Below are 1,124,591 nucleotides of genomic sequence, written 5' to 3' on the forward strand. Positions count from 1 at the left end.
GAACTACAGAGATGAAAGCCAGCAAAAGCCTTGTCTGTGTTAAGAGAACATTGTGGAGCTGATGTAGGATGTGACTGCAAGACTTGCAGTCATAACTCTTTCGTTAAATATCTGCCCGTTGCAAATTCTCTTTAAAACTTGGTGATGCAAAATTTGTCCCACTCCAATAATTGATAATAAATAAAGTATTAGTATAATGGTATTATTATTCATTATTATTATTATCTCAAAGTTCCTGTCTTGCTTCATCATTGGGTCATCAGTCACTTCTGGGCAGTTCCAGGTGTACTGGCCAGCAAGTGGGTGGGTTCACAGTTCCACATATTCCTGCACCTACTGCTGGGAGAGGGATAATTGGGCACAGATCCCTGTTTAATCTTCTTCCCCCTTACCTTCCTGTGCAGGATTGCCAGCTGCGGTTGAATATATTCCTGGGGGTTTCATCACATGAGATAATCTTTAATTAAAGATTAATTTTTAATTCCTGGAGACCACAGGACAAGCCTGGAGAGTTGGCAATCCTATTTCTGTGTGTGCAAGGGCAGAGTTACAATCTAGTTCAATGCATTCAGCCTCTCTTTGTACCAACGATTACCAGAGATGTAACCGTTATTAGGTTCCCAGGCTTTCAGCTGGTCATTATTTGCAATTCACGTCTTGTGGCTGGTCACCTATCATATCGCATTACTCCTGCTCCTTGCCTGGTCATCTCAGTCACCTAGCATTGTCTGTGCTTCCTGATTGCATGGTTGAAACTTACTAATTTTAAGAATTAGGCCTAGTCAATAACTAACTTACCAGTATGATTTTTTTGGACACGTCGTCAATCTAGCTACAATGCCTAAAACTTTGGGGACTGGCATTTTTTACAGAAGTGCCCAGCAATCTTGCAGATGCTCATGGACAGTGAGGAGCATGACTCACATCACAGAGACAGGAACTCAGTGGTTTTCTCCATGAAAATATTCAGTAGTTAGGGATTGCATTCTTTTTTGGCTATCTCCATTGGGTTGTGCCAAAAAACAGGCTTAGAATAGAAGTGTCTGCTCAGCCATATTTAGGGTTTCACAGACTAGCCTAGAGTTCAGGTAGCGGTCAGTTAAATTTGGCTCAGAAAAGATGCCGGGATACAGCCATGACCTCCTAGAGCAGGCCTGGGCAAAAAACTACCAGGTGCCAGGTCCAGCCTGTCAAGCTACTGGATCTGGCCCCCAGGCAGACTCCCTGCTTGTCCCATGTGCACCCCCCAACACTGCTCAGAAAAGCAGCTGCCATGGTCATTTCTCGTGCAATGAGGAGTAACAGTTAATTCAAGGGAAGGGTTTTGGATCGGACTACCACGTCTACACACGGCAAGTTAAATTGGGCAACCAGCATTTTAAAACAGCCACCGGCTGCGAATATGCTAATCAAGCGTGGGACATTTAAATCCCACGCATCATTAGTAACTTCGGTTTGCTTCATTTGCCTCCCTAGTCCGAAATAGGGGGCAAGTGTAGACATACCCTCAGACTTTAAGTTGTCCCCAGGACAGTCCATCTGGTTCCTTCAGGGCTAACCCACCAGCCTCCTGCTCAAAGCCCAATGTCTTCTTATTATGGTAGCCCCTAGGAGCCAAGTCAGGGACCGAACTACTCATTCCCATTCCAGTATGACACACAAGCTTTTTTCCTCCATAAAGGGCAAGACTCGGCATATCCTCCAGGAGGTGATCAGGGGACGTCACTGGCAGGCAGCCCTAGCTAAACCTCTGTGTAATAAAGGGTGTATCTTCGTCTTGCTGGTCTCCAGCGTCATGGGGTGATGAGGCTGGGACCACACTCCTACCTTGCCAGGCTGTGGCTACATGAAAGTACTACCTGAGGGGTGTCTTCGCTCTACACCACATAACAGACCCAAACTGGAATAACCATCAGAGTCCTCGGTCCTAACAGGAACCCACATTTCTCCCCCTTCCTATGCTCTGAAGATGAAGGACGGTCCAGTGGTAGGGAATTCAGATGGACTCAGAAGACTTCATTTTCAATTCCTTTCTCTGCCACTGACTCCTAAGACAATTCACTTTGGGTACATCTACACAGCAGCGTTATTTCAGAATAATGCCCGTTATTCCAAAATAACTATGTGAGCATCTACACAACTAGCCTGTTATTTTGAAATTATTTCAAAGTAATTACTCCTCCATGCTTCCTGGGGCTCTAAATCGACGTAGCAAATCCACATTAGGGGATCCTGACTCAAACTAATTTCCACGCTTCCCTGTAGCGTAGACGTGCTGTTTCCAAGTATTTCTTTTAGAATAGCTTATTCTGAAACAAATGTGCAGTGTAGTCGTAGCCTTCGAGGCCCAGTTTAAGTACCTTTGAGGATCTGGGTCTTTATCTACCTGGGCCTCAGTTCTCCATCTGTACAATGGGTATAATAGCAGTGCCTCACTGAGATAGATGCATTGAAAACTGCGAGGTGCTCAGCACAGTAATGGGGCCAGAGAAGTGCATTATATAGATTTTAACGAGAGGGAAGGGGAAGACAGGCCCAAATGAAGCCCAGCAGAGATGCCCCATGCCTACTGCTGGACCAGCGGCTGCCTGCCTATACAGGTTCCGCGGCAGGCACTCAGTAGTGGAGCTATTATAATTTTGGCTGCAGCAATAACCGATCTGAGCCCTCCTCTGTCTTTTCATTTTTTTAAAAACTTCAGGCTTTAACGAGCATTTAATGAGAAGACGTTTCTATGGCTAATTCTGGCCAGAGTGGGATTGGAATTGTGATCCCTGCCGAGCAGAGAAAAGCCTTTGATGCACACCGTGCTACCGGGGTCTGAAGTGCCTTTAACGTTCCTTTTGGAAGGGCCTCTGCTCACAGGGCTATTTAAAGATGAATCAGGCAGGCAGAACAGGGCTGGTGTCTATGATGTCCAGGGGTCTGGTTTGAAGATTTCAGTACTTTCCTCTGTGAAGGAGGAGGCGGGGATGTCATGTGGCAAACAGTTAGTTAGACGGTGCAGAAAAAGCCACTTTCTTCCAATGCTCAACATGGAACCTTATTAGAAATAGGAAAACAGCTGTGTTGGATATTGCTGTGCTTCAGGGTCGAGTTGCCCTTGCCAGGCCTCCCACTGGGTCTGCTATAGATTGACAGGTGCAGCGCCCAAATCCCATCTCCCAGCTTCTCCCGCCCCCATATAAACAAGAACATTTAACAAAGTCAATTGGCAGATCTTCCCTAGTCATCACCTTCCCCGTTCATCCAGTCCCAGTTGTCTTTTGCCATTGAGAAGTTGTTTTGTCCCATCCCCTCACTTGCATTAGCCCTGCTCTGGCTTGAATTGGTTAGGTTTCCATGCGTCTTTGCTGCTCCAAGTCCAGGTCTCACTATTGGGGCAACCTCTGTGTCCATTCTTACAGACCCATATGCGGGGGGAGGGGGGAGAGGGAGGGGTGAGCAAAGGGTGCAAACACCCCCTACCCCAGTCCTTCATGGTCTGCCATAGGGCTGATTCCAGCTGGTCTGGAAAAGGCAGAGGTAGCGTGCTGCCAGCCTCCCTCCCCCGTGCTCTGGCCAGCCGGGGGAAGCCTAGGTCTGATTTCCCTCTTTCTCCCCCAGGAGACAGGCCGGAGGCAGGGCAGCCACCAGCCCCTCCTACAGCTTGCACCCCCTCCCCCGCAAAATTCCTGCTTATGGGCCTAGTCTTAGAACTAGAGATGTAACTCTGTGCAGCTGCTAGACAGGCATCCCACACAGCCAGCCAGCATCTGCATGTGCGGGAGCAAAGCTCCAGCAGGGGCTGCACAGAGCTGCCCTGGTTAAACTCATCCGTGCCCCAGTGTGGTGACAAACGAGGCACTCAGCAGGTTGACAGTGAGTCTTGGGTTTCTTGGGAGCCCTTGCTCTAGAGTCACCTCTCAGGACTTCCCACTGCTCTTAGCAGGTGTGGTTCCAAAGCTCTTCATATTTCCCCTTCCCTGGGAATGCCCGATGTTCGTGGCCCCCCATAGCTCCCAACCCCTATCTCTCCTGCTCCATGACAGCTTCTCGCAGCCCCTTTATCTCACAGCCTGACAGTAATCTCCTCCACTCCTCCAAAGCTAATAATTATGACGGGACAATAGCAAGGTTAGCAACATAATGGCCCTTCCCTTACGCTTCAGTTTCTATTGTGCACCCCACCGCGCAGCCAGCAGCATTTCCATAAATAGCCCATTGTGTTCCCTCCGATTGCCATTTCATTAGTATCACCACCGGTCGTCAGTGGTAGTCATAAAAAGGGAATGCGGCGTCTGCACATCAGGTTCTTAGCAGTGTTCTGTTGCCTGCTCTTTTTGCTGCTCTGCGAAGGAGGAGGTTCCCCAGGTCCTGCTCCAAAGGAAAAGAGCTTGTTGTGTGAGGTAGCTTCAAATACAGATTTTTTTTTAAGTAAATTTGATGGTTGGGCCCCAAATCTGCCCCTTACTGTTTATCTTTCTCCTTGCGTTCCAGCTACATCAAAGAACTATTGGGTGGAATTCACAAAGGGATTTGAGTGCTGGCTCACGGGAGGATATCCCCTATCTAACCAGCCATGCTGCTCGCTGGCTGGAGAGTTTGGATGTCCAACTTTGATGAAGAAATACAGTGTTGAACACGACATTTGAAAGAAGACTGAAATCAGTGGGGACTGAGAACCTAATTACTTAAAAATCTGGGCCTGAACTTCTTACATGCCTAGCCTGGGTCAACAGACTCGTGTTCATGGAGCCTGTGTATGCGGCTGAGAACAACAGTGAAGGTGTTCCCACACCCAGGCTTTGAAACCCTGTCAGGAGGAAGGCCTCACAGCCTGGGCACCTGCCCCAGTGGGAATGACCTCCCTGAAAGCCAAGGACAGCCTCAGGAGGTCATCCAGTCCAGCTCCCTGCCCAGAGCAGGACCAACCCAACTAAATCATCCCAGCCAAGGCTTTGTCAAGCCAAGATTTAGAAACCTCTAGGGAAGGAGATTCCACCCCCTCCCTAGGGAACCCATCCCAGAAAATGGAGCTTAGGCTTCTAAGTCACTGGGACGCTGGGCTACCCAGCACTGTGAGCCACTGTGTGTCCAGCAAGAGTGAACTCCGCTGGAGGTTCACTCATGTCAGGTTCCTCCCATCTGTCTTCCTCCCCAGGTGACTCCTCAAGGTTCTCGCAGACCAGACATTGCCAAGCAGGTAACAAGCAGTGAACTCCAGCCCATGAGGTCCTCCGAGACATTTGTCTGCAGTGCACAGCCCTTTACTACTGTTCATTCACCAAAGATTTTATGTTTATTTCTATTTAAAAGAGTCAGTACATTACAGGCTGTGCACTTAAGTGGGGCTAATACACCCTTCCCTTCAAACACAGCACTGAGCTGTCATAGACTAAAAGTAAAATACACTTATTAATAAAAAGGACCAGGGGAAATGGCATCATGTAGCAGGGACGGATAAATGTAGAAAAGGTTACAAGCAAATAAAAGTGAAAACACATAGCAAAAGAGTACTCAAATCACTACTTAGGTTGGCAAAACTTTTGTCACTCAAGGGTATGAAAAACACTCCACCGAGCCACAGAAGTTTTGCCAGCATAAGTGCTTATGTGCACAGCACTATGTTGGTGGGAGATACTCTCCCACCAACAGAGCTAGCTGGTTTTATGTTGGCAAACAGCTCTCTCCCTTCAGCATAACACAACTGCACAAGCACTCTTAGCTGCGGCACAGCAAAACTTAATTCAGCCAGACACAGTCTTTGTTCAAGACAACTTCACTCACCCACTTTCCAGCTTTGTCTGCTAAGGCGAGGGATATAGATGGAGTCTCCCTCTATTCCTTGCATCCTCAATGGGATGCCTTTGTCTCACAAGGCAGGAAAGCTTGTTGGGGTTTCAGACTCCTGTCTTGGTGTGGCCGAGGAACCATGTTAATTTTCTGGCTTTGGAGTTCAGGATCAGGAGAAGAACTCCTGCTGGTTTAGCTCCATGGCTTTGTTTGCTCCCAGTATGTACGCTTAGGCAAACCCTCAGACCTTTACCTATGTGAGGATAGCTGTTGTGAAACACACTTTGGCGACATCACACAGCAGGAATTCAGAACATCACATAGAACATTTACAAAATGAGAGTAATGACGAGGGTATTCTTACACTTTCATGGAAGCTCCCCGAGGCCCATTTTACACCACTCTCATTGTAGTGGTGTGTGCATGGGAGATCGAGGGTCACTGCCACTTTTGGGAATATGCGCCTCTGTGAGGAGAGGCTCCACTCACGCTAATCTTGCGCACCCTCCTGGCCATTCTGGGCATTAGCTCCTCACATCAGTATCCCTCCCCACAATTCCGGCCCTTCTCTTCGCTCCAGGTATTGCAGCTTCCTTTTCAGGACTCAGCCACCCAGCCAGCTCACCCAGTGTTTTCTCTTTCCGGGGTACATCCCTTCAGGTCTCTGTCACTCTCACAGTGATGCAAGCACTGACCCTTGGCGCCACTTCCCCAGTGGCAGGGAGGGGAACCCAAACCTGCCTTCTACTCCGGATTCCAGCCCAGTGACCTTACAACACACAGCACAGGTTTTCTGACTCCTCAACCTTGCTGGCTTACGCCCTGGACTGCTTCCTACCCCAGCACTCCCCCTCGCTGAAAACTGCCAGCCACTCTGCAGGAGTGGGGGTACGACCTCAGGCGCCATATATTTTGTCTATAGGAATTCTAACTTCTCTGCAATAGGTTCATCATGGACCCTTTCCTACCACCTCCCTTTGTGCCCTCTTTTTGTTCTGCTGTACGGGCAAGACAGGGGGGTCGTTCCCTTCAGTTCGGTTCCTTTAACAGGAATTTCTTCCAGGTGGCTGCAGTGAAGTTAACCGTGAAACAGGCCTAAACGTCAACCGGAGATGAGTTTCAGCTAATAACAGGGATGGCTGCTTAGCATATCAGAAGAGTTGTTTTTTAAAAAGAAATATGTCTGTCTTGGGAAAGGAGCAAATTTATTATCAGAGAGTTCAGAAAGATCCAACCATCAAAACAGGGAGATGGCCTCATTTCCTGAAAATAAAAAACACAGGTGGGCTAATAAAAGCTAATAAAACCCCTTCCCTAATCTCATCCTCCCTCAGGGTTTAGATAAAGAGGACATGAACCACAGCATCTGCAATACACATTAATTTCCATTGGCCATCTCCTGTAATGCAGAGGGGTCTCTCGGTAGCAGGGACATTTCTTTCATTTCATCGCTCCATGGAACTTTTGAAAGGTTTCCCAGGATGCTGAGTTTTGTCAAAAAGACAAAAAAAAAAAAGATAAAAAGAAAATCAAGCCCAAGTTTAATTTAATGAGAGTAAAAAAAGTTAGGGATGAAAATTACAGGACAAGCCTCGAACTAGCTCATTAGGCCTTTGAAATCTCAGTGAGGAACAGGAAGTTTTGCCTACCTGCAAGGTGGCTAGAAGAAAAGTCATCATGCTTTGAGGTGCTGGGCCTCTCCGGGAATTTGCAGTTACAACTTTGGCTATAGGGCTGGTCAGAAATTACAGTAAATAAGGAAACTCCATGACGGTAAGAACAGAATTTGCTTTGCCCTTGGAATTCACCCGGATGGATTTCAGTCTCTTGTGGAAGAGCAGAAAAAGGCCTGGGAGCAGCTGCACACTTCTGATTGTCCAGTATATTAAAGCCCCTTTGGGCCACTCCCATGCTGCTAAAAGAAGACCATCAGCCAGAGGAGCCTAGGGAACAACTTGGCACAGATGGAATCCCAAACAGGTCTTCAGCATCCAACCCACCACAGAGGATTAGGGACAAAGGTGTGTCTAAAACCATTAGCAGTTTTGTATTAATTAGAGTAGCCCCAGCAAAGCTCTTATTTATGCTACAGACAAGGAAGTCCCCATCTGGATCCAGATTAAGGAAACGAAAAGGGTACCTTAAAAGTACATGCTCCATCCAATTCAGCATTTTCCAGCTCCAAAGGGTGCAGATGCAGAACAGTACCCCTTGGATTTAATTTTAAGTTTGAATCCACTAGGACAATGGCAAAACTCATGGTGAATCTGCCCAAAGGCACTAAACTGTGTCATGAATATGGGTCTGTGTAGTCTCCTCCAGTCCAGAAGACCTGCCTTCTGATGAGCAATCTTCATTCTCAGGCTTCGTCTAGACTACACAGTTCTTGCAGAAAAAGATACGCAAATTGCAGTTTGCAATTGCATAGCTTTTTCTGTTTCTTTTTCAGAACATGTCTCTTTCAGAACATCCCTTCTTCCTCGTAAAACAAGATTTACGGGGATGCTGAAAAAATGCATCTGCTCCTCCGAAAAAAATTGTGGCAGAGTTTTCCAGTATCCTGGAAAAACTCTGCAGTCTAGACATACCCCCAGTATGAAAGGAAAACAACTCAGCCTTGGAGGCTACGTCTAGACTGCACGCCTAGATACTGTCGGCAAAGCCTCTGTCGAAAAAGAGCATCTAGACTATGATCAGTATTGTCGAAAAAGCAATCCGCTTTTTCAAAAGAGAGTCTAGACAGTCCCTTTTGAAAAAGCACAGTTTCCATGCAATAGCGCCTTTTTTCGAAAGAATACTTTCGATAAAAAGGCATTATTCCTCGTAAAATGAGGTTTACCACTGCTGACAAAACTGCCACGTTCTGTCGACTTACTGGCAACAGAATGTGGCAGTAGTGTAGATGCAGGTATAGTTTTGTCGACAAAAGCCAACTTCTGTCAAAAAACCCCTGTAGGCTAGACACACCCTGAAAGCCCATGAGTATCCAAAGCCAGCAAAACCTCTGCTTTGCTTTTGGTGGGGAAGTCAAAAGATCAAGGGTCCTAGCTTAGTTATGCCCTTGCTGTATGAATCGGGGCAAGTCATTTCAATGCTGCACAGAGCTGTCTATACAATGGGGATAAGTTATTTCCCAGAGTGTTTGTGTGGTTTTAGGCAGTAATGCCTCTAAAGCCCTTTGAGAAAGTGCTGTCCAACAGAGCGCAGCCTGTTCTTATTTCAATACAAGGGTCTACAGAGGTAAAACTCAAGGACTGTTTCATGGCTTGAGATTTAGCTGTTAGCACTGGAGGCTGCTGTTGTGGGAGACAAAATTGAGCAAAGAAAGGCTACCGTTCACAGCAGCAGGTAGTGATCATTCAGGATAGAGAATGTACATGGCTACTCTGTGGACATCCCTCTGTTTTTAAGATGAAAGCTTGATCCTGGAAGCTGCTGCTAGTTCAGTGGAGCACTTAAGCACCCGCCTAACTCTAAGCATATGACTACTCCCAAATGATTTAAATTTAAGCATGTATATAAGTGCTTTGCTGGATCGGGGCCAGGACATTCGTCACCTTGCAGGATCAGTGTTGCTGAAAGGGATCAGCTAGAGCTGGTCAGAATAGTTTTTTTGAATAAAAACCCAATTTTTTGGTTAAATCAAAATATTAAGAAAAAGTGTCTATTTTGGCAAGATTTTATTAGAAATTAATGAAGGGTTTTTTTTATATTAACATGTCCCATTTTTTCATTTTGGGAATGGAATATCTTGATAAGAACGTAAGAACGGCCATACTGGGTCAGACCAAGGGTCCATCCAACCCAGTATCCCATCTTCCAGGTTCCCCCTAGGGAATGACAAGAACAGGCAGTCATAGAGTGTTCTACCCACTGTCACACACCCAGCTCCTAGCAACAGAAGCTATGGACACACAGAGCACGGGGTTCCATGCGGGGTTCCCAGTGGAGTTAATTTCTGGGTTTGATTTTTCATTTCAAAATGACGTGCCAAAATGAAATCCATGGTTGACTATACAAACCCCACATTAGTTAAGATTTTTTTAAAGGTGGACATTGGAACAACATGTTTTGCTCTGATGTGGAGTGAGTGGTTGGATCGACCCCCAGATTCTTTTTTCCTTAGGAATTTTGCTTCACAGAAAATTTGAAAGAGTTTTGTTCTCATGCTGTTCCAAACTGAATTTTTCTTCAAACTCACAGAATTTCCCATGAAACAGAAAGCCTAGTTCCCTCCCAGATCTAGAAGTGCCTCAGTAGCTTGGGTTAATGGGAATGGAGGTGGGGAGATGAACTGAAAATACAGTAGGAAACCACACACTCACTATTTGCAAATGGAAAACATCCCTTTTAGCCACTTAATGCATCCCGTGGTCACCCCGTTGCAGTGTGACACTGTGGACACCATTTCCTCCCATCTCAAGTCACAATACAGCATCATCCCCTGTCACCTTTGGGAAGGGTCTCCTGCTAAAACATTGCACTAGCTCCAGAATAATGTGGGGGGCATTTCAATGGTGCCACTCCAGGGGTGCCAGAACTGTTCCCAATCAAAACAGGACTGGCCATGTGAAACTCCGTGGGGGTGGCATACCCTTGGAGGAACATTACAAGCGGGGGTGGAGAGGAGAAGGGGATTTAAGGTCAGAGAAATATAGCAGACAGAGTCTGTGGATAGTTACCCAGAGGGCAAATTTGAATTACATTGTGAGACGGAGAGGAAGCGAGTGAAGGTGACGGAGGATGGAGGAGGAGTGATGTGGCACCATTTCCCGGAGCGAGAGAGCAGAGCAATCGCTTACAAAGATAAAAACAAGGCTGGAGAGTCTGTGGCAGGTCAGATTGGGGTGTACTAAATGTGGCGCTGATTTTGTTTTCTCCCCGCAACACATTTCCTCCCTCCCCTTCTGCCCTCGTGCACTTTCCTGAATAAAACACAGCACTTTAAATTGCACAATACGTCATGTCACTGTGGCCAAGACAGTGACACAGGGTGTAAGAGATGAGACTGACACTGTCTGACGGGCTGCTCCAACTCCTGCATGCACAAGGAGCCAGCTGGATTCTGCTTCCAAGGATCCACAGTCATCAAGAAAGAAAACTAAAGGAGCACAGATTGCGCCAGGCAAGCGTGTGCCTCATGCAGGACATCACCATGACCTGTTAGTTCTGAGGACCTGACGGAATGCAGTGTGGGGATGATGCAGATCTTAGCCTCTCTAGGTGGTCCCTCCAAGGACCATGTTGGGACACTTTGATGGGTTAGAGGTAGGGAAACTTGCACTCAGAGCCGGTTGGGAAAAGTGTGTGTATGGGGGTGGGGATCCATGGAAAACTTCAACAAATAAATTTGTATTTTATTTCTGTAGAAATCCCCTGCCTCCCCAACTGCAAAGTGTCGACCAAGAAACAGAACAATTTTTGGCCACAAACTGCCCAGAACCCAAAAGCTTTGACGTAAAACGGCTGAGAATTGAAATATTTTCAGTGCTCTACCAAAATGTTTCAGTTTTCAGGTTTTCCAACTCCCTCCCCCCCCAAAAAAATGAAAGATTTTTTGGAGGAAAGCGGTAAGTTTCTATGAAAATGGGTTTAAACCCACAATTTTCCATCAGCAAAGAGTTTGGCTGGAACATGGTTGTCTACCTTCGAGATAATGAGAGGAATTGCACCCCATGACTGTCAGTCCAGCATGATTTCAGTGTTGTTCTTCCTCTGAGGGACCTGGGAACCTGTGCCCCTCTGAACAATGCGACATTATATCAGAGCAAAGTCCATTTACCTTCATCCCACTTCTGAGAGCCACTATAGTTTCACAGAAGATCATGTAGGGATGAGACCCCCAGGTCTGGGCTGCTGCTCCAGGCCCCGAAACTGCAGCAGTGGAAGAAGTACACATTAAGGCGGTTCCCAGGCAGCCATCATGGAGGACTGAGGAAAACTTTCAATAGGCTTCTTAAGTTAAACCTAGGACCAGGACCCCACCGAAAAATTCTGACGTAGCCATGTCCCTAATCCCCACTGAATCTTACTAGCCAGTGTTTCGACAGGTCACATCCATTGCAGTCCTGGGACAGTGTCACCTTGTGAGCCTGGGCTGAACGGTAGACAGAGCACAACAGGAAGTGAGCATCTGTGGAGACCTCTGGAATAACAAGAACCTGCAGCCTTAGCAGTGCCCTTTCACTGCCTGAGTACTAACCATCCTTAGCCGTTCTAAAAGGCCTTTTACCCAAAGGTGTCGGAGCCTTCCCTAAGAGCTGTCCCTGGGCAGTGGTGAATGCCCTCGCTGCAATACCTACCACATACCCCACATTCCTCACCATGGCATTTTATCTCCCTGTCCAAAAGATAGAAACCGAAAGGAGACATTGAATATCCACTGGCCCTCAGATTTTCAGAAGAAGCCGGCATCTAAAATGAGGTCTTTCTGGGGGCTCTGGCTCGTTAGTGAGGCTTTAAATGGGGGGGTGACCTTTAAGGAATCTATCCCCATGTATCTTACCAAGGGTGTCACAATGAGTCATGGACACACCCATGAAAAGAACCCAGGCTCTAAGCTCACACCGCCCGTCTTGGAGAGAAACTTTATAAACGCAGATTCTGTTAAGTATTAAATAAACAAAAAGGCCGAACAGAGAAAGATAAAAGTGCTGGTTTCTGAGGCTGGGTCTAGACTACACCTCTGTCAACAGAGAGATGTAGATTAAGCTCATCGAAATTGCTAATGAAGCAGGGATTTAAATATCCCGTGCTTCATTAGCATAAACATGGCCGCCGTTTTTTTTTTTTAATGGAGCTTTTTCAGAAAAAAACGGGAGCCTAGACGTGGATCTGTCAAAAATATACCCTTTTTCGACAGATCCTGTAAACCTCATTTTTTGAGGAATACAGGATCTGTCGAAAAAGGGTTTATTTTCGACAGATCCGTGTCTAGACTGCCGGGTTGTTGGGTTTTTTCTTTTTGAAAAAGCGCCGTTTCAAAAAAAAAGCAGTGGCCATGTTTATGCTAATGAAGCACGGGGTATTTAAATCCTGGCTTCATTAGCAATTTCGACACGCTTGATTTGCATCCCTCTGTCGACAGAGGGATGCAGTCTAGATGTAGCCTGAGGCAGATCTTGGGGAAAAGAGAGATAAATCCCGAGAGCAAAATCTACACGGGGAGAAGACAATTGCAGAAATCAAGACGAAAAGATGAATTCAGACCAGAGAGATGGGAGAGCAATAAGATACAGGGCATTTTTTGAAGACAAAGATACAATTGGGAGAAATGAGATAAATATCTAAACGAGATAAATCATAAGGAGAGAACAGCCAAAAAATATTGGGAATAAAACCTTCCCTGTAAGTGAGACATCCGGAGGAAGACAAATCTGTTGTGACAGGCAAATCTAGATACCATGACAAAGATAAAAGCCAGTGCAGAGAAGATGAATGCGCTGAATAACACTGACCGCTCCAGCTTTCCCGTGGGGGCACATTTGCATTCATTTCCCTAAATGTTCCTGTTCTCTTTGCTTTAAGACAGTCTCCTGCTTTTTATCTCTGTGGTGCCTGAGATGCCCTGCCAACAGGTAAATACCTCATCCTACTCCCAATAGATCAAGAACCCCCACTTCCAAACAGGCAACAACCCCTTCCCCCCTCCCCATTGCACCCCCAACAGGTCGTGACTCCATCTGCCCAGGGCTGACAAGAGGAATGGGGGAAAGGTAGAGGCTATAAGGGTATATCTAGACTGCATGCCTCTGTCGCCAGAGGCATGTAAATTAGCAGGGCTCGTCAATCTATTGAATCTACTCGCCCATGGCGAGTAGATTTCAGCCCAGGCGCCCTGTTTACCGGCGGCACGCACATGCGCAATGCGGCTCTTGCGCATGCGCAGTGCGGGGCTGGTGAGCAGCTTTTGCCGCAGTTCGTCAAGCCCTGTAAATTAGACTACCTGAAATAATCAATGAAACCGGGATTTAAATATCCCCGTCTTAATTAAAATAAAAATGGCCGCCGCACTGTGCCGACTCAGCTGATTGTCGGCACAGCGCGCGAGTCAAGACGTGGATCGGTCGACAAGAGAAGCTTTTGTCGACCGCTCCCTGTAATCCTCATTTCACGAGGCAAAAGGGAGCGGTTGACAAAAGCTTCCCTTGTTGACCGATCTGTGTCTTGACTCGCGCACTGTGCCAGCGATCAGCTGAGCCGGCACAGCGCGGCGGCCATTTTTATTTTAATGGAACCGGGGATATTTAAATCCTGGCTTCATTGACTATGTCAGGTAGTCTAATTTACATGCCTCTGGCGACAGGCGTGTAGTCTAGACATACCCCAACTGTACTGAGGCCCAGAGCTCAGCACAGCACCTGGCACATCTCTGTAAACAAAGCAAAATTGGAAGGGATGGGACACAGGCAAACATGATGTACCAGGACCCCAAATTTCTCTTGACAGGGATGCAGCCCTAGTCAGGGTCCCCTCTCCTGCCTCACCTTCACACCGCACCTGATAGTGCACACGCCAGTGCTTCACAGCTGCCATCCTGCCATAAACAGAGGCCTAGGTATGGGAACCTGGCCTGCCTGGAATAATGTGGGGCAATAGGGATGCCTAGGTCACACTGAGACATCTGTACTGCCTGTTCACCAGGGAGGGCTGGCAGTTGAGAGGGCCAGCTAGGTGCTGATGGGCATAAGAATTCCACCAGGATCTGACCCTCCCGGCTCTCCTCTCTCCCTATTAAAATCTCCAGGATTACTCTCAACTGTCACCGGGAGACTGATGTTGGGGAGACTCCAGACCTGTCCTGGAGGGGTGGCAACCCTAATTCCAAGCCAGCCTGCTAGCTGCTTTGTGGCACATCCCTGCATTCCCTCCTCTGGATCCAGCAATGACTCTCTCCTCTCTTTGCTTGGCCAGGAGCTGCCACTCAGAGACAAAGCCACCGAGAAACAATGAACACCCCCAAAACGGGGGTTGAGCCCCCTCCATGCCTGATGATGTCAGAGGGTCCTGAGAGCACCCAGGACAGGCTCCTGGCAGGACTGGGAGAGCGACTGTCTGCGCAGAAGCCTGGTTTTGTTTTCTTGTGGCTAGAAGGTGTTGTGTCCTTCTGGCCTCAGCTGGAGGGAAACCCCTGGGAAGCGCCACCCACGGCAACCACAATGGCCACCCTTTGGAGAGAAGGTTGGGGCCAGAAAGGAGACACGGTCAACTGCAAAAGGGCAAAGGGCAAATGCAGATGTGGGGAGGCCAGGTCTGAGGCCCAGCAGATGAACACAGGGTTGGCACCAAGCAGACGATCCCAGGCAGCACACTGCTCCAGAAGATGCCAAGGGCGTCACACAGGCCAGCAAACAGCAACAACTTTCCCTTCCTACTGCTCCGGACCAAGCAATGAAAGACTCCGATATTTCCCCCTCCCTTTTTTCTCCCATAGATATCTCATAGTACTACTTAGTGGATGCTGCACCCTCCTATTCCCCCATATGCCCTCGTCCTGCCCCTCTGGATGGCTTTCCCTGCATCCCATTCCCCCTCAGGCACCAGCCACCTATGCTTTCTCCCTTGTAAGTACAGCTGGTCTAAAACATGCCCATGATTTTTGCAGATTTTTAAAATATTTTTTTAAATCTCTCATGAAAATATTACAATTCTTTTCAGAAAGCAACAGATACCACACATTTTTTTTCAATTTCCACATTTTTTCATTACAAAAGCAAAGCCTTTCTACCAGAATGATTATTTTCTACAACAAAAATACCATTTGAGCCAACAAGCAATTTTTTGGCAATAAAATATTCCAATGAAAACTTTCCAAGCAGCTGTATTGATCTTTCTCCTCTTTTCCTCCCCCTTCTCGCTTTTCTTTCCTTGCCTCCCTTGATTCCTTCTTTCCCTTCAACCCAAGCCTCTCCCCCTTTTCTTATTCTCTCTCTTCTCTTCATTTCATTCCTTTGATCTCTTTTCTTCCCCTCCTTCTGGGACTCATTCCTCATTACTTTTCATTGGTGTCATCATTCACACCCATGCAAAGCACACCTAAAATGTTACCGGCAGCATCATTATGTATCTACTTTGAACGGGTGTGACTACCAACATTGTGCAGAGAGGATGTCACACATACAGACTCCGATATATGCCTTATTGACTCTGGCAGGTACTCCACCAGGCACCTCTACTACCCTACTTGACCGACATGATTTGGCAATATGGAAAATGTGGGAGTTGGCTTCAGGAAAGATAGGGATGGTCCATCTGGTTCCATCATTCGCTTACGATGCAAGAAATGAGTGAGTAATCATCCCCCCAGCATCCCCATCAACTAGAGATAAATCCCGATGCCTCAGGAGTTCTGTGACATGTGTGATTTATAAAACCACATTAGCACTTTGTGTGGTTTAAGCTGTCAACTCTGCTCTGGGAACAATCTCTCTCTGCTTCCCTGCCTTTGTGTGTCTCAAACTTTTGCTCAGCTGCTTCCTTCAGCCCAATCTCCACACCTGCTGCCCCTAACCACGGGACAGGGTAGAAGCCCCGTTGCTAAACTGGGCAAAGCACCAGTAAATGAATAATGGGGAGAATGATCCTGCACTGACTAGGAGCTAACACGTCTTTCCAGTCCTTGGATGCCTGGAAGCTAGCTATCCTCTCCACCCTTTTATTTGAGCTCCATTCTAGCTTCTTAGCCAAACGACAGAGTAGATTCATCATAGCAATAATCCTGCACTTGAATCTCAGAGTGCTCTAAAGACACAGTCCTAATCTCCACCAGAAACTTAGGTCCACCTGACTATGCTGCTCAGGGCTGTAAAGAATTTCACCTGCTTTGCAACATAGATGGCCCTAATCCCTGTATAGGGGCAGCTTGGTGGACAGAGCTGCCAACTCTGGGTGAGGTGAGATAATTTCATCAACAGAAACACCTTTCTGTCAGTGTAGGCAGCATCTACACTTTTTCGACATACTACAAATATGTAGCATAGTAGCCACTGCAGTGTAAACACACCCTTATCTACACACTTCTTGTGCTGAGCCAGCAACTCCTCATCTGTAGCAAAGATACTGTGTAGGGCAGGGAACACAATTCCTAAAAGGAAAAGAAAGATCAATTAATACAGCTTGGCGAAATTTTTCTCCCAAAACCATTATAGGGAAAAAAATGCAGATTCTGCAACAACAAAACATTTTGCCATTTTTGCCAAATTGTTCACTTTTCATTTCAAAAGAATTGTTTTCGTTTATTTTTTTCAAAAGTCCAAATGTTAACAAATGTTTGAAAGTGAAACACAATGTTGTATTTAACACAAAACGGTTTGAATTTTCAACAAGTCCAAACAGAAATGATTTTTTTTTAAATTCCAGTGATGAAAAAAATCAATTATTTGCCCAGTTCTAGTCTTGATCAAACTCTTGCCTTACCAGAGATTTTTAACAGAAGAAGCATGATTTTTGAACTAATCGGGTGCATTAAGCCCACAAAACAGCCCGTTCACACTCTGTCTTTGCTTTATATAAATGCCCTGTGTCTACCTTTACCCAGTGCTTATTTCTGTCCTATCTCCTCTATTCTGCTTTCTGATTCATGCATTTTGAAGTCCTGCTTGGGAACTGATATTATGACACATCCAGGCTTCAAAATAAACCTCTCTCTTGATACTGAGTTATTTTATTGGGCGCATTAAGCTTGAAAACAGCCTCATTCATCTTACGAAATGTATTTTCCCATTTGCTGTATAAATACATATATGTTTCCTTGCGTTATTCACTACAGCGTGGTGGAGAGATGAGTGGTGACAACCACCTCACATATTTATTTCTGAGTCTGTAATAGAAACGGTTCCTAGGACCTTTGGGGCAGGTGGTGCCTTGGTCTGGAGGAAATTTTGCTAACAAAAGGAAGGCTGGCACTCCCGGCTTTGCCTCGTTTTGAAGGCAAAGGTGGGATCGAAGGTTAAGCTCGAACTCAAATGTTGCTGGGTTCTTATTACATGGAGCAGAAATTGCTTTTAAAAAATGTAAGGTGGCGTAGAGGTGAGAAGAGGGAAGAGAAGCCAACTAAGTAATAAGTTAAAAAATAGGGCATGAAGAAAAAAATAAATACAGAGGAATATAGGAAAAAAAGGAGGCAAGGGAAGGGGGAAATGAAAATAAATGAAGAGAAAAATAAACGTAGTACTGTATACATTCCCGGACAAGAACCTGTGTAGAAATGGGAACATCTGCATCATGTTCATTCAGCTACAGCAAACACTGTGTGGGTGGTGGGTATGGGGTGGGGGGAAGGGAGGAGGCTCTGTTTCAGGAGTCTTCAAACAGGCCTGACAGCATTTCTGGAGCACTCTGCATCGCTCATTCCCATAGTCACCAGGTCACCTCTTGCTGAGCTTGTAAGAGCAGCAAGGTCACAGGGGTGAGCTGTCTGAGCTGTCCTTGCACCGCTTTGCACAAGCACGTTGTTCTGGTTGTTCTGTTCTGTTCCAGTTCTTAGAACCTGTGTCCCTTTCACTTGCAACTACCATCTCTGCTGTCTTTGTTCTAGGAAATGCTTTGTTTAGATTTTTTAAAACTATGTATCTACTAGAAGACTTACCCCACAGTATCTGTGTCCGAGGCTGGCCTGGTACAGCAGAGGCCGCACTGCCCACCTGCCAGATTCTCCCGGGGGCTTGCCCACGGTGGGTGTGGCCATGCAGCCTGCCTGCTGGCTTCTCCCCAGGGCAGACTGGCAGGGGCTGTGCAGCCCTCCTCCTGGCTTCTCCCAGGGCTGGCTCAGGGCAGCCCATCTGCCAGCTTCTCACGAGAGCCAGCCTGGGATGGCAGGGGCCACACAGCCTGCACAATGGCACTCCCCGGGGTCAGCCCAGGATGACAGGGGCCACACGACTCAGCGGATGGCCGCTCCCTGGGAGAAGCCTGAGGTGTTGGGGGCCATGGTGACCAGAGGGCAGCCCAGGGCAGTGGGGGCCACACAGCAGTCAGTGGTTGCCCCCCGGGGAAGGGAGAGCATTTTCTAGACAACCAGAGATGGTAGAAAACATGATTCGCAGAAGCCTCTTTGCGGGTCTGATGTCCAGTCAAGTCCTTCCCTCATTAAAATACAATGTGCAATTAAAGCATAAAAAAATCACTCCTGTTAATTTTTTGGAAATTGTCCAAGATGACTCAATGCTTATTTTTGCCGCTTTGAATTACCGCTGCAGATTTGCAATGGATAGCTCTTAATTGGGCATCATTGTTCACTCTAATAATACATGATTCCAAATCAAGCCCAGAGTGTGCGTGTGTGTCTCTCTCTCTTCATTAACTTCCATCCAGCACCTCTCCAGAGCCTCGTGCAGAATCGCACACCAGCTGGGAAATCTGAGGGAAATTACAGGCTGGAGACATAGGGGCTGTGTCAATATTTTGGGGGCCTGGAAAGGGAGCTCACTGATGGGCAATGCTCTCCATTGGCCGAGGGAGGGGTGCTGGCCACTGCAATGTGGGGTATCCTGCTCCGTTTTAAAACTCCAAGGACCAGATCCAACCCGCTTTGCAATTGGAACTGCACCCACTGCCACCGATTGAGGATCTGGCCCCCGAGCATTAGACCGAAATTGGGCATGTGTTTTCTCGTAAAGGGCAGGCCGACAGGCCTTCACCTCCAAATTGCTTTGCTCTAGCAGGGCCAGCCCTCTGCAGCTGAAGGGCTCAGTCATGCCTCCAAGTCACAACCATACACTAGGGGTTGCGTAGCACCCCACCACCCTGGCTGGAATGGCAAGAACAGACTCATGGGCAGCCAATAACGTAGGCACGGGAAGGCACAGCTTTCCAAAAGGAAGGCTGGGGCTGCGGCATGGCAGCCCTGCTCTCTAGCCACCAGGGAGGGCTGGAGCTAGGTGCAATACAGCATCCCGGCCCTCCAGGTGGCCGGAAACGATCAGGCTGGGGTGGGTGGGGCTTAGCTACAGGGGTGGGCCTCCAGCAAAAGGGGCGGGGTTGGGGCTTGACTTCTCCAACTGGGACTTCACCTGCCACCCGTGAGCAGCCTAGTGTTGTGCCCTGTTGGTCAGTGTCACCCTGTGTGTTGCCTTCTATGCCAACTCGCCAGAGAACATCTTACAGAGCCCAGTTCTTTCCTTAAATCTGTAGAACAGCGGGGGCACCCTGCAGCACATAGACTGCTGGAGGCCCAGTGGGGTTTTTTGTGTGGCCCACAAGACACTTTGTTTACTATTGCTCAGCCACAGGGTTGCCAGATTCCGCTGGTTTCTATCTGTGCCGGTTTTTTCCTACCGGTGGTACTAAAGTGACACTCGCATAAAGCCAGGGCATGTGAAGAGAGGTGCATGCTGACTGCACATAACCTTGACTGTGAGAGCCGCATGCTCCCTGTGCAGCCAATCTAAGCGCCGCTACTGTTCAATCGGCCCAGCCCACAAATTCTAGGCACAATCAGCAACACTACCCTATCCTGGGAGACCCTATTGGTTAGGACAGTCTTACAGCCCACTGAGATGAAGGGGGCCACTCTTGTGGCCCACTCACTAGCCTACGTTGTCCGTGCTGCTGTGAAAACTCCACCTGTCACCACTGGAGAACCCTGGTTTGATACCAGGCATTTGGCCAAGATGGCAATGGTCCTGGGATTCAGTTTTTATTTGGGATCTGGACAGTTGTGGGCTTCAGACACTTGGACTGAGTTTCTTCTGAAAGTACGCACCTCCTTGGTCAGCTTACATGGTGTATAGGGATTGGGCAGGATCCCTTTCCATAGCTGGTGAGTTCTCTAGTAGGGCTTGCATGTTAAATCTACTGTGCCTGTGTGGTTCCTTCAGAGTACATTTGCAAAAGACTAAGGTGTGTATGCTGCATGTCCCTTCTCTGCCTGACACAAAGGTGACAGGTTTGTCACTGCTCTTGGCTCACGGCCCAGGCTCTCCTGCTGTAGAGACATGCTTTCACTGCAGTGTAATGACCAAGATGGCAGATGGTGTATGATTGCACTTGTTTTACGGGGGAGCTGCTCTTAATTCACTGCAGTATAAGTGAGTGAGAGAAGAACCAGCCTTAGTTCCAGTGGCCATAAAGACTTCAGTCTGGCAACCAAGACTCACCAAGTTACAACTCTTGCCTATCTGTGGCCTTCACTGAATACAAGAGGGCAGTGGGTGCACCTACAACATTGCTTCATGTCTTTTTCTCCCTGTCCCATCGACTGAGGCCAGGTTGTCAGGCAAGCATCCACCCCTGGCCAAGGCAGCACTGAAGTCCACCTTCTCACTGTAGCATCCTCTAAGATGTAATCCACCGATCGCTTCCTCATTTCATCCTGCCACCCATTCCTGCCACTTTTTCTGAACCAGGTCCCTTTCATTCACCTTTGCCATGTGTCTGAACCAGTGAAGTCACACTTCCTGGATTTTGTCAGACACATCACAGACTTTGACTCCCATAGTACTGTCATTCTGAAATCTGTCTCTTCTCAACTACATAGTATTATCTAGATAATGGACTAGTTAATACTTAGTCCTGCCTTGACTGCAGGTGACTGGACTAGAAGACCGCAGGAGGCCCCTTCCTGTCCTTCAAGTCTACAGTTCTGTGTTTCTTCGTGTGACTTTTCCTAAGTCGTGAAGACATCTCTCTCCAACATGAACCTGCCAGCTCTGTAGCCCATGTGTCCGTATCAGACAGCATGATGGGGCACACTACTGTCTGTGCTTTGAGTCTCCACTTATCATACACAGCCCTTGCGATGTTATGCCACTTTCTTCCAGCAATTCCAGATCTAAACTGTATCTCTCAACACTGCTATGCCACTATGGGTACGTCTAGACTACAGGCTTTTGTCGACAGAGGGTTGTAACTCAGCAGCAGTGTAGATGCAGGTATAGTTTTGTCAACAAAAGTCCACTTTGGGCCTATGCCCTAGAGGGTTTACATCAATTCATCTCCATTGAAGCCATTGGGACTGCACCCAGCTGGTGCAAGTCAATATATGGCCACAGAAGTCAATGGGCCAGATCTCCAGAAGATGCAAATTCATGTCATTCCATTGAACTTAATTGGGCTTTGCTGATTTACACCTCCTGAGGATCTGGAGCCTTATATCAAATGAATTCTGGCACAAGGTGGAGAAAAAAATCTTTTCTGCTTGTGTCTATTTGGGGGTTTATTTAATTGCATTAACAATCTTCTCCTACCGGAGCTGCTGCACTGTGATAGGACACTGGATTATTAATCACCTTCCCTAATATCTTAGTAACAGGATTGAAAAATCAAATTATAGCTTCTTAGAAACTTTATCTCACACTATATTAAGCTTGTACTGTCTGAGAGCCTCATTCACACCGAAAACACATTCAGGTCACATATTGTACAGTATCTGCGGTTTGACAGGGCCTCTCCTATTTCTGTCCGTGTTTATCAAACACATGGGACCGAGGTGGAGAAGGCATTGGGGAGCAGAGATTAGTGTGCATGATCCCATTTTCGTTTTACTTCTGCTTCTGGAACACTTGAAAGATGTGCAGCCAAATCTCAGCCTCTTTTAGGTGCCCACAACTTCCCGAGGCTTCCAAACTAGTGGTGGGGGGCAATTTGGTCGTATGAGGGTATGACAAGACAGAGCACATTACTTATGCTAAAAACGGGAATGGAGCATACCGGGGCCAGAACTGGAGGAGTACACATCTGGATCTACCCTACATCTTACAGAGGATCCTGGGTTGGGATTTCCTTTATTCTTAATGAGTATGTCTACTCAGCAACATTATTTCAAAATAACATAGTCTGCATCTACACAGCAGGCAGCTATTTTGAAATAATGTTGAAATACTTTTTACTCCGACTCCTGTAAAACCCATTGTACGAGGAGTAAGGGAAGTCAGAAGAAGAGTGCTCTATTTCAAAATAAGTGCTGTGTAGATGCTCCCAATTTCAAAATAAGCTATTTTGAAATAAGCTACGCAACTGATGTAGCTCAATTTGCATAGCTTATTTCAAGTTCAGCTCTGCTGTGTAGATGCACCCCATCTGAATAACAACAGGTATCGTCTCAGCCTGGGTGTGTGCCCAGGTTGGCTGTTTCAAGAGCTACTCAAAATAGGTTATCCTCTGTCCCTGTCCCCTAGCTTCCTGAGCCTCAGAGATACTTAAAGCCAGGTTTGAGCAAATAGATCTCAACTCTCATGGTTGCAGGGATAAGTCAGCAGAATGGTGCTGCATCCTTTTGCGGGGCACCGGAAAACAGCCACAGGGTGAGTCAGCAAAGCGGCTGTGCATCGCCATCCAGACTCATGAAATATTATAACCTGTTCCGGTCCCCTTTTCTCCAGACAGGCCAGCCTTCTTGTCTCTAGAAATATTAATGGCTATCCAGAGATGTCGATTTAACATTGCCGGGTGAGTTCGGTAGCAACCCAAAGGTAGCAAGGGGCCTGGATGTAATCCAGGTTTCAGCAGACAAGAATCTGTAAAGCTCCTTCTTCTTATTTTATTTCATTTTTTACTTTTTTAAGATTTCAGAGGCCGCGGAAAAAGGAAAGGAAGCCCAGGGACCTGGTGATAACGGGTGATGGACGTGATGCCATAGCCTAACTGAGAATACCAACGATTTTAAAGCATCGAGAAATCAAACTGACAAGCGGGAACACAGGCACAGAATAAGAAATGCTGGCTTCAGAGTGGCTGCAGGCCGGGAGAGCTTTTTCCTTTCCCTTCTCGATGGATTAGGTGGGTGCTGGGGATAGATAATTTTGAATTCCCTCTGAAATGTGTTCTGCCTTGTCAGATCCCCAAGGAGGCCTGAGGCCAATGAGAAAAGCACCCTGCCTGCTGGTCGCAGACATGATGCTCCCAGATTGAGGGAGAGAGATGTAAAAGCAACACCCGGCCATGGAGGTGAGAATCTTTCAACTTCATGGGGCCCAAATTCAGCGTTCCATGCAGGAGGGGGAGAGGGTTTAGAATTGCTCTCCCATCTAGTTCTGCCATGGAAGTAGGAGAGGGGACTGCTCTGTGAGTTACAAGGATGTGCAGGGACCTGCTGCACTTATGTTCCAGGAGCACCCTGAGATCTCTCTTTCTCCCAGTGCCATGGGTAAGGAGGGCTCAGGCCTTAGGGTGTAATGTCTTCAGATCAAAGAGCTGGAAGTGTTCCCTGTTTGTTCCAGGAGGGCCCTGGGCCCATGGCGGGCGGGGGGCAGATCAGAAGAGTGTGTTGGAAAAGGCGCCAGAGGAGAAGTCATCGGAGTGGATTAACCGAGCACCTGTGAGCCTGACAGGCAAGTGACAGGAAACCCATAGGAGCTACATCCAAGGAGATCCTCAGAAGGAGAGTGGAGTTGGGAGCATGAGGGTCAGAAGACTCTCGCACATCAGATTTTCATCAAGCCATAGTGTCAGTGCCATACATGGGACGCTCTTGCGCACAAGCACTTTGCAAGCTGGAGCCTCTGGGCAGAAACATCGCCCACTAGGAGTTAGTACACTTAGGTTTGATTCTCAACTGCAATGTTCACTTGCTGTGTAACCTTAGCTTTCGTGCCTCAGTTTCCCCGTATTCTACAATGGGTCTAATAACCCTAGGAATGCCGTGGAGGCTCAAGCGCCAGAGCCGCTCAGACAAAGGACACTTGTGAGAACAAAGGATTCAAGCTGCTGTTGTTACCATCCTCCTCCTCAACCCACTAACAGCAGAAAGATCAAAGAGAGCAGCGCGTCGGCATCAGCACAAAGCTCTGTTGTCCCTATTGATCTGCAAAGTGTTTTCCTCGTGGAGCCAAGTGCCGTGCCCTCGATGCGCAAGACGGCAGCGCCAAACCTCTGGCAATCCAATGAAAGAGGAGGAGAGAAAAGGAACAGGCTGGCTACCAGACTGAGAGGTGGCACAAGGGAGGGGACAGCGTGGGAGAGGGTACTTCTGTGCTGGGAAAGCCCGGTGGATAGATGCTGCGCAAGGCACTGTTGGAATGATATGATGAATATAATAGTTTGTACCTTCTATCCAGTAGCTTCTGTTTGCTTTACAAACACTAATGAATTCATCCTCCCCAGGCCCTGATAGGGAGGTAAGTATGATAATTCTCTCTTTATCGAGGGGGAAATTCTGGCACAAAAGGCTTAAGACCAACATTTTTTAAGTGGCATCTGATTTTGCACATCTTCATTTTAGTGCTCTTGACTTGAGATACCCCGGCCTGTTTTTTCAGATCTGCTGAACCCCACCGTTCCCCTGGACCATAGCTGGACTCGTGATCACTTACCACTTTTGAAGATCAAGACTCAGGGGTCTGAAGTTGGACACCTGAAAATTAACCAACCTGAATCCACTTTTCAAAGTTTAAGCTCCAGTGACTTTCCCCAAAGTCTGTGAAGAAGGATGAAGCAGAGCCAGGAATCACATACCCATGTCTCCAGATAACCTGCCCCATTTCTTAGTCAAAAGACTGTCCTTTCTTAAAGAGCGCAACTAGACAATGAGCCATGAACATGGACTTGAAAATGGAGCTGAGTGAATAATTCACTAGGGGTAATTTGGCCCAGGAATTTAGCCTCTATTTATGTGCTTCATGTCGATTTTTGACCATTTTTTCTCCATGGTAAGTTTCAAAATAAAAAGCCTTTGTGAAACAAAAAAACCCAATTATTGTATATTTTTTCTTAAATAATATTTTGACAAAATTGATACAATTGCATAACAATTTTGGTTTAGACAAAATGGTGTTTTCTGATGGAAAACTGTTATTAACATTTGTTTGTTTGTTTGTTTGTTTGTTTGTTTGTTTGTTTGTTTGACCAGCACTAATTTGATCCCTTGCGTAGGGATTTGTTTGGGGGAGAGAGAATGAGCTACTGCCTCAGAGCATTGTTCCGTGATTGCCTTCAACTGCTGATTGTTATTGAGTTACTAGATGGCCCAGTCATGAACCAGGACCCCAGTGTGCCAGACCCTGTTCAGCACAGGACAGAAAGACCGCCCCTGCCCCCAGGGAACTTATAATCTGTGCATAGGGTGATTGACAAGAGGGGCGTACAGCACTCTGACCTGGGGAGCACAAGGTGACCGTGATAAAGTTCTAACTGATGGCAATTGTTGAGTTCTCAGGAGGAGAGTTGTAAGAGATTTGCATGACAATGTGTTGACTTTGTGGGTTTTAGGGGGTGCTCTTCAGCTGGTCCCTTTTTAACCACCCCATCATTTTGTAGGTTCCATTTTGCAGCTGCCGTTAATGTGACGTGGCTCTTAGACATCTTGGGGATACTGGCAAATATAACAATGGATGCTCCCCACTATGCTTTTCCAGCTCCATTCTACATATTGTCGGTGGGTACCGAAATGGAGCCCAGCCCTTGAGAATCCGCCTTTCAATGCCAGCAGAGAGATTTCATTGGGGAAAGAAAACCTGCCTTCCTACAGTCATTCTCATTCCTGTGTGTGCTGCGCTGGCGCTGATCAGATCTCCTCTCTCCAGCAATCCTTTTTTTAATCCTTTCATACCTCCCACTTGCACTGTATCACTCTCTGCTCCGTCCGCTGAGCCGCTTTCTGTTATCAAGAGCCACTGAAGTTGCTCGTTTGAAAGGCCAGGAGATGCCCGGCATGCAGATCAGAGCGGAGGTTCCTTTGACAATCTCTGGGCCAAAGGAGACCGACGAAGCAGGCTGTCTTGGCCTGGCCGTGGGCCTTTTCAAACAGACAGAGGAATCTAGAGGCTTTGATGGGAGTTCACTCCTCTGCCTCTCACGCTCGAGTTCAACTATCGTTCGCTGTTTAGCAGCTAGACCAAGTGCTCCTTGAGGCAGGGGCAGGAGACACTTTGCAGGTTAGTCTGTGCTCAGCCGATGCAGACAGTGTTAATGGGTGACCTGTACATTTCTAAGCACCATCCCAGCCCTCAGATGCCCATTGAAGCCAATAGCAAGCTCTCGTGCAGCGCTTTCATGTGTGCCTCTCTCAGCGCTCGGTGAGGGAAGGCTCGCTGTCCTGAGCATCCCCTCTGCACCTCGGCTCTCTGCTGTCTTTACCTCCCAGGGACAGAGGGGGGTCGGAGGCACAGAGGAGCAAGGAGCAAGTGTAGAGAGGGGAGACGGCTGGAAATTTTCAGACAACGCTGCTTCCCAGCAGAAAATGCTGATTCCACCTGTTCATGCAGGAACGTATTGATTCCATTGAAACGTGCAGTGGAAACCAGCCAACCAGCCTGCCCGTCTTATTTCCTGCCAGCCTGTAAGCCCAGACACCCCTTCTGCCTACATTCCCCTTCCTCTACAGCTCCCCACCAGGCATCCAGGAATCAGCTGGCTGGCCCCAAAAGCTTCCTAAGTGGAAAGCTTTACACCTCAGTTCAAAGGACTGAGCAGCAGATGTATGGCCAGAGATCCCATGAGGTCAATGGGGGCAGCAGATGCCCAGGAGGAAGAGACCAAGAATTAGGATGACAGGCAGGGTTCCCTGGCTCCTCGATGGCAGAATCATCCTGCCAGCTGTGCTCCCCAATGAAGGAATCTAACACACAGCATCTTCTCTGTCCCGCTTTCCCCAAGAGCCTGGTGACAGATCACCTTGCGAAGACCCTCCTTCGTGGAATGAGGAGTACAGCTAGTTCGGATTAGGAAGCCTAATCCGAACTAGCTACTCCATGCCGCGTGTAGCCGCGCGGCACGGGGTTCGAACTAGCCGGGATTTAAAAATGGTGGTGCCCGGTTTATGCAAATGAAGCCTGGGAAATTCAAATCCCGGGCTTCATTTGCAAGTGCGGTATGCCTACATTACCCCGCTAGTTCGAATTAGGAGGGTAGTGTAGACATACCCCAGATGGTTTATTAGGTGATGAGCTTTCATGGGCCAGACCCACTTCCTGAGATCAAACTGTGGAAGAAAATCGTCACGACCATATATACCAAAGTGATACAATAAAAAAAATGAACGCATGTGAAATTGACAAATCAAATTTTAGAGCAGAGTGGGGGTGAGGAGGGAAGGAAAGTTTCTGTGAGGTAATGACATGGGGTGATAATAGGGGAAGTTTCTGTGAGGTAATGACATTGGGGTGATAATTGGGGAAGCTATCTTTGTAATGGGTGAGATAATTAGAGTCTTTGTTTAAACCCATACATAGTAAACACAGTGCCATTAAACATAGTATAGGTTTAAACAAGTCTTTTGTTCCTTATAGACTTGTATGATTTCTATAGGTAAAGTTATGAATAGGGGCTCTGTAGCTGTATTTAAATGTTCTCTATCTGGGAAAGAGCAATGGACCTCGACCACCTCTTGTGAGGAGTGGTTATCCAATGACTGGCTGTACTAATTAGGGATGCTGCATAGACAAAGGCTCTCAGGGTTGCCAATAAACACCTGAGGAATGTGTCTGGGAACCTGCAGGCCAGCAAGTACATCCTGGCTAATTGCATGAAAGACAGAAACGGGTCACATGATCATGTGATCAGCTGCAGTTTGAGAGGTACCAGAAGAACAATAGATTTTCCCTCCCCATGAGAATATAAAAGTATCATAAAGGTGCATCCATCTTGTCTTCAATCCTGCTCCTGATTCCACAAGCCCCTGGCCATGGAAAGAGAGCGGGAAGGATTTGCTGACCCATCCTGCCATAGGATGTACACCAGTTGGCAGTTTGCAACATCTTTGCTAAGAGCCTGCATCAAGCACTTGGTGACTGATGTATGTAATGTATTCTCTTTAACAACCTCACTCTCCGTCTTTTCTTTCTTTATTAATAAACCTTTAGATTTTAGTTTCTAAAGGATTGGTATAGTGTGCTGTTTGGGGTAAGATCCCAGGTATAAACTGACCTGGGACCGTGGCTGGTCCTTTGGGACTAGGCGACCCTGTTCGGAGTGGGTAAGATTGGTTTTATAACCTCCCACCTGTAGGAGGTATGGCTGGTACAGGGAACGCAGGGGCATATGAGAGGTTTTGCTTGTGAGGCTTCTTGCTGGCCAGAGTGGCAGCTAAAGTGCTCTGTGTGAGTGGTTTGGTGCCTTATGGGGAAGGACCCCAGTTTTGGGCTGTAAGTAGCACTGGTTTTAAGCAATTTGCCCTGATCAGATACTCTCAGCGGTACCCAGACCAACCTGCTATATTACACTCAGATTACTTCTTCCTCGCTTCCCACCCTGACAAACAACAGGGCCTGTGGTGCCATTAAAGCCCCCTTCAAACACAGAGGCCACGCCAAGCTCTCCTGGCTGGAGCACAGTCCTATGAAAACCAGGATCTAAGGCCCTTCTGGGCAGCGCTCTCAGCCCCCTGAGGGATTCAAAATCCCAAAGCGCTGGCCATGGATGAGGAAGCACAGTACTCACAAAGGGAAGGCTGATACGCTACATCTCTGCCAGTTTGGCCTCAGGAGAAAGCTGACTGATGCCAGAAAGGGGATAAGGCAAAGCTGACATGAAATGAGATCTTCAGGGTAAAGACCAGGCTCAGTAACTTGGCTGGCCCAGCATGCACTGCTTGTACAGGGGGAATAAAGGATGTGTGGCCAAATGGCTGGCCTGGGTGTCTAAGATCCTGGGCTCTGCCATATGCTTCTGGGGGATCTTGGCAGAGGGATTGCCTCAGTTTCCCTATCTATGTCCTGGTAAAACAAGTCCTTTACAGAGGCAGGGCGGATTAATCTGGCACTGCTCCTTGGATGAATGTTGCTGGAAAAAGGCAAAACATTATTGCAAGGAGCAGCCACCCCTGAAATTACATGTCTGAACTGTAAGGTGTGCCCAGACATGGTGCCTCAGGGGATCCCTCTTACCCTGGAAGAGGCAGGATTTACAGCAAGGAGCCTCCCCCATACACCCAGGATCTGAGGGGAGGGGTTCTGCTCTAATGGGTATAGTGTGCTGTTTTGGGTAAGATCTGAGGTATAAACGGACCTGGGACCGTGGCTGGTCCTTTGGGACTAGGCGAACCTGTTCGGAGTGGGTGAGACTGGTTTTATAACCTCCCACCTGTAGGAGGGAGAAACTAAAATCTAAAAGTTTATTAATAAAGAGAGAAAAGATGGAGACTGCACCCCAATCCTGATCCAGAAGAGAGACTCAGGAGACAGGAGGTGAGACATTCCCACACTTTGGGAACAAGCCCAAACTAGCTGGGCTGACCCCAGTGACCTACTCAGTTTCTATAACAACAAGATCTATATCTACAACCCAATACACAACATATTCCTCCCCCCTTAATAAAAACGTCCCTTTAAGAAAACAAAAACTAACTAAGAAATGACGGTAGACCACCTCAAGTTCCCAGCTAACCCTGTGTCATGTGCGGAGCAATACCCCCTTCCTCGCATCGATGACATCTTTGTGGACCTCTCTGGGGGACAAAAGTTCAGCAAGATCAATCGGAGTCAAGCATATTTACAGATGCAAGTTGATGAGGAATCCCAAGAGCTGTTGACTATTGTGACGTATAAAGGGCTTTATTGTTACTGTTGCTTACCCTTTGGAATAACTTCTGCCCCAGCTTTGTTCCAGAAGGCTATGGACCAGATCTTGTGTGGCTTGCCAGGAGTCCAGTGCTATCTTGACGACATCCTGATCACAGGCGGGAACGAGGAGGATCACCTTAAGAACTTGGAGGCTACCCTACAAAGACTGGAAGAGTATGGCATAAGTGTTCATTCTTTTAGCCCTTTGTTGAATATTTGGGACACATCATTGGTGCTACTGGCCTTCATAAGTCACCTTCAAAAGTTAAGGCTATTGTGGAGGCTTAACCCCCTCAAAATGTTAGTCAACTTCGCTCATTTCTAGGACTATTGAACTATTATGGAAGGTTTATTTCACAGCTAGCCACACTATTAAAACCACTTCACGAGCTCCTTGGCCAGAACAAGGTCTGGAAGTGGACTGACGCCTGTGATGTTGCATTTAACAAGGCTAAATGTGCATTGCTAAACACAGAGGTCCTGACGCATTTTGATCCATCCTTACCTTTACAGTTGGCCTGTGATGCCTCCCCATGTGGAGTGGGAGCAGTCTTGTCACACGTTATGCCTTCAGGAGAAGAGAAACCAATTGCTTTTGCTTCGCGCACCTTAAGCAAGGCTGAAAACTAACTATGCGCAAATTGAATGTGAAGCATTGGGAATCGTTTTCGGGATTCGGAAATTTCACCAGTACCTGTTTGGATGGAAGTTTACACTTCTCACTGACCATCGACCTCTGATGGCAATTTTTGTTCCACACACAGGTATTCCACCAATGGCTGCTAGTCATATACAACGATGGGCATTGTGGCTTTCAGGACACACATGAGATCAGATATCGGAAAGCCACTCTGCATGGCAATGCAGATGATCTCTCTAGGCTGCCTTTGCCAGTCAAACATCAAGATAGTGGCCAGAAGGAAATCTTTTACTTTGAACAGGTAGAGAACATGCCCATCACTGCTGCACAAGTTAAAAGAGCAACTCGTGTTGACCCAGTTCTGTCCCAAGTAATGGAACTAGTGATGCATGGAATATCTCTATGGAATTCTCAGGTCTCACCTGTCCTGTCCCCTACATGTCCAACCCATTCGGGGTGCTTGTTGTGGGGAATGCGTGTCATTATTCCAAAAATACTGAGACAACAGATGTTAGAGCAGCTGTATTCAAGTCACTGTGGAATGGTGTGCATGAAAGAAATTGCACAAAGCTATTTTTGGTGGCCTGGCTTGGAGAGTGACATTGAAGAGAAGGCAAGAGCTTGAATTTCTTGCCAAAGTGTGAGGAATGCACCTCAATTGGCACCTCTACACCCATGGGACTGGCCTAAAAAACCATGGCAACATATTCATGTTGATTTTGCTGGCCCATTTGAAGGTAGCATGTTATTGGTGGTGGTAGATGCTCATTCCAAATGGCCAGAAGTCTGTATAATGCCTTCCACTACTGCTGAGAGTACTATCCAAAAACTATGGGGAATCTTTTGTTGTTTTGGTCTTCCTGAACAACTTGTGAGTGACAACGGTCCACAGTTTGTCTCTCAGGAGTTTGAAAATTTTATGAAAGCAAACAGGATCCATCACATCAGTTCAGCACCCTATCACCCAGCCACGAATGGATTGGCTGAAAGTTTGTCTAGACAATGAAACAAGCTTTGAAATCGGTTAGAGGACATTCACTCATACAAAAGAGTCTGGACACCTTCTTACGATCCTACAGAAATACTCCTCATGCTACAACCAAAGTGTCCCCGGCTTTTCTAATGATGGGATGTCAGCTGCACACGTGCTTTGATTTGCTGAAACCTTCAGAACCACGACAAATTGTGGAACATCAGCAGCAAGGTCAAGTCATCAGGCACATCCAGAGCAAAAGATCAAACCTTTAGTCCTGGACAGCCAGTTTTGCCTCAGAGCTATGCTCCTGGAGCTAAATGGGTCCCTGCCACTATTGTTGCTCAAACAGGACCTGTTTCCTATACTGTCCGGACTGTGAAGGATCTCATCTGGCGGCAGCATGTAGATCAGCTATTGACAGGTTATTCCTGCCCCCAAGGCACATCTCCAGTTGAGTTGCCCATCCTTCCCACTGCTGGTGAGCTATCATGTCAAGAATCACCTGCTCCTGACTCTCCTCCTCCGTCACCACCAACGGCGAACAATAACCCCCTCCCTGAGCAGGCTGATCCGACAGCCTCACCTGTTCACACTTCAAGGTCCCACCCCAGTGTCAGGCCCGCACCTATAACACCTTTGGGTGCAAGAATGCCAGATGTCCTCCGTAATCCACCTAGAGAAAGGAGGCCTCCTCAACGGCTGGACCTTTAGTTGAGATTAACTCACAGATGGAGCAAATAATCCCCAGGGTTAGCCAGGAACTTGAGGCAGCCTACCATCATTTCTTAGTTAGTTTTTTTGTTTTCTTACATTGACTTCTACTTCTTTTGTTGCTGGAGGCACCACAGGTATCCCATCTGCATTGCCACTTGTTATATCGTGAGGAGTTTTGCAGTATAGGAAGAAATCAATGGAAATGCAGAGCGCTTGAGTAGCTGCAAGTGTCCATTTTATTGCATAGCACAGAACTAACTAGAACAAGCCCAAACTAGCTGACCCCAGTGACCTACTCAGTTACTATAACAAGATCTATATCTCCAACCCAATACACAACACCACCGACTGATCCTATCACATCCATGGGTCCTGATCCACAGTGGGAATCAACATTAAACTCCTTGGAAAGCCGTGGAATCACACTGCTGCGAATGAGTTCAGACGCCAGCTCTCTTATTGTTGAACCTTCTGATTTCCGGCCTTGTCTTGTCTTTTTTCCTACCAGTTGTAGGTATGTAGACAAATAGAGCAGGTGAGAGGGTGTGGGGAAGGATGCTGCTTTCTACAGCTGCTTCCTTCACTGTCTTGCTGCATAGATTTGGGAAGCCAATGAGCAGCCTTCCATCTAATTTATACACAGCCATAACGTATTAGGGTGTAGTACGGAGACACACAGTTCAATACAGGTCAGATCTAGATGTTGATTTTCAATAAGGCCTGGGGCACAGGGGAAGTTACACAGAGTACTGGAAGAAAGCTAATATTATGCCAATATTTTAAAAGGGTAAACAGGACGAGCTTGGTAATTATCAACCTGACAGTCTGACATCGATCCTGGGCAAAATAATGGAATGGCTGATACAGGACTCTTTTAATAAAGAATTAAAAGAGACTGATATAATTAATGCCAATTAACATGGGTTTATGGAAAATAGATCTTGTCAAATTAATTGATGTATATTTGATGATAAGATTACAAGACTGGTTGATAAAAGTAATCGTGATGTAATAGACCTCTGTGAAGCAGTTAGCTTGAGACCGCACAACACTTAGATTAAAAAGCCCTAGAACAATTTAAAAAATCAACATGGCACACATTCAATGAATGAAAAACTGGCTGGCAGGCCTCGGAATGTCAGTGTAAACAGGAAATCATTGCCTAGTATGATCCTGCAAGGGTCTGGGGTTTGGGCCTATGTTATTGCACATTTTTATCAATGATGTGGAATTCAAAATAAAACCAGCCTGCAGATGATAAAGCTTGGAGGTGCGGTAAATAATGAAGAGGGCAAGTTTCTGATACATAGCTGGATCCCATGTAAGCTAGATGCAAGCAAACAATAGACATTTTAATACAGGGCTGGGCAAAATACCACCGGGGGCTGGATCCGGCCTGCCAAGCCACCAGATTTGGCCCACTGACCACCCTGCTGGGGTCCTCAGGCACACAGCTGCCACTGCTTAAAGCACAGTCTGTGGGGCTCTCTGCTCTGCAGACAGAGGGAGGCTTTGAGAGATCTTCCTGCCCCCAGCCCAATCCTCAGCTCCTATTTGCTGGAACAACCAGCCAATAGGAGCTGAGAGATTGGCTTGGGAGATGGGGGCAGCACAAGCCTCTTCCCCCTCCTGGAGCTGAGAACCATACAGACTGCAATTTAAAGTGAACTGGGGCTGCAGCAGGCAGGGAGCCCAGTCTGCCTTGGGGGTGCTGCAGGGCTGCTGGCCAGGAGACACTTAGGTGAGTGTCTCCCAGCCAAAGTCTGCCTCTGGCACCCCTGCCCCTCCTGCACCCCAACTCCCTCCCCCATTTCACCATCCAAACTTTCTGCACCCCCATGCCCCAGGTCACAACTTCCTTTCAGACCCTGTGCCCCCTTCTACACTCCTTCCCCAGGCCAGAGTCCTCTCCTGCACCCAAACACCCTCCAAGCCCCTGCATCCCATTCCCCTGCTCCAGGTCACCACCCAAACCCTCTGCAGGCTGCATCGCTCTTCCCCCTTCTCCCAGGTCAAAGCTCCCTCCCAGACTTTGCACCTCCTCCTAAAGTCCCTCCCCCAGACCAGAATCCTCTCTTGCACCTATACCCATTCCCTGATCCTACACCTCAATCCCCATACCCAGGTCACAACCCCCTCCTTCACCCAAACTCTCTCTCAGACCTCACACCATCTCCTGCACCCCAATCCCTTACCCCATGTGCCCTTCTACACTCAATCTCCATCCTAGACCCTGCATCCCCTCCACAGAAAAGTGCAGCCCTTGACCACTTTCCAAAATCTTGGAGTGGCCCCCCACCAAAAATTATTGCCCACCCCTGTTTTAATATGACCAGAGGAAAGTTATACACTTTAGGACAATAAATGCAGGCCAGACATACCATGGTGACTCTGTAAGGGTATGTCTACACTGCCACCCTAGTTCGAACTAGGGTGGCTAATGTAGGCATTCGAAGTTGCAAATGAAGCCCGGGATTTAAATATCCCAGGCTTCATTTGTATCTTCCCGGGTGCCGCCATTTTAAAATCCCCCTTAGTGCGTACTCCATGCCCCCGGCTCCACAAGGAGTAATGGTAGTTCGAATTAGAGAGCCTAATTCGAACTACCTACTCCGTGCCGCATGTAGCCACGGGCACGGAGTCCGCACTAATGAGGATTTTAAAATGGCGATGCCCAGGAAGATGCAAATGAAGCCCAGGATATTTAAATCCCGGGCTTCATTTGCAACTTCGAATGCCTACATTAGCCACCCTAGTTCAAACTAGGTGGCTAGTGTAGACATACCCTAAAGTACTTAGGGGTTGTGATAAATAAGCAGCACAACATAAGCTTCCATTGTTACTCTTGGATGCATAAACAGAGAAAAATCCACTAGGACTCGAGGAAGGAGGTTAAATTACCTCTCTATGTAGAGTTGGTGTATCCACTACTGGAATCCTGCATCCAGAACTGGTGTCCTCTCATCAGGAAAGATGATGATACATTGGAGCAAGCTCAGGGAAGGGCCACGAAAATGATTAGAGGATTGAAAAATCGTCCTGTAGAGTAATAACTCAACATGAATGCCTAAAGAAAGAGAAGGTTAAAGGGTCACTTGATCACAGTTTTCAAGTACCATGGGGACCAGAAATTTCGTAACAGAAGGCTCTTTAGTCTAGCAGACAAAGGGGCTGTAAGCTGAAAAATTCAGGCTACAAATAAGGTGAAAATGTTGAACAGTGAGCGTAATTAACCACTGGAACAGTTTACCAAGGATTATGGTGAATTCTCTCTCACTGGAATCAATATTGGATATTTTTCTAAAAGCTTTCCTCTAGGGGCATGGCTACACTAGGAAATTCTTTCAAAATAACTAAATTCAAAATAATAACTCATAACAAAATCGAAATAGCACATCCCCACGATGAAGGAGCCTCAAAATCAGTCTGAGGAAAGCTCTGTTATTTTGAACCCACTACCTTGATTTGGAGCACTGGGGAATAATTGCTTCCAATTACTCTGGGGAGTAGTTATTTTGAAATAGCGGCAGTGGAGCACCTATACTACTATTTCGAAATAACTACTTTGAAATTAGTGTTACTCCCCGAGGAATGCAGGAGTACAGATTATGAAATAACCAGCCTGCTATTTTGAAATAATGGGCTTGGTTGAGTGGATGCTCCGCTTACTATTTCGATATAACTCCCTAGTGTAGACCAGGGATAGGGGATAACTTCAGTCCGATGTGTTATACAGAAGGTCAAATTAGATCAGTGGTCCCCAACATGGTGCCCACGGGTGCCATGGTGCCCACAGGGGCATTTGTGTGCGCCCGCCAAGTGCTCGGGGCTGGTCTGGCCCCAGGCACGTGGCTCACAGTGAGTGCCGGCCCCGGGAACACCGCGGATTGGCCACCCGTGCTCTGGGCACGCAGCGCACGGGGGGAGCGCCGGCCCCAGGTGCACGGCTCTGGGGTAGGAGGTGCCAGCCCCGGGCGCGTGGCGTTTCGGGGGGAGAGTGCCGGCCCCGGGTGCGCGGCACTTGGGGGGGGCACCGGCCCCGGGCGCGCGGCTATGGAGGGGGCCCCGCCCTCTGGCGCCTGGTGGGTGAATGGCCACGCTCCCTGGTACCCAGCAGCCTTAAATGGTTGGGGACCACTGAATTAGATCATCAGAGTGATCACTTCTGGCTTTATAATCGATGATTGAGATCAAAACTCTTCCAAATCTTGGATTTTGGCTAGGGTGAACAGAGAGAAGATCAAAGTTCAGATCCAAAACCTCATTAACCTGAAGTCCAGGGATTTGGAAACGCTCATCTGTGATGCTATTTATCTATCTTAAAAAAAAAAAAGAGAGAAAGAGAGAGATTTAGGTACAGCTGATTGAAATTTGTTTCTCCTATGAAAAATGTTAATTGTTATCAAAACCTGAAAATCTGAAAATGCTTGGTCCAAAATTGTCCCACAGTGAAAGAATCGTGTGAACAGTGCTGAAAACGGAAGAACGTTCAACCTAAAACTGAGAAAACCTTTGTGTTTGGACGTTTTTCAGTTTTTCAATGAAGTCAAAGATTTTTAGAGAAAACAGAAACTTTCCACAAAAAAAAGTTTTATCTAATATCTAATTATCCAACAAAAACTGGTGTGGATGGAAACATTCAATGAGCCTGAGACGCAGGCTCCTATGTGATGATAATATTTATTAACTACTCCAAAACTCCATTCAAACTGAGTTAAATTTGACCAGCACTGTCTGGCGTCTCCAGAATGTGGACTTGGCTCAACTTAAACCTCTGAAACAAGAAAACAAGTTAAGAAACATGCCACCCCTATGAAGCAAACTTATCTCTGCACCCTAGAGCAGATAATAAGCAACTAGGACAAGTTTGGTAAGAGGGATGCTGTCATAATGAGACATAAACAAGGACTAAGACTATATTATTCTGTTTTAGCTACAACCCTCAAAGGGTTCAGAAAAGGGCAACTAAAATGATTAGGGTTTGGAGCAGGTTTGGAGCAGGTCCCATGAGGAGAGGTTAAAGCAACTGGGACTTTTCAGTTTAGAAAAGAGGAGACTGAGGGGGGATATGATAGAGGTCTATAAAATCATGAATGGTGTGGAGAGGGTGAATAAAGAAAAGTTATTTATTAGTTCCCATAATTGAAGAACTAGAGGACACCAAATGAAGTTAATGAGTAGCAGGTTTAAAACTAATAAAAGAAAGTTCTTCACACAGCGTGTAGTCAACCTGTGGAACTCCTTGCCAGAGGAGGCTGTGAAGGCTAGGACTATAACAGAGTTGATAGAGAAGCTAGATAATTTCATGGAGGTTAGGTCCATAAAAGGCTATTAGCCAGGGGATAGAAATGGTGTCTCTGGCCTCTGTTTGTCAGAGGCTGGAGAAGGATGGCAGGAGACAAATCACTTGATCATTGTCTTCGGTTCACCCACTCTGGTGCTGGCCACTGTTGGATGACAGGCTACTGGGCTAGATGGAAACACTGAACTTCTGTGTGAAAAATCTTCACCCAGTTCTATGTGTGACACTTAATTGGTTATGATCCTTGGATGAAAGGAGTGCTATTCACTCCCACAATTCAGGGCAACTGCACCTGTATTCCCCAGCAAAAGTAGCTCCTTGGCCATTACCTTTGTTGGGTAGAGACCTGTGTCTCTCTTCCTTCTGATGTAGGTATTTCTAAACCCCATCGTTTCTCACCTAGACTATGACTTCCCAAGGAAAGTTAGGCTGCCTAAGCCATCCTGCTTTACTTTTCTCCTCAGTGAGATGGCAAACTGTGCAATCCCCTCAGCTCTTTCTAAACAAGCACGTTTATTCTTAGGGTAAAAGCATGGCTGAGAAACAACTTAAAACAATACAAGAACCTGCACACATGCTAACAAGCTTACCAGATATCACTTCCCTGCTCCCACAAAGCCTCTGGCTGTGACCAGCCCTTCAATTCCTTCCCAGGGGCTTCCCTGTGGTCACAAGATTCATCACAGCTTCAGCTTAAAACAAGCACACACACTCATGAGTAAGTCAGTTACTCTTTTATGTTGTTTGTCTTTGAATTGTCCTCATGTAACAGGAGATCATCAGGTGATCAGGGTGATCAAGTTTCAAAGGCATTTGTAATCCCTTCCTCCCCCATACATGCTATGACTTCCACTTCATACCTATTGACCCAAAGGTCTGTTGCATTGTTCAGCATCATCTTTGAAAACTCACAGTACATCCCAGAGACTGCATTCTGTCTTCCTCTTCAAGAAGTTCCATATAAGTTCACAATTATACATCAACATTTGCATTAATACACTGACCACCTAAACTATTTAATCCACTAAACTTTGTCCATGAAATTGGCATAACTGTCACGTACACAAAGTAGTACAAAGTATTAGTGGCAGGAGAGGTAAAGGTTAGCAATGCTGGAAACCAGAGTGCGATGTGGGTATTGAGAGAGCTGCAGAAAGATTTATTTGGGAGATTGGGTATCTGCGTCAACAAGTTCCATTATGGATGTCCCTTCACTCTCCCAACAGCCCTTCTGAATCTGGGTCAGGTTAGCCCATCAGAGGATTCAGTCAAGAGCAGAAGGGCACCTGATTGCCTCTCCTTAAAACGCATTTGATGCCCACTGGTCCGAGGAAGCTCAGAACTACCTCTCAGGTTGACAGCTTGATGGATGGGTAATTTGCACCCTGATATCACACCCTGTCCTGGCTGTTAGATGCCATGCCAATCATAAATTTCAGCCTGCACAGAGAGAAGATGAACAGCCACTTGTCTCCTGGAGGGGGGAGAAAGAAAGAAAGAAAGAAAGAAAGAAAGAAAGAAAGAAAGAAAGAAAGAAAGAAAGAAAGAAAGAAAGAAAGAAAGAAAGAAAGAAAGAAAGAAAGAAAGAAAGAAAGAAAGAAAACCGCTTTCACAGAGAGAAATGATTCCCACATCCTTTGCTAAAAGCCTCCTCCCATCCTTGGCTTGGGTAGACAGACCTCCACACACCCAGTCCCCCTCCTCCTTGGCTGGCACTGCAAAAGCATCCTCTCCTGTCTCAATCCACTTAAACCCCCATTCACACCCAATAATAGCAGCAGCTGGGGAGCAGATCAGATGTTTAATCTGCATAAGTGGACCCAGCGTACTTTGCTCTCACTCTCTGGTTGCCAAATAAACATGATACCCTAGAACTTGCTTCCCGTGTAGCTTTCCCGGCTCTTGCAATCTAATGGCTGGTCTTCGGTGCAGAGAATTTAATTCTTCTCCCATTCCTTTTAGATCAGTCAGGTCAGTGGGATACTGTTGCAACAATTGACTTTATTGCAGGTTAGCCAACAGTTGGCAAGTTCTGAATGTTAAGGAGATCTATTTTGTCATACAAAGATCAGTGCGCTACACTGAATTATATATGAAAATTTAAAGATTTTTTTAAAAGAATCTGGTAAATGTTTAAAAAATCATGGTACAAATACTTTTAAAAGAGCCCATATATTGCAATTTGCCCTCACTTTAATTATTGATCTAAGCGGCTTCCTTTCATCTAATTCTGCCTGTGCTAGAAGGAATTTTTAAAAAAGGGTTAGGCCCCAAATCTATTTACATTTAAAAATCCTTTAGAGACAGATTCTGGTCTCAGTTGTGCCAGTAAAAATTTAAAGTTGCTGGCATGTTACTCTGTAGCTAGCCAATGGTATCTCATTGCAGAAGCTGCATCTCTTCATCTGTCTGTTGTACTTATCCAGCTCCGATCATCCACAGTATCTGGGTACCTCTTAATCCTTCATGGGTTTGTCCTCTCACTACCCCATGTGGTAGGGCAGTGTTACGATCCCCATTTATAGATGAGAAACTGAGGCACAAAAAGGCATAAATACTTGCTGAGGATCTGAGGAACTGTCCCGGATTGAAGTGTCATTCTTATGTTCTGATGGTCACACAAATTCTGTTGCAGAGCCCAAGTTTTTCCAGTCCCAGGCTAGCACCCTACCTACTAGACCATCCATGATTTCATGAGGATTCAAAAATGAATCAAAATGGGGATTAAATAACTCCATTAATCCATGAAGAATTTTGAAAGAGTAATGAGCTCTCTTGCATCTAGGGCAGACTGGGCAAAATATGGCCCACCAACCAAGCTACCGGATCCAGCCCTGGATCCAGAGGCGAGCCCCAGACAGGCTCCCTGCTTGCCTCTCCCCACCCGCACGCTACTCAGAAAAACAGCTGCAGGGCTGCTTCTCTTTTAAAACTGTGAGCCCGAAAGGGAGGGGAAAAGGCTTCAGGTGCTGCTCCTGGCACTAGCACAATCCTATTGGCCAGTTTCTAGCCAGAAACGGGCCACTGGGAGCTGCCTGTTTGAATAACAGGCAGCCATGAAGCACTACACACAAACTCCTCTGGCTCACGCTCATGGCCCTGTCTGCCTGCCTGAGAAAAGTGCTGGGCTGCTGGTCAAGAGTCACTCAGGTAAGCCTTCTGGCCAGAGCCTGCCTCTGCAACCCCAGCCCCTCCATTCCTCAACCCTCTGTCCCCCAATCCTGCCCCCTACTCCACATACCCAAACCATCTGCCCCTTCCTGCATACATATATGCAAGAGCTCTCAGTGGTCTGAAACCCGCAGCCCCTTATTTGTCCACTCAGCCACTTCTCTGAATTAAAAGCGACGAGGAGTCCTGTGGCACCTTATAGACTAACTGAAGTGTAGGAGCATAAGCTTTCGTGGGCAAAGACCCACTTTGTCAGATGCCCACGAAAGCTTATGCTCCTACACTTCAGTTAGTCTATAAGGTGCCACAGGACTCCTCGTCGCTTTTGCAGATTCAGACTAACACGGCTACCCCTCTGATACTCTGAATTAAAGTTACTTTAAAACATCTAATGAGTTTTGACACCTCCTTCACCCAAACCCCCTCCCAAACCCCACTCTCACTCCAGCACCGCAATCCTTTACCCCAAGTCCCCTTCTGCACTCAGCCTTCATCCCAGGCCCTGCATTTCCTCCATTAATATCATGGAAGAATGCAGCCCTCGACTACTTTCCAAAACCTTGGAGTGGCCCCCATCAAAAATTATTGCCCACCCTTGGTCTAGGGCACAGACCAACTTCTAACTTCTAACTAGTTTGGCTAGGAAGTATATTTTGTTAGGGGGCAGGTGTTTCATAGTTGCTGACTGCAGGGGGTCTTGTTCCTTCTTTCTGAAGCATCTGGCCAGTCTCAGAGACATTCTGCTGGCGTAGCTGGGTCACCACTATGATCCAGGCAGCTGATGCTTCGTCTCCCAGTGTCACAACTTCTGCACAATCCAGCCTTCAGTGCTTGCTGTGTTAATACTGTGAAATTAAAGACATGCAAATCTGATTCATGGTTCTATCAAGAAACACAGAATCCCTGTTGGTCCGAAATCGCTCATGTTTTTTGCTCTTCAGGTCATGCTGCAAAAGCCCATCTGTTTGATAGGACTTCTGGGGAGAATTGAGGGCATGGGGTGGAGTTTGCTGCTGGTTTATCGGCCGGTGTGTTAATGTTTTTATTGCGTTGGGCTGCTGGGTGATATTTTAATTGACTGTAACGATAGACAGAGCAGCGAAAGTTCACAGGCTGACGCAACAACCAGCACAAACGCTCACCGAAAGAACTGAGTTGGGGCCCCTCCGGAGTTACAACTGAAAGTCTCCACAGCTTGAGCTAGACAGCCAGCTAAGATCTGTAACAGACCATATCCTCCATGACTCAGACACAGACCAGGTCGCATAACACATAATAGCCAGGGGTTAGCCAGGCATGTTTTATATTCTTTTAAGAAAGCAAGCAAGAAGTTTTCAGAGGCAATCCTCACTCAGTTGTGTTGCGCATCCCATGCTTGTTATTACTCACGTTGAACACAAAGAACACTCTGTTACTCCGTACATACATTCATGGGACACATGAGTACTAATGCACAATGTCGCCCTGGGCTTTGGCCTGTGACCTCACTGGGGCTGAGTCTGCCCTTTTCCTCTTGGAGCTGAAGGGAACAAAGAGGGCAACTGGTCACTATAATGGTTTTACAAGGCACTTAGACAGAGTTCTCCATCTGGAGCCCCTGAAAGGCAATTTATACACGTGAGTTGGCATCACTGTCCTATTTGAAACGTGACTCATTGTAGGGAGGAGGCATGGGAGATGCGGAGGGAATGCTGCAAGACATGGGAGGAGAGCCCTGCCCCGCATCCCAGATGCAGAGGGGTGGGACAAAAAGGGACATATAAAAGTCTGGCTGAGCAGCTCAGCTGTTGAGGGAGACAGGCACTTCTTGCCTCTGCTGGAGTGGAGCACCAAGGAGAACCATTACTGCCTCAGTCACCAGCTTGAGCTTCTAGGGAGCCCTGCTATTCTCAGCACTGAGGAGCGGCTATTGCTGCCCTCTGGCAGACTGACTACAACCCCTGGACACAGGTACATCCGAGGGGAGAGAAGGAAGCAGCCCAGGGGAACCGGGCAATAGTCTGGTTGAAAGCGGACCAGCAGGTGGAGGGCGGATCCCTGCTGATTAGGGCCCTGGGCTGGGGTGTGGTGGAATTGGGCAGGACAACGTCCCCCCCCGGCACACCCAGGTGGAAGTATTCCCCCTCCTTCGGACAGGAGGCCTGTGCTCTGCCATCACCCCTGCCCTGCGCACCCCCAGGCTTAACTGCTTGTTGCCTTGGCCTGCTTACAGGCCGGGTGAACAGACTACTGCAGCTCTGCCTGCTTGCAGGCCAGAGCCTTGGCTGTTGACACCCCTCCCGGACAGACTGCTATCGGTCTCCCTGGTTACAGGCCAGAGCCCTTACTATGGACAGCCTGCCCTGCTTGAAGGACAGGCCCCTTGGGAACTGCTAATTCCCGCTTTTCCTGCTTGGAGAGGGGTTTAGCAGACCCAGGGAGACATGGTCCACCCTGAGCCACAGATGCAGAAGGATGTCCTGCCAGTCTCCACTCATCTAGACCTCTTGTATAACATGCAACACTGGTCTCAGAATTCCCTTCAGTTTCTCCCGTAGTAAGCCCAGCAATTTCTGCTTAACTAAAGTATCTTCCACAGAGGCACCCTGTCTTGATTGGAAGACATTAAGGATACATCTACACAGCAGTTATTTCAGAACTAGCCAATTAGCCCATCATAAGACGGGATTATCAGGTCTCTCCTCCACGTCGGTCTTCTCTCCTGAGCCTCCGGTCTCTCTCTCTCCTCCTCCGCTTGTCTCTCTCTCTCAGCTCTCCTCTGCCTCCTGCCTCTCTCTCTGTCTCTCTCTTTCTCTTCTCCTCCCCGTCCTGCCTCTCACTCGGGGGACCATGGAGCCCAAACGGCTGTTTGGACTCCGCACTCCCCTTGCTGCATGGGGAGCGTGGAGCCCAAATGGTCGTTTGCGCCACTTGCTCCCACGCGGCAGCCTGTCTGAGCAGCGCAGAAGTCAGCCGAGCACCACGGCAGGAGGTGAAGAGGGGCGGGGCGGTGATGTTCATGGCCATGGGGTGGGGACTGGAGCCGTGGTCACGCCACACGTCATCACACCGCCCCCCCCCGCCTCCCGCTGTGGCGCTCGGCTGACTTCTGCTCTGCTCAGCCGGGCTGCCGCGGGGGAGCAAGCGGCCGTTTGAGCCCCGCGCTCCCCATGCAGCACAGGCCGCCCAGAGGGAACAGCCAGCATTTCAGGCAACAGCGTCCCCCAGAGGGAACAGCCAGCATTTCAGGCAACAGCGCCCCCCAGAGGGAACAGCCAGCATTTCGGTGTTACAGACTCACAGACACTGGGCTACTATATATATGATAACATCCATTATGCTCTGTCTACACATGAAGCCCATTATTTCAAAATAAATTTGAAATAGCAGACTTCTTACTCCGACTTCCTGTAAACCTCGTTGTACGAGGATTGAGGAAGTCAGCAGAATAGCAATCTATTTCAAAATAAGTGCTGTGTAGACAGCGCCAAATTTTGAAATAAGCTATTTCGAAATAAGCTACACAATTTTCATAGCTCAAATTGCGTAGCTTATTTCAAGGTAAGTGCTACTGTGTAGACATACCCTAAGGCTATGTCTAGACTGCAAGCCTCTTTCGAAAGAGAGCGTCTAGACTGCACGGAGAAATTTCGAAAAAGCGGCTTGCTTTTTCGAAAGAAAGCATCCAGTGAGTCTGGATGCTCTCTTTCTAAAAAGCCTGTTTGCTTTCAAGAACGCCTTCTTTCGAAAGAGCACTTTCGAAAGAAGGCGTTCTTCCTCGTGGAATTAGGTTTACCACCGTCGAAAGAAAAGCCGCATTCTTTCGATTTAATTTCGAAAGAACGCAGCTGTAGTCTAGACGCAGGTGAAGTTTTTTCGAAAAAAGGCTACTTTTTTTCGAAAAAAACCCCTGAGTCTGGACACAGCCACAGAGACTCAGCATGAGATGCCTCCCAGTCTTCCTTTTTCTAGCGTTTAGTTCATATTACCCTACCAGAATGAGGGAATGAGGGAAAGTACCCCATTTCCTCCTCTCTCTGTAGACCATCCATGTTCTCTGTAAGCTGTGAGCTTGGGTGACCATCCAGGAAAAATTCAAATGCTGCCCAGCAAATTAGCAAAGCTGGCCCACAGCTGGAGGATGTGTCCCATGTCACTGGGCGAGGCATACCTCTGCCTCGCAGGATGCAGCATAATGTGTTTCACTCTGGTTTCCCAGGGCAGAAAGGTATTTATGGCACACCGAGGGAGATTTATACAGTTTTTCTTAAATTCTGTCAGATCATAATAGACCTGGCTGACTCATTCATGTTCCGACTATACTGGTCTGGTGTTTGGATATAAATCGGGGCACGGGGCTTTACATTTGTATCCCTGTTTTTTCCCATCTGGAAACACAAATTCACAAACACAAAGGTGAAGGAAATTTCACACAAACATTGGTGCCAAAGAAACAGGGATTACAATCCTCTGAGGCCTGTGTGTGACTAAGAGCAGGTCTACACTTGAAATGCTGTAGCATTTCAGTGAAACTTCTCCTCCGCGGACAGAAGTGCTTATCGTGGCATCAGGGAGCCAACAGCAAGGATGGTCTCCATACTCCCTGAGGGGGTTGGTCCCAAGTACTACGTGGGACATTATTTCCAACCCCCCCCCCCCAACCCTCAGAGTCACCCAGAGCACACTGTGTAGCACTCCAGCAATGATTTAAAGGACCAGAGCTCCACATGCCCTCAATGGACTTATCCTTCATTGTCTACAAGCATAATGGGAGACAGAACCAGGTCCACTGTCTATAGATGCCCATGTTGTTTGGCTCCAGATTAGTGTGGCCCAATTTCAGTGCTGTTTGATTCACTCCATGATCATATTGGAGCTGGTCTGCTAAAGAGAGGAAGAGGAGGAGGAATTCTTCCTGCCCCGTCCAACGGAGCCCGTGGAGTTCTTTCCCCTCATCTACCGCCAGGGATACCAAAAGCGATTCTATAATCCAACAGCACTAGGTCTAAGTCCCATAGTTGTGGGGCACAGGGCTATGCCTGGGGAGTTCTGAAGGGCTGTTTTTATAAGGGAGGGGAGTTGTGGGAATTTCTCTTCTCAAGCCACAGCCCACCCTCTCAAGATTCAATCATCCAAGTCTGAGTGAAGCAGCTTCAAATTTTCTAAATGTGATCACATTTGAAAAAAAAATTATTTTTGGATAAATGGTCATGTGGATTTTCTCCCTGTTTCTCAAACAACTATAGGACTAGTTGGGATTTTTTTTCTTTAATTTATTTTGTCGATGTTTTGAATTTCTAAACACTGAAAAAAGGTGGAAAATGTTTGAAAAAGATTTTTGTGGTTTTTTTCTTTGTATTTTGTTTGTTTAACCAGCTTGGGTATGGAACAATAATTGTGAGTGCTGAACTTGGCAATGCTGATGGCTGGGGGAGTGGGCGAGGGGGTTGAAAAAAATCAATTCTCATCAAAAACATGGACAGCCACCTTTGTGTTACTTGTATCAGTGCACTGTGGGGGGAAAAGGTGCCCATCCTTTCCCATCCTGTCTCAATTCCTGGTGCCAGGAGCAAAGGATTCTGGGTATTTTAATGTGATGTCTTGAACTTTGAAATATTCTCCTGCACTGAAACCTGATGGATACTATGGGTAGGCGTACAGAAGCTGGAATAAGCCGTCCGTTATTTCAAATTTATTTCAAAATAACGGAATTGCTCTGTAGATACTCACATTGTTATTTCGGAATAACTGCCATTATTCCGAAATAACGCTGCTGTGTAGACGCACCCTAGGACTGGCTGACACAGATAAGAGACTCCATCTACTCTAGTAGAGAATAGTTTTAGACGGTGGTGGCAATCGTATTTCAGTCCTCACTGTCCAAACATGGTATCCCCATTATAGCCAGTCCTACCTGTATCTCATATGTCAAATTCATCCCCTGGTGCATGTAAAGTGCACTAGAAAGGAAGCTGGCTCTATGCATTAACCAGACTGCATGTGGCTATATGGACCGTGTGTCAAACTTTGCAAATGCGGGTCCATAAGCTTGCAGTGGTACTATCACAATATCACTCAGTGGTGTGGCAGGCACATCTTTCCTAATAGAGAGAGGCTACAAGGTGGCATTACAGTTCATTCTTACCCCGGTAAGTGACCTATATATTTTTGGCCTTCATCAGCAAGGGAAGCTGATAAACTTCCTCTCTTTGTCTCATGGTATCACAAAGCCTTGAAGAGTACAAATGCCCTAAAAACATTTTTTTCAAACAAAATGGATGTTGCACTTTCCCCCACCTCCCCCCCACCCTCCGTCCATGGGGGTCTGAATAGAATAACTAACAGGTTCCTTTGGGATGTATCATGTTAATTCCACTCATGGAAAAAAAGATCTTTTAAAATGCCACTCATGCCCAAAGCCCTGAGGAGTTTTCAGGCTTCCCCATTTGTGGAATACACCACAATATCCCACTGGAACCCATTAGATGGCCTATAGATAGACGGCTGGATGCACATATACAATATGCATATATGCCATTCAAAAGTTTAAAAGCATTGCGAAGCAATTACATACATTTTCCATTCCAACAACAAGACTAATGGGGGCTATTTGCAGCCCAGCGCAGTAGATTAGCATGGCACAAAAAATAGCTAAATTCTCTAGCATCAGGCTTCAGGGAGAATGATTGTGGTTTTTAGTTTCTGTTGATCGTGTAGGGATGTATCATGCACACACACAAGCTTGTGTCTCTAAACACACTTTGGCACGCAGCACCCAACTTCAGAGACACAACAGTCTCTCCAGTGAATACAGACCCACACACATTTAGGTCTCACAAACATATTGATACACACCATGCGGTCAGACGCACTTTCATATTATATACATACCGGATCCACATACATTCTGTATTAACATATGCCACACAGACACACACAAATTTCCTCTGGCGTGCATACAAATAAACTCATACATGCCACAGTCATTCACACATGTCCCAACACAGACACCCTACACACCTGATAAGCACAATGCTCTCCCATAAAAACACTCACACACATCTACATCCCATGTACATATGGACAAACACACACACGCACACAGAGGACAAATACACACACATACATTCATAGCCATGTGAGATAGCATGATGAAAGCATGCTATCTCAGAAAGGATGCTATCTCACATGCACTGTACATGTTCCCATACTAACATGCTTAATATAAGTACAGGAAACAACACTCACCTTCACTATGCCCTCATATAAGCCTACAACACACACACACACTCACACACACACACACACACAGAGTTTCTCATGGACCCCATATACCAATATGCAGAATCACACAGATTACAAAACATGCCACAATTTTTACATATTGTCAGCCATGTGGACAGTACACATGCATGCATCTTGTCCACTCCCATCTCTCTCTTCCTCATGCATGGGGTTCATCAGAAATGAAATTCTTCAGTCAACAGGTGGACTCTTTGTGACATGACACAGAACAAAACCCAAGACAGCCACGCCACTCCGCATTAAGGAAGTGCCATCCTACATCATCCTGCTCACCTCATTCCTGCTCTAGGCTGCTTCATTGCCTCCTGTAAGACCAGCCTTGGCTCAGACGTGGACCTTGTAATTCAATAGATTTGCAGATATGTCTTGGATCAATTGTAATTCTATTTAAAGGACAGTCAATAGAGCCATCTCTGGGGCTTTCTGAGGCAGAATTTCATATTCCATTTAATATGCACTGAATGGAGCAGCGAGGGCAGAATGCATTTCACTGCTGAGGAGACATAAAGGATGGGACACAGGAAGCCTCTGAAAGCATCCTGCTTTTCTGCCAGATGCCCTCTGAGACCTTCACTGGCTGGGTGCAGGGCAGCAACGTATGGGGGAGATTGTTCTGCGTTTTTGCTTGATTTGTTAGAAAGGCTGAAATGACTATTTCACTGATGATCATAGCAGAAATAGCCTGCATCTGCCATGCAAACCAGCCACATGCTAGGGAAGTTCCTGGAACCTGAGGCTCACATTCACAGAGCTGGCCAACTACACATAGCAAGACTGCCACACATGACTGGAGAGATACTCCAGATTTACACCTGTGGTAGAGACAGGCAGCCTCAGAATATGGAATAAATTCAAATCTGGGTGCTTAAAGTCAGGCTCGAGTAAGTGGCCTGATTTGCCAAGATTCTGAATATCTGCTCCTTCCAGCACACAGTCAACCTGTGGAACTCCTTGCCAGAGGATGTTATGAAGACCAGGACTTTAACAGGTTAAAAAAAACTAGATAAATTCATGGAGGATAGGTTCATCAATGGCTATTAGCCAGGATGGGTAGGAATGGTGTCCTTCACCTCTGTTTGTCAAAGTGACAGGGTATAGATCATTTGCTGATTACCTGTTATGTTCACTCCCTCTGGGGCACCTAGCACTGGCTACTGTTGGAAGACAAGATTCTGGGCTAGATGGACCTTTGGTCTGACTCAGTATGGCCATTCTTATGGGTTTCAACAGGCACTGAGGGTGTTCATCAGCCCTAGGAGAGCAGGCTCTGAAGACACAGGGAACAGAGGGATAGAAGCAAGATGTCCTGGGGCATCCAAGAACCTTAGGGCTGAGTTAAAAAGAACCCAGCCTCCTGAATTCACAGTCATCCTCTACCCAAAGCTTCTGGCAGGGCCCATTGTCAAGTAGCCACTCTACTAGAAAGGAGGCAGCACTCCCGTGTCTGGAGTCAGGCGGGTTATTGCAGGTTTCCACCTGCAATAGCCAAAAAGAGCACGGGAAGCAGAGCAAGGTCTGACTCAGACCTTCAATGTCTCCATCGGTGGCTTTTGGCTCTTCTTCTTGACATGAGGAGCCAGGGATGATGCTAGTTACCCTAACCCTCCCCCCCCCCCGAAAACACTGAGCATTGGGGGGCATTAGGATCTCATTAGGGTTCCCGAGTGACACAGCGCCTGGATTTGGTCCCTCGGTGCTGTTTCAGGTGGAGGTGAGTGAGTTCCTTCCCAGCTTCTGACTGCTCACCCTGGTTCTCGGTTTGTAGCGAAGCTGGAGTGACGGATTGCAAGAAGCCCGCCTTGAGGTGGAACAGCAGACGGACTGCGCAAGATTTGTTACTGTAACACACCTGACATTGCTCTGAAAAACAGGCCGAACCCTGTGCAGTGAATGTTGTACACTTAGCACCCTCACGCAACAGGGCAAACATGCACTAGCAAGTTAAAATGGGTGAAGGAGATGTTATCTGAAGTGATGACCATGGAGATAAGGACATAAGAACAGCCATACTCAGTTAGACCAATGGTCCATCTAGCCAGATAGCCTGTTTCCTGATGGTGGCTAAAACCAGGTGCTTCAGAGGGAAGGAACAGAACACGTGATCCATCCTGACTCCCATTCCCAGCTTAGAGCAAAGTCAGAAAATGTTGTCCTTCCTCCTCCGTATGGCTACGGCTAGACTGAATCCCTCTGTCGACAGAGGGATGCAAATCAAGCACTTCGAAAGTCCAAATGAAGCTGGGACGTAAATATCCCATGCTTCATTAGCATAAACATGGCTGCCGCTTTTTTCTAAAAAAAAAAAAAGACAGTCTAGACGCGATCTTTTGAAAATACAACCCTTTTTCGAAAGATCCCTTATCCCTCATAAAATGAGGTTTACAGGATCTTTCAAAAAAGGGTTGTATTTTCGAAAGATCATGTCTAGACTGACTTTTTTTTTTTTAAAACTCTGTTTCAAAAAAAGCAGCAGCCATGTTTATGTTAATGAAGCATGGGATATTTAAATCCCTGCTTCATTAGCAATTTTGGTGTGCCTAATCTACATCTCTCTGTCGACAGAGAGGTATAGTCTAGACACGCCCTATGATAGAACCAACATGGATTAGGGTTAGGGTAAGGATTCCAAACCTTGGTTCTTCCTAGTCAGAGGCAACTCCTGGTACCAGCTGGGGCAGGCCTGGGTGTAGCATAAGTCAGTTTGGAAAAGTTCCATTTTTGTTGGTAAATGTCAATTTTATCAAATGCAACCACTGAAAACATATTTCCGTGAATAATCATCTCAATTTACAGCTAGGCAAAGTAAGAAACTGAGAACTGATGAGAGTCAGGGGCATTTCCTTTGTGCATATTTGGGCATGCCATGTTGACTCCCCGCTAACTTCTCACTACTTTGAAAATTTAAATAAACCAAAATCTTTTTTAAAATGCCTAAAAAGAACCATTGTTATCATTGCTAACATTATTTTTAAAAAGTCAAGTTCTGTCAAGCCTACACCAAGTGGACCCCTTCTATAATGGTAGCAATGGGTCACAACAGTGTTCTAATCCCAGCCCTGCTGCCACTCTTAACTCCTGTCCTTGGGGGTGTGGTAGCTCCCAGAAATCCCAGCTCTGTTGCACAAGGTGTTTTTCATACACACAACAGAGAGAAAGTCTCTGCCATGAAGAGTGAACCTGCAAGTCACTTCATCTCCTTAGGTTTTCTTTCCTCTTCAAAATGGGGAGGGAACTACTTCCAGAGGCCTACAATCTACAGATGAAAAGAGCTAGTTATTAATAAAGAAAAGGGTTTTCAATGCGGTTGTTCATCTAAAATGCTCCCTTAAGTGCAGGAAGAGACACTAGAGCACTAAAGATACAATTTTTATGCAACTTAATAAAAGGTAAAAGGATATCAAAATCCTCATCCCTGCACTCTGTAAAGGGGAATTTGATTTTGCTCCTCAGTGCTTGTATTGATCATTAGATTGCATTTCGTGAGCAAAATGGAGGTTTTAGCCGAACAGAATCCTGCTGTTTGTGCCAACTTGAATAAAGCCTCGCACAGGGAACCTGTAACCTCTCCCCACCGGGCAGAGGGTAGGCACTTGATTTCCTCCTTGTTAACTTGCGCGCGCTGCTGGGAATGATTCTCGTGCCGCCAGTTACGTTGTGTCCTGAACCCCTTTGTGCCGGTGCGGTGCTGCTAATGGCATAAGATGCAGGAAAATGGACTCCCAGGCAGCTCTCCTCCTCCCCCCAGGAGGATGTGGGACCATGGCCTTCTAATCCTCTCTCTGCCAACCAGCTGGGTATGCATAGGAAGCATATTTCCATGCCGCCCAACATTTCAGGTGGCTAAATTAGGCTGAAGAGGAGCCCTGGGAGTGAAGGCGGGGAGTTCTGGTGCTGCCCAGGAGGCCTGGGTGCTATCCCAGAGGGTGGGAGACTCAGGAAGGGGGGGCCGTTGCTGGGAGAGCCCCACCTCTCTCTCACCCCACAGCAGCTACTCTGCTGCCCCTTCCTGGAATTGTGACCTGGTCCCTAGCTCACAGGACTGCAACCTCACTCATCACAGGTGCTGGAACTAGGGGCACTGGGTTGCTGACTTGCCCCCTAGCTTGAAGCGGTTTCCATTGTAAACGGGGCTTATGGTTTGGTTCAGTGGCTCTCAGCACCCCACTGTAGAAATGGTTCCAGCGCCCCTACTGCAATCCCATGCACCCGGGATGAGGATGCAATGCCTCAGGGCCCAGAGTGGACAGCCAAGCCCAGCCACCACTGCCCTCAGGTCTGGGTTGTTGTGGCTCAAAGCAGGCTAGTCCCAGAAAGCCCAGGACTGATGGTAGGTCAGTCGTGGCACCCAATGGTGAACCTCTATGAACTTGGGCCTTCAAGACTCATCGCTCTGGCTCCTGGGTATACAAAGGCAGCCTCTGCACCAAGGGCTCTGCCTCCTCGTTCTGTGTCCCCAGCCTTTCCGCAAGTGGTGTCTTCTGTGTCATGTGTCTAGATGGGTGTTTTAGGTGCCACAGGGCTCAAGCAAACTAGCACAGGCCAAGGCCCAGCTTGTGCTGGGGCTGACAGACCCAGCTCAGGATCATGCAAACTAGGATATCTGTTTCTGGATGCATTCCCTCCTCATCTCACCGGGAGCCTCCTTCCTAGCCCAGGGCCCACATTGATCCTGGTTCGGGACCTGAGTCAAGGCCCAACAGGCAGCCTTACATGCAGAAGGATCGAACCTCACTCTATCCCTGGGGGGAGAGGAGCTCTCAGGGGGCCCCAAGCAGCTTGCACAGGAACACAGCCAGTGTCAGGGGAACACAAGTACCAAGCAGCATGCTGTCACTGCAATCTGTCCCAGATGAGTCGGGGGGAGGGGGGATCCAATCAGCTTGTGGGGGGGGGGGGAGGGCTGTCACCTCTGCCTGTTCTAACACATGCACAAGTTCCTGGAAGCCTCACTCTTTCTGCAAGCACTTCTGCTGGAAATCCAAAGCCAGAGACTGTGCAGTGGCAGGTCCCCAAGGGACAGGGACATCAGGACCAGATCTCTAGCTAGGATAGGGTATCAATGCACAGTACAGACTGAGGGTCATTTCAATTCAGCTCAATTCAATGGCATGGGAAGCTGAGCGAATGTCCCTCGGGGGTCTGTCGAGGCAAGTACACTGCACCACGGCTGGGCACATGGCATCTGGGGCCTCCCTAGGGCACAGGACAAATCCATCATGCATTGCAGGCGTGGGCTCAGTGTTAACTTCCCTTGCCCAAAGCTTATGGCAATTGGCGAAGGTGCCCAATCTTGAAATGAATTGCTCCGCTCAGTTCAGGGGTAATTAACGTATATCAAAGAAGAATTTAACCAGTGTGGTGATTTCAATAGCATGCAGTGATCTTGACCAGCTTTTTTGAAACTGCCTAAAAAGCACAACGGCAGCACATTTCCTTTCCTATTATGCCTCTGAAATTAAGTTAGATGGCCCTAATAATAGCATCGCTTTTAAAAAACGGCGTGTTTCAAGAACAAACTCTCCAATGTCGCCGGCCCGACATATTTGTCTTGTGGTTAATTTCCACTCGCCGTTGTATTACTAGACATTAACATGGTAGCTTTGTTTAATCTCTGGCTCCGTTGCCCATGGCTGACTCCGAACCGATCACTCGCCCCGCTGATGAAAGTCGTAATTCATCCTTGTTAGCACAATTAGAAGGAAATTGGATAACTGTGCCACTTCTCACGGAAGGTCTGGGAGAGGGTGAATCCTTCTCCCTCCTCTTCCCTATTCTCAGAGGTTAACTAGGTTTGGCTGAAAGAGAAATAGACATTTCCCTTGTAAGGAGGTAGGGACGAATTAATTTAGACTTTGAGAAGTTCTGAAGTGGGTGCTGAAGGTTTTGTTCTCCTCCTCTGTTTGATTTGATTCCTTTAATTGATTTCTATCACCTACCTGCACAGCCTCGGTGTGCGATAGAAATCAATTACTGCATGCTGTTCTATTGCACACGCTGCCAGAGCACAGACTCAGCTTCTAAGCCCCTTCTTTCCACTCCCAGACTCTCTTCTTCCTAAAAGCGACAAGGAGTCCTGTAGCACCTTAGGGTATGTCTACACAGGGTATCTCTTGCAATGAGGAGTAACGGTAGTTCGAATTAGGAGTTTTAATTCGAACTACCTAGCCCATGCCACGTGTAGCGGGCAGGTAGTTCGAACTACCAGGCATTTAAAAATGGCGGCGCCCGGGAACATGCAAATGAAGCCCGGGATATTTAAATCCCGGGCTTTATCTGCAAGTTCGAATGACTTCGTTAGGCACCCTAGTCTGAACTAGGTTGGCTAGTGTAGATATACTCTTATAGACTAACAGATGTATTGGAGCATAAGCTTTTGTGGCCAAAGACCCACTTTGTCTGATGCATGCATGCAGCTGACGAAGTGGATCTTTGCCCACAAAAGCTTATGTTCCAATACATCTGTTAGTCTATAAGGTGCTACAGGACTCCTTGTCATTTTTGCAGATCCAGACTAACACGGCTACCCCTCTGATACTCTTCTTTCTAACTTATCACTGGATACTCGAGTGGTGATTTCAAAGTTCAACTTCTCTGAAGATTTCAAAATGTCCTGCCTACACCTGATCGCATTTGCTCAATGAAGAGAAGGCTGGCTCCCCTCCCCTTACTGATTGGATGTTTTAGACAATGTCTTTGCTTAATTAAAAATGTGTATTACATACCAAACTGGCTATGTTGAAAGATCACACTGGTTGCAAAGCCAAGTGTTCAAAAGCAAAGAGATGCCAGTGCTGTAAGCTGAGCACTTGTGTGGCCATCTAGGACAGCTGATTAGCAGAGCGGCCACAGCCAACAGCACATGGTGGTGCACCTGCCTTGGTGCACATAACAAAATTTATTCTGCCCATGGATGGAAAAAGTTAGAGGAACACTGGTTCTACGGTTTCCTGAGCTCAGGTTCTGGAAGGGACTGTGTTCTGGAGTCTAATGCAGACAGCCACTTATTTCCCTGTCCAACCTGCCTCTGCGCCCATTCCCAACCCTCAGGCCTATCTCTGCTCTCCACCAGCATCCCGCCTGCTTCTGTCCCTCTCTCTGCCCCATCCTATGCACCCATTCAGTTTGTCTCAAGTCCCCTACCCCTGTATCCACTCTCACCGCCCCCAACCTAGCACTGCAAAGCCTGTCTCTGCTCCATCTCCACCCCCATTTCTGACCTCTCTGCATTCCAGCCAGGCTGCTTCCTCCTTCTCTTGGGCTTCGTCTAGACTAAAAGCCTCTTTCGAAAGAGAGCATCTAGACTACAAGCAGATTTTTCAAAAAAGCGAGCAGCTTTTTTGAAAGACAATCTAGAAGCTCTCTTTTGAAAAAGCACAGTTTGCATTTTCGAAAGAGTACTTTCGAAAAAAGGCGTTATTCCTCGTAAAATGACGTTTACCGCAATCGAAAAAACTGCCACGTTCTTTCGATTTACTTTTGAAAGAACACAGCTACAGTCTAGATGCAGGTGACGTTTTTTCGAAAAAAAGGCTACTTTTTTCAAAAATACCCTGTAGTCTAGACACACCCCAGAATAGGTGTGCTGAGACCACAGGAAAGAGAGGCTCCTACTCTGTGTCTGCAGCTTGGAAGACATTTCCTGGGAAAGCGGTACTCAGCTCTGCAGGCTTGGGCCATTAAGACGCGGTTATGTCGAGAGAAAACTCTTCTCTCGAAATAACTGGTAAACTTCATTGTATGAGGAATAAGGGTTAATTTGGGAGAAGGGTTTTCTTTTGAAATAACTGCATCTGAACAGCATCTGATATCTCAAAATAGCGCTATTTCGAAATAGCACCATAACGCGAATATGCAAATGAAGCACGGGATATTTAAATCCCGGCTTCATTTGCAATGTCAAATGTCTTCATTTGCATCCCTCTCTCAAAAGAGGGTGCAAATGTAGACATACCCCTTAGTTATGACAATTTTGCGGCCCACTGAGATACCACTTGCAGACCTCTCACTAACCTAGGTTGCCCATTGCAGGATTAAATGCACAGACTTATAAATGGCTCTTTTCAGCCATTTAAACTCAATTGAATTAAGGCTGTTCACACTCTCGGGGAGTGGGCTTGCATTGATTGATCTAAATTGGTTTCTAAAGTTAATTCAGCTAACAAGCAGAGTGCAGACAAGCCATAACATTACCTTGTCAATTAACACTTAGACAACCTCTTAGAAATGAAACTTTTCAATTATGAAATAAAAAGTTTGATAGTGGAAAAAAACCAACAACATGTGATCAAGCCAATCAATCAAACTCAACAGCAGAAAAACAAAAATATCTCCAAACTCCAGAAAATGCAAAGTCAAAAGGACAATCCAAGTCCAAAAAAAATCAATACAATTTTTTCATTGGGTTTTAAATGATCAAGAAAGTTGAAATGCTTTTAGGAAAATATTCATTTGTGGAAAAAAAGCTGTTCTTCATTTAAGAAATTTCAGTGACATCTAGTAAGATCACGGTTGCAAATTGAACATTCATACAGTATACAGCCTGTGGACTGCTTTTATGAAGTACAAGCCCCATTAATTCCTGTTGAAGTCAATGAGAATATCATGAGTTCAGAACCTTTCTGGATCAGATCCTTTATAACAGGGATCTGTAGAGTCCTAACTGCAAGTAACTCTAGACAAAGTTACAGGAGCCTTTTTATTCCGAGCCCTGGTATTCATACTCTTCCAGCTTACTCCTCACAGACTGAATTTTTTCATGATGTGTCTCCATACAACGGTCATTTATTTTTAAATTATAGGGTTGAAAATAAGTAACATATTCCTGTATTCTTAAGTTTTAGTTGGCTGATTAATTGGATGGTTGGATTTTTGTATGTTTGTTTTTGGTCTTCTTCCTGAACTCAAGTCTGATAGTTTTGCAAAGTTCAAAGTTATCATGCAGTTGAATACCATCTTTTGAGGAAGGTATAGGTCTGTGGCAAGACTTTGATGAAGATTCAGTGTACAACATTAGTGTGCCCTTAGTATCGGTTCAACTACAAATAGTGAATGGACATCGCCAATAAGTAACAGAAGTCTCTCATTTTAAATCAAAGTCCAGATACCCCTGACTCTGCTCTTTGGTTCTGGCATTTAGCCCTCTGACTCTAGTTCTGACCTCCAATGCTGACTAACTAACAGGTGAGACCACCTGCAACCCAGCCTCCTAATACCAGATCACATTTGGGAAGGACCAACATCCCCCTTTGGACATAGTCAAAATCTTGAAAGAACTTCAGCTCTTGAGAGATTTCCTTTGATAATGGCTGAATACTACAAGTGCTACCCCTGGCATTTCAGCCCCATCCAATCAAACTGTAACCATAAAGTAACAAGGTCAAAGTCACTGTTTACATGAATCTAAATCTGGAGTAACTCCACCGACCTCAAAGGGAACAGGTTCACTAATGAAGCTGTTCTAGCTTTAACCCCATCAAAACTAAGGATTTGTCTACTGAGCGAAATTGACAGGATCAGCACTTGCAGAATAGCTCTGGGCTTTCAATGTGCCTGATCTGATTTTGGAATAATTTCCCCACGTCAAGAAGCTCTAAGATCAGAAACGGGCCCAGCAAGCACACCCACTGAGCACTTGATCCACTGAGGATCAAACAAGAGTGTACTGACTGTGGATTCAAGGTTTGGATCTTTAAACAAGGACCTGCAAAGAGAAGCCAACTTGTTTGCTCGAAAACATTTAGTACAGTTAGAAGCATGATGTTCCCAACCCCCTCCACCTTGCACCTCGTAACAGAGACTTGGAGAGGTCACCTCATTTTTCTGAAGCCACCAAAGGCTAACAAAAAGCTTGAAAGCATCGACAGAAGAGAAAGCTTCATGGGTATTGCTGCTAGAGTCTGATTTGAAATGTATAGCAGAACCCCAAGCACACAGAAAAAAATGCAGGGGGGACAGGACTGATTTAGTTGAAAGGAAGCTTCCCTATTCACTCAACCCAGCATTCTGAAAGGGCAGCAGATAAGAGGCAGTTAGCATGAGCAATGAGCCGGGAACATGGTTAAAGAAAAGGAACATGGTGAAAAGAAAAGGAACATGGTTAAAGTTGAAAAGCGAAAACTGGCGCTACATGCTGGGGGAGGGGGGGGGGGAACAGTGCGGGGAGGGGGTGGATATCCAGCTCCCTGGAAACCACTGTTTCAGCCTTTACTTCAGAGACTGAGAAGAAAAATAAATTAAAATGATTGAGAGGCTGATCAGAAAGAAAGAGATTGTATCTGGGTACATCTACACTGGACGGTTATTTCAAAATAAGCTCTTCTGGGATAGTTATTCTTAAATAGCTTATTTCAAAATAGCACGTCTACACTACAGGGAAGTCTCAAAATTAGTCGGAGACAGGCTTCCCTAATGTGGACGGGCTATCTCGATTTAGAGCCCCAGGAGGCACTGCGGAGGAATAACTTAGAATGCCCCTGGGGAGGGGCTATTTCGAAATAGCAGCAGTGGAGCATCCACACACGCCTGATTTCAAAATAGCTTTTTCACAATAGGTGTTATTCCTCGTAGAAAGAGGTTTGCAGATTTGGAATAAGCCGTCTGTGCAGGGGTGTGACCGTCCCCACGGGTCCAAACCGCTTCTTTCTTCCTTTTTATGTATTGCCAAACCTCGGCCCGTTGGGGGGGCTGCCGTGGCTTCCCAGCAAGCTATTACCCCGAGCGGAGTGTGAGGGGGGCTTGGGCCCTCCCTCTCTCCAGGCCCCAGCCCAGGGCCCTCAGGTGGGGGTGTCCTCTTCATCCGCCACCCACCTGGCTGATGGGGCTAACCGCCAAAACTCGTCAGCCCACAAGCAAGACTCCAGCTGCCCACTCTGGGCCACTTCCTCACCCCCGCTCTCCCTGATTTTACCTCGACTACTCTTCGTTCAACCTAGTCCCCTCTCAACTGTCTTCACCTCCTTCCTCTCCCCTCTTGCGTTGTCCATCCTCCCTTTTTAAGGTCCACCCAGCTCCTTCCTGCCCCCCCCCCATGCACCTGCACTGGCGTTTTCCGCACTTCCGCTTCCCCCACCCCCGCAGGCATTCCCCAACCTGCTGCCTGATGCGCGTGCGCCAGCGTCCTCCCTCTGGCATGTTCTGGCCGTCACTGTCCCTTCTCCTGCAGCGGTGGGGGGTCGGTCAGCCACCGTCCTCCTCCAGGGTCCGATCTGCAGCTGTGCGGGGTTTCATCAACCCGTCACACCATCCGTTATTTCAAAATAATTTTGAAATAACGGAATGGCTGTGTAGACGCACTCATTGTTATTTCAAAATAATGCTAGTTATCTCGAAATAACAGTGCACTGTAGACGCACCGTTTGTGTGCAAGCCACTAGCGCAACACACACACGGGGTGCTAGGTTCATGAGGTTCTCATCCATGATCTTCCTGCTAGCTCTGTTCTCTCCCTGAAAATAAAATTTCCCTTCTTGCCATGATGCATATTCAAAACCCAACACCGGTTCGGAGGCCAATGTGCTGCGACTTATCCCGCTCATTGTAACCGTAGCACTGTTTATTTGCACTCCTCCATCTCCTTGTTGTAGCCAGCTGTTGTCTCTAGTCTTGTGTTTGGACTGTCAACTCCATCTTTCTGTAATGTATTTGTACAACAGGGATTGGAATCTCTTGGCTCGTAGGGACAGATTTACAAAGGCATGTATTTAGACACCTAAAGATGCAGATAGGCATGTTTGTATACTCAACAAGACACCTACTTACGTGAGTCAGGTGCCTAACTCTCCTGATTTTTATTATATTTCCCAGCATACAAATAGAGGAATTAGATAAAGATATTTTGCTGGAAGGTTGCAAGGTAACACTGCTTTTAGTGTTTAGAATTCAGATAGTAACACTAAGAACCTGAAAACCAAGAGGGGCAAAGCAGGCTGTTCCTTAAAAACAGAGACATAATTCATCCCTCCTACCTCTAGGCAGGCTGGCTGTAGTTTGCCTCTGATTGCACATTTCACTACAGACAGAATCCCTTGCCTGCAAGCAGGACAAGGAAATGCTCTGAGAATGTAAAGCATTAGCGCCTGTGATTAACGCAGGACAGGATTAACGCATTAATTTTTTTAACACGTTAATCGCAGGCATTAATGCTGCGCTGACCCTTTGACGTGCCACTCTAGCATGTCAAAGGGGCAGCACAAGCAGACCTGGAGTTCCCAGCTGATCCATAGCTCCACTGTTGCAAAGCCCCTTTGAAGCGCCGGAGCAGCATCTCCGGCTGCCTCTTCGGAATGCCTCTTCGGAATGCCGCCAGGGCTTCAAAGGGGAGGTGCACGGGATTAATCACACAATTAATCATGCGATTAAATTTTTTAATCATGTGATTAATCGCAATTACATTTTTTAATCGCTTGACAGCCCTAATTTAAAGTGATACATCACAGTTTGAAAACAGTTTTCTTGGACCACAACTTTCAATTCACTTCTTACTACAGGCAGTGGGGGCAAGTTCCAAGAAAAATGAAACTTCAAGAAAAAATAGAAATAAATACAAATTCTTTTCCCTCCATTTTCTCATCAGCTCTTCTTTTCACCAACATCCATGCAAATGAATTTTTGCTCACGCAGACTATAGGGAAAGGTTAATCACTAAAACACATGCTTGACTTTAGGCACTTACCTAAATGCTAAAGGCACATACTCAAAAGTCTGGTCATGGATATTGACTAGGGAAAGAAAGGGCCACGTTCTTGGGATAAATTGTTCGCTAGAAATAGTTTCCTCTTCTCTTTTGATGCTGGGTTACAGCTTATCAATCTTTGGATCTATGATTTTTCTGGGTTTTTTTTTATTTCTACCCCAAGCAGATCTTGTCTCGTGTAAAAACTGTGGGGACTGCGTATGCTAAGTGAGCGGCTGTCTAGGGAACAGGTTTCACATCTACAGGGGGGAGGAACCACAGGAAAATTCCAAGTACCTGGTTGTTAAGAACAAGAACAGAACGGATTTGAGGAAACTCAGGCCTGAATGGGCCGCTGGTATCACCCTACAAGCCTATTAGATGCCACAGTGAAACTTTGTGCCAGTGGGCAGGCTACTTGTGTCGGAGCTCTGATCCAATGCTGCACAATACAAAGAGCTCCAGGGTTATGGTGTTGGTCTGGGTCCAGGTGATCCCCAAAACTTCCCAAGTGGTCACTGCTGAACTGCACCGGAGAAGCAGGAAACCATGCAGTGCTGCTGTCCTACGGGGCAAAATAACATCTTCATTCCTAGAGTGGATGGTCTGGTTTCTTCACCCAACAACACACTGGCTTTAAAAACTTGGAGGCTGTCCCCTGGCTGTTCCCGGAGAGACCACTGACAAATTGCTGGCCTTGCTCTTTCTACAGGTTAATTGAGCCAGGTACATGAATAGCTTCTGGGGCAGCAGAATTCCTCAGGCCTTCGGACGTGACTTCTGTAGAGGACAAAACAGCTCCCCCAGCTTCATCGGTCACAGATGGGCCTCTCCACCTGGTGCAGCAGATGTTTCTGCTCCTTAATTGTTCTCTGGGTTACCAGTTTTAATCTTCAGCAGCATTTCCCACACAATTAAAGCGGATCAAATAGCCAGAACTTGGGCCGTGGTTGGCAGGCAGGCTGCTGAACCTGGATTCTCCTTGTTTGTGGATATCCTTGTTTCCGCTAGGGTTTTGTTCCACAAGTTGAAATCCTTGTGGATAAGCACTGTCAGGCAACTCAATTCCCTAGAGCAGGGGTGGGGAATCTTTTTTGCATTGAGGGCCACTGACCCACAGAAAAATCAGTCGGGGGCCACACCCAAGGAAGGAGCAAAAAAACCCCACAACAAACCCTTGCTGACGTGGCCCCCACTTGAGGAGACAGATGCTCCCCACATTCTCCTCACACAGCAGAACCTTGGGGGGCGCAGGCAGGCTAGTAGATTTTGTGTGCTCCAGTCCCCCCAATCCTGGAGCAGGGGCACAAGCCTCAGAGGCTGGATCCAGGCAAGCTGGGGGCCACATCTGGCCCCCGGGCCCGAGATTCCCTACCCCTGCCTTAGATGCTTCAGGAAACAGGGTAAAGCTGGGAACAAAACTATTCCTCCTCCATCTCCTAGGCCCCTAAATGAGTTTCATATTATCCCAGACTTGTTCCCCTCCTTTCTAACCTAGCTTTTTGTCCCTGCTGTATTTTTATTATAAATACACTGCATAGTTTACTCTTAGGTAGGTAGGTAGAGGGAGCGAGGGAGAAAGCAAGCAAGAAAGTTAGTTTTAGAAGCTTCCTCCATGAAAAGTTTTCCACAAAAACAACTCAGAAGCTCACAAAAACAAGCTCATTTTTCAATAATTAGGGAGGATTAAATTGCACATTTAATAGTGATGAAACTACCGACTACGAGCAAAGTGGAGATTAAGTCACATTCCCATCCAACAGTGCCAGTTCATTAGCCAACGTTAAATTGCCTACCTTGAATCCGAGGCTGAAAACAGTCTGCTGTTCCTTTAAGTGGCTCCCGGTGAGGGTTCAGTGATTGTCTCAGTGGAAAGTGAGAGTTCCCCTTAGTGCAGAGTGATACATCATGGATAATAATAGCTCTTTCCAAAATAATCCTCAGGCAGAAACAAAATCCAGCAGAGAAGGTGGTGCAGAGTCAAAATGGGGCACCTGGCTTTGTCGTTTAGTTAGCACTATAAATACTCCAAGTGTTGCTTGTGTCACCGCTGTTGACATAATGTATTATTATTATTATTACTCAGCCATTAGGGCTCTAATGCCTGTATTTTTGTCTCTTTATTACCTGCCACCTCTTCATTCCAGAGCTGTCTTCCTTCTCAGAACTTCTGATTTTCCACCTTGCTTGGTTCAGCTGCTGCGAACGCCCCCAAGCACCATTCTCTCTGCCAGGCACCTTGGGACTCTACGCAAGCCTGGAGGGGGACTACTGAGATGATGCTGTCACTGGAGCAGAGGAAAACCTGAATTTACCATCCCCACCTTTCAAGCTTTGTTTCAAAGATACAGCTCGGACCAGATGTATGGAGGGGATCACTGCGAATCTGGGTTCAGACCAAAAGGAACCTAGGATCAGATCCACAGAGAGCCAGCATATGGCCCATCCAGGTGAAAAGCCATCTGCTCTGAGCTTCACTTTGAGCTTTCTGATATTAGTACCAACTGGAAATTGAAAGGAGAGTTTCACAGGGCTTTGAACACACCTGTCTGGAATACAGATGCTCCCATGAGCCCTTGTCAAGCAAGACTGCTCTAGCGATCACCTCCTTCCTTCCAAACAAGAATGAGTCACAGCATGTTCCACTGAGTGACCTGAGCAGCTGGAGTCCAGAAAACACTCAATCCGGAACTGAGGGAATAGCAGTGAGGGAAATGAACCAAGAGACAATCAATGACCCACCATCAAGAATTCTATGCCTCGAAGTTAGTGTCTGGTGACAAATAAATACCTTATGCAGACCAATAGATGGATGGATACGTGAACAGAAGGACAGGTAGATCTCAAAGTGGACCTACATTTTAAATAAAGTCCTTTGAAAGGTATAAAACACATTGCATGTTCACCAGGGAAGTGCTCTATTGGCCCAGTAACACTGCCTCCCTTTGGCTCCATGGCCTTGAAAAAGGTGTGCTTGCTTTACCACAGGGCAAAGTGAGCATAGTCACAAATCAGATATCTGAAAAGGCAATACACAGAAACCTGTTGCAGAACACTTTAATGTGCCTGGACACTCATTAATGGATCTCCAGGTCACCCTGTTGTTTCAGGCCAATTCCACAAGCCAAATATACAGGGAAGGATTGGAACTTAATTTCATTTACAAGTTTAATTCTTATGCAAATGGAATGAACAGGGACATCTGCTGACTCCCACAATACCTTCCACATCCTAATGACTTAACCAACCAACCAAACAATGGAGGTACTAATTGTTCTTATCAGCCTCTTGTAACTACTTGAACCATCTACTCACCTTCTCTCTCTCTTTTTTTCTTCTCCTCCTTTTCTCTCCCCTTTCCCCCGCCCCCTTATTTATTCTTGGATCTGGACTCCAGTCATCTGAAGAAGTGGGTTTTGTCCATGAAAGCTCATGATACCATCTACATGTTTTGTTAGTCTTTAAGGTGCTAGTAAACTATTGTTATTTTTTAAGTTTTTCCTGTTACAGACTAACTCGGCTACCCCTCTGAAGCGTATGAAAATGAAACCAACTCCGAATGGTGATCGTTCCCTTTCTCACGTTGCACTGGTTTAAATAAAAAGACAGGGTGGAACATCAATCCTGAACCTCCAGACTAGAGCTGGAGAAAAAAAAACTAGAATCAAAGTTTTCACCATTTATAAATATTAAAATTCAAAATATTGGGGGAGAAATCATACTTTTTAAAAACCTTTTTGTCTTTTTTTTTCAAAAAGAAATAAAGAGGGAGAATAAAACAGGGTGAAAAAAATCTCTGGACCTTGGAAATGAAAATATTCAAAGGCAGACCAATTTGAATCTTTTCAAATCTTTTTCAACCTTTTCATTTAAAAAAATAGTTTCTGCTTTCTTTATCTTAAAAAAAATCATGACAAATCTCATACCAAGCAAAACTGAAATTTTCACTGGATTTTTTTCTTAACCAGCTCTTTTGAGCTGAAGAAATTTCTTCTCTTTTGAGAAGAAATGAGCCTCCCTTAGAACCTTGGCTCTTAAATAACTCATGTCTGAATTAAGCAAGAATCAGAAACCCAAATATTACTAGAACTGATGGAAGAGTCAGAATCCAGATTGGGAACTCCTTTTTTAGGTCTAGCTCCATCTTTGGGGTTCATCCTCCACCACTGATGTTACTGTCATAGGAAAATTCCCAGGCAAATTAAAATTCTTCCTTATGGGCACATTAACTTAAGAATGATTCATGTTGGTGGGAACTGCAGGGGTGGGAAAGGAAATTAGAGAACGCCAACATGACTAGCGCTGGTTGAATAAAACAAGAAGAGCTTTGTGAATGAACATAGCATATTCACTATGCTGTTAATTTTAAAGTCATATTATTAGCTGTCCAGGAATAGTTGGACCACTGCCTGTTCATTCATGAAAATATTCAAGACTCCCAAAGCTTGCATACAAATACACATATTTTGGAAGACTATTTATTTATAAGTCAGAGTTCAGTCTTTCCTCTCCTTTGTTCATCCATCTACTCTTTATTCTCCCATTTAAAAAATTAGCCATCCAGTTAGGCACAAAAAAAATTACCGTGTCACTTAGGAGGAAGTCAGGAAGAAGAAACAATGCCATGTGACTAACCAATGCTGGAGCAGAAACAATACAATGAGTTAGCTGATCCATCACATGATGCAAATACAAAACCACAATGAGATAAAATGAGCAATTTGGAAATTCCCCATAAGCTGAAATTTGGTGGCGTCAAACGAATGCTTTCAATAGACAAAAAGCTCATGAAACCGGAAAGAAAGAAAGAAAGAAAGAAAGAAAGAAAGAAAGAAAGAAAGAAAGAAAGAAAGAAAGAAAGAAAGAAAGAAAGAAAGAAAGAAAGAAAGAAAGAAAGAAAGAAAGAAAGAAAGGCTGATTCATTCTACATTCAATACATAATTTGGCCCAAATTCTCTACTGGAATAAACAAAAGTCAATGAAGTGTACATCTGGAGAAAAACTGTCCTATTGTTATAATTATGTATTGTATTGCAATTGTGTTTAGGAGCACCAGTCACAGGCCAGGACCCAGCTGTGGTAGGCACTGTACAGAGAACAAAAAGATAATTTGAGCATCTCTAACCACGATTATTTCGAGCCATTCCTGGACTAGCATCAATGCAAAAAACTCCTCTGAAAATCTTTATGATCAGGAAGCTTGTGCCATTTTCCTGGGAGCAACAATTCTTAGGACCTTCCTCATATTTGAAAATATACTTATGAACAATTAAAAGGAGAGTCAATTCTCCAAGCTGCTCTTCACTTTCCACCTTGCGGGGGATGGACTAGGGAACAGAGAAGGTTTGGTGAGGGCACAAAAGTGGCATTCTCTGCCTCTTGGAGTGTGTCACAACATAAAATAGAAATACCAGTAATAAGAGCCATTATGTCCTTAAGGCTAAAATAACATTTTCATTAGAGTTTATCTCAGGCATCAAGACATTTTGTGATAGAAAATGATGAACTTGCACTAGCTGCAGAGCAAAGGCTATTTAATCAAAGCCTTTAAGCAGATCAGACTTAATCATGAGACATTTAAAAATAATATATCTATAAACAGCACATAAAAGGGAGTTTTGGGGGCTGTCTTAATGGAATCAGAAATCTTGAAGAGGAGTCTTGTGGGCGTTTTCACTGCAAGGCAAATATGTCTTTTTTTCCCCTTGCAATGTAATTTATTCAGTGCAGCTGATATTAGAAAAGACTTAACAACCTAAGAACAGCCATATTGGGTCAGACCAATGGTCCATAGAGCCCAGTTTCTCATCTGCTGACAGTGGCTCATGTCAGATGCTTCAGGCGGAATGAACAGAATAGGGCAACTATCAAGTGATCCATTCCCTCATCATCCAGTTCCATCAACTGGCAGGCAGACACTTAGGGATTGCTGGAGCATGGGGTTGTACATCCAGGTCAATAAAGGAGCCCCGAGAGTCCATGCAGCTCTTGCTATGCTTTGTGAAAACTACCCTCACTCCAATCTGGTGGGTGGCATTTGCCCTCTCTCAGGTCTACTGTCAGTTTTGCCCAGCAAGGTTACTGTGGAGGGCTGGGTGGGAAACGGTTTTCCCACGCTGTGAAAATGTTTGTGAGGTTGAAAAATGACCCTGTTTTGAATGAGACCAAAAAGTGGAATCCCCAAAATTCTCACAAGCCAAGAAACTCAAAGTTATCCAAAAGAATCTGTTCAATTCACTGGAATGAAAGATTTCATTCGGATTTTGACCTTTTTTTTGGTTGGTTGGTTGGTTGGTTTTGTTTTTTAACCTTTTTGGTTTTGAATGTTGGAATGTGGCTTTGAATTGGGAAAACAAAACTTCCAGTTGAAAAATGTCCATCAAAGCAGGGCCGTTTCAAAAGGTTGGTTTCCAGAAATGTTCCAGGATGGAGATTCACTGAAACGGATGCTGCTTCACCAGCAATTTCCATCTCGATGAAGCAGCCTTTTGAAGATGGGGTGGGGTGGGGTGGGGTGGGGGGAAACTATCATTCCTTGAAAAAGTTTTGACTGGCTTTAGTCCTCTGGACAGGCCTGCCATGTAGGAATAAATGTTATCCCAATGGGTGTAGGGTTTTCATGCGTCTCCAGCAAGCCCCTTTGAATTCCATTGAAACCAAAGATCATTTTCCGAGTTTCTTCCTCAGGCTAACTCTCTCCGAAGGCACTAGGTCAACAGGCCAAATTCTGAGCTCTTGCTCCACCAAAACTAAACTAAGGACCTCAATGGTCAATCCAATGTAATTTGCCTTATTTTTTCTTGTTTGTGCCACAGCTGCAAGAAAAGGCTCCGGTGGCAATCAGGACCCTGTTGTGCTGAGCAGTGTATAGACATAGAATCAGACAATGACAGTCTCCTATCATCTAGATACGATGCTCAAGTGAGAGGCTTAAGAAGTGTCTTCGGGTATGTCTACACTGCCACCCTAGTTTGAACTAGGGTGGCTAATGTAGTCATTCGAACTTGAAAATGAAGCCCAGGATTAAAATATCCCGGGCTTTATTTGCATGTTCCCGGGCGCCGCCATTTTTAAATGCTCGGTAGTTCAAACTCCCCGCCCGCAGCTACACGCGGCACGGACTAGGTAGTTCGAATTAAAGCTCCTAATTTGAACTACTGTTACTCCTCCTGCAATGACGTAGAGTGCATTGTTACTCCTCCTGTAATGAGGAGTAATGGTAGTTCAAATTAGGAGCTTTAATTCGAACTACCTAGTCCGTGCCGCGTGTAGCCGCAGGCAGGGAGTTTGAACTACCGGGCATTTAAAAATGGCAGCACCCGGGAACATGCAAATAAAGCCCGGGATATTTAAATCCAGGGCTTCATTTTCAAGTTCGAATGACTACATTAGCCACCCTAGTTCAAATTAGGGTGGCTAGTGTAGACATACCCTTACAGATGTGGAAATAGCATAGAGAGATTGAGTGATTAACACAAGGTCACCCAGTGAGTCTAAAGCAGAGCTGGTAGTAGACTTGTTGTCTTCACTAGGCCATAACCAGAAGGCTTTCCATGCTCTTGCTGTTTAACATAGCATTGGATTGTCTCAAGGGGTCTCCAAGCATTTTATAAAGGTGAATTAATTACAATCATTTACCTTTGCATAGCAGCTTTTATCCCTAAGGTGTCCGACAGTAAGTCTTTAGCTTTTGTTTAAAATGAGAGCTCTCTTTTAAGATTGCAAGGGGGGCTGAGCGGAGAATAGACGAGATGAGAGCCATGCCAATTTCACAACAAATAACACAAGTTAAATCCAGCCAGCTCTGGGGTGAAGTGTGATGCTGCTGTTGCATAGCACAGGTAGAGTGCATTGTAGCCCAGAGCACTGGAGCAAACCTCCCATACTCCCCCCTCTAGCACCCTCCAGTCCAGCTGGGCCACATGCTGCATGCACTGGCCTTCCCAGCTCCTCTCCCTCCCCCACCCCGCAGCCCAGCTGGACCGCCCATTGGACTTCCCGCCCCACCCCCTTGCATTGCACTGGGCTCCCACCCCAAATCACCCCGGGCTCCCTGGACCCCATCCCTCATAGTGCACCGGGACTCTCTGATCCTAGATCCATGATCCTGCCAAACCACAGATGTTGAACCAGAGTATTCCGATTTATAGCAGTGCAACCTGTAGCACACTTCACATGACAGGACCCTGGGTGGCCCCCTTCTTCCCATAGGCGTGAATGGGAAGCCTGTTGGTTAGGCACTACCTTGAGAGTTCTGAGTTCAAGTCCCTCGTCTTCCACAGACTTTCTGTGCCTCAGTGCTGCCTCTGTAAAATGGAGACATCGCTACTTATGGGAATGCATGAAAGCCAGTAAAGTGCTCACATGCTCTTGCAAAGGTGCCTAAAATAGATGGATGCACAAACCTTCCCTGGGATTTAGCCCCTGTTCACAAATGGGGAAACCTTAGAGGTAAAGTGACAGCCCCACAGACCCATAGTGAAGCCATCACATGAGACTAAATGACCCTCATCGCCACACTTGATGAAACGGTGCCCCAGCTGGGAACAGGAGCCAGACGCCCTGCTCCCCGGGCCCTGCTGGGACCTACATGAAGTCAAGCACATATCTGCAGCCAGCCAGCCCCAGCCTTTTTCCTTAGCCCAGTTTTCAGAGTGCCAGATTTTGAAGAGCCACCTCCCGGCAAAGAATTCTGCTGACGGCAAAAGGGAAGGAAGGATCAAACCAGCCAGACCCAGGGCTCTTTTCTCTGGGCAGCCCGGCTTTGTGATCTAGCGCTGAGCCCTCCTGGCAAACAGAAATGCAGCACTATCAGTGGCAGAGCGGAGCAGGAGCGCTCTGAAATGCAAATCCTTTTGAGAGGATCCTGCTTCCAAAACAAGGATGCTGCTGACTCGTGCCTAGGAAGGGCCGAGAGAGGCTGCTCCTGTGCCCTGCTCTCCTCTCTAGTATTTCCTTATCTCTACGGGCAGCCAGAATCGAGCCAGGGATGTGCCTTGGGAAGCTTCAAAGCACCACAAGCTCCATGTGGCTCCGCAGGACTCCCTGTTTCTGATTTGTCTAGTGGAAGAACGAAGCAGCCCTGTATATAGGGAAGGGGCCTGACTCTGAATCCCAGCTGTGCTGACAGCTCAGGGAGCCTAGGACTAGCAGCATACTGACATCACAGCAATCTCTGCCACCTTAATCCCATGATACCTTGTGTTACTACAGGGCCTTTATGCAGCAAAGTCCTGCAGGAGTCCACCGGATGCACACTGGGGAGACAGTGAGGTCTAGTAGACTGAGCACTAAAGAGGGACTCGGGCCAGGAGACCTGGATTTTATTCCCAGCTTTGCTATGGGCCCAGCCAGGTGACCTTGGGCAAGTTGTTTCACCACTCTGTGCCTCGGTTTACCCTTTTGTACAATAGGGACAATGACTCTGGGCAATCTACTGATACAGGCTGCTATGTATTATTAAGGCTTCGTTATGTGGCCACTTCCACCAGTGCAGAGTAAAGGTACATGCAGGACTGCCAAATGTCGCAATTGTATCACAAGCCTTAGGTATTTGATGACTTTCTTAAAGGCCCAGCTCCGGGAGTCAGGGGATTATGTGAGAATTTCGGCTTTCATGGAAAAACAAGTTTCTAGCCCCAGTAGAGAAAAGTTTGAAAATATGACACCCCCTGCAACAAAAAAGTTGGAACTAGGAAAACATTTTCCACATCAGCAGGTTATGCCATAGCTGCGTACTGCAGTGGGCTTTGGGTACCTTCCTCTGAACTACATGCAGGCCTAGAGACTCCAACCAAAACCAGGGAGCCACTGTCCCTGGTACGATGTGCACACATGGCAGGAACAGTTCCTGCTGCAAAGCACAGGGAGCGGGGATACGGAAAAACAATTTGCCTAATGTCACACACTGCAGATTAGTAACGGAGTTACCTGATTCTAGTTCCCCTACCCTATTCTTTGGCTCACACCGCTTCTTGATTCATGGTAGCAATTATCAGAGACAGGCTATTGGGCTAGATGGACCTCGGGGCTGATTCTGTTTGACAATCCCGATCTTCCTGGGTTTCAAACTCTCCAGCTTTGGTGCAGATTAGAAATGCAAATCCTGCTCATCAATAGGTGTACGGATGGTTGAGAAAGTTTCATGCAGACCTGAGGCCAGGCAATGGTTTTGCATCAAAACTGCACAGAAATCAAGGATCTGAGTAGTTCAGGCCAAAACCAACAACCTGAACCAATGACCTGAAACTGACAAGTATCACTTGTCAGTTTCAGATAAGGTTTGCTTTAAGGCCAAATCCACCGAATGTCCAGACAAGCTCTTGTGAAGTGATTTCACAGGGACCTACTGAGAGGGGAAGACATGGAATGGCAGTAAGGCCAGGTTTTCAAAAGGCCTCGGTGAGAACAGCGGAGAAGCCTTCCCGCATTGAAACAGTAACAGATGCTGTGTACTAAAATCGAGCCACTTCACATCCAGCTAGCTTCCCAGATGGAGCTGATCTCGCTCAGAAATCTGCTGTCTTCACAGCTCATAACACCAAGGTTTGTTGTCATGCGGTACGCAGCACAGCAGGGCCTTGCTTTTTATGGAGTAGGGCAAATGGGAATAGCTGCTGGAAAACAGACCCTAGGCCATTTGACGGTAGGATGGGCCCAGAGGGAGCTGGATTCTAAAGAGCAGCTGCTTCCCCAAAGTCGGGGTGTCAAGAGGTAACTGATTAACTGGTTACCTGGCAAGCATCACCCTTAAGCTGGGCTGGAGGAACCCTCCACACGCATCGGTTCAGCCTGTCCAGGCCCGCCACAAGGCATCTTAGTTTAGAGGCTGCTCCACCGTTAATCAGTTGACTTTTTAAAGACTCGCAGGACTGTATCCACCCGTGGAAGGACGGATCCCCGTGGAACTGCTGAACTAGAAGGGAAGAGCACGTTATGATCAATAAGAATCTCAGCCTGCCTCGAAATCACTTCTTATTAATTTGCTACAGCACAACCCGATCCAGTAAACCTTTCCCCAGGGATTATCCTCGTACTTGTCATGTAAGCTCATTGAGGACAGCGAGGTCGCTCGTTTGAGCTAGGGGTTTGCAGGGTCATCGGAGCTCCGCTGTAAAGCAGATAGTGCGGATGGCCCTGCTAGACACTGGCTGCCTTCCAAGGCCTGAGCTATCTGAACCAAAGCCAGATAGCTCGGCAGAGTCAATGCAGTGCTGCTGATCCTGCGGCGTGGGCAACAGGCTGGTGCACATTCAACCCTCCAGCAGACTGAGATACAGGGTGGCTTTTCCAGCTGCGAGTTCACACCAGCCCTTTACATCTTTTTCCCTGCCCTGATTTTTTGTGATGTTTTCGGCTCCTCCTGTTAATTTCCTGGCTCCTTGGCCTTTCATCCTGGCTGGGGTTCATTACCATCAAGCTTGAATCTGGCCCGGAGGTACCAGGAAGGAGATAGCTGCAGGCTTTGTGCTATTTCCATTTAAAAGATGATCATGGCCTGGCCTGTTCCACAGATTTGCATAATTAAAGGAAAAGGATATTTGCCTGTGTTCAACAAGAAACTCTGGGGAGAGGAAGAGAAGGTGCGAGAGGGGTGAGATGGGTCACCCCCATGCCTCAGAATCTGCAAAGAAAACTCCAGCCTTCTCCAATTCTCTTCAACTTTGTTGTCCACTTAATGGAACCCAGCTGCCCAGATCTCCTTTCTTAGAGGACACGGAGGGTACATTGTATTCCACTGAAATATGCCTCTGGAGTCCATCTGGGAGCAGCGTGGCCAGAGCTTGCATCCCTGAGCTGCTGGTGTTACACCTAACTAGATCCCTCCTTAACTCAAACCTCATCCTCTACTTCTGTTCAACTTACTAGGGGGGTTGAGGGTAATTTCAGAGTTGAGTGCAAGCAAATCAGGAAGCAGTTTTAAAAATGGTGCTTTGCTCTGGTATGTTAGCAGTGTCGCAAACTCTTGTGGTTTTATCGTACGTCTGAGGATATTTCTTCTTAAAGCTCCAGGTTCTGGAGTCAAGTGATCAAGTGAGAATCTCAGTTGCTGGTGGGAAAAAAGTAAGTTTCTAATCCTCACGCTTGCAAAGGAAAGCTTGAAACTGTGATCTACATGCAACTGAGAAGCTCAGCAACCAAGTAGAAAATGAAAAGAACTGAAGATGTATTCTGTTAAAAAAAAACCTCATGATTTTATGGGGCTTGATTTATGACTTTTAAATGCTTAGAGTTAGAAATGCCACCGTACCGTGTAAGTTATGTCAAAATAGGCTCCTTTCTACATCATTCAGTAGAATAAACAGATTTAAGACAGTAGTTCTCAAAGTGTGACAGTGGCTCCAGGCCCCGCCCCCTGGCCGTGAATGTCACTGCCCCACCCCACTTCATCTCCTGCCATGGCGCTCGTCTGACTTCTGCACCATTCAGCCGAGCCACCGCAAGGGAGCAAGCGGCCGTTTGGGCCTTGCACCCCCCATGCAGCACGGGCCGCCCAGAGGGAACAGCCAGCATTTCAACAACAGCGCCGCGCATAGGGAACAGCCAGCATTTCAGGCAAAGCTAATATATGGACGCACAGACACTGGGCTACTATATATATGATGGCGGCAAACGTTGATTTCACTGCACACAGACCCAAACTGACAAAAACACTCCCTTGATAATAGTAGACATTTACAGAGAGGCCGATGACGACAAATGCTGCTTGAGAACCTATTAGGACATTTCCTTGATGTATTTTGACAGGCAATGCTGACAGTTTGTGTTTTAACAGTAATAGAACTTGATTTCTTTTCCCAATCAGCCTCCACTGTCATTAAATAATTACTGTCTGACACCCCTCCCGCATGGTCTGACACTCCCCTCCCAATAATGTGGCACAACTGTGAACATTTAAATCGATAAAAACTGCAAAAAAGGCTTAAAAACAAACCTGTTATCTGTCAAAACTGTAAAATAAATTAAATTCTGTCAAGCCGCTGTCTATTTGGTCAGTACAATGGAGTGCCTAGCTTCTTTAAGGACCAAACAGCCCTGGGCCTAACCAACCTGTTACACCAGAGCAGGGATCAGCTGGTTCTCTGTAAACACGGGCAGAAGCAGAACAGTGAGGCTGAGAGAGTTGTAGGAACAGCAGGAAAAGGAAAGTGCTGTGCTGATTGCTAGACAGGAGGCCATGAAGGGCATACTGAGTGCAAAGTAAGAGCTGAAACTAATGACAGCAGTGTAATTCTCTAATATTCTTAATTGCATTTTGGTTGTTTTGGAGAAATAAATGAAGCCCTTCCTGAAGGGGCAGAGCTTGCTGGCAGAGGCCCTGCAAAGTGACACCATGTCCAGAATGGGTGCCTTGGAAGTAGGGTTGCCAGATGGTTTCTGAAAAAATACCAAGAAAAAAGGACCCCGAGAGTTGTTAAGCAAAAAACAAAAACAAAAACCCAGCGTGGCCCCTCTAAGAAACGCTTTGCTTTTGAGGCTTTTTGGCCCTAACAGGCTGCCAGTGGCCACCTGACTTCTTACCTCCCTGCGCCGGGCCAGACAGCACCCACGATTTTCGCCTCCTGGCCAATAAAAAATAAAAAATATCCTGTACACCTCAGGACCTTTTGAAAAGGTGACCTGTTGTCGAAAAAACCATGCCTAAACTTCAGTTTCAGTTTCAAAATGGCACGTCTTCGAAACAGTGCCATGATGCGATTATGCAAATGAAGAGCAGGATATTTAAATCCCCACTTCATTTGCACTTTCATGTGCTTCATTTACATCCCTCTGCCGACAGAGGGGTGTAGTTTAGACATAGCCCATGATGTGTGTGAGAGAGAAAATGTGACATTCAAAGATAGCAACTCCTCTTCCCTTAATAGTCTTTTAAAATCAACGACGGGCCCCTGGAACTTGCCGTTTTACAGGTTTAAGGGTGACTCTGCAGGAAATTCGCAAGCTTTGCTAGAGCCGCCTGACCTGGGTGACCATACATGTGCTGCAATGCCTGTGTACACTGCACATAATGCCGGCATGCACTACTCTGGGCGCTATCTGCATGTACGGTCTCCTGACCGCAATAACCACTTGCATGGACCTGCAAAACCGGCCCTCAAGCTCACTGTGCAGGCTGCCCCCAGGAACTAGCAGCTGGAACCGCAGCTCCTGAAATAAGGGCTTGCAAGCACCCTGCAAATGGGGCTTCATGCTGCCACCTCCAAGGTATGAATTAACTGCTTCATTCAGTGACTGAATGCATGCTGTGGATTGCAACCAATGGCTGCATGGAGGCATTCCAGTATAAAGAAGTTATTTAAAACAATAATGGCTCTGCCCCATGGGATCAATTGGGGTTTTTTTTTTTTTTATTCCTTTCTTAACTCTGCGGAGGAACAAAGGAAACAATTAATTATTTACAGTGGCATAAAATGTGTCAGTGGGATTTTTACTTTAAAAAAAAAAAACGTTTTCATCCTGCCAATAATTTGTAGTAATTGTAGTAACCTGATAGTAATTTCTTGCAATTAAGCACAATGCTAATTCGTTCATTTCCTGAGTAATGTCTTTCCATTATATATAGGGACTGGCTTGGCTTATGAAGATCTTCATTTCTTGGTTAGATAATGAAAATTTGCTAAGTAGTTTTTTATAGTGTTGACTCATGTTAAGCCACTCTTAATAATCAAGTATAAATAAGAAGTAATTGCTTTATTTTGATCTGGTAATTAGGAAGTACCAAATCATTGCCGTCTTTTTAGCAAGTGGATGGTTTGTTTAAGGGTGAATCGGCCCTGACTATACTAATTCAACCTTCCACCTACTCTGCCTCTGTGTAAACATGTTGGGCTTAGGGTTACCAGATGGGTTTCAAAAAAATACCAGACACATGTGATATCAGAACGGGATGGGGCAGGGGAAACCAGCTGGGAGGAGAGTGGGGCTAGCTGGGAAGAGGTCAGGGAGAGTGGGGCTGGCTGGGGCAGATTGAGGGGTGAGGGGAGAACCAACCAGCGCAGAGCAGGGCTGGCTGGGAGGCGGTTGTGGGGAGCAGAGCTGGCTGGGGGGGGAGGAGCGGGGGAGAACCAGCCAGCGGGGAGTGGGGCTGGCCCTGGCGCACGCAGATCCCGGGGTGCTGCCCATCCCACGCATGGTTCTGGCGGGGCGCACATGTGAGTCTGGCCCCGGGGATTCCATCCCGCCCCAGCCCTGTCCCCGCCCCCTCCTCTCTACTGCGTAGTCAAGTAGTGCCTGGCTGGTAGACACGCTATGCAGTGTGAGCATGTCAACCAGCCAGGCAGTACACAACTACGTATTGATAATAATGAAACATATTTAATTAGAAAATACCAGACATTTATATGTCCAGTATTTTCTTACTTTGTCTCCCAGACAGAAAGCTCAAATACCAGACTTTCAGGTTCAAAACCGGACACCTGGCAACTCTAGTTGGGCTGGATTCTGATCTCCTGGAAACTGGTGTGAAAGTAACACCCCAGTGGACAGTAGGGTTAAATAAGCAAAACACCACAGGGTCAAATCCTCAGCTGGTGTAAATCAACATAGTCTTATCTTACCAACCTCCAAATGTTCCAAAAACAAGAATGGAGCCCTCTCCCCCAATTATGATATCCACATCAAAATCAAGAGATGTCTTTAAAGTGATAAATAGGGAGGAGGGTGATTCGTTCTCTATTTTCTGACTACTGTGAGAGCCAGGATTCAGCTTTTTTGGTTTTTCTTTTCAATCGGGAGGACTAGAAACTTTTGGATTGTGGTTTTTGTTCTGTTTGTTTTCATATGAACGCTAAAATCCTCACTTCCACAAGTGACTCCAAAAGACAGAGATCGAAGAACACCAAATAGGCAAGAAAATATTCCATAAAATCTCCAAAGTTGGCAGTACCATAGGCATAGCCCCAATGACTTGCACAGATTCTATTCCATCCCCCTGACTTGGGTGGAGCTTGACAGATTGCCAGGAGTGGAGAATCACACCCATTCTCATCCGTGAGGTTACTGCGGTGTAAATGAAAGGCAAATTGTGCAAAGTTGAGCTACTGTGATGTTGGATCAGAATCAGTCCAACCTTGAACTGAGAGAGGTCTGACCAGTGAAACTAGTACCCAAATCTCAACTTCATTGGTCTCAAGCTCTGGATTTTGGTTTGAAGTCAGCTCTGATCTCCATTTTGCACTGCCTTGCTGTGATTAAAATGTAGCCATCCAGCTCACTGTTCTACAGTTGCAACACATCTTGTGCCAAGCAGATTACATGACCAGAAAGAGTTAAACAATTCTAGGCCAAATGACCCAGAGTCAACAAGTGTGTTTAAACTACACCCCTCTGCCGACAGAGGGATGTAGATTAGGCACATCGCTGTTGTAAATGAAGCTGGGATTTAAATACCCCGCGCTTCATTTGAATTGAAATGGCCACCGCTTTTTGCCAACGCGGCACTTTGCCGGCAAAAAGCAGCGGTCTAGACGGGGATCGGTCAACAAGGAAAGCCTTTTCCGACCGATCCCTTATGCCTTAGACACACCCAACCTGTGGGAAAAGTATGTAAATGGTAATTAAGTCAATTCAATGCTAGTTAGGCTAGATACTTGGAAATGCAAACCTGTATTGTTAGAAATTAGCGGTAATACTAGTTATATAGGTTGAACCTCTCTAGTCCAGCACCCTTGGGACCTGACCAATACTGAGCCAGAGAATTGGCATAGGAGGTTAATATTATCTAGCAGCATTATCAATACGTCCACTGATTACTGGGCTCTTAGCAGACATTTAGGAGTAAGCTTCAAGGGGTAGCCGAGTTAGTCTGTACAGGATAAACTTAAAAAGCAACAAATGGTCTGGTAGTACTTTATAGACTAACAAAACATGCAGATGGTATCATGAGCTTTTGTGGGCACAGCCCACCTCTTCAGATGTGGACTCCTGCCTATCACTATAACTGTTGATTTGGAGATCAAAAGGGAATATTAACATTTCGCTGAATCTTGGATGAGATACTGTAATTGTCAAGATGTCTCTACAAAGTTTGTGATAAACTGCTTAATGGATAAATTACTGTATGTTAATTACCTGATTAATTACCATGAGGTAACATCAAAAGACTATTGTGTCCTCCTGTGCCAAGAGGCTGCTACAAATGTATAAAAGCCCCTGTGTCCTGATCACTTTTGTCTCGTATCTGCTTGGATGCTCCTGGGGAAAGCTGCAGGCATGAAGAAACGAGATCCCAGGATATCCTCAAACATTGATTTAGAGTCTCAGATCTGCTTGAGGTTTCATTCAGGGGGAACCTAATAAGCCACAAGGATTGAGGTCCAAATCATTGGCTGGATTCATTCTGGATATGGATTGTGGACAATAAGCATGGTCTAAATTCTAAAAGCACTTTTTGCAACTAAAAGATTCTCAACTCTGTTATGTAACTGAACTTCAAGACATGAACACATCTGTGTGTGTTTAATCAATGCCCTCTTTTCTTTTTTAGTCATTCTTAGATTAGTTATTAAGAACTGGCTACAAGCATGTATCTGGGATAGGTCTGAAGTATTGATTGACCTGGAAGGTAATGTGTCTGATCCTTTGAGATTGGTAGAACTTTATTTGGCTGGGGTGTCTGGGTGGTGTCCTAAGGCTGGATACTTGAAGAGAACTGGGTGGTTTGAATTTCTGATTGAAATCCTTTTAAGTGCAGGCTTGGGGTGTGTCTAGACTACATCCCTTTTCTCGAAAAAAGGATGTAAATTAAACACTTCAAAATTGCAAATGAAGCTGGGATTTAAATTTCCCGTGCTTCATTTGCATAATGGCAGCCACAGGTTTTTTTTTCTTTGAAAAGGGGCTTTTTGATAGAAAAACGTCAGTTTAGACAGGGATCTTTCAAAAATCTTTTTGAAAGATCCCCATATAAACTACCATTTTTCTATCGAAAAGCCCCGTTTCAAAAAAACCACAGTCACGATTATGCAAATGAAGCACAGGAAATTTAAATCCCAGCTTCATTTGCAATTTCAAAGTGTCTAATTTACATCCCTTTTTCGAGAAGTCTAGACACACCCTCGGTGACTATAAATATTGGAATAACCACCAACTTTGGGGATTGGCCATCCCATTTCTTGCAGTGCATTCTGAATGACTTCAGCCAGCTCCTCTGGGACTCCACATATCACACTTGCCTCCACCACACGCCTAGGACAGTTTTGGAGAAGGCCCCGATTTCCTGAGTCTGACTCTGACTGGGACACGCAGGGCAGGGATCAGACCTGGAACTTTTAGATCTGCTGCCTGAGCTACAACTGCTGTCGCTATCAGCAAGAATTTTAGCGGGCTCGCCCGTCTGTGCACTCACACTGCTCGAGTGGGACAGAGCACCAGGCAGAGTGGAAGTGGGTTACAAGGAGGAAAAATGAGGGTGCTAACCTGAATCCCGAGTGTCATTGTGCACTGAAGGGGGTTGACAGCACAGTCAATCTGAGTCTGTCTGCACCCCTCCCGAATCAACAGGTCTAAGTTCTGGGGATACAAGCAGCAGAGATGGGGGCCAAGCCCCCCCTAATTTGTGGCACTTTCCAGATGGACAAACTTAGCCTTTTTGATACTGGTCATCAGCTGATTGATGTGACCTAGGTGCCTAATGATCTTTAAAAATCTACATTTGTTGGTCTACATGTTTTGTTAGTTTTTAAGGTGCTACTAGTCTATTGGTTTGGGTTTCTTTCTAAATCTGGTCCATCATCTCTGTTCCTCAGTTTTCCATCTGTAAAATGGGGTTAAGAGCACTGCCTCTTCTGTTGTCTATATCCATTTACAGTGTAAGGCCAGGGACTGTCTCATCATGTGTTGGTCTATTGCTTAGAATGGGCCCTTGACCATGGTTGGGGTCCCCAGGCACTGCTGCAACATGAAAAACAACCCACGTTGACTTGGCCTCGGCATGTCAAGCCAGCATCTCTTATCACAGAACGTGAAAACGGGCACAGGGAGCTGTGAATATCAGCCCATTACAGCTTGTGGGGCAGAGACTCAGTAAGGGGCTAACCCTAACCCTAACCCTAACCCTCTCCAGGTGGGCCCAGTAATGCTTAGCACAATTCAGGGTCTCAGACAGGCCAAGTCTACCTGCCGGGGCTGACAACACCGCAGTGGCTCATCAAGGAGGGCTCAGGACTCCAGTCAGAAGAAGGATCCACGGAGCTCTGCCGAAGGGACTGACACTGCTGGCATGACACCAGTGCAAATCAGGAGTGTCACCAGTGAACTCGCACAGGTACAAAGTTCTGGTGATCCAGAAGGAACTCAAGGGCCCGATGCAGGAATCCCTGGCTAGGACGCTATGGCCCATGTTGTACAGGTCAGACTCAATGATCCCAAAGGCCCAACAGGGCTAGAATATGTCACTAGACGAATGAAATCGACCTACATCCACTGACTTCGACAGAGCTGCCCCCATTCCCACCAGCTGAGCATTTGGCCCCATGGTCTCTGTGATCCCTTCAAAGCTTCACCCATTGTGGCAACTAACTAAGCTGCTCAGAGAAGCCGTAAGCTCTGAGATGATAATTGACCTGATCCAAGCAGATGCCGAGCTGTGGCAGGCTCTGATGCTCTCCAGGGACCCTGATGTCAGCTGGAACGCAGGTGCACATGGAGGTTTCTTGCGGAGTTCCCCAATCCAGAAAGCCAGACAGCTGGGGCCGGTCCTAGGTGCAGGGGGTCTGTGGCATAGCAGGCCTGACTTGTTGCTCCTGGGAGCTGCAGCTGTGCTGTGCAAATCACTGGCTGCACTGATCTGACAGCTCTTACTCCAGATAACTCCACGCTGGCCCTGGGTAAGGCAGCTCCCTTCCCAGCGCTGCACCAGGAGAGGCAGGGTCGGACGTCAGCACACCAGTTAACATGCTGTAGGGTTGACATTTCCACTGCCCTTCTCCTCCTTAAGAATCCCCCCCGAACATGGTGGCTGTTGGAGGTTACTGCATCTAGGGTGGTGCGACCAGGCAGGCAACAGGTGCAGACCACGCTGCACAGAGGGTAGAGAGGAACACATTGGCTAGTGGTACTGGTGCTACTCCAGGGGCTGGGCAATGAGGAATGAGAGGGGAGGTGGAGCTGGGGAGAGGGGAAATGGGCAGCGAGGTACCAGGAGAACTCTCCATTACTACTGGCTCATTCCACAAAAAGCCTTAGAGACATGCCTTAGGGTGTGTCTAAACTGCAGTTAGCATCCGTGGTGGGCCTGAGCCCACTAACTCGGCTCAAGAGCTTGCACTAAGGGGCTGGCTGGGTCTCCTTGGCAGCAGGGTAGCCTAGTGCTTAGGTCACAGAATTAGCTGGCAGAAAAGGGGTGTAGAATTCTGCCTCCAGCCTAGGAACTCCAGCCCACTATATTAGTACAGATCTTAAGTTTGGGGCATGGCACCAAGAATCCAGATTCACCCCTTATTTAGGGTTTCTAGTAGGTTCCCCCCTTTGTTCCAGGGGGTGGGGTTGGAGGCATACTTGCTCCTGTGGCTGGCCACGTGGGCGGGCTTCGGTTTGTGTCCTATAGACAGCAGAACCACACTCCTGTCTCCTTGCTGGTCTGCCCCCAACAGAGCCTGACACCTTCCTTTTATCCTCCCACCAGGCCTGCCATTGGCTACAGGTAAAGAGGGGTGGAGCTAGCTGGGCCAAAAGGCTTTGTTTAATCCCTGCAATGCCGAGCCCTTCTTTCTTCACTCCCTCACAGGCTGTTTAATGGCAGGGTGGCTGTTCCAGCTTAGGCTGTAGGACAGTGTTTCTTAAACTGTGTTCCACGGCACACCGGTGTGCCGCAGAGAACAACAGAATTCAAAATGGCCACCCTTAAAGGGGCAGGCAAACTTTTTTTTTTTTTTGCTCGATAACTTTCCCCCAACACTTTTCCCCCCCAACCTTTTTTTTGTTGTTGTTCTGCTCAACAAAAAATCCTTGGTGTATAAAAACATTGTTTGGTGTTCCTCAGTCTTAAAAAGGTTAAGAAACATTGCTATAGGAGGTAGGAAGATCCCAGAGCTTGGGCTGCAGAACATTTCTATCACAAACCAAGCACCGCTTAGCCCAAGCCTCATTCCTCACATGTCTAACTGCAGTGTAAATGTCCCTTTAGTGATCCAAAGAGCCACTGTCTCAGGCTGACTGGGGCCAGTGAAGGAAGCAAATCTAGAGCTGAGAGCTCCTCCCTGAGACTATCCCACTCCCAGCCCCTAGACTTGGGAGCACCTCAGCTGGCAGATGGAGAGAGGGGTGACCTGTACCGCCTGCAGCCATCAGCATGCAGGGCAGGATTTGCATCTGCTAATCAGAGCTGGATCCAGGAAAGTAACTTTGGATAAGAGAATCCCATTACAAGTCAGCCAGCTGTGAAATACTGTACCCGTGCTGCAAATGCTCAGCCACCTCTTCCCTTGCAAAAAAGGCTCCAGCGCCTTATGCCACGGGCGAAGAGGCAGACCCAGCCCACAAACCAGATTTATGCCCCTAGAGGTGCCTGCTAGCAGAAAACACTGCAGTTGCCAGCGTTGGTATCTTTGCATTCGGCCCCTTTCATGGCGTGTAGGAGAAGTGCAGCCTGAAGTGAAACCTACCGACAGGCCTTGTAACCAGGATCTCTCCCGGGGGCACACGCATGCCTGAGTGGAGTGCCGGGGCTTGCCGCCAGCTGGGATGGGACAAAGAGGGTTGCTGAGGCTTGGCTGGGAGAGCAGAATATGACTCAGCAGAAAAAGGCAGCCTTAATGGCCATTCTCTCTGCATCTCTGCAGAGCCCTGAGTGGATACGTCACACCCCATAAAGGGAAAATGGGAAGCAGGGTTTGATAGTTCCACAATGCTCACCCCACCTCCTCCTCCTAAGGGGAATCAAGGCAACGCTTCGCCCAGAGCTTGGTAAGCAGCCGCCAAATGAGCTCCAGCAGCCTCCACCTGGGCTAGGTGGGATATGGGCAAAGATGTCACTGCCCCCCGATCTGTGGGGCGCACCCATGGATGCAAACAGTGTGGTTGCTGGTACATAAAGGCAGCGCTCTCCCAGGGTAATCAAAGAACATCGGCCACCCATTATCTCCCAGGAAACACTGTCACAAATCCACAAAGCAGCACAGAAATGTCCATGCCTTCCAGGACTTACCCAGAGCAGCATCACATGGTAGCTCCGAGGGGAAACCCCAGCTAAACCCCTACAGCCACATGTCCAGCATGGATCGCAGCTGAGATGAGACCGTCACGATGGTGGGAAGAGGAGCATCAAGCCTGAACCCAGGAGCAATTTGTGGCACAAGGAAACACAAGCAAACAGCAGCCACTATTAGATTGCAATGTGTGATATGATCTAATCAGCGTCTCCTCCGCTGTGCCTTGGTTTCCCCATCTGTACAATGGGCATTATGATAGAACCCTCCTTTGTAAAGACCTAGTGAGGAAATACAAGCTTGAAATGAACATTTCTGGGCCAGAATGGCTGCGTGGATGGAGGCTAAGGCACCAAGCAGAGACCCAGCAGATCTAGCTGTGTTGCCATGTCCCCGTAGAGCCCAGGGCATATGGCTTAAGCCAAGATTTTTCAGAAGTGATTAGCGCATTTGCGTAAGTGGCTGCCGACTGCAGAAATGGCTGAGCCCCAGCTATCTGCTGAAAGCCCTTTGAAGGTATCCCAGACAGTCATTGCTAAGGAGCTCAGGCGTAGAGCCCTGCGAATCCGTAGATGTCCACGTCTCATTTTCGTGGCTACAGCTGTGGATACAAATTTTGTATCCGTGCAGGGCTATACTCAGATGCGCTCATTGGTCAGGCAGAGTAGGGCAGGTTCTTTTCTTCCCAGCACCCCTGTTGCCAGCTGACTGGGGTCTGTGCCTTCCACTTGCACCCATTTTGTTGTCATGGGTGGTCGTCTGTTGGTCCACGGAAAGGTCTGTGTTGAGTGGGGTGGGCCATGGGCCAAAAAGTTTGAGAACCACCGGTCTAGAGACTTACCTCATTGTTGGACTATTTCTGTTGCTCAGACCTCAAATGTGTGACCCCCTGGGAGGCAGTTGAGGGAGTGGAGGGGTGGGGTCTGGCCAGGGGGGAGGGAGAGCAGCAGTGCATGGAGCCACCTCCTTGCCCCACAAGCCTTATCCGGCCCACAAGGCTCCCCACTCACAGCAGGAAGCCAGCGCTGATGCTCCAATCTCACAGGTGGGGCACAGTGTAGGGTCCCCACTGCGGGGGGTGGGGCCGAGCCCCGAGCCTGCGGCCTGCCTGCCAGATGGTCATGGACCACTAGTGCTCCATAGACCACACTTTGAGAACCACTGCTCTAGAGAAAGCAAAGGCTGAGGTGTTGGGATCTTCACCCTTCTGTCTTCAGAGCCTGCTTCCATCTAGATTGGACTTCTGCCTTTGATGCCCCAGGGTTTGGTGGAGGAACTCGGGCCTACCTCCTCCACTGGGCTCCGTTCAGAGCTCGGCGATAGGTAGCTAAGCCCCGAAGCCCAAAGTGCTATACTGCTGCCTTCCTGGGCCACTTCCTGCCAGTCCCCCCTTTTCATTATCAAAGTCTCAGATTATCTGATGAGCCCAAATCCCTTCCCTCTGAGTTGGACGGCATTGCAGCCAGAGCTCAGAGTGCCGGTCAGTCACTTCCCCCGACCGCTGGCCTTTGTAGCGCCTCCTCAGCATCAGGTATCCAGCTGTGGCAGGGTGGAGTCGCCTAAATCCGGAGCAATTCTAAATCCCTTTGTTAACAGGGCAGGGTCTGTGTGTCTTGTCACAGGCACTAAGAAACTGAAGCACTCTAAAATGCTAGTCACTTTTTGAACATCATGATCACTTTGTGACTTTACCTCCATCTGTAAAATGGGCATAATGAAGCTGCGCACCTGGCTCCTACTACATTTAAACTGCAGAGCCTCAGCAGGGGTAGCGAGCGCCCCCCCATTATCAACTAATCGAGTTGATTAATTGTTTAGCTGATTAATTGCAATTTAACATCCCTAGCCTAACTTCCATTGATTTCAATAGGATATAGGTGCCTAAATACCTTTGGCTATCGGGGCCTCAGATACTGCAGTGACTGGGGACCTCACCAGTGCTTACACAGATTGACAGATGCAGCTGAAAAAACGATGAGACTGCACACATTATGCCCTAGAAACTAATCCCCAGCAGATGTCAGCTAGCAATGACTATCAGTCACCACCACCATAGCCTCCACTTGAGGTAGTGAGGAGAGTAGAGTCCAATTGCACGCCCCCCCCAGAGCCAACCAATTCCCCCTCTCCCAGTTTCGAACCTCTGAAGAGTGGCCCTCTCCCCAAACACCATTGATAATGAGGAGCTGGTCAGATCATGGGTATTTTCCCCCTCTGATTCCAAATGTTAGTCCCTGTGAGATATAGGAAATATGGAACTAGAGGGGCGTTGTTACAAAGAACTCTGCCTTCCCACTGACACGGGATTATAACTGGGACACGCTGCGTGGCCTGCAGGCTCCCATTTTAATGAGCAGTTAGTCTCTTTGCCTTGGCAAATTTCACCATAATTTTGTACTACAGTATAAAACAGCCCCATGAACAAGAGCCCGGCCTCGTGGCTCTCAATATTGACATTAATCTTCCAGTTCTTCCTCTGACTTCCATGAGGCCTGGTCAGAGCCCTTGAAGTCTATGAGTGAGAATAAGAGATGAAGTGATACCCAGGCCTCGTGGCTTTGAATGAGATCGAATTTCTCCTTTCACCTGTTCAGCCATCTTGCAGAGCAGGAGCATTCTCCTCCGTGGTTTTGTGTGACTTTATTCATCCTGTCACTCCCTAGAGCTGTAAAGAACCTGCAATCAGACCTTTAGAGGCCCTAAGCACTGAAAAGATTATGATTCCTCCCCATATGTAATTCAAAATAAAAACAATACTATACCGTAAAATCTTTTTTTTTTTTTTGATGCCTCTGCTTTGCTGGTGCCCTAAGCACACGCTTAGTCTGCCTATTGGGTAATCTAGCACTGCCTGCAATGGCACAAAAGGTGCTGTGAAAACTGGTGATCACTGACACGATTAATCATTTAATTTTTAAAGAGAAATAATCAGTGTCCTCGGTTCCAAACGATCAGTAGGGGGAGGGGACGGTTGGGGAGTTCATTGCCAGCTGGAAACAGAGCCAGGTTGGCAACTGTTTCAGGAGAGATTGTGCCTTTCCCTGACCCCTAAGCAAAGACAAGTTAGGCAAGCACCCTTGGAAGTTACGATTCCCTCCATTCTACTCCTAGGATAAGTTAACATCCCATTGGCGTGCACCAGCAGCCAGTGGAGGCTCAGCTGGGCGGGCTGGTATATGGTGGGTGGAGCAGGAATTGGACCCACACTCTTCAGTGTACAGCCACTCACCAAGGTGCCGCAGGAGAATGTAAACAAGTAGCCAAGGTGGATTTGCACTGGTGTGTAGCACCAAGGTCTGGGTGTCTCATATGCCGGTGCTTGAGGGCTCCTGATCCGTCCAAGCAGATGCACAGTCAATCTCTTTGTGCAAATTTGTGTTGTCACAATGGCCAGGAGCTCCAGGCATGAATCAAGCCCCCACAGGGGTAGGTGCACGAAGACAATCCCTGCCCCACCTCTTACCATGTATGAGCTTGATTTACGGTGAGAAAGGCAGGGGTCAGGGACACTTCAGTTCAGTGTAGTTCTGAGCATTTGGGAGTCAAATCACAGGGATGCAGGCCAGAGCCCAGGGAGATGCTCACATAGGGCCCGGCGAAGGGAGCCCAGTTGCTCTGACCCCGAGAAATTATGGCAAACCGTGGGATTACAGAGCCTCTGCAATGCTGGCTCACGCTCTGGACTGCTCTGGTTCGGAGGAGAAATCTCAAATCCCTCGCTCCTGGCATCTGTCCTTATGTCCATAGTGCACTGCACGGAGCAGGGAATGTGTCTGAAGAGAGGCAGAAAGAGGCAGATTCAGGACACCCCAATAAATCCCCCCAGGGATCAAATCCAAAGCGTCTGCTTTCAAGAGATAAACAGCAAGCGCTTCTCCTCCGAGGCATGGACGTTGGCTGAACACAGTGTTAATCTCTGCATGGACCGGGGCCCGTCACCACGACAGAAGTGTCAGGGAAAGAAAAAGAGCGAGAGACAGACAGAGAGAGGGGGCGCGCCTTGCCAGCGGCGAGGAGGGGGCTGTAAATACTCTCAGCGGCTCGAGTGAAAAACAGCTTCAGCCAGCACAGGGAAGAAATGCTTCCTAACCACTCTGAAGTGTCACTCTTAGCAAGCCACAATGTGCAGCTGGAGGTTGGGAGGAGAGATGGCAAAGGGCTGATCCTGCACAGAGGCTCCTGGGGAGGGAAATCCTTTAACCCCTTTGATCATTGGGGGGTGGGGGTCAGGGTTCTCAGCTAGATCCCTGGAGTAATGAAAGCACACGTGGGGGCAAGTTTGTTGTCTTAGTCCCAGACCTGGGCAAGGGGTGGTGCGCAAAATGGAGGAGCAGCGGGGCTGCTAGGCTTCACTGGTGACCTTGGAGCCATAGCTCTTGCTCTGCTTCACCTTGCTCCAGCAAACTACACCGCCCACTTCCTCAGCTGAGCTGACGTGCGTACTGATGGAGGTAGAGCCAGCTGTCCACCCATTCCTCACCCTCCTGCTGCAGCGGACACCCAATGGCTCCCTATTCCTATGTGGGCAGGCCTAGCGGCCAGCGCAGAAGGGGCAGCTTATTCTCCTTTCTGCCTCTGGGCTGTCTCAGTCCAAAGGCCCGTGTGACCCTTTTGTGGCTAATGCGATGCTATAAAATCACACCACTATAAAATCATGGGTGGTGTGGAGAGGGCTGATAAAGAAAAGTTATTTATTAGTTCCCATAATAGAAGAACTAGAGGACACCAAATGAAATTAATGGGTAGCAGGTTTAAAACTAATAAAAGAAAGTTCTTCTTCACACAGCGCCTAGTCAACCTGTGGCACTCCTTGCCAGAGGAGGCTGTGAAGGCTAGGACTATAATAGAGTTTAAAGAGAAGCTGGATAAATTCATGGAGGTTAGGTCCATCAAAGGCTATTAGCTAGGGGATAAAATGGTGTCCTTGGCCTCTGTTTGTCAGAGGCTAGAGAGGGATGGCAGGAGACAAATCGCTTGATCATTGTCTTTGGTCCACCGTCTCTGGGGCACCTGGTGCTGGCCACTGTCGGTAGACAGGATACTGGGCTAGATGGACCTTTGGTCTGACCCAGTACGGCCATTCTTATGTTCTTATGTTATGTTCTTATGATGCTACAGCAGCCCTCATGAAGGGTCCCTTGAGGGCTCTGCAAATGCCATGACCCATGCAACTAGCCCACATCCCCATTCGACCTTAACAGGCGCTCCAGTGCTCAGCACTTCTGGAAATCAGGCCCTGAGGACACATTGTGGCCTTGTGGCCATGGCTACATGCTCACCAAGAGGGGGCAGGGAGCATAAAATGTCCCCCTGCTCTCCCGGCACAAGCTCCAGCAGTGTGAATAGAAGAGCAGCCTCCCTCATCTGCCAATGCACCACCACAGGGGGTGGAGTGGGTGAGTAGAAGCAAGATACGGGTGGGCCTTGGCCCTGCCCTCTTCAAAGAAGAGTCACAACAGTGTTTCAAAGCTGGAAAAAATCCTGCAGAGTAAGATGCTTAATGAGCTCCATCTGGTTTGCATACCAAGGTGAAATAGAGGAAACTTGGCTAAGTGTCTTCATCTAGCAGAGAAAGACACGCCAAGGACTGATGGCTGGAGGCTAAAGCCGAACTATTTCAAATTAGAAAGTGGGCTCGGGTTTTTAACAGTGAGGGTGACTAGCCACCAGACCAAACCATCCAGGGAAATGGCAGAGTCTCCATCTCTTGAAGCTTTCAGATCCACCCTGGAGGCCTTTTCTGCAAGGAATGCTTGAGTCAAATACAAGGTAGAGGCCTCAATGCACAGTCATTGGGTAAAGTTCTGTGACCCGTGTTATGCAGGAGGTCAGACAAGATGACAGCATTGTCCCATCTGGTGCTACATCTATCTGGCTACAGCTACACTGCCACATGTTCTGTGCCTTTCAGTCATGATTCCCTTGGAGGACTGAGTGGATCATGAATTTCCTGAAGCAGGGATGAGCAATATTTTTATATGCTTGTATGGTCTTGTATGGACTCAGAGGCTATGGCTACACTGCAGGTTTTTTGCGCAAGAGGATATGCAAATCGCGCTCGCATTTGCATATCTTCTTCTGATTCTTTTTGTGAAAGAGGTTTAGCCACTATTTGGCCCCGTGTAGATGGGGCCAAATGTCCGGAAAAAACACCTCTTTGCAAGATCCTGTAAACCTCGATTTACGACGTAAACCTTATTCCTCGTAAATCGAAGGTTACAGGATTTTGCGAAAGAGGGGTTCTTTCCGACACTTGGCCACATCTACACAGGGCCAAATAGTGACAAAACTTCCGCAAAAAGAATTGGAAGAAGATATGCAAATGTGAGAGCGATTTGCATATTCTTTTCCACAAAAAAATGGCATTGTAGCCATAGCCTCTGAGTCCATACAAGACCATACAAGTGTATAAAAATATTGCTCATCCCTGCTTCAGGAAATTCTTGACCCACTCAGTCCTCCAAGGGACTGATGACTGAAAGGCACAAAACATGTGGCCGGTACCTGCCAAAATTTTTCCTCCAATAGCAAAAGAGAAATTCAATTTCAAGGCCGAATTAAAGATCCCACCAAGCTGGCTTTCATTATACCAGCATGAAATAATGAGGGCTCTTATTTTAACAACCTCAGAGCTCCTGTCTGTCAGCTTTTGCTGGCAACTAAACCCTGTTCTATTTTTTTCCCTACCCCAGAAGCCTGAAAAAAAATCCTCAAATGTCGCCTTTAATCTTATTTCCTCTTTCTAGACTCTATTGTATTAGCACCTCTTTATTTCTGCTAGCATGTTTGACAGCCAGTTCAAGGTACCGAGAATCAGCTGTCTATGCTGGGGGGGGCTGTTGTTTCCGAGTTATGACTTACGGTTAAAATTATCTGCAAAATGTCATAATTACACAGGTGCTGTTTTCATCTTCCAGGGAGAAAGCAAGGGGTGTGCTAACTTACAGCTGTGGGTTGGCTGATTTCAGTGAGGCTGGAACATCAGTGAGCTGGAGAAAGAAATTCAGAATAGCAAGTGCCCAGGGCAGTGTTGGGGAAAGGAGTAAGGAAACCACGATGCACCACAGACTAATCATCACAACACTTGCGTGGTGGAGCGATGGGGGCTGTGAGCCTGGGGTTCCATGGGAATGTGCTCTCCAGTTGGAAGCATCTCTGTTCCTCAGCCGGATAGGGGGGACTTAGTCAAGTGCCCCATACACAAGAAGAGGTATGTTCAGTACATCGATGGTCTGTCTGTTCTTGGGGTTCAGCCATTAGCAGCCAGCCACTGATGTAGCCACTCGGATGTAAACCCCACAGGAAAACAAGGCAAGCGCTGTTTACACTGGTTCAGCTCAGTCCTGATAGGTGCCGGAATTACAGCTCGCTTTGGGGTTTGCCCTCGTGCTGTGATGCTGGTTGCTGAAGTTGGAGGCTGATCTTGGCCAATCCAAAGAATACGGAGCACTTTTAAGAGGCAGTCTGGATTCTTTTCCTGCACCGCGGGGCTTGTAGAAGTGGCACTTGGGCAAAGCTGTCAAAGGACTGCTCTGGGGAGCGGGGGCTGGGTGCAGCGGCAGAGTTTGGTGTGCTCCCACTCAGATGCAGTGGGGCTTAGGGCTGCTGGGTGTGTTTGGTCTGGGATAATTTTTATTAAATGCCAGTTTTCAATCTTTCCCTGGTCTGGAAGAGAAGCCTGAGGCAAGTCCTGAGAAGCCATCTGCAGCTCTGAGAAGTTGGGCACAGATGGGGGAGCTTTTCCGTCCCAGCCCAGTTGCAGGTGATGAGGGTAGAAGTACATCCCATGTCTCTCATTCAACTCTGCTGAAGAAACCAGTTGACCATCCAGCTGGCTTGATTAGACATGGAAAGAAAACCGGGTTACTCCATACTCCATAAGGCTGATTGCCTGCACATGCACACACTCATGGTTTAGGGGAAATGAAAGCTTTAAACATCACACCAGCCTTCACACTGTTCCCAGCATGTTCCCTGTCAGTACATAAGAACATAAGAACGGCCATACTGGGTCAGATCAAAGGTCTTCCGAAGTGGCCAATGCCAGATGCCCCAGAGGGAGTGAACAGAACAGGGAATCTTCAAGCAATCCCTCTCCCATCACCCATTTCCAGCCTCTGACAGAGGCTAAGGAAACCATTCCTATCCATCCCGGCCAATAGCCTAACCTCCATGAATTTATCTAGTTGTTTCTTGAACCCTGTTAAAGTCCTGGTCTTCACAACCTCCTTTGGCAAGGAGTACCTTAGGTTGACTGTGCGCTGTGTGAAGAAAAACTTCCTTTTGTTTATTTTAAACCTGCTATCTATGAATTTCATTTGGTGACCCCTAGTTCTTATGTTATGAGAACAAGTAAATAACTTTTCCTTATTCGTTTTCTCCACACCAGTCATGATTTTATAGACCTCTATCATACCTCCACCCCCTTACTCTCCTCTTTTCTAAGATGAAAATTCCCAATGTTTTTAATCTCTCTTCATATGGGACCCATTCCAAACTCCTAATCATTTTTGTTGCCCTTTTCTGAACCTTTTCCAGTGCCAATATATCTTTTTTGACATGAGGTGAACACATTTGTACACAGTATTCAAGATGTGGGCGTACCATGGTTTTATATAGAGGCAATAAGATGTTCTCTGTCTTATTTTTTATCCCTTTTTTAATGATTCAATGATTCCTAACATTCTGTTTGCTTTTTTGACTGCCGCTGCACACTAAGGGTATGTTTACACTAGCCCCTAGTTTGAACTAGAGAGGCTAATGCAGGCATTCAAAGTTGCAAATGAAGCCCGGGATTTAAATATCCTGGGCTTTAGTTGCATCTTCCCATCCAGGTGCCATTTTTAAATCCCCTTAGTCCGAAGTAACTGCGCGCGGCTACATGCAGCAGTCAAACATTCACTGGAACTAAGTCATTAGTTCAAGTTAACTGTTACACCTCATTCCACGAGGTATAACAGTTAACTCGAACTAAGGACTTAGTTCGAGTTAACATTTGACTGCCCCGTGTAGCCGCAGGCAGTTAGTTCGGATTAAGGGGATTTAAAAATGGTGCCCGGACGGGAAGATGCAAATAAAGCTCGGGATATTTAAATCCTGGGCTTCATTTGCAACTTCAAATACCTACATTAGCCTCCCTAGTTCGAACTAGGGGGCTAGTGTAGACATACCCTAAGTTGATGTTTTCAGAGAACTATCCACAATGACTCCAAGATCTCTCTTTTGAGTAGTTATAGCTAAATGAATCCCCATCATTTTGTATAGTTGGGATTATTATTATTATTATTAGACAATCTTTCTATTAAACGGCCTCCGTTCTTGTCTGTCTGTCATGGGACATGCACATGCATATATGTATTCAAGTAAAGCCAGTGGTTCTGGAGCAGACTAGAGGATATGGCCTTTGCCTCTAGAGAGCAGTGTTGGTTGTTCAAGTCTTATGTGTGCACACACACACACCCCACACACCTTCTCTTGTCAGCTCAATAAAGGCTTGCTTGACAGTTCTAGGCACTTAAACAGCCACTGTTCCTGTCTGTCTATCATGGGATTTTCAACTTACATGTATTCAAACATGTTTGTATACATATATATGTGTGTGTGTGTGTGTGAAAGTTGAAAATCCCATGACAGACAAGACCAGCCATCATACACACCCCTCACTTTTCATACACAAGAGACAAAGAAGGCTACTTCTGTAACGTGCTGCTGCTTCACAAACCTTTTCAAAAGGAATCTGAGCTTTTGGAAGGACACAGAACTACCGAGCAAGCCTTTATTGCCAATTAAGACTTTTTGCAATCAAGGAACAGTAACATCGAAGAATCCCAGTGATTTGAACAAGAAATCGAAGCTGCCATTGATCAAATTAGCACTTTCATGCAGATAGAGGATGGTGACGCTCAACAGAATTGAAATCCAGATGAAATTGAGTTGATTGAGGTGGAAGAATAGAACTTTAACATGCCTGACGAAGGTTTCAAAAGCGGAAGATCTCAAACGAATCTTAGAGACAACTGTTCAACTACATTATATCTCACATTCAGCATGAGCTATCAGCAACAGATCAAAATCCAGCACCGCCACCTCTCCGGTTGTTGGTCACTAGGGTGCCGGAACCAGCAAGACATATCTACTCAAGCTGCTAATTGAACTGATTTGTGTTCTTTACTGACCAATAGACTGCTGGGACCTTCATCAACGTGGCAGCCCCCACTGGAGTAGCTGAACTATTGGTCAACGGCCACGCACTACACTCAATGCTCAAGTTGCCCATTCAAAAAGACCGCCATGTGCCCTCTTTTACACCCTTGTCTAGAGATTACCTTCAACATATGAGACACCAATGGGACAATATGAGATTCGTTATCATTGACAACGTTTCTGTGATACCATATGACTGGTTAGTGTACACTGATCGTCAGTTAAGAGAACTTAAACATGTTGATGAACTTTTTGGAGGCTTGAACATCTTGCTCTTCGGTGATCTCCTTCAACTTCCACTAGTATCAGGCAGTCCAATTTATATGCAACCTGTTTCAGTGAGACCTGCTATACATCTCTGGTGTCTCTTTAGCTTCTGTGAATTGACTGAAAACCTGCGACAGTGAGGGGATACGACATTTATGGACATTTTAAATAATCTTTGAGAGGAAAAACTCACATGAGAACAACTAAATATTTTACTGCATAAATGTGAAGAAAGCAAACAACATGGGGACTTTTCACCCTGAAAAGCTTTGAGAATCATGCCAACTTGTAAAATAGTAGGTGTCCACAATAATCAAGTTTTGTCCACTTTAGACAATGCGAACCTCCAAGTGTTCACAATCACAACACAAGATACCCTCATTGAGCAGAAAAGACGAGTGCCTAACCTTTATCAAGCTATCCCAACAAATGTCAGTCGAACAGCAGGCATTCCAAAGAGAGTTGTAATATATCTGGGCATTAAAGTTATGCGTCAGTACAATGTTGACCAAGCAAAAGTCTTGGTCAATGGCAAAATTGGCTCCTTCACCAATATAATATGGCCCTACTTCCACCGCAATCAAATTCACGAACCCAATATCCCTAAAGTTGAAATTGACATGTTTGGCTTGATGATGTGCTTTGCAACATCGCCTTTCAATTCAATTTCAAGTGAATTTTGGATACAGCTTGATGGAGCAGCGAATTCTTCCAATCATCCACGCTTATACAGTCACTGTCCACAAACTACAAGGGACCACAGTGGAGAGAGCAGTTGTGAACCTTGGCTCTCAAAACTTTGCGCCAGCTCAACCAATTGTTGCACTCAGTCAAGTATGTTCTTTGGAAGGCGTAGAGAGATCGATGAAATTGATCCAAACAAATTAATGGGTGACAATGTTTGTCATAAAAACGCCTTAGAAGAATTACAGCATCTTCAAAGCCTTCCTCCTTTTAACCAACAAAACAATTGATCGATCACCTCAATTACTTTAACCTTGCCTTAAACACAACAACTGTTTTTAATTAAAAATGTAAATACCTACTGCAAAAACATTTTGTAAAACACTCTAGCTCAAAATACATAAGCATATCAAAATGAATCTTGGAGTTGTCATTAGTTGAAACACATTAGATTTAAGACCAAAAAGACAAAAATAGAAAAAAATATAAGAAAACACTTTTTTAAAAGACAATCTTTCTAAATGCACACCAAGGCTATGTCTAGACTGCAAGCCTCTTTCGAAAGAGGCTCTTTCGAAAGATACTTTCGAAAGAGCCTCTTTCGAAAGAGAGCGTCTAGACTGCACGCGGAACTTTCGAAAAAGCAAGCCGCTTTTTCGAAAGAAAGCACCCAGTGAGTCTGGATGCTCTCTTTCGAGGAATCCCTATTTACATTCAAGAACGCCTTCTTTCGAAAGAGCACTTTCGAAAGAAGGTGTTCTTCCTCGTGCAATGAGGTTTACCGCCATCGAAAGAAAAGCCGCGTTCTTTCGATTTAATTTCGAAAGAACGCGGCTGCAGTCTAGACGCAGGTGAAGTTTTTTCGGAAAAAGGCTACTTTTTCCGAAAAAATCCCTGAGTCTGGACACAGCCCAAAAGACTGAAAATAAGAAAAAAAGTGCACCAAAAAGTCAAAAATAAAGTTTTAAGCTAGCAACATAGGAGAAAGATTGGATGGCTAACCGTTAGCAATTACCTTGAATCGTACTTAGCCATCCAATCTTTCTCCTGCATTGCTAGTTTAAAACTTTATTTTTGACCTTTTGGTGCACTTTTTTCTTATTTTTAGTCTTTTGTTGTGCTTTTAGAAAGATTGTCTTTTTAAAAAGTTTTTTTTATTTATTTTTTTATTTCCAATGTGTATTACTTTGCATTTATCAACATTAAATTTCATTTGCCATTTTGTTGCCCAATCACTTAGGGTATGTCTAGACTACAGGGTTTTGTCGACAAAAGTGGCCTTTTGTTGACATAACTATACCTGAGTCTACACTACCACCGAGTTCTGCTGACATAACGTCGACAGAACTCGGCAGTTTTGTCGATGGCGGTAAAACTCATTCTACAAGAAATAATGCCTTTTGTTGACAGAGTTCTGTCGACAGAAGGCGTTATTGCATCTACACTGTCCTTTGAGTCTACACTGTCATGTCGACAAAGCAGCTTGCTTTGTCAACAGAACTGGATGTAGTCTAGATGCTCTTTGTAGACAGTATCTGTCGACAAAACTTCTGTCGACAAAAGCCTGTAGTCTAGACGAACCCTTAGTTTGGTGAGATCTTTTTGAAGTTCTTCACAGTCTTCTTTGGTCTGAACTATCTTGAGCAGTTTGGTATCATCTGTAAATTTTGCCACCTCACTGTTTACCCTTTTCTCCAGATCATTTATAAATAGATTGAATAGGATTGGTCCCAGCATGGACACTTGTGGGACCCCACTAGTTACCTCTCTCCACTCTGAAAACTTACCATTTATTCCTACCCTTTGTTTCCTTTCTTTTAACCAGTTATCACTTGATGAGAGGACCTTCCCTCTTATCCCATGACAAGTTACTTTACTTAAGAGCCTTTGGTGAGGGATCTTTTGAAAGGCTTTCTGGAAATCTAAGTATACTATATCCACTGGATCCTCCTTGTCCACATGTTTGTTGACCCCTTCAAAGAACTCTAGTAAGGCATGATTTTCCTTTACAGAAACCATGTTGATTTCCCCCAACAAATTATGTTCATCTATATGTCGGACAACTTTATTCTGTACTATAGTTTCAACTAATTTGCCTTGTACTAACGTTAGACTTACCAGTCTGTAATTGCCAGGATCACATCTAGAGCCCTTTTTAAATATTGGCATCACGTTAGCTATCTTCCAGTCATTAGGTACGGAAGCTGATTTAAAGGATAGGTTACAAACCATAGTTAATAGTTCCTCAATTTCACATTTGAGTGCTTTCAGAACTCTTGGATGAATACCATCTGGTCCGGTGACTTGTTACTGTTAAGTTTATCAATTTGTTCCAAAACCTTCTCTAATTACACCTCATTCTGGAACAATTCCTCAGATTTGTCACCTGAAAAGAATGGCTCTGGTTTGGGAATCTCCCTAACTCCATCAGCCATGAAATCTGAAGCAAAGAATTCATTTGGTTTCTCTGCATCTCAATCATCTAGGGGCCCCACTGGTTGTTTATCCAGCTTCCTGCTTCTGATATATGTTTTGATTTTTTTGGCTAGCTGTTCGTTAAACTCCTTTTTGGCTTTTCTTATCAGTACCTGGCCAAAGAAGCGAATATCGATCCAACCAGCAGACCATATTCTGTGATGAATCCTGGTTACGAGCCATCCATGGCACATTGTGCATAGGCTAAATCTCTCCAGGCATGGTCTAAGTCCCCACAGCTTCCCATTAATCCCTGCTCAGGGGCTCAGGACTACAGTAGGGAGAGATCGTTCTTCCCAAGCCCTGAAGTTTCAGGGACCAGCAGGTAGGGGCTCCTCCTCTCTGGCCCCAGCACAGAGCTGCCATAGCCAGCAGAGGGGAGCCCATCCCCACCGGCCTCAATATGAACACACCTAGATAAGTCCAGACCCCAACCTACTTTCCCACCTTGAGTCACCCCCAGCTCTGAGTACCCTCCTGCACCCCAACCCCCCAGCCTCGGCCTCACCCCAAAGCTCACGCCCCCAGCTCAGAGCCTGAACCCCCTTCTGGACCCCAACTTCCAGCCCAGAGCCCCTCCTCAAACCTAAAGCCCCTTTCCTGCACCTTAAGCCCCTTATCTCTAGCCCTATCCCAGAGCCTGCACCTCCAGCCGGAGTCCTCACACTCCTGGTCCTGCTCTTTCCCCCCTCCCATGCTCAGAACCCATTGGCCCCTCTCAGCTGCCACATGAATGTTGTTATGTGCACCAATCTGAAGGTGCTGTGTCGCACATCATCTTTGTGCTGCACATCACCTGCACACTGGTGCACATAAGAAAATTCATTCTGCTCAGGGGTGGAAAAAATGAGAGAAAACGTTGGACATGACCCTGTAATGATCCGTGTGTTTCTACGTACACTTGCCGCACAGTAGCAGAGCCATCAGCCTTCTCTGCTTCACTCAAATGCAGGGTCTTAATTGACTCCAGTGAGTTAAGGCAGCGGGCTGGCAGCTCAAAGACAGAGCTTTTATACATAAGCTTGAAGAGTTAGATTTGTATTGATGAATGTCACGAAACGACAATTCTACCAGACAAACACAGACCGATGGACAAACTTTCCCAGTGTTAATAACTGAAATGGACAGACTGAAAAATGCTGCTTGAGAACTTTGATTTAAGGATATTTGCTTTGTATATTTTGACATCTGAGATTGACACCCCCTGTTTTCAGGTTCTAAAGCTTTAACTTTGTGAATCACAACATCTATTGTCATGACATAATTGCCCATAAACTTGCACAATTGTGAAAAATTCAAGCCATAGACATTGAGGGTGAGAGAGCATAAATCAAACATTGATATCCATTGAGATTTTAGAGAAAATGAATTCTATCATTCCTAGGTATAAGGTACCATGCTGTTTTGTTTGGGGCTAGCTAACATCAGCATGCTTATCAGGCGGATGTACCTGGCTCTGGTTGTCTGTGATTGTGACATTCTTGCTTGCATTTGACCATTTATTTGGTTAAAATCGACTAAACAGAATTGATTATTTTAGGTGGCTTTAATCTCTCCAGGCTAGAGATGTGTGCTACCTTGTCAAAGAAATTCATCATTCTTATTCCTACACCTTGATTGGAATGTCTTAGCACAAATTTTGGGATTTTTTTCCTGGCCCATTGTGAATTAGTGACCCAAATGTCATGATTCAAACTCCAAAACTGGTGAGAAAGAATCATGACTTTGTGAGGGTGAGTTGTGGCAAAAAGGTCAGATTTTGGGACTGAGTGTGTCAAAATTCAAGAGTCTAGCTCAGTAGGAACATGGAAATTAATTGTTTGCTAGCCAACCCAGGAAAGGCTGCATTTTTATAAGCTTATTTGATATAAACCATCCTCATATCAGTTGAGAATACAATAAAAAGCATCCTCACTCTGAGAATGACACCAGATAAGCAAAAGGAAACAATTCTGGCAAAGGGGAATAAATGGCATTTTTAGCTGTGGCCTGAAATAGGATACATCTGATGAAGTGGTTTTTACCCACAAAAGCTTATGCCCATATAAATCTATTAGTCTCTGAGGGTACGTCTACACTAAGAAGTTATTTCAAAATAACTCCCCTTATTTCGGAATAACAAGGCAAGTGTCCACACTACCACGCCTGTTATTTCAAAAAAATGAGCTTGTTATTTTGAAATGATAACTCCTGCTTGCGAAGAGGAATATGCTTAATTCAAAATTGTTATTTCATGAGTTATTATTTGGAAATAACCTGTCAGTGTAGACCTAGCCTAAGGGGCCACAGGACTCCTCATTGTTCTTGTGAATACAGAGTAACAAGGCTACCCCTGTGAAACCTGAAGTAGGATGGAGACTTGAGGAGGAGGCGAAGGACGAATGGTGAAGGTTCTTGGTGACAGTGGTTCGAGAAGACACGGTTCTCGCTACCAGTGGTCTGACTGCATGAAGAGTGAGGGAAAAGGCAGAGTTGGATGAAATTGGAGGCAAGAAGGAGTGGAAGCCCAAATCCACAAGGGCATTGGCACAGAGTGTTCCAGCAGCTAACTTTTAGGTGCCTAACCCCCAGAGAATCCACAGACTTGGAAGCAGGCACCCAAGCTCATCTATATAATGCACTGGGGAGAGAAAGGCGTCTAAGAATGGGATCCACAAAGGCCAGCAGGTAGCCAAAAGCAGATGCTGAAGAACAGGGTGTGTCCTAGCTCCTGCCTTCTCAGGGAGTCAGGCTACCTAGCTCCACTTGGCATCTCCAGTCATTCCTGGAGGCATCTCCAGTCATTTGGGAGGCACCAAAGCTGAGTCTTGCAAGAATAATGTCACATCTAATTGCATTCAAACTGGCAGAGCTCAGGTGTGTGTGTGTGGGGGGGGAGTCCTTCTAACCTTTAGCTAAGTGGTTAGGACCCTCACCCTGCATGTGACTGATGCTGGTTCAATTCTCCCCTGTGCATGATGAAGAGAAAGCATTTGACTAGGGCTTTCCTGCCTCCCAGGTAAGTACTTTAACCACAAGACCATAGGGTCATTCACCTGCTTATTGGGCCCCAGTGTATATTTAATTACTTATGTGCAGAGGAATGGCTCCAACAGGAGAACCTGAGAGAACCCCCATGCCCAGTGGGTAGGGCACTCGCTTGGCAGGTGGGAAGACCATGTTTGGCCTTCCTTCTTGACTTCAGGCAGAGGGGTTCTGTGGGGAGCTAAGTGTGACCAGACATTGCAGGCAAAATAGGCCAGGGAACACCTATCATCATGTGCTTTGAGGATCATGCTGAGGCATAGAATGGACATAGGCCTGGGCCACCAAGACCGAAGCAGCAGTGAGCATGCCCAGAGGTACAAGCAGCAGAAACATAGGTGCCGAGAGATTTTAGGCATATTCAGAGTTAGGCAGCAACTGGGGGGACAGGTAAGGATTTAAGTGGTGCCTCAATTTTTGACTGAAACACCTGAAGGAGGAGTTAGGTGCCTGAGCAATCATGTGGGCCTGGGCCAAACGACCAGGGCCATGAGAGAGGGGCCCATGTGTCGGTCACCAGTAGAGAACAAGAGGGAACTTAAAGACTTGCCCAGCCGCTTGTGCCCAACAAAGTCCCTAGAGTCAGCAAGACCGCTCGTGTGTAAAAGAACGGCAGGATCAGGGTCAAGGATGCAGCCCAGCACTTGATAAATTGCCCTTTTCCCTGGGTTAACAGTGACCGAGTGTCTCTGCAGCTCTTTCATTAACCTGCTCCACTGTGTGTCAAATTCAGCCAGGTGGGCAGGGAGCCAGGGGACAGGAGTACAGCCCTGGGAGGAGAATGTCCCCTTCCAAGAGAACCCGTAATTCAGTGACTCTCCCGTTAAACTTCGGCGTGCCTCAATCTGATGAGACTTAAAAGCAGCAGCGACTACTGTTGGTGTTTCTGTCAAAATTAGGGATGTTAGTGAGCAGTCAAGTGGAGTGTCGACTACTCGCTTCCTCCTGCTTGCTGCCTCTATCAGAGGCAGCAAGGCAGGGAGAGCACAGGAGCTGGTGCAGGGGGGAGCCGGCTTCTGGAGCTACCCTTGCTGCAGCTCTGCAGAGCAGTCCTTATCAACTAATTGTGTCATCGATACAAATTGTATCGATGCCACAATTAGCCAGATAACCGCAATTTAACATCCTTAGGATCTGTGCAGCAATATGTAAGGCGTTTGAGAGGTAAAGCGCATGACCTGTGAACACTCCATGTTTTTACAGACACCATTATGCAGCACAAATACATGGTGTGTGGGGTGGGGAGGGAAGAGGGCTAGAGCCTGGGGGTTTAAGTGCCAAAACCATAGCTTTCCTCTAAAGAAGAGCTCCCTTGACAACAGCAGAAATGGGTCTTTGCTCACAGAATAACACCTACGGGTCTTAGCTGGAAATATTTAGTTACCAATCAGAAAAACTACATTGACCGAGAGGTATCCTTGAGAAGCCGGTTCCCATGAACCAGGCTGATTGTACAGGCAAGTAGGGGTGAGGTAATATCTCTTATGGGACCAGCTGGCAGATTGTCAGTCTTAGCTGTGAGCTTGAGGGCCATGAAGTCTGTCGCAATGGTGCAGGGCATGTGAGAGACATGTAAGGGTCCCGTTTAATAGGTGCCATGGAGCTGAGGTTGGTGGCATTCTCTGTCTGAGGGACCGTGGGGGCTCCCCGAGTTCTGGAACAGAATGTGAGGGAAGTGCCTTCTGCGTGAGCTCCTGGCCCCACTGTCGGCCCCACGCCTGCTGACAGGGCAGCACCGAGAGCAGGTGCTCGTCTCAAGGGCTGCTTGCTCCTGTACAAGTGTACAGGTGGGGGTGGGGGTGGGACAGGTGCATTGCTGCACCATTCACCCCGGCAGCTCTGGCCCAGCTGGGATTCCAGAGCAGGCGGGGGATGAGGGCTGCACCACAGGAAAGCCCTTCTGTCCATGGTGCACAGCAGCCAGGCCCTCCAGACCTGCCGCCAAGATGCCCCCACTCTCCCCTCTCTTGCACCACCAAGTGGTACAGGCCTCTCTAGAGAGAGGAGATGGGGACAGCTGAGCAGCCTCCTCTCTGCTCCAGCCTGCAGGAGGGGGCCAGGACTCCAGCCTTACGTATGTCTCCCTCTCAGAGCAGCCCGAGGCATACACAGCATGCAGCTGAATGGGGCATCTGAAAATGTGGTGCCCCAAATTTTGGGTGCCCCATGCAGCCATATATTTCTTATGGGTGTAGGGATACCCCTGATTGTTGCACTAGGTGCTGTACAAACACATGATAAGAGACAGTCTCTTCCTCAAAGAGCTACACTCAAAATAAACAAAGGGTGGAAGGGGAAACCAAGGAGACGTGTTTGTGCTCGGTTACCAAGCCAGTCAGGACAGAACCCACAACTCCCAAATTCCAGTCTAATGCCCTAGTCCAGGATGTACTGATCTGAGGTGCTTCGATAGTGTTTGTTTCACTTAGTGAGTTTCACAACAATTTCCACATTAAATGAGGATTTTTTTCACATTTTTGTCAGAGCTAGGCAAAAATGTGAATATAAATGGATTTTGAAAGTTTTCCAAATAGTGTCTTGAATCATTTTTTACCAATAGATGCCCAGAGCTCTTGTACCAACATACCCCAGCAGGGGGAAATGGTGAGTCAGAGTGAAGATAAGACTCAAACAAAAAAAAGTTAGTTGGAACACTGTAGACAAAAATTCAGTCAACATTTTGTGGCAGTATACCTGTTTCATCAGGAAAGATTCTGAGTAGAGTTGGACGGGAACTTTTCGAAAAATACCAGTGCATTACAACAAAAACTGTTCATGAAAAAGGGACAGTTTGATGGAGTCTTGGAGTTGAAAAACTGGGGAGGAGGTGGTAGTAGACTTTGAAATTATTGAAACATTTAATGTGGACATTTTAAGAATAAAAGTTCCTGTTTTCTGATTCAAAATGACTTTTGACTAAAAAGGGTAAGGTAATTAGACTTTAAATGTTTTGTTTCATGTATTTCCAAAGCTTTTGTTTTTATTTCGATCTATTTTAGTCTGACAAGTCAAAATTATTGGAGGAGAGGGGTTGGTTTGGAAGAATTTTAGAGAATTCAACTTTTTGTTCTGCTTTGAGATGGGAGCAATTTTCAAGTCTTAAAAAGATTCCCAGGAAGGAAAATAAAACATTCCCCATCCACCCCGATTTTTGAGGTCTTGGGTCCTCAGGCCACTTCTAAGTTTATGTTTTTAATCCAGAAACAGTGATTTTGACAATATTCCGAAGATTTGGTTTTCATTCCAATGTGCAAATTTGTTATACAAACATAAACTAAAACAAATTGTGAAGCCTCAAAAATGGATCGGTCAAAATTGCAACTCCCCCTTTGAATACCTTGCACAAATGCTGCAGTTTTGTTGCTGGTTTGTTTCACTGAGACATGGAATTACCTCCAAAAGAATTAAAAGTGGGGTTCTGCCCCTGTTCTCACCCTAACATTGCTCTAGTTGGGAGCATGGAGGTTGCCATAACATAGAAAGCCATCAGGCTGTTTTAATTTAGACTGGGACTGGAAGGCATTTCTGCCCCCACAGAGCTCAAAATTGGGATGGTTCTTCATTTCCTTGTGTTGTGACTTCTGTGCTTCATCTCCTTCAGCCACAGCGTGGAACTGTGTGGCTCTCAGGGCACAAGTGGTTTGTGGGGTGGTTAATGTTTTGCTAGAAAGAGCTTCATGGACAGCACAGATGCACACTACCCCGTTCTTTCATATTAAGTTGGACAGAGGAGGAGTAAGGAGCTGTCTACACAGAAGGAATTCTCATGAGTAAAACGATCTCCAACCATGTTGTTATCCTGGTGTAAATTCAGATAGGCTACACGGTGCAAAATGTAGGTGGCTCCAAGTTGGGAATGCTGAAAATCTTCTATCCAAAGTATGTTCGTGGAAAATTTGGACTTTCAGCAAAGCAAAATTATCCATAGAAAGTATCAGTTGTCTTCATACATGTCAGTCTTTCATAGAAAAATCAATACTCCCTCACCAAATGATTTTTTTATTGGTTTTTGGTAGGATGTTTTCGGCTGAATATTTTTGGGTTTTTGGACACAAACAGGTTTTTTTTTTTATTTTGAGGGTTTAGGGCAAAAAGTGAAAATGTTCCACAGGGGAGGAAAATAAATCTCTCTATATATTTTAGAATGCATCTGTCTGTCTGCGAGTCCGTTTGTTCAAGAACTCCTCCTAAATGATGAGAGTTATAGGTCCACCAAATTTGGTATGCAGCTTCCTCTTCTCCTAGCTTAAAGCAAGGTCAGGTTTTCGTTGTGCCAGGACAACTAGTAGCTCTGGGAAAAGGACTGGTTTCCATAACATGGACAGAGAGGGGCTGCTGTTTGGAGGGATGCCATACTGAGAGTGACCACTGGGGGCAGCGAGCTAGCAAGGGAGAGCTATCCTGCAGAGTGTCCGCTGGGGCAGCTGTACTACCAAGAGAGTGACCCGCAAGACTAGTAAGTAGCCCCCTTCCCCCAAACCCTTTCCCCCCTCCCAGTTCTTGGCTGCAGCACCAAGAGGGGGAGAAAAGGACCCTGGCAGCTGGCGGGGGGCAGGGAGGACTGGGGGAAGAAAAAAGGCCCATGGCAGCAGGGTGGGATTGGGGGAGAACACTTGGTTTGTTTTATAATGATGTGGTATAAATGAGAAAGTTGGCAATTTTTCAGTAACTCTGTGCTGCGACGCTGTTTGTATTTTTGTGTCTGATTTTGTCAGCAAGAAGTTCTGAAGTGAGCCGAAACTTGGGGCGTGCAAGACACATCAGCCTCCTGCCAGGGGAACCGGTTTCTGGAAAGATTGAGACCCGCTGGCTTAGAATCTTCCTCCCCGCAGACTCTCGGACTGGACTCCCTCATTGTAATATATTGGGGGCTGGCAGGGTGTCCCCCCCCTTTCCTTTGAAACACATGCAGTCTGACTCTGTAGCCCTTTGGGGCACGCTGCCAATTTCTTTGCAGCTGAAGCAGTAAATGCCATTAGGGCAAGGGTGGGCAACCTTTTTTGGGTCAGGGGCTGCTGACCCACAGAAAAATCAGTCAGGGGCCACACACAAGTGAAAATAAAAAAAATTCTCATCGATGTGGCCCCCCAACTGAGGAGACAGACACTCCCCACATCCCCCTTGCACACCAGAGCTTAGGGGGCCCAGCCTAGTAGATTTTGTGTGCTCCAGCCCCACGGTGGGCAGTGGGGGGGCTGAATGACAGCGCAGGCTCCCCAATGCTACAGGGGACCCTGAGCCTTGCAGGCCAGATCTAGACAAGCCGGAGGTCACATGCAGTCCCCGGGCCTGAGGTTCCCCACCCCTGAATTAGGGTGCTGATGGGGGGGGAGGGCGGGAATTGAAGGTGGCCTCTCTGCTGTCCGGCTATTTCATGGTATGATGTGGCAGGGCGGGAGGGGGAGGTTGAATAGCTGGAGTCACCTTGACTGGGACCTTGCTAGTTCACAACTGACCAAGACAAAAATGTTGAGGTTTGAAGGGGCTTTTATGCATAGCATCTGCTCCTAGGAGCTGGCAGCCTGTAAGTTGCCAGCTAAGGAGGCCAGGTGCTGAGAGCTGTTGTAAGCACCTTGTGAGGTATTGTGGGTGGCAGGCCCTGAGGGCAGCTGCTTGCTGATTGCTGCTCCTTTTCCACCCGCCTCTCCCATGGGGCGAGCCATACGTTCCTGCCTGGATCGTCTGAACGACTGCTGGAGGCAAATGCTGAACTAGGAGGGCCTGGAGCGAGACTACAGGGGGAGACTCCTCTCACTCCCATAGAAATCACGATTCAAAACCTGGCAAACCTCTGAGGTGCCATCTCTGAACATCCATTGAGCCTCAACCCCATGCTTGCTGGGATCTGGCCCGCTCGTCTGCAGTGAGGGTTCCTTAAACAGGTTTGTTTCCCCCAGCTAACAGCTCACTTGGCTGCTCCTACTTGAAGCATGAATCTTACCTGGATTCCTTGCTCCCTTCATTTCCCAAGAGGAGCACAGGAACGTGGCGGCCGCTCTCTTTGGCGGCTGAGGAGAGTGTCTAGGGCGTGAGTTCTGGTCTGTCATTTTGCTGGTCGAAGGGATCGTTTTACCAGAGTCTGGCTGGGGATTTTTTTGACAGGGAATTTCTGCTGCCTTGGTCCTGGCTTGCCCCACAGGTTGGAGTGGAGGGCTGGCAGGGCTGTGACGTAGCCCTTCTTTGCCCCATTTGGGGATGCTAGCTTGCTAGCTGCAACAGCTCCCATGGCTGCCATTCCCCAGGCATCCAGCCCACTGCAGTGAAAGACTCCAGCAATGGGGGAAAACTCCCAAGGGCCTTTCACTGCCCTGGGGAGCTAGACACCTCAGTGTGGATGCTGCTGACTTTTCAGCATGGCGTGTAGCTGCACATGCTGGCACCGCCAGTGCAGGCATATCTTCAGCCTGGGCGCCAGAGAGACCCACTGTGTCTGTCTGCGACTAGCCGCCTCAGTAAATAATCCCCCGTGCATTCAGAACAGCTGAATTTCTGTCTACTTTGTGTGGGGAAGGCTCCTAGGACTCTGTATCTCACATCTCTGTGCGGGGGATGGACCCTTCCTGGGCTCAGCATAGCACAACATATGAGAGCCGTTTGGAGGATCAGGGTTAACAGCACGCTCTGCTCCGGGTACGTGGAGGGGCTGGAAATGAGCCAAAAGGTCGTTGGGAAATTTTCAGAAAGGGGGCAACGCAAGCAGGCCCACACGGCTTGTCATTGTGCATGCCAGCATTGGCGGTGTGCTGGGGCAGGAGGGGAGTAATTGTAGCCCTTGATAAGGAGATATCACACATAGGCAGCCCAAGGAAAACTGCTGTCAGGTAGAGCAGCCTAGTGCCTGCTCTAATTTGCCCCAGGGGCAATTTGGCCCTTGCAGCTGCCCAGTGATTCAGGAGGCAGCACCCAGAATCTCAGCTAGTGTGGCCATGGGGAGTAGGACTCCAAGATTTAAGGGCTCTGTTTAACCAAAGCTCAGAACGCTTTTTCTTGGGCGGGGGTGGGGAGGAGGACAAGGAGGAGGGAAGCTTTTAAAGTGTCAACTGCTGCTCTCTTCTGCTGTGAAGCTCCTTTTTTGTTTTTATAGAAGGAAGGGGGAGGGGGAGGCATTGGGACCATTCCTGTTCCTCCTTCCTTCTGTCTCCAGTTGCTGCTTCACTTTTCTGATTTTTCTCCCTTCCCTTGTGGCTGCTGGAAACCATGGCCAGGCTCCAACCCGAGGACAGCGAGTACCACTCACTCCTTGACGGCAGTGAGAAAGATGGGGAGGAGGTCGGGTAGTCCGTGGGCGTGGGATTTTGGTATTTATTTGTTTTATATTTTTATAGCTCATAGGGCGACTCAGGGCAGGTAAACTGGTAAAATGAGGCTGGCTGGGTCTACGCTGGACGGGTTCCCCGGGAATGGAGGTTCTCTCTGCCAACCCATGCCATGTGGAGCTGGTGAACTGAGACTCATCAGCCTAATTACAGTCGCAGGGAGGACACTGGCAGAGCAGAGCTGTCGTCCTCTGCCGGCAGGGAATGAAAACGCTGCTGCTAAGAGACTGCGCTCCCAAGGGAGCAGCAGCCTTGTTTCCCTCAAGCGTCAAGGGCGACAGAATGCCTCCTGGGCTCCCGCAGAGACACACTGCACGAGGGCACTTCTTTCAAGGAACGGGGCTGTTGACAGGAGAAGCAACGAGATCACAGGGAGCTGACGAGCTATTTACACTCCTCTGGAGGAGGGTTAACACCTATATAGGAAACTTTTGCTGATGGCTGCATCAGCGTGTCATGTCCGAGGTCCAGAGAGGGCCCGAGCATCACAGCCAGGTATGTCCGCCCTTCAGTCATGGGTGTGACTGCAGCAAACAGATATACCTGAACTAGCCAGCTCGTGTAGTCCTATGACCTTCAGGCTGCGCAGGTTTGCCCTGGGGTTGCAGGCAGGCCTCAGCGCTGCAGTTTCACTGGTCTGGTCCCCAGGTGGGCTAGATTCAAGCGGGCTTGGGTACGTCCATTCCAGCTGCACTCACGCCCCAGGGTTGCCATGGAGATGTGCCCTAAGATGTGGGGGGAGGTGGTACTCAAGCATGCCTCCAGCAACACTCAGTGAAAAGGGGTAAACTGAGGTGAGAGTCTTCAGTTGCAAGAGCAGGGAAAGTCCAAACCTGTCTCCCCACTGCTGTGTTTCTGGGGAAAAAGCAAACTGCCTCAGGACAGCTCTCTATGTCGCCCAGAACTCGGGTGCAATTCTGCTGGCTGGGAAGAGGCACCCCTGCCCCAGGGAGTTCTCATCCCACCCAGAAGCCTGTCCTCACAGTTCTCCTGGGATGCTGCAAGCTCTGGCAAAGGGGAGCACCTTGCACCCCCCATGTTTGCTTGCACAGAAGCCCAGAGCTAGTGACGATCAAGCCCTCCCAATAGAACTGAACTCCCCTGTGGTGCTTCCCACCAGCCTTACAAAGCAGGGCTGTAGCCACGTGCCCTGGCTGATCAGAGAGGAGAATGCCTTGCCCAAGGCCATACAGGAGCAGGGCTGGGTGTAACACCCCGCACACCCACATGCTAACCTAGCATTCCAGCCACTAGGCCCTCCTGCCTCCCTAGCGAGCCAGCTCCCCATGCAGACCCACTGCTGGGATTCAACTCAGTGGCCCCTTATTAACGCACCCCCCACACACAGCGAAAGCTCACTAGCAGCTTCCCTGTCAGGGGCTGGTGACAAGCACCTCAGAGTGTGGCGCCCATATGGCATCCCCAGGCTGCTGAGCCCATTTTTAGGGCAAACTTCTCATCCCGCTTCACACTGGGCTCAAAATAGAAGCCTGAATTTTGGAGGCACAGTACAGGAGTTGGCTGGGGAAACTGCATTCAATTAAAAAGGAGAGGCTGCCAGGAATATTTTATTCACTGCATATGCTGCCTGTGATCCCGAGTAATAAAAGGAGACTCTTTTTCAGAGAGGGAAAAGTTGCACACACTGTACATTTTTTATGGCCCCTTCAGAAAACCCAGACAGAAATTCCACAGCCAGAGGTGGATTTGGCCTCTTGGGCTTTGCCTGGTAGCGGGAGCCTGTGTGAAAAACGAGGTCCAGGCCTACTGGGAAGGGGCAATTTCCCCAGGGCCCAGCGATTCAAACGGGCCGAGGGCTCCCAAATGCCTCTATCACCAGTGCTACTGCGGCAGCAGCGGCTGGAGCCTCAGGCTCTTTAAATCACCGCTGGAGCCCCACGTGGTATCCTCCGGGTGGCGCTAAGGCCTAGCTGGGGAGGGGAGGGGTTGTGGCATGGTCCAGGCAGCACCAAGGGCTCTGCCGCTTCCATCCAAAGTTTTGCACTTTCTGGGAGGACAGAGCCAGCCTCCCCGCTTCCTCCCTCTATTGCCCAGGGCCTGGCACTGCTGTTGTCCCCGTGACAAGACATACTGCAGTGCTGAGAAAAGCATGAAGTGTATGGCAATGCAAACATCGCGCTTGTCCTATCCCTTTCCTCCCCCTCTGCTCTGCTTCCCATGCTGCAGCTCCTTTTGGTTCCCAGACATGCCCCACAACCTCTTGCATTGACCTCCGGGTGTCTTGGCAGCCAGCCATTGAGCTAAGCAACATCCATACATGAAAGGACAGAAACAGAGATCCCTTGTTTTAGGGGGCTGGGTTAGCAAATAGTCTGTAGTCCTGGAGGCTAAGGTCAGGACTACAGGACTTCCGCTATGACCCCATTGCACGCTTAGATGTAGTATCGAGGCAGTAACTGACTCAGGTGCACAAAACACTCCCCATATGAGCCAGTTTGAAGAACTTGCTCATCCCATAGAACAAAACCATTCCTAGCCTGGGGGCCTTGAGCTGACTCTCTCAGGCACAGGCACTTTGACGGGATTCAGCCTAAATCTGAGATCCCTGATGTTCTCTGCCCGTCTTTTTTTCTCTGACATGAAATGTCAGTGAAGTCGACGTGATTTCGCAAAGCATTTCAGCTTCAATGAGTCCCCGATGCCAAATGGTTCTGTCAAAAGTTTTCCCATCAGCTATCCCTGGGCACCTAGGGAGGGGTCCCTATTCAAATTAGATATTGGGCTGCTGTCTACCTCTGTAAATTTCCTTGGTGGAAGAAATGTGCAATGAAAGAGGTGTTGAGGGTCATTGATAACTGATGCAGTGACCCAGTGGTGCTGGGGCTATGACCTGCCAAGCTTAAAGGTGCCAGAGCTCAGCCCTGGCAAAAATTAAGTATGGGGTGGCTAGACAGCATGTGGGATAAGGGATATACCAGACATATGTGGGGATGATCCCACGATAAGTGTAAGGCCCACTGAAAATCAGCCAGTCACATTTCATCACTCATACTAATGGGCCATTGGCCAATACTAGTTACCACCAGCATTTCAAGTGTCGTATTTCCCATTCTTCAACTCCATAAGAACATAAGAACGTCCATACTTGGTCAGACCAAAGGTCCATCTAGCCCAGTTTTCTGTCTGCTGACAATGGCCAATGCCAGGTGCCCCAGAGGAAGTAAACAGAACAGGTAATCATCAAGTGATTCCCTTCCCTGTCACTCATTTTCAGCCTCTGATAAACAAAGGCTAGGGACACCATTCATACCCGTCCTGGCTAATAAGTATTGATGGACCTAACCCTGGCTAATAAGTATTGATGTTAAAGTCCTAGTCTTCACAAAATCCTCTGGCAAGGAGTTCCACAGGTTTACCATGCACTGCATTAAGAAAAACTTCCTTTTGTTTGCTTTAAACATGGTACCTATGAATTTCATTTGGTGACCCCTAGTTCTTATGTTATGGGAACAAGTAAATAACTTTTCCTTATTCACTTTCTCTATGCCTGTCATGATTTCATAGACCTCTATCATATCCCTCCTCAGTCTCCTCTTTTCTAAGTGGAAAAGTCCCAGTCTTTTTTATCCTTTTTCATATGATAGCCATTCCAAACCTCTAATCATTTTGTTGCCCTTTTCAGAAGTTTTTCCAATGCCAGGATATATTTTTTGAGATGAGGTAGACCGCATCTGTACACAGTATTCAAGATGTGGGCGTGCTGCGGATTTATACAGAGGCAGTAAGATACTCTCTATCTTATTCGCTATCCCTTTTTTAATGATTCCTAACCTCAGCATTGTGAACAAAGCCAGGCTGTTCTTCCTTGGGCCTATGAAAAAAATGTGCTAAGGAAGAGGAAAGAAGTGCTCTGGAAAAAGCCATTTGTCCCCTCAGCTTTATTCCAACTGCAAAGTCGGAGCAGCTTGTAGCTCCAGAGAACTTTTAATAGAAATCTTCGGAATGAAATGGGCTACAGCTGTTTGCCTTGATAAATATATTTTATGCTACATGCCTCAGCCGCCATCTGTTTGCTGATACGAGCATTTCTTCTCTGCAGCAGCTGAAGAGAAGTCATCAAAGGGAATAGCAGGAGAGGGGTTTAGGAGCAGGTACAGTGGAAGAGGTGAAATGGTCCATGCCAATGGAATTACGCTGGAATTATTGTGGACAAAGCCTTTAAAAGAGCAACAGTGAAAAACAGCAAGGCGATTAGGAGTGGGTGGGAATTTGCACTTCTAATTTGTTTTTTTCCCCCCATTGCATTCCCTTTTCTGTTGAACGAGGTTTTCTCTCTCAATATTAATGGGCCAAGATTTTCTAATGTATTTAGGCACCTAAAGATGCAGATCAGCATCCTACTAGCTTGTTTTGGGTTGTTTTTTTTCAAATCTGCCTAACTTTCATTTAGCAACAAACAGGAGTTAGATGTCTAGGTACTTTCAAACATCCAAGGAGGTTCCTAGCTGCATCTTTAGGTGCCTTTGTTCTTTTAGTTTCTTCCATCTTTTCTCCTGCAAAACTCCCACGGAAACCAAAGCACCTCAGAATCCAATATAACAACAGTAATAAAAAAAGGGGAATCTCATCCATAAATCTCAACAAAGGAGATGAACTAGATAGCATTATCCCTGCTTTACAGATGTGCAAGGGGGATTCATAGACTATAAATCTGGAAGGGACCACAACTATAACACAAACTAGAGAACAGCCTTGAGTTAATTCCTGTTTGCATGAGAGCACCTCCAGTCTTGATTTAAAAACTGCCAGTGATGGAGAATTCTTTGGTAAATTGTTCCACTAGTTAATTAACCTCATTGTTAACATTTTTTATCTTAATTCAAGTCTCAGTTTTCCAGCTATTGGATCTTTGTGATGCTTTTCTTATGCTAGACTGAAGAGCCCTGTATCAAATTGCGGTTCCCCACCTATGTACTTATACACTGTGACCCAAGAAACCTTCTCTTTGTTAAGTTATGGCAATTGAGCTACTGAAGTTGTGCGTTGGTACATGTTTTCCATTCCTTACGTCATTCTCATGGCTCTTCTCTGAAGTGACGTGCCAAATCAGAAAAGTTGCTTTATCCATGGCCTTGAACATGTGCTAGGCACTGGGAGGGAACCAGGCCTATATTTTATTACTGGACGATTTACCCGGCATTGCCTGGGTCCTTCGGAGCCAGGGGATGGCAGTTTGTGTGTGGGAGGATGTAGGAGTCAGGGCAGAGTCTTGGGATGTGGGGGAGCAGGGCAGGAGGCTGGAGACATGCAAGAGTGAGGGTTCGTGGGCGCAGAGGGGCTCATGGTGGGAGGGTCCCATGCTGCGGGGCTTTCTCTTTCTCCTGCCAACCCCTCTGGCTGGCACTGGCCTTCTCTCCCCCCCCCCGCCCCCCCCCAGTTCCTCCAGCTGGCATGGGCCTTCTCTTGCTCCCCTCCCCCAGCACTGCAGCCAAAGGCTGGGTGGGGGGGAAAGGGTTTGAGGCAGGAGAGTTACTTGCCCGATCTGATGTCAGGCAAGATGGTGAGCTCCAGCCCCGCTTGCTACTCTTTTAGTCAGGGCTGGGCAAAATACAGCCCATGGGCCAGATCCAGCCCGCCAAGCCATGAGATCCTGCCTGAGGATGCAGCAGGGAGCCCCAGGCAGGCTCCCAGGTTTCCTCACCCCACACACTGCTGCCCAGCAGTTTCTCTTTCGCGACTGTGAGTCCAGGGGGCGTGGGAGGGGGCGAGGCTTCATACACTGTGCTTGCCTCCAGCACAATCCCATTGGACAGTTTCTGGCCAATGGGAGCAACCTGTTTACCTGTTTGAAGAACTGGCAGCACACAAAGCACCATGTCCCCCTCCCCTCCAGCTCATATTTATTCACACAGGCATATGGCCCCTGCAATCTGTGCAGGGGCAGAGCAGACAGGGACCCTATCTCAGAAATGTGCTGGGCTGCTGGCCGGGAGTCACCCAAGTCTCCAGGCCAGACCCTGCCATGGTTTTATATAGAGGCAATCAGATGTTCTCTGTCTTATTCTCTATCCTGTTTTTAATGATTCCTAACATTCTGTTTGCTTTTTTGACTGCCACTGCACACTGAGTGGATGTTTTCAGGGAACTATCCACAAGATCTCTCTCTTGTGTAGTTATAGTTAAATTACTCCCCATCATATTGTACGTATAGTTGGGATTCTGTTTTCTAATGTGCATTACTTTACGTGTATCAGCATTAAATTTCATTTGCCATTTTGTTGCCCAATCACTTAGTTTGGTGAGATCTTTTTGAAGCTCTTCACACACTACGTTGCTCTGAACTGTCTTGAACAATTTAGTATCATCTACAATTTTTGCCTCCTCTCAGTTTATCCCTTTCTCCAGATCATATAAATAAATTGAATAGGATTGGTCCCAGGACAGACCCTTGAGGGATACCACTAGTTACCTCTCTCCATTCCGAAAACTTACCATTGATACCTATCCTTTATTTTCTGTCTTTTGACCAGTTACCAATCCACGAAAGGACCTTCCCTCTTATCCCATGACAACTTACTTTACTTAAGAGCCTTTGGTGAGGGACCTTTTGAAAGGCTTTCTGGAAATCTAAGTATATCATATCCACTGGATCCCCCTTGTCCACATGTTTGTTGATCCCCTCAAAGAACTCTAGTAAGGCACGATTTCCCTTTACAGAAACCATGTTGACTTTCCCGCAACAAATTATGTTGCTCTATGTGTCTGACAGCTTTATTCTTTACTATAGTTTCAACTAATTTGTCAGGTGCTGACTTTAGACTTACCAGTCTGTAATTGCCAGGATCGCTTCTAGAGCCCTTTTTAAATATTGGTGTCACATTAGCTATCTTCCAGTCATTAGGTGCCCCGAGTCACAACCACCTCCTTTACCCAAACTCGCTCCCGGACCCCACTCTTCCTCCTGCTCCTCAATCCCTTATCCCAAGCTCCCTTCTGCACCCAGCTTTCATCCCAGACCCTGCACTTCCTCCATTAATATCATGGAAGATATTTCCAAAATCTTAGATTGCCCTCCCACACACATCAAAAATTATTGCCCACCCCTGCTCTCAGTGGTGTGACTGCCCCCAGTGTCACTCTGCAGTATAGCTCTCTTCTGAGCTCATGGTCCCCAGTGTCACTCTGAAGTATTATAACCCTCTGAACAGTAGCCTTATCCCTTTTGGGGGGATACACTGCACTCATAGCTCGAAATAAGCTACGCAATTTGAGCTACGCAAACGGCGTAGATTATTTCGAGTCAATTTCAAAATAGCTTATTTCTTAATTAGGTGCTGTCTACACAGCACCAAATTTTGAAATAACCCGCTATTCCAAAACATCCCTTATTCCTCGTGGAATGAGTTTTACAAGGACGTCAGAATAGCGAGCCCATTATATTTTGAAATAACGGGCGCACTATTAAGATGAAGGATAGCTATTTCAGGATACCTCCCAAATATCCGATACCTCCGGTATCCCAAAATAGCGCCACAGTGTAGACGTAACCTCCATCTTCTGGAAAACAGTCCCCTTGCTCTACGTTAGGAGAAGAGGAAGCTGCATACCAAATGTGGTGGCCCTAGCACTTAATCGTTTAGGAGTCCTTGAACAAACAGACTCACAGACAGGGCTGGCCCACAACATTTTGGCACCTGAGGCAGGGAGCTCAAATGACGCCCCCATGTCCCCTCGCTTGGGCCAAAACTTTGAAAGGTCTCAATTCTGCCTGCGTCCTGTTACTTGTGCCCTCCTTCCTCCTGCACAGCACTCCACCATCTCTGTGCATCTAGAGCAGAGAGAATACATATGCACCAGCAGCAGACACAATTTTCTACATTTTGGATCCTAGTGGTGCCCCCTCCCCCGCCCCAGTCTAGCACCTGAGGCGGCCGCCTCAGTTTGCCTCATGATAGGGCCAGCCCTGCTCACACACAGGCAGACAGACTCACAGACAGATAATACACTCAAAAATACATAGAGAGATTTCAGCTGGCGTTAAGTAGGGCCAGTCAAACTGTCCTTTAAGAATAATAGTCAATGTATATCTTGCTCATGAGCCAGTACTGGTTTCAGTGGCTATGCCCAAAACCAGATCGTGCTCAGCCAACAATTACAGACCCCCTACACTGTTGAAGTTATGTGTTTGTTCACATAGGCTACGTCTAGACTGCAAGCCTCTTTCGAAAGAGGCTTTTTTGAAAGATACTTTCGAAAAAGCCTCTTTCGAAAAAGAGCATCTAGACTGCAAGCAGTACTTTCGAAAAGGCAAGCCGCTTTTTCGAAAGAGAGCACCCAGGCAGTCTGGATGCTCTCTTTCGAAAAAGCTCTGTTTGCATTCAAGAACGCCTTTTTTCGAAAGAGCACTTTCGAAAAAAGACGTTCTTCCTCGTGAAATGAGGAGTACCGCCGTCGAAAGAAAAGCCGCGTTCTTTCGATTTAATTTCAAAAGAACGTGGCTGTAGTCTAGACGCAGGTGAAGTTTTTTCGAAAAAAGGCTACTTTTTTCGAAAAACCCCCGCAGTCTAGACACAATAGTGTTATAGTAGCTCCTTACATGGCTGAGGAAACATTGTATGCAGGAACATAACAAATAGGGAACAACGCAGTTTACATGTTGATTTTATGCTGAAATAACTTACAGAGGTTGTGATCACTTTAATGCCCAAAGACTGTCTGAATATTTCCAATAAGGAATAATAAAACCTCATCATTCAGGGATTCAAAGATTTTAAGCTCAGATGAATCATTAGATCATCTACTGACATGGAAATCAGAACAAGCCCACATTTGTATGTTTATTTACAAAAATAATTGTGAATTAACGTTTCTATTACTAGTCAGCTAGCTTGGATGGACAGATGGACAGATAGACGGGGTGTACATGGGGACAGATAGATAGATAGATAGATAGATAGGTAATGGAAAATGCTTACAAGACAGTTATCAACAGAAGGGAAATTGAATCTGACCCCTGCTGGGGACAGTTCACTTGTCACCAATGCAGGAAGCAGTAGGTGGCAAGGACTAGCTGACACCTGAAAACATGATGGATATGATTCTGTATAGCTGCTAAACACCACTGGCCATCTGCTGAACTCAGTCCGTGAGTCCAGCTCCCATCCATCTCTGCTGTGTGCCGTGCTGAACGTATTGCTGGCTTCCAGCAGGTGATAACATTGTACACGGATTCCATGAGCCCCCGATACAACCATGTGTCACTATCTGGGACAGCTTGGATAAAGCCAGTGAGAGTGGGGTTTGCATTTCCTTTTCCTGTGACTCTGTGAGGTTCTGGGGTTTGTCTCAGGGAAGCAGGAGCTGGACAAGCACTGATGAGGGCTCCCTAAGGGCACCCTCACACACTCTGGCTAGTAGAATGGCCTGGCAATGGAGATGAGGAAACACTGCTCCTATGCATGGCGTTAGGGAGAGGCCTGCTTTCCCATGGGTCAGGACTGGTCCTCCCAGAAGGGCTAGTGCATGTCTGAGGCGGGATGAACCTGGGCATTGGCTCAGCACTCAGGAGACATGAGTTCATTCCCACCCGTGTTATTTATTGTGCTGGGTGACTCCGTGCCTCAGTTTCCCCACCTGTAAAATGGGGGTAATGACCCAGCTCTCTGAAGAAGGGACGAGAAGCTCTACATAACAGCTAGGCATTGCTATCATTCGTGGGCACCACCCAGCCCTGCATCTGATGAGGGAGACTGGTTGCCGTGGCTCAGATGAGCATCCAGAATCTCTTGTCCCTGTCTGGACCCATCTGCCATCTTGTATTTTGACTCAGCAGGGCAGGGGGAGGCTGGGGGCAGGGAAGATTGGCTGAGAAAGCATCAGGTGCCTCCCAGCCGCTGTCCTAGTTTTTCCTGATTTCAGCTGCGGATTTTTTCTAAAAACAGAAAATAAGAAACAGCAGCTTCCTCGAGTCCAGCTCGTCCCCCCCTTCCCCCCCCTGCCGGCCACAAGATAATGCCAAGCAATAGCCCAGCAGCTCCCATCCCCTCGCTCAGGCCTGATTGTGTATGAAAAGGAGCCAGCTGGGGTCCTCCTAGGCCTGGCAGCGCCTGGCCCCAGTTACAGTTAACCCCGAGCGCACTCATTTTCCTGGCGTAATAAGTCTTTTTCAGAGCTGTCTTTGGAGTTCACACTAGGCCTGCTGCCTGGTTCTGCTAAATGCTGCTCCCAGCAGCACTCAGCCACAGCCTGCAGTGGAGAAAATAGCCCCAAAACAGCCAGGCCTAGAGGTGGATGAAGTAGGGAAGAAACAGCCTTAAGAAATAAGAGTGATAAAGGGCTGGTAATTGCTGAGGCCACAGGGAACAGGGAGGAATGAATTGCATCTGATTTCCTAGCTGAGGGCTGGGTGGGGAAGCTGCATGGCATAAGGCCACCTGCAGCCTCCCTGAATTAGATGGGAACAGCTTTCAGCCCCCCCCCCCATGAGACACACACAAAGTCCATTCCCAGGGAGCCATCAAAAGGCTGCAGAGCTGTCCAGCTCCCCCCACTCCTCCCACCGATAGCCCCGGCTCATTAAAAACAAAACTGAAGTGTCTTTCCTTCCCCATGCCAAAAAGCAGGCAGCCCTGGGTACTGGACTCCACTGTCACAGCAATCGAATGGGCAGGTTGTGTCCCCCACCACCCCAAGAATACAGCTAAGGCAGACAGATTGGAGAGCTGGTGGCTACCCTCAGCAAAGATGCCCTTCCCAACAGCACCTGCCAATTGCAGGGGAAAGGTGGAAGCGAGCTGGGTTGCTGGGAATTTGAAACCCATTAAGAACCTTGTGACGGGGTCAGGTACCAACCCCACACTGGCCTGGGAGGGATTAACTAGGGCGGAGAGGGCCCCTCCCTAACATCCCTGCTGGGCATGCTCCAATTGCAGACCCAGTATAAAGGCCAGAGGAGCCGCTCAGTTGGGGCTGACCACCAAAGGGGAAGGAGCTCCTCACAGCATCAGCATCTTCGTCATTCACCAGCACAGGTGGGGACTACACGGGACAGGGGTAGGAAGCAGCCCTGGGGTGGGGAGCAGGAGGCATCTTGGCATGCTTCATGGCAGATTCCCCGCCAACCCAGTGATGGGAACCGCCTACCGCTGACAGGGCCCTGAGCTGGGGCCCAGTGGAAAGGGTGGGCCCGGGCCCCCCTGTGCCCTCTTCTCTTGCTCCCCAGAGGGGGGAGCCAATCTAATTAATTATAGGCTCTGCCGCTGGGCCATATTCACGCCACAGACTGGGGAGCTATAGACTTGGCTGCTAGGCTGCGCTACCCCACCGACCGGGGTGTGGTGGGCTGGGCCCTGAGCCATAATGCCCAGGCTACAGGGGCTTTCACCGGGGCTAGACAACAGGGTGAGCCTCTGTACCTGGGTCCCCAGTGTGGGGACGGGCTACCCACCCCATTACAGACCTGAAAATCAGCATAAAGATTCCTTTGGATTTTAATGGTCTTTGGATCAGGCCCCAAATGGAGACAGAGCAGCCTTTTCTTTTTCTATAGCCACTTTCATACAAAGGGTCTCCAAGCACTTTCCAGGGAAATAATGAGCAAACCCTTCACACAACTGGGCACCCAGACGGCTCAGAAGAACCAGGGGAAGCAGAGGGAGAGCACAAGAAACAAGTTATTTAACCGCTCCCAGCAACACCACCTTGAGCTGGGCTCTCCGCCTGTCTCACAAGCTGAGCAGCTTGTCCAGGCCTGGATGAGCTTGCAGGACACCCAGGGATTGCAGGAAAAGAGCCCCTGGCCATTGTGTCAGGATCAGAACAAAACTTGAGCTGGGTGTGAGGTGACGCAGTCGGTTGGATGAGCCATTTGCCAGCGTCGTAGAGATGTAACCTCCCTCCCCCCCCCCCCCCCCGCAGCCATGACAGCTGGGAAACGTTCGGTTTTCCTTTGGACCCCCCTCCAGCCCTGCTCACATGCCATCTCATCCTTTTGAAAACCCCTGGAGTCATCTCCCCTGGGTTCTCCTGTGCTCAGCGCTCTCCCAGCTGCGCCTGCCATGTGGCGGAGGCCATCGAAGCGAGTTTCTTTCCATGGTGATGCAGGGCCAGCGTCAATCTGCAGTGGACTGTAGCACACCGTGGTGTTAAATGAGCACTCTGCCACGTGAGTTATTAATAGAATGCCCTTTGCATTTGCCTCCTCTTTTACCATCGCAAGCTTTTCCTATCTTCGGTGTCAGGAGAACTCAGAGCCAGCAGTGTTCCTAGGGCCAGGACAGATTTGCTCAGCACAGTTGCTGTCTGGCTTAGCTAAGGGATGGGAAAGGGAGATGGGTGCGGAGAAGGGGGTGGAGAAGGGGACAGAGAAAGATTCAGGGAAGACCGGAAGCAAGGAACCAAGGGAAGAACAGCTCCATCCCGAGGACACACCAGGGATCTCAGAGAAGGAACAAAGATATCACCTGCAAACTGCTTCCCGCTCCTGCCACTGCTGCAGAAAGAGCTGCACCAAACTCTGAGCTTTCCTTAGCTCCTATTCCTTTTGCACCCCTCTGTCCCTGTGATGGCTTCAGTCTTCATGGGCCACGCCTACACGGAAATCAGGTCTGAGGGAACTCCCACCGTGCTGTGCTGGTTCAATCTAGGGGGAGGGACGGGACGGGAGGGCAATGGCCTGGGGAGAAGGGCAGTGGAAGGCAAAACTGAGTTCAGGTTTGGAAAGAATTGTGATGCTCTGGGCCCTGCTTCACAGCTGTGCTAAGGCCGCTTCACACAGCTCTTGGGGGAGGAGAAGGGGGGCGCAAAGGAGCCTTGGAGACAGGCAAAGGAGGCCTTGAGGACCATTCCAGTCTGGCTGGGCTCACATCCCCTGAGGTGGGGAATGTGCCACGCAGGGGAGGGCTGCAGCTGGAAAGCCGGAAAGCACGTGTTAGGGGCATCCTGAGGCTGCTGTACCTGATGCCCAGCAGGAGTAAGGGCTTGCAGTAGCTAACCTAACCCCAGGCCACTTCACGAGTGTAGCTGGGCCCCACATGTGCGCCCCTCCCCCCATAGACCAGGCTGCCCTATTAGTGGAGACAAACAGCAGCCATTCAGTGACAGCTGAAAGCCTTTGCCCCTGGCTATGATAATGTCTCCATCTGCTTGTCCCCAGCCCTGGACTGAGCCCTGCTCCTTCCTGGCCTTGCTGTGGACAACCTGATTCTGACTGTATGCATGAAAATGGAGGGCAAGGAGCTGCAAAGGGCTATGTGAGCTGAGACTCACTGTGGGTGTTATGGGCTGCCATGTAAAGCCACCCCAGAGCTAGCAGCTGATGTGCAGGGCAGGAGGTGGGAGGACATCCCCACCCAGCCCAAGCGGATCCCCTCTCCTGCTGAAAGCCCTCCCCAAGCATGGTTGGCCAACACCAGTGCACAAGCAGCGCCGGATTTACACACAAACTAAGTCAGCTACAGTTTAGGGCCTCGGATTAGGAGCGGCTTCTAAATACCCCAAAACTTAGTAATGTTTTTGTAAAGCTATGGGGCCTCTCAAACTGGACATAGCTTAGGGCCTCACATGTCTTAATCTGGCCTTGCCCGCAAGGTGTCCGTACAGATCCCTGGATGAGTGCAGGCAGGAACCTGCCAATTGAAGGTGGAAGCTGCTTCAGCCATTCTCCCCTAGGGCTACAACTCATGCTGGGCTGTATAAACACACTGGGTTGACTGCACAGTGTGGCACTTGTGTGGCACATCTGCCAGGACCAGCAGGATAGCAACTGCCTCTGAGTCCATACTGAGTCACCCAGCAGGGTGCTGTGGCTACCCTACCCCCATGCATCTGAGCACCTCCCCATCTCTTAGGCTACGTCTACACTGCGGGCTTCTTGCACAAGAATGGCTGATCTTGTGCAAAAACTTGCGGAAAGTCTACACTGCACGCGTATTCTTGCACAAGTAAATTTACAGAAAAGCGTCGGAACAGAGGGCTTCTTGCACAAGAGTTTTTCCTCTCCCCATGAGGAATAAGCCCTCTTGTGCAAGAAGGCAGTGTGGACAGGCAACAGGGGTTTCTTGTGCAAGAAACCCCTATGGCTAAAATGGCCATCAGAGCTTTCTTGTGCAAGAGTGTCCACGCTGCCATGGACGCTCTTCCGCAAAAGCACATCCCTTGCGCGAAAGCACGTGGCAGTGTGGACCTGCTCTTGCGCAAGAACTCTTGCGCAAAACAGTTCTTGCGCAAGAAGCCTGCAGTGTAGACATATCTTTAATGTATTTCTCCTCCCGAATCCCCAGCAAAATGGGACCCAGATGCACAAAAGTAACTCAGTGGGAGTTAGCTGCCTGAGGTGCTTTGTGAATCCCTCCCTAAAGTGGGAAGGCCCAGATCAGAGGAGGCAGCATTGTCCTAACCACTAGCCCACCTTTCCTCTCACAGTTAAGTGCGTGTGTGTGCGGAGGAGGGGAATTCTGCCAAGCCTGTTGAGATACATAGCTGCCTGGTGCCGGTGGGGCACTCAGAATCACACACACACACACACACACATAGCGGCATGCCTCTGTGGACCCTGAAGCACACACACAGAACAGCGTGCCTCTGTGGACCCTGCAACGCATGCACACACACACACACAGCAGCGTGCCTTTGCGGACCCTGAAACTCTCTCTCTTGCGCGTGCACTCACACACACACACAGCAGCGTGCCTCTGTGGACTCTGCAATACATACACACACAGAGCAGTGTGCCTCTGTGGACTCTGCAATACACACACACACACACAGCAGCGTGCCTCTGTGGACTCTGCAATACACACATACACACACACACACAGAGCAGTGTGCCTCTGTGGACTCTGCAATACACACACACACACAGCAGTGTGCCTCTGTGGACTCTGCAATACACACACACACACAGCAGTGTGCCTCTGTGGACTCTGCAATACACACACACACAGAGCAGTGTGCCTCTGTGGACTCTGCAATACACACACACACACGCACGCACACAGAGCAGCGTGCCTCTGTGGACTCTGCAATACACACACACACACGCACACACACAGAGCAGCGTGCCTCTGTGGACTCTGCAATACACACACACACAGAGCAGCGTGCCTCTGTGGACTCTGCAATACACACACACACACACACAGAGCAGCGTGCCTCTGGACTCTGCAACACACACACACACACACACACACAGCAGCGTGCCTCTGTGGACTCTGCAATACACACACATACACACACACACACAGAGCAGCGTGCCTCTGTGGACTCTGCAACACACACACACACACACACACACACACACACACACACAGAGCAGCGTGCCTCTGTGGACCCTGAAACACACACACACACACACACACACACACACAGAGCAGTGTGCCTCTGTGGATCTGAAACACTCCCTTAGCAATTACAGTCACGCCGGCTCTCAGCAGGCCTGGGAGCCCTGCGCCCTGGAGACCCAGCCGCTGCTTCTCAGCTCTCACTGTGACACTTAAGCTATTTCAGAGGCCAGAAATGTCCTCTCCAGCTGGCTCCTCCGTGGCAGAGAGTGCACCTCGCCTTAGAGCTTCATAGCCCTTCAGGGACATGTAGTCTGATCTCCTGCCTAGCACTGGCCAGGTGAGAGGGAGCATCTGTCATGCAAAGGGCTATGGACCAGCCTGTCATCTCTGGGTTTGCTGTGTCTCTTGCTTCCTTGCACTGCTAGATACTCAGGAGTGGCTCCAGCCGGTGCTTCTGGGGTTGCCAAGAAGGTGCTAGCGTGTCAGTGAGGGCTCGGTCCCCTGATTCCTTTCAGTGACACCAAGCATTGCATCATTGAGGCCAGAACATGAACATGCCCTGCTCTAAAGGACTGGGCCCCAGGGGGCTGTCAGGCCTGGCTTTGGGAAAGGCTCAGCTCCTGTGAGCAAAAATTTGAATGGCCGCAATTGAAACTAGCTGAAACCCTTTGGTGCTGGAGAAAGAGTAACGTGATCCAGCCCATGACAACATCCACCATAAGAAGGGGAAGATTCACACCCTATGGGCAGGGGGAAGGTGGCACAGCCTGCTGCCAATGCTCTGCTTGCTTAGCCCAACAGGGAAGCACTGGGCATGCTCATTTTAAACCCATAGCGGGTCTGACACTGCAGGGACAGTTCCTGGTGTTTGCATGGCTCCAGATCCAAGGGGAGTTCCCTTATCTGGGGCTGTGATGTAGTGCATAGAGCAGGCTGGGACAAGGGCTTGCTCACAGCCCCTTACTCCAGAATTCTTCAGCCAAAATAGCCTGATTTACAAAGGTGCCAGTTTCAGCAGGAGCAGCTGGCACCTTGAAACCTGGGCCAGGGAGTTAGGTGGCTAACTCGAGAGATCCATGCTCGAAATATCCTGGCCCCGATCAGCCTCACTGAACCGGCTGTGCCCACGCAGCCAGCCCTGCTGATCTCTCTGGCACCAATTTCATCTCTGTAGTGACCCGGTTCCTCTGCGCTGGTGGAGCTTTGCAGAGAAACATGCAACTTGCCGCTGGGTGTTCTCACCCCTCCGCCTCCCTGCCCAGCCCTCCCTGTGACTTCGCCTCCCAGAGCATGGCCTGTAATTGTCCTGGGGAAAGATAACAAGGCCACATAGGATCTGGGGCATAGCCTAATTGCACATAACAAAACATCACCTTGCCTCTCTGGAGACAAGAGGTGTTTTGTAGTAAATTAAGAGATGCCAAGATGACCCAAGGAGTGCTGGGTAATGGCACTCTCTGGCATGGGGGGAAACTCCTTTGCTGAGAATTATTCATGCCAGGAACAGGCAGAGGAGAGGGTGGGCTGGTAGGGGATGGAACTGTTTCCTCATAAGCCACAACCATTTTCAGACCCGCAAGTGCTTGCCTGTTACCACACACAAAAAGACTGAACACATTGCACAGGGGCTTCTGCAAGTCCAAACGCAGAGTAATGATTTCAATCCTCTCCATTGGAGAGCTTTGTAACACTTTGCAACATTTACCAAGCAGGTGTGAAACCACTCGGGAGGCAAGTTAGATTGTGCCATTGTGCAGGTGGGTAAACTGAGGCACAGAGAAGTACCAGGAGTTACTTGTGGTTAAACAGTCAATCTATGGCAGGGGATATAACTCCTAGTCTGCTCCGCTTCCCCATGAAAAGCAACAACAGAGTATGTGTAAGGGGCAGACCCCGCTTTGTCCGTATTCCCAAAACCCATATCCCTGTGCCTACCTTTTTTGCATTGATTTGTCCCCTTGGAACTCATTGTCAACACTAGTAATGCTGAGTCAGCACTGCTGGCTTTTGGGGAGGGGGACAGTCCCCGGTGGCAGTTGTTACATTTTGCCTCTGTGAGCATTAAAACAATCCCTGAGCTGACGGTAGCAGTCTGTGAGCCTTAGGGAGGCAGAGTAATGTATCGCGTGTATAGTCCCCTCGGAGCCAATAATCCTCCACAATCACACGTAATGAATTCCAGTAAGAATGGCAAAGGGCTCCCCTAACAGCGGGGTTTGGTTTGGGTTATAAACAAGACAGGAGAGCCACAGCAGTGCTTAACCAGAGCATTCACATATTAGCTGTTGGGGGCCCCCAAAAATCACGAGACTGGCATGAACTCATCAGCTATTTAAATAATATTTTTGTCTGACTTTTATCTGTCTCCTGGCTTCTAAGCCTTGAGGGGTAGATGTCACCTTGTGTTTAGTAACACATTCCCGTGACTCCAGGAGCTGAGACTTTAAAAATAAACACAAGCGTTACATGACGCAAAATAAAATCACACGGTTGTATCCATGCCCAGCAGTCTCATACTCTTCAGGCACTTCCGCCAAATCTGGATTAGGATCTGAACTGGGAAAACGGTTCCTTTATAAAACCCAAACCTTTGACCCAACCACCAACTTTGATCCAACTGGGTACCACTTCATTCATTCAAATTGCATGATTTTCCATCATAGTCACAGAGTCTTGCTGCTGTTCGCTGATTGGGTGGCTTTGGAAATGACTTCTCCTTTGGCCTTGATTAAACAAATCAGAGCTCTGCGCTGGAAATTCACTCACTACTCACAAGAAGTTTCATCTTTATTTCCTCAGATGCACCAACCTTCCAGAACATTCCGGAGCCATCAAGCTTGGGGGTGGGACTAAGGCAGGATGGCCAGATGTCCCGATATTAGGGATTTTGTCTTACATAGGACCCAATAATAACCCCATCCCTGTCCCAATTTTTCACACTTGCTATACGGTCACCCTATACTAGGGACTGATTCCAGGCTCTTCTTTTTCCTTCCAAATGGGACACTTCCCTCTTATAACCAACCAATGGGGATTTTAAGGGACGGTCTCCTTATGATATACTTTTGGGGAGAGAGGACTTTTCTCTTTTTTCTCCTTAGCATAGCAATTCCTTGTTAACATAATAAGATTAAGCCCTAGGATAAATATGGTTCTGACCTTTGATTGGGGTCCCTAGTCACTATCACATATGGCTAGTAGAGATTCACTATTAGTCTCAATCATGCATGGGTGCGTGTCCATATGCGTGCAGGCACACACGTATATATGTGCTGCATGTACATGCATGCACACCCAAACTTTTCCTGGTTCTAGCCTGGAACAGACATACGGAAATACTCCTAAGGCTGCTTTCACCCTGTTTCCAACTAGGTCCAAGTCAAGATGGGCCAGAATTCTTCCAAGAAATCCTGTTGGCAAGATGAACTGTCCCAACCGATAAGGTTCAAAGTAAACGCTCTCATAAACTTCTGAACAACAGCGCGGTGAGTCTCCAGGGGACTGGGCATTCTGCTAAGTATCTAAGAGCTTGGGGAAGCTCCTTCCAACCTCTGGGGACTGCCATCCCTGAGCTAGAAATCTTGCCAGAACAGACTTTCTTATGGCTTTTCTGGGGTCAGGCCAGAGACAGCTGCAAATTGAAAACATATAGAAGGGTAATAAATTAACCCAGCTTTATAGCAATTAGGTTCTGGGTTTGTTGATGCTCAGTGGCTGAGCCAGTATGGTTCTTACCAGCGTATTCAAGTCTTACTTTTATGACCAAATCCCCAAGAACCACAGAATGTGTGGAGAAAGTCAGATTCTTCCCCCTCCAAAAGCCCTGATTGGAGCTGGTCAGAAAATCAGTTTTTACGTGCTCATTCTCCTCTGTGGGCCAGGCTTTCTGGCTAGACTACATCTCCCATGGTGCAACACTTTCACCCTCTTGATAAAAGGGTGTGGTGCAACATTGGTGTGGTGCATCATGGGAAATATAGACTGGCTGAAAAGGAGAATGGGCACATTAGGTGCCTGTATGATCACTGATTGACACAGCTGGCAGAGATCTGTAGCACAGACGTTGTCTTAGTCATGTTCACACTGAATCTTTTATTCTCCTGCCTTCTGTCATCATTTCCATCTGAGTATAAATTTCAGCCTGATCAAAATCCTCCAGTCAGCATTTTAAATGTGTATCTATAACTAGGTCTAGGCCCCCAGAATTGTACTTTGGTCTTAGTATTTACCAGTGATGTTTTTCTGAATCGGACCTCTTGAGATTCACCCATAGCTGGTAACTGTTAGCTAGAGCTACGGCCTCCATACAAACTACTGCAGTAAAAGAGAGAGAGAAAAGAGGGTAATTGCCTAGTAAAGATAGCAAGGACTTTTGCTTTCTTTTTTGCTGGAGCTCTTACATTCAAGGCTAATGTGAGTGCTGCAGAATCCTTGCCAGGTTATTGACAAGACTTTTGGGGAGAAAGGACTTTTCTCTTTTTTTCTCCTTAGCATAGCAATTCCTTGTTAACATAATAAGATTAAGCCCTGTGCCGCAATCAAAAAACAGTGCTTCCTGCAAAACGAGACATTATCACTCCCTTCACCATATTTACAAGGATTTTTTTAAATGAGTAAAAAACAATCGTGTAATCTCAAGAGAAATATAATGGTGTAAAAGCTCCCCATTCTTCTCCAATCTGATTGCAGTGGCAGCCAAAGGACATGAGCCTAATTAAAGTGCCAATCAAGCAGAAATGAGATTTGTTGTTTTTATACAAATGCTCTTTTTCAAACATTCTAGACTCATTTCATCTTCCAGGAGTGTAATACTGCAAGCAGACCTGGATTTCGGGAGACTGAGCATAGACACACTGGGTTCAGTGAAAAGTGAGTGATTTTTTTTTTTAAGCCAAAAAGGTTTAATTAACAATCACAGCTTCAGCAAGATTTGGGGGAGTCATGTTGATTTTGTCTAATTGTTTCATAAGAAAATGCAAAACCATTCCCCAGAAATCTAAACATTTCATTTTTGAAATAAAACATTTTAATTTTTTTTGTTTCCAAAGTCCTCTAGTTTCAATTTAAAACATCCAGATGCATTTAAAAAGGGTGAGAAACAAAACTGTCAAAACAAAACAGTTCATTCAACCTGAAATGATCTCTTTTACTTTTGAATTTGCCGAAAATTTCATTTTCAGTCCGACTCCAAACAAGTCTTTTCAAAACTGCATACAAACCAAAAAACAAAACTAAATCATTCTTGCCCAACTCTCATGAAGGGCTACAGGGTCTTGTTTTCATTTAGCATCCTTAACAAGGATTCTCCTTTATATTCTTTCCAGGTGAGCCCTGACTCTTTTCTACCACAGGGGACAGTAAGGAATTTTGGTTTTGCTGGTTTTTTTCAATGATGTTTGAACCTCTAATGATTCAGAGATCTCATTCGTTGCAATTAAAAGAATTGCAGATCCAACCACTGTGACATTTAAAATCTGTGTCTGAATTTTTATGAGGGGCAAATCATAAAATCATAGGAAAACCTTAAACACTGAATAGTCTTGCAGCATCTTAGGGTATGTCTACACTACAAAGTTAATTTGAACTAACAGCTGTTACAATGGCTACTTAAGAACAGTTAGTAACTTCTCCATCAGCTTTTTGTAGTAGGGACATGCTAATCGACTATTTCTTTCCCCCCCCTTTTTTTCTTTCTTTTCCTTCTTTTTCCATCTTACACCCTCGCCCCCACCTATTTATTTAGAAACTGGACCTTTAATAACTCCATTCATCTGAATGAGTGTGTGGTGCCACTTGTTACATGTTTTGTTAGTCTCTAAGATTACGTCTACACTGCAGGCTTTTTGCGCAAGAACGGCTGTGAAGCATCTACACTGTGAAGCGTCTACACTGCACGCTTGTTCTTGAGCAAGTAAATTTACAGTAAATCATCAGAAAATAGGGTTTCTTGTGCAAGAGTTATTCCTCTCCCCACGAGGAAAAAGCCCTCTTGAGCAAGAACTCTTGCACAAGAGGGCAGTGTGGATGGGCAACAGAGCCATCAGAGCTTTCTTGTTCAAGAGAGCGTCCACGCTGCCACAGACACTCTTGCACAAAAGCACATCTCTTGCGCAAAAGCACACGGCAGTGTGGAGGCACTCTTGCGCAAGACCTTTTGTGCAAGAACTCTTGTGCAAAACAGTTATTGCGCAAGAAGCCTGCAGTGTAGACGTAGCCTTAGGTGCTACAAAACTATCTGTTGTTTTTAAAGTTTTTTCCAGTTACAGACTAACTCAGATACCCCTCTGAAGCATAGAATCATAGAAAACTAGAACTGGAAGGGACCCTGAGAGGTCATCAGGTCCAATCCCCTACCCTCATAGCAGGATCAAGCACCATCTAGATCATCCCTGATAGCTGTCTATCCAACCTGATAGAATCATAGAATACTAGAACTGGAAGTGAAAATATATTTATTATTAATTTTGTGTCTTGTGGTCCTCCAAAATTTTGTGTCTTGTGCCCAAAAGCCCCAATTCAGGATCAGGCATTTACTGTGTTAGGAGCAGAACACACATATCAGTAAACACAATTCCTGGGCTCTTGAGTCCATGCTACTTCATTACTGACAGTTCAGATTCTTATCCAGAACTTAGCCAGATCAACCAGCTCCAAAGCACCTTGGATTAGCACAAGTGCAGCTGTAAATTATACAAGAACAAGCTCTCTCACAGCATTGCTTGTACTTTCTGCTCCCAGATAGATCAGGGATGACACTGAGAAAAGCTGCTCTCTTAATATTTTGGCACTTATTTTTTGAGTTACAGGCAGAGGCAGGATGTGCAATATGTTGAGCGTGTGTGTGTGCACCCACACCTGAGTGCCATTGCTACAGTTAGTGGAGATTACCTGGTCAGGTCAGTGGCAGGGAAACAAAAGTCTTGCAAAGCCTATCCCTGCAATTGACGTGAGAGTCTGAGTGCAGGGTGTAATGAGAAACGCCTTCCCTGGAACACAAACAGCAATGCACTGATGCACGCCGGGGTTAACCCCGTAGGAGTGTCTGCGAACAAAGCTGCAGTGGCACTTTGCGCTTTCAGGGTTTGTTCACACAGGGATGTTGTACTACTGAATTAAAAGCAGGATTTAAATGGAAATAAACCACTCCTAGAAACACAATCAGAGCAAGAGAAGGTTGCCCCTGTTTTAACTAAAATGGTATAAAACCAGTTCAAGTTAAAATTGGGCAGCTTGTGCATGCGGCCTAAGTATAACCAGTGCAACTGTGCGCCTGACCAGATAAGATGATTTATTCCCCGCTCCCTGCACTTGCTCATAATCTTTTGCAACCATGCATGAGTTTTACAGGGTCTATATAAGCACATAGAATCACAGAATAATAGGACTGGAAGGGACCTCGAGAGGTCATCGAGTCCAGCCCCCCGCCCTCAAGGCAGGACCAAGCTCCGTCTACACCATCCCTGAGAGATGTCTATCTAACCTGTTCTTAAATATCTCCAGAGACGGAGATTCCACCACCTCCCTTGGCAATTTATTCCAATATTTGACCACCCTGACAGTTAGGAATTTTTTCCTAATGTCCAATCTAAACCTCCCTTGCTGCACTTTAAGCCCATTACTCCTTGTCCTGTCCTCAGAAACCAAGAGGAACAAATTTTCTCCTTCCTCCTTGTGACACCCTTTTAGATATTTGAAAACCGCTATCATGTCCCCCCTTAATCTTCTTTTTTCCAAACTAAACAAGCCCAGTTCATGAAGCCTGGCTTCATAGGTCATGTTCTCTAGACCTTTAATCATTCTTGTCGCTCTTCTCGGTACCCTTTCCAATTTCTCCACATCTTTCTTGAAATGTGGCGCCCAGAACTGAACACAGTACTCCAGCTGAGGCCTAACTAGTGCAGAGTAGAGCGGCAGAATGACTTCACGAGTTTTGCTTACAACACACCTGTTGATACAACCTAGAATCATATTTGCTTTTTTTGCAACAGCATCACACTGTTGACTCATATTCAACTTGTGGTCCACTATGACCCCTAGATCCCTTTCCGCCATGCTCCTTCCTAGACAGTCGCTTCCCATCTTGTATGTATGGAACTGATTGTTCCTTCCTAAGTGGAGCACTTTGCATTTCTCTTTATTAAACCTCATCCTGTTTACCTCTGACCATTTCTCTAACTTGCTAAGGTCATTTTGAATTATGTCCTATCCTCCAAAGAAGTCGCAACCCCACCCAGTTTGGTATCATCTGCAAACTTAATAAGCGTACTCTGTATCCCAATATCTACATCATTGATGAAGATATTGAACAGTACGGGTCCCAAAACAGACCCTTGAGGAACTCCACTTGTTATCCCTTTCCAGCAGGATTTAGAACCGTTAACAACAACTCTCTGACTACGGTTATCCAGCCAATTATGCACCCACCTTATCGTGGCCCTATCTAAGTTATATTTGCCTAGTTTATCAATAAGAATATCATGTGAGACCGTATCAAATGCCTTACTAAAGTCTAGGTATATGACATCCACCGCTTCTCCCTTATCCACAAGGCCCGTGGATAAGGAACATGGCATGAACCTTACCAGTTCCCTTATATACATGTGCATATATACAGGGATCTCTTCTGAGCCCGGCCTAGATCCCTATTCCAAGAATCTCTCAACTCCAGACATCCTAGCAATGGATGAGATCACAGACCTTTTCTTCCTTTTATGTCAGAAGGGCTGGCTTTGTGAGGAGAAGCACTAGATTCGGAGAAAGGTCTATGTTTATTTCTGAGCTCTGCCACAGATTGTTGTGTAGCCTTGGGCACGTCACTTAATTCCCATGCCTCAGGAGGAAGGAGACTAATGAAACTTCCTTGTGTCCACTCTTTCTCTTGTGTATTTAAATTGGAAGCTCATTGGGGGCAGGGACTCTCTTTAAATGGGTGGCTTTACAGTGCCCCACAATGGTTCAGTTGGGCTCTCTGAGAATTATTGTTTATTATTTGCATCACCATAGCAGCTAGGTGCCCTAGTCATGGACTGGATCTTTTTCACAAGAGCCAAATAGAGAAGGGGCTGGAGACAGCTAGATGGCAGTGTATCATGGGATCACAGGGGCCACTGATGTAGAGAAATGATCGTGTCTGTGAAGCGGCAGGAACTCCTGACCTACAACCATCTCACCTACAAACACCAGAAATGTGTCCGAGGCAGCATGTGAAATACCTTTTATTTTGGAGAGAAAAACTGCTGCAGGGAGTTAAATGATGGCAGTGGACTGGGGCCGCCCTCCAGTCACCGCCCCGGAGTATTGATTCTGATAGGAATGCAAAGAAAAAAGTGACACTTGCTGAATCTTGCCCCTCCCCCCATTTGTACACCATGCACATCACCAGCACCTTGCACATCATCCGAGAAGTGACCTGGCCCAGTGTTGCTTCCTCTCTAAGACAGGATGAGCTCACAGCCGCAGCGGGACGCTGAGCATTCTTGCCGTGCTTGCATGAACCGAAATGTCATCAAAGCCCTTTCTTTGTGGTTAACCCGGGAAGTCTCCTAGCATCTCTCTGGCCGTGTTTCTCCAGCCTGCCTATCTCTCCCTGCATTGTTCCTAGACCTGCTGTAGGAGAGCTTATCAGGTGCCACAAGCAGAGATTTTTGGCAGCTGTCCAGGCAGGAGAGAGAGCTGAGTTGCACCCTGTTATCTGCCTTACTGGCCTCTGTCAGGATGGCTTTCAAAGGGGAGTCTACTGGGACGGGCAGCAGGGAGTGGGAGTGTTCTAGGCGGGATGCTCTTCAGATTAGGAGCCTTTTCAAAGCGTGCGGCAAGCGGGGAGGGAGCTCTGGAAATGCATGGCAGGCTGTGGGTCCCCAGGCTACGGGGAGCTCTGCTTAGCCTCCTTTTTCACAAGGTGGTTGTTGCCGCACTTGTGTATGGTACCAGTAACGGCTTGGGCTCAACTCCAGCAGGCAAGCCTGGCAACATCCCTCTGGTGACCACTGGCCAATGGGAGGACCCCAAGAACATACTAAACTTTGTTGGTTTGGCTTGGATGAGGGTGGCCCCTTCATCACGCTTGTTATCTCCAGCCGGATTGGATGAGCTCCTGGAACAATGCGTCGGGAAAGCTGCCTCCGGCCTGCCCCAGATTTGGCAACACCCATTGAACCAAAATGGGAACTCACAAAACCAGGCATGTCATCCGCATCCTGGCATCGTCACTCGGGGACGCTCATAGCTCTGCGTGTGCAGCCACTGTGCCCGGGCCTCCTGGCACCTCCCAGCTGGTTGTACCATGGCAGTTAAGGGCCTGCCCAAATCCTGTGGGCACAGGTATGCCAGAGGCTTCTGCTGGACATGCCTGGAGTTCTGAGTACCCATATGCGCAGTTCAACCTAGCCGCCGCGCTACCCTGCCCTCATTAGCAGGCTCAGACATTCCAGCGTAGCCGCAGAACCCAGTGCGCCTATCGGCCATCCCTGTGAGCAGGTCCCAAGAGCCAATGCATCTTGTCTCCCTCCATACCAGGGTTGTTCACATGTCTCCAGCACCTCAGACCTTTTCATGGGTCCTCAGAACGCAAAGCTCCTTCCAGAACCTGGCAGCATGAAGGATGACCCAGCTGGGGCCTTCCCGAGCATGCCCGGCACTGCTCTGAAACAGCCTTAGCTGGGCACTACCTTGAAAATGGGCCAGGCAGAGCCTTCGAGTGTCCTGTCAAGCGAGAAACATCTCTGCACCCGTGCGGAAGTGGAGGCTCCATTGTGTAAGCTGCTCTCTTCTGCTCTCTCTCCATCTGCCTCCCTGCACACTGCAGGGGCTGCTCTTGGCTCCTGGGACACCCTGATAGCCAATTCACCAGGCGAGGGCAGGACTCCACCTCCTGGTGGGAAAGGACTGGACAAAGTGGGAGGTGAGCGAATCATTGCCGTGCAAGGAAAGTGAACTCCTGGCTGAAATATCACCAGCACGTCACGAGCGAGGGACTATGCTCAAGACAAAGCCCCGGCTTAGCACATCTTCACAACTCAGGGCATTGGGAGCATGTGCAAGTTTTGTCCTCTCCCTCTCACTGACTTCAGAGGCAGGGCCATGGCGAGGTCGGGATTTGGCCCTAGTGTGCCAGAAAGGATGCGCTTCCACAGAGGGCCAGATGTAGGGTTGCTCCTGTGCCCCACCAATGGGCAGCAGCCTATGCTGCCGAAACATGCTGCAGCAGGCAGTCTTGCTGGCTCCATCTCGGGGCTCCCCCTGGGGCGGTGGTGTGTGTACCCATCTACGAGGACAGACAAAGAGCCAGATTTGCAAAAGTATTTAGATAGCTGAGTGTGCAGAAAGGCATCTTCAGCACTTCTGAAAATCCCACGAGGCCCCTGTCTGCCTTTGGAAATCGCCCCCCCAGCTGTTAGCTGCTCCACCTTGCCCTGGCAGGGGTCACTACAGTTCTATGGGAGCAGCCTCTCCATGGATTTGAGGAAGTTGGAAGGCCCAGCAAAAGAAGAGCCCAGAGCCTGGTTTGTAGCTGAAAGCTCCCAGGGAGGAACGTACCTCTCTTACTTCGTGGATTTTCCCCTCCCAGATTTTCTGCATGAGAGTGGGGTGGTCACATCCTCGTGGGACAAGACACAGTAATCAGCTCAGCTGTGTGCCGCTCTCCCTTCTGCTGCGCCTCTCTTTTCCAGAGCTATTTCCTGTGTTCCCTGAGAGTGGCGTTTAGCCCAGCAGGGTGACCTGGTGGATGAGATCCCAGAGGAGGAGCCAGGGGAGATGTAGATTCTTATTCCTGCCTCTGCCCCTGGTCTGCTGGATGACTCTGCACACGTCACTTCCTTTCTTCATGACTCAGTTTCCCCATTCATACAATGAAGACAATGCCAGCCGATCTGGGCCTATCTCGTTTGTTCAGAAAGCCTGTTGCAGAGAATTAAGCCCCAGTGTAGTGTTAACCACATGACTACCCTGCCTTCTTTGAACACCCAGCACTTGGCAAACACATTTTTTAATGGTGAGAAAAACATTTTACAAACCATAGAAGGGAAAAGTGTGATTTCCGCCTTCCCCCTGCCATGTGCTTAAAAATAGACAACAACAAAATCTACGTAGGCTCAAGCTGTCCTGCTGTTTAGGCCCCATTTTCTGCCAATCTCACTCATATACATGTAGAATAGTAATAGAGATGTAGCTGTATTAGTCTTGTCTTGCTGAAACAAAAGACAAGACTATGCAGCACTTTAAAGACGAACAAGATGGTTTATTAGGTGATGAGCTTTCGTGGGCCAGACCCACTTCCTCAGATCAAATTGTGGAAGAAAATTGGCATGTTAGTCTTTAAAGTGCTGCATCGTCCTGTCTTTTGTTTCATATACATGTAGTTTTTTAAAAAACATTTTGTCAGGCTGCTTTAGTTTTTTAGCCACAGCATTTTCAAGCATTCTGTCTCCTGCCCTCTCTGGCAAACGGGCCGACAATCAGCTGAGTCAGAAAAGTGCCGGCTTTTGCTGTCTTCTGATGTTTTGCATCTATCCTAGTTGCCATGAAGGATCCTTCCCCACCTCCTCCACCCCCCCAACAAAAGGCACAATTCTCCCAGCTGGCCATCAGCTGCCAAGGAGACAGATTAGACACATAACCAAAAAGTGTGATAAGGAACTATTTGCTGAAAGGAGGGCTTTGCCATCTGGCACCTCTGCGTAACCATTCCAGTTGTGCGAGAGCACATGGAGGTGGAGGTGGACATTATAAGGTGCCCATTGCTCATCCAGGAGAAGAGCTATGGTGACATCCTGGCCTCACTGAAGTCAATGGCAAAACTCCAGCTGACTTCATCCTGGCCTGGATTTAATGCCAAATGTTGCTGTTGCAGAGTGGTGTCTAGCAGGTGTATGGCAAGAACATATGAGTCTGATAAAGAAAAAGGACAGTCTTGCATTGCATGGTGTCCCTGAAATCCTAACACCCTCTGCATCTTGTTCTGCCAACGACCCTTCATCCTGCCCCAACACCACAAATCCAATCATTAATGGGCAAAGAATTGGGACAAAAGTCGCTTTAGAATTTTAGACCTCGCTTTGGACCAGTTTGGCTGATTCACCCTAGATAATTGCACAGTCATGGGCCAAATTTTGCCCCTGACAAACCTGGGGGAGCTCTACCAACTTGTGCTGCTTCACCCCATTGTAACTGAAAGCAAAATGTGTCTCCACGGCTCTAATGGGCTCTTCCGATTACTTGTGTTTATATGTTTTTGTTCCATTTTGTAAAAGCAATAAGACTGCTGGCAGCCGATTTCCAAGTGATTATGGCTTCTCTCAGCTGGCTAAAGTCATTCTTATTTTGGCTTCTTGCCTTATGCCAGTAACCAGCACCATTTAGAACCGCCTGGCTTCCCCTGGCAAGAATTGTGCCCAAGTCATTCAGACATTTCACTCCATGTGGTTTAACACTGCTCAGGTTTTGCTTCACATTTCAAACTAGTGCAAGTTTAATTAGTCTCTGCATCCCTTTTGCACTTTGCAAAGCTATATGACACAGTGGTTAAAAAGCCTACAGAAATGCGTGTCCTGTCTTTGCTAGGGCTCCTATTTCTCACACCACCAGAGGTGGTCAACTGGTGGTCTCAAGATGTGGAATTAACAAAAAAAAAACCCACCTAGTGCTTGGCCGTTTGCTGGGATTTGATATCATCCTTCATCTGGGGATGAAAAAATGAAGGGACATTTTTTCAGTTTGTCAAAAGCTTTCATTGAGAAAAAAAACCTTTTTAATTTTACTTTGAAATTTGTCACAGTTGTTGCTATTTTCCAGGCAGTTCTAGTACATTGTCCTACTTTACAGGTGGTGAACTCCACAGAAGAGACAGAGAAGTTAAGTGACATGACATGCCCATGGTCTCATAAGAACACAAGAATGGTCATACTGAGTCAGACCAAAGGTCTAGCCCAGTATCCTGTCTGCCAACAGTGCCAGGTGCCCCAGAGGGGGTGGACCAAAGACAATAATCAAGCAATTTGTCTCCTGCCATTCTTCTCCAGCCTTTGACAGAGGCTAGGGGCACCATTCCTTACCCCCTGGCTAATAGTCTTGTATGGACCTAACCTCCATGAATTTATCTAGCTCTTTTTAAAACTCTGTTATAGTCCTAGCCTTCCCAGCCTCCTCTGGCAAGGAGTTCCACAGGTTGCCTGTGCGCTGTGTGAAGAAGTTCTTTTATTAGTTTTAAACCTGATATCCATTAATTTCATTTGGTGTTCTCTAGTTCTTATATTATGGGAACAAGTAAATAAATTTTCTTTATTCGCCCTCTCCACACCACTCATGATTTTACAAACCTCTATCATATCCCTCCTTAATTTCCTCTTTTCTAAACTGAAAAGTCCCAGTCACTTTAGCCTCTCCTCATATGGGACCTGTTCCTAACCCCTAATCATTTTAGTTGCTCTTTTCTGAACCTTTTCTAATGCCAAAATATCTTTGTTGAGATGAGGAGATAAAGATGAATACTGCATACAGATGGTACGCAGTATTCAAGATGTGGGCATACTATAGCTTTATATAGGAGCAGTACGATAGTCTTTGTCTTATTTTCTATCCCTTTTTTAATAATTCCTAGCATCCTATTTCCTTTTTTGACTGCCACTGCACACTGCGTGGAAGTTTTCAGAAAACTATCCAGGATAACTCCAAGATCTCTTTCCTGACTAGTTGTAGCTAAATTAGCCCCCATTATATTGTATGTATAGTTGGGGTTATTTTTTCCAATGTGCATTACTTTACACTTATCCACATTAAATTTCATTTGCCATTTTGTTGCCCAATCACTCAGTTTGGTGAGATCATTTTGAAGTTCTTCACAGTCTGCTTTGGTCTTGACTATCTTGAACAGTTTAGTATTGTCCGCCAACTTGCCACCTCACTGCTTAACCCTTTATCTAGATCGTTTATGAATAAGTTGAATAGGATTGTTCCTAGGACCGTTGGGGAACACTACTCCATTCTGAAAAATTTACCATTTATTCCTACCCTTTGATTCCTAGCAGACCCGTGCCAGAAACAGGAATAGAACCTCCTATTCTATTAGCTGCTGTCAAACAAACTCCAGTGGTAGTTGCATGCTTACATTAGATGATAAAGTCATGAAGTGAGTTTTGCCCACAAAAGCTCATATATATATAGCGTATATAGTATTAGTGTCTAAGGTCCCACAGGGCTACTCATTGTTTTTAAAGTTACAGACCAACACAGCTACCCCCTGAGACTAAATTGAACAGAAAATCCCATCCTTCTACAGGTAACAACATTGTGATGTTATCTCAAGTGTGCATTAGGTGCATAGCTCTGGTGCATTCATTGCAGGTTAGGTAATCACTGAGCTCATGAAGAAAACTGAGTTGCCCTTGTCAGACGATAACATATTGATGCCTGTTTTAGGCCAGGTCTATGCACACATGGGGGTTTATGCAATCTAACTAAAAGTACAATTCTAAACCAGCGATGGGCAACTTTTGCTAGTGAGGGGGCTGCTTTAGGGACCCTCCTTCATCTGAGTGGGCCACTAGATTGTTCTAATCAAGATGGTCTTCCAGACAGTTTTGCTAACTGTGCTTACATATCTAGAATCTGCAGGTGTACCAATTGAGCAGCGCTTTGATTGGCTGCAGAGGGAGCGTGCGGCTCTTTCTGTCAATGTCATGTGCAATCAGCAGGGCTTGCTGAACCACGGTGAGCCCCACTCACTAGCCACGCTGCCCAGCGATCTGAGCATGGGCGAGTAGATTGCATTTGTCGAGCCCTGGCAATCAGCATGCATCTCATTTCACGTAACTTGCTTTATTTGCATGTCACTTTAGTAACACTGGTAGGAAAGAAAATGACACGGACAGAGACCAAAGGAACCTGACAAACCTGCGCATGGGCAATGGTAAACAAAACGTCTTGCGGACCAGACAAAGAATCCCGACATGCCACGTGGGAGGCAGGTTGCTCACCACTGTTCTGTTCTAAACTGATTTTGTGAAATTGGTGCCACTTAAGTGTGTGGATAAATCAATAGTTCATAAATCAATGTAAACTGGCTTCTGTTAGCTTAGCCTGTAAACAGACAGGTGCCAGCTAAATCAATGTCAGTGCATCCGCAGAGAGATTTGCACTGGTTTAATGAAACGGGCGCAAATCTGCGCATTGTCAGACCCTGTTTCCTGGCTCTTGGGGGCTTTCTGAAGATATTAGTACAAAACTCTGGAGAACTCTGCCATTTCCCTTTGAAGTTCACCTTTTAGCACAAAGGCACAGCTGTAAGTAATTAGATTCCAAAGCCATAATTACTGTATAGAGCTCATTTTATAATTACATTCAGTGCCCCCAAGTGCCCCCTTGCAGTTTCAGATAGATGCAGAATTCTTCCTCACTTCCTGTCTTTAACTGTTATGCAACATAGTTGTGTGCTGTCTAAAAGCTGCCGCACTCCACACTAGAGGTGACCACTTATCTGAGCAGCTGGGGATGAGATCCCTGGGCAGGGTTTGTGTCTCTTTTTAGTTACTGTTGCAAATGACTTTAAGATTCTCCCCACCCCGTTTCTGGATAATAATGCTGTGGAAATATGGGCTAATATTTTCAGGGTTATCAATCAGAGAGGTCTGTGATGGGAGACCATGTAAACCCACCCACTCGCCCCTGTCCCTGGGCAGAAAGGAGGGCACTAACTATCAAAGGCTGCCTAGTGTCACAAGGGCTGGCAGCTGTGGCTTATTAGGCTGTTAGGGTTTGGAGCCAGGTGATCTAATTGGAAGAAGTCATGAAAATGAAGCAGAGCACTGCAAGGCTGGGGGTGAAGAGCTGTGTCCTTGGGAAAAGAGGAGTAGCAGTGGTCCCCAAACTTTTTGGTCCTCCCCATTCAGTGCAAACCACCAGCCAGCCATGATGACAAAAAGCCTTCACTTATCTCTAAATACCTTAAATACTAAATTATTCATATTAGGTTACTGGAGCATAGAAAGTAAAATATGCAGCTATGCCATAAGAGAGCATGGATAACCAGTAAGGAAATATTATTCATCAAAATCAGCATCATTAAACAGATGAAGCGCTTTAACTTTATCATGTTTGTTTACCAAACTTCATTTTAAATAAAGTAAAATATTAATTTAAACCCCAACCAAAAGCTTTCAACATTGTCTTTATTTATGGCAGGGGGGGCACCGATCCACAGAAAAATCAGTTGGGGGCCATGCAAAAATGAGAAGCAACCCCCCCCAAACCTCCACCCTCACTGATGTGGCCCCCAACTAACACACTTCACTCCCCTAGTGCTCCAGCCCCACAGGCAGGAGAAGGGAGAGAGGGAAAGGAAGATGAAGGTTCAGGGCTTCCCACAAGTCAGATTAACTCTTCTGGGCTGTGTCTACACTCGTGGCTTCTCATGTCAGAAATATGCAAACGAGACTAAGCGTGGAATATCGCCAAGCCTCATTTGCATACCTAATGAGCCACCATTTTTGTAGAAGAGACTCTTTGTAGAAGAGACTCTTTGCCAGAATCCTCTTGCTCAATGCCGTTATGCCAATTATTTTCAGGAATAATGGCCTTGCGCAAGAGGGGTTTTCTTGCACAAGAAGGGGCAGTGTAGACAGCTCTTTTGGACTTCATGGTTCCAGCCAATGGGAGCAGCGGGGAAAGCCTCTGGCGCCCCAACCTGGGGTGGGAGGCTGGAGCAGCAGTACAGGCCAGCTGCTGCGGGAAGGCGGGGACTGAGCCTCGAGCCGTGGCCCACCTACAAAGTGGACGGTCCACAGATCACAGTTTGAGAACCCCTGGTCTAGGGGGATGCTGAAGCAAGGCCTCTAGTTGCTTGGCTTGTAGCACGAAGGCTGATTTGACTTGCTTCTTGCCTTCACTCAAGGGCCCCGGGAAGACAAAGCCAAGGTCCGGGTGTGGGTGCTGAGCTGCTCCCATTGTCTTCATTGGGCTTCATGCCACTCAGAGGCTGTTTCCTTCTTGAGAAGCTAGGATGACTCTTCCCCCCAGCCCACACCCTCCTGATGCCTGTTTTGAAAGTGCTTTGATGCTGCTGGCTGATGTGGGTGGCTGGTTGCATGAGGGAAGGGATTTTTTGGGGGGGGGGGTGAGATCTCTATTGTACAACCCTCCCCCAATCCTTTCCCCTGGCTTCTCTATGGGGCTAAGGGCTCTGAGTATAGCGGGGGAGGGAGGCTATGGGACTAAGCATTCTGGCCTTGCTGTACCCTCTGTGCAGCTTTTCCTTGAAATTCTGAGCAGCCACCCTGAAAGCCTCTGCCCCTGGATTGGACAGATGTGTGGTGTCCTTCTCTAGCTGCCCGGCATCTCCAGAGCAGGGATGAGCATGCTGAAAGTGAAACTGATGCTGCCTTTCTACTGTGCAGTGCCTTCCAGGGTACAGGGAACCAGCCTGGGGAAAAGAGAACTTCCCCTGCCTTGTGTATGAGTCCCGTATGCCCTACAGCTGGGACTGTATGGAAAACTTGGCTCAGAGCCCCTGCCCCTAACTCTGGGGATGTTAAACCTGCCCTGCTGTGGCCATCACAAATGCAGCCGGGGTGAATCCTGTTTTATTCTGCTTTAGAGAAGCAAAGCCAAGTGCCCAGCACATGCACTGTAATGCAATCTTGGGAAAATGGCACCCCAAATCCACATATTCTGAATAAATCCTTTGGAACAGAGTTCTGCAGACAAGCCCAATATCCCCAGTCCCATGAAGAGCATAAACAGATAGAATGTTACAGAGGAGGGAACATTCTTGCTCTTGCCAGAGCGATGCAGGAGAAAGCACAGCTTGATTGGGCAGCAAAGGGGAATATCAGCTTTGAAAGCTGCTTTGCTTGCCTTGCCTTCAGGGGTAGCCCGCAACATTTTGGCACCTGAGGCGGGGAGCTCAAATGATGCCCCCATGCCTCCTTGCTTGGGCCAGCAGCAGACACAATTTTCTACACTCTGGGTCCTAGTGGCACCCCGCCCCCCCCCCACACACACAGTCTGGCACCTGAGGTGGCCGCCTCAGTTCGCCTCATGGTAGGGCCAGCACCATGGCAGGTGGGGGAGACACAGTCCTTTCGTGCTGGTTTGCCTGCCTGCACTCATGCCGTACAATACAGTGAACGCAAGGGTGAGATGCTACTGGGTGGTTGCTCAAAGCAAGTAACATCTTCCATCCTTACTGACGTGGCCACTACATGCATTGATGCTCTATTTGATTGAAGCAAAGAGAAGCTTAACTATGTGTCATAAGCCCTATAGTGCTGAGGTAGTGGAGAATCTGTCATGTGTGAGAGGCCTGTGTTTCAGGAGGCGGAGGTTCTGATCTCTAGTCTCTCTGGTCTGAGCGTCATGGTGCACTTTATGTAAGGTAGGTCATAGCTCTAGATATGCTACTGTATTCCCTTAGCAAACACTGGTGGTGATTCACGAGCGTCAACTGAACAATTATAATTTGTGCAGCATCTTCTATACAAACTGTCACACAGCTCCCTAGAGCTACATCAGGCAGTTCAGGTACGGATTAACTGCCTTGCACCCTGCTAGTAAATACAGCGAGATGAAATAGGGCAAGTGTTACCAGTGAATCAAATCTGTGTGTAGAATGAGTCTGAAGCAGAGAACATTACATTCCCTGAGCACCTCTTGTGCTGAAGGATCCCAGTGCACAGATATCACTCAGCCTGCAGCCGAGAGACAGACACAGCTCCGGGGTGGAACGCCGCAGGGGGTTAATGGTGCACAGCAATAGTGCAGGATGCGATTCTATCTGGGTGGAATTTAGGTTACCTTCTGGTGGCCTAAATTCCACTCAGCTGGAATCCTGTTTACCTCTGTGCCAGGACACAGCAATTGCCGTAGGGCACCAGAGGGGAAGTTCCTCCCTGACCACTGACAATTGCTGGCTGTCATGCTCTGGAACAGGAGGTCTGAGATTTGCACAGGTTGGAACCAGCAGGGTTAGGCCGGTACAACTCAACTCAGCTCCCAGGGAAGCCCGGGGGGAAAGATGCCAGTGTGTGAACTAGGTGGCGTGCTAAGTGCAGGTGGGGGACCCTGCTCCAGCCTTGGGATGGGCAAGATATGGCCCAGGGGCCGGATCCGGCCCACCAAGCCTTTCACTTGGGCTGGCTGGACCTCCAGGCAGGGAGCAGCGCCAGGTTGGCAGCTCCATCTGTGGGGGGTGGGAGGAGCGCTGTGAACCCCCTTTTTCCCTCTCAGGCCCCACACCTACTCCTGTATCCCAGTCCCCTTCCCCCAGCTCCCTTATGCACCCAGCCTCCACTGCAGACCCCGCACCCCATCCATAGAAAAGTGCGGCCTCTTGACCACTTACCAAAACCTTGGAGTCCCCCCCCCCCCAAAATTATTGCCCAGCCCTGTTCTAGCCACTCCGGGAAGCGCAGAGTTTGCGCAAAGTCCTTCAGCCACATTGCATGGCCCATGGAGGCTGCTGAGTCGCGCTGGCTGACAAAGCTAGTTCCCCAGGCCGGAGGGCGAGCAGGCCGCCTGGACTAAGAAGTTAGCGAGACTGCAGGGCACCCGCCCCGTCGCAGGGCTGGCTCCTTTGCCTCGGAGCAGAAAGCGCTAGCCCGGGGCTGGTCCCCAGGGGCGGGGCGCGAACCTTTCCAAAGCAAAGGAAAAACCAACCCCCCACGCCCTCCGGGCTGCTCCGCTGCGCCCGCCGCGGGCGTGGGGCGCGTTCCTCGCCCAGCGCGCACTGAGCTCCCGGCCTGCGCGCAGCTGGAGCGACGCGTGTGCAGCCACTTTGCGCCCCTTCCACCAGACCTGGTGCCCCGCGGAAAGCCCCGGCTGCTGCGGGCTGCCAGCGGCGGCAGGTGCTTGGGAAGGGGGAGAGGCACGAACCCCTCTCCCCGCCCTTTGCATTCCCCAAGTCTGTACCCCCCCTGCCTGGGCTCTGTCAGTCAAGCCCCCGGCTGCTGGGGGAGGAGCTCCCAGGGAGAGGCGGGGCGGCGGGGCTGCTGAGACCGAGGATGGAGCTGCGAGGAGCCAGACCGGCAGAGGCGGCTCGGAGCGACTCCTTCGCCCGCTGCTGAAGCGGCTCCGGGAGGATTGCAGGCGCCGGAGAAGCCCCGATTCCGGCTCGCCCCGCGCCGAGGAATGAAAGCGCTCCAGGCAGACCTGCTGCTCCTCTGCTGCTTGCTGCTCAGCCACGGTAGGACCCGGCGGTGCCTGAGTTTCAAAGTGGGGTGTGCGGGCAGGGCGCGGGGGCTGCTGGCGCCGGCCGGGGAGGTCCAGCCCGCTGGGGAGCCCCCGCGATGGGGGAAGGTCCCTCCGCTGGCAAGTGCAGCCTGGAGTTTTGCTTTCTCCGCAGGCAGCTCGCCTTAACAAATGTTTAACATGCAAATGAGTTTCTTTCTGCTCCGGCTCCGCTCGTTAGCTCCTGTCTGTGTGTAAACGCGGCTCGGGATTCCTTCCCCAGCAGACCCCAGCGAGGGGCAGGCTTGTTTTGCAAGGGAAGCTTCTTGTCCCTGGGTTGGTGGTTTTACCTTGGGAGGGGGGAGGAGAGCATCTTAATGACAGGGGGGCTGCAGTTGCAGCATGTGTTGTGATGGGAAGAAGTGTCTCAGAGGAGTGTGCATGTGGGAGCCCATGGCAGGGGCATTCGATGCTCCCTTTTGGCCTTGTGTTTTGGAGCCTGGAGAGGGCTGGGCAGTCCGGAGGAATTTCCCACACAACTTTGATACTGAGCAGCCAGTCCCCAGTGTTGGGCAGGAGAAGGTGGCATTTCGGAGCTGTGCTGCCAGGTCACACCGGTTGCCAGTCACCTGTGGAATGAAGAGGGTAGCGTTTAGCGACCTGGCAGATGGAAGTGGTGGTGCTCTCTCCGGGTGCCAGTGCCGAGTGCCAGCTGTGTCACATGGAGGTGTTCGTGCAGGGCAGGGCACAGAGGGTACAAAGAAACCACCCAGAAGACCTATCTGTTGATTCAATAAAGGCTGAAACTTTTGGGGGCAGAGCACAGCTTGACATGGGCGACAGTTCCTCCCTCGCCAAACATAGGCCATTCGTGGCCAGCTCCTGGTAGAAGTCATAGCACTCTACAGATACCCACTTGTTGCTTTCTCTTCTGAGCTGTGGGCTGCTGCGTGCCCCCCAACACCATGTCCCCCCATGGTACTAAAGGGCAGAGCCAGTTGCAGTTGCTTCTGCACAAAAGAAACCCTCTGTGTCTGCCATGCCAATTTCAGGCAGAACAAATCTGAGCTCTCCGGGAACACCGAGGCAGCGGCAGGGTCAGGTATATAAGCAGTTTGGCTGCCTGGATTTTCCTTGTAGTGTCAACTCCCTGCCCCCGAGTGCCTCCTCTCCCTGGAGGTTGCATGGCAGTTTACTAGCAGAGCGGCACAAGTTTGCCTTTCAGCTCTAGAAAGGCCTGCTTCTGCCTTCCTTCCCAGGCATTGTTTCTAATTAGGACTTTTTAATGAGCTTTGGTCTTTGAAAGCTGCGGTGTAGATCCACAACTCTTGACTCTTTGCTGTGTGGTCTAGTTGATCGGCCTCTCCTCGGCGACCTGTTGGCGGGGTGCCTGTGGTACTCTTGCATATTCATGTCGGGTTCTGTGGCAGCGCGGCTAACGTTGCACACGGGCTGGTGCCTACTGTATGAAGGATAAATGCAGCGGGGTGTAGCTGTTGCTTGCAGCGCCTGAGAAATGTGACGGTCTGCAGCCAGGCTGCTAGCCCGCTGGCATGCGTCTTGTTCCAGCCCCTCTCCAATATGGGGCTGTTGTGGAAGGGGTAGCACAGATCCAGGAGCTGAAGGCTGTTGCCGGGACACATTGGTGCCCCCTCTCCCCTTGGAATTTCCCATTTTGATTGTTCTTCTGGGCTGGTAGTGGTTATTCTCACCTGGGCGTTGTGCCAATGAATTCAATAACACATGCGCCCATGGTCTTAAGAGTGCCACTCCGGCGATGAACCATACAGGCGGCATGTTGACTGATGCAGGTGGTATGCACCCACGGGGTATTTACACCTCATGAGGGCAGGAGCATGTAGACAAACCTCACTTGTCTTACTTACATGAGTATACCCCCTGAACTCAGTGAGTCAGACCTATCCTTTCCGCCACCCCAGGGAAGTCAATAGAGTTGCATTCACTGACACGACCAGTGAATTTTGCCCAGATGGATGTGTGTGACTAGCACACTCAGGATTCCTACTCCTTCAAGTCCAGCACAGGAGATGAGCAAAGATCATCTCTGTCTGATGCAAGGATCATGCCTGGGACGTTTATCTCAGGCATGGACCTTACATGACCATCGCAGGTAACTAATCATTCTCCAGGTAAGGTCACTGAATTTCTGCCCCAGGATTTGTCCTCAATTGACCTCATGAATTTTTGTGGCAGGTTGGTTTGATGCTATCCCAGGAAATGATGCCAACCTACATAGGGCTTGTGGGGATGACCATACTTCCCTGGGTTCCTCCTGCAGGGGGGTCTGTCATGTTGCCTCATGCTGTTGTGGATTCCCATTTACGGGTTGGCTGAGGAGAGATGGATTTGACCTCCCTTTTCCCTGCCCATGCAAGGATTTCACAAGTGCATCTTTCCTGCCGGAGGTGGGTCCACTAATATACCTCTGTTTCCTGGTAGGCCCTTTTGAAGCATGTTATCAGAATGATTTTGAGACTCGCTGTACAATGCCAGGTCTCAAGCAGATCTCCACATCAATCTCATCCACAGCCATCTCTTTTTTGCACTGAGAGGTGTTATGGAATAATGATGGAGGACAGTGATGGTCTCTCCTGTAACTGATTCCGGTGTCTTTAAAGGCTCAGAGTGAAATTCTGTTAAGGTGGTATGGGGTGAATGTGGTTCTTTTATTCTGTGATTACTCAGCAAATAGCCCTAAACCCCTGACTTCAGGCTCTGAAAGTTGACAGCTGACTGAGTTTTGTCTGTGGAGCCTCTTTGGGTTCTTCTTTTTTTTGTGGTGACTGTTCAGTTGTTTGCTGCTTTTCCCTAATCTGTCAGTACCATAGTGCCTGGTTGTAGCTAGGCTAAAGTCGCAATGAAATTTACCTCCTGCTGTGTAGAGATATGTCCTTTGCTGAGAAGAGAATTGATGCTGTCATCCACAAGCATGAAGCTCACTACCTTGGCTTTTTAAAAATCATGTTCAGTTATTTTCCCCTCACCCAAAAGAACGGAAGTTGGAAGAAACAAATAGCAACATGGGAGCCACCTGCCTTCTGTCAGATGCTGAGTCATGGGAAGGTCCCGAGAAAGTGCCTTCACAGCCAAATCCCAACCTTGCTCTGCGCTCATGTAGAATTTCACAGCGAGAGCCTGTGAATCTGCTGTGTTCAGTCCACCCAGGGCGGTCCCATGGCCTGGTGCAACAGAACGGTGGAGGTCTGCAACTCAGAGCCAGGTACCATGGAGGTGACTCATTCATTGTAGAGGAGCATTTATGAATGCATGGGAACCAGCAGTGGTGGCCCTACAGTCTCGTTAAGGGCGAGGCAGTGGCTAGGCCAGGGGTGGGCAATAAGTGCCTTGCGAGCCAGATGCAGTTCACTAGAGTTAGCCCCTGGCTGGCCACTGGATGCTTTATTTACCTAAGCGTCTGTAAGTACAGCTGCTGGCAGCTCTTCTTGGCCATGGTTTGCCGTTCCCTGCCAATGGGAGCTGTGTGAAGCGGTGCATGCTGGGAAAGCATTTCCTACAGCTCTTATTGGCTGGGAAACCGAACCGTGGCCAACGGGAGCTGCGAGCGGCTGTACCTGTGCACGCTCAGGTAAATAAAGTGAATGGCAGCTTGCCAGAGGCTAACCCTGGGGAACCACGTCCAATTGCCCACCCCAGCCGAGGCCTGATGCGGGAGTGCTCCTTAGCCCACCGTCTTACCGTTGCCTTGGTTACCCACTCCCTTAGTGCCTCCTTTGATATGCCTCTTTGCCTGGAACAGACCTCGGCTTCTCTTCCATCTCCGGAGAGCCTCCTCAACCCAGGCCTCTGTCGGGAGTCTTTCCTCTGCAGACGTGATCTGCCGTAGGTGCCCCTTGTTCAGAATTGTCATGCCAGTTTCTTGCGTCTGTCTCACTGTAAGCTCTGTGGGGCATGTCCTTGGGCCAGAGTCCGATCTCAGTTCCCCTGGTGTAAATTTAGAGCCAGTAGAGCAATGCCAGTGAAGTGTCTGTCTGGGGGTTTTCAGAAAGTAGCCCTTGCCCTCCAGGATCTGAAGTACCTCTGGCTATCTGCTACTGGCATGCTTAGGAGATTGTAAATGAACTGGCTCTGCAGGATCTGTACAGAACTTTCCCCCCGCCGCTTGGCTTTGAAGAGATTGCAGGCCTTGCAGCGGGCTCTTTAAAACCAAACCATGCAGCATTGTATTATTTGTAGTGTGTCACCATTATCAGGGCTGGCAATCAGAAAACAAATGCCATGAAGTTAAGGTGAAGAGGGGAATCATGCCAAATCCAGGTATAGCAAAGGGCTGGGAATACCCAGGTGAGGCATTTGCCTCTACCTGTAATGCTATGAGGGAAGAGAATGGGGTTGGTGGGTGATGGTGAGTGGGCTAGGGATGTAATTAGTTAACCAGTTAAACTAGTCCTCCCCCATTGAATCGGTTAAAGTGGGGGCGGCTCCAGCCTGGACGGGCTGGAGAACCCCTGCCCAGAGCGCACCTTGGTGGCTGCTTTGGCAGGGCTGGAGTGCCTCCTGTCTGCAGTGGGCTCCACAGGGCTGGAGCAGCCCCCTGCCTGCAGTGGGTGAGGGCTGTACCAGCCCACACAAGCCCACTATAGCTGGTAAGCCTCGCCTGTTAGCCATTAACATCCCTAGAGTGGACCACAAAACTTGCAGAAAGATGCTGATAAAAAAGAAAGACGAACCTCTGACAGGACTTACATGTAAGGCCGGTGACTTAATCACTCCTCTCTGTACAATGTCGAGGAGCCCAAGGCAAGACTGCACTAGAGGCAACTAGAATCAACACCATATTGTAGATGGAAAAGGGCTGTCAGGTCATCCCAGGGTCTAAGGCAGCATCACTGCTTTTCTGGGCTTTGTCCAGCCACTTCCATATGATTCTGATGATCGGGGTTGCACATGCAAATGGGTAGGGGGTAGAAATCCATCAGTAGAGCCTCTCCAGAGAGATTCAGTACAGGACCAAAGAGGCCCTTTCTAAGCAGTATCTCCACTACCCACTTCATTCAGTCACAACAAGGGGTCACTGCTCTTTCATGTTGTATGTTATTAAATCACAAACATTTGTTAATATTCAGTGCGCTTTTTAAATTAATGGCACGGGTTTCCTCTTTTGTCTCTGCTTGCACAAATAGAAAACAGGCTAGTCAGTTTCACTTTTTGTTTTATTGTCTCTTACATTTGGCTTCTCCTGTGCTTGCCTGATGCTGCAAGGTTTGGGTTGCAAAGACTGCAGGGAAATGACTATGAGATCATCTCTATTGGTTGTAGGCTTTATCAAACCCACACGGTTTCCAGTTTGATCCAACAGCATCCATTTAAAGATGATCAGCAAAGTGACATTATCAACCCCAAAAGCAGAGCAGGGAGAGCTGTCTAAAGAGTTCATGAGGGATGGATCTGCCTCTTACTGTTCAGCATTAGTCAACGTTTAAAACATGCTTTCCATTCACCGGTTAGCAGTTGATTGTGCACTTGCTGGCTCTCTTTAAATGTCACGTTATAAGTGGGAGGTAGAAGATTTGTATAGTTAGATTCAGCTCTAAAATGAAATCTCATCTTCATTTGTTCATGCAGCACCCCCCACGTGAGGAGAAAACTACACCAGTAACCCCCAAATCTGCTGTAGCTATAGAATTTTGTAGTACTTTTAAAAGGGCTTTCACATAATTAATAGGGATGTTAAAATGTGTTTAATGAAGTAGCTGTGTAACCGCTGAAAATTTAAGTGGGTACGTGCAGGGTGACATCTGCTCCCCAGTAGCCGGTGCACACAGGCAGCCCGCTTTTAAGCTGGCTCCCCACGTGTACCGGCTCCTACCTGTCCCCCTTGCATGTCGGGGAGGAGGGGTGAGACAGCGGCGACTCCCTGCACGTACTGGGAGCCTGCGTGTATACATAAAGGTTAACCAATGAGCCCTGGTTCATGGTGTAACATGGTTACACTTTCACATTCCTAATAATTACCAGTCATTAACACTAATTTGACCCAATCAGATCTTCAGCAAAAAATAATAGATGCCTCCGTGTATGGAGTCATCAGGATCAGTGTTCAATGGAGTACGCTCACGCAATGGATAATTAACCTCCGTGTGCAAGAAAAACTTTGTGGGGTCGGGTTTATTGCAATAGTTTTCTACGCAGTAAAGAGGAGACTCATCCCTTGTATCACTGCATTGAAATCAGTGGAACTGAAGGCTGTAAATTCCAGCTCTTGTGTGGGTGAATTTGATTGAATAACTCTGTGTTCCTATGTGAGGATATATAAGGATCTTGCAGGAATAGTGTGTTCAGGGTCTGGAATCCATGCAGCAGAGCATATGGGATCTTAATAACTACAGGCTAAAATACACCTTTCTTTCCTTATCGGTGGCCTTTCTCCTGGCTACTGTCAGGCAGGAGGGAATCAAAGCTTTGCGCCATGGATCCCAGGTGATGATCCTTTCCTGAAGAAGGAAGTGACCGTGAATGAGTGGAAAGTTGCACGGCTCTTCTGTCTACTCCTGCTGTTTTGGGCATGTACCCTTCCATTTCTGTCATTAACTCAACAATGCTTAACCCCTGAAAAGAGATCCTAACTAAAGGGCCTGGATTATTTCCATCCCCCCCCTCCCCTCTGGTGGTATAAATGAGTATTCAGGCGGTATACTGCCAGGAGTCAGTAAATGTCAATATTGGATAAGTGTTTCCTTTATATCACTGCAATTTAGCATAAGCTGCTTGGAAACAAATGTCTCCCATAAGCATGCGATGTTTCCGTAAGTACACAGTCAACAGTACTATGAGGATTAAATAAATGTCAGCACTGCTTGTACATTTGGTAACATGTTAAGACAGCCGAACTCGCGTAGTGGCCAGCCTGGTTTTTGCAGTGGCGGGATTACTTGGTGACCTGTGGGTTCCTGCAGCTAGAGGGCAGCTGGAAGTCACCATTTTGCGGGGGATGGGAAAGGTGCAGCAAAAGGTGATGAGGACTCAAAATTGGGGTGGGAGGCTGATCACTCACGGGTCTGGCAAGCTGTACGTTATTTCAAGAAAAGCAGCTGGGCTTTGCTGTGAAAATGGCATTTTTCTTTCGCTTTACCTGAATTGCCAAGTGGGTGGAACTCAAGGATTTGCTCTTTCTCCGCGGGATGGATCTTGACACACACATTGAGTTCCCAACCAGAATGGACAAAGCTTTGACCTTGGTTATAAATATGCTGCCAAAGCGCTTCCCCTTGGGACGTTCCAGTGCCCCACTTACTTGAGAGGAGCTAAGCACTGGTGTGACCTGCACTAGCCTAAAATAAAGCGGTCTTGTAGGTAGCACTATGACCTGATCCGGTCCAACTTGTATCGCTAGCTGGTCTTAGCTAGTGATTTCACCACAGGCTGGCTGGTGGATTCCAAATATAGTCTTCCAAGTAGGATGGGCTGAAGACTTTGGCATGGTCGCAAACACAGCAGATATCACTGGTCCAAACTATTGTTTGGCTAGGAGACTGGGGGAAGAGCCCATTGTGCTGTGAATGCTGCAATGTACAAGGCTCACTAGGTGCTAGCTTGCACCAGGACCTGCCGATGAACTCAGATAAGTCATTGCAGTTCTTTACCAGGCCCAAGTGAGTCAGTCTTGGGCAGCACGTGTTTCTAGATGACAGTGTGCAAAACAGGACTGGCCTTTGGGTTCTTGGAGGGGTGGGGGGCTGCTTTTGCAACTTTCTATTGCAAGGAGTTATTTCCTGTCGTACAGGTTGAATTACATGATCTGCATGGGAGGATGGAGGGGAGGGGCAGGGGAAGGGGAGATGGTATTGCCTCTGGAGGATAGCAAAGACACACGATAAGCTGTCGTGTGAGAGTCTGATTCCTTTAGGCAGGTGGCTGGCCTGCTTTTGGGCTGAAGAGAAAGGGTGGCAGGGGATCAAAATGCATTGGAGAGAGCATTTGAGCAGATATCTCTAAGAAAAGGGACACAATTAGGGAAGGAAGTTTGTGGAGTGAAGGACCAAAGGAAGGGTCGGTGTTCCGGAGATACCAGGTTCCTTTAAGGGTAACTCTGAAAATGCAGCTGTGTAGCACCTCGGAAACCACAGTGCAAGCAAATTGAGAACAGAGCTGCGCTGAGACTGGGGGAGCAGATGGCCTGCCTGGTGTGTAGAGAGCGGGTACAGGAGAGCAAGAGCGAAGAGGCCAGAGAGCAGATGTCCTTAGATGTGGGCGAAAAGGACGGTTGAGGAGGTTCCAAGCCCCTGACGATTGCTTTCGGGCAGAAGCCAGCTGCCCCCTACCACTCTTATGAGTGGCCAGGTGGCCAACATCTTGGAGGCTTCCTGTTTGCCTTGAAAGCCTGTCAACTGCTGTCCTCTTATGCAGTGATTCGCCAGCTGCTGCTGCTAATACCAAGCTAGGTCAGCAGAGGAACAGAGGGGAGTTTAGAGCAGCCCTGGGGGTCTATGAAATCTGGCATCCCGATCCTTCAGAGGAAGTGGGAAGCATGAGGGGCCTACTCCTTGCTCTCCCCAGCCCTGGACTTATACCCCATGGTTCAAAGCCTGATAACTCTGTGTTAGCTTTAGCCACTACCTTTCCTTAGTGAATATAAATGTTCCTGAGACTTTGCCTAGGACAATAGAACTTATGGGGGATCCTTATCTTTCAGCAGTGTAAATCAGGAGCCACCAACTCCAGACATGACATGAAAGTGGTTCACAGAGATCCGAATGGAGCTGTTTGCAGCTTGGCATTGAATGTGTATTTGGAGGGCAGAGTCCAGTCTCTAGATCCAATGATCTGGATCCAAGGTCCCCAAAAGCAGCTGAGATGTGAGCTTTCCCCTGGCTCGTCTTTGCTGTTGAGCACCGCGAATGAGATGCGCCCGCCGTGGTGAACTGCACACGCAAATAGATGCTGGAGAGGAATCCGCATCCCAGAGCTGTTTTCAGTTCCTTGAATCAAAGCTGCTCTGTACCAAGCAGCCATGGGGCTAGGAGATCCCATGTGGGTCTTCTTGGAGGAGGAGGAGGTTCTAAAACTAGGCCAATAAATTGAGATGACATTTGACAGACCCCCAGAGCCCAACGTCCACTCCCAAGTGGCCTGTGCAGGAAGAATCCATCACAGCTTCTTGCTGCACCTCACTTTGCATCTCCGTCCGCAGTGATGTCACCGGATGCTGTGTCTTGTATGAGGCAGGCTGCATGTCAGGCGTGAGCTGGGCAGAAATCACACAGCAAGGTGTGGGATTGGTCTTGGCATCATTGCATTCCCAAAGTTGCAAAGCAGCTGCGCTCTCCCTAGCTGGAAAGGAGCGGCAGACGAAATCCACAGAAACCGGAGGAGAGAGCCCTGTTAGGTTAGCTAACCCACCTCTCGTACCTCTGGGGTTGTCCCCCTGAAGTGTCTGTCTAGTTTTGTGAGCTGCCACCCTCTCCAGTCTTAGCTGATTCAAGCAGTGCATCCTAATTGGGGTCCCGTTGGTCACCGGCAGGGCATTTGCTGCCGAGTCAAACAAGATTCTGTCTCAATTACAATCTCACCTCGCCCAGCTCATGCATTTGCGATGGTGAGCAAAGAGCCTGGAGACTTTGGGAGGAGGGTTTACAAATGCAAACCAGAGACAGGTAGTGTGTGTGTGTGTGTGTGTGTGTGTGTGTGTGTGTGTGTGTGTGTGTGTGTGTGTGTGTGTGTGTGTGTGTGTGTGTGTGTGTGTGTGTGTGTGTGTGTGTGTGAAAATACCCTTGTATTTCCGATAATGAGCCAAGTCACCTGGTAGAGGCTGAGAGCTGCGGCTCCTCCTCACTTTCCCATTCAGCCTGGTGGTGGCAGTAGCAGCCTTGCATGAAGGAGAGCCATTCTGCCGGCACAGGGCTCCCGGGAGCAGTTTGCCGGGTTCCCACTCTCCTGGAAGGCTGAGGGCAGAGCTGGAGTCTGGGGACGGATGAGGGGAAAGCTGTTGGTGTTTAATTCCCTGTGCGGTTCTGTGCTCTAGAGAGAGGTGGTCAGAATTAGGGATGTAAAATCCCATTTAATTAGTTAAACAGTTAAAAATTAAGTTCAACCAGTTAACTGATTAAATGGGGGCGGCGGGAGCGCCCCCCTCCCACCTGCCACAGGCAGAGGCTACACCAGCCAGGCTGCTTCCAGTGCTGTGTGGGGCTGCCGGCTCCCAGCCCGCACAGGGCCGGAAGGGGCAGCCTGGCATGGGGCCGGCAGCGCTGCTACCACTTTCAGGAGCCACTTCTGTAGGGGGCAACTTCCTGCCCCGTGCAGGAGCCTGGCGGTGCCAGAGCATCCCTCTGCTTGTGGCTGGCTGCTCCCTGGGTTAACCAGTTACCCGTCGTCATCCCGAGACAGAATACTGGGGATCTGAGCTCCCCTGTGTTTTTAAGGCAGCTGTTGCATGCTGGCCATTGATGCCAGTGATACTTGTGGCTTGATTTCCCTCCCCAAGTCAAAGCCAGCCAGGTCCATGCTGCTAGCAACGGGGTCAGGGTGGGGCAGATTCCAGTGTGACCCTACAGGTGGGGCAAGACCTGGCTGGCCCAGAGGTGTGCCATGCCACAGATGAGTTGTGTGGCCTTGCTGATTAAGGAAGTGGGGAGAGGGAGCACAGTCTATGCTGTTCCTAGACTACCAATTCCTGGTGACTAATGATGAATGAGCTGGGTCTGGTGGAGGGGCGGGAGGTGCAGAGCAGGCAGCATGTGTCGGGCGGGAGCACAGTCACCTTCAGCAGCTCACAAAACAAGCTGGCATCGCCAGCCATCGGTGCCTGCTGGGTTGTTATTTTTCTTCCTCCTTCATAAGCTAATCCCAGGGTGTGATTTAACGCTTTTCTGCCGCGCTCCTGGCTGTGTCTTTAATAAGCTGGGAGCAGCCAGTCCAGTCCTTGCTCCCCCCCCACCTCCCTTTACGTGTCGAAGAAGCAGAACAAACAGATGCTAAAATTAGGCTCCGTTGTTCGCAGCACTTTGTCCTCCTGCTCACAAAGTCTGCGGCTGCCTGGGCATCATGCTTCCGTCTGTGTGCAGGGGGACTCGGGGGAATAATAAAGCTGTGGGTGTGTCTGAAATTAACACATGAAACATTTTTGAGCGGAGATGCCCGCTTCCTAGCGGCAGATCAGGGGCCTTTGGTAACTTTCTTGCGTGGGTGGAGGGAGCGTGCTTCCTTTCTGTTTAACAGTGAAAAGCACCAGACAGCCTCGAAGAGAATTCTTCCATTTGGAAGTGGCTTACCCTGCCAGTGGTCCTCAGCAGGGCCCTACAGAGAAACCCCCTGGACAGTGCAGAAAGCAAACAGGTTACATGGCTCATTCCGTCCTCTGGCCCTTTTTCTTCAGACATTCATGTTGCTGCCCTAGAGTCGTAAGTGAGAATGCATTAGACTCACGTAGGGTTACCGGGATTTTTTGTGAAAGTATCTGAACATGACAGGAAAAAGATTGGTTGAGCCAAAAAGACAAAAAACGGGGGACCAAAGTTGTACCAAAAAAAAAAGTCATTGTGCCTTTAAAAATCCCCACGCTCCTCGTTCTCCCCACCAGACGTGGCAGGGGAAAAATGTCCTCACCGGCTTTCTGTCCAAGAAAAACAATTTACATGTCCGGTATTTTCTGTTTTTTGTTTTTAGCGGACGGGGGCAACAAATACTGGACTGTCTGGGCAAAAACCAGACTCCTGGCAATCCTATAAGACTGTGTAGCACTGAGGCTTAAGCCTTGTTGAAGAAATGACTCCGAAGAGGGGTAATCAAGATGGTGGATACGTACTAGGGTCAGGACTGGCCTTACCATGAGGCAAACTGAGACAGTCTCCTCAGATGCCAGACTGTGGCGGGGGGAGGGAGGGCGCCACTAGGACCCAGAGTGTAGAAAATTGTGTCTGCTGCTGGTGCATATGTAGGTAGCACAGTAGTCCCATGAGAGGAGTAGAACAGGAAGAAGGCAGAATTGAGACCTTTCATAATTTTGGCCCAAGCGAGGGGTATGGACGTGTCATTTGAGCTTCGTGCCTCAGGTGCCAAAATGTTGTGGGCCGGCCCTGAGGGATGTGACTGTTAACTGGTTAACCAGTAAGCTGGTGAGGGCTGGAGTAGCTTCCCTTTCACCGTGAGCAGGGGGCTGCTTCAGACTGATAGGGCTCGCCATGGGTGGGGACGCACCCAGCCGGCTGGAGCAGCCCCTGTCCGCAGTGGGTAGAGAGGAGGGGGCTGGAGAGCCCCCCCCCCCAACCTACCTCCCCATTAATCAGTTAACTGCTTAAACTTTATGTTTAACTGGTTAACCTCTTAAATGGGATTTTACACCCGTAATAGGTCCATGCTCTCTCTTGCAGGCTCAAGTAGTGTGCTGACCTGGTGTGCCTGGTCCAATGCCCAGGGGCAAATTTCAACTCAGCTGGTCCCCAGTGGTTGATCTATCCTTCCTTGCACTTCAGATACCACAAGAATACATCAATGGCTGGGGCTGGGGCAGTCGATGCCTCGAAGGATATACGCTTCTTTCCCCGTAGAGAGAGGTTGAGCCGTTATTGGCAGAACTGTGTCAGGGATGTAGATATTCTGCGTTCCTGGGAGGAAGCTTTCCCGGAGATCAGAAACATCCTTTCTGTCACTGCTCTGATAGTAAAAATGCCATGAGATGCCACAGTTCTGTGATGATTAACTCTAGGCAGGATGCGAGGTGGGGGCGGGTTGTGTTAACCTGCATGCTTTTGCCTCTTGTGCAAGCATCTATCTTCCATGCCAGAAATTGTGTCTGCGGCTGCTTCTCTCTTCTGGTCATGCTTAAAATGATAACATTGGTTTAAGATATACACTTATGATAAACTAGAAAACACGGTGTCTTTTGAAATCTTCAAAGCCCTGTTCGATCAAATCGGTCAGCTAGAAAGGAGAACAGCGAGGCGTTCAGGTCCAGGTGTTAAAGATACCCAGTTCTTCCTAAACACCCTTCCTTTTTAATTCACCATATTCCCCTATTTCAGCAGGAAGCTCCGACTGTAACAGGGTGGGAGGCACTTGCTACATTTGCACTGTCTCTTCGCTGTGTGTCTCTGCCGTTTTTGACCTCCGAAATGCCCTCTAATGGGATCAAACCAGAGGGGGGAAAAATCTCACTCAAACAAAATGGACTTGGAAAAGCAACTTGTAATATGCCATAGGAAAAATGGGAGGCTGCATGCACCTCCTAAATAGCTGGACACCTTTATTCTCACCTTAGCAAAGGAGATCACAACAGCCTTTCAGCTGGCAAATGGATATCCACAGGCAGCTGATTCATCCCTGTGGCTTGAGTTTTTTCAAGCTCATTGGAAACGTCTCAAAATGGAAATAAGGCCAAATTCCATTGTAGTGTGACCTTGCACAAGTCACTTGTGACCAGACCTGTTGGGGAAAACAAATTTCCTTCCAGTGGAAATTTCAATGTTTTGAAATGGACTAGAAATTCAGAAATGTCTTCTTGTGGAAACCCTACTGGAACTCTGTTTCATTCTGACTTTGCAACCTCCACGATTCTCAGTTGTAGATTCGTGTGCACAATACAGAATTACATTGCAATTAATTGGGTCATGTGAATTGTTGCCTTCTAGTGGATGGAATTGGAGCTGATAAACTGTGTATCATAGACTCTACACTGTTAATAGCCAAAGTTAGATTCTCCTTAGTTTGAGAGATGAGTTCTAGCCATGATGCTGTCATGAACTGTTATGTAGCCATGATGTGCAGTCTAGAGATGATAATAATGCTTATAGCAGGCCTCAGATTTGTTACAATATAATAATTCTGCAGCTGTATCAATTGGATTCTGTAAGTATTCTAGAGTTCTGTATATTATCTTGCCATTGATCCAATACCATAAGGCTTTGGTCTTTGACAGTTTATTTCCTTCTGTTTGTATATGACTTTCTTTCCTGTATGCATTGTAAGAGAGAGAAATCAGACATCTGATTCTCCCATTGCCTCTTCTCTGAAGGAACCCTTAATCCATTCATAAGCATTAGAAAATTCAAAAGATTAAAAAGGTGCCAGTGACATTCATGTGGCCCCAGTGCATTGAGTAGGTAGAGAAAGGTCCTGAGAGGCAATTGACTAGATTGATGGGCAGTAATGTGTTTAATAGTAGTTTTTGTCCTGTGTTTTTAATAAAGTGATTGATGATGAATGCAGGCCGGAGTCCCCGTGTAGAGGCCAAGAGATGCAGTTAAACACAGAGGCTTCTTAACTTAATGAGGCCAGGCAATAAAAATGAGGCATAATGAGCAAAGTATAATAGTGTCATTATCATTATGACTTTACTGTGTTGGCGGAGGGCTGAGCAGGAAGCAAGTGAGCGTGCCGGGGAGAGAATTCACCGGGAATAGTGACATTAGTGCCAGAGGGGGATTTCTTCTAGGACACAGCTGGGAAGAGTCTCTGGCGAGGAAAACCACTGAGCGACCTGGGAAAGGTGGCCTAGCTGTTAGGGCACTTATTAAGTTGAAATCCCTGCTTCACCACAAATTTCCAATATGACCTTGGGCAAGTCCCTTAGCCTCTGTGTTTCACTTCCTCATCTGTGCGTTAGCTCAGTCCTATCAGCCCTATCTCAGAGGTGCATGAGGAAGCATGCATTACAGATTGGGAATGTTCAGATTTTGCTGTGAAAAGCAACCCTATCTAAGAGTGATGGGCTCTGTCTAGACTGGCAAGTTTTTCCGCAAAATCATCTGCTTTTTGCGGAAAAACTTGCCAGCTGTCTACACCGGCCACTTGAATTTCCGCAAGAACACTGACGATCTCATGTAAGATCATCAGTGTTCTTGCGGAAATACTGTGCTGCTCCCGTTCGGGCAAAAGCTCTCTTGCGCAAATCATTTGCGCAAGAGGGCCAATGTAGACAGCACAGTGCTGTTTTCCGCAAAAAAGCCCTGATGGCTAAAATGGCGATTGGGGCTTTCTTGCGGAAAAGCGTGTCTAGATTGGCCACGGACGCTTTTCCGCAAAAAGTGCTTTTGCGGAAAAGCGTCCTGCCAATCTAGACGCGATTTTCTGAAAATGCTTTTAACGGAAAAGTTTTCCGTTAAAAGCATTTCCGGAAAATCATGCCAGTGTAAACATAGCCATAGTGTTCAAGGGAGATATGTAAGGAAAATCCATCTGCAGGACACAGAAGTGGTCTCCAAACATTGTCTCGGTTGCAGTAGATCCATGGTGGGATAGCAGACAAATGCGGTAGGTCAGAATGGCTAAGAGATCCTCCGACTCATGAACTTGTCAGGGGCTGAGGTGGATTAGCAGCTGCAGAACAGTTCTGTACCAGGATCTCTTAAATACGCTTAGTTAAACTTCAGTGGCTCCTAATCTAATAACAAAGAGAAGCAAACCGAGCTTGCTGAGTGAGGCACGCCCCTCCGGGGAAGTACTCATTGAAAACAGGTACTTCCTTAAAATGAAAACAGATACAATAGAGGGTGGGTTTAGAATTTCACACACCCAGCAGCAGATACTCTGCCTGTTACGCGCTCAGTGCACTTTGCAGAGATGTAGGCCTGGCTGTATAAGTGCTTTGTACCCCCGGTTGGGGTCAAGTTGTGGATACAGCCAAGGTGCAGCAGATGGAGGCCTTTGGAGGAGCTGGCCATTTGCTTTTCAAAGTGCTCGTTTGTAGCTGGGAGTTTTCAGACATTTGGCTGCAAATCTCCTGATCTGAGAAAGGAGGCAACTCTTCCCTCCATTGTAGTGATGGGGAAACTGAGGCACGGGTGCTTTGCAGACTGACAAAGAGAACCCAGGGTCCTGACAAGAGCTGACAGACCTAGAGCTTGGACCCCAGACCGTGAAACTGGGTGCTGGTGACTAGCCTAGGCCTGCGTGCTGTGGAACCGCCTCCAACCTGAGTTGGCGTTGTTCCCCTGTGCTGCTTCCATCATCTCTCCTTGGGGCCCCTTGGCTGTCTGTGCAGTTAGGAGTGTGCTGGGGGGGAAGAGTCAAGTTGCCTGTTCCATTTCAGCACCGTGGGGCCCCAGGGGTCTCCTCACACCACCAGTGGTTTGGAGGGAGAAGCGGGGCATCGCTTGCTGGCTGTCCACCCCAGGAGCTCTCAGGAGGGTCCCAACTCCTTCTGTGCCTTGGACCTCTGTCGGGGTCAGGAGCTTCCTGATTCTCCCCTCAGAGCCCCCTCCTCCTTCCTGATTCTCCCCTCAGAGCCCCCTCCTCCTTACTAATTCTCCCCTCAGAGGCTCTCTTCTGGCAGTGTCAGTGAGGATGAAGAGGAGAGTGCAGGAGGCTGGAAAACCTTGTGAAAAGGTTACAAATGTGACAGGAGGAAGCTGTAGGAAGAGGGGGGTTGTGGGGCAAAGAGGTCTCTTGCGGTCCAGACCCCAAACCTGTAGAGGCTGGCTAATGACCATTGCTGGTTCATGTGTCCCAGAGGATCCCAACCCCATGAGGCTATTGCTGTGGCCTCCACCCTGTCTCTCACCACTCACCCACTGGCTCCTGCCCCCAAAGCAACTTACGTGGCCTGCAGAGTCCTGTGCCCATCCTCAGTGTGTCAAGCTGTCCTTCTCCAGAGGCTGGCAATGGCAGGCTGCGGGGTCCCCTCTCTCCGCAGCATCCTGCAGCAGAGAGCATCCCTGTCAAGGCAGTGTGTACCCACAGCTCCCTGCTGTGCGGCCAGCCTCCAATAAGTTACACTGTCAATGCACTCAAACAAAAGCTGTTGGTACTGTCATCCTCGACTGGAAGCAATCGGATCCTAATCCCATTATGCAGAGCTCCCGTTTGTTCCTTCCTATGGGTGCATTTGTATACATTTGCATTTTACTGGCTGATCATATGCATAGAATTCAAATTGAAACTGGGGGGAGGTGTTGAGTAGATTTGAATATTTACAAGGTTGGCCTTTTATTTATCTATTTGGAGCCTTCTGAGGCTGGCAGGGATGCCCTGGGGAGGAATACATGGATCCCACTTGAGGTAGAGAGCTGGTAACTGGTTAATCAGTAAGTGTTAGGCTTATTGAGTAACCGGTTAACTGAACCTGTCCAAACTCTTGTAGCTGGCCAGCTGCAGAGGGCTGGCCAGTAGGACTCTGCCTGCAGTGAGCTGACCTAGAGCAGCTCCCTGCCGGCAGCGGGATGGCAAGACTCCTCCCTACAGAGGCAATGCGGGCATGGTCCTGATGGAACTCCAGCTCCAGCTGCTCTGCACCAGCCAGCCAATGGTTATCCAGTGAAGCTTATGGATTCCAAAGAGGATGGAGCCTGGCTGTTCTCAGTGGTGGCAGACGACAGAACAAGAAGGAATGGTTCAAGCTGCAATCTTGGAGGACTCGGTTGGATATTAGGAAAAACTACTTCCCTAGGTGGATGGTGAAGCATTGCAATGGAGGATTCCTCGGGAGGAATCTCCATCGTTAGAGGTTTTTAAGGTGAAGCTTGACAAAGCCCTGGCCAGGATTAGGGACGCCAGAGTTTAACTGATAACAGACACCCAGAGGCTATATCTACACTGCTGTTTTTTCCGGCAGAAAATATGCAAATGGCACTCTCATTTGCATATTTTCTGCTGATCCTTTTCTGCAGAGGTTTTGCCGATAAAAAGCCCCGTGTGGAGGGGCCATTTGTCGGAAAAAAGCCCTTGTGCACAAGATCCCATAAACCTCATTTTTCGAGGAATAAGGGACCTTGTGGAAAAGGGTTTTTTTTCCGACAAATGGCCCCGTCGACATGGGGCTTTTTATTGGCAAAACCTCTTCTGCAAAAAGGATCGGCAGAAGAAATGCAAATGAGAGCACGATTTGCATATCTTCTGCCAAAAAAACCCAGCAGTGTAGACATAGCCTTATGTGGGGACATTCCCTCTAGCACCTTTCCCTCCCTACCCCTATGTCCCCAGGTAAAAACGTTTAATCATGTGTAACCACCACCAGGTAGATTTGAACCTGGTAGCTCTGAAGCTTACTATAGGAGACTCTACCCTCTGAGCTAAAAGATAACTGGCTGCTAGCCCATGTTGTAGAGGACTCTTGATTTTAGCTGTTGCTGTGATCTCGGTACCAATGCATTGGTCAGTGAACTACACTAGGTGTGTGGGTTACACATGCAACTAACAGAATTTTGATCGGTTACATGATTTCTATTTTTGTACATTTTTACATCCCTGGCTGGGATGAGTTAGTGGGGATTGGTTCTGCTTTGGGCAGGGGGTTGAGCTAGATGACTTGCTGAAGTCTCTTCCAACCCTAATCCTCTATAATTCAGGTTTTCAGTCTATCCCAGACTGATAGAGATCGGGCTAGCAGTGAAATTCTGACCTGGATCCATGTTTGGATTCTGAATAAATCATTATTTGGGCGCAAGGAAATTTTTGACCTGCTCAATTAACTGTGCAAGTGGCTCATGTCGATTTAGCTGAAATCCATTTGTGACTGGCTTGAGCTTGAAAAAAGATTGTCCACTCATGAAATAGTCCAAACCTTTTATTACTTTGGCGAAAGCTAATGTGTCTATGTGGTACCTGTTCAGCCTCTACTACCCCTGATCCTTTCTAGATTTATTATATGCCATGTCCCAGCTGGGGCTAGGTGGCCCTTATTTCCAGTGGCTGCCTTCCAGTGACTACAGGGATGTCTTGAACTCAGGCCTTGATAGTGCATACACCTACTTCCATTTGCTTCAGTGGGAGTTCTTTGTATGCTGCCATGACAGAGTAGGGTTCTGTACTTATACCATTGTGGTACATCTCCTGTTAACATCTCTAGATAGGTGTCTTGCTGTTCCCCTTACTGTTGGCCTGAAAAGAAGTGAGCCTCCCGTCGTCGATGTTCTGAAAATTGTATGTCTCTAAACCTTTGATTGGGAAAAGGTTCCCTGCTGAGGGCTGGTTCCCAGAAATCATCTCTTCACTGAGAGGCAATAATGCATCAAATCCCAGCTGCCTACTTCAGGATCCAAGATTGTGCATGCGCCAACGCATTGCATGCACTTGAGATTTGGTGACCTTCCTGTCTTTCCATGCCAGTTTCCCCTGCCCTTCCCCTTTTTGCTACATCTGAATTTGTCACTGGTGCAGCTGAAGAAATTGAGTGAGGGCTTCCAAAGTGTCAGCAGAGGTTTGGTCAGACCTCATTGCCCCTGGAGAAGGACTTGCTATTGAGTCAGTCCTGAATTCAGTTATTAGTTTTTAGGAGCGTTGTAAGTTGATAAGGGAGTTGTTCTACATTAACTGCTAACATCATGTTGCTCAGGCTTATTATATGCACTAGTTTATATTTTTAACATAGTCAAAGGTGACTTATAACTTTCATATTAAATTTAAAAACTGATTACTTGGCTTTTTGTCTATATAAAACCAAATTAATCTTGGCCTGTTTTGATCCCGTCTGCCTTTTTTTTTTCCCTCGCCTTGTCAGAGACACATGTGGTCTGTATTGCGCTAACCATGAAAGGGGAAGGAAAATGTTTGCATGGTGATAAATAACTGTTGCAGACGCTGCTTTTATTCCAGAGAAATTTCTACTCTACAGGCTTAACAATGGCACCAGTGGGGGTTTGTTACTTTTTGTGAGATTCTCTGCCTTTGCTCACAGAGCAGGGCTTTGTTGAATAATGTCCTGCTTTATCCCACCCGGAGAAATCGCGTTTTCTACTTCTGCTCTCCCCTCCGCTGTTAGTGTCTGAAGCTTTTCATAACACTTGCCGGGCTCGTGACATCCAACATGCTCTTGCATTAACAACTGCTTACAGCACAAATTTGTGAGGCTGCAGTCTGCTCGCTGCACATTTTGCACCACTTACATGGTGGTCTTATCTTCTTTTCTGGGAAGGGTGATCTCTTAGTTAAGACATGGGAAGATCTGAGCTCTAGTCACAGCTCTGCCCTGACCTTAGACGCATGGGATTGGAAGAGACCTTAGAAGGTCATCGAGTCCAACCCCCTGTCCAAAGCAAGACCTACCTCGACTAAATCATCCCAGCCAGGGCTTTATCAAGTTAGGGATGTTAAATTGTGAGTAATTAACTAATCAAATAGTTGATGCACTTTGCATCAACTATTTGATTAGTCGATAGGATGCCTCTGCCTTCGATTAGTTGATAGGGCTCCTGTGCCTGTGGAGCCTGGGGTGAACTGGGGGCTCCTCAGCAGACCCCAGGTTCCATGCAGCGCTGCTATTTTGAAATGCTGCAGGGAGTCCAGCATCAGGCTCCTCACGGCATTTCAAAGCGGCAGCGCCGTGGGGAGCCTGGTATCAGCTGGGGACTCCCCCGGTGACCCAAGGCTCCATGCGGCGCTGCTGCTTTGAAACGCTGCAGGGTGCCTAGGGACACCCAAGCAAGCCCCAGGCTCTACACGACACTGCTGCTTTGAAGTACCCTCTCCTCTTTCCCCCACTTGCTGCCTCTTTCTGAGGCAAGGGAGGGAAGTGACTAGTCAACTAGCCTCTCGACTATCTGATAAGCAATTGCTTATCGGATAGTCGACTAGTCCGTATCCCTTTGTCAAGCCGGGACTTAAAAACCTTTAGGGATGGAGATGTTACCGCCTCCCTAGGTAACCCATTCCAGTGCTTCCCCACCCTCCTATTGAACAACCTCGCAGTCTTTGGCAAAGCAGTCAGGCCTGACTTTTCAAAAGTGGCTAATGAATTGGGGCAACTCAGAGTTTGGATGCCCAGTTCAAGGCAGCCTAAGGAAGCTGAATTTTCAGGTGGTGGTTGTGTAGCACTCTTAGTAAATCAGGCCCTTTTCTGGCAACACAAGTTGGGCACCTGAAATCACTAGTCCCTTTGAGAGAACTGACACTGTAACATCTAAGCCAGCCGTGGCCAACCCACGGCTCATGAGCCACATGCGGCTCTTGCCCCCGAAAAGTGCGGCTCACGAAGCCGTTCCTGCGCCCCCCCAAACAGCCCCGCCCCTGCTGAATTCCCCCCCCCCCCCTCAACTCCCAGCTTCCCTGTGCTTACTGGGTCGGAGCTGTGGGGTTTAAAAAATGGTGCCCAAGATGGCGGCCGTCTTAAAGGGGAAGCCTCTTTTTTTTTTTTAATTGTTTTGGTTTTGCTCGACAATTCTGGTGCAGCTCTTTGCATTTTTTCCACCACTGTTTTGGCTCTCTTTGTTAAATGGGTTGGCCATCCCTGATATAAGCCTTGCTGTTTTATCTGTACCAAGAGGAGGATGTTACTTTTCTCCCATCTCTAGGCCATCCTGTTGATGCCTACTAACAGGGAGCAGAGGTCGTTGCTCAGTATTTGTACAGCACCCAGCAGAATGAGTTCCTGGTAGAAAATTGGGACTCTAGATAAAAAACAACAATTGCAAGGGATGGGGGAAAGAAGGGACACCTGGCTGCCACCGCTGTATTGTCATTGTGCGCTGTGCAGTTACGAAGAGATTTCTGTATGCCACACAACCAGCATGTTGTCTGCACCTGACCAGCATGGCAAAGCTGTTGAGCATCACTGCTCTGTGCTCCTGAACAACAAGGAAATGTCTGGGGCTAACGCAGGTGAATGGCTTCATCTCAGCAAACCTCCTGGCTCATGCAGCTGCGGAGTGAGACTTAATTACTGTAATTATGTCCGGACTGAGGAGGTGAACATGCCAACCATCCCGGCAGGGGCTGGATGGGGACAGCTGTGGTTGGTTGTGCAGCAGCAAATCTCTGTAAATGCGTCTGTTCCAGCCTTCCTTTGGGGTTCACACTGTTCATCGTTGCAATTTGATGTACATTACAGGGGTGTTTCTTGAGGTGAGGCAAAATTGCCTTTGTAGCAGAGTGAAGGGAGGTGGATCTAGGCCAAGATATAGGGTGTTTCTCTTTGAGTATAACAGAGAAACTTGAGAGCTCCGTAGACAATAATGCAAACACTGGTCTGTAACTAGACTTCCTCTTATTTAATTCTGAAAAGTTCAGTGAACAATGGCATGGCTTTAGTTATTAGTGGTCCAATAGCAGCCATATATGCTGCTGCTTCTTGGAAGAATCCCCAAACTAAATTAGACTATCAGATGGTATTTTTGTCTCCATTATCTGTGATGTGTGGATCCAACATTTGGGCCCAATTTTGGTGAAGTTTGTTTTCAGATTTGGTTCCAAACTAGACCTCTGTGCAACTAATGTTCTCATGTTGGACAGCCTAAATACTTATGTTTCTTACTAGCTTACTTTACCAGAAGTTGTGCATGGTATTTGAGATGATAATGTTTGAATATAGCACAGACTAAGTCACATGAATTAGAACCACTTTTTTCCCTTGATCCGTGTGTGTACTGGACAAAAATTCCAAAACTTCAGTGCTAATGGCTATGCACTCAAAAATGCTCCCCAAAACATCTAGTCACCTGGCCATACATGTATACTATATTGCATATGTGCAAATATAAGAGAAGGAAACTTTGTGTGTTTGCACAACAGTGTAAGCTTTAACCACACTGACAATTAGGTAATCTGAGGCACAGAAGTGTCTTAATCAAGATGCCTCAGCAGTCAATGCCAGAACTGGGAGAACCGGGATCCAGGAGCAATGCATGCATCTCCTCTCGCCTCTTGACCAGGAGTTTTTGCAGCCTGTAATCCCTGTACCCTAGGAGGTCTGCAGACTATTTTTAAGATTTCCAAAGGAGCTTCCACCTTTAGTTGAATGTTTTTAGGAGTCTGCAAATGTAAAAAGGTTAAAAACTCCTGGTCTAGCCAGCTGCATTGCCTCTTCCCTGTGCAGTGTTTGATATTGGGAACGCAAATATTCAAGCCTCCTCAGCTCACCCTCAAAAACCAAATGAGGACAGGCCTCTTTAGACACTGATGAGCAGGCAGAGCTATTAAAAAGTCACAAGTCTTGACACTGTGCAAGTGAACATTGCGTTCAGCTGCATCAGCCCCATTTGTTTTGCATTTTAGAGCTTAATGAGACAGAAATCACATGGCAATTGTCATATGTGAAAGCGGAGATGGCTAGTTTGCATTTAACTGAAGCATGAGCCAGATACGGCACTGACATGAACTATTTGCAGAAGTTGATCCTGTGGTGTGACACTTGCTCCCTACTTGGTTGCTGTATTGGATAATTCTCGTTCATCTGCAAACCACAGGGTCAGTTGCTTGAACTCAGTATCTATCTTAGGATCTTAAATGGCCCCTATTGCCGCAGTATCCGAGCACCTTGGTCTGTAATGTATTTATCTTCAACCCCCATGGAGGATTGGGCACTGCTTCTATTCCCGTTTATAAATGGGGAAATTGAGGTATAGAAACTGAGACTTGTCCACACTCACACAGGGAGTCTCTGTCAGAGCAGGGACTTCAGCCTAGACAAGCCACTGGACTGGTTGGGCTACTATAGGCTGTCTGTCCTATGCAGAGAACTGTAAGCACCATGCTGTGACGTGTGAATACTGCCCTTAGTCTGTACTCTGGATGGAAAAGGGTTGTGTCTCACTACTCTTCCAACAGATTTGCAGTTCTCATCTGCTGTTGTCAATGTTATTTAGCAAAGGTAACTGCAAAAATAGGGCTTACTTTTAGCTGGAGTGGTACCGCATCTCGGAGCAGAAATCTTCGCACAATACTCCAGTTTAACAGATGGCGTGTTAACATGTCAGGATTTATCTTATGGAAAAAGTGAAGTGGCAGAAAGGATACCTCTGCCTTGTTTCCATTGAAGATTGCCATGTCTCAGTATACAACCATCACTTTATAGAGTAACAATAAAATCTTTCTTGTTTCCTATTGTTAATTTTAGCTTTACCAACTTCAAAATGTGTTTGAGAGAGATGATCAAAGCATGGCATCTGGGGTAATTTGTCTCACCTTTGTGTCCATTTTTGCTTTCAGCTAGCTAGCTAATACTTGTAAATTGCCGAGATATTGTGTTTTGAACAACTCCAACACAATGAATTGTAATTATGTGTAACCCACACCCAGTCAGTGTAGTGGTTGGTTCCCTTGTAGAGGCGGTGCGGCTCTACACAGGTTCTTGAGTGGCTAGCTTAGGCAGTATCAGCATGTGAGCCAAGATGGAGGTTCCATGTTTGATTCCTGCTGTTGATGATCCACTGAGAAGTGTTGTGTTATGTGCTCACCTCCCCCGGTCATAATATGGGCACGTCTCTCCCTATCTGAAGGCTACAGATGGAGAAAATTTCCCATTTTATTGTGTCATGTAAAGGATGCTGGGAAAAGACTTAGAGCAACATTTCATTAGTGGGTAGCAGTGCAGATGGGGAATAGTGGAAACAAATAAAAGAATAATAGGAACCTAGCTGGATGACCATAGAATCTTTACTTTTAATCATCTCAGGAGGATGCAAGTGGGGTCACTTTGATTGGACAGCTGGGAAAGACACGGGTAAGTTATATTTTATTGATAGCCATAGAGCTTGAGGATTTGCTACAAGAAGGAAAACACATAAAGTTAACTAAGCCCAGCATGTGAAATAAAGCAAAGGTGACTGCATGTGAGCAGTAGCACTCAGGGCTGGAGTAAATGAAATGGGCACCCTCCTGTGTCATCACTGGGAACGGAATGGAGATAACAGGTTGTGTTGCTGCCACTTAAGCGAAAAGCCAAACCATCAGCTTGCAGTTGTAGACTCATTGAGCAGGGCTACCTAAGCCCGCACAGTAAAGTTCTGCAGCCTGTCCCCAATAGTGCCAAAAACACGTTGCATCACGTGACAGAATTCCCAGACCTGGGCTGCTACTATAAAAGCTGGTACGTTGTAGCCTCGTTTCCCAAGATGATTCACATTGCTGCAGTCCTATAAAACTGGAGAGCTCAAAGCCCAATCTACTGCAGGGAAAGGGGTAAGCAGATCTTCCTTACCTACCACTGAGTTCCAGTTCTGCTCCAGGCAGGATTCTTGACCATGCTGCCATCAGAGGGTGTATCTTGGTGCTATAAGCCCATCATGGGGAAACTGTGCGACTGACCCTAATTTGGAAATCGATACTGTGTGTTCTCATTCTCTGGGGAAACCTCAGCAGTGAGATCACGATACTTGTTCCTGTAGCAATAGGTTTCTTCTCCTCCTTGTGATTGCACTTCCCCACACATTAAAAAAATAAAGATAAAGTGGAGGGACTAATGACTTAAGGGAATGGGAGAGAATTCTCCTTAGTCCTCATTGGTATTTAACAAATATTGCTGATTTGTAGCTTTCCTAAACAGATGTGCTGGTCTAGAGCCCAGCTTAGCCTAATGGTATCTCATCGTTACACATACATCATAAGAGGGAACCCATCTTTAGGTCTGAGTGAATCTTTATTTCTGTGGATCAGGTTCTTTATCCTGTGTACAAACAGAACCCTTTTAATATACAACACTCCTGTCTCTTACGGCTGTTCCGTTCACACCGTTCCTTTGTTCTAGCTGGATGGTCAACCATTCTTGCTGTGATAATCCAGCAGAAACCCCAGCATTGTTGAAGTGTGACGTGGATGGAGCTGGCCTCCTTTGATGTTCCATGTGACAGAGGGCCACATAGCAATGTTTACACACACTTATTCCTGCTACTCTCTAGCTGGAACAGTGACTCCTTTATAGACTTGCTAATCTTTCAGAAGTGGACAAAAAGGGTTTGTATGCAGTGGTGGTAACTGTGTCCCCCCAGGCTGCCTTCAGAGACACCTGGCAGTGGACAAACTAGCTTGGACAGAGGAAAGAGGAGCCCAAATTCAAACCACTGTTTTGTAGGGTGGACAGAGGGAAGGGCGAGGAGGAGGTGACTCTCTACATGTGACCCCTCCCACCAGAAGTTCTCTGCTGGGTTTCAGAGGAGTACCATCACTCCAAAACACCTTGAGAAGCAGTCCCACCGGCTGCCACTAGTAGGCTGTCTTTCATGGGAACTAGCCCTTAGAGGGGACCTGAGGCACGTTTCACAGGCAGGTTATACTTACATGCATTCTTGCCTGTGGGTAGTCATTAGCCCCGCTTTACAGATGGAAGGTGACACAGAAACAGACCCACATCAGCACACCCACAAATACACAAGCTCAGTGCAGATCTGGGAGCCTTGACTTGTAGTCCTCACTTTACCCCCTAGATCAGCGATGGGCAACCTATGCTACTGAGTGGGTCACATGAGTGGCCCTCTAGCATCTCAGTGGGCCACAAGATTATCCTAACCAAGTTGGCCTCCTGGGATAGCGTGGTTTTGCTCACTGGGCTTGTGTAAATACAGTTTGGGGGGGGGTGCCAATTGAACCGTAGCTGCCCTTTGGCTGGATGCAGAACTACACGTGGCTCTCACGATGCTGTGTGCGATCCTCACGCACCTCTCGTCACATGCCCTTGCTTTGTGAGTGTCACTTTGGAAATGCCAGTAGGGAGAAAAGCCTAGGTGGACAAAAACCAGCAGAACCTGGCGACCCTGCGTGTGGGCAAGAGTAAAGAAAATATCTTGTCAGCCCCCACAGAACCCCGATGGGCTGCAGGTTGCCCACCCCTGCCCTAGACTGCACTTCCCTCTCAAAGTTATCGGCAGAATGGCTCTGACAAGGGCATGTCCCCTTTCCTGTCCCATGCTACGTGTCAGGGAGCTTCTTGCTCCACTTTCTCTTCTTCCAAGACAGAGATGAGCATACAGTCTACAGGATCTTTTTACAGGGGCGAAGGGAGCCTGAGTGTCCAACACACGATCGATGCACCCAAGGTGAGGGCTTGCCGCAGAGTAGCACCTGGCTGGTCAAGGTGCTACTGAGGAGGCAGGAGCCTGTGACGATTTGCAGAGCATCTGTTGTGAGACAGGTCTTTTCATCTGCATCCTAGATCTTCAGTCTCACTTGCTCGCTCTCTTCATTTGGCATGATTCAATATTAAAGCCTAAATGTTTTCCCATGTCTCATGTATTGTCAGTCAAATACCCTTCTGAGATCCTGTCTGATTGTGCACTCGTGTCCCACAATGGCACCCGTTAGCCCCCAACATAGCCTCACGTGGATCCCGTACTGGGCACTTCCCCTCCCATACTGTCCGTGGTCCTACCTGGCTTTGCTACTGGCACAAAGGCGACATGGCAGGTAATAAACACTTCAGCTTCCATCCGTTACAGTCTGCTCAGTGGTCATGCACCTTGTGGGCACCAGAATCTCTTGATCTTTATATATAGGAGCAAGGCCCTGCTTGACTTGGACTGTTCTCAAAGCAAAACACTTAACGTGTGCCACATGGAATGTGTCTGGGGAGAGAGGGTAGAATTCCCAGAAGCATCCCAGTCCTGTTGGAAGAAGTGTCTTGGGACTTGCTAGCTTCTGAAAACATTATTCTGACTTTCATTAGGCTTAATTTGATGTTTGAGATCCCTCTGGGGACAGCAGAACTTAATCCTTAGGTGTATTTCTCTAGTGGCTGTGTGCAAAGTGTTCTCAACATGAAAGTACTAAAATTTACCTCCCCCAAGCACGTCCTGACCCAACATAGCCTCACTTTAACCTTCAGGGCATGCTGCAATGCAATTATATTTCCCAATCCTTCTTCCAAAGGTGATGGAGAGGCTGATTATAATGATCATTGGGTCAGTTGAATTTTTTGTTGTGATTTACTTGATATGAGGTATTAGTGGCCTGTCCTTCTGCAGAGGAAATTGGTAGCTGTGTGTCATATACTCTATACTATTAGTAACTATTGGTGATTCTCATGCAAGGAGGGTCCTGTGCAGATGTAACAGTAGGATCTGAAACCAGGAATTTACAAATAGCCCTGCTGTGCTGCATAGCAATTTGGGGGAAACGAGTAGAGGTGATGTATCTTGATTTTTAGTAAGGCTTTTGGCAATCTCACATGACCTTCTCATACGCAAACAAAGGAAACATGGTCTGGGTGAGACTACTGTAAGATGGATGCCCAGCTGATTGAAAGACTTTGCTCAAGGAGTAGTAATCAATGGTTCAGTGTCAAAGTGGCAGGGTGTAGACAGTGGGGTCCCTCACAGCTCAATCCTGAGTTTGGTACTAGTCAATATTTTCATTAATGACTTGGAGAATGGAGTGGAGAGTATGCTTGTAAAAGTTGTGGATGACACCAAGCTGCGAGCAGTTGCAAGAACTTGGGAGGACAGATTCGGAATTGACAAATTTGAGTCGGTCTGAAAGATGAAATTCAATATAGACAAGTCAGAATACTACACTTAGGAAGGAAAAATCAAATGTGCAGTTATAAAATGGGTACTAACTGGCTAGGTATGGTAATACTGCTGGAAGGGATCTGCGGGTTAAAGTGAATCACAAATTTAACGTGAGTCCACAATGTGACTCAGTTGTGAACAAAAGTCAATTCTGAGGTGTGTTAAAACAGTACGGTTGCATATAAAACATAACAGGTAATTGTTATCCTCTGCTCAGCTCTGATGGGGCCTCAGCTGGAGTTCATTTTTGGGTACCACACTTAGGCTGTGTCTAGACTACATGGCTCCGTCGACAGAGCCATGTAGATTAGGGTTATAGGCAAAGGGAAATGAAGCGGTGATTTAAATAATCGCCGCTTCATTTAAATTTACATGGCTGCCACGCTGAGCCGACAAACAGCTAATCAGCTGTTTGTCGGCTCAGCGCGCTAGTCTGGACGCTCCCCTGCCGACATCAAAGCCCTTTGTCGGCAGCCCCGTTATTCCTCGTGGGATGAGGTTTACCGGGCCTGGGGAGCATCCAGACTAGTGCGCTGAGCCGACAAACAGCTAATCAGCTGTTTGTCGGCTCAGCGCGGCAGCCATGTAAATTTAAATGAAGCCGCGATTATTTAAATCGCGGCTTCATTTCCTTTTGCTCAATAAACAAATCTACATGGCTCCGTCGATGGAACCATGTAGTGTAGATGTACCCTTAGAGACAGATGTGAACAAATTGGAAAGAGTCCGGAAGAGAGCAAAAAAAATAAGTGTCACCAAACCTGGCCTCTCAGGAAAAGTTAAAAAAATCTGGGCATGTTGGATCTGGAGAGACTGAGAGGGTGACCTGATAGTAGTCTTGAAATATGTTCAGGATTGTTAGGAGGATCTGACTAATTGCTCTTCAAGCCTGCTGAAGGCAGGAAAAGAAGTATGGGCTTAAACTGCAGCAAGGGAGATTTAGGTTAGATACTAGAAAAATTTTTTTGCTCCAAGGGTTGTTAATCTGTGGAACAGGCTTCCAAGGGAGGTTGTGGAATCTCGTCATTGGCGGCTTTTAAGAACACGTTGGGGATGGTGACTTCTGGAGACCCCTTTTAGCCTCATGTTTCTATGATCCTAAGATTACTGTGCAGTCCCTATCTGTCACAGGCCATATGGAAACATTCCTGGTTGGACATTGAATAAATTCCAGATAGAGCAGGGGTGGGCAATAAATTTTGGTGAGGGGGCTTCTCCAAGATTTAGGAAAGTGGTCAAGTGCCGTACTTTCCTGCGGAAGAGACGCAGAGCCTAGGATGGTGCAGAAGGGCGCACAGGGTAAGGGCTGGGATGCAAGAGACGGTGTGGGGTCTGAGAGGGAGTTTGGGTGAAGGCGGGGGTTGTAACCTGGGTCAGGGGATTGGGGTGTAGGGTCAGGGAGGCAGTATGGATACAGGAGAGGATTCTGGCCTGGAGGAGTGGTGTAGGAGGGGGCACAGGGTCTGGGAGGGAGTTGTGACCTGGGGAAGGGGGGTGCAGAGGGTTTAGAAGATGACCTAGGGGAGGGAGTTGGGGTGTGGGAGGGGAAGGGGTGCCAGAGACAGGCTCTGGCTGGGAGGTACTTACCTAAAGCATCTCCCAGCCTGCGGCACCCCCAAGGCAGGCTGTGCTCCCTGCCTGCCGCAGCCCTGCTTAAAACCGCAGGCTGTTCCCTCCATGCGGCTTTTAGCTCTGGGAGGGGAAAGAGATTCCCCCAGGCCAATCTCTCAGCTCCTATTGGCTGATTGTTTCTGGTCAATAGGAGCTGAGGATTGGGCTGAGGGTGGGGAGATTGCAGAGCAGAGAGCTGCATGGACTGCGCTTTAAACTGCACAGCTGAGTGCCTGAGGGTCCCGGCAAGGTGGTCTGTGGGCCAGATCTGGTCCCTGCTCTAGGGCACAGAGCCACACAGATCAGCCCTGTGCTTAAAACAGCGGCAGCTGTGTGCCTGAGGGTCCCAGCAGGGTATCCACAGGCTGGATCTGGTGGCTTGGCTGGCTGGATCTAGCCCTTGAGAGGTAACTTACCCACCCCTGAGAGAGACAGAGACTGTTTCTGGTCACCAGTTAGATTTATTCTCTCTTGGGTTCAGTATTGACCAGGTCTTCACGTCAGTCAATATTCTCTTCTCTAGTGAATAAATCATGCTGATTGCCTCAATGCAGTAGCTCTTCAGAAGCCTAGAGTTTTGACTGTGCTATCTCGGTTAGGGCGCCATCGCTATTTTAGTTACAAAGACTTGTTTTCCCATTGTTTATCTGTAGCTATTATTGAACCCCTTCCAAGGAAAGCCTGAGGAATTTCATGCCTGTATCTTAAACCCAGTCACTCCATCTAAAGAGAGAATTGGAGTCTGGTTGCTAAGTGACCAGCCCCACAGAGCTGGCACTACCTCCGTTTATGTTGTCTCGCACCGATCCCATGTGAGAACTATTCTTCGCATACAATGCCCAGAGCTACACCATCTGTGTCACCGCCTTCTCCGACAGTCTCACACTGGAACCCTATAGAGACACTCACTATGGTGCTGTGGCCATGGTGTCCCCCTCTGGCCACTCCTGTCTGAGGTACATCTGAGCCCCAGACCTGCAGCCCACAGTACAAGCCGCATGGGGGCAAGACCGCTGCTAATTTGGAATGGGAGTTGTTTTGGTCTGCGTTCTGCAATGTTCCCTGTGAAATCTGCACCAAACCAAACAGACTAAGGCCCCCCAAGGCGGGAGAACGAGATTTTTGGGGCATCCTGCTCTGTTCCCCTTTCCCTGCCCACAGCCTCCAGGACACTACTCCTGTACTCCGCTCCCTATGCATAGGTTCCATCTACCATCCAGTGCTGGTGATGAGTGACCTTTGGGCTCCTGGTATCCTGGCCCAGTTGCTCCTCCACATGTCACTCGTGGCCCCGGAAGCAGGGGCATCCCTCCCAGAATTTGAGTCCTGACCTCCCCACTTAGTAGCGTGTATCATTGGGAAGCGAACAAGCTCGCTCCTGCTTTGGCTTTTCTTCTCCCAAGTTGAGCATGTTTGGGCCTGGTTGTATCTGGCTGGGAGCTCAGTAGCTGAGGTGCTTCTCTCTGACTCAGTGGTTAACCTCTCTCTGCTGAGGGAGCTCTGTGCCCTGCTAGGCGGAGTTGAAATGGAAGGGCACTTTCTGGCACAGTTAATCCAATTTCATCTGGACCTATTGTTTTCCACCTTAACTTGTCATTAACTTTGTTCTGTGACACACCTGTGACACACTCTACTGCCATTCTGCATGGACTGGGTGGAGTGAACATTTTGTTCTCCTTTCCTATTGTGAGGCTTAGTCACTGTCGTTTATATCTGCAGTGCACTTTGAGTTGCTCAGGTGAAGGATGCTCTAGAAATGCTAAGTATTTACTCTGATGCTTTTCATAGCAGACCTTGACCTGTGGCCTTGTAGAAGCAACCATTCAGTCCTAGTGAGTAATTACACCTTCCTGTGAGAGAGATTTATGTACTGCATTGAACTGTCAGTCACTCCTGGTCATCACTTTTGAGAGTCCTACAGTGATATGACTTCTGGCATTTTGTCTGTTTCATGCTCAGAGAAGTCCCTCTCTGCTCATGCACCATCTCTGCCCACACCTGCTACTAGACATGTTGGAGGAAGAGGCAAAAAATCCCATAGTAAACAATTAGGAAATAACTTGCCAACTGGACCATGTCTGTAAGAGGCTTGTGCTCAAAAGCATGGGGGCTTACATCCAGGCTGACACTAGCGTGGAAAAACGTGGATTGTCTGAGTCCTCACAAAACCTTCAGCTCAGCTTAGAACTGAGATCAGGCAGCAAGTGGCGAGGTTTTACTCCCTGGAGACGCACACATTTTTGGAGTCTTCTCCGGCATTAAAAATTGCCACAGGTAAGGGGTAAGATTTGCAGAGTTGCTGAGCACTGGTTTAACCCTGCTCCCTCCAGCCTCACTTTGATATTTGTGCAATCAGAATTAACCCAACATGGAGCCCTTTGGAAATCCCACCCGGAAAGGGGAAAGTGAGTTGCAGAGAGCTCCACAGTGACTGTTTTTCTGTAATACTCAGTGGGCGGGAAGGAGCGTGTGATGTGCTGCTGCTAGAGGAGCAGAGCGCTGGCCATCTTTCATCTCCTGGCCATGGCTATGTGTAGTTAATCAGCCCAGGGGTTAAAGAGAGGGGTTATTTTTGCATTGTGTGTCTTTGGCCAGCATGTTGGGTCAGGTCCATTCCATCTGAAGTATCCTGCTCCCAAAAACGTTGCACAGCGCAACAGATTTTCGTGATGAATTTGTGTGACCCTCTCCCGACGGCTCCTTTCTTGTCATCTGACAAATGAGGCTTCTTTTATTTTAAGGCATTTCTTATTGATTTATTTGCTTTCACAATTACTGTGTTGCAGGAGGTGGAGAACCCAGACTGCAAGGGCATCTTGTCTGTGATTTTATGTTTGTAACTTTTGTCCTCCTCCCTCTCCACCAAGCTCTGTCTGGGTATGTCTACACTACCCTCCTAGTTCGAACTAGGAGGGTAATGTATGCATACCGCACTTGCTAATGAAGCCCGGGATTTGAATTTCCCGGGCTTCATTAGCATAAGCGGGGAGCCGCCATTTTTAAATCCCCGCTGCTTCGAACCCCGTGTAGCGCGGCTACACGGGGCTCGAACTAGGTAGTTCGGACTAGGGTGCCTATTCCGAACTACCGGTACTCCTCGTGAAACGAGGTGTACCGGTAGTTCGGAATAGGCACCCTAGTCCGAACTACCTAGTTCGAGCCCCGTGTAGCCGCGCTACACGGGGTTCGAAGCAGCGGGGATTTAAAAATGGCGGCTCCCCGCTTATGCTAATGAAGCCCGGGAAATTCATTCATTGCTTCATTAGCAAGTGCGGTATGCATACATTACCCCGCTAGTTCGAACTAGCGGGGTAGTGTAGACATACCCCCTGTTATTTAGTGACTTTGATAGTTGTGAGAGATCTTGGGATGGACCAACATTGTCCTGTCCATGCACTGAACAGTTACAGGCTGGGCAGTGGCAATGCAAAATCTCCTTTCCCCGCTCCGTCTGAGCTCATTTCTAGCCAAGGGAGGATGATTCCATCTCTGGTCAGTCTTGGGTTTCTTAGCTGAGTTGGGGGCAGCTAGGATGGTGAGTTTGTTGTCTGGTTGCAGCCTAGGGGTACAAGGCTAAATCTGTAAGTATTTGTCTTGATGCATTCCTTAGCTGTCACTCTTTGAACCAAACACTGGGTCTCCTGACTGTGTTTGGGTGGGAGGTAGGGAAGGGAGAGTATCTACATATTCATCTGCCCTCATTTCCACCAGGGTTGATAAAGCATCAGATGACTAAAAATAAATAAATAAAATCCATTATCTATAGCTGTCCACCGGAATTCCATTTCAATTACCACTGTGGATCAGTAGTACTCTAGGGTCACATCTACACTACAAGCTTCTTGCGCAAGAGCCTTTTGTGCAAGGGTTTTTGCACAAAAACTACTTGCCCAAGAGCACGTCCACACCTCAAAGCACATCACAAAAGCGATGTGTTTTTGTGCAAGAGAGCGTCCACACTGCATGGATGCTCTTGTGCAAGAAAACTCTGGATGCCACCCCTGTGCTTTTTCCTACAGGGGTTTCTTGTGCAAGGAAGCCCTCTGGAGCATCCACACTTGCCTTCTTGTGCGATAGCTGTAGTGCAAAAAAGAGTTATGCCTTATAAAAAGAGGTTTATATATAAAAAGAATCCTCCGTTCTGCCATTTTACTCTTGATTTCCTTGCACAAAAGTGCATTTGAGGTGTGGACGCTCCATGGGTTTTTGTGCAAAAACCTTGCAGTGTAGACATAGCCTCTGTGTGCTGTTTTGCACATGAATATCCAAAATGATCTTCCAGAGGGAAAAACTGATCTCATGATTAAGTTGGTGGATTGGATTATAGAATTCCAGGGCTGGAGGAAACCTCAGGAGGTCATCGAGTCCAGTCCCCCGCCCAAAGCAGAACCAACCCCACCTAAACCATCCCAGCCAGGGCTTTGTCAAGATGGGACATAAAAACCTCTAGGGATGGAGATTCCACCACCTCCCTTGGGAACCCATTCCAGTGCTTCACCACCCTCCTAGGGAAATAGTTTTTCCTCATATCCAATCCCAAGCAGGCGTTGAGAGCAGACATTTTTTCATGATTGTGAAGGGCTTGGGCACTAGCCACCTTCGACTGAGACAGACAGCAGAGGCACCAGGACTAGGAACAAGCAGAGTTTTGTGGGACTCCCTGCATTTTAAGGATGGCTGGGGTTTGGCGCAAGAGCAAGGCTCCGTTGTAAGTGCTCTGAGATCTGCTGATGAAATGTGCCGTATAAACGATTAATAAAACAAACGCTGAGAACTCCACAGTGTTCCCCATCCAAGTGATGAGCTAACTCCCCCTTCCTTACATAGCAAGCTCTGGCATGATTATAGCCCGTGTGGAATGGCTTTGCAGATTGGAGAGATCATCCCGCATGAGTAATTACTCGGCATCCAGAGCTTGGCTACAGATAACAGACTGCCCAGCGAGCTTGACACAAGCACGAAACGCACTTCCTTTGAGTTTGAACCATAAAAGAATTAGATATTAATTGTCAATTAATCTCCAGCCTGAGAGACACATGGGCTGTAGGTGTTACCGCTTGTTCCAATCCACGCCAATAAAGTAACATCCTGCAAATGAAATGTTATAATCCATTACCATGTTTCCTTGGCCAGGGCTCTGAAATGGAGCGACAGATTGATCTGGGCTGAGTGGAAGCTAGAAGGAGAGGAAATGAGGAAAAGAAGGAGAGTGCAGGATACTAGATTTGATGTCGCTGGTAGCTATATGACTTGAGAACATGGCTCCAAAGGATTTGTTTCAGCCATTAAAATTCACGACACGTAGGACAAACCTCTTTTTAAACTGGAGGCCCAGTCAATGCACACTAGCATGTGTACAGCTCCTATGAATAAGATGCTCACAAATGCAAATAGTAGCTAAACTCACTGGGGGAAATTCTCTGGCCTGTGTGCTTCGAGAGGCCAGACTAGATGATCACTAGGGTCCTTTCTGGCCTTGGAATCAGTGACCCTAAAAGAAAAGGGGGCCCCATTCAGTGGAGATTTGAAGATGTCGAATATCCTCTGAAAGTGCAACTTGCTCTGCTGGGCAGCCAGGCAGCCGATTGAGTCGGCACAGCGGGCAAGAGCCAAAAATAAAATAAGACAAATTAATGATGCTGGGAGGCGGGAGGATGGTGGAGGAATTTGGCCCCCTACAAAGGGAATATGCTATTGATGCCACCACTAAAAGTCATTATTAGCGTAATGATTGGTGGCCATGAAAGAGCATCCCATCTTCTTCATGGCACCCTCCCGGGTGCACTGAATTTAGTCCTGCCGCTAGTGATTATTTTTCTGGTCGTCCTCCTCATTTCAGTTGAAGATTTCCTTTTGCTCCCCCCCGAAACCATATGTCATTAAAATGCTTAGACATGTGGAAAAGGGCCTGACACAGATGCAAGGAGACAGGAAGACGCGGACAAGCGGAGATTTTGTCAGATGGAATGAATCTGACGTTAGGAACGCTAACCCAAAGAGAAAGATACAGCGATGGGAAGGGGACGAGTGGGTCGGTAGATGCGAACTGACAGAGGAATGGAAGCAGGCATGGCGGGTGAGGGGTGTCAGTGAGGGGGGCATGAAGACCTTTACAAAGGATAATGAAATTAAAGGGTGTGGAGTAAGAGGGTGCAACACAGAAGATGCCTTGATGCTTTGGGCCGGGCGGGGGCTTCTCTGTGGCCCTGGCGTCTCTTGAAACTTGGGATGATTCTGCTGTGAAAACAGCAAGCGGCATTTCTCAGGCAACAGCCACCTGTATCAGTAAGGAGTTTCTGAGGATACCTGGGCTCTTGCCCTCCTTACTGCTGCTCACAGTGGGTATGTCTACACTACAGTGTTATTTTGAAATATCTTATTTCGAAATAGTTAATTAAAAATAAGTTATTTCAAAATAATGCGTCTACACACAAAATGCATTACGAAATAGCACGTCCACACTGAGTGGACGCTGAATCGCATTTAAGGCCGGCCGGAACCAGGTCTGGCAGGGCATCAGGTCAGGAGTTACTTTGTGTGGCTCCTGCCTGAAGCTATTTGAGGCCTGTGCTTAAAGGGGGCCCCCCGGATAGTTGGTTCTCAGCTTTTCCTGCTTGCTTGCCTACCTCGATGAGGGACAGCAAAGCATTTTGTCTCTGCATGCTCTGGTTGTCCTCACTAGAGACACCACAGCACTCTGAAACATGGAGCCAGAGCTTTCACTCTGAGCAGCACTAAGAGCCTCCCTGGTCTGCCCCACTGGGGGCTTGTGCACTTTTGATCAGGCTCATTTACATTCCTCTTTCGACAGAGGAATGTAGTCTAGACGAACCCTAGATATGCGGGTTACACTGTCTCTTAGATTCACAGAATCCTAGGGTTGGAAGAGACCTCAGGAGGTCATCAAGTCCAGCCCCCTGCCCAAAGTAGGACCAGCCAGCCAGGGCTTTGTCAAACTGGGACATAAAAATCTCTAGTGATAGAGATTCCACCCCCTCCCTAGGTAACCCATTCCTGTACTTCACCACCCTCCTAGGGAAATAGCTTTTCCTAATATCCAACCTAGACCTCCCCCACTGTAACTTGAGACCATTGCTCCTTGTTCTGCCATCTGTCACTACTGAGAACAGCCTCTCTCCATCCTCTCTGGAACCTCCATTCAGGGAGTTGAAGGCTGCTACCAAATCCCCCCTCAGTCTTCTTTTGTGCAAACTAAATAAACCCAAATCCCTCAGGGTATGTCTACACTACCCCGCTAGTTCGAACTAGCGGGGTAATGTATGCATTCCGAACTTGCTAATGAAGCCCGGGATTTGAATTTCCTGGGCTTCATTAGCATAAAGCCGGCGCCGCCATTTTTAAAAGCCGGCTAGTGCGAACCCCGTGCCGCGCGGCTACACGCGGCACGGGCTAGATAGTTCGAACTAGCTAGCTATTCCGAACTATCTGTACACCTCGTGGAACGTGGAACGAGGTGTGCAGATAGTTCGAACTAGCTAGCTATTCCGAACTATCTAGCCCGTGCCGCGTGTAGCCGCGCGGCACGGGGTTCGCACTAGCCGGCTTTTAAAAATGGCGGCGCCGGCTTTATGCTAATGAAGCCCGGGAAATTCAAATCCCGGGCTTCATTAGCAAGTTCGGTATGCATACATTACCTCGCTAGTTCGAACTAGCGGGGTAGTGTAGACATACCCTCAGTCTCTCCTCCTCAGTCTTGAGTATGTAGATTAATGACACCAATGGGTTATCACCTGCTGTTGGCATAGGTGATGTCCACGCCAAATGTTGCAGCTTTCCTGCTGTCACATTTCAAGTGTAGAGAAGCCCTGAATAGTGCAACCTGGCCTGCCTAATGCATCCACACTGGGTCTCCCTTCATGATGGGCTGAGCGCTTCAGCCATGAAATGGACTGCTGACTGAAACTGCGTTGGAGTTGTTCCATTGTGCCAACTCCTTGCGTATACAACCATCCTCCTCCTTTAGTTCTTCAAAGCACCATACTCTACTGAAAGTAGTAATTTTTACCACCAGTCACTCCCTGGATAGCATTTTGTTTGGAAAGTGGCCTATATCGAATAAACTTTCCTCTGACTGCTACGGAGAGTGTTCTTGGGGAAAGATGAGCTCAATTTGTCTAACACTGTAATTCACTGTTAGAAATCTCCCTCTTTTGTCACAGACAGCCGCTAGATACATCAGCCTTTGATCTCAAAACTGATCTTCTGTGTGTAAAGACATTTCAGTAACACTTTAAATTATGTGTCTAAAATACACATTACAGACCCATTGCATTTAGATTTAGGAAGACTGTTGAGCAGTAGATAAATACTAGATGTGATGCTTTTAAAATAGGTTGGGTTTCTTTTAGTTGTACTCTTCCTTCTTTACAAAGCCCTCTCAAGTGCCTTGGAACCAGATTTCTTTTCTTGCTATTAAACAAAAAACAAAAATTAATTAAACATTAAACAAAAAAGTTGTGTAAACATGAATTAATGGCTCCATGTCTGTCTAGCTTGGCAGAAGTTAAAATGCAGGAGGTACTACATAACATATGGAGCCCCAAAACACTATTTATTTGGAGGTTATATCCAAGTCTGTTACTGGTTCTGCTACTGATTTTCTAGATTATGTTGGGTATGTCACTTAATTTCTGTGCCTTATTGTATCTATATATAAAATGTGGCTAATGTTTTTTTTCTGTCAGTGATGATGTGGAATTAAATCTTTGCAAAAAGGCTTGGAGATTGCTGAGTGAAATGAAAATATTGCTTAATTATATAAAATATTGTGTCTAGAGGGTAGCATTTCTACTCAATAAAATAAGTTCTAATTATGAAAGCTGTCCGCAGCCACTGCTAAACACACATTCCTCCAGGCCTTAATTTGGCCGAGTTCAGTGGATTTACCTCAGGAACAAATTGGGCCTGTTGCACTCATTTACCAAGTCAGCGCACAGATGGGAGCTTACCTTCTGGCTTTGTATAGGGTTCAGGACCATGAACGTACCATTTCAGTGCCTTGTCTTTCTGAGAGACCACACTGAGGCTACGTCTAGACTGCAAGCCTCTTTTGAAAGAGGCTTTTTCGAAACATACTTTTGAAAAAGCTTCTTTCGAAAAAGAGCATCTAGACTACAACCAGTACTTTTGAAAAAAACAACCCGCTTTTTCGAAAGAGAGCACCTAGGCAATCTGGATGCTCTCTTTCGAAAAAGCACAGTTTGCATTACCCAGTGCCTTTTTTCGAAAGAGCACTTTCGAAAAAAGGCATTCTTCCTTGAAAAACAAGGTTTTCCGCGGTCGAAAAAACAGCCGCGTTCTTTCGATTTAGTTTTGAAAGAACGCGGCAGCAGTCTAGACTCCAGGGAAGAAAAAACCCTGTAGTCTAGACACACCCTGAGAGTTAAAGGGGAGTTTCTCCACTGTCTTTCTACATATCATCTGCTTGAGAAAATGCAAAGAACATGACCCTATCGAACATTCACAGAGATAGTCTTTAGACAACAAAGAGACTTTCAGTCTTGTACTTGGTACCTATATAACCCACTGGTGGGTTCACAAGAAATCTGTTCTCACGCTTCAAATTTAAAACCAGGTTCTGGGTTAGAGCAATGTCTGCCTTTTTCCCCCCTGTAAATTGTGGCACGGTGGGCTATTATGCCAAGTTCGTCTTGCGTGGTTGCTCTATAGAGAGACGAGCCACTGGAACCAGCCCTGCTGGTTGGGAGGTAGTGTTCCCTAGGCCAGTGGCTTTCAAACTCTCCTTTTCATGACCCAGTTGAAGAAAATTGTTGCTGCCGTGACCCAACATAATTTGACTAGAGTGCGGGCCCTGGGGTGGGGCTGAGGATGAGAGCTTTGGGGTGCAGAAGGGGGCTCTGGCTTTGTTGGGGGGGGTCAGAGTTGGGACAGGAGGGGTTTATCTCGAGTGGCTCCTGGTCAGCGGTGCAGTGGAGAGGCTAGGGCAGCTTCCTGCTGCTCTTGGCACCGCAGACCGTGCTGTGCTCTAGCCAATAGGAGAGCAGAGATAATGCTCAGGGCAGGGGCAGTGCATGGAGCCCTGCGTGCTTCCCCTCCCCCCATCTAGGAGTCGGGCCTGCTGCCTGCCGCTTCTGGGGTGCAGCACAGTCTGCGGTGCCAGGACAGGCAGGGAACTGCCTTAACACCCCCACTGATCACCTGATCCCCCTGCAGCAAGGAGATGTAGTGCCTGACATTCCACAACCCAGGCCTGGGTCGCGACTGGTAGTCTGAAAACCTCTGTCTAATAGATAACACAGCTGTGGGAATCGGGACTGGGCTTCGAGGCCCAGCTTTTTCACTGACCTGCTGTTAAGCTCCCTGCTGCTGTCCGTGAATGGCATCGCACTCCTAGCTCATGCAGGCGAGACCTGTGTTCTGGGGCTGGAGTTGCTGGGTTCAGTTCCAGCTGATGGCAGTGCTGCTGAAAACTTTCTTATTTTGATCTATTATTTAAAAAAAAAAAACCCAAACCCTTCGCTTCCACTGCCATTCCCAGCATCACAACCCTGTGCTCGTGTAAGGCCATCACAAAATGAAAACTGTCCCATCATCATGGGTCATCAGTTTCACTCCTGTTTAATCTCCTCTCCATTACGCAAGGCTGCTGAAATGCCAAGACTCTTGTGGGTATCCCAAATGAAAAGCAAATTAATTTCTTAATATTCTTGCTGGATTAATCTTACAGCCATGTTAACAGTATGATTTCCAGCCTTGCAGCATCTTTTGAAAGTCCCATGATTGTGTTATCCACCAGATAGAAAAAAAATTAAATGATCAATTTTTGAGCCCAACCTACTACTCAATGAGCAAATACTCCAGGTTAGCAGTGGGGAACATCAAAGCATGTGGGTTGAATTGTATCACTGTGCAAACTTACATGTGCTTTTGACAAGCAAATGATGCTTCATTAATAGATTTGTTGTCTTGCAGAGCTATTTGCAGTGGTTCTTGTATTTTGTTTACATTGATTAGTAAAACATATGTGATGGCACTGAGGTTTAAGTACAGTGCAATAGATGTAAAATCAATTGCACAGGGTTTTGTAATTAGTTTTAACCCATAGGTCACTGTATTGCTTTTGATAGAGTGAAGATAATTGAAAATTAAGAACATAAGAACGGCCATATTGGGTCAGACCAAAGGTTCATCTAGCCTAATATCCTGTCTGCCGACAGTGGCCAATACCAGATGCACCAGAAGGAGGGATCACAAACTGGTTATGTCGAGCGATTGGGGTGGGGACAAAATGTCCTGGATTTTGGGAAAGCAAATGTTTGTGATCAGTCACTAAAGTCCCATCTATTATATGCCCCTTAAGAAGGGGACTGATAAGGAACTAGTATTTCTTTGGCATAGGTTGGCATAGGGCAAGGTTGGGGGAGCTATAATATGATTTATCCCAGTTCTGCGGATAGTTGGCAGACAGCTCACTTTTTTTTAAACACTGACTGTGGTGTGATGAGTGTGACCTAAGTCAGCGGTTCGCAAACTTTTTTGTACCAGCAAACCCATTCACAAACTTTTGGGGGACCGGCAACATTTTATTTGCATATTTGCATATCCATTATGCAAACAATGAATATGCAAATATGCAAATAAAATTATGCTGGTCTGCCAAAAGCCCCAGCCGCCAGAGCCCCCCAGTGCCAACCGTAACACCCAGAGGCCTCCACCCCTCCACTGCCCTCCCAGTGTCAGCCATTGACCCCAGAGTCCCTTGCACCCAGCCCCCCCAGTGCCAACCCCCCATCCCAAACGCCTCAGTGGCAGCCACCAACCCCTCTCCCCAGGTGCCAGCCCCCAGTCTCCAATATTAGCCCCATCCCCAGAGCCCCCCAGGGCCAGCCCACTGCCTCTTAGAGCCCCCCAACCCCAGAGTTCCCAGCACTAGCCCCACCCCTGGAGCCCTCAGTACCTGCCCCACCCCCCTCACCTAGCCTAACCCTGCCCCGCCTTCCAGCCTCCAGCTAAGTGCTGCTGCCCAGGTCACAGCTGCTCTAAGGCTGTCATGCTGGGTTCCGAGCGGCCCTCCTGCCATGCAGCAAAGCGCTCTTCCGTGTCCAGGAAGAGACCCTGCCCAGCGCTGGCTGGCTGAGAGGTGGGGCAGGACCTGCCTCTCCCAACACCCGTGGTGGGAACAGTGTACCCCAGCCCTGGCCCCCAGAGCCTCTGCAACCCGGCAGCCAGGACTGTTACATACAACTGAGTCTGTATCCTGAGTGGATGAGTGAAACTTGTTTAAAACAAGAAAGCTGTGAAGAAGAGACTCTGTAGTTTGCACACCAAGACCTTTTACTCACGTGCTAGCATAGCCATGCATGAAAATAGCCAATCGCTAAGTATTCATGCAAACTGTTGTTTGTTGTCTGTAAAGGGAAATCCTGTTTTACTAATCTGTTAGAGTTCTTTGAAGGGGTTAACAAACATGCGGACAAGGGGGATCCAGTAGATATAGTATACTTAGATTTTCAGAAAGCCTTTGACAAGGTCCCTCACCAAAGGCTCTTGTGTAAATTACATGGCCATGGGATAAGAGGGAAGGTCCTTTCTTGGATTGAAAACTGGTTAAAAGACAGGAAACAAAGGGTAGGAATAAATGGTAAATTTTCAGATTGGAGAGGGGTAACTAGTGGTGTCCCCCAAGGCTCAGTCCTGGGACCAATCCTTTTCAACTTATTCATAAATGATCTGGAGAAAGGGGTAAGCAGTGAGGTAGTAAAGTTTGCGGATGATACCAAACTGTTTAGGATAGTCAAGACAGAAGCAGACTGTGAGGGACTCCAAGAAGATCTCACCTAACTGAGTGATTGGGCAACAAAATGGCAAATGAAATTTAATGTGGATAAGTGTAAAGTAATGCACATCGGGAAAAATAACCCCGACTATACGTACAGTATGATGGGGGCTAATTTGGCTACGACAAATCAGGAAAGAGATCTTGGAGTTATCGTGGACAGTTCTCTGAAAACTTCCACACAGTGTGCAGCGGCGGTCAAAAAGGCAAATAGGATGCTAGGAATTATTAGGAAAGGGATAGAAAATAAGACCCAGATATCTTACTGCCCCTGTATAAAACTATGGTACGCCCACATCTTGAATACTGTGTACAGATGTGGTCTCCTCACCTCAAAAAAGATATTTTGGCCTTGGAAAGGGTTCAGAAAAGATCAACTAAAATGATTAGGGGTTTGGAACGGGTCCCATATGAGGAGAGGTTAAAGCAACTGGGACTTTTCAGTTTAGCAAAGAGGAGACTGAGGGGGGATATGATAGAGGTCTATAAAATCATGAGTGGTGTGGAGAGGGCCAATAAAGAAAAGTTATTTATTAGTTCCCTAAATAGAAGAACTAGAGGACACCAAATGAAATTAATGGGTAGCAGGTTTAAAACTAATAAAAGGAAGTTCTTCTTCACACAGCGTGTAGTCAACCTGTGGAACTCCTTGCCAGAGGATGCTGTGAAGGCTAGGACTATAATAGAGTTTAAAGAGAAGCTAGATAATTTCATGGAGGTTAGGTCCATAAAAGGCTATTAGCCAGGGATAAAATGGTGTCTTTGGCCTCTGTTTGTCAGGGGCTGGAGAGGGATGGCAGGAGACAAATCGCTTGATCATTGTCTTCGGTCCACCCTCTCTGGGGCACCTGGTGCTGGCCACTGTTGGCAGACAGGACACTGGGCTAGATGGACCTTTGGTCTGACCCAGTACAGCCGTTTTTATGTTCTTATGTTGTACTTGTGAGGCTATGTGGTCTAGTGGATTGTGCAGGGACTCAGGAGATCTGAGTTTTATTCCCAGCCTTACCACAAACCTGCTGTGACTTCCCACCTTTGTGTGTCACTTTCCCCTTCTATGAAATGGGGAAAACATTGTTTGTTTTTCCTTGTAACGTGTTGTGAGATTGATGGGTGAAAAGTGTTATGGAAGAGCTTAAATGTAGCACTCAACTAGTTTTAATCAGTTTCTATTCATATAACTTCAAAAATGAAGTGATTAAGGGATGAAGATGGGATGTTATAACAACTGGGATGGACAGAAGATGAATTCCTGTCTTTTCCTCCCTTGGCCATTATGGGTTGGTGAAACAAACTTTAAAAAAAATCTGAAAAAACTCTTAACTTCGTTTGCACATTTTTTAACTGAAAAATGTCCATTCAAAGCAATTTTTTGTTTAAAAGTTATCTTTATCAATACATTTTTTAAAAAAGATGGCATGGAACAAAAACATTTGGATTTTTTTGTCGTTGTGAAAAATTGTTTCTTTATGTGAAAACGGTTTTTTTTGGAATTGCCAGCAAACTCGCAAATCTAAACCCAAGTTATTGGATATTAACCTGACCGTGAATAAGTAACACATAATGGATGTAGTATGTTCACATTTTATTTTAACTTCGCCTTAATAAAAAAATGTAACCCTCCACACCTGTTGGTTGTCTATCTATGGTGACAGCCATGAATGAACTCACTGCATTTAAAGATTGTTGCAGATATATAGGGACAGTAGAGATTTGAATGCTGCTTTCTGTAGCTAGTATGCGGAGAAACTATTGGAACTGGAAATACTTTAAGAATGGAGTGAACTTTTTTTTAAAGTCAAACCATTATATTGTGTCAAGGCAGCGCCTAGCGATACAGGTTAACTAAGGTCCTTGTGAGGCACCTTACTGAAATGCAGAATCTTGCACCCTTAGCCAAAGCTTTTCAGAATTGCAAGCGGAGATTAAAATGGTAGCAATGCCCAGGGTTTAACACCTGATCCTGCAAAGCAGGACAAACTGTCTCCTGGTGAAGACAACGAGCCAGAATATGTCAGGGCAAAAGGGCAAGCATAATGAATCCAACTGTAAATTACCCAAATTAAATCCAGAGAAGTGAGTTTTCAAACATCTGTCTTGCTCCAAGTCTCCCCCCCATTAATTAATAAGCCAGTTATGTAGTCCCAAAAAGCTTGTGAATTGCAGAAATGGGGAAGCAGGGAGGGGATCAAAATAGGTTTGTCCGAGCAAAAATCACATGGCATGACAGAGAGGGAGAAAGAGAGCATACAGAAAATGAGACCAAGAAACAGTGAAGGTGTCAAAGCAAGTTTGTCACTAGCAGGCCCAACTGAAAGCGAAAGCGTAATGGAGAACTCGAGGCAGATCGAGTCTGTCAAGGAGATGTAATTTGTCTGGGAATTGCAAGTACTCACAGGACTCTGATGGGAGTAGACAGTGGGGAGATGGGTACCAGAGAAAGCCAGAGTGATGTGGCTCAGGTTGGTAGGATACCTGGGAGGAGTGAGCCCCTGGAGAGGAGCAGTAAGAGGGCCGGGGAGGAGTGGGGCAGTTTACTTAGCCTTTGAACCAATATCTGACGTTAGGGTGACCTGGTGTCATGATTTTATAGGGAAACCCCTGTTATTTGGGGCTTTTTCAGGGACCTTTTCCCATCCTGCACCCTTCCTGACTTTTTTTTCTTCACACCTTGGCTGGTCACCCTGTGAGACGTCCCTCTCCTGCATGCGAGCTCGGTGCTGCTGACTGAATGGGAGTTGTGGACTAGCAGCCTGAAGGGAAATCAGCACAGTAGGAATGAGCTGGATTCATAAAGCCTGGTGCAAGAGGATGAGTTGTTCCATTAGCAGGTGCCTTCAAACAGCAGGCGAGTGCCCAAGGGTTGGCTGCCTTCCCAGCTCCTCACCGTTTTAACTTGTCATCACTGGTGGAAACACTAGCCCAGTAACGATGCTGGTGAGCCAAGCCCACATTCCCACATAACATCCCAGCAGAGGGAGTATTGCCTAGTGCTTAAAGCATGTGCCTGGAAATCAGGAGACCAGGGTGCTGTTCACAGCTCTGGCAGGGGGTACATCTCACCTCTTGCCTACAAATTGTGGAGAGTGACAGTCCGCCTCACAGGGATAAGGCAACCCAATTGCTCTGTATTGGCCAAGTGTTCCGGGAGCTGATGAGGGAAGGAGCCACTCGCTATTAGTATGTTGAGTAAGGAGGCTGTGTGTAATCCTGTCCCCATAGGGCAGGTGTCTGGGAGACACGCTGAGTGGATTTTTGCCTTTCTCCATCAAGAGAAGGGTGGCGCTTGGGCTGAGGGTGTGGACTGCATCTCGGGACATTGGAGCTCTCCACCATGGGGGTTACCTGTGAGCAAGTCACTTAACCAGATGTGTAAAAAGGAGGAAAACTCTCCCGTCGTCCCCATCCCTACTCCTCGTGTAGTGAGCTGTGTGGGGAGGGACCGTTTCTTAGGTCACACTGCAGTGGGCAGCTGTAATTTTCAGCGTGGGTACATGTACCTCTCCAGTGGTGTGCTTGGAGCAAGGAGATGACCCCGAGTTGACTTTAAATGGATCATTGGAGGCGGTGATGGGTTTGAATGGGTGATGGCGGGGTTCTTATATGGGTGGGCATCCAAAAGCCTGGCTGTTTCTCTAAACCATCAGGTCTTGTCCCACTCCTGGGATGTGTCTAGACTACAGGGTTTTGTTGACAAAAGTGGACTTTTGTTGACAAAACTATACCTGTGTCTACACTACCGCTGAGTTCTGTCGACATAACGTTGACAGAACTCGGCAGTTTTGTCGACGGTTGTAAACCTCATTCTATGAGGAATAACGCCTTTTGTCGACAGAGTTCTGTTGACTGAAGGCATTAATGCATCTACAATGTCCTTTGCATCTACACTGTCATGTTGACAAAGTGGTTTGCTTTGTTGACAGAACTGGATGTAATCTAGACACTCTTTGTTGACAGAAGCTTTGTCAACAGTATCTGTCGACAAAAGCCTGTAGTCTAGACGTACCCTTGGGGTATGTCTAAACTACATGGCTCCATCAACAGAGCCATGTTGATTTGTTTGTTCGGCAAAGGGAAATGAAGCCGCGATTTAAATAATCGCGGCGTCATTTAAATTTAAATGGCTGCTGCGCTGAGCCGACAAACAGCTGATCAGCTGTTTGTCAGCTCAGCGCACTAGTCTGGACGCTCCCCTGCCGACATGAAAGCCCTTTATCGACCTCCCCGGTAAACCTCATCCTACGAGGCATAACGGAGAGGTCGATAAAGAGCTTTCAGGTTGGCGTGGGAGTGTCCAGACTAGTGTGCTGAGCCGACAAACAGCTGATCAGTTGTTTGTCGGCTCAGCGCAGCAGCCATTTAAATTTAAATGAAGCCGCGTTTATTTAAATCACAGCTTCATTTCCCTTTGCCGATCAGCCTAATCTACATGGCTCCATTGATCGAGCCATGTAGTTTAGACACACCCTTGGAGTCTACAGTGCTGGGCATAATGCTGTATGAGAACAGGCTTCCTCAGGACAGATCCGGAAGCTTAACATGAGAGCAGCCTTATTTAGGCACCTCTGAGATGGTCTCTTCTGGAATTAGGTAGACTTCAGCAGTGTTCAGTGCACGTTGCAGTCTAGAAGCAAGCAGTGGAGTGGCTGTTGTTTTCAGGACTGCTTTGCATCATCTCTGTTTGATCAGCTGCTAGCTTGCCTCCACACAAAACAAGGGTAGATGAAGGGAAACAAGCTAAGGGATGGCTTCGAATTTTCTCTTTCGTGCTGGCAAGCCTGAGACCAAGAACACAGCGGGGAACTGATAGAGATGAGAAATTCAAAGGGCTCTGTGTGTGTGTGTGTGTGTGTGTGTCTCTGGGGGCCCAGTCCAGCTCCCCTTGTAGCCTTTCCATTGATTTTCGTGGGAGTCATGGAATGGAATCAGAAAGCAGGGGAGTGACACATGTAGCCCATGAGAGGCCAGTTTAAATCATCTTGTGGTGTTCTCCCAAGCTGGAAGAAGGACAGAGGGATTCTGACCCGTGGAATTCTTTTAGCTAGCAAGAAACGGGAGCAGTAACTCCCTGTTCCTCCCAATCCTTTTTAATGTGACCAATGGGATGCTGCTGCATTTCGCTGCTGGTGTGTTAATGAAAGCCAAGATCTTCTCTTTTGAGTTCTGAAGATGGATTTTCCTCTTAAGATGAGCAAAATGAGCCCTCCTCACCCAGCATGGAGAGAAGAAAGGGTGACGATTTGCCAGTGCTGCAGCAGATTTTGCTGGGCGACTGTCATTCCTTCTACCTTCGAACTTGCTGCTCAGACTGTGAAGATAGTTCTTTCTTGTTGAGCTGTAACACAGATGGAGCAAGGCTGGGATGTCACACAGTAAGTGTGTTTCGAGAGAGAGACTCCCTTTTCCACAGTCCTTGCACTCCAAAATAAGCTGTTTGTGCGATTAATGCACATGGCTATTGGAGCCTGTTCTCACCACCACAGTCTCTGATGCCCTGTGGAGATGTATGCATCTCTGCTCACAGTGTGGCTGTCGAATGGTGGTTGCAGCATGAAGAGTATAGAAATGTTTAACATATCTGGCACAAAAATACCTTGAAATGCTGGCTACAAAAGTGCCGTGCGAATCTGTTCTCACTTTTGAGTGTCATTATAAATAAGAAGCAAGTAGCTTTCTCTCTCATAAATTTGGAACAACTTGTTTCTCTTAGCGTTTGGCTGAACAAGAAGTAAGACTGAGTGGACTTGTGGGCCCTAAAGCAGAGGTGGGGAATGTTTTTTGGGTTGGTGTTTGCTGACCCACAGAAAAATCAGTCAGGGCCGCACATAAGTGGAAAGAAATGAAAACCAAATACTCACTGATGTGGCCCCGCCTGAGAAGGAGAAAGAAACTCCCCACATTCCCCTCACGCACCAGAGTCTAGAGGGGCCCATGCTAGGAGATTGTGTGCTCCAGCCCCACAGGCGGAAGGTGGGAGTATGGAGCACCACTGTAGGCTCCCCAGTGCTGGTGGTGGTTGGGGGGGGAAAGGTCTGAGGTTGGGGGCTGGATGCAGGCAAGCTAGGAGGCCTCATGTGGCCCCCTGGGCCTCAGATTCTCCACACCTTCCCTAAAGGTTTATATTGTTTTGGTTTTGAGTGCAGTTATGTAACAAAAAAAATCTACATTTATAAGTTGCATTTTCACTGTAAAGAGTACCTGCATGAGATGAATTAAAATACTTTATTTTGATTCTCATTTTCACAGTGCAAATATTTGTAATCAAAAGTAATATCAAGTGAGCCCTGTATACTTTGCATTCTGTATTGCAACTGAAATGGGTATGTTTGAAAATGTAGAAACGATCCAAAGATATTTAATACTTGTCAGGACTTGTAAGCTGAGCAAGGTGGGGCCTGGCTAGCATGTGAATAGCAGATATCCAGCCCGACCATCGCCCCATGCATAGCAAGAAGCAGTGAACAGATCCGGGAGAGGTTGGGCATTGAGTGAGTGTCCTGGTCTGGTGTTAATGGACACTGCATTTCTGGAGCTATTGTCTTTGACAAGTGACACAGTCATGGTCACAATCACTGATTGGAGGTGGTAGTGTGGCGCCCTGGCCAAGCGTTCCTGATTGCATTTTAGCTCCCTACCATTCCCCAGCAGTTTCAATGGCATTCTTCACTGGCAGTGCTGGGACTGTCTCTGGTATATGTTATGTGCAGCTCCAGCACAGTGGGGGCCTAATCTGTGATACGAGTATGGCGTAGTGGGGGGCTGTCTGCTCTGTAACCCGGGGTCCCCCTGCACTGTGATGGGAGATTCTCACTGACTCTCCCAAATGTGTATTAACCCAGACACCTAGGCTCAGCCTCCCTGAGAGAGAGACAAAGGGAGGAAGGTGGAGACCAGCACCTGGCTGGGGGGCAGGGCCTGGGAGGGAGGCAGTGGCTGTCTGGGAAGCATGGAGAGAGGAGGCTAGGCTGGGGCCTAGGGGGATGGACCCCTCACCCTAGGGTCGGAGGGATCCTGGCCCTGGGCCCTGTAGCCACGTCACATGTGCTGTGCTGTATCCCGAAGGAACAATAAACCCCTCTCTATTCTACGACTAGTGGAGTCTGTTCTTGCTGCTACGGGGGTGCAGGAATGGTGGAACCCCGACTGCGTCATCACAACGGGCGTTTAGGCATTACCACAATAAAAATAGAGAGATGCAGTGTTGCTGTGAGCTGTTAAACAGCCAGCAAGATCCACCCCAGAGGTGGCTGCATTTCTCTGGTGAGTGACATCATTGGGTGTGTCAAGATGGAAGGATGGATCCAGCCATTCATACCACAGAAGTAGGTGCCCTCTTTGTACCCAAGAGGTTATTTTCCTCAAGGTCTGCAACTCAGTAATGCGAGGCATATGCCCCACATGCTCTTGTCTCCTGTATGCCTCTCTACCCTCCTGCAGTTTTCCACTTATAGATGGCACTTTATCTCCCTCGATATACTTCTCATCTATAAGGCTCCAGCTAAGATAAGGGGCCTTTTTAAAAATGCTTAGATTTTAAGATAAATATTTTATCCTGTGCAAACTACATCGCCTATCTCTGTAGTCCTGCAGCCTTCTGCTGTGTATTTCACTGGATAACACTGAGTTTCTGTGAAGATAACACTCCCTTCCCACAGCATGTGGAACGTTAAGGCACCAAGAACTTGTTCCTAGGCAAGATCTGAGCAAGTTTCTCTACAGTGGAGTGCAAGGAAGATTCCAGACATCATGAATTTCCCAGATCCAAACATGTGGTTGCAAATCCAGTGCAACGGTGCAGGCATGCAGATGATATGAGCCAAATTCTCTGCTGGTGTGAATAGTCAAAGCTCCATTAAGTTAAAGTTGCCTGTTTACACTAGCAGAGAGTATATAGAGCTCAGTTGGATGTGTCTATGTATAAATATATTCTTATTTTTATTATATTTGTTATATATGCCCACACAAAATAAGACGACTTTACTGAGTGTTGCCGAGGGTGGGGTGGCTGCATGGTCCTCCTGCTGGCTTCTCCGAGGGGGCGGGGGGAACACGGCATGATATGGTTGTTGAAGCAAAATGCAGGACAATGTAGCACTTTAAAGACTAACAAGATGGTTTATTAGATGATGAGCTTTCGTGGGCCAGACCCACTTCCTCAGATCAAATAGTGGAAGAAAGTAGTCACAACCATATATACCAAAGGATACAATTAAAAAAAAATGAACAAATATGAAAAGGACAAATCACATTGCAGAACAGGAGGGGGATGCGGGGGGGTGGGAAGGGGGAGGAAGGAAGGTAAGTGTCTGTGAATTGCTGATATTAAAGGTAGGGAGAGTGGGATGTTTGTGAGTTAATGGTATTACAGGTGATAATTGGGGAAACTGTCTTGGTAATGGGTGAGAAAGTTCAAATTCTTGTTAAGTCCTTGTTGGCAAGTGTCGAATTTTAACATGAATGACAGTTCAGAGGATTCCCTTTCAAGTGCAGATGTAAAAGGTCTTTGTAGCAGTGCCCCTCTGTGGTCATTTGTGAGTATAACTGTTCCTGTTCTCACCTTCCCTCCCTTTCCATTTGATGCAAAACAATCACATTCCAGGCACATCCCATTGTCCTGGCACAATCAGACCCTGACTTTGCTTTAAGTTATGATGGAGCTACAATAAGGTGGATGCATAACCGGCTGGATTACCGTTCTCATAGAATAGTTATTAATGGTTCACAATCCTGCTGGAAGGGCATAACAAATGGATTCTGCAGGGGTCTGTTTTGGGACTGGTTCTGTTCAATATTTTCATCAACGATTTAAATATTGGCGTGGAGAGTATTCTTATTAAGTTTGCAGATGATACCAAGCTGGGAGGGGTTGCAACTGCTTTGGAGGAGAGGGTTCAAATTCAAAATGATCTGGATAAACTAGAGAAATGGTCTGAGGTAAACAGGATGAATTTTAATAAGGACAAGTGCAAAGTGCTCCACTTTGGAAGGAACAATCAGTTTCATACGTACAGAATGGGAAGCGACTGTCTAGGAAGGAGTATGGCAGAAAGGGACTTAGGGGTTTTAGTGGACAACAAGCTAAATATGAGTCAACAGTGTGACACTCTTGCAAAAAAAAGCAAACATTAATCTGGGATGTATTAATAGGAGTGTAATGGGCAAGACACGAGAAGTCCTTCTTCCACTTTACTCTGTTCTGATTAGACCTGACTTGAGTATTGTGTCCTCTTCTGGGCACCGCATTTCAAGAAAGATGTGGAGAAATTGGAGAAGGTCCAGAGAAGAGCAACAGAAATGATGAAAGTTCTAGAAAACATGACCTGTGAGGGAAGACTGAACGAATTGGTCTTGATTTGTTTAGAAAAGGGAAGACTGATTTGTTTAGAAAAGGGAAGTTCTCCTTGGCCTGTGAGAACAAGAAGCAGTGGGCTTAAATTGCAGCAAGGGAGGTTTAGGTTGGACATTAAGAAAAACTTCCTGTCAGGGTGGTTAAACACTGGAATAAATTGCCGAGGGAGGCTGTGGAATCTCCATCACTGGAGAAATTCAAGAGCAGGTTAGACAGACACCTGACAGGGATGATCTAGATGGTGCTTGGTTCTGCCATGAGGGCAGGGGACTGGACTAGATGACCTCTCAAGGTCCCTTCCAGTTCTAGCATTCTATGATTCTATGAAGAGGATGCTGCATTCTGTATTTGGTGGTCCTAGCTCTTCCTGGTTTTGAGGAGTTCTTGAATAAATGGACTCAGAGGCAGACAGATGCATAAACTCTCTAAAATATATAGTAGAAGATTTTGCATCCTCCAACTGCAGCAAAAGAGGGTTAAAAAGGAGGGAGGGGGAAAGTTTCCTATCTGCTTTAAATTAAAATAAATCCAGAGCAGAGAAGGCCTTTTGTAAGGTCTGCTGAGTTAATGGATTCATAATGACTTTTAAAGCTTCACTCGGGTAAGAAATACTGTTCATTTCATAATTGCATATAAATATACTCTCTCATAATCTAAGGCAGCATAGCAAAAGGAAATCTACTGGCTTAATTATAAATCTTTTTATTATCTAGAGCATTGCTGGAATAAAAAAAAAGCTCCATATTTTTATTTAAGAGGAAAGAGGGGGTTTGGCATTAAATAAATTATGAAGAGTTAGACGGGAGACAGAAAAAACTTAAGGGACTTGGGGCTTGAGAACTAGGAACTTGCCTATCAGGATTCATGAGCGTATCTGTCTGTTTTGATCCCTGCATGTTTCCTGAGTTTTGTGTGTATGTTTGAACTAACACAGAAGATCAAAATGAAACCTACTCAGCGTCCTCTCCAAATGAGGAATTTTGCATGATTTTGACTGGCCTGAGTTCGATGGGCAGGTTTGTAAAGCTGAACAAAGGCTTACCTGAGGTTTGAGTTTGCAAGGAAATGAGTGTGTGAAAGAGCTTTTGTTGCAAAAGCTTTGCTCATCCACTCGGATGCCTTCAAGGCTCAGTGGTGGATTCTCCATCACAGATCATTTTTCAATCAAGATAGGATGTTTTTCTAAAAGAGCTCTAGGAATTATTTTGTGGGAAGGTCTCTGGCCTGTGTCATACAGGAGGTTAGACTCGATGGTCTATAAGAAGCAAAATGGTCCCTTCAGGCTTTGGAATCTATGAAAACTTTGCCATTAATAATGGAAAGCAAATTAGAGGCGGAGATGGGCAGGGTGAAAAATTGTGACCAAATGCACTGTACATCCCTGCTAGCATGTCAGTGAGGAACAAAGAGGTGAGAATGAAGGACACAGAGATAAAAGAGCAGATTCTTTGCTGGTGTAAATTGGAGCTTCTCTTCAGTGGAGCTGAACCTGTTTAGTCCTGTTGAAGTTCTGGTCCAAGCAGAGCAGTGAATATTAGATAAGGATGGATTATTTTTTTTAGATGTCTGTGCTAGTGGTGAGCACAAGGAGCTGGGAGCCCGGTTTCCTATCTTTTGTTCTTGCTTCTGCCACAGGCTTCCTGTGTGATTCTGAACAAATCATTTTAACCGTTCAGTACTTCCAATTCTGTATCGGTGTGTGTAAAGTGCTGTGAGATCTTAGGTACAAAGCAATGTTCCCGCTACGATTTCCTGTGTATGTGCGGAATAAATGGGAAGTGCACCAAGGCATGTATAGATGTGCACCACCAATATAAACATATGCTGCTGGCTGTGGTCAGCTGAGGGTGCTCTGCCAATCAGCTGGGCAGCACCTGAATCTCTCCTAGGTGGCTGCCCAATAGCTCAGCTTACAGGGAACTCTGGTGCAAAGAGCCATAGAAGTGTGAAGAAGTATTTAGGGATCTTCATTTTGTGTATGAACGAGGGGCCACAGGCCCTGACCCAGATGGTCTTGTTTTGAAAACTGCTCACCATGTCTTTGCTGCAGGAGGGCAAATTGGAGTGCAGAGGTAGAGTGGTTGCCCTTTAAAAAGTCATTGTGGTTGCCATTTAAAAATACTTTAGAAATTCCTAAGGTGGGTAGTGCTCACCCAGAGTTATGTCAGGTGATTCCCACGAGGTAGAACAGGATTCCTCTGTGGGAGTCGGTGGGTAAATGTTGACTTTCCTCCTGCGTGCCCCTGGCATTGTGCTTTTGTGAATTTCCTCAAGCTCTCTTCTTATTCTGGCCATTACCCACAAACACTTCACTAGCTGCTCTCTGTATATTGGGCTGCACTGGACCCTCATTTTGCATGTGGTGCTTTGCTAAAGTCAGGATGAGTTCTGGCAAGAGGGAGGGTGGATTATGGCCCATCGCCATTAGGAAAGCCCCTCAGCCGGTGATGCCATCAGCAGAACTGTGGGTCCAGAGGCTGGCTCGGCTCACAGTAGCAGTCAAACCGACAGAAGCTGGAAATGCAGTGTGCCAGCAGGCCTGCACTAATACAGCTGTGCCTGAGCAGATGCCAAGAGGAAGAGACTGAAGGATTAGAATCCCCGGCCCATGGAAGAGGCCCATCCATCATGCTCCGGCTCCCCCTTCTCTAAGTGAGTGCATCACCCAATCCTTCTTTCCAAAAACAAAGAGAAACTAATTAAGCTCTTAAAGGCTGAGCAGCCCATTTGTGCCTGATGGAGATGAACGACGCTGCCTTTCTGGGGGCTGAGAGCGTGGCGTCATTCTTCTGTACCTTTTGCAATTAATGGCTCACGCCAAGCCCCGGGAATGCCAGACATCTGCCTCCTGCTGCCTCTTTTCACAAAACTGTGGGTCGGGAGTGGATGTGACAAAGCTGGTACCCACCTGGATGATTAATGCTGTAGCCCGAGCGGCAGTCCCTAGGCATCCTTGTAAAACCTCCCCCCACAACTACATCGTGCTGGCCAGGAAGGCATGTTCCACCTGCACAAGGGAGACACAAAGGTTGCACAATTCATAAACCTTTCCTAGACTTTCCCATCAGCAGGGTTCCCTTTTATTGGCTGCTAATAGGCCGTTAAATGTTGAGCTGATGTACAGAGATTTGTTTGCTTTCCAGGGATGTGCAGCACTTCATGCAAGATCCGTGGCCACACGGGGGAAAAGTTATGGAGCTCACTTGCCCAATTCAAAAGGACACATTTAGTGATGGCAAAAAGGTGGTTCATTAGCTGCCCTGGTGGACAGTGCCCAGGAACAATGGGAAGAGACCAGTGCTGCTGGTCAGCCTGATTGACTGGGCGGACAGGCTAATGAGGGAGTCAACAGACAGAGGGGTGGGGAATCCATCCTCTGTATGTGCTGGAACAGCCCTGGCTTAGATAGAGCAGGATCGAGCTAAGGAGAGAGCAGGGATCTAAACTCAAACTAAGCCGGGCCAGCCAGAGATGCAGCCCAGCCGCAGATCTATGCTGGGAGGAGAGCTGCAGCCAGAGATCCTGAGACACATCCCAGATGCAGAACTGTGCTAGGCACAGGGCTGCAGCCATAGCTAGAGGGGCAGAGAAGCAGCCCAGGAGCTGACGGCAAAGCAGCAGAGAGTGCAGCTGGGGCAGATTGGAGCTGGGTGCGGTGAGCAGCAGGGGAGACAGGAGGGACCCTGGGTGGAGGTCCAGCACAGGGTGACTCCACCAGCCAAAAGGCCTTGCCGGCTACACTGGAGGGGCTGACACTGGAGAAAAGGGTCTTGCCACCCCGAGCAAGTGCCTGACCCTGCAGCAAAGCCAGGGCCTGGGCAGGATGCCGGGACCTACAAGGAACAAACTGTGCTCTGCCCTGACATTCCAGAGGCGCTGTGGGTGAGGTCTCCCTGCCTCAGAGCGGAGTGAGGTGTGTGCCAGTAACTTTTCCCATTTTTCTCCCAATTCGGTTTAATAAATTGTATTTCCTTTGAACTGTCTGTAATCCTCAGAGCGTCAGGAAAGCATTCAGTGTGAAGAGCCAGGAAAGTTCCCCACAAGAGCAGGACCATCCCCTTCCCCCTCTCCACTTACATCTGCTTTGTCTGCCAGTTAGCAACCATAGTGGTGATGTGAAATGGGCCTCTGGGAAACCAGGTGCAAATACCTTCTGAAACACAACGGTGTCTTTACCCTGGCTGGTCTTGCGGCAGAAAGCGCCAATAATTCCAGCATGAATGGTCTCTGCACCGGCTCTGTGCTGGCACCCAGTCATGGGTCGCTTCCGATAATTGAGCTTTCAGATCTCTGGCTCTACTGCAGGGGTGGGCAACCATGAATAGTGGTTCACTTCAGATGGCTGCAGCTGCTTGGGCCCACTGGGATTGTTCCTACATCCCTGCTTGCCCCACTGTTGGCCTCCATGCCTCTCGTGCTTTGGGGCGCCAGAGCCCTGAACTTACCTGTTCCTCCCCTTCCTTCCTAGCACTTTTGGAGTATTCATGCTCCATCTCTTCTCCTCTCCTCCCCGAGCTGGAACACTGCGAACAGCTGATTCATGGCGTTCCAGCTCTGGGAGGAAGGGGGAGCAACGGGGACTGAGTGCGAGTCAAATAATTTGCAGCTCCTCCCAAAGTGCTGGGAGAGAGGGAGGAGGTGTAGGAAGTACAGGGCTCTGGTGCCCCAGTACATGAGGTGTGTGTGGGCAGGGAGGGGATTGCAGGATTCAAGTGGAGCCCCAGTGGACCATGCAGCCTGCAAGCCAGTTTGCCCACCCTTACTCTACTGCCTGAACTCTAAGAGCTGGGAGGCAGAAATAGACTCGTACATCACTTACGTGGCCCAGTCACTAAAGGGAGGGTGAGCCTCAACCCTGGGTTAATATGTGTTGCACTGGTTGGAGAAATTTCAGGAGAAAAGTAGTCTGCCAGGTAATGTGGCTCTTGTAAAATCCTGTTGATTTTGCAGGATTATTTTGGAAGGATGCCTGGGCAGGACAAGTTCTGGCAATATCAAAACATCCTGTTGCAGCATTTTTAGAATTAACCTGTTTTGCATTTTCAGTTTGAAATGACTTTTTGTTTAGAATTTTTTTAAAATTAAAAATTAAGCACATTAAAAAAAAAACCCAAAAACCAAGCATCAGAGTGATTTGATTGGCCTACAGTTAATTCTTTTGGGAATTTTTCCTTTCTGAAGAATTTTTTAAATGGTCAGGTTTTATTCCAATTTTTGATTAAACCAGATGTCACAACCTCATACCTACCTCACAAAACTGGCTTTCTGTCCTTGCAAACTACATGTGCAGAATGGAGGTCTTCTGGGTCTTGTGGCTGCCAAAGCCACATGTCCTAGAATTGCAACATCCTCCAGTACCCACAGGAGATCTTCTCAGAAGATACATTTACTAGCTCTGAGGGCATGTGACTTTAACTGTAGACATATGGTCAACGAATCGAGTCTTTGCTCAAACAGAATCTTTGATGGGCATCTATTTGATAGGGTTTTGGGAGAAACCATGGGGATATTCTTCCTAGATTATGAAGAGCTAGAAAGGACATTTTAAAGATATCTGGCTGAGCTGAGTGGATAATTCATCTTATTAAATTTATCATTGTAATGCTGTTTAGATTTACTTGTTAATGGTTTGCTAGGATGCCTAGAGCCTCAGATAGGCATCTGTTTAGCTTCCATTTCAGTTGAAATAAGTTAAAAATAGCTGAAACAAGGGAAGAATTCAGGAAAACTAATTTTTGTTGCATATCCAGAATTTTGTCATCTTTAAGTTCCCAACCAGCTCTGTTCAATAGATTTCTTTTGGTTATGTGTTGACCCAAGTTCCCTCATGCTTATTAAGAGGGGAAACATTACAGTGGAGCTTGCTTAATATTAATTAATAGTTCACTTGTTGAGTTAGGACTGAAGAAACAGGTTTGGATACCAAGAAGTGTGTCTGCCTCACACCCGGCTTTTGTGAGCTTTGGAAAATCATCTCTTTCTCAGTAAATTCCCGCTCTTCTTTTCCACATCTCTGTAGTTCTGACTAGGATGGGCCAATTCTCTGGTGAGATTGGTGCAGTGTAAAGGGAAGTGTCATAATGTGGTTCTCTAGTTTTGGTGTCTTGCACCTTTAAATGGAAAGTGCCTCCTCGCCTATCCAATCACAAGGGGAGGGGAGAGTGACAGTGCTGTGAGCTAGTGCCAGGTTGCTGGTGTAGTTATAGATGACGCAGTACACATGCTTTCTAAGAACTCTTCTGGCATGGGGCAAGTAGCAATGGGAGGCTTTAACAGGAGTGTTGTGAGAGAGACACGAGAAGTCATTTTTCTGCTCTACTCTGTGCTGGTTAGGCCTCCGCTGGAGTATTGTGTCCAGTTCTGGACACCACATTCCAAGAAAGATGTGGAGAAATTGGAGAGGGTCCAGAGAAGAGCAACAAAAATGATGAAAGGTCTAGAGAATATGAGCTATGAGACCAGGCTGAAGGAATTGGGCTTGTTTAGTTTGGAAAAGAAAAGACTGAGAGGGGACCTGATAGTGGTTTTCAAGTACAGGCAGTCCCCGGGTTACGTACAAGATAGGGACTGTAGGTTTGTTCTTAAGTTGAATCTGTATGTAAGTCGGAACTGGCATCCAGATTCAGCCGCTGCTGAAACTGATCAGTTTCAACAGCGGCTGAATCTGGACGCCAGTTCCGACTTACATACAGATTCAACTTAAGAACCCCAGGCGTCCCCAAGTCAGCTGCTGCTGAAACTGATCAGCAGCTGATTCCAGGAAGCCCGGGGCAGAGCAACTCTGCCTCGGGCTTCCTGTAGTCAGCCGCTGGTCAGTTTCAGCAGCGGCTGACTTGGGGACGCCTGGGGCAGAGCAGCTCGGGTGCTGCTGGGTTGGTCCAGTAGCGCGGCCGCTCCTCGGCGCTACTGGACCAACCCAGCAGCACCCCAGCTGCTCTGCCCTAGGCGTCCTGATTCAGCCGCTGCTGAAACTGATCAGCAGCGGCTGAATGAGGACTCCTGGGGCAGAGCAGCTGGGGTGCTGCCGGGTTGGTCCAGTAGCACCAAGGAGCGGTGCTGCGGGACCAACCGGCAGCACCCCACCTGCTCTACAACAGGCCCCGGGATTTGCTCCATGTCTCCCTGGTCTGCTGGGGGGGGGGGCACTAGCTGCGTCCCCCCCCAGCAGACCAGGGAGACGCTGAGCAAAGCGGCGGAGGACCCGGGCCGGACCCGCGGCGCTTCCAGCTGATCTGGAAGCGCCGCAGGTCCGGCCCCGGGTCCTCCGCCGCTTTGCTCAGCGTCTCCCTGGTCTGCTGGCTCCCCCAGCAGACCAGGGAGACGGGGAGCAGCTTTTCTCGCCCCGGAGGAGGCGGGCGGCGGGACCAAGCGTCCCGCCGCTCCAGTCCTCCGGGGCGAGAAAATCCCCGTTCGTAACTGCGGATCCGACATAAGTCGGATCCGTGTAACTCGGGGACTGCCTGTATCTAAAACAGTTTCACAGGAAGAAAGGGGGAAAATTGTTCGCCTTTGCCTCTGATGATAGGACAAGAAGCAATGGGCTTAAACTGCAGCAAGGGAGGGTTAGGTTGGAAATTAGGAAAGATTTCCTAACTGTTAGGGTGATTATACACTGGAATAAATTGCCTAGAGAGGTTGTGGAATCTCCATCACTTGAGATATTCAAGAGCAAGTTAGATAGACATCTATCAGGGATGATCTAGATCAGTGTTTCTGAAAGTGTTCTGTGGAATCACTTTTAGAAACACATTTACTGACTGCCCCGTTTATTTACCAGCTCTGCGGCCCCGGAGCCTCGCAGCGCCAGTAAATAAACAAACCGGGGCGGCCAGTTAATGTGTTTCTGAGAGTGATTCCACAGAACACTTTCAGAAACACTGATCTACATAGTACCTTGGTCCTGCTGTGAGGGCAGGGACTGGACTTGATGATCTCTCGAGGTCCCTTCCAGTTCTAGTATTCTATGATTTTGTTCTCGACTGGTGCAGATTCTTAAAGGAGACAGGCACCCTATGATGGGCCCCAGGGGACATTGCAGCGCACTGCCACTCTGGAGACATGTGTTCTAGCTTGGCTGTTGGGTGACACTGGATAAGTCACTGCCCCTCTGTGCCTCAGTTTCCCCCGGCAGAAGATGCCGTGTGTGATGTTGTTTTTGTAAGTAGCGTTGCAGTTCACTGAGGAAAAGAATTCTATGAGAGCTCGACATTATTTTTCTTCAGGATTTGTACAGTGTGTAGTGCAGTGGGCTGGTGGTTCATGGTTAGAACTCCTAGGCTTGATACATTAGATTACGTTACTAGATTGGCTCCCCCTAGTGGCTGTTCACTGCTGGAGTTAGGGATAGTGTAGGAAAAGCATGTGGGGGGGGTGCAAAGTGCAGCAATCAAGTGGCTGACAAGCAGTTGAACATTAAGATGTTGCAGTGGTGGGTGGGGTAACATTTCTGGAAGAGTCACAATGAGTTTCATTCATGAGCTTGCTAAGCTTTTCCCAGTTGCCACAGTAACACATCCAGAGTTTTGTAAGATCTGGAATAAAAACCAAACTCAAAATCCACCCAATTTACTCTTTGGATAGAGGACTAATGACTAATTGGTCTGTAAAAGCTGGGGTGCGGGTGGAGGGACAGAAGAGGGATGTCTTAGATAAACAGGGAAGGGGTAAAAATACAATAACTGATGCTGAAAGTAAGTGGAAGAAACTGACAGTTAACATCCCCCCCCCCAACTTGCTGCCTCCTGGGTAATAAGGCGGAGAGGCAGTTGGTGATCTATGCTCCTTACAGTGCATTTACAAACCCATGTTTTGTGGCTTTGTAAATGTCAGCTGGAGTTCATAAAGTGATACTGATTTTTTTTAAACCCTTAATGGAGAAATTTTGCTTTTTTCAGTGGTGTTTGCTTTTTTTTTTTTAACTGAGATGTGTGAAGATAAAAGCGAGGAAGAAACAACCCAAGTTTCAAATGCAGCAGTTTTACAGCATGGAACTGCTTTTAGAGAAATGTAAGGAATGCTTAGTGAGGAGGAGAAAAACAAAAGAAGCGGAATCGTTGTTTTTTTCATATACAGAGGGAATACACAGCATATTTTTTTAACGAAGGCTTTGCTGCTGCTGTTTGTTACAATAGCAACAATAGGCCCCAAACAAACCAAAGACCCATGTACAGACTTCTATAATATATACAGTCCCTGTCCCAAGAGGTGGGAAAGAAAGTAGAGAGTGAATGATTTGCCCAAGTTCCTACAGTGGATCTTAGAATGGAGCCCAGGTGACTGGACATCCATTCCATTGCCCCATCCGCTAGAAACTGGGCCATCCTGCCTTTTCTCTTTGGGTGTGAGATGGTTGAACTCTGGTGCACATGCTCCAGTAATTCAGGGTCTCATAATATTTTGGAAGGATTCTGTTTAGGGTCTAATCCTGGAAGTGACTGAGCACTCTTAATTCTTGGTGAAATTGAGCACCCTTGACTTTCACCAGCATTGGAATTGGTCACAAATCGCTGGGAATGCTGATTCATTGAGAGCAAAAGTTTAGAAAGTGGTAGGTTTTGACAAATCTCCTGACTGGACAGAGTTTTGGACATAAAAGTTTAAAACTGGATTTTTTTTTAGTTGAAATGGCTGTTTTGTTTCTAAATTTAGTACATTTAGAGTAAAAATTTAAAAACAAAAAGGTTAAAAATAAAAACAAAGCTCTTTGCAGTTAACAGTGAACTGTTTTTTTTTTTAATTTCAGTTTGTGACCATTTTAAAGCTTTTGACTTTTATCCTTAGTAACTGATGACTGACTTCTCCCTTCACCTACACACTGGTGGTTGCAGGATAGGGAGAGCTAATTTAATTTCATAATTATTAAAAATAGCAGATGTGGAAGCTTAATTTATGCCTCAGTTGTAGGAGACTGGTACATGCACAGGCTGCAATCAATCAATAAGAAATTAATAGGAAACATGATGTGTTACTTTTCTTTCTTTCTTAATGAGTACAAAAGTTGAGATGTAATGAATAAAGTTTTAAGAGATAACAAATAGCACCTGCTTTCTAACTTCTTTCTGGCTGAAAACTCATTGTTTAAGAAGTGTGTTGAAATGCCGACACTGCCTATTTAAAATTATTAAAAGTGAAACCACACTCAGCCTAACACTGCTCCCTCAAACTCATTTGCCTCTAGTTGAACATCTCAAAGGCCAAATTCCCCACCTACTCCATACCTGTGTGCTCAAAGGCAATGTAACTGTGTAATGCTTTGTGGTATGATCACGTAGTCTAGTTTCTACTGGCCTTAAAATCCAGGAGCCTATCAGTGGCCCATACAGCCTAGTAATTATCCATGGGGCGCAGAATTCCCCTCTAGCATACAGGGGGAAGACTGCTGGTTTTTTTGTGAAGGTCCAAGTCTCGGTCCCTGCTGTGGGATTTGTATCTAAGCTATCTATGGTATCTCTCTGGCCTAACTCACAGGATGCGAGCGCCTCACAGTCCTTGACGCATTTATCATCCTACACCCCACGGAGGCACGGCAGTGCCATTATCCCCATTGTGGCAATTTCTGGGACAGAGCAGGGACTTGACCCTGGCTCTCCTATTTCCAGACTGGTGATCTAACCAAGGGGTGGGGCCCAACTTTGATACAGACTAGAAGGGTGTGTCTAGACGACAGCGTTTTGTTGACAAAAGTGGACTATACCTGTGTCTACACTGCCGCTGAGTTCTGTTGACATAACGTCGACAGAACTCAGCAGTTTTGTTGACGTCTGTAAACCTCATTCTACGAGGAATAGCGCCTGTTGTCGACAGAGTTCTGTCGATAGAAGGCATTATTGCATCTACACTGTCGTTTGCGTCTACACTGTCATGTGGACAAAGCAGTTTGCTTTGTCGACAGAGCTGGATGTAGTCTAGACGCAAGTTGTTGACAGAAGCTTTGTCGACAAAACTTCTGTCGACAAAAGCCTGTAGTCTAGACACACCCGAAGGTTTACCCGGCTTTGCTTGGATCTTTAACTCAATTTTTGTTTTTCTTCATTTAAATCATTGCTCTGGGTTGGGGGGAGGGGGAGGATGGGGATGAGGGTTCAGTGTGCAGGCTGCCATGGGGATAGAGGACAACCCCAGCCCTCTGTCACTGCAGCAGCTTGGGTCCAGGTGAGAAGCACCTCTCCGTGGCCACTGCAGCATGTCCCCATGGCTGGGGCAGATCCAGGTTTGTCTGCCCCCGGTGCTCCCCAGCCAAAGTGTGGAATGCAGTGAACTGTGCTCTTTCCCTTCATTCCCTGATGAAGGGGAACAGCCAGCAACGTTCCCTTACAAATGGGAGGGGGGTTGCACCTAAAGGTGGGAGGATTGGGACTCAGCCAGTCACAGATTAGGGGCTCCCCCAATCAGCCCCTTTCACCTGCCTGGCAATTCTGTCTCTTTTCGGTATGGTTTTATTTGTCCCCAAATGCATAATGCTCCCTCCACGAAACCCTTCCTTTGCTTTAAGTTATCCTAAAAAGTGGTGGTTCTAGCTCGTACTGTTTAGGAGGAATTCTTGAACAAATTGACTGACAGACTCGCTCACTCACAGACAAACTCTTTCAGATGTCTAGTAGATAAGTTTGTCAAGGGATTTAAGGAACCCAACCAGCTGTGGAAACACTCCATCACCTCTTTGAGGGTAGTGCAGTCTGGAGACGTCTAGGGATGTTGCCATAAGAGTTGCACAGTGCCTTGAGGTTTGCTTCCCAGCACAGATTAGAGGCAAAGGAGCACCACAAATCTGCTGACTTGCACTCCATCTCGGCTTTCTCCCTCAAAGCTAGAAGAGCCACCAATCATCTGATTCACAGCGTTCCAAAAGTGCATGGAAAGAGGGGCAGGAGCGGGGATGGAGTGCGGCTCAGCGGATTCATGGCATTCTGAAAGTGCTGCGAGGGAGGGGGACGAGTTGGAAATGCGGGGCTCCACTGCCCTAGTGCACGAGAGGCCCATGGGGAAGGGAGGCAGACAGTGGGACCATGGGGCCACAGTTGGAACCACAGTGGGGTGTGGGTTGCTGCAGCCCAGTGAGGGGAACAGAGCGCCACTCACGTGTCCTGCTCCCTATTTTGGGTTGCCCATCGCTGACCTAGAGTGTGGATTCAGTTCATATGAGCCCGTGTCAGGGAGGAATATGGACAGAGGGCATCTCCCCTTGATAAGCTTGGAGGAGAGACAGGGAAGGATGAGACCTGCAGCATTGCCAGCTCTTGTGGTCCCTGGTGTTTTCAATAAAGCCCCAGCTCCTGGAGTCATGTGAAAGTGTTGACCTTCAGCTTTTCTTTAAAAATGGCATCTATCAATCACGTTTGCAGAGAAAAGCTTGAAAATGTAGCCCCTAAAGTGAAAATAACTGTAACTTCATTTCTTGAAATCACATACTTTTTTGGCCACATTTGTAATTGTTTGGGGCTTGGCCCATGGCTTGGCATTGGCAGTACAGAAAGTGTGGGAATTAGAGACAAGAAATGTTGCCTGATAATCACACAGACACTGAGTTCTGGACTTCGAGGTTCTGCTGTTTCTCTTGTCACTTGGACTGGCTACATCAGCTCTTTGTTTTAGTTTCTCCATTTATCTTATTGCTATAGTGGGACGGGAACTTACAAAATCACTGGTTACTGAAAAGTCGCTATGAGTACAGACCTATGTTTCTCAATTGTCACCGTATCTACTCACTAGGGTGATCCAAAACTTAGTTACCATGTGACTGTAGAGCTGGTCAGGAATTGATCCATCTTTTGAAACATTTCCTTGGCGTGACATTAAAATGCATCTCTCTAGGGCACCACGCTGCTTCATGGGAATTGTAGTTCAGGTGTTTCAGAGCATTGTTCTCTCCTATGTGCCAGCTTCCTTGTCTGGACTGTATCTCTCCTGTCTCACCACTGAAAGAGCCACCTGGTTTGTCCTGAAGTCTTAGAAGTGTGGTGCATTCTGGGAAATGTAGTCTGGTTGAGGAGACTAGTCCATCAGGGAGAAAGAAAGCATGAGGCACTGGAATTACAGCTCCCAGGGGACATCTTAGGCAGATCCAGTGAAATGTTGAACTGCCTTGAAATGAATCATTTTGATGTTTTCAAAGTGAATTGTGTGTGTGTGTAATGACAGGTTCAGACATTGATTTTTTTGCTTTTTCGTCTGAAAACAAGTGTTGAACTATCAGAATTTCTTGGGAGTCGTGTTCCCTGTAAGCTGAGTGCTTAGGCAGCCACCCAGGAGATATTCAGATGCCTGCCAACTGATTAGCAGAGCACCCGCAGCTGGCACCATGTGTTCTATTGGTGGTGCACATTCACACATACCTCAGTGCACATACCAAAATTTATTCCACCCATGAATGGAAAATATTAGCAGGAACAGTGCTTGGACTCTGGGAATCCTGATTTTTCACTCACCTGTATTTGACATTTTTTGGGGAACTTTGGATCAGAGATCTTTCCCTGGCCTATCTCCAATAAAACCGGAAGCAGGGGAAGGTTCAAGAACACTCCCAACTTTCCAGGCATGGGAATTCACATACCCATGGGACATAAAGGAAGGAAATCGCCTCCTGGCCCCAAATACAGCTGGAAAGTATGAAGTTTAGGGATCCTCACATAAGCCCAGGAAATGTAAACTCCCCAATTTTTTCAGCTATAGACAACGCGTATTTTAGTCCCATCCCTGAAGCATTTAGAATGTTTTAGAAAATAGGGAGGATGGGGAGCTAATTCAGACCGTGCTTTGAAACCTCCTATTTTAATTGATTCCTGTTTGTGAGAAAGTTGGAACTAATAATCTAGGCTCAATTGTCTATGATTTTACTTAGATCCTCTCTTTACGTGGAGGAAGGGGTGGGAGGGTGAGGGAAACAGCAGCACGGGATAGAAAGGGAAATCAGCCCAACATGGAAATATGCTTTTTGGGGGATTTTTCTTTAAAAAGGGGAGGTGAAATTCCCCCCACCCCCAAACCCAAGAATCAGATCTATAACTATTAGAGAAACATTTTGACTCAGACATCTTTTTCTCCACTCGCCATCCCTGTCTGTATTCAGAAGCCTCCGAAGTGTCAGCATGTTTCCATGCAGGCAGGATGTGCATAGCATCTAAACATCATAATGTCAGTGTGGTAGAGAAAATTCCAGCTGAGGGCCCTGCAGGTCAAAGCAAGCTAATGTATGATGCCCTGCATTGCACTATCAAGCATGAGTTGTGCTGATAAGACTCAGTATCTTCTGTCTATTAAATCTTGTCTACTGTATAAGCAACACATGCATAGATTTCCCCCGCCCCCCTTCTCTCCCTTGAATTGTCTTTTTAAAGCAGGGTGGTAGTAGGGAATCATTGGCTGCCAGGGATTTTTAACTCTTCAGAGGGGTAGCCGTGTTAGATGCATCCGATGAAGTGGGTCTTTGCCCACGAAAGCTTATGCTCCAATAAATCTGTTAGTCTATAAGGTGCCACAGGACTCCTCGTCGCTTCAACTCTTCATGCGACTTTGTGGTCTTGCATATCCATTGTTCCCTGATGCAATTACATCTCAGGAGCTTTTCTGGTAGGATGCTGAGCATTTCCCTCTCCCATGGTGTCAAGAGCTGAGCTTCTCTTAAGCTCCTTTGACAATGCGACCTGAGGTGCTCAGCATTTCATAGGGCAGTGTGAGTAGCTGATTGAAATGTTTGGCACCTACTTGGTTTTCTTTGGGGGGGAGGAGAGAAAGTGAAAATTTTGATCCTAAAAGGGGGAGAAATTTCTAAGCAGATAGAGCTGAATTAAGGCAGGGTAGTCCACCCCCCCACCCCCACCCCGGCCATCCCAGTCCTGTCTACCTGTTCTGCCAATGCCCCTCAGTACTGAAATTCTCCCTCCTCCCCCTGTGCTTTTCCAGTCCTGACCTTTCTGCCGTGTGTGCTCGACTTTTCCGAGATGTTGACAAATGCCATATTAGTGTGAAGGCGCTTTTGTTTACTTTCAAATGGGCCTTGAACCCAGATGGTAAAGGCTAGTACATTAACCCCATGCATTCCTGCTAGCTCCGTCCTGCCCTGAAAGCAGCAGCTCCCATTTCTTTCAAAATCATTTTAGTCTGCCACTAATTGGGCCCAACTCTACAGGCAGCACTAGACATGCCAGGTTATGAGAGCCACTTGGGTGGTTTGCATTAAGAAGCTGTTATTCCAGATACAGGGCATTGATGAAGCCTTTGATACTCCAACGTCATCAGATGAAAAATTCTGGCAGGACTTTTATGACAGAGCCAGTTGGTAAGTTCAAAATAAATGCACCTGCTAACAACATAGGTATGTTTATTAGTATTTTTGTTACTAAAGTCTCTCCCACAACACTAAACTGCACAAACATATAGCCAGCCACCGTACCACAGAGCTCAGTCAAGATGAAGAATGGATGGGAGAAGAGGGGAAGGCATGGAGAGGTCATGTTTGAAAGGTCATGCTACAGACATAGGCATTGAACCCAGTTCTCGTGAGTTCGAGCTGTGTCCTGTCAACGGGGCTGCATGGTCTCTCCGTTTAATGTGTAATACTTCGTTGCTGACAGTCAGTAAGTGGGAGGTTAGCAGAATGGACAAAGAATTAGGATATTAGGAAAAACTATTTCACTAGGATGGTGGTGAAGCACTGGAATGGGTTCCCTAGGGAGGTGGTGGAATCTCCATCCCTAGAGGTTTTCAAGTCCCGGCTTGACAAAGCCCTGGCTGGGTTGATTTAGTTGGGATTGGTCCTGCCTTGGGCAGGGGGCTGGACTCGATGACCTCCTGAGGTCTTTTCCAGCTCTATGATTGTATGATTCTAATCCTGTTCTGTTCCTAGCTTTGTGACTCTGCATAAGTCACTTAACTGGTATCCCAGGGTATGTCTACACTACCACCCTAGTTTGAACTAGGGTGGTATTGTAGGCAACCGGAGTTGCAAATGAAGCCTGGGATTTGAATTTCGTGGGCTTCATTTGCGTATTGCTGGGCGCTGCCATTTTTAAATGTCCACTAGTGCGGACTCCGTGCCGCGCGGCTACACGCGGCATGGAGTCCGCACTAGCGGACATGAAAAAATGGCGGCGCCCGGCAATATGCAAATGAATCCCAGGAAATTCAAATCCCGGGCTTCATTTGCAACTCCGGTTGCCTACATTACCACCCTAGTTCGAACTAGGGTGGTAGTGTAGACATACCCCCAGTTTCCCCATTGAAAAATGCTGATGATTACTCCTGCCCTGAGCAGACGGAAGCTGAATTGATGCATGTATAAGGTGCTTTGAGATAGCTAGACATAATGCTTTGTTCATGGTGCTGTTTATTATACCTATTAATATAAAGATGTTATTAGCTTGGGTAAAGGCCTCTTCCCCTAGCTAAAAGTCTGTCCAGATCTCTAGAGCCGTGCAAATCTGAAGATACCACTTTATTTATATCTGTGGGTATCCGCAGTAAGGAGGTGGATGTGGACATCTGTGTCTCATTTTTGCAGATATACATGCGGCTATCCAGGGCTCTACAGATCTCCTGGGACAGCAGAGGGTTCTCCACACTGCCATTGGAAGTATGATTGAACCTAGGTCAAGCAGACCATTGCAAGTCTATGTTGGGCTCTATGCCGGGGTATCCTCACAGCTGTTTAAAAGCTACTGTAGAGCTGCCTACGTGAGCTGCAGTAGCACCTTTGATTGTAGCATAAATGCACATGGAATCATAGGACACGGCCTCAAAGGGAGGGAGGAGGAATGAGGGGAAGGAGATGACAATGCTGCCAAGGGAAACTGAGCCACCGTTGAATGTGACGTGATGGCCAGAGCCCGTGACCGAGTAAAAGGGAAAGCAGTGGGCAAAGGCAACCCGATAGATTCCTTTAATCTTTCACGTTAACTGAGTTTCTGGCTGCGGATTTGGGATGCGTCTGGCACCTGTGCAGCCAGCCCAGCAGATGGGAGGGAAAACAGGACGCGGGGAGATCATTGACTTTGCGAGTGGATAACATTCATGTGGGGAGAGGGGAGAGCTGGGAAATGAACGACATCTGCTCTTGACTTCAATCTTCACACTGATCCCTGCTCGAATCTGACAATCCTCTCTTGCTAATCTCTAAATCCCACCAATCTGCTGCAGCCAGGCACCCTAAAACTTCATATCCATATAATCTGCCTTCCCGCCAAAGCTTCCCCCCGCCCTGGCTAATGGGCCGTCTCGCTCCAGGTGGGACAGAGCCTGGCAGCTGCTGGGCGTGATACACCCCCAGTAAGAGACTGCAGCCTTGCCTGCTAGTACAGATGCCTTTTCCTCCCTCCCCCCGCAGCTGACACTGACACACATGTATGTTAATTACACCCGTCTCAAACCCTGCGAGAAGGGACCAGTGGGGAGGAACTTTCATTTATTTGCCTGAATTGTGATGTGTTCATCTGGGTTGAAGGTTAGCCACCAATAAGTTTGAGAGCCCAGTCTTCTGAAGGAGAACCCATAGCATCCAGCAAGGATGCTTGCTCCTGCAACATGGGCAGGAGAAGAGCAAAGAAGATCTTGATTTAGTAAAGATCTAGCTATGGGCATAGTAGAGCACTCAACTGGGGCTAAGGAGACTGGGGACCTTCTCCCAGCTCTGCTGCTGGATTTCTGGGTGATTGGGAGTCCAGTCACTTTATCTCCTTGCACTTCAGTTTTCTTATCTGTGACACTGGGAGTGATGCTGAGCCTTCTAGCTGGAAAACTGCATCTGACACCAGCTGTTCTCACCAGAGCAATGGTACAGTGCTGGCTGCTGGACCGCAGAGTATTGACTGCTCACAGGGTACTGCAGCCTTGTCTTGTTTCCAGTTGCTGCATTGTGTTCTAAGGGCATGTCTACACTAGGAAAATAGTTCAAAATAACAACTCCTGAAATAACTTTCAACATAGCGTATCCATCCTACAGGGAAGCCTCAACAGTAGTCCAAGGCAGGCTCCCTTAATGTGAATGCGCCTCCTTGACTTGGAGCCCCAGGAAGCACTGGGCAGTCATTTCTTTGAATGACTCTGGTGCTGCTATTTCAAAATAACTGCTCCCCAGAGTGTCTGCACTACCACTATTTCAAAATAACTATTTGGAAATAATCACAGAATCCTAGGGCTTCAGCCTAGGGTTCCAGTGGGCTGAACGCCTCCGGGGAAAAGGGTCCAGAGCTGGATGCAGTCAAGTTGTAATGCGTTAGCGGGTGAGTAGGTAGAGACCTCACAAGGTTAGCAAGTCCAATCCTCTGCCCAAAGCAGGACCAACCCCAACTAAACCATCCCAGCCAGGACTTTGTCAAGTCAGGACTTAAAAACCTCTAGGGATGGAGATTCCACCACCTCCCTAGGTAACCCATCCCAGTGCTTCACCACCCTCCTAGGGAAATAGTTTTTCCTAATATCCAACCTAGACCTCCCGCACTGCAACTTGAGACCATTGCTCCTTATTCTGTCATCTGCCACCACTGAGAACAGCCTCTCTCCAACCTCTCTGTAACCCCTCTTCGGGTAGGTGAAGGCTGCTCTCAAATCCCCCCTCACTCTTCTCTTCTGCTGACTGAACAATTCCAAGTCTCTCAGCCTCTCCTTGTAAATCATGAGCTCCAGTCTCTGAATCCTTTCCATTATCCTCCACTGGACCCTTTCCAGCAGAGGGTAACGAAAATAGGTATTAACTCCTGCTTTCCAAGAGGTATATTATTTCGGAATAATGGGCTAGGTAGTGTGGATGCTCCGCTTGTTAGTTCGAAATTCCCTTGTGTAGCCCAGGGCTAAGAAACTTGTCATGCATGCAGTACTTTGTTAGTGCTGCTTCACCATGGCAGCCATGGATGAGATTGCCTTGTTGGTGCAGTAGTGGGGCGGAGCAGGAGGCTGTACAATGGGTAATGAAAAGAAGTGGCAACCATGGGCAAGAATGGTCAAAAGATTCTCCTGTGGGTTGTTCCCTGATCTGTATTAGAAATGTGCAGGTACATTGTGTGTTCATGTATAACGTCTGTTTGGGTGACTGCTGACTGTGCACCACTCGCTTATTTCACCGTTCCGCCCTCATCCACCTTGTGACAGAGCCGGCAGGCTCATCATCCCCAAACCGCTGGTCCCCCATGGCAGGGAGCGCCCGGGAATGCCAACTTCCCCGGTGAGCGCCGCCAGCGGCTGGGCTGGGGCCGCGTGCTGGGGAGATGTGGCCTGGGACACGCTGCCGGAGGTAGAAGCCGATGGGGAAATGGCGCCTCTGCCAGACGCCGGCGCAGGCACTCTGGCATCTGGGGAAGAAGCCGGCAGGGGAATGGCGCTATGGCCAGACGCCGGCGCAGGCACATCAACGCCCTCAGGTACCTGCGGGGGGGACCCGCCTATTGCGGCAAGGGGCAGGGGCGGAGGCACCAGTGGGGACGCACCCTGGGGGCAGGGCGACCTCAACGGCACGGGTTTTAAAATGTGCCAACTCCCAGGTGGGGGGGAGGGAGAGGGTTCCAGTGGGCTGAACGCCTCCGGGGAAAAGGGTCCAGAGCTGGATGCAGTCAAGTTGTAATGCGTTAGCGGGTGAGTAGGTAGAAGCCCAGGGCAGGGTTTTGAGCCTGTGGGTCAGTGTGTTTCGGGCGGCGTCCCTGCTGACCACAGGAGGCAGAAAGAAAGAGATCTCCCCCTCCCTACGGCCCTGGGCTGGGACCCCCTGTTCCCTGCCCGGGGTTGGGAAGGTGAGGAGTGCTCCGAGAGGCGCTAGGGCCTCAGTGAAGTCCGAGTGGGACTGGGGGTTGTGAGCAATAAACACGTTGGACACAGCCCAAGTGTGGCTGTAATGGACTAAAACGAAGGAAAAGGGGCAGGAAGCCCCGGGGAAGGGGACAGGACCCTCTCACACACCTCCTTCCCTCCCAGGTTTGGGTGGTCCTGCTGTCGTGTTACCATGAGTGACAAGGTGCATCTGTTTGCACTGCGGTAGCGCCGAGTCGTCAGCCCCATTCCTCTCTAGGTGCTGCAGAAACAGCAGAGACGCCGCCCGCTCGGAAGAGCTCACATTGAGAGTCATGTGGACTCTTCGGAGCTTCCATGTCTATACAGAACCAAGCGCAGTGAGTCCCTGAGCTGAGCCTCTGATGCCCACTGGCTTTGTGGAGGTCGATTTGCACCAAGGGGCCTGGGCACAAGCCCATCTAATGCACAGAACCTGGCCCAGGCAGCTTGAAAACAACTGGTTCCTTCCCTCCCCTTCCTATAGAGAAGGCAAGAGATGCCTTGAGAGGAATGACACCAGGAACAGTTTCTGTTGGATCCTGTCCATTTGTGAAATATGCTAATACAGGTTGGACCTCCCCAAACCCGAACTCCCTCATCTGGCAACATCCGTGGTCCGGCAGGGAGCTGCAATGGCAAGAGGGCTGGCAGCTTGGAGCCTGGTGGGGCTGGAGCTGGCACAGGAGCCCTGGTAGCGTAGCAGGGGCCGCGGCAGCCCCAGTAGCAGTGCCAGGGAAGTGGTAGTTGTGTCAGCCACAATAGCAGGGCCTGGGCTGGAGACGTGGCAGCTGTGATAGTGGGGCTGGGGCAGTCTGGGCTGCTGGAGCCACAACAGCCTGGCAGGGTAGGGGGATGGCTAGGGATGGCTGCAGAGAGGGAAGGTGGTTTGGGGAGCTGGTAGCTGGGACCTCTTCTGGTCCTGCAAATTCCCTCGTTCAGGACCAGTCAGGTCCAGAGAGGTCCAGCCTATATTGCACACAGCAGCAACTTAGCTCCTTGTGGACACCTGAAGTGCTACATTGCCAGACTTACTTAACACCAACTGTCCAGGCATGTTGTGTGTTTTCTGAGGGATTTTTTCCCCAGGGCTGACTGACCTAAAATTAGCCTTAAAGTGCTAGGCACCAGAACCAGCGATAAGCGAATCTTGATAGGTTCAGTGTCTCTGGTCAGGTATTTCCTCCAGATCTGATAACTTCTGGGGCAGATAGAACAGGTCTCTTGAGTCTGATTAGCAGCATATAAGAATAAGCCCGAGTGATTTCCCTCGTGGTCACAATATTGTCCATGGAGATTTCCCTGGTGTTTGAGGTGGGCTGTTGTCCTGTATTAGACAAGAAATTCATTGAGGCCACATGGCTTGCTTAATTGTAGGGTCTTTCCATTGACATAGTTGGACTTTGTATCAGCGCCGCACGTTGCAATTTGCAGAGCATTCTGAATCGATCCTTCAGACCAACCCGCTGGACGGAGCAAGAGAACATCCTTGTCTCTCTGTGCCATTCACTGGGAGAGGGACCCGCCTTCTGTTTGAGAATGTGGCCAACAGGAACGCTTGTCGGACTTATTACCGTGGGTGGCATATTGCAGTGACAACCGCTAGGAAAAACACAGCCCTGGAGCTGACAGTCACTGACTCAGGGCACAGGTGTTCTGCAGCTCTCCTGCCTGCCTTTCTTGGCAGACAGAGGCTGAGGAACTTGTTGCTAATTATTCTAATTGCTGTTCCCCATCATAGCTCAGGCTGCCAAAGTAGACCCTCAACTGTAGATCTATATGCTAGGTTGTCACTTTCAGGGCCAACCATGCCAGCTTAGCAGGAGTGATTGATGAGCTAGGAGGTCTCTGCTTTTGATGGCGTCTGTCCTTTGACCAATGATAAGGTGATAACAAAGCTTGGCATGTCCATAAAGATGTTCATCAGAGGATCTCAAAGCACTTCCCTGGGAGGCAGAGCAATCATCCCCCCCACCCCTGTCGGCTGGGCACTTGTGTGGCCACTCGGGAGAAATTCAAATGCTGCCCAGCTGATTAGCACAGTGCTCTCTGCTCGGATTGTTGTTACTACTGGTGGTGCACATTCACATGTGCCTTGGTGCATTATTCTGCACAAGAATGGAAAAGATTAGAAGGGTCATTGGTTGCCATATAACACTGGACTCCCAGACACCATAACTCTTTTGGCATTAGAAAGGAAGGACGGTTTGGCATTGGACTTGCATGTGACTCCCCACCTCAACCCCAGGTGTGTGCTGTGACCTTGGGTGACTGTCTCCCATTCCCACTCATCAACCTTCTCCCCGTCAAAGGTGGTACTGTGATCACCCTCTGGGTATGTCATTGCCAGGGGCTGAGCCCAGGGCGTCTAGGTCTAGCCCACATCTCGCTGGCCTCTTCTACTTGAGCCCAATAGGTGGAGTGGGAAGAGGTGGCTGTCCTGTGTTGATCAGCTGCAGGATGGTACATGGTCACGATTGGCCAGCATTTACCTTGCAAGGAGATATATGCTGGAAACAGGGCCTTATCTAAAATCCTGCACTCGCATGCTTTCGGGTATGTCTACACTGCAATTAAATACTTGCACCGCTGACTCGGTCTTGAAGGGGAGGGGCTGCTTCTGTGCAATGTAGATGTGCATGCTTCGGCTGGCCCTAGGACTCTGCAAGGTGGGACGGGCCAGCAGTGGGGTTTTAATTGCAGTATAGACATACCCTTAGGTGCCGCAGATAAGGATGTTAAATTGTGGTTATCTGGCTAATCGTGTAGGCAATACAATTTGTATCCACTACACCATTAGTCAATAGGGAGGCTCTGCAGCGCCGCAGTGGAGGTAGCTTCAGGAGCCAGCTCAAGTTGGGACTGAGCAGTCCTGGCTCCTGCCGGCTCCGGGAGCCACCCGCACTACGGCTCTGCATTTTAAATGTCGTAAGAGCTGCTGGGTTCTTACTACATCTAAAATGCAGAGGTGCAGTGTCCCAGGCCAGTGCGAGCCGGGACTGCTCGGTCCTGGCTTGCACTGAGTCCAGCAGCCTCTGTTTGTGGCAGCTAGGGCTGGCTGCAGGCAGGGGCTGTTCCGGCAGCAGCCCCTATCCACCGCCAGCCCTGTGCGCTGCACGGCCAGTCTGGGCCCACGTGAACAGGCAGCAGCACCCCCTGTCTTTGGTGAGGGGGCCCAGCTCCCCGCTGGACCCCCACAGGGAGGGGCTGCTTCTTAGCAACCTCCTTTATCCCCGCTGCCTCTAATGGGAGGTGGGGAGCAGGGCAGCATCGTGGAGATGGTCTTGGGGGAACCAGTTTTTAAGCCGACTACCCCCAGCACTGGCTCCTGTCTCCCCCTCTTCTTGCTGCCTCTCGTAGTCAACTACTCACTAACATCCCTAGCTGCAAGCTGAGCTTACTGTGGCTGGGTTAAATTGCATGGATTTCAGAGGTGCTGGCTCCAAACATGACAGTTTCAGTGATCTTTCCCATTCTTTTATTTTTAATTCATTCTAGTTAGTCCCCCCCTCACGCCCCCTCCCCCATCAGCCCAGATTACAGAGCTCCTTGCTGCTCTGCCCTAGATGAATTTGTTGAAATCTCCTTTTTTTTTTTTTTTTTTGGTTTCGGTAACCTTCGCCTGGTTTCAGCCGGCACCCAGTGAGGGGGGCTCATTACTTATTAACGTAAAAAGTGCTAGATTTCAAAGCTGTCATAACACCAAAGTCATGTTCACTTTAGTTATTCTGCATAATTAATTATAAAGTGATAATTTGTACATCATGGTATTTTCGTTCCAACATGAAAGTGAGAGACTCCGAGTCGTAGCAGCCTCAGGCGGGAGAGGGATGGAGGAGGCTGGCAGCAGCCTGCACGCCAGGCAGACATGAAGTCCAGCCTCATCCAAATATACAGGGCGATGCGGCCAGCAGAGGAGGGGACCCTGAGCCTGGCGTTCAGAGGCGCTAAGTAGCCGCAGATTCCACCGGGAGAGTGGCTGCGATGCGGATCATCGGGCTCTGATGCCTGGATGCTGTTGTGCCTATGCAGCTAGAGGGCAAACTCCAGCCTGCGCTCCCTCCCGACACACTCCCTCGGGGGACCCTGGATCAGCACCACACGTGGCCAACGCAGGCAACGTCAGCAAGATGCGCTCCTGGGGAGTTGTCAGGTTTTCAGTGGTGGGAGAGGGATCTCTGCCAGGCTGGAGGAATGAAACCAAAGAGAGGGGCCGAGGTTACAAACCTGTTCCCGGGAGCTCCTTTGAGCATCCTCTGAAGCTGCTCCTGTGAACTCTGAGCGTTGCTGCTCAGGGGTCACTCTGTGGGTTAGGGATATAAAATAGCATTTAAAATGTTCACCTATATGTTTACCTGGTTAATCACACAGTGGACCCGTCCGGGCTGGAGCAGCCTCCCAGCTGGGCGTGCGCCAGTTAACCAGTTACCAGTAAGCACCAGCCAGGAACCAGTTACCCGTTTACATCCTTAGCCTGGACTCAGCTCCCACTCTCCTGTCTCAGGCTGCACTGAGCCCCGTTCCTATTCCACGACAGAGTTCTCGGGGCTGTTTGCAGGGCCTGGCTGGGAACCAGGAGGGAATGCAGCTGCATGCATTAGCCCAGTGTTTCTCAACCAGTGGTGTGCGTACCCTTAGCGGTACTCGAGAGAAGTCTGGGGGGTACGTCAACACAACTGGCATTTGGAGAAAACTGAATTTTTGTTTACGTTTTACAGTACGTTATTATTTTTGTACTTTTTACACCCAAAAATTTCATTGCCTGCCCAGTTAAGATTAAGTTGTTTAAACAACTGTGTTGCATCAGTAGAAAAAAATGTTGTATGTATGAAAACTGTAGGCACTGGGGGTACTTATATACAGGACTCGACAAATAATACAATCTACTCGCCTAGGGCGAGTAGATTGTAACCCAGAAGAGCCGGGTTTGGGCGATCTGCATATGCGCAGAACAATCTGCATATGCGCAGATTGCCAGGCAGCGCTGCTGGCGAGCAGGGCTCGCCATGGTTCAGCGAGCCCTGCTTATATGTGTGTGTGTGTGTGTGTGTGTGTGTGTGTGTGTGTGTGTATATATATATATTTTTTTTTTTTTAAAAAGGGTACTTTATAAAAAAGGTCGAGAAACACTGCATTAGACAACATGATTGGTAGTCAGATGGCGATGAGGTAGCCTCTGGGAATATAACTCCGTATTTTTTGGCTCAGAGATGCTGGCTTCTGCCAGATAAGGCAGAGGAGGAGCTCCGCTTGTTACCAGCAGTCACTTCGAGTTTGCTAGTCTTTTAGCTTCCAGAGACAGTATGGTCTAGTGGGCTGGCAGGCAGGAGTTCAATTCCTCTTCCTGTTACTGCGTGAGCTTGGGCAAGCCACACCCCCTTTCTGGGCCATAATTTCCTCCTCTATGCAATGGTATTAATGATATTGACCTGTTTCAGACCTCCTGATGACAAGCACTAATTGAAAGCTAGCCGCATGTATTTATTTATTTAATTATTTACTCCCTTGTGGTTCACGTAATTGCTAACCCCTAAGCTGGACTGATTCCATTCAGAAGACCCACCCAGAGTTACTACATCATTGCTTAAGTCAGGCCACATGGCGTGGGGTCCCCTACCAAGTGACCAAGGTGCACAGAGTCCAAGCTAAACCCGAATCTCTTCCTAGAATTCCCAGAGGTGGAGAGGATGAAACTTGTCTCTCTCGATCTCCTGTGACTCGACCCCCACCCCCATGCTCCATGCTCCGCAACAGTCCCCAGTTCGTTATCCTGATAGAGCAGCACGTGCAGTTATAGCTCACTCACTGTCTGTGGCAGTTTTTATCACGGGATCTGTTATTGCACAAGTCCCCATGGATTCTTCCTCATTCCTTAGTGGCAAGTGGAGTGAAAGGAGAGGGTGATAATTAGCATGCCGGGGGGGGGGGGGGGAGAGGGGATGGGAGAAGGATATTTTCCGTATCGTTTTTAAACAGCGATGGTAAAAAAAATAGATGAGTGGTGGGAAAGGGAACTTTGGATCTGAGCAATTTGGCAGGGAATAGAAACGAAGATTTTATCGGCTTTTATCTTAGTTTATTGTTGTCAGTCTTTCTTTGTTACAAACAAATGGATAAAGTGGCCATTTCTGTCTCTCCTCTGTATTTGGTACTTATCCAGCCCCCATGATTGTAACATAGGAGCATCTCTCCCTTGGTAAGGTATTTATCTTCAGCACTACTCTGCCACACAGGCTAGTTGCATTTGAGCCACAGAGTGGGTGGGGGGAGGGCTGGAGAGTGGGCCTGCCCCACACCTCCCACAGCGTCGGTGCCTGTGCGAGGGGGCTGGGCTTGGCCTCCCACTCTGGGCATTGTAACCTCCCCCACAGCGTCCCACTGCTCAGGCCTGGCCCAGCCACCCCTCTGTTACACCGAGGGAGCAGCCAGGCCAAACTGGAGTGAGTGGTGTTATGGCCTGGTGTGTGGGGTTGTTGGCAAAGGGTGCCAATTTTCCTATCTCAGGCAAAGACCCTGAGATACCAGGGTGAGGAACGACTTCATTAAAACCTAGATCGCCAGAGAGCCGCCATGTTTCAGAGAAGTTTCTCTAGCACATTGATCCCTGGTTACCGGTACATTAAGGGAAGCGTTTAGGTGGCTTACAGAGCTTTAGGCAAACACAAGCTTCTTCCTTCCTGGTTCAGAGGTAAGACTGGTCTCAGCCTACGCTCTACCCACCCCAGTATTTCCCGTCCCACAGGGCTAGCGCTGGCTAGCGGCATTGCAACCTGGTGGATAGAGTCACACAGCCCCACGGGCATTGCTGTCACGATGGAGGCGTGGCTGGGCCAATCCTGGAAGGCCCTCGTGGCTTCAGATCCTTGGTCTTCATTTGGCCATTGTTTCCATTTCCTTGGTTCTCCTCAGGATGCTCTCGCTTCACAGCTGGCCTCTCAGACCAACCAATGGACAGAAACCATAGCACTGGAAGGGTTTTCCTCTCCCGTTATCGGAGGCAACCCTGTCATGGAATCCTATCCCATTCATAAATACATCAAGCTCCATCTTAAAACTACTTAGAGTAGGGTAAGAAATCTTTTGGGAGGCTGATCCACAACCTCTTCTTCTGATTTCCAGCCTACATGTACTCATGGCCCATTAATACCAGTTTGTTCTTGTGCCAATATCGTCCTTGAGCTTCAATAGCTCTTCTTTGACCCTGTTGCTTACCCCCTGATATAGTTATAGAAAACCACCCAGGACCTTCTCAGCCTTTGGTAGGCAAAACCAGCCAAGCGCTTTGAGTCTTCTCCCCACACAGGAGGGGAGGTTAGATATTTCTGAAGAGTGTGTCTCTAAAGGAATGTTCCCCTCTTTTTCCCTGGTCACTCTGCTCCTTCCCCAATGTCCAACTTCCTGCTTTGAATAAATGGTGACTTAAATGCATCCTCTTTGCCATTTACGTTGATGGCTGGAGAGGCCCCTGAGGTAATTTAATGTGTGGGGAGTTTTAATACCAGAGGTGCTCAATCCATCTGAGTGGCATACAAACTAGAGAAGCCATATGGAGCTTTCACCAGCGGATACATGGGCTATTTTTCTCAGGCTGGAATTAAAAAATAATCTCCATTAGCTCTTTTTAATTAGACCATGTCACTGTGTCCTTTCCTTTCCTGTTTTCACGTAGACTCTGCCTTGAGCTGATGGATTATTTTGCGCCTCAACCTTTTGTTCTTCAGAAAGGAAGTTCAGATGGCTGCGCACCTCTGCTATTGAAGGACTTTGGCACCTAACTCCCTTGCCCAGTGGCAGTCCTATATAGAATTAGGCATGTGCCCCTCAGTTCTGGGAGGAATCTCCAGAAAAGGGTTCACAAGTAGGCACCTAATTCTGTGAGAGGTGCAGGACTTATCATGCACTACTCTCCATAACACCTATTTATTAGCCAGCATGCATCCTGGCTTTCATGGATCCCGCTCTTAGCTGCCTCTCTCTTCCCACGCAGTGAGTTGTGGATTCCACTGGGTCATGAGGAGCCTAAAAGTTGCACATTGCAACAACCAGGTGCCTTTGAGGATTTGCGTCTCTGCACTACAGATCCTCTCTTCTGCAGAGAAAAACATGGCTTCCTTTACCCCATCAGTATTTCCCCTGTAAGGGCGGGAATAGGCTCGGGAGATGGTTTTGAGAGAGAAGGTCAATTGTTGAGTTAAACGTTTCAAGTTCCAATGAATCCAGACTCTCTTAGTAAATGTCTCCCTCTGGATACATCTTGGTTCCCACCACTGTGGAAACAGGACGTCTCTCAGATTTACTTCCATGGGGCTTTGTGTGAGGTAGGGATGGAGTATTAGCCCCTTTTTGCTGAGGGGAAGACAGGGCACCGGTAGGCTAAAGTGACTTTTGCAGAGTCACAAAGCAAGTCCATGGCAAAGCTGGGAGGTGAACTGAGCTCTTTTGCATTCCAGTCTCATTCCTTAACCAGAAGGCGAGCCTTCCTCCCAGAGAGCGAGTTTGCCTGGAGTCACAGCCATAGCTCCAGCCCAGCTTCCCTAGAAGGTAGAAGAAATATTGACCATGGATTTGACCAGAAGTTGGAGCTATACGCTGGAGGGCTTTTGGATCAAAGCACTGCAAGAACTCAGGCCAGGAAGCAGCATTCTGATGTCTGCTGAATTGTTCTGCTCTTTGTCTGCTGCAGGATCTGAACATGAAAATCTGCAGCTTCTAGATCCCTGATGCCCCCAAGATAAAACACCATATTAAATGCAGCTTCAAGCCACCGTCGATACGCTACAAGATCCTAATGTACAGCCTGTGAGATGAATGGGTTGCATTGTTTTATTACAGTGAGTAGTATCCCAGGTCCGAATGGGCCGTCCATTAAGAGGATCTGACAACAGCAGAGGGAAGGCAAGCCGGCAATTAGTTAAAGGGTTGTCAACACAGGGTCGGTAAAAAGGCAAAAATATAGCATCCTTTAAATCACTCTGAATCTATGGTGAGTGAAGAGCAATTCCATGGACGTATGGCCTCAGCAGCATGGAAATACAGAGGGGTGGCTGTATGCCAATGACCATTTGCCACCCGGATTAATTCTCCCCTTATCGTTAGCTCAGTTGGACTCTCCCATCTACAAGGAGAGGCTCCCAACGGAGACCTAGCTGCTGCCTAAGAATCCCTGTTGGAGTCTCAGCAGTGGTAAAGGTCCGGCTAAGCACAGCTGGTCAAGGAGTTCAAGGCTCTGTCTAGTGCACCTTGTGGGTTTGCTTGGCGGGAGCTTAATTCCTGCGCTCTCCAGGGCAGTTGTGGGGCAGGAGGACAGAAAGCTCCAGAGACTCCCATGAACAGGAATGGTTCTTAAAATGGCCTGTGTGAACAGGTTTCAACCCTTGGTATCCCTTAATGAGTTTAGCACACACTTACTATTGGACAGATTCCGTGCGTGACTTTAAAGTGAGCTGAGTCCAGTCAGAGTGAGTTTCCTCCAGCAGGTGACGTGCTGCTCACCATCAAGGCTCACTCTGAGTTCCATTTCAGCTAGCAAATCCTAGCCATTTTGCTTCTTGCAGAAAGTAAAAAGGTTGCAATGAATGTTTTATAAGGAGGGGGAATGTATCCCTCTCAGTCAAAACTGGCAGATCCGTTTATGCACTCTTCCTATGGCAGTGGGAGGAAAGGAGAGTATGAGCAAAAAAATAAGCTTGTAAAATTTCACCCCCAAATCTGAAGGCACTTAAAATAGACTTAGAATGGAAACAGTTTTGCACTCTTGAATGCCTCACCATGAGGAGTAGAGATAGCCAATTAATATCATTATTCAGCAAAAAGATTGGAAGAAAACATTTTTCCCCATTTTCATCTACATTTCCAAAGGAAGAATGTTCGTTTTCTGGCTAACACAACCAAGGCCCCATGCCTTTGACATTAGCATTTCACATCAAGAGCTATGAACAGGACACATCCAGCCTACTTAATTAGCTCATTAAGAAGGGTAATACAGTTGACAGGTACCTGTGGTTTGCTGTTCTGTAGATCTTGGATTCTGTATTTCCACTCCAACTCATCTGATGAAGTAGGTTTTACCCACAAAAATTCATGATCCTACACCCTTGTTAGTCTCTGTGTTGTTTCACTGAAGATGTTAAGTTCTGGGCAAAATGAAAATACTTCATCCCAAAATTGAGCTATTTCCATTCTTATATGATTCTGAATGCTTCATAGGAGTTGAAGTTTGGATGCCTCATGCTCTCATTCTCCTTTATAGGCTGAGTTCTCTAATGAAATGACATCTTTCATGATGCACCAGTCTCCAGTCTTTGTCAGGGAAGGTGGTACGGGCTAGAAGTCTGTTGAGCATCATGGGAGATGTGGTCCAGCCCATCGAGAAGGACTGGGACATGAAGCAACCACAATGCAACTCCTGTGAGGCACTAAGGTGGCATATCCAAACCATTTCGCACTTCTGGCCAAAATCGTTTTGGGTGACTGTGTGTGTGTGTGTGATGGAGGGGTTTGACACACAACTGATTTTTTTGGTCAGAAAACAGACTTTTTTTTTCCAACTAATTATCAAACCCCCAATTTTCCATAAAATCCAGTTTCAATGCAAATTTTTCAATCCATCTTCCTTTCTTGACTCAATCAGCCACTCAAGCTCCAACCTTGTGTCTTTTTCCTCCCGCCCTCTCCAGAGAGAGGGAGAGGTTGTATGCTGCAAGTGGAGAGAAATCAATAGTAAAGCACAATGTCTGTGTCCTTCTGGCTAAGAATAAAAACAGTTCTGTCCATAACGACTGCCTTGCTTGGAGTGGCCTTCTGCTGTCAGAGTGTTGGCGACATCTCTGCTCCCTGACGGACAGCGGGGCGCACGGCCACTCTGACGAGGACAATGGGACCAGCATCGGCAAGAAGCATTTATGGGCAGCTCTCAGTAAAAACGGGGTGTAGGGGCACCAGGAAAGTGGAAGGTGTGTCAGCACAGCTCTGCGTGAGGCCTGGCTACATTTGTGCGTTCAGAAGTCACGGACGAGCAGCAGGCTGTGGCCGTGCCGCATTTGCTGCTGTCCTGCATCGAGCCCTAGGAGAGGCAGTAGCAGCTGTAGCCTGAGGTGCTCTCAGCGTGGCCGATGTGCATACACGCCGAGTGCTTTTTGAAAGTCTATAGGACATTGTGCAGCCGTCAGCTGAATACAGCCAGCTGTTGAGTGTGGGATTCGGCATCTCAGCTTCCAGATGCGCCCTGCGCTCTCACTTCACAAGAGGCGTTTTGCTGGACCTGGTCTAGTCAGGGCGCCGTGCCTGAGGCGAGGCTGCCACAGGAGGGGGGGAAATGGCATCACAGGAGTTTGTGCATACTGGCTTTCTCGAGGCATTGGGAGGCTGCCAAGGCAGCCAGAGTGGTGATGAGATGGTGCAACCCATACTTGTCATGCCTGGGTCACATGTGTTTGGGACTGACTGCTGGTTTGCTCTTCCTACTGTTCTTATGGAGGGTGGGTCTGCTCCTCTCCTGGCCTAGCTCCAATGGATGCGAGCAGAGAATCTGGCTCTGTGTGTTTTGATGGTGAAATAGCCTCTGGAGCTAGGGATCTCTATTGACATAAAGAAGACAGACACACACCCTGCCATGTCCCACTTTCTCAGGAGACCTCATCTTAACAGCACCTGCTTATGCTGGCCCGAACCTCCTGGGCTTTGAGCTCATGGGCCTGAACCTTGGCAGTGAAGTGCATACGCTGATGCACCTGGGCGTTACTTTGAGTGCTGCATTAGACGACTCTTAATGTGACATCTGGAAGCTGCTGCTTCCGTGTTGAGCTAGTCAGAGACTGATTTCCGTTCTTTTGTGTTTTAACTTTGGAGGGACAAAATTGAGACACACTGATAATGATGATCTACTGCCCACAAGGCAACATGAGCCTGTGGGCTCTTAGGCCCTGTAGGCTTGTTGCAAATGAAAGCTACTGCAGGGTTGCATGGGTGGCTTAGACCATTTTCACTCCTTGCTCATACTTAGTGCTGCTGGGCGTTCCACACAGGGCCATGTATAAATGTAGCCTGAGCTAAATTGCCCTGGGCATTTTCAGGTGGAGACCTCTAGAGCAGTGTTTCTTAAACTGTTCTGCAGCACACTGGTGTGCCACAAGGCAGTTGGAGGTGTGCTGTGGAGAGCAACAGAATTCAAAATGGCCACCCTTAAAGGGGTAGGGAACCTTTTTTTTTTTCTCAATAACTTTCCCCTGACCTTTTTTCCCCTTAACCTTTTTTTTTCCTTTCTCAACAAAAAGTCCTTGGTGTTCCCCATTAAAAAAAAATATTGTTTGGTGTTCCTCGGTCTTAAAAAGTTTAAGAAACACTGCTCTACAGAGACAACTTGCTTTGTCTCTGGCCCCTGGTGCACATGCCTTCCAGGGCATCTGGACATGCTGCACTGAATTGTGTCAATCCTGCTCCCCTCCCCCTCAACCTCAGCTGCCTATGGAGTTAAAATGAGATTCTCTCCCTGCGTAAAAGCCAGTTGAACCCAGTAACGGCTTGATGTGGAGAAAGCTCCGCATAGTGATCTGGTGTAATGTTTAAATTTGTTGCATGCCAAACCTAGTCTGTCACCCCCCCCCCCTCCACATACACTCCCTTTCTTCTTCTGAATGTGCGCCTCTCTTCCTGTGCTCCCTGAAATATTTGCAAAGCAGGAAGCCCAGCTTTGTATATTCTCCTGGCTTTAGGGAGTCTGTACCAGACAGGCTCCTGTGTACCTTGCCAGTGACCCATGGGCAGGTCATGACATGAGGGTCTGTTCTGTGTGTTTTATAATATCCTTTAGCGAGTGCAAAAGATCACCTAGAATTGGATGAATCATGCTCTGAGATGGAAAGAGGATCCTACATACTCCTCTTGGCCACGCTCATGGCTCCCTTCTGGCCTTGCTGTCTCTGTCCTTCCTCGCCCTGCATTTTCTTCACTGCAAGGGTGGGCTTGTCCAGTACTCAGAACCCACAACTAGGACCACATTTTCCAAGCTGGTCAGCCCCCAGCAAGCTAAAATCTGGTCCAGACAGGACGGTTTGAGGCTACCGTGGTTCATCCTGCCAAAGAAAGGAAGGAAGCAAACGTAACACAAATGGGACAGCGCCAGGTGCTGCATATGGTGGATCTGTTTCATAGCTCAGGAATCAATGCCACTGCATGGCGTTCTGCCTTTCAGTACCTGTTAACAGTTATCTGTTACCTGGTGTTTTTTGAAGACCCAGTGGCAGCTGAGTAAGTGTAGGGACGTTAATTCAAATATTTGGGGCAAATTGCAGTTCTAACATGAATCCCTTCTGCATTTTAGCTGGGCAATGGTAGTTTTGACTTCTGGTTCTAAACCACCTGGAGCCCGCTCGTCTGAATCTGGCCCCTCACGGTTGGGGTTCCCCTCAGCATTGGGGAGCCCACACTGGTACTTCAATCCCCCCACTCCTGTCACCCTGATGTGGGGCTGGAGCACACAAAATCTACTAGCCTGGCCCTGCTAGGCCCTGCTATGTGGGGAGAATGGGGGGAGTCTCTTTCTGCATCTCAGCCACATCAGTGAGGGTGTTAGGGGTTTTTGTGTGTGTGGGTTTTTTTTGTTTTTTTGTTTTTGCTTCTCACTTGTGTGCAGCCCCCAACTGATTTTCTGTGGGTCAGCAGCCACCCATTCCTCACCCCCATTCTAAACTGTTATTCTATGTTGCTTGCTGTGTTAAACACATACTCTGGAGTCAGCCATATCTCTCTGGCAAAGTGTTCTTCCGTCTGTCCCTCCTCCACGTTCCTTTTGTGTGGCGAGGATTAACTAGCTAGCAATTGCAAAGCTTTATAACTGTCCTCAGCCAGGACAGCTCTTAGAGATGTGGCATACGCCGGAGTGACTTTGTTGTACCTGAATGTCCAGCAAGGTTATTGCTCAGTGGCTGTTGTGTGCGTAAATACCTTTGCGGTGGAAGGGAAGATTAGGTTATATTTTATATATTGAATTTTTAGAAAAATATTTAAAATGACAACATTGGAAAGAACCTCTGGGGCCCTTTCTGAAGGTGATTTATAAGCTACAGGCCAGAGATAGAAAAGTAAAACCTTTCCCACTGTGTGGTAATAAGAAATAAGAAGCGAGTGTCTAGAGATGTTCAGCATGTTATTGTGCACCTTAAAATACATATGTCTTGAAGTCTGCCAGGCGTTTTGTTCTACAAAGCATATGGTTTAGCAGATAAAATGATTTCTGACCTGGAGACCTGAACTGCCAACTCTGAAGACAAACAAAAACCAGGATGGCTCCGTCTGTCAGGCCTGTTTCATTTCCACACTGCTTACTGACATTTACAGGCTTGCATCTGGAGACTGACTCAGCGCTGCCTCCCTCCCCCTATACCATGGTGAGTCCTTGCACCGAGACTGGTGTAGTTCAATGGCTGGGTAGGGCTGCCTGTTTGTAAGGAAGGTAGTGTTTCCTAGTGGATAGCAAACCACATGGGGATTAAGGAGAGCTGGGTTCTGTTCCCAGGTTTGTTTCTGGGTGACCTCCACAAGTTGCTTCTCTGTGCCTTGGTTTCCTAGTCTGTGAAATTAGGATAATGCACTTTGATAAATGTTAAATGTGAGTTCGGTGTTAAGACTGTTAGCATTTCATCTCTGCTTCCTTCTTAATAGCCATTGGTCGGATGCTCAGTCAGTGCCTGTATAAAGCACTAAATAGCATCGTCCCCTCCTTCCAGAGGCCAGTCTGTGAGTTCATATTTCTCATGCGATATTGAAAAAGCTTGGCCTTCGTGTAAGGAGCCAAACAAGTCATGTCTCCTAGGAGACAGCCTTCTAACCACGGATACTTTATTTTTTATGACAAGTGTTAGGACAATTAACACTGGCCGTCTGCTCTGATTCCATGTCATGTCATGATAGTTTGTGTCCTTAAAATTCCCCTCCCCATCCAGTTTCAAACTGCAGGCAGTCTGAGTCCTAGTCACTTCTCAGCCCAAACTGTTGCTCTGTGTTTTTTAACGGTCTGCTGCCTCCCACCCCAGAAGTAGCTGCATTCCAATGCTGGGGGCTGATCTCTCTTCATAGACTTTTGGGCATGATCTCACCCTTGGCCGAGCGCCTCAGCATCACCTTAGATTCCCTGCTGAGCCTTGCAACAAGTTATGGCTTCTGGGCTTTGGCTGGCCAAGAGCCCAATCCTCTTTCTCTCAGGGAAGGGTTCTGTTCTTGGTACTGCCCTGCTTCCAGCCAGGGCACTGAAATTCCCTTGCCGGGGGCAGAAGGCAGATATCCTACATCGGGTGTTAACTGAAGACTGATGACATCATAGCCAAGCTCTGGGATGTCCAGGGGCTTCCTGCATTGAATTCCAAGTTTGAGTGTTCCTCTATGAAGTCTATAAGGCCCTGAGCTAATGCCTACTGATGTCAGTACTCCCATTGCCTTCTATGGGCCTTGCAGGGAGCCGTTCCTTGCTTTAGGACCAAGCTATTGCGGAGACTGCTTATTGGCATCTGTGATCACCAAGACAGTTCTGGTCTGCAGGGCTTGTGTGGGCAGACAAACCCACCCTCAGGCTAGCGTGACACCTCCATGCCATGGCCCTATCCCAGCAGCTCTCCCACAGAGTGGGAAATGCTGTTGTGTGGAGAGACAGAGATGTGGTGGGAGAAGCCATTTCCATGTGGATAGAATTATGCTGCCTCTGTTGCTAGGCTGTCATCCCGCCAGGGAAACACTCCGCCTAACACTGATGGGGAGGCGCTCTAGAAGCACAAAGAGCTCCCTATGGAATTCTTTTTATTCCCCCCCCCCCCAGGAATTGTGTGTTTTTTGTTTTATCTACCGCACTCCCCACAGTCCTTCCTCCAAAATCTTTGTCCTTCAGATTCCTAGACACATCCCACCTCTGCCCAACAGCCAGGCCCCTATTTCAACACCCAGTGCCCACCCTGTACCCCTCCCTTGGGGACTCAGCTCACTCCCCCGTCATGTTCTTGGATTCTAAAGATCACTGTTGCACCCATGGGAGGGGCGTGTTTGCCCCAAAAGTCGGTACAAAGGGGGTCACGTGAGATGTTAAATGAAAGCTTATGTTCTACTGATTCTGTATCTGCTATTCATGTATTAGTAAGATATCTGTATGTGGAGTTATAAATATGTCATCTGTGCTTATGCTGGAAAATTATCTGTCTGATACGTAGCAATGAGCAAAGAGTGCTCAGCCAGTGACTATATTAATTAGGCTCCAGAGACAATGAACCCGAGGAGCGTGTCTGGAACCCGCAGACCAGCCAGAATAGTGACTGCTGACTTGGGACACAAGGATAGGTCACTGGGCCATGTGACCTGCTCCAGCTTGGAAGAGGCCAGGAGAGGGATATAAAATGCCATGTGGCAATCTCCATCTGGTCCTCAGTTCAGCTCCTGATCCCAGATGCAGCTGTGCAGGAACAACGAGCCGGAAAGAACAGTGGACCCATCCTCACAGAGGATGTAACCAGAGACTTATAAGATAGCAATTTATAACATCTCTGCTAAGAGCCTGCATCGAGAACTCGGTGATTTGATGCATGTACTGTATTCTCCTTAACAACCTTACTCTCAGGCTTTTCTTTCTCTTGGTAGTAAACCTTTAGATTTTAGATTCTAAAGGATTGGCCCAGCATGATCTTGTGGGTAAGATCCAGAGTGGAAATTGACTGGGACCTGTGGCTAGTTTCTTGGGACCGGAAGAACCCGTTCGGGGTAGGTGGGATTGGGTTCTAAAATGCCGTACCAGTGTAAGGCCTGGGGCTGATTGGGGCACAGCAAGAGCTGGGCTGTCAGAGGGGTTTGGCTTGTGAGGCTTCTGGCTGGCCAGATTGGCAGCTGAAGCATTCGGTGTGACTGGTTTGTGACCTGTTTGGAAGGTCTCCAGTCTGGGGCTGTAAGGAGCCCTGAGTTTTGAGCAATTCGCCCTGAACAGACATCCTCAGCTGTGCTCAGACATTGCCCGGTCTGTCACCCCCCCTCATTCTCCCTCTTCCATGGAAGGGGTGAGAACCACAATGCCAGGACCCCTTGTGGGATGTGTTCAGGCAGGCTGAATGCTCCATCCTCTAGCCCCTTACCTGCCATGGCCCCCTCACTCAGGCCCGGGCTTGTGATGTGTGCATCTCTTTCACACTCTGCTGCTGCTGCCAAACCCACCTGCAACTGACCCACGTACCACCGGCCACTGACTGCATATTAGGGATGTAATAGTGTAGTTGATTAACCAAAAGCTTATAGGTTAATGCTATAGACTACACGCAGTCCCCCACACCCCTCCTTGCCAGTAAATTTTTTAGCAGGCTGGTTCAGCAGCCTCTCAGTCTCGGCTTACGTTGGGTCCAGGACTTACCCCCACTGTAGCTCCTAGTACATTGCAATATAAGCCCTGGGTTAGTAGAACTTGTTAGCAGATCCAGGGTTTTTTAGAAGAATTTGGAGCCAGGCGGGCAGGCAGCCCTGCTCAGTTCTGGCTCATGCGGACCAGCTCCCTCCTGACACCCCGCGCTGCTGCCTCTGATACAGCAGCAGCAGAATGGAATGATAGGACGCTCCTTGGGGGTGAGGCCAGAGCACACTGACTGCCAGTCCCACCCCCAGGTACTATAGACTCCTAGAGTAACCGATAAGAATTCACAAGGTTAATCGACTATTCAGTTAACTGATCGTTAACATCCCTACTGCACACATTGTCCTGTGTGTCCATTGGCTACTGAATCTGCTGGGGCTGATGGGAAAAGATTTTGTTTATAATGACTTTTTAAACATTTATACGTTTTTTGTTTTATTTCACATTTCTCTGCATTTCCGAGAAAGACTGGCCTCTAAACTGGAGCTTCTGTTTATAGTTTATCCTTAGCACCAGTGAGCTCCTGGCTGCCTATCAGCCTCCAGCCTGTATTACTAAAGCTATCTCTGGCTCATTACAGCTGATGGTTGCTTTACAGCAAACCCCCCAGAATAAACTTCTTTCCCCCTCTCCTGGGATTGCAGTCTGGTAGGGCAGTTCCAGCAGTATAAGGCTTTGCATGATGAGATTTTCCTGGTCGCTTTCTGGAATAAATTCCATCTTCTTTTCCCTCCCCCCCAGATGTTCAGCACTCATTATCCTTTCAGTATCCACCAATCTCTCCTTCTGTGTGGAGGGGGTGTGATGTGTTCTCTCGCAGAGGAGATGATGGCTTAAAAGGGGGGGATTATTTTCTTTCCCCCACAGCAAATGCACACACATGCACATCAATATTTTTTTATTTAAAGCTGAGACTAACCAGCCAGCAGCATCAGAACACATCAGCTCCACTAAGAAGTTTTAAGCAAACATTATTAGATATGACCTCTTATTTATGAAAGACTTTGTGACCGAAAGTCTGTTACCCTGTTATTGTCTCAGCAAAAGTCCTATTTTTCCAACCATGATATCCCCGCCAGCAATCAGCCTGATTAGACATTAGGATGATGCAGTAAATATATGAAAGCTCAATTTAACCAGCGGCACAGAAGCAAATAATAACAAGTTGGGGCCTCTGGCCATAAAAATGCAGACGTTTACCTTGAATGTTGACTTAAACCATTTCAATTTTGTACCAAATGAGGCTTGAAATGCATCAGCCATTGTACAGTGGCCAACCGATAAAAATCGCCTTAAATATTTTATCTTTCTCCTGGCAGCATTCTGCAAAAGGTAAAACTCTCCTCTGCTATCGGGGAGCAGCGTAAAGAGTGCAACATCCTTACACAGCACTGTCAGTCCAAAGATCTCCTAGTGCGCTACGAACGTTCACTATGCCAAGCACCAAGGAACTTATTTGTTCCACAAGATTAGCTTGCGCAGACTGCCATTTTACAGGTAGGTAAACAGGGACAATACAGCCTGCCCAAGGCAATCTGACAAGGCAGCGGAAGAGCAGTAAGCCAGGGGCAGCATGTGGAACCCAGGAGTTGTGAGTCCAAGGCCCTACTTTAACAATTACACGTTTCCTCCCATTATACGCCACCTAGTGAGAGCTGGGCCCAGTGCTAGCAATGGGAGTTAGAGTGAAAGTAAAGGAGGTTGGTCTTATTTACAAGTATTCCTGCCCTTGAATGTGTAACAGTTTTCGAAAGCACTTTGTATTCAAGGGTTAGAAATCGCCTCATAATGCTTTGATTATGCCCCATGGCACCACTTTGAGGCTATGTATAAAACCCACGGTACAGCTGGTGAGCCTCAAAACACAAAGGTGGGGTCACCTGTGCAGCGTCATGCAGGAAGTCGAAGAATAGGGATTAGAATCCAAGCTTCCTATCTCGTAGTCCCAAGCGCTAATCAGAAGACACATAGTGGATGGATCACAGCTTGATTTCTCGCATACAGCCTTTGCAGTTAGTCCACATTTGATTCTCGGAACCACAAGATGTCCACTCAAGATCTTCTCATCTGAAGAAGTGGATTTTACCCAGGAAAGCTCATGGTACTATATCTATATCTATATCTATATCTATATCTATATCTATATCTATATCTATATCTATATCTAGTCTCTAAGGTGACACAGGATTACTCTTTTTAAAGTTACAGACTAACATGGCTACCCCTCTGAGACTTTTATTCAAGATGAAGCCTTTCCAATTATATTATTATTTATAATTCATGTAATTTTACTGTTAATGATAGGAGTAAACCCAAGGAAGTTGGCATTTTAGGGCATAAGTCTGCAAATCATCGTGGTGAATAAGTCCCTAATTATTTTTTGCAGCCCAAGGGCAAAATGATTCCAGCAGGCGCGTGTGCATGGCTCCCATAGAAGCTAATCATGCATGCATTCAGGAGGAGAATGCTGGCCACATGGAAGCTGTAAGTTTAAGCAGAGCTTATTCTGAGCGGCTCTTTAGAACAGCAAGAGTCCAGAGACACAACAATAATGGAGTTTTATTAAGAAATTAAATTCAGCTACAGAACTCCAAGATCCCCAGAATGTCACGTGACAGTACCTTGAACCAATGGAAGTATCATGTGCTCAGAATGCTGACTCATAGGTGGAACGGTGCCTGTAAGCAAGCTAGATGCTTTGCAACTGTGGAAGAAGCGATTCGCCCTTTTGTCGTAGTTGCACCCTACCAACCGTCCCCAAAATGCATGTGTCAGTGGCCACTTTCCTTACGTTCCACAGGGTTAGTGTGTGGAGGTGTTCTGAAGAGGCCCAGGTTGACTTTGGGCTAGCAAGTACAGAGAGGCAAGTACAGAGAAATAGCACTTCTCTGTGATGTAGCAGCGACAGACAGATGGATAATAGCCAAGAATTCTGTCAGATAGAAGCTACTGTGAATAATTCCCTGCCTTCTCCTTGGGGGAATAGACTTCTCCTGGGGAGAGTCTAGCACCACGTCGTTACATAATTTTCTTGGGTAGTTAGAAGGTTTCCATTATTGTAATGTCTGATCACCTCACAATCTTTAATGTCTTTATCTTCTCAACACTGAGGGTAGTGCTGCTATACCTGTTACATAGATGGGGAAAGAGGCATTGCGAGACTAAGCATGTGTCTTCTTCCTAGTGAAAAAGGGGTGTCCTTGTCTCATGCTAACTAACTTCTGGTAAAATCCTACTGAAGATAAGGCAGTTTGTAGTTTTTACTCATGAAAGTAAGTTGAGGAAAGGACTATGCAAGAGCTTCAGATTCACTTTGTTCTGCTAACTCTTGTGAGAACTACAGTAATTGAGATGTAGCCGTGTTAGTCTGGTGTAGCTGAAACAAAAGACAGGACTATGTAGCACTTTAAAGACTAACAAGATGGTTTATTAGGTGATGAGCTTTCGTGGGCCAGACCCACTTCCTCAGATCAAATTGTGGAAGAAAATTGGCATGACCATATATACCAAAGGGATACAATCAAAAAAAGGTGACAAATCAGATTTTAGAAGAGACGGGGGTGGGGAGTGGGTGAGGGGGAGAGGTTAGTGTCTATGAGATAATGATATTAGGGTTGATAATTGGGGAAGCTGTCTTTGTAATGGGTAAGATAATTAGCATCTCTGTTAAGGCCCATTCGTAAAGTGTCAAATTTAAGCATGAATGACAGTTCTGAGGCTTCCCTTTGTAGTCTGGTGTTAAAGTCTCTTTGAAGCAGGATGCATGTAGTGAGGTCATTGAAACAATGCCCAGCCTGGTTGAAATGGCAAGAAACTGTTTTTTTCTTTATGAAACTGTCTGATGTCTGTTTTGTGTGCATTGATTCTTTGGCGAGGTGTCTGAGAAGTGTGTCCAATATACATAGCAGACGGACACTGTTGGCACATGATGGCATAAATTATATTTCTGGATGAACAGGAATATGTGTTCTTGATCTTGTAACTGACACGGTTAGGTCCAATGACGGTGTCAGCAGAGTAAATATGTGGACAAAGCTGGCAACGGGGTTTGTTGTAAGGGAAAGTTGCAGGGTTGGCATTAGTGTGGTTTCTTATGAGAACTACCACTGTCATGTTTTCATAAGGGTTTTTGCCTCGTTAACTAAGCTGGGGTAAGAACATACTAGGTAAGAACATACTACGTTTCCTAATGATGACTAGGCCTAACTGACTCATGAAAGGTTACACAGAGAGTTTGTGGCAGAGCAGCGAATTGAACCTGGGTCCAAGATTGGCACCCAAATCACTGGACCCATCTTCCTTCATAAAAGCCACATACACAACCTTTGCTGCGGATCCTGAGGCTTGGGCTTTGACTCCCAGCTGGAAGAACGGACAGTCTGAGGTGTGAAGAACCATGGGGGGTGTGAAAGTTGAACAGACTTGTTAGAACCTTGAAAGCTGGTAGAGTTCAGGGGGTGGTGGAGTGTCACAACACCCAGGGTTTTTTGCTTATCACTGTGGATAAGTGATATTCATGAGCTGGATTTACATTGCTGAAGCAAGCACGGGGCTTGCTGGTGGTTTGCCCAACCATGAGTCTCCCTCTGTATAACTTCAAAAGACTCTGCACCCTGTAAATCCCATTGGCAAGGCGTCTTCAGATGCAGGAGGACTAGTCTGTTAAAGCTTTCTGTTTTCTCTTAGACCGCTGGGGGGTAAGAAATGGCTGGTGCTGTTTTAGCTCCAGCCAGTCAACAAGTTCCTGAGCAAAGAGATGGGATGCAGCAATGGAGAGGTGGGAAGACTAGAGCCAAGCAAAGCTGAGAAATCTTCAGCTCTCTTGGCTGTGCTGAGCTTCCTAATTCATTAGCAGCCCTGGTTATTCAATACCTCGGCTTTAATCTCTAATTAAACACAGCCACAGACACTGTATCTGTGCAGAGATGAATGTAAGTGGCCTCTTCTTAATAAATGTGTAACTATGATCCCCGCATTGTTAACGGAAAAATGTGGAGCCTGAAGTTCTTAGGGAATGGTAATTGCAAAAGCGACTTTGTTTTCCCTTTAAATGCACAGTAGATGACTGTAAGGCTTCCAGATTTCATAATTCCTTAAATCAAAAGCATATTTATAGAAGGGGAATGGGGGCCTCTATGGGACACTTTAGTCTGCTTGGGGATAATTACTCTGGCTAGAGAATAGAGCGCTGTGGAACTTTCATTGCTAAACATGAAACCAGATGCCAGACTTTCATTCCCAATTCACAGCACAGCTTGGTCTCCTCCACAGGGTTTGCTACTATGTGTGGAAGTTTTTTGAGCAAGGCGAGTACTGGTTTGGAATCAAACTGAAGCCATTTGTGGTGTTCCCTGGGACACCAGGTGATGCACTGCAGCTTTGATGGAATTTGTTTCAATTTTTGGTCTCATCCAAATCTAAGCAGACCTGGTCCTTTATCTTATTGTAACTAAAACAGTTTAAATACTCAAATGCATACCAATAAAACCAACATTTCTAATCAAGACGAGACTTTACAGCTTGACTGATAACTGTTCAATGTCCCTGTGGGACTAGCGCTGGAGAAGGGTTAATTTTACTCATTATGCACTGAGAGCTTTTCACTAGGGCTGACCTGGAGTGAAGTTCCTGCTGTGACCTAGGGAGGTGCCCTAACCACTGGGCTTTGGGGTTATTCTAGGGGCTCTCTTCTTGTTTCTGGTTTTGATGAGAAGTTTATCCTAAGAAGCCTTCCCAATGAGTTTTTTGTTGGAAACGATACGTCTCCACAAATTTCCTTCTGGTGACAAAGTTGCATTTTCAGACTGAAAAAAGTTTCACTGAAAATTTCCTGACCACTTTTGTTTGTATTTGGAGATTTTGTATCAGCCTCCAGCTACCTAAAAGGGGTTTCCAAAGAGGATGGAGAGAGGCTGTGGTGACAAATGACAAAATGAGGAGCCATGGACTCAAGGGGCAGTGGGGGAGGTCTAGGTTGGATATTAGGAATAACTATTTGCCTAGGAGGGTGATGACACACTAGAATGGGTTCCCTAGAGAGGTGGTGAAATCTCCATCCCTAGAGGTTTTAAGTCTTCGCTTGACAAAGCCCTGGCTGGGTTGATTTAGTTGGGGTTGGTCCTATTTTGGGCAGGGGGTTGGACTTGATGACCTCCTGAGGTCTCTTCCAACCCTAGGATTCTATGCCTAATACAGTAGACTTCCGATAATTTGGAACCTTTGGGACCTAGGCGGTGCCGGATTATCAGATATGCCAGACTATCAGGAGGTACTATAAACAGTGTATATATATATACACACTGTATACAGTATAACTGTATATAAAGTGTTTTTAACCCTTTTTATTGTACATACTGTATACAGTATACTGTAACATTTTAGTTTTTTAACCCTTTTTTACCCTTTTCGCTCGGTTCAGTTGATGCCGCTGCTGTTTTGTGACTCGTTTTTTTCCGAAGCTCGCTCACTAGGTTCTTGCCATTTTGATGCTGGACTATTGGGAGTGCTTTACGATTGGATGCTGGACTATTGGAGTTTTACTATATATATAGGGAGAAATAAGTGATCCATGCACGTGCATGATTTGCCCAAGTTAAAGTTGCAAACATACAGAGTAATGTTTGGAAACACTCCCAAGTGTGTACACTAATGTTGCACACCCTCGTAACTCACGTTCTCATGGAAGTGTTCATGTCCTTTTGCACATTTGTACCCTGGTTCGATACAGATGACCTAGAAAGGGAAGTCCTGGGTCCGAATGCCACTCCCAGAATCTGGTTGTCAAACTAAATCAGAATGTCTAAGTTAAGAAGTTCCGTGTCTATATGAGGTTCATCTGAAATGCCAAATCCCAGCCCCTGTGAAATTTAAGTCCAGAGGTTTGAAAGCCAGACTTGATACCTGGATTAAAAGCCCCATCCCAGGCTTGCACCTAAGTTGATGTAAAGATGGGAACACTTTTTTTAAAAAAGTGGCCCAACTCCATCACTGCAAGTCCCAAATTTTGCTCTACAGCTCTTCCTTTGAATAGAAATAATTACCCCTCCCCTCCACTAATTCGCACTGGCATTCTTCAGCCGGGAGCAGAAGCAGTGGTGCCAGATTCTCCCGGAGCCTTGTTCTGTTCTCCTCTCTTCTCTCTCCCTCAGCTTGTGGTGTTAATGGGTGGACTTTTAAGAGACCCGGTGCAGACTCTGAGGCAGGAGTCTCATGCTGGAAAATGGAAGGGATCTTCCTTCCCTCCCCATTCCCTAAGCACTCTGATTCGACTGCTAATCGATGGTCTGTGCCAATAGCTAGGGCCTTTTCTGTGAATTTCTCATGCTCTTAGATGCTAACGGGATGCACAGCCCTGCTCAGAAGGGTCACTGAGTTCTGTGCATGGGTGGCATTTAGATCCTCAGCCGGGCTCATGCAGACTGCATCTGGCACTGCTCCATTACCATTTGTCCCGCTAGCATCCCCAGGACAAATTGTGCATGTCCTGCATTGACAGAGGGACTGTCCCTGGACTGATTTGACAACTCAAGGCTCCAGCTACCTTGGATTTAGTTCATGCTTTGGAAAGAGCTGGATAAGCTAACAGAGCACGTATCCTGTGGGAGGTGAATGCTCAGGTACAGATCGTTCATGGGAAGGGAAGGAGACACATATCCCATAGCAGGGGAGATGTATGCAGCTTGGCCCAGCCAGTGATATGTTTACCTAACTCTATACAGTGGTATCAAAGCTCTTCATAAATCAGGAGCAGAAAGGAAGCTACACTCTTGTCTGTCTGCAGACAAGCCCTCTTCTGACCGTTACCTCCACTTCTGGGCATATTTTGCACAGGCATGGCTTCACCACTGAGAGGCAGATGCCTCTGGAGTGGAGCACATCACTTCCTGTTGTAATCCTTCAGGGTGACAGGTGCTGTATATGGAGCAAGAGCCAGGTGCTTCCTGCTGTAACACACCTTGGGCCACCTGGGCATTCCCTTTTGTCACGGTGCTGCCCACCACAGTTGCTTGGAACTTCACCGTGACAGCCCAGCAGCCAGTGCAAAAAGCGGTCATCAGCGCTACCCCGTGGGATTCCATTGGTGGCACTGACGAAACCGGCATGCAAATGGAGTGGCAGCCTTGTCTGGATAGAGCGGATATCCCGGGCGCTTGCTTGACTTCTGCCGGCTAAAAGGAAGGAGGGTCAAGTGGTTAGGGCGTTAACCCAGTTCAACTGCCTGCGCCATTCGAGACATCCTGTATGCCCTTGGGATGGACACTGAGTTGCTTCGTGCCTCAGTTTCCCACCCAGACAATAGGAATAACAGCATACTTCACAGGGGTAGTTGCTAGAGGGACCTAGAGTAGCTCTTCCCACCTGCTGGCTGTGCTTAAGCCCTGCTGACAGTGCCTGAGCGTTCCCCTCTCCCCACCTGTGGCATGGAGCATCTCGCAGATAAGCCGTTCCTCTTGTCGACAAGTGAACGGAAAAAAGGTTTTTATGAAGCAGACAAATGAGCAGCAGCGGCTGCTTTCAAAGGCAGCCTCCCTTCGCCATCAGTGCAGGAAAGAAGTCCCCCCTCCCCTTTTTTCTTAACCAAACGCATGTGAAGATTGTTCCTTTGTCCGCTTCCCTCTGCAATGCAAGGAAATAAGGGAATTTGAAAAGAATATTAAATTGGATTTGGGAAGCATATGCAGGAATGAGTGAGGGTAAAACTCTCTCCCATCACACCCGGGTGCCACGTCCCGTATTCTGCGCCTTGCGGCACATCCTTTGTGTTGTTTTCTTCCCTTGTCTGCCTTGCTCCCATGACTCTCCCAGAATAATTAGTTATTTGGGGGCTGGGATTTTGCTCCCCCGTCCCCAACCAAAGTATCTTTAAATAAGCGTCACATGTTCTGTCTGCCAGTGTGCTCTGCAGTGGCTCCATGCCCCTGAAGAGACACAATTGATTCTCCGCCTGATCCCATTGATACACTAGCCCATCACTTAAATATCGTTCCAGGGAAGATTTTTAGCGAGATCAGGGCACATGATGCTTTAAAGTTTGGTTTTAAAAGACTGCCTGGGCTTTGCTGAAAGGCATTAGCAGTGGGATTCTCTGGCTTGGAGCTTAATTTATTCAGAAGAGAATTGGGCCATTATCTTAAATCTCCCGCCTCCCCCAGAAGGAGAAGGAAAAACAAAACATGCCTCAGAAGTCCAGCCTTTATAAAAAAAAAATCATTTCATTACTTTTTTTAACCCTTTGGAGAAGGAAGGGGCAGCTTGGAGCTGAAAGCTGACTTTGTGTTCTTGTCCCCTGCTAGTATGTTGGCAATGTGGCTAGTATTGCTGATTCTTGCCATTCCTCTCTGCCCCTCCCATTCACCTCTACGCCTCGCGGTGACGAGGGTGGCAAAGGTGTGACAAATGGGTGGACTGTTGCCTCTCGAACTCTCCCCTCCTCCCCCATGGCAGCGGTGACAGAGCTGGGGACCTGCTAACAAAGAGGCTTCAGACGCTACTCTGTGTTAGGAGCCCATCTGAATGCAGCCCAGGGTCAGGACCTGCCCTTGTGTGTCTCCTTCCAGCTCATTAGAATGGGAAATTATTAATTTCCTATAGGTCTGCTGTCACTAGTGCACTATTTGCACTAGGCATCTGTGCACTATTTTCACTATGCATCTGGCTACTTCTGCTAAATTCCTCACATGCACAAATTGGGTCAAATTACATGATCCCTTGTGGCCATAACTACAGCATAAGAACCAGTGCTACTCCCATCGAGTTGGAATCCCCTGCTTCCTGGAGAGGGTGCGTTAGCAGCAGCCATTCCCAATGCCCCCTAATCCAAATCCGCCATACACTGGGGTTATATTTTGTCCCGGCTGCCCACCAACTGGTGGTATTCGGTGTTGTGGGTTCACACAACATTGGGTTTCCTGGACAGGGAACATGGGAGTCTGGAATATATTTTCTAAAACTGCATGCCGATTGTACCTGCCAGCTGTGGTCTGGCTCATCCCTGCAGTCAGAATTACCATCTTGCTACCCCTAGCAATGGGGAGCCTTTGTGGTGTGGTGCAGACTCTCCGGGCTGGCTGGATCTCTGAGGCTACGTCTACACTTCAGGCTTCTTGCACAAGAGCGCGTCCACACTGTAAAAGCGCATTGGAAAAGGGATGTGCTTTTGCATAAGAATGCATCCAGACTGCATGGATGCTCTCTTGCAAGAAAGCTCTGATTGGCACTCACAGAATGGCCACCAAGGCACCTGTGCTTCTCTCGATAGGCTGTTTTTGCACAAAAAATCCCTGTTTCCCGTCCCCACACACCTTTTTGCACAAGAGCTCTTGCGCAAAAAGGAGTTGTTCCTTGTAAAAAGAGGAATACCTATACTGCAAAAAACCCTCTGTTCTGTCAGACTGCGTCTAGATTGGCATGATTTTCCGGAAATGCTTTTAACAGAAAAGTTTTCTGTTAAAACATTTTTGGAAAAGCTCGTCTAGATTGGCACGGATGCTTTTCCGCAAAAAAACCCCGATCGCCATTTTCGCGATAGGGGCTTTTTTGTGGAAAACAAATCTGAGCTGTCTACACTGGTCCTTTTGCGCAAAAGCTTTGGGACTTTTGCCTGAACGGGAGCAGAATAGTATTTCCGCAAGAAGCACTGATTTCTTACAGTAGGAAGTCAGTGCTTTTGCGGAAATTCAAGTGGCCGGTGTAGACAGCTGGCAAGTTTTTCCGGAAAAGCGGCTGATTTTCCGGGAAAAACTGGCCAGTCTAGACACAGCCTCAATGTACTACAAGTTTTCTTGTGCAAAAATGTGCTTGAGGTGTGGACGCCCCACGATTTTTTGCATGAAATCGGCCATTTTTGCGCAAAAACTCTGCAGTGTAGACATCGCCTGAGTGTTGCAATATGGTGCGATTGTCAGAACAGTGCTGATTTTTCTTCCCACATCCAGCTGGGTTGACAGAAGCTCCTCTTTAAGGGACTCAGTCAAGGTTAGGCACTGTCACTGTGTCAGTAGCATTTCTGCAGCTAGAATCTGTTTTCCATGTATCTTTCCAGTCCTTTGACTGCTGGAACCTGTGACTCCCCCTCACGCCGGCCAATGGCATTATAAGTTCAATGCATGACAGGGAGTCAATAATCAGCAAGAGCTTTGATGGTATCACTCTGTCTGCTTCTGCTAAATTCCTCACATGCACATAAAATGAGCTTTTTCTGTCTGGATACCCTGCTTTGCAGGGGGCACTGCAGGCTAAGATGTTTGATGGGGCATTGTCATCTTTCCTAGTTTTCCCATAGGCTCTGTAATGTGTCGATCAATTAGGGGTGATTCTATTCCATTGAATTCATCAATGTGTTTTGCAGAGCTCCCTTGTGGTATAAGCTTAAAATCAGGATGAAGGTCACCCTTTCTTTTTCAGTCGGTTGATGCTTTACATGTGTACGGAAGCGGCTCTTGCTACAGTGCTGAATGGCTGTATCAAATCTCAAGGTTCAAGTCCCTACCACCGGAGCCTCTGAGTTCTTCCCAAACATTAATGGGTTTAACAACAAATTGGTGGGAAACTGAGGCAAAGGGAGACTATGTGGCTTCCCCAAAGTAACACTTGGATACAATGGCACAATAACTGAGCCCAGCTCTCCTGTATTTTAGTCAAGGGTCCTCCCATTTGCCTTGGATTGAATTTTCCTGCATGGGTGGGGGCAATCTTCCCTGATCCCCTATAACCAGAGACGCCAAGGCCAGGGCTGGCATCTGAACAGAGGATCAGTGTTCAGCATCGGTCCAATAAGTGTCTCTTGATGGGGATGAAATGGGTTTTTGCTGGCACACGTTGTACTGCAGCTGGAACAACTCGTGGCTCCAAAGACCACTGAAAGCTGCACAAATTATCCACTTTCCGAAAAGAACAAGCATTGCAATTGTTGTGTGAATGTGGGACCGAGAAATGCAGGAGGATGGTGCAAGATACATAAGCCATTTTGGGACCCATTTCTACAGTTTATTAGTAGGAAGGTTCCACGAACCTCTTCCCCTCATCGTTCCTTACATTTCTCTAGCTGGGGAGTGCTGGATCCCTCCCCTTCACCCCAAGCCCTGCCCCCTTCCGTCCTTTCCTTAAGCCTGGCCCCTGCTCCATCCCTGTCTGCCTCCATTCCATCCCTTCCCTCCAACCTCTTCCCTGTCTCCTCCCCCAAGTGTGCACACTATCCCCTCTCCTACCCCATCCTCCTGAAACCTCCCAGATGTCACAAATCAGCTGGTAGCTGTGCTCCAGCAGTGCTGAGAGGGCAGGGGCAGAGTTGGTCCATATGGCTGTTACGATTTCGGCGTCTACTAGACCACATGGCTGCTCACTGCCTCAGTTTCCTTCCCCTTCTGAAAAACGTAGTTAATGATATATACCAACCACATTGGCATTCTGAATGCTAATTATATTTCCAAAGCACTCTGCAATTATTAATTAAAGCAATTAGATAAATGCCCAATGCTGTTATCCACAAGACACGTCAATTTGGCAGATTCTGGTCATATTGCCTTGGTTTTTTTTCTCTCCAAACCTTTCAGTCCATTAAAAATTTTGCTGTTTATACCAATCCAAGTAATTGCATAAACAAAACAGAAGAACCCAGCTCAATATGAATAATCAATGCCAAGTCAAATGGGGCCAATGCATGCCAGCTGAGGGCTGCAGTTATGGCTCAAATGTGATCCACTAAAGATTCAGACTTGTTAAAAACAATGACAATGTTGAGTGTCAATGCAATGACTAATTGTAATGATTTTTGGCCTCACAAACACATAATAGCTTAGCAGACGCATGCCGCATGGGGAATTGAACTCAGAGTTCAGCTAATACACAAGAGCTTTGGCCTTTCCCTCTAGCTGCTTGGCTCCAAAGGAAGCTAATATACATCTGGGTAAATCAAATAGTCTGTTCCTTCCTTCCACCAAAGGGTAATATTGCACTTTGTAATATGAAGCATAATTTAATAGGTATATAGTGCCCCATAGAAATCAAATGTGGAAGCATAGGTGATTAAACCATTAGGAATTCATGTTGTTTATCAGGACAGTTTTGCACAGCTCTTGGTAAAGTTGTACTTCTTCCTACTATGAAAAGCAATAGCGAGAAGGACTAGATAAATATTTTCTATTGATATTTTTGAGGCATCATTAGGTTTTTGATTAAATGGACATTTTAATAGTAATCAGCTGCTTGCCTTCAATTTTAAAATTTTAACTAGAGATGTGAAAACAAAAAATTACAATTTTTTCCTAAAATGTCTTGGATATTTGATGAAAAGTCTTTTTTTTTTCTACTGAAAATTTCAAAGGAAATGAAATTATTTTCATTTGTCAAAATTGTCCAGAGGAAAAGCTAGTCATGATCACATGTTCACACAGCTACTTATCGCAACATCACCGCCACATTACAAACTACTGTTACGGTTGTGGTACCGGATGTGCTGCAGCAAACTGTTTAGTCAGTACATTGGTAATTCAGTTAGGGAAAGCAACAGTGTTATCTATCATGATAAAATTTGGTTTGGACCCCACGAGAGCCAAGATCTTGATGACAGGAGAAGCCTCGGCCATCATGTGATTTTTCAGAATGCCCAGGGGAAATTCCTATTTCATTGGCTGCCTTCCCCACATCCAGAATAGTAATAGACATGTAGCAGTGTTAGTCTGGTCTAGAGCTGCTGCTGCAGGAGAGCTGCGTTTTGTCCCCTCAGCCAGCTAGAGATGTTTTGGATAGGACAAAGGAAGGAGAGAGAAGCCAGTCCCATCTTTATAAGAAGGGTTGGGAAGAAGGGAGAAGTAAGAACCCAGCAGATTTGATAGACCCTGTTCTTGTCTCTCTTCCCCCTCTCTCCTCCCTGCTCCCCTCCCTTTCCATGAAAACTGGCTCATCAGCAGAGTACGGAAAAGTTCTAGCAATGAGCAGGCTGCAGTTACCAAATCCTCCGAATTTCTGAAGCCCAGCTATGAATTCTGGGACATCCATGACATGCAGTGAGAAGCACTACTGCTGTTTAAGGACCCTTACTACGAAGAGTTTAGACAATGTACACTTCCTTCCTTTTCCGATATTTGCTCTTTCCTTCTATCCCCCAGCTAGCCAGTCCGTTTTCCTTCACTGTTGTGCGGGTTTATCTCCCCCAGATAATCCCCTCCCCCCAACTGCTGAAGTCCATTATTGCAAAATGATGCAAGGGCCACATATTTTGGTCACTGCCTATAAAATACCCTGAGTTGCAATATGGGTTCATGCTTTGTTTGCTCTCTAGCCCCTTCAAAGTCCCGCAAGGGGTTCTTTCCTCTGCGCCTATGAGCTGCTTCTCCAGAGACCTCACAGGCTTCGCAGATGGCACATACCCACAGTACGACTGTCATCTGTCACACTGCTCCCTACCTCCTCAAGTCCACTTTGTTTTCTGTTTGTTTTACGTTTTCTGTGCGCGGCGGTGGGCTGGATGCAAGGTGCCAGCCTGAGAGCCCTGGACTGTGCCTGTCAGATGAAAACCATTCTCCAATTGGAACTTCTGACTCGGGCAGGCCAGTCATCCAGTCTCGCGTTAAATAAGGCGAGCATGGCTCATCCCGTCCCTTGGGCGGGTGTCCGACAGCCTCAGGTCTCTGCGGGGAACGTTTGACCTGTTATTCTGGTATGTGGGTACCAGTGTGAAGTCTGGGATGAACCGTTATTCTGGTGTGAGGATGGGTCCTTCCAGTTTCTCTTCATCCATGGAATCAACTCAGCAGAAGAAAGCCACCTCTTATACTGGAATGAGTGTGCCACACGGGGATCCTAGTGTAACACTGTTGGATGAAATTCACACCTTTGGTTGCACCAAAGAAAAATCCCACCCTTTTCTCAATCGGGATGTAAATTCCCAGTTATCCAGTTAAATGCTCTGTTTAACAGGTTAACCCTAGAGCACTCCACTGCCCGCGACGTGACATGATGATACGCCCCACCCTGAGCTACTCCATCCCTGGCCAAGTCTGTCGCACTACTGGCAGAGGGCTGCTCCGGCCAGGCTGAGCCGCCACTTAACAGGCTAATGCTTACTGGGTAACCTGTTAACCCTTTACATCCCTATTTCCCAATGAGGTAAGGCTCAGAGATCTCTTGCTATTCAGCTGAAATCTCCCATTCTTGAATTCTGTCCCATTGACCATGGTACAGCTTGTGCTCTGAGGCCAGGTGTGGCTTCTTAAAGACATTTGCAAAGCACCCCCGGGTAACAGAGCCAGAGCCAGTTCCAGTGTCACTGCCATTCCCAGCTCTGCAGCGGTGTGTTCACATGGCAGTACTTGCCACCCCTCCTGCATGGTAGGGAGGAGTGTGGTGTAGTGGTTAGAGTAGGAGTTCCTAGATTCCATTCCCAGTTCTTCCCTTTGTCATCAGCTTTCAGTGTTCAGCTTAGAACATGGCCCTTGACCGTCTCTGTTGGTAGCACTCTTACGTTGTGTGTTTAATCAAAGTTCATCGGAGTCTGTTGTGCGTCATTTCCCTTTGTGTGAATGAGGAAGCTGTTTCTTTCCAGGCATTGTGAATCTGGATGGAACTGATGTTTGTGAAGTGCTTAAGTTCTCAACAGACAGGTGCTATAGAAATGCAAATATCGCAATCAGCCGATGAGTAAAGGTGAATGCTTGTAGGTTTGCCATTGCTCACCCCCACCCCCCCACACACACACCCCGAAATTTATTTTTTATTCAGCTGTGATTTGAACACTGACCTGTTCAAGGTCTCTGATCTTCAGAAGTCTGCGCCGCCTCTGAGTCAGACTAGATTATAGCCTTGAGTGTGTCCTGGCGAATGGAATCTCTCTCTGGGAGTACAGGCTTTCATTGTCCTGGGCACATTTCGGTATGTGCCATAAGCCACGCGCTCTTATGAAAAACCATTTGCAAGATAAGTAAAGGGAAATGTAATCCCTGAGTGGCATGAAGGGTGCTTTGAAATGGATGGGGGATAATCCTTTTGTTGTCGGTTACAAATGCACTTTATTTCTGCATTATCTGAGCATGAGAATGCACTGTTCGCTCAGCCAACAAATCCAGCGCAGTAGCCTTTCTTCAAAGCATTTCTCCTGAGTGGTGGGTGGTGCTACCACCTCTGACCTCCCCATTGGTTGGCGGCTCCCAAAGGGCGCACTTTGACTAGTGAAATCTCACTGGCATTTATTCTAGTGCCGGCAGTGCACTGTGTGGTATGAGACCTGCTGGAAAGGCACAGGTGGTGGTAGTTGAAAGCAGTCAAGGAAATATAGACACCAACCTTCTCTTGACTGTTGTGGAAAGATATGTGGTAAGATCACAGAATCCTAGGGTTGGAAGAGACCTCAGGAGTCATCGAGTCCAACCCCCTGCCCAAAGCAGGACCAATCCCAACTAAATCATCCCAGCCAGGGCTTTGTCAAGTCAGGACTTAAAAACCTCTAGGGGTGGAGATTCATCACCCTCTTAGGGAAATAGTTTTTCCTAATATTTAACCTAGACCTCCCCCACTGCAACTTGAGACCATTGCTCCTTGTTCTGTCATCTGTCACCACTGTGAACAGCCTCTCTCCATCCTCTTTGGAACACTCCTTCAGGTTGCTGAAGGCTGCTATCAAATCCCCCCTCACTCTTCTCTTTTGTAGACCAAGGGTATGTCTAGACTGCGGGGGTTTTCCAGGGTACCGGAAGTATCTCAGAAAAACTCTGCAGTGTTAAGGGAATGCGTTTGTTCTTCCGCTTTTTTTTTTTGCAGACATGCAAATGCGCTCTTTCGGAAGCCTTGTCTTCCTCATTTCATTTCATGAGGAAGAGGGGATCTTCTGAAAGAAGGGGATTTTCCGAAATTTGTCCCAACGTAGACAGGCCAAATTTTGGAAAAGCCTCTTCCAGAAAAAAATCGGAAAATGCTGTAGTGTACACCTAGCCTAAGAGATGCCCTAGGCTGCTTTGAAAATCACCTGGTCTCTTGGAGCTTATAGTCAAACTAGTTGGTAGTGGACCATTTTGTTCTTCACGTTCAGCGGTTTTGAGTTTCTTTTGTTGGTGAACTGAATATAGACAGATCTCTGCAAGGAAACCGTGTTAGAGCTCCAAATACACATGTTCAACTTTAGCAGTTCATGGACCTCTCCTTGGGGCACATGGGCAGCAGCCACCTGTGGTCCACAAAGCCTTTGACCTGCTGCTTTTGTTGTGTAACCCACCATACACACACAGAGCTCAAAGCCAACGTGTTCAGCACCAAAAGCATCAGCCTCTACCACTTGAACTATGTAAATGGCAGGCTGTTATGGTTGGTAGAGCCAGAAATGATCATATGCACTAAGCCAATGTTTGGGAAAATAAGTCATTCTGTGCACCATTTAGGAGTTGGAGGTTAAGCATTGCCCAGTATGAGACGGGAAATAACGGTTACTGCCAATGGATGCAGAGCTCCCTCCTCATTGCAGATACTGATATATAGGACTTGTAGGGCGGATTCTTGTTGCTTTTGTGCAACAAACCTGATTTCAGCAGACGTACTGTGGGATGCTGTCGGTGAAACATAAATCTGACTAGCGGCTGCTCATGCCTTCAGCCAGCCCTTCCAGATGTATTTCATCTACTTCCACTCCTCTCGCCACGTAATGCCAATGTAAGGATACCGATCTCGTGTTCCCAGAGACATAAAACGAGGAAATTTACAACATCTCCCTGCTCCCATGTAGAAACGTGCACAACTGCTGCCTCGTTGGGTAGTAGAGGGAGGATGCTGGGCTTGGTTCACCAGAGTCCTGAGGCCATATGGCAAATCCTCTGTCATGCCATCTCCTCACAGACTGAGTTTTCCTGGATACTTTATCAAGGAGGACTAGAGTTCCAGGGACAAGTTGTAAATGTTTATTCTCATAGGGCACGTCTACACTGCAGGGTTATTTCAAAATAGCTGGTGTTATTTTGAAATAACAAAGTGCACATCTACACAGCAAGCCGTTATTTCGAAATAATCTCAAGATGGCAGACTTCTTACTCCGACTTCTGTAACCCTCATTTCACAATGGCTGTGTCTACACTGGCCACTTATTCCGGAAAAGCAGCCGCTTTTCCGGAATAACTTGCCAGCTATCTACACTGGCTGCTTGCTTTTCTGGAAAAGCAATGACGATCTAATGTAAAATCGTCATTGTTTTTCCGGAAAAACTATGCTGCTCCCATTCGGGCAAAAGTCCTTTTCTGGAAAAACTGTTCCGGAAAAGGGCCAGTGTAGACAGCACAGTAGTCTTTTCCGCAAAAAAGCCCTGATCGCGAAAATGACGATCGGGGCTTTTTTGCGGAAAAGCGCGTCTACATTGGCCACGGACACTTTTCCAGAAAAAGTGCTTTTCCGGAAAAGCATCCTGCCAATGTAGACGTGCTTTTTCCGGAAATACTTATAACGGAAAACTGTTCCGTTTTAAGCATTTCCGGAAAAGGGTGCCAGTGTAGACGTAGCCAAGGAGTACGGGAAGTTGAAGGAAGAGTGTTCGCTCTTCCTTTGACTTCCTGCTGTGTAGACAGCACCAAAAGCTGAATTGAGCTATTTCGACTTCAGCTACACAATTAACATAGTTGAAGTTGCGTATCTTAATTCAACTTTTGCCCTGCTGTGTAGAGGTGCCCATAGGTCCAGGGCTGCCAGCACTCCCCATGTTTGGTAATAACAGTAGCTAGCAGACTATGCTGCACCCCAGAAGCAGCCAGAAGCAGGTTCCCAGCCAATGGAAGTGCAGAGCTAGTACTCGGGGCAGGGACAGTGCATGGAGTGCTGCAGCCACTTCTGGGGCACAGCGAAGTCTGCGGTGACAGGAGAGGCAGGGAGCTGCCTTGGCACCCTCATTGGTCACCTGATCCCCCTGCAGCAATGAGACCCACTGCAGGGTCACAACCTATAATTTGAAAACCACTGAACTCAGCTATGATGCCCTAGGCTATGATGCCTGCTAAAAAACCCAAGCATTAACACACGAGTGATAGCTTCCTCTGTAGGCCGCGTCAATGGGGCTGCTTTTGGATTTGAATGTAAGCAATGCCGGCAGAATCAGAGTCCCTAGTAGTTAATATGGATGAATATGGAAAAAAACATAACACGAGAATTCCTTGTATATTGGTTTGACTTTTAAAATCGAAATTCCAAACATCCCCATTTATCCAGCTCTTCATTCATAGGCAGGGAAACTGGAGGGAAATGGAATGTCTGTTTCAGACTTCGAGTAGAAAGCTCCGTGTCTAGAAAGATGCTGCACTGTCTTGGGAAGAGCTTGTCACATGCAGTGTATAGACACAGGCGCTGCACTAAGCTGATCATAAGTCAGTTGTCTTCCCACTTTCCCCTTCTGGGCTACAAAGGAAATTCAAGTTTGCAGCCTGCAGTAGGCTCATGGTGTTCTAATCTAAAGCCAGTTTTTAAACAAGCACACAGTCCACCCACGGCATACCAGCAAGAGCTGAGCCGCACGTCAGTGGAGACTGTGCCTTGCTGCAATTAATCGGGTTGTTCAGGTGGCTTCTCTTAGGCCATGCTGGATTCAGAAGCAATCGAAGCAAAGTGTCCACCAATAAGAGCTAATAGCCACAAAGGGAAAACATGTGACGTTCCCATGCATATCAAGTATAATCATTAGCATCAAGGCTATTATGCAGAATACCGAACTGACCTTGCAGTCATTAGAAGCTTGAAATGTTATGACTTAAGTTGAAAGGGACTCACATTGCAATGTAAAACCTAATTGGAGTTACCTTTACTAATTGCTACATATCGCTGAGGTGTATAAAATAAATGCATGCTTGACTCCAGGAACCAGCAAGACTAACCCTTGCTTCCATTTTTGCAAGGAAGTGAAATATACTGAGATCATAGGTGATGGTAACTTACTTACCTCAGTGGGATTTTTTTAAATGTACCTGTTTGTGTGCGCCTGACAGTTAAGGATATTTTCTGATTCTGTAATATTCCCCAGCATCTTTCATGAATATTAGGCAATGAACAGAAATTAGCAGCATATTAAAATCCTTTGACTGACTAAAACCAGCTGGGATAGACTGGAGCAAAATACCAAAACAGTGGCCATTAACAGAAATACCTCTGAGCTAATTCACACACAAGTATAGCTTGGAAGGAAGCTCCGGTTACTGATTTGGCATAAAATTATCCACTTGCTGTGATCACCAGTGGCCATTTGTCTCTCTCAAATCTAAATGTGAGCAAAATTTCAAGATCAGGGAACATTTGGGCCAAGTCCAGGAATCCAGGAAGACACCCAGTATTCCGTGTCTGATGCCAAACGGGTCAAGGATCCAGTATGAATCAGCTGAGAACAAATTGAATGGGGCCCCGGGAATTTGTTTTGCTGGCAGTGGCGGTGACAGGAGGTAACAGAGCTGCTCTTTTATGTGTGTGGATAATTGATAACAGGTTTTACATACAGAACAATTTTGTCTTCCTCTCGCCTAGTAAGTGAACAATGTTCTAAATATAACACCATGCAAGGCCTGAGATGGAGAAAAAGAAAGAAGAGGCATGATGGGAAGGAAGATAGATGCATGACAGGGATACTACAAAGGTTAATGTAACAGGGAGGCATGGTGCACCTGGGTGTATTGCATGTTCAAGGCAAGGTAATTACAAACAAGCACAAAGCAAAGCAAGAATTAATACAATCCAAGGCAATAGCTCCCTGTTACAAGCAACAAGCGCTCAGGCTAGAGGGATGCAGGGGAGCAAGTAGAAATAATGTCTTGCTGCACTCATGGGAGGGACACAAAGGGAGCGAACGTGACCTCACTATTTTACTCCCTCCGCCCCCATCCCAGGGTTCCTGCATACTCCCTATTCCCTCCCCATGTTCCACATCCATCCCACATTATCTTGGGGCAGCTCTGTTCTCCTCCCGCTTCACTGGAGACTTCTGCTGTACAGACCCCAGGCAGGAGAACTCAGGCAGCTGCATCTGGAAGGGCTGGGTGCTAGGACGTCTGCTCCTTTCATCACTGCGGTTCCTGGGAGAGTCTGAACACGGGGCCTCGGGGAAGCCCCACTCTGGTAGCTCCTCCAGCGTGGCAGCTGCACAGACTCCAGGCAAGAAGACTCAGCAGAGGCAGGGCTGGCAGTGGACTCCTCCTGTGTCGTTCCAGGTGGCTGTACCAACCATAAATCCCATACTGGTATGGTGTTCTGGACCAGACCACTCTGTTTGCATCACTGTAAATATGGCCAGTACTGATTTATAAACGCGTTGTTTCTTCTTCTTCCAACTTTCCCTTCCCAACTGTTTTGTCTTTTACAATAACCATGGATGGGGAAAATTAAACTGCTAATAATTAAAATTAAAGCTTTGTTCTATGCTGTCTCAGGCAGTGGAAAGTCATTATCAGAGCTGGCTGGTGATATTTTGATATTCCAGATTACTTTTTTTGATATCTGGAGAGACATTAACAAAGCAGGGAAGGGCAGCAAGCCCAGTGATTTTTGTAATGGTTCTTTCTAATATGCAGTGTCTTGGGAATTGTCTTAGATGTTTCCACAGTGGCTTCTGTGCGCCTCAAACACGTGCACTGTTAAATACAGAAACTAGATGCTGAATTAATGAAGGTAGCTTCAAAGGACCCTCCTCCCTTCCTTAAGCCGGAGATCTGACGGCAATCTCCAAGTGGGTGACATGCTTTTGAAAATTATGCAGAGCAAACAATAAACTTCATTAAATAAAGTCAGCGAAAGCAGCTTGAAACTCCAGGAAGGAGGAGCCAGAGACAAGAGATGATAAAGGCAGAAATGGACATACAGGCTCACTAGCTGTGGGATTTTTAGCAGTTTCCCGAGGAGGCAGGATGAAGAAGTAGGTGGACCACGTGAAGTAGGTGGACCACGTGAGGGCAGGGGGCTGGACTCGATGACCTCTTGAGGTCCCTTCCAATCCTATGATTCTATGATTCTATGATTCTAAGTGCTGGGAGTAGAAACCAGTTTTTGTGACTTCTAATTACAAGGCAACAAGCGCACTTCCTCTCCCTGAGGGTTTGTTCCGAGCACCCTGAGTCCTGCGTGGATGTCCACAACGATCTTCCCCACCCACGCAATGAAGTTATAACAAGGCTAGAAGAGGACACTCGATCGCTTAGCTGATTTCTCTCTTCTCCCTGTACTGAGCCCCAAAATTGGCATGAGACTGAAGTATATGCTTCTGAGCGATTCTGTGTTGCTGCGCATGTGCAGAATTCATGCCCCCCTCAGACTGCTTTGCTTCCCGCAGAAGAATGACTTCTGATGGGGAAACCAAGGGAAACCACACGAGTTCTGAGGAGTCCCTCCTCAGCAGTGCAGGCAGGTCAGGAAGGGCCCCCAGAGCAGCCAGGATAGGGGGTCTGGGCAGTTGTGTGTGAAAATGAAAGGGGCACAAGTGTCATGGAGGGGCAGGGCTTTGGGGTGTTTCTGAGGAGGAAGGTGTGGGGCAGCTCTGTCCCTCAGAGCAGAATGTAACAGCCTGCCCACTTAGTGAATTGTTCCCATTGTTCTTAGTGAATTCCCCACGGAGGATAAAACAGGAGTTGTAAGAACTTTAAGACTCCTTCACGTTGCCTGAGTGGCATGGAAAAGTCTTACTGTAAAGGACAAATATGGCCTTATAAATGCTTATAGTACTTTCGTGGTTAGAACTGCTCTACATTTTTGGACTGAAAACATTTCCTATCAGAAATGTGGTCCAAGAACTGTTTGCTGCTGACTTCGGTGGAGATGCTCAGAAGTCTATATAAATTGTGAGTTTGCGTCGCCAGACCTCACGAAAGGTGAGTCAACACAGCAGGCCTTAACTCGAAATAAGCTACGCAAACTGAGTTAGGTCGATTGTGTAACTTTGGGTATGTCTACACTGCCACCCTAGTTCGAACTAGGGTGGCTAATGTAGGTATTCGAAGTTGCAAATGAAGCCCGGGATTTAAATATCCCGGGCTTCATTTGCATCTTGCCGGGCGCCGCCATTTTTAAATCCCCCTTAGTGCGGACTCCGTGCCCGCGGCTCCACGCGGCACGGAGTAGGTAGTTTGAATTAGGATCTCTAATTCGAACTACTGTTACTCCTCGTGGATATTTAAATCCCGGGGTTCATTTGCAACTTCGAATGCCTACATTAGCCACCCTAGCTCGAACTAGGGTGGCAGTGTAGACATACCCTTACTTCAAAATAGCTTCTTTTGAAATTGGGAGCGTTTACACAGCACTTATTTCAAAATAGAGCACTCTTCCTCTGATTTCCTTTACTGTACACAATGAGGGTTAGAGGAATCGGAATAAGAAGTCCTTCAGTTTGAAAGTATTTCAACATTATTCTGAAATAACTGCCTGCTGTGTAGACATGGACCAAGTTATTTCGAATTAACACTAGTGTAGACATACCTTTCCTCATCATTGCCTGTGAGGTAACACTGAGCATATGGCCGCATAGATTTGTTAACTAATATCTAGAAGAAAAGGGTCAATACTAGCTAAAATAATGTTAGGGGGAGGTTGGGGATTTCCTCCGGTGTCCCCCAATTCTGTTCTCCACCCACCATACTGGAGCTTAAATCAGTTACCAAAATAATGAAACCAGTGTGTAATTTTAAGAAATAAAATATGCAGGTTTTTTTTTTAATTTTTGGTGCAGAATTCCCCTAGGAGTACTCTTTGGAATGCATCAATGTCTTCACCCAAAAACTGTCCTTGTTTAACGTGGGATGCTACCCTCTCACCCCTCCTCCCTTTCAGCTAACCAGCACAAACCGTTGAGAGCTACTCATGCCCTGGACTTGTCAGGCTGCCTTGTGTGTTGACTGCTGTGCCTTGGTTTTGAAGATTTAGTTAGCAATGATAACTGCAGCTCATCCTCCCAAATGAACCCCCACCCCACTTTGCAATTGCTCCTCCTTTTTTTAGCACTGTCATTTTAAATGCCCAACTGGCTTATCCCTGCTGCTGGCCTATTCTCAAACGAGGACAAATTGGTTCCTCCATCTGATATTTGCTTGAGATTGCCATTTGGGTTCATTTTAAACTAATTTTATTCCTCACGTCACCGCAATTTATGCAGCAAATGCAATTATTGGAGATGAACGCCTGCCACAGCTGAAGGCTAAAAGTGCCACTTCCTTGGATGCACAGGGAACAGAGAGTAGGGGAATAGAGAGGGGGGAGATGGAGGGAAAAAAGAATTATTTGAAAAATAATCTGTCACTACAATACTTCTCTGAGCTGATGCACACACCTTCATAAGAAAGTAATTTAATTTTCCCAGTGCAGTGCAAAAGGGAGATCTAATTACCCACTTTTAAATTGCTTTCTTAATTTCTCAAAAAGTGCCTTTATGTTTATGCCTTTTGCTGAGCCCTGCTTGTGGGCTGCAATAGAAACCACCTCCAGATGCAGGTCAGCAACAGCAATAAAGCCACTTAGGAACATGCTCCCTTTTGATACCAGGTGTGTCAGCCCCTAATTTGCTGTGTGGTTCTTTTGTCTATTCTAATGGCACTCCCTAGCTGAACCCGGCTGTGAGCGTAACCGTGGGCTGAGTCCGCTCTCCACTTGATCTCAGGGAAGGCAGAGAAGTATTGATACATACAGAAGCAACCCTGAACTTGAATCAAACCCACCCGGAATGTGGGGTGAGGTTTGGAAGAGTTTGTCCTACCTCCCCGCTTTATTTTTCAACCTTTGCTGCATTTTCAGACTCCATTCAGGACTCATTGGCTCTTTTCTAGACAGACCCTGAAACGGACAAAACTCCATAAGCCTCTATAATGGAATCCGTGTTGGGGCTATCTAGACCACATTTGGGAGATGTGATTGCAGAATAGGTAGACAGACCGGATCTAGCTAGATCACTAAAAATAGCAATGAAGCTGGGGCCGTACTGACTAGCCCTCCCAAACACTAGCCCAGTTGTGGCTTTGCTACTACTTTTAGCAAACTAAGTAGATTAAAGTCAACATATACTGCGATCACACCTTCTAAGTGCTGTGTAGACAGACCCGTAGACTCTCAACGAAAGAGCCAATGGCATAACAAGGGCCCACAGGACTATAGTGCAAAAAATTAGGTTGGGGCCCTCTTCACCATTCCAAAATGTAAAATTTAGCTTAATCCCAATTCCTCGCCTACCCTGCCATATCCCATTCCCTTCATGGTACCTACAGCTCACCCCACCCCCCCAACATTTCCAACTAACCCCAACCCCTCACCCCACTGAGATCCCACCCTCCGCATTCAGGCAGAGCTCCATTCCTGGCCAAAATTAGGGCATCCCCATGCAATCCTGGCTGCCCAGTGACTTCAGCTGATCCTGTCACTCGCCCTGGACTCACATGGCATAGGCCGAGTCTGAGTGATGAGGGGTGCTGTGAATCCATGTATCAAGTTCAAGTGCTACTTGCTCAAGTTTGGCCTGACCATACCCCCTCTTCCGCCATCAGGACAGAAGTGTAGCGAGGCCAAACCTGAGTGGCAAAGCAACCTGCACATACCCGGTCACAGCGCCACTCATCATTCAAATTTGGTCCATGCTTCTGCTGGAGGGGCCAAATGGGAAAGAGTGGTGTTGCAAGCCGGGCATGGTACCCTCTGATTGGGCCCTTGAACTGCAGGAGTCCTGGCACGATGGCCTTTAGATGCCTGGAATCACAAAAGGAATTTGTCTTTGAGCAGAATTTCTGGGGTAGTCGCATTACCTTCAAACTTGTTCTCTCCCCTCTGATGGTATAACCCGCTAGATCTGTATAAGAGTTTGGGGTGAGCTAGCAGTCAAAGCTGCAGCAAGGAAGCATGGTTGAGCAGACCTTTTTTGAGCATATTCCATTGGGCCTCCTTCCGCCACTTCATATATTCTTAAACATGCTTCCCCCAAATTCAGCTAACAAGGCAGGCTTGTCTTCTGGACTTCAAATGATGTATGCACGCACCCTCTCTAATATTTATAGAATAAATGCTAACCTGCTCTTTAGCAATTATCAGGAGTTTCTGAAAATCAGATTTAAAACGTTGGCGTTGACATGACACCCTCAATTATTTAGTGGTAACTGCTTTCGAGCTGCCGGGCGCAATTTGTCAGCATGAGACATTCCAAGGAACCCGAACTAGCTCCCTATTGTCATCTGAACTTTTGTTTTTGCTTTGTGTGTCCTCTTCTGTATTTAATACCTTCTGTCTTAGCTCCGACGGCATCGCCACCCTTTGTTGTACCTGTGAGTCTGATTACAAATGGGTTTTGTGCAGACAGCAGCGAGGACTCTTGTTGTTGGTCGTCTTCTCTTTCCTGGTGGTGTTTAGTATGATTTGTGTCCCCAGAGTGCCTAGCAACCAAATAAAGCCCGTGTCCCTGCTTACGATGTATCTAGGCGAAAGGCCATGCTGTTGTACAGGCCTAATTCGTAAAACGTGAAAAGCCAAACAAATGACTGAGAGTTTAAAACCGGGAAGATAACAGATGGCCAGTCCCAGTGATAACTGAACCTGGTAACAGTCTGAACAAATAGTTCTCTCCCGTGCTTCTAGCTCTTTTTGTTACGTCGCACTGGCTCACCAAGTTTCCAAATGATGCACGGAGTAAAACTTCTGCAAGATTTGTGGTGGTTTTCCCATGTTTGAGGGGCTGTATATAGGTGTGATGATTGTGCATGCTGGTTGTGTTGATTTGTGCAAGTGGAAGTCTCCCTATCAACAATGAAATTGGTGTATGCAAATTAGCTCTAGAGTAAGGATGGTGATTAGCTCAGTGATCTGTGATGTCACAATGTTGTAGGACTCTTGGAATGGCATAAATATAGCCATAGGCTACGTCTACACTGGCATGATTTTCCGAAAATGCTTTTAACGGAAAACTTGTCCATTAAAAGCATTTTCGGAAAAGCACGTCTAGATTGGCAGGATGCTTTTCCGCAAAAGCACTTTTTGCAGAAAAGCATCTGTGGCTAATCTAGACGCGCTTTTCCGCAAAAAAGCCCCGATCACCATTTTCGCGATTGGAGCTTTTTTGCGGAAAACAGTACTGTGCTGTGTACACTGGCCCTTTTGCACAAAAGTCTTTCAGAAAAAGACTTTTGCCCGAACAGGAGCAGCATAGTATTTCCGGAAAAGCACTGACGATCTTACATGAGATTGTCAGTGCTTTTCCGGAAATTTAAGCGGCCAGTGTAGATAGCTGGCAAGTTTTTCCAGAAAAACTGATTTTCCGGAAGAACTTGCCAGTCTAGACACAGCCATAGAGTACAAGGCCAGAAGGGACCCGAGTTAGCAAGTTAGAGAAATGGTCAGAGGTAAACAGGATGAGGTTTAATAAAGAGAAATGCAAAGTGCTCCACTTAGGAAGGAACAATCAGTTCCATACATACAAGATGGGAAGCGACTGTCTAGGAAGGAGCATGATAGAAAGGGATCTAGGGGTCATAGTGGACCACAAGTTGAATATGAGTCAACAGTGTGATGCTGTTGCCAAAAAAGCAAATATGATTCTAGGTTGTATCAACAGGTGTGTTGTAAGCAAAACTCGTGAAGTCATTCTGCCGCTCTACTCTGCACTAGTTAGGCCTCAGCTGGAGTACTGTGTCCAGTTCTGGGCGCCACATTTCAAGAAAGATGTGGAGAAATTGGAAAGGGTACAGAGATGAGCGACAAGAATGATTAAAGGTCTAGAGAACATGACCTATGAAGCCAGGCTTCATGAACTGGGCTTGTTTAGTTTGGAAAAAAGAAGATTAAGGGGGGACATGATAGCGGTTTTCAAATATCTAAAAGGGTGTCACAAGGAGGAAGGAGAAAATTTGTTCCTCTTGGTTTCTGAGGACAGGACAAGGAGTAATGGGCTTAAAGTGCAGCAAGGGAGGTTTAGATTGGACATTAGGAAAAAATTCCTAACTGTCAGGGTGGTCAAATATTGGAATAAATTGCCAAGGGAGGTGGTGGAATCTCCCTCTCTGGAGATATTTAAGAACAGGTTAGATAGACATCTGTCAGGGATGGTGTAGGTGGAGCTTGGTCCTGCCTTGAGGGCGGGGGGCTGGACTCGATGACCTCTTGAGGTCCCTTCCAGTCCTATTATTCTATGATTCTATGATTCTATGAGTGTAACCTCCTGTATAACAAAAGCCCCCAACAGCACCCAGCACCTGAACACTAACTCCACAACTGTAAGACTAAAAGAGTACAGCCTGCAAATGCCTTACTGTCACTGTGTGACTTTTCTTATGTGCCTCCTACTATGTGTGTGCACCACATGGGTGTGATACGTAAAGTCAGCATGGCAGAGAAGTTAAGAACTGGATGGTAGCAGATGGCAAAGCCCTTTGACGATCCAGCCTGGTGATGCCCAGAACGAAAAGATCTCTCCACCATGCTTGTAGCTATTTCCTTTGACCCACTGCCTCTGCAGTCATACTAGGCTCCATGTGACAGTCCTGACATCAAGTTATGGAGACCAGAAGCTCAGTGAGGTAAGCATCTTGCCTGAGGCCACTCAGCAAGTCAGTGGCAGAGCTGGGACTGGAGCACATCTCCGGTCTACCAACGTGACACCCTATCTGCTCGTCTCCAGAGCGTTCATCTGTGGATGCCTAAACAAGTGGGCAGATAGTGTGGTTAGCCTCCCCCAACCCTCTCTCCTTCCCCATCTTAAATTCACTCTGTCGTGGTTTCTGCCTCTGGGCCAAAGAGCCCACACTTGCATCTGAAAGAGGTGGGGATTTCCCACCCCAAGGAAGGTCAATGGCTAGCTAGAAAAGAAATCTCTGTTCTTGTTCCGATGTGTGCGCTCCCTGTTATCTGTTGTTTAAGGAACCATTTAGCATCTCCATGGATTAGTATCAGTGCCCATGGGCCTAACCTGAAGACTGGAAGGCCACAGGGCTAGGGAGCTGTACAAACACATCACAAAAAGATGGTCCCTGGGTTCCCTGCCCTTTCGCTCCTCTTCCTCGGTTTTGTGTGTGGCTCTCCATCTTCACATGGAACATGAAAGCTGGGAGGAGAGCTCCTTCCGAGGCGGCCTCCACCTCATACCCTGATGCTGCTTTGAACCCATGGTCCGGAGCCCGGTGCAGAGAGAATACTGCAGTGTAGCGCTCGTGTGAGACACAGTTGAGGTTTGTGGTGGCGGAACTGTGTGTCGATAACAGACCCGGGGTCATGGCTCCTTCCCCACTCTGGCATGATAAATGCAGAAGTGGGAGCCAGCAAGTGGACTCCAAAGCCTTATCTACCAGGCTTTGGTATAAAACTTCCCCCAAAATCTTAAAAACCTAGATTTTGGGAATAAAACTTCCGCTGCCACCACCCAAATATTAATAACGAGATTAGGGGAAAGATCATTTGGGAAATCTCATCCCTATTATGAAAATCAGACACACAATTAACCAATGCCAGGTTAATTAAATGAATAGAGAAAACTTTTATTATTACAACAATATTCCTGTTGCAAGCATAAGGATCAGATGGAAAGGTAACAAAATATACTCATGGAGGAATTACACCATGGGCTAGAACTTAGTTAAAAAGAAAAGCCAACCATCTCTTAAGCAGTGCCAGATATCAGATCCCATATCCAACCCTTAAAACAATAAAGCCTAACGAAACTACCTAAACTTTACCCTACTTACAGAAAATAAAGAATGGTGTCTTGGAGAGAGAGAGAGAGACATGCTTGTCCCTCTCTGTAGCTGCAGAGAACTCACTCAGAGAGACAAAAAAAGAAAAGAAAAAACCCAAATTCCTTTGTCCCAGTTTGAAAGTCCCACCTACATTCCTACTGGTCACGCCACCTGGCTAGGTGTAGTTAACCCCTTAATCCCCAGGCTGCTGGCTAACCCTCATAATCATGACACCTGGCATGTTGTGATGTTCCTGCATGAAACCTTCCTGACGCAGGGCCCGTTACTAACCACTCAACAATGGTGCTTAAGTCTTCTCAAGTTCATCAGCTGCAATCCCACACACATCCCAAGACTCTAGCTACTCTGATCGCAAGAAAAGTGCAACCAGCTACAGGGTCTTTTTTCCTGAAACCTCAAAAGGAATCCCCTTTAGATGCATTATAACCAAGTCCTGTACCTTGTCGAGCAAGAACGGCACTACAATGGGGAGTGTGGTTCGTCATGAGTCAGACACCCAAACCAAGTGAGTTGGTACAAAGGATTTGATCTCTTCCATCCAGTGTCCTCACCAGGAAAGGTGAAATCCTTCTCAGAGCCATATCCTAGATTCTGTAGTTGGGAAGATCCCAACTGTATATTCAGCTCTTATCTCCCATGGCTGTCAGTGGGCTAGCTGAGCACAGACTGAGTGTAGGAGAGAACATCAAGCTACTACAGAGATATGACTTGACCAGGTGAATAGAAGTTTGCTTTTGGGAGGAACTACGTTTCATAGAATCATAGAACCATAGAGCTGGAAGAGACCTCAGAAGATCATCAAGTCCAGCCCCCTGCTCTAGGCAGGACCAATCCCAAATAAATCAACCCGGCCAGGGCTTTGGCAAGCTGAGACTTAAACACCTCTAGGGATGGAAACTCCACTGCTTCCCTAGGTAACCCATTCCAGTGCTTCACCACCCTCCTAGTGGAATAGTTTTTCCTAATATCCAACCTGGACCTCTCCCACCACAACTTGAGACCATTGCTCCTTGTTTCACTTACAGCCATGTGACAGTGCTGAACTGTGATGTGAATTTCCTACACTTGGTACTGACCCAGGGGCCATTTCTAGCACTGCTTTAAATGCACCAAATATATTCCTCTTAGAAACCAGGTGAACAGCAAGTGATGCCCTCCTACATATTCTCTCTCTCACAAGCTTTACACCTGTGACCTCAATGGGAAATGTTCCTGATATGCAGTGGCAAAAGAGGCATCTGGCATCCCCAGTTCCAGCCTGATACACACAAGCCAAGGACTAACCTGATTCTAAGTATGTGGGACCAAGCTGTCATCTGATTATGAAGCTTGGCTGCAGAGCCCGGCTGTTCAATAATGCTCTAATTAACTACTGCAAACTTCAGAGGACCCAGCTAACTGTAATTGAGAGATCAACAGAGGCTGCAGTGGAGTTAGATGTGCATACTAATTACCGAATTATCTAACACCTGCTCTTGAGAGCCGCACCGAAATATAAATATGTTTTGCACCATAAGGAATCTGAGTCAATCTTGTACAAGAGAGGTGTTTTTGGAGGGGGAAGCAAATGGTACAACCGAGATGTTAGTTCCCTTTTTAGCCCCCGTAACCTTTCAGAGTTTGATGTAAAGACTCCTCTAATGAACTCGTATCCTTTATTTTGACCCATGGCAACCAGGCTGAGCCCGCAAGAAATCAATTAAGAAGCATTCCACACATTAAATCGGATGCTCCCGTGGTAGTGAGGATGATGACGTCCTTTGGCAGACCACAGTGTATTCTTCCAGCTTTGCAAATACCATGTCAATGTCCAAAGGACACTCGATTTACTGCCTGCTCTGAAGCCTTTTGGAGAAAAATGTTTGGATTCATTTTGCAGCTGCTACAGAACTGAGTGGAGGGGCTAACTGTAGTAGAATTCAGGGCAAAAGATTAGATGGCTCCACAGCCAAATAATTTGTGGTGGGCACAGGGGGAAGGGTGAGGTTTTTGTATTCCCAATGTGTCTCCTTTACACTGGTTTGAGTTGCAATTACTCATCATCAGTGAAATCGGCCAGCAGCAGCAGCCCTTAGAAGTCACTCCCCCCTTTTTTTTGGTGAAGCAGTTTTCTTGCTGAATTTAAAAAATTGTTATTTTTCAAAACATTCCCCAAGCGGGAAGTAGAACGCATAGCGTAGTGGCGTTCTTCCCAAGCCAGACCTGTTGATGGCCATTTCTTTGTTCCCCGTCCTAGAGATTAAGCCACTTACCCTGAGAGGTACTTAAGTGCTGCCGTTTTTATACTTGCCCAAGTGGCACAGAAATTGAGAGCTGTTCTGAGGATCACAAGTGGGGTTTTTTTAGGGAGATGGTTCTGTTTAACAGCATCTAATGTGACCTTTGACTGTTGGGAAAGTCTCTCTGCTTTGTGATGTGCAGGAATTGCAGGGCTTTTCAACAGCATCTAAAGATATTCCTGCCCCTCTGTCTACTCAGGTTATTGATGGGTCTTAGTGACAAGGGTGGAATTTCGGGCAGGTAGGGGGGGAGCAGCAGCTATGTGCTCCGGGACATTGTCAGCCGACGGTCAGGGCAGTGTGTGTGTGTATGCTTCCGAGAAAAGGTTTAACGTCCGTGTCTTTACTGCTAGGACCAGGGTCCCGTCGCAGAGGGTGGCCAGAAGGCCAACAGATGCCCCGTTATATAGGAAGAGCTTATTACACCTTAGATTTTAACTGCTAGAACACAAAGTTCCTTCGCAGCGGGCAGCCTGGGAAAGGCTGGAAAGGTGCCCCAACGGATCTTGTCACCTGGGAGTGACACAGATCCAAACGCCCAAGCTCTCCCTATGTCTGTCCCTTTATGACCAGCTGAAGTTCTTTTAAATTGTGCTTGGTTCTGTTACAGCAACTGGAGGAGTCAGGTTAAAGCTTAAACAGTTACAGGTTTATTAAAAGACTTATAAAAGCATATGGTTACAATGGCTATTGCTCTATTTCTTAAATGCTAGCAAATATATATATATATATATATATATATATATATATATATATATATATATATATATATATATAGGTCTTAAAAAATGATCACAGGAAAAAGGTAAAGATAGAAAATAGAAATAATGGTACCAAGTGACAGCTTAATCTTTAAAGAGCTCTAAGTCTATGTATATATATATATATATATATATATATATATATATATATATATATTTAAACAAAGGACCACATCCAGGTACAATTTTTACCCCTTTCTGTGCCTCTCGACTCCAGCGTGTCAGGCCAGGGCCGGTCTCTCAATTCCTAGGAAAGACGAATATGAGGTGGGCGTCCCCTTGGAACCTCGGGAGATCAAACACCAAACCCGACCAGCAGATAGATGGTAGATTGACACTCAGAGAAAATGTGCTGCTGGACCCATCTTTATACCCCTGGGGCCCCGTATTCTCTTTCTTATCTAAGATGCCGAATTCTACTGGTCCGTTTTGTGGCGCCAGTTCTTACAAGCAAGTTTCAAGTTAATTTACACTTGCAAGAGAGATAACTAAATTGTGAGCACTAGACTTTTTTTTACTGGGCGAGAGATTCCTCCCCCCGCGGATGGATGTGTGTTCGTATCAATATGGGTTAAGTCAAGGACACTCCTTGGCAGCCTCTTGGTCAGCAATTGGCGTATCTCTGTTTACAGCCATTCACGGTCACACAGCCTGGGCCTTCTGCTCTGTGTGCCCTGTATGCTCCAGGCAAGCAAAAATGGATGTTACAAGGGGGTTCCTGTCTGGCTACAGACATGGCTAGCTTTTCATCCTGTTCCCTGGATGCTAAGGGAGTGAGGGGAAAGTTCTTGCATTCTCTGTGTGCCTCTCACACTTGGCTGGTATACTCTCCCCCGGTGAATGGAATGATAAGCAAGCCGCATCCCGAGCGCACCTGAAATTTCGCCCCTGCTTAGTGGACTGATCCTACCGCTACCATTGACCTCCTGGTTAGTCCAGCTCAAGATGTCCAGATGGTGGGAGCCTTTACTCAGCAAAAGTTCCATATTGTGGACTTCAGCCTTTTCCTCACCCAGTCCCACAAGCTGGGGATAATGATATATCCCAATGGACCAGCTTCCCAAGGGCTTTGGGGTAAGTCAGGTTTAATGTCCGGCTTTTGAGGCTGCACACTTCTGAATATATTATCACTGGCATTTCCATTGTGAGCCCCTTATGCTTTCTCCGCCAATATCCTTCTGGGTTACACTTTCTCCTCATTTCACCCAGTTGCAGAACCAGTCTGATGTCCCTTCAGGATCTGTCCCACCTGAGCTAGTTGCTCTTGAGACTCCCTCCTCCTAGCAGCCCATGATGCCAGCCTCTGTCACCTACTAGTTATGTTTTCTGAGAAGTCCCTGGGTGCTTTCTCCAGAGCTGCATCATGCGTTTCGGTGGAGCTCCCTGCAGCCTCTGCAAACCTACTTCCTCATCCACCTTCACCTCCCTTTACAAAACTCTCCTTTGCCGTGATGGCTGCAGCCAACTTGACAGTGGTGAGGATGTTGGTATGCTCATTCTGACCAGTATTTTCTCACTGGCATCAATTTGTCCGTCTCCATCTCTCGTCAGCTCTTTGGGGCAGGAGCCGCCTGTTTCCTCTGTGTTTGTAAAGCATAGCAGGAAGGAGAGCCAGTATATTGCATGGAAATGGCTGGGATTTCCAGATGCTACCACAATACTGAGAAACAACGTTAATAAAACCTCAGTAGGTGTTCTCCATTGATGACTTTCCCATTGAACTCTAACACACTTTCTTTGTATCTCCGCCCTTGTCTCCCCTTTCCCCATTTTTATCTAGCTTCCTGCCTGTAAGAAGCTGGCAGTATCTCTTACTCATGTTAACAAAATAGTGGGGGTTCAGGGTTCTAGCTTTGGCTCTTGCACTGAGTCTGTGTGGACCTCATTCAGCAATGTATTTAACCCTATAGCTGGATCAGTGCCTAAGAGACCTTGCAGAAAACCTTCTCCCTCTCTGTGACTCAGTTTCCCTATTTATAAACTGGGGATCACATGTTTGCTAAGCCCTTTGAAAGGCTCAGATGAAAGGCACTGCAGAAGTGCCGTGTTACTATTGCCTTAGATGTCTTCAAAGCTCCTGAATGCATCTGATTAAAAAACCCTCCGTGTCTGCTTTCCCCTTTCTGCCGGGTTTCCAAAATTTCATGCTTCGCTTTTCTTCGCAGCCCATGCTGTGCCTGGTTTTTGTCTCTTGCACATGGATGTTTGATCCTGCTCATTTTTCAGTCCTCCTCCTCCAGGGGCCTAAACTTTTTTTTGATTTGCTTCTTTAATATAAATATTCCAGTGTGCAGACATAAATGGAACAACCCGATCCACATTCTGACTCCCTGATTTGCAGAAAATCTTCAAAATGGCCCCTCCTCCCACAGAATTCTGAGTTCTCTTGGACACTACATAGGACCCAAAAGCACCTGTCAGGAATAGTCAGCATGGATTCACAAAGGGCAAGTCGTGCCTGACCAATCTGATTAGCTTCTATGATGAGGTAACTGGCTCGGTGGACATGGGAAAGTCAGTGGATGTGATATACCTTGACTTTAGCAAGGCTTTTGATACGGTCTCCCACAATATTCTTGCCAGCAAGTTAAGGGACTGTGGATTGGATAAATGGACGGTAAGATGGATAGAAAGATGGCTAGAAGGCCGGGCCCAGCAGGTAGTGATCAACGTCTCGATGTCAGGATGGCAGTCGGTTTCTAGCGGAGTGCCCGAATGTTCGGTTCTAGGACCGGTTTTGTTCAACATCTTTATTAATGACCTGGATGAGGGGATGGATTGCACCCTCAGCAAGTTTGTGGATGACACTAAGCTAGGGGGAGAGGTAGATATGCTTGAAGGCAGAAATAGGGTCCAGAGTGACTTAGACAAATTGGAGGATTGGGCCACAAGAAATCTGATGAGGTTCAACAAGGACAAGTGTAGAGTGCTGCACTTGGGACGGAAGAATCCCAAACATTGTTACAGGCTGGGGACCAACCAGCTAAGTAGTAGTTCTGCAGAAAAGGACCTGGGGGTTACAGTGGATGAGAAGCTGGATATGAGTCAACAGTGTGCCCTTGTAGCCAAGAAGGCTAATGGCATATTAGGTTGCATTAGGAGGAGCATTACCAGCAGATCCAGAGATGTCATTATTCCCCTTTATTCAGCGTCGGTGAGGCCACATCTGGAGTATTGTGTCCAGTTCTGGGCCCCCCACTACAAAAAGGATGCGGACGCATTGGAGAGGGTCCAGCGGAGGGCAACCAAAATGATCAGGGAGCTGGAGCATATGACTTATGAAGAGAGGCTGAGGGAGTTGGGTCTGTTTAGTCTGCAGAAGCGAAGAGTGAGGGGGGGGGGGAGTGTTGATAGCAGCATTCATCTTCCTGAAGGGAGGTTCCAAAGAGGATGGAGAGAGGCTGTTCTCAGTAGTGACAGATGGCAGAACAAGGAGCAATGGTCTCAAGTTGTGGTGGGAGAGGTCCAGGTTGGATATTAGGAAAAACTATTTCACTAGGAGGGTGGTGAAGCACTGGAATGGGTTACCTAGGGAAGTGGTGGAGTCTCCATCCCTAGAGGTGTTTAAGTCTCGGCTTGAGAAAGCCCTGGCTGGGTTGATTTAGTTGGGATTGGTCCTGCCTAGAGCAGGGGGCTGGGCTTGACGATCATCTGGGGTCTCTTCCAGTTCTGTGGTTCTATGGTCAGTTCAAACAACTCACTGTTTCCATTGCTGGAAGAATACACTGTGGTCTGCCAAAGGGTGTCGTCCTCCTGCTCAGAATCTGGTTCCCCCATCCCAACGTCCCACAATAAGGGCCAGAATATTCCAGATTATCCCCAGCATCAGCCTCTTGCCTTAAGAGCAGTCACAGACTGGATTAATCCAGGAGATATTGTACTATGCAGCTCACTCGCTTTCTATAAAACACATTTTGTCATGCAATTGCGGGTGTGGTTTTGAATTTTACACAGTCCAAGCTGTTCTTCCTGGCACATTTATGTATTTACAAGCCACTTAGTACTACTTACCAGGAGCCATTCATCTGTATATACTTTACAACAGGGCATTCTTATCCCTGTTTTATCAATCAGGAAGTGAAGACGTGGTAGCTTGCGTGAGATCCGATGGTCAAGTTGGGCGTAGGACTCCTGCCTTGTAGCTCTGTGGCCTGTGCATTATACTCTGGGCTATGATGCCTACTCTGTGCAGAATATTTCCAGTTTGAATCTTGAAGACCATGCATGATGTACTCACAAGGGCTTCATTTCCACCTCTGATATGTGTGTTCCAATCCTGGCGCTTTTGGTCGAAGCTGCACGTGTGGATCTGAGGACAGCTATGGGCCCACGGCATTTAAAATATTTGTTGTTTAAATCTCTCTCTCTCTTTCTCCTTACATTGGAGACAAGGCAAGGATTATAAACCCCTTGTAATGTTAAACTTTCCATATGCCAGCCTGAGCCTATTGCTTACTTTGAAAACCTTTTGGAACACCAGTTGCCAAGCAACCATCAGCTGTTTTTTCTAAGATTCTTACAGTCTGGGATATGTTAGTTCCTAGTACAATTGTTACATTCTTATAGATTACCTTCTCACAAAGCAGAGGGCTTTGCTAAGGCCAGACAGCTCTCTTTCTCTTTTGTTATTGTCTCTACCTTACTTTGGTACTGTCTCCTCAAAATCCACTGTCCAATTGCCCAGTTTTCGCTGATGGGCTTAGGCTTCTGAGAACTTCATGGATTCCCTTATTAGTCCACCCAATACATGAGCCAGTATAGTGCATAGAAATGATTATTTTTGCATATGAACATCTGTGCACTTTACATCCTCACAGCCATGACACTCTGTCTGTTTTGTCAGGCAAGCTGGTCAAAGAAAGTTTTGATTTTTCAATGAGAAATCAGATGCCAAAAATTGTGTCTGAAAGATTCCCAAGGATATTGCTCTGGTGCCTCCTGCAAGTTGGGCTATGTCTACACTGCAGAGGGTTTTGGGTTGTTTTTGAAAAACGACCTTTTTTCCAGAAAAAACTTCACTTGCGCCCACACTGCAATTGCATTCTTTCATAAAAAAAATTGAAAGAACAGAGGGTTTTTTCTGGCATTTGGTAATCCTCATTCTACGAGGAAGAAGCCTTCTTCTGAAAGAGCTCTTTTGGAAAAAGGCGTGTGTGGACGGGGAAGAGTTAGGTTTTTTTGAAAGAAGAGGAAAGAGGAAAAAGCACAGGTGCCCTGATGGCCACTCTGTCCATAATAATTACAGCTTACATGTTAGAAAGCGTCCATTCAGTGTGGACGCGATCTGTCGAAAAAGGAGATGGCTTTTTTGATGCACTTTTGCAGTGTGGATGCTCTCTCTTGGAAGAAGCTATTTTGGAAGATCTCTTCTGGAAAAGAAGCCTGCGGTCTAGACATAGCCTTGTAGCTGGTCTGTCCCATGTGCTCATTATCTTCTGTTAGCTGAGTGCCCTAGTCAATCTGTATTTGGAGAGGACAGGTGCATCATGAGAAATGTAATCCAGCCAGGGAGCCCAGGACTAAAGGAAAAGGAACCACGGTTTCCGTGAAGCATGGAAACGTAGTTCTGTAATCCAAAAATTTCAGGGTTTCGTGGTTTGGTTTTTCAATAAAATAAATAATTTTTTCTGCATAAAGAAGATTTATTTTTGGTCCCCAAAAAAAGTTGAGCCAGAAACCCAATTTTCTATCCCAAACCAGTTTTCATAAAATATTTTGACCAATCTTACTAACCTGATGTTTCAAAGTTTCAGAGGGGCAGCCGTGTTAGTCTGTAGCTGGAAAAACTTAAAAAACAACAAATAGTCTTGCAGCACCTTAGAAACTAACAACATGCGTAGATGGTATCATGAGCTTCAGTGGCCACAGCCCACTTCTTCAGATGAATAGAGTTTAAGAGGTCCAGTTTTCAAGTAAAAAGCACAGAAAGAGGGTTGGGGGTGGGGAGGAAGAGGAAAAAGAAGAAAAAGGGGAAAGAAATTGTCAATTAGAGTGTCCATGCTAAATTAAGCAGATAAGAATACTTAGTACCCACTTTAAGTACCCTTGGTTTGGTTTTTTATGTCATTAGGATGTGGAATGTAGCCATCCAGCCAATATCTTTTTTTAGACTTCTGTTGTAGGAATCAAACTTGTAAATGAAATTAAGTTCTGTAGCTTCCCTGTTGAGCTGGCTTTTGAAATTGGTTTGAAATAATACAGTGACTTTGAGATCCATTAATGAGTACCCTTGTTCTCTAATAGCAACGTGATGGACAGTGCGGTGGAAACAGAAAGGCACATGCCGTACCCTACACACGAGGGGAACACAGTCACATTGATGCTATGGACATTATATAGGAGCGTCTTCTTGCATGTGTACACTATGGTTGGACCTGGCTCTTTGAATTTCCTGTTGTCCCATGAATGGGGAATCTTTTTACTTTTTAGCCCTACTTCTCCAGCACAGTATTTACCCACGGATCAAAACTGTTTAACATGTCCCTGCAGCCCTTTCATGGAGCTACCTGGCACAGCATGAGGAATTTTGAAGGGCCGGGATTGGTCTTTTCCTTGACTCACTACATAGTTATTGGTCCACATGTGTCCACGCCATTGTTTGCCTGCAAATGTGAGTTAGAGGTGTGTGTCCCAGACACTGGCATCTGTACACAGGCCGGTTATTGAGGCTTTTTCTGTTTCTATTACAAGCTCTCCCTTTTGCCATGAATTTTACTCCCTAGCTCTTAAATAGAACTTGTCCCCAGTCAATTATAGAATCATAGAATACGATCAAATCCAGTCCCCTGCCCTCCCGGCAGGACCAAGCACCATCTAGATCATCCCTGACATGTGTCTTAATAACCTGATCTTAAATATCTCCAGTGATTGAGATTCCACAACCTCCCTAGGCAATTTATTCCAGTGTTTAACCTCCCTGACTGTTAGGAAGGTTTTCCTAATGTCTAACCAAAACGTCTCTTGCTGCAATTTAAGCCCATTGCTTCTTGTCCTATCATGAGAGGTCAAGGAAAACAGTTTTTCCTCCCTCCTCCTTGTAGCACCCTTTTAGGTAATTGAATGCTGTTGTCATGTCCCATCTCAGTCTTCTCTTTTTCAAAATAACAAAAAAACCCATTTTTTCAGTCTTCCCTCATCAGTCATGTTTTCTAGAACTTTAATTATTTTTGTTGCTCTTCTCTGGACCTTCCCCAATTTCTCCACGTCTTTCTTGAAATGTGGTGTTCAGAAGAGGACACAATACACCAACTGAGGCCTAATCAGCACCAAGTAGAGTAAGAATGACTTCTTGTGTCATGCTCACACCACTGCCATTAATGCACCCCAGAATCATGTTTGCTTTTTTGCAACAGTGTCACACTGTTGACTCATATTTAGCTTGTGGTCCACTATGACCCCTAGATTCCTTTCTGCAGTACTCCTTCGTAGACAGTCGCTTCCCATGTTGTGTGTGTGAAACTGATTGTTCCTTCCTAAGTGGAGTACTTTGCACTTGTCCTTATTAAACGTCATCCTATTTACCTCAGACCATTTCTCTAGTTTGTCCAGATCAGTTTGAATCATAACCCTATCCTCCAAAGCACTTACAACCTCTCCCAGCTTGGTATCACCTGCAAACTTTATATGAATACTCGCAGAGCTCTTTACCAAGAAGATCAGTAAGATTAATCCCATTTTACAGATGCATGCCAGAGGGTCATTGACTTGCCTAATACACCCAGTGAAAGAGTTATGGATAGATCATAACTTCCCATAGTCTCATTTTTATGCACTAACCACTAGGCCAAACAATGAGCCTTTGTAAAAGGAACCAGTACTCACGTCCCATTGATCATCCATTCAATAGTATTCTCTCAAACATGCTGGAGACCAGGCTTCTCCAAACCCTAGTCTCTCTTACCAGCTGGGGGGATGGAGAATCAAAGCAATACAAGGTTACTGGTGGGCCATAGCTCACTCATTGCTTGGGAGCACTCGAAACTCTCTCAAGCCTGGGAGTGTAACCCAATGCTGCTCCAAAGATCCACGTTGAAGCTAGTGTCATTCCAGTGACCTTGGTGCAGTCCATAGAATCACATAATCTTAGGGCTGGAAGAGACCTCAGGAGGTCATCGAGTCCAGCCCCCTGCCCAAAGCAGGACCAACCCAACTAAATAATCCCAGCCAGGGCTTTGTCAAGCAAGGACTTAAAAACCTCTAGGGATGGAGATTCCACCACCTCCCTAGGAACACATTCCAGTGCTTCCCCACCCTCCTAGTGAAATAGTTTTTCCTAATATCCAATTTAGACCTGTCCCACTGTAACTTGAGACCATTGCTCCTCGATCTGTCATCCGTCACTGCTGAGAACAGCCTTTCTTCATCCTGTTTGGAACCTCCCTTCAGAAAGATGAAGGCTGCTATCAAATCCCCCCACACTCTTCTCTTATGAAGACTGAATAAGCCCAAATCCCTCAGCCTCTCCTTGTAAGTCAAGTACTCCAGCCCCCTAATCATTTTGGTTGCTCTCCGCTGGATCCTTTCCAATGCATCCACATCCTTTCTATAGTGGGGAGCCCCGAACTGGACACAGTACTCCAGATGTGGCCTCACCAATGCCGAATAAAGGGGACTAATATCTTCTCTAGATCTGCTGGAAGAGCTCCTCCTAATGCATCCTAATATCCCATTAGCCATCTTGGCTACAATGGCACATTGTTGACTCATATCCAGCTTCTCATCCACTGTAATCCCCAGGTCCTTTCCTGCTGAACTGCTACTTAGCCAGTTGGCCCCCATCCTGTAACAATTCTTGGGATTCTTCAGTCCCAAGTGCAGGACTCTGCACTTGTCCGTGTGAACTTCATCACATTTCTTGTGGCCCAATCCTACAATTTGTCCAGGTCACCCTGGACCTTATCCCTGCCCTCCAGCGTATCTACCTCTCCTCCTAGCTTACTGTCATCTGCAAACTTGCTGAGGGTGTTACTCCAGTTTACACCAACAGAAGCAAGATCAAAATCAGGTTCCGGCTACAATTCCCTGGAAAGTTCAGGGCACAGCTGAGCTCTGTACTGGCAGCAGATTGGTGAGATATCCCACGTGGTCTGCAAGGAGCGAGTGTGCCAAGGAAAAATTAATAGCCCATTCAACTTCGCCTACTAACCTGCCGTTAACAGAATCCCTGTGTACATGGATATATCTAGTTTGTTCTGCTCGTGCCAGCCAATTCCATTTGGGTTAATGAAAGAAATATCCCTCCTATTAGGTGCATTACAGCGATAAAGCGCCTGGGGAGAGGGAAGCCGCCTGCTTGTCAGTTGCCCGCGTATTGGCTGTCAGTTGCGCCACCAAGCCTGGCTGCTTTTTTGCTATTTTTATTTTCAGCTGTGATTGACAGCTGGAAGGCTCTGACATTCTCGGCACAAACATCCAGCCTGTTATTATGCTTGCATTAACATTTTGATAAACACACTGTGCCGCATTGAAAAAGTAATGACATGTCATCACATCACTGCCTCATCAAGGAAACTTTCCTGTGTAATTGCACCGTGATTTACCCAGGTACAATGCATGTCTCCAGAACAGTGGTTTCTGTCTCGTGAAAAGTTTACACTTGCTCTTAAAAAATGCACAAGATCCTTCTCCCATGGGGCTTTCTTGGGCTGAAATAAACCTGGCAATGTAATTTAGCTTTCCATAAATATGCTTGGATTTTGCATAATCAGTATTTAATGCTCAGTGTAAATATGCTGTGTATTGTATCGGCAAAGCTATCAAGCAACGTGTCTGATGACTAGAAAAAAAAAACAGAATGTTGTTAAGTCAGGTTTCTGCATTAACCGAAGAACCCTTTTGCACTTATATTGATATCCGTGCTTTTCATAATGACATCTAATTTTATAATAAAGAGAGCTGAGCTGAAGCGCTTCAGTGCAGTCTCTAAAATATTGGCTATTTCCTCGCTTCTAAAGGACTCTTCAGATGTGGCACTGAAAGAGGTATTATCCAGCAGAATACAAATAATTCCAAGAAATTTTTTTCCCCTTCAGAACCAAGCATGGCAGGGGAAAAGCTCACTGATCATCAGTCAATAGGCCTCTCAAGACAGGTCTTGAAAGACTTGAATGAAAGGGCGAGAAAAAATATATGTTATTTTTTCTGTGTAAGGAGAGATTCAAGTTGTCAATTAAACTATTGCTTTAATATCCCCCACGCTGTTCTTTCAGGCTATTAGAGATGTCATACACAAGCCAAGTATGCTACCCTGGCTGGTCTTACCCCTTACCACCTACGCCTGGTCTACACTAGTTGATAAATTTGAATGAAGATACGCAACTTCAGCTATGTTAATTGCATAGCTGAAGTCGAAGTATCTTAACTCACATTTTGGCACTGTCCACATTGTAGGAAGTCGAAGGGAGCACACTCCCCCTGCAACTTCCCTTGCTCCTCATGGAAGCAGGACATCTAGCATCACCCTCTCAGTTCGAATTAGCACGTCTTCACTAGATCCGCTAATTCGAACCCTAGAAGATCGACTGCAGCTGCTTCGATCTTCTCTGTAGTGTTGGCATGGCCTTAGAGAGTAAGAACCTGCTGTTGCTATCTACTAACGGAATGAACACAGTAGCTTATGTGGCTTTCAGGTTCTGTCTCCACTAGTGGGCATTGCTGAGGTCGAGTGTTTAATGTTCCATCGAGGGTTTTGCTAGCATGCTCAGAGTTGAATGGAACACCAGATCCAGCAAGGGGAAGGTTTTTATCCCATTAGAACTGGCTGGACATTGCAAGAAGCAACTTGCGAACATTTTTCACCAATAAAAGTGGGGTCTGCAAAGAGATATTTAGAGTTTAGATCAGTCTTCTGGGTTGGTGGGCTGGGGAGCAAGTGATAGAAATGTGGACAAAGCATTCCAGCTTCGGGTGTGAGAGAGCGTTCGTCATTTGTAAATTCAGATCCAAATGCATATCATTCAGTAGCCTCTTCAGAAACGTCAGCCATCCCGTCTGGGAGCAGAAAGCCATACTGCATGACCAGACACGTGCCAGGAAGAGCTGAAAGGACTTTGTCACCAGCTGAAGATTGTTCCATTCAAATCAGTACTTGGATCCTACCACACACTCTGAGATGCTGCTCTGGCCACTTTTCTGAGGAGCACAAGTACTGTAAGTGCATCCTAAGGCACTTGTACTCTGGCTTTTCTCCAGCATAGCGCTCACCCACTGATCCAGGCTACTTATTGTGTACTTGTGAATGGGAAAATGTTCAGGGCGGGTTCACTCACAACAACGTTCTCAGGGCTTTCCAGCAGGGACCTGGAGCACAAAGCATGCACCCTCCCTTGCCATGACGTAGGTGTCCTCCTCCTGCAGAGGCAGTGATGGACCGTGATCAAATACAAGCCAGTGGGGCACTGGTGGACCGTGATCAGATGCAAGCAAGCCTGTGTTAATGGCCTCCCTTCCCCCCTTCCGTCTACAGCCTTTCAAAAGGGTTTTGTTTTTCCAAGAACAAACGTTTTCACCACCTACTCCCCGATTAGGCAGGTGAAAAATCTTTGCAGGTTGCTTTTTGCAACATTCAGCCAGTTCTAATGGGATAAATTCTTCCACATTTCCTAGGCTATGTTGCATGGAGAAGGATAGGAAGAAGTCTTGGTCCATGTCATGGAGGTGCTCACGTGGTATCCTTCCATGCTCTGTGGGCTGACATGGCTGGTGAATCTGCTGTCCCTCTTCGTTCCTAGCAGCAGAGAGATGCTGGCAGCCCCCCAAAGCTGGGGTTATGGGCTGTCTGCATGAGACTCCTGCTCCTACACTGCAGAATCACCCGTTCCAGTGCTTTTCAACTGTCCCCATCCCAGCACATACATTTGCTTCCCTTGTCCCAGCCACCCAGTCCCCTGTGTACAAGCCACATGCTTGCCACGCTGAGGTCATCCCGTGGGCTTATCAAGGGATCAGCACTGGCTGGATTAAGCGGCCCCGCGTGTGATCCAGTCAGGAGCAGGGGGAGAGGAAAGCTGCTGGACTTGTTCAGATGGTGACTTCAGTAATAAGAAGCATTAAAGATGGACTGGGAGGCCTGTATTTCCAAGTGTGTTTAATGGTTTGATAATGCGATGCTAGTCTATATTAATCCTCTAAGGAGATTGGTATTAGCTCAGCTTCAACACTAGACTGAACAAATATATTAACAGGATGTACCCTGGCTCGTACACAGAACATCTGTATCCAACATCTGTATGTTTATGATTATAGGCTTGTGCCCTATATACAGAAATTAGATCTGGTATTTTACCTTTAGAGCAGCTGGGATAGGTTAATCCCCCCGGACATGCTGCCGGTGACAAAGAGACGGACGCCAGGGCCAGTGCTGCATGATGCAGCACTCAAGAGGTGATGAGGGGGAGAGCATTACCCCAGGGAGGCCTAGCAGTGCCTTGTATCAGGCCCTCTCTTATAATTCCACTTTGGGCTTTAGCAGATGTAGCTCCATCACTGAAAAAGGTGCTGGGTGGGAAGTAAATGACGACAGGTAGGGTTGGGGTTTTTTCAGTTTCCCATTTAACCTTCTGCTTTGTCTTCTTCTGTGGGGGACAGCTCCCTTTACATCCCTCTGAGAAAGAGAAAACAAACCCCTCCGCATTGGGTTCAGAGCGGTGAGTGAAAACATCTCCGCGCCAGGGTGCTTTGCCGCATGGCTTCCAAGCCTCCTCCTGGACATGAGGTGATGCATCCCACCTGGGAGCAGAGAGTTTTAGTCTGCCTTTTAGCCAGGCAACAGGTCCTGTATCCGGCTCCTTGTCCCTGGGTACACACTTCACACGGCACTTGCAGGATTGGAGGCTACAGTTAGAGCCCCGCACGGATTCCAAATTTGTATCCGCATCCGCAAAAATGAGCCACAGACACCTGCATTCACACCCACAGATGCAGATACCCACAGCTATAAAGTGGATATTGGCAGATCTGCAGGGCTCTACCTACAGTATCTGCTCATACCTGCTAATCCTGGGGTTAACACCTCCTGTGCCATTTATCCCGCCTCAGCTATTACTTGGTAATAATGAACATAAGATTCCCCTTTGTCTTTCCAGCGCTTCATTTTCCTTTGGCAGTGAATTTACATTTAAATATGGGTTTCTGTGAACGCTTTATAGAGTCACAACACTGGACAGAAATAAATGGTTTAAAATGCATTTGTCATGCTCTTTCATCCTGTTTCGATTTTTTTAATCTTTCTTACAAAAGAGAGGTTTTGGGGGGCTTTTTGGAATGCATTTTTCAGTAATAAAGGAGCGAGCAGTTCTCCCTTCCTAGAGAAATTGTACTGCACTGAGATTAGCAACAGAATTTGTAAGGGAGAAATACTCTTTTGTGGGGACGTGAATACTGGAAGGGAAGTCGCTATCTGGTAGGATGGACAAGGCCCCCGTGGAGGAATCAGGCCTTTTGCCGGACCCTGGACAGTTTGCTACATTGGTCTGTGTCTGATCCTTTATATGTAAAAGTTGTTTATTGATACTCAGCTGCCTTGGTAAAGCTCTTAGAATGCATGGGTGAGATGGCCACAGGAATCTGGTATATAGCCTATCTGCGAAGGCTGTGGAAAGCAAGTATTTCAGACCAGTGGGGCAGGTGAAGGCAGATGGTTCTGCCTTGTTTCACACATCCCCCAAAGATTTAATTGGGGGATGTGTTAATCAGCCCATGCTTCTGGGTTTGGAAAGTTGTGCCGAAGTTCAAAGGGCAAGCTGCGATGTGGTGGGGCTGCTGTCTGTCTTGTAAGCCAGTGCTCTCTCCTAGCTGTGTTGTTTGATTCATTCCACATGTGTATTGGCCCAGACACCTAGTCCCAGCCTGAGCAGATAAGAAGGCAGAGAGGCAGGGTTGGCCATCTGGTTGGGGACATAGGGTCTGGGAGCTGAGTCAGTCTGGGCTGGGCTGGGCTAGGGGAAGGGAGGATGTTTTTAGACCAAGGAAGGGGATGAAGCCCTTCCGCCCCCCCCCCCCCCCCCCAGAGGACTAAGGCTGTCTGCCCTGGCTCCTATGTCAACGTTGAGCCTGTGCTACACTGTATCTCTGAGAAGCAATAAAACCTTCTACTCTACTGGGTGGCGGAGAGACACATCTGGCTGCGGATGAGGGTGCAGGGTCGGGGTTTCCCGACGTGCCATCACACGAGCACTTTCCTGCGCTTCCTCATCAGGGCCGAATGATTGTCGTTGCCTAGGTGCCTCTTGCACGTCCGATCCCGGGCCAGGGACTCATGAGCCCAGAGGCTCGTGAATGCACAGAGCTCCCCAAAAGGCTGCGTTCGAGGTGAAGACTCAAGGACAGGATTTCATTGCACCCTTGGGTGCTCACTCAAGTTTAACTTCAGTGTCTTCTCCGCAGAGTGTGTGTGTGTTTCTGTGCACACATTCCCCATGTAGAGTCCCACATCTGCATCCATATCCACTAAAATGCACTGCAGATATCTGCATCCACCTGCATGGTTGCGCACACCATGGCTATAAAGCAGATATCCGCGAATTTACTCTGTCCCTGGGGTTGTTTGGTATCTCTCAACTGTCTATCGTTCTGAACAGCTTCAGCAACTTCCTATTTAGTGCACTAGTTCTACTCTCATTGGCCTTTTGCTAGCATTTCCCCCTCCCTCTGTGGAGCAGAATGTCCTTGTTGGCCCTGGTAACCTCTCCCTTTTATTTATCCTCACACCTCGTAATCTTGCACAATGCCAACTTAATCAACCCCATGGTGATCCTCTGAATTTTGCCTCTGTGTGAGAGACAAAAGAATTAAAGCAGTGAGATGTTTACCGTGGCTTTGCAGTTGATGCATGGTGAGCAGTTCCTGTGGCAGCAGGGAACCACTGTTACATGGATAGAGCAACCTCTTCTAGTTTGAGCTGGGAATGTTTTCCCTGGTGGTCCATAGCAAAAGAGCTCAGACTGCCTGTGTTCTTGTGAAGTCATCCCATGCTGCATTAATTCTGCAGGACACACATTGCCCTCATGATTTCTGCCCTTCCTCTGCCACTGATGTTCTGTGGGACCTTGGGCACACCACTTTACCTCTCTGCATCGCTTCTTCTGCCATGTGGATGTGCCTGATATTTTTCATTCAACTTGTTGGTTGTTTTTCAAGCATTGGTATGGCAGAGCTGAGACTCCTGTGCATCCCCAGGGGAACAACTGGGACTTTCCAGGGCTGTAAGAATGGCAGAAGATGTTTGTATTCCAGATATAGAATCCTAGGGCTGGAAGAGACCTCAGGAGGTCACCGAGTCCAGCCCCCTGCTCAAAGCAGGACCAATCCCAACTAAATCATCCCATCCAGGGCTTTGTCAAGCTGAGACTTAAAAACCTCTAGGGATGGAGATTCCACCACCTCCCTAGGGAGCCCATTCCAGAGCTTCCCCACCCTCCTAGGGAAATAGTTTTTCCTAATATCCAACCTAGACCTCCCACGCTGCAACTTAAGATCTGTGGCCCTTCAAGGATGCACCTTGCACACCACATGGCAGGGCAGGCACCTAGGGGGTAGCAGGTTTAAAACAAACAACAGGAAGCTTTTCTTCACACAACACACAGTCAACCTGTAAAACTCCTTGCTAGATGAAGTTGTGAAGACCAGGACTTTAACAGGGTTTGAAAAAGAACTAGAAAAATTCATGGCGGTTAGGACCATTGATACTTATTAGCCAGGATGGGTAGGAATAGTGTTCCAGGAAATGGATGACAGAAGAGGGATCACTTGATGTTTACCTGTTCTGTTCACTCTCTGTGAGGCATCTGGTATTGGCCACTGTCGGCAGACAGGATACTGGGCTAGACGGACCTTTGGTCTGACCCAGTATGGCCGTTCTTATGATGTTGTTGTCTGTGACGCACACTGAACTTAGTGCAAAAGGACGCTGGCGGGGCTGATCTACTAGTTTTACGTGCTCTGTTGGTTAGAATGGGACATCCCCCTCCCCTGAGGCACCTGAGTGATGGGTACATTTTATCTGAAGAGCTGAGCTGTTGAACAGAAGACATGGCTGATTCCAGTTGAATATCAAACCCAGAGCACCCAACTTCATGAGGTTGCTAATGGCTGGAAGCTAGTGGACCTGGTCTTCTAACTATTGTAGCAGAAATGTATTAGTTGTACAGGTTCCTGGTTCAGTCCCTGTATCAAACATCTATGGGTGTTTGATACAGGTCGGGGATCTGCATAGTATTGGAATGTATTCCAGTCCAGAGGGAACATGCAAGCTATATTAAAGATGTTGGTAGTATCATACAGCAGCTAAGCTACCATGCCTGATCCTTTTGGTAAAGCGCTAGCAACTCACTCTGCTAGACCCGTATGTCACAGGTTCAATGCCTGCTTACAGCCTCAGGAGAAACATAATTACCACTGGCATTTTCTTCCACTTGTCACTGCCTATCCCTTCCCTGCATACAATGGTCTCCTAGCCCTCCCCCCTTTATAATGGCCTACAGCATATGGTGCAGTGTACCCCAGGAGAATAGGATCCCACTGCATCCCAGGTACTTCATTAATAACCACATCACACTATGATGTTTTCCCCTTGTATCATTCTATAGATCATTTTTATTATGTAGCTACAACATCAGAGGTTTGTAATTGGGAAGTACACATTATGAAGACAAATGCATTAGGTTTAATGAGAATGGATTGCCAATAAAGACTGAAATACTGGAAAGCTTTTCTTATCACCAGACCTCATAGAAAGCGCTCTCAGACGGAGTGCTCAGCAGAAAAGACCCTGTGACATAAATAGTATATTTTTGGCTGTGGTTGATAAAGCCTCTGATAGCACCTTAATCATCTGATAAAAGGAAAAGTTGTCTAATATCTCACTTTGAATTGCACGTGGGTCCCACGCAAGAGACAAAGTCCGAGGAGGAGCAGAGCCTGCACTGGAGAATACAGCCATATTCTTGCTGGTGTGCGGCGCAGGAATGTTCTTGTGATGGAACTTATTGTTATCCTATTTGATGGTGCCTCCCTTCTGTCACCTGGTGAGATCTTCTCTTTCCAGGACTGTGCTTGCTTCATAGATGCCAGAGTTCAAATAGCTACCTGACTTTCTGTAGGTGAAGTTTCGTACTATTTGCTTATAGAGAAGTGTCTCTCCAAAGAACGTCAGAGCACCCTACAAGGCATTCATGTGTCCTCAGCTGCCCTGGGAGGAAGGCAATTATTATTTCTCCCACCTTGCACATGAAATATTGGAGCACACGAGGGATTCAAATGAGGCCAAGTAAATCCCTACATTTTAAGGTCATAAGGGATCGCTCTGGTCATCTGGTCTGAGTACTGCTTAACCCAGATCAGAGATCTCACCCAGTCACTCCTGGGAATAAGACCCCAGGGTGCTAACACACAGGGGCTCGCTCAGCCTTCCCTCTCATTCTGCCACCCTCGAATTTGCCAAGGGTTTTGTTTCTGAAAACAGAGAAGACGCCCACACAAGCACGCATGCACATCTCCGGGGCAATCAGCGTTAACTTGTAACTGGCAAAGGCTAAGCCATGTTGGAGTGCCAGCCAAGGGATTCTTTGGTGAGCTAACAGATGGAGGGAGCCCTCTCCACACCTGATGTGAGAGCAGATTTAATCATCTCCGTTTGTTTTCCACCTGGCACAGACTCTGGGAAATGTGTCTTGATTTCTGTCCTACCAAGTTTCCCCATAGACTGTTCACATCTTTGTTTCTTGTGCCTTAGAACGCCTCCTTGCAATGGCTGCTAACACCTGGTGCAGGGACACATGCATTCCCTCCCTGTCTGTTGCAAAGAGCTTCACATGCAATACCATGTGGAATGATGGAAAGCAAAGCAGAGGTCAGAATCACAGGTCAGCCAGCAAACTCCAATGTATGCAAGAGTGAACCATAAAAGAAAGAGTGGTCCCCTGATTTGGATGCTAACTTGGTACATAAGAAAAAAAACAAAAAATGGTCTGGTAGCACTTTATAGAGTAACATGTTTATATGTTTTGTTAGTCTATAAAGTGCTACCCGACCATTTGTTGTTCTTTTCTGTAACAGACTAACTCAGCTACCCCCTGAAGCTTTGGTACCTAAGGTTAAGCTGAAGAGGCAGGAGATCTGCTTTCTTTCCTTGGTTTTGCTACAGATTCACCATGTGTTTGTGGGCAACTTGCATTACTGCTCTGTGCCTCAGTTTCCCTTTCTGTTAAATGGGGCTAAGACTTCCCTACCTCACAGGAGTTCTGTGGAGCTTAAATCGCTAAGGCAGAAATTAGAAGGAAGGGACTTTAACATTTACAAGTATTTCAAAATGTCCCTTCCAAAAGCCAGGAAAACATTGATTTAGATGGGTGCAGAGACCTGTCTTTTTGTTGTTGTTTTTTTATACAAAGTCCTGATCCTTGGCATTTCCACAGTACAGACAATAAAATAATAATAATTATTAATAAACAGGAGAGTGGTTTTATTACACTTTTTTAGACTTTATATAATAAAAATCTTTGCTTGAGTGTGACAATCCGATCATGTCGTATTTTCTGTACACAAAGAACCACCCTGTACTTTCAGAAAGAGAAACTCTCACTTAAAAGAAAAATAAAAGTCATACGTACGTGTGAATGAGAGTGTAGGGTGTGTGCCTCTTCTACAACACACTCCATCAGTTTTGCCTTGCAATATTGTAGCTGTCTCTACAGCGACTCCATTAAGCATTTAAGTGGTGGCATCCTGCGCCATGGTCCTGGGTTCAAACTCTGCTAATGATCCACCCAAACTTGGTGTTCTGGCAGGCTCAAATTAGGGCTGCTTGTGAACGATGATCGGGAGGAGAAGGAATTGATTAAACTTCTGCAAGATCTCATTCACCTTTTTCCCACCCCTTTCCTCCTAACATTTTAGCACACTGGAAAAGAGAGAACACTTTTCCACACACCAGTAATTACCTAAAAATTGCTCTCACTTAAATATTGTATCAGGAGCTTTTGAATAAAGAGAAAAATATATAGCGAGTGACATTAATTTAGCTTCCCTTCCTGCAGCATTTGGAAAAGAAATCCATCAGAAATTGGGCTGTTCAGTAAACAATATACCTCCACAGTCTGTTTGTTTGATCTATCAGCCAAGTCACCTGGAAAGTTGAATGTCTTGTTTGGCCTGCTCTTGACTTTTTATTCTTTTCTCTCTTTCCACCTTTTTTAGTTAAGGGCTGCGTTATATGAATATCCTTGGCTTAATTTGCATGGCATTAAAGTAAAACATTCTGAATTTCTTCACAGCAGAAGTAAATCTGACAGACTTTATGAAGCCATTATACCTGTAGGTATTTTACTCTTTTAAAATACGTTCTTGTCAAGTTATCTTAATTATATTATTATATGTACTTTTGAACTCTGCATTCGCTCATTAGTGATATATTCTGCTTTTGACAGTGCAGTCCTAAAAAGCTACAATTTATATCAAAGTTGTGTGGCTGAACAAAGATGTATCTATTATGGATTCAGGGGAGATTTATTAATTTCCTGTTTTGGAACTCTTATTCCTTGACAAAGCTTTCTAGCTTTAATTTTCTAGCCAGATGATTATTAGGCAGCGTACTTGCGTGCTCTGAAATCAGGAGTTCCTGGGCTGATTTGGGTTGCAGTTGAGAGCAGCTGGAGAGGGGTGACTGGCTCTATCTGTAGGATAATGAAGACTGTTATGCTGATTCACAGGAAGTTCACCTTGCTTTTATTTTTTATATTTTGCAGCATTCGTCTCATATGTCTACTAACACGTCCTCTGAGCAGCCCTCTTAAGTTCACCCAGCAGAGTTTTATCCTACAGCCAGGGAGAGGTTAATTAGCACATTTTTTTAAGCACATGCTCACGTTTAAGTACACGTGTAAACAAAGCTGGTTTAATTTTTAAAGTTAGTTTGGGTTGCAGAGTTGCAATGCCCTGGAGCGGTTCCATATGAACCTCCCACCTCAACTACTGCTTCTATAAAGTTTGTTTTCTTCCTGTAAAAGAGTAAAACAATGAGGAGCCTTGTGGCATCGTAGGCTATGTCTATACTACAAGGTTTTTGCGCAAAAACCCATGGAGCTTGCACACCTCAAGTACGTTTTTGCACAAGTAAATCAAGAGTAAAAAGGTAGAAAAGAGGGCTTTGTGCAGTGTAGATAAACCACCTCCTACGAGGCATAACTTCCTTTGGCGCTACAACTGTGGCGCAAAAAGGCACGCGTGGAAGCTCCACAGGGTTTCTTGCACAAATAGAGCCTATTTCAAAAAGCACAGGTGCGTTGCTCCATTCTGTGAATGGCCATCAGAGCTTTCTTGCGCAAGAGCATCCATGCAGTGTGGATGCTCTCTTGTGCAAAGGCGCATCGCAAACGTGATGCTTTTTGAGGTGTGGACCCTCTTTTGAGGTGTGAATACAGTTTTGTTAACAGCCGTAAACCTTGTTTTATGAGGAATAACGCCTTTTTTTGACAGAGTTCTGTCGAAAAAAGGTGCTATTGCATCCACACTGTGCTTTTTCAAAAGAGAGTGTCTACACCCTCTTTCGAAAAAGTGGCTGGCTTTTTCGACAAAACTCGTTGAAGTCTAGACGCTCTTTTTTGACAGAGGCTTTGTCGACAGTATCTGTCGAAAAAAGCCTGTAGTCTAGATGTACCCTAACAGATTTATTTGGGCATAAGCTTTCGTGAGTAAAAACCACTTTGTCAGATGAAGTGGAGTAGAAGTTACAAAAGCAGGAGTATTTAGAAGATAGAAGTTGCTTGTGTTAATGAAGCTAATCAAGTCAGGGTGGAAGTGGGTTATTTGTAGCATTTGGTTTGAACAATATTATGGTTCTTATAGGATGAAGGAAGCCTACAGATGGGGACAGGCTGGGGAATTGAGACAGGTAGAAGAACATTTTCATTGCGTGGCTGGCAGCGACTGAAAGCAGTTTCGCAAAGGTGCAGTAGGTGACATTTCTCAAAAGTGTCTAAGGTCTACTCAGGGACATTCAGGGACAAGAATCTGGATTAACAAAAATGGTGAATTTAAATATGGATTAGTTGATCTGTATTTAAAAACCCAGTTATCCTGCCATCCTAATGCGGGAGAAAGCTCCATCCTGGGGGCAGCCTGTCTGGCCGCTCCCAGGGTGAGCGGGACTAAAGCCCCCAACCCTTTGCTCCCCAGGCAGATTCTGTATCCGCTAAGCAACTCCAGAACTGCCCTACCTCCAGGATGTCCCCTCCCACACTCTGAACCCCTTGGCCCAAGACCAGAGCCTGATGAAAGTAAATAACATTCAGGGAGGAAGGGGGATGGAGTGAGCAAGGTTAGGCCTTGGAGAAGGGTTGGTGTAGGGACAAGGCCTCAGAGAAAGGGGGAAGGAAGCTGGGCAAGGTTATTTGGGTTTCAGGTGGATCTTACATTGCACTTAAATGGAGAAAGTGATCTTGTGGTTAAAAAGGTTGGAGACCCCTGCTCTACAAGACCGTGGACTTAGAAATTTACATCTCAGTGAGTTTCAATGACATAACCTAAGAACCTAAATCACTTTGGAAAGGGACTTAGGCTCTACAATGACTGGTGACTTGTCTGAATAGCGACAACTAAGGCAAATTAATCTGAATTAATTAAATTGTGAATTTAAAGTGGATCTGTTGAACCCTCATGTGGACCACAGGGATTATAGGCTTGAGTCCAGGGATGGAGCTGGCTCCTGCATTAGGAAAGCAGGATAAGGGACCCACTGAAGGTAGGGCAGTGGGGTGGGTTCTTGTGTGTCCTAGGGGATAGGGCATTTAGGGAGCACAGAGTTGTGTGCCTAAGTCCTATCCACCCTAGGAGTGGCCATATAGCTGCCCCAGGGATGGAGCAGTGGAGCTAAGACAGGCAGGCTTACTCCTGTCCTGGCCCTGTACCGCTCCTGAGAGCAGCTGGCAAGAACAGCAATGGCTCCATGTGCTGCCCCTCATCTACAGGCTCTGACCCCATAGTTTCTACTGGCTACAGTTCTCCATTATTGAGGAGTAGGAGTTGCAGGTGTGGTGTCCATAGGCAAGGACAGCATGTGGAGACTCTCCGCTCTGACTTTCTCAGGGGCTGCAGGGACGTGCCAGCCACCTCCAGGAGCAGCAATTATCACAGGAATAATGACTCCAAACATGACAGGTTAAGTATTTTAGAACTCAGTACTCAGAGAATTAAATGTAAGTGTAGAGAGAAATGAAAGTGATGAAATGCACAGACCAGTCACAAACTAAAAATAACCAACTTTGCAAGCAGTGAAAGTAGTAACAACCCCTCTTGTACGTGTTGGGCCGTGAGATGAGAGGGAAGGACAAGGCGTGTTTGTGAGAATGACAGACACACACACACAGTGTGTGAGAGTGACAGAGATTTGCATTGCCAAGCTCCGTCTATCCCCTTCTCTCTGTGTGGAGAAAGGGTACAGGAGTGGGGGGAGGGACACCCTGACATCAGCACCCCCCTTCTCTCTCCCACACCTTTCACAGCAAGGTGGTCAGCTCCAAGGTAGAGGGCAGGAGCAGCATGACAGTGGGTGGAGGAGCAACCGAAGTGCCAGCACTCCTGGCCAGAACAGTCAGGATTCCTTGTCAGAGGCTCCAAGATCTACCGGTAGATCCCAATCTACTGGTTTGGAACCACTGGTCTAGAGGGTTTATCACTCAGACATCACAATCAGAGGCCTCATTTTCAAAAAAAGCTAAGCATGGAGGTGTGAACTCTTTTGAAATCTGGCCACAGTCTTTTGTTGAAGATGGGACTTTGATTCCTCAATTGGATGGTTTTGAAAAGTGCTGTCTGCCTCTCGTTTGCTGCTTTGATGTGTGTGTTAGATCTGGATAGTAGGGGCATGGTGTGTTCACCGTTGGACTAGTTTAACTATGATTGCTTGGCTGGTAGACTAATGGGGGCCATGGAGAGGTGGGGGGCACTCTGACATTGGGGATGAGGTCCTGCTCCTGGCTCCACCGTTGACTCAGTGTGGGGTCATGAACAAATTCTGTCAGGCCTCACATTCAGATGTGCCCAACCTGAAAACCCCTGGGCTTCACCTGCAGCTCCCTTAGACTTCCCTTGAAACTGTGTGTTCTTAGAACCCATGGGAACCTGCTTCTCCATGCCCACACCTGGCCACCAGGAAATGGAGGCACTCACAGCTAGAGGCCACTTTTAAACATGCGTTTCCCCCCTCTGCTTTAGTGTCCTCATTTATAATAAGTCCCCATTTATAACTCATCTTTAATGGAGAATGATATTTGGATGAGGGGTTGGTCTACACACACAGTTACCCCCATTTTCACTACAAGGTATCGTGTTGCACCAAGTTAGTTAAATCGGTGCCACTTTGGCTGTGACAACTAGGGATGTGAATGGGCAACCAGTAAACCGGTACCCCGTAAGGATCTGGGAGCAGGCCCTCTGCCTACAGCCTGATGCAGGCGGAGAATTGTTCCAACCCCCCTGGAGTCAGGAGCCACACCCCACGTGTGGGGGAGCTTGGAGTAGGAGACGGCTGTTCGTGTGTGTGTGTGTGTGTGCGCGCGCGCGCGGTGGAAGGGCGAGAGCAGGATGCAACAGCCCAATGCGGGCTGAGGGGGCAGGAGCGGGATCCCGCTTAATCTGTTAAACCTCAGTTAAAACCAGTTAACTGATTAACCAGGGTTTGACATCCCTAGTGACAACACGACGTCAGTTTAAACCTGACTCTCTTTTGATTTGAATTCATCAGCGCAAGCCTGGTTTTAGATAATATAGGAGGAACCCCGTACAAGTGACAGTGGCCGAACTGAATTGGTGCAACGTCAGATCTTTAGTTAAACTATCACACCTCTCTGTGTAGGCCGGGGCTATGTATTAATCATTCAAGGGGTGGCATCAGGGAAGTTTAGGAATGATCACGTGTCAGAGCCTTCCCATAGCAACCAGAGGTTTCCGACCGAGTCTTCGTGTGGTAGCGCTTCAGGATCCTGTCCATAGTTTTTCTTCTCTATTTCGTGCTGAAGATTTGCCGCTTCTGGGCTGTCACTTCAGCTTGCGACGTGGCTGGGAAATCCAGGTCCAAGACGCCTGACTCTGAAGGAAACAACAACACAAGCAGATGGAGTTGTTTTCTTTGCTTTGTTTGGAAGGAGACGAACTAACACTGGCAAATTGCTGCTGCCAGTTGTAAATGATATATGAAATGAGACATCCTTTGGTGCAGGGAGAGGCTCCGCAGTGCATTGAGTCTCTCTCCTGGACTCTAACCATACCCCCTAGAAATCTCACAGGTCAGAAACCTTCGGCTCCCAAAGAGGAAACTCACCATCATCTCACTTTTTCCTTTCTCACTTCCCTAGGGTTCCCCCGCCTCCTGCTCGCCCTCCCTCCTCAACTCAAGCTGACACATTTGGGTCAGGGAAACATTTCAAACACAGTCAATGGTTCCAAATAAAACCCCAACGGTCAAGGATTCCTTCAGAGCCTCAGGCCTTTTCCCTGTTGTTTTTAGGATGCCAATGGCACTTTTTGTGCTTGTAACACCTTGCCCTACAATCGTTTCCTAACTCCCAAGCTAAGCATTGATGCTCGAATTGGAGGCCTTCCTGTAATTCTCGGAAACAGGAACGGGGGTTGAGGTACTTGTTCCTGAGTTTGGAACAAAGCAGGGCTTTGGCCCAGTTCAAACTCAGAATGTAGCTACATTTTATCTCCATGCGTTTCCAATGGGAACAAATAAACTTCCTCACTTGTCTTCAGTTGTTTTCGTTTTTCTGTACGTTCCTTAAACCGCTGCTGGGTCCCTTCCTCAGAGCTGATTCCATGTTAGTGGCCGTGAAATGATTTTTATATGTCTCTTATGTACCACTGCTTTGATATTGCTGAACAGAAGGAGCTAGGGGAGTTAACATGGAGAAGGGGAAGGGAATCTTGTAAGTAAAATTCCTTATTCTGATGATCAGTTCTGGGCCTGCACATTCATCAGATTGAATGCACTCTGGACGTTCTTTCAGCTGAGAACACGCAAACAGAGTAAGTGACTCTTGAATCCCATCCCATTTTACAGAATGGGTAGACTGATGCACACAGGGGCTAAGGCAGTGCTTCCCAACTAGTAGATCGGGATCTACCTTTAGATCTTGGAGCCTCTGACAGGTGATTCTGACTGGTTTGGCTGGGAAGCTATCAAGCGCTGGCACTTCAGTTGCCTCTCCATCCCCTGTCATGCTGCTCTTGCCCTCTGCCTTGGAGCTGCCCCCCTGGGAACTCCCTGCTTGCTGTGCAAGGTGTGGGAGGGAGAAGGGGGGGGTGCTGATGTCAGGGTGTCCCTCCACCCCCCACTCCTGTATCCTGTCTCCACACAGAGAGAATAGGATTTAGGGAGCTTTGCAAGGCAAGTCTCTGTCACACTCACACACTGTGTGTGTCTCTGTCATTCTCACAAACACACACTGTCCTTCCCTCTCATCTCCTGACTCAACACGTAGAAGGGGGGTTGTTACTGCTTTTACTGCTTGCAAAGTGGGTTCTTTTGGGTTTGTGACTGGTCTGTGCATTTAATCATTTTCATTTCTCTCTATGCTTACATTTAATTCTTTAAGTAATGAGTTCTAAAATACTTAACCTGTCATGTCTGGAGTCATTATCCCTGTGATAATTGCTGCTCCTGGAGGTGGCTGGCACGTCCCTGCGCCCCTGAGCAAGTCAGAGCGGAGAGTCTCCACATGCTGTCCTTGCCTATGGACACCACACCTGCAACTCCTACTCCTCAATAATGGAGAACTGTAGCCAGTAGAAGCCCAGTAGAAGCTGTGGGGTCAGAGCCTGTGGATGAGGGGTAGCACATGGAGCCACTGCAGTACTTGCCAGTTGCTTTCAGGAGTGGTGCAGGAGTAGGCCTTGCTGTCTGGCCACTGCAGCTGTCTGGCCACTGCCAGGGTGAGTGGGTGAGTGGGACTCGAGCACACAACTCCATGCTCTCTAGAAAAGTGCTTTATCCCCCTTAAGAGCCCACCCCATCCCGCTACAGTCCCTTTCCCTGCCTTCCTAGTGCAGGAGCCAGCTCCATCCCTGGGGCAGCCTGTCTGGCCACTCCCAGGGTGGGCGGGACTAAAGTCCCTAACCCTGTGCTTCCCAGACAGATTCTGTATCCCCTAGGCAACTCCAGATACCCCCCCCCCCATTCACGATGTCCCCTCCCACATTCTGAACCTCTTGGCCCCAGTCCAGAGCCTGCACCCCAAGACCCTACCAGAGCCTGGTGAAAGTGAATGAGATTTGGGGAGGAAGGGGGATGGCGTGAGCAGAGTGAGGCCTCAGAGAAGGGATGGAGTAGGGGCGGGACCTCAGAGAAGCCACGCATGGGTATTTGGGTTTGAGGTTGCACTTAAATTAAAAAAGTGATCTTGCGGTTAGAAAAGTTGGAGACACTGGGATCAGGTGATTTGCTCCAGGTCACAGAAGAAGTGTGTGGCAAAGGCAGAGCCCAGATGTCTTTGTTGTGATACCCCTAGAAGGAGGGTTGAACCAGAGCTAATCTACTGCCGGCACCAGAAACATCAGTTCTTTTAACCCTGTTAAACCCAGACAGCAATGAGTTAGTAAAGGTTACACAGTGGGTTACACATGGTCCCTAGCCATGAAAGCTTGACCTGCATTCTATTTCAATTCCCAGAAGGGGCTCTCGCTTGTAGCTATGCCGCTGGTTAGGTCTGTTAATGGGGATTGATTCCTGGACCTCTATTGTTTGAGCTAAAGGAATGGGTCCATTAGCTCCAAGTCAGGAGCAAATTCCTAGAGCTTGGTATGTGTCTGGTTTAAGAGCAAGAATGAGCCAGGAGGGGTTACACCTTGACCGCCAACTGTACCATAGACATGAGATCACCCTTCCATCCACAGCCACCAGAAGTTACTATCCTGAAGTGGGGGAGAAGGACTTTTTCCCCTTCACAGCACCACCCCATGCAAGTAGACATCAATACTATGCAGGGCCGGCCCACATTTTGGCACCTGAGGCGGGGAACTCAAATTACGTCCCTGTGCCCCCTTTTCTCCTGCCTGCCTGTTATGTCTCTTGTGCCCTCCTTCCTCCAGCACAGCACTCCCCCATCTCTGTGCATCTAGAGCAGAGAGAATACATATGCACCAGCAGCAGACACAATGTTCTACCCTCTGGGTCCTAGTGACGCCTCCCCCATAGTCTGGCACCTGAGATGGCCGCCTCATTTCGCCTCATGGTAAGGCCAGCCTTGATACTATGGGCTGGAGGAAAACTAAAGCTTTCACTAGAAGCATCAGTAATTGGCAATGGCTGGATATGGTAAGGTGCAGAAAGAAAACAGCCTGGGTTGGGTCACCCATCGCCTGAGAGCCTGCTTAGGTATCAAAGGCATTTTGGCTGATGGGTCTTTGTTCTTGGCCACTGAGCTAATTATTCAAGTTTTCATAAATTGTGGTCTGTGCTAGACATTGCGTCACTCTTTGTTGCATCACCTGTTCCAAATATTTGTCCCTGCCTCTTCCATTCTACGTATGTGCTTGGAGGAACAGCCGCTCCCTCTGGTTGGCTCAGCTTTGATGCTCAGGGTGAAATCCTCATCCCATTGAATGCAACAACAAAACTCACCATTGACTTGGATAGCTAAGAGTTTCACCTCTTGTTTTTCCCATACTTTATGGTGCACAAGGGGGCCCCTTGCAGCCTCTCTTGGCTGTATATCGGAGAGCATCAGGAGAGGGGTGAAAGGAGGAGAGTGAAGTAGGCGGGAGATAATTTGGTGAGCAGAATTAAATGGGAGTGTGCTGTAACTTGTGTGCATTGAGAGGACGGGTTCTACACGGGTTTGGGAGATCATGGCAGGCAACTCTCTAGCTATGGAGATGACCTTTGCCACCCTGTCCTGTGAGCTGTAGTGGCCACAGTGAGCAAAATTAGACCTCCAATGTGGTAGAGTTCAGTAGGCCACAATACTTCTTTATCTATGGTCCCCTTTTCATGCATGACAGCACAGCCTTTGTCTGACCTCTGCCCTTGCATTCCAGGACTTCACTCAGCAAGCATTGCCCATCTTTCTAGAGAGTGAGAAGGGAAAGGGTTTGCATATTCCTTTGCCAGGACTTAAAGCCTTTGGAGACCGTCTGAGAGGTGAGCCAAAGCCCAGACATGGCTTAATAACCCTGGAGAAATCCTCTATGGCGGGAGGCGAGTGGAAGGCAGACACTATTGGCTATCTGTCAGTACGCGCGAGCCGATAAGTAGGAGGTCATCAGGCCCATAACAGATGTCAGGTTTTATTTCCAGTAAGACTCTGTGGAGCTGGGGAAATTACTCATTAATGCTTTACTGATATTCATTTTACTATTGAAGAGGTCTGGAAGCATCCATGGCCATACTAAAGAGGCCTGGCTTAAAATGGCTTCTTGTGCGCGCCGGTTCACTGTGCTGCAGTGCTTCGTAGGCCTAGTGGTTCATGTCTGCCCTTAAGGATCTCTGAGGTACAAGGTTAAGCCCTGTTGTGACATCATCTAGCCTGAAAATGGCAACCATTCCTGCATGAAGTCTGCTGCTGGGTCACTTGCGCCAGGAATGGTGCCGGTCAATGTTCCCTCTAATTTTTTCCACCCTTGTGCGAAATAAATTTTGTGTGCGCCAAGGTATGTGTAGGTGTGCACCACCATCACATGCTGCCATGAGCGCTGAGGGCACTCTACTAATCAGCATGGCGGCCTTTGAATCTCTCCTGGCTCAGCTTACAGGGAACACTGACCCCATTCCCAGTCTCTGTGCTCCATCACTGACTGGCTCCCTACCCATTTAAGCCTGCCCACTGTTGTCTGGACTTTCAATGGACTTCTCAATTGTGCCATAGATACAGAGCCACAATCCATGTGTCTGAGTTTGTGTCACTTGCCCTCTTTCCCCTCCCCCCGATGTGTTACCCAGTCATACACTGTTGGGATAATGTAACTGTGCAGACACTCCCCTTAGATGTCCCTTCTCAGTGTTACCCAATGAGTGTAATGAAGGCAGCTTGAGGTAGCTGACCCACAGAAGGGCCAGGTGGGAGGAGAGCAGCAAGGAAAGCATCTGGCAGGCGGGCACAAGACGATTTCCATTAAATTAGCCTCACGTCATTTTTTCACCTGCAGCTGCTTGCACTTCCTTCTGGCTACTCCGGGCATAAAGCCTGGTCTACTCGTACAATTGAGGTCACCCAGCTACACCATTTGGTGATGTGGAAAAAAAAATCCCCTCCCCCCGGAGCACCATAATTAAGCCAACCTAGCTCCTGGTCTAGACATGGCTGGATCGATCCATCAATCCATTGCTCAGGGAGGAGGGTTACCTGTCCTAACTGAACAACACCTTCTGTCACCCTGGGACTCCTCCATACTACAGATGTACGGAAGCTGACTGCACGGAACCCGTGCTTCTGGCAGGCTCCTTGAATGGACGTAGCCCAGGTTCCTTTGTCTTATTCCCCTTGCCACACTAGTCAGTGGGTGTGTCAGCCTAAGCATGTCTAATGGTCTCTAACTTCTACTCCCTGACATATCATCCCTGAGTTTAGCTCTTGGTCCCTCCCCTCCCCGTTCCTTCTATATCTGATGGAGCAAAATTACAGCCTTATGCAGATGTCTGGGTCCTCTCCTTGCCCATCTCCCGAGCCCTCAGCTCTGCTGTTTTCCTCCTACCACCTTGGCATCCTCCTGGCCCCTCTCTGAGATTCTGCCTTGCAAGGGGTGGCGGGCGGGTCAGGAGCTCCTTCCTTGTTGCTCAGCGTCCTTATCCAGAAATCCTCCCCTCTGCCGAGCCACCGAATCTCCTTCTCTCAAAGCCTTAGCTGCTAATCTCCTTTCCTCCCTGGCCTCCTCTGTGATTCTCTCCACAGCACTCGAAGCCACGGGACAGCAATGAGCTACAAAAGCACCAGGGCACTTTTTAACCGAATCTCTTTTATACCGGCTTCATTCCCATTCCCATGTGACCCAGGACTTGGTGGTGGCCTCCCCATCTCTTTAATGGGACAGTGGTGCCGCCGGGTCTTGGGAAGGAAAGTGCAGCTGCGCTTTGTCGTGTGCGTTCTACAGCCTCCTCCCCTGTCGCACTTACACAGGCCGCAAAGGGGGGGAAAGAGGAGGGTGGGATGTCAGACCTGATTTTTGTGGTGACACGGAGAGATGAGAGGCAGCGTGGGGAGCAGAGGAGAAGGCGTTTGCACCAGGTGTGAGTAGATGGTGGGAAGGAGAAATAAAAGGTGTCTGGTACAGTAGAGCAATAGTCCAGTGCCTCAAGCTGGCTCTGTGCCTTTGAAAGCCAGTTGCCGGGGAAGGACCAGACTAGGGCTGGACCTCCGAGAAGGGAGCAGACAGAGCTCTCCCTTCTGGCTGGAGCGCCTGGAGAAGCAGGTGCCAGCTGCGGACGTCGTGTAGGGGAATGTGTCTTGCCACCCTGCCGCCAAGGAGGGGAGATACCCTGGCAGGGAGGCACTGGAGAAACAGTGGCAGGCCGTCTCCTCTCTGCCCCCCAGAGTGGTGCTTGCAGTGTTCATAGTCCCTGCGGGATGCAATGTGGGGTGGAGAGTTCCTTGTTTTGACCTTCACTCATAGGTCCCCGTGGGGTGCCTAAGCTAGTCAGAAACTCCCCACCAGGCCACAGAGGTCTGCAGGTGCAGCTGAGTCTCCAGCTAGATGCTTCGCAGTGCCGGACGGCAGTGAGCACCTGGAGCGGTCACCAGAGGGAAAGCCGGTGCCTTGTATCTGAGCAGCGCATGGCCGGAGGAAGGCTGCAATCCGCTCCTATAAATAACTCAGTAATTGAGATGGGTTAGGAGATACAATACCTCCTGGTATTGTGTTTAATAAAACTCTGCATCGCAGCTGTCATCAGGCAGCCCAATTTCCTGGCTGCAGTTGGCGAGGAAGCAGCCTGCCGCTGAGACTCAGGCAGTGCGCCATATCCGCCTCGCAGGCCGACCCGTGCAGAATACCCTGCCAGGGCTCTTCTTCCCTGGATTATGTTGGTCTCGTTTGAGGTCAGGACCCAGAGGCCAGCTGAGACCATGAAGCAGGGCAGCGCAGGTGGAGTCGCTGCACAGGAGAACTCTAGAACTTCAATGATGGTTGCTAAAAGGGTGTCTCTGCAGGGTCCGTTGCTGATGAGTGGAGCTTTCCCTGCATGTAACCCCAGTCTGGGTCCAGCACCCCCTGAAGTCAATGGAAAGATGCCCATTGGGATCAGACTCTGCACCTGCATTCTAGATTGGCTTCTTTGAAAGCCGGGGCCCCCTCCACCCAATGCCTTGCTCTGAGGCTCAGGCCACGTCCAGCACTAAGCTGTCGGCCTGCTGGGACGGCCCCGTCGCTGGAGCATCTCGGTGTCCCACAGGCATTAACGAATTCATCTGCCACACTGTCCCATTTTGCATGAAACATCCAAAGACTGAAGGTGCCTTGGCCAAGGTCAGGCAGAGTTGGTTCAACAAGGACAAGTGCAGAGTCCTACGCTTAGGACGGAAGAATCCCAAGCACTGTTACAGGCTGGGGACCAACCAGCTAAGCAGTAGTTCTGCAGAAAAGGAACCGGAGGTTACAGTGGATGAGAAGCTGGATGTGAGTCAACAGTGTGCCCTTGTAGCCAAGAAGGCTAATAGCATATTAGGTTGCATTAGGAGGAGCATCGCCAGCAGATCCAGAGAAGTGATTATTCCCCTTTATTCAGCTCTTGTGAGGCCACATCTGGAGTATTGTGTCCAATTCTGGGCCCCCCCCCCTCACTAGAAAAAGGACGTGGACGCAGTGGAGAGGGTCCAGCGGAGGTCAACCAAAATGATTAGGGGGCTGGAGCACATGACTTATGAGGAGAGGCTGAGGGAGTTGGGTCTGTTTAGTCTGCAGAAGTGAAGAGTGAGGGGGGATTTGATAGCAGCCTTCAACTTCCTGAAGGGAGGTTCCAAAGAGGATGGGGAAAGGCTGTTCTCAGTAGTGACGGATGGCAGAACAAGGAACAATGGTCTCAAGTTGTGGTGGGAGAGGTCCAGGAAAAACTATTTCACTGGGAGGGTGGTGAAGCACTGTAATGGGTTACCTAGGGAAGTAGTGGAGTCTCCATCCCTAGAGGTGTTTAAGTCTTGGCTTGACAAAGCCCTGGCTGGGTTGATTTAGTTGGGATTGGTCCTGCCTAGAGCAGGGGGCTGGACTTGATGACCTTCTGAGGTCTTTTCCAGCTCTATGATTCTATGGTGGCAGACCCAGCAACTGAACCAGCATCTGCTGGCTCCCAGGCCAGTTTCTTAATCACCAGGCTCTGGCATGGAGTCTCCTCCCTCAGAGCATCTTGTTTCACACGGCCGCCATTTTCCCATCTAAAGACTAGGCAGGATTCCTGTTCATGCTTCTGACCAGCTCCCCTGCAGTAGAGGTTTCTGTACAGAATTAAGTTCAGTGACTCCAGGGGTGAGACAAAGGTTCCACCCTGGGCAAAACAGGCTGGGGTGGGAGTGAGGATAGGGAGCATCCAATCTCATTGTCCAGGTTAATGAGGAGTCTTTTGAATGTCCATTTCCAGGGGGTTATTGCATCCATTGGCTACAGCAAGGGACAGGAAGTCAGGACTCCTAGTTTCTTTTCTGGACTGCCTTGCAAAGTTGTGGGACTTGTCTGGGCCAGTTCCTTAGGTGTTGAGATCCTCAGATGGTCCATGGGGGTATGTCTACACTGCAGTGAAATACCCGCAGTTAGCATGTGTCTTTTAGCTTGGTCTTGGGCTGTGAGGCTATAAAATTGCAGGGGAGACATTAGGCTGTGGGACCCCATGAAAGGGGGGCATTCCCAGAGCCGGGACTCCAGCCCCATTGTGGATGTTTACACTTGCAATTTTAGACCACGTCTACACTGCGGAGCTATTTCGGGATACCGGAAGTATCCTGAAATATCTATTCCAGTGTCCCTGTAACTCTCGAGTATGCTATTTTGAAATTACCTCAAAATAAGCTACGCAATTTGCATAGTGCAAATTGAGTAGCTTATTTTGAGGTAAGGGTGCAGTATAGACGCACCCTTATAGCCCCCAAACCCGTTTGCCTGAGTCATTTGGCACTGCAGGAGTTTTATTGCAATGCAGTCGTACCCCAGCGCTGGGCAAATTACTTAACCATCCCGTTTATGCTTTCCTGACTGTTAAACAGATATGGCAGCATTCCCCTATCTCTCAGAGATGTAGAGGAGGAGGAGGATTGATTAATTAATGGTTTATAGGTGCTATGCAGATGAAGAGTGCTGCAGTCAGCATTTTAGCATTTGCTCCCAGAGCTAAAGCCAGAGAAAAATGAGTATAAAATTATCTACAATTTTCTTTTCAAACCTCAAAAGAAGGTTCTGTTTTGGCTTGTTTAGAATTAGGTGAAGATTCCTATTAGGTGCAAATCAGCCTCCTTAACCTCCTGCATCCAAGAAGTTATCCAAAGCCCACTGAAATCAGTTGCAAAGCTTCTGTTCACTTCTATGAGATTTGGTGGCTTAGGCCTTTGAAAACAAGTCTGTTCCTGCTGATCCCCGCCTGCCAGAAACCAATGGGAGAAGGGGGCCTGGGTCAAGCCATACGAGAGTGGCCAATATCATCATAAATGAACAGTGTCCCTTCTCATTAAAGCTGAAAATTATGGGCCTCGAATAACTCTGTTACATGGTGGTTCATGGAATCCAATAAATCCCCAGTTTGTTTTGAATGCCAGCTTGCCTATATGCCAAAATACATAGTTTTGCAAATTGCTTAATTTACATTTGAAAAGATCAAACCTTATTTCTCCTGAAAGCAGAGAGCTGGGGTAGGAGGAGACACGCATACGGAACAGTTTAAGCCTCTTTTTTTGCCATTGTGCAATATACATAATTTGATCAGAAATGATAGCAGTTGAAAAACTATTTTTTAAAAAACTAACAACAGCGCCAGGGCTGCTGTTAGTTTCTGTTGCCAGGGGTCTGTACTAACTCCAAAGCAGTGATTGCTAAGTGTCTCCCTAAAACAACACCCCCAATTAGATGGAATGTCTTCCTTTACAGTGCAGGCCTTTTGGGGTGAGCCTGGAATTATCTGTACCCTGAAAACTCTTGTCAATTTAGCTAGCCCTCAGTTCCCCTTTCATAGAAACTCTGTAGAGCTCCCCCCAAGAAAAGGCTGAATGTAAAAGCCCCTTCCCAATGAGAGCAAGAGAGGCCCATACGCAGAGATTCTTGTGCAGAGTCTGACAATTCCTCAAGGCCACTTGAAGACATTGCCAAAGTCAAGTAGGAGAGAGCTTTCTTTTCACACAATGAGAGTGGTTAACAGTGACATAGCAAGGTACAATCCAGACTAAGGAGCAGCTGTGTCATCCGTGCCCTGCGACCTTGGGTGCTTGCCGTGCCTTGCTGAAGTAGCTGCCACCTGGACCTCTTCCAAACAGCCCCCCAGCATGCAAGCCCCACTCAGGGCTGTAACTGCAGCCTGCCAGCCACGCTTGGGTTACACTCTAGCCTTTGTTGATAGGGTGACCCCAACACTTTCAGTCTTAGATTTTTCCCTAGACATATATGCCATGTGCTGCCCAGGCCTGTCCTGGACAATGCACATTTATATTAAGTGAGTTATGTCTTTAAAAGTGTAATATGCATTCCACTCGTCACCCTGAAAGTAGTCTCCCCCAGACACTTCCATTTACACACCCTGGATTAGATAAAACAATAAAACAAGTTTATTAACTACAAGGAGAGAGATTTTAAGTGAACACAAGTAATGAGGCATAACAGTCAGAAATGGTTACATGAAAAATAAAGACATTTCCTAACTTAACCAACTATACCAGTCAGAAAAACTTTAAAAACAACAAATAGTGTTGCAGCACCTTAGAGACTAATACAAAATGTAGATGGAATCATGAGCATTCGTTGGCACAACCCACTTCTTCAGATGAAACAGTCAAACAACGTTTCTCACGGCATGCTTTCAGCAGTCTTCCTGGCTAAATACCATAAGTCAGGAACTCTCCCCTAGAACCAGTGAATGGTTCCTTTGTTGCTTTTGGTGGTGAAGATGATAGGCTGAGGGAGTAAGGAGAAAGAGGTGGGGTACCTTGGGGTATTCTTCCTTTTTATAATTTCAGTCCCACTCTTGAAAAACAATACTGGATGGACACCCTGCGACACAAATCTGTGTGAAAGAACATTCCCTGCTGCTTTTCCTCACCTCTTTGAGCTTTCTTAGTTTCACACACCACTTAATGACTCTGCTTAATTTGCATTTAAGCAGTAAACAGAGCACACATTGTTTAGAACAGGCTTGTCTGACATCTTCTGTTTGGGCAAGGCTGTGAGTTTTAGAACATGTTAATAACACTACCGAGGGTTAGTTTATAACTTCAAATACAATGTTGGCATACTCATTTAACCAGGACAATAATAACGGGGAGTTCTGTGGCACTTTAAAGACTGCATGCATCTGACAAAGTGGGTCTTTACCCACAAAAGCTTATGCTCCAACACTTCGGTTAGTCTATAAGGTGCCACAGGACTCCTTGCCGCTTTTGCAGATTCAGACTAACACAGCTACCCCTCTGATACTTTAAAGACTAACACATTTATTTGGGCATAAGCTTTTGGGGGCAAAACCCCACTTCATTGATGCATCTGACAAAGTGGGTTTTACCCAGGAAAGCTTATGCCCAAATAAATCTGTTAGCGTATGTCTACACTAGTACCCTAGTTTGAACTAGGGTGGCTAATGTAGTCATTCGAACTTGCAAATGAAGCCCAGGATTAAAATATCCCGGGCTTTATTTGCATGTTCCTGGGCGCTGCCATTTTTAAATGCCCTGTAGTTCGAACTCCCTGACCGCGGCTACACGCAGCACGGGCTAGGCAGTTCGAACTAAAGCTCCTAATTTGGACTGCCGTTACTCCTCATTTGCAAGTTCGAATGCCTACATTAGCCACCCTAGTTCGAACTAGGGTGGCAGTGTAGACAGACCCTTAGTCTTTAAGGTGCCACAGAACTACTCATTGTTTTTGCAGATACAGACTGACACAGCTAACCCTCTGAGCCTTGGCACAGAACAACGATGACCAGCAAATGATGTGCTTTCAAATAATACCTCCCAGCCCTACTTTGCACACAAATACACAACAGTGCATAGGATGTGGACATGGATACATGCTGTGTCATTAACAGACTGTGTTAGTGCGGGTGATGATTTTCTATGTGAAATCAGCAAAGGCTGGTTGTCAGAGAGTGGGTAGTGTTGCAGATTTGAATCGGCATCCAAAAACTGTGAGCATGTTGGGCTTCAGAGTTTTGATTCTGAATTGAACTCACAGAAGAGCATCAGTGAAGCTCAAATCTGAGACCAAATGCCTATAAAGCTCTACAATGTACAGCTCCAGGGTTGTCATTTAGATACTGGAACAGGGAATAACCCACCCTGTGAATAGCAGTGGATTGTGCTACACAAAGGTTACATTCATTAAGGAAGGTAGTTCATTATCTCACCTGGATATAAGGAAGGACAAGTGGGTTTCTGAGAAGAGGATCCAGGATGTGTGTTAAGAGCGGCCACATCAGGAGGGATGGTTTTAATGAAATGTTGTGATCTTACATTTATTTGTTAACAAAGCCACACCCGCAGAAAGGGTGAATTTGGAGTCTACATGATATAGGGACTATAGACCAGATTGGGAAAGGCCCATCTCTAGAAGTTACAGGTGCACTTTTGATGATGTTTAGAAAGCTATATTCAGATTCTTACGTTTAGTTTTTACATACACATACACACACCCTGAACTGAGGGAGGAAAAAAAAAAACAAGGATGCTTCTTTCTGGGGAGGGAATGACCACTGAATGTAGGTTAGGTTATGCAGAAATGTAAATATGATTGTTGCCAGGTAGAAGTTCAGCTGATAGATGACTGGAGAGGGAGATATTTCCCATGGCTGGTTGCTTTCTGTCTTATCTGCCTCTCTTGACTATCCAGCCTTTAGGTACTTAGGCTTTCCCCTTGATATTTTTTACCCCACTGCCTCTTCTTGTTCCCCTCCCCCTCCCATTTTTTCCTTCTTCCACCCTCCCTCCCTTTTTTCCTATTTATTTTGGTCCTGGACATCCAACACTCTGGTCATCTGAAGAAGTGGGTTGTGCCCACGATACCATCGACATGTTTTGTTAGTCTTTAAAGTGCTACCAGACCATTTGTTGTTTTTTACGTTTATCTTGTACAGACTAACTCAGCTACTCCATGAAGCTGCTTTCTATCCATCTGTCTAGGTATCTGCATGAGAGAGAAGAGGGATGAGGTAATAGTGAATCAATTTCTGTGGTTCTCACCCCTCCATTGTAGCACCTCACAATGTCCCTCTGCGTTATGGTGGTCTCGACATCCCAATTTTACATGGGGAAATAGAGAGACTAGCTAACTTAGCCAACTGGAGTCTGGAAGAGCCAAGAATTGAACCTGGATGTCCGAAGCCCTGTTCAGTAGTCACCAAGCCATCCTCTCTCATAGATGCACTTGTATAACCCTGCTCACCTATAAACACATCAGTTTGCACCGGCCCACACAGGAGGATGCACTGATTTACATCCTTGGCCTCCTGACATCTGCATATACCACTGCCAGCCATGTGCTCCCGCTCTCAGAGAATTGCTCTTTTGGCCCCAACCTCCTTACCCCTCTTGAAAAATAAAGACATATGGCCCCTACTTGAGGGGAGTAGATTGTTTTCGATTGCTATTCATCTATTATTTCAGAAAGTAAAATGAATAAAACTTATGCAGGTCACAGACATTAAAGAGCCTTTTTATATCAGTTTGGGAGAGCTTGTCAGCTTTGATTTATTAAGTAAAGTTCCCAGACTGGCTACTAGTATGTGTTGTCAGTCTCTTGATAATGGATAGACCTCACAGCTGAGTGCTCTGTGATTAGACTTCTCAACTAGATATTTTTAAATAAAGGCAAAGCTTTTTTTGGGTTGCTCATTTTCCCCCTCTTAGACGATTTCATTCCTTTCCCCTTGCCCTCACTCCCCACGGTTTAAATTTGTTTTCCGTGGCAGCAGTGAGTAAATGGAAGGCATCTGTAAGAATTTTCTCACAGCCTGCTCCCAACTTAGCTTGATTGATTAAATGTCATGGGGGACAAAAACGGATAAGAAGGAATGCTCTAAACTGCTTTCCTAAGAGACCCATTCCACCACGCCTCACAGTACCACTCTATTGCTTCAGTCGTGTCAGCATTTTCATTATCAGACTTCATTTCCTTGGGGTTTATGGATGGAAATTGCCAACCGATAAAAAAATAAAATCTCCGCCACGCTGGAAGTGGGTAGCTGGGGTTACTGCTTCCAACGTTGGCACCTCTCGTCGTGTGACTGTGGAGTATGCATTCAGAAGGTTGCAAAGAATTGACCATGTCCATCAATCGCACTCGTGCACCGCTTGTGACTTTGTGTGCACAAGGAGCATGCACAGACACCTCTGTACCCAGTCACACACCCTTTGAGCACAGCCCGGTGCCTTGCCCCTTTTGTACCCTCCCTTAGGCTCACGTTGCCGTCTTGGTGTAGACACCTATTATCACATGAGCCTCTGTAGTGCTTCTGTGGCATGGTGTTCTTGTGCTGCTGGTTTGGGGTGTGGGTTCACCCCCTTTATCCTCATGTGTCCTAAGCTGGGGCCTCCAAATTGCTCCCATTGTAGATGCAGTTTGGTCAACAGAAGAATTCTTCTGTTGGCCTAACTACTGCTTCTTGAGGAGTGTGTGTAGGGCGGGATTTGTTAAAGGGAAGGAAAAAGCCCTTCTGCCACTGTGGTGTCTACACTGCAGCACTACAGTGGTGTGGCTGCAGCACTTGTAGTGTAGACATTCCTCAATGAGGGTGTCCATACAGGACTTGAATACAGTTTAACTAATGAACCTCAGATGCACAACTTTAATGTGGATTATCATTCCTCAGGTCTGGTCTGCACCACAGACCTGTACTAGCAGAACATCATCTCTCAAGGGTGAGGAAAACTCTTATCCCTGAGCAAAGCATATACTGCCCTGACCCCGTCTGGAGACAGCTTCGGGGTGGCAGGAGAGCTTTTCCAGCTGACAAAGCTACCACCTCTCAGGAAGATGGATTAGCCATGCTGATGGGCAAATGCTGTCCTACCCTCCTAAGGCATCGTCATTAAAGTGTTACAGCAGTGCATCAGTGCCACATTTTAAGTATGGACACCTGCTAAGTTTCTTCATCTGTAAAATGGGAATAATGATGCTTTCCAACCACCTTGGGGCTGGAAGATATTCATTAGTGCATGACAGGTGCCCATATTCTGTAGAGACAGGGGCTAGAGAGACCCTTGTTTGAATAGTTGCCTCCGAGTTCTCTATTCACTTCAGTGGATGCTTGCCTTGGCCAAAGGCTCTGGTCTTGGTACGCTGGGTCTCAAACTGAGAAAAAATGGATTCTGCATTTTGTAAGTTACATGAACACACCAAAAAGGAAAAAAAATCCAATTGTACCAATTTCATAAGCCTCTTTGCTCTAGCATCACTCCAAAAATCGCTTTGATTTAAAGGCTAAAATCTGACAAGCTGATAGACCTTAAAGAAGGATTTCTCCCCCCCCCCATCCCCTTTTACTTTCACATCAGAAAAAACTTGAAAGAAGAGAACATTTGTTTAAAAAAAAACATAAAAAATCCAGCAATCACTCAGCCAACTGCTTTCTGCCACCCCTTGGCTGCTATTTTTGAGCATTGTGGTTTGAATAGGATTTTGTTTGCTTTTTCAGTTGTTGTCACCCATCGCCTTCTCCTCTGCCATCCTTCAGCAAAGTCAGTTGCCTCGGTGTGTAATAGCAAAGCATTTTGATGAGGGAACACGGGGACGGTCTCATTGCAGGGTCAGTAGGAAGAGTAGTTGAGACGGGCAGGAGAAGCATAGAAGGAGAGTTGGTTAGTGGCTTAAGTGCTGGACACGTAGCCAAGGAGATCTGGCTCTACCACCAGTTTTCTGCGTCCCTGCTAGCTGGGAGAGACTCACTGCTCTGTTCTCAGCAGATAGCTGCTGCTGTCACACTGAGGGAGAAGTGTCCTTGCCCTCACCAGGCAGCTCCATGCACGAGTCCAGAGCCCCTGGCTGGGCGGGGTTCATTAAGCAGCTGCAAGGCTGTGCTGCAGAGGACACACTGCCGTGAAGGTGACGTGATGAGCCCAGGTACACCAGTACATCGGTTAACCATGCACCCTGTTCACTATCGCATCCCTACGCCGTGCCCAAAGTTCCAGAGTGACACCAGTGACTCAGTGCGGCCCCTTTGATTAATCCCCATAGACCGGAGGTTCCCAACCTTTTCGAGCATCCAGACCCCTTTTCAATCTGTTAACGTTTTACAGACCCTGCCCAAGGGGAGCAGTGGGAAGCAGTGGCCATCATGTCCCTTGGCCTGCACTGCTTTCTCAGCTCCCACCCCCCTGTCTCCTGCCCATCCACAGACTATAAGGTGAGGGGGCGCTCGTGGCCGAAGGCAGCTCCTTCCCTGGCATTCCTCCCTTGGTCAGGCACGGAGCTCAGAGGGAGAAAAAATAGAAAAGGAAAAGAAAAGTAAGGATTGGGGCCCCCATGGGACTAGGAGGGGAAGAGGGCTGGAACATAAACTGCAGCAGATGGTGCCTCCTGCGGTATCAAGGGCCCTTCCCTAGGGCGGGAAGCAACGTGCGTGCAGCTGAGAATGGCGATTCCTGGACGAGAATCGCCTGGCGGAAAGTCTCAGTCCCCCGGTGGGCCCGATCCTTACTTTTCTTTGCCTTTCCTTTCCTAAACTTTCCACGGACCCCCTACGGTATCGTTGCGGACCCCCAAAAGTCCACGAACCACAGGTTGGGAACCACTGCCATCCACTTCCATCACATTTTTTAAAGGACACTTACAGACACATAAAAACTAGATACTCGAACAATAACAGGAAAAACTGACAAGTGCCTGTAAGCACGTCTTTGGTAGATGTGAATTAAAGGAAGGACTGGAGTCTGATTGTGGCTGCTCACCTGTGCGGATTGGCCTTTTCTCCATTCGCGTCAAAGGAGCTGCAAGGCCAGATCGGTGTGCTTCAGCAGCGCGCATCTGCAAACACCTGTGAAGGATCTGGTTTATGTATCACGTAGGAAGGTGGGGTCAGGGGAAGTAGGGCATTGGAGCGGGGCTCGGCATAGATTATTTAAGTAAATCTGGTCAGAATACGGATTTTCTAGTCAATGAAACATTTTGAGATTTTAAAAAAAAACCCTGAATCAGGACAAAAGCCACAAATTTGATATTTTTCATAAAACACAAAATTCTATACCCAGTAGCAGGCAGCTCCCATGCTGGTCTTCCCCCTTCTTCCCTCCCCTCCCCACCACAAGTGGGCCTTACCCCTGAGGGGGCATCTGCTAAGGGGAGCAGGTTTCTTTTTAGTCCTTGCTGCCTTTGTTGAGAATGTCAAGCAGGATACCAATTCTCTGCATCTTCCCTCCTTAGGTACTTCACGGGCACGTGCAAATGTGGCATCGATTTGAGGCACTTGTTTCTATGTGGAAACCATTTTGGCTGGGGATTGGACTGCAATATCTTTCCTGGAGCCAGTGCGCAAGCCATTAGAAGGCAAACGGCTTCTGGCCTTTACTGACCCAGAGTGGATTTGACCCTGGGGATAAAAGGCTCTACATCCTCTGATAATCACCTCAGCACCACCATCATCTTCATGTCCTCCTCCTTAGCAAAGGGGTCTATACAGTCCCATGGTAATTAGCTGGCTCGTTCCTCTAAACAGTTTAATTGGGGTTGCCTAGCTGACCTCTGTGCTCTGCTAACAGACTACGTGGTGTAGCAGGGGACTTCATTTCGTTACATCCATCTCTTACAGGCTGATCATTACAATTACTTAATGATGTCTTGCTCACTGGCTACATTCTCCTCCCCTTTCTCCTCTGGAGGAGCTGGATTTCACACCCTGAAAATAGTGAGAGCTGAGACATGGGCTGGAAATTATTTAAACCAAAGCTGCTGCCGTGCCTCACGCCTTCTTTACTCCTGACGACTCATGTTACTTCATTGACTCACTAGAGGGCTTTAATCAGGCCTACTGTAGTACTGCAGGGGTGTTCTTAGGAAACATCCAGTTGTGGATGAGAGATTATCTAGGGTTAATTTCTTGCTGCTAACAATGGTTTGCCCTTCTTCAGCGCCTTTTCTCCAACGATCACAGAGCCCTTTACAAACATTCAGTTAATTAATCCTTGGCATGTACAGTAAGAGGAAGTGGTGCTCTGATGAAGAGACAGAGTAGATGATCTAACAGGTCCAAACTCTTACTTTACATGGTTATCTCCTCTTCTCAGATGTGAAAAGCAAGGCTCAGGAGTTAGCAACTTGCCCAGTGATACAAGCTTCAACCTCATTCGCCCGCACATGGTGTTTGTTCTAGCTCTCCCGATCTTTTAACCAAACTCTTCCCCCCACCCACAAAACTCACCAGGGGGCTTACACAGATTCCTTCAAGTGTGCAGAATTTACCTTGACAGGTCCCCAGAAATGTGTTCTTGCCTCCCAATTCTATAGTGCCAGATTTCTCAATGTTATTTCCCCAGAGAATAGTGGGGCCTACATTTTTTCCCTCGGTCTTTTCCTATAACTAAAAATCAGGAAGCCAGAAAATCCTCTTTGAAGTAACGCTGTATGAAGAGGATTTATCCTTGTCCACTTAAATATTCATGACAGCTCGCATTTCTGTTCAAAAAGACACTTGTTTATTTAGATAAGATTTAATTTATTCATAATTTACCTAAATTTGCAGGAGCGTGCATGTACATTTTAGCTTATAAGCAGCATAATACATAAAACATTATTGAGGCATGCAAATTACACAAATACTGCATTTGAAACTGCCTGCTTGTTTTAGGGAGATAACTAATTTCTTACCCTGAGTAGAGAGACAAATACAATTGCAAAGGATTGTTGCTTGGGATGCGCTGATTCAGAATTATGGCTCCCATAATGGAAGAGGCCCATTTTTTTAATGGGGTCACCATGGAACCCAGTTCCTTTAGTGTTCAAGCCATCGTTAGTCAGAAGACCTTTGCTGGCAACGTTTGCAGGACTGCCTCATAATCCCCTCCTAAGGGCGTGATCTTTTTTTACTGAATTCTGCGGGAGTTTTGCCACTGGTTTGGCTTGGATCTGGACTGATTCCATACTTGAGCACCTGCAACAGTCCTCTCCTCTGTGTGCTCAGTTAGACAATGCATGCTCACATCTCATGGTATAGCGACTTCTATTCAGATGCATCACAGAATCTTCTACAGCTGCTTAATCTCAGCATTTAGGAAGGGATGTAATCTCAAAAATGGAGCAAGGACAGCATCAGGGCTTCTTGGTTCTTTTCCTTCCCCTGATAAGAACCTGCAAGAGACCTAACGGTATATATTGTGCTTTGATTTCGAGGACTCCAGGGGTGTGTCTAGACTACAGGGTTTTGTTGACAAAAGTGAACTTTTGTCGACAAAACTATACCTGCGTCCACACTGCCTTTGAGTTATGTCGACATAACATCGACAAAACTCAGCAGTTTTGTCGACATATGTAAACCTCATTCTACGAGGAATAACGCCTTTTGTCGACAGAGTTCTGTCGATAGAAGGCATTATTGCATCTACACTGTCCTTTGCGTCCACACTGTTATGTCGACAAAGCGGCTTGCTTTGTCGACAGAACTCAATGTGTCTGGACGCTCTTTGTCGACCAAAGTTTTGTCGACAGTATCTGTCGACAAAACCCGTAGTCTAGACGTACCCCAGGATTTCAAACCCCAGTATTAATAGTGGTTGTGCAGGGTAACGAAATCTCATGCTTAGTACGTTAGAAAAGAATTTCCTGGCCTAGACCCTCCCTATCGGCAGCATTGCACAGCTGGCCAGCTAGACCATGGGCTTTGTAATCTTTCTCTGAAGCCTCTGGTGTTGGCCGATGATTGGTGAGGGATTAGATGGACCACGCATCAGATTCTGAATGTTCCCCCCCATGCAGTCTGGATTCTGAACTCCCTTACACGAGTGTAATTCCAGGGATTTGAATGGAGTTACTCTGTATGTCTTGCTACCTCTGAAATCAGTGGAGTTCCTCCCAATATACAGCAGAGAAAGAGGAAATTGGTGGAGATCTCCTGGCACAGAAGAGAGAAGAATCAGGCTTCCCAAGTTTTCCTTCCTCTTCTCAGGCATTCACCTTGCAGCCCTCTCCTGGGTTTGTCGGAGGGACTGATGCTGTCGTTCTGCTCACAGAGCCATAGATAAACAACTAGCTGATATTTATAGTCACCATCTTGCAACTTTGTAGGATCTCTCCTCCTGCAGCTGGGCCTGGCGTGGCACTGTTCAGAGCACTGACAACCAAAAAATATAGCAGTCCCCGCGTTGCTGTCACCTCCCGCTGTCAGCCCGGCTTTCCACTGTGCCAGGAAGACAAAGAAATAAAGCAGGAAAGGGAAGGAAACCTGCTTCATACAGAGCAACAATGCTGGCTGGATGCACTTAGTGACAAGGGAGAGGGAGGAATCAGAAGGGGGATGGAGCAGAGGAGGGGAATTTGTGGAACCTGAGCTTCTGAGGCCCTTCAAACTTTATAACATCTAATGGGCTCAGTTTCCCATTATGTATGGATGGCATAGCCTCTCTCCCTCCCCTTGTTGCAGCTGTATATTCTTCCCCCACCTTGACAGCTGATAAGAGGGAAAATTCACTGCCTGCAAAAATCCCATTTACCACTCACTCCCAGATAATAATTCGCAGAATTAAAACAGAGCTTAGGGGACGGAATCTCCAGGGGTGACTGAGTACAAGGAAAAACTTAAAAAACAACAAATAGTCCTGTAGCACCTTAAAGACTAACAAAACATGTAGATGATCATGAGCTTTCATGGGCAAAACCCATTTCTTCAGGGGACCGGTTATGGGGTACAAGGAGGGAGCTGGCAACCCCGATTCTACCTCCTGGGATAAACCACATCACTGGTCCTCCATGAGAGGATTCATGTCATATGGACAACAGCTAAGGGAGGCCTAGCTCACAGAACACAGCGACCCTTGTGGTGCCTTCTGCAGACAAATGGCTCTATGCAAAACTACTTATAGCAGTTATCCCCAAGAGATGAAATATGCAATTATTTGCCAGCATGCAGTAGCTTTAGGACTCTTTGGCTGTGTCTAAACTACATGGCTCCATTGATGGAGCCATGTAGATTAGGTTGATCGGCAAAGGGAAATGAAGCCGCGATTTAAATAATCGTGGCTTCATTTAAATTTACATGGCTGCCGCGCTGAGCCAACAAACAGCTGATCAGCTGTTTGTCGGCTCAGCGCGGCAGCCATGTAAATTTAAATGAAGCCGCGATTATTTAAATCGTGGCTTCATTTCCCTTTGCCAAACAAACAAATCTACATGGCTTCGTCGATGGAGCCATGTGTTTAGACGTACCCTGTGTGTGTGTGTGTGTGTGTGTGTGTGCGCTCCTATTGAAATGCTGCAATTTTACTATGGCTCTAAATGCAACAATTGCAGAATTCCTGCAGCAGTATTTAGTGCAGTAGTAGATTGCTTGACTGTTCCCTGGTTCAGGTTGGGGGAAATGGGGGAGAGAGAGAGAGAGAGAGAGAGCAAGCATGGATGCATATAAAGCATGTAGTAAATGTGTACACCGAGATTGCTCCTGTGTGTACAAATCAGTGTGTATGTCTTTGTATGCAGGTTTGTTTTACAGGCAGGGTTGGTTTTCAGATATTTCCCACAATAAACCCTGTTTTCAGCTGCTTATACTGTTAACCAAATTTTAACTGTCAGGACTGGAATTTTCAACGCCAGTCTCAATTATTTTGGAACATTTCCGCCAAAATTGCTCATCTCCTTCGGAGAACAAGGAGGCTAGGGAACTTCACTTGAAAAATCAATGCAAAAGTATTAAATAAAAGGAAAGATATTACTTCACTCAGTTTGGGTCTTTCAACATTTTACACGTGCTCAGTTGAAACCTCTTAGGGTTTAGCAGCTCCATTTTCCAAAAGTTTTCTCTGCACGGGACATGCTGCAATGTGGGGTTGAAGCTGGCTGTTCCCAGCATGGCAGTTCCAGGATGCAGTGGCGCCATGTCGGGTCTGGGTCTGAGCAGGAGTGGGGGGCCTGGGAATTAAGGTGAAGTCAATGCGAGAGTGTTTCGGCAGAGAGATTGGCAGTTGGAAGGGGAAACTGGAATTGGCTGGACAAGGAAACTGGGTCTGGGAACTGAAGGGGGAAGTGCAGTTAGGAGTCAGGAGGGAAATGGGAGTGGGGACTGGAAGCCAAGAGGTGTGTGTGTGGGGAAGGGGACTGAAATTGGTTGAGGAGCTGGGGGTTAAGTGAGGGGGACTGGCTGGGGCAAAGACACAAGGAGCTGACCCAGGCAGGGAAAATGGGCCTAGAAGCCAGTGAGGAAAGAGATTGTGGGTTGAGGTGCTGACTGGAGGTCTTTATTCTTGTTATATGTGCGAATGGTGCTTAGCACAGTTGGGATGCCATCTCAAATGCGGCCTCTAAGTGCTACAGCCTTACACATGACTGTAGAACTAGAATACCAAGAGTGTTACACCGTTATGTGTATGCCCACACACAGTAATAGATGTAATTACAATAGAAAGTTAGCTTAATTCCATCCATCCATCCATCCTCCAAATCTAAAATATAAAATGGAGAGTTCCTAAATGGACGTCTCAATATTGCACTTAAAACAGAATTTCTAATTGTGTTTTTGTACCATAGGAGAGGCACAGGTGTGAGCAGGGATGGCACACACGGAAGTACATAAAATATAAATATGTACTTGTATTTGCTTCTATAGTATCACTTTTATATACTTACATCTGCTTATATAGTATCACTGAATCCAGTCTTTGCTTTATTTACAGATCTGTTTGGAAGGAACAGAGAGTTAATCAGTCTGTTTGTTTTTGTTTTTAAGCTTACTGTCCCTCCCCTTCCCCCCCCCCCCCCCCCACACTCGTATGAATGTTCTAGGTAGTAAATACTGAACTGGGCCATTCTGGCTCCCATGGAGTTGGCACATTTTATTTTCTGTTTGTCAGATGTGATATTGGGGCAGCAGTTTGTTTTTGATGATTTATTAGAACTTTTCTAAAAGGGGCTTTCTGTCAGTGGAGTTACTTCAGATTTGTCTCAATACATTTTTCTTTCTACAAGTTCCTGCTGGGTGTCCAAGAAGGGGAGTGTTTCACATGTGTGTTAAACCTAGAAACTAAAACAAAGAAACAAACAAACAAAAGAAGACAAAGTTGATGTTCTTTAAACGTGGTGGCAGGATTGTTTCTTTAAATCGTTTGTGTGGATTAAATTAAAACGTTGGTGGGAAATTTTTGATTAACCATCTTTCTCCTTCATTTCAGTCATTGGGGTCATTGTCTCTTATTGCTTTTCAGCCTCATGATTGTCCACATGGTTATTTTTATTACTACCATCTGCATAGCGAAATAGTAGGAGGCAGTTTGGGGAATGAGGGAGTTGTGTGAATATTGACATAAATAGTTGGAACTCTGCATGGCACAAAACAATATTGAGCTTTACTGTTGAGTCTTTATGTCAGCCATTGGCTGTGGGATGTATGTGTCTGCGCATGCACACGTGTGCACTTTTCAGCAACAAAATGCTTAACCCAGCTAAGTGGTTAGTGGTGACCCAGGATAAAATTCATCCATGGGAGTGAAGTGGCATACAGGCCTTATGTTGGTTCTGTGCACAGAGGTATATTTCATGCCTGGTGATTGATGAGTGACATGAATTTGACAATTTCAGACTTATTCCCAGGTGGCAGATATGTACCGAGCAAAGGTCACCATTGTGATTGTAACAAACTCGTCCTCTTGTAGGAAGACTCAGTGGACAGTACCAAAAAGAAAATGGGCAACTAAGACTGAGCTTTTCTCTCTCTCTTACTCAAACATGGCTACAATTATTATTGCTTATTTGCATTGCTGTAGCACCTCTGACTGCCAGCCATGGACCACAACCCCATTGTGCTAGGTGCTGTACAATCAAAGAGCAAGAAGCTAAATTATGTATAACCTGTGGGTCTCCATATATGTTCTACATCCCTATGTCCAGAGATCAAGACTTTAAAGATCAGGAAGCTCTCCATCTCTTTTGAGTGCTCTTCCCATCCTGGGCTATACACCCACACTGGGAGTTGGGGCCATGCATGGCCTTAGGGAAAGTAACTCATCTTCCTGCCTTGTTCTCCATCTGTAAAACAGGAATGTTAACAATTAGAGTATATAACGGGGCATGGAGATGAACTATCAGGAGAACTGTTGCATTGATTCATCAAGTTCACCTGGGGTTCAGGGTGGCCCATGCCTCGCAGATCAAGCCCAGTTTAAATGGAGAAGGGCTGTTATGATAGTAGGACAATAGCTGACCCCATTATTGGACCTAACCATGCCAGTTACAAGATCAAGAACACATATTCCTGTTCATCCAGAAATATAATCTATGCTATCATGTGCCTAAAGTGTCCGTCTGCTATTTATATTGGACAAACTTCTCAGACACTTTGCCAAAGAATCAATGCACATAAAACAGACATCAGGCTCTTTCACAGAGAGAAAACAGTTGCTTGCCATTTTAACCAAACTGACCATTCTCTCAGTGACCTTAAAACATGCATATTGCTTCAAAGAGAAGCCTCAGAACTGTCATTCATGCTTAAATTTGACACTTTATGTATGGGTCTTAACAAAGATGCTAATTATCTCACCCATTACAAAGATAGCTTCCCCAGTGATCACCCCTAATGTCATTACCTCACAGACACTAACCTTCCCTCTTCACTCCCCCTCTGTTCTAAAATCTGATTTGTCAATTTTATATATGTTCACTTTTTTTATTGTATCCCTTTTGTATATATGGTCGTGCCAATTTTCTTCCCCCGATTGATCTGAGTAAGTGAGTCTGGCCCACAAAATAAACCATCACCTAATAAACCATCTTGTTAGTCTTTAAAGTGCTGCATAGTCCTATCTTTTGTTTCAAGACAGTAGGAGAAACAGTTCTGGTTCAGCACCATGGAGAGCGCCTTGGAGAGCCTGTTTCATGATCCTTTTGCAGCACCTGCCATCTGAGCCGCTCAAAGCACTTGCTATGGTTATTGAGAGACAATGGGAAAATATCCCCCTCGCCCCAATTTTTCTCCCCCCTGCCTGTAGAAATTCAGAAGTTGATGTATTTGAGTCAGCTCTTTAGCGGACTGAAAAATGGGGTGGGGATACATCAGGAGGCTGAGAACAGAATGGGAGTCAGGAAACCTGAGCTCTGCTTCCATCTCTACCACTAAGTGCCTGGTGTGACCTGGGGCTAGTCCCCTCTCTTCGTCTTGCCATTCAACGGTCTGTAAAAAGTTGAGTGGAGAGGAAACACTTTTGTGAATGGCAGATACAAAAGAAGGGAGAAAATCTATCTTGGTCTACTGGAAAGGGCTTCAGACGAAGACCCATGACTCTGGGATTCTATTTGATGCTTTGCTGTGTGTCTTGGCAAGTCAACTCTGCATCTTTTCTTTATCCCCTCTCATCCTTTACTTCTCTTCATAGATTCATTGATTTTATAGCCAGACTGGGCCATTTGGATCATCTAGTCTGACCTACAGGGTAGAGAGCCAGACTCAGTAATTTCTTGCTCAAGCACACAACTTCTCTTTGAGCTACAGCATTGCTTGTCCATTGACATAGCAAGCTCTCCCAGAGCAGGGACTCTCACTGTGTGTGTTTGTCCAGTGCCTGAGCTAAATTAGGGGCTGCAAGGTGCTACTGCAAAACAGGGCACCCAGCAGAGGTGTGGAATATTGGAAGGGCCAGTGGGGTGAAAAGTCACAATGGTGCAGGGTAGGGCACGGTGCACGAGCCCACAACATCCTGGGTTCACTAGCTAAAAGCCCCAAACTGGGCTGCACAACAGATGCACTGGTACTTTGGTGAAGGGAACGGTGCAGGGTGACAGATTGTTCCTGTTTGAAATCATCAGAACAGTGCATCCAGGAGACTTGATAAAAGACCTTTTGAATGATCCTATTCTGAGAATAACAGCAGTGGGAAGAGACTGTACCTGGCTGCTCACAGAAACATTCATTTGATTTAAAGGGGGGGGGGAGGTTGCTTTAAACTCTGAATTTCCTGGCTTTGCTTGGTTTAATTTAGACTCTTAACGGGGCTCATTCAGGGTTTTGCCGTTGAGGCCACTCAAACAAATCCCTATTAAAAGTGATGCTGCTCTATCCACCAGCTACAAAACACACACAAAGAAATACACTGACGGCCTTAATAATAAAACACACAGTAAAGGAACGCAGCCTATTGAAACATGAACTTCCCGAGCACGGAGGGGAGACTAGAGAGCTGACCTGATAAAAGAATTGATCCATTGCATGAAGGCGCTCTCTTGTAGCAAACAGCAAAGCCTCCAGCAATGGAGACCTGCTGGCAGGGTTGGGAGGAGTCCGAGCCACAAAGCTCAGATCCAGACTTTCCCTAAATTCCAGTTGATTCAGGCTTTACTAGAGAAAAGCCTTTGGATACGGAGCTAACAGTCAGCACAGTCTACAAGCCATTGTGAATGGGGGGGAGGCTTTAACTTCCTTTTCTTCACACTACTGTTAGTATTTTTATGTATATTCCAGCCAGTAATCGAACGCAGAGATGCCAAGAGCCATTCCAATAGCACCAGTTCTTCAATGGGACTGGTCCAGTACCAGCTCAGGAATATCTGGGCCTGCAGAATTAATGGGTTGATCTGAATTCCGATGGGAGAGGCTAGTCTCAAGCCCAATGTTGCCGCTTCCAAGGCTCTGGGAGGGAGGATGGACTAGTGGCTAGAGCAGCGGCTTGTCATTCAGGAGAGCAGGTTCAGATCTGTCATGTAATCTACCGTATTCCTCTGAGTCCAGGTCTCTGTTACAGCCCTTCACACCTCCTCTACAGCTAACAACTCATCCTTTTAGCTCTGGCGGTCCTTGCAACCCTGGGGGTCTCTCCTCCTTCAGAGATCCATCCTGGTACAGAAGCCACAGGGGCCGAGGTCAGATCTGGAGAATTCAATTCCAACCCTTCCCTTCAGGGATTGGCTCAGAGGTTCTAGTTTTTCAGGGCTCTGTCTGGCCGCAGGGAGCTCCATGGTGGCTGTGTGTTCACAGGCGCAAACCACTGCAGGCAGCTTAGGAAAGAATCATTTCAAGGGCTCTCAAACGTCAGCTGGGCAACAAATGCAGCTGGCAGCCACATGTCTGGTTACCCACCCCCCATGGGTACCTTGGGTTGAATCTGCCCTAGATCGTCACCCAGCAACTTGTAGAATCTCAGCTACCCATGGAGAAGTCCTTCGGCTTAATTGTAAATGCAGCGCTCTCATCGTCCAATTTTCCAGGGCCTATCACTTAGAAATGTTAATGCACTTTATTGTAGCACGCGCTGGATAATGGCATTTCTCAACATCTGGTTTCATTTAAAATTTCATCGTTGCTTTTTGCACACGCCGCTTGGTAATGATCCTGTTCCAGACTTACCAAGAGGGAGGGTGGGAAGTGGCAGTCCAGAGCCAAAACAAAAGAACAACAACAAAAGATTATTAATGAATATTTGCAGCTGCTGGTGGGACTTGGTGACCGTCTGCCAGCACTATGACAGGCTTCATCTTGTAAAATGTACCTGTGATAAATATCAACTAGGAGTGATTAGCAAGAGGTTGTTAATTCATGAACGGGCTTTGCACACGAGCTAGAGAGTAATTTGATTTCCAGGGGCTGCAAAGTGCATTATTTCTTCTCCTCTCCCCCCGAAGGAAAACTGGAAGCCTGAGCTAATAAAACTGCAACTGTTGCAGCGACTCACCTTTTTTACGATGAAAGGTTGTTCAGCCTAGCAAGAAAAAGAACTTAATGAAGTACTTGATGGAGTTTTTCCAATTTATGAAGGGCACAGTGAAAGCCGATACATCCCTCCTGGACTCTTACTGGGAGAGTATGGGGATCTGGGAGTTTTGGATGGGAATAGCTGCATTAATAATAATCGTAAAAATATAAAATAAAAAGCTTTACTACCATACAGTGGCTGAAAAGAGGTGAGAAAGGCGCTGGATTTGGGACTCAGTTCGTTGCTCTGCTACAGATGCCCTATGAGACTTTGGGTGAATCACTTAATCACACTTGTGCATCAGTTCCATTTTGTGTGAAGTAGGCTAATACATCTTCCATTCTATGGGACTTAGCTAAGACCTGCTCTTTTGGTATCCAAGCACCTAACAGTATTTTAATGTATTTATTTGCCCTTCTAATATCTCATCAGATGGTATGGTGCCGGTAGCCCCATGCGACAAATGGGGAACTGATAGAGAGAGACATGAAGTGACTTGCCCATAACACAAGAGCTACATCTAGACTACTTCCCTTTTTTGGAAAAGGGACGTAAATTAGACGTATCGCAATTGCTAATGAAGCGGGGATTTAAATCTCCCGCGCTTCATTAGCATAAAAATGGCTGCCGCTTTTTTTCGGCACGGAGCTTTGTTGGAGAAAAGCGCTAGTCTAGACGCTGATCTTTCGAAAAATATAGCCTTTTCTGAAAGATCCCTTATCCCTTATTTCATGAGGGATAAGGGATCTTTCGGAAAAGGCTTTATTTTTCGAAAGATCAGCATCTAGACTGGCGCTTTTCTCCGACAAAGCTCCGTGCCGAAAAAAAGCGGCAGCCATTTTTATGCTAATGTAGCATGGGAGATTTAAATCCCCGCTTCATTAGCAATTGCGATACGTCTAATTTACGTCCCTTTTCCGAAAAAGGGACGTAGTCCAGATGTAGCCAAAGGGACTCTGAGATAGGGCAGTGTCCTAACCACTAGATGATCCTTCCTATTTTGTGTTTCTGCTTAAACTGTAAGCCGTCTGGGAATGGGACTGTCTCTGTGTGGTTGTCTGGTCCATGCGTTACACGTCCAATCCACAGTGTGCCAGTCCAGAGATCATGAGTTGTCATAGCCCCATGCTACAGACCTGCACTCTTTAGTTCATGTTGTAGGAGTTCGGTTTTCTACTCTAGAGCTCCCAGGTTCTGTTCCTGCTGTGTCAGCCAAGAGGGTGGCTTTTGTGTTTGCATCATGCCCTGTATTACTTTGTGCTGTTGTCATAGTAATTAAGTGTTATGTGAGCCCGTGCGGGGCGTGTTTATACCGTAGTGCCCTTTCTGGCACCACACCAGTGCTAACCCTGGTTGGAAAGTTGTTTAGGGGTAGAAGTCCTAGGGTTAAACAAAGCCTTTTATGGTTAAAGAGAATAGTGGCACTTATACTAGACAGGCCCATCAGAGCGTTTCAGATGGCTATACACCCTCGTGCTTCAGCCACCTGCTAACTGATGGAGGTCAGGTAGCAATATCCTTGATGGGTAGGTTATTCCATGATTGTCTAGTTCAGGCTTCCTTGCATCTTCCTTTGAAACATTTGGTACTGGCTGCCCCAGAGACTGCATATTGGTCTAGGTGGCTCACTGGTCTGTCAGTTCTCCCATTCTTATCCTAGTCATGGTTTTCTCCTTCCTCCCCGTTTAAATAAGACAGGAGAAATTTGGCTCCCGTATGTCTTGTGTGTTTCCCTCTTCAAAGCTCTGTCTTGACACACGAGGTGCAGGGGTGGAAACGATTTCATGGAGTAGGCTCTGACAGTTGGGTGCCAAGGGGAAACCTGTGCTTCCATTTCCAGCCCTGTCGCCCAGGGTGAAGCAAGCTGAGCAGAGGAGTTCCTGAGGATCAGCACGGGAAAGAAAAACAATTTGATCAAGGGGCCCTAGAGTCAGGCACGTAGAGAGCGGGGCTGGTGGGGTTTTTCGGCTTGAATCAATGTCAAGTTGATTTTATTTGTAGAGAAGTGCAGATATTAAACAAAACAAAACAAAATGACCCGCAGGTCTCCCCAGACAAGGCCCCCACCAGCCATTCACCACTGGGTGCCCTGGCCAAAGCTTTCCCAAAGCTCATTGCACAGAATGTGGATGATCTGGAGTTGTATCACATGGTCCAGACGCCCATGGTTTATGTCCATGTATAAACACATGAAGCAGGAGGGCATTTTTTAATTTCAAAGCAAACTTCTTCCTTTTGTAAAAAATAATTCATGCGGAGACTGGCCTTGTCTCCAGCGTTTACACACCCTGGGATACTGCCTGCTGACACTATGCGCTCTGTTGAGGCCAGGAGCTGTAGCAAGGGAGCAGCCTGTATGCTCTTTTCAACACTTAATACTCTTGGCCACGGCTGGGCAAGATGAGGCCTGGGGGCTGGATTCGGCCCGTCTAATACTTAGATCCAGCCTTCTGCCTGCATCTGGCCACTTTCATGCTTCCTGTGCCATCGAATTTCCAGGCGGTGGCTATGGCAGCAGGATCCTATTTAAATGTCTCACAGCTCCCGATCATGGCATTACCCTGGCAGGGGCCAGAGCTGCGAGCCCTTTAAATAGCCACAGCTGCCAGGCAACATAGTAGTGACAAGGCTGGGAGCTGCAAGCCCTTTAAGTAGCAGTAATTTAAAGGGCTCGCGACTCCTGACCCTGCTGCTATCAAGTTAACTGGGAGGCACCCGGGGTTGCTGCAGCTATTTAGAGGGCTCCAGGTCACATAGTTGCAGCAATCCCGGGCAGCTGCCAGGCAATGCTGTAGCAGCGGGGCCGAGCTGGGAGCCCTTTGCTCTGTTTTTAATTCAGGCCTCCAGCCCCAGACAACTCAGGGAAGAGGTTAGTCCCCAGCCCTGCCCCTTTCCATCCCAGACCCCGCCCCTTCTATTCCAAGGCCCGCCTCTTCTAGGGGTAGGGCCAACCCATGACCACGTACCAAAATTCATTTCTGGCTGCCCCAGAAATGGAGCTGACGGGGGGGGGGGGGGGCATTAGGCTGGCAGGATAAGTGACATGTGGTTGAGGGGATAGGACATTTGCCTGGGGAGCGCAGGGAGGTGGGCTTGAGTCCCCGCCTTTCCTCCCTCCCCACCCCGGGAGCAGCAGGACTGCCAGCACTGGTTGCCCCAGAACTGGAGCCGGCTCCGGCATGGGCAAGGCAGGATAAGAGAAAATTATTGGCCCTCCTTGCTCTTGGCTGAGATTTCCAGCATCGAGGCCAATTGGTATCAGCTGTGATAGGCAGTGCCAGACTGACCCAGACCCTAAGGCCATGTAGTCCAGCAGTGCCCAGCATCAGATGCTTCAAAGAAAGGCTCAAGAGCACCCTTCTTTAGCAGAGGTGAGATAATCTGATTGGATAATAAGCTTATGATGGGGGGTACCCAACACTGGCAGTGACAGGGCTAAGGAGAGCCAGGGAACCCAACTTGCCCGTTCTGTGGCCTGTGGTATGTGACGGGCAGACAGAAAATTAAGGGCTAGTCATATCTGGGGTGAGCCAGTCTGAGTAGTTCCTATAAGGAAGGACTGCAGGATCCTATAGCAGGTCTGGGAGAAGGGATTCCGGGGAAGAAACCTGAGGGTCAGCGGCTCAGGTGGTTCCTAGGAGAAAGCCTAGGAGGCCACAGTCTCTAGTGGAATGCAGAAGAACTCTGCGGAGTCTGGGATTGAGCTAGGCAGGGTTTGTTCTTTTGAATTGTATGTTGTTGCCTTGGAAGGGACAGGGCTCTTTGTGTGACCTGGCCAGAAAACCACGTCATCACCTAACCGCCCAGAGGTGGAGGGAGAGACAGAGGCGCTGCCAAGGTGAGTCTGGTCATGAGGAGGTTCATGACCAGACTCTGGGATGGTGCGTCCATGCCACAGCTTTGGCTAACCTGCAGGCTCTCATCGTGGTACCTAAACACAATGCACAAGAAAGAGTAAGCTTCAGCACGGAGCTGGGAGGGACACGTATTCTATCCTCTGTGGGGCTGTTGTCTGTAAATCGTCTCTTTCATTTGGGAGATATCTGAAGAGGGGCCCTGGCTGGAAAATCACCCCTTCAGCTGAGTAAAGGTCTGTGGCAACACAAGTGCTTTCTCCTGGGACGTGAATCCCTGGGTACACAGGCTCTTTTCTCCTGGCTCGGAGAGTTACATGCCTGGGTCTTGGCGTATGTGGGCGATGCCACTGAGTGCTGTGTATTAGCGAGGGGAGGGGAGCCAGTCAGAGCGTGTCCTGCTTGGGTTAATTGAGGAGATTGGTGGTGTTTCTTTTAATCGGGATTGATACAGCTCTGTGTAATTGAGAGAGAGGCTGGAAACACCATCTATCAATTCAGCCAATGAAAAATGAGAGGAAATGGCATCCTCCCACTGGCTGGCAGGCTTCCAGACTCCTTCTCTGCACACCTCCTAGTCCCGTTCCACTGCTGAATCTGGAGAGTGTTTGCTCTTAATGACGGCTAAGTGATACTAACTCTCTGCAATGGTATTTGAGTCTCATCTTTCCAAATAGTGTTTTTAGCTCCCCCGCCCATAGTAGCAGCAGAACACATTTCCATTCTCTGCCGTGAAGTCCCTGAGACATAGACTGGTGATACCAAGATACGGGTAAAGAAAGAGCAGTAGCAGGAATCATCTTCTCCCCACAAAGTAACCTAGCTACTCTCTTCCAACAGTGAGATAAATTGTGTTAGGGCCAGTGGAATCCCGTTGATCCACCGGGTGTTTTACCATTGACTTTAATGGGATCAGGGTGTCATGCTCAGGCTGACCAGGATGGAAGAAGACATCCTGGTAAAGCTAGCAAGGCAAGAGAGGGTTCTGGGAAAGAGAGCCCAAGGAAAGCCAAGGAAGCAGTGGATGGTAAGCAGGTAGAACTCCGCATCGCCTTAGACAAAGATGGAGGGGGCTTGGATGACAACCCAACCTCCTCTTCTTCTTCTTTCGAATGTTGAGTTCAATGCTATATTTCTTTGTCAAAGTTGGACATCCAAGCTCTCCAGACAGTGAACAGCGTCACTGGTTAGATTGTGGATATCCTCCAATGAGCCAGTGAATTTTTGTGTTGGACATTCCGCAACAATGTAATGCATAGTTTGCGGACTGCCACAATCACAAAGTGGAGATTGCAACAAATTCCACTTATATAGTAGATAACCACACCTGCCCTGACTAGTCTTAAACCTAGTCCTCATTTTTTCAGGAGTACAAGATCTTTCGAAAAAAGGTTTATTTGTCGACCGATCTCCATCTAAACAGCCATTTTTCTTTTGAAAAGCTACGTTTTGAAAAAAAATGCGGCCGCCATTATGCAAATGAAGCACGCGAAATTTAAATCCTGGCTTCATTTACAATTTCAAAGTGTCCAATTTATATCCTTTTTTCGCGAAAAGGGATGTAGTTTAGACACAGTCTGAGGCACTAAGGGTTTACACAAATCACTAGCAGAACTGGGAGTAGAATTATAATCCTTTCCCTTCTATTATCCAGTCTGCTAACTTGTCCTGTTGTTCTGCTTTGGATCCTTGTATGCTATTCTGAGGCAGATCCCTTTCCCATGCAACATATCCAGTATCATTCCCGCTCCCCTTCCCCCACACACTTTGTAGCTAACTGGCTCATTTTCTTCTTTGTTAGTGACTTCCAGTCCTCACCGTGAATATTACCCTCACATGCTGAACTGTGTCAAATGCTCCCTTTCCATCTGAGAGACTCAAGGCAATTGCATCTCACTTGTCTACCAAGCTAGGAATCTCTCCAACGAATTCTAACAAGTTAATAAAGATTGATCTCCTGTCCCTGAGATCATGTGGACTGTCCTTAATCAACTGAGACACTTTCAAGCCTTTTCTTCCCCTTAAAAATTGGCTTCCAAATAAATACTCTTCTCACAGCTGCATCAAGACCTCGAGCTAGGAAGGCTTCTCTATAATTCGGATGATATTTAATACTTAAACACATGGCTAAGTTCAATTCTGAGTCAAGATAGATCCTGAACCTGCGCTTAACTTTCGAAAAGCAGGGTAGGTCCCTGTTTCCTAAAGGATCCTCTAAGTTTGAACACGTCTGTGTTGGGGCCTCAGCTAGAGTTGCCAACCCTCCCGGGTTGTCTGGGAGTCTCCAGAAATTAATGATTAATCTTTAATTAAAGATTGTCATGTGATGAAATATCGTGGGATATGCTCAACCAAAAGCAAGCTTAGCCCCAGTTGGAGATGCCCAGCACCAAATTTTTCAGGGACGAAGTCAACGGGAGTGGTAGGTTCACAGACCTTTTGAGAACTAGGTGCAAGGAAAATTAAAAAAACAACAACAGGGCACCCCAAATTAATGGACATTTCTGAGAACATAGTCTTTGGTGACTTTGCCAAAGCATCCAGATCTCTTTAGCCTGCGAAACTGGGATAGGTAGTCCATATCAGCCAGCTTCCTTATGAGATATCTGGTACCTTCTTCGTATTTCTCTCAGCCCTCTCATCCTCAGCCTACCAAGTTCTCACTTCAGACCATTTTAAGGGGCATCTCTGAGACTGAAGAAAGTCTCCCGCCTTGTCACTATTTCCCCATGTAGTTTAAATCCCACGTGTGCAGGTTGTCGCGTGGACCCTAATGCTTTGTGTCACTTCTAAGCTCCTCTAAGCTTTTATTGACCATTTCTCATTTATGTGCACACTCCTTAATTCCTCATTTCTTCTCCCTGGAGATCTGATCCCTGACTTAAGGGCAAATCCTCATGCTCCTCATTTGCAAAGACAGATGCAAAAGTAAATGTTGTTAGTAGTGCCGGTATCAGCTCCTTATCCTCCTCTGCCTCCAATTTCCCTCTGTCATTCTTAGATAGGCTAACTCACTGTATCCACTTATCTGCTGTGTATGTATAATGGACTTTTCCTTTACTGTTAGTTGAAATGCTGTGTGATTCTTCCTTACTAGGCTTCTGTCTTTGCTCCCTTTGCTATATACTACTGTGTTTACCTTCACCCCCGCTTCTAACACAACTCCCTCTCCCATTATGTGCTTTTGATTAGAAATGGAGATGGTCCAAAATCCCAGATCTGAAACCCTCTGAACCTTGGGCTGTTTGAAAGCTGGATATTAATTTTCTGGTGGGTCTCATATGTGCTTTGGATGTCAGCCACTCACTGCAAGAAATAAAAAGCAAAGCAAAAAAACAGTTTTAACACAATCTCTGTCCTGACACTGGCCTAGGTGACCTTGGGAAAGGCCCAACACTTCTCTGTGCCTCAGTTTCACCATCTCATTACAGAAGGGGTGAATTGACAAGGTTTATAAAGTGCTTCCCAGACATCATCTTCTGCAAATTCTATAGACTCAGCAGATTCAGATAGTATGAATAGTTGTCCCCACCTTGGACAGAGCCAGACTAAACCTCAGGAAACTTCATGGTCTCATCATCACGACTGGCAAAACCTGGGCTGTATATTGATTTGCCTGTAAATGCCATGCCGTAGTGTTTATTGCACAGCAATCAGCCAGTGGAAACCTATTGTACTGTGGTGTGCAGCAATGCTAAATATTGCCATTGCTTTGTGACTGTGCTTTTCCACAAGAGGCAGTAGTTTGTCACTTTAAGATCAACGTGATAATGTGTTTTTTGAATTATAATGAAAAAATCTACATCGGTGTTTGTTGTTTACCTGTGTTCTGATTTTTTTTAAAGAAGTAACTCCAGTGATAATTTTTTGTATTTATTGGTGGGGGAAAAATCAGGATCGTTCATAAATATCCAACTGGGCAATTATCTCCATACTGTATGTACTGTTTTCTATAAATGTTGAAATTCAATAATTACCACTAGAGCCAACCATGACATTTTGAAAGCAGATACATAACAAACGGGGATGCCACGGAGTCATTAGCATTCAGATATCAAACCGCCTCTCTGCATTCTCCTTCGCATGAATCTGTCTCTTTGTTTTACAAGATATGTTGCAGTTGCCAATTAAAATACCTCTTTTCCCCTCCTTTCCATATGAATTTTAGTGCCCATGAAAGAACCTGGATTGGCAGCCACAGGACTGGTGTCCTTGATATTCAAAACAGCATGTGCAAAACTTTAGCTCCTCCAAAGCCATCTGGCCAATGGTCCTCAAGAGGCCATTTCCAGTAGTCAGGGAGCAGGTGAGTCTCCTTGGTTCAGCAAGACTTTAATTCCAGTTCTGCCAAGAAGGCTTCCTTAGGAAGCTATACAGGTGTTGCCCTTGGGTAACTACTGGCAAAGCAGGATCCACCCTGGTTATGGTTACAGGATGCATTTGGGGTTTGATCCCTATGTCTGTTTGTCATTAGTGTCTATTCTTAACTCCTCAGCAGGTCACTCACTCGAGCAATGCTATCTCTCTCTTTTCTCCCAGTGCTGGGCTCAGTTTTAACTTGGCATTTTGATGAGATGTCTTTGTGGTTCCTGATAATGTAAGGGACACATCTTGCTCAGACGCCCTCCTATTTGGGACAATGGAACAGAAAGACCTCCCTGTCTCAGCATCTCCAGAGCAGTCTAGCATATAGCTGGCTGCGGTTTATTCTTCCCAGTGAATCATCCAAGTGGGGTTTTCGGTGCGGGACTAATATTTGGATCACCTTCCGGTGCTGGTTGTTTGCTACATTCACTCATTCAGCCCTTTGCTTCCCCACTGTTCTGAGGTTGCATAGGTGTGTCTGTGCCTACATCAGCCCTTCTCAAGTGTTGCCATATCATGACTCTCTGTTGAGATTTCAGCATCCCCTCTTCCTATGTGTCCATAAAGCAGAAGTTCTCAACCTGTGGCCCAATCAGCACACAACTGTATCCCATGTGATGTCCTCAGGGCCATACAGGTAGTATATATATTGTGTGGATGTGGGCCACCTAACACAGAAAGAGCTGAATATGTGGCCTACAAGGATAAATAGCTTTGGAGAACCACTGCCATAAAGAAAGGAAATATTATGCTGGCCCCTGGAAGCTTGATGGTACCTAATCAGGGCCATAACCCATGAGTCTGCTCTGTACTGTCTGTCAGTTATATGTTGTAGGATATGGACATTTGTTCATTGAGGCCACTTTGGGCAACTTGTATTGCCAGCGTAAGCAACCAAAGAGCCACAGCTGGCAATAATTTAAAGTCCTTTCTGACCTGGCTGGATCTATGCAGGAGACCTAAGGGTGGAAGGATCAACATGTTACCACTGATTTCCTTAGAGGTCATAGCTCAGATGTTGGAGCCAGGACTCCTGGCTTCATTTCCTGACTCTTTTCTGACTTACTGGTGAGGCAGGATTCAATGGAAATCTCTTCAGAGTCATCGATAGAGCTGGTTAAAAAATGGCCAAAGCATTTTGTTAAACATTGCCATATTCCACTGATTTTTTTTAAAATTGGAAACCTGTTGAGAATCTTTTCTGTCACTGTGTTACAGTTAGGCACAGGCCCATGATAATGTCCTACCTGTTGCCTGTCAGATACTTCTGCCGAGCCCTAGGAGTTTGAAAGTGTATTAGTCACGTTCCTATCATGCAGCTATTATGGACTGCTTGCAGTTCTGCTTCGGTAATGGCTTCTTGTTTACGAGTCTGGCTCTTGGAAAATAGGGCTTGACACATGCTTGTTTCTCAGTCTGTCAATGAGTGGTATGTTAAGTATGGCCCAGATGCCATAAAGTGCCCATGTGCGAGAGACACAATTATTATATACATCTCTGTAACATTTCCGGGTGCATTACAGATGAGTGTGTGGGAGGGGGGGAGGTGGTTGTGTTACCCTGGTCCTGCAGTCTTGGGTGCCTTGCAGTGCCTTGCTGCTGTACCCCCACCTGGGCTGCTAACGAACAGTCTTCCAGCCTGAGTCACATGGAGAGAGAGAGAGAGAGAGAGTGTGTGTGTGTGTGTGTGTGTGTGTGTGAGAGAGAGAGAGAGAGAGAGAGACAGACAGACACTGAGACTGAACCCGAACCCTGCCAGCACACTCCAGTTACACTGTGGCTTCTACCAGCCTTGGCCACCACATGCAGGATGACCCTGACACACTCAGGAAGTGAGTAGTCTGTATGCACCATTCAGCTCCTTCCTGGGCAGCTCCAATAAAATGGTCTGTTGTTGTCCCCATAATGGAACAGTGTGCAACAACTTGACACTATAAATGGAGATATCCAACACTGGATTAATTTTAATTAAAGACCAATTCAGTTGGGGGTTTCCAGTTTTCAGCAGGAGGTTGGACTCGATGATCTCCCGAGGTCTCCTCTAACCCTCATCTTCTCTGATTCTATGAACGGTCACTTGAGAAGCAATGGCCATCAGTCTTGATGACACCTGGCTGGGCGTCCACTTCCCTTGCCTTTGAGACTTGTCTGCTAAATGCACTTCAGTCCTGATTTCAGTGTCTGTTCATAACTTCCATTTAATATTGGCACATACATTTCACCATGATATTATTGACCAGTGGGTTATTAGTGTTCAAATGATACCTCACAGGGCATGTTTTGTACCAAGATTATTACAACAGTGTGTAAGGTGTGAATACAGGGGTACATTCCATCACAATCTGACAGAGAAACATCTATCTAAGGTACTTCTGTGGCCCCTGATCATCTCACACATTCTTAATCCATTTATCTTCCCATTTTACAGATGGGAAACTAAAGCACAGGGAGACTACATGACTTACCACCATCATACAGGAAGCCTGTGGCCCAACAAGGAACTGAGCCCAGATTTTGTGAACAGAATCCATTTCGGGGATTGAACTAGAAAGCTGGTATTTCAGCTCCCAAAACTTCTAGTGTTTCAGCTAACTAGGAGCTCTGTTAGTTGACTCCAGTGTCAGGTTTCATGTCCACTTCTTGGTAAGCCAATAGAAAGGAATATCATTCAGTCTGTCCCTGGCTTATCTCTGGAACCAAATTCTCCAGAAAGACGTATTCAAGCAAGGCTTGTGTAAAGTTTATTCACCAGCTTGATGCATACGTGATAAGGTGAATGAGAATTAAACACATGCATACTTCAAGGGAAGATGAGGCCCTTGTGTTGACTACATTATCATTCATACTAACAAAACAGCTTAAAACACTAGCATAATCTTTTGAAAACAGAGCTTTGCCTTTCAGCAAGAAAAAAGAAATAGAGCCCACATTGTACTATGTTTCCAAGTGCCTGTCAAGAAATGCTTAAGGATGACACCTGCTTAAACACATCCAACTGTAGGAATATATTCAGACTTACCTTGGATGAGCTGCTTCCCTGACTGAGGGATGAGAAACTCCAGTCAGTTGAAATAACAGCCAGCCTGAGTCGTCGTCTTCAAAGCTTGCACCAAATTATAACTGGAAACTTGGTGCTTTTGTTTTGAGTCTGTAAAAGTTGGTTAAGTTGCATGTGCATTCCAGTCTATAGCTTCCCCACTCAACCACACCTTGGTTTTAGGCAGGGTTAGAAATAAGGTGGGAATCCCACAAGAATTTGATAACATCTCATGGTAGTATTTCCAACCCTGTCCAAGCCCAAGACTCTGCCACCACAGCTCAGAAAAAGACCTTTATGCCTGTGTTTATTTTTAAAGTGTGTGCTGAGGCCCAGTTATCACAACAGACCTTCAAATGTCTGAGGAGTAGCCGAGTTAGTCTGTAACACGAAAAACTTAGAAAAACTTAGAAAACAACAAATAGTCTGCTCAGCTTTAAAAAGTATATAGAAATTCATAAACATCACAATACCCAGTAATAACAATTGGTGGTGGGAACAGGTATGAAAGGGGGAGAGATTGAATTAGATCTGGCCTACTCTAGGAGTTTCGCTAGGGGTGAAAAAAATAAAATCCACACCCTCGAGAGATGCTGCTATACCCACCCAACCCCGGTTAAACACTTACACTAAGCAATAGAAGAATTCTCCCATGAACAGAGCTCTACCTCTCAGGGAGGAGGAGTACCTGTGCCTACAGGAGAACCCCTACAGTTGGCATAGTCTGAGCATCAGTGCTGCTGTAGCATAGACAAACCCTTTGATGGACCAAAAAGGCCTCCTGATATAACTCAAGGACGGTGTAGTAATTGTGCTTGGTAAGCCCAGAAGATGTGGAATTGGAAATGAATGAGCCAAAATTATGGTGTTGGAAACTAGATCTAATTAGTGGGCAAAATAATGAGGGGGCAGATTATTCTACCTACAATTCCCTGTTTTGGGAACTTGAAGTAAGAGACTGGTATGAGTGGGGGAGATAAGAAAGAAGAGATAGAGGGAAAGAAGAATGGAAAAGAGGAACACCCGGAGACTCCTGGAGTGAACTACACAAGGGTGCCGCCTTCACCATCTGCTGGGATGTTGGGCCATTTTTGTCCTGCTCCTGAGGGATGCCCTGATCGGACTGGGTCAGAGAGGGGGCCCAGGTGTATCCTGACCACGCCCTGAGATGAATGCTGTAAGAGTTTAACAGCAGCAGCAGCCCTAGCTCCAGCCCATCTCAGCTCGTTCTTTTTCCCCCCAAAAGGACAGATATTAGCATCTTTGATACCCTCTCCGAGGCTGTCAAACAAAAGGGGTTTTTTTTTTCCTTTTAAAACTCTCTCCAGCTAAAGGGAAAGGGAACAAGAAATGTTGTTACCGTGAAAGCCTGGCTTAATACTTTACATTTCAAAGGCTTTATCCGTTTTTTCCTTTTTTTCTGGTGCTTTTAATAACATATAAAAAGGATTTTAAAGGTGTGTTTGCCATGGTATTAAGCAGGCCAAGGTCTCTGCCTACCAACCCCCACCCTGGCATAACAATGTTTACTGTTCGACTGTGATTGGGTTATCTTAACCCCTTTGGTCCATTCCTTCAATCTAATTAATCCAACAGGTCCCAGTGGTTTAACTAAAAGTTGCCACTGTCAGATGGGTGGTTGATGTCTTAGAACTAAGCTGAAGGTTTCTCTTTGCAGTTCCTGGTGAGTAAGTGGCAGCATACCCAGCTTTGTTCGAGAAGAGAGGTCAAGCACTGAGCTGCTGCTGAAAACCAGCTGGGGTTGCTCACACGCGAACTTTCAATCCTTCCTTCTTTCTGGTGCTTTGCTAACTGGCACCTTCCCCCTTCCCAGCCCCCCTAGCGCTTCCAGAGCACTGAAACTGCTTCTTTCATCTTTGACACCCACCCACTAGCTCCTCTGTATGTGATATTGCAAACTAGCCTGGGCAAAAAAGAACTGTAGGGAGAACTCCTGTTCTTGGCTGGAGCTGGCTGGGCTAGGGAGCAGACTTGGGGACTGAGATCTTTTCCAACTAATTTCTATGACTGCTTCCTGTCCATGGGCATTGCTACACATCAGCAGGGCATTGTGGGGAAAACTGGCAGTGCACTGCCCAAGTTGTACCCGTGTGGTGATAGAGGACTTTGGTCTCCAGGGTGTCTGTGAATGTCAGACCTGTTACCTGCACAGAATTTCACCTAGGGGGAAATCATGCTAAACTATGCTGCACCAAGGAAGATGCAGAGTTGTGTTATGAGGCTGCTGAATCTAATGCTTTCGGTCTTTTATACTCAAATCCTCTGGTTTGCATGGAAATCACTCCTGTACCCTTCACGCTGGTTGCTGTCTCTGCCGAGAGAAGATGCACGCAGCTCCCATAATAAATCGAGCTCATTTGTTTGGCAAAAGTGGATGTTTTCACTTGGGGGTTTCAGGATAACATTCTTGGCAGGAGCAGCTCTCTCTGCCCAGGGAGCCAGTTTTTAACAGGCAACATCTTTTTTGTCTGTAAAGTCCCCATGGGTAACTTATGAATCTGAAACAGGCTGCAAAAATGTCTGTGTTAGACCCCAGGTCAGCTCCTCAGCTGATGTAAAACAGGGGAATTCCAGTGACATCCATGGGGCAGTGCTGAGGATTCTCCCCTCCTTCCAGAGTCCATAGTAACTTCCCAAAATGAACAGTAGGCTAAAAATGCCTCAATCAAGGCATCGGTTCAGGTAATATCGCCTTTTAACCAAGCGCCTTTCCTCCCAAGAACTCAAAGCCACACCATTTTATAGAGGGGGAGACTGAGGCACAGAGAGGCGAAGCACAGGAAGTCACTTGCCAGAGTTCACTCAGCAAAGGCTTGAGCTCAGATTTGGGGGATCCCAGTCCCATTGGCCTCTAATCCCTGGGCCGCCATGCCTTGGCAGTTAGGGTATTCTTGCGCCTGTCCTGAGTCTTGAGGAACCTGGGGCGGCAGTAGATGAGGTTTGCCTAGCAGGATGATGATCTGTGTCCTTGTTTATGTGTGTGGAAGTGCCCAGACATCTCTCACCGCGCACAAGCAGCCACAAATGAAGATGTCTTGCTGTCCTCTCTCGTGCGCGGTGGCACATCTGAGATCCCAGTGATACATGCGGCGCTGTTCCCCTACCCGTCCCCTTTGATTAATTTGGTGTCTATCATCCAGAGCCTGTGAATTTATCTTATTATTACTGTTCTTCCCCTGACACAGCTGTTCATTTTCTCAGCTGCTCCGACGCTTCCTTCCCCAGAATCTGCCTTTCTGTTCGGAAGCCCAATTCCATAGGGGATGACCGGACGCTGCAGTGCTCTGTCCTGCCTGTTACAAGACAGGAAGATGTTCGTCCTCCACTCCAGATCCCTTTTAGAAATGGTTTGGACTCCCATGCATGAGCCAGATAACAGACAAAAATGCTGCAGCTTCCAGACACTTCAAAACCAGAGATATCAGAGGGGTTGCTTGGGCTGTGGGCTTACACAGAGTATGTTCAGCTTTAACGCTGAAGGGGAGTAGAGGCTCGACGACGGCGAAGTCCACTGGAAAGGTTTCCTGTGTGTGCAGTAAGATAATGTATGGTAATGAGAGCAGCGCTCAGCTGCTGTACGTTGCAGCATTGTAACAAGAACTTATCGCTGCGTTCGGCAGCTGCTGCACATTCCAAGAATTCAGGCTTGCCAGAGTGGCGTGAATAGGAGATTTATTTTGTATTGTTAGACTGTCAAGCCGCTGCAGAGCAACAACTTTCAAATGATAACTTCCCCAGCTTACCGAAGTTGTGAATTACATGCTTCTAGTCACTGGCAAACGAATGGCGCTGACAGCTGCTCCGCAGAAATCTTCCTTCCACTCCATTTCTCTGCCAGCTTGGTATGGTCAGTGACTCAGTGTTAGCTCACTCCCACCAAATCTGATAGGGCTGTTATTAAGAGTGACAGGAACCTATTTCTAGAGACAGAGCATACCAAGCATCTGCGCATATAGTGAAGGAAGGGAGACACTCGTACACCTAGCCCCTAACAAGAGGCTGGAAATGAGCATTGTGACTCCTGCCAGCCAAGCTGGGTAAATTGGAGTTGATTGAATTCCCCCATGAAGTGTTGGAATGAGAACAGGAATTTGATGGCAGCCTGGTGGGGAGAGGGCCCCTTTAGGAGCTCCAGATCCATTTCTCTAGTTCCTATAATTTCTAACACATACCAAGAAGCCAGACAGGAATGTAGGGATCAGGGCCTTGAACCCCTGGATCTGGACAACCACAAGCTTTGAGAAACGTTGAAGCCAGGGCTGAATATTGAAGCTGGGGCACACAGCCTTTTTAGAGCCCATTCGGGGACACTGCAGGAGTTTCAAACCTGCTGCTACCAGAGTTTATACATCGCCTGCTCTATTCTGAAGGCCAGTGTAGTTGGCAGTGTCTTCAGTAATGGGGTTTGCCTTTCTAGTTCAATACATCTCAATTTTAGGACATTTTCCTAGTATTTAGTCTTAACTATTTTTTTTCTTTGCTCCATTTCATTCTTTTATTCCGCAGAACCCCTCTCTAGCTAGCCACTTGCTTCCAACCACCTCATTCCTAGGCTAAATCATCGAGAAGAGTCAGAGTGACAACCACACTCAAACAATGTGACACCTGCCAACATCTTGGATGTTTCACAATCTGGCACCAGCCCGCGGCGGCAGGGCATCCCTAGAGCTAGTAGCGCTAAGAGAGGTGGCAGCGAGGATGTAGATCAAATCTCTGTGCTCATACGACTCAACTTCTCTGCAGCTTTTGACACAGTCGGCTGCGGGTTTCTGATGATCCCCTCGCCCATCCCAGCTTGAGCAAACAACACTGCTCTGTGACGCCAGTCATTCCTCCGCAGCGGGATCCCGAAAGGATCTGCTCATTGTTTCCTTATCACGGTCACCTGGGGAGACCTACTGGTCCCATCCCATCCTCTGTCTTCAGTGTGTGCTTGGAGAGGTGGGGCAAGGTCAGGACTATGCTGCCAACCACAGGCGGGTGATGACACCCAGCTGCATATTTCACAATGGCCATTGCCAGGAGGTCTAGGCGAAGGGCTGCCAGTGCAGACAGAAGCTCTGAATTGTTAGTGCTTCCCAGCTGTCCTCACGGGGAGGAGCCCAGAGTCTTCAGCAACACAGGCCTGGAAGGAACAAAGTGAAGATCTTCTATAGCGGGCTAGGTAGCGCGTCCTTCGTACCTTAGCTGGCCGTAGAAGTGGCTCAGCTCAGATGTGAGACATGCTTGGATTAGGGAGGTAAAATCCCGTTTAATTGGTTAACCAGTTACACATTGGCTGTGTCTACACTGCACCCCTTTTCCGGAAAAGGGATGCAGAAGAGACAAGTCGGAATTGCAAATGCAGCGGGGATTTACATTTTCCCCGCTGCATTTGCATGAACATGGCTGCCGCTTTTTTCCGGCTCGGGGCTTTGCCGGAAAAAAGCGCCAGACTAGACGGGATCTTTCGGAGAATAAAGCCTTTTCCGAAAGGTCCCTTATACCCCCCGCCTCCTTAGAAAAATAGTAGCATTGAAGCATTTGTTTTGAAGGGAAATAAGGCACAAAGTATACAGCATATGCAAAATGGCATAAGGACTAAAAGACTGATTAAATTCCAGACCTGCTGATCTTGGTGGTTTCCTTTGAATGTTATTTAAACATTTGGTTTTTCTGGGTGTTTTTTTTATTTATTTATTCAATAACCTGCCAGCTTACAAAATGCGGAACTTTTGCAGTGCCTCTTATCTTCCGCCGAACCACTGAGATGGCAAAATATATTCTCTGTCTCAACAATTCAGTTTGGATTTGCATGAGGAAATTGGAAAGCAAGTTGTTTTTCTTCGTTTGCATGACAATACCCAGACTGCAATACAATTCACTGTTTAATTTGCGATAGTTAGTGGGTGAGAAGAATGGGCCATGCAGTTTGGCTCAGTTTTGTTGCTGATGTCGTTGTTGTCGTTAAAATTGATTTATAAGTAAAGTCAAGGAAACCTCAAATACCTGTGTGTTCAGCAGATTGTCAGCCTGTGGAATAAAGTGCCCGGGGTCACACAGTGCAGACAAATCTAGCGAAGAGTCCAGGAGGTTTTGCTGAGTAAGACCTAGGGATGTAAAATCCTGATTAATTGGTTAGCCAGTTAAACATTATGCTTAACTGGTTAACCGATTAAAGGAGGCGTGGGCGAGGGGGGAGACTGGGCAGGAGGCGGACGCTGCTCCGGATAGCTTGAGCAGCCTTATGAGTGGCGGGCCCCCTGCGGGGTGGAGCCCCCTACTGTTCCAGCCCCCACCGATTACCAGCTAACCAGAACCAGTAAGCATCCCCTGTTAAGGGTGATGTATACCAGTTAACTGGTTAGTCTTTCACATCCTTAGAAAGAACTACAAGACTGAGGCTCTAACATTTGTAACATCTCAGAGCGCTTAGTGTTCTAAGGCAAACCAGTCATGCTTCCGGCTGCCCAAGGAATGTGTGTGGATGGCTGGAGGGAAATTTACTCCCATGCCCTCCTTGCATTTCGGTGACACCAACATGTCGGTGACACCAACAGAGGTGTCTTACGCCTGGCCTGCATGCGGATTTTGTACAGGCATAGCTATTTTGGTTAAGAGTGTGACTTTTTTAACCAAAATAGTTATGCTGCTTACAACCCCACGCACGGATGCAATTATCCTGTTCTGGGGGTGCTTTATACCAGAAGGCTGTGTCTAACTTGCCAGTTTTTCCGGAAAATCAGCCACTTTTCCGGAAAAACTTGCCAGACAGACTTTTGCGCAAAAGGCCTAGTGTAGCCAGCAGAGATTTCTTTTCCGCAAAAAAAGTCCCGATCGTGAAAATGGCGATCGGGGCTTTTTTGCGGAAAAGCGCGTCTAGATTGGCCACGGACGCTTTTCCGCAAAAAGTGCTTTTGCGGAAAAGCGTCCTGCCAATCTAGACGCTCTTTTTCGAAAATGCTTTTAACGGAAAACTTTTCCGTTAAAAGCATTTCCGGAAAATCATGCCAGTCTAGACGTAGCCATATAGTTCAGAGAATACCTTCTGCTAGCAGAAAGCACCTTTAGTCTGCAGAGGGTGGGGGGGGGGAAGTGTTGCAGAGATGTAACCTCACCAGTCTGGTGGAAGCAGTGCAATTTTTGTGTACAGACCAGCCCTTAGCTCCTCCAGTGGCTCAGTGCATGAGGCTGCTCTGGTTCCGGATGCCCTGATCCTGAAGTGTACCAGTGCCTTCTGCGGTGTGCTGAGTGCTGGTTCCATCGCCACGCACGTGGGGCTGGTTCTGTTGTTGACCATGCTGATATCAGTGGGAACTGAGGATACTCGGTGATACCTCTGTGCCTCATTGCCCACCATCTCTCAGCTAGGGATCATACAGGGATGTCATGAGGATTAAGTGCTGCCGATGCAAATTGCTGTATAATTGCTAAGTGCTACCTGTGATTGTGCTGGGTTCGATGGTGTTCTAAGGCAAACCAGTCATGCTTCTGGGGGCACGGCAAATGTGTGTGGACTGCCAGAGGGAAATTAACTCCCATATCTTTGCGTTTCATAATTGACCAAGGGTTTAATGCTGGCTATTGTTATCGAAGACTACCTGGGTTATATGATGAGGGTCAAGCCCCTGTGTCTGTGGCTACGTCTACACTACGAGTTTTGCCACAAGAGCCTATGCCAATGAAGTGCAGATTAGCATTTTCTCACGCTTCATTTGCATACTCTCTTCTGATCTGTTTTTGCGCTAGGGGTTTTTGCGTAAAAACAAGCAGTGCGGATGTTTCCTTTTTGCGCAAAACCCCCTTTTTTTACAAGATCCTTTGGCTTCAAAAAAGGAGGTATACCAATCTACGGGGTTTTTGCACAAAAAGGAAACATCCATACTGCCTGTTTTTGTGCAAAAACCCCTAGTGCAAAAACAGATTGGCAGAAAATACGCAAATGAAATCGCGACTTATGCTAATGAGTCCCTCATTAGCATATTTTTTGCCAGAAGAACTGGCAGTGTAGGCAAAGCCTGTATGTCTCTTTAATGAAGATCCAATGTAAAATACTGCAAAAGGGATGCTCATAATTACAGCCAAGTACAAAGAGAGCACATCCCTAGACAAGGCTTGTGTACAATATAATAGGAACAAATAATTGCAATCAGGACGCTGCTCTCTTGATTGTTTCATGGTACTAACAGGACTTGGGGAAGTCAGCTCCAGTTTATGGTCCCATCCAGCAAAGCACTTAAGCACATGCTTAAACTCAAGCACATGTTTCGTAATGGCTTTGATGGTCTGGTCCTTACTGCATGGGAAAACATGGAGGTCAAGTTTGTCGCAAGGTAAATTCTATATTAATTTGCCAATTATTTTTAATTTAGCAGTGTAATTAACTAGTGGTTTAATTCCTTTTATCCTTCAAACAACTTTGACGCTTTTCTCCCTTTTTGGGTGTACTTCTATGGGAGCTGAATTTCCTGCATCCTATTCTATATCACTAGGCTAGTTTTCTTTCTGGGAACAATTGGTAAGAAATGGCAGCTTCCATTGAGATATAAAGTCACATTTATGGAGCTGGTGAGACAATGACGTTTCAAACAACAGTTTCGTTCACTTTCAGAGTTAGGCCAATGCAAAATGCTTTTGAATGTTCCACCCGTAATTTTAAAATATTAATCTATTTCTTAACAAAGATGTTATGACTAAACCCTGCACTTTTCCTTTAGCACAAAGAAATATTAACAGTGGCTTGCAATCATCAGACTGAATAAAGGAGTTGAAGAAGGCCAGGAAGATTAAAAGGTCAAAGGAAAACATTTAACAGCAAAAATCAATTTCGCTCCACAAACATGGGCCAAGGTGAAAAATATATAGAGTTTCGGTCTCTAGCAAATGTGTGTCATTGAAGACAAGCTAAAGGAAATGTGAATATGCTTCCTTGATAACAGTGATTATCTTTAACCTTATGTGTTTAAATACAGCTGTGGCTGTGGATTAAAAATATTATTTTTTCAGGTGATTTTTATCACAAAAAGGATAAAGGAGAAAATGCACAAAGCAAAATGTTTTCGAGGACAATTCACAAAACTGATTTCTGTTGAGGTTTACAAATGATCCCCAGGTTTACAAACGTGTCGCTGCTAGTGTCTGGTCTGTCTGCACTGCAATCAGAGATGTGAATGCAGCAAGTGTAGAGACTCCTGACTTCACTTTGATCGAGCTAGCTTGAATGACGGTAGCAGTAATGCTGCAGCAGCTTGGACTGATGGCTTTGGGTACATACCCAGACTCCAAGGCAAGGGTGTATGGCGTGGACTGCTGCAGCTTCCCTGCTGTTATTATTTTGATCTAACTAGATCAGAACTACCTCCGATGCATTGACACATGCAGCAGTCATGCCTCTCACTGCAGTGTAGACAGATTGTTAGTTTGCAGTATAAACACCAGGTTTAATCTAATAAACACTGTGCTGAACTCTCTCCCACACCACAGCTTGGCTCAGCATAGGTGAACGGGGGCTATCAGGTACCCTGGCCCTATACTGTCAAGGCCTAGTGTAAGTTAGAGCATCTCGGGCTGCTCTCACTTAACCCACTGGCATAAGGTCTCATATATGGCTATGTCTACACTACCAGGTTATTTCGAAATGACTCCCCAAATAACTATTTCGAAATAAGCTTATTCCTCTTCACAAGCGGGAGTTATCTTGAAATAACAAGCCCCTTTTTTCAAAACAACAGGCTTGGTAGTGTGGCTGCTCACCTTGTTATTTCAAAATAAGAGGAGTTATTTTGAAATAACTCCCCAGTGTAGACGTACTCTTTGTGACCTGGGAAATTGGCCCACCTCCTATTCATGCTACCATGACCCACAAAAGGTATGCTAGTGCAAGTGTGTTGTACAGCACTTGTCCATGACTGGGGCTTTTACGTGCTATGGCAACACAAATAATAATAGTACTTCATAATAATAGCAATTAATAAGCATAGCTCCACTCCACAGGCAGAGTTCTCTGGCTAGCCACAGCAAGCATCTGGCCATTTTGCACCACCTAAATGGCACAAAATGATGATAGTAGACCAGAGATTTCAGCTCCCTCTCCAAAGGTACCTTGGCTCTTAGGAGCCAACCCTGTGAGATCCTGAGCTAATTAACAAATGTGTTTGGGGGATTTTGTTTGCTGTTTCCTTCATGGCATGTTTTTGTTCTGGTTGGATATTTCTGTGTGAGTGGGAAAAGGGGTTAATTAACGATGGCGATGAGGATGGCACAGGTTAACGGTATCTTTTATTCCTTGTGAAGGCTAGGACTATAACAGAGTTTAAAGAGAAGCTAGATAATTTCATGGAGGTTAGGTCCATAAAAGGCTATTAGCCAGGGGATAGAAATGGTGTCCCTGGCCTCTGTTTGTCAGAGGCTGGAGAAGGATGGCAGGAGACAAATCGCTTGATCATTGTCTTCGGTCCACCCCCTCTGGGGCACCTGTTGCTGGCCACTGTCGGCAGACAGGCTACTGGGCTAGATGGACCTTTGGTCTGACCCAGTACGGCCGTTCTTATGTGCTTATGTTGACTCTGTTAAGAATTGTGGGACAGAAACTTAACTTATGCAGATTGGCTCCAGTGCAGTGATCCCATTGAGAGCAGCTGAGGATCTGAATTTTAAAGCCGAAAGAGTAGCTACTCTTCATATTGAGCCAGACCCTAGGTTCTCAGTGCTGCGGACTCCCAGGGATGTATTGAATGTTTGTCAGTATGTCATGGTCCCCTTGTCTTCGCTGCACTGCTAAATGGACCCAGGCTAGATGGAGGAAGGGATTCAGAGAGGACTGTTTGTAATAATGTAGAATGAAATCAGTATGCCGAAAGTGCTTACATAACCCAGTCCTTGTCCAGCATTCAACACTGTTAAACAAAGTCTGGGGTTTGGGATTCAGAGACCTTGACCTGCTTAGTCCCATGGCAAACGCACCATGAAAAATCCTCCAACCTTTACTTAAAGATACAGCAAAGAAGGAATATCAGTTCAAGCCTTTGAAAAGTAAAGTATGAAGCAAGGCCTTTATTTTAGCAACACTTCCTATTCCCTTTCCCTTCAGCCAGAAGGAGACTTTAGAAGGAGGACTCCTCCCCCCCTATTTTGTCAGTCTCTTAGATGGTGTCAAACTGCCCTTTGGTGGAAAGGAAAAGAACTGAGCTGAAATAGGCTGGAACTGCTGTTGGTGCTACTGCTGTTACCATCCAATTCTGTTTCATCTCAGGAGGGGGTTGGGATTCAGCCCTCAAGATTTGGATGAAGAATCACAGACTCCTGGGGCTAGAAGAGACCCCAGCCCCCTGCCTAAGGCAGGACCAATCCCACCTAAATCATCCCAGCCAGGGCTTTGTCGAGCCAGGACTTAAAAACCTCTAGGGATGGCGATTCCACCACCTCCCTAAGTAACCCAGGTCTCGGGTCCCAGGCAGTGGTGAGAGCAGCAACCTTGATGGTGAAATTCAGCATGTCCTCATTCTTCTTTCTCTCCATCAGCCCTCCCCCACTACTCTATTTCCTTAAGGACCCACAGAGGGAATAGTGGGTGGAATAGCTCACTCCCTTATTATTTTGACTGCCAATACAGCCTCATATCTGATAGAGCAATTCTGGTTCATTAATTTTCAGTTTCATATCGTCTCTTTTTTTCCAGACAGTTTAACACGGTCTTTGAGTTGTATCAGGAGACCTTTTTGTTCAGACTAATTCCGTTTCTCCGTCTCCCTTTTCCAGTCAACATTGGTTACAGGTTATAGTGACATTTTAGGAAGTTTTGCATACTCTGTGCATTGAGTTCATAATTAGAGTAGATTTGTAGTCCCAATTATTACAACAGGCTCTGCTATCAACAATTAGAAAGGGTGAAGACCCACTTCCATGGAAGTGCTACTTGCCTGGACACATTTAGGGACCACATCTAGCGACCCTTGACTGAGCAAAGCATTCATGAGCTGGATTTGTGGGTTGCATCTTTATTAGTATTAGACAATGCCAGTCTATTAATATATTCATGAATCTCCATTTCTAACTAGTACCCCAAGTTGTTGTGATGTCTGTCTGATGCTGATTATATACTCTTGCTATTGAACAAACCTATTCTAACAAAGCAAGGTAGACCCGCTAGAAAATTCATGAGAACTTCAGGATTTTAAAGGGCTCTGACAAGGGATAAATGAGCCGATTAGTATCGGGCCAACTCTGATATCTAGGTGTACCTTGGCTGTTCACTACGGGACAGACCGTCAGCTGGTGTTTATCAGTGCAGCTCTATTAACTTGAGTGGCATTACTCTAGCTGAGAATCTGGGTTTTCCAATAGTCTTGTCCCTGTAGCTAGGTACTATGGGCAAGGAGTGAGGCATTGGAGTGGAACACAGGACAGAAGACATACGTAGATTTGAAAACAGATTTTCCATTCTCTTAATCATATCACAAATTTGAGAAAAAAAATTCCTCTCAAATCTCACTGGAAAGCCAACATTTTGAAATATATTATAAGACAAACTTCTAAAAAAATTCATTTCAGGTTGGTTAAAAGAAACATTTAGTTTCCATTTCAATGCTTTTTATTTTACATGTATACCTTACAGTAAATTCTGAAATGAAAATGCTGAAAGTGTGGGAACAGGATATTTATGTTTTCAAAATGTTTTTCAATTAAATTTCAATTTCAATTTCAATTACATTTTATCTACATTGACATGACTTCATGAATATTTTGGTTTAGTGAACTGTGTTTTCTGGCTGAAAACTTTAAATGAATTTTTTTACTAGCTCGGGATTATATGCCGGGGTTTTCTGGAATGCTTGAGTACTTGACTCAGCGACCCAGGTTGTCCTTTTCACTCCCCAGTCCCGAAGCCCTAGCTGCTCTGTGTGGCTCTGTGTTTGCACAGTGCCTAGCACAACAGAGTCCTGGACTGAGTGCCTTATACAGTAATGTGAATAATAATGAGCCAGCGACCTGATATATCTTCTTGGGGATGCACTTGCTTTTTAGTAACCACTTCTAGCATGCAAGCCGCAGAGAGAAATAATTACAAATAATAGAAATGGTGGGTTCCAAATGAAGATGGACGGTTCTTCTACACAGTGTGTTCCTAATGAACAGAAATGCTGAGCCACAATGATAAACGGGATTAAATCCTTTGAGGTATGTTCTATGACCGTGCCTTCCGTTGGCGTATCTGAAGATGGTGTACCATTGCTGGGGGCAGTATGCCAGACTAGATGGACCATCAGGAAAGTCAACACAGAAAATCTTATGCTTATTAAAAAGATGAGTGTAACTAAGGGATTTTAAACAGAAAGGGTAGATTCCCAGAGTCGTCCCTTAGAACAGGGTTCGGGGCGGCTGCCCCAAGCTGCATACTTTGGGGGGCTCTGTGGCGGGCACCTCAACCATCTATGGACGGGGCCCAGGATAGCTCAGGCATTGCCTGGGACAGTGGAATAGCCTCTCTTAGCCAGCAAGCATGTGGTTTTTGAGCTATTGCCTGCAGGGGCTGGTGGAATAGCAGGGATGGTCCAGAGCATCCCAGTCATTGTTTTAGCCAGCACAGTGCCTAAGACAGACATGGGATGGTCTAGATTCATTGGGCCTGCCTTAGTGCTGGTGAGGGTGTGGACTGGGTGACTCCTCAAGTCCCTTCCAGCCCCACATTTCTGTGATTCTGTGACCAGCGGAAGAGATGCAGCTCGGAGTTGCTCCCTTCCCACTCACACTTGCATCGGCCCGGCTCTGTCAGTTGGCATGATGCTAGGGGGCCAAAGTGCTGTTTATGTAGCCTGGAGCCTGGCTCGTGTTCTGTTGTCAGATGCCACAGCGGAGTCCAGTATCCGTGTCTCTGGCTTAGTCACAGGATCTGGCTATTTGAACTTTTGCCTGACACTTTAGAAGTTACCTTTGTTCTACAGTGTCCCTAATAACAAAACCTTCTTATTTGTCATTGCCTATTAAAGCCATGCTTTAAAAGAGGCCCCTCCCCACATCCCACCTCTATCTTTTTTCTATAAAAAGTATGCATGAAAATCACCCCATGACACCAAATCAATATCCTGTGCTACTGATGTCCTGGGGGGGTGTTTTCAAAGACCATATCTCAGAAGGAGCACTCTTCTAGGGCAAAGAAAGTGCTATTTTCTGTTTATAGCCATTTACCTTCCACTGTAATGTATTTAGGAGGAAAATTGCCACTTATACTTACAAAGCAAATTGGCTTATGCTCAGTAATAGGCTTCGCAGCTCTTACTTCTCTTTGGGAAAGGTCATCTTGAAGACTTTTGCACTCCACAGAACTTAGATGATCTTGACAGCTAGGAGAGAAATCAGACGGTCCAGTACTATAATTTTCTCCATGTATTAAGACCTCAGAAATCCCACAAACCCAGTAAGACTGAAGCATCTGCCATTGTTGCTGCCAGCAGTCGGGCTGGAAGAGGAAAACTTGCTCATTGGAGCTCCTTGCTAAAATAGCAGTCACTGGTTACATCTAGACTACACGCCTCTTTCGAAAGACAGCGTCTAGACTACAATCAGTACTTTTGAAAAAGCAAGCCGCTTTTTCGAAAGAGAGCACCCAGGCCGTCTGGATGCTCTCTTTCGAAAAAGCACAGTTTGTATTACATAGCGCCTTTTTTCAAAACAGGACTATGTAGCACTTTAAGACTAACAAGATGGTTTATTAGGTGATGAGCTTTCGTGGGCCAGACCCACTTCCTCAGATCAAGTTGTGGAAGAAAATAGGCATGACCATATATACCAAAGGGATACAATCAAAAAAAGTGAACACATATAAAAAGGACAAATCAAATTTAAGAACAGAGGGGGGATGGGAGGGAGGTAAATGTCTGTGAGCTAATGATATTAGAGCTGATAATTGGGTAAGCTATCTTTGTAATGGGTAAGGTAATTAGCATCTTTGTTAAGACCCCAGCGTAAAGTGTCAAATTTAAGCATGAATGACAGTTCAGAGGTTTCTCTTTCAAGTCTGGTGTGAAAATGCCTTTGAAGCAGTATGCAGGTAATCAAGTCATTGAGACAATGCCCTTTCTGGTTGAAATGGCAAGAAACTGTTTTTTCTTTGTGATACTGTCTGATATCCGTTTTGTGTGCATTGATTCTTTGGCGAAGTGTCTGAGACATTTGTCCAATGTACATAGCAGACGTACACTGTCGGCACATGATGATATAAATTATAGTTTTGGATGAGCAGGAATTTACGTCGTCATGTTACCTTACCCATTACAAAGATAGCTTCCCCAATTATCATGCCTGTTTTCTTCCACAATTTGATCTGAGGAAGTGGGTCTGGCCCACGAAAGCTCATCACCTAATAAACCATCTTGTTAGTCTTTAAAGTGCTGCATAGTCCTGTCTTTTGTTTCAGCGGGACCAGACTAACACGGCTACATCTCTATTACTTTTTTTCAAAAGAGCACTTTCAAAAAAAGGCGTTCTTCCTCGTAAAACGAGGTTTTCTGCGATCGACAAAACCGCCACGTTGTTTCGATTTACTGTCGACAGAACGTGGCGGCAGTCTAGACGCAGGTAAAGACTTTTCAAAAGAAGGCCACTTTTTACGAAAAAACCCTGTAGTCTAGATACACCCTCTGGGTGCACACATACAGATACCCCACAACACCTGAATCAGCCAGGGAAGATGGACTTATTTTTCTCCCTCCAGGTTGTATGCCTTTGCAGATGCATCAGCTTGCCATGTGCTGTTGCAGAATATCCCAGGTTCCATTATAATGTTATTAGCCATCACTGTGGCAACAAAGATGGATGTTGAGTTAGCAATAGTAAGTATCACCGGTCCCTGAGGGGTCCTTACCCTTGAGCGTAGTCAGTTGATAGCAAAAACAAAGTGAACATAAAACAAGCAGGTTAGAAAAGAGGCCGTGGACTGCCGTCCTCCATCCAGGCTACAGAAGTGCAGCTGGTAGCAACGTACTAAAACGTTCGTGATTTCTCCTAGGTGAATGTCACCCACTTATAGGCAACATCCTGCAGAATCAGCTGATGCAAACTGCTGTGGAGGTGAAGCTGCCAAACCAATGATGCTAATATCTTAATAAAATAATCATCCATAATATAACCAGTGGGTGCTATGGGTGAAACAGGATCATCTAGGGTAGAGGCTGGGGCTGTCCACGTGCACAAAATAGCATCACTCGCTAGCCAGCAACAGAATCTGGGGTTTAGCAGCCCTATGGAAATGGTACATGCCCCAGACTTGACAGAAAAATGTTTCAAAGCCTTTGTGTCTGTCTGTCACAACCATGGGTTAACACACTGGCAAAATTAGTCTAAGTAGAGGGTTTGTGGCGGTTTCCAAGAGTTTGCATGGAGAGGGGAGCACACTCAGTGTTAGTGGTTAAATGAGGTGAGGGGAGAGGGAATTTGTTGTTACATGGACCAGCACAGAACTGAGGACCTCAGCCAGTGTCCTGGAGAATGGGACCCCAGTGACTGGTGGCGGGGAGGCGCAGCTCAGATGGCACAGACGGTTCAGTGGGAGGACAATGGACTGTGGAGAGAGGCCCCTGGTGGCTTGCCCAGGGAAACCAAGGACGGATGAGAGGAGAGTTGAAAAGAGGGGCCCAGGTAACCTGCACAGAAGACACAGGACGAGGGAGGAGCTACTGGAGGTTGTGGTGGGGAATATTAGAGGCGTGGCGGGAAGAAGGGGCCTCCTTCTAGCAGGCAGGAGGGAGATCAGGCAGAGCCCAGTTTCTCTGCAGAGACTCAGACGCGCTGGACTGAGGGGGGCCAGGCTTACAGGCCTGAGAGGTCCATTGCTATGTTCAGTGCTCAATAAACCTTCCTGTCACTCTGGTCTGGAGAACAGGGTTGCACTATTCCCTCTGAGAGTGGAGGCCCTGGGGATTCAGAGCAAGTGGATTCTCCTAGGGGGCCCACAACAGAGACAGGCCTGATGGAGGCTCAGAGAGGTGCGGTTCCAGGAGGTGGTGGGGCTAACCCCCAAGAGAGAATGGACGCCCTGAGAAGGGACGGATGCTCTGGAGGGGGGTTCCCCCGGGGACCACTGGAGGGTAGAGAAGAGTGGGCATGACGTGCCATTTGGTAATGTGGCTGTGTTGTTGGAATGATTCTCTGGGCGTCCGTACTGGATTTTCTTCCTGCCCCCAACTCATTTATGACTTTGGGCAAGCCAAGTTGCTTTGTGCCTCAGTTTCCCCACCTGTTAGATAGCGAGCATACCCACTTCATAGGGTGATAAATATTTAAAGTGCTTTGAGATCCCAAACACTATCTAGGAGGGCAAGGAGAGACCACTCCCAAATGTCGGGAGCCCATCTCTTGTGCCTCATTCTAGTTTCAAAAATTTGCAGAGTGAAATTTGCCCTTGTGTAAAGGGCCAGTGTCCTAAAACCTCACCACTGCCATTAAGCCTGTGAAGCAAAATACATGGGTCCGGCTAGGGAGCTGGTGCTGTTTCGTACAGCAATCGATTGCGGTGAACAATAAACACTTTAGTGCACAGTAACTCAGTCCACATGGCCAGGTGGCCTGAAGTGGGCTATTGCACTGTATATTTACACCCCACCTGGCCATACGCTAACTCTCCATATAGACAAGTGCGGTGACCACTACATATTACGCTTTTGTCATCATCTTGCTGTTGCTGCTTGCTCTCATCCCAGCTACTTGCTGCATGTACCTGCTGTCCCTCATCGTACATTTAAATTGTGAGTTCTCCGAGGCAGGGGCTGCCTTTGCCATATAGCTGTGAACAACTCTTAGCACAATGGGGGCCTCAATCCATGAATGCATCTCGAGTTATTGTCCTTCTGGACACAGGATTTGGCAAACCCATTGTTAATGACATTAACCCCAAACGGCAGCTGCCAGCAGCTCTCGCATCCTCAGCGTGTTGGCAGAATTGTGGCCATTTGGCTGCTGGCCGCTACATCATTAAACCCTGACATAGTCTGATGTCTGCAGCCTGTGGCTGAGGGCTGAATAAACTCAAGCACTCTGCGGATGCTCCCCGAAAAGCCCCCTGGGCCAGAGACAGCCAGTGTCATGCCGACGATTTACTAATGGACCTGGCTGAGAGAGGCGCTGGGGGCTCTCATTCTGGAGGTAAAACTTGAAGGTCAAAATGCCACAAAATGATGTTTTCAGGTGTAGAGAAGAGGGAATGGAATAAAATGAAAGAACTCTGGATATTTTGAGATTCCTGGCACAGCAGCTGGAGTGCAGAACTTTTCAGGAGCTACAAAGGGAATAATATTTCTGATAGTCCGCAGTTGCATCTTAATCAAGTTGAGCCACTTCCCCGGCAGACCTTCCAGAGCTGCACGGTATTCTTTGCACATGTATCCTAATGAGATTTGGGTTTGGTTTGGTTTCAATTACCGATTCCTTTTCACCTGAGGAACCCTGTTGTGATGCTGCATTTTCACTATGAAAACAACCTCCTCCTCCCCTGGGACTGAAAAAAGAAACAGGAGCTAATGTGGAAAAAGAGGAAAAACTAAAGAGAATAAGTTAGCAAGAAAATGAAAACAAAGGTGATGGAGGGCATTCCAGCTGCCAGAGGGTTGCTGGGCCTTGAGGTTGGAGGGGATGGCTATTGATGGGGAAGATGAGGCAGTCTGCACAGAGCTTGTTGGAAAATGGGCATTTTCCACATAATTTTAAAATATATTTTCCTTTAAGCTTTCCATGGAAGAAAATTTGAGATTTTGGCAAAAAATCTGAATTCAAAACATTTTAGCTCTAAACACAAATACTTAATTTCTAAAATGTTGCCATCATTCGAATCTAGGGTCAGTTCTGGGACCAGTTTTCTTCAATATCTTTATTATAGATCTGGAGGAGGGGATGGATTCCACCTTCAGCAAGTTCGCCAGTGACACTAAGCAAGGGGGAGAGGTAGATACGTTGGAGAGCAGGGATAGGGTCCAGAGTGATCTAGACAGGTTAGGGTATGTCTACACTACTACCCTAGTTCGAACTAGGATGGTTAATGTAGTCATTCGAAGTTGCAAATGAAGCCCAGGATTTAAATATCCCGGGCTTCATTTGCATCTTGCCGGGCGCCGCCATTTTTAAATCCCCGTTAGTGCGGACTCCGTGCCCGCAGCTACACGCGGCATGGAGTAGGTAGTTCGAATTAGGCTTTCTAATTCGAACTACCGTTACTCCTCGTGGAACCTGCTTTGAGCAAGGAATTGGACTTGATGACCTCCTGAGTTCTCTTCCAACCCTAGGATTCTGTGAGTCTAGGGAAGGCGTGCAATCTCCAGCATTGAAGGTTTTTAAGAACAGGTTAGAAAAACACCTGTCAGGAATGGTCTAGATATTCTTTAGTCCTGCTGTGAGAGCAGGGGGCTGGACTAGAAGACATACAGAGGTCTCTTCTGATCCTGCACTGCTGTGATGCATGTGGGGGGAAAGGGGGTTGAGAGCATCATGCACTAATTCCCCTCTGGAAATGGGGTCCCTGGTCAGGCTTTATCTCTGATGACGAGCCAGGAGGCCCCTGGGCGAGGCAAAGTGATGCACTGTCCTGTTGGGAGCATGGATTTCAAAAAGTCAACAAACCTAACCTAGACCTCGATTTATAGGGTGAGATTGCAAGGTGTGCACTCGCGAGCTATGCCTACGCTACAAGCTAGGGGTGTCATTTCTCTGCTCGCGTGCACTAACACTAGTTCTCACTGAATAGCACTATGTCCATGGTGGCAGGGGTGTGGCTGAGCTGTGCGCGTGTACACACCAATTTCAGGAGGGTTTGCTCTTGGCATGGCTTGGCTGGGCTTCTGCTGGTGCTACCCATGCCACTGTGGCTGCACAGCTACGTACACTTACATGTGCTTGACAAGAGTTAGCGCGGTGTGTGTATGCTAGCAGTGGAATCACACCTCCCCACACACACACCTGTCGTGTAGAGGTAGCCCCAGACACAGCCAGGAGAATGGGGAGAGAGGAGGCCTCAAGCCAGCTCTTCACTCTGCTGGTTGTGGTCTAGTTGAGTGCTGAAATGCCCCCTGGATTGATAAAGGCAGCCTGGCAGCCTGCCGCACCTACACGAGCAGCATATGGCAGGTGTATGCAGTCCTTGTGGGGAAGGAGGGGCAGGAGGGAGGGAGGGAGGGAGGAAGGGAGGGAGGGAGGGAGGGAGGGAGGGAGGGAGGGAGGGAGGAAGGAAGGAAGGAAGGAAGGAAGGAAGGAAAGGAAAGGAAAGGAAGGAAAGGAAAGGAAAGGAAAGGAAAGGAAAAGACAGACTGAGCAGCACAGGTTACGTAGATAAAGAAAGAAGTGACTGAGCTGCACAGGTTACGTAGCTCAGGCGGATAACATCCACATAACACACACGTGGAAGGTGGTCGGATTGCATCTCCCACAATGCACCATTGTCTCCCCGCCTTGGTGCGGCAAGGTGGTACACAGTGCAGGGTGCCGCATGGAGTGGCGAAAAACGACAGATCAAACATCCACTGCAGAGATTCACAGGGTGGGGTTCTGAGAGGTGCACGCACAGACTCCATCTTCACTCTTGCACTCATTGACCTCTCGTGCCGTGAGGATAATTAGCAGTGTACCGGCAGCAGGGGGGATGGCTGTGTGTGGCCAGGATCAGACTTGCAGGTGCATTGGCCGAGCTGGTTGAAGAGTGGACAGACTGAAACAGCAGGGGGTTTTAGAGGCCAGGATAAAGAGGTGCATTCAGAGACCTGAGGACCGGGACAGGAATAGCAGGGGTCTGGCAGTGGGCTGCACTAGTACTGAGTTGCAGAGAGGGCTTTGTTTAACTGCTTCTCTACAGCCCTGACATCTCATTTTCGGTTCCGTGAGTAATATATGGGACTGTCAAAATCCTGCCAAAGTTTTAAAGGAAAAATTCCTCCCACCCTCTCCCAGCTATTGATTCTGATGGGTGTGTGGAGGGAGATAATGAATTTGATGAAATGCCTTTACACTCAACACCTGTGTTTATAAATATGTATCTACGTACCGAGGAATTGTCTCAAGCTGGTCAAAACACAATTATTTCATTTTCCTCCCTGTTCCAAAGTGTTGTTGTTGCAGAATAAATTGCTGCCACTGCTCCTGATTTACAAGAGCCCGAGAGACTGAACGAAACAGGTTCAGCGAAGTGATTTCTGAATTTCCGCTACAATTACTCTTCTCTTCAACCATATGAGTCTCTTCCCTTGCATGCATCTACCAGGTCCTGGTGCACTGTTGGTGCCTGCAACTCATCACTGCATCAGCCCCTTCCCCTTGCTCTACAGCCTGGTCTGGGGCTGGACATGGAGAAAAAGTGAACTCTAAGTGGTTAATAAAATCGCAGCACATTAAAAGAAGGACCCTCCACAGGCTCCCTGCAGGAGCATGTCCTGAGATCTCCTTGTATTACTACAGGGCTACGTCTACGCTGGCATGATTTTCTGAAAATGCTTTTAAAGGAAAAGTTTTCCGTTAAAAGCATTTTTGGAAAAGCGCGTCTAGATTGGCAGGATGCTTTTCCGCAAAAGCACTTTTTGCAGAAAAGCGTCCGTGGCCAATCTAGACACGGTTTTCCGCAAAAAAGCCCCAATCGCCATTTTCGCAATCGGGGCTTTTTAGCGGAAAACACTACTGTGCTGTTTACACTGGCCCTTTTGCGCAAACGGAAAAAGACTTTTGCCCAAACGGGAGCAGCATAGTATTTCCGGAAAAGCACTGACGATCTTACATGAGATCGTCAGTGCTTTTCCGGAAATTCAAGCGGCCAGTCTAGACAGCTGGAAAGTTTTTCCGCAAAATCAGATGATTTTGCAGAAAAACTTTCCAGTCTAGACACAGCCCAGAGGTGCAATGAGGTCTGGTGCTCTGTGGCCTAGTGGTTAGAGCATGGGTTGAAAGACATATCCCATCCTTTGATTTCTATTCAGTTTTGTTGCAGGATAAATGCAAGCCTCTTCCCCTTCTGTAAAATGTGGAGAAAACTACCTCATAAAATGACAGCAATACTGGACTGGAGGAGAGTGGCGGGGGGGGGGGGGGGGAGAATTTGAGTCCAGCCCACTGCACTGAGGCAAGACCACGTCAACCCATACAGGTGTTTGTCCAACCTGCTCTTAAAAATCTCTGGTGAGGAGAATTCCACAAACTCCCTTCAGAGCCTGTTCCAGAGATTAACTCCCCTTAATTAACCCTCGCCTGTCCTGAAGTGTCCAGAACAGACACAGTACTCCCACTAAGGCCTTCACCAGTGCAAAGTGGAGCGGGGTAAGTGCCTCCTTCTGTCTTACATAGGCCACTTCTGTTCACACCTTTTTTGCAACTGCATCATATTGTTGACTCATATTCAATTTGTGATCCGTTGTAACCCCCAGCTTGTTTTCAGCAGCACAACCACCAAGCCAATTCGTCCCCCTTTGACAGGCGTGTATTTGATCTTTTCCTTCTTATGGGAAGTACTTTGCACTTGTCTTTATTGACTTGCATCTTTATTGAACTGAATTGAATTCAGATCAGTTCTCCAATTCGGGTCATTTTGAATTCTAACCCTGTCCTCCAATGGGCTTGCAGCACCTCCCAGCATGGTGTCATCTGCAGGTTTTATTACCATCCTCTCCACTCCATTTGCTATTAATGGAAACGGTGACTAGCACGAGACCAGGGCTGACCCCTGCAGGACCCTAGAGACATCCCCTGGTTTGAGGAGGAATGGCAGGATTGTCAGCCGGCTCACGAGTCATGACAGGCTTCCAAGGGACCCAGTTTGGATTTCCGTCAAGCAGGAAAATCTGTGATGGGCTTTGTTGCCAAGATACTGTGTGGGCTGAAAGCTGGCCTAGTGGTTAAAGCACAGGCATGGGACTTGGAAGCCCTGAGCTGCCTGTACGACCTTCTGAAGCTGGTTTTCTCCCTCAGTAAAATAGGGAGGGTGCCCCTTCCCTGCATCACAGGGGTGTTGGGGTGAGGAATTCACGAATGGTTGTAAGATGTTCAGATACTAGAACAGTGCAGGGGAGAGGGCAGAATATTTATGTGGACAGATCAGTAAGAAGGCAAGTCCCTGGACTGTTTCTGACTGAACTGGCTGTTGGATGAGAAATATAGTCTGGAACCTCAAGGCTTTGACTCAGTGATCATTTATTTCTGTTCCTCTGATAATGCCCTGCAGACAGATGCTAGACAGCGACTCGCAAGTCCATCCTTTTAGCACCTCTGAGTGTGGATGGCCTCTATGTAGCAGGGCTGGTATTTACGTTTCACAATCTGAAAGATACATATTGGGGATTCCCAAGGGATCAGCGAAAGCCAGCCTGGGGTGGTGCAGCACTAATGCAAAACCAGCCCAGCGACGCGTCTGTCTAAATGGTATAATAAATGGCAACGTCTCGGCTAATGTGATTTATTATTGGCAGCATGAATAGAAAAATAATAAAACAATATAATGGTTCTGCAAGAAAAATGAGGTGGCTTTTTTATTGTTATGCATACTTTTGAGCAGGAACGAGGCTGGCTTTTCCAGCAGAATTGTTGATGCCACAGTCTCTCAACTTTCTGCATGTTGAGAAATGTATTCCCCTCTCCCCCAAGTTCATCTGCATAGGGACTTAGGCTTCCCCAATTTCATCAGTCTTAATGGGACTTACATGTTGCCTAGAAGGGTATGAGGGGGCTGGATTGTTACCTGCACGTGCACAGCTCAGCATAGTTGGCAATCTCTGCTAATGGGAGATCCAGCATAGAGGGCAATGCAGGTAGATGAAGGCTGAATAGCACTATGGTGTCCGGCAGAGCAGGTGGTACTGCAGGGCAGGATTGAGGGTCACCAGGGAGATCTGAGAGGGGTGGGGTCAGGGCTGGAACAACAGGGAATGCCATAGGGTAGTACTGAGGGTCACTGTCAGGACTTAGGGGACTGTCATATCACACAGCTTGTATAGCACACTTTGTATCTGTAAATCTCAAAGCATTTTACCCAAGGGGTCAGGGTTGTTGTCCACATTTTGTAGTTTGGGAAACTGAGGCACAGGGCAGTGATGTGAATTGCCCATGGTCATGCAGCTGGCCTGTGGTAGAGCTTGGACGGGGGCCCCAGTCCAGTGTTCTATCTGCTGGGCCATGCTGCCTTTTAGAAGAATGATGCCTCTCCACTCCACACACCTGATTCTGCTTTCAGAACAATTCACACCATGGACTTCAGTGGCCTCCCCTCGACTTGCACTGGAGTAAGTGCCAGCACAATCTGGACCTGCACATGGCTCGTATGCTGCCCCCTCTTGCTTTTTTCATGTGTCTCATATTTTAAGTGCTCCGTTTCCTACGAAGAACATGACTGCATTTGACAGCGCCGCTCCTGGGCATTGTCCATATTCCCTGTGCCTTGTTCTGTCCCAGCTGAGTGAAGACAGGCTGGATTTTCTGGTTCCAGGGCAGCCATTTCTTGTAAATCTCTGGTTTGCATTTTAATACTTCTGAGGACAGTGGTGCTCAGCCTTTTATTTCGTGGACCACTTAATGATCTTTCCAAATGTTGTTTGTAATCACTAGCTCCTTTTCTCTGCTATTTATTTGGAACCTGGACCCCTTAACTCCAGTCATCTGAAGAAGTGGGCTGTGCCCACGAAAGCTCCTGATACCATCCACGGCTGTGTCTAGACTGCATCCCTTTTTCGTAAAAGGGATGGATGCAGTCTAGACACAGCCCATATGTATTGTTAGTCTCTAAGGTGCTGCTAGACTATTCGTTATTTTTTTAAGTTTTTCCACTGACAGACTCACTCGGCTCTGCCTATGAAACTGTTGTTTCATTAGCTAGCATCCATAAAGTGCTCTGGATAAAAGTGCTAGATATAAAACCCCTTAATAATAAACAACAGCCCTGCACATCATCATCGCCCCCACCTGCCCGTCTCACCTACTGACTGTCTACCTACCTCCTATTTCCCCCACCTCACCCCACTGCCCCCTCCCAAGTCTACTACCTTACCCTACATGTGAGGGTCCAGACATCTACTTAGTGGAATAATACCTGTGAGCCACTAATTAGGTGGGAAGCCCTTCATTCTCCCATGTGCAGTAGCTCCCCCCACCCCGTAATCTCTGAAGCCATGTCCTCAAGGGCCTGAGAGGGCAGGACAGTGGCATGAAGGGACAGAGCTTCGGTAATGGGAACAGACAGACCAGCCCACCAGGAGTCCTGGGCCAGATAGAACAACTGCTCCAGATGGGGATGGCCCACAGGCTGGGAATTTACAGGCACAATATGCAGAAAACAATGATATTGTAATTGTAGTTAAATACATCCCATCAATAAAGCATTCTGCTAGTTTCACAAATGGGGACACAGAGACCTTAAGTGTCTTCCCATTGCTGCTTTGTGGGCAAACATTCTGTCAAGCCCATGCATTGCATTTAAATACAGCAACTTACAGCACTTCACCACTGTATGGCATAATAGCAGGCATAATGCCCATTCCCTGCCACTAGTGTAAAATGGGCTTCCAAATAGTCAGATTTTCTTTTCTGGCAAGCATCAGATCTAAGTGGGTAATAAAACACACCTTGAAAACATTCTCTATGCTATTATTAGCCACTTTCACATTGTGATTGCAAAAAAAAATAAAAAAATAAAGAGGCCCAATATAAAGCAGTTCTATATTGTCAATCCATCCCATGCAGTCACTAGCAAGGAGAGGGTTTTCAATAAAGCACACTCCATTGTTTGTTGATTGGTTCCATTAATCAGGCATTCATTCCCTCAGCTGCATATTTCCATGAGCTTGTGCTGCTGCTGGTCTTTGAAACTCCACTTCCCTCCCCTGTCTCCCTTTGTATTAAACTCTGGAACTTTGAAAAATGCAACACAGGCAAAGTTTCATCTGGAACGAGAGGAGACAGTTCTGCAAAGGTACCAGCTTCCCTTTTATAGAGAACAAAAGCACCCAGGAAGAGCAGCTGGTATTTACTCATCTCTCATCAGCAAATTTGACCTAATTGTGTTCTCTCTAGTCTCTGTTTCAAACACCTGGCTGTAGCATCGCCAGCAACGCTAGCCCATTTCTGGCAGATAATTTGACTGGGGGTGGGGGCCAGAAACATAATCAGATTGAAAACCAGGAGACGCAGATGGGCAGACAGGTCTTGTAATAGTGTGAGCTGGCGGGAGACTGTTACGGCCTTTGTTTGGATGGGATCAGGCCAGCCCTATGATTTTATAGTGAAATACAGGATTGTATCACTGTCTTGTGAAAAAAGACCAACAAAACTATGAACCCTAGTAAACCTATTACAGCTAACAGACATTGGCAATTAACTATCTTTGAGGATCTCCACTGGGGCTACTCGTTTAGTGGCAGCTCTTAGGAAACCCCACAATTAGTGGGGGATGCACTGGCTAGTGCCTGTGTATACACTGGAAGATGTAATGTGCTGGTATACCACATGCAATCATATCAACAGCTAGCAGGTGGTCCCAGTGGCTGAAACAGCCTGTGACTTATATCTAGTCAGTCAGGTAGGCTCAGTTTTTAAATGGAATTGCACCACTGCTAACAACAAGCCAGTAGTGTACCCCATGAGTATGTAAATAAACAGAGCTAGTGTGAAATTGTCCCATCTGTTGACTGGTGAGGATGTTGCCCTTTGCTGAATGAAATATCGTATCGGTTCAAGTGTTTGTGACAGTGCTGCCATCTAGTGGCCGGAGGACAAAAGACCATATCAGGCCTGATCGATCTGGTACCTCAGGGAGAATGGGTACATTTTGCAAAGCACCTCAGTGGCTTAGGGGCCTGGGACTTGGGCTTCTAAGTCACTTAGATACTTTTTCCTTTGCTCAAGAGGCAAAGCCCTAGATTTTATAAGCAATCAAGGGCCGCACTCTTCCATGATATTAATGAAGGAGATACGGGGTCTAGGACGGAGGTTGGGTAAAGAAGGGAGCTTGGAGTGAGGGATTGGGGTGCAGAGGCATAGCAAGGGTGTTATGCGCCATGGGGCAAAGGAAAAATTTGTGCCCCCCGCGCCGTGCGGCGGGGCCCTGAACCTGGGAAGGGGGAGCTTGTACCGTGTCTTTTCCCACCCCCTCCAGTTTGGGGCTGGGCAGGGAAGAGGTTCCAGTTGCCAGTGGTGGGTGGAGGAGGAGCAGGCGAGGTGAGGGATGACAGGGGAGCAGAAGGGGACTAAATTGGCGCGCCCCCCACCCCAGCGTGGCGCCCAGGGGCAACTGCCCCTCACTATACCTCTGTTGGAGTGTTGGAGGGGGGGTGTGATCTGGAAGGGAGTGTGGGTGAAGGAGGGGGTTGTGACCAGGGGCAGGAGTCTGGTACACAGAATGCCCGCTCCAACAGCAGGGAGAAGGGAGATTTTAATCATGACCATTGGGTTAAAATCCTAGAGCTATGAAAAGGGACGGTCATGAACAGGGGAAGTGCTGACCAGCACCCAGTGACTAAGGGCTTAACTCAGGTACCTAGCATAGGTGTCAGGAGAGCCAGTCCAGATAGAGGGTTGAAATTTGAATTGAATATAGATTCCCTGCTTGTTTTCTTTGTGTGGGAGAGTTTAACCAGGAGTTCAGACACAGAGGCTGTGTCTACATTGGCACCCTTTTCTGGAAAAGGGATGCTAATGAGACAAGTCAGAATCAGGAATAAGGGATCTTCCGGAAAAGTCTTTATTTTCTGAAAGATCCCGTCTAGACTGACGCTTTTCTCCGGCAAAGCCCCGAGCCGGAAAAAAGCAGCAGCCATGTTCATGCAAATGCCGCGGGGGATATTTAAATCCCCCGCGGCATTTGCAATTCCGACTTGTCTCATTAGCATCACTTTTCCGGAAAAGGGTGCCAATGTAGACACAGCCAGAATGATTTAAACCCAGGCAGGACTGCCATGCCTCTCCCCCATCACAGAATTCAGGACAAGGGAGCGGACTGAACAAAGAGAAGATGAGAAGTGAGTACCAGGGAAATGTGAGTCCAGTCACGTTCAGGGTAATTTTTCTTTATTTCGTGGTCACACCACTCTGTGTGACTCTATGCCTCCCCTCCCCATTTACTACCATCTAAGCATTGTGCCAGTTTTTTTTCTCAGTTTTTAATTTGTTTTCCTCAGTTGCTCTGTAACATCTAGCAACCAAGTATGCTTTACCACGTTTTATCTTTTGTTTTGTAATAAGAATCACTTCCTTTAAGGTGATGATTTGATTCTTGTGTCCTGGAAAGTCTGTATCTGCAGGCCTCTGAAGAGGGGTCAGCAATCGGAGACTGCAGCTTGTTTTTCTCTTTTCTTTTTTCAAGCTCTTTCGGGACAAAAGAGCTTGGGGTACCCCTAGGGGTGGTTTCAAGTGATCACCCCTGGTTTTTTAGGAATCAAGAAGCACTTGATGGTGGCAGCAAATTCCCCAAAATCTGTGTATTAGGATTCGGAGGGCGGGGGGGAGGGGAGTTTTTGTAACCAGTGCCTGTAGAGGCAAGATTTTGAAGCTCTCTCGCCGACCCCCACCTTCTGCATTCGGCGTGTCAGAGTGGGGAACAGTCTTGAGAGGGACCTCGGATGGTTGCTGCTCAGACACAGTAGATAGGACTTCTAGTTTTAAAGGGCTCCTGGTTTGATACGAGCAGGGCACCCCATGTATATTTAGCCCTGAATATATCTCCCATTGACTTCTCTGGGCTTTTGCTCCTTTTGTAATATTGTATTAGTACCTGTCCTGTTTAGGTCCTGGGTAAAGTAAATTAGTAGGTAAAGTAAATTGATCTTACAGATTGCTTGTGATTGGTATTTTCCAATACAGATATGAAGAGCCATCCAAAGCATGTTCTCCCCTCTGCTATTCTTTCCTTACAGGCAAGCAACTTGCTACCTGGAAGCTATCATATTTCACTAGCTAAGTAGGGTCATGCAAGATCAACACTCAGCTGGGAGATCAGTGAAAACCCAAGGCGCAGGAGAATTGCGCTGGTGTTTCAGCAGAAAGTGCCTTTAATTCACAATACCTGCAGGTAGCGGTGGCATGTAAAACAGTGGCCTAGCTGCTTGTGATTATGCAAAGGTCCCATTGCACAAGTTTAGAGGCAGCAGCCATAGTGTTCTGGTTATAACTGCAACATGTTTCCCTGAATTTCACTTGCCTTTTCATATGGCTGTGCTATTTTTTTGTTCCAGCCCTGAATTCTTGTGCATTGTTACTATGCGCTGTTAAAGAGCTGCTGTGCTCTACCCCAGAGGCCAATGCATTGCAGATGGTGTGAAATGATTCCTGTAGATCCTTACAGTGCACTTAAGGACACTTGTGGATGAAAGCAAGTGCCTGAAAACCTTCTTTCCTATTCTCAAATCTATATATATATAGAGAGAGAGAGAGAATCACCCACTTCAGTGAAAACTTGCCATCTTATATCATGACAAAATCTGCTACGAAGAGAACTCAGTTGCAAAAAATATATACCTGGCCCCGTTTTTTATTTAATCTGCGCAAACAAGGACTGCGTCTCTGTGCCCTCCCTCTCTCTAGACATACTGGAGATGGAACTTTCCATTTGCACACTTCTCCCAGCAGAGAGAAGATGTGTTGAACAATTTGTGGGTAAGATTTTCAAAGCTGCCTGGTGGGATTTAGACACTGTTGTATGCCCAACCACACATGTTCATACATAGGAGTCACCCTGACCTCCCCCCAGATCGCAAAAGCGGCTTAAAAATAATGAGATTTTTTAAGGTAATCCATGTGAAGTTATATGAAAGTTTTTGTGTAGAGTTGGGGTTCGGGGGATTTGAGAGAAGCATTGCTCCCTCATCATCATCAGGGGCCCCATCACAGTTGCCCTGAAGAAGCGAGAGGTGAAGTCCTACAGGAAGTCCCACCCTAAGGGGCATGAATGACAGCAGGCCATGGTTCCCTGATTGGCTGACTCTTCCCATATAAACCCATAAGGCAGTTTGGGAAGTTGACTCTGAGCTGTGCAGACTCCTGGTGTGCGTCTGTCTTGGATCCTGCTTTCCAGGCCATGATCCCAGACTCCTGGCTCTCCACATAGACTCAACTCCCGATTCCAGTCTTGGTTTATTGTTTCCGGCTTAAGATTGCTGTTCACCCCAGTGAAAAAAGCTGGCCTGACACTGAATTTTGCTTCACGCTCCCAGTTTGATGATAGACTCAGACTTTGCAGGCTAGGTCCCAGACTGGTCTCTGATCCTCGGCTTACTCTGTTTAAAGACCATCCTTCCAACTTTGTCTGAAGTTCTGTTTTGTCTGCTGGATAGGTGCACTCAGCTCATATTTCTTAGCTTTGCTTTGCCACAATGAGGACTAGATTAACTCTTTCCCCTCCCCGCAGTGAAACCAGAGAGTCCCTTATTCTCACCTGACTCCAGTGGCTGGGACTTTCAGAAAAACACCAACTATCACGCAAATTGCCACAAAATCATGACAGCGTGTGTCATTTTGGTTCTGATTGAAATTAACGGGAACTGTGGGAAATTAAGTCCCCTGGTTATGTTTGCACATCTCAACTTGAGTGTCTGTTCCCAATGGATGGCTTCCCATGTTGCCATGGTTGCAAGACAATTTGACATTTCCATTGTTGCTTTTTGTGTGAAAGGATCCCAGAGTGCTCTACAAATTTGACTATGTGATGGAACAAAATGGTGGTGTTGTGAATGGGTTGCCCACAGTCAAATGCAGCCACCTCTGGGGTGCAGCAGCAGTACCCGACAGCATAGGCAGATAGTGAAAAAGAGTTCAGTGGTCAACTGATACTGCAAAAAGAATGTTGGGAAGTTTAATATAATTCACCAGTTCGGAATTAGACGCAGCCTTCTGACTGTATACCTTATCTCTTTCAAATAGGATAATGGGCTATGTCTAGACTATATGGCTCCTTTGACGGAGTCATGTAAAATAGTTTATTCGGCATAGGCAAAGAAGTGGGGATTATTTAAATCCCTGCGTCATTAAAATAAAAATGGCCACCACGCTGGGCTGACAATCAGCTGATCCAGCACAGCAGGGCAGTCTGGATGCACCACGGTCGACAAGGGAAGCCTTTGTCGACCGCTCCGATATGCCTCGTGAAACAAGGTTTACTGGAGCGGCTGACAAAGGCTTCCCTTGTTGACCGTGGCACGTTTAGACTGCCCTGCTGTGCCGGATCAGCTGATTGTCGGCACAGCACGGCGGCCATTTTTATTTTAATGAAGCGGGGATTATTTAAATCCCCACTTCCTTGCCTGTGCCAAATAAACTATTTTACATGGCTCCATCGACGGAGTCACGTAGTCTAGACATAGCCTTAGAGTGGAGAATAAAGACCAAGAGGTCTTGGGTAAGCCAAGTGATTTGCATTTCATCTGAAACCTGCTGTATCTGGCAGTACAGTTTAGGGATGTAAAATCCTGTTTAATTGGTTAACCAGTTAAACATCATGTTTAACCAGCTCACCACTTAAAGAAGGGGTGGGATAGGGTGCTGCATCCTGGCCTACCATAGCAAGGCTGGAGTGCCCTTTCTGGGTCCTTTCTGGGCCAGGCAGGCACGATGCTGTTCCAGCCTCCACCGGTTAACTGAGTCATTCCGTGCAGGTTTGCTGTTCTAACCCTGATCAGCCTAGCATCCAAGCTCTGCGACGGCTGAAGCTTGAGGTCTGCCTGTTAACACCCAGAAGCCCAGTCTCAATGTGTGCACCTTTTAAAATCTGCTTTTTTTTTTTTTTTTTTTTAAAAAAAAGGCATCTTTTTTGCAGGTAACAAATTGGTCACAGGTGGCAAATTGCAGGTACCTTCATGTTCACCGCTGTTAGTAGAAATTTAAGATGTTCGGTTGTGCAGAGCTGTCTGTAATGAACCCGCTAAGCAGTTACCTGGAAGGAACATGATGCACAATGTTTTTAATTATCACTGAGCATGTTTCTTAAAGGCATCTTTAATTGCAGCTTTCAGAAAAGTACTAGGCAGGATCCCCCGTATTGATGAGTCGTACATATGGTGCTCTGTGCTAGATCCTAGCCTTAAAAGAGATGTAATGATACACTCTTCCATAGGCACCTGAAGGATCTGAAAGCTCTTTGCAGTTTGACTGTCAGGAGACAAAAAGCAGGCCAAGCACCGAGGCTGAAAATGGGAGTGAAAAGAGAACAGGTCTGGGAGGCAAGCCTGCGGGTCTCAAAGAAGGTGGTTTGGAGCTCTGTTTTGAAATGAATGGGGAGCCAGTGGGGCTGTTGGAGGATAATGGGTCAATGTGATCACATGTATATGACTAAATAGGCAACAACACTTTAGAATGTTTTTTTCTCAGTGTCCCATTCACAGGACAGCATGGCACCATTGCTGAATGCTATTAACAGTCTGTTAAACACCTCTTATTCCCAAGCACCCATGTGTTCCACTCGCTTCAAAACATTTCCATTATCAAAAACAAAGGTGTTGGTAACAAGTCCAGCTCTCTATTCTCTACAGTCCTTCTGTGTGTGCGTGTATGTGTTAGAGATGGTTGAGTTATTCACCGCATCTAGTTTATTGGTACCGTTAGTAGAGACAGAAGAATATTTTCCGTCAATGTCGTATATCCCCATCATTCCCTCCCCCTTCCATTCGTCCTCCCTAGACCAGGGAAAATAGCTTTTCTATCAAAATAGAAATGTCCTTGGCAAATATCTATTTTTTTTAAGATTGGGGGAGGGAAGCAGTTGAAGAGAAAAAGAAAAATGAGTTGTGGCTGAAACTGAATATTGTACAGTTGCTAACAATCATTCTTTGGTTTTCAGGTTTCTGGGTTTTTAATAGAACTCCCAAAATATTTGAAGAAAAATGATGCAATAAACACTTTTTGTCTTTACTGAACGTTTTCTTGGAAACAAATAAGATTTCCTGGCTAGCTCTCAATTCCAGCTCTTTCGTCGGTTCATATATTGTCCATTGTTATTCTGATGTGTAGAAGTCCTGATGAGGTTCTAAGCACCATCAAGCTAGGTAGTTTACAAATGTGATCAAAGAGACAGCCACTCTCTCAAAGAGCTTACAATCCAAAACTGCAACAAGTATTTTTGGTCTAATTCACCTTGCCTAAGGCTTTGACTCTTAGGGTACGACTAGACTGCAGGGTTTTTTGGGATACCGGAGGTATCCTGAAAAAATTCCGCCACATCCAGAGAAAGCGTTTGCTCTTCCGCTTTTTTTTTTTTGCAGAAGAGCAAATGCGCTCTTAGGAAGCCCCCGTATTCCTCGTTCCATGAGGAAAAAGGGGGCTTCCGAAAGGGGGGGGTTCTGAAATTTGGCCCAGTGTAGATGGGCCAAATTTTGGAAAAGGTTCATCTGACAAAAGTATCAGAAAAAGATAGAGTGCATTTTAGATAGATCCGTGCAGTTTAGAACACTAGAACTGGAAAGAACCTCAAGAGGTCATCAAATCCAGTCCCCTGTCCTCATGGCAGGATCAAGCACTCTTGACTCATCTTCATTCATGCTGTTGGATTGGTCACCCAAATCACATGATATTGTGCGCACAAATGTTCTTGTTCACTAGTCAGAGGATAGCCAGGCAAAAGAATAGAGCACCTTTCACTTTTAGGGCATCAGTTCCAATCTGGCTTTAGACAATGGTCACTAGATGGGTCTGAGTATGGGACCCAGAGGAAAGCTGGGTGAAGTGTTTTCATCAAAATTTTTGCTGCTGAAAAAATCCAGATTTGCGGGTTGCCTGAAACATTTCACTGAGTCCTGCCAACTTTGTCAACTTGTTTCAGTAAAAAACAAAACAACAAAATATTTTGTTTGACCCAGGATTTTGTTCTTACTTTTTGATTCACCAACATGTTTTTAAAAATGTTTCCACATATAAGAAAAGGTGGTGGATTTTCTTGTTTTGTTTTCTGACGTGCCTGCAAACTAGAAAGCCCATGATTTGCACATTTCTGGGAGAGGGTTTTTCACTCAAAGGCGTTGCTTCAAGCCAGGCCACACCAGGGCTATTGGTGCACTTGTGCTGGACTGGGGAGTGGGACATGCAGCTTTTCACCTACCTCCCATTCTTTCAGCAAGCATCTCACTCCCTTCACTTTGAAAACGCAAGCCCACTGCCTCTCCCAGCCATGCAGAAATCCCTTCTATCACTCAGTCCCTCCAGCAGCCTAGTGGGAGTAATGAGCCCAGTCAGAAGGGGAATGCTTGAAAATGTCCCGCTTCCCTGAGGTTGGTATGGAGCGAGAGCTATTTGCTGCACCGCGAAATCTCATAATCTGATTTTAATGGCTAGTCGGAAAACTCTGAGTGCTTGAGTGATGTCACATGCGCTGGCTGAGAGCCTAGATGAAGTTATTTGTTTGGTTTTGGGGGGTTTTTAATGGAAATTGAGATTAACGTGCACGGCTTCGCTGTTGGGGGGAAAAAAACCCTCTCAAGTGGGTTTTTCTCCTTCCCTGCCCACCTTCCATTTACATACAAGTGAGCCTGCTAATTCGGCAAAGCTGTCATCACCGCAGCAGCACCGTGTTTTAGCAGCGGGGCTGTCAGGAGCAGCTGATGTGCTGTCTGTTGTGTGATCTCCCACTGTTTGCTGCTATCCAGGGAGAACTCAGGATGGAGCAAAAGAGAGAAAGTGGAAGAAAGTGTGAAGAGAGGGAGAGTGAAAGATCCAAAGGGGAGAGGTGAGGGAAAGAGGGATGGATGGAAGGAGGAAGGACTGATCTAGTACATGATGTTAGCAGTTCTCTGCAGCTTTGGAGCAGCTGGCGTCCCTCCCGGCTCTTCTCCCGGTGTGAGGCTTAGTCCATCCTGGGGGTGGTTTGCTTGCTATCTCAAATAATAATCTATCTATCTATCTATATATCTATCTATATATCTATCTATCTATATATCTATATATAAAGTTTTTCCTGTCGGATGACAGAATGTTCCCACCAGGTGACAGAATGACATCATCAATGTCAACAGGCTCTCTCAGCGAAGCGAAAATGACTAGAGAGATGGAGGTCGGTGAACATAGCAAGCAGAGGGTGCAGCCCGCTAGTAGGACATAAATCTCAGGTTCTGCTTTCTCCCCAACCCTGACTTTCCCTAGGTTTCCCTGCAGGACCTCTCTCTCCCATCCTTTTAATTCCCAGTCACCAGAGGATCACACCCCTCTTTGCTAGCCTGGTGGGTGTAACCAGCTATGCCTGCGACAATGAATCAGCAGTGTTTACTCAGCACCTTTAAGCTTCTGAGTCCTGCTAGCAGAGGGGGTCAGTTGAAGAGCTCCAGTTTCCCTGGGTGTAGTGATACATCCTGACATCTTGGGACAGCCCTCGAAATTGGGGAGCCCTTCTTATTCTGCATGTGTGCTGGTGTTAGGGTGAATCTGCAGACTCACAAAAGGAGTGAAGAGCCGTAGAAAGGCAAAACCCAGAGGCCTGGGCTGCACAAGGAGATGAGGCTGGTATGACTATCTCGTTCAGGGGTGTGGAAAGGCTACATCTCTGTACGATGCCGTTAAACCAACACAACCCCTGGTGTAGACAGCACAAGGTCGGCAAGAGAACTCTTCCATCAACCTACCTACTGCTTCTCAGGAGGAGGGTTACTTATGCCCATGGAAGAACCTCTCCCATTGCCACCGGTGCCTTCACTGATGTGCTACAGTTATGCTGCCACAGGTTTTTAAGTGTAAGCAAGCCCTGATTCTCCTACACCTATTTCCGCTGCCTCTGTGGGAAAGGAAAACCTTAAGGCAACATGGCTGCACTGGTTCTATGGTGTGGAAGGGGCTGGAAGGTTTGTGGAGCAATCAAGTGAGCGGGACATCTGTCACTATCTGGATTCATGGACTGACACAGTTGCCATGGGATCCCAGCTGTTAGCAAAGTCCACAGGACCTAGTTATTGCAATAGAGTGAGCATAGTAGGTTGTGCAAAACGTTTCCCTTCCCCAGCCTTGCCTACCCCCTCTGCACAGAGCCTTTGTATTGAAGGTTTGTGCTAGAGCTCAGCGTTTGGCCCTCTGAAAGCTGCACCCTTTCCGTTCAATTGGATGTTAATTCGGAAGCCTAATGATGGTAGCTGGAAATTAACATTGGTTATTTCCCTACTGATCATTTTTACAGAGACTTTGGGATGATGGGCAGAGCCTGCAATTGTTAGATGTGGTGTCAGTATAACTAAGAAAAATGTGAGCCCTGCAAAGCACAGGGAGGAGAGAAAGATGCAAGAGGAGAAAATGAGATTAGGGTAAGACAGAGAGAAAGGCCAGCTATTAAGATATTTCTGCTGTTTTAGGAGCACGTTGTTCTAATACCAGAGATGAAATAATGTTATTGGGCAGTGCCTCGTTGTGCTAATTCTGTACAAACACAAAAAGAGCCAATCCCTGCACCAAAGAGTGTAAAAGTGTAGACACCAGCATGATACACCCATCAGCTACCTATTATTATTAATCATGTTTGTAAAGATAGTGCCTGGGGCCAGCCAGTGCCGGGACCCATTGGGCTGGGCCCTTTCCAAACAGAACAGTAAATAACCCCTGCTTTGGAGAGCTTACAGTCTAAACAGGTACAGGGAGGCAGCAGGGGGGTAGAAAAGGGCAGGCAGGTAGAAAAGGGCAAGAAGGGCAAGTATGGAGTGAAGCCGAGGTGAAGAGACTGTGAAGGAGGGGGAGCAAACAGGCCATCTGCCAGCACAGAGCAGAGAAAACCCGATCAAAACTGCAGAAAGTTCTGAATGTTCAGCGTTCCCTGCTTTGGCGGCGTATGCTCTAAATACCTAAGGGGTCTGATGAAGCAATGGATTCCGGGAAGGCGGGTGCAGAGAAAGGACTCGCCATTAGTCCAACAGTAGTTTGCTTCAAACTTCTCACCCCTTTGCACTGATACTGTTCCCATCCTTTTAATCAAGTGACCTAGAAATTGCACAGGGGCTGGATAGTCGGGATTATATTTCTCCCCCCAGGCAAACTGAGAGGAACAGCTTTAATTGGGGAAGATGACACATACAACCCATCGCCCAAGGCCTTCTTCATGTCCCTCTTTACCCTCTTGCTGGTCTGAAGAAGCACAAGGCAATTAAAACCTGTTAGGTGGGAGTCATTTTTAACAGTGTGTCCAAAATCCACCGTGTTGTTCTGCTGCTTTCTGCTGCCTAACTCAGCATTCCTGCCCTTTTGCCTTCATTAGTGCGAGACAGTAACGGAAATTACAGTATTACCCTTCTCAAGGCAGTTGCATGGTAAGCTTTGTTAAAAAGCAGAAGTAAATAACAATGACCCAGCAATTATCTGAGCATTGTTTATACCAGTTCTAAATGCTGTAGCCACAGACCTGTTAAGCTGTAGCAATATGGAAACCTATTATAAGGAAGATTAAAAGCAACTAGCCATCATAAAACTTCTTTTTCTTTAAGCTGATGCACAAGTTTGTCTGTTCTTCCTTTCTAAAGTTCACCTTACTCTTTACACCATTGTATGTTGTACTTAATTCATAGAACTCTAGGGCTGGAAGAGACCTCAGGAGGTCATCGAATCCAACCCTCTGCCCAAAGCAGGACCAAGTATATCATCCTGGTGCCAACTTTGTCCACACTTCTATACAAGAGATTTCATCACTGGACCCAATCACATCATCCTCTACATCGGGGCTCATTTAACTGCACATCCACTAATGTGATCTATGCCATCAAATGCCAGCCATGCCCCTCGGCCATGTATGTTGGCCAAACTGGACAGTCTCTATGGGATAGAATTAATGGACACAAATGAGAGATCCCAAAAATGCAACACATAAAAACCTGTTGGAGAACACTTTAACCTGCCCGGGCACTCATTAATGGATCTCAAAGTCACCATGTTGTTTCAGGTCAATTCCACAAGCCAAATACACAGGGAAGGGTTGGAACTTAACTTAATTTACAAGTTTGATTCCTCTCATAGAGGTATGAATAAAGACATTGGTTGGCTAGTACAGCCGCTCCCCAAGTTGTGAATGGTCGAGTTACAATCATTCGCACTTACGACCAAAGCTCCCATGGAGCGGTCGTAAAGGTGGTCCCCAAGTTACGAACGCAACCCGCGTTTACAAACAGTGCGGTCGCGTGTAACTCAGTGGGGTCCGAGTTATGACCAAGTCTTTGGTCCGTAACTTGTTTGTAACTCGGAGAGAGGCTGTATACTATCTTCTACATCCTAATGACTGAACCAACTAAACAATGGGAACTTAGAGAAGGTGCAAATTGTTCTGATCAGCTTCTTGTCACTTGAACACTCTAATTCACTTTTCCCCCTTCCTTCTCCTCTTCTCCTCACCTCCCTCCTCCCCCCTGGCTCCTTCCCTTATTTATTCTTGGATCTGGACTTTTAATGTTCCATTCATCTGAAGAAGTGGGTTGTGTCCACGAAAGCTCATGATACCTTCTACATGTTTTGTTAGTCGTTGAAGTGCTGCTAGACTATTCGTTGTTTTTTAAGTTTTTTCCAGTTAATCCAGACTAACTTGGCTACCCCTCTGAAGCTTTTAAATCATCCCAGCCAGGACTTTGTCAAGCCAGGACTTAAATCCTCTAGGGATGGAGATTTCACCACCTCCTTCGGTAACCCATTCCAGTGCTTTCACCATGCTCCTAGTGAAATAGTTTTCCCTAATATACAACCTAGACCTTCCCCACTGCAACTTGAGACCGTTGCTTCTTGTTCTGTCATCTGTCGCCATTGAGAACAGCCTCTTTCCAGCCTCTTTGGAATCCCCCTTCAGGTAACTGAAGGCTGCTGTCAAATCCCCCCTCACTCTTCTCATCTCTTCTCTCGTCCTTTGTGTGTTTGTTTCCCTAATGGTAAAACAGGGATCAGGGGCTCAATTCTCTAGTGCAGTATTCCAGTTTGGCACCTAAGTAACTCAGCTGAGTACATTGAAATGGCATCACCATAAAACAGGAGTAAGACAGAGATGAATTTGGCACTGGGAGTTGAGAGGATGGATGAGTTAATGTCTGTAACGTACTGTGTAAGTGATGAGCATTATTATTAGCTTATGTGTCCCCTTCACTCATCAAGGGTGGAGATCCAGCAGCACTCAAAGATGACAGCTGGCTGGGAAGTTTTCGATTCAACTTTTTTCTGGTTGAGCAAGAGAGAGACAGTATCCTCGTGCGTAGGCCACTCACCTGCAATGTGGAAGACACAGGTTCGAGAGATGCTGCACTGAGGAATTCAGAGCAAGGAGTTGAACCTCGCTCTTCCACATCCCAAAACAGTGTTCTAGGCTGTTAGATCATCTGGATGGTCTGACTTCTGTTCACATATTTTTAAAAGCTTTGGTTTTGTTCCAGTGCAGAATGGAAACAAAAATCGAAACCTTCAAATTTGTCATCACACAGAATTCTTATTTTCGGGACAGCCTACCCTTCCTGGGTTGATTATTGTAGCATATGATCACAACAGGCCGAAACTGAGGTGAAAATAAGTTTACTCTTCAGCCAGCATTACAAAGCAGCCAGTTACATGGACAAATAGAAGGTGACATTGAGGCTGGATGAATTCCCAGCGGGGCTGTTGGACGGTTGGCTTCTGGTGACCTGCGAATGAAACACAATGAAGATTGACTAAGGATAAGGACTTTGTAGGTTGCATCTATTTTTTATGTTTTGCCATGGGGGAAAGGGTTGGTTATTGGAAAACAACTAAGTGGAAATTGTATTTACTCCTACTTGAATACCTTTTTAATGATTAAATGCATGAATAATTCCCCCATTAATTAGAGTTTCTGAAATATCAGTGAGCATATCCACAGCCCCACCTCTCTTTGCCCCGAGAAAAGGGTAAAAGGCAAGAGACATTTCAGATGAGATGATGGAACTGGGAACAGAGACAAACCGGCCCCGTTCTCCTTCCGACGCTCAGAATGTCAACTGGAAATGGAGCATTGTTGCTTAATGGCAATTTCTGATCTCGAGGCCTAAGGTGGAGAGCCAGGGCCATGCATTGTCTGGAAGAGAATAATGTCTGTTAGACAAATGTCTAAAGAGACAGCTGCGATGTGTTGGGCAGCCCTGCCCAGTGCTTCTTGGGGTCACATGCTGTGCCTCTCAGCCAGCCTAACACCTTTCGCTTAGCCCTGTCTGACCTCCAGAATGGCTGCAGCAAAGGCTCCAAGGCTACAGAGGAATCAGAGTATCCTGCCATGGCTGTTAATGGGATTAATTGGTACCAAATTCCATGAATGATCAGTGAACACCCTGGGGGTGCTTTAACGTAAGAATGTGTCTGAGCACTACATATACGAGGCCTAAGATCAAAAAACCAATAAAGTGAAGACATAGTAATCAGCAAACCGCATCTGGCCAGAGGACCAGTAACCAGCAGCTTGTCTCTGTTCCAGTACCAGCCTCCCTGAAGTTAAGGTGTACAAAACCCTGGATAGAAGTTTCTTCCTGACTCCTATTAGATTTCGGTTCCTGAAACAGGAAGACTTGTGATATCAAATCTATATGGCACCTAAAGGATCCCAAATCCTTTGTACACACAATCCTTGTTTCTGCCTTTCCCCGTGCACGAATGTACACACTCACACATACCCATAAGCCCACATTTTCAAAAGCACCCGAGTCCCAGATTAAAAAGCAACTCAGGCACTTAGGGCAAGATTCTCAAAAGAATTGAGAGCCAGATCCTCAAAGGTCACGCAATACCTCCGATGTGGACCTTAGGTGCCTAAGTCACTTAGGGATTTTTTAAAGTGTCACCCTAAATCACTTGAAAATGGGGCTTTGGCTCCTGTGTCAGCTTTGAAAAGTTATCCATAATACACTCGGTTGCTGTGGGATGGGCGTGTCTCACGTTGCCATGATGTCATCCCTTAATGGCCTCCCTGTGACAGTAATGGCAGGGCTGAAGACTGAGCACTGGCAATGTTTTCCATATTCTTTGGACTGCACTCATAGTCTTCACAATACCCTTGAAAATATAGTAAATCCTGTACAGAAAGTCACCATAATTAGGCAAACTCCTATTTTAAAAGATTGCTTCCCAGTGACCCCACACTGAGTACCATTGTGTTCCATCTCTTTCCAAAGACCTCCACTCCCAGGCAACCTATTTTTGCCAGGCCCTTGCACGGCCATTTGGGACTGTCTGTCTGTTCTGTTTTGTGCGTTGGGGATGGAGGCAGAGTTCTGAGCTCACACCACAAATCCGTGCTGTCGCATTGCAGGGCCTCATATAAAACCAAGTATGCCGATTCCACACATTCTTGCTCTAGCCACTGTGGGCCTAGAAACAAAAATCAGCAATCCTGACTCCCGTTCCCCAGCTCTGGGCACTTGCCTGTGTTCAGTAGCTTTCATGAAGATTGTTGCATCCCAATACTATATTTTAGCACATCCAAGCCCCGGATCCAGATTCCCTTTGATATTTGAGGAGACTGTAGCTGCTGGCATGACAGTCTTGCTGGCTGCAGGTTGAATGATGCCCAAAGTACGGCCTGTCCATCAAGAGCAAAAACCTTGAGAGATGTTTGTCCTGATGTCTCCAACACATGGACTGACACTATCTCTTTATTGACTTCCAACTAGGGGTTTGTTCTCACCTAATGTTTGCATGGGTCAGCATCAAAATTCCCACTAAGTTTTTCCACGTGTCTGGGGAATAAATTTTGTTATGTGTGCTGAGACGTGATTTGTGCATCACCAGTAGAAACACAAACCTAGCTATGGGCACTCTGCTAATCAGTTGAGCAGCATTAGTCTCTCCTGAGTGGCCGCACAAAGCACCCAGTTGACAGGGAGCACTGGTCAACATGACCTTGTTCTTGTGACACAAAGGGCATCTTTGATCTCTGTCATGGCCATGAGGGATGGCCAGCAGCCTAGGGACTAAGGGGTTAACTGTGTCCCCTGTACATAGCCAGGTAGCGATCAGCCAATAGAAATGCAGGTAGGGATTTCAAACAGAGACAAAGGAATTATTGGGTTTTCCCTCCTTTGTCTCTGAAACAGTTTTGCTCTCTAGATACTGAGGGAGACAGAAGACATGTCTCTCTCCGGCTACATGTAGACTGCATCCCTCTGTCGACAGAGGGATGCAAATCAAGCACATAGAAATTGCTAATGAAGCAGGGATTTAAATATCCCATGCATCATTAGCATAAACATGGCCGCCGCTTTTTTTCGACATGGAGCTTTTTCGAAAAAAACCTGCAGTCTAAATGCGGATCTGTCGAAAATAAACCCTTTTATGACAGATCCTATATTCCTCAAAAAATGAGGTTTACAGGATCTGTCGAAAAAGGTTTATTTTCGACAGATCCGTGTCTAGACTGCCGGGTTGTTTTTTTTTTCTAAAAAACTCCATGTCGGAAAAAAGTGGCGGCCATGTTTATGCTAATGAAACATGGGATATTTAAATCCCTGCTTCATTAGCGATTTTGATGTGCCTAATCTATATCTCTCCGTCGACACAGAGGTGTACTCTAGACACACCCTCCAAGAAAAAGTGTAAGTAGGGTAAAGTCTAGATAAATCCATCCGATTTTATTGTTTTCTGGTTGAGGAATTTGGATCTGATGTCTGTGCTGTTAGAAATGGTTTTTCCTCTCTTTTGTAACTAAGTTTTGGCCTGTGGGGAAATCCTTCATGAGTATATTAATTGGTGGCTCTTACCATCTAGACATTCCAACTATGCTTGTAACTGGGGTATTGCTTTGATAATAAACATTCTTTTTTTTTTCCAATTAACCTGATATTGGTTAATTTTTGTGTCCTGGTTTTTCTTTAGGACTGAGATTTCCCAAGTAATCTCTTCCCTGGTTTTCTTACCATTACTTGGGTGGTGGCAGCGGTTTTCATTTCCCAAAGTCCGGGTATTAGGATTTTGAGGGAAGTTTTTGTACCAAAGCCTGTAGAGAGAAGGTTTTGGGGTGATTTTGCAGGCCTCCACTTCTGCATTCATCATGCCAGAGTGGGGAACAGCCTATGACAGTCTTTCTTTCCCCCTTTTAAGGGCTTTATTTATGCCCTTCCTTGCATCTCCTTTTTCATTACCTGGTGCTTGCTCACTCCCAGCACTTTCCTTTTAGCAGCTGGGCATGTTGTAATCTGAACAAGGCTGTTTCATCCCAAGGAGAGAGAAAAAGTGACTGCTCGGGTCACCTGCTGCTGGCCTTGGAAACTATCTGGGTGTGGTGATGAATGAACACAGGCCCTGAGAGTTGTGAGTGTCAATGGGGATAAAAGAAGCTGGTGATTATGTTTTTTTTTTACTTTCTTCTCCGAAGCCTTTTTCATTTTCAAATGGAAATAAAATGTTTGTAAGGTTCTACACGCACCGTGCGCTTGGTCACAATGGTATGATCGTGGGTAGGACTACTGGCTTTACTTGGATTGGAGCCTGAATTCCTCTGTCATTTACAGTGGGGTAGACTTGATCACATTAGCTTTAGAGCTGTATTTTAATCTCAGTGATCTCTACCGATATAAACCCTCCATTGATTTCAGTGGGGTTCTGGATGGGTGAGGATCTCTCTCCTGTCCCATCCCTCACTTGTTAGCCCGGTCCTTCAGAGCGCCTGAGTTAATATACTCCTAGCCTCATCAATCTATAAAGGAACTTGACCGCTGTTCCCTCAGGGCAATGTAAATCAATATGGTCTTCTGTTTTTCCCCTCAACACAGCTGTCTTAGGACAGTAGAAATCTGTATGTTAGCTGGAGCTGCCAGTCCTCATCATGTTATGAAGTCCTAGATAATGGCCATACCATCTCCCATAAGAGTGAGTGTTACCTCAAAGATGCTTCTGAGGAGGGTGAAGCAGTTAGGAGCTGTGATAAGGTCAGCACCACAGAAATGCTAGAGAGGCTCCATCTCTTCGAATGGGGGCAGGGAACCTTTTTTGAGTCAGGGGCCGCTGACCTACAGAAAAATCAGTTGGGGGCCGCACACAAGTGAGAAGCAAAAACCAAAACACCCGTGTGGCCCCTGACTAAGCAGTCGAAAGACATTTCCCACACCAGAGCCTAGGACCACCAAGGGGAGTAGATTTTGTGCACTAGCCCCATTGGGAAACAGCAGGGCATTTGGAGTGCCAGTGTGGGGTCCCCAATGCTGTGGAGAGCTCTGAGCCTCAAAGGCCAGATCCAGGCAAGCCGGGGGCTGCATCCAGCCCCCAAGCCTTAGGTCCCCCCATCCTAGAATGTTCTAGAATGTTCCCCTTGTTCTACCTCTCTGCCCACGGCCAGGCTCCTCACTGAGGAGCCAGCGTACGTGACTGGTGTGTCGGCAGAAGCACAGTTTTGGTGCTGGTTTAAGCCTGAAAGGAGCAGTGGAACAGGATGGAACGTGAGCTGCTACAAACCCCGGGAACCTGAAACCTTGCCGTGAGTTAGTGAGGGCCCAGCTTGGTCAAACTGGAGAGAAAGGATGATTAGGCTAGGACTTGGGAGATCTGGTTTTAATTCCTCGCTCTGCCACAACTATCTTGTGTCACTTCGGTGCAGCTCCACACAGGGGCTTTGGCATTCCCACACTGAGCAGCACAGTGCCTTGCTTTTAGGTGTATAGAAAATTACGGGAACAACACTGTGATCCAACTGGCGGGGGGGGGCTTGGACAAGGGGTTCTACTACATGTGTTGTAGGGCCAAACAGGCTGCCTGCTGCTGTCCCCCCCATATCTGTGGTGTGTGTAGCTAGGGTCCCGTGAGCACACCTTCCAGGATGCTGTGTCATGCCCACGCTGTGGTCGAAAGACTCCGCTAAACTGAACATCCGAACTTTGCAGTGGCGATCCAGGCCGTGGTGGCTGGCAGGCCTTTTGAGATTCCTCCACAGGCACAGTCAGCCGCTCTTTGCCACGTAGACTCCCAACAGCCAGGGCTGAGGGACAAGTGCTGTTCTGCAGCTTTGCCACCTGTCTGACGCTGCTAAAAGCCGGGATGCCTGGGAGGCTGGTGATGCTGACACCTCCTGGCACCTCTTCCCCTTCTAAGCACGGTGAGTACAGCCTGCTGCGATACACTCTGCCCTCAGGAGCCTCTCCACACAGAAAGCTTCTACACTCTGGGCCCCTCGGGGAGAGAGGCTGCGGGGGAGGAGGGCTGTGTTCTGGGCATGGTGGGGAGCCCACCAGACTTTTGCTGCTTTCGAGTCCTTGCAATCAATGATTCACCCTGGCTGTGTATGTATTCCAGCTTCTCAGCCCTCTGGATGGCTGCGACGTGGGGGAAGTCATCATTGTGGATTGTCTTGGGGGCAACACAAAGCCAGCTGGCTGTAGGGCAGTGGGAAATTCCTGCTTCTCCCCCTTCATCAGTAACTTCTGAGCGAAGAGGCAGCTGTGTGGTCTCATGATGTTGGGTGCACATCACTAGCATGCTATTTATTATCAGAAAGAGTTACAGCCCCTGACTGACTGGAGGCAGAAGAGGGGACACCCCTATCTGTGCCTGTTCAGGAATGGGAAAACCAGTCAAGGGGTTAGGTGAGATGAGAGACAGGGATGAGCAAGGACCAGGCTGTTTCTGCTCTTAGTGGAGGAGCACAAAGAGAAGGGGTTCCCGAAAGCATCCTACACACATAGGCTGTGTCCAGGCTCAGGGGTTTTTTCGGGAAAAGTAGCCTTTTTCCGAAAAAACTTCACCTGCGTCTAGACTGCAGCCGCGTTCTTTCGAAATTAAATCGAAAGAACGCGGCTTTTCTTTCGACAGCGGTAAACCTCATTTCACGAGGAAGAACGCCTTCTTTCAAAAGTGCTTCTTTCGAAAGAAGGCGTTCTTGAATGTAAATAGGGCTTCTTCGAAAGAGAGCATCCAGACTCCCTGGGTGCTTTCTTTCGAAAAAGCGGCTTGCTCTTTCGAAAGTTCCGCGTGCAGTCTAGACGCTCTCTTTCGAAAGAGGCTTGCAGTCTAGACATAGCCATAGAAGGTACAGGAGAGTCTGTTCCTTCTTAGCATCCCTGGGGGTAGCATGTCACACCACAGTGGGGTAGGAAGGAGATAGGACCATCAGGCTGGCACCTCCATCTTCAGCCTGGCGCACAGAGATGCCTTCCACAGCATCAAAAGTGATATGCAGCATGAGAGAGACAGGCACCATCTTGGCTGATGCCCCTGGGGACTCCAGTGTAAGCATGTACATCTAGAAACAAAGCACGCAATCCCAGGGTCGAGCCCCTGGGAAGCAGTGACTCGGTGAAAGATATGGAGGTTGTTAGATTATACGCATAACTTTAGCTCCCAGCGTGACACTGTGGCCAACAAAACTAATACAATGCTGGGGGTGTAAGTAGGGCAATCTTCAATAGAACTAGAGAGTTTATTTTACCAGTTGTAGCACTGCTGCGACTGCTGCTAAAATCCTCCGTCCGGTTCTGGTGTCCCCAGTTCCCGAAGGACGTTGATAAATTAGCAAGGGTTTGAGAACAACTAAAGGATTGGAAAACATGCCTTAATGGCTTATAGAATCCTAGGGTTGGAAGAGACCTCAGGAGTCATTGAGTCCAATCCCCTGCCCAAAGCAGAACCAACCCCCACTAAATCATCCCAGCCAGGGCTTTGTCAATCCGGGACGTGAAAACCTTCAGGGATGGAGATTCCACCTCCTCCCTCAGTAACCCATTCCAGTGCTTCCCCACCTCCTAATGAAATAGTTTTTCCTGATATCCAACCAAGACCTCCCGCACTATAACTTGAGACTTCCTCATTCTGCCATCGGTCACTACTGAGAACAGCCTCTCTCCATCCTCTTTGGAACCTCCCTTCAGGAATTTGAAGGCTGCTATCAAATGCCCCCTCACTCTTCTGCAGACAAACAAGCCCAAATACCTAAGCCTCTCCTCATACGTCATGTGCTCCAGCCCCCTAATTATTTTGGTTGCCCTCCGCTGGACCCTCTCCAATATGTCCAGATCCTTTCTGTAGTGAGGGCCCCAGTCTATGGTTATGTCTACATTGCTGGGGGGGAGAGGGGCGGCTCGGAAAAAGGTACGCAAATTGTGAACCGCAATTTGTGAACCTTTTTCCGATTCTTTTTTCAGAAGAGGCTTTTCCAACATTTGGCCCCTCTACACAGGGCCAAATGTTGGGAAAATCTCCTCTTTCGGAAGAGCCCTTATTCCTCCTAAGATGAGGAAGAGCAGACGTGTTTCCTGGACGTGGCGGAGTTTTTCCAGGATACCTGTGGTATCCAGGAAAAACTCTGTAGTGTAGACATAGTCTATATGGCTTAACAAAGGGAAAATTAAGGGCTGGCTTCCTCCCTCAACATGAGCCATGAATATGTAATGACAGGTTATTAAATCTAGCAGAGAAAGGTCGAACCCGGTCCAATGGCTGGAAGTTGAAACAAGACAAATTCAGACTGGAAATAGAGCACAGATTTTTAATAGTGAGAGCAAATAAGCGTTTGAGCAATTTGCCAAGGGTTGTGGTGGATTCTCCCTCACTAACCCTTTTCAAATCAAGAGTTTTCAAAAAGCTCTGCTTGAGGAACAACGTTGTTTGGGGAACGTTCTCTGATCTGGGTTACACAGAAGTCGAGGAGGTGATCACAGAGGTCCCTGAGAGTGGAACCACGCTGTAGCCAGGGAGCAGTAACGTATTCCAACGGGGCTGTGAATAACACGCATTGAACAATGGGTCACAAGCGCAGCACTACACAGACAGACAGCACAAGGTCCAGGCACCCCTATCGTCCGGCTTAAATCCTTTAAAAGGACTTTACTGGTAGCTAGGTCTGTGCTGGTGCAGCAGCTGCTGTCTTGGCCAGCTCCCCAGAAACTGAAGTGGGGACTTCCAGTACTAAAAGTCACAAGCTGCTACAGTTTGAGATAAAGAACATGCCATTGGCTGCTGGAGCTGTACTGGAATCACACCCCGTGTGAAGCCGGGATCTGTACCACATGTGCTCACCAGTGGGTCATAGTGGCCCTCGACATGCAGGGGAGTTCCAGGAGGCATTCACCTATTGGAACAGGTTGTTACTTGTAGCAGGGGGTTGAAATGGGAGGTCTGCCGGCCGCTCTGCTCTCTCTCGGCATTGGCTGTTCTGTGGAGTCCTCCAGGCTCCACAACACTTTTGATGAATCCATTGAAAGAAAGGACGGAGCTTGTGGGTTTAATTCTGTGCAGCAATCCAGTAAATCTTACACAGTCCCTGCTTTGTCAGTACCGCGTAGACTGTATGTCAGCCCTCTCTGCACCAGGGTGAATTGAACCCACTGAGATCAGAGAAAAAACAAAATCAAACCATGCTGTCTAAGATAACTTTCCTCCAAAGGTCAGTGCCATGCCACACATGAAGCCAAAAGGTTTTTTCTCTAAGCGAGGAGAGGTTCAAGGACCCTGACCTGTCCCGAGTTGGTATATCCAGTGCCCTGCTGCTCTCATAAAAGCAACAAGAGATAGGCAAGACCAGCTCAATTAGCTAGCGACACTGTTTGTATTTTGAGTTAATAATACAGTGGAAATTAGCACAGGAAGCAGGGAGGGCATTGCAATGCACTTTTACTTACAGGGTTTTTTTTTTTTAAATCCCATTTTTCACCACTTTCACGTGGACTAATGACCAAGCAGAGACCTTGAAAGGTTAAAAGCTGGTATCCTGGATTATATTTTTATTATATATATGCTTAAAAAATACCCAGTTCATTCAAGTCACAGATTTTTCTGCAGCTAAAGCAGTTTCCTAGAAAAAAGCTGTCACGCAGCCTTCCAGTTATGTAAATGTGATAGTTATTTCTGACATTGGTAAATAATAGTTCTGTATGCACCAACACTGTTTTCTTACCTTATCATGCTAAGTCTTGAGCTATGATTTAGATGTTTGCAGCTGATTAGCGTTTTTTGGACTGTGGCAAGCGATTTGTACGGTGCATTTCAATCTTATTTTATGCACACAGAGGGGGGAAAAGTGATTAGCACTCTTTGGGAAAAAGTGTCTAGTAAATTGCTGTTCTGATCAAGGTAAATCAAGCCATCAGGTATAATGATCTGGTGTCATCTGCAAGCCAATCATGCCTGGAGCTATTCTGTGTTCATAGGAAAATTAAGATCTTATCTTTTCTTTTTCTTCTTCCATAGAAATGCCTCTCTTCCCACCACGCACCATCCTAACCCAAGAAAAACAATGCTTAGCTCTTTTCATTTGGAGATCTCAAAGCATATGAGGTATATTAAGCCCCGCAATACTTCTGGTACAGAAGCCTAATTATATCCATGCTGTGCATTGATCAGATGAAGGTACGGAAGAGAAGTGACTTGCCCTAGGTTTGCACAATCAAGTCTGTAGCAGAGCTGGGGTATAAATGTGGGAGTCCTGATGTCTAGGCCTTTGCTTTAATATCTTGACTATATTTCCTAGCTACAGAGCTCATGTTGAGTTTTCACAGAATTACACAGAGTAACACATGCACATCCCCTGTACATAACTTTTACTCCACATTAAAGAAAACAATCAATGCAGAAAGAACAAATATAAAGTCACCATACACAAGAGAAGGTAGAGCATCTCTCACATTGGAATGCCAGCCAGCTGCATAAAGGTATTTAGGCACCTCTCGTCCAAATCAATGAGAAATCAATCAAGCTCTATGCAGAATCTTTTAAAGGTGCAGTACATAGAACACTGAGTCATACCACAGCATAGGGTTTCTGGATGTAGGATTATAGCTACTGGATTCTGCCATGTGTTGGAACCGATTGTTGAATATGGGTGCTTTGTTCTAGGACATTTGAATCACGTAGGTGGATGATCGTTTTCACACTCAGAAATGTAAAAACAGGCATTAGGTACTGACATGGCTCTGAACCTGCAGTTGAATATGCTCCCAGTTGCAGGGACATGGCCCCATGGTTGGGCCAGATCCAAACATGCCTGGATTTTGAATTAGATTAACTACAGCAATGAATGGCCTAGTCTCATCATGAGAAAACGAAGGATTTGGACAGTCTCCTAAGGCTCCCTTTGAATTCATAGTCAACCACTCACATGGCAGCAAAGCCACGCTGTTCTGAAATCTCTGCCCTTGTGAGCCACAATTCCCCCCTGCCCATCTGCCTTTTGCAATCATCTCCAGTCCAAGTGTTCATTTCCATCAGAACTTTAAACATTGTTCCTTTTTATGTAGCACGGCTTTTAATTTCCCTCCCTAACAGAAGTGATTGTTTATGTTCTAAATGCCACATTAGTTGCCGTGAAATGGAGATGGAATTGATTTTCATTTCACAGATTTCACAGTGTGCCCCAGAACTTTCTGCTTGATTGCCGGTGCTCAGAAACGCACAGGGCTCTGAAAGGTTCAGAAGCGATCTGTGTAACGTGGCATATAAAATTGTGAGATTCCTAGCTGAGCCAGTGAGAAGATGGACCCCTGTGTCTTCGTTAGATGTTTTCTGCCAATCTTCAGAAATAGCTCGTGTGTTGTGCTCTGCCAATATGCTCCCCTTTGGGAACGTATAGTTCAGCTCCAGGTCATCACCTTGCACTCGCCTGGCTGGTTTTTCCATTTGTAGGGTGGTCCCGGGGTGAATGAGGGTGCTGGCCTTTGTTCTGGGCAGCAGGTCTTAATTCAGTTCTGCACCTTCCACTCCACTCTGAGATTCTGTTTCCACCTTGCTACTTCATCCTGCAGCAGAATGAGCCAAGGCAGCTTTGGCCCCTGACTGAAGTCATTCAAGTAACATCACACACCTCTGATTCAGTGAGTTTTGCCAAGCTGGTGCCATTGTGAGCTTGGTTGAATGGGTGGAGCAAATTATCAGGAGGAGAATCAACAGCACGGATGGTTTTAACCCACATGGATGTTTTGCCAAGATACAGCAGGTGCCAAAGAGGAGCAATGACAGCAAAACCCATTAAATTAATAAAAGCAAAAACATGAAACAAAAACATGCCTTGGGCTGCTTCTGAGGGGAAGGACGAGGAGTGAGGGGATGTGGGTCCTTGTGCTCGTTTACAATGTGTCCATTAATAAGTCACTTCCCCTCTCTGTGCTTATTTCTCCAGGGTAGAGTATGACCAAACCAGCCCTTTTCATCCTCTCTTTTCCAGTGAAAATGACAGACAGGATGCAAGGGGGTGAGGAATTGGGCCCTGAATGGCTTGTAGGTTTTGCTTAGCCTTGGTTGGATTTTTCTTTTGTAATCTTACTGGCATGTGGTTATCTCTACGTCATCCACTCGTGTCACATGTTGTAAAGCCTACACTGTAGCATTGCTAAACTAAACTTGTACAGATCTCGGCCTGTAGGCCTGGCCTTACAGCCATGGTTTACTTAAATACATACGTGTTCATTTTTTTGATTGTATCCTTTGGTATATATGGTCATGCCAATTTTCTTCCACTATTTGATCTGTGGAAGTGGGTCTGGCCCACGAAAGCTCATCGCCTAATAAACCATCTTGTTAGTCTTTAAAGTGCTACATAGTCCTGTTTTTTGTAATCCACATTCATCACCCTTAAATCCTTGTCAGTTTTGTAGTTAGCCCCTTGGTTGGGCTTGGATTCCTGTGTGTCACTTGTGTGAGGGGCACCTTGGAATGGGTTCAGAGCTGTCTGATGGGCTGATAGAAGATTCCAATATGGTGCCAATTTGACAGTTGACTTTTTTTCTCCCCATTCACTGCATTTGGTGTTCATGGAAGACACAGCACAGAAAGGCCTAGACACTAAAGTCCCCTACTCCAATGAGCATAGAAGCACTCCGTGTGTTGGTTCAGTTCACCATGGGACATGAACCTGCATTTCCCACATCCCAACTGAGTCGCCTAACCACTGGCCTCCTATCAAATAGGTCTTGCTCTTCATTTTTCTGTGGCTATTTGCCACAATTCTCAGGTGCATTCTGATGAAAAACACACACCGATTTTGAAACCTCAGAATTGTTCCTGAAATGTAGTTCTTGTTTTCTGGCCAGCCTGCTACGAATCTCCCAGAAACAGGACTGCCTACGAGCAATGGAGCATTGCAGTGTAACCTCCTTCCCACAAAGGGGAGCATGGAGGCTATTGAAAAGACATCCTACATTTTGGTCAAGACTAATCTTGGCTGGAGTCAGTTCAGGAATCTGGAGAGCAAATATTTTCTTTGTGGGCCTTTATGTTATCGTTCTGAGCCACCTCTGTCGTGAAGATTGATAAGACCTGGGAGTTGTAAGGGGAAATATCACATGACAACATTCCCTAGCAGAATCCATTAACAGAATCCGTGGGTAAGATCAGAGTCCCATTTCATTTGCTTCCAGTCAGTGCTCACATTTACATATTGCACAAGTGTTCACATCAGCTGTGTTTGTGTGGCCAGCTGGAAGACACTTTGTAGGCTTGGAAGTTAACCACTTGGGAAGCAGAAATAACCCCATGTGATTCATGAGCATTGTAATGATATGTTTACCTGCAGTATATTAGTCCAACACGTTGGCTACGTCTAGACTGGCATGATTTTCCGCAAATGCTTTCAACGGAAGAGTTTTTCTGTTAAAAACATTTGCGAAAAAGAGCGTCTAGATTGGCACGCACGCTTTTGCGCAAAAGCACTTTTTGCAGAAAAGCATCCGTGCCAATCTAGACGCAGTTTTGCACAAGAAATCCCCAATTGCCATTTTCGCCATCGGGGCTTTTTTGCACAAAACAATTTTTAGCTGTCTACACTGGCCCTCTTGTGCAAAAGCATTTGCGCAAGATGGCTTTTTCCCGAGCGGGAGCAGCATAGTATTTTTGCAAGAACATTGACAATCTTACATTAGATCATCAGTGTTCTTGCGCAAATTCAAGCGGAACTGTGTAGACAGCTGGCAAGTTTTTCCGCAAAAGCAAGTGCTTTTGCGGAAAAATTTGCCAGTCTAGATGCAGCCTAGGTGTCTCTGTTTGCTCTACAGAGTTGTCCCTGGTAAACATGGCAGATAGAGCTGGAACTCAAGCTGAGAGAAAGCCTATTTGTGTCTATTATTTTAGCTGTTTTCTTTTATGTTTCTTTTAAAACACCTGTTTAAAAATTGTGATCCCATGTACCAAGACAAGTATCAGTCTTCCAGCGTGATTATGTAGACCATGAGCAGTATCATATTACTGTAAATAATTTGCAAGCAACCCAAGTGCTGAAACATGGTTGCATCAAGCATTGTTTGAAGAATATATATAAAAGTTTATACAGTATATGGAAAATTCACAGCCTTGGGGCTTTGTGGAATAAATTACTGCAAATAGTTCAAATAGCATTAGCCACAACTGAGGGATTTGTGGGGGGTGTGTGTGTGTGTGTGTGTGTGTGTGTGTGTGTGTGTGTGTGTGTGTGTGTGTAAAAAAGAGCAAGAAGGAACTCAGAAGAGAATTGCAAGTAAGTGACATAAAGACAAGTTGTTTGCAATCAGGAGAAAGATGCACTTTGACAAGGATAGATGGAATGCCGTTGTTGGGCTGGGTTGGATGCAGCTAGCATGCAAATTCTCCTGCGCTTTTTGCTTGGAAGGGGGAAAAAAAAACTTCAAAAAAGTAGCAGCTTCATCAAGCCTGAGACTCCCTTTGCATCCAGAAGTGGGTATTGATTTTCCACCTGTGACTGCTGTAAATGAGAATTTCTCTGTCGAAGCCGAAGCCTGTGCTAGTTGTATTTCTTATCTCTTTAAATATGATTACCTGCACTTCACGGTTTCACGGTTAAAATCATAATGAACTTTGCCAGCCAAGTCAGTCCATCATCTCGAGCTTGTTTGTGTGTGTGATCAAATGAATTCTCTGACTGGTTACTCACGGCTCTATCCGCAGGCTACAGGTTTATTGACTTACCACTAATTTTCTTGTCAGGATAATTCTTCCAATCAAGATTTAAAACAAACTGCGAGGTTACTAAAGTGCTGAAGATTAAAGTCCTAATGCATTTTGATTTGATTAAGATACTTCTTACCTTTGGACTTAGGTGTTTTTTGTTGGTTGCTGGGGGGGTTGGGAAGGATAGATTTTTATTTCAGCGCAAAACTTCTCTTAAAGGAAGCAGGATGTTTGTTTAGAGAAATCCCTTCTCCCATGTCAACATCTGCTGTTCTGTATTTGCTCACAGGGTGGGGAAGAAATAGATTATTCCCACCGTATCAAGCTACAGGCTGCTGCTGGCTGCAATTTTCTTCAATTTCTTGCCGTGAAAAGCAAGCCTGTTCATTTTGTAAGTGGCGCTTTTGTGTGTGACCTATATATTGAAAACTGATGGGGTCACCACCTCCCTCCACCCAACCTGTTGAACCGAAGAGCATCTGTCATCTGCACTGGCTTGTATTTATTTGGGAGATTATTTAAAAGACACGGTTGATATCAGTAATAAGAAGGCAGTGCTTTCCTCTCCTCCCACTTTGGAAGTAAAACCACAGCCTTAGCGACACCTGAACAAGAAGAACCCTTCCTTGGTATCCCTTTCCTTCAACGCTGATATAGAAGGCACATCATCATTCTCCATTTATCACCTTCTGGTCTCTTTTTTCCCCTCATTGATTGCTATTAGGCCAGCTGAGGATATCCTAGCTAGCCAGGTAGTCAGCATGATCTTGCTTCTGTGCTGAACATGCTTACGTAGTGTCTGTGCTGCCCTTCTTTACATCTCTCATTCAGGTTTGAACTGAGATTGGATTCACTGCTAGCAGAATCAGGTAAAGATACAGCTTCACCCATTTCCACACTGCATTCTGTCTTTATGGGGCTTTTTTTTTCCCCGACCCAAGATTTTCTGTCTTTTAATCTCACTTTCTATTAAAAGTCTTCCCAGAGCTAATGCAATAAATTTAGATCCAAAGCCAGATGCATAGCAAAACTTTTGGCAGAGAATACTCTGTGAGAAGACATTGCAAATGAAATATGCTTTCCCTTGGGGATTATTCTACAGTTTAATTTAATTTGATATTTCAAATTAAATTAATTCAAATGGTTATGCAGTTTCCAGGGAAAACAGACTTCATTTATGATGTTCTGCCACCAAATTGTTTTGCTCCTATCATAGATCTTACATTGTTAAGCAGAATGATAAATAGTGACAGAGTAAGGTTATTCCTGTCTCTTGTTTTACAGCTTCTGCTCTAAATAGGACAAGTCTCTCGTGCTGAGACTTCTGTGTAAGTATGGTAAACATTTTCTGTCAACTTTTTTTCCACTAGAAAATTGGGCATATGGCAAAACAAAATTATTTGTGGAAAATGTCTACTTTCTCTGAAATAGCTTTTTTACTAAAATCAAAAGAAAAATCAGTTTATGAATGAAAAATTGAAGGTTTTGGCAGGTTTTTTAGGAGGGATTTTTCAGATTTTGACAGATTAGGAGAGGACAGGATAATTCAGGGGAGTGTTTGTATCTGGAAATATATGTAAGCACTTTCTTATCTGCTGGCCTGTAGAAAAGTCATTACTCTTGACAGGGAAAAGATATATTAGTAATATCACAAAAGCTCTGGAAGAGTACATGAAACTGGTTTCATTTTCCAGTCAACTGAGATCGATTATTTCACACGCAAGAGGTTTAGATATTTGTATGCAGCAAAATAAATAAATTGATATTTGACTTGTGTTTTCTTTCAATTGTGAAGGACTATGGGGGGTGAAATTTCTCTCTCATTCCTCTCAGACAGTCGATGAGAGAAATAAAAATACAATCTCAAGAGAATGGAGTTGAGGCTTCCAGAGATGGGGACGAATGTGATGGACAAGCAGGCTCAATTCTGGTACAAAGAAAGCGTCATCAGTTTGCCAGCTGCTATTATTATTAATTTTTTGTGTGGCTGGAGCACCGAGGAGGCCCTGTCGGGGATCAGAGACAATAGTGTGCCAGGTGTTATTAGAGCTGACTGAGAATCATTCAAGATTTGTCAAACCCAAGCTGAGTCCATTTCAATTCAAACGTTGTTGAGGGAGCTTCAGAGGGTTAAGTGGGTTCGGCAAAAACATCAAAGAGCCCTGTGGCGCCTTAAAACCTAGCACATTTTTTTGGTATAAGATGTTGTGGGCTAAGGCCCACTTCATCAGATGCATGAAGTGGCAACTTCAGTTTGGCAGGGATATAGACACAGGTGCAAAGGTAGGAGTGGCACTTTGCTATGCAAAGGACCAGCGCTAATGAGGCCAGTTCAATCAAGGTGGATATGGCCCACTCCCAATTGGGTGAGTTGGGAAGGTGTGAATATCAAAAGAGGGGAAATTACTTTTTGTAATGAGCCAGCCACTCTCAGGGTGTGTCTAGACTACAGAGTTTTGTCGACAAAAGTGGACTTTTGTCGACAAAACTATACCTGCGTCCACACTACTGCTGAGTTCTGTCGACATAACGTCTACAGAACTCAGCAGTTTTGTCGACGCTGGTAAACCTCATTTTACGAGGCATAACGCCTTCTGTCGACAGAGTTCTGTCAACAGAAGATGTTATTGCATGTAGGGTTGTGTCTAGACTACAGGGTTTTGTCGACAAAGCGGCTTGCTTTGTCGACAGAACTGAATGTAGTCTAGACGCTCTTTGTCGACAGAAGCTTTGTCGACAGTATCTGTTGACAAAACTTCTGTCGACAAAACCCTGTAGTCTAGACGTACCCTCAGTCTCTGTTCAGACGCAATCTGATAGTGTCAAATGTACATATAAACCCCAGCTCTGCAGTGTTGTGCTGCAGTCTCTTTTTGAAGTGTTTTGCTCAAGTCTGATAACTTTCAATAACTTTCCGTTATTGAGGGTCCAGAGGATAAAATGCTCTCCTAGTGGTTTTTGAATGTTGCTATTCTTCATGTCTTATTTGTGTTTGTTTAGTCTTTTGTACAGAGACAGTCTGGTTTGGTTAATGTACATGGTAAAGGGGCATTGCAGGCACATGATGGCATACATCACATTAGTAGATGCACAGAAGAATGAGTCCCTGCAGGGCTGGCCCTACCATGAGGTGAACTGAGGCAGCCTCCTCGTGCCAGACTGTGGGAGGGCCCCACTAGGACCCAGAGTGTAGAAAATTGTGTCTGCTGCTGGTGCCTATGTATTCTCTCTGCAGTACCATGAGAGGAGAAGAACAGGAAGAAAGCAGAATTGAGACCTTTCAAAGTTTTGGCCCAAGCGAGGGTGCATGGGGGTATCATTTGAGCTCCCCGCCTCAGGTACCAAAATGTTTTAGGCCGGCCCTGAGTCCCTGATGGTATGAGTGATGCGGTTAGGCCCTGTGATGATGTCACTTGAGTAGTTCTGTGGACAGAGCTGGCAATTGGATTTGTTGTAGGGATTTGTCCCTGGCATTGTGCTTCTGTTGTGTAGTGTGTAGTTGCTGGTGAGTATTTGCAGAGACAGTGCTGGGTGTGGGACCGGATTTTAAGGCAGCAAGGGGGTGGGGGAGCGAGTTCCAACCCCTGTCCCTTTGAAGCTTCTCTCATGCTAGTGATGGGACTGACAACAGGGCTGGAAGTTGAGGCACAGCCCTGCCGGGCGCCGGCACACTAGCATGTGTGGAGAGGAAGGGGGAGGTGCTTTGGGAAAGAGCTTTCACTTTTTTCCTCCCTGCAAATCCATTCTTATGTGGCCAGGGCACCCTATGCACGGTCAAGCCCATGAAAATAATTACTGTAAGTGCTCCCACTGACTGCGAACAGGTGTGTCCATCGTCACTTCACCAGCCAGCCACCAGGGAAACGCTCTTGAAATTAAAAAAAAAAAAATCACAGGTCAACAGTGATGGGGCTCACCTTGTCGCTGTTATCTGTTTGTTCACAGCTTCTCCTGCAGCAGCGACCCTGGTCCTTTATAGCATTTCAGGCTCTATGACACATCTTTGCCAACAGAGCCTTTTGCCTATAAGGCAGGCTTGTTGTGTTTACACAGCAAATGGCTGAACGTGGTTGTTTTCTTTAATCGTGTGTGTTCTAGCAACTCCAGCTGAAATATGGGCCTTGTTGTGCTAGGCGCTGTACATACACGTAGCACGACACCGACCTTGTTGACCCTCACAATGGACTAGAGAAAGGAGCCTGGGCTGCAGTCAGAGGTGTGGTTGCAGCTTACAGAGACAGGATGCTGTGCCAGCTTTAATTTACTAGCGGAGCCGACAAAAAGCCATGGTGCTGGCTAGGAATCCATCTATGTTATGTGCCTGCATCCCAAGCAGTCCTGTGCAGCCTCCCAGGTATTTTTAGCAACACTAGCCAGAAGTGAATGCAGGGGTGGGCAATCATTTTTGATGGGGGTGTAGGAGGGGATACAGTGTCTTGGAAGGAGTTGTGACCTGGGATAGGGGAGCAGGGGCAGGGCTGAGGGACATGGGGCTAGGATGCCAGAGACAGGCTCTGACCAAGAGGTAAGCAGCTCCCCACCAGCAGCCCAGCTGCTTCCTCAGCCAGGCTCCAGCTGTAGGGGCCATACGCTCTGAATGCTGTGAGCCTGGAGCGGGAGGAGTACTTTGCACGCTACCTGTCCAGCAAACAGGCAGCTCCCATTGGCCAGTTTCTGGACATTGGGAGCTGTGAAATTGTGCTGTGGGTGGGGCAGCACGCAAAACCTCCCCCCTCCCTCCTGGGCCTGGGGCATTCAGAGAGCTTCCCTGATCACTGTGCAAGAGCAGGGTAGGCAGGGAGCCAGACCTGGAGGCTTAGCAGGCTGGATCTAGCTCACGGGCCATAATTTGCCCCTGCCCCAGGGCTAATCTCAACTGGGCAGCTGATGGGCCATATTGCGCCTGAAAGCTCATTCTGCCGAGCCCCCAAATGCATCTGCCCCCACTTTACAAAATGGTATCCTCCAGGTGGCATGGCCCTGAATCCAGCATGTGGATTGAATCCTTCTAGAAATCCCAGTATTTCGGAAAAAAAAACTTGTCCCCAGTTTGGACAAAAAGTCCAAATATTTCATAGAACAAAGCATTCTGAATTATTTCCATTCATCAGCACTGAACAGTTTGAGATGGTTGCAACGTTAGACTGTTAAGTACATTCAATATTTTCTATTTGCCTGCTATTCAATTATAATATGTCAAAGTAAAAACCAAATGAGAGAGAAAATGCAACAATGGAATCCAAATAAAATATCCCATTTCAATTTCGAATTGTTTCAAAACTTTTCCATGCAGAATGACTTGTTCCCAGGACACATTTCAGTTTCCACAGAGCAGCCTTCTCTGGCAGAAAGCTGTTCTATCAGGGATTTTTTTTACCAGCCCCAATTATTCCTGATCTAAGAAGACCGGGAGACAAGGAACAATGGTGTAGCATAAAGACGAGGCAAACTGGGTGGGAGGAGGTGGAGCGAGTGTCTTCTTGGAGCCAGAGGAATTTGGGAGAGTGTCTTGGGCTCCCAGGAGAAAGCGGTGTTACTATAGCGACAGGCATGAGAGGAGATGTCAGTGGGGGACGGGGGAGTGGCTGCTCCTTTCAGGTGTGCCTGTCACAGTCCGAGGCCTCTGGGGCACTGTAGGGACTGCGTGAGTCCTGCAAGTTAGGTCCTGCTCATTCTGGAATTGTAGTAATGACTGCTATTTGTGCAAGTCTTGGTAAACACTCTTAGCAAATCCCCGAGTACATGCCATGTGGCCTGCTGTGTTGGGCAGACATAAGTGTGAGCTGCATTTGTTGGGACTCCCCAATGGCATGTGGCAACTGCCATGTTCCACAGTTACCTTTTGAAGTGCAAATAAAAAGTCTTCCGTCCTCTTTATGCCCCTGGAACTTAGGGCTGTCACTTCAGAAGCCAATCGCTCAGATATCTGTCCATAGTAGGGAGAATGAACCTTTGCATTAAACAACCTGAACCTTAAAACTCCTATTCACTGTCCATTCTCCCAACACGTTTTTCACCCCCGATTGCTGCTCAGAAGGGCATACTAGCAAGGAACGACTCTTCCAGGCCCAAACCCCTGCCTCAGTTTCCCCTCATGCCCGTTGGTTCTTTCAACCTTCTAACACTGCTTGGATGCTAAGGCGACTTGGCCTCCAACTAAGTTGCCTTGGAAAGTATCAGCGTTCAGACAAAATGAAGCATGTTCCACGCCAGGGTTCAACCTGTCTTTTGAGATCAGGTTCCGTCTCTGCATTCTTCCCTCATTCACGGGGGCCGTTGCATCCCCTCACTAGGAGGCAATATATGTTGAACCCACATTGGCCTTCTTTTATGAGTTCCCAGGGTTGTGCTAAATCGCTGTGTTTGCCGGTAGCTTCAAGTGCCTGTTCTCTCTCTTACTCCAGCCCCCCAGGATGTCCTCCCACTCTTCGGTAGAACATTGACAGCTCCCCTGGAATCCTTCTTTCTTAGACTTTCCCTACCCCAGAATTCTTCCTCCTTCCAGGCCGCTGGTACCCCTTCCCCAAACAGACCTGCTTTAGTCATATGAGCCTTGTAACAAGATTTCAGCACGCATCTCCCCTTGCGGAGGTGAGAAGCGTCTGGCACAGGTATTGTTCATCCCAGCCCTCTGAAGAGCCAGCCGATGCTGAGACAAGCACTCTGGAACATGTCGGTTGAGACACTCAAAGCAGACAGGCAGTTCAGCTGCCCATCATCCATTTAAGCGATTCCCTCGCTTTGAAAGCCTCAGCTGTCGTTTCCAGCCCAGCTGGCTGCTGAAATCTTTCAAGGCCAATTTCACTAAATTGAGGAGCTTCAGAAAGTTCCCAGAAGGTCTGAATTCTCCTCAAAGCAAAGCCCTTTGAAAGGATCTTGGATACATTTCCAACTATTTAGATGGGTTTCCAAATGTATCCCCAACTCTTTGTCCAGGGAAGCAACATTTATCCGAATCCTCTTCCGTTGGAGCATTTTCCGTAGCAACATTTCAGCCATCCCCTTGCTTCAGGAATACTAGAGCAGATAGGGTTGCATTAGAAAACCTCGCAGGGTCAGGGTTTCTTGCAACATTCCCAGGGTCTCCTGATTTCATCCTGTATGGAAGTACTGTGCAGACAGACCTTTTCTGATCTGTTCGGTGGCTTCTTTAGCAAATTGTGGCTGGAGTTATGCAGATATTGCCATCGACTCGGACTGCACCTTGGAACCAGGAGCACCCAAGCTCCAGGTTTTTACCCTTTAAGCTAAAAGAGAAGTTCTTGAACTGAGTCGGCCTCAGGTTGTTACAGTGCAGAGGTCGGCAATTTATGACTCTCGAGCCAAATATATGGCTCAGTACGGAACCAAATATGGCTCTTTTGTCATTCCCAAATGCAGGAAACTTTTTAAATTGAAATGAAAAATTGATTTACAGATTTAAAAATTCATAGTTACTCATGTCGAGATGGTCTTTTTTGGGTCTATTTCACCTTGAACCAGAGGTGAACGGAAGGTGGTGCGCCCTGGCAAGAGATGGCTGGGGTACTCTCCTCATTAAAGGGCCGGCTGAGGGCGCGCTGTAGGGGCTGGCACTGGCAGATGCTTCCATCAGACTGCCATGGTCTGTCCCCAGCCACCATGCTTCTGGGGCAGACCCTCCAGCCCAGCCCCGGTGGTCCAGCGACTGCTGCAACAACCTGTCCGCGTTGGTCGGGTCTGGCCGTGGCAGCCTGGCTAACAAGGCCCCAATCAGGGCCTAGCCCCCATCTGGTCACAGTGTCCTGTCCCCTGCCCCGATCCTGGAGCAGGCCCCATAGTCTGGCTGCCATATGGCCTCAGGAAGGGCTGGTGGCAGCTCTCGTTCTGCTGCAGCACGGGTAGGAGGGGAGGACATGATCCTGGCCCAGCTCCCCATCCAAACTGCTGCCTTGGTGCAGCTGCCGAGGTCTAGCCAGGTAAGGTAATCCTGCTCCAGGGTCCCCCCATATACGCTGCTTCCCACCCCCAGTGCCCTGCCCTGCCTCCTGCACCTCCCACACCCCTAACCCCCTGCCCTGACTCCTTCACTCCCACATCCACAAAGCAGCAGAAGTCCCATTAAATAAAATCTGTGAGTTCAATGTTTCATTTATGCTATTATTAATCATCATGTCAATTATCAATAATATTAACTTATGTATTTTCAGTCACTCCAATGGCATTCTTATACTGGCTCTTGGTTGACCACTTGTTCTGAATTTTGATGTAGTTTGGCTCTTTGGATTGGACAAGGTTGCCAAGCCGTGTTAGAGTGTATGGGTACAGACAGTAAAGGGCAACATCACAGACCCTATGCTAATGATGTAATTTATATCTATTTTGGGAAGGCGCCCTGGTCATGGGCCAGACCTCATTGCTAGGTCATGTAAGGACAAAACAAAAAGGTTTACAATCTAAGTCTATGTATTACCCTGCTGCTTGGGGTACCACCTAGGACATACCGAGGCTGCATGAACAATGTTAAAGTAAAACAAACAGCAGCCAAACTTTACCTGACTTTGTAAGTTCAGGTTTGGGTTACAATTCCAGCTGCTTTCTGTTTCTCTAACCTGATTCCCTCAGGTCTGCTGTCTGTGAAATGTGTGACCATTTCTGTCATGGCCAAAGCAACTTGGAACCCCTTATTCTCATACAAGGGCAGTCCAGTACCCTTTCCTCCCTTCTCCCCTGCATTCAGACAAGTTACAAGACTACCAGCTTTGTTTCAGAATAAGCTGCTTGCCTCTGAGGTCAATGACCGCTGATGACTGATATAAAGTATTTACCCTTGAATGTTTTAGGAGTAAAGTCAGCAGTGAGGACACTCATACTACGGGCAGCGTAAGAAGCTAAATAGAATAGAAAGCAGCTGACTCTACTGACCCTGACAGCAGTCGTTCTTCTTGCCTAGTTATGTCAGTAGAACGAAGGTCCTGGGAGCTATGGAGGCTGTTTAAAAATTGCCTCCAAAGCCCTTTGGGGGTGAGGTCTCTGCCCTTCAGACAGTTTAGGAATTGCTGATGGGCTAACCTTTCGGGACTGAGTCCTGCCTGTCGCTGAGGTAAGGGAGCAATTATTGTGGGAAGAACCCATGGGACTGGCTCTGGTGGTGACCCAGAAACAGTTTCGTTTTTATTGCTTTTCATAACTTCCACAGGCTAAAACTGTCTCCTGTAAAGAGAAGCCAGGCAGTTATTGGGGAAGCAAGCAAACAAGCCCACAGCAGAAACATTGTAATGTACTCCAGGAACCTAGACAGCATCTTAGTCTGGCTTACACTAAGCACACTGAGCTTCTCACTTCTTGTTTTGTGTTGTTCTTTTCTATTAATGCCCTTCTCAGGCCTTGTACAAACTTGCAGGAGTCTCGCTTAAACGCTGTCATGAAACACCATTCCTGCCATGTTAATACAGCGGGGTCTAGAAAGCCGCAGATAACATCAGAGCCTCGGCATTGTCAGGCAGAGAATAAGACAGGGAGCATGGTCTTGTGGTTAGGATACTAACCTGGGACCTGGCTTCAGAAACCCGCTCTGCCACTGAGGTCCTGTGTGACCATGGCCAAGTCACTTGTCTCCTCTGGGGAAATGGTCTTGGTGAAATCTGAGCAGTCAGGCTGACGTGGCAGGAGCTCAAGGAGTGTAGTTCTAGCTGTGATCCAGGCATTGGTGATCTCTGGGCAATGGATCACTGGATTTATCCCCAGTGAGGGTGTAAATGCAACCCTAAGCATCACCGGGGAGGAGAGGGAGGATTTTCAGGCCCTGCTCTGTGACTCTGGGCAAAGCTGCCTAGGGGGTTAGCCACTGAGCTGAATTGAAGAAGCATTGCAGAAGATCTGTCGCTGGGCCAGCTTTCCACTGAGTGTTTGACCCGAAAATGGCTGGTTGTCTAGTTCTACTTATTGCAAGATTCTCCTTTTTCCAAATCTCCTCTGCAAAAGGGAGCCCTGCTGCCTCTCAGTGCCGTGAAACAAGGCAGTGGAGATGATGGATACAGCCCAGCATATGTAACCAGAAGGCTGAGCCCTGCTCTGCTGTGTTGGGAGATGGGAGGTGTCCAGTGTTTTATAAACCTGTCAGAACCGAGATTTGCTCGGTTCAGGCCCTTGGCGCCCGTCGTCTTCCGTGAATATCGACTCCTGCCTGACAGTGCTTTGATTTGCTAATTAATTAAGGTTCACTCTGCACAGTGGAAGTGTAAAATGCGAGCTGGATGCTACGTGCCATTATTTTCCTCTCCTCTTCTACTCTTAAAGTGCAGCCCTCGCAGACGCTGCTGTAACTCCAGCTGGCATATGGCACCAAGTCGTAGGACACCACTCATTCTGCTGTTTCCACAGCTGATCTCATTTCCTAGGCTGAGTCGGCTTATCTGAACCAGGAGCTGCCATTAACAGCCAGAATAAGACCCACGGAGAAGCTGCATGTTACGGGATTAAGGCTGGGTTTATGGTTAAGGTGCTTCACCAGACTGTGGTTTGATTCTTAGGTCTGCCAAAGTCCTGTGCGAAGTTGGGCAAATCATTTACTCTCTCTGCCTCCGGTTCCCATCTGCAAGTATTCAGACTGTGTGTTCTCAGGGTAGGCATTGTTTCCTCTTATGGTGTGGCCTGCCCTCCCTTCTTTTGCTGAGGCTGCCAACAAACAGGGTAATGGCGGTGGCTCTTCTTTGTGATATGGTGTCTCCCGTTCTACTAGGAACAAGCCAATGGCCACCAGCTGCTCCCACCAGCCCTCAGGCCAGTGGGCTGCATTACGGTGAACAGCATAGCTTGCAGAGACCACTCCATGCACCAATGAAAGGCAGCTACCTCTGGGGAGGGACAAGGCAGCCATTTAACAGCAAACACAACCTCTCCTGTATCTCAGGATGGGAAGTGAAGGCATCCAGTTAAAACCACAGTGAGGAAGGTTGCCAGGTTGCCATGTAGCTAGGACACCAGTGCTAGCATCATAACCCATAGAAAGACCGCCTTGGGCTCTTCAATAACCAGAAGCAGACAGAGCCTGTGTAGTATGACTCACCTTCCCCGACTGAATGGCTCTGGGCAGACATAGGCCTGGATCTGTAAATTGCCGTGACTCCATTGACTTCCAGTGCAGCTAAGCTGAATGGCCCCAGCAGGGGGTCTGCTCTGGAAGGTCTGATGAAACCGACTGTCCTGAAGCCATTTTGCTGTATCAAGGTTTGGATACTGAAAGAAACCTGTTGTTGCCAATTCCCCTTCAAAAAGGGAAGGTGACTTGTACTATTAATGGTATAAAGCTCTGTCAGACTATCCCAGTATAACTCCCACTGCCTGCCGAACGTGTTGCGTTCATTAGTGCCGGCTGTGTTCGCGTCTACATGACCTAGTTCACTTCCTGAAGAATCGAGTATCATCCCATTAATTTCTTAATTGTCTGGCGTTATTGAGAAGGTACCTCCTTCAGGAGCAGCTCAAGGTCACCCCCGGCTAGATGGCAGCCAAGGCAAAGCCGCATGGAGCTTGCTAGATGGCTGCTGCTTCTTTTTCATTCATATTTATAAAACCATATTTTACTCTGTTGCTCCGATTCCACCCCATCTGCATTTCCCTGCATTAATCAATTGTACAACTTCCCTCTGTCGCCTGCGTTCTCTGCTTAGAAATGAATGTAGAGAGAAAACATAATTAGATTCTACTTTGGTTAAATAATACCTTGAAAAATAGAGCAATGACTTACAATATAAAGGGAGAGCGAAAACCACACAGTCTGAACTGATGAACAAATTACCTCAGGTCAAGTTGGATTTTAAATGAAGGGTATGGGTTGTTGTTGGTTGTTTATTTTTTGTCCCCTCCTTTCCAGTGAATCATGAGAAATTTAGGGTTGTGCAGGATGGATGATTAGATTCTTTTCCGTCTGCACTGAAAATGAAATATTTCTATAATATTAAATCCGTCAAATTGATCAAAGTGCAGTGTCAAGAAACATTGTAGCGCTTCTTCTCATCCAATCCCTTTGGTGCTTGCAGATCGGAGACCTTTTTATGTCCCTCTCCAGAAATGGCTGGAGATTTCTTCTGCTAAATGAAGCTACACCTGAAATGAGTCTCACATTCTCAGCCCCATTCCCCAATTAGTGTCCCGTAACTTGTGTTGCAGTCTGATTCAGTAGTTACCTTTGCTTCGGAGAGGGATGGAACTGAGTGTTAGAGATGTGAGTATGTGTATACACAAGACAGGTTGTGTAACCCACACTAGCACTGTGCATCTCTCTTTCTGCCACCAGGGACTCTATATTATGTTCATAGTAGATTTGGTCATAAAAAAAATCTATATTGTCCATGAAATAAAAATGTACATGTTGTTTAAAATTTATTTGGTATATTTTCATGGGGTTGTTCTGACTGAAAAATGGAAATAGAATGGACTGTGACTTGCATTTGCCCCCCTCTCCTTTTATATATATATATTTGGTCATTCCTCTTTCCCTACTGCCCCCCAGCTTTCCTTGGCTTCTATATTTCTGCTAAAATGTAAATTTGCTACAGAAATATTCATTTTGGCCAAAAAGCCATTTTTCTTTGGGGAAAAAAATGTAAGGAAGGAAGGAACGAACGAAGGATCGACTAGCTCAAATGTAGAGACTGATCAATCTGCTATGGCAGGTGTGCACAGAACTAGGGCTGCTGATTCTGCGTCTACTGTTAGGCAGGAGACATTCAGGCCCATAATCAAGAGTCCTAGGTTCTGCTCCAGCAAATAACATAACCGTGCACATCTGTTACATTTGAAACTTCTGTATGAGCAGGGTGTGATCTGGGGAAAATCCCACATGGGACAGAGAGCTCACAGCAGGCTTGTCCTTGCTCACAGAATGGCCATTCTTTCAGATGTCCTAAGTAAATTAATCTCACAAAGTCTGTCTCGTTATTCAAATTTCTTACAAAACCAGCTTTTTTATCTATAAAAAGGTGTGTGTGTGTATGTATATATATACATACACACACACACACACACACACACAACACACACACACACACAAACGGTCACTGTATTTAGGGATCAATTCTATCAGATCTACACAATGAATCTTAACTTTCAAATTCTGCTTTTTCTACATGCATAGACCTCCCTTTTACCATCAATTGAGAGCACAAGTACTCAAAGGAGTAGGTTTGTAATGAGGACGGGGGAAGCACACTTTTAGACTACGTCTACACTGCAGACCCACTGGTGGCGGCTCGTAATGCATACGTTGCTACACACTGGCATGAAAAGCCACACTGCGCTGTGTAGCAATGTGTGTATACGACAGACTATGGCAGGGACAGGCTGCAGGGTAAAACTCCAGCTGTGGAACCCTGCACTGCTAGAAATGGTGCAGGCAGGGAGACCTGTACATATGTACTGAGTACACATTCACACGTTTCAGGCATGTCTTCACTTGCCTAAGATGTGCCTCACCATCTCTGCTGCTTTTTTTTACCCATGTGCGTGTATGCTACATGTCACCAAAAGGAGGACACCGTGGAGACACATTCTTTGAGAGGAGAGTTCTCTGTCTGAGAGGATACATTTGCTTTAAGCTTGTGTCAGCTTGGGTATGGTTAGGCACCAGCTTAAGGACAAGAGAACTTAAAAAGCAGCAGATTTCAAGAAACTCAGAGAACAAGGTAAGGTCCCATGGGAAGAAAATCTGAGGGATAAAGGAATCAGAAAAGCTGGTTTGTTCTCAGAGACCACACGGAAGGTACAACTGCAAACTATTATGATGTGAAGGAAAAACCGCGAGAGTGGTAAGAAGCCAATATGGCTCCATCAGGATCTGAAAATCAAAAAGGAATCCTATAAAAAGTGGAAAATATGGACAAATTGCTAAGGAGGAGTGCAAAAGAACAGTGCAAGCATATAGGGACAGAATCAGAAAGGCTGAGGCACAAAATGAGTTAAACCTAGCCAGGGACATGAAAGGCAATAAGAAGTGGTTCTTTAAATACATTAGGAGCAAGAAAAAAGATGAAGGAAAGGGTAGGTCCTCCGCGTCTGAGGAAGGAGAGCCAAAAATGATTGACCTCAAGATGGCTGAAGTGTTTAATGCTTGTTTTGCTTCACTCTTCACTAAAAAGGTGACTAGACACTAAACACAATTAAAATGAACAAGAAGAGGGAAGGAAAACAAGCCAAAATAAGGAAATACCAGGTTAAAGAATATTTAGATAAGTGAGATGTAATTAAGTCAGCAACACTTGATGAAATTCACCTTAGGGTACTTAAGGAAGTATCTGGAGCAATCTCAGAACCATTAGCAATTATCTTCAAGAACTCATGGAGTATGGTTAAGGTCCCAGAGGACTGGAGAAGGGCAACTCTAGTAGCTCTCTTTAAAAAGAGGAACACAGAGGGCTCCAGAAGTAATAGACCACCCAGCCTAACTTCAATACCTGGAAAGATACTAGAACACTTTATTAAACTATCTATCCACAAGCACCTAGAGGTTAAGAGAAGAATAAGAAATAGATTTGTCTAGATCAAATAATGTATCAGTGTGATTTCCTTCTTTGACTTCATTAAAGACCTACTGGATAGGGAGAAGCAGGAGATGTCCTAGATCTTGATTTTAGTAAGGCTTTTGACACAGTTCCACATGACAGTCTCATAAGCAAATTAGGAAAATGTGGTTTAGATGAAATTACTATAAGGAGGGTGCACAACTCTTTGAAAGAGAGTACTCAACAAGTTTTTTTCAATGATTCGCTATCCAGCTCATAGAATCAGAGACCACCCTCCCCTGCCCAAAGCAGGACCAACCCTTTGTCAAGCCAGGACTTAAAAACCTTTAGGGATGGAGATTCTACCTCCTCCCTCTGTAACCGATTCCAGTGCTTCATCACCCTCCTAGTGAAATAGTTTTTCCCAATATCCAACCTAGACCTTCCCACTGTAACTTGAGACCATTGCTCCTCATTCTGCCATCTGTCACCACTGAGAACAGCCTCTCTCTAACCTCTTTGGAACTGCTGCTATCAAATCCTCCCTCACTCTTCTCTTCTGTGGACTAAACAAGCCCAAATCCCTCAGTCTCTCCTCATAGGTCATGTGCTCCAGTCCCCTAATCATTTTCATTGCCCTCTGCTGGACTTTCTCCAATGTGTCCACATCCTTTCTGTAACTGGGAGAGTGCCTCTGATGAGGTCCTGCAAAGGTCAGTCCTGGATCTGGTACTATTTTTTAATGATTGGAGTAATGGAGTGGAGAGTATGCTTAACATTTTTAAGTGGCACTAACATAGGAGGGGTTGCAAGCACTTTGTGGGGTGATAGAATTTGAATTCAAAGCTACCTTGACAAATTGGAGACTTGGTCTGAAATCCACACGTTGAAATTCAATAAACACAAGTGCAAAGCTTTATACTTAGGAAGGGGGGAAAAATGCATATCTGCAAAATGAGGAATAACCGGCTAGGGGAAAGTACAGTCAGAATGAGCTGGGGCTATAGCCGATCACAAATTAACTATTTGGGGTCTGGAAGGGTTTCCCCCAGGTCACATTGGCAGAGATCCTGGGAGACGGTTTTTTTTCCTTTTCTCTGTAGCGTGAGGCACTGGTCACCTGCTGGTGTGAACTAGTGTAAATGGCCGATTCTCTCTAGCTTGAAGACTTTACATTAAGATTTGAGTACTTCAGTAACTGAGCCATAGGTTATGAGTTTTAATGGGTTAACTGATTAAAGGGAAGATGGGCAGAGGGGTCTCTCCAGCCTGGCTGCAACAGCCCCCCACCTGCCGCTGGGCCACAGCAGCCCCTGTCTGTGGTGGGCCCCTCGGAGTGCTGGAGCAGCCTGCTGCCCGTTCCAGTCTGGGATCTGCTCCAGCCCCCACTAGTTAACCTTAACCAATAAGCCTCACCCAGTAAGGGTGAGGTTAAATGGTTAACCAGTTAAATATTCACATCACTAGTTATGGGTCTGTTGAATGGGTGGGTGCAGTTCTGTGACCTGCAATGTGCAGGAGGGCAGACTAGATGGTCCCTTCTGGCCTTAAAGTCTATGAATCGGCAGCGTGCTGAAGTTATTAGAAAGGCCAATATCATTCTGGGGTGTGCTAATAGGAGTGTTTTATGTAAGACACAGGAGGTAATTTGTTCTGATCTACTTGGCGCTGGTGAGGCCGCAGCTGCCGTATTACGTCCAGTTCTGGGAGCCAAGCTTAAGGAAAGATGTGGCTGAATTGGAGAGAGTCCAAAGGAGATAAAAGATTTAGAAAACCTGACCTATGTGGAGAGATCAAAAAATGGGTCATGTTTGGGCTGGAGAAAAGAAGACTTGAGAGTTAGATGTGATCTTCTTCAGTTGTTCTCCATGCGCAGTGAAGGTAGGACAAAAAATAACAGCCTTAGTCTCCTAAAAGGGAGATTGAGGTTAGATATTAGGGGAAACTTTCTAACTCTAAGGGCAGGTAAGCTCTGGAATAGACTTCCAAGGGGTGGGGGTGGGGGGGGGTATCCCATTGTGGAAGGCTTTTAAGGACAGGTTAAATAAACACCTGTTAACAGGAGTGTCTTAAGTTTACTTGTTCTGCCTTAGTGCAGGAGTTGGACTTGATTTCTCCCGAAGCCCTATCCAAGCTGCATTTGCATGTCTATATTGTTTATTATGAATATACATAGTATGTAGGTACAGGTTGAACTTATCTGGTCCTGAAACATCTATTATCAGCATGATTTTAGTTAGCCAAATGTCCACGTTTCATGGGTGCGGCCAAGTTTCCTGTGGTCTGATAAAGTTTGTTTACAGTCACCAGTCCTGGCTCTCAGTGTTCTGTGGTGTTATTTAGCTCTAATTTATCCCTAAATGTCCTTTAACAGCCCAGTGCGCAGTGGAAGTGCTGGTAATGCTGCTAGACAGTATTGAACTCCTGTAGTCCAGAAAATTCTCTGTTTCAGAACCAGTCAGGTCCTGAGGATGCTGGACTAGAGAGGTTCAACCTGTAGTGTTTATTAGCTGTTCATTAATCACAAAGTGCTCGAGCAAATTAACAATAAAAATATACTAGCTGCCAAGTTTAGCTCTGCTTGTGAACTTTCCCAAAGTTTAAGGGGGAAGAGTTAGTTTGGTCTCCTTTCTCTCCTGAACAGAGTTCTTCGGAGGCACAGGGCTAAGAATGGAGAGATCCATATTCTCTGATTGAATCACTTCATGCCTCAGTTTCCCCTTCTGTAAAATAAATGGGAATAACCAGATCCGCCTTTGTTGAGATTGGGTCAGTGGATCACGCTTTCTTACATCCTCACAATGATTTATATGAATCAGTTAGCACTCGCAAGACCTAAACATTCTCTGGTTGACACCATAGGGGATGCAGGTGGAGAGAGATGAAGGGACTTGCCAAGAAGTCAGTGGCAGAGTCACCAAGAGAACCCAGGAATCCTGGTTCCCTGGTTTGTGCCATGCCCAGTAAACCATTTGCCCCCTCTGTGGTTAAACTGCAGGAAGATCTACAAAAGCATATCAAACCTAGGCTGTACTGAGGACAGAGGGAAGGAAAGCAGCAAAGAAATGGATTACTACAACTTTACTGCTTACCAAATTAGAAACAATTTAAGGATTTAAGGATTAAGTACCATTAATTACTGCCCAACAAATGCCGAACTACAATGGAGCACTTGTGGAAATAGAGAGGACTTCTGCCTGAATGCTAAATGGCTTCATTAATGCTCAGTGCAATTTCATTGAGTGATAAATTAATTTGTCCGATGCACGAAGAATTACTGAGCGGAGTGTTGGGCAAATGTCTCGACGCCAGAGAGCCCCTGTGCCGAGCAGGCCGCACGGGCGCCAGATGTTGTAGGAACAGTGTGTACGGGAGGGTGGGCAAGGCGGGAGCAGAGCTTGATTTTTTTTTAAATGAGGCCGTTGGGTTTATTTCAGCAGAGCCGGTGAAGTACAGGAGGAAAGAGGCTGGGAGCTGCTCTGCATCAGCTGGAAGGGGGAGGTTACAGAGCTCAGGGTCAAACCTGTGGGGATTCTTCATCTTCCTCTGCAGCATGGGGCATGGATCACTGGCTGGGGTCCTTGTGCGTGCCCTGCCGCGGCATTGGGGGCACGCACAAGGGTTCTGTCTCATGAAATCTGAAGGGCTTTGGGCATTCCTTCTGGCCACAAGCACTATGGACATATGTGGGGGTCATACTATGGGATGCTACTATGGGATTCTGGTACCTTCTGTGAAAGCACATGGTGCTCAGCCCTTGTCGCAGGCAGGATGCTAGTCTAGATGGACCTTGGATATGATCTGCCAACTCCTAGGTACCTGTTACTCTAAGAACAAGAGCCCTTCGCTCTCCCAGGGCCAGATGCAATGCCCATGGAAATCTGCAAGTGGCTTTCCTTTGACTTCAGTGGGGTTTGGATTCAGGCCGCTGCCACACTTTGCATGTGTAAGTCTCACTGGCCTTTGGAGAGGAAATCTCATTCCTCCCTGTGCCAGAGGAGGACAGGGACTCACGGCAGGTCCCCTGAGGGCCAGTGGCTCTCACCAGAAGTGCAGTCCCCTTCTCACGGCCTTTTGAGGTGAGAACCTTCCAGAGAGAAGTTGAGGCAGCAGGGCAAGGAGAGCTTGCCATGGGGCAGTTTGCTGCCCCTGTAATATCTCCATGGTACAGGAAGAAAGGAGATGCCATTCTCCCGGGCTGTCAGTCTCATACCAGTGTCAGGATGGCCGTGTCATCTCAGACCTATGGCTTTGTCTCCCTATGGAGGCCGGGGTCCAAATGCCCCTCAATTTTCTTGCATCACTCAACTTGTTTTTCATTCTTTATCTCCCATAATCACCTAAATTCTAGTTTCTATAGCCCTCCCCTTCACAGGTGTGTTGTTCTTCTTGGCTCCGCTCACTGTCCTAGGATTTAAATTGCCCCGCACCTTTCACCAGCACCAAAACCATTTCAATAAATGACTCTAAAGGCCTGTGTGCTTAAGGTAGTGGAGTGCATCTGGTTTGGTCATCTGGGAGTGAAATCTCCCCGAGTGGAGCTACTATGTCTGGCAGCCTGCTAGGAACTGCAGCAGGGGATCGCCTTGGCATCATAAACCCCCTTTGTATGAGGGATCAGATGCTGCCTCTCAGTTGGTATGGCTGCCGACGCAGTTCTCAGCTGTCCCATGTGCATGGGAGCAGGTTCTGTCAGTGACTAGACACCTTCTCCCTGTCGGCTCTCATTCTGCCTTGGAAGCGCTTTCCTTGGGAAGGGGAGGTGGCGAAGGGTTATCTGCCACACGGCTTTTAGTACTAAGGGTTTGGTTTCTCTGAATAACTTTAGTTACACATCCCGCTCCTCTGGCATCTGACAGCACTTGTAATCTCCCTGAGAGGAGCCTCTGCAATTCCCTTTAGTGCATATTACCTGGAGTGCAGCTTGATTTTGTCTGTCCCAGGAGACTTTTTAGCCTTCCGTTTCTTTACTGCATTATTGATCTCTTACCCAGCTACGGGCCCAGTGCCTATATTAAGTGTGAACAAAGAGTCAACTGCGACAGGTCTGAGATATTAGGGCAGGCGCGTTTAGTGACTCATTGACGTGCTCTTGTCATCTTTCTCTTTATCGCTTCTCTGCACTGTCACTTGTCTGCCTCCTCTGGCCTTTCTCGTGCTAGTGAAATTTACTTTCACTGTATTGCTTTGGCCATTCTTTGCTGCCTGTTGGCTTGGCATTTTCCCCACAAGTTCACAGGTTCTGTGTTCTCCACTCTGCTGAGTTTACATCTCTACCTCTCCCAGCTCAGAAAAGTGGTCAAGGTCCGGACAGTCAGTCTGATGGTGTGCCCATGCTGCAAAGGGTGTACTTAGCGATGTGTCACCTCTACTGATTCAGCCAGTGGATAGAGTCCTGGGCAGGGATTGAGGAGACTCACAATCTGTTACTAGTTCTGCCCCTGATGTCTGATAGTGCACAGCTCACTACACCTCTCTGCTTTTCATTTCCATCCCTCCTTTGTCTTGTCTATTTAGATGTAGTCACTTTGGGGCTGGGGCTATCTCTTGCACTGTGTTTGCATAGAGTAGTAGGTTCCTGAACTTGGTTGAGACTCCTAGATGATCCTATGATTTTAATAATAATAATACTCAATTGGCCCAAGAACAGTAGATCTCTAGATTGGCCTTTAAAGAACCAGAGAACAATTAAAATGAGCGTAATACATTAGATAGGTACAAAATCCAGACCAAGATTTTGAGCATCCTAATGAAACCTGTTGAGGCTCTGGTACTAAAGCTGGCTTGTGTCCATACTAGGAGCCATTCCATAATTCAGATGGCAATCTCTGTCCTGATATAAGCCAGCTCTTGTAAGCTGCCCTGAAATTTTCGCAAAAAAATCATGTAAAAGAGGGAACCTTTTTTCTCTCTCCGGAGAAGAGTATCTGCCATGTTAGAGAGGAAATTACTGAATTAAAATGAGGGATAAGTTTGGAAAAACCACCTTAATATAAAATCTTGACCACACATTTTTCTGTGACTTCTGGCGATAGCTGGTGGCTTTTACCACAAGTGTCTGTGTAGTTAAACATCATAGAAAAATCAATAACCAGGCAACTTTAATAACTATCATCTCGTTATAGATGTCTCAAAACCCTGGTTTTTCCTAGGAAAAGTTCCTCTTCTACCCGGAGTACTTATGAAAAGTTCTCAAGAGCCTTTGGAGCATGTAATAACCCATTGCCCCACACTGCCCTAGATATAGCCTAGATGGCATTGTACACTGGTCACAAAAGTGAGCCATGGAGTGTAACATCCTAGTGAAATTTTGAGAATAGGCTTCCTACCCAGCCCAAAAACAGCAATCCAAGAGAGGAAGGGCCAGATTTTCAGGTGGCGCAATACTCATGTAGGTCCTTGACTTCAGTGGAGCTATATCAGCTGAGGATTGTTTTTAAGGAGTTTGAGAGCAGAGAAAGAAAAACACCATAAAATAATTGGCGGCAGAGGCCTGTCTTTTTAAAATAATCTGTCTGTAAATGTCGTTCTCCCTGATGGATAGCCATGAAACTCTGCTGTCGCAGGGAACACCTCGGTATGTGAAGAGTGCACGAGACCTCCTGCAGATAGTTTCACAAAAAATACCAAACATGGGATGGGGGGGAACTGCAGGGACCAAAGTTGTTGAGCAAAAAAAAACCCACGTCATGGTGTCTTTAAATCCCCATGCTCCTCCCACCACCACCAGATGCGGCAGAGGAAAAATGTCCCAAGTGGCCTTCCATCTGAGAAAAACAGAAAATACTGGACATTTTATATGTCCAGTATTTTCTCGGTTTTTTTATCGGACAGAAGCCGCAAATACTGGACTGTCCGGACGCCTGGCAATCCTAAACCCACTACATATTCTTGAGCACCATCTACTGGCCCCTTGTCTATGCACTATTTACATAGAGAGCCCTCTTGTAATAACTAGCATCACAGAAGCAATAATGACGTAAGAGTAAGTTTTCCCATTGCACTTTCTTTGAAGACACTTTGAAGCTGCCCGTTTTTCTGGTGTCCTCTTTTTCTGCTTAGTCTGCAGTTTGTTTGGCCATCGTGGGCAAGTAGGTGGCCCAGAAAGTCTCAGTGTAAGGAGCTGCCTGTCAGTATCCACTCCCCATGCCAGCTTGGTAAACAGCTGTTTACTGGTTTATTTATCCCCTTTGCAAACACCGGGGAGGATAATCTTGGTGACATGCCACATCTCGTTTGCAGCGAGCCCCGTAAAAAGTTAAGAAATGCAATTTGCAGGGTGGAGGGCAGGCGAGGGAGGGGGAATTGTGGACTCATGCACGTTGGGAAGAGCAAGAGGAGTCAGGGAAAGCCATAAAATATTCAGTGACACCGTGTCAGGACACAGATAGGGGTAGAACAGTAATTAAAGTAAACAGCACATCAGAAGCTTGGCTAAAACCATTATTTAAATTGAAAGTAAATGCAGAAGCCGCTCATGCAGCCTTGTAGAAATGTGTTTCCAAGATCATCATAAGAATATTAATGATGATGGAAGCAGAATGGCTGAAGAGCAATGATTTAGTTTTTATGGTGTGTGACAGTTTGGGAGGGGCCTCGACCCTCACGCTGCTCTTGGCGTGTAGAAGCCGACAGGAGAATGCATCTTGCCAGAGGATAAAGCCTTCTTACGAGGAGAATTAGAGAGACTGGGATCTTGGAGCGAGCCAGGGTAGATGAATAAGACTGTTCTCCTGCCAGGGGTCTGAATGGCTTCAGAAACACCCTGGGAATTAATCAGTGGGACCCTGAGCAGCTAGGACTCATTGCAGGTTCTGGGCCTGTGTAGTTCTCATTACCATGTGAGTGGGCTCTGTTTGGGTTTTGAACAAGGGGCTTTAGGAGGAGTAGGTTCCCACCCCCAGAAACTCTGGCCTAGCCCTCACAGCAAACTTTCCCAGAGGCTCTTAGTTCTCCTGTCCTGTATCGTTGCTTGGTGCTGCATGAGGGGGGTCCCATCTTTGAGTGAGAGATGGAAGGACTGCGTGAGAAACTCCTGCCAGTCTGTGGGAAGCAGCTGATAGTATTCTTAGCACTGCACCTTTCCTACCGTAGAGTCCCATTTTAGCCCTGGTCTACACTAGGACCTTAGTCCGAAATAACGCCCCCAAGTTTGGATTAGTAAGCGGAGCGTCCACACTACCAAGCCCGTTATTTTGGAATAACAGGCCCAGAATTTGAAATATGTACTCCTGCTTTTCCTTGGGAGTAATGCCAATTCCGAAGTAGCTATTTCAAATAGCGTAGTGTGGACGCTCCAGTGCTGCTATTTCAAAATAACTCCTCCCCAGAGTAGTTTGAATGAATGACTCCCCAGTGCTTCCTGGGGCTCTGAGTCCGAGGTAGCACGTCCACATCAACAGAGCCTTCCTCGGACTCATTTTGAGGCTTTCCCATAATGAGGACACACAAGTTCGAATTTGTTAAATTGGGAGTTCTTAAGTCGAATTTAGTCATTTCAAAATAATTCCCTAGTTTAGACGTGGCCTCTGATAGCTATTCTGCCTTACTTCTTTGTCTGATAGCATGTGCCTGCTGTTTGAGACATAGTCATAGCAATCAGCGGTGAAAGAAACGATTTAGTTCATTTCCCACAACAAGTATCAGATTGTTTTCCGCAGGCTCTTCTCAAGAGCTTGGCCCAATTGTATTTCAAATGATTCAAGTGCTGGCATTTCTACTGGTTCATCAGTCTAATATATTTCACTACAAGGATGGCTTTCCTGAGAGTCAGCCTGTTGTTTTAAATTATCCTTTTGCAGGTAGTTATATGTTCTTGTCCCTGCATATCTCCCATGTAACACGTGTTTGTCTGCTCACCAGTACCTGGAGTCCTTTGCAGGCCTTTCCAGCGCTGAGTCATCCCGGTCAAGATTCAGGCAAACAGTATGATGGAAACTGCTACATATTCTGGGGATGCTCGCTCCTTTGCCAGCTCAGCCTCTCCCAGGATGCACCGGGGAGCTGGCCAGGCTCTGTGGGGTGCTGATGAACACCTTCATCAGCAACTCTGAGAGAAAGGGCTGTTCTCATTCGGGTTCCACTGAACGACCATCCTAATTGCCGGCTCCTTCCAAAGGAGCATGTTCACCCACCAGAGCAGTAATGCAGCCTCCTGCAGTCCGTGCTGGATGGGTGGTCTCACCTTTTCCAAGTGCAACATATTCCAGTCCCTCCTGGGCAATTTACAGAGTGGGCAGCAGGATAGGGATGTGTCCCTGTCAGAGGGTTAATGCCAGCCAGAGAGGCAGGGTCTGAGCTACTTCCATCACAAACCAGCACAAACAACATGGCTGTGTCAACACTGGCCACCGATTCCGGAAAATCAGCCGCTTTTCCGGAATAACTTGCCAGCTGTCTACACTGGCCCCTTGAATTTCCGGAAAAGCACTAACGATCTACTGTAAAATCATCAGTGCTTTTCCGGAAAAACTATGCTGCTCCCGTTCGGGCAACAGTCTTTTCCGAAAGTCCTTTTCCGGAAACCTTTTGCGCAAAAGGGCCAGTGTAGACAGCAGAGAGTTGTTTTCCGCGAAAATGACGATCGGGGCTTTTTTGCAGAAAAGCATGTCTACGTTGGCACGGACGCTTTTCCGGAAAAAGTGCTTTTCCGGAAAAGCATGCTGCCAATGTAGACGTGCTTTTTCCGGAAATACTTATAACGGAAAACTGTTCCGTTTTAAGCATTTCTGGAAAAGGGTGCCAGTGTAGACGTAGCCCACAGCTTTACTGGAGGCAAACAGACCGGTGCCGGTGCTGTCTGTTCACCACTAACTCTTTATCCTGGCCGCGCAGGCTGTATGGACTGTTGCGCATTGCACCTCTCTACCCACTCAGCCATCCGTCAACAGCAACCCGGTATTTACATAAACAGTCCCTTCTGCAAATGAGCGTTAATTACTCCCTCATGCAACGGCAGATACGCACTCATTGATGGATCGATTCCCTCCAGACGATCACTTGCAAGCATCCAATTAGCTGTTCATCAGGATCGTGGTGGGATGCCTGGCCTTCTGGGGAAGTTAGTCCTTTCTCCAAAGGACAAGTGTTCAAATCGCAGTTAGCATAGAAAGAGCATAGATTTCCCAGCAGTATGTTCTGCTTGGCATTATTGTACTTTGCACTGAAATATCACCGGGTTTGATGGTAATTGGCTGCAGCCACCTTGTGTGGTATTCTGAAGCGTCACTATCAGACATGCCCTGGTTGAGAAGCCACACAGCTGTGTAATCCCAAAATTTTCACTGTAAATCCCCAAATGTTCAATTTTTGTTTTTTGATTAAATTAAAAAAAAATCAGTGGAAAACCAAAACTCTAAGGCTGTGTCTAGACTGGCCACTTGAATTTCCGCAAAAGCACTGACGATCTCATGTAAGATTGTCAGTGCTTTTGCGGAAATACTATGCTGCTCCCGTTCGGGCAAAAGTCTTTTTCCGAAAAACTTTTGCGCAAAAGGGCCAGTGTAGACAGCAGAGAGTTGTTTTCCGCAAAAAAGCCCCAATCGCAAAAATGGCGATCGGGGCTTTTTTGCAGAAAAACGCGTCTAGATTGGCCACGGACGCTTTTCCGCAAAAAGTGCTTTTGCGGAAAAGCGTCCTGCCAATCTAGACGTGCTTTTCCGAAAATGCTTTTAACAGAAAACTTTTCCGTTAAAAGCATTTCCGGAAAATCATGCCAGTCTAGACGTAGCCTAACACTAGCCAACCATATTTGGGATTAGAATGAATGCATCCTCATGCAAAGCATGGGTTCTGGAAATGATCTTCGTTGCATCATATTGATCGGAGAACCTTCCATTGGCATTTCCAGCATGTGTGTTGGTGAGAGCTAGACGCTTACTCATTCGTTTACTGCTGAAGTTTTGCATTTAGAACTCTTAAAGAGTCCCTGTCTTTGGCTGACTGGAAAGCATTGAAAGGGGAATAACAAATGAAGGCAGCTCATAACTTAGACAGGAAAACTGATTTGACATTATTATGCTTTCGTTTATTGGCAGCCCACAATAAGATGTAAAGAAATGTCAAAAAATCCCATGCGCATGTTGGTTTGGTTCAGGAAAAATTGCTGTTTGCCTCTGCCCTAAGGCAACGAGTCTCTCCATTAATGCACAAGGCACTAAAATGACCCCTTTGTTTTTCTTATGATCATTTCTGAGAGTGCGCTCTGCCAGAGATATCATATCTTTGATCTCTCAGCACTGATGTTAAGTCTCTCTTGAGTTCAATAGCATCTCCTTGAGATTAATACTTCTTGGCATTCTCAGCACCAAGCTGTCCTAACCTATACATCACAAGATGCCATGCCTAGCACTAGCCTCCTGCCTCAGTGACTTCATGCTGGCGCAATAAATAACCCTTGGCCAGCTCCATTCTTCCCTGTTTGTTGTGTACAAATAGTTGAACAAGGAACATGGAAACTCCCCATAAGAAAAGAAAAAGGGAAGTTTCTTTGGTGGTGCAACAATGAACAGGCTGATATAGAAAATGATGGCTAGAATGTGTTACGTCCCCAGGCTCGCATCTGTCTATAAGCACTGAGAATATTTAACTGCTGATGGAAATTTGCAAAGCTTTATTCCTCCCCCCCCCCCCCCTCTCAGGCAGGAGAGGTGAAGTCATGCAGTGTTTTCTCCGAGATGCCTTATAGGGAGTGACAAACCAATGTACCTCTAGGGTGCCCATCTGCCAACAAACTAATTTCATATCTCGTCCGTTAGGCGAATGAGTTATGAAACTCACTTTCCACTTTGGCTTTTAGTTTGGCTCGCATTTCTTGGTTTATTTTTTCCAAAGGGCTGCCAATCAGCTGTTTTCTTTGCAAGATTGGGTGGGCTTAGAAACACCTTTCTTGCTATTAAGAGAGCGGGTTAGGTAGACACTATTTTGGCACGTTGGAGTCTCTGATGAACTATTGCATACCTTCCATATCAAAAGTAAATAACGGCACACTGAGCATTTTCTTTAAAGGAGTTCTGGCTGATCTGGTCACAGATGTACATCTCGCTCTTCCCTCCCAGCTGTCTGGCTGGAGGATAGAACACTGGACTAAATTTGACGGATCTCTTCAACTCCAGTCTCTGGGAAAATTAAAGGTGCAGTGTAAGATTCCTTTAACTTCCCAGAGTTGCAGCTCCAACTACGCCCAGTAGACTTTGGAGCTGCCCTAGATGAGTGTTTTTCTAAACCCCTCTGTTTTTATATTATCTGGCGCGAGTTCTAGGCATATTCCAAATCACGTACGTTCAGTTCTACCTAATTTTCCTTTTAATTTCAGATACATGAAGGACGTAAGTAGAACTAGGTGAATAACTGATTTTTTGGTTCAATGACCAACCAGACAAATAATTTTGAGTTACAGTGAAATCAACAGAAAAACCCAGGCTGTGTCTAGACTGCACCACTTTTCTGTAAAAGGGATGCAAATTAGACGCATCGCAATTGCAAATGAAGCGGGGATTTAAATCCCCCCCGCTTCATTTGCATAAATATGGCTGCCACTTTTTCCGGCTCGGGGCTTTGCCGGAAAAAAGTGCTAGTCTAGACAGGGATCTTTTGGAAAATAAAGCCTTTTCCGAAAGGTCCCTTATTCCTCTTTAAAAAAGGAATAAGGGATCTTTCGGAAAAGGCTTTATTTTCCGAAAGATCCCCGTCTAAACTGGCACTTTTTTCCGGCAAAGCCCCAAGCCAGAAAAAAGCGGCAGCCATGTTTATGCAAATGAAGCGGGGGGGGATTTAAATCCCCGCTTCATTTGCAATTGCGATGTGTCTAATTTGCATCCGTTTTACGGAAAGGGGATGCACTCTAGACACAGCCCCAGTGTTTTAGGTCAAACATACCGTTTCATTTTGGCTGTTTTTTACCCTTTAAAAAGTATTAAGTACAGCTCAAATTAGAAACCAACGATAGTTTTGAAAGAAAATGTTGAAACAGAAGGTCATTTTGAACCTTGAAACAAAAGTTCACTTTAAATATCGAAACAAAAGGTTGTTTCGAAACAAAAGGTTGTTTCGAAACAAAATGTTTCAACTTTGAAAAAAAAAATCCCATTCACTATTCACTGAATATGCCAAAAGTTTTGGTCAACCCTAAATGGCATTGTTTAGTGAATAAACAACGTATCTGAAAAACAATGCCCACCTGCAAATATATGCACCAAGGAAAAAGAACTCTTATGTTCATACTGCAATTGCATTCTTTCGACAGAAAGTCTAAAGAACGCAGGGGGTTTTCTGACAGCGGTAAACCTCTTTCTACAAGGAAGAAGCCTTTTTGCAAAAGAGCTCTTTAGGAAAAAGGCATGTGTGGATGGAGAAGGGGGTGTGGGGTTTGAAAGGAGAGGCCTTCAGGAGAAAGCACAGGTACCTTAGTGGCCACTCAGTCCATAGTAATCACAACTTAAATGTGAGATAGCATCCAATCAATGTGGATTTTATCTTTCAAAAAAGCAGATCGCTTTTTCGATGTGCTTTTGCTGTGTGGGCGCTCTCTTTTGGAAGAAGCTTTCCAGAAGATCTCTTCCAGGAAAGCTTTTTCCAAAAGAAGTCTTCAGTGTAGACATAGCCAGAGAGGAAAAGAGGCATAGCCTAACGGGATGGAATGAAGGGGTTGTTTAGACAAAACAAGAGAGTAACTTAACAGTGTCATCTTTTAGAGTGGGAAAGAGTTTCCCAATCTTTCTATTTAAAAAATTTTGAACTAAGGTCTAGAAAATACAGCATAGGAAACATTCCAACGTTGTCTGTGTCGGGGTGAACATGAGGGAATTCAGGTGCATTGTTCTTTTTCATATCTAATTTGTAGTAATTCCTGATTCTTCACTTCCTGTCCTAAACTCTGGTGTGGTATTTTTGGTGCTGTGAAAAAAAAAATGCTGTGACCCCCGGAGAGGTGGCTTCAGTGGGAAGGAAGTGACCTGCGCATAGCCTGCAAAGCACCCTAGGGTTTAGTTCCTCTGGATGAAAGGCGCGTTACAAAGGCAGAGGGAATATCACTGTGGGAGAAATCTCTCTCCTTAACTCACACCCACACAAGCACCCAGCACATCTGGCAAGAGGGAAATGACCCTGAAGGGCTTATCAGAATATTGTGTTAATGGATTTGCCGCCGAGTGTCGCTTGTGTGATGCAGCATTGCACCACATCCAATGTGTCACCCTGCATAACACAACGCATGGAGGGACAGGGGAGCGTCCTTGTTTTCCAGCCTGATGGGTTTAGACAGCTCTTCATCCTGGGAGCAGGACGTATCATTTCTGCATGACATGGAGGAACCAAGGAGAGAATCCCCTTACTTGCTTGCTACTTATTTCACTGTGATAATTGAAAGAGGAAGGAATGGAAAGCCCCGTGCTTGGGCCTTTTCAAATTAACTGAGGCTACTGTCTAGGCCTTGTTCTGTGGCACATCAGGCAGACCTAATAAAGCCTTCCCTGTTCCTGACTGAAGCCCCTTTGGCAGTTGATGTTCAGGGGCGCATGTGGGAGGACCCCGAGAACCCTCGGTTTTTGCTGCAGCTGCCTGGAGAACGATTGGCCATAGAATCATAGAACCATAGAGCTGGAAGAGACCTTAGAAGGCCATCAAGTCCACCTCCCTGCCCAAGGCAGGACCAATCCCAACTAAATCAACCCAGCCAGGGCTTTGTCAAGCCGAGACTTACACCTCAGCTGTGTCTAGACTGAATCCCTTTTCCGTAAATGGGATGCAAATTAGACACATCGCAATTGCAAATGAAGTGGGGATTTAAATCCCCCCTGCTTCATTTGCATAAACATGGCTGCCTCTTTTTTCCAGCTCGGAGCTTTGCCAGAAAAAAGCGCCAGTCTAGACAGGGATCTTTTGGAAAATAAAGCCTTTTCTGAAAGATCCCTTATTCCTCTTAAAATAAGAAATAAGGGATCTTTTGGAAAAGGCTTTATTTTCCGAAAGATCCGCGTCTAGACTGGTGCTTTTTTCTGGCAAAGCTCCGAGCCGGAAAAAAGAGGCAGCCATGTTTATGCAAATGAAGCAGGGGGGATTTAAATCCCTGCTTCATTTGCAATTGCGATGTGTCTAATTTGCATCCCTTTTACGGAAAAGGGATGCAGTGCAGACACAGCCCTCTAGGGATGGAGACTCCACTACTTCCCTAGGTAACCCATTCCAGTGCTTCACCACCTTCCTAGTGAAATAGTTTTTCCTAATATCCAACTTGGACCTCTCCCACCGCAACTTGAGACCATTGTTCCCTGTTCTGCCATCCGTCACTATTGAGAGCAGCCTTTCTCCAGCCTCTTTGGAACCTCCCTTCAGGAAGCTGAAGGCTGCTATCAAATCCCCCCTCACTCTTCTCTTCTGCAAACTAAATAGACCCAACTCCCTTCAGTTGGCTGTTCAGAGATTGTTGTGTTGGGAGAGCAGGTGAGCTGGGAGAAGAGGCACAGCTAGGATGTGGGACTGTGGCCCTGTTGGTGAGATGTCTGTAACTGGGTGAAAGGGGGGTGATGTGGGAGAGGATGGGGTTCCAGTGAGCATGACGAACCAGCACTTCCAATTTCTTTTGGCAGGCCTCTTTCTGCCACCGAGGGAAGCTTCGTAGCCTATTTGTTGATCCCAGGAGTCATTAAGTCCTTACTAGGGATGTGAAATCCTGGATAATCAGTTAGCCAGTTAAACATTAGGTTAACCTAATGCTTAACCAGTTAATCGATTAAACAGGACCCGGGCAGGGCTCCAGCTCGGCTCCCAGCCTCCACTGGAGCATCCTCTATCCACAGCGGGCTGAGCTGTCACAGCGCTCGTCTTAATAAGATCAAATGTTTCCAGGCACCTTGCTGTGGGGTGCATGTCCTCCTCCTTTTCCCCCAGGACATCGTGTCTCCACAGCCACTGCCCCAAAGAGCTCACATGCCGAGGGGACGTCTGCATTCAAGCTGGGGGGTGTAATTTCCAACGTGAGGTGACATGCGTATGCAGGCTAGCTGTCCCAAATACAATCATGCCCGGTACCCAAACCTGCTACTGCCGGTGCACTTGGATTTTAGCACACGGGCTTGGTTCATGTTACACACATCTCTCTAACTGTGCCAGAAATTACAACTCCAGTGTATTTGTACCTTAAATAGACAAGAGAGACCAAGAAACGTCTGTGGTACCTATTTAGTTGGTGATGAAGTGAAGCACAGAGAGATTAGGTGATTTCTCTAGTATCCCACAGTAGATATCCCATGCCAGGGCCTTAAGCACAAACCTGTTCTCCCTCATGCAAACCCTGCTGTAATGGGAACACAATGCCGATAGGGAGAACAGGCCAGGAAACTCCGGTAGAACATACACGTAGCCGACTAGGGGACTGGTAATGAGAGGGGACGAAGCAATTAGAGAAAAGCTCTGGAGTTTGGGGAGGGGGGTTGTTTTTTTATTTATTTTCACTCACTGGCCTCTGGGGAAAAGGGTTTCAATTTTTAAAATTCTGTCACAACAGGTTAGAATATTAGCAATCATGGTTCACTGCCATCTGTATTTGTTCCATTTGTGGCATTTATGATGGTTATCCACATTAATTATTTCGCTGCTAAAGTCCCTTCTAATTTCAGAACACTGTTATTTCTAAGAAAGATGGATATTAAATATGCCACACATCAGCGTGGGGTGGCATTACACCATGCTATTAAGTTCTGATGCGGAGGCTTGGCAAAAAATAACTTTGCTATTTGTAATCACCGTGAAGTGTTTTAGTGTTGTGGCTCAGAATAAGAAATAAAGCTGATGACAGGAACTGATTTCTTATTAGGATGCCGTGCAGGAGTTTACATTAATCTGAAAGGAAATCAGAACGTAACCCTTGGCTGGCTGGCTTCTCTCGGGTTCTCTGGGGTTGGGGCCAGCAATGGCTGAGTGGTGAGGAGACGTCAGGCCTCCCATGAAGCCATGGGATGCAGGGATGGGTCGGAAGAGGGGCTTTTTGTCCATGGTTTGGATAAAATGGGCTCTTGCTCCAAAGCAGCCCTGGCTTTGGTTTTGCAAACGTAGACCATAAGAACATTAGACCAGCCATCCTGGTCCTTTGTCATCACTGGAGGTTGGAACTGCAGCTTCAGGGGCTGGTTTAATAGCTCCCATAGGGTTTGCTCCAGAAACAGACATTATGTTTTCCCCAAGCATCCAGCACCTGGGTGAGAGGGGCAGGCCCTGGTGTAGCAGCTCTAGGCCCCAGGAAAACCACAGAGCAGCAGCGGATTGTCTCGGGTTGCTCTTCTGCAGAGATGGAAAGCAGTGGAGAGCGGCCCCAGTTGAAATGGCCCTGAGCTTCTTCAATCCAAATGGTCAGTCCAACTGAATAACTGTAGCAATACACACACTCGCAGCACACTTCAAATCTGTATTGCAACCCTGTGCTGTATCCATCCCAACCCTCCACCTGCCTTCACATCCACACTGCTCCACACCCACCCTGCTCTGATCCCTGTCTGCACTGCACCCACCCCAGTCCTCCACCCACACTGCAGGGTGCCTGTCCTAGCCCCACACTGCACTGTGCCCATCCCAGCCCTGCACCCACACTGCACTGTGCCCTCTTATCCCAGCCCTAAATCCACACTGCAGAGCTCCTATCCAACTCCTACACTTACACTGTTCTGCACCTAGCCCAGCCCTGCACCCTCACTGCGCTGTGCCCTTCCCAGCCTTACACCCTCCTATCCCAGCCCTGTGCCCACCCCGGCCCTGCACTGTGCCCATCTCAGCCCTGCACCTCTCCGATCCCAGCCCTGCACCCACACTGCGCTGTGCCCATCCCCGTCTTGCACCGCACTGCACTGCACCCTCCTATCCCATCCCTGCGCCCACCCCAGCCCTGCACTGTGCCCATCCCAGCCCTGCACCTCTCCGATCCCAGCCCTGCACCCACACTGCGCTGTGCCCATACCCGCCTTGCACCGCACTGCACTGCACCCTCCTATCCCAGCCCTAAATCCATACTTTGGATGTCCTATCCAACTCCTACACTTATACTGTTCTGCACCTAGACCAGCCCTGCACCCACGCTGAACTGCATCCTTCCAAACCCTACACCCATACTGCACCATCCTATCCCAGCCCTGCACCACACTGCGCTGTGGCCATCCCCGCCCTGCACCGCACTGCAGAGCTCCTATCCAAACCCTACACCCACACCGTTCTGCACCCAGCCCAGCTCTGAACCCACACTGCACCTACTCTAATCCAAACCTCCCCATTCAGTGCATCTCATCTCATCTCTCCTACCCTACCCTGCATCCATCCCAGGCCAACCCCTGAACTCCCCAAATTCACGTTGCACCCACCCTGCACATGCCCCCGCTCCCACCGCTGTGTTGCATACACAGCTACTCCACTCCCCAGGCTGCCCATGGTTCTCTGCCCTCGTGCTGTACCCGCCCCTGTGGCTGCTCCACATTCAGACTGCACATGCCACTGCACCACACCTGCCTGTAAGCAAACCCACCCTGTGCACACGGCCCCATGGAATTGCACCCCCATTGCATGACCCCCACGCCCTCGTGCTGCATGGGGCTCTGCCTCTCTGCCAGCACCTTTCACAGCAGCCTTGCGCCAACACCTGCGGCGAGATCCCCATCGCGCATGCTGCACTCGCAGCCCCTGTGGCAAGTCGGTTCCCACCCATGCGCCCACTGCTCCCCGGTTCCCATCCTTGAACCCACACCCGCATTGCGCCTTCCGCTTGGCTTAATTACTAATTAGCAGACTCATCACAGCTCTCCACTTAAAACAAATGCCTTGCAATTTGTTCCTTGATTCAGGAGCTCCATTTGCATTACCATCTGCCAGATCTCGGGCACCAGCTCCCGACATCGAAAACCGGCCGAGCGATGGCTGACAGTGTGAGACAGTGTCACATGTGAGACACACATACAGCCCAGGATGAGGGTAGGAGCTTCTCCTCCATGAATAATCACAGCCATAGCAGCTCTCCAAGTGCCACCCTCAGTCTCCAGCTGTCTTACGCAGCTACCAAAGCATAGCACTCTCTCTGCACATAGCAGCTTTTGTGGGAAGCTCGGAGTCCTGCTGATGACAGAAGTACTGTCCCTTGTCCCACCTCCTGCTTCCCCAGATGTCATCACATGGACAAGACCCGCCAACCCACTGCTCCTTCTGCATACCCTGCGTTCCCACCAGCCACGGCTCTTCTCTACCACGCCCGGAAGCGGAGTAGCTAATCAGATTTGCCAGCTGGGCAGTTGTAGGTTTGTGATGTGGCTGCATTCAGGGACCAGGATGAGAAAAGCAGCAGCATTCACCATGCCATTTGCACAGCCATCTGCAGGACACTTGGCAGCTTGGCAGCCCCAACATCTAAGCCCTTCCCAGGTTGAGAATTTCTTTTTCTCACACTGCCTCCCCTGTACACTGGGATCAAAAGTGCACACATAGTCAGGCTCCTGTGATGGGCAGTTTACACCATCTGCCTCAAGAGAGTCGACCCTCCTCCTACTCTTCCAAACTCCTGAATCAGGTTTTCCATCCTGCAAGAATTTTTGAGATTTCCAAAAAAATTCTCATCCCATATCAGGACAAAAAAGTGAAAATCTCAAAAATGTTCATGCACCAAAATCCTGAAGAATGTTTCAGACTGGGTCAGTCAAAAGGTTTTCTTTTGATTTCAGTCTTTAAATTTTTTTTAACATTTTTAGTATAAAATAAATTTTAAAGCGAAAAAAGCAACACTGGTCAATTTGAAAATTGCAGCACAGGGCATTTCAAAAAGTGGTTAACTATTCTTTTCCCAAAACATTGCGAACGAGGAGTGTTGTCAAAACCAACCCTGGCCTGCAAACAGGTTTCGTTTGAACGCATCGGTGTTTTCTGATGAGAAAATGCTTCGTCAAAAAATGCCCCATCAGCAATCCCATTGGGCAGTATCTTACTCTGCCAAGAGCTAAAGGGGGCTCCTTGCAGAGGCAGGTGTCTCTCTGCAGCAGGCTGGTGGCAGAACCTGGCTCAGAACAGGTGGAACCAAAAGCCAAGCACTCTGAGTTCTGCAGCAAGTTCAAAATCTGTATCTGAGTTTTCCAGCGGAGGACTCCAAAGTGTCATGCTGGCCGGTGAGCTGGTAAATCAACACCCAGCCCTGCATAGTGGCAGCGGTGCCATCAATCCTGGGCTTTGTGGAGATCACAAGATTGTCGTATGGGATGCAATGCAGACACCTGCCCACTAGGATTGACCAAACAAACTCCCACCGGCCATGGGCCCGTCCTGAGGCTGCAACGGGACAGAGCTACAGGGATTCTGTCTCAAGCAGACTAAGCTCCAAACGTGCCGTGATGCTTGTTGGCATCTGCTGGAAACACCATCCAGATTCCAAAGTGCAAACCTACCAACCACAGTCTTTTTAATGTAGACACTTTAGTTAGGACCTACAATATTTTGAGATTTGTTGCTGCAGAAGCAGCCCGTGGAAGGCCCTTTGAAGTAGCATTTCAGTTAAGGTACTAAATTGGGGCACAGCGGACGTGGGTTTTCTTTATGCCATTGCCAGAAACTCCCTGTATGACTCAGGGCCTGCTTTCCAGAGATACTGAGTACCTGCCCCTCCCTCGGAGGCCTTTAGTTGCTAATGCAGGACAGAAAATGCTATTTAACAATAAGCCTTTTCATCTGCTGTCTCAGAAAACATCATCCGCTGTAGCACCCCTTAGGGACGTGAGCCGTAATATGCTGTTGTTACAGATGGGGGAGGGGGACAGCTTCCTGATGTTACTGCATTGACTGATATGGAATTGCACTAGAAAGGATCTGGCTCTGGGAAAATGAGGCATGGGAAGGTTAAGTGACTCACTCAAGGGCACCTGGATGGTCAGTAGCAAAGTCAGGAATAGCAGTGAGGAGTTCTGATTCTCTGCTACTGAGAAGGGAGGGCCCTGATCCTCAGAGATGCTGAGCGCCCTCATTCCCTGTTGCCTTCAATGGAAGCGGAGGGTGTCCAGCCCCTCGCAGGCTCAGGCCCTTATTGGCACGTCCTGAGTTGGAGGCAGCAGGTGAGGTGCCCTCTGCTCCACGGAGCGGACACGCTGCATGAGTCATTTCCACTGTGTGGCGCCTCGGCACGGTGCAGCCGTCAGTCTCCATTCATTCCAGGCTTGTTAATTATTAAAAGGGCATTTATTGAGCTTTCACAACACTGTAGTTGGAGAAAAAACCGGCCCTGACAGGGGCTGCGCGTCAGTAGCGAGGCTCTTAATAATCAATTGGCATTTGTTTGACTTAGAATAAAGTTCTTATTAAATCTGAATCAAACCTTTACTCGAGACACTTAATTATCCGAGGGCTGTTTTTCCTCCTCCCTCTCGGTGCATTGGGAGTCCAGGCCTCATGCCGGGAGTGAAGCATTCGCTGGCCCAGGAGGAGGGGGGGGTCTCCTCCGTAATAAATCTGAAAGGTGATGGTTATTCATGGGGAGCACCACTTACAGAGCTATTTCCCCCAGCTCCCATATACGCTCACGTTAACGGGAGCTTTAAGGATTCGCTCTCGTTTCATTAGCGAGTTGGCACTCTATGGAGAGTTGCTTTATTGATAGTGGACTATCTTTAACAGGGACTGTCACTTAGCTTCCGGCTTCTCCGAGTTAGGGGGAGAATCACCAACTCTGCTCTTGTGGCAGGGATGCTTGGAAACATTTTGCACCCAGATTTAGTCACTGTGCGGCCCCCGAGATTCATGGCGCAGGTTCATGTTACCAGTGCCAGTGTGGGTCTTCCCTTTGACCTGAAGGGAATGGTTCTAAAGAACCAAGCCTGCTTCAGTATTCATGGCCTATGGAGTCAGTGCATTCTCCAGTGGTGGGAAGAGCGGAGGGGGGGAGGAAGGGAGAGCTACCCCCGGGCACCATGCTAGGGGGAGGCACCAATTTAGTCCCCCTCCATTCGCCTGTCCTCCATCAGCTCGCCTGCTTCTCTGCCACCAACAGCTGGAGCCTCCTCCCCACCTCTCCACCCCCAGCCTGACCCTCCTCCATCTCCACCAGCGGGTTAATGCATGCAGGGGCCCTTCTCCAAACTGGAAGGGGCAGAGGAAGATGCAATACAAGTTCCCCCGTCCTCCCACAGTTGGGCTCAGCCATGCACCAGGTTCAGGGCCCCACCGCGGGGGGGCACAAATTTTGTGTTGGCCCCCAGGCACATAACACCCTTGCTTCACTTCTGGCATTCTCTGCTACGTCTGCCCGTCTGGGGACCAACTAGTGTCGGTGATGATGAGGATGCGTTGTGAAGATGCTTGCACCTGGATTTTAGTGTGCTACCTTGCTTCAGATGAGTCACTGAATTGCTATGGCAACTGATACAGCTTGGGTTTATTCCAGAGACCCAGAGATAAATGGGTTCTATATCCCGTTCCCAAGGCCCATGGGCTGTTCAGTTCCTCCAGGGTCATCTTTGTCCTTTAAAGTGTTGATTTTTTTTTAATATATTGCAAAGTGATTGATTTAATCACAGTTTAATTACTTCTCTATTTAAACATTTTTTCAAAAGGGAGTAAGAATCCCAATGAGGCACTTTTTTTAGCACATGCGCACGCATAAAACCAACGACAGCAAATGATCTCTACTATTAGCAAATCGTTATTCGGATATTATTTATTTCAGACTTGGGGATGCTCTCCAATGCTTGACTTCACATGGTCATTTAGTTCCTCTCAGAAGCGATGCAGCACTGCAATTTGCCAGGAGAAAATGTGATAAACATTAGCAAAGAGGAAAAAATGTATCTATACATATATATTTTTCTGGCTGAGTGTCTAGCATCTGTTTTATGGCTTCATAGCTGCAGGCTACTGCCATGCAAACTGGGGCAATGGATCAGGAGGTTAAAGTGACGATTCCGGAGACAAAGGCCAAAAACATTAGTAGCAATTTTTTATAAACAAAACAACCCATTATCAGCTTGGATTGATGACAAGATTTCTGAGATGAAAGCTCTTAAACCACATGTCCAATTATATCCTTTAGCAATGCTCGACTGGGGACTCCAGAGAGGCAGAGGTCCCTAGATCTCTCATTTCAGGAAGGCTTGTCAAACATGTTGTAGTTTGTCTTCAAACTGCATCTTGGATTGCTTAGTGCTATCAAACATCATTCCTGGGGCGCAGGCTGTACTCCTAATTCTCCCACCTTGTGTGAATCTCCAGTGACAAGAAGTGACTGGACAGATCTGATTTGGTAGCACTTTACCTTCCCAGCGCAGAGTTGTAAACGCCGACACACAGTGCAGGGAATTCCAGGGGAGTTACACTGGTGGGAGGCCAGAGGGAGAGAAGACTCAGACTGTGTTGTGTATTGTCTAGACTCTAGGAGTAATGCTGTGGTTCACACAGGAATTATTTTGGAAAAGTTCTGAGTCCTGTGCAGGCTGGATACAGTGGTCCCTACTGCCTTAGTGTCTATGAATCTATGTACACCCTACATCCGTTTCCAACCCTTTGACCCATCCCCAGATAGGGTTGCCAGGTGTCCGGTATTCACCCAGACAGTCCAGTATTTTCAGCTCCTGTCTGGTAAAAAAAAAATTCAGAGAATGCCAGACACCTGAGATATCCAGTATTTTCAGAATATTTCCCTGGCCAGGAGGCAAAAATACTGGGCACCTGTCAACCCTACAAACACTCAGCGCCCAGCCTCCTCCTCCCCGAACCGCCAACACCCCCAACCCCCATGCTTACCTGATTCCTGAAGGCTGCTGGCACAAAATGGCTGCCGGCAAAAAAACCAAGGGGTCTTAGTGCTCAACCTCTCCCCTGTTCCTATCCCTGTACTCACTCTTACAGGGGACATGCTGTTTTATTTTAATTTTTTTTTTTTTGGCTTAATAAGTCCCCGGAGTCTTTTTTTTTTTCTTTTTGCTCAACAACTGTGGTCTCCCCCCCTTTTTTTCCCTTCAACAGAATGATGTAGTCATTCGAATTTGCAAATGAAGCCTGGGATTAAAATATCCTGGGCTTTATTTGCATGTTCCCGGGCGCCACCATTTTTAAATGCCCGGTAGTTCAGACTCCCTGCCCGCGGCTACACGTGGCACGGGCTAGGTAGTTCGAATTAAAGCTCCTAGTTTGAACTACCAGTACTCCTCATTGCAGGAGGAGTTATGGTAGTTCGAATTAGGAGCTTTAATTCGAACTACCTAGCCCGTGCCATGTGTAGCCGCAGGGAGTCTGAACTACCGGGCATTTAAAAATGGCGGCGCCCGGGAACATGCAAATAAAGCCCGGGATATTTTAATCCCGGGCTTCATTTGCAAGTTCGAATGACTACATTAGCCACCCTCGTTCGAACTAGGGTGGTAATGTAGACATACCCCAAGATGGAATAGTTGCTGATGGGTTTTGAGGGACTGTCAAGTTCTCACCAAGGAAGAGGCACATAGCTTGTTCTTCTTCCTATACATTTCCATTGGGCTTGTTTGTCTGAGACTTTGTACTGGGCTGAAACCTCCTGGTCATCTAAGAAACCCTGCTGTGCATGGTGTGTAACAGAGATGCTGTGTGATTCAAATCTGGAGTGTATGTGTGTGTTTAGATCAGAGGGAGGGACTCGGATTATGCATTTTTCTGACTCTTTTTCAGTGCGTGGGTTTGTAGCGAGAGTGCCTGAATCCCTAGGCTTCACGCTCGGTGAGGTCATTTACACCTGTGCAAATTGCTGTGAAACCATGCAAAGAATGGTGCAACATTGCACTAGGCAAAGTACAAGACAGCGGAGAATCAGCACAGAGAAAAAAATTAGTGTAGTCTGGTTCTTTTGTTCACCAGAGGTACGGGAGACCACGCTGACAGTGAAAAGGAACTTAGCCATGCCCAATATAATTCGTACCAACTTAGAGGCCACCGCAGCATCAGGGGCTCATAGCATAAGTGAGAAATACGTTCCTTTGGTGGGATGGGCGGGAGTGGCCCAAAGAGGGGATGACACGGGGAAAGTGGCGGAACGGGGGGATGACCTGACTGGCAGCCAATTAACGACAGTGGGTGCGTTGTAGGAAAATTGGAGTTGAGGGAGATGAGAGCCTGGATTTTCCAAAAGGGTGAAACTTGCCCGCAAAGTGTGTGTGAAACCACATCCAAGCAGGGGTCATCAGTGGGGCTTGAACCCTGGGTCTGTAGATCTGAAAAAACCACAAGCTGCTACTGCTTGAGTTAAAGACGCAGGCCTGTGTCTCAGCTGTGGGAGCAGACTCACCCGCCTTTGTCCATGGTCTTTGTCCATGGTCTAGCCACAAGACAGAGAGGCTGGACAGAGCCTCTCTGGGTTACATACACGCCGTGGGATGTAAGTGCCTTGGACATCTATTGGGTGAAGTTGCAGGAAATTCATCCTACTGATTCATTCCTGCTTTCCCATGCTTGCAGGCTGTGTTGCTGTTTCCTCGCCGTCAACCCTCCTCCTCTGCCTCTTTCTATGCCCACGTGACTAGTAAGATTTCTTTCCTTAACCTTCTGAAATACAAATAGCAAAACTGCCACCCGAAAGAGACACAGAGAGGTGGCTTGTGTCCCGAGCCTTCCTCAGCGCAAGTTCAGGCCCCCAGTTGCCACACAGCTCGCCTGACACTTTTTGTGGCATGTCAGGGAAGCCTCGCCGCATTATGAGACACCTGTAATCCAATGACAGGATACTTTGCAATGTCCCCGCACATCAAGGGGCCTTCCTTGAAGCTGTGCAACCGCCAGCTGCTCAATTTTACCCGGACGGTGTGAGGACAAAAGGCCTGAGGTGAACTCTGAGGAGTCTCTGTGCTGGTTACTGGCAGCGGGGTTGTCTGGCCTGACTGGACGTGAGACACACCAGCCGCCAGGCTCTGAAAAACCATAAGCGGTTGTGATGGAGCGTTCTCCCCCTCCCCGCCACTTGCCCCCAGGAGGTTAACTTGGGCCCAAAAGGAGTCGATTAACAAGGCAGGCCACAGCTGAGGGGAATCAGGTGACTTTAGGAATCCCGTGAGGGAATGAGGGCGTCCAGGTGAGGAGGAACCAGCTAGGTTGGTAGCTGGTTGGGGGCTGCAGGATTCTCTGGGAGAGCGGAGGTGTGTCTGGAGGTAAGTGGTCTACAGTTCCTTCCTGGGAGGGGATTGGTGTGACAAACCCAGAGGGTGTTGGAGAGAAGGAGGAGCAGAAAGCTAGGAGAGGGCTCCGGGAAAGTCCCAGGTGGCTGGCTAAAGGGTCCCGAGCTGGAACCTGGGGTAAATTACAGGCCTGGATTCCCCGGCCAGCCACCGAAGAAGTGGCACCATGGGGTAGTTAATGGGAGATTGCCTGAGAGGATTATTCTAAGAGGGGTGGGTGAGATTCTGTGGCCTGCACTGTGCAGGGGGTCAGACTAGATGATCATAATGGTCCCTTCTGACCTTAAAGTCTATGAGTCTATGAGACAGCTGAGGTGGAGAGAGACTTTGATCGCCCAGAAAGGGGGGACACGTACAATGGCCAGGCTGCTCCTGGCGTGAGTGAGAGAGGACAACGGGTGGAGAACCTGCCTGAGGGCGAGCACCTGGAAGGAGCTAATCTCCAGAGTGGCCAGAAGGAGGCCCCCTATCAGCAAGTAAGCCATGTGACAGCCATCTATGTGGACAACAGGAACATCTGGTTGCATTCCTCTGCTGTTCTCATCACCAGAGGATCTGAGCACCTCCCAGTAAGCGATGCAATTAACATCTGCCACGTGTGGTTAGTTCTCCCACTCCTCCTTGGCGTATTGTTATTGTTGCACATAGAATGGTTTGTCAGCACCAGAAACGGATGGAGCCCGATTGTGTTCGATGCTGTGCAAACACATGACAGATGAACCTCCCAGCCCCAGAAAGCTTACAGTCTATAGGCTTGGTCCAAAGGGCTTTGGAATTGGTGGAAGAACTTCCATCGACTTCCTTGGGCTTTGGACTGGGCCCTGATAGACAAGACAGCAAGAGGACGAGACAAATAAAACAGGCTGTGATGGGGAGTACCTGTGGCAAGGTGGCAAATCTAGCAGGAAGTGCAATGAACCATGTTTCTGTTTTTTCCTCGGACCTAATTCTGCTCCCCCGCTGCCGTCAGTCAGGAGAGAGTGAACCTGGGCCCTGCCTAGTCACGTACACCTCTCTGGACCTGTGCAAAAGGCCATATGAGCTAGGAGGTGAGGAGAGTCAGGCCCAAGAGATGTCCCACTGATCTGTAGCTGGTGTAAGTGGAGGACAATCAGTCACAGTATCTTGTACCAGGAAAAGGCTTGAACAACCTGACTAGAACACACCAAGCAAGAGTGAGAGAGAGACTGGTTGTGTTGGGCTGTTAAAGTAGTCTCCATAGGAAAACTCTGTATGTTGAAATGGACCACAGCCAACCGTGCATCTAGGAGAGGCTCCAGGGACCAGAAACTGAAGAAAATGTCACTTTCCTCCAGTTGCCCTCAGTGTATCTGCAAATTTGCCCCAACTTGACACCATCTGGATTCACACTCTCTCCCCCCTCCCCCGCCCCGCCACATGTCCAATTGAGGGCTATTAATAATGGGTTAGTGTGTCATGGTAAACTTACTGTGTGTAGACAAATCCTTAACCCTTTGTGTACATGTGATCTTTAAGTTTGGTGGAAGGAATTGGCATGTAACAAAATCCAAGACAGTAGAAGTCACACACCTAGGAACCAGAAGGAAAGACTGTAGCAAACAATGCATCTAGGGCCTGGTGTATATGGGAAAATGTTGCCGGTTATACTGATATAGTTATGCGGACATGGCTATAACAGGGTAACCCTCATTTGGACACCTATATGGGGATAAGATTGTCTACTCGGGGATTATACCGGTAAAGCTACATTGGCTTAAATTTACAGCTTAGTTTATATTGGAAACCTTTCCCATATAGATTATACCTATGTGTAGTCCCAAGGTGTAATTCCATCTTGCATATATGTACCTCACCTAGCTTTAATTTAATCTAGCTGACTCCAGTCTCAGAGCAATAAAGCTGCAGCAATCAAGCTTTAGGGCAGGTTAGCCATACACGTAATTACCCACGGTTCTAATAGGACTTATATACGTTTTATCATATCTTCACTGCTCGGGGTCCTGAGCAAGCTAGATTAAAACTAGCTTGAGTATACTGACTGGAGCTACAATCACACCCTATGACTGATGTCTAGAGAAAGCCCTAAACTCCCTAACACATCAGTAGGGGTTAAAAGTAGATCTAAGGTTATGTCTACACTGTAACACTATTTCGAAATAACTAGTGCTATTCCAAAATAACTTAGTCCGCGTCTACACAGCAGGCAGTTATTTCAAAATAGTATCAAAATACTGTCAAGATGGAGGGCTCCTTACTCCAACTCCTGTAACCCTGGTTGTGCGAAGAATAAGGGAAGTTGGAGGAAGAGTGCTCTGTTTCAAAATAAGTGCTATTTAGACGCTCCCTATTTCAACATAAGCTATTTTGAAAGAAGATATGCAAGTCTACACTGCAGGACTTAACTGGAAATAAGCTATGCAAATTGAGCTACGTTAATTGCGTATCTTATTTCGAAATAGCTTATTTCGAAATAGGCAGCGACTACACAGCACTTATTTTGAAACAGAGCACGCCTCCTCCGACTTCCCTTACTCCTTGTACAATGAGGGTTACAGGCATCGGAGTAAGAAGTTCTCCAGCTTGACAGAATTTTGACACTATTTCGAAATAACTGCCTGCTGTGTAGATGTGGAGTAAGTTATTTTGGAATAGCGCTAGTTATTTCGAAATAGTGCTGCAATGTAGACGTACCCTCACTCCACCTCTGAGTTTGGCCCATTTACTCAGAACGACTGCAGCCTTCGGGCAGATATTCACAGATTCCAGCACAAAAGAAATCCCTCTTCCCCTCTCCACGTGGCTTCTCCTGCAGTACGCCAGCAAATCAGGAGGTCAGTGTTTTTCGACACGACATCTTGGTGTTTTGGGTTTATGCAGATAGATGGATGGATCGCTTTTGACATGTCTCTCCGAGAAATTCATCATGAAAGGGAGTTTTTAAAAAAACCAAATCATGCAATTCATTTATTGTCAAAAGGACCATGATATTGAAAAATTAGCCTTGATGTTGAGAAATGATTGAAATGCATTGAGATAATTTAACTATAGCTACCTTGTTCAAACAGCCCTTTTATGCCCAATGCAATGTGACTTCTTTTTTTCAGAGACACTGTCACACATGGTGACGCTTTCAAAGGCTGTTTCAAGACGATTGTGGCTTTTGTGGGTTATCTGTAAAATGAAATGAACCCGGAGTCCTCTCCTCTGTGTTTCATCTGAAGTTTCTGGGTGAGGGTGCCAGAGCAAAGTTTAAAGGAACCAAAGAGAGCACGTCATCATGTTACACTGCAGTAGGGAAAAGACTGACAGGCTCTTGCACCTCCTTATTCAGTTGTGGCCGTGAATTTTGGAGGGGTGGGAAAAGACATGAGGTGCCTCTCTTGCACCCCCAAGTAACTTACTCAGAAGTGTCACAGAGTAACTGGGCCAGATTCTTGGTGTAAACCAGTGCAGCTTCAGCAAAGTCAGTGGAGTTACTTTGATACCAGCTAAGAATCTGGCCCAAATTGGCTTCCAAGGGGCCGGGGCATGGGGAGGCAGAGGAGAGAGAGGGAGACTGGGCCTTGGGAGTCCTGAGTTCTCTCTTCTGCCAACATATCTGCTGTGTGTCCTTGGCAATCACCCCCTTGCTATACCTCGGTTTCCCCATGCTGCACAGGGCATATGGGGATCTTTGGAAATGCAAAACATTAAAAATTTTAGTCTGGAATATGCTAATTAAAGCATAGATTTTCAAAGCACCATAATCTAATTAGGAGTGGAACTTCCATGAATTCCAGTAGTGTGTGGAAAGCTTGCTTCCTTAGACTGCTTTGCAAATCCTAATCTTTTGAGATTAGGACCCCAGCCAGTCACTTAGTTCTTATGGTGGGTAGTTATCCCCCAAATCCATCCTTACCATCTTTTTATTTTGTACTTTAGGGAGGGATAATTAATTCCACTCACCGTCTCTACCACGCTTCACCCCTATAAGCCATGAGCAAAGCCGTGAGGAAAATGGTTTTTCAATTCACTAGCAATTTTAAAAAGTTGAGGGGAAAGCTTGTTTGCTGCCAGATCGAATATGAAAATACTGGACATTTTCAGCAAATTCAAATGTTGGAAAAAGTAATTGTGGGTTGGAGGAAATGGTTTGTTTCTGCAACATTCAGATGTTTTGCTTCAGTTCTGAGCATTTGCAACCAGTCTGGAATGAAAAAGGAAATTTGAAGCAGTGTCAGAATGAAATATTTTGAAAACTTGTGAACACAAGTTCACCAAAAAGTGTGGTGCCACTGAATCTGCATGTCTCATGGAGTGGGGGGGGGGGAGTGCTGGCTGAAATATTTCTCTCATGTCTCATCACAAGGGCTGGTGAGTGAAGTACACTCTCAGATCCTTCTCTTTGTCCCTTTTCCCCTTGCTTTTTCATTTTCAGGCCTTGCTCCTTTCTCCATGAGCTACTCCAACCCCCCAGGGCATGGAAACTCCCAGTGCAGGAGTGCCCCATCATTATCCCTTCTTTTCCCTGTAGGGTTGCCAGATAGTTTCACAAAAAATACCGAACATGGTGGGGGGAAAAAACTGGTTGAGCAAAAAAAAAAAGACCCGCCAGACACAGGCGGCTTTGCGTCCAAGAAAAATAGAAAATACCAGTATTTTCTGGTTTGGGGTTTTTTTTACCGGAGGATGCAATTGCCAGACTGTCCAGATGAAAACTGCACACCTGGCAACCCTAACCCCATGCAGGGGAAGGGGGGGGACTTCCCTTCCCTTCCCTCCCCCTCTTGCAAGGGATTCCTCCCCCTCCTCCAGCCTTTCCCTCAGATCCCGCATGCCTCCTTAACTGTTAAGGCTCCAAACTGCCAGAGGCTAGCAAGGAAAGGGGGAGGGGAGAAGCTGGCCCTGCTGTGGCTTCCCCTTCCGTCCAAAAGGTGCCCCATGCAGGGAAGGGGCTCAGGGGTTTCCCTTCCCTCCCACTCTGGGAACGGATCCCCTCCCTCCGCTCTCCTCTCATCCCACACACCTGGTCATGGCAAAAGGAGTTTTGCTGGCAGCCTCTGCAGCCGACTGAGCCTGGGAAGGAGCTGCAGCCGCTTTCACTGCCACCTGGCTGACATGCCGCAGGGCTCCAGCGCGTGGAGCTTCTCCCTCCGGCCAGATCTCCTGTGCGCGCCTCTCCCACGTGCAGGAGAGGAACCGCAAGTATCTGGCTACACTGCAGGGAAGGCTGGGGGAAGTTTTTCAAGTGGCCCCAGGGACACCCTGCCCCCTTCTCTCCCCTCCCCCACCGGCCTTCCATCCAAGAAAAACAGAAAATACCGGACATTTTGTATGTCCGGTATTTTCTGTTTTTTTTTTACCGGACAGAAGACGTAATTACCGGACTGTCCAAGCGAACACCAGACACGTGGCAGCCCTACTTCCCTGCGGTATGGGGTAAACACCAGCCAATCCTCCTTGCTGTTAGTGCCTCCTGCATTCTCCCCAGCAGCCTGGGTGTGACGGAGGGTAGTCAGGACAAGGGAAGCATAGACTGGAGCAATTTCAGCCGGGGCTAGGAAAAGGAGTCGGCTGCCCCCAGTGAAAGGCACCTTCTAGTACAGGACCGCTTCTTTCACATACAGCTCATGGCACTGCTACGCCAGCAGTCATGGCCACCTCTACTCGATTCAGCCAATCATATGTGATCTATTTTGCATATTCATGAGTCATCCTTTGCAAGGCCTGTGTGTGTTCGGTGAACTGAACTTGTATCTATAGGACGAACTCTTCCAGCTCGAGGAAGGGGCGCAGGCCACCCACCGGCTTCTCCTCATGACCTAGTGGGTGGCTACTGCCAGCTGCTTCCTAGGGCTGGCTCAGAGCAGCAGGGACGATGTGGCATGATGGGTGGCTTCTCCCCTGGGACAGCCTGGGGTAGAGCCAGCCAGCAGCTGCTCCCCAGGGCTGGGATGCTTGCTGCCCCCTTGTGGTCATTTGTGAGTATAACTGTCCCTGCGATCATACCCCTCCCTTTCCGTTTGATGCAAAACAGTCACATCTTAGACACATCCCATTGTCCTGGCACAACCAAACCCTGGCCTTGCTTTAAGTTAGGATAAGAGGGAGCTGCCTACCAAACTTGGTAGTCTTAGCTCTTGCCGTTTAGGAGGAGTTCTTGAACAAAGGCACATGACACTTCATGCTACTATTGAGCAGCCAATTTTACCAGAAGAGCCTCAATGATGGTAAGAAAGGAGAAGAATGGGGAGAAAAGAAAGGGTGGGAAAAAATAGCCCCTTCCTCTTCCACCTATCTCTTGTTTTGACACCATAATGGAGCTGAGAGAGATTATATGACTTTTTTAATAGAGTCTTAGCAGCCCTAGAAGAGGGATTTGCCTCTCCCGAGAGCCTTGTCTTCGGGATATGTGTCAGAAGGATTCTTAAATCTTCGAAAAACCTCGTCTCACTGCAAGGAGGAGAGTGTGGCAGCCGTAAGGAGCTGTAAAAAACCTGCTGATAGACAGATGGAATGGTGTAATTATACGCAGGAGGGGGAGAGGGGAACATTCTCTGAAATTATTACTGTGGGCAGACAATTAGAGGCTTTTCCAGAAGATTACCCTTCTCCCTCCCATCTGCGCTCCATTTAGGCGTTTTTACGCTCGCGATGCTATTTCCTTTCTCAGCTGGGCCATTAGCCATTTTGCCCAAATTATTATTGTGTTTGACTTTGTGTTTGCTCAAACTTTACCCACATTAAAACCAGCCCCCACGTGTCTCCCCCTGTCTCCCCTCCCCACTCCTTTCTTTCCCACAAACCCTTTCACACGTCTATCAGGTTTTACAACTGCTTGGCGGGTTTCTTTACACCCTTAGCCTGCCTCTATCCCTGTCCTTTCTTTGCCTAGGCTGGACATAATCAAATCCAAAGCAAGTGGAAGGAGATAAATTTAATTGGTAGCTCTGCTCTCTGCCGGTGGGAGTGGCAGGAAAGCTAGGGTCTGAGGCGATGTTGTGAGAGAAGCCAGCTTGGCCAAGCTTTTTCTGGGTTTCATTTTTCCCACAAGCGAGAGCAAGACAAATGAGGTTGCAGACTTTACCTGAATCCAGGCAAAGTGAGAGCAGATGCTCTGCCGGTTACCCATGGTGGGAAAGGCTGGAGCGAGGGGTCCGTGCTGAGCTTGTGTTTGGAATAACCAGTGATTTTCTCCTGGGAAGAGAGGAGCTGTTATTTTACCATCCTGACTGAAGCCATTGGTGATGGGTTTGATGAGGATGGAGGGGGCTGTTCAGCTCCGGGTCTGGCAGTGAGCAGCCAAGCCAGAGGCAGGTGTGTTTGCAAGAACAGTCTGTCCCTCTTGCACTCAGAGTGGAACGGTGTCCTCCCCCATCAACACCCTGGACAGACTGTCACACCCAAACAGGTGCGCACACAGGTCTTGTCAGGAGTAGAGCAGCAATCACACCTTTGAAAAGACAGCTGCCCTGTGCACACCTGCAGAGCATAGCTGCCCTGTGCACACAATCAGCCACATGCACCTTCTCGTGGCCACACAACACATCTTCCCATGACTCACACTCCCGTGCAGGGATCCTCGCTCACGCAGCTCCAGACACATCCGTGTGCACACCCAGTTACACACACTGATGTGATGCAGTCTCTCACAAGCAGAGTCTCATCTGCTCGCGCACACACGGAGAAGCACTTGGGTGCAGCCATTCACGCTCTCACACATGGGCTTAGCCACACATTTACACTGATCCATATTAAGCACATGCACAAACAGTTATAGAGCCACGTGGGCAGCAGTGTTGCCTAGTGGATAGAGTCTGGCATAGGACTGCTCGGCAACCACGGAAAGTAATTTTGTTGCTCCGTGCCTCAGTTTCCCCCTCTGGAGAATAGTTTAATGATACTGACTTCCTCAGTAAAACGCTAGGCATTGCTGTTAGCATCACTCACAACGTCATTCCTGGATTCTCTTCATCCTCCCGCTGATTCCCTAGGAAGCATGACCTTTTCCATTCCCCAGTGCCAGGCATTTTTATATTGACACAGTGCCCAGTCCCCCAGCCAGGTGACATGGATAGGATGGGCCCATAGGAAAGGAGTGATCCCCTCAGAAAACCCTCCTATACAAACAGAAAATATTCAAAGGAGGCCACACAGGTTTTGTGTCAAAATTACCTTGTTTTGGGTAGCAGGCTTCAAAGTAGTAACAGAAAGTTGTTCTTCACAAAGGAAAGAGTCAACTTGTGGAACTCCTTGCTGCAGGAGGCTGTGAAGACTAGAACTAGAACAGAGTTTAAAGGGAACTGAGATCAAGTCATGGAGGTTGGGTCCATGGAGTGGTATTAGCCAGGGGGTAGGAGTGGTGTCCCTGCCCAAGGTTTGTGGAAGGCTGGAGAGGGATGGCACGAGACAAATGGCTTGGTCACTGTCTTCGGTTCATCCCCTCCAGGGTCCCTAGGGTTGGCCGCTGTCGGCAGACAGGCTACTGGGCTAGATGGACCTTTGGTCTGACCCAGGACAGCTATTGTAAGCTCAGGGCTCAGGGTCGGGGGTCTCAGTGGACCCCCTTGATTCTCTTGCACACCTGCTCCTGGGTGGCCAGGCTGGCAGCTCTTCTGCCCTAGCCGGCCACTTTCCTGTGCCTAGTGCGGAGATCGTGGACGAGGTCCACGATGTCTGCACTAGCCCAGGCGGGTGCCCGCCTCTTGCGGTCCCGGGCAAGCTCCCGGGAGCCACCAGCCTGGTCCCGGGAAAAGGGGGAGGGCTGGGGGGCATCGGGTGAGGTGGCTCGATCCGTGCCAGGTGCAGGGTCTGCTGGCTGGGTGCTGGCAGGCTTGCACCTGGCATGGGCACCGTAGCCAGCCCATGCCCCTTTAAGGGGTCCGGGACCGGGAGGGTGGCAATAGAGTTTCCCTGGTGTTCGCCAGAGTGGCCACCAGGGAAACCTGGGGAGGGCTAGCCTCCCACTAGTTCGAATTAAGGGGCTACACACCCCTTAATTCGAACTAGCTAGTTCGAACTAGGCTTAATCCTCGTGGAATGAGGTTTTCCTAGTTCGAACTAAGCGCTCCGTTAGTTCGAATTAAATTCGAACTAACGGAGCGCTAGTGTAGCGCCTATGAAAGTTAGTTCGAACTAACGTCTGTTAGTTCGAACTAACTTTGTAGTGTAGACATACCCCGTGATTTTAGAGCCACCTACATTAGAGATGTGTAATTGGTTAACTGTGAAGTTTACTTCATGTTTAACCAGTTAACCAATTAAAAGAGGCCTCTGTGGATGAGCTGAAGTAGTAGGGTTGCCAGGTGTCCAGTATTGACCCAGACAGTCCAGTATTTTCGCCTCCTGTCTGGTAAAAAATTCAGAAAATACCAGACACCTAAAATGTCTAGTATTTTCTGATTTTTTTTCCTGGCCAGCAGGCGAAAATACCGGACACTTGGCAACCCTACGACACACTCGACAACTGGGCCCAGACTCCACTCCCACCCCCGGACCCTCGACACCCCCAGCCCTCTGCCCCCGGACACCCTGCTTACCTGGTTCTGCAGGGAAGCTGCGTTTTGGTTTGATCATGAAAACAAAATAGCCACCAGCAAGAAGTCTAAAGACCAAGGGAAAGCAATGCTTTCCCTGGGTCTTAGTGCTCAACCGCTCCCCTATTCCTATCCTTATTGTGACTCTGCAGGCACTTTGAAAGGGGCCATGCTGTTTTGGGGTTTTTTTTTGCTCAACAACTTTGGTCTCTCCCCCCGCCCCGCTTTTTTGCCCCCTCAACAGAATTTTTCCCCACGTGTTTTTTTTTTTTTTTTTTGCGGGGGGGGGGGGTGTTCAGTATTTTTTGTTAAACCATCTGGCAACCCTATGAAGCAGTCCCTGCCTGCGACATGCAAGGTGCCGGGCCTGCCGCAGACAGGGGCAACACACACAGGCCCGCCATGAGCAGAGGCTGCTCCAGGGGCTGCTTCAGCCCCCACCAATTAACCTTTCACATCCCTAACATAGAGACACATGAGCTGCAGAACTGAAACCAGTGACCAGTGAAAGACGCCCTAGTCATCTCTAAAAATGATCACAGCGGTGTCTTCTGCCCGGCTAATCGATGAGTCTGTTAATCGGAGACATCCCTTGCCACTTTCTCTTGTATCTCTTGCACTCATGCGTACCCTAGATAAAAAGCTCTTTCGATACATAAGCCCAGTCATCGTCATCTTCTTCACAGCCCTGTCCAGTTCCTTTGCTTCACAGCCACCCAGGCCTAAGAGGCAATCCAAACTCTGAGGGCTTGTTTCTGTCCATAAAAACACATACATGGGGTGATATATAAATAAAACACAAATTCAGTAAATTGCATGGTTTAAGTTGACATCCAAATATGCTGACAGCAAAATTCTGGAATGCAGGAGCAATAAATAATCTAGGAAGTGGGGGAGCGGGGAATTTATGAAGATCTTTTGATGAAGTCGCCTATAGGTAGAGTCTGTTTGCAGGGTAAGCGTGACCTTTTACCTTTCACCACAGGCTGTGTGGAGCATGTATATTTTTATCAGCCCTGACTACCTGTTTATCAGCAGATTCCTTCTCTGAAAGTCAGAGCCAGCAACTCTCCTGAATATTTCATGGGGAAGAAAGCCCCAAATAGGATGTTTAAATTGCGGCTCTACTCTGAAAAGTGGCACTATAAAAATGGCATCCTAGGGCTTCCTATGAGCCTCTCAGCATCTCCACAGCTAATAGCATCCGTTTAAAAAACACTGGTTTTCTTGTTTTTCTAACCCCTTGCTCTGCCGACTCAGCATGGGAGCTGACAGCCACGCTGGGGCCGCCCTGTCTTGTGCGCCACCGTCGCTTATAAAGATATTGCAGGCCAGAATCTTCTCTAGGTGACCCCTTGGCATCCCCCTGGCCCTGAGCTCCTGTGGTTGTGACACTGTTTGGTGCCCTGGCCCTGCGGACGGCAGGGTTGGTGCAGGTATGTGGCTTAGGCATGTTCTGCCCTCGCAATGACATTTCCTCACGTTAGATCCACTTTTGAGGGCTTAGAGTGCCCAGGTGTCTGGTTTAGGGCCAGAACACCCGGTTGAAAAGGGATCCCGGTGGCTCCGATCAGCACCGTTGCTCAAGCATGCCTCTGCTGCTGCACGGCTCCTGAAGAGCGGCCGGCATATCCCCCTTCCATCTCTTATGCATGGGAACAACCAGGGGGCTTCACACATTGCTGCTCCCCCACACACCGCCCCACTGCTCCCATTGTCCAGGAACTGTAGCCAATGGGAGCTGCGGAGGTGGTGTGCAGAGCCACGTGGCCAGGCCTTCACAAAGGAGCTGGAGTGGGGACATGCCTACTGCTTCCGGGAGCTGCTTAAGGTAAGTGCTGCCCAGAGCCTGCACCACTGACGCCCTTCCAGGCCCAATCCCCTGCCATAGCTCTGATCTGCCCTCCTGCCCTCTGAACCTCTTCATTTCAGCCTAAAGCAACTTCTTACACCCCAAACCACTCATCCCCAGCACAGCCCCAAAGTCTGCACCCCCAGCCACAGCCTTCACTCCCTCCGTGCCCCAATGCCTCAGCCTTGATCCCCCTCCTGCCCTCTGAACCTCTCAACCCCAGCACTCTCCCGCACTTTCAACCCCTCATTTCCCCATCACCCCCAGCTGGGGCCCTCACCTCCTCTTGCATCTCTACCCACTGCCTCAGCCTGGAGCCCCCCTCCCACTCTTAACCCCTCATCCCCAGAGCCTCCCCTCCCCCCAGTCAGAACCCCACTCCCTCCAACCCCTGAGCCAGGTGCAAATGAGCAAGTGAGGGTAGAAAGTGGCAGAGGGAAGGGAGAATGGAGTGAGCAACAGCCTCAGAGAAGGGGGGGGCTCAAAGAAGGGGCAGGGGCCCGGCAAGGATGTTCAATTTTGTGTACGTTGAAAGTTGGCCCCCATATTTGAGCTGGGGCTAAGGGCTCCAACCAACATCCTGTGTCAGGAGTGGAGCTTTCTTCTCTCTCCATAGGAGAACTAGCATGCACAGTTCAATTGCAGGCCCCTTCGTTCATTTACATTGCCAGCCCGCTCCTACCAGTGCCTCTCCGCACTGCGCCATTCCAGGGATGCTGGCAGCCCTGGGGACAGCCCATACAATCGACAGGGCCCGGAACTGCCAGAAGATGCGAGCGGTTCGGCCCATTTGTGTAGCTGTGGGGGGCAGAGAGGTCTGTAATATTCTGGGGGGGGGGAGAGTTCCCCTTTCCCCTTCTGTTTCCTAACCTGGGCTGTGGAGTAGCCAAAGAAGAGACTCTTGGGTCCCTTGCAGGCGCAGCTCTGAGCTCAGTGCAAGCTGCTGCTAGGTCAGGATTTGAAGAGTTTATTCAGTGCCAGATGGGTACACAGACAGGGCAGATGGGACCAGTAAGGCCTTTTCTATGCTAGATAAGGTTTGCTGGGTAGCTAGAGCAGCATCTCCCCCCTTCAGTACAGATCATATTTGTGTCCCAAACAAAATAAGCTACTTTGGCAAAACGTTCTGTATTATATTGGTTTCACTACATCTGCACTAGGTTTCTGCTGGTGATATACATCTGCACATGCATTGGTGCACACAACAAAATTTATGCCACACACAGATGAATGGGATGAGCCAGGCAACTGCTTGTGTTGCTGGTGTACAAGGCCATCCGGGGCAGCCCCCCCAGTGGTGTTCTGAGACCCAGAGGCCCATGGAGCACATGTGATGTACAGGATGTTTCCTTTGTGTTCCAAGGCACTTTGTCAATGCAAAACTGTTCCAGCTCTCTCCACTGGAGCTGGGAGACCCCCCAAATCCAGCACGGTGACTGAGTCATGGCCTCCCCCTTCCTTACAGATAGACGGAAGGCAACAAAATGCAGAGAAGGATGCAGTAAGCCCTTCTCCTGCTTCCACTCTCTCTTCCATCTCTCTAACTAGCTTTCTAAGGTGCTACTTGCCATTTACAGTTAACAGCAAATGTCTTTCTGTATTTATTCATTTTACCTGTCATGGGGGGTATGCATTCCAAGAGCAGTGGTGTGAAATCTGACTACCAGATTATGCCTTTGGTGCTGAACTGTCAGTCCCAAGACATCCTGTGCACAGGCCTCCGTGACTGCAAAAATGACAGGCAGATAGGTAGATAGTTGCACTGATTCATAGCTCTGCTAGCTAGAAGCAATGGGCGCTTCCAACAGAGTCACTGCCTCGCAAGCCGTCTCCGCCCGTCTTGATGCGGACTGATTAGACGTGTTTACATCACTTTGAGGCCATGACAAACATCCCCTGATAGATCTGACGGTGGGGTGACATTTCTAGAGTCGCCGCACTCGCATGGACCCCGCTGGCTGTCAGAGCCTGCAAAGAAATCCACCGTCCCTTTTTCTAAGATAGAAGGGAGCTTAAATAGAAGGAAAGCTGAGGCCTGAATGTTATTTCAGGCCAGGCTTATTTTGGCACAGTTTGGTCTGGCAGCAGCCAGTTTTCTTTCAAATCCAAGATGTGCAGAGGGAAGGTAGGCGGTTTTATTTATTTATTTACACGCTGTATTATAGATGACTGTCGGAGCCCACTGCCATATTCCAAAAAAGAGAAAATGTCTCGCACACACGTCTGTCTCACACACAGACAAACACAACCTGGTACTTCTTGCGTGCAGATAGACTCAGAAGCTGTCAAATGGAAACAAAGAACTTTGATGATAGCCTCTTCGTTCTTTGTTTCATTCTTTCTTTCTTGAGGACAGAAGCATTTGAGATCGTTCTGTATTCAGTTTCTTCAACAGAAATTTCCTCCTCCTATCACCAGTGACATGTCAGAGACTTTTGCTCCAGATGGAAAAGCCAGCAACAGCTCCAATAAATCATTGTGGTGTTAATGTTCCCCATTGTGGGAGACAGTCTTCCTCTTGCCCCTCTCCATGTGTCCCACCTCCCCTCTTTTCCGGGTTTTGTTTATTTATTTCTGGGGAAGAGAACAATATATCTCTGTAGTTTAATTAGGGCTGGGTGCAAGAGAGGTACTACTGGCCCCTTGATATTTTATAACTAGTCACAGGCAAGCAACCTGCACCAATCACTCTTGCTAGGAAAAGCAGATTTTTTTTCCTGTTTATGTTTTGTTTGTTGTTATTTTCCAGTGCTCGGCAGTAAATGTGGTATTGACATTTAGTACCTCAAGGGGTAAGAAAATCCCCACAACATTTCTAGTGCCGGACGGCTGAATTCATGAGGCTTTATTTCTTTATTTATATTTTCTCTTTTCCCCACCAATCTTTTCCCTAACATTTCCACAGAGACTTGTTTGCCAGTCAGCCACATATTAGCAATCGATACGCTTTATGTTCTGGCACATGCATGATCATGTTAGAAATGGGAAAAGAGAGGATTTATTGAAAGCATCCACGTGGAAAGCAGAGGGGAAAAACAGTATGTGATTGGAACATGAGTTTGGGAGAAGCTTGACAAGACAGCCCTTAAGGCATGGGAATGGGGGGCAAAAAAGGATACAAACTTATCCTTTCCTGTGCATCTAATTTACAACACTGACAATATGATGCCGTTAGGGCACATCCATCTTAAAGGTTTAAAAAAATCATTACAAGCCTTTCAGCATTGACCAACCCACAGAGATGAGAGTTATTCTTAAGAAAGTCATGTATCTTCTTTTACCTTGGCATCCCCATAAATACAATTATTTATCTCTCCAATTGAAATGCACTGTAGCTTTAGTAAACAGTAAATCTTTCACTTCCTTTCCTGTACTTGTTTGTTTATTTGTTGTTGCATGCGGGGCTGAAACTGAATAGTTTGATGTATATGAAAATGACAGAGTCCGGCTCCTTCCCATTCCCTCTCCGCATGAGCATCTGTAACCCACATACTTACTGGGCGTGGTGCACTGTCCCATGTGGTGGGCACTTAGATCGCTTACAGAGAGAAAGAATGAGTTTCCTCTGCAGCCTTATTTGCCATCTCAAGCGTTAGAGGCTCATGCACTAAGCTCCAAAGGTCCCAGGTTTAGTTCCGTCTGTTGATGTTACGTGCGCACAAACACCACTCAGAAGCAGTAGAGTTCGTAGATTATAAGGCCCAAAGGCACTTTTGTGACTAGCTTGGCTGAGGGCGGGGGCTGTTTTGGGATCAACTTCTCATTGCACTGAATTGGGCACTAATTACAAAGACGCTGCTTATAGTTAAGCACATTTTTGGAGGAAAACATCTGGGAACCTGACTTGAATAAATAGAACAGATATGTCCAACCCTATCACAGAAAATACAGAAATCATGGAATCGCTATTTTTGGTTCCATGTATTTATGGGGAGGGGGAGGTCTCCTGTCCGGGGGAAGGACATCCATGGGGGCAGGGAACCACAGGAAACTCACCATGATTCCCAGCCCCTGCAGTTCCCTGTGGCTGTCCAGAGCCACGGTGAGTTCTCCATGGCTTCTGGTAGCTGCGGTGGTGAGTTCCCTATGGAACCCAAATTTCTCCATTCACAGTGGTGCCAGGAACACATCCACCCGAACAGCAAGAGTTTCCTGGACACACTTCATAAAGGACCACAGAGCTCTTTGTGATTGGGTGTATCTAGCTCTGTGGCTACCTGCTTGCAGAGTCTAGCTTACAAATAGAGATAAGGGAGGGGAAGGGAAGTGGAGGATTCTCATCAGCTGCAGTTCTCAGGACTCTCTGAAAGAAGGAGGCAGCGGTGGCAGGAAACATGGGACCCAGCACCAGGGGGATGGAAGATGTGAGTATTTGAGACACTGGGGGGCACTGCAGCTGGGGGGGGAGAGATTTGAGTTAGGGATGTAAAATCCTGTTTAATTAGTTAACTAATTAATCGGTAGGGGCTGGAGCAGCTTGCCCCCGCCCCTGCTTTAATCTGTTAATAAGTTAAACATAATTAAACAGGATTTTACATCCCTAGTGGGAGCTGCGGGTGGCTGTACATGCAGGTAAATAAAATGTCTGTCTGCCCACCAGGCCAAAACCTGGTGACCACACCTGGCCTGCAGGCTACTTATTGCTCCTCCCTGCGCTAGCAGCACACACCAAAGTGACATTTCCTGCACCACACACTGACCCAGTACACCTTGCTGTGTACACCCTAAGCTGTCTACATGTGTGTCTGGATTGTCTCAGCAGCTTTGAACTGGAGAGGTTTCATCCTCCATTATCAGCCATAGACATGCAAAGACACCAGTGATTTCTGCCCTGACTTAAGAGGATGAACTGTTGATGCAAATCATCAGGGGTTGAGTACCAGTTTAGACAAGTAAAAGCCAGATCTTTCCCTGGAATCTGAATTGGACCTAGACTGTTTTTTAACCTATAGCACGTTCGCATATTGTGAATTCATTAATTAATCTCTCCCCATTATGTAAACATCTCACTTGAGACAGGGAGAGAGGTGAAGAGACGTAATTCATGATCATACAGAGAGAAGACATACCCAGCATTGAGCTTAGCTGGTTGATTGTGAATTGGGTGAAGAAGTACTTCCTTTTGTTTGTTTTAAACCAGCTGCTTATTAAGTTCATTTGATGCCCCCTGGTTCTTGTGTCCTGTGAAGGGGTAAATAACACTTCCCTATTCACTTTCTCCACACCGCTTCTGATTTTATAGATCTCAGTTATATCACCTCTGAGTCATCTATTTACCCAGCTGAACATTCCCAGTGTTTTTAATCTCTCCTGAGATAGATGTTCCAATATAATTATTTTTCCTTGCTCGGTACATTTTCTAATTCTAATATTTCCTTTGAAATGAAGCAACCAAAACTATAGGAAATATTCCAGGTAAGGGCATATCATGAATTTATATTGGGGAGTGGCAGATCTGGCCCGCAGTATGTCTCCGTGCCAAACGTTGGAGCATGAGGGCCGGTGCCCTGAGCCCATTCCCACTACAGGTGAGGTGATCAAGGTTCCTTTTTCTTTTTCTTCCCCCCCCCCCTTTGTATCAGGAGAGTTGAGCAGGGAGTTGGGGGCTTTTTCTTATTTGTTTGTTTGTTGCCTGTATGTGTCCCCAACTGATTTTTCTGTTGCTCAGTGGCCCCTGACAGAAAAAAGGTTTCCTGCCACTGATTTAGATGGCGGCATTATGATATATTCTGGCTCATTGTCTATTCCTTTCCTAATGGATTGCCTGCACATATTGAGCAGATGTTCTTAGAAAACATTCAATGATGACTCCACATTTCTTGAGTGGCAATAGCCATCGCTCTGTATATATAGCTGGGATTATGTTTTCCAATGTGCATTATTATGCATTTACCCACATTGAATTTCATCTGCCATTTTGTTGCCCTATTTTGCAAAAGCCCTTTGTAACTCTTCCCATTCAGCTTTGACATTAACTATCTTGAGTAATTTTGCATTGTCTGCAAACTTTATCCTTTTTCCAGATCTTTTGTGATGATGCTGAACAGCACTGGTCCCTTTACACATTTTGGGAGTCCTGCTTTTTGCCTCTCTCCATGGTTAGAACTGACCATTTATTCCTGCACTTGGCTTCCTATCTTTTAACCAGACCGTGATCCATGAGACCACATCCATCCTATCCTGTGACTGTTTACTTTGCTTAAGAGCCTTTGTTAAAGGCTTTCTGAAAGCCCAAGTACACTAAGTCAACTGGATCACCTTTGTCAACATCTTTGTGAACCCCCTCAAAGAATTCTAGTGGGTTGGGGAGGCATAGCTTCCCGTTACAAAGACCTTAGAATCATAGAACATTAGAACTGGAAGGAACCTCGAAAAGTCATCAAGTCCAGTCCACTGACCTCATGGCAGGACTGAGTACCGTCTAGATTGTCCCTGACAGGTGTCTGTCTAACCTGCTCTTAAATATCTCCAGTGACGGAGCTTCCACGGCCTCCTTAGGCAAATTTATTCCAGTGGTTAACCACCCTGACAGTTAGGAACTTATTCCTAATGTCCAACCTAAACCTCTCTTGCTACAGTTTAAGCCCACTGCTCCTTCTCCTATCATCAGAGGCCAAGGAGAACAATTTTTCTCCCTCCTTCTTGTAACACCATTTTAGATGCCAGAAAACCGCTATCATATCCCCTCTTAGTCTTCTCTTTTCTAAACTAAACAAGCCCAATTCTTGCAGTCTTCCCCCATGGGTCATGTTCTCTAGACCTTTAATCTTTTTTGTTGTTCTTCTCTGGACCTTCTCCAATTTCTCCACATATTTCTTGAAATGTGGTGCCCAGAACTGGACACACTCCTCCAGTTGAGGCCTAATCATTGCAGAATAGAGCCGAAGAATGACTTCTTGTGTCTTGTCACAAGACTCCTGTTAATGCATCCCGGAATCACGTTTGCTTTTTTTGGCAAAAGCATTATACTGTTGACTCCTATTTAGCTTGTGGTCACTATGACCCCTCAATCCCTTTCAGCAGTACTTCTTCCTAGACAATCACTTCCCATTCTGTATGCGTGAAATTGATTGTTCCTTCTTAGGTGGAGTACTTTGCATTTGTCTTTATCAAACTTCATCCTGTTTACCTCAGACCATTTCTCCAGATCATTTTGAATTTTGACCCTGTCTTCCAAAGCACTTGCAACCCCTCCCAGCGTGATATCATATGTAAACTTAATAATTATACTTTCTATGTCATCATCTAGATCGTTGATGAAGATATTCAACAGAATCGGTCCCAAAACAGACCCCTGCGGAACCCCACCTGTTATGCTTTTCCAGCAGGATTGTGAACCATTAATACCTACTCTCTGAGTACGGTTATCCAGCCAGTTATGCACCCACCTTATAGTAGCCCCATCTAGGTTGTATTCCTCCAGTTTATTGATAAGAAGGTCATGTGAGACTGTGTCAAATGCCTTACTAAATTCTAGGTATACCATGCCCACCATTTCTCCCTTATCCATAAGGCTTGATATCCTATCAGAGAAAGCTACCAGACTGTTAACTCTTCCTCGATATATTGTGTTCATCTGTGGCTGATAATTCTGTTCTTGGATCGGGGAAGTGATCGCTGGCCTACATTTAGAGAATGTTAGTTGTATCTGGCCCTCATGCTCCCTCTTTAGGTCTCTTGTTTGCTAACTCCTCTGGTCGCTTATGAGCTGGCTTTTTAGCCCCCTGTCCCACCTAAGTTAGACCTGGCCCCTTGTCAGGTGATTCTAAAGGGGTTAGGAATCAAAGGATGATAGGGTAAAGCATCATTAGGAAGCTTTGAGCTTTGCCTAGCTGTCTCCTAGGATCAGCACATGACCCTCAAATAGACTACTCTGTACATTTGAGGCTATAATGGTACATTCAGTGGCCACCATTAAGAGGCTGGAATTTTCCAACAATTACTGTACATTGGCATCAGAGATTGTCACTGCTTTGCCCTGTCCCTACACGGGGGGGGGGGGGGGGGGGGGGGGGGGGGGGAGGGAGGAGGAGGAGTTAGTCTTCTGGCCATTTGAGATGTAAGGCATTTTAATGGAGCCTGTCATCTTGGTATCTGGCAAACTGTGCTATAACAGCTGCTGCATTCTCTAATGCCCCTATTTCACAGGGGTGTCGTGGGAGCCTAATTAATGTTTGCAAAGTGCTTCGCAATCCTGGGATGAAAGATGTTACAGGCCAGCAATGGCTTTTTGACAATATCCACGTCACCCACTCTTTGCCAGGCCGATCAGCTGTATAACTGCAGTGTCAAAGGTCCGCCATCCCCTTCCTTTCTCTCCCACTTTCCAAGAAATCTGCCAATCCCTCCCACCTCTGGTGCCCCAGCTCGCCGACGTCCAGGAACCCACCACTCTGAATGAAATGTGGACTGACAGGATTGGTAACTTCCCCGTGCTCCAGGTGATCCGTGACATTTGTGTATTAATTGCTGCTCGAGATGGCAGCTGATGGGGCGTGCTGCCCGCTCGGGGAAGCCCTCATGTTGATGTGTCAGCAATTGATGGGTCTGGTCTGCCGTCAGCACTTTTCACTTCCTTGATGTCTGCAACCAAAAGGGGTGTTTGATCGCTTGGGTTGACAGGGACAGGAATAGAACACAGGGATCAAAAAAAAAAAGCCCCACTCACATTGCATCCCATCTTCCTTGGTGTTTCCTGGTTTTCAGACGTCATCAGCTTTCCCCCATTGCTTTGTGTCTGGATTAAAAAAAAATCCTGCAGGTCAATTTCTTTCCTTGCCCTGGCAACATCATCATGATTTTAATGGTGATCATTGTCTAGGAGGGGGTTGTCGAGCTGTGAATTAGTGTGACTATTATTAGCATCTTCCTGTCACAAGAAGCTGTCTGGTCTAGTGGTTAGTGCACTAGAATGGGACTGGGAGAAACTCAAGCTCCAAAACATGCGGCGAAAGAGAATTCCTGCTGGGTGAGCAGAGCAGAGTCTGGGGGCCTCCAGCGGGCTGCATGCTGTGCAGTCACAGACTGAAGGAGCACGGTCTAAGGGTTAGGGTGCCAGCCTATCACTCAGGTGACATTTTCAGGTCCTTCATCTGCTGCATTGTGTTGGCTTGGCCAAGTCTCTCTGTGCCTCAGTTCCGCATCTGTAAAACAGGAATAATAGCCCTGCCCTACCTGATGGTGTGTGAGGACAAATGCATTAAAGAATTGGGGGTGTAGAGATGTGATGGTAATGAGGACAGAAAAGCACCATGGAGAAATATTATGGTATGCATTAGAGTGGGAGTGCCAGTGAGATTTAGGCACCATTCAAAGCCAATGGAAGTTGGGCGCCTTATTGCCTCAATCCGTTTGAAAAGCCCTCCCACAGACACTAGGCTGTGCTGTGTGGAGGGGCTTTTCTCAACAACCTGCCGTGCTTTTACTGCGATCGCCATCACCCCAGTGGTGACATTTGGCAGCTCCGACTCAGCAAGTTATGTAAGCAGTCTCCTAACGTGACGCATGGGTGGCTGTTGTGGATGCTGATGTGCTAAAGCGACTCGTGTTGGGCCTTATCACAGAACAGGGGCTGCTGCCTTGCTCCCAGGGAGAGCCAAGTGGAGCCACCGGCAGCTGCTGTTGATGATAGGCTCAGAGCGATTCCAGCGCCAGACACTGTCTTGGTCACTCCGTGACCCTTTACAGCATGCGCGTAGGCCTGTGGTAGGCACTTTCGCTTGTCTTGCTGTCTCTTTTTCTTGTGGCTTTCAAATGCCTCAGCTGGGCTGGGTGAAATTTTTCAGCTGAAGCTCTTCTCTGCCAGAAATTCCAGCCGACGGAAACATTTAGGGAATTTGTGGATTTCAGCAAATTGCTTTCGTCAAAATGAAAAAAAGAAGAATTTTTTTTAAAACATTCAGAAGTAAAAAAATGTAAATGTTCTCATCCGGGGGGAAGGGGAGGAGGAGGAGATTGTAATGTTGCCAATTCAGATATTTCTTAGGGGGACAAATTCCTCTGCCCCTCTTTCCCTAGCACTTGAAGAATACCCCATCACTCATTCCCCTCTCAGGGACCCTAGGTCGCTCTTGGCCAAATTGTCCCCCCTCTTTTATCCACACGGTGCATTAACTGGTGCCTTTAGGAGTCAAGTTCTTGGAAACTACTTTGTGTTACGCCATACAGAAACGAACTCCCCACGTCCCCACTCAGAATGCCATTTGGCCCACCTGCCCCTCATCTTCATGGAGGGGCGGCTGAGCCAAAATTCAATGGTGGTGTGACCATGCAGCCAAGCCAATGCTGTGGCCTGCTCTGGTAGCAGCTTACTAAAAAGTGGCCTGGCCATGATCCCCTGTACCAGCTCTGTGACCTACAGGACTTTGAGCAAGTGCAAATACCGTGCAGCAAGCAGGGGGAGCTTGTCCCTCAATCTCCATCCCCCGCAACTGGCAGCACCCCCAAAATTATTTTTCCTCGGAACGTATTTTTTCTAGAACTGCCAGCAAATATGGGCATCCAATATTATAGGCGGGGCAAACCACCAGCCCGGCCCCGCCCACACTCCGTCCCCAGAATGCCTACAGTAGACGTTCTGGGGACGAGTGTTGCTGCACCTAGCACCCACCCTCCCCGTGCTCCAGGGCTAGTGAGGCTGGGGCCACATGCTCTCTCACACAGTGGTCGGGGGGAATAATTAACCATGGCTTATAGATTATTTGTGTTGTAGTCTACACATTGACATCCGTTATTGAAATTGAACATTTTTCTTCCCTGTAGACACCTTTTCCCAAATTAAACATCTTTTTTTCAGTTTGTCTTGACTTAAAATGTTCCTCTTCCATCTCTCAATTTCAAAACACTTCAATGACATTGTAAATAGAAATGAATGTGTCTCAAATGGACCTAAAGCCTTTTGTTTGGGTGTTTTTAGAACTGGAAAACAATGACACAATATCATTTTGTGCTGCAGTGAAAAAAAAATTGTGCTTTGGAAAACAGGCAGGGAATCCCATGATGCATGTGGAACCTCAACAGAGGAGGGTGGGGGTTGTGATACATGATGGGAGATGTAGTCCTGCTAGGAACCTGGATCATTTTTCAGCAAAATTGAAACATTAAAAAAAAAAAAATTCCAAACTTCAGCCCCTGCCAAAAAGGCATGGAAATTTTCCACACTTTCACTTCTTTAAAAAAATTGACCAGCTCTGCTTGTCTGACTTTGAGCATTATTTTAAATTAATGTGTGATGTTTTTCTCTAGTGCCTGAGCCACAGAATGAATAGGAAACATAGCTACCAAGAGTGGTAAGGGAATCCTCTCTTACTACATGTGACAAAGGTCTGTGTTTTGGGAGCTAAAGAACTTGGTTCCCAGCCTTCTCCCCTACAGGTGCGAGTGATTTAGCTGTCGTGATTGTAGCATGAGACTGTCACAACCTGTGTATCTAATTCCCCACTGTGATTTTCCCCCCTGTCATATCATCATTGAATTTTTTGCAGCTTAAAAAAGAGCTCCATCCTCTTTCCTAGCTGCTCACAGAATTTTGTCAAATTTCTCGTGGTTACAAGAGATTCCTTAGAGATCCTGGCAGATGGTTCACCAATATCAGCACGTGGCAGACAGAAAACTCCTTTAATTACTTTTCTCCAAATGAAAACATTTTGACATGAGCTTTCATGCGTAATAATGAGGGTTAGTTACCAACATCCACACATTTTGCTTAGTTTCATTTACTACTCTTTTAGATTATTTTGCAGCCTTACAAATCTCCTTATGATAGACAAAGTCAGAAAGAGAAACTACTGAGGATTCATTTTTATATAATCTATTCTGATCCTATTAGGTGGTATTTGCGGAGATAATAGAGACAACTTCTGGAATTTATAGTGCAGAAGGGTAAAGAATAGATGGTAAGTGTGGCACGTTGAACACTTTCCATCAAAACTATTTTTCAGTTGAAAAAGTGGGGGGAGGGGTTGACTAAAGTAATTTTTTTCATAGGAAAAAGGTTTTAATTCTGAAATGCGGCCAAGATGCCTCGTGGAAATCTTAGCTTGGGTGCCTCACGGTCTCATTCTCCTATGCCAGCTGGACTCTGCAACTGGACTACATCTCCCAGCATGCCCATGCCCAAACAGCCATTGTGGTACTTGGCCTTCTCTCCCCCAGATGTTGTGCATCATGGAAGATGCAGTCTGACTACGGAACCTGGCATCTCAACACTTAAACTACAATTCCCAGGAGGCACTTGGTTAGCCTTTGAGAATCACGGTACTTCACTTTTTGCTTTTTTAATGAAAACTGAAAATTTCTGTAGGGGAAAAAAAAATCCAAACAGCACTAATGGGGAAAGGAAAATGAAGTTCTTGGACTGCATTGGAGACAACTTTTTATTTCAGAAGGTTGAAAAAGCTACCGGGGGAAGCTGTTCTAGATTTGATCCTAACAAATAGGGAGGAACTAGTTGAGAATTTGAAAGTAGAAGGCAGCTTGGGTGAAAGTGATCATGAAATCATAGAGTTCACAATTCTAAGGAAGGGTAGAAGGGAGAACAGCAAAATAGAGACAGTGGATTTCAGGAAGGCGGATTTTGTAAGCTCAGAGAGCTGATAGGTAAGGTCCCATGGGAATCGAGACTGAGGGGAAAAACAACTAAGGAGAGTTGGCAGTTTTTCAAAGGGACATTGTTAAGGGCCCAAAAGCAAGCTATTCCGATGTGTCGGAAAGATAGAAAATATGGCAAAAGACCGCCTTGGCTTAATCACGAGATCTTGCATGATCTAAAAATAAAAAAGGAGTCCTATAAAAAATGGAAAGTAGGACAAATTACAAAGGGTGAATATAGGCAAACAGCACAAGAATACAGGAGCAAGATTAGAAAGGCAAAGGCACAGAATGAGCTCAAACTAGCTACCAGAATAAAGGGAAACAAGAAGACTTTTTATAAATACATTAGAAGCAAGAGGAAGACCAAGGAGAGGGTAGGCCTACTGGTCAATGAGGAGAGAGAAACAGTAACAGGAAACTTGAAAATGGTAGAGATGCTCAATGACTTCTTTGTTTCAGTCTTCACCGAGAAGTCTGTAGGAATGCCTAACATAGTGAATGCTAGTGGAAAGGGGGTAATTTTAGAAGGTAAAATAAAAAAAGAACAAGTTAAAAATCACCTAGAAAAGTTAGATGCCTGCAAGTCACCAGGGACTGATGAAATGCATCCTAGAATACTCAAGGAGCTGATAGAGGAGGTATCTGAGCCTCTAGCTATCATCTTTGGAAAATCATAGGAGACAGGAGAGATTCCAGAGGACTGGAAAAGGGCAAATATAGTTCCCATCTATAAAAAGGGAAGTAAGAACAACCCAGGAAACTACAGACCAGTTAGTTTAACTTCTGTGCCAGGGAAGATAATGGAGCAAGTAATTAAGGAAATCGTCTGTAAACACTTGGGCTGTGTCCAGACTCAGGGTTTTTTTCGGAAAAAGTAGTCTTTTTCCGAAAAAACTTCACCTGCGTCTAGACTGCAGCCGCGTTCTTTCGAAATTAAATCGAAAGAACGCGGCTTTTCTTTCGACGGCGGTAAACCTCATTTCACGAGGAAGAACGCCTTCTTTCGAAAGTGCTCTTTCGAAAGAAGGCGTTCTTGAATGTAAATAGGGCTTCTTCGAAAGAGAGCATCCAGACTCACTGGGTGCTTTCTTTCAAAAAAGCGGCTTGCTTTTTCGAAAGTTCCGCATGCAGTCTAGGCACTCTCTTTCGAAAGAGGCTTGCAGTCTAGACATAGCCTTGGAAAGTGGCAAGGTGATAGGGAACAGCCAGCATGGATTTGTAAAGAACAAATCATGTCAAATCAATCCGATAACTTTCTTTAATAGGATAACGAGTCTTTTGGATAAGGGAGAAGTGGTGGATGTGGTATACCTAGACTTTAGTAAGGCATTTGATATGGTCTCACATGATATTCTTATCAATAAACTATGTAAATACAACTTAGATGGGGCTACTATAAGGTGGGTGCATAACTGGCTGGATAACCGTACTCAGAGAGTAGTTATTAATGGTTCACAATCCTGCTGGAAAGGCATAACAAGTGGGGTTCTGCAGGGGTCTGTTTTGGGACTGGCTCTGTTCAATATCTTCATCAACGATTTAGATATTGGTATAGAAAGTACGCTTATTAAGTTTGCAGATGATACCAAGCTGGGAGGGGTTGCAACTGCTTTCGAGGATAGGGTCATAATTCAAAATGACCTGGACAAATTGGAGAAATGGTCTGAGGTAAATAGGATGAAGTTTAATACGGACAAATGCAAAGTGCTCCACTGAGGAAGGAACAATCAGTTTCATACATACAGAATGGGAAGCGACTGTCTGGGAAGGAGTATGGCAGAAAGTGATCTAGGGGTTATAGTGGACCACAAGTTGAATATGAGTCAGCAGTGTGATGCTGTTGCAAAGAAAGCAAACATGATTCTGGGATGCATTCACAGGTGTATTGTGAGCAAGACACAAGAAGTCATTCTTCCGCTCTACTCTGCATTGGTTAGGCCTCAATTGGAGTATTGAGTTCAGTTCTGGGCACCGCATTTCAAGAAAGATGTGGAGAAATTGGAGAGGGTCCAGAGAAGAGCAACGAAAATGATTAAAGGTCTAGAGAACATGACCTATGAGGGAAGGCAGAAGGAATTAGGTTTGTTTAGTTTAGAAAAGAGAAGATTGAGGGGGGGCATGATAGCAGTTTTCAGGTATCTAAAAGGGTGTCATAAGGAAGAGGGAGAAAACTTGTTCATCTTGGCCTCTGGGGATAGAACAAGAAGTAATGGGCTTAAAGTGCAGCAAGGGAGGTTTAGGATGGACATTAGGAAAAAGTTCCTAACTGTCAGGGTAGTCAGACACTGGAATAAATTGCCCAGGGAAGTTGTGGAATCCCCATCTCTGGAGACATTTAAGAGTAGGTTAGATAAATGTCTATCAGGGATGGTCTAGACAGTATTTGGTCCTGCCGTGAGGGCAGGGGACTCGACTCGATGACCTCTCGAGGTCCCTTTCAGTCCTAGTATTCTATGATTCTATGATTCTATGATCAGATAAGCATATTGTGTTATATGATTATCTTCATATTATAAGCTTAATATTTAGCATTCATTTGGTGCTTTTCATCCATAGATCCCAAAGCACTATGAGGCTACATCTCAACTATGAGATTTTTTGGCCAAAATATGCTAATGAGGGACTCATTTGCATGAGTCGCCGTCTCGTTTGCATGTTTTCTGCCGATCCATTTTTGTGGTAGGGGTTTTTGTGCAAAAACAAGCAGTGTGGATGTTTTCTTTTTGTGCAAAACCCCCTTTTTCCGCAAGATCCTTGTGCCCCAAAAAAGGAGATCTACCGATCTTGTGGGAAAAGGGAGTCTTGCGCAAAAAAAAAATGTCCACACTGCTTTTCTTTACGCAAAAACCCCAGCGCAAAAACAGATCGGCAGAAAATATGCAAATGAGATTGTGACTCATGCAAATGAATCCTTCATTAGCATATTTTTGGCTGAAATAGCTTGTAGTGTGGACGTAGCCTGAGAGAGTACCAGTTTACAGCTGAGGGAGCACAGCCAGAGAAATGGTGGGATGACTGTCCTATGATAAAGCCCTTGGTCTAGCACTCAGGATAACTTAGTTCAGTTCCAGTGTTTTGGGAAGAGTCTAAACCAGTGGTGGGCAATCTGCCACCCATGGGCCACATGCAGCCCACCAGGGTTCTATGTGTGGCTCATGAGACACTTTGCTTCCTGTTGCCCATGCACAGAGTTGCCAGAGTCCACTGCTTTCTATCCAAGTAGCTTTTTTTCCAACCAGTATTACTAAAGTGATATGCACAGAAATCAAGGGCACATGAAGTGAGGTGCGAGAGCCATGGGCTCCCTCTGCGTCCAATCAAAGTGCTGCTACACTTCAGTCAGCACATCCCGCAAATTCTAGGTACGCAAGCGCAGTTGGCAAAACTACCCGACCCTGGGAGACCATCTTGGTTACAATAGTCTTGCAGCCCACTGAGATGAAGAAGGGCCGCTCATATGGCCCACTCACTTGCCTAGGTTGCCCATCCGTGGTCTAAATCATTCAGGATACCTGTTTGCTTCGCCTTTTCTGTGTCCCTTTGGCTGGGTCACTGTGCCTCAACTCCCCACCCAGAAAAAGGGGAGAATAGTCCTTCTATTCCCCTCTGTTTGTCTATTTATTTGCAAGCTCTTTGGGGGCAGGATCAGCCATCTTCTATGTGTTTGTAAGCACCATGTATAATGGACTCTGATCTTTGTGCTGCATGGCCCCAAGTCACACAGCCAATCAGGACTGGATCCTTGGGCAGCTGACTCGTGTGCAATTGCTGTGTCCACCAGACCACAACATCTTCCCCGGTGCAGGCCTAATAATGTGTTGTGCTCAGCTGTGCATGTCAGTGACAAAACCAGACACCCTTCAGGGTCTGTGGACTCTTGCCCAAGCCTGTGTCTGGGGAGAGAGCTGTCTTTACAGGATGTCTTACAGACTCAGAAAATGGCTCCATTCCTGAATCATTGCTACCGCTTTTTCCCAGAAGTGGAAGGCCTAAATTCTTCCATCAGAGAAGCATCTGTGGCCCTAAAACTTGATTTTTGCAGCAAACACTTCTGCTTTTCCAAACTCACATCAGCTGCTAAACTACTTGTTATTGGTTTAGTCACAGAGATCCTCTTGTGTCTATGACTTGAGGTGCTGAAAATACCCCTGAGCCCACCTACCTGCCCTCTTAAGTGCCCCATCATCATTCTGTCCTGCTGGGCCAGAATCTCTGGTCTCCCCCAGCAGAGTAACACAGACACTAAGATCCACTCTACATTGGGAATGCTCACTCAAAAGGGATCTTAACATATCTCCGAGGTACAAAACCCTAGTGGGACCAGAACCCTGATGCTGCATAAAAGTTTTATACAGAGCAGGCTTTGTCAGTAAAAGAGAGATATGCACAGCTGTTGTCCTCCCAGGTAATCATTATTTGCACTGGGCTTATCAATAAACAAACTGATTTTATGAAGTATAAAAAATAGGATTTAAGCCATTGCAAGTGATAGCAGACAGATCAAAGTAAGTTACTAAGCAAAATAAAACAAAATACACCAGATAAGTCTAAAACACTAAGAGAAGTTTTTATAAATCATAATTTCTCACTGTATTTCTTCTTTCAGGTAAAGTCCTTATCAGGCCAAACCTGTTCTTTTTGACATGGGTTCAGCAGCTCCTCTCCATGCCTGTCATTAGTCCTTTTGTTTCCAGAGCCATAACTACACCTTTAGGTTATTTCAAAGTAATAACACCTGAAGTTACTATTTCAAAATAAGCTTATTCCTCCTCACAAGCAGGAGTTATGATTTCAAAATAACAGGCTTGGTAGCGTGGATGCTTGCCTTGTTATTTCAAAATAAGGGGAGTTATTTTGAAATAACTTTCCAGTTTAGACATGTCCTGGGTGTTTTGATGTATCCTCTCAGGATGGGGAGGCAGTCTGTAAAGCTAGCTGAAGACAATCAGTGATTACTTCCTTCACCGTATATAGAATTTCCCTTGAGTAGGAAGTCTTTGTTCAGTGCCCCACACCCAGTGGAAAAGTACAAAATTCAAGATGGATTCCAACACCAGATGACATGGTTGCATATCTTTGTAGGACCAACCATTGTCCAGGCTTCCAGGAAAAGCAAGACTGTTCACAGATCATTAACTCAAATACCGGGCCATTAAGTTCCTTAAGCACCACTAATAGCTCTCACTTAGTATGTTTAGATCAGTAAACAGGTTTATGCTTCATATTCCTGACTTCAAATACAGAAATGATACATGCACATAAATAAAGTATACACATTTTTAGGGGATTACAAGTATACACATTCAGGGGATTTCAAGCTTTCCCATGATCAGTTACATGTAATTTTTAGCATGCAGCATATTCGAGTTAGGCATATTAATGTTCCTAAGCATATTTTCATAAAGAATATGAAACACACTTTCACACTGTTCAGAATACTCTAACCTCCTTTTCCTCTCTATATATGCTTCATTAGGGAGGACATTTTTTTCAGTCTTTATACCATGCCATAAAATCCATCAATTACAATAATTTACTACTACCTTGATTGATTGATTGATAGATAGATAGATAGATTGATTTGTGGTACTCATATAGTCTTGGTTACCATACTATCTGGGCATCTTCTTCTCTAATGTGTTTTTGGCACTAACCTGCATGTGAGTCTGTTATGTCCATTGCACAGAGGTGAAACTGAGGCATACAAAAGCTAAGTGAGTTCCTCAAGGTCACAGAAGGAAGTCTTGGGCAGGCAGAACATTGAACATTGGTTTTCATGTAGTGCTGTACCCACTGGATCATCCATCTTCTCTGCAGCAGGTAGCACAATAGAGAAACAGTGACAACGCTAAGCTATTACTTAGTGCCTTTGATCCATAAATTGTAAAGTTATTTGCCAGGAAGAATAAATATTGTGACCTCCATTTCACCAATGGGGAAACTGAGCCACAGAGAGGACAATGCACAGGGAATTTGAGTCAGGGCACTGAATAAAACTAGGTCTCCAGCATCTGATTCCAATGACCCATCTATCTGTTTTACTAATACCTCTATTTCTGCAGGGCCCAAAATCTACTGAATTCTCTCTGTTGGACCAAAATTCATCCCACTCCCTGCTCTGACCTGCTATGCTGAGTGGGAATCAAGAACATTCATTATGTACATCAGTGGTCAACAACCTGTAAATTAGTAGATTCTTGAGCCTCTGAGAGGTGACCCTGACGGGTTTGGTTAGGAAGCTCTCAAGTGCCAGCACTTTCCCCCACATTCGTGCTGCTCCTGTCGTCTGTCTTGGAGTAGCCCTGTTGGGTACCTCCTGCTTGCTCTGCAGGGTGGGTGAAGAGGGGGCTGCTACCCATATACCCCATCTCCACAGCGTGAACTTCATGGTGCCTTGGGGAAGGGGTGGGGCAGAGGCAGAGACTCAGAGAAGCAGCGGGGAAGTTGGTGAGCCAAGGGTATTTGAGTTTGGGGTAGATCCTGGATTGACTTAAATCCAAAAACTGATCTTGTGCTCCAAAAGGTTGGAGACCACTGATTTACATCATTTTCAACTTCTCTTCTGCCTGGACCAGGCCTTCTAGCCTCCGCCTCCTTCTCTCATATTAAGCTCGGTTACCTTTCATGCCAAGGCCTGCTTACATAAGTACATTTCCCTAGCTTTAATTGTACAGCACAGGATGAGTTTGAAGATATTAATCGGGCCCCGGATGCTCAGGGAATAAATGTAATAAATAGACTATTAAGTTAAGCAAGTTTTCAGCATCAGCAGTGAAAGCGCCCATCTATCTTGCGTGGCTTTCTGCATGCTTCATTACCACATGTAACCACACTGGAAAAAATATGCTTTATCCTTTATAATTAGATGATAAGTTCTCTGAGATATACGTTAGCGCTGCCAGGCGCCTGACACTCCACAGCGGCTCAGAGGCCTGGCTTTCCAGACGCTTCTGATGAAATTTATTACCGAGCTTCATATTAGGCTAAGTTAACATCACTTGATCATCTGACTCGACAGGAGTATGTATGAGGAATATGTTGTCCTGGATTTTGGGACTGTAAGGAGAGTGAGCCATGCCAGGGTGCGCAGAAGGAATCTTATTCCAAAGATATATGCTGATGGGTGATTATGTGCTGCTGTTTTCGGTATTGCAGCCACTGCCGAGATCAGGGCTCTGTTATGCTGGGAATTTTACAGATGCATAGGAGGAGATATTCCCTGCTCAAGTCTGAATAGACAAGACAAGCAAAGAGTTGGGGAAGCAGACTGAGAAGGATGTAACAGATTGCCTGAGAGTCTATGGCAGTGGGATACAGATCTCATAGGCCACTGCCCTGTGCTCTTACCTACCAGACCGTACCACTACAAATTTCACAAGAGTCCAGAAATTTTTTTTCTGGGGGTTCTTTAGCCCCTCTCCACCCTGGCCCTATCTCCCCCATCATCGTCAGTCTTTACCATGGCTTCCTGAACCCAGAATCACAGAAGTTAGAGATGGGAAATAAAGAGAATTTCTGCTGCATCAAAGGGGCCAGATACCTCAGCATTGAGTGTCACGGTAACACTGCAAGCCCTTAAGCAGGACAAAGTTCTGCAACATGAGAGAAAGAGAAGAAGAAGGAGGAAGAAGAAATGAGTGATAGAAGGAAGAGAACTGATTCTTCCTGACTCTGTTGAGGGGAGTGAAGTCTGAGTGTTCCCACTGATGAATGTGTTTTTTGCTGTAACTACAGTCTGCAATTGCCTTGCATAATACTGATAACAGCAGCAATTCATAATTTAAAAAAACAACCTTGACCTCTTCAGAGTGAGAGCAGAATACTCTTCAACATAGGCAGAGTGTCACGGAAGGCAAGAAATACTTTCCTCTGATTATGTGAACTCCAAGAGCCAAAGTCAGATAGATTGGACGACCATCCTGACCCCTTTGAAGCCAGTTTGGGCTGTGGCCCTGTGGCATGTTGTCGGCAGGTGTCAAGCTGGCTTTCAGTGGCTCAAGAGCATGAGTACCGGCTGCAGGGAAGACTGTTAAGAATTAAGGCACATACCCTACATTGGTGGTGAGATCGATGCTTACGTTGCACCCACCAGTTATCAAGTATAAACTGATCAAACTCTGTAACAGCCTAAGCATGCAGTCACGGACAGTCCCCTTGGATGTGCCAATCTGTCTTGCCACCCTGGGGAGCCTATCTTTGTGATAGTTGATCTCTTCTGTCAAGAATCGGAGCAATATTCAGGTTGCTGCCATCTCAAGGGACCAGTCACTTACCCAGGACAATTGCATCTTAGTTCTGACACCAGAGACAACACTTAGAGCTTTCTACAGATTTATTACAGGCTGAACCTCTCTAGTCCAGCACTCTCAGGTCTGGCAACATCTGTCGTCCGGCATGATTTTAGTGAGCTGGATGTCCACTTTTCATGGGTGTGGCCAAGTTTCCTGCAGTCCCATAAAGGTTTCTTTACAGCCACTCGTCCGAGCTCTCAGTGTTCTGTGCTGTTATTTAGCTCTAATTTACTCCTACGTGTCCTCTAACATCCAAGTAACCAGTGGAAGTGTTGATAATGCTGCTAGACAATACTGACCTTCTGTGATGCAGAAAATTCTCTGGTTCATAACCGGTCAGGTCCCGAGGGTGCCGGAATAGAAAGGTTCAACCTGTATTAGGAAAAGGAAATAGGAGAGCTCTTCCAAGGTTAACACAGATAAACATACACATAAGTTTCAATCTTACATTTCCAAAGTCAAAGAAGCTTCTATGATAAGCAAACTCTGTATATCCTTTAAAGTTATCCCAGGCTAAATAGTTGGGAGTCCTTTTCTTATGCTTCAAAACATTGCCCCCTGTAGTCTAAGCAGCACAGAGACCCACTTCCTTCTTGTTAGTGGTTTTTATTCCCTTCCACCCATGTGCTCTGAGCTGCAAACTCAACTGATGGGAGAAATTCACTTGCATCGCTCATCTTCATGTCTTTTTTCCTCGTTAATGTTCCACAATGATCCATCTGGTGTCAGTAAACCTTCCTTGTTGGCCAGTGTGTAACTTCTTTTATTGATGACCATCACTTTACACTAGGTAATGTTCATCTTCTGTCTGGCAATTTACTCAGTTACAGAGGGCTCACAACATAGGTACTTATATATCCCATTACAATATTGATAGAGATGCTGTAAGTGAGATTAATACCTGGAGCAGTTTGCAAGCATTCAATATGTCCATACACTTTCATGTAATTCTTACAGATCTTTTAATACTAATACACAGGGCAGCTGGACTGACATCAGCTCTATATTTTGTCAGAAATCGGTTGAAATATGGGGACGTTGTCTGCCATATCTTTTATTGATGACCATCACTTTACACTTGGTAATGTTTGTCTTCTGTCTGGCAATTTACTCAGTTACAGAGGGCTCACAACATAGATACTTATATATCCCATTACAATATTGGATAGAGATGCTGTAAGTACAGCTAGCCCAAGCACTCCGGCTAGGGAACAGCTGTTTGAAAAATGTTTCACATTTTCAGGAAAAAAAGTGTCAGTTGAATTTTTTTCTCCAAATTGTCAAGTGACTGACAAGAATAACAACTTTTTCCGAAACTGGATATTTTTCCAGCTTTTCTTTCCTTCCTTCCCTTTCTTCCCTTCTTTGTTTCTTAATAGACAGTTGGGATCATAAAATTTTCCAGAGGCTCAAGCAGAGCCAAAGACAAGTGAAATGACGTAGCCAAGTTCTTAGATTGAGATAGTGGCTGAGACGGGGCTAAGACCCAGGAGTTCCGGAGAGACCCATACCGAAGCATGTTTGTTTTCACGGTTTGTCGCTAATGCAAAACTAATCCCACATTTGTTGAAAGGTGCAAAGGACACAGATTGAAAGCACACAAAATGTTTGCCTGAATCTCATTACAAAGTCTCCCTTCCTTCAGGCTTATCATCCTGCTCCGTGTTTTACCAAACAGGTTTCGTATCCTCATTGTAATGACTTCCTATTTCCAGGACAAGAAGAGAAGGGAAAATTCTATGATCGCGTTAGAGCAGGAGACTCCATCACCAGCTAAGACTATTATTATAAAGTATTCTGGAAGTTAACTTAACTTTATAAATACGCATGGTGGTGATTAATGAGCATGCTTGGAGAAAGGAAGATTTGCAAGTATAAAGCCTGAGTTATTACCTTATTGCATGTGATTCTCAGACTTGGTGTTTATTGTGCTGCTCAATACAATTTAATACAGGAGGACTAAAGTTATGAGGTCCTATTTCTTCCACCCGACATTGTCCCCTCTGCTAGCTCAGCCTATGGGATAGACAGCACATTCAGAATGAATTTTGGAAATATATTAAAAAAGCAATTATAAACTCCTTGCCTTTGTTGTCCCATCCTCATTCTTCACGGTGCGCCCTCTGAATTAGCATAATATCTACTGGCTCTTGGGGAGTTATCAAAACATGATCAGTCTGGTCTCACTTTCAGAGCTGACAGCTTTCTCAGTAACAAAATGCCTTGTGACTTTTCCCCCACCTTTGATGCAACCTGTCTGTATCGTCAGTGATGCCTTTCAACAAAAATCACCCCGTCGTAAGCCACACAATGGGAAACGGCAGCCCAAAAGATGCTGATGCAGCATGTGCTTCTTTCATTAAGCCACTTCTTTTGCTCTTCCCACTGTATATGCTTTATTATTATTAGAATGTTGTGGACTATTTCAACCACCATATTCTAGTTTATAGATTGCTATAAAACTCTCAGTGGAAAGGAAGAGAGCTTAGAGAACAAAAGACAGGACAATGCAGCACTTTAAAGAGGGGGGGTGTATGTAGATAGATAGATAGATAGATCTCAAGTTCTTAATGTGATTCTGAATTTGTCTTAGAGCTTATCTACTGAAGTCAAGGGAAAGAATGCCACTTGGACACTGGATTTGGCCCTCAATGTCTGATATCTCCTTCTGCCCCTATTTGTTCAGTTGTGAATGATTTCTGCAGGAGCCAGCTGCTAGACACTTCTCTTTAGGGGTCGGCCAGATGTTTGATTTGTCTTCAGAGTAGTAACATAATAGCCAGAGTGTTCTATACAGTACACCATTAGTATGTGTGTGTGAGAGAGAGACAATCACCGAGTGTATGTCTGTAATTATAAATTTAGCCTGACAAGGCTCCAAGCTATCTGGATCCTTGTAGGTTCTGCATATGTTAACATATGCACTATGATTTCCAATAGCACCATCCCCACAACCAGCAAAGGGATCATGTGAATTCAGGTTGGAAAAGATCCACAGGATCATGTAGGGGGATCCATGACGATTCTTCCATGCCTAAACCCCAGGCTCAGGTTTAAATGCTTAAGTTCCCTAAGTGTCTATATATCTGCTTGACCATGTGTGTGGCTGCCCCTCTGTCTCCTGACTAAGCCCCAGGGGCAATTCACAAACTGAGAGAGGACAGCTGACCAGCTGCCATCCTTGTGCATGGGTTCTATCCAACCTAGCAGCTCGGGATCCATTCAAAACCCAGCTGGAGGAGGTGGTGGTGCCACCCACATCAGCCTGGTGGATATGGCACTCATGTGGGATAGGGGAGACGTACGCTCAGTTCCCCCTCTCTGCTCCCTGATCATTCCTGTTGAAGCTATTACACTTTGAATCTGTGATGAAAGAGTGAGATGAGCAGGAAAACTGGACCTAGGGTCTCCTATCTCCTGGGGGTGTCCTACCCGCTGGTCTTCAGAGTTATTCCCAATCTACTCATCATGGGCGACTAGATTGTTTTATTTGTCAAGCCCTATAGATATTACTTATTACACCTGGTCTGAAAGTGTTTCGTTTTGTCTGATCAATGCAACCGGTCCAGCTGCCACTAGGAAGTCCATTCAGGTTGCGCCCTGGAGCGTGCACTGAAGGCACTCGGGGAGTGGCTGTTTGGGGAGCAGTGATTTGCTGCTGCTGCAGAGCCCAGAGACATCCCCTCCATTTCTTGGGGCTTCTGGCAAGGAGGCTGCAGGCATTGGTTTACATAGAATCTTTAAGGGAAGATGGGCCTTCCTCATTTGTGGGGATTGAGAAGAGAGACCGTATGGGATTTATCGTTTCGTAAGCACATCACTAGCTATGTTAATTTCTTAAAGTATTTCCAATAAAATATGCTATGTTAATGTAATTGACATAGTTCATTCATCACACCTTTTACTATATTTTGCCCAGGCGACACCGGATATTTCTGCTAGTATTTAATAATCATAAGATTCCCTTTAAAAAGTACACCTGAGGGCTAAATTGTGATCCCACAACAGCACTGAGGAGGAAACACCGCATGACAGTTTTCCCACCCAAAGAAAATTTTTGACAGATTGAAAATATGCCCCATCCCAAATCAGGAGGAAAAGTCAAAAATCTCCGAAATTTTCTTGATCCAAAAGTATGAAAATATATTCATGTCAGGTCAATTGAAAAGTCTCACTTCAACGATTTCTAATTGTTTTATTTCATTTTCAACATTTTTTTCTTTTTTTCTTCTTCTTTTTTAACCTTTTCTCAGTCTTGGTTTACTAAAATTTCAAAATAAAAAGTCATTTTGAGCCGGAAACCTGAATTGTGCCAGTTCAAACATCACGGTTTGCACATTTTTGGAGCAATTAATCATAACTGACCTTGTTTTGGCAGCGGTGTCAAGTTGTGACAAATAGTCATTTTTCAGCAAGAAAATGGAGGGTTTTTTGGAAAGTTCACAACCAGCTCAGCCGTAGAGTCCAGCCTCAGTGAGGATCAGCATGAAGCTGTGCTGTCCCATTTGAAGGGCTGGAACGAGGAGATGGCAGATAATTACACTGTAGTGCCTGTCCCATGGGGCAGATTCTGTCTCAGCCCTTTTGCCTCCACAAATTGCTTCCATCTCTGCATTGGCTCTGGCTTGTGGGAAAGGGGATAAAATTGAGTCTGTCCATTCCTCACCTGTGTGGGAGCAATTGCCTTCCCCATGCAAGCTCCAATCCATTCCATGATTCCCCTTCATAAGCACACATCATGTCCATGACTGAGCCCATAATACAAAGCGTATTTAAAATGCTGTGTCAGATATTCAACTGATTAAAATAGACATAGCTCCAGTGCGACTGGTGTAGCATAGCCAGTTTATACCAGCTGACCATATCATCCAAACAACTCACTCTCTGTATGAATACCTCACTGCTCAACATTATATTTATATGCGGCAAGTATAAGGTATGATTCAACAAGGTAGTACATTCTGTTGACAGGTGTGCCTTTAATTATGCACAGTCTTTTTAAATTTGTTCTAACTACATTATAATTCCCTCCTGCTAACCTCACTTAGGAGTTTAACCCACACACAGTTCATCTCCTTGAAATAAGATGCACACATGTACTCACACACAATCTCAGTAACTGTTTGAAGGCTTCATACCCCAGTTTTGTCTAGAAGCTGTTTGTCAAGAATCTTAATACAGGACAATTTGTATACCCTGAAAACACATTTTCACTGTAAATTGTTTATAGAAAAACCAGCAGAAGGAAATAGGCTTTACTGCCATTGAATTCATTAGCAGCAAACTACCTGATTGCTTTTATTCCCTTCAACTTTCTGTTCTCAGTTTCATTTGCTTGGCTGCCGGTGTGGTGTGTTGGGTTGATTCTGCTCTCAGTTACATTCGTGTAAATGAGGTGCTGTTCTGTTGAAAGCAAGCAGAATTACATCAGTGTGCCTGAAATCAAGAATATAGCCCTGTTGCTGCCTTTTTATACCCCATGTGCTGTTTTTGTTTGAATAAGAATGTGGGGGGGGATAAAAGGAGATGATATTGACAAATTAAATTATCTTGTTTATCTCCTCTGAGTCTGCTCCAAATGTTCATAGAAAAACTATTATCCCCTGGTTGTTTATGCACCCCAGTATCCACCTAAAGGTTGTGAGTCGTGTTTGTTTTGAAATGTGGTACCCGAGGGCTGTCAATCATGTCTTTTGTTGAGAGAACCAGAACTTCAAGGAGTCACTTGGCTTCTATTTACCAGATGCAGAATAAAAGCTCCCTGAAAACAGCTTTTCTTGGAGTCTCTCTCACATGAAATGCCATCTATCCCCCTTTATTCACCCATTGAAAGGCTGTGCTGTAGAATACAATGAAATGCTACTGAAGGGAGCAGACAGGTGCCTACCTTCAGTGGTAATGCCATCTAAAGGCAGCAGAGGGTGTAACGCTGCTAGGCAGAATGGAGTATATACCTCTGACCTTGGTTGCCAAAAAATGTGGGCTTTAGAAAGTTTTTTTTCAGAATGGTCACAGTGTATGTGGTAGGCCAGTGTGTATCTATTGCCCATCTCTGTAGGGTAATAACATGCCCAGCTGTGGAATGGCTGGGTGGTAGGAAGGATGGTCCAATGGCTAAAGCACTGGACTAGAACTCAGGAAATCTAGGGTCAAGTTCCAGCTGTTTTGCAGATACCTTGTGTAATCTTGGGTAAGTCACTTAACCAGACTGCGCCTTTGGGCAGGTCTATACTCTACCAGAGGGTTAGCTTAAGATATTGCAACTCCAGCTACATAAATAACGTAACTGGAGTTGATTTACCATAAGTCAAATTTCTCCCACATCTGGAAGCTGATGGGAGAAACTCGCCCATTGACTTTTCTTACCTCTCACAACTGCAAGGAGTGATGGAGTTGATGGGGGCACCCTCAGCATTTGATTTAGTGAATCCTTACGAGACTCTCTAAATCAAAATGCCGGAAGATCGTCCTCCTCAGCGTTGATCCCTCATTTAGTATAGACATGGCCTTGGTTCCCCATCTAGATAGGGATGTCAGCAATTCCCTATCTCGTGGGGATAGCTGCGGAGATCATGAGAGGCTCAGATAGGTAACGGAGACCATCTAAGCAGCTGTAATAAAAAGACTGTTGGGGGTGCCGGTAGTCTTCCCCATTTGTGCCCATCACAGAAGGGATACGAAGAGTGACTGTTTCCTCTTATAGCCCCAAAGAAGCCTGGGCCCACCCAGTCCACAGACTGGCCTTGGCACACAGGATGGAGGAGGATACACTATCCAGAAAGTGAGGTAACCCCATGGTATGACAGGGCCAAAGTAGTCCATAACATGGAGGTGAAATCTGGGTGTTCTATCTTCACCACAGTGTTGGCCTCCATACTTGTATCACCCCATCACCTAATATCTAGTGCTCCCTCTGCACCTGAGTGAATCAGGATGGTGTATTACACCCCAGTTCTTGTGTTGCCTGTGACACAGACCTGTGCCTGAAGGCCAAGGCAGCCTGCATGGGTGTAGCTCCCAGCTAATGTGGACTGATTGCCACGGCTAATGCCTACACTGTGAATGGACCATGCCACCCCTTTGTTTGTGCCTTACTCAGTGAGCTTGTCCCACGAGGGCAGGGGACTTGACTTGATGACCTCTCGAGGTCCTTTTCAGCTCTATGAGATAGGTATATTTCCATAACGTTTCTTAGCTCTTATGTGTGCAATGTAGCTGTAGCCATCTTGATCCCAGGATATTAGAGAGACACGGTGGGTGAGTTACTGTCTCTCATAGGACCAGCTTCTGTTGGTGGTAGAGACAAGCCTTTGAGTCACACGTAACGTGCTAACTACTTATGCTAAACAATCTGTTTCACCTTGCATTTTGCTGGGATGCTGAGAGGACCTTTCCCAACCCTAAAGAAGAGATTTGTGCAGCTTGAAAGTTTGTCCCTCTCACCAACAAGAAACTAGCTGTAAAGGGGACATGTGAGTCCTGAGCACTGCTAAAAACCTAGAGACTGAAATTCTCTTGAAAATTTGGCCTCAGGTGTGGGTACTGAGCTCCTGGGAATCTTACTTCATGTCTCTCTTCTAAGCTAAGATTTGAGATAAAAGTCAACGCTGATATGTACCTGCAATGTGTTTATTATGATTATTTATTAAGCCACAGGTGTGCCTTTAACCTGTTCCAGAAATGAATACCTTTTAAAAATCATACATTTATAATGTTTTTATATATATGTACATGTCATATATTGGTCAATTGTATATTGTGTCTCATATTAGGATTTGCATGTGACTCTTGGCTGTAAAGATCCCATTATGGCCCATGAAATGTGATCTTCAGAATTCAATGAGTATTTGTTTGTATAAGCACCTAACTGTTCAGATGCTAATTCCAGCTTCTTGAGTCTGCTAAACTGGGCTGGGAAGAGATCAGAGTTCTCTCTTCCAGCAGAGCTGAAAACGTACCAAGAAGTACCTGGTATTTTGGGAATTCTAGTCCCATAAAATTGCAAATGTTTATTTCAGGATTTCGTATGAATTTAGGGTCTGTTCTAATTCTTGTCTGAGCTTCTTAGTCCAGGCTTGAGTGATCTCTCAGATCCTATTTTTGTTTTCTCTCTTAGCATGCAGGCACACACATATCTCCAGCCATCTCTATTTGGGAAGGGGTTCTGTCCATGTTTAATGTCTCTTTCATGTTGTTCAGTGAGATTTCCCCATGTGAAATATTTGTCACTTACCCAGTCCTTTGAGTTAATGTTTTCTGTCTGTCATAGGCAAACATGTTCTTTTTGATCATACTATGATGTACATCTTTCATCACACCTGGTATTCTTTATTTATATGCATAGCATAGGTAAGCAATTTTAAGAGAAAATCGATGACTTTGAGCCTGAGTGAAGCTTTCACCTCCAGGAGCCATAGAACAAAGTATCTGGACAGTCAATCAATCACTTTCCCCATATACATTTCTCTTTCATTCTCTTTTCCAAGGCTTTGGGTTTTGGTTTTGTAGTGTAAATGAATAAAACTCACATTTTTGGTTCCAAAACATCTCCCTGTATATAAGTTGAAAGAAGATAGGCCAGGAGAGAGATCTGATTCTATGCCACTTGGAACCAGAAAGGCGGCAGGTGACCCAGCCTAGCACAAATCACAGAGGAAAAGAGAGCCACCATGAACATGTGTCTAAAGGCAAAAGAGTGGCGTCACCAACAAACCAGAACTTTGGAGCTTGTTTCCCCGTTGCCTCCTGCCTTGTATAGTCCTCTACACTCATGCAAAAGGGATGTGAAATGCAAACATTCTAGTCTGATAGTGTGTGTTTAAACTACACCCCTCTGTCAGCAGAGGGATGTAAATTAGACATATTGAAAGTGCAAATGAAGCTGGGATTTAAATATTCTGTGCCTCATTTGCATAATGGTGGCTGCCACTTTTTTTTTCGAAAAAAAAATGCCAGTGTAGACGGGGCATTTTCGACAGAAATGCCCCATTTTGAAAGATCCTGTATTCTGTCAGAAATGCCCCATCTAAACTGCCGGGGTTTTTTTTCGAAAAGCCCCATTTAGAAAAAAAGCGGTGGCCGACATTATGCAAATGAAGCGCAGGATATTTACATCCTGGCTTTATTTGCACTTTCAATATGTCTAATTTACATCCCTCTGCCGACAGTTTAGATGTAGCCATAGTGTCTTACATCCATTTTACATCACTGTAGATGGCTATGCCAAGTGCAGACTGGTATGGAAATCCAGCCCTCAATTTCTGTATTTGCGAGTGTAGCAGTTGGTTGTAATCGGCCATGGGTGAGGTGCCTGAAAATTCTTCACCATCTGCGTGCATGTACACCCTCTCTGGCAGAATGTTCAAGGTACGTGGCTACATAAGGTGTGGATTCAGGGGTATGGAGCCTGGAATGAAGCTATACAAATCTTCCTTTGGGGGGCCATAGGTTCAAAGAAGAACAACAAGAATGATGAAAGGTCTAGAGAACATGACCTGTGAAGGAAGACTGAAAGAATTGAGTTTGTTTAGTTTGGAAAGAGAAGACTGAGAGGTGACATGATAGCGGTTTTCATGTATCTAAAAGGATGTCACAAGGAAGAGGGAGAAAACTTGTTCTCCTTGGCCTCCGATGATTGGACAAGAAGCATGGGAGGTTTAGGTTGGTCATTAGGAAAAACTTCCTAACTGTCAGGGTGGTGAAACCCTCGAATAAGTTGCCTAGGGAGAGAGGTTGTGGAATCTCCATCTCTGGAGATATTTAGGAGCAGGTTAAACAGACATCTGTCAGGGATTGTCTAGACGGTGCCATGAGGGCAGGGGACTGGACTCGATGACCTCTCGAGGTCCCTTTCAGTTCTAGTGTTCTATGATTCTATGAACCCAAAGCCAAAGGGTGTGTGTGTGTGTGTGTGTCTAACTCTGCGCGCGCGCACACACACAACATGTTGGTTTACTGCACATTTCCTTTTTGTGTTGCACACACACACACACAGAACATGCTGGTTTACTGCACATTTCCTTGTGTAGAACACACACACACACACACACACACACACACACACATACACACACACACACACACACACACACACAACATGCTGGTTTACTGCACATTTCCTTGTTGCACATGTAGAGATGTTAAACATCATAAATTAGAGTAACCACAAAATCGCTGATACTGCAAAGCCCCCAGTGAAGCCTCGCCAGGAGCGGGAAAGAGCTGCTGGCCCAGCTCCTGGGGAAGAGACTTCACTGCCACAGCAAAGCCTCCTCCTTGGGAGTCGGGCCGGCAGCCCTTCCCCACCTGGATCCCGGGGTTGAGGCTTTGCTGAGTGTAACGAACACCGTTCGCCACATATTGGTTAAACGGTTAGTCGTTTACATTCAAACATCCTTAGTGACAAGTTACTTGGGGATCTGGGTGAACCTGTGCCATCCTTCCCAAGCGGGCTTCAGTTTTCCTCGAGACAGTTGTAAGTTCTTCTTGGAAAGTTCTCAGCCCCGTGTGAGGCAATGGGAATTTTGCCAGTGATGTCAGTGGGTCTAGGATTTCACCCTTAGGCCTCATGTATTAAGGATAGGGTCCAGCACCCAGGGGCAAGTGACCAGCTGACTTTGCTGTGAGTTGAAGGCTCAATTCTGAGCCGTGCTCATGGCTAACTAATCACAGAGGTGTTACTGGACAGGCTGCACATTTTCATGATCCAAATTTCATGCCCCAGTACATGAGCTGTTAGATACGTTGGGCCTGATTCCTTCCTCTCTCATGAGGGTATAAATGAGGAGCAAGTCTACTGAAATGAATTAGGGCTGTCAATTGACCTGTGTTAACGCCTGCTATTAATGCAGGACAGGATTAAGCAGTTATTGTTTTAATGCATTAATCGCAGGCATTAATGCTGCGCTGCCCCTTTGACGTGCCACTTCGGCACATCAAAAGGGCAGCGCAAGCGGAGCCAGGGATCAGCTGGAGTGCCCAGCTGATCCCAGGCTCCTAATGTGCTGCCCCTTAGAAACACCACCATGGCACTTCCAAGGGGCATCTCTACATGGCACCCGGGGTCAGCTGGGGACTCCAGCTGATCCAGGGTTCCATGCAGTGCTGCCCCGTTGAAACGCTGCCATGGCGTTTCAAAGGGGAGGCGCACGTGATTAATCGTGCAATTAATCACGATTAAATTTTTTAAGCACTTGACAGCCCTACAATGAATGGATCCCATTGTGATCTCCCTCAGCTTTTACACCAGTGTAACTCCATTGACTCACTGCACACATGTCAGAGGAGACTCTGGCCCATTGAGTGGACAGTAAGACTGGCTAAGGGCAATTGATGGTTTGCAGACAGCATTGCTTATCTTTCAGCCAGGCTGCATTCTTTGCCACGGCTGCTGCCTCCTTTCCCTTTGACTTGTGCTCTGAGCCTTTTATGCCCTCAACAATTCATGGTGCATCAGCTTCCCACGTGGGCTCTGTGACCGGGTTGTTGGGATTTCATATGTTTTGCAGTCCCACTTCTATAGCTGTCTGTGCCACACAGAGTATGTTACTTACAGAGGCACCTCTCCTCTCAGAACTGAGTTAAAAATCTCATTTGGTTACTTTTCTTTTGCAAGGGGGCATTGAAGCAATGTGGAATGGTGGGTGTAGTTACCTCTGAAATACCTGCACAACCAAACATTCCCCCTTCTCTTTGAACAGAGCCAGACGTATTCTAGACATCTTGCTTACAGGGCAGCCTTAGGCAACACAGGTACACATCTAACACTTTAAATCTGTGTTGCCTAGGGCTCTCCACATAAGCTAAGGGGTCCTTAACAGAATAGACCTTTGGGGTCACTCAGACAACACACTGCTCTCCCTGTGCCTCTTCTCTGGAGGTGGAAATTCTGCCCTTCCTGGCAAACAGTGCCCCCCCCCCATTTCTGGTTCAGATGGCCATTTTGAACCTTTGGTACACCCCCATTATCTTTGCACTGGCTATTGCAACACCTCTTTAGAAGGGCTGATGCAAGTGATATGAAGGATTCTGGGGTGTGTTTGAGAATGAAAGGCACCAACTGCAAATGGCCGAGAAAAACGGGGGTGTGGCCTTGTGGGGGATGGAATTACTGGGATGGGGGCTCTGTTTTCTTTTAAAAAGAGCATGGCACCCAATTCCACCTACAGAAAGTTGAAGGACTGAGCAGATGTGCCTTTGTCTAGCTACACAACCAGACATTGGGGACTTGATCCAGACCCCACTGAAGTCCATCAGAGTCTCCATTGTCTTCAATGGGCTTTGGAGCAGAGCCTGGTCTCATGTATAAGAACACACTATCCAGATTGCTATGCCTAACACAGTGTATATTAGTGCATAATTCACGTGTGCATGCACGCACAGACACACTCACAAACACACCCTGAGCAGAGGATGGGAGAGGCTGTGAAATGAGCTCCATGTTCTGTCAGTGCAAATGCTTCAAGCAACAGAGAAGCAAACAAAATGTAACTGCCTGTTAGGAAGGTGTATTGCCTGGTAATCAAAATTAACTATGAGGGTGGGGGGGAAAAAGCTGGTGAAGTGGGAGGGATCAATAGGTTAAGTACTGGCTGTCGCTCAGTCAGATACTCAGCCCAGAACCAAGTGTTCCACATCTTCCCGGATCAGGGAAGAAGGAAAGCCTGACAGGCAGGAGGGAGGTGGGAAGAGGAGGGGGAAGGAAGGTAGGTTGCCAATTTGAGGTGCCAGACTGGGCAGGCAAAGAAGAGCTTTGTCAGCTCTGGCTCCAATTCAATGAGCACTGAAATATAGGCGGGTTGGCCACTAAGTTGTATCTCTTGCTTGCTCTCTAAGTTGTATCTCTTGCTTGCTCTCTAAGTTGTATCTCTTGCAAGACAGAAGCAGACTGTGAGGGACTCCAAGAAGATCTCACCAAACTCAGTGATTGGGTAGCAAAATGGCAAATGAAATTTAATGTGGATAAGTGTAAAGTAATGCACATAGGGAAAAATAACCCCAACTATATGTACAGTATGATGGGGGCTAATTTGGCTACGACAAATCAGGAAAGGGATCTTGGAGTTATCGTGGACAGTGCTCTGAAAACTTCCACGCAGTGTGCAACGGTGGTCAAAAAGGCAAATAGGTTGCTAGGAATTTTTAGGAAAGGGATAGAAAATAAGACCCAGAATATCTTACTGCCCCTCTATAAAACTATGATACGCCCACATCTTGAATACTGTGTACAGATGTGGTCTCCTCACCTCAAAAAAGATATTTTGGCCTTGGAAAGGGTTCAGAAAAGGGTAACTAAAATGATTAGGGGTTTGAAGCGGGTCCCATATGAGGAGAGGTTAAAGCGACTGGGACTTTTCAGTTTAGCAAAGAGGAGACTGAGGGGGGATATGATAGAGGTCTATAAAATCATGAGTGGTGTGGAGAGGGCCGATAAAGAAAAGTTATTTATTAGTTCCCTAAATAGAAGAACTAGAGGACACCAAATGAAATTAATGGGTAGCAGGTTTAAAACGAATAAAAGGAAGTTCTTCTTCACACAGCGTGTAGTCAACCTGTGGAACTCCTTGCCAGAGGAGGCTGTGAAGGCTTAGGACTATAATAGAGTTTAAAGAGAAGCTAGATAATTTCATGGAGGTTAGGTCCATAAAAGGCTATTAGCCAGGGGATAAAATGGTGTCCTTGGCCTCTGTTTTTCAGAGGCTGGAGAGAGATGGCAGGAGACAAATCGCTTGATCATTGTCTTCGGTCCACCCTCTCTGGGGCACCTGGTGCTGGCCACTGTCAGTAGACAGGATACTGGGCTAGAAGGACCTTTGGTCTGACCCAGTACAGCCGTTCTTATGTTATGTTCTTATGTTCTAAGTTATGCAACCCCATCGTCAAATTATACCACAGATTTGTTAGTTATGTGCGATCATTGAGTGTGGAAAATATTCTGAGCAAAGGACTAAGTCATTTTTTTCTTTCTTTGCTTTTCTCTGCCCCCCAAGGAAACATTACCCAACAGGCATGCAACCTCTTTGGGTTAGGTAGAGGAGACCAGACCAGCAGCGGGGAAGGCAGGAATCAGTGGGGAATCATCTGGCTTTCTTTTAGCGGAGGAAGTTGGCCATATTATCTTGATTAGCCTGAAACCAGCTTTGTGTTGCAAATGTTGTGTGTTCCCTCACACACTTAGGGTATGTCTACACTAGCCCTCTAGTTCGAACTAGGATGGCTAATGTAGGCATTCGAACTTGCAAATGAAGCCCGGGATATTTAAATATCCCGGGCTTCATTTGTATGTTCCCGGGCGGGCGCTATTTTTAAATCCCCTTAGTTCGAACTGACTGCCCGCGGCTATACGCAGCAGTCAGAAGTTAATCTGAACTAACTCCTTAGTTTGGATTAACTGTTACTCCTCCTGCAATGAGCTCCGAACTAAGGAGTTAGTTTGGATTAACTTCTGACTGCCGCGTGTAGCCGCGGGCAGTCAGTTTGAACTAAGGGGATTTAAAAATGGCGCCCGCCCGGGAATATGCAAATGAAGCCTGGGATATTTAAATCCTGGTCTTCATTTGCAAGTTTGAATGCCTACATTAGCCACTCTGGTTTGAACTAGGGGGCTAGTGTAAACATACCCTCTGAATGATAGAATCATAGAACACTAGAACTGAAAGGGACCTTGAGAGATCATCAAGTCTAGTCCCCTGCCCTCACGGCAGGACCAAGCACTGTCTATAGCATCCCTGAGAGGATTCTGTCTAACCTGCTCTTAAATATGTCCAGTGATGGAGATTCCACAACCTCTTTAGGCAATTTATTCCAGTGTTTAACCAACCTGACAGGAAGTTTTTCCTAATGTCCAACCTAAACCTCCCTGGCTACACATTAAGCCCATTGCTTCTTGTCCTATCCTCAGAGGCCAAGGAGAACAATGTTCCCCCCTCCCCCCTGTGACACCGATTTAGATACCTGCTAAACTGCTATCATGTCCCCTCCCAGGCTATGTCTTCACTACACTGTTCTTCCGGGAGAAGATACGGAAATTGCGAACCGCAATTTCATAGCTTTTTCCGCTTCTTTTTTTAGAAGAGGCTTTTCCAACATTTGGCCTGTCTACATTGGGTCAAATGTTGGGGAAAATGCCTTTTTGGAACATCTCTTCTTCCTTGTAAAATGAGGTTCACAGGGATGCCGAAAAAGTGCTTCTGCTCTTCTGAAAAAAAATCAGAAGCGGTATTCCAGAAAAACTCTGTAGCGTAGACATAGCCTCAGTTTTCTCTTTTCCAAACTAAACAAGCCAAATTCCTTCAGCCTTGCCTCATAGCTCATGTTTTCTAACCCTTTAATCATTTTGGTTGCTCTTCTCTGGACCTTCTCCAATTTCTCCACAACTTTCTTGAAATGTGGTGCCCAGAACTGGACACAATACTTCAGCTGGGGCCCAATAAATGCAGAGTAGAGCTGAAGAATGACTTTTCATGCCTTGCTCACAACACTCCTGTTGATCCCAGAATCATGTTTGCTTTTTTTGCAACAGTGTCACACTGACATGCTTACACACCATTTTTCATACATGCACACCAGACACACGCAGAGAAACACACATATCTCATTCCTGCTGTTGAAATCTATAGCAAAAGGAAGAGAAGAGGGCTGTTAATAGTTTCAAGCTGGACACATGATCCTTTTTAACATATCACTTTCCTGCCTGCAAACACAAAGCCCCAGGACTGAGAAAGACTCAGCCATTGTTGAGCAGAATTACTAGAACTGACCAAGTTCAATACAAGAAAATAAAAAGGGGAGAGAGTTAAATTTTTCAGTGAGTCAAAGTTTGCATGAAAACAAGTGAAACATTTGCCAGAAAGAGTGTGAGTCTTTGGTGAGTAACAGCGTTTAGCACCTTGGCAAGACTGAATTCAGATGCTTGTCAGTGACTCTTTTCTCGGTGTGGGAGCCTATACTATTTTTACAGATACAAGTGAGAAAAAAAAGCAAACAAACCTCAAACAGCCGCCTTTCTTTGGATGGAGCTTTGACCGAACAAATCAGGATCAGGAAAAATGATCCCAACGGTAGAAACTAATCCTCTTTCTTTCCCCCATTCTCTTACAAAACCCTGCCAAATCTTAGCAGCTCCACAGAGCTCAATGCCACATCTCTACCTGTCCGTTTTCTTGCCTTTTCTTCCTTCGCTCCCCCCCTCCCCTTACTGGTAAAAGCTTTCATGGTATTTTGGCTTCTCCCTTTGCTTCATTCCAGTCCCCTAGCAGATTGGAGTACTAGCTGGAAATTAACATGGGAGCTAACTAATGTAAAATGTGTGAGCAAACCATTGTACCGGCTGGCCTGCCAGATGTCTGGGCTCAGGCAAACAGAGGTCTAGGAGGGAAAGACTCCAAGAATCATTCAAGAAAGAGAGATGCTATGCTCTTAGACTGACTTAGAAAGAGACTGTGGGAGGCTAAGGGCCATATACAGGGTTTCCATCTCTGAAATACAAAAAGCTGGAGCATCCAGGAAGCTTGTGGATCCTAAAACTGGCCAGTTGGCAATGTGTGCAGAGCACTCTTATAGCTTTCCCAGGAGAGCTAGGTCAAAAAAGGATTGCCCGGGGATTGAGGTCAGCTGGGGAGGCTCTGCTAAGTGTTCCTCCTCTTATGGAGATAAGATTAACATCTACGCAGAACAATTCCTTCTCGGCTTTTGCTCCCAGGCTGTGGAATTCTCTTCCTCGGGATAGTCGCATGGCGCTAGGTTAGCATTGTTTCAGCATCAGGCTTTCCCCTGGCACAGCCCCCCACTGGCCCTGGGAACACTTGCGGCACTACGCTTTCCCCCGGCACAGCCCCCAGCCTGAATGACTCCTTCTGCAGGAACATGAAGATGAAACTCAATTTAGTATGTTTTCAGGTATTAATTCTTTACAATGAGAGTAATAAACAGTGTATGCAAATGTCTTATGTTGATTTTTTATTTCAACCATCTTTATTCATTTATTTCAACATGATTATAAAAGTTTATCACAAAGTCAGTAGAAAAGGGCTTAGGGGTCTCAGTAACAAGGGTGGGAGAGACATTTCTCAAATTTACTTTCCTCAAGAAATGAGTCACAGCACCTTTTTTTAACAAAAAAGCACTGTATATTTGTATTGTGTTTTAAAAATTGTGTCAGACTCCTTGACTATTTTAAAGAGAGAGGTGGGGTAAACATATTTTAAATAAATACATTACATTTAAAAAGGGACAATGCTGTGAAACACTAGGCAAGTGGCAGCCCTACATATATACCCTTTCCAGTCTGCAGAGGAACAATCTAATGGCCGATATGAGTTGGCCATGGAGGTGATGGAAGCCCTAAACAAGGACCTGCCATACTCTAGATGGAAATCAGTCCTTGGACTCAGAGATGTCTTGGAGACTTGTGGCAAAATCCAAAGGTCTAACATGCTGTACTGCCATCCCCAAATGTCCCAAAAGCCTGACATGAGATTGGTGTAAAAGTCATGAGATATAATATAGATTGAAGTTTTTTATTTGCCTTTTTTGTTTTGGAATCATTTGAGTAGGGGGCAGGGAAATCACATTTTCAAGAATTTCTCTACAACAGTGAAGGCTGGAAGCTATTGTTTGGGTAGGGAAAGCTCCAGGAACTGGGATTTGAAGTGAAACAGCAAATCTCACAAGACACCGCTGGTGTCGGCACCGCTGGAGATAGAGATCTCACATGCAGCCGGTGCCGGAGGGTGTTCCTTGCCAAAAATTGGCCTAATTTCTCATCGAAATACTCATCAGTTATAAGCGTATAAGGGGAAATCTTACATGCTTCGAGGGACCCTATAGAGAGAGAGAACTTGCCAGAACTAAAAGCTGAAATCTGACAGAGAACACCAGTCTTGGGATCTCATTGGCAGCACTCTGGGGGTCCTGATTGGTTCCCTGTTTGTACGTAAACAAGTACAGAAACAGGAAGTTGTTCTTACAGCTGAGTTTCCTCTGCTTCGGTCTGGTTTCTCTGTACCTGTTTCTGCTGCCTGGCCCTGATCTCCTGGATACCTGATCCTGCCTATCTCCTGATTCACTAATTCCTAGTTTGTGCCTTGGCCTGTCTCAGATTCCAGTTTGCCAGTCACCTGGCTTCTAGGTCCTGGTCAGACAGCCCATGTCTGGTTATGGACAAATTCTAAGGATGTGGAAATTTCATGCAAAATACATGCTGAAGGTGGAGGAGTTGGACAAAAGCGATTCCTAGTTCAGTTCAGGAGATGGGCAATGAGAAAATAAACTCTTCGTATTCAAGTATATCTCAGAGTGAAATTCCTTGTAGATAGTCCTGTCTTCAAAAATAAAACATATATTTATTTTTCTTCCACTCTTTCCAATATAATCCACATCTCTTCATTCATTCCTTTGTGGAGGTGGAGGGAAGACCATGTAATAAATAAAAGCTGTTGAAATCTGAAAGAAGGGACCTGATATTCCTTAGGAAGGAGGCAGAACTTTCTGCTGGGCTGAATTTCAAAACCAAGAGCTTTACGATCCTTTACGATATTCATTTTAGTTATTCATGCGCAGCTGCATTAGTTTGGGGCTTCACATTATTCCATCCACTCATCGCGATTAGACTTATTATTATTGCTGAAAACAGAGATGGTTGAAAGATATTAATTCTTTATGAACCTTCCGACACAATTAATGTCGGTTCCGCGCTTTCCCGTCTATTGAGTTATAAGCTAATCATTCCATATACGTGTTTCAAACCCTTAGTCAAGTACAAATAATTTGAACTAATTAGCTGATTTTTAAAAAAAAGGAAAGGGGGAATGAAAACAAATGGCACATGAATGAATTGTGGGATTTCGTATGGAATTAATCTCTCTCCAATACACATGGATTTGGTAAATTCATTATGCATCCATAATCAGACCTGATGAATTACCTAGCTAATTCAGAAGTAATTAGGCATGAACTACCGACACTCATTTTTAAAGTGCAACCAAAGCAGTAGGATTTATCCTAAAGACTCAATTATGGTCTAAAAGTCTCTAGGAAACACTATTGTCTGTTTTGTAAAATTGGCCACTGTGCAACCCAGCTCTGGAGAGCTGTAATAAACCCCTCTGTGATATGTGACTGTGCTTAGATCAGATCCGATTTCCAGTCCCCAAACATGCTCCATTGGCTGACCATTGCTGTGAAACATTGGGCAAGGCCATAATAGGATGGTTGGTTGGGGAATCTTACACCCGTGAGCTGCTCGCGCAAGGCTCCTTCGGAAATATTCATGTAAGTGTTCGCCCTCCTGAGTATGTGTTCTAGAATGACTTTGCTTTTCACCATTGTATTGTTACTGTTAATCGATTAGCTTAATCTTTCCTTTTTGAATAGATATAGATCAATCAATGGCAATAAATATTGTATGCTGGTTTTTGTACAGCTGCTCATCACTATGGTATCTGAATGTCTTCCATGCAAAATCAATCAGATTCTGAGCCCTTCCTGCTCTGTCATACGTCATTTCGGACACAAACATGTTTTTGCCGCCCCTGGGAATTGTGGTGTTGGCCAGAATGGCTCCTTTGTTTCTGTCATTTACCAGGATAAGTTATTGGCCTATTCTTCAACCCCCTGCCTGCACAAAGAGTGGGCTGCTTTCCCAGTCTCCATCCTTTACCGTCAGGAGTTAAAGGTCCCACTGGCATAGCTCAGCAGTACCCTAATAATGACAACAAAATGAATGGAACAAAGTTTTACAGCAGAAAAGTCCCAAAATACAAATGTTCATGGTTCCGTTGTCCAGTTCTTATGTCCTCCCTGCTGTAAGGAGCCAGTATGCAGCCTATGCACCAATTAAGTCCCATAGATGTATTTCCCCAATAGGTAAATAGTAATAAAGACATTTAACTTCCTGGAATCATGCAAGCACTCACCTCTGTGAATCAAGGTTGCATAACTGAGCTGCAGAGGCTGCAATATGTTGTATTTAGTTCCATGCTTGACGTTGTACGTGCATAGAAACCCTCTTATTAGTGGATTTCAGGGGCCAGCACAGCTCTCAGGAAAAGTTCACTCTGGACATGGTTGCGGTTCTGGTGTTACCAGGCAGTGATTCCATTTGGGGCTTTCATTCTGGTTCACTATGTGCCAAATCTAAACCCAAGACCTGGTCTCAGATAGCTGGGTGCTTGACCAATTTACAAGGACAATGGGGAAGAGCTGACAGGATGGAGCCTTTATGTGCCCCCCCACCATCCTCCCCATACACACAGCTGGGATAGGACTGGAGGGTAGATGTGGTGGCAGAGCCTCTGGCCCATGTGTGTCCCTCCCATGTTCTACCTTCTGTGGATGGAGTCCCCATAGCGCCTGGTTCAACGCTTATTGCGAGCCTCTCCATCAGTGTCAAGGGACTTTGCAACAGGCCCTGGAATCAAGAAGGATGTAAATGGATTGAGGGGAGGGTTCTAGGCTGATGATAAATTCTCAGCTCTCTCCTGTTGGAGTCAGTGGGCTTAGGCCAGGGTGCCACACCTCTGACCATTAGGTGTCATATTGGGGCACAGATAAGCATGAGGCCTCAGGTACCTAAGTGTCTGTATCATGTGTTTGACAATCGGCTCTTCCCTTATGTCAGGGAAATGACGGGAGAGGGCACAGAACGAAAGTGCACAGTAAGCGCTTCTCTTCTCTCGTAAGCCCCAAGCTTGCATCTTTGCCTGCACAAACTCATCCAACCATGGGATTGGTGTCTGTAGACTCTAGATATGAAGTTTTGTGCGTGTCAAAAGTACAGTCCTGCCTCTGCAGTCCACTCACCAACATAGAGTAACCAGTAGCTATTGCTTAATGCTCGGTGGTGATGGATAGCGTATTGGGAACTGGCACTGATTGGAAATTGAACATGCATGCTGTAGAACTGTGTATAGCAGAATGCGAGGTAAATGACAGTATAGTTTAAAGAAAGGCAGACAGTTAAATTATCTTCTAGGCACAGTACTAAAATTTGGAATAACTGCCCAATCAGTATACTGTCGCAAAATACAACAATGCAACACTTCTGTAAGATTCTGGGGACATGGGTAGTTTTAGCAGACAAAGTGAGTTGCTGAGTAGGACGTTTTAGGCAGATCTCTTTGGGAGGCTATTATTAACATTCAAATGATATTTGTTGCAGTGGAGATAAGTCAAGGCCCAGTGATTTTGGATTCAAGCCCTACAAGAACAGGGAACATTTTACAATTTTCCAGTTTCCTTTGCTCATTTTTGACTTTCAAACTCAAATCATGTTCTGCTTTTGCCCTTTAAATTGTGCTTATACAAGAGGAATAAAATAAGGCAAACCTCTGCCTTACTAGTGCAAATGGAAATAACATCACAGAGGTAGCTGACACCTACCAATGTTCATATAAAAATATACAATAAAACAGACTTCGTATTGGAAATGTGCCTGAAGCAATTCATACCCGACCTACCGTTGCAAAACAACATGAGAGAAAAGAAGTTGATTCAGAAAAGATTTAAAAAAAAAACAGGACCTTTTCCAGATTATCTGAAACTCTTCAGTTTCATTTCATTCTCAGGTGGTCTTCCACGGAGCCAACCAAATAGCCTTCCATTTGGCATTCTCTTTTTGTGTACAGGTATCTTCCAAAGACAGATGGAGGAATCCACACTTTTCAATGTCATCTCATCTCTTGCCCATAGCACCCCCAAAATTTCAGCCTCCAAATCCTTATAAGAAAATACCTAGATGCCACATTTTCTGCCACAGTTACATGGAACAGCTCCAGTAAAGTCTGTGTTACATCAGCGTGCCTTTTTCTTTCTGCCAGGTCTCTCTTGGAACTTCTTGCTTAGCTAGACCTGCCTAGACCAGATCCACTGCTGGTCAAAATTGACACAGTTCTGCAGCCTTCAAGTCTACACCAAGTTACATCACTTGAGGCTCTGGCCCTGCATAACTAACTGAGATTTGTGACAAGTAATAAGCTGCTGTATCCCAGTATGAAATGACCTCTCTTGGTTCCATGCTGATGCCTATGTTGTAAGGGAAAACAGATCTTCTTTACACACCATTGTAGTTCGCTGATTTAATTCTATTCTCTGTGTCAAATCGCATTATCTATTCACACTGAAGGAAGAGCTAGTTTTTGTTTATTGTTATTAAGACACTTATTTGTCATTTGAAAAGAAATCAAAATCTTGTTTTCTGGGAAAACGCATCTTTGTGTACATGTGTCTAGGTGACTGTCTTCGGCTGTGTCTGGAGCTACATTATTATATTTTTAAAGTCTGTTTTTTGCATAAGTTCCCCAAGTTCTAGGGGACTTTACTTGGGGAGATCCCCTCTTCTGGGAGGCAGGGGACCAGACCCTAGCATACAGCCAAGGAGAACAGCTGACCATGGTGAAGAAAGGTTGGATCACATTGCTATGACTATCTGGCTGCTGGTCTGTCACTCCTAGGCCAGGTCTATAATACAGTGGAAGCTTATTAAGATACACAACTCCAGCTACATTAATTATGTGTCTGGAGTCAACGTACCTTAATTTGAGTTTCTGTGTAGTCTCCACACCGGGAGACTGATGGGAGTAAAGGCGCCCGTCGGCTTCCCTTGTTCCTCAAGAGGAACAGGAGTACCAAGGCTGATGGGGGCACAGTCTGAGTTCAGTTTAGCTTGCTTTTACTAGACCCGCTAAATCAAACTCCGGAAGATTGATTGTGGCAGCATTGATCTTCCCTGTAGTAAAGACATGGCCCTACATCTGGGAATCAGCCTGGTAATAAGGCAGGCCAGCCAGCCCTCTTTCCCTCTGGGTACGTCTAGACTACAGGCTTTTGTCGACAGAGGCTTTGTCAACAGATACTGTCGACAAACAGCGTCTAGACTACAGCCAGTTCTGTCGACAAAGCAAGCCGCTTTTTCGACAGAGTGTCTAGACGCTCTCTTTTGAAAAAGCACAGTGTGGATGCAATGGTGCCTTTTGTCGACAGAACTCTTTCGACAGAAGCCATTATTCCTTGTAGAAGGAGGTTTACCGCCGTCAACAAAACTGCCGCATTCTGTTGACTTACTGTTGACAGAACTCTGTGGTAGTGAAGACGTAGGTATAGTTTTGTCGACAAAAGGCCACTTTTGTCAACAAAACTCTGTAGTCTAAACACACCCAGAGAGAGCAGAGCAGCTGCTACCTCAGCTCTAAGCTGCCTGAGGATTTTGCTACACAAGAGGAGTTCTTCTGTGGTTGGAGCCACTGGGTTTAAAACACAGGCTGTGACGTTGTGTAGTGTGGCCTGTTCCCACAGCATCTAACTTCAAGGCCATAAGCTGGCTGCCCACAAGTGAGGTGCAGGTGGGGATTGTAGGAATCATATTATCCCAGCCACAGGACTGTCCTGGTGGGTTTCCTAGGGAGCAAGGCATGAAGACAAAAGTGAGCGGCAGGTGGGAATGATTCTCTCAGGTGAGATCTGGTATGTTATGGCACTGTTTCACAGGGGGATGGAAAACCCACCCTCAAGGGAACAAGGCCCCAAAGGTCTGTCCTGGGACCAATCCTATTCAACTTATTTATAAATTATCTAGAGAAAGGGGTAAATAATGAAGTGCAAAATTTGCAGTTGATACCAAACTGCTCAAGATAGTTAAGACCAAAGCAGACTGTGAAGAGCTTCAAAGAGATCTCACCAAACTAAGTGATTGGGCAACAAAATGGCAAATGAAATTTAATATGGATAAATGTGAAGTAATGCATGTTGGAAAAAATAATCCCAACTATATATACAATAAGATGGGGACTAATTTGGCTACAACTACTCAAGAGAGAGATCTTGGAGTCATTGTGGATAGTTGTCTGAAAACATCCACTCAGTGTGCAGCGACAGTGAAAAAAGCAAACAGAATATTCAGAAGCATTCAAAAAGGGATAGAGAATAAGACAGAAAATATCTTATTGCCTCCATATAAAACCATGGTATGCCCACATCTTGAATACCGCGTACAAATGTGGTTGCCTCATCTCAAAAAAAGATATATTGGCATTGGAAAAGGTTCAGAAAAGGGCAACAAAAATGATTAGGGGTTTGGAATGTGCCCCGTATGAAGAGAAATTAAAAAGACTGAGTCTTTTCATCTTAGAAAAAAGGGGACTAAGGGGAGATAAGATAGAAGTCTAAAAAATCATAACTGGTGTGGAAAAAGTGAATAGGGAAAAGTTATTTACTTATCCCCATAATATAAGAACTAGGGATCACCAAATGAAATGAATAGGCAGCAGGTTTAAAACAAACAAAAGGACATTTTTTCTTCACTCAGCTCACAGTCAGTCTGTGGAACTCCTTGCCAGAGGATGTGGTGAAGGCTAGGACTTTTACAGGGTCCAAAAAAGAGCAAGATAGATTCATGAAGGTTAGGTCCATCAATGGCTATTACCCAGGATGGGTAGGAATGGTGTCCCTAGCCTCTGTTTCTCTGGAGGTGGGTGACAGGGGAGGGATCACATGAGGATTACCTGTTATGTTCCCATCCTCTGGGGCATGTGGTATTATTGGCCACTGTCGACAGACAGGATACTGGGCTAGATGGACCCTTGGTATCTAGCAGTATGGCCGTTCTTATATTCTAAGGGATTTAAACCAGTGTTCTCTGTAAGCTGGGTGCTTGAGCGGGCCATCCATGAGAAATTCAAATGCCACCCTGCTGATTAGCAGAGCACCCACACCTGGCAGCATGTGTTTCTCTAGGTAGTGCACATCTGCATGTGTGTTGGTGCACATAATTTATTCCACACATGGATGGAAAAAATTAGAGGGAGCACTGATGTAAACCCAAATAGAATGAAGCACTAGATAGAACATTGAGCCTGACTCTCCTCATGTTCTTACTTGCTGTGCTCCAGGGGTTTACCACAGTTGCCCCTGACTTGCCCCTGTGTGAGAGAGAATAGGGTCTACTGGATGGAAGAATCTGCAGTGACCTTGGGAAGGAGCAGATGACCTAGATAGGACGTTTTCATCACTAGTTTCTGCAAAAACAATTCTGATGGCGTCCCATGGAGACGAATATGATTAGAGCTAGGGAACAATTAGCTATGTCTTTATTTTATTAACATTCTAATTTTCATGTAAATGTCCTTTGCTCGGTGACTCACAGAAGCTCTGTAGAAGTCCTCCCAGCCCCAGCCATCTGATGCACTTTCTGGGGCTTCCATGAATTTTCAGCCGATTCTCTCTCCTTGCCCTGGAAATAAGCTCTCCTGACCCCAGCCAAGCTCAAAGAAAGAGGACGTGTGTGTTTTATGGCCCTTTTGTATTCTTAAAGGATGGAACAAGGGTTTATTTCTTTCTAATTCATGGCCTCCTGCCTTCTGATGAGTCACAACTGGTGAGTTTATTGCACTGCTAGACGTGGTAGTGGCCAAGAGGGGATTGCTGTGAAAGAATTGCTTTAAGCCAGCCAGCATCCTGGATTTCCAAATCTCATTTCAAAGAAAATTACTTCTGTTCTTAAGCAGCAAATGCCTGCCCTTTTGCTGCATCTTCTCTTGGAATGATGGGGGAATGTATAAACATCGAAAACACTGATTGTGCAACGAGGCACGATGCATTTACCACTCTATTGCTTCATGACACATGCCAGGTGCTTGCAGACCTGCCAACCATCCTAGGTATGCGTGGGCAGAAAGCACCTGCTTGGCCCACTTAGCATTCCTGGTCAGTTATGATAGAACACACATGGCTTGAGGATTGGCTGTTCTTGGGACATCTGATCGCTTCCTTCTCAAAGGGAATGTAAAGGTTAGCTAGTGTTGGGGACCTAGGGGGCTGTTTGAAAAGGGAAAAAGGTGTGTGGGCCCCAAGAGGCTAAAATCCACTAAATCCCTAGTCTGAGCAACGATTGTTAAGATTCACTTACCTCCCTAGTATTTTCCACTTCCATTATCCCTGATCTGGAGTGAGACCCATCTCGGTGACAATGACATGTCCTATCATTGTGAATTAAATCTTCTGTGTACTAAAGTGGGAGTGATGGGGAGGAATTGAATTTGTATTCACAGGCATGTCAGAGGTGCTTTCTTGGGAGCTACACGGTTATTCTGCACCAGCTGAGAACACAGAGCATAGTTACAAATAGAAAGAAAGGCCCCTGACTTGACCCCATCTTGCCTGCTTAGCTTTATTATGCTGAACTGAAAGCATTATCCACTTTATAGTCCGTTAGGTTTTCTTCAAGCACAATTAACTAGATCTGGGCAAAGTGCATAGAGAAGATGACTTTTGTTTGGGGATTTGGGGATGCCTGCTATCTACACAGAGCAAAATACTATCTCAGAGATGGGAATGAGCACAGACAGTGCCAGCCACGAGTAGGACACAAGAAACAACCACGATAGTACATGGTAGCGGTGACCAGTGACTGCTACTCCATTAAAGATTAAGGTAGATCCCGACCAAAACTCACTGCTGATTGTCTTAGCGGCAGTCACATGGCTGAAACCCTGCCTGGCTGGTTGTGGCCTTTAGGGGCCATAAATTTCTAGCAGGGGTGATAGCAAGCTCTTCTGCCTCCTTCGAACTTGCATTCGAAAAAGGTTGATTTATTTTCTAAGCCATGTTATTGTGTATCTTCGTAGAATTCTTTATTCAGTGAACAGCTCAGAGTCGTCATCCTGCTTTGTCTTCCAAGGGTCTCAATGCACTTGGCAAAGTGTGAGGAATCGAGCCTTCTCCTAGCACTGCCATGGAACTGGTGGGGAGCTGTTATCCCAGCTGTAGAAGGGGTTGGCTGCATTCATGATGAAATGAGCCACCAAGAGCCACCAGCTAAGGATTTTCTCACGACTTAGGAAAGCCAGGTCCAATTCCAGGCATTTCCACAGAGAGGCTGAGGGACTTGTTATGTGAATTGTGGTAGGCTCTCAAGGCCCTAGTCCTATCTCTGGCCCCCACTGTGCTGAGCAATGTAAGCACCTAACTAGTTGCTTCCTGAAAGAACTTACTAACTGGGAACACAGTTTGCTTAATTTCCCTGATTTCACTCCCATCTGTAAAATGAGGGTAAGAACAACCCTAGCTGACCCACTGTTGAGGATAAAATCACAGTCGGGAGGTACTAAATGGAGTTGTCTCTGATATATCTCTCATGACTTCACATGAAGGACAAATTTGTCCTGGGGAGGTGAAGTGACTAGCCCAAGTTCACCCATAAATCCCATGGCAGGGCCAAGAATAGTCTCCTAACTGCAGTCACCATCAAGGCCATCTCTCCATCTAAGCAAATGCTTCAAAAGCCACCCAATCTTCAGCTTTGCCATAGAGGAGTGTCACATCAAAAGCCATATGTAGGCCTGCAGGGATTACGTTTGTATTCCTCTGGGCCAGCCATGAGCCCTGCTGGTGAAAACACCAGGTGTTCTTTATCAGATGGTATTCATCAGCTGCAACTCCCTATGGTTGCTAGCTGAGAGCCGAGTATGGGATAAATAACATGACCTCGGTTCTGAGCCCCATAGGAACGCTGAAAGTGGCACTGGGCCAGCTTGCAGACAATCGGTAAACAGCCAAAGTATAAGATCACTGGGACTCCCATACCTTGTGAGTCTCACCAGGGACCTAGACCTCAGAGGGTTCCCCAAATCCCCCAGCTGGAGCCAAGTCCCCTGTGGCCTGGTGCGAGGTGACCAGAATGGGACTCCCTGAAGACTTAAGGAGCGTAAGCATTTCTAAGTGCCTGTTGCTCTCTTATGCATTGCTCTGCCTGTGCTTATTGATGTGTCACTTTGCAGTAGCTGTACCATCTGGCAGTATTAAGCCTGTAATAATAGTAGTGACATAGTGAGATTAATAAAAGCAACTATCCCTATTTGACTGTGTTGTGAAGAGAATCCATAATCCTGTTTGGCCATGCCCCTGTGAGTTCACAAGGAGGAAAGACAGTCAGCAAGCACTCTTTCTAAAGCAGAGAACCAACATTGGTCGTTTAGGTTGGACATTAGGAAAAACTTTCTAACTGTCAGAGTGGTTAAGCATTGGAATAAATTGCCTAGGGAGGTTGTGGAATCTCCACCTCCATCATTTCCATCTGTCAGGGACGATCTTAGATGGTACTTGGTTGTTTTTGTTGTTGTCTGAATTGTTCTTCCATGTTTCAACTGGAAATGTCCTTTCAAAGCAAAAGTGAGGAATGAAATAAAATGCACAAGGAAGATGGGGACATGTTCTCTCTCATCAGGCTGCATTTCAGAAACATGTGGTAGCTTAATAGAAGATGTGAGGGGGACTGTGCCAGATCTGAACACCCCAAAGCTTTTGGTGACAAAAGGTCAGATTACATCAAAGCACAGACCTTTCCAAACTGAATTCTCAGGCTTATTGGAACACGTGTCTTCTCAGGCTACGCTGGAGCTCTGCCATAGATTTGTGACTCCTCACCTGCTTCAAGAACAATAGTTAAGCAAGTTATAAATGTACCATTAATAAACACTATAAACCTGTCCACATAGAAGAGAGTTCCACCACTGTGTACTAGTCTTCTCCAGTCAGACCTTTGTAAACCTCTGCTCCTGGTGACTGGCACACATATAGGCTGTGTCTACACTGGCAAGTTTTTCCGGAAAATCATCTGCTTTTGCGGAAAAACTTGCCAACTGGCTGCTTGAATTTCCGGAAAAGCACTGACGATCTAATGTAAAATCATCAGTGCTTTTCCGGAAAAACTATGCTGCTCCCGTTCGGGCAACAGTCTTTTTCCGAAAGACTTTTGCCCGAAAGGGCCAGTGTAAACAGCATAGTTCTGTTTTCCGCAAAAAAAGCCCCGATGGCAAAAATGGTGATCGGGCTTTTTTGTGGAAAAGCGCGTCTGCCAATCTAGACGTGCTTTTCCGAAAATGCTTTTAACTGAAAACTTTTCCATTAAAAGCATTTTCAGAAAATCATGCCAGTGTAGACGTAGCCATAGAGATTTGTGAACTTGCCATATTCTTGTCAAAGGGAAGAAGGTCTCCTAGCTCAAGCAGCAATCACAAATTCAGTCCCTGCTAACCTGTCTACTTCTGGGCCTAGTGTGTGATAGGACAGAAGGAGTTGAAAATGGATAATCCATGGGTTAATTAGCATGGGTTAGTTAGCACATTGCATGGGGTGTGTCATTGCTCACATTAAGTGCTGTTACTTTGCACACTGAGAAGATTTCTTTACTTGTGCATTCCTCCCACCCATTGCTTCAAAGTTTTTCTTCTTCAATGATTAGCTGAGTGCAGGGGTCTTGGTTTACAACTAGAGCTGGTCTAAACTGGGAATTTCCATTCTCCTGGAAATTTCTTGGCATCCCAAACTGGAACAAAAAGTCAAAGTTTTCTGCAAAATAAAACGACTGAAAGATTTCATGTGGAGAATATTGAAATGACCTTATCAAAAGGTTTCATTTCAGCTAATACCATATTGTGGTATTAAAATGTAAATGAAGCATTTTGACCTTATCAAAACTCAACATTCTGGTAATGCTTTGTTGACAATTTTGACAAAATTGATACATTTCCTGTGATTGATACATTTTGATTTTGCTGACTCCACATTTTTGATGGAAACCCTGCTATATCAAAAACATGTATAACCAGCACTATTTACAGCGCAGTATGGTGGGAAAGCACAGCAGAGTGTTTGAAATGTCTATTCTCTAAAGCCAGGTCCATACTTAAAATTATTGACAATGTAGCTATGCCAGCAAAACCATCCTAGATGCCGTTATATCAGTATACCAATGCTTTTACCAGTACAGTTTATTCTGGTTTGGCTTGGAAAATAAGATATATATACAAAAAGTACTTTGTACGTCTGTTAACAAAACCCTTCCAGATCTGATCTAATGCTTATCATGTGAGGATTACACTGGAACAGGCTTGAGTATCTATATTACACACAAAAAACAAATGGTCTGGTAGCACTTTATAGACTAACAAAACATGTACTGTAGGTGGTATCATGAGCTTTTGTGGGCACAGCCCACTTCTTCAGATGACCGGAGTTATGAGTAAGGGATATGAAAACTCAAAATCAATAAGAGAAAGGAAGGGGGGGGGGGAGAGCTTTCAGAGTTGCAGACGAAAGTTAGCACCTAGCTTCCACTGAAAGGGTATGTCTCATTTTGAAATAGAGGTACAAATTCCAGCTGAAGAAGATGTTGATTTAGTTCACTAAACATAGTGGCTGTGTCTAGACTGGCAAGTTTTTCCACAAAATCATCTGCTTTTCTGGAAAAACTTGCCAGCTGTCTACACTGGCCGCTTGAATTTCCGCAAAAGCACTGATGATCTCATGTAAGATTGTCAGTGCTTTTGCGGAAATACTATGCTGCTCCCGTTTAGGCAGAAGTCTTTTTCTGAAAAACTTTTGCGCAAAAGGGGCAGTGTAGACAGCAGAGATTTGTTTTCCGCAAAAAAGCCCCGATTGCGAAAATGGCGATCGGGACTTTTTTGCGGAAAAGCGCGTCTAGATTGGCCACGGCCACTTTTCTGCAAAAAGTGCTTTTGCGGAAAAGCGTCCTGCCAATCTAGACATGCGTTTCCAAAAATGCTTTTAACGGAAAACTTTTCCGTTAAAAGCATTTCCGGAAAATCATGCCAGTGTAGACGTAACCACCGTGTAGTTCTCACTCTCCTGGCTACGCTTCTGTTTTTAGCATGCTATTGGTTATTTTTCCGATTTAAAAAGTTCCACTCATTCAATGAAGAAGCATAAACAATACCATGAGACTTAGGACCAACTGCACAGCACAAATTGTGGCATGTGAATGATCTCTGAAACAAATTGGGGAACAATCCAGCCACTGGAAATTATTCATCTGAACTGTTCAATGAATACTTATGAATGGTTAACACTTTTTGAGAACTTTTGGGTTGGTTCTTTAATAGAAGACAGGAATACATTAATCACAAATTACATGTGAAATGAATAATTTAATTGATCCCTATTACATGTGAATGCTCGTGTGACCACACACACACACCACACTTTCGGGCATCCAACTAAGGGAAGGGCATTGAGCTTAAATATAGTCAATTTTACTTTAAAAATTAGAATTTTTCCAATAGACTAGATCCCTGCAAATTATTTCCCTTCTAGAAGATCGGCCTTCACACTCTACTTTTGTTTGTCTCTATATTATCTGTAGAAAGATTATTAATATCATGTAACACTCAGCTGATAGGTCAAATATGAGACCTTATTAAACATCTAGGGTAAATTACCTCTCCAGTAGAGTACAGCATGACCTTCAATTCCAGCTAGAGTAGAAGGAATTCACACTTCACCCTTCCTGCCTTTAGAAGGCCCTAATTACTGTATACACATACACATGCATTAGACTTCCCATACCAGAAAAAGCCAGACTCCATTTCCTGCCTTGCATTATCTGTTTTATTGTGCAATCCTACTACTACAAAGAAGGATCCCATGCAGAACCTTTAGGCCTGACCTCTAATCCATTATGATTCATCGCCCACAGCATGTTTTCCTTAGCCAGTACAGTGGCTGGTCTGATTTTTTTAAAGCAATAGCTTGTCAGTCCCCTGGAATGAAAAGGACCTGAAAGTGCTCAGCACCTTGCAGTATTAGGTCCTAAATTATTTGATACAGTAATGTCAGGTGCTGTGGAGAGCCGCGGATGCCCTGCAGTACAGCCTTGATGCACCCAGCGCCTGTTAATCCCAAACTCCCTGTTATTAAACACATCTTGGCTCCGTAGCACTGAGCTGCTGCAGTTCCTTGGCCATGCAGGAGTAGGGCCTCAATGCTTCAGAGTCCTCAAGGCTGAACCTTTTAGCAGCTCCACAGGTGCCAAACTGTAGAGAGCAAAATATGCACAAGTCCTCCTGAGCCGATCAGCCTTTGGCTCCTCCCCTGTAAGGCTATGTCTACACAGCTTCCCTCTTCTGCAAAAGCCTATGCAAACGAAGCATGGATTAGCATATTGCCACGCTTCATTTGCATAATTAATTAGGGGCCATTTTTGCGCAATAGGTTTTTCCCTATTTTTTAGGATGAACGGCTCTTGTGCAAGAGGGGGGTTTTGCGCAAAAAGGTGCTGTGTACACTTCTTGTGCAAAAATGGCTCCTAATTAATTATGCAAATGAAGCGTGGCAATATGCTAATCCACACTTCGTTTGCATAGGCTTTTGCAGAAGAGAGAAGCTGTGTAGACATAGCCTAACTGAGGAAACCCTGATTACTGAACACTCAATTTCAAAGGGTTTTTTTCTTCCTGTAATTCAGTATGAAGGACAGTTGGCTAGTTGTTTGGCCAAGAAACTCAATCATGGCAATGAATGCCAAGCAGCAGGATTCTGACTCTTTAGGCCTGGAGCTGAGCGGAGTGGCTGTTTTTCAGCACTTACGTGACCCCGTTTCACAAGGACATCTAGTAGCTGGTACAATGGCTTCTGGAGAAAACACATCTCTAGAGCAAAGGGGGCATTCAGTAGTAGTGCTCAATAAGGATTTGATCATTCTATCTAGTCAAGGAAAGCGTGCTACTGACATCGGTGAGTCCTGGACCAAATCCCTGTTGGAACAGGGTTAGCACATGATGTGCACATGTGAGCTATGATTCTGTAGGTGGTTAACTCCTACAACCACTATGCTCCACAGAGGTCACTGTTGAGTTGCTACTGTTTCAACAAGAGGCAGGTGGGTTTTAAAGGACAAGGGCTGCAATGACACCAGTAGTTTGCATTTCAGATAATCCCATTTGCCCTAAACAATCCCAAAGTATGTTACAAACCACATATAGGGATTGACTCCTCCCCCATCACCGAGGGGCAAGTCTTGCTAACCGCTGCCCTGCACCTCTGCACAGCAGTTTGAGGGAGGGAGGGAGAGAGGGACCCTATACCCAGTTGAATCTCTAGATGGAATTCTTGGAGAAAGACTAGATATGAGAATAGCTGGTTGGGAGAAAACCTCTTCCTGTCAAGTAATAGGTGTAACGGCATTGCGCAAGAGGGTTTTTCTTGCGCAAGAAGGGGCAGTGTACACGCTCCTTCTTGTGCAAGAGCCTCTTCTGAAAAAATGGTGGCTCGTTAGACATGCAAATGAGGCTTGGCAATATTCCACGCTTAGACTCATTTGCGTATTACTCACACAAGAAGCCGCGAGTGTAGACATAGCCTCATTGATTTCAATGGGGCCCAGATTTCACCCTTAACATCTAGAATCAACAAGGACAGGTTGAGTTGCAACACATGCTAGCTGGACAGAAGTGAAACAAGGGTCCTCTCCATGGATAACCATGACCAGCTAAACCCAACTTCTTCCTGTCTGTATAAAGGGCAAATTCATGGTTAATGTCATGTTGGCTAATGCGTCTTTTAATATGGTGCTTTTTCTCTGTATAGATGAGGCTCTTGATAAATTGTACCGCAAAGATAGTTTGGCAAAGTCATTTTTATTTTTAAAATCTTTCGGTTTTATTAAGTTCACTTGACTGTGTGAAAGTCTGTTGTGTCTCAGACAAGAGAATCATAATATTCCTTTCAGACCTTAAAATGTGAATTTATGATGTTTTTGTTAGTTTATATAGCTAAGGAATAATATTTTTAAAAGACTTTTATCGTGATCCCTTAACAGAAAGTTCCAACAAAGATCCAAATTTAAAACTGTCCCATGTATCTTCTTTGACAAGCTCAATTCATTAATATTTGATGAGTCCTGATTATTGATTGATTAGTGAGAAGCTGCACACAAACCAAGGCCAGGCCATCAGTTGTATTAGTCAACTTCTTTAAAAGGAGAATTGGAACAGTCAGACTGGATGAAAAAACCCTGCATTTATTTTATATGGCATTGTAAGGAAATTAGTCCAGGTAGTGTATAATCTAAAGGCATAGAAAGGTAGAAGATTAATTGTTTTATCATATGAATTCATTTCATATTCATTGTTGTAGTGCTGATCACTATGAATTTATTTAGAATTCATGTGGACGTCACATCATGTTCCCACCATACATGTTTTATTACAATTTAACATAAGTTAGTGGGCTTCTATATTAAACCATTTCCAATTAAAGAAGCAGGCTTTCAGTTCTTTGGCTCAGATTTGAGGGGATAGCCATGAAAAGTAAGTAAACTATTCTACTAAATAGTTGACCAGAGAGGTCAAACCCCAAAGTGAGTTTAGCTACTTCCTTGTGTCTGTTTTGCAAGAATACTCATGACTGGAAAATACGTTGGTAATTGACAGATCTAGACAGGATGAGTCAAGGAAGTGGGTGATTGATGTGTGCAATATATTTGAACAGAATCACTGCTGACCAGAATACTAATTACACAGACCACTTCAGTTGACAGATTTATTGTTAAAATATACTTTGGATTAGTAGAGCAAATCTCTAGTTTCTGATGTATTCAAAATATTGCCCTGGATTCATACTTCTGTAGCACTGCAGGCTCAGAAGTTGTGGAGTTGGACACTAAACAAGAGTTGAGATCTCTTTTTAAGGCCCCGATTCATCAAAACACCAAAATGTGCTTAACTTTAAGTAGGAGTGGTCTCCTTGATGTTATAGAACTAATAAGATACATAACATTAAACATGTGTATAATTTCTTTGCTGAATTGTGGTGGATTTATGCATAGAAAGTTTAACACATGTGTAAGGCAGATTAAGCTATTTAGATTAATTTTAAAAAGTAAACCTTCAGTGTGTTTTGTCAAGTGAGAGTCATTTTTAAGCCAGGCATTTAAATGATGGAGATACAAACCTAAGGGTCATCACCTAAGTCATTAGCAACAGCAGAAGAGAGGTTACCAATGCACCTTGTAAAGTGAGCACTGGTCTACACTAGGACTTTATTTCAAAATAACTAAGGTTGAATTTATAAGCAGAGTGTCCACACTACCATGACCATTAATTTGAAATAACGGGCCATGGAATTCAAAATCTGTACTCCTGCTTTTCATCAGGAGTAACACTAATTCCAAAATAGTTATTTCCAAATATTGGTAGTGTGGACTCTCCGGTGCCACTATTTCAAATTAACTATTCCCCAGAGTAATTCGAACTAATTACTTCCCAGTGCTTCCTGGGGCTCTAAGTCCAAGGTAGTGCGTCTACATCCATGGAGACTGCCTCTGACTAATTTTGAGGCTTCCCTGTAGTGTGGACACACTAGTTTGAATTTGTTAAATTGGGAGTTGTCAAATTTAATAATTTTGAAATAGTTTCCTAGTGTAGACATGGCCTGAGATTCCGAGGAGTAACTATTTGGTACTGATGTGGCATCCTACTGAAGTTCTGTTTGCATCCTCTAAACTCCAGGTCCTATGACTCCTGTTTAATTATCAGTGAAGTGTGACTCTTGATGGGGCGACTGGGTTGTAGCATTCATTCCAGGCTTCAGAAGTGTCAAAATAAATCAAACTAGGTCAATGAACCCATCTCCTTGAACTGCTCCAAGTCTGCAAGGGGGAATGACTGAGATCCATCGAACGGATAAATGGGAAACTCCGTGTCTCGCTGTTTCTGCCCTGTCCACGACCTTGATCATACTTTAGACACAATTATGCTTTTGTTGCTTTGCTGTAAGACCAAAATTAAGTGCTAGTGGCTCTTCACCTGAAGGAGCCCTGCAAAGAAGCCTTTTCCCTGTACATTTTCTCGATAATTAGAATAATGATACACTCTGGGTGCGTGTTAACATATTAAGGCCATTTTAGTTCAGTGTAATTCATTGCTCCAGCAGATAATGTCCTCAGAGACGTGTGTGGGAGCCGGTGGGGAGGGAGACAGTTATATAGTTTCGGTCTTGATCTGACTGTAGTAGCTAAGATAGCTAAAGTTCTGGATAAACGATGCAGAGATTCTAGGAATGTCTCAAAAACTCATGCACCAAAAACTCCCGGGGCAGTTCAATGAGGTTATAGCAAAACATCATTGGGTTGCAACAATGTTCCAAAGAGACACTATCATCTTGCAGTTGTGCCTGCACGTCAAAACGCAATGGTTCAGTGCCATGATGTTGCTTTGGCATATTACATTTCTTCGTGAAAGATGTAGGTGTAGCCTATTGAAAAAGGGGGGCTCCCACAAAATTTCGGGCGGTTAAACTTGTTGAATTATGTTGCCTGCAGTACACGATAAATAGGTGAGGTCTGGGCCTCAGTGAGAGGCTCAGGGCTCCCTGCACAGAGCTGACTGTGCGGGGCTGATTAATCACCGGTGAAGCTGTGCTGCCTCCCAGCTTAGAGGGAACACTGATCTAGACTCAGGATGAAATTGCTGGTTCAATTCACTTAGATCTGGGTGTAATTGCCAGGGTGGGCATTTGGCCAAGAAACCAGAATTACACAGGCCACTTCAGTTGACGGGTCTATTGCTAAAATATACCTTAGTAATAGAGATGTAGCCGTGTTAGTCTGGTCTTGCTGAAACAAAAGACAGAAGTATGCAGCACTTTAAAGACTAACAAGATGGTGTATTAGGTGATGAGCTTTCGTGGGCCAGACCCACTTCCTCAGATCAAATTGTGGAACAAAATTGGTCATGCCAATTTTCTTCCACTATTTGATCTGAGGAAGTGGGTCTGGCTCATGAAAGCTCATCACCTAATACACCATCTTGTTAGACTATGCAGCACCTTAAAGACCTGTCTAAAATATACCTTGGATTAGTAGAGCAAATCTCTAATTTCTGGTATATTCAAAATATTGACCTGGATTTATATCTCTGCTATAGCACTGCAGGATCAGATGTCATGACATCTTTAAAGACTAGGGGTGGTCAGGACTTGACTATTATAAGTCACCTAAAACACAGCATGTGTATTGTCACAATCCTCTATCAACCTGCAAAGGGTGAAGTGATCAGAAAATGTATATACGTGCCCTGTGAAAATTGTCCCAAATTGGAGATCGCTTTTTAAAAGCTGAAGTTTCAAAATTGATCATGGTACAAGTGAACAAAACAATCCAAATTATAGTTTGATAAATTCTACACATTTAATTTAGATTTCAACTGTTTAAAAATATAAAATATAAAATAGATTTCATAATGAAAAGTCACAGAAGTTGAAACTCTGCCTTGAAAATGTTGAAATGAAAATCTCATATTGACTTTTTCACATTTTGTTCAATTTTTTTCCAAAACAAAATTTGGTCAAAATTGGTACCAGTTGACAATTTTTTTTTTTCCAATTTCATCAACATGGCATTTTCTAGCTGAAAACAGATGCACATTTTTTTGACCAGTTTATTGCTGGAATACTATTTTAACTCTGAATAGAGAGCAAAAGTGCCCCCTACTGGCTCATCAGCAACACTCTTTGCATTTTCACTTGTGGTCTCCTGCCTTCTGCAGAGAGATCATTTCGTTTGTCTTCTATTAATAAGTGGCAGATTCCAGAGTATGCAGCAGAGATTTTCAAAAACAGTGCAGAGGATTTAACAACTCAGCTGCCATTCAAATTGATGAGAGTGACTAAATCCGCTGCTCTGCTTTGAAAAGCTAAACCTCTATCCTTATCCAATTTTGAACATAACCTGTGCATGTAGACTAAAGTACTGGACGCCTGAGTTTCTAGAAAGGTAGTTATATGGAGAGTGTAGTTCAATCTGAGAATTGCAAAGTGCCATCTTTTATGACAAATACAGATGTTCATTAACTGGCACCAGGCACAACTCAGGTTTCAGCACAGGTCTATTCTGCATAAAGAGACAACTTGGAATCAAGGCTAATATGAAACTTCCATAGTTTTTCAATCCGTCTTTTTTTCCTTCTTCTTTCCTTCTTTGTTGCCCTGTGAAAGACCCACACAAATAACAGGGAAAACCTCCTGCACCCGGATCCTGTTCTCATTGGAGTCTGCAGTAAAAGCCGGATCAGATGCTAATTGACTATCCCCATGTGATGAGTCTTAACCCCCATCAGTTGCAAGGCAAGGGGAAACACCCACTTAGTCATGCTTTTCCCTGGAGGCAGGGAGGGGGGTGGAGGCAGAGCTAAGCCATATAATAGATTGGGGTGGGGAACCTTTTTTGGGTTGGGGGCCAGTGACCCATAGAAAAATCAGTTGGGGGCTACACACAAGTGAGAAGCAAAGTGAGAAGCCCCTGGCTGAGAAGGAGAAAGACACTCCCCATAATCTCCTTGCACACCAGAGCCTCGGGGGAGCTGAGCTAGAAGATTTTGTGTGCCCCAGTCCTTGGGTTTGTGGCAGGGGGGTTAGAGCACCAGCATAGGCTCCCCAATGTAAAGACCTCAGGGGGCCAGATCCAGGCAAACTGGGGACCGCATTCTGCCCCCGGGCCTGAGGTTCCCTACCCCTGTAATAGATGGAGGGACTCAGCTGGAGGACTGTGGAGGAGGCAGATCTCATTGATGGAGATGAGTCCTGAGCTGGGGCCTACAAGGGAAAGGGCCCAGAAGGGGCGAAGGGTTGTTACTTTCGAGCTGAGCATGGGAAGAGAACTGAACTGTTGAATGACTTGGCTGGGGGACTGAGCCACGGAAGATCTCAGTAAGGAGCCTGGGGAAGAGATGGGCTGGAACTGGTCCCTATGGCTGAGAAAGCAGCCCCTGGAGAAGATGTGAGAAGTAGTCCCCTGAACAACCATTGTAATGTTGTGCCCACATATTTATATGGAAATATGTTTTGAATATGAGTATGCATAACTCAGATATGCTTTATATACAAATTAGGGCATATCACTTATCATTGGAGAGTTTGTAATCCCCTGAATGTGTGTACTCCATTAGTGTGCATGTGTATTATTCTTGTATTTAAAGTTAAAAGTATGAAGTTTAAACCTGCTTATTAACCTAGGTGCTTCCGAAAGCCATTACTGGTACTTAAGAAACTTAATGGCCCAGTGCTTAGGACAATGATCTGTGAATAGTCTGGTGCTTCTTGAAAGCCTGGACTAGAGTTGGTCCAGCCAAGACATGTGACAAGGTCACGTGATGCTGGAACCCATTTTGGATGTGGTACTCTTCTGTGGAGGGTGAAAGGATTGAAGCTGAACACAAAGGATCTCTGCCTTGGGCAAAATCTATTCATAGGCAGAGAACCAGTCAATAGGGGAGTTGCCAGTTGAGAGACACCAAAACACCCCCTGCTTACCACCAAGATGATTGATGAACACATCTTAGACTGAATGGGGGAAGGATTGGACCCAAACTAGGAGACTGCCTTGCCTGTGAGAAAGATAATTAAAACTACTGTTAGGGTAAGAAATTGCATATAGCTAGTTTCTTAGAATTTTAAGTTTAGCTGGCATGTTTTGTTTTATTTTGCTTAGTAACTTACTTTAATCTATCTGTTATCACTTGAAAACACTTAAATTTGCTTTTTATACTTAATAAAATCACTTTTGTTTATTACTGAACCCAGTGTAAATAATTGTTACCGGGGGGAGAACAACAGTTGTGCATATTTCTCATTGATACAGGGGGCGAAAGATGAACTTTGAACTTGCTCTGTGTAAAACTTTAATGCCAAGTAAAATGGATTTATCTGGGGTTCTGGTTTCACTGGGGTTGTGCTCCTGGGTGCTGTGTCTAGTCCCCATGACTAACCCTTCCCAGAGCGGACCTGTCACCAGTCTGGGTTGCTCTGCTGTGGGCTGTGACCCCAACACTGTGCCTTTGCTGGAGGTAATCAGAGGTTCTGGCTCAGCAGGACAGGGTGGTGCGGCCCAGTGTTCCCTCTAAGCTGTGGGGCAGCACAGCTTCACAGGTGTTTAATCAGCCCCACCCAGTCAGAGGCTCAGTGGGCAGGGCTGATTAATCACCTGAGAAGCTGTGCTGCCCCACAGCTTAGAGGGAACACTGGTGGGGCACCCCAGAGGGCAGGCAAGCAGGCTCAGTAGTATGAGCAAGCCATCAGGTGACAGTCTCAAGAGGATCTCTGTGACCCATCCCATCCCAACCATGCCCAGACACCAGGCAGCCCCCTAGAGGTGAGGATGTGCCCATTCAACAGGGGAAACGTGAAAGGGACAATGCACAAGAGCTGCAGTTTTTCAAAGGGAGTCCAAGTCACAGGGGTTTTTAGCAGGATCTGAGCATCTCATGCCCTCGGCCCAGGTGTTGCTAAGGGCGCGAAACAAACAAACTGGAAGGGCTGTGGTGGGACACGGCCCTTCTGCACAGGCGTGAGTTCCAGGAGTATCCACTCAGCAAGCCCTGAATGGTGTAGAGCAGGAATAATACAGTCACAGAAAGTTGAGCCCCTGGGCCCTGACTGTCTAGCCTGTGCCCCTGCCAGAGGGAGAGGTACTAGGGGAGGAGTGGGGGAAGAAAGAGTCAGAAAGAGGGAGAAGTAATAGGAGGGAAGTAGGGGGAGAGGAGTGTTGAGGGGCGGGTGAGCTTCATGGAGGGCAGGGGCAGTGAAGCCAGCAATGGCATGGAAGAGAATGGAAGGAGAGAGGGCAGCAAGCAGCTACCCAGTGGGCAGAAAATGGCACCCAGGGAAAAGAAGGTGGAGTCTTTCCTTCACTCTGGTCCTCCTGCCTGGTGCTTCCTCCCCAGACTGATCTATAAAGCCAAGCTCCTCTCCTCAGCAGATCCACGAGTCATTGTGACACTCCATGCTTTGTATTGCGGTAGCACCTAGCACGCTCACCTGTTGTCTCTGGCAGCATAGTCACACACGAGGCCCAGTCTAGGCAAGGAGCAAGGCCAAATTAATGCCCCACCCCTTTTCCTAGTCTGTGCAAAGGCAGCACGAGAGACTGTCCCTGCTCCCAGGAGCTAACCATCAAAGGGGGCAGGGGGTGTTTTGCAAGTAGCTGATCATTCCAGAGCATGAGTCTCACTGAAAGTCCATGGCATGTGGCTGCATTTTGAAATTGCACCTACAGGTCTGCTGACTCATGGTCCTGCACCCTAATTACTGGGCCTCCCCGTGCAAGAAGTCAGTGATGACTTTGGGGGGGGGGGGGTCGTCAGGATGACTGAGTCAGTTTATTTGTTATTAAACTTCCAGGTGCTTTGAGGGCTCAGAGTTGGGCATCTTGCTAGCTCCTGTAAGCTCTTGCTAGCTCCTGGTCTCATTTCCACTGGCCTCACCCTCGCCTGCCTGCCTGTTGCTTTTCCTGCTTATTTCTTGCTTTCGTGTCAGCCTGAACTTCTGTGTGTGTTCAGTGCTCAGCACAGCACGGAGCCAGGCCCGGTGGGCTTCTCTGAGCATGTCTCCAATCGCAATAAATAATAGTAGCACAGCTTGGATTGGACACTGCCGCCTGTCAGCCTCAGGGAGCTGCAGGATATTCCTGGTGGCTGTTCCGGAGCCTCTGTCCCACCCTTCAGGAGGTGGCTGAGTTTTAGCAGAGAGCAGGGGAAGACGTCCCTGGCACAGGTCTTGGAAAGTGCATTGGAATGGGAGACACCTGATGTAAAACATGATTGTCAGGATTGCTCAGCTCTCTCAGACACGTCCTTTCCTTCTGTAACGGGCTGTCCAGTGTGGCAAGAATGGAAGCCGACCTTTCCCAGGGATCATTCCCATTAGGGATACAGGTGGTGTTTCCAGTCTTCTGCCCCCTCTTGGGTTCTGTGTAGATTCTGCCTGCCTATGCCGCCGCCCTACCCTCTCGGATGCGCCACCCAGTTTGCCACCACTCCCTGCCCAGCTCCACCTGAAGGGCCAGGTGTGGCCGCCTGGTATTTGCTCAGATGCCTTTTCCTGTTCAGCACCTTGGTATGAAAAAGCCAGATAAATTGAATCCCATTCAAAGGCAGCCACCGAGCGGAGATTTTTTTTCTCCCTTTCCTCTCCCCTTGAAATGAAGTTTCTTACACTGCTCATTAGATGATAAGTGACTATAGAAAAACCTTTGAGCGAAGGTAATTCCTAGTGTGAGGAAGTGGGTTGCTGCACATTTATGAATGCAAACGAGGCCAGGCATCCCGGGGGGATGCTTTGTCAGCCCTTTTATATCTGAAACCAAAGTTCAAACCGACTTCCTGAGTCAAGAACCAGAAAATTATTCTGCTTAAAGAATTCTCAAATGCCATCTGTGGAGTGGGAGACCTTCATTTATCAGCCGCGGAGCTGACCTGGGCATGGGCACACAGAAATGAAAGGGGCCCTCATTACCAGGGTCCCATTCAGCTATGCGCCACTTTCTCATAATCGACAGAATACATTACGCTCCAGTGGAGAAAGTCCTGGTGACTCCAATGGAAAGCCGTAATAATGGTGACCCGGTGCACCTCCAAAGCCTGTTTCATCTCCAGATCTGAAAGTGCTTTCCAGACAATTAAGTGAAAATCACAATGACCCCTGTGATCCACACTAAACACAGGGCTTGTCTGCACTGCACGGTGAACACCAATTATAACAAGTGTTGCCCTTAATGCAGTTCCCATCCACACACACGGCCCCTTCACTGGCTCATCTGGGGAGCTGGATTAATGCTCGAGTGTGCACAATGTATCAGCGACAACAATGCTAGTAGCACGTGGGGGCCAATAGTCCTCCCAGGCCTTCCCATAATTCCCTACTTCCCTGTGCCCAGGGAAGACAGACAAGTTCTCTCCCGATTCTCTGGCAAAGTATTTTTAGAGAAGCTTCCTGCAGCACAAAACACAGTGGGCAGTGCCCCCAGGCATCTCAGTGCCCCGCGCAAGTGAGTACAAGACTGTGGGGACACAGCCGCTCCGGTGCTATTTTGAAGTGTAGCTGTGCTTACTCAAGCTGGGCTAACTCTAGAGGAGTGGTTCAGCCTCCCGCCACAGTGAAAACAGGCTCCTCTGAGGGGGTAGGTCTAGAGTACATGGCTCTGTCGACGGAGCCATGTAGATTTGTTTATTGGGCAAAGGGAAATGAAGTGGCGATTTAAATAATCACCGCTTCATTTAAATTTAAATGGCTGCTGTGCTGAGCCGACAAACAGCTATTTAGCTGTTTGTCGGCTCAGCGTGCTAGTCTGGAAGCTCAGCGGTCGACATCAAAGCCCTTCTTCGACTGCACTGGTAAACCTCATCCCACGAGGAATAACGGGGCGGTCAACAAAGGGCTTTGATGTCGACCGCGGAGCATCCAGACTAGCGCGCTGAGCCGACAAACAGCTAATCAGCTGTTTGTCGGCTCAGCGCGGCAGCCATTTAAATTTAAACCGCCGCTTCATTTCCCTTTGCCTACAACCCTAATCTACATGGCTCCGTCGATGGAGCCATGTAGTCTAGACACAGCCAGGGAGACTAGAGGCGCTACTTTTCAAAAGGGGATGACACGCTCTTCCCTGTGAGTCCATCTGGAATGCAGTTGTGGGGAGAGACATTACATATGCACGGCCAGGCCTGTAGAAGTGCAGAGTTCCCGCTTGCAGCACCTACTGAAATCCATGAGTAATTAAATAACGTTGTGATAGGTATAATATAAGAACCAGAATAGACTAGCATAGGTGTTTCATTAACCAGCTGCTGACCAGAACTTCACAGGAAAGGCTTAATTCACAATGCTCCAGGCTCTATCAGCACAAGAAGCACCGGGGAACCCTGATCTCTCATAGAGTTTAAAGCCAACGAGACCATTAAACCATCATCTGATTTTCTGTCAGTTTTACCTAACTCCCCCTATATATTGAGCTCAGTGACTTTAGATCCACTGAGGCATTTCAGTCCTCAGGAAGTCCTATATGTCATGGGCCGAGAACAGGAGTGACCTTCCTGATTTCTAGCCCATGGGCTAAGACCCTTGAGCCAACGGCCATTAAAGCAATGGGAATCTTCCCAAGCAGCTTCCACAGAGCTCTGAATCTTTATTTCTCTGAATGAAACTTGTGAAAAGTTTGAGAGTTCCCCCATTTCTGCTGAAACAGGAGCAGATCTTTAGAAACACTTCAGCAGAAAGGTCAACACATGGGCCAAACACACCACCGACCAGCAGACAGAGGGGAAATGAAGGGAACATTCAGCAATGACAGGGGAAAGGAAAAGACAGAAATACAAACCGTACAATTGCCAACACATCTGTCCCAGTAACTCTCCACACAGAAAATATAACGCCACATTGTTAATGCCTTGCTTGTTACGAGTCACTCGTGCCAAATATTGTGACTGTTCTGGAGATTTTAATTTAATTGTGCAATGAATTAATGATCTGTTTCATTGAGTTTCGGGTTGTTGCTTTTTTTTTAATTTAAAAAGACATTTTACCCTCATCCCTTTGTAATAGGTAGAACTGCAGTCACAAGTTGCTGTAGATCAGGCGTTTGGATGGTTGGCGCCCTCTGAATATGGTACCACTGTGCATGTGAGGATGGCTGGTTTGATTTTTGACCCGTATGACAGTAAGATTCTCCCCCTCCCCCCCATGAAGTTCAAGGCATGAAGTCGGTGGAAAGTCTGCCTCTGAATTCAGTGGGCTTTGGATCTGTCTTCAGGTGGGGCAGAGAAACCAGGACAAAGCAGTTTGCATACAGCCACAGCCCATCCTGTATCGGGATGCCCAACTCTGTGCCACATTGTGGGAGGAGGTTGGAGCTGGAGCGTGAATATGGGGCAGAAGACCGGAGGAGAGAGAGAAGAGTTAAGGTTATACCACCCCTCCCCTGTCCAGATCCTTCAGTAAAGATGCCTTCCCTTTGCTTTTCACTATGCAGCCAAAGCATGAGCATGATGTGTCCTCCAAACACACAAAGGTTAGCCAGCGGCATTCTCCACAAGTCACCAGAGACTCTGAAGGAAGAAAGCAGGTCCCATTAATGGACCCTAGAAGAACTGTATACCAGTAAGGCACATCCTGGGCAGGCCAAAAAGTGGTGGATTGGGCCCCCCAGTTGTGGAGGAAGCTGTGAGATTGACTCATTCCAGAAGTATTAGGAGGAGAGTGACATTTGATTACTACTCACTGGGCCAGCTTTAGCTGGAGTTGGTCGAAATGTTGATGTCTAACCGTTTTTCCATGGCATAACGCCATATCGACAAACCCCCCCCTTTTTTTTAAATTCCTAACAATGTCAACATTTCATTCAAAAAATTGGACAAAAGTTCTCTTTGGGGATGGAAAGTTTTGATTTTTCATAAGAGAAAGACTTCTTATTTTACGCAAAATTTAAAAAAATCACAATGGTCAAAATCTAAATAAGACGTAGCAAACTGTAGCAAAACAAAAATTGACCAAAAATGAAGGAGAAAACCATTATTTTGCAAAATTTGGCTTATCCCAATTCGGGATGAATTTTTTTTCTAAATCTCAAAATTTTTCACAAGAATGGAAAATTTTGTTTCCCAACCTGCTCTAGCTTTGAAGTGTGAGGTGGAAGTATACTCTTGATCAGTTTTTTAAGATGCTATCATACCATGCTCTCTTCTGCTCTGAAAGTGGTAAAAAATAATTAACAGGAAATAAAGTATAATTGCTGCAAGCACTGGCTAATTGAAAGTAGAGGAACAGCAACTGGGAAATGCCATTAATTCACTAAAAATCAATCAAATTATATATTCTCCCTGTCGCTTTGAATGGGTCTTATTCTGTGCCTTGTTCCATCCTTTTAAGCTTTTAAGAGTTGAGGATCCCGCTAGCCAAGGCGGCAGGCACACAATGGAGGAGTGATGACCAGAGGCTAGAGATATCCTTTTCCTCTCCTGATTGGCTTCTGGTCTGCACCAATCCAAGGAAAGCCCAGTCAGTGTTGGAACATGGAACTCAGGGTTCAGTAGCAAGTGGAATAGCCTTGGTCTTTTGGCTTTGCAACCCTCCCTCCTGAAGCCATGCATCGCATCTGTTCCCCTACTCATACCCAGAGCCCAATTATGGGGGGGGGGGCCTACTTTAGATTGTAAACAAAGGTTACAGTGGCAGCACCCAAAAGAAGAAGAGTGACACCCTTGCTTACTCAGGCTATGTCTAGACTGCAAGCCTCTTTCGAAAGAGGCTTTTTCGAAAGATACTTTCAAAAAAGCCTCTTTTGAAAAAGAGCGTCTAGACTACAACCACTACTTTTGAAAAAGCGAGCCGCTTTTTTGAAAGAGAGCACCCGGGCAGTCTGGATGCTCTCTTTCGAAAAAGCGCAGTTTGCATTAAATAGTGCCTTTTTTCAAAAGAGCACTTTCGAAAAAAGGCGTTCATCCTTGTAAAACGAGGTTTTCTGCGGTCAAAAAAACTGCCACGTTCTTTCAATTTACTGTCGACAGAACACAGCAGCAGTCTAGATGCAGGGGAAGTTTTTTCGAAAAAAGGCCACTTTTTTTCGAAAAAAACCTGTAGTCTAGACACACCCTCAGAGGGAGTATTGCAGTTGGACAGCACAGAGTGAGAAAGCTCCACTTCGTGTGTGTGGAGACAAAGAGAAAGGGAGATAAAAAAAAGATGTTGGAGTTTTCATTCAAAAGCACATCTTGCCTTTGTTTGCAGCTCCTTTCCAGAACCCTTCATCAGATTCCACTCTGAAATGTTCATTATCAAAGATTTACAAATTCCACTGATTTGGTGCATGTAATCACTTGAAAAGTCCCCACTTCTGCTGCTGTTTGATTTTTGTTTTCCAGTATGCCAAGCAACCCTGTTTAGTCAAGAGAGAATTGGAAAGGAAACGTGGGGAGTTGTCACGGTGGATGGTTTCTGAGCTTACAATGAGGCCTAGCTTGTAGACAGCAGAATATGAGGATAAACCAAATCCACCTCTGGTACATTGCGATCCCCTAGTTCTAGAGGATGTATGTGCATAGTGACAGAAAGCCTATGCCCTGAATTGCCTACAATGTACATAGACAAGACAAACCTAGGGCGGGGGAACTGGAGCATTCTCATTCTTCCAAGTTCACAGATGGGGAAATAATGCTGACACACACTAGGTGGCCTCTCCAGGGTTCCACAGGAAGAGTCCCAAGCTAAGAATTCAACCATTCACCTCAGTGGTGAATTTGTTTTATTCACCATACATTTCCATGGGGCTGTTCATTCAAATAGCCAGGTCCTGCAGATGGTGCTATGAAAACGGAAAGAGCTGGGCAAAGAATGGTGAGACACGTTTTCCTACTGTGCCTATGCCCCTTACATGGAGCTAAGAAGGGTCACATTCTGCTGGAGGTAAGGTCTTTGCAGTAGAATAGAAAACTAAGGTCTTGATGGCATCATTTGTAGGAGTCACCACTCATTCATTCTAGGCAAATTTCAGCTTAAGGTTATTACTAGGCCGGTTGAAAATTTTCTATCTGTATTATTTCTGTGATAAAAAAATTGGAATTTTGGCAATTTTTTCACAAAAAAAATGTTGGCTTCTGTGGAAATTTCAGTTCTCAGCAAAACTCTCTCTCTCTCTCTCTTTCTCTCTCTCAGCTGAAGACATAAATATTCTGACTCTGTAATACTCCCACAGTGCCACCTGAATGTTGTACTCAAATCCCTTATACTCCCATGTTCCCTCCTGGGTCTGGCACCTCAGCCAGACTTTGTTTCCCAAGATGCACTATGGCCTTGTAACTGCCATGATGTCAGACCTCCCCACCAAGAGAGTATCATGGATGCATCATGGGAGATTTAGTCCAACCTGGCCTATAGGAGAGCATGAGACACCTGAACTACAACTCCCAGGAGGCATCATGGCAACATTTCAAAATTCAAATCTTTCCCTTTTTAGTTGAAATATTTTGAATTTCAAATTTTCCCCAAAAAATCAACGTCTTTTGTGGGCCATTTTCTGAGTAGTTCTGATTATTACTTGTGTGTCCATTGATTTCTCATGCATTTTCAGTTGGGCATGGCACTCTTCACTACCCGTCTATTCTGACGTCTTGATGCCTGACTTTTAGTCCATAGTCCCAGGCTTGTGGTGTTGTTTAATCATGAAAATAGGAGCTGTGGAGCCAGGATGCCTGGGTTGTATTCTGAAATTTGGCAGGCTGTATTGTCTGACAGCAGCAGGCTGCGGGTCAGCATGGCCAGATTTGGTTCCTGAATTTGGCAGGCAGTTCTGCCTAATAGTGAGAACTGATAGATACCTAGTGTTTGTGTGATCTTGGGCTAGTTACTTACCATCTCTGAGTATTTCTATGCTACAAAAAAAAAACCCCCACAGAAGTAAGTCAGAGCCCAGCTCACGGGACGTGCACTAGAGGACTACAACTAGAAATGTGGCCATTCCTGCTCGGGCATGAGCCTCAGCTCTTCCACCCCTCTCCCCCTTGCTTCTGTGCTTCCCTTCTTTTGTCTGCATCTCTCAGGATGATGGGGACTAAACACATTCTTCTTTGTGAAGCACTTTGCAAATGATGGTGCTGGAAAAGTGCATGTAACAGAGAGTGCCTCCTCCCATTCTCGGAGAAGAGAACAAAGCGTGCTTTGTTCTGTCACTGTGTCCTTACTCTAGACATGAGCATGACTGCTAGGGTCAGCACTGTGGCTGCCTTAGTTTCCCTTTTCATGGCAATGCTCCATCCCTGTTCTCTTAAATAAATTCACCGCCACGGCTCCTTGCTGCCGAGCAAGACAGCCTCAGCTCCTGCACGGGGTCCCAGTGACAGCTGCTATAAACATGTTAGGGAAGCCAACTGCTGGACCTGACAAGATGTGTTAATTAGGTTGTGATGTACCACGATATGACACATCTAAAGCACAGCAGAATTGGCAATGTCAGTCACAGCGCAGGGAGAGGGGCACACATGACATTTTTAATTAAAGAGACGTGTGTTTTGACAGTGAGGTGTCGGTGCCAACATCTCTGCTCCACTCCCTTGAATGGTTCAAGGTCTGTTTCTGATGTCCCCAAGCCAATCTCAATGGACTTTTGCTGCCTGGGAGCAAATCCGGACGTGAGGTTTCTGCCTTATGTCTCCGCGAAGGAAGGACAAAGACAGGGCGCTGCCTTCTGGGAGAAACCTGTCCTCCCCTCCTGGCCCGCCAGCATTTCACTGGGAAGGTCAAGTTCTCCTTGCATTGGAAGACATTCATCCAACCTGCTCATGGCGGCAGGCTCAGGATGCCGGACCTAAAGTTGTTCACTGCTAGTTGGGATTCTTTCTTCATGCCATTCCTCATTACTGCTACAGTTAGGGATGGCTTCTATGCTAGGAATGCTCACTCCAGCCAAGGCCCTTGAGTAGCGTATTACAAACCAGAGGTACTTAACCATGTACTTGCGGACTGATGTGTGTGGATGGGATGGAAATCAGCCGGGGGTCAGGGAGGCACCATATGGTCATCTTTCAATGCAACCTTGTGGCCTTGCATCAACATTGTCATCCTCCAATATCGCAGCCCAAATTCAATGGAGCTGCACCAGTTGAAGATCTAGCCCCACCCCGCCCTAGCCCAAATGTTCTTAGAATCATAGAATCCTAGGGATGGAAGAGACCTCAGGACATCAAGTCCAACTCCCTGCCTAAAGCAGGACCAACCCCAACTAAATCATCCCAGCCAGGGCTTTGTCAAGCTGAGACTTAAAAACCTCCAGGGATGGAGATTCCACCACCTCCCTAGGGAACCCATTCCAGTGCTTCACCACCCTCCTAATGAAATAGTTTTTCCTAATATCCCATCTAGACCTCCCCCACTGAAACTTGAGACCATTGCTCCTTGTTCTGCCATCTGCCACAATTGAGAACAGCCTCTCTCCATCTTCTTTGGAACCCACCCTATAGGTAGTTGAAGGTGCTATCAAATCCCCCTTCACTCTTCTCTTCTGCAGACTAAATAAGCCCAAATCCCTCAGCCTCTCCTCATAGGTCATGTGCTCCAGCCCCCAATGTGAATGCTGCATTGAGAGAGGAAGTGTTATCTACTGGTTAGACAGGTGATACTGTCATCAGGACTGCTAGATTCTGCCCTCTAGCTCTGTCTCTGGGGCACCCTGTGACCTTGCACAAGTCGTTCCACTCCCTGGTACTTCAGGTTCCCCACCTACAAACTGGGATAATGATACATCCCCACCATATCCAGAGTGACACAATTACTGTTTGGAAGGTGCTTTGATACCCCAAGATGAAAGATGCTGATTCAGAACAGGGTTCTTTCCCTGTGCGGCAAGCAGGAATCGGGAGGCTTGATCTGTGAGCACCAAGTCTGTCCAAGTTGTGACACCCCTTTGTTTATTCGTTCCACTTTTCCTGTTTGCTAACACCGCCTGGAAATGCCAGGATTCACAAGGGCAGACTTGCACGGAGCACTTGCCAGCGGCTGTCTGCTGTAGCGCAGGCTACATTGAAGATAAGAACGGCCATACTGGGTTAGACCAAAGGTCCGTCTAGCCCAGTTTCCTGTCTGCTGACAATGGCCGATGTCAGATGCCCCAGAGGGAGGAAATACAACTGGTGATCCTCACGTGATCCCTCCCCTGTCACCCACCTCCAGAGAAACAGAGGCTAGGGACACCATTCCTACCCATCCTGGCTAATAGCCATTGATGAATCTAACCTCCATGAATCTATCTAGTTCTTTTTTGAACCCTGTTAAAGTTCTAGTCTTCACCGCATCCTCAGGCAAGGAGTTCCACAGGTTGACTGTGCACTGAGTAAAGAGAACCGAAGGGAATCTAGAATGTACGGATTTGATTCTATAACATATCAAGCACCCATGGCTCCCTCTGAAGTTAGTGGGTATTGAGGACACTTGGCACCTCACAGATTTGGGTCCTAGGACTGGAACCCTTTGTTAGGGGGATCTAGTCGCCTTTGGCAATAAAATCCAAGGGCATCGGCTTGCACCCGGTGGTGAGAATAGTTGTGGGGTTGTGTATTGCATGGGCATGGCCCTATTACGAGTGAACTGATCAGAAAGCAGGTTTTTCTTTCAAAGAGCAACAGCAGTGGGTCTGCAGCCTGGCAGGACATGCTGGAATTCGCAGAGCGCTATTATTCATTTGGGGCTGGGACAAGAGGCACCCATGAGGGAAGGACAGAAATGTTGGCTTGAATGCAGCGGTATTTCCTTGCTATGCATGACAAGCTCACAGCAACCTGCCAGGAAGGGAACCCTTTCTGGACTGAATGCAGTGGCGGCAGATGGTGATGAATTGAGAGCTGTTGAGTACAACACTTGCCCTCCGTCAGTGGGTTTTATCCACAGAGCACCCCAAGAGGTAGGGCAGTGCTGTTATTCTCATATGGAAGGGGGCACCAAGTGTCAAGGTAGCACAGGAGATCTGTGGCAGGATTTCAGCGGAAAGAATCCATCCCTTCCCTGCTACACCTCACTGCGTGGCAAACTGTGGTGTGCAAACGAGAGAAGCTCACTGTTCCATCACTTGGCATTGCTGAAATTCAGGGTGTGGAGGGTCCTTCTCAGAGTGCTCTGTTGGCTGGGTCAGATCCTCCTGAGTTCAGAGACTGGTGCCAGCCCTTTCCCTGTGTATTTCCAGGTAACGCACTGGAATGTGCTGTTGTAAGTGCTCACTCCGATGAGCCATCCTGCCCCGGATTTGCCATGTTGCCTCAGTCCATATAGCTTGGAATCTCTCCATGTTGCCTCAGTCCATATAGCTTGGCTGCTGTCAGGGGCAGCCAGTGTCTGATGTTTCAAGGTTTTCTATTAGGGTAGCTCTGTTACAGGGTGGTGCAGCGGAGCAATCTCTTTGCAGTGGTGCAATGTAAGGATGTTAAGGACTAGTCGACTATCTGATAAGTAAATGCTTATGGAACGAGGCGTACAGCTAGTTCGGATTAGGAAGCCTAATCCGAACTAGCTAGTCCGTGCCGCGTGTAGCCGCGCGGCACGGGGTCCGACCTAGCCGGCATTTAAAAATGGCGCCGGCCGGCTTTATGCAAATGAAGCCCGGGAAATTCAAATCCCGGGCTTCATTTGCAACTCCGTATGACTACATTACCCCCCCCTAGTTCAAACTAGGGGGGTAGTGTAGACATACCCCTGGGGAAATGCCTCACGGAACCTGGGGTCAGCTGGGTTGTGGGGAAATGCCGTGTGGAGACCGGGAGTCCCCAGCTGAGCCCAGACTCCGTGAGGGCACTGTGGCTTGAAATGCGCAAGAGCCCCCGCTGGGAGTCAGCAGCTGGGAGTCAGCAGGACTTTCCACTGGCCCCGGGCTGCATGTCGAGTTCCACATTCCTCCTTTGAAATGTACAAGAGCCCCAGCGGCAGCTCTTGTACATTTCAAAGGAGGAATGCGGAAGTGCCTATCGAGCAGTCGATGGAATTCCAACTCGTCAATTAACCGCAATTTAACATCCTTAGTGCAATGAGACACCGTGTTGTCGTCTTTCAATGCAATTTTGTTGCCTTGTATCAAAATTGTCCTCCTCCTGCTTGGTAGCCCAGGGGTGCTGCATCAAAATGCCATCCAGTTGCATGCGAACAGTATCATGCTGGACTGGATCGGCATTTTGCTGCGTCAGAGAACATTGCATTTCGATGCAAGGCATTTGGAAGGCCGTGGAACAGATTTCAGGAGTTGTGGGCGTCTTGCAAGCAATTTTTGTGGGCTGGAGGCCTGCTCTGATACAGGCGGGAGAACCTCAGACACTGGGAGGTTTAGTGAATCTCTCTCTCTCTCTCTCTCTCCCTCTCTCTCTCTCTCTCTCTCTCTCTCTCACACACACACACACACACACACCCTGTTGTGCAGTGCTATATGTGGAGAGCGTGTGTGTGTGAGAGAGAGAGAGAGAGAGAGAGAGAGCCTCTAACCTTTTCAGGCAATCAGCTGGTACTCTGAAGCGTGAGGTTCAATTACCCTTATAGTCTTCTGATTAAATTCTGAGCTCGGCTACATCAGTGGTACTCCATTGACTTGAACAGAATTGCAGCCCTGGAAGTCAGGGGAAGGATTTGGCCCTTCGTCTGTAGCATTCTGAAATATGATTAATGTTCATCATTTCCCCCACCCATTTTAGAATCCAGACACAGTAAGTCTCCGTGACTTCCTGCTGCAGTAGTGCTATGAATCAATAGGAGATTTATTTACCGATGCCCGATATACTAGACCACAGGGGCTCAGATAGGAAGGCGAGTGTAATAGGATGCAGGTTGTTGGTCTGTGCCTGTAACTGCCATTGTTCTACAAGGAATTTTGTCTGTACAGCAAGAGGAAACAATACCCCTCCTTTTATAGCTTTTATCAATGTGTGCCTATGTATTTTTATCCATCAAAGAACAGCCTCCCTCATCTACCCGGTACATAATTACTCCTTCAGATTCTGAGGGCACATTTCCTGAGCAGATGATGTATATTTACGTTTCTGGGAAAGATTTGGGGATTGTTTCTCTGGGTAGGGAAAGAAAAGGAGAAAGAAAGGGCAAGATTTTCAAGAGGCACTAGTGATTCTGGGCAGGAGCAGCAGAAGTCCCTGAAAGGACCACGATTACCCCTTCCCTCAGGGCCTTGCCCCATGCTGCCTCTTCCACCATGACTATGCTCCCTCTCCTCCCTCACTTTTCCTTATGGCCCCTAAAAAGTAGGAGGGCCTCGCCCAATGATTCTGGTGCCTGAAACCCTTTAAAGAGCCCTGGTTTTCACTGGGCATTTGTCAAGTACCTTCTGAAAATCAGGCCTCTTTCAGGTGTCTCATAGGGTATGTCTACACTACCCCCCTAGTTCGAACTAGCGGGGTAATGTATGCATACCGAACTTGCTAATGAAGCCCGGGATTTGAATTTCCCGGGCTTCATTAGCATAAAGCCGGCTCCGCCATTTTTAAAAACCGGCTAGTGCGAACCCCGTGCCGTGAGGCTACACGCGGCACGGGGTTCGCACTAGCCGGCTTTTAAAAATGGCGGAGCCGGCTTTATGCTAATGAAGCCCGGGAAATTCAAATCCCGGGCTTCATTAGCAAGTTCGGTATGCATACATTACCCCGCTAGTTCGAACTAGCGGGGTAGTGTAGACATACCCATATTGGGCCCTCCAGACCACTAGTCACTTAGCAACGATACTAGGCAACTGGTTCTGAGCTGCTTTATTTGTGGTATAGAGGTGCTGGGAGGCTAACTGAGTTTCATATGACAGTGTGTTAGGTGCTGTACATACACATCGTAAAAGATAAGCCCAGCCCTAAAGAGTTAATCACTTAAACAGACAAGACAGACAGTGGGAGCAAAAACAGAGCCTCTGCCCTATTTTACAGCTCAGGAACTGATGCACAGAGACTTAACTGACTCCTCCAGGAAGGTAATGATAGAGGCAGGAAATGAAGCTAGTTGTTTTGGGTTTTGTTCCAGTGCCTTTACCACCAGACCATTCTTCCCCGGGGTCCAGAGAGCACAATTTAGATCTTTATCCAGATCTGGGGTCAAGTGCTCAGAGATGTGCTTGTTCTGGATTCAGCCCTTCCAATGTGTAAGCCACCAAATTCTCCTTTCAGTTAGTGCCATATAAGTCCATTGACTTTAGTGGGATTCCCTGGGTAAAAGTGAGGGGGGAAATTATGCCTGAGACCTATAATGTGCTTCAGATTCCAGACCAGAGTTTTGGAAAATGTAAGGAAGAGGATTCCCTACAAAATCCATTCCAGTTTTTACACTATGGCTGTGTCTAGACTGGCAAGTTTTTCCGTAAAATCAGCCGCTTTTCTGGAGAAACTTGCCAGCTGTCTACACTGGCCTCTTGAATTTCCAGAAAAGCACTGACGATCTCATGTAAGATCGTCAGTGATCTTCCGGAAATACTATGCTGCTCCCGTTTGGGCAAAAGTCTTTTTCCGAAAGACTTTTGCACAAAAGGGCCAGTGTAGAAAATAGCGATCGGGGCTTTTTTGCGGAAAAGCGCATCTAGATTGGCCATGGACGCTTTTCCGCAAAAAGTGCTTTTCCAGAAAAGCGTCCTGCCAATCTAGATGCACTTTTCCGAAAATGCTTTTAATGGAAAACTTTTCCATTAAAAGCATTTCCGGAAAATCATGCCAGTGTAGACATAGCCTACCCCAATACATAAGAACATAAGAACGACCATACTGGGTCAGACCAATGGTCCATCCAGCCCATTATCCTGTCTGCCGACACTGGCCAATACCAGATGCCCCAGAGGGAAGGAACACAACAGGTAATCCTCATGTGATCCCTCCCCTGTCACCCACCTCCAGAGAAACAGAGGCTAGGGACACCATTCCTACCCATCCTGGCTAATAGCCATTGATGGACCTAACCTCCATGAATCTATCTAGCTCTTTTTTGAGCCCTGTTAAAGTCCTAGCCTTCACCACATCCTCTGGCAAAGAGTTCCACAGATTGTCTGTGCGCTGAGTGAAGAAATACTTCCTTTTGTTTATTTTAAACCTGCTGCCTATTGATTTCAGCTCTTATATTGTGGGAATAAGTAGATAAACTTTTCCTTATTCACTTTTTCCACACCAGTCATGATTTTATAGACCTCTATCAACATGGATACATGGAAGTGTGGGAATTTAGAATATAGTCAGGGTGTGGTGGATACCTATGCAGTGCACAATCAGTGAATATCGTAGTGCAGCATGCTTTCAGATCTCACTGATGTGATTTCAAGAGTACATAGGGGCATCAGAGGACATAGTTGTGAAATTCAGAACTAGGTCTGGGTTTGCAGCCTCCTTAGAGAGCCTGGCTTTTGGTCCAACTCCGTTGCTAGTCTCAAACATATGCATCATCCTCTCCCTAACACTGCCCACCCTGGCTTCTCCTTGCTGCTGTCCCTAGCAATAATACAGGGGTTGAGGGTGCAGGAGAGTGCTCTGGGTTGGGACCAAGGGGTTCGGAGGTCAGGAGGGGTATCAAGGCTAGGGCAGGGGGTTGGGGCAGAGTGCAAGCTCCAGGTGGGGCTTACCTCAAGCAGCTCCTAGAAGCAGTGGGATGTTCCTCCTCCAGCTCCTAGGCAGAAGCATGGCCAGGTGTAAGAATCAGAGGGAGATCATGCTGGCTGCTTCCCAGCCCCACTGCATGGCACTGCCAACGGGGCCATCAGGAACTCAGTCAGTGGTGCTGATCAGAGCTGCGAGGATCCCCTTTAGACAGGGTGTTCCAGCTGCAAAACCAGACACCTGGGCACCCTCGTCTCTGGTGCACAGGGCCCCCAAATTCTCTAATCTGAGCTGGGAGGAAGATACAGGACAAAGGGTCTCTGTGGCTGTGGGAACTTTTGGGGAGTCTTGCGCCATTCACACATCTCTGCGTGGGTCCACTGCCCCCTTGGACTCCTTGGAGCACTTGGTGTTGTTTGGGGCTCTTTGCTTGGTGTTTCCCCTGTGTGGATCCCTCCTTTGAATCCACCACGCTGCACTTCCATCTTCTCTTTGAATTCTTGTTCTCCAAGTCTGGCTTTTGCGGCCACTCCCGTCTCTGAAGGGCTGGGGACTTTTATTGTTCTGCTGGACTCCACCCTCCCCTCTATGAAGGATTGATATAGGCCAGCCCCCTTTCACAGCACTGAAGTCATGCTGGGACAGGCCATGTTTTGCTATGAAACGGACTAGATAAAAGGTTGTTTTGAAATATTTGCCAGGGGTTTGCTGCAGGTGACCGAGGCTGGTTTTTCTCTCCCTCCCAGTGAATTCAGCTCCCCTGTAACTCCTGGGTAACCCTACTCTCCACCAGGCCCAGATGTTTTAGGGTTGCCAGATGGTTTCAACAAAAACACCAGACACACTTGACATTTCATCACTATCTACATTACATCTTATTTAGAAAATACCAGACATTTGTATTTTCTCAATTTGTTTCTCGAACAGAAAGCTCAAATACTGGACTGTCCGGTTCAAAATTGAACACCTACAACCCTAGTTTTCATGTTAACTCTATTGCCCACCATCCTGAAAATGTACTTCCTTCCCTCAGTGATTAATCAGCCATCTTCTATTAAACAGCTAGTCTGTGCATTGTTCTTTCACTAGAAAAAAAATACATTAAGACCCTTGCAATTTGGTTTTAGAAGAAAAAGTGGAGGTGTATGGGGGGGTGGAGTGTTTCTCAATGTAATGAAAACACAAATGAACAAGATAATTATCTTCATGAGGGTTTGGATCCATGACAATGCATCTCATAAAGCCCATTAGAGTTTGAATTTTATGCAAAACATTAAAAGAAATCTAAAAATATAAGGCAATAGAGACAAAGCAAAGGGGATTTTTATTGAAGGAGGGGTGAGTGTTATATTGGAAGCAATAAAACCCTGGAGACTCAAGAAAACAATGTTCTGGTAAAAGATAATAAATGACTGTGGTTTAATCGCTTGGTAAATAACTAGGATATTTCTGTAGGTTTAATAGTATTACTATAAATTTTTAAAAAACCCACCTTGCACATCAGGGGTTCAGCTGGGATGAGCCTTGTAGAGTCAGAATTGCAAAATAGTGTCATTTTTTGCAATTTACTATTTTAAATAATAGTATATTATTTTCTACATGGATTCACATTTTCCACCTCTCCTGTGCTTTTAAGATATCGCTTACCATTAGCTGTTCTCCCCGCCACACACACACACTTTTCCCACTTAGCACACTCTTGAGTCTTTGAACACACAAAATGATATTTCGGGTAATCTTCCCCATTGCATCAAAAAGCAAACACTTAGCAAAACTCCTCAGGGGTCTCGATTTTAATAATGATTTTTCATGTGCTTGAATCCTAAAAGTGAGAATTTAGAAAGATGGTTTGGAAAATTCAAGCATATTTTGTGTGGCCATTTCCTCGTCACCTATTGAATAGCTCAAATTGAAAGGGTGGGTGTTGTTTTTAAAATGAGGGAACATTACAGCATGTGAAGATAAAGTGTCTTCATTTAATAAACAGAGTCTCAATCTGACTTGATTTTGTGAAGCCAAATACAATACAAATCTGGATTTAATTTTTAAGGAGGTGGTGTAAGAGTTGGTGGGATTCAAATGTTTATTCCCACTCCAAGTATGGTGTGGCCTAGTGCAGAGAGGTATAAAATCCTGTGTAATTGGCTAACTAGTTAAATGTGAAGTTTACTTAATATTTAACCAGTTAACCAATTAAGGAGAGTTGCTCCAGCCCAACTGGGCTGGAGCGGCCCCTCCCCCCACACCATGGCTGGACTGGAACAGCCCGTGCCTGTGGCCACCCCAAGCCCCTGCCCACGGCGTTAGCCCAGAGCAGCCCCTGTCCACGGTGGGCTCTGCAGGGCTGGAGCAACCCCATGCCCACAGTGGGCAGAGAGCTATTCTAGCCCCCATCAGTTAACCGGAACTGGTAAGCATCACCCATTTAAGGTGATGCTTCCCAGTTAGCCTTTCACATCCCTAGTGCAGAGTGTGTCCCGTCCACTTCTTGTGTCTGTGTCATTAGAGGACAATAGCCTACTACCCCTGCCAGCTAAGCTCCAGAGGTTTACGCTAGGTTTCCTGTGCTGATGACATATACAGATGGGTCCTCACTCAAGCTTCCCCTACACCAGCCTTTGCTGACATGTTATAAGTAGCAGCACTCTCCTAACCCTGCAGGATTCTCTCTGGCACTGTTAAATGTTAAATGTCGGTTAATTGAATAGTCAATTGACCTCATAAATTTTTATCAGTTACTCGACTATTCTATAGTCCCCGGGAGTGGAGCTGGCAGCCAGTGCGCTCTGGCCCCACTCCTGAGGAGCCCTCGGCCACTCCGCGCTGCTGCCTCTGTATCAGAGGCAGCAGCATGGGGTGCCAGGCAGGAACCGGTTTGCCAGGGGAGCCAGTTTAAAAACCATCTCGCCCAGTTTAAAAACCAGCTCCCCTCGCTGATTGGCTGCCTATCACCATGTGCTGCTGCCTCTGATACAGAGGCAGCAGTGCAGGGTAGCAGCAGCCCCTGTCCGAGGGTGGGGTCTGAGCTCCCGGACCCAGCGCAAGCCAGAACTGAGCTGAGCTGCCTGCCCACCTGGCTGCTAATACACTTTAAATGCAGAGCTGCAGCAGGGGTAGGTCCCAGACAACCCAGGACTGAGCCCAACTGCTGGTCAGCCTGCTATAAAATTCACTGGGGTGGAGAATGCATGTAGTCTATAGCATTAACCAATATGCTTTTGCTTACTAGTTAATCCGTTACATCCCTCCGCTGCACGCGAGGCGTGGGCAGGTGACTCCATAATCCAGAAGGGAGCGGACAAATTAATACTGAACCACTTTGTGCTCTGAAAACCCTTCCCTAGGGGGAGAGGCATGACTGTCGAGTTAGTGGCCTGCTGGAGGCCAAGAGGAAAGTCAGGAACATGGGGAATCTGCATGTGGGTCCTCAGGCACATCTCCTCCCAAGGACCTTGGCTTTCGTGGACTGGACTCCCTTCTAGGTCTGCCCCTCCCCGCCCACTGCTGAATGATTTCCAGTGCAAAGGTGTGGGATATCCTCTCCCCTTTGTGGGGACATGTTCTGGTCAGTTGTTACAGTAGACTGAGCCAGGATCACTGCACAGCCAAGGAGAAGGGGGGAGCCATAGGGATGCTGGGAGAGAGGGGGAGTTCCCCAGTGCTTTACGTAGAGACTTTCCCCTCTGATCTGCCTCTCATTTACTGTCCATCCCGGACACTGCTGCCTGACTTTTCCCACTTCCACTCAAGTTAAACTCACATGGTCCCTTTCACTTTCTCCTTCTCCTGCTCTGCTCCAACACTCCTGTAGTTAGCTGGGTCGCTTGTGAGTTTCCCCCCTCCACTCTGGTCTGTGCAGATGTGTAGGCCAGAGCAGCTGGCTGGAGGCAGCAGCTGGGAGCTGGCTGCAGAGGGAGAGTTGTGGAGCCACACAGCTGGGATGGGAAGGATGAGAGCTGGGCAGAGACATATCTCGTTATCGGCAGGCGGCAACAGTAGCTGCAGCATAAGGATTTGGAGAAGCGCTTCCAGGGGGCAGGATACTGTGGCGAAGTTCTGAGACACGGCTACCCTTACTTGGACCCTTTCAGAGTCCCTGCACTATTTCATTCCCGGCGTGAAAGCTCCGATCAAATGTCATCCATGCTGCATTCGTTAACCGGCACTGTTAACACAATCAATATGTGATGGGGCATAGTGAAAGGACACAGAAAAACCATGTTTTTCCAGAAAACCAACCATGCTTGTTACTCCCTCTTACTCATTTAACATCTCACCTGATGAGGGCTCCTTTGTAGTGTTTTTAATCACCTCCGTCAGACAATGAAAATAGCTGTTCAACGCTTGCCCATAACTTCCATTAGTAATAATGGGGAATCCAGTAGGGGAGCTTTTGCAAGGGAGAACAGACGCCAATAAATCCATGGAAAGTCAGCCCCCACCCCCTCAAATTCCTGTTGTACTGTATGAGGCGTTATTATTTAGTGTTAGTGAGTCATTTGTCTGCCCCCACATTGCCCCGGTCTGTGTGACTCTGTGAGAATGCAGAAGCTAAATTGAGTTGGGGGTTATTTGTACAGGGAGGAGGAACAGCCCACAAAAGCTCTGGTAGAGTAGGAAGTGGGGTTGGCCCAGTCATGACACTGTTCTCAGTGGGGCTTCATGTCAACAATTTACTTAAGCTCCTGCCCAATTTAAGCCCTAAGGGGGGGCTACTTGTGTTTAATGTTAAGCAGATGCATAAACAATTTCCTGAGCTAAGACTGAGTGAGCACAACAGCAGCAGTAGCAGTTGTAGGGTACCATGCTGCTGGAGATGCTGCCATTTGGATGCAATGTCTTTTGGGGGGGCTGAAGACCTGAGCACTCGTGCTCGCTTGGGATCCTATGGAATTTTCCACCGGACAAGTGGTGCAGTCCCTGGAATCCTGACCTAATTACATGCTGCTTCCTTCGGCATTTTCACTTTGTATGCAGGAAGCTTTCTCACTTCACATGCGCTTAGTGTGGCCTTGCTGGGTGCTGTGGGACAGCTCTTGCCTTCTGCCCCAGGGGTGGCTGCGTTTTAGTGGGGAGTCAAGTGCCACACTATAACACTTGTGCAGGATGCTTTCCATACCCTGCCATATAAATGGGCTGCAGAAATGTTAGGAGACAACAACCGAGGTCCAAAACAGTGGTGCTGAACTAGTAGGGAGAATGCCTCTGGAGACGCAGAGATAACGACAGAGACTGCAGTCCTGAAAACTCATTCAGAACCCACATACTATGAGAAACAGATGGCAAATAAGGGGTGGCGGTGGGGGAGAATCCTTTTCTACTTCTTAATAATCTTCACGTTTATACCCCTTCTTTTCCTTGATTTGCAAATCCAGAATTCTGCTTTTTCCTTGGGCCCTCCAGCTGCTTAACTTCTTGATCGTTCTTAATTGTTTGGGAGTATTTTGGTCCTGCTCCCATCTGATATCCAGTCACAGAGAGCATTGGACTAGGGAGTGTGTAGCCTTAGGAGCCCCGTTCCCTCCCCACCCCCAGTGGCTCAGCTGATGCACCTGTCAAATGAGGGTAATGATATTGAGTGACCTCCCCTGGAAAGCGCTTTGAGATGATTGAATGAAAACCCCTGTGTGAGAGCTAGATGTGTACCTGAGGCGGGCTAAAGAGCCATCTTTACACGGGATGTCGTTTGGTTTGGAGGCAGACTCATGCTGAGGCATCAGATCTGATGGCTCAGAAATCTCCCTGGCTGCTCAGGAAAAGCTGTGGGCCCTCGTGGTGAAAATCTTGTGAACCAGATGAGGTCTGGACTGCCGTGGAAGCGGAAGTGGAAAACAGTCCTTGATTGTGTTTTGATCTGACCCAGAATCTGGAGTCCCTCACAAGAGATTTGTATTCAGAGACACTCACTTGTGGATTCTAAGGAGACATGGAGCTGAGCCACAGATCTGGCTTTGAATCGTGATAAATATAGTTCTGTCTATGCTAGGAGCGAGGGGTCAGTCCCCCTGTTCATGCGTACATGCTCTCTCCAGCTCTCGTTGAGTGTGACTGAAACCAGTGGGTATGTTCTCCGCATGGCTGAACCAGGCCTAAGCGGCGTCTACCCCCGCTACCATTCCAATATGCAAATAAAATGTAATGCCACTGCCGAAGGCAGGGGAAAGAGGACACTGGAGAGAGAGAGAGAAAACGACCTGATTTTGAAATGCATGATGGGTAGACTTGGCAGAATTTGTTATTTGTTTCTAATTTCAACAGATCATACCAATGTTTATTTTTGAAGCATTTTTCTCTAGTTAAATTTTCACATTTCTGGGAAATTATGGAGCATATGAGGGTGTTTCAGAAAATGGAAGTAAGGATTAGAAGATTTTCCCTTTGTAATAGCACACAGACTGTTTTCCACCTTCAAGAGAACAATTAAGTTGATCAGAAACTCCAGAGTGGCTGCACCCTAGAACATCAGGAGCTCTGATTCACCATGGAAAGCCAGGGGGTTCTGAAAAACAAATTAAGTAGATAAGATGTTAACTCAATTGTATACCCTAGACATTTAGCGCACCCAGCCAAGACTTACATTAGTTATAATGCTGAAATAATTGTACACAAATAAGCATGTAGTGGGGCTTTTCTACTTAAAACTCAAAATATGGATCACGTACTTAGCAGAAAATCTCATGATCTTAGAGCATTTATTTCTCCATCCATGAGAGCAAATGTGGCCAGGATTTGTGATCCGCGCACGGCATCGTTAAGGAAGTTACAAGTTGTAGGAATGCACACGCTTGACATCAAGAGAGTTTAATGGTGGTGTTGGCAACATTGAGGCTACTTTGGGGACAATGTTGAGTTTTGGCTCAGCTGCGTGTGGTTCAAGTGGGGGTGGTATTTGTCTCACTGCACTTGTCACACCCTCTCCCTCCCTCTCTCTCTTCCTTCTGTTTAGCTTCATTTCTGGCAAGTCATTCAATGCAGACCTCATTATTTACACTGCTGAGGCCGACATGGGGCACTTTTATTCCCGCTTTGGCTGGCTGCTCTGGGCTCTCACTTTCAGTCTCCCCACCTGTAACTGCAGCAAGAGCAGCCTCTGTGTTGCTGTCCCTGGTATCCCAATTGCCAGCTTCCCCTGCAAGTGTTCCAAAGTGCTTGATTTGCATCCCTCTCAGCAGAGGGATGCAGTTTAGACGTAGCCTGGTGTAGCACTTAATAGGCACTTCAAGGCCTTTCTCTACCATAGATTTCAGGCGTGTTAGTGGACTAATCACTTGGCCTGTCTGAATCTTCCATTTTCCGTTGAGCAGATTGGGAATATTTTAACAAAACATTTTTTTCGGGGAGAAAATTTCAATACCTCAAAACTGCACCTGTTGCTGACAAATCTCGCGATTCGAAAAAAATGTTTGGAAAAATAAGTGTTCAAGAGTACCATGGCAACATTTTTTAAATGAATAGTTTGGGGGGGCTGTTTCTTAATGACTTTTTGCTTCCAAATTTCACTTAACTTACACTTAAAAATGTTTAAAAGCTAAAATTGAAACAGTTCAAAATGAAGCGTTAAGTTTTATTCAGTCTGTTGGTCCCTGAACATTTTTGAGATTCCGTTTTCATCTCAATTTTTAAATCTCAAAAATTCTTATGGGATGGGAGAACATTTTACTGCCCAGGCTTCGGTGTTATGTGTTGAGATACATATATAACCATATCATTACCTAAGATCGCTATTATGTCTTTTAGCCACATTTATTGCCTCTCTTGTACGGTGTTGACAGATCATGTGATTTTAGTCTGAGTTTTGTAATAGTTGGTGGTTTTCTGAAAGCCGCAGGTCCTGAAGCTATTTGATTAACTGACCTTTCATTTCTTTTTAAGAGTAACTTTTGAGCTCTTGTGGGTTCCAGAGAAAAGCTTGAAAACATGATCCCTAAAAGCTCATGGCTCAGAATCCCAAATAAAAAGAACCTCCATATTTACTATTAAAAGACCCCCCCCCTCCTGATTTTTAAGTTAGTCTCATGATTTGGGGGGGCAAGGTAAACTCATGATTTTTAACACCTGGGCTTGGCAATGCTTCATTTCTCTCCTCATAGCTGAAAAGAGTTGGATGCTTCAAATCTTCTAAACCACCTTAAAACTGACTTCCCAGCCTTGCCCAATGAACCTGAAACTCCATATCTAAGTATCACCTGTAGGGCTGAAGTACTATTTTTCTGCATCTCCCCTGGGAACAAACTCCCCCTTTCCAGTGTCAGGGCTCTGTTTCCAAAGGAAAGATAAGCTCTGTTTGTTGCCAGGAAATTATTCTGCAGAAAGGAACAGTGTTGTAAATCATGAGCCGAAAAGCTATTCCTAAAACGAAATTAAAGCCCTGAACACATTCCTTTAAAAAGTAATCTGAAATAAACAAGTGGTATATTTTACAGGCCAGGATAATGAAAGAAAACCTATATATGTAATATGGATTTCCTCAATATGATCAGACTGTTTTACATTTTAATAAGTGCATATTTTTGAAGGAAATAATATAACTCCTGTGATGTGGTGGGGCTTATTTGGCCAGATAATGTATGACAACTTGTCAAGAGCACATTGTGAGAGGGAGGGAGATGTTTGTGTGTTTGTTTGCTTGTTTCTTTGCAGCCTTCTTCCATGTAATGGGAGATGATTGCAAACAACTATCCACTGAAATAAACGTTGGGGAAATTGAGGTTATCTGGCATGGAACAGCAAAAGAAAATTTAAAATTTCAAGAGGGGAGTAATGGACAGCAAAGTATTTTGGAGATAATTGCCCATCAATTGGATGATTGTGAAGTGTGTAGAAAAAAAATTAAGAGGGCTGATTGTCAGTCTGATGAGTGCTCTGTCCTCATATTTGGATGATCAGAGCACTCAGCCAAATTCAGCAGGCTTCCTTCTGTCATACAACACCCGCTAGACTCAATGGGGCTTACTGGAGTGAGAACCAGAGAGAAATTTCAGGGGCCTTTGTCCATGTAAAATAATCTCCACCAGTCCTGCCTTCAGCTCAGACGCACAAGCCCATAGACAATGAGCATGGCTGGAGTCGAGCCGGAAGGGTTAATTTCTGGTTTCAGTAGACATACTCACACTAGCTCTGATCCAGAAGTGCGCTCACAAAAGCAACGTAGCTCCAGCGGCAGGGAAGGGGCAGCTGTCCCGTACACAATGTGTCTGAAGCCCTACATTCATACTCAATCAAGCTAATGCTGGTATGTCTGTCTGAGGTACGAATTCCACCTCCAGCTGCACTGTAGACATACCCAAGGAAAGTCGGGACTGGAATCTACCACCACATTGAGACATACTCTGCTCTGCAGGTAGGTTCATGGAATATTGAAAAGCTCCATTAACATCAGTGTGACCTCAGGGGAGGAGGGGAGTAAGCATGGCAGAAGCAGATAGACAGTAAGAAACAGAGCTAGCTAAGGAATAAGCCAGCTAATTCATGCGGACTGTTGTGATCATTGAGTTTGCAGTGAATTACAGCATCAAACTAGTCCTTGTTCGGGAGTATTTGGATAACCATTGCCCATGCTTCTGAGAGCAATCACGAATGTAACACCCACAAGGCAGCCAAAAATTAATCCCAGGAACCGAGTTGTTTGCTCTTCATTTGAAATGTTTCTCTTAGCCAGTCAGGGAGCAAAAGTGATACCGTTTGATGTAGCTGACCACAGCCAGGAACAGCGAATAGTTTGAAAATTCTTCATCCAAACTATCTGCCAAATACTAGGGATAGAAAATACATTAGAAAATCAGGTGCAGGCTGCAAGCTGAAAATTCATAATTAATGTTATGTGCTATGAATGGTCTGAACAACTTTGGCAAGAAATACAAAAGAAATTACCTATTCCGATCACTTTCCATCTGTTTTCCAAAGGCATCTGAATAGGGGATGAGTCGAAGGCCCCTACTCAAACCTAAGGCTCGTAAATAGTTCTGAAAGTGCCAATTTTATAGCTCACCTGACTTGACACTTTGCGAGTGACCAAAGAGGGAACAATGAAAGTATTGAAAGGAATAGGACTGTGCACACTGAAAGCGATAGACATGGAGGGCCAGATTCTGGGCTGCTGAAAAGAGCAAGCTCTGAGAATGAAATCTTTTGGGATCTTTTAGGACAGGGACTCTGATTATTGTATGCTCCTGAAGTGATTAGCACCTTTGAAAAAACAGTAATAGATAGACAGATATGCACTCTACCTCTGCCCTCCTCTCTGTGGTATCTCAGTGCCTCAGAACATCTAATGTGTTTGTCCTTGCAGCCCTCCTGTGAGGCAGAAAAAAGCTGTTATCTGTATTACAGATGAGGCACATAGAGACCAAGTGACTTACTTACTGTCACACAGGAGTCTATTACAACACAGGAAATCGAGCCGTGTTTCTTAAATCCCATGCCCTACCCACTAGACCATCCTGTCTCCATAATCAGGCTGTCTCAGAGCAGCTTGGAATGCTTAATGTTCCCTCAAACTCTTCATTCCCTCTCAGACATGGTCAGATTCCATCTAGGCAGTGACAGGTTTGTCATATAAAATCATATGTGGGTCCTGCAGCTTAGCAGGCCCGGGATGGAAGTTTCCATCCTAGCTGTACACAGCCTGGTAACCTTGTACCCTGCAAATGCAAACAGCAGCTGGGCTTTATCAGCTTTAACCCATTCTTTGAGCTGGGAAACTACTAAGTGGTAAACAAGTTTGACCTCGGTCTCAGTTCATGGAAGTGTTAAGAATGGCATTGAGCCAGTACACGCACGGCCAGTAAACAACTGTAGTATAATTAGTGTAGGGAGTCCTATGCCCAGTGAGTCTCACCAGGGACCTAGACCTTGGATGGTGCCCTGGATTCCCCCAGCTAGAGCCACGTCCACTGCGGCCTGGTGCAAGGTGATAGGAATGGGACTCCCCACAGACTGAAGGGGCATAAGCATTTCTAAGTGCCTGTAACTCTTTTATGCATTGCTCTGCCTGTGCTTATTGATGTGTCACTTTGCAGTAGCTGTGTAACCATTTAGCAATATTAACTCTGTAATAGTAGTAATGTAGTGAGATTAATGAAAGCAACTATCCCTAATCGACTCTGTTGTGAAGCAAATCCATAATCCTGTTTGGCCAGGGCCCTGTGAGTTGACAAGATTAAAGTTCCTTTTTCCCTCCATTACACCCCTGCCTGCTTTGTGCACCAGTCCATACGCAGCTCAGATACTGGCTCAGTCCCTAGCCTGACTGCTGACCGACCGAAGGCCAACTGCAGATGGAATTTCAGAGCCTACAGTCTAGATCTCTCCCCATGGAAAGCCTCTTTTCACATAAGCCACGTTGCTCTAAGCAGCAACGGTCAGTCAGTGCCTCCCAATTCCATGTTTGAACCTGTAATTTAGCAGAGAGAAACTGTATCCTGTTCCCAAGCGATCCAATCTCCCATTTGTGATCATTCCAAATTAAACAAAACAACAAAATCCCATCTGGGCAGACAGAACTTGTTTGCGTATGTCTCTCGGCATCTTGAAATAGCTGAATTATAATGAATCCCGGGAAGAAAGAGGCTTTTTAGTGGAAAGTACCAACAGGCCTTTATGTGTAGCTGTGTGCCATCCTAGCACCAAGATGAAGCGGTAATTATTGGGCATCATACACAGCGCCTCATGAAGGGATGCCGTAATTAACAAAACTGCTGTGACAGTGGAACGGTGCTTGCACCTGTTTTGCATTGACACAGCCAGTGAATGTGCCGGCTCTTTCTCATTATCAGAGAGAGGTGCAAACGGCAATTCTGAGACGAAAGCTGCCGCAGGCCTGGCTGGTTTTAATGAGCTCACTTGCGTGTGGGTTGCCAGGGGCGCGTGGGGGGAGTTAAGGACATGGCACAAAAAGGGGTAGAGGTTTAGGGTTGGAGCTACATATGTCTCACAAACTGTTTTGCGAGTCCAGATTTTGCTCCCGGTGGACCTGCCCTGTAAGGTCCTGGTCTAAGCAGACATTTTAGAATACTGAGTTGCTCTGCTTATTAGGAATATTCTTACTATTATTAGGGTAAGTTATAGAAGCCCCAAGAATGGATCAGAATCTCCTATGCCAGGCACTGTATAAAGACCAGACACAAAGAGGGCTCCTGTCTCAAACATCTGCCCTTCCACACCTCTCTCATGTCCCATCTCCTCCTCTCACACTTCATATCGCTGCAGTATAATAACTGTTTACAATTCATTTTAGCACAAACATGTGCTCTGCAAGGCCGCTTGCCTTGTTTCCACCACCAGGAGTGGAGTGTCTGAGGCTCTGACCCTGATCATGGGCCACAGTTGCTTTCAGTTACCTGCCAGGGCCTGCACTGAGTTGTTCCATTGAGTTACAATGGCGCTAGTGGTCTTCACCCATGTGGTGTCTGCCTAAAACTAGCCCCTTTGTTGTGCAAGGGATTGAAGAGACCAAGGAAACTGGAAACTTTTGTAGATCTGACATTTCAGTTTGATAGGTGTTTTCCTGACTCAGGTCATGGTACCGGACAGGTCAGGTCCTAAGGGTGCCGGACCAGGGAGGTCCAACCCTGTATTATCCTGTACTGTCAGAACCGAGCTATTTGAACCTCTGTAGTGACTGGCTCTCGCAGACTTACAGACTCTTGCAGCCTTGGTTCCCATCCCACTAACAAGTGCCCTCGTCTTTCAGGCTCTTGACCAAGCCGGTCTAGTGGTGCCGGAGATGGATGGCTTGAGAATGCCTTGTATTCTGTACGCAAAACAGACCATTTTCATTAACCTGAGTCAGCATTACGAAAGTCCCTAAGTGGTCTCCCAAAGATGAAGTGTCCAGTGCAGAGTGTGTCTTTGGTACAGCACGTTCTCCCTGAGCTGGGACTGGGACTCCCAAATTTCGTCCATCAGCCCCGGACCCATGGGAGCCCGTTTCTTTTTTCTTCCTGTAATCCCCCCTGCTGGTGAGTTCCATTTGGACAGCGCCTCTCTTGCACGAGTCTTCTGTAGGGGTCCAGTGGCTGTAGATTGAGATGGGGGGGACGAGGGAGCTTCATTGCTCACATTCCCTGCGCCTGAAAATTGCATTTCCTGCTGGCTTCCAAATGGGTGACATGAAATGCATCAAACCTCAGAGACATGGAAATCACCAGGGAGGATGGAAGGCTCTTTCAGCCGGCACTGGATTACCCTAGAAGATCTGAGTATCGCTGTAGCAGGGCCCCGGAGAACTGGGGAGAGATGGCTCCAACAAGGGTGAAATGAGGAGAGTCATATGGGTTGGAGGGGAAGCTGTATGGGTCTATGGAGAAAGCAGAAGAGCAGGACTGGATCTAATATGACACAAATCAGGGCTTGTATCATATCCAGTTGGTACATTGGTATGTGTGGTGATATAAGCCATTGCTGGAAGAGGTCTGTCCACTACTCTGTGTTTGCAACAGTTCTCAGCACAATCGGGCCCAAATCTTGGTTGGTTCTGAGACACTAATATGCGTGTAGACCTAGGACTGCCCTTCCTGAGTCCTTTTCTGCCACTTACGCCCTTTGATCTGTCACTGCCCCTCTCTCTACCTCATTCTCTCCAACTATAGAATGGGAATTATGATAGTGATTTTCTTTTTTTAAACACCCACTGAGATCTGCAAATGAAAAGCACAATTGGAACAGCAAATATTATTATGCAGCGCCTTCCTTCGGATAGTGCCTCACCAGAATGAATGAACCAAACTGTGAGGTAGGGATGCATTATTATTCCTATTTTACCAGTGGGGAAACTGAGGCACCGAGCAAGGAAAATACCTTGCCTGAGGTGACATGAGTCAATAGCAGAGTTAGGAATAGAATCCGAATCCAGAATCCCTACCTTGAAGTTAGTCACAAACTAGAACTAGTCTTCTATTTGTAGCCGTTGCTTGTCTGACCCAGTTACTTCTATGTTGTGCAGTTTATCACTAATGATAGCATGTCAGTATTTCCCTTTAGCACTGTTTTCATTGTCTAATATTAAAGATGGCAAAAATGAACCAAGAGCATTTTAATTTGGATGAAATGTACAAATTGCTGTCACATTTTCTGCCATTTATTTAGCACATTCATTAGTCATTTTTGATGAATCACTCAGTGCTTTGCAAGCAACATGAACTGATTTTACAATAGTCTTATTTGCATATATACTTTTCCATCACTGAAATGCAGCCATGTCTGGGGCGGAACACATCAACTGCATTGCAGCAGACTGTGGTTCTACACACCCATATAGTCCAATGAAAAAAATTAACATATTTAGTTAAAAGTCTTAATTACATTACATTACATTAACTACAATTTAGCAAAGGCACTACTTTTAAGCTGCATATTTTTACAAAATTGCCCTGGGATTTCCAATAACCAATACTGCTCAGTCCTGATTTAAAATCTCCTCTGAAAGCAAGTCCTTTCAGACACTCAGCACCCATTGGCTAGCACTGGATTCCATCCCTCCTTCAGAAGGAAGAGCAGCGGTTAGTAAATCTAATACCATTTCCAGCCATCCAAAATGGATCACCACTGGACTTAGCTTTGGCTGCTCAAATCTGGCCATGCTCAAACACATGCCTGTAAGCAAAGCAAAGCAAACCTCTGCTTTTCACCACGCAGTGTCTCCTTAGCTGGAGATGGCCAAACATGGATCCAGATTTTCCCCTCCCATCCAGGTTGCTTCAATCAGGGATTTTTCTTCAGCTCCCTCCCTGATTGTACTGTGCAGTTTTACCTCTCGTAAAGCCTCTCCCAATCAGTCTATTTCCCTTCTGCCTGCTGAGTGAGAGGAGTCTGGCTCCCCTCTTTTGTCCCCACACTGCCCTTCCATGCGGTTCGGCATTAACTGGATATTATATTTTAATGCCAGGCCTGGCACTCGTTGTAGAATAGGGAGGGTTCCATTAAATACAAAAAGAGAGCAGGGAGAAGACAGGAAACATAAAATTTTATGGTCTGATACTGACAATTAGAGACAGACTCAGGCGTGTTTTGGAGCAAAGGCCCCTGAATCACTACACCATGCTCTGTGTCTTTCTCTTTTTAAAGGGGCTGCTTCGTTTTCGAGGATCTCCCTCATTTAGCCACATTCTTCTCCCCCACCCCTTCATGCCCCCTGACCCCTCACCATGGCTGCAGCATCCGTCCCTCACCTGGAACAAGGGCCCCAGAGGGGAGGGGACAGGTGGCTGCAGAGGGCGCACACCTGGCTGGAAAGGAGAGCTGCTTCTGTGCAGGCGGCTGGGCCTTGTGCAGCGGGGGCTACTGGGAGGTTGGCAGAAGCAGGCGAGTGGCAGCAGATGCGGGCTGTCAAACAGAGCAGATGCCTCATTAGCCACGCTGCCGCACAGCAACAACACAGCTCAGGGGAGGGGAGCGGCCGGCAGCCCCAGCTTAGATTCATTTGCAAAATGAAGTTGTGGAGCTCTCAGGCTCGTTTTCTGCATCTTTCTCGGCAGCGATGCCTTTTCTTTCCCTCCGTCTGCGGGCGTGTCTCCCTCTTCCGTTTTAACGCTCTCTGTCAGTCTGTCTTTTCCCCCTCTGCCTCTCTTTCCTTCTCTCCCGCTCTCCCATTTCCTGTCTTTCTAGCTCTGTGGCTAGCTGTCTGGTTTATTTCCCTCTGTCTTTCCTTTCCTTTCCTTTCCTTTCCTTTCCTTTCCTTTCCTTTCCTTTCCTTTCCTTTCCTTTCCTTTCCTTTCTTTCTTGCTCTCACTGTTGGCTGTCATTTTTTTCTTCCCTGCTGTCTGTCTCTCTACACACTGCATCCAGCTCACACAAGCCCCGTGTAATACCCACAGTGCAGCCCAGACATCAAGCCCTCTCACAAACAACCCGTCCATCTGTCCCTCGGCTGCCAGCAATAATGACGCTGCTGTAGAAAGACAAGCCAGGTCTCTGTGGGAGAAAGATCTGGTTCTTTCCTACAGTGCAGCACCGCATGCTTTGCCCTCACGGACTCTGGATGGGGCAGGGAACAGCAGTAGTGAGGCTCCTTTGTGTCAATGCAATCATCTTTATGGTGAAAAAGTGCCTTCCTGCCCCCGTGGTTTGCATCCCGATGAAGCAGGCTCTGTCCCAGACGGCTGTAGTAGCAGCCACACAAGGGGACCTGTTCCTAGAGCACAGGCAGGGGGCGCTGTGGCTGCGATTCTGACGCAACTAGGAGGCCATGGCCAGCTTAGGGGACAGAGGGAGGGGAGGAGGTTGGAGGGGGCAGAAGGTTGTGAGCTGGCCGTAGGTAAAAGGGATTGGCAGGGAGCCCAGACTGGGAAGGGGTGGATGGGGGCTCAGGGAGGAGCGGACTGTCGGGCCAGAGGGCAGCATAGTCTCTTAGAGCAAAGGCAACATGCTGGCAGATGAAAGCAGCATCCCTCCCCACACACCCCACTGGCGGCTGTTGTGCCCTGAGCAGTTGGGGAATTAGGCACCACTACGGCCCTCCCCAAAAGCCTCTCCAGCGGGAGTCTGTGATACTGTGCCAGGAGCAGGGCTCAGGCGGCTCGGTATGAGGCGTGTTAGCTGTGACCTCATCGGATAGTCGAGTGGCAGCCGTCATTCATTGGCTTCAACAGCGTTTAATCGCAGGTGATTCAGTTAACGGCCGTGATGGAGTCAGTAGTGTCCCACCATCTCCTCTTCCCTCAGCCCCCATCCACCTCTTCCCCCAGTCTGCCACCTGCCTGTCCGTTAACCCCCTAGCACTCCTAGACCAGGCTGTCTGCCAAGAGCAGCGTCAGCAGGAAAAGCCTTGTGCAGAGGAAGGAAGCACAGAGCAGTCTTAGCTGCTGTGTGTCCATCCTTTGCCCCGCTCCCTGCCGTGTCCCTGTGGTACAGAAGGGCATGCCTATGACCAATGGAAAGGGGCTTCTTCATTAAGTCTGCTGTGGTGCCCTCCAGGTTTCCGTCTGCCAGGCTGACTCTCACAACTGGGACTGCCCCTGCCTCCGATGGAAGACACATTCCACTGGGGACTCATAATTGTCTATGGGCTGTAATACTTCAGTCTTGTTTTGGTTGTTGGATTGAGCGTGCAAGTGGTGGTGGCCTGGGATGCACCAGAGATGATCTGGTGGTCCTTTCTGGCCCTCCGCTCTACAACTCTACTAACTACACTGAGCTGCATAATTCGTTAGGGACCACTTCCCCTCCTGCTATTGGGAGGGCTGGAAAGAGTGTCAAAGCCCTATCTTCCTGTAGCCCACATGACAGAGATGCCTTTGTGTCTGACTAGAGGAGGCCAGCCAAGATGGGAGAAGTAGAGTTTTCATGGGAGCCAGAGTCTTCCTGTTGGCGAAGCTTGTAGAGGGCAGCGAGATGCTATATGGTATGATAATATCTTTGCTGCAATTATTGATCTAAACCTCAGAATGGTCTTGCAATCCCCAAACAGTGAGAGAGACAGGGTGTATGGTGGATAGATAGAAAGGAAGGAGTACATGGGGGTTAGGGTGGATAAATAGTTAGATAATGATCAGGCATTACCAATCTGAGCTTGATTTGAATAGGCAAGTTAAGGAAAATTCTCTATCTCGCATTACTGAACTCCCTAGTTATCCTGCATACTTAGGCTCTGATCATGTTGTCCGTCTATGTTGTAAGTACTTATCAGTCTCTTTTTATAGACCTACTTTCCTTGTCAAACCTTATGAAATATACAAAGATTCTCAAAGCTTAAACCTCCCTCTTGAGACCATTTTTCCCATGGAATTACCTATCTCTGGAGTCTTGCTAATGAAACCCCTTCAAAGGTACTTGTGATGCTGCTCCCGTGTTTCCTTGGGTGTGCTTGTGTTTTACGAAAAGGCCTCATGGTTCCCGATTTGTCTTGCGTGAGCTATCACAGGATTAGTGGGCTGGAAATCTTGTCTGAGTTTTCTTTCAGAAGCCAGTCCTCTGGGAGCATCGCTTTAGTAAGTGGTTTTTCTGTTCTAGCCCAAGGAATTGGATCCTCACCCGGTAGCCAAATTGAATTCACTTGGGCGAGGTTAAAAGCCATTTGATACAGTTTTAGATTAGTTGAAGGCAGCCAAGTATATCTGAGATTCTGTGTTAACAGCTACCATGCTACACGGGAGAGTCCAGTGTTGTAGTGGTTATTGACTGCTCCCCTGTGAATACAGTGTCATAAATGGATGTTACCAAACATGGGAAGAAAACTAAATCTCTCTCTTGCGAAGGGCAGGGATGGTGTCCCTAGCCTCTGTTGCCAGAAGCTGGGAATGGGCGACTCTTCATAATTGTATGGTCTGTTTATTGGCCTGACTTAATATGGCCATTCCGATATTCTTAGGCAGTGGAAGGGAGACCGAATAATGGACAAAAAATGGCATTATGATTAGTAAGGGATCAGTGTGTTGGTCTGAGATGGTCTTTGGCAGCACTGAAGGTTTGTCTTAGTGATGGGGACTGTGATCTCTTTGGACACCTGTTGGGAACTTATCTGAACTCTCTGGGATATGAAAAATTGGGAGAGACCGATATAAAAAAGCACTGCAGGACTCTACAATAATTGTTCCAAACACTGCAGTGTTACCATAGTGATGCTTCTCTGTGTTTGGTATCTCCAGTGTAGAATACTGAAAATCTTGGGCCTCAGCCTCTTCTACCATAAATTGATATAGATCTGTTGACGTCAGTGAAGCTATGCCAATTTATATCCCATGGGGCATGGCTTCTTATTTGAATATAAGGGCAAACCTAGCTATTCATCTTTCTGTCAAAGGACTATAGTGTAAATGAGAATATGGTCTGTCGGGTTTGATATTCACTTTGCCAATGTCTCTTCTTGAGATTTTATCACAAATCTCTCAATATTTGGTGTTTTTCTCCAAGCCCCAGCTCTTGGATTCATGTGATTAGACTTTCATTTGTAAACAGAATGTTTCTAGCCCCCGGAGTTGTGAGGAAAAAAAATCAGTGAATCTTAAATTCCCCAAGGCCAGATCACAAATAAACTATGATTTTTTTTAAATTCTTATAGATTTTTAAGCCAACCTCATGAGTTCAGGGGGCCTGAATCATGATTTTTGAATGTTTGGGTTTGATAATAAACTGTACAAAGACCAGGACAATGGAGAGTCTGGCCCCCAGGCTTTTCTTACGGCACTCCAAGACAAGGCAAACCAGAATCCCCAGGGATCTGCAGGAATGCCAGAGAGAAAAAAGATGAGCACCAGAACTCTCCTAGAAATGAAGGGGATGGAAGCGAACTGAGAATGCTTGAACTGAATCTTTGTAGCAGAAAAAGAGCTCTCTTCAGAGGCAGGAAATAGCACGGGGGTGGAGGGACACTAGAGAGATGGCAGAAGCGGTTGGGAAGCTCTAGAAGTATTGTCAAGTGTCAATTCCCACTCCATGGGGCCCCTGTCAGATTGTCAAGGAGTTTCAGAGCAGCTTTATGTGCCAGAGTCTTGGAGTACATCTCCGCCCCAACTGGAGGTGTGATTACAGCTTGCATAGGCAAACTCACGCCAGCTCTCATCTCCCCAGCCCAGCTAAAAATCATAGAATCATAGGGTATGTCTAGACTATATGGCTCCATCGACGGAGCCATGTAGATGAGTTTACTAGACATAGGAAAATGAAGCGGCGATTTAAATAATCACCGCTTCGTTTACATCAAAATGGCCTCCGCGCTGTGCCGATCAGCTGTTTGGTGGCACAACGGAGCAGTCTGGACACGCTGTGGTCAACAAAGGAAGCCTTTGTCGACTGCTCCGGTATGCATCGTGAAATGAGGTTTACCGGAGCGGTCGACAAAGGCTTCCTTGTTGACCGCGGCACATCCACACTGCCCCAATGTGCCGCCAAACAGTTGATAAGCACAGCGAAGCGGCCATTTTGATGTAAATGAAGCGACGATTATTTAAATCGCCGCTTCATTTTCCTATGTCTAGTAAACTCATCTACATGGCTCTGTCGACAGAGCCATGTAGTCTAGACATACCCATAGAATCATAGAGCTGGAAGAGACCTCAGAAGGTCATCAAGTCCAGCCCCCTGCTCTAGGCAGGACCAATGCCAACTAAATCAACCCAGCCAGGGCTTTGTCAAGCCGAGACTTAAACACCTGTAGGGATGGAGACTCCACTACTTCCCTAGGGAACCCATTCCAGTGCTTTACCACTCTCCTAGAGAAATAGTTTTTCTAATATCCAACCTAGACCTCTCCCACCACAGCTTGAGACCATTGCTCCTTGTTCTGTCATCCGTCACTACTGAGAACAGCCTCTCTCCATCCTCTTTGGAACCTCCCTTCAGGAAGTTGAAGGCTGCTATCAAATCCCCCCTCATTCTTCTCTTCTGCAGACTAACAGACCCAACTCCGTCAGCCTCTCCTCATAGGTCATATCCTCCAGCCCCCTAATAATTTTGGTTGCCCTCCTCTGGACCCTCTCCAATGCCTCCACATCCTTTTTGTAGTGGGGGGCCCAGAACTGGACACAATACTCCAGGTGTGACCAGAGCCGAATAAAGGGATAATGACATCTCTGGATCTGCTGGCAATGCTCCTCTTAATGCACCCTAATATGCCATTAGCCTTCTTGGCTACAAGGGCACACTGTTGACTCATATCCAGCTTCTCATCCACTTCTCATCCCCAAGTCCTTTTCTGCAGAACTACTACTTAGCTGGTTGGTCCCCAGCCTGTAACAATGCTTGGGTTTCTTCCCTCCCAAGTGCAGGACTCTGCACTTGTCCTTGTTGAACCTCATCAGATTTCTTGTGGCCCAAACCTCCAATTTGTCTAAGTCACTCTGGACCCTATCTCTTCCCTCAAGCATATCTACCTCTCCCCCTAGTTTAGTGTCATCTGCAAACTTGCTGAGGGTGCAATCCATCCCCTTATCCAGATCATTAATAAAGATATTGAACAAAACCGGTCCTAGAACCAAACCTTTGGGCACTCCGCTAGAAACTGACCGCCATCCTGACATCGAGCCATTGATCACTACCCACTGGGCCTGGCCTTCTAGCCATCTTTCTATCCATCTTACCATCCATTTATCCAATCCACAATCCCTTAACTTGCTGGCAAGAATATTGTGGGAGACCGTATCAAAAGCCTTGCTAAAGTCAAGGTATATCACATCCACTGACTTTCCCATGTCCACAGAGCCAGTTACCTCATCATAGAAGCTAATCAGATTGGTCAGGCACGACTTGCCCTTTGTGAATCCATGCTGTCTATTCCTGATCACTTTCCTCTCTTCCAAGTGCCTCAGAATGGATTCCTTTAGGATTCCTTCCATGATTTTTCCAGGAACCGAAGTAAGACTGACCAGCCTATAGTTCCCTGGATCATCCTTCTTCCCTTTTTTGAAGATGGGCACTACATTTGCCGTTTTCCAATCATCTGGAATCTCTCCTGATCTCCACGACTTTTCAAAGATAATGGCCAAAGGCTCCTCAATGACATTTGCCAACTCCCTCAGTACCCTCGGATGCATTAAGTCCGGACCCATGGATTTGTGTTCGTTTAGCTTTTCTAAATAGTTTCTAACTTGTTCTTTACCCACCAAGGACTGTCCATCTTCATCCCATCTTGCATCACTTAGCACATTAGTCCGGGAGCCAATCTTGTCCGTGAATACAGAGGCAAAGAAAGCATTGAGTACTTCAACTTTCCCCACATCATCTGTCACTAGGATACCTCCTTCATCCAGAAGGGGCCCCACACCCTCTCTGATCACCTTCTTCTTGTTAACATGCCTGTAGAAACCTTTCTTGTTATCCTTCACATCCTTTGCCAGTCGCAATTCCACTTGCACTTTCGCCTTCCTGATATCCCCCGGCATTCTCGAGCTATACATTTAAACCCCTCCCTGGTCATTTGTCCAAGTTTCCACTCTTTGTAAGCTTCCTTTTTGTGCTTAAGTTCGCCAAGGATTGCCCCTGTAAGCCAATCTGGTCTCCTACCATGTTTGCCTCTCTTGCTACGTGTCGGGATGGTTTCTTTCTGTGCCTTCAATAAGGCTTCTTTAAAATACTGCCAGCTGTCCTGGTCTCCTTTCCCCTTCATGTTAGCATCCCAGTGGATTCTGCCCATCAGGTAGAAAATAGCGGCAGAGACACAGTGGCACGAACTCTGGCGTTGGACAGGAAGGTGTGTAAGTACCCAGGATCCCAGGCAGACTTGTACTGCCCGCACGGCTGTTTTCACTGCTGTGGGTACCAGAGCTAGCTAGATTAAAGCTCATGTGAGCAAGCCTACCAGAGTTGTATTCACACTCCTGCACTAGGTAGTGTCTGACAGGTGCAGTGTGTCACCCAGGAGAGGGTACAGGATGCCATTACAACTGAAAAATGGGCCATCCCCAAGTGGCCATGGGCTGCCTCAAAGGCTGAAGTGGAATTTGAGCAGGGCTGGCTCTCTGCATGGGGAATGTTTCTCTTTCTCAATACAGTGTTCATACCTCTTCTCCAACCTTACCCCTCCTCCCTGCAGCTACCTGCTTCTGCTTTCATTCCCCCTTTCACATCCTGTCTCCCGGCTTGCCACTGTAGTGCCTCTGTGCTGAGAATTGCCACCCAGCCCTGCTCTGCAGGCTACCACACCAGAGCTTAATTTGTGGCCGGGCTTGTGAAAATCGGCCCTACAAATTTACTTTCATGATGAGCTCAACAGTAAAAAGGATGTGAAAGTTCTAAGCAGAAAGGCCTGTTGATATAACTCAAAGACTGTTAACATCATGATGAGTAAAAACAGAAGACGTGGAACTGGAAGTTAATAAACTAGAATTGGCATATTAAATATTACGCCTATTTGGTGGACAAAGTAATGAGGGAATAGTCCACTCTGCTCACTACTCCCTTTTGGGCACTTAAGAAACTTTGGAGAGAAAATAAGGAAGGACAGATGGAAGCTACTTGGAGGCTACCTCTATGTTTTTCCATCCATATGTGGAATAAATATTGTTATGTGCACCAAGGCATATGCAGAGGTGCACCACCAATAGAAACACATGCTGCCGACTGCTGCTAGTTGTGGGCATGCTGCTAATCAACCGGGTGGCATTTGAATCTCGGCTGGGTGGCCACGCAAGTGCAGAGCTTACAGGGAACACTGATGGAGGCAGCCACACCAGCCTCTCCTGGGACCCCAAACCTTTCTCATCTTAATCCTAAGAGGTGTCCAGACCAGACCAGGGCAGAGAGAGAGAGACCCCGATGGCATCGCCCGATCAGTACCAGCTGAGATAAAACAGGATCAGACTTTAACAGCAACAGCAATAACAGCTGTGGCTCAATCCACCTCCCCCCAGTCTTTTTTTTCACCCCAGTAGCCAGCTAATGCCATCTTCGCTACCCTTGAAAAGACTGTCCGACAAGGGAGTTTTCCCTCTAATAGTGAATGTTTACACTTGCACCTAGTTCGAACTAGGGATGCAAATACAGGCATTCGAAATAGTCAATGAAGCGGAGATTTAAATATCCTCAAAAAAGAGGAGTAACATTAGTTCGAACCAAGGGGTTTGGTTCGAACTAACACGTCCTGAACTAACACGTTCGAACTAACACTTTCACTTTCGAAACAGCTGGCACTCGGAATAATGTGCCGGCGAGATCATGCTAATGAAGCACGGAATATTTAAATCCCCACTTCATTGACTATTTCGAATGCCTGCATTTGCATCCCTAGTTTGAACTAGGGTGCAAGTGTAGACATACCCTTACTCTCTCCAGTGAAAGGGAACAGAAAGTGTCGTTAAAATAAAAGCTGTACTTAATACTTCACATTTCAGAGGCTTTAACTGGTTTTCCTTCGTTTCTATATCTTAGGTTAAAATAATGTTTAAGGTGAGTTAGCTACGCAGGGTGCTAAGAACACTGAGGTCTCTGTGTATTAAACCCTGAACCTTGCGCAACACTGTTTAATGTTGGACCGTGACTTAGGTGTGTAACACCGTTAACCCATGTATTCCATCTGTATTGACACAACAGGGCCCAGCCTGTCTGCTCTTCTCTCCATGGCATGCCAGGTCTGCCCTCAGATGAATGGTGCATGGGAGGTCATGCTTGCACAGAGGACACCATTTTGTTCTAGGAATCACATTATCATTATTGCTGGAGCTCCAGCACCTCTTTCTTTGCAAATTAAGCACTGCACTCTCCTTTCAAACCCCACTGCATCCTGCTTCCTCCAAGTCCTTCCCTGTGACGAGTTCAGACCCTAGTTCTCCTCTCTGTGAGTTGTTAATTCACTAGTAGGAAGTAGGGATGTGAATGGTTAAGCGGTTAACTGGTAACACTCACCCTTAGCAGGTAATGCTTACTAGTTCACCCAGGCACTAGAGCCTGATCGGAGTAGCTCCTGTCCATAGCTCCCCCTTTTAATCAGCTAACCAATTAAACGGGATTTTACATCTCTGGCCCCGGCTTCCCCGAGTCAGCCGCTGGTCAGTTTTAGCAGCGGCTGACTTGGGGAAGTCTGGGGCAGAGCAGCTGGGGTGCTGCTGAGTTGGTCCGGCAGCGCCGAGGGGCGCATCCCCCCCATTCCACCCCAGACTCCTCATAGCCCCCCCTTCCGATAGTCCGGCATATCTGATAATCCGGCACCCCCTGGGTCCTAACAGTGCCGGATTATCGGACGTTTACTGTACCAGTGCAGCAACTTTTGTTCTTTTCCACACACCATCCTTCACAGACCAGCCGACTCGTTAGAATGCGCATTGGGCAAGCTGAAAAGTGGGAATTCTTTTCCAGGAAAAAATTCTGAAAAAAATGAACCATTCCATTTGACTTGAATTGAAATGGACATTTTTCATTATGAATCATCCCATCAGAATATTTTGACCCAGATGAGCATTTTCCCATGGAAAACTATAATTTGAAAGGTCAATTTTTGTTACAGTCAACTTTTTGATGAACATTTTTTCACTCAGTTGTAAATATAAATTCCTTGGGTCAGGGCCTCACACATCATCCTGTCCCCATTATTCCTTCGGTGGTTAGGTCAGGGATGAAGCTTTTCCACTCCTGTCTGTTTCAGGCAAGTCTTTCAGAGGTTCTCCACTGAGCCCCAGGTATTTCAGCTCAACTTCCACTGCTCTTTGCCATGCTTTTTTCTAACAGCCTCATTTTCACTTGCCTTCATGGCAACCGCCCCTCCAGAACCTCAGGTGCAGGGCCATAGGCAACCACTCTGTTGCTGGCCCTGCCCTGCTCCTTCCTGCCCCTGCTCCACCCCCTTCCCGAAGCCCCCTTCCCCAAGCAATGTGAGCCAGGGGATAATTCAGGGCCTGGTGTGTGGCAGCAGCAGGGTTGGCTCCCCTTCCACACTCACCATGGTGGTGGGAGACAAAGCAACCTAACAGCCTGCTCCCTCTTCCAGCCCGATGCACCCCACTGCTCCATAGTGGCAGGAAGTAGACTGCCTCAGGAGCAGGGTGCTTTGCTTTGTGCTGCCACAGTGAAGTGAGGAGCAGTGGGCTGAGAGAGGGCAGTGGGGTAGGCAGTGAGCCTAGACTTATTGGGTAGTCGAATTGAATACTTGACTACGAACATCCCCCCTCCCCCACATGCTGCTGGTTCGGCTCTTACTACATTTAAACTGCAGAGGCGCAGCGGCCCTGGACCCAGCGTGAGCCAGGACTGAGCACTTTCCCTTATCGACTAATTGTGTAGTTGATACAAATTGTATCGACTACACGATTAGCCAATTACCCACCTCCTAAGGGTAAACTCTGGCCCATCCCTGGCACTCAGAAGGCATTTGGTGAAGTTGAGTGGGGCCTCACTTCTGCACTGACTGAATTTGGCCTCATAAAAGTCTCTCCTCACCATTCTTTTGAATCCAACCCTTCCGAGTGCCGCAGTCCCAGGAACGTTTGAGTGACAAGCCTCCCACCTTGGAACTCTTGATGCTGAATAACTCCACACATCAGTGTTCAAGGAGACTGTGTCATCCGCAGCCTTTCAAAAAGACTGTGGGGGCTTAATTAAAAACTAAACATGGGCACTTAATTCAGATGAGACAGTCAGCTGCCCTGCACTGAGGGGAACTCAGGCTCGTCAACTCTCCAGTGCTTCTGCAAATCAGTGCTGCTACGAAGGTATTTGCAGCTGAGAGAGACACAGGCCTTGGGCCTGTGTAAGCCGAGCCCCCTATGATAATGCTGCAGGCAGGGGAGAGCAGGTTAGGGTGACAGCTACACTGCTGTAAGGGCAGAGAGCCATCAATCAATGTGGCTTCATTAAAACAAGCATTGAAGACAGCTGCTTGACAGAGCAGGTCTGTGGAGGTGACATGGACCTGCCTTTCCCCAGCTAATACTTCAGGGAAAGAGAGATCTGCATTTGCTAATCAAGCTGCTTTGGTCAGAAGTCACCTGCTGCCAAGTCAGTATGAACATTCATGAGGTCTGAAGCAGACAATTAAATACTTAGCCCTGCCTCCCAGCACATCAGTCTCAGGGGAGATACAGACAAGGGCTCTCTCACACCCAATGGGATGCCTCTGTGGAAGTTTTTGGGGAGGGGGAGATGATCACACAAATCCAAAGAACATGGAGTTGAGAGGGAATGTGGGAGAAGTTCAAGGGCAACACAGAGAATCACAGAATCCTAGGGCTGGAAGAGACGTCAGGAGTCATCGAGTCCAACTCCCTGCCCAAAGCAGGACCAACCCTAACTAAACCCTCCCAGCCAGGGCTTTGTCAAGCTGGGACTTAAAAACCTCTAGCAATGGAGATTCCACCCCCTCCCTAGGGAACCCATTCCAGTGCTTCCCCACCCTCCTAGGGAAATAGGTTTTTTTCTAGTATCCAACCTAGACCTCCCCCACTGCAACTTGAGACCATTGCTCCTTGTTCTGCCATCTGTCACTACTGAGAACAGCCTCTCTCCATCCTCTTTGGAACCTCCCTTCAAGAAGTTGAAGGCTGCTACCAAATTCCCCCCTCACTCTTCTCTTAGAAGCCCAAATCCCTCAGCCTCTCCTCGTAAGTCATGTGTTCCAGCCCTCTAATCATTTGTGTTGCCCTCTGCCCTCTCCAATGGATTTTACCTTGCTAATCGCTTATAATTCCCAGCTAAGGTGGAAACTGGGAATTGAAAACTAAGCATGTGTGTGTTTGTGCATTTGTGTGATCTGCACAGTGTGTATGAAGGGCATACACTGTGTGGAAGGACATATGGCTGATGCATGAGATTTTACTGTCGGCATGTATACGTAGGCACGCAGTGTCTGCACTTAAGGGTGTTTGCATTTATGTTGTGAGTTGTATGTGTGTACATAAGGATGGCTGGCTGTGAGTGTGTTCACGTATGTGCTTCTGGGTGGTGTTTGTGTGTATGAGTGTGTGTGGGCAAAGACGTGGAATGCAGCGGTCGTGCTTAGGCCTATGCACACATACCTCTGTGGCTTGGGCATTTGCACATCTAGAGCCTACGTGAGGCTCTGCCTTGTGAAAAAGCATTTCCCAGGAGCCTCGCCCCATGATCCTGCGGTGTGCAACGTCCACAGACCTCAGTTGCGGAACGTCCCAGCCGCATCCCAGGCACCCAAGGGAGAAACTCACCCCTGTGCAGGTGCCCAGAACAAGGCCTCTGCGCCTTGTACTGACCTTCTGCACAGGAGCAGACCATGACCATTATCTATGCGTTTGCAGGGGTGTTGCTTCCCTTCAGGCCGGGTGTGCAGCAGAGGGAGAGAGCTCTCTGCTCTGGTTTCCGACAGTGCCTTCCCAGCCATTGCCACAGGGCTGTCTAGCTATAACACCGGCCTTCCAGAAGGGAAGTGCTTTGTCAGCACTTTAGACCCATCTTCCCTGACCTGGGCATTGATTCTAGCATTTCCATACCTTCGCCAAGCCTGCAGCCCAAGCCAGAGACATTCGGAGAGCACAGGGAAGGCTCCGCAGCCTGGTAGAGAAGAGACGGATCGATATTCAAATCCCTCCTCCTGTGCAGGTTGGCCGATCCCAAGGAGAGCAGACAGAGGGAGACGTCCCCAGGCTCCCTGGAGAGTGCTAGTGGTGCTGAAAGGGGGTTGACCTCTCTGAGCGCTACGTGCCATAGAGCCCAACTTTGCAGAGCCGGGTCCTTGCTGTAGAGAGGATGTGATGCTCCTTGGGCAAACGCCTGAGCCAAGAGGGAAGCGGGCAAAAGTCACTGCACCAAGTGCCAAGAAGCAGCTACATTTAGTCTGTCGCGGGAAAGTGCTAAAAAAAACCCTTGTGACAGGATCTTCATCCTTAAGGGGCGGGGGGGGGGGGGGAACAGAGCATAGAGGGGGGGTGAGGAGAGCCCAGCATACGACAAAGGATAGAAAGGAGGTGAGAGGTGAGGGAGGAGAAGAGTAAGACAGAAATACAGGAAGGGAGGGGGAGAGAATGGCGAGGCAGAGCATGAGAAACAATTTCATTTTCTCTCTGATGAGACTAAGGCTTTTCTGCAGCAAAGCTCCAGGCCCAGAGCTGGTTTTGTTCTCTGACAGCGTTTCTGAGACAGACGATCTCTCTCTTCTCCCAGCTCGAGGTGAAGAGGTCGGCCTATAACCCAAGCCCAACTAGGCCCTTCCTTTATTAGTTTCTGCCCGGCCCAGGCATCAAGGCACCTGGTAGCACCCTGGGGAGGGGAACTGATAGCACAAGCTTGTGAGACTTGTCCTCCGAGGTGGCAGGGGACAGAAGTGGCAAACTTGGTCTGGAAGTAATTAGGGCTAGAAGACTGCTGACTGCGCGGGGGTAGCCATGGGCTGGCAAGGCAATGTGTTAGTTCCCTAACTAACATTGGAAGGGGGAATGGTGTCTCCATACTGCGGGAGGTTTACTCCACATTCCGTCAGGCAGGGCAGAGGTGGTAGGGAGGGGTAATGCACAGGTGTTTTGGAGTCAGGTGTGGGATGGATTCACTCATTCCCGAGTGGTCCATCTGGAGCAATTTATGGCCCAAGGGTGCATGTGGCCCATTGGGGTTTTATGTGTGGCCCACGGAACATTTGGTTTACTGTTGCCAATGTCAGATTCTGCTGGTTTGCAGCCACGTAGGTTTTCTCCTACCAGTATTGCTGAACTGACACACTCGTAAAGCGAGGTGTGTGCTGATTGCACACAATATCGACAGTGAGAGCCGCGCGCCCCCTCTGCATCCAATCAAAGCGCTGCTACGGTTCAGCCTTCCCCTGCACATCACACCCTCCTGCTGCCCTATGCTTCTCTACCATTGCCCATCACAGACAATGTTCCTGGCAATCGATTACTGCAACCGTTGCATGGGGAAATCACACTGAAGGTGAGTTTTGTGTGTTCTTAGCTTCCTGGTGTGCAGTCTATTAGCTAGGAACAGGTGGGAGGAGCCAGCGTGATCTGACAGCCCGCTCTGCAGAGACTAGGACTGTGTCTAGACTGCAAAGATCTATCAGAAAAAGATACGCAAATTACGAACCGCAAATTTGCGTATCTTTTTCCACTTTCCTTCCAAAAGAGGCCCCAGTTGCCCCAGGGATGAAGCAGGGGAGCCAAAGCAGGCCCACTCCCATCCTGGCCCTGCACCACCCTGAAAAGCAGATGACATGTGCAACAGTGGCCTGGGGAGGGAAGAGTGGTGGTGGGTTCAAGTCCCATCCACTCTGGGAGCAGCAGGATAAGGGACACCCTGAAGGTAAGGTGGTAGGGTGGGTTATGGCATAGCCAAGGGGATAGGGCCCTCACCTGCAGCTAGCAAGGGATGTGAAGGGCAACAAGAAAGGTTTCTACAGGCATGTTAGCAATAGGAGGGTGTGGGGCCCTTGCTGGATGAGGAAGGCAACCTAGTGACAGATGATGTGGGGAAAAGCTGTGGTGAAGTCCAATTCTGCGCCATAGCAAATGTTATAGGCCAGAGCCCAACCTAGCTCCGGGGCACTCAATGTGGCCATGTGCACATACAGCCCTGCATCTTTAATGGTGACCCCGGATGAGGTGGTTCAGTGTTTCTGCTGCTCATCAGGAAGGGAAGCCCCTTGAACTGCCTGCCAGGAAATATGACTTGCCTTCCTCCTGCTTTATAACAGCAAGCAATGGTCTGACCCTCTTCCAGCGCTTACTAGAAGAAGCAGAGTGGGGCTTGGCTCATAGGAACTCTGTCCAGACTGGAATCCTCCTCCAAGGGACATGTCCGGGTAGGTCTCCCCAAGCTGCTCCTTTTAAGGTTTTGAGTACCATGGTAATAATGGCTGCCTGGAATTCAGGGCTGTGATCATGGTCCCATCACAATCTGCTGCCATCTCGGAGCAGTGAACCCCCTCCCCAAAAAACCACACACATGCTGCACCCTCCCCCCTCCATGCCAGCCTGCTGTTTACTCCTCCTCACTCTGAGGAAAACCCAGCTGCTCTGAACACTCCATCTGCAGCCTTTAAACAGTTGCTGCAAAGAAAACATTGAGTTCTGGTGCAAAAATGTCAGCTCTCCTGGCTTCTCATCAATCTCAATTTATTCAACCCTTTCTTTTCATACAAGCGAGAGGGAAGGCGAATCCTTCTTGGGAGCAAACGAGGCCTGGTCTCTGCTGAACGAAGCCCTGCTGCATTGTGTAAGGAGACTTAGAAAAATGACCCCAAGTCCAGCTTCCTGTTCTTGGCTGAAATTGTGAACCGGAGGCGCGGGGCTGACTTTTTTCCAAATGCTCTTTGACTTGGGTCTCCAGCAGCAAGCTCCTTTGCCGAGGTATTTGGCAGCGCTCAGACATGGCGTGGGGAGAAGCCGATGGCTCCAGAGGATAGCGGGCCGGAACGCTGGGGCCCAGCATCACTGTGTGGACCAGGGTAGTGTTGTGCTAGGCAGGGCAGTGGTGAGGTCTCAAGAGAGCTGTGTTCAGTTCCTGGGTTTGCTGCAGACTCCCTGCGTAGCCATAGGGAAGCTGCTCTATCTCTCTGTGACTTATTTCCCCATCATTAAATTGCTTTGTTCCTGCTAGACAGCAAGCGCTTTGGAGCAGAGACTGCCTCTCCCTGAGCGTGTGCAGCGGCTACAGTCCGGCAAAGCATCCTCATGGAACAAGGTTGTGCCTTGTTAGCCCTCTAGGTTGTGCCTTGTTAGTCCTTATAGTCCTCTAGGACTATAATAGAGTTTAAAGAGAAGCTGGATAAATTCATGGAGGTTAGGTCCATAAAAGGCTATTAGCCAAGGGATAAAATGGTGTCCTTGGCCTCTGTTTGTCAGAGGCTGGAGAGGGATGGCAGGAAACAAATCGCTTGATCATTGTCTTCGGTCCACCCTCTCTGGGGCACCTGGTGCTGGCCACTGTCAGCAGACAGGATACTGGTCTAGATGGACCTTTGGTCTGACCCAGTACGGCCGTTCTTATGTTCTTATGTTATGTTCTTATGCATCTGCTCACATTACCAGAACCCTGGCAGGCTCCTGCTGCAAGCAGACAGGTCCTGCTTCCTGCTGAATGAACCAGGGGCAACCTTCCACTGAATGCAACCAGCATGAGGAACAAGCCAAGTTTCCCATGTTAAAGGGACCTGGTATTATGTGGTACAGACAACAGCCATTGAGCTCTTAATCAGATTCCCCTCCAGTTAGTCCTTCAACAAACCTATAGAAAACACCACACCTAGGCTGGCCAGTGCCTCCAAAACCCTGGAGAAAGGCAAATGCTTTCTTCTCCAGTCTTAGAACCTGTGATGTGGCACCAAAGTTGGAGGGGAAGGGCTGGAGCCATGGATCATGGGAAGGGAAAGTAAGGAGAAAGGGTGAAGTTACCAGGGGAGTTTCAGCAGGGAGAGAACGGAGAAGCTATTCGGGTTACAAGGGCTATGTAGAGTGGCCTGGAAAAAGGGTGCAGGAAAGGTGCAGTCCAGAGCTGAGTAGCAAAACCATCAGAATTTGTGTTCTCATTGTGATGTTGCTGTAGAATGCCAGGATGGCTGTGTACCAGTGATCTGTTGTTCTGGGGGTTGACATAGGAAGTCAGGTCATCTGCAAAGCGTAGGCCAGATTGAGCAATTTTGAAGTGTATACTAGCCCTGATGCCCTCTATTCCTTCCACATCCCAGAGAATCTGGAACCAACCCTTCTAGCTACCACACAGCAATGCACAAAGCATTTAAGAACTCATGCATATTCAGCAACTGCCCAGAAACAAGTATGACCAGAAACCTCCAGACAACCTCCACTGCAGTGAAATCAAAACAAAACTTTGGTGCAAAGATGCATCCTCCTTCCCTGGCACAGGTATGTCAGACTTTTCTTCCGCCACACTAAATGGAGGATAAAATGAAATAACAAAAAATCCTCCCAAATAAAATGGAAAAATTATAAAAAATAAATGGAAATGGCAGTAAAATGGCAGACACGTCAGAATTCACGGCAGTGGGGCCTCTGGGCTTTTTAGTATTTAAGAGTCTCGCAGTTTCCATTCAGTTTCAGGGTCTGTTACAGGAGTGGACCAGTGAGGTTCTGAGGCCTGCAGGTCAGACTAGATGATTGTCTGAGTCTAGGAGCAGCCTCCATGCTAGGGAGTATGGTGGCTCAGAGGATAGGGCCTTCAGAGTCTAGGTCACTCGTTCAGATCTGTCCCAAAGGAGTAACAGAAAGCATCAGATGGCTGTTTGATGGCCAGCGATGGAGGCTTCAGTCCAGGTTCTTCCTGGGCAGTTGGCAACCGCAGCAGACAGATCACTCTGGCGGAAAGTCTTAGTGGGGATGTCGTGGATGGAAGGGCCCGTAGACGGATGAACCTCTTCTGGGCACAAGTTCAGGCTAGCGGTGAGGCCCAGTGTGGGGCAAGTTTCATTTCCACTCTCTGGCTGGCATTAAATTCACTCTCAGTGAGAGTAGTGGCCCACTCAGCATTGGGGAAGCAGAGCTGGGCAAGGTCTGAAGACATAGGTAGGCAGTGGCTCTTGCCAGCCTCTCACGCCAACAGGTGCTGATAGGTAGAGCCCTTTGATCTTCTTTTTATTTTTTATAATTTTTCATTTTGTTTGGAGGGAATTTTTGTCGCTTCGTTTTATCCGCCCCAGAGGGCGGGTGTGCAGCCAGCCCCTAAGGGATAGGAGGCCCTGGTTTGCCAAGCAAGGCCACTCTGCACACATCTCCCAGTGGGGAAACGCCAGGTCGAATCCTGGGGTGTGCTTCCGAGGGGGGAGTGTTGAGAGAAACCAGACAGGGGGAAGACACAGAGAATGATTCTGCCCAGCCACGAATACCTCTGAGGTCACTTTGCTGCAGGCCTGACCCAGAGCCCATCCAAGTGATCCCATGGACTTCGGGGGGATTTGGCTCACGCCTTACGTGGCTGTTATTAGAACTGAAGAGCAGTTCCTGTGGTGATGGAGATTGGAGGTTGAACCGGGGTACTCCAGAGCAGCGGGGTACTCCAGAGCAGAAAGCTGCTGGTTCTACAGTGCACGACTGTTCCAAATTGACACGTGCCATGGATGGGAACAGGTAGCAAACACCAGGGTAGGGGTGCATTCCCTGCTTTTCCCCAGCGCTCTGTCTATTCTCCTGGTGCTGAGGGGACATGAGCATGAGCGGATCCTGGCACACAAAGGAACGAGAACTCTCTTCCTACCCCTCCTGGGAAAGGCCTTTAATCACCTTCTGCATTATTCATGTGTTTTGCCTCCGTGGCCTAGCCCAGTGGGCCGTCTTCACAATTCACACAGTCCCTGCGTGAGCAAGGCGCCTTCCTGCTGCTGCCGCCTGGCAATTTGCTTTCCCTAGCTCCCCCTCTGTCCCTTTCCCAGTCTGATGCTCTCAGCCCTGGGCTGTAAAACTCCGGGTGGTTGATAGTCACGTCTGGATCCCAAAAGCTGCTTTTTAAATATGGATTTACAATAAAATGCCCCCTGCTCCCTCCCCTGTTTGGTGCCATCTCATGACCTAAAGAAAGTCACCCCCAGAGAAATGGCCCTCTAAGGTCTGTCCTCACAGGTGACTCATGGTAGCACTCAGGAGGTGCAACACCTCTCTGTGCCCCCACGAACATTTTAATTATTGGCTGGGTGCCCCCACACCCTCCCCCGCGGGTACCAGTTGCCTATGTTTGCCCTGTTTTCCACACATGTCCCGCTCTGCCAGGGGATCAGGCTCCTAGAGGGCTCTCTCCTATCTCTGTTAGAACCCACTTTGAAGACAAAGGCTAACCGAGTTTTTACCAAACCACAGGCTGCACTAAACCTTTTCGCACGACCAAAGCTTTTAGCAGCATCACTCTATCTAAGGGACTTAACCTGCCTCACCATAACATCTGAGCATCTAGCAATCTTTAACTCATTTATTCGCATGACTAGACCTGGTTGGAAATTTCTTGACAACTTTTTTTTTTTAATCAGTAAATGCCAATTCATCAAAAACAAACTTTTGGTGGGAAATGATGTAATGGGATAAGAGGAAGGATCCTCTCAAGGACTGATAATTGATTAAAAGACAGGAAACAAAGGATAGGAATAAATGATCAGTGTTCACAATGGAGAGGGGTAACCAGTGGGGTCCCCCAAGGGTCAGTACTGGGACCAGTACTACTGAATATATATATAAATGATCTGAAGAAAGGGGTAAACAGTAAGGTGGCAAAATTTGAAGATGATACCAAACTGCTCAAGATAAGTCCAAAGCAGACTGTCACAAAACTAGCTAACTGGGCAACAAAATGGCAGATGAATTTTAATGTCGGTAAATGCAAACTAATGCACATTGGAAAACATAATCCCAACTACATGTGTAAAATGATGAGAACTAAATTAGCTGTTACCACTCAAAAGAGAAATTTTGGAGTCATTGTGAATATTTCTTTGAAAAAGCCACTCAATGTGCAGCAGCAGTCAAAAACGCAAGCAGACCATTAGGACTAATTTTAAAAAGGGTTAGAGAAAAAGACAGAGAATATCTTATTGCCTCTATATAAATCCATGGTACACCCACATCTTGAATACTGTGTACAGACGTGGTCGCCAAGATATATTGGCATTGGAAAAGGTTCAGAAAAGGGCAACAGAAATGATTAGGGGTTTAGAACAGGTCCCATAAGAAGAGAGATTAAAAATACGGAGACTATTCAGTTTAGAAAATAGGAGAGTAAGGGGGAATATGATAGAGGGCTATAAAATCATGGCAGGTATGGAGAAAATGAATAAGGAAAAGTCATTTATTTGTTCCCATAATATAAGAATTAGGGATCACCAAATGAAATTAATAGGTAGCAGGTTTAAAACAAAAGGTAATTTTTCTTCATGCAATGCACAGTCAACCTGTGGAACTCCTTGCCAGAGGATGTTGTGACGACCAGGACTTTATGGAAGATAGGTCCACTAATGGCTATTAGCCAGGATAGGTAGGAATGGTGTGCTTAGCTTCTGTTAAGTATGTAATAGTGCAGCCAGTTAAATGGTTAACCGATAAGCTGCCAGCCCGCTGGCTTCTAAAATACTCTTAGTGCAGAGCTGCAGCAGGGGTAGTTGCTGGGACTCAGCGTGAGCTGGGACTGGGTGCTCACAATGCTAACCCTTATTGAGTAATCATGTAGTCAACAAAATATTGTTGACTACACTACACGATTAACGAATTACACACTTCTTAATATCCCTAGCCTCTGTTTGTCAGAAGCTGGGAATGGATAACTGGAGGGTTCACCTGAAAATTCCCTGTTCTGTTCATTCCCTCTGAAGCACGTGGCATTAGCCACTGTCAGAAGACTGGACAGGATGAACCTTTGGTTTGACCCAGTATGGCCATTCTTATGTTCTTAAAATGTCACATACTTTTTGACTAGAAAAAAAATTGCAAAAAAGTTTTGAAATGATCTACCGGTTTCTTTTAGACATTTTCTAAACAAAAACTTGCAGATTCCCAGTTTGAAATAACTTTTCCTTCCAACATTTAAGTTTTTATATTTAATATTTTCCTTGTTTTTAATTGTTAATATTTTGATATTTACTATTTTTAAAATTGCGATTTAAAAATGGTAGAAATTAAAAACCTGGACAGTGAAATGTTTGGATTCACCTGGGCCAATTTCTTTCAGACATTCCTGTTCATGAAAAAATTTGAGATTTTGATTTTTTGTCCCGGTTAGGCTTCGGAGTAAAGAGAACACTGAGCGGAGACGAATAAGGTTTGTGGTGCCTTCTCTGCTGACTCAGAAAGACACCTGGCATTCCAAGGGGTTTTGTCACGAACATAAGAGCTAGAAAGTATTAAGGAAGATATGTCAGTTCAGTGGGGTGAGGGGCTAATGGAAACTTCATTTCTGTGTAAGTGGACGGATCAATTTGAGTAATACTGTAATGGAAGAAGCCTGATACACAGGCTGAGTGGACATTAGAAATTCTGTACCGTGCATTTAATCTAGTGGTTTTCCCCTTGTTTGCAAGTGTCTCACTACTTAATCAGTAAGCACTCTGCAAACGTGTGCTGTAAACCAAGACAGGGAAGCCCGTTACATTCAAGCTCGCCTGTCAGTTGGCTTCTTAATGCAAATGTTAACATGAGCCTGACATTACCCGGGGTTTGCCCAATGTCACTGGCTGAGGGGGGGAGATTAGAGGAGTCGCACATGCCCTGTAGTTTGGCACACATTACGTGGGCAAGGAAAGGTGCAAATTAACTGCATTCCACCATCGTTAATTTGCACACCATACATTCAGTTGTGGCGCACGGTGCTACCTGGGCGGCCATGCAGGAAGCCCAAAGTTGCTTGCTGGCCTCTCAGGTCATGACTACACTGCAAAAAACCAAACCCACAGCACTGAGACTCCGAGCCCGGGTCAACTGACTTGAGCTCCCAGGCTGCAGGGCTAAACACAGCAGTGTCAATGTTCCCACTCTGACCAGAGCCTCGGCTCTGGAACCAGCGAGGAAGAGGGAGGGTTTTGGAGCCTGGCTCAAGTCTGAATGGGACAGCCTGACACTGCTGTTTTAGCCCCGCGAACCCAAATCAATTGACCAGGGCAATGTAGACTTACCATGGGTCCCCAGGACTGGGAGGGGGGGAAGCTGCGCCCCTGAGTCAAGGGATTGCTTTGTGGCTCTGCGTGGGTAGGTTTTATACCGTGCCCATCTCGGTGGCATCCGGGCACCGATCTGAGCTAGGCTGGAAATAACGTTCCCAGCGTGTGTCTCATCCACACATCTCAGAGGAGCATTTTATGGAGGCAGATGGGATTCATCATCTCCCTTGCAAAGACGAGGGACTGGAACTTATCTAGAGTGAGCAGCAGAAATGAAGAGACCCCAGGCCTCCTCGTGCTGAATCGCTGGCTCTTGAGGAGCCTGCCTGGCCTGCAGGAAGGTGCCGGGGGAGGAGAGGGCAAAGCTGGAGGGGGCCGGGAAAGCTGGCAGATGTGTAGGGGAGAGAAGGGAGTCCTCTGCTCTGACACCTCTGGGTGCCACATTTCAGAGCCTCCATCTCCAATAGCTGATCTAAACTCCAGAGCCAGTCTGACCCATGTTGCTGTGTCTGTATAGCTTGCTGCCACCTGTCTGCTGCGTCAAGCCAGTTTCTGCTGTGAAAGCCCAGAGCTCAGCTGCTGGGTTCGATGATAGCTGGGTGATTTAGCTCCAGCCTGCTTCTGGAGGTGGGGTGTCTGGGCACTGACGTAGGCCCTGCAGGGTCTGTTAAGGATATAAGGACTCAGCCCCTGTGTATTCTCCTCTGACTCACAGGCGTGGCACACAGGCTGCACCTTGCATTGTAAACCCTCTTATGCTGCGTTGTGTTGCAGCGTGGGATGCAGTGACTCCACGGAGTAAGCACCTTCACTATGAGCACCTTGCTTCACACCGCACACATGTTGTGCCAGGAACAGTGTGACTTGTGAATTTTGTGCATTGTAAACTAGTTGCATTGGGTTACATTTATGATCCTCAAATTCTGAGCTCGAATTAGTCATTAAGGCTACGTCTTGGTAGTATGGACGCTCCATGGCTACGTCTACTCTGGCATGATTTTCTGGAAATGCTTTTAACAGAAAAGTTTTCCATTAAAAGCATTTTCGGAAAAGCACGTCTAGATTGGCAGGACGCTTTTCCGCAAAAGCACTTTTTGCAGAAAAGCGTCCGTGGCCAATCTAGATGCGCTTTTCCACAAAAAAGCCCCGATCGCCATTTTCACGATCGGGGCTTTTTTGCGGAAAACAAATCTCTGATGTCTACACTGGCCCTTTTGCGCAAAAGTTTTTCGGAAAAAGACTTTTGCCCGAACGGGAGCAGCATAGTATTTCCACAAAAACACTGACAATCTTACATGAGATCGTCAGTGCTTTTGCGGAAATTCAAGCGGCTAGTGTAGACAGCTGGCAAGTTTTTCTGGAAAAGCAGCTGCTTTTCCGGAAAAAGTGGCCAGTCTAGACACAGTCTAATAGTTCATGGAGAACAGAATTAGTCTGTATAGACGGAAAATCAAAGACTGCAATATACAAGCCCTGTAGTCCGGTTTGTTCCATACATCTGAGGGTCAGAGGCTCAGTGGATGTAAATCAGTGTAGCTCCACTAAAGTGAATGGAGCTACACCCGTTTGAACCCGGTGCAGATCTGGCCCTAAATGTATTCAGGAAAACTCCGATCACATTACCACTGGAGTAGACAGAGGAGAACTGGTTGTTGCAAAACTGTAATAAAAGAGCACGTTCCTGAAGTAAGTGTCTGCATGCTCGGCTGGCTCTGTGTGCCACACTTAAGTGTTGGCACATTCTTGTGACATCCCTGGGTGTTCTCAAGAGGCATACAGGGTTTGTCAGCGTCGCAGGCTGTTGTGATGTGCCCGCATCCCACGGCTGGACGGAAAACAACTGGAGTGGAAAGCAGAAAGGGTCTGCGAGCTCCTGATAACAGAACTAAATAAAGACAATTTTCAAGTCACCAGTTCACAATGGCTGAAGAAGGCAGGTGGTGACTGATGAGTCAGGAAATTACCCAGTGAACTGGTTCGGAGACGCTGCTCTGAAAACCCCTGGACACAATGGGGAACCTGTGAATACGATGACTCCGAGCCTGCTTGCACCAGCTCCTCAGCCTTTGTCCCTGCAAAAAAGATCTTTTGCAAATTGGCATTTTTGAGTTTAGAATTTAAGATCCCGCTGATGCAACCTCTGTGTCTTACTCCCTCCCTCCACTGCTTCTCTCACACACGTGCCCTTTCTTGCTCTCTTTCTCTTTTATGCTTTCTGTGGCAAATTAATTCCTGGGTAAACTCCACTGCCTCCACCATGGAAGAATTCTGTGTCTCCCCACCCTTCATGCAAAGCATGCCTAGCACTATTGCATGGCCAGAAAAAAATTCTCTTTTGGGGTAAAATAGGCTGAGCTCCATTGACTTCTATGGATTTTTGCCATTTACCCCCGTAGAGAATTTATCCTTATGACTAGGAAGCCAAAGACAATCCCTCAGTGCCGTAATTAGATGGTGTGTGGATATGCTCACTCTACCTGTGTGTGTATGTGATTCATCTAGTATTTGTGCTTTCACACATGGGTTAGACACCATGTACTAGCAGAGAGGTGTGTATTGAGTCATTCTCTGGGATCCTTAAGCCTCTGACTGCCAGAAGCTGAGACTGGACAAGAGGGGATGGATCACTCCATAATTACCCTGTTCTGTTCATTCCCTCTGAAACACCTGGCGCCAGCATCTGACCCAGTCTGACCCATAATGGCTCTACCATTTGGGAGACCAAAATACTTGCAGGCCAAAAGACATGTGCTGGGAAGTCAGGACGCTCCTTGAGGTTGAGATCAGCTTGTCTTGTGCCCATCAGTCTCCGTTATCTGGCCCCAGATATCCGAGCGCAGGAGCACTGTCAGTGAAAGGTGTGTCTCCCTCGAGCTGGGGGGACACATGCCTGGTTGAAGCTGGAGTGAGCTCTTGCTAATTGACTTTCTGCTGGGAATGGAGGGAGGAGTCAGTGATGGTGAATTGGCACAGCCTTCCCGCCGGTTAGCATGGGCACCCAGACGTGGAATAGCAGAGGGGCCTGCCGATGGTGCGCTGAGGCACTATAGCTGGGCAGTGCCGTGGCCGAGCTCTGCGTGGGAAGTCAGGGCTGGGACAGCAAGGCATTGGTTGAGCTGTGCTGGCGTGAGCCAGGAGCAAGGGCGCCCAGTGAGTTGGGGTTGAGCAGTGGGTTTTGAAGGGTCCTGGCTGCAATAAGCAGGGATCTGACAGGTCAGGCGTGATAGGGTGGTGCTGTGGCACAGCTGTGGGGCTTACACAGGAATTGCCATGTGCCTAACTCGTCAATACTAATATTCCCTCCTTGGTGCTGCTGTCAATCCCAGCACTCAGAGTTCGTGCCCGAGTACTGTGCTGCATGACACGGCTGTCCTGCTCTCTGAGCGAAGGAGATGCATGAGCAGATCCATCCGAGCCGCACTTATGTTTCCTGGTGTCTTTTAACCAGCTGCATGTGTCATGTGAGCTACTGAGCAACTCCTTGGATGTCTGCTGCACGTGCCCTGAGGACTGAAGCCAGGTAGCCCCTTGATCTCTCTACCCCATCACTGCTAGAGCAGAATTGGGCAGAGGCCATCCACAAGAAATGCCCCTCCCCTCCATGTCTGTGTTCCAGGCTTCAGGGGTTTGGAGCCAGGATACTAGTGACATGTGTGTAATTATCCCCTCACGGCAGCACTTCTCCATCAAAGCACAAATGGCAGCAAATCACATCCCAAAGCTCCAGGGCTGATCTTCATTGCTGAAGGCTGATCCTCATTCCCTCCAAAGATTGTTAGGTGCACCAACTGAGAGACAGCTACAGGCAAGTAAGGCCAGACAGTAAAAAGTGGGTGGAACTGTGCATGCAAAAGGTACTCTGTATGTGTATGCATGCATTGTATTTTGTGTGGATGTGTGTATTTCCATATCTGGGAGCTGTGTGTGCGGTTGTGTGGAGAGTTGAGTATGTGTAGCACTCTCTGTGTATATATGCATGTAAGGGTGTGTGGGTGTGCAACTTTGTGGGGAGTATGCAAAGCTATGGCTGCGTCTAAACTGGCATGATTTTGCGTAAATACTTTTAACTGAAAAGTTTTTCCGTTAAAAGTATTTGCGCAAGAGAGCGTCTATACGGGCATGTGCCTTTGCGCAAAAGATGTGCTTTTGCGCAAAAGCATCCGTGCCAGTGTAGACACTCTCTTGCGCAAGAAAGCTCTGATGGCCATTTTAGCCATCGGGCTTTCTTGCGCAAGAAATTAACTTGACTGTCTACACTGGCCCTCTTGCACAAGAATACTCACGCAAGAGGGCTTATTCCTGAGCGAGAGTGTCAGAGTATTTGCGCAAGAACCACTGATTTTGTACAGTACAAAGTCAGTGTTCTTGCGCAAATACTCGCGGACAGAGTAGACAGGCGGCATGATTTTGCCAGTCTAGACGCACCCTATGTGTTTGAGTGTGTGGTATTTTAGGTTTGTGGAGAGTCCTGGGGGGGCGGAGTGCATGCATGTTTGTATTTGAGGCATTCAGAGATATTCCTGTGGTAGTTGATGTGTTTCTGTGTGACTGATACACTGTGTATAAAGTTGTGTATGTGTGGTGGTGTGTGTGAGAGAGGCAGTCTGTGTATCTGTGTGGTTGTGTGTGTTATATCAAGGGGTACTCAGTGGAGGGGGACAAAAGGGCTATTCTGGGTGTGTGCAGGAGGGGTGTATTGTGCAGATATAGATTCTCAGTGCCAACTTGCCAGATAGACTGTACGTGCTGTGTGACTGTACGTGCTGTGTGACTGTACGTGCTGTGTGTAACACAAGTTGTGAACAAGATCCTCTCTGCACCTTCCCAGCGTGAGGACTATGCATCAGAGGGACTAACACCTAGTGCTGCTTTCTAAGGAGCTGGAGGACTTGGGTTAACCCCATCCCCTGGAAAAATGCTGCAAATCTCTCAGTCTGCACCTATAGGACAGCCATGCCCACGTTGCTTTCACCTTTGCCTTCCGTATTCAGCATCGTAGAGCCCACTTCAGCCCTTCTCTGGCCCCATGCACCTTTCTTCTGACCAGCATAATGCCTTTCGAACAGTCTGATGCCCTATAATTGCACCAGCTGTAGCCAGCCTCAGTTTCATCTGCTCTCCTGCTTAGGAGGGGTTAATGGGTTAGTAAGCGGTAACTTAATGGGGACACCCCCCCTCCCGCCAGGTCAGCTGTTTATAATTCATTAAGTCTGTGTGCTCCCTTTGAGCAGCCTAGCCAAGCTCTGCTATCGCCTGCGTTTTTCCTGCAAGGTCATCTTTGCCCTATGTGGTTCTGCATCTCCTTGTGAGACGTCCCCTAAATTGCCGTGCTCAGCTTTGCTTTAAAGGGAGGTGTGCTTCTATGGGAAGGAAAATGCCGGGCCCTGGGGAGTGAAATTTCCTGATGATGAGAGCTCCCATGGTGTGACTAGCCTGTGCATGGGAAGGGATGGAAGATCTGCTCAGCTTCTTGCTACTAACCCACCTGACCTTTTAAGAGGCGATGTAAAAGAACTACACAGAGGAGCCATAGGCAGCGTGCAGCAAGTTTCAGTGGTCCTAAAACCCCAAGAGTTATGTGCCATATTCTCTGTATATAGCTCTAGAGCATTCCTGTAACACAACCACCCTGCCCCCTGACCTAATTGATTCCTCACCCCATTGTCGGAGTCACTGAAACCCAGACGGAGAAGGGCTGCGGGGTTTGTCTTGCACTGGTCTGTGACCCCTGGTAGATGTTCATAGCCTCATGGCCCTTCTCCATCTCTAATTTGTAAGGTTCCATGAAGGCACATGACCAAGGCGTCCGAAAATGTAAAACATAGCTCTAGCAACAGGAAAGATGGACACAGTATCATCCGTCCCATAAACAGCTGGGACCTGGGATTGGTCAGCCATTGTTCTTCAGGTAACCCACATTGCCTGGGTCTCAAGAACATAAGAACGGCCACACTGGGTCAGACCAAAGGTCCGTCTAGCTTAGGACACTGTCTCCTGGCCATGGGCAATGCCAGGTACCCTAGAGGGAATCATCAAGTGGTTCCTTCCCTGTTATTCATTCCCAGCTTCTCCATGGTCTCCAGGCTTACAGGAGAGCAGCTAGTTTTTGAGAACACTCTGAGCTTTCCCTCGATGGCAGCCCCTTCTCTTCTTACGCAGGTAAAACAGCTGAGCCAAATTGTGTATGGCCAATAGAACAGCCAATGGGGCACATAAAGTGGCCCACAATTGGTACTCATGGGGCTGATTTGGGGCTGGCTCCCCTGGGTTCATAGTTTATCTCGTTAAAGCTCAGCCTTTGTCATAAAAAGTTTACTGCAAATCTGGACTTCTTGCTTTTACTGTCAGTCACCTGGCCATGTGCTGCCTGGAATCTTAGCTTGCTTAGCTTGTAAGAGTTGGTAAGATCTTATGTCTGCATCCAGGGACCTGGCTGGCACTATCTATTTCCAAAGGCTGGAGAGGCAGAAGGAGCTTACCTATTCCATGCACAAGTTCATTCCAGCATTACGGGGGGTGTTGTTCCCCTAAAGGGAGTTGTTCGTGATGAACATCTCAAGATGGATTCCACAAATGGTTGGAAAGCCATACTCAAAGAATAATAGCTAATGGCTCACTGTCAAACTGAGTGGTCATATGTAGTGGGATACCACAAGGGACTGATACCATCCAATACTGTCATTAATGACTTGCCTAATGGAGTGGAGAATATGCATATAAAATCTGCAGATAACACCAAGCAGAGAGGGATTGCAAGCACTTTGGAAGGCAAGATTAGCGTGGCCTTGAAAAATTGAAGAAATGCTATGAAATCAACAAGATGAAATTCAGTGCAGGCAAGGGCACCGAACTACACTTAGGAAGGAAAACAATCAAATGAACAAATACAAATTGGGGAATAACTGGGGAGCTGGGTACACCGCGGACAAGTATCTCAGGGCTACAGTGCATCACAAATTGAATGCAAACCAAAATGTGGCACAGTGGCAAAAAAGGCAAATATAATTCTGATGTATATTAACAGGAGTGTTCTGTGTAAGACATGGGCGGTAATTGTTCCGTTCTACTTAGCACTGCTGAGGCTTAGCTGGAGTACTCTGTCCAGTTGTGGGCAAATTAGAGTCGAGAGGAAACCAACAAAAATGATAAAAGGTTCGGAAAACCTGACCTCTGAAGAAAGGTTAAAAAATCTTGGCCATGTTTCGTCTTGAGAAAAGATGACTGAGGGACAGACCCGGTAAGGGCTGTTAGAAAGGATGAGATGAGCCATTGTTCTTCATGTTCACTGAATGTAGGACAAGACATAACTGGCTTCGTTTGCAGCAAGGGAGGTGTAGGTATTAGGAAGAACTCTCTAACTATAAAGACACTTAAGCATAGGATTGGGTTACGAGCAGAGCGTGTGGAGTCTCTATCGCTGGAGGTTTTTAAGAATACGGTGGCCAAATGCCTGCCAGGGCTGGTCTAGATTTACTCGGTCCCACCTCAGTGGAGGGGGGCTGAGCTAGATGAAGTCCCTTCCCACCGTGCATTTCTCTGGTTCCACGTCCTGCAGTGGGCATGCGAAAGCCTCACGTCTGCGGTCTTGCTCCAGACTGGTTCTGCTGACGAAGCCCTCTGTTCCTCCCATTCACTTCCCATCGTGCAGCACGAAGGGGAGGGAAGACAGATGGCTATAAGACCTGCGCTCAAAACTATTTTATTTAAGTTATAATCACGTCTAATCTAAATTTGCAGGGACGGTATTACACCGCCTCATCAGTCACGTATATTGCACTGTGCTTTCAATGTGGGGAAAGAAAAGCCTTCCAGAAGGCAGAAACACGTCAAATGAACATTGCCTAGACTGTGCCCTTCAGACAGAAAAAGCAGCACCGCTCCAATTCATTCCAGGCTTGTGCCAGCAGCTCCGGTTGGTGCGATGTTCCTCAGTCCTGCATGCCGGGAAGCAGCAAGGCGGGGGAGGGCCAGAGGTGAATAACTGACAGGTTTGGGACTATGAAGGAGTCGCGTTGAGGTTTGATTCTGCCACAAAGGCGCTATATATGATAGGATGTCCCTGCACCCAAGAGTAATATCCCTGCATCAAGGGTTTTCCCCCAATAATGGATACCCCATTCCACCCACCGGTCCAGGCCCTGGGCTGACCTGGGCTGTCAGGCAGTTCTGGTGCAGCTGGAGCTATGCTGGGCCCCACAGCAGTCTCTGGGGGACATGCACAGCAGCAGACGTACCTTGGAGCAGACCCAGGGATTGGTGTAAGTTGCTCCAGGGGCAAAGAGCAGAATTCAGATCCTGCCCCCCCTCAGCACAGGCTGCGGTTCCTATGAGGCATAACCCATGCCTAGCTCTGGGTGTGTGGGACTCAGGGCTCTGGGAGTCAGGACACCAGAGGGCAGAGCTTCCACTGCGAGGAAAGGGGCGTTTCCATTGACGTAGTTAATCTACCTGCCCGCGTTGCTGTAGCTGGGTTGATGGCAGAAGAATTCTTCCGTTGACCTACCTGCACCTACACCCGGGGTGAGGTCTGCCCAGCCACAGCATGGTGCCCAGGGGTGTGAATTGTTTGCACCGTAGCAGCTGGTGCAGCTGGTGACCCTGAACGAGTCATATCTCCAGGGCTCCTGTTTCCTCCTCTGTGCAATGGGCTGATGACACATCCCTCCTTGCTGACTTTATTCAAGAGAATGAAAAATCTCCATGGATGATCATCATGCTCCCACTCCCAGGCAGTGGCCAATCAATAATGCATAGCCCAGGTATTACGCTAAATGCTCCCTTTCAGTTATCGGAGCTGCATAGCATCTTTCAGCCAGGAGCCTACCACAGTGCTCCCTGTATAACAAACCTCAACTCTTGGCCTGCAAAGCCCTGGGAGTCAGTATCATCATTCCCATGTTACAGAGTGAAGTGACTTGGGCAAGGTCACACACAATGAACCAGTGGCAGAGTTGGGGATGGAACAAACTGTCTTGACTTCAATTCAGGAATCTACCTGCTAGGCCATGCTCCCTCCCTGAAGTATCCATGCCCCCAGAGGGTGATAGCGTAGAGAAATGCACCAGACCATGGATGTTGCAGAGAGGGATTGAAGAATGCTGTGAGCACTTGAAAGGACAGAGGGAGTTTAGAGAGGCGAAATGCTATTAGGCAAGTTGAAGCCAGGCCAGGCTTTATGGGAGCGCATTTGTTTGCCAAAGACACACCTCCATGATTTTTTTTCAGCCTATAATGTCTGCAAACCAGATGCCCAATGTGTGTAATGTTCCATCTTTGGGTTTAAAAGATGCAGAAGGCATTTAATGAACATCATCACCGTTTACATTAATGCCGTGTCTTTCCTACCAGAGGACTTCCAAGCACTTCCCAGACATTACCCGACTGACGATGCTGGTGTGGCTGTCTGCTTTAGCTATTGAGATATCGATCCATTTGGGGTTACATAAGAACATAAGAATGGCTATACTGGGTCAGAACAAAGGTCCATCTAGCCCAGTGTCCTGTCTGCCGACAGTGGCCAATGCCAGATGCCCCAGAGGGGGTGGACCAAAGACAATGATCAAGCGATTTGTCTCCTGTCATCCATCTCCAGCCTTTGACAAACAGAGGCCAGGGACACCATGCCTTACCCCCTGGCTAATAGCCTTTTATGGACCTAACCTCCATGAATTTATCTAGCTCTTTTTTAAACTCTGTTATAGTCCTAGCCTTCTCAGCCTCCTCTGGCAAGGAGTTCCACAGGTTGACTGTGCGCTGTGTGAAGAAGAACTTTCTTTTATTTGTTTTAAACCTGCTGCCCATTAATTTCATTTGGTGTCCTCTAGTTCTTATATTATGGGAACAAGTAAATAACTTTTCTTTATTTGCCCTCTCCACACCACTCATGATTTTATAGACCTCTATCATATCCCTCCTCAGTCTTCTCTTGTCTAAACTGAAAAGTCCCAGTCTCTTTAGCCACTCCTCATATGGGACCCGTTCCAAACCCCTAATCATTTTAGTTGAGGACTCAGTTCATGGCTGAGGAGCAGGCGGCTCCTAGCTAGTATGCGGCGGCTGTTTGACGCAGCAGGTGACGCCGCACGTGGGAGGAGAGGAACAGCAATCCCTTGTACATCAATCGGATAATGGAATGCCTAGTCTACTCAGAGAGGAGCTGGAGTGTGCTGCACCTGGCTTCCAGACAGAGAGCCAGAGGTATCGAGGGGTGAATTTACTTGCCCTCGGATCTAGGGAGAGTCAATGGCAGATGCAGGAGAAAAGCTGAGGTCTTGGAGGTACTATGCTGAAAGTAGTAGGAGAGCCAGGCCGGCCCAGGTGGCAGTGAGTGGTGTTATGGCCTAGCCGTCTCTCACACCCATCCACGGCACCTGGGCAGTTTGCACTCAGGTCAGCTAGCCAATGCTGCCCCTCGCCACTGCTCCAACGAGCGCTTGCACAAGTGTGTCTCCTCAAAGAGGGACTCGCGCCCGGCTGCAAGGGTCGCTGGAGCGGTAGGTGGCAGTGTATAGACCCTAGGACTGGACTGGGCTGCCGTCACAAGGCAGCTATGTACCCCAGCCAGCTTCAGTCTAGCTCACTCTAGGACCATAGCAGCGAGGCACAGAGGTGGGCCTGGGCTAGCTGCCTGAGTAATGAACGAGGGCCGTGGGCAGGACGTGATGCTTCCTGCCATGGTACCCTATGACAGCCGTGTAGACAGACCCTGCATTTACACAGAGTGAGAGCTCTGCGTACTGTTCTCAGATCCTCTGCTGCCACTGCCTCAGTAGCCCCATGTGGGGATGAGGATCCTTCCCCGTCTTTGTAAAGGCTTTGAGATCCATACCCAAAAGGCTGCAAGAGAAAGGCAAAGTAACATCGTTATTATTGCTCCTGGTGATGGAGCCATGAGATCTTTGATGGCCACAGTGGGTCAGGACCTCGGTTTCTGTCTCCTCGAATGGGACAAAAGTCGTTTTGCTGCAACAGATGGGCGTTCTTGTCACACTGCTCTGCCTCTGAGATAAAGCAGAGAGAGCCTCAGAGAGGTGCACGAATTCCTTTCAAAGAGCTCTTTCCTCTATTCTGTGTGAGTGGCATCTCCATGTAAGGTTAGAATAATACTTAACACTCCCTGTCTGAGAGATGCCAGTATTAGGCACACAGCCTCCCTTTGTTTTCTGTGTGAAGAGTCCTGCTTTGACCTCTCTGCTGTTGTGTACTTGTCTTTCCTTTCCCTTTCCACGTGAAAACGTCTTTGCAAAGGAAGCTGCAGCTCCATCTCCCAAAGGGTCAGCCAGCGGCCTTCTTGTGCTGCGTGCCAGCTACATGTAGCAAACACGTTCGGATCACTGAAAATCCCTATTTACACATCCTAAGCAGGAGGCTATAGAACACGGAGGAAATAATGAATTATTGATTTAAAAAATGGCATGCAATGTCCTTTGAAAGGCAGGTGACACCCGCCGGTCGATCAGCATTCCTGGTGCAACTTCCTTTGCTCCTTGGAAATGCATCAGGAAACCCTCACTTGCTGGAGGAGTTTTACAGGAGAAAGGAGAACTCTGGTTGCCTGGCGAAGGATGGGTTATGCAGTGGGATTTCCCCATCTCCATCGGCCCCAATAGAGGGACCAGTGGTCCAATCTGTTCTGTTTGCTTGGTTTTTCCATTTAGTAAAAAAAGACATTGGAAGAAATATCTCCCACAATTGGGAGTGCGTTGCTCATTTCCCACAGACAGCAGCCTGCCCCTTTGGACCTTAGTTCAGATGCCTCAGAAAGAACAAAAGTTAATTATCGGTGAGCGAGAGAGAGAGCACAGTGTGTGTGTTTCCTCTCCCACAATCTGCACAGACCTGAACACAAAGAGCTGTCTGACTGCAGACAGATGAACGATTTAAAGGTGAAGCTCACAGAAAGTAAAGCCCTAGCAGGTACATGGGTAAATACAGCAAATGATCCAGAATGGGAAAACTCTGTTTATTTTGTTAAAGGTGATTTCAAATGTTTATTTGTAAAGCAAGGATTGACTCGAGCAAACTAGAGCATTTGTGGTACCAGCTCAGCACAATATGAGCGCTGACCCCAAAATGATAAATAAATACATTCTAAACGTGAACAGACAGGTTTGCCATAACCCTCCTGGACCACAACTCAGAAATGCGTGTACTTCCCTTTCAGCATCACCAACCCCCAATGCAACCTATGAGATTCAGTCCATTGGCTTCTTGAGAGGTGAGTGATGGCCTAAGAAAACATAGGTGAGGTCCTGCTTTCAGATCCAGGACACGGAGGGGAGATTTGTTTTAAAATGAGTCATAAAGTTGTAAAGAGTATATTCTAGTTTCCTGAAATGTTATGGAAAGGAAACAGTGAAGTTCAATGGTTAGCAGTATGGGCAGTTTGAGAACTTAGAACACAATAGAACAGTGTTTCTCAACCTTTTTTTATAAAGTACCCCTTTTTAAAAAATGTATAAGTACCCCCAGTATCTACAGTTTTCAGACACACAATTTTTTTTCTACTATGGTAACACATTTGTTTAAACAACTTAATTGTAGCTGGGCGGGTGATGACATTTTTGGGTGTAAAAAGTACAAAAAGAATAAAGCGCTGTAAAATTTACAACAAAAATTCAGTTTTCTCCAAATTTCAGTTGTGTTGACGTACCCCCCAAGACTTCTCTCGAGTACCCCGAAGGATATTCGTACCACTGGTTGAGAAACGCTGCTTCTGAAAGCACCAATGTCCAGCAACTGTTGTTGAGTGGTGACAAAAAAACCTAGCCTCTCCTGTGCTTTGAAGAGGCTGAAAGTAGCAAAATATTTGTATGTAGGCTTGGCAGGATTGGATTCCAATCAGTAGATGTTGGTAAGCCTCAATTTCTGCTGACCTACTGCAATCAACAGAATAAATATCCATTAGCAACAGGGTGTAATACAGCCTCATTCCTTCCCACCTACCCCCTGGACCTTGTGCTTGCAGGGATGTGGTGTGGAGCCCTTGCAGCCCCACCCAGGGGTGTCTGGCTGGTGAGTCTTGCCCACATGCTCAGGGTTTAGCTGATCGCCATATTTGGGGTTGGGAAGGAATTTTCCTCCAGGGTAGATTGGCAGAGGCCCTGCAGGTTTTTCGCCTTCCTCTGTAGCATGGGGCACAGATCACAGCTGGAGGACTCTCTGCATCTTGGGGCCTTCAAAGTATTTGAAGGCTTCAATATCTGAGACATAGGAGAGAGGATTATTCTAGGAGGGGTGGGTGAGATTCTGTGGCCTGCACTGTGCAGGGGGTCAGACTAGATGATCATAATGGTCCCTTCTGACCTTAAAGTCTATGACTACTCCTCCTTTTAGCCACGGCTGTCAGAATCATGCCCTTTCCTGCACTTTGTGCCAAGATGTGTTGGGACATGCAGAGAGCCCCCTGTAGCCCAATTGTCAGTACCACCCTCACCCCAGTCCTAACTCCTCCTCTGTTAATGGCCTTCAATGGTAACAATTTACATTGTTCAAAATGCAGGGGAGTCTGCAATACAAATAAATATGAATCATCAACACTGCAGCAAAATGAAACTGCATTACTGCCAGGCCTACGTATGTGCAGGGCATGGATTGGTCCTTCCCTCCAGGCTTTCCCATTGTGTGCAGGAGGGGAATGGGCAAGCCAGTTCTAACCAATAAACATCCTCCCGGGTCCCAAAGTTTTGCTTCGTTTTAGAAGCAACAACACGCAGGAATCTCCAGGGGGGTTCCATTTTGGAGAGTTTTTACCTGCTCAGTAATTCTGGGGTTCCAGCCAGGACCAGACATCCTGAAATGCAGCTAGGGAAACTCATTCTGGCGGCTTCTTGCTGATTCAAGAGCTCCAGATGGCCCAGAGGAGCCCCCGAATGCTGAACCCCAGACTCTGCCAAGATACTTTCTCTTCTAGCTCTCAGATGCCCCCAATTTGCCCCTCATCCTCTCACCTGCTTTAGTCTGCAGAAGCGAAGAGTGAGGGGGGATTTGAGAGCAGCCTTCAACTTCCTGGAGGGAGGTTCCAGAGAGGATGGAGAGAGGCTGTTCTCAGTAGTGACAGATGGCAGAACAAGGAGCAATGATCTCGTTACAGTGGGGGAGGTCTAGGTTGGATATTAGGATCATCTATTTCCCTAGGAGGATGGGGAAGCACTGGAATGGGTTCCCTAGGGAGGGGGTGGAATCTCCATCCCTAGAGGTTTTTAAGTCTCAGCTTGACAAAGCCCTGGCTGGGATGATTTAGTTGGGATTGGTCCTGCTTTGGGCAGAGGGCTGGACTCGATGACTCCTGAGGTCTCTTCCAGCTCTAGGATTCTGTGATTCTTTGATTCTATGGAAGTGGCATCACACTAGCAGAAGAGTCACAGGTTTTGCAGAGGAGTTTATTGGCGTGTGTGTTCTTATGAAGATAGCCCAGGGAAAGGTCCTAAGTGTGGCTCCCTGTGTCTTACAGAAAGACCATGAATCCTTCAGGATCTCCTGATTATGTTCTTAATCCGAGCACCCTGCACTGAGTCAGTGTGACAGCTGCTAAAACACTCCTGTATCAAACCTGTAAGAGAATGGGTTTTGCTTGTACAATATGCTCCTTTTCTTTTGTTTCACGTTTATTCGAGCTTGGAGATTTGCAGACGAGGCTGCCCAGGGTCTCCACTGCCTGGTGCACTCTGGGAAATTGTTATTTAAAAAAAAAAGAAGCAGAACAAAATCTCTGAGACGGTTTCTGCCACACTTGTGCGTGGTCACGTGTGACCGGGGCATGACTTATTCTCCCATCTGCAGTGGAGGTAAAAGCATGCTGGGTTTGCCATGCAGCCCAAACCTGCATGCTCAGCCTCTGTGCTGAGCCGGGCTGAGAAAGGAGAAGTTATGGGGTGAATAGAATACCGTGGCACTAGCCACTCAGAACTGGGTTTTGCTACTGTGACTCCTCTGCAAATTGCATTCGGCATGTGGGGGTAAGGTGACTATTTGCATGGATGAGGAGCTGCTGGTGACCCTACATCATTGACCTATTTGGCACCTTTAGGTGTGTGTGTGTGTGTGTGTGTTGGGAGAGGGGTTGCAGGAGGCCAGCCAGGGGACATTCATGCCAAGCAGCTGTTTTTGTGCAGAGAAAAGACAAGCTGCTTTTCCCCCTGGGGCGTGATTTTTAATGATGTGTCTGGGCTCCATGGCATCCTTTGATGTTTATGTGTGTAGACAGCGGGTGGCAATATTCTTTGGGAAGGGTCAATGAAACTGACTGGCTATGGGTGCTGTCATACCCAGGCCAGCTGTGCACAGAGAGCCCTGTGTTGTCCCACTTCTGTTCCTAGCACCACTGGGTGTAGGGTTTCACCCACCAAGCTGAGCATGTGCATGGAGGGGCACAGTCAAAGTGGAGAAAAGATGGCGAGCTGGTAGATTGCAAAGGGAGGGGGCTGAGCCCTCAGTAGCCCTAGCCCCCAGCCAATGAAATAAAAATAAATAGGGATCATATGATGCAGTAGGGATGGTTGGACGGATGACAGTGCTACCATTATAACTAGCTTAGCCAATGCAGTCCTTTAGCCAAGCTCAACAACTGATGGTATCAACGGTTTCTTCTCAGCCAAGGGAGACAGAAATTTGATTTGTGACCCTGGCCACTGTGGCCTAGTGGGGCGAACTCTCGGCTATTTTATGGGAGACACCTAGAACCCTAAGGTGACCACCATGTCTCAAACGGTACAGAGGCTGGAGCCTCAGCCATGTAGGGATAATGTGCATGAATCCAGGAGCTCCCAACAAGGAGCATTTCCTGGCATGACACATGCTCCAGGTGCAGCATCTGGATTTTTACTGGATAATTTCATGAACATTGACAGGTTTTCCTGCCAGGACAAGGTCAACCAAGCCACATGCTTCAGGGCATAAGTGAATCCGCTGCAGCTGTCAGAACTACGGATGTAATAGTGTAGTTGATTAACCGATAAGCAAAAGCATATCGGTTAATGCTATAGATTACACACACGCACCCCCACGTCGGTAAATTTTTTAGCAGGCTGGCCAACAGCCCAGCTCAGTCCTGGCTTTCAATGTGTCTAGGACCTACCCTTGCTGCAGCTCTGCATTTAAAGTGTATTAGGAGCCAGGTGGGCAGGTAGCCCGGCTCGCACCAGGTCCAGGAGCTCAATCCCCCCCAGACAGGGACTGCTGCCACTCTGCACTGCTGCCTCTTTATCCGAGGCAGCAGCACAAGGTGATGGGCAACTGGTCTGTGAGGGGAGCTAGTTTTTAAACTGGCTCCCCTTGCGGACCAGCTCCTGCCTGGCACCCCACACTGCTGCCTCTGATACAGAGGCAGCAGTGCAGAGTGGCAGGGGGTTTCTTGTGAGTGGGGCCAGAGCGCACTGGCTGCTGGCCCTGCCCCTACCCCTGGGGATTATAGAATAGTTGACTCACCAATAAGAATTCATTATTTTAATCGACTATTCAATTAATTGATATTTAACATCCCTAGTGAGGATCCTCTGACCCTTCCCTGTGCAGTACCCCAATTGTATACTAAAGGCACTTTCTGGAGAAGTCCTGACTTCCACTGAAGTTGTTGGCAACAGCTGGAGACAGGCAGACGAATGGTCTGATTCATCACACAGCTCTGCTCCCTGTGGTGTTTCCACACCCTTCCTTCTTGGCTCTCTTCAGCAGGGCCAGTGAATATATCTTCCTGGGGCAGAGACACCAGCCACATGGAGTGTGAGAGGTTGAAGGGGCAGCGACTGTCAGAGCAGGAGGGAAACTTTTTCAAGTCAGGTCCCTTGAACTGGAAGAGGAGGAAAACTCTTTCCACAAGCCGCCTCCGACCTCTGACTTCAGATCTGTGCTGTTTGTGCATTCGTGTGAACTCGGCAGTGAAAAATATTAAAGTTCCCTGTTCCTGTGGCTTTTTCCTCTAGGTATTTAATCTTATTTACAGATGAAATGTGCAGTGGAGAAAAAGATGCTAATCATACAGTTACTGCACTCTGCTCCAGCAGCTGAAAAATGTATTACCTCCTGCCCTGCACTGGTCAGAGGTCAGAGCTTCAGGACCTTGGTGTCTTTGGGTAAACTGAGCATCATGATGGGACAAGGCACGGAGGTATTAGCTTGAGTGACAGGTCCATTGGGGTTGTGCAGACAGGCTCCCTGGCCTGCTGCAGCAGAGAGTTACTGCTTTATAGCTAAGCCTGGGGCGGAGGAAAGTCAGCAGAGGCTGTTCGGCGTTGGCCTGGTACAAGTCCCTTCCACGGCATTGTATTACAATTAGGCTGTGTCTACATTGGCACCCTTTTCCATAAAAGGGATGCTAATGAGACACTTCGGAATTGCAAATGCCGCGGGGGATTTAAATATCCCCCGTGGCATTTGCATGAACATGGCTGCCGCTTTTTTCCGGCTCGGGGCTTTGCCGGAGAAAAGCGCCAGTCTAGACGGGATCTTTCGGAAAATAAAGCCTTTTCCGGAAGATCCCTTATTCCTCTTAAATTCAGGAATAAGGGATCTTCCGGAAAAGGCTTTATTCTCCAAAAGATCCTGTCTAGACTGGCGCTTTTCTCCGGCAAAGCCCCGAGCTGGAAAAAAGTGGCAGCCATGTTCATGCAAATGCCGCGGGGGATATTTAAATCCCCCGCGACATTTGCAATTCCGAAGTGTCTCATTAGCATCCCTTTTCCGGAAAAGGGTGCCAATGTAGACACAGCCTTGGAGTGGAGCCATCTCATGCGTCCTGTGTGGCATTGGCAGGGGTGGCTGTTCTCCTGTCGAAGTCACTTAGTAGGTCAGGGCACCTCCACCATCCCTAGCACGGGCACCTCCACCGTCCCTAGCACAGGGAAACTCCACCATCCCTAGCACAAGGCTCCACCACTGTCCCTAGCACACCTGTTGGCTCTGGGCTGCGGTGGTGGCCGTTTGCTCTGTGATTATCAGGGTGGATAATGCTGTGGTCTCCGGGGTCCATGGCTTCCGTCAGCAGGCCTTTGAGCTCAGCGGAGAAGGAGGTATCATCACTCCATGAACCTCTGCTTACCTGCACCAATGCCCCCAATAGGCACGTACACTGATGCTGCCTCTCACTCGCACACATACATGCACACCCACATGTGCCACACTCAGAGACACAGTCTCATTCAGAGATACAAAGCCATGTGCACACGCACGCACTCACTCTCACTCACAGGGGCAGGCCACTCTCACATGTGCACCCTCAGGCACGCACACCCCCTTCAGACATGCAGGTGTACACACACACACACACACCCTGTGTGAATTCCTACTCACACATGCACACTCACTCAGACATGTGCACATTCTCCTGATAGTGTCTCTACAACAGGAGAGTTTGCTTGGGCAGAACTGACCTCTTTCCCTACATACTTTCCCTCCCGTGAAAATGGGGGCCAGGCCGCAGAGGCAGGGAACAGGCCCAGCAAATTAGCAGAGTTATCCCTCTTCCATCCCTCCCCCAAATCCCTCAACCAGGGACTTCCCGCAGAGCCTGTTACAGTCAGCACAAAGACTTCCCCCACTGTAGGGGCCTCTGGATGGGTCCTACATCACCTTTCCTGTACACGTCTCCCATTCTGCATCTGCCCATCTGCCCTCCGGGGCCTGTGTCTAGGCCAACATCTGGGGCCTGGATACATGCTGCCACCCACGGAGAGTCCCCATGCTGAGCAGCAACGTGTTCAGCCCTGCAGGGAAATAACAACGCCCTACACAGGCCCTTTTGCCTCTTCTGCATCAGTGTCCTTCGCCGCAGTCCGTGCTCTACTCGCACACTAGCCAGATGTGTGAAAGTGCCCAGACATAATGTAATTCAGGCTGTCACGGAGCAGCGCTGCCTGCCAGCTGGGATCTCGCTGCACGCTAAGGAGCTAGCAGAACCGCACAGACATGTCCATTCCCGCAGCTGGGGCTCCTGCAAATGGCCGCCCTGCTTTATCGCCAGGGCAACCGGGTTGGGGTCAGCCTTGGGGCCTCTGCCACTGCACAATCACTGAGTTCCTCTGTGCCCTGCCTGTCATGCAAACTCAGCACCCCTGTTTGCTTCCCACTCTTTTCCAGGCACCCCACCTACCAGCCCAGGCCACGCGTGCAACACCAGCCTTCACGTTAGTCCCTTAAAACCATGCTGCCCGCTGTGCCCACACGAGCAGAGCTTAGAATTTAAAACCAACCCCTAACTCAGCCCCACTGCCGGTTTTCCTCAGTGCATCCTGCTGCTCAAGTCCTGGGTTCCCACACCCCTACCAGCACGATCAGGGCCAGCAACATTCCCTACTCTCCCATTCCTGGGTCCCCCTCTTCTCCTGAGGGCCTGCCGCTGTCCCTGTCCCTGCCTCTTCCTCCACCACCCTACCCACTCCACCAGTTCTGGAGGGACTTGCCTGCAGAGTTGGGGCTGTGAGCGGCAGCCACCCCACACAGATATGAAGTGGGCCTGGCTGAGCAGGGTCTGGCATGGGTGGAGATCTGGCACCTCCCTGCCTCTCCCGCCTTCAGTAACAAGACTGTCTAGTTGCAAATTGGCCCCATGGCCACTCTGTGAACACACCATAGACCACCTGCAGCCCAGCACTGCTACACCAGAGGGTCGTTGGGACTGCATGTGGAGCCGTGTGTGGGGCAAAGAGCTCACTAGGCCCCACATGGTGACCCCAGAACTGGCCGTCGGCATAAGTTGGAATTTACATCCTGCAGGACATAATGACAGGCCAGCATTTCTTCCCAAAAGTTAGACACAATGAAATGCCAATTTTTGATGGAATGAAAAGTTCTGAAAACGATAGATTCAGAAAAGTTTTGTTTCCAATCAGTTAAACTGCATCTGCTTAGTGTCTGATGGGAGTTGCCATTTGGGTGCCTCCGGATTACATTTCCCATAATGCACTATACCCAACACACCCTGTGGAACTCCTTGCCAGAGGAAGTTGTGAAGACCAGGACTTTAACAAGGTTCAGAAAAGCACTAGATAAATTCATGAAGGTTAGGTCCCTCAGTACTGATTAGCCAGAATGGGTAGGAATGGGGTCCCTAGCCGCTGTTTGTCACAAGCTGGGAATGGGTGACAAGGGAGGGGTCACTTGATGATTCCCTGTTGTGTTCACTCCCTCTGGGGCATCTGGCATTGGCCACTGTTGGAAGACAGGATACTGGGCTAGATGGACCTTTGGTCTGACCCAGTATGGCTGTTATGTTCATGTATGTGTGTGTGTTTTCCTCTTCATGCTCTTAAAAGAAAAACGTGAAAAAACGTGCTTCTTTTTGAAAAAGAAAAAAAACCTTTTTCCTGAAATTTCTTTTAACGTGGAAAAAAGATTGCTAAGCAAAGACATGTTTGTGAAAGGTGCGAAGAATATTTGTGCCTCTCCTGTAGCAATTACGTCAGACCCAAACCGGGCTGTCTTTCCAATTAAGCTCCGGCGCTTCGGAGCGCGTGGATGTGCTAATGAAGCAGAGAAGGTTGGAGCCACCCAGCCTGCTATTTTGAGGTTACAGGCGCTTGAGGCTGTCTGGCTGAAACGAAGCCATTGAAAGTAATGGCCTGGACAATCTCACTCCATTACTTTTAATGGGGACCGAGACGGTGTGTGCTGAGTAGCAGCGCACTGACACTGCGAGAAGCAGGGGAGCTGTTGTCACATATCATTCACGTTACAGCCAACACTGGGAAAATGGCCCCCTGGCCATGGAAGCCAAAGTGCCTGCAATAAGTTACATGGGCTGGCAGCAGATGTGAGAAGCAGCAGCAAGTAAAAGACACATAAAGGCACCAGCTCCAAGCCGGGAGTTTAACTTAGTCAAGGCCCATAACGTGCTGAGACACAGTCGTCTAGGAAAGAGACATCCACTGCACCCTGCTCTTGCCTGTGTGTCGTATGCCACGGTCTGCACTATGGCCGTCAAAGAGCATCCACCTCTGAGCTCTCAGCCCTTATGCCAGTTTGGGTTCCCCCAGGCTGCTCTTCTACCTGTCTCCCTCACTCTGGTCGCTGGCGTGATGTGTGGTAGACGAATGCTGTGGTATTAGCCTCCTGTCTGCCCACAGTGCTTTGCAGACAGCACGCCAGATCCGTCAGTGGTGTAAATCCACATAGCTCCAGTGGGACCTGGCTCTTTGTGACCCTGGGACCTGGCTCTTTGTCCTGCTGCTGAAACGCGGCCACCTGTGGGGTGTGATGCAGCAGCTGGTGCCGCACTGCTGTGTAGGAGAAAGGAGTTCTGTCTCCACCTGACATTGCGGGAAAGCTGGATGAAATTAGCCAACAGAAATTGAAGTAAGACAGCGCAACACCCCAACGTTGTGGAAAGCACGTCCTATCCAAGGAACAGCATTTGGACACCCTTCGGGGACTGAGAGCCCAGACAGATTTTCTACTTCCACACCACTCCCTGCAGCACTCGAATGTTCTTGGAGGTCTCCTTGCCAAGTCTGGACCCAGCCAATGACTACTTAGCACGTGAGTGCTGACGCTCTCGGCCTGAGGCAGCAGGACCCTCTGAAATCACAGCATTTTCCAGTGGTGTGTGAGCCCCAGCTGTGAGAGATGCTGCTGTCCAGCTGCTTTGCCCCACTTCCTCCACCAGTACTGCAACACAGAGCTTCTCTGCTGGCAGGGGACTGGACCTGATGACCTCTCAAGGTCCCTTCCAGTTCTAGGGCTCTATGATTCTCCTAGGTAGCTTTATCCAACAGAACCTCTGCACCACTTGCAATTTGTCCATCGTTCATCTCCATTCCTAGCCAGACGAACTAGCTAGCTAGACTTTGATCTGGCACTGTGCAATTGACTTTGATGGGAGCAGAAGTAGGCCTGCTAGCGGACTGTAGCAGAATGGGCAGTACACAGCTGGGATAACACTGGGCTTGGTCATGTCCTACTTAAGACTGGCCAAACAAATTTTGAAAGAATGAGAACTAACCCAAACTTCCATCCACCCCTTGTGCTGATCCCTGAGCCCTTCTGACATCTGGGAAAGATCCTGTGGGGTCTGAGAGCAAAAGTGGCAAAGAAGCAAATCCTCAAAGATTGTCGGCCCCAGACTTCCATTGAAAGCAGTACGAGCTGGACGCCAGAAAACCGCTGTGGCATCAGCTTCCAGGTGGACCTAACCCAGAGCTCGGAAGGGAAAAGCTGAAATGTTAATGCGCATGGGTTCACTTATGCATGTTGCAGACTGAATTGGATTCCCAGATCAGCCCCCATCCTCTTCATCAGGCGTTGTGGATGCGCAGTGCCGGTGCAAAGTCTGTCACCAGCTGTGCGTCTCTCGCCCTGCACTGTAGCAGAATAACCAGCCTGGTCAGGCCTGGCCCATAACATTTTGGCACCTGAGGAGGGGAGCTCAAATGATGCGCCCCATTCCTCCTCACTTGGGGCAAAACTTTAAAAGGTCTCAATTCTGCCTTCTTCCTGTTCTACTCCTCTCATGGGACTGCTCTGCTACCTACATATGCACCAGCAGCAGACACAATTTTCTACACTCTGGGTCCTAGTGGCACCCCCCCCCCCCAGTCTGGCTCCTGAGGCAGCCGCCTCAGTTCGCCTCATGGTAGGGCCAGCCCTGGGCCTGGTCACTATCATGAGTGAGTCATTTCCATTGGCTGGATGGGGTCTTCCGTTGTTGAGGATTTGGGGAAGCCATGCTGGGTATTTCAGCAATCAGCACCCAGCCGGGTGGCCCTTAAATGCTCCCCCACCATTCAGTTTCCTGTTCTATCCATGCCCAGCATCCGAATGACTCCCCTGCTGCTTCCTACAAAGCTTCCATCCCTCAAGCACAGCAGCTTTGCAACAGGAAAAGGATGGAGCTGGAATGAGCAGAAAATCCTTTCCTTCCTGCAGCTTTCGCCCCGTGTATGCAGTCAGAGCCTTATTAATTCCCCAGGGGTGGGCTGGGGTGGGTTTCCAGCGGCCCTTTCTAACTTATTTCTACAGTTTGAGTGAATTTTAGCAGAAGCCACAGAGCAAAAAGGTGGACTGCAGTCACTGAGCCAAAAATGTGCATCCTCCCTCCACATCTTCAGCTCTGCCAGTGCGTCCTGACCTGCAGCATCTCCTTTTATTTCCCCAGCACAGCCGAGCCACTCTGTGCTAGTCCCAACCTGGAGCAGCCATGCCTCTCAAAAATAATGCGCCACCCATACAGCTCTGGGTACCCCAGTGTCTTCAGCACCTCTGGGTGTCTTCAGCACCTCCTGCCTTCAGTCCTATGTCCCCCAACACAGCTTGGCAGATGCACCACGGTCCTGATCTACCACACCCACCACCCCTCTACTGATGGGTCTCTCCCCACCAAAGAGATCCACTCAAGCTAAACTGCACCACGATTCTGTGACACTTTTCAAGTGGCCATGGGTAACTCTGTTTATTCCATCACACTCCTTTTGATCCCAGGTCTGAAAGGCTAGTAAATGTACCTTGTGCATTTCCTCAGGACATCCTAGCACGAAAGTCCTGGGTAAAACTCTCCAGACTCCAAATCTTATGGAATCTGTGAGAAAAACAAGAGCTATCCAAGTGCCTTCCTTTGATTTTTCATAGCACACATGCTCTCTGTGTATCTCTCTTTTATCTCTCCAAGAGAAAGGCAACTTAGGGAGTTATGTGAAATTGCTGAGAGTTGGGAAGGGGGCAAAAATCTTAGGGAAAATAAACAAAATAGAAGATGAAGATTGGAAGAAAAAGCCTCGGATGAACAAGAATTGCAGACGTGCTGTGAGGTAACCAGCAAATACAATTTAATTATAAGATACAGAGTAGTAATGTCATTTGCGAGGCTGGAGCATGATTTCTCCGTAATAGAAGGACCACAGGGTTCCCTGCCTCAGACTGCTGTGCCGTGTCATCTTCAAATGATAGACTGAATGCTCTTCCATGCTTTTTCTGCTTTGGGATGGGCTTAAAGTACCCCTGGCACAGAAATTTGAAGCACTCAGGACAGCCGAGTTTGGAGGGCTCTTAACAATGGAGTTTCACAGCTTCAGGAAATGTGGACTTGAAGAGATCAGTAATCAGGGCAGTTATCCACACCAGCATATTTCATGGTCCTTCCCAAGTTTTCTTTGAGAGATCTGGGACTCTGGAAGAGAACTCTGCTCTATTCTGCGCTGGTTAGGCCTCAGCTGGAGTATTGTGTCCAGTTCTGGGCACCGCATTTCAAGAAAGATGTGGAGAAATTGGAGAGGGTCCAGAGAAGAGCAACGAGAATGATGAAAGGTCTAGAGAACATGACCTATGAAGGAAGGCTGAAAGAATTGGGTTTGTTTAGTTTAGAAAAGAGGTGATTGAGGGGGGACATGATAGCCGTTTTCAGGTATCTAAAATGGTGTCATGGGGAGGAGGGAGAAAACTTGTTCATCTTGGCCTCTGAGGATAGAACAAGAAGCAATGGGCTTAAACTGCAGCAAGGGAGGTTTAGGTTGGACCTTAGGAAAAAGTTCCTAACTGTCAGGGTAGTCAAACACTGGAATAAACTGCCCAGGGAGGTTGTGGAATCCCCATCTCTGGAGATATTTAAGAGTAGGTTAGATAAACGTCTATCAGGGATGGTCTAGACAGTATTTGGTCCTGCCATGAGGGCAGGGGACTGGACTTGATGACCTCTCGAGGTCCCTTCCAGTCCTAGTATTCTATGATTCTATGATTAACTTTGTCTACTTCAGTCCAGCTTGGTCTGAATCTGCTGATTTTCAGGCATGCTGCAAAATCTCTCTGTCACCCACTTTTTTCCTGGAGGGAGGTGGTGGCCTGGGTGGGCAGTTTTCAGGCTAGTGCTCTGGGAGGAACGTAATGGGGGTGAATCCCACCTTGATACAGATGCTTAGAGCTGTATTTGGACACCATTTTCCTAGCCCCCGAAATAAATAAATGACTCTGCAATTGCTGGGTGCTAGATTGTCTCACTGGGTAATACAGGGAGGTTTGCATTACTCATGGCACAAAATCAGGGAGCATGGGTTCAATGGGGTCCACCTGCTTGTGAGCGCCCCAATGTGGTAAAGGGGTGCCGCGTAAGCTCTTTGCCTGGCTGTCTGGTACTTTCCTTGCTCCTGGATGCTGCTCTTTCTGGTTGTCTTTTAAGGTTCTGAGGCTAGGATCTGACTAGCCCTGTCCATGGTGCTATTAAGCTCCTGGCCAGTCTTACCAGGTCTAAGTTCAGCTTGCACTCAGAGCTCTCCGCAGTGCTGCTGGTCTCCCAGTCAGCAGGTAGATCTGCCTGGGTCCAGTTCCTTTTATACTGGTCTGCTGGGCCCTGATTGGCTGCGGCAGACACAGCCACTCTCTCCTGCCTGGAGGATCTCTCTTCTGCTCCTCTCACTGGGATGGGGTGTGGCAAGGTCTCTGGCCTCCTGTAGGAGGCATGGGGGCTTTGACCACCCCAACACACTGGGATATTTAGGGTGCCTGAAACTGACACAAGGATGGACACAGCCACTTTGGAGGAAATGAGAACTCCACACCACTCCCTGATTTTAGGCCTGGATTCAAATCACATCTTTTTTCTTTTTTCTTTCCAAACCAGTTCTCCTTCCTTTTTCTGATTTTTGCTCTGGGTTTTCCTGAGCCAGTTTTCATCTGTTCCACAAAAGAAAAGAGAGGGAGGTTGGCTTTAAATTTCTTTCTCCTATTCCTAGGTGTAAAAGGGACTTATTCAAACACTATCAAAGCAAACTCCTAGAAAATCTTCCCCTGAGTTGAGGTTCTGTGCTACGGCTATTGCGGTCATTGAAGGACCAACACACTTTTCACAAGAATAGGAAGATTACCTGTTCTTGCTGGCCAAGTCCAAGTTTGGACCATTCCACTTTCCCCTCCAAAATTCCCCTGCAGTTCCAATTGGATACAGGTTTTCTCTTTCATGTCATGTCATGCTAAACTGCTACGAAGGGTACGTCTAGACTACAAGCCTCTTTCAAAAGAGGTTTTTTCGAAAGAGCTCGAAAGAGATCGTCTAGACATCCACAGGACTTTCGAAAAAGCAATCCACTTTTTCGAAAGAGAGAACCCAGCAATCTGGACACTCTCTTTCGAAAATCCCCTCTTTGCGTCCTCGTAAAATGGGGTTTACCGCTGTCGGAAAAACCGCCACATTCTTTCGATTTAATTTCAAAAGAACGCAATGGCAGTCTAGATGCAGGTGACGTTTTGTGGGTTTTTGTTTTTTTGTTTTTCGAGAAAAGGCTACTTTTTTCAGAAAAACTGTGTAGTCTAGACATAGCCAGAGTGTCAAACAGCTGCCATGCTACATACCAGAGGTGGCTGCATTTGAAGTGATGGGTGAGGTTTTCCCAGTGCACAGAACTGGGAGTCATTGACTGCGACTGGAAAATGGTTTATGAAGTGCTGTGGGATCCTTCAGGTTGGAGGGCACTATGCTGTTTGCATAGGCGGATGGTATTTGACACACACCCTCTTTTGTAGCCTTCTCCTGTAGGATGACACCAGTTTCCTGACACCCCCCCCCCCTTTCCTCGGTGATATACTAAGTGGAAGTTCTTGGTTCTCCATGTCACAAGCTGAGGCACAGTGGGGAGCAGCCAGGGAGACATCAGTGCTACTGCAGCCCTCGTCAGGCTACTCCCCAAGTGACTGGGAGTTGTGAACAAGCTTCCAAGCCAATGAGGAGGCAGGGGCCAGACACTCACGGGCATGTGAAATTCCGGACACACAAGAGGAATGCCCATGGGAGGTGGAGCAGATGGACGGAGCAAAGACACATCGAGCAAACTGTCTGTGCAGCCTGGTCCGGCCTCATTCTTTCTGCCTTGGAGGAGTCTGAAAGGTTCTGAGGGTGGCCATCGCGCCTGCTGGCTGGAAAGAACCTCCACTGGAGTGTGAAGGAGACAGATGTGACAGTCACCTGGCCTCCCTCTGCTTACCCTGTCTGCGCTCACACCGGTTCCTCTTTAAAGAGACAGGAAACTCCCAGCAACCTGCATCCACTCCACAGGGTATGGGGAGCACGTAGAGGTAGGGACACTGCAAGGTAGGTTGGGTGGCCCCTGTAGAATGGCAGTGAGGAAGAGGTGGGGTGTTGTACTGTCCTGAATTGCTGTTGTTCGTGGACTGGAAGGGCAGGTCTACACTGGGAAATGATTTCGAAATAACAACTCCCAAAATAACTATTTTGAAATAGCATGTCCACACTACAGGGAAGCCTCAAAATTAGTCCGAGGTAGGCTTTCTTAGTGTGGACGCACTACCTCAACTTAGAGCCCTAGGAAGCACCGGGGAGTAATGACTTTGAACGACTCTGGGGAGCAGTTACTTCGAAATAGCAGCAGTGGAGCGTCCACACTAGTGCTACGTCAAAATAACTGTTTTGGAATTAGCGCTACTCTTCGTGGAAAGCAGGAGTCATTGTTCCAAAATAGCCAGCCTGTTATTTCGAAATAACATGCTTGTCCGTGTAGATGCTCCACTTGTTATTTCAACAGAAGGGGCATTATTTCGACATAGCTCCCTAGTGTAGTCCAGAACGAAGAGTCAAGAGGCCATGGAAAAAGGCCAGTGGTTTAAAATTAAGCATTATATCCTGGCCTTGGAAATCAGAGGCCTTCTGTCCACTATGGAGTGAGCCAATGCCGAGAAGTTTGATTTGGAGACTGACTGTAGGAAGAAATCCAATAGGCTTTCAGCCAAGCCACAGGACAGTCTCTTAGGTGTGTCTAGACTACAGGGATTGTTCAAAAAAAGTGGCCTTTTTTCGAAAAATCTTTACCTGCGTCTAGACTACTGCCACATTCTGTCGACAATAAATCGAAAGAACTCAGCGATTTTTTTTGACCACGGTAAACCTCGTTTTATGAGGAATAACGCCTTTTTTGAAAGTGCTCTTTTGAAAAAAGGCTCTATGTAATGCAAACTGTGCTTTTTTGAAAGAGAGCATCCAGACTGCCTGGGTGTTCTCTTTCGAAAAAGCGGCTTGTTTTTTTGAAAAAACTGGTTGTCGTCTAGATGCTCTTTTTCGAAAGAGGCTTGTAGTCTAGACGTACCCTTAGTGTGGGCCAAATCATCTGTTTGTGTGAAGAGGTGTCACTTTATGGAAGTCAAAGGAACCACAGCACCTGGCCCTTAATAAAGATCCAGGCTAGTGTCTGAAGCAGGAAGACCATGAAGAACTTTAGAGGGTCCTAACTAAGCTTGATGAATGGGCAACACAATGGGAGCTGAAATTCAACATTGAAAAATGCTGTGAAAATAATGCTGCTTGGGAGGAATCATTTGGGTGCCTCCCCCACATTGCTAGGTGGCAGCTAAATGTTAATCCCTCAGGGAAAGGACGGAAGCATCATTGGGCATAGTTGAGTGAAAAACTCCATTCAATATAATGAAAAACAAACAAAACGGTTAGGCTGGATAAATAGGATAGACAATAATATCAATGTGCTGTCATGGCATTATGCAAATCAGTGCCAGGCCATCAACTTAAGTGTGGATTTCAGTTCTGAGAAACCATCTGGGAAAAGATACGGCGGAAATAGAAGCGGTCCTGGGAGACGCGATGAAAACGACTGGAGAAGCGGAGGGAGAGTGCAGAAGGGTGCGGGGTGAAGCCATTCTTCCCTTTACACAGGGTAGAAGGGCCTAAATGGCACGAAGGAGCTTTGAAAGCGCCAGTTCTGGTCAGGGAGGATTCCCGCAGTGCTGGCATTGCAATAAGGCCGTCCTTCGGGGACTCTTGCACGCCTGGCCTAGGTGCCGTGCCAGGGACAGGGTGCAGTGCGGTCGGTGCTGCGGTCCATGGGGTAGTCCCAGTGAGGCTGCTAAGGTGTAGGTAGCCCCCCAACAGGCTATGTCTGCACCTCAAATTACGGTGCATCACAGGTGAGCAGATCAAGGAAGCTTTAATCGAGGTAGCATGGCTAACATAGCAGTGAAGATGCAGCAGCACAGACCCCGATGCGGGCCAGGATTGAGAGTACAGGTTGGACCTCCATGGTCCGGCACCCTCAGGACCTGACTAATCCCGAACAAGGGAATTGACCGGACCAGGGGAGGTCCCCCGTCACTGGCTTCCCAGCCCCACACCAGCTCTGCTTCTGGCCCCAGTAGGCTCCCCTTGCCTTCAGCCATCTGTGCTGCTGGCCCTGGTAGGACCCGTCAGCCCTGGGGCTCCTGGCCATGCTGCGGTGCTCCCTGTCCCTGTGGCACCTGAGCCCCTGCCATGGGTCTCCTGGATGCACCACTGGAGCTCCCCATGCCACTCGAGCCCCTACCCTGGGGCTCCCGGCCATGCTGCAGGACTCCCTGTGCTGCCTCAGCTCCCCACCCTGCGGTTTTCAACTCACCATTGTCCTTCCTGCACTTGGGGTGTCTGGTCCAGGAACGTCTGTGGTCCTGCTGGAACATGGATGTGGCCAGACCATAGAGTCTGGGTTTAGGGAGGTACCGTCTGTGTATACCAAAGGCACCAGTGCACTTGTACGGGAATGGCGATTACCCACACTAACTACGTTAAAGTTAGCAGGGGCAGCTTTGATCCCGGCTCTGACTCTGGCCTGATCCCTGGCTCTGGGAACTGGCAGTTGACTCTGGTGGCTTCGTTCCCTGACCTGGACACTTTACAGAAATCTGCCCATGGGCTAGTCCCAAAGCTTCCATCCGTTAGTGCCAATAGTACTGGGACTGGACCAGTAGGGAAGGTGCAAGGAATTTGAGATGGGAGCAAATGGAAATGTCAGGTCTACACACTCCTAGAGTTACGGGAAGTTTGGATCTTGATCCAGGCCCCTCTAAGGTATCCCTTTCAGAAATGCCCCTTCAGAATATGAAGTTCAGCCTTGCTGTCCGTGGGTAAAACTCACCCCGTGCAGAGGCTACTCCAAAGACTTTGCTTAAATAGGACTTTTAATGGTCACATAGGCCTCTGCCCAGGGACAAATCTGCCATGTGCATCAACTTGTATTAGCACGAACAGAGCTTGCACATCCATGGACAACTGAGTAATAATTCCTCCTCCCAGCAGCACTTTAGGACACAGGCCAATCAGCTGGCAAGAATCTTTGCACCGTCTGTTTACTTGTAGCGATGGATTCTTAAAAATCAGGTTGTGGTCCTGCAGGGACACGCTCAACTAATCCTCTGCTTTTAAGATTTTATTTGTGCAATAACTGGATGACAAGGTGGTTTGCAAGCGCATAACACAGTAAATAGGTTTATAAATGCAATCTTTCTGCAGTGTACTATAGAGCAAAGTACAGTATCTGTAAAGCATTTAATGCCAGTCGCTGCCTTATTCGTATTGCAAATTGTAATGCATCCACTTTCTCATCTGGGAGGATTTTCAAAAATACATTATTATAAATTAAGCAGGAACAGATTTAATAATAATTCCTCACACATGAACGTAGCTTCTTTTCTTCTCCAAGGATCTCCTATTACTTTGCAGATTAAGCCAAGCGACATACAAACAACACGTGGAAGGATCCATTCAACTGCTGTTGAAATGGAGCAGCTGTTTTAAGAGCTACACAGCAACATTGCTGGGGTGTTAGGGACAGGACATGAAGAATGCTGTAGCGGGTTCACAGAAAGTACAGGGAGCACATGGGGAGGAAGAATGTAATTAACTACTTTGGAATTCAGCCAGGCCTGCCGGGCTAATTCCTCAGAAAAAAACGTGCAATGGGATATTTATCTAACTCCATATAAGCAAAAAGCAAAGTTCAATGAAATTGAAAAGCAGCCAATGTAATACTGATATAAGGAAATAAATAATAAGGATTAATAAAGAATTAAAGCAAGGCAATATAATTAATGCCAATGAACATGGTTATATGGAAAATAAATTCTGCCACACTAGCTTCATATATTTTTATGAGATTATAAGTTTGGTTAATAAAAGAAATAGTGTTGCTGTACTATTCTTAGACTTCTGCAAGGTGTTTGACTTAGCACCACATGCCATTTTGATTAAAAAAAATGAGAATGATAAAAATTCAACGTGGCACGCATTAAATGTATTCAAGGCTGGCTAACTGACAGTCTCAATGTAATTGTAAATGGGGAATTATCTTTGAGTGGGTGTATTTCTAGTGGCATCCTGCAGGAATTACTTCTTGGCCCTATGCTATTCAACATCTTTATCCATTACCTGGGAAAAAAACATAAAGTCATCAACTGCAGCCAAGAAATTCAGCAACATCAGGCCCCGAGAACCATGCTGCGGCTTTGGCTGGGAAGGAAGAATGTGACCCAGTGATATATCACCACCCTCATGACTTCTGACATTCTCCCATCTAAGTACTGATGGGACTTTACCTTGCTTTGTATCTGAGCTCACTAAGCAAGACTCTAACCTTGCAATGGGAGCCAGCCTCTAAATTACAGTGTCACAGGTACTAGAACTAGGCCTTCACTGCCACTGGGATTCCTGGCCCCCCTCTCTCAATGAATGGAAGATGAAGCCCATGAATGAAACTCACACATACAACCCGACAATGCAAAAACGTTGACAGAGAACAAATTACCCTCTCTGCAGAGTGAAAACGTGAGAAAGTGAAAGCGTGATATTTATTTTAATACCATGGAGGTTTTTTTAATTTAATTTAAGAGACCAGCTGTTTCAGCTTCTCTTATAAGACCTTAATTGGTATATAATAGCATAGTTAATTAAATACAAATCAATAGTTTAAAACAACTAATTGATATTTAATATGTATGGGAAAAATAACTTAGTTGTAATATAATTAACTCAATATTAAATAAGCAATGGAATTGCAGTTATGCCTTTACGCTAATTATAAAGTTTATTGTTCTTTAATAAACTTGCAATTAGGCAGGATGAGCTGAAAAAATTATTAAACAGGTATTACTGGACTATTAAACATTGATTATCATTCCTGGTGGGACACAGCTACACCATAGTACAAAGTATGATCATGCTAATAAACCTTTACTACTCCTTTGCTATGGCCTTTAATATGCTGGTTGATCAGAAACCTTGCTCTCTGCATGACTTATGGGGATTGTGATTGCTTTGAAAGCAGGTTATTGAATTGCAAATGAAAGCGAGAAAAAAAATCTGATGAGGAAAAGCAGGAGGCTTCTGTAATTTGGCGCAGCAAATCGACAGCTCCTCTTCCAAATCACATGCGTCAACTCTTGCCACATTGGAGGAAAATGTGGCTCATTGGATGGCTTCAGAGTTATGGGGTATGGACACAGGCGGGTTATGACCCTGATGCCAAAGCGTTTCAAGTGGTGGATGTGTGCTTAATCCTCTTAGCTTTCAGTTGTCCTTAGCCATTAGGAGCCTGTTTACACTGCTTTGTAAACCTGGGTCTCTGGGACCCAGGCTTGGTAGTTCCAAGCCCAAACCAAGATCCCGTGCACTTGCCAGACGCGGATCTCCCAGCTGTGCTGATGCTTCTACGCAGACCTTCTAACTCAGGTATGGGGCTTCTGCTGCATCCACACTGCAACAGGATGGGGCTTGGATCCAAGTCACAGCGGGATTTGGCTCTGATCTACCCCCCAGTCAGACTGATATGTGTGTGGACAGAAGTGGGGCTGGGTTCAAACCTGAGTTACAGAGTGTGCAGTGTAGACATACCGTGAAGAGCATGAGGCGGTAAGCCACAGAGAGCTCAGAACTTAAGGCCTTCAAGGCTGCACCAAGACACCTCACAGCACTTTATCTTTACAGACTCTTAAGTATTTAAAAGTGCCTTTAGCTATAAAAGCTTTTGCGAGATCTCACAAATTTGCAGCATGACTTATTACAATGCTGTGCACCGGTATAGCGCCTTTCATCAGAGGATATCAAACGGTTTAATAGGCGTTCCTTATCACAGCCCCGCTGTGAGGCAAGCTGGAAATGGAGCCCAAATCAGAACAAGCTGATCCAAACTCTGGACACACTCTGGCCCAAACCTAGTCCTCACAGGTTGGAAGCATTGCCAAGTATGATCCCCCTTTAAGAACTGGAGAAATGAGGGCTTAGGAAAGCTAATCAAGTTGCCCATGATCACACAACAGGGCTACAGCTGAAGTGTTGTCAGCTTCCTGGCCACTAACACGCTCTTTTCCTTCTCCACTTTTCTTGATTACGTAGGTACCTTCTATGAAACCTGGCGTTTAACAAGCTAGCTAAGCAGGCCATGCTTCCAGTGCTAGGGGCCTCATGTAAGAGAAGAGCCGACCACCACTACTGGCCAAGGATGGGTGTTGCTCTAGCTTAACTAGCAGAGGATCTATGTTTGAGAAGGGAACGTGCAAATAACCCATCGGAGTAGATTGTTGCACTGACCCCCAGAAAGGACGAGAGCCTGCTACTCGTATGTATCTGCTCCAGTCCTACTAGTGCTTCTAGCCAAGAGAGTGACTCCCTTGGCTCTGGTGTTGGCACTGGTGTTGCAGTCCTCACAAAAGACTCCTGGTGGGAGGGGCACCATGTGAATCTTGGGACTGCCAGAACCTCATCTACCGTTCTGACCTGTTTCAAAATTCACCGAGTGCTAGTGGAAGTACAAACGCCAACACTAAATGGGGGAGAGTTTGCACCCCCCAAAAAAATATGGACTTGCACTTCAGACTCGGTAAAAGAGAAACGCTGATTCTTTGACTACACAGTGTAACTGATGATTTTGTTTGAAGTTAAGCTAATTTTGTTACTTTAATTACACTTTGACTGCATGGTGTTCATTGAAGGGTCAATAGGGATTAATATTTTGCTTTCCTATCAGTAAAGGATTAAATGCATCATGCTTTCTTCTACCGGATCTATATATTTAAACAATGTTAGATTTTAAATTCTAGCTAGCTCATACCTATTCTAATTAGCACCTTGAATTTGGAAGAGAGCACTTAGCTACTGAGTTAACAGCTCCTTGTGCTATCCTCCATTTGTAGGCACTAGACACTAGGGGTAACCAATGGAGGTGAGGAGAAGGCCTCTTTTAGTCCACAAATAATTATCCCATCCATTTTTTATTTCCACTGGAATAGCCCAAATGTTTCTCTTAGCTAAATACAAAGATTTCAATGACCAACATGGCTTTGTCTTGTGGTTTGAGCCTGGGACTGAGAGTCAGGCTGTGCTACTAATTTACTGTGGGGATGATCCTACCCTAACCCCAATTCAGGAAACCATCTAAGCAGGTGCCTAACTCTACACATTGGTTTTACGGAACTATTTCCATGCTTACAGATAGGCACCTGGGTAAGTATGTTCCTGGCGTGGGGCCTAAGGTAGTGGGCAGTGATGGTTCTCAGCATGTCACAGGTCCTAGGTGACCTTGAACAAATTGTTTCACCATCCTGGGCCTGATGCAAAGTCCACTGAGGTCACTGGGAATTTTTCTGTTTTGCTCTGGATCAGCCTGTCGGCCAGATCGGCAAAGTATTTAGACACTGAACTCCCAATAAAATCACTGGCAGGAACCTCAGTACCTCTGAGCATCAGTGACTTGGTGCTCCCTCCTCCCCCGATCACTAAAGGACATTAATACCTACCCACTCAGGGCACTGAGAAGGCCACTCAGTTAGGCCTTGTCTACACTTACCAGGAGATAAGTACTGGGGGGGATCGATCCCATGGCGGTCAGTTTAGTGGGTCTACTAACACTCCACTAAATTGACCGTGGATGGTGCTCCCATCGACTCTGGCGTGCCACCGGATCCAGAAGCATAAGGAAATTGACGGGCTCTCCCGTCGACCTCTCACAGTGGGGTCACCGCAGTTACTCAGTCTCAGATGCATCGACTCCAGCCTCGCTATTCGTGTGGCTAGGGTTGCATACATTAGTTCCAGATTGCCCCCTTGTGTAGACCAAGCTTCGTGCCTGGGCACACCTGCGGATACTTGGATGGAGGGTGCTGCCTGGGTGCTTTGTATCGTTGGGTACCACACGCCATTCCCAGTCTGCCCCTCATGGGCTGCCTCGGTGTTCCTTGCCCAGGTTGCACAAGTCCAGAGAGTGAATGCACAGAAGTAAGTGCTACTCCGCACGAGTAAGGCGGGGAGGATAGTATCCATCCCCTGCCGCAGGGGTGACGGGAGCATAGCAGGTTAATGGTTGCGAGGCGCCCCAGCGCTATTGAAGCCCAGGCCCCATGCGGATGGTAGATAGATTGCGGTGTGTAGCACTCAGCTCGAAAGCACCGCCAGCCCTCGCGCTTTTCAGTTTTCCACTTTCTCATCCCCGGTCTCTCTTTGCGGCATTAGGAGTGCACTTCTGGTGACAAATGGGACCTGTAGAAAGGGAGCACAGAGGCACTAAGTAAACATCAAAGGGCCTTTGATCAGCTTGGATTTGTAGAATGGGGAGCCCCCAAAGGCAGGCTGCATCTGGGACATGGTACCTTAATTTTCTCCGCCATGGATAATTGCTTTGAAGAACGAGGGTTTTTTTTTTTTACTGTGTGGTGAGATAGGGGCATGGGGAGAAACACACACGCACACAACATGCTTCTGGAAAATCCAGGCTCACATCTGCTGCTCTGCTTTTTACTGATAGCTGGTAACCCCCCTGTAAGACATCGTGGGATCAAAGCAACAGGCTTCCAGGGGCTTGGCATTATGCCACCATTAGGGACAGCTGCTCGTTTCTAAAGGGCAAGCAGCCTCAAGGCAGGTTTATCTGTCCTTCAAGGCGCCACTTGCATCTGATCACGCTGTCTGCGGAGCAAAGGGGATTAAGAGGCCAGGTCATTGTCACCGCTGCATGTTACTGAAGGGCACAGACTCCCAGTATATTGCAGCAGGAGATAAACACCTGAGAGATGGCATGCAGTGGGAATGGCCTTCCCATGGGAGGGGAGGATGCTCAGACCCTTCTCTGGAGGAACTCTCCTGTCTGCTTTCCCGGGTCCTGTAGTCCTGTGCCTCGAGGACCCCTTTACTTTGCACTGACAGCAGGGCCAGCGGGTGCCAGCTCCCTTGCCCTGTCCTGACTGTGGACATTTGTGGCCCTCTCCTGGCTGGCCTGCCAGCTAACGTAGCTGCTGCTCTTTCACTTTTAGAACTGGGTCTCCCGAGAAGAGGATGTTGCCTGGTGCTGGGATTCATGTACAAGGAGAAGTATCGGAGAATGACTGAAGGTAAGTGCCTGTCTCACATGCCGTCCAGCCTCTCCCCACAACCCCGACAGCTTCTACTTCTCCCCATCTCTTCCCTCCTTCCCCCCATTATTATACGTTCTTCTCCCTTTATCCCTCTTCCCACCCCCACATCTTCTGTCCCCCAGCCCCTTCCCTGGGCTTACATGTGTTTTAAATCCATCAAGAGCCTGATTCAGTTCTGACAATGACAAAGCTTCCACTGATTTCACTGGTTCAAGATTTGTTTTCTGATGTGGCAGCTCTGTGTAGTAGGGAAGTGGGAGAGGGGGGATTTGATTTCTAGTCCCAACTCTACCACTTACTCACTGTGTCACCTTGGATGTGTCCCTTTACCTCTCTGAGCTTCGGATGCCTACCTGTAAAATGGGTTACTTTCCCTTGCAAAGAGCAAAAAGTGCTTCCCTTGTGCTTAATATTGTTATTTTATTCCTAGCCTTTCCTGTTCCCGGAAGGGTCCTGTCTGGAATATGGCAGGTCACAAGAACTCTGACTTGGGCGAGTTGGGTTCAAGTCATTTAGGATTCAAATTTCAGAAATGCCAAAGTCTCACTTTCAAAAGCAACAAACTAAGTTTCATTGAAAGTCAATGACATTTAGAATCCTAAGGCCCAGATCCTCACAGGTGTCTAACTCCCATGGGAATCATAGGAGGGTTAGGCACCAAACCTTCTTAGGTGCTTTTGAAAATCCCACACATCTCCATCTGTAGGCATCTACATACCTTTGAAAATCCAATCCTTTGTGCCTTGTTCCCCATCTACTGATTGGGGCTAATATTGCCTGCCTGGGAGGATGGTTTCTTTAATGCATGTGAAGTGCTTGCATGTTTCCTTGTCTTCCCTGGGGGTGTGTCTAGACTACATGCCTCTGGTGACATCTCTTATCGTGACTAGAGATGGGCCTAGCAAGTTCCTGCTCCTCTGAGCAGCAGTGTTTTATCCTGCTCTCCGTACAGTTTTGGTTCATGGCAACCCGTCTGCACAAGGGGGGGATCCTGCTGAACTGTCCCTCTTTCCCCTGACGTGCCAGCCTCTCTCCCTGCCCACGACTCCTTTTACTGCTGGGCCTGTCAGCTGCACAGAACATTCTATCAAAGGGGTCCTGGTAGCTACACAGCTGCTGTTGCTCTCTGCCAGGCCCTGCCCTGCCTCCCTGCAGCTGTGTTCCCCTCCCCACCATAGAGGGGAGTGCACAGGCCTCCCTCTGCAGATGGTTTGGTTTAGAAAGGAAAGTGGGGGAGGTAGCGCAGCAGGCACTTTCTCCTGCAAATGAGAAGCTGTCACGGGCACCATCTAGCCCTGTCTAGCTGCTGCTGCGGCTGGCCGGAACAGGTGGCAAAGGAGAAGGCTGACACCTCCTAGTGCTTAATAGCTCCCACTCGTCGCTTTAGGAACGGCAGCCAAAAAATGCCATCATTGCTGCAGCGGTGACTGCTAATGACTGGGTATAGCTCTGGCAAGACGACAAAGGCAGGAGCAGAGAGAGTGGGTGCAGAAAAGACTCCTGCATGTCTGCTCTTGGCTGGTGGGGAGTGAATGGAAGGAAAGTGCCAGACCTGAGGCTGTGGGAGGGGGCAGGTGCAAGCCCGTCTGCTGATGTGGGGGTGAGGCACTGACCGTTGGGTTGGAGGGGGCATCATTGCTGTGGCTGGACAGTTACGCTAGGCCATTGGCTTTGGAGGAGGGTTGCTCTGTGGGGGACCTATTACCTAAGGCAACATTCTCACCTACACCCGCATTGTCACTCCTAAGCCAGCAGCCTGAAGTCAACACAAGCGGCAAGAGCCCAGGCTCTGAGCCGCAGGGCATTCAGCGGGATGCCATCCGTGACGCAGGTGTCTGGCTCGATGTGCTCAGGATTGGCAATGCAGTCCATGCTCCGGCAGAGCCTCGGGGAGTTCTGCCGGAGAAAGGATCTGGCCCTTAATTACTAAATGGCACATTCCTCTTGATTATGTATCTGTTTCTGAATGTTAACAAACAGTCGGCACTGTTTGATTGAGTGGGTTATTAGTAGAATGAAGACAGATGGTAGAGGATTAACTCTAACGCTTCTTTATTGCACGGGCCGTCGCTACAGACTGCTCAGCACTCTCCAACTACCTACCGCCGCCACCAGCTTCATTACCCACTGCAGCTCAGAGCCACACGCCCCTTCTTGGTCCAGCCACAAAAGCAGCCGACTGTTAATTGGCATGCAAGGACCATCAGGAAGCGACCAAGTAAGAATGGCACTTTCTCCGGCTCCCTATCCGCCTTTGAGTTGCATCCAACTCTGCCATAAGCTCTGCAGGGCCCAAAGACAGAGAGCTGGATTCTCTTCCACCCTGTGCATCAGATCCCACATCGCCAGACTTGATCCTTGTGGATCATCACCAGTGTGAGGAGCACTGACACTTGATTCGATAAAGCCAGATGTTGGGTTACAGCTCCCAACTTTCCCCGAGGGACGCCAAGGCCGTGTCTGGACATGCACTTTGGTAAAACATTATTAAGTGATTGCCAGGTCACATGTGCTAACTAACACAGCTGGAAACGCAGATGTAGACGGTCCACAAATGTGTGTTCACAGGCACCACGGAGTGTCAGACTAAACATCTCAGAACATCTACATTGGCATTTTCAACCAGGTTAATTAATATGTCATTTAACATGTGCTCTAGTCTGGACAAGCCCATAGACTACCTGGCTGTGGGAGAGAGTAAGCCCTGGTTTGCTGTAGGGATATGAGCGAGTAGTCGACTAGTCAATTAACCAACAAGCTTAGGCTTATTGGTTAATCTAATTGACTACTTGCATTCCCCCCCTTGCTGCCTCTGTATCAGTTATACACAATACGGGATCCATCCCCAACTAGGGGTGTTAGCAGGTAATAGAATAGTCGACTAACTGCGTAAATTCTTAATGGTTACATGACTATTCTATAGTCCCCGGGGGCAGGGTTGGCAGCCAATGCAATCAGGCCGGCCTCACTCCTGGGGAACCCACTGTACCCTGTGCTGCTACTTCTGTATCAGAAGCAGCAAGGGAGGGAGCAGGAGCTAGTTCTGGGGGGAGACAGCAGTGTGGGGGGAGGCAGAGGGTGACAGAAAGCAGCCTCTGTTCACAGGGGGTCCGAGTTCACTGTGGACAGGGGCTGGTGGGCTGCCGCAGACATAGGCTGCTTCACGGCAGCCTCCCCCTACCCTCTTCCTCCCAAGCAGCCTCTGTCCATGGGGAGGTCAGACCCCTGGCAGACAAGGGCTGCTGCCACCCTGCACTGCTGCTTCTGTATCAGAGGCAGCAGTGCTGGGCAGTAGGCCACCAGTCCACGAGGGGAACTGCTTTTTAAACTGGATCCCCCTCGTGGACCAGCTCCCACCTGGCACCCCACACTGCTGCCTCGGATACAGAAGCACGTTGTGTACATATGTGTTTCTCCCCATGCCCCTCTCTCATCACACAGTTAGTTGACTGTTATATTACCTGCTATCTAATACCCCTAGTTTGGGGATGGATTCTGTACTGCATATAAAAGTTAGGGTTATAACTTTTTACTATCTGATTATACCAGTACAACCCAGAGACTAGATACAGTTATTCCAGTGTAAAAGTATCTAAATCACTATCATTTAGAATCACAGAAGATTAGGGTTGGAAGAGACCTCAGGAATTCCTCCATCCAACCCCCTGCTCCCAGCAAGACAACCCATCCTGCACAGCTCCAGCTACACAGTATAAGAACTTTTACACTGCTGTCATTTTGACCACACTAGGGGTGTGTCTAAACTACATGGCTCCGTCGACGGAGCCATGTATATTAGGCTGATCAGCAAAGGGAAATGAAGCCACGATTTAAATAATCGCGGCTTCATTTAAATATAATGGCTGGCGCGCTGAGCCGACAAACAGCTGATCAGCTGTTTGTCGGCTCAGTGCACTAGTCTGGACGCTCCCGCGCCAACCTGAAAGCCCTTTATCGACCTCCCCGTTATGCCTCGTGGGATGAGGTTTACCAGGGAGGTCGATAAAGGGCTTTCATGTCGGCAGGGGAGCGTCCAGACTAGCGCGCTGAGCCGACAAACAGCTGATCAGCTGTTTGTTGGCTCAGCGCGCCAACCACTATATTTAAATGAAGCCACGATTATTTAAATCGTGGTTTCATTTCCCTTTGCCAAACAAACAAATCTACATGGCTCCACCGATGGAGCCATGTAGTTTAGACGTACCCTAGGGTCTTTGCATCCCTATGAGCATAGTCAAACTCTTGTGTGTAGACAAGGCCTCAACCCAAGACCCCCCACACTTTTCAGGCAACAAATGCACTTTAACAGCATTGTGATGAGGAGCCAGCCCGGTTCTGGTGGTGGATGTAACTCCCTATTTCCACAACAAAGGAGACCCCATACCACATAATGAGAAGATTGGTCCATTGTCTGCAGCTGTTTTTAATTCCTTTGGACACCCTGTAATTATTGATTGGGCTACTCATTAACGTTCTAATGCAGTAACGAGGAAGGTCTTTCATTTGGCAAAATTCGAAAGAGAATGTGGCTATTTAGTCCAATGGTGCATGTGACCCAGAGAGTCTGGCTCAAGCAGTGAGAATTGGAGATCAGTGAAGTGTGTCTGGCTGGTGAGTCTTGCCCACATGCTCAGGGTTTAGCTGATCGCCATATTTGGGGTTGGGAAGGAATTGTCCTCCAGGGTAGATTGGCAGAGGCCCTGGAGGTTTTTCGCCTTCCTCTGTAGCATGGGGTACAGATCACAGCTGGAGGATTCTCTGCATCTTGGGGTCTTCAAAGTATTTGAAGGCTTCAATATCTGAGATATAGGTGAGAGGATTATTCTAGGAGGGGTGGGTGAGATTCTGTGGCCTGCACTGTGCAGGGGATCAGACTACATGATCATAATGATCCCTTCTGACCTTAAAGTCTATGAGTCTATGAAGTAATGTTCTCAGCTGCTTCAGGAAGGTTAGCCTCTGACGTCCACTTGGGCTCTTTAATATGGAGATATACCTATCTCACTGAACTAGAAGGGACTTTCAAAGGTCATCGAGTCCAGTCCCCTGTCTTCACAGCAGGAGCAAGTACCATCTTCAGATTAAAGATGGGCACCAGCTGCAAAGTTTGTTTCTGGAATTCACCAAAGTTTGGGGGGTGGATCTGGAATTTTCATCCAGGACCATTTTCAGTACAAACAGATCAAGAATGGAGCAGGTCGCTAGGGAAAGCCAATGACTTTATTATTATTGGACCACACCTTTAAATCTAAGGAGCCTATTGTCTGCAGAAGCTGGTGGTTATTTGCTTGGGAAGAACGAGACAAACACACTGAGGCTGAAATGAGCTCGCTGATTAAGGAGAAACATAACAAGGATTCTCTGGAGGTCGGATGGTTAGAACCCTAAGAACGGCCATACTGGATCAGACCAATGGTCCATCCAGCTCCGTATCCTGCCTGCTGACAGTGGCCAATACCAGATGCCCCAGAGGGAGGGGACACACAGGTAATCCTCACATGATCCTTCCCCTGTGAGCCACCTCCGGAGAAACAGAGGCTAGGGACACCATTCCTACCTATCCTGGCTAATAGCCATGGATGGTCCTAACCTCCATGAATTTATCTAGCTCTTTTTTGGAACCCTGTTAAAGTTCCAGCCTTACCCAGAGGATTGCTGATCCTGAAGGGTCAGGTTCTCCTACGAGATTCCCGAGTACTCCCACAATCCCACTCCACCTCAAATGCCTCTCAGAATGTTTCTATGATGCTGATTCTAATCCCAGTCACTAGTAGGAAGGGCCAAAATATTGCAAAAAGCAGGCAAAATAGTACTGGATTCTGCCACCCGTACTCCCATAGAATATGCCTGAAGGATGCATCTTCACTAGGGAAAGAGGGGTAAGCTATCACACAGTAACTACAACGTGGTAAAAATGGTAAAATCACAGGGTATGTCTAGACTACATGCCTCTGTTGCCAGAGGCATGTAGATTTGTTTACTCGGCATAGGGAAATGAAGCGGCGATTTAAATAATCGCTGCATCATTTAAATTAAAATGGCTGCCGCGCTGTGCTGATCAGCGCGGTAGTCTGGATGCTCCGGGGTCAACATCAAAGGCATTTGTCAACCTCCCCGGTAAACCTCATCCCACGAGGCATCACTAGAGATGATAGTGAAAGGCCAATTAATTACCAAGATCATGTTACCTCATCAAACCATCTCCTTCATAAACTCATCTAGCTTAATCTTGAAGCCAGATAGATCTTTTGCCCCCACTACTTCCCTTGGAAGACTGTTCCAGAACTTGATCAGTGCCTCAGGAGTGGGAGGTTCTGGGCTGGGGGAGTCATGGATGGCGGGGTCACCCCCAACCAAGCCCTTTCACCTGCCTGGTGATTCTGTCTCTTTTCTGTATGGTTTTATGAAGGGACGCAATCCCATTTCAGGCACATCCCATTATCCCGGCACCACCAAACCCTTACGTTGCTTGAAGTTATGACAAGAGGAAGCTGTATCGCGAATTTTGTACTCCTAGCTCTTACCATTTAAATGGAGTTCTTGAACAAACAGACAGATACAAACTCTGTCAAATATATATTAGATCTGTCTACAATGGGAAAGCATCATAGAATGTATGGTAACTCTGAGTCCTGCCATGAGTGCAGAGGCATGGACTAGAAGGCCTCTCGAGGTCCCTCCCAGTCTTACAGTTCTATGATTCTGCTTTTGGCTTTCCCTAGTCAGGGTGAGGACAGGGTGCAAATAGCAGATGGGACTGCAGGGCAGGGTTGAGGTGCCTTGAAAGAGCTGAGGGCACAGGAATGGCAAAGGGGCTGCAGATGAGGACTGAGGTGCATTTGCACCATTACATGCTGGTCCAGAACTGAAATAGCAGAGGGCATGGCATGCCAGGACTGAGGTCCACTGGACAGAGGTGAGTGAAAGGATCATTGGCCAGTCTGCTTGGGATAGGACGAACCAGGCTGCGTCAGTTCAAGATGGATGTGCATGGACACAGATGTGCAAACGCCTGGGAATAGCAGAGCAGTCACAGGTGAGACCCGAGATTGCTGGACAGAGCTGTGCAGCTGCCGCCACCGCTACTGTTTCTGGCTGATGTTATGAGCTCCACACTCTCCGAAATACCAAATCCACACAATAAGGCCAGGGCTGCTTTTTTTCCTTTTAAATGCATCATTCTGAACTCCTGTGTGTCTCCAGTTTACAGATAAGATTCAGATCCACAGCAGAAAGAAGAAGAAAAAAACCCGAATTGTGCCTGCAGATGAAAGCTGTTTTTATGGTTTATAATTATACCAGTCGTCAGAATAATTATAACTCCTGAATATTAATAATTGAACTGGAATCTCAGCCTGCACGATAGATCACAGAACGGAAAGAAAACTCATAAATGCACCTTGGTCTAAATTGCACGATTGGTAACAGAGAAAAAGTCATTATTCCCCCTTCCTGATGCTGGAATTAGTGAGATATTAGAGCAATTAGCTGATGCTTCCATTTGAGGCTGCCGTCGTGTTTCTAATTTAGAATAAATATAAGAGCCCACTTGTGCTGCTGAGCAGATTATCTGTCCTGCTTAAGGGTAGCTAATACGGTGGCTGTCATCAAGGAGAGACAGTTTACTGGGTTTCATTTGTTTCCCTGTTAATTTGGTATCTTTTCTCTGGACTTTTTATTAAATAAAAACTTGTAAAGGAAGCCCGAGCAAAAGCGAGGCGAGCGTGAATAGAAGCTTTATAGCGCCAGAGTTTATCATAAGCCAGAGTAACCTGAAATCAAGGCTGCCCAACTGCACAGAGCAATAAAAAGAAAGCGCTGTTCAGAGATCATTTAAAGGGCCATGTGGCTAGTCAATGAAAGGTTGCTCTATTGGACTGGTGCTTAATAGCTTCTCAAAGAGAACCCACAGCTCTGGCTGGAATGGAGGTTGCAGCTACCTTTGCAGCCCCACTCCGGGCAAGGAGAGGGATGTTTGGGCCTGTTGGGAGTGGAGACGCTCCACCCTCAAGGATAGAAAGGAAAGGTGAGATCAAGTAACAAGATTTGGATCCAGAATCCAACAGGCCTAGTCCAAAGGGGGTTGGCTCCAAGGAGATGTGGTTTGGCCCACAGTAAGAAAGAAACCTGAACAATTTCTCTCTGCATTTAGGTTCTGATCCAGGGCTTGATTCAGCCCATCAGTGGCTGGCTCAATTGAATGCTACAACTCTGGTGTGCACTATGCGATAATTACATAAGTGGTCCCCAGTGTTTAATTCCATCTCATTATTCTTCCCTCATTACTGCCTCGTGCCCCCAACTCCTGGCAGGAAGCTCTGCAGCAAAGACGGGCAATTAAGTGCTCTGTACGTTAAGTCACCCGAGGAGTAGGCAGGCGGATGAGGTTGGGGAATTCTCATCATAGTGTTCCTTGGCGAGGGCTAGAAGATCTCATCTGCGACTTAGCCTGTCTGTCTCTGGTCTCACGGTTCTCAGCCACGTCCTGCCTGGCTGCCCTTCCACTCTGGGGTTCTGAGGAGCGAGGAAAGGATCTCACACTATTGGAGAGATTGGCTGGTTCATCCAGAGACTGGCAACTGCTACACACCAACTCTGACACGCCTCTGATGTGGTCACAGAGCAACTAGGCCTACACCAGGGGAAGAGGCCTACACTAGCTCAGCCCAGCCAGAGCTGGATGGGGAGACAAGAGCCCTTCAGTGTTCAGTAGATGAACCTCTCACAGGGAAATATCCTTCTCTGGGATCCTAACCATGATTTATACAGGCGACTCATGCTGGGAGGCAGCTACTCCCCTCGGAATTACATGGCTTCATAGGAAGCCATAGCCTGAACTGGGACCACATGAGCAGAACTCCTGAAGAGAAGCAGAATGGGCGGGAGTCCCAGTCCAAACATAGGGGGCAACCCTCCAACAGTCAGACCCCCAGCCTCTGGAAAGCAAATCCCCTCAGTTCTAAGGGGCTGCTGGCCTTTAGACCTGCTCCCCACCGCTCCCCTCAGTCCAGACATTGGACACAACAGGGGAAAAGCTGACGCTCTTCACTAGAATCATAGAACCATAGAGCTGGAAGAGACCTCAGGCAGTCATCAAGTCCAGCCCCCTGCCCTAGGCAGCACCAATCCCAACTAAATCAACCCGGCCAGGGCTTTGTCAAGCTGAGACTTAAACACCTCTAGGGATGGAGACTCCACTACTTCCCTAGGTAACCCATTCCAGTGTTTCACCACCCTCCTAGTGGAATAGTTTTTCCTAATATCCAACCTGGACCTCTCCCACCACAACTTGAGACCATTGCTCCTTGTTCTGTCATCCGTCACTACTGAGAACAGTCTTTCTCCATCCTCTTTGGAACCTCCCTTCAGAAAGTTGAAGGCTGCTATCAAATTCCCCTCACTCTTCGCTAAACAGACCCAACTCCTTCAGCCTCTCTTTGTAGGTCATATGCTTCAGCCTCCTAATCATTTTGGTTCCTCCACTGGACCCTCTCCAATGCCTCCACATCCTTTTTGTAATGGGGAGCCCAGAACTGGACACAAGAGTCCAGATGTGGCCTCACCAGAGCCGAATAAAGGGGAATAATCACATCTCTGGATCTGCTGGCAATGCTCCTCCTAATGCTCCCTAATATGCCATTAGCCTTCTTGGCTACAAGGGCACACTGATGACTCAGAACTGCTTGTTGAAGGAACCAGAGTTTTGGGGCATCCTCTGCATTATGATCTACCAGGATCCACTGTGCTTAGCCTGCTTATTAATCTAACAGAACCCACCATGCCTGAAAAAGAAGGGCCTCCCAGGAGCTGGTCTGGTTTCATCCCTCATCAGGTTGGGGGGTCTCAAAACATTCTTCATGAGTTTGTGAAGGAGCAGGACCCACAGCTCTGCTGGGGCGTGGGATTCCCTGCCCAAACAATGGGAACCCAAGCCTGCAATCTGCTTGGAGCTGTATTGCTCCCCATCCCTTCCTTAGCAGATCTCCAAAGCCAGCAGCAGGACACAGGGCGAGCTTTGTCTAGCAACCTCGCCCCTCGCATCAGCCGTAAAAGTCCTGCCTTCTGTGCCGCTTGGCAGCTGTGTGATGGGAGAGCTCACATTTCCCCAAACATTGTTGCTTTCATCTTGCCGAGAAGACACAATTGCCAGTGATTAGGAAAGGCATCTCCTGTATAAATCGTGCTGAGCCTTTTGTTCTTTATCCAACAAAGGCCTTTACAAGGGAAGAGGAAGGAGCAAGCGCCAGAGAAGTTGCTTAAGATGCATCCTCATCGCGGAGGGGGGTTCACTGACACATCTCCGATGTGGTCCTTGCTTGTTAGGCAAGCAAGGCAGTGATGGAAGTTAAACCTGAGAACAAACAAACAAGCCTGTGTTTTGTCAAGCGTCAGGCAGACATTTTGCCTCTGTCAGGCCAGCTGGAAAGCTGGGTAAAAAGCAGGCACCTCACTGAACAAACAGATGCTGCTTCTGAGCTGAGTTTAAACCAATTACACACACAAGTTACCCGGGTGCACTTGCAATGAATGCACTGTGAGCAATGCATATGTGTACCATTTCCACCTAGTGGGTAGAACAGGATCTGTTCCAGTTTGTTTCATAGCACCTATATTATTATTAGCAAGGCAGGTAAAGCAATAAGTGACTTCTGCTTTTTGGAGCAGAAGGATCTGAATTGTATCCCTAATGCTCCTGAAATGTGGACACGGTGTGCAGGGTAGTGACATCTGTGAAGTTATAAGGGACTACAGAATTCTTACAATACTTAGGAGTTGTTATTCATTGATGTGAGTTTTGGGTCCTCCCACAATACAGAAAAAGACAGTGAACCGTCTCTCGGATCATGTAAAAGAATTTGATCATTTCTCCATAATCTTAGATCCACCAGGTAAGATAAGATAACTTGGGATCATGTAGTTAAAGTCCTCAGGTAAAATTTTTAAAGTAACTTAGAAAGCTATTTACTGCAATGGGACTTAGGCTTCTGAATTGCTTAAGGCCAGATTTATAACATGAGGTTTTCTGAAGTATTTAAGAATGGCACTGCCTTCTTGCTTATCTGCATCTTGAGGTACTTAAATACCTTTTAAAATATGGGCCCTAGTCACTTCCGAAAATGGGAATGAAGGTCCTGAGTCAGGTTATTTTGAAAACTTTACCCTATATCATAATGCATACAGAAAAGGGGCAGAGTTATGGTCATGTATTCTACCTTAATAATGACACCTCCTGACTTTTGAGTGTTTAATTGTCCTTAATATTGTATTATCGTAATTTCCTAATTTAAAAATGTATGGGAAGGTGAAAAGTGAAGTGTGAGCTCTGTGTCAGAATAACTACTCTTGGCACTGTGGGGGTATGTGTAGACTACAGGCTTTTGTCTACAGAAGTTTTGTCGACAGATACTGTCGACAAAGCTTCTGTCAACAAAGAGCGTCTAGACTACATCCAGTACCATCAACAAAGCAAGCCACTTTGTCGACATGACAGGATAGATGCAAAGGACGGTGTAGCTGCAATAATGCCTTCTGTCGACAGAACTCTGTCGACAAAAGGTGTTATTCCTCGTAGAATGAGGTTTACCGCCGTCGACAAAACTGCTGAGTTCTGTCAACGTTACATTGACAGAACTCGGCGGTAGTGTAGACACAGGTATAGTTTTGTTGACAAAAGGCCACTTTTGTCAACAAAACCCTGCAGTCTAGACACACCCTAGGTTTATCACTAATATACTGCTCCCATCTTACCCTCCGTGTTATCCCCAAGAGCACATGTTTAGGGATTTCTCCTGTCCCTGAAGAGAGCTGTTGCTAGGGCCCTTGGTGTCCTATTGTCAAGTGGGGGGATTGTGCTTTTCCTCCTGTGTTTTCATGGGTACCATGTCAAAACATTTGCCAGCTGCTAATATATCATAAGCAGTGCAGGTCATTTCACTGCCACAGTCTCCATTTGACCAGAACCCGGACATGCTGGTCTCTTTATACCATTAAGCCAGCTTCAAATGATGCTATAAATCCTCTAGCCCAAAGCTATTCAACTTTGGAAGTCCCAGGGGCCACAGTGATACTCACAGTATATGCAAATATATATGCAAATAGCTTCATTCACACTGATGGGCATGAATACAAAGATTAAGGCAAAACTACACAATACACAGGCCCCATTTAAGTCAGTTCTGCTGATAATAATAAAATGCAATATTTACCTGATTTCCACCCATAGAACGGCACTTTTAATGAGCAGTGATAGTCCAGGAATTGAACTACTAAAATGCATATCAACAGAAGACCATTATATTGATTGCCATCGTGGTGCATGTTCCCAGGGGAGGCCATGTTCAAAGGATCCCACCCACGGGCCACATGTGGGTTGAGCCCTGTGTAAAGATAACTGCACCACGAGCTGCAAACAAACAGGCGACAGAATGCATGTGGTCCACAGGCCGTGTGTTGAGTAGCCCTGCTCTAGCATCCTCCAAGCATCAGTGATAGGACCTTACTGTGTTCAGGTTCCCATTTCAGCTTCTTAATTTACCTTGAAAACATTGATCCTAAGACAGGAACTCCAGAATCAGGCTTATAACACTTAATATTTGCATGTAGGAATGGGTGCATGTACACTGGGAAAGGGCATGGCAATTTCGCCAGAGTTTTGCAGGCCTCAGTAGGACCCGGCACTTGTATTACAATGGAGATTTCCACAGGGAACTACAGCTCCTGAAATCTTTCCCACTGCACCAAAAGTACTAGCTTTTGTCTGCATCTTGTGGCTGTTCACTATGACCCAGTTTTTCCTATGGTGTAAATTGGTGTCGTTCCATTGAAGTCAATGGGTGTGTATATGTTCTTCCATACACATACGTAGAGTTCTACATGGCAACTCGGTGGAGCAATTCCTGCTTGAGAGCTGCATCAAGACACACCCTCTTGATAGTGACAAATAGCAGGTGGATCATGGGACCACCTCAGTAAATCTATCTTGCCATCATGGCCGGAAACTTACTGCAGAATTCACACAGATGCACTAATAGAACAGGGCTCAGCCCAAGCTGGAGGACCAGTAGCATTGGCAGCAGCCACTCCTCTTCCACCTCCTCTTCTGGACAAAGCTATTCATGTCAAATTCAAGATGAGCTTTGTATAAACGGTATTTTTCAGCAAATGAAATATCTGTCCAAAAATTTTGCTGTGTTCTAATTATGAGGCTAAACATCCATATATCTGGAGGTGGTCCAAGATTAGATTGGAGAAGGTCACATGAACACCTAGCTAGCAAGGGAGTAGGGAAAATGATAGGGAGATTATACGTATGGAATTAGACAGAGAGAACTTCACCCTCTTCAGAGGATCAACACATGGGTTGTGCAGTAGTTGAGTCCTGAGCATTCAGACAAATGTAACCCACAGAGAGCAGCATTAACTATAGTGTAGCAATCCTGCCTCTAATACCTTATAGGTGGGGGTGTTGCTATGTACAGCATTTGATCATGGAGGTGTATAATAATTCTATAAATATATTAATAGATCTAATCCTGGAGCAGATCTAGATTCATAACTTGTGATGACTTTTTCCTTTGCAAAGACCTGGGTTTTATATAGATTGGGGGAAGAGGAGGGAAATGAAATATTCCATGACTAATAATTCTCATCAATATTCATGAAGGATGTGAACTGCATGGCACACAAGACTCTAGTTTTTTAAAAAAAGAAAGAAATTGACATTTTTAGAAGCAAATGCCAAATGAAATATTTAGGGTGAACTGGAAAGAAAATTTGTTCCTCTTGGTTTCTGAGGACAGGACAAGGAGTAATGGGCTTAAAGTGCAGCAGGGGAGGTTTAGATTGGACATTAGGAAAAAATTCCTAACTGTCAGGGTGGTCAAATATTGGAATAAATTGCCAAGGGAGGTGGTGGAATCTCCCTCTCTGGAGATATTTAAGAACAGGTTAGATAGACATCTGTCAGGGATGGTGTAGACGGAGCTTGATCCTGCCTTGAGGGCGGGGGGCTGGACTCGATGACCTCTCGAGGTCCCTTCCAGTCCTATTATTCTATGATTCTATGATTCTATGATCCTCAGTCTTCCTCACCTTCAGTTCAGCCCAGGACGTGCAGAGGAACTTTGAAAGAGCCACAACAGAGTTTGAAATTCAACTTGGAAGCAGAAAGGGAATTTTAGGTAGGGACAGGGCGTCCTCCTACAGCTAAGGGCACGTCTACACTAGCCCCCTAGTTCAAACTAGGGAGGCTAATGAGGGCGACCGAAATTGCTAATGAAGTCTGGGATTTAAATATCCCGCGCTTGATTAGCATATTCCCGGCCGGGCGCCATTTTGGAAACTGACTAGCCCGAAGTAACTGCCCGCGTCTACATGCATCAGAGAAGTGGGATTCTGAGCTAAACCCCTTCGTTCGAATTAGCTATTACTCCTCGTGGAATGAGGTTTAACAGGTAAACCTGATCCAGGACAGAGCTACTTCTGGGCCTATACACCAGGGCTGCTGCTGGGTAGCTGGAGGAGGAATTCAGACAGGCTAGGCCTGGGGAGGGCAAACCACACTAGCATGGAGCTAATTCGTGAAGTGGCTCCCCTGGAGTAAGTGAGCTGGGTGCTCAGGGAGCACTCTGAGGCTGTTGTCCCATAGAGGGAGCCGAAATGACCAGAAGTGGGATGCTGCCGGAGGCCTCTAAGGGGGGGGGTGGAGCTGGAACTGGAGTGCGCGAGGCCTGGTTGTTTGTTTTTGTTAAGAAAACGCTGGGGAGAAGCCAGACCGGCAGCAATTACCTCTGGTCCATGCTGCCTTTCCCGGTACCCTCTTGCCACAAAAACATTTCCGCTACATTACCCCCAATGGAAACTAGAACCCCAGTTTGCTGAAGGTGAGTCAAAAGCTATAGGTCAGTAAAATGCACGTTGCTGGCTTCCAGGGTGGCTCTTCAGGCGAGGGCATGCAGGAGGCCCTCGCTGGTCCCCTTTCCACATCATGAACTGATGTCACGGCAGCTAAAGCAAAACAAGAGCTGGTTGGCTGGATAGGAGTCCTCCAAGGGAAGCCCAGGTAGTGGTATTTTCACAGGAGATGCTTGTCCTTCAGATTCAGCACTGAGCTAAGGCCCCAGTGGGCTTAGAACTAGTCGAAGAAGAATCACAAATAATGGAAGACTAATTCACCCGATAAGGGTTTTCACTTTTTTTCAGATAGTTCAATAGCTTTAATCAAACCAGCTCCCCTGGTTCTTTTCCCCATTGGTTAGTGAATACATTATGGACAAACACTTGGTTTCATTTTCTGACCTGCTCAAGCAGTCACTTTCCACGCGTGTAAACTCTCTGGGGTCACTGTTCTGGCAGGACTGGGACTGTGGTTTGTGTTGGGATGCAGGGGAGTTAGTGTCTGGCCGATGCCCTGCATGTTGTCACTATGAAATGTCATGCTGGGGATTGTGGAAATTTCACTCGCCTCCTGCAGCTGGTTGAAGCCCAAGGAAACTAGATGAACCCAGAGGCCATGTAGACATGGCTCATTGTGGGGGTGACTGGCAGAGGGTTGGTGGCCATGAAGCAGGGTCGTACAGGGCTATGTGGGAGAAACATTCCCCACCCTGCCTCACGTCCCCTCTGCCAGCCTTGCCAACTGTGTAGATGTGACTGAATTAGCCTCACTTTGGGTTCCCAACCTGCCTCACAGCCAGGGCAGGTCATAAGGCTAGCTGGGTAGGAATAGGGTATGCAGGCAGTGGGGGGTGGGACGGGATGGGCAGGCAGGACTGGAGTGAGGAGTGTCCGGTTCTACGCCTGCTCTCCACTAAGGCAGGAAGGGACAAAAACACTCTGGCGCTCAGGAGGGATGAAGTGGTATAACTGTTTAAATGATTAACCTGGGCTTATCAGTTACCGTTAATTGCTACACGCAGGCTCCGGCTCCTGGGGAGCCAGCCTCCACCCGGTGCTGTGAGCTCTGTGGGAGTGGGGCTGGGAGCTAGGAGGGTGGCGCAGGGTGGCAGTCAGCTCCCCAGAAGCGGGTATGTACCAGGAGCTGCCTTAAAAGCCGGCTGCCAGCACGCTGCAGCTCCTGGGGGGAGCTTTATACTGCAAAGCCCGTAGTATGGAGTGGCAGCCGGCTCCCCAAGAGTGGGGCTAGCCAGCTCTGTGCCTGGGGAGCTGGCTGAGCTGTGGGCTCTGCAGGATTAGCTTTATACCTAGAAATGCTGAGAATGTACTGCTTTTTAACATCACTAGTGCTCAGTAGAGTGGCTAGAGGGCTCAGGCCGTTGGAAGGCGCAAGGCTGTGGTTCAGAGGGGAGACAACTGTGTGGTCGGTGTGTTAGGGGAATGGGAGATTATGAACTCTCCCCTCCCCGAGGTACTCTCTGACCTTGGCCAGGAGAAGCATGGTGAGAGGAAGCCTGAGGGAGTCGGGACCAATGGGCTGCTAAGCGATGAAGCTGCTGTGTTGGAGTTCTGAGCATCCCGGGGGACACCGTGTTTCTGGTGGCAAAGGGGATGTCCGGGGAAAGACGTTCCCATTTTGTTGCCATAAAGCATTTCGCTTCAATGGGTTCTGAGGCATTAAGGCTTCAGTAATTTTGCTGCTCTACATGCGCTCTGGTGCAGCCGCCCCCGGAGGAGTGTGCAGCCCCACAGCTTAGAGAAGATGTTGCAAAGCCAGGGAGAATACTAACAATGGCCACAGCAGTGGCACAGGGATGAGAGGGTAAGTCATGGGAGGAGAGGCTGAGGCAGATGAATGAATACCGCCTCAAGGCTCAAGGGGAGACACACTGCCTGTCTATAAATACCTGCAGCAATAGAAATGGAGGGAATTATTCACGGTCTCAGAAGAAGGGAGGGCGAGAAATGCCGGCCTGAAGTGAGGTAAGAAGTTTAGGTGGAGCATCGTGTGGGGGGTGGTGAGAGTTTAGAAGGTGTCGTACCTCGGTGTTCTGTACCTCGGTACCTTCGGTGGTCTGAACCGTCAGTGTCAGTGTCGTCTGGTCAGGATCATCCTGGCGCACTCCTGACAGGACCTCTACTCCGACAGGGATGATAAACGTTCGGCTGCGTGCATAACAATCGGTGCTCCCTTTATCAAGAGTGTTAGAAACCCGGGCACTTGGCTCAACACAAGAGATCTCTGAGAGGCCCCGGAAACGACAGATGCAGGCAAGGTTTGAAATCAATCGAGCAGGTTTATTGTCAAATGCGAAGCTCTACCAGTTGGTAACAGAGATCAGGACAATGTTACACCACTGAGCACTATGGCCCGCGTCAACAAGGTACCAACACCGGGCAGGCCCATTGCCATATAACAGATATTAACATATTAGTCAGAGTTAAGCTACTGTGCATTCTGTAAGTTCAGGCAATGACATTCTGCCTCCCTGTGTCCTTCCATGCTCTACCTAACTTACACAATTACACAGTTATCAGTAGGGCCTCTTTCTTGGCTCCTGTAGTCTTGAACCAAAGTCTTGCTTACTAGAGTCTAGGCCTGTTGCTGCTTTCATATTACAGGCCTCTATTTAGGCCTGCTGACTCCATGTTACTGACCCTCAACTTACTACAGACGGAACTACTGAGGCCAGCGTGGGCTCCTCATGGAGCTCAGACCCTGTGCCCCATGACACAACAATGCTGGAGGTGCAGCTGTTAGTGACCAGTCCAACAAGGAGCAGTGAGACAGGCTAAGTGACAGCTGGTTTGCACTGACCCTCTCTCTCTGTGGTAGAACCCTATGAGAACCAGTGGGAAGCACGTGACTTTAAGAAAAATAATTACCCAGAGTCTCGTTTGGATAGAGACAGCATTGCCAACCCCTAAAAGTCCTGGGAGCCCAAAAACCCCCTGAAATTGTCCCCAAAACCATCCCTGAGAGCTAGATGGCATCCTTTTTGACCTTCTGGCCTCTCCTCCTCCCTCCCTCCCCCCACCCTCCTCCCCAGCCAGCATGTGTGACAAATAGTATTGCCAGCCTGTTGTTTGCAGGAGAGAAGCAGAAGTATTTTCTGCTCCTCTGTCTGCCTCCCCACCACTGAGAATAGTATTGGCTACGCCCTTTCTGGCTCAAGAACTTTTGAGCACGTGGGTGGGGAAAGCACAGCCTGCCTCTTACAGCAGCTCTGATTGGCGGCTCTTCCCCTGGAGGTGGGGAAGTGGGGAAATTAGTCAATCAATCAGAGGGGATTTTCCTGTGGACAGGGATGAAAAAAATTAGGGCTAGAGCTTCTCAGTCATTATTAGACTGACTGCAGCCGGGGCTAACCAGGATGAGTTGGCAGCATAGGTGAAACTCAGCGCTTCAGAGCAAGTGTTGGACTGCTGCAGGGTTCCTAGACTTTGTGTTGCACATCTTTTTAGGGATGAATTGCACCTGTAGGCACATTATATCCAGTGGCTCAGCTGTTGTGGGAATTCTGCGGTGTCTGTGGGCAAGATGCACATTAATTTGTTGTACACAATGCTGGGGAAGTGTGTGTTTAATTCTGAGCTAGCAGTAATGTGGGATAGATGCTGATTTCTCCAACAATAACAATAATACCCTACAATGACAAATATTGTAATTTATTACACAACTGCCAAGATAACCCATTCAAGGACCAGAGTCCTATTGCACCAGGTGTTGTACTAACAAGTAGGAAAGAAGACAGTCCTTGCCTTACAGAACATGTCACGTAGCACTACCTCCACATTTTGTGGTATTTATGTGAATTATTTTATTAGATGATTTGCATGTCAGCAAATAATTTGTGTGTCAGCATGGGAGGGCTTAGTGGTGAAAAGTGATGGACAAGACAGCTACGGTAAATGAAGTAGACTCTTTATTCATAGAGCACTGGGCTGGTCCAAACCTTTTCATCTATATTGTTTTTTCAGTGAAAAGTTGGGTTCTTACTAGGGATGTAAAGGACTAGTCGACTAGTCACTTCTCCCCTTGCTGCCTCTATCAAGGGTATGTCTACACTAGAAAGTTAGTTCGAACTAACGGACGTTAGTTCGAACTAACTTTCCTATGCGCTACACTAGCGCTCCGCTAGTTCGAATTTGAATCGAACTAGCGGAGCGCTTAGTTCGAACTAGGAAAACCTCATTTTACGAGGACTAACGCCTAGTTCGAACTAGCTAGTTCGAACTAAGGGCTGTGTAGCCCTTTAGTTCGAACTAGTGGGAGGCTAGCCCTCCCCAGGTTTCCCTGGTGGCCACTCTGGCCAACACCAGGGAAACTCTATGCCCCCCTCCCGGCCCCGGACCCTTTAAAGGGGCACGGGCTGGCTACGGTGCCCGTGCCAGGTGCAAGCCTGCCAGCACCCAGCTAGCAGACCCTGCACCTGGCACGGCACAGAGCCACCCACCCGATGCCTCCCAGCCCACCCCCTCTTGCCGGGACCAGGCTGGCGGCTCCCGGGAGCTTGCCCTGGACCGCAAGAGGCGGGCACCTTCCTGGGCTAGTGCGGACATCGTGGACCTCGTCCACGATCTCCGCACTAGGCACAGGAAAGTGGCCGGCTAGGGCAGGAGAGCTGCCAGCCTGGCCACCCAGGAGCAGGTGTGCATGAAAATCAAGGGGGTCCACTGAGACCCCCGACCCTGAGCCCTGAGCTTACAATGGCCGTCCTGGGTCAGACCAAAGGTCCATCTAGCCCAGTAGCCTCTCTGCCAACAGCGGCCAACCCTAGGGACCCTGGAGGGGATGGACCGAAGACAATGACCAAGCCATTTGTCTCGTGCCATCCCTCTCCAGCCTTCCACAAACTTTGGGCAGGGACACCACTCCTACCCTCTGGCTAATAGGACTCCATGGACCCAACCTCCATCACTTGATCTCACTTCCCTTTAAAGTCTGTTCTAGTTCTAGCCTTCACAGCCTCCTGCAGCAAGGAGTTCCACAGGTTAACTATTTGCTTTGTCAAGAACAACAACTTTCTCTTACTAGTTTCAAGCCTGCTACCCATTCCTTTCCTTTGGTGTCCTCTAGTCCTTCTTTATGGGAACTCAGGAAGAACTTTTCTGAATGCACCCTCTCCACCCAACCCCTGCTTTTAGAGACCTCTATCCTGTCCCCCCTCCGTCTCCTCTTTTCTAAGCTGAACAGTCCCAGTCTCTGTAGCCTCTCTTCATCTGGGACCTGTTCCCAACCCCTGATCATGTTAGTTGCCCTCCCCTCTCCCAGCCTTTCTCTTCCCCTCTCCCACCTCCTTTTCCCAGTCTCCCCCAGTTTTTTTCAATAAAGACAGAGTCAATGTTGGAAGAAACGTTATCTTTATTTTGTACATCAATAAGAAGGGGGGCTAGGGAAGGGCAAGTGGAAGGAGGTGAGGGAGGAATGGGGTACGAGCCCCCGATGGGGAGGACTGGGCTGGCTCTGCGGGCTTCTGGGGGTGGAAGCTCTCCTGCAGCCCCCCAATTATTCCCTCTCCCCAGATGGCAGCCTGCGGCAAGTGCAGCCGGGCTGATGGCCGAGTGGTGTGATGTGCCCAGTGTGGGCACTCAGGGCACTCCAAGCCAGAACTTCTTTGCAAGCGGGGCACCCCTTAGAACTGTGTGTCCGGGGTGGGGGTCGGGACCCTTTAAGCGCAGCCCTCGGCTAGCCTGAGACAGCATCTCCATGCTCTAAGTCCTCCTTTTATGCCCTGCCGGCACTGCTTCCGGCCATCATTAAGCCCTGTTCAGAGTCCACTCAATGTGGACTTGCTAGTTCGAACTAGTTTTTAGTTCTAGATGCGTTAGTTCGAACTAGCTTAGTTCGAATTAACTAATTCGAACTAAGTTAGTTCGAACTAGCGCTGTAGTGTAGACGTACCCTCAGATAGAGACAGCAAGAGGACGGGGAAAGAGGAGGTACTTCAAAGCAGCAGTGCCTCTTGAAACCTGGAGTCAGACCCCGGGCTCCAAGCAGCGCTGCCACTTTGAAATGCCACATACAGCCTGGGACCAGCTGGGGTGTCCCCAGACTGCGTGTGGTGTTTCAAAGCAGCAGCGCCGCATGGAGCCCAGAGTCAGTGCGGGAGTCTCCAGCTGACCCCAGGTTCCACGCAGTGCTTTCGCCTTTGAGGGGCTTTTGGTACACTTCAAAGGCAGAGGCACCCCATCGACTGATTGAATAGTCGATGCAAAATGCCCTATTTGTTTTCCTTGGATAACTTTGACTTTTTATCATAACACTGGCTGTCCCAAACACTGAAATGATTTTTATTTTCAATTTGTAACATTGACATTTTAATTTGAAAATGCCACCACAGTGCCTTATGGGAGTTGTAGTGAGGGTACCTCATAGACACAATCTCTTCTATGGGCTGGGTCCTCCAGACAGAATACATCCCCCACAATGCACCTCAGCCAGGGACTGCCATGATGCACCATGCTGACTCAGGAAGAGAGAAGCCATGATGCATCCAAAGGGCATGTCCTCACTACCCACCGGATCAATGGGCAGTGATCGATCCATTGGGGGTCTATTTATCGAGTCTATCATAGACACAATAAATCGACTGCTGAGTGCTCTCCCATCAACTCTGGTGCTCCACCAGAACAAGAAGCATAAGAGGAGTCAACAGGAGAGCATCAGCTGTTGACGTGCCACAGCAAAGTACCGCAGAAAGCAGAATTCAGCTACGCTATTCATGTAGCTGAAGTTGCGTAACTTAAGTCGATAGCCCATGGTAGTGACTAGGCCTAAGAGATGTCAGCTGGCTGTGGCACCCAATGCAGAGAGGAGGATGGGCATATGAAAACCCAGCTCCAACTCCCACAAGTCACTGCAGTGGCATTTGTGAAATGAAATGTTCAGCTTTTGGCCACACATTTTCAGTTTTCCTTTGAGTCTTTCTGTGGAAATTTTTCACAGAAAAAATAATTTCTATTTGCTTTGCTTTTTTGTCAAAATTCTGTTCTCTAACTGTTTCTAGGAGGACAGCCTTCCCAGGCACAACGCCCTTACAATGTGGCTCACCTCAAGATAGATACGCTTGAGGGCAGAGATTGGGTCCAAAGTGACTTAGACAAATTGGAGGATTGGGCCACAAGAAATCTGATAAGGTTCAACAAGGACAAGTGTAGAGTCCTGCACTTGGGATGGAAGAATCCCAAGGATTGTTACAGGCTGGGGACCAACCAGCTAAGTAGTAGTTCTGCAGAAAAGGACCTGGGGGTTACAGTGGATGAGAAGCTGGATATGAGTCAACAGTGTGCCCTTGTAGCCAAGAAGGCTAATGGCATATTAGGGTGCATTAAGAGGAGCATTGCCAGCAGATCCAGAGATGTCATTATTCCCCTTTATTCGGCTCTGGTGAGGCCACATCTGGTGTATTGTGTCCAGTTCTGGGCCCCGCACTACAAAAAAGGATGTGGATGCATTGGAAAGGGTCCAGCAGAGGGCAACCAAAGTGATTAGGGGATTGGAGCATATGACCTATGAGGAGAGGCTGAGGGAGTTGTGTCTATTTAGTCTGCAGAAGTGAAGAGTGAGGAGGGTTTTGATAGCAGCCTTCAACTTCCTGAAGGGAGGTTCCAAAGAGGCTGGAGAAAAGCTGTTCTCAGTAGTGACAGCTGGCAGAACATGGAGCAATGGTCTCATGTAGTGGTGAGAGACGTCCAGGTTGGATATTAGGAAAAGCTATTTCACTAGTGCTATGTCTACACTCGCGGCTTCTTGCGCCAGAAATTTGCAAATGAGGCTAAGCGTGGAATATTGCCAAGCCTCATTTGCATACCTAATGAGCCTCCATTTTGCAGAAGGGGCTCTTGCACCAGAAGGAGCTGTCTACATTGCCCCTTCTTGCACAAGAAAACCCCTCTTGAGCAATGCCGTTACGCCAATTATTTTCAGGAATAATGGCATTGCGCAAGAGGGGTTTTTTTGCACAAGAAGGAGCAGTGTAGACAGCTCCTTATGGCGCAAATGCCTCTTCCGTAAAAATGGCGGCTCATTAGGTATGCAAATGAGGCTCGGCAATATTCCACACTTAGCCTCATTTGCATATTTCTGGCACAAGAAGCCATGAGTGTAGACATAGCCTAGGAGGGTAGTGATGCACTGGAAAGGGTTACCTAGGGAAGTAGTGGAGTCTCCATCTCTAGAGGTGTTTAAGTCTCGGCTTGGCAAAGCCTTGGCCGGGTTGATTTAGTTGGGATTGGTCCTGCCTAGAGCAGGGGGCTGGACTTGATGACCTTCTGAGGTCTCTTCCAGCTCTATGGTTCTATGATTCTATGATTCACCCCCATATAGGGGGAATTTCCTGTAGGGGTAAGCAGTGTACTTTAAATTGTATGGCCTTTGCAGCTTTTGGTCTCTCTCTTGCATATGCCATGTACTGCAAAGTCTGATGATGTCTTTGTGATTTGGACCACAGGAAGTTTTTGTTTAGAAATAGAGGAAATGAACATTTCAAAAATATCAAAATGTCTTATTTCAGCCTCTTTCCAACAAAACAGTTTGACTTGTCTATCTCAATGGCTTTTCATTTCCAAATTTATAATTCATTTTTACAAAAATGAAAATTAAAAAGGTCAAAATGAAAACGAAACATTTCAGATTTATCAATAGTGAATGTTGCAATTGACCTGCCTTTTTTTCCCCTGGATTTTCACTTAGGCTGTGTCCAGACTCCATGCCTCCGTCGACGGAGGCATGTAGATTAGCCAGCTCGGAAGAGGGAAATGAAGCCGCGATTAAAATAATCGCGGCTTCATTTAAATTTAAATAGCTGCCCCGATCTGCCGATCAGCTGTTTGTCGGCAGATCGGGAGAGTCTGGACGCGATGCCCCGACAAAGAAGCCTTTCTTCATCGACACAGGTAAACCTGGTTTCACGAGGCTTACCTGTGTCGATGAAGAAAGGCTTCTTTGTCGGGGCATCGCGTCCAGACTCTCCCGATCTGCCGACAAACAGCTGATCGGCAGATCGGGGCAGCCATTTAAATTTAAAATGAAGCCGCGATTATTTTAATCGCGGCTTCATTTCCCTCTTCCGAGCTGGCTAATCTACATGCCTCCGTCGACGGAGGCATGGAGTCTGGACACAGCCCAAGTGAAAAATGTTTGAGATTTTGGTTTTGTCCTGTTTTAGGCCTGGGGAAAATTACAATCTTGAAGTTTTTCACAGTCTGCAAAATCACTTTCCTGTCTAGGTTTTTTATATTGTGTTTGTATGGTACATATACATAGAGGTAGTATGGCCCACTATATGATGTACTTGGACTCAGGGGTTGAATTCCTAAGTTGTGCTATTGATGGACTGTATAACCTTGAGTGAGTGTACGTTTCATCTGCCTGGGCTATTTAGATTGTAAACTCTTTTGCCCTCATTTGTACTAATTACAGCCCTTCACAGTTTGCTCGGCACATTCAGCTGGCCTCTTCTCTGAATTGCACCAAGTCCACTTTCCTCCATACAGGTGGTATCAAGACTTAGTTTCATTGCTTGGTTCTGCCCCGCCAAGTTAATCCAAGCAGGCCTTTCATATGAAACAGACCTAGAATTCCGTGGAAGGTTTAATAAAACAGATGAAGTAGAATTTGGGCTCCTGGCTTGACAACTAATTCCCCTTGGGTGGGAATATTTGCCTGCAGTGGGTGGTAATGCTTTGAGCTCATAGCCTGAGGCTCAGGCGCTTATTGCTAGTCCTCTCTCCAATGAATAATACACAGGCAGGAATATCTCGGTGCATACATCTTCCATTCCTACGCGGTAATTTAATGTTATCTTTGGGCATCCTGCTCCTGAAATGAAGAGATCACTTCAAACCTGCAGCCCCCAAGCATAGTCACTGGTTTCAAATGCCATTAAGTTTCATTATAACAAATAAACACCGCAATGACATTTATAAGTTACTGAAGAGCCCAAAAACACAAATATGAAGCAGATAAACTGCATTTGATCGAAATAATTACTGTAGGCAATATCGAGCTTAGTCTGAGCTGGCAGCCGGGTGATGAGTAATTTATAGGATTGCATAAGGCAAAAGTAGTGCACATTGCTTCTTTAACATTGTTATGATGATTATGTCTTTCTTCTGAGGCCAAATGAGGTTAGCGTAGCACCTTGCTGAAGGCAGCAAACCATTGCTGAAGCCCCAAAGCAGTAGCAGCGTCACCTGAAAATGCTGCTAATAACTAGTGGTGGACCAAAACTGGGAACTGATTGCACCTTTCTGCTTTCCAAGGTGGGTTTGAGTCCTTGCATCTGAACCTTTCCCAGGAGTTCTAGGATTCATGTTTCCCAGAAACACCCAGGCTACGTCTACACTGGCACCCTTTTCCGGAAATGCTTAAAATGGAACAGTTTTCCGTTATAAGTATTTCCGGAAAAAGCGCCTCTACATTGGCAGGATGCTTTTCTGGAAAAGCATCCGTGCCAATGTAGACGCGCTTTTCCGGAAAAAATCCCAGATCGTCATTTTCGCAATCGGGGCTTTTTTGCGGAAAAAACTACTGTGCTGTCTACACTGGCCCTTTTCCGGAACAGTTTTCCAGAAAAAGGGCTTTTGCCCGAACAGGAGCAGCATAGTATTTCCGGAAATGCAGCTGATTTCTTACAGTAGATCGTCAGTGCTTTTCCGGAAATTCAAGGGGCCAGTGTAGACAGCTGGCAAGTTATTCCGGAAAAGTGGCTGATTTTCCGGAATGAGTGGCCAGTGTAAACAGAGCCCCAATGTTTTTCTGGCAACTTTGTTCCCAGATGTGAAACAACAGTGACAGCCCTGGATACTAGCCCTTCCCCTAGGGGCTCTGCTGCCCCCCGGGGTCCCATCTGCTGTCTCTGGGGCTTTGTTCCTAGCCCCGGGCCAGGACTTTGCAGCTGTCCCCAGCTGTGACCCCAGCTTGGGGCAGTGAGGGGTGTGGATAAGGATAAGGGTGGCACAGCTCACCCCCCCCCCTCAAAATTATTCCAGCACCCCTGTTAGAGCAGATCTTTTAAAAGAACATCCAATTTGAATTAAAGTGCCCTGTCTTTTGGGTCCAAATGGAGCTCCTCCCTCCACATCTCCAAGTCAAGGATGATACCTGTCTATGCTGGGAAGTGTGGATGTGTGTGTGATCAACAGAGGGACATACTGTTCGAACTGTAACCGTAGAGCTGCTCAGAGAGGATCCCTGAACTTCACTCTGGGCCATTCAGAGCTGGAGCTGACATGTGCTGTGATTTCAGCATCCTCAGACAAGCCAGACCCTGCTGCTTTTCCCCAGGCAAAACCTGCTTTGATGTTAAGCGCAAGTGAAAGCAGAATCAGGCCTGCTGACTTCAGAGAGCTCACTCTTGACTGGAGTTGGGATGGCAGAGAGAGGGAGAGCCAAGCCCCCTCCTCGCCATGCAACTTCTAGCATTACCAAAGATCGGGATGTGAAGCGTGGATGCCCCGCAATCTCTCTCTAGCGCAGCCATCTGTAACTCTTGTCAGGGAAATTGTTGGTCTCTTGCTTGAACAGTAACTGAGCGCAGACAGCTGTCCTGGAGGTAGAGCTCAGTAGGCAGAAGAGACCGATCAACCAAAGAAAAGCCGCACATCATATCCTCTTTCCTTCCATTGGCTGCACAGGGACAGCGTCAGGCGTCTTGTGAATTTGCAGAGGTTCGGGCAGGAAAGCTGGAAAGAGGGACCAAGGCAGAACACAGCTCAGCCTCTGGAGGGAGGCTCCCGGGGCATTTGTAGCTGCATATAAAGGCGGCGGTGGGAGCAGAGTCAGTCTGATTTTCGCTGGCAGAGGCTTATGTCTCCCGGAGCTGATCGCAGGGTTCGGTACCACAGTCTGGCAGAGAAATAGAATTGAGCTTTTCTTGCTTATAAGCTGGGATATAAGGCAGGGGCGCTGCTTCTCCTGCTCATGGGCATACTCTCCACTTGCATAACTCCACTGGCGGACTTTGCACTGTGCTTGCCTGCTACTCATTTGTATTTCATTTGAGGCCCCAAGAGAGATCAAGTCTTGCTTATGCTGGTGCTGCAAGACAGCCTCTTCTCCAAAACGAACACAAAACCAATCCGACCATCACTAAATACCGATGAGAAACAGGTAAAATCACTTGTCCACAGACATGCAGCACACATGGGAACTGACCACCCATCTCCTGAGTCCTACTCTAATGTCTTAGGCCATTCCTGTTCTTTAACACTAATTGGACTTTGTACAATACTATCATGTTGATTCATTACTACTCACCCAAATGTCTCTTATACAGCCCTGTTTTTCCAGCGGTTGATATGTTGTAGTGACTTAATGTAGGATTAAAAATGCATTCTTCCAAAGAACTGCTTAAGCATGAAGCCCTACATTTTAAAAAAATCACCTATTTGCATTAATTTCCAGTGGGGAAAAACAACAAATAATAAATCGCAATTTGCTAATTCTCATGTCACTTAACCCTCAGACCTGATCATTGTCTCACACACAGGCGGAACTTGTAGCATCCGCCTCCTCAGCATGACGAACAGCAGGGCACTGCAGTGATTTCTCCAATACTAAAATTTCAGGGCTTTTATGCTGGGGCGTAACTAATCCCTTTACAGTTCCACTAGAAATGTGCTTGACACTTCTGCGAACTGTGGCCTCTCCAAATGTAAATACATCCGCTACGTTGTTGGATCCTTCTGCATCAGACACGTAGGTGCCTATTTCTTGAGCTAAGAGAGAATCACCGTTAGCGGTTAGTAGCATGGGACTCATGCTATACATTTCAGTAACTTCTGATTCTATCCTGCAGAGGGACTGGTGCAGCGATGGTCTTGTGGCCTTTGACTGAGTTAAGACACAGGAGCAGGAGAATTCAAGAGTCTTAGGAGACCTGGGTTCTCTTTCAGCTCTGCCCCAGACTTCCAATAAGCCACTTGGTCTCCCTGTGCCTCAGTTCCCCACCTGTACAATGGCGATAAAAACCCTGCCCTCCCTCTCAGCGCTACTGTGAGGATGCATTGAGGTGGGGAGGCTCAGATACTAGACCAGTCAGACCTTCAGATACACACCATGTTCGAGCCGCTGCACCAGCCTGACTCCCAGGGATCACATGCTTTGTTAACAGTTTGAGTGCTGGGTCTCATCCCAGCTCAGGCCCTCAGAACTGGCTGTTATCTGAATGCACAAGGAATTCCTGGAGAGCATTCATGTGGAGACCGCTGAGGCGGAGGAAGCTGTCCTGTTATAAAAGACTGCTGACACACCACGGGTGGAGGAGATGGCTCAGTCTCAGAGGGGACACTGGCAGCTGTCCACCCCTGTTCCCATCCCTCCTACCATGGTTCTGGAAAACCATTATGCTGTTCTGAATACAGAAGATAAGGAATCACTCCCTCAAGTAGAAGAGGAGAAGCCTCGTACCTCCAAGGCTGGGAGGTCTGCAGCCACCACTGTGAGAAGAAAACGTAGGGTAGTGGTGGTTAGAGACTCTCTTCTGACCAGGGCGGAGGTACCCATCTGTCACCCTGACATGATATCTTGGGAGATATGCTGCCTGCCAGGGGCCTGTATCCAAGACCTTGAGGAGGCATTGTGGAGGATTATCTGGCCCTCTGACTACTACCCCATGCTACTCAGCCATGTGGGCACTAATGATGCTGCAAGATGTGACACTGAGCAGATCAAGAGTGACTACAGGGCTCTGGGAGGGTATGTCTACACTGTAGAGTTTTTCCAGAAAAACGGCCATTTTTCTGGAAAAACTACACGTATGACCACACTGCAATTGTGTTTTTTTGACAGAAAGTCAAAAGAATGCAGGGGGTTTTCCCAAGTGGATGTGGAAGAGGGAGTTCTTTTGAAAGAAGAGGCCTCCAGGAAAAAGCACACGTGCCTTGGTGGTCACTCTGTCCCTAGTAATCACAACTTAAATGAGAGATAGCATCCAATCAATGTGGACGTTATCTTTCAAAAAAGCAGATCACTTTTTCGATACACTTTAGCTCTGTGGACACTGTCTTTCAAAAGAAGTTTTTCTGGAAGATCTCTTCCGGAAAAGCTTCTTCCGATAGAAGACTGCAGTCGAGACATAGCCAGAGTACAGGTGAAGGAGATTGGAGAACAGGTGGTGTTCTCCTCAGTCCTTCCTGTCAAAGGTAGGGGCCCAGGCAGAGACAGGAGTATCCTGGAGGTGAATGCCTGGCTGCAAAGATGGTGTCACCAGGAGGGTTTTGGCTTCCTCAACCACAGGATGCTGTTCCAAGAAGGACTGCTAAGCAAAGATGGGGTTCACCTTTCAAGTAAGGGGAAGAGAGTATTTGGACGCAGACTGGCTAACCTAGTGAGAAGGGCTTTAAACTAGGTTTGACGGGGGCAGGTGACCAATGCCAACAGGAAAGTGAAAAACATGGAGACCTGGGAGGTGGGTCAGAAACGGGAGGGAACATGGGCTATAATAGCAGAGATAAAGAAGGGACAAGGCAGAACTGGGGGGGGAATCAAATCAGTATCTTAGATGCCTGTATACAAATGCAAGGAGTATGGGGAATAAGCAGGAAGAACTTGAAGTGCTAATAAATAAATTCAACTATGACATAGTTGGTATCACAGAGACTTGGAGGGGTAATACTCATGATTGGAATATTGGTATAGAAGGGCACAGCTTGCTCAAGAAGAATAGGATGGGGAAAAAGGAGGAGGTGAGGGACTTCAACTACCCAGACGTGGTCTGTGTTGGGAAACTAACACAGTAGGGTACAGATTATCCAATAAGTTCTTGGACTGCCCTGGAGACAATTTTTTATTTCAGAAGGTTGAGAAAGCTACTAGGGAGAAGCTGTTCTTGATTTGATTTTAACAAATAGGAATGAACTGGTTGAAAAATTGAAAGAGGAAGGCAGCTTGGGTGAAAGTGATCATAAAATCATAGAATTCATGACACTAAGGAATGGTAGATGGGAGAACAGCAAAATAGAATAGATTTCAGGAAGACAGATTTTAATAAACTCAGAGCACCAGGTAAGGTCCCATGGGAATCAGGACTAAGAGGAAAAACAACTGAAGAGAGTTGGCAGTTTTTAAAGGGACATTATTAAGGGCCCAAAAGCAAACTATCCCACTTCATAGGAAAGATAGAAAATATGGCAAGAGACTACCTTGGATCAACCAGGAGAGCTTATATGATCTAAAAATCAAAAAAGGAGACACATAAAAAGTCAAATTACAAAGGATTAATTTAAGCAAACAACTCAGGTATGCAGGGGCAAAATCAGAAAGGCAAAGGCACAAAACGAGCTCAATCTAGCTAAAGACATAAAAGGTAACAAGAAGACATTCTACAAGGATATTAGAAGCAAGAGGAAGACCAAGGACATGGTAGGCCCATTGCTCAGTGAAATGGGAGAAACGATAACAGAAAACTTGGAAATGGCAGAGGTGCTTAATGACTTTGTTTTGGTTTTCGTCAAGAAGATGGATGGTAACAGGATGCCTAACATAGTGAATGCTAGTGCAAATGGGGTAGGATTAGAAGTTAAAATTTAAAAAAAGAACAAGTTAAGAAATACTTAGAAAAGTTAGATGTCTGCAAGTCACCAGTCTTGCAAGACACCTGTGTGCAATGGATTAGGAAGGGGTCTCCGCCCAATTTCTAGTGGACTGATCTTCATGACCCTCAGTTGGACCTTTGTTTCAGGCTGAGCAGAGGCATTGAAAGGTGTCAGAAGAAAGAGGCTCTCAGAGAAGTCACCCAACGTGATGTGCACTCCAGGTCAGGATGGAGCCTATTGGCTGGGCAGTCTCTCTGGGAAGCTTGCATCGCAGCTGTTCTTGTCTTGTGAATGTCGAGCATGGCCATTTCACCCATGCTTTTTGAGAACCTCTGGCTATTACCTTTGATGGGCAAATAGGGGGCACTATATGTATGTTTCCCTTAAGACCAGGAAAGCCTCTGTAACAGAAATACCATCTTAACTGGAGTTACGGAAATGGCATCTGTTCTAGCCTTAGCCCCGACTGAGCCTGGGCATTGCGGCATGCTGCCAGAATGGCGGCACCGTGACAGAATAGCAAATGGAAATGGATTAATCCGGGAGAGGGTTCTTACGAGCCCTGATAGCAAAATATTTTTTACACTCATTGTCAATTTCCAGCTGGAAATAGGACTGTTGACTGAATCGATGGAAGAAAATCTCTTCCTCTGTGCTAATGAGACAGAAGCATCTCCACTCTTTGGTAAGGGATGCTGATCAGCATGAGGCACAGGATTTAAAGTGACTTTGAAGTCACCCTGGGTACTTACAGCACCATTGCTTTTCATTATTAGCACCACAGGTGTGACCCATGTTCTCTAGGCAACCTTGGAAGAAGGATCGTAGCCCGCTAATCATGCAGAACTCAGAGATGCTTGTCTCACCTTGGAAAATATCTCACGGCCTTCCTGCCATGACCAGAGAGCCTTGATGGGGTCATCACAATTTGTAAGTTCCTCCAGGGGGTGCTTCATGTGTGAAAGCCCACATTAGACATAATCCTTAACTTCGAGAAGAGACACAGTGAGACTGTACTCTGCCAATGCAGATGTTTCTCTGCTCCCCATCTCCACTCGCTGTGGATTTCCCACTCCCATAGCATCATTATTATAGTATCATAGAACACTAGAACTGGAAAAGACCTCAACATCAAGTCCAGTCCCCTGCCCTCTAGAGGACCACTAGGTGAGCTCAGGGCCCACGAGATACACTGATCCTGTCCCAAAGAGCTTGCAGTCTAAATAGCCAAGACAGAGCAGAAGGCGGCATATTATCCCCATTTTAGAAATGGGAAAGTGAGTCACAGGTTAAGTAACCTTCAGAAGGGAACCATGAACTCTTTCTTCAACATCCCAGTCCACCACCACACAGCTACCCTCCCTGTCCTTCCACCTCACTCCTGACTTTACTACAACAGCCAGCCTTTTCCGCCAGCTAAACCTGTAGCACATTCAGCATATCCAACAGGCAACAAAGTGGTGAGACAGCAAAGCTGTAATGGGACAATGATTAGCAGACGCAAATACTAGGGCTGGATATTGATTCAGGGCTGACTCTCCAGGAGCAGACTGCCACCAAATGCACATGAAACTAGGTGTTGTTACTGTACCATCTGTACAGGAATAGACAGCAAGGCACAATGGTTATTTGATAGCTGTTTTCCCGTCCATCTCGCTCTGAATTGCCAGTGTTTTTATTCTCTTTTCGTCCAGTCCCTCAGGTCACTTTAATGTTGCTTTTAAGGGACTGTTTTCTTTTTTCTCCTTTGTCACACATTAGCTTGTTTTCTGGCAAAGCAGATACCAGAGGCTCAGGCATTTAATTTCACAAGAGGTAATTCTCCAGGCCCATGCTGCAAGGATGCTGGCAATAAATATCCTATGGTCAGTGTGATCACATGCCTTTCCCAATTGGTAGCTAATAACAGAGTGGATGATGACATTTAAGCCCTTTCTGCATGGCTGATCAAACTACTCACAGTGACTTTGAAGGCAGTGCTGGGATTCCATGCAGGTATCAAAGCAAGCGGAAGACTCAATAGTTAGATCTCTTGCCTGTGTGACTAATAGACAAAAATATTTCTAAAAGGTATAATATCTTATTCAAAATTCCCCTTTCTCATCTTTGAAGCAACTTAACAGACGCAGTGGGATGCTGATGTTGCTACTGTAAGCACTGTTATGCAAATAGCTACCATCTTTGTGGTGTGATCATAACAACTCTTTCCAGCTAAGTAAGGCTTAGCTAGGCCAATGCTTAGATGAGAAACAAACGAGCTGTGTAAAGTGGGGCTCTCCTCTGTGTCAGTACCAAAACTAGGGGTGCTTTCTGTAGTTATATCAGCTTAATGTTGATACCCAGAAAGATAATGGATTTATTTGTAAGAATCTAGAAGAAAATAAGGTGATAAATAATAGTCAACATGGATTGATCAAAAATAAGCCACGTTAAGCTGTTGTAATATTCTTCTTTGCTAAGGTAACAAGCCTGGTAGAAGGAGGAAAAAAAGGAGGAAGCAGTAGATGTGATATATCTTGATTTTAATAAGGCTTTTGATATTGGCTAACTTGATCTTCTGAGAGATGAATCTATTAAAAGGTGGAAAAGCATTGTCAGAATAGTGGTCAAGCAAACTAGACGGGTATATGGAGTGTGGTCCTGCATGGATCTGTGCTGGGCACAGTGCCGTTAAGTATCTTCATCAGTGATTTAGATGATGGCATAGAGAGTACACTTATAAAGTATGCAGATGATATCAAGCAGGGAGGGGTCACAAGCACTTTGGAGGACAGGGTTAGAATTCAATATGATCAGGACAAACTGGAAAAATGGTCTGAAATAAATAGGATGGAAGTCAGTAAGGACAAATGCAAAGTACTCCACTTAGGAAGGAACAATCCACTGCATAAATACAGCCTGGGACGTGGCTTCCTAGAAAGGACTATTGCAGAGAGGGAACTGGGGGTGAACAAGATCATTTTGTTCTACATTTTTGGCAGGAAAAAAGCAAAATTTTTCCACCCACTTGACTTTTCAGCTCTTACTGAGCTCAACCCCTTCATTGGGGGATCATTCGCTAGCCTCATTCAAGTTCCTTGCCCTGCAGCTCCAAACTTTGGTTCTCACCCGTGTGACTTGCATGTTCTTGTCAGGAGGTTAGAATTCTTGCTTTTCTTTTCATAAGGTGTTAGAAACCTTTGCTTCCCAGTATTTCTAGCGCTAACACTTGTGTTATAAGAAAGTTTTCCTAGCCTACTGACCTCCCCTAGCCTCTGTTTCTCCAGTGCACCATGTCTTGGGTATCTGAGAAAACCGTGTATAGTGACGGTGGCTGCTGCAGCTTACAAAATAGTGCACAATCAAAGTTACATTTAGTGGTATCTGGCTACCGGGGTAATTGAAAGACACAGAGGCGGCAGGAGGATAATGAGAGAGGAAGTGCGCAATTGCTATCCACCCAGCTATTACCTGCTCCACTCTGTTCTCTCCCTGTTTGCACCGTATTTTTCTCTGACTGACGATTCCATGGAGCGCTGTAAATAACATAGCATCTTTGTCTGCTTTTCTTTTCTGAGTTATCTGAAAAATTGATGCAGGCATGCGTTTTAAAGTGCAACAGACCTTATTTGAAGAGTGCATTGTCACAGGCGCTGAGAAAAGGGCTCTTCTGATTGACTGTAGAGAATGGGCCCATTCATTTTTGGGTCCATAAATGAAGACACGCCTGGATACCCAGCCCTGAGTTCGTGCTCTCCCCAGTCCGATTGTTGGAGGAGAGAGGGGCCAAGCAGTGAACTCTTTCCTCGCTTGGTCCATTTGATCCAGGGATGTGCAGAGCAGCTGCAACCCATGCTACGTTTACACTGCTTCCCTCTTGTGAAAGAGGAAATGCAAATGGAGCACTCATTAGCATATGTTGTGCTCTCATTTGCATATTCTCTTCCGATCCTTTTTGCAGAAGAGGTTTTTGTGCAAAAAACCCCAGTGTAGATGGGGCCATTTTGCGCAAAAAAAACCTTTTGCGCAAGAACCCTTGAGCTTTGTCTACGCTGCGAGTCTTTGCAGCATAAGTCAGGGTGTCTAGGGTAGGCCAGTGACCCATAACGCTCCCTTGTCATTTAATTGTGTGTGTCTACACAGTAATAGTCAAACAGCAGCCCCCTCGTCCTGCCCCCTCATCTCCACTCCACGGAGAACCGATGCTTTTCAAATCGCAGTGAAAAATGCAGTGCTCCGCTCCCATAAACGGACCCTTAGTGCCTCTGTTTCTAATGAAAAATTGTTCCCTCTGTAAGTCGCTTGCTTCTTATTACAATCCCTGCTCTTCCGGAGTAATGAAAATTTAACTATCTGCTGCTGCTCTTCTCTCCATCACTGACTCAAGCTAGGCACGCTCCCCCTAGTGCATCCAGTTCAGTCAGTTCCCCCCTCGTTCTCATTGTGCATTTGCCTGCACACAGGGTCTTTTGTATTTTTAACAAGTGTGTCTGTTCACATTTTTCACTTAAGAGCTCATGCAGGCAGATGTTGCTCCTCAGAGAAGGAGGATGGTCCAGCGGGTAGGGCCCTCACCTAAATTACAAGCAACTCGGAGTCAAATCTCTGTCAACCAGTCAGGGGGTAAGTCTCTCTATGCCTTGGTTTCTAGCTATAAAATGGGGCTTATGGCCTTACCTCACGGGGATGTTGGTGTCCTGAAGCCTTGTGAGTTGCTCAGATGCCATGGTAACAGGGGCTGTACAAGGTGAGCAAGGTGGTTGCTTTGGGCCCCTTGCCTTTAGGGCCCAGCACCTGCATGCCCGGCTGTTCGCTCACTGTCCTGGCTGGGAGCCGCCCATTCATGTGGTGCAGCCAACCACAACATGTTGCCTTGGGCCCCGCAAACTCTTTGGCCCGGCCTGTGTACTAGTAGCTCAGATGGTCAGTACCCCCAGTGCTTTGTCCACTAGCCGTAACTGTCTAACCCTTTTGGGCCTTGCCTTGAGAGGCTGTATGCTTTCAGAAAGCAGGCACTGGGCACTTTCAAATCCTTCCCTCTTGATCCCCTTGTCATTTCAGAGCCTGTACATATGCTCCCTGTCACAGCTTGGCAGAGACACCCTCCTCCTCTTGTTCAAGTAGGACCAGTCTCCCTCCTAGAGCAGTCCCTTCCTGCAGCCTTGTGAGGCCCCAGGGAAGAAAAACTGGGGGTCTCATCCCACAGGTTCCTGGGGGCCCCTTCTTTTTATCGCTCCTGCTTCTGGTGAGGAGTGAGACCATCTCAGCGAGAGTCCTGCTAGACATTGAATCAGTATATAGCAAGAGAGGGTCACCCTCCCAAAAAGTGGGAGGAAGAAGAAAGGTAAAGGGACTTGCTGAAGGCCACACAACAGGTTGATAGCAAGGGTGAGTCTAGAGCCCATGTTGGAAGCTAGCAATCTTGGACCTCTCTCACCCTCCATCTTCTCCCTTCTGGTCCCTTTTTACTGCTTCACCTTCTCTCAAGATGGCTGCTACATCGCTTCCACCTTGGCTTGAATCCAGTTGAGTTTTATCACAAGGCGAAGACCGCTGTGAACTTAGAATTCCTTCTCCCCAAACATCTGCACAAATCGAGTCTGTTTCATGCAAGCATTTGTGAAAACTAGTGCAAAAAGGGAACAAGGATGATGTAGAATCAGAATTCAGGTTGGCATTCACAGTCTTATTCAGGTATAATTGTTCCTTCAATTCATCCAACTGGAAGAATTTTTAGTTCTTTTACTAAAAGAGTCAAAACATTTTTTCACCAAGCTCCATTTTGAACTGCATCCTAGGAACTAAAAAGAATTTAATGATGTATTTGCTCTTCTTCACAGAAGACTTTAGTCTTCCATTTATTCGGGCATTTAGGATTTCAACAGTGCTAGAAAGTTCTGCTGATTTAGTTTTATAGGGACTATTTTCCTTAAGGTGGAAGAACACCCACACAAATAGCTGTTCCTAGAATGCCATGACTGTATAAATCTCTCTTCAGAGAAGCGTGCAAAGCCTCCAACCAGGATAGATGAAACTCTTAGATCAGGAGTCTCTCCAACTGTCTGACACCGAAACACTTCCCACAATAGCAAGTTGACCCATTCTGTCAATGGCACTCAGCAAAAGGGCAGCTTGTCAGTGCCAATGCCACGTGGGTGCCACATTGGAAACTCACCAAGAAGCATAGTTAGCCTTGCATTTGCATGTTGATTTGCATATTTTTTAATCATACACAAATGAACAAAATCCTAATATTGGCTTCTGCTTGCATCTTTCCTGCTAGATGAATAGAAATGGACAGTTATTCTAATTGTCTCTGGGGTTAGATTGACTCCCAATTGTGTCAGCCACACTTAAGCTTTCCTTTGTTTATTTAAAACTTTCCCTGCCTTTTTGGTTGTGAAGAAAAACTTTTTAATGTGGCCCTGGAGCAGAACTACTAATTAGTTTCCTGCCATTGTAGGGCTTTGACATCTCAGTCTTTCCTGACCTCTGCCGGTGGCACACAACGGTTTAGTCTCTTGGGGACTGAAATACTGTACTCTGAGTAAAGGCTTGAGGCTCAGAATAAGGGTATCTGGGTGAAATTTAAATGGCCTATGATATACAGATGATCTAATGCTTTCTTGTGACAAACTCTATGACATTATGAAACTGCTTTTCTAGGCTACAGTGATGAGAATGCCCACATCCCATCTGCAATACGTATTCCTCGGTTGCTTCCCTGGGCACAGAGAAACACTTTGGCTACGTCTACACTGGCATGATTTTCCGGAAATGCTTTTAATGGAAAAGTTTCACTTTTTGCGGAAAAGCGTCCGTGGCCAATCTAGACGCGCTTTTCCGCAAAAAAGCCCCGATCGCCATTTTCGCAATCGGGGCTTTTTTGCGGAAAACAGAACTATGCTGTCTACACTGGCCCTTTCGGGCAAAAGTCTTTCAGAAAAAGACTTTTGCCTGAACAGGAGCAGCATAGTTTTTCCGGAAAAGCACCGATGATTTTACATTAGATTGTCAGTGCTTTTTCGGAAATTCAAGCAGCCAGTGTAGACAGCTGGCAAGTTTTTCCAGAAAATCATCTGATTTTCTGGAAAAACTTGCCAGTGTAGACACAGCCTTTGGGAATGTAGGTCCTCTGCATAGGGAGGAGGGATGCTTTAGAAGGGACAGTGTGGTCTGCAAGGCTGATGGTCACTCCTGAAAGACCTGAGACTGGATCCTTAGCAGGTATAAGTCACGTTAGCTCCATTGTCTTCAGTAGAGGGATGACATATAGCAAGGGCGTGTGATTGACTTCAGAGGAACTGCCCTGAGTTATACCAGTTCCTATCCCAGCCCCCACACAGAAGGGACTGACCATTTTAAGACTCTCTATCAAGGTAAGTAATTTGAAGGCATCAGGTTGCAAATTAGGATTTTACTCTGAAGTGCTGTTGTTTAACATTCCACTCATTTTTGAATGGCTGTGCTTTTGGACAATCTCCCTCCATAGCAATGGGCTGGGGGAAAGAATCAGGATTTTAGGGCATCTCAACAGGTTGCGTTCTAAGTGTCCCATGGACATCCTTTTGACACACACGAGAGGTCCCTATTTCATCTTTCGACCACGTGGACAGCATTTCATACCCATGTTGCACCAATGTAAATGGTGACAATATGAAGCACAGGGTAGCATGGAACTGATCCTATAGAGTCCCTGCTTCTCCATTCCCTACAGAAAGATTAATCGGTGCCCTGTGACGGACTCAACAAAAAAAGGGACTTCCAAAGATGAGGCCACTTTCGGAAGCTGATGGCATCTTCAGGCTACCTCTGGTGCAGAGTGTTATCCAGGCCTGTGAGTCTACATACAGCCAGCCGGAAGCAATAGCCCAGAGAGGTGTGAGCCACCCCATTTTTTTCTGAGAGGTGATAACTTTGGAGCCCAGTGACACTGGTACTAATGGTAACACCATTAAACTTCTTCCACAGCTGGTGGCCTGAACAGAAACATTTTGCTAAACTGAGGTCCTGGAGATTGGACAGAGAAGGAACACGTCTCTTCCTTGCCCACCTGTCACCCCCTGCCTTTCTCTGATCCTGGAGTTCAACAAAAATAATCAGCCCTAGCCCCACGCTGCACTAACTAGGAAAAGCTCCTCCTGTGCAGGCCACACGTGCGCCTTGGCTGTACTAGAGGCAACCTTGGCTTAGGCTCCATCCACTGGAGGACTCAGAACACTTGTCACATTGACCTTGTTACAGGACAGCTAAAAGTCATTGCATGAACTGGCCCCGACTGGCCCATACCCATAACCCAGTGATACCCATGGACTGACCCCTGCACTTAACCCTGTTTAGAGAGATACGGTTAAGTCTGATCTATCATCCAATCTTCAGCCATGTTGTAGAGTACATGGGACTTTGGACGAAGATTGGTTTCATGTAATAGTTACCTGCATTAAACAAAACAGGAGGGAAAAGACAGGAACCATGTGCTGAATTTTCTCTCTAATTTTCCATGGATGTTGGCCACCCTCTGAAACAAATCAAGAAACAAAGGGGGGGGGGAGTGTTTCATTTCCAAAAGCAATTACCAAATGAAGTCTTTGCTTAATGGACATTTTCAGAGGGCATGCACACCACTTTGTGTTTCTGCCTTCTCATTACAACTCTGGAAGCTCCCAGCTGACAACCTGATAATTCTTGCAGATAAAACAATCTTGTCTTGGTTATTGCGGCGTTCCAGCCTATCCCTGTTCAACCGAGTTGCCTGGAGAATTGTTGAGATTAAGGAGCAAACCATGAAATCTCAGTTAACAGTGGGGAAAGAAGAAAAATTGCAAAACTATCACTTCCCTCCTCCCTCTTGCTTCCTCATTTACCCCTCTTTTTTTCCCTTTGGTGCCAACAGTGCTTTTTCCAATCTGACTCAAAAACCCAGGGAAGAAGGGGGAAAAAACAAAACCCAGAGCTGATTAAAATTTCCTATGAAATCAAATTTGTAAAGCTTAAATCAGAATAAAAAGTGTTACTAGCAGGATTCAAGGCCAATCTGATTGTTAATGAGACTCCTCAGAGACTGAGCTGAAATCTCATCACGTCAGGGAAATAGGATGCTGTTGTGCAACAAATCTTCCACTTCGTAGCATGGGAGGCTCAGAGATAGTCAAAGAGGTTTGTTTCCAGGGCCCTAAACCTTATCCCAGTGCTCTAAGGTATGCTTGGATTACAGAATTCCCTTGCCCCCATGCTGCTAGCTCTACAGATCAGCCAAGTTTCTCTGTCCGTTAGGGTACGTCTAGACAGCGGGACTATTTCAGAATGCTGGGGATATCCCAAAATAACCGCCTCGCATCTTTTAAATGTGCCCATGATTTTAAAATATTTTTCGAAATAACGGGTGCGCTCTTCCGTCATTCCTGTAACCCTCATTCTACGTGGGTTAAGAGATGTCTCAAAATAGCACGTTCTTTCAAAATTTGGCACCGTGTAAACGCCAAATTGTCTAGGCAGGAGTACTGCAGAAGCAGTCTAGGAGACACAGTATCAATATGAGCCAAAAGTGCGAAAAAAGCAAACATTATTCTGGGATGTATTAACAGGAGTGTTGTAAACAGGACTCAAGGAGTCACTCTTCCATCTACTCCATACTGATTAGGCCTCAGTTGGAGTATTGTGTCCAGTTCTGGGAACCACATTTCAGGAAAGATGTGGAGAATTTGGAGAAGGTCCAGAGAAGAGCAATAAGAATGATTAAAGGTCTAGAGAACATGACTTGTGAGGGAAGAATTGGGTTTGTTTGGAATCAGAAGACTAAGAGGGAACATAACAGCTTTCAAGTACCTAAAAGGAGGAGGGAGAAATATTATTCTCCTTAACCTCTGATGATGGGACAAGAAGCAATGGGCTTAAATTGCAGCAAGGGAGGTTTAGGTTGGACATTAGGAAAACACTTCCTGTCAGGATAGTTAAGCACTGGAATAAATTGCCTGGAGAGGTTTTAGAATCTCTATCATTGAAGATTTTTAAGAGCAGGTTAGATAAACATGTCAGGGGTGATCTAGACGGTGCTTGGTCCTGTTGTGAGGGCAGGGAACAGGGCTCAATGACTTCTCGAGGTCCTATCCATTTCTAGTGTTCTATGATGCAACTTTCCTCTGTAAACAAGACCTAAAATTGGTTTGAAAACCAGTGTAGCTGCAAAACCCAAGGGTTATCCCAGTTAAATCAGATTTGTATAGATTTACCTTAAATCCTTACTGAATTAAGCTAACTTCATTTAAAACAATTAAAATCTGATTTATAAGTATCCACAAAGAGGTTTACCTTGGTTTAACTAAATCAGTTTTGTTACCGTGGTGCAGACAAGGCCTACAATTAGGATTTATGTATGCTTTGCCCTATGGCTTCTGATCCATAGAGGGCAGTGCTATATAGTCCCTTTAGCCCTGGTCTATATAACTTCCAAATAAATATGCAATTCATTCCCCAACCTGGTCTCCCTTGCTTCCAGTAGATCTGCCTTCAGTTTATCCAAGCAACTTCTGTCTACCAAGCGTACCAGCATTACCAAAAAAGCATTCTTATTCCTGGTAGTTTGTAATATGGTAGTGCTGTGGGACCCCATATGGGGGCAAGAGCCCTTATTGTTGTACACACAAATTGCACAAAAGACAAATATCACAGTATAGAAGACAGTCTCTCACCGGTTCCCATAGTGTACGTTCAGGTACCAGAGGAACCAAGAGCAGTGGGGAATGGCAGGAGAAGGTAACTATAGAGATGGGTGCACTGGAATAAACTGGCAGGAACTAGTAAGACAGTAGCAATTTGTAGGTATTGTGGCAAATACAGGTCAGTTGGAAGGCTTTACGAATAAATGAAGGGGAAAAGTGATCTAAGCTGAAACTGTAACACATAGGAGCTGTGTGCTGAGCATCACCACTCTGTTGCTTCCTATCTATCTATTTAGATTTCTCAAATTACAAGTGGCACCTCTCTGGCACCTCTGTATTTTAAAATACATTGACTCGGTATATCATCCCTAATCTGTTGCCTGCTGAGATTTGTAAACTGCTCGGCGCACAGACCTTGCACTTACACGTCTGTAAAACACCTTTTGTAACTACAGAAAGAATCATAAATAGTAGGCAAAGCTGATGCTCAAGCATGTAGAGTTCACAAGAATATGGTCCAGCCATCAGATGATAGTCCATAATTGGGCTGCTACATGCATAAGGAAGCCTGATTCTCCTGGTGCTCTACCTTGAACAGTCATTTCAAGACTCTTCTGATATAGTCGCAAGTTATAGTCACTCTGAACACATTTTGCATGGGAGCAAATGATTATACATGGTGCAGACCGTACATATCTGTACCATTTGGGAATGTATCTGAGGTCTCTTCCCTTTCTACTTTCGATTCTATTCTATAGATGGGATTGGTCCTGCCTAGAGCAGGGGGCTGGACTCGATGACCTTCTGAGGTCTCTTCCAACTCTATGATTCTGTGATTCCATATGGGTTATTATTCAGTGGCAGTAGTATAGCCATCGTGCCTAGAGGGTGTGTCTAAACAGCAAAGTTATTTCGGAATAACGGCCGTTCTTCCGAAATAACTTTGCGAGCGTCTACACAACAAAACCGCTATTTCGAAATAGTGGACAGCTTATTTTGAGTTCTGTAAACCTTGTTCTATGAGGAATAGCACCGATTCCGAAACAGATATTTTGGAATAGGGGCTGTGTAGACAGGGAATAGGGGCTATTTCAAAATCAGAAGCCTCCAGGTCTTCCCAGGGTGCCCTGCTGGCTGCTCTGTCCACACTAAGCAAAACTCTATCTCCCCCCGCCCGTCCCCTGGAGCCCTTCAATCTGCAGACTCTGCAGACAGTGTTTGTGGCTCCCAGCAGGTCTGACAGCTCTGAGCCACCCTGCAGCTGCCCCTGACTTCATTTAGGCTACAATGAGCCAGACTGATGCTTCCACCCAGCCCTCCACTGCTTGCAGGGAGCAGTCAGACAGCTCCCAGGAGCCTGGCGGGGGTGGAAAAGACGTGCGCCTTACTGGTCTGGTGCAGAGATCCTGCACCTTATTGAGGTTTGCGGGTGACAAGACCAACCTCCAGGATCTCCACACCAGATGTAGGAATACGGACATCTAGGGCCGCATGGCAGACAGCCTGGCATCAAGCGGCCATATCCGCACGCAAGAACAGGTGTGGATGTAACAATCAGTGTGGCCGCTCTATTTCGAAATAGCAAAGCGCTATTGCGAATCGCATTTTGTGTGTAGACACACTATTTCAAAATAAGCTATTCCGGAAAATCTCTTCCGGAATAGCTTATTCCGAAATAACACTGCTGCGTAGACATAACCTCGGAGTCCTAGCCATGGACCAGGAACCCGCTTGTGCTAGATCCTGTGCAAAGAAAGAATAAAAGGATGGTCCCTGCCCCCAAAGTGCTAGCAATCAAAATAGATGACAGGAGATTAATAGAGACCAATGGAGGGACATAAGTATATAACACCTGTCACTCTGACAGTATTCTCAGCACTGCAGCAGTCTAACCATTGTCCGGTTTTTTAGAGGCATTATAGCGAGGAGGAGGGATTTGGAAGAGTATAATGAAGTAGCTTTGCAAATGTTTACAGAGGGCGTGGCGCTCCACCCTAATGGAAGGAGTAGCATAGAAGGAAGAGCCAAGGGTCTGCTTGAAAATGTAGCATGAGGGATGAATACTATCATGGGCCAATCAGAGGGGAGCATTGACAGCTAGGTAGCTAAAGAGAGATGATGGATTGGGAGGATTTCTCATGAAGGGCCTTGAAAGTGAAAATGAGCAATTTATGTTTGATGTGACAGAGAAGAGGGAGCCTGGGGAGGGATGCGAAGAGGGGGATGATGTGGTCAAAGCGGCAGTCTCGGTGAATGATCTTTGCAGCAGCATGTTGAGTGAGGTAAGATTGCATCTGTCAAAGCCAGAGAGCAGAATGTTGAAGTGATCAAGATGTGAGATGAAAGCCTGGATGGGTTTTTTAGTTGTGTTCTTATACTGTCCTCATCACTGGAGTAGCTGGAGACCTTCTGTCACATGTGGTATGTTTGATCATCATTGATTTCATTGGAACTTGCTGGCCTGAGCTTTAGAGATGCACTTGCATCTCCTGTTAAAGTCAGTGGGAGGAAAAAAGTCTCTGGAACATTTAAAACTCACTCCAAAAACTTTTACCTTCTTTATAGACCTCTCTCTGCCAGTGCAAATGATACAAAAACACACTAATCCCTGCACCACAACCCCTGTCATGAAGGAGTCCCAAATATAGATTCCATTCGGGCTACTTTCCCAAAAGTTGTTTTTATTTTCACTTTTCTAATATGTGTTTTTCTCATCCATATTTGGGATGTGGTCTGACACCAAACACCAAAGGGTTGTTCTAATCTGGACCCCAGTTTAGCGCCAAAGGACCATCTGTAGAGCCAAGCCATGCAACATGGTTACAATAGTAATCTTCCAGAACAGTCTAGTCATAAATGAGGTTTTGGGAATAGTTTGTCAATGTTTTATCGATACTCTTGATTCAGCAAATCTCTTCAGCATGTGTATTACCTTAAGCACATGCTTGAGTTCTGTTGAAATCCAAGCACCTGAAGCTAACCACATATGTAACACAGTGCTGAGCGTGTGGGTTAGTGTCTCCTCTGTGCTCCTCCACAGAGGATGAGAGTCTGTTATAGCCCAGCTACAGCACTTAACTCCAATTACAGCAGCTTGTGCTGTTAGCTCTGGAGGTGCCCCATTCATGGTGGCAGTCACATGCGCTAAAGTGCTCTGCCAAAGAGGGAGCGGATTGTTCACAAATTTAAATTAAGCACTTGCTTAACTGCTTTGTTGAAGGGGGAACCATTATTTCTGTCTGATTTCTGGTGTGTGCAGAGTCTCCAGCAGATGCTGATGAGTTCCAATCTGAATCCAGCGGAAGAGAGAGGATCATTGCTTAAACAATGATGGTAAATTAGGGCTCTCAGTAGCTTTATTCCATAATAAGTTTTCAATTGTGCATCCTGAATTAGAGAACAAGAGAAAAGTGGGAGCTGGTATCAGCAGCAAAGACGGCCGGGGTCCTCTAATATTAGGTATCAAGGTATCTGCCTCTGTGATAATGGAGCAGTTTTTGCATTTATCTCTGGATACAAAAGGATGCTGTCTAGTTGTTAATGAGGCACTTACAGTCTCCCTCATGCATATTATCCCAGCAGTCCCAGTGCCTGTCAGGCTAAGCAGGGAGAATGTGTGCTGTTTTCTGTGCCCCCTGGTGATGCCATGGAATGGGGTGAGGCCTCATTAGGCTGCTGAAATCTTAGCAGATGCCAACAGAGCATGTTCAGAGGAAACGTTTCAATTGCTTTTAACTTTGGCATTTGGAATTATTCTCCCGGTCTCGCTGTACGTCCTCCCTCCACCCCCACACACTTTACCCGTGGGGCTGCATCACCAGGAGCCCTAGTGACAAGTGGAGCGCTAGGAAGCGTATTTTCATTAAGCCATTTAAGCAAAAATTTAAAAGTCAAATGTTTCGCTTTGAAGCTGAAAAAAAATGTGCATGTCTGGTTGGGGTCCTCCCTCCCCCTTTAACTCAAAAAGACCTGAAGGGATTTTCCGAGAGCTTTGGGTAATGACAAAATACCCTCCGTTGTATGGAGAGGTTCAAGCCCATTGGAAGCATGATGGAGCCAAGCAAGTGGAGATTGGGGTTATTATAACGGCTGTAGCAACAGCATGCGGACAGCTCTTGCTGTGGTGAGCGCTCTCGGATTGTTATGGCTACGGTGCCAATTCATAGATTCCAAGGCTAGAGGGGCCCATTGTGACCATCTCGTCTGACCCCCAAGTAGTTACATCGGGGTAGGGAACCTCAGCTTGCCTTGAGCAGACCCGGGAGGCTCAGACCCTTGCAGGCCCAATCAAGACAAGCCGCAAGTTGACTCTGCCTGGTGGGGGGAGGGGATGGGAAATACTCTTTGCAGGCACCGCCCCCCATTGCTGCCATTGGCTGAGAATCTGGGCCAATGGGAGTGGTGGGGGCAGTGCCTGCAATTGCAGAGCTGCACAAAGACACCTGTGCTCCTCCCAAGAGCTGGACCAGATAAATGCCATGATGTCCTGCCCCCTCCTGCCACCCCCACCCCCTCCTTCATGCCCCATCCCTCCAAGACCCCTGCCCCCCATGCCCAGCCTGCTCCTGCACCCCCCTCCAGACCCTCCTCCATAGTCTGCGCCTGCATCCCAACTCGTGCCCAGACATGCCACTCCACCCGGCTTCTGAACCCCTTCCTTTCCAAACCCCACACTTAGCCTGCTCCTGCAGCCCTCCCTTCCAGACCCACACCCCACTCCTGCACCCTTTCCCACCCAGACCCTCCAACCCATTCCTGTATCCCCCTTCCCACCAAGGCCTCATACCCCCATTCCCAGTCTGCTCCTGCACCCTGCCTACTGCCCGACCCTGCACTTCCCCCCCAGCCCATTCCTGCACCCAACCTCCCACCCCGACTCCCCGACATTACCGCATCTCGTTCACCAGCAGCTCCCTTCCAGAGCTTGGTTGGAGTGAAGTGCCTTTTTTTTTCCCTTGCTTCTCAGTTTGGGGCCACATTTGTGAGGCTATTTTTCTCTTCACTTGGGGGTTGGCCTCTCATTTGTGTGTGGTTTCTGCCTGGATTTTCTCTGGGCCAGTAGCCCCCAACCCAAAAAATTCTGCACCCTTGAGTTACATGAATAGTGAAATGCCAGTTGCTGAATCAAAAGAGCGCAATAACAAGCAGTGGAGCCTAGATTTTTTTAAACTGCCCATCAATCTTGAGTCCCTCCGTTTCAGGAGCCTACCTGAGTTACTTTGGGCAGTACTCCCATTGGAGCATGAGTGCCCAGCAGCTCAGCACATCAGACCCCTGGTGTTCCAAGGTAGAAACTCTGAATTAAAAAGCACAGAGCTAAGAATGTTGAGAAGTGGCCAATACCCCTCTCCTCCCTGCTTTAGAATATCTACCCTAAGCTGGCAGTCACTGGTACCTTCACTAGGGGTATGTCTAGACTACAGGGTTTTGTCGACAGAAGTTTTGTCGACAGATACTGTCGACAAATCTTCTGTTGACAAAGAGCGTCGAGACTACATCCAGTTCTGTTGACAAAGCAAGCCGCTTTGTCGACATAACAGTGTGGACGCAAAGGACAGTGTAGATGCAATAATGCCTTCTATCGACAGAACTCTGTCGACAAAAGGCGTTATTCCTCGTAGAATGAGGTTTACATACGTCGACAAAACTGCTGAGTTTTGTCGACGTTATGTCGACATAACTCAAAGGCAGTGTGGACGCAGGTATAGTTTTGTTGACAAAAGTCCACTTTTGTCGACAAAACCCTGTAGTCTAGACACACCCTTTGTGTGAGTATCTTTTTGCCTGGGTACCAAATCCAGACAAGCACTCCACACTGGCCAAATGATTTTGGCACTGAATGAAATTCTCTGTGCAGGGCCTGGCACCAAGCCGAGGTGACATTAAATCCTCAATTTAAAACCAAAAAGCTAAAAATGAGAGTCACGTAGCAGATAGGCTTTGTGGGAGCAGTTGCGTCTGGGCTGGGGGTTGGAGGTCAGAGGTTCTAGAAGCGGTGCACAGGGTGAGCCGGAAGCAGCTAGTGAAGGGCAAACGGCGAGGAAGGAGCAGATGATCCCCAAAACTGGGGGTTATTTTTAATCATTAGATTCACCAATCTAGCCACAAAATCACTTTTGCGATACCTTCCTGATTACCCAGAAGCTACAAACACAGTTCCCTTGAAACACTGCAGCCTTGGGCTCCCGCCTGGACAGCAATCAAATATGTTGATTACCAGAATTTTTACTCAGCATATAAAAAGTTCTGCCAATCCCACAGGGCCAGACACATTACTCACCAGGTCAGTGAATATTGCAGAGCTCACCCAAACACATGCTTACAGATAATTCTTATGAATTAAGCAACAAGTTGTTTTAAAAAGGAGTATAAGTTAAAAGATAAGTATGCTTACAGATATGAATAAAGTTCTGAGACCAGTTTCCCAGTACAGATGGTGAGCTGTAGAGTTGCAAAAGGTCTTTCATAAATACTTGTGTTGGTCACAGTCCTATGTCCAATACCAGGGTGATCCTGCAAATCAAATTTCCCCTAATGAGGCTTAGGCAGATCTGAGATAACAGAATCAGGGCCCAAGAAATCTCTTTATAGTTTTCTGGTAGGCTATGGGTACCCTCTTGACAGCAGGTGTTCCATGGGTGAAGAATAGTGGCTCTGAAGTCATCTCCCATTTCCTAGGCCTCACTGGTAATTAGCAACATGGATTAGCATAAAACCCATTTCCTCCTACTTACAGATAGTTTACTACATACTTCAAGGAGAAATAAAGACAGTGATATTATCACATTCATAGCTCATCTACTTATTAAGATCTCCTTTTGATCTCTGAATTAACAGAATACAGCAATAGACAGGAACCATTTGATTGCATTGTCAACCTGTAACAATATTTTATATGTAAACACACAAAAACCACAATCCTGACTACTAACATGTCTCTAAAGGTTGAATTTGGGTCAGCTAGATTGTTAATTATGTAACTCTTTCTAGTCTAGTGTAATAGAGCATCCTAGCTGGGGTTCAGTGAATGGAATTACCTGTGGAACTCTTTGCTGCTGGGTTTGCCAAAGTGAACAGGATGTGTGCAAACACTGAACAAAACAGAGAAGGAGGAAACACTATGTAATTAATGTCTCTCCCAATTAGGAACTGATTCATGCTGAACTTTGCCTAGGATTGTAAGTGGTGTGTACATAATCACAGCCATAAGGGTCACCAAATTTAGCCCCAGGTTGTCAACCCGATCAACTGCATTTTACACAAGCTTGCAAGCTTTTGAGTGCCCCATGTGACCTTCTTGTTGTGTCTTGTCTCTTTCTCCAGGACAAGCTTCTTCCTTTACGCAGCAGCCTCAGGATCAGGTGGTGATAGCTGGGCAGCCTGTGACTCTGCTGTGTGCAATCCCCGAGTACAATGGCATTGTGCTGTGGATTAAAGATGGACTCGCCCTAGGAGTAGGCCGGGATCTCTCAAGTAAGCCTTCCAAGATTCCTCGCTCCTCTTCCGCTCCACAGATGGGATATTAGCAGTGGGCAGCTCTGCCAGGCAGGTAGTGACTGATGTAAGGGGGAAATGTGTAGCCCTGCAAATCCGCGGATAGCCCAGGTATTCATGGATGCGGATATCCCCGGCTCATTTTTGCAGATCCAATGTGGATACAAAATTTGGTATTCGTGCAGGGCTCTAGAAATGTGCACTGGATCAGCATTTCAAAGGCTCCTGAGTGCCATTTTCCAAAGTAACTTCGGCACGTAAGGCCAGATGCACAAAGGTATTCAGCCACCCAACTCCCATTTAAGAATCCTTTTGAGGAACCGGACCTAAGAACCTAATGTACGGCTGCACTGCAGCAAGGCACCCAAAGGCATCCCAGGCAACTCAGACTCCCAGGTCTTAGGCCAAACTGGTGTTTAATTATGATGCACAAGTTTGGGCAGCCTGAGCTCGGGAACCCTCCTTCCTTGCAGCCAGAGCCCAAACATCTGCACCACAATTAAACAGCTCTGAGCCTGAGTCAGCAGGCGTGGGCCAGCTGGGAGTGTCTGATTGCACTGTAGACATACTCTAAATGTCACTGAAAGGCCTGTGCAGGATAAATTTTATGTACATCAAGGCATGTGCAGATGTGCACCACCAGTAGAAACACATGCTGCCGGATTTAGGTGCTGTGGGCACTCTGCTAATCAGCTGTGCGGCATTTGAATCTCTCGTGGGTGGCTGGCCACGCGCTCAGCTTACATGGAGCACTGCTAGGGCCTGGCTCTACCAATATTCAGAACTGGGTCTTTCTCCTAGCCCTTCCTACTGCCCCTGTGCGCCATCTCTGGGAGTCTCATCCTGCCCTGCCTGTGCCACCCCGCACGCCATCAACCTGCCCCCTGCAGGTCCATGCTGTGCTGCCTTGCAGGCTGCTGTCACAGCTGGCTACAAGGGAACAGCTTTGGGGACAGGCATAGGTGGCTGCTATGCCTGTGGAGGGAGGAGGCGCATGGCAGCCCCTACCCCACCAGCAACTCCAAGTCAACTCGGGTTCGGGGGGGGGGAGGAGACTTATCCTGGTTGGACCTTGAGCAGCAGCCAGTGAGGGGGACTGGCTGAATATCATGCAAGGGGAGAAGGAGAAGGGTTCCTGGGTGACTGGCATGCTACCAGTGGAGAGAGGGCTGTGGGGAGTCCGCCTCTCTGGCCCCCAGCCTCAGGGCAGCCTGACCGCCACACCCCAAACTCCTCATTCATGGCCCACCGCCCATCCACAACCCTCAGCCCACACCCCCCTTCTATACCCCTGCTCCTTCCCTGAGCCCCAGGTATATGTGTGGGCGGAGGAGAGGTAGGACTTGGGCATGTTCTGGGCACCACCAAAAATTATCCCAACCTGCTGCCCCCATCCGAGCACACCTACTGGATCAGACCCCCCCTCCCCCCCCCCAGGGAATTTAGGCTGCCAAACACCTGCTCTCCTCTGCTTTGTGAATTGCCCGGTGGCACAGGACAGAAATCGGGGCGCATGCCCAGTGTAACAAGGTTCACACAGGCCCCTCAATCTTGGGCTCCATTTGTGCCCACAAACTAGCCAGAGGCCTCTTTTTCAGTGCACTCACCCAGGCCTTTTATTATCAGTTCCCACCACCTTCTATTTACAACCCCTCAGAGGTATCACCTCAGGGACCGCTGGCTTCTTAACTAGCTGGGGAGCACAAACTTTCTCACCTTGGTTTCTCCTTCATTGCTACCTTCCTGCCAGCCTCATGTAGCCTCCTGCCTCATAAAGCCAACAGCTGGTCCCCATGTGCCCTCAGGTGTGGGCTTACTCAGCCGGCTCCAAATTAACTTTCCTACCTGGAGCTGGGATGATGGAGCTTTGGCTCAGGCTCCCTAGCCAGTCGCTTATCACACCCAGGATGTGTCTAGACTACAAGGTTTGTTGACAAAAGTGGACTTTTGTTGACAAAACTATACCTGTGTCTACACTGCCGCTGAGTTCTGTCGACATAACGTCGACAGAACTCTGCAGTTTTGTCGACGGCGGTAAACCTCATTCTACGAGGAATAGCGCCTGTTGTCGACAGAGTTCTTGCTTCTACACTGTCCTTTGCATCTACACTGTCATGTCGACAAAGCAAGCCACTTTGTCGACAGAACTGGATGTAGTCTAGACGCTCTTTGTCGACGGAAGCTTTGTTGACAGTATCTGTCGACAAAAGCCTGTAGTCTAGACGTACTGTAGACAGAAACGTAGGTCCCAAGAGACTTTTACCCTGAAAACGCAGGCACCGTGTGAGTTTAAATGCCTACGGGGTCTGGCAGGAGTTTTGTTGATGGCAGAGAGGCCAAAACTGAGATTTTAACCCAAGGTGCCAAGTTACCTTTTTAGGCCTGAGTCCAAGTTCTTAATATTAAGTCCCAGTGACTTAGATAGAAATGATGCAGGAGCTTAAAGATAAGCTGCTACAATGCATTGCTAACTTTGGACCTACCACAGTAGAGAGTGCGGATAGCTTTTCTCCATGCATTCAGCATGCCATCCCCAATCATACTCCTCTGGCTGGGACATGGAAAGGAAAAAATATGTCCAAAGTCCCAGTGCAAACCACTACATCTTTGTAAGCTGCTGCTGGAGAAATACATATGTATCCAGGTGTTGCCTGTGGCACGTAGTGTTTAGGAAATATATAGGCAAGTGTTGCAAAACTAGCTGTCATTCATGATAACTGCATGACAATTTCAGCTGCTGACTATTTCAGTGTCCTGTGTTTTTTTTCCATCAGCGTCCATTGCAAATGCTGTCCCATGTGATAATACAGAAAACTGTCTGCAACGGAGAACACCATAAGCTAATGCAGCCAGTGATTTCACATTTCTGTTTTTGCACGCTGAATCTGAAACCTGTAGGTCTGATTTCCAGGCGGGCTGAGCATTGAGCTCCATAGAAACTGCGGGTGCTTAGCCCCTATAAAAATGTGGACCCAGAGTGCATGAAAGCAACGGCCGCTTCTGGTACTGGTGGACAATCATTTCAAAGAGCACATTAGTGGAAGAGATGGGAAGAGAACCCACATTTTCATTTTCAGTGAGCTTAGGCTAAGGTCTAGAACATGGGTGGGGAACCTAAGACCCAGGGGCCAGATGTGGCCCTCGGCTTGCCCCTCTCTCCTGCCCCCCTCCCCCCCACTATTCCCCTGTGGAGCTGGAGCACACAAAAGCTACTAGCCTGGGCCCCTTAGGCTCTGGTGTGCAAGATGAATGTGGGGGGTGTCTTTCTTCTTCTCAGTTGGGGGCCACATCAGTGAAGATTTTGGTTTTGGTTTTTTGCTTCTCACTTGTGTGTAGCCCCCACCTGATTTTTCTATGAGTCAACGGCCCCCGAACCTAAAGAGGTTCCCCACCCATGGTTTCTCAACCAGTGTTTCTCAACCCACAGGGGTACTCGAGAGAAGTCTGGGGGGTACGTCAACACAACTGAAATTTGGAGAAAACAGAATTTTTGTTTTAAGTTTTACAGCGCTTTATTATTTTTGTACTTTTTACACCCAAAAATTTCATCGCTCGCCTGGCTATGATTAAGTTGTTTAACAAATGTCTTGCAATGGTAGAAAAAAATTGTGTGTGTCTGAAAACTGTAGGTACTAGGGGTACTTATCATTTTTTTAAAGGTAGTACTTACACTTTTTTTTTTAAATAAGGGGTACTTTATAAAAAAAAAAGGTTAAGAAACACCGGTCTAGTGCATGCTTCTTTTCTCCAACTTGTCTGTGTGTGCAATCCCCTCTTCAAGGCCATGCCAAAGCTCGATGAAATACATTTCCACACACATTAGAAATCTGAGCTTTACCTGCAAGACATTGCGTGGTGAACTGGTTACAGCTCCACTGAAGTTCCTGGCTCATGCAAACAACTTGGACAATTAGCAATTCTGGGTATGGCTTAGCAAGAGAAATTGTCAGCTCAGCTAGTCACCTAATTAGCTAACTACAAACAGACCCATCATCTGTATTTCTTACAGTTCAGGAGAGCAAATCCTGCTGATGAGAGCTTGCAAAACAAAGAAAACACAAGAGCGTGCCAAGTTCCCTGCGCTACACAGTGCATTAATCAGAAGCAGCTAGGAAGGACTTGGGCAATAGAATCCTTCACTCCACTATAGCTCAGGCTACCAGTAAAATGAAGTTGGTGATGGTGATTACTCACGATTCCCTAGTAGGCCGCAATCCAGCATGCTCGTTAAGCACATGCTCCACTTTAAGCTCATTGGAAATAATGTAGCTACTCCTGCTCCAAGTTAAACATGTGCATCTTGTGTATTGGATCAAGGCCCTGGTTCTTGATGCTTTTAGCACTTTCCGTCTGAGCCCTTTGACAATATAATGAACTAGGTCACACAGCCGGTCCGTGGCAGAGCCAGGAACTGCGGGACTCCCTAGTGGAGGTGTTCACCTTTGACGTGTTTTGCAGCATGATATTTCTCACCAATGCAAATGTCATGGCAACGGCAGCAAAAGGCAGGGATGATGGGAAAGGATGGCCTGTTATAGATACAGCGTCCCCCAGGTCTGGTTTGGTCCCATGTTTGGTTTCGTTTCAGGTTTCAGCGTATTTGCTTCACTTTTCTGCAGAGATCTTCCTATTTAGATTCTTAGATTCTTGAACTCATGATACACTGCCAGCCTGGCCCCATAAACAGCCACAGTGGCTACACAGCGGACAGGACATATGCTGTTGCTCTGGTCTTACAGGCTTCCTGAACCCCTAGGGGTATCGTGCAGGATCCGCTGTCTCCACCCCTAGCTCTCTTCCATCTTAAAGGGACTTTCAGTCTTCTACAATGAGACCCACGTGATCTGGGTTCCATGATGAGTCCACAGGATTGCTCTAAACATCTGTTAACCTCAGAGGTGGTCACAGGTCTTTACCGAGGGAAGTGTGGGAACCCCGATTCACATTACAAACTCTTCATTCTCTAACTCTGACTGCCTGAATCACAGAAACCTAGGGCTGGAGGAGACCTCAAGAGGTTATCAAGTCCAACTCCCTGCCCAAAGCAGGACCAACCCCAACTAAACCATCCCAGCCAGGGCTTTGTCAAGCCAGAACTTGAAAACTTCTAGGGATGGAGGTTCCACCATCTCCCTAGGGAACCGATTCCAGTGCTTCACCACCCTCCTAGTGAAATAGTTTTGCCTAATATCCAACCTAGACCTCCTCTGGCTACAACCTTGCTTGTGTTTTGCATTCTGCAGGCTATCCACGCTATTTGGTGGTAGGGGACCATTTGTCTGGAGAACATCACCTGAAAATCCTAAGGGCAGATCTCCAAGATGACGCCGTGTATGAGTGCCAAGCCATTCAGGCAGCCATCCGATCCAGACCAGCCCGGCTGACTGTTCTAGGTAAGTCCTATCTCCCCACTGGTATGGACCAGAGGTTATTTTGTTGGCTTCCATGAGATTGCACAGGTGGCTTTTTCACAATGTAGTTTTTTGGTAAATCAACTGGTTTGAGAGGGTATGTCTACACTACCCTCCTAGTTCGAACTAGCGGGGTAATGTAGGCATACCGCACTTGCAAATGAAGCCCGGGATTTGAATTTCCCGGGCTTCATTTGCATAAGCGGGGCGCCGCCATTTTTAAAACCCCGCTCGTTCGAACCCCGTGCAGCGAGGAGTAACGGTAGTTCGAACTAGGAAGCCTAGTTCGAACTACCTAGTTCGTGCCCCGTGTAGCCACGCTGCACGGGGTTCGTACGAGCGTGGTTTTAAAAATGGCAGCGCCCCACTTATGCAAATGAAGCCTGGGAAATTCAAATCCCGGGCTTCATTTGCAAGTGCGGTATGCCTACATTACCCTCCTAGTTCGAACTAGCGGGGTAGTGTAGACATACCCAAAGGAACTTATGGTCTGAGCTATCCGTGTGCATGGAGAAGGAGCCCATGAGTGGTACACAGCAGAAGTAATCAGAGGATAAAACACACATAGGGTACGTCTACACTGCATCCCTAGTTTGGACTAGGGATGCAAATGGAGATGACCGAAGTAGTTAATGAAGCGGGGATTTAAATATCTCGCGCTTCATTAACATGGTCTCACCGGCGCGCTAGTTCGAAGCACAGCTGATTCGAACCAGGAAGTGCGCGCCGGGACGCATTATTTCGGACTAAAGCCCTTAGTCCGAACTAACGTTACTCCTCAAAAAATGACTAAGGTCTTTAGTCTGAACTAACGCGTCCCGGCGCGCACTTTCTGGTTCGAATCAGCTGTGCTTCGAACTAGCGCACCGGCGAGATCATGTTAATGAAGTGCGGGATATTTAAATCCCCGCTTCATTAACTACTTCGGTCGTCTCCATTTGCATCCCTAGTCCGAACTAGGGATGCAGTGTAGACATACCCATACAGAGCTAGAACGGGATGTGAAAGGTTAACCAGTTAACTTGTAGCGGCTGCTCCAGTCCCGTTGGGCCTGCTGCTGACAGGGCTGCTCTGACCATTCAGACACAACACCCTCTGTCAAGCAGAGAAAATGGAAAAGGTCTTCCCACCCACAGATCCTTCTTGGCTCTGGCTTCACTAGCCACCTCTCTCCTCAGCTCCTCGTTCCTGTGCCACTGTTTATCTTCAGCATTAATGTGCTAATTAGCTCTTTAGTCCTTTGCATCACATTCTAATCTGCTAGTTAGGTCCACCCTGAAAGGAATTAATTGTTGTTTAAGTGATCAGAGTGCTGGCTCTGCTGTTCTTTCTCAGCACCTTGTCACTGGGATCAATCACCTACTTGAAGTTGAAACAAAAGGCAGGACTATGTATCCTTTTGGTATATATGGTCATGCCAATTTTCTTCCACAATTTGATCTGAGGAAGTGGGTCTGGCCCACGAAAGCTCATCACCTAATAAACCATCTTGTTAGTCTTTAAAATGCTGCATAGTCCTGCCTTTTGTTTCAGCTACACCAGACTAACACGGCTACATCGCTATTACTATTCTACTTAAAGTTGCTTGCAATCTTGGCTGGATTGAGCCATAAGCTTCTATCACTTGCAAAAGCTTTCTCAGGGATGGGGATAACAACAGGTTCTTTACCCTCTGGCCATTCACAAGAGATCCATCTCTCTCTCTGCCTAATGGGCAGCCCACTGCTGCAGGGAATGTGCATTGTGGGTTTGTAACAGAAGGACTTTCTGGTCCGGTTTGCTGACATTAGCCCATATGCTGTACTGGTGAGGAGCATGTGTTGCTCTGAGAAGGGTAATAACTGTGCTGATAAAAGTGGAGGATTTTATTGGCCGGACACAAAATTAAGTGTGGATGTGTGTCGGCAGCAGGTTTGCTAATAAATGAGCAGACCAGGCTTTAGTGAAGCTGCTGAGAAAATGTTGCCTGAAAACAAAAAACAAAAAAAAAACCCAGAATTCTTTTTTTTCCCAATGAAAAACCAAAACATGCCCAATTTTAAATTAAAATTTTCAGTTTTCCAAAACCACATGCATTTGGTATTGGGATGGAATTCTTGTGGAAATTTTCCTTTTTGTGGGGGGACAAAGATGTGTTTTTTAAAATAAACCGCTTTGATGGAAATTGGTTTGATCAGCTCTAATTATTAGTGAGCAAAAAAACCTACTTCATTAATAACATTTGAAAGTGTGCATCAATGGAATATATCTACCAGAGAAAATTACTTCTAATTTATAGATTATAATTTCCAAAGAATAATTCTTTGAACTCAAAAAGCCTCGAAAGCTTGAAAGAAATCTGAAAATGAACAGGAAACTAACAATCCTATTATTCATGCCCTATATTCCTTCTCTACTCACTAACGCCCCGTGCTAACTACTTCTCCGTGTCCTCTCCAATCTGTGTCTCTGTCTTGTGTTGTATAATAATAACATGTTACAAAAGACATACAAAAGAAGTAATATGTAATTTAATTAGAACTAAAGATTCCAAAATTAATTTCGTCCCAGGGTGCATAAGCGTACGTAAGAACTGAGAGCTATTGCAACGTGTTGATTGAGCAGTAAGATGTTTTTAAGGATCAAAGGGAAATCGTTATTATCTATGGGGTTATGGAATGTGTTGGATAGATGTTTATGTGAATATACATGGTACTTGCTAATTGGTACATTTACCTAGGTTGTTCAGCCGCTCACATTTATAGTGTCTTTTTTATTTTAAGTATATTAAAGTTACAGCACATTGGAATACGGAATTTGCAAACCTCTGGCAACATGTTCCTCTTAACTTTAAATGTATTTTTGCAGGTGGCCAGGAGAAATTTAAGGCAGAGGAGGGAGGTGTATGTGGAGGCTGATGCATCATTATCAGTCCATAGACAATAGTTTGAGTACATTTGTATTAGCGCACCCTGTCCATCCATCTGTCATCCCCAGGAGCGAAGATGAAGGTAGCCACAGGCTACATTTAGTGACTCCGGAGGCTGCACTCTGGCCAGTTCTCAGTTGGGAAACTCCGTGGGTGTGTAATGAGCAGATGCCTCCAGGAGCCCTATGTATTGAGAGTGAAGTCTGGTGCCTAACAATCAGTTGATAACATTTGGTGCATTGAGCTACAGGTACGATATACTGAACATTAGGGAAGCAAAGGGCATATTTATACAGGAAAATGGAGAGAAATTTCAGGTAGTTACCAGAGTGTAATGCCACCAGCTGTGCAGATATTTCTGTTTAATTCAAATCTTGTTCATGCGGACTCATCTGGCTTACTTTATTTCTGAGTTAAGTGAGCTCCACAGGCATCTCCATGATGAGATGGGTAGAGATGCTCTCAATTACAGTGCACTGAATGAGGGGACTTGACAGGCTACATAAGAGCTGTCATACTCGATCAGACCAAAGGTCCATCTAGCCCAGGATCCTGTCTTCCAAAAGTGACCAATGTCAGGTGCCCCAGAGGGAATGAAGAGAACAGGGAATCATCAAGTGATCCATTCCGTTACCCATTCCTAGCTTCTGACAGAGGCTAGGGACACCATCCCTGCAGATCTTAGCTATTAGCCATTGATGGACCTATCCTCCATGAATGTATCTGATTCTTTTTTGAACCTTGTAATAATCTTGGCTTCCACAACATCCTCTGGCAAGGAGTTCCACAGGTTAACTGTATGTTGTGTGAAGAAATACTTCCTTTTGTTTGTTTTAACCCGTAGGCTTCTTAATTTCAGTTGGTGGCCTCTATTTCTTGTGGCATGAGAAGGAGTAAATAATACTTCCTCATTTACTTTCTCCATACCCGTTATAAACCTCTATTGTATCCCTCCCAGACTTGTCTCTTTTCCAAGCTGAAAAGTCCCAGTCTTATTAATTTCTCATCATACGGAAGTTGTACCATACTCCTAACAATTTTTGTTAACCTTCTGTGTCCCTTTTCCAATTCCAATCTACCTATTTTGAGCTGGAGCAACCACTTCTGCACACAATATTTATTCAGTTAAATTAAAACTCTTTTTCAATCCCCCCCCCTTCCCTTATCCCCGTTTTTTACACTTAATATTTTTTCTGGTTTTTAAATCAGAGAACTGGAAAAATTATGCCAACATTAAATTTTTCCATGCAAATTTAAAACTAATTTTTGCTTGAAAAATATTCAGATGTAAATTTGTTATGAGCTCTAGTTATTTGCAACAAATAAATAGTGGTATTTGCACCTTTTATTTTCTGACTGTTTTATAAGGACATTCTGTGTTACACTCAGGGCTCGTCTACACTGGCCCCTTTTCCGGAAGGGGCATGTAAATTTCATGAGTCGTAGTAGGGAAATGCGCGGGGGATTTAAATATCCCCCGTGGCATTTAAATAAAAATGTCCGCCGCTTTTTTCCGGCTTTTAAAAAAGCCGGAAAAGAGCGTCTACACTGGCCCCGATCTTCCGGAAAAAGCGCCCTTTTCCGGAGGCTCTTATTCCTACTTCAAAGGAAGTAGGCCAGTGTAGACGCTCTTTTCCGGCTTTTTTAAAAGCCGGAAAAAAGCGGCGGACATTTTTATTTAAATGCCGCGGGGGATATTTAAATCCCCCGCGCATTTCCCTACTACGACTCATGAAATTTACATGCCCCTTCCGGAAAAGGGGCCAGTGTAGACGTAGCCTCAGAGTCTGAGAATGAAAATCTTTTGTGGTTGGTTTGTGTCTGCACAGTGAAATCAGCATTTGCTGACATTGACTTCAATGTGTGTATATCCACAAAACAACCACAAAAGATATCCATCAATGATAACAGAAATGTACCAATGAGCACAGTAAGAAAAAGGCTGCAGGAAAGTTTACTGAAGTTTGATTTTAGGATTTTTTTATATATATATTTTGGCATGTGATATTGCAATTTATGTTTTCATGGTTATAAAGTTTTAACTTTTAAAATTTCAGCATCTATTGTAGTCATCAATAATTGTTTGACCTACTCCATTGATTGATTTCCCCTGTCCTCACATTTGTATAGTTTTCAAAATTCAAATGGATCAAAATAGAAAAATGCTTAAAATAAACATCAATATGTGTCAAAATTATTTTAAAAAAAAAACCTTGAATTCTGCCAAGTCCATATATTTCCTCCCACTGCTGACCCTGCAGATCCACTTCACCAGCTTTCAGGGCTGTATTTCCCTTCCGACTTGTTTCTCATTGATTCAAGAAAGGCAGAAGTGTAACGGTGTCTAAAGTACAGAAGCTGGCGCTGTTCAGATGTATTAAGAGCAAGCAGGCAATCTCTGAAAGTTGGAAGAAAGTTAACCCAAGGTTTATGGGAGCTGGTTGCCTTGGCAGTTTTATTATCACCATCCATGGCACACTCCAAGAGCTTTATTGCTCCGGCTTGCCCAAGGAAAGAGCCATTAACACAGTCACATTAGATCAGCAGGGCATGGGTGGAGCTCCACAGGTGGAGTATTGACAGTGAAGAGGACAGTGCCCAAGAACTAATTGTCTTTCTCTCTGCTGGTGGTGGTGATACGGGCCCCGGCACCATGCGGGGACAGGTAATGAGAGCAAAGCCGTTCCTTTCAGCGGCAGTGATTTCTCTTTATTTACAGGGGCGCGAGCTGCATTTATAGAAGGAGGCAATGCTATTGCAGCTATTTTTTAAGCTTACAATCCAATAAAGCTGTGTGCACGACACTATAAAACTATACCACTGTACAAATAAGCAGCGGCTCTGTGTCCACAAGCTATAGACAGCTTTGTACAAAGACAAAGGGCTTGGGGCCAGCTCTAAAGCTCTTCTAAATCATTTCTCTGTACAGCGGTGACCCTTCCTTGCAGTAAGCTTGCCTCCGAATCCTCATCGCCCGTGGGCTTTATGCAGTTGTACAGACTCCTAGAGGAGACTAGCGGAGGTGGGTTTCCACGTGCTGCCAGAGAGTTTACATGGGGCTTCCATTTCCTTCCAAACTGGGAGTGTGGGGTCTCCACATCCCGTCTGGATTTGTTCCAGATGCAAGGCAGTGGGCCAGATACTCAGCTGCTAGAAATTAGCATAGCTCCAATGAGCTAATTAACGCAAGTTGGGGACCCGGCTCGCTATATTGTAGTCGACTGTCGACTGCATGTTTGTAGCAGTGTCCTCCATGGGATAGAATCCAATCTGCTCAAACTGCATGTCATAGGTCCCATACTTCTGACAACTAATGGAGATTCATCTTTGACTCAAGGCACCTTAGGCCTGTTAGCTAGACTCCATGGCTACGTCTACACTGGCATGATTTTCCAAAAATGCTTTTAATGGAACAGTTTTCCGTTAAAAGCATTTTCGGAAAAGCGCGTCTAGATTGGCAGGACGCTTTTCCGCAAAAGAGCCATTTTCGCGATCGGGGCTTTTTTCACGGAAAACAGTACTATACTGTCTACACTGGCCCTTTTGCGCAAAACTCTTTCGGAAAAATACTTTTGCCCAAACGGGAGCAGCATAGTATTTCCGGAAAAGCACTGATGATTTTACATGAGATTTCTTACAGTAGGAAGTCAGTGCTTTTCCGGAAATTCAAGCGGCCAGTGTAGACAGCTGGCAAGTTTTTCCGGAAAAGCTGCTGATTTTCCGGAAAAACTTGCCAGTCTAGACACAGCCCATATGTCCCCAATCCCCCTCTGATTAGCCCATGCAAATAAGGTGAGGGATTTGCCTAAAGCGGCATGGGCTTGTTCTGTGATGTGTGAGGTACTCGGTGCTAGTAGACTGGTTTACCTTACACACATCAATGGAAATCAATCAAATCCCTACAAAGGAAAGGAAAGAAACAGACTTTGCCAAGATGGTTTGTGCCCACCCCTCTGAGCTCCTGGGATCTCCCTGGATTCATGTCAGGAGGCTGGCCTGTTCCAACATTTTATTTTGCTTCCATTAACCCTGGGCTGAGTTCTGAGGTGTAAACAAACCCTCAACCCCAGCGTGAAGCTCAGCTCAGCACTCCCAGTTTCGCCTGGGCTCGTGCTGAGACTTCAGGGTCTGTGCAGCCAGGAGGCAGAATCATAAAGTCTCCTCAGACTTGTGGAGGAGACCAGGAAAGCGTTCATCAGAGCCGCATGTGGGCTTTCAGTCTGTACTGACTTGGCGTGTATCACCTAGCGCTGTATCACCCTTATGGCTGCCTCTAAGGGCGTGTTATTCTTTTATTCTGAATAACAATGCAAGCATCTACACAGCAATTCTGTATTTCGAAATAAATTCAAAATAACGGGCGGCTTATTCCGGCTTCTGCAATCCTCATTCCACGAGGAATAACGCCTCTTCCGAAATTGCTATTTCGAAATAGCGGAAGTATGGACGCTCCACTGCTGCTATTTTGAAATAGCTCCTCCCCCAAGCCATTCTAAGTTATTACTCCCTAGTGCTTCCTGGGACTCTAAATTGAGGTAGCGCGTCCACAGCAGGGGAGCCTGCCTCGGACTAATTTTGAGGTTTCCCTGTAGCGTAGACATGCTATTTCAAAATAAGTTATTTCAGAGTATTTCTTCCAGAATAGCTTATTCCGAAATAAGTGTTCAGTGTAGACGTACCCTAAGTGCCAGTGGATTGGGGACGGGGTTTGCAAAAATCCTCATTTGTTTATGGCCTCCATCATCATCTGGCTTTTCTATACGCCAGTCTCTCTCCTTCTTCTGCTTCGGGAGCCATTCTGCTCTCTGAAAATACGCCTGTTCGCCTCCTCCCATCGCTCAGCCTTGCATTTCCTCCTTGCATGAGGCTGTGCTGTCTAATTCCACACCTAGAGGCTTTAACTTTATGCGCGGTTGCTCCCAGGAAATCCCAAATGCTGTCTAACTCATTTTGGAACTGCTGTCACTCATGTCTGACAACAGCTTTACGGGTCTGGTGCCTCCTCCTTCCCAGCCCCGCTGAAGAGCTTACACCACAGTTTAATTAAATATTTAAGATTTTGTCACGTTGTTTTCAAATCTACACTGTTAAATGTAGTGGAACAGATCGTTCCATAAGCCTGGGAAGCCCAAACACTCAAACAGATAAGCCTGCTGGTCTCACTTACCACCCTTTGCTTCTGGGATGAGAGTTTCACTCCCAGAGAATGAAAGGGAAACATTTTCCTACTATTCCCACTGCTGCATCGACTCCTGATGCACAAATACCTCTCTGCCCCTAGGCAGCATGTACCTGTGTTAATGACGGATGGCTAGCACCGGGCTCTGCAGCCTTACCTGGAACAGTAGGACACACTTGTACCGCACGTTTCACCCCGCTGGCTCCCCATGGCGCATTCCAAACGTCACACACCCAGGGGTCATGTTGCTGATAATGATGGGGGTGGGGGCTGGGCTTACCAGGGTATCACCTAGTGGTTAGTTCGATTGGCCTCTTCTTTCCCCCATCCCTGGTGTCTCTCGCCAGCAAGCACTCCACTAACACTACAGCCTGGCTTGTGGTGAGTGGCCTCCTGCCAAGTCCCCAGTTAATTTGTCCCTTTTCAGAGTAACAAAGTCCAAGGAAATACATAAAATCCCATGTCCTCACAATGCGGAGGGCCATTTGTCCACCTCTTGGTCCTTGTCGGCGGCTCACCCAGCCCGGGGGCTTCCAGCATCTCTTCCCTCTTTTTACTTCCAGGAGTTAAGTCCCCTCCGCAACAAGGGTGGTTGGAAGAGGAATGCCCTTGCACGTCACCAGGCTGGAATCCAGCACCCCACGAGAGACAGCAAGGTCCAGCCCCTTGGTGCCCCTTCCTGGCAGCCAACGCTTCTGCAGCATCATTGACCAGAAGCTCTTCATGTTGGTAGGACGCTGCCACCCTAACAGGACAACAGAGGGCCAAGAGATGCCTCAGGGGCTAGGACGTCAGTTTTAGACAGTCGCCCCCCACTGAACAGTCCTCCTCAAGCCAGGCTGGATGGCGGGGTCCATATTGACGTGCCTCCTCTTGAGTCACCAAGCCACACTGTGTTGCGGGGCTCTGCCAGTCTGAGGAGATGAGACCTTTATTCCAACACGGAGCCTGCTGGGGAAGGCAGAGGCTGCCGCTAGTTTCTCTCAGGCCAGTGTAATGCGCCTCCTAGTGCTACCAAGCGAACTAGAAACTCCAGGGAGCCCAATCAGAGAGACCACATTAGAAATGCTGTGAAACACCCTCCGAGTGACCAATTAAGAACGAATAACTTAGCCAGCCGCGGCAGCCTCTTTTCTTGCATTCTGCTTCAGGAATAGCCACCAGTGGGTTGTTCTTTCCGCAGCTCGATTTGAAGAGCAGAGCGACTCCAGCATTTTGGCGCCTTCTTCTATTCATCCAATAGATGGCTCGCGGCCAGTTCTCTGCTGCGTGAGCGGCCTCAAGAAGTTGCAATAGGCCAGAGAAATCACATGGTATCGTTGCGCTTCCCTGAACGGATGAGCCCACGAACCCACGTGCATGTGATTTAAATATTCATGCCAGTAAAATGTGATCCTGCCGAAGCTCCGGGAAAGTATCCTGGACCGGATCCTCCCTGGGGCTTGAATGCGAAACCGATGGATCTGAAAGCATGAGCCAGAGGATCCGCTTTTCGCTGAAAGGCAGCAACAGACTTGTAAACACCAGCATGTGAGTCATCAATGAGGCAGGGAGAGGGCGTCCCTCTAGTTAACACTGGTTACATTTGCATGGTGGAGCCAATGCTTTTAAGTTCCCAGGGAAGTGAATGTTGGCGGGAAGTACTCTATTTTGCATTATTTCAAAAGCAGCTAGCGAGGGGAGGGGTCACTTTCCCTTGCAGCATGGAGCATTCATTGCCTGCGGGTACCATCTGGGCACATCTCATCTAACCTTTTTGGCTCTAGTGCTCATCTCAAGGGGCCTCTGCCTGACCATTCCTCCTCCTAGAACCCTGCTGGATCATTGCAGGGGCTCAGGCAGCCGTGGCATCTTGGTCTTTCCGGGTCTCTGTCTATGGCCTGCAGTGTAGCCTCCTGGGCATTGAAATGCTTTAGTCTAACAGAGTCTTTGGGCTTAAGACAGAGGTCCCTGGGGGCAATGAAATGGCCTGTTCTATATAAAAGGTAAGAGCAGCTGATTTAATGGCCCAAGCCCCAGATCCAACCCAGAGGGTTGCACTGAGAGCACATGGTGCTGATTCTGGGCCCTGCAGTGGATCCTGTGTGCAGCTAGAGCATGTGTAGGGTTTGGGGGTGAATCTCCCTGGCACAGGGCACCAGACATGTGGGATAGGGTGGGTTCATAGGGGTGGCACTAGAGCAGTGTTTCTTAAACTTTAAGACCGAGGAACACCAAACAATACTTTTTTTTTTTTATGAGAAAAACCAAGGATTTTTTGTTGAGCAAAAAAAAAAAAAAGGCTTACAGGCAGCCTTCTGGGCCCTGTCCTATATGCGAGCAACTCTTGGCTGCTGTAATTTATGCAGGAAGGCATAGTCCACCCTTCAGAAAAGCATAGGCGTCTTAAAGTCATTTTAGTTCCCCCTCCCCTCCTGTCCTGTGCTTCCTCAGAACCCCAGCCTGTCCCTCTCCTAGAGAGCATGACTGCCATGGGGTTCTCCCCTTCCTCGGCTCTTCTCTTGGTGGCTCAATGGCCCGTGCCCCACATCTGACACAGACTGGGACAGGCACGGATGTGGACGGAGTGAGGCAGGTTACACTAAATGAGGGCAAAAGGCAGCTTGATTTACTGCTCATAAAACAGCCCTGCAGGCTGCACGTACAAATCTGCACATTGGGTAAGAGGGCGGAGCCAAGCAGACCCCTGCAAGCCACTGGTGGGCTATTTGCTACCTGGCACATCTTTAATGTAAGCGCTTCCTAATTTATGATCTATTTAACTAAGATAGGGTATTAATTAAATAAAGTAAGAGCCTGATTAGGACTTGGAGGAATTTAAAAATAAAATCAGACAGCGATCGGGCAAAATTGCAAAGCAAACACTTTGGCTGTAACCGCTGGAGAGTTCCCTCCGGTCTTCCAGCAAAGCACAAAGCAGGGAGGGCAAATACAAGAGATTATATAGCCAACAGATGTATGTTGTTAAAATATGCATCTGCCAGCCGTGCGGTTTAAGGCGCCAGAGGGCTAGCTTGCAGCTCCTCTGCACTCAGGGGACCATGAATGAATTCCAGTCCCTGCCAGCCGAACTGGGATTTACAGACACATTAATTAGTGTTGAGTTTCCAGATCTCGAATGCAACCAAGCGAGGAGAAACTTTGAACAGAGCAGTTGCTGCCCCAGGAGGAGAGGAGGGAGGGTGGAAGAGGCAAATCTCAACGTGCTCCACTGATCTGGCAAAGGAGTTGTGAAGTGTTAGCCCACGCTGGCCAGAGGCGTACCCAGAGCCCGTGGCAAGAGGGTGGAGAAATCCAGGTCAGACAAGCCATGTTTTCAACGAGTGACTAGGCTGCGGAAAGCCTTGTTAGTGCTGCCGACTTCCTTCGCTGGCCTCATCAAAAGGACACAGCTGGGAGTGGGTCTTATCTCTACCTTACATAAATTTGAGGTCCTACCCATAACACATCCAGACCTCTTCTCCAAGTCCCTCATGGCGAGGGAGAACCGGGGAGGTCTTCATGGACAAGGCCTTCAGAAAAGGGAGCACAGAATTGATGGTGGCAGCAATAATGCCCTGGTGGCCATTCCTGTCAGGAGCCTCCATCTCTTAAATAGGCCCCATAATGAGTATTATCACCCTTATGTTACAGAGAGGTAAACTGAGGCACGGAGGGTGAGAAAGTGACAACTCAGTGACAGACCCCTGGCCCAGCTCCTCTGCTCTGACCAAAGCCTGAGGAGACTCACACTGCCCCGGACAACAGCTTTTGTTTCCTTCTGGCCACAGGTGATGTGTGACAGCCTAAGACTGTAGCAGCCGGGTCGCATTGAATTATTGTGACTGTGGCAGTGACCAGGGCTCAGCTTCACGGGAGCATCCTGGGCTTTAGTCGAAACTCTGTAAAAGGGCCCCACCAAGACCGATAGACTGGAGAGTAGATCTCCTGGCTTTGTTTTGGGGCACATGAGCCCTTGTACCCTGCCACTCTGCTGCCTTCCCTGGCTCTCATTTGCCCGCCAGTGGGCTATTTTAATTGTCAAAAAGCTAGCAAGCATAGAAACATAGGACTGGAAGGGATCTTGAGTGATCATCAAGTTCAGTCCCTGCTGTCACGGCAGGGCCGAGCACCATTTAGACCTTTCCTGATAGACGTCTATCCAGCCTGCTCTTAAATCTCTCCAGTGATGGAGATTCCACCACCTCCCTAGCCAAATTATTCCAGTGTTTAACCACCCTGGCAGGTAGGAAGTTTTTCCTAATGTCCTACCTAAAAGGGCGGGTATTCTAGCCAATGCCCCGAGGAAGGAAGCACAAGTGCTGCTACCTCACATCCCAACCTGACCCAGTGCCCTGCCTCTGCCATTGGCTGTGGGCTTAGTGGACAAGCTGGGATCATGGAATCATACAATCATAGAGACGGAAGAGACCCCAGGAGGTCATCAAGTCCAGCCCCCTGCTCTAGGCAGGACCAATCCCAACTAAACCAACCCAGCCAGGGCTTTGTCAAGCCAAGACTTAGACGCCTCTAGAGATGGAGATTCCACCGCCTCCCTAGGTAACCCATTCCAGTGCTTCACCACCCTCCTAGCGAAATAGTTTTTCCTAATATCCAACCTACCCATGCTGTGGCCCTCATTTGTTTAGACCCCCCACTTCATTCCCTGGCCTTCCCACAGCCAGCGTGGCTGCTGCAGGAGAGCCTCAAGCTGGGAGAAGGCTGCCTTGGTCCAGGCATTCACGGGTATACAGCGCTGCTAGCTAGCTAAACCCCAGGAGGAGGTCAGCGGGAGACTGGCTGCTGACTGACGTGTCTACGGACCCTGTGACTAACCTCTGGCCCTGGAGAAGTGAGAGTGGAAGGAGCACACCCCAACCTTGTTGTTCCCCCTGCTCCAGCCACCTTGCAAGTTGTGCTACATCTTGCCTGAAGAGCCACAGCTGGATTCCTCTGCCAGAAGTGCAAGGGCTCAGCATCTGGTACCCATCAGCCCGTGCCCAGCTGTAGTACTATAACTAATGAGAGCCACGAATACCGGGTAATGTCTAAAGCACCCTTCCCCTTGGTCTCCAGCTGCCAGCTCCCCTTGGTAAATGATCTAACAGCAACAAGGAGGCAAGGAGTAAAATCACAGCCTCTTCAGTAGCTTGGAGAGCACATGGGAGATCCACAGGAGCACCAAAGGATCCACACTGCCAGGGATGGAAAGAGAGGGGTCCCAGCACTGGGACTTGGTGCCTCCAGCTTTGCTCAGAAGGAGACACAGCTATGTTTGCACAGCTATTTCTGTAGCTTGGAACAGGGAGAGGTTTCTGCTGGGTGAGGTGTTGCTAAGGGACTTGCTAAAACTGAGACAGAGGCTGGTCCATGAGCTGAAGGGGTCTGCTAAGGAGGAGAAGGAGAAGGAGTCAGTTTCAGAAATGTAGTCTTAATAATTGATTCACTATTAATTTTTACATTCACCTTTTCTTATTCATTTCCCTGCCTCCCACTCCAAGATCTCTTCTAATATTAACTCTGCCTTCTTGCAAGTCCCACTAGAAATAAAGCTTTCCTAAATCAACATGAATTATTTAATGCGACAGATTAAGTCAATTCAAACAGAGAGCTGCTGTCTTTTAATATGGTCTCTAACCAGAAGCAGGTGAAGAAAGAGAGGGCTGCATGGGTGGTCAAGTGGTTTCAAGTCAAATCGTGGCCTTTGAATGTAGCTTTTTATTAAAATCCTAACTAACAGTCCACCGTGCACAAAGTATGATATTAGTGAGCATTATTGGATTGCTCATAACCATGTATGATATCCTTAGACTTCTGCCTTTTTAATACCTCCACTCCCTGTCTGTTCAACAAGTGTAAAACTAGAGTTGGGTGGAAAATGTAAATTCCATCCCAGAGCAAAATCTGATATTGCAATTCTGTTTTTGTCCCAAGCTGGGACAAAAAATGTCAAACTATCAAATATTTTCACAGGATGAAAAAGTCAGAAAATCTCCATTTGGAGATGTCCACCTGAAGACATCATTTAAATGGTAAGATTTTTGATGGAAAAAAAATGCCAGCATTCTTGGAAGTATCAGTTCAAAGAAAACATTCTCATTTTCATTTTCCTGACGGAAAGTCAAAAATGTTGATTGATATTGATGTTTTTCCCACGTAAAAATTCAAGTTTCACCAGCCACAGTTCTTCAGTGGAACTATGTCAAGCAGATTTACCCCAAATGAACCTAAGATATCAAGAAACATTCAGACCAAATCCAAATAACTTCATTATTGATGCCCTATGAACAGGGGCGGCCTGTGACTATAGGCCGACTCGGCCGTTGCCTAGGGCGCCGCCTTCAACGGGGCACCCGAGATGATGTTACAGGCTCGCAGGGTTCCTGGGGATGACATCACTCCATTGACGGCTGTGCAGGTGGGGGCGCCTATGAACAGTAGCAGTGAGACAATACTGGTCAGCATGTTCAAAGTGCTGGAGAACACGTGGTCGGGAATAACTTTCCATTAGCAGGGGTAATGGGTGTTCTCCATCCTTAACACCTGTGGAAGGTAGCTTTCCTTTCTGTGCTGTACAGTTCTCTCTGGATATCTCATTGCCAGTGCACTCATTGGAGAGTTTTAAGAGCAGGTTAGACAAACTCCTGTTAGGGATGTTCTGATGGTGCTTTGCCCTGCCATGAGTGCAGGGAACTGGCATTGATGATTTCTTGAGGTCCCTTGCAATCCTGTGATTCTATGGTTCTGTGATTTCTGGCTTCAGAGGCTTGCTCCCTGAGAATAGGATAAGAAGTAAAGTCAACACGTGCTCTGCTTTTCTTCTTTCTGAGGAGAGAGATGGAACTGATTTACTTATATCCCTATTTAGTGCATTTTAGCCAGTCACACGGCCAAAGCATGAAGTGCTAGATTTCATTTATCTGGGGGCCCTGTTCCCTGCCAGATTTATTATTGTGTAGTAACACTTTACGCAACGAGTGTGCAGCAAGTCAGTGGGAAAAGAGGAATGTAAAGGAGCAAGGAATAAACGACAAAGATGAGCAATTTTCCAGCTCTACTGCCATGCCTGCTCCTGCGTAGTCTCTTTTTGTTTAACATTAAAAATCCACTCTCCATTCTCAGGACTGTTATTACTTATTGCACATGCAGTTGCAGACCTGAGGCAACAGCAAAGAGCATGGTGTGTCCGACTGCCACGAGAATGCAAAAGTCACTTACTTGGAGAACCCCAGAGAGGGCTTCCCAGTATTAGATAGGGAGATCTGGAGTCTTTGCAGATACAAACCAGCCTACGGGTTAATTCCTATGGCACCGTGATGGGGGATAAAGCTTGTCGAAGTCTGACAGAGAGTGAAACAGCCGCCGTTAATCTGCTGTGTTGTGGCTCAAAACTAAAAAATGGCTCCCAAGATCTTTATTGAGCGTATTAAAAAATATTAAATTCCCTGCAAGGCTGTCAGGACTATATCTAACATGTACCAGGCAGCTGAGTCTTCAGAGAGCTATCCAAATGTGGCTGCACCCTCAGGCTACGTCTACACTATAGGCTTCCTGTACAAGAAGCTTTTTGTGGAAGAGATCTTCCGCAAAAACTTCTTGTGCAAGAACACGTACACACTGCAAAAGCGCATCAGAAAAGAGATGTGCTTTTGCGCATGAGAGCGTCCAGACTGCATGGACGCTCTCTCGCAAGAAAACCCTGATCACCATTAACAGAATGGCCACCAGGGCACCTGTGCTTTTGTCGATAGGCTGTTTTGGACCAAAAAAACCCTGTTTCCCATCCCCACGCAGCTTTGCCCAAGAGCTCTTGCTCAAAAAGGAGTTATTCCTCGTTGAAAGAGGAATACCTATACAGTAAAAACCCCTCTGTTCTGTTAATTCATTGTACATTTTCTTGCACAAAAACGCGCATGAGGTGTGGATGCTCCGTGACTTTTTGCGCAAAAACTGCAGTGTAGACATAGCCTCAGAGAAAGAAGATATCTCGAAAACAGCATTGCTGGCGAACACGTAGGTGCCAAGCCGCTGAAGTCCTGGAGTTCGGATTCATTGTTGCCGACTCTTGTGATTTAATTGCAAGACTTGTGATACTCGGTGTTTAAAGCCCCAGGCCCTGGAATCATGTGATGACATGTGACTGTCAGCTCAATTATAAGGAGAATAACGAACCTTTCTGATTTTCATTGTAATAGTAGCTTATGACACAGTGGGCACTGTAATACAGGAGGATTCAGGGCAAATTGCTTAGCGCGTGGGCTACTTACAGCCCATGTCTGGGGGTCCCCCTTCACTACAAGGCACCAAACCAGTCACAAAGAGCTCTTCTGCTTCCCACACTGGTTAGCAGGCAGTTACACAAGCAGTCCCCTCAGACACTCTGGCTGCGTCTAGACTGGCAAGTTTTTCCACAAAAGCAGCCAGCTGTCTACAATGGCTGATTGAATTTGCGCAAGAACACTGACGATCTAATGTAAAATTGTCAGTGTTCTTGCGCAAATACTATGCTGCTCCCGCTCGGGAGAAAGCCCTCTTGCGCAAATGCTTTTATTATTCCTCATGGTGATGGCTGTAAAGCTGCCAGGCAACAATGCAGAAGCTCTATCATTAACTTGTGGCACCCTGTGTGAATCTAGATGCAGCCATGTCGACTCTAGAGGAGTCGAGAGTGGCAGGGGGAATGGGAAGCAAGCCATGTGACTGCTACTGGTACACACATCCTGAGCTAACTCCAAGTGGTGGCAGAGGACCTGCTCACCTATTATCCACCTTGCTCTGGAGGGGCTGGCAAATCTTTAGTGAGGCTGGGTTTTTTTCAAATGCCCATGACTAATGCTGACATTCCAGAAAGCCTGAGCCCAGCTCTGCTGCACGGCTAGAGGGGAGATGAATTGAAGGCTCGGATGAGGGATGACATAAATCAGGGCTCCAGCTCTTCCATTTAGCAGGGGGCATTCATTAGCAATCTTGCATGGAGAAGCAAGAGGCAAGGCTGCAGGGGCTTCTAGCTTTGGAAATCCCCAAATCCCTTCCGTGTTGCTCGCTCAATAGCCACCTGCACGCACACCCCAGATGAACCTCCCCCTTGCGCTGTGGATACAGCCTAACACGGCCGTGCGTCCCTGAGATTTGTGGAGGCCATAGCCAGGGATCAGTCACTGTTAAGAACTGGGTGGGTTGTTAGTGACCTGACAGAAGTATTGACTCCCTCGCCTCGTGTCAGGTGGCAGAGAAGAATGAAGCCCTTGAAGCGTGACATCACCTGAGCGACAGCCCCTACTTTCCTATTGATCCTGCCTAATGAAAAATGAAACAAAGGTCTGAAAGGGGCAGGAGCAGCCGTGAAAAGAGAAAAGAAAAGGGGAAGGGAGGGTGTTAGGGGAGGCCGTCACTCCGAGTCTTTCTCTCTGGAGCCATTTGTGCAGGGCCGCCTTGTGCTTCAGCTCAGCTCCTGGCCTTTCGTGGGGGTGAATCTAGTGCCTATGAAACTAACAGCAAACTCCTTTCAGTCCGACACGGTGAGGGCTAGTTTGGGGCAGGATCTGTACTGGCAACCCTTCCAGTGCCCCTCCATAGCCCTGGACCTCCCCTTCAGTGCTATCCTGACCTATAACCTACTTGCTGCTCCAGTCTGGGGCTCCATAGACCGCTAATGGTCCATGGCCGCCTTCCAGGTGGTCCGCGACTTGAGCTCAGCCCCCCCCCCCTGCAGCAGGGAGCCCACACTGCTGCTCCGTCCTTGCCCCTCCCCCCCCCAGGTTGGAGCACCAGCTCCCTGCAGGGGAGGGGAAGGGAGGGAGAAAGCCCCAGATCTGGCTCGTGGGGAAGAAGCAGAGCCAGAAGAGGCTCCGCGCGCTCCCCCCACCCCTGACTGGGGGAACAGCCGCACATGTACGAGCTGCCTGGAGGCTTTCCCCGCTGCTCTCATTGGCCGGAATCCAGCCACTGGGAGCAGTGGGAGGCCATGCCGGAGGCACAATGCTTGGGAGCGGCGCAGGGCAGAAAAGCAAGTGAGTGCCCCCTTCCCCTCATACCCAGAGCCTATACCCCCAGCTCCCTCACATACACACCCCACAGAGACCCCGCGCCCCCAGCCCACTCCTGCACCCTCCGCCCAGCCAGACATCCTACACCCAGCCTGCTCCTGCTCCCTCCCTTGCTCTCGTATGCTCCCCCCAGTCAGACACTCTTCCCCCAGCCTGCTCCTGCACCCTCCTTCCTGGCTAGACACCCTACCCCCCGTCTGCTCCTGCACCCACCCTCATGGACATACTCTGCACCTTCCCTTGCTCTTGCCCCCTCCCTCCTAGCCAGACACCCTATTCCCAGCCTCCTCCTGTACTCTACCTCCCACCCAGACCTCACATTCTCACCCCCTTCTGCACCCCACCTCCCGCCCAGATCCTGCACCCCATCCCTATCCCACTCACTGGCAGCCCTGTCCCACACACTGAACCCCTCATTTTTGTCCCCACCCCACAACCTAGAGGGACAGTCCACAAAATCACTAACCCCAGAATCCCAGAATAAATCTGGCCTATGGGAAGCCCTGAACCTCAGTCCTCCCTGTCCCTTCTCCTCATCCAGGGGGCTAGGCTGCCAAAGGAGTGAGGTGTCTCAGTTGGGGGCCACATCAGTGAGGGTTGGGGGTTTTTGGAGGTGTTTTTTTGCTTCTCACATGTGTGATCCCCAACTGATTTTTCTGTGGGTCAGTGGCCCTCCACCCCGGCGATCAATAAAGAAAACATTGAAACCTTTTGTGTTGGACATACATTAATATTTTACTTTATTTTAAATGAAGTTTGATAAACTAACATGAGAAAGTTAAAACACTTGATCTGTTTAATAATGTAAATGAAACCGTTCTCCCCAGCACTAGCAAAATGGCCTAGGTCACATCCCAAACCCCTGCACTAGGTCACAACCACGTCCTTCACCCAAACTCCCTCCTAGACTCCATTTTCCCTCGTGTACCCCAATCCCTGATCCCCAAGCTTCCTTCTGCACCCAACCTCCATCCCAGACCCCGCACCTCCTCCATTAATATCATGGAAGAACGTGGCCCTCAACCACTTCCCAAAACCTTGGAGTGGCCCCGTCAGAAATTATTGCTCACTCCTGTTCTATAGTCATTGCCACTGTCTCCTTGATGTCACTTGGAGTAACTCTCTGGAGGAAAGGACTCTCCTTGGCTAGAGAGTGGGCTGCATGAGTGGTCCTCCTTCATCTCAGTGGCCATAAGATTGTCGTAAGCAAGACAGTCTCCCGGGATGGGGTAGTTTTGTTCACTGTGCCTCCGTACCAAGAATTTGCAGGCTGGGCAAATCCTCTTCTTGCCGTTCAATATCACCACTTCTGTGTATCATGGGCCACTCCTTGTGACACTCTGTGTCAGTAAGTCCTTTCCCTTCTCCGAGCAATGCTCTTTCGATCTCTCCCTTTGCATCTTTCTCCAGCTGCCATACGGCACACCTGCCAGCCTACGCCGGCCTGACTTCTTTCTGAACACACGTGCCAGATCCTTCCATCATCTTTTCTGGGTAACGTCACAGCATTTACTGTTGAAGGCATTCTGCTATTTCTCTGCATGTGGGGGAGGGAGTCCAGCTTTCGCAGCCATAAGTGAAGGCGGAAATAATATTTGCAGTGGAGATTCCTAGAGTGGTCTTTGCATTGTTTCAACAACCAAAGCTTGTTTCAACTGGTAATGCAATTGCTGGCATGCCAGGTTGGGGCATTATTTCTGCCTGGATATCTCCCTGAGTGTGCACATTGCTGCTAGAGTTATGTGAATTGCATCCCCTTTGCTTTCTAATATAATGCTTGGGTTGGGAGTTACTGGCATTCTCAATGTGTTTGTTTTTTCATACCTGTCTTCTTTATGGTGCTGGACAGTCTTTCAGTCTTTGCACGATGGTTCAGCTTAGGGATGTTCAGTTTTGATTAATTAACTAAGTCGATAAGAACTTCTGCGTTCCGCCTTTGAAATGTAGAAGAGCTCTGCCAGGGGCTTTTGTGCATTTCAAAGCGGAAACACCCACGTGGAGCCTGAGGTCAGCAGGACTCCCTGCTGGCCCTGGGCTTTCCAACTCTGAAATGTACAAGAACCCCAGCAGGGACTCTTGTATGTTTCAAAGGTGGCCGCTGCTATGCCCCTATCCCCTCCCAAGGAGCTGGAGCTGGGGGAGGGGGAATGGCTTCTAAGCCGGATCCCTCCTCCACCCCTCTTTTCCCCCTGCTTGCTGCCTCTTTGTGATAGAGGCAGCAAGAGGGGGGAAGCGACTAGTCAACTTTTGCTTATCGGACAGTCGACTAGTCGATTAGTCGCTTACATCCCAAGTTCAGCTGTCACTTAGAAAAGCTCTGGTGTCAGCAAACACCAGACCTTCTGGTGTGCTGCTGCTGAGCCATGAATTGCCTGCGTTGTATCCCCTGGGCTTTTTCTGAAAATGAAGTCAATGGCAATGCCAAGCAGGAGAGGCGAGAGAATGCTTCCTTGTTGGAGGCCAGTGTCCGTGTCAAACCAGTCACTCAAGTTTGCATCATACAAAGCACACATCTCAAGAGCTTACGGATGGCAGGCCTGGAGGGACAAGATCTACTGCTCCTAACTCCCTACCGCCCTGCCCTCTGTGCAAAGCCCATGCGGTGTGCATGTGAAACAGTGACCGTTCTCATCTGGGAACATCTTGCATCGGTGCAAATGGCAACGCAAAGTGCAAGGCACCAGAGAATCAGATTCACTCTGGATGTATGTGTGCGTGCACATGCAGATATTAAAACTTGCTTTCCCATGCCTAAAGCTGGGTTGGCATTAGAAACTTCCACCTCTATATTCATATCACTTAGGAATATGATTTTTGCACCCCGTTATAATGCAAAAAAGTTACTGGAGATGCAGTGACACCGCTACGAATTATTTCACTCTGGAAACCAATATAAACTATACCAGCAAATGCACTCTTTTGCCCAAGCAAGATGCAGCTAAGCTAGGAGAGTTTGCTGGTATAGCTGTATTGGCTAATCATTTCTAGTACAGGCCTGACCCTCGTTATTAATAATGATTTCTATTGCAATTGCACCCAGAAATCCATCTGCACAACCTCTGGCAGAAAGCCTCCCAGCCCAGGTCGATAGACTGAAAAGAGCTGGGTTGTGGTTTGGACTTGCAGCTTGGGCTGGAGCTCAGGCACTGAAGTCCGCTCCTCCCTGCGTCTGCACAGCTATTTTCGGAGTGTTAGCGCGAGCCCCACACACCCAAGTCTATTGCCCCAGGTTGGGAGGCTCACTGCCATGGGTAGTGTGAAGGTAACCTAGAAGGAGGGTGGCCAGTTGTCAAACAGAACACCCAAAGTCCGGGTACTGCAGGCAGGGAGGTACCGGATCAGCCCCTATTCAGCCAGGACCGCCTCTCGATGCGTAGCTGCAGCTCCCAGTTCTGGCTCCATCCTGGGCGGAGAAGAAAAGTAGCGAATGCAGGTGGAGCTTGGAGGGGAAGAGGAAGGGCACAGGCAGGGCCTTGAGGATGAGAGACAGGGCTAGGGAGGTTCTGGTACGACTGCTGGAGTGTCCGGTTTTAAAATATTACAAAGCTGGTCACCCTACATAGGAAGCCCAAGTGAAATTAAGACCCCTTTGTGTTAGGTGCTGTCCATACCCATAATAAGCCGACGCCCCAGCCCTGAACACGTCACAATCTACAGAGGCAAGTCAAACCAAGGATGAAGAGGAAACAAAGAGGGAAGCAGGCAAGCCAACAACTTGCATAGGCCCCTGGGCAAGGTGGAAGGGGCAGGCAGCAAGTAGAAAGGGTGGGGCCAGGAGCAGCCAGACTCCTTTGTACCGTCAGGCCCTGGGGCAGCTGCCCCCTCCCTACAGCTGTCGGTGGCCCTGGCGGGAAATGGTCATCAGCAGGGCAAGGAACAGAGTCACGGTCTCCCAAGCCGGTGTTCTCTCCAGTGGCACAAGCCGCCTCCCATTAAGCGGGTTTAGATTCTAACTTGCCCCTCCGGTCTAGAACAGGTGAAGGGGGCAGAGCCGGGCAGGAAATGTTTGGCCCATCCTGGGACCATTTTTGAGAGCTTGAAATAATTTCCTCATTTTGACTTGGGAGGAAAACCTGAAATCTCAAACATGTTTGCAAACTGAAAATCCCAGGTGTTTCGTTTCAATAGTTTGGAGCTGTTTCATTTCGATTTCCAGGACATCGCCTTTAAGGCCAGATCAGACCATGCCGTCTGACCTGCACATGGTGACAGAACCTCCGCCACCCACTCCTGCAATAGACCTTTATCCTCTACTTACGTTTAAAAAAAAACAACAACCAGTGTAATTAGTTTGAATTTCAAAACGAAAAGTCGTTTTGAACTTGGAAAGCCGGAATGTTCTGTTTAGAAAATCAGACTTTCTCAACACACTCAACTCTGACCTCTGCAGCAAGAGAAAGAGCCAAGTGATTCATGGCAAATTATGGATTTAAAAGCTGCGATGAATCTCCATTACAGCATGAAATGAGAAAGGCAAACGCAGCTAAATGGAAGACCTCCCCTGGGCAACAGGAGGCTGCAACTTACCAGAGTCTGGGAGGGAGGGGGGAGAAAGGAAAAGGGTTGTTTTGTTTAACTAAATGTTGCTGCAGTGTAGCAGGCCAAGGCAGGCTATGCTGCTCATTTTGCCCTGGTCTAGACTAGGGAGTTATTTCGTAATATCCCTCCCCTTATTCGGAACTAACAAATGGAGCGTCCATACTACCAAGCCTGTTATTTCGAAATCTGTGCTCCTGCTTTCCTCGGGGAGCAACGCTAATTTCAAAATAGTTATTTCAGGAGGTATTATTTCGAGTTTCGTTCTTTTGAAATAATTTCCTAGTGTAGACATGCCCTTTCACAGCAATTCAGATTAAAGGGACAGGTTCCATTACTGTCAGGTGGGGCATGCCACCTTGTGCCAGAGCTTTCAGATTTCCACCACACCCCTCAGCTGAGTGAAAGGAAAGAGAATAAGGTTACTTAGACATTTTTGAGCTGCTGCTTCTCCTGGGCCACGTACCAGGCGCTGCCCACCCCCTCAGCCGGAGTTTCTCTGCAGCTTGCCGGCAATCCAGGTCTCGGGGTCAGGCAATGTGGTTGTTCCCTAGGATCAGAAGCATGAGCTGGCATAGCATGGGCTAGCAGACAGGTGGGGCTGTGTCTGGAGCAGCATGGAAGGGATCAGGCTTAATTACCAGTTTAGTAGGCACAGGGGAGTGATTCTGAAGTTGGCAGTTGGGACATGCAGCAAGGTGAGACCTTGATTCATCTGCCCACAGAGGTGGACTAAGGAGTGCGATGAGTGGGGGTTTCCAAACCCTCCGATCCCCATGCCACTTAGCCGCAGTTGCGTTGCTAAGGGTATGTCTAGACTACATGCCTCTGCCGACAGAGGCATGTAAATTAGACATACCGACATAGTCACTGAAGAAGGGATTTAAATATCCCCTGCTTCATTAGATTAAAAATGGCGGCCGCATTGTGCCGGCTCAGCTGTTTGTCGGCACAATGTGGCAGTCAAGACGGGGATCGGTCGGCAAGGAAAGCCTTTGCCAACCTATCCCTTACGCCTCATGCAACGAGGTTTACAGGATTGGTCAGCAAAGTCTTTCCTTTGTGCCGCTCTGCCATTGGCCCTCATCAGCCTCCATGCTTTCGGGCCAGAGCCTGGCTGTGCTTCTGGGCCTGCCCATGCGGTGGAGAGAATCACACGCTCCGATGCTGGAAGATCAGAAGGGACCGTGGTGATAATCCAGCCTGAGCCCTTTCCCCCTGGCCAGGCATCCCATTGAAATGTGGCGGCAGGGGGGGAAGCAGGAGGAGGCGGGGGATTGAATCCACTTGCCTAAGACCTGTTCCATAACCTCCTTCCACCAGGCGAAGCCAATTGATTTCATTGGCCGGTGTCGCTTTGTGATGCAGACGCCTATTTAGTAGGCATTGGATTAAGACTCCTGCCACGGATCTAACTCATGTCGCACAAGCTACTGCTCCAGCATCGGAGCCATCGAGTCGATACCGGCCCATCCCCTGCATTTGATGGAGTGACTCAGGTCAAAGGTGCCATTCCCCTGACTCAGCCTCTCTCCAGCTTTTGCCTGTGTGCCCTTCCGCTGCGTGTGTGATCATGTTCTGGATGGCGGCTGGCAAGGAGCAGCCTTCCAGGAGTCTAGTTCTGTTCACACATCCTCCACGCAGGGGGCCTGTCACTATTTCCACAGCTCCTATTGAGCCAGACCCTGGAAAAGGAAGCGGTGCCCCAGCGAAAGCCTCACTGAGCTGCAGCCTGAGTAAATTGGGAACGAGCACAGATTTTTGTGGTACATGTGAGGAAGGAAGGCAGCCCCCGCACCCTGCACGGATGCTTGGGTCACAATGATAGAAATGCCTCCCTGCTCGCTGAGACAAAGTGCCAGGGGCAAGAACTGCTGGCAACAAAATCTGCGCTGGCAACAGTCACCTGACTGTTGGGTAAAACAAAACCAGACTTTCCAAGCAAGTCAGGGTTTATTGGGAAAGGGAAAGCCAGGAGGCATGGCCATGTATTCTGCCTGTTTTCAGCATCTCTCCCCATGATTCACCACAGTTCGCAGCTTGGCAGAGTGGGGTTTTGTTCCCTGCTCCTCCACAGTTTTCTCGGGTGACCTTGGCCAAGTCACTTAGCTTCTGTGGGGGATAACAATACTTCCCCCTCACAGGGTTGTTGTGAGGCATTCAGATGCCCTGGTACCCTGGCATGTTTCTTGCACACACCAGCTCAGTTTGCCTTCGGGGAGCTCTGTCTGGACTTCTGATGGTGGGCAAAGAGTAGCATTCAAATCCACAGCAGGAAAAAAATTGTAGAGGGAAAATAAAATAGTTGATGCTACCACATTTATTTGCTTAAAAAAGAGAAAAGAATAACCCCCACCCCCTTAATTTGGTTCAGCAACTAGACACCAGATACCAGCTGCCCCACTTGCATTTTATTCCAACTGGTAGATTTTAAAGAGGCAGAAGGTATTTAATGATAATGATAATGATTTAAATTTACATAGCGCCTTTTATCCACCAGGATCACAAAGTGCTTTGTGTAGCAAGAGATAAAAATGCTCTGTGTAGCAACCACCGCGGAATAGCAGCTACCTCTCGAGCCAGAGAGCAAGATGTTCAAGAGTACATCGTAATTGCATGTATAAAGTACCCTTTTCTCCTCCGCGCTGGGGCACTGGGGGGGGGAGGGCTGCATAAGTCATTTTGTCATAAAATCAGATGGTAAAAACACTTTCAAAACAACAATGTCATAAAGATAACTGCACACTGGTAAAACTACACATGCAGTGTGGGGCGGGGGAGGGAAATGAAAGGAGGAAGGTATTCAATAGAAGGGGATGTAGTGACTGAAAAACATCATTGGTGGCTGGAAATCCTCTCGCTCGTGTCCTTTCGGAGTAGGGAGGGAATGAGCTGGATTGCAGAAGAGAGCACTACAGCCGAGGCTGACTGAATGAAAACCAACGGAAGGGCCAATGGTGAGGTCCCTAAAAGGCATGAGCAGTCAGAGCCCAAATGCCCCCTTGGGGGCAGCCCAGGAAGGAGCTCTCCAGGGCTTGCTAGTTAGCCGGAGAGTCAGAAACTTGTTTCCTTCCCTCTCCCTGCTCAGCAACCCACTGATTCATTGTGGGTCAGGTTAGCTTCCTCACCTTTCTGTGGCATGCTGAGTACTGAACACTGCCAAAGGCAGCACGCGGTCTGATCCGATGTAGGCCATGCTCATACGGCGTTTTCTAATCCTGCTCCAATTTTCTCTGGCATCCCAGTGGGACGGGTTGATCCCACAAGCAATTTCTCCTTACTAGACCCACTAATCCCTCCTTCACAGCCCCTGTTGGCATCTCCTGGAGGTTTCTCTTGGTGCATGTTTGGGGCGCTGAGATGACAGAACGCTGCACTGCAAAGCCGGCGCCATTATCAAGAGCCACAAAGCAGGTTGGCAGAGGGAAATGAAGGCATCAGTTTCCAATATGGTGGAGAGCCCCGCTGGGCATTGATCCTGGCTTAGAGCAGACAATTCTCACAGTGTAGGCTGCTGCTCTGTAGACAACTCTCCTGGAAGGACTGTGATATATGGCTATGGAGGATCTCAAGTGGGAAAGGAATCTATCAGACTTGCCCCAACTTACCTGAACCTCACTATGGTCATTAAACCCTTGGGCTATATCTACACTGGCAGCTTCCTGCACAAGAACAGCCGTTCTTGTGCAAAAACTTGCCTGCTGTCTACACTTCACACGCGTTCTTGCGCAAGTAAATTTACAGTCTACCGTTGTAAAACAGGGCTGCTTCTGGAAGAGTTATTCCTCTCCCCACAAGGAATAAGCCCTCTTGTGCAAGAGCTCTTTCACAAGAGGGCAGTGTAGACAGGCAACATGAATTTCTTGCACAAGAAGCCCCTATGGTTAAAATGGCCATCAGAGCTTTCTTGCACAAGAGAGCGTCCACACTGCCATGGATGCTCTTGCGCAAAAGCACATCTCTTGTGCAAAAGCACATGGCAGTGTAGACGCGCTCTTGTGGAAGACTTTTTGCGCAAGAACTCTTCCGCAAAACAGTTCGTGTGCAAGAAGCTGCCAGTGCAGACGTAGCCCCTTGGTGTTCCCCACCGACAAATCACTCAGCACAACTGAAACGTCACTTTGCAGAAGGCACTTTCATACCAACCTCGTTCCCAGTGGCTTTACCAAATTCTTGCCATAAATAGTGGCATGTGATGCAAATTAAATCCTTGACCATTAATGGGGAGGGAACCATGAAGGGAGACAAGGTCCCAGGGAGATTTGAATGGAGCTGAAATCATAGAACACTAGAACTAGAAGGGACCTCAAGAGGTCATCAAGTCCAGTCCCCTGCCCTCACGGCAGGACTAAGCACCGTCTAGATCATCCCTGATAGATATCTGTCTAACCTGCTCTTATATATCTCCAGTGATGGAGCTTCCACAACTTCCCTAAGCAGCTTATTCCAGTGTTTACCCACCCTGACAGTTAGGAAGTTTTTCCTAATATCCAACCTAAACCTCCCTTGCTGCAATTTAAGCCCATTGTTTCTTCTTCCTATCCTCAGAGGCCAAGGAGAACAATTTTCTCCCCTCCTCCATGTGACACTCTTTTAGATAGCATTTTAGATACCGTAAAACCGTTATCATGTCCCCTCTCATCCTTCTCTTTTCCAAACTAAACAAGGCCAATTCGTTCAGCCTTGCCTCATAGCTCATGTTTTCTAGACTTTTAATCATTTTTGTTGCTCTTCTCTGGACTTTCTCCAATTTCTCCACATCTTTCTTGAAATGTGGTGCCCAGAACAGGACACAATACTCCAGCTGAAGTCCAATTAGCTCAGAGTAGAGCAGAAGAATGACTTCTCGTGTCTTGCTCACACCATGCCTATTAATGCCTCTCAGGATCATGTTTGCTTTTTTGTAATTGTGTCACACTGTTGACTCCTATTTAGCTTGTGGTCCGCTATGACCCCTAAATCCCTCTCAGCAGTACTCCTTCCTAGACAGTCACTTCCCATTCTGTATGTGTGAAATTGGTTGTTCCTTCCTGTGCATTTGTCCTTATTAAACTTCATCCTGTTTACCTCAGACTGTTGGAGAGTGGATGAAGTGCAGGATAGCAAGAGCCAGTGACACAGTAGGCAGAGGGACTGAAGGGGCACCCGTAGAGAAAGTGGGAAATACGTCCAGTTATATGGACTCCATAGAGGCTCCAGATGGAGCTGCAGCCTGAGTGAATTGGGAACGAGCACAGATGTTTGTGGTACATATGAGGAAGGCAGCCCCAGCACCCTGCACTGATGAAGCACCCTCCATCCCCTACCAATGCAGGATAATTCCCTACAGTAGGTTAAAAACGTGTCCACTTCCCTCTACCCACATCTGCCGCAAAGCCTTTCCCACCCACCAGGGCCGTGGAAAGGTTTTGAGGACACCTAAAGTGCCCCGCTCTTGTGCAGTTCCTGGAGGGCCTTGAGATAAAAATGCTGTGGTCTCACACAAGGTCCCAAGCCGTATTCTCAATCCAGTGTCCTACTGGCCTGAGAGAATGATGTTTCCTGCTGGGCCCTGAATAGGCTGGGGGTCTTTTTTCCTGCCGGGATCTGCTAGGCTGGAGAAGAGAGGCGAAGAAGGAAGAGAGAAGGAAATTGAGTCCTCACAAAAGGCACTTAGCGATCTTCATTCAAAATTCATAGACACAAAATTGCAGTCTGCATGGATTTGTTTCCTTTCGGAAATTACAGGAAACTACGGTCACTGAGAACTGTTATTCAAAGAGCCACTTTAGATGATTAGTTTGCAGGAGGCTGTACTTACACATGCAGCCCCAATATAACCAGACTCGTTCTGAAGCAGGGTTGGGGGGGGGGGGGGAGAGGAGGAGAGGCCTGGAAAGAGAGAGCTGGAGGAGCATCAGGATGCCTCTGACTGAGGAGGCAAAGGGGTTGAGTCCAGCACCGTTCTAGCCGTCACAGCTGAGCTTCTTTTATTAACTCCCCTTAGGCCAGGCCTGCACAACATACGGCCCGCGGGCTGCATACGGCCCAAAGGGGCTCACTGTGCGCCCGCAACAACTTTCAGAAATAATATTTCCTCCCTCCTCTCTTCCGCTCTCCTCTACTCCCCTTTTGAATGCGGCGCTCTCTTGTGCCGGCACCTCTCCCCCTGATGTCAGGGATGCACACATGCTCTGGCCCCATCCTACACCCGCGTGTGGCCCCACCCCTGCTGCCGGCTCCCGTCCCAGGACTCGCCCCCCCTGCACGCCGCTTGGCTGGGCGGCCGCTTGTGTGGTGCAGACCGCTGTCAGAACGCCGCACTCCCCGTGCAGCACGGGGGTCGGCACTGTTGGAGTGCGGGGCGGGTCGCCCTCGCTGCTGTGGGTCAGCCCCGCCCCGTCACAGCTTGCCAGCTGGTAAAATCTACGCCCCGTCGATATTATAACTTGTATCAGAGGGAACAAATTTTGCACCGTGAGATATTTCTTCTCTTTGTGTGTGACTGTGAGGCTTTCCCTGGTGTGTGAATTTATTCAACAAAATCTTGAATTTTCAACAAAATCTGTGGTTGCATGCTGAAGCTGGGCGGTAGGGTTATTTTTTTAATATGCCCGACATGCGTTGTTGGGGGGCGAGGGGTTGGGTTTTTTTTTTTGTTCGACACATTTTTAGGCGACGTGTTCGGTATTTTTTGGAGAGCATCTGGCAACCCTATTTGCGGCCCGCAGCTGTTTTCTCTGGAGTAATATGGCCCTCGCCACTTTCCGAGTTGTGCAGGCCTGCCTCAGGCTGTAACACTGACAGGCCTGGGTGGAAGGGCACAGATGTAATTCAGTACCATTTCGGGGAGAAGCGTTCTGCGGGAAGGCGCACCACGCCTTTGGTTCTTCCTTTCCACGCTCTCAGCAGAGGTTTGCCCCCAAAATCTCCTCAGAGACCGGAGGACCTTAGAGGAATCCGAGCATTCATATCTTGGACACATGAACCAGCATACAAACTGATTCCCCTTCACACAAACACTCATAACTCCCCCTAACACACACAGCCTCATCTCCCTGCACACAGGCTCATGTACCCCTCGCCCCATCACATACATGAGCCAGACGAATCCTCACATCCATCAGGTCAGGGACTCCTGCCTTCCTGAAAAAGTGAAAAACAAGGGCAGGGGAAGGGAAGAGCTCAGGGCAAGAGTTTGAGGAGTGGGGGGAGAGCTGGAGGCTGGGAGTGCAGCTACCACGCTGCCCAGTTGCCAGATCCCCAGTGTGGCGGGGACCACACTGCCCAGCCACCAGATCCTTGGGACTGGACGGCGCTGCAGGGACTGCAGTGCCCAACAGCCTGAGCACCCGAACCCTGCCCCCAGCTGGCTAGACTCTTACTGGTGCGCTACACTAGGGTGCATCAGCCGACTGTCACTCTTGGGTCTCCCGCAGCCTGGGCAGGCACCCAAGCGGCTATAGGTTATGAGAGAGGCTTGCCTGAGGGACCGATCCAGAAGGAAACCTCTGAGCTGCCAGGTTGGTCCCCACACGTGACTTAGGTAGCTGAGTGCCTGTCTTGCCTGGCTTGTGACTCACCCTGGGAGATGGGCATCCCGGTGCCTAGAGAGAGGCAGCTGTGTGCATACCCAGAGGCAGAAACATCAGCACCTGGGGGATTGTTACTGCAAACACTTAGCGCTGAGCCATCTTGGGGACTACAGGGTTCATCAGGAGCCAAGAGGGAGTTTTGTGGATCACGGTGGTGCCCAAAACCAGGATGTAGGTGTTTAAGTACCGACGTGGTTCATACCGTTGCAGAATGCGTGAGCTACTGACAAGGGAAATCATGTCATACAAATAGACTGTGCAACATGTGCATTGAGAGAGAGAGACAGACAGACAGACATCCTAGCTTCTAATCCAAAGAGCTTTCTAATTTGCTTTTGAAATATTTACATGGACGATGCTGCATTGTACCGGGCAAGATTGCAAGGCACCAGCCAATCCCATAGCAGCTCTGTCTCTCTTCTGTCCCCCTCGTACCAGCATCCCCAGGCTAAACAGATCCATTTTCCATCACATTAAGTCTCATTATCTGGGGGATTGACCCTTTGTTTTGCCCTCGTACATTTTGGGCTTGGTGCATTATTCTAGCTGAATCGATTCATGGTGTTAATGGGAAATTCTTAGAAGCAAACAAGGAACAAATAAGGAAGTCAGCCCCCCCACCACAGCCGGCTTCCAAAAACCTGTTGTGCATTCGCAAGTCGAGGTAGGTGTTTGCAAATGTTTGTACACAAAGCGGGCTTCCCATATTCAGGCATGTGTGCTGAGCGTGGGCAGCTGAGAACTCCACAAGCGCTGTTGCAGCAACCGGATCAAGGTGCTCCTGGCCACGTCCACATCTGCACCTGGTGATCGATGCTACAAATGGCCCCTTTATTTCTAACATGCCATAAAACTTGCCTGAAAATACAAACATCCTCCCCCTCCAGCCAACGGCCATGAAGGCTGGACTGGAATTTAACACCCAGCCCCCATCTTGGTGAAAGGGTCTGTGCTCAGGCGTCAGACCCAGGGGCGCTGTGTGGTGCTGCCGAGCGTGTCTGCAAATGGCAACAGGTGGGTTTCATTGCCTCCACGCAGGGAAAGAAATGAAGGCCAAGTCGGTGGGAGTTTCAAGGGGGATTTAGGTGCCTAGTTGCTACTTCAGGGGGGTAAATCCCATAGGTTCCGCTGGCATTCACAATGCCTTGCTTGCTGCCACCTAACCTTCTGGGTGGCTGACCTCCCTCCATGCCTATTTGAATACTTCCCTTGATAAAGTCCCCAAGGTACCTACATTTTCGCACCTGGGCATGCACTCAGCTGCCTCAGTCCTGGGCAGAGGCTCAGCACTGGACTCCTGCCTGAGCCCTGGAGGGTTTCACATGCTAACCATGCCCCTCCCTGCCTTGCCTTTGGGGCCTGATCTAGTTGTCTGTGCTCTGAACAGACCTAAATTAGCCTCTAAGGAAAAGAACATCCTGCCCCCTTGCGACCTCCAGCCCCATGGCTAGTGCACTGAGGCAAGTTGTGGAAAAAAACCGGTGCACATCTTCACTTTGGCTTATATAGTGAAGACATTAGAGTGTGGGTCTCCCACCTACTAGCTAGGACACTTTCCTTTGGGGTATTCTGACTCAGAGCTCTCTGAATCCCTCCAGTGGAAGCTGTTCCACTGAGTGCAAATAATTGGATAGCCAGGGGGCAGAAAGGCACTCCATCGCCTAGTGGCCACAAGACTCACCTGGGAGACAGAGACCCGCTCTTGCCATTAATTATTCCTATTCAGTGGAACAGCACCAAGAGGAGAACCCCGGGGTATCTGGAGCTGCCTCCAGCATAACCAGCAATTAGGGAATTCCCCTGGGAGGTAGGAGACCTAACTCATATGTATGCTGCATCTTGGGTGAGTGTTTCAACCATTGGGCACCACTGCTTGCTTTGTCTTGAGAAACTGCTGCCTCCGTTTGGGCACCTAAGTCCAGGAGAAGGTTCACCGCTCTGATTCCTGAGTGGGGTGGGTGTCTAATCTGTGAAGGGGGCACCAGCGGCTTAGGACATACCCCTCTCCTCGGCAGTTCCTTCTGACTCATTGGGAGGTGCCCATCTCCCCATGCTGGCTTTTGAGACTCCCATTCTCAGGGCCTTCTACCAGCAATTCAGGAAGGTGCTTGGGCATCTCGTGTTAGGTTTTCTGCACATCCCAGTCGCGTCACTTTGGGTATGTCCACACAACAAAGTTATTTCAAAATAACTTTCCTAGCGTCTACACAGCCAAACTGCTATTTTGAAATTAAATCAAAATAGCGGAGCGCTTATTTCGAATTTGGTAAACCTCATTCCACGAGAAATAATGCCAAATTTGAAATAGCTATTTCAAAATAAGTGCTGTGTAGACACTTAGGCTGTGTCTAGACTACATGCCTCTGTCGTCAGAGGCATGTAGATTAGACACATAGGCAAAGGTAAATGAAGCCGCGATTTAAATGATCGCGGCTTCATTTACATTTACATGGCTGCTGCGCTGAGCCGACAAACAGCTGATCAGCTGTTTGTCGGCTCGCCGCTAGTCTGGACGCTCCCCACTGCCGACATCAAAGCCCTTTGTCGGCAGCCCCGTTATTCCTCGTGGAATGAGGTTTACCAGGGCTGCCAACAAAGGGCTTTGATGTCGACAGGGGGAACGTCCAGACTAGTGTGTGAGCCAACAAACAGCTGATCAGCTGTTTGTCGGCTCAGCGCGGCAGCCATGTAAATGTAAATGAAGCCGCGATCATTTAAATCGCGGCTTCATTTACCTTTGCCAAACAAACAAATCTACATGCCTCTGCTGAGTGCCACAGCAGGAGGGGAAGGGGGGCAGTGATGTACACGGCCCCGCCCCCTGGCTGTGTACGTCACCGCCCCGCCCCCTTCTCCTCCCTCCGTGGCAGCTCGGCTGAGTGTTGCACGCTCAGCTGGGCCGCCACGGGAGAGGAGGGGAGGGGCAGTGACGTACATGGCCAGGGGGCGAGGTTGTCTACGTCACCGTCCCCTCCCTCCCACGGCGGCCCGGCTGAGGGACGCACCACTCAGCGCCACGGCGGGAGGAGGAAGGGGAGGGTGACGTACACGGCCACGCTCCCTGGCCATGTACATCACTGCCCTGCCCGCCTTCCTGTCCCACTGGGCCCACCTGTGCGGTGCTCAGCTAGGCCCCAGCGGGGGAACAAGCTGCGGCAAGCGACCCTTTGGGGTCTGTGGCTGCCAGTGGCTGCACCACCACCCCCCCCACCAGGTCTGCTTCCCGCCCTCCTCCTCCCGTCCAGCCCCACGGCCCCCAATTCCCCCCCAGCTCTGCTTCCCACCCCCTCTTCCTGCCAGCCAGCCCCCCAGACACCGCCCCTGCCAGTGCTGTTTCCCTCCCCCCTTCCTCCGGGCCCCCCCCCATCCTCGCCTCCAGCCCCACAGCCCCCATTCTCCCCCAAGCTCTGCTTTCCTTCCCCCTTCCAGCCAGCCCCACCCCCTTCCCCTCCCTGCCTGCAATGAGGTTTACCAGCTAATTCGATTTAGGGGCTTTAAATTGGAATCCTGTTTCACTGCCGTGTGTAGACGCGGGCCGTTACTTCAGACTAGTCAATTTCGAAAATGGCAACCAGCTGGAAACATGCAAATCGAGCGCGGGATACTTAAATCCCAGGCTTAATTTGCAATTCCGGTCGCCCTCATTAGCCTCCCTAAATCGATCTGGGGGCTAGTGTGGACGTACCCTAGTTGGAAAGAATGGCCCATAGAAAATGTGCTTGCTTACGCTAAGCAATCTGTTCCACCTAGCATTGGGCTGGGATGCTGGGAGGAACTTTCCCGGACCTGACGAATAGCTCTGTGCAGCTCAATAGCTTCTCTCCCACCCGCAGGAGTTGGCCCAGTAACAGATATTACTTCACCCGCTGTATCTCTCTCATGACCCATGTAGCTTAAGTCAATAAGGAACCAACTGCCGAGCATACCGGAGCCCAGGTCTCGGTTGGGGCTCTTGGTGCTGCTCTAGAATACATTTGAAAAGATAAGGCAAAGTCCCAATTTCCCCCTCGCAATACTTGTTGGCAGTGAAATGAGAATACTTGGGCCAAGCGCTACTGTGCACAGCATTTGTCTAATTGCTCTGGGCACAAATTTTGCTGCTTATTTTTTTTAATTGTTTTGTTTTCTTGTTCATTAGTATTTTGCAAAACTTTACAAGTTCTAAAGTCCCAGGGCCACTGCTGAGAAGCTCTGGGCAAACGCAGAGTAGATCTGAGAATAGCTTAAGTGCCATATTTTCTTCTGGTATGTTGGAAAAAGCTGCTTATCTCGTTTCAGAAATAGAGACCACTGCTTTTTATCCCTGCTGAAATCTTATCTAAACAGGTTCAGGTGGTAAAGCTGTAAGGAAGAATTAATTAAGGAAGAGACAGGTGAAATGCTGACATTATTATTACTTAAATGTCCTGAACCTTTTATATTTTTGTAATGCCGGTGACACATAACAAGAGGGAAATCAGCTTTCCCAGATTATCTCCAATATGCACACACAAACCTGAGTCTTTTCATCTCACCAAAATAAATCTTGTTTAACTGGTTTCATTGGAAAGACAGAGAAATAATTAAGGTAAAGGTAGTTGAAATGTTGATGTTATTACTGAAATGCAACACCCTGTTTAGTTTCTCCGCCAATGAAATGCAACCGAGGGGAAATCATTTTTGAAGATTGCCTTCCAGAGATGCAAATTGGGAAACGGAAACCATGTAGTCAGGAAGAAATAGTCTGAAACTAGAAAACATTTCAAAGTCAGCGACAGTCTCTTAGGGGCTTTTAAGACCACAATTTACCTTTTGACTGCATTCTATTTTCTCTAAAATCCTTTATTTCCCTCTTATTTATTGACTGGAGAGACAGCACAAAAACTAGAAAGTGATTCTCCGTCCGCTGCTCGTAAAAATCCATAGAAGAAAATTATCCTCAAGAGGATTTTATTTTTCTCCCCTGGTTTTTAGCACTCTGTATGAACCAGGGTTTAATTGAATCACTTTACCTCGGAGGGGCTTCGAACTGGAGGGTGTTAAAGATGGCTCCGTCTAAGTGATAGTGGAGAGTGGGGAGCTGCAGTGATAATGTACTGGGAGTTGTTTCACCTTGAGAAAGTGCATTTAAACCTAGGCCACAACTGAATGAATTTGACATCTCAGCTTGCTTGTTTGTATGCAGACCTAAGCCCGCTAATCGCCCGGTGCAGTTAAACTTCTCTATCCAAGTCCAATGACACATGCTTCTCTGTGAAAACTAGCTCCTTGACTTCTGAGTAAAAAAGCCATGTCTTTCTTGCTTCGGCAGAAAGACTTTGGCCCTGTCGGTGGGAGGCAGCTTCAGGCGCTATACATCGTCTCGCCACCAGAGGGGGACAAAAAGTTGAACGGTGTGAACGGGCCTGTCCAGATATGTCCGTATATTGGAGCTCATCGCCATTGTAACTGCACCTCTCCCTGGCACGGGAAATGTTTATGCCACAATGAGAGCAAAGTGGGGTGCACATTAGGAGGCTGTTCCCAGCAGATCATCCAAGACAAGGCTTCCCAGCGAAGCGATCGGGACTGAAATGATCCTGCTCCTGCTGCTTAGTCCCCATCACAAGGCAGACTGTTGTCACTCAAGGCGAGGTTAGTATCGGCAGGGTGCTGCAGGGAGCACTGGTGCTGAGTCAGTAGAGGGCGCTCTTCCTGAGTGGGCAGCAGCAGGTATGAATGCTGCTAGAGGCACGGTCTTTCACATCAGCAGTAAAGTTGAGATTCTGACCCCTTGTGGCCTCCAAAGACCAGATAGTAAAACCGTCCTGGTGTTAAACCCACACCCTGGCCAAAGTCCAGGACACAAATTGCCTTCACCAGTAAAAGTGCCTCGTGTAGCTTCGTCTCTTCCTGTTCCTACCCTGTGACTGATATTGCCCTGTGCTGATGAGCAGCTGCTTTGTTTCCCTCCAGAGGTGGCTGCATTGGTCAGTGAAATGATCCCGATGTGCTCATTCATTCTGCTCAGCCTTGTACCCTCTCCTGAGCCAAATGCTCTCTGTGTGGGACTTTCCCAGGGGCACCGGGAGCAAAGCGGTCCCGCGCCAGAGCAAAGCCTCAGAGGCGAGGCACCCCCCGCTGCCGCTTTGCTCCCTGTGTCCCTGGTCTGCTGGGGGGGGGGCGCAGCTAGTGTGCCCCCCCCCAGCAGACCAGGCTTTTGTTGTGGACCCTGGGGCAGAGCAGCTGGGGCGCTGCCGGTTGGTCCCGCAGCGCTACTCTGGGCACTACTGGACCAACCCGGCAGCACCCCAGCTGCTCTGCCCCAGGCGCCCTGATTCAGCCGCTGCTGGTCAGTTTCAGCAGCGGCTGAATCAGGACTCCTGGGGCAGAGCAGCTGGGGTGCTGCTGGGTTGGTCCAGTAGCGCCGAGGAGCGGTGCTACTGGAGCAACCCAGCAGCACCCCAGCTGCTCTGCCCCAGACGTCCCCAAGTCAGCCGTTGCTGAAACTGACCAGCGCTGACTACAGGAAGCCCGAGGCACAGTTGCTCTGCCCCGGGCTTCCTGGAATCAGCTGCTGATCAGTTTCAGCAGCAGCTGACTTGGGGTTCTTAAGTTGATTCTGTATGTAAGTCAGAACTGGAGGTCAGTTTCAGCAGCGGCTGAATCTGGACGCCAGTTCCGACTTACATACAGATTCAACTTAAGAACAAACCTACAGTCCCTATCTTGTACGTAACCCAGGGACTGCCTGTAGTGTGAAAAAAAGTCTGTGCAGAGCAATAGCCCGGCTGCCCTGCCCAACAGAGATGCAGGTTTGCATGAGCAGTGAAGATTGAAAACCATATGTCCAAACTCCTACATCTTGATGCCTTAACTCTTCAGACCAGTGGTGGGAAACCTCCGTCCCTGCCCTCTCCCTCCCAGAGCTGGAACACCACAAATCAGCTGTCCGTGGTGACAGATCACAGCTGGAGGATTCTCTGCATCTTGGGGTCTTCAAACTATTTGAAGGCTTCAATATCTGAGATATAGGTGAGAGGATTATTCTAGGAGGGGTGGGTGAGATTTTGTGGCCTGCACTGTGTAGGGGGTCAGACTAGATGATCATAATGGTCCCTTCTGACCTTAAAGTCTATGAGTCTATGAGCTTTGGGAGAGACAGGGAGGAGTGGGGATGAAGCATGAATCAGGTGATTTGTGGGCTCCAAAAGTGCTGGGAAGGAGGGGGGAGGAGCAGGTAAGTGCAGGGTTCTGGTGCCCTGGTGCGTGAGAGGCATGTAGGTAAGGGGGGCCAGAGAGGGGGACCATAGGGCTGCTGCTGGAACTGCAGCCCACCGAGGTAAAATTTGTGCAGCCCACCCACCATTCCTGATTGCCCATCCCTGGTTCAGACCATATTCTGGCCTCAGCTTCCACTGCCATCCCCAAGAATTTGATGCATAGCAGGAGGTCCCCTAGAAAGGATGCTCAGTGATTCTTGAGCTTCTCCCACAAACCCCATCATTCCCTCCTCCACTCAACCCCCGGGACATGCTTTGACTTCCCTTCTCTACTCCCCATAGCCCTTGCTCTGCTTGTGTTGGGAGGGACTCCCTTGTGCCAGGTCTACACTGCCACCCTCGTTCGAACTAGGGAGGCTAATGTAGGCATTCGAACTTGCAAATGAAGCCCGGGATTTAAATATCCCGGGATTTAAATAGCTCAGCAGAGTTCCTGAGTCCCAGAGGCTGCAGCTCTGGCTGCTGTTCTGCTCAGCATCTCCCCAGCAATGACTGAGAGATGGTCGAGCAGGTGCCTCTATGCAATGGCCCATTGTGACCATTGTGTGTGTGGTGCCGGCCTGGGCCCTGTGCTGCCCGGGAGTTGTCAGGGCAAGAGACCCCTGTGCCACTGACAAGCCTCTGTGTGTTGCTCTGCCATTGGCCCTTATCAGCCTCCATGCTTCCAGGCCGGGGCCTGGCTGTGCCCATGCTGTGGAGAGAATCACATGCTCCGATGCTGGAAGATCAGAAGGGACCGTGGTGATAATCCAGCCTGAGCCCTTTCCCCCTGGCCAGGCATCCCATTGAAATGTGGTGTGTGGGGGGGAGGAGGGGGGACTGAATCCACTTGCCTAAGACCTGTTCCATAACCTCCCTCCACCAGGCAAAGCCAATTGATTTCATTGGCCGGTGTCACTTTGTGATGAAGACGCCTGTTTCGTAGGCATTGGACTAAGACTCCTGCCACGGATCTAACTCATGTCACACACGCATGAGTGATACAGTAAAGCTATTAATTTGAACTACCATTATTCCTCCTGCAAGGAGGTTTAACGGTAGTTCGAATTAGGAGCTTTAATTCGAACTACCTAGTCCATGCCGCATGTAGCCGCGGGCAGGTAGTTCGAACTATGGGGCATTTAAAAATGGCGGTGCCCGGGAACATGCAAATAAAGCCCGGGATATTTAAATCCCGGGCTTCATTTGCAAGTTCAAATGCCTACATTAGCCACCCTAGTTAGAACTAGGGTGGCAGTGTAGACATACCCCCAGGGTGGTATAGATGTGGGGCAACGCTTGCGACCAGGAACAGCTAACAGGAGAGTTTGGAGAGGGAGTTCTCCAGGTAAAAGAGGAGTAAAAATGGGACCCTTGTGGTAAGTGGCTGTCTGGAGTGTGTGTTTGTGTGTGGGGGAGTTATTTGCTGTGTGCTGAGCTTGTGTTTGGTTGGTTTGTTTGATTGTTTGTTTGTTTGAGGGAGCTTCTAAAAGGGTTGAAACCTAGAAGCCTCTGCTAATTGGCTGAGCCTCAGTCAGGGGGAGGGGCTAGAAGAGCTATATAAGCCGGTGACTCAGCAAACAGGAACAGCTAGCAGGAAAGTTTGGAGAGGGAGTTCTCCAGGTAAAAGAGGAGTAAAAACGGGACCCTTGTGGTAAGTGGCTGTCTGAAGTGTGTGTTTGTGTGGGGGGGAGTTATTTGCTGTGTGCTGAGCTTGTGTTTGTCTATTTGGTTGGTTTGTTTGTTTGTTTGAGGGAGCTTCTAAAAGGTTTGAAACTTCTGTTAATTGGCTGAGCCTCAGTCGGGGGAGGGACTACCACAGCTATATAAGCCGGTGACTCAGTGACCAGGGAGCTTGTGAACAGGAACAGCTAACAGGAGAGTTTGGAGAGGGAGTTCTCCAGGTAAAAGAGGAGTAAAAACAGGAGTTTAGAGTTGGAGGTTAGAGGGCACTACTGACTTGGGACCTTTTTTAAAACATAACTCTTAAAATCTATATTCCAGAGGTTTAAAAAGAATCCCAGTTTACACTTAAACTTATTCATTAGAAAAATGGAGATAGAAGCCCAGCAGCAGAGTGGGGGCTATCCTGTTTATTGCGTTGAGTGTAACATGTATGATTACCTGCCCTGTGGGCAGGTGGCGTATGTGTGCACCCGTTGCAAGGAGCTCCTGACCCTCAGAGACCAAGTTCGGGCTTTGGAGGCCAGGGTGGCTGAACTGGAGGAGCTAAGGGAGGTAGAGAGCTATGTTGCTGAGACTTTCCGGGACACTGTAGAACTGTCCCACCTCCAGTCTGAGACCCCCAGTGCTCTTAAGGAGGATGAAAGTCTCAAGGGAACAGAGCATTCAATGGGAGCAGAGGGAAACCATCCCGTAGTTGGGACCCTCCTCCCAGAGGATGTTGCGGTATCCTCTCGCACTGAGGATACCTCTGAGGGGGAGGGAATGCCAGTTAGGAAGAGGCAGGTGTTAGTAGTGGGTGATTCGATTGTTAGAAACATAGATAGTTGGGTTTGTGATGACTGGGAGAACCGTATGGTCACTTGCCTGCCTGGTGCGAAGGTTGCGGATCTCTCGAGGCATCTAGATAGACTTATGTGTAGTGCTGGGGAGGAGTCGGTGGTCGTGGTACATGTAGGTACCAATGACATAGGGAAGGGTAGGAGAGATGTCCTGGAGGATAAATTTAGGCTGCTAGGAAAGAGACTGAAATCCAGGACCTCTATGGTGGCATTCTCGGAAATGCTTCCAGTTCCACGCGCAGGGCCAGGTAGGCAGGCAGAGCTTCAGAGTCTCAATGCGTGGATGAGACAATGGTGTAGGGAAGAGGGGTTTAGATTTATTAGGAACTGGGGACACTTCTGGGAGAGGGGGAGCCTATACAGGAAGGATGGGCTCCACCTAAACCAGGGTGGAACCAGACTGCTGGCACTAAACATTAAAAAGGCCGTAGAGCAGTTTTTAAACGAAGAGATGGGGGAAAGCCAATTGGTGCGGAGATGCACATAAATCAGAGGGAGACTTCTCTTAGAGGAGAATCCATTGATAGAGATTCTCTAAGCTGTAGTCAGAAAGAGAGGAGGGGAGAGGACAAACCATGGGCCAGAGCAGACAAACAACCGCATTCAAAGGAATCCAATGCATCAGGGAAGGGCAGACAAATAACCAGTGGCAAATTTTTAAAGTGCTTGTACACAAATGCTAGGAGTCTGACTAATAAGATGAGTGAACTGGAGTACCTCGTATTAAAGGAGGAGATTGACATAATAGGCATCACTGATACCTGGTGGAATGAGGAAAATCTGTGGGACACAATCATACCAGGATATAAAATATATAGAAAGGATAGAGCAGGCCGGGTGGGTGGCGGAGTGGCACTGTATGTGAAAGAGAATGTAGAATCAAATGAAATAAAAATATTAAATGAATCAACATGTTCCATAGAATCACTATGGATAGTAATTCCATGCTCCAATAATAAGAAATTAGCAGTAGGGATATATTACCAACCACCTGACCAGGACAGCGATACTGACATTGAAATGCTGAGGGAGATTAGAGAGGCTACCAAAATAGAGAACTCTATAATAATGGGGGATTTTAATTACCCCCATATTGGCTGGATACATGTCACCTCAGGAAGAAAAGTGGAGATAAAATTTCTCAATGGCTTAAATGACTGCTTCTTGGAGCAGCTGGTGCAGGAACCCACAAGGGGAGAGGCAATTCTGGATTTAGTCCTGAGTGGAGTGCAGGATCAGGGCCAGGAAACAACCGTTACAGGACCACTTGGGAATAGTGACCATAATATAATAACATTCAACATTATATTATGGGAAGAACACCTCAGCAGTCCAGCACCCTGGCATTTAATTTCAAAAAGGGGAATTACACAAAAATGAGGTTAGTTAAACAGAAATTAAAAGGCACAGTGACTAGAGCCAAATCCCTGAAAGCTGCATGGAAACTTTTTAAAGACACCATAATAGAGGCCCCACTTAAATGTATACCCCAAATTAAAAAACATAGCAAGAGACGTAAAACAGTGTCACTGTGGCTTAACCGCCATGTAAAGGAAGCAGTGAGGGACAAAAAGGTATCTTTTAAGAAGTGGAAGTCCAATCCTAGTGAGATAAATAGAAAGGAACATAAACACTGTCAAATCAAGTGTAAAAATGTAATAAGAAAAGCAAAAAAAGATTTTGAGGAACAGCTAGCCAAAAACTCAAAAAGAAATAACAAAATGTTTTTTAAGTACATTAGAAGCAGGAAGCCTGCTAAAAAACCTGTGGGTCCCCTAGATGATCAAGCTATACAAGGAGCAATCAAGGACGATAAAGCCATTGCGGAGAAACGAAATGATTTCTTTGCTTCAGTCTTCACGGCTGAGGACGTGGGGGAGATTCCCGAATCTGCACCGTTCTTTGTGGGTGATGAATCTGAGGAACTGTCCCGGATTGAAGTGTCATTAGAGGAGGTTTTGGAACAAATAGAAAAACTTAATGTTAACAAATCTCCGGGACCGGATGTCATTCATCCAAGGGTTCTAAAAGAACTCAAATGGGAAATTGCTGAGCTATTAGCTGTGGTTTGTAACCTATCCTTTAAATCAGCTTCCGTACCTAACGACTGGAAGGTAGCCAACGTTACACCAATATTTAAAAAGGGCTTTAGAGGCGATCCTGGCAATTACAGACCGCTAAGTCTAACGTCAGTACCGGGCAAATTAGTCGAAACAATAGTAAAGAATAAAATTGTGAAGCATGTAGAAGAACATAATTTATTGGACAAAAGTCAACATGGTTTCTGTAAAGAGAAATGCTGTCTTACTAATCTATTAGAGTTCTTTGAAGGGGTTAACAAGCATGCTGATAAAGGGGATCCAGTAGATATAGTATACTTGGATTTTCAGAAAGCCTTTGACAAGGTCCCTCACCAAAGGCTCTTGTGTAAATTACATGGCCATGGGATAAGAGGGAAGGTCCTTTCTTGGATTGCGAACTGGTTAAAAGACAGGAAACAAAGGGCAGGAATAAATGGTAAATTTTCAGATTGGAGAGGGGTAACTAGTGGTATCCCCCAAGGCTCAGTCCTGGGACCAATCCTTTTCAACTTATTCATAAATGATCTGGAGAAAGGGGTAAGCAGTGAGATAGTAAAGTTTGTGGATGATACCAAACTGTTTAGAATAGTCAAGACAGAAGCAGACTGTGAGGGACTCCAAGAAGATCTCACTAAACTGAGTGATTGGGCAGCAAAATGGCAAATGAAATTTAATGTGGATAAGTGTAAAGTAATGCACATCGGGAAAAATAACCCCAACTATATGTACAGTATGATGGGGGCTAATTTGGCTGCAACAAATCAGGAAAGGGATCTTGGAGTTATCGTGGACAGTTCTCTGAAAACTTCCACACAGTGTGCAGCGGTGGTCAAAAAGGCAAATAGGATGCTAGGAATTATTAGGAAAGGGATAGAAAATAAGACCCAGAATATCTTACTGCCCCTGTATAAAACTATGGTACGCCCAGATCTTGAATACTGTGTACAGATGTGGTCTCCTCACCTCAAAAAAGATATTTTGGCCTTGGAAAGGGTTCAGAAAAGGACAACTAAGATGATTAGGGGTTTGGAACGGGTCCCATATGAGAAGAGGTTAAAGCGACTGGGACTTTTCAGTTTAGAAAAGAGGAGACTGAGGGGGGATATGATGGAGGTCTATAAAATCATGAGTGGTGAGGAGAGGGCCGATAAAGAAAAGTTATTTATTAGTTCCCTAAATAGAAGAACTAGAGGACACCAAATGAAATTAATGGGTAGCAGGTTTAAAACTAATAAAAGAAAGTTCTTCTTCACACAGCGTGTAGTCAACCTGTGGAACTCCTTGCCATAGGAGGCTGTGAAGGCTAGGATTATAATAGAGTTTAAAGAGAAGCTAGATAATTTCATGAAGGTTAGGTCCATAAAAGGCTATTAGCCAGGGGATAAAATGGTGTCCTTGGCCTCTGTTTGTCAGAGGCTGAAGAGAGTTGGCAGGAGACAAATCGCTTGATCATTGTCTTTGGTCCACCCTCTCTGGGGCACCTGTTGCTGGCCACTGTTGGCAGACAGGATACTGGGCTTGAAGGACCTTTGGTCTGACCCAGTACGGCCGTTCTTATGTTCTTATGTTCGTATGATGTCAGGGGAGTCTTTCTATTATCTTCAGGGTCTTTGGATCAGGCCTTGAGTGCAAGTGAAGCCTGAAAATGCTGTGATAGTAACTCAGACTTTCACGAGTGACACGGAAAGAACTGAGCTGTAGTTCTGCTCACACAAGCCTCTTAATGAGGCACATCCTGGCCCCAGTACATATTCTAGCCCACTCATGACAATGGCAGTAAAAGACTATTAGAAGGACTATGGGAATATTTAACTAAAAACAATTTCTGGGCGAGATTGGTTATAATTACTAATTACATCTGATTATAATTATCTCTCTTTGCCATCCCATACCTGACACACAGAATAGTTCTGGTTCCTCCTAACAATTAACAGTGCAAGTCTTTTATGATACACTGGGTGATTATGTTGCAATTGCAGCCTCTGTGGAAAATTCTGACTTATTAAAGAAGCGCTGATATTTACAGAAGAAAGTTGTGATCAAATTAGGCTAAAATTATCTGGAGTGAATTATGAATAGCATTTTCCCCATCTATTTCTCTTTCTTTTTCCCCAATGATGTTGCCTTGAGTTTATTCTGAATACTTTCTGATGTTGCTTTGGTTTCCTGGACAAGAACTCTGGAAGCGGTAGCAAATCATTTCTCAGTTTTGATTCACTTTTGTTTAGCTAAACTAATCAACATTCACCTTTCACTCCTAGCCAACTCCTTCATTGGTAGAGCCCTGCATGGCTACAACATTTTTATCTGCATTTGTAGCTGCAAAAATAAGCCGTGCATATGTGCACCCATCTCTGTGGATGCAGATACCTGCAGATATAAAGCAGATATCCACAGATTTGCAGGGTTCTAGATAGAAAATTTGCATCAGCACCCATATTTGCAAAATGAGCTGTAAATGTGGATACCTTGGATATAAATCAGATATCCACAGATTTGGGGGGCTCTACTCATTGACTTTCCTCACCTAACTCACTAGAAGTAGGGTCCAGAGCCACAAAGCTGTAGCACAATATCCACCCTTGTTTTGTCCTGAGCCTTCATAAACCCCCTCGTTCTGTTGACCCTCCACTTTAATTAGCTCGGCAATTCATCTCTGTACAAAAGGCAATCTCAAGGTCAATGCACCTTTTTATTCCTACTTAACACTAAGTGCATAGGTCTTGGGTTCGCACTGTAGCCCCAGCGCTGCAGAGTCATTCAAAGTAATTTCTCCCCAGTGCTTCCTGGGGCTGTAAGTCGAGGTAGTGGATCCGCATTAACGGAACCTGCCTCAGACTAATTTCAAAGCTTCCCTGTAGTATTGACACGCTATTTTGAAATAGTTATTTCTGGAGTTATTTCAGAATACATTATTTTGAACTAATTTCCTAGTGTAGACATGTCCTATACGATGTGTCAACTAGGCAAGCATGAATTTTGACATACTCTACCGTCTTTTAAGGTTTGTTTTTCTGAAGTCCACACAACCCTTTCTAGCATTTCATTACGAAGCAACCATACCATAACATGTACATGTACAGCCTTCCTCAGCCAGCCTCCATTTAGTACCTAACAGGGCACGGACAACAAACTAACAGAACAGATTTTACTACCAAAAGGCTGAGCAAGTCGCTATAGCAGGGATGAGGAACCTCCGACCCAGGGGCCAGATGCAGCCCCTGACTTGCCTGGCTCCGGACCCTCCCACCAGCAGTAGGGAGTGCGTGCTGGTGCTCCAGCCACCTTGCTGCCCCACTGTGGGGCTGGAGCACACAAAAATCTGCTAGCCGAGGGCCTTCTAGGCTCTGGTGTGACAGGGGAATGTGGGGCCATGTCGGTGAGAGGTTTTTTTGTTGGTTTGGCGGGGGGAGGCTGCTTCTCACTTGTGTGTGGCCCCTGACTGATTTTTCTGTGGGTCAGTGGCCCCCGACCCAAAAAAGGTTCCCCAGACTTGCTCTGGTGCTGAAGGTTGGTGGTACTAGGATTAGACTAACTGGCCACTAGATGTCGCCAATACTTTAGGCAAACGGAACAGAGAATCGCATTTATTTGGCTGTCTTGTCCATTAATTTTGCCAAAACATTTTTTGATCGGGGGGGGGGATTTGACTGAAATGAACATTTTTGCAGAAAATGTTTGTTTTGGTCAAAATTTTATGTTTTTTTTTCTTTTTGATGACCATTTGAAAACTCTCTTTTGAAAACCTTTCAATTTACCTTCTTTCTGTTCTTTTTTTTTTTTCCATTTGCCTTTCCCTTTTCCATTGGAGGAAAAAAGGGGGGTAGAGGGAGGGAAGAATAAATATAAACCTCCAAATGTCAAGTTTTTGTTTAATCCAAATACAAAAATTCCATGAAAATGTGGGAACAAAATGATTTTTTTGTTAATGTAAATATCTCTGGTGGAAAACATAACTGCATTCTACGGTCCAGCTTTTCTGAACTGGTGCTTTCTGTGATTCCAAAACAGTCAGACAAGACTTAGATGAGGACTAATCTTAGCAAACCTTGGTTTATTGGGACTGTGCTTTTAAGGGCTGAGATTCACAGCACCCCATCCAGGCGCTCGCTCGCTCTCTCTCTCTCTCTCTCTCTCTCTCTCTCTCTCGGAGTTGAGTTTTTAAAGGCACAGACTTCAATACAGCCGCTCCCTGAGTTGCGAACGGTCGAGTTACAACCATTCCCACTTACGACCAAAGCTCCCATGTAGTGGTCATAAAGACGGTCCCCAAGTTACGAACGCGAGCTGCGCTTACGAACAGCACGGTCGCTATGTAACTCAATGGGATCTGAGTTATGAACGGATCGAGTTACAGTCACGTGTTTGGTCAGTAACTCGTTTATAACTCGGGAAGAGGCTGTACTACATTTTACCACCAAACTAAACTAAAACTTACCACCAAACTAAACTTGGTACTGGGGACTGTGCCTTTAAGGACTGAACATCCCAGAGCCACAGTCTGGACAGGGTGTTGTGAAGCTCTGGTTATACACAGCCAGTTGGAACTGGACCCAGAACAAAGCAGATCACTTGCTGGCTGTGTGGTCAGTGTGATTACCACAGATCTCTCTTCTGGATTCAGTGAGTGAATTCCTGGCCCCAGCAACATCCATTGACTTCAGTGGGGCCGGGATTACACCCTTTGTAAGTATGGGTGAATCAGACTTGATCCTACACAAAGGCCATGTCTACACTGGCAGAGGTAAAGCACTGGCAGTTACAGGGTCGCTCAGAGAGAGCAGCAAGGAAATCACTATTGGCCGTCCACACTGTCAGCAGCCAGCACAATGGCGTGACCACACTTGTGGCGTGTGCAGCACCTTTGGGAGTGGTGCATTCTGGGCAGCTATCCCACAGAGCTCCTCTTCTGCCGCTGAGGTTTGTGGGGAGGTAGCCAGGGGACATGCCCACCTTTCCCGGATATTCGCAGTGCAGCTGCAGCAGCCATGGAGAAGTGCTTTCCTCAGCTAGCCGTTGTGGTGAGAGAGGGCTGTGGTTGTCTTCTCTCCCTGAGGCAGCCTGCATCCCTCATCCCCTGCCCCATCCCAGAGCAATGATTTAAATGAAAAAAAAGAATGTATTTGAGCTAAGGACCCGAGCAATGGCCTGTAAATCTAGTGCGGAATAACTGGCAAGGCGAGGGGCCAAAATCCCAAAGCTGAGAAGAAGTTAAGTGTCTTCAAGAACTACCACACAGGATGGGCCATTTTTCTGGAAGGCAGTTGGCAATTCTAGAACCAGCTACTGGCATGTGCATTCTCAGAGAAGATGTGGGAAAGGGAGATGTTGGAATTGGTAACAAGTAAAGCAGAAACAGATTGCACTTACATAGAGCCAAGTTGTGCTATCTTTGCTCAGAGTGACTAGTAGTTCACCCCACATTGAAGGTAGTCTTGTTGAAATCAATGGAAAATTGTCACTAAGTTCTGCTTTGATGACCTTTTTCATTGATTTTTTTTTTATAGAAATCATTGTCAGAATTTTTCATTTATCAAAACACAGTTTTCTACCGATAACTGTGAATGTTGGTGAATGAAAGCTATTTCAATCAGAATTTCTGTAACAATTCTGATCATCAATTCTGGGGCCAGCTTTGTTCAACATCTTTATTAACAACTTGGATGAGAGAATGAATAGCTCCCTCAGCAATTCTCAGATGACACCAGGCTAGGAGGAATGCACTGGAGGGTAGGGATAGGGTCCAGAGTGACCTAGACAAATTGGAGGATTGGGCCAAAAGAAATCTGATGAGGTTCAGCAAGGACAAGTACAGAGTCCTGCACTTGGGACGGAAGAATCCCATGCATTGTTACAAGTTGGGGACCAACTGGCTAAGCAGCAGTTTGGAAGAAAAGGACCTGGGGATTACAGTGGATGAGAAGCTGGATATGAGTCAACAGTGTGCCCTTGTAGCCAAGAAGGCTAATGGCATATTAGGTTACATTAGGAGGAGCATTGCCAGCAGATCTAGAGGAGTTATTATTCCCCTTTATTTGGTACTGGTGAGGCCACATCTGTAGTACTGCATCCAATTCTGGGTCCCCCCTCCCTCATTACAGAAGGATGTGGATGAATTGGAGAGGGTTCAGCGGAGGGCAACCAAAATGATTAGAAGGCTGGAGCACATGACTTACGAGGAGAGGCTGAGGGATCTGGGCTTATTTAGTCTAGAAAAGAGACGAGTGAGGGGGGATTTGATAACAGCCTTCAACTACCTGAAGGAGGGTTCCAAAGAGGGGGGAGAGAGGCTGTTCTCAGTAGTGACGGATGACAGAACAAGGAGCAGTGGTCTCAAGTTGAAGTGAGGCAGGTCTAGGTTGGATATTAGGAAAAACTATTTCCCTAGGAGAGTGGTGACGCGTTGGAATTGGTTACCTAGAGAGGTGGTGGAACCTCCAGCTACGTCTAGACTACAAGCTTCTTTCGAAAAAGAGCGTCTAGACTACAAGCAGATTTTTTGAAAAAACGCGTCTAGACGCTCTCTTTCGACAAAGCACAGTTTGAATTCAATAATACCTTTTTTTGAAAGAGTACTTTTGAAAAAAGGCATTATTCCTCGTAAATTGAGGTTTACCATGATCGAAAAAACTGCCGCGTTCTTTCAGTTTACTTCCAAGAGAACGCGGCCACAATCTAGACTCAGATGAAGCTTTTTCAAAAAAGGCTGCTTGTTTCGAAAAAAACCCTGTGGCCTAGACACACTTCCATCCCTGGAGGTTTTTAAGTCTTGGCTTGACAAAGCCCCGGCTGGGGTGATTTAGTTGGGGTTGGTCCTGCCTTGGGCAGGGGGCTGGACTCGTGACCTCCTGAGGTCTCTTCCAGCCCTAGGATTCTGTGATTTTGAAAACAAACAGAAAATTGGTGGGGAAAAGGGCTATTTCAAAGACTGAACTGCAGCCACAACATAGGATATTTTCATGAAACAGTTTCCCATTTTTCAGCCAGTTCTCATATTGGCATACTGCATTTGGCAGGCATGGAAGAGTTAACTGAGCTAAAGCAAATAAGCACAAGTTGGCGACAGTATGAATCTTTTGCCATTACAAGTCACATGTTTTCATCATGCCTCCCTCTTCCTTCTGCCACTGCCCCAAAACCTCCAGATTGCTCAACACTCTGCTCCCAGTTAGAGTCCCCAGCATGTTTTCATGGCACATTATCAGCCTTAATTGCTTTCCGCATTGCTCTATAAGGTGTAGCGTTCAGCAAGGCAGGGTAAGGAGAGAACAGAAGGGCGGCGAAATCAGTGTATTAATCCTGGTCTCTTTACAATGCACACAGTGCCCGGCCCTCCAACAGACTTCGCTGACATTTAGCCGCTCCCCTACAGAATGGTTTGGCAGCCAGAATGGAGGAAATGCTAAGTACCCGATGGTTGTGTTGGGCCCTTTCCATGCAGGAGCTGAGCTGATGGTTTAGACTGAGCTGGCTGAGGAGCGGAATAGTTCTGAGCCAGCTCTTGACTAGTAGAGAGGTCACAATGGGATTTATGCTCCATTCTGAGCAGAAAAATGTCTCCAAGGCCATACAGAGGGATGCCGATAGGACCCAGAGAGCTGCAATTCAGTGCAACCTTGATGCAAAGCAGATGGCAAGGTACGTAACTATAGTGGAGGCAGTGCTTGAGGGATCCTTGTAGAGATGATGAGTTAGAGCCAATGAGTTGTGAAGGAAGCTTAGTCTGCGGGGTATATTTTGCTGTTGAGCAACCAATAATTGCAAACCCAGCCAGCAGTGAGTTTGGACACTAACACGAGGCCACATCTGGAGTATTGTGTCCAGTTCTGGCCCCCACACTACAAAAGAGATGTAGACACATTGGAGAAGGTCCAGCAGAGGGCAACCAAAATGATTAGGGGACTGGAGCATATGACTTATGAGGAGAGGCTGAGGGAGTTGGGTCTGTTTAGTCTGCAGAAGTGAAGAGTGAGGGGGAATTTAATAGTAGCCTTCAGCTTCCTGAAGGGAGGCTCCAAAGAGGATGGAGAGAGGCTGTTCTCAGTAGTGACAGAGGGCAGAACAAGGAGCAATGGTCTCAAGTTGTGGTGAGAGAGGTCCAGGTTGGATATTAGGAAAACCTATTTTACTAGGAGGGTAGTGAAGCACTGGAATGGGTTACCTAGGGAAGTAGTGGAGTCTCCATCCCTAGAGGTGTTTAAGTCTCGGCTTGACAAAGCCCTGGCTGGGTTGATTTATTTGGGATTGGTCCTGCTTAGAGCAGGGGGCTGGACTTGTTGACCTTCTGAGGTCTCTTCCAGCTCTATGGTTCTATGATTCTATGACGAAGACTAAGTAACCAATTTGGGAAAGAGTAGGCATGTGTGTGCATGTAAAACATTAGTCGGTGTATGTTACATGTTCCCCTGTGTTTCTGATCCACAGTGCTCTCTCACTCAAGCTGTAGAGACTCATACTACAAGCTCGTAGTGGACCACAAGCTGAATGAGTCAGCAATGTGATGCTGTTGCAAAAAAAACAAACATGATTCTGGGATGCATTAACAGGTGTGTTGTGAGAAAGACACAAGAAGTCATTCTTCTGCTCTACTCTGCACTAGTTAGGCCTCAGTTGGAGTATTGTGTCCAGTTCTGGGCACCGCATTTCAAAAAAGATATGGAGAAATTGGAGAGGGTCCAGAGAAGAGCAACAAGAATGATTAAAGTTCTAGAGAATATGACCTATGAAGGAAGGCTGAAAGAATAGGGTTTGTTTAGTTTAGAAAAGAGAAGATTGAGGGGGGACATGATAGCAGTTTTCAGGTATCTAAAAGGGTGTCATAAGGAGGAGGGAGTAAACTTGTTCATCTTGGCCTCTGAGGATAGAACAAGAAGCAATGGGCATAAACTGCAGGAAGGGAGGTTTAGGTTGGACATTAGGAAAAAGTTCCTAACTGTCAGGGTAGTCACACTGGAATAAATTGCCCAGGGAGGTTGTGGAATCCCCATCTCTGAGATATTTAAGAGTAGGTTAAATAAATGTCTATCAGGGATGGTCTAGACAGTATTTGGTCCTGCCATGAGGGCAGGGGACTGGACTCGATGACCTCTCGAGATCCCTTCCAGTCCTAGTATTCTATGATTCTAGACTAAATCTCTTGTGGGTTGGCCAAAATGGAGACTGTCACATATCATCTTCCCATCACTGTAGAATCCAGGTGCAAGGTAGATGAATTCATAGGGTTAGATCAAAGTGACACTCTCTGCACAAACCATTCATCTGCACGAACACGTCAGCTCCAGAGGAGATTTGCAAAACTGCTAAATAATCCTGTGCAGGTTCGAAAAGAATCTGCCCATGAAACTGTTCAAGTTGCTGCATTTCAAATATTGCACAGGTCAAGGGGCATCACATACCCACAGTTCTGGTGTCTCTGTATTCTCACTGTTGAAAATTATCTCCCTCAGCAATAACACCTCATGAGACTAATGCTACCAACAGATCCATTTCCACTAAAGCAATGAATCCCGTGGACTTTTAAGTTTGCCGTGTGAATAATTTTGTTGTGTGGCCTTCATTTGGCCTCTTTGTCATGCATTGTGTATTTGGGCTTTGGCAGGTTGAGGGGGCCTGTTTAAAAGAAATGTGTGTGTGTGTTGGTTGGTTGTTTTAAGGCAAAAGGAGTGAAAAAAAGTAAAAGGCTAGAAGACTTTTTCTAGTAATTTTCTTCCCTGGAAGAAACCAACAGAGGCAGGATTTTTCTCAGTTACTAATTTGGCTCCCTGAATTATTATTCTCCCCTCACTAGACCTAGCTCAGTATGAATAAAGCTGCAGCTCAGGTGCTAGGTTCAGAATAACCTGTTTATTGGGAATCATCCAGCATCGGAGATGCTGCAGGGTGAGAGGACAAGAGTGAGCTAGTAATCCATGGTTGCCTACATACAGTACAGCCCTCAGCTAGACCATGGTATGAGTGCACGGCTATGCCAAATATAAGTAGAGAGAGAGCTCCATGGAAGAGAAGGGCAAATTCTCCACAGGGACTCTGTCCGCCAACAGGGACATAAGTCCAGGGACAGACTCTGCTGTTGTGCATTCATGGAATTGCCCAGCATATTCTGTGCACATTTTTCACCAAAGCGTTCAATATGCCCAGAGTGAAATTCACCTCAGTGCCAGGCTGACACAATGTTTATATTTCTTAAAACTTGGGACTTCAAATGGCTCATAGGCTCTTTACACTGGGGTGAACTTCACCCAGCAGGAGACCCAGGTCACATGTTGTCCTTGGTGTCTGAGTGGATGATGGAGGCTTGCATAAACAAGAGGAGGGAAACACAATAGGTTGTAAGATGGCCGCCCACGCATATCCAGTACAACCTTTCTGCAAACACTTTGTTCTGGCACGCCAACTTCCAGCTCAGAGCAGTTTAGAGCAGTAGCTTCTGAGATACAGCAATAATGAGCACAGTGAAGAGGCGTATAAACAGTGGAACTTGCAACCCCAAATGTTCAAAAATCATGAGGTAATTGGTCCAACAAAAGCTGGTCCAATAACAGGCATTACTTCACCCACCTTTTTCTCGCTAATACCCTAGCCTAGGGCTACACATGGCCAACAAAAATTGTGAGTCAGGCCACCAAAACCATGAAATTGTTTTAAATATCATGACATTTACAACCATAATCTGTCAATGCTCAGGCCAGAAGGGACCACTGTGATCCTCTCGTCTGGCCTCCTGTAGAACCCAGGCCAGAGAACAGCTTTAAAGGTCTTGTTGTTTTTCTACCAGCACTGACGCTTTGTGAGGCCACTTTCTCAAGCTTTTCTCTCCAGCCAGGGGTGTCACACAGCCACTGAATCCAAGATCTGGGGCCTTTCAGAAAAGCAACACTAATTGCAGAAGTTGTTGGTGTGCGAACTGTTCGCCTGTCTGAGCATTTATACCACACTCCTCTGTGTAGTATCTCAGCCTGCCTGCCTGCCTGCCCCTGTTGACTTTGTGCCGGGTGTTTTCTCTGCCTGAGAGCCAGTGTAAAACCATTGTCATCTGGCTCTTACTGGCTCTGCAATGGGCAACAGAGACACACGCAGCGTAGCTCCTCAGGCTCTGCTCTGCCACAGTGTCTGGGCCCTACGGGGAGACACGTGCCATTGATTGGGGAGGGGCTGCTGTGTCGAGGAGGAATTGCTCCGATGCTGGACTGATGAGGTCCCTGTAACGTGGCTGGTGGCTTGACAGCCAAAGGTGAGACTTGGGCTTCCCCAGTAAGGAGCAGGCTGGCTATCCCAGTGCCCTTAAGAGCCAAGCAAAATGCACAGGTAACCCTGGCACTAACTCACCCCTTGGAAAGCAGAACCCAGCTGGGAGGGGCTGATCAGCCCGACTGCAGCTGACTGACAACCGCCCAACATCAGGCATTCAGCTGCTGCTAGAGAGCCAGAATGCCAGCCTCTGTGAGTTTCCAGCCCCCACCCCCGTCACAAGGGCCAGCCCAATGCAAACAAACAGAGAGCCAGCAATGTTGTGTTGAGCTCTCATGCAGCTGTAATCCAGCCGTCCTCTCCCATCACCCTCCCTCACCCACCCATCCACCCACCTCCGGTCTGCAGGAGCTTAATGAAAAAGCAGCAGCTGTTCCTTTGATTTCAATTTACTCAAGACTTTAATCTAATGCAAATGGTATTTTGCATCCAGCTGTGCTGAGGCAAATGCTATCGAACACATGCACAGCTGCAGTCGGGGCTAGGAAACAGCCCTGGGGTGGAATAATGCCCAAATCCCTCCAGCTTCTTCAGGATACTGAAGGAGTTTTCAGCAGTGAACAGCTGAGTTTAGGTGAAATTAGGTGACTGCCCTGCTCTGAAGGCCTGGGCATGGCTCACCGCCTGGCTCTGAACTCATGCACACTCTCGCGGTCCTAATCCGGATCTTCTCTTTGCTTGAAAGTAAATGTCAATGTATCCAGGAATTGGAGCATCATCTACAATGAACTGTGTAAATTGTCAGAGGGAAGAGGAATTGTGTTGGGGGATGGCTAGGAGTAATAGTACAAGACTGAGCTATGGGAAATGGAAGATGAGTATTGGGAAGTATTTCTTAATGGGGAAATATTTCATGGGTGCAGTCCCAAAGAGTGGGATTGACAGTCAGACCTCACAGATGCTATTCACAGTTCCGCTATTAACATTCACTGAGTGACCTTGGATGAGTTACTTCATCTCTCCGAGGTTACCTTTTCTCCTCTGGTAAAACTGGAATGATGCTTATGACCCACGTTTCTAAAGTGCATGGAGGGTCCCAGGTGGAAATTGCTCTAGCAAGCATTGCTGCCAGGCTGTGGGGCAGTCACGTGAGGGAAGCGGTTGGAAGCCCCATTACTTAACTCATTTAAAAACTAGACCAGAAAAATCATGGTAAATAGTCTTGCCTGGGCTTGGGAAGAGGGAAAGAGATGGTGAAGAAGGCACTCTATTGCACTGCTAAGTTCAACAATTTGTTTCTATAACACAATTTTAGAACTGCTTGAAATTTTTTAAATTTTGTAGTTTCATCTGAAAGGAATAATCATTGAAAAAGTGAACCATTAGCAATAAATGATTTGTCTGGCAGATTTAGCTTCATGTTTTGCCTGTAGCATAACTGTGAGCCAACTGCGATTATCTTAACCTTATTTCTTACTTGAATAGATTTTTTTTTAAATCCTAATTTTTTGGCATCCTTTGCTCTGTGAGTGGGTTACAAATATTTAGAATTGGCACTGGGCTGTTCATTTATGACAAGACAATGGTATTTTTCTCACTGCATCGCTAGATTAACTTTTCAGCATTTTTGCCAGGAATCCTTTCATTTCCACAAAGGCTTGAATGCCCCAGAGTGCTCATTGGATGTATATTGTTTGAACAGGTGTTCAGATCAGACAGACCTGAGCCCAGCATTGCAACCTATGTCACCACTAGTTTTCTGTCCCGCTTCCATGGACTATAGAGGGTTACAGATTTTGTACCTCTTCTGTTTGGGCTACAAGAGCGCATCTGTTAGCTCAGAGAAGTTAGCCAACTCATCAACTTCCATACAAGGTCTAGCCACTAAAGTGTACTCTGTCTGGGTATGTCTACACTTGCACCCTTGTTCAAACTAGGGATGAAAATGCAGGCATTCAAAATAGTCAATGAAGCGGGTATTTAAATAGCCCGTGCTTCATTAGCATGATCTTGCCAGCGCGTTACTCCGAATGCCAGCTATTTCTAAAGTGAAAGTGCGCGCCGGGACACGTTAGTTCGAACCAAACCCGTCGGTTCGAACTAATGTTACTCTTCAAAAAATTACTCCTCAACAAATAACGTTACTCTTCAAAAAATGAGGAGTAACATTAGTTCGAATCAAGGGGTTTGGTTAAAACTAACGCATCCCGACGCGCACTTTCACTTCCGAAACAGCTGGCATTCGGAGTAACACGCTGGCGAGATCATGCTAATGAAGCATGGGATATTTAAATCCCCGCTTCATTGACTATTTTGAATGCCTGCATTTGCATCCCTAGTTCGAACGAGGTTGCAAACGTAGACATACCCACTCAGCCTAGGTTACATAGTGGACACAGATCAGAGAGAATGTCATTTCACACAGAAATGATGTATCAAAAATAAATGACTGCCCACCATACTGGGTCCACTTTGAGTTGGCAGCTGGGGGAATGTCGCATAGTCCATCACCAGACCTCTGGACCATGGCTTCTCAAGCTGTGGAGCACAAGGTATAAGCTCCTAACCGGGTTTCACTGGTTCCTGGTGATTTTTCCTTTCTGTATGGATAGATAAGAGAGGGAGCCCGAATCTTTGTTCTGTCACAGAGAGTCAGGCCACAGCTCCAGTTGAGAACTCTTGCTTCAAACCTTCTAGACCACCCCCTAATATTTTTGCCAGACCTTTTAGAGACACAAAATCTCCAGCCAGTCCAGGCCTCCAACACGCATTCAAGAGCACTGTTCCTTTCTCCCGTCCCACTTGCCATTTACGTTCTGCAACTGTTTCTTCCTCTGCTTTAGCATGGAAATAATGGGGTGGTAGTGGAGGAAATCATAGATTCTCTGGAAAAATATTCCCAGCTTCCCAAGGGGTTAGGGAGTAGCAGGAAGAATAATAAAAGTTGTACGTCCCATTAGAAAGCACAGCCTCTGACACACCACCTCATTAGTGATTCTGATCCCCTGACACACAGCTGTAATTCACAGGCATCATTAGCCCACGCTGCAGACAGAGGCAGAGAGGGAGCGTTCCACTTTCTGCGCCTCCTGCGTGCCATGCAGCTCGCTAAGAATAAAATAATTAGCCAGCGTAGTTCAGCAATGATTGACAGACTATGAGCTTCACGCTGAAATGCTATCTTATCTCCCAAGTCTTTGAAAGAGAAAGAGTGGGGGGGGGGAGGGACAGAAAGTTTCCGGAGAAGCAGGCTGAGAACCAGTGTGATTCCGAGGCCATGTCAATCCTACAAACTTTGTTTGACCTAAGTTAGGTCTGCATACAGCTGCCAAAGAGAGTCATATATCACTAGGACATGTGTAGACTTGCCTGTGTCGCTGCTACGCATACTCGCCAGGAGTCTATGGAAAGGGCGGTATGTCATGCTCCGGGGCTGGAGCATCCATGGGGGAATATTACTGGGTGCTGTGCACCCACCAGTGCCAAACTTCCCTCCACTTCCTCCTTCCCCCCCCAAAAACCTCTCATCCACTGGTGGCCTCACTTATCAACTTCTCCCCTGACCTCCCAGTGTTTCTGGACCACCGTAAACAGCTGATTCGCAGCACTCAATGAAACTCCAGGAAGGAGGGGAAGGAGCAGGTATGGATAAGGCGGGATGGAGGCAGGGGCTCAGAAGAAAGGATGAAAAGGATGTGGGTGAGCACGGTGGAGCTTACAATCATAGAATCCTAGGGCTGGAAGAGACCACAGAAGGTCATTGAGTCCAGCCCCCTGCCCAAGGCAGGACCAACCCCAACTAAATCAACCTGGCCAGGGCTTTGTCAAGCTGGGACTTAAAAACCTCTAAGGATGGAGATTCCACCACTTCCCTAGGGAACCCATCCCAGGGTGTGTCTAGACTCCATGCCTCCTTCGACGGAGGCATGTAGATTAGCCAGATCGGAAGAGGGAAATGAAGCCGCGATTAAAATAATCGCGGCTTCATTTAAATTTAAATGGCTGCCCCGATCTGCCGATCAGCTGTTTGTCGGCAGATCGGGAGAGTCTGGACGCGATGCCCCGACAAAGAAGCCTTTCTTCATCGACACAGGTAAACCTGGTTTCACGAGGCTTACCTGTGTCGATGAAGAAAGGCTTCTTTGTCGGGGCATCGCGTCCAGACTCTCCCGATCTGCAGACAAACAGCTGATCGGCAGATCGGGGCAGCCATTTAAATTTAAATGAAGCCGCGATTATTTTAATCGCGGCTTCATTTCCCTCTTCCGATCTGGCTAATCTACATGCCTCCGTCGAAGGAGGCATGTAGTCTAGACACACCCCCAGTGCTTCACCACCCTCCTAGAGAAATAGTTTGTTTTTTCTAGTATCCAACCTAGACCTCCCCCACTTCAACTTGAGACCATTGCTCCTTGTTCTGCCATCCGTCGCCACTGAGAACAGCCTCTCTCCATCCTCTTTGGAACCTCCCTTCAAGTAGTTAAAGACTAGTATCAAATCCCCCTTCACTCTTCTCTTCTGCAGACTAAACAAGCCCATATCCCTCTACCTCTCCTCGTAAGTCTTGTGCTCCAGCCTCCTAATCATTTTGGTTGCCCTCTGCTGGACCCTCTCTAATGTGTCCACATCCTTTCTGTAATGGGAGCCCCAGAATTGGATGCAATACTACAGCTATGGCATCACTAGTGCCAAATAAAGGGGAATAATAACTTCTCTAAATCTGCTGGAAATGCTCCTGCTAATGCACCTTAATATACCATTAGTCTTCTTGGCTACAAAGGCACACTGTTGACTCATATCCAGCTTCTTATCCACTGTAATCCCCAGGTCCTTTTCTGCTGAACTACTGTTTAGCCAGTCGGACCCCAGCCTGTAACAATGCTTGAGATTCTTCCCTCCCAAGTGCAGGACTGTGCACTTGTCCTTGTTGAACTCTCATCAGATTTTATTTGGCCCAATCATCCAATTTGTGTAGGTCACTCTGGACTCTATTCCTACCCTCCAACGTATCTACCACTCCCCCTAGCTCAGTGTCATCCAAAAACATCCCCTCATGCAGGTCATTAATAAAGATGTGGAACAAAACTAGCCTTTGGAGCACTCCACTTGAAACTAACCGCCAACCAGACATTGAGACATTGATTACTACCCATTCAGCCCAACAATCTAGCCAGCTTTCTATCCACTTTACAGTCCATTTATCCAATCCGTACTTCCTTAAGTTGCTGGCAGGAATTATATGGGAGACCATATCAATGGAGAAGATGCTTGGGAGAAGATTTCAAGAAACTGTTAGGTAATGGTCCATGGGAACAGAATCTACAGGACAAAGGAGTTCAGCACAGCTGGCAGTTTCTTCAGTAGACAATATTAAAGGCACAAACTGCAAACTATCCCAAAGCAAAGGAAAGATCAGAAGAATAGAGCTCTTTAATGACCTGAAAATCAAAATGAAAATCCTACAGAAAGTGGAAACATAGATGAATTGCTAAGGAGGACTACAAAAGAATAACACAAGACTGTGGAGATAAAATCAGAAAGGCTAAGGCACAAAATGAGTTCTTTGAATACATTAGGAGGAGGAACATGTAGGTCCTCTTTTGTACAGGTAGAGATGAGCTTGTAACTAGTGCCATCAAGAAGGCTGAGGTATTGAATACCGATTTTCCTTCGGTCTTCACTGAAAAGGGTTAATAGTGATCAGATACTCCACATATTTAATGCTAACAAGGGGGAAGGAACTCAAGTCAAAATAGGGAAAGAACAGGTTAAAGAATATTTAGTTAAGTTAGATGAATTCAGGTCAGTAGGGGGTTGATGAAATTCATCTTAGAGTACTAATAGAAATGTAGCCGTGTTAGTCTAGATGCTACATAGTCCTGCATTTATCTTAGAGTACATAAGGAATTAGCTGAATCAATCTCAGAATCATTAGCAATTACATTTGAGAACTCATGGAGGATGGATGAGGCCCTAGAAGACTGGAGAAGGGCAAACATAGTACCTATCTTTAAAAAGAGGAGCAAAGAGGACCCAGGGAATTTTAGCCTAGTCAACCCCAACTTTGATACCTGGAAAAATACTGAAACCAACTATGCAATCAATTTGTAAACACCCAGGAGATAATATGGTTATATGGAATAGCTAGCATTGATTTGTTCAGAATAAATTGTTCCAAACCAACCTAACATCATTCTTTGATGAGGTTTCTAGCCTGGTGTGGGAGGGGGAACAATAGTCACATATATCATTTTAGGAAGGCTTTTGACACCGTCCTACATGACCTTGTAAGCAAGCTAGGGTAATGTGGTCTAGATTAAATTACTATAAGGTAAGTGCACCACTGATTTGAAGAGCCTGCTAAATGAGTAGTTACCAATGGTTTGCTGTCAAAGTGGGATGGTGTATCTAGTGGGGTCAATCCTTGGTCAATATTTTCATAAGTGGCTTGGCTAATGGAGTGCAGAACATACTTATAAAATTTGAAGATGAACCAAAATTGGGAGGGGTTTCGGTGCTTTGGAGGACAGGGTTAGAATTCAAACCGATCTGGACAAATTGAAGAATGGTCTGAATTCAACAAGGTGAAATTCAGCCAAGGAAAGTGCCCAGCTGGAGCAGAGAGAAATAACCTCAGAGTTAGGAGTCTCCTGCTAGGTGATGTCCTGGTTTTCTCTTGCACTGAGGATCCTCCAACAGAGGAAGGAACCCCAGATTTTAGGAAGAGAGGGGCAATAGTAATGGGGGATCTGATTACTGGAAATATCAATAGTTGGATTTGCTATGACCAGAAGCCTCTCGTGGTGAATTACCTACAAAGACCAAAGGTTGCAGATCTCTTGAGACATCTAAGCAGACATATGGCTGGGATGATTGAGTTGGGGATGGTCCTGCTTTGGGCAGGGGGCTGGACTCAATGACCTCCTGAGGTCTCTTCCAGCTCTAGGATTCTATGATTCTGTGTGCAGTGCTGGGAAGGAGCTGTTGGTTGTGGTAGATGTAGGAACAAATGACACAGAAAACAGCCACATTTAGGCTACTAAGTGAGATATTAATGTCTAGGGCCTCCAGGGTGGCATGCTCTAAAATGCTCCAAATACCACACTCGGGGCAGTTTGGAACTAGACAGGCAGAACTCTGAGGTCTCGATGTGTGGATAAGATGGTGTTAGGAGCAGGGGGGTTAGGAAGTGGGGGACCTTTAGGAAAGGAGGGGCCTTTATAGGAAGGGTGGGCTTCTCCTAAACCAAAGCAGAACCAAATTGCTGGCATGTAAAATTAAAAAGGTAGTAGGGGAGTTTTTAAAGTAAGAAGTGGTGGAAAATCGACAGGTGCAGAGGAGCACAGAGTTCAGATGGACACATAGCTCAGAGGAGGATTTATTAGGGGGAATAGCATAGATCCTAGCAAAGAGGAGAGGATAGAAATTGACAAAGTGTAGGTAGGAACTGAAGAGAAATGGTCAAACAAAAAAAGAGTCCTATTCAGTTCCATCACTTGAAGGCAGACAACTAAATATTGACAAATGTTATAAGAGCTTGTGTGCAAATAGAAGAAGTTTAAATACTAAGATGGAGGGATTTAGTGCCTGGTATTAAATGAAGATGTTGATATAATAGGTGTCACAGAAACTTACTGGAACGATGATAATCAGTGGGAATCAGTAATAACAGGGTACAAATGTATCAGGGTGACGGAGTAGTTTGCACTTGTAGGGAAATGGTACTTGATGTGAAAGAAAGCATAGAATCAAATATAGTAAAAATGTTCAATGAATCAAGCTGTACAACAGAATCTCTATGGATAGGAATCCCATACTTGACTATTGAAGAGTACAGCAATAGGAACATACTGTTGATCACCTGAACAGGATGGTGACAGTGACCGTGAAATATTCAGGGAGATTTGAGAGGCTGCAAAAATAGAAAACTCAGTAATAACAGGAGGATTTCAACTATCCCCACATTGCCTGGGACCATGTCACTTGAGGACAGGATGCAGTGCTTCTTGGCCCCAGTCTATCCCTCACCTCAGGGGCAAGTCACAGCCTATAAAGGCCACTCTTCTGTGTGGCTAGGTGCTGTGTAAGGGGGGACCCAGGCCTGCCCACTAGTCTGGGTCCCAGCCCGTGGGCCCTTTGGCAGCAGCCTTTTCCTGCTCTCCCCTCTACAACCTCTCACTATCTGGGCCACTTCCCCTGTGACTCTTGCACCTTTTTGCCCTTGTATCAAGGTCTACTGCCAGAGAGGGAGGGAGAAGTATCAGGCCAGAGCCTTCCTCTCTAGCTCCCCTGAGCCTCCCCAGCTCTGTCCAATGTGCTTCTCCTTCCCTGGGAGCCAGTCCTGCATCCTCACTGGTTAGAACCTAACTGTTCTCTGCTCTGCTGAGCAGCTCCTTATAAACGGGTGCTCCAGCAAGCTGCCCGCTGATTGGCTTCTTTCAAGCCTCTTGCTGATTGGCCAAGGCACTGCACAGGCTTCCTCCAGCCTGCTTTATTTGCATCCGGTAAGAATGGGGCAGCTTTCCTGTTACAGTGACACATAGGGTCTGGTCCAAAAAGTGAATAGAATTGAATTGCTCATAATGTAATTATATTTAACCTCTTGTGTGTTGGGGGGGGGGGGAGAATACCAAAGAAACCCACATTTAACTTCAAAAAGGGAAATGAGGAAGCTCGTTAAAATAGAAATTAAAAGAAACAGCCATGAAAGTGAAGCAAACACACTTTTGAAAAACACCATAATAATGGGCCAAATTATATGTATGCCAAAATTTTAAAAAGACAGAAGACCATGATAAAAAAAATAAAAGAAGTGATTGGAGGCAAAAAGTGATACTTTAAAAATTGGAAGTCCAATCCTGCTGGGGAGAAGAGAATGGAGTATAAGCTCTGGCAAGTCAAATGTCAAAGCATCATAAGGCGGGCCCAAAATTTTTTTTTTTTTTTTTTTTTTTTTTTTTGGAGAGCAACTAACAAAAGACACAAAAACTAACAGCCAAAAAAAAAGTTAAATACAGTAGAATCCTGCCAAATATTCAGTGGGGTCACTGGATGACTGAGGGCTGAAGGAGTGGTTAGGGAAAACAAGGCAGTTAGAGAGAAGCTAAATGGATTCCTTGCATCCATTTTCACTGCAGAGGATGTGAACAAGATTTCCATGCCTGAGTCATTCTTTTCAGGTGACAGATCTGCAAAACTATCCCAGATTCAATAGAGGCGGTTTTGAAATCTACTATATATTTGAGAGACTTTCTCTGTCTGTGAGTGAGCGAGCAAGTGAATCTGTCTGTCCATCCGTCCGTTTGTTCAAGGAAGGGTAAGCGCTAGAACCAGCAAATTTGGTATATAACTTCCTCTTATTATAACTTAAAGCAAGGTAAGGGTTTGATTGCGGAGGGGGGCTGACGCTCTCCACCTCCACCCCAATTCATATGAAAAGAGATAGAAGCACCAGGCAGGTAAAAGAAGCTGGTTGGTGAGAGAAGCTTCCCACCCCTGGCCATCCAGAACTGCCCAAACTCCCACCCCTCAGGCACTCTTTGGGGAGGGTGGGGTGGGCTGCAGTTCCCCCTCCCCTCCCCATTTGTACAGGAACATTGCTGGTGCATCCACACCTTGAATATTGCATGCAGTTCTGATCATCCCATTACAAAAATGCTATCTGAGAATTGGAAAAAGAACAGCAAAGAGCAACAAAAATAGTAAGGGTGTGGAACAGCTTCCATATGAATGAAGTCTCAGACTGTTGAGCTTAATAAAGAGATGATTAAAGGCAGATATGTTAAACACTATAAAATCACTAAATGGTGAGGGGGAAATGAACAGGGAAGTGTTATTTACCTCTTCTTGTAATGCCAGGGGTCACCAGATAAAATTCATAAGAACGTAAGAACAGCCGTACTGTGTCAGACCAAAGGTCCATCTAGCCCAGAAGCCAGTCTGCCGACAGTGGCCAGCACCAGGCGCCCCAGAGAGGGTGGACCGAAGACAATGATCAAGCGATTTGTCTCCTGCCATCCTTCTCCAGTCTCTGACAATCAGAGGCCAGGGACACCATTTCTTTCCCCCGGCTAATAGCCTTTTATGGACCTAACCTTCATGAAATTATCTAGCTTCTCTTTAAACTCTGTTATAGTCCTAGCCTTCACAGCCTCCTCTGGCAAGGAGTTTCACAGGTTGACTACACGCTGTGTGAAGAAGAGCGTTCTTTTATTAGTTTTAAACCTGCTACCCATTAACTTCATTTGGTGTCCTCTAGTTCTTCTATTATGGGAAGGAATAAATAACTTTTCTTTATCTGCCCTCTCCACACCACTCATGATTTTATAGACCTCTATCATATCCCCCCTCAGTCTCCTCTTTTCTAAACTGAAAAGTCCCAGTTGCTTTAACCTCTCCTCATATGGGACCTGTTCCAAACCCCTAATCATTTTAGTTGCCCTTTTCTGAACCCTTTCCAAGACCAAAATATCTTTTTTGAAGTGAGGAGACCACATCTGTACACAGTATTCAAGATGTGGGCGTATCATAGTTTTATACAGGGGCAGTAAAATATTCTGTGTCTTATTTTCTATCCCTTTCTTAATAATTCCTAGCATCCTATTTGGCTTTTTGACCGCTGCTGCACACTGCGTGGAAGTTTTCAGAGAACTATCCACGATAACTCCAAGATCTCTTTCCTGATTTGTCATAGCCAGATTAGCCCCCAACATACTGTACGTATAGTTGGGGTTATTTTTTCTCATGTGCATTACTTTACACTTATCCACATTAAATTTCATTTGCCATTTTGTTGCCCAATCACTCATTCATAGTCAGTTTTTTTAAAACAATCAGAAGGAAGCACCTCTTCAAACAAGGTAAAGTTACCTGTGTAACTCATTGCCAGGGGAGGTTGTGAAGGTCAAAATTATAAGTGGATTCACAAAAGACCTAAATAATTTTATCATCCATTGAAGGCTATTTGCTAAAATGGTTAGAGATGCAATCCCAGTTGCAAAGTACTTTATTTAGGAAGGACAAATCAAATGCACAATTAATAAAAGGGGAACTAGCTGGCTAGGAGGTAGTGCTGCTAGAAATGATCTAGAGATCATAAATTGAATCCGACTCAACAGTGCGATGCAGTTGGTATGCATTGCCATGAGTGTCATACGTAAGTCACAGGAGATAATTGTTCTGGTCTATTTGGTACTAAGGAGGCCTCAGCTGCAATACTGTCTCCCGTTCTTGGTGCCTCATTTTATGAAAAATGAGGACAAATGGGAGAAAGTCCAGATTAGTGTGTCAAAACCGATAAAACGGTTAGAGAACCTGACTTACAAGGAAAGGTTAAAAATACTGGGCATGTTTAATCATGAGAAGAGAAGACTCAGGAGGGACCCGATAACAGTCTTCAGTGTATTAAGGGTTGTTATAAAGAGGACTATGATCAATTGTTCTCCATGTCCATTGAAGGTAGAACAAGAAATAATGGGCTTAATCTGCCACAAGGGAGATTTAGATTAGATATTAAAAGAAAAACTTTTAAACTGTAATGTTACTTAAACAATGGAATAGGCTTCCAAGGGAGCTTGTGGAATCCCTATCCGTGGAGATTTTTAAGAACAGGTTGGGGAAACTCTTGTCAGGAGTGGTCTAGATTTACTTAGTCCTGCCTCAACACAGTGGGGAGGACTTGATGACCTTTCAAGGTCCCTTCCAGATCTACATTTCTCTAATTCTATGGGTGCTTTCTGTACGTCTATAAATATAACTGTGCGTTGGTGAAGATATGAATTATATGGTACTTGCTGTGCCACATGTATGGCTTCATTTGCAAGTTCGCATGACTACATTAGCCACCCTAGTTCGAACTAGGGTGGCAGTGTAGACATACCCATAGGGTCAAATGATTCCTACGTTCCAAAAGGGTAATGGCATTTTGAGAGATGTTGCTTTGGGACACAGGATTCAGCAATACAGTACTGGAGCCAGTCGAAAAAGATTTTCTTTTAAAAGAAAAACAATTTTCAGCACAAATTTAAATACTGAAACATTTCAGGTGCAAATGGCATGATTTTGATTCTGCAATGCCTCTCAGTGCATCATGGGAATTGTAGTTTAGGTTCTCAAGTGTCTGTTTTTCTCAGTAGGCGATGCTTCCCAGTCAGACTACATCTCCCATGATGCACCATGGTCTCCCTTCTTTCAGAGAAGTGCTGCATTATGGAAATTCCTAGCCTTGCTATTTCCAAATCAAACTATTTTAGTTCTTAGTGTATGGAAAAAATCTACATTTTCCACAGAAAACAAACCCATTTCACTAAAAATTTAGTTTGGCCCAACCAATTTTGTGTCAAAATTTTGGCCAGCCCTAAGCAGTACTTGGGTGAGCGCAAGTTTTGGAGAGAAGATGCTAACCACAGTCAATCAGCACATGAGAGTGGCCAGATGGGCAAAGCCTGTGAAACATCCATGGACATTCAAACCGCTCAATGTGTAATTGCAACCAATAGAAATGTCATTTCCTTGGGCTGGCAGAGGACTCCTGTGGTTAATGAATTATAGATCTTGCAGCAGCAAGATGAGGAGCACCTGTAGCTTCTTGATATTTTACTATTATCAGTTGTTGAGCTGGAAACCACTTGTAAAGAAAGCACCTTTCAGAATCTATTTATCAGAGGTTGATAGGAAACCACAACATACTATTTTCTCCTGTGAGTGTCAGGGTCTGTCTGGCAGTGATCTGCTGAGAGGCGATTATGTGCTGCTCAGCTTCTGCAATTAGCACAACTGCTCTCTCTCCTCGGGTTGCTTTATCTCACTTGTCCGCTTTATCTCTATTTCACTCACTCACACGCTGCCCCATTCCTATCTCTAGCTCATTCTTTCTGTGTCTGCCCTTCACCTCTCCTCATTTAGTTATTATTGATTGTTATAAACAAAGCTCTTGGGAGCTCTTGTCATAGATATTCATTGTGCTAGGCACTGTACAAACAGAGCAAAGACAGGCCTTGCTTCCCACAGCTTTCTTTTGTTTCCTCTCTCAGATCGTCTGAATTACAGGGTATGTCTACACTACAGAGTTTTTCCTAAAAAACTTCAGTTATGTCCACACTGCAATCACGTTCTTTCAAAAGAAAATCAAAAGAACAGAGGGGTTTTTCTGGCATTGGTAAACCTCTTTTTACGAGGAAGAACCCTTTTTGCAAAAGAGCTCTTTTGGAAAAAGGCGTGTGTGGACGGGGGAGGGGGAGTTCTTTTGGAAGAAGAGGAAAGAGGAAAAAGCACAGGTGCCCTGGTGGTCCATAGTAATTACAGTTTAAATGCAAGAGAGCATCCATTCAGTGTGGACGCTATCTTTCGAAAAAGCAAATTATTTTTCGATGTGCTTTGGCAGTGTGGACGTGCTCTTTCGGAAGAAGTTTTTTCGGAAGCTCTCTTCCGGAAAAGCTTCTTCCAAAAGAAGCTTGCAGTCTAGATGTAGCCACAGTAAGCTGAGAGGAGCAAAAAATCAACAGCTTGAACAGGGCTTCTTTAAGACACAGCTTGGAAAGAAATCTTTTCATCCTGGCCCTTTTCATATCATTCAGTTTTCATATCATTCAGACTCCTCACAACTGAAAATGAGATGGGCCAGGCCACATCCTGGAGAGGCCACTGTGAACAAAGGCCTGGAAAAACTTCCTTATGAGGAAAGTTTGAAAAGAATTCGGATTGCTTACCTTGGAAAGAAAATGAATCAGAGGGGACATGATAAAAGTCTATAAATAATTAAGTGTACGAGGAAGGGAGATTGGGAGTGTCTGTTCTCCCTGTCATAACACAAGAGCAACAGGATAGTCAGTGCATTAAAATTGAGGAAATTTAAAATCAAAGGAAACACTTTTTCACTCAGTATTTCATTAGATTGCGGAACTCACTGCCACAGCAGAATCATTGAGACCAAAATTCAACAAGACATTGGACACTGATGTGGATAACAACAGCATCCAGAGTTACAATTAATTATAATAATTTTTGGAAGGCATATTAAATCTCTCACTTCAAGATGTGAAGCCAGTCCCTAATTAAACAGGATCAGGATGACCCTTCATTTGGTGGTAGATTACTGTGGGGGGAAGGCAGTCTTACTCCCTGTGTTGGACAAGTCACAGACAGGCTATTGGAAGATGTACCACCTGGAAGTGCATATCTGCTCGTCCCATCTTATCTTAAATTCTGGAGATTGAGTTGGATCTCAAGGGTTAGGTTGGGGAATGAATTTGGGTTTACAGCTAAGTCATAGCTAAGGTTTAGGTGCAGGTACAACTGCTGTTACATAATGCTGAGCGGCTCCCATGCCATGCGATTTTGTTCAAACCTAATGGAAATTTCACGAGAGCATCTGGTCCCGTGCAGTTTCCACCACCTTGGGAACTCTCTGAATCAGATCCGTAAAACAGTTCTTTCCCTGTTTCCATCCAACTGAGGCCAAAACCCAAGAGGTGGGCTTGGTTCCGGGGAGGTGAGTGAGAATTTGAAAAGCTTAGCAACTCTGGGAAGACTATGGCTCTGAGGTTATGCTCCCTGAAATATGGGAGTGTTTGAATCTCAGGTTCCCTTTGGTGCCCATCATTAGAATAAAATCAAGTTTCTTTTTTTAATCTTAAATGTGTGGCACTTAAAATATTGCTTTTTTTCCCCCTTCCTTATTATAGCATTTTGTCAGGTTGCAGTCACACTTACGCTGAATAAAATCCCTATTTGGTTGACATAGCAGCATATTAACATGGACAGCTGAAGAATTCCTGCTGTGCCGCAGATGTTCAGTTGCAATAAATCGGAGTAGCCAAGTAAATTATAATCAGTATAGACAATGGGCTAGAATCTCATCTCTCTAAAGTCAGCAGATCTGCCCAGCAAAGGATTCTCCAGTGTAAAGGAGGCTCTACCCAGGCAACCAGCCAGGAGAGCCCTGCTCCTACCTTCCAGTGCAGTAGCCATATACGTGGTGAAGACATGGCTGGAACTCAGCTGCACACAACTCCTCCCAGGAGCTGTATCAGCTTTTGGGGGGTGATAGACAGCTTAGGGTTACTTTGAAAATACTCTGTAATACACCGGAGCCAGCACAGAAACGGTTCTAGGATCAGGGAGCTGCCACCCAGTCCTTTCCCTCCCTTGGCTGTGTCTGGTGGGTATTGGATGCAGCTGGGAACCTGAGTCTAGATGCCTTGCCACAGTAAAAGAATGACACTGGTTAAGGATACAGTCAGTCAAACATAGGTGGGAGTTAGATGGCCCCGAGGTGCTCAGGCATCATGAATGTTCAGGGCTAGGGGCCTGGGCTCCAGCAGTGTTAACTGCAGCACAGCCTAGCTGTGTCTAGACTGGCCAGTTTTTCCGGAAAATCAGCCGCTTTTCCGGAAAAACTTGCCAGCTGTCTACACTGGCCGCTTGAATTTCCGCAAAAGCACTGACTTCCTACTGTAAGAAATCAGTGCTTCTTGCGGAAATACTATGCTGCTCCCATTCAGGGAAAAGTCCCTTTTGAGCAAAGCTTTTGCGCAAAAGGGCCAGTGTAGACAGCTCAGATTAGCTTTCCGCAGAAAAGCCCCGATCGCCGGAAAAGAGTGTCTAGATTGGCACGGACGCTTTTCCGCAAAAAGTGCTTTTGTGGAAAAGCGTCCGTGGCAATCTAGACGCTCTGTTCCAAAAATGCTTTTAACAGAAAAGTTTTCCGTTAAAAGCATTTCCGGAAAATCATGCCAATCTAGACACAGCCCCTGAGTATGACTGTGATGCATTTGGAAGCTGGGGGCAGCCTTTGCAGCAGGGAGTTTGTTTCTAAAGAGAGGCAGGGTGAGTAAGGTAACAAAAGGGCTTGTCGTTAAAAGTGAACTAAGGCTCATTAGAGGGCCCCCAAAGCTTTGTCAGGTGCTCCAGTGAAAAGATAAGAAACAAAAGGTGGGCTAAGGGGAGTTTTGCTATGGAGTTTAAAGGCACAGTTTGAAGAGGCGGGAGAGAGGGGCTAAATACAGTTAACATTTAACAATCTTTAAACATCTTTAAACAAAAACCAAACCCGCCTGGTTTAAAAAAATTAACTCCAAGAAAGGAATAAGCTCTAGGGGTAGAAAGGAAATGCAGGCAGAACCCCTTCAACAGAGTGGGGCTATCCTGTTTAATACACCCAGGGTACGTCTAAACTACATGGCTCCGTCGATGGAGCTATGTAGATTAGGCTGAGCAGCAAAGGGAAATTAAGACGCAATTTAAATAATCGCGGCTTCATTTAAATTTACATGGCTGCTGCGCTGAGCCGACAAACAGCTGATTAGCTGTTTGTCGGCTCAGCGCACTAGTCTGGATGCTCCCCTGCCGACATGAAAGCCCTTTATCGACCTCCCCGGTAAACCTCAGCCTACGAGGCATAACAGGGAGGTCGATAAAGGGCTTTCAGGTCGGCGCAGGAGTGTCCAGACTAGCGCGCTGAGCCGACAAACAGCTAATCAGCTGTTTGTCGGCTCAGCGTGGCAGCCATGTAAATTTAAATGAAGCCGCGATTATTTAAATCCATGTGGCTTATTTAACCTCCAGTGTGGCATGGCTGGGTGATCACCTGCCCTGGCATATGTGTGCATTCAGCACAAGGAGCTTCTGACCCTCAGGGGCATGTACGGGCATTGGAGACCAGGGTGGTTGAACTGGAAGAACTAAGGGAGGCCGAGAGGTACATAGATGAGACTTTCCAGGATACAGTAGAATGGTCCCACCTCCTGTCAGGTGCGCCTGAGGTTGGTCCTGGCAGGAACCACCAAGGTCAGAGACCTCCTGGCCTACAACAGAGGGAACTGGGTGGACCCCTGAATACTCGGTCACTGGATGGGGCTCTCTACCCTCTGAACCTCCCTGCACGTACTCCAGGAGGTGAAGGCAGCCTTGTCGCGGCTGGCGCTCAATTTCCTGCAACAAGCCCTATGAGAGGATACGCCCTGCCCCCCTCTCATTGCAAACCCTCCAGCCCTTTTTCTCGGGCCCCTGTTCTGCAGGTCCCCGCAGCTTTCTTGCCCCTGGTGCACCAGCTGGCTGCAGGACCTGCAACCGGTGTGCTTTCGAACCACACCCAGAGACAAACTGTACACGCTCATGCTCCACGTGCTCCAGTTCCTCACTCTTGTGTCCCAACCCGACACCAAGGGTAAGTCTAGACTGCACCCCTCTGTCGGCAGAGAGATGCAGATTAGGCAGGTTGACATTGCAAATGAGGCAGGAATTTAAATAACCCGCGCCTAATTTGCTTTAAAATGGCCTCCGCGTTTTGCCAATTCAGCACTTTATCGGCAAAAAGCGGCAGTCTAGAGGGGGATCTGTTGAGAAAGAAAGCCTTTTTTGACAGATCCTGTAAACTTCCTTGCAGGAGGCATAAGGGATCTGTTGAAAAAGGCTTTCTTTCTCAACAGATCCCCCTCTAGACTGCTGCTTTTTGCCAATAAAGTGCTGAGTCGGCAAAACGCGGTGGCCATTTTTATGCAAATTAGGCACAGGATATTTAAATCCCTGCCTCATTTGCAATGTCGACCTGCCTAATCTGCATCCTTCTGCCGACAGAGGGATACAGTCTAGACTTACCGCAAGTGGGGGGACTACCTGACACCCGTCGGGTGACGAATCCCACTGGGCCAGCGTATATTCCACCCTGATCCCACAGCCCATTGGAAACACTGATCCCACAGCCTATTGGCTGCACTTTTCCCAACACCTTTTCCTTTACACACACCCAATCCATGGGCCCCCAAAGTCACGGGACCTCCTTGTCATCCTCTTCCTGGCCCAGGCAAAGGCCGCCATCTACAACACCAGGCGGAGGATGCTGGACGAGGGGTTGCTCTGTGACTGTGGCGCCTATTTCTGGTCCTTCCTAGTTTCATGCATTCGGGCAGAGTTCCTCTGGGCAGCGTCCCCAGGCTCTCCCGAGAGCTTCAAGGAACAGTGGACGCTGTCCGAAGTTCTCTGTTCAGTGTCCTCTTCCGGCTCCCTTGTTTTAAACCTATGACCCGCACCCCTGACCCTGTTTTTCATTTGTTGTCCCAGGTAGTCAGTTGAGTCACGGGTCCAATGGTCCCTCCCAGAGCTCAGGTAGTGCCCGTGTGATGCTGAGAAGAGTGAAACTGTCAGGGAAGAACATCCAACTGGAGCAGAGGGAAACCATCCCATAGTTGAGACCTTCCTTCCAGATGATGATGTGGTATCCTGTCACAGTGAGGATACCTCTCCAGTGGAGGGAACTCCAGTTCTCAGGAAGAGACAGCTGTTAGTAATGGGGGATTCAGTCATTAGAAACACAGACAGCTGGGTTTGTGATGTGTAGGAAGAATGGATGGTGACTTGCCTTTCCTGGTGTGAGGGATGCGGATCTCTCGAGACATCTAGATAAATGTGTGTGTCCTACTGGGGAGGAGCCAGTGGTCCTGGTATATGCAGATACCAGTGACACAGGCAAGGCTAGCAGAGAGGTCCTGGTGACCAAATTTAGGCTGCTAGGTAGGAGATTGAAATCCAGGGTCTCCATAGTCGTGATCTCTGAAATGCTTCCAGAACCAAGCACAAGGCCAGGTAGACAGTCAGAACTGCAGAGTCTCAATGTGTGGATGAGACCAATGGCTTAGGGAAAAGGGGGTTAGATTTATTAAGAATGGGGAAACTTTGGGGAAAGGGGGAGCCAATACAGGAAGCCTAAATAATAAATGAGTGAACTAGAGTGCCTTGTCTTATAGGAAGTATTGATATAATAAACATCACAGAAACTTGGTGGAATGAGAATAATCAATGAGTCACAGTAATATCAGGGTACAAAATATATCGGAAGGACAAAACAGGTCGTGCTGGTGAGGGAGTGGCAATATATGTGAAAGGAAGCAAAGAATCAAATGAAGTAAAAATCTTAAATGAACCAAATTGTATAATAGAATCTCCCTGGATAGTAATTCCATGCTCTAATAATAGGAATATATCAGTAGGGATAAATTACCAACCACCTGACCAGAATGGTAATGGTGACAGTGAAATGAGAAGGGAGATTTGATAGAGACTATAAAAATAAAAAACTCAATAATAATGGCAGATTTCAATTATCCCTATATTGACTGGATACATGTCACCTCATGACGGGATGCAGAAATAAAGGTTCTTGACACCTTAAATGACTGCTTCTTGGAACAGCTGTTTCCGGAACCCACAAGAGGAGAGGCAATTCTTGATTTAGTACAAAGTGGAGCGTAAGATCTGCTCCAAGAGATGAATATAGCTGGACTGCTTGGAAATAGTGAATTAATTAAATTTAATGTACTATGGTGGGAAAAACACCACAGCAGCACCACATGGTGGCATGTAATTTCAAGAAGAGGTACTATGCAAAATGAGGAGGTTAAACAAAAATTAAGTCTCAGAGGACTTAGTCTGTAACTTTTAAAAGAATGAGGAGCCCTGTGGCACTTTAGCTCTGGTCTGCACTAGGGAGTTATTTCGAAATAACCCCCATTATTTTGAAATAATAAGTGGAGTGTCCACACTCCCAAAACCGTTATTTCAAAATAATGGGCTGGTTTATTTGAAATCTGTACTCCTGCTTTCCTGGGGAATAACACTTATTTCAAAATAGTTATTCTGAAATAGTGGTAGTGTGGACGTTCCGCTGCTGCTATTTTGAAATGATTACGCCCCAAGTAATTCAAAGAAATTATTCCCCAGTGTTTCCTGGGGCTCTAAGTCAAGGTTGCATATCCACAATAACGGAACCTGCCTCAGACTAATTTTGAGGCTCCCCAGTAATAGGGACATAATATTTTAATGTTGTTATTTTGGGAGTTATTTCAAATTTAGTTATTTTGCAATAATAATTCCCTAGTATACACATGCACTGAGAGACTAACAAATATATTAGATCATGAACTTTCATAGGTAGTGTCAAAAGTAAAAATTTCTGCAAGCTGCATGGAAATTTTTCAAAGACCCCATATTGAGTTTCAACTTAAACATAAGTGTCAAATTTAAAAAAAACATAGTCAGAGAACCAAAACAGTGACACCATGGCTTAACAACCAAATAAAAGAAGCAGTGAGAAATAAAAAGCTATTGCTTAAAAACTGGAAATTAAATCCTAGTGAGGAAAATAGAAAGGAGCCTAAACTCTGGCAAATAAGTGTAAAAATATAATTATAGAATCATAGAATCCTAGAGCTGGAAAAAACCTCAGGATGTCATTGAGTCCAGTCCTCTGTCCAAAGCAGGACCAACCCCAACTAAATCAACCCAGCCAGGGCTTTGTCAAACTGGGACTTAAAAACCTCTAGGGATGGAGATTCCACCACCTCCCTAGGGAACCCAGCCCAGTGCTTCACCACCCTCCTAGGGAAATAGTTTTTCCTAATATCCAACCTTACACCTCCCCAGCTGTAACTTGAGACCATTGCTCCTTGTTCTGCCATCAGTCACTACTAAGAACAGCCTCTCTCCATCCTCTCTGGAACCTCCTTTCAGGAAGTTGAAGGCTGCTATCAAATCCCCCCTCACGCTTCTCTTCTGCAGAATAAACAAGCCCAAATCCTTCAGCCTCTCCTCATAGGTCATGTGCTCCAGCCTCCTAATCATTGTGGTTGCCCTCCACTGGACCCTCTCCAATGCGTCCACGTCCCTTCTATAGTGGAGGGCCCAGAACTGGACACAATACTCCAGATGTGGCCCCACCAGTGCCAAATAAAGGAGAATAATCACTTCTCTAGATCTGCTGGAAATACTACTCCTAATGCACCCTAATATGCCATTAGCTTTCTTGACTACAAGGGTGCACTGTTGACTCATATCCAGCTTCTCATCCACTATAATCCCCAGGTCTTTTTCTGCTGAACTGCTACTTAGCCAGTCAGTCCCCAGCCTGTACCAATGCATGGATTCTTCCATCCCCAGTGCAGAACTCTACACTTGTCCTTGTTGAACCTCATCAGATTTCTTTTGGCCCAATCCTCCAATTTCTCTAGGTCACTCTGGATCTTATTCCTACCCTCCGGCATATCTATCTCTACCCCTAGCTTAGTGTCATCCACAAAGTCACTGAGGATGCAATCCATCCCCTCATCCAGATCATTAGTAAAGATGTGGAACAAAACCAGCCCTAGAAATCCATCTTTGGGGCATTCCACTTGAAACCGACCACCAACCAGAAATCAAGCTATTGATCACTACCCCTCGAGTCCGACAATCTAGCCAGTTTTCTGTCTACCTTGCAGTCCATTTATCCAATCCATACTTCCTTAACTTGCTGTCAAGAATTATGTGGGAGACCATATCGATGGAGAAGATGCTTGGGAGAAGATTTCAAGAAACTGTTCAATAATGGCCCATGGGAGCAAAATCTAAGGGACAAAGGTGTTCAGCACAGCTGGCAGTTTCTGAAGGAGACAATATTTAAAGGCACAACTGCAAGAATATTGTGGGAGACCATATCAAAAGCTTTGTTGTAATCAAGGTATAGCACATCCACTGACTTCTCCATGTCCACAGAACCAGTTACCTTATCATAGAATTGAATAAGGTTGATTAGACATGACTTGTCCATGTTGACTGTTACTGATCACTTTGCCCTCTCCCAAGTGCTTCAAAATGGATTCCTTGAGGATCCCCTCCATGATTTTTTCAGGGACTAAAGTAAGGCTGACTGGCCTGTAGTTCCCTAGATTGTCTCATAGACTCATAGACTTTAAGGTCAGAAGGGACCATTATGATCATCTAGTCTGACCCCCTGCACAGTACAGGCCACAGAATCTCACCCACCCCTCTTAGAATAATCCTCTCACAATATTATCAGATATTGAAGCCTTCAAATACTTTGAAGGCCCCAAGATGCAGAGAATCCTCCAGCTGTGATCTGTGCCCCATGCTACAGAGGAAGGCGAAAAACCTCCAGGGCCTCTGCCAATCTACCCTGGAGGAAAATTCCTTCCCGACCCCTAATATGGCGATCAGCTAAACCCTGAGCATGTGGCAAGACTCACCAGCCAGACACCCAGAATTTTCCTTTTTTAAAAGATGGGCACTACATTTGCCTTTTTACAATCATCTGGGACCTGTCTCGACCTCCACAAGTTTTCAAAGATAATGGCCAAAGGTTCTACAATGACATCTGCCAACTAATTAGGAAGGCCAAAAACAATTTGAATAACAGCTAGCCAAAACCTCAAAACTAATAGTGATGTTTTAAGTCTATCAGAAGTAGGAAGCCTTCTAAATAAACTCCCTCCCAGAGCCGTAGGCATGTGTGGGGGGGTGGTGAATGGGGGACAAGCTTGGGCAATGGGCATTCTGGATACCACCAAATTCCTGCAAATCTGCTGCCTCTGCAGTCAAATTATCAACTTCATAATGTTTATTTCCATTTCTGTCAAATTTGCTAAGATGGCCAGCAGTTCTGTGTGTGGGAGGGTTACTGTACTTGCACTGTGCCCAGAGTATAGCTCACCCCGGGGAAGAACCTGCATGTGATTGTGACGGCGTATTAACTGGTGAGGATGCAGCTGGAGTCAAGATTAACGTGTTTTACTTCCAAACAGCCGTGTGTGCATTTCCCCCATGCAGCCAGCGCATAATCACAAAGTGACACATTTCCATTTCAGAGAGCCAAGGTGGATGAGGTAATCTCTTTTGTTGGACCCAACTTTGGTTAAGGAAAGAGACAAGCTTTTGAGCTACCTACACTGCGAAAGGCACTTTGAGAACACTTTTCATCAAAATAATCATTCAATATCTGACCTCTCCGTCCTCATCCTCGAAGGAAATCCCACCGCACCTTCAAAAGATGAGCCTGGGACCTTAAATTCAGACCTTTGCCAGGCACTAAAAATCACGGTCTTAATAAAGACGGTAGTTTATTGCAGCAATCTGTAACCGCTAACCCCCTCTTTGTCCTATGACTGCAGGGTTGCTAATGGGCCACTTCATCTTGAATGTGCCCTTAGAATATATGTTAACTGCTTATGCTAAACAATCAGTTTAACCTTGCATTTAGCTATGATACCATAATCATAATACTTTTTCCAGACCAACAGAAGTTTCTCGCCAATGGAAGTTGGTCCAACAAAAAGTATTACCTCAGCCAACTTGTCTCTCTCATAACCTGGGACTAACATAGCTATAAACAATTGTAAAATCCAATTCATCTGTTAGTTTCTACTGTGCCACACACTTCTTGTTGTTTTAACATTTCCTGTGTAACCAATACATGCATCATTTGTTGCCTTGGATTTGTGAGTAGTGATAAAGCCATATATCAAGCTGTAACCTACATCTTTCTACCCTCACCAACCCATGGGCACCTGAACCTAGCACAATGCAATACAATTGATTTTTTTCAGCACATCCTTCGTACACTAGGGTTTTCCTGAGAGACTCAAACACTAACGTGAAAAGGAAAATTTCCAGATCGGATGGGAGGAAGAGAGGTGATTTATGGTTGGTTCATCAGAGAATTAAATCCATCACAGCTATGTCTAAACTGGCATGATTTTCTGGAAATGCTTTTAACGGAAAAGTTTTCCATTAAAAGCATTTTCGGAACAGAGCGTCTAGATTGGCACGGATGCTTTTCCGCAAAAGCACTTTTTGCAGAAAAGCGTCCGTGCCAATTTAGACGTGCTTTTCCGCAAAAAAGCCCCAATCGCCATTTTCGCGATCGGGGCTTTTTTGCGCAAAACAAATCTCAGCTTTCTACACTGGCCCTTTTGCGCAAAAGTTTTGCGCAAAAGGACTTTTGCCCAAACAGGAGCAGCATAGTATTTCCGCAAGAACACTGACAATCTTACATGAGTTCGTCACTGCTTTTGCGGAAATTCAAGCGGCCAGTGTAGACAGCTGGCAAGTTGTCAGCCGACAGTCAGGGCTCCCTATATCTGTCCCTTAAGACCGGCTGAAGTTCTTTTAAATTGTGCTTGGTTCTGTTACAGCAACTGAAGGAGTCAGGTTAAAACTTAAACAGTTACAGGTTTATTGAGGAAGCTTATAAATCATATGGTTACAATGGCTATTGTTCTATTTCTTAACTACTAGCAAAATATAGATCTTAAAACGGTTACAAAGAAGATAAAGACAGAAAAATAGAAATAATGGTACCAAGTAACAGCTTACTCTTTCTATGTGTACACTTAAGACAGAGGACCACATCCAGGTACAATTTTTACCCCCTTCTGTGCCTCTCGACTCCAGCATGTCAGGCCAGGGCCTGTCCCTCAATTCCTAGGAAAGACGAAAATACGAGGTGGGCGTCCCCATAGAACCTCGGGAGGTCAAACACCTAACCCGACCAGCAGGTAGAGGGTAGAATGACACTCCAAGTGAGTGTGTGCTGGGCCCATCTTTTATACTCATGGGCTACGTCTACACTGGCCCCTTTTCCGGAAGGGGCATGTAAATTTCACCTATCGTAGTAGGGAAATCCGCGGGGGATTTAAATATCCCCCGCGGCATTTAAATAAAAATGTCCGCCGCTTTTTTCCGGCTTTTAAAAAAGCCGGAAAAGAGCGTCTACGCTGGCCCCGATCCTCCGGAAAAAGCGCCCTTTTCCGGAGGCTCTTATTCCTACTTTGAAGTAGGAATAAGAGCCTCCGGAAAAGGGCGCTTTTTCCGGAGGATCGGGGCCAGCGTAGACGCTCTTTTCCGGCTTTTTTAAAAGCCGGAAAAAAGCGGCGGACATTTTTATTTAAATGCCGCGGGGGATATTTAAATCCCCCGCGGATTTCCCTACTACGATAGGTGAAATTTACATGCCCCTTCCGGAAAAGGGGCCAGTGTAGACGTAGCCCTGGGGTCACGTATTTCTCTTTCTTATCTGTCATGCCAAATGGGGCTGGTCTGTCTTTTGTGAGACCAGTTCTTACAAGGGAGTTGTGAACTTAATTTACACTTGTAAGAGAGATAACTAAATTGGAATTACTGGGGATTCTTTTCTCAGTGGGAAATTCCTCTTCCAGGGACTGTGTGTGTGTTCGAATCAACATAGGTGCCAGTCGGTGGCAGTCTCGCATATCCTGATCTCTCCTCATATCTATGTTTCAGCTTCTCAGGATCAGATGAGCCAGCATAGACTATGCTGATTTTATTGCTCCTTCTCTGTCCTGTATGCTTCAGGAAGGCAAATAAGATGGATGATATGGGGGTTAGTCTGTCTGGCTACACAAGTTTTTCCAGAAAAGCAGCTGATTTTCCGGAAAAATTGGCCAGTCTATACACAGCCCACTTGCATCATGAAAAAGGCTGGAAAAATAACTATTGACATCAGTTCATAGGCACCTAGCTGAGATTCTCCAAAGGCTTATAACCAATGAGCTGCAATCCGAAACATCCCATGCCTGGGTGGATGAAGAGATGACTTAGGTAGACAGAAGCTGCAGGACAACAGATCTGAAGTGTCGATAGCCAATTTCCAGTGGCAGACAAGTGACAATGAGCCTAAACCAACCTCCCAGGTCCAAATGCACCAGAACTGCGCAGCTGTCCTGCTCTGACTCCAAAGATTGTGGTACAAGCCCATCTCTTCTACAGGCATCTGGGGCTCACTTGTGCCAGGTGCTGAATTTTCCCACCTACTGCACCTCCATACTACAGGGACGCTTCATGAGGCAGGCTCCCCCAATGTGGACATGCTGCCCTGATTTGGAGTTATTTCGAAATAACCCTGCAGTGTAGACATGCCCTACGAGAAGACTTAACCTCCAGAACATGAGTCAGAGAGGTGATTCAGCACATTAAGAACAACAAGTGAGAAAATTGAGTTTTCTTTGCAGATCAAGAGCCCAAATGCTTAGAATGAACACTGGTCTGGTGAATCATTCCCCAACCTGCTTTGAACATTCACTAGCTTGTTCTCTTCTGAGTCCCTACAGGCAGAGTCAGATTTTCTCACTTTTTTCCACGGTGTAGCTGAAAGAGAAGAGCAATAATAACTGGCCGCTCCGGTGGGGTGAGAGTGATTTAGAGGTGAGCACGCAGCTCCTGTGCTTGTTTTTCAGGTAAAGTTTGGCCTTTAAGAAGGAGAGAGGAGAGAAAGAGAAAAGCCTCCTTTCACCTTTAACAAAAATCAATCCTCCCAGACTCAAAAGAGGAGAAACCTCTTTTGGAATTGAAGTGCTTGCCACAGAGGGCCTGTGATTTCTCAATCTCAGAAAGTGACAGATTACCCAACATCCATTGGCGCACACCGGGGCTCTCCTTCTCATCTCAGGCCAGATCAGATGCCTCAGACTGACTAGCTGCGAATTCCAGGGTGGCAAAGCTCGGCACTGGGGGGAGAGAAAGAGCCTTTGAATATAGGGCTGTGTTAATACATCAGCACAGGTTGAAGGGAGGAGATGGAACTTGGACAATGACATTGAAAGGATACGTTTCAGAGAGGTAGCCGTGTTAGTCTGTTAGGGCAAAAACAACCAGGAGTCCAGTGGCACTTTGAAGACTAACACATTTATTAGGATGTTAGAGCATAAGCTTTTGTGAGCTACAACTCACTTCCTCAGTTGCTGGAGAGAAAAAGTAAAAAAGAGACAGACAGAAAGAAAGAAAAATAAAGGGCACAGATATGGGAGTGTGCCACCACTGCTAATTCAATCAGAATAGTAGCCCAATGTCTGAGAGTCTGTAACACTGGGGGGCGCTGTTCCCTCTGGGCGGCCCATGCTGCATGGGGAGTGTGGGACCCAAACGGCCACTTGCTCCGCTTGCTTTCCCACGGCGGCCCGGCTGAGCGGCGCAGAAGTCGGCCGAGCGCCACGGCAGGAGGCGAAGGGGGACGGGGCGGTGACGTGCGGCGTGACAGTGGCTTCAGGCCCTGCCTCCTGGCTGTGAACATCACTGCCCCACCTCCCTTCGCCTCCCGCCATGGCGCTCGGCCAACTCCTGCACTGCTCAGCCAGGCCACCGCGTGGGAGCAAGTGGCACAAGCGACCGTTTGGGCCCCGCACTCCCCATGCAGCCCGGGGAGTGTGGCGCCCAAACAGCCATTTGGGCTCCGCGGTCCCCCGAGTGAGAGGCAGGAGGGGGAGGAGAAGAGAAAGAGAGAGACAGAGAGAGAGGCAGGAGGCGGAGGAGAGCTCTGAGGGTAAGTCTAAACTACAGGGTTTTGTCAACAAAAGTGGACTTTTGTCGACAAAACTATACCTGTGTCGATAAAACTCAGCAGTTTTGTTGACGTATGTAAACCTCATTCTACGAGGAATAATGCCTTTTGTCAACAGAGTTCTGTCGATAGAAGGCGTTATTGCATCTACACTCCTTTGCGTCCACACTGTTATGTCGACAAAGTGGCTTGCTTTGTTGACAGAACTGGCTGTGGTCTAGATGCTCTTTGTCGACAGAAGCCTTGTCGACAGTATCTGTTGACAAAACTTCTGTCAACAGAACCCTGTAGTCTAGACATACCCTGAGAGAGAGAGAAGACCGACTTGGAGGAGAGACCTGAAAATCCGGCTAATTGGCTAGTTCAATCAGAATAGATGCAGCTCATCTCCAATGGTGGTGGGAAGGTGAGAGTACTTGAATGGGAAATTACCTACTGTAAAGCGAAAACCACTCCATGTGTTTATTTAGACCTTGGTTCAGGAGGTCAAATTTGCATCTGTATTCCAGCTCAGCAGTTTCTCTCTTCAGTCTGTTTTTCGGGCTGAGGCTGTCTGCAAAATCAGAGCCACCTGGCCACCTTGTGCTCTGCAGCTGGAAACAGAAGCCACCCTGCAAACTGAGGCTGGAGGATGCAGAGAGGCCCAGCGTCCAAACACTGCAAAACCGATGGTGGCTCTTGGACCCTACCAGTGCCCCTTGCCAAGGGTTTAGAAATAGTGGCCAGGGAAGGTGGGGCAGAGCTGGACAGCTCCACCCAACATGTCCTAGTGCACAGAAAACGGCTAGTCAGTCAGTGCTGCATGTGACAGGGTGAAGTTCCATCTTTCCTCTCCTCCATCTTTCCTGGGGTACAAAGGAAAGCCTTCCCCGGCACCTCATCCATAGCAACTGCTGATGGGCCACATGTTCCATCCTCATACTGGGGTCCATCGAAAAGGGAAGAGACTTTCCAGTTATATTTAAATCATCTGTAGCCAGGATCACGGTGAAGCTCATTTCCTGCCCGCAGATCTCTGTCCCCTGCCTTGCAAGGTTTTGTCAGACCCATGACACTTCTATCCATCCTCCATTCTTAAGTGGCCTCCATTACAAAGAGAAGAGGGAGGGGGGATTTGATAGCAGCCTTCAACTTCCTGAAGGGAGGTTCCAAAGAGGATGGAGAGAGGCTGTTCACAGTAGTGATGATTGGCAGAACAAGGAGCAATGGTCTCAAATTACAGCGGGGAAGGTCTAGCTTGGATATTAGGAAAAACTATTTCCCTAGAAGGGTGGTGAAGCACTGGGATGGGTTCCCTAGGGAGGTGGTGGCAACTCCATCCCTAGAGGTGTTTAAGTCTCGGCTTCACAAAGCCCTGGCTGGGTTGATTTAGTTGGGATTGGTCTTGCCTTGGGCAGGGGGCTGGCCTTGATGACCTCCTGAGGTCTCTTCCAGCTCTATGATTCTATGCGTCTATGACTGTGGTATGAGGGCACCTCCCAGTCTCCAATGCAGTTCCAATCTATAGCTCACCAGCCTTTTACAAAGGGGGAAACTGAGGCACCGAGTGATTAATGACTTGGACAAGGTAATTCAATGCAACTATCTAAGAATCAGTGCTGGAATTTAACTCTAGGTGACTGCTAAGCCCTCCCTTCCCACTCACCCACACTACTTCCTTCTGCTCTTGTGTCATGTGCATTGCACTAAAGCAACCGGTGTCTGAGACACAGGCAGTAGCCCCGCCCCCGCAGTGCAAACTGGAGAATGACCATTGGTCTAGCAAGTTGGGCCCCCCCAATCGGTGCCATCCACTCCACCTGGAGTGCATAGAAATATGATTGCATGTGCGCATTGATTTCAGTTGTATTCATTCTGTGAATGAGCGGGCTAATTAGCTGCATCCCAGCAAGCAGCAAATGAGACCTTCAAGCTACAATATGTGAGCGGAGAGGGGTGGGCAAAGTGGCAGTGACAGGGCTCTTTGTCCTTCGAGTCTCATTAGAATATGCAGACGCGCGCCCGACCCGCCAGCGAGAGGGGAGATCTAAAAGTGACTCCCACGAGCAGCAGCCTGTTGGGGGCGAGGGCTGGGAAGCAGGATTCATTTGAGAGCTTCCCTTTTGTTGCAGTGAAAAATAATAAACCCTTTTCCCCTTTTTCTTTCTTTTTTTTAAAAACTGTTTGAAAATGTTTGACATATGGAAAAAATAATGAATTCCATTTTTCTTTTCCGTTTGCATTCTCTGATCTGTCAGTCTGCAACCAGAAGCCCTGCTTACCGGGAGGGGCTGTCATCCTATATTAGATAGATAGCGCTGTTATCACAATTTGCTCCCCCTCTCCTGCTCGCTCAAGGATTAGGCTGAGAGTGGGTGGCTCCAGGTCTTAGTAGGGGCCATCGGGGTTTTTTTCCATAGGTGGTTATTGGCTCAAGTTTAGCCATATGCAGCCTGGATGGGACCTGGCTATAAGTCAGCATTCAAGCCCCAGAGCATTCCTGTAGCAGCGGAGAGACAGGATTTCTGATGAATGCATCAGGGATTCTTTACTGAGACAGCTGAACACACTGCCTGTAATGATTGATGGCTGCCAGACTGCCTGATATACCATGTTGTCTTCCATCAGCATCACCCCATTGGCCTCCCTGGAAGCTGGGCCTGTCCTTGAGAGGCAGGGGACGGACTGCTACCTACACTCCCAATAGCCTGGGAGTCCAGACTCAGATGTGAACTTTCAGATGGATCCAAGCTCCATGATGTGCCTATACCACAGCCCCAGATCTGACCTAGACACACCAGCTTGAAATGAGTCCCACGTCCCCAGGGCAGGTAACCAGGAAGTTTTGAAGGTAGTATCAGAGCAGTGCAACAAGTTGGTCTTGTCCGCAAAAGCACTGGACTAGGCTTCAGGGAATTTCCATTCTGATCCCAGTTCTGCCACACACTCCCTGTGTGACTTGAGACTATCACTTAGGGCATGTCTACACTGCACACTTATTTCAAAATCCTATTCTGGGATAGTTTATTCCGAAATAGCTCGTCTGCTCTGCAGGGAAGCCTCAAAATGAGTCCGAGGCAGGCTTCCCTAATGTACACATGCTATCTTGAGTTAGGGCCTCAGGAGGCACTGGGAGGAATAACTTAGAATGGCCCTGGTGAGGGGCTATTTCGAAATAGCAGCAGTGGGGTGCCTACACACACCTTATTTTGAATAGCTATTTCAGAACAAGCATTATTCCTTGTACAATGAGGTTTACAGATTTCAGAATAAGCTGTCCGTTATTTCGAAATTATTTTGAAATAACGAAATGGCTGTGTAGACGCCCGTATTGTTATTTTAAAATAACGCTAGTTATCTCGAAATAACGGTGCAGTGTAGACGCACCCTTAGTTGCTGCGTGCCTCAGTTTCTCCTCTATAAAATGGGGCTATTAAATGCTTCCTTACTTCACAGTGTGATGGTGAGGCTACATTCATTAATGCTTGTGGGGTGCGCAGTGGCTGTGGTGATGGGACTTTATACATACAAAGAGGGACAGAGCTCAAAGCTTTTTCTTGTTTATGCTTTCTCCATCCCTGCCAGACTTAGTTAGTTCTCTCCTGACCTTCCTCCATTTCTTGACAGTCAGAACCGGAGCCAACAGTTACAGTCACCAAGAGTCAGACATTGACCTTTCTCATTAATAGCTGCCAGTACCCTGAAGTTTAAAGAGAAGCAGTCTGAGGGCATCTCCAACACAAACAAACCAGACTGTGGCCGGGCACAAAGCCTCATGCTGCAAGGGAGGGATTAACAAGCTCGGGGCTTCTTTAGAAGGAGACGGGATGGGGTAATTCGTTTTTCTGATTCACATTCACCCAACAGCGATCAGCTCAGGACTTGGCAGAGCCAGGACATTTTCTGGGGTTAAGTTCCTTGCTCTTTTGTTTGCAGAGATAATATGCCAAATAAAGAATCATCCGCTAGCTCTCAGCATGTGTACCATCTATCTATTGGGAACACTGGCCATTTTTTTTCCAAACCCTTTTTTCAACATTAACTGGCTTTTTGATGAAATGGTAATGTTGGAAAAACCAAAAAAGCCCCCCCTCATAAAAAAAGTGGTGAATTCATTCCAGTTTTTAATTTTAAAAAAAATGAAGAAATCTTTTAAGAAAGAGAAAAATGTAGGTCGTGTTAAAATTTGTATGTAGGGAAAATACATCACTTCCCAACCATCTCCTCTCTCCCTCTGGTCTTCTTCCCTCCCTACTTTCCTGGTCAGATGGACAGGATGGATCAAGATTTTCATGTGGGGTTCTACATTGATCTACCGCTGGCCCTCTTCCAACAGGCAGGCAGGAAAAAATGCTCTTTGCAATAGTATCTCTGCCAGCCCCTTTTTCTGTGCCGCGCCACGGTTCCTTACTCCCGCTAGCGCTGTGAGTCATTCTTGCTGACCCACCGACACACAGAAAAACGGCAGAGGGGACCAGGAACGAGACACACCATGTAAACTGTCAGCACAATTTTTATTGCTCTCTCCTTGTTCTTTGTGATCTGTTTTTTAGTGTGTTGCCCCCAAGCCCTGCTGTTTGCTCACGTCTGTTTCCTCTCCCTTCTCCAGTCGACAGCAGCCAGACGGCTTTTTGAGGGCATCAGCAGTTGCCCTGCACTTCTCAGACTGTGGTCAGCTTGCCTTCAACCCATTCCTTTGGGGGAGGCTGCAGTACGTAGTCGATGCAGTTGGGTGCTCCATGGGCTGCAGCAGCATCTCTTCATGCAGCAGAGATTCAGATGTGCCTGGCAAGGGGAATACCTTGTGATTGCAGGGGGCTGAGGTTAGATCCAGGACTGCTGCCTTCATGCAGTAGTAAAACTGCTTCCAGCCACTGGCTGATAAGGCGCATGGTCTGCACTGCTTCTCAACAAGAGACTCAAGTGGCAGTCCAACTTGTTCAACTGTTTTTGTGTAGGCCACAAGGAGCATGCAGCTCAGCCCATGAACTTGCCATGCAGATACAGAGTGCTCCCATGCTACTTTTGTCCTGCAACACAACCTGATGTTCTTTTAGTTCTTTACCGTATTGCTACAGATATAAATCCAGGGCTCCCAACAATCCGAGCAGTGCTTGGCATTAAGAAACAGGGCAAAGGCAATAAATAAGCTGCTCTAATTCTTTGGGAAGTCCAGGTTTCATTTGTATGATCTGGCATTGCAGTGGGATTTGGTACAAAGGCCAGGATGGGTTGCTGCATGGGGAGCTTGGAGAGACGTTAGACAGTGTTTTATCCTTCTTGTGCTAGAGATGTAAGTAGGGCCAGCCCACCACATTTTGGCAGTGTTGTCTTCAAGTTGTCATTGTCTAGGCCATGCCACGTCTCAAGTCACTACAGTTCAAGTCTCGAGTCGAGTCTTGAGTCCCGAAAGTCACTTTCGAGTCAAGTCCCAAGTCGAGTCTCAAGTCTTAATTTAAAAAATGTCGAGTCACTTTTGTATAAACCATCAATATTGGCGTTTCGGACAATTTTTTCACCAAGTCGATTTAATCAAATTAGCAAGTCTCAAGTCAGAAACAATGAACCCGAGTCGAGTCTCAAGTCGAGTCACCTAGGCAGCTTAAGTCGGACTCGAATTCAAGTTGTGAGACTTGAGTCAACAACTCTGCATTTTGGCACCTGAGGCGGGGAGCTCAAATGACGCCCCCATACCCTCTTTTCTCCTGCCTGCCTGTTATGTCTCGTGCCCTCCTTCCTCCAGCACAGCACCCCCCATCTCTCTGCATCTAGAGCAGAGAGAATACATATGCACCAGCAGCAGACACAATTTTCTACCCTCTGGGTCCTAGTGGCGCCCTCCCCCCGCCCACAGTCTGGCACCTGAGGCAGCTGCCTCAGTCCGTCTCATGGTAAGGCCAGCTCTGGAGGTGAGCGACTAGTTGACTAATCGACTATAAGCTTATTGGATAGTCCACTAGTCACTTCCCCCCACTTGCTGCCCCGATCAGCCAGGCAGCAGGCAGGGGAGGCAGAGGGGACCCTCAGCTCTTGCACATTTCAAAGGGAGCAGTACAGCAGAGTTTGCGAGCCACCTCCCCCCCCTTATTGACTGATTGATGGAAATTTCATCGACTACTCGATGAATTGATCAATTGGAATATAACATCTATTCCGTGCTCCCTCTTATCGTCCCGCTCTTCTAAAGGACTGCCCTGCCTGGCAGCCGTGTCACAGAGAGCCCCCCGGTGCAGGAGTGAAGCTGACACCGGTTTGGGGAGGGCCGGGAGGGGCTGGCAGTGCAAAGATGGGGGCTGCACAGAGTCCAGCGGTGCCACAGCGGCCAGAGGAGATATGCAATGCCCGGGTGGGGCGTCTTTGTTCCCGTCCATATCACACGGGGGGGAGGGGCACAGGAGGCTATTTAAAGCTGACTTTTGATCTCTGCCGAGCCGGGCCGCTCAGTGACTCCTGCTGAGCGATGGTTCCCCGGGAGGGGCTGCGCATGAGAATCAGCCTCTTAGTTGACGAACTCCTTCTCACTGGCCTTTGGTGCTACTGGAGCCAGGTTTTTGCTGTGATCTGAGCAAAGTGTGCTGCTGCCCTCTGCTGGAGGGAACAGAAACTACACAGCTGTGTGTCTTAGGCCCTCACGGCTCACTGCCTTTCTCCTCTATCGAGCAGTAGCCTGTGCTTGCGAGGAGGGCACTTTCCAACATTTCAAATGGCTCAGGCTGGACGGGCCCTGCATCCACAGCTTAGGAGGCCGGGGGGATGCAGAGCAAGCCCGCCACTCACTCGCTCTACAGCGACAAATCCTGCAGCTTCTGACCAGTGAGGCTGGCTGGGCTCAAATTTGAATGAGTGGGGTTGCAGGTGGGTGGAAATGCCCAGAGCAGGGAGCTGGACCTAACCAGCCCCAGGGGGCAGCAGCCGTTTCAAGCAGTCCTGGTGTCGTGTGGGTCACAAGGAGACAGTCCCATGAAACCTGGAACTGTCGGGAGCTCAGGAAAGGGGGCTGCCTCTCTGTGTTCTGTGAGCCATTCTGACACATCAGTGTGACGAGTCTCTTCCATCCAAGCTTAGAGGGGTTAACTTCGGTATATGCATGGGACCACTTGACCTACAGGAACTATCTTATAAGCCTTTGCAGAAGATTTGCTGTTTCTAACTGTATCTGCAGTTTGTCCAATGAGCAAAATTCCCCAAACAGCACTGAACCTGCCACGTGACTTCAGCAGAGGTCTGGAAGTCAGGACTCCTGGGGTAACTGGCTCGCTGTGTGGCCTGCCTCTGTGTTGTCCTGGATTCCTCACCTGCAATATGAGCAAAATACCTTCTGCAGGGGAAGGGCAGGGCGGTCTGTCTATGCTGATACTCAGATGGTTCTGTATCTATTGTTAGCCACAGCTGGGAAAGCACGGTTGCCAATTCTTATCGTTTTCTGTGCGTCTTGCAGAATTTTGGGCTGTTCATAAAGCTCTCAACCCTGATGTCATTCTGAATCTGATGTCACATCAGAATCTTAGCCCTTGTCGCACAGAAAAGCCGCTTCTGTCCCTCGCTGTTCTGGAGAAATGCTGGAAACCACGAGCCTTAAAGGTGTAGAACCCAGATGTCAAACAGAATTCCAAATGCAGTATTTTTACATTCTCATCATATTGGATGTCCTGACCCTTGACTTTTGAATGATGGCGCTGCAAGCTTCAAACCAGACCCTCGTCTGTCTGTCTGCTTGTGAGAGCTTGTGAGCCTATTCGTCCGTCTGTCTGTGAGTCTGTTTGTTCAAGCACTCCTCTTAAACTATAAGGCTGCGTCTAGACTGGCATGATTTAGCAGAAATACTTTTAATGGAAAAGTTTTTCCGTTAAAAGTATTTCCGCAAAAGAGCGTCTAGATCGGCAAGTGCCTTTGCGCAAAAGATTTGCTTTTGCGCAAAAGCATCCGTGCCCAGTATAGACGCGCTTTTGTGCAAGAAAGCTCCGATGGCCATTTTAACCAATTAAGGTGCCTGTCTACACTGGCCCTCTTGCGCAAGTATTCTTGCGCAAGAGGGCTTATCCCTGAGCGGGAGCATCAAAGTATTTGCGCAAGAAATACTGAATTCTTACATTAGAATGTCAGTGCTCTTGCGCAAATTCAAGCGGCCAGTGTAGACAGCTGCCAAGTTTTTGCGCAAAAGTGGCCACTTTCGTGCAAAATCTTGCCAGTCTAGACACACCCTAAGAGCTAGCACCACCAAATTTGTTATGCAGCTTCTTCTTAGCCTAACTTAAAGCAAGGTCAGGGTTTGGTTGTGCCAGGAAAATTGGAATTGCCTGGAATGGGATTGTTTTCCAGATTGGGGAAAGGGAGGGCTTTGACAGTTGGGATAGTTATGCTCCAAAATGACCACAGGGGCCATAGAGCGTGGGGGACAGTTATACTGCAGAGTGATCACAGGGGGGCAGCCAAACCAGGAAGAGGGTGGCCAGCTGGGGTTGGGGCTCTGCATGTTGCAGGCCAGGTCATCGGTAAATTGCCCCTACCCCAAAACTGTAGCCCAAATCGCTGCTCCCTGGTCATTGGCTGCAGCACCTGTAGGGGAAGGAAGCCCTGCCAGCCAGCCAGCCACCCCACCTCTGCGGCCCCCCTGGAAGCACCAACAGCAAGGCAGCACAGTCCTGCCCCCCACCCGCATGGAGGTGTGGTTCAGAGCCAGGAGGCACAGACCCTGCGGAGGAGACAACCAGGGGCAGCCCGTGAGCCTAGGTGAGCTAGGCAGCTGCCTAGGGCACCGCTGGCCCGGGTGCCCGATGATGACGTCATGGCCATTGACGGCCATTCAGGCAGGGGCGCCGATTGCACCACCCCGCCTAGGGCGCCAGCTGCTGCAGCCAGCCTCAGGCGGCTCCTGGAGCCAACACAACCCCAGCTCCACTGGAGGAAGCCACCAGCCCAGCACATGCACTTTGCCAGAGCAGTGCTGCCCTTTTGCCATGGCCAGCCCTGGTGAGCTCCCTCCAGATCTTCCAGCCCCGTGTCCTGACTCCTGCACCCCTGACCCTCTGCCCTGAGCCCACACCAAGCCCTGAACAATGCCCGGTAAATGCTCTAGTACTCTATAGAAATCAGCTCTGCCAGAGGGTGTCCAAAGGAGATGTGTCCTGTTGAGCCGATAACAGACGTGCTGATCCTGTCTCCGGTGGGTACCCATTTGCCTTCCTCTTTCCCAATAGCGTGCAGTTTGGATGAGCCACCTGACTTCAGACTACAGCTAAAATTCCTTTAGACTGCAAATAACCACAACCTGTGTCTGCCGGGTCTGTGGTTTCCAGAGAGGGCTCAGCACAAGCATCTCCTCCTCCTTTTGTAATGCACTTGCCTAGCCCCTCGCTATGGTACTCCGAGTAGCAGCTGTTCACTTCAAAGCAACATCAGACCCGAACAATTGCTAGGCAGTGAGCAGAAAGTGCCAGCCCCATGCTGTGTGGATCACAGAAAAAAGGTACAGTAGCTAATTAATCCTTTGTTCCATTAAAGTTGTCATTAACACTGAGCTTATTGTTGAATTCACCCCAATGGGTCATGTTTACACTTGATCCAAAGCAGAGAACAAATGGCTGCTTCCTTCCAAGCTATGCAGCACCTTCCAATGGAGAGGAGGAGACAGTGTAGCTGGGGGTTTAAAATCCAAGATTTTCAAAGGCAATTTGATGTCAGGCAAACTTGATCCCAAAAAATGCACCAGGATGCACATGCAATAGGTGAGTTTGGCTCATACCTGAGAATGCTTCTTGCATTCTGTATCGCCAAGACTTTATCACAAAGACTGTGTCGCAAAGGCTACATCTACACTGCGAGATCATCCCGCCAAAAATATGCTAATGTCGGACTCATTTGCATGAGTCGTTATCTCATTAGCATATTGCGTAAGGGGTTTTTGTGCAAAAAGAAGCAGTGTGGACGGGGGGGTTTTAGGTAAAAATCCTTTGTACAAAAAGAAAATATGCTAATGAGATCGCAACTCATGCAAATGAGTCCCGCATTATCATATTTTTTGCTGGAAGATCTTGCAGTGTAGACAAAGCCTTGACTTTAAGGGCACGTCTATATCACAGAGTTATTTCAAAACAACAAGGTAAGCATCCACACAGCAAGAACATTATTTCAAAATGATTTCAAAATAACAGGCTTCTTATTCCAGAATAATAAACCCTCATTTCACAAGGATTAATGCCGATTTCGAAATAGCAGTAGTGTAGACGCTCAATTCCTGCTATTTTGAAATAGTTCCTCCCTGAGGCCATTCAAAGTAATTACTCCCCAGTGCTTCTGGGGGCTCTAAACTGAGGTAGCACGTCCACATGAGGGAAGCCTGCCTCAGACTAATTTTGAGGCTTTTCTGTAGTGTAGATGTGCTATTTCGAAATCGTTGTTTCAGGAGGTATTGTTCCAAAATAGCTTATTTCAAAATACGCTTGTAGTGTAGACGAACCCTGACAGAGCAAGCAATCAGGGGGTCATAAACCTGATTCGTCTTCAGGAGACAAACATGCCTCACTGATAAGCCCACAGTGCACTGCACAAATACACAAGCATGTCACCCAGGTCCGAGCAGAGCTCCCAAACCCTGACTCTCCACCTAGCAACACTTGAGATATTTGGGGAGAGCAGGTTGAGCTGGCAAGATTCATTCAAAGTTAGCCCCTTTGTTAGTTAACATCAGGAGGCTTCTTGCACTTTCTCTGGAGCATCCGTGTGAAGGGCTCACCCTCTCTCAAGTGCCCTCCTCTGGCTCTGGGATGGTAACCCAGATATCCCTGATTCTCTGTTGCCTGAGACCAGGCTTCTTCCTGCCTCCCCTAGTAGTGACTGGAGGGATGGGGTGGGGGGACACTCACTCCTCTAGGTCCCAGACCAGGACCCTGAGAATAGCAGTTGTCTGCTGAGTGTCAGTTTTAAGGTTTCATTCCCTGGGCTACTTCCCCAGGGGTCTGAACTGTCATTGCCCTTATTTTAGGGCTTTGCCTCCGAGTCCCAATAGCACCCTGTCCAGGGTTCTGCACCCTCCACACCAAATCTTCAGCTGCTGGCCTTGGGCTTCAGCCAGGTCTGCAACCTGCTCAGTCCATGGATCTGCCTAGCTTGAGTTCCAAAGAGGAACTGACTGGCCCTGGCCCCGCAGCTGCTTTATATTGACTTGCAGGGCCCTGATTGTCTGCAGCAGAAGCAGCCATTCTAGCCCACCTGGAGGACTTCTCCTCTCCTCTTTTCCTGAGGTGGGATGTGGCAAATCCCCAAGCTTCCAGCAGGGGGCTTCAGAGCCTACGTCACCCTATCACAGTCTGGAACTGACAGGATATTGGGTTAGAGCAGTGGTACCCAACCTGTGGTCCGCGGACCCCTGGTGGTCCACGACAGTACTGCAGGGGGACTGTGGAAAGTTTAAAAATAAGGATTGGGCCCACCACTTCCTTTTCTTTTCTTTTCTTTTCTTTTCTTCCCCTTATTTTAAGAGGGATAAGGGATCTTTCAGAAAAGGCTTTATTTTCCGAAAGATCCGCGTCTAGACTGGCGCTTTTTTCCGGCAAAGCTCCGAGCCGGAAAAAAGCAGCAGCCATCTTTATGCTAATGAAGCGGGGAGGATATAAATCACGCTTCATTTGCAATTGCGATATGTCTAATTTGCATCCCTTTTACGGAAAAGGGATGTAGTCTAAACACAGCCAGAGTGTGAGAGTGACAGAGATTTGCATTGCCAAGGTCTTTCCATCCCCTTCTCTCTGTGTGGAGATGGGGTACAGAAATGGTGGGAGAAGGGACACCCTGATATCAGCACCCCCCTCTTTTCCCTCCCACACTCTGCACAGCAAGCAGGAGGTTCCGGGGCAAGGGGGGTGGTGGGGTGGGGAAAGGCAGCTCCAAGGCAGAGAGCAGGAGAAGCATGACAGTGGGTGAAGGGGCAACTGAAGAGCTAGCACTTGAGAGCTTCCTGGCCTAACCAGTCAGGATCCCCTGTCAGAGACGCCAAGATCTACTGGTAGATCCTGATCTACTGCTTGGTGACCACTGTCCTAACTAAGGCTTTAGGGTGTGTTTAGCTGAGTAATTATCAGTGTATGGATTGTACAAAAACTTTGGCCTGGCGTGTTTGTTTTCCCTGCTCTTGCTATGTGATGAGCACCCAGTTCACAAGTTCTGCTCCTTGACTGCACCACTATGTGTAAGCAGAAAACTCATAGCTGCCCACTTCCCCGGCACATTGTTGGCCAGAGATTTGTTTGTGCTAAAGAGCAGAGTCTCATTAGGGCTTGTGGATGTTCCTATATGTAGCCGGAGACCAACTGTGTGCTCAAGGAGGTCTCCTTGTCTACCGGGACCTTGGGCAAGTCTCTGTGCCTCAGTTTCCCCCTCCCACTCTTTGTCAGTGTTAGATACTAAGCTCTCTCTCTCCCTGGGTGTCTGTCCATTACCGAGTACACTGGGGCTCTGCTCTCCGTCGAGGTCTCTAGGGGCTGTTCTCATTGTGCTAATAATCATTTCAAATATGCTCTGCTCATGAGTCTTACAACACTGAGCACCCACTCCCCTGACCCACCCCTGCCTGCCAATGAACCTTTGCCCTGGGAGCACGTCTTCAGCCATTTCCGTACCAAACAGGCCCCTGGGGAGGCTTGTTCCAAGTCTCACTTCATCTGTTTAGATATATATATTTACTCCTTGAAATCCGCAGAGGCTGATATATTTGTACATTTCCACTCCAGCAGCCATGCGGCCATTTCCCATTAGCGAGCATCTGGGATGATTCCATTAATACTTTTTTCAAAAGAAAAGGCATGTTGCACAAATTGATAAATAATGTGATGCAAAAAAAAAAAGCAATCAAAATTAATTAGAGGGAGGTAGTGGTTGTTTTTCTCTCTCCACTTTCAGGAGCTGGCTTCTCCCCAGGGAACTCTGCTATTCAGAGAAATATTGATAATTAAGGTTCTCTCTGATTGCAGCAGCAATGTACAGCTGACTTGCTAGCTAGTGGCCAAGAATGTGCAGGGGTGTCCTTTTTAATGCCTTGTTCAAAGGCTGGCTCCTCTAGCTGCCCTGAGTCCTAGCACTAGGACACCCTAGCTGGGTGTCACAGGAGGGGGAGAGCCAGGATAAGCTGCACCAGGGTTGAATCAGGCACTTGAAGTGAGGGGAGTGGAGCCCTAGGAGCATGGGGTCTCATGCAGCGGTCCCTGAGGAAGGAAGAGTTTCTCAGGTAGGAGGGATTGTGTCTAGCTGAAGCTGGGGTGCAAGATTATGTTTGTGTTTGCCAGAGAGCTTTGTTTCCAGCAGCAGTCAAAAAAAGCAAACAGGAATCATTTGAAAAGACAGAGCGAATAAGACAGAGACCTCTACATGAATCTATGCTTCGCCCACACCTTTAATACTGTGTGCAGATGTGGTCACCTCATATCAAGAAAGTTTGGGAAAAGTTCAGAAAAGGGCGACAAAAATGATTAGGGATATGGAATGGCTGCCATATCAGGATAGATCAATGAGACTGGGACCTTTCAGCTTAGAAAAGAGGAGATTAAGAGGGGAGATGATAGAGATCTATAAAATCATGACTGCTGTGGAGAAAGTGAATAAGGAAAAGCTATTTATTTGTTCCCATAACATAAGAACTAGGCGTTGCCATATGAAATTAAGAGGTAGCAGGTTTAAAACAGACCAAAGGAAGTACTTCTTCACACAACACGCAACTTGTGGAACTCCTTGCCAGAGGATATTGTAAAGAACAGGACTTTAACAGGGTTCCAAAAAGAACTAGATACATTCATGGAGGATAGGTCCATCGATTACTATTAGCTAGGATGGGAAGAAATGATGTCCCTACCATCTGTTTGTCAGAAGCTGGGAATTCAGTGATTGGGAAGGGATTACCTGTTCTGTTCATTTTCTCTGGGGGCACCAGGCATTGGCCATGGTCTGAAGACAGGATACTAGAATACATGGACCGTTAGTCTGACCCAGTATGGCCATTATAATGTTAATTTAATAAAAGCGCCAGCCCCAAAGAAGGTCTGTGGAGTTTGGTAAAGGGGAAGACAGGCCCTGGATACAGTAAAAGCACCTTTGCCCACTAGCAGGTGCTTGGGTGGTGGCCAGTCCTGTTATATGAGGGATACTAATTCAGTCCTGACCTGGCAAACATCCATGTGTCTGAGTGACTGTCTCCATGCGTGTCGTCCCCGTGGCTACTCGCGTGTGTAAGAATTTGCAGGGCAGGCGTCAGATAATTTATGATGGTGCCTAAAACACGCCCCTTACAGTACACACTTCCTTTCTATTTATTTCTTCAGCTGTGTCTTAGAATGTGCCTTTTAAGGCTATCGCTTGCATCCCTCTGGCTCACAGATGAGGGAGGTCCCTTGGCTGCTTTCACAGGTTGTCCCTGCCTCTTTCAGTCAAAGACCGATTGTTCCCAGTGGCGGTAATTCACATTGACTGTCTGTCTACACCGTAGGCAAGGGGGTGATTGCAGCTTTGACAGACATACCCGAGCAAGCACTAGTTAACTCATGGTGTCTGTCCACACAGTTACCTCAAATACACCAGAGGAGAGGGATAATACCAAGCTAGAGCTCTGAGAACACTGTTCAGGATGTGCGATAGCAGCGTGGGCTACCGAATTAACGTTGCTACTGCTAGACCAGTGCTAGCTTGAGAACCAGTGCAGTGTAGCTGCAGCACTGGGACAGGCTAACTCTGGAGTACAGTAACATCCCCCAGGGCTGACTCCTTTACACTCCTGGAACCCTACGATGCCCCGCTCACTCCATGATTGAGCATTTCTGTGCTGGTTCTGTGAGTGCACCTCAGTACATATTGGTTTGCATGTATGTTGTGCATGTGCTTCTGAGTAGGTAGGTCTATGTCTGTGCATGTACTTGTGTGTGTGCACAAATATGCCCCAGCTTGCATATTTGTGTATATGTGTGTCAGTGGGTGCATGTTGTGAGTGCTTGTGTAAATGTAAACATTCCCATTTCTCTCCAGGCAGAGTAGCCCAGCTTAGTCAGCACTAGGTCACAAAGGCACCCTGTGCAAAGAGTTGTTTCAATTTTTGTTTCTAATTTTTTCAGACCCTTCATAGTTAATTCTATTCCCTTTGCTGCCCCTCCCCCCAAATCTTCCTACTTTTATCTCTGAGTTATCACAAAAGACTCATCCTTCCACCCTCTCAATGATTAAAAATTAGGAGACCAAATTCTATAGTGATGTCTTATAATAATAACCAAATCTTGGGAGTGCAGTAGATGAATAATGGATCACGGCTCTGTCTTAAAGGCTCCTCTCTGCCGGAGTTTGAATGGCAAAGTAATGAGTCCATCCTCATTTCATAAAAGTTACAGATGTTGAGAGCCACTGCTGATTTCTATTCATCAGGTCCACCCCTCCCCAACCAGATCTCCTGGTTAATGAGCCGGGAGCCAATCAATAATTCATGGCTACATGAATAACCGGGGGATGATAACTGCTTATTTGGGAAGATGTAATCAGGACCCATTCTCTCTTTCTGTCTTTCACTGTGCTTCTTGTCTCCTTATCAGCTCCCTCTGACTCACTGCTAATCCAATAGACTGAAGCAAGAGCAGAACAATAGGTTAGAAAACTAGGTACTTACAGTATGTGGGAGAAAAGCAGTTCCCTGCTTGGGTGTTTTCCCTCCCTGGTGACCTAGGCCCTTTCTGCAGGCAGGGCAGAGAAAGGATTGGGCCACGTGGGGAGACTATTATTAGAACACATGGCCACTAAAAAGTTGTCAGTTTCCTTTCCCAGGACTGGCGGTGTGCAGACGTCAATGGGGAATAGGAAGTGTCTGCAGGTAACAGGTCTTCCATCTCGCCCTGTGCATTTCCTGTGGGGAAAATAATTTTATTCTGCTTCTGAAGAACAGACCAGAGAAAACCTTCTTGGTCTTTAAAATGCCTTGGCACCTTCCTCTCCACTGCAAATGTTCCCTCGCTGAGTATGTAATAGCCCTTCGGCCATGCCCTCTGCTACCCATTCCAGGCATCCGAATGCTGTCTGCCAGCTAAGCCCCAAAAGGGGAAGAGAAGCCTTCAGCCACCTGTGTGGCATGAGGTGCCCAATCCAATAGGCAGCCTCTGAGCATCTCTGGTGGGTCAGGTCCCATTTGGCATCTGGCTGGAGGAGAAGGCGGCAGTGCCCTCCACTTATAACGGCTAGCCAGGGTTGGGGGTGATCCTGTGCGTGCACAGGCGTCTCCCACCTCTCAGGAGCAGGCTCTAAGCATGGGACTATAGGGGGGGTTCCCTCAATTGCTCCTGCTGACGCTGTTCAATTGCTCCTGCTGACGGTGGGTAAAGAAAGGAATGACCGGAGCAGCGGGGCTGGACCCAGGTTTCCCTCCTCCCAGGTAGGTGCCCAAACTACTGGGCCACAGAGGTGCTGTGGCTCTGGCCCTCTCTCTCTCTCTCACGTCCCAATCATTGTCCTTGAGTCAGAGGGCAGGTTAGGCCTAACCCCACCCTGCTCTCCCTGGCCCAGCACACAGGCCTCAACTCAGGCAGTGTTGTGCCTGTGGTTGTCCAGCATAGCAATGCCAATTCCCGGTAGGGAGCCCACCCCACGTCCCGTCTTTTAGCGTATATATCCCACGGGTTATACATGTTTTTACAAACCCCGCCTGGTATACAAGTTTATTTTTACTTGCCTGCGCTGAGCTCTCCGTTCCCTCCGCTGGCAGCAGGTTGGCTACCTAACAGAAGATGCAGTTTATCCTGGTATGTGCAATTACCTTAAAATAGTGTATATAACCCGTGGGTTATACATGTCTGCAGGTAAGCTAAAACGTTGTTTACACACTCAGGAAAAACCGCAGGTTATGCACAGGTGAGGGTTGTACACAAGTACGGGTTATATACGCTAATTTACGGTAGTTGTCTCTCACCACACCGCTTGCCAGAGGCTCCGAGTACTAGATTATTAGCAGTGCCGTAGTAGTTGTATCTTGTGGTTGCAAGGAACTGGGGATGAGGCCCCTTTGGTAGCTAATCCTGGTTCTGCCACGGAGTTGCAGTGTTTTCCGGAACACTTCATTTCACCATTCTGTGCCTCAAGCCTTATCTGTACCAGACAGCTGTCCCAATATTCCCCCTTGCCCTAAATCCTGCACCCCCTGGCTTGAGTCCCCCCCCCTTACCTTCCACCCCACCCTGATTCCTGTACTGCAGGGTCATGCACCTTGTTAATTATCCCTTGGTTTAGTATTTTTTCTTGTATAACAATTTGTGTGTGTGTGTGTGTGTGTGTGTGTGTGTGGTGTGTGTGTGTGTGTGTGTGTGTGTGTGTGAGAGAGAGAGAGAGAGAGAGAGAGAGAGAGAGAGAGAGTCACTGGTGGGTGCCACAGTGTCGCACACCCGAACGAGCACACATGATATCAGTGTGGGTGCACAAGATAAAACTCACTCCACTCGCCGATGGGAAATCTTAGCAGCAACACTGGTGAGGAGAGGAGAGGAGAGTGCCCGGCTAAGCAGTGGGGTTGTGGAAGACACAGGGGGCTAAGCATGGGGGACTAACTGTAGCGGCTGAGGTGTGCAAATGAGGCAGGGGCAGCTGGCTGAGCAAAGGGTTCAGTTGTTTTGAGTATTTGTTTTGGCCCTGGATGGGCAGGTCTCTCTACAGTTCTGTGGCTGGAGGCCCAGGACTCTCCTATGCCCAGAACTGGCTGCAGAAGGGTGTGTGTGCGGGGGTGGGGGAGGGTGCCACAGCCAGCCAGGAGGAGCACGTGGAGAGAGCCACGTGGCCAGAGTGGACAATTCTGAGGTGTTGGGGGGGGGGGCTCCCGCCATCTCCTGAGCTTAGCCCAGGGGTGGAGAAGCCACCAAAGATTCCCGAGGGCCATCTTCTCAATCCATACGTTGAGGAAACCCAGGTGCCAAAGCAGGGATGTACAAGTGGGAGCCAGGCAGGCTCAGGACGCTTCAAACATTCTCAGTCATGTGGTTCAGCTGGTGCCCACTGGCTCCCAGGGCAAGTCGTCACCGAGCCCCCGCCTGCACAGTGCACTGCCCTGGGTAACCTGAGCAGCTTCCCTGCAGCAGCCTCTGCTCCCCATGCCATCGGGCCGGGGGTGGGGCTGGCATTTGCTGTCCACTCGGCCTGTCCAGAGAAGACAGAATCACACGCCTCACCTTCCCTCCTGTTATTTGCATGGCTGAGGCAACGACTCCCTCTCCTGTCTGTCCATTGCTGTGTCAGCCATCATGGGGACACCAAAGCGCCTTGCCCCCATCTTGTTCCCAAACAACTCTTCTTCTTGGGCTCCGGGGACAGCACCACCCTCCCCCGCCCCACCACACGCACGCTCCCATCCTTAGCTCAGCTCTGCCTGTTGGAAGGGGCTGAAATGTGGTGGGATACTCGGTGCTCCTTGTGGTGCAAGCCGCCTTTCCAATACGCAGGGAGGAATGTCGATTTGGAGCGCTGCAAAGATGCTGGATTAGTAGCTGTGGAGAGTAAAAAGCCTGCTCGTTATCCCTCCCCCCCAGAGCCGATCCAGGACATGGGTGCATGGACCATTGAGCTTTAAAATGCCCCTCTGCCCCACACCCACACACACTTGGGGTCCTTGGTGTACTCAGTTCTCGGCCTCTGGCCTGAAATCTCCAATTAATGCCAATGTGCTGGCGTTGAGTGGAGATGCAAAGCCTTTCTTGCCACAAGCTGGACTGAGATCCATGACACTGGTGTCCAGCAGATGGGGATGTCCTCTAGCTACCCCAGCCTGCCTCTGCCCAATATTCGCCACTCTGTGTCTCTGCTCCGAAAGATTTCGCAGATCCAGAAAAGGCTGAATCCCAGCGGTGTGTGATACAGAGCAAGGCTGGGACCCCTCATGAGACGTGCCCTCTGACAGCTTGATGGATGGAGATTTCAAAGAAAGGCTGAGATCTGAAATGTTTCCTCAACACCCACAGCAAAGTCTTTCTTCAGAGGAAGATGCTTGAAAACACCCTTCAAAGAAATGCAGAATGAGGGTGTTTCCTTCCAGCTACGTGGGACCTGTCCAAGTAATGGGAGGCAGAGAAAAGGCCATGGTAACTTTGTCCCATTAAAACTACAGAGAAACCAGAAATACAATGTCACCGCCCTTTCCCGTGACTGGGAGCTGCTCAGATCTGCCAGCTTCCAATTCCCTTGCTCTAGTCCAGCCATGCTGTGTGACCTACAGCCGCATGCACTAGAAACCTAGCTCTCTGCATGTAAGGAAACGTGTTAGGGGGCTTCAGCCCTGGCACAAATGGGTGTAGGAAATGTGCCCACATATGCCTCTGTCAGATTGGGACCATGAGGTTTGGCCATCTGCATGGAGGTTATTGGCAAGCTTCTGGCTGAGGAAGAGACCATGCTAATCGCTGTACACGCCCCCTTCAGCCCACACCTCAGTGCAGAACGTTAATTTCCAGAGGGGAAGGATGACCCAGAAGTTAGGGCAACAGCTTAGAACTTGGGAGACTCTGTTCACTTTCTTGCTCTGTTGCAAGCTTCCAGTGTGACCTTAGTCAAGTCACTTAGATATGAAACTGACAAAGTGGGTCTTTGCCCTCGAAAGCTTACGCTCCAATAAATCTGTTAGTCTATAAGGTGCCACACGACTTCTCGATGTTTATGCAGATTCAAACTAACATGGCTACCCCTCTAATACTTGTCATTTAGGGTATGTCTAGACTCCTTCCCTCTGTCAGCAGAGGGATGCAGATTAGGCAGATCGACATTGCAAATGAAACAGGGATTTAAATATCCCGCACTTAATTTGCATAACAATGGCCACCGTTTTTGCCAACTCAGAACTCTGTTGGCAAAAAATGGCAGTCTAGAGGGGGATCTGTCGGGAAAGAAAGCCTTTTTCGACAGATCCCTTATGCCTCCTGCAAGGAAGTTTACAGGATCTGTCGAAAAAGACTTTCTTTCTCCACAAATCCCGCTCTACACTGCCGCTTTTTGCCGACACAATGCTGAATCAGCAAAAACGGTGGCCGTTTTTATGGAAATTAAGTGCGGGATATTTAAATCTCCACTTCATTTGTAATGTCGACCTGCCTAATCTGCATCCCTCTGCCGACCGAGGGATGCAGTCTAGACATACCCATGTTTACACTGTGCCTCAGTTTCCCTTCCAGAAATCAGGGATAACGGCACCTCCCTGTGTCACGTGGCAGGTGAGGAGAAATACCTCGAAGATTGCAAAGTATTAGGTGAATGGAAGCCTTCAAGGTACTAGATGGATAGAGGCCTGTGCAGATACAAAATTTGTATCCATATTCTCATCCATAGCCACAAAAAGGAGCCTCATGTATCTGCATTCCCATCTCTGGCTGTGGATACCCGTGGATATAAAGCAGATATCTGCACATTTGCAAGGTTCTTGATACAAAATTTGTATCTGCATCCATATCTGTGATAAAGAGCCATGGCTATCCGCAGCTACATCCATGGATATGGATACCCACGGATATAAAGAGAGATCTGTGGATTTGCAGGGCTTTATAGATAGAACATACTTTTTGCTGAAAAGTCTATATCCAAACAACACCCCCACCCCTTCTTCTGGCCCAATCCTCTCAATGTTTGGAATGTTTGAAATCTGTGAACCAAGGGGAATTTTCCAGACCTCCATTCATCATTCTAATGGGCTGAACCAAAACACCAGTTTTGAATACTCACTACATGTGTTGCAGCGCTCAGACTCCACATCCAGATCAGACCCCGGCTGCTGGCTCCGTGGTGCTGAGTGAAGTATAACTACCCATTCGGTTTTCAAATATCTAAAAGGGTGTCACAAGGAGGAAGGAGAAAATTTGTTCCTCTTGGTTTCTGAGGACAGGACAAGGAGTAATGGGCTTAAAGTGCAGCAGGGGAGGTTTAGATTGGACATTAGGAAAAAATTCATAACTGTCAGGGTGGTCAAATATTGGAATAAATTGCCAAGGGAGGTGGTGGAATCTCCCTCTCTGGAGATATTTAAGAACAGGTTAGATAGACATCTGTCAGGGATGGTGTAGACGGAGCTTGGTCCTGCCTTGAGGGCAGGGGGCTGGACTCGATGACCTCTCGAGGTCCCTTCCAGTCCTATTATTCTATGATTCTATGATTCTATACCCAGAAGCGTGGGGGCAAGGCTATCGTAATTTTGTGCCATGAGAAATGTTACTCTGGGTAGCTAGCTCTGGGGCACAGTCTCAAGCAGCTGGTATAAACTCCTGATCCTCAACAGGTATAAACTGGTATAGTTCTGTCAACTTCGACAGAGTAACAGTGATTTCTGTCCTATCAGCTGAGGTGCTTGTCCCTGGTCACAGCGAAACAGACAGAAATGTTGGGTCAGGTGAATTTCTGGTGTGTCTGACTCCAGTGAATGTGCAGCTAGAGATGAATTTGGCCCCTAGCTTGATTATGATAAGTCATTTCTCCTTGTCAGTGTGTAAAACAGACTGAAATTGTGTCTGCTCGCTGCTGTTGTCTGTTCTATTAGACCAAGCCCCTTGCTCTGCTTCGCTCATGTATGGAGCACTCTAGCTTGCATGACAGCTCTCTCCCTGGGGCCTTCATAAAATGAGCTGTGCGTATCTCACTAGGTGAGTGCAGTCAGCAACATTATAAATAAATAAATGGGAGAAACATGTTGGTTCCAGCATTTTGAGCTGATTCAGTCATGATTGTTAATAAAGGTTTCAACCCAGAGACCCTCTTTTCCCCCAATCTCCTTGCAAACACTGAAAGTACCCACACCCTTTGGGATCTAGCAAACAAATGTCAGGTGCAAATAGCCAGCTCAGCCCTGAGATCACACAGCTGTTACTCCAGATCTCAAGTGGATGAACTTCCACAAAGCTTTCACATTTAACATTTTCACCATTTCTTGCAATGGTTTGACAACGCAAGCACCCTTCTGTGTGTGGCTGTGGAGGCCTCAAGCTTCCAGGATCAAACTCTCTGAAGAAGTTAAAATATTTGTTTATATAAAAACCAGATATCAACTGTTACCACAGACATTTACCAAGCCCCAGAACCTCACAGCATCAGGTGCTCTGCAAAACTCCCCCCTCCCCCCGTCGGTCTCACACACACACACCTGCAGGCTGGGAATTATTCAGGCTTTTGAAGGAGAAAAAACTCTAAATTTGCCAGCACAAAGTGCTGGGTTTTCAGTGGCCAGTGCTTTTGGTTTCACATCTTGTTCTTTCTAGGTTGTGCTTCTAAACTGCCATGGATGTGTTCAGAAGTCACCTGTGTATTGTTCTATCCAGGTCTGGGAGTGGTAGCTTGATTTCCTGTGTACTGCCCTTTCTGTTTCAAAGAACTCTCCCTGCATGCAGAGGTTAGCAGCCATTTTGTTCTCAGAGTCGGTGTAGATTGTTGCATAGGGGATACACACGCTGCTTTCCCCGGGACTTGTTCTTTCTTGTTGCTTTCCATAACCCTGTTATGGGCTGAAAGGACATGTGCTGCTCTTTTGTTTTGCAGCATAAGATCATGGACAGGCTCAAGCAGCCTCAGAGGTCTTTGTCATTCTTTCTTGTTTAATCTGAGTCTCCCTCCTTTCTGTGTTGCCTTCACCCTATTTTCTTTTCTTCTGGCCCCTGTTTTGTGTGAGACCCTTCTCTGCTAGTTCATGCTTTCCTGCATCTCACCACGCAATCAGTCCTTCATCTCATTTCAAATCTCTGCTGAAAACGTATCCCTTGTCTCTTTTGTCTATGCCCCCTAAGTGTCAGCCTGCCTGCTGCTATGTTTTGACTCTGGGGCGCAGCTAATGGGCAAGCAACAAAAGAAAGTGAAGTTGCATGATACTGAGAGTGGGTTATGTTCTCCCACCAGCCACAGCCCGGTGGATGCCAACTGCCTTGGGGTTGCAGGGGCGTACCAGAGCACAGTTTGGTCCATGGTTGCCATTTTCACTACATGTGCCCTGCCACTGGAGGCATAGACCTTGCAAGCAACAGGTAGCTTGGCTTAAGCTTGTAAACTGCATTCTTTCTCTTGTCTGTTTCTTTGCAGTTCCTCCAGATGACCCAGTAATTGCTGGGGGCCCGGTCATTAGTCTGAGAGCTGGGGATCCCCTGAATCTCACCTGCCATGCTGACAATGCCAAGCCAGCAGCCTCCATCATCTGGATGCGGAACGGAGACGTGATAAATGGAGCCACCTACTCCAAGGTCAGGGGGGCTGGAGTTTGCGATAGGGCTGGGGACTTGGAACTGCTCTTCCGCTCACCTCATAGAGGTGTCCTTCGCTCATCACGGGCTGGAGCAGAACTGTGGCTCGTCTTATGCATCCAGGGCCATGTCCTCAACCGGTGTCAGTTTCAATAACCCCACTGAGTTGTGGTTGCCAGAACCCCCCGGTGTGGTCTCCTGGCAGGTCTCTTGCTCTATCCAGTGATGATAACCATTCAGCTGCATGCATGTGCTCCCTCCGTATATTATATTATCTCTGCACAGATAGCTAATATCATAGACTCCAAGAGAGCCCCCCAAAACCACAAATCACATAAGGATGGAAGGCACCCAGCCAGGTTTATTGTAAATGAAGCATAGAAATAGCTTCCCCAAATTAGATGTCCACAGGTAGGCTAAGAACGTGTGCCCGTGATAATGGACGTGACTCAGCCAGTGAGCGGTCTCACTGCCCCCTAGGGGGTGCAAAGACAGCTAACTCCCTTGGGGTACATTTTTATACATAGGAACAAACAAGTTACACATCATTCCTGATGTATCAGGTTGCCACCCTCTGACATACCTAGATCCACTCATTTCCTTCTACATAGGAGTTGGATCTCTGTCTGTCATGCTGTCAGGTTTAGATCCTGCCCTAAACCTGGGTCTGTATGTACCTGCTATTGGGGGAGTGGGGGGAGGAGGTGTTGGTACCAAGATGTTTCTTCATGAGGTTTTTCTACCATTCCTCTGGAATGTGCTTACGGCCTGTGCTTAGTACCTCTTAGATAGGAGTGTTTCTGTAATATCAGCCCTGTTCTTGCCAACTTCTGTGAGCAGGGCCTGCCTCTTGCTCTCAACTTCACTATGCTTTATTTTAGCAAAGTCTTGACCACTGCTGTCTAGGCCTCAGGCCTCACACCAAGCCTGCAATACCTGGGCTTATGTTTCAGGCCCTCGTGTTACTACATGACTCAGTGGTGCTGTGCTGACTTGCACCAGCAGAAGTTAACTACCTGATGGGGGCATTCCAAAGAGGATGTAGAGAGGCTGTTCTCAGTGCTGACAGATGGCAGAACAAGGAGCAATGGTCTCAGGTTGCAGCGGGTGAGATATCCTAGGTTGGATATTAGGAAAAACTATTTCCCTAGGAAAATGATTTCCCTAGGAGGGTGGTGAAGCACTGGAATAGGTTACCTAGGGAGGTAACCTAGAAGTTTATAAAACCCAGCTTGACAAAGTCCTGGCTGTTGCATAAAAAAGCCTCCGCCTGAGCTTACTTGATTTTACACATGCATTTTCTGAAAATACACTAACTGCAAGCTCTAAGACTTTAAATTGCAACTCATTGTAATCTGTGTCAAACTTTTCAACTTTGTAACACTCAGCAGCTTTGCTTTATAAGTTCAGAAACTTACTGTAAGCTGCAACTTTGTAAGCTTTGTGACTCTCAGCCACTTTGTTTGTAACTTGCTCTAAACTGCATTGTCTCCTGAGAGAGAGAGAGAGAGAGAGAGTGTAACTGCAAGTCTAGGAACATAGAGCACATGGTTATGAGTCATCAAACTGCTGCTTTGCTGGATAAAGGGAAGTCTGGGCATGCTCCCTGGTGAGGAGGTGAATGAGTCACAGGGCCTATTCAGTCACAATAAAAGGAGAGGGAGCACATGTGAAACTCTCTTCTTTTTCTTCCCTTGCTCCTGAGAAGCTCCTCTCTATAGCTAGTGTCTCTCCTGACCAGCTCCCCAGCCATAATGAGCAGACAGACCCTCCAGAACCAACATGCCTTGTGTCCTTCTACAACCCGTAAGTGTGTGAGTGCCTGAGGGCAGGAATGAATGTGTGTGAATAAATGGAGGTGTGTGTGTGTGTGTGTGTGTGTGTGTGTGTGTGTGTGTGTGTGTGTGTGTGTGTGTGAGAGAGAGAGAGAGCTGGTTCTCCTTTAGTTTAAACCTTTGGTGGGAGTTCTCTATCTTCTTTAGTTTAACATCTAGTGCATATAGTGGAGTGCTAATTCCTCAAACAATAAACCCATGCTACTGTAACCCTGGGTGGTCTCCAGTGGGAATTTTGGGGAGTAATACTGGCTGGGATGATTTTGTGGGGTTTTGTCCTGCTTTGGGCAGGGGGCCATGACCCCTTGAGGTCTCCTCCAACCCTAGGATTCTATGATTTATGATCTAGCCCCAAGTTTCTTGGTGTTTCTCCCTCTGTTTCCAGACCCTTGGCTGCTGGGACAGCAGAGATAATTGGGGAGCCAGAAGGGCAAATTTGAACATGACGCAAAGCTTCTCTTAGCCCTTCAGTGAGTTGTCCATTAACTTAGGCTGACTCAGACTTACCCACTTATTAACACACAATTTTACGTGCTGTCTCTGAACACTCCCATTGGTGTCAGCTTGTGTTGTCCTTAGGGAAGTGCAAATGCAGCAGTGGATGGGTGTCACCCAACAGATCACAACCACTCACTGATGCCGCCCTGAGGCTGGAAATGGCCACAGCAGTGACATGGCTCTGGGTCCAGAACTGATCGTTCTCTCCCTTCCCCTGGTACAGTGATGCTAAGAGGCTGTTTGGCAGGGCAGCTGGGAGGAAATGAGTCTCTGGGGATGGCAGGGGATTGTCTCCAGAGCCCTGAACAGCACATCAAATTGAATACGTTGAGCAGCAACCTCTGGCAAGCAGAGAACACTAGCTTCCTCTCTTAGCAGTTTCCATCCCAATTAGTGACACTGTGAGTGATGGGCAGAACGATGGCTTGGAGTTACTGTAGTCTTGGATTGACAAGATTGTGCTCAGAAGTGAAACCGAGAGGGTGGCTGAATGCGGCTCTAGGAGCCAAGAGGTGTGAGGTCCTAGTTTCAGCTCTGTCCTTTGTGTCATCTGGTAGTTTGTGGCACCTAGCTCCAAGTTCTGATGCCTAAAAACCTATTCCCATATGGGAGGAGGAATAAGTTTTATTTATAGGTGCTAACTCTGTGGGTGACCCATGCCTGTTCCTTCCCTGCCCTCCCAGTGCTACCAGAATCCAGTGAACAGCTGATTTGCAGCATTCAGAAGCTGGAGGAGGGCTGGGGGAGGAGAGCAAGCATCGGATGCTCCCCGGGAGACGGCCATACTGGGTCAGACCAAAGGTCCGTCCAGCCCAGTATCCTATCTGCCAACAGTGGCCAATGCCAGGTGCCCCAGAGCGAGTAAACTGAACAGGTAATGATCAAGCCATCTCTCTCCTGCCATCCATCCCCACCCTCTGACAAACAGAGGCTGGGGACACCATTCCTTACCCGTCCTGGATAATAGTTATTAATGGACTTAACCTCCATGAATTTATCTAGTTCTCTTTTAAACCCTGTTATAGTCCTAGCCTTCACACCCTCCTCAGGCAAGGAGTTCCACAGGTTGACTGTGCACTGTGTGAAGAACTTCCTTTTATTTGTTTTAAACCTGCTGCCCATTAATTTCATTTGGTGAACCCTAGTTCTTATATTATGGGAACAAGTAAATAACTTTTCCTTATTCACTTTCTCCATAGTACTCATGATTTTGTAGACCTCTATCATATCCTCCCTTAGTCTCCTCTTTTCCAAGCTGAAAAGTCCTAGGGACCTAGTCTCTTTAATCTCTCCTCATAGGGGACCCGTTCCAAATCCCTAATCATTTTAGTTGCCCTCTGAACTTTTTCTAATGCCATTATATCTTTTTGAGATGGGTCAAGGGTAAGGGCTTGGGGAAAGGGGTGGAATGGGGGCAAGGTGGTAAGAGGTGAGGACTTGGGGGGAGAGGGGAAGTAGGAGCAGGGTCTGGGTTGGGGGTGGGGGTGGGGAGTTGAGAACATCCTGGTGGAGAGGGAATTGGCACCTATGGTTCAGTGTTCCTTCTAAGCTGCGTGGCAGCACTGTTCCACAGGTGATTAATCAACCCCACCTCGTCAGTCAGCTCTGAGCCTCTGGCTGGGCAGAGCTGATTAATCCCCTATTAAGCTGTGCTGCCCCACAGCTTAGAGGGAACACTGCTACGGTTGTATTACAGTAGTACACAATCTGCGGGCTGCATGCGGCCCATCTGGGTTCTGCGTGTAACACACAAGACATTTTGTTTACCATTGCCTATGAACAGGATGGCCTGATTGTGCTAGTGTGCTTCTACGTAGCCTTTTCCTACCAGTACTACTAAAGTGACACGTACCTAAAACAAGGACACATGAAGTGAGGTGCGTGCTGATTGCACACAATACTGATTGTGAGAGCTAGGCCCTCCCTCTGCAGCCAATCAAAGCGCTGCGACAGTTCAGTCGGCACCTCCCACCTCCGCACAGTCTAGGCACACAAGCGCAGTTAGTAAAACTACTCTATCCTGGAAGAGCGTCTTGTAACAGTTTTTACTGCACTAATACAGAACCGTAGGGTTAGAAGGGACCATAAGGGTCATCTGCTCTAAGCCCTTCCAAGATGCAGGATTTGTTGTGTTTAAACCATCTGAGGCAGAAGGCTCCTTTTGAAAACCTCCCGCTTCTATGGCATCCTTGGGCAGTCTGTTCCATTGTCCTAATTGTTCTTACAGGTGGGCATTTTTTCCTGAGGTTGAATCTAAATCTGCCTTGTAATTTGAACCCGTTGCCATTTCTCCTCCCTTCTGTGGCAAAAGAGAACAGCTTTTCTCCATGCTTTTTATGGCAGCTTTTCAAGTATCAGAAGACCACTTTCATATCTCACCTTCATCTCCTCTTCTCCAGAATAAACATACTTAGTTAATTCAGCCTTTGCTCAGATGGCTCACATCCCATCACTTTGAGAGTCTTTGGCACTCGCCTCTGGATCCTTTCCAGTTTCTCAACACTCTTTCTATGCATTGGTTACCAAAACTGGATACATTCGCTGAGACCTAACCAGTGCCAAATAGAGTGATACTATTACCTCCTATGACTTGCGTATTCTATACCTCTGTTAATGCAACCCCAATCTGGATTTGTTCTTTTTTGCAACAGCGTCGCATTGCTGACTCATATTGAGGTTGTGATCTGCTATAATTCCCAGATCTTTCTTGGCAGTGCTACCGTTAACCCAGTTTTCCCCCATTCGGTATTTGTGCATGTAGTTTCTCTTCCCTAAGTGGAGCAGTTTACATTTGTCTTTGTTGGATTTCATCTTGTTGTCTGTATCCCAATTCTCTAATTTATCAAGATCCCTCTGAATTTTATCTCTGTCTTCCCCCTCCAAACTTGCTTGGTATGCTCTCTAGTCCTACATCCAGGTAATTAATAAAGATGTTAAACAGCACTGGACCCAGAGCAGGTCCCTGTGGAATCCCATCTGAGACCTCCTTCGGTTCAACATTATTCCATGAAGAGTTACTCTTTGTGGTTGTTCAACCAATTATGTATCCACGTAATAGTAGTTCTGTTAAGCCTCTATTATATCCCCCCTTAGTTTCCTTTCTTCTAAGATGAAAAGTCCCCGTTTTTTAATCTCTTTTCATAGGCAACCCGTTCCAAAACCCTAATCATTTTTGTTGCCCTGTTCAGAACCCTTTCCAATGCCAGTATGTCTTTTTTGAGATGAGGTGACCACATTGGTGGAGCATTTTCCTGTGAATTTGCGATTTGCTGAAAACGCTTTACCCTGCACTGCTGCCAAGGCAGTGGTACTGTGACGTCACCTGTCAGGTCAGCCTAGAGCATGGATTCCCAAACTGGGGGGCATGAAGAAATTCCAGGGGAGGGGTTGCGAGGTGACCCAGCCCCTCCCCCCCCCCAATCCCACTCCAAGTTTTGCTGCTATTTTTGTTTTTCGGCCCTGGTTAGTTCCTTTTTTTTTTTTTTTTTTTTTTGCTCTCAACAAGTTTTGCTGCTTGGGGGGTTTCTCAAACATCAAAAAGGGGGCATGATGCCGAAAAGTTTGGGAACCACTGGCCTAGAGCAAGGAGCCCTTCCAGAATGGATCTTGGAGCCTGGGCAGAGAGCTGTCACTGCTGCCCTACCTTGGAAATTGCCACTGGGGTCTCCCGAAAAGCTGGCTCTGATGCTACCTTCTCTCCATCACTGCACCGGTCGCCATCTTGCCCAAAGCGACAGCTCCCAGGCCAATATAAGATGCTGGATCTTGCAATAGGCAACGGGGCAAAGGCAGAAGTGTCCATCAGCAGTAATATTCCATCGCAGAGGGCAGTGTCAGCAGCAAGGCAGTACCTGGGCCCCGGGGGGGGATGAACTTCCTGGTTCCTGCAGAGCTACCCAACCAAGGCCCGGAGAACAATTCTATTGGAATCCTTGGGATCTCAGTGGGGATCGTGAGGACAGGCACCAGAGGGCCAGTGCTGGGGTGCAGCCTGTCGGGCTGGTGTTCGTGGGCCGTACCTGACGCAAGCAGAAAGTCCCAGACTAGCAGGAAGGCAACAGTGCCAGGCGATGCATCGGGGCGCACAGCCAGCATGCAGCCTGTGGGGGAGGACAGCCTGCCATGGTAGTGGGGAGGGAGCAGGGATCTACAGGAGGTGGGAAGAGGCGTCTAATGCTGCTGGTGAAAGGAGGACTTGGGTGTGACACGGAGATGTCCCACGTAGACTTGAGACAGATGGAGAGAAGTGTGTGTGTTTGGGGTAGGGCTATTTCTGCAAGAAACTAATCAAACTCAGAGCCTAAACCGGGGTGGGGAACCATTCGGCCCCCGGATTGCCTGGATCTGGCCCCCAAGCTCCCCCCCAGCATTGGGGAGCCCGCGCTGGCGCCCCAGCCCCCCTGCCACCCCATTGCTGGGCTGTAACACACAAAAACTATTAACCTGGCTTCCCCTAAGCTCTGGTGTGCGAGGGGAATGCGGGGAGTGTCTTTCTCCTCAGTCAGGGGTCACGTCAGTGAGGGGGTTTTTTTGTTTGTTTGTTTTTGCTTCTCACTTGTGTGTGGCCCCTGACTGAGTTTTTCAGTGGTTCAGCAGCCCCTGACCCAAAGAAGGTTCCCCACCCTGGATTACACCACCCAGCCTTGGGGCGGGGGGAGAGATGTGCCTGTCTGGGAGGGCAGTGGTGAGAGGGGTGTGACGGGACAGGGGCTACTTGGGAAGTTCTTTTTGCAGCTCCAGGGAGTGCTGGCCTGATGGAAAACACATTTGCCAGACCTGTGGACCCTCACCTCATTGCTGCCCATGAGGAACCCCTCTTCCCCGTGCGAGACTGCCTCTGTCCTTACCTGGAGCTCCCCCCACCCTGCCCCCAATGAGCCAGCCTAGCCCCACACGCCTTCTGGTGTCTGCTGGAGAAGGCAATGACTGATTTGCATGCACATTATGACCTTTCTGTCCCTAGCTGCCATCGGATCTGTCTGCCGTGTCACAGAAGGATTCCCGCTTTACTGCACCCACATCCTGAGGCATTTTACTTCCCCTGCCGGCAGCGGTCTCCAGGCTGCTGAGCACCACAGCTGTGGAGGGGTAACATGCCAGTAGCATGAGCCTCTGAGCAAGAACAAATCCACACCCTCCACACCCTGCTTGTCTTAGCAGTAATAATATGACTTCCCGGCTTAGCAGTGCCTCAGTCTACCTCTGGCGATGTGCTACAGGGACCAAGCAGCAAACAAAATCAAAGCCATGGCTGCCTTCCTGCCCCCGCTTCCCAGGATACCACATGGCAGCTGGCGCTAATTAAAACCTGAAAGAACTGACCTCTCTCTGCACCTATTTGGGTGAAATTAATTAAAATCTAGGCCATTAACATGTAATCGTTTGTAACTAATTGCAGTTGCTCCAAACCATCATCTCCACCGTGGGCTGGGTCAGTCCTAGCGCTGGGAAAGCGAGAGTTAAGCCCTCTCCAATTCAGATCCACCGATTGCTGTGGCAGGGAAGAGAGATCTTCCTTTTCAAAGAGATCTGTGTTTGTGTTTGTATTAATTCCAAAGCCCGAGCGCTCATGCCGCATACAAAGTGAACACCGAGCCTCCCAGTGCATCTTAAGCGGTTGGCATGAAGGTTCTTGGAGGAAGAGGGCTGTCACAGGCAAGGTTCTTTCCACCAGATGCGGCTGGGCAGTACAAGGTCACCAGCTCTCGATTGTATGGCAAGTCTTGTGATATTTGATGTTTTTCTTAAAGCCCCAGCCCCCGAAGTCAGGTTTCTAGCTTTTCCCATTGCAGAGAAAGGCTTGAAACCATGACGTGAGTGTGGGTTCATAACGGTTCAGAATCCAGAATGTAAATACAAGAACTGAACATTTTATTGTTTTTCAAAAAACCTCCTGATTTTGACATCAACTTCTGGATTTTCTGGAGCCCTGCCATTGGATTTTTGAGCATTTCTGGCCCTCCGGCAGCATTGCCAACCAAAATCAGATCCACCCAGCAGGAGATTTCAACTCATTATCCCAAGTTTGGAACTTCCTTTCACAAGGGCCTTTTTTCCTGCCCACAAGCAGGCAGATGCAAAGGCTGGGACTGTGTGCAGCCCGGATACTTGCTGCATTGGAGTGGAGCCTCATCAGCTGCCTCCCTAGCACCTCTGATGGTCTCATCTCCTTCTGGGGGTGATCAGGATGAGAGTTCTACACTATCACTCAGTAGTGCCCTAGGAGAAAAGCAGGGAAAAGGAAAAGCCACTGGGGCACCTTGTGCCATGGGGAGCATAGTGCTAGACCTAGGGCTTGCTCCTCTATTACCCTGCATTTTGGGTCACTATTTACACCAGTGCAAAGTAGGCGTGAAACACTAGCAAATGGGAGTGATTATGATTTACACTAGAGGTGTGGTGAGGAAGGGCCACAGCCGCTGGTGCCTTCAACCCTTTTCAAACGCACCATCCACTGCCGAGCTCACAGCGCAGCTTGTTAATGGCTTTTTAATATTCTCTCTCCTGGCATGCGTTACCTGTCTGATTAGCCTCCATTAGAGGTTCAGAGTGAAAGCAACCTCAGAAATAGTAATTAATTAAAGCAAACATTAGTTCTCTGGGTGGCTGGTGAACTGGTGTGATTTCCCCCCTGGAGAAATTCAGAGCTGGATTCTCACAGGGCTTCTTTTCCAAAGGCTGCAGAGTGAGTCCCAGGAAGACCAAAAAATAGAACCCAGGAGACCTTGGGCCTAATTCTGATGGGAGGGATGTTGTGCGTGGGAGGGATTTGGCTACTAGAGTGAAGCCCTCTGCTCCTACCACTAGGTCACACTGCTTTCCTCCCTCCTTCACTCGAAGCAAACGTCACTGTGACAGATTTGCCATTTGCACAGTGCAGCACATGGCAGCCATTGGTGACTTTATGCTGCTTCTGTAGGAATCTTGCAGTCCCTTGTTGCCTTCCAGGTCTGATCCCCCAGCATGTGTGTGTGCCCATTTCCTGTTGTGCAAAGTAGGTGTGAAATGCTACTGGATTGGCATTGCAGCATCTCACCCTCACTTGGCACAGGTGTGTAAAGTGACCCCAGGGGCAAGAATCAGGCAGTGAAATGCCCCAGGTGGCTACACTGTCTGCTCAGGGGACAATACACGTGTCTCCCTACCTTGTGTAGTGAGTGGGATGAATCTCCCCAAAGCTGTCATCCTCAGGTGCCAGGCCAGGTTTCAAAGGAGCCTTCAGTTCCCATTGACACTCATTGGCATTTGTGTTCCTTATCTCCCCATTGGTTCTTTTGCAAACCCCAGAGGAACTGCTGTCATTAAGAGTGTAAGCAGTTTGGGCAAGGACTGTCTACCATGCTGTCCTGTGACTGCCACAGCTGGGCCTTATGCTTGGCTGGTGTGATTTCCCCCCTGGAGAAAGCTCTAACATAATAAACCCAGCTCTCATCTAGGAATGTATTGCAGTGACTGAGTTCCATCCCTGCTTCTACCTACAGACGCTCCTCCGAGATGGCAAGAGAGAGAGCATCATGAGCACCCTTTTTGTCGCCCCTTCCGACATCGAGAACGGACAGAGCATCGTCTGCCGGGCCACCAACAAAGCCATTCCCAGCGGGAAGGAGACATCGGTCACTATCGACATCCAGCGTGAGTGTGCGACTGGCCGGGCCAGCTGCGGGGGCTTCTCATGCCACGGGGGGTGTCAGTGAGCGATTGAGTTTGGCTGAAGTTGGGCCAGAGATACAAAGGGGCGAACTGGATCCGGCCCTGAGTTTGGGGGTTGGTTCCTGCCCATCTCTGGGCTTTGCAGGTGTGAGAGTAGCCAGTAGCGATCAGTTCACGGTGCTGACCTGACATAGCACTCAGAAATCCGGACATCGCCCCAGAATCTGATGAGGTTCAACAAGGACAAGTGTAGAGTCCTGCACTTGGGATGGAAGAATGCCTAGCATTGTTACAAGCTGGGGACCAACCAGCTAAGTAGCAGTTCAGCAGAAAAGGACCTGGGGATTACAGTGGATGAGAAGCTGAATATGAGTCAACAGTGCGCCCTTGTAGCCAAGAGGGCTAATGACATATTAGGGTGCATTAGGATAAGCATTGCCAGCAGATCCAGAGATGTCATTATTCCCCTTTATTCAGCTCTGGTGAGGCCACATCTGGAGTATTGTGTCCAGTTCTAGACCCCACCCACCCCCACTACAGAAAGGATGTGGAGGGGGTCCAGCAGAGGGCAACCAAAATGATTAGAGGGCTGGAGCACATGACGTATGAGGAGAGACTGAGGGATTTGGGTTTGTTTAGTCCGCAGAAGAGAAGAGTGAGGGGGGATTTGATAGCAGCCTTCGCATTCCTACAGGGAGGTTCCAAAGAGGATGGAGAGAGGCTGTTCTCAGTGGTGGCAGATGACAGAATAAGGAGCAATGGTCTCAAGTTGCAGTGGGAGAGGTCTAGGTTGGATATTAGGAAAAACTATTTCCCTAGGAGGGTGGTGAAGCGCTGGGATGGGTTCCCTAGGGAGGTGGTGGAATCTCCATCCCTAGAGGTTTTTTAAGTCCCGGCTTGACAAAGCCCTGGCTGGGATAATTTAGTTGGGGTTGGTCCTGCTTTGGGCAGGGGGCTGGACTTGACGAGGTCTCCTGAGGTCTCTTCCAGCTCTATGATTCTATGATTCTAACTTGGCCAGCCTCTTGAAAACCCTTGGGGCTGCCAGGTCAGCTGTCTGTCTCCTGAAAGCAGGGATCCCAGGTAGATAGCACCACAAAGACCGTTCTCCGCTTCTAAGATTTCCACAGAACCAACAACTGCAGAAGCAATGAGAAAATGAACAAAATAATAGAGGGGGGGGGGGGCGCGGAAACTTCCTTGACGTGCTGAGATGCAGCTTCAGGGCCAAGATTCTGATTCTATACAAACTGCTCAGCCTCTCCCTAGCTGTGGGAGTACCCAGCTTTCCATGCTTGCTCCGTAGTCCCGGCTCATAGTGTAGCCAGCAACCATGCCAATTATGATGGGGGTGCTGTTGAATGGGTACCTGTCTAAGACCATCACCCTCTCACATGAAGCACAGGTGATAGAAGCAGGGCACAGCAAGTTCTGGATTCAGACCTCTGACTGAGAGCGCTGTCTGTGGATTTTCAGAGGTGTTAAAAGAAGAAGGTCCATCCTTTCTTTTGCATTTAAAGGGTTAGAAAACCTGCCTTCGGTTGAGCTCCCAGCCTAGAGTCTATTTAGCTGAACAAAGGAGAGGTTAAGACATGACTTGATAATGGTCTATAGGATGGGTTCCCAAACTGGAAGGCGTGCTCCCCTGCGGGGGCATGAAGAAATTCCAGGGGGAGGATTCAAGGCAACCCAGCTCCCCGCCCCCCTGTCAATCTCCCCCAAGTTTTGCTGCTACTTTTGTTTTTCGTCCCCGGTCAGTTCCTTTTTTTTTTTCTCTCTCAACAAGTTTTGCTGCTTTTTTGGGGGGAGGGGACATGTGAGGGTTTCTCAAAAATCAAAAAGGGGGCGTGATGCTGAAAAGTTTGGGAACTGCTGGTCTATAGGGAACTAGATGGGGAACAAATGCGTAAGGATGGGCTCATCGATCTAGCAGGGTACGGGCCAATGGCTGGAAGATGAAGCTAGATAAATTCAAGCTGGAACGAAGGTGGAAATATTTAACAGTGAGAATCAGCAACCATTGGGGCAGTTTACCAAGATTCATGGCAGAGTCTTCATCCCTGGCAATTTAAACTCCGGACTGGAGCGTTTTCTGAAAGCTCTGCTCCAGGGATTATTCTGGGGCAGTTCTCTGTGTTCTACAGGACATCAGACGAGATGGCCAGAGTGGTCTCTTCTGGCCTTGGAATCTAGTGGGAATTTAAATTTCAGGGCTCTTGAAATACATTGAATACCCATCCTGCCATGTCTGTGATACCCCACCTAGAGCGTTTTGAAGGCTTGCAAAAGTATCCCAGTCATACTCAGTCCTAGGCCCCCCGGCTAATGTGGCTAATGTAAAACTCCAGTAGGTGCGGACAGGCGTGTGCAGAGAACAAGACTGGCCAGACTTTTTATAGATCCCCTCGTCAGTGGTCTCCAACCTTCTTAACCACAAGGTCACAAAATGGAAGTGCAGTGTAAGATCTGCCTCATACCCAAATGCCCTTGCCCAGCTTCCTAACCAACCCTTCTTTGAGGCCCGGCCTCTGCTCCACCACTTCTCCGAGGCCTCAGCCTGCTCACACCATCCTCCTTCCTCCCCCATCCTCACTTTCATGAGGCTGGCATAGGGGGTGCAGGTTCTGGTCTTGGGCCAAGGAGTTTGGAGTGTGGGAGGGGCTCTGGGCTTAGCCCAGGGTGGGGAATTGGGGTCCAGGAGGGGGTTCAGGAGCAAGCTCTGGGAAGGAGTTTTGGTGCAGAAGCGAAGAGTGAGGGGGGATTTGATAGCAGCCTTCAACTTCCTGAAGGGAGGTTCCAAAGAGGATGGAGAGAGGCTGTTCTCAGTAGTGACAGATGGTAGAACAAGGAGCAATGGTCTCAAGGTACAGTGGTAGAGGTCCAGGTTGGATATTAGGAAAAACTATTTCCCTAGGAGGGTGGTGAAGCACTGGGATGGGTTCTCTAGGGACGTAGTGGAGGCTCCATCCCTAGAGGTGTTTAAGTCTCGGCTTGACAAAGCCCTGGGTGGGTTGATTTAATTGGGATTGGTCCTGCCTAGAGCAGGGGGCTGGACCTGATGGCCTTCTAAGGTCTCTTCCAGCTGTTTGGTTCTATGAGTCTATGCAGGGGAACTCACATCTGGGGCGGGAGGTTGGGTGCAGGAATGGGACAGGGGTTCAGAAAGTAGACTCTGGCTGGGCACCATTTAACTGAGATGGCTTCTGGGTGGTGGAGCAATGAGGTTAAGGCAGCTTACTCCTGCCCTGGCCCTGCACCACTCCTGAAAGCAGCTGGCATGTACAGAAGGGGCTTCATGGCACGATGTGCTGCCCCTCCTCTACAGGCACCGAGCCCATAGCTTCCCCATTATTGATCAGTGGGAGCTGCAGGACCAGTGTCTGCAGGCAAGGACATTACGTGGAGACCCCCTGCTCTGCCTCCCTCAGGGGCTGCAGGGACATGCCAGCCACTTCCAGGAGCAGCAGTTACCACAGGGATAGTGACTCCAGCTATGACAGGTTTGGCATTTTAGAACTCACTGCTCAGAGAATTACATTTCAGCGTAAGAGAGAAATGAAAGTTCTGAAATGCACAGACCAGTCAAACCCCCCAGAGATACCATCCTTCAAGCAGGAGGAGAAGTAGCAACAACCTCCCCCCCCCACACACACACACACACAGACGTGTTGGGTCAGGAGATGAGAGGGAAGGACAGCGCGTGTTTGTGAGAATGACAGACACACACAGTGTGTGACAGATTTGCATTGCCAAGCTCCCTCCACCCCCTTCTCTCTTTATGGAGACAGGGTACAGAAGTGGGGGGAGGAGGGACTCCCTGACATCAGCACCCCCCTTCTCCCTCTCACACCCTGCACAGCGAGCAGGAGGCTCCCAGGGGGGCAGCTCCAAGGCAGAGGGCAGGGGCAGCATGACAGTGGGTGGAGGGCCAGTGCTCTATAGCTTCCCGGCCAAACCAGTCAGGATCACCTGTCAGAGGGTCCAAAAACTACCAGTAGATCCCAATCTATTGGTTGGTGACCACTGGCCTAAGTAAAGAATTCTGTCTGGGACAATCCAGCCTAACTGCCTTTCAGTAGCTGCCGCTGTCAGGCTCCCCTGCGCCCTTCATCTGCACATACAATTCTTGCAGCTGCATTTGCCAACAATTTGTAGTGGCAGGGCATTGAATATTTGACTGCCAGCTGCTTTCCAGAGTCCAATTAGAACTAGCTGGGCAAAGTCGAGGGCAGCAGAAAATTCTCCATTTCAGACTCCTGGCTTTTCTGCTGGAAGATGAACAGGTTCTCGGGCAGCTCTGGAACGTGTCCGGACAGAATCGGTCAGATCAGATGAGATAGCGGCGCGGGTTGTTTCACAGATAGCAATCAGCTTACAACAGCCACACACGTGCACACACACCACACACACACACAATCACCCCCACGGAAAGCCAGCGACATCATTAGACTTGCAATGGATAGGAGAGGGCAGGCGACGTGAGCTGAATTCCTGAGCGTGATGGAATCCATTTCAAAAGAGAGAGACCCAATAAAGAAGACCAATTTCTACTCCAAACCATTAAATACACCATGCTGTGAAAGTAATAATAATAATATCCCATCCAGCTATTAAAGGAATGTTGCTTTTAATGGGCTCTAATGAGGGTATCAATTTACCAGCGCTGGGTGGAAGATGGAGGGGTATAATAACAGCAAGACGGATTAATCAGCCTGCGCTGGGGTGGATTTCACCCCTGAAGACAGAGCATGCTCCTGCCTGTCTACATCCCTGCAGCATGCACAGCTGGGCTCCCCACTGCCTCGCGCTCGTCGAGATGGATTTTCCACTCAGCTACATTCACTTTCCACTGAATTGAAATTGGCTGGAGATCCCCCCGGGGAATTGTCCCTATGCAGGTATGAAGGTGATGGAGGCAACGTAACTGCCTCCTGCACTAGTGCCTGCATGGTGTAAGCAAGGTGGGAGGTCATGGGCCAGTAGTCAGACTGGGGGTAGGATGGGGGAGGGTAGCCAAACTCCACTATGCCTGGACCTCCACTGGCTCCCTTGTCTGCCAGAGCCAAACAGCCAGTGGTCAGGAAACCACAGCTGGCTACCTGTGGCCGCCACTGAACACTGTTAGAATTGCAGCTTTGTTTGCAGCTGCCTGGCCTGGGTGTCAGGTTTAGGGTTGCCAGGTGTCCGGCTTTGAACCAGACAGTCCAGTATTGGAGCTTTCTGTTCGGGAAACAAATGGAGAAACTAGAAATGAGAATATAGAAGTGTCTGGTATTTTCTAACTAAGATGTGATGTCGATTGTGATGTCGTGTCAAGTGTGTCCAGTATTTTTGTTGAAACCATCTGGCAACCCTAGTCAGGGACTTTGCTTGGTGCATGGCAGGCCTGCCGACAGGGTGGGGAGTGGGGGCAGGAGGGAAAGGGGGCACTTGCCCCAGGGCCTGGCGATTCAAAAGGCGGCAACTACCATATCCTGCCGGTGCCCCATGTGGCATGCTCTGGGCAACACTGAGGATTCTGCCAAAGCCCTGCCCCTTCCGGGAGTGTAAAGCCAGGCCCCTCCCACTTCGCTCAGGGGCGGGGGTTGGGGGGGTTCCGGTAATTCTGCCGGCCCCCCGTGCATTGCCGTGCAGAATCAAGCCCTCATAGTTAAAGTGGGTGGATATATGGTGCATACAACTTTGGAAAGGTCTCTGCGGCGGAGAGGCCATGTGAAATCCCTCAACTTCGATGGTGCCCAATTATGTTTCTGGATCGGGTGTCGGCTGATGGGCATGGAGGTGTGTGCTACAGCTGGCGTGTTAGTGACAGCTAAAATGTTTCCATTTTAACCCCTTGTTTCCAAGCGTCCACAATGTTCCAAAGCTTTCATCTCCCAGGGTGATGCTTTCCAGGTGTCTGCTTAAATCTTTGTTTCACGGCAGTTTGAGCAAAAAAAAAAAAAATGTACAACCGTTTTTGTAGGAGAGGGCAGAAGGCAACATTCCCAGTCCTCATTCAGAAACAAGGAATGCTGGAATCATTTCCCTTGAAAAGCTCCAGCATCAAAATGTCTGTGGCCTAAGGCCACGAGATAAGGTCAGATTTATTAAGATCGATATTTTAGCACCGATTTTGTAAAGTCAATGGTCCATGTCCCCACTGTGCGCAAGAATTCAACATAGCTCAAAGTAGCGCATCCCCAGTAGGGTGGCTACCGTTGACTTTGAGAGTGATGCACTGCGGGTAGCTAATCCACAGTGGCTGCGCCGCTCTGCATTCTGGGTTATGTTCCCAGTGCATGCTGGGAACAAAACTGTGCAGCAGGTGGCTCTGGGTATGTTGTCATTGTCTCATGATACACTCATTTCCTCCCTGTTTCCCCGCTTGTGAGTAACTGCAAACAGTGCTTTCTCCCTGAGTTATCCATGCAGACCGATTGCAGCGTAAGCCTGGAACCCATCACGGATACTGTTGAGCATCAAAGCATTATGATGACAATTTTAACCTTAGTGCAGCTAATGCTGGAGTATGTCCAGAGTATATTCAGAGTGTGCAGGAATGAGGATGAATCTCAGAAAGCCACAAAGAGGCTCTCCTGTGAAGCACTTGAGTGTCTGGCAAATGCTGCAGGCATTTGATCCTCTGGACACAGTGGAACACCAGTTCTGGTGCCTTCAGAAAAGCACAGGCTGGTGGGATCACATAGTGATGCAGAGATGGGTTGATCAGCAGGGGCTGCAAAACTTTCGTATGCGTCAAGCCACTTTCATGAAGTTTGTGAATTGCTTTCCCCCACCCCGAAGTACAAGAATGCCAGAAAGAGACCTGCTCCGACCATGGAGAAGTGAGAGGAAATTGCCCTGTGAAAGCTTGCAACACCAGACAGCTACCTGTCAGTTGGGGGTGGAGAAATCTACAGTGGTGACTGTTGTGGTCCAAGTAGCCAAGGTGCTCAATACCCTTCAGCTATGGAAGGTAGTGACTCTGGGAAACATGGAGAACATCATGGATGGCTTTGCTGTGATGGGGGTCCTTGATTGTGGCGGGGCGACAGAAAGAACGCATATCCCTCTCTTGACACCAGACCACCGTGCCAAGGAATATATAAACCGCAAGGGGTACTTCTCCATAGTGCTGCAAGAGCTGGTGGAACACAAGGGCCGTTTCACCAACACCAATGCGGGATAGTCGGGAAAGGTGCATTTTGTGTGTGTGCCACTGATTGTTCCTTCCTAAGTGGACTATTTTGCATTTGTCCTTATTGAATTTCATCCTGTTTACCTCTGACCATTTCTCCAGTTTGTCATGATCCTTTCAAATTCTAATCCTGTTCTCCTAAGCACTTGCAACCCCAGCTTGGCATCATCTGCAAATTTTACTTTCTAAGTAAGGTCTATGGCATTAGCCAAATTATTTATTATGCTGAATAGCACTGAACCTAGGACAGATCCCCCTGCAGGGACACTCAATATACCTTTTCCAACTTGAATATTAACCACTGATAACAACACTCCATGTACTGTATGCTTTTCCAACCAGTTACACACCCAGCTTAAAGTAGGTTTGTCTAGGCTATATTTTTCCTCTTTGTTTATGAGATGGCCATGTGAGACAGTATCAAAAGCCTTATTCGAGTCAAGATGTATCACATGTACTACTTCCCTTTATCCACCTGGCTTGTTACCCTGTCAAAGAAATATATTAGGTTGGTTTGACATGGTTTGTTCTTGACAGATCCATGTTGACTGTTACTTACCTTATTTTCTTCTAGGTGCTTACAAACTGATTGTTTGATTATTTGCTCCCTTATATTTTTGGATACTGAAGTTATGATCACTGGTTTATAATTCCTTGGGTTGTCATTATCTCCTGTCCGCCATGAATTCTCAAAGATAATTACTCCTGGCTCAAAAATCTCTTCAGCCAGTACTTAAAGTATTCTAGTGTGTATTTCATCAGGCCCTACTGACTTGAAAATATCTAACTTGTCTAAGAAATTCTTAACTCATTCTTTTCCTATTGTAGCCACAGATCCTACCCAACTGACATTGATGTTCAGTGTTTTAGTCAGCCAATCCCTGCTAACGTTTTGGTAAATACTGAAACAAAAAAGACATTGCTATGTTTTCCGTTATTGTTTTTTCCTCTCCATTGAGCGATGGGTCTATCCTGTCCTTGGTTTTCCTCTTGCTTGTCAAATATTTGTAAAATGCTTGTTACTCTTTATGTCTGTAGCTAATTTAATCTTATTTGCCTTTGCATTTATAATTTTGTCCCTACCTGCTTGTGTTTGTTTTTTTTAGTATTCATCCTGCATAATTTGTCCTAGTTTCCACTTGTTGTATAAGTCTCTTTTGAGTTTTAGGTCACTAATGATCTCCTGATTACGTCAGGGTGGTCTCTTCATCTCTTTCCTGTGAATTGGGATAGTTTGCTGTTGTGCCTTCAAAAATGTCTCTGTAAAAAAACTGCCAACTCTCCTAAATTCTTTTTTTCCCTTACACTGGCTTCCCGTGAGATCTTGCCTACCAGTTCTCTCAGTTTGCTGCCGACTGCCTTTTTGAAGTCCATTGTCTTTATTCTGTTTTCCTTCCTACCGCTCATTAGAATAATGAACTCTATCATTTCACCATCACTTTCACCCACGCTGCCTTCCACCTTCAGATTTTCAACCAAGTCCTCCCTCTTTGTCAGAATCAAGTCTAGAACAGACTCCCCCCTGGACACTTTCTCCACTTTCTCTAATAAAAAGTTGTTTCCAATGTATTCTAAGAACGTGCTGGATAATCTGAGCCTGGATAATCTGAGCCGTGCTGCATTGTTTTCCCAGCAGATGTCATAAAGTTGTCTGCTTTGGATGATTTTGTCAGGTGTTTAAAAACAGCCTCATCCATCTCTTCCAAGTAGACCCTACCATGACATCATTCTTATTTGTGCCTCTTTTATCATTACCCCGAGACCCTCAAAAGGTACGCCTCCCACGTCTATCTCGACCAAAATGTATACATCTTTGCTACTCAAAACAAAATGTCCTCCCTTTTTCCCCATCTGTCCTTTTTGAGCAAAGCTGCACCCTTTTATAGCAATATTCTAGTCATGTGAGTTATCCCACCAAGTTTTCATGATGCCAATTATGTCATAATTGTGGTTATTGAAGAGTTTTCTAGTTCCTCCTGTTTATTACCCATGCTTCTTGCATTGGCATACAGAAATCTACAATGTATATTAGATTTCTGCTCTATATTCCCTCATCCGTCCTTTGTCCCAGCTGTGATTGTCATGATCCCGCCCAACCTCGATTCCATGTTTTAGACTTAACTGTGAGCTTGTGTCTCCCGCCGCTGTTGAAGCTAGTTTAAAGCCTGCCTCGTTAGGTTAGCCGCTCTGTATCAAAAGATACGTTTTATCCTTTCTTAGTGGCCCACATCTCTTCTCAATGGTCCTTCTTAGAACAGTATCCTTAGAACAGTATTTCTTTCATGGAAAATTTTGTATCTGTTTTGTTTGCATTACGGTTTTGGAACCAAAAAAAATTTCGACGCCCTGGAAAGTCCATTGTCCACCCAGCTTTAAATATCTCTCTGTGTCCTTCATCATAGGGCATGCATGGAGGAGACTGACCCAGGGGAAAGCAGAATATAGCCAGGTCCTAGTACCTGGAGAAGGCCAAAAGACTGGAGCCATCTAGACTACAGGCTTTTTTCGACAGATATACTAGATAGGGTATGTCTAGACTACAGGGTTTTGTTGACAAAAGTAGCCTTTTGTCGACAAAAGTGGCCTTTTGTCGACAAATGTATACCTGCGTCTACACTACCACCGAGTTCTGTCGACATAACATCGACTGAACTCGGCAGTTTTGTCGTCAGCGGTAAACCTCATTCTATGAAGAATGGCGCCTGTTGTCGACAGAGTTCTGTCGACAGAAGGCATTATTGCATCTACACTGTCCTTTGCATCTACACTCTCATGTCAACAAAGCAGCTTGCTTTACTGACAGACGCTTTGTCAACAATATCTGTCGACAAAGCCTCTGTCAACAAAAGCCTGTAGTCTAGACGTACCCATACTGTCGACAAAGCCTCTGTCAAAAAAGAGCATCTAGACTACAGCCAGTTCTGTTGACAAAGCAAGCCGCTTTTTCGACAAAGAGTCTAGATGCTCTCTTTTGAAAAAGCACAGTGTGGACGCAATAGCACCTTTTTTCGACATAACTCTGTCAAAAAAAGACGTTATTCCTCATAGAACAAGGTTTTCCACCATCGACAAAACTGCCATGTTCTGTTGCCTTACTATCGACAGAACTCGGCGGTAATGTAGACGCAGGTATAGTTTTGCTGACAAAAGTCCATTTTTGTCGACAAAGCCTTGTAGTCTAGACACACCTTTGGGGGGCTAGTACAGGCACCTATGAAGAGGTCTACATAGATCTGCCTCCTTGTTTGCATGATGGCCAGTGTAACTCTGTAGTAACCCCTCCTCCCGGAGTGGTGGGCAGTAAGAATTGCTTTTTCAAACAGGCGTTGTTCAAAGCATTGAAACCTAAATCCTCCATGGGTGGAGGTGCTGACAACCGGCAACTGCATGCCTGAGCAGCGGGGAAGGCTTAGTACTGCTCCCAGTGCTGAACCATTTCCCAGGGACCACAAAAGCCACATGCGATGATAAGATTTAGGGTGAGAAGGGCAGCAGCATCTTGGAGAGACAGGAGGGAGTCGGCATGGAGGCTCAGGCCCAGGCCCCGAAGCACTCCCCTTCTTGCTGCATATTCCTGCTCCACAGATTTGACCAGTACGTCTGCAGAGCTGCAGATCCATGGCCCTGAGTTCCCCTGGCCCATCCCGACTCCTCGCTGCTCTGTACAGGCTGTGGCCAATGGTGAGCACATCTCCACAGCACATGGGACTTTGGCGCTCTTGTCCGAGACAGCGTCATGACAAGTCCACCGACACCCAGGCCTTCTCTGGCCTGTACGAGAGCACGCCAATGGGGGGACAAAAGGAGCAGCTGCCTTGGGACCCAGCGATAGAAAAGAGCCAGGAGCTGCCATTCACCACTGCCACTGGAGCCCAGGGCCTTTCAAATTGCTGCCAGAGCACTGCACAGCACGTTCCAGGCAGCACTGAGGGCTGGCGGGTAGCCATGGAGCTCTCTGGATGGGGCTGAGGGCTGCCTAGCCCCAGCCCCGCCCTTTCCAACCAAGGCCCCACCCCTTCTGGGAGCATGGTGCAAAGCTCCTGCCCATATGATGGGAAATTTTGCCTGACATAAAACACACCTGGATTTAGGATGTGCCTGCCAGATTTTAGCCTGCTCTACTATAAAATACCTGAGTCATAACCCCCCCCCCTTCCAATAGAAAAAAAACCCCAACCAAAACCCCACCAGGGTTTGCAATGGAAACACTCAGTGATTCCAGCCGGAACAGCTGTTCAATGTGATATCCGTTCCTCCAGCCACATCAAAGCAGCCTCCTGTGAGTTCTGCGCGGAACATCACAAGCGGGATTAAAATCATGTTGAATAGTTTGATATGCCATCAACTATTTATACTGCCAGAGCCCAGTGGCGGTAGGAACTTCGCATCCTGCGTGCCAGGATGGAGACGGGCTGGCTCGCTGCTCCTCCCGGCACTGTCATGGAAGCGCTGAGCCTCCACGCACCATGTGTGGTCGCACAGTTGAATGTCTTCATTGGCCTAGGGGATTGGGCTTTTCTTTAAGCCAGATGGAGGGTAAACAAGGAATGAGACTGTGGGGAAGTCAGTGACAGCAAGGTCAGGGGATGGGATTCTAACCAAGGTAGCTGCACCGCCCCTGGTTCCACAATATTGAAGGACTTTAGACCATATTTATACTCCCCGCATGCCTGGGAGAGAGGGTTGTGCTGTTCCCCACTGCACAGAAGGCACCTGGTGTCCAGAGAAACTGAGGGTATGTCTAGACTGCAAGGCTATTTCGGATACCAGAGGTATCCCAAAATAGCTACCCCATGTCCAGGGAACGCATCCGCTATTTTGAATTAATTTTTGAAATAATGGACGCGCTATTTTGGCATCCCAGTAAACCTCGTTCCACGAGGAATAAAGGATGTCTCGGAATGGTGCTTTATTTCGACATTGAGCACCGTGGCAATGCAAATTTGGCACCAGTTGTGTATCTTATTTCGATTTTAGAGCGCAGTCTCGACGTAAGTGACTAGGCCAAGCTCAGAAACATTAAAGCAAGGAACAGAACTCAGATCTCCTGAGTCCCACGCCAGTCCCACGGCTGCCTTTCGCTGTAGGTGGGACTGGGCGGAGAGGAGAGTGGGTCTGGGTGGGATGAAGGGGAGGGCCCTCGAGGTGGCCGTGAGGGTGGAGAGGGATAAGGTAGCTCTGAGTCCCCTTACATGGACATCAGTGTGAGAGCCCTCCAAGTGCCATTGCGTTGTAACTGTGCCCATTTCACCGTCCATCTAACCAGACTGCTGCTTCCCCCATGTAACCGGTGGCATTACAGGATGGTATAACAGAGCAAGCAGGTACTTCCGGGGCCGTGCGACTCCCTTCCAGCATGGTGGGTTCTCCCCTGGATGGGCAGGTGGCCTGCTGGCCCGGAGCAAAGAGGTGTTCAGTGCAGGGGTTAGAGACACCGCTCTTTCACACAAGGCTGCCAAACCTGCTGCATGGGCCCCCTGACTAATGGGAGCCTCGCCTTCAGTGAGACAACTCCAGGGGTCAGTGCTGGAGTGGGAGGGTCTTGGAGCGGCACCCTGCTTTCCAATGAAACCAGGCATCCCGTTGGGAAGCATGATGGCTTCCTTTGCTTCTCAGCCTGTGCAGGGGTACAGCACAGATTCCTTCCTCCTACCAATTCACCAGGAACCTCCATCCACAAACACCCGCGCCACTGACAGATTCCCCACCTGGGCATTGCCGTTGCACACAGCACCTAGGTTAGCCTCGCCCGAGTGTGGTCAGCCACACTGCAAAGCCTTGTGTGAATGGTTGTCTCCTTACTGGAGCCGCCCTCCCCGGGAGCATCACTGGGGCTTCCCATGGTCCTGAGCGCTGCCTTCGGCTTCGCAGCTCCGGAATCGTGAGAGCCCGTGTGTGTCCTTCAGGTGGAAGGGGAGGACTGTGCGTGCCAGGGGTGCTGCCTGTGACCTCACAACCAGCCCTTGCGCTTTAGACTGTACCCCTTAGTTTGGCCTCCCCAAACTCAGGGGAGAAGGTTTTGTGTGCGGACAGAAGGGGGATCACCGGGGCGAGAGCCTTTGCTAGCTCTGTACGGACACATGCCCTACGTCACTGAAGCCCATGAGCTATTTGCGCTCCAAATTTGGCACTTGCCTTGCTGCATTGGGCAGCAGTTTTGATCCTGATCATAACCAACAACGTCTGGCAAATGGGACTGTGCAAGATGTGTGTGTGTCCGTCCATGCGTGCGCATGCTCCTCCCTGTGGGCTGCCGGCTGGGGCAAGTCAATTCCATCATTGGAATTAATGACAAGCAGCCAGGAAGGAATTATAATTGTAGCCGAGTGGAATTACATTCTGATGAGTTATCATTTATAGAAATGTCTTTTAAAAATATTTGCAGTTGTCTCGCTTTGTCATGGGGAATCTCTGGAACATTACCAGAGCATTAGACAGCGCAATCCCATTTGTGACGGGAAAGATCAAAGACTTTTTAATTCATTTTCTCCCTTTCTTTTTATCTCCATTTTTAAGTGCAAAAGGGAGCCCTGCTCTTTTTAATACAAAGAGGCTCCTTTATAAATCCTAAACATAGCAACTAAACCATCAAACAATGGGGAAGCTACTAAAGAGAAGTGTGATTCATACTTAACAAAAGAAGGTGATTAGCTGTTGTTGTATAACAATGGGGAAGTGTCAGGATGCCTGCAAATGAATTAGGAGCGCACTCTATATCTCTGGGCTGTTGTGTTAGCACATCTCATTTATATTCCCAACTGCGCTGCCTTTATTGTCATTTGAATTGCACATTTTTAAATGAGATTAAGGTAAATTGAAAATACCTGTAATTTCCCGTCATAATTTCCCATCAAGAAGGCAGGTGGCTGCACTCAGAACAAAGCAGGGAGCTGGCAGAGTAAATGCCCACCCTAATGAGGTGGGAGCCCAGTGAAGAAGAGGGTTCCTCACCATCCTGCTTTGCTGGCCAGATGTGTAGTGTTTTGTACCTCTGAGACAGCTGTGTCTCTGCGGGATTGCCCCGCTGCTGTGAATCCTGCCTAGCTCACTCCCTTGGTTTGCTCCACATTGACTGGGTGGGCCTGGAGCAGCATCTGGCTTACTTTGAACTCAATCCTAAAGGCTGTGAGGACCCGTGACACCTGTTTTGGCAAGAGAGCTTTCTTCCCTGCCAGACTCTTCTCTGTCCTTCTGCCCACTGTCAGTGCAGTAACTCCGCTGCAGCTCATATCGCCCCATGGCATGGGCTCAGTGGTGTGGGTGAAATGGGTGGTAACCCACCTGACTGGGGCATTGGCAGAAGGAATTGGACCTGGGATTTCTGCCTCTAAGGGTATCCCGAAATAGCCTTTTCTGTGTATTGACAGCACGCCCATTATTTCGAAGCTTTCGAAATAACAGGCAGCGCTGTCTGACCTCCCTGTAAACATTGTTCCACGAGGATTAAGGGATGTTTTGGAATAGCGCTCTATTTCAAAATTAACTCAAAATAAGCTACGCAATTTTCATAGCTCAGATTGCATTGCTTATTTCGAGCTAAGGGTTCAGTGTAGATGCACCCTAAGAGCATAAACCTCTATTATCTGAGCTGATAGCGGATTGCCCCGCCACCAGTGGAAGGAGCCAGAGAGGAGCATGGAGAGGGAGTGTTAGCCAGGAATCTCTGATGTTTTATGGCTTAGGGTCATGCAGGCGCTCACATTAGCTGAATCAGAATGGTCCCTTGTAGCCTCACAACCTGGGAATCCTCTTTCATGATCTGGGAGGAGGGTCCTCCCAGGTCATTACCAAAAGGGGGGCCTCATTCTGCACCTGTGCAGGAGTAGATGGGGATGTGACATACCAGGATACAATCCAGATTAATAGGCAGCTGCGTCACCACTGCCCTGCAACCTTGGGTGCTTGCAATGACTTGCTGAAGTAGCTCCCACCTGGACCTCTTACAAACAGCCCCCCAGCATGCAAGCCCCACTCGGAGTGTCGGGGTGTAACTGCAGCCTGCCAGCCACGCTTGGGCTATACTCTGGCTCTTACCAACCTTAGTTATGCTGCAGGATGACCCCAACACATCCCCAGCCCCAAATCTCCCCCACAAATGTGTGTCTTTGTACTGCCCACCCTCTCCTGGACAATATTTAAGTTTGTTATTAATTTATGGGAACAATGTACCAGCAAATTATTTCAAATAGTTATGCAGACACTTTAATGTTCACACGCTGCATTAGATAAAACACTAAAACAAGTTTATTAACTACAAAGAGAGGAGTTTTAAATACCTCTGTTAGATTCAAGCAAAGCTTTTCACCACATGCTTTCAGCAGCTTTTCTGGCCAAGCACCATAGGGCAGGACTCCTCCCCCAGAATCCAATTCTTGCTTCCTTTTTCTCTTCAGGTGTGGTGAGTGTGATAGGCAGAGAGAGAGGTGTCCTGAGGTGCATGCCCCTTCTTTTTATAATCCTGAGAAGCATTTCTAGCTGGGAGCAAGGTGGCAGGAAGTCTGTGTGAATGGGAACTCCATGTTGTTTCTTTGCTAAGAAGTGCGTTTTTTCTCCCCGCTCCCTTTCTTGTCAAAGAATAGCTACTTAGCAGGTAACGATGTGGCTGAGGCATTAGCTTAACCTCTGAAGTAACTACTTTGGTCACTCCCCAGACTTCTCTAGAAAATATGCTTTTAGTCATGATCTCAGTTTAGGTTTATAACTTCACACATAACACTGCTAGGTGCACTTTGCCATACCATTACTGATCAGCAAATTATGAGTTTCTTTGATCATCCGTATGGCAAAATGAGATCATGACTAAAAGCATGTTTTCCAACAAGATTGGGGAGTAGCCAACTACTATCTAGCTGATAGAAATGTCGCTGTGTTAGTCTGGTCTAGCTGAAACAAAAAACATCTGGCATCCTGCTTCAAAGACATTTTAACACCAGACTTGAAAGAGAATCCTCTGAACTGTCATTCATGCTTCAATTTGACACTTTACGCCTAGGTCTTAACAAAGACATTAATTATCTTACCCATTACAAAGATAGCTTCCCCAGTTATCACCTCTAATATCATTAGCTCACAGACATTTACCTCCCCCCCCCCCCATCCTCCTTCTGTTCTGAAATTTGATTTGTCCTTTTCATGTGTGTTCATTTTTTTGATTGTATCCTTTGGTATATATGGTCATGCCAATTTTCTTCCACTGTTTGATCTGAGGAAGTAGGTTTGGCCCACGAAAGCTCATCACCTAATAAACCATCTTGTTAGTCTTTAAAGTGCTATAGTCCTGTTTTTTGTTTGTACTATCTAGGGGTATGTCTACACTACAGCACTAATTCGAACTAACTTAATTCGAATTAGTTAATTCGAACTAAGCTAATTTGAACTAGTGCATCTAGACCTAAAAACTAGTTCGAATTAGCATTTTGCTAATTCGAACTAGCATGTCCACATTGAGTGGACCCTGAACCGAGGTTAAGGATGGCCGGAAGCAGTGCCGGCAGGGCATCAGATTAGGACTTAGAGCGTGGAGCTGCTGTCTCGGGCTAGCCGAGGGCTGTGCTTAAAGGGTCCCGACCTCCACCCCGGACAGACAGTACTCAGGGGTTCCCTGCTCGCTTGTCTAACTCGATGAGGGACAGCAAAGCAGTTCTGTCTTGGAATGCCCCGAATGCCCATACTCGGCACATCACAGCACTCGGCCATCAGCCTGGCTGCACTTGCCGCAAGCTACCATCCGGGGAGGGGGTCAATTGGAGGGCTGCAGGAGAGCTTCCACCCCGAGGAGCCCGCAGAGCCACCCCAGTCCTCCCCATCGGGGCCTTGTACCCCATTCCTCCGTCACCTCCTTCCACTTAACCCTCCCTAGCCCCCCTTCCTGATGTACAAAATAAAGGACACGTGTGTTCAAAAATAGAAACTCTCTTTATTGAACAAAACTCGGGGAGACTGGGAAAAGGAGGTGGGAGAGGGGAAGAGAGGGTGGGAGAGGGGAGGGCAACTAAAATGATCAGGGGTTTGGAACAGGTCCCATATGAAGAGAGGCTAAAGAGACTGGGACTTTCCAGCTTAGAAAAGAGGAGACGGAAGGGGCATATGATAGAGGTCTATAAAAGCACGAGTGGTGTGGAGAGGGTGCATAAAGAAAAGTTCTTCATTAGTTCCCATAATAGAAGAACTAGAGGACACCAAATGAAATGAATGGGTAGCAGGCTTCAAACTAATAACAGAAAGTTCTTCTTCACAAAGCAAATAGTCAGCCTGTGGAACTCCTTGCTGCAGGAGGCTGTGAAGGCTAGAACTATAACAGAGTTTAAAGAGAAGTTAGATAAATTCATGGAGGCTGGGTCCATGGAGTGCTATTAGCCAGGGGATAGAAATGGTGTCCCTGGCCTCTGTTTTGGAAGGCTGGAGATGGATGGCATGAGACAAATGGCTTGGTCATTGTCTTCGGTCCATCCCCTCCGGGGTAGCTGGTGTTGGCCGCTGTCGGCAGACAAGCTACTGGGCTAGATGGACCTTTGGTCTGACCCAGTATGGCCGTTCTAAGCTCAGGGTCGGGGGTCTCACGGGACCACCTTGATTTTCATGCACACCTGCTCCTGGGTGGCCAGGCTGGCAGCTATCCTGCCCTAGATGGCCACTTTCCTGTGCCTAGTGCGGAGGTCGTGGATGAGGTCCACGATGTCTGCACTAGACCAGGTGGGCGCCCGCCTCTTGCGGCCCCGGGCAGGCTCCTGGAAGCCGCCAGCCTGGTCCCGGGAAGAGGCGGAGGGCTGGGTGGCAGCGGGTGGCTGGTTCGTTCCGTGCCAGGTGCAGGGTCTGCTGGCTGGGTGCTGGCAGGCTTGCACCTGTCATGGGCACCGTAGCCAGCCCGTGCCCCTTTAAGGGCTCTGGGGCCGGGAGGGGGGCAGACGAGTTTCCCTGGTGGTGCCCAGAGTGGCCACCAGGGCAAGCTGGGGAGGGCTAGCCTCCCACTAGTTCGAATTAAATGGCTACACAGCCCTTAATTCGAACTACTTAATTCGAACTAGGCATTAGTCCTCGTAGAATGAGGTTTACCTAGTTCGAATTAAGCGCTCCGCTAGTTCGAATTAAGTTTGAACTAGCGGTTTGCATGTGTAGCACCTATCAAAGTTAATTCGAATTAACGTCTGTTAATTCGAATTAACTTTGCAGTGTAGACATACCCTAGCTGGTATCTTTCACCACCAATGTATTCTTCACATGCACACGTGCAAATCTGCAGATGGATCCTCAGCTCACCATCATATACAAATCTGTGCCTGTCTGGTTTGGCTACGCCAATGGGCCTTGTCATAACCATGAGGGCTGGCCAGCACCTGGGGACTAAGGGGTTAACCTAGCCAGGTATCTGGTCAGCCAATAACAATGCAGGTAGGGATTTCAAACTGTCTGAGTCAGAGCAGTCTCTTCCAAGTAACAGGGAGATGGGAAGGCCTATCTCTCTCCAAGAAAAGTCTCCTCAAAATGTGTAAGTAGGTCAAAGTTAGTTAACACATCAGGTTTTGTTGTTTTGTTTGGGGATGTGGAATTGATGTCTGAGCTGTTCAAAGTGTGTGGTTTTTTCTCTCTCTCTTTAAAAGTGTTTTTCCTTTTATAAGTAAGTCCTGAGCCCAAGGGATCTCCCTGAGTATCTAGATTAATTGGTGGCTCATTGTCATTTGGCCACTTTATTATGCTTGCAACTATGGTATTGTTTTGATAATAAAAGTTTGATACTTTTTTTTTTATTAATCTGGTATTAGTTCATTTCTGTGTCCTGGAAAATCTGTCTGTGGGTATCTGCATGCCTTTGACTAGGGGGCAGTTACCAGAGATTGCAGCTTGTATTTTCTCTTTTCTTTTTCAAGCTCTTTGGGGAAAAGAGCTTGAGGTACCCCGGAGGTTTTAGGGAGGAGATTTCCAAGTGAAAATTGGAGATTTCCCATTTTTCTTGGAATACTTGGGTGGTGGCAGCATATAGTCCCCAAAATCTGGGTATTAGCATTTTGGGGGGAAGTTTTGGTACCACAGCCTGTAGAGATCAGGTTTGGGGTGCTTTTGCGGGACCCCACTTGTGCATTTATTGTCCCAGAGGAGGGAACAGCCTTGACAGGCCTGCAACCAGGAGACAGTTATTCTGCTCTGGACTCTTCCAGGCTCAGGGCTTGAACCATATGGGAGAAACGTTGGAAAATCTAGATTCCTCTGCCTCTTGTGTGAGGGAGCACAAGCATGGCGATGGGACAAGGGGGAAGCTCCTTATGCCCGGCACGTCTCTACAGGGTGAGGAATACGCCAGGTTTTACTCTCTCCATGCCTCAGACGCAATGTGAGATTAATACCAACGCCTCCCTCTACACCTATGTCAGCAGGCCACTGGTGAATTACGGAGTCACAAACGCTGGGGTAACTGTTGGTGAGTGGGTGTCACAGGAACCCCTCTGCTGACACGCGTCTGTTACAGCCCGAGCGGTAGAGTCTTGACTCTTTAGCTCAACCCCTAGCGGCTCATGCTTTTAGCTCTCCAAGTCCCCAGATCAGCTCCCAGTGTGTCAGCCGGAAGGGCAGCCACCACACTGGGACGTGGGAATTTCAGCGTCCAGTTCTCATTAACTGTGATAGGATCCTGGCCTCCAAATCCCATGGGCTGCTTTGAGAGTCCCAGCTGTCCCTCAGCCATGCCTTCTGAGGTACCTCCCCTCCGGCAACATCACTGCTACTGCCCCCCGCAAACACAGTGCCGCCCAAGAGCTCCTGCACAGCTCTCCACTAGGGCAGAGGGAGAAACCCTGGTTTTAGCTGGAGGGAAAACAAGTAGAGAATGAGGAATCAGCACCGATGGTAGCAGTTTGGTCACCTGAGGGCTGATTTCTTAACCCCAGTGGAGGCCTCAAAGCACACACAAGAACTGACTCCCTGGCCATGCCTGTCCCAGCATCCCCATCTCTCCTGGGTGGAAACCCCCCTTTGGACCTGCCTCTTCGCAAAGGCAGCTGTACCCTCCTAGGGCCAATTGACCCTCACCCTTGCTGAGCTCGGAGTCGCGTGCCCCTTTTGTATTCCTAGGGGAAACTTTTAGACTGAGATCGCAGTGTAAGGAATCCATGTTCTGTAAACCAGTGCTGGGCCAGTGCTGCTTCTTCAGCCGTAAGCCTCCATCTTGTGAACTAAAGGGAAGCCTTTCACTGGGACTAGAGTACTTCCCACATCCTCTCTGCAGCCCAGACATTAGCAGACAATATTACAGAGACCCAGTGAAAACGAGGTTTGACGTAGTGGGGGGGCTGTCTGCTCTGTAACCCGGGGTCCCCCTGCGCTGGGATGTGATTCTCACTGACTCACCCACATGTGAGTGGTTCTCACGGACTCACTCAGACCCCAGGCTCAGCCTCCCAGGAAGAGAGACAAAGGGAGAAAGGAGGAGACCAACACCAGGCTGGGGGAGGCAGTTGTTGTCTGGGAAGTATGGAGAGAAGAGGCTAAGCTGGAGGCCTAGGAACGATGGACTCTAACCTTAGGGTCTGAGGTGCCCTGGCCCCTGTAGCCACATCACATATGTGCTGTGCTGTATCCTGAAGGAACAATAAACCCCTCTCTATTCTACGACTGGCGGAGTCTGTTCTTGCTGCTACGGGGCAAGATTTGGGGGAACCCCAACTCGCCGTCACACGAGGACATCCCACTGGGAAATGCTTTGGCTTCCTAGAAGACTTGGTGATAAAGCCAATGTCTATAAATCTTTCACCACGCAACTTAGGACATGCTCAAGTGGGTCAGAACCAACGTTCCTTTTGTCCAGAAGTCCCCCAACTGTGGTGTGCAGAAGAATGTTTAGGGGCTTAGCTAGGTCATTGGGCTTAGAGATTGGTTTAAAACTCATTAACGATGATAACTCTGGATAGTCCGTAGCCATGGACATGTCCAACCCCTTGTGGAAACAATCTTTCTTTTATGTTTTCTTTTTCTCTCTTTTTTTCCTTTCTTTTCTTTCACCTCCCTTCTGAATTTTGTTTGGCAGTAAGTGTTTTAGATGCATATCATGTAAAAGGAAAAATAAAGTGAGCATCACTCTAAAGAGCAGAAAGGTCTGTGACACCAGTTAGGACTTGGCAGGGATGATTAGGCTGATGAAAGAGAATAAATGGCACTTTCAAGGTAATAGATGCACCCAAAAGAATCATCATCTCAGAGTGCAATATGAGACAGGAACATTTTGAAGCAAAAAAGTTTATTCCCTTAAATGGGAGTCACAAACCTCCCTTTATTTTTTGATGTGAAATGCCAATGTCTGGGCATGTGAGTGTATTAAATCGTGGCAGATTTAAGAACTCCCGCCCCGCATGGGGATTTGATTGGGTGCCCTGCAGCACAGCAGTGTGGTGTGGAAAGTGCTCCTGGCGCGTTCAGGAGGAAAGGCACTAAAGGAATGCAAAGCGATGTCACTGTCAGAGGAGACCCATCTCACTAATAAGATGATTTTTCTGTTCTAATCTGTGTAGGTTCTTACCCCACTTTATCCCATCATGTGCCGCATCTGAGGCCGAGAGCCTCAAATATATATAGGTGCCCAGCTCCCATGGAATAGCGGGGCCTGCGTGCCATAAGTGTTGTGTCGACATGTCTGTCAGGTGCTTGTTCTCTCATCCTCTTCCCGGCAAGGTGGGGGGGCGAGAATGCGCCGGGGAGTGCTTTCTTTTGGAAGGGTTGGGTATACAGTAAGTGCTCCATGCTAACCTTAGAGAATGCAGGGTAAAGAATTGTGCTTTGCACCTAGCGTGGAAGGTGGGAAGGTTTGTGAAGATCCTTAGTTCCTGAGCAGGTTCATGCCCCACATCTTGGGCCAAGGCCTCTGTCTCACAAAGTCTTCTGCCAATAAAAGCTTGACGTTCCCTCCTAGGCCACGGTGAAGGCCCTCAAGGTAGAAGGGTTCAGGCCAGTATCTATCGGCTATGGGGTTGGCTTGTCACCTCCATCCAAGGGTCTAACTCAGCCCCCCAGCCCCGTGGCATGCACTGGTACATCATTGGCCTTCGACACAGAGAGGCTGACCGCCGAATGGGCCCTGGAGACCAAAAGCCCCAAGGGCTGGTTCTCCCAAGTCAAGCGTGGGGCCTATTAATGAGACAATGAAGGGAGAGCCAGCCAGCTGCTGCTGCATGTTTCCCAATTTGGGGATAAATCGCAGCCTTCTATCTCTGGGGCTCTAATCTTGGGAATGGTGGTGGCAGCAGGATGGTCCTAATGAGCCCGAGGCCTCCTGGGTTCGGTGCCCGCCGCCGTGAGCACTTGCACAAGCCACGTTCCCAGTCCTGGGTCTGAGTGTCCCTGTGTGTACAATGGGGAGAATGAGGCCTGCCTCCCAGCTTCTCCCTGAAGGCTCCGGGGCTGGGGGACCAAAGGGCTGTAACAGTCCTGAGCCATTCGCTTTGGGGATGAAATCAGGCTAGCCAGTCCCGCGGCTGGCTCCTGAGCTGATTGTTGGGACAGTCCGTAAGTTATTAACAGGAACGATGCGAGAGCATTGGTCTCACCCCAGATCACTGACAGCCTCCCTGGGGTAAGTCCCCATCCCGCATGGCCATGCAGAAACCCCCGGCCTTGACTTGCAGAACTCCAGGGAAAACCCATGGGGCCAGCAGTTGCTCAACAGCTCTGAAAACCAGCTGTCAGCCCAGTGGCCCTGGAGGGAGGGTGTGAGCCAGAACAGGAGTAGCTGTCCCGTGCGGCATGGTCGTGGGAAAACATGGAAGCCGCAGAATTAGCGTTGACTCTGGGTCGTCCGGAATGCTCCGGGGCTGTGGGTGGCCCTGGTTCTTTTGTGGCCATCAGGATGCTGTTGCAGAGCACAAATCCAGTAGGGGTTTGATCTCTGCAATAACAAATCCAATAGGGGTTTGATCTCCTCCTCCAGGCAGCCCTCCCTCCCCCCTCCCTGCAGGTACAGAGGGGGCACTGGGTGAGGGTGGGGGGCATTATGCATAGAGAACAGCTCAGCAGCTCTAGAAGAGCAACACATCCTCAGACTGGCTTGCTGCCTCGTGGGGGCGGTGTGTGTGTGTATTGTGCGATGCACAGTATTCCTAGGAGCCAGTAGTGTGTGGCTGTATGTTCGGAGCACATGGTTGGTTTTGTGTGTTTGTGTTGGAGCGAGAGCTGCGCATATGCTGGTGTTTGTGTGGGTCTGTGTGAGCTGGGGAGTGTGGAGTTTGTGCCTATCTCGGGGATAGCAGGGTGTGTGTGCATGAGGATAAGCGCTGCGCTGGGAGTGGTGGCCATGCCACTTAGTGCTGGATGGTTCCAGTTTCTTCTCTGTCTTTCAGCTCTTTATCTTGAGGGGTCTCCAGCTGGGATGATCCCTGGAGGACTAGCCTCCAAAGCCAGGGGCCAGTACCCTCTGCTAATGCCTCTGTCTCAGGGTTTGTCCAGAGAACAGACAGGGCCAAAAGCCAGGGAGGAGAAAAGAGAAAAGGACACCAGGGGTATGTCTAAACTTTATGGCTCCGTCGATGGAGCCATGTAGATTAGGCTGATTGGCGGAGGGAAATGAAGCTGTGATTTAAATAATCGCGGCTTCATTTAAATTTAAATGGCTGCCGCTCTCTGCCAACCAGCTGATGATCAGCTGTTTGTCGGCAGATCGGGGCAGTTTGGACGCACCTTGGTCAACAAGGAACCCTTTGTCGATAGGCGCAGATAAACCTGGTTTCACGAGGCATACCTGTGCCGGTCGACAAAGGCTTCTTTGTCGACCGCGGCACATCCAGACTGCCCCGATCTGCCGACAAACAGCTGATCATCAGCTGGTCGGCAGAGTGCGGCAGCCATTTAAATTTAAATGAAGCTGCGATTATTTAAATCACGGCTTCATTTCTCTCCGCCGATCAGCCTAATCTACATGGCTCCATCGACGGAGCCATGTAGTTTAGACACACCCCAGGAGAGCAGAAAACGAGGGAGAAAAATGCCAGGCTTGAATTGGGCTTCCAGTGGCTGGGTGGTCCCATGAGGGTCGTGCATCACCTCTCAGGGTGAGAGCAAATGGTGCGGAGTGATCTGTGAGTGCTGCAGACAGATGGACTGGTGACATCATCCGAGTGTGTGTATGTAAGAGCCTACCTATTTGGGATCCTTTTGCTGAGAGCCTCTGAACAGCGGAGCAGGGTGTGAAGAGAGAGACATGGAGGAAACATTTGAGGGAGACATTGCTAAGAGCCAGCCTGTTTGGGGAGGGTCCCTCAGGTACATCCCGCTCAGCCAGAAGTAGGAGGTGAAGTCCAGCCACAGACAAGCCAGGGCTACAGTGTGAACCAGCGGCTACGCTGGGGACTGCCAAGACCTGGGCTCTGTGGGACTTCAGAAAAGTGATTCCCAACTCGGTTCTGTTTCCTCCCTCTGTCCCGTCTGTTTAGACTGTCAGCACTTCAGGGCAAGAATGGTCTCAAACAATATATTTGTACAGCCCCTTGCGCAATGGGGCCCCAAGCTCCTACTGCTACTGATAATACAGTAATCCCTCATTTAACACTATAGATGTGTTTCTGAAAATGTTCGTGCTAAGTGAAAATGTGCAATGCGGGGTCAATTTTCCCATTAAAAATAATGGAAAAGCTGGGGGTTGCATTTCAGGTGGTGGTGGCAAAGTCAATTTTTTGTTGGTGCTGGGTCGTCAACGTCAACATTAAATATCTAGCAACACAAGATAACTAGCAACACAAGTCGCCACGGTTTGTTAAAACACAAAGATAAACACATGAGTGAATGGAGGAGCGCTGTGACCATGTGTATTCATCCGCTCATGCGTATTACCACTGTTTTCACCAACGTATACCGCCGCGCGAAGTAGTCCGCCACTTGATTATTTCCGTGTTATTTCGGGGACGGTCATGTTATTCAAAAACATTCCCTAAAAAAAAATCATGCTATTGCAAAAATGTGTTAAGCGGGCACATGTTAAATGAGTAATTACTGTATGTGAGTCCCTGAGAGGAATCAAGTGTGCTTGTGAGCTTACCCCAGGGCTGTAAATGCCTCCTCCGCTGCCTTTCACACCAGCCTCCTTGAACTCAGAGGATGCGCCTGCTTTTGCCAGCACTTGCTCCACCCGCCTCTTCAGCCCTGAGCTGCTCTCCAGGCAGGCACAGAACCTGGTAAAGGCTCCTTGGTCCCTCTGACTCTTGGAGCAAAGAAAGGACGTCCCAAGAGCCGTGGTGTGGGTGTAAGGCCCCCATATAAATTTGGGAGTGAGATCCCAAGACCTGCACAGCAAAGCAGTGGTAGAGTTGGGAATAGAACCAGTGACTCCAACCCCCCAATCTCTGCTGTGGCCCGAAGAGCACATGGCTTCAGCAAGCGCCTTGAGGTCTTGAGGCTCTGGTGTGAAAGGGTTAAATCAGTCACGTGAGTCATGTTCCTGCCAGTTAGCATCCACGCCCTCCCGCAGAAGGCGTGGCCATAGCTACATGATGCCCAATCCGCGGCCGTGAACTAGTTACCCACGTGACACCTGATGGATTGTCAATGTCTCCTTGCAGACCCTCCTCTCGTCAACCTGTCCGTAGAGCCCCAGCCAGTGCTTGAGGACAACACGGTGAAGTTTCACTGCTCTGCCAAGGCGAACCCAGCGGCAACCCAGTACAGGTAAGACTGCCTGCAAGGAGCTGCCCTCTGTTCACGATGGTACATGTTCAACACTGCCCCCTGCTGGAGCGCTGCTCATGTTGAACAGTGTGTGCTGCTGCCTGCCCATAGGGAGTTGCTTCCTATAGCTTGCTAGAGTGCAGTTGAAGCTGTGGCTGTGTTTGTTAACAGGCTGGAGACCCGCTCTTGTGATTGGCATGGGGAGGCTTTGCTGTCACTTCCAGGCTGGACATTGACCCACCTGCACAGAGCTTGCAATGGATTAGCTGGGGTACAGAGTTCCCACTGGAATAGCATGGGCCTACTCCTATATGCCCCTTCCTCCTCCTGGGTGAGCAATGCTCTCTGGTGCTCCAGCCACAATCCCTTGATGGTGATGTTGGATGTGAACAGCCTCCATCTTTGCCTCAGCCACGGATGGCTGCAGGACACACCAACTCCTTGGTCCGAGGTTCCCTGCCTTGACAGAGGGGATTAGAGCCCTGTCCGCATGGTAGCAGAACCATATGTTTAGGGACACAACTAGCAAAACACAGACAGTCTATCATGGAAGAGCTTGTTGAGTTTTTCCAGAGGCTTTTACATTTTGGAAGTTACAACTTCATCTCGCTGCTGGTGCCCATGGCAGAGGTTGTCTGATCGGAAAAGTATATGGCAAAATACAGATTCATTAGTCACCACATAGCACAGAGCAGTGGTTCTCACCCAGGGGGTACCTAGAGGTCTTCTAGTGTAGGAGTGGGCAATAATTTTTGGTGGGGGGCCACTTCAAGAGTTTGGAAGATGGTCAAGGGCTGCACTTTTCTGTGGAGGGGCAGTGGGGGTCTAGGGTGGGGGTTGGCTGCAGAAGGGTGCATGGGGTAAAGGGACTGGGGTGCAGGAGACAGTGTGAGGTCTGAGAAGGAGTTTGGGCGAAGGAGGGGGTTGTGACCTGGGTCAGGGGATTGGGGTGTAGGGTCAGGGAGGGAGTGTGGGTACAAGAGAGGATTCTGGCCTGGGGGAGGGGCTCTAGGAGGAGGTGCAAAGTCTGGGAGGAATTGTGACCTGGGAGAAAGGGGAAAAAGGGGGTGCAGACTGCAGGGGGTTTGGGTGGTGACCTGGGGCAGGGGAATGGGCTGCAGAGTCTGGGAGGGTGTTTGGGTGCAGGAGAGGATTCTGGCCTGGGGGAGGGGCGTGGGAGGGGGCACAGGGCCTGGGAGGGAGTTGTGACCTGGGGCAGGGGGCACAGAGGGTATGTATGGTGGCTTGGGGCAGAGTTGGGGTGCAGAAGGGGCTGGGGTGACAGAGGCAGGCTCTAGCTGGGAGACGCTTACCTAAGAGCGTCCTGGCGAGCCGCCCTGCAGCACCCCCAAGGCAAGCTGGGCTCCCTGCCTCCTCCAGATCCACATCACTTTAAACTGCAGACTGTTTCCTCCACATGGCTCTTAGCTCCAGGAGGGGGAAGAGGCTTGTGCTGCCCCCTACTCCAGACCATTCTCTGGAGAGATTGTCTGGGATCAGTTCCTATTGGCCCGTTGTTTCCAGCCAATAGGAGCTGAAGATTGGGCTGGGGGTGGGGAGATCACACAAAGCCTCTGCCCACCTGTATAGCAGAGAGCCACATGGACGTGGCAGCTGCATGCCTGAGGGTCCCAGCAGAGTGGTCCACGGGCCAGATCTAGTGGCTTGGTGGGTCAGATCCAGCCCGTGGGCCGTATGTTGCCCAGCTCTGTTCTGGGGGGTACATCAGTCGATCTAGATATTCACCTAGTTTTACAGTAAGCTACATAAAAGCACTAGTGAAGTCGGTACAAACTAAAATGTCATACAATTACTTGTTTATATTATACACTGAAATGTAAGTACAATAATTACATTCCATTTGATTTATAATTATATGGTGAAAATGAGAAAATAAGCAATTTTTCAGTAATAGCATATTGTGACACTTTTGTATTTTATGTCTGAATTTATAAGCAAGTAGTTTTTAGGTTTGGTGAAATGTGAAGGTATGCAGAACAAATCAGACTGCTGAAAGGAATATTGTAGTGTGGAAAAGTTAAGAACCGCTGTCTTAGAGTAGAGGGTTCCCAAACTGGGGGTCAAGAACAGAGGCTATGGGTTTACTCAAGAGTGGAGCTGAGCAGGAAATGTTTTTCCTGTCCTGAAAGTTTTTTTGAATTTCAACAGGTTTTTTGCATCCCAAACTGGGACAAATAATCAAAAATCTCAAATATTTTCACAAATCAACAAACTAGAAAACCCTTTTGTTTTGATCATTTCAGTTCCAAAATGTTGCATTTTTATTTTGACTTTTTAAAACCTTTTTTAAATGTAAATGTACTAACATTTAGAAGTAGAAAGTCATTTCAACTCAACCAACCAAAAACATCAAAACACTTTGACCATTTACAAACTTTCCCAAAAATATTTCTTTCAGGGGATTTGTTAAATCTGACCCTGTTTCATGACCAGTTTTAGACAAATTGGCATCAGAAGTTTCCCAACTCGCAAAACCCATGACTGCCCTTCACATGTGGGGAGAATCTTGGCCAGATATAACCAGATGGAGAAGGTCGCAGAATGTAGGATCACTGGCCAGAAAAGTTTGTGAATGCCTGGATAGAAATAATACTCTCCTTTAGGGGGTCAGTTAGGCTATGTCGACATAGCGTGTTATCATATATATAGTAGCCCAGTGTCTGTGACTCTGTAACGCTGAAATGCTGGCTGTTCCCTCTGGGCGGCGCTGTTGCCTGAGTCATGTTCTTTGCCTCTCACCTTGGTGCTCTGCTGACTTCTGCGCCGCTCAGCCAGGCCACCGCAGGGGAGCAAGCGGCACAAGTGGCCGTTTGCAGCAGGGGTTGTGTGGAGCCCAAACGGTCGTGTATAGAGGAGAAGAGAAAGAGAGAGACAGAGAGAGAGGCAGGAGATGGAGGAGAGCTGAGAGAGAGGGGGCGGGAGGCAGTAGAAGGAGGAGCGAGAAAGAGAGAGAGAGAGAGAGATGGAGCGAGAGACCGGAGGCTCAGGAGAGAAGACCGATGTGGAGGAGAGACCTAAAAATCGCGTCTTAAGATGGGCTAATTGGCTAGTTTCAGAATAACTGATGTTATTCTGAAATAACATATTCTGCATCTACACAACAAGTAGTTATTTCCACATAATGTTGAAATGATGTTGAGCTGGAGAACTTCTTACTCCAACTGCTGTAACCCTCATTTCACAAGGAGTGAGGGAAGAGAGGAAGAGTGCTCTAACTCCGACTTCCTACTGTGTAGACAGTGCCAAAAGCTGAAATAAGCTATTTCGACTTATGCTACACAATTGACGTAGCTCAAGTTACAGCCCTGCTGTATAGATGTGCCCTTCGTGGTAAATTAATTAATGTTTGTGAAAATCGGGATCAGGCTGGCTAAATAGCCTGGGTCATTTTTCTCAAAGGGTCCATCTTACACCTCAGAATTTAAGTTTTTTAGTTCACATATAAAACCTTATGACTGGATAGAAAATGCTCACAATGTGACTGAATGCATAGTGGTGCAGTGATGCTTGCCAGACAGTCTGCAACAATGGCTTTGAAAGAAGGGTGAGCCGACCCATTTGTTCCAGCTGAGAATTAACACTGAATCCCAGTGGGGCTGATTTAAATGGCCGGAGTGGGGCAGCATGACCAGTGGAGTGTGCCCAGGCTGGAGAAATAAGAGGCTCTCGTCTCGGTTCTAACCCAGCTCGTAACAAGGTGATGTTGAGCAAGTCCTTTCACCTTCCTGTCTTAATTTCCTCTTCTGTAGAACAATATCTCCCTGCCTTACCCCTGACGTGATGGGAGAATTAGCCAATGACTAATTACAGTACAGTGTTTCCAGGTGTGACGTGACATACTGTAAAACCTCAGAGTTACAAACACCTCAGGAATGGAGGTCGGTTGTAACTCTGAATAAAACATGCTGCTTTCCCTTGACATTGTAGTGGTTTGTCTTTGCCACATTACTGTACTGTGTTGCCTTGGTCTTTTCTTTGTCTCTGCTGCGGCCTGTCTGTGTACTTCTGGTTCCAAAGAAGGTGGGCGGTTGAGTGATTAGCTTGTAACTCTGGTATTTGTAATTCTGAGGTGCTGCTGGATGTTTGTTATGTGATAGTGGCGTCATTAACTACTTCGTTGACGAGCAAGGCATATGAGAAAGGAGAGAACCAATTATACTATCAAGACCTGCTCCCGGTGGTCACTTGTTTTAGCATCATGACACAAGCAGGCATTGCGGGTACCATCTTTTTGTTTCCAATCTGGTCCCTGGCTCTAACATTCTGAGTTCCTCAAAAATGCCATCGCCCCGCCTATAGATTACCATACAGTACTCATCCATTCTCTGCGTGTCCTTCTGCAAACCAGCCCAGAAGCTGTGGTTTGACTCGTGTGTATCCCCAAGTTGATCAGACATACTGTAAGAGCTATAAACTCACAGCTGAGATTAATTTAATCTCAGAGATCCAACTGGACTTCACAAGTGTTGTAGGCATGACTTCTTTCTGGTCCCCTAGCAGAGCTGATGCTTACAGATCACCGAGAACTCTTGGTTGGAGTCTTGATTCCAGTAGCTTGAGAGACACACTATGCCAAATGGACACTGGTTTCTACTTTCCTGAGCAGGACGTTGGAACCAGGGTAGGGCAGCCCACTCACAGAATCCCCCATCCTGCCGGTTAGGACAGGATGTGTATAGACAGGGTGGAGTGCATGCCCATGCAGGACAGAACTGACCAATAAATCTCATTGTCCCTGAGCTCCCTGGGTTGCCAGCTGCAGTAGATAGAGGGACAGAAATCTCAGCCTCACATCTATCTTGCAGCAGAGCGATCCACCAGCTAATCCTGCAAAGCAGTGTTTCCTTTCCCTGGTTCATAGGTGCAGAAAGTAGGGCAACATCCCAGGTTTTACCCCTGCCACGGTGGGTTCCTGCTACCGGCCCTGTACCCCTGCCACCTAGGGTCCCAGCTGCTGGCCCCCCAGCTGCCTCAGGGGCTCTGCTGCCAACCCCAGGTCCTACTCATATGCCAGCCCCATGCTTGGGGGGTACCACTGCTGGCCCCGGGGGCCGCTGGGGTCCTGATAACCAGCCCCAGTTCTGGTTAGGTGTAAAGGGGGTGCAGCCCCACTCCAAACACTTCCAGTGCCACTACCTTGGTTTTAAATTTGCTGCCTTTGTCCACTAGAAGAGTGAGGATGGGTTAGTAACAAGAGCCTTAAACTTAGACACATGTGCTGGCTCTGTTGTTATAATAATGCCTAGCATTTCCATAGATCACAATGCAGTGCATAATCTTTAGTGTATATTCTCACAACCCCCTGGTGAGATAACTTTGTGCTATTATCCCCATTTTACAGATGGGAAAGTCCAAGGTCAGACACGATATCCGGGGTAGGGTCCGGCTTGAACTGAGGTTCTAGGCTACTGCTCTAACTACTTGGCCCACCTTCTGCTTTAGGGACACTGTTTATTTGCAGTGCAGCGGCCCTGCATCCAGGTCTGGGGTCCACAATTCAAGACAGAGCTTGATAAATTGCAGCAGGGTTAGTGAAGAGCCATGGGAATGACTAAAGGATTAGAAAACCTGCCTTCAGTGATAGACTGCAGGAGCGCGATCCATTTAGTTTGCCAGAGGGAAGCTTACGGTGTGATTTGTTCATAGTTTATAAGCACTACCTGGAGAACTGAAGTCTGAGTCTAGCAGACAAACGTCTAACGCGATCCCATGGCTGGATGTGAAAGCCGCGTAAATTCCGCAGGGAACTAAGGTAGAGAATTCTAACAGGGGGGTAATTAACCATAGGAACAAATTACCAAGGGTTGTGGAGGGTTCCTCACCCCTGGTCATTTTTAAATCGAGTTTGGATTTTTTTTTCTGAAAGATCTGCTCTAATTCAAACAAAATATTAATTCAGGGAAGGCCCAGGGCTTCTCCTTTCAAGATGGGCAGACTGTATGGCAGAGGCGGGCAAGATATGGCCCACGGGCTGGATCTGGCCTGCCAAGCTGCTGGATCCTGCCCTCAGCCCACCCTGCCGCTCCCCTGCTCCCAGGCCAATTGCGACCTGGGAGAGGTGGAGAGCGCGAAGTCATTTGCTGTTCAAAGCGGCTGGCAGCAACGTGGAGGGAACTGCCAGCCGTTTTGAACAACGAATGACTTCATGCACTCCCCCACTTCCAGATCCCGATTGGCCTGGAGATGGGGGTGTGCGCAGTCTCCTCATCCCGCCAGGGGCGCACGGCACCTAGAGGGAACCACCAGCTGTTCAAAATGACTGGCAGTTTCTCTTTAATTGCCACATGCCCCTGCCAGAGCGGGGTGGCGAGAGACTTCCTGAGCTCCCCCACCCCCAGACCCCGATTGGCCTGGGGGCGGGGAGCGCGCAGTCTCCTCCCCCGTCAGGGGATGCAGCACGAAGAGGGCCCTGCCCCTTCCACCTGAGGCCCCGCCCCTTCCGGGACCCCGGCCCGTGACCACATACTAAAATTAGTCATGTGGCCACCCTGCAAAAATTATTTCCCACCCCCGCTGTATGATCACCGTATCCTCTAACAATCTAGGAATTGCTCTGCTGGAGAGAAATGCCCCAAGGAGCTTACAGTCTCAGTACACAAAGGGTGGGCGCGGAAGCAGAGGCACACAAACAGGTGACGACAAAGACACCCAGGAGCAAAACTCAGGTCTCCCAACACCCCTTCCAGTGCCCTACCCACTCAACCAGTGGTTCTCAACCTGCAGTCTGCAGAGGATCCATGGACTATGTCTAACGATCCCATGAATGACACAGACTGAAAACTGATTATACAGAATTCAACTATATATACGATTTCTAAAAGATCCAGGAATGAAGAAGCTTGAGAACCCTGCGCCAGACAACCTCTCTTCCCTTTGTGGGTCCTCAAGCATGGCAGTGGCTTTTGTATTCGCAGCTGTAATCAGCTACTCGTCACTCCTGACTCGGTGTGTTACACACAGTCGCACCATCTTTTATACTTTTACAACAAAACCAGTTCATAGTCACAGAGCAGCACCTCCGGGGACAGGTTATCATGACCTACCGCCTGTTAGACTTTACAGCTTAATTAGCGCAATTGAGTGTGCTCGTAGCAGCTATTCCTGCTGGCTGGAAATCTTGCCATCCACGCAATAAAGCAATAATTGCATTCCTGCTTCCAAAGAAGAGTTATTAATTTGAGAAGTCAGTTCATGTCAAAGATACAAATTGCTCTGTTTTCATATGTGTGATACAAAAAAGATGATGTTGAAGCAGCATGTACTGAGCTGGGAAAAAAGCTTTGGCAAACTTTCCCAGGATATATTACACCATCAAGGATTCTCACACAGTCAAAGGAAAACAACCCACCTCAACCGGGGCTATGTCTAGACTGCAGGCTTCTTTCGGAAAAAGCTTTTCTGGGAGAGATCTTCCGGGAAAACGTCTGAAAGAGAGCGTCCACACTGCAAAAGCGCTTTGAAAAAGTGATCTGCTTTTTTGAAAGCTAGCGTCTACACTGCGGCTTTTGCCATGGGAGCCTATGCAAATGAAGTGTGGATTAGCATATTGTTGTGCTTCATTTGCATAATGTATTCGTAGCTGGGTTTGAGCAAAACCAAGCAGTGTGGATGTTTTCTTTTTGTGCAAAAACCCCTTTTTCCACAAGATCCTAATGCCCCAAAAAGGAGGTATACCGATCTTGCAGGAACAGGGGTTTTTGTGTAAAAAGAAGATGTCCACACTGCTTGTTTTTGCGCAAAAAAACCCTCGCGCAAAAATGGCTCTGAATAAATTATGCAAATGAAGCACACCAATATGCTAGTCTTTGCTTCATTTGCAGAGGCTCTTGCAGCAAAAGCTGCAGTGTAGATGTAGCCTGAATGGACACTATTTCGCATTTAAGCTTTGATTACTATGAACGGAGTGGCCACCAGAGCACCTGTGCTTTTTCCTCTTTGCTCTTCTTTCGACAGAAAACCCTCTTCCCCGTCCACACACGCCTTTTTCCGAACTAGCTCTTCAAAAAAAGGCTTCTTCCTCGTAGAAAAAGGTTTACCAATGCTGGAAAAATCCCTCTGCTCTTTCGATCTTCTTTCGAAAGAACGCAATTGTAGTGTGGACATAACTCAAGTTTTTTTGGAAAAAACGGCTGTGTTTTCGAAAAAACTCTGTAGTGTAGATACGCCCTGAGTGACAAAACATTTGCTAAAGCCAGACAGCCCCAGAGCTCAAGTCTGCTTGATCTATCCTTTCTCTGGGCTCCAGCTTAGAAGGGGGTGTTGAAATAGCTTGGTGACACCTTTGCACCTCAGTGCCTGAGGGCTGCTCTAATTTGCATTGTCTCCCAATGGTTACCTGCCCATGTCCCCTTTCCTCTGGCTATGCCCTCTGCACTGGCCACAGCATGGGTGTGTGGTATAGGAGCTTTAATTAAGGATTCCCCTCCCAGAAAGGGGCTCTCCCAGGTCTTGAGGCAGGTTTGCTCTCTTGTAACAACACAAAGAGCTGTCCCTCTGTCTTCAATCGGTGTTGTGTCTCAATATCACACTCTGCCACACTCCTGCCTCCGCCCAGTTGTCCCTGCAGTGGTAGCACTGCTTCCTAGCTCCATTGCTTTCCCTTTCCCTCTCCCACCTCCGTACCATTTGTCCTTTCACCCTCCCTGCTGCTCTGCAAAGCTCTCTGTCTCTCACACACCCTGCCAAGCCGTCTGTGAGCCCTGGCATATCGACATTTTACAGAAACGAATTGCTCTTTTCGTGGGTTGTATTTTTCCACAGAAAATTGTTTTGTTTTGGGTCTTTTTTAAGAGCCTGAAAAATGTGAACACTTCATTTGTGTGAGTTTCTAAAGCTCCCTTAATGGATTAACATCACTCAGTGCTTTGTTTCTCGCCACAGTCACAAACTAAGGGGATTTTGCCACCATTCCACCTTCATCCCCCAGCTATGATTAATTTAGGGCTTTTCGGTTTCGTGCATAAGAATCCCAAAGCACTTGGCACACTCCGCAGAAAGGTCAGTGCTCTCCTCTGTTGAAATGCGGCCATCTCTGGAGTGGAACACCGCAGCTGGCAGGGCAGGGCACAGCAGTGCAGGAGAGGGTGTGAAGAAGAATAAAGCCTTTAAAACTGCAGGGAGAAATAGGCAGGCAAGAGGTACTTACCAAACTGGAATATGACAAGGATCCTGGGGTGATGGCATTATGGGATGGTTACTGATGGTAAGCAGTCAGGACTGTGGCTTTATCTCAGTGGCCAAGATTTTCAAAAGCAATTGCTCTTTTGAGTGTCCAATCTGAGACTCCTTAGAGGGGCAACATTTTCAGCAAGCGCCAAGCCAGTGCTTGTGAGGTGGCACTTCACACACAGCAGTCCTTGACACGTAGCCTGGTTCCAGTGGTGGCTGAAAATACCCCTTTGCACTAGGGATGTAAGTGACTAGTTGACTAGTCGCCTACTTGATAAGCGTATACTCGACTAGTCGCTTCCCTTCCCCCCTCGGAGAGGTGCCCTTATTGACTAATCGAATAGTCGATGCAAATTGCATCGACTATTGGATTAGTTGATTCATCTCAATTTAACAGCTTTACTTTGCACAGAGGTAGACATGCTTTGCAGGCGCGTAAATGGGGATGAGTCATGTGATCATCAGCCAAGCACAGTCTAGACTGCACACCTGTTTCAACAGAGGCTTTGGCGACAGATACAGTTGACAAAGCCTCTGTCGAAAAAGAGCGTCGAGACTACAACCAGTTCTGTCAAAAAAGCAAGCCGCTTTTTCGAAAGAGAGTGTAGACACTCTCTTTCAGAAAAGCAGTTTGCATGCAATAGCGCCTGTTTTCGAAAGAGTACTTTCAAAAAAAGGCACTATTCCTCGTAAAACAAGGTTTACCGCCATCTAGAAAACTGCCGCGTTAGAACGCGGTGGTAGTGTAGACGCAGATATAGTTTTGTCAACAAAAGGCAACTTTTGTTGACAAAATCCTGTAGTCTAGACAAACCCAGGGAGAAAAGGTTTTCCAGGGCTCACAATATAAAGAGGAAGAGAGTGATGTTTTCTTATTACAAAAGTCAGCAGACTTTATCTGAGCAGTTCATGCACTCAGAACTGTGAGCCTGGGAAGTACAAACAAGCAAGCTTTCTGAACCTTGCCGCCGCCCTAGAAGGGAAACCATTTTAAGGGATGAAATGTATGTAAAGCCTTGGGATGCAGAGAGAACCCGTGGTAGTGTTAGAAAACAGGTGAATATGAAATCAGTGGTTGGGTGAAATCCCACAGTCACCAGGACCCTGTGGCCTGTGTAATTCAATCTCCCTGAGAAAAAATGGACCTGGGCTGCAGAGGATATGCAAGACTCCTTAGGAGTCATGAAAGACCTGAGACCAGAGAGAACTAGCATCCTGTCCTTTGAAATAAATCAATAAAATCAAGCTAGGATCAGATGGAAGAAGAGCTATTTTTTTTTTCTCCAGGGGACAGAGCTGTTTTGTTTTATGTTATGGGGCGTCTCTCATCCTCTGATAGATATATCAGGTCTTGGTCTGCGGCCAACATTTCTTTTGTACACCTCCAATATGTTTGTCTGAAAACTTTGGATGCAGAGGGAAATGTCTGCACAATACAAATACCTTTTTCTGGGCAGGGATCCACTGCAGCCTCAGCGCTGTGGTCTTTGCCATGACTAGCCTGTGCAAGCTGTCACCTCCTTTGTATTGCACAGCCAGTGTCGACATTCTCTGAGCGTGATGAGGTCACAAACACAGCTGAGCGCATGCTTTGTGACACACCGGGCATGTGACATGCAGCCTCGCCCTGCATACATACCTGCACTCACAAATGTCGGCACATGCTTGTGAACGCCTCACCCCTGCAGCCTGCCTACTCGTGCCCCCCTCAGCTTGCACAGAAAAGGACACTCACACATATCCCGTTGTTGCATACACACACACACCCTTCCAGTCACAGACACTTTTTACAATGTCACTGGGTAGTCTGAGAACATTACATTTTACATCACATGACCTAATCTTTAATTAAGGACTAATCGTTAATTCCAGGAGACTCCATGATGGGCTTGGAGGCTTGGTACCCATGGGTTGTTGTAAGCACCTTCCTGGAGACATGCACCCTTTGTAAACATGCAGGCTCATGCCCAGGGTCTCCTAAGAAGTTTGTAGTGCAGCTGGGACCTGAACTAAGGTCCCATGAATATAAGCCCAGCTCCTTAACCTGGAGGCCTCACGCCACCACAGGAGAGACTGGGTCATCGGCAGGGCTGACCCACAACATTTTGGCACCTGAGGCAGGGAGCTCAAATGATGCCCCCATGCCTGCCTGTTATGTCTCTTGTGCCCTCCTTCCTCCAGCACAGCACTGCCCCATCTCTGTGCATCTAGAGCAGAGGGAATACATCTGCACCAGCAGCAGACACAATTTTCTACCCTCTGGGTCCTCGTGGCGTCCCCTCCCTCCTCCAACTCTAGCACCTGAGGTGGCCACCTCAGTTCGCCTCATGGTAAGGCCAGTCCTGGTCATCGGGGCTGGCATTTTGGCAGGGCTGCCTGGGGAAGCTGTGCACAAGCACAAGCTGTCGCTCCCCAGAGCTGTCGAGCCCCTGTCTCCTGACGCTGCTGGCCTGCCGGAAGGATTAAAGAGGCGCTATACTGCGTGGGCGGGATTGCTGGGCTCCTTCCAAAACACACCTTGGGGCCTGCCAAGGGCCAGCGCTCCCTGTGGCCGCCAGCCCCTGAGGGCGCCTTGTGCTTGCACTCCGCATGCCGCAATGCAGCGCAGCAGCGTGAGACCAAACCCAACCAATTTGGCCCTTTCAGCCCACCCAGCTTGAGCGAAGGAAACAGGCCCGAGTGCTTAATAGCTTCATGCATCCTGCTTGGTGTGGCGTGACTGACCAGGAGGGGCTGGCTCTGCCCTGGCACGCAGCATGGCCAGCACAGCGTTCTGGAGAGCCCTGCGCGGCTAACACAGACCAGTGCCAAGGGGAAGGGGCTGGCGAGCAGCAAGGTTGGCTCCTTATTTCTGGAGCTGCAGAAGGGGCACACAAGCTCCTCCCCTCGCAGCCCAGCGAGAGAAGCCAGGCTCCCGAAGGAACAAGACCAACTCTAAGTAAAGAGGCAGATCCTGCCCAGATGGGATAAGCCCTTTGTGGTAAGCCCTGTGGGCCCCTCCTCTGGTAGCCTGAGAGCAGGTGACAGAACGGGGGATGGACGTGGTTACCTTAGTGCTAGGTACCTTGCTGCTCCATGTGTGCCAAGTATCCCCCTCTGGGCCAGATGCAGGGAGATCGGGAGGCTGCCACTGCTAATAGCTACAGCACCTGGAGCTAGAGGTCCCCGCAGCCCGGCCTTAGCCGTCACACGCAGGGCAGGTCTGCATTGCAGCTGGAGAGAACTTGCCACACTGAGCAGATAAAATAGCAGTGGAGGGTGGAAGGTGCAGAGGGCGGCTTGGGCTGGGCTGGGCTGGGCTGGGCTGGGCTGGGCTGGGCTAGCCTAGCCAGCGCAGCCCCTGGCCATTGTCATCTCAGCTGGGCAGCACGCACCCAGATGCCGTGGGGACGTACCCGGTGGACAGGCAGTGCTCCGACTCACTCACAGATGTTCAGGCAGGTAGCCAGGGGCCTGCCTGGCCTGCCCTCAGGAGGCCGGCCAAGATCAAAGCTGGCTGCATTGCTGCCTCCCGACTGCAGCGTAGCCAGACCCCAGTGCGCTACGCCCGCCCTAGCTAGTCAGCACCTTGCAGGCTGCCCTGCCGCTCCCCTTGGCAAGGTGTGAGCTCTCGGAGCAGCGTCCGAATCCCAGCGCCCCACCCTCGGGAGTGGGGCAGTGCCTGCTTCAGATGCTTCCTTTTCAATTCTTCTTTCACTGTAACGAAATCTTTGCGGGGCGTGGGGGATAAGTGAGGGTTCTAACTGATCCTCATGCTCCCAAGACACCACATCCAACTCCCCCCATACACAAAGCCCCCAATTTCACTGGCTCCCCCCGGCATCCTTCTTTCAGATGGATGCCGAACAGGGACTCTTTTGGATGCCTAAGCTGTCACCCGCACGATCACCCCTCTGTTGGCTTTAGCGCAGCACCATTTAGGGAACAATCCAGCTCCCCTTGAAATCCGTGGATTTCCACTCACCTCCAGGGAAATTGAAACAGGCCGTTACTCCCCTGTGGGCTGCTTTGGTGGCATCCCCTGAATTTCCAGCATCGACTCCGTGTTGGAGGATAAAGTCCCAGGAGGAAGCCGGGTGGCTAGTGAGAGATCGGCTGCTGGGCCTGGGAGGGAATAGTGAGAAGCCTTGGGAGGAGCAGCATGGAGAGACGATGAGAAATGGCGACTCCAGCAAGTCCAGGCAGCAAGCACACGAGTGCATTAAATTACTTAACCGAGCGTCCTCCAGTGCAGTCCCCACGTGTTACAGTCCCTCGACGGGCAGGCCTGGGGTTGGGGGTAGGGGAGGGTTTGGAATTTAGCTAGTTTATTTTGCTCCAAGCAAACAAGAGAAGAGAGAGAGTAATTAGCTGCCGTCGTTGTTCCACCACCTGTGATAGTGGGTAAAATTAATGGGAAGCAACAGAAGTCAGAGCTACGTGAACTGACTCGAAACCAAGCCTCCTCTTTGCTCTCCTCAGATCTTTCTGTTTACCAATCTTCCCCTGGCTTTTGATGTCAGTTGTGTGTCTGTGGGGTGGTTTTTTTGCTGTTATTATTTATCACTCACAGTGAGAAAGAGAATCTTTAAAGTGACGGAATGAAATGGGCAGGTTTAATATTGCAGGAGGCAGAGTCCCTCAGCCTTTTGGCTTGTGATGCGGATTATGATTTTGGGGAAGGGTTGGGGAGTTGGCACTGGCAGGGCAATAATAAATATTGCGCTTGCTCACACTTCTGTAGTGCTGCTCAGGCCCAAGGCGACCCAAGACCTTTCAAAATGACATTCTCTCTCGCGCGGGGAGGAGAGACGCAGCACCCACTGCTTCCACCAATGTCAGCAGGCGTTCTGGGGGCCTAGCACCTCAGAAAATACGAGAATGGAGAGAGGGATTTCCCCTGCTGCTGAAAGGCAGCTCTCTCGTCCGTGGAGTGCAGCAGTTACCCTGCAGCGCACTGCAGCGCCCGGCAACGGGTTAGGACAGGAAGCGATGAAGACAATCCCATTGAAACTGCAGCAGGGAGTTAGGCCAGGATGACAAAACCAAAATTGGAAGGACCCAGAAAGCACGACCGGTTCAATGGCCGCCCAGGGACAGGACCTGGTCCTGTCAGTAGCATGAAAATTCTCCCCCTTCTGTCTTCAGCAAAGTGTGAGGCTTTGGTACATTACTGGCTCCCTCATGACTCATCAGCACTACTCCCGGCAGCACCAAGGGTACGTCTAGACCACAAGGTTTTGTTGACAGAAGTTTTGTCGACAGATACTGTCGACAAAATTTCTGTCGACAAAGAGCGTCGAGACTACATCCAGTTCTGTTGACAAAGAGCGTCGAGACTACATCCAGTTCTGTTGACAAAGCAAGCCACTTTGTCGACATAACAGTGTGGACACAAAGGACAGTGTAGATGCAATAACGCCTTCTATCGACAGAACTCTGTCGACAAAAAGGCGTTATTCCTCGTAGAATGAGGTTTACATACGTAAACTGTAGATGGGCCAAATTTCGAAAAAGCTTTTTCTGAAAAAAGTAATTTGCGTACCTTTTTCTGATAAAATCCTGTAGTCTAGACATAGCCTGGGAGAAGTATGAACTTCACACGCACGCCCATTTGTCTTAGTAGTGCATTCATTTCAAAGCTGGTTGTGTCTGTTTAACTGCTAACGCGTCTGAGAGTGTTGCCGAAATGCAAACTCCCAGCTTGAGACATTAAAATGTAATCACCAGAACAGCTGGCTTTTCAGGGCAGGGCATCTGCATGAAACACAAAGAGAAAATACCCAAACTTAGCCACATGGAAATGCAGGGAAGACAGCACTGACTGTGGCTACCAGCGCTGCAGATTTCAGCCCCAGAACCAATGTCTAAGCTAGAGGGACCTGGCTTTTAATCCGGTGCAGATCTAGAGGGAGAGTCCTCGGAGTGGCCACACCTGATTGTGCCACTTCCACATCTGTGTTCTGCCCGTGACTTGGCAGGACACCGGCATACGTGGCAAGTGATCTTTAGGCTTTCCCCTGCAGTTCCCACACATGCCCACACTCCTGGCCAGCTAGTTAGGAAGGCCCAGACCAGAAATTCCTTAGTCGCTGCTCCAGACAAGAATGCTACCATGGGTTAGGAACTGCCATGGCATAAGCATTGCTCAGAGAAGAGAGCAGCTGTCGGGGGGATTATTTTCATGTAAAGCCTCTTTTCACTGCTTGCGTAAAGTGCTTTAGACAGTGAGGTCATCGCTAGCCCCATTTTACAGATGGAAAAACTGAGGCACGGACCCTTGCCCAAGGTCACACAGCAGCAGGTCTCCCAAGTGAAGGCTAGTGTTTCATCCACTAGGCCATACTGCCTCCCTAGTGCACTGGTGGCTTACCTCCCTGAGAGAGCCCTTTACATTGCCAGAACAATGGTTGGCGCACTCAGGTAAATGAGAAGCAAGCCCATTATATCTAGAAGAAAGGCCTGGGCAGGGAAACAGTAGCTTTGGGGCACCATTGTGGATCAGGTCTGACTGTCTGCCACCAGTCCTCTTTCACAGATGTTTGCTAGAGTCAGTGCCGGGCATGAGAGGGTGCAGAGACATTTGCCTTGCTCTTCCTGGGTGGCGTGTAGAACAGTGTACAGTATTTCATGTAAGCGATGCCGTGTGCATGGCGGCGCATTGGGACCCCCAGTGCTGTGGCCCTGCAGCACCTAGAAAGCCAGCGCTGAGCATCTGCTGCTCAGTTTCCTTGGGGTACGTCCACACTACAGGACAAAGCCGAATTAAGCTACTCAACTTCAGCTACGTTGATTGCATAGCTGAAGTCGAAGTAGCTTAACTCGGTTTTTGGCGCTGTCTGCACGGCAGGAAGTCGAAGGAAGAACACTCTTCCTTTGACCTCTCTTACTCCTCGGGAAAACAGGGTTACCAGCATCACCCGGAGTGCCCCTCTCCCTTCGAATCAGCTGTCTTCACTAGACCCACTAATTTGAACCCTGGCAGAGGCAGCTTCATTCTTCTCTGTAGTGTAGATGCACCCTTGGAGGGACACATGGCAGATGCTCCAATCCCTCCTCCTCCCCCAGCAGTCTGAAGGGGGAGCTCTCAGTCAGCAGGGCGGTAGGCAGCCCATCTTGTTGTGGCTTTCCTGAGCATGCACAAGGCCTCAGACCCAGATCCCAGCGTGAACCTAGGTCCAACTTACACCAGCATACCAGAGCTCAGTCCCGCCCCTCGGAGCCACTTCCTGCCTTCCCAGGTCCCACACAATAACCGTGGTCCTGTCTGGCTCCGCCTCCTCTGTAGGCGGAGTCTTCCTTCTGTGTGGTGCCAGGATGCTGTGATGTCATCCCTTGGAACTCCGCCCACAAGGCGCTGTCGCTTCTGCTGCATTGCTGGCCAGCCACAGCCAGCAGCTAAGAGAACCAGCAGCAGAGACGGGTCCCACAGGCATTTCCCGGCAGCTACGGAAGACATTTAATGTATTGACACAAGCCAATGCAGCTAGAGTGGGAGTTAAAATAAATGCAAAACACGCTGAGGTCTCACAGGCATGGCTACGTTTCCAGGGCTGTCTGGCTCTTTCCCAGCCCAGGTTTGTCTTTGTAACTTCATCCCAGGCAACTGGACCTCTGCTCTGAAGTGAAAATGAAAGCGGGGAAAATAAAAAAAGAAGCGGGACTGAATTCTTCAGATCTGCTTTGTGATGCATCATCCCCATCCACCAGTTCCCTAGGACAGGGAGTGGTTGGGTGGCAGGAGCAGGGTTGAGACAAGCTATAAAAAATACCAAAGGAAGCAAGTCTCTTAGCCACTGTGGGAAAGGAGGCCAGGCTGCTGCAGGGATTGTGCTGGCATGTCTGGCTCCGGCTGCGGTCTGGGAGGGTGGAGTTTGAAGAGCGGTGCTGCTGGCTGTGCTTGGAGATGAGAGGTGTCGGATTTGTCTCCCTCTTACCCAGCGTCTCAGGGTAATGGGAACAAGCACGCAGGAGACGCTCAGATGTGGTTCAGATTAATTAGGAGAGAGTGTACAGGAGAGCCAGTCTGGTTCCCGGGAAGAGACTGAAAAAGGAGAAGCCCTAGCTTCTTGTGATCACCGCTTCCTGCTGCAGAAATGATTACTGTCAAAAACGAACCTGCTGGCAAAGGAACCAGCAACATGGAGGAATCCCCCCCCAGCCTGGCGACAGTGATGCCACTGGGCACGCTGCGTCCTGAGGCCAGTATTTGTCAATGTGTGGGGAGCAACCCGAGCACCCCAGGCAAACAGTCCTGCTGCTACCCAGCCAGTAGCCCGCTGGCCATACCCCATTATACCTCGTGGCCCTGGGGGAGTCACCATGGTTCAGGATCTCAAAGGAGCCTCAGTGAGACCCCAACTCCCAGTGAAATCCAATGGGAGCCTTTGAAAACGCCAGCCTGACTCTCTCTGGCCCGGCTCCCTTTACCCTACAAGGGGGATTAGAAGAGAATGACTCTCACAAGTGGGATGCCAGGATTCATTTGCTCACGGGCAAAATCTACACCGCCCCGTGCAGATCTGCAGCACTCGGCGAAGGCATCAGCTAAGTCCTGCTCGGAGCGCTGCACAGGCCTCATGCTGCCGGAGGCCACCCCGGTATTTTTGCCATGCTTTGAGATCCCCACGTGAGCAGAGAAACAGACTGTCTTACATGGTTCCTGGCAGCTTTGTTACCTCCCCTCGTGCTTTCCTCTTGATAATTCAGACAAACATTCCTAGTCACCACCTGTCGTCGTTTTCTCTCCTGATGTTTCAGACAAAATACCAGAGTTCGTCACTTTTGTCGTGTGCTAGGTTGGGGTGTCCTGGTACCGTCCTGCTGGAATGGGTTTACATGGCTACGTCTACACTGGCACCTTTTTCCGGAAATGCTTAAAACGGAATACTATTCCGTTTTCAGTTTTTCCGGAAAAGGAGCGTCTGCAGAAGAGAAGAGTGAGGGGGGATTTGATAGCAGCCTTCAACTTCCTGAAGGGGAGTTCCAAAGAGGCTGGAGAAAGGCTGTTCTCAGTAGTGACAGATGGCAGAACAAGGAGCAATGGTCTCAAGCTGAGGTGGGAGAGATCCAGGTTGGATATTAGAAAAAACTATTTCCCTAGGAGGGTGGTGAAGCACTGGGATGGGTTCCCTAGGGAGGGGGTGGAGTCTCCATCCCTAGAGGTGTTTAAGTCTTGGCTTGACAAAGCCCTGGCCGGGTTGATTTAGTTGGGTTGGTCCTGCCTAGCGCAGGGGGCTGGACTTGATGACCTTCTAAGGTCTCTTCCAAACCCTATGGTTCTATGATTCTATGAATCCCACTTCTTCCATCGCTGCTCAGACCATGCCCATCCCTGCTTTGTACTCCGTCCAAACAATGGTGGTAAATAATGCCTGCGTGGCCCCAGAACAGAAAACTTCTAACACTCCTTTGAAGCTCCCTTAGAAATAGGAGCGATCTGAGAAGATGTGACATGGCCAGTTTCACTTGATGGGGTGGCACTTTTCTTCCAGTTTTCAGGCCCTTCAGTCGTCGTCTCCTTTGGGGCCGAGACGCATCACATAGTCAAGGCAGTCCTCAACTGTCCTCGGTAGGAGGTGGAAGGGGAGAGTTCTTGATCGTCCGTGTGGTTTTTCTTTCTGTAGGAAGGAGCCAACGGGGGTTCTGAAGTCTAATTTAGCAGCCTTTAATCTAAATTATTCCAAGTTGCACTTGCCACTTCCTTCATGTGCTCCCGCGGGATGATGGGATGATTTCACAGAAGGAAAAGCCTTGAGCAAATTTTGTCACACAAGAAAATTGATTTTTCCAAACTGACTTTTACAAGATGACTGGAGGTTTTTTCCTCGTCTTTCTTCTATATCGCTCCCGCCCAGTCTCACAAGGCGTCCTTAGATCTACGGAATTAGAGATGCCGAGGCTCAAATGAAAATGTGAAAGAAAAAGCACCCACCCATTGAGTCCTTCCGCTCCTCTCTCTGCCTGTCTCTGCGTGACACAGTCTTTTACTGTGGTACATGTGGAGTACCATGCATGGCTCCTTCAGCTCTCCTGCAGGCACGTGCCTGCACATGCAAGCCAGGGACTCAGAGCCAGGAACTCTCCCCGAATTCCAGAGCAGTCTGAGTCCAGAGCTGTGCACAAACTTCCACTGATGGCAGTAGAAGCAGTGAGATGAAGTGGCTAGCACTGTAGAGAGCACCCTGGACTCCTGGGTTCTATTCTTAGCTTGGCTGCTGACCTGATGTGTCACTTTGGGCAAGTCCATTCTTCATCCATCTTGTCTATTTGCATTCTTGTTCTGGGCAGGATCTGTCTCTTCCCTGGTGCTTTTCCAGCACCTGACATGAGGCTTGGGGTCTCTAGGCACTACCATAGTAGCAATCATAAAGAGAGCCTTCAAAAGTACAGCCAAGGTTGTCTATGATACTGGAACCAGAATGTGTTCAACAGAAGGGTACGACACCTGTATTGTTAATAACCTGCTCTTTCCAGGCCTGGTTGCTGGGAGTTTGGTGGAGCTGTGCAGGCTGAGTCCAAGTGAAATAACAGAATCATATAAAACCATTGCTCAAGATGAGCAGTGCTCAGACCGGTTATACTGGGTGGAATTATTCCCATGAGTAAGAGCAGGCCCATTCTAAGTTTGAGGCCAAACTTATTTGCCTTGGTGGCAAGTATCAGAGGGGTAGCTGTGTTAGTCTGGATCTGCAAAAGTGACGAGGAGTCACAGGACTCCTCGTCACTTTTGCCTCGGTGAGTTCTTCATGAGCGGCTCTGGTACCTCTGAAAGTCGCCAGTGTAAGCCTAAGCCATAACATCACGGCACTGGCACCAAGACAGCTGCACACTGCACCGTCACAATCACATGATGATGCCGAGATCACCAGGGTTACCCTGCAGCATCCCTAAGGTTTTTGGGAGCTGTTGCCCACAAAACCTATGTGCGGGAACAGCCCAAAAGCAGGGCCATACTGTAATTATCAAGACAGGTGGTAAGTCCATAGGGACATGGTCTGATTGAATCCAGCCATCACTGACACTGTGGCTACTTGCATACCTCCCCTTGTCATGTCCCTGCTACATCCATTGCATGGCCCCTGCACAGTCCAGGTGTAGGCACTGCCCTGTGGACATGCCAGTGTGATGTCTCCAAACCTAGGCAGTGGAGGCATAGCAGTGCCCAGCGGTCTGATGCTCTAGCTCAGAGAGGAGGTACCACGGAAGGAGAAAAATAGGTACTGATATGCCAAGCAAAGTGGGAAGGAGTCAAGTCACCACCGATTTTACATAGAGGTTGCCCAGATTCTACAGGCAGGCAGCTATGTCAAATCCTACACTAGATAGAATTCTCGCTCGCTTGCTCATTCATGCCATTTTGTTTGCCATTTCTGAATGGTTCCCTGCTTAGCTCGCCTCTGAGACATCTCAGCCTGTTTTGTAAAATAGAACGAACCAGGTTGCATTGAAGTCGTTTCAGACAGCGTAAAATATGCTAAGCTTTTTGTTACTGCAATATAAATAATTAATCCTCTTACAGCTGCTGAGCTGAAATTAGACATTGATTTGGCATGGCTTCTGTGCCCATCTTTTTTCTGCAAGAGGGACAGGGGCTGTCTAGGGTGCGTGGAGGAAGGAGGAGAAGCTGGAAGTGTCTGAGGATCAGGAGAGGATATTGGAGAGCCTCTTCCAGAAGCCAGCCAGTTACAAAACACCCCCACCGGCTCAGGGGCAGGTTACAGACCCCACAGAGCTGTGAGGTGGCTTGGGAGGGTCAGTTGTTATCCGTAAATGTCAGAAAACAATGATGCCAGACACAAAATATTTTATGGCGGTGGAAATTTACAGATACAATAAGAAAATTGCTGCCTGAGAACTCATCAGAGTTTGACTGAAGGATATGTACTTTGTGTATTTTTGACGTGTGAGGGAGACGATTTGTGTTTTAGCAGCTGTGACACTTTAATTTTGAATCCCGTCATTTTCTGTCATTAAATAATTTCTGTTTTAATCCTCCCCCCTTCATCTACGGCTTTGTCTACACTTCGGCACAGGGAGGGGTTCTGCTGTCACTGTAGTAGATCCACCTCCCTGAGAGCCGGGAGCTTGTTGCACGGAAAAATTCTTCCATTGATTTCACAGGGACTTAAGCTGCCTTAACTACTTGCTTGGGGGAGGGGGGTGATTTTTCACACCCCTGAGCAGCTGCGCTGGGCTGATCTGATTTTCTAGTGCAGACCATCCCTCTCGCGCATGCATACAATTTCCTACCCCGGTGACATTGAAACTTATGAAGCAAAAAATGTACAAATCACCATTGATATTGTCCCTTCCGCTCAAACAAGGCTCTGCAGAACCGTGCCCCAGCCCACCCCTTTAAAATGCACCTTCCAGGTGGGGGGGAGTGTATGCTGAATGAATTACTGCAAAGATGCAGACGGCTGCAATGCTCCTCAGACCACAGATGAGCCGGTCCTCTGAGCCGGATTCAGATTTCAGGGACACCGAGGGCAGCGTGGAGTGACCCCACGCATTTCGTGTGCCTCTGCTGCTAGGTGGGACACATGAGCCGGGATCATTTTCTCTCTGCGTGGGACTGGCCTTGGCCAGAGGCAGAAGGCCGGGTGCAGGTGGCCATCTGCGCGCTGTTGACTTGTGGCTGTCGCTCTCCTCTTGGGCAAATACCATGCAGATGCGCTGTAACCCGTCTGGCTGCTGGGGTCAGCCTTGAATCTCTTGGTAAATAATGAATCTGGGAGGGGGGAGGGAGAAGGCAGCAAATGGCCCCACGGTTTGCAAACAGCTAGGGCATCGCTGTGCCAGGCTGGATTTAAAAGGGGTCAGGAAGCAGGGGCAGGGAGGTGGCCTCTCTTGGGGACGCATGTTTGACGAAGGAGGAAGAACGTTGGGCCAGTTGTTCAGTTAGTGCAAACAGCGTAACTCCATTCCATCAGCTGACTCTGCACGAGGCTTTGGCCCCGCTACCCTGATCCTTCAAAAGTCAGTGGGCCAGATTCTGAGCTCACAGGAGCTCAGCTGCCATCCAGCCTCATTAGAACTCAGGCAAACTCCTAGTGAACTCACGGGTGACCAGAGAAACAAGCCATGAGCTCAAGAGTTTGGCCTTGAATTACAAGGGCCTCCGGGCATGGGCACTACATTCATCTGCCAAGCGCCAGGGTCCCCTCCAGGAACACGAAATACACTGGAGAGCACCCTGGACATGGGCAACTTCCAGAGAATAGCAGCGTTTAACTGGAACCAATCCCCTCCCATTGACATTCATGGGCTTCAGCTATCGACAGTGATTTGCTTTCGGAAAGCAGGCCCCTGCTGCAGGCAGTCTGCAAGGCCACAGATCCAGAAGGAAGGGCTGGGACGTGCCAAGCATCCCGTGCCGCCTATTTTGCAAGGCTGCGGCTCCAGGAGGAACTGCTGGGACGTGACCCCTCTAGCGGCAGCCCCTCAGCTCTGCCAATGGCCAGTTCATCCCAACACTTGCTCCTGGGGCTGCAGCCCAGCAAACCTGCCTGCCCACCGGAGGAGGGGGCTGCGGGCTGCCAGGGGAGGCTTTGGCCAAGGCTCCGCAACCTGGCTATTGGAGCTGCACAGAGCCTCTCTGTGCAATCGTCTTGCAGCGCCGTGCCAGGAGGACTGCACCCAAGGAAGGAAGTGCTGGGATACAGAATCATAGAATACTAGGACCGGAAGGGACCTCGAGAGGGCATCAAGTCCAGTCCCCTACTGTCATGGCAGGACCCAGCTCTGTCTAAACCATCCCTGATAGACATTTATCTAACCTGCTCTTAAGTATCTCCAAAGACGGAGATTCCACAACCTCCCTAGGCAATTTAGTCCAGTGTTTAACCACCCTGACAATTAGGAAGTTTTTCCTAATGTCCAACGTAACCCTCCCTTGCTGCAGTTTAAGCCCATTGTGTCTTGTCCTATCATCAGAGACCATGAAGAACAATTTTTCTCCCGCCTCTTTGTGACACCCTTTTAGATACCTGAAAACGGCTGTTGTGTCCCCTCTCAGTCTTCTCTTTTCCAAACTAAACAAGCCCAATTCTTTCAGCCTTCCCTCATGGCTCATGTTCTCTAGACCTGTCATCATTCTTGTTGCTCTTCTCTGGGCCTTCTCCAATTTCTCCACATCTAAGACCTGCCCCCACGAGAGTGCAGGGAGAGCTACAGTGCTCTCCTGCCCCCCCCACCCCCGAACTCCCATGTCCTGGAGAGAACCCCATCATCTGGCCTCTAGCTCCCCTCCACTCCCCTGCCCCCTCAGCCCTACTGGGCATGCTCCAGCTGGCGGACCAGTATAAAGGCCAGAGAAGCTCAGTCAGGGCTGACTGCCGCAGAGGAAGGATCTGGTGCCGGAGCTCCGGAAGAAGCGCCCGCCAGCGGAGAGCAGCCGGAGAAGCCCTCGGCCCGGACACGACCGGAGAAGAAGCCGACATCTGGAGCTGGTAGGAAGTTGCCCAGGGAGGGGTGGTAAAAAACCCCAAGAACTCAGCATGTTGGGGGCGGTAATGATGGGACACACCCACCACTGACAGGACCCTGGGCTGGCAGCTGGTGGAGAGGGTGGGCCTGGGTCCCCCTACGCCATCTCCCTGAACCTCAAGGAGGCACTACAGCTGTGACTAGTGACCCTGGCTGCTAGGCCTCATTGCCCAAGGCCCTCTTCTTCACTGCTAGGAACATTTTAAAAGGGACAAACTCCTAGCATGCTGCTCCTCGGGATTAGGGATGTGAATGGGTAACTGGTTACCCAGTAACCTGCTAAGCATCACCCAGTAAGGGTGATGCTTACCAGTAACCAATTAACCGGCAGCTCCCCGGGGTCGATGCTAACCAAGTACATGTAACATTTCACCAATCTACCGATTTAATGGGATTTTACATCCCCCTGGTGATCTAAGTCTCCGTAAGTACTACAAGGCTCTGGAGAAGCTGGGCTAAGACAGCTAAGCTCTTGGCATGCCCTTGCCATGACTGTAGGCGCTACGTCTTGATTGGCTCAGTAGTGATGGAGATAAGTAATGATGCTTGGCAGCCTATGTGAAGTGAGATGGGTGGTCCTGGTCCAGCAAACAGTCATATATATAGTGGCCCAGTGTCTGTGTGTCTGTAACGCTGAAATGCTGGCTGTTCCCTCAGGGTGGTGCTGTTGCTGAAATGCTGGCTGTTCCCTCTGGGCAGCCTGTGCTGCATGGGGCGTGCGGGGTCCAAACGGCTGCTTACTCCGCTTGCTCCCCCGTGGCGGCCCGGCTGAGCGGCGCAGAAGTCAGCCGAGCGCCACAGTGGGAGGCGAAGGGGGGCGGGGCGGTGACGTGCGGCGTGACAGCGGCTCCAGGCCCTGCTCCCTGGCTGAGAATGTCACTGCCCATCCCCCTTTGCCTCCTCCCATGGTGCTCGACTGACTTCTGTGCCGCTCAGCTAGAGGGCCGCGTGGGAGCAAGTGGCGCAAGCGACCGTTTGGGCTCCGCGCTCCCCATGCAGTATGGGAAGTGCAGAGCCCAAAAGGCCCCCTGAGTGAGAGGCGGGAGGGGGAGGAGAAGAGAAAGAAAGAGACAGAGAGAGGCAGGAGGCGGAGGAGAGCTGAGGGGGGGGGGGGAAGGTAGGAGGAGGAGGAGGAGGACAGAGAGAGAGAGAGAGAGAGAGAGACCGGAGGCTCAGGAGAGAAGACCTACGTGGAGGAGAGACCTGAAAATCCCGTCTTATGACGGGCTAATTGGCTAGTGTAAAAGAGTCCCCAAAATGTAAAACAATACCCCAGTGACTGGCATGAATAGTCCCTCGTTGGTGGTTCCAAGAGAGAGGACAAGAGATTAATGAGTCTGAGGTTGTGCAGCACCTCACCTTGAGGCTCCCCGATAGGCTGGGGTTGTTAAGAGGAATCTCACACTGCAGCTACATGTGTTGTGCGTGTTCTGTGGCAAGACCGAGAGCCACAGAGTCCGGGACTGTCAGTCCCTCATGGCTCACATGCTCTACGTGTGAGTGCAGGCAGGTTGAGTTAGTTCCTGCTTCGTTCACACTGTTAGTTGGTGGTTAGGATTCCATTTGTAGATCTTGGCCAATATTTGAAAACTAGAAGATTAAAGTTAGGTCTCTAAGTCCATATTTAGGCTCCTAAATAAGTGGCCTAATTTGGTTCTCATTGTCTTTCATATGAGCATTTTTGCATGCTCAGCGCTTTTAAAATCTGCTTATTTATTTAGGGGTTAACTAAAGATTTAGGAGCATTTCTTTAAGGCTCTTACTTTTGGAATCATTAGCCCTTTTCACTTTCTATTAAAGCCTATAAATGATCTGGAGAAAGGGGTAAGCAGTGAGGTGGTAAAGTTTGCGGATGATACTAAACTGTTTAAGATAGTCAAGATAGAAGCAGACTGTGAAGAATTTCAAAAAGATCTCACCAAACTGAGTGAGTGGGCAACAAAATGGCAAATGAAATGTAATGTGGGTAAGTGTAAAGTAATGCACGTTGGAAAAAATAACCCCAACTATACGTACAGTATGATGGGGGCTAATTTGGTTATGACAAATCAGGAAAGAGATCTTGGAGTTATCATGGATAGTTCTCTGAAAACTTCCACACAGTGTGCAGCGGCGGTCAAAAAGGCAAATAGGATGTTAGGAATTCTTAAGAAAGGGATAGAAAATAAGACACAGAATATTTTACTGCCCCTCTATAAAACTATGGTACGCCCACATCTTGAATACTGTGTACAGATGTGGTCTCCTCACCTCAAAAATGATATTTTCGCCTTGGAAAGGGTTCAGAAAAGGGCAACTAAAATGATTAGAGGTTTGGAACGGGTCCCATATGAAGAGAGGTTAAAGCGACTGGGACTTTTCAGTTTAGAAAAGAGGCGACTAAGGGAGGATATGATCGAGGTATATAAAATCATGAGTGGTGTGGAGAGGGTGGATAAAGAAAAGTTATTTATTAGTTCCCATAATAGAAGAACTAGAGGACACCAAATGAAGTTATTGGGTAGCAGGTTTAAAACTAATAAAAGAAAGTTCTTCTTCACACAGCGCCTAGTCAACCTGTGGAACTCCTTGCCAGAGGAGGCTGTGAAGGCTTGGACTATAACAGAGTTTAAAGAGAAGCTAGATAATTTCATGGAGGTTAGGTCCATAAAAGGCTATTAGCCAGGGGATAGAAATGGTGTCCCTGGCCTCTGTTTGTCAGAGGCTAGAGAAGGATGGCAGGAGAGAAATCGCTTGATCATTGTCTTTGGTCCACCCTCTCTGGGGCACCTGGTGCTGGCCACTGTCGGCAGACAGGCTACTGGGCTAGATGGACCTTTGGTCTGACCCAGTACGGCCATTCTTATGTTCTTAGAGAGAGAGAGAGAGAGAGAGAGAGAGAAACCGTGTAGCACTCAGAAGTGCATATGTGTGGAAGTGCATTTTTTTGATAAGTACAGGCTAGAATGCCAGGGTGATTTGCCTGCCTCCTGTCATGTCTCTTTCAAGATTTGATCGGTGCAGAAGAGAAGAAAGGGGATACAGCTCTGGTAAGCAGCATGTGGTCCTAGTAGGGTTTGGTGTGCTCTAGAAGATGTTCTAGCACTGATGTTTGTGCAAGCTGTGTATGGGGGAGTTGGGTTCTTAATGTAATTACATGCCAGTTTGGAAACAGTTTTTGGTCTGGGAGAGTAAGTCAGATCAATAATAAACACCTGATAAATATCAAAATTTGGCCTGCAAAAGGGAGATGTCAATATTTTAAGCGCAACCATTTAAAATGTCCTGAGAATTTTTCAGCAAAAACAGCCTACAGTGAATTCCTAGTTGTCTTTCTTTAGGTTGCCTGAAGTAGTCCATGAGTGCTAGGGAAGCTATCGTGTGGAAATAGTCCAGCCCTCCTCTCCCCTCCCCTCTCCTCCCCCCCCCCATCGCTCCCTCCCAAAAACTACATTAAAATAGGTATAAAATCAACAAATAGGATGACATCTCAAATTACTCATACATCTCTGCTCTTGGCATTATCTTAAAGAAGATTCCCAAATAATTAGTAGCAGCCAGAGGGTTTTGTAATATGCTGAGATTCATAACTTGAAAAAGTTGATGTAGACAATATTACACTCTGAATAATTACTGTGCTTGAAGGGCTGGGCTGATGTTCAGCTGAAGGAAAAGCCATGCCTCACATAAGTGGGAGCTAGCCAAAGTCTAGGCAAATCAGATAGAAGCCAAAACAGAGGCTTAAGAGACCCAGCAAATATACCAATCAGTGTGCACAGCAACTCCTTCTATAGCTGGGAGCTAGAAAGTCAGAGAGTACTTCAGGGTCTGTTATTAGTCAGGAAATCTCAATAAGATAAATAAAATAAAACCTTGGTCTTCTTCATTTCCAAGTTGGATCATACTTCACTGTAAGGGTCAATTGATAAATACTTTATAAAGTGTTAATAAATGATTAATAGATGCTGTAATAAATTGTTAATCAATTGTTATAGATTGTTGGAGAGTCCAACAGGTCTCTTACTTAGTTTGCTTGGATTGTAACTACCACTTTCTAACGAAGTCTTTGTGAGTATCTGTAACAGATTGTTTATGAGCTGTAACATCTATAGCTCATTTATTAACCCTTTATAAATAATTTAATATAAATTAATATTAAATGTGACCCTGCCCAAGTTCTCGCTCTTTTCTACCATATAAATGTCAATTTCCTACCACAAAAAGTGTTGCAGGCAACCTCAATGCTTTATTTGACTTTATCTTTACAGCTAAAGAGAAACTGAACACATCATATATATAGTAGCCCAGTGTCTATTGAGTCTGTAAAGCCGAAATGCTGGCTGTTCCCTCTGGGGGGCGCTGTTTCTGAAATGCTGGTTGTTCCCTCTGAGTGGCCCGTGCTGCATGGGGAGTGTGGGGCCCAAACGTCCGCTTGCTTCCCCGTGGTAGCCTGGCTGAGTGGCGCAGAAGTCAGCCGAGTGCCACGGCGGGAGGGGAAGAGGGGCGGGGCGGTCACATGCGGCGTGACAGCAGCTCCAGGCCCCGCCCCCTGGCCATGAATGTCTCCACCCCGCCCCCCTTCGCCTCCCGCCACGGCGCTCAGCTGACTTCTGTGCTGCTCAGCCGGGCCACTGCATGGGAGTAAGTGGCGCAAGCGGCTGTTTGGGCTCCGCGCTCCCCATGCAGCATGGGGAGTGTGGAGCCTAAAAGGACATTTGTACTCTGTGGTCCCCCGAGGGAGAGGCAAGAGGGGGAGGAGAGCTGGGGGGGAGGCAGGAGGAGGAGAAGGAGAGAGAGAGGGAGAGACGGAGCGAGAGACTGGAGACTCAGGAGAGAAGACCGACGTGGAGGAGACCTGAAAATCCCGTCTTATGATGGGCTAATTGGCTAGTAAATTAATAGTAGCTTAGCTTACAAGTGATCATGATTGACCCACATTTACAATGTGCAAACAATAAAGTGCACGATAGATAGATAGATAGATAGATAGATAGATAGATAGATAGATAGATAGATAGATAGATAGATAGATAGATAGATAGATAGATAGATGGGGTGTATGGGGATAGAGAGAGAGAAAGAGAGATGGATAGGGTATATGAGGATAGAGAGAGAGAGATTAGATAGATAGTGCTTAAATGAGGCCAATTTCACAAAAGTGAAAACTATTATGCAGAGAGGAAGATCAGCAGCGAAGAAGATGAATTTAATCAGAAAAATGTGATGATTAGTAGAAATCATTTAAGAACACCTTATTAGATGCCTGAAATGCTACAGTTAAGGAAGAAGACTGTTCTGGTTGAAAAATCTTTTTATATTGAAAAACTATATTAAAAATAGCTATAAAATCATATAATAGATATAAGAAAGAGCAAGTTGATAGTAATTAATATAAATCAGAATGTAGGAATTGTAGAAATAACCCTTACTCCTTAAAAAATGAGGTTTAATGGTTATTTCGAAAGAAGGGGTTTCTCAAAATAACCACATCTACACGGCATTTTTTATCTTGAAATAGGGTATTTCAGAATAGCGGCTGGATGCAATTATGCAAATGAAGCATGGGAAATTCAATTCCACACTTCATTTGCAGTTTTGCTCGGCTTTGCTCATTTGCATTCCTCAAAAGAGGAATGCAGTGTAGACATACTCTAAGAGCTCAGTCTATCTAGCTGAGCAAAGAGAAGGCTAAGGGGTGACTTGATCACAATCTGTGAGTGTATCTACATGTGGAATAAATATTTAATTAGGGGTCTTCGATCTCACTGAGAGTAGTCTAGTGCAACCCAGTGACAAGACATTGAGGCCAAACAAATTCAAATGGGAAATAAGCAGAGCTAAGGTGAACTGAGGTGGCCACCTCAGGTGCCAGACTGTGGGGGGGTGCCACTAGGACCCAGAGTGTAGAAAATTGTGTCTGTTGCTGATGCAGCGAGGGGGCATGGGAGTGTCATTTGAGCTCCCTGCCTCAGGTGCCAAAATGTTGTGGGCTGGCCCTGGAAATAAGACATGAAATTTTAAAAGTGAGGGTAATTAACCATTGGAATAATTCACTGGGAGTCATGGTGGATGCTCCATATCTGACAATTTTCAAATCAAGGTTGGATTTTTTTTTTTCTAAAAGCTCTGCTCTAGGAATTATTGTGGGGCCTGCGTTATACATGAAGTCAGATTAGGTGATCACAATGGTCCCTTTTGACCTTAGAATCTCTGCATCTTAGAATTGACCATTGTTGGAAGCAGGATACTGGGCAACATGAATCGTGGGACTGATCCCCTAGGTGAAATCTTAGCATCTTGGAAATAGAAGAGGGAAACAGCTGAAAACACTAAGGCTACGTTTGCACTGGTACCCTTTTTCGGAAATGCTTAAAACAGAACAGTTTTCCGTTATAAGTATTTCTGGAAAAAGCGCGTCTACATTGGCAGGATGCTTTTCCAGAAAAGCACTTTTTCCGGAAAAGCGTCCTTGGCCAATGTAGACGCGCTCTTCCGGAAAAAAGTCCCGATCGTCATTTTCGCGATCGGGGCTTTTTTGCAGCAAAGACTACTGTGCTGTCTACACTGGCCCTTTTCTGGAACAGTTTTTCCGGGAAAGGACTTTTGCCTGAACGGGAGCAGCATAGTTTTTCCGGAAAAACACTGACAATTTTACAGTAGATCGTCATTGCTTTTCCGGAAAAGCAAGCGGCCAGTGTAGACGGCTGGCAAGTTTTTCCAGAAAAGCGGCTGCTTTTCCGGAATAAGTGGCCCAGTGTAGACACAGCCTATGGCTAATTCTGCTATCAGAAGGAACCTGAGAATGTCCCATCTGCTTTAATTCCCCTAGGAATCTTGGATCAGATATTCAGCACAGGAAAGTTCACTTAACTACACACTAAGCACAAGAATAAACATGTTAGATGAATTAGTGGACCTGCATGCTAGTCACAATAAATCTGACTAAACAAATTCACTTAAGGGTTGGGGCAGGGGAACCTAACTAAGGAGTAATCCTGTTATGGGATTTTAAAACACATGCACCGTGTGATGAAATTGGATTACCGAATCCGCTTAAAGAAAATAAAATAAACCTATTAAAGAAGTCGATTGTATGACATGTTAAGGCAATGGGATGTAGGCAGGAAGAATGAAATCCTGTCTCAAGGCCTACTTCCATGTACTGTGCAGTGAAGAGGCCTGCAGCATGGTTTTCTCTGGTTGAAATTCACCTCTAGGCAGGCTGACAGCACAAAGCTGGTTGTAAGAGGTGCAGATTCTGGACTGTGGCAAATGTCAGGTTGGTTTGAGGATAGGTTGGTCAGTCAAAAACCTTGAGTAAGGCTGGGGGAAATGGGTTTTCAGTTTTTAAACCAAAAAAAAGGCAAAAAAAATCAGACACAAATTTGAATGGAAGTTAAAAATTAGTCATTTTTGTGTCTGTTTTTCTTCGGGGCTGGAAGGGGGGAATATCTATGAACATGTGAATCAAAACCCATTTCCCAGCCAGGCATCAGCAACAGTGAGACTATTTCATATCCGGCTTTGTCTGGTGTTGCTGGCCCCTCTGATGTACTGATGCCAAGGAATATAATCACAATGGCTGTGTCTACACTGGCCACTTATTCCGGAAAATCAGTCGCTTTTCCGGAATAACTTGCCAGCTGTCTACACTGGCCCCTTGAATTTCCGGAAAAGCACTGATGATCTACTGTAAGAAATCAACCTTTTCCGGAAATACTATGCTGCTCCCGTTCGGGCAAAAGTCCTTTTTCCGGAAAGCTGTTCTGGAAAAGGGCCAGTGTAGACAGCACAGTACTGTTTTCCGCAAAAAAGCCCCGATCGCGAAAATGACAATCGGGGCTTTTTTGTGGAAAAGCACGTCTAGATTGGCCACGGACGCTTTTCCGGAAAAAGTGCTTTTCCGGAAAAGCATCCTGCCAATCTAGACGCACTTTTCCGAAAATGCTTTTAACGGAAAACTGTTCCTTTTTAAGCATTTCCGGAAAAGGGTGCCAGTGTAGACGTACCCAATAGGTGCAGGGGTGATTTAAAGGCAGCCCTGTGCTCAGAGACATGCCAGAGATCTCCTGGGTCCTTTGCATGTTATGTTAGGTGCACAGTTTGGAGCATGGCTCATGGTGTGTCTCTGAAACCCTGTGAGAGTCACAGCTTCTTGCTGTGATGCCAACTGGGAAATGTAGGTATTTGCTCTGTTTCGGGTTGATTTTGTAGTCCAAGTGGAACTTTAGCTTAGAGTCATGAATCTCATCCACTGTGTTTCTCATCTGTTTAGTAAAGAAAGGAGGAACGATGTCCTTGTGTCTAAAGCCTAGAATAGATTCTATTCAAAGCTCTGCCTTGGGCAAGTCATTTCCCCTCTTTGCCTCAGCTTCCTCATTGATAAACGGGATAATACTGAAACAAAAGACAGGACTATGTGGTACTTTAAAGACTAACGAGATGGTTTATTAGGTGATGAGCTTTCGTGGGCCAGACCCACTTCCACAGATCAATATGTGGAAGAAAATTGGCACGACCATATATACCAAAGTGATACATACATACCGAAGTGATATATATGGTTGTGCCAATTTTCTTCCACATATTGATCTGAGGAAGTGGGTCTGGCCCACGAAAGCTCTGTCAGGACACTGCATATGAGCTCTTGCGGCCTGGCACCTACCAGTGTAAGCTAGAGCTGATGCTATACTGCTCCGAATTATGCTGGAAGAGTTGGCGAATGGAGCTTGCCGAAACTCGGAATTGCCTCCTTGCAGGAATTCTCTACATTTCCCATGAAATGGAATTTCTGTCAAATGTTTGACCTGGAAACACTGACTCCTGAAGCAAGGGCGTGTTCCAGACCCACATAACCTCAAAACCCAGAATCCTCAGCAACCTGCCTGGGAGCTACCAAGAAACCCAGCAGGTTTGCATTAGAACCGGCCTGTGGGTCATTGAAAGTTCCTCGAACTTGATACGTTTCCGCAAAAGGCTTTGGGCTCAGCCAATATCAAACAGAACCATGTTTCATCGGAAAATCCCCCACCAACTCTACTTGATAAGCTGGAGGCCCACCCACCCGCTGCCTCCCACACTTTCTGCAAGCACTGAAAGGAAATGAGTCAGGGCCAGTATATCTTATGCATTTGCCGCTTTAAGACTTTGCCGGCTGATGAGCAATCAGAACCAGGCGAGCTCTCCTGGACTCATAGGAGGAGGAATTATCAAGTTCAGATTGCCTGGCAAATCAAGACGGAGGGCTCTTCTGTACACTGAGGAGTTATTATTATTATTATCATCAAAGCCTGAGCATGTTTAAAAACAATCGTGCACTGGAGGGAGTAGGCATGTTGTGCAGCAGCACATCAAACCCCAAACCTGTCTGCAGGTCTCGCAACTCCCGAAATGTCGGGAAAATTGCCATTTTTCTCTGTTTTCACAGCAGGGCTGGCTCCAGCCAGCTGCTAGGCAAGCTTCCTTGCACGCAGCTCTGCCGCTCCAAATGCAATCTGGGAATGGAGCAGCTCTGGGCTCTTCTTCACACTTCTGACAGGGGGCCTCAAGCCAGGCATGTGACATCCTCATGTGCCTGATTCATAATTTGCAACACCCTGCTCCCTTGACCAGCCTTGTTATTGCGAAAGGATGCAGGGGACGACTGCAGCAGGCTGTACTGGAAGATGGAGAACCGCAACTGCTCACAGACAGCCGCTTAAAACCAGGCTCTGACGGCTGTGGTTTCTAGCTATCATTACACAAGGGCAGACTAGGCAGCTCAGTACAAGCTCTGCTTGCTTTAATGAGAACAGCTGCAAAAGCAGGGGTGGGCAATCATTTATGATGGGGGGCACTCCCAAGATTTTGGAAATTGGTCAAGGGCCGCACTCTTCCATGATATTAATGGAGGGAGTATGGGGTCTGGGATGGAGGTTGGGGGCAGAAGGAAGCTTGGGGTAAGGGATTAGGGTGCAGGAGGGTTTGTGGGTTCTGGGAGGCAGTTTGGGTGAAGGAGGAGGTTGTGACCGAGGGCACTGGACCCAGGTGCAGGGGCTTGAGTTGTGACCTGGGACAGGAAGGGTTTGTGACCTGGGGTGCAGGAGTTTGGGTTGTGACCAGGGCAGGGGATTGGTGTACAGAAAGGGGGGCAAGGTTTTGGGTTGGGACCTAGGGCAGGAGGGGAGATCACTAGCTCTACAGAGCACTCATGCTGCAAAATCTTAGTGGAGAAAAGGCCCTGTCGTTTGCACCCTGCTGTACTAGCCAAACTGAATGCCAGTCTTGGGGGGGGATAAGATTGATCTTGATGCGATTCTGCATTTGCCTTCTCAGCACCACATGCCCCAGGCTCAGGTTCCTTTGTGAAGCATCGGGAGAGCTCTGGATGAGAGGTGTGTTCACATAATTGGTTTGGGATCCTCCATCATGGCTGTTCAGGGGATGCTTTTGCACAGGGCTGGGCAAAATACAGCCCACGGTTCCGGCCTGCCTCGCCACCGTATCTGGCCCACGAACGCAGTGGGGAGCCCCAAGCAGGCGCCTTGCTTGCCTCGCCCTGCTCACACGCGGCTTAGAAAAATGGCTGCTGCAGCTGCTTATCTTTCAGAACTGTGAACCCAGAGGGGAGGGGAGAAAGGCTTCCTGAGATGCCCCCGCCCCCAGAACAATCCCATTGGATGGTTTCTGGCCAATGGGAGGTACGTGTTTGAAAAGCACTATGCCCCCTCCCCTCCAGCTTGTAGTTACTCACACATGCGCATGGCCCCTGAAGGCAGGGAGGCTGCCTCAGAAACATGCTGGGCTGCTGGCCAGGAGTCACCCAGGTACTTTAGCTCCTCCGTCTCCCAACCTTCTGTCCTCCACACCTGCCATCTTATCCTACATAAACCAAAACCTCTGTCCCCCACCTGAACCTATACCCCCGCCCAGAACCTGCACCCCAATCTTCTGCCCCTGGTCACAACTTGGGGGCAGAGGAGACATGGCCTGGGGAACACAATCTATACTCGACAGAGAGAGAGACAGAAGCAAGGAGGGTGACCTGCGTTGACAACTGGTGAGGAGGGCTCTGGGGACGTGGGGAAGCATTGGCCATGTCCCCCTCCTCCTGCCCCCGCCCGGAGAAAGGATGGAACAACCACCCCTCCACCCCAAGCCCCACCCTTGGTCAGTCCCCACGCTGCCTCTTCTTCCAGCCATGCTATCCCGCGTATGGTGAGCACAAGGTCAGCCCCAGAGCGGCATGGCCAGAAAGCAGCGTGAGCTGGGGCCCCCTTGCTGCGCTTTTCCCACCACGGCGCTACCAGTGAATGCGGGGGAGTGGATTCCTGCTGCCAGCACCAGCCCTCTAGCCCCACTTGTTCCCTACCAGCTGCTGGCTGCCCCCCCTCCCACCTTGGGGGTGTGACCCCTCATCCACCCCCACATGTCACCCCGATGAAGACACAACCCAGCACTGGACTTGTCAAGGGAGTTCTGATCTGCGGGTTGTCTGAGCCCATTGCGAACAGTGCAGAGGGAGGTACGGGGGCTGATGAGGGGCTAGGCACCATGCTCTGCTGTGGACAGCCCCAGGAGGCGGTCCCAAGGTCTCACTTCATTGTCAGCCAAAGCCGAGTGCGAACCTCTTTCCCCGTAAGGCCGGCCGAAGGCCTTGACCTGCTGTTTCAGGCAGGTCCCTAAGGAGTTATTTTTCTGAACCATTGAGCCAGGATGTCAGATTCAGGCTCCAGCCACTGACACTAATAAACCAATTACTCTAGAACGTGGACTGTGAAGTTATAAAATAAGCGCAACGAATTCTCCCTGCTGGTGCTAACAAGCAAGATAGCTTTTCCCCAGCAAAGCACTGAAAGCAGAGTCACTCCACTTGCTACTGGGTCTTAATTAAACCTCAGCAATAGATCTGTGTGGCCCTTTATCAGAGGTGCTAATTGCTAATCAGCCATAGGACGCAGCTGGCTCACTAGACCCTGGCAAACTGTAAAACCCAGCAAGATTCCCTGGCTGATCAGCGAGGGAGAGGGGCCCGCTGGGAGACAAGTGGCCTGAATTTCAGCACTGCTGAGCACCCACAACTGTCCTAGGAGTCGGCAGGAGCTCAGCTCCTCTGCAAAGTCAAGCCAGAGGCTCTCCTGGCACTGGAGTTTCTAGGTAAGAGACATTTCCTGCCAACCATTCTTCCAAGAGAAGGGGAGTGAGGAAGCTAAGCAGCTGCACCGCCAGAGAGTTACTTGTGAGATGCCAGTGCATCTGACTGGGCAGCCACGCAGCGAGTAGAAAGCTTGGGTAGGGTGGCCAACCCTCCAGGATTGCCCTGGGCTCTCCAGGAATTAATGATTAGTGCAAACACTAGGGGAAAAGAGAATCTTAGTGACGCTGTGCTATCAGCTGATGGGGAGCTTTTCATGCATGCGCCGTATTACCATTGGGATGTGGTCTCCATCCTGCAAGGTGCTGTACAAACATATGGGAAGAGAAGATCCCTGCCCCGAAGCATTAACAGGCTGGTGAAAGGCAAAAAGCAATGAGTGAGTCTGACTATAATGGGAGGAAAAGGGAAGGATGGTAACAGTGACAGACCAGATGGATTCGTGGCTGGAGACACCTTCCCAGCAAACAGCAACCTTGAACATAACCATCCAAACTCCATTGCCAGGAGTTCAGTAAAAACTCTGTTCTTATTGAGAGGCTCCGGTGTTGATTTCCAGGCTTGGAGGAAGCATGGCGGAAATTCAGACTCAGATGTGAAAAACTGTCACCAGAAATAGCTGAGAAGAACCAGAACCCTTATGCGATGCAGCCCTGTAAGCAGCTATGAAAAATCATAGGACTGGAAGGGACCTCGCAAGGTCATTTAGTCCCATCCCCTGCACTCGTGGCAGGACTAAGTATTATCTAGACCAGTGGTTCCCAATCTTTTTGATACTGGAGACCAGTAAACAAGCTTTAGGAGTAACATTTATTTGCATATTTGCATATTCATTATGCAAATGATTAATATGCAAATAAATCGTGTCACTGGTCCTACCTGTCCAGTGGGTTGTTCCGCCCCCCTCCTGGCCCCAGTCCCGGCCGCTTTATCGGCCGGCACAGGCTCCCCCGGCTGTGTCCGGCGCCGGGCTTTCTGCGTAGTTGTGCACGGCACCAAGAAGGTTGTTTCTCCCCCCAGCTCCTGGCCCCAGCCCCGGCCGCTTTATCAGCCAGTGCTGGCTCCTCTGGCTGCGTCCGGTGCCGGGCGTCCTGCGTCGGTGTGCACATCACCCGGCCTTCTCCCTGGGTCCTAGCACCCGCCGGATCTAGCCCTGCCGCCCGGGAGCATGCCCGGCAGAGACGCTGATGCGGTGGTCTCTCTCCCAAGAGGGCTGCGCCGCTGCGCTCGGCAGTACTGGGTGCTGCTACCCCGTCCCACAAATTAATACGATCACGCGCAATAATTTTTCTAAGGACCAGTGTTTTTTTCCTAAGGACCAGTACTGGGCCATGGACCACACTTTGGGAAACACTTATCTAGGCCATCTAGACATCCCAGACTTGGTGCGGACTGCCCTTTGCACAGCATAAACCTGCTTCCTTTAGCTCCCACCAATTTGCCTGCCTGCCATCTCCTGCCTCGGAAGAGCTCCGTGGATTTCCCTCAGCGAGGCAGCCAGACAAGCCTTTCATGAGCTGTGGTTCTTTCATCCTCAAACTGTGCTGAAAAAATGGGATTTCCCAGCAGGGGAGATACCACGATCATGAAGGGGATTTTCCCAGGGCTCATCCATTTCACTGCCGGTGCGCTGACCCCTGCGATTTTCCCAAATGTGGGAAACTCGACTGCATAATTTGTGGTAGTGGGGGACTGGGTTCACACTTTCCCCGGCCAAAGAAAAGCAAATTCCTGTCTACTCCCCCGACGCCAGAGGTTTTCACATGGACTTGAATGGGAGCAAAGCTGAGGATTGATTTCAGCGGCAACTGAGTATGGCCATCGCTTCATTGGCTTCAGTGCGAGCAGAGTCGGGCCAGCGCTGAACACTTCTGAACCTCCAGGCTATGCCGAGGACAGGACGGACGCAAGCTGCTTGCCCCCGCCGAATCCTTCTATCAGAGGCTCATATGTGTCTCTCCTGAGCTACGTCATCCATGCCAGCTGAGGGCAGGTACATGCAGCTACAGCGCTTCTCCGCTCTGTGCATAGAAACTAACCTTTTAACCCACCCCCCCAAAGGTATCTTCCTCTCATTGCTTCCATGCTCATCAGAGTCCTCATTTCCTGGGGAAGCGAGCAGCGCATGGGAATGTAAGTGCTTTGCTCAGGGCCTCACCCTCCTGAACGTGATTAACGTGCCGATAATCTGATCTGGAAGGCCCAGCCGTGTCATTGAGATGGCGTGGAGATTACTTAGCGCCTGTGCCAGCTGACAAATGAGCCCGGCTGTGCCGGCATTGAGGGAACACAGCTAACATATGGCTAAGGAACAATTGAGGGCTTTGCCGGGACCACATGTCTTCATTAGGAGGAGGCAGGCAGGAGAGGAGGAGTAACACAATCTATCACCATTATGGAAATGCACTCTCCATAAAGACATACTTTGGGCAGTGCAACACCCCAGACCCGCTCAGGGGGGCGTGTGACGCACTCTTGGCCCCAGGCACCTCGTCAGTCATCTCCCGATAGCCTGTCACTCACAGGAGGTGCCCCGCAAGAACATCTTCCCGGGCTTAGCACGCCAGTCACCAGAACCCAGGTGGATGGGGAGGGGAGGGAAGAGGAGGGAGGGGACAAGGAGTCGACAATTCACCTCCAATGCAACAGCAGCTTGGTGACTTTATTTACCCTAGACAGCCCCTGGCCGCGCTATAGCTTGGTGCAGCATAGACCTCTCCCAGGGCTTCCACAGCTGGATTTGCAGTTGGTGATGCCTCTGCCAGGGCAGCTACCCACCAAGTAAGCAAGCTCTATCCCCCATGTGGGCTGGCTGCCCGGATAGCCTGCTGCCCCCTCCCAACCCCGAGCTGATCCCCTCCCCCCCACACACACTGCCTGGTGCGCCATTTGCCCAAGAGCAAAGCGAATGCTATCTGCCGAGTACGTGCATGGCAAAGTCCCGCACTGAGAGCAGGCCTCAGAGGTGACATAAGGCAGGTGGGAATCAGACCTGCAGATACACCGAACCACAGGTATGAATCACAGCTGGGTCACCACAGCCCTTGGGGCTCCCCAGGAATATCTAGGGAGGCCTTTCTAGAGAGACCTTCCTGCGCTGGTGCTCTGTGTGGACCTTGAGTTGCATATCTTAGGAGAGGTGGGTTTGGTACCGGTCCTCTTGACTAAATGGTTGGGCAGTGTCCTAGGTCTGATCTGACTATTGTCCTCCACCCGAGAAGGGGCTGCCCCATCTCTATCACATTATAGTCTGTGCACAGCTTTGGGATCCCAGTTATAAAAGACACAATAGTCATGCTCACTGTTAGAGATGAGGTGGGTGAGGTAATACCTTTTATTGAACCAGCTTCTGTTGGTCAGTGAGACAAGCTTTTGAGCTTACACAGAGCTTCTTCTCGGGCCTGGGAAACTAACTCTCCTGTCTACACTACCACTTATGTTGGCAGAACTCACATCACCCGGGGGGTGAAAAAAACATCCCTCAGTAACGTATGTTTTACTGCCATAAGCGGTAGTGTGCCCAGCCCTATCTTGGCAGGAGAACTCCTGCCACCCATGGGGGTCGGTCGGTTTAATGATGTCTTCAAGAGAGCCTTCTCCCGTTGGCATAGATTGACCACATGAGAGATCTTACAGTGGGGGGGGGTCTCTGTACAGGTCTCCAGCTGCAAAGTCTCTAGTGTAGACATAGCCTAACTCAGTGTGTCTAGACTACAGGATTTTTTCCAAAAAGCGGCCTTTTTTCGAAAAAACTTCCCCTGCGTCTAGACTGCTGCCATGTTCTTTTGAAAGTCAATTGAAAGAACACGGCAGTTTTTTCAACCGCGGAAAACTTCGTTTTATGAAGAAGAATGCCTTTTTTTGAAAGTGCTTTTTCAAAAAAAAAAAGCGCTATGTATGCAAACTGCTTTTTCGAAAGGGAGCATTCAGACTGCGTGGGTGCTCTCTTTCGAGAAAGCGGCTAGCTTTTTCAAAAGTATTGGTTGTAATCTAGACACTCTTTTTCAAAAGAGGCTTGCAGTCTAGACGTAGCCAGAATGTCACAGTTCAACAGGAGACAGAACAGACTGGTTAACATAAGTCGTTAACATATATTCCAGGGGCCATTCAAGGCAAAATTACCCTTCAGTCTTAAGGAGATAAGAAAAGGTGGAGGGAAAAGCAAACGGGGAAAGCATGTTAGGGGGTTCCACAGTGGCTTTCCAATTTCCCCAACTACTGTTCTCCTTTCAGGAATCTGATTTGCGTTGTGTGCCCCCAAGTTTCACCTCACTTCAAAACTACTTGCTAAAAAAATCAGACATCAAAATACAGACGTGTCACAGCACACTGCTACTAAAAAACTGCTTGCTTTTTCAGTTTACCCTATAATTATAAAATAAATGAGTTGGAATATAAATATACTTACATTTCAGTGTATCATGCATACAGCAGTATAAACTTAGTTTGTACTGACTTTGCTAGTACTTTTACGTAGGCTGTTGTAAAACAAGGCCAATAGCTAGATGAGCTGATGTAACCCCTGGAAGACCTCTGCATTTTCCAGGGGCTCATGTACCCCTGGCTGAGAACCTCTGCACTATAGATAGTTGCAAAATAAGTCATCAATCCAGTGTCTTTGTTCAGTCTGTGATTTTTAGAGTATAGCAGAGAAATGAATTTAAGCTCCCAAGCTCATCTGGTGAAAGTTGTGCAGGTTTCCTTTGAGGCAAGGATGGAGAGGTCAGATCTAGAGTGATCCTTTTGTGAAAAGTGCTCACCACTGGTGACAGGGCGTGTTTGCTGTGTGTCATTTTCCTGCGTGAGTTCACTCGAGTGTGCTGTGATTGTCTGGGGTCACTCACATAGTTGTCATTAGAGTATTTAGCGCATTGGATGAGGTGTTAGGCATGTGCAGGCTCCACGGAGCTCAAAACGCCCGTTGTGGGGCGCACTGATCACTACAGAAGCAGAGCTACATTTGCCGATGTTTCATCTATTGTTCTGGCAGACTCTGGGGCCACTGATGAGTTGCTATGTCCTGGTCTGTGAGGAGACTGCTTTTCATGATGTGCTTGGAGAGGCTGGGGGGAGGAGTTGTTTGAAGGCAAAAGAGGGGGTTCAGGAATGATTTCTTTCAGGATGTGGTCCCAGTCAAGTGTGGATATTAGTTAAGAACATAAGAACAGCCACACTGGGTCACATCAATGGTCCATCTAGCCCCATATCCTGTCTTCTGACTGTGGCCAATGCCAGGTGCCCCAGAGAGAATAAACAGACCAGGTAATCATGAAGTGATCCATGCCCTATTGCCTAGGGACACCATCCCTTTTCCATTCTGGCTAATAGCCACTGATGGACCTATTATACAGGAATTTATCCACCTCTTTTTCAATCTGTTATAGTCTCGACCTTCACAATGTCCTCTGGCAAGGAGTTCCACAGGTTGACTGCATGTTTGTGTGAACATAAACTTCCTTTTGTTTGTTTTAAATCTGCTGCCAATTAATTTCATTAGGTGATCCCTACTTCGTTTGTCCTGGGAAGGAGTAAATACATGGGATTTTTTTCACTTTCTCCTCACCAGTCATGATTTTATAGACCTCTATCATATCCTCCCACGGTCGTCTCTTTTCCAAGCTGAAAAGTCACAGTCTTATTAATCTCTCCTCACATGGCAACCATTCCATACCCATAATTATTTTTGTTGCCCTTTTTCTGAACTTTTTCCAATGCCAAGGTATCTTTTTTGAGATGAGGTAACCCCATTTGCACTCAGTATTCAATACTATGGATTTATATAGAAGTGATAAGATATTCTCTGTTTTATTCTCTATCCTTCAATGATTCCTAACATTCTGTTTGCTTTTTTGACTGCCGCTGCACATTGAGTGGATGTTTTCAGAGAATTATCCACAATGTCTCCAAGATCTCTCTCAAGTTGATACATATAGTTAGGATGATGTTTTTCAATGTGTATTACTTTGCATTTATCAACACTGAATTTCATCAGTCATTTTGTTGCCCAGTTGTTTGATGATAACTTGGGGTATGTCTACACTAGCTCATTAATTCAATCTATGTAGGCAAATCAGGGAACCGGAGTCGCAAATGAAGACTGGGATTTAAATATCCCGGGCTTTATTTGCATGTTCCCGTCCGGCCGCCATTTTTAAATCCCCCTTAGTCCGAACGAACTGCCCGCGGCTACACTTGGCAGTTTAAAGTTAATCCGAACTAAGTCCTTAGTTCGGATTAACTGTTATTCCTCATTCCATGAACTAAGGCCCAGATCAGTGGGAATTAGGATCTTATGGATCTAAACACCCTTTCCTCTGCATCTCATTCCTGGTTAGCATTGGCCTCTCCCTGCTTGGCTTCTTAGCATCTCAGAGTCCTTTGCGTAGGTGCCAGACTCTCCCCATACGGTGCACATGAATGACTACCTCAGGGCTGTGAAAACCAGTTGGGCATTGGACAGCAAGATTGTTGCTTGTAGCTCTAATCCTTTTTCAGCTGTAGTAACAGAGGGCTGCACTATGGTACAGGATGTCCTATGTTCAAATCCACCAGCTATCCATGGCAGGAGTTACTAGGTTTTGATGAAGCTCTCACCTCTTCATAAGGGGAGGAAGGACTTTCACATCATAATGCTTGTAATTGAAATTATTACTGGTAATAAATCAACAAATCCATTCTGCATGCAATTTGTAGCAATCAACGGCCATTCCTCGGAATTAAATGCTAATTAATTCATTTCCTGAGTCGTGCATTTATTTAAGGTATTTGGGGGTGTTCTCTGTACTTTCATTAAGCAATTAAAATGTGGCCAGACTAAATATTTATTTGCTTCAAGTCCTTCCGAGTAAACACAATTTAGACAGCAAGAAACTGTTTTGTTTTGAATTGTTAATTACAAATCGCGGCACATTGCACTTAGCTAGAAAATGCTTAATCAGAGTGGCCATTCTAGTGGGTTGTTTTTCTTGGGCACGTTGGCCAAAAAAGGCGGCTGGGATGTACGTGCGACTCATCCAGCACTGGAACTTCTAGGGGCTTCAGAAGCTCAGAATGAGCAACCTTTATCCGCAGGACGGTTGCTGTTTGCTGGTGCATGCGTGTTACAGGTGCGCCTGATTCACAGAGGGTGTGAGTTACAGCCCCCCTAGCTGCAGAGCATTAGCTCAGGCTGTAGCAGTATATGTGGAGGTCCCTGGCTGAATCTTTGTTGGGCTGGCCAAGCTAGCAGCTAGCCCAGTAGTTGTACCTATCAGAGTACATGGGCTGGTGGTGCAGGGCAGCAACTGTGTGTATACACAGCTTGTTACATGATACCGCCCATGGGCATTGCTCCAGTGAAAGTAATTAACACTAATAAAGGTCCTTCTCACACATCAGTTGTTCAAGCTGGGAAGTGCCGTTGCCCCATTTTACAGAGGAATACACTGAGGCAGGCAGGTGTTCTGTAAATTGCCCCAGCTGAGCCATTGGGGTGACTTCCCCACCATGGGAGGCCCAGGTAGCCCTGCCTTTGCTGCAGAGGGGTGAGTTTCACCCAAAGTGAGACAGGGCAGAACAGGGATTAGAACCCAGTCACCTGCTGCGATCCCTACTCAGGTGAGCAATGGTAAGTGAGAACTTTCTCCAGACCAGCAGACTATCCACTGATGGCCATTTATTTTAAGACTGATCTTCACAAATTCATGGAGGGGATGGTATGAGGAAGTTGCCGACAGTTGCATATGACCCATCCAGCTGGACAGGGGCAGATGACCATTTTGCGGGGCCCAGGGCAGCCCAATTTCGCGGGGCCTCCCTTTGCCACGGCACATGTGTGGGGCGTCTTGAAGCGCGGGGCCCGAGGCAGCCGCCCCGCTCGCCCTGCCCTATATCCGCCCCTGCAGCTGGAGATAGATCACTAGAGTGGGAGGATGTGAGAATTCTTACCCAGGAGTGTGGCTGGTGGGTTTTGCCCACATGCACTCATGATTGCCATATTTGGGGTCAGGAAGGAATTTCCCCCCACGTCAGGCTGGCGGAGAGCCTAGGGGTTTTCACCTTCCTTTGCAATGTAGTGCACGGGTCACTTGCTGGTTTGACGTGGAGTAAATGGTAGCTCCTCTGAAGCTTGAAGTCTTTAAACCATGATTTGAGTCTTTCAGAAACTCAGCCAGGGTATGTCTACACTACCCCGCTAGTTTGAACTAGTGGGGTAATGTAGGCATACCGCACTTGCAAATGAAGCCCGGGATTTGAATTTCCCGGGCTTCATTTGCATAAGCGGGGAGCCGCCATTTTTAAAACCCCGCTGGTTCGAACCCGGTGCAGCGCGGCTACACGCAGCACGAACTAGGTAGTTCAAACTAGGCTTCCTAGTTCGAACTACCGTTACTCCTCATTTCACGAGGAGTAACGGTAGTTCGATCTAGGAAGCCTAGTTCGAACTACCTAGTTCATGCCCCGTGTAGCCGCGCTGCACGGGGTTCGAACCAGCGGGATTTTAAAAATGGCGGCTCCCCGCTTATGCAAATGAAGCCCGGGAAATTCAAATCCCGGGCTTCATTTGCAATTGCGGTATGCCTACATTACCCTCCTAGTTCGAACTAGGAGGGTAGTGTAGACATGCCCCCAGAGAGTAGGAGTCTGTTACAGGAGTGGGGGGAAAGGTGAGGTTCTGTGGTCTTAAAACCTATGCACTTCAAATCAGGCCTAAGTGATGGTAGTCTTTACATGTCTACATGAGTGCAAACTGCCCACTAGTTTGGTTTCAGAAATTGTACATTGATCAATTTTTGTCGAGTCTGCCCAGCCTCAAACTCCAAAAGGAACCTTTTCGGCCTGAACAAGGAGACAGCTTTAAAGTGACTTTAGCTGCTGCTTAAGCAATGTCAGCTGATCAGAGAGACAGGCCTGGAGTAGTTTTGCATTCATCTGCGGTGCAGTATTGATGACAACAAACTGAAATCAATATAATTGATGCAATTGCCAGCTAGTAGTTGATGGAGTGGGCGCCTCTGGAAGGTGCAATTACAAAACTGTACCAATTAGAACTCATTTTCGTTAGGGGATCGCTGACAGGAGGGGGGAGCTGGGAAGAAGTTGGACAGAAGCCAAGCTTCAGTGGTACAGGTAGGGAACAGGAACCAGCCTGCTGAAGAAGTGTCCTTGAAAAAAAAAAAAACCCTTTCCTAGATTTTTTAAAAATAAAGCCAGAATATGAAAGCATTTGGTTTTGACTTATCCAGAATGAGCTCCCAAATGCCATGAAATTAAGGGGTGACTCAAAAGCTTGTAGGTTTAAATTAGGAGAAAAGGGAATGATTTATTAAGACTTCAGATTCTTGGAAATAATGGAATCTATGGTCTATGCTTAAAATCCCCACAGTATCCTTGCAATGTATAGAATAACATAATGACACTAATACTTAGCATCTTCAGGTATCTGGCCTGTTTTGTATTCTGTGGGAGAACAGACAGACAGACAGATAGGGGGTGTATGGAGATAGATGAATTGATGAACATGTTTACTAAATTTGACTTGCAAACTTGGTTATGGCCTTTTTGTTCACTCACAAATATTCATGCTGGTTTTTGTTCTTGCAAATATTCAGGGAATAACTGTGATGTACCAGCTGCTGGATCCAGCCCACGGGGGTAGCGGGAGCCTCAACCTGGCTCCTTGCCTGCCTCGCCTCCACACACTGCTCAGAGCAATTCTCTGTATGCTGTGAGCCCAGGGGAGAAGCTTTGCATGCTGCCTCCACCCCCAGCTTAATCTTGCAGCTCTCGTTGGCTGGTTTCTGGCCAATGGGAGCTGCCTGTTTGCAGGACAGGCAGCACACAGGGTATGTCTAGACTACAGGGTGTTGTCGACAAAACTATACCTGCGTCTACACTACCGCCGAGTTCTGTCGACATAATGTCAACAGAACTCGGCAGTTTTGTCGATGGTGGTAAACCTCATTCTACGAGGAATAAAGTATTTTGTCAACAGAGTTCTGTTGACAGAAGGCATTATTGCATCTACACTGTCCTTTGCGTCTACACACTCATGTCGAAAAAGCAGCTTGCTTTGTCGACAGAGCTGGGTGTAGTCTAGATGCCTTTGTCGACAGATGCTTTGTCGACAGTATCTGTCAACAAAGCCTTTTTGACAAAAGCCTGTAGTCTTCCCCTGCCCATCTGGGCTCGCAATGTTCAGAGCAGCAAACATGGCCCCCGCCAGGTAAGGAACCTGTTGGGCAGAGATGCTGTCTGGGAGGTGCCTTGGCCCCTTCTTCCCTCATCCCTCTGCATCTCTGTTTCTGCACCCATACCCCATCCCAGACCCTGCACCCCCTCCAGCAACCCTCCACCAGGTCAGAATCCTATCCCCTTCCCAGATTCTGCATCCCCTCCTGCACCCCAGGTCACAACCCCCTCCTTCACACAAACCCCCTCACAGATCCCACACCTTCTCCCCTCTTACCCCAAGATCCCTTCTGCACCCAGCCTCCATCCCAGACCGTGCACTCCCTCCATTAATATCTTGGAAGTGTGCAGACCGTGACCACTTACCAAATTCTTGGAGTGACCCCCCCCTCCATAAAAAAATTATTGCCCACCCCTGCTCTAGGCCCTTCCCCTTGAAACCTGCCCCCTGGGCACCCAGAATCCAGAGCTGGGCTGAGGTAAGAGCCATGCAGGTAGCCACAGATCCTCCACCTGCCCTGAAATAAAAGGATAAATAAGGTGGGAACTGTAACACAATGCTTGGAAATGATCAAAAGAAAATCTTGTGATTGACTTGAACTGAAATTGGTTTTGGATTTTCAGTTCATGCCAGTTTTTTCAGGCTTTGGCTTTTGATCCTGATTTGAGTTGGGAAAACACCCCGCTCTAGTGACATGGGATGATGTGGCCAGGCTGTGTGAACTAAGCTGCTCAGTCTAGCAGATGGAGTTGCCAGGCATATTGATCGTGCCTTCCCAAGCATCTGACTAAAATCCATGGTGCTGAATAATGGATGCAGCAATGAAAAATTTAAAATTGTTGATACACACAACTAGGCTTGGGCCACACAGATTTAGATCAGTATAAACAGAGCTTTCCTGAGGGATTGGGGTCACAGGTTCTAAACGGCCGCGTGTGGAATGGATATTGCATTGCTGATTGGAAATGGTGGGCTCAAATTGCTGTATGCCTCCCCTTTTCTAAGCAGTTCTAGACTCTTTCAGCCCTGAGGGCTCCCCAGAGGGGAGCAAATGTTAATGCTGAAGTCACTGGGAGAAACAAAATGGTCTGGTTTAACGTTTTTGTAGTGTAATTGTACGTATCGCTTATGCCAAAGATTCTGGAGCATGAAAGAGGTGCTATCTGTCTGCCTAGGACAATGCAGAGCCATCTAGCTATTGATCTGTCTTTTACATGTCAGAGTAAATGCTTCATTTTTTTCTGACTCAGCAACATTTGTTTAGACTTCTCCAATATTAAGGGCCTGCCCCATTCGGGGGTTGATAAAACTGGTTCAATCGCTTGCTCAAAAGATGCCGATTCACGTGAAGCTTAAAGAGATTCTCTTCTCGCTGGCACTGGGATGAATTTGAGAGTGACTCCATTTAGCTCAGTAGGTTTACGTGGATGCCAAACTGGTATAAAAGACGTATATCCTGGAAAAATAAAAAAGCTGGTTAGATCATTGAACTCGGTGAGGATCCATCAGTCTCTCCAGTATCATCAAGCAACGTGCCTCAGGGGCTGGCTTTGTTCAGCATCTTCATTAGTGGCCTGGCGGAGGGGATGGATTGCACCCTCAGCAAGTTCGACGATGTCACTAAACTAGGGGAGAGGTGGAAATGCTGAAGGGCAGGGATTGGATCCAGAGTGACCTAGACAAATTGGAGGGTTGGGCCACAAGAAATCTGATGAGGTTCAACAAGGACAAGTGCAGAGTCCTGCACTGGGGAGGGAAGAAGCCCAAGCATTGTACAGGTTAGGGACCGACTGGCTATATAGTAGTTCAGCAGAAAAGGACCTGGGGGTTACAATGGATGACAAGCTGGATACGAACCAACAGTGCATCCTTGTAGCCAAGGAGGCTCAGGGCATACTAGGGTGCATTAGGAGGAGCATTGCCAGCAGATCCAGAGAAGTGATTATTCCCCTTTATTCAGCACAGTTGAGGCCATATCCGGAGTATTGCATCCAGCTCTGGGGCCCCCATTAAAGAAAGGATGTGGACAAATTGGAGAGTCCAGCAAAGGGCAGTGGCAATGAGTAGCAGGCTGGGGCACATGATTTATGAGGAGAGGCTGAGGGATTTGGGCTTATTTAATCTGCAGAAGAGAAGAGTGAGGGGGGATTTGGTAGCAGCCTTCAGCTACCTGAAGGGAGGTTCCAAAGAGGATGGAGAGAGGCTGTTCTCAGTGGTGACAGATGGCAGATCAAGGAGCAATGGTCTCAAGTTACAGAGGGGGAGGTCTAGGTTGGATATTAGGAAAAACTATTTCACTAGGAAGGTGGTGAAGCGCTGGGATGGGTTCCCTAGGGAGGTGGTGGAATCTCCATCCCTAGAGGTTTTTAAGCCCCAGCTTGACGAAGTCCTGGCTGGGATGATTTAGTTGGGTTTTGTCCTTCTTTTAGCAGGAGCTTGGACTAGATGACTCCTGAGGTCTCTTCCGTATGGTTCTCTGATGGTGAGAGAAGAGCCAGCCACTAGGTCTGTAGAGTATGTAGCTATGTGACAGGAAAGAAAGACACCGTTCTGGTTTTGTGTGCTGTCTCCCTCCATGCTACCAGTTAGTGTCTGAGGCAGAATGACTGGGGTGGGAAGCTGACAGAGACATTGTATTTGTTCTTTTTTTCTGTTATTTTCCGGAGTCTAAAATGAACATCCCCTAAACCAAGCAATGCTAGATCTGGCTGGTGTAAATCAGTGTCGTTCCATTGAAATCAGGAGGTCTGTGCCCATTTATCCCCTCTGAGGTCTGGCCCTAAAGGTTTGGCTCTATGTTTGGTGGGAGAAAGATTGATTGGCAAAAGTAAGACCCTACTGAATGGGGTGTAAACTCCACTGAAGCAGCACGGCCTCCCAGCTAAGAGATGGCAGCAGCCAGCTGGTTCTTGCATGTTCTGGTGATGAAGAGGATGCTTTGCATGGGCTGCCCAGACCCAGGGGTGCTCTGTGGACTCTGCTTTCTCCCTGGCCCCATCACTAGCATGTGCTGAAGCCCTAAAATGACATACCTGTGGTGGAGGTGTACTCCTGCTCTTCGGGACGGGCAGAGCTCAGAGGTGCCTGGAAGCAGAGGAGGGCCAGATGGGAGACCTCAGAAGTGGCCATTGGGTCCCAAATCAGAGGAAAAGGAACCAGCCCTCTGCCATCTCAGGAGAACCCCCACGGCCTGTACGGTCTCAGCCCAGCCACAGGAGCAGGCAAAGACAGCCGTGCGCGGGTAGACATTGCACGGCTCCCCCCTCTCCCTGGCCTTTTCCAGGAGGAACGAGAGGGTGGGACTAGTCCTGCCAAGACTCACCAGTCCACAGCCTGAGTGCTCTCCTGCCCACCATCCGCATGCTCCCAAGCACTGGGCGTGTTCAGGGCTGGACCGAGCCATTCCGGCACCTTGGGCAGACAGTTTAATTGTGCCCTGGGTTGAGGGAGGGCTCATGCGCGGCCCTGCCCCCACCCGGTGTGTAGGGGATGGCACGCGGAGCTGGTGGCGGCAGGACATATGTGTCCAGCCCGGCCCAGCCCTGCTACCGCCACTGGTGCGCAGCCTGGGGCCGCCCGGGGCAGGCCAAGCCTCGCCGTGCAGGGCCCCGCGGCTGCAGGGGGGAGGGCGCTTCTGGCCGACGCTGCAGGGGTTAACACGGCCCCCGCCCCAGGCAGCTGCTGCAGGGTGGCCGCTCGGAGCTGCTGCAGCCCGCGATCTGGGAGCCGGGCACACGGTGCCTGATGGCAGCTATAAGGGGCACTGCATGCCCCTTACAGCTGCCACCAGGCGCCCCCCATAGGTTGGCACCCTGGGCAGCTGCCCGGCTAGCCCATGCCTTAATCTGGCCCTGGGTGTGTGGGTGCAGTAATCCATCACCAAGGACGGGAGAAGTGCTGCCCCATGTGACAGATGCAGGTGCTGGCAGCCTGCTGTGTATAACTCAGCGTCCAGCTGTGAGCTCCGGGCTGGGGAGACAGAGCAGCATAGCTTTGTTTGTCTCCTGGGTTTGTTTCACTGCTCTCTGCTAGCAGAGGGCAAGGCCTGGCACACTGGGATATGCATGTGTTTTGGGAGGAGACGATCCAGGATTCTACCCCATCCTTTCACTGTCTGCGCGGTGCTGCACAGATGTGCACCTGCCCTGACTGGTGCTCAGGGCAATTGGCATGGCACATCCTCGCCATTAGCCCACCAGTTGGATTCCTGCCCAAGTAACTCCTAGCCAAAAGCTGGCAGCTGCTTGGGAGCCACCGCGAAATCGCTTCTTGGCTCTCACAGTCCAGAGCCTGTGCCCACAGGAAAGAAAACCACCCTGGTAAGCATGTTGATGGCTCCCTTTGTTGCCAGAGAGACCAAAGACTTGTTGAGACATGGAGATCGTGCCCCTCTGTACTCTTACAGGTCTGGGTGACTAGAAAGCCAATGTGAAAAACCAGGACGGGGTAGTAAGACAAAGCCTTGCATAAAGGGAGTGTCCCGATAAAACATCTGGTCACCCTCGGTTTGAGACTGGCAAGTCACCATGCATCGTTTCTAGGTAGGCTATGCCAGTTCTGTGCATGCAGACCTCTCGCGTGTCCAGGGATCTTAGCATTAAAACACAACGAAGAAAGCCAGGACTCCTAATGCTGGATTTGGGAGGCACTTTCCCCGCGAGCCCAATGTTCTGTTCTTTGGGATGTCATGTTCCATCTTACATTCCCTTTAAATATCAGGCCAGGCTGGAGAAACAGAAATGACATGTTTTTAAAAGCCTTTATTCACCAGCAAACATCTCCCGGAATGGAGGTAGTGGGGGCGTTCTTTGCTTGCACTTTTCACTAGAAAGCAATCAGTTCACCCAGAAAAATGCTGCTTCTCTGGAGAATATCGGCTTGTAAGAGTTCTTTTTTTCTCCTTATTTATAAGCGTTTAATACTTAAAAGGACCCAGCCAAGGTATTTTTCATATTTTTTTAATCATTGTTTTCTCCTTGCTGTCTGTAATAACTGCTTTGAAGCTTTGAACTGAAAATCTGCTTCCTGGTTGGAACTTGTTTTCCTCCATCATGCACACCAATTAAATTTGCAGAAGATACTGAATTGGGAGCTGCCACGTGCCCCCAGGAGGACAGAGAAAATAAATACAGAGGGACTGAGGGTTCCAACTATGGGCAGGAAAATAACAAAATGACATTCAACCTGGAAGGGTTGAATGCACTCTTGGGAAACGTAAGCCAAAGCAGAGTTTGCAGTGAGAAGGAAATGTTTGTAAAGCAGTGATACTCAGAGAAGAAAATGGCAGATAGGAAATTAGCTAGAAGTTTGCAACCCTGACGCTATGCAATGGGATATGGAAGCTAACAGAAAAAGTGGGGTACATGCTTCAGAGTCAGGCAGAAGTTTGCTTTCGGACAGATCATGTCCGAGACATATATGAATTTGGTGAGCTCCAAAGTACAAAGAAAAAGACCCAGGCTCCTAGCTCCAGAAATGATGGGAGGCCTCGGGGAGTGACACTGCTGGCTAGGAATCCAACAGGACCTTAAAGCTACACACACTCTTCTCAGGCAGGCAAGCAGGCAGCCTTCTTAAATGGTACAGACACCACTCCATCCCATTGCTAATGCTCCCTGATGCTCAGGCTCCCAGGTTCTGGGCATGGTATCTCAGGGTATGTCTACACTACCACCCTAGTTCGAACGAGGGTGGTTAATGTAGTCAATCGAAGTTGCAAATGAAGCCCGGGATTTAAATATCTCGGGCTTCATTTGCATCTTGCTGGGCACCGCCATTTTCAAATCCCTGGTAGTTCGGACTCCGTGCCCACGGCTACACGCGGCACGGAGTAGGTAGTTCAAATTAGGCTTTCTAATTCAAACTACTGTTACACCTCATTCCAGAAAAACTAAATCGAACTACCTACTCCATGCCGCGTGTAGCCGCGGGCACAGAGTCCGAACTACCAGGGATTTAAAAATGGCGGCGCCCGGCAAGATGCAAATGAAGCCCGGGAAATTCAAATCCTGGGCTTCATTTGCAACTTCGATTGACTACATTAACCACCCTAGTTTGAACCTGGGTGGTAGTGTAGACATACCCTCAAGTATCTAAAAGGGTGTTACCAGGAAGAGGGAGAAAAATTGTTCCCCTTGGCCTCTGAGGATGGGACAAGAAGCAATGGGCTTAAATTGCAGCAAGGGAGATTTAGGTTGGACATTAGGAAAAACTTCCTAACTGTCAGGGTGGTTAAGCACTGGAATAAGTTGCCTAGGGAAGTTGTGTAATCTATATCACTGGAGATATTTCAGAGCAGGTTAGACAGACATCTATCAGGGATGGTCTAGACGGTGCTTGGTCCTGCCACGAGGGCAGGGGACTGGACTTGATGATCTCTCGAGGTCCCTTCCAGTTCTAGTGTTCTGTGATTATATGGACAGCTCTTCTGACTCTTGGTATAGCTAGCATTGGGGCATCTCCACAGGCCACTTACAGAAATATGTGCTTTACAAAATGGAGTCCTTCAACAGTGTGATCTCCAATGTAAAGCATTACAGGGCCAGTTAGATAGAGCACTGTGCACATACAATATCGGTATCCGTATTTGCATCTGCAAAAATGATCCATGGATACACTCATCCACATCCACAGATATAAAGCAGATATCTGCTAATGTGCAGAGTTCTAGATACAAAATTTGTATCCCGTCTGGATACCTAGCCACAAAAATGAGTTGTGGATATCCGCATCTGCAGAAGTGGAGACCTGTGGATATGAAGTGGATATCTACAGATTTGCAGGGCTCTCTGGATAGAAACATCTCACAGCTTGGCTCCAACCCACCAGCACCAGTCGGACAACTCTTAAATAGAGTATAATCTACAACTGAAATGCAGCCTCCTCTTCTGTAACCAAACTTCTCCTGAACAGCAACAGAAAAATAGGACGAGGGCAGCAAGTGTTGTAGCTAACAGAAACCACAGGAATTGTCAGAAAGTGATCGAACCTTGCACGGATACATTTGTATCCATATCCGCATCCATATCCACAACAATGAGCTGCGGATATCCACATCCATATCCACGGATGCAGGTACCCACGGATATAAAGCAGATATCTGCAGATTTGCAGGGCTCGAGATGTAATTTGGCCAAGACATCAGAGCTCACCCCCAAGTCTTGGAAATAATACAATGCGTCTCTAGTGCCCACAAATTGTCTGGCTCTTGGTTTGATGAGAAAGAAAAAACCCAACAGATGACACCTCCACTAAGCCAGGCTATCCTGCTGGGGCCCCTGAACACTCACTACTGACTCACCAATCTGTTACTTTATACAGGCTTCCCCATCCAGTTACTGGAGCTTGTCTGACCCTGCTGAGCTTGGCTGTGTAACTGGCTCACAGCACGAGGAGGTTCAGCAGGAGGCTATGCACACTGCTATTTTACATGTTTGTGAGTGATGGCTTGTTATAGCTCGTATTCAGGCTACATGACTGAGAGCCAACCCCCAAATCCTGACAGTTCAAGGGACACAAGGCCTGTGAGCATTCTGTTTCCATCGTGAAAAGCAGGAAGCTTGGGTGAGAGATGATTGACAGTCTGGACTAGACTCTGGACAGTGCTACAGCAGGGCAGAAATAGTTACAAACATGTGACCATGCTTCCAGTTGAGATGGGAATCTTCAGCAGGTGCGGCGAAGGGCCAAAATGCACTGATGGAGGGGAGAGAGACTGCACAAGGCTGATCTGCACATGAAATCCGAGAGATGGGAGTGCCGCTGCAGGGCACAGCATCCTGTTGCTATTGTACCTGGAATATTGCTCAGTTTCAGAAGGATGTAGACAAGTCAGCAGCAGACCTAACACGCAGCTTAGAGGATAACTCATATGAGGAGAGACTAAGGAAGGTACATTTATGTAGTCTAGAAAAGACCCTGCGCAATATGACTGCAATATATAAACATCTTCAGCGTAGCACTAGACAGGAAAGGCAGGAATGGTGTGTAATCTCAGACGATGGTAGGACAAGGAGTAATGGCCCAAAGCCAAGGGAGGAAATAATGAGGCTGGGTAGACATTAGGCAGAAGTTCTTAACAGCAAGAGCAATTGTGGCAGTGGAATAGATTCCCATGGGAGATGGGTAAGGTACCATTGCTGCAGACGTTCACTAGCAGTATAGACGGATCTGTTTGCACAAAAAAACCCTTTTGCACAAGATGTGAATTCCTTCTTTTTGAAGCATAAGGATCTTGCACAAAAGGGTTTTTTTGCACAAAACGGATCCATCTACACTGCCAGTTTTTGCTCCAAAACCTCTTGCACAAAAAGCCTTGGGAAGAGATTATGCAAATGAAGCACGAAAAGTTGCCATACTCTCTACTGGCAAAAGCCAGCAGTGTAGACCTAGCCTTTGGGTTTATCCGGGTGAAAGAAACCTTCCTCTCATCTCTGGTGAAAATGGCGAGAGCAAGAGTGGGAAAAATATTTGGGGAAGCACTAAAGCAGAGTACAGGAGAATTGGCTCAGTTGCAAACTATCTATAGGACCTTGAGTGAACAACTTAATTTACCTGTGCCTCAGTCTGCACCTATTAAATTAGGATAATATTTCACTCCCTCCCAGAAGCGACATTAGAATATAGAACATAAGCATGGACTTACTGGGTCAGACCAATGGTCCATGTATCCAGCGTCCTGTCTTCCAACAGTGGCCAATGCCAGGTGCTCCGGAGAGAATAAACAGAACAGGGAATCAACTGATCCCTCTTCCCCAGTTGCCCATTCCCAGCTTCTGACGAACAGAGGCCGGGAACCCCATCCCTGCCCATCCTGGCTAATAGCCATTGCTGGACCTATCTATCCCCCATGAATGTATCTAGTTCTTTTTTGAACCTTGTGATAATCTTGGACTTGACAACATCCTTTGGCAAAGCGTTCTGCAGGTTGTCTGTGCAATGTGTGATGGAAAACTTCCTTTTGTTTGTTTAAAACCTGCTTCCTATTAATTTCATTTGCTGACCCCCTAGATCTTGTGTTATGAGAAAAGGAATGTTATTTACTCTATCTACTTCCTCCACACCAGTCATGTTTTCATATACCTCAAGCATATCCCCCCTTTGTCGTCTCTTTTCCATGCTGAAAAGTCTAGGTCTTATTAATATTTCCTCATAAAGAAGCTGTTCCAAACCCCTAATCATTTTTCTTGCCCTTTTCTGAACCTTTTCCAATTCCAATATAGATATATTTTATTGAGATGGGATGACTACATCTGCACACAGTATTCAAGATTGGGCATACAATGGATTTATATAGAGGCAATATGATATTTTCTGTCTTATTATCTAACCCTTTCTTAATGATTCCCAACACTATTTGCTTTTTTGACTGCTGCTGCACACTGAGTTGATGTTTTCAGAGAACTATCCACAATGACTCCAAGATCTTTTTTCTTGAGCAGTAACAGCTAATTTAGACTCCCATCATTTTATATGTATACTTGGGATTATATTTTCTAATGTGCATTACTTTCCATTTATCAACATGGAATTTCATCTGGTCAGAAGTCCATTCATGCTTGTGAGCTGGTCCGGAGATGAGAGCCGAAAGGTACTTGAATATAACAAAACTATTTAAGGCAAAACTACGGAATATTTCCAGTTTCACAACACTGATTGTGTGAGTGTGATTTCTGCCTGGTGAGGGTTTGAGGGCTGGAGGATTTTGAAGAGCAGGATAAGTGGGAGGGAAAGGAGGACTCATGTCACCTGAACACAGCAAGCTACACAAAGCCTTGGTGAATTAAAATCACAGAAGACATCACGAATATGAACCACTGCTGAAGCAGTAGCTGGAGGAAGACAAGCCCTAAGAAGACAGCTGCACCGGGAGTGCCAACAGATGTTCTTCTTTATGGACAATGACGAGCCAGTAATTATAGCAAGATAGAGACAGCATCCAACAGACAAGTGAAGAGTTATTCTGACAGCTCGGCAAGGGATAGTTAAGCAAGCAGAAAAGTTACAAGGAACAGAGCTGCACTGGTGACATGAGGAGCCCAAAGTGAATGTGGGGGCAGGAGATCAGAGTTGGAAAAAGCTCAATAAGCTTGGTGACTCACTTGCACTCAGATAAGTGTCCTATAGATCAGGCACTTAACTGAATTTGTCTGGACTTGCTTGGTCTGCAGGCTGAAGAACCACCATGCTTGTGAGAATCCCAATGTCTCCTGTTTTCTTCTGGGTCAGAAATGCCCCTAGAATATGCAGGACTTATGGAAAATGAATCATCAAAATGGAATGTGTGCACAGATCAAGTGTAACTTTGCTGGGGAGGATATAGCCTTAAAGGAGTCCAAGAATATGTGGGCCAAGGAAGAGGATCCTTAAAGAGACAATAGCCTTAGGACAGTATGGGTGTGTCTACATAGCAAAGTTATTTTGGGATAATGGACGGGCGTCTACACAGCAATTCCGTTATTTTGAAATAATTTTGAAATAACGGACGGCTTATTCTGACTTCTGTAAACTTCTATGAAGAATAACGCCTATTCTGAAATAGCTATTTCGAAATAAGGTGTGTGTAGACGCTCCACTTCTGCTATTTCGAAATTGCCTCTCACCAGGACCATTCTAAATTATTCCTCTAGGGGCTCAAAAGTGCGTCTACATTAGGGAACCCTGCCTTGGACTCATTTTGAGGCTTCCCTGCAGTGTAGATGTGTTATTTCGAAATAAGTTATTTCGGAATAACTATTCCGGAATAGTTTTTCGAAATAACTGGGCATAGCCTCCATGTTTTGGGGACAGGAAAAGAATATGAGTCAACCAGATCTGGGGTTTGAGTGGGGATTAACGAGACAATCCTGCAAGCTTTTCCAGACCACTAGAGACTTTTGCTATTGATTTTACATGAAAGGTAATTAAGGCCATTAAGGTGCTGGGCAGCAGTGTAAAACCAAGAGATAGCTGGGAGTTAGGTAAGTAGAAAAATTCCTCCACCACAGAGAGCCACACTGACTTCCCAGAGAACTCCATGGAGAAGGGTAGATGAGTGAGGGTCAGAGGAGGGACTAAAGCCAGTCTGGGACATGTCACATCTCTTGCTGGGACCCTGAACTGCGAGGTGGTCTTGGAGGCACTGAACGGACTTCTGCAGCCATGCCAGTGTCCTGTCACTCAAGCGTGAGGCCCTCCTCCTCTTATTTATAGCCGGATGAGTCTGAGGAGCATCCGTCTTCACACGCCTTGTATCTTATGGCTCTTTGTTTCTCTGCTCCCACAGCACAATCTGATTTTAAAGCTTGGGAATTGTATGACGCCATGTGGGGAGGGGGTGTAGCTGGTTGGTACCTGAGGGAAAATTCCGACCCAGGAGTGACCATGGACAGAAACAGGTGAGAGGGACTGAGGGCGCAGCCTTGTGCAAAGTGGACACTGAACTCCCCTTTCCCATGCAGCTCTGACCAGGGTGTGCAAGGGGAGACCTACAAACCAGAACTTCTATTGGCTTTCGTGGGGCCAAGATTTCACCCCAGATATCATTTAGTATCTTCGATGAAAGCTACTTGACCCTTCAAGGCACCATTAACCCCTTCTTGGCCAGAGCTAGGTCTCTCAGGGTGCGTCTACACAGCACAGTTAGTTTGAAATTACTGATGTTATTTCAAAACAACAATGCGAGCGTCTACACAGCCATTCTGTTATTTTGAAATAATTTTGAAATATCAGACTACTTATTTCGAAATCTGTAAACCTCATTCCCCGAGGAATAACGCTTATCCGGAAATAGCTATTTCGGGATAACAGTAGTGTGGACGCTGCACTGCTGCTATTTCAAAATAGTTCTTCCTCCGGGATATTCAAAGTAATTACTCCCCAGTGCCTCCTGGGGCTCTGAATCGAGGTAGCACATCCACAGCAGGGGAGCCTGCCTCGGACTAATTTTGAGGTTTCCCTGTAGTATAGACGTGCTATTTCAAAATAAGCTATTTTGGAAAAAAAATCCGAAATCACTCATTTCGAAATAAGCATGCTGGGGAGACGGCCCCTCAGTGTGCTCCCCCTCACTGACTATGGGTCTGTCTGGCACGTTGTTTACAGAGTAATTATTACAATTATTCTGGTTCCTCTTTCAGGAGCCTCTCTCTTCCTTGGCTTGCAGAGATGCGTTGGTTGTAAGTGGGACACAGTCTGGCAATGAGCTTCCATGCCTGCTGGTTACTTAGTCCTCACAAAACAATTAGACTTTCAGCTCCCACAGCTTGTTAATCACATGGAGGGGAATTAATTAATCTAGAGTTTTCATGGTGTGGCTGCCAGCAGTTTGCCTATGACTCCCTTCCCCAAATTGGAGGGCAGGTGGGGAAGAGGTGTATAAAATCGAAGGAAAGCGGCATGAAAGGGTAAGAGGATAGCAGGATAGATGGAAACTAGGGCAAATTAGCAGAAAAACTCAGCCTCTTCCTGGCATGAACATGAGTGGTGAATTTTCCAGAAAAGCTGAGCCTCTTGGGTGGGTTTCACAGACCTGCCCCCACTTTAGCCATCTAAGGGTATGTCTAGACTGCATCCCTCTGTCGGCAGAGGGATGCAGATTAGGCAGGTCGACTTTGCAAATGAGGCAGGGATTTAAATATCCTGTGCCTAATTTGCATAAAAATGGCGGCTGCGTTTTGCCAACTCAGCACTTTGTCAGCAAAAAGCGGCAGTCTAGAGGGGGATCTGTCAAGAAAGAAAGCCTTTTTCGGCAGATCCTGTAAACCTTCTTGCAGGAGGCATAAGGGATCTGTCGAAAAAGGCTTTCTTTCTCAACAGACTTTAGATTGTCGCTTTTTGCCGACAAAGTGCTGAGTCGGCAAAAAGCGGCAGCCATTTTTATGCAAATTAGGCAAAGGATATTTAAATCTCTGCCTCATTTGCAATGTCGACCTGCCTAATCTGCATCCCTCTGCCGACAGAGGGATGCAGTCTAGACATACCCTAAGTGTTCTTCAGTGGATACAAAGTCTTGCAGCTCTCCCCCCATCTCCAAGACATAGAAAATACATGGAACCATGGCCACTGAGGAGCAGAGGCAGCCCCGCACAGAGATGTGGATGCCTCGGAGGGAGAGTCTTGGGAAGGAGGGAGTAGCTGAACGGGATGCAGAGGCCAAGTGGGATGCAGAGAGGAATGGGCCCCTTGGTGATGACTTCATTGACCTTGGTAAGAGCAGGTTGAGTGGAAGCTGAGGTGCAGAGAATCCAGAAGAGGGGAAAGCGAGTCAAGGCAACAAGAATGTATGGGGGCTGCAAGGGCATGGAAAAGAATGGGAAGAGAGAGGTGGGCAACTAAGCTGGAGGAGAGGTAGATACGCTAGCGGGCAGGGTCCAGAGAGACCTAGACAGATTAGAGGATTGGGCCAAAAGAAATCTGATGAGGTTCAACAAGGACAAATGTAGAGTCCTGCACTTGGGACGGAAGAATCCCAAGCATTGTTACAGGCTGGGGACCGACTGGCTAAGTAGCAGTTCTGCAGAAAAGGACCTGGGGATTACAGTGGATGAGAAGCTGGATATGAGTCAGCAGTGTGCCCTTGTAGCCAAGAAGGCTAATGGCATATTAGGGTGCATTAGGAGGAGCATTGCCAGCAGATCTGGAGAAGGGATTATTCTCCTTTATTCGGCTCTGGTGAGGCTGCATCTAAAGTATTGTGTCCAGTTGTGGGCCCCTCACTAAAGAAAGGATTTGGATGCATTGAAGAGGGTCCAGCAGAGGACAACCAAAATGATTAGTGGGCTGGAGCACATGATTTATGAGGAGAGACTGAGGGATTTGGGTTTGTTTAGTCTTCAGAAGAGAAGAGTGAGGGGGAATTTGAGAGCAGCCTTCGACTACCTGAAGGGAGGTTCCAGAGAGGATGGAGAGAGGCTGTTCTCAGTAGTGACGGATGGCAGATCAAGGAGCAATGGTCTCAAGTTACAGACGGGGAGGTCTAGGTTGGATATTAGGAAAAACTATTTCCCTAGGAGGGTGGTGAAACACTGGGATGGGTTCCCTAGGGAGGGGGTGGAATCTCCATCCCTAGAAGTTTTTAAGTCCAAGCTTGACAAAGCCCTGGCAGGGTTGATTTAGTTGGGATTGGTCCTGCCTTGGGCAGGGGGCTGGACTTGATGACCACCTGAGGTCTCTTCCAGCTCTATGATTCTATTATTCTAACCACTGAAGCGAAGGGAGGCGGGGATGCCTGTTTCGGGACTCCTCTGGACCCCTAGCTGGTATCAATTGGGGATGAAGCACAGGCGGCTGAGAGGCAGGACTTACGAGCTCTATTCCCAGCACTGGCAGCCACTTGCTATGTGACCTTTGGTAAGGCACTTGCCTTCCCCAGCTGCAGTTCCCCCATTTGTAGAGCAAGGAGGATAATAGTGATCTGTGTTAATTAATTAACGATTATCTAGCATGTTGAGATGCGTAGGAAGAAGGTGAATTATGGCAGGGCAAAGCACTGGTATTCTTCTTCCTTATCTAGCGAGGAGCGGATTCCATCCTAGAGAGATGAAGGGCCTTGCTCATTAGCACCCTACATAGAGCCCCAGAACTAACAGCAAAGTCACTTGATTAATTAGCAAAGTAGGGAGGGGGGAGGTTGATTTGAAAAACCCCTCACCCAGCAGGGCAGAGAAACTCAAGTGGCCAGTCAGCCTCTGTTAGAGGCATGAAGATAAATGAGGAAAGGGAGTAAGTAAGTGCATACAAATAGGCTCACATCTGTAGTGCTAATACCTCTTTGAGGGTGCTTGTGTCATCAGATGGCACATGAAACTCCCGAGGTCATCCATCCTGACTCAGCGAGGGTCACTTAGCCATGCAGGTGGCTTGTGGACACTCCTGCAGCAGTTCTGCCAAAACATCTCCTGTTCCCAGCCAGTAAAAGCCCCGCAGAAGTGACGGCCCCGTGGTCCCTTCTCTGCTTGGCCAGCAGACAGTGAGACATCCAGCCTCGATGGGAGGCTCCAAAATCCAGCCAGGTGGACTTGTGAATTCCACCCGGATTGTATGAACTCTGCACAGTCGTGCTCTTGTGGTTGCCTTCCAATGTTGCCTTGCATCATACATCTTGTGTTAAGGGAAGGGTCAAGACCCGAGCTATTTGGCCCTGGAGGGGACAGACATTAACAATTGAAGAATCTTGCCCCGTTAGGACAACGCAGACTCTCTGGAAGGATATTGACTGTTTCATATCTCTTCTGGGCTCTGCTCCTACCCCCAAACTAAGCGGATTGTGTGCATGACGGCAGCACCACTGCAGACTGGGACTTGTGGCCAAAAAAGCTTCGAAGCAAGAGGGCATCTGGTCAAGCAGAGTTTGAACAAAACCAGAAAACAAGTCTGGGCAAGAGGGAGGTGTGTGAACAAGAAACCTGGCTCTCTGGAAGACAGGACCATCCATAGCGCTTTCAGGAGGGTGGAGGAAATGGAGGTAGAGTCTTACATGCAGGTATTTAGTATTTTTTCCAGATATTTCTCTCTCTTATGGCACAGTGTACATTGTGTGCAGTTCCTAGCAGTGTGAGCATTGTGTGCATTCCTTAGCAGAGTGTGCGCTGTGCACATTCCCTAGCGGAGCGTGCGTTGTGTGCATTCCCTAGCGAAGCGTGCGTTGTGTGCATTCCCTAGCGGAGCGTGTGTTGTGCGCATTCCCTAGCGGAGCGTGCGTTGTGCGCATTCCCTAGTGGAGCGTGCGTTGTGTGCATTCCCTAGCGGAGCGTGCGTTGTGTGCATTCCCTAGCGGAGCGTGCATTCCTTGCCTACACTATCACAAAGTCCTCAAAGAGGGGAACAGAAAACCACAGGGTCCCAGTTTCACTTGCACTCTGGAGCTTGCCACTGATGCTGAGGAGCCATTACTAGTTTCAAAGTCTCGACAGTTGAACCAGGCTCCACTTCCAAGGGGGATGTCAGAGGGGTCTGCACCTGGAGCCCCCAGACAGTGCCGAAAGCCTGCCCAGCCCCCACAAGTCTAGACCACCTGGGACCCCACCCTTGAGTCCAGGTTAGCAGCCTGGTGAGGGCTCTGGAGCCGAGCTCCTGCAGGGCTGAGACCCTCCGAAATCCATCCCGGGTTCTCACTTCATTTCCCCCTTGGCCTGGGCTCTCCCAATTGCAGGTTGGAGGACTCATGTGCACCGGAGTTGTGGGCACTGCCACGGGGAGCGGAGGAGGGCCATGCCCGAGAGAGAACTTGTGAGCATTCAGAGAGTGGTTTGCTGTCACTGGGCAACACCCCCTGCCAATCCATGGGGTGAAATCGCAGCTCCTGGAGAGCACGTCCATGGCTGGGAGAGGTCTGGAAGGTCAGGGGAGCCAGATTCCAGTTTGACCTGTGCCCTCCACTTACTGTCCAACCCGTTGTTGCTGTCTGGATCTGAGCTGCGGGGCCTGCGAGATGCAGCTGCTAGAAATGCCAGCAAAGGAGAAGGAACAAGCTTTGGGCTGCCTGGCTGGCAGGAGAGAAAGGCAGAGAGCCCGCAAGAGAAGAGCTCCAACGGAGTGGCAGGGGAGACAGCAACGAGGTGGAAGGGGACAGGGCTTGGGAAGGAAGATCAGCTACACCTGCCCGAAGCACAAGCTCCTAGTACAGAAGTGAAGGGAGGCGGGGAATCTCTGCTTCCTGCAATCAGCTGTTCTCATTCCACCCAGCAGAGGAGAGCGAGGCTGCTCACGATGCTGCTATTTACTGTATTGCTAATTGTTGTTGCTGTTTATCATTCAGCTGCTGTTCAGCCTCCTCCTCCTCTAAATACAAGGGCCCTTTCCCAATCCCAGCTGCTGCAGGGTGTCCTCTCTGGGCCCCACCCACACGCAGACGGCTGGAGCCCATCCATGCCCCATCACTCCCGCGCTGCTCCAGGCTGGCGGCTTCCAGCATCATGTGTCCATCCTGCGGAGAAGTAGTCCCTGACCCTGCCTCCCCTGTCAGAGGGGAGCTGATGTGGCCCCCCCCCCCAAAGATAATGAGAGTTGAGGCTCATCGGAGGAGTCTCATCACCTTTGGTTTCACTTTTTGGTGTTGGCTGTTTATTACTTTCCCTTCCGCTGACAAACTGCGGGAGTTTCACACACCCTGACAGGCTCCCCCGCCCGCTTCCACACAGCTCCCCAGTGGCAGGTTGCCAGATGGTGCCCTATTAGGTCAGACTTGCTCATTGTTTGGCAAACAGCAGCTTAATTCAAGTGCTGAGTTGACAGCTTGTCCTCAAAGACAATTTGCAAGTTGCGGTGTTGCAAATGCCAGCTTGGCTTTTCAGTATAATGTTATTTCAACTGCCTTAAAGGGATAAAGTTTCCTTTGATTAAAAAAAGAGAAGGGGGGGAGCATGAGGGGTAGAGTTTTTGATAGTGAAAGGCTGATAGCATTGACTGGCAGGCAGTGCACAAACATCCAATGCACCCTGCTCCTGACCTGCGTAACAGCCTCTGCTGCTCCAGCTCTGGCAAGAACCTCTGCCAGCAAACCCCCCACCCCCCGCCTCCCATCCCATTCTGCAACGTGCTGGCGCATCTCATGCATACAGACGGATAGCTATGCTGTAGTGCTGCAACATGGACAAATATCTACGAGGCCACGTCTACACAGTGGTGGTGTTTTGGAATAACACAGCGCGTTTCTACACTACAAGCCATTATTTCAAAATAATGTCAAACTGGAGGACTTCTTATTCTGACTCTTGCAATCCTCATTGTACGAGGAGTGAGGGCAGTCGGAGGAAGAGTGCTCTAACTCGGTCTTCCTGCTGTGTAGACAGCGCCAAAAGCCGAATTAAGCTATTTCAACTTCAGCTGCGCAATTGACGTAGCTGAAGTTGTGTAGCTTAGTTCGACTTTTGAGCTGTTGTGTAGACATACTAGAGATTACACAACGGAGGCACCACACTCGGTTCATCTGTGGTCCTGATGGTTTGTGCATCGAGCAATTCAGCATGCCAAAAGCACACAAACACACACATCCTGCCAGCACACCCTTGACTAACACATGCACTTGCCACCTCTGTGCCATGGTGCTCAGTGCCTTTGGAAAACCGGCCTATCTGAAATTAACTTTAGAGGCAGAAAGGTTCTGCTAACGCTGCATGGATTCAATGAATAGAGGCATGAACCTGGCAGGCTCACTGCAGGAGCCCGCGCTACAGATGGTCTAGTCCCTCAGAGACTGGTTAGCAGCTTCCACCGCCACTGATTCTGCAGCGTTTGCAAGTTTGAAGCGTTTGCGCCCAAGCGAAAGGTGTTTCTCACGGCAAAAACCTCCCAGGAGAAGCCTGCCCCAGTAAAGAGCACTGAGGTGTTTGCTGCCCCAGTAAAGGAGCACTGAGATGTTTGCTGGGATGTGGTGCAACTTGCAAATGGTTTAAATCTCAGTGCAGGGGCTGCATAATGCATATGGGGGAAGGGGACCAGATAGCAAGTATGAAAAATCAGGACCGAGTGTTGGGGGGGAAGGGGGGAATAGGCGCCTATATAAGAAAAAGCCCCAAATATCAGGACTGTCCCTATAATATCAGGACATCTGGTCACCTTAATATGGGGGACCAGAAGGAATGAAGGGTCAGTGTGGTGCTGATGAAAGCTAGAGACTAATGGCTCTGAATAAGTTTCCCCCCTACCACTGGATCTGCCAAGATGCCTCCATCCTGGCCTGGAACCCCCCCTACTATTCCTGCCTTGCACCCTCTCAGTCCTGATCTGCAGCCTCCTTGTTATGGACAGTCCCCGTGTGTGGCAGTTTTGTGAACAGAAACTGCCATGTTAAGGACTAGGAGGAAATCCTCATAATCATGATCCCAGTGACGATCTAACTGGGGGTTCAGCCTGGTGTTTTCACCTCTGCACTGCTCAGCCTTCGCTGCTACGTATGATCATGTCCGAACACAGGTGGTAGCTTATGTTCTTCTGCAAAGGTCACTCTGTGTTGCTGGAGTGAGACTCAGGCAGCAAGCAGCCCATGGATCTCCTGCCCCACCCATCGATGGCCTTGCTGAGACACAACCACCTTAGGACATGGTGCGCAGCACTGGCTTAGAAGCAGGGCAAATTATGGTGGGGCAAGTCCTGTTTGTGCCAGTGCAGAACATTTGTGCTGGGGTACTGCACTGGTGTAACCGCGTTGATGCAAAAAGCCCTGCTGCAGACAAGCCCTCAGCTCCCTAGCACAAAATGCAGGGGGTTCCGGTTTGGGCATTCCAGTCCAGACGCTTATAGGAGCTGTCGTTATGTCAACAGAACTCAGCGGTAGTGTAGACACAGGTATAGTTTTGTCAACAACTGTAGGGTATAGGGTATGTCTAGACTACAGGGTTTTGTCGACAGAAGTTTTGTCAACAGATACAGTCGACAAAGCTTCTGTTGACAAAGAGCGTCTAGACTACAGCCAGTTCTGTCGACAAAGCAAGCCGCTTTGTCGACATAACAGTGTGGATGCAAAGGACAGTGTAGATGCAATAACGCCTTCTATCGACAGAACTCTGTCGACAAAAGGCGTTATTCCTCGTAGAATGAGGTTTACATACGTCGACAAAACTGCTGAGTTTTGTCGACGTTATGTCAACATAACTCAAAGGCAGTGTGGACGCAGGTATAGTTTTGTCGACAAAACCCTGTAGTCTAGACACACCCTGTCAGTCCAGATGGAAAACCCCAACCTGGGGCTAGGGGGACATAGGGATCGTGCAGGTACCCCCTCCCAGATGGCAGAATTCCCTTTTCATTGCGCATCATTTCAAGGAACAAAATCAATGTTTATTTTTAAGCCTCTTTCTGTGCTTCTGTCCACTTAAAGGTTCAGAGCAGTGGAGAACTGAGACACGTCAGAGGGGGGCAGACTAGTTAGTTAACAGTAGACGTTCAAAGAGTTAAAGCTCTATGAGCGTTACAACAATGGGTGTCACCACATTCAAAGTAAACATCCTTAAGTACAGCTCCTATAGATCCCCACACAGCACGTTTCTCACTCTGCCTCTCTGTGCCTCTCGATTGTCGTTGATGGAAATAGTTCTCCGTCGGTTTGTGTGCATGCGGTATCTTCACCAGCATTTACTGATTAGGGATCAAATCCTTCAAGCCTAAATACAACCATGCGCATGGGAAGTAGGGTGGGAGGGGGTGCTGAAGTCCCTCCCTGATTTTGTGCCCCATGCCAGGCCCCCAGCCACCAGTTTGCACCTGGGAGCCCCGCTGCTTCCCAGGATCCTGGCTACTATCTCTAGGGGCCACAGCTTCCAGCCCTGCTTCTGCCTGAGGTCCCTGCCACTGACCCAGCTGGCTCTGCTGTCAGCCCCGAGGTCCGAGTCACTGGCAGATCTACTGACAAATGGGGTCCCAGCAGCTCTATGGCAGGCTCCGGGCCCCTAACCCTCGGCCCGTGCCTGGACTCTGTGCCGCCTGCAGCTGAGGCCCCTGTGTGAGGCGGTGAGGGGCACAGACGGGGTAAAGCAGAAGCTTGTAGCTCGGCATTGCCACCTTACCAATTGCTCCTCCATCACCAAATACAGCCACTGACCTGACCTCTTGTGAGCATTCAGGGTTCTGTGGGCCTTTTTGTGTGTTACCCTGATCTCCACCTCTGGTATCATTCCTCTGCTTGCACCACCGGAAGCACGGTCTATTCTGCTTAAATCGGCTACACAATTTTTCAAACCTTCCTTTCCTAAATGCTTTACATAATGCTATTGCCCAGCCGCTGCAGTCCTTGGGACGGCTGCATTCTCAGAAGCATGCCCTGGTACTGGCCCTTGGGATCTTGTGACACGAGGAATGTCCTACCAGCTCAGCACTTCCTTGTTATCAGAAGTCATGGCTAGGAGCGGAGGAATTGATATTTGTCTGTGAGATTTTCCATTGTTGTTTGCAGCGTTGTTGCAGCCGTGTTGGTCTCTAACATGAGGGACAACGTGGGTGAGAGAAAACCTTTTATTGGACCAGCTTCTGTTGGTGGAAGAAACAAGCTCACTAGCTACAGAAAACTCAGGAGACCTAAGGGAGAGTTCTGTGTAGCTCCAGAGCTTGTCTCTCTCACCAAAAGAAGTTGCTTCAATAAAAGATCTCACCTCACCCACCTTCTCTGTCTATGGCCTGGTCTACATTAGGACCTTAGTCCGAAATAAGACACATACCCCTGGTCAAATCTGTAAATGATGCATCCACACTACCAAGCTCATTATTCCAGAATAAGAGGAATTCAAACTCTGTAGTCCTGCTTTTCATGAGGAATTACACTATTCCCGAACTTGTAAGTCCTAAAAAAATGTTAGTGCGGATGCTCCAGTGCTGTTAATTTGAATTTATTGGCCTCTGGGAGGCCTCCTGCAGCTTCCCTGGGTGTTTCCTGTGGCTCTGAGTTCAAGGTAGCGCATCCACATTAACAGAGCCTGCCTCAAACTACATTGGATTCTTCCTTGTAGTGAGGACACAGAACTTCGAATTTGTAAAATAGGTGCCTAGAAGTCAAACTTAGTCCATTTGAAATAATCTCCAGCTGTAGACACGGCCTAAGAGACCTACCAGAATAAGACAGCCTCTGCTATTTTTTATTTTACAGGTGGGCAAAAAAAGGCCAAGTTATAAAGGAAGCATCAGGTGACTCCTATGAGACCATTGTGGACCACACTTTCTTCTTTGAGCCAGTATCCTGTGAGGTGACCAATGCTTTGGGCAGTACCAACATCAGCAGGACAGTGGATGTCTACTGTAAGTTCCTCTCTGTTTCTGCATCCTTAGGAACACGGAACAGCTGAGAATTGACTCCTATATTCACCCCCATTGGGGTTGCTTAAAGAGAATGGGAATTGGAAATCCCAATTGCTAGACAGCTTTAAGCAATCCCAAAGCTGTCAAACAATAGCTGTCGTGTCAAACCAGCAGTGTCAATCAAGTGAGGGCCCACAGACATGGGTCTGATTCTATTCAATATTTTCATGAATGACTCGGCTAATTGGGTAGAGAGGATGCCTATAAAATTTGCAGATGACCCCCAGCTGGGAGGTGCTGCACGCACTTTGGAGGACGGGGTTAGAATTCAAAATGATCCTGTCAAATTGGAGAATGGGTCTGAATTCAACAAGGTGAAATTCAACACAGACAGGCAACCCCAACTCCACAGGGCTTCACTTAGGAATGAAAATGGGTACAGCTTCAAAATGGGGACCAGCAGGCTCAGTGGCAGTACTGCTGGAAAGGAGCTGGGGGTTATGGTGGATCACAAATCGAATATTAGTCACAATGTGGTACAGTTGCAAAAAAGTCTAATACCATTTAGGGGTGTATTAACAGAGGTGTCGGATGTAAGACAAAGGAGGTAAGTGTCCTCCTCTACTCAGCACTGCGGAGGCCTCCGCTGTGTCCAGTTCTGGGTGCCGCACTGAGAGTAAGATGTGGATAAATTGGAGAGAGTCCAAAGGAGAACAGGAGAAATGATCCAGGGTTTTGAAAACCTGACCTATGAGTAAAGGTTAAAAACTTGGGCATGTGTAGTCTTGACACACGATGATTGAGGGGAAACCTGCGAACAGTCCTCAGCTATGCTCTTCTGAAGAGGATGGGGATAAGTGGCTTCTCAGGTCTGCGGGAGGTAGGAAAAGGAGTAAGGGTATGTCTACACTTGCACCCTCTTTCGATAGAGGGATGCAAATGAAGACATTTGAAATTGCAAATGAAGCCGGGTTTTAAAGATCCCGCGCATCATTTGCATAATCGTGTTATGGCGCAATTTCGAAATAGCGCTATTTCGAAATGCAAAACGCGGTGTAGATGCAGTTAGTTCGGGAGAACACCTTACTTCTGAAATAACTGTTAAACCTCATTTTATGAGGAATAAGGATTATTTCAGAAGAAGGGTGTTCTCCTGAAATGACCGCGTCTACACAGAGTTTGTTATTTCGAAATAGGGTATTTCGAAATAACAGTGGGCCAGAATTATGCAAATGAAGTGCAGGAAATTCAAATACGAGCTTCATTTGCAATTTTGCTCAGCTGCATTTGCATCCCTCTCTCGAAAGAGGGTGCAAGTGTAGAAATACCCTAAGTGGCTTAACCTGCCGCAAGGGAACTTGAGGTGAGACACAAGGAGGAGCTGTCGAATGAGTCCATAGTTAAGCTTCCAAGGGGGCGTGTGGAATGGCCATCACGGGAGGTTTTTAAGAGCGGTTTGCACAGGCCGGTCCCCCTGGGGACCTCTCTAGTTCTTTGCAGCCTATGAAAAGAGAGCAAGCTCCAGGGAGGGGAGAGGTGATGGCAGCTCGGGGCTGCTTCATCCTGAGAGCCCCTTTGGCCTTGAGGCTTCTGATTGGCTAATCCTGTGACCTGTGACTGCTCAGGCTGATGGTGCTGGCCAGTGGGCCTGCCTCAGTTTCTCCACACGGGCCCCTTCTCTGTTTGTCTCCTATGCACAGTCGGTCCCAGGATGGCAACAGAACCGCAGTCCCTCCTTGTCGACCTGGGGTCAGACGCAGTGTTCAGCTGTGCTTGGACGGGGAATCCATCGCTGACCATCGTCTGGATGAAACGGGGCTCAGGCGTGGTAAGAATCTCTCTCCCTGCAGCGTGCTGCACTGCATTCTGAAGAGGGGTGAGCCTGGAGGTCCACGCTGGGCGCATGCCCGTGTCCTTGGACTGGGATTCGGACGAGCTGGGTTCTGTGCCTGCCTCTGCCACTGACCCAGTGTGTCACCTTGGGCAAATCACATCACTTCTGAGAGTCTGTTGCCAGGGTAACCTCTTTGGGGGATGGACTGTCTCTTGCTAAGTGCAGGGTCTAGCTCGGGGCCCCAGCAGAGATCGGTGCTTGCAAACAATAAACCACAGCTCTAAGAAGAGGAGCGCCCAAAGCAGGGAGAGGTGCGGGTCTCTGCACTTAGACTAGACAAGTTATGGCCCAGTCCTGCAGAGGGGGGCTATTGACCTCAATGGGAGCTGCAGCCAATAGGAGTTACGAGGGCGGTGCCTGCCGAGCCACCTAGGAGTGGCAGAGACATGTCTCCATTTGCAGGGAGCCTCCTGAAGTGAGTGCCCAAATCCAGCCCTCCCCGCCCCCGACCCTAACTCCCTCCCCGAGCCCCAACCCTGCACCCACTCGCACACTCTGGACCCCTCGGCCTTAGCCTGGAAACCCCTCGTCCCGGGCCAGTGCCCTCTCCTCTCCCACACTCCGGCTCTTGGCCCCATCCCAGATCCCCCTCTGCACTTTGAACCCCGCATTTCAGCCTTCTCCCCAGAACCCTCACCCACCGCCCAAAGCCCTCTCCCCATCCCCCTAACTAAGCCCAGAGCTCCCTCCCACACACCACACTCTGTGTTAACCAGAACATTTGGCCAACCAGCACCTCCATGCCCCGAACATGACAGACAATAAAGCTTTGACTGCCCGTTCTTATGCTGCCCTTATCACCAGGGTGCCCGCGTACCTTTAACATCTCTCACACGTGGCCCATTCTTTCTCTCATCACCTCCTCAGTAGGAGGGCTGTGTGTGCCGTGGGCGGGGGGCTTGGAAGGGGTTTATGTACCTGTTTGTCTGAATAAATGTCCTTGCTGCTTTCCCACAAGCATTTCCAGAGCAGTGCCAAGAGTGAGATGCATGCCCTACATAGCGACCTGTGACGCACGAGTTCTCGCTCACCATCCTCCAAGTGGCCCTGCCAAGCCCTCCTCTCAGCTTCTCCAGGAAATCACCATTCCCCCCACCCCGCCCTCCATCCTCCTGTCTCCACCCTTCTATAGGTCTGTGAATCCTCCTCAGGCGTGAGGCAGGTAGCTAGTGCCATTATGGGCAGATGAAGTGGGGTGTCCCTTTGCAGTTATCTGGGTCACTGTTGGACCATGAGTCCTGTCCCAGGTGCACAGTCCCCAAGAGACCCTGCTCTCTTGCTTCTGCCCTCCTCTAACCCAGCTGGTCAGACTGGCTGAAGGATTCTGTGCTTCCCAGACTGGAGTCAGTGGAGTACAAGGAACAGCTGCCAGTGTAGCCCCATGAAGCCGTGCCTGAGTGTCCACACCATTCCTGCCTTAGGACCTCCCAGCGCCATTGGCGTATGTGCCTCGTCCCACCCCACAGCAACTAGGCAGCAGGAAAATCAAGGAAAATCAATCCACTTGAAAGAAAAGAAGGGGAGAACCTCTCAGCTGTGGCAGAGGGCAAGGTGGCTGGTTTTTATAACTGGCCCAATCAAGTCTGAGTGGCCAGGGCAAGAAGCTGCGGTTTCCATGGTGCACTCTGCACTTTCATGTTCTCTTGCCCACAGGAGATCTTCATAAAGGAGCCCTAATAGACGCAGAATTGAGTCACATTATGAGCAGTGTCTGAGTTAAGCAGAGGCCGAAACTACAGTTAACCTCTGGCTGGCAGGTAGCACTTTATAAATCATTGACGTGTTTAACATTGTGATCGCTCCTTCCAAGGCTCAGAAGCCGTGGCTAAGCCTCTAGGGCCGATGCTCGGAGGCTGCAAAGGGATGCCTGGGCCCTGGGCTCCAGACAATGCAGTACCCGGACCGGATGATGGAGGCAATGACAGAGCCCGTTGCAATGTTCTGCAGCGGGGGGTTGAAGCACTGGCTGTTTCTCTTAGATTAATTGTCCTCGGAGAGCGTGAACTCTCCGGGCCTTTATTAGTGGAGTGCCCTACGGCCCTCTCACCGCCTCTGAGCTCAGGTAGGCTGGTCTCTCTCTCTCCGATGTTGGAAAGTTCCTCAGGGCTGATTTAATGTAGGACTCTTCTCCCTCCTCCATCTGCCTGAGTGCAGGAGACTGGCCCTGTGATTCTGTGACTCCCCCGTCGTGCCTGGCTTTCAGATCCTGAAACCTTGTGCAGTGTGTCCGTGGGCCGCAGCTGTCTCCTTCCAGGTGTAGAGTTCTGTACAGGAAGCATCTTCCAGCCTGACTTGGAGTGAAGATACAACCAGAGAAAATCCCTCAGCCTGCTCCTGGGTGACAGGCTCCTGAGGATGGTGGCACAATTTCACATGCTGGCGCGGTGCTATTTGAGGTACAGCTCTTTCGATGGGAGCTCCACCAGGCCTATGGACTCCAGGCAGGAACAGCTGAGTGAAATCTGGTGGTGATTGTCCTGGTGCGTTCTGGCCTCAAACTCTGTGGCCCTCCTTCACCTGAGAGCACTTATCTGAACACCCCCGCTTCAAGGTACCATGAGGGCTCACAGGCCATGCTAGCTCTGCACAGCCCAACTTTGCCTACTCTATTCTCTGCGCCATTAACCACGGCGAGGGGTGGACACGCCAGCCTGGCTAGAGAAAGGCTGGGAACTTCCACAGGGAGGAGACCTGGGAGCAGCATAGGAATTTTCTAACCTCCCCGACGCTCGGCCTGCTAGTTCACGAAGTTCCGGGGCTCTCCAGCACTTTGGCTTCCAGAAAGACCATTGAAATCCCCAGCGTTGTGGGAGCACAGTGCTTCCTGTTGCTCTGTGGGCATGCCACTAACACCTCAGCACCCACGGGTTAGCCAGCACTGCCCAGTGCTCTGTGACAGGGATAACTGACAGGCCGCAGGCTTACCTTGCCTAGCTCCCAGTGTGGTCCACCCGCGCGCTTTGCAGAAGACAGCGAGGATAGCTTCTGCCCTTGGAGGACAAGCCCTGCAAGGAGTGCTGGGTTCTCCCGCTGCTACTCATGCTTCCAACTCCCCAGACCCACAAACTCAGAGACCCTCAGCAGCTGTGGTGAAACCCAGGCTCCATTGAAGTCAATGGAGGTTGGGCCATGTTCAGCCGCTTCCGCGTTATTTAAAACGGTTCTTTTGAGAATTCCAGATAATTACCTGACACACATGGGAATCTTGAGTTGAATTTATTCATCCCTTCCCATCTTGGGAACCACTCACCCAGGGCTGGGGTGGATTTGCCATCACTAGCAATTTTTGTTTGGAATTGGACTTTTTTTTCCTAAGAGACCTGCTCTAGTGGAAACAAGAAATATTCTGGTGCCGCTCTTTGACCCGGGTGGTGCAGGAAGTCACAGTAGATGACCCAACAGTCCCTTCCAACCTCGGGATCTCTGAATTGCTCATAATCAAGGATCGGAAGCGTTAAGATTAAGGGTCAAACACCGAAGTCCTGGCTCCATCCACAGTGGCTTTGTCACCTGGAGGTCTGCAAGTCAGGATCTGCCCCAATAAACATCCTGATCTCAGCTGATCATGACCAGAGAGCTTCACAGCTGGGAAGGCTGAGTGAAGTGAAGCTAAGAAGATGCAGAAAGGTGTTAAAGACACTTTTTCAAAGGTGACCTCTGATTTGGGGTGCCCGGCTCCAATTATTATGGTTAGTAGGCATGTTTATTGTGGCAGTGCCTAACGGTCCAGCTCTTCATGGACACACAATGTGTATCTGCAGCTATGACTCGGGTATCTGTGGAACTACAGGCCTCTCCCAGGTCCCAAAGTGGCAACAGACATGCTTCTGGACAGGAGACGCAGACAGTTGCAGGGAAGGGACTCCTGGCGAGGAGTTTATTCAACCGAGGCCGTTTTCTGGGACGTGATGACAGGCTTGGAAGACCTGATGGTGTGAGTCACGGCCCTTAGCTGCCGGGCTGAGGAAGACAGCAGTAAATCTGCTCTGTGCGGTAGGAGCCAGGAGGAGTTAAAAACGGGTTGGTCCAGCCGTGGAGGGGTACAGTCTCCCCTTTCCTTTGCCTCTTCCAAGTCAACGTACAGCAGATGTGGGTGGAGTTGTCCAAGGCAGCTCTAGACATCGTCTCAGGTGGGTTTAAACTAACACCAACGTTAGTGTGATTCATCAGAACTTTACAGCCGTGGGGTCTGGTCACTGTCACAGACAGGACTCCAGCCACATGATCCTTTGGTCTGTGCAGCCCAGCAATCCCAGTATTCCGGTGTTCTTGTCCCACCCAAACTTTCCCCGCTGCTCTTTGAGTAACCTTCGCCACAGCAAAAGGGGCAGAATCAGGTCTGACGTGGCCAGCTTCGCTCTTCCTGCCCTACCCAAGCAGCTAGAGAGATCTGGATGCCTCCAGCCAATGGATACACCCCTCAGGATCAGAGATCTTGCCCGCCCTCAGACCTGCTGCTGCAGCTCTTAGAAACTGCCCGATGGCTAGTCTGATCTGGAGTTCAGCAACACGCAGCCGTCGCAAATGCTGTGCCTTCACTGTGTGTATAATGTTGCTAAGGGGCATGAAGGGTTTTGCTAAACATCAGCGTAAATTCCCATAATGACTGGAGGAACCGGCTGTAAGATCAGCCCCCCGGCAGTGCCAGTAATTGACTTGCTGGAGGTGCCCACAAAGCAAACACATGGAAACAGCCAAAAGAAACAGACCCTAACAGCCGAATAGGCATTGCCTCTCTCCCACCCGTGTGGAGTGGTCCCTCCCTGCTATCAAGGAAAATTGTCACCAGTCCCATTTGGCCCCCCTCCAACTCTGACAGGTACAATGGCAGAGGTGGGAAACTAGCCATCGGTAATTAGAAACACTTGACTCCAAAAGCCACTAGTTGGTTTACACTCCTCACATTTCTAACTGCTGCCGACGCTGGATTTTGCTGACTGCCTGCATCAGACCACTTTGCTTCAGCACTTTTCAAGCTTTAGTACACCTGCTAATTGCACCGACAGGGCAGTAGGGCAGCGCATCAAACGCTCCAGACTGCAACATGTTTCCGTCGAAGGGTCGTAGACTCCGAGCTGATGCAGTTGCCCAGGTTGCCAGGAAAGAGGATCTCAAACCAGAAGCTTGTACGTGACAGGCAGCACATGCTCTGCTCGTCCCCTGGCCCTGGGGGGTTGGACTAGCCCCTAGATCTGAGAGTGTGACCCTTTTTACTAGCGAGACAGTGTGAGATAGTGGTTAGAGCAGGGCTAGATTCAGGGTTGTGTTCCCAGCTTTGCCATTGCCACTGTTATCTTGGGCATCTCAGGTCCACAATGTGCGAAGTGGGGATAATAACCCCCCACGGGCTGAGTCAGTGCTTGAAAGGTGCTTTGAAATCCTTGGGTGAGAAGCTCTGTGACTGCATCTCAGCAAATACAGCAGTGAACTCGTTTGGTTTCCCTTCCCCTCCAGCATACTGAAGAGTCCCTATGATGTACATAAAGGGCATATTCTGAGATCATTAGCTTGACCAGCAAAGCATGCACAACGCAAGCGGGGGGCTGCTCTCTTCTCGGCACACTGCCTCGCTTGCATTAGCACTAATAGGAGTTACAGATTGGACAGAGAATATAAAACATAATTACATCTACTTATTTGCTCTCACATCATCAGGGGAATAGACCCCTCTCCAAACATGCGGGACCTCCTCTTCCCACATGTGCGGTAACATTTCCATCGCAAGCAGCAAACATTCCTCGCCACATGGCAAGAGTGCAGATTCTCGGCCCTACCGGCTCCAAAGGGTGGTGCTGCATACTCCATGCACCTGCTTGCCACAGGCCAAGCATACAGGGTTGCATGAAGTCCTCCAGCTGGCATGGCTCTGATGCTGGGCTTCTCCAGCTAAGCCATCCATTATGTCTGGGGGCTTTCGTTGGCACTTCCTTGTAGTCTGGGAGCCTCCCATTAGAAGGCACAGCCCTTCTTGGAGCTCACTGAGGCCAGGTCTACACTCCGGGAGAAGGCTGAACTAAGATACGCAACTGAAGCAATGTGAATACAGGGAATCCTCGCTATAAGTCCAAGATCCGTTCCAAAAAACGTGGACTTATAGCGAAACAACTTAAAGCGGGGCATTTTTTTCCCACGGCTGACTTCCATTTAAGCAAATTGGGGGGAGTGTTTCGCACGACTCATAGCGGGGAATGGGAGGACTAACACATCAGTTCCTACAAACATCAATGACTTTAGTATGGAATAGATGCACACCGGGGTGACTTATAGCCCTGTAGTGTGGCTGGAGTCAATGTACCTTAGTTCAACTTACTTAGGCATCCCCACTGGGGGGGAATTGACCGGAAAAACTCTCCCAGCTTCCCTTACTCCTTGTGACCCAGTGGAGTCCTGGAGTTGATAGGGGCACAATCAGTGGTCAGTTTAGTGGGTCCTTACTCAACCATTAAACGGGGGCAAGGAATCACACTCTGTTCTTGCGGGCACGTATATATCAAGCTTTGAATAGGATTGTAGCAAGCTCCTATAAGGGCAACTGCATCAAGGCAACAGGGCTACTGTTTAATCTCAAGGGACTGGTCTCAGTCATGGGCCAGCCATTCAGAAACACACTGCACTCTCATGCTTCCCAAAATTCCCATGTAGCAACTGTCTAGTCAGCATCCCCTTCTGATTCCATTGTCATTTGTCTTTGACAGGGGTCACCTATTGTGGGTGAGCGGGCTAAAAGACATTCTGCCTCTCAGACTAATTATTGGGTGATTAGCTCTTTGCACATTTTCCCAGAGTTATTTATTCTCAAAACTAGCGGAAGTGTTTCAGATGAAACAGCGATGAAAATGGCGAACAGTTTTAAATGAGTAAATTTCAGGATAAAAAGACGAATAATTAAATAAAGTACGTGCCAAACTTCCTTCCCTTGTCTTCACCAATTCTAGAGCAAGTGGAAAGTTTTGAATTTTGAAATTTCAAAATTAAAAACAAAATTTTGAAACATGGGGAGGATTCCAAAACAATTAGGAAATTGTGTGTGCTTGTGCCATTTTTCTCTCTTTATTTTGGCACCCGGTTATAATTTGTATGTACCACCAAGCCTTTAGGCATCAACACTTTTAAAAAAACCTTTCTTTTCAGAATTATTCTTCAAATGAACCAATGGGAGGCAGTAGCAAAGTCATGAACTACTCTGCATATGATCCAGTCACTAGAGGGAGACAGAGAGTTACAGTTAGTATTGGTGCTGGTCCAAAATTTTTCCACATAACACTTGTTCATTGAAAAATGCCAGCGCTTTGAAACCAAAATGTTTTGTGAAACAAGATCAATTTCAACATATTTCCTGACAAAACATTTTTGGGTAAAAAAACGTTCAAAATGTGTTGATATTTTCGAAACACAAAATCTTAGTTTTCCAGTTTGGAAACGACTTTTTTATTTCAAAATTTACACTAATTAGACTGAAAAAAGTTGGTTAAAAAAAAGGAAAAAGGTGTATAGCAAAAGGAAGTATTTTGAAATTATCTAAACAAAACATTTGTATTGACATGAATGGAAGTAAAATTCAGTGCTTTGGTTCGTTAAAGGTTTTGAGACCTCAACTTTTTTTCCTGATTTAGGTGGAGAATACCTTTGAGCTCTAGAAAATATACATGAGATGGGAAAGCCATTTCCTGCCCCGCTGTAATGAATAGGGTTACAGTTACGGCAAACCTGTACTACTGGGGCTGGCCCCAGAGCCCTGGAATGTAAATATGGCTCTGTTTTTCAGAACAAGTGCACGTTTCCAGAGGACTTCACATTGCCCTTCTTTAAAACAGGCTTTTCCTCTCTTACAGGTCCTGAGCAACGAGAACACGTTAACATTAAAAAGTGTCCGCCAGGAGGATGCAGGGAAATACGTCTGCCGCGCAGTGGTTCCGCGGGTGGGCGCCGGTGAGCGGGAGGTGTCTCTGACCGTCAATGGTACGTGACTCTCTTTATCATTATTCTGTCTGGAAGCGATGAGACAGCCTCTCTGTTATGTCCCTGCTCCATTAACCCCATACAGTGTGCAGTTTTGGTCTGCCCATTCACTCTGAGGACAAATTCCACCCTGCCAGGTTCCTCGTCAGACATATTGCCATTGCCAGGTCCTGTGAACACTGTGTTAGTTGTTCCTTATGGGGACAAATAGATTCATGGCGTTATGGCAACATAGGGGGCTCTGCCTGTCCAGGCAAGGTAGCCCCCAGCCTGGACCCTTGCTGTGAGCTCAGACTACAGTGCTCACTCCAAACCTGTGCAGGTGGGTCGAGGCTATCACACAAGGAGCCTGGTTCTGTTGCCAGCCCAGAGCAGGCAATTTTGCTTCTCCAGTTGCTAAACTTTCAAAACGCAGCAACCACTCCCCCAGGAATTTGGTGCTGGTGAATGAGGGGCTTGAAAGGCGGGGGCGGGGGGGCCGCTGCCACCAGCAACACAGCAAAGCACTTCATGGCACTCACTCTGCATGGCTGTGGGCACGTCCCACCGGCCCTGGAGCAGAGGGAGGGTGTCTCGGCGCACTGCTCCCAGAACGCCCCCCACCCGTTGCCACAGGGACGTGCTGGCAGCCTCGCTGGCTGAGCAGCAGGAAGCCACGCTAGCCCCACTGCACTGCCAGGGGTGGTGTCAGGGCCCCCAGTGGGTTTAAATCGGAGATGCTCACAGGGGGTAGAGCAGAGGCCCCAGGCCAGGAATATTCCTCGTGCCTGGGCCCATATAACTGGCCACGTATGGTGGCCAGTTAACTCCCAAGTCAGCCCCCGAAAGTGAAATAAGCAGGTGAACGCCGGCTTCGTAAACCCCTCCTGGGCTTAGGTGTGCCATAGGCGCCTCCCAGTTGGGTGGTGCCAGGACTTTGGTGTCTCTGCTCATCCCTAGGCACCTCCAGGCTGTTAACAGTGGAAACAGCAGTACCTTGGGTGCCTCCAGGCACTGAGCAGGGATTGTGAATTGGCGTGGTGCTTATAGTGGCCATAAGGCGCCAACGCTCTCCCCCTTCTCAATCTAGTCCTTGATGGAGCTGACAGTAGCCTTGAAGAGATGAATAATCTGTAGCTTTTACCCAGCCCTTTGGAACCCCTGTGTCTCAACAGGCTCTCCAAAAGAAAGGCGCCATTTTACAGATAGAGAAACTGAGGCACACAGCGAGGCTGTGACTTGGTCAGGATCAACCCATAGGTCCATGACAGTCAGGGTCTCCCGGCATCCAGCTTCATGTCCTGGACTGCACTGCATGCAGGATCAGGGCTGGATTAACTGGGAACAATGGAAATAGAGCGTGAATTTTGCATAGTCTGTCACCTGTGTGGCACAACAGCACGCTTCAGGCACCATTCGCTGTCATGAAGAGAAGAGAGCTAGAAGGGGAGCAGAACAGGGGCAGCACAGTTTAATTTTAAATGCAGATGATGCTAAAAAGAAAACCCCAGGGCAAGACAGCAGCGCCACAGAAAGCCAACCACTCCTTGACTTCCAGCTTTCCCTCAGGCTCACACTCTCCATCCATTCCACGACTGGATTTTAATTACTATTCAAATCGCTTGAAGGACACAACGCGGCAAATTAAAAACCAGCAAAGACTCGGCTTGCCTCCTGCCACCAATCACCCCACACCCCGCAGTCAGATCAAGTGAGTGCTGTGCCACAGCCACCTGTGCCACGGGAGGGACCCAAAACCAACTTTGATTTGTCCGTTGCCCTGCTGACGGGGGAGCAAAGCAAGTTGGTGCCACGCAGGAAAATCCCACCTTGGCTTTGTGACTTTGCAGACCTGGGGGGAATCGATTCTCTAGCTCGCGCCTTCGCATACGCACACAAAATGAGGGGCGTGCACAGCACGTCGGCTGCATTGCGCCTTTTGCGGAGCAGGTCTCTGAGAATAAATGAGTTTGAAGGGATAAGGAGCAGATGCCGTAGGGGCACATTGGTGTCCCGCAGAAGCTGGTCCTAAAGCAACACTTTGTTCGGAATGCCCCAAACATGAGAGGTATGCCAGTCCCTTGCGCCCGCGCCCTTCCCCAGGGCCAGACAACCTACCCCAAGCCTGCTCCTGCCCCTTCTCTCCCACTCAGACCTCACCCCCTCCCACCTAGATCATAGAATCATAGAGCTGGAAGAGACCTCAAGAGGTCACCAAGTCCAGCCCCCTGCCCAAGCAGGACCAATCCCAATTCAATCAACCCGGCCAGCGCTTTGTCAAGCTGAGACTTAAACACCTCTAGGGATGGAGACTCCACCCCCTCCCTAGGGAACCCATTCCAGTGCTTCACGACTCTCCTTATCCAACCTAGACCTCCTCCACTGTAACTTGAGACCATTGCTCCTTGATCAGCCATCCGTCACTACCGTGAGCAGCCTCTCTCCATCCTCTCTGGAACCTCCCTTCAGGAAATTGAAGGCTGCTATCAAATCCTCCCTTACTCTTCACTTCTGCAGATTAAACAAACCCAAGTCCCTCAGTCTCTTCTCATAGGTCAAGTGCTCCAGCCCCCTAATCATTTTGGTTGCCCTCCGCTGGACCGTCTCCAATGCATCCACATCCTTTTTGTAGTGGGGGGCCCAGAACTGGACACAATACTCCAGGTATGGCCTCACCGGAGCTGAATAAAGGGGAATAATCACTTCCCTGGATCTACTGGCAATGCAGCATATCCTGCACCCCCATCTCTATCCCACTCACTAGCAGTAAGGTCTGGTCCATAACTGGGCTCCTGGGCACTACCGTGACACAGAAAAATCAAGAATAATATTCTTTGCTGGGCAGAGGTAGGGTTATTAACGGCCAGGAATGGGGGCTTTGTCCTAGCCCCTCAGAACCTACCCAGGCCTCACAGGGAGGAAGCACATGCAATAAATCTCTCTCTGAAAAAACAATTCACAGCTCAGACAACAATTTGTGCTTCGTCTGCTGCCGGCCCCTGCTAGAGTGCGCCTCCTGCCTCCTGATGGGGACCGTCTTATCAGGGAATGGGCCCCGGCCATTGTCATAATAAGGATAAATGAGCAATCGCCTGGAAGGCGAGATACAGCGCAAACCAATCTACGGCAGGAGCGACTGACTGTACTGGCAACCTTGCCAAGCATCCGCGTCTGTCTAGATCCCTTCTTCCCTGTGTTACATTGCAGGCACCAGCTAGCAACCTTCAGGCAAGGTTCTGAGACTGCCCCGTGGCGTGAGCAGGAGACACAATCGCCTTGTGGAGCAGCAGGGCAGCTATCGATTCATCGGCTAGTCCGAGCTGTCGGAGCCCTGGAGTGAAAACCTCCCTGTGTGGTCGTGCAGTAGAACTGTAGGGCTGTGTTACCTGAGCTCACCCAGGGCACAGCAAAACACAGTGCCTGCAGTTCTGAGGGGACCCTCTGCTTACCCAGGACATCCTGGGGCAGAGACACAAGGAACCTTGTCAGCCTGCTACGCATGGGTCGGCATCGGAGAGCTAGTGAGGGAACTTACCACTCACTTTGTAACCTCCCGGCTTTGTCATCCCAGGGGCCTGAGCTGAAGGTGTCCTTGGGTGAGGCAGTGAGTTGTGAGAGAATGAGGCTGGGAACAGGAGCCAGAGTTTCTCTGAGTCCCGCTGTACTGATGTGTGTGGCCTTGGGGCAGCCATGACACTGCTCTGTGCCTCAGTTTCCCGAGATGTACATTTGGAATGGTGTTCCTGGCAGAGGGACCTGTTGACCCCCCTGTGTTGGCTGTAATGCATGATTATATCTCAGTCAATGCAACTGGCTTGGCAACTGAGCAGCTGATGACGATCAGTGGGTCTAGTGGTTAGGGAAATGCAGGCTCAATTCATGGGACCTTGGCAAAGCCCCCTTGTGTTTCAAGTCAATGGGGAGTGGGTTGCTATTGAGCTCGGTGGTTGCAGAATCAGGTCTTGATTCCACTGTGAAGCAGGAGTAATCGCGCGGCCCCTTCTTGTCGGCATGTTGTGAGGACACGCTTGTTAACAACTGTGAGGCACTCAGTGCTGGCGTAACAGGGGCCATATAAGAAGCACAGCTGAACTAAATGCTCTGCCTGCTGTGCTGCCTCTGGCTGCATCTAGACTGCAGGCTTCTTTCGGAAGAAGCTTTTCTGGGAGAGATCTTCCAGAAAACGTCTTCCAAAAGAGCACGTCCGCATTGCCAAAGCGCATTGAAAAAGTGATCTGCTTTTTCGACAGATAGCATCCACGCTGAATGGACGCTGTCTCGCATGTAAGCTGTGAATACTGTGGGCGAAGTGGCCACCAGGGCACCTGTGCTCTTTCCTCGTCCTGCGAAAGAACTCCCTCCTCCCCGTCCACACACGCCTTTTTGCAAAAGAGCTCTTTCAGAAAAAGGCTTCTTCCTCCTAGAAAGGAGGCAGGAGGCGCGCTCTAGCTGGGGCCGGCAGTGGCCGAAGCACAAATTGTTACCAACGCCGGAAAACCCCTTTGTTCTTTTGATTTTCTTTCGAAAGAACGCAATTGCAGTGTGGACAAAGGTTTTCCAAAAACACTCTGCCGTGTAGACATACCCTCAGAAGGAACCCTATATTGCAGGTACTTATTGCTGAGCATACCAGGGACCAATGCAACCCTTTCTTTGCTCGTTGTCTAGAATATCTGCTGAGCACGAGGAGTTAAATGAACTCTCCCCCACCACGCCATTTTAATGCTGCAAACACCTCAAAGGAAAGGCTGCTATTGACTCGGCTGCCCCAGGGAAGTTCGGACCTGCCTTTGATTCCTTAAAGGGTCCGGAGTCAGCAATCTGCCTTCTCTTTTGTGTGAGCCTCTGGGCTGCACAAGTAAATTGGCACGGCGATGCTAAAAATAACCGCAACTGAGCACGCCACCATTTATATCCATAGCAACCCTCTGTAAAGCCTTTTCCTGCCTGTGGGCTGTCTAACACTTAGCGCTGACTCCCGAGCCAGGAGACTGGCAGCCTTCCGGAGCAGCCCCCTCCTGTTGGAGACTCAGGCTCCCGTCCCAATGCAAACAGGCTCCAACTTTTCGCTGTTCATGTCACAAAATAGTCGTTAGTCGGATGCTGTGAGCACAATGCGGCATCTCTGACGCTGAACTCCTGGAGCACTGACCATGGCTGGCACTGGCACCATTTCAGATCCCCTCTCCATGGGGAAAATGACCCTGGTATTAGTATCATTATTGCCATTTTTCTCAGCTTCGGCCTTTTTCTTTCTTTGGAGTTACCCAGCCTTGCAGTGCTCCCAGAACTTGGAACTGGGCGTGAAGCTGCTGACACAGATGGGCTCGCAGAGTCATGTGAGCATCCAGCTTGAGACGCTGGGCTCTGTTCCTGGAGCCGCTGCGTGGCCGGGGGTGTCTCCTGATCAGTGGGTGAATGAGGCAGGAGGAGCCAGGACAACAGGCTCCGGCTCCGTGTGCAAAGCTGCTTCGCCCTTGCATTTTGGGAGCCGTCCTGCCACACCCAGAGCTGAGCCTCCCTCTCCAGTCCTGCTCATCAGGCAATGCTGGGCCACTCCCTGCCAGCCACATTTAGAAGAGTTGGCTGTCTCCATTGTTCGGATTCCAACCAAAGACACCTGGGACCAGATCTCCAGAGGCGCAGTAAACTCCCCGCTGAGGAGCCTCGGGAATGTCTTGCATAGCTCGGGCAGGGGACATGTTTAAAAGTCCCACTGAAAATCTCTCCCTCCTTCTTTCAGAGGCTGACTTGACCTGCCTCTCCCATTTTTAAATGTGGGTTTGTTTTTCATAAATGCACGTGCGTAGCTGTTAGCTCTAGTGAAAGGTGCCCGCTAGACACCGGCTGGCACAGCTGTGAGCATCTCACATGCCGCAGCCAAGGCCAGAGAATCTCTACTCCTCCTGCAGGGGGCGCACTGAACTGACATTCTACATGGGTCAAATTCTGCTCAATGCGGCGGCTTGGGCATTGCGCAAGTCCACACTTAAGTCCCTTTAGAGCCTTTCAGTGGGGTAGAGGCATCTTGCCGGCACTGTGTATTAAAAGGAACTTCCCCCATTTGCTGGGAGACAACAGGGCTGTAGCAGTGTGCTTGCCTTGCCTTTTAGAGGCAGAGTGTCCAAACTGTAACAGCTTGTTCCTCATCAGCACGACTGTAGCGTTCTGTGGAGTTCTGATTTTTCCCATGAGGACAACTTTGATGGTTTTTTTGAAATATCAAATATCAGATTTTTTCCAAAAAAAATCTTTTTTTTTTTTGGTGCCCCTGCTTTGCTGGTGCCCTAAGACGTGCTTAGTCTGCCTATTGGGCAATCCAGCCCTGGACAGTACAGGCAGTCCCCGAGTTACGCGGATCGGACTTACGTCGGATCCGCAGTTACGAACGGGGCCCTTCCTCTCCCTGGTCTCCAGCAGACCAGGGAGAGGAAGAACACGCGGCCAGCTGACAGCCCAGACGTGTCTTCCGCCGCTCTGCTCTGCTCTGCTCTGCTCCCCCTCCCCCTGGTCTGCAACACCAGACACTTTTCAGGGGTCTGAACCCCAGAGGCTGGGTCTTCATTGCTCTGTACAAATCAAGTTGAGCACCCCTAAATGGAGACACCCCAAATCACTCATCATTATTTTTGAAAATCTTCACCTAAACTCGTGGCAGAGGCCCAGTCAGTGCTGTGAAAAGACTGGTTTGGGCAGGGGGTTGGACTTGATGGCCTCCTGAGGTCTCCTCCAACCCTATGGTTCTATGACTCTATGCCCTTCGCCGACCTGTAAAGAGTGAGCGAGTATGTATCAAAGCATCTGTGCTTGAGACAGGGTGACAAGATGTCCTGATTTTATAGGAACAGTCCTAATATTTGGGCTGTCTCTCATATAGGTGCCAAGTACACCCTACCCCGTCCTGGTTTTTCACACTTGCTGTCTGGTCACCCTTGCTTGAGAGAGGGCGTGAAGGAGTATGTAGGTGCAACTGCATAAGTACGTAGGTGAACGCTTGTGTAAGAGCAGAGCTGGGAGAGTAATTTAGAACCAGACCTGGGCAGACGATGTCAGTGAAAATTACTTTTTTCTGGAAAGTGTTGCAAAATAATGTTTTCCATTTTCTCTTATGAATCATTCCGTGACTTTCACCTCTGCTTGGGAATTAGCCATCAACAAATCTTGACTTTCTCCAGTGTATTCTGTATTCAGAATTATTCATCAAGTGATTTCAGTGAATAATTCTTAGGCTGGGGCTTACTTGCCTGCATTTTGTTATGAGTCTTGAGTAGACAAGCTGTTTTGATTGGACAACAGAGTCAAATGGTATATTCCTTATTCTCTGGTTGCGTGTAATTCTCACAATATGGTTTCAGTGCAGCCCTTATGGAAATCTCCTATAGAATTTAACAAGGGTGAAATCAACAAGGTGCTATAGAAATTCCAGTTAAAGACTATAGTGAATCAACATCTTTCTATATGGCTTTTTAAAAAAACCTTCCATAAAATTCAATAATGAGGTCAATTTCACTATTCAATTTTACTGCCCATAAACAACATATTCATGTCTGCAAATTCAAAGTGTGCTTGTTGCAAATACTCTGCCATATTTGCTTCAAAGTCTCCTTTTCAACAACCATTCCTTCCTGTAAACTCATTTCTTAGAATGTGTGTGGAATGTGACTTCTAAAATGGAGGTAATTCAGACAATGCACATTCTTCTGAAAATCCAATGAGCTCTGTTCAAAAGCATGTTGTGGGAGTGAGGATTTCTGTGCAGTGAGTATGTGAGAAAGACAGATGGAGAAGTATATATTTGTGTGTGTGTACATGCATGCTGATAGGTATGCGTGAGTGTAGGCGTGTTGTATACCTGTGTGTGTGTGTGCATGCACAAATATGTCTGTGAATTCATGTGTGTATATATATGTGTGTTTATGCATGAAAAAATAATGAATGTGCATGAATGTTTGTGTTCATTTGTGTATATGTGTGAAAAGTTGCCTGTGTGCACATGCATGTATGCATAAGTACATAAGGGAGGTTGTAGAAGCTCCATCACCGGAGCTATTTAAGAGCAGGTTAGACAGACATCTACCTGGGATGGTCTTGATGGTGCTTGGTCCTGCAGTGGGAGCAGGCGACTGTACTCAGTGACCTCTCAAGGGCCCTTCCAGTGCTGGTGTTCTATGACTCTGTAGGTGCATGAGAGAGTGTGTGTATTCGTATTGGGGAGCAGACAGCTCCCAACGTAATCCACAGATGTGAACTGAACACAAAGCACAGAATCCGGGCTGGTGATTAGTAGCCGTGTGACCTGCCGCTTGTGCCTCTGCCAGTCCATTCTGCCCAGCTTGCTGTGCTTGGCGGCACGGCCCCGCCATGCCAGGGGCATTCTGGGCACGTTCCAGCTAAGCTGAGCCAGACCCGAGGGTGCAGAATGTTTGGTCCAGAGGCAGCCGGCCAGCCGCAGTCCCTTTGCCTCCTCCCCGCATCGAAGGAGCTAATTGCCTTCACCCTGGTGCCTTGACCATGCTTGGATCCTGGCTTGCTGCCGTTTTCCCTCCTGCCGGCAGCAGCTCACAGAAATGTAAATCTATTTTAATTAAAGGGCTAATAGACTGTAATTACGATGCCAGCTCTTTTTCTGTTCCCCTGGACTCATTCTCCCTCATTCCCCATTCATTCCCAGGTCCTCCTGGTGCCTTTGTTTGTGGGGATGGCAGAGCTGGTGTCCTGTCCTCTCCCCACTCTTCCCCACAGGCTAACTGCTCCAAAGACAAACCATGCTCCATCAAAGGCCTTTCCCTTCTAACCCCTGGCACACATCTCCAGCACAGACAGTGAGTTATGCAGTGCCAACTCCAGAGCATGTTCCCTCATTTACATTAGCTTGCCCCGCACTGGCATGGGAGCACCACGAGAGTGGCAGGAAGCCTACCCTTCCCCTCCTCCCCACGCCACCCCACAGGCCACGCAGATGGCAGATGGCAGCTGCTCTTACATGGCACAGATGCGGGGGAGCACTGAAGCAGGAGGGGGTGATGTTCTGACCATTCTGAGCTTGAAGAGCTAGATGGCCTATTGCTCCGTGGCACCCTACCAGGGTATAGGTAGGGAGATACAGTCCCTCCAGCATGTCCTGGGTCAGCCGCTGAGCCTCCGCCCAGAGAGATGTGCCCAGAAGAGACTCCGTGGAAGCCTCCCAGTGGCATCTGTATCAGGCAGCCAGACTACCTGGACTGGCTCCTCTCAATATGGAGGAGTAGCGGCTGTTCTCTGAGGCCCTCCCGAATAGCCAGGCCCCTTGCCCTGTCATGGAGAGTAAACCCAGCCACTCTGCAGAGACCCCTCATGTCCACTGCTTGTACCTGCAATCTCACCCTGTCGGTGCGTACCCAAAGTTCATGACCATAGGTGAAGATGGGGACTCAGAGTGACCTATTAACCGAGGGCTTTGTCCAAGAACTCAGCTCCCGGTTCAGCACTGTGGATTGGTACAAGGGTGCATCACTGCCCCCCCACTCCAATCCACCCGTAGCTCCAATGCTCCCATTTGCCTAGAGAGCCTAATTCGAACTACCTATTCTGTGCCGCATGTAGCTGCGGGCACAGAGTCCGCACTAAGGGGGATTTAAAAATGGCGGTGCCCGGCAAGATGCAAATGAAGCCCGGGATATTTAAATCCCGGACTTCATTTGCAACTTCGAATGCCTCTAGTTCAAACTAGAGTGGCAGTATAGACATACCCTTGGAGAGAGCAGGCCACTTTCTTCCAGTCCACTTTCTTCCACTTTCTCTGATTTGGACGTGCCGATTCTCATCCGTCTCAGTCTGTGTAATAACCACGTGGCACCATTAAATAGTACCCAGCTCTTCTGTGACCCCTTCCCCTGCAGGATCTCAAAGCCCCATGGTAGCAATGCTGACCGTATTACCACGCCTGCTTTCCATATGGGCAAATGCGGCTAGTGATGTACTTAGAGTCAGAATCAGAACCCAGATCCCCACACCCAGGTTCGGGCTTTGCTCACAAGATTGTCCATCTGTCTCCAAGTGGCAGGTGGCTAAAATCAAAGAGATGGTAACATGAGGGTCAGTGGCAAGAGGGATTGTGGGGCCTCACTCAGTGGCCAAGGGCTGGTTTATCAGACAGTCAGTGTCCAGAGCCCTTGTAGGAACCCTGGAAATCGTTGTCGCAGAGCTAGGAGACATCTGTGGTATTCGCGTGGCCCTTCTTACTACAGCCTCAAAAAACCTCAACTCCCCTGAGAGCAGAGGCACTGCGGGCACCCATTGTACTAGCGGGGAATGGAGGCACAGAGAGGCTAAGTGACTTGCCTCAGGTCGCCCAGGAAGTCTGTGCCAGGATAGGGACTTGAACCCAGACATCCCAAGGTGCAGGCTAGGGACTTAACGCTGAGTCAGCATGGCAAGGGAAGTCCACACCCCTGGCCCTTAGCCTGCCAACCTAACCCCTGGTTTAGAAGCATTCTTCCATTGACCTAGCTACTGCGGCTGGGGTAGGTGGAGTGCCCAGCCCCATGCAAAACCGTTGCATTAGGCCCTGGGATTACGCCATGAGAGCTATTGTGTCGTACTGTGCCACTATTAGAGATGTTAGATAGCAGGTCATTGAATAGTCGTGTAACACGTGAATTCTTATCGGTTACACGACTATTCGATAGCTCCCGGAGGTGGGGCCAGAAGCCAGTGTGCTCCAGCCCCACTCCCAGGGAGCCCTCTGCCATCCCACACTGCTGCCTCTGTCTCAGATGCAGCAGTGTGGGGTGCCAGGCTGGATCTGGGCTGCAAGGGGAGCCAGTTTAAAAGCCAGTGCAGGGTGGCAGCAGCCCCTGTCCACGGAGGGTCCGAGCTCCCCGTGGACAGAGGCTGCTGCTGGGGAGGAGAGAGGACGGAGGAGGCTTCATGGCAACCTTCTCTGTCCCCCCGCCCCACTGCTGCCTAGAGGCAGCAGCACAGGGTGGGGGAGGCAGGCAACACCATGGAGAGTGCTGGGGGGAACTTGCTTTTAAGCCAGCTCCCCCCCAGCACCAGCTCCCCCTCCCCACCCTTGCTGCTTCTGATACAGAGGCATCAAGGGGGGGGGGGATGGGTGCAGTCAACAAGATTAACCAATAAGCCCAGGCTTGTCAGTTAATCGTATAGTCGACTACACCATCATCCCTATAGCATAGACAGGGCCTCCACCCTCACCTGTAGCCCAGCCTTCTCCATTGCAAAGGTCGGTTACGAATGCAGTGGCGAGCGAGGGCGCCCCAGTGAAAACGCTTTCAACCAAACACGCTCGGGCAGGTTCTAGGCCGTGGGGGAAAAGTCTCTGTAGCAGACGCCAAGACGGGTATCTGCTCTAGACTACGGGCCAGATTTACAAAGGGCTTTAGGTGCCTAAAGATGCAGCTAGGCCTCTAGTGGGGGTTTCAAAGACACCTAAGCAGGGTACATGCCTAACTCCCATTGGGCAACCTAACAATGGGAGTTAGGCATGTACCCTCTTAGACATTGTTTCAAGCTCCACTGGGCGCCTCACTGCATCTTTAGGCACCTAAAGCCCTTTGTAAATCTACCCGAGAGACACAGGAGGCCTGTCCCGGGGACGTGTTCTGCTCCTCCAGCTGCATGCATGGCACAGTCTCTCTGTGCGAACACAGCTGGGCTAGCGGCTCGTGAAGCGGGCGTGGCGCGCCATGGCAGGGCAATGCCCGTGCACGGGATGGAGCATACGGTCTGAGGGAGCCTGACGCTGCTCGCCCGTGGCACTAGCAGCCCCTGCCAGCTTCCTCTGCTTGTGGCTGGTTCAGTCTCTACCCCACCAGCCAACAGAGAGGAGCCAGCATAATCATCCCCTAATGAATCCAGGTGCAGAGTCCTGGGAATGGCTGCTTGGGCTACTGCGCTCCCCGAGGGACCCCACAGCAGGGCCTTGTTCCAGGCAGGGCCCAGCAAGGGGGCACCGGTCTGAGAGCGATCAATAATGGGCTCAGAACAGCCTGTGGGGCTTTCGCCTCTAGGGCCTGCAAGAGACCAGCTGCCTCTTGCATTGAGCGAGAGCTACCTCTGCTGGCCGCCCATAGGGTGTCTGACAGGAGAGAATTCAGAACTGCCGTGCAAGGGGAACGGGAGGGTCTCTCCGTCTGTGTCGGTGATTCTGAGAGCTGGGGAGCAGCGTACCCCCAATGCAGGTCCCTAGGCGCTGGGTCACACCGCCTGGCTCTACAAGCCACCCTGCAAGGGAACAGTCTGACCCGGTAGCGGCGCTTCTGGTCGCCCTGTGTCCTTACTGCCGGTCTCTGCCCCCCATCTCAGCTCTCCCTGGAGAGTGCGTGTGTCCCACGGCATCTCTGATAGCCCCTCCCTGCAGGGGGCGCCGTGCTGCTTGTTCTTCACTAGTGTTACACGATATTTCCTGCTGGGGGGCGGGGGGCAGATGTGGAAGTAGGTGGGGGGAAGTCAGCCGGGTTTCACCCCTTCTCCTCTCTTTCAGGGCCTCCCATTATTTCCAGCACTCAGACGCAGCACGCCCTGCACGGGGAGAAGGGACAGATCAAGTGTTTCATCCGCAGCACCCCGCCGCCGGACAGAATCGTGAGTAGGCCCCTCCCCAGGCGCCCGGCCCAACAGAGAGGCCACGGCGGCCGCCCCCGCTTGGTAACAAGGTTAGGCTTGTGGGCCACACTCTGATCCTGTGTGAATTCATTAAAGAAGTCCTGGTGGCATTTGATCACCTTGATAATAAGCAAGCCCCAGGCAGTGACTCTGCAGGTTTGATTGGCTGGGAAATTCACACGGTTTTGCAAAGCCAGGTATCGAGCATTTCTGTGACCGGCAGATGAAAAAGCTGTCGGCTGCTTATGGAAAAAGGCTCTGTCTGAGCCTCCCATGCTCTTGTTCAACTGGGCTGCGCCTTCTTTGAGTGTGCTCCAGATCTCAGGAAGAGAGCTCTGTCTAGCCCGAAAGCTCCAATGGGAGCTGGTCCAATGAAGATGTCCCCTCTCCCACCCCTTTGTCTCTCTAACACTAAACCCAGTGTTATGTTGCCGAAGAAAACCCCTGAGATCACAGCACCCAGGCCACCTCCCTCCCATGGAATAGCGCACACACCAGCATCAACCTCTCTGCACACTTCCACGCGGCTCCCTGGAGCTGGCCAAAGACCAGCAACACCATGTAAATCCCAAGAGGCTGTTTGCTGGGACCACGCCCTCGCAGTTTGTGGGTGGGATGATGGCTGGTCTTCGCCGAAATACCCACAGCCACATGTGCTGAAAGGGACCGATGCAACGGTGAGCAACACTGTTAACTAGTCAGTGCTGGCTACTCACCAGGCTGATTCGGCTGGTTTTAAAACTGCCAGTCATTTAACAACCAGGTGACTGAGGGGAGCAATTGGGGGAGATTGACCGTGTGACTCGGGTGCACTCACACCTGGCGAATGACTCGAATGAAATTTGCAGCCACTCTGTCACAAATTGGGATGTAAACAGACTGGCCTCCTGGGTGGAGCAGAGGCAGTCCGGTCTAGTGGCTGGAGTGGGAGTCAATGGCCAGGAATCAGAGGGGTAGCCGTGTTAGTCTGAATCTGCAAAAGCGACGAGGAGTCCTGTGGCACCTTATAGACTACTTCAGTTAGTCTATAAGGTGCCACAGGACTCCTCGTCGCAATGGCCAGGAAGAGTACTGAAGATCAGAGAAGGAGGGAGCAGGAGTCAGAGCCAAAGGTCAGAAGCGGAGGCAGGAACAAGGCAGCTGGACTGGGCAGAACAGGAGCAAGGCTGGAAAAGGGCAGGCACAGGAGAGGTTGCAGCTGTGGGCGTGTGTGTTGAGCAGCCAGAGACCAGTGGTTGCTGTTGGGCTTAAGAGCAGACTTACTGACTTCCTCGGCCAGTCAGGTGGCCTGTCCGTGCTGATAGGCTCGCCGGAGACTGGTCCAGCCGTGCTACCGCTCCTCACTCCAGGCACCCCAGTCGCTGACATTTGCTCACATAAACCAATTGGCAGACATCAGGATGGGATCATCTCCGGTTGTGACCAAACCCTGTAAGCTGGCCAGAGAAGAAAGGCTGGTGCGTGGTGGGACAGCGAGAGGCACGAAAGGTATCAGGTAGCCAGCTGCAGTGCAGGGGGCCTGGCTGAGAATCCTCCGTGGAGAGAAGTGCCTGACTCTGGCCTCTTGTCCCAACACCGAAGGCCCAGACCAGTGGAGTTAGGCATCCACATATTGTGGATATCTACTCGGCGCTGAATCGGTCTCAGCTGGAGCATTGTGTCCAGTTCGGGGCACCACGTGTCAAGAAAGAGGCGGAGAAATCGGAGAAGGACCAGAGAAGAGCAATAGGAGCTAAGAGCTATGAGGGAAGACTGAAGGAACTGGGCTTGTTTAGTTTGGAAAAGAAAGACTGAGAAGGGACATAAAAACTTTCAAGGACCTAACAGGAGGAGGGGAAAAAATTGTTCTCCTTAACCTGTGATGATATCACAAGAAGCAATGGGCTTAAATTGCCGCAAGGGAGGTTTAGGTTGGACATTAGGAAAAAGTTCCTACCTGTCAGGGTGGTTAAACACTGGAATAAATTGCCCAGGGAGGTTGTGGAACCCTCCAATATTGGAGATACTTAAGAGCGAGTTAGACAAACATCTATCAGGGATGATCTAGACGGTGCTTGGTCCTGCCGTGAAGGCCGGGGACTGGACTTGATGACCCCTCAAGGTTCCTTCCAGTTGTAGTGTTCTATGATTCTGTGAATCTGGACCCTGAGTCCCACAGCTTTCCTCTGCATTTCACTCCTGACTGTCCTGGCAGCTCCCACTCAGCATGCTGGCTTCAGGGAATCCTTTTCTTAGGGCACCTAACTTGCCCACCCCCCATGCATGCAGCGCCGGGGCATCTGACTCCAAGCTGTGATGTCCACTGCATAGCAGGGCATTTAAATCCTTGTGTGAATCTAGCCCTTTGCCTCCCTGCACGTGGGGATCTCCACCCTGCCTCGCCACACGGGGCGCTGTACAAGCTCTGCCTCCTGCAGTGCAGCTAAAGTCCTAGCAGCGAACATTTTGACCAGCTCTTTCATCACACTCCCATCCCAGCGCAGACTGCCCCCACCGCTTGTGACGCAGCAGAGGTCAGCCGCTGTTGCAGCAGGAATAAAGATCTTGGCGGGGGGGGGGGCTCCATATTTATCCCTCCTCGTTGGGCCCAGACAGACACAGGGGCATATTTGCAAACATTCACAGGGCTACAAACTGCATCAGAAAATCCAGCTCTCAGGGATCCTTCCTGCCCGGCCCAGGAGAGTCTGACGGCTGGAGTGAGCTGACAGCTGGGTTAATGATGCAGAATAGAATCCAGCTATGTCGTTCCCGTAATGAAAGATCATTTTAATCGTTCCACTATCAGGCTCAGCTGTCTGTTCAGTTCCCCCAGTATAGCAAACACAGGACCTGCTGTAAAGTCTTCTGCACCACTTCCCTTTAGTGGAATTGGGCAAGAAGGGCCCAAATTGAGTATTTTGCTGCATGATCTCTGAATCTGAGCCCCTCGTTTGCACCTAGGAACAGCTGCATTGGAAATGTAATGGGTGGCATTTACCACTGTCACATCAACGTCCGGGGGGAATTTTCCAAAGCACCTAAATGACTTAGGAGCCTAAGTTCCTGTGTCTTTCCACGAGACTCATGCTCCTAAGTCTCATAAGCACTGTTGAAAGTCCCACCCCTAACTCGCTGCTCTTGCACATTAGAATCCACAGGCTGCCCCCAGTTATTTAGCTGTGCACACTCTGGCTATGTCTACACTGCCATTTTTTCGGCAGAAGATATGCCAATCGTGCTCTCATTTGCATATCTTCTGCCGATCCTTTTTGCGGAAGAGGTTTTGCCACTAAAAAGCCCCATGTCGACGGGGCCATTTGTCAGAAAAAAAACCCCTTTTTCACAAGATCCCTTATTCCTCAAAATTGAGGTTTACAGGAGCTTGTGAAAAAGGAAGGATTTCCGACAAATGGCCCCGTCGACACAAGGCTTTTTCGCAGCAAAACCTCTTCCTCAAAAAGTATCAGCAGAAGATATGCAAATGAGAGCACGATTTGCATATCTTCTGCCAAAAAAATGGCAGTGTAGACATAGCCTCAGGGCCAGAAATCAGGCCCTAAATGAACCAGACTAACTCTTCTTATTGATTTGCAGGCCTGGTCCTGGAAGGAGAACGTGCTGGAGTCAGGGACCTCAGGGCGCTACACGGTGGAGACGGTCAGCACAGAGGAAGGCGTCATCTCAACGCTGACCATCAGCAACATTGTCCGAGCCGATTTCCAGACCATTTACAACTGCACCGCCTGGAACAGCTTCGGCTCAGACACTGAGATCATCCGGCTGAAAGAACAAGGTGGGAGCTACCGACAGGACTTAGAAGCCAGAAGGGGAAAATGAGCGGCTGGCTGCTCTAGAAGATGGGGGCGCTCTGAGAGGGGCTGTCAGGGGAGACAGGGATGTTTTAGGAAGCCCTGGGAAGGTTGGTGGGTTGGGAGGCGTCAGTAGCGTTTTGTGTGGCTCACTCTACGGGGGGGTCTGGGTCCGAGTCTGCGCCCTCATGGAGGTCAAGGGGCGCTGGCTCAGCATTGAGCCCTCCCCACTGAAACAGAAGTGGGAGGAGACCTTTGGGAGTCGCTTGACGTGTGCGCTGCCCGGACGTCCCCGCTCCCCTGCACACGGCAGTGCCCTTGCTGAGGGCTAGAGGGCGCCACGTGCTCCCGGGACCAGCCACGTAAACGCGGCCCCCACATCACAACTTGTTTGCGGTGGCAGAACCTGCTAACGAAACCTGGTCGGCAGCTCTGGCTGGGTCCGTGCGATGCAAGCGGGGAGCAGTGTAGGGCCTGCCATTGCGGCGCATTGCTCTGTGCCCACACGATGACGCAGGACACAGACCTGACCGGACCAGCCTGGGGTTCGAAGCTTCAAGCAGAGTGCCCCGTGACTGGCCTGCAAATGCAAATGTTGGGAGGGCTGGATGGATGGACCCTACTGCAGCCAGGGTGGGAGGGAAGGGCAGCTGCTAGAACGAATTCAGCAGCCTTCACAGTCGTTTGGGGGCTCCCACGCTGGGGGCTCTGCCCTTTTGGAGAACGTTTTGCTCCTGGAGGGACTGCAGTTCTAGTCTGTTATTCAATGCCCAGGCAGGCAGGTGGCTTGCTCATTCCGCTCTGATTTGTATGGGCAGGGCTGTCATCCGGATTAAATCAGAGCTAGGTGAACCCCTCAGAATTGGCCATGTGCTTCCTCCAATGCAAACAGGCCACGTTTTTTTCTGGCCATCTGCCTGTGAGAGCCTCTGCATGGCAATGAGGTGGAGTCCCCGTGGGCAGAATCAAGGAACTGGTTCCCAGTGGCAGCTCTGCGGGGTGACGGGTGAGGGTCGCGTGACAATGCATGGAGTGGAGCCGGACTGCCATGGCTGTGGGCAACCATGCAGGATGCTTTAGTTGGGTCCTGCCAGGGCACGGGTGACTCTGCTGGGGATGGAGAAGGGTCCTAGCAGGTGACATGGCAGTGGCATTAGAGCCCAGCCCCGGGGGTTGATTCTCTGTGGCTGAACCTGTAGGAAAGCAGAGGTGCATTCTAGTGGTTGTCCCGGCTGGACAACGGTGCCAAATCCATGAGGTCTCTCTACACTATACCAGAGTCATAGCCCATCTACCACACAGTGCCACCTGGTGGCTCCCAGGCCGTGGACCCTCAGGCTAGGGTAGCAGAGGGCACCTATCTGAAGGCAACTTCCATGCTCCAGTGCGTCCTAAGGCAGCCCAGAGCCTGGCTGCTCAGGGATACTGGCGGGCCCCCCTGGGCGTGGCCAGGCTGTAGACACTTGCTTTATTTTCAAACAGGTACGGAAATGAAGTCAGGAGCTGGTATGGAAGCAGGTATGGAATCATGAGCTGAAGGTGAATATGTGACTCGCCCCAGCTGTGTTCTCACGCCTGAGCATTCAGCAGCCTCCTTCTAGCATTAGCTGGCCTGAGCCAGCCAGACAGTCAGAGGGCAGGAAGGGCGCTTGCCACATCTTTTAGCAGCAGCATGCCCCAGTGGGCAAGGCACAGCCTAGGAGTCAGGAGCCCTGGGTTTTAGTTCCAGCTCTGCCTGTGACCTTGTGGTACCTCAGTTTCCCCATGTGTTAATGCTTAGACCCTTTGGGTATGGCTACACTAGGGTGGCTAGTTTAGCCATACCCTGTGAGGTGCGGTGGGATTTACAAAAGTAATGCTCCATGTAACTGCTAAGTATTATTATGGGGAAACACACAGAGGAGACCCGTGAATTTTGAGAAGGGCAAAGGATTTCCAGCCGCTACCTTTCCCCACCTTAGTGGGAGGGAGTTGGGCATTATGAGCAGTAGGTGGGACAGCAGGAGAGCTGAGCAGGGCAGAGAGTGCAGGCGCACACTGTCGCCCCACTCCCTGGGCCATAGCACGCTCCATGAAACCTGCATTCGGCTCCCTGCCGGGCTGGAGCCGATGAGCCAGCACCGCTCTCGCCGAGTCAGCAAATCGCAGCACTGGGCTCTTTGTCAGCTCTCTCCACAGTCACTGCTGGGCCACCCATTGCCATCCCGGGCCCCTGATCATCTCATTGGGCCTTTCCATTGTCAGTGACAGTATCTTCCCTCCCAGGAGAGCCAGCCCTTGGTGCTGTCTCTGCTAGGAGCCAGCATCTCCCATTCCCTGTGTGCCGCTCCATCCGCTGCTGGCCGCCTCGCTCATCTAACACCAAACCCCTTCATCAAGAGCCCTTCGCTTGCCTCTGGATCTCACCCCTTGCTCCCTTGATGCCAGCAAGGACAGTGTCCCCGGCTCCCGTCTCTCCGCTCGCCCACATGCCTTGTTTCTCTAGGAGGAACAAGTAATTGCAGCTGTGTGGTGTCTGCTCTTCACCATGAGTTTTCATCATCTGCATGAGCTAAGATGCCCCATTCAGGTTGCTCAAAGCAGGACCTGACCAAACCTCTCTTCTAATTCTCCCTGGATGTCCCTGGCTCATCCTTCAACCTCATGGTCCTAATCCGTCGGCTTTCCCGTGCATTGCTCAACCACAAGCTCGATCCATCTAAGCAAAGGTGCGGGCCTTTGCAGTGAAGGTGCACAGATGGACAAGGTGGATGCCGCAGAACATGGTGAGACATGTCTGCCGCATGAGCAGAATCCATTCAAAGGCCATTTGGTGCAATATGCAAAGACTGGCTTGAGAGAGACGTGTCTGTAATAACTCCTAAGCGTTTGCTCAAGGTGCAGCCTCAGTCAGTAACACTGCTGCACCAGAACTACCGGTCAGAGTCCTGGGTGGGGACAGCAACGTGCAGGCTGCATGCACGGCCGGTCTGATGAGCTGTAGACAGCCGGGCAATGGGTTATCTGTGCATTGGCCACTAGCAGGGAGCAGCGTGCTAGGGAAGTGGCAAAAGAGGCGGGGGAGACTTCAGCAGCCATATTCAAGGCCTCACTGGAAACCAGGGAGCAGGACTTGGGGACCTAGAGCAGGGCTTTGTGCCCGTTAAGCTGGCCTCAGCAGGTAAAAGTAACCATCCCCCATTCTGCTTAGGAGGGAGGGGAGAAGGTGCCACCAGTGGCTGTATTGGGAGCAGTCTGCAACCCTTGATTTAGAAGGAGCAGTGTCCAGCCAAGTGTTAAGATCTGCTGACATTGACATGGTCCGGCAGTGGGCATGTTAGCCGTGCCACAGGGAAATGAGGGTTAAGAAGGTCATTGGTCTTCCAGGATGCTTGACAGTACAGCCTAGAAGGCTAGGAGTCAGGGAGTAGAACTGACCTAACTAAGTCATGGCAGGGTTCTGCTGTCAGTGGGTGTAAGGCTGGGTATAATGTTCTCCAGAGTGGGACCCACTGAGTGTCCCTGGCAGGGAAGTTGTACACCAAATTCTGGTGCATGCTGGGATATAATACTTGAGAGTGTTCTCGCCTGGCAAAGAGTGTCATGTCCCTCTCTTGTGGCTGGTCCACGAGACGATGACAAGCTACTACTGCTACCGACAAAAGGGCTGTGTCTAGACTGGCCAGTTTTTCCGGAAAATCAGCCGCTTTTCCGGAAAAACTTGCCAGCTGTCTACACTGGCCGCTTGAATTTCCGCAAAAGCACTGACTTCCTACTGTCTGAAATCAGTGCTTCTTGCGGAAATACTATGCTGCTCCCGTTCGGGCAAAAGTATTTTTGCGCAAAACTTTTGCGCAAAAGGGCCAGTGTAGACAGCTCAGATTTGTTTTCCGCAAAAAAGCCCCGATCGCGAAAATGGCCATCGGGGCTTTTTTGCGGAAAAGCGCGTCTAGATTGGCCATGGACACTTTTCTACGAAAAGTGCTTTTGTGGAAAAGCGTCCGTGCCAATCTAGACGCTCTGTTCCTAAAATGCTTTTAACGGAAAACTTTTCCATTAAAAGCATTTCCGGAAAATCATGCCAGTCTAGATGTAGCCAAGGAGTTTTACTGCTTTTGCTCAAACAGTAGGGAACTGTGCATTGGTGCTGAAAGGCCCTGGGGCAACCTGTGTCCATGGTGCATGCAAGGGGATGGTTGCATTCAGCAAGTTCTCCATCAAGCATTGATCCCAGCTGGAAACATTTAGTAAAGTTGCTAGTCCTTGCCTGTAACACTACAAGTCTAGGGGGGGATCAAGCCCAATCCTCCATCTGTTCAGAACCCTTGGACACCTTTGTATGTTTCACTCTCCGCCCTGCAGAAGTAGAGGCAGAAAGGGGGGATGTCCAGGTGAAGCTGTCCTGTGATCTTAATGTCTTTTCACCTCGGACACAGTTCTGTGATAAAGAGCAGGCTGAGAAGGGCTGCAAACATCCATTCACACAGTGATTGTACAAATGCACCCAGGAATGGTTCCTGCAACCCCTTTGTAGTCCTTGCATGAGCTTGGAGAGAGGTTTTATAGGCACAAATATTTGCCAGAAGCGTCCCGGGCGCGCGTGTGAATATGCACCTGCAGGAGGCATCTTGCTGGGAACGTTCACACAGCCATCGGGGAAGCTCTTTGCAAGTTTGGCAGCCAGCCAGGCAGGGAGCAGAAGCCGTGCCATGTGAATGAAGTGACCAGTCTCGCAGCATGAATAGCAAATTACATATTCACGAAGCAACACTCAGCAGACACCTTGCGAGCAAGCCGGGGCGGAAATGCCTTGTCATAAACCATGCACTGACTCATTTCAGACAATGCCTGAAAAAATAAAGATTCAATCTGTTGCGGAAGAAACAGGCTAAATCCGCACAGTAAATTGCTGGCCCCGCTCTACTGAAGGAAAGAGAAAACAGGAATACGCCTTTGGTAGCCAGTGTAAGCTTTAAAACATTGAATGGGCCAAGGACCTGTCATGTAGCCGATTGCCAGTTGACCTTAAAGATGTAGAGGGGATCAGTGCCTGCGGGTTTCTTTCTCATTGGCCTTTCCATAACACTTGCTGCCATACTACCTTAGTACCCAAAGACTCGCATGGGCAATCTAGGGAAACCAGTGTCCATGGTGAGTAGTACATGTGTCTCCCCTAATCCCTTGGCTGCCCTGGGTGGCTTCTAGTATTATGCACCACCATGGCCCTACCAAGGCCCACCTAGCCTGGAAATTGGAGGGAACAAGCCAACTCCATACAGTCTGAAAACTGCCACAAATGTATATGGCAGCCAGTAAACAAAAGGCACGAAGGAGGCAGGGCAATCCTGCCTGGACATCCCCTTCTGCCCTCTTTATTTCTGCGGGGAGGGGAGTGAACATGCAAAGGTGTCCAAGGGTTCTGAACAGTGGAAGGCTTGCACATGATCCCCTTCTAGATGAGTAGTAACTGCGAGTAAATTTCCCTGCTAAATTTGCAATAAGGTCTTGGCTTGGCCTCTGACCTTTTGAATGTGACCTTTGACCCGGGTCAGTCGGGGGCAAACCCCTCGCTCTCACCCTAAGGCATCTCCCTTGGCTTTCCAGAATGGTCTGTTGTTCGATCCCATGCCTGCCGTCTTTACATCAAACCAGGACGTTTTCCTAAAAGATCAGCTCTAGTTCAAACTGGGATTACTTCAGAGAAGTCCTCTGGCCTCTGTTCTGAAGAGGGAGACTAGGTGATCGCAGTGGTCAGTTCCGGTGCTCTAATCTCTGGATCTGAGTCCAGCCATGTTAACAATCTCCATTTGCGCAGAAGAGTTAAATGGTGGGGGCATTTTTTCTCTAGGCTGCCCGGAGAATTGTTCATTTAGAAGGCAGACCCGCAAGAGCGGAACCAATTTGCATGTAGCAAGTAACTTATTTTTTCACTGACTAATCCCCCCGCTGCCTGCAAAGGGAGGTTTGTGAGGATTAGGTTCCGCTCGGTGCCGGCGCCAGAAATTCAAGATGCTCTAGGCAAAGATCGTTTTGCCCAACTCTGAGCCCGCTCAAATGCTGAAGTCCAGCCACCGGGGTCATGCTGTGGGACAGTGTTTCTCAACCTTTTTTTCTAAAGTACCCCTTTTTAAAAAAAATATAAGTACCACCGATACCTACACTTTTCAGACACAATTTTTTTTTTACCATGGCAACCCATTTGTTGAAACAACTTCATCGTAGCCGGGCGGGTGATGAAATTTTTGGGTGTAAAAAGTACAAAAATAATAAAGCGCTGTAAAACTTAGAACAAAAATTCAGTTTTCTCCAAATGTCAGCTGTGTTGACGTTCCCCCCAGACTTCTCTCGAGTACCCCTAAGGGGATTCGTACCACTGGTTGAGAAACACTGCTCTGGGGTATCGAGCCACTTGGACAATCCTGAGGGTTGGTGTAGCTTCTCAGACAGGGTCACCTTAACCATGGGTTAAGGCCTATTATGGGTCACCTTAACCCATTACTCTTTAGCTCATGCAAGTTTCTTGTGTCACCAAGCTAAGCTTGGGCAGGTTTGACCAGTCCTCACACAGAGCATGGCCTCCCCTTAGCTACAGCTGGGCTTGCCTCTGGGGGCAAGGACAGGGCTAGTTTTAGATGAGAGAAGGTGTTTTGTGAATCCAGGCCACGTTCTCCAAACCCAGCCACCGCCCACAGTGTCACAAGCCCTCAGCCCCAACGCAGCGGCTGATTCACACAGGCACCGCTCAAAAATGTCCAGTGGGTGACAATCACCACGTTGCTGTGACACTGGCAGGCAGAGGCGTCTGGGGAAAGCCCCCAGAAGGCCACGCACCAGAGAAGCCGCGAGAAGGAAGCGTCCCCAGTGGCGCGGTGGCATTTCATATATTCATTCTCTCGCCGTGATTCCAGCTCAAATCTGCCCTGTCGAAGGGCCTTGTTTCTCTACCTGCGCCTCACGCCAGACGCAAGGCAAACCGGCCCCACAGCTGGAGTGGGGCTGAGCATTCAGCGGGTGATGCGCAAGGCAGACGAGCCCCTAGCTCGCTGCCCCATGGCTGACTCATCTCCTGGGCAGTTAACACATGTAACCGTCCCTGTGCTGTACGGACAGCTGGGGCACATGCTGGGAGCAGCTGCACGGAGTCGGAAGAGTCAGTCTTAAAGTCAGCTGGCTCCCAAGTTCCGCCTGGGCCAGCCAATGGGGAGGAAGGATGGCCCAAGGATTGAGCAGGGACGAAAAGACCTGGCTTCAAGACCCTGGTTGGCCACAGACTCCTTGGGCAAGTTCCTTAGTTTCTCAGAGCATCAGTCTGTCCAATGGGGGGCAACAGCAGCTCAGCTACCCCAGAGGCAGGGGCTCCTGGGAGCCAGGCCTCCGGCATTCGCAGCTCCCTGTGCACATGGCTCCGCTTTGCCCTCTGTCACCAAGACGTGGTGCCCAGGGCTGCCTGCAATCACTGAGACCCTAAGGACTCCATCTGCGGGTCTGAATGCCTGTCTCAAACTATCAGCCTTGGCAGGTGCTGGTTGGCTCTGGGGGCCATTTGCCAGCCCTGGATCCAGCTCGCGCCTTGGTTTGAGGGGCGCAGGGAAGGGAGAGCAGGGACCATCGTTTTGTTGGGCCCTTTCTCAAAGGAGCAGAAAGAAAGGGCCACACGTCTGCTACCGGCCTGTTCGTTCGTTCCTGCACTAATTCCCAAGCTACCTTCCTGGTCCTCGTGCCCTCTGCTGCCTTCTGCCAGGCTGCCTGACAAGAGCAAGCAGCCAGTGTCCAACGCGGGACTAGCCCAGTTCAGTTAGCAGCACACACGGCATCTTTCGCTGAGAAGGCAGCGTGATCCCTGATGGTGAGGTCTCCAGAACAGGACAGGGAGCCCCAGTGGCGTTCATTTAGGCAGGAGCATACGGTGCGGTATGACACAAGTCCCCATCACTGTGTGATCTCCCCCCTCCTTAGACAAGACTTCACCCCGTCCTTCCTCTGCCTTTAGTCGGGTGTGGCTCAGGCCTGGAGTCGACTAGAAATAATGATGTGCCAGAATTGCGATATTGACACAGGTTGCTCAGTGGACGTGCGTGGGTGATGATCTAGGAGGTGATTTGATGGCATCATAAGAGTGTCGGGGCCAATGTAGGAACTTCTCCCCCCCACTCCCCACATGATTTTTTTTTCAGTTGCAAACTGTGGGCGGGTGCTACTTCCAAAAATCAGATCTGCAGGCTGCACATCCCAGCGGGGAGCTAAAGAACAAATTCATCCTGGGCATGAGTGGCCCACGGAACAGCCTCTCTGCTGTCCCAGTCCGGAGTCCAGCCGAGGCACCTTCAGCGTGGGCAGCCATGCCCCACTCTTCCAGTCTTGGCCTCCCAATGCAGCTCAAGGCTGACTTGCAGCCCGGCTACTCCAGGCCCTCTCAGGGTCTCTCCCTTCCCCTCCCTCTGCACGGTGTCCATGCACTTTGATGGGAGCTCTAGCACATGCCTCCAGGTGCCAGGCTTGAGAAGCAGGGGGGAAGGCAGGAATGTAAAATTGGTGGCGGCTGTGAATGATGGGTGCGGGTTAGCTCATTCTTGGGGACTTTCCCGCCACCGTCTCCAGGCACCGCCTGACAGCTGAGCTGTTACCTTTGCATGGCCCAGTGTTACGTTTCCAGTTCTCTCCTGCATTTCACCCCGCCTGGCCCTGGGACCTTTTTCGTGGCCATTTCCAGTTCCAATTCCCTTTCTTCAGCATATGAATACTCTGCCCTTCTCCAGCATTTTTCAGCTTACGCTCTTTAGAGACAGTTCATTCATTAAAGCCACGTGACACTTTTTAGAGGTGAATAAGTATTGGCACTCCGTCTGTAGACAGGGAAACTGAGTCACGGAGTGGTCTTGTGCGAGGGTGCACGAGGAGTCAGTGGCAGAGCTGGGGCTAGGACTCCCAGGAGCTTGCTTTAATTACTACGTGCTCTTCCTTGAGGCTTGAGTTTTTCCTGCCTCCATGTCTTTGACCTGTACATTTTAGAGGAACATTTGATATCTAACCCCTTGCACACATGTCTCCTCTGACATCCTGTGTCCTCCTGCGGACAGTCAAGTTACAATCAAGCTCATTTGTGTGCACCATGCGTCACCCACCCTGTTAAAGAGCAGCCTGGTTATTGAGGGGGGATGGGCAGGAGGGCTAGGAAGCCAGGGCATGGAGCCGACGCGCCCCAGGAGGGGGGTCCTGGCAGCCAGGAGGGTTAGGCAGCAGGGCAGGGGAAGGTGGTGCCGGGTCACTTCTCCACTTCATTTGCTTCCCTGTTCCTCTTTCAGAGTCAGTGCCGATGGCAGTGATCATAGGCGTCGCCGTGGGGGCCGGCGTGGCGTTCCTGGTGCTCATGGCCACCATCGTAGCGTTCTGCTGCGCACGCTCGCAGAGAAGTAAGTGCCTGCCCTTCCTGTCATTTCACACACAGCCACGGGGGCGGGACCGAGTCTGGGAAACCACGGTCCCCTGTGCACACGCCGCACAAGGAGAGCCCGGGGGCTAGTAGCAGGACAAAAGGGGAGTGCAGCTCCATGGCCAAGCCAGGTGTGTCTGTAGGCCGATGGGGACATCAGAGACCAGCCAAGCCAAATAAGCTGTCCGTGGTAACAAACCCTTCAGGCCCCTCAGCTCCAGGCTGAGACGGTAGCAGCAACAAGCAGCCTGTCCCATGGCCAGCCGTCTGCGCTGACAAGCTGTGCTAACCCTTCTCTTGAGGAGGTGTCATGCAGAGGTGGTGGCCTTACCCACAATGCATCAGCAACCTAATGGCTGGCCAGTCCGGTCATAGAGTAACACCGATAGTGGCTTCATCCAGCAAAGGCTCGGCCAGCTGCTGGCCTGGTGCAGTTTGGGGGCCTGAGGCCAGTCTATGCTGCAGGGAACGCAGCCTGCAATACCCCTGGGGCTGTACCGGTCTTCCCAGCACGAGGGATGAACGCACAGGCAGAGCGAGAGGCGATGCTGTGTAGGTGGCAAACAGGAAAGTTCACCAAGGAATTCCACATTGAACTTAGCAGCCTGGCGCCAAGGCAACCGGCCTGCCACGTGGCTACAGCATGTTGAAGACCACGGCACCTTCCAGGACACGGTTTGAACCCACTTTAAAAACCGAATGGGCCAACTTCTGATCTCCCTTGTGTTGATTTTAATCATGAAGTCACTCTGGCAATTGTGTGTTAAGTGACACAACCCCTCGGCTGTAGTGACAGGGAAACTGAGGTATCGCTCAGAGAATCAGTGGCGGAGCTCGGAATGGAATCCGAGAGCCCCGGCACCCACCGCCCTATCCTAGCCCGTGTGGTAAAGTTATATCCATGGGCGGTTGTTGAATATAGGACTGGGGGAAGCAAGCCCCCAGCTCACCAGCAGCCCTGCCCCCAGCTCACCAGCAGCCCCGCCCCCAGCTCTTCCCATTTTGCTAAGGCCCCGCCCCCTCCCTGTCCCCATAGGGAGCTGGGGCAGTGCACCACGCGTGCACCCCCCCCCCCAGCCACAAGGAGGGGAGCATGCGGCAGGTGCACACTTGCCCCAGTCTCCCCCGTACCAGGGTACTGGGAAAAGGAGGAGGGCACCCTGTGAAGCCTCAGCCCCAGAGCACCAGGAGGGCAGGCACTGGGGATAGCAACACTCCGCCCCCAGAACACCTAAAGCAGGCGTTCTGGAGGCGGAGTGTGGGCGGGGCCATGCCTGGTGCCTTGAGAAGGCAAACCCCTCCCCCACCTAGGCTACCGGACACCCATGGTTATGTCACATGGGCAGGATAAAAAATTGGTCATTTCAGCCTCTGAACGAGGAGCAGGTTCAATGTGTGTTCCAAACTCTGTAGAAAGTATGCAAGCTCATAATAAGAAATTCCGGTCTCTAGCGTGTATGAAGGGCCTAGGGTGTTTTATGCTTGTCTGCAGTGGGAATATAAATTAAAACAACATGAAAGACAGGTAAAGGAATGAAGGGGTAAACAGCTCGGGATCTTGTTGCCTCATTAAAAAAGCACAGCGAAATTAAAGCGCGATTGCTGGGGAAATGAAAAAGGATCATCCGGGAAAGGAGCTTGATTGTTTTGAGCATCTAAGACACCGTTAGAGAACAAGCAATCCTTGACAGTGCTTCCAAATGTAGGGGCTCTGCAACAGAAACAGCCCAGCCAAAGCTGTTCATAAGCTCTTTGTTTAGATGCCAGTGAAGCACAGTTGGTTTTCCTTTTTGATTGTTTGCGAAGGAATCAAAGCGCTCCAGCTCCTCCTGGATTTGGTAACATCGAGCAGAAACATGTGCAGCGTTAAGAGCCATAATGGTGTCTGAGTGTGAACTCTCCGAAGCCCCATCAGCCGCTCTTGCAGATATTAGCAAATGACATCTTGGGCGGTCAGTCATCCTGCATTTTGGTAAGGCTTTCTGGTGGGCCGGCTGACCAGAGACAAGCCAGATCGGTGTCACGCGTATCATTCGGCAACGCGATATGTTTCAAACAGCCTGAAAGAAAATGGGCCAAATCGTTGTTAGCACGTCAATTGTCAGACATAATCAGCCATGCTTGGCCCATCGCTTTTCCATAGACACACACACACAGTTTCTTTCAGAGGCATGTGGCTCATTATATGCTGCTTATTGCTGTCACCGGCTGGTGACGGTTCTTTCCGGGCCATGCACTCTAACATGAATGCGATGATGATAGATCAGACATACAAGGGGGTGCCAAGGCTTGGAGCAGGAAGCAAAGCCAGAGTTTGAAAGCACCACTTATTCAGAGGCTACAACAGTTAGAATAGCAGCTGGCCTGGCATTGCCTGCTCTCCCTGGATAGCATGCCGGAGTCGCCTGCTGTCGGGCTTTCTGGGCTTTGGTAGGTCAGCTTGGCTCACAGAGATTCCTTATAACCTTCAGCAAGGGAACAGCTTCACTTTGGCCCACAGCCGCAAAGGTGTGAAGGCACCTTCCGCCTATGGCTTTCAGTAGCCCCTCTGGAGATCTGGACCTTCGTTTCTTTGTGCCTCTACACCCTGGCTGTACACTAGGGCTACGTCTAGACTGGCATGATTTTCCGCAAATGCTTTTAACGGAAAAGTTTTCCGTTAAAAGCATTTGTGGAAAAGAGCATCTGGATTGGCACAGACGCTTTTCCGCAAAAGCACTTTTTGCGGAAAAGCGTCCATGCCAATCTAGACGCGCTTTTGTGCAAAAAAGCCCCGATGGCCATTTTCGTGATCGGGGCTTTTTTGCGCAAAACAAATCTGAGCTGTCTACACTGGCCCTTTTGTGCAAAAGCTTTGCGCAAAAGGGACTTTTGCCTGAACAGGAGCAGCATAGTATTTCCGCAAGAAGCACTGATTTCAGACAGTAGGAAGTCAGTGTCCTTGTGGAAATTCAAGCGGCCAGCGTAGACAGCTGGCAAGTTTTTCCACAAAAGCAGCTGCTTTTGTGGAAAAACTTGCCAGTCTAGACACAGCCTAGGGATAATAGCACAGAAGATAAGAACATTAAAGAGGGCTCACATAGCATGGTGATCTGGTAGCCAGGTAAGTACGTGATGTACCTGTCTCGGCCCAGGAGCCCCGCTTTTCCAGCTCACTATTGCTAATGCAGCCTGCAAGGCTGTTCATAGAATCATAGAACTCTAGGGCTGGAAGAGACCTCAGGAGTCATCAGGTCCAGCCCCCTGCCCAAAGCAGAACCAATCCCAACTAAATCAACCCAGCCAGGGCTTTGTCAAGCCGAGACTTAAACACCTCTAGGGATGGAGATTCCACCCCCTCCCTAGGGAACCCATTCCCGTGCTTCCCCACCCTCCTAGTACATTCAGGAACTGGGATCACAGCTGCTGTAGGCTCACTTTGATCTAGCTAGCTTGAGTAATAGCCCCCACCCCACAGAACCCAGGGTGTTTACTTGAGCAGCTGCTGCCTACGGTGCCAGGGGATCAGTGCCGCTATAGGAGGCTAAGTACATCTACCCCTGCTGTGCTCACACCTTCCGATCCCAGGGTAGAAAGGCTCCCAGAGGGGAATGTCTGAAAGCCTCCACCAGGGGGCAACAGTTTGGTGGATCGAGTAAAACAAGTTATGGGTCTCAGACCTATTCTCAATAGCCGTGGGGCACCCCCCAAAGTTGTTGTCATGGACGGCACAGCTGGGCTGTACAGGGCAACTTGCTCTGACTGCCACACCCAGAGGGGTAGAGAAAACCAGGGCAGGGGGGCTGCATTGCTGCTGCGCTTGAACGATTTAAACTTGAGTGCCTCAAGTTGGCACCTCAGTAAATGGACTGGTTCTGAGCATACAAACCTTCCGTGGGCTTCAGATCTTGGCCCCAGGAGAGGCATGACAAAAATTAGCCCTGGATCAGTGCTTCTGACCTCAGCAGCCTGCCTACCTTAAAACAGCCCCATACGCCTGCTTTGGGCACACGTGGCGGGATCACCCTCATACACCACTAGTCCCGCATCTCCCCAGAATCGTCATCACTTGCCCTCCTCTGGGATCACTCCAAGAAATAATAAAGTTGGCTTGCACCTTTAAGAGACCATACCCAGAAGCTTGTCTGGACTTCTCAGTTCCTCCATTTTATACACATCCCTGGGTGGGTTTAGATCAAAGTTTATTCACAACAGGACATGGGTTAAGTGAAGCCAAGTACAAGACATAAAGGCAGAGATGGTTACAGGTGCACAGAAGTGAAAACACGTCTCACCCAGGAAGCCACCGTCTTTGTTTAAGATGCTGTTGCTCCCCAATTAGCTCTCTCTCAGACCTTCCACTGAATATGAAGGGCTGGTTTCCCTCCTCGTCTTAAGATGAAGATGGCGTCTCTCGCTGTCCCTCATATTTATTCTCAAAGTCGAGAGGCCTCCCAGGAGCTCAGACTCCTGCATCTCTCTGGGGAGCCATGTTAATTTTCTCTCACTTGACAGAGCAAGTGCTGAGGCCGGTTGTTATAGGGTTGGTGCGTAGGCTCTGATTCCTGCCATCAAAAGCGTTGCCCACATGAAACCAAGACAAGTGGGCAGTTGTGATTAAAGCACGGCACTCGGGAGCGCTGGATTCTGCTCTTGGCTATGCCACTCTCTGGCTGACTTGGGGCAGGTCACATCGCCGCACCATGCCTCAGTTTCCCTATCTGTAAAATGTAGGTGGCAAAACTTCTCCAGCTCATGGGAGGTGTTGGGGATACAGCCAATGATGTCAGAGGAATTCAGATAATACAATGACTGTGGGCCATGTGTCAACAGATACTTGGCTCAACTCCAAGCACCCAACTCTGGGCCTCCCATACTCTTAAGTGGGACTCTTGTCGGTTTTAGGATTGGTGCATGCCAGCAAGTAGTGATGGAACAGCTCTGTTAGATCACAGAGCCTGCTCCCCTACAAAGCTAGGAAAGAGTCCCCTGGTGGAGGCCGCAACAGACAAGTAATTGACCTTAGCCAGAAAGCGAGATTCCCTTTTGATAGCTTCCGTTTTAATGGGACAAAGCTAAAAGATGTTCAGATCATGGTCCAGAATCAATAAATAAATGAGGAAAACAGATCAAACGCCCCAGCTCAGTGCGAGGCACTTGTTCCTGCACAGCCATCTGTCACGCAGCCTGCCTTCCGTCTGGGAACCTGCTCCGATAGTTCTGTTCCCGGCTCAGAACGAAGGGAGCTCGCCAGTTTGTTTAAACAGCTTTGTGGGGTTAAGGCCTGCGTGGGCAGCAGATGCTGTGCAGGGATGGGGCTGTGCAGCCACTCAGTTGGGTTGGCTCTTGATAAACAATGTGTGTGGGAGGCAGTTGTGCTAAAGAAATGTGCGGCTCAGAATGCCAGAGAAAAGTCTGCAAGCAACCCTTGTGCGTCCTGGCTATGCTTGGGTAGCAGAGACGGTTGGCTAGGTTGGCGCTCCTCATTGACAAAAACAGCACCAGGAGGGGAAGGTTAGAGCCAGCATTGGCTGAGTGTACGGGGCCAGATTTTCAAAAGATTTTAGCTCTCATACTAAATGGGCAGATTTTGTTAAAAACCTGGGTGCACATTGAGGTCTGACATCTTTAGAAAATCTGGCCCTGGGTGTCACAATAGAGGCTCCTGAGTGCAGGGCACTGGCTAACCTGTCCCTGATCGTGGCTGGTGGTGACAAAGGTACAGTGCACTGTGATGAACTTCCATTAGCCTAGCAAAACAAACTCAGCGCTAGGAGAGGTCACTCAGGGTATGTCTAGACTACAGGCCTCTGCCGACAGAAGCACGTAAAATAGGCCACCCAACATAGTCAATGAAGCCGGGATTTAAGTATCCCCGGCTTCATTAAAATAAAAATGGCCTCCGCGCTGTGCCGGCTCAGCTGATCGTCGGCACAGCATGGCAGTCAAGACGTGGATCGGTCGACAGGGGAAGCCTTTGCCGACCGATCCCTTATGCCTGTCGGCGGAGGCATGTAATCTAGATATACCCTAGGGCTATGTCTACACTGGCATGATTTTCCGGAAATGCTTTTAACGGAAAAGTTGTCCGTTAAAAGCATTTGCAGAAAAGAGCATCTAGATGGGCACGAACGCTTTTCCGCAAAAGCACTTTTTGCAGAAAAGCGTCCGTGCCAATCTAGACGCGCTTTTCCGCAAAAAAGCCTCGATCACCATTTTCACGATCGGGGCTTTTTTGCAGAAAACAAATCTGAGCTGTCTACACTGGCCCTTTTGCACAAAAGTTTTGCGCAAAAGGACTTTTGCCTGAACGGGAGCAGCATAGTATTTCTGCAAGAAGCACTGATTTCTTACGGTAGGAAGTCAGTGCTTTTGTGGAAATTCAAGCGGCCAGTGTAGACAGCTGGCAAGTTTTTCTGGAAAAGCGGCTTATTTTCCTGAAAAACTGGCCAGTCTAGACACAGCCTAGGGCTATGTCTACACTGGCGCGATCTTGCGCCAGAAGTATGAAAATGAGGCTAAGCGTGGAATATCGCCGAGCCTCATTTGCATATCTAATGAGTCGCCATTTTTGCGGAAGAGGCTCTTGCCGCAAAAGGAGCTGTCTCCACTTTCCCTTCCTGTGCAAGAAAAACCCTCTTGTGCAATGATGTTATTCCTGAAAATAATAAGCGTAACGGCATTGCACTAGAGGGGTTTTCTTGTGCAAGAAGGGGCAGTGTAGACAGCTCCTTCTGGCGCAAGAGCCTCTTCTGCAAAAATGGCGGCTCATTAGATATGCAAATGAGGCTAGGAGGTATTCCACGCTTAGCCTCATTTGCATACTTCTGGCACAAGATCATGCCAGTATAGACATAGCTTAGGAGCCCATTTGGTTTTGTGCATCATCAACAGAATTGGGTACTAAGTTCCAATCATTTATACCTGAAGGCAGTGGGGGTCTCACAGATGACCCAGCAGGCAAAACCTGAAGGCTCTAGGCCTTCACAGGGGTCAGTGAGGGCAGAAGTGAGCCCAGCTTGACTCTCAGATCCCAGGGATAACTTCTAGGGCTGGCAACAATTAATTTTGTAAACTGGGCACAGTTAAATGGAGTCAGTGAGGGACGCTAGACATGGGATCTTCCTCTTCTTAACATGTCATTTTTACAGAGCAAAACTGTTCTGTAAGGGCGCGTCTACGCAGTAGAGCAAAAGTCGGAATAAGCTACGCAACTTTAGCTCCATCGGTTGCGTAGCTTACATCGAAATAGCTTAATTTGGCTTTTGGCACTGTCTACCCAGCAGGAAGTCGGAGGAAGAACACTCCTGCGCCTCATAAAATGAGAGTTATCATGAGCCGGAGTAAGAAGTCCTTCAGCTCGGCATTATTTCGAAATAAAGGCTTGTAGTGTAGACGCACACTAGGGAGGGTGATTCCAAAATAACACTGTTCTGTAGACATGCCCTAAGGGAGCAGTAGTGATTTCACCAACTCTTGAATGTACTTTGCAGATGCCCAGTTGAGGGCATGTGCATCTGGAGGGCTGTATCTCTGAGTCTATAACTGTATAGCCTTTGAAAAAGGTACACAGCAAGAAGGGAGGAGGGAGAAAGGCATCTTTGTAGAGGGTGATCCAAGGGGTTAAAACTATAGACAACGGGATGAAATTTGCAAAAATAACATGGGCTAGACACACATATTTCAGCTGAATAGCATCAGTAATTCTCACGTCTACACTGCAAGGTTTTTGTGCAAAAATCTGCGGAGCGTCCACACCTCAAATGAACTCTTGTGCAATTAAATGGGCAGTTACACGGCAGAACAGAGGGCCTTTTCTGCCATAGGTAAACCTCCTTTTCTGAGGCATAACTGCTTTTAGCGCTACAGCTATTGCACAAAAAGGCAAGTGTGGACGCTCCAGAGGGGTTTCTTGCACAAGAAACCCCTATGGGAAAAAGCACATCAGAGCTTTCTTGAGCAAGAGCGTCCATGTAGTGTGGACGCTCTCTTGCGCAAAAGCACATCGCTTTGGCGATGTGCTTTGAGGTGTGGACATGCTCTTGCGTGAGATGTTTTTGTGCAAAAATGCTTGCGCAAAAGGCTTCTTGCACAAGAAGCATGTTGTATAGATGTAGCCTAACAGTGAGAGCTTGTCTATGCTTGCAGTGATACAGGGCATGGGTGGTTGGGATAAACCAGGTGAGGCTTAGCCTCCCCTGGCACTGCTACGGACACTGGACCTTCCTTTGCAGGGCCTGGGGGTGACATTTTTGATTTATTGTGTCCCATGTAGGTTCTGGGGCAGCTGAGAAGTGGATATGGCCTATTTAGCTTCCTGGGTTAATTAGTAATTTCTCCAGGGAGATTACTGAGGTAAGGAAGCTGAGTAGCGAATACCATCTCCTCAGGCAACCTGCAAGGCGCATAACAAAAGCTTCCGGAGGTGAGTCTGAGAGATGCCCTGTAGACATGCACTACAGCAGGGGAGGGGAACCTCGGGTCCGGGGGCCGGATGCCTGGATCCAGTCTCCCTAAGGCTCAGGGCCTCTCCCATGCTGGCATGCCAGCCCCCCCCCCCCCCCGATACCCCACCGCAGGGCACACAAAATCTACTATGCTGGGTTCAGGTGTGCGAGGAGAATGTGAGGAGTGTCTTTCTGCTTCTCAGTCGGGGGTCACATCCGTGAGAGGTGTGGTTTTTTGTTTGGTTTTTTGCTTCTCACTTGTGTGTGGCCCCTGACTGATTTTTCTGTGAGTCAGTGGCCCCTGATGCAAAAAAGATTTCCCACCCCTCCACTACAGTGATGGGAGGGGATTTCTTGTTGGCGGATCCCCAACCTCCCCAAGAGTGGTAGCTCTGTGGACAAACTGCACTATCCTCACTTTATAGCGTAGACCAGGAGACGAAGGGAAAGATTCTTGGAGGAATCATTTAAAACAATAACAGAGTGTGCTGCAGAGACCGACCCTGCGCTGATCCCCATGAAAAGGGCTGGGTGACCCAGTATTGACGTCAGAGCTTCCCGGAGGCAGAGCTGAGATGCTCTTGAAATCTGCTCATCAGACGACATTTCTTCTCCAGAGAGCACGAAAAGCCTGACGCAGCTCATGACCATTCGTGCCTGAGGAGCAGGGATTGGGGCAGGCAAGTCCAGTTCCTGCCTTACACTGAAGCAGCAAATCGCATCACAAACAAATTACAGGTCCAGGAGACAGAGAGCTACCCGGGGGCGATTCTTTGAAACTCGTTTAATACATATCCAGTGTTGTGTCTTTGATGACAAGAGCAGGCCACAAGTTATTTAAGGGTAATCCCTCGAGAAAGGGCTCTACGAGGTAGTAATTGGCTTTTCCTTGTGATTGAATGCTGTGGCTTCAGCATGAGGAACATTATTCTTACTCGGGGACAGCAAAAAGGAAGCTACAGGAAACCACAACTGGAGAAAAAATAGAAAAAAATCATTCCCAGGGCTTGGAACGCTCCATGCTGTGCCTATAAGGACTTACCTGAGTACAGCGTAAGCGGGGTTGGGGGGCAGAGGGCGAGGGTTGGATTTAGAGGACTGTGTTGTCAGGAGAGGGTTAAAAGGCGATGTATAATTAGAATGATGGAGTGACTTGAAGGAGGAGGTACTGGACTAAGGAGCCTTTTAGCAATTGGTTCAAATCCAGTCTAGTAGGGGCCAAAACATTCTGAGAGCTCTTGAGTGACGATGGACAAGTAAGTCCCCATGAGAAGCAGCCTTTTAGCAGTCGCAAAAGGGGGGACGAGCCACGGAGATGTAAATGCTCTCTTGCTAGCGAAGACCCATCCAGGGCAGGCAGAAGATACATTTGTTGTGTGGTCTGAAGATTTCGGAACCCACTCCTGTCAATCTAGCACATTTTGTCATTGTGGAAATTAATCAACAGTGAAAAAATAGGGAGGGACTGTCCTGTGCAGGGATGGAGCCTGCCCAATTTCAGAAAATTCATTTCTCCAGGATTCGGCCTGGGAATGTCAGGCTGGAAGTGGCTGTGAGACCCTCCTCTGCTGAGACAGGACCTAGCCCATCCCTGACTGGTATTTGTCTGAACTGATCTTAAAAATCACCAGCGATAGGGATTCCACAACCTAACCTCCCTAGGTAGATTGTTCCAGGGCTTAACTGCTCTTACCATTAGAACGCTAATAGCTAACCTTAATTTCCCTGGCTGCAAATCAAGCCGGTTACTGCTTGCTTAACCTACCTTACATGAACATGGAGAACAATTGATCCCCATCCTCTTTGTAACTCCTGAACATATTTTAAGACTGTTCCTAGTTCCTGCCTCAGTCCTCTTTTCTAAACATGCTCTGTTCTTTCAGACATTCCTAATAAGTCAGTTTTCTAAACCTTTTATCATTTTTGTTGCACTCCTCTAGACTCACTCTAAATTGTGTAAAATAAACTCTTATATAATGTGGTAGATACATTCCTAGAAAAGCTTGTATTACATAAAAATACATTATATGAATTGAAGAATACATGGGGGAAAAGAGTTATGTTCCCAGATATGGCAAAGCTGTACATGTTCGGGGCACAGAGGGGTAGGCTCGGGAATGGAGTTTGGAGGTCGGAAGGTGCTCAGAGCAGGAAGTTGGGGTGCTGGATCCGGGGAGGGGGGTGCTCATCTCAGACAGCTCCCCATGGTTGCAGTTCCTGACGGCGGTGTGGCTAGGCAGCTCCGTGTGCTGCTCTTGTCCTTCCCTGAGCTCCAACAACAGGGACAGGGCAGTGGGCTTAGCTGCTTGGATGCATCTCCTGGCACCCTGCACCCCAGTCCCCTGACCTGAGCACCCTCCCTAATGCCAAAATATCTCCCCCAGAGGCACAACTCAAAAATTTCACTAAAGGAAAATTGTATGATGTCAAAAATGTGCTGTATAAATGCACTTTATATTAGGGTTTACTGTCCATCTTCCTTAGTGTGGTGCACAAAACTGGACACAGTCCCCCAGCTGAGGCCTCGTCAGGGCTGAGTAGCAGGATAATTGCCTCCTGTGTCTTCCCTATGACAGTCTTGTTAATGCACAGGAGAATGCTCTTTGCCGTTTTCAACACAGCATCTCACTGCTGACTTGGACTCAATTTGTGCTCCACAGTAGCCCCCAAGCCCTTAGCCACTTACTCCTGCTTTTGTAGTTGTGTGTTCGATTTTTCCTTCCCAGGTAAAGTACTTTGAACTCTCCTTTATTGACTGTCATCTCGCTGATCCCAGACTGATTATTCAATTGATCAAAATCACTCGGAATTCTAATCCTGACCTTCAGAGTGCTTGCAGCCCCTCCCAACTTTGTCACCCACGGATTTTAAGCTTATTCTCCTCGCCATCGTCCACGTTGTTAATGAAAATGTTGGCTAGTACCAGACCCAAGACACACCCACTTGAGGTCCTCCCAGTTTGACAGCAAACGATTGGTAACTCCTGTTTGAATATGATAACTCTGGTGTGAGTTGTGCACCCAGTTTATAGTACAGTAGACTTCCGATAATCCAGAAACTTTGGGACCTAGGTGGTGCCGGATTATTGGATATGCCGAACTATCAGGAGGTACTATAAACTGGTTATATATATACTGTATATAAAGTGTTTTAACTCTTTTTATTGTATACAGTATACTGTAATGTTTTAGTTTTTTTAACCCTTTTTAACCCTTTTCACGCAGTTCAGCTACTGCCACTGCTGCCTTGTGACTGGTTTTTTTCCCAAAACTCACTCACTAGGCTCTTGCCATTTTGATGCCGGACTATCGGGAGTGCCGTACAATTGGATGCCAGACTATTGGAGTTTTACGGTAGTTTCATCTAGACGTGATTTCCCTAATTTGGGGACAGTGTCTGTAGCCTTACTAAATCCAGAACACTCACATCCACGTCTTCCTCCCATCACTCAACTGAGTATCCTGTGACAGAAGGAAATTAACTTGGCATGATGTGGTCTTAACAAGTGCATAGTAGTGCGTCTACACTGCACCCTTACCTCGAAATAAGCTCTGCAATTTGTGCTATGCAAATTGCGTAGCTTATTTCTAAATAGCTTATTTTGAAATTTGGCGTTGTCTACACAGCACCCAAATTTCAAAATAAAGCGCTATTCCAAAACGTCCCTCAACCCTCATGGAATGAGGTTTACAGGGTCATCGGAATAGCAAGCCCGTTATACTTCGTAATAATGAATTCACTCAAAAGACATGGAATAGCTATTTTGTGATACTTTCCGTATCCCAAAATAGTTCCACAGTGTAGAAATAGCTGTATTGTCCTCCAGGTTTGAACAAACTGACAGTTTAATAATTTATTCCATATCTTTCCAGGTATTTAGATTAGGCTCACTGGTCTGTCAGGGTGCATCGACACTGCACCCTTACCTCAAACTAAACTACGCAATCTGTGCTACAGAAATTGTGTAGCTTATTTCAAGGTAATTTCAAAATAGCGCCAAATTTTGGAATAAGCTATCTACACAGTGCCAAATTTCGAAATAAAGTGCTATTTCGACATGTCCCTTAGCTCTCGTGGAACGAGGGTTACAGGGATGCCGGAATAGTGCACCCGTTATTTTGAAATATATTTCAAAATAACGGGCACTTTTAAAGATGCAGAATTGCTATTTTGGGACACTTTCAGCATCCCGAAATAGCGCCGCTGTCTGGACGTAGCCTAACTCTCCTGGCCTTTCCCTCTCCTTTCTGAAGATAGGCAAATATAGCACCTTTCTCCAGTCCTCTGGGCTCCCTGAGCTTCCAAAGATACTCTTAGGGTACATCTACACAGCAGTGTTATTTCAAAATAACTGGCGTAATTCCAAAATAACATGGTTTGTGTCTACACTACATGCCTTTATTTCGAAATAAGGTCGAACTGGAGGACTTCTTACTCCTACTCCTGTAACCCTCATTTTACGAAGAGGAAGAGTATGTCTACACAGCAGTGTTATTCTGAAATAACAAAGAGTGTGTCTACAGAAGCCTTTATTTCAAAATAATGGCAAGCTGGAGGACTTCTTTCTCCTACTCCATCTACACTGCAGCATTATTTCAGAATAACTGACATTATTCCAAAATAACATAGTCCGGCTCTACAGAGCAAGCAGTTATTTTGACATAATGTTGAAATAATGTCGAGTTGGAGCACTTCTTACTCTGACTCCTGGGAAGTGCTGTAACTCATACTTCCTGCTGTGTAGATAGCACCAAAAGCCGAAATAAGCTATTTCAACTTAAGCTACGCAATTGAAGTAGCTCACATTGTGAAGCTTATTTTGGCTTTAGCCTTACTGTGTAGACAGGCCCTCTGACTCCTGTAACCCTCATTTCAAAAGGCGTAAGGGAATGAGTACACTTCCTTCGACTTCATGCTGTGTAGACAGCGCCAAAAGCTGAACTAAACTATTTTGACTTCTGCGACGCAATATAGTGGGTAAACAAAACTAAAAAACAGAGGAGACAGTTTCTGGCAGGGAAGAAAAAGTTTATCAGGGTTATAACACCCAAGGGATAAGCAATTGAATCAATTGCTTATAAAAGTGTATAGCATGAGGTATTTTATGAAAGCTTGTGACACACTAGTGGTTAATATAGTCATAAACCGTATGTACTGATGCTATAAAAGGATTTATCTACTTGTTGATATTAGGCTTTAGCATCTTTGTCCAAACAAAGGGAGAAACAATCTCTCCCAAACTGGGGAGGGAGAGGGGAATGTCACAGCTATTACCTGTCTCCTCTGTAAAACAGACATGGTGAACTCACACCAGTAGCCTGATTTACATACAGGGGAATGGGAAGCCCACAGAATGGGGAAAATAACCTGTAGTTCTCCTGCCTTTCGAAACAAGCTCACTGAACCTTGGAAGATATAAGCAACACCAGACACCATGTTTGGCATCCATCTCAAGACACGCACAAGGGAGCAGAGCTCTTGCATGCTGAGCAAGATGAGTCTTCCAGCCACGCTGGGAGGCTGAAGTGTCTGGAAACTGAATATAGGCGAGAGTGCTGCTCCGGCAAATATCGTTCATTTAGAAAGACAAGGGAAAGCAGTCCCTCATGCTTCCGTGAGAGATCCTAGCAGGGACAAAGCCAGCCTTGGCAAGAAATCTACCTTGAACAAAGCTTTAGCTTAAGTCAAGTCTTAGCCACTAGAAAGCCTATTTTGTTTTGTTTTAATTGTAACTGTTTCAATTGGCGTTTCTTAAGCTTGAACTCACCTTGACATTTTCAGTCAATTTGGTTTGGTTTTTTACTCTAAACCAAGTCAGTGCTGTGTTTATGGGGAAGGGTGTATTTGCCTAACTAATTTGCTGTAACTTGCTCAGGTCTCTTTGCAGGAACAATGAATCTTATAATTTCTAGGTGTGGTCCGGGTGAGGGCTGGACTCTTCAGGGCACATGGTTTTTTTGAGGGGGTGAGGGTGGAATTCAAACCAGAAGTGTGTTGGGGGGGGTCACCTTGCTGTTTGTAGCCAAGCTGTTGGGGTCAGACCTGCTGAACTACAGCAGTCTAGCATACAGACGCTTGGGCTACAGCTACACTGCAGGCTTCTTGCGCAAGAAGCCTTTTGTGCAAGAGTTTTTGCACAAAAACTTCTTGCGCAAGAGCAAGTCCACACCTCAAAGCACATAGCAAAAGCGCATCCACACTGCATGGACGTTCTTGCGCAAGAAAGCTCTGATGGCCATCAGAGCACCTGTGCTTTTTCCTGTGGAAGAAACCCCTCTGGAGCGTTCACACTTGCCTTTTTGTGCACTAGCTGTAGCGCAAAAAGGGGTTATGCCTCGTAAAAGGAGGTTTGCCTACTCCAGAAAAAGCCCTCTCTTCTGCCATTTTATTGTTCATTTACTTGCACAAAAGCGCATTTGAGGTGTGGACAGCTATTTTTGCTCAAAAACTTTGCAGTGTAGACAGCCTTGGAGTGGGACCTAACTGCTTGTAACTGACTGTGAGCAGCCCAGGCTGGGAACGACAGCAGTAAAGAACTGTGAGACACCCACAGATGCACGGCTGAGTGATAACACAAACCCTTACTGTTGGAACTGCACCCTGAAATATGACAGTGTTCTAGGGTGAATTGCCTCAGACCTGGACAACTTGAATATGTTTCACTTCTCTTGGGCCATGTCTGCATTTAAACTGCTGCAGCAGAGCCATTGTGACACTTCAGTGTAAACCTAGCTACGGCGATGGGCATGGCTGTCCCCTCACTGTGGGTAATTTACCTCTCCAAGAAGCAAGAGCTAAGCTGACGGAAGAATTCTAGTGCCGCCTGCACTGTGTATTAGGCCAACTTAGCTATGTCTTTCCAGTGCAGATCTAAAGCATGCTCCTCAGCTGGATAAGTCCACTAAAGTAAGCTCCAAGCCTGTTAGAGTAAGGAAAAATATCAGTCACACTGCACAGTGGGCTGAGCTGAACATTGTCACAAAAACATGGTAAAATCCAGTTTTGTCTTGTTTGGACACAGCATAGCCCAGTGGCTCAGGCACTGGGCCAGGAGACCAGGTTTCTAGTTCTAGCTCTGAGATTGTCCTGTTGTATGACCATGGACAAAAATCACTTCATGACTTTGTGCCTTTGTTTCCCCATCTACATCAAGGGTCAAGTTAGCTACCTGGTTAAAGTGCTTTGAGATCCAGGGATGGAAAACACTGTGGCTTATCATTAGAGCAGTGCAAATAACCGATTGCTTTAGGTCAGTGGCCGAACCAAAAAAAATACCAAAAAAAAATCACTGGCTGAATTTGTTTCACATCTAATCGCTATTGGTGCACACCCCAATTACATTATATCTTTGTATCTGGGACGTGTTTTTCCAGGGCGGGGGGAATTCAATCAAGGTGAAGTAAAATTCAAACGAAAAGTCCATTTCATACTGAAAAACTGAAAACTTCCATTTTAAAATGTCAAAAGGAAGCATTTCAGTTGGGGAGGTGAAAGCCTTGTGCTTAAAAAAAAAACCCAAACAGCTGGTCAAATTACTCATTAATTCACAAATTGTTTCATTTGGCCCAAATCTGCATTTTTCACCTAAAAAAAATGGCCAAACAGACTCACCAAGCACTAAAACTCCTAATTATCTCCAGTGTTCCCACTGGCCTTTCTGTGCAAAGGCCAATCCTATGAGCTATTGAGGGCCTCCGGTATTGTCAATAAGGAGGGTAAAGACTAGTCAACTAGTTGACTATCCGATAAGCAAATGCTTATTGGATAGTCAGTTGACTAGTCGATTCCCCCTCCCCTTGCAGATAGAGGCAGCAAAGGGGTGGGGGCGAAGGTGTACTTCAAAGCGGCAGTGCCGCACACCTGAGCTGTGGATCAGCTGTGCAGTGGTTGCCCCTTTGAAACGCCCACCGCCATGGAGCCCGGGGTCAGCTGGGAACTCCCCTGATGACCCTGGGCTCTGCCTGGCATTTCTGTGGAACCTGGGATCAGCTGGGGAATCCCCAGCTGACCCTGGTTCTGGGGAAATGCTGCGCAAAGCTCAGGATCAGCTGGGGCTCCATGAGGGCGCTGGGCCTTGAAATGCACAGGATCCCCCGCTGGGGACTCTTGTACATTTCAAAGCAGGCACGCCCGCATGCAACCCGGAGTCAGCAGGACTTCCCACTGGCCCCGGCTGCACCTTGAGTTCCGCGTTCCTCCTTTGAAATGTACAAGAGCCCCAGCCACGGCTCTTGTACATTTAAAAGGAGGAATGCAGAAGTGCCTATCAACTAGTAGATTAGAAACTCCTACAGGCCTTCACCACTTGATCTAAAGGGTTACATTCAACTGTCCACACTATAATTCATCACTGGCTGTGTCAAAAAGCTGTGCAGTGTTGCTGTGAGTTGTTAAATGGCTACTATGCTCTACCTCAGAGCTGCATTTCAGTGGGATACTAATCAACCTCTACATAGTACTCTAAGTACTTGTCAGAGCCCAATTAATGGTTGCCAAATATTTTTCTGTTCCCCAGTTACGAATAGCAAACAAAGAACATCTCACTGAGACAGTCAATTTCTTTATTGTGGGGTCTATTAACGGTGACACTCATTATCAATAATCACACCCAGCATGCAAGTAATATCTACTCTCTTGCTCGCTCTTTGCTTAGATCTGAAGGGTGTGGTTTCAGCCAAGAACGATATCCGCGTCGAGATTGTGCATAAGGAGCCTGCCGCAGGCAGGGAGACAGAGGAACACCCAACGATCAAGCAGCTCATGGTAAGGATTTATTCCCTTCCTCTTTCATGTGTTCCTCTGCAAAGCAGTTGACAATAATGAGGGCAGGCACATGCAGGTCAGCACATTAACGCCTGCTGAAGGCAACGGCTGCTCTTCCAAAATCTTGCACCCGTCGCTTGGAGTTGTGAGTTTCCCTGCCATAAAAACTCCTCGAGTGCAACTTTGCTAATGAAGAGGAAGAGCCAGGAGAGGTTTATTAGTGTAGCTCAGCAGCCCACCGGGCTAATTGCAAGGAAAGTTTGCTACCTCAATAGGGAAATTGCTGCAAACTGCAAATGGAGGCACAGTAGGTTGAACAATATATAATAATAAACTAATTAGTGGGAAACAGCTATGCGAAGCTGAAAAAGCCCTGGAGACTTAAATGTGCATAAGAAATGTATTTGCATGTAGTCACTTGCAGGTAGAGGCTGTTAATTTTGCTAGTGTCCTACCATCCCAGCATGCCATGTGCCGGGTCATGACCTGCAGCTGCCTCCGCTCCCACCTCTTATGTGGCAATGGCTGAGCCATCCCGTTTCCTGAGAGAACTGCAGGAAGCGCCGTGGGGGAGACAGGAGGAGGCACGCTCCCCTCAGAGGCCCCACCATGATGCTAGGAAGCTCGGGCAGCTGAGGAACTGTCATTCTGGGGACGTGTGAATTTGAGTCGTCTGGGTCAAGAAAGACTCTTCAGCTTCCAGGAGATGCTGGCCTGTTACCAGTGGGGGTTAATACAGCCTGCGCCTTTGTCTGGTGGACCAGGTGGCTCAAATTGCGGGGAGGGGACTCAGACCTCCATGGATATGTCTAACTTGCAAAAAAGACCCGGTGAGGAGCTGGGGTTTCAGAGGCTGAGCACCATCCCAAGAAGGAACGGCCCACAGCAGTAGCCCGGGGCTCTGAGGCTCCCACGGGAGAGGTGGTGGGTTTGTTTGGTTTTGTGGGATTTTTTGTACTAGAAACGCACCCTACATCTTTGGTTCAAAACTAGCCAGAGTGATTTGCGACTGAATGTCCGGAGCATCAGAAGTGGGACTGGGCACCCTGGCCCAGCTGAGGAAGAAAAGCTGCCTGCACCCTACTTGCCAGGCTCAGCACAGGCCAAGTGTTGGGTTGGTAATGGAGATCTGACTCTCCCTTTCCTCCCCCGGATGGGCCATCGCTGGAGTATATGGACTGGAGAGGCAAAGCGTAACCTTGCACTGCCGTGGCCTGTGCCATGGACTTTCAAGGTCTGCCAGTCAATAAACACAGCAATCAGCACCTGCCTAGGGAGTATTATTGCTATTGTAGGTCTTTATAACTGGAGGTCAGTGAGGGGGAACCTCCATCCACAGATCTCCCCCTCCTTGTGCAGAAAAGGGGGACTGCCGAGATTGGCTCTGTGGCCACGTCCGCTCCATTCGCCCAGGGGAGAGAGCCACACGGTGGAGGAAGCCAGGCTGGGAGACATACAGCACCCCCTCATGCAGCACGGCAGGGAGTCACCCTAGATCAGGGCTCTGCTGCATTGTCTTCAGGTCCATCATCCGCAGTGCGGAACCCACCCACCCTGTGACGAAGTCGCGCGGGGGCAGCGACGGGTTAGGAGCGGAACAGGACAAGGGGGCATCTGTGAACCTGAGCCGCTGGTGCGTCCCAGGAGGTTGTGGGCATTCATGGGCCTGATCCTTGATTTCTCCTGCAGCGCTGCCAATAGAAGCACCCAGGGGAGCCTTCCAGGCCCTGCCCATCGCTTGCCACGCAAGGGTAGGATGAGCTCAAGCCCTGCCAGCAGCGCAGCAGAGAAAGAGGGACCCAAACAGCCAGGTTGCCGTGTGTGAGCATGCTTGTTTGGTGGGGTGGGGTCCCCCCACGACCGCTTTGAATTCCCAGCCAGGGCTGGTCACTGGGCCTTCACTCGCCCTGCATAGAAGGCTCTGACTTCTCCGCGGACGCGCCAGATTGAGAGGGCTTTGGGGCAGTGGATTTTAGACCGGTCGTGGGTACAGCTAGGAAGCCGGCAAGCTGGATGGGTGCTGAGGTCTGACATAACTCATTGTTCTGATGGCAGGCTAGCAAGGCCACCCACGGAATGTGTAGCCTTAAGTCTCCAAGGTGCTAGCCCACGGTGCCCCATACGGATGCACAGGAGCTAAGGGAATACCAGTGGTGCAGGGAGAATTCATTTCGTACCCACATGCTGAAGCAGAGGGGCATGTGTCCTCCCCACATGACTCCTCCCTTGACTTTGCTCACCCCCAGCCTGGGGCCATGAGCTCTTCCCCTCCTCTCCCCATGATCTGTCCCACATTACCGGGGTGGGGAGGACCGCAGCAGTGAAAGGAGCAGTACGTCTGACTGCTAATCTGGAAGCTCCTCTGGCGCAGCTGTACCATCCCAGGGCAATTTTACCTCTCGGTACGGCACTGGTGAGAGCCATGCTGGAATCCTACAACCAGATCTTGTGTCCTCATTTTTAATGGGATGTTGAAAAATTGGAGAGGGTGCAAAATGGAGCCATAAGGATTGAGTGCTGGAAAAAGAAATGCAACTTGATTACATCTTCACACAACGCAGTCAACCTGTAGAACTCACTACCAGGGAATCTTATAAAAGCCAAAAGAATCACTGGATCCAAAAAAGAATTTGCTCCATTCAGGGAGATGTTGTGGCAGGTTAGGTCACAGAGATCCCCTGAGAATAGCGCTGACCCTGCCTTCCTGCCTTCTGGGGTGCCCCACCATCCTGTCCTGCTGGGTCAGACCCTCCGGTCTCCTCCAGCGATGGCACCGAGTTGGGGTCATATCCCACAGCAGAGCAGCTCAGCTCTGGGAAGGCTCAAAGGGTATGTCTACACTACCCCGCTAGTTCGAACTAGCGGGGTAATGTATGCATACCGAACTTGCTAATGAAGCCCGGGATTTGAATTTCCCGGGCTTCATTAGCATAAAGCTGGCGCCGCCATTTTTAAAAGCCGGCGCTGCCATTTTTAAAAGCCGGCTAGTGCGAACCCCGTGCTGCGCGGCTACACGCGGCACGGGGTTCGCACTAGCCGGCTTTTAAAAATGGCGGTGCCGGCTTTATGCTAATGAAGCCCGGGAAATTCAAATCCTGGGCTTCATTAGCAAGTTCGGTATGCATACATTACCCCGCTAGTTCGAACTAGCGGGGTAGTGTAGACATACCCAAAGGGACTTGACACAGTACCCAGGTGCACAGCCCCAGTAGGGCCAGAACCATCAGAACATAAGAACGGCCAGACTGGGTCAGACCAAAGGTCCATCCAGCCCAGTATCCGGTCTGCCCACAGTGGCCAATGCCAGGTGCCCCAGAGGGAGTGAACCGAACAGGTAATGATCAAGCCATCTCTCTCCTGCCATCCATCTCCACCCTCTGACAAACAGCGGCTGGGGACACCATTCCTTACCCAGACTGGCTAATAGCCATTAATGGACTTAACCTCCATGAATGTATCTAGTTCTCTTTTAAACCCTGTTATAGTCCTAGCCTTCACAGCCTCCTCAGGCGAGGAGTTCCACAGATTGACTATGCGCTGAGTGAAGAAGAACTTCCTTTTATTAGTTTTAAACCTGCTGCCCATTAATTTCATTTGGTGGCCCCTAGTTCTTATACTGTGGGAACAAGTAAACAACTTTTCCTTATTCATTTTCTCCACACCACTCACGATTTTATAGACCTCTATCATATCCCCCCTTATCTCCTCTTTTCCAAGATGAAAAATCCTAGTCTCTTTAATCTCTCCTCATAGGGGATCCGTTCCAAACCTGCAATCATTTTAGTTGCCCGTCTCTGAACCTTTTCTAATGCCAGGATATCTTTTTTGAGATGAGGAGACCACATCTGTGCGCAGTATTCCAGATGTGGGCGTACCATGGATTTATATAAGGGCAGTAAGATAGTCTCCGTCTTAATCTCTATCCCTTTTTTAATGCGTAGTCCACCCTGTTTGCCCAGCATTGTTTATAGCTAGCCAGTTTGGGATGCTTTGCCCCTTGGGGAGCTTATTCCCCAGCCAACAGCCTCTTGCTGTTAGCAAATGTTTCCTTATCCCCCTCTGCTCGCTCCCCTCCTACTGAGAGTTAGAGCCCCCAGCTCACTCACAGGAATTCCCTGCTGCCCTGTGCTTTCCAACAGCAAGCAGCAGCTCCAGACTCAGGCTCTTGCATGGCCAGTCTCCAGCTGCTAACGAGCTTCCTAGAGAGGCTCCAAGTTTGTCAGCGGAATGACAGATAAGATTCAGCCTTGCTAAGGAGCTAGACTTGACATCCCACTGGCAGGGACGCAAGCCAGAATGAGGCGGGAAATCGGAGGGAAACCAACCCCTGGTCTCCCCTAGGGAGGTTCTTGTGGGTGCCGGAGGGGCATGGAAGAGAGAGGGCTGGGCGGGGGTGCTATGGAGCCGACTAGGGCTCTAAAGTTCCCAGAATCCTCCATTCCGTCTCCGTGCTTAGGGCCGGTCCATGGGATGAGCTCAGGTCGATGTAATCAGCCTCAGGTCGCATTTGTGGTGCGGCTCCCCTGCCCGTCGCCCTAAAGCGCTGTTAAAATCGACGCCTGTGTGCGTGGGGTAAAGCCTGAGGGGCAGAGGTGAAAGGAAAGGGGACGTGCACCGGTGCGCTGCTCCGAGGGCTTGCTGGCCTCCGACACAATCCGGCCGGGGCACTATTTAAAGGGCCAGCTGAGCATGCTGCTCGGAGCCTGCTGGGGCGCAGGGTGTGATGCACCCTCCCAGCCGGGCTCCTGCTGCAACTGGGTGCATGCAGCCAGGTGAGGCAGCAAGCCGGTACCGTGCTGTCCCTGGAGTGCGCTGTTACTCGCGGCCCCTGGGTAGGAGCCGGGGAGTTTCTCCCACTGCTGCTGATTTCCCAGCATCCGTGCCCCTAAACAGATGGCCCACAGCTCCCTTGTGGCAAGTTAAGGTTACCTGGCCTCAGGGCCCCATCCACACTCTCCCCCGCAATCCCCATGCCTGACTTCTGCATCTCCCCCCACACATAACCCCCTTCCCTGAGCCTCCTGCACCTCCCACCCTCTGCTCTGAGCCCCCTACATGCACCCTGCCCCCTTCCCTGAGCCTCCTGCACCTCCCACCTTCTGCTCTGAGCCCCCTACATGCACCCTGTCCCCTTCCCTGAGCCTCCTGCACCTCCCACCCTCTGCTCTGAGCCCACCCCTGCCCTGACTCCGGCACACACACCCCACCCTGAGCCTCCTGCACTTCCCTCATACACACCCAGGCCCCTGTCCTAAGCCTCCCCACACTCCAATGGGAATGAAACTGCATAAACAACAGCAAATCAGAGCTATTCCTTTAATTGCAGCTATTTTACATGTCAGATCCTGTTCAGGTTTCAGTTTTTACTTCTTGGCCGGTGATCTGATGTGACGTAACTGTGCTGTGTGGGCCTCACTCGACAGACGGTAAAGACAGATCCTCTTGCTGAAGTATAGATTAGTCTGTCGTGTCAGGTGCACGATTTACAGTAGAAAGTACGTGAAAAAACTGCCTCCTAAGAAGATACGTACCCCACTGAGGGGGTGGGGGGGGCAGGTTGTGATAGGACAGGACTGTAAGACGTGTAACTTATTTTCACTCTTGCTGAGGGGGGATTCAGCCCTTGAATGAGGGGCAGTGCAAAACACTGTGCATTGTAATTCGGAGTCCCTGGCCTCCACGTGGCGATCGGAGCGCTGCATTGAGAATGCTCTGGCTAGAACTTGGAACAGCTGGTGAGCAGCGTGACTGTCCATTTCTGGCTGGAGCCGTGTGGAGAGCGCACAGCACAGCCTCCTAGTGGGGACAGGCGAACTCACACTTGTGAAATCAGCCCCTCACAGTGGAATTGAATAAAATCGACCTAAGTCTGAGAAAAAACCTCCCAGTTACGGACAAGGACTCATGGGCTCAGGCTCACATTGGGTCTGATTCGTCAGGTGTTTGGCACCCGCAACCCGGATGCCAATATTCAGCTTCCATGACAACACTGAATTAAAGCCCAGATTTTCAAGGAGGCTGAGTCAGAACCCACGGCCGGTGCTGAGCTCCTGTGACAATCCGGCCCATGCGGCTGTGCAGGGAAAGGAGAGCCATTGCCCCCATCACAGCCAGCGAGCACCGACCAAACAGGGCACGGGCACTGACGCAGCTTCTATAAGTCTGTCCGTACAAGAGGAATATTAGAGAGGAAGCACGTTGGTAAATGAGGCAGAGGATTAAATCAATTCTCCCTCTAAAAAATCAATGAGGCCCTGAACTCCAGACTAAAAAATAAATAAGTCTGGTTTGGGCAAGACCAGTGAAAGACAGTAAGTAGATTGGGTAATGGAGAGGTACTGCAGCTTCTTAGGGCTGGATTAACTCTTCTCAAGGCCTGGGCATTTTGTGGGGGACTCCTGGCTCTGGGGTAGGGCCAAAAAGGAGGGGTTCAGAGCGTGGGAGAGGGATGTGGGTTGAGGCAGGGGCTTGGGCTGTGGGAGAGGGTGAGAGCTCCAGCTGAGGGATCAGGCTCTGGGATGGGGAGGGCGATGAGGGGTTTGAGATGCAGGAGGGAGCTGAGGACAAGAGGTTCATGGGGGTGTTGGGTCTGGCCAGGAGCTAGGATGCTGAAGTGGGCTCAGGGCTTGGGTGTGGGGTGTGGGAGGGAATTAGGGATTTTGGGTGCAGAAGGGGGGCACGGGGTTAGGGGTGTGGAGTCTGGGAGGGAGTTAGGGATTTTGGGTACAGGAAGAGGCTCAGGATCAGGGATAGGGATGCGGGGTCTGGGAGGGAGTTAGGGATTTTGGGTGCAGGAGGGGGCACAGGGTCAGGGTTAGGGGTGCGGGGTCTGGGAGGGAGTTAGGGATTTTGGGTACAGGAAGAGGCTCAGGATCAGGGATAGGGGTGCTGGGTCTGGGAGGGAGTTAGGGATTTTGGGTGCAGGAGGGAGGCACAGGGTCGGGGTTAGGGGTCTGGGGTCTGGGAGGGAGTTAGGGATTTTGGGTGCAGGAGGGAGGCACAGGGTCAGGGTTAGGGGTCTGGGAGGGAGTTAGGGATTTTGGGTGCAGGAGGGGGCACAGGGTCAGGGTTAGGGGTGCGGGGTCTGGGAGGGAGTTAGGGATTTTGGGTACAGGAAGAGGCTCAGGATCAGGGATAGGGGTGCGGGGTCTGGGAGGGAGTTAGGGATTTTGGGTGCAGGAGGGAGGCACAGGGTCGGGGTTAGGGGTCTGGGGTCTGGGAGGGAGTTAGGGATTTTGGGTGCAGGAGGGAGGCACAGGGTCAGGGTTAGGGGTCTGGGAGGAAGTTAGGGATTTTGGGTGCAGGAGGGGGCACAGGGTCAGGGTTAGGGGTGTGGGGTCTGGGAGGGAGTTAGGGATTTTGGGTGCAGGAGGGGGCACAGGGTCGGGTTAGGGGTGTGGGGTCTGGGAGGGAGTTAAGGATTTGGGGTGCAGGAGGGGGCTCAGGGTCGGGGACAGGAGTGCGGGGTCTGGGAGTTAAGTTACAGGAGGGGGATTAGGTCTGGGGCAGAAGGTTGAGGTGCAGGGCGCTTACTTGGGGCAGCTCCCCTTTGGTGGGGGATGGCTCAGCGCAGGACTCACTGTCCTGCACTCAGCTGCAGGCACCGCCCCGCAGCGCCCATGGGTCAGGAGTCCCATTGGTGTGGGCGGAGCCTGCCGGTAAGGGCAGCACAGGAACAGAGCTTCTCCTAGCAGGGGTACGGCATTGCGCGGAGATGCTTCCTCCCTGCCTTCCTAGCCATGCAGCGACATTTGTGTTTGCAGCCCAGGGGGCCATGCAAAAAGATCTGCACTTTTGGGGGCCTGGAGATCTATTTGCAGGAGTCGCCCCTTAACCTAGATCTCTGGGCTGCAGCCCCTAACGCCTCTTTCTTAATCCGAGTGCATGTAGGTGAAACGCCTTTGCATGAATTGTTCTGATCCTGCACCTGGTGCCCATATGTAACATTACTGATACTAACAGTGCCCTTGGGAACCTTGCCGTCAAAGGGAAAAATTACCCCAAGATAAAGTTTTTCGTGTACACATGGTTTTCACACACGTGTCCTTCTTCCTCCCTCTCCTTCCCCGGCCACATGGTGCCTGTCGTCTTCTTCAAAAAGTGAGGGGTTGGAAGCCCCCTTCAAACCTTTAGCCAGGTTATCAGGGTAATAACCTAAGCTGTGGGCAACCCAGGCTCATATCCTCCCGCTGCCTGATTTAGAGGAAGGCTTTGAACTCACATCTACTGTCTCTAGAGAAAGCAGCCTAAACAACAGGGCTTGGGGATTCTGGGATTAGCCTCCCTCCATTGCTCCTACTGAAGCAGAATAAATTCAATAGCCATTGGGAGAGGGGACTCAGAGTGGGGCTCTCACCCACCAGAGGAGAGCCCTAACTCTGGCCTAGAGACCCAATCTGGCTCTTTCTCTGGCCAAAAACATATTTAATTATTTATACAAAGAACTCGGTTGCCTGGCTCCACAACAAAAGAAACTTGCTCACCTTAAAAACCATCAGCTAGTGTAGGACTTTGTCTCATCTGGATGTTGGCATGTCCTTCATTCAGCATAAGAATCACCAGCATCAGCCCCAGGATCCAGTTAGTACAAAGATGTGGAATAAACACACCCCCTCCGCCCACTGGGAATTTTCCCATAATCCTTACGAGCGAGGAACTGGCTTCAGTGCTGAAGTGGAGTTTTTTATACTCCAGCTAAGGCTTGGTTTGCTTATTTGCTGCTCTAATGTTGAATACACTTCTTATCCACCCAACTGTCCAGGTAAATCTCTAGCCCACTTTGAAAATCTCCTCTGGGGTGTTTGTTTGTTTGTTTGTTTGTTTGTTTGTTTGTTTGTTTGTTTGTTTGTTTGTTTGTTTCACTGCCAGTCCCAAAGTGAATCCTTTTCAGTGAACTAAATAAAGCGTTAGCCTTTGGAATCTATTAACCAACACCCAGCCAGCTCTGTTAGGTTTTGACCTACACGAATTTAAAGCCGCCAAGAAGTGTCATCCAATTATACTACAAGCAGGAAACATTATAATTAAATTCCAGGAAAAAATACATCTCAGGTCTCAGCAGGTGTGCAACTTCAGATGTGCCAATCTGGACAAATTCATCACTTCCTGTCAGCTAGGGACCTGACACAGCAATCTGGAGGGAGAACTCTTTTAAAAACATATTGTCTTCAATAATGAAACCAAAGAATTTTAATATCCGGTCGGATGCATTCAGCACCCCAGATGAAAGCAGCTTCAGTTTGCTGCGTTAAATGAGGGAATCCTTCAGCACACAAAGGCTTGGATTGCCCACGGAGAGAGGCTGCACGTCGATAGCCAGCCAGAGGGATTCAGTTGACCCAACTAGAATTGATCATTGGGGCTCTACCACCCTTTAAAAGCTACTGAGAGGGGGACGCTCTGGTCCTCTATTACAGACAGAACTGCAGTGGGGGCTCACTCACCTAAGGTAGCCAGGTGTCTCAGTCTTATAGGGACAGTCCTGGTGTGCGGCTTTGTCTTATATAGGCTCCTACTAGCCCCACTCCCTGTTCTGATTTTTCACACTTGCTCTCTGGTCACCCAGTGTGGGGTCTCCTCATGGCCGGGTCAGGAGATCTACTCCCCTGCTGTCTATTGTCCCCTTTGGTCACTCACTCACATTGCAGCCCCCTCTGGCTCTCCAGGACTTCACGACCCAGTCCTCCAGAAGAACCCGGGCCCACCGCCACTCCAGGTTCCAGCCCAGGGACCCCGTAATCAGCAACCCAGGTCTGCACAATCTCACCCCGCTGATCTTTCCCTGAAATGCCTCTGGGTGAACCCCCTTCCATGAGGGAGAGGAGCCGAGGGCTTTCGCGCCCGCTTTCCGCCTCGCCGTGCCTAGACACGAACTTATAGCATCTCCCCTGCAACCCTCTTCTGTGCTCATCTCCCTGGCTTGGGACAAGCCCAGCCTATTCCTGCCCAGCTGGGCTCCATCAGGCCCTGGTCGTTCTCCAAAGGAAGCATGTTCCGGTTCGTGAGGGATGGGGAGCCAGAGGACCCCATGTTTGCGATGGATCCTTTTGCTATGCACCGTCAGCATGCGGCCTGCGTGCTGTCTGGAGGCTTTGCATGCAGCCCCTTCCTCAGCAGAGCTAATGGGGCCAGGCCTGGGGCACGTCAGGATAGCCGCAGGATGCAGGCAGGAGCCATCTCAGCCTTTGGACTGTTGGCAGTGGCGTGTCTGCCTGCCTCTCAGAGGAGCTCCAGCCAGTTCACTGAGTGTTCGGCTGCCAGCCGCAGCCAGGCCCAAACCTCCCCCACAATGCACCTGGCCCCCTCCTCGCCCCTAAACTGACACCCTGAAGCGCCAGGCGTGGGTCAGGCAAGAGCAGAGGCAGCCGAGCTGGAGGAGGAGAATCGATGACAGCCTCAAACAGCCACTGCTCCCTTGGCGGCAGAGCGCAAGCTGTGGGCTGGGTCTCCGGGCCGCTCCCTGCGCAGCCCAGGGGGACAATAGACAACGGCTGCTGGCAGACGGCCCTGCCAGACAGAATCGGCGACTGTCTTAGTGCTCCCAAGATCCAGAAATGCCCTTGAATTGGGAACCCGGGGCCAGCGGCTGGCAGAAAGCTGGTCTACACAGAAGTGTGTGTTTGCCGAGCAGAACAAAACTCCCACTCGCCGGCTCGCATCGAACCCCCTTCTCCAGCTCCTGGGAACAACAGTGGGGCCGAGAGTCCAGCTGGGGCATTAGGGCCTCACAGTGCCCCTCTGCCAAAGCTTTCTCTCGCCGTCGCCAAGGGTAGAATATGAGCTACTAAATAAAACAGCTCCTTGCTCCCTCTGCCCTTTTCACTCCTCTGCTCCAGGCTCGGCTTGCTTCAATCCGGAGCTCTCTCAGGCCGCTGTGGAGTGAGACAAATGAGTCCATCCAAAGCAGGAGGCCCAGCATGCCAGCCCTGCAAGCTGAAGTCCTGTGTTGACCTATCCCCAGGGCCAGCGCCGTGCCTCTGCCCTTGACTTCCCAGAGCCACCGTCAGTGTTCCCAGTAAGCTGGGCGCTTGGGTGGCCACTCAGGAGAAATTCAAATGCCACCCAGCTGATCAGCAGAGTGCCCAGTCAGGTTTTGTTGTTTCGGTTGGTGGTGCACGTGCACGTGCCTTGGTGCACATAAAATATTCCACACATGAACGGAACAAATCAGCACATGGATGGAAAAGATTAGCAGGAAGGAACATTGGTCCCCGTCAGGGTTTGGAAGGGAGTTCCATCTCCACAGCCTATGTTGTCCTTCATTGAGTAAGCCCATTGGAACAACACACACCTGGAAACAGAGGTAGGAACCTCCCGTGAAGCCTCATAAGAACATAAGAACGGCCGTACTGGGTCAGACCAAAGGTCCATCTAGCCCAGTATCCTGTCTGCCGACAGTGGCCAGCACCAGGTGCCCCAGAGGGGGTAGACTGAAGACAACGATCAAGCGATTTGTCTCCTGCCATCCCTCTCCAGCCTCTGACAAACAGAGGCCAAGGACACTATTTTATCCCCTCGCTAATAGCCTTTTATGGACCTAACCTCCATGAAATTATCTAGCTTCTCTTTAAACTCTGTTATAGTCCTAGCCTTCACAGCCTCCTCTGGCAAGGAGTTCCACAGGTTGACTACGCGCTGTGTGAAGGCAAATCCTGGCTTGTCCTGGCCTACGTTTGGGGGTGAGTTTCAAGGAAGTCTAGGACTGAAAGGGCCCTCAAGAAGCTAACTAGTTCAGTCTCCTGTACTCCTGGCAGGACCAAGTATTATCTGCTTTATTCTGGGTCTGGGTCCAGCTGCTGTGCATGACAAGACCATCACTGTGCCCAGCCCAGACTCTCTGGAAACCGAGCCCTCAATACCTCAGCATGGACCTTGCAACTAGTGTCTCCTAGCACAGAAAGAGGCCTTATAAGGCACCATAATATTCTGGCCCAGATTCTACCTCCCACGGAGACCCATGTGGTGCAGGAGGTCAGGGGCTCTCATAGAACCAGTCATGTCTCTCCAGCTCTGCGGTCCGATCCGCCCCAATGTAAGCTAGAGCAGCAGTGGGTGTTTCTGTCAGACCCACAGAATCCACGTGCCCATGACATGGCCTCTACCACCCCAACGCATCTTGCACAGGAACATAGGCCACTCAATTCTCATCTCTTCACAATGGAAAGGACCAGGGGATTGCTCCAAGAGCTAAGCAAGTAATTAAAAGCCACATTGGTCGAATAATTTTTTTGGGGAAAAAAACCAACCCTGCCAAATATGTCTCCAGGCTTTCTCTGAGCATAAGCCAGCTGCACCCGCTCGTGGATATGTACGATGCACACCCAGGTCTCCTCTCCATTTGATGCACCTGGCATTCAGCACAAAACTATCCACCTAAGTGCTCCCGAGGGGTGACGCCACTAGATGCAGCGGCGTCATGCCAGGGATAAGGTTGGTGCCTTTCATGTGCCAGTGGAAAGCTGCTGCCCATGGGCACAGCTCCAGTGTTACTCCTTGCTCTGCTTTTCATGACATTTCTTCAATATAAACGGAAAAGTCGATGTTTCTGCCAGCACTTAATGCAGATATTTCTGTCCCTGGCCCCACATTCCGTCTCTCCTTGACAACGCAGTAAGTCAAGTAAGCTAGCGCTTTCTAGCCTTGCAGACTCTGCACTCAAATAGCTTCTTTCATCTGAGGATCCAGGGGCTTTCCGAATATCCCTGCATGAACCACCCCACCCCAGCCTCGGGATAGGAAGTATAAACCCCTCCCTGACAGATGGGCAAACAAGGACACAGAGCCCTGTCTACACTGGGAAGTTATTTCAAAATAACCCCCCTTATTTCAAAATAAGCAGCAGAGCATCCACAGTTCCAAGCCCGTTCCTTTGAAATAGCAGGTTGGCTATTTCCAAATCTGCACGCCTGCTTTCCTTGGGGAATAAGCTTATTTCAAAATAGTTCTTTTGGGAGTTGTTATTTCAAATGTAGCTAGTTCGAAATAATTCCCTAGTGTAGACATGCCCGGAGAAGACTACATCACTCAGCCAGGGTCACACAGCAAGTCAGTGGCAGAGCTTCCAGGCCTGCGCCCTCCTAACTAGTCCACACATCCTCCAAGTGCTTTACAGGCCTCAATCCTTGCAGCTTTTTTGGGGCCAAGCAGGTAGGGGAATGCTGTGATCACCATTTTACAGGTGGGGAAACTGAGGAAAAGATAGCAAATTGGCGTGTGCTCAATGCTGAAGCTAAGACAGGAATTGAGGCGTTCCTGGCTCCCAAGCCTCTGTCAGACCATCTCTTGCTCATGCCGCTTTGTCACACTGCCATCCCTCACCCTCCCCCCCCCCATGCAGGAATAAACCCCTTTAATTATGGGAGCGAAATCAACTCCTGTCTCCACTCCAGGTATTGATACCTGTTTAGTGCCCCCTTAATACCATGCTATTTATGTGCCAGAACTCTGGGTGGTGTCCCATATGCTTGCAGCAACCTGGGTGCTTTTCCTGCTGGCTCTGTGCCTCTCCAGTTTGTGCTGTTGCAGATGGAAAAGGAATAGGAACGGTCCTGTTAAAACAGGGCGCCCTGGGGATGGGAGTGATTGATTCGTGCCACCAAAGCACAGCCCGATAAGCTTCCCTCCGGCAGCTCCATGCACGCCAGCCCTGCCCAGAAAGCATAGAGGTATCTGGGGCATGACCCATTTCATCCCTGCATTCTGTGGCTCCAGCTGTACCCATCCCGGGTTTGCTTGATGGCTAAATGTCGGGCTTCTGGTTCCAGGGCTCTCAGTTCGGCCCCTTTTATCAGCACCGCCAACCCATTTGCTCAGAGTGGCACTAGCCCAGCTCTGATTCTAGCCCAGGCTGGCGGGGGGGGGGGTGGTCAGCGCGTCACTTTGCACCAGGGTCCAGTCAGGAATTGCTGAACCGTGTATTCACTGCCGGCTGGAAAAGAGGAAAGCAAATGAATTTCGCCCCCCACCCCCGCTAATGATGAAGTGAGATTGTACTGAACCGAGCCACAGTGCAAACGTTAATAAAGGTCACGTTAATGAATGGCTTAATTCAGGAATTATAAATTAACTGATGTGAATTTGCTTTATGAACTGCTCCTTTCCGGCTCAGACGCTCATCTCTGTCGCCGGGCCCTCTCCCTCTGACTCACACACTCGCCCGCTGATGGGGGTGCACTGCCCCCTAGCAGCACTGGAGCATCACTGCCGCTAACTGGACACGATCACCACACTGGAGCCTCTCTTTGTAATTCACCTGGGCAAAGCCGCACTGCTAGCACTCTGGTGCCCAGACCACTTCTGCCTCTGGAAGAAGACTAAAGGGGACTGTGTCATAAGAAGGAAGGGGGGAGATCAATAGAATGCCTGTGTGTATCTCCAGCTCTGCCACGCACGCAAAGTAACCATAGGTAGTTACCCAACTCCTCCGTACCTCAGTTTACCCCCGGGTGATAATATTCACCCACTCCCTACCAGGGAGGTCTGGCTTAACCAACCCGTGCTTGTAAAGCACACTTCGGAGCAGGGCTGTGTGTGTACAGCGCCTTGCTCAGCAGGGGCTCTAGCGCGTGATGGGAGCGTCAAGATGCTCCCTGACCAGAGGTAACACGTCTTTCTCTAAATGCTGCCCACACTCAGGCATTGTCTCGTATGTTTATAGATATATTTGAAATGTTTATAGATATATTTGTCTTGTGTTTTTAAAAATGTTGTTAAGCCACCCTGAATATTTTAAATAGAGGGGCGGGGTACAAATATTTTAAACAAAAAAAAAATCAATTGCTCAGCGGATAAGCAAGACTCCACCCGCTCGGGCCATTGAGCTGTTTGCTGGAATGGCGTCCCCATTGTGTTTGTGGAAGGTCACTGTTTTACCCGTATAGGGTGTGCTCTAGGGAGCCAGTGGGCTGCTGGCCTCTGGCCTTCGGCCTGGCCTCTCCGTCTGGCCTCTGGCCCTTTGGCCCTTTGGCCTCTCCGTCTGGCCTCTGGCCCTTTGGCCTCTCCGTCTGGCCTCTGCCCTTCGGCCTGGCCAATGCAAGTGCCTCTAAGCGCTCCCCCAGCATAGCAGTGAGAGTTAGTGGACTCCCACGTCCTCCCACCAGGGCACGCTGCCACTCCAGGGAAGACGTGGGAGTCCACGAAAAGAGGAGGGTCAGATGGCAAGCAGCAGGGAATGACAAAGCATCATCCTCCCCCTGCGCACCGTCTGTTGCTTGCAAACCTCTCTGTGGAGCCTGCAGTTAGTTTGTCCCATCCCGGGTTAGCCAGCTCAGCTCTGGTTCCCTTCACAGCGTGACTTTGCCCTAAGCAGGCACCGCACCAGAGAAACCAAAGGTCTACAAAAGCATAGACTCTACGGCCAGAAAGGGACCGTCATGATCATTTCATCTGACCTCCCGCACGTTGCAGACCACAGTCCTCCCTGCTTATGCTGCTTGTCGCTGGGCCCGCTTTGCTTACGGATCTGGGAAGAACCATTCTAACTCCCACCCTGGCATCTCCCAACACCAGGAGACCACAGTCTCTATGTTCAGAGCCCAGGGACACTCCCTGGCTGGCTCAGAACAGGGCTCCAGCTCTAGAGAGCCATGTCGGATGGTCATGCCCCCTCTCCGAGCAGCCAGCGGAGGGGGCTCATGTAGCAATACAGCACCCATCACCTTCCCCTTGCCTTGTGCTCATGCCTGTGTCACCCACCTCCTACAGCCAGGCAGCGGCAGATATAGGGCAGGGCGAGCGGGGTGGCTGCCCTGGGCCCCGCGCTTCAATAGACCCCGCACCAGCGCCAGGGGCGGACTGGCCTGGCGGGATACCGGGAATTTCCTGGTGGGCCATCCACCGAAGGGCCAGCTGGCGGCTGCTAGAAGAGGAAGGGGGGGATTGTGGCAGGGCGCCGCAGCCCCGCACTTTTGAAATTCGCTGGCGCCAGCCAGTACGGGCCACGTGGGGCCGAGGGAGTGCATGCGTGGCGTGCTGAAATGCCGCGCAACAGCTGAGAGGGGAGACGCCCGAGCGTGGCATGGCGTGGCATGACGCCACAGCCTGGGACTTCAAAACCGCGCGACCCAGCGTTGCACCGCACAGTTCGGCACATGGCCTGGAGCCTGGGCCGGGGCCACGGCCGCCCTGCACACTGGAAGGCAGAAGGTGGATGGCAGAGGAAGGGGCTTGAGCTGAGGGGAGGGGGGCAGGTCAGGAGAAGAAAGAGGAGGTGAGAAAAATGCCAGGGGGCCAAGTGGAGACAATGAGGACAAGGGCAGGATGGGAGGTGTTAGTGGGAGGGGGACAGGATGATGCGGGGAGAGGAGAGGGTAAGGGCATTGGGCGCTAAAGGGGGGAGGGGAAGGTGCTGGGAGAAGTCTTGAAAGGAGGGGTGGGTGTGAGGAAGGCGGGGATGGAGCAAGGCATGTGTGAGGGCACAGGGGCATGAGGGGAAGGGAGGCAGAGGGTGGTGAGGGGGTGGGCATCAGGGGAAAAGAGAGCAAAAGGCGCAGGGACAGTGAGGGAAGGGGGAGGCACCAGGAGGCCTTTTTTCTGTTTTTTCTCCAAAGGGGGGGGCCCCGCGATATTGTGCTGCCCTGGGTCCCGCAAAACTCATCCACCCCTGCATCCAGGGAGGCATTCATTCCTACCCGCATCATCCACAGGCACCCCGAAGCCACGGACTGGAGCCCACGTTCCACGTGGCACCTTAGCACCATCCCATGCAAGCAGATGCTAGCGCAGGCTGGAAATAAGAAGCGTTCTGTCTGCCACAGGATGGATGTTGTAGCCCAGCCTCCACAGGGGCAGCCAGGTCACCCTACTGCTTTTAAGATGGTGCTTGATAAGTATCTGAATGGGCTTCCATGACAGGGCTGCCTGTGGGAGCAGGAACAGGACTCACTGACCACAGGTCCCACCCAGCGCTCTGTCCAGGCTAGCTCTCTTGTACCAGGCGATTTCCAGCCATTTCAATGGGGCAGTTGTGCTCTTCCCACAATACCCCTCTGGGTCTCAGAAGGAGGGGACTCCGTGCAGGGTGAGTCAGTACACAGCAGGCCTGTGGTCAGCTTCGTTATTGCATTAATTATCCATGCACAAGAGCAGCTCTCAGGTCCTTCTGTTGCTCTACCACGTGAGCTAGTGAAACTCTCCCATAATGGGCATCGCTAGAAGGCCCTTTTCCCTTTCTCTGAACAGCCACTGCACAATACAGTCATACACAATGTGCATTGCAACAGCCCAGAAACCAGTGTGCGAACCGCTGCCATTTGCGAAACCCCAAACCTGTGTTGCTCACGTCACCTCAGCCTCTGAATATGGAAAGGTTTGTCGTTACAAACCTCATTTACAATTCACCATGGATGGGGTTTGTTTGCTTTTGCAACTAGCCAGTCTAGCTTAGCTGGTTCCGTTTCATTGCACTGTGGGTCTCCGACCCTAGCACAGTCTTTGGCTACCAACCCTGCAGGAGAATGGCTGAGCCCCACAAATTAAAGAAAAATAAACCCGGCACTGTCTGAAGTAGAAGAAAAACGTGAAACATTTCGAGCAGGTTTATAAAGCTGTACACACAAACATGCACAGAATGTGGATCCTTAGCAACCCTTCAACTGAACGTAAGAATTTAAGAGGGCTCTAAAGCTGACATGCAGGCACTAGAGCGAGTGTTCCTCCTTTTGGTATTTTATCTGTCCAGAATTTAATACTTTGTGACACATGTATTTACCCTGGTAAATCAATGGATGTTACAGGCTTTTTTCCAGCAAAACACAGGTACCTTAATTTATTGCATTAAATGGCCATATCAAAGGCTTTTCAGAGATCAGCAGAAAATGCTGTAGGGTAAATTTCCACTACCACTTACCAGCAAAAGAAGAAGAAGGAGAAGTCAGGTAATAATCAGCACTTTAGAGTAGATTTAGAATTGAGATTAGATTAGGCATTGAGTGGCAGTAATTCCAACAGAAGGTCTGGGCTACAGCAGCAAAGAGAAAATGTGAAGACTGTAGAGACTAAATCAATATCTGGGAAGATAAAAGGCAGCCGAGAAATTGGCTGATAATTATTCAGACCCACCTTTCTGAGGGAAGGGTAATTAAAGCCATATTCTAATTAATGCGTACCTCGCCCCAGCCAGCCTTCAAAGAAAACCTAATGAGGCTGGGAGAATAGACTCCTATTCCTCATGCATCTGCCTCTCTCAGAAAGGGGTGCCTGTCTGGAGGAGGGGGAGTCAGGAGGCGATCTTGGCGCAGGAAGGGGGGACTGATTAAAAATTAATGAACTGTCCCATCTACCTTCCCTCCCCATGTGGCACTTTGGAAAGTCAGATGTAGGCTGGCACAGACAGGTTCAGTAAAACCTCTGGGATTCAAACCTTTGAGAGGAGCCGGAGTCGGAGTCAGAGACAGAGAAATCACAGGCTTTGGAGTTAATTACAGCACTAAGAAAATACCCAAACTGGCCTGGGATTTTGAAACGTTGTTGGCAGGCAAATTCAGACGAGTGAGGCGGTACATTGAGTTCCTAGCTTTGCAAAAGCACAGTCAGCCCCTGGCCACTGTCAGCTTAACCCTTAATTCCTGGGGGGAGGCGGGGAAAGAGTGAGCCAGTTGTCTGTCATTCAGGGGCTGCAGCCTGGCCTGCCTGTGGGCTCTCCCTCATGTGCAGAGGAGCTGGGTTTGAATCCCTGCTCTGCCACTGACTGGGTGTGTGACCTTGGGGAATCTGTGCCTGCTGTGGGCAGTGGTGTGTTATTGTCGTACTGGTGTATGCTGCTTTGTTAGCACTGGGGGCTTGTTCTCCTTTTAGAAGCAGTGCAGGGAAGCCTATGTTTTGAAGTCAGATCTTGAGCAAAGTGGTGGGGTCAACAGGAGCAGCTCAAATTCCAGGCCCGTCAGTCTGGACAGGATCCCCGTGGTCCAGCAATGGGCAACCCAGGCTAGTGAGTGGGCCGCATGAGTGGCCCTTCTTCACCCCAGTGGGCCATGAGATTGTTGTAAGCAAGACGGTCTCCTGGGATAGGACAGGTTTGCTCACTGCACCTGCGTCCCTAGAATTTGCGGGCTGGGCCGATTGAACCGTAGCTGCGCTTTGATGGGATGCAGAAGGAGCCCACAGCTCTCACAGTCAATGCTGTGTGCAATCGGCACGTCCCTCACTTCACCAGCCCTGGCTTTACGTGCGTGTCACTTTCGTAGGAAAACAACTACGTGGATGAAAACCGGCAGAGTCTGGCAACCCGGTATGACAGCAAGTCAAGGTTCCCCTCCCGATCCTGCAGCCCCGTAGCAGCAAGAACATGCTCCATCAGCCAGTAGAACAGAGAGGGTTTATTGCTTCTCCAGGATACAGCACAGCATAGACGTGATGTGGCTACAGGAGTCAGGGCCGAGATCCCTCAGACCCCTTGAGATGGGGTGCCTGGGCCCCTAGACTCCCAATCCCCGCCTTAGTCTATCTCCTTCATGGTTCCAGCCAAAGACTGACCCTTCCCCCAACACTCACTTCCTTTGTTCCGTCCCTTTCCTTAACCGGTAGGACCGGTTCGGTCACTGTCATGGGGACCTCAAGCAGGGCCGGCTCGAGCCATTCCTGCGCCCCGTGCAGCGGGCGCGTGACGCATGCGCGGCCCTGCCCCCCGGCGCACTGCGCACCTTTCAGCTGCATTCGGGCGTGCGGCGCCTGATGGCAGCTCTAAGGGGCGCTGTGCAGCCCCCAGCCCTGGGCGCATGGCATCCCTTACAGCTGCCATCAGGCGCCCCCCCCCATAGGTTGGCACCCTGGGCAGCTGCCCGGCTAGCCCCCCCCTTAATCCAGCCCTGCCCTCAAGGCACCCTCTGCTGGGCCGTGCTTACAGACAGCCCACAGCCCAAGCACAGCAACCAGCAGCGTACTGACACTACATCTCACCCTGTGCATGGCCCATGGCAAACAAAGTGTCTCATGGTCCATAGATAGACCCCTGATGGGTTGCAGGTTGCCCACAACTGGTTTAGCTCTTCAACCACAGCCCATGCCATTCTGGGGCTGCTTTGTTGGACAAGCCAGCCAGCCACCTGCAATCTCTGACTGTCATTGTTCCGTGCAAGGAGCCATGTCTGTCCACAAGGAGCTGCCTGAGCCACTTGCTTCTTTCATGGCCTTTCTCAACATCACAGACACGCCTGCTCCAGCAGGAGGGACAGATCAGCTCTGCCTGCCTGATAACCTGGTGCATTCCCATAAGTAACCTCTGAGCTCAGCCTGCCAGGCTCTGTGCAAAAGGCATTTGCTGCTCACCCCACATGGGTTATTCATGAGGTTCAAAGTCAGGAGAATTCTTCCACCCTCTCTGCCTGGAGCAATGGCTAGAGTGAGTCATGGATAAGGTGAATTTGTGCCGTGGGTGTTTGTAGTAAAAGCCAGGGACAGGTCGCAGGCAATAAACAGAGATTCGTGGAAGCCATCCTTCATTTGCAGTAAATACCCTGGACTCTGGAGGATGTGGCTAACCGTGGGAGCCCTGCTAAGGGCTGAGCTCCTGCCCTGAGGGGTGATGCTCCCAGGCCCTGCTCCTGGGTGGGGGCTGACATCTGCCCCAGCCCTACCGCTGTGGAGGCTTCAAGCCTAAAAAGTCACAGAGACCCATTAGTGTCACCAAGTCTGTGACCTGCCCGGTGGAATCCTAGCCTGACTCGGGAGTCATTCTAGATGGCTGATGAGCCACGGGGAACGACACTGGCAATGGGGCTCTGGCTGGTGTCAGGAGGAATCACCACATGCACCTGCCCCTTCAGGCTGGAATTATACCTGCCCCGGCGTTTGAGATGGCCTTGGTAGAAACCTGAGCCGGATAGAAAAGTCCCAGCGGCTCACTCCACGAATGGCGCTGCCTCCCAGCGCAGCTAGCAGATGCCGGTGCATATGGCACTGGGAGGCAGACGCCCTCGGCCCCAGCGTGGAGGCTACGTCGCTGCAGCCCAGAGTGGACGTGCTAACGGATTGGCTTAGGATATCTAGGTTCAATTCCTGGGTCAGACACTGTGTGATACTGGGCAAGTCACTTAATCTAGCCAGGGCCTCCGCTCCCTGCCCTTGCAACCTGGGGGTGTCCTCCCTCCCTTGGTGGAAGCCAGTGTGCTCCCCTGGCTGAACCACGCAGGAGCATGTTGGGGGTCTAGTCCTGGCTCTGCCAGTAGCAGCCTGTGGGGAGACTTTGCCCAAAGGGTCGGAGTCTACCTGGACAGAGCGGCTGGCTGGCTGGTGGCCGCAGCAGAGCCTTGTGCCGTGCCGGTGAGGGGAGCCATGATGGGAGGAGCAGGGAAAGCTCTCCTGCTGGCAGATGGGGAGGGAGTGGGCATGTGGGTTATTTCCTGCAGCTCCTGCCGCCCCCTCGAGGGGGCTGATGGCCATTGCGGGGAGCTCCCTGCCGGAAGCGGGGTGAGAGAGGAAACTGCCCAGGGGGCAGGTGAGCTAGCAGGGCCCTAAGGGCAGGGGACGGTTGCTCTAGTGAGCGGGGTGACAGCCAGCAGGAGTGACACGGGTCTAGATCCACTGAGGCCCCCACCTTGCAGCTCACTGGGACTTGGTCTTGCTTTGCAGATGGACAGAGGTGAGTTCCAGCAGGATTCTGTCCTCAAGCAGCTGGAGGTGCTGAAGGAGGAGGAGAAGGAGTTCCAGAACCTGAAGGTGAGTGGCAGCTGCTGGGCCTGGCTCCAGCCCCTAACCCCTCTGAAACATGGACGACTGGCAGCAGCCCCTCCCCATGCCAGGGCCCCCGTGTGCCAGGTGCTGCACAAACGCCTAGGCAGAGCGCTCCGGCCCGGAGAGCTCCGTGCACACAGACACGCCAGAAGGGAAACAAGGACCGGCAGCTGTCCCCAGGGTCCCCAGAAGAGATAGTTACTGCCTGGTTGCCCACTGGGTCAGGCTACCTCAGGCGGCAGCCTCGAGACGCTACATTCGAGAGCCCAGTCCCATGTAGGGTTGCCAGGTGTCCGGTTTTCACCCGGACAGTCTGGTTTTTGTGGCCTCTGTTTGTTAAAAAAAAAAAGAAAGAAAATATTGGACATGTAAAATGTCCAGTATTTTCTGTTTTTCTCGGCTGGAAGGCCAGCAGGGACATTCTTCCCCTGCTGCATCTGGGAAGCGGGGAGCATGGCGATTTAAAGGCACAGCAACCTTTTTTTTTTCTCAACAAGTTTGGTTCCCCCTCTCCTTGTTTTTTTTTTTTTTGCTCAACCAATTTTTCCCCCTCCACGGTTGGGATTTTTTGTGAAAGTATCTGACAACCTTAAGTCCCAGGGAGCAATAGGAACTACAAGAGACAAGTGTAGGCGCACATTTTGCCCAGGTCTCAGCACACATGGAAGGCTGAGCACTGCATGCCTTCAGAGCCTGTCTCGCCAGGGTTTCCAAAGAGCTTGGGAGTAGCTGTCCTTTGCAAACCGGGCCCTAGTTGTAAGGGCAAAACGCTTGCAAATCTGCCCCCGTAATCTGGAGGCAACCATCTGTAAATGGAAGCGCAAGCTGCTGTATGCTGACAGGACACAATAAAGCCGCCTCCTCTTGGGGAGGGCAGGCGTAGTCAAACCTGAGCCACCAAAGTGATGCTGACAGGTGGTCGTGGGCACAAGCCCTCAGTTGGAAGTTGGGACAGTGCCCAGACCTTATCATCCAGGCTGCTGCATGTCCGCACTCCCTCCCTTGCAGCACGGACAGACCCCAGCCTCCCAGCCGGTGTGCTGCAGAAGTGCCCCAGCTGTTGTCTTGGGAAACACATCGGTACAAGCTTTCTCCAATGACTCGGCCTCCCAAATCAGAGGGAATGACTCACTCCAGCGGCAGCATCAGGCTCCCACCAAACCTTCCTGGGGTCCCCTCCTTGAGTCACACCCGATCCTGGCATGGTCTCCCGCCTCCCCTCCCCCAGGCCCTCCACGCAGGAGGTGTAAATACAGTCAGGGCCAAGCCGGGCGGCAGGGGAGTGGAGGCTGGAGAATTGAGGCCTGCGCCCCACTTACACTAAGGTCCCGTTACACCACTGCAGCAGCATCACGCAGACTTAAGCCGCAGGGGCAGAGACGCCTAAAACAGCCTCAGGGCAAAGGCGAGTCAGGCCCAGGGGGAGGGGAGCAGCCAGAGACCGTTTAGTTAGAACAACTTGCACTGCTCTTTATTCCAAAATAACCCCCCTGAGGTCGAATTTATAAGCGAAGCATCCACGCTACCAAGCCCGTTATTTCGCAATCTGTACTCCTGCTTTTGTCGGGGAATACTGCTCATTTCGAAATAGTGATCTCGAAATAGCGGTCGTGTGGATGCTCCAGTGCCGCTCTTTCGCAATAACTCCTCCCCAGAGTCAGTCAAACGAATTACTCCCCAGTGCTTCCTGGGGCTCCAAGTCTAGGTTCTAATTTCGAGGATATGCTATTTCGATGTTGTATTTCGGGAGCAATTAAATTGATTTGCGTGATTTCGAAATTGTTCCTAGTGTAGACGCGCCCTGAGAGCCAGCTTCGGCCTTTCTACTCCCAGGCCCTGGGCCTGACAACCACATCCTACCACTGGCCACCCTCTTGGCATGATGGGACCCTCCTCCCCTCCCGTCGCTCAGCTTGGCCCACCCGAGGAAAGGGGATCATTGCCTTTGTCTTCCAAGAGGGGGGAAATAACTAAATAGGGTATCATATTTAGCCGAGCTGTTTCCATAGCAACAGAGAAGAGGCCTTCATCATGACTGTCTCAGCCCTTGTTGGTCCCTGAGCCCTCCCTCTCTGGTTGCCAAAGGGGAACAAGGAAAAGCCGGTAGGGCTTTCAGCAGACATCCATGACAGCAAGAGCAGACCCTGTAGCTGCATGGGCTGTGAGGCCAGGCTAAAAAGCCAGGCCAATTGCAGCTTCTTGCATCTGCAGAGTTACCAAATGCTCCCTCTCATCCCTGTCCTCATGGGCTCTGGATGGCTCAAGGAACAGGGTCTGTGACCCAGCGCTCCATTGCCTCCAGTTCCTTGCCCTACAGCAGAGCCAGGTCAGCAGTGGCTGCCAGCCATTCTCTGGCCAGCATGTCGTGAGTTTGGAAGGGCTCAGCAGACCTCAGACCAGACTGTAGGGCCGAGCACTGCAGGAACAGCCTGCCAAGAGGCCGCAAGGCAGACTCTGCCTACAGGCCTGTTTACAAAGCAGTTGTCCTGGATGCAGGGCCATGCTGTATTACTAACAGGACCTTAGCCACGTTCCCCCAATGCACCCCAAACTGGTCACAAGATTCCTGAATATAAATCCAGGATGTCAACCCAATGATTTGGCAAGGCAGTGGTCTGCCCTTGTTCCAGCAGGCCTCTTTCCGGCTCTCAGCCCAGGTCCTCTGTGACTGGTCTTTCCAGAAACCTCTCTGATGCAGCCCTAGAAATGCTTTGTTTTGATTCTGAAATGTATAAATCAAGTAAGGTAGGGCCAGATCCCCCAAAGGTATTTAGGTGCCTCATTTTCTTTGGTTTCAATAAAAGCGACGTGCCTAAATATCTGTGCAGATCGAAGCCATAGCACAAAGGGGGAAATCATGTGGATGCTTGATCCCAGAGGAAATCCGAAGCCAAACGGTCCATCTGAGACTGTTGGACGGAAGGGGCCCGAGACAGAAGGGGTCAGTGATGAAGATCTTCCCCACTCAGTCCCAAATTTCCCCATAGCCATTTGCCCCTGCAATGTCCAGTCCTCTGGCTATAGCCCACACATAACCTTGTTATGTTCACTGCTCCAGAAAAGAGACCCTACACACAGCTCTTTAGGTTAAGAGGGGTTATTTCAATCCCAGCTCTGAATTGCTATCAAGTAAAACAACAAGAAGCCCTCAATGTAAGTGATGTCAAGTAGAAGGAGAAAAGATAGAAAGGCTTACACACCAACAAAGAAAAGGGAAAACCTACTTCTGAGGCTAAACCTTGCCTTCAGCAAGTGTCCCTCTGCCTGAGCAGCATCCCACCTATCTTCACTGCTCAGCGACTTCAGCCCCCTTGGCTGACGTATCCAACACACAGGCCCTTTAATCCCCCAAGTGATTAAGAGACTATGGGAGTCTCTTCCCTGTCTCGGTAAAGTCCAGGTACATTTCAAAGGCCAGTCTTTGAAAAGTAACCCCAGACCAAGGTTCTCTCTCCTGCAGGGATATAGACACCAGCTGTCTTCCCAAAGTCAGCACGGGCTGTTCTTCCCCGCCTGTTGACTTCCCACCCCGTGTTGAATCATGTATAAATTGCTTTGATTCCACACTGCTTAATTTACATTGAAGCCAAATACATAACTGCCATCCCTCCTGGTTCTCCCTGTTTGGTCACAGACCTTAAAGCATAAAACCAGTGATCATCCCTAATACCTCAGTGTGTTAATTCAGACACTTCACAATGATCTGAATCAGTGGTTCTCTACTGGGGGTAAACCTACTCCTGCAGGTATATCAACTCATCTGGATACTTGCCTAGTTTTACAACAGGCTACATGAAAAGCACTAGCAATGTCAGAACAAACTCAAATTTCATGCAGATGATGACTTGTCTGACCGCTGTACAGACCATGCCCTGAAATGTACTATATCTATATTCCAGTTGAATTCTATGGTAAAAAGTCAGCAGTTTTTCAGTAACAGTGTCCCAGGGCAGGAGACTGGACTCGAAGACCTTTCAAGGTCCCTTCCAGTTCTAGAAAATAGGCAATCTCCATTAATTTAAATTTATTTAATTTTTGTATTTTATGGCTGATTTTGTAAACAAATAGTTTTTAAATAAGGTGAAACTTGGAGCAGGCATGCCCAATCAGATTCCTGCAAGGGATACAGTAGTATGGAAAGGTGGAGAGCCACTGATCTGAATCACAGTTGTGTTAGAGGTTTTCATAAAACTCAATATGCTTGTGTAACACAATAATACTGCATGCAATCAGCTGGTTCAGTTGCTTATCCCTGGAGGTGAAGACCTCCCTGTTTATAGATAAAAGGCCATGTGCCCCATGACTTTATTTACCTTCTATGTAAATGTGCCTTCATTGTCCTGGCCCAACACCAAGCTGGTCAGAGCTGCAAATCTACATTCCTCAGTCTAGGGCAAAATGGGCTTCTGACTTGTTTTCCAGACACATATTTAGGACATGATTCTAACACCTATTCACATCTCGGTATGTACAGCACACAAGAATATTAATGAGGAGCAAATTACTAGTTTTCCATGCTATGCTGCATGCCACTTTCTGGGTTTCTATTTAGCATGTCAGGCCTGACACGGGCCCCCAAAGAGCCACTGTGTATCTCAGTAATTTCTCTCTCCCTTAAGGACCCCACCAATGGCTACTACAGTGTGAATACCTTCAAGGACCACCACTCCACCCCCACCATCTCCCTCTCGGGCTGCCAGCCAGACCTGAGGCCTGCCAACAAGCAGCGGGTGCCCACGGGCATGTCCTTCACCAACATCTACACCACGCTGAGCGGGCAGAACCGGCTCTACGACTACAGCCAGCGCTTCGTGCTGGGCATGGGCAGCAGCTCCATCGAGCTGTGCGAGCGGGAGTTCCAGCGGGGCTCCATGAGCGACAGCAGCTCCTTCCTCGACACGCAGTGCGACAGCAGCGTCAGCAGCAGCGGCAAGCAGGACGGCTACGTCCAGTTCGACAAGGCCAGCAAGGCCTCGGCCTCCTCCTCCCACCACTCCCAGTCCTCGTCCCAAAACTCAGACCCCAGCCGGCCCCTGCAGAGGAGAATGCAGACACACGTGTGAGCTCCAGGGGGTGGGCAGGGACGGAGGGCCAGGGGACCAAGACATGGGACGCTGAGGAGCCCCCCGCAGGTGGGAGCTGCTGAAGTGAGCTTGGCCCAAGCTTTAGTCCGTTTCTAATGAGTTTATGTTCCAAAGCACTTTTGTCCGTAGTAGAACTACACCCCATGGCTCCTGTGGGGTGCCGGGGGGAAGAAGGGGTGCCATTGGCAGCTCTGTCCTCCCTGAAGACTTGCAGTCTCCTGCTTGGCCCAGTTGGGCAATGTCTACTTGGGGCCATTGTGGGGGGAAGACTATGGCAGCCGAGACCAAACCAATTCAAGCACAAACCTGTTTCCTTCATGACGAAGGCTGGACCTGGAGGCTGTGGGAAGGGGGAAGGGGCACGTCTCGCTGCAACCTTGGCACCCAGCCCCCGACCAGAAACCAGAAGCCTCTTCCAGGGCGTTTTCCTCGGTGCCTCCTTTGGGGAGAGAGACACCTGCCATGCATGCCCTGAAGAGTCCTGGGAGCACGCAGTGAACCCCTCTGGAGTGCTTTGGGGAGGGGGGGCAAGAACCAACCAGACCTCTAGTCCCCCTCCTCACAAGAGCCTTCTGGTCTTTCAGCACGTACTTCACTTAACACGAGCCCTCAGCACCTGTTGGGCCACTGGCTTGGGGGGCTAGCAGCACAGAGGCCTCCCCACATCCTGCACAGAGCCACACCTGCTACACCCCGTTGGTTCCTCCCGCTCTCTACCACCTGGCTTTTCCTCTCTTCTGCAAGCCCTCCCACGGGGACTGCGTGCCCGCTGGGGAGCCGATGAGGGAGTCCGCTCAGAGGCCTTCCCCAGGGCGCCCTTCCTCCCAACTTCCCGTGTATCGCCGGAAGAGGACGTTCCAGAACACCCGCGGCTCACACACACACCCCCGACACACCCATCCCGTCGCTTGCAATCCCGTGACTCAGCGCCGTGGTTTCTGACCCCGAGAGGGTGTTGCTTCGTTTAAGACCGTGCAACAGAACCGTGCCAGGTGTTGGTGTAATATAGGCGCCCTGACACTGCTCAATCGGGTTTTCTTCTGTCGTTTGGTGTTCAGTGTCCATCATACTACAGTGTGTCTGCGGAGTGATCCGGCGTGAGGGGCCCTCCCAGCTGCTCCACCGCAGACCACATGCACCGGGGGACTCTGCCACAAGCCAGGAACTGTTGGCGGACACAGCCCACTGGAGGACTGTCCTTGCTGGAGTTAGGTGTGACAGTCACAGAGAGGACCCTCCCAACATGGGGTCCGCACGCCAGCCCAGAGCAATTTCTTACTGCTGCTTGTGTATTGCCCCGATAGCACAACTGGAAGATTAATATAAGAGGTGTAACAAGCCCATCTGTGTCTGGTCCCTTTCGGGTTCTTTGGAAGCTATGAAATAAACATGTCCATCCCGGGAGGGCATGTACACCCAAGGTCACACTGCTTCTGTGCTTCTCAGCGTGTTAGTCTCCACGGGTCAGGCCTTGCTGTTTGTGGCTGGGTCAGATTTGGTATGGTATTTTTCCCTCATAGTGTGAAAATCTCATGAATTAGCTCTAGGGATCGGGCCTGGACAGTTGTTCTCATTTAACTTTCCTATTGCAGAGCTCAAGCCCCGTTGTGCCAGGTGCTGTACACACACAGAGGCTCCTAGGCAAAATAGAGAGCCATGGCTGACCACTGTGCTTTGGTGGGTGGGGAAAATTCAAGCCCACCCTAGTACTGGACATGGACTAAAATAATGGGGGAAGAAGATGGAACTTCTGACGGGTCAGAGGTTTGTTGCACTGGCAGACGCTTCTGGGGGGGTGGGCAGACACTTCTGGGGGGCGGGCAGACACTTCTGGGGGGCGCTGTCTTGCTTCCCATAGGAAATAACAGGGCAGAATGTGACCCAGTTGTACTCTTAAGCCATGTTTACTAAAGCAGAGCCACAGCACAGCCCAAACCTAGAATAAGAGGAAAGCTTTCCCCCTAAAGTGTCACTATCTACATTAAATATGAATTCTACATGAAAACCTCTCCCCTTCTCTCAGTGAACAGCTCCGTTTAGTAAAGCTTTACGTTTCACCGTTTGTTTGTCCCTGTCCTTCATCACTCAAAGCAGATCGAGCAGCCTACGGGCCATTTTTCAAATGTTCCTAAGTCACTTTAAAACCTAAATGTTATTGAAAATCAATGGGGCTCAGATGCCTAGTCAGAAAGCATCCAGTTGCCTCTTCATCTTTAGACCCCTAAGTACATTCACTCGTCTCCTTGGAGCCTCAGTTATGACTGTAAATAACATCGAGTGGCCCTGTAGCACCCTAGAGACTAACAAACATAGATAGATAGATAGATAGATAGATAGATAGATAGATAGAGGGGGTGTGTGGGGATAGATAGATAGAGGGGGGGTGTGGAGATAGATAGATAGATAGATAGATAGATAGATTAGATAGATAGAGGGGGGGTGTGGGGATAGATAGATAGATAGATAGATAGATAGATAGATAGATAGATAGATAGATAGATAGTGTGTGTGGGGATAGACAGATAGAGGGGGTGTGGAGATAGATAGATAGATAGATAGATAGATAGATAGATAGATAGTATCATGAGAGATCTTGAGTACAGCTCATTTGAAAAAGTAGCTTTTGCCCACAAAAGCTCATGATACTAAAAACATATTTTTATTAATCTCTAAGCCCTGGTCTACACTAGGGCATTATTTTGAAATAACAAGCAGAGCGTCCACACTGCCAAGCACGTTATTTCGAAATAAGGGGCTGGTCATTTTGAAATAATTCCCCAGCTTTCCTTGGGGAATAACACTTATTTCAAAATAGCGGTAATGTGGACGCGTCACTGCTGCTATTTTGAAATAACTCCTCCCCAGAGTCATTCAAAGTCTTTACTCCCCAGTGCTTCCTGGGGCGCTAAGTCGAGGTAGTGCATCCACATTAAGGGAGGCTGCCTCAGACTAAATTCAAGGCTTCCCTATAGTGTGGACACGCTATTTCAAAATTGTTATTTCAGGCGTTATTATTCTGAAATAATTTCCTAGTGTAGACATGCCCTTAGGTGCCACAGGACTACTCGTTGGTTTTAAAGTTACAGACTAACACAGCTACCCCTCTGAGTCTGTAAATAATATTTAAGCACTGAAGTCACTGGGATAGCTTCAAAACAATGTTGCCCTCAGTCCGATTCTGCTCTCCATTGTCCTGCCAAAGTAACACCCTTGGCTTCAGAAGAGTTAAGTCCTGATTTAGCCACATCTCGAGGCAAGACTTTGGCTTGATGTGCAAATGCTCTCATGCTTGAAGAAGCGTGGGAGCTTTCCTGGGGTTTTGAGTGGAAGCCAGCTCTCGAAAGCTAGGGATCACTGCCCCCTACTGTGGAACGCAGCACAGCTACTGAGTTCGCATGTCCATTTTGGGTGGCTCGCAACCGGGCAATGGGACCGAATCTGTTGCCTCCAGCTTCCCAGCCCAGAGCTGAGTCGGGCAGCAACAGGGAGCAGAAGGAGTCCTTGGGCCACCTCGGGTTTCTTGTGCAAAGGGTAAGCATCTGTGAGCCATTCTCCGCTCAGAACCCGCTCCGCCAGCAGCACGGGTAGGAGCCATTGATCACTGAGGCCGGTGAAGAGGTAAGGGACTGAAGTGAAAAGAAAGGACTGGGGGCAGAGAAACTACTGCCGCCTGGTGGTCTGGGGCGACTCCATCCCATATTAACTACCACACCCTATTAGAAGTAGCAACTCACACACACACACACACACATTTTCCCCATTAAAAGGGGGCTGTAACTGAGGGAAGGGGTGTGCCAGACAGGGCCACTTATCCATCCAGCTGGAGGTGAAAATGCCCATGTTAACTAGTGTATTGAAAGCGCGGTACGAGTGCTAGAGAACGTCCCAGCACCTTGGATGGGCTCAGCTAGCCCCTCCCACCGCCATGGCTGTCCTCTGTGCCTGGCATGCTCCCCACTCCGCTAATGCGGGTGAGTCTCTTCCACCTGGGACATGCACCTCCTGCCTGCAATGAAGATGGGCCCGAGGCAATCACCTGATAGGCCATACACTGGACTAGATCCTCCAGAGGCAGGAACCTGACACCCCTGACCCCGTCTAAGAGCACAGAGATGGCCTCCTCTTTTCCCAGGCTTCCTTCCACCACCCCACATGGCAGTCACCCGCCCAGCTTGGCATCACACTCTAGGACACTGTTTCTTAAACTTTTTAAGATCGAGGAACACCAAACAATAACTTTTTTTATGGAGAACACCAAAGATTTTTTGTTAAGCAAAAAAAAAAAAAAAAAATCGCCTGCCCCTTTAAAGGTGGCCATTTTGAATTTTGTTCTCCGTGGCATGTACCATGGAACACAGTTTATGAAACACCGCTCTAGGATGAGCTGGCCCACCGCGAGAAGGGTTCAGATAGTAACACACAACCATGGGGGTGCAATGGGTCACAGGGTTTCTGGTATCTAAACCAGCCCAGCAGAGCACATCCTTAATACAACTGCCCCAGGCTCTTTAAATTGCCACTGTGCTCCAGGAAGAGCAGAGGGCAGGTCACCCTGGATCTGCCCCTTCTTCCCAAGTCCCCACCCTTGCCAGAAGCGCCGAGCTGGGGCCCCTATCTTGCCCACAGGCCCCAGCATGAGGGCTGTCCAGCCTGCTTTTGAAAGCCTCCAGTGAAGGAAGGTCCCCTTGGCTGTGGTCTAATGGAGCCTTCATGGGCCCCACAGCTGGTGCCTCCCCTTGCTCAGAAAACCATTGGCAGGAGCAAGAGAGCAGCTCGGTGTCCACAGCTCGAGCCATTGGCATCTTCTAGCCCGTTTCCCAGTGGCAGGTTCCCCCCGGCTGGCTGATGGGAGAGCTGCCAGGCAGTGCTAGGGCTAGGACAGAGAAGGAAGCCTCTGTCCGCAATGCGGAGCTAAGGGAGGATGCAGCCATCAGTGCACAGTAGCAATGCTCTGGGTCATTAGCTGCAGAGTAATTAAAACACTCGACGAGCGGCGCTGGGAGAGTCTCTTCCCTGGGCAATCAAGACCCAGTGGGAGAGACGATTATGCAGCAAATCGCCATTGAGACAGCTCAGTCCTGCGGCTTCCCCTGCCTCCGGAGCAGCTCCTTATCACGAGGGACAGCGGCAGGAATGCCACGTGAGCCCCCCAGTAAGCCAGACCTGGGCCCAGTACACGCTGACCACACCACGGCCCTCAGGGCCTGGAGCCCTCAGAGACTTGGCAGTGGATTGTCACGAGACTTCACTGTCCAGAGCCTGGGAGCAATGTTCCCTCCAGCTGCAGATTTTTTCCCATCCCTATGGAGGATAAGGAAGCACATGAGAGCAAAGGGAGGCAGACGCAGGACCACCTCTAGCAGCATGAGCAGGACTTGAACTCGGGCCCTCCCGCTCTGTGAGGTGGAACCCTGCTGCTGTCAGGGCTCTTAGCCCGCTCCCCTCACGCTGTATGGCAGGGGTGGGGAACCTCAGGCCTGGGGGGGGGGGGCGGATGTGGCCCCCGGTGTGCCTGGATCCAGCCCCCTAAGGCTTAAGACTCCCTGCCAGCATTGGGAAGCCTGGGCTGATGCTCCAGCGCCCCCTGCTGCCCCATCATGGGGTGGAAGTGCAGAAAAAATCTACGAGCCTGGTGTGGGAGGAGATTGTGGGGGGGTGGGGCTTGGGGTGTTTTCCTTTTGCTTCTCACATGTGTGGGCCCCCCAATTGATTTTTCTGTGGGTCAGCAACCCCCAACCCAAAAAAGGTTCCCCACCCCAGCTGGGGGAAGGCTCGGCCACCACTAGAGGTGCCACACGAGCGGATGTGGGTGCCACATACACCAGCGGCTCATGGAGAAGGGCGGCTACAGCAAGCGGCCAAGAACTCCCAGTGACCCACAGCCCAGCCAGCCTTCTTCAGCCAGACCCACAAGTCACCCAAGGCGGGACCTGCCCTGACGTGGCAGATGGAGATGCCAAGGAGGAAGCTGTTCTCTAATCTTTGGCCACAAGGGGGCAGACAGGCCCTGTGGGGTGTAAACTTCCCAGCACCCTGTCCCCATCCTCTACCCCTCCAGCCGCCCTGCACACTCATTAGCCTGATCCCTGCTGCCTCCAATGGGGCAAACACCAGGAACAGGCTGGCACCGCAGCATGGGTTCAGGCTCCAGACTGCAAATAGGGTTGCCAGGTGTCCGGTTTTGAACCGGACAGTCCAGTATTTGAGCTTTCTGTCCGGGAAACAAATTGGGAAAATACCAGACACATAAATGTCCAGTATTTTGTAATTAAGTAAGTTGCATTGTTATCATGAGTATCAGTACGTACCTGCGTACTGCATGAGCGTGTTTACCAGCCAGGCAGTATGCAGCTACGCAGTAGAGAGGAGGGGGGCGAGGGTGGGGCCGGAGTGGGATGGAATCCCCGGGGCTGGACTCGCCCGTGCGCCCCCCGGGACCGTGCATGGGATGGGCAGCACCCCAGGATGTGTGCGTTCGGGTCAGCCCCACTCCACACCAGCTGGTTCCCCCCCAGCCAGCCCCGCTACCCCCAACCTCCTCCTGGCCCACCCTGCTTCCTGCTGGCTGGTTTCTTCCCCCAATCTCCCCCGGCCAGCCCCGCTCACCCTGACCCCCCTCCCTGCCAGCCAGTTCCCCACCGGTCAGCTCCGCTCCCCCCGACCCCTATCCGGCCAGTCCCCTCCCCCCCCACTCCTGTTCTGAGATCATGTGTGTCTGGGTATTTTTTTGAAAGCCTCCAGTGGGAGTTAGGCACCTGCATCCTGTGAGGAATCCTGGGCCCCAAAGGTTGGGGGTTTGCAGTTAGGGTTAACAGATGGCTAAGCCAGCTTTGCGCCCCAGGAACGGCACCGCGGGCCATTGGTGGGATACTGGGACTACCTTCCCATGCTGCCCGCTGGGATCTCCCACCTGCACAGGGGAGAACAGATGCCGAATGTCGAAGACCACAGGGTTATCGTCCCTCCCCAGCTGCACTGCTCCCTCTCCACAGGTTTGCTGTGATGAGGCTGAGAGTGTCAGTGTGCAGCCCCGGCTGGCCAGGGAATGCTGTGGTTCGGACCAGGAAAAAAACATCAGTCGCTTACGCTCCACCTGGCAGCGTGAACTAGTGGACAGAGCAACGGCCAGCTGCTGGGTGCTCTTGGGCAAATCACTTCCCTGCTCCCTGCCTCAGTTTCCCTATCTGTACCATGGGGACAATGCTCCTGCGTGACCTCTGTGGAGTGCTCTGCGATCAACGGATGAGACGCGCTCAGCATCACCACATGTCATCACAGAGCTGTACTTGCAAGGGGTACCAGGGCCACTCACAGCCCTGCAAATCTCCCTGCCTCTAGGAGACAGAAAGCACAGTCTCTCTGCTCAGACTGGGAGCCCGACTGCAGCACCTGCGCCTTGGCATGTTGGCGGCACTGCCTCAGCCCCTGGGGATGTGACATCCACCGCTGGTGGGAGCCCCTGGCTGCTGCATTCTGCACCTCCAGTCACACCCAACGCCAAACAGCATCGGCACAGCTCTGGGGCAGAGCCCAGGGACTGGATGGACGCCAGCTAAGGAGAAACAGGCCCAGGGACCAGTGGCACCAAACATGACAAGGGGGAAAATTCAAGCCATTTGCTCCCTTAGGGGAGGATCTTTTACTAGGCGTTTGCTGTGGCCCAGAAGCTGATGACGTAAGGTAGGAACTGAGGTGAAGCAGATGAAAAAGGAGTCCCGTTCAATTCTATCACACAGTGGCAGAGAATGAAATCTTGACACATTTCAGAAGTGCTTGTGTACACACCTGGTATTAAATGAGGCTAGTGATGTAATAGGCATCACAGAAACTTGGTGGAATTAGAATAATCAATGGGACATAGTCATACCGGCTACGTCTACACTGGCATGATTTTCCGAAAATGCTTTTAACGGAAAAGTTTTCCGTTAAAAGCATTTTTGGAAAAGCACGTCTAGATTGGCAGGACACTTTTCTGCAAAAGCATTTTTTGCGGAAAAGCATCCATGGCCAATCTAGACACGGTTTTCCACAAAAAAGCCCCAATCGCCATTTTCGCGATCGTGGCTTTTTGGCGGAAAACAGTACTATGCTGTCTACACTGGCCCTTTTGCACAAAAGTCTTTTGGAAAAAGACTTTTGCCCGAATGGGAGCAGCATAGTATTTCTGCAAGAACACGGATGATCTTACATGAGATCGTCAGTGTTCTTGAGGAAATTCAAGCGGCCAGTGTAGATAGCAGGCAAGTTTTTCCGCAAAATCAGAGATTTTGCGGAAAAACTTGCCAGTCTAGACACAGCCACCAGAAATAAACTATATATAAGAATGATGAAGTAGGGCATGCTGGTGGGGGAGAGACACAAGATGTGAATGAAAGCAAAGTAAAAATCTTAAATGAATCAAACTTTACCACAGAATCTCTATGGGTCGAAAGCCCATGTTTGGATTATAACAGCACAGCACTCGGAATGTACGGTCGACCACCTAAGCAGATGGTGAGTGTGAAATACTTTAGAGGATGCATCTACACAGCACCCTCAGCTTGAAATAAGCTACGCAATTTGCGCTATGCAATTATTATTATTTTGAGTGTATTTCGCTACAAAATAGCTTATTTTGTAATTTGGCACTGTCTACACAGTGCCAAATTTTGAAATCATGTACTACTCCGAAATTCCCCTTAATCCTCGTGGAACGAGGGTTACTGGGACATCAGAATAAGCCACCCGTTATTTTGAAATCTATTTCAAAATAATGGACTGTTTCACTAGACACAGAATAGCTATTTCGGGATACTTCCGATATCCCAAAATACCTCCGCAGTGTATTAGGGGACTAAAAAAGGTTACAAAATAATGGAGAATTTCAGCTATCCCCACGTTAACTGGATATATGCTCCATCAGGATGGGCTGCAGAGATAAAGTTTCTAGACACCACTAATGACTGCTTCTTGAGCAGCTAGTCCTGGAACCCACATGGGAAGAGGTAATTCTTGTTTTAGTCCAAAGTGGAGCTCAGTTTCTGGTCCAAGAAGGGAACCACTCAGAAACAGTGACCATAACATAATTAACATTCACAGTAGCCTTTAACTTCAGAAAGGGGAGCTACACAAAAACGAGGAGGCTAGCTGCAGGGAAACTTTTTAAAAACACCCCACTAGAAGCTCATATTAAAGTATACTCCAAATTAAAAAAAAATAAGAGAACCAAATGATGCCACCATGGCTAAATAACAGAGTGAAAGAGGCAATTAGAGGCAACAAAGAATCTTTTAAAAATCGGAAGTCAAATCCTACTGAGGAAAATAGAAACTAGCATAAGCTCTGGCAAGACAAATATAAAGGTATCATTTGGCAGGAGGCCAAAGAAGAATTTGCGGAGCAACTAGCAAAAGAAGCAAAAACTAACAGCAAAAAAGATTAAGTCCGTCAGAAGCAGGAAACCTACTAAACAACCAATGGGGCCACTGGACAACCACGATGCAAAAGGAGCACTCAAGGAAGACACGGTGTTGTGAAGAACTAAACCAATTCTTTGCACTGGTCTTCACTGCAGAGAATATGAGGGAGATTCCCACACCTGAGCCATTCTTCTTAGGTGACAAATCTGAGGAACTTTCCCAGAGCGAGGGGCCAATAAAGAAGATTTTGCAACACAGTGAGGGCCTGTCTACACAGCAGCGTTATTTCGGAATAATGTCAGTTATTCCGAAGTAACATCGTGCGCGTCTACACAGCAAGCCTGTTATTTCAAAATAACGGCATCTTACTCCGATTTCTGTAAACCTCATTGTACGAAGAGTAAGGGAAGTCGGGGGAAGAGTGCTTTATTTCAAAATAACTGCTGTGTAGACATGCCCAAAGTCGAACTAAGCTCTTTCGATTTAAGCTAGGCAATTAACGTAGCTCAAGCTGCGTAGCTTATTTTGAGTGTAGCCCTGCTGTGTAGACATGCCCAAATACACCACGGCTGTGTCTAGACTGGCAAGTTATTCTGTAAAAGCGGCTGCTTTTGCAGAAAAACTTGCCAGCTGTCTACTACACTGGCCGCTTGAATTTGCGCAAAAGCACTGATGTTCTACTGTCCGAAATCAGTGCTTCTTGCGCAAATGCTGTGACATTCCCATTCAAAGAGTATGCGGAAAATCATGCCAGTCTAGATGTATCCCACCAGAAGCAGACAGTGTTCCGAAGGAACTCAGATATGAAATTGCAGAACTACAACTGTGGTACGTCACCTAGTGCTTAAATCAGCCCCTGTATCAGCTGGCTGGAAGGCAGTTTATGTAACACCAAGTACCAAAAAAGGCTCCAAAGGCGATTCCAGAAATTACAGACTGGGAAACCTGTTAGCCCGACTTCAGTGCCAGGCAAATTGTTGAAACTACAGTAAAATGATCAGACACATAGATGATAACGTGCTAAAGAAGAGTGAGCATGACTTTTGTAAAGGGGACTCCTGCCTCCCCCGTCTATTGGAGTTCTTTGAGAAGGTCAAAAAACACGTGGACAAGGGCGAGCCCAGTGGTTATAATGTACTTGGACCAGAAAGCTTTGGATAAGGTCTCTCAGCAGAGGCTCTAAAGCAAAGGAAGCTGCTGTGGGATAAGAGGGCAGGTTCGTTCATGGGTCAATAACTAGTTAAAATAGAGGAGACCAAGAGTAGGAATAAATGGTCAATTTTCACAATGAAGAGAGGCTGGAGGGTCCCCCTAAAAGTCTGTTGATCTGGAAAAAGGCGTGACCAGTGAGGTGGCAACATTTGCAAATGATACAAAAATCATTCCATCCAAAGCGGAGTGTGAAGTGTGCCAAAGAGATCTCGCAAAACGGGTGGCAGGGCCACAAAATGGCAACTGGAATGCAATGTTGATAAATACAGAATTGTGCACACTGGAAATCATAATTCCAACTACACTTACAATAGGATGGGGTCTAAATTAGCTGTTGAGATGTTTGGAGTTCATAGTTCTCTGAAAACATCTACTCAATGCACAGCAGTAGTCCAAAAAGCAAACACTGTTAGGAGCCATTAGGAAAGTGATAGATAATGAGATAGAGACTATCATCATGCTACTGTATCAATCCTTTGTACACCCACACCTTGAGTGCTGCGTGCGGTTCTGGCTGCCCCATCTCAAACGAAGATATATTTTCAAAGTACAGAGAAGGGAAGGATAACACAAGTGATTAGGCATATGGAACAGCTTCTAGCTGAGGCTAGATTAAAAAGTCTGGGACTGTTCAGTTTGGAAAAGAGACAATTAAGAAGGGATGTGATAGTGGATAATAAAATCATCAACGGCATGGAAAAAGTGACGAAAGCAGCGTGATCTATCCCCGCTCATACCACAAATACTAGGGGTCCCTAAGGGCAGCAGATTGAAAAAGTGCAAAAGGAAGTACTTCACACAACTCACAGGTAACCTGTGGAACTCCTTGCCAGGGGATGTAGTGAAGAGCCTAACTATAATGGGGTTCAAAAAAGAATTAGACAAGTGTATGTCAGATAGAGCCATCAGTGGCCATTAGCCAGGGTGGGCAGGCACACAACCCCACGCTTTGAGTGTCCCTAAAGCAGTGTTTCTCAAAGTGGTCTGCAAAACTGGCCTCTCTGGTGTGTTTACTTACCAGCTCTGTGGCTCCCATTGGCTCCGGTTTGCTGTTTGCTGCCAAGAGGAGCTGCGGGAAGTGGCATAGGCCAGGCCACCGCTTCCCACGGCTCCTCTTGGCTGCAAATGGCGAACTGGAGCCACTGGGAGCCACAAGTAAACACACCGGAGCGTCCAGTTAGCAGGTGTCTCAACGTGGTTTTATGCACCACTTGGAGCAACACTGCCCTAAGCCTTGGGTAAGCAGAAGCTGGGACTGGCCAAGGGGAGGGGGGTCCCTCGATAATTGCTCAGCTCTGCTCACTTCCCTCTTTCTGAAGCATCTGGCTCCAGCCACCGTCAGCAGACAGGGGCCAGGGCTTAATGGCCCTTAGGTCTGGCCCAGCCTGGCTGTTCTCCTTGTCTTACACTGTGGGGCATCAGCTCCACGCTCCACGGCCCTTTCCCCTTGTGCATCACCAGTGAGAAGCTGGAGGAAGAGTTTTCCAGACACATTCTCAGACCTCACAGCGTGATGGGCCAACCCAATCTCCTCTGAGCCGGGGCTCTGCCCCTCCTTCCCCTGTCTCCTCTCCCCCTGCTTACCTGGGCCACTGAGCTGTGCCAGAGGCACTAGCCCCAGGCTGCCGGTTCACAGGTGGGGGGAAGCAAAAGGCTCCTGGGGATTTCTCAAGCGCTCGAAATCAGCCTGAGCAAGCAGCTGGGGGAAGGAGCCCGACCCGGCCCCAGGCCACTGCAAGGGCATGTCCAGCAGTCGAGTCAGACATGGTGTCCCCCCCGTCACCCCCCGCCCAGCACCGTGGCTTCCCCATTTCCGTGCTATGGACTCCCCAGTGTATTTCCTTCCCAGGATAACTTTCCTGATAACCATCTTAACCCCCGCCTCTCCCGCTCACTTAACTTCTCCCCTCCCTTCAAGCTCACAGCACCACCTGCCACTGGGTCGTGACACCAGTCAGGCATCCCCAGCCTCTGCTCCCCCAGCCTGAGCTTTCCATCTTTCCCACCAGCTGGTGGAAAACCTCCCAGAGCGATCCCCTGGCAAGGAGTTCCACAGGTTACCTGAGAGTTGTGTGCCTGGCTTGTTGGGGAGGGGACATCCGGGGAAGCCCCAGGGCCTGGTCCCACTGGAGGCATACACTAGCCTGACAGATTCCTATCCTGCCCGGGGAAGGGAAAAGCTTAGCACCTGGGCCAGCCTCGCCTGAGGCGACCGTGAGGGTCAATAACTGCCCAGAGCTGAGGATGCAAAGGGGAGGGATTATCTGCAATGCCACCTTTGCAAAGTTGAAGCCGCTGGCCGGCAAGGTGGGCTCCTCCCTGGCAAGGCGTTGCTGGGGCTTGTGCCCTTCTCCTGCAGCAGGCAAGAGCATCGGGCTGGGATTTGCCATGTAGAGCAGGGGAGTTTGGTTTCCATGCTGAGACAGTGGCCAACAGAGCCATTAAATGCTGCTCGCTTTCCCAAGAAAAGCCGTTGCTGCCCCCTGCTGGCCCTGTGCTGCACCTGCAGATACACCCCAGTCCATTTCACACCCCTGCCCACACAGCTGCCCACCCCCGCTCGTTACCCCCCCCCCCATAATTCATGAAGTTTGATTAATATGCAAATACTTGGCAGCCGATAGCCCCTCGCGAGCAGTTAATGATTTGTTCAGCGGCCCAGCTGCCTGCCAGTACATTTCCATAACAGGAGCTTTTCCAACCATCTGTTCATTAATATGGAACAAGCCACAGTGATGAGCAATTAAACTGGCTGCAAATTAACCAATTTGCTTGGGGAGCTGCCTTTTGAGCGCTTGTTTGTTTCATTAAACCTTAAATTCTTCGGCACCCCAAAGAAACGTGACTCTGGGCACAGTGCTCAGAGGCTGGGCCCTGCCCCGGCGGCTCAGCCCCCGGCCTGGCTGGCCACAGCCACTCACTGGAAAAGCTGCCGTTCGGATTACCAGCGCTCTGGAGAGGCGCCTGGCTCCGCGCTGGCGTCAGGGAGCCGGGCTCCGTGGCACCTGGAGCGCTCACTCCCAGCGTTTGTGGATAGCAGCTGGGAGCCCCGGACCTGGGCCACTCTGCTGCTAGATAACGTGGCCAGTTCCCAGCCAGCAGCCCTGCTGCGGGAGCAGAGTGGGAACGCCCCCTGACTGAGCACTAAGGTGGGGTGCAGCTCGAGGGTGACCAGACGTCCCCGTTAAGCTCTCCTGCAGGTGTCCCGAGCTTTTACTCCAAAACAGGCAAATGGTCCCATGTTTTCCATCTTCCCCCCATCAGCAGAGGTGGATTCTGGTGCTGGGCAGACCCCTGTGCACCCCAGCAGAGCGTTGGGTGGCCAGTGGCTGACAAGCAGGCTGGGTGTGCAAGGTTGGTGACGGGGGGAACCTGTAGTGTGTGGTGCCAGCCACTCCCTCTGCGGGTCCGTCACCAGTGCCCCCGCTGTGAGCCAGTTCTCGGCCCTGCCCTCCCCATTTCCAGCCGGCGCTGGCTGGGTGCTGCACGCTGCGGAGGCTGTTGAGGGAGGGCAGGAACCAGGCAGCAGCCAATGATGCTCCCTTCCCTCCTCCCTCCCCCCCCACGCTGTCCTCTCCCTGTCCCCCCTCCCCGATCCTCTGCTCCACCAAATCCCAAGCGGCAGCCTGGGCAGCAGGCTCCTCCCTTCCCCTGTTGCCTCTGGCCGGGCAGGCACCCTGGGAAAGCCCAAGACCTTCTGGCTCGACGCCCAGGAGATGCTGTGCTAAAGCCCCGCAGCGCACTGGTCCCGGGAGGCCTCGCCGGGCTGGCAGGGTTTGGGGGGAGCCATTTCCAGCCTGACCACAGCAGCCCCTGTTCCGGGCCCTGGTGCACAAAGCAGCATTCGGGCTTAACCCCTTCCCTCCCGCCCTGCAGCCCTAAGCCAGCAGGGTTATGTCAGTGGCCAGCAGCAGCCTTTTGACAGGGTGCAGGCGGGAACAAGTTGCTTCCAGCTGTGGGTGGGAGGAAGGGAGAAGAGATGAGCTCTCCCACCCAGCCTCCTCCTCCACTGCGACTGGATGCAGCTTCTCCCCGCCCAGAGCCACCAAGCTACTGCTGGCCACGTTCTGGTGTGAACCCAGGCAGGAACCGGAGGGGCAGACATGTGGCCCTGCGTGTCCACCCTGTGGCGCACACCCGAGCACGCTGGGAAGCTCAGCCGTGGTGCACACAGGGGGGAGGCAGGCTGGGAAGCAGGGTGCCGGGCCCAGGTGATGTGGTGCTAGGGGCAGGTGAGAACCTTACACTTGGTATGACACCGGGGTGGTAGCACCTAGTGGCTCTTCCCGAAGGGCTGTGCTAGGTGCAGCCCAGAGACAGCCTCTGCCCTGAAAGGCCGGTCCCAGAATAGGCAAAGGGGGGGGGTGGATATTACCCCTCTGCCACAGCTGGGGAACTGAGGCAGGGAGACTTAAGTATGGCAGAGCCAGGCCTTGAAGCCAGCGTCTCCCCGAAGTCAGGGACTATAGACAGACCCTCCCCCCCACCTTGCTCCCCTGGCATCCCCCCGCTGTATAGTTTTGCACCTGCTCTCCAGATACCCCTGAGCCCTTCCCCCCGCCCCCCTCCGCTGGGCCTGCCCGCTAGAAGCCAGGAGGAGGAGCTGGGGCTTTTGGCAGAGTGACGGCACTAGGCCCAGCACTCCCCTGGCAGCCCCCTGCCGAGCCGGGCGATCCTTGGTGGCCGTGGACACCTGCGCCTGGACAGAGGCCTCCGAAGCGGCTGGGCAAGCCAGAGCTCCCACGGCCGTGAACACGAGAGGAGGGTGCCACTGCCCCGTGGCCCCCGGCCCTACCCTCCCCCTGCCATGCACGGGACGAAGAAAGACACAGGGTGGGGCTGGCGCTGAGCAGCACCTAGGGCTGGGATTTCTGGGGAGGAAGCTCTGGAGGGAGCCGCTGTGCCCAGAACAGGGGCAGGAGTCAAGACTAAAGTAGGAGGAGGGCAGGAGTGTGGGAAGTGGGGGGGGGGCAGGAGTCAGGGCAGGGGATGGGGTGTGTGGGGGTGTCAGAGCAGGGGGTTGAGGTGGGGAGAGGGGGCCTCAGGGCTGGGACTGTGGCAACAATGCGGCCCAGCCACCAGATGCCCAGGGCTGGGGTCTCGCCTCCCCCCCCCCCCGCTGTCCAGTGCCGAGCTGCGGGAGAGGAATGGTTTGGATGCCGGCTGTGGGGGATGGGGGCCAGACTGGGGGCAGCCATGGCCAGCAGCAGCGTGGGAACCTTCCCCATATCTGGTGGCTGGCAACATCCAGAGCCCCACCCCCAAAGTCTCCTCTTTTACGGGTGCACCGCCCCGGGGTGCATCGCCTCTGGCTTCTGTTCCGACACCCCAGGGAGCAACCGGAACCCCCTGGCAAGCTGCGGCATCCAGGGAGCCGGGGGGGAACGGGATTTTACCCAGAAAACTTGTTACTCGAGGCTGCTGAGGCTGCTTTCTTCTTTACCACAACGGTCTGGGCCCAGCGGGGCAGGAAAGGGTCTCCCCACCCCAGGAAGGAACCCAGTCTGACACTGATTGGCACGCCGCACACACTGAGCCCAGAGTAGCCAGAACAGCCAGACAGGGGCAGACCGATGGTCTGTCTAGCCCAGATCCCTGCTTCTGACACCAGGGACAGGGCAATGGGGAGGCATTTGCCTGCTGCTCAGAGCCCTTGCTGGTGGATGCCGGCTGTGGGGGATGGGGGCCAGCCACGGCCAGCAGCATGGGAACCTTCCCCGGGTCTGGTGGATTTTGGACTCACCTTTATGTCAGTCGAAAATCTGTGGTGCATTCGCTGACTTATTTGGGAGGTGGAGGGGGGGAGAGAGCTGCAAAAAAATATCAAACTGGTTTGTGTGGATGTTTTTTGAAGCAAGCCTTTTGTCCAGGGGAAATGAGGCCTTGGCTTGAATTTTATCCTCCTGGTTCAAAAAGGGGGTGACATTTGAAAACAGCTGTCAGTTCCGGGCACTCCAAAATCAATTTTCTCTTCACCAAAACCCCCGTGGCGCAGCTCCGTGCCCCCGGGCGCAAGATGCTGCTCGAGTCAGGCAGTGGCTGGACTAACGCCAGGTCTCCTGTATTCCCCGTTCGGGCCCTCACAGCCCGGCTGTTCTGGGATGTCTGTCTGTCTGTCCGCCTGCCTCTCGGAGCAGAAGGCAGGCAGATCCAGCCCCAGTGCCCAAACCTGCGAGGATGAAGGGGCTAAGCTTTGCGCTTGCCCTCAGAAAAGCAGTCACGGATCTGTCACTTCCCATCCATTTATTCTGAAAGCAGCGACATGAAAGTAGAAAAACAAACCCCTCGCATTGGAAAACTGGCATGCGCTCTGAGGGCTGATGTAATGCTGGCTGAGAGGCGTGAGAACACGGGCTCTTCCCTTTTGGGACCCCTGACTGGCAGTTCTGCGCTACGGGACAGCTGAACTTGGAAGGCAAAGCAAAGGGCCCTTTGCCCTATCTGTCTCCTTGAGACTTGATGTGTTTTTAGTGGACTAGACAGGCTAGAACAGGACAAGGCCCGCAAGAGCTAAAGAGCTACAATTCCAGGGCAGGCTTTTTGGAAAAGGCGACAAGAATTAAAAATACGTGGGAATCAGGAAAAGGGCTGGAAGCAAGGCAGGGTTCGCAGGCTGCCTGGCTTCTGTTGTTGTTCCCTTTCCCAGGCAAGAGAAAATGATCACAGCAAGATTTGGGCCTGCCCTGGCTAGCAGCCCTGCAAAAGCCTGCTCCCTCAGAGAGCCCCATTTCGGCTGCCAGGCGACCAAGTGGCTCCTTGTGAGAAGGGCCAGGTGGGCTCGTCCTTTGGCTGGGACGCTGCACACGATGAGTTTGCCCAGCCATGTGAGGGCTCCAATGGGCCTTTACAAGGAACTTGCTGTGGAAAAAGTGACACTAATTTCTGAACCAACGCTCGTTTTTTAGATAACATTGTTAGTCAGAAGCATTTCCGCTCCGGAAGCTGCTGGCTGCCCCCTGCCCTTTAAAGGAAACGAGCTGCGGTTCCAGCCGAGATGCAGATGCAGGCAGAGCAATAGACCCTGGCTGGAATTCCCCTTAGCTGAGAATGTGTGTGTGTGTTCACACTTCCCCGTTAATGTCACACCCTGACCGGACGGGCTGACTTGCGTGACGAGCAGGCTCCGTTGCTTTGGCTGTCACAGGCTGTTGGTCTTCAGTAAGTTTAGCGCCAAGGTGATCTGCAGCAGAGTAGTGTTACCGAGTGCGTGCCGACCGGCCCCTGCTCCCATGTGCAACAGAGCCCTTGGGCCGTCCTGGTCTAGGCTGTCCGATGGTCCCAAAGACAGACGCAGAATTATCCCCCCGGCCCTGTCTACGAGTCAGGAAAACAGGGGGCTTCCTTTGCTGAATCGTATTCAATTACCTTCCACTTCCATCTTCCGGCCCCCAGCCCGCGTCTCTCACCTTATACTAACTCTTCAAGGCAGGGTGCAGCTTTTGCTGGTGTTTCTGTGCAGCGCCAAGCACGGCAGGGCCTAGGCCCGTATTCCCAGAAGCTGCGCGATACACACCGCCATGGCCAGCCCTCTGGCGAGCAAGGCTGGATGCCTCAGTGTGCCGGAGCGAGATTCCAAGGAGCAGTTCTGGAAGGAAGGTGCCGGCACACGGCTAAGATCGGTCTCTCGGCGCCTGCCAGGGTTGGCTCGCCCCCATCGCTCACGTTATCCCACCTCCAACGTATCCCCACCCACAGGGCAGCGATTCGCAGCTGGGGGGCCCCCTGCCTGAAACCTGGAGCCCAGAGCCTTGTCCCCCACCCCCGCCTCCAGCCATGGGGCGAGGCCAGATGCCCCGAGCCCATAGGCAGAAATGGGGAGGGAGGGGCATAAGGATGTTGCTCCCAAACTGCAGGGCCAAAGTGGGGCAGTCCAGGGGCAGCTTCACTCCCCCCACCCCAAGCCCTGCTTTCTGGCCAGGCCGTAGACAGGACTCCAGACCCAGGTAGTGCAGGGCTGCTGCTCCTCTGGCTCGCCTGCCATAGAGCAGGCAGCTGGGGATTCCCCCCCCCCCCGCTGCTGCTGGGGCCCAGGGGTGCAGCTGGCTCCTCATCTCCCAGCCCCCACTGACAGCTGGGAAGAGCTGCCTGGTTGAGGGGGGCAGTTCTGGGGCTGGCAGAGCCCTTGGGGAGCTGCCACCACAAGGGGGAGCCCTCCTGGCACCTGAGCATTAGCTCCCTTCTCTCTGCAGCCTGAGCTGCCTCCCTGCCTGCACACAGCCCCTAGCTCCCCCCTTCCTATATCCCCTACGTTCCCCCTCCCTGCCCCGAGCTACACCCTGCCTGCACACAGCCCCTAGCTCCCCCCTTCCTATATCCCCTACGTTCCCCCTCCCTGCCCCAAGCTACACCCTGCCTGCACACAGCCCCTAGTTCCCCCCTCCCTGCCTCGAGCTACACCCTGCCTGCACACAGCCCCTAGCTCCCCCCTCCCTGCATCCTGAGCTACACCCTGCCTGCACACAGTCCTTAGCTTCCCCCTCCCTGCATCCTGAGCTACACCGTGCCTGCACACAGCCCCTAGCTCCCCCCTGCCTGCCTCGAGCTACACCCTGCCTGCACACAGCCCCTAGCTCCCCCCTCCCTGCATCCTGAGCTACACCCTGCCTGCACACAGCCCTTAGCTCCCCCCTCCCTGCATCCTGAGCTACACCCTGCCTGCACACAGCCCCTAGCTCCCCCCTCCCTGCATCCTGAGCTACACCCTGCCTGCACACAGCCCCCAGCTCTCCCCTCCCTGCATCCTGAGCTACACCCTGCCTTCATCCTAAATGGTTTTCAAATGTTTTGAGCTGAGGCTGCCGGTAGAGTTACTGGCTTTGGTCGTGTCCTTCCATCCCCCGACAGGCCCATGTGGCTGTGGTGCTCCCTTCGGGGCCTGAGCCCCACAGGCCTTTGCCCCCCAAAACTGAAGTCAGAGGGTGCCTTTGCCTAAGCATCTGGAACCCCGGCCTGGAGTCCCGAGTGCCCCTCCCCTGCCCACCGGCTCTTGGGCCCTGTTTTTAGAGCATGCTTGGGGGCCTCCGAGTGGAAAGGGGCTTTCCAAGCAAACGCTCTCCTCTGGGGCGGGCGGCAGTCGGGGGGGGGGGGGCAGTTAGAAGTGACTGTGCTATTTACTCAGTTCCCAGAGCCCCACGCGTGCTCCCCTCCCCTCCCCAATCACAGCGGCAGCCTCACGGCCTGTTGGAAATTGGACATGGTTTTAGGCCTGAGGCTGGAGGTGGGGTCAGCGTCTTGCGACCCCCAGCTGGCCGTGGGGTCCATTCGGGGCTGTCCTCGTTCACTGCGGCAAAGGCCAGTCACCAAGGCAACACGGGCCTCCTCAAACCTGGCCGGCAACCGTGCCTGGAGCGGCGCGGCGGCAGGACGCCTCAGGGGGCCCCCATGCCCCCCGCCAGCGGGGTGCAGCCCTTTAGGGGCGCTGCTTCGCGGAGCCAGAGAGCAGCCCCACTCCGCGTAACCCTTGCATGGCGCAGGTTCAAGGGTTAATAGCATCCAGCCATTTTACAGAGCGCCCAGGTCTCTGGTTTTCCGTTGTGTGGTGCTCTTTGGGCTGGGGCTATCCCCCCACACACACACACACCAGCGATGCACCCTCCAGCCGTCAGTCACGGCTGCGCAACACCAGCTGTGGTCAGAGCACCACCCCGGGAGCCAGCGGGTTACTGTGCTCATGGCACCAGGTGGTTGCAGAGACAAACCACACGCAGACCGCGAAGGGCTCACTCCCTGCACCCGCCAGGCCTGGCCCAGCAGCCCTGCCCCAGCATGGAGCCTCTCCGGGGGGGTCTCTTCCCTCCAGCCAGGTGCCAGTATCTGTCTGTCCCTTCCAGGGTAAACAAATCCAACAAGGCATTGGCTCAGGTCTGCAGCCCGACTGGACTCGTCCTGCCAGTGGCTGGGCCCACCCCCCCCCCCCCCCGGCCCTCCCTCGGCACAGGGGTCCAGGCCGGGCAGCCTATAAGTGCCAGCCGAGGTCTGTATCATCCCCTCCTTGCTGCTGTGCCTCTGGGCTCCTTCCTAGCCCAGCCTCCGTTCCCCATGTCGTCTGGGGAGGCCCTGCTGCCAGGGCTGGGCCCGAGCACCTGGGTTTGCAGGTAGCGGCAGAGGGAAGACATTCCCCGGACCGCCCCCTCCTGCTAACCCTCAGCCTGCTTCCAAGTGCAGCCAGGTAACAGGAGCCCACGCATAGCCCGTGTGGGATACGCGCCCCAGCCCCTGCCACACGGGGCTGGCAGTGTCCTGCCTCCCTTCAGCAGAGCACGAGCGCTGGGCGGTGGTTTCCAAAGACACAATTCAATGCCACGTGTTCTATGGGGACCAGGACGGCTACGTAGCCGTTTTCCCTACCCGCGTGGCATATCGCTGCCCTCTCTGGCTCCATTTGCCCGGGCGTGCAGCGAGGGATAATACTCCCGCAACCCTCCCAGGGAAGGTCTGAGAGCGGCAAAACATCCTGAGGATTCAAAGCCTGGTGAACAGCTCTCGCCATGTTGGTGACTGCTCTTCCTATTAGCCAGGCGGCCGTGCGAAGTGTGCGCCAGTAACCGGCGAGAATGGCGAGGGCTGGAGAAATGCCAAGCAGCGGGGTGGGCACCTTGCTCTGAGCTTGCAGTCTCTCTCTCTCGCTCTCACCCGCCATTAAAGGAAAAACGAAACAGCCCCCAAACGCCTTTTTTTAAAGTGTTTTATCCACAGTTTTTCGTTTTGCCTTCAAGGCCAGCGTGTGGTTCCTCACACCACATTCCTGCGCCGCTCCGCAACCTAGATTTACAATAATCCAACCCAGACTGAGAGACCCTCAGCACGTCTGGCAGATTCACCCATGTACAGGCTTCGGAGCAGGGACTGTTTTATAAAGAAACGCTTCAAAAGACTCAGCACAAGCGCTCCGAAGTGCAGGGAGCGTAGCGGTGACGCAGTCTGTACAGTAAATAAATCAGTGTGTGTGTCCCCCCCCCCCCTCCGGGACAGGACTGGTGAGGACACCCCCGCCTCGCCCCCATGGTGCATGGGTCTTGCAGAGCAGGGGCAGACGTCATCTCCCGGGATCCACTTCCCTACCTGCCTCCCCCTGTGCAAAAGCCAAACTCTTGGAACCAGGCAGCAGGGGCCGGAGCTTTCCGAGCCGGGGCACGTGGGTTCCCATGTTGCCATCACCCCGAGGTCCAAGTGGCCATGGGGGGAGGGGGGTGGCACCAAGACTCCAGGAACAAGCCCAAAGAGGCAGCTGAGAATCTCCCACCGCCCTGCAGAGCTCAGCGAGGGGATGCCGCAGCGCTGCAGTCCCGGCCCCCGGCTCTGCGGGGGTGGGGGGACGCTCTGCCAAGACACAAGGCCTGTGGGACAGGAGCCTGTCCTCAGACACTAACAGGGCAGGTGGTGGGGGGCTGCCACGGAACGGAATGGGAGCTTCCTATGCCCACCACTGCCACCCCAGCGGTTAAACCTCCAGCAGGCAGGCATATGGGTACACAGGCCCCTCCCACAAACACACACACACTCTAGAGCAGGGAAGGGACCCACAGCCACACCCAGCTGCAGGAACAGACAGACACATTCTCACGCCCACATACCTCCTCTGGTAGGGATGGGGGGACACACCCAAACCTTGCAGCAGGGACAGAGACACACACACATACTCTCCCCTTCCAGAAGGGACAGGGACACAAACTCACCCCCCCCAGCAGGGACAGACGTACATCCCCACACCCTCCACAGCAAGGAGCAGCGGGGACAGACACCCTCCCCACACACACACCCTGCATCGGGGAGCAGCAGCGACACAACCAGCAGCTCCGACAGAGCACTGGCCCCCATGGTCAGAAGGGCGCGATGTGTTTGTGGTTCTCTTTCCCTTCCCCCAGCCTGCTGCCTGCCGGCGTTGGCCCCAGACGCGCTGCCCCGCTCCCAGCGCGGTGGGATCTGGCTGGAGCCCAGGGCGGTTCTGAACGAGGGACACTCAGACAAGTCCTGTCTGAGCGGGGAGTGCACGCTAAGCTTCTGCCCCTCGGCTCACGCCGGCCCGGCGCCCACCGGGACTGCCAGGAGAGCGAGGAACTGCCAGCTCTGCTCCCCGGGGTGCTCCCAAGCCCCTGCCTGATTCGGCCCAGGGGTGCCGCCAGCCTCCGGAGGCTCCCTGCGCCGCAATGGGGACCACGGCAGTGACCTGGACTCCTGGTGGCTACTCACAAGGGGGCTGCATCGGGGTGGCGCTAGAGGACCACAAGGACTCGGGTTTCGGCCAGTGACACTGTCGATTGGGGGCCACTCCTGTGCGCTTCCTGGAGCCCCGCGGGATTCACAGCGGCGCAGCGAGAGCCCCATGGCGCCACGCACCGTGGGCTGCTCGGTAACTCGGGCGCGCCCGAGGAGTCGGCCAGTGCCCGAGGATTACCAGCAGGGCTTCGGCTTTTGGCTCTCGCCGGCTGCCTGGCCCCAGGAGCTACACTGCATGTGACGACGTGGAGGGATCTCGCTGGCTCTAGCCCAAGCCTGTGCCACTACAGAGGAGAAGGGGGGCTGAGGACCCGCCCTGCACCGGAGCTGGATTAGGAGGGAGTATCCCCAAAAGCTGCTGCCCCCTTCAGCCAAAGCAGGATGACCCAGTGCCCCCCTCCCCCCCCGGAGAAGCACGGCTCCTTACCCGCCCCACACGGCCATTCGCGTCACACTCGCTGTGCAATGGACACCAGCACTGCTCAGATGAACAAGCCTTTAAATTAGTTCGTTAAATTAACTAGCATTGAGCCCGAGCCCTGCCTGCTCGGGAGATTCTGCTTGCCCCCCACCCCTCCTCCCAGGCCGAGCCCCCGGGATCAGTACCAAGAAGAACCTCCCCTTCTCCCTCTCTGAGAGCTGGGTGTTAGCAGCAGGCATGGCCCAGCCCCACCTCAGGGGCCCAGCGCGATCTCAGCTGAGAAGGCAGCTGGGGCTGGCCATGGACTGGCCTCTCGTCGGAGCCTGCCAGTTTGGGGCCCAGAAACGTTGGCTGGGAGCAGGAGCAGCTTGGCAACCTGTGAGGTACCCCGGGCAGCGGGCGTAATAGGCCAGGGAGGCCAACGCCGCGCCCGGCCCCACACTCCACCTCGTGGCCGGGGCTCCCTCCTTCCCGGCTCAGCTCAGGCTGGTGGCAGGAGCTTACGCGGGCTGGCAACCCCGGGGTCAGGACAGTTTGGCTCTGGCTCCTCTAGCAGCAGTTGGAGGGGGCGGACGGGGCTCCAGTGAGGGAGGGAGCGGCTGGAATGGGGGGCTTGGGCAGAAGGGGCAGGACTGGGGACCAGCCTCCCCAGAGGGGGTGTTCCTCTGCCACCCAAGGTGGTATCTGCCGCCTTTGTCCCTTCCTCCCCTCCAGGAAACACCCCTGCCATCGAGGGGGAGACGAAGTTGATCCACAGTTTTAAAAAAGGAAGACAAACCCCTATTTATTCCTACTTCGGGTCAGAACGTGCGACCGAGGGGAGGCCGTTCCCAGACCGATCTCACCCCCCGGCTGAGGTGGCACTGAAGCAGCCTGGTTCTGCCTCCAGCCCAAACTCTTAGTTCCCCACGCTAGGCCCTCCCTGAGGGGCCGTCGTCCTCCAGAACGGATTCACACTCCTCCTCACTGCCTGAGGTAGGGGGAGGCATCTCTGCTCTGTCAGCGAAGAATAATTTAACATTCCCTCCACTCTGCCGCCTGGTCCCACTTGGCTCGCTAGCTCCCCATGCCTGCTGGGAAGCAGCTTGGGGGAGGCCAGTGTAAAAATCCACCAGCATAATACCGCAGAGTGCCCTCCCCCCAAAATACATTTTTAAAAGGCTTCCACCTTCAGCAGCATTCCCATGTGCTGCACCCCCCAGAGCTGGCTCGCACCACCACAAGAGACCCCCCTTCAGTCTCAGAGAACCAACCAAACGGGCGAGAAGTCGACAGTCCTTCAGCTGCACAGGTTCAGTCCAACAGTGTGGCACACGGCCCCAGTGCCCCCCATGGAGCGGGAGGGGCAGAGATGGGTGCAACAGCAAGCCACAACGGTTGCCCCCACTGCGCTGCCCGAACGGCCGGCAAGTCAGCGCTAGCTTGGCCGCAAAAGGATCCAGCCACAACATAAGGGCATGGATTTCAGTGCTCTGCTTCCGAGTTGACACGATACAGGCAAACGCCACGTCAGCCTGGGTGGAGGGGACTCTGCAGCCCTCTCCCCCGCCTGCCTCCTCCAGGGCCAGCGCTGTCCCCAGCAGTCAGCCCCGCCACGAGCACGGAGCCCCATTGGGGCCCTGTGGCAAAGCAGTGGCATCTCGGGGCCAGTGAATATCGGCAGCCACGGCAGACGCCAAGGCAACGGTGGGGAAGTTCCAGTCCGCGTCCCATCAGAAGTATGTCAGGTTCTTGATGATGCCTAAATCAAGCATCTTTTTTATTGCTTGTGTCTCTTGGGAGATATTGTGCTCGGAAGCCTGTGAGACAGACAAAAGGGAGCTCGTTAGGCCAGACCCAGGGAACGTGCGAACAGGGCGATTGCTAACGGGAGGTGAGCCGGCTCATGATGTTGCAGAACCACCGGGGGGGCAGAACAACATGTACAGTGGGGGGCTGAGAGCCACTGAACCAAACTACCTCTTGTGTCCTATGGAAACCGCTCCACGCCAGGCAGCCTGGCAGCCCCCGGCAGCCCTACTTCCAGCACCTCGGAGACACGCCCTCAGATTTCTGTCATCCCGGCAGCTGGGACAAAGCTGAGTGGCTCTGGGGTTCCAGGGGTGGCAGTTCCTGGAGCAGGAAGGCGAGCCCAGGCAGGAGGTCAGGTCAGGAGCTGCTACGTGACCCTTTGAAACATTCTGGGGGCCCAACTTTGGGTCCCGTGCGAAGATGGTTAAGCCCTGGAGTAACTGCCCTGGAGTCTCCATCGCTGTTTAGATGAACGCTGCCGGGACGGCCTAGATCAAGGGTGGGGGACCTTTTCTGGATCAGGGGCCACTGACTCACAGAAAAATCAGTCGGGGGCTGCACACAGATGAGAAGCAACCCCCCTGGCCCCCCAAAAACAACCAAACCTCGCTGACATGGCCCCTGGCTGAGAAGGAGAAAGACTCTCCCCACGTTCCCCTCGCACACCAGAGCCTGGGGGAGCCCAGGCTAGGAGATTTTGGGTGCTGCAGCCCTGCAGTGGGGGGGCAGGGGTCTGGAGTACCAGCACAGGCTCCCCAATGCTTGGGGGGGGCGGGGGAATCCTGAGCCTCAGGGGCCAGATCCAGGCAAGCCGGGGGCTGCATCCAGCTCCTGGGCTTTAGGTTCCCCATCCCTGGTCTAGATAATACTTAGTCTTGCTGTGAGAGCAGGGGATCCTCCAGTCCCATGTGTCTATGATGCTAGGACACCCTCCCGCCCGTGTTCTGCGGTCTGCACAGGGCCTCACACCTGGGCACCCTGACCCTGGCTTGCCGCGGCTGGACCGACCGGGTTACTACCTGGAAGTAGCCCTGTGCTTGCGCTGGGGAACACTCCAAAGGAATGGGAGGGAGAGCTTTTCCCGCCCACCACTGTCATGGGCACCGCTGCTCTCTGCTGCGTGGAGTGCATCCAGGCTATTCATGGCTATGACCACGGGCAAGTGCCCACAGCATACAGCCGGGCAGTATAACCCCTAGTTCTATTACACAACGAATCCAGACCACCTAGTGCTGCTCCCTCTGGTGAAGCCCCAAGATTTGCACGGGAAAGCTACAGCAAAGCGCGGTCACTTACAACCATGGACTTCAGGGTGATTTGCTCATAGTAGTGTATTGTCTGTTTCTTATTAGCGGAATCGGGGTAGCCGAAGCCTGCAATATGTACCAGGTCACAGAAGTGCAACGCCAAGGTGATGGCTAATAATCCCGTTGTCGGTTTCTAGAGGGGGAGAGAGGAAAGAGAGAGGGAAGGGCTCAGGGTGATCAAAACCATTCAGGCGGGGTTCGGTTCCGGGCGGTTCTCTCCCCCTTCTCTCTTTGGGGACAGGCCCCGTGTCTAAGACAGAGGCTCAGCATGCATGATCATTAGAGCTGCACACACAGAGCACGTTTCAGTTCACCAGTCTAAAAAAACATTAAAAACAGCGCGGGGCCAAACGAAAATGATTCATTTCAACTTGGAGGGTGTTTTTTAAAAAAATTCAAGGAAATTTCAAAGGAAAAAACTGTTTCTAACTCAAATAAAAATCAAAACATTTTGGTAAGAAAATGACACAATGAAACACTTTGATTTCTGTGGATTTTTAAGGTGCCTCCTTCCCCACTGAACCAATGCAGAAAAACGGACCCTTTCGGAAAATGCTTCCATTTGCATTTTTGGGTGAAAAAAGTTAAGTCCAAACATTTCCTCCAATTCTAGCAGCTATGTGGCTCACTATTGCCTGACTCCAGAACCTATTTGCTTTGCTCTTCACCAGCCACATCACTGTGTTGGCGTGCGCCAGGGTCTAGGGTCACCGTGCCTTGTGGTACCTGGACGGAGTTCACCACCTGCGTGTCACTTAGAATGGAGGCTCCCCCCTGAGAAAGGGCAGCTTCTAGCTGTAGGGCTGTTGCCATTACAAAATGGGATCTCAATTTTGCCCTGCATCTATCCCCAGTGGCCTTATGGGGTACAAAACTTCTCGACTGGACAAGAGATGGGATGTTGGTCACGAACGCCAAGAGACGGATGGATTTTTCAGGTAGCTTCTTGAAAACTCTCCCGATGGGGAAAGCCCTCCTAACTGTACCGGGTCATTGGGACCTGCACAGATCAAGGAGCTGAGAATGGATAGTTTAGGTAAAGCTTTACCGCAGGGGTATCCAGACAACACCTGGAGTCCTGTCCCAGCATGCACTGGGCTCACTCTGAATCTGGGACAAATTCTCTTCTTTGGCTGATCCAAAGCCCCAGGATGGAACCTAGGGGGGTGAGTCCCAGGGCACTGTACCCTCCCCTCACAAAATAGCACACACTGGATGAAACGCTGAGGAGAATGGAGACTCTTGTGTGGAAATCCATTTCTGAGAACACGGAGAAAGTCCTACAGCCGGTTTCTCTGCGTGTGGCGACAGAAGAAATCGGTAACTCAAAACCCGATGCGCGGACAGACAGAGAAAGAGGCCAAACAAACAACAGAAGGATTCAGTGCACAAAGATCCTTCTCCTGGAACAGAAACCACTTGCTAGTTTCTCCCTCCCAAAGAGCAGCTTCTCTGAGCCAGACTCCCGCTACAACCGCTTCCCAGCCTTCCCCCAACAGAGCCGTGTGAATAGAACCTCCAGGATGCCGGGAAACAGGCGAGCGGATTGCCAGTCTCTCTCCCCTTGGGGTGCATGGATCACCTAGCATTTCAGCTACAAAGCGCCATAAGAATCGCCCAAGGGGCTTTCGTCTGGGTCCCTTTCTGCCTTGCAGAATATTCAAAGCCACGTTGACCAGCCCTGGGCTACTCAGTAGATCAAGGGGGCAAGACGGGGGCAGTGCACCACACGGCCTTAGTGAGTTCCAGCTGGGGCTGCCCTCTCATTTAGATCCAGGGCACAACAAGTCGGTCCCGCTCTTCCCCCATCCCAGCCCACTGGCTCCCTTACCTGTTTAACCTTCCGCAGCTGCTTCATGGGAAGATTAAGCAGTTTAGCAGCAGTTATTTCCATAAAATAAGGGTTCAGAATTCGAACTTGCTCGGGATTGGCATCCCAGATTAAAGGGGGCTGCTTCCAGAACCCCTTGTGCACCTGGAAAAGGACAACAGGGGGGTCAGGGCTGCATTTTCCCCACCAGGGCAGCAGGCCTGGCGTGGCGGGGTTGGCAGCGATGGGGACACAGGGCAGAACTGCAGCCCGTTGCTCTCCCTGCGGCACTTACTCGCTTCTTGTCGTTGAGGATCGTCTCCAGCCAGAGGAAATCCATGGGTTTGAATGGCACCAGCACCAGCAGCGTATCCGGGTTGTTTTCCCGTTTGGGGTCGAAGTGCGCGGACTCTGGGTAGAACAGGCGCATGGTGGTCTTGGAGCCCACGTCTGCCTCGTACCTGTGAACTGGCGCGTTGTTCAACCTGGGGGGAGAAGCAGCACGAGATGAGGCGGGGGGGAGGGGAGGGTTCACCCACGTCCTGCTCTCCTCACAACCTGTCCCATGCACATCCCCTTTACGCTCACCGAAGCTTTCTCTGGGAAGCCAAGCAGGTCACCTGCCCGAGGGGCTATTCTTTTGGCACATCGGGCTGGTTTGTTCCTGCCCTCTTGCTCAGGCTTTTTTAAAGTACAGCCAGCGCTCCTGGACCCCTTCCCCCTCATATTAGCCTCCCAGGGAATCCTGCCCTGCAGTCCCCTGAGGGAGTCAAAGCCTGCTTTGCTGAAGTCCAGCTGCCTCCCTTCTTCTTTTTGTCAGGCTCCTGAACTCAGCCATCTCCTGGTCACTGCCCCGGTTGCCACCTCTTTCTACTTTGCCATGTTGCTGGCAACTCCAGCTCTCAGGAAAGCACAGCAGTTGGCTTCCCTGCCCGCCGCCACGTGGGCTAGTGGATGGTCCTGCCATCGGGCTGCTCTGCCCGACTTCCAGGGTCCACATCTCCAGGGCTTCCCCACTGCGTGCGTTGTCCCAGGGACCCCAGATTCCTGGGGCCTCACAAGGTCACTGCTGTCAAGCTGATGGCCTGGAACAGGCTACCCCATCTGAGCTGGCCAGGGACCCCAGATTTGTAGAGTCTGCAACTCAAAGAACAGCCCCCAGGGCCACAGGGCCCAGAGCGCTCAGGCTCCCAGGCCAGCTGCTGGCAGCCACATCTGAGAAATGTGAAAAGGAGATGAGCATCTGAGAAATGTCAGGTGTCCAGCAATTCTGAAAAAAGTGGATTCTGGTTGAGAATCCAGTCACATGGCAAAATGGCTTGGCCAGCTCCAGCCCTGCCCGCTCTCGCGCCCCCCAAAGCTACACCAAAAGAAAAGGGGAAGCTACAAGGCTCGTGCGCCGCATTGGTTCTGGTCTCTCGGCACGACGTTAACGCATCCCCTTTCCCTTCCCTCGTCGCGTCCCAGTGGATCCCTGCGTGCGCATCCCGGCTGTCCCCACACGCTGCCGTGTCCAGACGAGTCCATGGGGGAGGAAGCGCCTTACCTGATCACCACGTCGTACTTGTTGATTGCTTCCCCCAAGGAGCTGTTTAGGAGCCGGAGTCCATTCCCCACCACGGCACATCGCCGGCACTTCATGCTGCAAAAGAAAACAAGCTCAACCGAGTGCTCTCAGCGTCCCTTTCCTCTCCGGGGGATTCTCTCCCCTTGGCGCTGAACCAGTTAGCGCTTTAGACATTTTTAGAAGCAACCAAATGAGCCTGAAGTCCTTGGTGCCTCTAGGACTGAGCCTCTAGCCGCACAAGGAGAGAAGTTCTGCCTTCAGTTCTATGGCTTTGTGGTGCAGGAGCTCAGACAAGACCCCTTAAGCTCTGCGGCCCTGCAAGACTGCGTTTGCACCCCTGCATTCCAGGGGAAAGGCAGGCGTGAATTCCCAGCATGGCCATTTGTCGGACGTAGACACTTGCCCGGCCTCCGCCCACTAGGAACCAACCTGAAATCACAAGCCCATTTCACACAGATCACGGCGCCCTATTGCATCACAGACAAGCCACTGAGTGGGCAGCGACGGCCTCTGCGGGATGTTCCATAACCCAGCTTGATCCCAGCTTTGGTTTATTTCTCTCCTCGGGACGGCAGCTTTACCAGTGGCTGGAGATGACAGTGACACGAGGACAGGGCTGCTTACACTGTTCAGCCCTGCACTGGAGTTTCACTGGGCTGCCGAGATCTGGTTCTCGTGCCTGATTCTAGGTGGGCTGGGTCCTGTTCCTTTGCTCTGCTACACCAGAGCCCCAAATGCTCCGGGGTTGCAGGAAAGGGGTCACTTACCCTGTGGGTCTGACCTCCCCTCGCATGGTCCAGGCAAACGAACAGACCCCAGAGACAGCGTTCGGCTGTCAGGGTCCTGGGCACAGCAGCTACTCGCCAAGCCACAGCTGAGCTGACAGATACTGCAGCTCCTCACTCGCCTGCCAAAAACCAGGGCTTGTTTTGCCATGTGTCCCCAGCAGACTCCAGCAGCTGACTTCACTTTCGTGCAAGCAAACAGCCTGCTGGCTGGGGCTGCAGCACCATGATGTCACGTCCTGGAGCACATCCGCCAGCCCGGGAACGGGGCACACGAGCACACCTGCCAACCCGGGAGTGAGGTGCACGAGCACACCTGCCAACCCGGGAGTGAGGTGCACGAGCACAACCGCCAGCCCGAGAGTGAGGCGCACGAGCACACCCGCCAGCCCGAGAGTGAGGTGCACGAGCACACCCGCCAGCCCGGGAGTGAGGGGCACGAGCACACCCGCCAGCCCGGGAGTGGGGTGCACGAGCACACCCGCCAGCCCGGGAGTGAGGCGCACGAGCACACCCGCCAGCCCGGGAGTGAGGTGCACGAGCACACCCGCCAGCCCGGGAGTGAGGCGCACGAGCACACCCGCCAGCCCGGGAGTGAGGCGCACGAGCACACCCGCCAGCCCGGGAGCGGGGCACACGAGCACGTCCGTCAGCCCAGGAATGGGGCGCAGTCTCAGAACTCCAGTCTTGCCGAGGCTGCCGGAGGCAGCACGTTTGAGCCGTTTCTTCCAGAGAAGCCTCCTGTGCCCATTTGTGCCCCTCAGAAATCTGCCCAGCAGCCGCATGCCATTGGCAGCCTGGGCTCTTAAGGGGAGCAAGGAGCAGAATAGCAGGGACTGGTGTGGGGGTGTTTGCAAAGGGGCACCGCTCGGGGTTGGTGGCACCTCCAGGGGGCAGCCAACCTAGGAGATGGAAAAGGCAAACTCCCCTCCACGGATTAATGCAGGTTCCCAAACTGGGGGACATGAAGAAAATTGGGGGGGGGGGGAGCACAAGGCATCCTGTGCAGTCTTCAAAATGGCCACCTTAAAAAGGCAATGCCTGCTCTGCTCTTAAAAGGGCAAGTTTTTTTTTTTTTTGCTCAACAAGTTTTACTGCTATGGCGGGGGGGTCCTCAAAAGTCAAAAAGGGGGCATGATGCCGAAAAGTTTGGGAACCACTGGGTTAAAGGAAGCCTGGTGGTGGGAGGTGGCCCCAGCAGTACCACCTGCTGGCGGTGCGCCAGACCTGCAGCCAGACGGTGGGGAGACATGGGTTAGGGCTCAGTGCAAGTGGGGAGAAGCCCTCTCCCTGCAGTGTACATCAGGGACAGCATGATCCCCATCCCCCCGAGACACCAGCCCAAGTCCATCCAAGCAGGTCCAACTTTTGGCAAGTTCCCGAAGGAGAACAGCGGATGCTGGTTCTAAGGAGAGAGGTGAGAGGCCTGGAGGATTCTCCACCAGGAACTACGAATGGTGGGAGGACATCTCAGCCCTGGGCCACAGCGACACCCCCTGGCATCTCTGGGCCACTGGATTGATGGCAGCCAGCAGCTGAGCTGTCCTCCCGGGGGTCGGGGATGAGCAGTGCTTTAGGATGAATGCGGAGAACCTGCTGACGGCGGCATGGCAGGAGAGGGTGGCAGGAAAGAGACTCCTCCGGCGCGGTGCGGTGGGCATGGATGGTGGACGTTTGCACGACTGCCTGAGCCCAGATAATGGAGAAGAAGGAAAGCTCAAGAGTGCAACGGCAGCACTGAGATACAACCTGTGCCCTCCATGTGCCAGAGTAGTGATCCCTCTTCCCTCCCCCGCTTACACTCCCACCACCACCACCCACCCTGCGGGGACCTGCCATTAGTGAGACCCTGCCCTCTTGGCAGCCCCGTTCCTGAGCACCAATGGGTCCATTTTCTTGGAATGCACCGACAGGACAGGAGATGTTAGCCCAGACCTCAGAAATGTCCATCCCTGCCGGGAGCCTGGCTTTTGGGGCAATGTGCAGAGGGCTCAGCAAAAGAGAAGAGTGAGGGGGGATTTCACAGCAGCCTTCAAACTACCTGAAGGGGGTTCCAAAGAGGATGGAGAGAGGCTGTTCTCAGTGGTGATGGATGGCAGAGCAAGGAGCAAAGGTCTCAAGTTACAGTGGGGGAAGTCTAGGTTGGACATTAGGAAAAACTATTTCCCTAGGAGGGTGGTGAAGCACTGGTATGGGTTCCCTAGGGAGGTGGTGGAATCTCCATCCCTGGAGGTTTTTAAGTCCCTGGCTGGGATGATTCAGTTGGGGTTGGTCCTGCTTTGGGCAGGGGGTTGGACTTGATGACTCCTGAGGTCTCTTCCAGCCCTAATCTTCTATGATTCTCCTATAAGTGTCAGAGGTTTCAATGCAAATTTGTCTGAAAGCGAAGAGAATCTGGATCAGATCCAAAGCCCTGGAATCAAGTACGAGAAGCAGATCTGAATGACACCTGACCTCGCACCCGGCATCAGGACCGAAAGGGCAGCCGTGGTGATGGACCAGGACAGCAGTCACCCCTCAGAGCCCCGGAGGCAGTTTGACAATGTGGGCGCTACCTCCTAAGCTGGCCTATGCCTGTGAAACGTGTCACCCCAAGAGGTGGGCGGGAGCTTCCCACATAACGTGTTTTCGGTGGAAAATGCTGATTAGTCAAAACTAAAACTTCTCGTGGAACCGTTGGTTCTAATGCAGCAACACTGGGAAGGCTTCTCCGCGCGGGGGTGGAAATGACAGTCAAAGCCACATCGAGCAAGGGACCTCCCGAACCACCATGGGAGACCCGGATGGAAGTTCCTACTCTCAGTGGTGCAGAGAGGGGAACTGAGCCTGCATCACCCATATCCCAGCAGAGGGCGCTAACCACTAGGCTAGTGTGCTCATACAGTTTTTATAGGGTCTCTCTCCCTGGTTTTGCCATGAAGACTTTGTAGCATCACAGGTTTCTCTCCCCACCAGGACAGAATCAAGATGCAAAATCACAAGGTTTTTCCTGAAACCCTGCTCCTAATGCAGGCTGGCGGCTACTGATTGGCAGGAAGTGACTGAGCGCTCCATCAAGGGGATCCCAACACCAAACCACCTAAGAGGCCCGGCAGCAAAGCCACAGGCCCAGTGGGCTGTGTGGCTGCGCCCTCACGCTGGTATCAGACAGCCCATGGGGCAGAGGCGGAGCTAGCCCTGCCACTCTGCCCTGCAGCAGGCTGGGGGGTACAGCGTGGACGTGAGTCTCCAGCACTCCCAGACCCGTCTCCTTCCACAACTCTGTGATGACCATTCACCGACCACGCCAGCGGGCCCAGTCCATGCACTGGAATTACCTTTGGAGGCTCTGGGGCACCGAGTAGCTGGTGATCGCTAGCACCCGGAGGAGAGAGTCTTCTGCAAAGAAATACAAGGGGGGAGTCAGCAAGGCCCGTCCTCCCCAGACGCAAGGAGATGCCCATATCAGGCACCAGATCCCTGGCTGCCCCACATACCAGGGACTTCTCTTGGGGGGCTGCTTGCCTGGGATCATCCCCTTTCCCACCGTCAACGGCTCCCACCTCACCCTTCCTCTGGTCAAGGCAGTGGGGCCTGGCCACATTCCAAACCAATCTGCTTTGCCATGTGCCCACCGGCCAGGCTGTGGGGGGCAGTTAGAGAGAGGCAAAGAGGCTCTGAGCGCCACCCAGCTCTCTCCCAATGGATGGGCACCGCAGCCCATCCAGGCCTAAGCATCCTCTCCAAGGCTCCGGCAGCACCAACAGGGCAGCAGGAAGGAAAGTCTGTAGCGACTGAACAAGAACTGGACGGTGTCTCTGGAGCTGGCAGGGGAAACAGGACCAGCCACAATCAATTTCTAAGCATCTAGAGAACGATGGTGAATAGCCGGCACGGACCAGTTCGCAACACATCCTGTCAAACCAACGCCAGCTCCTGCTTTGAGAGGGTTTCTGGCCCAACGAAGGGGGGTGAACAGCAGATGTGCTGTCTCTTGCTTTTCGAAAGGCTTTCGGCACAGCCCCCAGGATATTTTCAGAAGCCAACTAGGAAAAGGTGGCCTCAATGCAATTACTGTGATACAGACGCACACGCAAAAGGGTGCATCTGGAGGTGTCCCACAGTACCCAGGCCTGGATCTGTGTTTTTAATGACTTGGCTATGGAGCAAAAGTGAGAAACCATTTTTGGGTGGGGGGGGGAGCACTGGCCCACAGAAAAGATCAATAATCCAGTGAGGAGCAGAATCAATGCCATGTGACTCTGACAACCAACCACACACTGTGGGAAACAAACGGCTGATGTATATTGCTTGTGAACACCCCAATGACTGACTGTCTGTGAGTAATTTCCTGACTGAAATGGGGGTCAGCGGATGAGACATTAACTCCCACATGGTCTTGAAATAGCCACAAAAGCCATAAGCAAGTGCAGGCGTGAGCCACCAGGCCACACTGGGACGTAGAAAAGCCCCACGGGTTAGACTGCAGTAAGAAACAGGAGGTGGCAGGAGCGACCGGAGAAGAGTGTATTTTCTTTATTGTGTGCCACGCTGCGATGAACCCAGCTCAGAGCCGGGTGCCCCAGGGCAAAGAAAGCAGGTTTGCTTACCGCTTCCTTTAGTCCCGTACGGCAGCTCATACGGCGATGGGGTCTTCACCCAAAAGTAATTGTTGAGCTGTAAAAACAGCGGGTGATCCCGTGTGTAACTGCAAGGGACACAGAGCGGGATTAGGCAGAGAACGTACAACCCTGAACGGAACTGGCTTCCTCAGCCGACGTCACAGTCTGTTCTCTGCCCTTTCCCTCACCCCCCAGCCTGCGGTGTCAGCCCTCCCACACACCTCGCATCCTCCCGGAGCAAAGAGCCACCCTGCAAAGGAGCAGAGCCCGCGAGGGACGGCTACTCACTTTCCTAGGAGCAGCGTGGCTTTCTTTTCCACCTCGCCTGGGGGACACAGCATGCTGTCATCTTGCACGGGGAAAGGAAAACTACAAGGCAAACAGCAGAGAGGGTGATTTCGAATGCTCGAACGGCCGTGCTTTCGTTCCCATGGCTGGCACGCGAGAGGGAGAATGTCACTGCCAGAGGGTACCTAAGGCTTTGCCTCCCATGTCACCTCCAGGCCTGTGCCACTGCAGGCCATCTCAGTGGCCAGAGGAGCGGAGGCAGAGCCTGAGGGAATCTCAAAGCATCCAAGACTAATCATATGCCTAGTAGGTAACAGCGCCTCTCTCTCTAGTGTCTGCCATATGCTGAAAACCAGGCTCCCAAGCCCACCAGAGGGAGAAAGCAGCATGCAGAGACCAGAGACATCACTCAGGGAACGTCTAAACTACATCCCTTTATCGAAAAGGGGAAGTAAATTAGACGTATCGAAATTGTTAATGAAGCCAGGTTTTGAATTTCCCGCGCTTCATTTACATAATGGTGGCCGCGGATTTTTTTTTCATTTTTTTGAGGGTTACAGGATCTTTTGAAACGGCCCATTTCTGTCTAAAGATCCCTGTCTTGACTGCGGGTCCCCCCCCCCCCCCAAAAAGCGGCTTTTCGAAAAAAAGCTGCAGCTGCCATTATGCAAATGAAGCACGGGAAATTCAAATCTTGGCTTCATTTACAATTTCGATATGTCTAATTTACATCCCTTTTTCGATAAAGGGATGTAGTTTAGACGTACCCTCACACCTTCAGCTAGGAACGCTGCCTGGCCCTCTCAGCTTCTCCTTTACCCCTTCGGGTGTGTGGGCAGCTAGGAAAAACATTCTTCAGTCCCATTACTACACCTAGGCTCCCCCGATGTCTACCTCGACCCGCTAACACTTGTTTAAGACTGCAAACCGACTTCTCCAGGATTTGGCCTCACTTAAGTTGCCAGGTATTTACCCTTTACTGAAGACAAAGCTCAGATGCTTCATCTAAATCCCAGATTTTGCAGGATCATCCCAATTTCCCTTTGGAGGAAAGCACTCATCCCCCCCAAATCATTTTAAGCTGGGCCCTCCCGCATTGCCATTACAAGACAGCACTTACTGGCGTCCTTTGCCTGCTGTGCTGTTACATTAGAATTGTGTTTATCCTGTCGAATGAACTGACAAGGTGCATTTCTCCAGCTGATCAAGACTAGATGGGCCTCCCTCTTATCCAGCCAGAGGCAGAGTCATTTAACTCCCAGCCTCCAGCTCTGCACTGTTCCTGAGATGGAGGGCATAGCCTCTCCCCACACCTTGTCTTAATGTCAGAGAGACTGAGTCCCAAACCATCAGGAAGGGGGTGTGGGAGAAAAGCCTCTTGCCCCTACAGAAACGTTAAGAAATACACTCACAGATGTAAGTACCTTTCTTCCCGGGATATGGAGTACCACGCCATCCCCAGAACTAGTGCCAGCCCTGCAAGGATCTTCCATCCTACACCGGGGAGAGACAAGGAGAAGGTTGTAAGGCTGGGAATGTAGAGCTGCCGCTGCCTCACCACATGCAGGAAAGAAATTCATCTCAGGCACTGCACCTGTGCCCAGCAGGGAACCAGATTCAGGGTCCCCACTTGGTGTTCCTGGCAGAAATTGGGAATGTTCATGCCCAGGAAGAAGCTGGGGAAATAAGTAACATCGCTCAGTGGACGACCGGGGAGGGATAACCTGAGGGTTGCCTGTTCTGTTCTTTGCTCACTGCAGCAAGTGCTGCATCCTGGCTGGTTTTAAAAGCCGTTGGAAAGTGGAATCTGCATCATTCCTTGCAGAGACAGCCCCCAGTCCCGCACACGTAACCCCGAGGAGATCACCCCGAGGATCAGACTCAGCTTTCCACTGGTTAAGCTGAGCCCATTACTCCCTCTGGAGCTAAATCTACCCAGCCACCCTAAACAATGTGCTTGCCCGCCTCACTTGTAGACTGCTGACCTGTCCCTGCATCGCAGAGCTCTACAAGCCTCTGGCCCAGCCTGCTCTTACTTCGGGCTCAGTAAAAGCAATACGCATCCTGCCCCCGATCCAACAAAGCCCACACTTAACAGAGCAGTGGTCACAAATCGGAATCGACCGGTACATCTTGGAGCCTCTGGCAGGTGATCCTCACTGGTTTGGCCAAGAGGCTGCCAAATGCCGGCACTTCAGCTGCCCCTTCCCCCCACTGCTGCGCATCTCCTGGCCTTTGCCTTGGAGCAGCCTCCCTCTCTTTCTCCCCCCTGCCCCCCAGCCTCCTGCTTTCTGTGCAGGACAGGGAAGGGAGAAGAGGGGTCAAAGTGCCCCCTCTTTCACCCTGTATCCTACCTCCACAGAGCAAGGGGGGGGGGAGACAACAGGGCTTGGGATGCAGTTTGCTGGCTGCTTTCAGGAATGGTGCAGGGCCAGGGCAAGGGGTGAGCCTGCCTTAGCCCCACTGCACCTCCACCCAAGAGCCACCTGAGGTCAGCAGTGCCCAGACGGAGCCCACATCCTGAAACCCTACCCCAGTCATGAACCCCCTCTTGCATCCCAGGCTCCTGCCCCAGCCCCAAGCACCCCTGCATTCAAACACCCTCCCAGAGATGGCTCCTAGAACCCCCTCCGGCATCCCAACTGTCTGCCCCAAGCTCAGCTCAGAGCCCCTCTCACATTCCGAATCTCTTCACCCAAGACCACAGCCTGCGCCCCAATCCGCTGCCCCTGCCTGGTGAAAGTAAGGGAGGATGGAGGAGGGAGGGAGAATGGAGCGACCCGGGGCGGGATCTCAGAGAAGTGGCACAAAGGAGGTGGGGCAAGAGTATTTGGGTTTGAGGTAGATCTTGCATTGCACTTAAATTCAAAAAGCGAGCTCATGCTTGAAGGGACCACTGACTTACAACAGGTGATTAGCTGCAACAAAGCCAACAGCATCACACGTGCTCAAATGTAAACCCAGATTGGGGCTTTTGCTGGATCAGGGCCAGAACTTGCAGGATCAACCCACTACATTGGTGTAAATCAGAAATAACTTCGATGTCTTCTATGCAGAACTTTTAACAGGGGGTAAAACGGGTGTAACAAGAGAATCACGGGATTTCACTTCTGGCTGGAGTTTGCAATATGCCCCAAGGATGAATCCTGTGACCTGTTTGCTCCCTCTTCAAGACCATAACTAGAGACATTAATTTAAATCAGCTCCAACCCCGATCTCCCTGCCAGAGACTTCCCCACCAGCTCAATACACTGACTTTGGTTTACAACCTTTTAGCCAGGTCTCAATTCACAGGCAAAGCCCAGCAGCGTCAGAGCGATTTAAATTCATATATTGAATAAGGTGTCGTGGGGCTGGATGTCAAATGCTTTACTGGTGCGCAGACCATTTACCCTCTAGTGTCTCGGATATAACGCCAGTTCCAAGTCACCCTTGGAACGTACAGGGCCAGATTCATGCCAGGCCTAACTCACTCTTCCCTAAACTGTACACGTGAAGATACAGACATTCCAAAGGAAGAAGAGATGCAATTTCTGGGTGAAATTTTCTGCTAGTGTCAATGGATGCAGCATCACTGACTTTGGTCCATTTACGCTAGCAGGATATTTGCTCCCCTGGCAGTGGTTTCTCATGAAGGTTTCTACATGCATGTTAGCAATAAGACGGTGGTCAGGGAAGGTGTAGGACCCTTACTGAACGAGGGAGGTAACCCAGGGATGGATGATGTGCGAAAAGCTGCGTTTTGTGCCTCTGTCTTCACAGACGAGTTCACCTCCCAGACTGCTGCACCGGGCAGCACAGTATGGAAGGAGGTGGGCAGCCCTCAGTGGGGAAAGAACAGGTTAAGCACCATTTAGAAAAGCTGGACATACCCAAATCCATGGGGCCAGATCTAATGCATTCAAGGGTGCTGAGGGAGTTGGCTGATGTGATTGCAGAGCCATTGGCCATTATCTTTGAAAACTCGTGGAGATCAAGGGAGGTCCTGGAGGATTGGATATTAGGAATATCCTAGGTTAGATATTAGGAAAAACTATTTCCCTAGGAGGGTGGGGAAGCACTGGGATAGGTTATCTAGGGAGGGGGTGGAATCTCCATCCCTAGAGGTGTTTAAGTCCTGGCTTGACCAAACCCTGATTGAGTTGGGGTTGGTCCTGCTTTGGGCCAGGGGCTGGACTCGATGGCTCCTGAGGATTCCCACCCCAGGATTCTATGAACCCTGCTCTCTGCAGAGCAGCAGGGGTCCCCTTTTCTTGCTGTGCCTGTATGGAAAATCCAGCTGATCCTTTCTTTCGTATCATAGATTTCTAGGCCAGAAGGGACCATAATGATCCTCCTCCTGCACAACACCAGAAAGACCAGAAATGTCTTCCCTTGATTACTGCACCAAACCCAGTTCTAGAGGCTGAGCTGGAGCAGCATGTTAGAAAAAGACACCCAGCCTTGGTTTAAAGACTTCTGAGTATAATGGGAACCCCTCCACAGTCCTAGGTAAGTTGCTCCAGTGATTAATTGTATTCCATTCAAAGGTTTTCATCTGAGTTCTGCTCTGAACGTGTCTCGCTGCAGCTCACAGCCAACAACAGATCTCGTCATGTCTGCTAGAGTAGAGAGCCCTTGCGAAGCACGTTTCTCTCTATAACAGTGAGGTGATGCTAGTGGGATTTGAACTTTTGATTCCATGGGGTCTGGACAACCAGCAGCTTAGCCCGCCAAGTCCTCACCTCCCTCCTTCAGCTGGCACCATTATACTGCTCAGGAATCTGCCCTTCTGCAGGGGAAGCTGCCATCGTGTGAGGCCCGGCTCAAGCAGCATGTTACAGCGGTGTCACACACCGCGCTCTCTCCCGCTCTCGTTCTCATATGTAGAGACTTTTACCTTTAGGGGTTTTTTACTTTTGACATTTTTGAAACTAGAATAAAAGTCATTTAGGCCGCACGGGCCTGTTCACTAGTGTGTGGAAAAACAATGTTCACAATGGCAAAGACCAAGCCATATAAGATCACTCAGGCAAACTAAATTTCAGTGCAAGATGCAGCAATAGAGAGACCCATGTGCCTGATCCAACAGCAGGTGACAGGAGCCTGAAGGTTTGATCCTGCAATTTAGGGGGCTGAACTTTGCCATGCTTTGAAGTCAAACTGTGGCTAGAATACAGGACAAAGTCCCAGAACTATCATTGAGAGCATCAGCGCTTACACTAGAGAAGCCTGTTGATTCATCCAGCGACCGAGATAACATCACTCACATTATTCCGAGGGGGAGTAACACCAGAGGCCCAGGACCAGACTTGGGTTGGTGCAATAGGAGAAAAGAAGGCAAGCGCAGTGAAAGACACTAAAGGGGAACAGCAGTATGGAGACCAGAGTCTGCAGTGGCCCACCACGTGAAGGGAAACACCAGCCCAAGCAGCGTCCAGCATGAGAAACACACTGGAGAGACAGACGAAGGGGGGAGAGAGGAAGCTGTGCTGAGTCATGGGTATAATGACGGTGTGCACAGGCAGCCAGCTCTCATCAGCGGGTTCCCAGCAATGGCCCACCTGACTGGGGAAAGTGGACACAGGAACCACAGCGAGATCAGGAAAGATAAAGCAGCGGATGACTCATGGCTATCTGAGTCACAAGCAACAGCCCCAGAGAGCAGTGAGGTGCTCATGACCACCACCAAGGGAACTCGCACCTGAGTCAGGTTTACCCTTTCTGCGGAACAGACACTTCCTGCTCAGCAACTCGCACTCTGTGAATCAAAGCTCCCTGCCAGGTCCCTTAGCTGACGCTGACTCTTCTCTCTGGTGGCGCTAGTGACAAAGCTGAGCGGTTTAATCGACTTTGATCGATGTGCCTGCCCCATGCCCTGAGCAGCCCTTGTGTTTGCTCATCCGGAGTCACCCACCCGATCACAACCAGATCTGGGCTAAAGCACCCGGCCCCTGCTCAGCAACAGTCACAACAGTCTCCTAAGGCCCTAATAACAGCTGGGATCCACCAAGCACTTCCCCATTGCCTTCCATCTCCCCCACCTACCACCGGTTTGTATTTGCCCATCACTAGAACATGTAGGTACCAATACAGGGAGTGGAAGCGGAAGCAGGGACCTACCCAGACTACACACTACTCCAGTCGTGTACGGGTTATAGATTCGTAGGGGTGCAGTTTTTATTTCCCTTTTTTTTCCAGCCCTGCCCATTTTAGTCCGGTCTGAGGAGGAGGGAGATGGGAAAAAAGGGTCAGGTCAGATGCAGTGACAACTGTGCATGTCAACGTGTAGACAACGACATGATTAACCGATACGCCTGGTCTTCCTGGTTAATCCTGTCGACTACATGCATTCCCCCGCTTGTATTAGAGGCAGCAAGGGGGGGAGGGGGGAGGCGGTGCCTGTGGGGAGCTGGCTTAAAAGCACGGGATCCACCTGCCCCTCTCTATCCCCGTGCTGCTGCCTCTGACAGAAAGGCAACAGTGCGGAGAGTGAGGGAGGCAGACGGGAGCCGATATGTGTGAGGGGTGGCTCCGTGGGCCTGCCTGCCTTTCCCTTGCTGCCTCCTACAGAGATGGGGGGGCAGGCAGGAACTGGTGCTTGGGGGCCCCAGGCTCATTGCAGACAGAGGCTGCTCTGCCCTCTGCCTGCCTAGCTCGCTTCATAGCTTGGAATTCTCCGCAGCCCAATAGTGGGGGCAGATGCCCCAGGCCCCAGCCTGCTCCTGCTTATTCCATTGACTACCTGATCAGTCCATAAGGGGGGCACAAGCTATCTCACTGGGCTTCTCCCTTTGAAATGTACAAGAGTCGCGGCGGCTCTTGTACATTTCAAAAGGAGAGGCACAGCAGTAGGGACCCCTCTGCTTCCCCTGCCTCCCACAAGGCAGTGCTAGTGGGAACCAAATTTTAAGCCGGCTCCCCCTCTGCCCCTCCTTGCTACCTTTCTCTGATAGAGGCAGCAAGGGCAGAGGAGGAAGCAACTAGTCGAGTGACTACTCGACTATCTAAGCTTATGCTTATCGGGTGGTTGACTAGTCGCTTCCATCCCTAGTTCCAACCCTGCTCTTGACTCCTGATTCTGGCTCTGACCCCTGAAGCCAGCCGGCCTCATCTTCATTTCTGACATGCACCTTGACCTGTCCCCAGTGTGTGTGTGTGTATGGGGGGGGTCCCCCTCGTGCCACCAGTCAGTATTAGCTTTAAACACGGTTCCGTACATGAATCATCTGTGACCCTCCAAACCCCGTGGCAGGGAAAGAACGCCAAGTGACGAGGACTTACGGGACTTGTTGATCATTTTTATCAGCAGGTGAGGCACCACCCGGTGGCTATTGCTCTCATCGCGGCCACTGCTGGTCACCTAGAGGGGAAAGGAACACGCTTTGAGTCGCCCCGGCCAGGCAGAACATCTGGTCCCCCTGCACACATCTCTGCCCCTCCACTCAGCCTGGCACTAGAAGTCATGCCTGCTGGCAATCAGTGCCATCGAAGCCACTGCATTAGTGTGGCCTGGTGACAGTGATGCAAGCAGTTAAGCACAGATGCTGATCCCAGACAGTATCCAGAAACACACTCAGGTATTCAAAAGCGGCTCGGTGAATTAGCAGATAAGTTACTATTGAAAAGGAGGCTTTGAAGATTCCTTTGCAGAGATTACCGATAGGTGTTTACATTATGCGTGCCGCTCAGCAAGGAAAAAAAAGTCAAAACCACTAGAATTTCTGTTTGTATTAAGGTTTTGTTCCATGTGAATGAAATGTATTAAGGCGGCAGAAATAGGACTTCAGATGTCTTGTGTATCAGCTTCTCTTTCCAAAAAAGCAGGTATAGTTCCCAAATGTTAAATGCCATGAAAATCCTAAGGGTCAATGGCTAAGCACTTTCACAGAACTTACAAAAAAATAACTATACATCTGTGCTTTTAATGCACATTCACATAAAATTATGTTTACGCAGCTGCATATTATTCCAGGAGGTACTGTAGATCAAGACTAATAACCGTGCTTCCCTTCCCCTGGAATCCCTGATGCATACTGCTGCTAAACATTGATTACTCATTAGGGTCGGAATTAAAAATGTGAAGAGTCGTAAGTTCAGGCTGCACTGGGGAAAGTTTTCCCCGCTGAAGAGTTCTCTCCATGTTGCTACCAAAATAAATTACCCAAAGTAGCCCAACTTTTCTTTTTCCTAACTTTGCAGGATGGGGCATGCATAGCAATTGGCAACCTTAATTTTCAATTCGCCTTTATTAAAAAACAATCTGGTACCTGCACGCACGTCAAGTGAAGGAAAGCGACCACCCAGGCTGTCTGCCTCTGGGTCTGCACCAAGCAGCACATGTGTTTTGCAGCTCCTGACCAAGCGGACAGCTGCAATGCTGACATCACCAAGAAGCTGAGCAGAGCGGGCGGAACAGGCAGGTATTAAAGCTGTGTGCCTCATGACCGATTCCGTATCCTTGAAAATAATCGGATTCCTTTGATCCACGTGGAAGGAGGCAGCCCCCGGCCCCAAAGGGCTCCAAGATTTGCCTTTGCTGCCCTGCTCCCTCATCTGGTCTTGTGCATTTTCCAAAGATTTCTGCTCTTGCAGCTGCCTGAGTTCCCAAATACCTCTGCTCCGGAAGACGCCGCCCTCGGACGCACCAGGTGACTGCACCATGGTGGAAGATCTCAGGGGAAAGGTTTGAAACCACATTCCTAATTACCACTTTGTGGGAGGGATGTAAGCGACTAGCCGACTACCTGATAAGCATAAGCTTATTGGATAGTTGAGTAGTCACTCAACTAGTCGCTCCTATCAAAGAGAGGCAGCAAGGGGGGGAGGCAGGAGCCGGTGCTGGGGGGAGCTGGCTTAAAAGTTGGCTCCCCCCAGCACCGTCTCTGCGGGAGGCAGAGGCATCCCTACTGCTACGCCTGTCCCTTTGAAATGTACAAGAGCCACCCGCGGCTCATATACATTTCAAAGGCAGAGGCACAGCGGGAGAGCAAGTGCCCTCCCTATTGACTCCTCGAGTAGTCGTTGGAAATTCTGTCGACTACTCGATTCTTTGATTAATCGAAATTTAACATCCCTACTTTGTGGTTAATTAAGGAAATATAATGAGAAGTCCCTCCCTGCCCACATACAACACGTTTACTTTCGTCAGAGCCGGTGTCTGCAAGCTGAGTGAATTTCAACAGCTCAGTCACTTGGTTTAGTACTTTGGTTCTGAACAATTCCATCATCAAGTCATGTTTCCTAGAAACCTGAAGGATCCCTGTGGAGGCAGACACCCCTCTGGAGCAGCAAGGAAGGGTGCCAGCAAACCGGGCCAGGACACTCTGCCAGAACGGCCTTGGCTTCAGGCATCTGTCCTGCTGCTCCTTAGCCATGGCCCAGACAAACGTCAGAGCAGTCTCACATCCCTGAACATCCCCAAACACTGCCAAGGCAACAGGAGTCAGTGCCGAGCCCTCTTCAGAGCCTCAGCAGACACGGGGATTTATTCCTTTGCTAAGGGAACGTAAGAGCCTGTGAACAAAAGACCAAAGCTCCAGCAGCGGCAGAGAAGAGCGACCAGAGAGCATTAACTCGCAGTCACTTCCAGCGTGGGCCCCATCTGGAAAGCCACCTCTCATTAGCAATCGCTTGAGCCTTTCGCAATCTGGCCACCCGCCGGGCTGCCCAAGTCTTCGATAAAGACAGAGAAGTAACCAAGGACCCGGGGTGACCTTACCAAGTGCAGGGGACTGAGTGGGCAGGATCCACCTACTCGACCATAGCCGATAACACCTACTTAATGCTCCACAGCACAGCCCCAGACCGACACTGCAGATAAATATGCCTGGGAGGAAGATTCCCTCCTCGCGGCCCACCTTGGACAGCAGTTTAACTCCAGCAATTTTCACCATCTGACTCTCCTCACTTCCCGGGGAGACTACACGGACTCCAAGGCCAGAAGGGCACATGGTAGCTGTCCAAGCCTGAGAAAAGAACACACCGTTCCCCAGGACTGGAACCCATGTCTGCCAGCACCAACAGCTGCAGCCTTACTCCTGTGCCACCGCGTCACCGCATTCAGCAGTGTGCACCTGGACCACACCAACAGGGGTGCCATTTAGGGGGAACATTAAGGTGCTGTAATCTCCCCTAGAGTTTGATTGTTAGATGATCATAAAAACATTGCCCGGTACTCCATCATAGCCTAAAACAATCCCTCCTCCACCAAACAGCCCCAGACCGTCTCTGCAGATAAATATGCCCTAGAAGAAGATTCCCACTCATGCTCGCTTTGGACAGCAATTTAACTCCAGGAAGCAAAGTGGTTTGCTCCCGGGGTCTGTACTGGGACCAACACTGTTCAACTTATTCATAAGTGATCTGGAAAAAGGGGTAAGCAGTGAGGTGGCAACATTTGCAGACGATACCAAATTACTCAAAAGAGTTAAGTCCAAAGCTGACTGCTAAGAGTTCCAAAGGGTCTCACAAAACTTGGTGACTGGGCAACACAAGGGAAGACAGAATTCAGTGTTCATAAATGCAACGTAATGCACATTGCTTTGTGCACATTATCATTGGGAAAGGAACAGACAGTAAGACAGAAAATATTCTATTGCTTCTATATAAAAAGTCCGGGTATGCCCACATCTTGAATACTGCATGCAGATCAGGCCGCTCCATCTGTCAAAAGATATATTGGATTTGGAAAAAGTCCAGAGAAGGGCAAGAGAAATGAGCAGAGGTAAGGAACAGCTTCCACATTACAAACACTGGGACTTTTCGGCTTGGAAAATAAATGACAGGGAGGGGAACATGTTACAGATTTAGAAAATCATGAATGGTGTGGAAAAATTGAATAAGGAAATATTATTTATTCCTTCACTAACACAACACAAGAATGTCATCCAATGAAACTGAAAGGCAGCAGATTTTAAACAAATAAATTAATTCTTCATGGGCAACCTGTGGAACTCCTTGTCGGGATGGTGGAAAGGCCCAAGCTAGGGATGTGAACGGGTAACTGGTTACCTGCTAAGCATTACCCTTACTGGGTGACACTTAGGGTAACTGGTTAACTGGAGCCTGGGAACAGCCCACTGCAGGGTGGCCTGGCAGCCCTGCGGGCCTGGGAGATGGCCAGGATTGGGGCTGAGAGGCCAGGCTGGCGCAGCCCCCAGCCACGGGAGGTGGGGAGCGGGGAGAGGAGCTGGGCTTGCTTCCCCAAAAATCAAGAGGGTTGGCTACCGTAGCGAGCAGGGGGCACTGCCCCCTAGTAAGCACAATTAAACTGTAAAACAAATGAACAAAGGAACTGGAGTCCTAGATGAAAGGAATCTGCTGAGCACACACACCGAGCATGGGAATAAGAAGTGAAAATTAACTAATTGTGTTGACACTGTTGATGTAACCATGATGGTCCCAGGATGTGACACACCTCAGGTGGATGAGGAAATAGCTTTTATTGACTCAACTTCTGCTGGTAAAAGATACCAGCTTTTCTTTGCCATGTTACAAAGCACGTCTCTCTTGCCAACCCAAGTTGGGCCAATAAAAGATATTACCTCATGTACAAAATATAGGAACATAGGACTGAAAGGAGCCTCTAGGATCATCAAGTCCAGTCCCCTGCCCTCTCAGGCCACCCCCTCAAACAATCCCCTTCATAAATACAGCCTGCTTCAACTTAATACCAGCCTGGTCTGCTGCCCTCGCTGTTCCTAGAGGGAAACTGTGCCAGAGCCTCCTTTCTCTGATGGTTAGAAACCTGCCTCTAATTTCCAGCCTCAGTTTACTCAGGGTCCCTTTAGCCCCATTTGTTCTTGGGCCAGCAGCGTTCATCTTCAGTAGCTCGTGTGCCTGGCTGGTGTACGCCCCTGATGAATTTCTGGTGAACAATGAGATTCCCTTTGTGCATGTTTAGAAAAGTCCAGCTTCGTAGCTTCCTTTCATGAGACGGGCTCTCCACTCTCCTGACCTACCTGGCAGCCCTCAGCTGCACCTGTTCCAGTTTGAATTCATCTTTCTTGAACATGGGTGGCCAGAACTGCAGCCAGTATTCCAGATGAGATCTCACCTGTGCCTCTTACAATGGCATGATTATTTCCCTGTTTCTACTGGAAATCCCTCTCCAGACACATCCTGGGACCACATTTACCTTTTTTCATGCATTGGTAGCTCACTGCCACCGACACCCACTGGAGTGGCCATCTGAACTGGGGATCTAAATTCTATTCCCGGCTTGCGGGGGAACCTCAAGGAAGTCACCTCCCATGGATGTAAAATGGGGGGATAATTCTGACTTGCTTTGACAGCCCAGAGTGAGAAGGGCAGAGGGTTAACAACAAACAAGGAAGGGGAGACAAGTAGAGCAGAAGTTGGAAGAGCAGCACATCGCATCTCAGCGTTTTCTACAGCACCCATCCAGTGCCATCTTCTAGCAGCTGATCCTCATCAGAAGTGGGCCTCATCCTCCTTGATTGGATCCACCTCGTCATCTCCAGCCTGATCCTGGCCTGCATATTTATACCTGCCTCTGGAAATTTCCAATACATGCATCTGACGAAGTGGGTCTTTGCCCACGAAAGCTTATGCTCCTGCACTTCAGTTAGTCTATAAGGTGCCACAGGACTCCTCGTCGCTTTTGCAGATTCAGACTAACATGGCTACCCCTCTGATACCTCACACTTCTTAAAAGATACCTTTTTGTCCCTCACTGCTTCTTTTATATGGTGGTTAAGCCACGGTGACACTTTTTTAGGTCTCTTGCTATGTATTTTTTAATTTGGGGTATACATTTAAGTTGGGCCTCTATTATGGTGTCTTTAAAAAGTTTCCATGCAGATTGCAGGGATTTGGCTCTAGTCACTGTGCCTTTTAATTTCTGTTTAACTAACCTCCTCATTTTTGTGTAATTCCCCTTTTTGAAATTAAATGCCAGGGTGCTGGACTGCTGAGGTGTTCTTCCCACCACAGGAATGTTGAATGTTATTATATTATGGTCACTATTCCCAAGCGGTCCTGTAACGGTTATTTCCTGGACCTGATCCTGCACTCCACTCAGGACTAAATCGAGAATTGCCTCTCCCCTTGTGGGTTCCTGCACCAGCTGCTCCAAGAAGCAGTCATTTAAGCCATTGAGAAATTTTATCTCCGCTTCTCTTCCTGAGGTGACATGGATCCAGTCAATATGGGGGTAATTAAAATCCCCCATTATTGTAGAGTTCTCTATTTTGGTAGCCTCTCTAATCTCCCTCAGCATTTCAATGTCAGTATCGCTGTCCTGGTCAGGTGGTTGGTAATATATCCCTACTGCTAATTTCTTATTATTGGAGCATGGAATTACTATCCATAGAGATTCTATGGAACATGTTGATTCACTTAATATTTTTATTTCGTTTGATTCTACATTCTCTTTCACATACAGTGCCACTCCGCCACCCACCCGGCCTGCTCTATCCTTTCGATATATTTTATATCCTGGTATGATTGTGTCCCACAGATTTTCCTCATTCCACCAGGTTTCGGTGATGCCTATTATGTCAATCTCCTCATTTAATACGAGGTACTCCAGTTCACCCATCTTATTAGTCAGACTCCAAGCATTTGTGTACAAGCACTTTAAAAATTTGCCACTGCTTATTTGTCTGCCCTTCCCTGATGCATTGGATTCCTTTGTATGCGGTTGTTTGTCTGCTCTGGCCCATGGTTTGCCCTCTCCCCTCCTCTCTTTCTGACTACAGCTTAGAGAATTTCTATCAATGGATTCTCCTCTAAGAAAAGTCTCCCTCCGATTTACATGCATCTCCGCACCAATCGGCTTTCCCCCATCTCTTAGTTTAAAAACTGCTCTATGGCCTTTTTAATGTTTAGTGCCAGCAGTCTGGTTCCACCCTGGTTTAGGTGGAGCCTATCCTTCCTGTATAGGCTCCCCCTCTCCCAGAAGTGTCCCCAGTTCCTAATAAATCTAAACCCCTCTTCCCTACACCATCGTCTCATCCACGCATTGAGACTCCGAAGCTCCGCCTGCCTACCTGGCTCTGCGCGTGGAACTGGAAGCATTTCCGAGAATGCCACCATAGAGGTCCTGGATTTCAGTCTCTTTCCTAGCAGCCTAAATTTGGCCTCCAGGACATCTCTCCTACCCTTCCCTATGTCATTGGTGCCTACATGTACCACAACCACCGGCTCCTCCCCAGCACTACACATAAGTCTATCTAGATGCCTCGAGAGATCCGCAACATTCGCACCAGGCAGGCAAGTGACCATACGGTTCTCCCAGTCATCACAAACCCAACTATATATGTTTCTAACGATCGAATCACCCACTACTAACACCTGCCTCTTCCTAACTGGCATTCCCTCTCCCTCAGAGGTATCCTCAGTGAGAGAGGATACCGCAACATCCTCTGGGAGGAGGGTCCCAACTACGGGATGGTTTCCCTCTGCTCCCATTGAATGCTCTGTTCCCTTGAGACTTTCATCCTCCTTAAGAGCACTGGGGCTCTCAGACTGGAGGTGGGACAGTACTACAGTGTCCCGGAAAGTCTCATCAACATAGCTCTCTACCTCCCTTAGCTCCTCCAGTTCAGCCACCCTGGCCTCCAAAGCCCGAACTCGGACTCTGAGGGTCAGGAGCTCCTTGCAATGGGTGCACACATACGCCACCCGCCCACAGAGCAGGTAATCATACATGTTACACTCGACGCAATAAACAGGATAGCCCCCACTCTGCTGCTGGGCTTCTGTCTCCATTTTTCTAATGAATAAGTTTAAGTATAAACTGGGATTCTGGAATATAGATTATTCTAAGAGTTATGTTTTAAAGAAGGTCAGAAGTCACTAGTGCCCTTTAACCTCCCCCTCTAAACTCCCTCTCCAAACTCTCCTGTTAGCTGTTCCTGTTCACAAGCTCCCCGGTCGCTGAGTCACAGGCTTATATAGCTCTGGTAGCCCCTCCCCCTGACTGAGGCTCAGCCAATTAACAGAGGCTTCTAGATTTCAAACCTTTTAGAAGCTCCTTCAAACAAACAAACAAACAAACCAAACAGAAGCTCAGCACACAGCAAATAACTCCCCCACACACAAACACACACTCCAGACAGCCACTTACCACAAGGGTCCCATTTTTACTCCTCTTTTACCTGGAGAACTCCCTCTCCAAACTTTCCTGTTAGCTGTTCCTGGTCGCAAGCTCCCTGGTCGCTGACTCTCAGGCTTATATAGCTCCGGTAGCCCCTCCCCCTGACTGAGGCTCAGCCAATTAACAGAGGCTTCTAGATTTCAAACCTTTCAGAAGCTCCACAAGAGTCCCGTTTTTACTCCTCTTTTACCTGGAGAACTCCCTCTCCAAACTCTCCTGTTAGCTGTTCCTGTTCGCAAGCTAAAACTGAATGTTTGACTCATAAGAGTATAGCTCTTGGAGTATACTACCAATCACCTGACCAGAATGGTGACGGTGATTATGAAATGCTCTAAGACATCAGAGAGGCAACAAAAACAAAGCACAATGATAATAGAGGGATTCGACTATTGAATGCAAAGATACAATTTCCAATACCACTAATCACTGTTTCTTTGGGCAGCTAGCCCTGAAACCCACATGGTGAGAGGCAGTTCTTGATTTAGTCTTATGTGGTGTACAGGCTCTGGTCCAACAGGTGAATATAGCTGAATCGCGAGGTAACAACAACCACAATTTAATTAAATTTAACAGCCTGATAGGGAGAAAAATACCAAAAGAAACCAACATAGTTCTTGAAGTGCTAAGTCAATAGGAGGAAGTTAGTTAACTGGAAATTAAAAAGAACACTCACAGGAATGCAATACCTGTAAGCTGCATGGAAACTAGTTACAAACATCACAACAGAGACTCAAATTAAAATGTATAGCATCTTAGAGCTGGAAGAGACCTCAGAGGGTCATCAAGTCCAACCCCATGCCCAAGGCAGGACCAATCCCAACTAAATCATCCCAGCCAGGGCTTTGTCAAGCCGAGACGTAAAAACTTCTAGGGATGGAGACTCCACCACATGAAATTAAAAAAATAGTAGAACCAGAACATGCCACCATGGCTAACAACAGTGTAAAAAGGAAGAGGCAAAAAGGAATCTTAAAATTGGAAATCAAATCCTATTGAGGAAAATAGAAAATAACAAACTCTGATAAGTCAAGTGTAAACATAATATTAGACAGGAGTCCAAAGAAGAATTTGCAATTAGAAAAAAAGACAAAAGCTAACAGGAAAAAAATTAACTACATCAGAAGCTCAGAAGCAGGAAGCTTTGCCAAACAATCAGTGGGAAACACAACCCATCCTAGTGCTTCACCACCCTCCTAGTGAAATAGTTTTTCCTAATATTCAACCTAGACCTCTCCCACTGTAACTTGAGACCATTGCTCCTTGTTCTGCCATCTGTCACCACTGAGAACAGCCTCTCTCCATCCTCTTTGGAGCCCCTCTTCAGGTAGTTGAAGGCTGCTCTCAAATCCCCCCTCACTCTTCTCTTCTGCAGACTAAATAAGCCCAAATCCCTCAGCTTCTCCTCGTAGGTCATGTGCTCCAGCCCCCGAATCATTTTTGTTGCCCTCTGCTGGACTTTCTCCTATGCTTCCACATCCTTCCTGTATCGCAGTGGGTAGAGGGGGAAGGTGCCCAGAATTGGATGCAATGCTCCAGATGTGGCCTTGCCAGTACCAAAGGGATCTCACAATACTGAGTGACTGGGCCACATAGTGGCAGATGAAATTCAGTTTTGATATATGAAAGTAATCCCCACTGGAAATTGCAATATCAACATATGCATACAAAATGATAGGGAGTAAATTAGCTACAAGAAAGAGATCTTGGAGTCATTGACCATGTCTACACTCGCGGCTTCTTGAGTCAGAAATATGCAAATGAGGCTAAGCATGGAATATTGCCGAGCCTCATTTGCATACCTAATGAGCTGCCATTTTTACAGAAGCGGCTCTTGCGCCAGAAGGAGTCATCTACACTGCCCCTTCTTGTGCAAGAAAACCCCTCTTGCGCAATGCCGTTAATCCTTAAAATAATTGGCGTAACGGCATTGCGCAAGAGGGGTTTTCTTGTGCAAGAAGGGGCAGTGCAGACAGCTCCTTCTGGCGTAAGAGGTTCTTCTGCAAAATGGCAGCTCATTAGGTATGCAAAAGAGGCTTGGCGATATTCCACGCTTAGCCTCATTTGCATATTTCTGACGCAAGAAGCCACAAGTGTAGACATGGCCATCATGGATCAACAACGAGAAGTCCTGTGGCACATTATAGACTAACAGATTTATTGGAGCATAAGCTTTCGTGGGCAAAGACCCACTTCGTCAGATGCCACAGGACTTCTCATTGTTTATGCAAATTCAGACTAACATGGCTACCCCTCTGATACTTGTCATCATGGATAGTTCTCTGACAACATTTGCTCGATATGAGGGAGCAGTCAAAACAGCAAACAGAAAGGTAGGAACCATTAGATAAGGGATAGCTATTTACTGCCTTATTATCGTAATATCTCTGTGTAAATTTGTGGTACACCCACATCTTGAATGTTGCCTGAAATTCCAGTTACACCATCACGAAAAAAAATATTAACATTGGAAAAGGTACAGGGAAGGAAAATCAACATGATTAGAGGATGGAATAGCTTCCATATGAGGATAGATTAATACGACTGGGACTGTTCAGCTTTCAAGAGAGATGACTAAGGAGGTATACGATAGAGGTCTATAGAATCATGAATGAATAGGGAAGTGACATAGCGGAGGAGATGATCCAGCTTAAAAGCTATGAAAATGTAGAACTGTATCCTTCACCCGCCTGAATCCCACAGTGCAGTGCTGTGGGTTGGGAAGGTGCCTGTGACAGAGAGGACTAGGCCAGTGGCCCCCTACTGGAGGCTTTGAGGCTCACCTATACCCCGCCCCCGAAAAGAGTAGTAGAGAAGTCCTCCAAGCTCCCTTGAGTGGCTGTGTGAGAAGCAGCCAATCAAGGCCTAGGAAGCTCGTATAAAGAGAGAGCTGCTGGGCCAGACGTAGGCAGTTCCTGCTGGAGCTGCCGGAGTGTGGATGGTGTGGCTGGCTGGCGGAGCGCTGCACAGGATGGTGCTGCCAGGAGCCAGAGAGAACAAGAGGGAGCTGGTGCCGGTGCTGGGACTCTATCTTGGCCAAGCCCTGAGGAAAGGGAAAAGACGGGGCAGGGTCATGGGGAAGTGACCCAGGGAATTTGAGCAGCAGTAGAACTTGAATGAACGGACACAATGGACAGCTGCTATTTACAGGGGTCCTGGCCCGGGGTCCAGAGTAGTGGGCAGGCCTGGGTCCCTCTCAAGTCCCCATTAGCCCCTGGGGGGAAGAGGACTGGAGACTGCGGCACCCCAGAGGAGGGAGCTCTGGGGCATTGCTCTATTCTGGAGCAGGAAGTGACAGAGTATGCCTGCAGGCACATGCACTCAGGCAAGGGGGCTCTTGCGAGAGGAGCGGGAACCCCATCACAGGACCCCAAAGCTCCTACCAATACTGTTGGGAACTATGGGATAGATGCTTCCAGTCTCCCTGCACGTAGGTACCTATTATAGCTCATGTTGTTGCTCTCCCATACTGCTCCCAGCAATCTCACCAGGTACCAGCAGGGCACAGTTATGGCATTTCATAGGTTCTGGCATTTAACTTTTAGGGTCCCGCCATTATTGGCTGCTCCTCTTGGCCCTTTGGGATTTAGCTGGCAGCAGGCCATTCCACAGTCCCCATTTTACAAGGCATGTAGAAGGCCAAGAGGCAGCCAGTCTGAGGAGCTTTGCCATTGGCGTCACTGGGTTCTGGGTCAGGCTCACTCTAAATACTCCCAGTCCCTCCACTGCCAGTGCCAGGCGGGGCTTGACCGTGGAGGTGGCTCGGGGGTTGCTGGCCATCCTGCGGGGTGGATCCTTCCGTCCAAAAGGAAACAGAGCGCTGGGAAACGCAGTGTTATGGCCTGGGATGTGGCGGAGAGCTGCACCTTTTCATCCTCTCTGCATGGCTCTTGTTTACAGCCCCCCCTTCCCGGCTGAGAAAAACCAAACACCTTGTTTAAAAATGCTGATAGAAGCAAAGCACCAGCTCACCTTGCACAGCAACCAGACGGGTAGACAGGAGCTCACAGTTCACATCTCTCCCCCATGCAGAGAGAACACGACATCTTTGGTGCTGTCTGTTACCCTGCAAAATCACGTCAGTTTCATCTCAGCAGATGGTCAAGTACCCAGGCACTAACTTTCCAATAGTCAGAGGTCCCATCCGCCCGCCCCTCCCCACCCCAGTCTGGAGACACACACACACTTCTCACCGCAAGAAGAGGGCTAGAGAGAGCAGGTTTGCAATATGACTAGCATTCGGGATTCCACGCTCCATGCCCACCCAGCTGATCGGGTCTGTGCAGTGACCTCTCACACCCTGCTGGCACAGGATAAACTAAATCACCTCTTTACCAGAAATTGGGAGAGTCCAGAGAACCCTCAACTGTGTGGCAACTTCACACAGTGCTGCTGTCTCCCTCTCCCCTGAATGTCTCTCTCAGTTGGGTGGCAGGAAGGGGAGAAAAACAGATGAGGCAGTGATTTACTATTAAAATGACACGGTCATCAATGCTCTGGGTAGCCCAGATAGCATCTCTCCACCATCTTTTCCCTACCATCTCTGAAAAGAGGCAGCGCACGGCACAAGAACGGATGTGGAACACGTAACTTGTCTGCTTTCTATTCATCTGACGAAAGCCTTTGCTTTCTATACTCCGGAAATTCTCACATTATCTCTCATCTGTTTTAAATTAGGGCTTTGTTCTCGGGAGAGCAGGAGTGATTAAGGGCAGATCAGCTATCAGAAACGCAAGCTGGAGTTAGCACAGGCTCTGAAATCTGCCTGCAAGAAAGCAAGACCCGTTTCCGGGTCCAGATTGTGATCTAATTTCAGATCAGAATGATAAAACAGCAAAAGCCTCCAGATTGCAAACGACTGGAGTTTTCCCTGCACACACAATATAAAGCAAATGCAACAGCTACTCTTTTAGTAGGACCTACAAAAATGCCATGCTTCTATGCCAAATCTGAGGGTGCAGTCTAGACTCCAGGTTTTTTTTTTTTTTAAAAGAGTGGCCTTTTTTCGAAAATACTTCCCCTGCGTCTAGACTGCTGCCGCATTCTTTCGAAAGAAATCAAAAGAACACAGCAGTTTTTTTGACCGCGGAAAACCTCGTTTTATGAGAAATAACGCCTTTTTTCGAAAGTGCTCTTTCGAAAAAAGGTGGTAATGCAAACTGCGCTTTTTCGAAAGAGAGCATCCAGACTACCTGGGTGCTCTCTTTCGAAAAAGCGGCTTGCTTTTTCGCGTACTGGTTGTAGTCTAGACGCTCTCTTTCGAAAGAGGCTTGCAGTCTAGACGTAGCCTGAGAGTGAGCTCCTTCTACTTCTTAGCATGGTTAAAAGCCTGGTGTGACAGGGATAAAAACATTTAGAAGAAGCAGAGCAAGGGAAACACAGAAGGCACCTGTGGGTTCAGTATGCAGCCGGACTCGGAGAAGGGAGCACAGACTTTGGGCACATGAGCACAGGGGTACATGAGCACAGAGCAAGGCTGTGGTACACATCACGGATGCACACTGACAGAGCAAGGGGGAGGTGGGGTGCAGACCTAAAGGGCACCGTGCACAGAGCAAAGTCAGGATCAAACTCCAATGAGCTGGAATCCAACAAGCTGCCTGTGTATGAGCCAGAAAGGGTTCTTGCAAATGGGATCCACCTTCCAAGCGTCAGACAGGACACAAAGCAGCTCCTTGGGTGGAGAAACCCCCTCCCCATGGGGAATTTGTGAGGAAGGGAAAAAACTAGCAGCTGCTGGTATCTACGGCTGTGTCTAGACTACATGCCTCTGTTGTTAGAGGCATGTAGATTAGACACATAGGCAAAGGCAAATGAAGCCGCGATTTAAATGATCGCGGCTTCATTTAAATTTACATGGCTGCCGCGTTGAACCGACAAACAGCTGATCAGCTGTTTGTCCGCTCAGCGCACTAGTCTGGACGCTCCCCTGCCGACATCAAAGCTCTTTGTCGGCAGCCCCGTTATTCCTCGTGGGATGAGGTTTACCGGGGCTGCTGACAAAGGGCTTTGATGTCGGCAGGGGAGCATCCAGACTAGCTCGCTGAGCCGACAAACAGCTGATCAGCTGTTTGTCGGCTCAGCGCGGCAGCCATGTAAATTTAAATTAAGCCGCGATCATTTAAATCGCGGCTTCATTTGCCTTTGCCAAAACAACAAATCTACATGGCTCCGTTTACGGAGCCATGTAGTTTAGACGTACCCTACATCTCCAGCCTCTTCAAGGTGCAGAGTACTTTAGAGATAAGAAATGCACCTCAATTCTCTTGCCTTTCCAAATTTCAATCTGCGCTGCTCTCTTAGGGGCTTGTCCTAGGAATTACTGCTACACAGTCACAACCACCATTCTAAATCCTGCTGTCCCCATGGCTTCAATACGGCTGAGTAAGGCAACCAACTTAGCTGCCCTGGGTTCTAGTTTAACAACTTTTTCCCCACCTGGTGACAGACGCTGCCCTCCTCCTATCAGGAAGCAGAATCAAGCATCAGCACTGTGGTTACACGCTGGAGGTTATTTTACAACTGGGACTTTTAATACAAAAATAGACAGTTTTAATAAAACCAGTAGTAACAGACATCACTCACCAGCCACTATATTTCGCATCACTCAGCCTGCAATAATTGTAAATACGAACCACAGTGTAAAATATATCGACTGCTATAACCCCAGTTGGTAACAGCACAGAATTCTACTCTTGCCGGTGTATAAATCAGATACGTAGGCTGTAATCAACAAAGGGCACGGAAGCAATCTAGATAAAATCACTGCAGACCAGGAGAGCTTTCTTTATTATTACTAACACTGAAATGTGCACTTTTGTTGGGTTTTATCTCATAGTCTGCCTCTATTTCAATGCATGTCTCTCTTAGGGGTCAATTTCTATTTTCAGTTGGTGAAACTTCGAGGGATTGATTTTCTGCTGTACCAGGAAATGCACGTCTCATTTTGTGGGATTCCTTGTAGAATGCTGTGTCATTCAAACAGGAGTATTCAGACTCACAAGAGACGTCATACGCTGATCTTTAATGTTATTGCTCCATGGTCCTCAAATCATCTATTCCTTCCTCCCTCTTCACCAATGACCATGTTCTCTTTCCTCATCAGATCCATTTATTATGAGATTACATTAGGCATCTGCAAGGCTTGGGAAGCAGGGCATATTGTAAGTTCTTCTTTATTAGCTGAACTTCTGAGGATTATTCATTTTGCATTATTGTAGCCTGGAACAGCTCCATCAGGGTTCAGATCCCTCTAAGCACTATTAACGTATATAATGAAAAATTCATGCATATAAAGGAAAATATAATTAATGCACAGAAAGGAAAAAACTATCACTACCCCCAAACCACTTACAATCTTAATATATGGAAGAGACGGAGCTCATGGGAACAGAGAGACAATGATTCTGAGCTGTTAATGTTGGGGATTGGGTTAAACTGTCAGGTGTGTCTAAGCTTCATTCCAGACAGCGGCAAGAGACGTTTCATCAGTCCCTTGCCTGAAACAAAGGCATATGTGAGTTAGGGATGTGAAGGACTAGTCAACACAATAGTTGACTAGATAGTTGACGAGTTGCTTCTCTTCTTCCCCCCCCCCCCACTTGCTGCCTGTATCAGATAGAGGCAGCAAGAGGAGGGGAGAGAAGAAGGGGGTACTTCAAAGTGGTAGTGTCGCACGCAGCCCGAGTTCAGCTGCTCTGTGCGGCGCTGCCACTTTGAAATGCTGCAGGGAGCCTGGTGTTGGGCTCCCTGAGGCATTTCAAAGCAGCAATGCCGCCTAGAGCCCAGGGTCAGCGAGGGAGTCCCCAGCTGACCCCAGGCTCCACGCAGCACTGTCACTTCCAAGGCAAAGGCGCCCTGTCTAATCGAATAGTCGATGCAAAAATGCATCGACTATTCGATTAGTCAATTAACCACTACTTAACATCCTTAATGTGAGTTCACTCATGAGTTAGAATTATACGGATGGAAGATTTACTCAAATTTTGGGTGTGAGCAAGAGAAAGAGAGAGGATGAGCTGAAGAAGCAAGCTCAAGCCACGCAGACAGAAACTGAAGGCTGATAATGTGGCCCTAGAAGCAAGTCAAGAGAAAAAGCTCTTTGGGTTCAGGTCTGCCTGGAAGAAGACTTGGAACAGTGAACAAAGGAGTTTTCTCCAGCTGTGTTTTTCCCACTGGGGTCAGGAAACCAGGATGCGGTTCTTTGGCAATCAACAAAACTGCATCAAAGAAATACTCGACCCTCACCTGTTTCTTCTCCTATCCAAACAACCTATTGCCAACCTGACTCGGAATGTTTGGCTAACACTTTGGTAACGAGGGATGACATCACTGTTTATTAGTGTGCTACGGTGTGATGACGCATCGGGGAGCCCCCGACTCTGTACCCCTATCCGCAGCCAGGTGGGACTCTCAGTCAGCCAGTAGAGTAGGAGGTTTATTGGTTCTCCGGGACACAGGCGATGATAGCAGGGTACACTGAGAGTGGACAGCCTTACCTCTCCTGGCTTTAGTCTGCCTTGCTCATCTTTCTCCCCCAAACTGCCCCTTCTCCCAGCCACCCGTCACTCACTCCCCAAAGCAGTCACACCCCTTCCTTTGTTCAAAGTCCTTCCCCCGGCCAAGTGAGAAGCTGCCAGGCTATTGTCTACATGTCTTGGCTCAGGAGATCCCCAACCCCCACCGGGCCCTGCACAGACACAGAACAGCACATGATCACAAAAGCAGACAACCCCCCCCCCCCACTACATCACATACGGTAGAACCCAGAGCCCTACATGTGGGTCAGGACCCACGAGCTAGGTGATGCCCAAACACAATCTAAGTGTAAAGTAACATGGAAGAAGGCAGAGAACCAGGAAACCAGGAGGCAATCCTGGACAGCACATGAGCAGTGGGCTCAGCACAACACAGGCCTTGCCAATTTCACGATTTTGGTAGCCATCACGGCAAAGGACGTCTCGGAGGAACCAGAGGGCAATGAGATAGCATAACCATCAGCAATCAAAGAGGCCCAGGTAGCTGCAGCATGCAGGGACCACAGCAGGGACTGTGTCACATTCTCAACCTGTCAAAAATTAAAATAAAATACCACAAGGCAGCAAAACAAGTGCAGAGGAGAGATAACCTATATGGCAATAGAGTCCCAAAGCACTCATCTTATCTGCTACCCAATGCAACAACTACAGATAGCTAGTAGACACACTTGACCTAGCAGAATGACAATTCCAACGGTCAATTGCTTGTCCCGGTCACCCCCATGCTAACCCCAGGCATCCCACTCAATCTTCAGGTTAGGTGGTTACATTTGTCCCTTCTAAATTCCCCTTATACCTTCTTTGCATGCTGTACTCCTACACTGTTGCTATGTGCAGTAAAACACCAACTATGTTCCACCCCGAAGAAGGGCAGTTCATTGGTGGATGACGTCACTCTGGCTTGGGAATGGAAGGCACCAAAGAAACATCAGTGGATTACGCTAACAACTTATCTACTTTGAAGGTGGGCCAAGATACACAGGAAACAAAACCTTCTTATTCTGGAATAGAACTATCCAGACATGGATGGGGGTATGCCAGAATAGCTGTTCCCAAACAATTCATGTGCGGACCAGCCTAAGTACTACATGGGCCATTTAAAGGCCAATGCATCAACGGAGGCAAATGGCGCCAGCATCTCCAAATCCCATCCCTGGGTGTGGAAATGCAGGTATACCGGGGTGTGATGGGGCAGCCCCACCCCGCACTGAAGCCCAGGGCAGCCACCTGGTGCCGGGGGCGGAGAGGGCTCCACCCACACAGCCCTACTGGGCATGTTCCTGGGGGAACCAAGGTATAAAAGCCTGCCGGCCTGCTCCAAACGGGGAGACTGCAGCCAGAGCTGGGGCTAGTGCCCCACGGCCCGCGGCACAGACCGGACGGGCAGAGAGGGGGTCGCCAGGCCGGCTGGATCCACCGCCGCCAGTCCCAAGCCGAGCTCGGCCCCGACGGCGGAGCCGCCAGCCGACCGCCCTCGCCGTGACCCAGGCACCGGACCGGCCGCCCCCCAGCCCTGACGGGGGACGTGCCACGACTGCCACGCGACCCACGCCGACCGGTGAGACCACGACGGCCGGGGGCAGGGGCAGGAAATGACCCAGGGCAGGGAGCTGGAAAAGCCCCGAGGGCTCAGCGCCTTGCAGGGAGGAGCCCCCTGAGCCAGTGGTGGGAGCCACCGGGTCGGGGCCAATGGAGAGGGAGGGCCCGGGCCCCCCTACCCCTGCTGCCCGAGACCCCGGCGAGTGGGGGCTGGGATAAAGGACTTTGGGACCAGGCCTCAGGGCCTGCGTATTGAGGACTAGGCCAGGAGGCCGTATTTCCCCTACCGCAGGGGCAGTGGACTTTGGGACCAGGCCTCAGGGCCTGCGTATTGAGGACTAGGCCGGGAGGCCGTATTTCCCCTACTGCAGGGGCAGTGGACTTTGGGACCAGGCCTCAGGGCCTGCGTATTGAGGACTAGGCCGGGAGGTCGTATTTCCCCTACTGCAGGGGCAGTGGACTTTGGGACCAGGCCTCAGGGCCTGCGTATTGAGGACTAGGCCGGGAGGCCGTATTTCCCCTACTGCAGGGGCAGTGGACTTTGGGACCAGGCCTCAGGGCCAGCGTATTGAGGACTAGGCTGGGAGGCCGTATTTCCCCTACTGCAGGGGCAGTGGACTTTGGGACCAGGCCTCAGGGCCAGCGTATTGAGGACTAGGCTGGGAGGCCGTATTTCCCCTACTGCAGGGGCAGTGGACTTTGGGACTAGGCCTCAGGGCCTGCGTATTGAGGACTAGGCTCGGAGGCCGTATTTCCCCTACTGCAGGGGCAGTGGACTTTGGGACCAGGCCTCAGGGCCTGCGTATTGAGGACTAGGCCGGGAGGCCGTATTTCCCCTACTGCAGGGGCAGTGGACTTTGGGACTAGGCCTCAGGGCCTGCGTATTGAGGACTAGGCCGGGAGGCCGTATTTCCCCTACTGCAGAGGCAGTGGACTTTTGAGGCTAGGCCAGTGGGCCATATTTCCCCGAAAAAAAGGCGCATCACGCTTCGGGCGTAGGCCCAAGTGGGCGGGATTATGCCCCGCAGGAGGGCGGCAAAACCCAACGTGAGGGGTGGCCCCCAACACGGGGCAACAGACTCCGGCATTACTTGTGGCTGCAACTCACGCTTTGTCCTTTGGGAAATCAGTTCTAAGTTCAAACCAAGCGTAAGAATTGGCTTTCGATCATCTCCCTTTCGGGAGCCACTGACAGTCCATGTGAAAAGAGAAGCTGTGAATTTCCAAACAGCAAACATTAGATCCTGTTATCTACCTACGTGCCCAGAACACTATGGCTCACTGGGTCAGTTAGAGCCCTCTAAAGAGGAATGGCAATCCGGGAGTTGGGTTGTTAGACAGTCCAATCCTGCGTACATACTCAGACCACGTCTGCACTAAGAGAGCTTTGCCAGTCAGGGTACATTGGAAGTGCAGTAGCACTGGGGTCCAGTCAGGGTGCTTGGTGAAGGACGGCTGCAGAACGAAGAGATGGTAAGTGATGCGCTTTCACCAGCAGCGTTCTCTTTCCTCCCACACACAAAGTAAGCTGTTTCGGCAAAAGGGCACTCCCTGGTGCTAGGTGCTTGGCTGGCACTGCAGTCAGGGTGCACATCTGATCCCGTCCTGTCGGTGGAAATCTGCAGCTTAGTCTCTCTCTGGCTTCCTTTCCCCATCTGTATAATGGGGATCAGAGCACTGGGGTGTACGAGGGCCATTCTGTGTTCAAGGCCGGAGGCAGGAACGAGGGCTGAGACACACCTTAGACTGAGAAGACTGCAGCAGCCAGAGATGCAAGCGGCCTCTCGGAGTTCCTGCCTGCCAGCAATGGCACAGCACTCCCCTAAGTGAGAGGACACCCCAGTATCAAAGCCAAGCCTCGCTTTTTCTCAGAAAAAAACTCCTTCTGTCCCTGGAGGGGCAAGAATTGCCTGAAAATTGCTGGCCCTTGCTACAGCCTCAGCACTGCAGCCCCAAGGCAACTGAGGCAGTGCCCGGCTCTCATGATGTATTCCATGGGTCTGCCAGCTCTGGGCCCAGAGCGCAGTGGGGCAGGGAGGAGAAAGGCACGCTGTCGTCTTCAGTCACATCCTGTGTCTGCCTCTATCTAGTTCCAGCTTGCTCCTGTTCTTTTAAAAGCTGGTGGGGGGAAGGGGGGTGTGGGGAGGGGGAGATAGCTGCTCGGCTTGCTAGAGATGGCCATGGCTGTCTGATAATGGCTTCTGTCATGTCAGGCCTCCTCTTGCTGCAGCGGCTGGAGGAGAGCCAGCTGAATACAGTTATCGGAAGGGGGCATGGGGTGGGAGTCTGTCGCATCTGAAGCGGCCTTTAGACACACACCCAGGGCATCGAACAGTAAAGGCAGGCACAGACTTTGTGTTCCCTGCTCTAGAATGTTCTGTGTGTTGTGCTCAGACAAGGGGAGGTTCTCAGCAATGTCTGTGGCCTGACCCAGGGGCTGGGAACCAAAGCCAGGCCATGTATCAAAGAAGATGCTCACAAGATCATTGTCCAGTCCAGGAACTTGGCAGAGCTGCTGCTAGTGTACCAGGCGCTAGACAGTTACATTGATACAGCCATACAGGTCTAGACTGGGATGTATTTGTGCAAGGAAAGAGCTGTGGCAACTCAATGAATAGGGATGTTTATTCAGGATATCAGGACCAAGGGGGATAAGAAGAGGTTACTTACCTCGTAACTGAAGTTCTTCAAGATGTGTTGCTCATGTCCATTCTGATTAGGTGTACGCGCGCCGCGTGCATGGATTCCGGAGCTTTTTTCCCTTAGCAGTATCCATAGGGCCAGCAGGGAGCCCCCTGGAGTGGTGCCGGTACACCGGTGCATATATACCCCTGCTGGCCCCTCCAGCCCGTCAGTTCCTTCTTGCCGGCTCCTTCCGACACGGGGAGGCGGGTGGGATGCAAAATGGACATGAGCAACACATCTTGAAAAACTAGTTACGAGGTAAGTAACCTTTTCTTCTTCGAGTGCTTGCTCATGTCCATTCTGATTAGGTGAATCCCTAGCCATGTCCCCCTTCGGAGGAGGGGTCGGAAGGTGACTACCTAATTATCCTTCTGCAGATCTCAGAACTGCCCTCCCAACAGCAGCATCCTCCCTGGCCAGTTGTGTAATCGCATAATGCTCCGCAAAGGTATGCACCGACGACCATGTCGCTAACCTGCAGATTTCCAAGATTGGCACATGAGGTAGGAACACTGCCGACGTCGCCTGGGCTCTCGTGGAATGGGCTGTTATGCGCATTGGTGACCTACCCGCACCCTCGTAGCACAGCCAAATGCAGGAAGTAATCCATGAGGATATACGCTGCGCTGAGACTGGCAACCCTTTCGTTCTTTCTGCCACTGAAATAAACAATTGAGGTGACTTACGAAACCCTTGTGTCCTGTCTATGTAAAAAGCCAACGCCCTCCTAACATGCAGGGAGTGCAAAGCCTGTTCCCTGGGTGATGCATGTGGCTTGGGGTAAAAAAACTGGTAAAAGATAGGCTAACAGCCTGAAAGCATGCTCCAGCTGCCTTCACGGGCGGTAAGAAGGAACTGAGGTGGTGGAGGGGCCAGCAGTATATATGCACCGGTGTACCGGTGCCACTCCAGGGGGCTCCCTGCTGGCCCTATGAATACTGCTAAGGGAAAAAAGCTCCGGAATCTGTGCACGCGGCGCGCGTACACCTAATCAGAATGGACATGAGCAAGCACTTGAAGAAGAACAAACATGTCAGGAGAGAAGTCTTACTTTGCGTTTGGCCAAGAGGGCAGTGAAGAGTCGTGCTGCTGCATCGACCTCCCACTGTGAAGAGGGCGCCATGCTCCGCATAAGGTATGTCAACTCCAGCTACATTACTTACATGGTTGGAGTTGTGTACCTTAAAGTGACCTTCCCGGTCTAGTCTAGACCTGGCCTATGGTTTGATCTGAGGCTTTGATTACACTGACAAAGCCTTTATCCATTCACAGGTGCTTAACCACCCCCAACCCCACCCCTGAACAACAAAAGCTTTGCCCTGGCCTAGTGTACACAGTGCTTTGTTGGCAGGCCTGCTCCCCTGCCCACAAAGCAAAGGCTGCTGGAAGCGGATGGAAGATTTTTGAGGGAACAGTGTTTACACTGCCCTGCCTGACTTAGCAACATGGCTGTGTCGATAGGACAATGCTGCTAAAAGCTGTGTAGGGTAGACATACACTCAACTTGCTATGCTGTAGTTTGCACCCACTGTCCCTTGTCCTGCCATCTGTGGCAAGAGACAATTTTTTAATCAAGGGAAGGAACTAATTCCACCTTCTCTTCCCTACCCAGCCACCCCCATTTCTCCTGCTGGAACTGACAGAGACATTTCCAACCCCTTGCCTGAACTCCCAGCTCTGCTTTACCTGCCCCCAATTAGCTGAGTCAAAGGCCCTGTCCTGCCGGATGGGCAGGCATACCAAGGAGGAACCGCTCTGTGAACCACTTGGCTTGATCTGAGAGAGTGCACAAAGGTAAGTACACGATGTATTTGGTTACTAATCCTCAGCAGTTTCCAATATGGATTTAGAGCTTTGCCACTGAAGGACTCATACCTTGGCCAAGACCATCATACATCCCCAACGCAACAGTCATTATTCCCTCTGCCTCCTTTTGTTTTATTTGGCCATCTTCACTGAGGATGGGTGTGTGTTAAAAGAACACATCATGAGATTGCGGCAGAACCAGAAATGTTACCAGGCTGCTGGGGAGACCTGGCTCCCAGAGCCAAACCTTACCTCTCACCATCTTTCTTCATTATAACTTCACAGCAAGACCAAGCATAAAGGGAAAGTGAACTGTGACAAACCAAGCTCTCCACAGACACTCACCCAAAGGGCCCAATTCTGACACCCTTGCTCATGCTGAGTAGTATCTTGCTCATGTGTATAGTTCTACAGATTTCAATCGAACCTCTTGCAGGTCTATTGAACGTAAGTATTGTGGGCAGACTCGGGCCAAGTCTACAATAATCACCAAGGAAAAGCAGAAGTTCCGATCAAGCTGATCTTCACCTCAGGAAACTCTCAAGTTAACTTCAGTGTGAGAGCCACACTTCAAGGAAGCAATCTCTGTTATTTTTCATTAAGTGAGCAGTTGGAGGCATCCCTAGAGTGTTTTCAGATTGCAGGAAAGTGGAAGAGACCTTTACAGTGCAGCTGAGGCCTCAACCAAAGAGGGAACATTGGGTGAAACATTTCTTAAAAGGCAATTATTGAGCTCCCATAACTCAGAATCAACTCTAAATGAAAGGATGATGCACCCTTTCACCTATGCACTAGTCAAGTCCTAGTAAGTGTGCTTATATCACATCAAACCGCAGTCCTGCCTGGGAGTACGGCACTTGATTCTCAAATACTGCTTAGACATGACAGAGACAGAAAATTCACTCGTGTTTTGTTAGACCCTGATGCAATTTTTATTGACAGTTTCAGAGACATACCAAAAAATCCAAGATCAAGTACAAGCTCTATAATTGTACAGCCTGAAAATATGCTGGTAACATACATCACGGGTACGTGAGGGGAGAGGCTTGTGAGATATTTTATCAGTAAACAACTATTTCACCATACACACAAAAACCAACTGCATGAATATTTCCATCAATAATCAAAATGTAAAGAGCGGCAAAGTTAAAAATAAAGATGCTGCTTAAGAATGTTTTAGGGTATGTCTACACTTGCACCCTATTTTGAAATAGGGATGCAAATGCAGATATTCAAAATTGCAAATGAAGCTGGGATTTAAATATCCCACGCTTCATTTGTATAATCATGTTATGGGTCTATTTCAAATTAACAGATGCTGTGTAGACGCAGTTATTTCCAGAGAAAACCTCTCTCTCGAAATAACTGTTAAACCTCGTTGTACGAGGAATAAGGGTTAATAGTTTGTATATGAATAACTATAAAGCTTTTTGAATAGCATCATCTATGGTTATTAAATAATCTGACCCCTCCGTTCTCTGATACGCCATAATTCCCCCCAACTGTGAAAAATAAAAGCAAATAAAAACCTTTTAAAAATACTTTAAAAACCATCATTCTGTACTTCGGCAAACGTTTTAAAATTGATACAAATAAAAATAAATGCTGAAAACTAAAAATCAATGTTTTCTGTCAAAATCTAATTGAAATCTGACTAGGCTCATCATGGGTCAGACTATCACGTGGCACAAATCAGCCTCACACCATACTAATTTCCACATTCTGAGGATTTGTGTATTACCCAAGCAAAGCATTTCCAAACTTGAGTGTCTAAAGTCAGCCATGTGAATACACTTTTAGGCATCTGTTTAGTAGTCTGGGCACCCCCCGCTCCTCCTGATGCTGTCTGTAGGATGCCCGAGGGACGGGGTATGGGAAGGATCGGGAACATATGCAGCTAGAAATTGCAATCATTTCTCACTGTTTTTGCTGCAGTTTTTGTCAGTTTCCATCACTAGAAATGAGACAGCAGGGAGTGGAGGAACGTCAGCTACCATCTTGAGCTGTCAAAACAACAGATTTTCTGCACACGAGACTGAACGCTACAGGTGTAAGTGAAAGTCATTTCCATGAAATAGATTTCTGAATTTCAGCTGCTCACCCGCCCGGCTTTCCCAAGACAAGCTGCAGACTAGTTTAACAAACTGTCCTTAAACGCAGCATGTTCTTTCATACTAGCCCAAGCTAGCATTTCTTTCTGACTGCGATCCTCTAGCCAAACCGCACCTACCACTTCGTTTTTGGAGACAAGAATCAAATGGATTTGTTGTTTAATCTCTCAACAGCACAAAGAAAGAAGAACAGACACCGCCGGCTCCCAGGCAGTAACCAGGACTGAGACAGGGAAACGGAGCAAAGGAGACTCTGACACGTAGCAGAAGTCAGCTTGCCCAAGAGCAAGAGGCAGCAGGCAGGCAAGGGGACTCTCGAGATGCTGCCTTCACAGAGTAGCTTGCAACTGCCAAAGTGGAAACCGTGCAATCCAAACACAACCAGAGCACAAGTGTGATCAAAGAGCCAATTAAAGATAATTAGCTAATTTTCAGGCAGGATGGGGCAATTAGAGAATTAATTCCGTGACACAAACGCATGGCTGAACATCCTGTAGCCTAAGGACTATTTACTCCTGTGCTCCAGCCATGCACAACCCCATCCGGAGACACAGCGCTCGCTCTTGCTTTGCTATGGGGTGGGCCAAGTGCACTGTTCACGCCAACATTACCCAGTTATTCAAGGCCTGCAGCACTGGCTCTGCTGCTAGAAATGGCGCTTCCACCTAACAGCAGGTGCCAGCAGTCTTGGAAAGCAATACAACCTATTTTCTTCAACAGATGGGGCCAGTCCCTGTGACAGAAGTAGGTGGCCAGTTAGTGCCCTGGGGAAAATGATGAAGCTGGAAGCGTAACGGGAAACTTGGAGAGGTTATGCAGGTGGGTGACCAGCAAAGTCATCTGAGTCTGGCTTCAAGTGCAGAAGGGTTCCAGCGCCTAGTGGGTGGAAAGGGGGGGCCGACCATACCACTCCTCTCCACTCTCAGGCAAGGGAAGGAAGAGCTTAGCGGTTCGTGCCACCGGGGAGATACACACCTGGGAGGAGAACCATGAGATCTGTGAAACAGCCAGGTCCTGCGAGGGTGCAAACTGGAACACCAAAAAGGCCCAGCAAACACCACTAGGAGGAGTGCATGGCTTGACTTGTACGCACAGGGAGAAAGGCTCTGTAATGCAGACTCACCACACATCTCTTGTATTGACTCAGTCTGTAGCACTTGAAAGATTAAAAGGTAGGCACTTGAATGAAAGATTAAGAGGCCCTGCTGTTTGATGGCCCTCACCTTCTGCCTGGCACTGCTAGCTATTTACAAAAAGGCAATACGCAGGGAAGGGCTGAAGCCAGTAGCAAAGCACGTTAGCGCAGAAACCATTTGCCATGGGGCTGGGAGGGCGCAGAACAAATGTGAAAGTTCCTGACTAGAGAGGACTTCCAGCCTCATTAGAACCTCCTTTGGCTGCCAGAGCCACAGTGCGAGGGGGAACGGCACAGCTCTAGCAATGCTATCCGCTGCTCTCTCCCACACACCTCAGCCAAGAAATTAGCACTCGGGCAGGTAGGCAAACAGCCAATAGAGAGCACGCAGAGCCCGTGCCACAGGAGAGTTAGCCCTAGGGTACGAGAACGGATTTAGGGTGCGTCATCATTAGGAACAAAGGTGTTTTCCTACTGTCTGTTAGGTAACCCATGGCAAAAAGAGGGGAAAAACCCCTAGTGAAGCCAGGCAGTGTGTGGTTTCCCACATGTAGTAGCGGTCGGTTGTTGTCTGTTGGCGTGTGTGTGTGTGTGTGTGTGTGTGTGTGTGTGTGTGTGTGTGTGTGCGCGCGCGCGCTCTCTTGTCATGTGCTGCCTCCACTCTGTGCAGGTAGCTGGGTCAGCAGACTGCAATAGTACTTCCCCGTGCTGGTAAGAGATGGAGGCTCAGTAACCTTGTCCAGTGCTTCTGAACTTGGAGCTTCAATGTTCTCACTGTGAACAGCAGTTAAGCCTATAGTGGTGCTGGGGCAACTTTTTGGGTCGGGTGCTGACCTACACCCCCCCTTACCCTTGTCCATGCCCCTCACCACCCCAAGATGGGGTCACAGTTGGGGGGTGACCATGAGTTTGGTGGCCAAGTCCAGCAGCTGGGACCCCAAGGCAGGCGCCTGGGACCTCAGGCAAGAAGCCAGCAGTGGAGGCCAGGACCCCAGGTGGCAAGTACCCTAGACGAGAAGCCAGTTTTGAAGGCCGGGACCTCAGGTGACAGCAGAATCCCGACACAGGGCCAGCAGTAGAGACTTATTTTCTACTTTTTTATTGTTAGATGAAAATTAATTTTTACTTGTTTTTAGTTAAATAGTTCAGCTCTTAATACTATTAATTATAGGGACACTTTTTGCTGCCCAGTGGCTAAAATACTTAATGATTTGTTATTTTTATATATACTTTTGGAGTTTATTATTTTGAATGATACCTGGCTGAAGAGTATTTTTTGCTCAGCCCCTGAGCCTTGTACACGTTCCTGATAAAATGCTAGCACATTAATTAAAGACACATACAGTAATAATACAGTTGTTTTTACACATTAGCCAATTTTATTTATATTTTAGCGATTAAGATTTAAAGCCATGGGCACATGAACTTATTTTGCTTAATAATATACATTTTTAAACTACCGTTAAACCTGGCCCAGCTAATGTTTTTTATAATGTTCTTGTTGATCATTGTATACTTGTTTATATAACCGAAATTAGTTGACTGGTTTGTTTTATAATTCCCTTTGGTTTTTCCCTTCCGACGCTGATGGGTTTTTTTGTTTTTGTTTTTTTACTAAGAGTATAAGAACGGCCATACTGGTCAGACCAAAAAGTCCATCTAGCCCTGTCTGCCGACAGTGCCCAATACCAGATGCCCCAAGGGAGGGAACACAACAAGGAATCCTCACGTGATCCCTCCCGTCTCCCACCTCCAGAGAAACAGAGGCTGGGGACACCATTCCTACCCATCCTGGCTAATAGCCATTGATGGACCTAACCTCCACGAATCTATCTAGCTCTTTTTTGAACCCTGTTAAAGTTCTAGCCTTCACCATATCCTCTGGCACATCCTTCACCACATCCTTTTGTTTGTTTTAAACCTGCTGCCCATTAATTTCATTTGGTGACCCCTAGTTCTTATATTGTGGGACTACGTAAATAACTTTTCTTTTATTCACTTTTTCCATACCAGTTATTATTTTACAGACCTCTATCACATCTCCCCAGTCCCTCTTTTCTAAGCTGAAAAGACCCAGTCTTTTTAATCTCTCTTCATATGGGACCCGTTCCAAACCCCTAATCATTTTTGTTGCCCTTTTCTGAACCTTTTCCAATGCCATCACTGCGTCTTGATGTTGCAAATCCTTATGAAATAGTTTTACAGACATTTCTTTTTACTAACATGCATTGCTAACTTTTTATACTAGAGTTTGACTCTTAAATACATGCTTACAATCTTTCATGAGATGGGGTATTGCTTTTTATTGCTCCAGAAAAAGAGTTACTCATAGAATTTCTACCAGCGCTTTTTCGAGTCAATTTCCCTCTTATGCCAAGTTAATTTTTGTAATCTATTTGAAAGCACAAACTTTACCAACCACAATTTAAGATAATAGAAAGGTAAATATAAAAATGAATTAAAAATGACTTTTAAATGTGAACCCTTTGAGAGCATGGGTGGGGGTTATAATGGGCCAAGGAAAGCTGACCTATCACCGGACACCTGTGCCATAGTGCCCCACCCCTTCCCCAAAAAACCCCACTGCAGAACCCTGCAAATTTGCAGATCTGATGGATATCTGCTTCATATCTGCATCTGTGGATACAGATATCTGCAGCTCACTTTTGCAGATACAAATGCAGATGCAAATACAAATTCTGTATCCTTGCAGAGCTCTACTTCGCTGCCTCCTCCACTCCATCGCCCACCCCCAAAGGTCCCCACTGCTCATCACAACACTCCTCCTGGGGACAATGGAGTGATGGGTGACACAGAGAGCCAGCAGGCTCAGGAGGTTCCACTGGACACCTGGGGGGTTGAGAGGAGCCTTCATGGCAGGAAGAGCTGGTGCTTGGGGAGACTGCTAGCTGGGCCCGTTGCTGGGGCTGGCCTGGCACTCGGGGAGGCTGCTGCCTTGGCCAGGCACTGGGGCTGGGCCAGCGCTCAGGAGCCAAGTGAGCAGATGTTTTGCGGGGCTAGGGGAGGGAAGGGGAAGGCTGGCGAGGGGGGCCGGTGGCAGTGACTCATCCCGCTGTAGATGGGGCAGGTGGGCTGAGGATCCTCCGGTCTGAGGGATTCCTCAGGGCTTTTCCTTTTATGGGGAGGGGGGCACTCTGGGGGCTCTGGCATACAAGAGTGTGGATTTGGGAGGAAGGGGCGGGGCTGGTGGGCTCACCTCTCCAAAGTGGGGGTTCACCTGCCACTCTTGTTTGGGAATATTAAATTTTGAGACATTTCATTGTATTTGGGGGAGAAAAGAGGAAACCTGGTGAGATCATTTGATTAACATTTTGCAACAAAACCAAACATAATATAGAGAGTTATATTTTTGACATTTTCACTGTAACATTTTATAACTATATTTAAAGGTGTGAACAAATTTATAAGCACCCAGGAAGTAACATTGTGCTCCTGTTACTTTTACATTAACATTGAGGTTTCCCCTTACACTTCCCTCTTTGAATAAAACCTTTTCATTTGATATTGCATTATTTGTTGAGGCAGAACTATATGGACATATTTATAACTACGGCCCTTTTAAGCTTTTCAAAAACAATGGATTGGTTAATATGATGATGGCTATCCCCTAACCATAATCATAAAATAGTGTGGTACCAGTTGTATTAACATAGTATAAAATTAACTTTTGTTGCAACCAAATACGTTTTAAAAAAATAGTAACATGACACAGTGACTGCATGCCAGAGAGATTGCAGGAGTGTCATTTTGGGGGCAACTCAAATTACCTTCATTTCAGATGGTTTTTTAAAAAAAAATTTCCTTGATTTTTTTGAATTTATTTGCCTACGATCAAGTCACAGCTCCTGGCTTCTAACGTGATTTGTTAATTGTTTTTCTTCGTCTGATTCACCAATTTACTAACGGTTCTGTTTGCTGCGTCTTCCTCCTGGGCATTTATTTTTCTCGTTTGAACTGGCACGAGTTTCACTGTTGGTTTAGGATTTGTCAGAACCTGGCTCTCATTATAGAGTGTTGGTTGCCGTAGCGTGGCCCCTGCCAGTGGGTTGTTAAGTGGCAGCTGCTCTGGGTCTTTTCACAGGTCCATTGCAACACCCATCAGTCATTTCATATTCCATGTTCATTTCTGTCCCTTCCTACAGGCATCTGGAAGACAGGGGAGCTGGAACACTTTGCATACTGGGGGTGCCGAAAGCTATTGAACCAAACTACTTCCAAGTTGGAAATTCTGCAGCATCTTTCCTCCCTTCCACACCTCCCCCCAGTTCCGGCACGTATGAAGGCAGGTACCCGAAGCCTGATGTTGACAACTAACATTCATAACAAGGGACAGCACTGTTTGCAGATTTTCTACAGCTGTTTCTAATTTTGTACTCAGTTCCTGTGCTTGCTGTAACAAATTATGTTTTTGGCCTGCTTGCTGCCTTGACAGGAGAGAGGGAGCTTTTTAGGGCTCTGTTGCTTTTTTTTTTTTTTTTTTTTTTTTTTTAATAATTCCTCCTTTTAACTTTTTGGTTTTGTTACTTGCCCTGCCAGTGTTGTAGTGTGTTGTGTTAACCATTGAACATCTTTGGCTATAGGTTGCCATACTGTACATTCCTTACTTTTATTATTTTGAAGCCTACCGCTTTTGCCCCAGCTTTAGAGATTCAAGCTCATGTTCCTGCTAACTTTTTCGAATGTCCATAGATCTCCTTTGCTAGCTAGCCGGCACATCCAAACCTTACTAACCTCCGTGGGGATTTGAAGGGAGAGGATTAGGGGATTTTCTAGCTGGTCATTTTTTGTCCTGGCAGGTCACAATCCTTACAGCTTGTCACTTACAAGATTAGTGGTCAGGGCGCAGCATTGGCTGTGGGCTTGTGTGTGTGCTTTCCCTGTGCTGTCCCAGCTCTGTGCAGTGAGAGCCGGGCCAGTAGGCTGTGATAGTGCTACCCAGTGCTAAGTGATGGAGGCTGGAATATCGTTGCCTCAGTAACGCTGTTTAGGCTGCTCAGAGCTTCTGTCCTTGGAGCGTCACTGTTATCTCTCTGAACAGAAGTTAAGGCTGCCTCGGTGTTACTCATACAGATCACTGGGGCTGTTTGGAGACAACAGCACTAGGCCAGGACTATTGCCCACGAGCACAGTTTTAGTGCCTAGCTCTCTGGTTACAAGTACACAAACACAGGAGCTCTGCATAGCAAGGAGGGGCTCTGTCAGCAGTGAGAATTTCTGCTGTCCGTAGGCCAAAGAAAAGATTTAGGCAAAGTGCCGGATGATTATAGGCAAAGACACACTGGAATACACCACTTACACACCCCCTTAGGCATTTCTTTGTGACTTTTCTGTTTTTGATATTTTGGACATGATGTTTTTATTTATGATGTTACTGAAGCATAAATGAAAACATCTTTGTACTCGCTAAAATGTTTACATAAGGGACAAGAAGCAATGGGCTTCAATTGCAACAAGGGAGGTTTAAGTTGGACATTAGGAAAATCTTCCTGTCAGGATGGTTAAACACTGGAATAAATTGTCTAGGGAGGTTGTGGAAATAGCACTGGAGATATTTAAGAGCAGGTTAGACAGACACCTGTCAGGGACAGTCTAGAGGCCGGCTACTCAACACGTGGCCAATGGCCCGCATACGGCCTGCAGCCCACTTATTCGTGGCTCGCAGTGCAGTTTGGGTTTACGTGGGGCTCAACATGCAGCCCGCAGGTGGGATCCTTTGAACATGGCCTCCCACTGGGAACACGCTCCACAACAGCGAGGTATCTCCCAGGGTGGGTGAGCACTGAAAGACGCACACGGACGGGCTGGCTGGAACAGATGGGTAGAGGGTGTCAGCATTTCTAGCCCTCAGAGAGGTGCCAGGAGCTCCAGGACATTGTGGGAAGTGCTTTTATTCATGTCCGTCAGTGTGAAAAGCTATTTGCGTCTATATTTGCATGTATATGCAACCACACTGAAGTTGCGGCCCTCGGCATGTGCTGTGAGTATCACTGTGGCCCCCAGGGCTTCCAAAGTTGAGTAGTCCTGGGCTAGACGGTGCTTGGTCCTGCTGTGAGGGCAGGGGACTGGACTCACTAACCTCTCGAGGTCCCTTCCAGTTCTAGTGTTCTAGGATTCTGTGTAAATATTTAGTGCCTAGTGCACTAGCAGCAACTTTGCCAAGTTTAATGCCATTGCTGAGAAGGAAGCTACATCAGGGTAGGTTTGTAGGAAGCATTTTATATTTGACAGTGATGGGCTGATTTCATGGGGAGGGTGAAAAAGGGAGAAAACCTTCTTAGAAAACAAAGCCCTTTTCCGGTCTTATACTCAGCCAAAGCAGGGGATGTGTGTGAATTCCCTGCCTCTCTTATAGGGCTCATATTGCAGTAGGAGGATGAATTGTGCTTTGCTACAGGTAAAGAGTGCATGGCAATAGCCGTCTCATTAGAGAAAGAGGAGCCCCCGCCTCCTAACAGCTTCTAAGCCCAGCTTTCACCTCTCTGGCTTCAAGCTCCGTATTTTGGATCATGCTTCCAGAAGTGTAAACTGGTGGCATCAAAGAGCCTAATCTGCAGAGATGCTGCGCACCCCCAACTCTGACCAAAGTCAGGGAGTGCTGAGTGTGCACAGCACCACTGGAAACAAGGTTCCACATCTTAAGTTGGGCAGGCAGAATATTAGAACTTTAAACTCTGCCTCAGTTTCCCTGTCTCTAAAATGAGGATAGTGCATGCACAACGGGACTGAGTAGTAATCCCAACTGGTAGAAGAGGAGAATCACTATGGTGCAACATTTTCACAAATTATTTTCATTTCTATGGTTATTGCATGCATTAAATACATGTGCGATGTTTACAACTTAAAGTCTATGCGCCAGTGACCACTTCCACAGCAAATGGTACGAAGCGATAAAAATTGCATTACTCTGCTGTTATGATTTACTGCCTCCCTACAAAGTCTCAATGGACTGGTTTCCAACTCAGGACTGAGATTATAATCCATAGGCCCAATTTTCAGAACATCGAGTAATAAAATCAGGTCTTTCTTCACTGTTGTTTTCACAGGCTCAGATTTTAAGACCAGAAAAAACCATTATGATCATTTAGTCAGTTGTCCTAGCATTTCACCCAGTGATTCCTGCATGAATCCCATATCTTCTGGTTGAATTTGAGTGAAATCTCCAAGCAATCCCCAGGTAAACTGTTCTCTCAGTTAATCTACACCTTATTTCTATTCTGATTTTATCTAGCTCCAGCCGTTGGATCTCACTCTGCATTTGTCTGATAGAGTAAAGCGTCCTCTGCTATCAGAAATCATCTCCCCATTTGAGCTGCTCACATGACATTTTTGGTTTTTTAAGAGTAGCGATTAATTACCTATTAAGTGAAATAGACTGAGCTCCTTTACCCTCCCAGCAGATTTCCCGGACCCCAAATCATTCTTGTAGCTCTTTTCTGGTCCGTTTCCAATTTGTCAAAATCCTTTTCACAGTGTGGACACAGCTCTCTGGTAGGAGCTCACGTGTGTGTTTTCACTATTCAAAGAGAAGTTGTTCAGGCTCAGGAAAATAACAAAGCCCGAAAGAATCTCCAGGAGCGAGCGAGCAAACAAGCAAGCACACCACATGCCAGACTCCCCTCTCCAATGCACTGCATCAACTCTGTCTCCCACCATCCGAGCTGAAAGCTGGCACCTAGGAATTAAGAGCTGCAATACGAAGACAACAAGCTCTGAACAGATCCAGCGCGGCAGGCACAGAGCACATTCAGGCTCGCAGATTGCACCCTAACTTTTCCTTAATGGGGGGGAGGGGTGAAAATTCGTGGCTGTGTTACAACAGGGGAAGATATACAAGGAGGGGGAACTGAGGATGAACGGAGACGGCTCGATTCAATCCACCGGAACATTCCACTGTGCTGTTTGATTACAAGGGGTCATGGGATGCCGTGCAGCCCGAAGAGCTTTTGATGATATTAAAGTGCTTGGCATTCCACTTCCCACCTCGGCCACACAGATTCATTGGGTCCCAATATTTAACTGGGAGGCAGACACTCCCCAAAAAAACTCCCTCTGCTTCTACCAGTGACTCACCGTGTGGCCTCTGGCCAATCACTTAACCTCCCCTACAGCTGCAGAACAAGGATACCATTATTTCTTCAGAGGGGTGATGGGCAAATTCATATTCAAACAATGCTCTGAAAAAAATCTGAAGTGCTGAGAGCCAGGAAACCCCAGAAGGAACTGGCTCACAACAGCTCAAAGGAATCGACCATCTCCCCTCCTACAAAGGGAGGTTCGTTTTCTCTTTGCCTTTTTTCTGCAATGCATCACTCCCGCCACAGCAGCCCCTGAGAGAAGGGCTTCTGGGGTAGGATAGGGAGGGTTGGCTCAATCCTCGGAGATTCATAACTTTGTTGGAGCCCACTGGCGCGGGGGCTCACTTCACTGAGCTAAGCCAAAGCTTCTCTCAGGTCTCCATGCTTCATGGTACCGCTGTGAACAGAGCCACTTCTGAAAGCCCGTGCTGCCAACTGTGCAGTGTCCAGGGAGAGCTGGGCCCAAGCCCCTAACCAAACACTATCCATCCTAATCCCAGGCAGAGCGCCTCTGGGATCTGGACGGCATCCTTCTGGCACTGTGGTGAGTGTCATAACACGAAGCCATCTGGCCCGCACCCTGGTCTGGCTCTCGAATCACCCTGAAGTTCGGCTTTCCAGGATCAGGAAAGACTTTATTTTCCCTCGATACACAATGGGCCAGATCTGTTCTCAGTCTTTCCCCACCTTCCTCGGAAGTGTCAAGGATTGGCCACAGCTAGAGACAGCACCGTGGCTGGGAAGGACCAGCACTCAAAGTGGTACGGAGACTCCTTGTCTCAGAAGCCTGGCCGATGAGCGAGGGTGAAAGTAACTTCCATTTCTTGCAGATACTGTTGTATTGCATCGTGTGACTTAGGCAAAGGGCTGTGGGGGAGAATGGGGGTCGCAGGAGCCAGGGCAGGGGTTTGGAGGCGTGGGAATCTCAGGGCAGGGAGCTGAGGAATAGAGCGGCTGCACGAATCAGAGCAGGGGACTGACGGGTGTGGGGTGTCACAGGAGTCAGGGCAGAGGGTTGGGAGGGGGGTAGGCAGTGCAGAGGTTGGGGCTCAAGGCTGGGGCAGTCAGTCAGCAACCCTGCCCCGCGCTGCTCCTATTCCTGGACAAATGGGAACAGGGGCGGTGGGGTGGCACTTGCAGGCCAGGCCACGCACAAAGAGCCCCGGCTGCTCCCTTCGCCCAAGGGCTGAGGCCGCGAGGACAGCACATGCTTGCACTGCCTCCAGCCAGGGCAGGGCCCGCAAGCCTGGCTCAAAGCCGCCCACTGCCTGCAGTGCCTCTGCCATCTTCCCCTGCCTGCACATGTAGTGTTAAGGGACGTGTTCTGGTCCCTTTCCTACCAGGGCATAACTCCTGCATGGAGAATGGACAGTGCAGAACAACTGGATGGGTCCAAGCCTGCTGCCAAAGCACATGGGTGGGGGGGAAGCCAACATCCCATTTACTTCTCCTGACAAACTCATCCCAGGCAATGTGGCTCAAGCGTGACTTGTTATTTACCACGTCTCCAGTCAGACACCAGACTCCCCAAGTCGCTGGCCGCCTTGGAAAGTCCGCAAGCCCCACTGTCAAAACCCACAGCTCCGTTAGAGCAACACCAAGCAGTTCAAACAACAAGTCATGGGCGCTTACCTCACACGAGCGGCAAACATTTCCCGAGTCTGCCATGCGTTCACATGCTGGGCTCAGTTTCCCAGGTCCTAAACTAGCGCTGCAGACTGGCAAGGTGGCCGTTCCTGTTTGATTAATCAGTCTGTTACTACGCCTCACAGATTGGAATGTACTCACTTACTCACTTGCACAATATTGGGACCTTGTTATGTAGGATACCGCTTGGATTTTGATACCCATCTCCCTTTGCTGTACAAATACATTCCAGTGATCTACACTCAGTCCCATTGTACACACATAGGACTGTTTGTTTATTTAGAAACAACTGGTGCCATGCTTTTCAAATAACCCATGATTCTTGGTTTCCCACCCACCCTCTTGGAGATAATATGGTCCGATAAGCAACTGCTGATACACAGCGGTGCTGCTCCCATGTCGCTCTCAGGATGTTACTGAGACAAAGTGGCTCAAAATCGTGTCTCTTGCACCAGGAAGAGCAGGAAGATTTTGCCTCCTGTACCTTTGCTCTCTATGTAAATCAGATTGCAGCAGAGGGGATAGAATCATAGAATCATAGAATAATAGGACTGGAAGGGACCTCGAGAGGTCATCGTGTCCAGCCCCCCGCCCTCAAGGCAGGATCAAGCTCCGTCTACACCATCCCTGACAGATGTCTATCTAACCTGTTCTTAAATATCTCCAGAGAGGGAGATTCCACCACCTCCCTTGGCAATTTATTCCAATATTTGACCACCCTGACAGTTAGGAATTTTTTCCTAATGTCCAATCTAAACCTCCCCTGCTGCACTTTAAGCCCATTACTCCTTGTCCTGTCCTCAGAAACCAAGAGGAACAAATTTTCGCCTTCCTCCTTGTGACACCCTTTTAGATATTTGAAAACCGCTATCATGTCCCCCCTTAATCTTCTTTTTTCCAAACTAAACAAGCCCAGTTCATGAAGCCTGGCTTCATAGGTCATGTTCTCTAGACCTTTAATCATTCTTGTCGCTCTTCTCTGTACCCTTTCCAATTTCTCCACATCTTTCTTGAAATGTGGCGCCCAGAACTGGACACAGTACTCCAGCTGAGGCCTAACTAGTGCAGAGTAGAGCGGCAGAATGACTTCACGAGTTTTGCTTACAACACACCTGTTGATACAACCTAGAATCATATTTGCTTTTTTTGCAACAGCATCACACTGTTGACTCATATTCAACTTGTGGTCCACTATGACCCCTAGATCCCTTTCCGCCATGCTCCTTCCCGAGCTTCATTTGCAACTCTGGTTGCCTGATTCAAAATCCCGAGCTTCATTTGCAACTCTGGTTGCCTGATTTGCCTACCTAGCTCGAATTAACGAGCCAGTGTAGACATACCCTCACAGATTTATTTGGACATAAGTTTTTGTGGGTAAAAAACACTTTGTCAGATGCATCTGACAAAGGACGTCTTTGCCCACAAAAGCTTATGCCCAAACAAATCTGTTAGGGTATGGCTACACTAGCCACCCTAGTTCGAACTAGGGTGGCTAATGTAGTCATTCGAACTTGCAAATGAAGGTAGTTCGAGCTACCGGGCATTTAAAAATGGTGGCACCCGGGAACATGCAAATGAAGCCCGGGATATTTAAATCCCAGGCTTCATTTGCGAGTTCGAATGCCTACATTAGCCACCCTAGTTCGAACTAGGATGGCTAGTGTAGCCATACCCTTAGTCTGTAAGATGCCACAAGATTTCTTGGTGTTTTTGCAGATACAGACTAACACGGATCCCCCTCTGAGACTTGTCTGCCTGTGGCTGCTGTCTCCCAGCACACAAGCCAGTCTGGTTTCTATGCAACAGTCAAGTAAAATAAAATACAGACTGAATATGGGCATGCAGGATTAAAGATTTGTCTGGGCCAGGGAGGGCACTTATGTGCCACCCCACTCCTGGGGGCACACATGGATCCGTGCTCCTCGCATGGCTGGGGGAAAAGCCTCAAGGGAAGCATCTCTTCATGCTGCCTTTCCCCCAGCTTGAAGGAAGGGGAGCAGCAGTGCACAAAGCCACTCCCATCTCTGTACCACGGGTGTTCCCAGATTTGGGACACCCAGAGCGTGGAGGTTCAAGTGTAGTCTGTTACTTACACTCATCCCAGTAGCACGGCAGGGGGCTCTGCAGAGCCCCTGCAGAGACCTGGCCCCCTGAAAAAAAACAGGTCACGGGGATCGCAATTTTAGAGATGTGGAAACTGAGGCACAGAGAAAGGCAATGGCTTGCCCAAAAGTCCTTCAGCAAGGCCAGTGTCAGAGCCAAACAGAGAGCCCAGGAACTCCTATGTGCTCAAACCACTGGAGACCTGGCTGGTAGAGTGGCGTGAAAGAACGGTTCTTCTGAAATGTTTATACTCCCTGGGGTTTTGTATCTGCCTGGATTTCCTAAAGCTCTGAGCCAAGGCCAGGCCTTCCCAATCACCCCCCGTCTCCCCGCCTCCCACAGCGATCCCCAGATGGAGGTGTGGTTTTTCCTACCTGGGGCATTCACCACCTGCATTTACAACGCCACTAAACCCCGGCAGCTGTCCTCAGTCTCTGCAGGCCTCCAGCCAGGCAGGTGTTTACTCAGGGACTCCGGCTATACCTCTGTCTGCCTGCCGCTGGATACTGCAGACTCCCTCTGTGTTTATCCCTCCTTGCCTGTTTACAGGCTGGCCTGTATGGCTTTGGGAGTCATCAACAGGGGATATGTCACAGCAGAGGGAGATAAGCGCAGCAATCTGGATTGGCTGCAGCAGCTTGTCGGTAACAGAGCGGCGGACATGACCCTCCGGTTCCAGATCAGCGGATGGAGGGTGCCAAACTTTTATCCTCACCCCAAAGCAGCAACAGCTGGCAATTAACTCTTGCAATGCCTGCATTCTCCAGACTGCAAGGCAAGGGAGTGCTCAGGACTGCAGGGAGAGGGACTCCAGCTGAGCTCGGCTTAAGCCCCTGCAGGGATTCTTCCGTCCCCAGTGCAGGACTCTGCACTTGTCCTTGTTGAACTAGGGATGTTAAGTTGCGATTAATTAGCTAATTGAGTATCTACTATTCAATTAGTAGATGGGGCGGGGGGCAGCGCTCGCTCTGCAGTTTAAATGTAGCAAGAGCCGGGTGCGGCGGCAGCCCAGCTCCTACGACATTTAAACTGCAGAGCCGCAGCATTCTTGGAGCCGGTGCAAGCTGGGACTGCTCAGTCCCCGGAAGCTACCCCGGCTGCGGCTCTGCATTTTAAATGTGGTAGCAGCCCCGGGACTCTTACTACATTTAAAATGCAGGGCCACTGTGAGCCAGAACGGTTCAGTCCCGCCTGAGCCGCCCCCGGGAGCTAACCCCATGGCAGCTCTGCAGTCTACATGCAGTAAGAGGCAGAGCCGCAGTGGGGTTAGCTCCCGGAGGAGGCGCAAACTGGGACTGTTCAGTCATGGTTCGTGCTGGCTCCGGGACCGCTGCAGCTGAGCCTCCCCTACCCCCCTCCCTGCCCACACCATGGAGACAGTGCTGGGGAGAACCAGCTCTTGCTTCCCTCTCCCTTCCTGACAGGCTTATCGGGTAGTCGACTTCTCCCTCACATCCCTATGTTAAACCTCATCAGATTTCTTTTGGCCCAATCCTCCAATTTGTCTAGGTCACGCTGGACCCTGTTCCTACCCTCCAGTGTATCTACCTCTCCCCCAGCTTAGTAACATCCGCAAACTTGCTGAGGGTGCAACCCATCCCCTCATCCAGGTCATTAATAAAGATGTGGAACAAAACCGGCCCTAGAACCGATCCTTTGGGCACTCTGCTAGAAACTGACATCAAGCCATTAATCACTACCCGCTGGGCCCGACCATCTAGCCAGCTTCCTATCCACTTTACAGTCCATTTATTTAATCCATACTTCCTTAATTTGCTGGCAAGAACACTTTGAGAGACAGCATCAAAAGCTTTGCTAAAGTCAAAATATATTATGTCCTCCGACTTCCCCATATCCACAAAGCCAGTTCCTTTGTCACAGAAGGCAATCAGGTTGGTCAGGCAGGATTTGCCCTTGGTGAATCCATGTTGACTCTTCCTAATCACTTTCTTCTCTTCCAAGTGTTCCAAAATGGATTCCTTGAGGATCCCCTTCATGACTTTTCTGGGGACTGAGGTGAGGCTGACCCGTCTGTAGTTCCCTAGATTGTCCTTCTTCCCTTTTTTAAAGATGGGCCTTACATTTGCCTTTTTCCAAAAGTCCAGGACCTCTCCCGATTGCCATGAGATTTCAAATAATGGCCTATGTCTCTGCAATCACATCAACCAATTCCCTCAGCACCCTTGAATGCATTAGATCTGGCCCCATGGATTTGTGTATGTCTAACTTTTCTATATAGTTCTTAACCTGTTCTTTCTCCATTGAAGGCTGCCCACCTCTTTCCCATACTGCGTTGCCTAGTGCAGCAATCTGGGAGCTGAACTTGTCTCTGAAGACAGAGGCAAAAAAAGCATTGAGCGCTTCAGCTTTTCCCACATCCTCCGTCACTAGGTTACCGTCCTCATCCTAAGGGTCCCACACTTTCTCTGACCATCCTCTTATTGCTAGCATACATGTAGAAACCACTAATACAACTGCACAACCACAGACACTTCTCTTTGTGATTTGGCCTCCATGCAAGCAGCAAAGAGACCCGGCAAAGCCTCAGCCTCCACAGCAAAGGCACAGCAGCAGTGTGTAAAAATAGGCCAGGTTTTTTTTGTGACCAGGAAACAAACACATTCACACTTCCAATATCCACCCACTGCAAGGGAAAAAGAGATGCAAGAACAGGCCTCAGAGCCACCGTCTAAAAACCTCACAAGCCTGTAAGCTTACACCCCTGTCGGCCGAGCAGATCAACGACTCAACAGTGCATTTGAGCTTCCCTCCCAGGGTATGTCTACACTGCCACCCTAGTTCGAACTAGGATGGCTAATGTAGTCATTCAAATTTGCAAATGAAGTCCAGGATTAAAATATCTCTGGCTTCATTTGCATGTTCCCGGGCGCCGCCTTTTTTAAATGCCCGGTAGTTTGAACTACCTGCCCGCAGCAACACGCGGCACGGGCTAGGTAGTTCGAATTAAAGCTCCTAATTCAAACTACCGTTACTCCTCCTGCAATGAGGAGTAACGGTAGCTCGAATTAGGAGCTTTAATTCAAACTACCTACCCCGTGCCGCATGTAGCCGTGGGCAGGTAGTTCGAACTACCGGGCATTTAAAAATGGTGGCGCCTGGGAACATGCAAATGAAGCCAGGGATATTTTAATCCCGGGCTTCATTTGCAAATTCGAACGACTACATTAGCCACCCTAGTTCGAACAAGGGTGCCTAGTGTAGACATACCCCCCGGTCTCTGGATAATCCAGCCCTCCACTCCCAGGAGACCCAGATGATGTGGGAAAAGCTGAAGCGCTCAATGCTTTTTTTGCCTCTGTCTTCAGAGACAGGTTCAGCTCCCAGATTGCTGAACTAGGCAACCCAGTATGGGAAAGAGGTGGGCAGCCCTCAGTGGAGAAAGAACAGGTTAAGAACTATATAGAAAAGCTGGACATACACAAATCCATGGGGCCAGATCTAATGCATTCATGGGTGCTGAGGGAGTTGGCTGATGTGATTGCAGAGCCATACGCCATTATATTTGAAAACTTCTGGCAATCGGGAGAGGTCCTGGACGTTTGGAAAAAGGCAAATGCAAGGCCCATCTTGGAAAAAAAGGGAAGAAGGACAATCCAGGGAAATACAGCCTCACCTCAGTCCCTGGAAGCATCTCTCAAATGCCACTGACTTCAAAGGGACACGTGCCCATTCCTAATGTCGGAGGTAAGCCAGCGTGCTTTGCTCAATAGGGAAGGACTTTGCTGCCTCCGAGCCAAGGCAGGTGGACTGTGACCAGCGCTGCTCCGACTATCCGCCTGCGTTAGCCCAAGCGGCAGGAAAGCCGTGAAGGAAATGCAACAACCGTTGTGCCTCATGTTCAGCGGTCACCATGGGGCAGCCTGTGCTCTCTGCGAGGCTGCAGCGCACACAGAACAACAGGGGCGGGAGGAGAACAGAAACCAAGGGCACAGTATATCGCGGGCCTGATTCTATTTCCAATACGAATCGGCACTGACTGCCCGCTAAGAAGCAGGACTCAGGCCATTAGGCAGTACATATGGCAGCTCATTTCCACCCACCACACCTCCTGCCTCACTTCCATTACTGCAGCCCGAGGACCTCCCCAGTAGCGACCACGGCTCTCGCGAAAGTCCCCCGTCAGCAAAGTGAGATGAACACCACTCCGGTGCTGTTTAGTAGTGAAACCGCACTTCTCCAGGCAAGCTCCGCTCAGCTGGAGAGGGATTCTGCCTCACGCAGGGTGCTCAGTTCTGCAGCCCACGGGAACCACGTCCAGAAACTGCCACTAACCTAAAGAACAAGTCTTGCTACAGTCACTCCCCACACGCCCGTTCAGCCCGCCTGTGCTCCCTGCAACGAGGCTTTTTGCTTCTTTCCAGGTGGTTGTACCTGAAGATCTTTTGCCAGGCACAACCCCTTCTATTCGAGAAAAATCCCTGCGTTTGGACCCATATCACAGTGACACTCGGTAATTCGCTGGCCAGGGGCAGCAGATAACATTCGGCTCAACCACCCACACGCATTACACCTGAACAACTGCACTAGAGTCTGGGTTAAGTTTCCCCTCTCTGATCCGCAACCACATAGAACAGTCCCGCCTGCAACCCACGAGGACCAGCTCCGCTCCGGCTTCACCACACAGGCAGCAAAACCTGTCAAATCACTTTCCTGCGGAACAGACCAGGGCTTCTCTGTGCATCCCTGCTGTCACGTGGGCGCTACTGCTCCCCCAGGTCAATGCTCGGGCAGCTCAGCTATGCAGGGTAGGCTCAAATCCAGGTCATGTCTGCCTGGAGCGGGGCAGGGTTGAGGGCAGGGCTGGCGTTCACACCCTACAGACCCAGGCCCATGACTGTGTTTTTTGCTGGTGATTGAGCTTCCCAAATGCGAATGGGCAACAGCCAGCTGGCATTGTCGTGGGGTCACAGGCAACCTACCTGCACTGGACAATTTTGGAGAACCATTACCAGGACAGACGAGGGAGACGGGTTACTGGAAGAAGAGTGCAGGTGTTGGGGTGCTCTCTCTCTCTCCAGGAGATATGGCTATTCCCCAGCACAGGGGTTCTCCACAAGAATCAGGGGCCACGGCCTCCTGGCCCTTCCCACAGTGCTAGAAGGGAGCAGGATCTCCTCTGGAACCACTGCCCAGGCACTCAGCACATGCAGTGAGTGGCCTCATGCGGCCACCCACAGCTGCCCCGCTCCGCCCTCCTCTCCTCTGGGGAGAAATGACAGACTAAAAGGAACAGCTGAGGGAAAAGGAGGCTACTTACGTCCGTCCTGTCATTCCAAAGCCGAGGGGGCCGTGTCTCCACGGGGTAGGGCCCTCCTGTCCCACTCTTTCGTCCCCTACGGAAGGAAGGCAAGAGACACGAGTGCTTAGTGCAGTGGTATATGGGGAATTCTGCATCTGCTACTTGTACCCAGGGCCACTAGAACCCCCTGGGGGGGGGGGAGGAGTGACAGGACACGAACCCTGCCTCTCCCCACACACAGGCTGACCTGTGAATGCAGCTTCTGAGGGAGAACACCTCTTCCGCTGCTCCTAGTATTCTGCAAGGAGGGCCCATCCCACCGGAGCCCCTACTCAGGATCGGTTGCTTCACCGTGGCAGATGCTACGGGTCCCAGTGCCGGAACAGACCCAGAAACAGCCACCTGGGATCAGCGGGGGCCCCTGAAACGCAGCTGCTGATGAGAGGCAGCACCCCGGCCCGTATGCAACGGGCAGCGAGACTCACTGGCTGCGCGGAGCCATCCTGAAAATGCCCAGCCTGGGGTGGCTTAGCCTGGTCTGCATCTATTAATCTGTCGCGGCGATAAGCACACGTCCTGCTGTGCCTCCTGACGGCTTCGACTCTAATACCCACACGCCGTGCTCTGCTGCGACCGCTTTTGTTAAAGGGGCCCGGCACACTTAACAGCCCCCACGCAAAACACGGAGCTGACCTGCCTGGATTCTCCTGCGCAGCTTCCGGGCTTTCCCCAGGGGGGAGGAGGGGAAGGGTTCTCTCTTGCTCACATACACCTCTGCTGCTCCGGGAAGTTGCAGAGAGGATAGCAAAGAACCAGACTCCAGGCACAAACCTTGATGCCCACACACCCCTGCATGAGCTGGCTGCCCTTTTGGAGAACCGCAGGCCAGGCCTGGTGCAGCGTCTGCAGCTTCCCTGGTAATGAATTAGCACCTCAGTGCATGGAGCATCAGTGAAGAGATGGCGCTGTGGGGAATAGGGATTTAAGCAACTAGCCTAGGCTTATCGAATAGATTCTCTACTCTACCAGTCGCCGCTATCAGAGACAACGGGGCAGGGGAGAAGCAGCAGCTGGTGCTGGGGGGAGCCAGCTTAAAAGCTGGTTCCCCCAGCACCGTCTCTGGGGGAGGCGGGGAGGGGAGGCAGAGGTGCAATGGGGGACCAGGTGTAAGCTGGGACAGCTGAGTCCCGGCTTGTGCCTAGTCCCCTGCTGCGCCTCTGCCTTTTAAATGTAGTAAGATCCACGGGACTCTTACTACATTTGATAGGCAGGGCCACAGTGGAGTTAGCTTCCAGGGCCAGGAGCTAACCCTGCTGCGGCCCTTCCATCCGCTACTCGATTAGCTGATTAAATGCAATTTAACATCCTAGGTGGGGACACTGATGCTAAACCCCCCAGGGCAATCAGCTAATCGCCACGGCACTAGAAAGGACGGGGACCTCACCAGGCTGTTGGCCTCAGCTGATTGACCAGGAACCTTGGGGTCCAGGGACATCCTTTGAGTCCTGGCCAAGGTACAGCAGGATCTATCTGGGCTGGAGCTATCAACCACAACTCCCTTCACTCACCCTTCAGCAACCCCAGCAGAGGTGATATTAGGGTTGTGAACGAGTATCCCGTTACCCGATAAACAACTCTCCCTCAAAACAAACGCAGCAGGATTCAACCCCCCACTCCCAGCCTCTGCTCCATAAACTCTGCCCAGAGGCAGCTGCTCCTCACCTCCAGCTGCAGCGTGCGGGTGTAGTAGCCCGACACCCAGGTAACAAGATGCACTTTCCCATACCAGCACCTGAGGCAGCAGAACGTGTGGAATGCAAGGACACCCCCCCCCCCCTCTAGCTGGGCAGGCACATCAAAGAACAAATTCCACCGCGTGGGAAAAACACCGTCCATGGCCTCACCCTCCTAGCACAGGGATTTGCTAATGTTAGAGGCAGTGGGCCGCAGAACAAGAGAATCCAGAACCACAGAGGGCGAGGATGAGGATGAACAAGCTCTTATCACCTTTTAACATCTCAAAGCCCCTCACGAAGGCAGCAGTGTCCCATTTTACAGAGAACTGTGCAGCCCCGTGCCCAAGGTGACAGCCAATCACAGACAGAGCCAGGAATAGAACCCTCACACTGCCCTAAACAGCTGTGTATCACATGCCATCTGCAAGCTGGCTATCAGCTGACGTGACCATCCCAGAAGTGGCTGCATTTCACTGGGCCGTGGTGAGAGCCGTATCAGAGTCGGCCGGCAAGCACACATCATCACGAGGCACAGCAATCAGAGACGTGCATTATTCACACAATAGTGATGCAATACTTCGAAAGAAGGTCCAATAAAGCCTTTTATTCCAAACCACGATGGCACAAATAATTGTCCTAGGGAAATTTTCTACACACCATTAGTCTTTAGAGAGTCTCCTGGGATCTTTAGTGCCAGCCTTTGATCTTACGTATCTGGCAAGACAGAAGCACAGCACACAACCTCTGCGTCATTGACTCCTTGTATGCAGTACAGCCTCAGAAGTAAAGAATGACACTGCACATGTACTAACCAGCTAGTCCTAGAAGGCTAGACATGTTCCTCCGAGGTTCCCACTGCAGCACTGACCACCTGGACTCTGCTTCCCATGGGAGGAGTTGATAAAACAAGAGCCCAAGGGGAGCTAACTTTTGCATTCAAAACCATCTCTCTCTTGCGCACCATAATACGCAGCATCTTATGACCCCCATGCAATGAAAGATCTCATTGTAACCGACAGGCGTGCTGAGTTACAGCTGCTCTGGGAACCTCATATGGTTTCTGTGAAGCTCCAGTCTCAATCCAGCACGGCATGAATGAATATAGCTCATCAATACAGTCCCAGCCCATGCACACACGCTGGCTACGTCTACACTGGCCCCTTCTTCGGAATAGCCATGCTAATTTAGAACTTTGGAATAGGGAAATGCGCGGGGGATTTAAATATACTGAATAAGAGATCCTCCGGAAAAGGGCTTTATTCCGGAGGATCGCACCAGTCTGGACGCTCTTTTCCGGCTTTTCCCCAAGCCGGAAAAAAGCGGCAGCCATGTTTATTTAAATCCCGCGGGGGATATTTAAATCCCCCGCGCATTTCCCTATTCCAAAGTTCTAAATTAGCATGGCTATTCCGAAGAAGGGGCCAGTGTAGACACAGCCATTGGGACTTTGTGGACTGGGCCAAACAGGTTACAAGCATGGATTACCATAATTACAAGATTCCATTGTACAACAGCTGGTCAACACTAGCAACAGGCGGGTCTCAGTCCTGCTAGTCGCCTGTTAGCAAATATACCCCACACTGTAGCCGACTACTAACTCTCAGTTTGAGCACATGCTGCTTTCTTACTCCAGAGCTATTTTATAAAGGGGCAGGAGGCTATTTATACAAAGGCCAAGCTAGCTCCACTTACACTTTGGAGAGCGAGGTAATGCTCTCTCATCCACACTCCCAGTTTCTGCAGTCGTTGCTTGCAACACGTGTCTCAGAGGCGTGAACATCTTTCAGCAGGCTGAGGCTTGAGAAGCATGGCCCATCACTGCCAAATCCCACAGAGGAGACACTTTTTGCAGTAGCTCGTGGTTACGCAGGGCAAACACGGTGTGTGATGGTCAAACTGAGCACTGGGTCACATGCCTAGCTCTGCACAGACTCACTTTGTGCCCTTGGGCAGCCCGCTTAGGGAAACTGAGGTACAGAGATGTCAGTGGAACTGCAATGAGCTGAGAACTCCCTGGAGCATTATAAGACCTACCAGGAGCGCCACGCGCCCGGGGCCAGGCCCCCCGCCCTGCAAACGCCGCGCTCCCAGGGCCGGCGCTCCTCCCAAGTGCCGCGCGCCCAGGGCCGGCGCCCCCCCCAAGCGCCGCGCGCCCGGGGCCGGTGCCCCCCCCAAAGCGCCGCACGCGGGGAGCGCGGGCGGCCAGTTCGCAGTGCTCCCGGGGCCAGCTCCGGCCCCGATGAATGCACCACGTGCCCGGGGCCAGGCCAGCCCTGAGCACTTGGCGGGCGCACACAAATGGCCCCGCGGGCACCGTGTTGGGGACCACTGCTATATAGAGCAGTATGCACAAGCCATTGTATAAAATATTAGTTTATACTGACTTTGTTTTTAATGTAGCCAGTTGTAAAACTAGGCAAATATCTAAATGAGTTGATGCACCCCCTGAAGACCTGTGTATCCTACCTCCCAGGGTATCCTTGCCCCTGGCTGAGAACCACTGTTCTAAAGCCTTTGGTTTCGTACATTTCTGGAGGATAAGTGAAAAAGGAAATGAAAAAAACACCACGTATTAGCAAGAAAAACATGTAGGCATTCTCCAGAGAACACAACACAAATCTAACGGCAGGTTCACGCCGGCATATTTTCCTCTGCATTAATTCTGGTTAATTTCAGATCCCCACTTGAATAAAACACTTACTTTTTCAAGAGAAAAAGCCCTTCTGGTTGCGGCAGGCTGCAGAAGAGATTCTTGTAACGAATGACCAAGCCAATATTTTTAGACAGAAATAAGTGAACATTCCAGATTATACCTTGTGTTAGTGCTGCCGAAACGTGCATGTGCCACAAGAGACCAGTTGGCTGCAAAATGCTAGAGACCAAAGCCATTAGCAACATTGTGTAGGGTACGTGCCCCCTTAAAAACCAGGCTAAAGTAACACAGAGGGCCAGCACTAGGGATGTAATAGTGTAGTTGATTAACCGATAAGCGTATCCCCCTCCCCTCTTTGCCAGTACATTTTTCAGCAGGCTGGCCAGCAGCCCAGCTCAGTCCTGGCTTGCGCCAGGTCCGGGACCTACCCCTGCTGCGGCTCTGCATTTAAAGTGTATTAGGAGCCAGGTAGGCTGCCTGGTTCATTTCTGGCTCGTACTAGGTCCAGGAACTCAAATCCCCCACTGGACAGAGGCAGCAGCACACAGACAGCCGGTCCGCAAGGGGAGCTAGTTTTCAACTGTCTCCCGCGTGGACCAGCTCCCGCCTGGCACCCCACGCTGCTGCCTCTGTATCAGCGCGGAGTGGCGAGGGCTTCTCAAAGCAGGACTGGAGAGCACTGGCTGGCGGCTCCGCCCGCGGGGACTATAGAATAGTTGAGTAACTGATCAGAATTCATGAACTTAATCGACTATTCAGCTAACCGATATTTAACATCCCTAGCCAGCATCCCACAGACTTGCACGGAGGATCACAGAGGCTTTGCTTAGGGGGCTGGCCGGCCAGGGGGTGCATAACCCCCACTGGGTACCACCCCACAGTATACCCCATTACAGACTATTGTACAGCAAATCTTGCAGAGCACAGAGATCATCCCAGGAGGCTACTTTTATGGAGCACACAGGGGGAAGATTAGTATCCAAAACAAGCACTTCTGAGGAAAGGCACCTAGAGACAGAATGGAGGTGGAACAGTGTCTGGAAAGGACAAGAACTGAGAGAGTCACTTCATTCAGCAGGGAAAGAAGGTTTCTCTCCTGCAACTCTGGTCCCCGGTAAGATTGACCAGGACAGGACAGCTCAAACAGAGCCCATCTAGCCACACACTGCCCTAACCCCACGGCTTTCAGGATAGCAGCTGCATTCTGACCAGCGGTGCCCAGCGTGGGGGGTGTCGTCTATTTCACACCAAGTGCTTTGTACCAGGCAGCCTGGGAGCGAAGTCCTGGTTGTTGTTCCAGTCTGGTTCTTGCTGGTTAGCAGAGCCGGACCCAAACCCCCGAAGCATCGACACAGGTGGAGCTCCGGCAGCAGAACCACAGTCATTTATCCCTGGCAGGGGACACAACGGCATCTGCCCTCCTGCTGCTGTACTGACATTTCTCTCCCACCCTTGCAGGAAGCAGATTAGCTTCTTGAAACAAGGATCTGTGGGCAACAGCCACCCAGCCAGCACAGTACCTGCTGCAACGGGCCCCTGGCTGAAGGGGTGAGTTGGTTGTGGGAAGGGACTGACGTCTGCAACGCCTAAGAGAGCGCCACTTGCTCAGCCTCAGTGAAAGAAGCTGGCAGGCAGGCCGGGGATGTAACATTACAGCATCCAGGCTGGGCTAGCGGAGAGGGGGGTTTTGCGGAGGGAGGGGTGTAATTTTATTTCTGATGTTTGTTCAGCTGCTTAAGAACTGTACTTGTACAGCTGCTGCAGGGCAGAAGGGGAAATTCGCCCTGAAGTTTGAATGGATTTCTCTCCCCCACTGCGCAAGTTGAAGAAAACCAGAAACACCCGACCCTGGAAAAGAGAGGAGAGACCTGGTCACGGGGCACTCCAAAAGGAGCTTTTGGTTTCAGCCTGCAGGTGGGAGCGCTGGGATCTGCCAGGGAGGCCATTTCACAAGATGACCAAGCGTCAGCAGCTGTTCAACATTGAAAATGGTTTTTTAAACAGATTCGAAGATGCCAAGGCCAGCTGGGACCGTTGTGATCACCGCCTCCAGTCCGGCGCAGGCCAGAAAGCAACTCCACGTCATTCCTGGAGCAGAGCTTTTCGTCAAGCCTCCAACCTGGCTTTTAAAGTAGCCAGTGATGGAGACCAGAGACAGTGACACATTCATCCAAGAGGGTGCAAGGAGGTTAGTGGGAAGGTACAAGAGAGCGGAGTAAGTCATTAGGGGCTCCCCCAGTGGGTGGGGGGACGTTTGTTTCTAACAGGACACAATGGGATGGAGCAGGCTTCAAACTAATAAAAGAAAGTTCTTCTTCACAAAGCAAATAGTCAACCTGTGGAACTCCTTGCCGCAGGAGGCTGTGAAGGCTAGAACTATAACAGAGTTTAAAGAGAAGTTAGATCAAGTCATGGAGGTTGGGTCCATGGAGTGGTATTAGCCAGGGGGTAGAAATGGTGTCCCTGGCCTCTGTTTGTGGAAGGCTGGAGATGGATGGCACGAGACAAATGGCTTAGTCATTGTCTTCGGTCCATCCCCTCCAGGGTACCTAGTGTTGGCCACTGTTGGCAGACAGGCTACTGGGCTAGATGGACCTTTGGTCTGACCCAGTACGGCCATTCTTATGTTCTTATGTTCTAAGCGCAGGGTCGGGGGGTCTCACTGGACCACCCTGATTTTCATGCAAACCTGCTCTTGGCTGGCAGCTATCCTGCCCTAGACGGCCACTTTCCTGTGCCTAGTGCGGACGTCGTGGATGAGGTCCACGATCTCCGCACTAGACCAGGCGGGCGCCCACCTCTTGCGGCCCCGGGCAGGCTCCTGGGAGCCGCCAGCCTGGTCCTGGGAAGAGGCGGAGGCTGGGTGCCAGCAGGTGGCTGGCTCATGCTGTGCCAGGTGCAGGGTCTGCTGGCTGGGTGCTGGCAGGCTTGCACCTGGCACGGGCACCGTAGCCAGCCCGTGCCCCTTTAAGGGCTCCAGGGCCAGGAGGGGGGCAGAAGAGTTTCTCTGGTAGTACCCAGAGTGGCCACCAGGGAAAGCTAGAGAGGGCTAGCCTCCCACTAGTTCGAATTAAGTGGACACACAGCCCTTAATTCGAACTACTTAATTCGAACTAGGCTTAGTCCTCGTAGAATGAGGTTTACCTAGTTCGAATTAAGCGCTCCTCTAGTTCAAATTAAGATCGAACTAGCGGTTTGTATGTGTAGCGCCTATTAAAGTTCATTAAAACTAACGTCTGTTAGTTCGCATTAACTTTGTAGTGTAGACATACCCTAACAGAGTTTAAAGAGAAGCTAAATTTAATGGAGGTTAGGTCCATAAAAGGCTATTAGCCAGGGGATAGACATGGTGTCCCTGGCCTGTTTGTCAGAGGCAGGAGACAAATCGCTTGATCACTGTCTTCGGTCCACCCTCTCTGGGGCACCTGGTGCTGGCCACTGTTGGCAGACAGGCTAGATGGACCTTTGGTCTGACCCAGTACGGCCGTTCTTATGTTCTTACTTGTTCTGATCATGAAGGAAATAGGCCAGCTCTCTGGTAATGGCTTTCCAAGTGGACTCTGCCTTTAGCTGGAGGATGCTGCATCTCAGAATGACCTGAGATTGATCCTGCAGGAAGGGGATTTGCATAACAGATCCCCAAACAAAATCTGGCTCATTGTGTGCCCAACGAGCAAGCTCCTCCTGACCTGGACCCCGCAGGAGGGGCTGGGACCAGCAGTACCCATATGCTGTTCACCCCAAGGAGGAGCTTGCCACAGGGTCTGTGGCTGAGGCTCTGAACTGGGCCGTGTTCAGAGCCCAGCCAGACACCCTTGTGAAACCTTGGGGGAGCCACAGAAGGCCAGATTCCTAATGCCCAGCACCTCCAGTTAGGGCCAGATTCTCAGAAGATCTCAGTACCCAACTGTTCTTAATCTGTTCTCCTCGTCTGCAAACCTGGGCAACAAGTCCGTCCTGTCACCAGATTGTGTTGGGAACAATCACACACAGTACAGAGCGCAACAGGCACATACCAAAGTGACAGTGGCCACAGAAGACCACCTTTGGGATGGGGAGATTGGTGACTTTGTTTTTTCCCTTGGGGGGGAGGGGAGGCAAATTTTATAGGTCGGCACCAAAACTGACCCAGCAAAATGTGTTTGTGATCAAGCATATTCCACACCACAAGGTCGAAAAATTTCCACTCCCTTTTAGGTGTTAGACTCGGTGCTATGGAACATTCCAATAATGAAGAAGGGGGAGTTCTTGTCAAGCGAGTTTCAATACAATCAATGCAGTCAGCACCTCAGCGTCCCCATGCCGGGAAGCAGGAACAGTCGGACTGTCAGTGGACGTGACGCTGATGTTACAGAAAAGGAGATCCCAGGCTTGGTAAGCTGCCGTCTTACTTACAAGGACAAACCAAAGCAAACTGAGGACAAGGTGTATCATTTCTACGGACGTTCAACCTTGAGGGCCAGCCTGGCTCACCTCTCATCCCACAGCCCGGGTGACAAATCTAAACATGCGCACACCCCAGCATGGGACACACGCTTCTGAACACGCCTAGAACGGCCTGAACTCTCCTCACATATGCAAGGTCTCTACCATGTTGTTCCCACCCACGCAACAGCTACCTTACACTGCCAGCAAAATGGAAATGGGCCTCATTGTGAATGAGAATCACGTCCCAGGCCTCTTCCAAATCTCAGCCTCCCTAACACGGAACCATCTCGTAATTATGTAATGGCTATTGGGCTCTTTAGATCTGTTCATGCTGGGAGCTGGGAATTGTAGCTCGGCTCCAAGTGTAGACAGGCCCTTCCTTTGCCCCAACTCTGAAATATTTCTGTACAATCACGGCACAGGAATCCAAGTCCATGCGTCGCTAAGCTGTGGGACAAACTACACTGACCACACGGTGGTGCTGGTGATACTGTAATACAGAGGTGGGCCCAACAAGCCTTTGAATCCAGCCCACAGCCCGCCCCACTGGGACCCTCAGGCAGGGAGCACCCCCAAGCCACTCAAAGCGGCCACTCTACTGGCCAATGGGAACTGTGAGACTGTGCTGGGGGCAAGGGCAGTGCGTGAAGCCTCCCCCCAAACGTGCGGAGCAGAGAGCCATGCAGAGCAGCTGGCTGCTTTGAGCAGGCTCCGAGGATGCTGCTGGGCTGCTGGCCAGGAGCCACCTAGGTATGTGCCTCCCACTCAGAGCCGGCCTCTAGCACCCCGCCCGAACCCCAACACCCTGCTCCAGGTCACCACCCAAACCCTCTACGCACGAACACACGCACACACACACACCCTGCCCCAAGTCACAACTTCCTCCAAGACCCTGAACCCCTTCCTACTCTCCTCCCTCAAGTCAGAATCCTCTCCTGCACCCATACCCCAGATCCTGCACCCCAATCCCTTACCTCAGTCCCCTACCCCCACTTCCCTTCTGCTCCCAACCTCCAGCCCAGATCCTGCATCGTCTCCATAGAAGAGTGTGGCCCTTGACCACTTACCAAAATCTTGAAGTGCCGCCCCCATTAACCATTACTGCCCACCTCTGCTGTAACAGAACTGATGGATCTTTCTGTGGCCTGAAGTGCTTGAAGTTGCATGGAAACAGACACACGAAGAGAGGACACAACACACACCTTCTGCCTTTGTTCATCTGGGTTCATTTTTCTGCCCTGCTGCAGTTTCAGCAGCTTTATACGCCTGCATTTCATATTCCCGCAGAGCATGAAAAAGGACATGCCCAAGGCTGGCATGCTGCGACCACTGAAACAATCATCCAAGCTGGAAGGCGCCCCACCCTTGCCTGCTAGACCATCACAGTCCCTTCCCTCCATCAGACCGAGCCTGGTTCCTGATTCCCCTTGCGTGGGCAAAGGTCCCCCGGCAGGCGAAGCCAATGGAACCCCACCGACTTACATCAGGTGAGAGTCCGGCCGCTGGATTCCATGTACTGGCGCAGCGCAGGGCAGACAGTTTGACTTTCACATTGTTTAGGGCCCACCTGCTGCCCCCAGCCCATCAGCTGTTTTCATCTGGCCCTCAGCCCCCTGTGCTGGGGAGCAGTTTGGGGGCTTGTCCTGCTCTGTGTGAGCCCCTTCGGCTTCTCCATGTAAGGGCAGCACCACCCCGGCAGTTCCCATTGGCTGGAAATGGTGGTCAATGGGAGGACGGTGCCTGCAGATGCTGGGGAGAGGAGGAAGCGCATAGAGCTGCCTGGTTGCTCCTCCAGGGAGGAGCCAGCTGAAAGGTGAACATGCTGCTGCTTCCAGGAGCTGCTTAGGGAAGGAAGCGCACCCCAGAACCTGCACCCCGCTCTCCTCCACGCCCCAACCCCCTGCTCCAGCCCTTACCCCCTCCTGTCCACAGAACCTCTTGGCCCCAGCCCTAAACCCTTCATCCCTGCCCCCCCCCCCCACTCCAACCCCAGGCCCCAACCAGAGTCCCCTCCCACATCCTGAACTCATTATTTCTGGCCCCACCGCAGAGCCCACACTCTGCCCTCCTCCCCCAGAGCTCTCACCCCCTCCCGCATCCCACCTCCGATTTCAGGAGCACTCATGGCCCTTAACACAACTTCCAGACCCCGCTGCAGCCCTCAGGCCAAAAGAATGCCCGGGCCTGGCTTAGGGAGATGTTAGGCTTCATGCAGCAGATGGTAAATTTCACACCAGCCCGGAAATCTGCAAGGCAGTGGACACAATACAGCACTGTGAATGCACCCTCCTGCTGGCAGCCTGCTGTGTGTTCTCAATAAGGCACATCCTGGGAGGAATCGGCTGCTCCCAGGGAGAGAGGGGCCAGACTTCGACTCCTTGAGCCCTAATTGGTGAAAATGGCTTAAAAGGAGAAGAAAATTACTGCTTCTGGAGCTTCCTTTCCTTCCCTTTTGACCAGACAATGCTGGGGCCGTGTCTTGACTAGCAACAACAGGATGTCATGAAGTTATTACACCCACATATCAGAAACAAAGAGTTCAAGGAGAACCCTGGATTGGTTCTCGTTACTATGAGAAATCTGATAAAAAAAGAGAGAGAGAGAGACCTCATAAATACAGGGGAATCTTTGTTGCAAACAACAAACAAGATAATACTACACATTAGGAGGCTGTTAATTAGGAAACGCAGCTGTTTGCATGGCCTTGCTTCCTGGCCAGCTTAGTCTGTAGCGAATTATCAGCCTGGTTGGAACAGGAACATGAAGAGGGATAGTTTGCAGCTTTGAGGGAAATGTAGCCAACAGCCAATCCTACTGGTCTTGCTACTCAGCCACGGGCACTTTCCACATTCAGAAACAGGCTGCGTCGAAGATGCCCTCCCTCAGGCGGGCTGGCGAAGGTGGGTCTGATCCCTATTCTGTGCATGGAGAAAACTGAGGCGCAGAGAGACTTGCTCAGGGTCACCCCACTGCCCAGCGAAGTTCCTGGGGCAGGGAGGGGAGAAGAAACATGGCAGCCTGCAATCTCCACTCCCGCAGGATTCCTTCCACTTGGGAGAATGGATGTGGAGGACTCCCTGGGAGGCCAGGCGAGGAAAAGGACGGACTAGCAACATGACACACCCGTGGGAGGTTCGGCCTTTGGGGCACCGGCCTGCTGGCAATTTCACCTGCTCTGCTAAAATTCAAACAAAACACTCCAGGGCCAGACCCCGAAAGCCATGCCGCTGCGGCTGGTTGGATTACAGCGGCAAGCCACAAAGCTCCTCTGGATTATCCTTTTTCCTAGTGCGGGCCCTTCTGACCCCGGTGTCTGTTCTGAGAGCATCACCCCTGCGCTGAGAGGTACAGCCACAGTCTCCCACTAATTCACCTTCCCAGTGGAAGAGAAACTGAGGCAGAGAGCGAGACAAGTGTAACTTGTTTTATTTACACCCATCCGGCAGCTCTGGAAGGAGGTGGTCAAAGAGCAACCAGGGCAATCTTGTTTGCTGGGACTCCAGCCTGTCTCACCCTCAGGGTGCGCCCCCACAACTCATGAAACGTGCCGCTGGAGCCTTAACGAACAGGAGTCAAGGGTGGAATGTTACATTTCATCTTAAAGGGCAAGGGAAATGGAAGCAGTCTGCAAGCACCTTTAATCTGTCACTAGCAGCTGGTAACTGCATCTGGAGTAAGCAACCACCGCGGTTCTGTTCCATTCTGGTTCTTATCCCATATCCACCTTGCTGGTATCTGAGCACTGGACCCCAACCTCACTGACAAGAGCATTTGCTGGGGAGAGCTTGCAAATCAACCTGCACTAGATGCATTAGGAGACATTTCCCTTCGCCCGCTGACTATGGACAAGCAATAGTTTGACATTTCAGAACATGAACAGGAGCGCTGTGAGCAAGACACGAGAAGTCATTCTTCCGCTCTGCTCTGCGCTGATTAGGCCTCACTTGCAGTATGGTGGCCAGTTCTGGGCCCCACATTTCAAGAAAGATGTGGAGAAATTAGAGAAGGTCCAGAGAAGAGCAATAAACATGATCAAAGGTCTAGAAAACATGAGCCATGAGGGAAGACTGAAAGAATTGGGCTTGTTTAGTTTGGAAAAGAGAAGACTGAGAGGGGACACGAGAGCAGCTTTCAAGTACCTCAAAGGGTGTCACAAGAGGGGGGAAGGGGAATTGTTTTCCTTGGCCTCTGAGGATTGGACAAGACACAATGGGCTTAAATTGCAGCAAGAGAGGTTTAGATTGGACATTAAGGAAAACTTCCTATTTGTCAGGGTGGGTAAACTCTGGACTAAATTACCTAGGGAGATTGTGGAATCGCCATCACTGGAGATACTGAAGAGCAGGTTAGATAGAGATCTATCAAGGATGGTCTAGGCGGTGATTGGTCCTGCTGTGAGGGCAGGGGACTGGACTCGATGACCTCTCGAGGTCCCTTCCAGTTCTAGTGTTCTGTGGTTCCATGATGCTATGATTTTGAACCTGCTTTTTCGCACTATTTTGATGGACGCACTACGTTTCTGGTGTTGCTCCAAGATGCGGCCTTACCCTGCACATTCCCACGACCTCATCCTCTGCAGAGCCGATTGGGGCCACCTGAAACTCCTTGGGGGATCGGAATCATTCTGCTCGGCCTCAGGAAAGCACAGAAACATCTCTCCATTGCCACCTCCATGAGGTGAGTTACCAGAACTCCCCGGCTTGCTCAGCACTGGAGGACAGAGAATGGCTCCACCTCCGGCTTGGAACCCAGCTTCTGCCCACACATAGGCAAGAACTACTGATGGAGAACCAGAGCCCATTAAGCAATGCCAAGACTGAGGCAAGCCAGCAACAAAGAAAGCACAAAATCCTGCCCCGCCGTCCCACCCATTCCTATGAAGACCTTTGGTGCCAACCAGCCAGAGACACCCACACCGGCAGAAAACTCCCAAGAAGATAGTTCATCAAGCCAAGGACACAATACCACTGGAGTCACCAGCCTTTCATACACCTCACTACAGGCTGATGAGCCTACCATCGCTGTTCACGGGGCCCAGAGGTGAATCACTCCCCACTCGTAAAACCACGTCACATTGGAACGGAGCATTTTGCTGTTACACAGCGACTTCACCACCCAGCTAGGCAGAGTCTGCCACAAGATCGCCCCGTTCCTGTAGGCCCTGAACAGCTAGTGATCTCCCACATACATCAACCCAACACAAACATCCCCTCTTTCCCTCCAGGACAAATATCAAGCCCAACATTGCAAGGTGTGGGGCAGCTATTGGGGGCTCAGCAGACCAGCTCCAGCAGAAAACACACAGTCCAACAGTTGCTGCAAAAGATAACACACAAGGTCCTGCTCCAAGATGAGACCAAACCCCAATATGACCAAGTTACACTCCTAGACAGTGAACATCAGTTAGACTGAAGTCTCTGCCAACACAAAACCTTGTGATTTAAAGCCAGGAATCACAGGATTCCTTAATAAGGCTAAACATTCCCAAGCCAGCACAATGGGCTGCTAAGACACTTAGCTTCATGGCATGGCTGCTCTCCAGAGCTTGGTTGAGCACATGATCCTGGTGGCATTTTGCAGTCACGCTGGTGGGCCCACCGCCGCCCCATAGGAAAAACCACACCCAAGGCAGCAGGGTAGAAGGAGCCGGTGGAGGGTTGCTCCAACTCCACTGGGCCCCCGCGCAGGATCCTGATTAGTCAGTTAACCGGTTAAACACTGGGTTAACCTAACATTTAACCGGTTAACTGATTGATCAGGATTTTGCATCCGTAGGTGCCATGCACGTGCGCACACACCCTCTAAATGGAGTCACAAGAATGCCTAAGGACTTCTGTGCTCTTCAACCTCCCAGCAAGCATTTCATCAGCAGCCTAGTAGTTTACCAGAAGAGCAGGAAAGGGTTATTAATGGACCAATCAATGCCCTAAATGCAGCCATAAAACAATAAGAACTAGCTCATTTCAGAACAATGTGTACAAAGCAAGGAATAACTTCACCCACCAGCCGCGCTGGGAGACATCCAGAAGCCTGCCTCAGCTGGGCAGAGCATAGTACGTTCGCTTGGCTGGCCGCTGTCCCAGTTTAGATGACAGGCTAGAAAGGGAGTTTGGGGAACTGAAAGCTGTGAGTTCTCTTCATGATGAGAGGGATGGATTAGAACTTGGTGGTGACCACGGCAAAGCCACCAACCACAATTTTACAGCAGTGTTTCTTAAACTTTTTAAGAACAAGGAACTTAAATTAAGTTCAGTGGGGGAAAAGAGTTGGGGGAAAGTTATTGGGAAAAAAATAGGTTGCTTGCCCCTTTAACGGCGGCCATTTTGAATTCTGTTCTCCGCGGCTCACCGGTGTGCCGCAGAACACGGTTTAAGAAACACTGATGTCACAGCTGAGATCTTGTGCATTAAACAGCCTTGTGTCTCACTTGGATCTGAAGAGATTTCCTTGAGATCTAAGAGCTCCTCTCCTAAACTGCTGTGCAGAATGCCGGCGTGCCACTCCAGGAATGGCCACCAGATAGCCCACGCCAGGCTGCCGAAGGGTGGCAGCGCCACGCAGACTGCTCAGCGGTGCTCACGATAGCCCTAACTCCCAGCAGAGCTAGCTTATAGCCGTCCAACTCTGCTCCCTCCCCGGGGGAATACTCCCCTGGCTTGACACAGCCGGGGGGAAGCAGGGCTGCAAAGGGAAGGAGCCAGACTGGGAAAGGAAAATCCCTGCCTGTGTTTTGGATAGACAGAGAGAGGCAGGCTGCAAAGTCATGGAGTTCTGTATGAAATAGGAGGCTCCTGAATATTTATTGCACTGCCGTGTTTTCCTTAAGAGCAGAGCATTCATCTCATGCACCGATCCCCGCCGCACAAGGAGAAAATCCTCCTCACCCGTCCTTCACTTGGAACCACTGCTCATCAGACAGCCCATCCACAGAGCAGACAGTCCCTTCTCCGGTCATCGTCTTTCCATTCCGGCCGCCCTTCCAGGTCACTGCCCCATCGGTCACTCCAAATCCCTTCTCGCATATGCCAATTAGCACCAGCGGCTGCATTCAACCAGGCGATGCCTCCTCTGAGCAGCTCAATGGAACTCAGGGAATGATCAATGTGTTCTCCTTCCCCAGCCAGTCCTGGAGCACACGCGCTGAGCCCTGCCCTGAGCAGCCGCACTGCCTCCCCGGGACAGCTCCTTCGCAAAAGGGTGGATCCTGGGAAAACCTGGACAGGCGGCCAGGCTACCCCCAGCTGGGTCCCTGCTGCTCTACCTACCCCTCTTCCAAAAGTTTAAGGTCCCACCAGCAAGGGGTTAAGTGAGCCACATGGAGGGCGGGCCGCTCTGCTCCACTCTCCAGCAGGGAAGGATTCAGGCGGACTCCACTGTTACACAGCCCGGAGCAGGAGAAGCTGGGAACAGCTGGAACAGGAAGAGCCGCGGGTTTGAAGCCAGTAGCCTGCTCAGTGCAGCGCCCCAGTGCATTTCTGAGGCCTCGCTGGGAATCCCACGGAAGGACAGACTGGCGAGCCAGAGCCAGCACACCTGGCGGTCTCTGGCTCACAGCAGGGAGGGAGGAGAGGGATGCAGCCTCATGCTTTGGCCAGAGACACCAAGACTCCCGGACAGGGGGGTAAGGGCTCGGAGAAAGAGGACGAGAGCTTGGCAGTGAGCGACGGGCCACCTGCTCACGACCCCTGAACGCACACCACTACCCCCCCCCCCCCGCTAGCACAGCTGGCTCAGCAGGCCTGTTCCCACTGGGTGCCTGCCCCTCCTACCCTTTCCCCGCCTACCAGAGCCACCTTACCAGCCCTTTTGTTCCTCACCGAGCGCAGAGGGAGGCCACTCTGAGCAGGGCCGTCAGGCACGTCTGCAATACCACTGGGCCGTCAGGCACGTCTGCAGTACCACTGGAAGTACCCCAGCCTAGCTCTGGTCAGCTGCCTGCTTGGGAAGGGCCAGCCGTCCCCAAAGGGGAACAGAAACTCTGCCCCATGGCTCAGCAACATAGGTTCCTGCAGAAGGGGGAGCGTCCAAGACGCCATCCCTGGAAGCTCAGAGGCGCAGACGGGGGAAAGCAGAGCCAGGAAGGAAGGGAAATGGGAGTGCCGCAGGCAGAGGGATTCCCTCAGGAACCTCCCTGGCCCACGGATGCCCGGATTAGACAAACAAGCAGCCGAGACAGACAGGGCACTTGCTCATTTGCCGAGGGAAGGGGGCAGGACGCGGCGGAAAGGCTCCTGCTCGCACAGGGACAGGAGTTGGCTGTGTAAATGGAGCGTTATTGAAGGTCTCTCCCCTCAGGGAAGGGACGCGGGTTCCTTCCTCTGGCTGGCACCAGCAGGAGTCTACCACTCATCTAGTGTCCCCCTTGCTGCAGGCAAACGCCCACATCGACGACACCCCCCAGCCAGCCCCCAATGGCCCTCGTAGCAGAGACTCCCCACTCCCCGTTGGAGCACTCCCCATCTGCCAGCGGGGTTCAGCCCGAGAGGTAGGGCAGTGGGAAGCGGGCATCACTCCCCCTCCGTGCCCACCCACTGCAAGCACGAAGAACAGCAGCCACCTGCGCCCCTTCCTCCCTGGGCCACCCTGCACAAGCAGGCATGGAGCAGCACTGTGCCAGGGAGGTAGACAAGCCGACCGACGGGGGAAGCTAAGTGCTGACTCAGTGGGGACAGAGCCCAGGGTGTCAGCACCCACCTGCCCCAGAACCGGGATAGAACAGCGCACAGGGATGTGGTCCGGAGGCGGGCGCTCCTGCTGTACACCATCCCTGGAAGCTCTCACACCACCACTCAGCCCCTGGCTTCTCTGCTGGCCTGCACACCTCCCCCGGCCTCCCCAATGCCGGTTCCTGTCCCCAGGTCCGACTACCCACACGGCCCAAGCAGGCCACGTCGCCAGGGGAGATCACACAGGTCCAGCCGGTTCCCTCCCTGCACAAGGCACCAAAAGCGGCCGGGCTGGCCTGAGGGCTGAGGACTGCTGCAGCTCAGCGGTACCTCGCGCCAGGCCAGAGGCAGGGAGCACGCAGGACACTACTTGGGCGGCACGGTGCCCGACCAGAGCACAGCAGCGAGCAGGGTGCCGGAGACCAATGCCGTCGGCTCCCCCCACCATGCCAGCTGGGGAAGGCTGCTGCCTGGAGGGCAGGCTGGGAGCCTCAGTGCAGCACGGATGGCTGTTAGCTTAGTGTGGGCCGCTTTGGAGAACGCCTCTGGCCCTCCACCGCCCACAGGGCTTTCCCACCCGAACCATCGCGCTCACTCCCAGTGAGGAGAACTAACACCTGGACCAGCTGGTGGCGGGGGCCCTAAGTAAATGTTTCCAGCACCTGCTCCTGCGCAAAGGGCTCTATCACAGCTCTGCACTGTACCCAAGGGGTGCAAGAGGCAGCGGTGAGGGGTATGCGTCATGGAGGGCTGCCCTCCCACGAGCTGTGCTGCCTAGCACAGCATCTCTCCCGCTAAGAGACTAGCCTTGCCACCACGTGGTCCTGGCTTGACTTGGCAGCGGAGGGGACACTGGACCGGCAGTCAGGCGGTGTAAGTTCCATGCCTGCTCTGGGACGGCCTCTCCCCCAGCCTGTGTCAGTGGAAGGGCCATGTCGAAGAGCTGACATCCCTCTCTGGGCGCTACCACGGATAACGCCCGCGGAAGTGTCCCAAGGACACTGGGCGGGGAGATCAGATGCCCTCTCGAGGTCTCACCAGCCTCTGATGCATCCCAGCATGAGAGCAGCACTCCTGAGGAGCCTGCACACCTGCAAGGAGCAGGCAGACGTTACTAGGAAGGATGACCTCTTGTTTTCCCAGGTGTCTGTGTGGAGATCTGCATATCCTCCAAGATGCACAAAAACCCTTCCCGATCTATTCTAGAATCAGCCCTAACGAGGGACGTATGAACGGCAACACAAGTGCCCCCAGCCACCTCACACATGCCCCGAACCCAACAAGCTGCGAGCACAGCCAAAGCCACGTGTGGTCCTACAAACAAACCAGCAGCACAGACACACTCACCTTCGGAGAGCAAAGACTTAGCAAAAGAGGTGGCAAAACCCACCCTAAGAAAGATCCCTCACTGCCCCAAGAGTCCTGCTCCACTGGGAGCGAGAGGATGCTGGCATCGGCCATTCGTGGGTGGACAATTACAGATGCCACGGGCCCCTGTCAAAAAGCCAGCAGAGGCAGCACAGCTCAGCCTCTGCTAGTGGCTTCTCACCAGGAGTCTTTGCACAGGCGACATCCAGGCAATAACAAAAGCTACTGGAGTCAAACAATGTTTACTGGACCCTGTGTTTGAGTTTTCAACAGCTCAGAGCACAGCTCAGCACCACACAGACCACCCAGGGGGACGCCATGTGCAGCATCAGACAACACAAACCATCCCTCCCACGCCACCAGCCCCTTACAAATAGAAACCAGAACAACAGGCTGCTGGGTGCAACAGACCCGTAGCAGGGAGACGTGTTTAAGGGCTCCCACGCAAAACCCCAAACTCCTAACAGACAGTTACAGCTCAACACCCCTCTGGAGTAGTTCTTTGTATTTACAGATGGGAAAACTGTATCAAGGAACTTGCCCAAGGTCACACAGGGCCTTAGACTGAAAGATCCTTGAAAAAAAGGCCTATTTTTTTGTTTTGTGTTTGTACAGTACCCAGCATAATAGTGTCCTAGCCCAGTGTTTCTCAACCAGTGGTGCAAGTACCCTTGGGATACTCGAGAGAAGTCTGGGGGCTTCGTCAACACAACTGAAATTTGGAGAAAACTGAATTTTTGTTTTAAATTTTACAGCATTTTATTATTTTTTGTACTTCACACCCAAACATTTGTTTAAACAAATGTGTTGCAATGGTAGAAAAAAATTGTGTGTCTGAAAACTGTAGGTACTTTTTTTTTAAAAGGGGGTACTTTATAAATAAAGGTTGAGAAACACGGTGCCTAGTCTATAATCGGGCTCTTACACACTACAATAATAAGTAGTAATACACTCTGTTGCAAAGCAAGGCGTACAAACAAGAATCCTGTTTCCAAGTCCCCTATGGCAACTGTTAGATCATTAATCCTTTTTATTTCTCTTTTCCATAATCACTCTAGGTTTAAAATCACTGCAAAAGATTTATTACTACCCCCTGGAAGAGTGTGAAAACCAAAAGAATTTCTAGCTCTGGTTTTGTCACTTACTTGCTGCATGAACGTGACAAGCAGGCTGGTTGGCTTCCCTTCAGCTAGCTTCCCCTTATATGCTTTAAGTCAGTTTCACATTGGAGTTCTCACACAAGCATGGTCCTGCAAAGTTTCTGTTGCAAGCGCTGCAGAGGAATACTTCTTAACTGCAGAGCCTTTGCAGGGACTTAGGAAGATTCAGAGATACATTTCTAGTTGTCTGAACTGGGGTAAAACAGAGGGATTGTTCAACAAGTTAAAAAACTAAGGAAACTCTTACTCATATACATGAGCATTCCCTCCTGCAGCTAATCAGAGCAATTACCAATGGCTCTCATTCAAACCAGCACTTAAGCATTTATCACATTCCAGGGACTCTAAGCAGAAGCTTACATTTTAAGTTTAAGTGCATTGCTAAATCGGGGCCCACATGAATAAGGATTTGCAGAAATGAGCCCTGAGATATGGAGATAAATTTAACCCAAAAGTCCCTCTAGAGTTTTTCCTAATCACTGAAAGCAAGCATTGTTCATTCAGCAATTCAGCTCCGGGTAGTTGCAAATTACCAGGAGCAAGGAAGAGACAGGACATTGCAGTGTATGCAAAGGAGAAAGAAACAAAGAATTAAGTCTGCTGCCAACCATCAGCAATGTCATACTTGTTGTACTGCCAGCATCATTTATCGTAAGCTTAAAATTCAACCCATATTGCTATTGTTAAAATTTAGAAGCTTCAGGGGGTAGCTGAGTTTGTTTGTTCATCCTGTACAGACTAAAACTGGTCGGGTAGCACTTTATAGACTAACAAAACATAGAGATAGTATCATGAGCTTTCAAGGAAGTGGGCTGTGCCCACAAAAGCTCATACCATCTATATGTTTTGCTAGTTGAAGGTCCTTTAGATTCCAAAATATTCCCCTGCCTTTGATTTAAAAAAAATGAGAACTCCACCATGCTGTCAGAGAATTTGATACAAAAATTAAATTTCTAGTGATCAGGTGATTAGAAGCTGGAGTCCTTCTTTTGGGGCTGCAGCATCTAATGCTTACAAGAGAGCAAATTCCCCTGGGTCTATTCCTGGCTCTGCCATTGCCTCCCTGCAGATTTGGGACAGCAACTCCGAAGCTGTTCCTCAGTTCCCCAACAAATTAAAATGGGAGCACCATTCATCTGCCCGCTGGAGAGTGCTGAGAGATTTAGTTACAGAATTAAAAAGTGCTTTGAGATCCTGTAAGAAAAAGGTGCTCTGGAAATAAAATATGTTGTTTCTATCTGAATGCACAAGTTGGCCATATGGGAGACATTAGGATCATACTAAAATAAAATAAAATACAATTGAACAAACAGAGGATAATCACATTAAAGACAGACAAAAGCCTGGAAAATAAATACATAAGTAACAACTCTCTGAAAGACCAATAGGTACTTCCTGGCAGAGTCTGAATAGGATAAGATAAAGCATTTCCCAAACAAAGCAAAGCTTGCATCTCCTCATTAAGGCAGGGTTCTGGGATCTGGGCTCTCAGGAAAAGAGGCAGATTTTACAGCATACAGATTAATTGCAGTTTCTAGCACTGCGGCCATTCCGAGCTGCTGCAGCAGCCATAATACTTGTAACAATGCAGGACTTACTGTGATATGCTGCTATATTTTAACAAGTCTCCCTGTACATGTCACACCTTAGCCTGATCTAAGCCCCAGGCTGGTGCGTGGAAGGTATATGCGCTTACCACAAAGGCAGAGATGGGCAGAGGAATGGAATGGTTTCTTCTCTCTGTTTCAAGGCAAATGCTCTTGATTACCCATGGAGGGAAAGCAGGAGCACTCAAAAACAAGCAAGCAGGCATTAAGGATGCTATGCTGGAAGTACACACCGTGCCTAACTGCTCCAACTGAGCATGTGGAGAGCACATTGGGGGAAGGGAAGAAGAGAGAACATCAGAGTTACTGCTCATCGCCTGCCCAGAAGTTGCTCCCTTAGCTCAAGAACCAGCCTGGTTTTCCTGCCAAAGGACCGAAGTTCAAACCCTGCTGGCAGCCTATGACTGAGCCATCCTGGAACGAGGGCCTGAACTCCCAGAGGGCAGTAAGGCCCCTGCGGCCTAACAAGTAGTTGCCAGTGAGCAGAGCAGAAGGCTCTTGTGCTGGAGCAGTGGATGTGCACAGCTTACCTGTGTACATGTCCCCACAGCCAGGCAGCAGAAGACCAAATCCAAGGAGAAGTCACTGCACTTGGAAGCTGGAACCTGTCTCCGCTAGCACCAGTAGGTGCATGAGACGGAGAATGAGCAACTTCCTCCATCTCCTGAACCTGCTTCCCCCCCTCTCCCACTGTACCAAGCTGTGCCCCCACTTTAAGGGACAGCCTCTGCCCTGCCTTCCAACAGGAACTCCCCTCCCTGCAGCCATCCACTCTGGAATGTGTCCAGTCAGTTCTTTATCATGCAGGCATGTCTCAGCCCTCCCCCCTACCAGCTCCCCTACCTGCTGCCCTGGCTCTGAACTCGTTTAACCAGAAGAGCCAGCAAGGACACTTTAGCTTCTGCAACCTTAGGCAAGAAACTCAACCTCTCTGCCTCAATTTCCCCACCAATTAAAATGGGAACACCATTCATCTACCACCTGGGCAGTGTGGAGAGCTTTAATGACAGATCTGCAATGTGCTTTGAGATCCTCTAATAAAAAGGTGTCAGGAATTGCTCTGCTTTTCCCCCCTCTGGATGCACAAGTCTGCCATATGGAAGGCGGAGGATATGCCTGGAATCATACAGTAATTAAAAACATACACACACAAGCTGAGAGGATAATTACAGTAGGGACAGATCAAAGGCCTGGAAAATCGATTCCCAAGTAACAACTCTCTGAAGACTAATAGGAACTTCTTGGAAAGCCTGAATGGGACCAAACATTTCACTAAGAAAGCGAGCGAACCCTGCATCACGTTCCACGCTCCTCCATCCAGGCTTGGCACTACCAGGGCTAAGGGACATTCGCACTCCCCTGCAAGTTATTTTCAAGAGCCCCAAATTACTGTTTGAAAAGGCCAAAGATGCGTTGCTCATGTCCATTCCGCTTTAGGGGTGGTGGCTCCCCACAGGCATCAGTGTCAGAGTTTTTCCCCCGGCAGCATCTGTAGGGGAGCAGCTCTGGTGACCCTGGAGTGGTGCAGCATTGGGGTGTTGCACACTCCCCCCACTCTCAGTTTCTTCTGGCTGGAAACACCGACGGTGGGAATAGACATGAGCGACACATCCTGAAGGCCACTGGTGACCAAAACATCACTATCTTTTCTTCTTCGAGTGCTTGCTCAGGTCCGCTCCATACTAGGTGATGACAAGCGGCACCCACGGAGGCAAGTAAGAGTTCATGGCTGACTGCAGAACCTAGCATACTCATCCAAGATGGGATGGACGTGAGCAGCCACTCAAAGAACGGACCCGGTCTCCTTTATCCCACAGAGACAACTCTGGTTTTTGGAGAAAAGACCATTCCAGCTGTAAAAATCTGAGCACATCAGGTACGCTGAGTGGTACAAGGGCTGCCCCAGGCATTGAGCAACTGCAATAGAATTAACACGTGGGAGCATGCTCAAAAGGAAGAAGCCATTGGATTTCTCCCAATCTGATCAGCGAGTTTCCATGCCGAATACTCCCAGCCCATAGGAGGTCCTTCCAAGGGGTGTGTGCACTCACCCCACAGAGTCTCCTCCACACGGCAAACATCCCGAATAGGCCAGTCTTTCCCTATCCTCAGGCCCCCAGGGGAAGCCAGGGAGATGGTAAAGGCACTGAACAACAAATGCCTCGATAGAAAGGGAGAGGAAAGGGGAGAAACCCCTGAAGCTGAGCTAAATTTTTCATCCTAAGCTTTCTTTATATGATCAAAAAGCACAGATTTGGCAAGGCCAACTCATTTTGCAAATCTGTGTCAGTTTCACCCAATTGCACATTGTCAGAAAAGGTCAAAAATTTCCCCCAAAAGTCGCAACGTTTTGTGCCAACATTTTCAGAACCTAAGGTTTGGAGTGTCTGAATGCACTTTTTTGTTTGGAAAGTTAATGAAATCATGTTCTGGGTTTTTTGAGTGAAAAACACTCTAAATTCAAATGAAAGGTTCCGTTAACCCCTCATCCCCTGAAAAAAAAAAACTTCATTTGTTCAGACTGGCCAGTGGGATGAAAAATCTGTTATTCGCTCTGCTCTCCTCCTCTCTGCCCAGCCAGCTGCATTTAGACCCCCACCCCCTGAGATTATATTAATGGTGAATTATACTTTTGATTCAAGGCTATCAAGACCCTTAAGAAACCAATCTTGAGGCTTTCTGCTCAGACACAGTCAAGCCCTGCACTCGCCTCCCTGTGCTGCTTTAAGGGGAGAGTCCCACTGAGACCTGCCACGCAGTGGCTCCAAGCACGTGGCCTGCCTGACACAGCCCTCAGCGCTGGCAAGCTGCAATGTGCCAACAACAGAGCAAACGGCTCCTCCGGAATCACTCTGCCAGCTGAGCAAGAAGTGGGCTCCCCACTGGGCTTCTCTCAGCGGCCTGCCAAAAGGCAGAGCTCTTCAAGCACCGAGCCAGCACCGCCTCCCCTCTGATCTGGGACAGAGACACTCTACGTCTGCCTCCTACCAGGGCTCATTTTGTGCCAGGGCTGGTCAGGCTCCTCGGGGCTGGGCCATGCACGGCTCCAACACCCCTGGGTTTGCAGCATCAGTTAAGAATGCAAAAAAATTGCTTGAGTCCCAGCACCTCCTTCTGTACAAACTAAGCACCGCCTCCTGCCCAAACGAGATGCAGAGCTCGGGGTGAGACCCACAGCTCCTCTGGATCACCGAGCAATGAATCCCCTTGTTTACAGATGGCCACACGCCACCATCTAACACCGCTCATGTGGGTGGACCATGATGCAGCCACCCTACCTACAGAGGACTGGGACTGATTCTCTATCACCAGCAACTGGTAAATCCAGATTAGATGCTTTTCAAAGAGACCTGCTCTAATTCAACAGATCTGAATTCAGGGGAGTCCTCTGGCCTGTGAGATCCATAGAGCCCTACCAGATTCACAGCTGTGAGAAACACATCACCGACCATGGGGCTGGCTGGGAGCTGGGGCAGCGGAGTGGGCTGGATCCAGGTCACTCCACTTCTCACTCCCCAGGGCTGACCCCTGCTGCCTCCCTGCCCTGCTCCTGCCCCTGCCAGCTCCTGTTCCCGCAACCCTTGATTCCGACAAAGGTTGCAGGTGATCAGGATGCAAAGGGCACCAGAACGGTTAGGGACAACTCTGATTCTCTGTGGGGCACCTGGCATTGGCCACTGTCAGAAGACAGGATCCTGGGCTGACTCAGCGTGGCCGTTCTTATGTCACTTGTCTGTTAGAGACCAAGAACCAGGCATTTCTTGCTGCCCTGCATCAGTGCACAGATCAGCAGCTACAGACTCAGCAACTCCACGGCGGCTGATCAGCTCGTAAGTCACAGAACGGTACCAGCCTCACGCAACTTCATCCACGACCTCTCCTAGCGGAGAGAGATCTACAAACGGGCTGTCGCCGCAGAAAGACACCTCCACAGAGCTGCTGGGCAGTGGCAGTTTGAAAGACGGAGCTCTTTTAAGACGACACAACGAGAGAAATTTTGAACATCTGGCTAGAACGAATGGCAAAATCCTTCAACCTCGGACAGGGACTTGTTTTTCTTGTTTGAAAGGATCAGAACCCAGTGCTAGGGAAACTTGGCTGATCCATGGGCTGACAAAAAGCTCTCCAGCCCTAGCTCATCATGAGGTAGAAGAGTTGCTTTATTCTGATTACTTTCACGCCTGGATAGACTTGATGGTGATGGGGACATTAGATACACAGGAGATCAGATCACATTATGTAACAGCGGAGATGAATAAAGGACCTTGCTGCTTCCTAAATTCAACTCCCGAGCTGTGGGATTAATTCCAGCTTGGATCAGATCTCAGATAAATGCTCAGATGTGCTCTGATTTTACCCAGATAGGTTTTCCCCCCTCAGTCTTGGAGGAGAAGAGCCCCCATTGGCCTCCATGGAGATAATTCAGATGTCTCTCACTGCATGATTCAGGCAGGAGAGAAATGACCGTGAGGGAGAGGAGACAGTTTCTGCTTTTCACAGAAACATCTTGGAAAATCAGCCATGCTGGGGAAAAGTAAAAAGACAACAGTTCAGCAGGGCTCCCATTGCCATTTGCAATATTTGGCAGTACATGGCAGCTCTTTAAAAATATTTCACACAACTTCTCCCATGAAGGACAGAGCACGAAACGAAACAAAACAAAGACACCCCCTCGCCCCCCAATCGGCACTCCAGAGCCAGACAGGAAGGTTTGAGGTTGCAACTGGTCTGAAGATGAACATGGTCTCTTCTCACTGGCTGTCCCAAATGAGCCCCATGAGGAGAGAGGGAAGAGGGGCGTAGCAGACAGAGTAAGTCCTTGCAATGCTGCATGAAGAATGTTAAACCAGACTGCAGGAATGGAATGGGTGCCAGGGCTGAAAGGTCCACAGGAATGGGGAACCGGCTTCAATGCCCCAGACAGGGCCAGCCCTCCCCATATGCAACCATGGGGGGCACCATGAAATCTAGGGCACCAAACTGTCCTAAATATCCTGGTGTCCTATGCAACTGTGTGCTGCGTATGGGCCCTGGTGGCTCCCTGCCCCAGCCCCCAGCCGCGCCCCGGCCATGGGCTCAGTGCTGGCTTGGCAGACCCCGCCGGGCCTCACTCACTAGGCGGCAGCGATCGTGGGTCAGAGGCCTGAAGAGCAGGGGGCGGCTGGAAAGCAGCAGCAGCATCCCCTCCACAGCTCCACTTCTCTCCGGCCAGCAGCACAGCTGCCCCCTCCTCCTCGAGAGTCCTCCTGCCCACGGCCCACCTGCTCCCTGTGGCTGCAGGTGAGCCTCTCCCCCACCCTGCTCCTGACAGGGTTTCCAACTCTCCAGGACCGAACAGACCGGATGTCCCTGCAGCAAATGACATGGGGGTCGAACTGGCAATCCCTTGCCCCTCCCACCCCCCAGCTTCTGCCCCACAGAGCAGCCACTCCCTCCACTGCCCATTGCGTGGGGCACCAGCACTGGTAGGGATAGCCCTGCTCACAGGTTAATTCTAGTGACATCACCCCTCCGCCACAGAGTGGCTGAATCAGTTGTGTTTCCAAGTTCCTGCCTGCAAGCTGTAACGCACAACCAAAACAAATGGGTCTGCTCAAAAGCCTCAGAAGAGCCATTTTCTGTTGCTAATAGTTCATTTGGAAGCACTGTAATTGAGGGCTCCGCAGAAAGACTGGAACAAGCCCGAGGTTGAAACAAGCCCGTTCCATTAAAGTCACACACGTGGGACACACACACACACACACACCAGATCATCAGCCCTTTCTGTGCATCACACAGAACCAGCCTGTCACACCGGAGCCATTTGCCTGCCTGTGAAACATACAGAGCTGGGGACATCTGCAAGGCAGAGAACACTGGTGCGATTCATTATAAAGGACGCAGTCAATGGGAGCAGTCACCCCAGGCAAAGCAAAAGGGCCTCCTTTGTTCTCATGCTGGTTAATCACAAGCCTCTTCTTCAGGGGCTTCCATCTTTAATCAACAGGCTCATCTTTTATACACGGGTTCTGCCCATCATTCAGGGCTATCATTAGAAAGCTCTGTTGAGCTCCCTCCCTAAGCAACAAGGGGCTTCTGTTTAAGGCAGTGGTGGGCAACCTGTGGCCCTCGGACCCCTGGCTTCCCCCCGCCACGTACCTCTCGCACAATGGGGCACCAGAGCCCCACACTTCCTACGCCTCCCTCTACCCTCCCAGCACTTTTGGAGAAGCTGTGAATCACCTGATTCACACTCCATCCCAGAGCTGGAATGTCGCTCCCATTGGCCAGGAAATGCAGCCAATAGGAGCAGCAGATCTGTGTGGAGCTATCTGTGCCCCTTCCCACCCTCTGCCCCAGGAGTTGCATCAGGTAGGCACACCAGTGCCCTTCCACCTCTGGTACCCCCACCCCTGCACCCTCCCGCCCAAGCCCTGCATGCCTACCTCCAGCCCTCTCCCCAGCATCCCTGCCCCCCACACATTGAACCCCATATTTTTGGCACCACCCCAGAGCGGGTCCACAAAAGGTACCAGCCCCAGGACAATTAACCTGCCCCTGGGAGTAAGCCCTGAGCCTCAGTAGGTCATTCCCCCTTGGAGGGCAATGAAGTGAGTGCTGTTCCTTTTCCACTTCTCAGTTGGGGTTTTTCTGCAGGTCAGTGTCCCCTGACCCAAAAACGATTCCTCTCCCTGGGTCAACAACAAAGGCATACGACTGGCCCATTACTCTGACAACAGTCCCCTATATTCATCGGCATCTTTCTCGGTAGCCCTTGAACCTCTCTTAAATCATTGCCTCTATGTCTGCTGGACCTGTTCATTTCCTCCCAGGCCTACTACATTACAGAGTTAATCACCATTAACACTTCTGCTTCCAGTAATTTCTCGTTACTGAATGTTACAAAGCATCTCAGGTTACAGCCTGTATAAAATAAAATGTCAGGTGTTATCTAAAACCAGAAATAATTCTTTAGGTCCCCTTGAAGGTGACGAGAGATGAAACCAAACACATTTAATTGTTCCTTTGCGGGGGGGGGGGGGGTACTGCTACCAAAAGATCGCCAAACATGTAACTCCCCAATGTTTTCGTTAACAATTTTATTAATCATTTCTGAAGTCTATGGTATGGAGGAAATAACGTCACAAAGGGGGCAACTGGTTCTGTACAACCAGCGCTTGCCCATGAAAACTAACAAAGAATTGCTACCTACAGGCGTGTTTCACGAATATTTAAATGAGTTCTCACTATTCTCCTACAAGCCAGGACAACTCGGCCATCCCCATGTCCTGGTTTTACGTTAAAGTTTAACATTTTATTTCACACGATTAGAAACTGTATGGTTAGCAAAAGAGCACAGCAGATGCCAAAGATGACCATTTTAAACTGAGAAGTCAGGAAAGGAAAAGGGGTGAATTAGGGGCAGGGTGAAAGGAGAGGCTAGAGCCTTACCTATGAATCAATCAACTGTGGCTTTTGCAATTAAGAATCTCTGTCCTAAATTGTAAAGTTTTCTTTACAATTAGGGCAGTCTTTGGTGGGTTTTTTTTTTTTTTTTTTTGGTAAGCTAGTCAATTCATTTAGGCAAAACTCTAAAAAGCAAATAAATATTTTGCTTTTAAAGAGCTCCTTTGAAAATCAAGAAAGCAGTGACATGTCTTATCATCATCATCATCATCACTCTTATTTATATTAGAGTTTAATAAAATATTGCTATTCATGTCTAGGAAGGAGCATGGCGGAAAGGGATCTAGGGGTCATAGTGGACCACAAGTTGAATATGAGCCAACAGTGTGATGCTGTTGCAAAAAAAGCAAATATGATTCTAGGTTGTATCAACAGGTGTGTTGTAAGCAAAACTCGTGAAGTCATTCTGCCGCTCTACTCTGCACTAGTTAGGCCTCAGCTGGAGTACTGTGTCCAGTTCTGGGCGCCACATTTCAAGAAAGATGTGGAGAAATTGGAAAGGGTACAGAGAAGAGCGACAAGAATGATTAAAGGTTTAGAGAACATGACCTATGAAGCCAGGCTTCATGAACTGGGCTTGTTTAGTTTGGAAAAAAGAAGATTAAGGGGGGACATGATAGCGGTTTTCAAATATCTAAAAGGGTGTCACAAGGAGGAAGGCGAAAATTTGTTCCTCTTGGTTTCTGAGGACAGGACAAGGAGTAATGGGCTTAAAGTGCAGCAGGGGAGGTTTAGATTGGACATTAGGAAAAAATTCCTAACTGTCAGGGTGGTCAAATATTGGAATAAATTGCCAAGGGAGGTGGTGGAATCTCCCTCTCTGGAGATATTTAAGAACAGGTTAGATAGACATCTGTCAGGGATGGTGTAGACGGAGCTTGATCCTGCCTTGAGGGCGGGGGGCTGGACTCGATGACCTCTCGAGGTCCCTTCCAGTCCTATTATTCTATGATTCTATGATTCTATGTGAAGCTTTATTCTTCACAATTTATAGTCTTGTAAACCATTTTACAAGGCTTCTTCTTACTATATAATGTATTCAGATAAATAAATGACAATTCTTTGTGTCACAGATTATAATTATTTAGTTTTGGAAATTAATAATTTCTTTTTCTTAGCATATCTTTAGCATGTAAAATATGTTTACATTATTTTTTAAACTTTATCATATCTCTTTTGATCTATCATTTTAATTCTGTGCTTAAATATTCAACTACCAAAATTAAGGTGTTTTTTTTTTTAAAGGAAGAAGGAACCATTGTGGTGTATCTTTCTTTGGACAAGACTAGTCTCTCCTTCACTAGTCTGAAGTGGCTCAATTCTTTAGCAAAAGGTTCTGTTTTTGCCCTAATTTACAAGTGTCATTTTTATTTCACTAGGTCCAAAACATGAACTTGGGTCATTTTATCTTTAAAAAAATCTATAGGACAGCTACAAAGCAGTTTGTTTTAAATTTTTGTTTCATCAAATTACTTTGTTGAACAGTTTTTAGCAAAAGTCAGGACCATATCTCTGGTAGAAACAAAAGTTATCTGCTCTTCCAGTTAAATTAGGCTTCAGTATTTAGAACAGTTTAGGTTGCTTTTGCATCCAGGAAGAACTAAACCATCTTGTTAGTCTTTAAAGTGCTACATTGTCCTGCATTTTGCTTTTAAAACCACTATTTCTACAAAACTGCCCTGGGTTTGTTTTTATTTGTTTCAAGGAACTATTACTGAAGTATGACATTTAACAGTTCTAAATATAGATAGGGCAGAATAGGAGAGCATGCTGGTTGAAAACTGCTGAGCTCACAGTGAGTTAGCATAATCAAGGGTCCTGGCACAAGGTCTTAAAAGGGAACAGCTTTAAAAAACCTCTTCTGATTGGCTCAACAGAGCAGTGGCTTATCCTAAGGCTGCATTCTCCTCTCCAGACCCCCAACTGTTGGTATTTATATGGTGACAGTCCTTGGGAGCAGAGGGGGAGAAATCTTTTGTTTCCCTTTTTTTTTTTTAAAGAAAGAAAGAAAGAACTGTCTCTGTAGTTTCCCGTGTCTGTGGTTTTAAAATTAAGACATTCTTCCTCTCAACCAGATCTGCTTTATTTTGTAAATTATTTAAGGAGGGCAAAACCTCTGTGGATTAAACTTTATTTAAAAAGCAGAAACGCCGGTTTTCTGCTGAAAATCTCCTAGCCTTAACATGCACAGGCCTAATTCACCTCAGAAAGTAAAACATTCAAAATGCTCACCGTGCCAGAAAGGGTACCCCTCCAAAAATGAGACCAGAGGGCAGAACAAAGCAGAAAGGGGGCACAAGAACCAGTCAAAATTACACAATGAGCAAAGGAATCCATTTTGTAGACTTGGAAAAAAAGGAAAGGGATAGATGGCAGAACAAGGAGCAATGGTCTCAAGGTACAGTGGGGGAGGTCTAGATTGGATATTAGGAAAAACTATTTCACTAGGAGGCTGGTGAAGCACTGGGATGGGTTCGCTAGGGAGGTGGTGGAATCTCCATCCCTAGAGGTGTTTAAGTCTTGGCTTGACAAAACCCTGGCTGGGTTGATTTAGTTGGGATTGGTCCTGCCTAGGGCAGGGGGCTGGACTTGATGATCTCCTGAGGTCTCTTCCAGCTCTATGATTCTATGAAAGTGATCAGGAATAGTCAACATGGATTCACCAAGGGCAACTGATGCCTGGCCAACCTGACTGCCTTCTACAACAAGGCTCTGTGGATACAGAGAAGGTGAAGGACGTGATATACCTTGACTTTAGCAAGGCTTTTGATACGGTCTCCGGCAGTATTTTTGCCAGCAAGTTAAGGAAGTATGGATTGGATAAATGGACTGTAAGGTGGAGAGAAATCTGGCTAGATTGTCGGGCCCAATGGATAGTGATCAATGGCGCGATGTCTGGCTGGCGGTCGGTTTCAAGCTGCGTGACCCAAGGATTGATTCCAGGGCCAGTTTTGTTCAACATCTTTATTAATGACCAGGATGAGGGGATGAACTGCACCCTCAGCAAGTTTGCAGAGGACACCAAACTAGGGGAAGAGGTAGATACGTTGGAGGGTAGGAATAGGGTCCAGAGTGACCTAGACAAATTGCAGAGTCTTGCACTTGGGATGGAAGAATCCTAAGCACTGTTACAGGCTGGAGACCAACTGGCTAAGCAGCAGCAGTTTGGCAGAAAAAGTCCTGGGAATTACAGTGGATGATAAGCTGGATATGAGTCAACACTATGCCCTTGTAGCCAAGAAGGGTAATGGCATATCAGGGTGCATTAGGAGGAGCATTGCCAGCAGATCCAGAGAAGTGATTATTCCCCTTTATTCAGCACTGGTGAGGCCACATCTGGACTACTGCATCCAATTCTGGGTGCCCAGTTACAGAAAGGATGTGGACACATTGGAGAGGGTCGAGCGGAGGGCAACCAAAATGATTAGGGGGATGGAGCATATGACCTATGAGGAGAGGCTGAGGGATTTGATCTTAGACTACAGAAGGGAAGAGTGAGGGGGGATTTGATAGCAGCCTTCAACTACCTGAAGTGGGGTTCCTAGGAAGATGGAGAGAGGCTGTTCTCAGTGGTGACAGATGGCAGAACAAGGAGCAATGATCTCAAGTTGCAGTGGAGGAGGTCTAGGTTGGACATTAGGAAATATTATTTTACTAGGGAAGGTGGTGAAGCACTGGAATGAGTTACAGAGGGAGGGGGTGGAATCTCCATTCCTAGAGGTTTTTAAGTCCCGGCTTGACAAAACCCTGGCTGGGATGATTTAGTTGGGATTGGTCCTGCTTTGGGCTGGAGGTTTACTCAATGACCTCCTGAGGTCTCTTCCAGCCTTAGGATTCTGAGATTCTTTGATGTGTGTGTGACCTTGGACACATCACGTAATTTCTCTGCATCTCATTTCTCCTTATGGAAACATACTTTTCCCCCAATACTTGAACTTGAAAGCTACTGTGCTTTCCAGATTCTAATATGTTGGGAAGGTTATATTGCCTAGTAGTCAGAGAAGCAGCCTGAAAATCAGATTTGCGTTCTGTGTTCAGCTCTGTCACAGGTTTGCTAATTTAACTAGGCAAAATTACTTCTCTGTGCCTCATTTTCCCCCATTTCCAGTGCAAGGATGACAACTATATCAAACAAACCATTTGAGATTAATACATTTTAGTGGTTTTCTTTTTGCAAGTTATCCCCTAGCAGATTAAGATTTCCTCAAAATGTGTTCATTATTCAAATTTCATCAAATATTTTTGAATGTTTAATTTTATTCTATAGATTAAATCATGAATGTCGGATATTCAAAAATCAAACCAATCTTGCTTAGTTATACTTGGTTAAATACAAATTGTTAATGAATTCAGTGAGAAACCTGTAATGCCAATTAACTTGATTAAATAATAATCTGTAATTGTAAAGCGTTAAACCTATTTATAAAACTGTGCATGGAGTTTTCTCCAATTCAACAGACATACTGTTGCTTTCTCTCACACACACACTAGTAAGCAGGGTAGCACACTGATGTATACAAGAATCCAACTTGTGAATCATAGAATCACAGAAGATTAGGGATGGAAGAGACCTCGAAAGGCCTGCACAAAATTCAAGGAGCCAGGCTTATTAACAGACACATTTTTGTTTGCATATGAGCTTCACCCACCTTTCTGAAACACATGTCACTTAGGGATGGGTCCAAGAACTCTCAGACCTGCTTCGCCGGTCCTGGCCTGTTTCCCTCTAACACCTCCTGGATGTCTCACTCTCCAATGCCTTCGAGATGGGCAAGGCATAAGAACTGCCATACTGGGTCAGACCAAAGGTCCATCTAGCCCAGTAGCCTGTCTGCCAACAGTGGCCAGCACCAGGTGCCCCAGAGGGGGTGGACCGAAGACAATGATCAAGCGATTTGTCTCCTGCCATCCTTCTCCAGCCTCTGACAAACAGAGGCCAGGTACACCATTTCTATCCCCTGGCTAATAGCCTTTTATGGACCTAACCCCCATGAAATTATCTAGCTTCTCTTTAAACTCTGTTATAGTCCTAGCCTTCACAGCCTCCTCTGGCAAGGAGTTCCACAGGTTGACTACATGCTGTGTGAAGAAGAACTTTCTTTTATTAGTTTTAAATAAAAGGCAGCAATTTTTCCTCCAAAACCTAAGGCCCAGGGACCAGAGGTGTCCCCTGGTTTGCCTGGATCCAGCCCCCACGCCTGGGGGCTTCCACCCACCCAGCATCGGGAAGCCCATACTGTGTTTCTCAGCCCTCACGCTATCCTCCTGTGGGGCTGGAGCACACAAAAATCTACTAACTTAAGACCCCCTAGGCTCTGGTGTGTGAGGGGAATATCTTTCTTCTTCTCCCCCAGGTAGGTCCAGTCCGTGTCATATTGGGATCCCAGAGATCATAGAGTTCTGGTGCTTGTGTTTCGCCTGTCGCCAGGAGAGGGGTGAAGTAACTGTGTGATCAGGATTCCACCCTAGCCAGGACACAAGGAGAGCATAAGAGTGAGATAACTGTGGTGCCTACTGACAGTGTGGAAGCTTGTAGCAGTCTGGAAAGCTGCAAGGGGAACGAAAATGGAAGACACCAGGAATGTAAAGGTGCCATGAGGCTAACACTAAAGACTTTTAAGCTGGCAGTTTGTAATATCTCTGCTAAGAGCCTGCATCAAACACTTGGTGACTGATGGATATAATGTGTTCTCTTTAACAATCTCCCTCACAACCTTTTCTTTCTTTTATTAATACACCTTTAGATTTTAGATTCTAAAGCATGGGTTCCCAAATTGGGGGCATGCCCCAATGGGGGGGGGAGCACGAGGCGACTCAGTCCCCCCCCCCCACCCCCATCAAGTTTTGCTGCCCTGTTCAGTTCCTTTTTTCCTTTTGCTCAACAAGTTTTGCTTCTATTTGGAAGGGGGGCGTGAGGGTTTTTCAAAAATCAAAGAGGGGGGTGTGATGCCAAAAAGTTTGGGAACCACTGTTGTAAAGGATTGGCCCAGCGTGCTCTTGTGGGTAAGATCTAAAGTGTAAAGTAGCCTGAGACTGTGGCTGGTCCTTTGGGACCAAGAGGGCCTGTTCGGAGCAGCGTTATTTCAGAATAACCGACGTTAGTCCAAAATAACAGTCTGCGTCTACACACAAGCAGTTATTTTGACAATGTCAAAATAATGTTCAGCTGGAGGACTGCTTACTCCAACTCCTGCAACCTTCATCATACAAGGAGTAAAGGAAGTCGGGGGAAGAGTGCTCTCTCAAAATAACTGCTGGGTGGACAGCGCCAAAAGTCGAAATAAGATATTTCAACTTAAGCTACACAATTAACATAGCTCAAATTATGTAGCTTATTTCGAGTTTAGCCCTGCTGTGTAGATGTGCCCTAAGTGACAAAGGCTTTCTCTTGCCCTAGATACCCTGCCCACATCCAAAACCCACTGTTTCTGCCTCCATAATTCTCTCAAAGACATAACCGGAGTGATGCTGCACACCATATTTTTATGGAAGAATGTTTTTAAATATGAATAGGCCTAACAAATATGCTTTATGCAAAACATGGCATGTAACCTATCACTGGAAAGCTTGTAATCCCCTAAGTGTGGATATTCTATTTGTGTGAATATATCATTCTTTTTTCAAAGTTAGAACTATGAAGTATAACCTCATTTATATATCTAGAGGTGCTAATGAGGGCCGTTAGTACTACCCAAGGAACTTAATGGCCTGGTGCTCAGGACAATGATCTGTGAATAGTCTTGGCTTCCTGGAAGCCTGGAGTAGAGTTAGTCCTTGTAAGACATGTGGCCAGGTCACCTGATGCTGGAACCCATTTTGGATGTGGTACTCTTCAGGGGGGGGGGGGGGGAGAGCAGGTGAAAGGGTTGAAGCTGAACACAAAGGATTCCCACCTTAAGCAAAACCAGTTTTATAGGCAGGGAACCAAATAAGAGGGGGGTGTCTGGTGACAGCCAACCACCAAGATAGCTCCTGCTTACCACCCAGATGACTCTGGGAAACTAGGCCTAGCTTGTGAGAAAAGAGGAGAACTACCATTGGGGCAGTGGTCACCAACCAGTGGATCGGGATCTACTGGTAGATCTTGGAGCCTCTGACAGGGGATCCAGACTGGTTTGGCTGGGAAGCTACCAAGTGCTGGCACATCAGCTGCTGCTTATCTCCTGGTCTTTGTCTTGGAGCTGCCCCTCCCCCAGGGAGACTCCTACTTTCTGTGCAGAACGGGGGGGGGGGGGGGAGAGGAAGGGTGATGATATCAAGTGGTCCCCTCCCACTCTGTGTCCTTTCTCCACAGAACAGAGAGGGGGCACAACAGGACTTGACGTGGAGTTTGCAGGCTGCTTTAGGGAGTACGCCAAGGCCAGGGCTAGGGGTGAGCCTGCCTTAGCCCCACTGCACAACCAGGAGCCAATAGCAGTGCCCAGCTGGAGCCCACATCCCAAACTCCTACCCCAGTCATGAACCCCCTCCCATACCCCAAGCTGCTGCCCTAGACCCCTTCATCCAAATGCTGTCCCAGAGCCTGCACCTAGAACCCCCTCCCTACATCCCACCTGCCTGCCCCAAGAGCAGCTCAGAGTCCCTCTCATACTCCAGATCCCTTAATCCAAGACCAGAGCCTGCACCCCAACCCTCTGCCACAGCCTGGTGAAAGAGAGAGAGGATGGGCAAGAGAGAGAGGATGGGGCGAGCAGGATGGGGCCTCGGAGAAGGGGCAGGAAGGAGAAGGAGCAACGGTGTTTATATCTGAGGTAGATCTTACATTGCACTTAAATTCAAAAAGTGATCTTGTGCTTAAAAAGGTTGGAGACCCCCCTGCATTAGGGTAAGAAATTGCATGCAACAAGTTTCTTAGATGATTAAGCTTAGCTGGCATGCTTTGTTTTGTTTAGCTTAGGTACTCACTTTGATCTGTCTGTTATCACTTGCAACCATTTGAATCCTACTTCTATATTTAATACTCTTGTGTATTAGCAAACCCAGTGTAATTGTAGCTAATTTTTACCTGAGGGGTAACAGCTGTGCTTATGTCGTTTTCATTGATAAAGGCAGCAAACAATTTATGAGCTTCCCTGATATAAAATTTGTATACAGGGTAAGATGGATTTATCTAGAGTTCTGGTCCCAATGGGGCTGTGCCCCTGGGTACAGTGTCAAATACCTATGACTGAGCCTTCCCAGTGTCTGTGCTGCTCTGCTGTGGGCGCTTACCCCAACTCTTTGCTGGGGGTAACTGGGGGTTCTGCCTCAGTAGGACAGGGTGGTGGGGCAACCCACAGAGCAGGTAAGCAGGTTCAGTGGTATGATCAGCTCATCAAGCGACAGTTTCAAGGAGATCTTTATGACCAACCCCATCCCAACCAGATCCCTCCCTTATCTCCTGTCAATCACTGCATCTTCCTCCTTTCAGTTTCCTTGACATCTGCATTGCCCGCCCCCCCCCCCCCCCCCCCCACACACACACACACAAAGGCAGCATAAAGACACAGACTAAGTTCTGAGCAGTGGATTATTATTAAGCATCACCATTAAAAAAAATATGTGACCAGCTGGGTTAACAATAGATCATCCAAACACTGGGTAAAACTCAAACAAGACTGGAGCGCAAGTATAGCTCATCAGTCATTGGTGGGTCGAAATGAAATGTAGGTCACCAAAATTTTTTAAAAACCACCACCCATTCACCCAGGCCACCTCAGAAGCTTTGGACATGACACTATAAAATGCAAAGAACTTGCTTCTCACACTGGACACAAAAGATTAGATTTTGGCTTCAATCTCTGGACCTCATTGCCCATGTTTAAAATGCAGCTAATACACCACTTTCCCTCTCCAGGGTATAGTGAACAAACACTGAACTGGCTTCAATTCAATAATTCAATAAGGAGAGCACCATAGAAAAGCCCATGAGGAAATTAATAATTCTTTATCAAGGCAGGGTTTGGATGGTAGACAGTAAATAATGCATGGGGCTACACAATGAATGAGAAGGATAAAAAGAAATATAAATAGCTACCCAGTCAGTGAGAACTATCCATCCTGCGCAGTGAAGGATTCAGAGGACCTATGGGAGGAAAAAAAAAAAAAAAAAAGAAGGCAATCATTTAATTAAAACTGTATCATGCATACACACGAGGGGGCCAAATTAAAGCAGCACAATCAACCTTAATTCTGGTACGTGACTTTTCAGAGGTTGACAGTGCAACCTAAACCTTCTTTTAACACATTTTTAGTTCCATACAAAAACTAAAGGAGATAGCCAAAACCCTTCTCTCAAAATTCAACCCAAACATCCATGCTGCCTAGTGGCTAGAGCACTGGGCTTTAAGTTAGGAGAGTCTCAGTTGCACCACTGGCTTTTTGGGTGATCTTGCTCCAGCCTTGTCACCATCTTGTGCCTCAGCTTCTCCATCTGTAGTTCAGCAATGATAATGCTTACTTCTTCTGTAAAGCCACCCGAGATGCATGGATAAGAGCTAGGTATCGTCATTATTATCAGAGGAGGTGTCAGATCAATCTATTCTACCATGCTTTGGGCTGAAGGCCTGGTCTACACAAGGAAATTAGATTGATATAACTCTATAATGAAAAGAAGCCACTCTAAATGAGCATTTTGGGGCAACATGTGCCATGGATATCTCCAGCCTTAAAATACCTCCACTGGGATGCCTCTGGCATTCCTGCTAGAGAGGGAAGCAGAAGGATAGAAATTTCACAAAATAGCCCTGTCCCCCGTATTTCCAAACCAATTTTCACACCAAAGCGGTTCAGGAAACATGTAACATTGCAACAGCTCCCTCCCTCCCTCTCTCCCTCCCCAGAACTCAAAGCAGCTCACCAATACAAACTGGTTTAGCCCTACAACCTCCACTGGTCCTCATTTTTCTAAGTCACCTCTCTTCTGTGCCTCTAAGTCCCGCAGAGAGGCATGGAAAGGAACCCCAATCATCCTTTGAAGGACAAAGCCGTAATCCGAGAACACCAGCCTGCCTTGCCAGAGCCTCCAAGAACCGTATGGGCTCTGAGCCACTGGTCACCTGCACAGCCATGACAGCAAAGAGGCTGTCGGGTAATATGATCCCAGCTCTAGCCATCCAGGGCTAAAATACAGGAAGGCAGATGGGGTGTTTGGGATTTTGATCCTCAGCATTTTCCTTAAAGAATTTGAGGGGACAGTGAGGGCCAAGAGGGGACAGACACTGAAGCAACATGAGCCTGATTATTGGCACCATGCAGAGATCAGGCAAACAAAGGGATTCTAATGATCAGGTGGGGGAAGCTCAGCTCTGTGCAGTGAGACGCACCTGCCATGCAGCCTGGCGAGATGGCAGAGACCAGGGCTGTCCTTAGGCATAGGCAAAATAGACAATTGCCTAGGGCACCAGTATTTCTGGGGCACCACTCTGCTGGGACAGACGGAAGCAGTGGAGCATGTGTAAGCAGGAGCTAAAGTACTGCTTGGTATCAGCCAGCTAAAAGGAGAGCTGCCCTGGGGGGTGGGTATGCTCACTCCAATTGTTTAGCTCTGCAAGATAATTAACTGTTAACTATTGATATGTGTATATACAGCTCATGCCAGGAAGGGGAAGGAATCTGAAGTGTGGTTATGTAAATCCAATACAGCCAGGGCTGATGGAGGATCAGTGTTGGAATGGAATGTGGTGTATTGTAGCTAATTTGGGGCTGTTGTGGGGGAGGGGTGTCACAAATTTTACAGTTCCCACATTTAGGGGTAGCATATGACACCAGTGCTTGCAGGAGAGACACCATCATTGTAAGAGGTCTCAGAGGAACAAGCCTCCCCCCTGCCAGAGTTGAGTATAGTTCTGCACCTGCTCTCCAGAGACGACCCCCCCCCCCCCCCCCCCCGCTGCTGGGTCTGCCCGCTAGAACCCAGGAAGAGGAGTTGGGGCTTTTGTCAGAGCGACTGCGCTAGACCCAGCTGGGTTGGGGTGGAACTGAGTAGGGACGGAAAGGGCTTGAGGGCTGAGTCAGCCTGCTTCATTTCTGCCAGGTGGGAGCAGGCAGCCTTGCTTTGAGGGGCCAAGGCTGGATGTTTCTTTACCGGATTGGTCATTTTGCAAGGCTTTTAAATACCCTCACATGGGCTGTGTCTACACTGGGCCACTTATTCTGGAAAAGCAGCCGCTTTTCCGGAATAAGCTGCGAGCTGTCTACACTGGTCACTTGCTTTTCCGGAAAAGCAATGACGATCTACTGTAAAATTGTCAGTGTTTTTCCCAGAAAAACTATGCTGCTCCCATTCAGGCAAAAGTCCTTTTCCGGAAAAACTGTTCCGGAAAAGGGCCAGTGTAGACAGCACAGTAGTCTTTTCTGCAAAAAAGCCCCGATCGCGAAAATGACGATTGGGGCTTTTTTCCGGAAAAGCGCATCTACATTGGCACGGACGCTTTTCTGGAAAAAGTGCTTTTCCAGAAAAGCATCCTGCCAATTTAGACGTACTTTTCCGGAAATACTTATAACAGAAAAACTGTTCCGTTTTAAGCATTTCCGGAAAAGGGTGCCAGTGTAGACGTAGCCATGGAGCATTCCCTCAGCAGCATATGCCATGGCCTCATGTCCCTGTGCCATCAGCAAGCAGGGAAGACAGCTAAGAGGAATAAGGGGCATGTGTTGAGGGACTTGCTAGTGCCATAATGGCATAACCCTCCCTCTCTCTTGCCCCTCCATACTAGGGTGTGTCTAGACTACAGGGTTTTGTCGACAAAAGTGGACTTTTGTCGACAAAACTAAACCTGCGTCTACACTGCCACTGAGTTCTGTCGACATAACGTCGACAGAACTCAGCAGTTTTGTCGACGGCTGTAAACCTCATTCTACGAGGAATAACGCTTTGTCGACAGGGTTCTGTCGACAGAAGGCATTATTGTAGCTACACTGTCCTTTGCGTCTACACTGCCATGTCGACAAAGCGGCTTACTTTGTCGACAGAACTGGATGTAGTCTAGACGCTCTTTGTCGACAGAAGCTTTGTCGACAGTATCTGTCGACAAAACTTCTGTCAACAAAAGCCTGTAGTTTAGACGTACCCGTAGGGCCGTAAAGGTGTAACCGTTTAAATGATTAACCGATAGGCCTCATTGGTTTCTATTACCGTTACTAGTTGGCTTCCTGGAACCAACTTCACTGCAGGCTCTGCAGTACTTTATTACAGTGTTTCTCAACCTTTTTTGATAAAGTATCCCTTTAAAAATATAAATATATATAAGTACCACCAGTACCTACAGTTTTCAGACAAAATTTTCTACCATTGCAACTCATTTGTTTAAACAACTTAATCGTAGCTGGGTGGGCAATGACATTTTTGTGTGTATAAAGTACAAAATAAAATGCTGTAAAACTTAAAACAAAAATTCAGTTCTCCAAATTTCAGTTGTTGACGTACCTCCCAGACTTCGCACCACTGGTTGAAAAAAGCTGCTTTATTATATAAGCTTTATAATGCAGAGCCTGCAGCTCATTTAACCGTGTAAGCACTAGGAATTTTAGCAGTTACAAGGTTACTGTTTTAAACAACTTTGTACATCCCTACTCTGTACAGCAGGCAGGACTGGTGGAGATTGAGGAAAGGCCCTAGAACAAAGCCACAGAATGGGAATATTGCAGAGTGGTTTTACACAGCAAGCCAGAAAAGCCATCACCTAGCAACTCCCCAGACTCCTTCCCTACCTCCTCTTCAGTGGAGAGAGCAGGGCCTGGGCATGCCAAACATACAAACCACTAAGAGCGGGAAGGGGAGGCAGATTGGCAATGGGATATGAAGCTGTTAGAGAAAAGAAACTGCTCCCCCAGTAAAAACGTTTGGCCAGGCCGCTCTTGCTATAGTGGGCTGCAGTACTCCTTGGGAGAAACCATCCGCACCTTCCTGCATACCATTGCCTTTAGAAAAAGGAAAGGTGTGAAAAGGGGAAAATAGCCTCAGACTCTCCCACCCGTCACTTTGGCGTGAGAACTGCGGGGGTTACCTGGTCGCATGAAACCTGCACAGTTTCAGCCCAGCCCCGGGGACACAGACCCCCCACTTGGTGACCATTGGGCCATATATGGTAATATGCAAGCACGGGAAAGCGATGTGCAGATTTGGGGATAAATACCCATGGCACAGTTCGCTCTAGGAGGTCTTCGCAACACACGTACCACCGTGCGTGTGCCTTCTCGTATACTTCAAAGCGCTGCCGGCCTGATCAACCGAACAGCCACCTCCCCCGACTCTCGGGCGTAACCAAGGCCTTCGCAACCAAACCGATATCTGTGAAATGTTCCGTGTGCTGTGTAAGTTGGTATGTAGGATTTGATTTTTTCTTGTTGTATAAGCTTAGCGTTGTAGTTGTTTCGGGTAGTACATAGAGTTTGTAGTTATCACTGTTATTTAATTAGTGTAGCTGGATCTTTTAGACTAGAGACTATTCCCCTTGCCATTCCCATCCTTATATCTGACACGTTTAACTAGAAATCGTAGAATATAATAAATACTGTAAAATCATTATTAACATGGTCTATTAAAAATCTTAAAATAAATACTATAAATTCACCACTGTCATAAATAATTATCCTTTATTTGCTAAAACTGTCCACCTGGTTCTGTCCTTCCCCCCTTGGGTATGCATCATCGGACCTGTGATTCTCCGCAAGCCCATGGCCTCCAAACACGTTAAAAACAAAACCAGAGATAAATCAGCCACTATGGCAGGAGGGGGAGGCATAACTGACAACATCTGACTGCAGCACCCTTCTCAACCTGGTACCCAAAACCATTTTACAGCCACAGGTCAAATCGTGCTGTGCCTGGCCAGGGACCGAGAGCTCTCCAGGCAAAGCGCCTTGTAAAGAGTCTGTACCTAGGGCACTGTGCAGTAGAGGAAACGGGCCTAGCCATACTGCTGAAGAATAGTCTGGGCTGGTGCCTTTCTTCCCTCAGCCATCAAGGCCCAATCCTCGGGTACAGTAACAGCCAGAGAGAGAAGGGCCTGGAGTTCTGGGCAGGGAAACCTGGCTGCCCACAAAGTAAAAGCCGGAAACGAGACTGTCTGAACTGAACATGGCTCAGGGAAATAATCTCCTTACAACTCCTGCAATTAACAGTCATTTTACGAGCAGCTTAACTGTCCCTGCTTCGGCCCTAGGCTGGTAAATCTGGCTCTCAAAGAGGGAGAGATTTGTAGGGCAAGGCCCAAAACAAACTAAGAGCTGGTGGCATTTCCCACAGAAGAGTGTAAAATAAAGCGAGTTGAGAGGAAAGGGAATGCTTGCTCTGCTAGGATCCAGGAACCCAGCTCCACCGCCCTTCTGACAAGGAGCAGTTGCTGTGGAGGGAGAACTTTATCGTCCACTGCTTTACATGCAAACCCCAGCCAGTTACCACAAGCCTGGACTGGATCCTCCTCTGGAGGAGACATGATGCTGCTGACAGTGAGCATATTTCAGTCTGGTACGTACATACCCTGTGGTCTGTCGGGCTTCCAAGAGAACCCCCGGATTAGGGGAGCCACACATGCAAAATCAGGTCCAGGAAGGGCTAAGGGCTTCCTTCCATGTCTTCAGTCAGCAAAAAGCGTGTAATGCGGTGTTCTGCTGGCAGAGCGTGAGAGAATAGAAGGGCAGATGCCCAGCTGCTAGCAAGAGGAGTAGCTGCACTGAAGTTTAGCTGTTTGAGGTACCTATATCAAATGGGCTTAGTAGGGCTCAGTCTAGTTGCTAGGAGAGCTGGAGGAAACCTGATTTTTTGAAATTGTTTATTAATTTCTGCAAAAGTTTTCATTTTCTGCTGAGGAGCCAAACCACAAACATTTCAGTTTGGGGCTTTATGAGTCCCTTCCCCTGTCCCATGCTTTTCTCCCCATCTTTTCCAGTGGCAAAATGGAGAAGATAGAACAGACTTTTCAGGGTCTTTTTCAGGCTGGAAAAACCAGAAAGTTCCCTTCCTTTGGAAAGCAGAGATGTAAAATCCCATTTAGAACGTTAACTGGTTAAACGATAGGTTTGATCCGTTAACTGGCTCCCTGCATGGCTCTGCAGGGTGCTCCAGCTGGGCCGGGCTGGGCCTGTTGCACTGTGCCGCTAGCCTCTCCAGCTGGACTGGGCAGCGGTTAACTGGTTACCCCATTAAGCATGCTGGTGAGGCGAATGCTTACCGCGTAACTGGTTAATCCTTTACATCTCGATTTGAAAGAGGTTGCATTATGTTGAAAAGTATCTGCAAAGCACTTCAAGCAGTTCTGGCACCCAATGCCCAGGCAGCCACACCCTATCTGACATGCTTAACAGGGAGGCCTAGGGCTGCATTAGGAGCTGCTTAAGTGAGTGAGGTTACAGTCAGGGGGAAGGTTGTCCTTACCTAGTTCAAAAACAAAACGAGGACAGGTCCATCAATGGCTATTAGGCAGGATGGGTCGGAATGGTGTCCCTGGCCTCTGTTTGTCAGAAGCTGGGAATGAATGACAGGAGATGATTCCCTGTTCTGCTCATCTCCTCCGAGGGACACGGCACTGGCCACGGTCAGAACAGGATACGGAGTTAGATGGACCTTTGGTCTGACCCAGTATGGCCGTTCTGGTGTCCTGCCACTGCCTGGGATGTAACCAATTCTCTAGCTAGAGAGGTTCTCCAAAACACAGAAATCTGATTCACAGGCTGTAAACTCTGCATGCCCCTGAAGTGACATTTGCATTAACACCACTTGTGCAGAGATGTTGCATAAAAAGATGAGGGCAAGGGAGAGCCGGGAGTGTTAGAGAAGTAGGGTAGGCAGATACAGCAGAAGAGGCATTTGTGACAGTCTTACAAGGTCTACTGGTCTATGCAACTGGCAGGAGAGCTAATGGAAACAGAGTATGGACATTCAAATTGGAAGCAGCAGCTTTTCTTGTTGGCCGAGGAAGACCTCCTGGAAGGACATGTAAGAAGCCAGGGAGCAAGGCATGGAGAATCCAGAGATATCCACACCTAGGGAAGGACTATGTCTCAAAACTACAGATATGTGAGTAGAATAGGGAATGTTTAGTCAGACCTGATTAGGGTTATTCTTTATTTCTGGGTTTGTTGGACTTTTCTACGCTGAGCATTTCTAACTTTCCCATTATACTGGGACTTTCCAAACTGAATCCCAGAGGAGCAGTTCTGTGTTTTTAATCCTGTTTTCAGTTGCTCCGTAACACGGAGCAACCAAGCAATGTTTCACCAAATGTGGTTTGTTGTTTTAAATAAAATCACCCTTTTAAGAACATGATCTGATTTCTGTGTCCTAGAAAGTGGGAGGTTCTGTGTGCATGTGCCTGAGTCTACATAACCCTACTCTTAAGGGAAACTAAAGTTCTATTTCCAGCTGATCTCAGCAGCTGGCTTTCAATCTCCCTCCAGAGGGAGGGATAAAAGACTGAAGCTATGAACCTCCCAGGAAGGAATTCCCAAGTGTGCCTTCTTGGGTCTCCAAAGGTGATTTGCGTGTGGGTGGTGGTGGCAGCGAGACCTATCTAAGGCTGTGGGAACCTGTAAGCTTGAGGAGTTTTAACGCAAGCCGTTAGTAGCAAAGTATTTTGAAGTTTTGCAAGCCCCTACCTTCTGCACTCAATGTGCCAGAGTGTGGAAACAACCTAGACAGTCCCAGAACAGTATTTCAGAAACAAAATATTTTGGATTTAGGAAGAAAATTGGGAATGTTTTGGCTTTCAGACATTCCAATTTGACACCCCCCCAAATTCCCTTTAGAAAGAGAATTTTTCACAACAAAAGTTCATTTATCATAAACCTAATTTTCCACCAATAAAAGTTTCGAGGGAAAGTTCTCGACCAGAGCTAGGATAGCCGTTGTCAATGCTGTTCTTTTGCTTGGAGTCAATGCTGGCAACACCTGTTCAGTGTTTTATGCTGACCTGATTCAGAAAACTATTGGGAGGACAACTTGCACTTGGAACAGCTAGGCTTCCTGCCTGCTGAGTGGTACACGAAGAGTCTGTAGGCAATCCAGATCCCTGGCTCAGTGTCTAGACGGACAGTGTACTATGTACATTGGACAAACGTCTCAGACACTTTGCCAAAGAATCAATGCCCACAAAACAGATATTAGACAGGATCACAAAGAAAAAACACAGTTTCTTGCTATTTCAACCAGAAAGGGCATTGTCTCAACAACTTCGCTACGTCTAGATTGCATCCCTAGCTTGCATCCCTTTTTCGTAAAAGGGATGCAAATTAGATGTATCGCAATTGCTAATGAAGCGGGGTTTTAAATCTCCCCCGCTTCATTAGCATAAAAATGGCTGCCGCTTTTTTTCGGCACAGAGCTTTGCTGGAAAAAAGTGCCAGTCTAGACGCAGATCTTTCGGAAAATAAAGCCTTTTCTGAAAGATCCCTTATCCCTTATTTTACCTGTATCCTGCTTCAAAGACATTTTAACACCAGACTTGAAAGAGAATCCTCTGAACTGTCATTCATGCTTCAATTTGACACTTTACACCTAGGTCTTAACAAAGACACTAATTAGCTTCCCCAATTATCACCTCTAATATCATTAGCTCGCAGACATTTACCTCCCCTCTCATCCCCCTTCTGTTCTGAAATTTGATTTGTCCTTTTCATATGTGTTCCTTTTTTTGATTGTATCCCTTTAGTATATATGGTCATGCCAATTTTCTTCCACTATTTGATTTGAGGAAGTGGGTCTGGCCCACGAAAGCTCATCACCTAATAAACCATCTTGTTAGTCGTTAAAGTGCTACATAGTCCTGTATTTTGTTTCAGCTAGACCAGACTAACACGGCTACATTTCTATCTCTGTCCAGACAGATCACTACATTCTGCCCAATTTGGAGCAGGGACTTACTAACCTGGGTCTCTTATGTAGCAGGTGAGTAGCCCAACTACTGGATTCTCTGGGGGTGAGTCTGTTTTTTTTTTTTTTAAGAGAAAGACAAACGACAAACACCACACCTACACATTTAGTCCGGATACAAAACAGGACATTTTTCCAAATCTCAAATGCTGCAGGACAGGAACATAGTGTCTTGCCTAAAGTGTATGCTATGTTATGTTTCTAGGATCATTCTAGATTCTCCATGCCAGGTTTGGCTCAAGTTTTCCCCATGCCTGGTGTGGCGGAATACCCATCCCCTCCTCTATTAGATAACAGAGAAACTTCATAGCATTAAACACGTACTGATATTATGTCTCAGTCTCCTCCTCGCCCCCAAAGAAGCTCCTGCACAAGCTGTTAAATTGCTTAATCTCATTTATGTGGAATAGGAGACAGAGGGTAACCCCTCCTGCTGATTACATGCATGAGAGCTCTCACAATGAAATCGATTTCACAGCACGCTTCCTACATGTCACCACATTAATTCTGTTGTGATGCTAGGCCATTTGGGAGGTCAGGGTGTGAAATGCCACACAGTGCAATGGAGTGATTTGAGAGAGACAGAGGTAGACACCCCCCTAAGGCAGCTCCCTCTTTGCCTCAGTTTCCCCTCACATCTCTAAGATTTGCCTTCACACACAGCTAGTGAGTGGCTTAATTCCTGATTGCTTACGAAACATGCTTAGATCTTTAATTTCAAGGAAGCAGACAGGAGGTGTATTTTACCCCAAGCCGAACTCAGCTGATCGGTGCTCAGTACCCACAGAGCAGACAGCTGAATCCAAGTGGGCCCTGCGAGCGCGCAGACCTGCCATCCTAAACAGGCTTCGGAAGCACAGAACTGACCCTGCCTCTCTTCGCGCCCCTCACAAAGATGCCAAGTGTTCTCAGAGGGTGAAACCAGCTTGTTTAAAGGGCAAAGGAGCAGCTGTCCCAGAGCCCAGTGATTTAAAAGGACCTGGGCTCCCAGCCACTGACACAACTACAGTGACCACGGCAGTGACCAGAGCCACGGGGCCCTTTAAATTACCCCAGGCAGCACTGAGAGCTGGTTGGGCCCTCACCCTTCCTGGCCGCCTGGCATTATAATTTATATCAGGATAGTTATGCGAGCATAGCCACGTCTGTGCCCTTCTCCTTCGTTCGGGCAGCGCCAGTGGCTATCACCCAGCAGGCGTGATGGCAGGCGGGGTCTTGGGAGAAGACAGCCCAGACCCCAATTTCTACTTACGCTGAAGAGTCTTTGTACAAACGGCACCTTCCTATTCAGCAGATCAGTGCCCTGCGTGCACTAGGCACTGCAGTGAAGGTTAACAGCCACTACAGTACTCCAATTAGCCCTACACCGGAGTTGCCTTTAATTTTCCAGCTCCGGCACTCTTCCCTGCACTGCTCCGATGGAGTGAGTGGGCTACAAAAAGTTAGGTAGCCACAGCTGCATGAGGGCTAGCTGTCCCGAGCATACAGGCCTGTATTCAGAGCAGCTAGCCTGTTCCACCACCCCACCTGTCCCACCACTATTTTTAACTCGCTAGTGCAGATAGGTCTACCGGAGCTAGAAATTACACTGCAAGAGTAGTGTACCTTCAGATCCAAGCTGCAGGAGCCAGAATCTGTTCCTTCTTGCACATTATCAGAAGAGACACGACTCCCCACGCCCATGGAGGCCACTGATAGCAATGAGGGTGGCACCAGAATCACTTGAAGTCAACTGGGGGGGGGGAGGTAGAGGGTTGCATAAGAGTCCGAGGGCTCTGAAGGAAAAGGTTCTTCACTTGTCAACTGAGCACAGCCATGACCACTACGGAAGCCACAGCATCCTCTTTAGCAGAGCCACATTTAATGCTTATTCACTGTCTCAAGGAACACTGTTACACTCCGGTCTACCCCACACAAGGGCTGGATTGCCAGCAGTCTGTCTGCTCTAGCACGCCACCTGATCTCATCCCCAAGGGAAGCTGCACTAATGCTACAGCATTGGAGGGACCCAACTGTAGCATTCCTGGTTCCTCAGCCAGAACTCAACCCCTGCAGATGGGAGCACAGCGCAAAGACTGACCTTTCTGATCTCTTTCCACCTCTGTCACCCTGGGGACAAGCTGCCTTCTTAGCATGGACAGTTTCCCAGAAAGTGCACTGAGAGCAAGCTCAGGAGTAATCTGGTCATAACTTCATTTTTAAAACACTTTTCTTCCCAAAGGATTTCAGAGACACTTTAGAGGTGAGACATCTGCAGTAATGCAGCCCCCTCTGGGGCAGAGCACCCAATCAACCAACATAAAAAAGTTGATGGAAAATGATGTTGAAATTTTCCAAAGGAAAAAATGTCAAGTTTCAATCAAGTTTTTCCACAGTAACATTTTGAAATAAAACAAAACAGGTCATGTCCAAGCATTGATTCAAACCAAAACATTTCAGTCCCAACTGACAGTCTGACCTGCTGAATTTTGGGTCTCTCAGAAATTCTGTTATTTAAACTTCTCATCCAGATGTGCAACACAAACAGGGACCAAAATATCAGAAGTTTTTCTATGATGGACCCTGTAGCTTTTCCAAGCAACTCTGACAGCACCACACATTTTTTGGACAGGAAGGAAACAATTCCTCACTGAAACCACCTGGAAAAATGTAATGAGAGCGCAGAAATGCAAAATGTGAATTTGGTCAGGGCTTTGAGGCTACCACCACCAGGACTTTAAGATCTCATGCGTGGCCAAGACTCTGGTTTCATGGCTCATCTGTAAGAGGCACCTCCAAGAATAAACAAGCCAGCAGATTCCTTAGGGCAGTGGTCACCAACCAGCAGGTCGGGATCTGCTGGTAGATCTTGGAGCCTCTGACAGGTGAGCCTCTTGGCCAAACCAGTCAGGATATCAAGTGCAGCACTTCAGCTGCCCCTCCCTACACTGCTGCACCCTCCCTGCCATTTGCCTTGGAGCCGTCCCCCACCCCAGGAGTCTCCTGCTTGCAGTACACAGCAGGGAAGGGAGAGGAGGGGGTGCTGATGTCAGCTGCTCCCTCTTCCACCCTGTATTCTATCTCCACAGAACGGAGGCAGGGGGAACAACAGGGCTTGGGAGGGAGGGAGGGAGTTTGCTGGCTGCTTTGAGTGGTGCAGGGCCAGGGCAGCGGTGAGCCTGCCTTAGCCCCACTGCACCTCCACCCAGGAGACACCTGAGGTCAGCAGGGCCCAGCTGGACCCAGCTCCAAACCCCTGCTCCAGTCATGAACCCCAACTCCCTCTCGAAGTCTGCCCCCTCCCCCCAACTCCCTGCCTCGCGCTCAGCTCAGAGCTCCTCTTACACTCCAAATTCTTTAGCCCAAGTCCAGAGCCTGCCTGGTAAGAGGGAGGGAGGACGGAGTGAACAGGGGCAGGGCCTCAGAGAAGGGACCCCAAGGAGGCGGAGCAAGGATATTTGGGTTTGAGACAGATCTGACATTGCACTTAAATTCAGAACGTGATCTTGTGCTTAGAAAGGTTGGAGGCCACTGCCTTCGGGGGGCTGTACAAAGAGTGTGAAGGCGCTTCCTCCAACTCCTGCAGCACATCTTCTCCCTTCCCCAGGTCGAAACAGCACCCAGTGGAAGCTCCCTACCTCAGCCTTCTTATAAAATGAGCTCCTTGCACCAGGAGCTCAGTCTCCCCAGCCCGTTCATTCCCTGGCCTCTGCCGAGACCCCCTCGGTACCAGTGGGGATGGTGGCTTATGGGACGTGGGCACCAGACCATGAGAGACTGAGGCTGGCTTACAGCTCTGCCATGCAGTGTATTCAGTGGTCCGAAGCATCTCTCTGAAGGGGGGAGGGATAGCTCAGTGGTTTGAGCATTGGCCTGCTAATCCCAGGGTTGTGAGTTCAACTCTCCAGGAGGCCATGTAGGGACCTGAGGCAAGTCTGTCAGGGATGGTGCTGGGTCCTTCCATGAGGGCAGGGGACTGGAGTTGATGACCTCTCAAGTATGGACACACTCTAAGCATGGCTGTAGAAATATTCTGCATTGACCCACAGGCTTGAAAGCAGCCCACTCAGTCTGAGCAGCCTGCCATGGGTCCTGGAAGCAGGCAAGCTGTGGGAACACACAGCATGAACTCACATGTGGTGCTGTGTGCAGAACCTCCACAGAGGACCAGCCTCTACCAGCTGTGGCTTGTAAGTACTCACCAAGGACCAATAGATACTTCCAGTCTGATCAAAGTCAGCCCTTTGCATTCTGTGCCAAGTGTAGCAGACCAAGCTCCTTGAACCCAGGCCTACAGTGCTTGGCTGGACAGAGGGGTGCTTGGCTGGACAGAGGGCAAGCAGGAGGTCTTGGGAAGAAAGCCCCAGGAACAACAGCCTTCAGAGTAAGACACAGGCAGGCAAAACCAGGGCCCTGAGTCCAAAGACTCAGCTTTGTTTCCCCCTTGGACAGGAGCCATCCCTGTCTACTTGTTTGTTGTATTTATTTTTATTTCTGCTTAAACAACAAGAGAGGCCTATCCACTGCTCCAGGCTCCCTAACAAACCATTAACAATGCAATTAAATCTTAGCAGTATTACAGTGATCAGCTCAGCTGGAACCCAGCCAGCCCCTGCCTATAATCACTCCTTTCTCCCATTCATCACTGTGGGAGCACACCCTCAGCCCTCTCCCAAACCCCCAGGTGACCTTTGCAGCCTGGAAAGGCTATTTCAGGACAAAGACAAGCAAACTCCAGAGTCCTTGGCCCTCAGAGAACACCACCCTGTCAGCTCCCATCTTCTTTTACATGAGGGGGAATCTAACTTCAGCACCACTGCAATCCACAGCAGTGGTAGTATGGCACAGAGAGAAAAACAATCCCTCCAGCTTGCTAATCCCAGCACTTTACAAAAGGCGTCTGGCAGTGTTGTCCCCATTTTACAGAAGGCAAAACTGAGATGCAGAGAGGTGAAATGACATGCCCAAGGTCACCCAGCAAGCCAGTGGCAGAGGTGCAACTCAAGCCTGGGTCTCCTGAGACCTGGTCCATGCTTTATCCATTATGCAACTACCTAAAAGCAGAGCTGTCGATTCACTTGCATCAAGAGTTAGTTCACCACCAGCCTCACTGGGAGGGTAAACTGGAAACACGCTCTGTCCAGAGAGGATTTGGGGGTGGAATGAGGCAGAAAGGTAAGGAACAGGCCAGGATAATGCCAAGGCAGAGAGTCGGGAAGACAAAGGAATGTAGAAGGCAATCAAATAGAGACACGATAGGTCAGTTTTCAGAATGGAGAAAGGTAACTAGTGGTGTCCTGCAGGGGTCTATACTGGTACCAATCCAATTCGTTAATTCAATTAGAATCGTAAATGATCTGGAGAAAGGGATAAACAATGAGGTGGGAAAATTTGCAGATGATACTCAACTGCTCAAGATAGTGACGTCCAAAGCAGACTGAAGAGCTTCAAAAGGATCTCACAAAACTAGGTGACCAGGCAACAAAATGGCAAATTAATTTTAATTATGATAAATGCAAAGTAATGCATCTTGGAAAACTATCCCAACTATACATACAGGCTACATCTACACTGGCATGAATTTCCGAAAATGCTTTTAACGGAAAAGTTTTCCGTTAAAAGCATTTTCGGAAAAGCGCATCTAGATTGGCAGGATGCTTTTCCGCAAAAGCACTTTTTGTGGAAAAGCGTCCGTGGCCAATCTAGACACGGTTTTCCGCAAAAAAGCCCCGATGGCCTTTTTCGCGATCGGGGCTTTTTTGCGGAAAACAGTACTATGCTGCCTACACTGGCCCTTTTGGGCAAAAGTCTTTCGGAAAAAGACTTTTGCCCGAACGGGAGCAGCATAGTTTTTCCAGAAAAGCACTGATGATTTTACATGAGCTCATCAGTGCTTTTCCGGAAATTCAAGTGGCCAGTGTAGACAGCAGGCAAGTTTTTCCAGAAAAGCTGCTGATTTTCCGGAAAAACTTGCCAGTTTAGACACAGCCACGGAGTGATGGGGACTAAATTAGATCTTACCACTCCAGAAAGCACTTAGTCATTGTGGATAGTTCTCTGAGAACAACCATGCAGTGTGCAATGGCAGTCAAAAAAGCAAAGAGAATGCTCGGAATCATTAAAAAGGGCTAGAGAATAAGGCAGAACATATCTTATTGCCTTTATATAAAACCATGGTACGCCCGCATCTTGAATACTGAGTACAGAAGTGGTCATCATCTCAAAAACAAGGTATCTTAGCATTGAAAAAGGGCAACAAAAACAATCAGGGGTTTGGAACGACTGCCAGATGAGGAAAGATTAATAAGACTGGGACTTTTCAGGTTAGAAAAGTGGAAACCAGGAGGGAAGTGGAAACCAGGAGGGAACATGATAGAAGTCTATAAAATCATGACTGGAATGGAGAAAGTGAATAAGGAAACGTTGTTTATTTGTTCCCATAACACAGTGTTTTTCAAAGTGGGCCGTGAGCCCATTTTCAGAAAGCTGCTAATGGGCCACTCCAGTTTGTTTACTTAGTGGCTCCGCAGCCAAGGGGCCCACTTTGAGAAACATGGCATTGGCCACTGTCAGAGGACAGTATGCTGGGCTAGATGCACCCTTGGTCTGACCCAGTATGGCCGTTCTGATGTATTTTCCTGTGTTAACCCAGACTCCCCCGTCCAACATTTGGCACGACCTCTGGATTTGAGCAACACTGTTCAGAAAGTGGGTAGGGCTTTGAAGTAGGCCAACCTGCCAGAGGAGGGGACAGCAACACAGCAGGGGGGGTGCAATCTGGAAACAGCACCCAGACAAAGCCAGCTGTTGGGGTTTCACAGAGCAGCCATGCAGACCATGCTCAGCCAAACCAGGCACAGCTAAGCAAGGACCCTGCTAAAGGCACCATGGTGCAGACGGAAAGAGCAGCTCAGTGCTACCGTGTCAGCCTTTATTTACAGCACAGAGGATACGGCGTCCCTCCTAGGCCCTGCTGTCCCTTGCGATACCTACTCTCCAGCCCCGGCAGCTGCAGCAGGGTTTCCTCTGTCCTTTTACTCCCAGGCCCCTGCAGTGTTTCCTGTATTTACTCCTTTTTAGCGAGGCTCTGGCACAGAGGCTCCTGCCTGATCAGCAGCTAACTCTTTGCCAGCAGTTACAGCTTGCCTTGCTGATGAAGAAGGGCTGCGCTGCAGAGGCTGCAGCACGTACCCCTCAGTATAGTCTTCCTTCTAAGGGTATGTCTACACTATCACCCTAGTTCGAACTAGGGTGGTAATGTAGGCAACCGGAGTTGCAAATGAAGCCCGGGATTTGAATTTCCCGGGCTTCATTTGAATCTTGCCGGGCGCCGCCATTTTTAAATGTCTGCTAGTGCGGACTCCGTGCTGCGCGGCTACATGAGGAGTAACAGTAGTTTGGAATAGAAAGCCTAGTCCGAACTACCTAGTCCGTGCCGCGTGTAGCCACGGGGCACAGAGTCCGCACTAGCGGACATTTAAAAATGGCAGCGCCCGGCTATATGCAAATGAAGCCCGGGAAATTCAAATCCCGGGCTTCATTTGCAACTCCAGTTGCCTACATTACCACCCTAGTTCGAACTAGGGTGGTAGTGTAGACATACCCTAAGAGTCACTGTTACGAGGCAGGTGTGACACAAGGTGGGGGAGGCTATATCTATTCTCAGTCCAACATCTGGGGAGAGGGGGGGCAGGTAAGTGGTCTTGCTTAATCCTGGGCCCCAACTGGTGATCAGGCCAATATCTATTAATCCGATGGCCCCTTTAAGACAGTGAGGCCAAAGTGCAGGGCAGGCTGCAACACTCGCTTGCACCAGTCCACAGTCAAAACAGCCCAGGCCCTGGTTCAGGGCAGGGTGGGCAAACATCCAGTTCCCGTAATCGGTTTTAGCTCAGACCCTGGTTCAGGGTGTGGCAGACAGTTCCCAGCACAAGTGGGGAGGAGGAGACTACCACCCAGTATGTGAGGTGGCAAGGGGAACACAGGCCCTCCCTATTCCACCACATCCCTGCCCAGGGCCCTAGCATTGGTGGCCACTGTGGAATCTGCTGCAAAACACACCAACACACATCCAAGGGCTATAAGGTCCACCTGACCATCCTCTGCTTCCCCTGGGCCACTTCCAGACTCCCCATCCATCTATACCTGAATCCCAGTCAGCAGTGGGTTCGCCATGTCCGGCTACTCTGCATGTAGGAACAGGGCACAGAAAATATCCTCTTCAGGGCCTGGGTGTCTAGACCAGTCATCCACCTCTGCCAGACCTCTGGTCCTTCCAGCATCTCAGCTTCTACTGAGCTCCTGAACTGAGCTTTTATACTTCCTGCCCCACCCCTAGGCCTCTGTGAACTTAAAAGGGCAGGCTCCCACTCAGCCCACCAGGGCTCAGAGAGGGGTTGCTCCTCCTCGGGGCCAGTGAGCAGCCACCCCTGAATGGGAGCTGCATAGTATTTCCGCAAGAAGCACTGATTTCTTACAGTAGGAAGTCAGTGCTTTTGCAAAAATTCAAGCGGCCAGTGTAGACAGCTGGCAAGTTTTTCCGGAAAAGCGGCTGATTTTCTGGAAAAACTGGCCAGTCTAGACACAGCCCTAGCGTACTCTCGTGACAAGCCTGGCCACCATGCCTGCACTGCTACCTCTAATGAGCTAGCTCAAAGCTAGGGCAGCATGCCTGGCCTCACAGCAGGAGAGGCAGCCCCAGCAACGGAGGCTGCAGTTTCTATCTTGGCTTCTGGGCACGTGTCCTGCTTTGTCCTCAAGGAAGCAGGACTGGACTTCAACAGCAGCGCTGGACAGCCTCTTCTCACCTCTTGTCCCTTCCCCCAGGAGGGCACTCATTCCAGCTCTCTCCAGGTCGAGCGAACAGGGATAAGAGATATCACTGCACAGAGTCTTGCTTGATGCTGCACATGGTAAAGGTTTCTACTCATCCTCCCTTCTCTTTAATAAAAGAGGGTTTTTTTAATGGTGATTGTTGTTTGCCATGGAACTAAGCAGCCCAAGGTCTCTCCACCCGAAACCCTGAACAGAAAAGGAAAACTTGCCCCCACTGAAAATGAAGCACTGGACATCAGGGGCTAGATTTAGGTCCACTAGGCACTGCCAGGAAGTGCTGCTGCTATTCCACAGCTAGTTCCAGTGGGAGTTTAGAATCATGCAGGGTTTTGGTGCAGAGGCAGTTTGGGGAGAGGGGGAGCGGTGTGAGCAGCAGGCAAGTTTACTGTCTACCTGGGGCTCCCATTAGAGTCATGCCCTGAGCCACAGTTGCTCCGTGGGAAGTGGGCGCTAGTGCAGAGATTCTGGACTGAAGGGGCTGCCCTGCATGCTGGCTGATACATCTATATGCTCCCCGACTCCACATCACTGATTTGTCCTCCACTGAGAATAGAGCAGCAAGGCCAGAGGCCCCTGCTACCATATGGCCGCAAGGGACACTAGCAATGGCAGGGGCGACAATGAATTGAGATGGCTCAGACCCGGCTCCCATCCTTCCAGGCTGCGGGAAGGCGAATTTCAGGGTAGCTGACCTTTGGATTGGGCCTAGACAGACTAAAAGGCCCCAGTAAAGTCAGCTCAGGGCACTCTCCTACTCAGTTGAAAGGGGCCTGTGCCTCTGAAGACGAAGGAGCAGGGGTTTAGCTGAGGCACTCCTTATGTGGACAGGACTTCTCATCTGTCTATGGACCTGCCGAATGAGCATGTTCCATCTGATCAGCTGGGGCCCCTCATGCTGCAAATGGAATGAGGTGACCCCCCCCCCCAGCCCCGTTCCTATTGGGTGTGCCCTAGGGATGTAAAAGAGTAGTCGATTAGTTGGGATAAGCCAAGGCTTATCGGGTAGTCGAAACAACTACTTCCATTCCCCTCCCCCTTGCTGCTTCTATATCAGAGGCAAGTGGGGGGAAGCAGGAGCTGGTGCTGGGGGCAACCAGCTTAAAAGCCGCTCCCCGCCCCAGCACTGCCGCCCTGGCTGCCACGAACAGAGGCTGCTCTGCAGCAGTCTGGGTCCCCTGCGGACAGCGGCTGCTGGACCTGCCGTGAGCTGGGACTGAGCAAGCCCGGCTCAGTCCCTGCTCGCGCCGGGTCCCAGAGCTGCCCCTGCTGCGGCTCTGCAGTTTAAAAGGAGCTGAGCCGCCTGCGTGCCCTCTGAGCACCTTCCCTGATTGACTTAATCGTGTAGTCGATACAAACTGTATCGACTACATGGTTACCCAATGACCCGCCTCCTACCATCCTTAAGTGTGTCCACATTGCCACTGCTGCCAAAAGACAGGCGAAGGCCTCCGCAGACACCTCCCCGCATTCTCCTAAAGCAGGGAAAAGCTACTGCCCAGGCTCCACGCGCTCTGTGGCTCCCTAGAGCTGTCACCAGCCCCTTTGAAAAGCCACGCACTGACGTGACAATTCAAAGAGAAATGCCTCAAGCCGCCCTGCGCCTGACAACCCACCGGCATTTGACAGAAATGCCCGAGGCCAGCACTAAACGAGGAGTGAAACATGTGCCAGAGAAGGGATGCTGAATTGAAAACGTTAGCAAAGAATTGGCCTGCTTGCCGGGGCGGAGCGGATGAGGAAGAATCAATTCTCCTGGATAAATGGCACTTTCATGGCACACAGTCACCTGAGTGGAAGCGGGCCGCCGGCAGCAGCCCAGCCTCCAAGACAGCCAAAACAAGCTTAGGAGAAAGGCTCAGGTTTCAGCGCAGTGCACATGCAAAGGGAGGGAACAGCACAGTACATCTAGGACACATCTGTGCAGCAACAGCAATGTGAGCGGGTCCCAGTCAGAATTCCTGTGAAAGGAACCACACACCAACCATCCTGGTCTATGGGCCATGCAGAGATCAAGGGCAGAAGAGAAGGGGTTCTGTGCTGACTCAGCACCTAGACAAAGGGATTCTGGGCCTGTGATTGGGGGTGGGAGGTGTTAGAAGAGAAAACTCCTGTGCAGAGAAAGAAACTCCAGAATAGAAGTGACCAGGGCCAGTCAGCTGTCAGAGCCAGTAAAGCTGGGACGCCAGCCTCCCAGGTCTCTGTTCTACACCCCCGTTTTGCTGGTCCAAGCACTCCCAGAGGTCAGAGGGGATCTCCCCCAAACACTCAAACAGTTTCCATTCCCCCTGAACACACGACCCAGCTGAAATGCTCCTGATCAGGGCACTGTGGCGGCCAAGACTCCTCCTCGGGGTTCAGTTCCTAGAGAGGCACAGGGATTAGCAATTACAACACGGATCAGTGCTGACCAAATTCCGTCCCGTCGTCAGCGCTCGGGAGTATGAACTGGAAGAGTTGTGTCTGTCTCTCCAGCCAATTTCTGCTCCGTTCATCACCCGAGACTGTGCAGTCAATCATGCTCAGGGTGTGGCTGACATACCCCTGGCTCTCGTGACTTAATCCTTATCACCTGATCTCAAGCTAACGCCGTGGAGAAATGTCCAGTATTGCAATGACTAGGCCACGGGAGGGCAATAATTTGCAATGGGGAGCCACTCCAAGATTTTGGCAAGTGGTCAAGGGCTGCATTTCTACCAATGGGGCTTGGGTTCTGGGACAGAGTTTGGGTGCAGAAGGGAACTAGGGGGAGGAGACTACGGTGCAAGAGGGGGTGTGGAGTCTGAGAGGGAGTTTCAGTGAAGGAGCACGTGTGGCAGTCGCCCAAGCTGCTTGAAGAGGGTTTGGAGCCAATTGCTGGTGCTCCCACTGGCGGCGGCATGTAGCCCCGTGACAGGGAGGGCTAGAGTCTCAAAAAGGAGCTTAGGTGCCTAGTAAGTGCCTAAATCCCAGATTTAAGCTTCAGTAGCTGTCTCAGAAGTCCCACTCCACTGCTGCCGACCACTGCAAGCACCTGCACTTTGCAGAATTGCTCAGCGCCTTTGTTTCTGCCTCTGGGCATGAGCATTCGTCCCTCACCGTCCATGTCCTGAGCCCCAGGGCAATTTGTGAACCAGGGAAGGCAGGTGTCCCTCTGCTTAACTCGCACGCGGGGTCCGGCCAGGTGTGTCTCACAACACCTAGCTCCACGCAGAACGTCGCGAGAAGGGAGGAAAACTGCCTCTGTAACTTGAGCCCCCCCGGGGAAGGAACTCATCCAGGATATGGGAGTCACCTCCCTCCCCCCAACTCAAGGCCCCACTGCCTGAGAAGAGATTTGATAAAGCTTAGCCGCCGCTCGGCTGAGTACCAATGAGCTACTGGAGAGTGGCTCTCCTCTAATCTCCCCTGGGGATAATTAAAGTCATTGGGCTCTGTAGCCTGGCGGGGTGGGCACGCCCAGGAGAGACCCAGGATCCCAGCCTTCTGCTCCAATGGAGCCAAAGTGGAACGGCTTCCACAGGAGAGATGGAGGCTCCCTCAACAGACTATCTCACGGCTCTTTGAGCAGGACACTCACCAGCGAGGTGTCTGCTCCCATGTCGGAGCGGGGACTCAAACAGGGGGGCCCCCATCCTGGGTAAGTACCCTGGGCTACAAGAAATGCTGAAGCCAGGAGAAGGCTCCCAGCTGAGCATCCCAAGCAGAAGGCACTGAACTCAGCGGGTACAGCGCCATGACCATACACTCCAGGCAAACAGGAGTGAAGTCCCAACTGAACAACCACATGCTGGCCTGTCCATCAGCTCCCACGATTCTAGTCTCCCAGCACCTTCCACGAAACCCCCCCACAGATTTGGGTTGAGCAGAGACTGCGGCAAACCTGATGTCCAAACAATGCACACACCATGCCCAAGCCTCCTGGGTCCCTCTGCCCAACTTTCACAGACACACCCAGGACCTGGAGACGGCTCCATGGTTCAGAGAGGGAAGCTTTGGGCCCGGAAGGGAACAATGAATTATTTCAGCAACGTAAAAGCCCATGGGAAAGACAAACAGGTGGCTGGAGGCACTCACAGCAGCTGGACAGAGGAAGACTGTTTGTCCAACAGAGGGGAACAGAAGCAGATTGCAAGAGAACTCACTTGCCCCTGTGTCCCAAAGAGACTGAAAACTCTGGATCCAAGCCCAGGATATCCTGGCCTAAGCTCACTTGCAAAAATCTGAAAGGGGAGTCAGATGGGGGAAAGAGCTCTCTCCTTATTTTTAGTGGGGCACAGAAGACACCCCCCCCCCCCGAGTTAGTTGCTACAGCACAAACAGTAGTTTTCTCATGAGCATCCAACACTGACGCCAGCTTCCAGAACAGAAATAGCCGACAGAATGGCCCTGACAACCTGACAGGCAGCAGATGGTACGAAATCCAGAACACTGTGAACGTCTTATCACTTAGGATACATTAGTCCATATTTCATCAGCTGTACACCCTCCCTTTTCCCTGTATAGGGGGATTGTGGGAGAGAATGAAAAGCATTGGGCTAGACGGCAAGTTACCTAGGAAGCACACCGCACTGCTGGTTTGTCCAAACAATCCCAGCCTCAGAAGACGAGCTACAGCCTCTTATCACGGCAGCACCATGGTCCCAGCAGCGAGGCTAGAAGCCGGGGGGGGGGGGGCTGATTCACATACTACCACAATGAATGCCATACAAATGGCTGGAGACAAGTGAAACATCAGATTTCTAGGGCCAGGTGGCACCAGGAAGATAATTCCTTCGAAACGATATGACCCAGTAAGATCTCGTTTCCTGCCAATTACGACTCCAGCAACAAATGCGGCAATTGAGTGCCTGGGATTAAGAGCCAGCGATTAGCCGACCACTTTGTTATCGCCTGGAATGTTGAGAATCAGCCAACGGTACTTCAGTGGCTGCCGTCAGTACGTTGCACCTGCGAGAAATCAGGAACAATACAGGGGGAATGCCAAGCACCTTCAGTTTCCCAGAGGAAAAGCTGTTATGATACGTTCCAGGGAGGTGCTGCAGGAATACGCAGGCATCAATCAATTTGAGTCAACTGCTACTTCTGCAGCCAAAGCATTTGCAACCAATTAAGAGGAAAGCTTGCTTCTTTCACCCTGTTCAGACGTGATGTGGTATTCGAGGTACCTACACAAACAGGTAGTGGATGGCTACGAAGCATGGGAATGAGCTAGGACAGTGTTTCTCAACCTTTTTTTTAATAAAGTACCCCTATTTCAAAAAAATATATATAAATACCCCCTTTAAAAATATATATATATAAGTACGCCCAGTACCTACAGTTTCCAAACACAAAATACCGTATTTTAGCGAATATAACCCGTGGGTTATATTCATTTTTACAAACCCCGCACCCGCCCTGTGGGATATACTCTGGTGCGGGATATACTTTTTTTTTTTTTTACTCACCTAGTGGTGAGCACTCCCCTGCCCGGAGGCTAGAGGCTGCGCAGCCGCAGGAAGGGGCAGGGGGAACGCTCCTGCACAGGAACCAAGGGATGAGCGTTCCCCTACCCGGAGGCTGGAGGCTGGCGGCTGCGCAGCCACAGGAAGGAGCAGGGGAGCACTCTTATTAGAACATAAGAACGTAAGAACGGCCGTACTGGGTCAGACCAAAGGTCCATCTAGCCCAGTATCCTGTCTGCCAACAGTGGCCAGCACCAGGTGCCCCAGAGGGGGTGGACCGAAGACAATGATCAAGCGATTTGTCTCCTGCCATCCTTCTCCAGCCTCTGACAAACAGAGGCCAAGGACACCATTTTATCCCTTGGCTAATAGCCTTTTATGGACCTAACCTCCAGGAAATTATCTAGCTTCTCTTTAATTCCACCGCCTGGAGGTTGTGCAGCTGCGTGGGAACCAGGCGGGGTGAGTGCTCCCCCGTCCTGGGTGGCTAATTCCCGCCCCCCCAAACCTGTAAACACCCCCACCCCCGCTGCCCCGCACAGTTTGAAAAAAAGTCTTGTATACCCTGCGGGTTATACTCATGTGCGGGGTACACAAGATTTTTTTTACTCAAACTGCAAAAACTGTAGGGTATATTCGGGTGCGGGGTATATTCACTAAAAGACGGTATTTTTCTACCATTGCAACACATTTGTTTAAACAACTTAATCATAGCCGGGCGGGTGATGAAATGTTTGGGTGTAAAAAGTACAAAAATAATAAAGCGCTGTAAAACTTAAAACAAAAGTTCCGTTTTCTCCAAATTTCAGTTGTGTTGACGTACCCCCCAGACTTCTCTCAAGTACCCCTAAGGGTACTCGTACCACTGCTTGAGAAACACTGAGCTAGAAGACAGTAAATCCCATAGCAGGATACTAGCAAATTTGAACTGGTAAAATATGTTAAACAGGTTATGGGAGTATACCTTTATTCTTGAACATGAAAGCCAAATCAGATTTATTGTATTATTGGTTCTTTCCACAAAAACAAGCATTTCTCTTTGACTAGTGCAAACATTCTGAGCTAATTTTGCACTTGCATATTTGCCAGCAATGAATGTCAAATTGGAAGTAAGATTATAAAATTCCCAACGCAGGTGGCACCGGCTAGTTCCATAAATTGAATGGGTACGTTTCCGTTCCCTTGATGGCATGACTTATGGGACCAATTCATTGCATGAATGGTTGCTGACAAAAGTCAGAAGTAACCGTGAATGATAAATTAAATCAAAAGTTTTGCAATCAGGGCACAGACAATTCACGAGCAGGAAAAAAGGCAAAATGTGGCAAATAAATGATTGATTCTGTGTGAGTCAGAAGACTGTCCCGTCAGCACTGATTAAACATCCACGTCACAAACCCACCACTGCTAATGGGGCCACCTTCTTTGCTGGCTCAGAGACAACATTGAATGGGCCAGGGAGACTGAAGTCGCCTCGTGCCTAGAGCAGTCCCTCCAAGTGAAGGAGAACCAGCCAGCAAAGTGAGGGAAACTTGCTGAGCAGCTGCCTGTGAGATCCTTGTTCTGGTCCCAACCTAGCAAAGTACAAAGCATAGTTTAACATGAAGCATGTGCTTAAGTCCCATTGACTTCAAGTGCTTAAAGTTAATAACCTGTCCACATTAGCTTTTCTGCGCTCAGGGAAGGCATCAAAGAGGTGATGTTTGGCTCTGTATCAGAGCTGGGTTTGGTTTATTGATGCAGAATCTGATTTAGGGTTCGCGTTCAACAGTTATAAGTTCTCATCAGAACTTTGCTTATATTTCAGTCACATCCAAACAGACTGGGAACACAAAACTTTCTGGATCCAATCTAAGCAGAGCCAAAAGGGCAGGTTCAGATGCAAATCAGATCTCCACTTTTCCCTGGTTTTAAGATCCAAGGCTCTAGTTTTAACCTCTCCCTAACAACAGAAAGGGTCACATTTGTCCCAATATTACTCCTCTGATTTCAGTGAAATGAAATCATGTGCTTCATGTGCCATATCCCTAAGGAAATTCAGTATTGTATACAGCTTGGAGGGCTTCACTTAGAACAGGACACTTTAAAAGGTGTCCACGTTCACAAGTCCACAGCCAAACACATACATTCTCTGCCACCAAGGTGGTCAACACATAAGCCATATGGATGATTCTTAACACTCTAATCCCAGTGGTTGCCACTGAGTTATTTCCAGCTGGAGACAGTAACTGCAAGAGATGGAGTTTACCAGATTTTGAGGGTGGGAAAGGCACTGGAGAAATTTTGCAAGAGGAACAACAGCCATGAGAGTCACAGATGGAAATAATTGTGGACAAGGAGCCTCTCCCATGCACAGAAGTGAATTCCAGTACTGTGAGCTCAGGTGAAACACTCTTCTAAGAAAGCAAACAAAAAAAATTGCCAACATTTTTTTAAACATACAAAACAATATTTGCCACTAAAGAAAGTAATGCTCCTCTCATTCCAGACACAAGTTTTCCATTACAAAGAGTTGGTAAGTGACCTTTCTTTACCAATATTTATGCATATAATTTAGGGGAGGAGGAAGAGAATACTGTTTCCTTGATTTTAGTGTGTTTTATTGAAAAAAAAATATGTGATTTTATTTATATGTGTATTTTAATCTTCTCTGTAAAAAATCATGAAAATTAGAACTCTGGCTCAGAAGTTATGGCTTAAAGATTGAAGCAAATGTTTGCATTTGTACGGTACCTAAAACAGCAGGGCCCTGCTCTGTGATTGGAGCTGCTTGGCATTACTGCAATACAAATAATTAACACCACCAACTCCACTGTCATCCTAGGACCAAAAATTTAAAATTCATCAGAGTTGGCCGCCTGCGTTTGCAGAGCAAAAAACTACTAGGGAACTCCCAGAGCAGCAGAGCATCCTGAGCCCGAGTTAGTTCGGAGACTGCCCTTTGTTTGCTCTCCTGTGCATGCAGCAGCAAAGCACTGCGCAGTGTAGACATAGCACTGAGGCTAGGGGTGCGTCTACACAGCACACTTTTTTTGGAATAAGCTATTGCGGAAGATATATTCCAAAATATCTTATTTAGAAAAAGAGCGTCCATACTACAGGGAAGCCTCAAAATTAGTCCAAGGCAGGTTCCCCTGTTGTGGACGCGCTACCTCAATGCAGAGCCCCTGGAGGCACTGAGGAGGAATAACTTAGAATGGCCCTGGTGAGGGGCTATTTCGAAATAGCAGCAGGGGAGCTGCTCTGGGAGTATAGCTATTTCGGAAGAGGAGTTATTCCTTGTGGAATGAGGTACACAGAAGTCGGAATAAGCCGTCCGTTATTTCAAATTTTTTTTTTTGAAATAACAGAATTGCTGTGTAGACGCTCGCATTGTTATTTCTGAATAATGCTAGTTATTCCGAAATAACGGTGCAGTGTAGACGCATTCTGTCTACACTGGCAACTGAACAATAAGAGGTGCAAATCCCCTACCTTCCTTGCCCCCGAAAGACAAACATTTAGCCATGGCAAGTGCCATTGGGTGGAAATATTTTGTCGGCAAAAGAGGCGACGCACACTGGCTACAACTTTTAGCAACATGACTGCGTCAACATGGCTGTGCGGCTAAAAGCTGCGTCAGGTCCAGGGCCGGCCCTACAGAGGCAGGGTGCTTTTGGCAACCTCCCTCCCTCAGTGCCACAGGCATGGGACAGGGTCACCCTCCCCACCCACCACAAGCCCCGCCCCACCTCCACCCCATCCATTTCCCTAACCCTGCTCCATGCCCCTTCCCATTCCTGCTCTGTCCCTATCGCCCTCCTCCAAGTAATGCAAACTGGAGGATTACCTGAGAACCTGGTGCAGGGTGACAACAGGACGGACGGACGAACGGACACGCACTCTCACCACAGCAGTGGGAGCCAGAGCGTCCTGGCAACCTGCTCTGCTCAGCCCCATCCCGCACTTTCAGGAGTGAAGAGCCGCATGCATCTCACGAGCCACGGGTTGGCCACCCCTGCACTAGTGGCTTAAGATCCTCCCCCAAGAACAGGACTGAGACTTGCCAAAGTCGTCCCATAGCACCAGCATCTGTAGAACACGATGCTGTGCAAGCGTGTTTCAAAGTGGAAAGACTGAATAAGAGTCTCCGAGGGTTCATGGAGCCACAGGAAAAACCCTGAGGCAGGAGCCAAAGGCTCCAAATCAGAGAAACCAAAAAGGTGCATGTCCTCCGATCAGTAGGAGTGATCTCTACCTGCTACACACCCCCAGCGTTACACAGCCCTGGGAAGAAAGCAGAAATAGTTAACGCTGCCAGCGAGGATGAGGAATGGCGGGGGACGCTGGACTGCAGGAAGCAGACAATGGCTTTCCCATCTCTCTTCGCTGGGCTGAGTTTAAGACAGTTTGCTGCAGGGCTACCTAGGTCTGGGATGATCTGCCTGTCAGACCAACCTCTTGGGACCGGCACTGGCTTTATGAGGTTACCCACATGCCGGTTCTCCTCTTACTTCCCAGAGCAGGAACAGACCACAGCAGCTGAAGAAATATTCCAGTTTTGGTTGGACATATTCCTGGAGGTTTCTTCACATGACAATCTTTAATTAAAGATTCATCTTTAATTCCTGGAAGGTTGGCAGTTCTGTTTCCGTCCCACACCTCACGGGCGGGCTGGACAGATCAGTCAACCCAAGCTACATTGAAGGGGTAGGGCAAGGCCTGCGGTGGGTCGGAGTTTCCCCAGACCCCGCACCTGGGAGACTAGGGGGTAGGGTTGCCAGGTGTCCGGTATTTTCGCCTCATGTCCGGTAAAAAAATTCAGAAAATACCGGACACCTACAATGTCTGGTATTTTCTGTTTTTTTCCATGCCAGGAGGTGAAAATACCGGACACCCGGCAACCCTACGACACACTCAGCAACTGGACCAAGGCCCCGGACCTCCTGCTTACCTAGTTCCGCAGGGAAGCTCCCTTCTGGCTCGACCAAGAAAACAAGATGGTCATTGGCAAAAAACCTAAAGACTTGAGCAAGGGGAAGCAATGCCTTCCCTGGGTCTTAGTGCTCACCCTCTTCTCTTCCTATCCCTATTGTGACTGCACGCAATTAAAGGGGCAATGCTGTTTTATTTTACAGGCAGTCCCCGGGTTACGTACAAGATAGGGACTGTAGGTTTGTTCTTAAGTTGAATCTGTATGTAAGTCGGAACTGGCGTCCAGATTCAGCCACTGCTGAAACTGACCGCCAGTTCTGACTTACATACAGAATCAACTTAAGAACCCCAAGCGTCCCCAAGTCAGCTGCTGCTGAAACTGATCAGCGGCTGATTCCAGGAAGCCTGGGGCAGAGCAACTCTGCCTCGGGCTTCCTGTAGTCAGCGCTTGTCAGTTTCAGCAGCGGCTAAATCAGGACGCCTGGGGCAGAGCAGCTGGGGTGCTGCTGGGTTGGTCCAGTAGCGCCCAGAGCGGCGCTGCGGGACCAACCCAGCAGCGCCCCAGCTGCTCTGCCACAGGCGTCCAGAGAAAAGCCTAGTCTGCTGGGGGGGGGGGCGTACTAGCTGCGCCCCCCCCCACCCCAGCAGACCAGGAAGACGCGGGCGGCGGACCGAGACGCACCGCGGTCCCGCCGCCTGGGTCCTCCGCGGCTTTGCTCCCCGTCTCCCTGGTCTGCTGGAGACCAGCAGACCAGGGAGACGGGGAGCAAAGCCTCTGAGGACGCCGGCAGCGGGGACAGCCGCGGGGCGTCTGGGCTGTCCCGCTGTCGGCTTTCCCCGCGGCTTTGCAAAGTCCTTTTTTTGCTTAACAACTTTGGTCCCCCCCTTTTTTCCCATCTGGCAACCCTACTGGGGGGGGTTGCCCCAGGCGCCCCCCAGGACAGCCCTGCCCCAGCCCCATTCCCATACAAGGTGCATGTCTGTTGTTCTGTAGACTTGTAGAGGACACAACCCGCACGGTTCTGTGGGGGGGGAATTGTCTTCTAGAGCAGTGTTTCTCAATGATCGCTGACAGATCCCTCCTGCAGTTTAGAAAGGCAGTGAGCAGGTCCCTGTCATCAAAAAAGTTGAGAAAAACTGGCTAGAGGATAAAGATAATAAAGCTACTCAGGAGCCTTAAAGGAGAGACTGGGTCTTCTCGGCATTTCATTTTTACTGTTGTGGGATTGACCTGGATTTTTGCTGCAGCTTGGAAGGCTACGACCACACCCCTGCGTGATGCTCCCAGGATCCGGGACAGGACTATTCGCCTGAGGGAGCTCTTGGGTTGACAGAGCTTCTCGTAACGGCTTGGCCAATTTGCACTCACCTCCTGCCCCTACCACTTTTTACTTCGCTCCCCCAAAACAACTGCGTTGAGATTCGGAAGCAAAGAATTCACCGCGGGCACGGCCTTGCAGCAAGGCCTGGCTGAGGCCCGATCTGGATTCCCAGCTGCTGAGCATCCCCATCGCCAATGGGCATTAGGAGCAGCCAAACTGATTGTTTACTGTATGTGTCTAGCTCCATATGTGTAGCTGACATTTTGCAAACATGTAGGAAGACAAGGTTCCTGGCCCAGGCACCGACAGTCTACATTAGATATTAATTACTGGGGATTAGGAGCAGGCTGTATGGGATAAATAATGAGAATACTTGTCAGTTGCACTGAGCTTTTCAGATATCACCTAACTAATCCTCAACCCCCTCCATGGCCCAGGTCTAATCCCGAATTTATATGTATTCCTCCCTCTATTGCTTAATGAGCTGCAGAAACGCTCGGCTCACAGCTGCAGAATGCATGAGGAGACTCCAATCATCCCCTCAGGCAGAACAGTTCCTACAAACGGCGGCTCTGGAAAATCCTCCAACGCAGTGTGCTTTTGGACTTGCTCATCTAGTAACCAGAGGGGACAAGAACAGAAAGGATCCTAGCCCCAGGAAATGCATTGTTCCAAGAGACACAGTGTGAGCCAATGACAGACCTGTGGACAGAGTGAGGCGACCCAGATTCTATTTCTAGTGCTATCACCTGCCTCCTGTGTGACCCTGGGGAAACTGAGGCACAAGGCATGTCAGTGACTTGCTCAGCTGTAAAACGAGGGGAATACTCTAAAAAGAAATACATTTTCAAACAATGTGATTTATTTAAACAAAGCACTACTCCCATTTTACCCTGCTACTGGCCCTCCTTGCCTCAGTTTCCCCAAGTCCGCAGAGCTAGACAGTGGCAGAGCCAGGCCATCCTATCCCCTAACCCTGGGCTTAGTCCTCTATGCCATGCTGCCCCTAGAATAAATTCAGAATTTTTTTATAGATTAAAATATTCACCCACTAGAGTGATCTGCTCAAATAATGGGAAGAACATAAAGCCCCGGCACTCAACTCACGGGTAGGAAGGAAATGGAAAAGCTGTTCTGGTTTTCAGAAGGAGAGTCTGTGTTTATGAAAGGGAAAGTGGGGGTCATTTGGTGAGACTTTGCAGTCTTCATGAGTGTAAACTCATCTTCTTGCATTCTTCAAGATCAACAGGAGACACACAGATATATTGCCTTTTAGTTTAGAATAAGAAAACAAGAAAAAAATGTGTTCTCTTCGAGAGCGCACAGTGCATGAATCTCCTCTGGGAACAGTCTATGCCGAACAGAATGTAAATGCAGACAGCTACCCCTTTAATTCCAAGGACTGTGATAACTGAAAACAAGCTACATTGCACAAAACCTTCCGCCAAGATTAGCCCAGTGAGTCCTCTCCACTTTCAGCACCTTCCCTGGCCACAACAATCCTACAAGGGGAGCTGTATTGCCATGCATTAGATGGTGCGCAAGGGAGAAGAGAGTCTACCTTCCCCCCCTCCCATAGCGGTATCAATTTTGCAGGGCTAATAGGGTAACCTGCCCTTGTACATGCACCTTCTCGGGGCAGGGCAGCTTGCGTGTTCTTATGATCCCGGGAGCTTAGTGCTCCTGGTAGGTTTAATCAAGCCGGAACGGTCAAGGGGGGAGGAGCCAGACTAAGCATGGACACCGATCCTCCAGGATTGGGGGTTTGGCTCAGGACTAACAACCCTGACCTAGAAATAGCTTTTGTTACCGAAGACAGCAACAAAGAATTCCTTCTCCACTGTGTGCAACAGCCTTCCAGAGTCACTGACAGTGACTTGTAGGACTGCCAGTGGTGAAAGCAGAAATGAAGCTATTGACATGAAGATGGAAGTCCTGAGCGCCAAGATTAAGACCAGAATTGGGTTCTGGAATGTACGTATCAGGTATGAAATGGGTAAGCTTGCGCAGATTACAAATGAAATGAGATGCTACACACTACATATTCTTGGTATCAGTGAGAGTAGATGGATTGGATCAGGAAGAATGAAGACTAGTACTAGTGAAACAGTCCTTTTTTTCTGGAAGGGATGATGAGGGAGTAGCTATCATCCTGAAGAAAGGAATAGAGAAATGTTTGCTGGAATGGAAACCAATCAACAGCAGACTGATGAGAGCCAGAATGAAAGGTAGACATTTAAACATTACCTTAATCCAGTGTTATGCCCCAACAAATGAAAGTGAAGAAGAAAAGAAAGATAGATTCTATGAACAGCTTCAAGCTGAAATAAAAACAGCATTATGTCATGATCTTATAATAGTCATGGGGGACTTGAACGCTAAAGTTGGGAGGGATAATACGCACAATGATAGAACCATGGGGAAACATGGGTGTGGTACCAAGAAGGAGAATGGAAAGAGGCTACTGGAACTCTGTTCTTTACACAATCTTGTCCTCGGAGGTACGCTCTTTCCTCACCGTGAAATTCACAAGTTAACATGGCGCTCACCAAATGGTAGGGATAGTCATCAGATCCACGATCTGATGATCAATGGAACATGGAGACGCTCATTACTAGATGTCAAGGTGAAAAGAGGGGCTACTGTCGGCAGTAATCACCATCTTGTGACAGCACTCATAAAGCTTAAGCTAAGAAGCACTGGTTACAAGATACCCATGCAGAAACGCTTTGATGTAGAGAAGCTACAAGACCCCAAAATTAAGAATGCTTTTGACTTAAAGGTAAAAAACAGGTTTCAAGTGCTACAAGATCTTGAAGAAGAAACTCACAGCATAGAAGAAATTAATAAGAAATGGGAACAATATATGTAAAGAGCAGCGAGGATGTCTAGGTTTCAAACAGAAACAGAAGAAAGAAGTATGGATCATGGCAGACTCATGGAAGGCAATTGATAATAGACATATCTTAAAGAAGAAACTCACAGTTGCTAAATCAGAAAGACTGGAAGAAAGATACCAGTCTAGCAGCAATACAAAGAAGCAGACTGGCAAGTTAAAAAATTGGTGAGAGCTGATAAGAGAGCACATATAGAGGAACTAGCAGCACAGCTGAAGAAGCAGCTACTTGAAGAGAGCAAGGAAAGGTTTTTAAAATCAGCTTGTTTGTGGTAAATATCATGCCAGTACAAGTGTCCCCATCATGGACAAACAAGGAAATCTACTTACAACAGAGAGGGAACAAGAGGCTCATTGGGCAGAATATTTTCATGGAAATTCTAAACAGGCCACCACCAGAAGAAGCCGCCGATATTCTAGAAGCGGGAACAGCCCTTGACATAAATACCGCTCCACCAAGAATGGAAGAAATTAGCACGGCAATAAGGTCCTTAAAGAATGATAACGCTGCAGGACACGATAATCTCAATGCTGAATTGTTCAAGGCAGACCCAGAACTTGCAGCCATGATTCTCCAACTGCTCTTTACAGCAATATGGGAAGGGAAGCAGGTGCCAGGGGAACGGACAAACGATATTACTGTTAAGATACCCAAGAAGGGAGCACTCAATGGCTGTAACAACTGGTGCGGCATCACTCTCCTCTCAGTGCCAAGCAAGATCCTTGCTAAGATCATTATTCAGCAGATTGTAGACGCTGTTGATAAATCACCGAGGAAAAAACAAGCTGGCTTTTGTAAAGGAAGGAGGCATGTAGATTAAATTTTTGGACTGCGTAACATCATTGAGCAACGCATTGAATGGCAGAGGCAGCTGTTCATCAACTTTATTGATTTCAAAATTGACCGCATTCATAGGGATAGTCTTTGGCGTATTCGGAGAGCCTATGGAATACCACAACAAGCAGTACAACTCATTAAGAACTTTTATTAACAATTTCATGTGCAGTGTGGGGAGCAATGATCTACGCTTTGAAGTTCAGACTGGAGTAAGGCAGGGATCCGTCATGTCTCCTATGCTCTTTAACTTAGTCATAGACTGAGTTATGCAGCGTACAACAGAAGATGAGCCAAGAGGCATCAGATGGCCTGTCTTCTCCACATTAGAGGACTTTGCTTTTACTGATGACCTCGTGCTGCTCTCCCATACGCATTGTCTATGCAAGAGAAGACAAATCGACTCCGCACCTTCGGAAAACCGGTCAGACTAAGAGTTAGCTAGAAGACGACAGAAGTTATGACCCTAAATATTGAGGCACCAGCACCAGTTAAGATCGATGGCCACAACCTACCTATCACAGAGAGCTTTACATACTTGGATAGTATTATCAGGCAAGATGGAGGCATCAGAAGTGATATCCAGTAAAGCCAGAAATGTATTCATGAGTGTGAATGCTGTATGGAAGTCATCACAGTACAGCATCCATACCACACTGAAGTTTTATCAGAGCTGTGTTTTATCAACACTATTCTATGGATCAGAATGCTGGTGGATGACAAAGCACGACCTCAATAAATTGTTGACTTTTCACACCAGAAGTCTTTGGAGGATCCTCCATATTTTTTGGCCAAGAATAATTTCAAATCAGGACCGGCTTGCGCGGTGCAAACAAGATGACATGGCCACCATCATTATGAAAAGACCCTGGAGATGGATTGGGCACGTGGTCAGGAAAGATGGAAGCTCCATTACAAAGACTGCTGCGCACTGGACCCCTGAAGGGAAGCGGAAACAAGGATGACCCAAGTGAACATGGCGCCAGACTGCTGAAGTAGAAATGAAGAGCATGAATTACACTTGGGGCACTATTGAGAGGCTGGCCAGAGACAGACAGAAGTGGAGGACCTCTATTGCTGCCCTATACACCAGTGGACATGAAGAGCGATGATGATGATGATGATGATGAATAGGGTAACATCTTCCCTCCATTACTCATTACAGGAGGTGAGATACAGATGCACAGGAAGCTGAAAGGTGGCTTCTGGCTCAATTTCAAATAGAGCCACTTTTCTGACAGGTAGACTCAAGGCTGTAGACAGGGCCCTTCAAAGGAAAGGAAGCGGCCTGATAAAGGAGAAAACACCAAGTTGTCAGGCACACAAGAATGAATCCTACCTCTTGTAAGGCATTCAAGTGCACACATTATAGCTCCCCCAGCACATTAGGGCCTGAATCCGGTTCTGATAAAATCAAAGTGGGGGGTTGTCTTCGGTCCCAGTGGGAACTGGATTGGATCGATCAAGGATTTAGAGCAGGACCTTACTAGTTCTCCTAGTCTGTAACGTGGCCCACTTCAAGCGAGCAAGTAATATTAATAATAAAAATCTCTAATTCCTTTACAGCCTTTAATTTGCAGATCTCAAAAGCTCATTTCCAAGGAGGTCTGTGGCATTATCCTTATTGTTACTGATGAGGAAACTGAGGCACAGAACAAATGCATAAGAATTTAGAAAGGCAAAGTAATGCCTTAAGTCACATTTGACTCCTTGGAATTGTTTTATAATGTGGCAAGAGCTCAGAGGTTCTTATTGGCTAAATCCTGACAAATATTAAAGCAAACTCTGCCACAAACAGATTACAAGAACAGAGAGAAATTTCACTGGGCACACCACATCGGGTATCAAGGAATGATTTAATCATTGCTTATGTACTCAACTATCTTTTTTTGTGTTTTTGTTTTGTTTTGTTTTTGGAGGAGGAGGAAACATCACAGATAATTTCTTATTTCCACAGTTCACCTATGGCCCTGGCTGGTTTTTTTAAGGTTGTTACACGGCGGTCTAGATTTTGATATATTGTAACACACAGGCAGTACTAAACAAAGAATACAGGGACCCGAAGAACTAGTTCGTTTGAATTTAAGAGCTTCCATATTGCACTCAGTACAATCCAAATAAATGGAAAGAGGTACAAATTAAAAATGGGCTTTGCTCGACAACAGTTTTAATTTTATGATACTTCCTAGAGCTATAAATGTTCAATACTGAGTTTCATACAAGGCCTGACCACAGTATATTAAGTGTCTCTTGAGTCATTTTACAGGGTTGAGTATCAAGTACCTAAGTAGTGAGACTCCACTGAGTCAACATATGTCCTGTCCATGCTACGACCAAGGTTGTGATTGATGTCTGGCCTGGATCTCTCGAAACACTGGTTGTGCCCACTGTTCCACAGTCCAAACTAGGACGGTTGAAAAGTTTTCCACTAAGACAGATTTCTGAAGGCAAATTGGGTTTTTGACTCAAAGACATTTTTCCTGCAGTGTGGTTTTGTGCAGGCAGACTTCAGCTTTCCATTCAAAAACCCAAGCAACCGGCAACCAGGAGCAAGAATTCCTTGGGTCTCATAGTTCAGACACCTCATGCTTCCATTCTCATCCCCAAACTGATAGCGTCCCCCATGAAGCTCCCATGGTGCATGGTGATGGATCACCAAGAAAGGACCGTGTTATGCTAAACAAGATGTAATGCAGCCAGGGAACTCAACCAAGAGAGGAGAATGGGGCATGAACCACAATTCCTAGAAGGCACCGCAGCAGCATTTCTTCACCAACATTTTCAGTCTCCCTTGTTGACTTTTGGCCAAAATGTCAATTGTTCATGGAATGTGTCAATAGGGAAAAGCCCCCAATTTCCAAGCAGGTTCTGTAGCAGGACAGCTAAGCTGTTCCACGGTTGCCTTCAGCCACTGGTGACGGATATGTGTCCTGTCTACACAGCATAAAAAGTCTAGCAGATCCACCTCTCTCTGACCTCTGTGCAGTACATCTCCAAATGCTTTGCCCCTCGGGTACTCTACCTGTGGCAGCCTAGAGTTAGCTGGAATACAATGCTTGGTTAGGCAGCTGTGATGGCAGAAAAGATGCTGTGAGTACATAATATGAATTATTTTACTTGAGTCAAACTGGGCTCTCTCACCCACCGCAAAACACTGTTGCACCTGTAGTGTGGACAGGCCCTTTCCCCCAGGCAACTGCCTAACACAGCAAGTAGATTCTCAACAAATTCTCCCCAGCTTCCATGCCTCAACCAAGAAGTCCCCAAAGAGTCCACAGTCCGGGTCCTTTTTATGCCGTGCTCAGTTCACCTAGGAGTCAGAGCCAGTCAGACAAGGGAAGAAAAATTGCAAACATTTTTGAGAGTTTATTTATTCTTAGTCAGTCACTGAAAACCCTTAAAGGGGTTTCTGAGCCAACTATACCTTCAAATGTCGCAATGGGAATGTATTTTACCAGAGGAAAAATGCATGAGCTAGCTTTGTAAAGGGAAAACAAACCTGTTTAACCCTTTCACTGCATGCATTTTCCAAACCACTTAGGAGAATGTGCAATGTTTTGATTGTAGAATCGCACCATAAACAGTGGAAGAGTGCTGCACTGTAACTGAACCGTACTAGGCCAAAGATATTGCTCAGAGACTAGAAAGAGCCATGGGGGGGGGGGGAATAAAAAAAAGTAAATGGATTTCTCCTTTCAAACCCTTCTCCAGGACTGCAACAAGTGCAATTGGCAAGCAGTGAAGAAGTGTTCATTACCTGCGAGCTCATTGAAAAACAACGGCAGAGAATGTAGTTCTCCGAGAGCAGTACATAGAGGGAGCAAAAACGTGTAGCAGGACTCCTGGATTCCATGCCTGGTGCTGCATCCTGGGGGTTTGGCCAAGACATTTAGATAAAAAATAGCTTGCCTTTCTCTAGCACCTTGCCCCTGCGGCTCTCTAGAGACCTCACCGACACTAATGAATGATGTCAGCCTGCAGGTACAAGTCTATCCTGTGGAGATGGCAGAGCAATCAGACTCAGTGGGCGAGATAGATGAGATTGTGGAGCTAGATAAGGAGACTGTGGAGAACTGGGGCAACCCACAGCTTGCAAGGCACAGGCAGAGCACAGATCAGATGCAATCTCACCTGGGTAAAAGAAGAGAAAATGATACTTGATGCTTGTTTAGCCTTACCCAGCGAAGGCACAGGGGATGGCTCTCTGTAACTACGTCAGCAGCGTCAATTTCAGGGAAGGTGAGGAGCTGTTTAAGCTGATAGATACCAGGCTTGTTACAAATGGGGACGAACTGGCCATGTGTAAATTTAGGCTGGAAATTGGAAGCTGGAAGGCAGGCTCTGGAACGGTCTCCCAAGGCAACAGAGCACACTGGGTCGAAGCGGGAGCTGGATATATTTATGAAGGGGATTATATGAGGGGTTTGCCTACTGGGGGCAGGACTTGATAATATCTCTATGAATACTCCGGGTTTCCCCACCCCATCTCCTATGGGGAAAGAGTGGGCTAAACAACATATCCCATCCCAGGCTGTAGGCCTGCCCTGGAACGCTGTTAAAGCTACCCAGCAAAGCGGTGACTAAGGACCCCACCCTGAACATCAGGGCTCCCCAACATGCGACCAGCAGCCCGTTAGTTTGCAGCCCGGGGTGCGGTTTGGGTTTACGTGGGGCTCAACAAATGGCCTACAGATGGGATTGTTTGACCATGGCCTCCACTGGGAACACGCTCCACAATGGCGAGGCGTCTCCCAGGCGGGGTGAGCACTGAAAGACGCAAGTGGGCAGGCTGGCTGGTACAGACGGGTACAGAGTATTGGCGTTTCTAGCCCCCAGGGAAGAGGTGCCAAAAAAAAACCCACTGGGAAAAAGTCTTTTGAGGAAAAAAAAGGGGGAGAGGGGTGGAGACCAAAGCTGTGGAGCAAAAATAATAATAATAAAAAAGACGCTGCAATCACCTGAAGAAGTGGGCTGTGCTCATGATACCATCTACATGTTTTTTTAGACTTTAAAGTGCTACTAAACTATTTGTTATTTTTTAAATTTTTCCTGTTACAGACTAACTCGACTACCCCTATGAAGCAGAGAAAACAATACTATTTACAGATCCTTATCTTGGGCCGGGGCTATTACGTTCGTTAAGTACCACTCCTGGTTTTCACTAGAACACCTAGACAAACAAACAGGAATGACACATTCGGGCAGTTACAAGCTCTTGGATGATAGGTTACTTGCCTCGCTTTGCATAAAACACACTTGAGTTATGCATATTCATACAGAAAAACAAATTTCCATGGAAAATATGGGGGCACAGTGTCACATGCACATCTCTGAAGACAGAATTGGACCCAAGGGGTTAAGTGATCACCATGCCAAGAGGGAAAGAGCTGGAGAAGAACCCAGGTGGCCACAGAGAGCAGCTCTCCTGGGGCGCGCACACCTGCCCATGTGATGTGAGAATCCACATGGGGTCGATAATTTTAAAAGGAAAAAGTTAACAGACTGGTACTTTTGGCATGACTGGGGCCTGAACCGAGTACCTCCAGAGCTAGCAGCCTATGGTCCAGTTTGAGATGAAAGAATGAGCTGCCTCATCGAGAGGCTGCAAGAGATGTAGAGCCTCTATGGCCCAGTCTCAAAGAGGGACACACTGAGCAGTGGGTTACCTGAACTTACCTGAATAGGGGCTGCCGTCAGTGCATGCTGAGGATCGCATCAGAGATGTTGCTGGTGCCCAGAAAAACAATTATAGAGACTGTGGAATCTCTTTGCAAATGGGCTTTGTGTCAGAACCGTTGAGCCGGGACAGCCTGCTGGCTGGCACAGGGGACTGCCAGGAGGAAGAGGAATGAGAACAGAAAAGGTCAGAGCAGTTTCCTTCTTCAGTTGGCAGCAGGAGAATGCCGTTGACCGTGGCTGCTGAGTGAGTTAGAAACAAGGAGTAGTCCTGTGGTACCCTAGAGACTAACAAAAATAGCTATGGTATATATATATATATATATATATATAGTATGATGCTATATCTATTTGTATTATATTTCTGTTAGTCTCTGAGGTGTCATAGGACTACTCCTTGTTTTTAAAGTTACAGACTAACACACCGGCCCCTCAAAGAGCGTTAGAAAACACTCAAGGAACTGAGAGCACAAAACCAACCCCTGCTGCCCAGAATCCGAGCATACCAACTCCGCTCCGCCCCAGAAACCGTTATCGTCTTTATGTACTAATCATCTTCAACCAGAGTGAACATTTAACAGCCTTCCAAGAAGCCACTTAGCTGCTTTCTTCCCTACAGGCATTTGTTTGGGAGCGAGGGAAGCAGCCATTTCCAAGTTTGAGACGACATTCCTGGCTTTAGTCCCATGAGCGCGTCAGCCATTTTGAAGGTCATTTTCCGTGGTATGACCCTAAAGCCCACTCAGTTTTTATTCCCTGTAGAAAAACAAATATGCGAACGTGTGGGAAAACTTCCCCAAACTCTCACACAGGTGTAAGGACTGCTCCTGCCTGCACGGAATGAATCAGAATTCCCGAAACATAGGGGTCTTTCCCTCTCTTGCCTGGAGGTCTGAAGAGAAGCTATGGTACGCCAGTGCTGCTGATGTTTAAGGGAGATTTCCAGCCCCACGATCATGTCCCTTTGGACTGGAAACATTCAGCTACATCACAACAGCAGCTACAATGGGCACAGCACCTACCATACAGGCAGGGCTCTTTCACAGCAGTGTGGCAGGAAAAGAGAGAAGTACCCATCTCGCATGGCTTCCGGTTTCACACCCCCAGCAGAGTTGAGCCTGATGAGCAGGATGGAAAGTGCATGTTCAAAGCTTAGGGGTTTTTTTACTGTCTTTATCCAGTACTGGACTATCCAGGTCAGTACCGGGCACCTGGCAACCCTAATTACTAAAGTGACACACATGTAAAGCCAAGGCACACGAACTGAGGTGTGTGCTGCTTACACACAACACTGCAGCCAATCGGCACAGCCCGCAAACTCCAGGTACGCAAGGGCAGTTAGCATAACTCCCCTGTCCTCCATGTTGGTCAGGGCAATCCTGTGGCCCACTGGGATGAAGGAGGGCCACTCATGTGGCCCACTCACTAGCCTAGGTTGCCCATCGCTGACCTAAACAGATTGAATTGCTCCTTCTATTTAACTGGAAAGCAGGATTCTTACGACACTGACCGGCACAATCCGGGTCTGCAATTGTCTATAGATCAAAGACCCACTTGATAAGAGCAGTTCCCTTCACACCTGCCCTCGGTTTCAGGCCCTCTAGCAACTTGCCCCTTCTCTGTGCCCTCTGGCTGGAACGTTTTGTCAGAGAAGACCACTGGATTGCTCTCCATAGATTTTTGCATCTTTTATCGTTTCCTCACTACATGCCTTTTTCAAGGGCCTGGTCTGATTACAATTATTTCGTTCCCCAAAATGGAAAGAAAAAAAACCCAGCAGTCAGGGAGCGATCTTAAGCCATGCACCGCACAGCTCTGTTTTCCTAATGAGTCGACAGGGAAAAGATCCAGGAACTTGGCTAAACGGGGAGGAATTCACATGGCTAGTGGGGAACAAGACCAAGCTCTGGTTAGCTGGAAGTCAGGTAAACGGGATTACATCACGACTTAGATTTCACAACAAAAAACACCCGCACAGTGTCCCGGTGGGAAAGGAGAGGTGGCACAGGCATTGCATTGTAATGAGTCAACTCAACAGGTTCCCAGGCAGAGGTAGCTCTCTTCACTGCCCCGCGGAAGAAACCTGTCGCTGGGAGCAATCTGACCAGGGCCAGCTACCCAGCTTTGTCTTTCAGTGATGGAAAGGAGACCAAAGCAACAGGGAGGAATCTGAATTTCCCATCTGTAAATTCTGGAAGCACCAGGGACCAGCCAGCGGGGGGAGAGCACCCAGGCTGGAGGCCAAAGCGATGAGGACTGTTCCATGCAATCAAAGCACACGCTAGCAGCGAGGGTGTGAACAAGCCACAGTCACTAGAAGAGTAACCCACAAGGTGCTGCCACCCCCAATGTGAATGGGATTCTCCAGAACGAGGGTGAGCAAGGAAAGTTTTTTCACCTCTGCGTCCCTGGGTGAAAGCCAGGTTGGAAATGCCCCCACACACCACCTAAATGGCTAGCCAGCCGTCCAGCTGACATGGCAGGCGCCTACCCTAGATCAAGCCACTAATCACAACAGACAGCCCCTACAGGCAGGTGCCGTACTATGCTCTGGCTCCTCACGGTGGCCCTTCTCACACCGCTGCTGAGAATGACAGCAGCCTGGGAAGACAGACTCAGGCTAGCCAGCCCTGCCTAGCTCAGATCACAGTGGAAGGGGAGCTGAGCCCCCACCCATACCACAGCATTTACAGAGCATGTCTGGCTGGTTAAGTCTTGCCCACATGCTCAGGGACTAACTGATCACCACCATATTTGGGGTTGAGAAGGACCCCCACCCCCCGAGATTAGCAGATATCCAGGGGAGGGGTGTTTGCCTTCCTCTGCAGCATGGTGGGGCTCTAGTTTAAACCTGCAAGTGATGTCTTTAAACCATGATCTGAGGAAGGCGCAAAAGCAGGAGGAATTGAAACCCAAGACACATTTGCCCAACTCCGCCCCCCAACCACATGCCACATCTATAGTGAAAACCTCCTCTGGGTGGCAGCAACAGTGGGAACATTAGAGCAGCAGGGACGAGGGCATTTTGACCCCAGTATTGGCTACTCAGATAGGGAAACTGAGGTACAGAGGGACTGAGGTCAGGGTTTTCCAAACCTCGCCACCTGAAATAGTCTCTTAAATCTGTATTTCCCCCTCAATAAGGGACCAGGTTTTCCATGCTGAATATCACACAGCTCCCATTAAACACTAATAATAAGAAACAAGTGATTTGTACTCTGAATCCCATTCAGAGACCCAGACCCCGCTGTGCAATCTGCCTCCCGTTTTGGACACTTTTCATCTGAGTGAGCTGACTGCACAGCTAGTCCCTGGCAGAAGAGACCCCACCCCTGAAGGCTTCCCCATGCTTTGCTCTAACCAGTGGTACATGCAGCAATCCATCGACTCTGCATCCATGTACCTCAGGACAGAATCATAAGATCTGTAGCGAAAAGCCCGGCACTTACTCATTTTTCTGGTGACTTGGAAGCAAATGTCAGTTCCTTTTGGACGGAGCAGTTCCCACCTAGCAGTGTGAAATCAGGTCAGAGGGACCACGGCATTTACCCTGGAGTGAGTGATCTGCTGGGGGTGGAATTTGATTTGCATATTGCCTGCGTGCTGGGTACTTGAGTGGGCAGAAGGGAGGTGTCTCTGTCAGGTCTGTAAGAGGAAGATCAGGAAAGCACCCAGTGCAAGCTGCAAGCCACAAACAGAAAGTGATCTCAGTGCAGGCTGTACCAGAAATGATAGTTATACGCTGAGCCAGGTCATGTGGCCACGGTTCCTGCAGCTTCATGGCTCACAAGAGACACTGGCCCAGCATCCCACAGAATCAGCACCAAGGCTAGCAGGGACCTTGCTAACTGCTTTGCCGCCAACCCAGATGCTCCAGCTGGTGTCGAAGGTGGCCCACTAGCTCAGAGGTGCGGCATTTGGCCGCTGGGCCCCAGACTTCAGGGTACTACAGGGAGACATTCCACCACCCCGACCTAGACTCCTCCTAGACCTGAATGCGAAGAGACAGGTCTCAGCTCTGGAACTCGCCCATCAGCCAGCTCCACTTCACTGGTCCAGCACAGCCAGTTTGTGGCCCTTCACAAGGCCTGTTGCTCTTGCTAGGGGCAGAGAGGCTTGTGACTCTGGGGGAGATCACCTGGAGGGGAGGGTGTCAGGAGGCCATGCTCTTCACAGCCACCATTGTGAGTTTGGGGGTCTTTTTTAATGCAGCTAAATGCACCAACAGGTACCTGTACCTGCACTGCAGGGTCTAGGCAGAAACCTCCTGGCCCGAATCACCCCATGCACAGCTGCGCTTCAAGGGACATGTCTGACTGCAGGAGCCCTGAGAAGCTCTTCCCCTCTCCAATGAGCTAGACAGTCACCAAGTCTGCCCACTCCATCTTCTTGTGGCTCCCTCCGTGTCTCGTCCCAACACCCCTCCCCAGGGCTCCCACTCTGTGCGCCCCCCCACCAGTTTCCTATTGGAGCACCCAGAAAAGGGCCAGCTAAGCGGCACAGTGCCCCAAAGAGCTCCACCCCACTGGCCTGCCCTGCTCAGAGCAGCAGGATTGTCCCCTGCACCGGTGCTTCTCTTCCAGGGGGCACATCAACTCGTCTACATATTTGCCCAGTTTTACAACAGGCTACATAAAAAGCTCTAGTGAAGCCAGGACCAACTCAAATTTCATACAGACGGCTACTTGTTCCTACTGCTCTCCATATTATACACTGAAATGCAAGTACAATATTTATATGGGAGACAGGAGAGATTGCAGAGGACTGGAAAAGGGCAAATCTAGTGCCCATCTATAAAAAGGGAAATAAGAACAACCCAGGAAACTACAGACCAGTTCGTTTAACTTCTGTGCCAGGGAAGATATCGGAGCAAGTAATTAAGGAAATCGTCTGTAAACACTTGGAAGGTGGCAAGGTGATAGGGAACAGCCAGCATGGATTTGTAAAGAACAAATCGTGTCAAACCAATCTCATAGCTTTCTTTGATAGGATAACGAGTCTTGTGGATAAGGGAGAAGCGGTGGATGTGATATACCTAGACTTTAGTAAGGCGTTTGATACAGTCTCGCATGATATTCTTATCAATAAACTAGGCAAATACAACTTAAATGGGGCTACTGTAAGATAGGTGCATACCTGGCTGGATAACCGTACTCAAAGAGTAGTTATTAATGGTTCACAATCCTGCTGGAAAGGTATAACAAGTGGGGTTCCGCAGGGGTCTGTTTTGGGACTGGCTCTGTTCAATATCTTCATCAACGATTTAGATATTGGTATAGAAAGTATGCTTATTAAGTTTGCAGATGATATCAAGCTGGGAGGGCTTGCGACTGCTCTGGAGGATAGAGTCATAATCCAAAATGATCTGGAAAAATTGGAGAAATGGTCTGAGGTAAACAGGATGAAGTTTAATACAGACAAATGCAAAGTGCTCCACTTAGGAAGGAACAATCAGTTTCACACGTACAGAATGGGAAGTGACTGTCTAGGAAGGAGTATGGCAGAAAGGGATCTAGGGGTCATAGTGGACCACAAGCTGAATATGAGTCAGCAGTGCGATGCTGTTGCAAAAAAATCAAACATGATTCTGGGATGCATTAACAGGTGTGTTGTGAGCAAGATACGAGAAATCATTCTTCCGCTCTACTCTGTGCTGGTTAGGCCTCAGATGGAGTATTGTGTCCAGTTCTGGGCACCACATTTCAAGAAAGATGTGGAGAAATTGGAGAGGGTCCAGAGAAGAGCAACAAGAATGATTAAAGGTCTAGAGAACATGACCAATGAAGGAAGGCTGAAAGAATAGGGTTTTTTTAATTTAGAAAAGAGAAGACTGAGGGGGGACATGATAGTGGTTTTCAGGTATCTAAAAGGGTGTCATGAGGAGGAGGGAGAAAACGTGTTCATCTTGGCCTCTGAGGATAGAACAAGAAGCAATGGGCTTAAACTGCAGCAAGGGAAATTTAGGTTGGACATTAGGAAAAAGTTCCTACCTGTCAGGGTGGTCAAACATTGGAATAAATTGCCCAGGGAGGTTGTGGATTCCCCATCTCTGGAGATATTTAAGAGTAGGTTAGATAAATGTTTATCATAGATGGTCTAGACAGTATTTGGTCGGGGACTGGACTCGATGACCTCTCGAGGTCCCTTCCAGTACTAGTATTCTATGATTCTGTATTGGAATGTAAGAAGGGCCATACTACGTCCAACACAAGGTCCATCTAGCCCAGTGTCCTGTCTTCCAACAGTGGCCAATGCCTGGTGCCCCAGAAGGAATGGACAGAACAGGGAACCATCAAGTGATCCCTCCCCTCTCACCCATTCCCAGCTTCTGACAAACAGAGGCCAGGAACACCATCCCTGCCCAGCCTGGCTAATAGCCACTGATGGACCTAACCGCCATGGATCTATCTAGTCTTGGCCTTCACAGTAAAGAGGTGACTGCTTGTTGCTTGAAAAAATATTTCCTTTGGTTTGACTTAAATCTGCTGCCTATTAATTTCATTTGGTGACCCCGAGTTCTTGTAAATAGCACTTCCTTATTTAATTTCTCTACTCCAGTGATGATTCTATAGAACTCTATCATATCTCTCCTTCGTTGCTTTTCAAAGCTGAAAAGTCCTAATTTTACTAATCTCTTCTCCTATGGCAGCCGTTCCATACCGTTATTCTTTTTGTTGCCTTTTTCTGAACTTTTCCCAACGCCAGCCTTTTTTGAGATGAGGCGACCACGCCTGCATGCAGCATTTGAGATGTTGGCATACCGTGGATTTATATACACGCCATAAAACATTTTCTGTCTTGTTCTCTAGCCTTTCCGTAATGATGTCAGTTGATTTGTTTTATAACTCTTTGGCAAACACGAGAAAATCAGCCATGTTTCAGTAACCATGTGCTGCGACACTTGGGTGATTTAATGTCGGATTTCGTAAGCAAGTCGTTTTTCAGTGAGGGGAAACCTGGGGGCAGGCAGGAAAGACCCGGTCCCTGAAAGGCATACAGTCGTTTGGGAAGGCTGAGAGCAGGTGAGCCAATGGACTCACCAGACCCCTGGGCAAAGTGGGGGGCGGGGTCTCCTGGGGTGGGACTTTTGGCAGAAAGGGCACAGCCACCCGGAGAATGCTGCATGGTGGCCTGGAGCGTTGGCCACCGCTGCTCCTGGGTGCTTTTGAATCACTGGGCCCCATGCCAAGCTCCGCCTTTGCCCCCCACTTTCAGCAGGACTGATCGAAAGCCATGGATCTACACATTGCAGACTAAATAAAGGGCAATGAACGACTAATGTCTAGCAACCCGGATTCCACCACTTACCCTTGGGACTCCAATTCCACAGAGTGACTGACCTTCCAGAGTTCCTCTCCTCCACCCCCAGCTCCTACCTTCCAAAGTGCTGTGTGATCCCTCTTCTTCCCTGTTTAACTTGTGGGCATGGCGCTCTGAGGAGTTTAACGGGCTCGTTAACACACTAGGGGCAGGGCGGTGGCAGGCCAAGGCCTGGAAACCTTCATGGTGGAGATCTGGCATGTAGCTTGCATTTTGTTTTCCTGTAAGCAAGGGAGTGGGAGAGAAAAGAAGAGGTGGGAGGCCTGGTGCAGGGAGAGGCTGGTCCAGACAGAATGCAGCATGCAAGGAGGAGTGGGGGCACAAAGCGGTGGATACGGGAGGCGTAAGGGGCTAGAGTCTGACCACGTGTAGGGTCAGCCTAGGAATTCAGGCCTGTTATAGGAAGGAGCAGCAGCATGCAAGGCATGAAGGCAGCAGCAGCCTGTCACAAGGGGCAGCAAGAACTAGTGGTTAGAGCACAGGGTCAGGTGACCGTTCTATGGCTGCGTGGAAGGCACTTTGCTCTCTGTGCGGCCCAGATCGCACCCAGCTGCGTGACACATGCTGGGAACATCCGCTGCGTCCCATATTCTGAGCATGCTGACGCCGCTCCCCGTCTGCTGCTGAGGTGATACGCGCTCGCTCTCTCCTGTCTCGGGAGCCCCTCCCGCCTGGCGTGAGAGTTGCTGGGGTCTTCCCCCTGTTCCAAAGGCTTCGCTGTCGGGGGCAGCCCTTCCTGCCATCTCGTGAGCACCACCTAAGCCCCTCCAAAGCATCCCCCGCCCTGCGCCGCTCACCCCACCCGTTGGCTCTGCATCCTCACTGTTTCCATCCCTCGCTAGCCCAGGAGGGCACTTTTCCCTGCTGCTCCGTCCATACTGCGTGCCCTGCCTCAGCCAGACCCCTCAGGCAAGCGGTTTCCGCTGGAGTTTGTACAGCGCTGAGCACGTCTCAACACAGGAGTAAGGCTGAGGAGGGCAGCTGACAAAACAAAAGACCCAACCGCTCCCCCGGCAGGGCCCTGCTGGGCACCTCCCGTCACCGCCTGCAGGAATGTTTCTGGGCATTCTTCACGGCCAGCCTGCCAGCAGGGGTTGCAGCCATTTAACAGGGCGCGTGCTGGTAAGGCAGCCTGCAGGTCCATGACTATGTCATTCAGGGCAGGACTTCGGGAGGGGCAACGTGAGATAGTACGATAGTTAGCCAGCCTAGACGCGAGAGGGTGCAGACAGATCTTGTCACCGAGTAGCCCCAATCAAGCTCCCCTGTATATTCAGTACAACCAGACCCTCGCTCTTCTCGATTGCAAGGGACGCTGCCACGCCAGCCCTATTTTAAGTGTGTCTCTTGAGAGGGAAATGCCTTCCTGGACAGAAATCGCCTGAGGCCCCACAAGCCATGTGTCTTTCCCACGACTCACTAGAGCAGTGTTCCGTGGAACCCAGGGGTTCCGCGAAGTGAAAAGAAGGGTTCCGCGAGAAAATTCCATTACAAGAACATGTCATGATTTAAAAAATTATATTTAAGCATTTATGCATTTTATTGAAACAATTTTCATTTGTGTTTGCCTCAATAAGTGTCCCTGTGTAACGCCAGCGTAGCCAGAGAGTGGGGACGACGATGTCACTACTCAGCGCTGCGCACGCAGTCAGTCAGTGGTGCGATCGCCTGTTATATACCACCGTAAATCCCCGTACTCACTCTCAGGGAGTGTGGATCATGTGGGTGACTGAATACGAATAGACCAGCTCCACGTCGGACGAAGTCGAAGCTTCAGCTGTCAAACCAGCTGCCGTTCTTAGGGGTTCCGCAACATTATTTCGAATTTAAAAGGGTTCCGTGGCCAAATACAATTGGGAAAGGCTGCATTAGAGAAGCAGCCTGTGGAGCAGCAAAGGATGCGCCCCATCAGCAATAACAGCAGGTCAAGCCGTGCTCAGCAAGGCCACATCAGCTACTAAGGAGGAGCAAACTGGATTGTGAATGGGAGTTTTTTTTGGCCACGATTAAGGACATGCATGTCTTTGGGGGGGGCCAGGCCTGTCCAATATTTACAGATCAGCCCCATGGAGGGGCTGCCCACATCGCAAGGCAGAGCCGCTAGTTTACATTAAAAGAGACAACCTTGACTCTTGCCATCCCAGCGATGGGATGGTAACAACCAACCTCACCAGGAAGTAACCCACTTTCTCCTTCCTTCTCATGTCTCTTGATCGCCGCCCCCTCATCAGCTCAATCCCAGGAGCCACACACAGGAGGGGGGGGCTCAGACACCTGGGTTCCGTGTCCGCCTGGCTCCGCTTTGCTGTTTGTCTTTGAACAAGTCATTGTCACTGCACCAGATTCCCCATGAAGGAAGGAATTCTGGTGTCAAGCAACGAGGTGACACAGAAGCACTGCGGCTCAGTGAGGAGGGAAACATCTCAGGAGCTGCTGTCAGAGGAGGTTCTGAGAAGGGTGGGGACCTTGTAAAGGAAGCTGGTTTCATTAACAAATCAACTGTGCCCAGTGTTCGCTACTATGTTATAAGTCCATTCCAAACACACATGTTTGAGTGCTCCAAGATGGGGAATCAGAGAGAGGCAAAACAGATTAGCACATCGCCAACAAGTCAGCAGGTTGCAGTGTTGGGCTGGTATTGGTGTAGGAGAACTCTAATGTGCATACATATGAATAGCCACACTGGGTCAGACAAAGGTCCACCTAGCCCAGTATCCTGTCTTCTGACAGTGGCCAATGCCAGGCACCCCAGAGGGAATGAACAAAAGAGGTAACCATCAAGTGACTCCTCCCCTGTTTCCCGTTCCCATTCCGCAAGGTTGAATCCTTGAATAATTCTATACCCAGGTGTATGCCAGTATTGAACCTAGTCCATTCAAACGCATCAAACCTTCTGGGAGAAAGTTTGTGATTCCTACATTCACCAGGCCCTCTTCCTATCTCATGCACGACCCAAACGGACAACTTTGGATACTTTCTTCTGCTACACCCACCTCCCAAGACTGCTACATACAGATCTGCAACACTGCTCTCAAAATACCCAAGTGCTACTATTAGCTATATACGTTAAAATATGACACATTTAGAAAGACAGATGCAGGAGATGACTCCTTTTACTGGACCAACATCTCTTGGTGAGAGAGACATTTCAAGCTACACAGAGCTCTTCTTCAGGTCACATGCTGAAGCACCCAAAATAATTTCTGTCCTGGCTTTAGGGGTCCTTTTCCCTAATAAGCACTGGTCTGCAAAATCCATGCAAAACCTACTTAAATAATAATATTAATCTATCACCAACCTTCTAACCCAGCAAGATCATCTTTTTTTGAGTGCCAGAGCCTAATGAAAAACAAACACTGTTTCATTACACACAGAGGCTGCAGAGAAATGTCTCATTCCTGTGATTAATTTTTGGAAATACATTCTACTTTCTCTGATATCTGCAACATTCATGTAGTTGTTGCCACATGCCTTCTACCTGCTCCCCAATTAAGCTCTTTCCCTCACAAGAAGCCAGTTATGCTGTGCGCAGATTAAACACATGCCAATACATCACTCTTCCTGACTCTCATGTTTTCCACGCCTGAAGTCCTGCAATGGCTGCTGATTTTATCCTCTCCTCCAGAAGTCCAGGTGCCCCAAAGGAGCCCATCAGAAGGACCCCTGGTGTTGTTCACTAGCTCACTGGAGTTTAAACATCAGAAAAGCAGAGGCAGAGAGAGAAAGGGAGGCAGGTCCACGTTCAAACACATCCAGAGGCACAAAGAAGGCTGCTCCATGCAGTGCTTTGAAGGTAATTCTGGACCAGTGGTGGACAACAGCCCAGTTTGTGGTACCTTTTTCCTTGCCACCTTTCAACCCGCTTTCATTTTATTTTTGTAGTGCGACAGAAAACTAAAGCCAAACAATCCAACCTGCAAGCCCCCCCAGGCAGCATGTCTCTCTCTCTCTCTCTCTCTCTCTCTCTCTCACACACAAACACACACACACACACACACAGAGGGATGCAATTTCCCAATTTCCACCTTCATCCGACTAAAACTTGGGTAGGTGGTACATATGGGGGGAGGGGTGTCATAGGTATGCCTACCTGGGTAGGCTTCGGGTACAGGGACTTATACATGACACCCACCCACCCACCCACCCACACACTTCCAGGTCTGCTCAACTCACCATCAAGCAGCCATCCGGGTGCCGAGGGCTGGGGGCTCCGATCCGCTCGTCGCTGACCCAAGCCGCCTGCAAAGGGAGGGCAGGGTTATAATCCGAATTGGGCCGCGGGGGGGGGGGGGGCGCCGAAGGGCCCTGCTGTGGTGCAAGCGGGCGAGGATGCGAAATAAGGGCGCTGCACAAAGTTCGCACGAGCTGGCAGGAGAAGGCTGCGGTCGGGGCAGCGCAGGCGGACGGGCCGCCCCTGCTGGCCACGCTTGCGCACAGAGCCGCCGGCAGCCTGGGCCAGCTGTGCGCGCTAGTGTGGTGGGGGGAGCCAGCCGGGGGAGGGCTGATGCGGGGGGGGGGGGGTCGGCGCAGATTCTCCCCCCCCCCCCACACACACACGCCCAGTCCGCTCCCGCGGCGGCGCTGGGCGCATGAATGGACAATGGGCGCGCAGAGGAAAAGGACTGCTCCCAAGAATAGCCCCATTCAGAGCCGGCTCCCTTTCCCAAGGTCTCCGCTTACCTCTCTCCCCGGGGGGCCGGACGGGGCGGGAGGGGGGCTCTCGGCTCCCTGCTTTGGGGCTGGGAAGGGGGAAATCTTGAACGGGCATCGGGTCTGAAGAGGGGGGCTGGGGCTGCCCGGAATCTCGTGCGCTAAGGCGCTTCTCTTTGTTCCCCTTTCTCCTCCCCGCTCCGCCGGCCAGAGCCTGGGGCCCCTCGGGGGTAGGTCAGCAGGGAACGGCACCTCCTCCCCCCACCCTCCATGTGTGCTCCTGCCCCCGCCGGCTACACCGCTGCTGTGCTGGAGTCCGCAGAGCGGGAGGGGGGCGGGTTCTGACCGTGGCCATGGGACCAGCATGCGCCCTACCCTGAGCAGCTTGCAAGGCAGCAGGAGTGGAAGTTGTACGCTGACAAGCCCCCTCCAAAGAGCCTGAAATTCAAGGGCAGCTCTGATGGCCCCCTCCTGGCTCCAGAATCTCAGTGCACCTCACAGCCGTCCAGGCCCCCCAGTGAGGGACTTTCGCCTCATTGTACAGATGGGAAAACTGAGGCACAAAAAAGAACAAGGCCTTGGCCAAAGCCACAGGGCGAGTGCACTACTAGAGTGGGAAGGGAGGTATTTGCTATGGGGTTTCCCCTTGTCTGCACTCCAGGAACTTCCATCCTGCTGAGCTCAAGAGGGGAGTTCTCCTGAGGGTCTCGGTGAGGAATGATTGTCCATCGGCGAGAGGAACGGGGACAGTTCTTGATGTCCCTCCCAGGCGCCATCTTAGGTGCAAGAACAAGCTTAAAACAGAGTCAGTGCCTATCTTGTGCTCATGTACTACACTCCTGGGGACCAGCACTCATTGGGAAGGGGTGACTGGTTCCCCCATATGCCCTTCCCTCAGCCTTTGGAAGATCAGGACTCAGACACATGCCTGACTGGAATGTCTATGTAAACACAACTGCAAAAACCCCTACATCCATTGGATGGAATGATGATTCTCCAACAAACCCAGCAGCGGAAACGTGTAGGTGTCACTCATCAGAAAATATGTCTATGAATAAGTAATTCGCATAGCCTTAGGCATTGGAATAATATTGGTGACTCAGTTTCAAACTATCAAACATCTGAGATTTCTTTGCTAGGGAGATCCAAAAAAGGTTAGACTCTATTCTCCCCCCTATCCCTCATCAGAAAAAGGAGTAATTTTAAAATGCAGCTTATAAAGTCTTTATAAAATCTCCCATTTGAGAGGAACTAATTGAACTTGATAACAAAGTTGGGAAAAATAAGTGTCTCCACTGCAGGCATGAACGGTGCAATTCTGAGGCCTATGTTATATGCAGGTCTGACTAATAAATGGTTCTCAACTTTTTCCAAACTGTGACCCCCTGCTGCAATAGGAAACAGCCCTTGGGCACCCCTTATACTGTACTACAATACGGTTACGTCTAGACTGGCATGATTTTCCGCAAATGCTTTTAACGTGAAAATGGGGGAGGGGTGTGACGTTATTGGATTGCGAGGTGAATGCACAAAGCTTTGCTGCCGTGTTAAATGTGTGTACCAAATCTCGTACCGTGTGCCGTGTAAGATGCCTAGGAAAAGCGCATGATTGATTCTGTTTGTAGTGCTCACGTGCATGTATCTTTTTGTGTGTGAAGTTGTCAGTATTGGCTCTGTACATGTTTGCTTCTGGGAGACAGCGACAGGCTTGGCCACCCTCTTGTGAAAAGGTTGCTAGATAAGTCAATAGCAACACTTCACCACAATGCGCCTTGGATGGTGCCAATCCACATCTGATGAGCTTTGCTGGGAACCTCTGCTGAGGTGGCTGCTGCCTAAAAAGGACACAAAGAGGTGACTTGCTCATGTGACAAACTCCATCTTGGGACAATGGGATTCCCTTCACTTGGGCAAGGGTACAAAGAGGGCCCCGCGGATTCCTCCATTTTGTCTTCAATCCGGCTCATCACCTAGGAGAAATCTCTGCTATGAGCAGAAGTGTGAAAGGCCTGATGACTCATCCTAAGAGAGGATTTATTCCTGGCTCACCGTGGACAGAGGCTGCTTTTAAGCCTCCCCCTCGCTGTCTCTGTAGGAGGCAGCGGGGGGCAGGCGGGTTCGCAGGAGCCGATCCATGCGGGGAGCCGGCCTGAAAGCTGGTTTCCAATGCATGCCAACTCCAGCCTGCCCCTCTCACCCTAGGTGCTGGTGCATCTCTATCACATGGGCACTGACCCCCACTTCCTCCCTTGCTGCCTCTGATACAGCAAGGGGGGAGCAGGAGTCGGTGCTGGGGGGAACCTCTTAAAATCCGGTTCCCCCCAGCACTGTGTGCTTGGGGGTGGGGAGGACAGGGGCACAGTGGGGGACCGAAACAGTCCCCACTCACGCCGGTTCCTACTGCCACGCTTCAGCCTTTGACATGTACAAGAGCCCCACAGGGAGCACAAGGTCAGTGGGGACCGCTTGAGTCCTGGCTGTCCCCATGCTTCCTGTGGTGCCCCCCCCCCCCCCCGCTGCATCTCTGAGAGACAGCAAGCAGGGGGAACAGGAGTCGGTGCTGGGGGGAGCTGGCTTAAAAGCCGGTTCCCCCAAGCACCATTTCCGGGGTGCCACCTGCCTCTATCAGAGGCAGCGGGGGGGAGGGGGAATAGGGGAGGCTGCTGCAAAGCAGCCCCTGTCCCGAGAGGTCCCAGCAGGGCCCAACCGTAGGGCTGGACTAAGAGGTGGGCTAGCCGGGCAGCTGCCCAGGGTGCCAACCTACAGGGGGCGCCCAGCTCCCAGCAGGCTGCAGCGGCTGCCTGGGGTGGAGGCCGTGTTAACCCCTGCAGCACCGGCCAGCAGTGCCCTTCCCCCTGTGGCCACAGGGCCCTGCACGGCCAGGCGCAGCCCGCCCCAGGCGGCCCTGGGCTGCGCGCCATCGGCGGTGGCTGGGCCGACTGGGCAGCGCATGCGCCGTGCATCTGCCCACACGCCCTGGGGGCGGGCCTGTGCATGTGTCATATGCCCGGAGGTGGGGCCGCGCGTCCTAGGGGCTGGCCCGCGTATGCGCCGTGTGCCCGGGGGTGGCGCCGTATGCCTGGAGCCCGGGCGCCAAAATGGCTCAGGCCGGCTCTGCCTAACCATCTTCTGGTGCCAGAGCTGCCTCTGTTTGCATCAGCCGGTCATGTCCACTGTGAACAGAGGTTGCTCCAGCAGCAGCCCCAGCCGTCTGCCACAGACAGGGCCTACTGGACTCAACACCAGCTGATCTCCGCACCTCTGCATTTAAAATGTACTGCAGAGCCGTAGTGCGGGTGGTTCCTGGAGGCAGCACGAGCTGGGGCTGCTCAGTCCTAGCTCAAGCCGGCTCCTGGAGCTACCCCCGCTGCGGCTCTGCAGAGCGGCCCTATCGACTAATCATATAGTTGATACAAACAGTATCGACTATACGATCAGCCTGGTAACCGCATTTTAACATACTTACTCGGTTTCCCCATCTGTAAAATGAGGTTGACCTCATTTAGTAAGCGCTTCGAGATCTACCGGTGAGAAGTGCTAGGTATTACTTTTATTGTCCTTTCTCTTGCTTTGTGCAGGGCTCCCACAACCACAGCTCCAGGAGACACAACAGACCAGTTCTCCCCTCCCCATAAACTCAGCATCCTACCTGCCCACTTTTATGAGGAGCATAAAATGCCACCACTTGATTGCTAGTTAGCCCTGTAGAGGTAACACACCTTTGCAGTTTAATTTGAGTACATGGTTCTTTCCCTGCTTTAAATTGTTGCACAGAGAGTTTCAAGTGTCCCCGTCCTACCGCACAGGGGCATCCCGAGGATCAATTAAAGGTATGTCTACACCGCAAAAGTCTGGCGATGAAATTAATGTTGACACAAAAGTCTCAAAAAAAAAAAAGGTCACCAAAGTGAGTGACTTTGGTGCCTCCCTCTGTCTGCATCTCTCTCTCAACAGATCATGGCCACATTTTTAGCTCCCCTCTGGACAAGCCGAGCATTGTGGGGATGCATCCCGCAGGGCCTAGCAACAAGCTACGTTCACTAGGCAACGTGGGGACGCAGAACAGAGCACAGTGCATCTTGGGAATGTGAAAAACATCCCATCGTGCACCGCTTTGTGTCCCAGCCCTCCGGGATCCCAGCACTGAGTGGCGGGACAACTTTTGGATGCGCAAAGCAACTTTCCTGGAGCTGTGAGCTGAGCTGGCCCCCCCACCTGCAGTGCAAGGACACCCGATTGACAGCTGCTTTCTCAGCAGAGAGGCCATTGCAGTGTGGAAGCTGGCGACCTCCCCCCCGCATTGCTACTGTCCAGCTGCTAGTCGGTTTGGGGCGAGGATGTCTGCGATCTGTCCTGCACTTTTGCAAGTGTGCAGGGCAAGATACCGCGTTTTGCTGCATAGGACAGTGATTCTGGGAAATGTGTATGACATAGTGCAGGGGTGGAGAACCTCAGGTCCAGAGGGCGGATGTGGCCCCCGGCTTGCCTGGATTTCAGTCCCTCCCCACAGTATTGGGTGCTGGTGTCCCAGCTTCCCTGTGGGGCTGGAGCACACTAAATCTACTAGCCTGGCCCCCTTAAGTTCTGGCGTGCAATGGGAATGTGGGGAGTGTCTTTCTCCTAAGTTGGGGGCCACGTCAGTGAGGGGTTTTTGCTTCTGGCTCCCCCACAATTGATTTTCCTGTGGGTTAGTGGCCCCCGGCCCAGAAAAGATTCCCCACCCCTGACAGGGTGGTTGGCTCCGCTGAAAGGGACTTTCCAAACTGTGGTGAGGCGATGGATGGCACACGTCTGCCCATTATAGAGCTACTCCACCTCGCCATGGCGCTGGTGCATCCCTGTGAGCATTTCACACACGTAACTGTGGGGTGGTCTGGAAAGGTGCCTGATGCACACATCGCCAGGAACAGCGGCCTGTTCAGAAAGCTGCAGGCTGGGACTTTCTTTCCAGACCACCACATTACAGGGGGGGAAGTGGAAACACCCATCGTGATCCTGGGTGACCCACCTTCCCCCTTACAGCCTTGGCTCATGAAACCTTACACGGGGCACCTGGGCAGCAGTTAGGAGCGGTTCAACAACAGGCTGAGCTGATCCCTGGCAGGGGGATGTGCCTTTGGCAGATTGAAAGGGAGGTGGAGGTGTCTCTACGGCAGGCTGGACCTGTTGGAGGATCATGGCCCATGGTAATAGCCGCATGCTTGTCACAACCTGTGGGAAGATAAGTGTTGGCTCATGGGTCTGAGGTACAGTGCCTGGGTGCACAGCTGGAGCAGCCGGACACTAGGGCTGTCAGAGGAGCCCAGGGGGGTGGCCATTAATATCCGAGAGATTTCTGAGGAATCACTTAGACCACGAGACATGCTGAAACGTGTCTATATTCGGGTTGCTTCCCTGCTGCCTCCCAAGACTCATCCTGAGTAACGCATTTCTTTGATAGCAAGGAACGTGAGAGCCTTCAACTGGGGCTTGGGCAATTGGTATGTGTTGTGGAACAGGAAACAAAGTCATCGCACCCTTCTGCCGTTATTGATCACTGCAAATCACGGTCACGTGCCCAGGATCAATGGTTGCTGGTAAGGGACGGTTAGGCATAGGGGCGACTGTGTGAGGTCCAGCTGTCGTAGTGGCAGTTGAGGAGGGGAGTGTGGAAAATGAGCATTCTGTGACAGTGAAAAGGAGTGTGTGGGGGTTGTTGGACAAAGATTTCTGTTTGAGTTGCCAGGGAGACTGATGCTACTTATATTCACGCTGTATCTTGATTAAACACCTCAGCATCTCCGTCTGCTCTTCCATGACTTGATCGTATGGTCAGTGGCGCCTTGTCTATCTTTCAGCTCCTTTTGCCACCTTTCTGCTTGCATTGATGAATGGTGCAAAACGTCCGTCCCCGTGTCTTCTCTGCTCCTCTCCGGTCTTCTCCTCTGTTGGCGCTGTCTGTTCGCGGGAAAAGTTTCTGGTCTGTCAAGGTCTCCTCTGCAACTTAAGTGTCACAAAAGAGGAACTGTAAAATCGCTGCCCAAGGTTGAAACATTTCACTGAAAAGCACTTTCAAGCAACATAAGCTGCCAATTTGCCTCTGGCCCTAGAGCTAAGCACCCGTCTTTGCAGGCATTGTGAGCATTGGTGAGTTAGGGGGAATGAGGAATGCACATGGGGCCTAAAACAGTGCAGTCCTGTCTTGTGCAACAGGTTCCCATGGAAACAATTCCAATAGTGCCTCACTTGGCCACCGGCTGGCCTCACTCTTGCTGATGTCTCACTCCTGCGGGTAAACAGGGAAACCTGGGCTCTACTTCTGGATGCTCGCGGGAGAGTCAGGAGGGGCCAAGGACAACTGCATGGGGGTCCACAAATGTGTTTGGTGCCAGGCCCACAAAAGGTTAATCCAGCCCTGCATCCTCGGGACCAGGTGTGATCGTGTGGCATCTGACTGGGGTGGTGGAAAAAGGCACCGTGCTAGGAAAGGATGCTACAGCAGTGTACTGGAGCATGCAGCAAAGCAGACCAGCTTGGACTGGGTGGGAAAGGCACCCAACAGACCAATGTGCCTGTGAACCTCTGAGGCCAGCTGTACTGAATTCTCATTGCCAGGGGATGCCCACCACACCTGAGTGCCCAGGCCTGCTAGAGGTTGGAGATGTTAAGCAGGGACTGGGTTAAGATGGCACCGTTTAGCTTTTCATTTGTTGCCTGCTGCGTTCTCCCTCCTTTTACATTCACTGCCTCTGAATGCTGTTACCCGGGGCGGGTTAGGAAGCTATCCGTAGGAGACAATGCTAGCTGTTGGCGAGCTTCCCACTTAATGCCCTGCAAGGATGCTTTACTCAGTGCTTCTTTGCTTGGCTTCCTCCGTGTTTCATGCCAGCGCTTGTCTTGAAATCCATGAGGACTGGCACCTGGCCCAGCCACAGAGCTCTGCCGAGTCAGCCTCGGTTATGCCCAGGTGAGTGTGGGCTCACGACCAGTCAGCCGGCTGCTTTTGGGAATGACCAAACGGCAGTTTGATTAACGCCAGGGCAGCTTCTCTCCATATTGGAGACCTTTGCTCCTTGCTCAGCGGGCTGGATAACCTTATTGTTGAACATTGCGATTCAAGTTACTGCTGGGCTCATTGCCACGCGACCTGAGGGTCCGTATCGCTCTTTCCAGCCTACAGCGTTTGCACGATAAATCCCCTCATGACGAGCCCATGTGTACTCTGGCAGTTACAGCGCCGCTCACCGAGCGCTGCCAGGAATCGCCGTTGGGTGTTCGCACTGTCAGCTGCCAGTGCAGTAGTGTGACCACACTCGCAGCACCTTTGGGAGTGGTGCATTCTGGGCAGCTGACCTACAGAGCTCCTCTTCCTCTCTTGCCACTGAGGTTTGTGGGGAGGCAGAGCAGAGGTGCCCGGTGGAGTCTCGCTTCACATCCCAGAGACCCCTGCGCTTCCATCTGCATTTGACATTAGGGATGTTAAATTTCGATTAATTAATCGAATAGTTGATGGGATTTCCATCGACTATTCGATTCGTCATTAAGAACTTCCTCGTTCTGCCTTTGAAATGTACAAGAGCTCCAGCAGGGGCTCTTGTGCATTTCAGAGCGGAAGTGCCTGCATGGGGCCTAGGGTCAGCGGGACTCCCCATTGGCCCCAGGCTCCACGCTGCCGCTGTGCCCCTGCCTTCTCCCACGAAGCTGGAGCTGGAGAGAACCGGCTTTTAAGCTGGATCCCTCCAGCACTCCTTTTTCTTCCCCTCACCCTTGCTGCCTCTTTGTGATAGAGGCAGCAAGGGGGGAGGAAGCAACTAGTTGACTAGTATGTCGACTATCCAATAAGCTTTTGCTTATCGGAGAGTCGACTTGTCGACTAGTCGCTTACATCCCTGTTTGACATCATCTTTCAATGGCTTCTTTGCTGCGAGCTCTGCCTTCTTAGTGTGAGGGAACAGATCCCCAGCTGTTGACAAAAATGCTGGTCAGTCTCACTAACATAGCATGCATGGCAGTCAAGGGATTCTTGAAGCAGCAAAGTGACGATGAGGAGACCATGCTGCATTCGTATGACACTGGATTTCTGGTGGCATTCATGGAGGTACTGACCCTACCGGAACATCGCTTTTGGGCTCAGAAGACAAGCACTGCATGCAGGGATCCTATCGTCATGCAAGCCTGGGATGATGGGCGGGGGCTGCAGAATATTCAGACGAGGAAAGCAGCTTTCACGGGACCGTGTGCTGAGTGCACCCCCGACCTACAGTGCACGGACATGCAAATGAGAGCTGCTCTGCTGGGGGAAAAGCGCATGGCGACCGCACGCTGGAAGCTGGCTATTCCACACAGCTATTGCTCAGATGCCAATCATTTCCAAGCGGGAAAGCCAACCGCTGGACTTGCGTTGGTGGAAGTGTGCAGGGCCACCAATCGCATCGTGCTCCGAAAGACTGCAACTCTGGGCCACGTGCAGGACATTGTGGATGGCTTTGCCTGGATGGGCTTCTCATAGATGATAGGTGGCCATGCCCACTCTAATTCTGGCACCAGGCCACTTAGCCTCCAAGTACATTAACTGTAAGGGGTATTTCTCCATGGTTCTGCAGGCACTTGCGGATCACCGTGGGCGTTTCACGGACATTAGCGCCAGCTGGTCCAGAAAGGTGCATGACTCCCGCCTCTTTTGGAACACAAGCTTCTTCAGGAAGCTGCAATCGGAGACTTTCTTTCCAGACCAGGAGATCACCGTGTGAGAAGTGGAAATGCCCATTGTGATCCCTGGAGAACCTGCCTACCCCTTAATGCCATGACTCATGAAGCCACACATGGGCAGCCCTGACAGCAACAAGGAACTGTTCAGTAACAGGCTGAGCAGGAGCAGAATGACTGTGGCATGTGCTTTGGGTTGTTTAAAAGCCAGGGCCGGATTAAGGCACGGGCTAGCCGGGCAGCTGCTCGGGGCGCCAACCTATGGGGGGTGCCTGATGGGGGGTGCCAACCTATAGGGGGCGCCGTCCGCCCGGCTCCCGGGCTGCAGCAGCTCCCAGCGGCCACCCTGCAGTGGCCACCCGGGCTGGGGGCCGCGTTAACCCCCACAGTGCCGGCCAGCAGTGCCCTTCCCCCCACGGATGTGGGGCCCTGCACGGCCAGGTTCGGCCCACCCCGGGTAGCCCCAGGCTGCGCGCCAGCAGCAGAAGCTGGGCTGGGCACGTTCGTCCTGCCGCTGCCAGCTCTGCACACCTTCCCCCACATGCTGGGCGGGGGCGGGGCCGCTAAGGCGCCCTCCCCCAATTCGGGGCTCAATTAAACCGTCTGCCCGGGGCACCGGAATGGCTCGGTCCGGCCTTGTCAAAAGCCCACTGGCGATGTTTGCATGGGAAGCTGGACCTGGCCAAGGATGACATCCCTATGGTTATCACCGCGTGCTGTACCCTCTACCATATTTGTGAAGGGAAGGGTAAAATCTTCAGTCAGAGCTGGATAATGGAGGATTGTTTTGGGGGTTTTGTGCATTTTGTCCAACCAGTGGACACATTGAGTGTGTTCATCTGACCCTGCCGTTGCTTCTCTGCATGGCATGCAGTTTTTGAATCCTGGTGAATCGAGCATTTTTTTATATATTGGGTTGTGATCTCTATCCAGACAGAGAAATGAATTAAACTCGAAAAAATATTTTAAGGAAGAAAAGGGGTGAGTAAAAAACTAAGGAATGAAACTTAGTCTTCTTGCCTTATTTCAAGCCATCTAAAAGAGAGTATTATCTAGATTTAACGGGACTGCTAAAGACTTCATCTCAGGCTGGGATGGTTGAGAAGAAACTGAGGGGTATGGTTCAAATGCATGCTAGACAAGGTGCTAACAGCACCACGAGTCAAACACTGCACATGTCCAGCTTGTATGGCTCTGCTATCAAAACTCTCCGAGTAAAGGCTCAGGGATACCCCTGAAGTGAAGCACCCAGAGGGACATGACTTAAAGAAGAAACATTCGAACTTGGTAATTTGCTTGACGATGACAGGTGGTTAATAAAGTTGTCATCCCTCGCTGACATGTTCTCCATTTTACACTAACCGAATTTGAAGTTACAAGAAAGAGGGGATGGTTTGTGTCAAGACTCTGAAAAGATACAAGCATTCCAAAAACCATTTGCACTGTGGCAAGCACAACTGAAGAGAAACTGTCCGAGCTACCACGTTCTCAACATCAGTGAAGAAAAAGTGAATTAAATGAGAAGTGTCACATCACGCTGACAGTTTTAGTCGCTACTTCTCTTGAAAACCTAGTAAAGACCTTTCTGCTTTCAAAAATCCAGAACCAATAATAGAGCAAAACTTGATGCTTGAGTGAGAAAGAGGGCTTGAGCGAGAAAGAGCAAAACTTGATGCTTGAGCGAGAAAGAGGGAGAAAAAAAAAGCTGCTGCAAGTCATCTGTCATAACACTCAAAACACACCACAAATCATTAAACTTGTCAGAGTTTTGTATAAGGATTTTCACTGGTAAGTAAGATCAGTGTTCTGTTGCTGCTATAGTTTACAACAACCTACACATGCAAACTGGCATTTTCAACTCTGACAAAGTTAAAAACAAAAGAAAGAAATTGACTCAACTGCACGCCTATCATTTTGTGATCCAGATTGGAAAGAGATCATGAACAACCGGCACGCCACCCACCACATTAAAGAAGTAAAACTCAACCTAAACATCTTTTTTACTATATTTATGCTATATTTAAAAATGTTTTACAAGCACTGTATTGTCAATGTCTAAATTTAGTTATTAGTTGTTACTCAAAGTGGTTCAAGCTACCATGTCTTTACTGTGCTTTGATCAAAACTCTCGTCAGAAGACATTATTGTTTTGGGTTGCGACTTTTTCTTCCACTGGGTCACTAGAAAAAAAGTTTGAAAACTGCTGATCTAGTTAGTGCATGCAAGCTGGGGTGTAACTATGAAGTGTGTTAGCCTGCTGTACACTGTGTAAACCCTGCTCCTCAGCATTAAAACTTCCCGAGTGTTTTTGACCTATTCTGCATTGCAGTTAGTGTAGATTTACACCCCCAGCCTGCTACCCACTAAGGCTACAGCTACACTGCGGGGTTTTTGCACAAGAAGTCTATTGTGGAAGAGTTCTTGCGCAAAAACATCTTGTGCAAAAGCACGTCCACACCTCAAAGCGCATTGCTTTTGCAATGCGCTTTTGTGCAAAGACAGCATCCACACTGCATGGACGCTCTTGCACAAGAAAGCTCTGATGGCCATTCACAGAATGGCCATCAGAGCACCTGTGCTTTTTTGGATAGTCTCTATTTGCGCAATAAACCCTTGCAGAGTGTCCACACATGCTTTTTTGCACAACAGCTGTAGCACAAAAAGGAGGTATTCCTCATAGAAGGAGGTTTACCTACATGGCAAAAAGCCCTCTGTTCTGCCGTTTTACTGTTGATTTACTCGTGCAAAAGCGCATTTGGGGTGTGGATGCTTCGCAGGTTTTTGCGCAAAACCCCTGCAATATAGACGTAGCCTAAGAGTACATCTAGACTGCGAGGAACTATCGGAAAAAGATATTCAAAATGGGCTCCGCATTTTGCATATCTTTTTCCGATACTTTTGTCGGAAGAAGCTTTTCTGAAATTTGGCCCATCTAGACAGGGCCAAATTTCAGAAAACCTCCCCCCCTCTTTTGAAAGCCCCCTTCTTCCTCATGGAACGAGGAATACGGGGGCTTCCAAAAGTGTGCGTTTGCTCTTCCGCAAAAAAACGAAAGAGCAAACGCATTCCCTGGATGCAGCAGAGTTTTTTTGGGATACTGGAGGTATCCCGAACCCCCCCCCCTGGCAGTTTAGCTGTACCCTAACTGTCCATCTAGATCAGAGGTGAGGAACCTCAGGCCTGGGGGCCGGATGCAGCCCCCGGCTTGCCTTGAATGCAGGGAAGTGTCTTTCTCCTCAGTTGGAGGCCACGTTAGTGCGGGGTGTTTTGTTTTGTTTTCTTCTCACTTGTGTGCAGCCCCCGAGTGATTTTTCTGTGGGTCAGCAGCCCCCAGCCCAAAAAAGGTTCCCCGCCCCAATCTAGAGTCTAGACAAGCCCTCAGAAAAAGGATGTGTAAGAGTATGTGTAACATCGCCCCCTGGTGTCTCCTGCTATCTTTGTATTTTTAAGGTCGCATTCGAAAAAAGCACACACAAAAAGCTGCTTGGATTTTGATTCAGCTGCTTCAGAAGCATAAACTGATGGACCCTGCTAGGATTTGAACCTGTGCTTCTAGGGGGCTGTCAGCCCGCCTGTCCGAAGCATTAAGGCATCTCCTCCGGGAGGAGGGAAATAGAGGCTGGATGACTTTTTTGGCTCTCATGCATCCATGAATTCTGCCATCAACACTCTGAGGAGGAGGGTAGCTTTGCTTTTTCCCCTTGGGAAGGGGAGAGGAGGCAGAGTCTGGATACAGAGCACACTGGCTCCTTGCAAAGGAAAGTCCCTTGTTAGAGTGTAAGGTTTGTTCACCTCCTCCTGGAGAGTCAAAGAGATAGTGCCAATCCTGGAAGCACCAGATACATCGTATCTCCTGCAGCAGAACTCAGCTGAGGTCCAGAGCAATCAGACTGCACTGTTCCCAGTTGTTCCTCACCCCAGACCGCACCTTCCCCACACTTCAAGAGCATTAAACAATCCACCTGGGAAGGATCAAAACTAGACAGAAGCAACTGGCTGCTGCCCCTCTCAGGGATGGTCTAGGTTTGCTTGGTCCCGCCTCAGCATGGTGGTGGGGGAGTGGACTTGATAAGAACATAAGAATGGCCGTACTGGGTCAGACCAAAGGTCCATCTAGCCCAGTATCCTGTCTGCCAACAGTGGCCAGCCCCAGGTGCCCCATTGACTGAAGACAATGATCAAGTGATTTGTCTCCTGCCATCCTTCTCCAGCCTCTGACAAACAGAGGCCAAGGACACCATGTCTATCCCCTGGCTAATAGCCGTTTATGGACCTAACCTCCAGGAAATTATCTAGCTTCTCTTTAAACTCTGTTATAGTCCTAGCCTTCACAGCCTCCTCTGGCAAGGAGTTCCACAGGTTGACTATGCGCTGTGTGAAGAAGAACTTTCTTTTATTAATTTTAAACCTGCTACCCATTAATTTCATTTGGTGACCTCTAGTTCTTCTGTTATGGGAACTAATAAATAACTTTTCTTTATCTGCCCTCTCCACACCACTCATGATTTTATAGACCTCTATCATATCCCCCCCAGTCTCCTCTTTTCTAAACTGAAAAGTCCCAGTCACTTTAACCTCTCCTCATATGGGACCCGTTCCAAACCCCTAATCATTTTAGTTGCCCTTTTCTGAACCCTTTCCAAAGCCAAAGTATCTTTTTTGAGGTGAGACCACCACATCTGTACACAGTATTCAAGATGTGGGTGTATCATAGTTTTATACAGGGGCAGTAAGATATTCTGGGTCTTAATTTCTATCCTTTTCTTAATAATTCCTAGCATCCTATTTGCCTTTTTGACCGCCGCTGCACACTGTGTGGAAGTTTTCAGAGAACTGTCCACGATAACTCCAAGATCCCTTTCCTGATTTGTCATAGCCAAATTAGCCCCCATCATACTATACATATAGTTAGGGTTATTTTTCCCGATGTGCATTTCTTTACACTTATCCACATTAAATTTCATTTGCCATTTTGTTGCCCAGTCACTCCAGACCTTCATTTCCAGATGATCTCCAGACCTTCCTTTCTCTGGTTCATGCACAGCTATATCACACTGCTGTGAAGAGGTGATGAAGGCACGAACAACTGAGATCAGGGCATTGCTAGCATAGGATGGAATGTCCTAGCCGACCACAGATGGTAGAAGGCATTACTCATGGATAGTGCTACGCAGGGCCATCCCTAGTGGGGCTCGGAGCAACCCCCGCTCTGCCCCAAGCCCTGCCCCCCCGTCCCACCTACTCCTGCCCCCTGCTCCACTCCACCCATTCCCAAGCCCAGCCCCTGCTTGGCCCCGGCCTGCCTCTTCCTGCCCCTGCTTTGCCCTCTCCCCCTCGTTGCACCCCTTCTCTGAAACCCCTTCCCCTCCAAGTGACACAACCCAGTGGATTACCAGGGGGTCTGGTGTGGGGCAGCAGCAGGGGTCGTGGGAAGTGGAGGGACTCAGCAGCTGTCTCCACTAGGCTGCCCATCCCCCTGCATCGCTTGTGTTCAGTTCTGGGCCTCCCGCTACAGAAAGATGTGGATGCATTGGAGAGGGTCCGGCAGAGGGCAACCAAAATGATTAGGGGGCTGGAGCATATGACCTACGAGGAGAGAGGGAGGGATTTGGGTTTGTTTAGTCCGCAGAAGCGAAGAGTGAGGGGGGATTTGATAGCAGCCTTCAACTTCCTGAAGGGAGGTTCCAAAGAGGATGGAGAGAGGCTGTTCTCAGCAGTGACGGATGGCAGAACAAGGAGCGATGGTCTCAAGTTGCAGTAGGAGAAGTCTAGGTGGGATATTAGGAAAAACTATTTCCCTAGGAGGGTGTTGAAGCCCTGGGATGGGTTCCCTAGGGAGGGGGTGGAATCTCCATCCCTAGAGGTGTTTAAGTCTCAGCTTGACAAAGCCCTGGCTGGGATGATTGAGTTGGGATTGGTCCTGCCTGGGGCAGGGGGCTGGACTCGGTGACTCCTGAGGTCTCTTCCTGCCCCAGGATTCTGTGATTCTAAGTGGAGTGGGCTGAGGCTGGGTCACTCCACTTCCTGCCGCTGCGGAGTGGAGCAACCCCGCTGGGAGATGGCGGAATGGAGCCGTCTGCTGCGTTGCTCCTCCTCCCATGGCTCCAGCCACTGCGGCCAGTGCAGCGGGGCCCAACCCCTGCTGTTGGCTCAGGCTCCGTAGGCTGTCCTATGCCCTGCTAAGTAACCTCAATATGGGAGACTGAACAGTCCATAGGACAGCTGGGGCAGTCACCACGGGGTCCCCCAGAGTGCAATGCCTGGGGCGGCTGCCCCAATCTGTCCTACGTCCAGGAGTTTTCTGGGGCTAGGTGAGTGCTTAACAAATCCAGGAGCACACTTGGACGGAATTGCCCAAGTCACCGTGGCTAAAAGCTCTTTACATTGCTGCCTTTTGACCACCAGCAGCACCTCTGTCTTGCTTGGGGTTAACTTCAACCAGCTGTTTGTCAGCCACGAACCGATGACATCCAACCGCTGTCCCATGTAGTGGAGTAGTTGCATATGGTGGAGAATAGGGTAGAGCTGTGCGTCACCTGCATAATGCTGGCACCCGAGTCCATGTCAGCTGACCAGTTCACCTAGCAGCTGCGGTAGATATTGAATAGGGCCGGAGAAAGAATAGCTTCTTGTGGCATCCACGGGAGAGGGATCTAGTGGTGGGGGAGCACATTTCCAGCACTGCTCATTGGGTGTGTCCCTCCAGGAAGGGTTCAGCCCACTTTAGCATGCTCTCTTGGGCTCTTGCCACCTCTCGGTCGAGACAGCAAATTCTTGTGCTTGACAGTGTGGGATGCTGAGAGTCCAGGAAATTGTGTGGTAAAACACTCTTTTCCCACCTCTTCAAATGAGGTGAGTGAATGTGGCTTAGTCACCCTCAAAATATTCTCTTTGGAGGTGAGATTGAGCTGAGAAACTCCCAGCAGAGAAAGAGAATGTCTGTAAAAACAGGGAGTTATAAAGACTGCCTGAAAGTAATCGTAACTGAGCAGTAGTGTTAGATAGCAGAAGAAATTATAATTACCTTTAGTGATTCTAATTGATGGTACATATTTAAATCCCGCTGTTATAACAGACTGCAATCCATTATTTAGAAAACATGCACATAATTTCAGCGTAAAGGTAAGTTCATATTTTAAAAACGTATTTCCTGTGCTAGTTGATTGCCACTAGCATTCCTGGTAAAAGTCAGCCATTTCTAACTAATCCACGCTGCCCTAATATTTAATTTGCAAAGCATGTAAAGGGAAAAATTGCCTGTTAGATTAATTCAGCACGATCACTGAGAAGTAATTTAAAGAAGGGGAAAAATCCTAGGACATTTGAAAAATGCATTTATAATGAGCACTATCTCACTGCCTTTAAAGCTATTTGTCCCCGGCCTACAGGAGGAATTCACCGTAATGAAACCGCTTAAAAATTAGAATGTTCAATCTAACGCCAATGGATTTTTTTCCCCTCCACAAACGATTGTGAATTCCTTCTGAATGGTTGCCCGGATGGAAGTTACCCAGGGCCAAATGATGGAAATTGCATTTTGTGGGGGTTGTTTCCACAAAAGCTCATGATACCATCTACATGTTTTGTTAGGGTACGTCTAGACTACATGCCTCTGTCGCCAGAGGCATGTAGATTAGGCTACCAGACATAGGAAAATGAAGCGGCGATTTAAATAATCGCCGCTTCATTTAAATTTACATGGCTGCCGCGCTGAGCCGACAAACAGCTGATCAGCTGTTTGTCGGCTCAGCGCGATAGTCTGGACGCGTGGGTGGCGACATCAAAGGTATTTGTCGACCACCCAGGTATGCCTCCTGGAATGAGGCATACCTGGGTGGTCGACAAATACCTTTGATGTCGACACCTGCTCGTCCAGACTATCGCGCTGAGCCGACAAACAGCTGATCAGCTGTTTGTCGGCTCAGCGCAGCAGCCATGTAAATTTAAATGAAGCGGCGATTGTTTAAATCGCTGCTTCATTTTCCTATGTCTGGTAGCCTAATCTACATGCCTCTGGCGACAGAGGCATGTAGTCTAGACGTATCCTTAGTCTTTAAGGTGCTGCTAGACCATTCATTGTTTTTTAAGTATTTCCAGTTGGGCTATGACTACACTATGAGTTTTCTCAGCAAAAAAATGCTAACGAGGGACTCATTTGCATGAGTTGTGATCTCATTTGCATATTTTCTGCCAATCCGTTTTTGCGCTGGGGTTTTTGCGCAAAAACAAGCAGCGTGGACTTTTTTTTTGGCGCAAATCCCCGTTTTCCCACAAGATCGGTAAACCTCCTTTTTTGGGGCATAAGGATCTTGCGGGAAAAGGGGTTTTTGTGCAAAAAGAAAACGTCCACACTGCTTGTTTTTGCACAAAAATGGATCGGCAGAAAATAGGCAAATGAGATCACGACTCATGCAAATGAGTTCCTCATTAGCATATTTTTTGCCAAGAAAACTCACAGTGTAGATGTAGCCTTACAGACTAAATCAGCTACCCCTCTGAAGCTTTTGATAGAAGAAACAGGCAGTCAGGCTATAGGAATGAATGGCCCTGGGTTTTAGTGGGGTTAGACCATTTCTGCCACAAAGTATTTGGGGTAAAAAAAGCAAAACAAAGACCCGATGTCCCTAACTTAATTCTGTCCTCTTCAGCAGCACAACTCTTCTGTTTCCCTTCTGCTCCAATTGGCTAGAGATCTGTTCACTTCCTCTCCCCAGCTTTTATTCAGTGCTGCTGTGCACGGTAAAACAGAGGGGGTGTATATGACATGACCTCCAAATGCTACATAAATATCAGGGGCTACTAGGTGAGAATTGGAGAATGACTTTTTCCTGTTCCCATAGTCTCACCAGGCCAACATTGATTCTTATTGGGGTAGCATCCAGAGGTACAGATTGAACCTCTAACATTTGGGATTCTCTGGTCCAGCAGGGATATTGCTAGACCAGAGAGTCCCTGCTGGCCAGGTTCAGAAGTGCAGCGCTGGCTGGGCGGGTAGTGGGGAACGCAGCTCAGCCGGGGCTGGTGAGGTGGGAAACACAGCCTCAGTCAGAGCTGGTGCAGTGGGAGAGCGCAGCCCCAGCCAGGGCTGGAGGCAGCAGGGTCAGTCCCTGTCCAGGGCTGGTGTGTGTGTGTGTGGGGGGGGGAATTGCAGCCCCAGTCAGGGCTGGAGGCAGTGGGGCAGGCAGCATGGAGCATAGCCCTAGCCAGGAGCAGAGCCTGACCTCACCTTGTCTGGCAAATTCTAAAATTCAGAATCACTCAGGTCCTGAGGGTGCAGGACAAGGGAGGTTCAACCTGTACTTGCGCTAGGTGCTGGACACACATAGGATCACACTGAAATGCGCTACTGGCTGCCAGAAAGTGAGTCCGGGACCCAAGCCAGTCCCAGGCCTCAGGAAAGCCAATGGGTGCCAAGTGCTCTCTTTCAGGCTTAGCAGCATGCACAGTTGAGCCCCGCTATGTAGTAAACACACCTGGAGGCTGTGGGGCTACAACCCAAGGAGCTAACTAAGTCAGAGCTAAGCCATGTGCACTGATGGGTTTCCCTGGCTGCTGAGGCAGAGACGAGGCTGTGATGGAGGCAGGAAGCCAGGAGACTTGTTAAGTGTAAGCCCATGGAAATAATTTTTATAGGTTTATGCATCTAACAAAAATCAACATTTACCAGCATTCACTGATAAAAGTCTAATCCTTCCAAGCCCATAGATGGAGCTTGTTCCACATACTTTGCGAGGTTTCTTATCAAACAGCTCTATAAAATCTGTTTACTACTGGGCTGAGACTCATTCAAAAGCTGGACTTGAGGGGAATGGCTTTTGGGAACAATAAAAGCCTAGCTATAAAATTCCTAAATTGTTTAGCTCAAGCAAAGAATAGTAAGAAATCGACAAAGCACCACATCCCCCTTAATTATACCTGTGTGTTTGAACTCTTTTAAAACTAATGCAACCATTAATTGCATCTGAACTGTCAGCAGGGGTACTATCCGCAAACCCAACCAATATTATACAGTCATCAGAGTTCTCACCTCCAAAGTCGTTCAAATTCAGCACTGTTATCAAACAAGGCAATAGGCAATCTAAATAGGACATCAGCACTAATTTCCCTTCCTGCAACTTTAGGAGATGAGATCTGCTCTATTTCTTTTAAAGGGGTTGGTTGAGTTAAAATACATGCAAAATTTCAGAGCTCTTCCTAAAGCTATTGAAGTGTGATGTCCAAAAAGCTGCCACCACCCTATTGCTGGACGCATGCATTCATTAAGGTTCACCACTTCAGATTCTCCCCTGGAGCAGATGCTATTTGTTTTGTGGAAATGCTTGTTCTTGGGCCATGTTAGTCACATTAAGGTAACATGGCTAGGGGGTGGGGCTGGAGTATCAACTGCTGCTGCCTTTGGTGATGTTATTCCACTCACCAGCCCATGGCAGGTTCTCCCTGGGAAAAGGGTTACCACTGACCAGTCCCTGCTCCCCTTAAAGGGCTAGATTGGCTGGCTTGCAGCAGCTCACCACCGCTAAAGTCGCCACGTCTGGAAGAAACGGGCCCTTCCCTGCTTTGTGCTCCAAGAAGAGCTAGAAGCATTTATCTCCTAAGTGGCCTGGCCTATACATTTAAGCTAGTTTGGTTGCTCAGAGAAGCACCCTTCTTTAAAACTGACTCTGTCCCATTTCCCTCAGGCTCCACTATCTCCTCATCTCCATTGGCTTGTGTGTGGAGGGCTGTTCAGAGACAACGGCCCTATTGCTAGGAAGCCCCTTGCTTCAGTAGAGGTTGGTCATCACAGGAGAGAAGGAAAGACAGGTTGCATTTCTTGTTGTGCTAGAAAGGTGCCTTTTCTGCCTCACACACAGGAACATCATTTCATACCAGCATTCCTCTTTATTCGGCGCTGGTGAAGCCACATCTGGAGTATTGCATCCAGTTCTGGGCCCCCCACTATTGAAAGGATGTGGACACATTAGAGAGGGTCCAGCAGAGGGCAACCACAATGATGAGGGGGCTGGAGCACATGACCTATGAGGAGAGGCTGAGGGATTTGGGCTTGTTTAATCTGCAGAAGAGAAGAGTAAGGGGGGATTTGAGAGCAGCCTTCAACTACCTGAAGGGGGTTCCAAAGAGGATGGAGAGAGGCTGTTCACAGTAATGAGGGATGGCAGAACAAGGAGCAATGGTCTCAAGTTGCAGTGGGGGAGGTCTAGGTTGGATATTAGGAAACACTATTTCACTAGGAGAGTGGTGAAGCACTGGGATGGGTTACCTAGAGAGGTGGTGGAATCTCCATTCCTAAAGATTTTTAAGTCCCAGCTTGACAAAGTCCTGGCTGGGATGATTTAGTTGGGGTCGGTCCTGCTTGGGCAGGGGTTAGACTCAGGAGGTCATCGAGCCCTAGGATTCAAAGTACCACAATTCCTTGATCCCGGCCCGGCTTGGGTGTGTCTGGAACAACCCCATGGGGTACGAGCTGCTCCCCAGTGGAATTGCCAGTTATGGTTGCTGATAAATCTAAGTGGCTTTCTCTTCCCCAGGCATTTTCCTCAGATGGATTAGAGCTGGCAACTGAAACAGCAGAGAGTAGACAAATGCTTCCCTTGCAAACCCAAGCTCCTGGGGGAATTCACAGACAAACTACAACGGGGCTTAACTCCAGTGCACTATCCCATCAACAATGTTAAAACCCTTCTAGCATCTGGAGGTAGATATTCTTACCTAACGGAAGCTGTGGGAAAGGAGGGCTTGGGAAAGAGCGAAGAATTCTTTAGGCAGTAGTTTCCAAGTTGGGGAATCTCCTCAGGGGAGGGAGAAAACTCAGGGTATTGGAGATGTGTGTAGAGGAAGCCTTAGTAAATCAGGAAGTGAGCACACACACAGTTATTCATAGCTCTGCTGTTTCGGAGAGCTAGAGAACGAGCAGACATTGGGGTGTGTTAAATTTCAGCGGATCCACAGTAGGCTAGAAAGCTTTTCACTTCTGCATTTCCAGTTCTAGCCCATACAGATTCTTTACCCCACCCTCTTCCCTGCTGTATCTGGGCATCTGCCAGAACTGCATTATGCCATGTAACCATCTGTCACATGGAGTTCCTTCTCTCTGGGTCCTTTCAGCTGCTGGCTGACTCCTTGCTCTTGGGTCAGCCGAGCAGCAAAGGTTCGAATGAACCATGGCAAGCAAATTCTTCTCTCTCCTTTACAGGGAAGCCCTTCAGGTCAGAGTTAAGTCATAATGGTGGGGAGTCGTGAAAGGGGATAAGACGGAGCTACACAAGTTCTGGAGAAAGAGAGGGAGGATTTCAGTGGCTAGGGCTGCCATGCCACTACTTTTCAAAGCAGTGAAATCACACACAGCATGTAAGGAGTGTCTCAGTTCAGGGCACCCATTCAAGACTTCTCTTGGGTAGAGACCCACATCTCTCTTCCTCTTGGCTGTGTTATATCCAGGCTGCAGTTCCCTGCCTACACTGAACTAATTGACCATTCATTCTCAGTGGTAAATAGGTCAATGGAGGCATGATAGGAGTTACTATAGAGAACTTTCTGGGTGGCTGGCTGGTGAGTCTTGCCCACATGCTCAGAGTTTAGCTGATTGCCATACTTGGGGTCGGGAAGGAATTTTCCTCCAGGGTAGATTGGCAGAGACCCTGGAGGTTTTTCGCCTTCCTCTGTAGCATGGGGTACAGGTCACAGCTGGAGGATTCTCTGCATCTTGGGGTCTTCAAAGTATTTGAAGGCTTCAATATCTGAGATATAGGTGAGAGGATTATTCTAGGAGGGGGTGGGTGAGATTCTGTGGCCTGCACTGTGCAGGGGGTCAGACTAGATGATCATAATGGTCCCTTCTGACCTTAAAGTCTATGAGTAAGTCAGACTACCTAAGCAGGCCTGCTTGCCTTCCACTGACTATTAGAAGCATAAATGCCCAGTTAAATTCCCAGACAGCCCTGTCTAAGCAAGCACATGTATTTTTCAAAGAAAAGCATTACAGTGAAAACACAGTGAAACCCTAAAAACTTACCCACGTGCTAGCAGCTAATCAGCCCAACTCCAGCAAGGGACCTGGCAGCCCTTTAATCTCCACCAAGAGGTTTTTTTCTATGGTCACAACTCAGAACAGCTGTTAGCTCAGAATAAGCAGACCCATAGATCCGTCACTCCTTTCAACAGGTGGGACCTTGAGGAACGGATGATAAGCAGATGGGCTGCTCCTTAGAGCGTAGCTTGAAAAAACTGGCTCCAGAGGTGAGAATTTGCCTTCCCCTCCTCACAAGTATTTCCTAGGAAACCCACTGAACTAGAAGTGCACTCCTACCTGGCAAATTGTTTCAAAAAACCCACTGAAGCGCAAAACACTTTCCAGGGTTGACATAAGCTGTGTCTGCCTCCTACAGACATTACATACACTCCCACTTGACTATGTGAACATTTGCATTTTTAGTAAAAGAACTCCTAAGATATTTATTTCAATCAGGTTTCTCCTGCAGGAAATTGCTGCAGCAGTCATAAGCAGATTTGAGTTGGCAATTCCACTCTCCCATCGCTCTGCTGATAGCAAGTTACCTTCTCCTCCCCACAGATTATTGGATTTGCTGCGTTCAGATTTCCAGACTGGACAGAGCAGAGGACTATTCACCAGCAGCAAACATTTGCAGTTGATTTCATTAAAAAACAGTTGTAAAGAAAACCTTCTGTACATGAACTGCCCTATTCATCTCTTAGCTAGAGCGCTGGACCCAAACATCAACAATTTCAATGTCAGCACTGTTAACTATTTCACTGCTGCTCATTTTAGCAGAAATTAGCAACTCACGTGTTTGTTTCATGATCCCAAATTGCTGCCCTGGAGCCAAGCCCTCCTCCTCTTCCCTAAGCATTTTCTAAGATGTAATTACGTGTTACGAGTAGGGATGTAGGCAACTAGCGTAAGCTTATCAGATAGTTGAGTAGTCACTTAACGAGTCACTTCCCCCCTCCCCACTGCCTCTATCCGAGAGAGGCAGCTAGGGCGGGGAGCAGGAGCCGGTGGTGGTGGGGAGCCATCTTAAAAGCTGGTTTCCCCCAGCACGGTCTCTGCAGGAGGTGAGAGAGGCCGAGGCATCCCTACTACTATGCCTCTCCCTTTGAAATGTACAAGAGCCTCCTGTGGTGCAGAGGTGCAGTGGGATAGTGAGCGCCCCTCTTATCGACTAACGCATGGAAACTGCATCAATTACTTGATTAATCAAAATGTAACACCCCTAGTTATGAGTACATCTTACTGCACACTGAAAATGCAGGGACAGCAAAAATCTCAAAACACTACAGGTTTATTATCCGTTTTCAGATTTAATTTAGTTAAAATCCTCAATTTTTTTTCCATTTATCTAAAGTTGATGAGGAATTGCTGCAAAACCCAGGAGTCAGAATGGGAGTAAACTTCCAAGAGAGGTGGGTTTAGCCCCACCTGTGACTTATTAGCTTCCTTCTAAGTGACAGGTGTGAGCCCAGGGCTCAGGTGATAGCCTTCAGGTCACAGGGTCATTAGTTTAAAGGTCAACCAAGCACCTCTGTTGGAGAGAGCTCTGCAGAAGACACCTGGGTCAGGGAAAAGAATGTGGAAAGGGCCCAGGACAACAGGAATTGGTTTACAGAAATAAACTATCTCTGAAGAAAGGGACAAATTCTGTTGCTGCTGAAAGCTTTATTTAGAATCATAGAATAATAGGACTGGAAGGGACCTCGAGAGGTCATCGAGTCCAGCCCCCCGCCCTCAAGGCAGGACCAAGCTCCGTCTACACCATCCCTGACAGATGTCTATCTAACCTGTTCTTAAATATCTCCAGAGAGGGAGATTCCACCACCTCCCTTGGCAATTTATTCCAATATTTGACCACCCTGACAGTTAGGAATTTTTTCCTAATGTCCAATCTAAACCTCCCCTGCTGCACTTTAAGCCCATTACTCCTTGTCCTGTCCTCAGAAACCAAGAGGAACAAATTTTCTCCTTCCTCCTTGTGACACCCTTTTAGATATTTGAAAACCGCTATCATGTCCCCCCTTAATCTTCTTTTTTCCAAACTAAACAAGCCCAGTTCATGAAGCCTGGCTTCATAGGTCATGTTCTCTAAACCTTTAATCATTCTTGAATAGTGATAGAGATGTAGCCGTGTTAGTCTGGTGTAGCTGAAACAAAATACAGGACTATGTAACATTTTAAAGCAGTGGTCCCCAACCTGTGGCGGTGGCCGGGCGCCAGGGGGCGTGGCCGTTCGCCCGCCGGGCGCCAGGGGGCGGGGACGGGGGCAGGGCCCCCCATAGCCGCGCGCCCCCCCCATAGCTGCGCCCGGGGTGTCAGCAGAGTGAATATGTGGACAAAGCTGGCAGCGGGGTTTGTTGCAAGGGAAAGTACCAGGGTCCCAAGAAAACCAACAATAGAACACCACTTGTCATCACCTACAGCTCCCAACTTATACCTGTCCAACACATTATCAATAGATTACAGCCTATACTGGAACAGGACACTAAACTCCAAGAAGCTCTGGGAGACAGACCCATAGTCTCCTATAGACAACCACCTAACCTCAAGATGATTCTTACCAACAACCACAGGACATACCACACTAATACCAACCCTGGTACCTTCCCTTGCAACAAACCCTGCTGCCAGCTTTGTCCACATATTCACTCTGCTGACACCATTATTGGGCCTAACCAAGTGAGTTACAAGATCAAGAACACATATTCCTGCGCCTCCAGAAATATAATCTATGCTATCATGTGCCGAAAGTGTCCGTCTGCTATGTACATTGGACAAACGTCTCAGACCCTTCGCCAAAGAATCAATGCCCACAAAACAGACATTAGACAGGATCACAAAGAAAAAACAGTTGCTTGTCATTTCAACCAGAAAGGACACAGTCTCAATGACCTGCTAACCTGCATCCGACTGAACTGGCATTCATGCTAAAATTCGACACTCTCCACACTGGACTTAACAAAGACCCCAACTACCTTACACATTAGAAAGATAGCTTCCCCAATTATCACCTCTAATACTATTTACTCACAGACATTCCCCTTCCCCACCTCTAATATCATTAACTCACTGGCATTCACCTTCCTCCCGCCCCCCCACCACATCCCCCTTCTGTTCTGTAATGTGATTTGTCCTTTTCATGTGTGTTCATTTTTTTTAAATTGTATCCTTTGCTATATATGGTTGTGACTATTTTCTTCCATTATTTGATCTGAGGAAGTGGGTCTGGCCCACGAAAGCTCATCATCTAATAAACCATCTTGTTAGTCTTTAAAGTGCTACATAGTCCTGTATTTTGTTTAATCATTCTTGTCGCTCTTCTCTGTACCCTTTCCAATTTCTCCACATCTTTCTTGAAATGTGGCGCCCAGAACTGGACACAGTACTCCAGCTGAGGCCTAACTAGTGCAGAGTAGCGCAGCAGAATGACTTCACGAGTTTTGCTTACAACACACCTATTGATACAACCTAGAATCATATTTGCTTTTTTTGCAACAGCATCACACTGTTGACTCATATTCAACTTGTGGTCCACTATGACCCCTAGATCCCTTTCCGCCATGCTCCTTCCTAGACAGTCGCTTCCCATCTTGTATGTATGGAACTGATTGTTCCTTCCTAAGTGGAGCACTTTGCATTTCTCTTTATTAAACCTCATCCTGTTTACCTCTGACCATTTCTCTAACTTGCTAAGGTCATTTTGAATTATGTGCCTATCCTCCAAAGAAGTTGCAACCCCACCCAGTTTGGTGTCATCTGCAAACTTAATAAGCGTACTCTCTATCCCAATATCTACATCATTGATGAAGATATTGAACAGTACGGGTCCCAAAACAGACCCTTGCGGAACTCCACTTGTTATCCCTTTCCAGCAGGATTTAGCACCGTTAACAACAACTCTCTGACTACGGTTATCCAGCCAATTATGCACCCACCTTATCGTGGCCCTATCTAAGTTATATTTGCCTAGTTTATCAATAAGAATATCATGCGAGACCGTATCAAATGCCTTACTAAAGTCTAGGTATATGACATCCACCGCTTCTCCCTTATCCACAAGGCTCGTTATCTTATCAAAGAAAGCTATCAGATTAGTTTGGCATGACTTGTTCTTCACAAACCCATGCTGGCTATTCCCTATCACTTTATTACCTTCCAAGTGTTTGCATATGATTTCCTTAATTACCTGCTCCATTATCTTCCCTGGGACAGACGTTAAACTGACCGGTCTGTAGTTTCCTGGGTTGTTCTTATTCCCCTTTTTATAGATGGGCGCAATATTTGCCCTTTTCCATTCTTCTGGAATCTCCTGTCTGCCATGATTTTTCAAAAATCATAGCTAAAGGCTCAGATACCTCCTCTATCAGCTCCTTGAGTATCCTGGGATGCATTTCATCAGGACCTGGTGACTTGCTGACATCTAACTTTCCTAAGTGATTTTTAGCTTGTTCTTTGTGTATCCTATCTTCTAAACTTACCCTCTCTCTGCTTGTATTCACTACGTTAGGCACACCTCCAGACTTCTCGGTGAAGACCGAAACAAAGAAGTCATTGAGCATCTCTGCCATTTCCAAGTTTCCTGTTACTGCTTCTCCCTCCTCACTAAGCAGTGGGCCTACCCTGTCCTTGGTCTTCCTCTTGCTTTTAATGTATTTAT

General features: G+C 48.3%; 2 protein-coding genes, 1 long non-coding RNA gene and 1 other non-coding gene across 35 annotated transcripts; 2 read left to right on the forward strand and 2 right to left on the reverse strand.

Annotated features, from left to right (window-relative positions):
• Positions 1–142,701: 142,701 nt before the first annotated feature.
• KIRREL3 (kirre like nephrin family adhesion molecule 3) lies at positions 142,702–925,404 on the forward strand. Of its 4 annotated transcripts, XM_075909298.2 has the most exons (17): positions 142,703–143,491; positions 583,445–583,522; positions 631,942–632,091; positions 637,356–637,505; positions 740,890–741,047; positions 750,862–751,012; positions 776,738–776,843; positions 844,338–844,486; positions 846,187–846,314; positions 854,213–854,339; positions 866,803–866,903; positions 870,501–870,699; positions 872,198–872,233; positions 879,997–880,104; positions 897,204–897,313; positions 918,878–918,964; positions 923,599–925,404. In XM_075909298.2, the coding sequence occupies exons 1-17, from the start codon at positions 143,437–143,439 to the stop codon at positions 924,040–924,042; spliced, it is 2,337 nt and encodes a 778-aa protein (XP_075765413.1). In that variant the 5' UTR covers positions 142,703–143,436; the 3' UTR covers positions 924,043–925,404. The 4 variants fall into 4 exon arrangements, with proteins under 4 accessions (XP_075765415.1, XP_075765413.1, XP_075765414.1 ...); XM_075909300.2 differs by lacking the exon at positions 583,445–583,522 and having other exon boundaries at positions 142,702–143,491; XM_075909299.2 differs by lacking the exon at positions 872,198–872,233.
• On the reverse strand, positions 240,967–258,803 carry LOC112545551 (uncharacterized). Of its 2 annotated transcripts, none has more exons than XR_012897738.2 (3): positions 258,669–258,803; positions 257,164–257,240; positions 240,967–241,103 (listed from the first exon to the last, which is right to left on the reverse strand). It is a non-coding gene; the product is annotated as an uncharacterized LOC112545551 (long non-coding RNA). The 2 variants fall into 2 exon arrangements; XR_003089057.3 differs by lacking the exon at positions 258,669–258,803 and adding an exon at positions 258,462–258,576.
• LOC149521703 (U1 spliceosomal RNA) lies at positions 814,169–814,326 on the forward strand. The gene has a single exon (XR_016347863.1). It is a non-coding gene; the product is annotated as a U1 spliceosomal RNA (small nuclear RNA).
• Positions 925,405–944,636: 19,232 nt separating the features above from the next.
• ST3GAL4 (ST3 beta-galactoside alpha-2,3-sialyltransferase 4) lies at positions 944,637–1,098,632 on the reverse strand. 28 transcript variants are annotated; one of them, XM_089773334.1, is made up of 15 exons: positions 1,098,616–1,098,632; positions 1,097,764–1,097,829; positions 1,047,559–1,047,606; positions 1,009,497–1,009,572; positions 1,002,101–1,002,204; positions 978,532–978,625; positions 960,872–960,953; positions 959,460–959,540; positions 959,160–959,257; positions 957,888–957,948; positions 953,765–953,860; positions 952,514–952,703; positions 952,240–952,383; positions 950,398–950,541; positions 944,639–949,109 (listed from the first exon to the last, which is right to left on the reverse strand). In XM_089773334.1, exons 5-15 carry the CDS (start codon positions 1,002,134–1,002,136, stop codon positions 949,023–949,025), a joined length of 1,113 nt encoding a protein of 370 aa, XP_089629460.1. In that variant the 5' UTR covers positions 1,002,137–1,002,204; positions 1,009,497–1,009,572; positions 1,047,559–1,047,606; positions 1,097,764–1,097,829; positions 1,098,616–1,098,632; the 3' UTR covers positions 944,639–949,022. The 28 variants fall into 28 exon arrangements, with proteins under 28 accessions (XP_089629462.1, XP_006111310.2, XP_014428221.3 ...); XM_075909648.2 differs by lacking the exon at positions 1,098,616–1,098,632 and adding an exon at positions 1,098,271–1,098,525; XM_075909650.2 differs by lacking the exons at positions 1,097,764–1,097,829; positions 1,098,616–1,098,632 and adding an exon at positions 1,089,720–1,091,133.
• Between the last annotated feature and the right edge of the window lie 25,959 nt (positions 1,098,633–1,124,591).

Source organism: Pelodiscus sinensis, chromosome 25 (genome assembly GCF_052426305.1).
Source record: "Pelodiscus sinensis isolate ZL-2025 chromosome 25, ASM5242630v1, whole genome shotgun sequence".
NCBI classification, from domain to species: domain Eukaryota; kingdom Metazoa; phylum Chordata; order Testudines; family Trionychidae; genus Pelodiscus; species Pelodiscus sinensis.

Coding starts and splice junctions, on each gene's coding strand:
- ST3GAL4 (XM_089773336.1), bottom strand. CDS start 1,031,757: ATGGAGGAAGTTGCTCATTCTCCGTCTCATGCACCTACTGGTGCTAGC. Junction 966,802..1,009,496: donor TTTGGAATGACAGGACGGAC/GTAAGTAGCCTC, acceptor TTTCCCCTCTAG/GTGACCAGCAGTGGCCGCGA. Junction 953,861..957,887: donor GTGCCCCAGAGCCTCCAAAG/GTAATTCCAGTG, acceptor TTTCTTTTGCAG/CATGAAGTGCCGGCGATGTG.
- KIRREL3 (XM_075909298.2), top strand. CDS start 143,437: ATGAAAGCGCTCCAGGCAGACCTGCTGCTCCTCTGCTGCTTGCTGCTC. Junction 872,234..879,996: donor AGGAGCTGGTATGGAAGCAG/GTATGGAATCAT, acceptor TTCCTCTTTCAG/AGTCAGTGCCGATGGCAGTG. Junction 880,105..897,203: donor CTGCGCACGCTCGCAGAGAA/GTAAGTGCCTGC, acceptor CTCTTTGCTTAG/ATCTGAAGGGTGTGGTTTCA.